The sequence below is a fragment of the Pogona vitticeps genome, chromosome 7 (assembly GCF_051106095.1).
Source record: "Pogona vitticeps strain Pit_001003342236 chromosome 7, PviZW2.1, whole genome shotgun sequence".
NCBI lineage: Eukaryota > Metazoa > Chordata > Lepidosauria > Squamata > Agamidae > Pogona > Pogona vitticeps.
The window spans coordinates 25603264-26495763 of NC_135789.1; the positions used below are offsets into that span (position 1 = coordinate 25603264).

The following is an 892500-nucleotide window of genomic DNA, read 5'->3' on the forward strand; positions in this document are numbered from 1 at the left end:
GCAGTATACAAACACCTTGAGAAAAATAATAAAATCCTACAGGAAAAAAAAATGGAGTGCTCCCCTCCCCCATGGAACACCCACCCACACACACACACACACACACACACATTTCCCTGGTGTGGGGGGTGCCCGGGCCCCTCCTGCTTGGCCTGGAGCGGAAAGAAGGAGGGCAGCTCAGGAGGCTTTGCCTCCGCAAAGCAGGAGGTTGGCTTTCATAACTCCACTTGTTCAGAAGTCGATCCTGCGTCACATGGAAAGCAATGCTCTCTGTCCGCTCCCCTTCCAGAATGTCACTTCGAACCACCGGTCGAACGACGTCATTGCGGCCGAAGGTGGGCCCCAGGTCCTGGTTGGCCGCTTCATGTACGGCCCGCTGGACATGGTGGCCTTAACAGGGGAGAAGGTAAGATGCTACTGGCTCCGGGAACTCCCTTCCAAGGTCTGATCTTGGCACATTTTTTTGCCCTCGAAGCCTGGCATGAGATGCAGGCCCCTTGGTACCTATCGGAGCTGCCCGGCTCTTCGCCCTCGGCAGGGGCTGTCCCTCCCCCTCATCTTTCCGCCGTTGGACCAGATATCTTCTTTCCTGCCCTTGTGTGGCTCTCAGCGCAGCTTATGAGCCCCGGATGCTTCTGCCATCCTTAACGTCTTCTGCCTCCAGGCCCTGGTGGTCGGCAGCCTTTCTGTCCCTGCGATGGTCCGGGATGGCGGAGAGTCGGCAAAGGGAGGCCCTCCTTGGCGGATCGCAGGGGCTTTGGGCACCAGCGACGGTGGCTCTTTTCAGCTTCCGAACTCAGCCAGGGAGAGAAGGCTAGGAGACATTTGCTTCCAACATGGTCCCTCTTCCAGGTCGACATCTTTGTCTTGACGGAGCCTTCCTCGGGGCGGTGGGTCTACTTTGACACGGAAATCACCAACAGTAGTGGCAGGATCTCCTACAACATCCCTAAGGAGAAGAGGCTGCTGGTCGGCGTCTACCCTATTAAGATGGTGGTCAGGTAAGGCTGGGTGCCCGGGGTGTCGGGGAGAAAGCCCCTGGAAGGGCTGAGAGGATTCGGGGGGGGGGAGATTGGGATGGAGACCCACCTTTGAAAGAGTGTCATTTGGGGAACGACGGACACCGAGTCCCTTCCAGAAAGAAATGTTGTTGTTCGTTTATTCATTTTTAAAAAATTTGTTTATTCATTCGTTTATTCATTCGTTCATTCATTTTTAAAATATTTATTTATTTGAGTGCTAAAGCACTATTCTGGGTGATTTAACAGCGGGTTAAAACCAGTTGGGACATGGTGGGGTATCCCCTTCTTCTGCCGTTTCTCTTAGAGGTAGAGCATAAGCTCAAAAGGTTATTTTAGCCCATCCTAGTGAATGATTTGGTAACCACTATCCTATCTGTTTCGTTCGTAATATACTGTGTAGTCATGCTAAGTCAATAAAATGAGCCCTCAGGGCGTTGCCAGTAGGCTCCACTGGCTCAGACAACGGCTTTCAACTCCTTTGCTCTCTCTGTGTGTTCTGTGATCACCCACACCTCTAGCGGAAGACTTTCGGTCCTCCCAGAGGAGCTTGGTCTGGGAGGATCTGGTGGGTCGGGCGGACGACCTCGGGATCAGACGTAAATACAGAGTAAAAGGGGGTTAATTAAAATACCACGAAATATTTGAACCAGGAACAATCCCTGCGTCATCAAGTTGGATCTGCTTGCCATTAAAAGCTGCCTGGAACAACCTGGTTCTCTTCAGGCCTATTTAGAAGCCATCTTTGGGGGGCGGGGGGCTGGAAGGGAACGTTGGTGAATGACATGGGGGGGAGGGCGAGTCTGATGTCCCATCAGCCCCTGGGGCTTTGCAGTGGGGCCAGGCTTCTACCCTGACCCCAAGCTCCTTCTCGGCCCCCAGGGGAGACCAGAGCAGTGCCGTCAGCTACCTGACCGTCCTCCCCCGCGGGATGGAGTGTGTGGTCTTCAGCATCGACGGCTCCTTTGCGGCGAGCGTCTCCATTATGGGCAGCGACCCCAAAGTCCGAGCGGGAGCGGTGGACGTGGTCAGGTCAGAGGGGCTTCTTCCTCCTTCCTCACGAAGCGAAGGGGCCGGTGGGCAGGGAAGTAGGAGGCTCGCCTCTTAGCCTTCAAAGCAGGGTTGGGGGGGCTCATTCTTCACTTGCCCTGGGATATAGACCCTGTGCCACCTTTCGGCGAATGGGCACGACCTAATGGGAGTTTTTGCAAAGGCTTTGCTGATGTCATGAAGGGAGGAGAACATCTATAGCCCAACCCTAAGCCTTCTGCTTCTACTGCCCCAATATTTATTTTTTTGGGGGGCTCTTTTATAGCCCCTGTATCACTCTAAGCCCCCCACACCTTCTTCTCTCTCATTCTCTCTCTCTATCCCTCCCGCCTGTGCAGGCACTGGCAGGATCTGGGGTACCTCATCCTCTACATCACGGGGCGCCCCGATATGCAGAAGCAGCGGGTGGTCTCCTGGCTCTCCCAGCACAACTTCCCTCAAGGGATGATCTTCTTCTCCGACGGGCTGGTCCACGACCCCCTCCGGCAGAAAACCATTTTCCTCCGAAATCTCGTGCAAGAGGTAGGGCGGAGGTCAGGCGGTGGCGGTGGCAGTGGTGGCTGCTCCTGCCCCCTTGGCTCCCTTGTCCAGGCATTGGACAAATATTTTGTGGATGGGTGGATGGATGGCTCACTTTGCCCAAAGGAGCCTCGTGGCACAGGGGCTAAACTGCAGTCCTGCAGCCAAAACTCTGCTCAGGACCCAGGGTTAGGGTTCAATCCCAGGTAGCCAGCTCCAGGCTCACTCAGCCTTCCATCCTTCCAAGGTTGGTAAATTAAGAACCCAGCTCGCTGGGGGGGGGGCATAATGTGTAGCCTGCATAATTCACTTGTAAGCCATCCAGAGAGTGCTTTAAGCACTGTGGGGTGGGATATAAGCAACAACACACTTTGCTTTGATTTGGAGAGCTGTATCCCCACTTGAGGGCAGAGCTTTGTGTAGGGGGCCAATCTGGTCTGGTCCTCTTCTTTTGACACTGGCCTTGCCTCCTCTCCCTAGAGGAGGCCCCAGGAGCCCCCCCTCCTCCACAAGGCTTAGGCTCAAGCCCTGGAGGACCCAGGAGAAGGGCAAGGGGGCAATAGGTCCCTTCCGCCGACTTGATGTTGTGGGATCACCTTCTTCCTTTCTTCCCCCTCCTAAGAGCCACATCAAGATCTGCGCCGCCTATGGCTCCATGAAGGACATCTCCGTCTACAACGTCCTGGGCCTCACGCCCTCCCAGATCTACATCGTGGGCCGGCCGACTAAGAAGTACCAGGGCCAGTGCCAGGTAAGAGCCTTCTCTCTGATGGGCTGAAGGGGACCAGGGAGGCAAGGGCGGGAGGGAGCAGACTGCCTGCCTAGGGAGGGAGGGAGGGAGGGAGGGAGGGAGGGAGGGAGGAAGGAAGGAAGGAAGGAAGGAAGGAAGGAAGGAAGGAAGGAAGGAAGGAAGGAAGGAAGGAAGGAAGGAAGGAAGGAAGGAAGGAAGGAAGGAAGGAAGGAAGGAAGGGCAGGTAACTCTGGGTCAGATGAACTCTGAAGCTCTGGTCAGGCTAGGCTCTCTCTGTCTACCTTTAGCTGGCTTGTTTACAAAATCTGTACCTGATCATACTGTACAGTTCCTGGGATCCTTTGGGCATTCCCAAGAACCATAGAGAAGAGCAGTGCACTCCTTAACGTGGAAATGTAAAGGCAAAATGTTGAGTCGCATTTAAAGAAAGAGCAAAAGGAGAAGAGTTTGCAGCTGAAGCCGGTTAAACCAACAAGACCCAACTTTAGTCCTCATCTTATTCTTTCCTCTCGTTGTCTTGCCCTGGACAGCTGAGACTCTAGAGAAGTAGAAATAGAAATAATCAGTTGGCTTGAAAGTTAGCAATGTGGAATCAGTTAATCTTTTGAGTTTGATAGATAAAGCTTTCTTTCGAATCGAGTTGTGTCTGCCTGCTAGCTTCGGGATATGTGGAAAGTGGGCTGACTTGAATTAATATAAAAACTGAATGACAGTGGGACCAGTATGCAACTTGGTTTAACTCCATTCTATGTAGGGGCTTTTATCAGACAGATGACCTTCCAGATTGCACCTCATTTTCACGGAGGTGTTTTCGCGCAGCTTGTAAATAAGCAATAGTAAGCATCAATCTGCTGTGGAGAACTCTAGTTTATGCCATCCTTTGTCCCTCAAAATGGAGTCAAAGGCAGATTTAAGATCTATAAATGCCCCAAATAAAGATATGCTTTAGATATGCTAGAATAGTTTTCCACCAAATGTTGCAGGATCAGGACCTGATCTAAGGTAGATTGTCCTGATCTGAAGCCCTCTTTTCCCTGTGTTTCTTTTTCTAACTTCCTTCCCTCCCTCCTTCCACCCTTCCTTCCTTCGGACAGTTCCTCAGCGAAGGCTACGCTGCCCACCTGGCCTCCTTGCAGTCCAGCCTTCACTCCCGACCCAAGAAGAACAATTCGCGCATGATCCTGCGGAAGGGCAGCTTCGGCCTCCACTCCCAGCCGGATTTCCTGCGCAAGCGGAACCATCTCCGGAGGACGATGTCCGTCCAGCAGCCGGACCCGCCCTCTTTGACCCCCAAGCCGGAGCGTGCCCAGAGTCAGCCTGAGCCGGAGAGGGACCATGACCGGCACCCGCCTCCGCTGGCGTGGGTCCGAGGGGGCATCCCTAAGTTTGAACCTGTCCCATAACGAGTGTGAGGATGGCGGGGCTGCGGAGGCGGCTGTGTGGTGGCTCTCACGCTTTGCCGTGTGGGGCCATCTACCCATTGAGATGCTCTTGGGCAGCTTCTGGGCCCGTCCGAGTGGACAGGACGGGCCTGGGCTCTGGTGGCGTCTGTCCCAGGGGGGACACGCCTGCCGGTTCCTCTCGTTTGTAATCACTTCTGCGGCTCCGCGAGCCGAGTGAGTCGTTTGCACCCACCACGGTCGTGACGCACGGGGCCGGCAAGCAAGCGAGCGAGCGAGCTTGTCTTTCAATGTTCACTTTGTTAGAAAATGTGCAAAAAGGGGGTGGGGAGCTCCTGACTCGTCCCACCGAAAGGGTGCCGCGCCAGCCACTCCCCGAGAAAAAAGGGCCGTGCTTTGGGGCAGCTGGGCCTTGGTCCCAAAGAGGGGGTGGGAGCGGGGGAGAGCCTGCTGGGAAGGAGGAGGTTTAAAGTGCAGAAGGGCCTCAGGTGGCCGTTTGCATCCTCCTCTGAGTAGGTCTCGGATTGGTACCAGACAGGGCAGGAGAGGCCAAAGAATGACGAGGGGAAGTTGGGGGAGAAAAAGGATGAGCTCTCTCTCTCTGTCTGTCTGTTTCTCTCTCTGTGTTTCCGAAAAGACAGCCCTGCTTCCTTCTGCTGCTGCACAGATGTGGTTTTTGCTCTTGTTTTGTGGAACGCAAGGCAGACCCACAGGCGGGGATCTGTTGGATAAAACCAAATATCACCAGAAATCCATGTGCACCTCTTTCCTGGCTACCCCCCCCCGGAGGTTTCTGTCCCTCTGCCGCTAAAGATTGTGTGTCGTACATGTCGAAGTCACCCCTTGCCTGGGTGCTTCCTGTGCTTGCCCCCCCCCCGTCTAGCCTTGAATCTGGGTTGTAAGTAGACAAGACGAGTCCATGAGTGTGTGTGTGTGTGTGCGTGCCCTGATTGTCTGCCTTCCACTCCCCATCCCTTAGGTACAGCTTTGCTTGAAAGCAGGCAGACCAGGGGACCCTCCTGGTCTCTCTCTCTCTCTCTCTTTGCCTGAGGAAGAAAGTGAGTGTCAAACTTGGGGGGAGGGGACCCCCTCAAAATCCCATTCAGAATTTTGCTGCAGTTGAACATCCCGTTTCTCCCCCCCTCCCCCCAGTTACACCCTCATCTCCAAGGAAAGCTCGTGGCTTACCAAAGGGGGAGGAGTGGTGTCTGTGCTTTGGAGGGTGGGAGAGCCATCTGGGAGGGAGGGGTTTGCTGATGACCGTCCTCAGCACCCCTCCGGGCGGCCTGCCGTGGCCTGTCCTGCTTTTTCATACCTTTCATGCTGCTTTTCCCATCTCTGCAGAACGAGAGTCTTAGGGAGGTTAGTCTCCATTCTGGCTGGGCAGGTGCTCAGCACCCCCCACCAGTGGCCCTTGTGACCCGGCGCTGTCCCCCACCCTGGCCTCCTGCCTGACATTCAGTCTCCCACCCCATAGCGGCAGTCCAGAAGAAGCAAAAACCCCTTGGCCATTAAGTGTCATGGGGGTGAGCCAGCCGTGGCCTTTTCCCAGGTGATTGGAGGAGCCAGATTAGTCCGCGCAGGCATGGCACAGCCCACACCGGGCTGTTTAGCTGCAGAGTCTCTGGCAAGCTTCAAGGAGAGGGGTGGGGGGAATACCTGCCTTCCAGGGTCACCTGCCCCTGGGGTGGTCACCGTGTCCCAGACCCACAAACTACCTGGGCTGTCTGTCCCCCCCTCCACCCCCTCCAGTCTGCTGTCCCTCGTGCTCTGCTAGTTACCCTTCCCCTCTAACAGAGTGGTTCAGTTCAGACAGCCCTTGCCGGGGAGTGCAAGCCAGACACTTTCCATGGGACTACTTAGATGCTTTGATTCAGGCATTATTTGCCCCCCCCCTCCATCCCTCTCCAGGCGGCCGTTTGCCTCCGGAAGCCGAGCCACAACCCACGCAGCTACGGAGTGGATTTCCCCTGCCGTGGGGGGAATGGGGTTCATTTGAACCCTGGTGCAACCTTGAGTATTTGTGGGGCCGCTTGGCCCCCAGCTCAGGGCCATTAGCCAGACAGGATCCTTGCACCCGGTGGAGGTGCCGGAAGTGGCTAGAACGGGTTTCTTGCTGTGGATTCAGGATTCCCCCCATGGGCCATGGCTTTTGAGTACGCTTTGGATGCGTGCGGGGCTTTGAACCTTGACCCCTGCACCTCTGGCCGTGGGTTTAGCAAGAAAGCAACAGAAGATCCAGGTTAGACTTGGGAGAAACTTTCGAAGCCATGATGTTTGTGTGTGTGATAGGAACTGGAGGTGTTTGGAGGTGGGTGAGTTTGGTGATTCCTCAGCAAAGCAGGAACCTCGAAAGGGGAACCGCAGAGGCCCATAGCAGCTGGAGAGGGCGTGAAGAGGGACGTTCAGCCTGAGATCTTCTGCTTTCAAGAGGCGGCTTTCCAGGTCAGAATCTTTCAAGGAGCTGTGATGTACCTCCACAACGACGAGCCTTCCTTCCTTCGTTCCAAGAGGTTCTGGGGCATGTGTGGAGTGCATCTACCTCCACATGAGGCAGCTCCGGAGCCGAAGATCACCGCATATCCATTGGGTGAGTTTCCTGGCAGGCAACTCCCCTTCCCATGTGGCTGAGTCTTCCCGGGATGGGAGGCTCTTCTCCGGTTGGCAAAAGGAGCTGCCATTACTGACGGCCAGACCTTAATCATCACAAGGAAGCTTCAACTTCAAAGCACCTGTGACTGTCAAAAGCTGGCTTTTGTTTTAACCTACTTTTTTTTTTTAAGCATAAATTCATGTCTCGGTTGGAAATTCTCATACAAGGACCCGATGGGTACAGATGTAAGGTTAGGGCGGTGTGTGTGTGTTATTCCCTTGTGATCAGCAGTCACTGGGGGCAGAAGGCGGGGGGTGTTTCCTCCATCTCTACCATTTGCCCTGGTTGGGGTCTGATTTTTGGCCCCCCCCCATCAGAGAGAAAGCTGAAGCAGGCGGGCAGTTGTGTGTCGGCTTGTCTTTGGGGGTTTGATAAGGCAGGATCCCAACCCTGGAAAGAGGGGGCCGTGGGACGTTCTCGTATAAAGACCTCGTTCTCCCCCTAGCGTGGAAGGGAAGGGATGCCTCTCCTGAATTTCCACGTGCTGGCTGGGCAAAAGCAAAAAAATAATTTTAAAAAAATCAGGCAGTCAAGAAAGCAAAGACAGCAGCTTGCAATTTCTTTCCTGCTGCAGCTGGGTTTCCTAAGACCCAACCTACACAAGGCTCAGGAAATTATCCCTTCCCGAGAGCCGGAAAGCCAAGCCGCTGGTCCCGTGAGGTTTGAGCCGTCCTGCTTTCTCCTGAGTTGTTGATCGTGTGTGTGTGTTTGTGTGTGTGCGTGTATGTATGTGGTCTCTTGAGTCTTGGGGTCCTCCTCCGAGCGCTGGGAGGAGGAGGTGGGTGTCGTGTTGTGGTCACCAGTTTAAGTTGGTGTACAGCTATGACAGATGTTTACGGTGGGGGGAGGAGGGAGGGGGAGTTGAACCAGACCTTTTTGGAATGGTAAACATTTTATCTTATATTGAGCTGTTTAAAGAAAAAAAATCTAACCAATGTGGTCCTATTAAATAAACACCTTCCTTGCCTTTCGATATTGTATACCTTGATGTTTCTTTCTTACTGGGGGGGGGTCTCCCCCTTTCCTCCACCCAGCTGTCTCCCAAAAGTGCAGAGAGACACAGATATTTATTGATTTATTCATTTATTTCAGATACTTGCATACTTAGTGACAAACACTCCTCAAGGAGGCGGCTGGCAATAAACATCACGGTACCACAAATAATGTTAAGCAGTGCAAATTTAAAAATCGTCCCTAAAACAAGATACACAGTGGTGCCTCGCTAGACAGTTACCCCGCATGACAATTTTTTCGCTAGACATTGACTTTTTGCAATCGCTATAGCAATTCGCAAAACAGTGATTCCTATGGGGGAATTTCGCTGGACAATGTTTGGTCCCTGCTTCGCAAACTGATTTTTGCTAGATGATGATTTGCTTTTCACTAGACAATGATTTCGCTAAAGAGCAATTTCAGTGGAACGGATTATCATCGTCTAGCGAGGCACCACTGTACACGAGTCCTTTGGCCCTGAGCTTTATTCGCACGGCGAGTCCTCTTGGCAACACAGTCAACAGCCAGCCGCCTTTTCAAAGAGGAAAATAATAAAAGTTTATAAAATAAACATAACAAACATAAATAAGGTGCATTCTTTCAAACAAAACACACTTGAAATAAACATTTTAAGTTATTACTGTGCAACTGTTACAAGAGGGGTCAAGTATTAGCGTCCTCGCCAGACCCCCCCCATCCGAAGGGTGGATGGCCTTTCTATGGCTTCTGGGGGGGGGGAAGGGGGGGAGGTAGAGCCGAGGCTGTCAGTTTCTTTTATTCTGGAGAAATTCGATGTAGCTCTTGGCCCAGTCTGCCTGGGGATCGGCGCAGATCCGCCTGTTTTCTTTTGTAATAAATCTGCAGAAAAGACAAGGGATTTTTTTAGTGGGGGGAATTAGTCAGGAGTGCCTCTTCTTTGCTTCCAGGGGGTGTAACAAAGGAAGGAGAGGCGTGACCCTGTGAAGGGCTCCCTCAAACTCATGGCTGAATACTTACATGATAGCCGGCTTTGGGCACATGGAGTTTGCATATTCGAAGGAGACCAGGAGTTTCCGAGGAACTTGTCTCTTTGCGTACGTGAAGCAGCAGAGGCTGGGGTCTGCGAAGGAGGCAGCAAAAAGGAGCGGATGTGAGCGGATCGTGGCCCTGGAAGTCCCAGACGGAGAGACTCGGGTCAGGGCAAGGAAGGAGAGCTGTGGGGTGCCGTAGATCTCAGACTCCCAGACAGAAGGGGCAGCTGGCTTTGGGAATTCTGGGAGTTAGGGTCTTAAAAGGTAACTTTTCCTGAGCTCAGATCAGAATATAAGCAATCCTACCGGGATGTAACTGGATGGGTACCATGGGGGATAGAGACAAGCTTTCTTCATCCCCTGCCACAGACACACAGATTTGTGTCTTTCTACACCCCTTCCTCTAAGTGGTCCCTCAAAAAAATTAATTCCAGAGCTCTCTACGTGTGTACAGTTTTATATTTCACTTTTGGAGTGAAAATATCGGAGGCAGACCAGCTCTGGGGGTTCCTGAACAATATGATCTGGGTCAGACTGGTCATTCAGGAGAATGAGCCTTCTTACGGGGTAACCTTTCTGCCCCGACCCATCTCCCCATCAGTAGGATTGCTTCGGGAGTCAGCCTGGCAGATGAAGCCTGCATCTACCTTCCAGTGACCACCTGGAAAACAACGCTCGTAGGAATGCAAGGTACAGAGGTGAGGAAAATCTTGTGATAAAACGACGCCTTTCCTCATTTGGAGGAGCACCTCGTCTAAACACAAGCTAAGGGTAATCTCTATTTTGAATCCAGATAGTGGCTTGCTTTCTCGTCTCCCAGTTCAGTAGAGGCAGCTGGAGATCAGCAAGTGCAGCCACACTGGCTACGTGGTCCCCTGGTAAGGCAAAGCCCCCACCCCAGCTATTGATGGCCCCCCCTGAAAACAGTCCTACGTGTTCAGGTGGTGAAAAGCATGCCTGGAGGAGGTGCCATCTAGAGTAGAAGGAAGGGCTTCTGGTCTTTGTAAGACGGAAGCCACCGGCTGGAGGAGCAGGGCCCGGCTTTGCCGTGGAGGTCTGAGGAGGACGCGAAAGTGGCTTACCAGCATGGGCTTCAGCCTGGAAGTGGATGAAAGGAGAGGTGATCAGCAGGACGGCCACGACAGCCACGGAGGAATGCATGGTGGCTCTTGAAGGTGAGAAGGCGGTGGCAGCGGTGGGGATCTCTGGCGAGGTAGCAGAAGCAAGCCGGGGGTGATCTTTCAGAAGCTCTCCTTTGCTCCACACTGAGCATCGGCCCATCGCTCCCTCTTTATATCGGAGGGCGCCTTGATCAAGAAGGGCGGGGATTTCTTGGAAGTGACCCGGATGCCTGCTCAGTGACATCACAGCCCAATTTCTGCTAAGTCTAGAAAACTGTGAATGGAAAGGGCCTCCAGAGAGGAAGTGATTTCTGCAACCTCTCCTGATCCACCGAGAGCTGTAGCAATTTTAAAGCCAAGAGAGAGAGAGAGAGAGAAGAGGAGGAGGAGGAGGAGAAAGAGGAGGAGGAGATGATGGTCTCCAGCCAGAACCTTGGGGCCGAGGGCAATGAGTCTGTTCTGGCAGGAAAAGGTTCTTGGCACCAGGCTCTGGAAGGGGAGCCCATCTCACTTGTTCCAGATGCATGTACGGGATCTGGCTTGCCTTCGCTTTCAAGAAGCCCCGGGTTGAGGCTGCAGGAAAGTCTTCTGGGAAGGATCCCACCTGGTGCCTTGTTGCTGCCTGTGAGCAGATGGATTGGGTCCATCTTTTCTGAGGAGGAAAGGGGTGGGAGACCCACAGGAAGGCAGCCAGGCCAGAAGGCGCTGCAGGCAGGGTCTCCTTGGTGGCCGAAGGCAGAGTCTGACTGGGGAACTGGGGTGTGGGGGCTCCCAGGCAGGGGGTCCAGTGAAAGGCTTCCTGGCTGGTTTACCTGAGACGGGCATCTCTGCCGAAAACTGGGCAGAACTTGGGGGAAAGGCCCCCCAGGACCAGCAACGAGACGCTACGGATTGTTGTCCGAAGGAGATTTGGAGGCAGGGAGAAGAGGTGTTACCAAACACTGAAACAGGTGGGCCATGTGGGGCCATCCAAACGTAGTGGGGGCTGCAGGTCCCCCCCAGCCCTTGTCAGCTGCACCAGTGGCGCAGAATGCTGGGGTTTGTAGTCCAGAGGCAACTAGAGAGCTTTTCATCCATCCATAGTGGAGAAGGTCCTTAGAAGGCCAGAAGGTGAGAAATGACTCCGAGTGCTCTCCTCTGTCTCTCCGCCGAGAACATGCCCTGCAGCGGCTAAAGCAAGGGCCTCACTCTGTCTACAGCCCTCCCAACCAACTGAGGAGGATGTCTTCCCAGGAATGCCATGGCCTGATCCTCGTCCTTTCACAATTTCTTCTGAACCACAGGAGACACAGAGAAAAGGCTGAGTCACAGAAGTTGCCTGCCTGGGACCTACGTCGGTTTGCACTGGGCTGGCAGTCTGCCGTGGCCCCCCTCTGGCTCCCAAATTCTCCAGAATGTCAAGTTCAGCACGTTCGAGAGATGTTCAGTTTTCTGAGGAACAAGCTGGAGGGTGGAGGGATGCCAGGAAACCCTATTTGTGGGTATAAGGTTTTGTGGGATTTTGACGTTGAAAGACAGCTTTAACCGCAGAGGAAGGAAAGCCTTAAAACCATACTTTCAACCCGACAAAAGAGGGGATGGGTGATAACATCTCCGCAAACCGATGCTATCAGAAGCAAATTCTTGGAGAATTTGGTTCTTCCTTCTGATTGTGTGATAGAAACAAGCAAATAAACAGGAAGAAGGTGGGGGCATGCCTCAAATACCTTCAGAACATCTCTACCAGTCACGTTTGTGGCAAAGGACGACAAGCACGCTGAGCTATAAATCCCCCTCCTGCTGATAATAACCAGTGTTAGTGCATGCGAGATTGCTATTATCCCAACACCCTTTTCTCAAGCTCGTATGCAAGAACTCTCAAGTCCCGTCTTGCTTAGCAGGTTCTCCAAGCAATCTCTTGGAGGAGGCTGTCTCAGAACATCGGCTGCCTTCTCTGTAATGGGACAGTAGAGCGTCCGGATTGTCCCTTTTGGAGCCAGGTCATGCACCCAACGGTACCTCAGGCCCGCGAGTTCGGTTCGTGCATTGATCTCGTTGTTCTGTGACGGCCTAAGGCAACTTCTGGTTGTCTTCCATCATCCGGATCGGCATCTCGTCCTCCGTTCCAAAGTCTTTTAGTAGCTTCTCCAGCCGTAGCCTTTCTCTGTGTGACTCTGCAGTGCCAAGGAATTAACCCACTGCGGGACTTGCAGCCTAGGCTCTCTGTTGCCCCGTCTGCAGCCCTACAAGCTTAGGGTTCTGCTGGTTGTCTGTCTAGCTTAAAGGCCATCGCTCCTTTCAAGAATCTCGCTGCTCTCGTGACTGCTGCACGGCCATCCTGTGTTGGTGAACTAACTTGTCTGCTCAGGATCCCTTCAGCAGCTGCTATGCCTGCAATTTTTCACTAGTAGAGAAAAATCAGGATGTCTCTGAAACAGGTCCTCTGCAATCTCTCCCAATCGAGACACAGCCTTGTCATCTCGCTGCTTGGCCTGAGGCCGCCACGCTCAAGAGTCTCCTTAGAATCCTACAAGAATGAAATCGGAAGGGGCCTCTAAGGCCATCCAGTCCAACCCCTTGCTCTGCGCAGGGAACCAAATCGAAGCAGATCTTACGGTGCTGCGCCGGACGATAGAAGCAAAACCCTCAAAGTCTCCTCTGTACTTCTGCAAGAACCCGTTGGCTGCCTGTCTTGTCTTGTGGCTCCCCACTTCTCCCTCTGCGCCCTGCTTCCCTTTGAAGACCCGCTTCCACCCGACGGCTTCCTTGCCTGGCGGTAGTTTAGTCAGAGGCCACCTCTCATCCTTGTGCAGTGCTTTGAGCCGGTTTTAATAAAAAAGAAAGAGAGGAGGGTTCTGCGTTTTAAAAGGAAAACAAAGTGAAAAGCTCATTTTCAGAAAAGGGGATCATTAAGTTGGCCTTTCCGAGATGTGCAGATTTTTTTTTTAAACTTCATTACTGCTGGGTGGAGTGCCCAAGCCACAGGCATGCTGCTGGAGAAACCACCCCAGGCGCATCTGCGTGTCACGCTTGTCAACAGTGAGTTGAATCAGGACAGTAGAAGGATTTTTGGCTTGATCCGCTTGGATCCGTTTCAAGCCTAGGGATCTAGTGTGAGTCCAAAGTCTGTGGAGGAAAAACGGAAAAGGGAAAGCGTCTCTGCTTCTTTCAACGCATGAGTGGTGGAAGAAGCTTCCACCTGACAGGGAGTGCCATGCAGGCTGGCTTTTCCTCTGGGTGAACAAAGCCCTAGAACTGTAGAGGTGGACGGAACCCCTGGGGGTCATCTAGTCTAACCCCCGGGGAAGTGCAGGAAATCCATAACCGGGTAGGACAGCAGCCTCGGAAACCTCACCTCACTTTGTCTAAGGGCAGGGTGAAGAACGCCACCTCTTCCTTCTGCTCAGGAAAACCTGAGATTGGACATCGGAAGTGTAGATCGGAAAGGGTGGAAGGGTTGTCCTATGTGGTCAGATGGCCTCTGACCTCTGGCCACCCTGTGATTTCGTAACCTCCACGAGGTCCGATGGTTAACCGTCTTGCTCAGCTCCTGCAGAATCAAGGCTGTGGCTTCCTTCATTGAGTCAATCCCTCTCATGTCTACTCTTCCCCCCTTTTTCCCCTTCCTTTTCCAGTGTGTCTTGTCCTCTCGTGATGTGTCTGAAGCCTGATAGTCCTCAGGTTAGTCATGCTTTGCCTCTAGGGAAAGTTCAGCCTTGCTTTGATCAAAACCTCATTTGTTAGGCTTCTTGGGTGGTCTGGCGCTACCCATTTACGCTCTCCTCCAGCACCATATTGTTCAACTTAAAAGCTTCACAAAGATCTTTGTTGAGTTGTTCCCCGCCCCCCCCCCCCGCCGCTACTGATAAACTCCATCACTATTTACTAAACCTACCGTTCAGCTTAGATAAAGCGATTAACGAAATCCTCTAAAAAGGCTGCCCATCATTTCCTGGTGGTGGTGGACCATCATGTCACCCTCTACGCCAGGTTCAAGGAGTCCGACCCAGCCGTGAGAATGACCCTGGGGGATCCTTGGGGGGGGGGGCTGCAAGATTGGCCACTGGCAGCTGGTGGTCCCAGTGGAGGGGGGGACTTCGCCCCAAATTTTGCCCACCCGTTGATCACTTTGGAACCCCACTTGGGTTGCAACAGGAGCAGAAATTTTTAATCTGTCTGCAAACTTTAAATGAATCCGTCCTCTGTCGGTGAAGCTGTTTTTAAATGCTGACAACTGGCTTTGCTGTTTCTCGACGGCCGGACGGATTTTCCCCAGGCGGGGGACCGAGCAACTTTCCGGACCTGGACAGAATGAGTCAAGCCGGAGGAGGAAGCCGGAGCATCACAGGCTCCGGATCCTGTCCTGCCCTGCTCACGAGGAAGCCCTTCTGCCCAAGAGGTTCCTCTCCAGCTCTGGCAGAGGCTGATGCAACGGGTGACACAGATAAACAGCCACCACCCTCTGTGGTTCTAATTCCCAGACGAGGATCTGGGTCAGCTGAAGCTGAGAGTGGGCTAAAAGCCGGGGGGGGGCACCCAGGAAAGGAAAGCGAGGCCCTGCAGAGAGAGAGAGAGAGAGAGTTTGGCCAAAGAGGGATTCCTTTTCTTATTTGATTCAACCACGTCCTTTTCGCACAACAGCCCTATCAGGCGGGAACTGTGTTTCGGACCCCCAGAGGACTCCTTGAGGTTTTGCAGATGAATAGGGATTTGAACCCGAGCCTCTTTTGAGTCCCGATCCACCACCACTCTTAGCCACTGGATTCCACTCAGGCTCGTCTCCATCCATAGAAGAACGCCGGGGTTGGGGAGGGGGCTGAGACCGGATGCCCAAGGCGTTTTGCCACCTGAGGCAAAGAACAAGGGACTGCCCCATTTTTGCATCACTTACGCCAAGCCAGAAGAGCCACTTAGGGGGCTCAGGGAAGACCCTGATGGCCTCACGCTAGAAAACAGAAAAATGTTATTCTCAGCAATGCGATGAGGCTTTCGAAGGCCTGGCGATGCAGCTGAAGCTCTTTGGCCACGGCAGAAAAGCCGCCTCCCGGGGGTGCTGCTGCACGACGCTCCCCGTGGACAGCTCTCCACTGCTGGTGGCCGTGCAACTGGGAAACGCTGGTCTCTTCTCTGGGACGCCAGGGGAGGACTGCAAGGGGGTTCTTTCTCCAAGGGGTCCCAGGGCAGCTCTCCTGCTGGCTGAGCCCACCTCGGCCAAGCTTGTGACAAAGGAGGAAGAGAAAAAATCACATTGGAAACATGTTCTGAGACCAAAGAAAGAAAGAATGTTAAGTCTTCCTTACGAAGCACCTGGAGCTGTCACTGTGCATAAAGCATCACCCGGCAGCCAATACCTGTCTCCCTCTGACTCAGAGGGGAGGAGTAGGATAAAAGGATGCCTAAGAGTCTCAATCCGCTTGTTAGTTAGGCATCCTTCAGTCTTGAAAGACTATGGTGTCGTGCTCTGTATGGAGGACTTGGAACAGCGTCTAGTGTGGCTGAAGAGGCCAATTCGAGAGTGGCAATCTCTTCCACACTGAAGACAAATCCAGTCTGTCCCCTGTCCAGCTCCCTGGTTTTGCTGCTTTAGGTACGGGGAAAATACACTCAGGCTTCGCTTTCCTTTTACTAACTAACCCTGTTTCAGATGACTTGCTCCCTGGCATGGTGGTTCTGTTCCTCAGGTGGTGTTCTCCTCAGGGGAAGAAGGGTGGGTTGGTTTTAGAGGAGGAAGGCAAGCTAAGGGGCTGCAGCTGCTCGCTGTGAGGAGGGAGAGGGTGGGATTGTGCCCAAGCCTCCCACTCAGACCCTGGGGGTGCATTGACTCAACCGATGTGTGTTGCCTAAAGCAGGGGTGCCCCTTAAACTTGGCATCCGGTTAGTTGAAATAGTTGGCCTCAGTCTCCCGGAGGGCCCCAGGCCGGATTCCCGTGTTGTGCTCCGAGCGAGTGACCTCAGTTCTCACATGCTCTTCCTTCTGCTGACTGGAGGTATCTAGTGTTGGAAACTTCTTGATTCAGAAGAGAGAAAAGAGGAATTTGCAGCACAAATCGGAAGAGGAAGGATGTGAGACAATCTTGTCCTTTCACTCTTTCCTCCTTCGCCCGCTTCCCATTTCCCTCCCTTTGAGGAGGGAAGCCCAGCGACCAGCGGTCTCTATGTAAACTCTGCTTTCATCTCTGGATGCATGAGCAGAACCCCCATGTGGGAAGTCAGGGGTGACCCCAAGCAGGCGATATCTTCATGACCCCCAGGGTCAGCTACAGCCAGCGGAGAAAACCAAAGAAATACAGTGGTGCCTCGCTAAACAGTTACCCCGCATGACAGCTTTTTCGCTAGACATTGCCTTTTTGCGATTGCTATATCAATTCGCAAAACAGTGATTCCTATGGGGGAATTTCGCTGGGCAGTGTTTGGTCCCTGCTTCACAAACCGGTTTTCGCTAGACTACGATTTTGACAGCTCCCTCCGCGCTCGCAAAACAGGTGTTTTCAGGACCTAAGCTTCGCAAGACAGTGATTTAAACAGCTGATTGGCGATTCGCAAAGCGGCTTTCCTATGGCCGATCTTCGCTAGACAACGACGATTCTTCCCCATTGGGATGCATTAAACAGGTTTCAATGCATTCCAATGGGGAAATGCTTTTCGCTAGACAATGATTTAGCTAAACATCGATTTCAGTGGAATGGATTATCATCGTCTAGCGAGGCACCACTGTAAACCATACTCCTGCTCTCCCCGACACCCCCCCACCAGTCAGATACCTTGGCTGTGAATCATCAGGAGGTCTTAGGGCCTCTCCTTGACCATTGGGTGTACCCAACTCCCAGTGTTCTTGGTGTGCAGGGCATCAGGTGGCATGCACGCACACCCTGTCGGCCCCTGCAGGACCCCTTTCTAGGAACCGCCTGCCCCTCTGAACCCCATCTCCTTCTGGGCCCTGGGGAGGTCTTCCCCTGTGAAGACCCCAAAGCTTTCTTAGCTCCCCACCTTGGCCATCAGACGCATGACTCTGCATAGTTTCCTTCTGGAAGTGATGCCTATGGGGGGAGGAGAGGAGTGTTCAGAACAACTGGCTTAGTTGGGGGGGGAGAAGGAAAAGGAGGAGGATCAGAGGGAGGGAATCTTCACCTCCCCACCGATAAAGCCCTCTTCGGTCTCCCCAATCCGGTGTGTCACGGAACAGCCAGGCGGCGCGCCAGACTTAACTGAGAAGGGGGACAGAGAGGGAAATTCCGATTGGGTCATAACTGTTTCTTTGTAATCCGAGGCGCCCGATTAAAAGTCTTAGAAAAACAGAGGGTGGAAGGGAGACAGACAGCTCACATTTCACTTCGAACGGTTTGGGGGAAAGTTCTTACGCAAACCCACGTCGTTGCCCCTTTCTTTAGAAGAGTCAATTAATCCTCAGCATAAGGAGAAAAAACTGCACGTTAATAAACTACATACCGCCTGGTGATGATTTTTCATGATGTGTGGTCCAGAGGGAGGCGGCGTCTTTCCCGCTGCAGATGACTTGTTGGCTGGAGGCCCTCGGAGCCCGTGTTGAATTCCCAGCTGGGGGTGGAGGTGGCACAGATCCTGCCCCCTTGCCATCTGTGCGGGCAGAGAAGCCGCCCCAGAGAATATCGGAGACCCTTCTTGCAAAGAAAGAAGGTCGCCAAGTGGCCATAACATGGGGCTTCGTAAATCTGGGCATCATTGACTGAGCCAACAACGTGTCTTTAAAACCAACCTTTTGCACTAACAGCAAATGGGAACGGAAGAGTTTCAGCGATCAATAAGTAGAAAGGAAATTGGACAGCTGAAATGTTACAACCCAGGCGCGCTTTTGGTTTCTCCAGGATAGTATAGAGAGAGCCTCCTTGGGAGTAGGGGGTCTCCTTGAGAGAAGCCTCTTCCCCCCAGGAAGACACAAGGGCCAAATCCTGCAGCTGAGTTCTTCGCCCTCATGCCGAGCACCTACAGCTGTGTCCCAGCCGAGGGCTCCAGTTGCATAGATATAAGGAAGGCAGTCCTGGAGGCTCACGGGGGTGACCGTCTGTGTTCATTCCTGGTCCTGAGCTCCCATCCTGGGTGCCTGGAACCCACCTTCAGATCCCTGGACTGCTAGACCCTGTTTTTGGACCTTCCTTGAGCCTGGAGTTTGACTCACTTCTGGTCTGTGGCTTCTGACCTCCCTGCTCTGGTGGCTCGGCTTGGTGAGACCTCCCATAGCTACTCCCTCTGCCTTGACTTTGCCCCGGTCCGAGGCTTCCCTGGCCGGGAGCCTTGGCTGCTTTCCTCCCAGCACAGAATAGGACAAGGTGGGCTTTGTTGAAAGGGGGGTGGTTTTTGACCCTGCCAGGAAGGGCAGGGCAAGGGGCTATTGAACATGCACAGAGTGCAATTTGCTGTTGCATCCACGGTAGTAAACATTATAGAAATGTTGTGGAGCCTACAATCTCTGTCTAAATGTCTCTGTGCTAGTAGAGAAATAATATTTAGAATTGCATACGGTCTACCAAAACTAAACTACTGCTGGGGGATTTTTTTGGAAGGTAGGAGGACTATGACTTGTTCCAAGATCATAATAGACGAGACCGCATGGGTCAATGAGGTCAGAATAAACAGAACATGAAAAGGGGGGGGGGTGATAGGATGGGATACAGAACTTTGAGAAAGGACACCTGAATGAACTAAGATATGCATAAACGAAGGAGGAGGCGGTTGGGTAAATGTTAAAGAGCAGCACCAGAAAAGAATAGCATAACAGCATCATGTATATTCAAGCATTTGGCAAGAATAACATCATATGTATTCGAGCTTTGGTCGTCTTCCCAGAATTTACGAAGTTGTCATCTAATGTTAATAGGCCCAACAAATGAAAACCAGATTTGTCTGGACAAGTGTCTAACAATTGTCTGGAGCCGAAATCCTGTAGAAGATGAAGGCAGCGGGGAAGTTGGAGAGAATTGCGATTGTGGTTTGAGCGATATCTTTCTCTCCCTTTTCTCAAGCAAAGCAGACCTGCCAGAGGGCATTTTTGCGACACCGTGGTTGTCTTTGAATGGCTGCATGGCCTGCGGTCGTTTGAAAGGTTGTGGGTCCAATTCAGAGGGGCAGTGGTCTAGAAATAAATGGGCAAAGCTGGTCACAACCAGCCCCCCCCCCCATACTTGGGTTGTAGGTGTGGAAAGAAAGGAGCCTGTGGCCACCCAGCGCTGAGACTTCCCCACTGCTGTGGGTCTCGCAACGGCCTTGTGGGGGAGAGATGTTCAGCAGGACTGCTCAGAGGTTGAGTCTCTGGCTGTCTATGCGTAGGTTGGGGAGTTCAATTCCCCCCCGGGCCTCCTTGACCGGGGCTCGCCTAGAGGATGCTGAGGGTCCCGGCTCTGCAGTGCAAAAATCATTACCGTTCATGAATCCGCCAGCTGGCCTGTTTTTCACTGGGCCGGCATGCAGGGAAAGTTTGGTTTTGAGTCACCGCTGGAACATTTCCCTCTGACAAAGCATCACTCGTTTTTTTTCACTTCTCTTGCTTTCTGCTTCTCGCTCTTGGGAGGGAGGGACCAAAGTTACAGGAATCTGAAAGTCTGGCCGGCCAGCCGGAAGGAAAGAAGCAGCTGCTCAACCCCGGAGCTGATCCTGGCCCCCCAACTCCACCCCAGCTGGAGAGATAACAAGGAGCCTTTGGCAACTTTTCGGGGCTGGCTGGAACTTCCCACAGCGCTGTGGAGCAGTCAGGGGCTCTCCAGACCCACAAAGAGAAGGGGGTGGGTGGGGGTGACCGGTTAATTCTAAAGAAGGGGGGGTTGAGAGATGTGGGTGCCGTGTCCAGACGGCGAAGCTGCCTCCCCCAACCCAGAAGCCTCCAGGCCCACTCTCTGCTGATGGAGAAAATGAGTAAATGCCTCCTGGCAGCCGGTCTCCTCAGTAGCCATTCAGCCTCTGTGTAAACATAACACACACACATCCCGCAGTAACGGAGGGGCCAGAATGGCAACCTCTTCTTCTGTCAGACAAAGCTCTGGCTAGCATCCCGTTGTTGGCTGTACCTTTCTTAGAAGTCGGAGTTAGTGTCCAGGAACTGCAGCTGGATGTGGGGCTCCCGCTTTGGCCAGAATCGAACCCTGCCAGGCCCTTCCTTCTTGCAGTCCGAACTATATACCCTTGTTGATGCCTCCCTGGACCCTCTTTAGCCACCCTGTCCTACAGCTGGCGGACGCTTTACCTGGTGCTTCCTGAGTCCCTTAGATTTCTTTGTACACCCTGTGGTCAAGCTGGGGGGGGGGAATCAACTGTGTTGTTTTTGCATAACTTGAGTTCTCCTCCTGAATTGCAGATCTTTGCACATGCCTGCCCGGTGCTGTTGTTTGTTTCGGTATCACGGCCCTGCCAAAATGGCCTTGAACCCTGTTTCTCTCTTCTATGGGGCCCCGACTTGTCCCCATTGGGGCAGGGGGTCGGGGGCTGCTTGCAAACTGGGTGAGTCTCCCTTCAGGCTTAGCCATCGGCTTTGTAAAGCAGAATACTCTGTGTGTGTGTGTGTGTGTGTGTGTGTGTGTGTGTGTGTGTGTGTGTGTGTAAGTGTGCCACGGGGGGGAGGAGCATGGGGTTGGTGTGTCTTTGCTTGTATTTGGGCTTCACTGGATTTCTCCCCCCCCCTTAAATTGATCAACCAGCTTTGGGTAGCTCAGTGAATTTAGCACCTGGCTGCAGTGCGGAGCCAGAAGTTGACAGTTTGATTCCCCCATGGTGCCTCCGGGGGGGGGGGGAGCCAGCCAGGGTGGCCTTGGGCAAGCTGCACAGTCCCAAAAGAAGGAAATGTCAAATTCTCTATCTAGAAAACTCTGGAAAGGGTTAACACAAACCGGAATCGGTTGTTATATCTGGATAGTTTTCTTGGCCCCCTTTCAACTGCTCTGCAGAAATCCTGCCCCCCTCCTGGGTTGAAGCTCCCCCCCCCAACTCATATCCTTTTGGGAATTGCCAGAGAAGAAGAGGACTCAACAGGAGGCAAAACTGAAACGAAACGTTTTCTTTATTATTATTGTTTTTAAAGTCAACAAGATAAACGAGGCGGGCCTGACCTGCGGACCTGCCTGGATAAATAGTGAGCGCAGCTGAATATTGCACAAGAAAAGATAAATAGTTAAATAGAAATACAAAACGCTTAAGTTATAAAGCCCTGTGGTCTTTTTTTCCCCCCCTTCATGCCATGAGGATGGAGAAAAGCCAGGGACTGAAATAAATAAATAAATAAATGTGGACAAGCAAGCACAGACCAGGAGGACCGGGCTCAGAAAAGGTGCCAGAAAACGACATGATTGTCACTGAGCACCTTTGGGAAAGGGCTCTCCAGACCTTAAGGAAACGGCTTCAGGACCATTTTTTAATCTACCATATTTTTCGCAGCATAAGACGCACCTTTTCCCCACAAAACGGGGGGGGGAGTCTGTGCGTCCTATGGAGCGAAGAAAACAGATTATATTTTCCTGTTTTCTTCTCCTTAAAAATTGGTGCGTCTTATGGAAAGGTACGTCTTATGGAGCGAAAAATACGGTATATAGGAAGCGGCCATCCTGACTCCTGCCCTGTCTCTCCAGCATCCAGGAGTCGGAATGACTTCTCCGACTCTTGCCTGGAGAGATCCCATCCTCCAGCCCTGCCTGGATGCTTCAGATGGCTTCGTGCTAGGTTGTGGTTGGCTTCTTCAGCCCCACGGGTCCCAGGAATTGGGGGCTGGTGGGCATGAGAGGGCGGCTGTGGTTGATCCGTGGTGGTCTGGCTGAGGTCTGGAGGCTCCCTCTGGGCTGCTGATGTTGGAGAGACGGAAGAGGGTTGGCAGCTCATTCTGTGGAGAGGGACTTCACGAGGGTCTGGACCCACTCGGCTTTCGGATCAGCGCAGGCTTGCCTGCCTTTCTTGAATATAAACCTGTCGGAACCAAAGCAGAGAACGTGAGTTGGCCTTCTATAATTGCAGGTCAATTGCCTCTTGAATAATCTCATTGCTCTTTTCTCAGATTCTGCTCCAAAGGGTGTGTTGGGGCTTATTGTCTACTGATTTCCTTCTCGTGTCTAATGGGGAACTGCCATTCTTTCCTTAACGAATTGATAAAGGTGAGGAAAGAGCTCGGTTTAAAGCCACCCCCCAACATGGTGGGAAGAGAAACGGAACGGAGAGCCATTGAAGGGAGGACCAATTCCTTGCTGGTTTCACACTGACATCTGAGGCAAATACTGTAAATACAGATTTCTGGGTAATTAGTAGTCCCCCCCCCAGCTCTGGAAAGCCTCAGATTGGGTTCCTCCAGGTGGAGCCTGACTTCAGCTCCCGTGAGCCCTAGCCAGCAATGGTTACGGATGATGGGAGTTATATCCCATCTGTTAAGAAGGCAGGTTCCTCCTTTGGGCCAAAACCAAGGGGCTGCAAATCTTCAGGTTTAGCACTATGGTAGGACCCCCTTATCCATGTGGTTGGTATCCACTGATTCACTTATACATGGTCTGAAAATATTAAAAATATTAAAAGAAAAAATCTAGAAAAAAACTATTTTGCATATATTAGAACCAGCCACTAGAGGGAGCCAAAGGCCATGCTATGTGTACCTGTTAGTGAAGAACACATTGCATGGTTTCTGGTTTACTCTAGTGGACAGTTCTGGTAATGCATATTAATTTTTTCTAGTCCCCCCCCCTTATCATGCAATATACATATAGCTGTATATATAGTGTTCGCTATTATCTGTGGTTTTCAGTATTGGGGTGGCCTTGGAACTAATCCTCTATCCTTAGAGAAATAACATAGGAAACAGAGGGGCTGAACATGTTAGAAACCTGTGAGCCAAGGACAGGAGTTTAAGGGGGACTTAAACTCCTTAACGGACTCCGCAGATGGACTATGGAAGTCACCCTTCCTCTTATTGATGGTCACCCACCCACTCACACCTGCTTCTCGCAGTACTGGAGTAATGAGCAGAATCCCATCTTCTTCTGCTTTGGAAAACCACAGCATTTTCCCAGTCCCCAAACTTACACAACGGATGCCAGGGGACATTTGGAGCTGGTGTAGAAATGGCTCTTCACGTGATGCCTTGTAATGTTGGCCTGCGTGTGCCTGGAGCAACAGGGCGAGGTGTCGAGACCATCTGCCAAAAGGAAAAGGGTGAGCATCAACTCTGGAGTCTTGGCCACAGGGACCCTCTGGGAGGCCCGTCATGCCTGACACGTTGCTTGCGAGGAAAGCCTCTTGGGCCGCCGGAGCTTGCCGGTGGGAAGCAAGAGGCCAGCGAGCTATGGCGCTAAGGGGAGCAGAGGGAGAGGCAGGCTAGGCCCACGGTGCCCCACGCCTTGTGCAGCTAACGTCTCCTGTGGAAACCCTGACTGGAAGGGACAGCGCCTGCCTGCTGTGTGTGTGTATGTGAGAGGGAGAGGGGGGAAGGTTCGCTTTGTCAAGCTCCGCCGTCGTGAACAAGATCCTTTTAAATCACTAGCTAGGTTACATCCTGTGACTAAATCTTGTGGCGGTGAGTTACACAAGCTCAGAAGAGAATTAGCTCTCAAATCTAAACATGGTCCTAGATTGACACTTAAGCCTTATTCTAGAACATCCCTTTCTGAAGGACGTAGAAGACCGGGTCTCTCAGAACAACCTACCAACAGGAATAGCAAGCTCTGGTAGGACGCCAGGTCTTCTTGGGATGATGGCCGACTTGCCCTGAGGTGCCTTGCTCTCTGGGAGGCATCTTTAAAAAGAGGCAAATACTTTCCCGCGCCTCGAAGTTGCTTCTCTGTTTGCTAAAAGACTTCTAAACTCAACGGGCGTCGGAAAAAGAAGGCGGAGGGGTGAAAATCTTGACTTACATGGGGCAGCGAGAGCCAGGGAGAAGGAAGCCACCAGCAGGCAGACGGCGAGGGCAGCCACAGAGAGTCTCATCTTGCGTGGTGTCGTGGTGCAGAGGAAGGAGACTGGCAGGGCTGGCTCTCTCGGAGGCTTTGATGAAGCAGCCTGTAGCCCGGGGCTCTCCTTTTATACCAAAACGCGGCTCTCGGCGCACGGAGAGACACATGACCGAGTGCCCTTCTGAGTCGTGGGGAATCACCAAATTCAGAAACGGGAGCTGATGTCACGGTGGGGCAACGGACTCCACAGAAAAGGGAAGTTGGCGAGAGAGACCTCCGGAAATCCTCAGATGCAACCGGCGGTTGTAACCTTCGCATGTGCCGGGCGTGGGCAGTTAGCTGCCGGGCGCCGGTGGCAGATCGTGAAAGCAAGGAAGAAACCCACCCATCACCCACCCCCCAGATATGGGGGCAGAGGAGAAATTTGGGGATGGGGGGCCATGGCTTCAGGGCAAATGGCTTGCTCGTTTGGGGCAGAAAGAGCCAGGAAGGGAAAAGTGGGGCCGACGAGGCTCTCGGAACAAGGGCTTGGCCAACACTCTTCCAGGGGATTCTGGAACCGCCAAAGGCCCACCATTTTGCCCAGCTGGATCTCAAAGGCCAGGTTTCTGTCCTTTTGTAGAATTCCTCAGTGCCAAACGTCGGACAGGATTGGGGGCCCTGCTTTCATGCCAGCCTGGTGGGGTTCCAGGGGTGTGCGTGGTTGGTCACGGCTACCAGGCGGTGCAGTGGTTAGAGCCCAGGGTCCAATGCCTGGGAGATAAGGGATCAGGTCATCGCTGAACCTCTGGATGATCTTCAGCCAGTCTTTTTATCTCAAGCTAGCCTACCTCGCAGGGGCGCGTTTCAGGCAGGAAGAAACACCTTGAACTCACTGGAGAACATTGGGAAATAATAGTAACCAAGGGATGCCTTTAGGGCTCAGTCTGATCTATGGAAACAAGGCCTCTCAAGGCCCTGCGTTTGCGAGAGAAGGCTTGAGGGCCCTTCTGCCAATGTACAGAGGCCCCGTTTCGCCTTTCCTTTGGCCCTTAGGAGGAACAACGTCGGAAGGCGAAACCAAAAGCACAGAGAAATCCTGGGGGGCAAATATTCAGAATAAGGCCGCTGACCGATGCAAATCGTCTGTCTTGGTTAAATTTATGTTAACCAGTCTGTTACAAAAACAAACAAACAAACCTCAGTCAAACTGCCCTTTCAACCTCTGATGTGCTGATGCTTGGACTACAGAGCCCAGAATCCCCAACCTAGTGGAGCCACAGGCTGCAATTTCTGGGAGCTGAAGGCAACGCGAGTCGTTTGCCCAGTGGAATCCTCCAAATCCTGATACGTGAGCTTTCTAGGTGCGGGGAGGCATGTGACTGTTATGTGCAGAGTCACGTCATGTGAGGGAGCCTTGGAAAATCTGCCTCATGTTGGCAAGGGTGCCTTCAATGTTGTTCCGCTTCGTTTCCTCTTACCACAACACGCTAAACCCCTGGTTGCCTCACAGGCTAAAGAGGGAAACCCTTTTCTCCCCGTCTCACCCAGATGAGAAATAGCTCCCTGCTGAGGTTGTGGTTTCGCCTGCTTTTGAGTCTGAATCCAGTGGGGATTGATGGTGAAAGTGGCAGGCCATAAATCAACGTCAACTCACTCTCTGCAGCTGTCAATGAATTGGTTTGCTTCAACCCACTCTGGAGAACGTTGGACTTGTCAGTGTGAAAATGAGTACCCTCTCCCTATTGCAGCTGACGTGTTTCGAAGGACACGGGCCATGTATGTGTGTATGTGTGCAAGGACAAGGGTACGCATCTGCGTGAGTGCTCATCAAATATGCAGATAAGATGACGCTGCCATGACCGGCTAATGTTCTGCAAGACAGAATCAGGATTCAGGGCGATCTAAACAGTGGACAACTGGACGATTCAAACCAAGTTTTTTTTCCCAAAGGAAAAGTGTAAAGCTCTGCATTTCAGGCAGGAAAAAACCAGGCAGCAGCTAGCTTGGCAGAAGGAGCCAAGTTGATTACTAGCTTACCATGAGCCAAGCGTGTGATGCAGCAGCAAAAAAGGCAAATACAATACTCAGCTGCATCAATAGACACATCGCATCCAGATCAAGCGATGTCATGCTCACACTCCCTTCTGCTTTGGTCAGACTTCACCTTGAGCCCTGTGTCCAGTTCATATAATTCCAGAAATCATGGACTCTGAAGGGACCTTTAAGGCCATTGAGGTCAACCTCCTGCTCAGTTGAGGAATCCGTATCAAAGCCGATCTGACAGATGGCTGTCTAGTTTTCTCCAGAGTGCCTCCAGTGTTGGAGTGCTCACCAACTCCCAAGATCTTGGGCTCCATTGTTGTACTGCTCTAACAGTTAGATAGTTTTTCCTGATGCTCGGCCAAAACCCACCTTCCTATCTGGACATCCCAATTTAAGTAGTATGTTGATAAGCTGGAACATTTCTAGTTGATGGGGAAGTCAGGGATGTGGCCAGGACAATGAAAGGTCTGGTAGCCAAACCTTACAAGAAACCGCTAGGCATTTTTCGCCTGGAGGAGAGAAGACTGAGAGGACGGTCATCTTTAAATATTTGAAAGGCGAGCTTGTTTTCTACGACCTCGGGGTGGAGTGGATCAGAAAGAATGGACTGAAATAATGAAAAAAGAAATCCTGCATTTAAAAAAAGGAGGGTGGGTTTCCTGGCACTCAACGCCTCTTGATGGCAGAGGGTGGTGGGTTTTTCCTGTGGAGGTTTCTTAGGCAGAGATGAGGTGACCACCGCTGGGGGTGTCTCGGTGGCATCCTTCACCAGAAAGTTGGAATGAATGACTTTTTTAGAGAGCCTGTGCAAATTCTATGATGACACCATCCTGTGACCCACAACCTCTTCCTGGCTGGCCGGCTTCTATGAAAAGCCATTCTCGGTGCCAAAGTGGGCTGAAAAGAGCTTTCTAGGAGCCTCATTTTCAGTCCTTTCTGGGTAAAGTCTGCAAAATCCAGAGCTGTGGAGGACAGGATCCTGTTTTCCACGAATCAGAGGTAGACCTCTGAGGGCACTAGGGAAAAAAACCGCACAACTGGCCATCTGCAAGAACGGTGGCAGTGTCTTGCAAGGGAATTGGGGGTGATGCCAGGTTGCCGAGGATCGCCAACCCCTGAGGGCATGATCTTCAAAATGCCATCTCATGCTTTTCTTAAGGATGACGCAACACCGTTGCAGCAGATGGAGGTCACTTTACCTGGTGGGGCTCTTTGGCAGCTGTGAATCATGGGTTCTCCGGACGGCTGCCTCCCGTTTTCCATCAGATGCAAGGGGGTGTTTGTGCGTCTGGATAAATCTGCCTTCTTTATTTGCTCAGTGTTGGTGCCGCTGGATGGTTTTGTTTTTGATGAGATTACTCTTCAGAATATTTTATTGCATTTTTGGGATGGCTTCTTCTTGCTGTTAAGTGACACACACACACACCCAAGCCCCAGAAGGGCAGGAGCAGAATTTCTTGTTTTGGTCACTAAATCCGTCAGATTTTTCCCCAGGAAACTCCCCCCTCCCTGGGAAATGGACGCCATGACTTTGGCACCCGCTGGGGTCAGCTGCAGCCGAGAGGGATGTGTGTGTGTTGAGTTAGTCTTAAAGTGCCCCAAGACTTTTGGCTAATTTGATCAAACTTCCATTAAAGGTGTGTCCCCCCCCCCCTTCCACCTGGGTGGATTTCTCTTCCCTCCTTCGTGCTCCACAAACCGGTTAAGGATGTAAAACTGGAGAGTCGGTGTCTTTCTGTTTCTGGTCCCCCTGGGGAGGCAGGGGCTTTGGGCCCTTTGCCTTAGGCCCTGGGGGTGTGTGTGTCCAGCCTCCCTTTGCTCTTGGGAGCCTGGACTGGGACCAGCCTCAACAGGGCAGAGCAAATGAAGGCTGGCAGCCGGGCGACGGAAGGTTGAAACAGGACCTTCCGATCAGCTGAGCTGGGGCTGCTCTGGGCGGCCTTTTGCTTTCCTTTCACCTTCCGCCTGGGGCTTTGGAAAAACGCTGATGCTTTCTTTCTGGCTCTCTGGGAAAACCCACAAAGGAGGAGGCCGTGGGGAACGGGCTCTGGACTCACTGACCCTGCAGGGGAAAAAAAGGCTGGGGAGGGGCTGGCTGATGCCCCCACTGACCCACACACACAGAGAGGAGCAGCACAGGGAAGCAGCCAGTTGGAGAGCAGCCAGAGACCAACCAAGGCAGGCTTGGATCAAGAGGGGACTTCTTGGGAGAAGGGAGGTTTTTGGGTGAAAGCCCCCCCCCCAGTTCTTTCCCTGGGCTGGCAATGTCCCTCCTGCTGGCGCTCAGCATCAGTCAGGTGGAGGTGAAAGGACCACATATGCCCCTAAATGAAGCATCTCTCTTCAGCCCTGGCGGGAGGGGAGCTGGGGGGGGGCTGATTTGAAGACAGCGACACATTTGCCTATATGTGGTGTGATGACACATTCCAGGAATTCTCCACAATTCTGCCTCCTCCCCACCCCCACCCCCTCAGTGACACTGGTACAGGGGAGCAAGGGGTCCATAGCAAATGGGGGGGGGGGACAGGAAGGCAAGAGTCTTTTGCACCAGCTTTTCTGCCAGGAGCTCTGCACATGCTCTGAAGCCCAACCTGCCTGTCCTTCTGGAGAGGGCCCTGCCTGCTCCCCCCCCCCCAACACAAACTTTCCTCCTAGGCTCTGTTCCATCCGGACTTTCCCAGCATTCTCCCAAGATGCTGGGAAGGGGGTGCGGCATGACCGAGTCTTTTAGATTTGGCTTCTGGAGGTCGGCCATCTGTGATATCCGTGGCACAAGGGGGGCAGCGCCAGGAAAGGGCTAGAAATCCCCCAGCACCTTTTGTCACCAGACGGAATGAAGGAAAAAAGCGGAAGGAAGGAAGGAAGGAAGTGGCCGCGGACGGAAGGAGCTTGCGGTGGGTGAGGAGAGGAGAGACTGTAGCCTCTCCCCTCTTGGCCTCTGTGGCGCCCATGCTTGGATCATTCTGAGCTCACCCGCTTCATTGGGGTCCTGTGAGGGCATCTAGACGGGCCTGCAGGGGGAACCGCGATCTGCCTGGTGCCCTCTCTCTTGCCTGTCATGGCAATCCACCCCATGCCTCCAGCAGGCCTCCAAGAAGGGGCTGAGCCCTATTTCATTCATTCATTCTTTATTAGAAGGCCCCAGACCCGAGTTAAAACAAGACAACAATAAGAACAAGATCAAAATAATTATTAGAATGTGCACACCTTTAGAATAAATAGATGAATAAGGCCTTTTTATGAGATCTTGCCACAAGAAACAAGGATTTAGCTACAGACTCTGGGACTGCCAAAAAAGACTCCCACATCCAATATAAATGGCCTTTCCAGGATATTTCTTTGTAATAGGACAGAGATCTCTGTTATGATCACCTCTGTGGAGGCCACATTCAAACAAGGACTCCTCTAAACAAATCTGAGGACTCCGCTCCTTCATCTCCTCAGGCGCACAGCTGATACCGATAGGGGATGCTACGATAGGCCATCATCAGTCACAACTGGCCCAATCCCACAATTGTCTGTGCCTGAGATTTTCAAGTGGTTGAGATCTCTGGCTGCGGAGCCAGAAGTTGGGGGTTCGGTTCCCCCTTCGGTGCCTCCTTGACAGGGGCTGGACTGGATGACCCCATGGGGTCCCCTTCCAGCTCTGCAATTCTAAAACATGGAGTGCAGTGGAAACCTAGGGAGACGGTTTGTCTGGCTGGGCTTTGCTCTCAAAAGCCTGGTTTTAAATCCCTGTGGCTTCAAACAGAGTTGCCTCTTCCCTCGCCCCTCCAGGAGTCCATCATCCTTCAGAGCCCCACAAAAAGCAGCCCCCCCCCACATCTTCCTTCCTTCCTCGTGTTAGGAACCGTTGCCCTTCCAGTCTTTGGGTAGGTGCGGGTGGCTGCCATTCCCGTTTGCTTTTGAAGAATTGGCCAAAAACTCCCGTTTCTTTCGAAATCGGCTCGGCTGAATGAAGGATGCCTTCTCTCGCCTCCCTCCTGCGGCTTAGGTTGAAACCCCAACGGCTGCAGGAAGGAATAAAATTATATCTGTGTACGGCTCGTAAATCGAAAGTTGGCCCATGCCTTCAACGCCTGCGGATTGATGCCAAAGGATTGGGTTTTTTTTTCCCCCCACAACGTTGCCCAAACTGGCCAGAGACCAGGGAGGAGGAGGAAGAGGAGAGAGCCAGCTGGCTTCTTCCTAAGCACCTGGGCAGAAGTGGGCCTGTGGGTTGTTGTTGTTGTTGTTGTTGTTGTTGTTGTTGTTGTTGTTGTTGTTGTTGTTGTTGTTGTTTTTAATGTATGTGCAAAGGATGTCCATTTGCTTTAATGAAACAGCTTGCAGGATGCTTTGACCCCTCTTGGTCTGAGTGGCTTTGACCCCGAGGCCATTTCCCATAGATCTTTCCTGGGGGGGGCAGTCCAGTCCAGACAGCCCACAGCCCGAATTTTGGCAGCAACCCACTGGCTCAAAGGCCTGGTGTCTAAGATCGGAACAGCTGCAGCAGCAGCTGGAAGCGGGGGGCCAAGAAGCCCCAAGTCTCTGTTTTCGGAGTGTTCTCAACCCACCGGTCTCGCCGCCCCCCCACTCCCGGTGCCAGCAGTTCCACAGGCCTTCCAGGCAGCCCTTAGTGGCCGTAGCTGGAAGTCATGGTCAGGGTGATGCACGAGGCAGCCGGACCAGACCGGGGGGGGGGGGGTCATGAATCCCTTTCTCTGACTTACACTGAGGTGTCAGAATCACTAGAAAGCAAGCCGGCGACTCAGGCGCGTGGGTGGGTGCGCCATTGTGATAAAAGCAGAAGAAAAGAGTCTTTCCAGGCCAAGCGGCCCGCCCGACGGCCCCCACGCGACCGGGCCGTGGGCGAGGGATGACAAAGCCTCGGCTCCGAGGGCCCCTTCCTGCGAGCAACACCTTGGGAATGCCACCCCAGCAGCTGCTCTCCCATGCCACAGAACATCTGGCGTCCCCCGTGGTCTCCCATCTCCTGGTGGAGGGGCTGTCATGGAGTGTGACCGATGGCTGGATGTGAACCCAGCAGGCTGTTAGCGAGGCCGGTCTGCTCACTGCAATGGGACACAATGCCCCTTTCTCTTGGGATCCACACACTCGCCCAAACAGGGCTAAAACTCGGAGACTCTAAGTGTGTGGATCGCTGTCTCTCTCTCTTCCTCTGTTACCCCACACACACACACACACACACTTCCCTGTCGGACTGCTTAGAAACAGCCAGATTACCTTTGCAGACACATGACGGGATCCCCTGGCACAGAGCTTTTGAAATGAAGCCAAGGGCCTTCGGTGACTCACGCAGGCTCTCGAGAACGTGTCACGGGAAGCATTGACTCAACACCTTGGCGTTGGCCAAAAACTCTGCAGGGGGAGGCAAGAGCAGGGTCCCCCCTACCCCATCTGCTTCAACCAAGCCACCAAGCCTTCGGGAGTCTCCTTTGGGCAAAAGGGTTGTGCGTGGAGATCCCACTCAGTCACGCCGGCTGTTGCCACCCAAGCCTAGAAACAATACCCACGGTGTCTTTTGAGCATCAGAAGACCCTCGGCCGATGATGCCTGGTGGGCGCGATGCCACCCTCCCACAAATGGCTTCTCACATGGGCTCGAGTGGATTGAGTCTTTTTTTTAACAACAGACGGGTTGTGTGTGTATGTTTCTCCTCCTGCTGCGTGCTCCCTGCCCATCCTTTGTCAATCTCCGCTTTTTTTTTTTTAGTGCAAGCCAACAACGGTCAAGCCACCCACCCTCCGCCAGCCCCAGATTTAGCTTTCCATTTCAAACCCATCCAAGTGGCCTCTCTGGGTGTCGGTCCGGATCTCCTTGGAGTTAATACTGTTGGAAAGAGAAATACTTAAGTGTTTATCTGCTCCTTCTTGTAAATATTTATCGTTTCAGCCCTCCAGGCAAGCAGCTAACATTTAAACAAGCCGCAGGGTTGTTTGTTTTTGAAAAACAAAACCTGTCATCCCAAAGAATAGAAATGGTTGGAAACAGAGGAACAAGTTCATGGTGCCAGACTGGAAAGAGGAAGGAGAGCTGGTGCCGCTTGGGGCCTGGCTGATCTGGACTGGTTCTGCCCCATTGTGGGCATCGAGGCAGAGAAGCCCCCCTTCCTGGCGACCTCCCTCCCTTTAACCGCTGAGAGCAGGAGGCCTAAAGCCTCAAGGCAAACCACAGGGGGATAAGAGACTCCTTCGGCAGCCTTGGTCCTGGTTTCCTTGACCGCAGACCTGGAAGGGGACCTCTAAAGATCATCCAGTCCATCCCCTGCCGAGAAGGCACCGCGGGGAATCGAACTCTCCACTTCTGGCTCCACAGCCGCAGCCCTAAACCATTAAGCCAGGGAAGGTCAGCAGTGGCCTCGGGGCTACTTACTTCCAGGGTGCTGAGCTAGCTTTGGGCATGCAGAATATATCGGGAGATTTTTTTATATCAATACCAGGGAACATCCAGCGCTTTTCATGTGTTTCACATTGGATTTCCCGTGACACATTTTAAGGGGCAGAGAGGACACTGCCAGAGGAGAGAAGTTTGCACCTGGTGCAGCTTGGGAAGAATCCAGAGCAGATTCTAGAGAAAAGCCGTTAACTTGGAAGTCATATTGTGCAGTCTCAGCTGGGCATACTTGGAATTATTGGCCATTTTTTCCTCAGTGACAAGTGACAGCAACGGGTTGGCGAGAGGCCACTTGACTCACTCCGCGCGACTTGAATTCTGCTCTGTCACGGCGGGTTTCAATGAAATTCATTTCATGCCGAAAGCATCTTTGTGCTGGCTCACGAAAGGTAGACTTTGCATGTTCATGGAAACGTTGATGGGGAGAATGATTCAGGGCGGTGCTTCCTGCGGGTTTTGTACAATGAAATGAATTTGTGGTCATGGGTGTGTGTTAGGAAACCTCAGAATGCTGGTCTGGAACTCAAGAAATGGAGGAAGTTTGCTTTAGAATTAGAATTATGGCCCAGTCCGGTTTGATGAATGGCTCTATTGACATCCAGTTATCTGGAAGGGTCCTTGGTGGCCCTTTTGAGAGGGGGGAGATCTTCTGTGTCCCAGCCTTTTGGGGGGGGGAGGCAGCCAGAGGGGCAATTGCTGGCAGGAAGATTTACACAGCTACCTTTCTGGCATATGCAGTATCTCCGTCACCTTGACCATCAACTAGGAGCCCTGTCCTCAGCTGGGAAATAACATTTTGATCACTCACCTTCCATGTTTATTTGTTACGGGGCGTTTCTAGAACATGGTTTTTAACCCCAACGTTCTACGCACATTGCATGTTGAGTTCTTCACGGAACTGTTCTTTATTTTTCTTTTGCTTTAAGGGAAAAATTAAAAAGAAAAAACCACACACCATTAGGATTGATTTTTAAATGGCCCAAGACTGGAAGAATTCCCATTTTTAAAAAAAAGCATCCAGAAATGTTGAAGGTAACCTCGAAAAGCAACTTATTTTAACAGGATTTATGGTGCAAAGGAAGTCCCTTCGTTCCCTATCCTGGGACGTCATTACACCTTCCCTCAAAAAGTGACGCATTGCTTCCAGACAGTGTGCAGAGGTTTGGTGGGAGCAAACATCTGGGCTGGAGGGAAGAGGTAGGATTGAAGGGGAAGGATGCTCATGCGTGGGCTTCCAGGCCTGTCCCCCATTTGGCTATTTCTGCCTTGGGGAAGGTGACCTAAAGTATCTCTGGGCTGTGGAGAGCAGAGACACAGCACCCCCCACATCCATAAGTCTACAATTGGGGCTGGGGGCTTCCCCATGGAGGGTTCATTGAGTCCTCTCTGGGTTTTTAGCCTGCCTTTTACAGAAGCTGTGTAAGGCACCAAACTCTCTCCCCACCCCCAACAGGATCTTTTTACTGGCTCATGAAATAGGTCCATTCACAAGACCACCGTCCGTTCCCCTGTGTACCTCTTTCAGCTCAGGGTTGGGAATCCATTCTTCACCTGTTGAATGACGGTCTGGGGTGGAGTCTGCTAGGTGAATCTGCTTGGACTCTACCCGGCTGGCAACCCCACAAGAGCAAGAGCTGGCACCGTGCCCAGCACAGCTGCCTGGCCATGAGATCATTTCCATGCTTTCCAGCTTTTGCAATAACGGGGTTTGTTGCATTCAGATTTTCTGAATAATTGCTCCCGCTTGAGAAATCTCACTCGCTTTGCATTTCTCTTTCTAAATCCAGACACGTGGTTCCCCTTTCTCCAGCCTGGTTTTTAGAACAATCCCAGACGCTGCGGTCGAAACCGTTTTCTGTCTTATAGGCAAAAGCGACAGAAGGAAGATGCTGAGCAGGTAAAGTTGCTCGGAATCTCTCAGACAGACGGCCTCTGCCTTTCAGACGCCGTCTGGTGCACCGACCGTGTCAATACCTGGACCTCGCTGGTCCTGCCAGGGCAAAACATTGTCTCAGTTCCATTGCATCTGGGCTACTGCTCTTGTCTCCGCCTAGGGCTGCCCTTGAAGAGTGTTTCGAAACTACTTTAGTTCAGGGAATGCTTCAGCCGACTTGCTTCTGTGTGCAGGGGCCTGAAGGAAGCCCCCTTTGTGGAACCGGCTGCCTTAAGAGTTTGAGTCAAGGCCCGATCCAAAGAGTTAATGAGGATGAAGCTATCCAGAATCCTGAGGGACCCATGGGGGACACCTCCACCCCTCCGGTTGGGCTCGGTGGCTGCCCGAGGCTCTGGATTCTGCAGCTTGAAAGAAAACCGCTCGCTTTATAATTGTATCCACTGCCAACTTTTCTAATCATACACTCTAAAGTGTATAATTACAGCAATTGGTAAAATACTAGACATTGGTAGATGCTTTTCTTCATAGGAAGGATGAGCAGAGTAAAGACCAGAATCTGGGTTCTGTGGGACTCCATTCCCATCAACTCTTCCAAGCATAGTTATGGGTGACAGGTGTTGCAGTCCAGCGATACCCAAAGGCCATGCTTTTTAGGAAGGTCTTTGCTACCCTGTCCTCAAGAACCCTGCTGAGCTCCTGCAGACTCAGCGCTTCTTTAGGGATTCAGTCCATCTTGTATTGGGTCTTCTTGTTTTCCTGCTGCCTTCCATCTTTCCTAGCCTTAGTGTCTTTTCCAGAGAATGCTGCCTCCTCATGACTTGCATATTCTTGTTAGGATTTTGACAAATTCAGTCTCTGTGTCTTGAAATAGTACTATCCACATCCCATCTACCGCTTGTGATTTATTTCTTCCTAGTGCTTTCAGAGCAGCTTTCACTTCACTTTCCAGAACTGGAGGTTCTTCATTATAGGATTCCTCTTCAAAGGAATCATCCATGTTTTTCTTTCTTCTGTATAGTTCCACTTTATTTTCTCCTGGTCAGCTAGTGCGCTTCCCTGTTGGTCACTCAGCCTTCCTAATCTTGGCTTAAATTTCCCTTTGACATATTCTTTTTAATTTCCTAGAAGAGATCTCTTCTCCCACCCCCCTTTTGTTGTTCTTTTTCATTTGTTTGACACCTGTTATTGTAATATAGTTAGTAATTGAGTCCGGTTCCTGAGGGCATGGCTCTCAGCTTCCTGGTGGCACTCACGACCTTCAGGGGCACAGAAAGGACCAGTCAACTTGCTCTTTAAGACAATCAACCAACCACAAGACAAGGCAATTACTGTATGCCCTTAGGCTTCCCAGGAAAGAAGACGGGACACAAAAGGAAAAAGTGAGGAGGAGGGAAGAGGAAACGGTGGTAACTCCTGCACCAGGGCTGAATGTGCTGGGAAGTTGGATCAGGGGCCAGTCGAGAGATAGGGGGCAAAATCCCCGGGATCTGGCTCCCGATACACACACATACACACACCCCGCTCCTCTGGCCAAGGGGAAGGCTCTCGTGCCGGTGTAACCCGAAGGGGGGGGCGCTCAGCCTTCTCCCCCACTCCCGCAGAAATCCCCCTCCGTGCGTTTTTCTATTCGCCTGGTTTCGTTTTCCGCTGCATGGTTCGGGAGGGGGGGAGCGCTCTCGCCCGGGGTGGTGGTGGTGGTGGATCGGGCTCTTGCTGCGCCTCTCCGAGTCTTGCCCCTGGCAGGAGGCGGAGGAGGACTCCCGGGGGGGGGCATCCCTGTCTCCCTCCCTCTAGAAGGTGACGTCACTCTCGGCGATGGGGAAATCCCGCCGCCCCGCCCTCTCGGCTGGACAGGCGCTATAAAAGCCGACGGCTCCCGGCGTCCGACGCCAGACCCCAGCCGAGCGCCCTGCAGCTGCTATAGCTCCTGCCCCATCGATCTCCGCCGCAGCCATGACCAGGACCGCCGCCTCCGCCACTGCCCCGCTGCTGCTGCTCTTGCTCCTCCTCCTGGGGGCGCTCTGGGACTCCTGCCCGCCAGCTGCCTCCGCTCCAGGTGAGTGCCAGCCCCCGGGGGGGGGGGAGACCAAGGAGGCCTCTGAATGGAGAGAAATGGGGTTTTCTGCTTCCTAAAAACCTCCCCAAGGGGTGGTTTGGGGGCCTCATCTTGGACCAGTTTGCCACCTAGGGTAATTTGGGAAGAGAGGGTCAGGGAGGTGCGGATGATTTATTTTGAAGGCCGGACCATTAGCCCCAAAGCTTTGAGGGCTTTTAGCAAATAAAGGTTCAACTTCTGCCTCTTGGAAAAAATCAGGATAGGGCCACAAAGTCATAGAGACAATAAAAAGTTTTGGAACATCCGACAAGTGATGCACGGCCTTGAAGAAGATGATTTATCATTGAAAGCTCACTGTTGTTGGGTTTTTGTTTGTTTGTTTATTTGTTTTATATTCTTAATGGTCAATCAAAGGTCTCACCGACTCCTGCATCTGCAGCTTGAGACTCCGGCTCTTCTCCCCCACTTTGATTTTAAATCCTTGCATATATATTCCGAAGATAAGGCATAAAACTGGCTAGGTTTTATTGCACAGTGTGACAGAGTCCTCAACCCCCCCCCCCCAAGTTTTAGGGTCTCAGAGGTCATCTAATCTCCCCCCCCCCCAGGAACCTTGGGCTGGTGTGCAAAGGGTGGTGGACTCCATAAGAACATCAGAAGAACCCTGGTGGATCAGGCCCAGGGCCCATTGAGCCCAGCTCCCTGTCTCTCACTGTGGCCCCACCAGATGCCTCTGGGAGCACACGAGACCACTACGTAGATTCCTGTCTCCTGATCCCACTCCCCTGCATCTGACATTTGGAGGTCCCTTCCTTTTAAGCCTAGAGACTGTATCTCCCCATCAATTAAGAGCAATTAAGAAAAGCGGGACTTGAGGACAGCCCGGTTGTCAAGAGCATGTGCAGAGTTCCCTCCCCCATTCCCTGAACCATCCGGGCCAGTCTCTCTCTTCACATCTTGAAAGGGCAGGATTCAGGCCAGGGAAACGGTGACGCCTCCTTCTGGGGTTCACTGACGCCCTTCTGCTAGACCCGGGAACGCCTGCTCACTGGCCCACCTTTCTCTTCTAGTGGGTTCCGACCCCCCGACCTCCTGCTGCTTCACGTACACCGCCAAGAAGATCCCCCGCGAGTATGTGGTCGACTACTATGAAACCAACAGCCGGTGCTCCCAGCCTGCCGTTGTGTAAGTACGAGCTCCGTGTTCGAGTCCAGCCACCGGGCTGTGGATGAGACAGGTGGCCCTCGGTGGTGGTGCTGGTGGTGGTGGGGTGGGTGGGGGGCTTCTGTCCCCTGAATCCCAGGCATTGGGGGATCCGTGGAAGTCGGAGAAGGGTCAAGGCCAGAAAATCTGACAGCTGAAGAGTGGGGCAGAAAACCCAAGTTGGTTTTCTTGGGGAAAACACTTTTGCTGCATTGTGCTGTCTGGTTCCACCTGGCGGGCACCTTGGCAGAAATGGCAGCCTTTACCCCGGGTGTCACATTTACTCCCACTGCCTTTTCTTTTGCCTTTCTTAAACTCTAGGGATGTGACCGGCCTCAGTTCCCTTTGTCAAACAGGGATTTGTTGAGTTTCTTGGCCTTTACAGTACTCTCTGTTTGGCCGTTTGTCTTACTTTCTAAGGAGGTTCGGTTGCAGCGATATTTTATTCTTTCTAATATTTCACACCAGCGGAGGGAGGCTTCCCTGAGTCGACGGCTGTTTTTGACTAGGGAATGGGGGAAAAAGCCCATGTACCGTATTTTTCTGCGTATAAGACTATACTTTTGTCTACAATCTTTAGACTAAAATTGTGGGTCATCTTATACACGGAAGTAAGCTGAGGAAAGAACAAAAATAAGTGGAGAGGAAAACAAGGGATCAAAGTGATCCTGCAGGGCTTTGATCCCTGCTTTCCCCTCCACTTGCTAAGCCCCGCTTAGATTTCTTAATTTTGGGTTAGAAAAGGGGGGGGCGTCTTATACATGGAAAAATAAGGTAATCTAATTAAATTAAATACAAATTACTCACAGTAACTAAATGACGGAGGGGACTGTTAAGACTTCAGTATTTTTTTGAAAGGGTTTCCCATGCGGTCCTGTTTCCGACTCAGACACCACACATGCGCACACCCATAGTGGTGTGTTTTTAAACTAGGCAAATCAGAGTCTCAGGATGAGGACTGATAGGCGCTAAAGAGGAAATGTATTAAAAACAACCTTGCTTTTTCTTGGTTTCCCTCCAGGCTCATCACACGGAAGCGCAAAGAGATTTGTGCCAACCCTACAGAGCGATGGGTCCAGGAGTACGTGAAGGACCTGGAACTGAACTGAAAGGGCTTAGAACAGAGCCATTTCTGGCAGAATTAAAGGACTGAGGGAGGCCGGGGCCATTGGTCCTGTGGTTGCCCAGCATGAAGTCCTGCCCCCCTCGAGCGAGGACACGACAAGGATCCTAAGTTTGCTTTTCTGGGAAACTCCCAGTTACTTCTCAGGGCATTGCTATCGTAATTTAAATGTATTTATTTTGCTCACGGCCAGAACTTTGTTCTTAATTATTTTATTTATGCAACTCGGAAGGGATACTAAAATAACACACTTTTTTTATCAATTTATCTATATTTGTAACACAGAGTGAGAGAGAATAATGATATCTGCAATAAATATTTTTCTACTAATTGTGTTGAGATGCAAAGAGTGTTTTTTAAAATTCTCTTCCAAACTTGGGCAGGCCCTTGGAGATGCAGGAAGCACTTGTGGCCTTCCGGGCTGCGCCAACCCCTGCCATTTTGCTGCCTGAGATGGAGCAGCTGACATCTCCTGGGTGCCTAAGAACCAGAATCGGTCCCCTTAGTTTGCACATCCATCAACGCCTTCAAAGAAGTTGGTTGTTTATTCCTCCCACCGCCCCGTCAAGGAATCACCTGCACTCTGTAGACATGCCGTTTGGAGTGTCCTTACACGCCTGCCCGGCCCGAGCTTTTATTGCGACACGTGTACCACCGTGCTTGTGTGAACCCGTCATGGAGTCGATCGCGGTCTTTCCAGCCCAGAAGGAAATGAACCGCGGGCCAGCATCTCCCTCGGCAAGATTCGGCGTCTGGGACGCGAATCGGCCACCAGAGGGCAGCAAGAGACCGAGGCTGCGCCCCCAAGAGGCTGCAGCTCTTCCCTTCCGCAGGAACTTCGGGTTTTCTAGCGATGGGGGAAAATGTGGGGCGCTGCAGCATCCCCGGGGATTTTAGTTCATTCTCCCCACGGGCGCGCATGCGTGAGCGCTGGGATGGAGGGAGGCAAAACTGCCAGATCTTCATTGCCCCGATTGATTTGTATTGCCCCTTCGATTCAAACCTATGGAGCCATAGAATGGCCTGAGTTCGAGGGGACCCTCGGGGGTCATCTGTTCCCACACTGGGACCCCCCAGATGTTCTTGGACTTCAGTTCCCAGAAGGCTTCACCACCAGCTGTGCTGGCCAGGATTTCTGGGAGTTGCAGTCCAAGGACATCTACGGATGCTACAGCAGCTGCCGCTGTGGTTTTTTTTTTTAAAGAAAATATCATAACACTGCACATGTTGTTCTTGTTTCATATTGTTTTATTAGTGCAAGTCGTTCCGATCAATGTTTTTCATAGAAAAGTAGGGTGGGAAAAACAAATGCAATGTCTGCCAGGCAGGAACAGCGTGTACTCGGTCGCTTCCAGCGTCTCCTGGATTTGGTGGCCCGTGCGATGGTAGTAACTGGATTGCCAGGAGGGGGTTCAAATCCCACCCCCTCGGCCAAAAAACAAAGGGAAAGGGTGCAGGATATAAATCCAATAAATGAATAAATAAATTTATTCTAGCATATCGACAAGGTACGCAAAGGAGACGTGGAGGGATATTAATTCAATCCCCGCCAGGGTAGCTTAATGAGGCGCTTGCCCGCAGAGGCGCTAGTCCTCAAGGAAGGCGGTGCAGCCACGGAGAAAGGGGGAGCGGTCAAAGGGCGGCCGCACGTGCCTGCCTCGGGCGGAGCGCCGAGCCTCAGCCAATCGCAGCGGAGGTACCGCCTCTCCCTTCCTTCGCCCCGCCCCTTTCCTCCGGCGCAGCCTCCGTGGAGGGGCGGGGCGCGCGCGAGGGGCCGCCGCCGTCCTTCTCCCGGCTTTTCGCTCCTCCTGCCCCTTCCCTCCCCCTCACCCAATCGCAACACCGCCCCGTCTGAGCGGCAGCCCCCGCGGGCCAATGGGAGCGAGGCGAGGGGGGGCAGTCCCTTGAGAGCGGCGGCGGCGGCGGCGCCTTGCGGTCTGCAGCTCGGTTTCCCCTCCATCGTCGGCGGCGACAGCATCCTCATCATCCTCATGGAGCGCTCGGGCGGCTCCCTCCGGCCAGGCCCGGGTCCTCTGCCCAAAGGGCTGCTGGGCCGGCGCGGGACCACCGGAGCGGCCTCGGGCGGCGGCGGCGCTGGGGTCGGCAGCGGAGGAGGAGGAGGCGGCCCCCTGGAGGCTCCCGAGCGAGAGGCCTTCGAGAGAGGGCAGGTACCCCGAAAGGGGGCGGGGGGGCGGGCAGGGGGTGGCGAGGCGAGGGGGGCTCTGGCACTACAACCCCCAGCAGCCCCTGCGGCGGGGGATTGTGGGCCTCGGAGTCCCAAAGCCCCCTGAACGTGGGGAGGGGGGGTCGGTCCAGACCTTTTGGGAGGGGGCTCTGCTGGAGAGAGAGAGAGAGAGTCTTTAGATTTAGGGGAGGGGGCCACGTTCCCTAAATGTCCTTGGACCACAACTCCCAGAAGCCTCCACCACCTGCTGGTCTGCCCCCGGGTGGGGGTTTCTGGGAGTTACAGTCCAAGAACATCTGGGGGACCCCGGTTTGAGAACCACCGAGACCCCAACCTGGCAAAGGGGGAAAGAGGCTGGGATTTTGGGGGGGGGGCGGAATCAGGAAGGGAAAGCCAAAGGATGCCCTTTCTGGCCAGGAAGGCTTGGGCTCGGAGGACTTTGGGGGAATCTTCCTAACGCAGGGACGGCTCTGGAATCGAAGGGGATGCCTTCTGCCTTTCCACAGCTGGTTGGGTACGTAGCTGGGCCCAGAGAAACTTGAAATCTATTCGGAGCCCTTAATGACTATAAACATGTTTAATTGGAGTCACTGCCATGGTCCTGTGACAGAGGAACTCGGGTTGGGTTGGGTGGGTCTCATTTCCAGGTTTGGTGGCACCCCCCCCCCCCCAGTTGGGGATTACTGTGGCCATTGGCCGAACGGTAAATTCAAAGCATCTGGAAAAGGCATATGATCTGTTTTGCACCGACCGGCTCAGACGAATCTGCCTTCTTGGCACCGACCGGCGAGGAAGAGATTTTTCGAGGCCTGCCCTGAGATGCTGAAGAACTCCGAGGGGGTTGTGCCCATTCTTTTGGGGATTGTGTGGGGTTAAAAGAGCCGCGTGTTAACAAATGTGGGATTGGAAATGCTAAGTGTAGGAATACTTTTGTGGGGCATTGAATCCTGGCGGTCCTGCCTGGTTTAGGGAGCCTTGAAGGGTGGGGCAGCCCCACGGGAGGAAAACCTGGCTCCTCGTGGGCACAGCTGGGGCCACCGAAAGGTCTCAGCACCTTTTGCAGCCGTGGCTCTGAAAATCGTGGGCCTCTCCTTGGGCATCCGGTGTCAGGGTGGACTTGGCCTGCTTTCCTCTCATGGCTACGGCCGGATGACGGAGTTCAACAGAGGCACCTTCCCCTCTTGCTAGCTTTGAGAGTTGACGGAGGAGGAGCATCTCTCGGGCGTGTGGGAGGTGATGGCTCTTTCCTGCCACGGCGTATGCCCTCAGCTGGAACGTAACACACATTTTTAGGGGCAAACTGTTCTCTCTCTGTTCTGGGGGACTTGGCGTTGACCAAAAGGAAGCAGGATCCTGCTTTGCACTGTTTACTGGGCTTTGCACGGCCTGCTTTTTCCATAGGGTCCAGTGTGGGGCCGCTCCTTCTAAGCCCGTCAGGGCTGTTGCCCCGGCCAGGAGCGATGTGGCCATAGGGTGGGTGGGTGAGGTGCTCCCTGCAATGCAGTGGGAGCAGGGAGCAGCAGCAAGCGCCAGGGGTGGCTGGAGAAGATGGCCTTGAGCACAGGAATACTAGCTTCTTTTTTTTTGAGCTGAGAAGGGCTGCTTCTCAGGGGAAAGTGGGAAGGGGGGGTTGCGGTTGGGGAGAGAAGAACAGGATGTCCTTGTTGCTTAAGGCCATGTTTGGCCCTGCGGCTGCTCCCCCCCCCCCCGGCTTCTTGTGTTTTGGGACATTGTTCCCCTCCTAGCAGACTCTAAAAGTTCCGAAGTGACCTCCGTGTTTCCCTTTTACAGGCAGTTCTCGACCCCCAACCCCATATATCTCCATATGGGCCATATCCTGAGTCCCGATGTGCTTTTGCTGGGGGACGGCTTCTCAGCCAGAAGAGGCACAGTTGTGTGGGTTGCTTAAGCTTCCTCTGCACCGTTTCTTACGTTCAGCTCCTGCAGCCACCCAATGCTGGAAGCCAGCCTTTCTGGGATTCTGCTGTCTGGAGGTGAACGCAGGACCTGCCTGTAGTTAGACGGGTTGCATGACGAGAGTACTTGCTTCCCTTCTGTTTTTCCTTTTCTGGTTGATTCAGAGCAGAGGCATGTGACGGGAGGCTGATCATTCCTGCCGTTTTTCTTCTTGCTTTCTGGCAGACGTTCCGGGGGGGGGGGGGAACGGGCTGCATTTGGGCCAGGGGCCGCTGAGCAATTGGCTCTGTGCTAGAGGCGAGACTGAAGGATGCCTATGATGAGAGACACCACTCCTTCAGGGCAGTTTCACACAGGTTGGTGCGTGAGTGACCAAGCTGGGCGAACCTAGCAGACATGGTGCATATACAGTGGTGCCTCGCTTGACGATGTTAATTCGTTCCAGCGAAATTGCTGTAGAGCGAAAACATCGTCAAATGAAATTTAAAAAACCATTGAAACGCATTGAATGCGTTCCAATGGGCTGAATACCTGCTCGTCCAGCAAAGATCCTCCGTATGGCAGCCATTTTCGGTGCCTGTATAGCGAGGAATCCGTCCTAGAAAACAGCGGGGGGCCATTTTGAAACCTGACAATCAGCTGTTTGCTGATCCTCGTAAAGCGAAAAATTGGTTCCCGAAACAGGGAACCGATCAACGTGAACAAAAAAAAAACCCAGTCTAAACATCGTTTTGCGATCGCAAAAACTTCAACGTTAAGCGGATTCGTCTTTAAATGGGGTAATCGTTCAGCGGGGCACGACTGTAAATAAATCAGGGCAGAGAGGTCAGATCTGTTCCTCAGGTGGACAGGTAGGCTGGCCGGTGGTACGGGGCTGCTTCTTTTCAGGTGGATTCTTGCAAATACAGGGCAAGGCCTGAACCGCTGGAAACCCACCCATCCTGGCCATACACACACAAATGAAGTGTGGCAAACAGATTGGCCACACAGGACCCACTTCTGCAGAGGGAGATAGACCTGCAGAAGTGTTGGTGGGGAGATGATGGAGAGAGGAGACTTTCTCTGTTTCTCCTCAAACTCCGTGCAAATGAAAAGGCTGCTCTCATTTATCCATCCTGAGCCATTGGGGGAGGGGGGCCTTTCTCTCTTCCCAGCCCCAGTACCTGTCAGGTCTTTTACTGGGCAGGTCTTCATTCCCCTGCTTCTGATCAGAGCTTGGAAGGGTTGCTTCCATGGGCTTGGCTGCCAAGGGGATTCTGGGATTTGTAGTCCAGGTTCCCCAGCTCTCCGTACTCTTCCTGGCTCATGCCCGGTTTAGGTCCCATGCCAAGCTGGCCCTCAGGGATCATGCACAGATTAATTGGGATTTGTTCGTTTTGCTTAAAGGCTGACTTACTAACGAAAGCGTTTGAGCCATTAAAATTCTAATCTCGCCAATTCTTGATTCCTTGTTGAAACTCTCGTCTCCCACCAGGTTTGCTAAGAAGTTAAATTAGTACGCAGGCAGCCAGGTTCTCTCGGCGTGCTTTTGCAGGGTTGTACTGTATATATATATAGATCTGTTCTGGGCAGCTATTTAAAGCATTGCATCAACATTAGAACAGAGAAAAAAAGGGGAAAAAGAGACAAAGCTCTTTGGTCGCTGGCACGTGGTGAAGTGGGAAGAAGTGGGAAGCGCCATCCTCTTGGTGCGCTTGCCAGTCTTGGGCCTGGGGAGGGAGGGAGGGAGAACTCTTGGGGTATAGCAGTTGGAAGCGCCGGGCGCCTCTGCTAGCAGAGGGTGGGCGGGTGGGCTGCTGCGAAATGTCTGGCTGTTCCTTTTTTTTTTTCCCCTGTGGGTCTGGCCTCCTAGACCCAAAGGGAGGAGGTCTGCCCCCTGAGAACATCTCTCTTGGCAAAGGGGATGTTTCAGCCGTAGGCCGTGACCGGCCGGATGCCCTGGGGAGCTGGACGGAGGGCATAGAGGTGGTGAACCTTCTCAGGGGCCCCAATCATTTCACGCTCTCTTTTTTTGTGCCATGTGCTGAAACAGAGGAAGGCACCCTCCTCTTTGAAGGCCGTTCCTTTTCCTTCCATCTGCCCTGTTCTAGCCTCCACGCTTGCGGAGGGAATGTCCGGGAAATGGAACCTCCGTCCCTCAAAACCTGCTTCTCTTCAGGCTCCGGCAGGGAGAGCCAGCTGGCGCAACAGGTGCCAGTCTTAATACCTCGACCGCCCATTGTGATCATCCTGGATCGGTAGGTGTGTGTGTGGAAGGCCAGGGAGCTACGGGGGTTGGACAGGAAAGGGACATTCGAGGAGCAGGCCTGCAGAGCAGGAGTAGGAAAACAATCCTCCAGAACTGAAAGAAGGCGAAGGGGATCCTCATTATAGAGGCCGAAATAGAAGCTCAGCGGATGAGGGCCTGTGGCCACTGCGCTGGCAGGCGTGTGAATTCTGCACTTCCAGAAATGGCCCAAGCAAAAAACAAAACAGGCTGTCCCCGTTGGGACTCCACACTGGCTGGGTCCTTCTGCGGAGAGTGTGTCCCTCCCTGCTTGTGAAGTTCCCTGTCCTCGTAGGGGAACCGGTCGGTGTTTCAGAGGGCCTGGAAGACTGAGTGGTTTTGCTAGGCAGGCGCCGTTGTGGTCTCCAGTCCGCCGTTCCCGGGGAAAGTGGGCTGGAGAAACCTTGCCACCGGAAACAGCAGCGACGAAGCCCTTGAAGATGCCCCCAGGACCCTTGATTTCTCTTCTTGTGACAGACATGCAGGGGCTGTCCCTCCTCGATCGGCTGCGTGGGATGCTATCTCTCCAGGATATGTCCTGTGCTTGAGAAGGGAGTGGGGTTTTGTGGGACCCTGGGAGAAAAAGCAATCTCCGGGCGCCCCACTGAAAACGGGGCATAGACTCGCTCTCGGGGAAGCTGCTTATGTTGTCTCAGCTTCCGGCCGAAGCCAAAGAGCAGCAGGTGCTGGACATAAATGGGCCCCATCCCAAGGCATGTCATTCGGGTCCAGGTAAGACAGGATGGGACCTTTTGAGGCCATGAAGAGCATGACATTGACCATCCTGCCTTTGTCCTCTCGAAACTGGCAGCGAAGTCTTGCTTGGTCCGCTCTGCCTTGGTTAAGATGGTGAAGGACAGACAGGTGAGAGGTGGTCAGTGATGCAGAGAGACTGACATTTGCAGTCCCTCGAGGTCCCTTCCCAGCGTGCAGACATCACAGCCCGGTGCTTGCTTTTTCTAGGATGACCTATTTCCTTTTGTAGAAGAGGGGGCGCTGAAGCTGGGATCTGCTGTGCAGACCAGCTCCCTTATTCCAGCAGCAGCCTGCTTCCCGGAAGATGAGAGGTGAAATCTTCTCTGCCTGTTCTTTTGACAGCCAGAGAGCTGGAACACAAAGATTCAGCGCAAGGGACTCCGTGCATCTTAAGGAAAGGCATGGGGTTGCTCTGTATTCCTAGGCAAACTAGCTTGGAAACGACCAAGGTTGTAAAATTCAGTCGTGGAAAACGTGCTCCCCCTGCGCCGACAAGGTAGATCTTGGCAATGTAGGGTGAAATGACAGGTGGTCCTGCCTTTTTCCTTGGATAGGGTGGGTTGCTTCACGGCCACGGAGGGCTCCCGTGCAGAAGTCATCTGACTTTGGCGGCTGATGGTCCGAGGGGATGGTGTTTGTTCTCTGTTAACCTTGCCTAGCGTGGTGAACCTGTGTTATACTCGTGATTGCAATCAACACCGTGTCTTTGAGTGCTGGAAACCATCTGGAACGAGTCTTGGTGTTCGAGGTGTAAGGCAACCTGGTGGCGACAAAAAATATTTAGGACCCCCCCAAGGCAAATCTTTTTCCAATTGTTTGACATCCCAGAATCTTAAGTTTGGCATCATAGCCCTAGGAGGTCTTCGCTCCACCATCCTGCTGATCGTCCCATCTTTCCAGAGGTCTGGGGCACTTGGTTTAGAATTAGGGAGCCACAGAGCAGACATTGCTCCTGCAATTCTTTTAAATGCTTGGTTGTGGACTTTCATGCCTTCACCCATGTTAGTGCCCCGAGTGCAGGATACTTGATCCAAGAGAACCTTTTTTGCCATTGGGGGGAGGAATCTTTTAGTCCAGGACATTTGCTTGCTTTTTCTTCCTGAAACTCCCCCTTTCTTCTGTGTTTCTGCTTTTCACCCGTAAGATGCAATAAGTGAGCATTCTTGAGTGCGCACCCTTTTCAGCCGTGACGTCTGCTTGTGTGACCACTCGGTGTATGGAAGAAGAATCATGTTTCAGTAGGAAATGGTGTAGTTCCTGCCATCTTTGTAATGTCTGGGATCTGTAACTTAATATCTAACAAGCTGCTGCTACACTGACAACGTTATTGTTATGACTAAAATGTTTGCAGAGATTAGAGTACAGTAATAATGGTCTGCACCATTAAGCCTTTGATGCCCTCGGATTCTTTCACCCTAAAATCCTGAAAGTTAGACTGTTGTGAAGTCAAAATATTATACAAACGGAAAGGGTGTAGGACATATGAATGTCATGTCATGTTTACACACAAACACATTCAACTATCAGGATTGTTATGTTTGTATGACCTTCCTCGGCTGGAGAGCTGGCTGATTGTTTTGGAATGACTATAACAAACTATTGTTCAAGCCTCTGTTTTGGAAAGCAATTTCATTTTCAGGGCTACTTTTTCTATACACTCCTCATTTTATACACTCAACATTTCAAGCCTTGACATCCCAACCCCAACAGTTGAACCTGGGGATGCGATGCACTTAAATCTTCTCTGTTGTGAAACAGTTGCCATGTCTTGCACCTTTTTTCCCCTTCTCTGACAGTTATCTGTGTTGATCTATCTGTGAATATCTGGTCCTTCATCTGGTGAAGATCTGGATGTGTTGCTTCAACCCGAAAAGGAATAGAGAGGAGGAAAAAAAAAAACACTTACAAAACAAAGCAGAAAAAAAAAACCTGCTCTTTTTTTTCTGTAGAGAAGAGGAAAGTGTGTGTCATGCCTAGGGTATTCAAAGAACAACCTTTATTAAAAAAAACTTTGCTGGCTTTTTATTGGCACAGTGGTGAGGCTTTCAAAAACCAAAACTTGAACTCAAGAAGTTCCTTTGAAATATTTCTTTCCAAACAAATAGTTGGGGAGAAATGTTTTCCATGTGGTTTTGATATGAAATGCCCTTAAAGTCCTTTGGATTCCAGTGGCACCATAGTTCAAAGAAAAAGAAGGAAGTGATTTTCTCTTCCTTTGACTTTGGTGCCAATCTGCAAAGGAGCAAATTGTATTGGCCTGCTTTCCGGAGCAAGCGGAATTAAGTCTGGGAGTCCTCTCCGAACCACCATTTTGTTTCCAGGTTCAGGCGTGCCAGCCTGCGTGCCCTGCTGTCTCCTGGAAGGAAGGAAGGGGATGCAGCAATGTGGGCAAAGAGGTGGGAGCTTTTGGGGTGGACTTGCCATTCAGTAAACAACCACGTCGGGTAGAACAAAGGTCCCTTCATAAGCTGCTTTCCACGTCACTTGCTTTCTCAGATGACCTGGTGTTCCTTCAAAACATCATCTCCTCCTTGCTGGTTGTGAGGAGATCTGTTCCACACACACACACACACACCGCTCTTAGCCCTGTCTCAAGGTGTGTCTTGTGTGAGAAGAATGCAGAAGGGTGTCTGAAGGCAGGAGTTGTGGCTTCAGCCTCCTCCCTGCCTGTTTTGGAAAAGAGGGCTGGATTTGGGGTTTTGGGAGAAAAAGCAAAGGTGGATTATCAAAGAGCAGCTGTGGATTATCAAAGTGGCCTAACTTGAGAGGGTCCTCCTGTTCCCTACACACGCCCCTGCCCCAAATTCAGGAAACAGTGAAACTGAACCACAGTGGATTGAGTTGCAACCCATGCAGAGGCAAGTTTGGGGGGGTGGGTGGGGTGTCAGCTTAACCCTGCCTATCCTTTGATAAATGGACCCTGTTAAATATTTCCTGATCCACCCAGTTCATTTCCTGTAATCATACCAGGGGGGGATTGGGGAAGGGGGGACGGTCTCCAGCTTATCTTGGAGGGTTGGGGGTGCCTTCCCCCTCCATTCTGCCGCCATCAATCTTGGAACCTCGGAGGGGAATTTGGGCATCCACCAGGAACACCCATCTCTAGGACTGTCCCTGCGGCTCGTGTGTAAGGGACTGGTCTGGAGCAAAAAAGGTGAGATCAGGAATGTGTGAAGAGTGTTCCAACCTGGGATGTTCTGTGCTGAGTGGGGAGGGCGGAGGTCCTTCGTAGGAGAAGGAATAAGCGGTTGTCAAGGCTGGCCAGGCTCTGTATGCGTCAAAGAGGAGAAATGGGAAACCAGGGAGGAGGAGGGAGTGGCTGGCCGTTAAATTTCGAACCCTGCCCTGCTCCAGTTTAGAAGCAAACATTTGTGTCACCTTTTGGGTTAAGGGAATGCCAGGGATCATAGATTTAAAAGGATCTAAGATACAGGGGAGCTTTTAATAGGAAAGGAAGTAGGGTTGGTTGGGTGGGAGCAGGGTTCCCCCAGTTTCTGCTATTCCCCCCCCCCCCAAGAGGATGGTGTGTGGATGGGGAAAAGGCAGTGGCTGCCACCACTAATGTATTCCTGGAAGGGGAAGCTTGTTTGTGGACCCATGTAGGGCACCACGAGGAACCCTAAGGGAATCTTAAAGCCTGCCAGCCAGTTAGAGGCGGTGGGTGGGTGTGTATGTGTGTGTCTCTCTCTCTCTCTCCTGGAGCTAGCCTTGCTGGCAATACACTGGGGTCCCTATCAGGTCTGCCCCCCCCCCCATCAGAATAGAGACTGCTCCACTTTTGGATCCCTTGTCCAGCTGGCTTCGTTGCTCACATGTCTCTGTTGGGTTGTCAGGTTGGCTTTAGGTCTTTCCCTGAAGCATTAAGCGCACCTCCCTGGGTTACCAGCTCACCTAGGACGGTGCCGGCCGCTGGGGTGGGCCAAACAGCTCCATGGGTCCCCCTCTCAATATCTCTTTTTTTCACAGCGGTGTGAATTTGGCTTGTTTCAAGTTTGGAGGCTAGCTTGAGCTGGCTTATTTTTTTCCAAAGAGAGGACGCACCGGGCCCGCCAGGGGCTGATTGGGGTTCCTCCTTAATGCTCCCCGTTCCTGGCCTGCCTTCCAGTACATGTTTTTTTAGCTTGATGCTTGGAGGACTAGTTCTTTGCCTTGTGGAGGTGGAGTGGTAGAAGAAGGGAGAGGGGGTGCTTTGCATAAATAGCAAATGCTTTGCTTTCTGTTTGCCTTCCGCTTGTATTCTTTTCCAAAGAAATTGGCCAAGCAGATGGCCCCCTGGAGAAAACCACTGCCGCCGACTTTGCAGTGATCCTTGTACAGAACTTGGCTTCTGATGGTTTGACGGGAACAGGCTGGACGAAGAGAAACTAAAAATAGGCAGATCAATAACTATAGCATGATTCTGTCTCTCTTTCTCTGTCTCTGTTTCTCTCTGTGACTTCTTCACAACAGGCAGGATGTTCTGGCAGCCCTCTTCTAAGCCTAGGTGAGGGCCACCTTTGGTCACAGGTGAAGGGCACAGGGTGCCGGCACAAGGACCGAGGCAGTTTCGAAAACTGGTCAAGAGCACCACCATGCCCATAATGTGCGGCACGGTGAGGACTCTGCCTGGAGACCCAAAGTCATAAGCAGCTCCTGGGGGTGTTCGTAAAATGCATGCAACTGCCTTGCAGAATGCATGGTAGGCTTCATGGCCAAGCCTCGCCTCTCTGCTGTAGTCTGACCGGGGGGGGGGGGGGTTCTTGTGACCGTTTTCCATGGTGGTTGGTTATGGGTGGTGGGTGGGAGACCTCAGAGTTTCAAGAGGAACCGAGCCAGTTTGCCTGTAGCAAAGTATTCGAAAACAAGATTTGGAGTTTAAAGGGCACAAGAGATCCGTAGGTTTGTCTGGTGGTCTGCCGGATCCCTGCTTGCCGTTGGGTCTGAGTGAGCCCACTGGCCAGGAGTTTCAAGAGAAGTGGCGAAGGGTTTAAAACCCTGCCAGGTGCTTGTGGTTTTCAAGCAAAAATGTAGCAGATTGAAGGCGCCGCTTCCTCTTGCTTTCTACCACTTCTCTCCTGATCAGGCTCCAGGAAAAGGAAGGACGGCTGGGCTGGGGAGGACAGATGCTGACGGAGGACCACTTGTACCAAGGTGGAGAACTGGGCGCCTCTGGCTCTTTCTGCAGCCGCTGCAGGAAGGTGGCCCAGCAGGATTTGCACAGAGGGCCTATGGTTGGAGTGGGTGGGTTCTGAGCTGCCCCAGCCCGCTTGGGTCGCGCGTCGGGCCCTCCCAGAGGCTTCCTCGTTGCTCGGGACTTGAAGCAAGCGCGGTGGCCTCTGCTCTCTGCCTCTGGATGCTTCGGCGCTGGCCGGCCACCCCTCTGTTTCTGGCTCCCTTCTCCCTGCTTTGTCTTGACAGGAAGGGGAGCCCGGGTGGGAGAAGACCACTGGAAGGCCTTCCGTGACACAGGCTGGCCAGCCAAGGTTGCGTGTCCTCTGTTCTCCCCTGTTAACTTGCACACTAAATAGGCAGGAAGAGGTGGCAGAGGGTGGCTCGGGGAGCAGAAAAGGCCAGGGCTTTGTCGTGGGCAAAGGCTCCTCTGCTCTTTCCAGAGGTAGGGCATCCTCTGATCCCAACAGGCCCTTGACTTTGGCATCAGTTTCTCGGCCACCTTGGCGTGGCCCGCTTTCCTTCCTACTCCGAGGGCTGGTGAGCCCTGTTCCTCCCTGGCCATGATCTAAGGTCCTTCGGTTTCGAGAGCGAGCAGATGTGCTGAGATGTGCAGCTGCTTGGCATTTCAAATAAAGGATGTCGGGAGGCTGGCGGCTCTTTGCTGTGGAATGGCTCCAGCGGATGGCAGCGCTTGCTTCTTTTTGTCCTCTGAGCCACGGAGGGCAGGGCCTAGGGGCAGAGGGCACTTCCCTCCCTTGGCTGCAGATTCTGCTTTTTTTCTCTTTTTTCAAGAGAAAAAGTAGGCCAGTTGTGTTTGCTGGACTAAACAAGCTGCTCCATCTCCCCTTGTGCATTAAAATGCTTGACGGCAGAGAGCCCGTGGGGTGGACCTGTCTTTTTTGTCCTGTTCCCTCATACCTGACGTGCCTTGACTTTCTCTTCCGCTTGCTTTCCTCATCCTTGACCATTTCTCTGGGTCAGAAAAGTCGAGCCTTTCGTGTTCTGCCTTCGCCCCGTTATGTATACAGTGGTGCCCCGCTTCACGATTACCCTGTTTGCCGATGAAATCGCTCGACGATGAGGTTTCTGCGATCGCTATAGCGATTGCAAAATGATGATTTCATTTTACGACGATCGGTTCCCTGCTTTGGGAACCGGTTTTTCGCATTACGATGATTAAAAACAGCTGATCGTCGGGTTTTCAAAATGGCTCCTCGCTGTTTTCTGTACCTGTTTCTGGAAGACAGTGATGCAAAATGGCTTCCCCTATGGAGGATATTCCCTGGACGAGCAGGTATTTCCCCCATTGGAATGCATTGACTGGTTTTCAATGAATTTCAGTGGGGTTTTTACTTTCGCTTGACGACGATTTTGCTTAACAGCGATATTTAATGGAACACATCGTCGTCAAGCAGGGCACCACTGTTCGTCTCCTCTCTGGTGACTTCTTTATTTTAACTTAGCAGTGCTGGATTTTACTCTGTCTGTAACTTGGTAGTGTTCTCGGTTGTTTTTCTCCTGGTCTCCTGCAGTTCCTCTGAAGACCTTAGAGCATCTTAGATGCTGCTGCCAAACATGAGGTTGGGGGCTGTCTTGCTGAGCCACCATCACACTGCAGTTGGTGCCTTCAGAGGGTTTTCTCTCTTTTCTTGGTGGCTCGGATAAATCACACAGCACTTCGGTGTGAAGCTGGCAACTGGGAATCCTAAACATTTTCCCAGTCCCGGAGGAGAGGCTTCCCGGTTGGCCTTCCACAGGCAGGCGAAGACCTTGGCCTTCAAGCAAACTTTATTTTAAAGTGACTGGCTTGCCTGAGTGGGGTTTTAAAGGAATGTGCCCCACCGCTTTGAATGTGGTTTTCAGGTTGGCTTTGTTGACTGTTTTTAAGTGTAGTTTTGGAAGAGGTAAGCGGTGTTAGTCTGTGCAAGCATATCAGGCAAAAAAAAAAAAAGTATTTTTACAACAGGACTGTAAAACAAACATAGGACTAATTATTGTATGTAACCCATGAACATTTAGAACGTGAAACTGATATTTCATATACATTTCATTTCATTCTGTCTCTTGATGTCTGACAAAGTGAACGTGACCCCCCAAAAGCTTACATTAAAATATAATGGTTAATTTTTAAGATGGCACATTTCTTTGTCTTTTGTTTTAATTCGTGTCTTCAGATTTTGCCTGATTTTATTTTTTAAGCGTGGCATTTGTTTTGATCCTTTTTAGTATTTGTATCCTGACTGTTTCTAGCTTTAAATATGGTCTTGTAATTGAGGAGAGCTGCCTTGGGCCCTTTTAAAGGAGAAGAAGAGAAAGGGTAAACATATTTTAAATCAATGCTCATGAGATGGGGAGGATGTTTTCAGGGGGGGGGGCTTCCCCTTTAGGGCTGGAGCCAGGCCGCCTTGCCTGTTCAGCTCTGCAGGTACTTTGTGCACCATGGAAGAGGGGGGGGAAGAGGCAGTTTTTCCCTGGTGAAATGAGCTTCCGGTGTGATGTTTTTTTGAACAAGGCTGTGCGGCAGAGGGCGGAGCTGGCACCAGGCCCACTTGGGATTTCACCGGGATGGAAATGGCTCGCCCACCCCTTTGGCAGAGGCTCCGTGGGAGCTCTCGGCTCTAGTACTGTGTGGCTTTCACAGTTTGTTCCCGTTCGCCACATGTTGGAGCTTCCAGCTATATAATTTCTTCTTCCTTCGTTAAAATGCATGCGGCAAAGGGTGCCGAGGAAGCACCCCCAGTCTTGAGTTTGAATAATGGAGCTGGAATCGGCTGATAACCTTCTCTGACAATAATACACATCCAGCCTACCTCTTAGCTAGCTCCAAAGGGGCTTGGGTGCGGGTTTCTGGATTGTCCCGTTCCCTCCCCGGCAGCCACGCTGCTGGCCTCCTGCGGGATGCACAGAATGCTTCCGGCTGTGGATGGTGCACAGACGCTTGCTGTCATTTGCGGCATGTTTTCTTCTCCCGCTGAAGTGCTCCTTAGCCTTTCATTGAGTGGAACCCGGTGGAGTCTTGGCCCGGATCTCTCTCATGAGGCTCCTGGAAGTGGCTCCAGGAAACAACAGTCAGCTTCGCCCTCCTCCCTGACATGTTGTTTCTGTGGCTCAAGAGAAACAGGGGTAGAAGAAAACTCTTTTTGGGGAGTGCCTGCTCAGGACAGGGGGCGGTGCCATCTCCAGCCGTTGGAGGCCAGCATTCAGGCTGAGCCTAGAAGCGCAGGTCTTCCCACGCGGGGGTCTGGATGGAATCTGTCATCAGCCCTTGGCCCAAGATGTGGGTCCCCTGGATGCCTGCATGGGTCCAATAAGTTGCTCCACAGAATCAGCCTGGCGGTCAGTGTGTCCAACCATCATGGCTGTTTGTGTGGCTCAGGAGCCCTGGCTGGAAGCCCCTCTCCCTCTTTCCAAGACCCGCTACTTTCCCTTTGCTTGCCTCTGGTGCCTTTGTACAGTATTTGCAAACAGCCCCCTCTCCCACGCCCCCTGCTTCTGATCTCAGCTTGCCACTTCAGGGTGTGTGTGTGTGTGTGTTTTTAAAGACCTGAGTCCAGTTGACCGTCCCGGTGGGCAGGGGGAGGCAGTGCCCATGCCTTTTATTCCATTGACGATGCCCTCTCCCCGGGTCCTGGCTTGCTCCCTCTGGCCAGAGGCAGACGGAAAGTAGCTTTATTTTCCTCCAAATGGCGTTTCCAAAGAAGCTAAAATCGACGCTGGGGAAGCCACACCTTTTCCTCCCTTCTGTGAGCGAAGGAGCATGTGTGGAGTGCCAGCGCACGCTTCCCAGAAATTCTGGCACTTGAGCCCTGGCTCTGTGGCTGAGAAGCAAACCTTCCATCTCAGGGGGGGGGGGGGGCAAGCCTTTATGCCTAAGCCGCGGGGTGCCTGCAGCACAGGCTGCTTCTTGCCACTGTCTGGCCAGCGTTGCCCACCCTGGCACCCACCACCACCACCACCTTCAATGCCCAGGGCTGGAGGGTGCCATGCTGGAGAAAGGTAGCAAGAGCCAGGGTGGGTGGTTTACTGCCTTGGCTCCCCAATCCCACTCCACCCTTGTGGAGCGCTAGCCTCAGGCTTTCTGCCCCACCCCGGGCAGATAATAAGGGGGGGTGCAAGGCTCTGAGGGGCAGCCCAGCCCTCGATGCGGGTGGGGACGAGAAGGGCAGAGCCGTGGGTCCGCCCAAAGGAGCCGGCAGCTAGAGATATACGCTTGGCTGCCCTCCGGTTTCTGGCGCTCCCCCAAACGCCAAGAGCAGCGGCGCGCCCGGTGGGTGGAGAGGAAGGCGAGACCGGGGGTGGGGGTGGCCTCTGGACCCTCGGGCCCCTCCGTGCCCCCCCCCTTCCCCGTTCAAGGCCAGGCTCCTCTCCCTCCCTGCCTTCCTCCTTCTTTCGGGTCGCTCGCCCTCGGATCGAGGCCGGGAGGAGCGAAGGCAGCCAGAAGCCCCGCCGCGCGGGGCCTTTTGTGCCGCCCCGGGCGAGCCTCTCTCGGTGCTGGGGAAGCCCTCCTCCTCCTCCTCCTCCTCCTCCCGCCGGGGCGGCTGCCCTTCCAGAGGGCGGGAAGGAGGAGGAGGAGGCGGAGGACGAGGCGGGGCGGCGGCGGCGGCGGCCTTTTGTCATTCCTCGCACACACATCGCCGCCGCCGCCTCCCCTCCCTCTCCATCTCTCTCTCTCTCCGCCTCCCTCCCTCCTTCCTTCCCCTCCTTCTCTCGCTCCCTCCCGGGCTCCGGCGCTGCGCCTGGGCGAGGCGCCGGCGCCGCAGTCTAGCCCCGGCCGGCCCCGGGTGGCCTCGGCGCGCTCGCTCGCTCGCTCGCTGGCTGGCCGGCTTGCCCGCCCGCCCTTTGGGCCGTTCCGGCTCGGTCGGAAGGGAGCCCCGGCCGCGGGCATGGCGGGGAGGGGAAGGAGCAGGGGCCGGGGCCGGGCGGCGCTGCGGTAGCCGGAGCCGGGCCTGGGGGGCGGGCGAGGCGAGGCGAGGCCCCGGCAGCCGCCAGCCAGCCAGCCAGCCAGCGCGAAGGAAGGACCATGGAGGTGGGCAAGATGGTAAGGGCGGCGGCGGCGGCGGCGGGGCAGGTGGGCGGGCTGCTGCCCCGGCGATGCTCAGCCGGGCGGAGGCTCCCGCCTGCGGGAAGGGTCGCGGGAGCCCCTCGGTAAACAAGCCCATTGTCTCGGTCCCCGTGGCTTCCCCGGGGAAGGCGGGGCGCGCACACGCGGGCACACACGCCCCCCCCCCTCCCCGTGCCTTCGAGGACCGGCCCGGAGGTGGGCGGTGTGTGGGGGGGTGCAGCTCCGCTCCGCTCCCTTCCCTCTTCTCCTTCGCGCATCCCCGGGGAGGCGCTCGCAGGTGCTCCGCGCGGCTCGGGAGCCCCCCCTCTCGGCCCCGCTCCCCCGGGGTTGCCCGGTCTTGGGAGCCTCCGCTCCGGGCGGCCCTACGGAGTCGCCGGGGCTCCGGCGCGCCTCCTGCCCGGCATCCTTCCGGGCCCGCTCCCCCCCTCCCTCCCTCCGCCGCTGCCCCCCCCGGACGGCGGGGCTCTTTGGGCCGGCGGGGGCTGGGCGCTGTGCTGTTCCGGCGGGGCTCCTGCAGCCGGTCAGCTTGGCTCCCGACTAGAATCTGGAAGGCAGAGAGGAGCCCTTTTTTTGTCCCCAGTGGTGTGGGGGGGGGACACAGGGCCGGGGAGCCCCCCTGCAGTCCCTAGCAGGGGAGGATCTGGCCGCTTGCGCGTTTCCAAGGCTACCCGATTGGCTACCGGTGACATCATGCCATCTCGGCAATTAAGCCGAAATCCCCAATTAACGCTGGGCGGGGAGCCCCTGCCAGCCTGCCTCCGGGGAGTGTGCTGTCAGCATCCAGGCAGGGCCGGGCCACTCTGGAGGGTGGTTCCCTCTGGGGAACGCCAAGAGGCTGGCATGATCCTAAATGTGGTACAGCATCCCTCTCTGTGTTGTGAGTCTCAGGGTTGCTTGGTAGAAGCACACACGCACACATACATGCATGCATACATGCATGCATACATGCATGCAAAACAGACACCCCCCCTCCAGTCTGAAATCTTTCCATCCATTCATCTCACTCTCCATTTGATAGAGGAGCCTAATTCCAGCGAGCCTCAGAAAGTCCTGCCTGGAGGGGGCCAGTGAGTGAGACCTCTGGGGGGCGGGGAAGAGGGTGCCGTAAAAAGGGCCACCTTCTTCTGCTGCTGCCTCTCAGTTTGGTACACGGAAAATACATAGCGAAGGGGGCTTAGCAGGAATTGATAAGGTGACCCAGGTGAAAGAAGGGGGGACTACTTTCTTCACACCTTGGTCTCAGATGCGATGGTGCCAGGAGCGAGGGCAATTGCCATCCCTGTGGATCGGGGCCTTGGCCACTGCTTCAAAAGTTTTGTGTCCCAGCAGCTCCACAAGACAGGGGAAGCCTGATGCGTGTCCCCGGAGAGCCGCTTGTGGTTAGAACAGGTGCGGCTACCTTGGAGAGAACAGCCTTGGGTCCTGTCTTGTCGAAGGGAGCTCCCCGTGCCTTTTGGGTTGGGCATGGCAGGCAGGACTGGTAGGGTTTCCTATGGCGGGATGGCCACCATGTTGAGGAGCAAGGGAGCTGCTTGAGATTGCCCTGGTTCCTTAGCAAAAGGCTCAGGTCGCCGGGCCTCTCTTGATTTCAGAAGCTGGACGGAGCTGCATGTTTCAGAAAAGTTCTCCCTGTGAACTAGGGCAGCAGAGCAAATGCTTGCTCAAGTTTGTTGATAAATACATTTTTGGAACAGTCACAGCTCTTCTCGGTAGAGTCCGGGAAGTGTCTTCTCTTTCCAGTTATTACATCCGCATCCTGAAACATGCTGGGATGGAGCTCCTTAAATGGTCCTGGGCCAGACTTTAGGGGCAGAGGAACAAATGTATGATGCAGGGGTAGATGCAGTTACCATCACAGGGGTCACGGGGCATGCCTGCCCCCCTGCCCCTAAGGTGCTCCAAGCTGCGGGTCTTCGCCTGCTTCCCCTGCCATAGGGCCAACCAGAATGGGGAAGTGGAGGGCTGCAGTTCACTGGGAAGGAAGTTTGTGGTTGCTGATGCAAGGCCAGGAGCCTGCTCCGAGTGGCTTTTTCTCCCTTACAGGCTGCACGCAGGGCGCCTGTTGATACACACGCCACACCCCTAGGAGGCTAACCGTGCTTAGGCAATGTGGGAGGCCAGGCAGGGAACTCAGGGGGAGTCTGCTACTTGAGGACTCTGTATTTGCGTCTGTCTTTCAACCCGAAACTCAATAGCTAATTCTATTAATGAGTGCAGGCTTGTGCCCACTAGGAATGAAATGTTCTGATTTTCCTAGGTGTGTTTAGTATTTTTCAGTGTGCTATCTCAAAAGCCAGGCCCCTGGAGAGAAAGAGGTTTCCCTGGGAGTTATTTGGTGGGATTTGGGGCCTTGAAGGGAGGCTCGCTTCTGCTGGCTCCTGTGGCTGGGGCTTTAATGACCTTTCATGGAACAGCGTGTGAGCCTTAGGTCTGGAGCCGATGGATCCCCTTCTTCGTCAGCTTCCTTTCCATGGGTCATCGGGAATGCCCCAAAGGCTTACTTCCATGCGGAGAAAGAAGGGACAGCGTCGTTGCCAGGGAAGGCTGGGCTTGGTCACAATCCCACCAGCACGATGGAAGGCCAAGCAAAGCCGCGCAGAGGCCTCGGGTGGCGTATTCTGCTGAGAACCTCCAGCAGCCGAGTGCCTCTGAGACCCACTCTGCAAGCAGCGCTCAGCGGCGCTTCCAGGCAACGGTTACCCGTGCCTCCAGCCCAAGGATAGGATTCTGCCCTGGTGGGGAGGCAGGAATGAAAGGGAACGGCTGCAAGGCCCTGTAAACTCCAAGACCCGCTCGGCAAACATGCCCAGCACGGCTGGCTCCCCATTTTCAGGGGTATCCAAAAGATCATCACGGGCTCCTTTGCAGCGCTGAGTGTTTCCACCCAGCTGGCCCTGAAGGTGTGCCTCGGCGATGTCCCACCTTGCATTCCTCACTCGCTTCTAAAGCCAGTGAGATGGCCAGGAATTGAGAAAGGAGGCCATGGTTCTAGAAGCAAGGAGAGGTCTCCTTGGAAGAGACCATGTATCCAGAAGAGGCTGGTCCCGACCAGGTTTGGGGTTGCAATGTTCCTTCGGTGCTGATGGCTCGTCTTTGCCGTGGCTGTGTTCAGAAGCAACCGCCGCCGGCTGGCTGGGACTCCCGCATTGGCTCCCTTTGCCTTTGGCTGTCTCTGGCCGAGTGGGCTGCTGGTTTCCTCCCCGTGGCAGCGGATCATTGTCTTTCTGGAACCTGAGCGGCCGCAGCAGGAAGCGATGGACAATGGCAGCCTTTCAGGCGGAGGTTAAGCTGTTTCCCTCCTTCGTGGGTCCCGGAAGCCCTTATGCCTGAGAATGCTGACTCCTGCATCTGAGCCTTCCGGGAAAGAGAAGGGTGGCTGTCACTCTGGTGGTGGGTGGAAACGAGGCTCCAAGAATTACTGTATTTTTCCATGTGTAAGACTATACTTTTGTCTAAAACCTTTAGACTAAAAATTGGGGGTCATCTTATACACGGAAGTAAGCTGAGGAGAGAACAAAAACTAGTGGAGGGGAAAGCGGGGATCAAAGCGATCCTGCAGCGATTTGATCCCTTTCCCCCTACATTTGCTAAGCCCCACTTAGATTTCTTATGTTTGGATTAGAAAAATGGTGGGCATCTTATACATGGAAAAATACGGTAGCATGCCTCCCCACCCCACCCCTGGTCCGCTGGAAGCCTTTCATTCACCAATCCTGCAGCTAGACTGGGAATCCCGCAGAGGCAAGCAAGAGTCCTTCGAGAGGTGGACCCGGTGGCTCTCAGTGGCTCAAGACTTCTGCTCTCCCCCCCCCCCCACAACACACAGAGGAGAGAGAGAGAGAGAGATCTTTTGCAGGATTGTGACAGATCAGGGAGGCCAGAGTAACTCCTGGCAAGTCAAAGGGTTTGAGGTTTTTGAAAAGGGGAACTGGGTGACTTTCCAAAGAAATCCTTCGCTCAAGTTTGAAAACGGGGCCCCGCAAGCAAGGCTGGAAGGCTTTGCGGCTTCCCGAGGAGCAGGGCATTTGATCCTGGGCATGCCGCTGGCCGAAGGAGGGTTTGGGGTTCCCTGCTGCTGCCAACCCCCGAGTGCCCCACTTCCCACTTGGAGGCGTTCCGGGCATTGCCAGTCAAGTGGGCTTTTCTGTCAAAGATTAGCGGCTGCTTCTGCTCTCCCAAGCACCCAGACCAAAAAAAAAGAAAAGAAAAGAAAAGAAAGAAAGAAAGAAAGAAAAGAAAAGAAAAAGAAGGAGGCTTGCCTGAGAAAGCCAGCTTTCCTGCGTAGAGGTGAACGACTCTGAGCCGATGCTTCCATTGCTTGGCTCCAGGGAGAGAAGCTTATTTCGGCTTTTGCCATTCCCCACCGGGATGGGTGGCTTGGCACACACCTCATTCTTACTCTGTCTTATGATTTCCTTGTTTTGGGGGTGGTGGTTTCCGATCCTGTTGGGCTCCAGGCATCAAATCCAAAACCAGGACCCGAGAGGAATCTGCTTTCCTTGAGGGCCTGTCCGCTCCACACAGTAGGGAGAGGTTGCCCTTGGCTCCAGGTTGGTCGATGTACCGCCCAAACCTGGCCCCCCTGTGCTCTGCTGTCGTTCGAGATGCCCCGAGGCAGGAGGCAGGCCACGTGGAAGGTGGCCTTTGGTCACTGGGGCTGGAGAATGTCGATTCTTGGTGATGGGTCTCTCCCCAGCAAACTCTTGCAGGAGTCGGGATTCAGCCTTCTGGCGATTGAGGATTCATTGCGGTCCTTTCCAGAGTGGTCCTCTTGGTAGGCAGGACCCAAAACCTGAAGCTTGCACCTCCCCTGCGAGGCAGTCTTCTCCAACTTGTGGTGCCTCCCAGAGGGGCTGGACTACAGCTCCCATGATCCCCCAGCAGGCAGGCTACAGAGCTTTTCCCAAAACCGGATCCTTGGGAGGCTGGCTCTGGTATGTGTGTGCCTGGTGGCGGCGTCTGTCTTGGTCTCTCCGTCTGCCACGGAGCCTCTCCTACTCACGTTCTCTCTCTCTCTCTTTTTTTAGACTGTCAGCATCAACAAGGCCATTAATGCTCAGGAAGTCGCTGTCAAAGAAAAGCATGCCAGAAATATCCTTTCAGGAGAAAGAGGGCGGGGTGGAGGGAAGAGAGAGAGAGAGAGAGAGAGAGCCGTTTGCAAGGTCAGAGGCTGTGAAAAGAGGCCAGCGGGGAAGCTGTCTCAGCAGGTGGAGGTGAGACCTCCTCGCCAGGTGAATGGGCTGTGCCGGAGGCCCCGGATCAGAAGGTTCTTCTCTTTCAGCTCCGATTGCTTGGGCTCAGTTATAGGGCTGAGCAGTGACCCAGAGAAAGAGCCGCGGCCTCCTTTCTCCCGCCTCTCAAGCTAACATCCCAGTCTAAGCTACCTTTGGTGAGGCTGAAGGGCTGGGTGATGGTGGCGGTAGGGGTCCAAGCTGCTGCCGCCCGCCCCCCCCTCAAAAGAGCGGGGCTTGCCTCCCATCGAGGCCTCTCCTCCCTCTGGTTTTCCTTAGCCCACCTCCCACCCTGCATCTTGGGAACGCACCACGAGAAGGGAGCTCACACCTTCTGGTCCGTGGTGAACCGCCTGCCCCTCTCCAGCAACGCCATCCTCTGCTGGAAGTTCTGCCACGTCTTCCACAAGCTGCTCCGTGACGGACACCCGAATGTAAGGCCCATCCCCCTCCCTCCTCAAACCCTAGATGTTTTCTCTTGTCTTCGGTCCTCCTCCTGCGCAGATAACTGGAAGGAACGTCGCTTCCCTTCTCCCGGCACATCTTCCGGCCTGGCTTAGCAATAGGACGGGTTCTGTGCCAAATGGAGCCAGAGGCAGACCGCACTGACGTGGCTGAATGTGGCTGGGGCCATCTTGCAGAGGGGGCAGCCCCCCCTTTTTCCTTGGCAGGCTTGCGCTTGCTAGCCAGAATTTTGGACTCATGGCCCATTGGCCCCCTCTTGAGCCCTGCTGGTTCTGGACAGTGGCACAGCTGGGAGAGGAGGAGGGCCCTGGAGTCTGCTGGCCGATGGTCTCAGAGATGTGGCCCCACGGAGAGGCCTGCGGTCCCCTCAGCTCCTCCCAGCTGAGCCTCTGGGCCTCAGGGAGGGCTTCCATCGGGTCCTCTGGGTGGGACTTCTCCTCCATAATGGTCCTCAAGACCCGCAGCGGCTGCTGTTCCTTGAGGCCACCCTCTACCTTCTTTCGGCAGGTCCTGAAGGACTCAGTGAGATACAAGAGTGAGCTGAGCGACATGGGCCGGATGTGGGTGAGCGCCAGCGGGTCCTGGAGGAGGGAGGCACGGCGGGGGGGGGGAGAAGCACCTTCCCTGCGCCCGTCCTTGGGGTGGGCTAGCCTGGGACACCCCCGCCGAGGACACGGAGGAGACTGCTGGCGAGACCCTTTCCCCTCCTTCCTCCGCAGGGCCACCTGAGCGAGGGCTACGGGCAGCTGTGCAGCATCTACCTCAAACTGCTGAGAACCAAGATGGAGTTCCACACGAAGGCAAGTCACGGACGGTTCCTCTTGTCCCGTCTCAAGGGGGTTCCTTGCCACCCGGGCTTCCTCCGCAAAGCGGGAAAGGCCTGAGGGATCTCGCGGTTGGGGAGAGGACCAGAGGCAGCCCCTCCCGAGGCAGTCGGGGCGAGCGTGGGCTCCCTGGTGGACCTCTCGGGTGGGTTTCCTCTCCGAGGGAAAAAAGAGGATGTGTCGGGTGAGGCAAAGTCTGGAGGAGGTGGAACGGGGGAGCTGAGCTGCCCTCAGAGAAGCACAACGCTGCTTTAGGAGCACCGGCGTTGCTGAGGTGCTGGAAGGAAGGGCTTGCTTGCTGGGGTCCTTTTCTCTTTGAGAGGGGTGGGGTGGGCCTTTTTGGGGAGCAGAGTGGCTGCCCAGTCTTAGCGCCGCCCATGCGCTCTCTCGTCACTCTTCTGCTGAGCTCCCCTCCCAGATTTGCCTCGGGGGGGGGTGTGTCTCGTGTCTGACGGGGTTTCCGGCCGTCCCCCCATTGGTCTTGGCTGCCTCCCGCTTGCTGGGGAGCGGAGAGGGCGGCAGGTATTTATAGAATGGAATCTGGCCGCCCGGACTGGGAAGCTGGGCTTCTGCCAGGGCCCAGAGAGAGGTCGGCTGGCTGCCCCCCCATCTCCTTTTACAGCTGTGCGATGTCTGGGGGGGGTGCAATGGTGGGGGTACGCAATTCCCTCTTGTGGCTGGAAGCTGCCCGTGAGGGAGAGCAGGGGCAGCAGCCTCGGGCGGGAGAGTTGGCCCTGCCACCAGGCTGCCCCTTCCAGCCCCAGGATTCCTTTTGCCGTTTGCTTTACACTGCCTTACGTAAAGCCCACATTCCAGGAATGATTCTGTATTCTTTCTGGGCTGGGAGTTAGGATGATGGCTGTCTGGAAACACTTCTTGAATGCCTCTCGCCGCCGCCGCCCCCCCCCACCTGCCCCATTTCCAAATAGGTAGCATCTTCATTTTCAGGATGGGAGGGAGAAGCAGGGTCTCCCTCGAGCCTCCTCTTTCCCCGGGGCTGGAAGTAATGGGGTGCACTGACCCCTTTTTTCCTGGGCGGTGATCTGACCCCCTCCCCTCTTCCTCCCCTGGTCCAGAACCCCCGGTTCCCTGGGAACCTCCAGATGTCAGACCGGCAGCTGGATGAGACCGGAGAGAATGATGTGAACAACTTGTGAGTGCCAGAGAGTTGGGGAGGTGGGCTCTCCGGTGGGGGGGGGGCAAGGAGGTCCTGGCCGCCGTTTTCCCTCCTCTCGAGTTTGGGGAGTGATGGCAAGTGGGGGACCAGCTTGCCCGGCCGGGCTTTTCTTGCCCAGAGGCAGCAGATTGGGTGCAGAGGAGGTGTGGGTGGGTTGGAAGGCTGGGGGAGCGGGAAAGCAGGCATGCTTGGAGATCCCCAAACCCCTGGACGGCTGAAGGACCCCACTGCGTAGGGAGCCCTTTTGTAGCCTGCGGGGGATCCACTGAGTTAGGGGGTACCCCCTACCAAGCTGATGGCAGGCCCCTTTCTGTTGTAGACTAGCATCTTCTCTCCATTCCTTGACACTCTTTCTCATTCTCTCTCCCTCTTCCCCCCCCTCCAGTTTCCAGCTCACTGTGGAGATGTTTGATTACCTGGACTGCGAGCTGTCCCTCTTCCAGACAGGTACGTCACCCTGGGGTGCCCAGCACCGGACGCTTCCACCCAGCCTTATCCAATCATGGGTACTCAGAAGGTGCTCCCTTTGCAGGATGTTGCCACTGAGTGTGACTGGCATTCCGGGGGAGGGAGGGGCAGCAATGTGTGTGTGTGGGGGGGGTTCAGGCAGCTGCCCTTCAGTAGCTGGAGCTCCCCTCCCACCTCGAGTCCCAAGTGAACCAGGATTAGCCTGCCCCTGTTTCCTGGGCCTGCCTCCTCTTTCACACTTCGAACGGCTCACCCAGGCCAAGACAGGAGGGAGAGCCCTGGAGCAGGGTTTGTACAGTTGAGTTCAGATCAGTTGTGGGCTGAAAACAAAAACCCGAGAGCCTAAACTCGCCTGGTATCTGAGGGAAGGGGTCCTCTAGGGGTGGGGGTGATGTTTGCCATTCTAGCAAAAGAGGGCTTGAAGTCCCTCTGCAGGGAGGAGTCAGAATTGGGCGGAAGGAAGGAAGGGGAGGAAGGAGCTGGTGATGGGTGGAAGGAAGGAACTGATGATGAATCAAGGGAGGGAGGAGGAATGGAGGGAGGGAGGGAGCGCTTGGAGCAGGGGACGTGCCATATCCCTGGCCAGCCGACCACCCTGGGACGAAATATTTAGGGATCCCCCTCAGTGAGAGAGGGAGTACAGTGGGGGCTCTTTGGCCCTGGTGGGGCTTGAGAGATTTCACTTTGAAGAATAAGAGTTCGGAGGGGCTGGGAGGCCACCACCACCACCAGGGAAGGGTCATCAGCCCCGCGGTACCCCTTATCCCCAGCAGGCAGTGATCCCCTTTGGGACAAATCCAGGACAGACGCCCTCTTTTTTTCCTCCCATGGGGGTTCTCCTCCAGTGTTCGGCTCTTTGGACATGTCTCGCTCGGTGTCGGTCACTGCGGCCGGGCAGTGCCGCTTGGCCCCCTTGATCCAAGTCATTCTTGACTGCAGCCACCTCTACGACTACACCGTGAAGCTGCTCTTCAAGCTCCACTCTTGTGAGTACGAGGCTGCCCACCGGTCCCCGTCGCGGCCGGGACATCCCTGGGTCTAAGCGGGGCCAGGACGTGGCCTGCTCTCTCGTTTTCCTCTGCAAGGTCGTACTCTGAATGGCTGAAGGTTAAGGAGGTCCTCAGCCCTGTTTAATAGCGTCAAGAGCAGTTGTCATATTCCATACATTCAGCCTTCCCTTTACAGTGTGAGCCTTCTCACGCTCAACCGTGATCCTCTCACTCGATACACAATCTCATAGTAGGCAGTGGTTCCTCCCGAGCATGCGCAGAATAGAATAGAATCCCTTTGCTGGCCATCACACTGAACCAGCTCCAGAGCCTGGGCTTAAGACACTGGGGCTTCTGAAAGTCTGCCATGGCTTTGTGCCGTTGGGCACAAGCGGAGGTGCTGGCAAGTGCACCCCATGCCTTAGAGCAATAGCCGGAATCTTGGCCCGTTTTCTTGCCTGTTCTGCCCTCAGGCATGGTGGGTGGAGGCCTGCCAGCCGGCCTTCTCTGCTCATCCTTTCCCCGGCCTCTCTTCTCCAGGCCTCCCAGCGGACACACTCCAAGGTCACAGGGATCGCTTCCTGGAGCAGTTCAAGAAGTAAGTCTCAGATCTGGGAAGAGAAGGATTGCCTGCCTCGGGGGGTGCCTGCCTGGGCTTCCTTTCCCCCTGGAGAACGTGGGGAGGGGGCTTAGCCAGGCCATCTACCTTTATGGTCAGTTGGCCATTCATTTACTCCTGTGACAAGTCCCCATTTTCATCCAGCCTGGCTGCCTGAGCCATCTTCCATCCTCTTTTCTGGGCACCTGCTTTTTCTCTTCTGCTCCCCTCTTCTGCTCCCCCCCCCCAGCTCTTTTCCTTCTCTCTGCTTCCCTCTTACTCTTCCCTGGTGGCCTTTTCCTCCCCTCAAGTCTCCTCCCTGCAATTGACCAGGCAGAGAGGCATCTCTCTGTCCCTCATTCTTTCATTCATTTTGCTTTTTGAAGACTTTGGGATCCCTGCAGAGGGTGGCATGGAGAGATCCCTTCGCCCAGTGATTCCCAAATGTGGTTAACCCAGGTGTTCTTGGACTGCAGCTCCCAGAAACCCTGGCCAGCACAGCAAGTGGTGAAGGCTTCTGGGAGAGGCAGTCCATGAACACCTAAGTTACCCCCAGGTTGAGAAACACGGCCTGTGCCCATTCCGCACTTCTCTCTTCTCCCCACGGTCTCTCTCCCCTTTCATTTACTCCTTCAGCATTTTTCTGTTCTCTGGTGGCACTTTCTCTCTCTCAGAAGACTTTGAAGAGTTTGTGGGCGGGGATGGGGGTCTTACAGAGGAAGGTAGCGCCTAGTGCTGCCGAGAGCCCCTGGGAAGAGAAAGGAATCTGCCCAGCTTGTCCTCCTCAGCTTTGTCTTCCCTTGCTGGGGAGAGTGTGGCACCTAGTGGCTGAAGGTGGCATGGCACATCAATGCCAAAGTTAATTGGTTAATCTGATGGCCTGGCTAAATCAGTTGGCCACTGAGAAGCCCCTGACTCTGGCTCCCAAAACCGGAATCTATAGACCACCTTCCCTTCCTATGGGATGGTGCCCCATCACCTTTTAAAGCCACCTAACGTGTGTTGTGGCTGTGGGTTCCATAGTTGAACTGTGTATCGCCTAAGAGTTTGGTCCTCAGTTTGGGCAGTCCTGTCTCCTGCCAATCAGTTATATTGGCTAATCTCAGGTTTCAGGATCAAGTCCAATTTGAATGGGATTCTGTCCACTTTCATTCTGTTCCCTTCGCTTCTCCCCATGCACCCTCCTTCCCTGTCCCAAAGGATCAAGTCTTGGCTTAATGCGAAATACAGATGATGCTTCATCTCTAGCCATTCTGGCTTGGTGAGGGACGAGGGTCCTGTTGCAGGACCAGCCTGGATCTAGACCACTGGTTCCCTTGACTTGACTCTCGGCAGGCCTCCATCTTTCATGTTTGACTGTGGCCTTTGCCTTCATCCCTTGCAGGCTGAAGGACCTTTTCTATCGCTCCAGCAACCTGCAGTATTTCAAGCGGCTGATCCAGATCCCACAACTGCCCGAGGTAAGGCCTCAAAGCCACTTTCCGTCTCCCGGTTCTCTGTGCAGTCCCTCTTGGGGGCTGAAGAGAAGTGGCTGGATCTGTCTCGAGAAAGCCAGGCAGGGGGAAGGTCTGTCCTCCACGCTGTGGCTCTGAGCTACCCCCCCTTCCCCTTTTGTCTGTCAGAATCCCCCCAACTTCCTAAGGGCCTCTGCCCTTTCGGAGCACATCAGCCCCGTGGTGGTCATCCCGGTGGAAGCCTCGTCCCCCGACAGTGAGCCCATCATGGACCTGGTAGAGATGGAAACGTCTTCGCAGCAGGTGGGTCAGAGGCTGAGGGTCTGGACCTTTCCACCTTGTCCGCAAAACCTAAGACTTGTCTGTTTTGCACTGGGATGTCGGAGGACTGGTGGGCTTCCAGAACTCCCAGCCACCAGTACAAGGCATGTCACACTAAAAGGATGTCTTCCCTATGGGCTACCTTGTATAGAGAAGTTGGTGGGACAGAATGAGAGAGAGAGAGAGAGGCTAGAAGCAAGTCACCTCTCTTGGACTGTGTTGGCTCCTTCCCAGGAAGTCTCTCAAGGGCCACCACCGAGAGAGCCCTGCTCTCCAAGATAAGAAGCAGTGAATCACACCAGCCTTCCTGGCAGCTGAGGAGGAGGAGGGAGGCCATATGTGTGTGCGTGTGCGTGTGCGTGTGTTAGGGGTTGCGCGGGACCCCCTTTCCCCTGGGGCGGAGCTGACCACCTCTGCTTCCCTTTCCAGAGTCTCTTTGACAACAAATTTGACGACATCTTTGGCAGCTCCTTCAGCAGTGACCCGTTCAACTTTAACAGCCAGAATGGGATGGCCAGAGATGACAAGTGAGTGTGTTTCTCTCTGCGGCACGCCCTGCGTGCACACTGCTCAAGAGCAGGACGTGGCTCCCTAAGCGCAGAGGGCAGGAGCCCCAGACGTTCTGCTTCTGTCGCCCCCCCAGGCCCTTGAATGGCTTGGGGATAGCTTGGGCTCTTTCTTCACAAGGGGGTTGCTGTGGGTGGTTGGGGGTGGGGGCTTCCATCCTCAGCATGGCCTGCCTGAGTCTGGTCCACCTCTTGGCTTTGCTAAAAGCATGGAGGAGGCAGAGGAGCAACGTCTCAGGAAGCTAGAAGGACATTCTGTGGTCTCCTTGTTCTCTCTGGCTGGTTGGTCTCTCTCTCTCTCATTCTTTCCTTCTTCCCTGGATGGGGAAGCCTGGACTCAAGGGGCGATCTTGTTCTGGGGAGGGCTGCACCACCCTTTTGCTCCTGATATCCTTAGGTACCCCTTCCCACCTTCTAGTCTCTCTGGATCCCTTTGGTGGACTACCTTCCTTCCTCCAAGAAAGGAGGGCAGGTGGCATACGGAGAGCCTCCCCAGTCCTGCTGCCAGGAGAGAGGTGGTCTGATTGCCCACTCCCCGAAGATCCTCTTCTCCGGTGCCCACCTTGGCAGTTACATACGGCCAAGGCTTTCAGGAGTCACCTTGAAGTGACCTTGCCTGTGCCAGGAGTGGTGCTGGCCAAGGAATGGCAAGGAAGGTTTCATCCCAGGGGTTGTCAGGTGAGACACGTGAGGTCAGAGGGGCTCCAGGTAATGTGTGTGCCTGTTTTCCCACCCCACCCCCCACCCTGCTCTTCCTCCTTCCAGGGACCGGCTCATTGAGCAGCTGCACCGGGAGCTCAGCAGCCTGCAGGAGGAGCTGCAGAATTTCAAGGCGGAGGTGATTGCAAAGCCCTTCCCGCTCCTGGGGTGCCTTTTTGGAGGGACGGGAAGCCGAGGCCTTCCCTGGTGCCTCCAGGCCCCCCCCCGAGCCGCTGTCCCAGAGACCCGTGGCGGTAGGGGGAAAGCAAAGCCCACCTGAAGGTGCAGTGGGGGGGGGACTGGCTGCCCGAATTCGCAGCCTTGTTTAGAGTTCTTTGTGGACTGAAAAAGAACAACCCCCCCCCTTCGTGGGGCTGTCACGACAGCGAGAAAGAGTGCGGGTTCCCCCTAGTTGCCTGCCAAGCCCCTCCCTCTCCCAGCTCTGCCTCTTTCTCTGTGTTCCCCTACACCCCCCCCCCAGTTCAGTGGGACCTCCACCATCCGGGAAATTTCTCTGGAGCAGGCTGCTAGGCAGGCAGCAGGCAGGCAGCTGGGGGGAGGGGGTGGGCGGGACTCCTTCCAAGAACATCGTGGAAGCCAGATAACAAATGCATGCATGCTTGTGCTAGCGTGTGATCTTTTTTTCCTACACACACACACACACACAGACTCCAGCTGCGCTCCACCTATCACACTGCCATGCGGTACCATTTTTTCCACACCGTAGCTGTGGCCTCCCCCCCCCAAAACCAGGGCCCTGGTCACCTGCTATTTCTGGGGGTGCCCGTGGTCCTGCTGCATGTGGCCAGAGCTGCTGCTTCTGACCTGATGAGGCTGGGCCCTGCCCACTTGGCCTCTTCCGTTGTGAACACATTCTCCCCCCCTGCTTTCCCCCCCCCCCGGCAGAGCCATCGCCTGGTGGTGCAGCTGAAGGGGCGCATCAGCGAGCTGGAAGCCGAGCTGGCCGAGCAGCAGCACCTGAAGCAGCAGGCGCTGGACGAGAGCGACTTTCTGCGGACGGAGCTGGATGACTTGAAGAGGCGCCACGAGGACACGGAGAAGGCCCAGCGCACCTTGACCGAGATAGAGAGTGAGTGTGTGGACGCGTGTGTGTGGCCGTGAGTGCAAAAGGGCAGGGCTTCTCCTCCTGGTCTTTTGCCCTGAGACGCGAAATCCCTTGTAGAGTCACTTTCTCTACCCCACAGAGTGCGTTGACCCCCGGAGATGGGGAGGAGATGATTCGGGGTTGGGGGGGGAGAAGGGCAAGTGGATGTGCCGGACAATACCCCCACAGCCTGGTGGGGTTGGTGGGAGGGGAGGAGAGAGGACCCTTTTCTCGATCTTCCCCCATTGCTGGTGGGGCTGGATTTGCCCCTTTGGGACACGGTGCCCCTACGTGTGCTTGGCCCTCTTCAGCCACTGCCCTTCTGTTTCCAGGAAAAGCACAAGCCACAGAGCAGCGTTACACAAAGCTGAAAGAGAAGTACAGCGAGCTGGTCCGGAACCACGCAGACCTTCTGCGCAAGGTATGGGGGGGCTGCCACAGGCCCTCTCCTCCCCTTCCCGGGAGAGCTCTGCCCACCTTGCCCCTCCCACCCCTCATTCCTTTCCTAAACCTTCCTGGGTTTGCCCCCCCCCAGAATGCTGAAGTGACCAAGCAGGTGACGGTGGCCCGGCAAGTCCAGGGAGATGCCGAGCGGGACCAGAAGGAGCTGAAGGATTCCTTGCACCGCTTGACGGAGCAGGCCCAGCGGAAGGTGAGCCTGGCCAGGCAGGGAGGAGGGAACGACTGGCAAGGTGGGGGGGGGCAAGAGCTTTTGCCAATGTTCCGGGGTGCTGTCGGTTCCCTTGCAGAACCAGGAGCAGACAGAAGTCCTGGAGTCCTTGAGGAGGGAGCTTCTGGCCAGCAAGCAGGAACTTCAGACCCTGCGAAGCACAGTGGAGTCTAGTGCTCAGGTTCGTGGGTGGGTGCCCAGGGACTCCCCTGCAGGGCCCGCTCTGGGTGGTGGGGTGGCCGTACCCTTCACTGTGACCAGCACCAGAAACGGGAGCCAGGCAGGGAAAGGAGGCGTATGTGGGGGCAAAAGTCACGACCGGCGGGACCCATGAGATTGTGTGTGTCGGGGTGTGTGTGTGTGTCTCTGCTTTCCTGGGGAATTATTCTCCTTTTGGAGAGAAGCAGAGAGGGAACCCTCATCTTGTCTCCCTCCCCCCCCCCCCGGACACATCTCGCCATCTAGTTGGAAGCCGAACACGGCGCCCTTCTGGCCAGTCTGCAGCAGGAGAAGGCCACCCTCGCCGAGACCTTAGTCCAGCGCGACCAGCAGGTGGTGGCCTTGCAGGTGGAAGTCCAGCAGCTCAAGGTGGAGCTTGAGAGCGCCGCTGAGAGCAGCCGTCAGGTGGCGCAGGAGCTGCAGAGCCATCTAGGAGAGAAGGTAGTCTCTGCTCAGGGGCTGGGGGGGGGGGGCTGCCTGGCTGGCTAGCTGGTCAGGGAGAGGTGTCTGGGCGACCCATTGCTGCCTCCTTGTGGGAAGGGGTAGACGCCCAGAGTCTGGCCGGCTCCCTTGGATCGGGACCCTTCTCACTCAGCCAGGGGTTCTGGTCCAGGCATATCTTGGCTGCGGAGGAGCAGAAGGCTGCCGGTCATGTCCAACGGGGGCCGCACAGGTTCTGATGACAGCAGGGGGGCGGTGATGGGTGGCGCGGGAGGCACCTCCTTGAACGGCAGCCTCCCCAGAGTGGCTCAAGTCACGATCCGTTTCTCTCTCCCTCTCTTCAGGACGGCACGATTCAGGACCTCCGGCAGCAGCAGCTGGACAAGTCCTTGGCCCTCCTGCGCTGTGCCGTGGGGCAGGCTGAGCACATGGTGCAGGATGCCGTCCAGCGGCTGGAGGACCCCACCCACGTCGGCTGCACGAGTTCGGCAGGTCAGCCGGCTGCCCCGGGTCTGTCCCCTTCTCTGCTCCTCAGAGGTCATCCAGAGAGTCAGAGGTCAAGGGGCTGGTGTTTCTCAGTAGACGACACCCACCCTTTCAGGCAGACCATGGAGGAGGTGCCCCTTGGCCCTTTTTTTATGCCATCTGCTATTAGACACGACAGACGTCTCCCACCTGGAGGATTCTCGGTTCTGCCTGAAAAGGTCATGGTACAATCCCATATTCCCAACGCCTCTTCTCCACAGAGTGTGTGTCCCTCATTCCCCTTTCATTCCATAGCCTCTGAAAGCAGGCTTTGAGAAGTGGCTTCATTAAAACGTCCACTGTCATTTCAGTAGTAGGGCAATAAACCATATTAATTCCACTTTATCAGTTCAGTCGTTAGGCGATATATAGCATCAATAGGTTTAGCGCCTAGACATTTGGTACTTGTTACATAAACTGGTCCTTGATGCAGTTAATACTTGCATCACATTCTTGAAATGAGAAGGGAACCAACAGAAGATTCTGGTAGCCCAGAGTCACATAGGGACTGGTGCCACTGGGCCAGCATCAGCCTCTCCCCCCCAGCTGTCCTTTACTCCCCTGCGGGTGGAAACCCTGTCAAGTGGCTTCAGAGAGAAGAGATTCCAGGGTTTGTCAAGATTCTGGGGTAGAGGGTCTGAAATTTCAGTGGCAAAGAAGCGCCCGTGAGGATCCTGGGCAGCCACGATGGTGCCCTTCGTCTTGCCCTTCCCGGGAGGGCCTCCCTGACGCAGACCCCCTCCCTCTCTTTTGCATTCTGCCCAGATTACCTCCTGTCCAGGACACAGGCCGCTTCGGAGTGCACGGAGCAGCTGCAGGAGGCGTGCAGGCACTTCCTCTCCGACCAGTCAGGTGATGAGATGTTCTGGCTGGAGTGGCGTTTCCGGGGAGCCACCCACAAGGTGCCACGCCGAGCATGGCTGTGAAAGGCGCCCGAGGCCTTCCACCCACGGCAGTTCGGCCCCTTTTGCCTCCCAGCCCCGCTGTCCAGGGAGCTCAAAGCCGGTGGCTGGGGGTGGGGTGAGGGTAGAGACCCACCGCGCCGGGTGGTTTCTAGCCACAGCATGCTGGCCTGGTGCTTCCCACAAGGGCCACGGTGGGTCCAGCGCCTGCAGAACCTCGAGCGCTGTCTTTTTTTGTCCCTAGATGTGAGCGGCCTTCTGTCCTGCGTGGGTCTCTTTGCCCACCTGGTGGGCGACGCTATCGTGCAAGCAAGCGCCACCTCGCACACGGCCCCCATGGAGTCTGCCGACCGTGAGTGTGGTCTCCGGAGAAGGGGAAGGAGGCAATGGCGCCGGTCTGGGTGGGTCGTGGGTCTGAGCTTCATTTCTCTCTGTCTCCCACCTCTTCCCAGGGCTCCTGGAGGCTGGGAGGCAGTGTGGGACCGAGGCCCTCAGCTACCTGGGGGCTCTGAAGGACAAGGCCTCCTTAGAAGGTGCCGACGGCGCGGCCATCCAGACCTGCCTCAAACGGATCACGGCCATTGGAGAGGTGAGCCTCTGCAGGGATGATAGCTGGTTGGGCCGGCGCTGGAGGTGGCTAAACCCTCCGTACGGGGGTGGTGGTGGTCCCGGGCCCCTGTCCTGAGCCTCCTCTGAGCAGGTTCCTGTAAAGCAGGAGAGGCCGAAGAGAAGAGGGAGCCCTAGAGGCGAACTCTCACACAGACAAAACTCGGTTGCAGGAGCTGCTCCCCAAAGGCCTCGATGTTGAGCAAGAGAAACTGGGGGACCTGGTGGATCAGGAGATGGCCTCCACAGCCGCGGCCATTGAGACAGCAGTGGCCAGGATTGAGGTGAGACAAAGCCAGGCCCCTGTCTTGCGCCCCCCCCGGTCCCGTCCCCAATAAATCTGTGATCTTTTTGCATTGGGGGGGGGAAAGTGTTCAGCTCTCTCCCTGTATCTGTGCATGGGGAGGTGGCGACAGCATGGGGGTCTCCCTCTTTTTCCTGCACCTTTTCTGCAGCTCAGACCCCCTTCTCTCTTCCCCCCCCAGGAGATGCTGAGCAAGTCGCGGGCGGGGGACACGGGTGTCAAACTGGAGGTCAACGAAAGGTTGGTGTTGACGGCCAGGCAGAGGGTCCTGTCCCAGCAACTAAGCCCAGGAAGCTTGTGAAGTTCAGAAGGGTGGCCGGCCCTGCCCCTTCCTCTGCGGGCATGGGAGGGGACTAGAGAGGAGAAACAAGCCCGAGGGTTGGTGTACTCGGCCAGCACCTGCCCCGGATCTCCTTCCGGTGTGTGTGTCGTGGGGAGCCCATGGCCTGTCTTAAGGGGAAAAGAGGCTTTCACTGGCTGAAGGAGTCCAAGTTCCTCATGGCTCGGCGGTTACCCCAAAGTGACGCCTTTTTTTGTTCTCTGATGGAATAAAGCCCTGGCTTGTCCGCGAGCCTCCTCCCTCCCTCCCTCCCTTCCGTCCTGCTCCTGATCTGCCTCGCTCCTCCTGCAAGGAAAGCACCCGCTGACCAGCTGGCTTGAAACCCGTCCTCTTCTCTCCCACTCTTTGCCTCTCGTAGGATCCTGGGCTCTTGCACAGACTTAATGCAGGCCATCCAGATCCTGGTCTTGGCCTCCAAAGACCTCCAGCGAGAGATCGTGGAAAGCGGGAGGGTGAGTCCATTGGGGTCTTTTAATGCCCAGAGAGCAACCACGTCCATTTTTGGGGGGTGTGTAAAAGAGAAAACCCCTTTAAACAAATCCTGAATGTAAGGGTGGGGAACGCAAGCTTTCCAAGACACCAGAGCCCCTTCATGAGACTGGGCTCTATGGGGATTAGGGGAACCGGTGGCAAGAGAAACGGAAGACCTAAAACACCCCAAACTGGAGTTGGCAGGTGGATTGCACCACCTTGAAGAATCAGACACCACCGCCAGGGGGGGGAGGCAGGACACAGGGCTGCCGGAAAGATGTACTGCCTTCTCCCTTCCCGGAGCTCCGGTTGACGGCCAGTTTTGGAGCCCAGCAGGGCCCTCCACTGAGATGGACTCATCCTGATCTTTCCCGATACCTAGAAATGCAGTTTAGGGGATGCTGGGTCGGCGAAGTTCACTCTCCAGCTTTTCTGATATGGGGACGGCCCCGTCTTTGGCGCGTCTCCTCTTCTTCCAGCCGAGAGATCCCAGGAGACGTGTCGCTGTGAAATAAGCTTCCTTGTTTTAAATGCCTGAAAAGTCACGGTGCCTTTTGGGCGACCCCTTTCACCCCCAAAAGAGGCTCGTCCTGATAACATCAAATGATTGGCAAGGTTGGAAGGCGGCCGTGGGGCCGGTGGTCCCTGCGGTTTGGGATGCTGAGATTGCTTCCCTCTTCCTGCTTAGGGAGCCGCCTCTCCCAAGGAGTTTTACGCCAGGAACTCGCGCTGGACAGAGGGTCTGATCTCGGCGTCCAAGGCGGTGGGCTGGGGAGCCACGGTGATGGTGTAAGTGTCTCTCTTGGGAATAAGGGCCGCGGCCCCTCTGTGGCCCTACCCGTGGCTGTCAGCAAAGCGGGCAGGGTGGGGGGTATTGCCCCCGAGGGCGAGAAGGACGGGCACCGACCTCTCCGCCGTGTCTTGCTTTCCTCAGAGATGCCGCCGACCTTGTCGTCCAGGGCAAAGGGAAGTTTGAGGAACTGATGGTCTGCTCGCACGAAATCGCCGCCAGCACCGCTCAGCTGGTGGCTGCTTCTAAGGTGGGCCTCCTTTTCAGGGAGCCGGCTGGCCACGGAGAGCCTGGGCTGCCGTGGCCTATCCCAGGTGGGGAGAGCGTTTTCCAGAGGCTGCCTTGGACACGTGACGGTTGGCCTGGAGGGTGATTGCGTGGCTAGAGGAGCCGTTGTTCCCTAGCCAACATCAGAGGCACCTGCTGATCCGCTTGGCTTTCCGGGGTCGTTTCCCTCAATCCGAGCCAAGCCTTTGGCTGATCTACGGCCCTGTAGTGCCAAGGGGTGCGCCCGTGAGCCCTCCCATCTTGAAAGTGGTGGGCTCATTGCGTGTGTTGAATTTGGACAGGAGGTTCCGAGCGTTGTCTTTGCGTTGGCAGGTGAAAGCCGATAAAGACAGCACAAATCTCAGGCAGCTTCAGGTCGCCTCTCGGGGGGTCAACCAAGCCACCGCCAAGGTGGTGGCTTCTACGAAGTCAGGGAAGTCGCAAATCCAGGAGACAGGTAAGCTTCCGGACCCTCCCCCTCTACTTCTCCCCATCTCTGTGGGCCTCTGGCTCCTCCTTGCCCAGGCAGAGGGCGCAGCAAACATCGCGTCCCTGGGCCCCTTCGTGCAAGAGTCAGCCCCAGAGTTTTGTGTGTGTGTGTGTGTGTTTTCTTTACTTTTCTCTCCCACAGACAGCATGGACTTCTCTGCCGTGACACTGACGCAGATCAAGCGCCAAGAGATGGACTCCCAGGTAAGGAGGGTGGCCGGCGGGAGGAGGCAGGGCATATGGAGAGGGAGAGATGGGCCCTCGTTTCAGGGGCGGCTTGGCACTGCAAAAACCTTCCTCCTCCTCCTCCTCTTTGCCCCCCCCCTCCCAGGTGCGAGTTTTGGAGCTGGAGAGCCAGCTGCAGAAGGAGCGCCAGCGGCTCGGCGACCTGCGCAAGAAGCACTACGAACTGGCCGGTGTGGCCGAGGGCTGGGAGGAGAACGGTGAGTTGCCGGCCCGGGAGCTTTGGGGGGGGGGACCACCCCTGGGCCAGAGCCGGCTGGCGGTGGGGGCTCACTGGCCCCTTTGCAAGTGTGCCAGCTGGGCACACAGGCCCGACCAGCCTCACGCCTGCCGTTTGCTGTCTCTGCCACCCCATAGGGAGGAAGGGGGGGCTGAGGGGGGTGGAAAGAGCCCCTTCCTGGAGGAAGCATGGACTGTTCCTTCAGGACCACCATCCTGAATGCCCGCGGATGTGTAACGTTTCTGTCGCTGCTTTTTGGCCCAGAGAGAAGCCCTTTGCCTCCCTCCGCATCCTGAACACTGGAATCCTTTCTTGCACGGCTCGGATCAGAGCAGAGGGGCTCAGCGTCTCCCTTCCTTCCTTCCCTCCCTCCCAGGTGCAGAATTTGCTCCCTAAGGAAGCAGCCAGCGCAGACAGACCTTCCGCTGGGGCAGCTCCTTCCAGAGACCAGACGGTGAACTGGTTCGAAACCTACCGCAAAGCCTGTGCTTACAAAGACGACGTTCCTTCGGGGCTGGCCGGGGCCAGGCTCCCTGCTGGCCGAGAAGGCTGCGTCAGAGACTCGGGGCTGGGGAGGGGGTGAGGGAGGGAGGCATCCCCGGCAGCAGTAGCTGCTGTAGCAGCATCGGTCACTCTTGCCCCAGCGTTGCCTACGGTCGCCCCGAGAGCCCAGCCCTGCTCCAGCGAATGCTGTGCCACCTTGGCAGCCCCCTGGCTCAGCTCGCGTCCTGCTCTTCCCTCCCTCCCTCCCTCCCTCCCTCCCTCCCTCCCACCCCTTCCCTGCCGCAACGCCTCGGAACAGCTGGCTGCGGGTCATCCGGTGAGAGGGGCCGACCCCTCAACCCGGTCGACTTCTCTGGGTCCGACTCTTCATGCCACGAGAAGGGCCGTCTGCGTGGGTGTGCAGTCCGACAGTGCCAGGCTCTCTGAAGTGGGGGGGGCAGTGTTTGGTCCAGGCCAACAGGGCCTTGCGGGAAGGACCAGAACCAGGCCTTTGAGGGCTGCCTGGCTTCTCTTCCTCCCCTTTCCTCCCTCTGGCCTGTGCTTCTTCAGTGCCTCGCAGGGGCTCCCCGGTGCCTTGAGCCAGCAATAAACAGCGGAGGATCGGAGAGGAGGAGCAGCTGGCGGGGATAGGGGTAGAGGGAGCTGCCTTTGGCAATGGGGCAAGCTGGGGCCGCTGGTCTTCCCCTCAGCCCACTCCCCTGGGTAAACCACACGGACTCTCTGAGCGAAGCAGAAGCCGTCTCGACCCGGGGCTGCAGAGGGAGGCTCAGACCATCTCCAAGATGCTTTAGACCTCTGCTGAAGCCGTGGCTTCCCTCTCATGACAGCTGCGTCGGGCACTGCATGCATGGGGTCAGCCTCTTCAGGAAAGGATAGCCCCCGAAGGAAGAGGAGCTAGCCAGGCCAGGGGGCTGGCAGTGGATTCTGCCCCCCCCCATTTGCTTCCTGGCTCTCCGGTTTGGGGGGGGGGACCCAGGGCCATCGGCGCCTGGCAGAAGGCTTTTGCAAGGAAGCCCTGAGGAAAAAGCACCACTCAGCTAGATTATTCAGAAGCTGGCAAGGGAGAGAATGTGAGCCAACTCCCCCCCCCCCCCCCGAGCTCCTTCCTTGGCTGGCCAGTGGTGTCTTTGGGCAGCCTGTAGCTTTCCTCCAGCCGGGCCCTGGGGGATCCTTGCTCGGGACTCCACATGCACATGTCCTCTTTCCCAGCTAGGGCAGCCAGCCTGATGTTCTGGTCCCCCCCCCCTCCACCATCCCTTTGGAATCGGGAGTGTGCTGCACCGGGGGAGGTCTGCGCCAAAATCACCCAGAAGCCAGACCTCAGTTGCTCCCAAAGGTGCTTCTTTCTGGTGTTAGAAGCGTCCTTAATGAAGAGGGTGTCTCCTTCCGATGGTCGCAGGGGCTGCTCCCGGCTGAAGGGCAAAGGGGTCTTGCCTTCCAAAGAGTAGGAGGGGGGCGGACCCTGGCACCATGTGCCCAGAGTAAGGCACCATCAGCGCCAGCCCTTCTCTCTCCTCCCTCCAGTTGGCTCCAGAAGGGTCGCACACTGCCGTCCGGGATCACAGCGGGCCTGGGGTCCCCCGCTCCCCTCCTTTGGGGCCTTCCTGTCCCACCGGCGGTTCTGCCCAGAAAACATTGTTCGGCCGACCGCCGCCTCCCAGTCTGGTGCCTGACACCCTCCGGCCTTTTCTGCCACCTGGCTGGCAGAACCACAAACCAAATAGCTGTCTGCCCACCGCCGGCGTGAATGAGGCCCTTTTGGCTGGCTGGCCTGCCTTTCTGCCTCTCCCCCCCCCCCACCCACCCCAAAGCCACCAGAAGAAGCCTGTCACCAGAGCACAGGGGGAGGAGAGGGGGTTCCACATGGCGCTGACCCCCCTCCAACCGCTCAAGTCTTTCCAGGGGCAACTCCTCTGCCCTGGATGCGCCCCCCCCCCGGGACTACCTCAGGTTTTCAGGCTCATGGGCTGAACACTTTGGGACAAAAGAGAACCAGGAGAAGCCGGGCGGGGGGGGCAACTCCATGCAGAAAGCCACGCCAAAGGCCGCTCGTTCTGTCTGGCCAGGGGATGATTTTTTTCAGCCTTGCTGTTGCTACGACGTCCGCTTCTCTCGTTTTCTTTGTCTTTGGACCCTTCCCCAAGAGTGAACACGGAGGGAGGGAGGGAGGGTGGGCCAGCAAACCTCCAGTAAGGTTCCCACAAGGGTCAGGGGGATATGGGGGAGCCGATCACCCCCAGCAGGCAGGCAGGCAGGCATCCAACTCTTCTCCAACTCCAAGATAACTTTTAATTATTGTATGAAATACAAGCGTTTTTCCTCCCCTTTGTATAATATGTCGACTGTGTGTTTCCAGTTTTTAAATAAATAAATATTTCAACCTAATTCTCCAGGCTCGTGTTTTGAGAGACGAATCCAGAGGCTCCGGTGGCGTTGCTCCTCGCCTGGGGCATCACATCGTTGGCCTCTTCTGTGGAAACACCCCCGCCCTTTTCCTACCCCAGAGTGGGGTCTTCCAGGGGTATCTGGGCAAGGTGCAGAGGGCACAGCTGGCCTCTCTGCCAGTGTGTGTGTGGGGTGGACTAAGCTATCTAGCGTCAGGCAGCAGAAGTCCTGGGGTGGGGAGAGGGATGAGGAGCTGCCCTATGCCCCCGGAGGGGGGGGGGAGGCAGAGCTGGGCGAGTGGAAGGGCTGCCCCTGATAGAAGGGGATGCCATCCCCAGACTGGTCGGCTGCTGGAGGTGGGCAGGGGACCAAATCTCGGCTTCACTCTTCACGCCAATCTGTGGTTTCTTGAGAATGTTGCTCCATGGCCCGGGCATGCTGGCGCTTTGGGATCCATATGGCAGAGCGGTAATGGAGGGGAGCCGCCGGATTGCCCAGATTCAGGGGGAGGGTGGATGCCACATTCTGGGGAGGGGCAACCCCTCCTTCGCTGCCCATCGCCTGGGCGCTGCTCCTGGCTTCTCCCTCCGGTTGGAAAGGCGGCTACCGGGGGAGGGGTCGGTGGGTCGGGGGTCTTATCCTGCCCCCCCCGATTTCTGGGGCTGCCAGAGGCTGAATCGCGCCAGCAAGGGTGGCGGGGGGGGCGAAGGCTCCGAAGCGCTCCCGCCTGGCAGGATGGAGCCCAGCAGAGGCACCGGCCCGGGGATGCGCAGGAGGGCGGGCGAGCGGGGCGGGGCATCATGGGGGAGGGCTGGCCGGCCCTTGCCTTGCCCCGCCTCGCCCCGCCCGGGAAGGTTGGGCGGACAGCGCAGGACCACGACGGCAGGAGCTGTAGCCCAGCCGGCGGGGATGGAAATGTGGGAAGAGACGGGAAAGCGCAGCCGGTAAGGACGGTGTCCCCCCCCCCTTTCCCTTCCCTTCCCCGAGGAGGGAATTTAGGAAGGCGCGCCTGCCCACGAGGGTCGGGGTGTGTGTGTGTGTTTGCGCGCCTGGGGTTACCGGGGGATTACAACTCCCAGCATCCCCAGCTGGCCCCATGGGAGGGGGGCCGGAGGCGGGGGCAAGGGCAGCCGAAACACTTCGGGACAGCCCGGCTTGGGCCTCCGCGCCTCGGGCAGCTGAATGCCTCGGGGCGGCAGGCGGGCGGGGCCGCGAGAGGCCATTTTGAGGCTACGCGCCTTCCCCTTTGTTACGTCATAAACGGGGGGCGGGGACAGGGGGGGAATCTCCACTCAGGCCGCGCCCAGAGGCCTCATTGCTTTCCTGACCGCGGCGAGAGGAAGAGCTGCGGAGCCTGGCTCCGCCTCTTTGTTGCCTCTAGTCACGCCCACAGGCCTTCTTCTAGTCTGGTTCGAGTGGGAAAGCCGTTTCTTTTTCGGGGGGGGCGCACGCCCCGCCCCCGCCCGCCTGGGCCGTTCCTTGTGGCGGTCTCCAGAAGCCCCGCCTTTTCCTAAATCGGCGGTTGCCCGCCCGCCCGCTCGCGCGCTGCATGCCGGGCTCGAAGTGGCAACGGCCGGCGGTTGGTCGCTCTGGCAACCGCTCGGCGGCATTCAACGGCGCTGGAGGCGTTTCTGTTAGCTCCTCCTCCTCCTTCGCCGCCGCCGCCGTCTCCGTCGCGATGTCCTTTTGGGGCGGAGCGAGGGGGTGGTGGCGGAAGCCCTCCGCCTGGGAAGTGGAGCAGGAAGAGCAGCGGCAGCTGAAGCGCCTGCTCCTGCAGCAAGAGCAAGAGCAGCTGCAGCGACAGCAGCTGCTGCAGCAGTGGTCGCGGGGGGCGCGGGTGGTGGTGTCGGTGCCGCCGCGCCGGCGGAATCCGCGGCGGTGGCTCTTCCCGGCGTTGCTGTCCCTCCCGTTGGCGCTGCTGATCTGGCCCGGGCCCGTGTCCCTGGCCTTCTTGATGGCCCTGGCGGCGGCCGCCGGCTGGGCGCTGAGAGGGAGCTGCCCGGGGCCCGCCGCGCCCTATGTGCCGCCCTATGTGCCGCGGCCGCGGCCGCTGCCTCCCCGGCCTCCGCCGCAGCCGGTGATCTCGCCTCCCCGGCTCTATTCGGACCGAGTTTCTTATGGCTACCCCCTCGGGAGCCCACCCAGAAACCAGTACGCCGACTGGTAAGAGCCGGCGCTCTGTGCCTACTCGGGAGGAGGGGAGAGAGGGCAGGCTCCGAGTCCCGTCCCGCCCCCTGTCAAAAGAAAGGCAGAGAGGAGGGAAGGCGCTCTTGTGCACGCTGGGTGCTTCCCTTCATAAAGCCAAGGGGCCCCAGGTCTCCCTCATCCCTTTCCCCCCCCCCATTACTAGAAGGGGAGGAAGGAAGAAATGCTGGGCGAGAGGGAGGGCAGGTGCTCTGTGCATGCCCAGGAGCACAGCTGACCAATGAGCTGGAGAGCTATCAAGAGGAAGAGGGACTGGATCCTGCTTGGGCAGAGGGGGAAAGCTGTTCCCAGGCATGCACCTGTTTGCAGGCACCACTTAATTCCCCTTTTGCCTGCAGACCTGCTCATGCATGGAGGACTACGCCCCGGCAGGGGCAAATCCCATGGAGTCGGAGGGCGGCCACCCTCGCCCTGGTCATCCTCCCAATGGCCCGGCCTCTCTAGCGGTGGAAGGGGGCTGCTGCCCTGAAGCTTGGGGTGGTTGACCTCTCTTGTCTGGCTTCCTCCTGCCGTGTTAGCTGGGGACAGAAGATGTCCCATTTCAGTCAGATTCCCCCCCCCCCGCCCCCAGGAGAGTGTCCCCAAGCTGCGGAGAAGTCGCTCGCAGTCTGGGCTGTTTTGGGTCCTTGCAGCATCAGCCATCATCTGTCTTTGGGTTTCGTATGGGTTGCTGCCTGGCGTCCACATTCAGTTGCTTTTTCCATGTCTTTAGCATGATGAAAGTGCATAGTGTATGTAAATAAAGGTTTGTGCTGGCAGTGGGGGATAGAAGTCATAGGAAGGGGCTTCCTTTTTATTCTTCACGGGAGATCTCCTTTTCAGGAGTGGCGTCCCTGCGGTCCCGCCTGACAACCCCCTTTCTGCCCCTTTCCAGGATAAAACAACTGTTTGAGCCTCAAAACTCAAGCGCTTTCCGGCCTTCGGCCCTTTACACATACACCCCACAGAAGTGGAACCCCATGCGACAGGTCAACTTCGCTCGGGTAGAAAACTACCCTCTGATCAGACGTGTGAACACGGTCACCCTCCGGAGCGACTTCCGGAGCCCTTCGACCGTATGGATTCCTCCAGCCGACAGGAAGATCCACTGCTCACCTCTGTGAGTCTCTCGCCAGGATCCCTCGCGGGGCCATCCCTGCGGGCCTTCCGAAACCTCCCTGCTGTGGCTTGGCGCGCCCTGGCCGTGGTGGCAGAGTGTGGTTTGTGGGGCTCGCAGTGTCCACTTCTTCACTCTTGACTTCCGTGGCTCACGCCCTGGAGTGGCTTCTTAATCCTCGTTGGGAGGTTGCCCTCGGTTTCGAAAGGATCACAAGGGAGCGTTGGGGGGGGAGGGGAGAAGGTCACTCTCTCTGCTTTGTTCACTGGGCCTCACAGGGCTGTGATCATTCGGACCACAGTGGCGAACAGATGATCTTGGGTGGAGGTGACTTGAGTCTTGGGGTACTGGTGTGTGTTTTTTTTTCTTCCCTTTGGGGGGTGGGAAGAAGCCCTCTTGGTCACTGCTGCTGGTGTTTTGGGCAGGGTGGCGCAGCTGACTTCTCCGGCACTTCCTCTCCCGGCGTCTCCTCGGGAACCTCCGGCCCCTGTGTCTTCTTCTCCTCCTCCTCCTCCTCCTCCTCCTCCTCCTCCTCCGGACCCAGATCCCTGTGCTCGAGAGACCGTGGTGAAGGCTCTCCAGGAACTCATGGCCAACAAAAAGAGGGCAAAAGAAGGAGGAACCCCACCCTCTCCGACCATCCAGGAAAACAAGCGCATGTAAGGGCAGGCAATTGGTTTGGAGGGAGACCTATGGCCCAGGTAGAGGGACAGCACAGCCGGGACCCCCATAGCAGCTAGTCTAGCCTCACCTGCGCCCAGTCAGAAACATGGAGTGTACGCTAAACCTCCGGGAGAGGGATCCTCCTTAGCAGGGCTCCCTGGGGATGTAAGAGCAGGAGGAGTTATGTCTCCCCCCACGCCCTTGATGTGGAGGAGCCAAGCAGGGGCAGCCCCAGTGTGGACTCAGGGCTAGGGTGGGACAGAGGACAACGGGTGTCCTGGCTTACGTGGGGAAGTCCCTTCTTGTCCCCTTATGTCTGCAGACGCCGGGGGAGCACCGAGAATGGACAGCCAGCCTCTGAGCCTTTGGTGGCCAACGAAGTGCCAGCGCCCCTTGAGCCCCAGTAAGTAAGCGGGTGGGGCATTTCCTCCACAGGGCACCAACGGGCAGCCCCCCTGCTTGCACGTCGGGAGGTGGGGTGGTTCCCCAGGGCCTCTGTGGGACTCAGGTGGGGTGGTTTTCCTTTCGCGCCCTCCTTTGGAGTGAGGCTGCTGTTCCAGTTGGAGATGGTCCATTCACACATACACGGACGCAGCCAAGCATCCAAGCGTTTGGAGCTTCTGTCCCTGAATCTCCTTCCAGGCGATTTTGGCCTGGGGGATTTTTGCAGGCTGCCTGCCCCGGCCAGCTAGGCTCAGAGCCTCATTGAGGCCCGTCTGGGCTCACCTCTGCTGCTTCCCCAGGCCTGACGCGCCGAAGCAGGGCCCGCAGCTTTCTCCCAGCTCGGAAGAGGCCACCTCCAAGAAAGCCTGCCCCGCCTCCACCAGCTCAGCGGATGGCCAGCCCAAGCGCCCCTTCCGCAACAACTGCATCTACAGCTCGTACAGCTCCTCCGGCGGCATTGAGCAGGTAGCGCCTCCCCCCCCGTCCCCGCTTTCCGCTTTGGGGGGTCAGGATGTGGGGAGGGTTCCTGCTTCCGAAGGTAGTAAAGGACTTTACTTTCACACTTGCTGCCATTAACAGAATTAGTTTTATTAAAGGGCATGAAAGAGTAACTCGGAATCACAGGTTGTCTTTGTTCAGCTTTATTAGATCATATTTTATGTTCCACATTAGATCACCTCTTGTTTACTTTTCACTTCAACCAGTGTCTATTTATTAGTAATAATTCTCTCTCTGACTATCTATCTATCTTTCCCAGCAAACCTCACTCCTTTTTTTCCCCAACTCTAATTGACTTTTTATAACTGTCTACCCTAACTGATTCCAACTGTCCTTCTTTTTTCTTCTCTTGGTTCCGCCCTCCTGTCCTATCATTGGCTCCCACACCAGCGATCCTGCTTCTGACCTGCTTCTCTCTCTTTCCTTCTCCAGCTGTGGAAGAAACGAGGCATCCGGACTTCCTCCGTCTCCAGCCAAGACTCCTCATCTTCCGGGACCCCGGAAAAGCCACTCCGGAAGGGGAAGCCTCCTGACTCCAGCCTAGTGTGAGTGCCATCTCTCTGCCCTCTTTGACCGGGACCTGGGATGCCCTTCAAGCTGTTAAGGCTGGAACAGCCAGGGCAGCTGCAGAGGCTCAGAGGCTTTTTCTGGAGGCCCGCCCCACTCTCTGGGCATGGCCCCATAGCCCTCCTACCTTCCTTGTCTTCACTGGCAGGGCTTCCTGCGTGCGGAGCCCCTGCCTGAGAAAGTCTGGCTCTCTGGGAGGCTGGGGAGACTATTAAGCACTGATTTCAGCAGGGCCCCTTCCTTGCAGGCTGTCTTCTCTCCAATCCTTTGTTAGAAGGTCTAGGTGAAGGAGGAGAGCTGACGTATAATGCTTGGCAGCTCAGTGATGAGGGATGATAGGATGTTGTTGTCCAGCAACCTCTGGAGGGCTGCTGGTGCCCCCCTGGAGAGGAATGCTTTGCCCCCCCCCCGAGTTCCTCCCTGGCCAAGCGGTGGCTCTCCCCCTCCCAGAGGAGCCAGTCCTGCAGGATTGGTCTCAGAGATCTCTCCCCTCCCCGTCCCGTTTCTGCAGGGAGAAGGTGGCCGCTCACAAGAGCAAAATCTCAAGCCCAGCCAAAGCGGACAAGGCAGTACAAGTTAATCTAAGTAGGTACCTGCAGGCGAGGCTGAAGCTGGGTTAGGGGTGGCAGGCAGGCGAGGGGAGCCAGGGGCTGGCAGAAGCATGGGGTTGTGCCTGCCATGGTGATGGGGGGGGTGAAGATGGGAGAAAAATAAAAGAAACATTTGGGAAACTGCTGGCTTGGGGGGGGGTCAAAGGAAGGAATGGGCATTTTGCCCAAGTCAAACCAGAAGGTGTTTACCAGACACCCTCCCCTCCCCCTGAGATGCCCTTGGGTGGTCATGCGAGGGTGGGCTCTGGGTGTTTCAGACCAGGTGGTGGTGGTGCCCGTGATGGGGGGGTGGAGTCATCCCTGCTTATTGGAGCAGCTTGCTGGGCAGTCCCCCCCCTCCTGTCCTGCTGAGAGAATCCACACATTTAAGCTGGCCAGTGTTCCACTGAAGGCAAGGTCGAGGTGCAGCCGGGCGCATCTGGTCCCCCTCTTCCAGCCCACGTGCTTCTTTCTGGGAGGCACTGATTCTGTGTGTGCCCAAGGTTGCCTTCAACCTACAGATGGGGAGCGGGACCCATTTTGAGCCCAAGGGCCTTTCCAGCCACTCTTAAGGGGCGGCAGCCTTGCTGGAGACAGAGAGAGCCCCCCCAGAGGGCTCTGAGCACTTCCTCTGTGGCCTCCCTCTCCCCAAAACACATGCACTGTTTTCACTGGCTGAAAGTCATTGCCAAGCAGCTTGGAGGGGGCCGGGAGGAAGAGGGGCTCCCCCTGCTGGGCCAGGAAGGATCTTCAGAGCGGCTCCGAGGGCCAAAGCCTTCTTGACACATGGAGCTGGCACCTCTGGGAGCTGAACTTGCCCTTTCCTCCTCCAGTGCCTAACGCACCTGTGCAGAACCAGGATACCCCTCCGGTCTCCGTCCCGGCTCCCGTCTCAGGCAGCGGCAGCAGCACCACAACCACTAGTGGTGGTGCCCGCAGGCGAAAGGTCCAGCTGGTCATTACTCCGAATGAGCCCTTGATCATGGTAGGTCTCTTCTGCTCAGCGCCCCCGCTTGCTAGCCTCAGGAAGGCACCAGGGCCGTGGGTGGGCCTGCCTGGAGCGGGGGCCGAAGCCACCAGACCCCTTGACAGTGGCTGGGAGTGCAGGCAGGCAGGATCGCTCCTGGTGTTGCCCGTGCAAGACGTGTTTGGCCCAAGAGGACTCCCGGGCAGAGGCTTTCCAGAGGTGGAGAGGGCACCAGTCGCCCTTTCCTGCCGGGCCGCCCGAAGCCACCGGGCCCATCCATGCTTCTCCTCTCGACAGCCACCCCCGATTGAGCTGGGCTACAAGATCACCAGGGCCGACTATGACGCGGACCGCCTGGAGAGGCTGAGGCAGTTCAAGAGAGGTTTGGACTCTTCAAAGGGTAAGGAGGCTGCTCTTTATGGGATGCGCAGAATGGCAGCGGTGGGGAGGGAACCAGCCACCGGATCTGTCTCTGTGTCGGGCCTTTGGGTGCCGCCTGGCTGTTCTGCTGGGGCTCTCCCGAGGGCAGGATTGGGAGTCGTCTGCGAAGGAGCCCGTCCTGCTTGGCCATCCTGCCGCTTCTATCCCACAGATTCACCCCCGCCTGCGCAGGATGGCGCGCCCGCCCCCAGCGATGGCTCTGCCGCCATGGGAGGCGGCACCCCAGGGCAGGAGGGCCGGAGGGACGCGCCGGAAAGACAGGACTTCTCAGGACAGATAGGTGAGCGGTTGAGCCCCGAATGCTTGGCTCAGGCAGCCGGGAGGCCCTTGAGAAGCCTCCTCCTCCTCCTCCTCCCTGTTGTGGCGAGTGCCTAGCAGGGGAGAAGGAGAGAGAGACGGACTTTGTTTTTTTTACTGGCCATGCCAGGAGGAACGCAAAGCCCTGGCTCTCTCCTCCCCTCGTCGCCGGGGCTGCTGAGCGGGGACCCTTCCCGAGGGACTGCTGGTCAGGAGGAAGCTTCTCCTGAGACCTGCTCTCTTTCTGTTCCAGGCACTCCCGCTGCTTTCGAGACTTCTCAGGGACCGGTGGTGCCCCCACTCACTTCTTCTCTGCCCGGGAACGCCCCGGTGCCAATCAGCTCCTGGATGACAGACACAGCTGCCCAGACACTCCCCTCCAGCGCACTGGCTGCCCCGATGGCCACTGCCCCGATGGCCGGACCATTTCCTTTTGCCTCGGCCCCACCAGCTGGGAGCGAAAGCAGCCTGGCGATGCCCTCTTTCTCTCAGCTGATCCAGACCCCCACCGGGCCCTCTGCCACACCCAAGCCCAGCATCCTGTTCGGAATGCTCACCAGCCCCCTGGGCAGCCCGCCCACCATGGCCGTCACTGCCACCTTGGCCAGCCCAGCTCCCGGTACCTCTTCTGGCCTCAGCACGACCCTCTTCCTCCCTGTCTTTGGCACTCTAACCCACACCGACAGCTCAGGCTTCTCTGGCGGCGGAGTTCTGGCCTTCACCCCTGGGGCGACACTGCCCACCGGGGCGCCTCCTTCCGCCGCCCCCAGCTATGCCTTCAAACCTATCTTTGGGGCACTGCCACCCCAAGCCTCCACCGCCAGCCCGGCTGTAGCTGGCACTTCATCCCTTTTTGCTTTCCAGACGAGTCTTCAGCCGACTGCCGCCGCTGGCCTGCCAGCCGGCGGCCTTCCTGGTTTCTCTGCTCACTCGGCGGGCTTCGCCTCCACCTCCGCCAGTCTCTCTGGGGCAGTAAGTGTGACGACCGTCTCTGCCAGCAAACCAGTGTTTAGTTTGGGCCCCAGCCTACTGGCCGGGGCTGCTGCCACCACTGTGGCAGCTGCCCCTTCATCCCTTGGGGGTCCTTCAGCCTCCCAGCCTTCTCCCTTTGGGGCCTCATCCGGCGGCGCCAGCGCAGCAGCCTCACCCCTGTACCCGTTTGGCACCCTGGCCGGTGCCCCGAACGCAGGGCCTAGCCCCTTGGCAAGTCCCGCCTTCGGCCAGGCACCCCCCGGAGCAGCTGAGGGGGCTCCCGGCGCTGTTGTCACCACAAGCTTCAGCACCGGGAGCTCCCTGCTGGCTCCCGCCGCCCCCCTGCCCATGACGACGCAGTCTCCCTTTGGATTGGGTCCACCGTCTGGCAGCCCCGCCACCTCGGCTGGGGGCTTTGTGTCAGCCACTAAGCTTGCGCTGCCCTTGGCAGCAAACGGGGGAGTCCCTGGTAGTCAGGCCCCTGCCCTCAAGGCAGCCCCGGGGCTGGTGGGCTTTGCGTCCCCTTCGACCTTCACCGGATCGGAGGTCCAGCCAGCCTTTGCGGGAGGCAGCGACGGCGGCGGCAGTATCACCCCTTCGCAGGCCCCCTTTGGAGGGACCGGGGCGCTGACCTCTTTTGGCGCCAAGAGCACCCCGCAGCCCTCCTTTGGGGCCCTCACCCCCTTTGGGGCAGCCACCACCACCACGACCGCCCCCTCGGGCTTTAGCTCTGGCGCTCAGGTCTCCGCCACCGGCGGCGGCGGCAGCAGCAGCAACAGCAGCAGCACCACCACCACCACAGGGGGCTTCAACTTTGGAGGGCCAATGCCTTCCTCCTCCTCCTCCTCCTCCTCCTCCCCCTTTGGGGTGTCGAACCAGCCACCGACGGCTGCCGGAGGGACTGCCTTTGGCGGGGATACCGGGGCCAGCAGCAGCTCCCCCAACCCAGGGATGCTCAGCGTCAACTTCCACTTTGGCGGTGGGGCCACGGGGGCCGCCACGCCTTTTGGAGCTTCGGTGGGACAAAACACCCTGGGGCCCCCAGCCCAGAGCCCTGAGGGTTTCGGCCTCCCCCCAAGCGCGCCGGAGACCAAGCCCGCGTTCGGAGGTGAGTCTTCTGACAGACGAGAAGCCATTGCTTTCGCAGGTTCCCCAGCCAGGGTGGGTGCTCCGTCAGCCCTGTCGTTCTGGAAGGGAGGGTGCATGGGGACGTGGGGACGCGGCCTGCCACCCCTTTCCCCCCGGGGAGGCCGGGTCCTCACGGCCGCCCGTTCTGTGTTCCAGGTGCCCCAGCCCCAGACTTCGGACGGAGCCAACCCTCAGGGGGGGGGCAAACGCCGGGCAATACTCCGACCTTCGACACTGCAGGCGCCTCCAACTTTCGGACAGCAAGCACCCCCAACTTCCGGACAGACAGCACCTCCAACTTTCGGACAGACAGCGCCCCCAACTTTCGGACAGACGGCGCCTCCAACTTTCGGACAGACGGCACCCCCAACTTTCGGACAGACAGCACCCCCAACTTTCGGACAGACAGCACCCCCAGCTTCACTGCCTCAGGACCCACGTTTGGTAAGGGCTGGGAAAGCCAGCAGGGGTGGGCAGCTCTGAAGGGGGGGCTCCTTGGGCCTCCTTCGGAGAAGGGGCAGGAGGTGTGACGGGCACGCCGTGGATTTCTGATGCTCTCTAGCTCGCCCCCCCCCCGCCACCCTCAGCCCAGGGAGGGTCCCTGTGTTTCCTTCCCTTGCGGGCGAAAGGACTTGGGGCACAGTTGGCAGGGAAGCGCAGCCGCCACCTCCCACCCCCTGACGAGGGTCTCCTTGCCTCTCCCATCCCCTGACGAGGGTCTCCTTGCCTCTCCCATGTTCCCCCAGGCCAGACGTCGGCACCTTCTTTCTCCATTGGTTCTGGGAGGGTGCATGGGGACGTGGGGACGCTGCCTGCCACCCCTTTCCCCCCAGGGACGCTGGGTGCTCATGGCTGCCCGTTCTCTGTTCCAGCTGGCCCAGCCCCAGACTTCGGACGGAGCCATTCAGCAGTGGGGGGGCCAACACCAGCCAATACTCCAACCTTCGACACTGCAGGCGCCTCCAACTTTCGGACAGACAGCGCCTCCAACTTTCGGACAGACAGCGCCCCCAACTTTCGGACAGACAGCACCCCCAACTTTCGGACAGACAGCACCCCCAACTTTCGGACAGACAGCACCCCCAACTTTCGGACAGACAGCACCCCCAACTTCCGGACAGACAGTGCCCCCAACTTTCGGACAGACAGCGCCCCAAACTTTCGGACAGACAGCGCCCCCAGCTTCACTGCCTCAGGACCCACGTTTGGTAAGGGCTGGGAAAGCCAGCAGGGGTGGGCAGCTCTGAAGGGGGGGGGCTCCTTGGGCCTCCTTCGGAGAAGGGGCAGGAGGTGTGACGGGCACGCCGTGGATTTCTGATGCTCTCTAGCTCCCCCCCCCCCCCCCCGGCCACCCTCAGCCCAGGGAGGGTCCCTGTGTTTCCTTCCCTTGCGGGCGAAAGGACTTGGGGCACAGTTGGCAGGGAAGCGCAGCCGCCACCTCCCACCCCCTGACGAGGGTCTCCTTGCCTCTCCCATGTTCCCCCAGGCCAGACGTCGGCACCTTCTTTCTCCATTGGTTCTGGGAGGGTGCATGGGGACGTGGGGACGCTGCCTGCCACCCCTTTCCCCCCAGGGACACTGGGTCCTCATGGCCGCCTGTTCTCTGTTCCAGCTGGCCCAGCCCCAGACTTCGGACGGAGCCAACCCTCAGGGGGGGGGCAAACGGCCAATACTCCGACCTTCGACACTGCAGGCACCTCCAACTTTCGGACAGACAGCGCCCCCAGCTTCACTGCCTCAGGACCCACGTTTGGTAAGGGCTGGGAAAGCCAGCAGGGGTGGGCAGCTCTGAAGGGGGGGGGCTCCTTGGGCCTCCTTCGGAGAAGGGGCAGGAGGTGTGACGGGCACGCCGTGGATTTCTGATGCTCTCTAGCTCGCCCCCCCCCCAGCCACCCTCAGCCCAGGGAGGGTCCCTGTGTTGCCTTCCCTTGCGGGCGAAAGGACTTGGGACACAGTTGGCAGGGAAGCGCAGCCGCCACCTCCCACCCCCTGACGAGGGTCTCCTTGCCTCTCCCACCCCCTGACGAGGGTCTCCTTGCCTCTCCCATGTTCCCCCTGGCCAAACGTCGGCACCTTCTTTCTCTATTGGTTCTGGAAGGGTGCATGGGGACGTGGGGACGCTGCCTGCCACCCCTTTCCCCCCAGGGACGCTGGGTGCTCATGGCCGCCCGTTCTCTGTTCCAGCTGGCCCAGCCCCAGACTTCGGACGGAGCCACTTCTCAGGGGGGAGGCAAACGACGGGCAATACTCCGACCTTCGACACTGCAGGCGCCTCCGCATTTCGGACAGCCAGCGCCCCCAGCTTCACCGCCTCGGGACCCACGTTTGGTAAGGGCTGGGAAAGCCAGCACGGGTGGGCAGCTCTGAAGGGGGGGGCTCCTTGGGCATCCTTTGGAGAAGGGGCAGGAGGTGTGACGGGCACGCTGTGGGTTTCTGATGCTCTTTAGCTCGCGCCCCCCCAGCCACCCTCAGCCCCCTCAGCCCAGGGAAGCGCAGCCTCCGCCTCCCACCCCCTGACGAGGGTCTCCTTGCCTCTCCCATGTTCCCCCAGGCCAAACGTCGGCGCCCTCCTTCTCCATCGGTTCCGGCTCCCGGACAGGGGCTCGCCAACGGCTGCAGGCCCGGAGGCAGCATGTCAGGAAGAAATAGTCCCGACGGCTCGCCCCGGGGCCGGAAGCGGAGCCGCCCCGGATTGAGCTATTGAAAGACCCCAGGGCTGCCTGCGTGAGGCACCACCACCGCAGGCGTGAGGGGCTCTCGACAACACCACTGCTTCTAGCCCTGGGAAGAGATGGAAGATAATCCCACATTACTTGAAGATGCTGAAACTGAACAAGAGGAAACTACTGTAGATTACTCTTTTATTCACTCCCACCCCCACATCCTATCCCTCCACTTTCTTTCTGCGCCCTGAGATGTTTGTGTGAATGTGAGAGGGAGGGGCCGGCTGGCCCCTGCTGAGGACAGTCCTTGTGTGTTGGATTCCTCTCCCTGAGCCCTCCCGGGCTGTTCATCCTGCTTCTCTCTCAAGATCCAGAGTCTGGACGAGCTGGCTAGCTGTGCTTTTTCCTGCCACCGTCATTGTGCCTTACTTACCCCATCAAGATCCAGACTGGTGGATTTGGAAACCCCAAGAGCCGCTGGGGTGTCGACCAATACTCCTGGGCTCATGTCGCCTTGGGATATCCTGGCAAGACTTTTGGAGGAGCAGAGGGAGCCCTCTCCCCATTTTTGTAGACCATCTGGCGACAGAGACACTGCCCCCTTTCCTGTCTCCCCTTCCCCCTTGTTTGTGTGTTTTATGGATGACTTTGTTGTTCTTTCTGTTGATTTTATGGATTTATCTTAGTAGTCAAGTTTGTAAGAAGACAGTAAAGGTATAAGCTTTGGATGAATTGTATGCATGCCAGGTGTGGATGCTGTAAATGTCTGGATGTGCCTGCTGAGGGGGAGAGTGGGAGGGAACATGGCTGTGTGATGCGCATGGAATGAAGCGGCGCCTGGCAGGTTATCCGTGTCCGCGGACCCCAGACCAAACCAGAGCCTGGTGGCTCCAGGGCCGTGCTTGGGAACTCTTCCCAGGGGTGGGTTTCTGGGCGCAAGGAGAACAGAAGGTTCTGGTGCACTAAGGTTAAAAAGTATTTAAAGTGTTTTTTAATGAAATTAAACTTTATTTTTCTATTTCAACCAAATGGCCTCTTGAAATTCTTTCCAAGGGTCTGAAAAAGTGAAAATGTTTTGTGGATTAGAAACTGGGCTGGCGGGTGAGAGGGAGCCCGCAATGCCCAGCCTGGGCAGGTGGGTGAGGGTGGCCTGCTTGTCCCTCCCTCCCGCTGTGAGCTCCTGGGGGCTGCAGGAGGTGCCCAGGCTTTTTTTGAGGGGGGTGGGAAGCCAGTGCCCCTTGCTGGACACCCTACCCGCCTTGCAAGAACACCTGGCACACTTTGCTCTGGCCCCATCGTTGAAATTGGCCGATGCAAGTTTTCACTTGAACGGTGACTTACTTGCACAGGGTCTAAATAAGCAGCGAACACATCACAAAGTGTGCGTGTGATTTGCTAGGTGTGTTGGGGGGGAGGAGCCATCCATGGCAGAACAGCACTCCCTTGCCAGTGCTCCACCCCCCGGGGCCACAAGGGTTGTTCAGCCAACAGCCACCTATGGAATGCAGGTAGTGCACACGCGCAGTGCGCAAAGCTCACACTGTTGTCGCAGTGAGAACTAAGGTGGGGAGCCCTGTGCCTTTGTTACTGCGCTGCGCTGGGGCTCCGTCTGCCCTGCCCCCATCTGCTTGGCCCTCTCGGGCTAATGAAGCTTGGAACCTGGCCACTTCTACGAGCCCCAAATCTCCCTCCCCGAACACAACTTTTAGTAGAAGGAGAGGAGCAGGTGAAGTCTGGCCGGGGGTTTCGAGGAGCCGCCCCCCCCCCCCAGAGCATCTGACAAACTGGGCCGACCGAGGTTTCAGAACTTAATCAGGTTTATTATCGCATAGGTCAGCAGAAGAGGTTCCAGAGGTACCAGGCCTGCTGGTGGGGGGTGGGGGTAAAAGTTTGGAGTCAATAGTCGTTGACGTTGATGGACTCCCTCATTTGCATGCAGAGGACCTCGTCAATGTAGAGAGTGTTGGCTTTGACCTGGATCTCTTCCTCCAGGGAGAGTTGGCGGCGGTTCAGGCCTTTCAGCTCGGCTTCCGCCTGATCCAGGGTCTCCTTCAGCCTAGGGAGGAGGACGAGGAAGGTTAGCAGACCCTGCTGGAGCTCCTCTGCAAGGTTCTGACACACCTGGAAAGATCATCCTCTTCCCCAGGCCCCAGCGTCACCATTCAATGACCTTGTCTGCTGCAGTTGGCAGAGAGCAAGATGCCGAGCTCTGTGCCAGAGTTTGGCCCCACTAGACATAAGGGGGAAATAGGAAGAGCAGAGGGCCCCAATTCAGGGAGTCTCTGGCTGAGCTGCAACAGAGCAACCCCCCCACACACACCCTGCTGCCACTCCTCCACTCCATCCAAGGAGCTCCAGGCCAGCCATTTCAGCCCCCGCCCTCCTTGCCTCTGGACATTACGGCTGATCTCCTGGGCCTCCCGCAGCAGCCACGCTTGTGCCTTGTCCCGGCAGAGCTCCACATTGGGGCGGTGGGTCCGGGCCTCCAAGCGCATCTGGGCCACCTTGGCCGGCCCCTCCTTGTCCATGATGGCTTTCTTCAGCGTTTCTATGTTCTTCTCCTGGGAGCTAATCTCTTGCATCACCTGCCAGGTACACACATAATGGGTGTGTGTGTGTGTGTGTGTGTGCCTGTCGGGTCTCATTGCTGCAGGCATAAAGAGACACCCCCATGACCCAAACCCACGGATGGCCCGACCCTCCTTGCCTGGCCCATCTTCACCCCTGCAGTCTTCCTCACCCCACGACTCTATCCCTGGAAAAAACCTGCAGCAGGCAGAATGGGGGAATCCTGGGCCAATCGACCCGCCCGGGCACTACCTTGTCCAGGTGATTCTCCAACTTGTTCTTGGCCTCCTTGGTCTCCTTGACCTGGTTCTGGAAGGCCACGTTGACCGTCTTGTTCTGCTTGCGCATGTCGCTGGCCGTCTGGGAGAGGATGCTGTCGATCAAGGCTCGGAGGGCCAGCGAGTTGTTCCGCTGCTTGTCCGCCTTCTCCACATTCGCGTTGGAGAAATCCGCCCACTCCTCAGGACTCACGGAACTGCCACGGAGACCACCAGAGCAAGGGGAAGGTCAGGCCCCACAAGGCTCCTCAACGCACTTCTTCTGGAGCCCAAAGGCCTGATCTTCCATAGTTTTGCCTTTTCCCCCCTTCAAAGCCTTCTAAGTTGGCCGCTCTCCCAACATCTTGTACCAGGGAGTTCCAACGTCTGACTTTGCTTGCAACCCCGTATGTGTGCCTTCCTGCTTTCCCCATCCCAGTCTTCTCTGTTTACAAGACTTACTTTTCCTCCACCTTCACCACGTTTTGCGCGTATCTGAGGTCCGGCGTGTTGTTGGTAAGGCTGGAGCAAAAATGGTCTATTGTCAAGGCCGTGAACTTGTCCTTCAGGTCTTGTTCCAGATTGTACTTGGCCGAGCGGTTCAGCCTGAAATGAGAGAAGCAGTGCTTGCAATAAAAACATGCAAAGTTCTGAATTGCACAGGATGCCGGTTTCAGAAGGCACCAGCGTTGGGGCAGAAATTGCATGCAACAGCAGCGTTCTTGCAGCAAGAGTGTGCACATCCCAGATCAGAAGCTGCCAAAGGCGCTCCCTGTGCCTTAGCCACATGGACTATGTAGTCATGAGGCTGTCCATATGCAGCTCAGTCCAGGCACACCGGCTGAGATCTGTTCTGGGTAGATCAAAAGAGGTGCCAGGTATTGCTCCACCAAGACCCTCCCGTCTCCCTTCCAAGCTCCACAAACGGGCCTGAGTGTTAAATCTCCTTGTGAGAGCCACTCTGCCTAAATAGGCAGCCTGCTTTTCAATTACTCGGTTGCGCTATCCCAGGAGGCACACGGACTTCCCTCTGCACCTTCGCTCCTGGCCTCACCACAGTACCTGATTTGCTCGCTGGCCTGCTCCAGGGTGCGCTCCAGCAGAGCAATCACCCCCTGGAAAACCTCCACTTCCTTGATCAGCTCCCTCTCGACTTCATCATGGACCAGGTCAATCCCAACACGTCTCTCGCTGAAAGGAAGGGAGGAGAAAAGTTGAAGAGTCTCCCAGGTTTTCCCTTCACACACTTGCGGGGGTGGTGGAAACTGGTGTGTGCATAAATTAGGAGGTAGAAGGGCTCCCTTTACGAGGGTGAGCCTGCAGGAATATTTTTTTGGCTTTTTTCTTGTTGCAAGGAGGACTGGATGAAACTTTCTCTTTAGGCAAGTTTTCCTTCAGTGTTTACCCTCTGGTCGTTTGGTCCTTTTTAATATTTGTATACTTGTTTTAGCTCTATATTTTCCTTTAATTATGTAAGCTGCCTGTTTTCTACTCATTATTCTTAACTTTAAACATTGTCTTTTAAGGATGTAAATCACCATGTATACTCACTGATTTCAGCTTTCAGTGTTGTCTTTAAAGGACGTAAGCTTAGGTCCTTTTTTAAGGAGAACGGTGGGGTAAAAATATTTTAAATAATTTAAATACATGAACTTTTAAATCTTAAAAGAAAGTGAATTCTGATTACTGAAAGTTCCTCAATGCCGTAGAAACCTAATTTCTTATCTTGGAGCAGCACCTTCTCCCATAGGGAACCCAAGGCTCACCAAACTAAAACTATTTTTAAAAATCAATAATTTGAAACACATGATATAAATTTAATATTAAAAACAATTAAAACATAGATCAAAATCAATATTTTTTTAAAAAAATTAAAATAATAATTAAAAAATCTCTAAATTCATAAATAGATGGATGTGCAGTGTGCAGACTTAGCCACCAGAGCAGACACCAGTTTAAGGTTCCCTGTAGCTCTGTTGGGAATTAACTCCGTTCTTTGTCTTGGAGCGCCATCTCGTAGTCAACCCTCTGCGGTGCAGCCTGCTTGCCTCTTGTCTATTCGTGACCTCACAAATAAATAGGGGTTAGATTTGAGCGACAGAGACATGGTGGGGCTGCGGGTTAAACCGCAGGAGCCTCTGTGCTGCAAGGTCAGAAGACCAGCCATCGCAAGATCGAATCCACCTGACGGAGTGATCTCCCGTCGCTTGTCCCAGCTCCTGCCAACCTAGCAGTTTGAAAGCATGTAAAAATGCAAGTAGATAAATAGGTACAATTACAGTGGGAAGGTAATGGTATTCCGTGTCTAGTTGCACTGGCCACGTGATCACCGAAAGTGTCTACGGACAAACCCTGGCTCTATGGCTTGGAAACGGGGATGAGCACCGCGCCCCAGAGTCGGGCACGACTGAACTAAATGTCAAGGGGAACCTTTACCTAAGTTTGAGCATTGCACCTGGCTGATCTCTGCCCAGAGAAACACCTTATTCCTCTTATTGTCCTTGTATTTCCTATTGTGATACAAAGGGTGATATAAAGGACGGACTTTGTCCGTCACATCATCGGATTATTTGTATTCCTCATCCATTGGCCTTCTCACCGGTTGAGGAGACACTCCTGCGCAATCAGGAGGGGCCCCTTGCAGCCCTCCAGGGCCTTCTCCAGCCGGGTCCGGAAGGCCAGCAGCACCTCCGTCTCCTTGGCAATCTGGTCGAGTTTGTCATCCAGCTGCTGCTTCCAGAATTTGAGCTCCTCTAATCTCTGCTCTGCAGGAGAGAGAAGACAAGGGCTCGCTCTGTCCAACGGAGAAGGAGACAAATCAAGACGACACCCCCCAAAAATGTGGGGGTCTCTCCCTCCAGCTGTCTTCTGGACCCCCAGAAGAGGACCCTTTCACCAACACGATTGTGGGACAACTCAGTGACCAGGTGGAGAAACCTGAGTAAAAGACAGGATTCTGGCTCCCAGGGGGAATCACACCGTCGCAGGAAAAGTTCTTTTTTCGTACGAGGGCTCCCACCTCAGGCCCTCCATTATTACCGAGCCGTTTGTTGACCTCGCTCTGGGACTTCTGGGTCGCCCTTTCGGTCTCGTCCACCAGGCGCTGACTCTCATCCACCAGCCGCTCGGAGCGGGACCGCTGGGCCTCAGCCCCGCTGTACTGGGCCTTGTTGGCGATGTGCCACTCGGGGGGCAAGAACTTGGGGGGCGCTTGCATCAGCTTGGCCATGGTGGCTCCTGGATCGTCCTAGGAAGGCAACGGGTGAGGGACAGAGCCGGGTCAGTGTGGAAAGGGGCTGAGCCTCTGCCCCCCCCCTCCTGAGATGGGGAGACCCCCACCCCTCTTGTCTTTACTCTTTGGGGCCTCTCTCTGGCTCTTTTCAGCCACCGCCCCCCAGCCCTGAACCTGACTGCTCTGCCCGCGATGGGGTCCCCAGGGAGGGGGCAGCTAAGGGGGCTCCAAAGTTCAGCCCCTCCCCCATATCGCCCAGGGGCTTTTAAGAAGCCCCCTCCCACTAGAAGGCGGTGGACGAGGGTGCAGAGGAGCAGAATACACGTGTCCAGAGAGACATGTGAAATGTGGAGCTGCCCTTGATTGGGGGGGAGAGACCCTTGGAGAACCACCCCCCCGGAGAGGCTCAAAGGCGGTGCCCACGCTTGGATCAAAGAGAGGCCGCGTGGGTTTCCCGTGCACTCTGCACGCGCTCAGAGGCGCCCCTCCTTTTTCTTTGCATAGGGGGGGCTGCTGCAAATCTCACGCTGCCCAATGAGAAGCCGGTCCTCCGACACCCCCCACCCACGAGCCCGGCCCGAGGCGTCTCCTCTCTCCCCACCCCCCTTTTGCACCGCGGCGCCTCCTCGCCTGCCTGCCTGCCCGCCGGCCTTCCTCCCTCCCTCCCTTCGCGGCGCGCGCCTTGCAAGTTCCCCGGGTCCGGCCGGCCAGGAACCGAGGGCAACAAACGCCGTCGCCGTGGAGACGGGAGGACGCAGGGGCGGGGCCAGGTTCCCGAACGCGGTCGGGATTGGCCGCCCGGCGCCCCGCCTCCCCGGGCGTGAAGGAAAGGAGCGACACGTGCGCCGGTCTCGGAGACCCGCGGGGCGTCTGAATTCCCTTCTCTCCCCCGTGGCGTGGCGGGCGCTTGCGGTCGAGGTGACGTCGCTCCCCGCCCCAGCCCGGGAGCAGCGGCCGGCGAGACGGACCAGGTAAGTCGCTGGGTGGCCCCCGGAGGGGAGCGGGCAGCTGTTTGGGAGGGATTCCCCCTTTCCGCGGGGTTCCAACTGCCCCCACTCCATCTCGGGGGTGGGGGGAAAAACCCATCCCCCAAGGGCCTCACCTGCAAAAGGAGACCACCCCCCCCCCCCCCGTGGCAGTCCCCGGCGGGCAGGAGGGGGTATCCTCGCCTCCTTTGCCTCCGGGATCTCTCCTCCTCCCGGGTCTGGAGGGACAGCTGCAAAGTCAATCTCCCCCCGCCCGGACTTGGAGGGGGGGGCGGCCACGTGTGCGAGAGGCTACCTGAACCCCATGGGAAGTGTGCCGTGTTGGAAGAGACCCCCCCCCCCCAGGTTTCAGGTGCTCCGATTTCCATCCAGGCAGCAAAAGCGATGCTAAAGGCACTCCGAAGCCTTACAGGTGTGGTCCCAGCGGAACCCACCCACCCACCAGGAGGATCCCGCCCCCTTGGGGCATCTACAGAGAGAGATTTGCAATCACCTCGTTCACATTTTTTTTTATTATTCATATATAAGAATTATACAGACACCTTTAAGAGATCAGCAAGGAGCCATTCCCCACAGACAGAAAGCTTTGACTGGCCTGGGCAAGGTTGTGGTCGCGGTGTGTGAAGGGTCACTTGGGTCTCCAGTGGGTGCAGCAGCTCTTTGAGAAGCCGGGGTGGGGGTGGGGATCACGTAGCAGATTTTGAGGATGTGGGAGGACCCACCCCCAGAAATGAGGGCTGGCTTGGAGGGCTAGTGCTGGCTGAGAACTCTTATGGATGGGAACGTTCCAATTTGGGGGGGGGGGAGGAAGAGGAATCCCCCAGCCAGTGTGGCCACCTCCCCAGCCAGGTGTAACTCGGCTGAGGACTCAGCCCCTGCCAGTTGTTAAACAGCAGATGGCTGTGCTACTTTTTGTGCCTCTGAGCATGTGCAGAGTCCCTTTTCTTCTCCGTGATATACAGCCCTCTGACATGATCCGGGATTTAAAAAACGTCTCCTTGGGAGGGTTTCCTTCCCTCACAACCCTCCCCCCTCGGAGTGTGTGGTACCTTTTTTTGGTATGTGAGGGTGGGGGCAGTGGGCAGCCGTTCTGGGTTTGGCGCAGAATTCTGCTGCCCAGGAAGCCCTGTTTTGCAAAGCTGGAGGTGGGGGGGAATGAGATGCCACTGGCCCCCCTTTTTTAAAGGGGAATGGGGATCTCCAAGTGGAAGAAAGGTGGTCGGGGCCACAGAGGGGTGTCCCTTCCATGGTCTTTCCCAGAAAAATGTATGCAAATGTATGCCTGGGCTTAATTTTATCCAGTGGGGGCAAGGCCAGAGGCATCTATGTGGTACCTTCTCTGGCGGTTGTAAACTCAGCTGGGTACCTGTGGCCCAGCTGGGCTACCGTGGGGGGGGCAAAATTCAGCCCCCTTCTCAGCTGCTGTGGAACCCGGTTCCCGTCACCCCCAGTCACAGGCCAGCAACCTCAGGCTCCCCATTGCCCACCCCCAGCAGATGTCTGCCTGAGGCAGGAAGGAGGATGGATGGAGAGTGGACATCTTCTCCTGCTCGGCCATCAGGGCATCCTTTGAAGGGACTGGGCGCTGATGGGGCTGCTCGCTCCGTCGCCCTTGCCGGATCGTAAGCAAGAAGCAGGGCCCTGTGGGGAGCCGCCCCTTAATGGGGACCTTCGGAGTGGAAGGGAGAGAAGCGGTTTCCCCCAATGGCTACTGGAGGGGAACCTGCAGAAGCCACCCCCAGGACCTGGGAGGGCACCATAGCTGCTTGCCCCTCGGTCTCCCCTCGGCTCAGGGCACGCCCTCTGAGCCACTCCAGGGGTCGTGCTCTCATGCCAGGCACCCGAGGGCAACGGGTGGGAGTGCCAAAGCCACTGCGGGCAAGGGGCCCCGCTCCTGCAGCGCCCCAGCCTGGCTTCACTCAAAGCGCCGGAGGTGGTTGTAGAGGGACTGGACGTAGGTGAAGACGCACATGGGGTCCGGTTTGCGGCCCATGGCCATCATGTCCTCCACTTCGATCAAGCGGTCGCAGCCGGCCATTTTCCTAGGGAAGGAGGCCAAAGGTCAAGTCAGGGCGGACGCCGAAGGAAGACCCACCGCCCCACCACCTCGGAAAGGAAGCTCCGGCGGGCCAGGGCCCCCGATTTCTACACCTTTCCCTCTGCTAGGCATGAACTGCACAAATTGCCCTCTTGCACCCAGAGCACCTGGGGGGGGCTGCAGGAGTCGCTGAAGCAGCCCCCCCCAAAAAAAAACCCACTTACTCGGCTGCAGAAAACGCCGTCTCGAAGTTCTCCTTCCGCTTGCTGGGGTCCCGAGCCTGGTAGTCGAACGCTTCGGGGAAGAAGGAATGGACGAGGGCGCAGAAGGCCATCCCGTCGCTCCAACTGGAGGAGAAGTTCTGCAGGTCGATGTGCTGGAAGGCAAAGGCTGGGGTTCAGGGGGGGGCCATCCTGACGCGGAAAAGGTTGGGTGCCAAGTCGGGGCAGGGCAGTGCCTGCCTGGGGGGGGGCTCGGCCCCAAGCAGCGGAGGGCAGGATCAGGTGGGGGCAGCTCTACCCACCTTGTAGCCGATGGTTTTGGAGCGGCACCAATCCAGGAGAATCTGTTTGATGCTGCTGGCGCTCGCCACCCCAAAGCTCTGGGACCTCTTCAGCTTCGGCCGGCCCTCGCCTTTTCCCCTGGGCGAAGAACCGGAGAAGGTCAGAGTCCCAAACCTACCCACCGAATCGATAACTCCCATGGAGCACCTCCAGCAGCCACCTTCTCCTTAAGGATGAGCTGCAGGCAGGTTCTCCACTTTCCATGCCCCAAACTCCCACCCCTGGCTGCCCCCTGCCCCTGTTTGCCTGAACTCCCCCCCCCCCGCAGACCCACAGTTGCAAAAGGGCTGGATTGGGCCCAGAAGGAACCACGTACTTCCCAGTGTCCTGCTCAAATTTCTCAAAGAGGGCTTTTCTGGCTTGGGCCCCGGAGGTGCGGGGCAGCGTCTGAGACCTCACCAGCTCCTTCCGCTTCTCTGCTGGCCGGGGCTGGACTGCCGGAGGTGGGGAGTGGGATTGTGGGGCCAACCCCTGCCGGCTGGCACTGCATAGGAAAGGGAGATGTTTAGACAACGTTCCACGGGATCCACGCAGCAGAAGGGGGTGAATCCACTGCATCGGCTGCACAGGGAGACCGTCGGTGCACCGTTCTCTCCCTGGCATGGCGTGTGATGCTGGCAACCGCCAGCCCCAGGTGTAGCTGCCCTGTGCGAGCTCACCTTTCATAGCTCACGCTGGACACAGACTTTGTCACAGAGGAGAACAGCTCTGCACAGAAAGAGAAAGGGAGAAATCAGCTCACCTTGCCATGCTTCCTCCTCCTAAAGCAGCGAAACCCAGCTTGGATCTCCCTCCGGCACCTTAAGCTAGACTGCCCTCTGACCTGGAGGTTCTACCCATCCCCACTGCTAACCACCCCTGCTAGACGTCTTAAGGCTGGGAAAAGTCTGCCTAGTTCTGGAATGGAATAACTGGTCCTACAGCCCTCCTGCCCGAATGCCGTTCCCCCCCCCCCCCCCGTTGACCTTCCATGAAGATCAACCGGCCGCATCTAGAAGCGTTGAGCCAAGGGGCATAGAGTGCATCTCAGGAAGCCTCTGACCTGCATTGAGGGAGGTGCTCGTCGTCCGCGTGGAACTCGCGCTCCAGTTCCTCACAGGGCTTGAACCTTTCCGGTTGGTTGGAGGAAGGAAGGAAGGAAAGAGAATGATAAAGAATTGAGTAGAAAAAGATGCCCCCCCCCCCAACGGCCACTGTGTTTCCTCTTGGGATTTCTTCGGGAAGACGAGAGAGAAGCCCGCAGGCAGCCTGCCAGCCGCCTGGAGCAAAGCAGCTGCTGCTCTTCTCTGCTGTTGAATGGACGGACAGAGGGGTTTCTGCCTGAGGAGGCAGTGGGAGAGATTTCCGCCTGTGGGTTTGCTCTCTGCTGCCTGCTGGGGAAGGAAAGGGTTGCAACGGAGGCAGGTCAGGAAAGGCTGAAGCAGAACAGCAGCAGCCACTGCCGGGAGCAGAAGCCATAAGATGGTGGTGGGGAAGACCCTTCTCACCTGCTTGGTTGGGGGATGCTTTTGGCTCAGCCTCGCCGGGACCATCACTCAGGGGGCCCCCTGGGGAGGTGGGGGAGACCGGCGACCTGACAGTTTCTCCGGAAAAGGTTTCCGAAACCCGGGTCACCGCGGTCACCGGGAGGTGTGGCATCCGGGCGGACACGGCCGGCGCGTGGGCCTCGAGGGGAGCAGCTGACGCTGGAGGAGATGGGGGAGAGGCGGGGGCGGCTTCCTGGGAGTGCCAGCCCAGACCTAAGGAGAGGAACAAGCGAGAGGTTCGAAGCAGCTTTGAGTTCTGTCTGGAGTCAAACGTGATTCAAATCCAAAGCCCTCCCCCCCGCCCGGGGACCTTTTGCTCCCATCTCTTGAGAGAGGGAGGGCAGGAAAGCAGCGGACCCACACGCCCCTCCCCATAAGAGATCTACCGGTGCTATGAAGCCCCAGAAAGGCTCGCCTGAACCCAAAGCTCTCCTCCAAGGAAGACAACACACCCCAAACAACTTCCCACCTGGTCCGTTCTCCTCCTGCCCTTCCCTCGCCCTTCCACGAGGCTGGTGCCCGTTCTCGGTACTGGCCCTGGAGACGCGATGGCTCCGTTCCTCAAAGTCCAGACTCTGCGAAAGCAAGGGGAGAAGGCAGCTGTGGGTCAGGAATGGGGGAAGGAAGGAGTCGGCAGCTTCCGTCTGGGGTTGCTGGAGGGAGGGAAGGAAGGAGCCCCCAGCCCCTCACAAGGCTCTGCTGTACCTGTGTGTGTGTGTGTGTGTTTTGGGGGGCTGTTAGTTTCTCGGCTCCTCTTGTCCCAATCAATGGGGTGAGTGGAGCATCCACATCGTGCTTCTTCACTTGTGGATGTTTAATGACATGCAAGAGATCCCCACCCCACACCCTTGCCAAACCTGGCCAGCTGTCCTTCTCCAGGGTTCAGGTGAGCTGAGCAGCCACCCTCCAGTTCGAGAAGGCTTCAGCCCCCCAGCCCCACAAAAGGCCTTCTGCTCCCTGCCAGGTGCATGGCCTGGCAGAGCCTCTTCTCACTTGGCCCCACAGAGAACTGCCTTCGTCTCCGTGGTCCTCGCCTCTCCTTCAGCCCTGGATGCTGAGCGGCTGGCCTTCCCCCTCGCTGGCTATCAGCTCAGCAGAGACTCTAAGTAGCTGCATGAGAAGAAGCCCATGCCTGCTGGCACACACATGCTGGAGAGGTGGAGGGGCCCGTTCTCTGCCTCTCCTGGTTACACCCCCAAAGAGCTGTGATCTAAACCCAGGCCGTCAGCCCTGGAGATACTGGAGAGGAATGGGATCTGTTTTCTGACGGGCAAAGTCCACTGGCTGCCTCCCCATTCCCTTTTCTCCTCTGTGGGCTTCAGTTCTGAGCCCCTGGGTGCTGGCCAGCAGAAAACACCAGAGAGGGACATGAAGGGGCCATCCCTCACCGTGCACTGGCTGGTGACCCTCTCTGGCCACGGCGACACTTGGCCAGAGACCAAGCCTCTCCCTGCCTCCCAAAGCCAGCCCTCAGATGCCTTGCCCGCCACAGGAGAAAAAACACAGCTGTTGTTTATGGGCTGCCCAGCCAATGTTAAGAGATGGTCTCTGTTGCACTTCAGAAAAGATGATCTAGATCACAGCCCTCGTGGGGAGCTCAGCCAGACAGGGGCTGCTGGGTCCAGGGTCATGCTCTGCAGAGCTGGCTTTGGTTTGTACCAGGGCAGAAAGAAGTCCAGGCAGTGATGGATGGAGCAGAAGACATTTCCTGCACAAGAAGGATGATGCTGTGTGCTTCCTGCATCTTTTGCACCAACTTGCAATGCAACTGTGTAAAGGAAACGCTCATGGCTGAAAACTTTAATGCTCCGACCTGGAGCATCAGTGCACCCACCACAGGCTACTCTCCCAAGGCAGAGCCGAGCAAGGTTCGTTTTGCCAGTGCACAGCACTGGCTGGCCAGTACTTGTAACATCACAAACTCCTCCCTGTGCTACAGCTCTGTGGTGTGTTTTTGTGGCAATTTCAAAATGGTTTTAACTTGTGAAATTGTGTTTTGTTTCTTTGCATGAAAAGAAGAACGGTTTATAAAGTGATCAATAAAAGTGAAGGTGCAAGACAGGAAGCTGGCTCTGTGTGTGCATTTCTCACAAGGGACGTGTACTCCGTGTCCAGTAAAGGCAATGTACAGGAAAAACAGCTCCTCAACCAAAAGGAATTTAATCTGTTTAAAGAGACCCACAAGCTCCTTTTAAAGCCACATTCTGGCTTGGGAAGAACAGGAATATACTATGTCTAGAGAAGTGGATTTTTATCAATGAAAGTTCACTCCAAAACAAATGTATTAGTTTTTAAAGGGCCAAAATACTTTGACCTCCCTGCCCCGCTTTAGTTTGGCCAACAAGCTGAGAGAGACTAACATAGATGTCCCTTTGGAAACTAACATATGATGGCTTCACATTCAAGGAAATGCCTTGTAGATGCAGATTTTAATTCTGTGCTTGACCTCAGGAAGCACAAGCTGTCATTCTGGCCTGGCCGTCTCTGAAACATGACTTTGATCCAGCAGCCGCTCGTGTGAGTCACACCAGGGGCTGCTGAAATGCAAAGCGATCTTCCACGAAAGCTGCTGGTTAGCAGCTGCCTTGGTCAATTAGAGCAGTGGTTCTTAACCTTTTTGAAAGAAACGCCCCTTGAGCCATTGAGGAAGTTATCGCCCCTCTCCCCGCAGTGATGATATCTTATTTATTTATTTATTTATTTATTTATTTATTTATTTATTTATTTATTTATTTATTTATTTATTTATTTAAGACACTTAAATGCAATGATCCCTGAAAACAAAATTCAATTTCAAGAAAATGAAATGCCTCCAAAAAGTAACATTTAATGATTTAGTTGCAAGCGAATTTTAAGACGCAAAAAGAAATATAAAAAGGGCATAAAAACAAACCGCAGTGCAGGAACTAAAAATTTCAAGACAAAAACTCTGAACCTAAATTAAGATTGGAGGAAAATATATATTCATGCACATTGTAAAAAGGCTGCAGCCATCTTCACAGATTTGGCTTGCTCCAGCACCACCCTACCACCCCCCTTCTGCTCCAGCGCCCCCACACCACCCCTTTTCGTTCTACTGCCCCCCTAAAAAATGAAATCACCCCCTGGGGGGCATTATCGCCCACGTTAAGAACCACTGAATTAGAGGATGGGTAAGGAGAGCAAGACCTCCCACCACCACCCCACCCTGAGCAGCATCCAGAAAGCTGGGAAGGAGGAGAGAGATTTGGAGTGGAGAAAGCCGTCTCCAAGGGGAGAGGAGAGGGGCCGATGGAAGCACGGATATGCATCCAGCACCTTGGCTCAAAGCAGAGGGACCACAGAAAGGCCATTGGAGGCAGAAGGAAGCCATGCAGAGGAACTACAAGAAAGACCGAGAGCAGACCAGCCTTTGCTGATACATCTGTGCCCTCCTCTCTTCCCTGCACCTGCTTAGTGAGGATGGTACCCTTTCCTTCCCAAGGGGACATTTCTGCACCAGTGTGAACTTGGGGAGGGTGAGCATCCCCACATGGCCAGACCTGCAGCAGAAGATGGAGAGAACAAGCCCCTGCTTCTAGGCTCCCACCCTCTTTTGCCCCAGCTGTCTGCCTCTGCTTGCTTCTCCCCCTCCCTGTAACCTAAGCCGATGCGGCTGCTCCGCCACACGAAAGCCATTCATCATCTCGACAGAAAGGCAGGAGCTGCTTGCTGCTGGCTGGGCCCTTCCTTTCCTTTCCCAGGAAGGAGAGACCCAGTCGGCTGGCTTGGACTCAGAACCCTGCGCCAGGGTCGGCTTGGAGGAACACAAAACTCCATCAGGACAACAGGGGGAATGCAGACACACACACACCGCCGGACAGTGAGGGGAACTGACTCTCCAGGAAGAACCAGATCTGTGCCCGAGGCTGAAAGGCAACTTTGCAAAGCAGCCGGGCTTCTTCCTGGCTGGGTGATTTGCATCATGCACTAGGAAGAAGGGGCCCAGGGGGAAAGGCCCCTTTTTGCTGATGCCAATCCCTCTGTCGGAACTAGAGTCTCCGCAGGACAAACTGAAGCAGGCTCGGGTGTGGAGATGTGTGTGTTCAACCCCCCCTCGCCATCACCATGCCCGCATGGATGGTCCTGGAGAGGAGAAGGGGTGAGGGTCTGTGGATGCTCCAGTGTCCCCAGCGTTCCCAACCAGCTCTGTGCCCACGTCTTTTCCGGCGCAGCCAACCGAAGAAAAGGCGATGCGAGTGAGAAGCTGGCGAGCGGGCAAGGGGGTCCAAGAAAGCCAGCATCAGGGGTGCAGAGAGAGCAGCTCGGGTCCTTCAGCTGTGGCTGGTGAGCTGGAGCACCGAACCTGCTGGGCACAAGACTGGATGATTGCCAGGGGCCTGCCAGGGCTCCTTGTGAGCCAGCGTCTCGCTGGGGCCAATGTTTAAGGCCCAGATCCCTGGGGGACCTGAAGGCCCAGGCTCTCAGCTTCTCGGGTGGCAGCAAAGAGAAGCCAGCAGGTGCCACCAAGAGCAGCAGCTTCTCCATCTGATACCCGGGTTGAGAAATCCTGGTGGGGATGATTCCTCTGCGGGAGGCAGGACATCACGTCCTGAGCAAAGAGGCCTCCCCCTCCTCCGTCTATTTTGGGGCTTGGCAAGCGGTCGCTCCTTCCTTAAAGGTCCGGAGAACAGACCTCAAGTCCATTCCTGCGCCAGCCTCAGCGGAAGCTGCCAGCCTGCTTCCTTCCTTTTCACCAGATCCCTGAACGGAGGATCTGGAGCTACCCCAGGGATCATCTCTAACCCATCTGCCACCCTTTGCTTCTGGCCACCTAAGGAGCCAGTTCCAGAAACAGCTTTTGGTATTGGCTTTCATGCGTGAAGCGCATGAGAAGCAAAAGAATAGACCTCCCTCCCCACATAGAGCAACCACAGCCTCCACCTCGAGGCAAGTTCTCTGCACATGCTCAGGGGTCCTCCTGTCTTTTCCTTCCAGTCCAAGCAGACCCTCTCAGGCGGGCGGCGCTTGACGGCCGGAAGCATCGGCTGGACAGCTGAAGCCCGGGCCCTCTTTCCTCCGCGAGCCCCAAGAGTTGCGGCAGAGAGAGGAAGGGGCGGCCCAGAGGGAGCGGCTCCCTTGCGGGCCAGCTTGGAAGAGGCGACTGGGAGCCTGCGTTTCTGGCACCGGCCGTTCAGCGCTGGCGGCGGCCGCCGACGGAACGCGCGGCCCCATGACAGGCCCCGAGGACGGCCCTTTGGCCCCCCCTTGGCCGGCGCCTTACCTGGCTCTTGCCTGCGAGCGCCAGCTTGGCGTGGCTGGCGAAACGGGCGGCGCCGGAGGGCTCGGCGTCCGGGGGGAGCTGCTGCTGCTGCTGCTGGGCGGCCCGCCCGAGGCTCTCCACCTGCCGCGCCAGGCTCTCCACCTGGCCGCGCAGCCGCTGGTTGTCCCGCTGGAGCTCGGCCACCGTGTGGCTCAGCGGGGTGGCCAGGCGCAGCACCTCCGCCACTTGCCGGTCCACGCCGGTCTTGAAGGCCTGGATGTCCACGTGGATCTCCCGGACGGCCCCGCGCAAGGTCTCCTCGTAGCGGCCCAGCGCCTCGCACACCGTCTGCGCGTCCTGGCTGCTCAGGTCGCCCGGGTCGCTCGACGGCAAGGAACGCGCCGGCCCGCTCACCTCCATGGCCGGCGATCCCCGCGCAAGCGGCGCCGAGGCTGACCGCCCGCCCGCCTTGCTCTGGATCGCGCGCAAGCCGAGTCCCCGAGCGGCGCTGCCGCTGCTGCCCGACACCGCCGGGCGAAGCTGCCCTCTTGTCCGGCGGCGCTGCGCCTCTGGCGGACCTCCCTGGGCTCGCGTCACTCTTCTCGATGGCCGTCGGACTTTGGTTTTTATAGGCGGCGGCTGGGCGGAGGGGCGGACGGACCGCGAGGAGGGGGGAAGGAGGAGGAGGAGGAGAGGGAGGCCCCGCGGAGCTGGTCGGGCGGACGAGCGAGCCGGCGCCTGGTCGCCTTGTAGGCAGGCAGGGAGGCAGGTTTGGGGCTGGCGGTCCTGGGGCGGAAGGGCCACCTCGCCGGAGGGGCTGCTTGCTTCCCAGGGAGCCGGACCGGTCCCCTCACTCCGGCCGCGCCCTGCCTGCCCGATCTCCCAGGGGGAGCCCCTGGTTCCTTCCCCCCCCCCCAGCCTTCGTGTTGTGTCCGGAGACCGGCCAGGGGAGCCGCGTTCGCTCGCCCCCCCTCCCATCCACGAGATGCCTACGCACCCGTTTTCGCCTTTCTGTCGCCTGTCCCCATTGACCCACTGGCCCGAGGGGTGGCCGGAGATTCCTCCCCACTCCAAGGGGGCCAGGAAAGCGCCTGGAGGATTTTCTGCCTAACTGAGATCAGGATACTGTATTCCCCTTCTGCTCTCCTCGATTCCCTTTTCTTCAGAGTTTAGCTGCACTCCTCACAGCCGGTGGGGGAAGAAATCGGGGTATTTTGGGGGGGGGGATCAGGAAAATGTCATCTATGACTGTGGTTTGACCTCGAATGAGGTGTTAAGAGCCATCAAGGTACAAAAAACATCTGCTCCTGCTCTGTAGAGACACACACTCTTCCTGCAGCCTGCATGTTCTGGCCCTCTGCACATGGGCTGGGGGTCACGGTAGGGATCGCCAGAAAGGTGGTCTACAATTCCAGCCTCCCAGTTGGGTTTGCTTCCCTGCACCCTGAGGTTCCTTTCCTGACCCGAATCCAGAGGTGAAGGGCAGAGGTCCCCCCTCGCCCCCCCCACACTGCCAACTGCAATCGGATCCCTTTGTTGCCTAAGGGAGCACCTGAACCAGAGGGGGGTTTTCTGGGGGTGAAATAGGGGTCTCGGTTGCTCCTTTCCTTGCATCTCACCAAGTAGAGAGCTGTGCCCTGAGGCTGTGAGTTGGGGGGGAGCCAGCGCCCCCCCCACAAGAGTAGTGGCTTTAAGGAACTGGTGCCAAAGCCAGCTCCACATCTTCAAGGTTTGCATCATAAAGCAGGAGTCAGACGCCCTGATCTTTGGCAGCCGGGTGGCTGTAATAAATAACTGGAATGTCAGGTAGCTAAATTGCAGAGAGGGGCAGTTGCCCTTTGAGTGGGACAGCAGGATGCTTATTATGCTGATTACGGTGGCTTTGCTGAGGGAACACAAGGGACCCTGACAGGAAGGCTGTCTTCCTCCTCCCTCCCTCCCCCCCCCTCCGGCAGAGGAGGGGATCCAGAACCAGGCCGTGGGCATCCGCCTGGAAGCCAGGAGGGAGAGAAGCCTGGTCGGAGGTGGCTAAAGAGGGTGCGGGCGCTGTGGCCTCCCTCAGCACCACCCTGGATGGGGGCCGTGGGGCACTGTGCACCTACAGGGATCACCGCCGCTCTGCTCTGTGCTTCTGGGGGAGCCCATGGGCTCACGGGTAGGATCAGCCGTGGGAATAGTGGGGGCACCTTTGACTGGAGGTCTCCTCTCATGCTGCCCAAGGGGAGAGCCAGGTTGGCAGGTGGTGCTCAGTCCCTTTGCCGGGCTGTGGTTTGGGGTGCCGTGAGAGGGGGAGGACAGGACTTTAGACGAGGAACTCCATCTGTGCAACCTGGTTCTGCCTCTCTTCGGGCCTCTCTTTCCCTCCAAAGCCCCCCCCCCGAGCTTTAAATGGCCCTGACTCGAGGTAGGCACTAAAGGGGGTAGAGAAAGAGGGCACCTCCAGGGCCTTGGCTTTGTCTGGCCCTTTGGCCGCTTTCATACTTCCAAAAAGTGCCACCCTGTTCTCCCTCCCTCCCTCCCTCCTGGTACCTGCCCGGCTGCTGCCAGGGCATTACGTAGGGCAGCCAGGAATGAAGCGTACGGCCCACCTTGGCGCCTTGAGATAAGTTCAGGAGGTGCCTCAGGGAGAGTCCCCAGATAGCCGAAGGAAGGAGGGAAGGAAGCTGCGGAATGTGCTTTTTCTTTGAGGAGGGCCCGGTGGGGGTGGCGGCTGGGAGAGAAGAGCCATCCTGCCCCCCCCCCCCCCAGCCTGGGAAGCGGGACTGTCTGTGGAAAAAGCTTTAACCGAGTGGTGGGTCTCGGAGCTGAGACGCAGGACTGCTTCTCTCACACCGGCTACAAGGAGCCACCACACCACCTCTCGTGCAAAGGAAGAGGGCTGCTAGGTTTCCTATCTTGGAGGGGGGGGGCTTTTAAAAAAAATCCTTCAGTTTGTCTAGAAAATCTCTCTCTCTCTCTCTCTCTCTCTCTCTCTCTCTCTCTCTCTCTCTCTCTCTCTCTGGAGGTCTAGACTGAGAGGCAATAAAGGGTGGAAACACCCTCCATCAAAAGGAGAAAACTCAATTCTGTCTCATCAGGGTGTGTTCGGTGGTTGGATGCTGGAGAAAGTGCCTTGAAAAGCATGTGGCCCAGAGGAAGGAAATCCTCTGTGATGAAACACGCCCCCCCCCAAGTGGTAGAGAATTTAATGCAGACATGCCCGGTTCCCATCCCAGATGGCCTAACCAGTCGCCTCCAACTCGTGGTCACGATTCGGGACCAGCAGCGCCAGGATGGCACATGCCACCTTCCCCCTCTGGCAGGCTGTGCCTCCCCTGCAGGGCGGGTGGGACCCCTTGGCCTTATTGGGGCAGAACCAGCCGCCCTCGCTGTAAATCAAGGGTAGGTCCTCCCTCCTGGCACCCACCGGGAGAGGAAGTGCAGGAAGTCTTTCTTTGCGCCAGCTGGATCTTGGCCTGGAGACCAAGCCAACCCACGTGGAGCAGCCAAGCGATCCGTTACCACATATTAGGTTTTTCTGGGGAGTCCCATCCGGCCTCGGAGAGTTACTATTTTAAGCCTCCCGCACGGCAGGAGGTGAAGCCCTCCCTGCCAACCTGTTTCTGAGCGCAAAGGCTCCATCGGAGGAGCCCTCCCCCACCCCACCCCGGCCCCCTTCCCCTGCTCCCACCAGCAGGATCACATTTTCCACCTCCTCCGTTGACTTTTCTCATGGCCTCCTCAGCAGGATTATCTTGCTGGAAGCTCAGGATATCTCTGGCCAGGGAGGGAGGAGCAAATGAATCTGCTTTTTCTTCTGCCTGTTGTGAAAACAAGGTGCTGGAGGGACTTAGAACATCGCCAGCCCTGCCAACTTTTTTGCTCTTTAAAGCTCTGCTCAAGAGGCAGGCATTCCTGGAAGCAGGTCTGTTGTTGTTGGTTAAGTGGTCTCTAACTTATGGAAACCCCATGAATGAGCTATCTCCAAAATGTCCTCAACCGCCTTGCTCAGCTCTTGAAAACTCAAGATTGTGGCTTCCTTAAGTTTAGTGAGTACATCTGTCCTGTACTGGGTCTTCTTCTTTTCCTGCTGTCTTCAACTTTTCCCAACATGATTGTCTGTTTCAGAGAAGCCTGCCTTCTCATGGTGGTACCCAAAGTAGGACAGCCTCCATTTCAACACTTTTGATCTTGGCCTTGGTTTCTACTGACCCATCCTTACACTTGATGATCTTTTCTCATTCCTTCTTTGCTGCCTCTCCAATTCTCAGTCTTCTGATTTCTTGGCTGCATTCTCCATTTGGATTCTCCAAGGTATACTAAATCTTTAATTGTTTCAATTTCTTCATTGTTAAGGATAAAGTTGTGTAGTTCTTCTGTTGTCATGATTTTTGTCTTCTTAACATTCAACTGCAGTCCTGCTTTGGCACTTTCTTCTTTTACCTTCCCTAACGGTGGTTTCGCATCATTGCTGCTTCCTGCCAGTAAGATGGTATCATCTGCATGTCTTGGATTATTGAGGTTCCTTCTTCTAATTTTCACTCCTCCTGCATCTGAATCTCCTGCTTTCTGTATGGTGTGTTCTGCATACAGATTAAACTGATAACGGGATAAAATGTACCCATGACAGACATCTTTGCCTATAGGAAACCATTCTGTCTCTCCGTATTCTGTCCTAAGGGTAACTTCTTGTCCATAGTACAAGTTACACACCAAACAATCAAGTGTTCAAGCACACCCATTTCTTTCACAACAGCCCATAGTTTCTTGTGACTTACACATTCAGAGGCTTTGCTTAGTCTAAAAAGCATAAACTGATATTCTGAAATCCTTTGGTGTGCTTCAGTAGCCAGTGGATTTTTGCGATATGGTCTCAAATGCCTCTTCCTTTTCATGATCTGTCCCTCAGTGGCAGCTCAGCCCTGTTGATCTAAGTTCTGCCCTATGTTGAAATGAGCCTGAACTTCTACTTCCCATCTCATCACCACCCTTGCCCTGAAGTCCCTCTGGATAAAAAAAAAAAATGCTTCCACACCCCCAAGTGTGTGCGTTGTTAACTCCAGAATATCTTCTGACTGCAGTTGCTGGAATCCCCAGCTGGATTCTAGCTTTTCTCTCATGAGAAGACCCTGGTTTGAGCACCTTCTTCTTTGCTAGGTTATGTTGGCTCTTTCTGCAGGCCCCTGTTCTGCTCCCTCGGGAGGAGATCATGGCTACTTCTGGAAAAACAACAACAACACACAAGTGCTTCCAGAGCAAGGCTCTTTTTACAAGCCAACAGAAAGTACCAAAACCTAAGTCTTTTCCCCCTTAAAGAAGCCCATGACTTCTGCCAAAAGTGGTAGAAGGTGTTCTGTAAAGCCCCATAAAATCCAGAGTGTGGGGCAGAGTCTTTGCAAAAGCCTCTAGAAGCACCTGATGAGAAAGTGCCCCCCTTGGTCTTGTTAGCCACCAACTCCAGGCTTGCTCCCAGCTACAGGCTTGCTCCCAGCTACTTGAAGCCCCTTTCCTGGGTTCCTGCAGCCAACTGTCTCCGAGGCAGATCTGGGTTGGGGGGATTCAGCCCCCACCATTTGGGGCTGGCCGGCAGCATGGGCATAAGAAAGGATGATGGAAGGTGTGAAACCCCAGAGCACCGCAGGGCCCTCTGCATCCACGGGCGACTCCAGCCCAGTTGCAGAGGTTTCAGCAGGTTCCGACATGCTAGGGGCTGTGCATTTCCCAGCCATTGTGGCCGGATCCTGGTCATTGAGGCTGGAACAGTTGAAGGCTCTTCCAGCACTCCGTGCCCACCGACTGAGCTCGTCCCAGCTGCATGGACATGAGAAGGAAGCCTGGGGCCACCGTAGGGGGGGGGGAGCTGCCTGGCTTGTTTTAGAGACCTGGGAGGGGGGTGTAATTTTTTTGGGGGGGGGTCTTCTCTCTGCTGACACAGGCGCACTCTCTCTGCCTCAAAGTGTGAACCGGGGAACGGTTTTTGGCAAACAGCTGAAGGAGAGGAGTCGGCACTCGGGGTTGGCCCACAGCCAGGGGGCTCTGGGCTGGCAAAAATAGCCCAGAAGAGAGCGGCCGCTTTTCTGAGTCATCTCTGCTTGGTGCTGACTGAGATCTTGATGGCAGAGAAGTTGCAGATACCTGCGGGGGGAGAGGGGGGTGCTGAGACCAAGAGCAAACGAGAGAGGGTGGCCCCAAAGCCAGCAAGCAGTTGTGAGGGGTCCCATGCTGTGTGTGCGCGTGGGGGGGGGTTCTGCTGTGGCAAAAAGGAAAGCTCCCCACCCCCCCCCGGAAAGCCCTGTGCTGGTCACCAGCAGCTTTCCAGGCCAATTCAAAAAAAATTGGTAAACGTTGAACAGCACCGACTGCGATTTTAATTAGTTTATCTAATCTGTTTTTAATCAGATTGGCCAGCACTTTGAACGCTAGCACAAGCTTTTGAAGACTCAACAACGCCGGACCTCGCACACGGACGTTGGCTCTCCGCCTTCCTTGTTTTGCACTTTCCAACTAAATGCAAAGGGCCTGATCCAGACTGAGATCGGCGCTTCCAGGTAAGGGGGAGGTTGCCATATTTCCTGCCCGTAGCTGGGTCACCTGAATTCACCCCCCCCCCACTGCACAAGAGAACTAAACAAGAGAAAGCCCCCCCCCCGTCCAGAGCCCTAGAAACCCCCAGCACCTGCTCTTCGGGTTAAGGCACTGAGCCGCAGAATGGAAAGCCCGGATCAGGTGGGCCAGATCCAGGTTAGGTCCAGACCCTTGTTGGCGAGCCAGTACAGAAGGTTGTATGACTCGTCCAGCTGTTTCTCTTGTGGGTGCTGGGGATTGGTAGGGAATTGAGGTCACCAGCGTTGCCCTGGATGGATCCACGCAGGTGCTTCCAGCCCCGCCTGCCTGGCCTGGCATCCTGGCACCGCCACTTGCCCGCCGGAGCCCCAAAGCAGCTTCTGTCCTCCCGGGGGGGGGGGCAAGCAGAGGACCAGGGGATGCTCGGCGTCCCGTCCCTGTGCCTCGGGCTCGCTCTGCTGCCATGGTTGCAAAAAGTTGTTTCCCAGTGTTGACTCCAAGCAAGGGTTGGACTGTCGGGGTGGGGGTTGGGGGGGCTCCCGAAGCAGTGGTGGAAGCCCAGAGGAGGCCCAGGGGCCGCATGCATTCCTCGGGCGGCTCCCATTCTTTCCAGAGCAGGGTCTTGCTGGCTGTGCAACCTGACACCTCGGCAGGACCCAGGCCAGCTGGCCTCGGAGGGGCCGGCGCTTGAGGCTGCCACCTGTCTGGGCTGAGGGACAGGTGGGGAAAAGGTTTTCGAGCCGCGCAGCCCTGGGGCAGGGAATGAAGGCTCCCAACGGGGCTCCATCTTTTCTCTCCCGGAGCCACCTTGCCAAGGGACAGAGGTGGGACGGACTGCGCCGAAGCGGAGGAGCTCAACCCGGGCCCAAGGATGGTCCTCAGGGAAGGCTCTGGTCAACCACACACACACCCCTCTCCTCCCCGCCAGCCTCTTCTCTCTCCCCCCCCCCCGCACCCTTGGCATCTCTCAGGCCATCTACGGAGGGCATTCCATAGACTCTCTGTCTTCCCCAGGAGAAGGACATTCTCTGGCCTCCCTTGAGCGCCGGCCAGCCAGTCTCCCTCCCCGAAGAGGATTGTGTGCTGATAGCTTGATCGCTGGCTCAGCCCCCCCTCGCCTGCCCCTCCAACACATTCCTGGCGCTTGAGAGCAAATACCCGGTGTGCTGAGCGGATGGTGTTGTGCACCCCCCCTCCGGTCTTGCAGCCCTGCCTGCCCTCTTTCTGGTGGCAGTTCTCCAGGGAGGGGATGTGGGGAGATGCACGTGGGCCCCCAAGCTCGGGGAGGGACAGGGTCAGCAGGGCTTGTCCTGCATGGAGGTGCCTCCGTCTGGACGTCTTGTCTCATGTCCATGTGAAGGTGTGGAGAATAAGAGTGTGCCGTCCGCAGATGTAACAGTGGAAAAAGAGGATGAAATAAAGAGTCAACGAGATAGTGGCGAAAGTAAAGAAGAAAAGGGAAAGGAGACAGAAGAGAAAGAGGGGGAGGTGAAGATAGAGGTGTGTTTGGCAGACGAAGAGTGGGAGGAGTCTGAAGTGACAGTTGGAGGGGGGTATAAGAACGAGGAGGGGGTGGTGTGGTTCAGTTCAGTGGTGGAGGCTTATGAGAGGAAGAAGAGGGAGGACAGACAGAGAGCTTTTGAAAGGGTTCGCTACCAGGGGTTGTTAAGAGATTTTCCCCATTTGAAAGAAGGTGGCTTGTTGCCCGATCCACCTACTGTGACTGAGACTTTCCTGCGAAAATTAGTGAAAGAGTGGAATGTAATTGTGGCGCCCAGAGAGCTAGAGATTCAGCGAGAACGTGCCTGGATGACAGCTGAGGAGCACGAAGGTCCCGACGAAAGAGGATGGTACCGACACAAGTGCTGTGGGACCATTTGTGCCATGAGGAGTCTCCCTCCTCCTCAGAAGGAGCCGCGGGGATCTTGTGGGATCCGCCGCCTGTAACTCCCTGGGAGTTTGATCAAAGTTTAAATGTTATTGAAAACGGCCTGTTGCCAAGTTTGAAACCGTTGAACCCATTTAAAGATGTGCAGGTGGGAGAGGAGATGAATAAAAGTTCCAATGTTAACGTTATACGGACTCAGTCTGACTTATTTTCCGCCGAAAACAAGGGGCTGCCTGAAGGAAAGGACCAACTTTCTTGCAGTGGCGCCCAACGTGGGGCAGCCCCTAAGGCGGAGAATGAAGAGGTAAGCGAGCTACGTCGGACTATACAGCATCAAGCGAAATTAATAGAAAATTTAGCCGAGCAACAAACTTTATTAACGAGGCAGTTATGGCAGTTGAATTCAGGAGAAGAAAGGGTTAAGAATGAGTGGAAAGAGGCGAGGAACCCCTGGGTAGCCAACCCAACCCCCATACGAATGCAAAAGATGAGTAATACCGATGATCCTGAGGCATATTTACATACTTTTGAAAGAGTAGCTACAGCGGCCGGGTGGCCTAAAGAACAGTGGACATTGATTTTAATTCCATGTTTGACAGGAGTATTACAAGAGGTGATTGACACATTATCTGTCCAAGAAGCCGCACAGTATGAAATAGTAAAAGGCGCCATTTTACAGACTTTGAACTTAACTGAAGAAGCTTATAGGAAAAAGTTCCGGGAGTTGAGATTCAAATCAGGGATGCATCCGCGCCCAATAAGCCAGCGCATGAAGGCCAACGTAATTAGGTGGATCAAACCCGAAGATAAGACAAAGGACGAAATTATTGAGACAGTAGTGATGGAACATTTAATTTCTACATTGTCTAACAATATGAGGAGCTGGGTTCAAAGAAATAGGCCAAAGAAGTTAGAAGAGGCGATTCACCTCATAGAGAACTATTGCGCGGCGGAGGAAGGAAGTAAGGAGTACACAGGCGGAAACTCTGACAAGGCACGCCCACCGGACAAGATGGCGACCGGAGGCAGCAACACACCGCGTGGTCCGATGTCTTTCTCCGCGATCGGCAGAGGCAGACCCGCTAACTTCGAGCCGATGCGCCCTAAGCCAACCCGCCCCATCACCTACGATCAGAGGTTGTTCGAGCCCGGCACAGGGCTGAAGGAGGGCAAAGATGGCAAGCCCGTGTGTTTCGACTGCGGCCGCCCGGGCCATGTTCGGCGGCAATGCCCTGGGCTGGATTGTTCGTGGGTAGGCCAAAATAATGAACCGGTTAAATTGATGGGGTCTGAAAGAGAAGGTTGGGAGGTGATGGTTTTGGTTAACGGCCACGAAAAGAGGGCATTGATAGATACTGGATGCAGTAAAACGTTGGTGCGTCAGTTAGAAGGAACCGAAGTAGAGGATGAAGTGTCGGTGAGATGCATCCATGGGGATTCTAAAAAATATGCGACGGTCTGGGCTAACGTGCAAATTGGGAATGATTGTCGGAGAATGAAAGTTGGGATAGCCCCGGGACTTTCAAGGGAAATGTTGTTAGGACGTGATTGGGAAGGGGCTAGTGAATTGTTAAACAAGAAAGAGGGTTTGGTTGGAGAATGCGAAATAAGCCAAATCGAAACTGATTTTGGAAAAGAAGTTTCTAGGGAACAAACAAGGATGTGGCAACAAGACGACCCTACATTACAAGAGGTATTAAAGAAAGCACAACCCACAGGGACTATTATTCAGGGACAGGAGGGGTTTGAACTGGAAGAGGGATTATTGTACCATGTGAATCGAGAAGGTGAAAAACAACTGGTGGTACCAATGAAATGGAGGAAAGATGTGTTAAAAGTAGCTCATGATGTACCTACTGCAGGTCATTTGGCTAATGAAAAAATGATAGCTCGAATATCTCAGAGGTTTTGGTGGCCGGGAATGCAAAAAGAAATACAACAATTCTGTAGAACGTGTAAAGAGTGTCAGATGACCCAAATGAAACCCAGACCAGGAGCTCCTTTGGTACCTATGCCCCTTGTAGATCATCCCTTCGACAGAATAGGAAGTGACATAGTAGGACCTCTTACAAAGTCTGCAGGAGGGCATACTCATATTCTAGTATTAATTGATTATGCAACAAGATATCCAGAAGCTATACCTTTAAGGTCAACTACTGCCAAAGTAATCGCGAAAGAGCTAATGCAGGTGTTTACTCGGTTAGGTTTCCCTAAAGAAATATTAACAGACCAAGGGAGTAATTTTATGAGTTTAACATTGAAAGAAATGTGGAAATTGTTGGATGTAGATCCAGTACATACTTCCGTCTATCATCCTCAAACAAATGGATTGGTGGAGCGATTTAATAAGACTCTGAAAGGGATGTTACGGAAGTTGGTAATGGAAAAACCTCGCAGATGGCACTTATTAGTAGCTCCTCTCATGTTTGCAGTTAGAGAAGTACCACAAGCATCCACTGGCTTTTCGCCATTTGAGATGATATATGGGTGGAACCCTCGAGGAATTTTAGATTTAATAAAAGAAAAATGGGAGAGTGGAGCAGACAACTCTCAAATCACTGTAAAACATGTCCTGGAAATGAGAGAGCATTTAAGAAAGGTGTCTGAAATAGCGAAAGACCATTTAGGACAAGCACAAGCCGGGCAGAAAAGGAGATATGATTTAAGGGTTTCCCCTAGATCCTTCCAAACTGGTCAAAAAGTGTTGTTGTTATTACCCGCTGAAAATGCCAAGTTGTTTGCACGATGGCAAGGTCCATACGAAGTAATTAGACAAGTGGGAAAGGTAGATTATGAAATTAAGACTCCAGATAAGAAAAAGAAGACAGGAATATATCATGTGAACCTTTTAAAAGAATGGCATGAAAGGGAGGTGTTGTGGGCCGAAGATATAGAAGAAGATTTAGGACCTGAATCCCCAGTGTATAGAACAGACCAGTCTGAAATCCCTTTAGGGGATTGTTTGAATTCTCAACAAGTAAGACAAATAAGGCAAATTGAGCAAGAATTTAAAGATGTATTTTCTCCCATTCCAGGCACAACCCAAATTGTAGAACATAGTATTAATACCAAGGAAGGAGTGGTTATACGTAGCGGAAGTAGGAGCTGGCCATATCACATGAAAGAAGTAATCAACAAAGAGGTAGAAGAAATGTTAAAGTTAGGAATAATTGAGCATTCACACAGCCCTTGGAGAAGTTACCCTGTGGTAGTTCCTAAACCAGATGGAAAAATCCGGTTATGTATTGACTTCAGAAAATTAAATGAAGTATCGAAATTTGACGCGTACCCCGTGCCCCGCATAGAAGATTTATTAGAGAGACTAGGGGGCGCTATTTACCTAAGTTCGTTAGATCTCACTAAAGGTTATTGGCAGATTCCGCTGAGGGCCGAGGACAAGGAGAAGACAGCCTTTGTGACCCCTAAGGGGTTATTTCAATTCCAAAAAATGCCATTTGGATTACATGGTGCTGGAGCCACTTTTCAACGATTAATGGACAAAGTATTAGAACCAGTAGAGGAATTTGCAGGGGCATATATTGATGACATTCTTATTTTCAGCCCCACGTGGGAGGAACATGTAAGACATATAAAGTTAGTATTGAAAGAATTGAGGAAAGCGGGACTAACTGTAAACCCTTCTAAATGTAAAATAGCCCAAGAGAAAGTAAAGTTTCTGGGTCACGTAGTGTGTAAGGGAGAGATACAACCCTCTGAAGAGAAGATTGACAAATTATCTGATTGGCGTATACCTAAAACCAAAAAAGAAGTACAACAATTTTTAGGTTTGGCAGGGTATTATAGACAATTCGTACCCAATTTTTCGGGAATTGCGGCTCCTTTAACCGATCTTACTAAGAAGAAAATAAAGAAATATATTAATTGGGGAAGGAAAGAACAAGAAGCGTTTGACAAATTACGGTCAATTCTAAACGAATTGCCTAAGAGGTATGCACCTGACTTTTCCTTGCCATTTATTGTACAAACAGATGCATCAGATAGGGGGATAGGAGCAGTTTTGGCGCAAGAAAAACATGGTATCGAATATCCTGTTATGTATTTAAGTAAAAAACTAACACCTAGAGAACAGAAATATGCAACAATTGAAAAAGAAGCCTTAGCGGCCAAATGGGCAATTACAACTTTGAAATATTATTTGTTAGGGATGCCTTTTATATTAGTAACCGACCATGCCCCATTACAATGGCTGAACAAAATGAAGGACGCCAACCCACGTTTGACCCGATGGTATTTGAGCCTACAACCTTTTGCATTCCAAGTGAAGTATAAAAAAGGAAGTAACCATGCTAATGCTGATTATTTTTCACGACAGGGTGAAGGGGATGCGCGCGATGACAACAAGCGGACGGCCCACTCCTCCGGGGGGGCGTGTGAAGGTGTGGAGAATAAGAGTGTGCCGTCCGCAGATGTAACAGTGGAAAAAGAGGATGAAATAAAGAGTCAACGAGATAGTGGCGAAAGTAAAGAAGAAAAGGGAAAGGAGACAGAAGAGAAAGAGGGGGAGGTGAAGATAGAGGTGTGTTTGGCAGACGAAGAGTGGGAGGAGTCTGAAGTGACAGTTGGAGGGGGGTATAAGAACGAGGAGGGGGTGGTGTGGTTCAGTTCAGTGGTGGAGGCTTATGAGAGGAAGAAGAGGGAGGACAGACAGAGAGCTTTTGAAAGGGTTCGCTACCAGGGGTTGTTAAGAGATTTTCCCCATTTGAAAGAAGGTGGCTTGTTGCCCGATCCACCTACTGTGACTGAGACTTTCCTGCGAAAATTAGTGAAAGAGTGGAATGTAATTGTGGCGCCCAGAGAGCTAGAGATTCAGCGAGAACGTGCCTGGATGACAGCTGAGGAGCACGAAGGTCCCGACGAAAGAGGATGGTACCGACACAAGTGCTGTGGGACCATTTGTGCCATGAGGAGTCTCCCTCCTCCTCAGAAGGAGCCGCGGGGATCTTGTGGGATCCGCCGCCTGTAACTCCCTGGGAGTTTGATCAAAGTTTAAATGTTATTGAAAACGGCCTGTTGCCAAGTTTGAAACCGTTGAACCCATTTAAAGATGTGCAGGTGGGAGAGGAGATGAATAAAAGTTCCAATGTTAACGTTATACGGACTCAGTCTGACTTATTTTCCGCCGAAAACAAGGGGCTGCCTGAAGGAAAGGACCAACTTTCTTGCAGTCCAGCGTTTGCAGCTTTTAAAAAATGGGTGGAGGGGTCTGATCCAAGCAGAGAGAAAGGGAGAAAGAAAAGGGGGGTCCACCCAGGTAGGGGAGAGTTGGGGAAACCAAAGGCAAAACACCAGCCCCTGGTGCCTGGATCCATTCTCGGAAGGCCCCTGGGCCAGGGGAGGACACGGTTGCACAAGAGCATCACCATTAGCTGCTGATCTACAAAGACAAGCCATTTTACAGCTGGAAATGCCAACCCCTCCTCCCTCCAGCAGCCAGAAGTAAAATGAGGAGGTGACATTTCGACAGAGCGCTCTCAAAATATCACACTGAAAACATTTGGGCGGGGAGGGGAGCGAAAACAAGGGACAAACCTTTCCCAGCCCAGAGCTCAGGAACCTGGGACGAAGTCAAACCAGAGGCCCTTGAGCCCAGGGAAAGGGGGCCCGGTCAATGCAAAAAGCCCCACTTTTGGGCTAGCCTTCCAAGCTGGGCATGGGGGGGGGAGAAGGGGGAGGTTTCCAGCATGGCTCCCCTGTTCAATAACTCTGAATGCCAGGAAGTGCTTTCTGCAGTTTTGCGTTCTCGATGTTTTTGTGGCTGCTGGCGGTCAGCACAACCCACCGATTCTGGTTCCAGTCCCAGGGACAAGCAGGAACAGATCTGTCCCACACCATATTGCCTCTTAATAAATCCCCTTTCAAGCTCACCATGTCCTTCAACCTTTTTTCTCGCAAGATTTGGTCTCTACCACCTGCATTTCTACTATCTTCTTCTGGATCCTATAAGCCTGTTGATGCTGCTTTGGATCATATTAGCCCTTTCGGCTGCGGCATCACATGGCTGGCTGATGTTTTACCTGTAGCTTACTAAGCCCCTCAGGTTTCTCCCTATGTCCTGTTGTCAAGGGGGAGAGAGAGTGGCCACTCAGGCTGTGTGCAATTGGTTTTTTCCTCCAAAAAAATAAAAATAAAAATGCAGCACTTTACATTTTTATTGTGTTGCGTTGGCAAAGCTGTCCTGCCAAGATCGGTTCGACCCCTGTTTCTGTCTCCTACGGGGCCTGCTACTTCTCCCAATCTGGAGGTGCCTGCAAACTGGACGAGTCTCACCCAGATGAATATCCCTGAGCCCCTCTGGCCGCTTCTTTCCAGGCACTTTTTTGACAATCGTGTCTATGCATTGCTGACACCACCACCACCACTTTCGTTTCTCAAACGAGACACAGATCTGCAGGTGCCCTGGGCCCGTTCTGTCCGTGATCAGGAACTGGAGAAGTATCAACAGATGGAAGGATATTCTTGGAAAGGCAGCAAGGGTCTGGCCAACGGCGGTTCTCCCTGGAGGGATAAGCCTGCCACATGTGCGTGTTGGGTGAGAAGAGTGGGTGCTTTGGCTCAGTTTTATGGCTGGAAGCCCAGGAAACTCCATGGCGTGGAGTCTCTACCCTCCACCACCGCAGGACTCGATAGCTTCAATCCTGGCTTGATTGGTCATGATGTCCTTTCTGTCCAGGCGAGAGGGCAGATTTTTATAGAGTCGGTCCCACCATAAATTAGCCCCTCAAATAGGGAGTGTGTGGAAGAGGCAGCCCCTCCTTGCTCTATTTCTTTGGCCTGAATGGCTCCTGCTCCCCCTCCTCAACAGCTGAGGACTGCCTTAGGAAAGCCTGTTCCAGATCTTATTTTTAAAACCAGGCATAAAGACTTTTTGTGTGTGTGACTGGAACGGCATCTCCTTGCCTAGGGGCCAGGGCTGCCTGCCAGAGTAGGTGGGCTGCCTGCCTGACACGCGAGTAGCCTCATCTCAGGGTGACCCAAAGAAGGGAGTCCAGTCAGCTGCCTTGGCCAGCTCCTGGCACCTGGCTCAGCCAGCAGGGCATCATCCTAAGAGGCTGAGGTCACAGGCGGGTGGCAGGGGGGAAAGCCTTGCTCTTCTACCCCCTAGCCCCCCTCCCATCAAAGGGACATGAAGATGCCCAGTTTGGGCTGAATCGTGCTTTCCACTGCCCTACTCGGGGCTCTTTTGGACTACAACTCCCAGCCGCCCCCCGATGAGGGTGATGGCCGTTGTAGTCCAAACGAGCCGCGTCCTCTTCCACGGAACAAGGCGGGCGCAGGGGAGGCCATCTTGCCCCGTCTTTCTGCTGGAGGGCTCGGCTTATCCCCGCCTCCAATTGGAGGGGGGGAGTTCTACACAGCGAGTTGGGACTACATCTCCCAGAATGCTCCAGGGCCCTCCAACGAGGCAGTGGGAAAGGGCGGGCTTCCGCCACCGGAAGCAAGGCCCGGCGCGACCGCTCTAGCCGGCGCCTCGGTTCCCTTGGGAGTTCCGGACGGCTCCGCTCCATGGCTTCCGCCTGCCCCAGCCCGCTTCCGGTCTCGCCCTAGGTGGTGCTCGGGGGGTTGACGGCCATGGCAGCCGTGCGGGGCCTCCGCGTCTCGGTGAAGGCGGCCGAGCCGGAGCCCATGGAGGTGGAGGAGGGCGAGCTGCTGCTCCAGCCCGGGGCCGAGGCCGCGGCCGCGGCGGTGGCAGGAGGGGAGGCCCCCGCGCCGGTGCGGCGCTCGTTGCGGGAGTTGCAGCCTCCCCCGGTAAGGAGCCCCCCACGGGGGGGGGAGGGCGGCGCCGTTGCCATGGGAGCCTTTTGGGCCGCGGGAAGCAAAGAAGCCACGTGAAGGCACGCGAGGGGAGACATCCCCCCCCCGGTCATCTCTGGGGAGCCCTGGCCCAGGGATCCTGGGCTTGGGGGGGGTCGGGTCGGGGTACAGGTTCAAAACAACGTTTGAAAGCGTTTTTTAAAAGCCATTCTAAGGGCTGGGGGGCCTTTGGGACCAAGGCGGGTGTGAACCCTCCGCAGTGGGTGGGGAGAAGGGAAGAGCCAGCCTGGTTTTCCTTTAGGAGGGAGCTGAGCAGCTCAGGTGCTGCTACAGAGCAAAGGCCCCAGGTAGAGTGAAAGCTCTCATACTAGGATAGGAGAAGAGCCACAGGGTCTCTGAGGAAGGCCTCTGATTCGGGGCGGCCAAGAGACCCTATGAATGGGCCCCTTTCCTGACTCTGATTGACCTGGTGGGACTGTGGGCAGGCAGGGCTAGAGGGTGGGATGGGGTGTGAGCCACCCACCCACCGGCCCTCTAGCGAGCTGAAAGCGTGGGGAGGCGTTCCTGACTCTCTCTTGGAAGGGCCTTTTACCAAGCCCTGCCTGTTTACTGTGGTCTGTTGCACAAGGTGTGTTTGTCACCTTTCTTGTTTGGGAGGTTTCGGAAGGAACACAGCTTCCTCCTTTGTTGTGGCCTTGGTTTATTTACATTGGGGCTTGTTTGTTTGTTTGTTTCAGGACACCAGCAGGAGATACGAAAACAAAGCCGGAAGCTTCATCACCGGAATAGATGTCACCTCAAAGGTAGTTTTCAAAGTCGAACCCATGTTAGTCTGCAAGAGCGTCAAAAAGAAGCACACAGCAAAACAAAAGCAAAACAAAAAACAAAAACACCACAACAGCAACATTGTGGCACTTTGAAGACTTAACTGTTGTATTTCAGTATTCATTTATTTATTTATTGGATTTATACCCCGCACCATCTGGCAACCAGGCCACTTTGGGCAGCTAACAACAAGACAAACAACACAATATAAAAACATGATTAAAAATAAGATAATAAACATTCAATGGGTATAAAAACTAGTAGGATAAATTATGTGTTTTCATGGAACAAATCCACCAGTGTGCCAGTTGCACCTTTTTCCTTGAGAGGACTGATCTGGCCATGATGACACATACCTTAGTTACATCTCGGCTGGATTACTGTAAAACGTTCTGTGTGGGGCTGCATCTGGAAAGTGTTCGGAAACATTAGCGAGTCAAAAATGCCGCAGCCAGATTGCTAACCGTGACTGGTCACAGGGATCACATAACCCTCCCTGTTAGAACAGCTCCACTGGCTGCCCATCCATTTCCGGGCCCAACTCAAGGTGCTGTTTCTAATTTATAAAGCCCTAAATCAGTGGTTCTTAACCTTTGTTACTCGGACGCTTTTGAACTGCAACTCCCAGAAACCCCATTCAGGACAGCTGGTGGTGAAGGCTTCTGGGAGTTGCAGTCCAAAACTCCTGAGTAACCCAAGGTTAAGAACCAGTGCTCTAAATGACTAGGGTCCAACCTAAAAGACTGGATCTCCCTCTGTGAGCCTGCCTGGGCATTAAGATCAACAGGGGAGGCCTTTCTCTGTGTCCCACCACTCTCACAGATATGCTTGGTGGAGACATAAGAAAGGGCCTTTTCTGTCACTGCTCCCAGACTATGAAGCTCCCTCCCATAGGGAGCCAGTCTGCCCCCATCTTTGCTGTCATTCCGCAAGCAGATGAAGACCTTTTTCTTTAGGCAGGCTTCTCATTAGTGATTGGGTTTTTGAACAAATGGTTGTGCTCTGTTGCTTTTCAATGTGTTTTTAGATTCTAATTGTTGTTTTTAGTATAATGCTTGCTTACTTCTTTTTTAATATTTGCATGCTTACTGTTCCAGATTTTAAATATTGCCTTTTCAGTTATGTAAGTTGTCTTGGAGCCTTTTAAGGAACAAATAGTTTAAAAAAGTAAATAAAATAAATTCATCAGACATAAGAGTATAACACATACAGAGGCGATATGGTAAAATATTCATACAAGGCACTAGGATAAAGGGACAGTGGTGTTTGGTTGCATCTCATACGTAGTGATGATTTAAGACCCTGTTTGGTGTTCAGTTGTTTTGAAGCTTGATTCTGTATCCTCAAAGATCTTCAACGTGCATGTTTAGCATTTGTACTCAGCAGGAAAAGATAGGTGATGGCCAGTTTGGAGACGATGAGTGTTCTTTCTTCATTGACCAAGAGATACATTGGCTTTGGTGAATCCAAAGGATAAATTATTATCAGGAGAAAGGCAGCCTATAAATAGGATGGACATACAAATAAATAATTCCTACCTGGTGCTTTTCTCTGGAGACACAAAGTGCATTGCATTGCCAGGCACACCGTTTCTGTGTTTTAACACTTATTGTGGGTGGCTGGATCTGGTTTCTGTGCGTGCGGCCTTGTCATCGAAATGCCTGCTTAGCCAAAAACGGAAAGCGCTGGCTTTGGCATCACCAGGTGCTCAGAGAGATGAGCGCTGGGAACTCAGGTATGAGTGTCTTTGGTAACCAGGCGGAGCCCTCGAGGGCAACAGCTGTTCTCCATGGCAGGCCCCTTCTCTTCAGTGGATGTAGGCCCCGGGAGAGTTTGGATTTGCTCGGGAGATGATGGGTTTGAACCTTAACCTGCTGTGCCTTTTCTCAAATACCATTTTCTTGTCTGCAAGGCAACTTCCTGCCTGTCTGATACTGTCTCGATCCAGCGATAGACTTTAATCTGCCTCCTTGATGGTGGTTTGGGTTTTCCTTATTCCATTCCGGTCCTCAGATATTTGCCAGATTTCCTAGTGACCTGGAGGAAGGAGCACATAGTTGTTCCTTTGAATCCCGTTGAAGTACCAGATTCCTGTTTCCTCTTGCCTTTCTTTGCCCCATAACAGTCAGTGAGTTTCGGAATGTTAGTTGTGAAGGTTTTAATTTCGGTTGCCTTTGCACCCTTTGCAGGAAGCAATTGAGAAGAAGGAGCAGAGAGCAAAACGCTTCCATTTCCGTGCAGAGGTCAATCTGGCTCAACGGAATGTGGCTCTGGACCGAGACCTGATGAAGAAAGGTAGTGGACATTTGGGTGTCCTTTGTTCCATCCAGACACTTGTTTTGCAAATCCACCAGGGCTTACCTCTCTCCTCCTCGTTTGTGGGTGGAGGGCAGAAATGTATTTCCTGAGTGAGTTAGTTTTTGCCCGAGAAAAAAGGAGCCATGGCAAGAGGAGCAAGGTTCAAGATAAAAACAGAGATGCTGCGGAAAATGGAAATCTCCTTTTCAAGTCTAAATTACATTTGTTGTTCTACGGATCAGGTGATATATATATCTAGCATAGCAGCCAGTGTAATTCTTATATGTATTATACTTAAGATTCTGGACACTTTTTATTGTTATGGGCCCTTTAGTTCCAATCAAACAAGGATGATTGCTTATATGTAGACTGCTCAGAACAGTGCTGTGCATTCACAGGGGTGGTGCATAAGTACCAGAATATACAAATCAATAAAATAAATAAATCTCCAGTGTTGTAGGTATAAATACATTTGTATTTCTTTACACTAGCAAAGCTCATGCATCTTCATTTTTCCTAGCTGGGGAAATAATGGAGAGTTCAAAATGAAAGCACTCAGTAGTGTGGTAAACCTAAAGAGCCCAGGGCCCACTCCCTGGTCCCTCTGTCACGCACACGCCCTTCCTAGCCTCATTTCTGCAGCTGATCTATGCTGAGCTTGGAAATGGTTTTATCTTTGATTAGACCTTCTCCTAGACCAGCTCTGAGCCTCTCGCAGCACAAAGCAGAGAGAAGCTTTATCTCAGATCAGTTCCTGGCAACTATTTTGAGATATTAAGCACAGCAAACAAATTATTTTCTGCCCCTCCACTGAAGAGCATGTCATCCTAAAAGGAAATTTGTGTACATGGAATTTGCCTTGATTTATTTGGTTGGTTGGTGTTTTTTTTTATTTCTCCACCCCTGCAAAAATGGCAAGAAGCTTTTGGGGGAAGCAGAACCTGCAAACCCTCCCTCTTCTATCTCATGGACAGTCATCTAAGGATGAAGGGGACCTCCAGCTTTTTTTTTCCTGTCGCTGGAAATGAGATTTGCTTATTTCCCTCCTCTGATGATGATGTGTTTGACTCCGGCCTGTTGCCAAAACTAAACCAGACATTCCTTTGCAGCCGTTCCAAAATTACGACTGGACACCATCTACGTTTACGGGGTTGATGAGATGAGCACCCAAGACATTTTTGCTTATTTTAAGGAGTATCCCCCTGCCCACATTGAGTGGCTGGACGACACCTCATGTAAGTGGAAACCTTGGACGTGTGTGGCATGGTGTGCATTTGGTGGCCAGTGGATGTATCCGTTGCTGTCTTCGTTTTTGGTTAAGAGGACATGAGCAAAGAGGATCAGGGTTTGTTTCTTGTGGTGTTTGTGGTTCATACGGGGAGACCACTGCTCTTTCGTGGACCTCCTTAATGGCCCTGAAGGGAAGGACGGGGCCTTGCAAGAGCTTTAACAAGCTCCCCCTGCAGCTCCATTCCTGCTCCCCCCCTTTTAGGCAATGTGGTCTGGCTGGATGAAGTCACTGCCACTCGAGCGCTCATCAACATGAGCTCTATGCCGGAGGACAAATTGAAATCCCAAGAAAGCAGCAAGAAAGAGGCCGAGGCAAACAAAAAAGGTAGGTTTTTTCCTCATTTTCCGGGGCCGTTTGGCGGGTGTGCCAGGAGCCCTCGGGCCACTCGGGGCCACCTGTGGCAGCTCAGCAGTCACTCCTGTGTTGGCTTTGGGGGGGGGGGAAGTGCCGAGTCAGGTGTTTGCCAAGCCTGGAGTGGAGCCATCTCACAGCCCAGCCTCTTCCTCTTGCCAGGATCACCCCAAGACCCCTGTGCCTTGCAGCTCCTTCAGGGCCCTGCCCTGGGGCCCAAGGCAGGGCAGCCCTTCCTGCTCATTCTTACTTCCTTTCCCTCTCACTTCATTTACTGATTGGTCACATCCTGCAAAAGGAGACCTGATGAATGCTCTGAGCCGTAGGCAGGCTCCCAGGGCAAGTGGACCCCCCCCCCTGCGGGTCCAGGTGTGTGTGTGTGGGACCTGGGGACCCAGGTATTCCTAGCTGTGCTGCTGTAGCAAAGGGAGGCAGGGGAGGGGAAGGTCTGCTAGCTTGCAAGTCCTTCCTGAGCCAAGCCGACCATGCCCTTTGGACCCCTTGACTCAGCATCTGTGAAGCTGCTTCCCCCCTCCCTCCAAGAAGCCAAGCTCTGCTGGAAGACCTGGCCAAATGCCGGGGATGTCTTCCTCTGCTTCTGTTTCCCAGTCTGACTGGGTCCTCTGCTGGGAGGCTAGAGATCCAGGATTGACATTAAAACCAGCAGCCTTGCGGCAAATCCCCAATTCTTTGGCAGGGCTCTGGGGATCAGCCATTTCAGGGGAGTGGACCAGAGATCCATCAACCCACCCCAATGCTCATCTGTGTCTTTGCGCTCTTTTGTAGAAAAACAGGAGGAAAGCTCTGATGAGGAGGCAGAGGAGGGCGAGGTGGAGGACGACCATCCAAGTGATACGGAGGTCAGTGGGGGCGAAGGTTTGCGCCGGGGCTCTCAGAAGGGAAACTCCAAGGGAGGCAAATGTGCACAGGCAGGCTTCTGAGCTGCAGCAGGCAGGAAATCGGAGCCGAGTGCTTGCTGCTCTCGGAGTAAGGAGGGACAGTGTTGGATCTCTCAGGCTGGAAGCAGAGAGGTGTGTGTGGGGTGGTGAAGTGGCATCCTTCCCATTTTTGGGGGGGAGAGGTATTTTTTTAGCTTCTCCCGAAATGTGGAAGTCAGTGGATGGTTCTCTCCCCAGCTGGACACGCTCTCCCAGGTGGAAGAAGACTCCCTTCTCCGGAACGACTTGCGCCCGGCGAGCAAGTTGGCCAAAGGAAACAAGCTCTTCATGCGTTTCGCCACCCGAGGTAAACAGTCCGGCCCTTTCTGGACAGACTCTTGGCAGCCCCAGCAACCTGGCGTTGCAGCCGCAAGGGAGTTCTCTGAGCCAGCCGTTTCCCAGCCTTCGCTCCCGAGATGCGCTTTGGACCTCCAGAAATCCTGGCGAGCGCAGCAGGCGGTGAAGTCTTCTAGGAATTTCGGTCCAAGAACCTCTGGGGAGCCAAGGTTGGGAACAATGGCTCTTAAGCTGGCCTGACGCCAAAGGGCTTTGAGACCCCCGTCGTCTGCTCCCCATGTGGCTGGCTGGATGCCCCACCGGGAAGCCCTTCAGCTGAGCGTAAGCCTGTAACCGCCTTCCTGCTTGAGATCCCAAAAGCCAGAGGTGTCCAGGCTTTGATATGGGGCCGTTGGAGGCCACGTCATCCAGTGCAGGATGGATCTGCAGGGGATGCCCCAGAGAGGATGCCTCTTGGAGAGGACAGCAAGCCTGTCTTGAAGACCGTGGATTCCTGAGAGGTCTCTCTTCATGTTGAAACAGGCTCTGTGCCTGCCTACCTTCTACCCCTGTGATCCTCCTGCTTCCATAGGTCCTTTTGGACTGAGAAGGGACCCTAGATAGAAAGCAACGGCTTTGTGGTGGTGGTGGTGGTGGTGTAAATTCCGAGGCCCCCACAAGGCACACCAGCAGCAGCGTTGCTGGCTGTTACTGGGACTCCTGACCAGTCTCTCTTGTATTTTCTGCCTTTGTTACGTAGGCGTTCCTCATGTTTTTTCCGGATCTTCTTATTTTCTCTGTGGGTGGGGGGGAGCAGTTCTCAATGGGCAGGGGGGATGAACCTCCAGGTGCCCTCAGCCCCTGAGTCTCGGCTTCCCTCTTGCAGACGACAAAAAGGAGCTCGGGGCTGCCAGGAGGAGCCAGTATTACATGAAATACGGTAACCCCAACTACGGTGGCATGAAAGGCATCCTGAGCAACTCCTGGTGAGTGGGACGGGGACTGGTGTCCGGGAAGGAGGAGGCAGCCTTCCCCGGCCTTTTGTGCTACAACACCCCTGCAGCCCCCGGGATCTGCTCTCTGGGCTCCCTTTTCCCGCTCCGGCTGGGCCTCAACTGGCCAAGAAGATCTTGGGAGGGATCTCCCGCAGCTTCTTTGCTTTACTTCCCAGTCCCGTGTGGAGGGGGCACCCGTGACATCCATGTATTTTTAATGCCCTTTCACCTTGTGGCCTTCCAGGAAACGGAGGTATCATTCCCGTCGGCTGCAGCGTGATGTCATTAAGAAGAGGACCCTCATTGGGGACGACGTTGGCTTGACGCCACCTTACAAACATCGCCACTCTGGTAAGAACCCACCTGAGGGAGGAGGTTGTTTCAGGAAAAGCGACGTGTTGGGCAAGGGAGCAGCTTTGGAGGGCAAGCTTTGGAGGGTGGTTCATCTCTCGCAGGGTGTGTTGGGAGTTGGAGAAGACATCCTTCCAGAGAGGAAAGGCTTGACCCCTTGTCAGCCCCTCTAAGCTCCTGCTCAAGCTTCCTTTGTATTACTAGAGGAGCCATTTAAACAGTGTCGCTTGGAGTGACAGGAGACTGAGGTCGGTGAGGGTTTGTGAATAGGGGGTGGCAGGTGGGGGGGGGCTGAGCGGCTGAATCGGTGTTTCCCATCTGGCACAGAAGATAATGCGGGCCCTTTGTCCCCCCCCCCAAAAAGACTCCCCGTCTGGAATTGTGTGTGTAACAATGCCACAGAAGCAAAAGCAGATGAGGATGATGAGATGTGGTTGTTCATCCATTCTCCCAGAGGGTTTCTGGGTTGTAGGTGGAGGGTGGGCTTGGAGTGTAGATTTCTTACGGTACCCGAGGCATCTTTTCCCTCCGCAGTGTGCTGTGATGACTGTTGCTTCCTTATACACGTTGATTTCAGAATTGTCATACAAAAACCTGACAAAAAAGGTCTCCGAATGATTTCCTCTTCGTGTGTCGCACAGGCTTAGTCCATGTTCCTGAGGAGCCCATTGAGGAAGAGGAGGAGGAGGAGGACGATGACGACGAGGATGACGACCAGGACATGGACGAAGACGACCGCGTCGTGGTGGAGTACCGGGACGAGCTGCAGGCCTTCAAGCAGTCGCGGGAGCGGAGCGCCTCCTGCCGGTCCAGCGCCAGCGAGTCCGACTCGGACGAAATGGACTACGACCTGGAGCTGAAGATGATCTCCACCCCGTCTCCCAAGAAGAGCATGAAGATGACGATGTACGCCGACGAGGTGGAGTCTCAGCTCAAGAGCATTCGGTGAGGCTGGCTGCCGACTTGGGTGATGCAAGGACGCCTTCTTGGGGGGGCCTCTCGTTCCCGGTTCTCCATGTGGCAGGGGAAGGGGGCTCTAGCTATGTCATGTAGCCAGGAGGGGCTTCCTTCTTGACTTGGGAATAACTAAGGGCTGGCACCCTGTGCGAGGACTCCCACTCCTGACGGATGGCGTGGTCTTTGTTGAGTACCTGATCTGCAGGTGAGCTTTTCACAGGCACAGGGGCCTCGGCCTGCCTTCTGATCAGGACACCCTTGGGCAGAGCAGAATCTCCCAGACCTAGTGTATGCTAATGCACGCACACATTTGTACCTCCTCCTAGTCTCCTGGGGTCAGCGAAGGTTCCCACTTTCATTTTATTTTATTTTTAAAACAAATCACACAGGAATTCCATGAGAGCGGATAGCGTCACATCCAGCAATATCAAGAATCGCATTGGGAGTAAGGGGCCTTCCGAGAAAATTGCTGATGTGCGATTCCTCTTGGAAGAGAAGCGTCACGGAAGTCCCGCTCAGCCACCGCTGCCGAGCAGTGTGAAATCAGGTAGGAGGAGGTGGGGACGGAGATTTCCTGCTGTTGGGTGCGTGGCTGGGGTTTTTTTTGCTTTCATACACATTAGTATATTGCTGACACAGCAAGTCAACGTGTGTGAAGCCCCTGGATGCTCTGTAGAAGTTAGATGGGATTGGGAAAAAAAGAGATCAATGGAAGGATCAAGGAATATCAGAATTTTAAAGATTTCTTGGTTTGGCAGAGTGGCATTATGTAAAATGAAAATTATTCCTAAATTGTATATTTTGGATGCTTCCCATAAAGATTACAGATTTTTTTTTTGAAAGAATGAAATAAAATGAAATAAAAAAAGAAACTAGATGAGATATGGACCCTTCATCCAGAACAGAGCCAAAGGGGGGCCCCACCAGGCAGGGGGTCCGTGTCATGTCAGGCGTGTAAGGGGGTAAGTGGGCGGACTGTATTCCTATTGTCTGAGGGGTTATCGCTGAGCCCCACAGTGACACCGAAGCCTTTTACCCCCTTTTGCGTTGCTCTGACCCAAGGGAAGCACCCGAGGGCTGGGCCTGGGAAAGGCTTTACCATGCCGGTACTCACCAGCCAAGCGGAAAGTGCCGCAGACGACAGCCCTGCGCCCGTGGGCCTTCTGCGCCCAGGGTGCCCTTGAGACATTGAGCTTTTGGGAATGAAAATGGGGTCAGCAGCTGCTCCCCACTTCCCCTCGTGGTGCTTTGCGTGGGTCCTCTCCCTGCCCCATTCAGCACAGCTGAGAAAAAGTGATTTCCACTCCTCCTACCCCCTTTCCATTGGGCCGTCGGGCGAAACTGCACAGGGCTGAGCTCAGGCGCAACGTTTTGGGTGTTCCTTCCAGATGTCCGGCAGAGGCTTGGCAAGAGGCCGCACTCTCCAGAAGCCCCGCAGCCTGGCGGCACCTCGGCATCGCACCGCGAGCCCCCGATCTCGGACGTGCATAGCCGCCTGGGGATCCCCAAGCAAGAGGGGAAAGGCCTCTACTCGGACACCCAAGAGAAGAAATCCGGTCAGTTCTGGGAAGGGAGGAGCAAAAGCACCTAAGTCTTCTCAAGAGCCACTTGGGCTTGTCTGGTCAAGGGCAGAAATGCTAATCCTGAAGGGGTGGGGGGGTTATTTGCAGGGGGTGGCACCCGGTGCATTTATTTTTATTTGTGGCATATCTGCCTTGCCTTTCCTCCCTTGAGCTTCAAGGCGGTTCTCTCTCGGCACCTCCTTTATTCTCACAACAGCCGTGTGAGGTTGGCCGGGCTGAGAACGTGTGACCCAGGCTTCGTCCTGGGAGCCTTGTGGCCAAGAGAGCATTTCAACGTGGGTCTTCAGGGTCCTAATCTAACGTGTCAAGTGCTTTGCCTGCTGAGTTCTTGTTCAAATCAACGTGAAGGAGGTAGAAGTGGGTGGGTCGGCAGCCACAGATGGCAGCTGCTCCTCCTTCCAGGAAGAACCTCGAAAAGGAGGCCATGCCCAGCCGATTGGCAAGCAGAGTTTCTGCCTCCTAGTCGGCACGGCGGCTCTGGCTTCTAGGTGATGTCCACTTGTCCACCTTGAGAATAAGAAAGTAGCTTCATGATCTATAATTAAGGAGGGGGGGGGAAACTATTCCAAGCCTTGAAACCAGAATCCCACCCAGAAAGCTGTTCAAGGGCTGCACATATCCTGAAAATGGTTTCCCTGTTGGTCTCATCCTGGAAATAGCAGCATCCCCTCCCAAGACAGAAGCAACCGATCGTTGCTGTAGGAAGCCCTTTGACCAAAGATAGAGGTAAGATACCTTAAAGAGGGTGTCATTTTCATGACAAAGAGCCATCCTTGAGCTTCCTTTTGGACACTGAAGAGAAGGTTGGTGTGAATAAAACCCACGTTTCGGCAGAGCCTTCCCAAAGGGGTGACCCGAACAACTCTTGATCGTGGATATCATTGTTTTTCAAAATCTGCCATCTCTTTTCTTTCAGCAAATTTATGGACACGTTTGGGAACTGCGTCCAAGACATCGGAGAAGGTTCTTGAGAGAGCAGAGAAGCCAGCCGCCACAGCTGAAGAAGAGGACTCGGAGCTCCAGCGGGCCTGGGGGGCCCTCATCAAGGAGAAGGAGCAGTCCCGGCAGAAGAAGAGCCGCCTGGACCACTTGCCCTCCCTGCAGATTGAAATCAGCCGCGAGAGCAGCTCCGAGTCAGAGGCGGAGTCATGACGGTCCTCCTGCAGTGGCTGCCTTTGCTGACTCGGCCGTCGGTCTCCAGAGGGATCTCTGGCTCGGGGGGGCCTCACTCTGCCAAAGATCTGATCCTGCAAAGTCTTTCTGGCACAGGATAGCACGGCATGGGCAACCTGGGCAGCGGGAGTGTTTCTGTGTGTCTCTTGTGTCCCCATAGAAAGCAGTTGGGGATTTTATAGAAAACTTCCTATGTTCTTTTCCACATCCCGTTTTATTTTAAGCGTGGAAACAAGTCTCCAGCCATTCCTTGAAAGGTTATGGAACTTTCCCTCGCTGCCCGCATCTTCTGCCTCCCTGATCCTTCTCTCAGTAGCCAGCTAGGACGGTCTCTTCTGGGGCGATCCAGCTCCTCTTCCAGAGCCGCATGGTGGGTAAATCCATGCAGACATTGCCACCGAGGCCCTTCTCTGCTGTGTGTCCGTGATTCTGGATTATAACCTCTCAAAACTGACTGTCCGTAGTTTGGGGGATATTTTCTTACCCAGTATGGAGACTGAACAGCTGGAAGTTCCTGACAGGTGCTTTTTCTTTTTTCTTTGGTTCACTCTTGGAATTGACTTTAAAAGTATTTCCATCTGTGTAACATTTTACGAAAACAGCAGTGGAAATACTAGTTTTATATATATATATTTGTGACCCCTTTTTTTGGCTGTTGGCTACAGTGAAAGCTACTATGGTGGTTTCGTATGTGCAGTTCAAATTATATCTATACCTATGAGAAGAACATGATGTGCATCTGTGTGAGTGTGTAGGATCAAATGGCACGGCATACATATCAGCCTCTGATGAGAGCCTTTTTTTTTAGCACAAATGCTCTTCAGAGGAGCCGGGAGGTGAACCATTTTTGCTGCATCATGGAAAACATGCTTATTTCTGTTGCAGGTTCCCACTGATTTATTTTTATTATTATTTATTTTATTTATATCCCGCCTATCTAGCCACTTAAAGCCACTCTAGGCGGCTAACAGCAAGGATAATACAATATAATTAAAACAATTGTAAGTAAGGGGAAAAACTTAGAAAAAGTGAAATGAAAATGAGGGAAGGAAAAAAAACAAAAAAAAACACAACAACAAAATAGGAAAGGCCTTTGAGAGGCAGGCGATCTGCTTTTCTCCATGCATTTGCCCCTCGCTGCCTCTTCTGCTGCTGCCAGGGAGTTATGGTGCTCCCCACATTCTGGCTCGTTAAACCTGCTGCGAGCAATGTTTCCCTAGCAGGATTCTGTGGGGAGTCTGTCTGCCCCACAAGTGCAAGCAGCACCCTAGAGTCTTCTTTTTGTTTTCTGATTTTTTTTTCTTTTAAGGAGAAAGCTTGCTTTATACTAGGCTACAGGCTGCTGGATGCAGGTAGCAGTAAGCTGTCTCCTGATACCTTCCCTGGACAAGTGGCTTTCCTCTGTGGAACTTCCTCTTCTCTTCCATGCCATGTCCTGCCTGGCTTCTTTTGTTACACAATGATCCAGGTCGGGCCTGCCTTACTTGCAGGGATGTGCCTCCTTGGTTCCTCCCGAGTGCCACTGTGGCCTCTTTCTGCCAGACAGGGATGACATTCCAGCAGGGAGAGAGTTCCACAGTCTGGCAGTAGCGACAGAGAAGCCAGGCCGTTTGCACCTGGGAGGGTGGCGGGACTGAGAGAAAGGCATCCCACAATGACCTTAAGGCCTAGGCAGGTTTCTAGCACGAGATGTCGTTTTGTAGATTGCTTGGATCCCAGCCATTTTGTAGGACTTTATCAGTTAAAACCAGCACTTTGAATCCTGCCTGGAAATAGATCGGCAGCCCGTGGAGCAGCTGTAAGGGATCGGGGTTGTGTGAATCTGGCTGCTGCATTTTGGCCCCACTGGAATTTTGAGAAGCAGCCCCGTGTCGGGAACATCCAGCCAAGATGTTACTAGAGCATGTGTTATAGCAGCCAGATCAGGCTTTTCAGCTGAGCTTTTTGAAGAAGGGGCTCTCCTCGGCGCGGCAGGAGTGTTTCGACTGCTGGTGTCGGAACTTCTCAGAAAAGGCGGCAGGCCTTTTCTTCATGCCGCCTGGCGCTGCAAGGAAGACATGCCACGTGACTCTTGAGCTGAGCTTCGGAGTCAAGCCCTTGGCCTCCCCTCCCAATGCAGAGCCAGAGGTTCGGAGTTTGATTCCAGACTGGCCCTCCCTGGCTCGGTGGTCCATAGGGTCTCTTCCAGGTTTGCAGTTTTAAGATGATGATGTGAAACATCCAAATTAGGATTCAGTCATTGAGCTGGCTGGATAGGTAGAGCAAGGGTTGAGGTCCCTGGCTGCGAAGGGGTTGAGGTTGGGAGTTCGATTCCCCCACTGGGCCTCCTTGACGGGGGGGGGGGACTCGATGATCCGGAAGGTCTCTTCCAGCTCTGCAGTTCTAAGATGATGATGATGACCCACTCCTAGATTCCTCCCCCAGCCCATTCACGAAGCTTTCCGCCTTGCAAAGGGGGCGGGGGGGGCGATGCAGCTTCTTCCAGGCCGGGGATTCCCTCCCTCCCCGCGAGGAGGGGAGCGTCCCAAAGAGCCTCCCACCCGAAGGATGGGAGCGCCCCAACGAGAGAGGGAGACCCGGCAGTGACGTCGCCTCGCGTTTCCGGGCGGCGGGGCGGAGCCGCGAGGTTTGCTGTCCCTTCGGAGCCGCCGTCGCTTCCCTTTGTGGGCGGAGCAGAGACAGGGCCCTCCCCCCGGCCGGGCCCCGGAAGAAGACGCGGAGGAGGAAGCGGGAGGGATGCGGCAGCCACGGCGCTGAGCCCGCCGCCGGTAAGAGCGCCCGGGGAGCCGAGAGAGGGCTCCTGAGCATGTGCAGAGGGAGGCCTGTTTCCCCCTCCCGGGACCCGAACAGGCAGGCAGGCGGGCGGGCCTTTTCCCGGCCTGCGGGCACCCCTCGTTCGGCGGCCTCCCCTCCTGCCTCGCCCTGGGCCGCCTCGGAGGTCCCCTCGAGGGGCGGCGGAGGCGGGCGGGGGCACCTCCGACCGGTCCTCTCCGGGGGGGGGGACACCCCGTGCGCCTGGCCGAGTACCGGGGGCGGCGGCGGCGGCAGTGGTGGGACACGGAGGGCTTGGAGGGAAGCCGCAGGGATCGGGTCTAGCCCGGGCTGGGCGGGTGCAGAAGCTCCCCCCCGGGGGTGGGGGGGAAGGGAAGGTGCGGCGTCGGGGAAAGAGAGTCCAGGAAGCGCCCCTCCCGCCTCCGGAAAAGGAAGAGCACACCGGCCCCCTCCCTCCCTCCACCCCACCGCTGCTGCCTGGGGGGGTGGGGGTGTCCTCGCCTCGGCTGGCCCAGCGCCGCCCCGGTGGCCTCCCAGCCCGGCTTCTGGGTCCCCCGCTCAGGCCCTTCCCCAGAGGGTTGAGCCTCTGGCTGGGGAAACGCTCCCGGTCCTTGGCGGACGTCCCGGCACCTTTCCGGCGGAGCGCAAAGATGGATGGCCTCGGGAACCCCTTGGGCCGGAGGGACTCTCTAGCCTGGGTTGGGGGGGGGGACTGGCTCTGGATCCCGAGGCTGCTCCGTTGGAAGCAGGGTTTGGTATAAACGGAGAGCGAGGTGGCCCCAAAAGGGAGGCCCGGCCTGCTCGGTGGATCCTTCCTTCCTCTCTCTCTTGCAGGAAACATTTTCTTGTGGCTTCTGCTGTATTTATTGCACGTGTTTGAGGTTGATGGGTGTCCTCTCTGTGAACTTCTCTTAGTAGTATTTTTAAGGGAAGCTTTGTATGATAAGAGAGATAAGAGATGCTTATCAACTTTTCATGCAGACATTCTGTGTGTGCGTGCTCGCGCGTTGCTCTGTAGGTTGGGCATGACGGAGACCGTCCTTTCCAATATGCTTGCAAGAGAGTGAACAGATGTGGCCAGGAAGTGATACCAAGATGGGGAGGCAGGCTTCGAAAACACAGGAGTGCTGCCAAAATCTTGTCTGGTCTGGTGGGTGAGCAGGATGACTCCTAGAGAGATTGGCCAAGAAAAGGCTTTCCAGCTGCCCTGTTTTGAACAGGTGGGAGAGGCAGCCCCTTGGAGACCAGCGGGAGGACAGGATAGGTGCAGAGAAGCAGGAGCATTCCTAGGAGGGCTGCCTTCTTTGGTGGGCTTAATCAAACTGCGACTGAGCTCCTTGCCAGGGAAGGGGGTGGGCCGCCTGCTCTGCCCATCCGGGAGGGTATCCTGGTTCATCATCCTCTTTGGGACGATGGGCAGTTTCTCAATGCCTTTAGAGCACCTGCCAGTTCTGAGCAGCTTTTGGGTGTTTCCATTGTGTATTCAGGTCTTGTTTCTTGTCTTGGCCGTTTTAGGAAAAGCCGCCGAAATGCAACTTAAGTAGAACAAACCTTGTGCTGAAGGAAAGAGTTGAGCCTCAACTTAAAAGGCCAAGCGGTCCTTCAGAGGGGGCTGGTTTCGCCACCTTTCCTTCTGCCACTCACAGACAGCATCAGGATGCGGAACTGATCTTTCCTGCTCTGCCAGGCTTGGATTTTCACCTGGATGTTTGTTTTTGGGTAACAATTGACAGGGTTGGTGTGTTCTACTCAGGTTTTACAAGGGGAAGGGCCAGGCCACACCTGGCCATGTTCAGAGGATTCCTGTTGCGCACGGAAGCTGTCCGGGGAGTTTTGGCACCCACAAGCAGGGACCCCTGCCTCTGCTCCACCTGCATGTGCCAAGAGGCGCCAGCCACTTCTTCCTGCCCTGAGGAGAGTGCCGTGGAAAGGTGAATCCTCTTAAATGAAAAGCAGGATGTTCCCTTAGGCTCCGCTTCCTAGAGGTGCGGTTATTGTGGGAGACTTCAAAACAGAGGTGCGGCATTTTTGTTTGTTTAATGCTGAGGAATGGACACGGCGTCTCCACTTGATGGCCTTTTCTGAGACATACGAGTGCTGCAGGACTGCCTTGAAGAATCTCTGGAGCGCCGAGCATTTATTTTGCTCTCCTCTTGGAATGTTGGCATTTCTTAGCCGTTGTCGCTTAGGTGCCTTTAAGATTTTCCTTGGTGCTTCAGCTTTTCAAGCGAGCATCCTTTGACTGAGAAACCCGCTGTTTGGAAACCAGGGGGGGTTGGTCTTGTCAGTTTCACAGCTGAGAGAGTGATCTTGGGGGGGGGGTAACATTCTGCGTCTTAGTCTTAGGCTACTAAGCCTGGCTTTGGGAGGAGAAAAACCTCCCAGAGGCCACGTTTCGCTCCTGTTTTCGGTGGACCCAATTGGCCCCCGACACAGTTCTGTTGTTCCGGAGCAGTCGGTGCACTCAGTTGAAGGTGTTCCTAAAGCTTCTCTGTCAGCTTGAAGAGGGGGTGAGGCTGGGAGGAACCCCAGAGGCACTCCTCAGAGTGTGCCGTCTGGTCTCCTTGATCAAGGACACTGAGAGGCACATGTCCACCCTGGGAGTAGACTTAGCGGGACTATGTTTGGAAGAGCAGGGGCAGGAGGAAAAGAGGAGAAGGATTCACTAGCAGGGAACTATTTCGGCAGGAAAGAGGGAAGAGATAAAAGGAGAGGTGAAAGGGGGGGAAAGCGCAGTTGGGATTAGAGGAGGAGGAAAAAGTGTGTGTGTGTGTGAGAGAGAGAGTTTGCAGGTGTGAAGTACATTTTGAAATGGCCAGTGAACTGGAGCCCCTTCTGGTTCTCTCCGCAACGGATTCCTAGGATGGCCGTGTGTGTTATGAACCAAAGGAATGGAGAAGAAGGTGCATGAGAGGGGCTGTGGCTGCCGAATCCCACAAACACGGTTACGGTTAGAAAGGGTTGTTCCGGCGTTCGAAAGGGAGATAAAAAGTTTTATGCCAAAAAGATTCATGGAACCCATTAAGAATGGAAAGAGGGCTGAGAGTGAGAACTGGGAGCCATGAACCTTGCCAAGGATGACTCCCTTGAGGAGGGCTCTCCCCTCTTTGATTTTGGGGGGGGGTCCATTCCCCCTTCCCCCAAAGGTGAGGCCCGTGGGCAAGGGTGATTCCCCTCTCCAGTTTGCGTGCGTGCTGTTTTTCAGGTGGGCTCACTCAGAATAATGTTCAACATCCACCCTCTGGAGAACCTCAAGGTGTACATCAGCAGCCGCCCGCCCCTGGTGGTGTTCATGATCAGCGTCAGTGCGATGGCCATTGCCTTCCTGACCTTGGGCTACTTCTTCAAAATCAAAGAGATCAAGTCACCTGAAATGGCAGAGGTAATGTTCGAAGCCGTTCCCGTGGTTTGCACGCCTGGGAGCGGCAGCGTGTTGGTGGCAGGCTGCTCTGGCCTCCATCTGCTCTCCGAAGTTTAGCTGCCCAAATCCCATCTGGGTTGCTGAGCTGGGTGCTGGCTCCCTTTGAGAGTTGGGGCTGGGGGCGCGCGGAGGAGGGCACGGCCATCTTACCTGAGCAGGTGAATTCCAACGCCAGGCTCCTTTCTCAGCTGGCGGCCTTCTAGGGATGTTCATTGGCAACAGACTGGGCCAGACTGGGATGGAAAAGGGCAACCATGTAAGACCCCCACCCCCCCCCCCCCGAGCTGATGTTTGCTCTCTGAGTTGTCCTGGCTTCGGGGGGGGGGTTATTCCACAGGTCAAATGAGCCATTTTGCTTTTAAGGACTGGAACACTTTCCTCCTGCGGTTCAACGATTTGGACTTCTGCATTTCGGAGAACGAGACCTTGAAGCACCTCATCAACGACACGACGACGCCGGAGAGCGCCCTGACCAGCAGCCAAGCTCGCCCGTCCACCCCCTCCCCGCAGGCGCTCGAGGACTCCGGCCCGGTCAACACCTCGGTGGCCATCACGCTGACGCTGGACCCGCTCAGGCCTTTTGGCGGCTTCTCCCGGAACGTCACCCACCTGTGCTCCACCATTTTAGGACACCAGATTGGCCTCTCCGGTAAGGTTTTATGCCGAGTCTTATGTTTCAGGATGTCGAGGGGCCTATGGGAGGGGAGAGAGTTATGGGGCACCAATGTAGTGCCAGCAAGAATGAGACTCATCAAGGTCAATAGACAACGTATGAAGAGCATACATTGAAATGAGAACTTAAATCTGGAAGGCAGAAAATAGTGAAAAGAGTAATTTGAAATTTTGATTTGGCAATATGTATAGAATGGATGTTAGTATGATATTGTTTCTCCTCTTCCCTCTGAACCTCAATTCCCTTTTTCCTTTTTGTCACCCCTTGTTAAAAATCAAAATAAAAAAAAAAAGAATGAGACTCATCAAGAATTTCTTGGACGCTCTTTGTACCTCTGAGTTCTCCCGGGTTCTCTCTTCCTTGAGCATACCCTCCCTTCCCTTCTGGCACCAACCTCTGATGCTTTTCTGTCCCTCTTCCAAAGGCAGAGAAGCCCACGAGGAGATCAACATCACCTTCACCTTGCCAGTGGCGTGGAATTCGGACGACTGTGTCCTGCACGGCCACTGCGACCAAGTGGTTTTCACCACCTGCATGACGGTGACGGCGGCTGCCACGGTGTTCCCTGTCACGGTGTAAGTGTCTCCGATTGTGCTGCTTCCTTCTAAGGGTAGTCAGTGGCCTGGGTGGCCTTCGTCCGATGCCCTTGAGGAGGTGGCTCTTTCCGTCCCGTCCCAGGGGGCAGCCTTTTGACCTCTGACTCTGGGTATCTGGTGTTCCCCCAGAGGCCCCAAACAGAAGCTTTGATGGTTCTGCAAACACAGAGACCAACGGCCCTAAATGAAGTGGAGGGGATGCAAGTGGAAGGAGGGTGGGAAGACCTCCCTGGGTAAACCCTCTGCAGTGCGTGCCTTGCGCAGCCATGCTGGCGCCCCACATGTTGATCAACTCACTGTGGCTTGATCTTGATTTGGCAAACCGGTGGCCAATCTGGCGGTTGGGAGGGGATGGAGGGTGGCACCTGCTACAAAATATGTGGATTGGAGGTCGGCTGCAAGGGGGGGGCGTTGATGCATGCAAAAAGCCCAGGGACATTTGTTGTGAGTGGTTCCTTTTGGTTGACTGATGGGAGACAGCAGCTCATTGAATGCTGGAAAACCAGCAGAGGGGAAGATGGGTGGGGGGTTTGGTGCCCATCCTGATGGTCTCAGGGACGCAGGGAGGGGCTGCTGGAAGGGTTGCGGCCTCCAAGCCAGCGTTCAGCTCGGCTTTGACCTTCCTGCTCCTTCGCCTTGAGAAGGCGGCCGGCAGGGAAGACGCCCCAACGGAAAGCTCTGTGCCGGTTTGCAGGCAGCCGCCCCACTGCGTTCCAGAGACGTATCTCAACGCCACCTTCTGGTACAAGATCTTCACGACAGCCAGGGACTCCAACACCAAGTACTCCCAAGATTACAACCCCTTCTGGTGTTACAAAGGAGCCATCGGCAAAGTCTACCATGCGCTGAATCCGAAGCTGACTGTGATCGTCCCCGACGTGAGTCCCTCTGCCGTAATGCCTTTGCTGTGATTGTGCTCGGAACGATAAAAGGCCGAGAGGTGTTACTGTTCCTCTTTTGGTTCCCTGTAGAAGTTGGACGGGCGTATCTTTCACTCACCTTTTCCAGCCCAAGGAAAGGACTTGACAGGGACGGGAGGGAGGCAAACCAGTTATTGCACAGGTCTGCCTTTGGAGGCAGGTGGGTCTGGATCCCCCTGGCAGACTCACTCCCCTGTCTCTCTTCCCCCTCTCGGTAGGATGATCGCTCCCTCATCAACCTCCATCTCATGCATACCAGCTACTTCCTCTTTGTGATGGTCATCACCATGTTCTGCTATGCCGTCATCAAAGGCAGACCCATCAAGTCGCGGCAAAGCACGTCTGAGTTCTGCCCCGAAAAAGTAGGTTCCTGGCACTCTTGTGTGTGTGTGTGAGCTCTGGGGAGGGGGGTGCCTTGGGGAGGCAAGCAGGAAAGGGGCTTATTTGCTCCCACAGTGACTTTTGGGTAGCGGTTGATGGAGGGACGTGGTGGCTCTGCGGGCTAAACCGCAGAAGCCTCTGTGCTGCAGGGTCAGAAGACCAAGCAGTCATAAGATCGAATCCACGCGACAGAGTGAGTGCCCGTCGCTTGTTCCAGCTCCCGCCAACCTAGCAGTTCGAAAGCATGCAAATAAATAAATTGTAAATAAATAAATAAATGCAAGTAGATAAATAGGGACCACCTCGGTGGGAAGGTAACAGTGTCTAAGTCGCACTGGCCATGTGACCACGGAAGATTGTCTTCGGACAAACGCTGGCTCTATGGCTTGGAAATGGGGATGAGCACCGCTCCCTAGAGTCGAACACGACTGGACAAAAATTGTCAAGGGGAACCTTTACCTGTACCTTTACCTTTACCTGATGGGTGGAGGGAGAGTGGCTGACGTGAGAGGACCCCAGGAGTGGCGTGATCGGAGGGCGGGTCCCATCTTCAGACCTTTGGCCACTCCTCAGCAAAGAGTTCCCACAAGGAACTCAGGACCTTACCCGACCCGCTGTGCAACTTCCTTGTGTGTGTGTGTTTGTTTGTTTTTCTCCCCCTAGGTTGCTTTCTCAGAAGCGTGACCCTCTGCCACCCCCCCAGTGCGGCTGCCGTCACTGCCTGCTGAACCCAGGACTGGGGCCTGATTCGTTACAAATTACCTTGTGACGTTGGGTTATGCCAACCAAAGACCTTTTCAAGTGCCTGTAACGGTTATTTATACAAACGAACCTGCGTGCGGGGCAGGGGAGGCCCAACACCGCCCGGACAGCTGGGGGAGCCTTTCCCCTGCTTTGTGCCGCCGGACGGTGACGAGGCACTCGGTAGCAGAGGGCTTTGGGGCACCAGGGCGGGGGGGGTGTTGCACCAGGACCGTTTGGATGCCCTCGCAAGCCTCTCCGAAAGAGCACCTCCTCTCTCCCGGCAGCCTCGCTGCGTGTTGAAGGCAGCCCATGCCTCTGCCGCGATCCGGCCGCTCCCCTGCGCCATCGAGTCGTTCTCTCCACGGCCGTTTCTTCCTCCATGCTCGCTAAAGGTTGCCGCCCTGCCTGGGTTCTAGTTTAAAAAGAACCACCCGGGGATGATCATGTTTTAACTCCAGCCGTAGCTAGGAAAGGCCACGAGCTGTACTTTTAGACTTCGAACGGGACGACGGGCCTTTGCTTCCCTTCATGCGCACCCTTTCCTTTCAATGTGCCCTAAGATTTTAAGTCCAGGTAGGCTGAATCCCTACCAGCTCTGGGGATCTGGGGCGTCTTCCAGTGGGTGGGCGGGTGGGAGGGGATGCCTGGGGGGGGGGGGTGTTTTCAGACACTTGGCTGTCAGGAGATTTGCATGCTTCCTCCACGTCCGTACTTGCTCGTTCATGGATCCTTGGCGTTTGGGGCGGGTGGGATTGAGGGTGGCCTTCTCTCTGGTAGGATGATTCTCAAGAGGCTGGCCTTCCTCCCAGCGAAGTGGGAAGAGAGCTGCCTTCCCTCGCCTGCAGAACAGAGGTCGTCTCTTGTGAGCGAAAGGTTTCCATGGGGGAAGACGGGGCGGGCCGTGCCATGCAGGAGGATCCAGCCTGGGCGGCTTCTTCCTCTGCAGGCGCAGCCAAGGGCTTTCTCTAGAGGGCGACCCGTCTTGCGCTGGGCTGGTAAACCAGTCGAACCCTGTGGGATTTTTTGCACCCAGCATCCAGACTTCTCTAGAGATATATATATATATATTTTGGGACGGTGCAAGCTTCTGTCTTTCCCATCATTTCCAGTGTTTGCCAGTTTCACTCTCGTAAAGGAAGGTAGGAATTCCAAGACGCTGCCTTGAATATGTTGTGGGTTGCCTTAAAGACCCTTAACCCTCAACCCTCCTATGCCCTTAAGAGTCTCCTCTTTCTGCATCATCAGCACCCCCCACTTCGCTTCTCTGTAGATTGACTACAAGTGGCTTTTCGTTTCTTTCCCGCCCCCCCCCCCCGTGCTGGCGGAAAACGACACAACCTTCTGGTTGGTCTCCTTGTGCGTTCATTGACTTGCCTGCTGTCTTGCAGTGTTTTTACCCATTGGGGGGGGGGGGCTGGTCTCGGGATCCCACCATTGGACCGTGAAAGCAAAGCCGGCAAAAAATGGTGTTTTAAAAGTAGAAGACGGTGGATCCTGAAAAGAGGAAACGTGTTTCCTTTAGCTTTTATGGTCCGGTCGAACCCCGAGCAGTTGGTGGTTCGCAGCTTACCGATGAAGGGAGGGAATTTATCTTTGGGGTGGGGTGGGGGCAATCTGGGATTGGGAACTTGAGCGCGCCTGGGCAGGATTGCACCAGAGGAGTCTTGCAGTGGTTCAGATCATATTGATCTTGTCTCTGTTTCTTTTTTTTTTCCCCCTTCAGTTTAGCTCTTGAATCAGTTTTGATTCTGTGCGTGTTTTCTTGTTAGAAATCTGCCATTCCTATTGAGTTGAAGATTCGTGGTCTTCCCCCCCCACACACACCCCTGCAGGAGATGTAGAGTGAAGATGGCCTTTCCCTCCCTCCCCAACCCCACCCCACCCTTCTCCCCAAGCCTGGTGGTCAGTCATTGATTTGTTACGGACCTTTCTCTCTGGGGTTGATTATTTGTGTTTGTAAGATGTGAATATTGCTTTGCATAATAAAGTTTATTACCCTCTGCCCCTTTTGAGAACGCTTGGAGGCTGATGGTGGCGGCAAGCGTGGCAGTGTCACCGCAGCGGATGCTACCTGGAGAGTTTGCCATCATCATGCGTGCACACACACACCCCTCTTGGGATGCCATCAGCCCCCATTTCCCGCACCTCCGGTCTGCCAGAGAAGGCTGAGACTCAGAAGCTGATGACTTCTGCCCAAATGGTTTGGGAACAGATCCGGTGTTTACTCCCCATGGAGGGCATCCTAACCCCCCCACATACACACACACACTGTGTGGTCCTCCCCCAGCATCCACTCTTAGGAGCTATGCCATTTCTAATATAGGGAACATCTCTTTAAATAAATAACACGTTTATTGTTTATTTAATTTGTATGTCACCCATCTAAGCCAGGCTGTTCTGGGTGGGAGAGATGGTGTTGCCCCCCCCCCAAAAAAAGGCTGGTGGTACCTGGGGGTGGTGGAAAGGATGCTTCTCCTGCAAGAAAGGGGACTCAGGGGTGTCAGGATCACTACCATGGAATTAGGTTTGGTCCTCTGTGTCAATTCCATGTTGAGTCACTTTCAGAGAAGAAAAACAATGTGTGCCTCCTCCGCCCCCCCCCTTCCTAATCTTAAAATAATCTTCCACAACACTTTGGGGTTTATTTTTACTTTTAAGTGGACAGCTTGGCTAGAAGTCAGCAGCCGGGGGGGGGGGGCAGGAATCAGATGATGTCGCAGGGGAGGGATCGGAAGTGGCAGGGAGGCCTGGACGGAGTTTCAAACCCCCCCCCAAAATAAAATTTTGTCACATTGGCTGGACCCAAGGAGTGGATTGCAAAAAAGCCTTCCCTGTTTAAGGTGCTTGTTCGTCACCCGGCGAAATCCATAAGAAGTAAAACAAAAGACAAAAACGTGTGTGGTGCCTTGAAAGACTCAACTGTTATATTTATTAAGATAGTAGCCTTTTCTTGGCTTGCTCAGGCGAACACGGCTCCCCTCTTCTAAACCTACAAGCTTGTTCTTGTTCCTGTTATTTCACGGCCAGGGTCTTGGGTTCTAATCTAGGACGCTGTCTTCCCGGCGCGGGGGGGAAAAAAGAGGAACCGCGGGGGGGGGTGCCCGGGTCCCGGAATCGCCTCTCCCCGGCCAGCCCGGAGGGAAGTGGGTGGGAAGGAGGAACAGCCCCCGAACTCTTTCCCCCCCTCGCCTCCCGAGGCGGGGAAGAAGAGCCTGGAAAGGGGGGGGTTCCTTCTGAGGCGGCGTCGCCTTTAAAGGGGGGGGGCGAAGGACCAGACCCCCCCCCGGCCGGCCTTCATGATGAGGGACCACAAGGCAGGCCCCTACGGGGAGGGGAGTTGGGGGGGATGCTGTGCTTTGTAGTCCAAGGCAGCAGGAGGGAGGGAGGCGAAGGGTTGCCCATCGCAGCCGCCGCCGCCGCCGCTCCTCCTTCCCTCCCGCCCTGCTCGCGAGCCGGAGGCGCACTCTGCACGTGCTCAGAGGGGCCCGCCTCGTGACGTGTCTCGCGAGCCGAGCTGGGCGGCGGCTCCTCCCTCCTTCCCCCCCTCCCCTCGGGAAGGCGGGGCCAGGGCGGCGGAGAGGGAGGGGGCGAGGAGGAGGAGGAGGAGGAGGAGGAGGAGGAGGCCAGTCCCCGCCAAAGGCTCCCCCTCACGCGCCAGTCGCCGAGCGGGGCGAAGGAGGGAAGGCGGGAGGGCGAGGGCGAGGGCGCCTGAGGGAGCCGCCCGGGAGGACGCCTGAGGGGAGTTGTTTTTTTTTGGGGGGGGGCGCGCCCTTTCTCCGAGGCCTCCGCCCTCGACGGGCCGCCTTCCCCCTCCGGGGCCCCGCCTCGCCCGCCCGCCTTCCCGGACGCGCAACAGTTGGCTGGAAGTTGCGCCGGCGGGCAGGGGGGATGCGCGGCCCCGGAGGAGAGCCCCGCTCGGGGCCGCTTCACGGGAGGCCCTCCTGAAAGGCCCGTCCAGGCGGCGACGGAGGACGGAGGAGGAAGATGGGGGCCAAGCAGACCAAGGCTTGCGGTCCGCTTCCTCCGGGCTCCGCGGTCCCCGGGGGCCCCCTCAGTCCTCGGCTGCGGCGGGGTCTCCTCCCTTCCCGGGAGCGCGGCGGAGACTTCCTGGCCTCGCTGGTGATGCGCTCGGGAGAGAAGTTCGGGAAGGGAGGCGGCGGCGGAGGGGGAGGCGGCGGAGGAGGAGGCGGCCTCCCCCCTCCTTACCACCGCCGGGTGGGCCTGATCCAGGACATGCTGGGGCTGGTCAAGCAAGGCCGGCAGGAGGAGGCCACCGACCTGCTCAAGCACCTGCGCCAGGTGAGCCGGGGGTGGGGCCGCGGAGGGGGGGGACCTTCTTGGGGGGGAGGGGGAAGGCTCGGCGGGCGAAGCTGAGGATCGCGCGCAGCCTTTGCACCCCGCGCGGGCGGGCGGGCTTCGCCCAGGGTCGGATCTTGTCCCTCCGTGCCTGCCGTTGCCCCCCCTCTTGCGCGCTCCTGTGGGGGTGTGTGTGTGTGCGAAGCCTGCGCTGGGCGCAGGGCTGGTGTAGGATCGGGTCCGCCGTGTGCCCCTCCCCTCCCCGCCCCTCCCGCCGTTAATTCCCTCCAGGTGGGAGCGTCGCGTCTAGACGGAGCCCCTGCAAAAGCCCGGAGCGGAAGGAGGGGCGAGTGGAAGAAGGGCCGGATCCTTCCCCGGGGTGCTGCCTGGTGCCTGGAGGGAGAGGAATTGAGGGGGGGTCCCCGTTCCCCGGGCCCCCTCCTCTCTGGCGGCGCCCGGCACCGATTCGGTGGCAACTCCCGGGGAGGGGGGGGGCTCTGGCTGGCCTCGATCATGGTTTCGCCCCGTCCAAGGATGAACCCCGATCCTCCGCTGAACATGCCTTGTGGGGGAGCCAATTTGGGGTGCAAAGGCGGCCGTGACCCCCCCTCCCCGGGTCGAGGAGGGGACTTTGCCCCCCCCAACCCCACCTGCTGCCGGTTGTCACCCTGAGCATCTTTCCTCTGTCACGCCCTGTTCTGTAATACCTGGACACAGGTGAATCTCGGCTGAAGAGGGTGGCTCAGGTGTGTCAAATATTGGAGGGGGGCGGCAGAGAAGAGATTGCAAAGACATGGGGGGTGCTTTTTGCTCAAGCCCCTCTTCTCTCTCCCCCACAAGCTTTATTTTTCCGGGATTTCTCTAGGCCCTTCTGGATTCTCCCCCCCCCTTCCTCCGTGTGGAAGCAGGTAGTCACTGTCTGTCCCCTTTCGTGCTAAAAACTGGGATGCACTTCCCCCCCCCCACTTGGTTGACTTCTGTCTGTTGCTGGGCGGAAGGGGGTTCCCAAAGAGAAGGGGATTTCCCCCCATCTGACAGTGGAGGCAAAAGGATGGGGAGGGGGTGGAAGGAAGCCCCAGATAATATGGGGGGGCTGACTTAGGAGCCCCATGAGCCTGTCCCGGGAATCCATGAGCCTGTCCCTGGAAGGAATCCAGAAATCTGAGTTAGTGCAAAATGGGGTGGGACCCACCTCGGGCCCCCACCCTTAAGGAGCCTCATGGGCTGCTTGCCGGTTTCCATGCCAGATTTAGGGCTGGTGCAGCCTATAAAGTCCAAGTGGTCTTTGGATCCAGGTAGCTGAAGACCCCCCCCAAAAAAAAAACTTGGTTTTCTTGACCATTTATGGGCAGTTATTTCTTCTTGCAGCTTTGAATGGTTCTGCTGAGTGTTTACTGGTTTAACTGGATGTTTATGTGTTACGTTTAGCTCTCTTGGGATTTTTATAAAGGTTAGGGCATAAGTAGAAAGTATGGAAACTGGGTCAACCTACCTTGAGGGAGGGAGAGCCCGGGGGGGGGGTATTGCACATCACAGTAAACCATGATTCATGGCCTGCTGCTTAAGCCACAAACTGTAAAGAGTGGCTTGTTTTCCTCACTTCCCTTTTCATTTCCTTTTGGCTCCTTTCGTCAGCACCCGCTTCAGGGTAGTTGAGCAGCTGGCAAAGTCAGACAGGATAAAGTCAAAGGGAGGGGAGGCTTCAGACGTGACAAACAAACCACAGTTTAAACAGGGCAGAGTTCATAAGCCATGATGGAATCATGGCTTCGGATGTTGTGCGGTGTCTATTGTCAGGAGAGGTGGATCAGCACGTCACACACATGTCAGATTCTCACAGTGTGTGAGAATTGTGCTGGAGTTCATCTGTAAGGAAAGAGAGTGTGTGTCACTGGTGTGTGTTTGTGAGAGATTTTAGAAGGTGATCTCTGCTGTGGCTCAGGGACCAAGTGTCTGGAACCTTATGCCAGGTGTGCGGAGACGAACCCAGCGGCCTCTTGGTGCGTGCGTCTGTATCGTGCCGGCGAGCAGATGTATTCCAATCCGCTGTACAATGAGTCCAAATAACAATTGAGTTGCGTTGGCTAAGACTTGATTAAAGGGAAGCAAGGGAGCCCGGCTTGGCTAGGCGTCCCGGAGAGCTCTTGGCACCCTTCCTGGCTGACAGAAGAGGACGGCTGAGTGGGGTGTGTGTGTGTTTCTCATGCGTGCAGTTGCTCGGCAAAGAGCCACTGAGGGAAATCACGGGGCCTGCTTGGTTGCCTTCAGACTAAACTCACGCACCCTTTGGCGAGACGGCCAAATTCCATGCGCCAGAGTCTACAGAAGTGGCAAGCGGTGTGTTGTACTTCAGAGGAAACCTTTGGGAAGGGAAGTTGGTGGAAATGGGTAGCCAATCTCTGTATCTCCTGGCCCTGGAGGGCCGGCTGGCAAGGTGAGTGGGCAGGGAAGCAGCCCCTGCCCTTTGCCAGAGCGGGCACCTTTTGCTACCAAGGTGTGAAGCCATTTTATGAGCATCACGTTACACCCTCTCTCACACCTACGTTCAGCACCCCCCCCTCCCAAAAAAAAGGGCTCCCGGCACTGCTGGCGAGGTGGAAGGTCCTGTTTGGCAGAGTCTCCTGAGTGACTTTGGCGGTTGGCCAGGCTGGTGCTTTTTCCATTCCTTGGACTCTGACCCATGAGGAAGAGGAGCAGGATCTGAAGGGGGGGGAGGCGGGCACCGGCTTGGCATGCAAAAGAGCTTCTTTCTGAACCAGCTCGTCATTCAGGTGGGGGGGGGCACGACGGAGCCTATGGCACTGAGATTCCCACTTTCTAGTTTCGCTTGGGGAGAGCCTGGTGCCCAGCAGAGGGAAGGAAGGCCTGTGGCGTGTGGGCAGTAGGCTCTCACCAAGCCTGCTCTGGCAGGCCCTGTTTTCCAGGCTGCCTAGACACTGGGGCACCCCTGGCATGCTCCCTCTTGGTACCCTGGTCTAATGGGAAAGCTTTAAAAGCTCTGGCGATGCTTCTCTCTCTCTCTCTCTCTCTCTCTCTCTCTCTCTCTCTCTCTCTCTCTCTCTCTCTCTCTCTCTCTCCCCCCCCCCCCCAATACTTTGTTATCTGGGAGGTTGATGTGCCCCTTGGCAAGCCTGTTGCATTGGAAAACCCGAGGAAAGGACGCTCCTTCAACGCAGGCAAGGTGGAAATGTTAAAAAAAGGGGGGCGACTCTTGTCTTCAAGGCCACACGTGGCTTGCTTCCAAAATTCGGCACAGCCATTGGGTGCATTTGGTAGCACAGAAGCCCTCTGCTTGGATAGAAAGGTTCTTCTTGGGGGGGGGGTCTTCTTCCACCTTGAGGCATGCGAGGGAGCTAGACTGGGTGCCCGTGGGGTTTTTTGCAGGTGAACCGCCAGGGCATGGGGGGGGGGAAGGGTGTGCCTTCTGGAAGATGAGTTTTGGCTTAGAAGGGGAGACACAGTGAATTTCTCACAAGGAGATCTCAGTTAAGCAGTTGCATCCTTCTCCCCCCCCCCCCGCTCCCCGGCACATCGTGGAAGGCTTGGCAGGCATCCAGCTGTTGAAGCCACTTTTGGGGGTTCAGAGTGATGGATCATCCTTCGCAGCCTGGTTTTCTGCTGGCCTTAACAGGCCAAACTCAGCCTCTGGGTCCAGGACGTGCAAACTCACAGGGAGAGAGGCTGTGTTGCAGTCCAGTGGCAGCTGGAAACCCCCCCCCCCCCCCCATCCTGCCTTGCTTGTGATTTTTCCTCAGCCTTCCGGAGAAGAGAATGTGCTTTTTTTCTCCTGGAAGTGGCATAGCTTTTCTCCGGGGTGTGGGGGGGGAAGGATGGCACAGCCGGAGGAATCCTTGCCCCCCCCCCCGGCTTCCAGCTTTCTTCTTCTCTTCCTTTCTGCTGCTAAAGGGGAAGGGGGTGGTCAGCCCAGCGCCCCCCCACTCCGTGCGCAGTAGGGATCAACCTCTGAATCCTCAGCGGCTTTTTCCAGATCCGTCTGCAGCAACACAGCAGGGCCATCGTTCCCTGGGGGGAAAGAATGTTGGGGAGCTGTCGTGTGGGGCAGCCTTGCCTTAGAGGGGAGAGGCTGACTTGGCATTGAGAAGAATTCCAGTTTGTGCACATGGAGGGCTTACCATCTCCCCCCCTCCCACACACACACACCAGGGGTCTGCAGTGGGTCTCCTCCGGGATTTGCTTAGTCAGACACTTCCGATGGAGCGTTGCAGATGCTCCTGTTTGCATTATTTTGTACACAGCTGCAGGGTGGGCATGGTCCTTTTGGCGGGGCGGAAGAGGCAGTGCCCATTCCTTTAATGCTTTGAATGATGGAGGTGACCCCTCCCCCAGTGGCTGTCCCAGCTAAGGATGATTGGAAGCAACCAGCCCAGCCCCCAAGCAGAGATGCCCAGGGTGTCCTCCCAGTGGGTGCAGCGCCTGCTTGTTTCAGGCTGTGGTGTGATCACAACTCCGCTCGTTGAGGCTTTTGGCAGGGTTAGGGTCTTCTCAACGCTCCGAGATACAGGGCGGTCCTTGCATACTGAGATGCACAAAACGTTCCAGAGCACACAAGAGTTACAAAGAGCCGGACCTTAATTTTTATCTTTTGTCCACTTGTCTAACCTCTGCTACCGACCTCCTGACTTTAGTTGGTGGATCGGAAGGATCCTTCTGGTCAAAAATGACCTTTGGCCCTTTGAACTGCTGGATAGCTCAGTGGGTAAGGTCTCCGGCAGAGGATGGGAGTTTGATTCCCCGCCGTGCCCTCCCCAAGAAGAGTTGGGCTTGATGATCCATAGGGTTCTTCGGGGTAACGTCCATTTCTGGTCCTGGCATACTGAATCCTCATGGTTTGGTGGCTTGGCCGTTAAAGCTGGTGTGCAGAAATGTCTGGTCTGTGCAGGAATGTGGGGTTTTGCAGAGTTTCACTTCTGAAGAACATCTCAAGAACTTGAAGCTTCCATAGATGGAAAAAGGCTGCCCGTCTCTTATCTATTCCAAACAATGGCTTGCAGAGCTCAAAAAGAGTTCAGTGGTTAGAAGGATTGAGTTCTCCTACAAAACTATGCCTAGACTTTGAGATATCTGGTGTATATGTGTGTGTGCGTGTGCGCGTGCGCGCGCAGGCTTCTCCCAGGACCACCTTCCTCAGACTCATGTCTGCTGGAGTGTAGGGGAAAGCCCTCCGGGCAGCGGTTGCCCCCCCCCTTCTGTTCTCCTGCAGGCAGCAAAGCCGTCTTTATTCAAGCCAACCCTTTGGCAGTCCAGCTAAATTCCTGCAGAGTATTCAAAGTCCCTTTAAAAGATTCTGTACGTTTTAAACTAATCTGTCTGGTGTTTGTCCCCTTGAGTTCCAATGTTTGGGAGGAGGAAGTAAGATGGAGATCAATACAACTAGTAAAAGAACCACAGGTAGGAAACCTTTGTATCTCAGCCAGGGGCTTCCGCTGGCATCTGATGGAGCAAAGATAAATGTCACTTCCTTTCCTCCTGCAATGATTTCTCTCTGGAAATTTAACAGGACATTGAAGGTGTGCTGGCTTGGAGAAATAGAACTAAGGGGGACAGTGTGTGTGTGTTTTGGGGTGGAGGAACCGGCTGCTTGTAGGTCTTGCACAAGAACCAGGAGCCGTGGCAAGTCTGGGTTTTCGGAGTTTGGCCCCCCCACCTTTTGTGCCATCCGTGTCCTGCTGGCAGGAGGTCCATTTGTGGGGTGCTGTTACCCCCCGGAGGAGGCTTAAAATCAAGGTCTCCAGAGCATTTCATGTTGACCTTCTCACGAGGGTAGGGGTGGGATGGGTGTCCATGACTGGAGAAGACCTTCTGTTTCAGATGCCTCCAGTTGGGAGCTGCAGTGAGAGTTTGGTCAAACAGTCCAAGGAGCTTGAAGGTTGATCCCCCCCCACAACCCAAGATGGGGTGTTCTGGCGGGGTCCATGCCTTGCATGGATCGTGGGTCTCTCGAGGTGTAATGAGAAAGATGCTTTTAAACAGTGGGAAAGAAGGAAACCTTTTGATTCTTAGGGAGACCCTCTCCACACACACCCCAAGATCAGGAACACTTTCCCCATAGATGTCGAAGATGGCTTGCAGACAAGGAGAGGTTCGGGGGGGGGGGCTGAAATCTTCCGCTGTGCAAACCAGTGGCCTTCGCATTCTTTGGGAAGTGGACTGTGGCTTGGTCTCTCTTTCTGTCTCCTCTCCATCCTCCTCGCTCTGAACAGAGACAGCCCTGCCTGTACAGTGAGAACGGAAATCACCCATTCCGGTCAGGTTTGCTTCGTCTCTCCTCCTCTTTCCCAGCGTTGGAGAGACAGAGAGAGACAGAGACAGAGAGAAGGTTGGCCAGGATGGGCAGAAAGGGTGGGTGGGATGAGGAGATGACCTCATCCTTTGGCTGAGAGATGCCCTTGGCTTCCCCTCCTGGCTTTGTACTCCGTGCATGTTCAGGAGTGGGGAGAGAACTATCGGTGGGTGGGGGTGCTGAATAATCCTGAATACTCCATGCGTCCAGCCCTTGATGCTTTAGAAGGACTGTGGCAAGAGAGAGAGAGTCAGAAGGGCTCGGGGAGGCTCGGAGCAGCCTTCTTTCTGACCCACCGGCTTCTCTTTTATCCCACTCCTCATAGAGGGAGGTTTCCCAGTCTCGGTTGGGCTTGGCCACGGTCGGTGGAGGGAGGCAGCCTGTTCCTGGCCATTCTGCCAGAGAGGCCGCCCCCAGCCCAAGGGTGTCGTGGCCAGGCTAAATAGGACCAAATGAGTTCAGCCCTGCCCATTCGGGGGGGGGGGCAGGCAAGGCAAGCTGGCCCCATGGTGGGCAAAAGCTTCCAGATCAAGTCTTGAAGGGAGCTGGGCTGGGCTGGGGAGCCCTCCCGGTTGTGAAAAACCAGACATGGGTCCCTTCCCCAGAAGGAGCAAGGTGGGGGGCGGGTAGAAGGAGGGACGGGGAAGGGAGAGCCTACCTTTGTCGGAAGGATGGCCTACTCCCATCCGATTCTCGGGGCCTTGGTTTTCCTTTGGCATTCTTGGTGATTTACTTTCCATATCTAGACAGTGCCCTTTAATCAGGGCCTCGGGTTGAATCATGTCACGAAGCCGAGCAAATTTAAAACGCCATCAAATAGATCAACCATGGGGCATAAAAGGGCAGCCTAAGGAGAAAGAGTGTGATGGAAACCGATCAGACTGGAGCAAGTGGGAACCCTGGGTCCAGTGGGCTACTGGGGTTGGGGGTGGGTGGGAACTGATCACCTCCAAGGCTCTTGCCATTCCTGTTGGAAGCCCCCACCCCTAGCTGGTGGCTGACCCCGTGGGCTGAGCCGTAGGGTCCTTGCCGGGCTCTCATGTGAATGCTCTGCCCCGTTCCTGCCCTTCACCTTCCTGGACCATGAAGGACATCTGGGCTATGGTGGGGCCCCGTCCTTCCCCAGAGAGGCCAGGCAGTCGGTCAGCTTTGCTTTTGCCATCTCCGGCACTGGGGTGGCAAAGGGCCGTGACATCTTTTGGTCTCCTTGGGCTGGAGCGCTGGGATAAAAATGTCTCGATCGGAAACACCAACCCCGTCCTGAGCTGCAGCAAGTCCTGTATTATTTTCTGGGCTCCAACGGGGAACAGCGACTGGGGGGGGCTTCCTCTGGGGGGGGCTTCCTCCAGGGTACTGGGGGGGCTTCCTCCAGGGTACTGACTGAGGGGGGGCTTCCTCCAGGGTACCAACACTAGCCAGGGATGGATGTCCCTGGGGGCACCTGGATCTGGTCAGCAAGAGGCTCCGGCTGTCGCCTGGCCAGTGGGAGCTTTTGATGGCCCACAGGTTCATCTCTGCCTTAGTGGTCTCTTTGCTGGACGGAGGGTGTGTGTGTGGGTGTGTATCGGTGTGTGTGTCTGGTTGAGCCCCTCCTGGCCTCCCACGGTCTCTCTTTCCTGGGTGCTCTCAATTCCAGCAATCTGGCCTTGATCTGGGCCCTTGGCGATGTTCTCTCTGGGAGGTCTCTGTGTGTTTGCATGCCCTTCTAGATCTCCCCTGCCTGGATCAAGGGGGCAACAGGGGGAGGGGAGGGGCGTGGGCATGGCTGTGCCCGTTCCAGCCCTTCCGTGCCCCCCCCCAGTGCCCTGCAGTTGCCGGAAGGGCCCTGGTCGGCAACACTGTCTCCCTTCTTTACTGCCTGCCCACCTAACGTGGCTCCTTGGCTTCTTGTCTCCCCGTATTGCAGGACCTCGGCATGGAGTCCACCTCGCTGGATGACGTCCTGTATCGTTACGCCAGCTTCCGGAATCTGGTCGATCCCATCACTCATGACCTCATCATCAGCCTCGCCAGATACATCCAGTGCCCCAAACCGGTGAGTGGCTCTTTGCAGGCTTGGTGGGTGGGTGGGGTGGGGGAGCATGAGAGGCTTGCCGGGGAGGGGGAGGGCTCGTTTGGGCTAGAGGAGAGGATTCCTGGGGGGGGGGGGGGCGCAGGAGAAGAGATGGGGGTGCAGCTCCCGCAGAAGACTTGGCTGAAAGCCTGGAGCTCAGCAGAAGCCTTGGGTACGTCAGGATTTGCTGGTCCTGGCTGGGGCTGGTGTGATCTCACACAGACGTCTCAATCCAGAAGGGGGTTCGATCCCCACCCTCCCAAGTGGCTTGGCCTCTCTTCTGGGGGCCTCACAGGGTCTTTCTGCCTCCCCCATGGTGTCTTCTGGGCTCCGATTGGGCTCCTGGCTCCGAGCAAGAGATCCCAAAGGGTTCCCCTGGGAAATGGCTTTCTTAGGGCTCCAGTTCATGGGGGGGGGGGGCTAGGAGGAAAGGCAAAGGCCAGGCCTGCTTTCTGCCGGGCCCTGGCGCCATGATTGTGGGGTCCCAGGGATGGCACTGGGCTGGTGTGGTCCCAGGGAAAGTGGCCTGTATCGGGCGTTTTCTTGCCCAGCCTACAGGGCAAATCCTGCCCTCCCAGAAAGGAAAGCAGGGCTGTCTGCGTCCCTTCAAGGGACAGTCACACAACAAACCAACCCGGTGAGCTTGGAGGTGGCGTGGCTTCTGTGAAACCCAGTCCGTGGCACAAAGGGCCCCCTGGCCGACCTGATGCCCGCCGTGTGGCCTTGTGCATGCCAGCCCTGATGCCCCTCTCTGGTGGGGTGTTTCTCCTCTTCCTCTCCCGTCCCTGCCTTCGCTTGTTGCCTGGGATGGCTTGAGACCCTTCGGCGTGATGGGTTTTTCCACAGGCTTCCACCAACGCCGGCTTTGAAGGCGTTTTCTGACGTGCCCCTCCATTGTCTCGGTGGCTCTGATGGCGGGGAGCGGCTTCTTTGCTTCCCAACACCAGGGAGTCTGAGGAGGGTGGTCTTCCCTTGGCCCGTGGGCTGCCCCATGGTGGGGGGCACCTCTCTCTCTCTCTCTCTCTCTCTCTCTCTCTCTCTCTCTGGCCGTGGCTGGGATTGACCAGGATGGTCCTGATGCTGTGGAAGCCCGGGATTGCTTTTGAAGAGGCAGAACTGCCCTGGGCCCACCAGCTCCTCCCTCTACACAAGCAAGAATTGTGATGCTTCACCTTGGGCAAAAAGCTCCTGGTCTGTAGGAATGCACCAGGCAGGTGGCTGGGGGCAGAAAGTGTGTGTGTATGTGTATGTGACAAGGATCCCCCGCTTAGCTTACCCTGGGCTTCTGGGTTTGAGGCATGGGTTGCGCTGAGCCCCCTTTCCTGCGCTCTCCTTCCGAAGAGGCCTGCCCTGTGGTGGGCGATGGGCTTTCTACTGGCGTGACCCATCCCTTTCTCCTAGCACAGCACAGCTCCAGAGCAGAGCCTTCGCTTAGCCTCCTTGGCCACCAAGGCTTGGTTTTACCTTCCGCCTGGGTTGGAGTGTTTCAGGGGCTGTGGCGTGGGGTGGGCAGGGTGGAGCCCTTCCGGCAGCCAAGGTTTGCGCCTCCTGAACGTTGGCCCCTCGGTTGCCCGGCCCCAGTTCACACCTGGTCTATCCCGGACGAGAGAATCTCTGCCCCCACCAAGGGCTGTGTGCGGCTGGCACTGCCCTGTTGCATTGAGCCTTGAACAGAGGAAGAGCCCTTTGAGTTCATTTAATAATGCAAGGGGTGGGGGCATGTGCGATGGATGGCCCAGGTGGGAGGCAAATGGATTTTTATTTTGGTCCCTGGGGGGGCCGATCTTGTTTTTCTGCATTTGAAAAATGGTGGTTGGGATTTTTCCTTTCCCCGAGAACCCTCTGTGGAGGCGGAAGGCAGACCTGGAGGGTTTTCTCCATGCTGTTGGGAGAGGGGGGAGGGGGTTATTTGGCTCCCTGCTCCTCATGGGCAGAGCCCTAAAACCGCTCCGGAGCAGTCGGGCTCAGGCAGAAGCGCAGGGTCTGGTTGTGCGGGGGGGGGGTAAGCGCTCCAGGCGGCAACCCTTCACGCCGCTTGGCTGTAGCAAATCCCAGGGCGGCTGTTTTTTTACAAAACAGAAATAGATGTTAATTGCAGGATTAATCACTAAAATGTTTGCTATGATTGAATGCAAACCAGATCTCTTCATTCCCAAAAGGTTTCGATTTCTCCGTTCGTTAGAAGTGGGACTGTTTCTCCCGCTGCGTGGAAACCAGGAGGCCAATAAGGTTCTCATGGGCATAAGCCATTGGGAGCCCGTTTTCACGCCAGCTGTACAACTGGGGGTCTGCAGGGTGGCCACAAGAGTCTCTTGCTTTCATTGCAAGGGAACTGAACGTAGCCATTGGCTCCCATGCACACACACACACGCGCGCACACTCTTCCCAGAGCCCCTTGGAAATATTTCTCTATCCCTTGGAACTCACACATGGTCTTTCTGATGTGTCTGTGTGTTCCCAAGAGAGAGAACACTTGTAACTTTCGTTGCACGGGGACGTTACTCCAGACTTCTGTAAGAGGCAATGATCTTATTCTCTCTGAAATAGATTGTGATTTAAAAAAAAAACCCAACAACCCACAATACTGCTTCTTGTTCTGATCGCTCACCTTTTCGGTGAATCTGGACCTCCTCTTGGCCAAGCTGATGATATGCTTTAAACAGCTACAGTTTTGCACGGCACAAGGGCAGCTTGTAAGGCTTTGAGAAAAGCCGGTGGAGTTTCATGGGATTTTTCTGCATTTGTAGAGGAAGTGCCGCAAGAAAAATTAAAATCCCACTGTCCCCTTTGAGAGAGTCTTCTAGGTAAGTTCAGCTGGAACTGCTGGATAGCTCCGGGGTTTAGGTCCCTGATTCGATTCCAGGTTCGATTCCTGTCTGTGTCTCCTTGACAGGGGCTGGACTTGATGAGCCTTTCAACTCTGCAGTTCTAAGGAACCATCTTTTGGGCGACTCTTAGACAGAGCAGATGAGACAGTCAGCTGGGCATTAGGGATGATTTTAATTCACTTGGGGGAATTCCCTCGTTTTAAAAAAATGTAATGAAGACCTCTGGGTGTTCTAGGAGCAATTTGGCATGGAGGCAGCTTGCCACTTTCCTTTCCTACAGGGCAGGAGCTTGGCTAGTTGGATGGGCCCACCAGTAGAAATCCCAGATCTTGGGGGGGGGGGGCGGTTCCTGGGGCCTCCTTTGTTAGAGAAGTTGCTGACTGGCTGGCTGGTGGCACAATGGAGGCTGGGCGGAAGGAGGGGTCAGGGTCTCTTGGCTCCATTTCAGCTCACTGGGATTCTCTGGACATTGACCACCCAGACTGGTATGTTCTAGATGTTGCAAGAAGATGTTCTAGATGTTGCAATAAGATGTTCTTGCAACATCTAAAAGTTGGGTTGCTCACTCTCATGGGGCAGTGTGTGTGTGTGCGTGTGCGCGCGCGCTTGTGGTTCATTTGTGTTTTGAGGTTCGATTAAACTGCTTTTCAAAACTAAATTTTAAAAAACCGGAAGCTACCCCAAGTGACTGGATACAGAAGGGCAGGATATAAATAAGCACTTTAATAAAGTAATAAAAACCTTGGAATCTGCTCCAAAGATATAATTCCCACTGCCCTGCCCCACTCCCAAAAGTGTCAGGCACCATGGGGCAACCCAGAGCAGCCGAGCCATAGGTGACGTTTGGTCCCTTGAGCTTCTGTCTTGAATATCTTCTGGATGCAACTTTGTTGTGAAAGATTGTTCTGGATTGTGGCCATGTTTTGTCATGAGTTCTGCGTCGGATGCCTTTTTACTGGTGAGTTAGGGATGCACTGCAGAGGAAAGTGACCTACTTAGTTTTGTTAAGTTCTTCAAAATGTTTACAGCCCAACTGGAACAGTTTACAAGCATGACACCCAGCCAACCCACAAAAAACACCAAGCTTACAATTGAAAGCAATCAGCCAACCGTCATCAAAACATCGAAACTTAAAAGGAGAAAGGCCGGCAGTAAAACTTAACAGTTAAACTGAGAGAAAGAGAGAGAGATCCACATTTCTCTGCACATGAAGGGGTGTGCAGGTGAATCCTTCGTGGGCTCACCACTTGGTGGCCGGGCGGGCCACGTGAGAGATGTGCGGAGGCTTTCGGAGGCGGCTCCCTCCTCCTCCTCCAAAGCCTGACGGGCCAGCTCGCTTCCTGCAGGGGCCACCTGCCTCGGTCCCACGCAACCTGATGTGAAATAGGTCGCCATGAATATTTCACTCCGCTTGATGAAGAATTCATGCTGGCCTTCCGTTGGGGACCAGCCCGGATGGAGCAATTAGATGATTTCCCTCGTGGTGGTGGGTGAGGTGGGAGGCCTCGCGGCTGGCACCCTGCGTGGCCGTTGCTTTGCTGTGGCGCTCACCCCCACGGACCTCCCGTTTACCTACATGGCAGCTGAGGAACCATTCCCTCATCCTGCGTCAGGGAGCATAGAGTCCCGCAGGGCAGTCCAGCCAGGCAAAGGGGCACCCCACAGCACCCCGGTGGCCTTTGGCTTCTGAAAGTGCACATTTGGTTTCTGGACTAGGGAATGCCTCTTTCTAACCAGAGTGTGTCTGGGCATGAGCAGAGTGCCTCCGGGAATCCTGGGCAGCCGTAGCCATCCACTCCAGAGCGACGACTCCGACAGAGGGAACCTGGGTGGGGAGGAGAGAGCAAGGGCTGTGTTTTCAGGCTGTAACCTGCGATCCTTCTACTCCGGCCGCCTGTGGTCCCAGTGAAGCAGGAGGGACTGGTTCGGCCCACAGCGCCCGCTTGGCCGTGGGAGACAGGCTGTTGCTGAACTAGCTGCAGGACCTACATTTCATGGGTTACCCCTGCTGCTGGACCCCAAACGTCTTCTGGAGTGTGGGGGAGAGTGAATTCTGCAGCATGTTCTGCCTTTGGTTCCTTTCCTTTTTTTAAAAAAAGCATCCTGGCAGGGGGAAATCACAGGCGGGGGAGTTGAGGTCCTCCCCCCACCCGGATTCTTTGGAGCCAAAGGACTGCCAGTAAGAGATGGCAAAGTGGTGGTGGGGTTCAGCCTGGACCCCCCCTCCCTCTTCCTCCTTGCCTGCCCCCAGGGCCAGCCCCCTTGCACGCTCTGTCATTAACCCTTCCTTCCCTTCTGCAGGAAGGGGACTCTCTGGGGACCCTGGAGAAGCTGTGCCGGCAGCTGACCTACCACCTGAGCCCCCACTCTCAGTGGCGACGGCAGGGCAGCCTTGTCAAGAAGAAGCCACAGGCCTGGTGAGTGGCTGGCGTGGGTGGGGTGGGGGGAGGAAGGGAGTGGGGTGGGGGCCCCCGTTGAATGATGGCAGGCGACAACATCCTTGAAGGTCTCCTAGGATGAAGCAGGATCCTGATGGGTGTCCCACAGACCTCCTTCCCCCTGGGGGCCCGTCCCTCCACCAACCCATCATTTGAGGGCTGTTCCAGATGTTTAGGGAAGGCCCCCCCCCTTTTTTGTTGGTTTCCTTCAAATCATGCCGTGGTGGCAGTCATGGTGGCGGCGCAGAGTCTGGCCACGAGGGGTGGACCCCTCCAATGACGGGGCAGGTGGCACCGGTTGGCTTTATGGCCGCTCTGAGCGTCTCCCCTTTGGGTCCCCTGAGTCTAAGGGTAATCAGTGGGAAGGTTGGAGCGACTGGCCAGGCTGCAGCCATCGCCCCCCCAATCGGGTCCATGGCCCTGCCCCTCAAAATGCCCACCCTCCAGGCTGGCCCTGCTAAGACAGTGCCCTTTTTGCTGGGCATGCAACTCTACAGCCCTTGCTGAGGGGTGTGTGTGTGTGTGTGTGTGTGTGTGTTGGGGGGGCAGGAGACCCCCTCTCCCTTTTCCTCCCAGAGCCGACCACGACTTCTCCTCCAGGAGCCTCTCCCACCCCACCATTTCCCGCTCACTTGCCATGCCAGGCTTCCTTCCCTTCCTGGTGCTCAGGACCACCACTCCAGCCACTGGTGAGGCAGGATCAGGCCTTGCTGGTGCTGACCCCCCCCCCGGGGGGCCCAGGAGGTTGGCTGTGTTGGAAGGTTTGGGAAACATAAGCGGAAGGACAGGTGGGTCTGTTCTTAACGATTCGTGCTGTTGTTAATTAGCCGTCAAGTCCGTCAGTGCCTCTTGAATCCTAACCGGCTTTCCTCAAAGAGGAGGAGCGAGTGGCTGGGGCATTTCCCGGACTGACACCTCCTCCCCCAAGCCGTGATGTGGGGCGAAGGGTCCAGGGTTTTCTCTCGCTCATCCCGTATTTTTCTCTTCCTTTTATCATCAAGGAAAGAGACAAAGGTAGAAAAGTGTTGGAGGAGGGGATGAGTACTGGAAAGGTTTCTGGGTTCTGGGGAGGAAGAGGAGGAGGAGGAGGAGGAGGAGGAGGAGGAGGAAGGCCCCAGGAGAGCTGGAACATCCCAACCCTATGGGGCCAGCTCCAGAGTCCTGAGCACCAGCCGCTCTGGGGAGGCAAACGAGGCTGCAGGTTGGGTTCTGCTCCTTTCCTGCCTGGCCTCCACCTGCCAGCCTCCGAACTCTGCATTAAGAGCATGTGTGCGTGTGTGGGCGGGTGAGTGCATCTGCGCTACCAAGCGGGATTATCACCTGGGGCGTCGGGCCCTCCCCCTCCCTCTGGCAGCTCCCGCTGCTCGCAAAGGACGATTAAAAAAAACAAGAGATGAAAAAGGCGGTGACGCCTTTGGAGTCTGGGAACTTGGCTGGCTGGGAAGAGGGCACACGCGCGTCTTGTCTCTCGGTCTGTCTGTCTGTCACTTTTCTGCAGGAGGGTGGCCCCCGCGTTGCCAGGCAGAGGATGAGATGCCAGCTGGCGGAGGGGTGGCTCGCCTCCTCCCCCCTCTTCCTGTCCCCGAGGGAGATCCACAGCCTGTCCTCCTGCTAATTTTCGTTCAGATTAACTGGAGATTAATTCCTGTTTGGCTTTCGCTGCCAGTCTGCTACGGAGGAGACTGGAAGCACGTTGATGTTTCCCTGGGCGTGGGAACACCCAGTCACTGAGCGGAACTGGCAAGCCGGCGCGTCCCGTGCTTGTTTGCCAGTGTTTCGGAAAGGGGGGGGGCCTTACATTTGAGTATGAGGAAGGATTTCAGCAGCGTGCACGCCGCCTCTCAGTTGACCTTCCGTCTCCCCCGGTAACACAGGCCAGCAGTGCTTTTCCTGACTTGCTAAATGGGCAAATTGGGAAAAGCAAACCTGCAGACATGTACGGGTGTAGGTGGGTGCACACACAGAGGCCCCTCTTTGGAGGTTTAAGTGTTTTCCTACCTGCCAAGCAACCTGAACCCTGAGATCACATGTAACCGGGAGACGTCCTTTTCGTAATTATTCTGCTTCACCTGTCCACACGTAGGAAGGGCTGTCTGCAAAACGTTGCCCTGAGCCTTCCAGCTTTCTGTTCTTCCCCTCGCAGGCGATGCGTGGATGGTGAGGGCGAGGGGAGACACCGAAGGCCGTGGTCATGGGGGACATCATTGAGGTCTTCTTCTGCCCTCCCTGCACGAAGAAGGTCCATCCCACAGTCACTCCGTGGAGGGGGCAGGGGTTGGGACGCTGAGGCCACCCGCGTGTGTGTCAGCCATCGTAGAGAAGGATCTGCCTTCCCTCCTCCTGCGGGAGGCCCCCTCGTGCTCCCCCTTCCTGGCACTCAGGTGTTCGTGGGCTTCCTGGTGTGCCACGGAGGGCACCTGGCCTGCCTGCATCCTCCCTGAGCAAAGAGGGGACCCTGGCTGGGTAGAAGCAGCCGTCCCCTCCCTGCCATTCTGTGCCAAAACTATTCTGCCCCCCCCCAGTTCTTTGGGTTGCTTCTTGTGGGTTGTGGAGAGAGGCTTTTTTTGGGGGGGGATGATGATCTCTTTGCATTCCAAGGGGGTTGGCTCAGGGGAGGGACCGCGATGGAAGGAGCAAGAAGTGTGGTGGAAGTGGTGCTCTGTTTGCCTCTGGGCTGCCCTTTCCAGGACCAGAAAGGTTTCTCCCTCCCCCCCCCCCCCCCAGAGCCAGACCAGACAAGACGGGGCTTTGCCATGATCCTGCCCTCCCTCCCTCTCCCTCCCCCTCCCTGCAGGCAAGGCGGCTCTGCTTGGTTCTTTCGTGTGAAGCGTGCAGCTTTGCCTCTTGGCAGGGAGGGGGGTTCAGACACACACGCACACACACACCCGCCCACGTAAAGCCATAAAGCAGGAGACGGGAGCCTCAGCCCAGGATGATGCTCAAGCGAAGGGCGGGCGGGGGCTTCTCTGCACGTCTGCTGCACCTGATCAGCAGAAGACTCCTCGGTGCTCGCTCGCTCTCTCTCTCTCCCAAAATCCCCTTAAGGGCACTGTCGGGCTTAGAAGTGTGTGGAGGCTTTGGCCCTCTTTCTCATGGGGGGGGGTCTTCCTAAGGGGGAGCACTGCCTCTTCCCAAAGTGGCCAGCTGGCAACCCTCTCTCCTCAGTCTGCTTGCCATCCAAACCCTGGCATTTAGGCTCCTATAAACTGAGCTCAGCCAGGATTTCAGGAAAGGGAAGAGAAATCTGTAAACCCCCCCCCCCCCCAAATTTATGCCAGTACCTGCATCAATTTCTCTTGGAGGCCGAGTTCCCAAGATATCACATGTAGGCTAACTATGAAATATAAATGTGCTTTCATGCTCATTCTGTTTGAGTAACGTAAATAGTTTTAATTGCTGGTTTAATCATTTAATAGCCTCCCTCCTGCCCTCCTCCTTCTTCCGGCAGCTTGAAAGCCCTCCTGGTGGGGAATCCTCAGGACCACACCGTGGATCTCTCGGGCATCCCGCTGACCTCCAAGGACTTGGACCGGGTCATCTCCTACCTCCAGCACAGCGCGGCCTCCATCGAGAGCGTGGAGCTGTGCTTCACGGAGCTGACGGACGAGCTGTTCCTGCAGCTCCTCCCGGTGCTCAGCGCCCTGCCCTGCCTCAGCACCCTCTCCCTCAACGGGAACCGGCTGACCAAGGCTATCCTGCGGGACTTGACCGAAGCGCTGAAGGACCCCCGGAACTTCCCCAGCATGACCTGGATCGACCTGGGCAACAACGTGGACATCTTTTCCTTGCCGCAGCCCTTCCTGGTCAGCTTGAAGAAACGGTGCCCCGCGCAGGGCAACCTCCCCACCATTCTGGAGTTTGGGGAAAGCCAGGCCAGCGACTTGGAAGGCCCAGGGGACCTGCCGGCGGAAGGGGAGGAAGAGAGGAGCGACGGCGGCCCGGACGATGACGCCAGCCCCCACCACGTGCGGGCAGGCGAAGCCGTGGAGGTGAGCCTGGTGCCCAGCGGGGCCCCGGTGGGGAAGGAGACGGAGGCTCGTCACGGGCTGCCTCAGACGTGAAGGGTGGCTGTCCTCCCCCTTGCCCAAGGTGGCCCATCGGGTCCCTCAACAGCAGCGGGGGAGCGTGGCCCAGCAGGGTGAGGAGCCACAGACCCGTCGGTGGGAATTCTTGTAGGACCCAAACATTGGAGGGGGGAACGAGGTGGCAGACCACAGCGCAGGGCGGTGCTAAGGGAGGGACTTGGCCACAGGAATGAAGCGAGAGCAGATCTGTGGGAGGCATTGAGCCCTTGGGGGTCTGGAGAGGGCACATTCCACGCTGGAGGTCACCGATGCTCCCAAGCAATTTGCCACGCAACAGGAGAGGGGGAACGACACCACTGTGGGGGGGGGCGAGCGCTTTGTCTTGTGGAGGGACTCCCCATGATCTCCAGCCCTTCACCCGGGGGTACGTATTTGCCGTGCAGCTTTCTTTCCCCTCTCGTTGCAGAGGGAAGACCGGGAAGTTTGGTTTCCGCCTTGAGGAACAAGGGTTTTGAGTGGACTTTTCAGGATAGGATCTCCACTTTTGGGAAAATGCAAGAGGAGGTGGAGGGAAGGCAATACAGGCAGAGGGCCCCCAGCAGACTGATGGAGGGTTCCCTCCGATGAAATGCAGAGAAACACACAGTCTGCACTGGCCCCGGCATTCTGGGAGGTGGGCATGGGGAGCTTTTTTCCATGGTTTTGGCCTTTCTTTCGCTGTGACAAGCAATGGAAGAGAGGACGCGGCTTGGCACGGAGCCTCCTGTTTTCTCTGTGACTGGTTTGGGTTCTTGCTTCTTTTCCCCATGAGGAGGAGGAAGGAGTCCCAGCCAATGGGGGGACAAGTCTCTCCGTTCTCCCGGCGGCCTGTGGAGGCAGAGAGCGGTGATTCCTCCCTCCCTCCTTTCTCAGTCATCCCCCATGAGGTACTCAGGTGCCGCCAGGGCTGTGTTCTAGGCCTTTCCTTGCCGGCCCCCTCCCAAACCCCAAACTTTGAGGGCGCTGCGGACAAAAGCAATCCCAAGGGCCTTTCCATATGAACCGGAGGCTGCCATGAGGAGGCGTTTTCCTTCCCTGAAAGAAAAGGGCCAGATCGCTTTCAAGCCGCCGAAGAACTCGGCCGTTCAGGAATTCTACCCGCTGGTGTCTCGTTTCTGTGCCCGTCTGCAACCCATGCTTTGAAACATCCCGTCCAGAGTGACCCTCCAACCCTGCCATGCTTAAGGCTCAGTGACGTCCAGTTTCCTCCTGGTTAGCATGTAACAAAACCTGTGTTTCTGTGTTTTCCGTCCCTCCTTGGCCACAACAATTAAAAACCCTGGTTTGAAGTACGTAGAAGGGTTTCTCCAACGGATCATCACGGTGGGGTGAAACGAGAGGAAGGCTTCTCGCTCTCCTGGAGCACAGAACTTGCCCGACGAGCCGTGAGGGAATGGAATGCCATGCTGATAGAGAGATGAGCAAGGGGTCCGCATCAGCTGCCAGGCGGGCACATCTGCGTGGTCAGAGGACGCATGAACCTGCAGCACCTGGGACAGAGTGCGAGTGCTGCCTTCCCTGTTCGCCATGTAGTTGGAGGAGGGGGACGTAGAGGCATTCAGGTTGCTAGGTTGGTGTTTTGTAGCCTCCCCTCCTCCTCCCCTCCTTCCCTTGAGCCCCACAGGCTTTGGGAGAAAGTTCCCTTGTGTCTCTGGGCTCATTTCTAAAACTATAGATGCCAGCAAGCTCACGTGTTGAAAAATGCCAGGCAAGAATAAAAAGAAACTTTATTTTATTTTAATTTTTACAAAAGGGGGACAAAAACCTTTTGGCACCTTAAAGACTAAATGCTATGTTTTAATATCAGTTCACGTTTTAATATCAGTTAACTTCCCCCCACCCCCACCCTGAACTGGCCGTGCATGCTGGCACAGATTAACCCAGCTACCTCTTTCTGCTTAAAAAACAAAACAAAAACGAGGAACCCCTTCTGCTGGATCCTGTTCAAACCACTGAACTCGAGATAATGTAAAAAGAAACAGCCGCTGCAGGGATACCAATGTGATTGGAACCAGCACAGCCGTGACGTCTGAGGCGAGGATGGTGTGTGTGTGTGTGTGTGTTCTGCTCAGAGACGGGGCCAGCAAGACCATCAGCGTCTTTGAACGGCAGAGCTGGAAGGGACCCTATAAGATCATGGAGTCCAGCCCCTGTCAAGGAGGCCCTGTGAGCTCTTCAGTGGCCTCCATCGCCAGGGGTCAGGCCAGGCTAACCTCAGGGGCTGAGGAGGGTCCGCCGCTGAAGCACTGACACCTCCTCCTCCTCTCTTCCACCAGTCTGGCCTTCCCAGGGGAGCAGCAGCAGCTCCGTCGCTTTGGCAGTCCCGTAAGAAAAGCATCCACAAAGGAGTGAGCTCACTTTTGGCCACGGGCCACGCCTCTTTTGGGGCAAATCAGGGCCATTGCCAGTTTTCGGTCCTAGCCGGCCTTTTGTCAAGCACAGAGAAGCCTTTGCCTGCTTCGCTTGGCACCGTTTCTATTCTTCCTCCTAGGACACTGACTTTTTTTTTAAAAAAAGGCTCTCTGTTCATGGGCAGGAGCTCAGAAAAAGAGGGGACAGAAGGGGACTTTCCGGGAGCTTAGATCCTTCCAGGTTGGGTTCCCCCGTCCCTTCTTGCTCCAGCATTCAGCACTAGAGGCTCTCTCGCCACCCGCCTGAAGATGCTGTTGGAGAAACTGGCCGTCCTGCAACATCTATGCGAGGAGTTCGCCTCGGAGGGCCTGCAGTGCCAAATGGGGCAAAAACAAAACAACAACACAGAAGACAGTGGCTAGTAAAGAAGAAGGGAAAAAGTGTGTGTGTGTGTGGGGGGGGATGAACCAATAACCTGTACAAAGAAGCAAGAACCAAAGACCAATTCACTGCCAGTTTATATATTTATTTAAAATAAAACCAGTTAAGCCCATAAAGCTTTTTTTGGGGTGGGGCGGGGTGGGGGAGAATAAATCCTGTCCCCTTGGAGAAACAGGCATCCTCTGGTGGCCTCTCCCTCCTGTGAAACCAGCTTGGCATCCGAGGGGCTTGCCTTGTGACGCTCTAGCCTGCGGGAGTCAGAGGGCCGGTCCTCCGCCCCGCCTCTTCCTAGAGCGCTGTGCTCCTTTGGGTGGCTTTTCCCGGGCGGTTGCCAGGGCGATGTGTTTAGCATCCAGGAAGTGTTGGGCAGGCCCTCCGAGACGAAGGGCTAGAGGGGACACCTCCGTGGGAGAGGCTCTCCTTCCCCTTCCTCCTCTCCCCCCCCCCCCCGTCTAGCCTTTTGCCAGCAAGGGGCAAAATGAAAATTCTAAAAGGCAAGGGTAGGCATTTTGAAAGCCTCTGTGCATGCACAGAGTGCCGGTGGTTCAACTCACCATTACAGTGGCCGGTAACATTGGCCTTGGGTGTTAAGATCATCCTTTCTCTTGGCCCCATCATCTTCACAGGCGCATCTGATGGGGACACAGGGCAGGGCCTCCTCTGTGGCTGCTCCTTTAGACTCTGGAACTCCCTGCCACTGGAAGCTTGACCGACCCGTCTTTGCTCTCCTTCTGCAATCAGCCAAGGCTTTCCCTGAATGACAGGCAACCTGAATGGGTGTTTTTTTAATGAATTAATCGTTTTACCTTACTGCTTTGAATGTATTTTTAGTGCTCCTTGTATTTTCTGTGTCTCAGAGTGGTATTTACCGGTTCCTTTTTAATACTTGTTTTTTGCTTTAATATTGTCTTTTACTGCAGTTCTTCGCTTTAAATGTTGTCTTTTCACGTTTTAAATGTTGTCTTTTCATGATGTAAACCACTGTTAGATACTCACTGTTTTCAGCTTTAAATATTGTCTTTCAAGGATGTTAAGCCGCGGTGGGTCCTTTTTTAAGGAGAAAGGTGGGGTAAAAAAAAGAAGTAAGTAAATAAATAAATGTAGAGACGCCTTTCCCGCTTGCCCCTCTATGCCCACCCAACTCAGGGTGGAGTCCCTAACCGGACCTTCATGAGGACTTCCCTCCTTCACTCCACCCCCAATAGAAAGTGTGGGGCAGGCCTCTACTTCAAGTTCCTTTTATTTTAATTGTGTAATAGCATCATCCCGCCTGGGCAGGAGAGCGACAGGGAACATATAGTTCCAGTGCAGCCCAAGGAAGCGTCTGGGGACCCCGTTGCCCTCCGCCATGGTCCTTGCAGGCAGAGAAGGCATTTCGGTTTTTTTCTCTTCAAGCGGCAGGTAAACACCTTTGCTCCTTTACTTGATTTATCCAAATAGTTTAAGCAGCAGTGCTTCTAAGTGGGGTGTAAAGAACATGCTGGCTGGGATTCTGGCTGTTGTAAAGACGCGATGTTTCAGAACTCAGATCATTATTTTTTCTGTATTTTAAATTATTATTTTCCCCTTCTTATTTTGCTCATCCAGCATGGAGAAGGGGGAAGGAGCAGTATTTCAGTTTAAAGCTTCAAGGCGACAAATGGTATTGAATCAACCTTTTGGTTGTTGCTTCTTTATACTGCTTTTTATTGGTCCCCTCTTCTTTTTTTTTAGTCAGCCACTTTTTTTAGCAGCCAAATTGTAATGGCGATTTTAAACTGTTGCAATTTCCCTCTTAACTAGGCCTTAGTATTTTAAAGGAGAGCATTTACGCAGATGTAATACACCCTGCTTGGTAGTTGGAGCCTTTGTGGTGACCAGACTCCCCTCCCTTTAGTAGAGAAGAAATGGAAACAAACCCCAAACCCCTCTGCATTTTTTTTATTTTGAGGGTTTTATCTTTTGGAATTGTAAGTGCTTTGGGGCAGAGACCTCCTTATCTTTTAATTCAAGTGTGAAGCAAGCTCTGTCTCGAACCTTGTAAAAGTTTCCGGGGAAACAGCACAAGTGTCACCCTTTGCAAAGAGAAAAGTAGGGGGGGGGAGTGCATTATTCTTCTACCGATACCTAGTTAAAATAGGAGATTAGAACCATTTAAAATCACAATTGTAAGTGGCAGGTAAAGCAAAAAAAAAAGGGGGGGGAGTAGAACTAATAAATACTTGTGTAAATAAGTAGCAACCAAAGACAAATTCAATAGGAGGTATCCAGAAAGCTTGAAAATAAGAAGAAGAATAAATGCATGGTGGGTCCTCCTTCCTGGCCCCTTTATCACTGCCTCCAGCCTGCCCTTTGGTGTGTGTGTGGAGGCAGCCCTTGAGCTTCCTTTTCCTGCAGGGTGACCACAGTGGTGCATTTATCATCCAGGAAGCGGTGGGGAGACTTACCTCCTCTGGGAGAGGCTGTCCTGCTATTTGTCCTTCCCGGTGTTTCTGGGGGGGTGCATCCTAAGTCATCTTTCACTGCAAAGAGAACATCTCCTAGAAGCTAGGCCACCTGACCTGGCAGGATTTCTTCCCCCCCCCCCCCCGGGTGGTGGTGGTCTATTATGGGCCCCTCTGCCCCAGTTGGATCAGAGTGGAACAAAAGGATCCTTGGGCTTTTTAGAACTTCCCAGCACTTTCTATTGGGAGTGGATGGAAGGAGGGAAGTCCTCATGAAGGTCCAGTTAGGGACTCCACCACGAGTTGGGAGCAGACAGGGGGGGGCTCGCCCATGACATACTGGAAAGTCCAGTAAAAAAAAAAAGGATTGATTCATCTCTCTCTCCACACACACACCCCATAGACAGTTAAGTCTGGGGTGGAACTTTGTAATCATCTGCCTCAAGTTTTATTAAAATAAATTAAATTATTTATTATTGTTATTTTGCTTGTCCAGCCGGGCGAAGGGAAGTATTTTTGTTTCCAGGTTCAAGGGGCCATTGAGTTGCTGCTTATTTATGCAGATTTTCCTAGCCGCCCCCCCTTTTCTCAGCCACTTGTACTTGTGATTTAGATCATTGTATTTCCCCCTCCTAACTAGGTATTAATGAGATCATTTATGTGGATGCAAGACTTCCTCATTCATTTACATCACCTGGCACCCTCAGAAAACGACTGAACCCAGAAATGTCACTCGGTAATGGTGAAGGGGGTGGGTGGGTCTAGGATGTGGGTCTGTCATGTGCCCCTTCTTACTCTGCCCCATTTGGCCCTTTGTCGTCACTACGAATCATATATGGGAGGGATAAGACATTTTTATAAGTCACCCTATGAATTTTTTTAGGCTTCTGTGCATACACAGAGTTCCAGTTTTTAAACTCGCCATTACGATGACCGGTATTAATTCAGGTCTATGTGTAGACTCCCATCTCTCCCTCCACCCCCAATAGAAGATGCAGTCTGGTTCAAACTGCTTCAAGTTTAGTTTAATTAAATTGAATTTTAAAAAGAGCAACACTCCCCTATTTATAGTAACAATATTTTATTATTATTCTCCTCCTTCTCAGTACAGTACTGTATTAATAGTGGTATAGTAGTAGTCATCACACAGTAACTGTAGGCACATAAAAACTCCTAAAACTTAATTAAAATAGGAAATTATAACTACAATTGCAAGTAGCTGATAAAGAAAAGGGGAGGGGAAATTGTCCATAAAAAGCAGTAGAAAAAAGCAGCCACCAAAGACTAATTCCATTCTATTCATCCTCACAAGACTTGGAGAAACAAAAAAAAGTACTGTACTGTACATACATGACTGTATTTGTGCTCTCTGGTGCCCTCCAGTGGCCATATGTGCAATTGCAGTCTATTAAACATTCTGCTCTCTGCTGACCTCCGGTGTCCAGCCCTGGTATTGAAGCTTATCCATGAGCTTGCTCCCTGTTCCTCTGGTGGCTGCCCCAGGTACTGGAGGCTTTATGACTCACTCCCTGCTGCCTTCTGGTGGCCACTGCCAGTACTGCAGCCTGTTTATGAACTGGCTCCCAGTTGCTAGCTCCCAATCTCCAGTAGCCCATTTACAGATCTGCTTTCTGCTGCCCCAGTGGGCACCCCTGTACTGGAGCCTATTTATCACTGCCCTCTCTGGTGGCCACCCCACTCCTACTGCAGTACATTTAGGCAGCTGTTGTCTGCTGTCCTCTGGTGGCCATCCACTTCTATTTCAGCCTATTCAAAAACCTCTCTGCTGGCCCCCAGTGGCCAACACCTTCTATTACAGCCTATCTAGGTGCATACTTTCTGCTGCCCTGTGGTGGCCACCACTGCTATTGCAACCTATTTAGGCATGTGCTCTGTACAGCCCCCTGTGGCCACTCCTGCTATTGCATCCTATTTGTAAACCACTCTGCTGACCTCCAGTGGGCATCATCTGATATTGCACCCTATGTAGGAACCTGCTATCTGCTGCCCTAGTGTGGGCACCTTTTGCTATTGCAGCCCATTCACTGTATCTGCTGCCCTCTGGTGGCCAATCTGTTATTGCGGCATATATGCAAACCTCTGTGCTGCCTACTGGTGGCAAACCCTGCTATTGAAGCCTAGCTAGGCACCTCTTCTCTATTGAAGCCTATATGTAAACCTCTCTGCTTCCCCCTGGTGGCCAACCTCTGTCTTTTTTGCCATTTTCTCCCAACTCTTCCTTGGAGATTGGAATGTACAGCACCTTTTAATAGTGGCTGCGCCACAAATGTTGAGGTTTTTTTTTTGTTCAAAAAATTCCTTTCCTAATGATTCACAACAGAGAACACAGCACAGAAATCATCCTTCTCAAGTGAAATTAATCCGTGTGGAAGAGGATCCATGCAGTCTATTATGTCAAACTGAATAGGCATAAGAAAAATATTTGGAAAGAAAACAGTGAGAAAAATGTTTTAAGAGCTAAAACAATGAGCTGCAAACCCTTCTGATAGGTTCTCAGTTGTAACTACCAGAAGTCAGCCAGTCATTAAATGTGTTACATCGCTAAAACAACCAAGGATGTCAAGGCATTGAACATAGTTGTTGCCAGTAGAAAAAGAATGCATTTTGTAACTAGATGCCTGATAACACTGAAGAGAGCCAAGAGAGAACACACAACATGAAGTAGTGATCAAAGAGTTATTTCAAGTAAACATTTTGGATTACTTGTCGATTGAGGGCAAAACAATTTAAGGAAGCAATGACACACATGCTACAAAGAAAGAACCTACAGAATGTTGGCGGTTTTGTGTATGCTGTGTATGTGGCATCCAGTTAACAAAGAAATGAGCAACTGTGGCCCTCCAGGTGCTCTTTTAAAGCTAACATTGTGAACAGTGTCTGGAACGGCCCAAGTTGTAGTTGAACAGCTATGCAACTCACGCCCTTTCGCTTGCTCAATCACTAGTTCCAAACCTGACTGTTGCATATTTGTCGCCTATCTCATTGGTTGTATATCTTTATGACTCCCTGCCATGAGTTGAATTAACACACAAGAGGGACTACAAGAATTATCGTTAAGACTTGTCCCAGTTTATAGTCATTTGAAACAGTCTTCCAGTAGTCAAGGGTCCAGTCAGGGCCCCATTTGTCCTGATAGCTCAATCTGGAAATGCAGAAACCTCACGGTAATGATGAGCAAAGATATTCATTCATTAGGTGAGTGTGTGGGCAGTGGGAGGGAGTGATGAAACTTAAGAAAGGAACCCCAACCCAGTGGCAAAACATACATATTTTGTCCTAGAAATTCTCTTTTGAGTTCAACCAGTATTGAAGAGTGGAACACTAACAAAATAGTTGTTTGGTTACCTGCTCTGCAAGGAGTCTTAGGAAGCTGTGCCTCTTGCTTCAGTAGCTCTTCGAATCACTCCTTCCTGCTTCTCAACCTGTCTGTGGCCAGGGTGTCCTGGAGAAAGGCTGTAACTCAGTGGTAGACCATCTGCTTGGAATGCAGAAAACCCCAGGTCCGTTCCCAGGTAGAGCTGAGAAAGATTGCTACTCAAAACCTGGAGAGCCACTATCAACTGATGATAACAGATACAGAACAAGTGCCTCTTCCTACACCCCCAAGGGCTTAAACATTATTTCTCCATCTCAGAGGCATGCACATTCATGTGTGACTACCTGGGTTTGCAAGGGGACCCCAAGTTGCTTCCTGGTTCACTATCTCCTCTGATCCTTGGAATGATAAACCAGCCAGGAACCTAAAAACACATGTAAAGACATCAGATGGAACCCGGGAGCCCTGTTATGTAATGTGGGGTTTGTATAGTAATTATATGTGATAATATGACAAATAAGATTAAGTCTAGCAACGTAATAGAGAAAGATTGCAATACAAATGGATTTTAGATGCAAAAAAGAGCTAGCAAAGGAACAGTTGAGACTAGTGTGGCCTGAGATACTTGAGTGGTAGAGAGTATTTAAAAGAAGACTTAGGAAGAGCTGAAGAAATGAATTTGTACGACAAGAAGTTTTGTGTTGCGCTGGAAAGAGAGTGATTGTACAGAGCTAGTGCAACCATGTAAAGATATGTAAAGAGCATTGGAAGGCTGAAGCATCTACTGTGATATCAGTAGGCATATCAACCACTATTTCTAGTGGTTAAGACTGTTTGATATACAAAGACTGTGCTCAGATCTCCATTTGGCCATGAAGCTTGCGATCTTATGCCAGTTCACCTCTCTCATTCATAGTGACGGCAGTTGTAAACATAAAGGAGAAAGTGCATGTCACTCGGAGCTCACTGGAAGAAAGATGGTATAAATATAATCAATACATAAAGTAATAATTCAAATTATACACTGCAGTCTATTGGAGAGTTGAAGAGTCACATGCTTGAATTCAGTCTGTATTACGTGTGGTTTCTGTCACGTCGGAACCGAATCATAGTTCAAAGTAAATGGATATTTAAGAAGCGGTTTTACCAGTTCTATTCTCCCAGTGGCCAAATGCAGCTCTCCATAGTGCTGGTCTGTCTCACTATCTGTAATCCACATGTCTTATATACATCAACTCAATTTGTGATCTTAGGCCAGTCACCCGAAACCATCCACACCAAAACACTAACCCAGTGAAAGAAGCAGGCATTCTGGAGGCCATATGTTTCATGATTTTTGTTGAGGTTTTTCACTATTTCCAGGCTCAGTATGGCCCATGGGGTAAAAAATAAAATAAAATAAAAATCAGGCTGTAGGCCACCCTCCTCCCCACCCTAAAACGCTGATAAAGAGAGGACAGCTGGAATGTACAAAGTGATCACTTACCGAAACTCAGAAGCATTCCAAACCAAAGGGCTTTTCTCTCTGCAACACCACAGCTTGAAACGAGAGCAAAAAACCGATTAAAACGGATTCGATCCAACATATAACATTGCATTGTATTGCCTTGTGTTTTGTCTGTGAACATGGAGGGTGAGCGAGAGGCATCTGTGACGGGGGGGTGGTTTCTGCCAGATGTTGTTGGACTTCAACAAGAAGTTCGGACCATCATGGAGATGATGGGGCTTACGAGTCCAACAACATCTGTAGGTGGCCTAATCATTCCAAACAAAGAAGCACCTACCAGTTTAGTTCACATTTTTTAATAACATGGCACAGATTTACATTACACAAGTTTTTTGCTCATGAAGAAACATGCTGTGGACTGAATGTTGATTCAGAGTTGCTGGGGTATTCTTTTTTTCCCTCCTCTTTTCACATAGGCTCTAGAAAGGACTTTATTACATACAGGAGCAACAGCAAAAAGATTTGTATATAACAATTTCTTTACAATACTGAAAGCTATCACTACAGTGCCAGAGTACAATTCCCCCCAAATTCTCTCCTTTTTTTTGTTCCTTTTGTCTTGTTCTTTAAAAAACAAACCACTGCACAACATCTGGAGTTCACAAAATTGGAAGTTCACAACTAAAACTTTTTAGGTGACTACTAAAAATAGAATTCTGATCATTAGAAACAACTGTCTGCAATTAGACTTTTTCTCTCTTTTTCTGTCAAAACAGGAAAAACAACTTGATGTTACGTTAATACACTTAGAAGACCAATGAAACTCTTTTGTTTATTCCATACACACATTTTTTACAGTCCAGGAGTATGCAAGATAGTGTATGCTTTCTGAATAAAGTCATATTTTCTCCAAATTATTTCAGAACAGAATACAGCATTAAAAAGAAAGATATATATGGAAATGGAAGTTTAAGAAAGCCAGAACAATTGCATTTAAAAAGTTATATATTTTGTTTGCAAGACGGAGTCCCCCATGCTTAGAAACAGCAGAACTAATCAAAGACACGTTAAACCAAAATGTAAGAAGTACCGTATTTTTCTGTGTATAAGACTATACTTTGTCTAAAATCTTTAGATTAAAAATTGAGGGTCATCTTATACACGGAAGTAAGCTGAAGAGAGAACAAAAATAAGTGGAGGGGAAAGCAGGGATCAAAGTGATCCTGCAGTGCTTTTATACCTTTTCCCCTACACTTGCTAAGCCCCACTTATATTTCTTAATTTTGGATTAGAAAAGTGGGGGGCGTCTTATACATGGAAAAATACAGTACTTTTCAAAAATCCCATAAAGTTGCCTTTCCCAACTTCAGACTTCTCGTACGAGCTGAGACGACAACCCTCACAATCGCTATAAGGACAGATATGCTAGCAGGCAACAATGGGAGCTGCTGTCTGAAGGTAAGAATGTGATTTATCAAATAGAGAAATACAGGGTGGGCATACCCCACTGTTGCTAAAAAGCCCACAGGTACGTTCCAATGCATACTTACTTGGAGATTAAATCTACAACAGGGAGTTTAGGACTTCAGACTTAAGAAGGGAAAAATGAGAGACCAAGAATGTTTTTCTCAATATAAATAACATCCCAGACTCTGGACAGTTCCAAGAACTGCTACTGCACATAACCTCAGAGTTAAGGTGTCGATAAAAACATGGCATTTGGAAACTGAAATGTTAACATTACTGCAATATCCGATTATGAACTGTTGCTACAGAATTTCTGAAGTAAATCTACCACAAGGATAAGGGATGTGGTGGTGCTGCGGGCTAAACCGCAGAAGCCTGTGCTGCAGGGTCAGAAGACCAGCAGTCGTAAGATCGAATCCACCCGATGGAGTGAGCTCCCGTCACTTTGTCCCACCTCCTTGCCAACCTAGCAGTTCGAAAGCATGTAAATGCGAGTAGATAAATAGGTACCATCTCGGTGGGAAGGTAAAACGGCGCTCCCTAGTCAAGCTGGCCACGTGACAATGGAAACTGTCTTTGGACAAGCGCTGGCTCTATGGCTTGAAAAATGGGATGAGCACCGCCCCCTAGAGTCGGACACGACTGGACTAAAAATGTCAAAGGGAACCATTACCTTTACCTACCTACCACAAGGATAAGCACATGCCAACACATCAGTTCTACTGCAATCCTTATTAGCATTATTTACTGTTCTTGTAATCTTTTAGAAGTCAGATACGGGGAACTTTCTTTTGAACACAACACCCAGAATCCCCCAGTCAGCATGGCCACTACTCATGGTAACTGAGTCCAGAAACAGGAGTCCAGAAGACTAAACATTTCTCACCTCTAGATCCATCCTATTTTGGGCAAAATGCTGCAACACTGTGTCGTCCATCATACACTGTGTAGCAATTGTGGTTAACCTATGGACATAAATGCACTCACCAAGGCCAAATTCTAGAACTATCTGTCCTCAGCACCTCCACGTTCCCCTTGAATTCCTTGTTCCATGGCTTAGCAACCTATATCTGGGGAAATGCCTCCAATCAGGTACCAATGAATAACTGGCCACTAAGTCAACTGTGAACATACTGTTTCAAACCTAACTAGGGTTGGGGGCCAGTACTTGGGCGGGAGACCATCTCCAGGTGGAGAGAGCTCTTGAGGCCGAGTCAAAGTTGACCGTGCCGAGCGAAGGGGCAGTTTCTTTAGTTCTTAACGAGTCCAGTGCCTTCAACAACGGTCTTACTGGCTGAATGGCCTACGTGAGCAGCTCTGTCAAACCTGCAACTGGACCAGAGATTTGAAGATGGGATTAAGGCAGCCGAAGGAGCAGCCCATATTTACCTGAGCTAAGAGGTTCCAGGACTCACCGCTAAGGGACAAGCAGCACAGCAAAATAGCAACATAGCTTCTGCTGTTTTGTGAACAAGATGTTGGGATACTGAGATATGCATAGTACCCTAGGCAGGAAGTTGGTTTTGGACCTTGGGAAGGCAAATTCAAATTCTGTTTGGCGAAGCATTCAATCCATAGATCTGGGGGTGTCACCGCCTTGGATTATGTTGATCAGGGCAACCCAGTAAGGGAAACACGGTCGAAGCCCTTTGTTCCGCAACATAAAACCCTTAGTTGAAAAATAACAAGCAAAAAATTAATACCTGCTTTTGTTTGCTGGAGAAGTCCTACATTTTGATGGCTTAATTTCTATATTAAAAAGATTAGACGGAAGTTTAGTTCGGGGAAATTATGACTTTAAGTGAATGTTTTGACAAGGCTCCTATGAGTTAAACAGGCTTTTGTGAAAAGCCCTAAAATTCATTGCATAGCTGAAGGGATTTAGCTGTCTCAACAGATCCACCACAACTTCCAATTGTGGCGTTTTGGACAGTTTAAGAAGTATTCATGTATTATGTTTACTTAGCTTTCAGTATTTACATATTTACAAAGTAAAGCTTTCATCTTACCCAGTTTGCATATATGACCCAAGGGAAAAAAAACTGTTCTTAAAAACTCTTCCAAAAAAATAAAACAAGATTTATGTTGTCTTCGTTTCAGCAAGAGAGAACTTTGCTCATTGGAAGCAAAATACGGACTCGCCTGTTGTTCCTGCAGATATTTAAAATCATAGAAAAGAATAAAATACTGTATCTAAAGAAAGCATGTCAAATTTTTGTCTAAATCCTTTCCGAACGGTTTGCCACATGAAATATACAACGCAATTAAAAAAAAAAAACAGCAAACCACAATATCCTTCCACACTTGGGTGTATACATTTTGTACAGAGGGTCATAAACAAAGTTTCTTATCCATTGAGTAAGAAGATTAGATATATTTCTCACTGAAGAGCATCTTCTCCGGGCCGTGTTCAGTGTGTCTTATCGGGCCTCTATGTCCTTGAGTGTATGAGAGGGTGGCCTGTCCCTCATTTCTGTCGACAAGGGGGTGGTCCTTCGTGGCGAACCAGGCCGTGGTCCCAGAGTGGAAATGAGAGGGGGAGGAGCGCTGAGAGCTGCCGTGGGGGGAGTTTTGTTGAGAATCCCGTTTTGAAGTCCTGATGGGGGGCTGACCCTGGGGTAGTGCATGCTTGGAAGGCCTGGGGCGATTAAACCCGGGTGATGCAAGTGGCCGTCCAGAGCCGCTGGGTGGACGGAGTGAAGGCGTATGTGCTCGTAGTCTTCCCTAAGCAAGTGCAACCGCTCCCTCTCGTCCAGGTGAGCCCCCCTTTCGTGCTCCCGGCGAGGGTCGACAGAAAGGGGGTGGTGATGGTGATTGTAGTCATGCGGCTCCCGGTCCCTGAAAGACCTCTCTGTGTCGTATAGCCTGGGCGCAGAAAGACGGTGCAAGGGGTCGTTCCTCAGAAGGAAGTCTCTACCCAAAGGGTCTCTCCGGTGGATGTCCAAGTCTCGGTAGGGATCCCAGTGGAAAGAAGGGTAAGGGAAGCGCTCGCCCCCGGGAATGGGGCTGATCCCCATAAAAGGCGTCATCATGCGAGTTCTGTCGAGGCCGCTGATGCTGTTCATAGGGTGGGTGCCGGCGACGCCCACTGTCATGGGCACAGATGCCAAAGGGGCCGAGTGGATGCTGGACGTGGGCATGGGGGGTGGCAGCTCGGACGGGCGATGAGGCTGTGATGCCTCCAGAGGAAGATCGTGGTCTTCCTTCCTTTCCTCTTTCACTTTCACTTCGCTGGATTTCTTCAGATTCTCATACGCTGCTTCGGTCTTCTTCTCCGCCTCCCGGCTGGAGGTGCTGTTGGGCCTGATGCCCTCCGTAGCAGGTGGCCTCGTATAGGGGGAAGAGACCCGCGATGCCTGCTTAGAGTCTTCCGCTGGCCTATTCTCAGGGGCCAGGCCTTCTTTGTCCAAGACGTAACTGTCTTTTGCTTTGTGCTCGTCAATGCTGACCTCTTTCTGAGATTCGGAGTGGTCCCTCTCTCTTTCTTTGTGTTTCTCTTTCTCCCGAACGTCTGGGTTCAGGTGGCTCCTGACTGGTTCAGCTGAGCTGCGGTTATGCCCGAGGGAGCTCAGGGAATGGACAGATGCAGGCGAGGGATGGCTGGAGTGTCGCTTCTCAGTGCTCTCCCTAGAGAGAAGCACAAAACAGTCAGCGCCCCAGAGACCGGTTTCCGAAATTCGCAACTCCAGGGGTTGTTATTATTATTAGTTTTATTTGTACGCCGCATTTCTCCCAACAAAGGGACCCAAGGTGGTTATTATATATACCATGGGTTGGAGACAGACTGTTGGATTGCAATGTCTCATCAGCCCCAGAAAATGATCATAGGATTTCTCCCAAATCATCACACAGTTCCCAATAGGTCTAAGCGTTTCGACCGCTTCATCATCATTCTGGGGCAACCGTTACCCAAGGAAAAAAAAGCAATCATCTGGTTCAGGAAAAATGCTTTCTGTTAATGTAAAAAGAAGCTACCCCATCCTCAAGATTAAAGAGAATATTTGAAGTCACGCATGCAAATTAATATATGCAAAATGAGGGACAACGCGAAAATGATACAGCTGGGAACAGCCAGCTCCTACATTTCCTCAGAGCTCAACACCCCCAGATAGGGTGCTGTTATGCCGCAGCCTCTGATCTCGAATGAAAAGTAAAATTTTGGGGCCTGAATCGAATCCTAGCTAGAGCAGACCCATGGAATCAATGGGACTTATAAAAGCGTTGACTCACTATTCACCCGTTGTCTACCAAAGGCCCAGAAATGGGAAGGGAATTGCCCGGCAGATGAAGGAAATGAAGTGGCAGTGATACTGGGGCAGAAGGGGGGGGAGATAAGTTTCGGAGAGCGTTGGTGAATATTTTTTAGTTCCCGGTATGCCTTCCCCATCCCAGCTTTGCACTCAACCGTGTCTAGAAAGTTGTGCTTCCATACCTTTCTTTGTCATCCTTACTAAGAGAAGAGTCTCCTTTATCTAGATCTCTATCCCGCTCATGAGCTGCAGCAGATGTACTGCGTTCCAGCTCACCTGGCTTCAGCCAGGGCGGAGGGGTCGGGAACGAAGGAGGAGTTCGGTGCAGACGGTTCCAGGGCTCGTGAGGATTGCTAAAACTCTGCATACTGGGGCAATCCTTGTGGCCGAACATAGCGTTGGGTGCTGAAATGGCGAAGTGGAGGGGAAAAAGGGATATATGCTCAGTTGACAGTACTTACCAATCAAACTCAACTTTAATTTTTTTTTTAGTTTTTACAGTATTCAGGAATTAAAATGAATACATGTTATGGGTAGCTGGAAAAGGAAAGGAGATTAATAAATAAGCATTAGCACGTGGCATTCTGAATAGCAGAAAGGCAACTGAGAAAACAGAGGAGTGCAATATTTCGAGAGGGGTGTGTGAATCGGGCAGACACTAGAAAAGTGCCTTGCTATGTAATACACATTTTTTTTCCTGTTAAGGCATCTGAAAGAACATATAATAACCCCAAATTTGAATGCATTCAGTATTCCCTCAGTCTGATCAATACCAGGACAAATTTATTTGCTTTAATTTGAAAACATTTATATTCTGTTTCTTTTTTTTTTTCAATTTACGGACTGTTAGGTTTGAAAATAAATAAAAGATAAATATTGAGAACTTAATTTATTCCTATTGATATTCAGTTTTGAGAACATTCTGTTAGTTAAAAATCATTAACTACCAGAAGCCTTGAGCAATCTTATAGACTTTGGTTACGTATCTAAAGTTCCTGGTTGTCTCCATCAACCAGAAGAGTCAAGAGTGGGTGACTTGACACAAGTCTTGTGTTAAAAGGGAAGGGGGATTGTAGAGCGACATGTTCCCATACATTTTAAATGAGTAAAATCCTCAAAATTCTTTTGAAACATCCTCCTTCTTCTTCTGATGTTACTCCAGAGAGGGTTTTAAAAATCAATACATTATTTCCAAGCTCGGTTCATGATGAGCCACCAAAACAGCCAACAAAATCCAAGAATAAGACAATGCATGTAAAATAATGAAAAAGCCCAATATTTCAATGAAATGTAAGCACGATGGTCATAACAGAATCTAGGGAAGAAAAAAAGAGAGGAAGAACAGCCCAGCAGGAACGTGATGGCTAATATCCAGCAAAATACAACGCCTGCCAAATCAAGAACTTTTTTCTGCAGCCCTCTGTGATGCCCAAAATCTGCTCATGGTATAGGCAAGAAAGATGGACTCTGAAGGACCCTCGAGGGATGCTGAGAGGGTGGCCGATTCTGCCAGAAGCAGCCTGAATCTGTGCAGGCAGATGGTTGATTCTTGGCCAACAAAGCCAACCATTTCCTTCCAGAGAAGTTTTTATAGAAGCGTGGGAAATCGAGAGAGAGACAGAGTGAAAACAAGAATGAGTTACGACTAGATAATTACACAAGAGCTGAAATGGGCACTAGAGCCCATCCTGATGAGACTACTGGTATTGGGTTTGCATAACTCACTAAATTAGAGCTAATTGTTGACGGTTCCGGCATCGTGGTCACAGTTACACAACTTGAGATGTGCCCTGCTATGATCACAATAAGTAATGCAATCCTTACACAAATACCGGCAGGATTCTAGCCAATAGTTGCCCTTCGTTTAGGACCGATGTCTTTAATTTCTTATCTTATTAGCTTGGCTTTTACTCTGCTTTTGAGGAATTAACTGGACTGAAATGTCTGTAACATTTTGTCCGATCACCCTCTGATTCACTGAAAGTATTTTATGGCAGGGAAGAAGGTGCCAGCATTCTCTAAGATAGCCCATGCAGGATAAGTAACCTGTTTCTAATTGAGATTCAAATAAAGTTTTTGAGGTTTACCTGGCATAGTTGATGAGGGTTTCCCCCATCATTATGATATATATATATAGCCGAAGTCCACAGCCACTTTTGAGCTGTTTGGACTAAATATGTGACAGTCTAACACTGTGATCCAGACTAAAAAAATGTGGTCAACCTCTCTTAGTTTTTTTTTTTTTTTTAACTTCTGCCTCAAAATAATAGGTGCCTTCTGATTCGGATCGACAGTTCTGTATCATTACAGAGAGCTCCCCCTCTTTACTAGCGTTTTAGAACAACCTCTTTGATTGTTATAAAATGTGAAAAGATTAAACAATAAAAAGAGCTATTTTGGCTGGATTACCATACTGTCAGGAAGAAATTAGCTCAGTCTGTCTGTCTGTCTATCTGAAGCTGAGAAGATTAGCTTCCTAGGTGTCTGCAGTGGCATGCCACAAAACACATGAGGATTTGTGGTTGCTGCTGAAATTCAGGGGCCCCACCACAGCTCTCTAGGCTGCAAGTAGAAATCGGAAAGTGATGTTGGAAACAGGGCGAATGGAGTAGCCAAAGCAACAAGGAGAAGGTTTTGCTGAGCAGAGAAGGGGTATTCCGGATTCTAGGGTTATGTTTTGGTAGTGGCAGATGTTCGTAGTGGTGATGGCACATTGATGTAGCGGGGTGTGGGGCTGAGTGTGGTCTTGCCCATCACAGTTTTAAACCTCAAAGTGTCTAGCACTGCCAACCAGAGTAACCCAAATCTAACAAAGCATTTCAAGCTAATGCCTAGAATCCAAATGAAGAATTATTCCAACATAAATCCAGCAGTGTGAATTTCAGTGGCAAACTGCCACTGGTTAAGAAGCTGCATTTTTACATTTGTGTGTCATCTTGCACAACTAGTAGACAACAATATATTTCTTGATTGGCTGCAATCAGCCACTGAGATTTACATCCACAGACCTATGCTGTTGGGACACAAATCCGGGCCAACACATCGAACATCAGTGGATCCACACAGCGACTAGAAGAGAAAAGCAGCTGGTTCAAGTGGATTCAGGGATGTTGAGCCAATGAACGTTGAGCCACTGGATGTCAATCTGAGAATGCTCCCCCAAAACTTCCCTGAACCCGGGGAAGTCAAAGGATTTACGGGTTTTATATCAGCAAGAAAAATAGAAGAGTATTAATGGGTTTGAGGTATTGTGGTCCTCAAGCAATGGGGCATGACCCTTCAAGAGAAGCACATAATATGATTTTGGTAGAGACGTGTTCCTTTAAAAAAAATCTAGCTGTGGCTAACTAGAGTGTACCACAGAGATAAAGATAAATAAATGTATGCATGCTATTTCACATCACTGATCTTTCATTCCTTTATCTGCAGGGTAGAGTTTGTTGTGTGTCTCTCTGAGCTCCCTGTTTAAAGATCTCCCCACCAAATCCTTCTCTGTCATGGGACAAATCCTAATTCCCCCCCCCCCCCATGCTAGATTAAGCCCAGAACAGACTTCCCCATCTGAAGATTCAACACATTTGTAAGATTTTATGCTTTATTGAAAAGGGGCGTAAGTCTGAAAACAAAGAGTGACGGATGTTCAGCTAGGTTGAAGCACTCCAGCCCGCACGTCGGTTTAAGACCTTTGTGAGAACCAAAGGATGATTTGGGAAGGGCAGATATGCACCCAATCTTGTTTTTAACATGAACGGTTCCTGTGTCTAGGATCCTCGAGGACAATCTGAACAAAAGCCTGACACAGCCAGAGTGGGAAGAGAATTTACTCACTAACGGCAGGGTTCCCAAGTCCCCCGAAGGCATTGCCACTCATGGCTGCGAGGCTGGTGAACGTCGTGGGCCGATTAAAAGTCTCTGAAACCAAAGGAAAAGACGCTAATGGGAAGGGCGTTCCCTAAGGTGGAAGAGCATCTTTGCCGCATATGCACATATTGCAATGACAAACTGAGCCTTTTCCAGAATCACTGTTTTGCAGACTGGAGGAGATGGAGACGGTTAATGGTTTAGAGGAGGGTCCTCTAAATGTGAGGATTTGCAGCATAGGACTCTGTGCATGGAAAAGACCAGTCCCCTATATTATTCGCTTTATTCAGGATAGAGCTGAACGCACAAAGAACAGAGGCAGGCCAGCTCCTCCTCTGCCCCTCTCTGCTCTCTTAACAGATGGTGTACAATAGCCCGAGCAGGTGAGCCTTTGCTACACGTGGAGAATGTCCTGACAAATCACGCTTTCCTATTTCTGCAGCTTTGTCGGCTGCACATGTAGATGATGCTGGCACATTCAACCTGGGGGGAGCTGGCTTCCTTCTTCTCCTGGTTAATCCCGGGAAGAAAACCTAAATGGGGGTTACTCTTTCCTCATTCTGCAATCCTTTCCCTTCTACACAACGTCTACCAGGAATGTTGGATTTTGGAATATCCATATTGCACCACGACATGGCTCCGTAGCCATTTCCTGATAGAACGGCCAATCTATATGAAATAAATACAAATCTCAGCATATATTTCCAAACTCGCATACTCTCTCTTTCTCTTAAATTCTAGCAGCATCTACTTACAACCGGGAAAAGTCTACTGAGCCAAAAGGGACTTCGTTCTGAGAGAACACTGGCTAAACTACACGGTTAATATCTTCTAAGAACTTGACAACTGCCTTTTTATTTTGGGACCATCTCAACGTCATTTCGGTACCAAGTTGGTTTTATTGCTCTGCTGCTTTTATTTTACATTAATATACTTCCATTAATTCATTCCTCACTTTTCTGCCCTCTACCAAGATAGATTAAAACATTTATTTTTTAAAAACAGCTATAGAGTTCCTCTCATTAATACATCCCCACTGTTGCAGATTAAAAGTTGTTTAGCAAAGGGCAGCATAGATGTCTGGATAATGAAAATAAAATAGTATTCCTGCGATTCTGAATGTTTAAGAGACGTTCACATGAAATTCACATGAAGACCACCTTCGATACATGAAGATGGAGAATAATTACTATGTGTTATCCCCTGACAATGGTACCCAACTTTTTCAATCTGTGGCTCCCTTGACTTATTGGCCACTGGCTATGGCGGCCCAAAACAATAGGACTGCCATTATCCACAGTTTCACTTATCCGCTGTCTGACTCCCCCTGCCAGGAAATACACATTCTCAAAGTATATTACCAGATAGACAGAACCAGAGGCTATGCTATGTACAGGTGGTTTCATGGAAACTCAGTTGTGGCCTGACGTCTCTGAGGGAAGCAACTTCCAGGAAAATGGGGAAGCTGCATTTGGGGGTGGGCTGGGAGAAGGCCTGCTTTGTGAACAGGAGGGCAGGGAACCCAGTTCTTTGGCAAAACTGGGTGATCTTCCCTCTCTCCACCACGTATGGACAGAAGAGAAACTGGAAGTCAGCGCTGTACGATACTTTGGGGAGAAAAGAGAAGGAGAAAGGGGGGAAGGATGAGAAGATTTCGTGGTGCTTCTGGAGGGGGGTTTGGCAGTGGTCCACAGTTTGAGAACTACTGCTCCGAGGATAGGGCTAGAATCTATTTGAGATTTTAAAAAAAAAAGTTCAGCTATTCAGCTGCAGAACGACGATGGTTAGGTTTGAAGTTCATTTCCAATATAAATTAAGGATCATGAAATAATTTTTTTCCCTGCATTTCTGCTGAAAATTTTACTATTTCAATCCTAAACGTGCCAATTTAGAAATTAGTCTTGTTGAACTCAAGCGGATGTGCAAGATGTCACTGTTGGCAATCATGTTTTAGTGGTAATGAAAAGATCATGGATAATTCAGATACAAACTCTCACATAAATTTGATATCCTTTAGGAGCTATTGCTTGTACGTTGCAAGTTTTAGTATTGTTTTATAGTTTCATAGTGTTCAGTTTGTTTGGTCTTTGACCGTAAATAAATGGATTCAATTCAGTGGCAGTGAAACAATTTATACTACTTTGCTATAAACAACTCTGTGTATAGGAAATTCACCCAAAGAAGGACAGTCGTTTTAAAGGAATTTTCATCTATAACCACAGGAATTAGAGTTCACATAAATTCATAACATTGACGTTAAAAATTTGGCCTGTGAAATTTGCCATAGAAGTTTCTCTTCTCTCGTCTTCAGATTAAGAGCAATTCACCCACCCTCCAGAAGACATTTGTTGCTGATGGATGTTATAGCCCAGAAATGAACCCTATGCTTTCCCTTAGCTCCTATTTTTTCTGCCCAAACTAGAAACCTTCTCTTCCTGCGACAGCTTGCCTGCTTCAAAGGGGTTGGAAGACCCGTTGCATTTCGTGTCACAAGAGTGCTAAATACAGGCACAAACTCCAACCTTACTGGAACGATTCTAAAGAACACTGTTGAGTCTTGGTCCAAGGGGTTTAAAAACAAAATTTCCTGCTATAATTGAAAAGTAACTGATTACACTTCTCATAATTCCTCTTGTTTTGTTTCAAGACTTTTCATTACTTTAAACACACACACACATCCCTTGGGATTCATAAGAACGTGGCATGAAAAGAAACAGTGGCTGAGATCCAGTAGTAAGTGGCAACTAGAGTAGGCCCACTGAATCAGTGGAGACTGGGTGAGGCAACATCTACATATACGCCATTGATTCAATGGGCCTACTCTAGTTGCAACTTAACTGCTTGTTCTCTGGCGTGGAAAAGCAACCAGAATACATTATTAATCACATCAGTAAAGTTCCTGCATTCCCACTCAACTTGGTACTTACGAAGCGCAATTCCATTACTATATACCTTTATATCCCATCCCCCAAAGGAACCAATTAATAATTAATCATAACGTTGCGCTTCGGACACTGATATTGCCTCTTACTTTCACAACAGAACTCAACACAGTGTCCATATGGTTGCTACGTGGCCTCCGAGCCAGGCCCCAGCTAGTTCTAGTTCACAGCGTCAGTAAAGTTATTTGGTCAGGGTGACTTCATGCTGTGCCCCTAAACTGTGGGGAACGCTCTCACACGCGGCGGGCGCCTCATCTCCTTTGCTTGGTGCTTGACTACAAGCGGTTACGCTTCACTCACCTAAATGGGCAGCGGGGTTGAGGAAGTTGCTGTGATGTGGGGGAGGTCCGAATGGAGGGCCGGCAGGATGGGCGGCACCTGCCGAAAAAATATTCAGAAGAAAAGCATTAGGGTCAAAGTCTTGCGGCAAGCTGAATGCTCCAGTCCCTGAACCCTGAGAAGCCAATGATGCTAAAGAAGAAGACAGTTTGGCCCAGGTCCCATCCTTGCACGAGGATGGCTGGGACGTCCATGTGCTGCTCAGATGTGGCAACCCTACGCTTGAGGGATCCGTGCCAAAGAGAGCAGCCACATCAGAAGGCCCAAGTCCTCTTGACAAGGTCCTACACTCTACAAACTGTACTAAGACAGTTTAATAATCATATCCAGCAGGAAATCCTGGTGACGAAGCACCAAGCTTCAGGCTGAGGGCTGTCCCTTTAAGAAACAGAAAAGTGGTTGGACCTCTGAAAGGTGGTGCTCACCAAAAGCTAAACTTGGCACCCCATCTTATTTCTTTAATGTACTTGCATGGTGCTTTTCTCCTCGATGGTTGTCTTGCTAGCCCATGGGCTCTTGAGACTAGCCTGAACATGATCTCTGGTCTTGCTTTGCAATCCGCTGTAAAGGATTTTTAATTTTTTTTAAAAAAAAGAAAAGTATCATTCAGATGAACAGGTGGGCTGAATGTGCCGGATATCCTTATTATTTTGATAAATTATCTGATGAAAACAAGACCAGGAACGATAGCAGTCATGGTCTCTTGACCGACAGGGCTGTAGTGGAAGAAAACTACGACCACGAAGAACTTCAGAGCTTGTTAAAATTAATGTTGGGGACTGCAAAAGCTCTGGAACCTAAAAACAAGCACTGATGGTGAGGCCTAAACTGGAGACTGTCAGCCACAAGCCCACTTGAACCAAAGCCTCCTAAAGACCATCCATCAGAGAGATCTCTGTAAGGAATGGAACCCTTTTCAGTGGTGCCACCACAAGATCTGGCAGCACCAGCCTTTATAAGAATGAGAGAGGACTATCTACTAAGTTCTTAGAAAGACTCTTTGCTCCAGGAATCCTCCATTCTCCAGGAAATAGAGGGACTCCAGGAAGGACAATGTGTTCCCTTCAGAAATTTTCAGAGCTACTGTATCCATAGGATCAGTATCCACTGATTCACTTATCCACGGTCTGAAAATATTAAAAATATTAAAAGACAAACATCCAGAAATTTTTTTTTCGCATGTATTAACAGAACTGGTGACTAGGGGGAGCCAGAGACTGTGCTATGAAGGATACATAGCATGGTCTCTATACGGTTAGTTCTGGTAATGCATGAGAAAATAAATTTTTTTCTTCCTTTCATCATGCTATATATACGGTGTTTGCTATTATCCACAGTTTTCAGTATCAGTAGGGGGCCTGGAACTAGAGATGAGGGGTATTCGTTCACTCCAGCTGCGCGGGGATATAGGAATACCCCCATCTCTACTTGGAACCAATCCCCAGCAGATATGGAGGTCTGTACAGTGGTGCCTCGCACAGCGAGGTTAATCCGTTCCGGATTAACCCTCGCTGTGTGAAACATCGCACTACGGAAAGTAAAAAGCCATTGGAACGCATTAAACAGGGTTTAATGCGTTCCAATTTGGTCGAATACTCACCGTTGTGCGATGTTCCGGTATAGCCGGCAGACATTTTCGCGCCCTCCCCTCGCTGAACGAGGGCGCGAAAACACTGCGATCAGCTGTCCGGCGGGTCCAAAATGGCCGCCGGAACAGCCGAAATGGCGGGGCGCAGCGTTTTCGCGCCCTTGGTAAGCAAGGGGAGCGCGCGAAAACGCAGCCATTTCGGAGCTTCCGCAGCGTTTTCGCGCGCTCCCCTTGCTTACCAAGGGCGCGAAAACGCTGCGCCCCGGCCCCTTTCGGCTGTTCCGGCAGCCATTTTGAAGCCGTGGAACAGCTGATCGGCGGGTCGCAAAGCGAAGGTCGGTAAGCGAACCGCTTACCGACCTTCGCTCTGTGAATTTTCCCCTATGTAGGTGCCGTTTTGCGATCGCATTTGCAATCGCAAAAACGGCATCGTTGTGCGGATTCGTCGCTCTACGGAGCGACCGTTGTGCGAGGCACCACTGTAGTTGTTTGCTTGGAGCCATCCAAGGTCCTGAAGCTGCAGTCTTTACACTGCCTGTCAATTCACAAGAAGCTGAGACGTTTTATAGAGATATAGCACACACTATATACGTGCTGTGTCTTATACTGACCCTCTGACCTCCATGTTCCATCTATATGTTTGCCGATTGGTGTTTTTCATACTCACTGGCTGCAGAGAATAGAGTTGATGGCCGAGCTAAATCATGAGGATGGTGGATAGCCCCAAAGAGACTTGGGCCTGGTGGCCGACTCAGAAATTCAGGTTTCAAGCCAAAATCTAATTTATGGGGATCTGACTGCATCTGTTTCTGAAACAGGAAGACGTAAAGAATATGAAAAAAAGCAGACTTTTCTCAGGATAGTCTTCTATCTAACAGCTTTGCCAGCGGGGATGTGTTTCATTAGATTTCACAGACATGATGGGTTGCTCTGGAGATCAGGAGCCTTCTAAAGGATAAGGTGAAAGCAGCAAAGGTTCTCTGTTGTCTAAAATGAGTTTTATTTTGCCACTACATCATAAACATTTTAAAAATAATTTTATAACATTATAAATTGCTTGGTGAGCCTTACTAGGAAGAGAAGCAAACAACTAACCAACAAGCACTTGATTCATAACAAACGGAAGCCAAGAAATCAACACTCATGACTTGCAAATATATGGAAATATAAGACGCTGCATTATCACGGCAGCTAATTCGAGCCCTGGCAGTGGGTCTCTGAGGCCTCACATAGAGAAGTGTCTTTCTGAGATGGAATCTGAAGGTTCTTCCATGTAAGCGGCACACTCTGTTACTGATGGTTAACTCCTTCCTTTTAAAATCATGCCACTAGCTCACAGCAACTCACCTTGACCTTCTGTTGGTGGTGGTATATTTGCCAAGCAATATGCACATGCATAGCACACCATTTTCCTGGTTTCTACAAAAGAAGAAAGCATACGGTGACAAAAATGGCACAAATTAGCTACAAGAGGAGCATCCAAGACTTAACCTGTCATCATTTGACCATCGTTGCTCTTTGCCTTTCTTCCACCATAAAATTCAAGGGGATGCATCGAGAAGGCCCTGCCTTCTTCTGTCAAGTCCAAGGCCTGTTTAGGTTCAAGAAGGTTTCCAGCCATGGTGTGCCACTGGGAAAGCCCTCTTAGCTTGTAGAAGAGAACGTTGTAACTGAGTGGCAGTTTGTAAACCTGTCCTGGCAACTACACAACTGGTCATGCATAGCAGAGGTAGAGGCACTGTTGGCCCTCCAGATGTTGAAAGAGTGCCAGGGTGGTGTAGTAGGTAACAGAGGAGTCCTGGGTTCAAATGTTCATGGAAACGCACTAGGGAGTGTTCATTTGCTCCCTGAACACTTCATATCCCTTAGGGATACCATAAGTTGGAAGCTACTTTGACAACGGGTAACAACAGCACAGATTTCCAAGCCCTTTTCCCTAGAAACCTGCCACATGTCAATCTTATGGTGACTTTACTATCTCACACATCACATTCACTCTAGGGTAGTGTGGGGGACATTCACACAGTGTCTAGCTTTGCATTGGTCACTTTGCGAGCCACCTCCCTACAAGATCCACAACATACAAAGCATGACTAAAGCTGCTAAAATATGTTTAGCCTGGAGAAGAAGGAGAGACAAGATAGTGACCTTCAAATATCTGACGGGATGGTCCAGATTTCTATGTCTCAGCAGAAGGACGAACTGGAACCATCGGGTAGAAGTGAACAAAAAAACCGGATTCAGCCAAACAGGAGGAAGATTTTCCCCCATAGTGTATATGGGAATCTTTTCACAACGAAACAGACTGCTCTGAGTGGTTGGCCAATCTGTGTTAGACATACAGTATTTAAGTTGGGTAGCAGCAAGGACTATCGCAAAAGCCTTTGACTGTGTGGACCACAGCAAACTATGGCAAGTCCTTAAAGAAATGGGAGTGCCTGACCACCTTATCTACCTCCTGAGAAACCTATATGTGGGACAGGAAGCAACAGTTAGAACTGGATATGGAACAACTGATTGGTTCCAAATTCGGAAAGGAGTACGACAAGGCTGTATATTGTCCCTCTGCTTATTCAACTTATGTGCAGAATACATCGTGCGAAAGGCTGGACTGGAGGAATCTCAAACCGGAATTAAGATTGCCGGAAGAAATCTCAACAACCTCAGATATGCAGATGATACCACTCTGATGGCAGAAAATGAGGAGGAATTAAAGAACCTCATAATGAAGGTGAAAGAGGAGAGCACAAAAAATGGTCTGAAGCTCAACATTAAAAAAACACTAAGATCATGGCCACTGGCCCCATCACCTCCTGGCAAATAGAAGGGGAAGATATGGAGGCAGTGACAGATTTTACCTATTCATCTACTCACATTTGCATGCTTTCGAACTGCTAGGTTGGCAGGAGCTGGGACAAGCGACTGGAGCTCACTCTGTCACGTGGATTCGATCTTACCGCTGCTGGTCTTCCGACCTTGCAGCACAGAGGCTTCTGCGGTTTAACCCACAGCGCCACCACGTCCATTTTTCTTCTTCTTAGTACAGGTATTATTTCAGTTATACTTGATCATAACCACAGAAATGTGTCTCTTCGTCTTTTCCACCCATCAGATCAGCAGGAAAGGCTGATGGGAAAGTATTGCATATGACAGATCCAACTAGATTTTGCACAGAAAAAAATAAAGGAATGTGCAACCTCAAAAACACATAAACACACATTTGTAAATTTGTACTGCATATTGTTTGTCACAATTGTTCATAAGGATTGTGTTTGCCTTAAGTTTGCTCTCTGTTTTTCTCTGCCTTCATTTTGCTTTAACATGGATGTTTTCCACGATTCACTGCAGAAATGGTGAATGCACGCTTCTATATGAAGATGCTTTCTGCAGTTTTATCAGCGCTGGTGCACCTTGATGCTCTGGAATTCAAGGGTGGGGAAAGGCACGAACAGAAGGAATGTGAATCTATGAAATGGCCTTATCTGTTAGGAGGGCAAAATAAAAAGGGCGGATAAAAGATTCCTAAGGTGTTGTTCCCTTTCTATGAACAAAACCAGGCAGTTTAGCAGGGGGAAATGGGGATGAAAGAAAGGCATAAGCAATCCCTACCAGTAACTCACTGGGAAAAGCAGACTGAGGTCAAAATAAGACTTAGCAGCTTTCTTACCCTCAACATGGGCCTGAATGGATCTGTCAACTGCAGAGGGAGAGAGGAAGAGAAAAAGAGAGAGAAAGAGAGGAAAAGTAAATGAAAATCTCATTGCTCAAACAACTGCTCACCCAACGATCATAGATGGGGCACTGCTTTCTTAGGAATGGGGAACTTTGAAGAGTTTAGGTCAAAAGAAAAATAATCATAAGCAGCCTTGGTGGCCCTTTGTCTTCATCCCGAAGGAATCTGGAGTTATTCCACCACTTGCCTTGAAAAATCATCTGCTCTGGAACAGTGTGAACAGTTCAGTTAGCAACGATCCTGTCGTGCTAACGAAACCGTTCATAGTGCAAATGTCTATAAAGGTAGGAACCAGTAAGACTGCTTTATTTTCCTTCTTCCTCCCCAACTCCTTTCCAAGCGAATCACGTGACCTGCCACCATCTTGAGAACCAGGACTGTAAACCATCGCATCCACCAGTATTCTTTTGCTCTGATCTTGAATATGAAGGATACTTTACATGTTGATAAGCCAGCAAGACATATGAGAGCTGTCAGGTTAATTTATTCATTCAGCTTTGTCCGCTGTGCAAAACGTTATACAAGCTGAAAAGATGTAATATTTTTACCAGATGGCTAGCAAGGGAGAGTAACGGAAGGAGGGCAGCATTTTGGAAATCGCCAGATTGTTCATGTGCAGTTGTGAACAGAAGGGCAGGAGGAACTGACTACATATCTCACCACCACTTCAAACAAGCTCTGAGTCACTCAGTTATAAAAGAGGAGAAAGGTTATACAGATTCACCAGTTTAAAAGCCACACTGGAACAAATGTAGATAAAATATATTTACACAAAAATACATGGGATTCCCACCCCCCAGGAACAAAATCAATAATCTGTATATTTCATTTTCCTTTTTAGTTTTGGTTAGGTTTTCACTGGAAACTGAAATGGCAGCTCAGTTTAGCAGTTAATTTGACTTCCTACATTACATGCATACAGTTTTGAAATTAGATAAGGAAATAAAATTATATTCCTTTAAAGGAAATCATTTATTTCATGGCTGAATTAGGAAAGAAACGGGAGCTTTATTTCATTCTTGTCAAGCTGATTTTATTGCATTCATTTCAGAATTTTAAGCATCCAGTAGTACTTAGGTTTACGAACGTCTCGGTTAACATAATTTTCGGTTTACGAACAGAAATCCATTGAAAATAATGCCTCGGTTTATGGGTTTTTTTCACAGTATGAAATAAGTTTCCCCAGGATTCATTGTGCCTGAAGGTTTATAGCGTGCCCCTCCCCCCCCCGTTCCTATGGCAAACCATGTTTCGGTTTACAAATTTTTCACATTACATAATGTCCCAGAGCATGCATTAAATTTGTAAACCGAGGTACTACTGTACACTGCACTGAATTGATCTTGCTTCAACAGTCCAGGGGGGCCCATCTTTGAGGCCATCAAGCACTAGCTAATTTCTCCATTGGAAGACATATTCCTTACATTATAAACACCAGCTGAAATCAAACTCTTTAAAAACACAGGTCTGTGCCTTCCACTTAAAGAACAGAGGAGCAGACAGGAAGCTCCGCGTTAACTGGGAAGGTAGGATTTTGGAACAGTGCCCTATCTGAAAGTACTTGGGTGTCACTCTGGATTGAACCCTGACCTACAAAATACATAGTCTAAACACCAAACAGAAAGTTGCTGCAAAAAATAACATACTTAGGAAACTGGCTGGGTTAGATAAGGGTACATGCCCACAAATAATAAAAACAATAGTGTTGCCCCTATATGCTAGTGCCACGTGGTATAAATCAGCACATGCCAAACAAGTGGATGTAGCTCTTAATGAAGCATGCAGAATTATTACTGGCTGTCTGAAACCTAACCCCCACTGAATGAGTCTGTGATTTGCCTGGCATTCCCCCTCCAGAAGTGCATCAAGATACTGTATAAAATAATGAATGGATGACAGAAAGTAATAAAGAACCAAACACATCCACTTCATGAACACCAGCCCCCTTAGAGGATGGCTAAAATCAAGGAAAGGTTTTCTGTACTCATCCCACGCTCTAAATATTAAACCAGAAGAAGGAGAGCGATAGAGAGATAGAGATAGTCCACGAAAGGACTAAACAAGAGAGGGACAGCAAAATATTCCTCAAGGCAAGAAAAATGACAGTGGAAACTATGGGAGAAGATCTAGCACTGGATCAGCAAGAAGCCCAAGAGAGCTAAACTGGGAAAACTTGAAGACAGAATCCCTTATGACCTGATAGACTGCATCCCCATCGAGGAGGGCTCAGTCCCCCATAGCTTAGCCATCTGTTTAGGCAATTCCAAGATAGGCTACCAGCTAGAGGCTTTAAGGCTTTTAGGTTTTACACCATTATAAAATATGTATGTTTTTTAAAAAGCCCACATTTCAAACCAAAAATGGTCTTCTAAATGTTGTTATTATGTTGTATTATTTGTGTCATTGCCAGCTTCCGCCGCACTCAAGAGGGTTCTGGGGGCAGAAAATTCACCCCTGGGCCCGTCAAAGTGGCCTGCCCTTCTCAAGACGACTTCGGTTGACATACAGACTCCAGACTTCGTTGGAACAGGGTTGTTCTTGAATTTCCAGCTGGTTGTCACTTGCATAAAATGTCTTGGGGGCAGGATAGCCAAGAAGTTTAGAATCCCGTAGGATTGAACGTATGCTTGCCGACTTGCAAATTCATAAGCATTTCACAAGTACTCATTCATGGCCACTGGAACAAGCGGCAAGGAGATAGGCTGAATGGGATCTCTCATTTAAAGACAATTTTGGAACTTACCCTGGGATCTTTCTGCAGAAGGGTATGCGGGACAGTTCCTGGTCTTGTGGCAACATCAATTGGATTAGATGTCTACAAATAGGACACACACAGGTCGGAGCGAACATGAGACACGTACAGGCATCAGCAAACTAAAAGAAAAGTTCATTCTGCTTTGCAGTAGCTAGAGTTTTCTTTTAAAGAAAATAGATTTAAAAAAAATAATTGATAGTGATGGTGATGATATATAGTCATTGGTCAAAACCCAACAGTATGCTTTGGCAGCTGACATCAGCAAGTTGGGACCTTAATCTCTTTCCCCTTTCACTTTAATATTCAGTGATACCAAAAGCTAGCCATCTACATAGGCGAGAAGCTGAAGAATGTTGAGGCTGAAATACTACAATTATTGACAAGAACATTTTAATAAAGGAATGGCGTAACCCTTTCTGCTTAAAGAACAGTAAAAAAAATGGAGGACCATATGCCGCTTAGGTGGAAAGTTAAGATTTCTGAGATTTAGCAAAATGGATGCATTTCTTTCTGCTTAATATATCTACAGTTACACCAAGTACAGAGTTAGCTTCTTTTTAACTCAGGTAAATTCTTCACACTGTCAGTTTCGGGTGGGCTACATCTGGACGACCATCCCTCCCGTTGTACTGTGTAAACAGATCTGGGATTAATGACAGGTGGTACATGTTGACTGTCATGTGCCTGAGAGGCAGTGAATCAAGGCTGGTGTGGACACCATAGGGCTACTCGTAGTAAACCTAGAAAAAGTTTAGGGCTGCAAAGGGAGCCGCAGAAAGGAGAGAGACTCACAGATTCTGACAAGAGCAGGACCCAGTGGAAATACACCACTGCATCCTGGCCAGCACGACTATCATCATCATCATCACCACCACCACTTAGTCATATTTATATTCCACCTTTCTTCCAATCAATTTAAGGCAGTGTACCTGGCTCGCTGGCCCTTCACTTTATTCTCAACATGCCTACACAGGTAACTCAAGCTAATAGACCATTATTGGCCCAATGCCATTCAGCTGTTACTGAAACCACCTCTTTGATGCCCACACCCACTAGAGTTTCAGATTACCTTAGGTTGAAATGCTCCTTGAAGTGAGCCAAAAGGACCGGTTGGTGGAATCATAGGAGGGATCCCTGATACGGCTGGAGGATAGGAGTGGAATAACTGCGGGAGAACGGAGAGAAACATTTGTCAAGGTTCCCACCTAGCTGTCTAAATGCATGTCCTACCAATTTGAAGGGGGAAAAAAAGTACCATGAAAGAGAGGTGGAATTACGCAACTGTGTTAATTGTACAAGAGGTTGGATAGCTCAGTGGGTTAGGAAACAACCTGTAGAGCCAGAGGTTGGGGGTTCGATTCCCCACTGTGCCTCCTGTAAGAAAGAGCCAGCCTGGGTAGCCTTGGGCAAACTGCACAGTTCCAGGATGCCCTCCAGAAAAAAGGAATTGGAAACCACCTCTGAGTACTCTACAGATACTCTACAAAACCATAAAAACAGTTGCCTGTGTCAGAATCGACTTGACACAATTATTATTCAATGATTATTGATTATACAATTCATATAGTCACCGCCATTAATCCCTTGATGTCCCAATTGTTTAATCTCACCATGGATCACTCACAGTTGCAACGAATGGACAACAGAGAATAAATAGACTAATTCGACAAAAACACAGTGATGACAATGAAGAACAGATATATCCATAAAACGCAAGAGAACAAGATGGAGTGTGAGGGGAGAATTGCGTAGTCAAGAACAATGAGGACCAGTGTGGGGTAGCACATGGATGGTTTTAAAGAAGGTAGGGAAGTGTGTGGTGTTGGATTACAGTAACCATGGGAGCAATGGGGAAAATGGTACAGAATCAAGGTGTAATTGTCAATTACATTAGTTGCAGGGTTTCCAAAATTTTATGCAATGCCAACAGATCTACAAAGTTTCAATCTGGAGTCTTCCCATCACCCTAAAAACGCAAGGTTACTGAATGTGAGCAACATATATTGTCATTTCCTAGCTGTATGCATGATCTAAAAAGAAAAGACCATGCTTTTCTGTTTGCAGCAATTTTTTTGCATATGAAATCTTGGGAGGATTCAACGAGCATTGTTGACAGCATTGCTCATGTTGGTTTATATTCATACAATCAGTTGAGTGTACCGTCAACCTCATCTCCACTGTACAAGCAAATCCAGATGTGGCTGACACGTCCAGGCTCCTAAGCAGAAGTGAACGTGGTATTTTGTAGGATGCCTATTAAACATCACCCGTTGTTTGCTGTGTACAGTTACAACTTGGTTTTTTGCTTGTTAATGTTTAAATAAATGTATTTCCTAGCCTCCTCTGACAGCAGAAACATAAGTTTGCTCTTGGTAGATTAACTGCTGTGCTTCCCCGATCTTCAAAATTACTTGCACAACTGTAAAGTGCTTTGCCTTGTGCTTAGCCGACATTGTATGCTTTCTTGGCATTAAAACACAAAACATTATTCAGGGTCATTTCAAGAGAAATGTGTTCTAGTCTGCCCAGTTTATCTTAGGGATGAATGACAGGAAATAGAATAGGTTTTCAGGAGACCCAATAGATCAAAATCATATTCTGGGGAAAAGAACTAAAAAAACGGCTCAATCAGCTGCTTCTGACATGGGAAAATCTCCACTTCTTCAGTGGACACCATGCATTCTACGTCAAAGCCCTGACAGGTTTATAATGGGCTAGAAATAGCAACGCCAACTCTTAAGTAGATGAAGGGTGTTTGTAGCATCTTAAAGATTAATAGGGTTTTTTTGGCATAAACTTTTGTGGATTGCAGACGTATCTGAAGAAATCTGCTACTACACCAAAACATCATAACGGATAAAAACTTGTCAGCCTTTAAATCATCACAAGATTCTTCTTTTTGCTGAAACAGACCAACACGGCTATCCATCTGGAAAGGTCAATTCTAAAGACACTCAACCACTAGGAATGGAATTTTCATAACTCTAGACCAACGTTTGTCAACCCAGGGTCTCCAGATTTTCTTGGATTGCCTCTCCCTGAAGTCTTGGCCAACACAGGTAGTGGTGAAGGCTTCTGGGAGTTTGAATCTAAGAACAAGGTTGGGAACCATTCTTCTAGACTTCCAATGCTAGAGTCCCCTAAAATCCTACAAAGCAGACACCTGGGACTTCTTTCTGCTTCCATTCACTCCATGCAGCTCATACTCCAATAAGGAATTATTAAACTTTTGTAAAATTATCTCTCCCTGTAATTTCTGTAACATATTTCTAGTCTCCTTGCCTTCCGACAAGGCAGGCCTGCACATACAAACGGAACAAGTAGAGAACTGACCAAATGCAAAGAAGAATGCCAAAAATCTATCTACTGCTTCAAATGTTGAAACAACATAGCCACCACCCTAATTTGGAACAATTTGCACAATTTACAAATTTGTGAAATCCTTCCTCAAAAAATCCCAACCAAACAGGCTTTTGGCAACCGACCTTACTTCCTCCAGAAAGGGCCTTTCACAGGGTGTATGATCGATTCTCTTTCCCTGCGTAGTTTAAAACTGTGTTTTAACTTTTGCCTACTTCTACTTGGCCAGCTGCATTTGTCCTGTTCAATTGTTAGCTGCCTTGAATCCCACACTTATGAAGATGGTGGGATATTAATCAATTTTTTTAAAATAAATCAATTCCCAACCTCCTGATCTCAGAGGAAAAGAATATTTCGTTTCTTAAAACAGGAGCAGACGCTGCATCTTCAACAAGCCGATAAAGCCGCAGCTAAGCAATTGACAATACAGAGGGTGGATGGACAGGAATGAATGAAAGACAAAACGGGGATGTTCTGATGCTTCTTGAGCAATCTTAGCCCATCAAAAAAAAAAAAAAGAATGCAGTAAGTTTTTTTTTAAATAATTTAAAACTCACACTGTGACGGTAGAAAGGGTCAACTTTCGTAGGGTATTTGTCAAACTGCAAAAAGGATCAAAACAAAAGCTCATTATGTGGCTTCGGAGATCACATGCTTAGACTTGGCATACGGCTTGAGAAACCTATTTAAAATTCTAGCGATCAGTGGAAAAGGTAACTTTGAAGAGAGAGAGAAGAGCAGCAGTTGAAAAGAAAAAGGAATCAGAACTGATTTAGGTAATAGTGTTTTCAGATATGAAATAAGTGCAACCTACAATATATCTTGTCTCTTAATCTGAATGTTCAGGGTTTCAGTCAACATTCTTTCCTACCACCTTCAGCATTAAGGATGGGAGTTTGGGATTTCTTGGACTACGAATCTCACAGTTCCTCCATGTGGGTCATCTATCTTACCAACATCTTCTAGAAGCCCAAAGGTGTCATAGGTAAAGGTCCCCCCTGACATTTAGTTGTTTTATTTCTCCCGGAGCTGTAAGGTGGGGATTTTTATTGATTGATTGATTCATTCGGCTTTTGCCCCATCGATCTAGACTCTTTGTTTTAAGGGCTGTCGAAAGCAACCCCCCACTTAAAAATAACTTCTGTTTTAAGGGGTGTTTCGTTTAGAAGCAAATGTTTTAATTAAATAAAGTCTTGCCCGTCAACAGGTGGCATTTTTGCAACAGACTGAGTAGACACAGACCAACAGGCCACTGTCTTCTGTAACATAGAGGTACTGAATTTCTATTTAAATTACAGTTCTTGCTTCCAAATCAGAATTTGCACATTGGATGAAAATCTTTGATGCAAATGGATGTCCTTTTTGTCTGATGCTTCCTCCGCTTTTAAGGAGAATGATGAATAGGTCACCCAAGATGCACAGGCACTTCCTTACCTCACCTAGACTCTATGCAATAAGGATGTGTGGTTTCTTTTTAATTTTTTTTTTTTTGTGGTGGAGGGAGATTCCATCTCACAAAGCCACACAAACACAGAGTTTTTGTTGGGAGTTCCAGCCCACAAAGCCACACAAACACAGAGACGCCTACGTTTTGCTCACCTGACCAGGAGGGCCTAGCTCCAAGGTTGCATGGCCTAGCTCCAGCCTGGCTTCCTGTTGTGAACATGCCAAAAAAAGGAAGTGGCCGCCCTCTATAGAGCCTAAAGGGGAGCAAGCCTATGACTTTCAGGAAGCACCACAGCAACTTTTTTATATATGCAGAACAGGAACGAAGGCTGGAACTAGGCCATGCAGTCTCAGAGTGAGCCCAGGTGAGCCAAAGGTACGTCTGTAGGTTGGAGCTCCTAGAAAGATGCACCGGGAGTTCTTGGAGAATTGTGGGTGTGGGAGTCCAAACAAACAAAAACACCACATGGCACAATTCCATGCACTTACACAGCATGGTTCCATTCAATGCTATATGTAGTTTGGTATGTGGGGTTCTCTACTAGAGAGCATTTGTGCACTCCCCTGACCTACAGCAGGGAATGCTAAAGGCCTCACTAAAACTACAGTTAAGGTAGTATCAAATAGCTACAACTGTGTAAATGTCAAGGCAAAGCAAAAAACACAATGCCTTCTTTTCCAAATTCCTCCAACCCTTTTCCGACGTCCAGTCACCAGAATAAACTTTGCAACAAACGAGCGTGGCGCTCTACTTATCCTCACATTTCTGCCTGGGTTACGCACCATAGGAGGTGCCGGCGTTGGCATGATGGCAGTAGGCGGGATCGCGTGGGGGAAAGGGGTGAAGGTGTGCTGGTGCGTATGCTGATGGGTGTGCTGGTGCTGGTGCTGATGCTGGTGGAACTCTGTCCTCAGATAGGGCGGTGGGCCCAGCGAGGCACCCCGGTCAGCACTCTGGGAAGCCAGGAATCGGGTATTCAGCTCCTGGCGCAGAAGATCTTGCTCTGAAAACCAAGGTGACAACAATATAAGCCCGTGTGCCTCTCATTCACTCCCTGCTCAATCCTACCAATAGGCTGAGTCACATAACAAGTTATTGGAAAATCCTTGAGAATTCGGGCTACGTAATTGCATTCACAATTTTGCTCTGTTCGCACAAAAGGAAGTCTACTTCCTGTTTTTTGTCAAGAGCACCACAAAATGTTACTCGGTGTGGTGTAGTCCATAAAGTGAAGGACCAGCACTCAGATCTGGGTTTGATCTTGGCCACCGAAACCTGCTTGGTGTTGTTGTTGTTAAAACACTCCTTAAATATCTCACAGTCATAGGCTGGTTCAGGACTGACAGTACACAACACACATGTAAGACAATGCAAAATCAAATACATTCTCCCTATTAGGCAGAGGTCACAGCTCTTTTCTGCTGTCTGATATTCCTTTCTGAAAGCAAAAAATGTCCTTTGGCTGCCAGAATCCTCTTCTACTGTGGAATCTCAGATATATTCCAAGAGACCAATCAGCTAGAAGTGCTATTTTGTGGGTTAAATCTTGTCAACCGAAGAGCCAAGAGAGGAGGAGGAGGAGAAAAGGTGGAGGAGACACATTAGGGCAAAGAAGGAGCTGCATTATGCCAAATTCAAACATCTTCCAGTCCAGGGACACATATGCTGTTCAATAACTGCACTCCTATTTTGCACAAATTTCATGGTCTTTGCACTACATCATTTTGCTCAATTCACACAACAAGTGCAATTCATGTCTTTTGTCAAGAGCACTACAAAGTGTCTTGCCCTCTTGTGCAATGAGAACAAAAAAATTTTGGCTTGTCATCCTTGGATGTCAGGATAACACAAGCAAGAATGTCTTCTTTCCCAAGTGACAGCTTTCACTTGGCTTCTTCTGTCTAAAAAAAGATTAACGGTATGCAGACAGATTTTTTTTAAAAATCCCTCACTTTGCTTGCCTCATTTTTGTGCTCAGGAACAAGAAGCTGCTATTTCTCTCCCCCCCCCTTGTCCGTGGTCTGAAGAATGAGTTCTTTGTGAACAACCCAAGAATAGTTTTTGCATAAATCACTCAAAAATACAACTGCTGCTGCTTTCCTTCACAGATTTGCAAGAAATCTAAATGAACTGTCTGAACAATTACCAAGGACTTCTCAGCCTGTGGGATATGTGCCAATGGAAAGGACACTAATTTTGCACAGAGACATTGTGCAAATTTCTGAAATGTCAACACGAAAAGCAACTCTTTGTCTCTTTCCTCACTGGAGGTGAGGAATCTTGCACTGATAATTCCTTGCTGCCTCATTTTATTTAGAGAGCCTATACTGATGAAAAAAAGAAATTTAGAATTATTGAGTCGGAAGAGGCCTATAAGACCATCGAGTCCAACCCCTTGCTCAATGCAAGAACCTAAGTCAAAGCAGATGTCACAGGCAGTTGCCCAATTTTCTCTTGAATGCCTCCAGCGTTGGAGGGTTCAGCTCCTGCCAAGGTCTTTGGTTCCATTGTTGTACTGCTCTAACAATTAAGAAATTTTTACCGATATTCAACCAAAATCTGGCTTCCTTCAGTGTGAGCCCATTATGACATGTCCTGCTCTCTGGCATGATCGAGAACAGATCCTGCCCTTCCTCTGTAGGACTACTTTTCAATGATAAACCACTTCTGAATCCTCACTACCTTGAAAACCCTGGAAAGGGTCATCATAAGTGGGAATCAACTTGATGGCACATTATTATTATTATCTGTTTTGATACTTACCTGAGTAGGCACTCCCAGTAGGATGACCTGGAACCTGTAGTGTTCCTGATGTCAGCGGAGGAGGAGGGGGCAAGGCCGTGGGAGGGGCAAACATATTGGGGTGATGCGAGTGTGCAGCAGGTTGGAGGTTGGGTGTAAAGGTATGAAGTGGGTTAGAGCTGGGTAAAGAGATGGAGAACGGTGATGCTGGGGGATGGCGGGGTATGTGGGGAGGTGGAGGGGCCTGAGTCTTGGCGGGGGTGCTGCTTCTGCTGCTGCTGTTCAGGAAAACAAAAGAGGGAGAGAACACGCATTAAGCATCACAGACATGGCACACCAAATACCGTATTTTTCTGTGTATAAGACACCCCCATGTATAAGATGCCCCCACTTTTCTAACCCAAAAGTAAGAAATCTAAGTGGGACTTAGCAAGTGTAGGGGGGAAAGGGATCAAAGCCCTGCAGGATCACTTTGATCCCTGCTTTCCCCTCCACTTGTTTTTGTTCTCTCCTCAGCTTACTTCCGTTTATAAGACAACCTTCAATTTTTATTCTAAAGATTTTAGACAAAAATATAGTCTTATAAACGGAAAAATATGGTATTTCTTCACTGAATAACTGGGGGGGGGGGAAGTGTGGCCTCTGAGGCCACAGACCATGCTCCACCCACTGGCTAATTTACAGGGGGGGGGGGAATCATTTTTGGCTGCACCATTTTGTTTGCTGACCTCCCGTTTACACCTTCCAGGAAACCAAAAATGGTTTCTAACCTGTTTGCGATTTCTTGTCTAAAAATAAAATTAGAAAACTGAAGCTTTTTTGAAACTCTTTGGGGAAAAAAAAAGATTCGGAAGGCACAGAGTCCCTACATGGAAGTGAACAAGCAGATACTTAAGGCGTCTCATGGCCAAAAAATGAGGCAAAATGGGGCTGTTTCTCCTGACCCCAAAGTCCCAGACTTTTGAGTGAGCAGCAAAAGAGGGATCCGAGTTATTTTGCATGTTAATTCTTCCTTGTGCATGAACAAACCCCTTTTCTATGTTGGGTATTCCAGAGTTCCAGCCCTATGGAAGAATACTACATTCTCAATACAAGTTATGTTTAGTTGATCTCCAGTTCAAGTCCCCCCCCCAGCACACATTTAAACTTAAATCTAATTATTAATCCCAAGTACACCTGGCAGGAGCTAACAGACACATATGTCCAAGCCTTGACATCTATTAGGGCCCTCTGTATCTCATGAGGGGGAGAAACAATTTTCAGGGAACAGAGTCTTCTCTGCTGTGGCAACGTTCTTCCTGCGCAGACATGATCAGTGCCATTTTTTCCTCACTTTAGTGTTACCTTAGCTCCTCACTGAAGCTTATAGAGACTGTGGCTTGATCTAATAGTGGAATTCTGCTACCGCGCACATAGTTTTACATTGTGTTAAGGCTTAATTTTTTTAAAAGAACTGTATACAGTGATGCCTCACAAGATGAATGCCTCACGCAATGAAAAACTCGCAAGACGAAAGCATTTTGCAATTTTTTTGGTGACTCGCAAGATGACATTTTTCTATGGCCGTGCTTGGCAAGACAATTCCCCCCCCCCCTTTCTGGTTTGTTTTAAATCACACAACTGTTAGTACCGCGCTTGGCAAGATGAAATTTTCGCAATACGACATGACTTGTGGAACGAATTAATTTCATCTTGCGAGGCATCACTGTATTGCTTTTTAATCTGTATATGGAGATTTTCCAATATAAAGTGAGATATAACTGAATTCTAAATAAAATAAAGACACCAGGGTAGACCTATTGAATCACTGCGATTTATGCCAAGTGCTGACTTTCATCTCAATAGCTGAATCACTAAATCGATTCCCATTTAGGATCAGTTTGGAGACATAGGTCCCTTTTTTTTTCCTTGAAAGGTCAACACCTCTGTCTTTACAACACACCCGATGCTTGAAAAAATACGCAACAAGAGCCTCACCTCAAGCTGTTGAGGCTTAAACTGCTGCTATTGTATGCTGATAATTGTTGTGCAAGGCTATGAGAGGGCGGGTGCAGATGGGCACCTGGTGGGGTTTGGCGCACAGGCTCTCCGGGAGAAGGCAAGTGTGCTGGGTGCTGTCTTTGAGGAGGAGCTCCAGGGATCCGGGTGGCCACTTCAGAGTTCTCTGATTTCTGTGGGGCTTCGGGGTGTGAGGAACGAGAAGGTTCTGTGGTGCTCTGAATTGCCGGTGGCTTTGGAGAAGGTGCCTCTGTTGGTGGCTCCGAATGGGGTTGTATGAAAGGCTGAGAAACCTGAGGACAAAGGTTTTGAGGCACAACAGGGTCAAATAATGGACCTTGACTGCCGTCTGGGTTTAAGTCCTGGCTCTTCTCTTGACTCCGTTCTAGACCAGATATTTTGGGGACAGTCAATGGCCTGGCATCCTGGTCTTCATTTTCTGTCAGTGTACCAACCCCTAAGTCTGTATCTGGAAACAAGCAAAGCAGACACAAAAAAAAGATGATGGCTTACGTATCAAATATCCAAATAAAAATGAAGATACGCCCCAAACACACGGTTAATACAACTGACTTGGCCAACTCTTAACGTCATGACAGTTTACCTGAGAGTATCTAGTCTTGTTCCTGTAGTTCATAATAAACCACTTTTGTGACAGACATAAAAGAGGGTTTTGGTGAGAAAATGCAGGGTATACAAACAGACGGTCGGAAAGCTGAGCGGCAGAAGGACCTCAGGAAGATAAGCTCAGTAACCGAGAGCTAGGAGAGACAACGGCTAGAGAAGGTGTGGCTCTTGAGATCACTTTGGACTGCAGTTCCTATCATCCCTCATCCTGGCTAGGAATGATGGGAGGTGCAACCCAACATCTCAAGTGCACAAATGCCCCAAACCTCAGTAAGAAGAAGGTTAAGCAAAAGACTGAAAAAGGAAGAGAAAGGAAGGTGAGGAAAGAGGGGTGACCACCAGAGAGGCAGAAGAAGCTTAGAAAGGCGAATTCGCTGAAAGAGACGCTTACACCTGTGGGAAAACCTAATAGGCTATAAGAATAGGACAGGCTATACGTTAAATTACAGAGAGGAGAGCTAGAGGAAGTCAAGGACACACGCACAAAAAAGGAAAGAGGGTGTCTGTGAGGAAACAGAGTGTGACAGAGAGGGCTCTCTAAAGTAGAGGGCATCTGAAAGGAAGGGCCTCCAAAGAGTGTCATTCTCTCCTAGGACCCAAGGTCATGAGATGCTACGGAGGAGGAGGAGGAAATGGGCAGGAGGGGGGAAATCTGTGGACGTCTGGGAACTGCCAGTGAGAGCAGGAAACAAGAGAAAGGAAAACCTATATGCCTGCAGGGGACAACAAAGAAAAATCACCTGCGCAGGGCTTTTCACCACAATAATAACATGACACAAAAGACAAATGCATGTAAAAGTTGGCAAGCATCCAAGCAAAAGCAGAGTCCTGCTGGGTTAAACGCAAAGGCGTCTCTGGTTCAGCATCCTGTTCTTACAGTGGCCCACTCCATGCCCAGATGGGAAGCCCAGAAGAAACCAACATTGGGGGGGGGGCAACAACACAATGACATCCCAGCAATGAAGGTACAGGTACCAATGAAGGTACTTTTATTGAATTTATACCCCGCCCCTCTAGACAAAGTCCCAGTACTCAGGCTCATACCCACTGCTCCACTGGAGGCAATACATGGTTGATATAACTCACAGGGCAGAATACTTGAAGCACAGGAAAATGAGGTAGCAATGCTACTGTAGGACAGTATCAAGGGTTACCACATCGCCTTATACAGCAATGCTGTATCTGATGAAAGGGGAAGGAAGCAATGAAATCTAAACAAACTGATGTTTGAGCTTCCCGAGAACTATGACTCAGGTTCGTTCAACAACAGAGGAGGAATTAGAATATTTGGACTTCAGAAAGTAATGTCTGAAATTCCATACATAGCAGTCCAGGCTACCTCCCCTCTTTCTCGCCCTTAAAAACAGCAAAACAAAAAAAGCAATCAGACTTAACTTTTTTCATTCCAGTTCGAACCCCTGATGACCTATATTTCTTATGTCTCTGATCAGTCTGATGGTCTCTCCGATACGTGCCACCTGCCTCCCCACGTTCTCATCACTATTAAAGCCTTCCTTCTATATGAGATAAGCCGGCAAGTATCTTGAAACAGAAATCCACATAACCTAATGAGCCAAACGAATTCAGGTAGACAACCCTAGAGATCACCAGAAAACTAACCTCCAACACTAGTAGTAGACCAATGCTTTGCTTCAAAGAGAAGCTCCAGAAAACAGAAACCTCAACAAAGGTTGCGGGAGAATGGCTTTTCTGGGGCAGCATTCTGCATCAACGTTAGAACGTCTGGTTTAACGATCAAAAACTATACAAAGAGAAAGTAGTTGGCCTTGAAATAGCCCATCAGCTGAGCAATAGACTATACAGGTTTGGACACCTGCAAAAATACATGTCCTTTCTTGCTGTAGTGAGCTATACAGGGTACGTCTATTAGATTCATCCATAAATTGGCATAAGGAAATTATCCACTATTCCATGCCTTTTGTCCTGTTCTGAGGTGATGTACAGAAAACTAACATTCAACACACTTAACACACATTCAAGAACAATGCACTCATCATTCATGATCGATTCAATTTTGCTGACATAAGTCAGGCCTTGAAAATCTTCCTTTTTTGGACGGCATCTCTGAGGATCCCCTGTTGAGCTTGGCCAGAAGACATGTCTTCAAACGGCGGCAACCCGTTAACGGTAGACAAGGCTTCCATGATTAAGTACAGTCTTCTATCGCACCGCTTCTCCCTGCTATTCTTTTTAAAGTTCTTTTTTTAAAAAAAAAAGTGAAATCAATTTTGGAAAAGCATCCTCGTTATGTTCCTGTCAGTTGAAACGAACAGATAATGCCTGGGCTCGCAACTCTTCTCGGTTGCCAAACTCCATAAAGACAAAGGGAAGGAAAACACTATGTTTGTTTTAGTCAAATTAGCTTTATAAATGTGGAGGTGGAGAGATGACAAGAGGCTGACAGGCCTCACAGATCTTCCACTTTACGCCTGTCATTTTGGGTAAACGCTTGTTACCATCATAGAAGGCTGTAACAACCTCAGCTGGAGATCAGTTCCATTTTATAGGCCTCAGTGGGACAGGAAGCCTCTTATTACAGAAGATCTTCATAAGGGGGGGGGGCAGAGCTGGCAGCTTCAAACATTCCTTCGCAACAAATTGAATCTTATTAAAAAACAGCTGAATTGGCTCCGACACAAGTCCCCAAGTAATGGAGGAAAAGTGCATGTCTAAAAGTAATCATAACATCCTCTTATATTGGCACCATGGTGAATCTAGGTTTGTATCTTTTCCTCCAGCTCCAATGGAAAAGGCAAAAAAACAAAACAAAAACAAAAACAAAAAAATAACATAGCTCCTTAAACTACTTACACCCCTTTCTTGAGTTCTTTTATTTCCCCCCCCCCCCTAGAACCGTGTTCTGGCAGTATTTGTTAGAGATTAAAAAGAATTTCACCAGATTAGAGACTCTTTCAACAATAGCCTGGCTGTGTATCTAGGGTCTTGGTGTAAAAAGAAATTTACTTAAACTCAAGAATTGGCACATGAATGCGGCTTATGGTGTATTTTGGAGAAATAAAGCATACAGCATATTTGTAAATGAAGGCCACATTTTGTTTTCTGATGAATGATTATAAACAAACAAACAAACAAAGCAAAACACCAAACATCTAAACCCACGCTAATTTGCAACATGTGGTGTGCGCATCAAGCTCATGATACAATAATTAGACATCTTTCAGATCTGAGTCCAACAGGACTCATAATTGCGCTGGCCCACTATGGCCGCTATCTCTCAAACTCGTATAGAAACACGGACAAGAAGAATATGCAGGTAAGATTGGAGATACACAGAGACAGACTGAAAGAAAGCAGCTGAGATGTTTTCATAGAACTAACGTCCGCTCAAGGACAGGTGGATTGTTGTGAAGGAATGCCGAATCTCTCTATAAAAGCAGGTCTAAAGGCCAAGAAAAATTCAGTTTGGTCCCATTTGCCACCCTTTGGCTGTCCAATGGGATAGCCTGCTTGCCCTTTCATGCAATTGGAAAATGTATAAGGCAAGCATGCAGAAAGCAAAAGTCTGATACTGTTCACCTTATGGCCACCGGGAGCCAAGTCCAAGCTTGCAAGATGGGTTTGGTCTTCTTTGTTTGCTCATTTGTTTCCACTCCATGCAAAGATCTACCTGTCCATTCCAGGTGCAAACGGCATATAACGAGAAACAGAAAACTCTTGTTTCTTTCAAGTACTAGAACTGAACAGAATACAAGAGTTTCCCCATTGCAGGTTGGCACATACATATGCTTACAGAGGCATAGATTTCAGGATTTAGAATTAAGACTAGGAAGAAAGAGTTTGATTAGCTCAGTGGCTTGGGTCTCTGGATGCTGGGAGTTCGATTCCCCACAGGGCCTCCTTGAGAGGGGTTGGACTGGATGATCTAGAGGGTCCCTTCCAACTCCGCAGTTCAAAGGTGGATAAAAGTGGGGATGGTTTTATCACAAAATGGTCTATTACATATGTTTGATTGTTACGTGCTGTCAGGTTGCCTCTGACTTATAGCAACCCTAAATAGTTTTCAAGACATATGAGATATTTAAGGAGTGGTTTTTATCAACTCTACCTACATCTCAGTGAGTTGCCATGGTCACATGACTCTCACTCCATCACTCAGGTGGATACCACACTGACCCTCAGTTTATTTGTTGACATACCGTAAAAATTACCCTATCAGCAAACCTGTCTACTCTGCACCCAATCCTGATTGGAAGCAGCTGAATTCCATGCTCCACTTTCATCAGAGACAGAATAAAGACAGAGAGACTTCCAGAAATATACTGTTTTTTTTTTCCTACTACACTGGCTTTTTAATTTTATTTTCTATAATTCATGCTTTATTGTAAACTAGATTAAATTATCTTGGACCATCCAGGATAACTGCAACAACAACTTTATTGCTTATGACTAAAGGCCTTTACAATAGACAATGTAAAATTTCCAATTTAAACAGGTAATCATAATAGCTCACTGAGATGCTTATCAACAGCCTGGCCATAACATCCTTTAAAACAAATATCCAGACTCGCTGACCCTAACTGATAGCAATCAGATAACGTTGTGGTCCTTAAGAAGACAAGAGCATCGCTTTCTGGTTGCCAGTGCAAGTTCTACCAAGCATACATGATAAATAACGGATTAACCATGAGCAATCTTGCTTGCTCACAGGTACGACTGAATGTTAGGTGACCAAATATGGATCACCAAATGTTAGGTGACCAAATATGGACACCAAGTTAGGTGTCTTTATATGGATCTAGGATCCATATAAAGAGAACAGAACAATAACTGATGAACTATATCTTCAATCCTGGTTAAGTCCTAGGAAATCTGGATGAATGCCACTCTTCAAACACAAAAGAGAAAATCAGCACAAGGCAAAACAAATGTCCTTTCTGGAAGAGCCCGGGGACTTAACAGCCTTTTTGTGGGCTTGGCGAGCTGGAATTTCTGGGCTCCCCTAGGATTAAACACACGCATTTTGCTTGCACGTGTGCTTTGTCACTGAGATTTTGTATTTGAACACATCAGGCAGCCCAAGATTTTAGGAAAGAGATTAATACCAAGGTTCACAATAGGCACATCCAACATAAGGCTCAGATGCTCTTTACTCCTTCGGGATAGGAAATGAGATTATAAATCTCCGAGTGAGCTGAAAATGATGCATGGAAACAAAATCTATGAGCATTGCCCGCTGACATCTTGAGAGTTTCTACTGCAATTCAAACAACCAACTGCCTCCCATCAATTACAATTGTTGCTTTTTTTAAAAAACACAAGTTTTTAGCAAAGTTCTGCTCTAGGAAAATCTGATTCCCTAGGGAGCAAATCCCTCCAAGAACATAATACCTTATGTTGTTGTTGTTTTTCTTGTATCCGCTCAGCTGTCATTTAGGATAATAAGAGTAGTTTGCATTTGATGAATAGCATGAGTAGTATTAAGCTTCCAACTCTGTGATGTTTATGGAAGCAGAGGCTGGAAGGAAGGATAGAAACCAGCTTAGTTTTGGACTGATGTATATTTTAAACAGCTGGTTTCCAATCCTCACAGGCCCACTTCTTGCGTGTATAAACAAGCTGTGTCATTAAATCAAGAAGTGGTACTTCAACAAGCTAAACAAAATACAGACACTGATATGAATACAAGGGGGGAAAGACCACACATTAAACAAAAAGAATTTAAAAAAGGCATTAAATATTTAGTGTTTGTACAGTATATTTTTATTCTCTAAAACAACTTCCTATAATAAAGAAGGGGAGAAAGCAAATAGGTATTTTTTTAAATGGGTTAAACTGTGATGGTTAAGAAGCTCAAAGCAATGATATTCCTTATTAATCATCACAGCTCTCAATTACCTGTGACACATAAGATCAGAGGAAGAAAGGAGAGGTAAGACATACTGTATTCTGATAAGAAAAAAAAGAGATCCCTCAAAATATATTAAATATATGGCAGGACCTCATGATTACTGCTGCACGAGCGTGCAGCAACACATATTATGTGACAGCAGAATTCAGCATTCCGTAAGGCAACTCAACGACTAGCGGGGAAACCAAACAAAAATTTGGAATTTATGTGTAGTGCATGTATATTTAAACTCTCATTTTGAAAAGCCAGGAAACTAAATTCTCAGGGTAATGAGCCGATATTGCTGCACTATATTGTGCTCGTGTTGCCAGCAGGAAAAAGGATGCCAAGCTTGTCTTCGCGAAGGGCAGCCTGAATGCTGACAACACCCATGGCAGCAATCAAGATGGTCCACAGGAGGGGTCGTCAACCCCTGGTCTGCGGCCCAGTGCCGGTCCATGGGCTTGCCGGAACTGGGCCATGGATATAGATCTCCCCCTCGCATGTGTAGCGGGCGTGTCGTACTCGTGCGCATGTGTGCAAGTGCAGCACCCCCCTGCATGAGCATGACACACCCACTGCAGGTGCGACACCCCCCACAAGCGTGACACGCCCCCCGCACATGGAGCTTGAGCCGGTCCACGGCCCCAAAACAGTTGGGGACCGCTGATCTACAGGACCCTCTTCTGCTCACTATCACTCACACGTGCTGAAAATCATCCATGACAATGGCTTTGTTTTGTGTGAGATATGATTAACTGATTTTTTAAAAAAGGAGTCTGCTTCTGGGATTTTCACAGGCGTGGTGTCACCTTGTGCCTGGGTGTGGAATTGGGCAGAACTGTCATAACTACAAAAGCCAAAACAGCACACATTTTGCATTGGCAGACCAGGTCTCTGGGATACGTGATCATGTTGTGTGTTGTATTAAACACGGTGTTTCTGTCTCTCCCCCACGCACCCCCATGCTCTTCTGGTTTCCTCACTTTGTATTTTAATTGTTTTTTAAATTTTTAACTTATGCTTTTAATTCTGCTCTTTTTAATATTGTGAGCCACCTCGGGTCCCCCTATTGGGAGAAAGGCAGCTTATAAATAAAACAAATAAACAAAGGGAAGAGTCACACCATATGTAAAAAAATACACATTCCTGCACAGAAATACAGGAGGATGAGCTTGGTCATCAAGACCATTTGGATAAACATAATTGGGGCAACAACAAAAAAAGGAATATGACAGTTGAAATTATGAACAAGCCAAATGATTCAGGCAAATTCTGCCAGACATGGCCCTTCCAAGAAATTTCTGGCTTGTGTGTCTGATAAGGACACTTCCTTCCTTCCTTCCTTCCTTCCTTCCTTCCTTCCTTCCTTCCTTCCTTCCTTCCTTCCTTCCTTCCTTCCTTCCTTCCTTCCTTCCTTCCTTCCTTCCTTCCTTCCTTCCTTCCTTCCTTCCTTCCTTCCTTCCTTCCTTCCTCCCTCCCTCCCTCCTTCCTTCCTTCCTTCCTTCCTTCCTTCCTTCCTTCCTTCCTTCCTTCCTTCCTTCCTTCCTTCCTTCCTTCCTCCCCCCTCCCTCCCTCCCTCCTTCTTTCCTTCCTTCCTTCCTTCCTTCCTTCCTTCCTTCCTTCCTTCCTTCCTTCCTTCCTCCCTTCCTTCCCTCCTTCTCTGCACTGCAGACTGTAATATGCAATGCTGCTCAGTTATGGTGAATCTATGTTGAAGATGTGGCTCACCCCACCCTAAAGCGAATGTGATTAACGGTTCAGAATCACACAGTCTGAGGTCATGGTGATCTACTGATTGCAAATCTCTTAAGTTTCTCCTCCTAGCTTTTCAGGTGCCAATTGGCCTCCAGTTCATTTTTATCATCACAGCCTTTCACTGAGTACAGGTACTGTATTTCAGGCTCTGTATCAGCTTAGCAGTCTAATCCTTCCAGGTTTCATAAAGACAAGATCAGCCTTCCTTTTAAAAACCCACTTGTTCCTCCAACAGACAATACAGCAAGCAAAAGCTCTTAATCTCATAGACAAGATGGATGGCGTTTGGAACTCCTCCCCTAGGAAGCAGAAGGAACAAGCCCAAGTCCGAGGAGTAGAGTTAAGGCACAGAGGCTGTCACATAATCCAGCCTTTCCCAACATGGGACGCACAACACAGCCTTTCCCAACATGGGAGTTTTTCTAGTTCCCATTATCTGTGGCAGTGTTACAGACTGATGAAAGGAATTAAACACTTGGCGACCATATGTTGGGAACAGCTAAGGACATGAAGAACATCTGCAAACCTTCCCAGGTAGGTGCCCAAAATGTACTGAGACAGCCTGCTGAAAAACTGCCTCTACAAGAGTCCTCATTTCCAACACCAGAACAAGGCAGAGAAGACCTGTCGGTGCCACTGAGCTGCCCCAAATTTATACAAAACAGCTCTACACCGAAATATGGTCTTAAATTCTTTTATGAAGCAAAGCACACATAAATGGGAACATTCCTTGTCTAACTTGTTCAGACAAGAAGGGAAAGGAGAGAGAATCAAGGATTTATATGCTTTTATACGTATGAAGTTCATACCAAAGCACATCCTTCTGTTTACATCACTGCTAGGCAGCCAGCTGTTATGTGCTGTCAAGTCACTCCCAACTTATGGCGAACCTAATAAGGCTTTCAAAGTATGTTAATGTTTAAGGCATTTTTTTAATTGTCGGAATCAATGTTTCCTAAGTCCTAGGATAACACTCTATCCACTACACTGGATGGGCTCTTTTCCATGCCTTCTGTTCCCTTCCTCTTATTGCACAACTATTCAACAAACTGTGTTAACAGAGACTGAAGATGTGTCAGGTTTTGCATCAGCCTCAGGAAATGGAACACAGCACAAGCCCTAATGACAGAAACTGAAAAAGGTCAAACAGGGTGACTGGTCACAGCTGTGTTAGAGAATACTCTGAATGGAATCTGGCTGGTAGCGTTGGATGAGCACAAAATAAAATCTTTGTGTATAGAAACTGCCGGCTGTCAAAAAGAAGGAAGCCTTGTCAGGCTTTCTATCCTGGATCACAGACCAAAGCGTCTGTTTCTTTTCTCTACTGGGACCAGACAGGAATGTTTATTTAACTTGGTTCGGGCTGCAAATTTTTTCACTGGTACTGTACCCACCAAACGTCTTCTCAGTCTGAATTCCATTCAGTCAGTTACGACTCCAATTAACTAACAATTATTTAACATTAACAGTAATTACAGACCAGTTAAGCACCTACAGATGTCAACCGTTAGCTTTTGTACCTAATCACTCAATGAAATGGAGAAAGTTCAACAAACATCAATTAGCAGAGCAATTAGGGTGAATTAGAAAAGTACATGTTATCACGTGTGAGCTGATTCAATTTATTTTGGTTTCGCAGTAAAAAAAAAAGGCACACACACGCTGACAATTCTCTCTACAGTGGTGTGATAAGATAAAGGCACCCTGTTAACACAAGGGCAACTTTTAAAAAAAATCTTGTTGTCTTCCAGGTAGAAACAAAGCAAAATAAAAGGTACAGGGAAAACATTTCCAGTTCATGGAACAAACTGGTTCCCAGAAACTGGGAGCAACGTGTCAATGTAGGTCCATGAATGCTGATACTCTCCAGCATGCATCATCCTACCGTCACTATAATCACTGCACTTACACTAAAGATTTTTTTAAAAATTGTAGTATCAGGAAAGAAATTACACGGGTATACACATCATGTGTTACTTCCGGGGAGAGGGGCAGAAGCTAAAACAAAGACATTTTCACAATTAATATGATCAATAGGAACGAAGCCACTCTCTTGGTTGGTTCAACATGTAACATGTTCTGGTTATTTGTAACTTGTTTTTAAACAAATGGAGTCAGGGGTCTTTCAACTTTTATGCCATTCTCACATCAAGCCAAAGTTGTTGATTGTTTAAAAAAAAAGAAGTAAAAGAAAAAAAGGGACAAGGAGCATAAGAAGTAACACACCGTGTTCAACACTGCAATGAGTGGGGGGGGGTAAGTAAATTCTAATGAGCAACAGGAATTAATTACTTTTAAAAAGAAATCTTCCAAGCTTTGCTCCTAAAGCCAAGGTTCCACACCATCACCCCAAAGCTTACACATTGCCAAGAGGATTCTGTGGCCCCCACGGGCAAAGCACAAGTTCAGCGGCCGGGCAGATTTCCGTGTGTCGCGTTCACACCTGTCCCTTGGTTGTTCCACCAAACAAAGACACAAACTAGGTGTTGTGTCGCTGCCACCAGTTGATTACATCAACATGGTTTACTATTATCGATAGAGGTCCAGGCAATGTGTCATTTTAAAAAGAACTCAACAGACGTTGTTTATTATTACAGATGAAGATACAATCAATGTCGTCAACTCTTAACAAAACATCTGACTTCATCCACTCTCAACCGCCAGCCCTCCTTCTCCTCTCCTCCAAACTCCAAAACCTCCTCTCTCTCCCCCTCCTGCCGAGACTCTTATATCTGGTGACTCCGCCTCTCCAGCATTCTCATTGGAACATGCCAGTCGCTTATTAATATTCATGACCTGGGCGGACATGACATGGGCTGAAAAGAAGCAACATCATGTTTTGAAAGCCACCTACGGCTACAGTGGTCAAAGCCCTCCTGGCAGGCTTCCCCAACATGTACACATAGCAGTGCATATACAATGAGCAACCCACCGTGCTGTGTTGCGCCACACTAATGCGGGAGGCATCTGCCCCTTTTGGGGGGAGGCCGCAGGCCCGGCACCACCTTTGAACAAGCAGCAGGAAGAGGAGAACACATAGGGGGCAGCGACAGCAGCAACACACCCGCACAATGAAAATGAACATTAATGCTACAGAGGCCCACTTTATGTCTTGAATCTTGGGCTCCAAGGATTCTCTGGAGCTGAAGCATTATGTCCCGATGCCATGGCACCATGCCATTTCCCCCTTCCCAGACTACTTTGGCCCTGAGCATCCCTCCAATCAGGTGCCATAACTCTGAAGCAGGAGCTCTCCAGAGCAGCCTGAAAATGGTCGTCGGGAAAAAGTAACTTTTCTATCTCCAGCAGCTGAAGCAATTGCCATCCCGGGGCCTCTGGGCAGGGCTGGCCGACTAAACAAAAGAACCTCGACACATCTTTGGGGAAGAAACAAAATCATGCTTCACCCGCCGTACAAATGTGGAAGCGTCAGAAGAAGACTGCGAACCTTACAGCACTAGCTCCTTGGGAGGCCCTCATGGTGGACGGTATTATTTGGCGTGTGTGGCCGAGAAGAGGAAAACGTAGCTCTCCTACAGACTCCCATAGAGGCATCACCATTCCAACTGGCCGCTCTCTGTATCCCCCCCGCTTCTAAAGATACTTCCTTCTACATCCATGGAGGGCAATTGCTTCTCATGAGAATTTCTGTGTTGGGGATTCAAGTTATATCACCAACATCATAGCCCCACTGCATAACTCTGTAAAACGATGTTGAACACAGAATTCAAAGTTCTTCGCTAACTATACATCCCAAGATTCTAGAGGGTGGAGCCATGGCTGTTAAAAGGGTATCAAACCACTGTAATTGTCTAGTATACATATAAGACTTCTAATCTAGTCTCTGATTTCCAGTGTGCTGACAAAGATATTTCCAGTCTATTCAATTTCTCACCTGTGGTACTGTGAGCCTTTACTTGCTTCTTAGTGCCCCCCACCCCGAAATGTAACCCAGTGTACAAGACCCTGGATAAAAATGCAATGTCGCTGCAATTAGATTAAAAATCAGTGGGATTTATATTAGCGTGGACTAGTGCATCTTCTTTGTTCAAACAATCTACCACAATTGGGATTAAAACTACACAAACTAAGTGAAGTTGAATGCTGTTGGATGTTAGCACAAAATTCAGTACTGGGCACAGAATTTGGGACCATAAATACAAGACTTTTCTTGTTCTCTTGGCTACAATGTTTCATGAGAGATTATGTTGTAAGGATATATCAGGATATCCATTGGCTAAAACAGTGGTCCCCAACCTTGGGCCTCCAGATGTTCTTGGACTACAATTCCCAGAAGCCTTCACCACCACTTCTGCTGGCCAGGATTCCTGGGAGTTGAAGTCCAAGAACATCTGGAGGCCCAAGGTTGGGGACCACTGGGCTAAGACTTCATTATTGTCCATATGAACAATTACTTTATAGCTAGTCACACTATTTGACCATCTAGGCTGTTATTATCTCCTCCAACTGGTGTTATGTCAGGCAAAGGACTCCTAGTATACGATTTTCCAAGAGAAGATTGACAGGTACAGATGGGCACAAGGCACTTTATGCCAAAATGTCCTAAGTCGTCAGCATTTGCGTCCCTCATTCCCCTCACCGGCACCCCCACTCAGCAGCTGGTGCACCTCATTCCCTCCCCGTCGCATGATCTTCCAGTCCTGGCAAGAGCATGGACTTCCTTTCTCTGCCTCCTCCAGCAGCTGCCCACTCAAATGAGGACTTCCCTTCTCTGCCTCCTCCAGCAGCTGCCCACTCAAATGAGGACTTCCCTTCGCTGCCTCCTCCAGCAGCTGCCCACTCAGACAAGGAGGCAGGACAGGGATTCCTGCAGCGATGGCTGCGAGTGGCCAGCTGATGGAGGAGGCAGAGAAGAGAAGTCTGTGCTCTTGTCAGGACTGGAAGATCGTGCAACAAGGAGAGAATGAATAGCACGTGCCAGCTGGTGAGTGGGGGTGCTGGTGAAGGGGTGGGAAGCGAATCCACCCCTTCATCACCAAGGACAACACGGCACTAAGTGTTTCACACCCATCTCTATTGACAGGGACTCAATCTCAGATCTCTGGGAAAGCAAGTCATTCAGAGAAAGGCATTTAGCATAGTACTCATTCTGCGGAACACTTGCCTTTCTAAAATTCCAATAACTATGCTCTTTGCTTTAGAATGACAATGTTAGTTACTATCTCTCTGTCACTTTGTGTAGACAAAGTCAAGTACTTATCTCTCTCTCGCTCTGAAAGTACACACTTTCAGACAGTGTAAATGAGTGAAGAATTACTAGAAGTGGATACAGTCTGGACAAGGAGATTAAGAAAAGTGTGCAATGTGAAAACTGTATTAAGCTCATAGTAGGTAAGAGTGCACTTTTGTGGGACGGTGGGATTATATGATTAAACTGAGTCCTTCTGAGTAGCGATTTAAACAGAATCCAGCCTGCCCACTTATGGACTGTTAAGAGCACAACTACGTGGTCAAACACCACGGGATTTGCTCCGCTTATAAAATTGGTGAATTTGAAGTATTTTTTAACTGACTGCATGACACAAAGGCTGTTTCAAAATCAGTCCAGCCCTTTTGGCTTCCAAAATGGCTTTTTTTTTCTTCTGTCGCACGGGGTGGTGGTGGTCTTTTTCAAGCTGGAATTACTCAAATGGGCTTTCTCCTGTGCATTTAGTTGTGATACAGTCTTGTAAAGATGGGGGGGGGGCATGTCTGGTGGAGATGTTCTGATGATTTAGGCAGCTGGTACATGATGTTCAGGCCCGGGAGGACATGGCAAAGCACTTTGATTTTAATGTGGGGGGATCAGGGGCCAGTCCTGAATCCTGTCAAATACTTTAAGCTTCAGATTGTGTGAAAAGGCACATTTGTTGTGAAGTAAAAACTTTGTGCTGTTAATATTTCATTGACAGGTCTCAAAGTGGTCCGGCCTTTGCTGATTCTTTTATGGTTGCTGTGAAATCCTACCAGGGTAACTATAAGTCAGTTCCAACCTGATAGCACATAACAACAACTGTATCACCTCATACACCTTCTTGGCTTTAAAAAGCTTCTGGGGAGGCTATTCTCTTGGTTCCACCACTTCCCCAAGCTTGTTTGGTGAATACACAAGGCAGGGCCTTCTCGGTGGTGGCTCCCAAATTTTGGAATGTGCTGTCCCAAGAAGCCAGGTTGGCCCCTCCCTCTTGTTCTTCTGTAATCAGGCAAATATTTTTCTTTTCAGGCAGACTTTTAAGCAACAAGTGGAGGTCTAGGAAATACTGTATTTATGGCACGTTGATATTTTTAGATGTTTTAAAAATGTTTTTAAAATGTATTTTTAATCTTAGTTTTTAATAGATTAATGTTTGATTGATTTTTAAAATAATTTTTATATACTATATTAAGCCTGCTGCACTGTTTAGTTTTAATGGTTGTGAGTTGCCTTGGGTCCCTTATGGGGTGAAAGGTGGCATATAAATAATATTAACAAGGGAAAGGTTATAGGCCAGCAGAAAAATCAGCATATTTTTGGAGAGGAATGGGGCAAAAAGGGGTACAAACGGATGTTATCGGTCCCAAGGGTGAAGGTTGCACCATTGGGAAAATGTTTCTTGTGTGTTGTGTGTAGTCACTGCTGAGTTTGTATTTTAGTTTTGTGTCTGTTGTTTGTAGTATTTCTATTGTTGTTCTCAATTTTATTACATTGCTTTTATGCTATTTTTATTGTTAGCCGCCCAGAGTAGACTTGGGTGTAAATGGTCAGCGTATAAATTTAATAAATAAATAAATAAATAAACAAACAAACAAATATCTAGTTGTTTCCAAACTCTGCAAGAGTTTATGTCTGTTATATGGAAGTTCCCATACTGCATGAAAATTAATGCATCTTGATAACAGCTGGCTAACTCACTAAGGCTGAAGGATTCATACTCTGTTTCCCCGAAAGTAAGACCTAACCTGAAAACAAGCCCTAGTATAATTTTTCAGGATGCTCGTAATATAAGCCCTACCCCCCAAAATAAGCCCTAGTTAAGCGAAACCCCGCCCTCCGCCCTTGTGCAGCAACCAGAAGAAGATGACATAACTGTATTTGATTAAATGTAGATTGTTATACATGAAAAAAAATTAAAACATCCCCTGAAAATAAGCCCTAATGCATTTTCTGGAGCAAAAATGAATATAAGACCCTGCCTTATTTTTGGGGAAACAAGGTAAGGATATATAAAGTTCATCTGAATCTTTTAAAAACAAATCTGAATGTTAGAAATCCCTAACATAACCAAAAAGATCTCTAATCAAAGAGAATAACTTAAAGCCCAGATCACACAAACTGGAAACTTAATCCAGTGGAGGATAGAGCTGTACGTACTTGAAAAGTGTGTTCCCTACTTATTTATTTAAAATGTCTGAGCTTTGCACTTAATTGTCTGAAATGCTGAGAAGTGGTTGCTTCAGTTAGGAAAACATTACCCTTGGATTCGATCACACCACAGAAAGCTATACTACGTGATCTGGAGCAAAATCTAGAACTATGTCACACATGTGACAAAGTAACTCATCTCTAGGTAAGCGAAGTTCAAAGTCTAAAATCAGCTCATATTCTACATTTGAATTCCTGGCCACATACCACCCACTTACTCCTGTTTTGCACCATGACATATTATTATAATTACTCTGCAGCCACAGAAGAACATGGGATGAGTCAGACTCTCAATCTACCAGCCTAGTATTCTGAACTCTTGACAGGCAGCAGTTCCAGAACTTCAGACAGGACATTTTTTTTCCTAGCCTTATGCAGTAATCCCTGGGACACACTGGTGATCTCCCGTCCAAGCTGCAACCACACTCTAACCCTGCTTAGCTTCCATAATCAGACCAGATCACCTACGTCCAAGGCGAAATCGTGAAACATCAGAATAATAGCATAGTGAGGCTTTCCCAAAGATAGATAAGAACCCCAGTGAGGTACAACAGAGTCATTATCTTCACTGTTATTGCTGCTAATAAGAACAAGCACTATGTTGGCACCATTTCACTAGTAACTGCTAATTAACTTTGGAAGAGCGTATGATTTACTAGGATTATCAAGTGTCACTGAGTCAATTCTGACTTAGGGTGTCCCTTTCCAGGGTTTTTAGATATATTCAGCAGTGGCTTATCATATCTTTTTTCTGGGGATGCTCCGGGTCTGTGGAGCTTGCTCAAGGCTACACAGGTTGGCTCTTCTCACAGAAGACGCAACGGGAATTGAACTCCCAACCTCACACTCTGCAGGCAAATGCCTGACTCACTGAGCTATCCAGCCATTTGACTTCCTACTACTATTTTTTTTATTTCCAAGGCTAGCAGAGTTAATCGGTCAAAACAAAAATTACAAAGTCAAGACACACGAATAGTGTCCCTTATAGCAGCGGTCCCCAACTTTTGGGGGGCCACGGACCGGCTGGGTGGAGTGAGCTCCATGCACGGAGGGAGGGGCACCCCTGCGCTTGCGCGGAGGGCGTGTCACGCCTGCGGGGGCGCCCCCGCCCGAGTGTGACACGCCCGCCGCAGGTGCGTGTGTGCAGTGGAGATCCGCATCCATGGCCCAGTTCTTGCAAGCCAACGGACCAGCACCGGTCCACGGACCAGGGGTTGACGACCCCTGCCTTATAGGACTTCCAAGTTAAGTGAATAAGGAGTGATTTCATTGGTGTCACTCCCTACACCCATGAGTTTCTATGGCCAAATGGGGCTTTGAATTCAGATCTCCCAAATCCTAGCCCATCACTCAGCCCTCTACACCATATTGGGTAAGAAAACATCTAGTGGTAACTTAAAGACTAACAAAGACTTTTATTTGGCATATGTTTTTGTGGATGAATTATGTTCATTATCTTCATTACTATTATCTTCATTTATTGCAGTAGGAGAAAGAAGAGAAGTAGAAGGAAGTCCTTATACTGTACCCGTATTTTATATTTATATGCTTAAAACTAGAGAGCATCTGCTGCAGAAAACCTTCTTCAGGTTTGCTTTCTCTCCTTTTTCTTTTTAAAGCCATTCTCTTTCCTAAATAATCCTCAGAACATAAACTAACAAGCGAGGCAGCTTTTTGAACTACCTGGATTTACACTGATTCTTCTGTGGCAATTCAGGGTTTCCAAGAAGAATTAGCATACCCTCCAAAGACGGGGAAAACTCTGGAGGGCAAGAAGAAAAAGCCGCTATTTGGATGGAAATCAGGGGCAAAGACATAATCCACCTTCAACTGAAAAGCTGGTTTGCGGACAGCTACCCAAGGGGGAAAAAAAGGATGAAAGGCTTCTGTTGACTTTAGACCACACAAAGGAATCCTTAGGCCTTTAATGGGAAAGAAACCTTTGGCTTCTTTTATGCAACATGAGATCCCTTTATGACCAGACAGATGCCACAAATTAAACTAAGAAAGTAAACAAAACAAGAATGTTGGGAATTGTGTTTCAGTAAAGATAAGAAAGGGAGGAAGGAGAGAAAGAAAGGGAAACAAAGAGAAGGGGCCCTGTCTCATCCATCACAGTCCATCATCCAACATTCCCCACTCCTCAACCTCAGAGGGACGGACAGAAATTTATTTCCATCAGTCTCCAGACACTGCAACTAATATAGAAACATATAACTATTAGAGAACACCTGATTGAAAGGGTATAACAAATTAAGATGTTCAGGCACTGTAATTAATGGCATTGCTATAGCAGCGACCAAATATTTTACAGACTTCCAATTGTTCCAGTACAGCTTCCCAAGCATAAACTGAAATGTCGGAAGCATGGATCACAACAAATAGCAAAAATATTTCTAGTTTTCTGAAAAATAGCTATTTTTCGAGAAATATATGTTAAAAAAAGTAATGTCAGCGAGATTCCATATATAAAGTTTTTTAAAATTGTAATGAATATTTTTGTGGGGGATTTTCTAACTGAAAAGAGAACTCCGATGCAGTGAGATTTAGGTTAGCTAAGGATTAGTTAAGGTTTCTCGTACAATCCCTGTACAGTATTTCCTGTTCCACAAGTGTTTAAACCAGAACACATCATTTCTGCTTCTCTGTATCATGATTCGAGGGAAACAGTGTAGATCATTTATGGTTTCAATACATTACACTGATTAAGACAAATGGCAAAAAGAAATAAATTCTTTGGAACTTGTTTTGGTACAGATCATGTGGCTGGAACTTGGGGTCACGAGACAAAATACTGGAGTAGACCCGCCGGATAATGGTTACTACCATCAGTACCACCAAAAAATACAAAATACTGGAGTAGACCCAACGAGTAATGGTTACTAGCATCAGTACCACCAACCTAAGTGTTTGTTTGCTCTGATTTTATGGATCTTAAGAGTAATTAGGATCAGCAATTGAACACTGGCTATGGTTTACAAGCGAGCAAGTGCAAAAGCCATAGAATGGCAACATTATAGATCCAGTTCTGCATGGATCTGGCAATACAATTTGAATTGGGGAACTACAGTATGCCAACCTACTGCAGCAGAGCTAAAGCAGGAGTCTTCCACTAAGCTCAGCATTTTGTAAATGATGAGATTAGCAACATGAAGCTTGCAGAGACATTAACGCATACACCTCCCCCTAGCCATTCACACTGCTCCATCAGTTTTTGGAACTGAACAAGTCACTTGCATAGGTCAAAGCCAAGAAATCCTTTCTATTATGCACTTGTAGTTTCAAAGAAGAGGGGAATCCCTCAGTTGAGAACTTCAAAAGAATGCTAGTACATAAATATTGGACTTAGGGCTCCGTTATGCAATTAAAAACAGATCAAAATCAATATATATCAGAGTCATTTCAGAAGAGAATTAGAGGCCTAGTGAGTGGATGTTACGGCCACTGCATCTTTTTCTACGCCTACAGAGATCCTGAGGAGAGGATCTATCAGATAGGACTCATGGATCTTCCACAACACTAGAAAGCGAGCCACTCCTACAAATGTATTATTTTCTCTTAATAAACAATGAGCCGATATTGGTAGATCTTCCCTGTGATCTTTAGTGGCTTGGCAAGGATTTCTGGCTCTTAATTGTTTTAGCAATATTGGCAACAAAAAGGCATGGTGCTCCTGGCTCCGTGTGGTAGAAATTTGAATGGTGTCTCCATCATCTGAGCTACGTTCAGAGAGTTTCATCATCACATCTTGGGTCCCTTGGTGACAAAACGGCCATAACAACTAAGTATACAATAACAGTGCCGAATAATGGCACTTCCCAACACCAGAGGGAATATCCACACCAATGGAGTCATGGATCTTTCAGAGATGTAGTCTCAGAATAATCACAAAATCAAAAGGGGAAAATCGCCAAGTGGGGTAGGAGGCAGAAGAGTAAAAAAGGCAAAAATAACAGCACTTTAAAAATCAACATAAATGATTTTGTTATTCTTTAGTTTGCCTTTTCCCCTCTTTTTCCCGTTTCTCTCCCTCTCTTGCCTTTTTATTTTGCCAACAAGATACTCATGTTTATTTTTTAAAAAAAACATTTAAGTTCTTGTTCAAAAGGGTCACTTCCCAAGCATCTGGATCTCTCGCCTGAGTTCTGCAACTCAAAAAACACACCCCTCCTTCACTACACATATCCTAAGCCTCTCTCATCCCATGCTTATTTTGGGACCTGTATCTGTAATTATCCACAATTTCCAACTATTAAGGCCAACTAAATTTTGCAGCCCAATCTTCAAGCACATGTTAAATAACACCTTTTAAAAAATAACAGCTTTTAGCTCTGTGCGAGAAACAGAGAAAGGAGCGAACAAACAACATTGTTGAAAAGGAAACCAAAACTTAATCCGCAAAGTTAATAACAATAATTGTAACAAATGTATTCAGCAAGCTGCACAGGAACAATTACAAGGTACAGATGTATGCATGAAAGGTCAAATTATCCCAAGTTCTTTCAAAAGAATAGAAATCTGGATTACTAGAACATGAACAGACCCGCTTTGTACTGAATCAGTTCACAATGTTATGCAACCCAGTCTTGACTCAAGACACCACCTGATTTCCAATTGTTTTAACATAAAATCCCAACTGATGTTGTCGAAGGCCTTTGACACAAGACGTCACTTGGATGAGATTGAAGATCTATTTAGATCTGCATCTTGTTTGTCTTTCATTTACCGACAAACAGACCATTGGTAGGGAATGACAGCAAGGAGAGAGCTTGGTGGAAGAAACAAAATGGCGGCCAGACATCCAACACAATTAATGTTGTGCTACTTCCAACCCCCCCCCCCAAAAAAAAACCACCAATAGCTCTTAGAGAGAAAAACAATAAAGCTATGCTACAACTTCTACTAACATTGGTTTTTACCTTGAAGAAACTGCTGGGAAAAAAAACTGGTGAAAGCCACACAGACCCTGTTTTCAGTTCCCATATAGAAGGCTGACCATTTCACAAGATCATGTATGTGCAGCTATAGAGCAAAAAGCAAATAGTCATGATGGCTCTACAGTATATAAATCATTACAAGGAAGTCAGATAAACATTTCTAATGAACATTTTTTTTTCAAGACAGTCATTTTCTATTTATATTTTTATTGTGTTTTAAAACTGTTTTAAGCAGAGCTATCTTAATGTACTGCTACAATGCAAGTAGGCAAGAGGCAGTGGAAGACAGGAGGGCCTGGCCTGCTCTGGCCCATAGGGTCACGAAGAGTCGGACACAACTTAACGACTATGAAAGTTGTGATCACAGGCATATAAATGCAGACACCTGCTGGGAAGGAGTTAATGAAATACCCATCTCTGGGAAGACAGGGAGGCAGCATATAAATATAAATAAAATAAACCATTCATATTTTCATCCATGTTGCCAGATATAGTTCTGTTTACTTTGGAGGAGTAACCTGTACAAGCTGAGCAACAACAGTTAAGGTAAAGGTAAAGGTTCCCCTTGACAATTTTTGTCTAGTCGTGTTCGACTCTAGGGGGCGGTGCTCATCCCCGTTTCCAAGCCATAGAGCCAGCGTTTTTGTTCGAAGACAATCTTCCGTGGTCACATGGCCAGTGCGACTTAGACACAGAACGCTGTTACCTTCCCACCGAGGTGGTCCCTATTGATCTACTTGCATTTGCATGCTTTCGAACCGCTAGGTTGGCGGGAGCTGAGACAACCGACGGGCGCTCACTCCGTCGCGTGGATTCGATCTTATGACTGCTGGTCTTCTGACCCTGCAGCACAGGCTTCTGTGGTTTAGCCCGCAGCGCCACCACGTCCCTGCTCTGTAAATCCATTGCAACAGTAATTGCTTACTGTTAAGTTTCACAAGAAAGCCATATGGGAGAATATACACAGTATTATCCGGCCATTCTTTGCTCGAGGAACTGGGGATGATGTCCAACCAACAACAACCTGAGCTGTAATTTGAAAACCACACCTGCTGTGCAGCCTGTACTTTTTTCCAACTCACCTCTTTAAAAAACCAAGCCTGGACCAACCATTTGCCACGAATTTTTGAGACTTTAATTTCTCTGCATTATCAACAGGACACCAGTACATGTTGGAGGAATAGGACGTCAATCCACAAAACCCCGCAGCTTGTCTGATTATTTTTTAGGGGGTCTAACAAAGGTATCACCTGATCCTGCACTGCACTGTATAAATCAACCCCATCAGAAATTTCAAAAGCTAGCACAAAATGTGCTCAGAATGGTGGTTTTTTGAGAAAATCTACTACAATGTTGTTGTTGTTCGATTCAGAGTCAGTTAAATTAGGCCTACAATCCACGTCTCATTTACGGACTCTGATAGCATTCCTATATTGTTTTGAACAACACGATTATAAACATAGTGTTTTTGACAATGATATTGGCCAGAATACTACTATCATCACAGCGAAGAAAACCACTTACAAAGAAGGCAGTTTCTAGGCATGAAAACCTCGTATTAAATTTCCAGTGGCAAACATTAAGGATACATACTGTACATCACAAGTTTTGATGGAAGGATAAGGCTGAGTAAAATGAGATTTGGAAGTAAAACGCATACCTTTGTCGGCAACAGTGCTGAACAGCTTTTCAGAACTTGCATCAGATGCCTACAAAATGAAAGGAAAGACGTATTAGATAGCTAGGTGCAATGAGGAAAACTGCAAGGAAAAATATTTCGTATGTCTGCGTGTAGTGCATTTTGGAATACAGGGCCCCAAAAGCTGAGACTTCAGATCAGATGCAAAACAAAATACAGGGGGAGACACGGAAATCGAAGAAACAGAAAGTTAACATAAATGCCCTGAAGATGGTGCTGTTCCACTATCTTTGAACATTGTGCCATGCCAGCGCTTGGATTTTTTTTTTTTCATTTCTAGAAGCAACAGAAGTGTGCATTTGTGTGGCTCTGTACACACGGAGGTGTACACACATGCAACGGCATCCATGTAACTGAGTATGTGGACGTTCTACAAACTAACTCCAAATGCTAGCCATATTAAAGTAGATCCACCGAAGGGTAAATCAATACTTATGTAAATTCAGTAGATTTCATTGGTCTTTTCTAGCTGAAAGTAGCTATTTATTATATTATATTATATTATATTATATTATATTATATTATATTATATTATATTATATTATATTATATTATATTATATTATATTATATTATATCCCACCCATCTATATTATATTATATTTATATCCCACCCATGGCGTACATCGTACAAAAATAAACAATTAAAATAATATCAGTGGAAAAACAAGAAGACAGATCAAATGGTGCCCGGGGGGGGGGGGAAGGCCTGCCTGAATAGCCAGGTTTTAAATTGGCTTTTAAAAATACCCAGCAAAGGGGGTACTGGATTCATACCTAAAAGATGATAACCCAAGAGAAATATGGTACTAATTCATTTGTAACTCTTTTTTTTTTTAATCCAGGCAGAATGTACCTATGGAATTATCTGTTTACAGTATGACCCTGTGAAGTTTGTTAGGCCAGAAACACATGAACCAGTTCACAAATGAAAGCGAACTTCATGTGAGGGTTTCCAATCTAACATTATCTCCTTCTCATAAACACACAGATCTTCAGGAATTCACGCAGAACTCGTGTTTTTCCTTCTAAGGCACCTCAAAACATACCAATTAATTAAATCTGGAGCTTTTAAGGGTCTCTTTAATTCATATGTATGTGAATTTGTTACTCCTTGATGTTTATCATACCAAGCTAAAGATGGCTGCTACTGTCTCATATTAGATGGGACTGGGATAAACAAGCAGAAAGAATGCACTTTTCTCTCAGTGGTATTTGCTGTTATGTGGAATCAAGTCAAAACCAACTTAAAGCAACTCTGATGGGCTTTCAGGGTAAATGTGGTGCTCGTTTCATTTCCCCAATGAATTTCTCTGGCCAGGTGGGGAACCGAACCCTGGTCTTCAGTCCTAGTCCATCACTCTATACACTACATCACACCACAGATGTATTATTAGATTTAAAAAAAACAAACAAACGCCTATACTCTTAACCTTGTGTGTTTCTTAATGATGACACTACTGCAAAACAAAACATGGAATGTAGGAATCAAGATGCAATCTAGAGATTTGTTTACGATTTATTTGTTGAGTCACTGTCTCAATGGGTCTATTCTAGCTGTGATTAGCAATTGGATTGAGGCCACTGATGCTTAGATTCTTGCACCTTTTTTGAACACTACTGAGGTCCTTTTATTACTGATCACAACAGCAGGCAATGACATGCAAGGACCTTCTCCTTTTACTGTTCCAGTAATACAGTGAAGGACTGCATCAGAAATACATCACAAGCTTAGAAGCCATGATTTCTTTTCAGTTGAGTAGTGAACTATGACCACAAACAGGTTTTTCCCATCAGTTTGTCAGGGCCGGGATTTTACTTCCAGTTATGTAGGCTACAGTTCTTCTTCTCCCCCCCCCCAAGAAACAGGCCTATAGCCTGGATCTGCCAAGCATGTATTCTAGTATACCCATACAAGCCATGCAATGCCATCCCTTATAAAGCTCAGATTTAATAGCATCCTCATTCTCTGCATGTGTTTTGCTCTATATCAGAAATAATAAATATGGCTGTGGCCAAAATCATCATATGAAATTGCTTGCACAAGTTAAAAAAAAAAGTCTTGGCACAAAAATCCAAGCTAGCTCTCAAGGAAAAAAAGCAGTTGTATACACTGTATGCAATTAATCAGCACACAGACTTCCGAAGTGTGCCTTCCAGCTATGATATAAAAATATGTTAACACTCATATATAAACAGATACAGAGGCACATAAATGTGTCATTGTCACCTTGCAAAGCTAAAGTAAAGCATGTTTATTTAGTGTCTACTCTTAGAAACAAGTTCCACGGAGTTCAAGAGGATCAATTGCCAAATCAACATTCACAGACACACATTCTTAGTGATTTAGGAGCATACTGAAAACACTAAGATTTTTATATTTGCTTTTAAATCTCCTTTAGGGTGTTAAAAGGCTCTATCCACTACATTTGTCTATGGATTCCAGCAGCTTGACACTCCTTGTGTTTAGGAAAAATTGAAATAAAATTTCCTTTCCTGGTCGCAGGAAATGACCCATATTATCTATGTGGCAAATGTTCTGCCAGATTTATCATGCAGAAAAGGTAGCAGAAGAACAGACAAATCAATATACTAAACAAGGTTGAAGAGATTTTCACTGCAGAGACCAGACAAGAGTTATCATTTTCCATAATTTGAGTGGTTTTTTCTTATTTCCATAATTTTGCCATTCACTCTGATCTGCGACACCAGCCAGCTTTCCATAATAGGCAGCTGTTGTGTATTTGAATTGTCCATTTAAACTCAGACATACACAACGCGTGAGCACGCATGCGTCTGCTCCTTCTCTGAAGCTAGTTTAACGTTTGCTATTTGAATTGCTTTTCAAAAGTACACAAATAAATCCAACCATCAGTTTATTATAACACCAAATTGTTCGATTTGTAAAACTCTTCAATTCCCACCACAAAGTCAGAACTGCAATGAAGGTTTGCACAACACGAAACATGTCCTCTTTCAAATATTATATGCAGAATCGCAGCAGATGTTAGTAGCTATCTTCCACAATCCATTCAAAGGAAAAGTAGGGGGAGCAAAGAGCATCTAAAGGTTAAGCAGGAAAACTGTTTTCATTCCTGTTTACGTTATTCATGGGAACAAAACAGAAGATGTTGAGGAGCTCCCTCACAATACACCCTGATCCTTTTCTCTTTCTATCTGACAGTCAAATGTAATGCCAGTCTTTTTACGTAATTCTATCGCCTTTCCTTCGGCTACAAAACAACTGGAGAAATAAAAATAAGAAATTCCTCAAAGCATTTTCTAATAGATAATAGAAAACTGAGATGCAAGGAGAAAGAGAGGAGAAAGATAGTTACCAAGAAAAGGGGCTTATTACTAGTACAAATGATGTACACAATCTTCAGGACAGAAAGAGACAGGGGTTTACAGAGCTCAATACATCAAAATAGAAGCATGTGCATATAGACAGAGGAATAATCTTTTTCACCCCACATACTTTGATTGGACACTACTGGGCTTCGAGACTAATACAGTACATTTGTTGATGTTATCCGTGGGGCACTGGGTTACACTCAAATAGCTGGTCAAGCAAAAACAAAGCAAAATTTCAAAAAGGCAAAAACATTGTGGCCACTTAAAGGCTAATTGCTGCATTTTAATGTGAACTTCTATGGATAAGTTCATTTCTTCAGGCAGAAGAATAGGACTGCATGGCAAATATTTACACAGTTCTACATGGCTCCAAACGGGGCTACCTCTTCCAAAACCCAAATAGGTGCAACAAAGCTATTGGCATGTATTTGCAGGTACAAAGACCATGTTTGATTACGCTGTGATACAACAGGATGCTTGAAAGAGAAAAAAACATGCCTTTAAGCCAATGTATCTTTTGATGGAAGCCAAACCCTATCCATATTGTGGGACACTGCACTGACCACAGAGACTGGGAGAGACGGGGAAAATCTATTTCCTCACTGCTTTAAAGCTTTCAGCTACTCACTAAGCACTTCTCAAGCCTATTGAGCTCAAATGCTAGGAGTCAGCAAACCTTCAAACTAAAAGAATCAGTTCTCTCTCTTTCTCTCCACCCTAACCCCCAGTTTCATCAAGGAATTTATTGCCATAGAGGGGGAGGTATTACTCCAAATATTTCCTGTCCAGACAGAACGGTTTGGCGCTTTTTGTTTCTTGGCAGGGGCTGAAGGCAAGCACTTGCAAAAGCCTCAGCTCCTGACATGAAAGGCTTCTGAAAGCCGAATGGATCCCAGGAGCCACCTCCTACCTAAGTGGGAGGGGGGGGTGAGAGGCAGGCGGGATGGCAGACTCCTCCAAGCTATAATTAGGGGCTACAAGACTGCTTTGCATCACGGAAATCTGCAACAGCCAAAGACACGTTCAGTGCAGGGCAGCCTATTAACCGGATGCAGAGGTTCTCCTAGTTTTCAGCCCATCTAGCCTGGGCAGGAAGGGAAAAAAAGAAAACGAAAACCCAGCTGACTTTTCCATTCAGCTCCCAAACCAAGGAGCTGCTTTTCACGTTCTCAAGCTCAAGGCGCGATCTTCCAGACAGTGAGGAAGCAATCCAGTCCCTTGCTGGCAGATCTTGGCCGATCAACTGTGAAAGAGAGAGTAGAGGTGGGGCTTGTGATGGTCCTTGTTCACCTGCGCTTCTTCGGGTCTTTTTGGACCAGAAGCAAGCAGAACGAATGTGAGGATGCTGTGGGTGATGGCCGTCCTACCATAACGTCTTCTGAATCTCTGGCCGAAACAATACAGGCCATCCGGGCTTGAGAGAGCAAAGAGCACATCATCTCAGTAACCGCATTATCATCCCAACCAGAGGGCCAGGGTGATGTGGTAGCGAAAGCTCTGAACCAAAGCGTGGGCAGGCAACTTGTGGGTCGACAGGTGCTTCAGACTCTGACTCCCATCAGCCTCCATTGACACCACCAATCCTCTTGGATGATGGGAATTGTTGTCCAAAACATTTTCAAGGCAACCGGCTCCTCACCGCCTGAATATGCAAGTTCACCAAATCACGACACTGACTTTGACCAGGCAGATTCTGACGACCCGAGTTAGTTACCTTTCCAGAAATACTGTAGCAAACTAACCAAACACACCACCCCAAGCATTCTTACCTGGGTGGCGAGATTTCTGAAAATGTCATGAAGAACGACAATCTCTTGTTTGTGGCATTAACGTTGAAACTATACACCAATGCACCCTGCTGGTGTGGGAACACTCTCTCAGGGTTAATTTGGTAAGGATGATCAGGCCCCTAAGGCAAGGCAGGATCTGACCAATCAACTTGAAAGCCTCACAACACATCAACCTTGTTTAAGCCAAGCTGCTCTAGAACTGAAGACTACCAAGATCTCCGCAGTTCTGATGAATAGGAGCAGATCATAAAATACAATCTCTAGAGGGGAAAAACCAAAACATGCAGAGAATATCTTTCAAAGCTGGCTGGAGAGTCCGCTGTAAGATCTTTTCATAACAAAGTAGCAGGCACGCAAGACTGTAGTTATTTTAGTGCCAAGAAACCGTGGAAGGCGGAGGGTAACCGAGCTGCCTTTAAATATATACAGAGAAAGGAAACATCTATATATATATGTGTTTTCCTTTCTGGCCAAAGCCCAGAATGCGCAGAACGCCACTGGGAAGGAGGCCCGCGATGTCGCACTACATCTACCCCTGGGCTTAAGCAGGCCCCAAAGGACAGCAGCCAAGCGTCTCCCCATGAGAAGGCGGCCTCTGGCTCCGGAGTTCTCCCGTTCGCCCAGAGAGTACAAGGCCACCCAGATGCCACGCAGGGGCCAGCCTGGGAGTCCTCTGCTTTCAAGGTCTCCGCCGATCCAGGGTCCCCATCCGACGGCGGTCACAATACAGACCAGCCGACGTGCGCCTCTTCCCGGCGCCCTCCCAGGCTGCACAAAAACCCCGATCACCCCCCGGCATCCGAGAGAGCGGACTCGCCCCTCGCCCTTCCGAGGGACCAGCCACCGTTCCCACCAGGCCTGCTTCGGCAACCGGCCGCGTTTCCAAGACGGGTTTATCCAGGCAGCCTCTCCTTCCCAGGTCGTGAGTTTGGGGTTCGCGCTGCTTCAGGTCGACAAAACGTCAGAGGTTGGGTGCTCTTGGGCTGACTAAAAAGGACACCCATTCGCAACACACACACACACACACACACTCCCAACTCCTTTAACTTCAGCCAGGGCGGCAGCCACCAGCAATCCGCACCCCGGGGCGCGCGCGCACCCGCACTCCCGGGGAGGAGAGGCGAGCATCGAGCGCCGCCGGCACAACTGCAGCGGTTCCTCGAAGGAGGGGGGGGTCCCCGGAGGGCAGCCTCGCGCTCCCGGAAAGGACCCTCTCGATCCGCGGGCGCCAGGATCCGTAAAGGACGGGCAGAGCAGGAGATCCGGCGGAGGAAGCGAAAGCAAGGCGGGCGGGTGGGTGCGTGCCAGCCAGCCAGCCAGCCAGCCAGCCGGCGCACACACGCCCCGGCTTAACGCCCGCCGTGCCCGCCTTGCCCGGGCGCAGCGCAAGGAGCCCATTACCTGATGGTTCAAGCCCCGACTTCATCTCCGGGGAAGGGCGCGGGCAGAAGAGCGCGCCAGCCAGCCAGCCCGCCAGCTCTCCGCCGGCCGCGGATCCCCCTCGATCGGACGCCGTTATTCCCCAAAGCGCCACGAAACTCTTCCGTCCAAGGGCGAGTCGTTCCTCGTAGGGATCCCAACGTGCCCGGCCATTCCGGGAGAGGCGGTGCCCGCGGCGGGTCCCTCGCGGACGGGGAGGAGAGGAGGACGAGGACGAGGAAGGCGAGGGTCCGGGAAGTGGGGGGGGGGGGGGGGGGAGAGAGACTCAGGGGCCGCGCCGGGAGAGCCCAGCCAGCAGGACAAAGAGCACCATGTGCGTCCGGGGGGGTTGGCACCGCGCGCTCTGGAGAGGCTCCGGGCTGGTGGGGGGGGGGGTTTAAAGAGATCCCCAAAAGCAAGCCTTCCCGGGGCTACAGCCTCGCCTCCTGGGGAGGGGGGGTGGCCGGGGGGGGAGGAAGAAGAAGAGGGCAGAAGGGCGCCCGCGCCTCCAGCTCCACCGGCGCTCCGCCCGCCCCGACGCGCCGCTTTAATCTGCTCGGCTCCAAGTCAAATCCATCGGCACCGCGGCGCGGCGGCGCGGCGATCGCGATCCCATAATCCGGGGCCCGGAGTCCAAAGCGCGGCCCAAAACGAACGGGAGAGAAGCCGCCGCGGAGCCGAAGAAGCGCCCCTTCCTTCTCTTCCTCCCCCCTTCACCCCCTCCCGGGGGCGCCGGCAAGCTCCTCGGCTCGCGTCCGCCTCGACCCTCCGCCAGCTCCGCAGCCCGCACTCTGCTGCCTCGCCGGGGCCGATCGGCGGCGCTGCCCCGCCAGCCCCGCCCCGGCCGCCGGTTCCTCCTCTCCGACCCTCCCCCGCCCCGCCCCTCCCCGCCCCGCCGCCGGGTCCGCCGCGTCCCGCCCAGCCCACGCCTGCTCGCCGCCGCCGCCGCCGCCGCCGGGCCCATTGTTAACTTGGAAGGAGGGCAGGAGAGCGCGCGATCGGGACCGCGGTGGGGCGCCTCCACCCCCGGGGACGGCGGGAGACGAGGCGCTCCTCCCGGACCAAGGACCCGGGCCCTCCCGCCCGGCTTTTCTTCTTCCCAGCTTCCGGAGCGCGGCGGCGGCGGCGGCGTCCGAAAGCAGGAGCTCCTTTCTTCCTTCCCCGGCGCTGTTACGAAGGTTTTTTTTTTTAATGGACGAAGCCCATCAAGGCCACGCCGGCATCTTGCTTCGGGACTCCACACACAGCGCTGGTTCGTCTCTCTCTCTTCCTCCCCCCCCCAGCAAGTTCTAGAGTTCCAGCCTTACTGCTCCTGCATAGGGAGGCTCTGTCGCTTAGGGGCCGATGGCGGCGGGGAGGCTTCAGCTCCATCCTGCAAGGCTGAACAGAGAGACCCCTGGGGCGGGTCTCCGGCGCTGGGTCGGCGGCCGGGCACCTTCGCTTCGCAGGAGAAGCGTCCGCAGCGAAGGAAGGATCGATCGGGGCACCAGCTATCCCGCCGTGAAGGTGCCGCTGACCCCCGGGGTCTTCTCCATGGCTTCCCGTTCCCTTTTCTGGTTTTTTCTTGCTCATCTGCTGGATTGGGAGCCTGCGGGCAGGGGAGGTTTTGTGCGTCCTGCACGGCACTTTCCAGTGCCTTTGTTGGGAGACCTGGTGGGCTCCTGAAAGACTGGCGGGTTTTTCTTTGGCGGAAGCCTTCTGGGGCAAGCAAGCCATTTCGCCCAATCCACCTGGATCTTTTATAGGATTTAGAACAACAACAACAACGAGGATGGTCCAGGATCCAGGGCCGGCATAACCAGGCAGAGCCTTCCACGCCCGCCTGCTGCCCTCCTCTGGGGGTGTCCAAAACCCAGTCCAGAGGTCTGCCCCAGCCCAGCTCCAAAATCCAGCCTACCTACGGAGCAGATCTGGAGGATTGAGATGACAGAATGGAGCGGGGCCACCCATTCTGGGGAAAGTAGTGGAACTCAGCAGATATTTATTGAATGTTGGCTTTTGTGGCATCTCAGCCCCCCCCCCCTCCAACAACACTTCTCTCAGTTCACAGCTGGAGGGCACAGGGCTGAAGAAATACATGGTACACTTCCTTGAGGGCGCTCACCCAGTTTTGCACAGACACATCTCTTGATATCTATGGAAACAGGTTCTGGCAGGTTTTCAGGAAAAACAAGCTGTCCCTGTCGTTGATTGACTGGTGCCTTTATTTTATCAGCCACGTCTGTTGATATATCAAGGCTCGGTTTCCAGACTGCTATGTTGTCCTGGTCACTTTCTTTTGTCTGTGTTGAGCTCGTCTTATGTTCTTCTTTTTGCCTTTTGTTTCTGGCCATGGAGTTTTCTGTCCAAGTGAGAGCTGGACCATCAAGAAGGCTGACCGCTGAAGAATTGATGCTTTTGAATTGTGGTGCTGGAGAAGGCTCTTGAGAGTCCCCTGGACTGCAAGGAGATCAAACCTATCCATTCTGAAGGAAATCAATCCCTAGGGCTCACTGGAAGGACAGATCCTGAAGCTGAGGCTCCAATACTTCTTTGGCCATCTCATGAGAAGACTCCCTGGAAAAGACCCTGATGTTGGGAAAGTGTGAAGGCAAGAGGAGAAGGGGACGACGGAAGACGAGATGGCTGGACAGTGTCATCGAAGCAACCAACATGAATTTGACCCAACTCCGGGAGGCAGTAGAAGACAGGAGGGCCTGGCGTGCTCTGGTCCATGAGGTCATGAAGAGTCAGACATGACTTAATGACTAAAGAACAACAAATGTTCTTCTTAAATTGTGGTGCCCTCTGAGCACTGCCGTTTGGAGTGTGCTGGAAGCAGTAGCTGCTGATAGCCATCAGGGTAAAGTGCTCAATAGACAGGAAGTCAAAATCAAAAGTAGAGGAGACTGAGTGAATCTGAATTGCCCCCTTTCTCCTCCTTTAAAATGGCATTGAACTCCGTAACATTTAGCACATAATTGAATAGAAGAATGGTCTCTTATCCAGTGCACTTTAACCCTGTGGGACTTGATTCGAATTCAGCCTTTAGAATGCCTTTGGGACAGTGCCAAAAGATGGGAAGATACAGCACCCAATTCTTGTTTGTCATTGAGACAGGCATTCTGCACATGGCAAGACAGCTTTTCAAGAGTTCTCGAGCCCAACAAGAGTTCCTGCCTCCAGCGTGAGAAGGAGACAAGCATTTCTTCATCACATATTCTGCATTTTGAAATGCAGAGCTTTTCTCCTAAGCGGACACACAATGATTTATTCATCAAGCACAAAAAAGATGGGATGGTTTATCAAAACGATCCATCCGGTTTTGCTATTGGTTCTGCACAAAAGCAGCACTTAGCACATTTATTGTTAGCGTGTTCTTTTCAGAAATGCAGAAAAATCCATCTTGCAAATATGCAAAAACCATTCGGATACGAAGGAAAACAATTGTCGCCATTTCGGGGTGAGCGGAAAATTTTCACATTTTCTCATCTATCGCTAAAATACGGAACAAGCCAGTAATTACCTCCCTAGTGCTACCCAGCCTGCCTCAATCCACAGCCTTCATTGATGAGAAGATGCCATCTAGAGATCTCCAAAAGGATTGTCCATACTTGGCGAATGGAGGGCTTAGATCTTTCACAACCTGCTATGGCTTTTCTTGTGAAGCACTTCAAAGGATAATCATTTTGCGCCACTGTCACTGATTTTTGTGGCAGGTTTCAGCTCAGGGTCCCCATCCTGTGTCCAAGTGAGTTGTTTGAGATCACTTGAGGCTGCCTGACAATGGACGTACAGCCACCTGCTCTTTTTACCTCCATCCCTCATAGCTGATGAAAGTTAACTGATCCATGGGGTATGATGAATGCTTCTCTACATGGAGGTGCTTGTTGCCCTTAAAGAGCTGTGGTACAACCATTCTTAAATAAACCCTCTGTAGGTCTCTTGGTTCCTCACAACTACCATCTGGGTCCTTTAAGTCGTTGGTCCTTCAGTGAGACACACTTCTGTGGACTTTTGGATGCTAATCATCAAGCTCCCATTCACGCTGAACTGGCCTTGGATGCCCTAGTGGATGACATTTATCAACAGAGAGAGAAGTGTAACCCTGTAGCTTTTGCTTCACCTCGGGAAAGTCAATAAGCCCACCCTGCTGCTTTTGAGAAGACTCCTGCTTGTTCCGTTCCATCTCTGCCACAAAACCCTACTCTTGTAGAACCAAGTGCCTGAAACACTGGTATGCTTTATAGAAGATCTTTGAAGAAATGTTGTAACACAAACGAAAATGGGATTAAATAATGGCACGATGAGGATTTCCTTGGTTCTTTCGTGCTCTGGATTGATTATTTATTTATTTATTTATTTATTTATTTATTTATTTATTTATTTATTTATTTATTTATTTATTGAGCTTATATGACGCCTATTTAGACATAAATGGATGTGTAGGAAGTATAGTTGTATGCAAATTGTTCCTCAAAATCTTCTGCTCTGTCCATCTGATTTCTCCCCCCAAAATAATAATAATAATAAAATAAAAATAAAGGAAGACCTTCTCCAGACCCCACTGGTAGTATGAGAGATCCCATCCCACAGTGAATGTGATGGTGGACTAGCCACCAGTCTGCATCTTTCCCAAATTCCAGACATTTTGGGACATGGTGGGAGCTTTCATGTAAATTGTGGAAAATATTAATATTTGGAGAAAACCTAAAAAGTGTCTTTCCCATTCTACAGGAAAGAGGGTTGAGAAAATAAAAATCTATTCCACACACCCCTGGGAGGAGAAAAAGTCTTTAAGAAATTTCAGGTGAGCTCTGGTGGGAAAAAACAGGCAACTAAATTTAACAATCCATTGTCAACTTCCCAATAAATCATGGTAATCTTTAATCCAGGGTTTGATGCTTTATTTCAAACTATTTGATATATAATGGGCTGACTGACTTCCTTTCTTTTTTTCCTGTTCCCTGCACCCACCCGCTTTGGCAAATATTCCTCTCTCCCCCATGCACATCATCTCCCCTCCCTCCCTTCTTGCTCTTCCCACCCAGGGCAATGACTGACAGATTAATACACATCTCGCTGCGCGTCTTCGAAATCAAAAGAAAGGTGCTGTCAGAATGGCTTGTCAGAAAACGAGATTAGGTGCACTTGTCATTTCAGAGATAAGGTTCCATTTAATGAGTGCAGAAAGCCTTCTTCTCAAAAAGGGGGAAAGGATGGGGATGAACGAAGTGTAATTATTGTTATTATTATTTTTCCCCTTGGCGCTGGCCGAGTGCTTTATCATCCATCGCTTGATACTGTAGCACCACCCTGTCAAGGCCGTGATAGTGGCTTCTCGGTCTATCATGCCTCTTGAGCATCAAACGGTGCTGTGAGTTGTTACCTGCTTTCAAACCCTTCTCAGATGTCACCTTAATGGGATTGGGGAGGTGTGAGAGAGGAAAGGAAGAGCAAGAGTGTGTGTGTGTGTGTGTGTGTGTGTGTGTGTGTGTTTGTGTGTGTGTGAGTGTGTGTGTGCGTGTGTGTGTGTGTGTGAGAGTGAATTCACACTGACTGTGTCAACAGCGACCTGGTTAAATGGGTAGCTGGGGTCCCTGAAAAAAAAACCTGTATAAATATTTTATGCATCTGCAAGTGGGGGTTTCAATGAAATATGGATCTTGTTGAACAGCTGAAGGATAACTAATGAGAAAAGGAGCAATATCCCATGGAAACCAATTGAGTTTGGTTGTAGACAACATTTATCAAAGGTTCAGTTTTTCCCCAGCTCCCATCCTGTGATACGCTGGCTATCTAACAGGGTTGTAATTGGAACTCTGATATGGTGTCAGACCTCCCCATGTTTCAGATGCAATCTGTTGTTGTTTTTGCTTTTGGGATGTTGGTCTTTTTAAGAGCCCTTCGCTGAATATTGGTCCCCCAACTCCAAGATAATGATTTTCACGTTCGTTTTTAGGAACTCACAGATCTGTCCAATTCCATGCCCTTATGTGAGTTTGTGCCTCCCACGTTCTTATTTAACCAGGAGAGCACTGCTTAATTTCCCCCCCCCCCAGTACTGGGACATTAACATTTTGTCAGAGATCTCAACCACCGTCACTCATTTATAAACACATACATGCGCACACAGAGGCATGCTTGTGTGTACTGATAAAACCATCGTGATGTGTTTATGCAAGTGCATCACTGCTGTTTTGCCCAGAACCCTTTACTGATGTGCTTTTCCATACTGATTTTTAGAAAGTGTGCCCCAAATAAACCACCAATAAATCTTTATGTATTAGGGGGTGTTGTTTGTACTGTATTATGATTTGTTTGCTGCTCAGAGTAGTGGCTCTGCTACTAACTGGGCAGGATAAAATCTAAGTGACGTCTTTGTCAGACACCTTGTGTTGTATGAATTGAACTGCACAACAAAACCTTAAAATATATATTGAATATATATATATAATCTTATAGTCCAAAACAGAACAAAAGCTTACGAGATTATTCAAAAGGTTGACTCAGATATCCCTCAGAGTGCTGATTCATCTCCTATGTTATTTAACATCTACATGAAACCACTGGGCAAGGTTGTGTTGAGATTTGAGCTTTGGTGTCACCCGTATGTGACACCTCCACATCCCGTTGCCATCTAAATCCAGTGAAGCTGCTTTGGCTTAGTGTCTGGTATCAGTAATGGACTGGATGAGGGTGAACAAACTGAAACTTAATCCTGATAAGACAAAAGGGTCTCTGGTCAGTTGAAAGGCAGATCAAGGAACAGGGCTAGATGGATGGGGTTACATTCCCTCTGAAAACAAGGTGCACAGCTTGTGTGTCCTCCTGGATTCATCTGAGCCTGGATGTCCAGATTTCAGTGGTGGCCACAAGTGCAATTAAAATGAGTGCATCAGCTGCACCCATTCCTGGAGAGATCTGATCTGGCCAAAGTTACACATGCTTTAGTTACATGCCAGCTAATGCTGCCCCTGGAAAACATCCCAAAATATCACTGGGTTCAAAATGCAAATGCTAACTGGGGCTGGCTAGAGAGATACACAACCCTCTCTGTTACAGCAGCTCCACTGGCTGCTGATCTGTTTCCAGGCACATTTCAAAATGCCGGTTCAAACCCTATAAAGCCCTAAATGGCTTGGGTCCAAGCTGTCTCAAGAACCACATCTCCCTTTATGAGCCTGCTCAGGTGTTAAGGTCATCAGGAGAGGTGTTTCATATGTGCTTGGTGAGGACATGGGACAGGGCCTTCTCAGTGGCTGCTCCTAGACTGTGGAACTCCCTCCCACTGGAGGCCAGGCTGGCCCCATCGTTGCTGTCCTTCTGCAAGCAGGCAAAGACCTTTCTCTTCAGGCAAACTTCCCTTCGGTGCCTGCCTGCCTGAGTCAAGTTATCCAATGGATGGTCGTGCCTTATTTTGCTTTGTAATGTGTTTTTGGTGCTATTTTCGTTTACCAAGTAGCACTGTGGCATTTGATCCTTTCTAGTATTTGTAGACTTACTGTTTTTAGCTTTAAATATTTTATTTTAAGGATGTAAGCTGCCTTGGGTCCCTTTTAAGAAGAACGGCAGAGTAATAATATTTTAAACAAATAAATGCAAGAGGAATTGTTAAAAGAAAGTCTATTTTTTTCTTATTTAAAAATAAACTATATGTAACACATCAATGGCTAGATTCATGAACAGATTAAACCTTTTGTATTTTGGGATTGATTTTCTGAAACCATAATAATTGTGTGCCATCAAGTCAATTCTGATTTCTGATGGCCCCTTTCAGGGTTTTCTAGGTAAAGAGTGCTCAGAAGTGGTTTACTCTACCCTTCTGCTGAGGACATTCTGGGCACAGTTGAGAAGAAACGAAGCAAGGAAAAACCAAGTTCACACAGAGGCTGGCTCTCCTCAAATGCACAGTTTAGTTAACTAGAAATTGGAATACACCTTTTGAAATTATAGGTTCCCACCCCTTGACAATTGTCCAGTCGTGTCCGACTCTTGAAATTATAAGTGTCATCAATCCAATAAATTCTTTATTAAGCTTTTACTGAATTAAAAAAAATCCCCTTGCTCTCAAAATCTATAAGGCTACAATCTGGCATAAACTTGATGGTGCTCAGATGGCAACAAATACGGACATGCCCCCGATTATTTTCAAACAGCCAATTCTTCCTAAATCTGTTGGAGTTCTGGTTAGTGCTCAGAGGCTGGGCTCGGCCCAGTGAACACGAGCACATTTTTATCCTCAAATATTGGTAAACACAGACAAAAGCGTATGTCAATTTAAATATTAATTGCATGCATGGAGGTGTGTAGAATTTGGAATCATAAAATGCTCTTGTTAAAATCTATGGTTTCCCCCAGTATTGCCTGAATTCCTTGCATTTTGAAATGGCATCATGTGACCTGTTAAAATATGTCATTCAAATTAATTAAGGCCAATAATATTGTTTGTTATCCAATGTCAGCAGAATTACAACGTTGGTTCTTTTCCATTCATATAGCAGCTTGCTATGGCTCCAGCAGGCCTGTTTTTATTCATGTCTTTCAAAATAAATTAGCTGTTTACCTAATTACATAATTACATACAAAAACCATACCACCAAGTTCAGAAAGAGAAAAAACATTGGCAGCTTTTCTCAAATGGGCACCTTGGTTTCTTGTATACTCACAGAAGTATTGATGTTTTACATTAACAGCTTCTATTCCCCTCAACCCAATGGATGGATACATGATTTAGACCAGGGTGCCCCAACCCCTGGTCCGCGGCCCGGTGACGGTCCGTGGGCTTCTCAGGACTGGGCCACGGAGACAGATCTCCAACCCCCCCCATGCATGCACAGTGGGCATGGCGCGCTTGCGAGGGGCGCGTGTTGCGCTCGCATACATGCACTGGGGGCATGTTGTGCGAGCACCTACCCGTGAGTGCAACATGCCGACCCACAAGCATGACATGCCCACCCATGAGTGCAACACCCCCTCCTGTGAGCGCAGGGGTGCCCCTGCCCCCCTGCGCATGGAGCCCACCCTCAACCGGTCCGTGGTTCCAAAAAGGTTGGGGACCACTGATTTAGACAACGTAGATGTGATATAAAGAGCAAAATATTTGGTGTCCCCTTAAAGACTGGCAGATTTTATTTGGCATAATCCTTCATAAACTGCACCCCGCTTCATTACAGATACACAGCTTCAATAGCCAGACAAATAGCAGGGATGGAGATAAGACACACAATTTCTTGCTAAGAATGTGATGAAGGAAAGACTTAATGTCAACCATATGCTCAAACAGCCTCCTGCCGTATATTTAACATAAAAACTACACACTCAGTTTCACTAGTACATGGTAGACATTCCCACTGGCCTAACACAAGACAAGCTTTTCACAAGATGTTGGGAAAACATTATTTAATACCATGCAATCCAGCTATTGACAGACCCATGGGGAAAATCCCATACACCCCCATGTTACAATCCACTGGAGTCAGTCACCATATTTTGAATTCTTATCAACAGACCATCTCATCAAACCATTTTACCTACCTCTCCGGTACTGCTAAGTTTCAAAACAATCGATTGAGCCATTTTCCAAGCATAAGCGGCTGACACCACCAACCCGCTCCACAATTTCCACTTACAATCATGTCATGCAATTCTTGTGTCTCACTCTTCATAAAGGGCTACCGCTGTAGCCCTGTAATACAGGAAACCCTTCAACTGTTGATTTGGATTTTGGGCAATACAAGAATGATCACTATTGGCTGCTACAGCACTTGCTCTTGTTCAGAATCATTACACTCCGTGTAATTAGTGTATAACTGATGAAATCGGGATCTGATGAAAGCCAGATAAAATTAGTCATCCTTCAAGTGTCTAATATGGAAACGTTCATATTACTTTCAACAGAGCCATCATAAAGGATTTAAAATGTAACAGGTTTGAAGGTGATATGAACAAACTTTCAGGCATTCATTAAAGGCTAGGTTTCCAACTACAAATAGATTCATATTCCTTTCTGTCTCTGTTATTCTTGACTCTAAGATTTCTCTGTTGAAGCCCTCGGAGAAGGTTTGTGGTGCAGTGGTTAAACTGCCATACTGCAGCCAAAACGCTGATCACCACTTGGGTAGCTGGCTCAAGGTTCACTCAGCCTTCCATCCTTCTGAGGTTAGTAAACTGAGTACCCAGCTTGCTGGGGAAGGGGGCAGTGTGTAGCTTGTGTAATTCAATTGTGAGTGCTTTAAGTGCTATGAGGTAGTATATAAGCAGCACACTTTATGCAAAGTGAGAAAGAAGGCTATGGAAAGCAGGACACTGAATCTGATAGGGTTTTTTAATTACCGTTTTCCCCATCTATAAGACGCCCCCATGTATAAAATGCCCCCCACTTTTCTAATCCAAAATTAACAAATCTAACTGGGGATTAGAAAGTGCAGCAGGAAAGGGATCAAAGCGCTGCAGGATTGTGTTGATCCCTGCTTTCCCCTCCACTTGTTTTTGTTCTCTCCTCAGCTTACTTCCGTGTATAAGACGACCCTCAATTTTTAGTCTAAAGATTTTAGACAAAAGTATAGTCTTATACATGGAAAAATACGGTATATCGGCTCTTTAGCATTATCAAGTACCAACGTCCTTTCTTTTTTCTTTTTTTCATATTTCATCTAAGACTGTGCCACATCTGAGATGATGGTCTACACCCACCACTTCCACCATGAATGTGCTTGACTTGGCTGAAATGGAAAGCCCAGGGAATGGACAAGTTCCAGCAACCCTCACAAGGTTGCCTGCCGGCAAAGGAGAAAGAATGCACAAATGTTTCCATCTTTGTTTCTGTTTGAAATCTCTCTCCCCTCCGCCCCCAAAACTCCGCCCTCATAAAACTGCTTGCAGAGCAACAGCCGTGCTGTTTCCCTAAATGAAAAACTCCAGTCTTTATGCTAATTCACTTTAGCTTTCTTTGAACCTGCAGTTTATGGGCCTCTGCTTAAAACGGCAATCTGTTCTGGATAAAAGGGAGGGATTACAAAGTGCTTCTAGTTTTGCAAAGTTGCAAGAAAAGAATATAAATAACCAAAGCAATTGGGGGGGGGGGAGAAGAGAAAGGGAGAGAAAGGAAGAGAATACATGGTTGTTGTGGGTTTTTTGGGCTCTTTGGCCGTGTTCTGAAGTTTGTTCTTCCTAACATTTTGCCAATCTCTGTGGCTGGCATCTTTTGCCAGTCTCTGTGGCCGGCATCTTCAGAGGACTGGAGTCAGAACTCTGTCCGTGTCCTCTGAAGATGCCGGCCACAGAGACTGGCGAAACGTTAGGAAGAACAAACTTCAGAACACGGCCAAAGAGCCCGAAAAACCCAGAACAACCATCAGATCCCGGCCATGAAAGCCTTCGCAAATACAAAGAGAATACAATTGCCACCACTAGACTGCTACTAAGTCAAGGGCTCCCGTTTTGCCAAGCTGAAAAGAGAAGGGTGGCTACTCAGGGCTGGGCCACGGCTGGATGTTAAACCAGGCAGTATCCTTTTCTAGCCTGAAACATCTACAGGAGAGCAACAGGATAGTAGAAGGTCTGGAAACCAAGCCCTGTGAGGTATGTATGAAGGAGCTGAGTAAGTTTAGCCTGGAGAGGAAAAGAATTAGAGGTCATACAGCTGCCATCTTCCTGTGAAGGACTGCCCTATGGAATATCCTGATGATAAGCTCTTTAATAGTGGAACGGACTACCTCAGAGGATGTGGACCCTTTTTCGTGAGAGGGTTCTAACCCGAGATGGAATGGCCAGCTGTCAGATGCTTTAGCTGCGGTTTTCCTGCTGTTGCAGAAGTTGGGTTCAGTTTTCTTTAGGGTCCCCTTCCAGATCTCTACAGCTCTGTGATTATATGATTCTATATGTCCTGTGTCACTGTGAATTTCTGTCTCTGCCACATTACAAACGAATTGCATCAATTAGTCTTTAGTGGCTGCTGAATCATTCTGCTACTACTTTCTTTGCATTTTTTTTTCATCGGCATCTCTTTATGTGTATCAAACAAACAGGCCTCAGCTCTAAAATGCAAGTCTGTTACTTATGTCCCCTCTTTGCATTCACATTTTAATAAATGCATTATAAATGAGGAAATACGAAACAGTAAGGAAATGATGTTTTACTTTTAAATGCTAATTACGAAGCACAGCACCGTTAATGTGTGGGGTGTTCTGTCAATTTTTAATGTTTATGCCAAGTGTAGTCTTCAATTTAACATGAGCTTTTAATCCGTTGAGTACTAAATTGCCTTTTAATGCTTCCAGCACAAGACTGTGTTTGCACAAAGTCAGGCTTGAAAAATATATGTAGCAGAAAGAGTGTGTTTGTGTGTCCATGTATGAGTGCATATGCAATAGAAAGCAGGTGTGGGTTCATATAAACAGAAAGGAGACACAGAAGGGGGTTTTGGTAGAGAGGCAAGCTTTTTTCATCTGTTGCAGCAAAATCAGTGACAACTTAAAGATTAACAAATGTTATCGGACAACAGCCTTCATGGCGTGCAGCCAAATCCTTCTGATACTTCTTAGTTCAGTCCCAATGCTAGATGAACACAACCACTTCTCTAGAAATTTCTCCAGTGGAAGGAAACAGCCAAACATCTAAATAAGTGGGCTGTGGTCCACAAAAGCTTGTACCAATTAATACTTGTTAATCTTTAATGTGCCATAAGCCTTTTCTTCTCCTTCTCCTCATAACTCCTGATGGAGCTAAGTGTTAGGCTTAGTTTGGCTTAGATGAGGTAGAACACAGGTACATTCTTAATGTTGTTTCTGGAAGAGTGTTGAGAAAATCAGTTTTAGGATGGATGGATACAATATGCCAAGACTACTCTGTCTGTCTGTCTGTCTGTCTGTCTGTCTGTCTGTCTGTCTGTCTGTCTGTCTCTCTCTCTCTCTCTCTCTCTCTGTGTGTGTTTGTGTGTGTGTGTGTGTGTGTGTGTGTGTGTGTGTGTGAGAGAGAGAGAGAGAGAGAGAGAGAGAGTACTGGTAAGATGATGCTCTGCGATTCAGGATACAAATCTACCATTACTCCATTATGCATGGCTTCAGAACATATTGCATTTGTTCTCCTTGCGAGTGGTCTTGCCAAGTTCTGAGAACATTTCTTTAACAATGATACTCAGAGTACCCCAGCCAGAATAGCAAGATTGTTATTCTGAGAGCTATAGTCATTAAATGTTTTCCGTCTCTCCTCCAGGCTTTGCTGCCACTTTGTCAATGGAAGGCAAACTGCTGGCTTCTAAAGCTGAGCAAAAGACTCACCTTGACCACGGGTTGACAGCCTTACCTCTAGATGATTCCTATCTTCGGAAAGAGGGCAACATATGGGGAGCTAACCCAAGTAGACTAGTATCTCAATTCCTGCCCTGATTTGAAGGTTAACAGTATCACATTGCTTAGTACCTCTAAGAGCCACCAAGCTCATTAGCTCTGAATAATGTCTTTCACTGGCAAGTAAACAACAGTAGTACCAACAATAAACACAGAGACACATAAACAAAATGAAGGCATCTATGTGACCACTGTGGCACAGTCAAGATGTCATCAGCTCTCTATTAGCCCTCTATCTAATTCCTTGACACCATGCACTATAAGGAGGCCTCTCCCACAATCCCTTACTTCCTCACTTTTTTGCTAACTTTAAAAAGATCCAAACACTTTAGGCTGGGATTTCATCGTGGAGAACCCGTTTCAAGTGACGCTGTTGTTGACAGCTGCTGCCAAAGCATCAGTAGGTCAGGGGAAATATGTGGTGAAGAGGTGGCCTCCCTCCTTCCCCCAAATCATTTTTTTAAAAAAAGAGGGTTTGTGAACATTTACATTCCTACACACACACCTTAGGTTATGACAAACGGAATCTCATGAAAACTCTGACCAGCAAGAAAAGAATAAAAATCTCAACAAAGGCCTGCATAGCTGGCTGGGTAGCTCAGTGGTTTAGGGATCTCGTTGGTCATGTTAAGCCAGAGGTTGGGAGTTTGATTCCCCGCGATGCCTCCTAGAGGAAGGGCCAACCTGTGTGGCCTTGAGCAAGCTGCACAGTCCCCCAGGGAATCCCCAGAAGAAGGATATGGGGAACCACTTCTGAGTACTCTCGCTACCTGCAAAACCCTAGAAAGGGCCATCATAAGTTGGAATCTATTTGATGGCTTGCTATTATTTGTTATTTAAAGCATCTAGTTTTTCAACTAGGGATTCCACTAAGAGGTGTACTTTGGAGCCTAGAACTACAGTATATCTCACAATGCTCCTTGGAGATTCAAGGAGTTCATGATGATCAATTCAACTCCTTTCCCAACGCCAGCTGTTCTTAAAACACCTTGAGGATGAACAAATTTATATGGTATACACCCCTGTAGCCTAGAGTCTACTTCATGCATCTGGAATGCACTCAGGTGCACCAATGTCTATACTATAAGAAATGTATTCATGTTTAAAGTGCTCTCTTATTCCCCCCCCCCCCCATGGTATACAGTCTACAATTTTGTTTTTTGCAAAGAGGCAGGGAAATGTAGGAGGAAGTGGAGAGGACAGAAGGAAAAACTCAAAAAGGCCAAGCAGTAGTATAGGTCGTGAGAACACTCTGAGTAAAAGCAATGAAGCACTGAGTAATCTAACTATAGCATGTATGTAAACAAAACCTTATATATATATAAAACAGACAATGACAGTGTGAAATACAAAAATTCTCATACGAAATGAACGTGCACAGAAGCACAGCAGAGATAAAAGCAATTACAAAAGATAAGAGCTGCCACCAAAAGCAAAGATAACATAAATGGGGCTGCACATGTTTTGGCCCATAAGCTTTCACCAATAATCTGGAAACAACATGCTCAACTAGAAAAAGTATTAAGACTGAGAAGCAGCTTCTAAAACGGGGTCCGGTGAGTTTTGTGATCACGATGAGATTCAGGTTAACCACACAGAGAAAATTCTGACTACAAGGCTCTTTAGAACAACAAACAGCTTGAAGAGAAAAACTCAACCCAACAGGAAAGAAGGAAAGATGAGAAGTGAGCTCAATGAACAGCGTGGTTTCTTTTTACACGTTGACTGATTCTTGCTGTAACGGATTGCCACATGACTTTATCTACAGTTCTGTTTATTCTTCATCTTGCTGAGATATGTTTTTGTATATATTTAAAAATAAAACAGTATTTCAAAAAAAGGAACACCTTTCCAATGGAAAAAAAATCTACTCCCAATCTCCTCTTCCTCAACTACCTTTTTCCTTTAACCAAGAAACACTTCGTTCATTTCTGTTGCTAATACAGCTATTTGTCAGAGGACCTTAGTGATCGCATAGCGAATCACTCCAAGATGTACCATTAAATCCAACTCTACCTCCTGCCAAGCCTGTTGTAGACTACTCTGATGATCCTTCTACATTTCAGGATTGGCCTGTTAATGTGGGTTACCTCCGTTGGCTGTCAGTGTCTTCATTTCCCCACAGAACTAGGGTGAAGAAGCAACGGGGGTCATCAGCCTGTCTGCAGCTTGTCCCCCTGGAGATAATGAGCCAAAGTTGGTGGCTCTACCAACACTGGGTTCAAATTTTACAGGAGCTATCCAAGGTTCTGAATTCTACTTCCCAAATATGTTTAGCATCTTGGATGGTTTGTTTAAAGTTCAAACAAAAAACCAGAGTGGATCTAGAGCCCCAGAGGAGTAATGACTTGATTGGACAGATAAGAGAACTTCTTCGAAAAAGGGGTCTGTCTGAGGACCCTGGCTAGCCCAATGTGTAAGTCTGTCAATGTATTTTACAGTTTCAGAATGCCATCACCCAACAGCACAAGAGGAAAGACTTCTCCTGCCGGGTAAGAAAGCAGGATGGGGAGGGTTAGAAAGAAAGAGCAGGAGGAGGGGGGGAAAAAGAGGAAGCAACACCAGAGCCTCCACTTCCTCCTGCAAGTTCATTATCGCTTCTCTAAAGCATGAGATGTGTGAAATGGGTTAGATGCACCAATGCCTCTGTTAACAGCCAGAGGAGAAGGGGGGGGATGGGAAACAGAGGAAGAGAGAGGGAGAGAGAGAGTCGCACATCATTAAGAAGAGAATAAACGATACCAAGGCACAGAGCAGAAATGATTTGATTAGCAATTTCCAGTTTTGAAAAGACCTGGACGCGAACCAAATGACTATACAGAAGGTGCGATGGAGTTCTTAATTGCTGTAGCTGCACAGGGAGACGCAATGATTTGTGACACATAATACAGCACACTACGCCGATGCTAATAACTGTTAATTAACTGTGGCAGTGATATACTCTCAAAATGCACATATGAGTTACCATAATTTCTCGATTAAAATCTGCATTATTAGGAGCCAAAAGAAGGCATCTTGATGGGTGTAGGAGAGGGTGGGGGAAGAGAGAGCCATCATCAATTTTTTAAAAAATGTAACCTTCCTTCAGAGTGCAGTTTATATCCTGTTTCTGGAGCCAAGCAGCTAGGAAATGCTAGACATAAAAATACACTCCTGCCAAAATGTGAAACAGTTCCTCAATGAACCTTTCCCTCTGGAGAAGCAGTTATTAATTCTGACAGGCTGTTCTTGCGCCACGCCATCTGGCAAGCTGCACGGGGTTCAGGAGATACCGCGCTGCAGACATCCTTCCTGGATCTGAATGCCCCGCTGACATCACTCGTGATGAAATACTATTCTGCCATCTCACCGTCCTCTTTTCCCCAATAATGATGAAGTTTAGAAACGCGAATTTTCTCTCTGCATGCATGTGCACAAGCGTGTGTAGTTAATGCAGGAAAACAGGTGGATTGTGAGCCCTCCTAGGACCAAAAAGGGTAATGGCACCCCCAAACTGGTCCCCCCCCATGACACCATCACATCTTCTGGCCTCATGCTCCCCCTTCCATTTTAGCCCTACCTCGGGCATTCCCTTTTGGACTGCCACGTTGCCCCACTTGCCTTGCCAAACAGCTTTGAGGAGTGTGGCGCTCCTTGGCCTTTGGGCAGATGTTGGGTTCCAAGGCCCTCTCTGACCTAAGCACTACCGGTGATACGTCCTGGTTACATTTGTGCAACCTGGCACAAAGGATTTGTGTGTCACCAAAAAATATCCCCAGACAGCCTATCCACAACTCTTGGCTCCGACAGGCTCTCAGAGGGCAACATTTAGAAAGCAGCCAGTCCCAAGGAGCGGCACAACTCAGTGGCAAATCTCCAAAGTGGTGCAGGATCTTCAGAGAAATTTTGATGCAGTCTCCTTACAACCTGCCACCAGAAGCCACTGACCACCGGGCTTTTCCTAATAGCATCAAGGATATGCAAGGGGAAATGTTCCAATTGCACTTGTTTCTGGGTTTTGTTTTGGATTTTCTCATTCAGGTCTCTGGTACCGGAGCATTTTTGGGGGGTCCTGAAAACTACTCAAAAAAATGTTTTTTCAGAGGACAGAACTCTGTCTGTACTTAACTATCCCACAAAACTGCACCAGAGCACAGACAGAGTTCTGACTCCTGTCCTCTGAAGATGCCGGCCGCAGAGACTGGTGAAATATTAGGAAGAAAAACCCCAAGAACATGTCCAGACAGTCCGAAAAATCTACAACAACCAAGGGACAAGATTCTTTCCCATTTACTGCCCAGGAAAAGACGGCAGCTCCACGCATATGTATCTGACAGCAGAACCACCCATTCTGGTGGACCCTCCAAAAAGTAGTAGCATAAGCAAAATGGCACGGGGAGATGGTGGCATGAGAGGCTAGCTTTTCAGAAGCCCTGGAGAATGTTTGACTCTGTGACCAGCACAGATGCACATGTGGGGCCCGACCTTTCCCCCTCTAAGAGCCTGGCTGGATACACAGAGACGTAGGCAGCAAGTAACCATTACAAGAGTTGGGCTGTGATCAGGTACAGGAGGATGCAGCACCAGCCCCTTCTCAATGAACACGACCCTTGCTCAAGAGTCCAGACAGAGAGCTCATGAATCATTTAGGTTCTGTCCCTGAAAGATCACCCGCTCCTGGCCACCATAAGAGAAGACTTGGAAGGATGATTATGTAGACATCTTCAACTTGATGTTTATCAAATTTGAAAGGAACAATATGAAGCTTCACATTTATCACACCTGGGTTAACTTGGCTTTCCATGTTTGATGCACGACCAAACATGTAAGGTTCTCCATATTCCTATATCTAGGAGTCCATTGACAGGTCTACATGAGCTTTGAAGCCCTAGCTTGTTTCCAGTATGATGTAGAAGGCAGGCAGCAATCAACCAAAAACTGAATAAAGAACAGACAGAACTGGAACTGCAGAACAGAGTCTCTACAGATGACAACATGGAGGTACATGAAACAATAGCTTGATTCAAGAGAGGAGAGCTTTCTGTATTCCTACAGAAAAGAAGAAAACAAAATCAGCAGCAAACTATATGCAAGTCTGGAACGAATGTCCGAATTTGTCAACTTAAAAAGTTTCACTGAGAAGAAAAACAAAACAATAATGCAGGGCAGAGGAGAACATAGGGGGGGGGAATGTGGACAACCCTCCTGTTCCAGTTTCCATTACCTGTCAAATACACTCCTCTTTTATTTAGATTTTTAAGGTTTTTGGAGGCACGCGTGATGTACACGCATCACTGATGGCAACTCTCTCTCTCTCTTGCTCTCTCCACTTCCAAGAGTTATAGATTTTTTAAAAGTTGCATGGAAGATTGCTTAATGAGTATTGGCCATGGAGGCAGAGGAAGCTGGTGCTGCTGTGGTTTCGTCAGCTGTTAGCTTTATAGCCTTGCTTCTGTACTAAAAGTGACAAGTTGAACACATTATAGAGAGCTCAGATGTGTTATGTAGATGAAGCCTGTAGCAATATCTGCCTCCTCTCCATTATTTATGATGTCTATATAATACAATGGACCGAGATTTAAACCATTGTGGTGTTGTTTGTTTTCCATGCCTCCAAAAGGACAGCACATTTTTACAGAGAATTGCGTTTCTGTTACATATTAATCAAAAGCCCTGCACATCGGCTCTTGTGCGGAAAACGAAAGGGAGAGAAAGATTAAAGTGCTTAGCTTTTTCCTCAGCTGTCAAGGACAGGCTATAAAATCATAATAAAGGCTTCTAAATAATGCGCATCTGACAGGTCTTGCTTCAGCTGCACAGTCCTTTATGGGGGTTAACTACAAAATAACTCCCAGTGAGTGATTGGAAACAGGAATGTGTGCAATACTCTAATGCCAATGGCTACATAATTCTTTGCAAAGTTCATTTGGCACTGCTTCTACCAACTTGGCAGAGGGAAAACAGTGCTTCACGCCCAAACCTATGGGCGCGCGCACAGGCTGCCTTGAAGAGCTTGCAAAAGCGGGGGAAGCAAAGTTTCCATGAAGGAAAAGCAAAATGCTTTTAAATGTTAATTTGGAAAGGGAGGCTTTTGCATCCACAGAAATCAGGACAGCTTCCAGAGTTTCCAGAGGTGAAGTTGGTGAAATCTGGGGTGCGAAGGCAAAAATCTATATGGCATTGATGTTCCTGGTGGCTGAAAGCCACAGTTTCCCCCCAGATGTGTAGCATCTTTCACCCTTCGGGGAAAAGGCTTCTGGAATAATTATCCCTTCTTTCGAAGAAATTTTTAACAGTAGCTGTGCTTCGTGAGTACAAACAAAACTCAGAATGGGATAATAGCTGCGCTGCACTAAAATTAGTGAGGCTTCATATTCTTTTGTATGGAAGCTATAGCACAAGGAAGCAGGGGATGGTACAACTAAAAAAATTTACCCCCAAATGTGGCCAGATAAAGCAACCCCACACTAAGTCTGCAGCTAAGTTAACTCCCATGATCAAGGCTGCAGGCTGAGTGAAAAAGAGTTAAGCGTAATGATACGAGTTGACACTAGAGATGGGCTCTAACCTTGGTTCAAAGGTTTGTGCGGGTTTGTCAGACTGGCATCACAGGTGCCATGTGTTCCTTTCTCTTACCACGCCATCCGGATCCCCCACTCACCAGCTAGTGCATGCTGCTCTTCTCGTCCTCTTTGATCATTCAACTAGTCCCAGCAGGAGTGCATGTGTCCCTCTTCCTCCTCCTCTGGCAGCTGCCCACTCAAAGGCAGCACTGCAGGGATCCCTGCCCCGCCTCCTCATCGGAGTGGGCGGCTGCTAGAGGAGGCAGAAGAGGGAAGCTCCTGCTGGGACTGGTCAAACACCTGAAGAGGAGGGGAACAGCAGCACACGCTGGCTGGTGAGTGGGGGATCCAGATGGCGTGGTGAGAGAAGGGAACATGCAGCACCTGTGGTGCCGGTCCAATGAACCAGCACGAACCTCCAAAGTGAGGTTTGTGCCCATCTCTAGTTGGCACTAAGCGCTGCTTGCCAGGATGCACAGTTGGTAAAAGGCTACCCTTCACGTTGGCTGACACACACTGATTCCTGAGCAGACTTAGAGCAGAACTTCACATGACAAAATAGTCCTTATATATCAGCAAAGCTTGAGATTAAATTAATGTGGTGCAATAGGTTAAAAAAAATTAGAAGACAAATCAAGCCAGATTGTTAAGTATCATCTTCCAGGGTGCCGATCTTAGCTGGTCTCTAGGCCACTCTTCACATTGACCATTTTGATTATCAGAAAGAGCTAAAAAGCATCCGTCTACCTCTGAGAGCAAAATCTTTTGAAACTCAGTGGAATCCGAATGTTAATGCTTCCTGATGTGCAGGGAACAGTAGCCCCTGCCTATATTGGACTGCAACTTTAACAGCCCCCAGACAGCAGAACTAATTGTAAAGCATTATGGGCATTATAGTCCAGGGCAGCTATGGATGCTTACTACTGATGGTGTGTTTTTGGATTTGGTACTGAATAAGCTTTCCTCTCCCTTCCTTTCTTGCTCCTTGGTGGATCAATAAAACAATGCAGAACTCTTTGAAGAGCGTCACATAAAAATCCTTGGCTTTAAACTGATGTTGAGCACTTAGATCTAAAGGAAAGAGCTACATGATGTGCCAAAACAGACAATAAGCGCTTCCTGACGGAGCTATGGCTTGCCGCACGTGCCCTCCCCATGCCCCCTTCAAACTCCTGGCAGCCTCGTGTGCTGATTATTCAGATAATCACTCTGATTGCCTTTCACTTCAAGGAGGTAATATAAAACATTGAAATTCAGATAAGCTTCCCTGGGCCCCCTCCCATCCCCTCCTTTCTTGAGATCTGGTAAAGTCTTAAAAATTATTTTACCAAAAAAAAAAAAAAAAAAAAGCAGCTCGTAGTCTGAGACGGCGCTAACTGTATAATTTCCTTCTCTCTGAGGAGCTTTATATCCTGCAACTTCTGACCTGCCAGCAGGAGACAGGACCTTACATTTGCCCTTCTTATCATTGGCTAATAACCATTAGGGGCAGCCATGAGAGTTCACACCTGCTGCCCAATAGGAACCCAGCAGGAGGGCTCAAGATGCAATCTCCTTTCCCTTTCATTAAAAAAGCTGCTTCCCCTGCAATGGTGGGGACTCCATCAACTTCTTCTCTCATAATGTTTACTGTCTTCTGTGATTGTTTATCTGTTTTTAGTTGTAAGCCACCAGAGTGGACTTGGCAGCCACATGGGCAGTATAAAAGTTGGACGGACGGACGGACGGACGGACGGACGGACGGACGGACGGACGGACGGACGGACCGACCGACCGACCGACCGACCGACCGACCGACCGACCGACCGACCGATCGATCGATCGATCGATAGATAGATAGATAGATAGATAGATAGATAGATAGATAGATAGATAGATAGATAGATAGCAGGGCTTAGGGAATCACTGTGTCAGACCAAAGGTGCATTCCCCTCCCCCCTAAATACCTCTGGGTCATCTGGTGATGTGCAGATGCCCCAGAGGTATTTAGTTAGAAAGATATAACTGCAACTCACTGGACTATCCAGCTAACAGGCACTAGGATACATTCAATTATTTTATTGGTTCAAATACATTCAATTATTTTATTGGTTAAAAGATCATTATTCTACTAAGTGATGACAAGGACTATCATGTTGATGATCATGATACTGCACCAGTAACTCCACCTTTAAAACCTACCCAAAAAAAGGTAGCTGAATTCACTAGACGTGCCCCTCCATGAAAGCCCTTATATCTTTATTAAGGTAACATCTTTATTAGATCATGAGAAGGCAGGAGTCTCTGGAAGACATGCTGAGGAAGGTGGAAGGCATCAGGAAATGAGGAAGATCAAATACGAGATGGACTGACTCCCTCAAGGATCCACAAGGTTGAGTTTACAAGAGTTGCGCAAAACAGTTCAGGACAGGACATTTTGAGTCATCATGAGTCAGGCAACGTGGCGGCTGCATCACAGCAAAATATTAAAAATAAGATAATTTCAGAATCCAGCAGGATTCCATCTTCAGGCCAGGCACGACAGAAGTTAAGGGGCCTGTACCGGGGAGCAGCCAAAACATCCAAAAAAGTATCCTAACGAGGTGTTGCGGCCTCAGGGTCTGTTAAAGTAATGTCCTAAGACAGAGACTCCAAGCTCACCACAAGTATGAGAATTGTTGTTGTGCATTCTTTAGACAGACAAAAGGTTGTCAGTCATCCCATATATTCTGCATGGCTTTGTTTTAAAGAATATAGTTTGTATTTGGGTGGAAGCACAGGCATACAGAATCCCCCCTTTCTGAGGAGCTGTTGAGGTCCAAGGACAAAGGTCAACTGGGGCCAGACTGAAAGCGAAACCTACAGAAATAGGGAGCACTCAGATGGAGAAGCCTTCCTTCAGGACACCTTTCTCTGGTTGCCGATCATGCCCTGGGTGGTTTTTCCAGGTATTTTCCATTATGAAGGGAAAGGGTCCTGTTAGGCACAAACGCTCACCTATTTTCAATAGTTTGAATATTCTTCCAGTGAGATCTGCCCAACCTACTCAATCTTCTGGGCAGTTGAGAACATTGACGCTGAGAGAGGCTCAGAAAGAGAAGTCCAGAAACTAGTCCTTCTTGGTGGTTGGCCCCCAACTCTGGAATAAACTCCCACCCGAAATACATCTGGCCTCTTCACTAGAAATTTTGAAGAAATCTTTAAAAATGTATTCTCAAAGGCTTTCATGGCTGAGATCCGATGGCCATTATCTGGGGTTTTTTCTTCCTAACGTTTCACCAGTCTCTGTGGCCAGCATCTAACTCCTCTCCTCTGAAGATGCCGGCCACAGAGACTGGCGAAACATTAGGAAGAAAAACCTCCAGAACATGGCCAAACAGCCCGAAAAAACACCAACAACCAATCTTTAAGAACATGGCTGTTTAACAGGCTTTCCCAGATATTATATCAACATAGCGCTATGGAGCTTTTGCCACTTAAGTTAATTGCTTAAGTTAACTGCTCCACCACCTTGTCTTTTAAAGTTGTTTTTATATTTTCATCTTGTCTTCTTCCTAATTTTAAGTTTATTGACATGTTTGATTTGATTTCTTATATTGTTATTATGTTTGTGAAATTTATTTAAAGTGTTATGTGTTGTTTCAATATGTTGTGAACCACCCAGAGTGGCCATGGTAGACAGATGGGTGGTATAGAAATAGATATAATTATTTTATTGATATATATATATATATCATATATATATATGGATATTAATTAATTTAGGTGATCCAGTAAAGATATTATCCAGAAAAAATGTTAAAGGGAGCGATTGTCCATTTTTGGTTTATATTTTTGTTTCCTTTCACTGAGTTTCTAGCTGCTCTAGTTAGAATTTAACATAGTGAAATAAAGGAAAATAAATGAATAAAGTGATGTTATCATCAAGCTCTTTTATCTCACTTAGTAATACCTAAATTTCCCAATACTTCCCAGTACTTACACACAATGAATTAGCTTTGCTTCAGGCTCATCCAGATGCTCCAGATTACTGAAGGGGACCACGCGGCCATTACTGTATGCCACAGACTCCATCATCTGTCCATATGCTCCCGCTGCAGATAAATGGCTGTTTGCCAACATTCAAAGTGCTAGATGGAGTTGCTCATAAGCCACAGTTTCTGCCTCAGCAAACACAACTGTTTTGTTTTTTTTCTCCAGTGGTGGCTCTTATGATGATGCCTGGATGCTGTTACATCTCTTTCTTGGGTTACTTGAATTCGGGAATGGGGAAGAATTTCACTGGATTTCACAATCTCAGCCAAAGTAGCCTCTCTTTTTTTGCACCTTTTAAGCTTTGTGTACAAGGAAACTCAGAATTCTCAAGAATTTACACATTTGTGAGGCTTGTGGTTTTTAAAGGAAAGAAGCGTGCATAAAACAATGTCCTGGCTTTCAAATATAAACATTGGATACATACACAGTTTAAAAACTGGAACACATTTTCGTCAACAGGGAGTTAAATGTGTTAATAAATACACACACTACAAAAACTACAAACAAATTTCCATGCATCTCCACTGATCCACAATTCGGTGCGAAAGAAGGACAAGAAGAATATGCAGTTGGGATTGGCAGAAGCTTAAGACGGAGCGATCTTCTCAACCCTATCCAGTTCACAGTGGATCCATTGCCAATTTTGCTTAGATATCACTTTCTCAGTCTTTGTTAGGAGGCTATGCTTAAGCCTGTGACCACATCTGGGTACCATGGTAAACCATGGCCTCTTCTCCCTCCAAGCTTGCATGCCCCATGCTCCCTTTCAGTCATCTCTGTGTCTCTAACTTCTTTGGCACTCTGGCTCTCCAGATTTTGGTTGATCATCCTTCACCGGACTATCTAGCAGGGGTTTGTGGGAAATGGAGTCTGACTGCATCTGGAGAGCCCGATGTTCCCAACAACGCCATAACCAGAAGATCCCATGCTAACTCCTGTTAGTCTCCAAATGGCATTCGTTAATGGAAATCATTGGCCTTCTTGGAGACGTTTCTCAGCTGTTGTTGGAAAAAAATGATACAACACTAGATGGTCCCTCTATCTGGGCTCTGGCCTCATTTATCTGGGCCCTTTTGTGGTAAGTATAGTGAGGTGCCAGAGTTCAACATTTTCATTGACACAGTAAAGAACGTATGGATATTCACAAATATCTACATATTCAGGATGGAAAGAATTTTGGACGAAAGAAAATCCATCATGAAACTGATTGATTTCCACCCGGGTTGATGGCTTTTTGGTGCTCAGTTCTTGTGTCTTCAGCCGTATCAGGTTGCATTAGGAATAGAGCTGAGGTCTTTTTCTTGAGAGGTTCTCTCAACACTGGGAACAGCTGTACCACCAAATACGGCGGATGCAGGAATTCACTGCAGTTCATTTTTGAAGAATTTTATCAAAATCCTCATGTTCCTTCTCACTTGATATGGAAAGAACTGAAGAGTTAAAAACAAAACACACAAAAAACTCACCAGCACAAGAAAGCCAAACAGCTTTCCTGTACCCCTGCAATGACAGTACTGTCCATGAGCAGCCGTTGAGTTTCCATGTCAAGAGACTCTCAAGCCCATTCATCCCCATCACCCGTGTGAGGCTATAGCAAAACAAAGCAAAAGAACACAGCCCCTAAGCAAAATCCTAAATCAAGATTAGACTTAAGGGAGATTGTGGGCAGAGGAGGAGCAAAAAAGAGAGATAAATTTTGGAGTTTTCTGTTTCTCCCCATCACCTTAAAGTAGCCCTCCATCTGATAAAGCATCTTGCAGGGCTTCAGAGCTCATTGCTTAATGATGTTCCAGTGACCGAATAAAGGTATCGCTCGACCCGATTTCAGAGCGAGGCAGGTGAAGCGGCGGCCTCTGCAATGCAGCCTTTGCCCGGTGCTGTTTTATGCCCGCCACATAAAAGCCTGCAGCTCTCTGTATTCTTTGGAACCGGCTTATTTGTCCCTTCTCCGTGTGCCTGGGAGGAACAGCAGGAGCAGCCCAACCCTGACGCCCGCCATGAAGTATTAACTCATACCGAACACAGTTTGTCTCCAAGGACCTCCCCGGACCCCTTCTTCATCCTATGCTGACATTTTAATCGTGCTTTTGTGGAAGCCGGCTGGCAGTATGTCATCAGGAATAGCGCGGCAAGGGGCCAGCCAGGGCTGCTCACGGTGGCGGCTGCTGAGGGACACAACCTATTCTGACAGACTGAGCAATAATCTGAACTTACTGCATTGAGCCGGTGGGACCCCAGCCGGGCCGCTTTATCTTCTTCATTAAAGTGTACTCAGGAAAAAAAATCCATTTTCCTTTAAAGTCTCAGGAACAGATGGAGTAAAATTAATTGCGCCATTAAGTCCCGATAGACAATACCAGAGTGGTTTTCTTTCAACGGTGCATGTGTGTTACAAAGTGCTCTTCGTAAAAGGCAATTACTGCAACATTTGCCATAAAATAAAGGTTGCTTTAATGGGCAATAAACACAGGCTTCAAATTTTGTATGAAATGGGTCTCCAAAGGGCGCTGTTATACACAGCTCAAAGGCACAAGTGACTTTACTATTTCAGCACTAGCTCAAGCTCAGCTAACAGAGAACAATGATTTCTAACACCCTTGGAGATAACACACACACACACACACACACACACACACATGCACACACACAGACACATATAGATCTAGATATTTCTGCAGCTATTATGCATGGAATGGTACTCCTCAGCAGGTCCCTTGAATCCCCTTTTTATCCTGCTCAGAAAACCATGGTGAGGGGAGAGTCCACCAGCTGGCTTGCTGGCTGAATCTGTGGCTTTCAAAAAGGCAGGTAAAGGCAACAGAGAACAAATGGAGAGAAGCTAAGGAAAAACAGATGGATGTGGTAGAGGTGGGAAATCCCAATGGAGAATCCGCTGGCTTCCACATGCAGGACACCTCAAGGCCTGGTTTCTCTGGATAAATGGTCCTGACAATGAGAAAACAGATTCTGTATCTGTTTCATTTTGGAGTTTAAAATGAGAGAAATCAGTTGGCAACATAAAGAAGGCCAGATAGGTGCCCGATATATGACAGCTAGCTCAGATATTCAGTTCTAGTTTTACAATAAATACTAAACTTCTGGTCCAGATGATTTCATCCGGGATGGGAATTATTTTGTGCAACAACTGAGCTGATGTATACGAGGCAAATGAAAATGGATGCTCGTTCTTCAGGATTTTGCGCCCATTCGAGAATTCGGAATGTTTGAAAAGGTATGACACTTTTAAAAAATGTACAAACAAATGAAGGTGAAAAGGTTTCAAGACAAAAACGAAAAGCTCAGAATTGCCCTAGATAAAATACTACATCATCTGATGAGACCCCTGTGTTTGTCTTCCACTTCACTCCTCTGCCACATTTTATAACAATACACAGAGCAGAAATACGTAAAATTCCCACCTTCTGGTTTGCTTTCTCTTCACCTCCCACTGCCTGCTTTTATTTCTCATCTAAAGAAGGGGAGATTTTCCCAAATTTTGTGTATTTTTTTAAAACCCATTTTTGTACATTTTTGTCCGGCTCATAAAGGTATTACCTTAATGTGAAACGCAACCGGCAGATTGTCAGGAAGCAAAGGGTTAAGTGTCCAGCGTTCATTAAGGGCATCCTCCAGTTTCATATCTGTTTTGCTTTACAGAAGATTGAGCACAGTGGGGCAGTCACAAAGCCCCATGCTGGGACTATTAGGGGGTGGGGATCAAGCCACACATGGCCAACACTACAGCTTCCCCCACACATTACAGCGGTTTTGACGGCAGTAAGTAGCGAAAAGACAAAAGTCATGTTAAGGATTTATCTCCAAAAAATTCACAGAAGGAAAAAAGGATAAAGCTTTAAGTAAAAATGTGCTCTCTCTGTAAGCTCCACTCCTTCATTGTTATTGTTACCAGAGTAGACACATTCTAGATGGGTGGTATATAAATCTAATAAAATAAATAAATAAATACTTGCTACACGCTGTAGATCTGCCCCCAACATTCCCAACCTTCTCATGTCACAACTCATGTCCTAAGTATGTTTGGCTGGACATCCTCAAACATCTCTCGGGGATCCAAATCCCCGTCTTCTGATCATATGGTAATTTTCAAGCGTGTTCAGAGGAGCGCAAGGGAAGTAACAAGGGCAGCCTCCCTTGCCAACGACACCAGGTTGCGAGTTCGGGGCCATCTCTCCGCGCTTACATTTTACTCTTGCAGAAGAAGGAAAAGAGTGAGGCAGGAGCAATTATAAATTTTGGACTCAGTCCTCTGAAACTTGGAATCATTCCCAAAGCAATTCTTTCCTCTAAGAAAAGAAGAATGCCTGTGTTTATTAGAAAAGTACACTTGAGGCAGAAAATGTGACAGAAATGTCAGCTCTGACACATGTTCTGATAAGGGCCATGACTGCCCCCTTTAACTTTTAGAGCAGCCATTCTCAATGGGGCCATATGGGCATCCCTGGTACACTGGAGGAGAGCCACAGACTAGAAACAATTCTCAGTACACCCCCTGATAAGGTTCATCATGCGATGTATACAATCCTAATTCAACCTATATTCCTTTCATATTGTGTTTATGGTCATGGCAAAAAAAAAAAACCCAACAAACCCAAAAACCAATAGGTAAGAATGGCTGCTCTACAGAACAAAAGCACGGTATTTTCTCCTTGGAGGGACAAGAGAGAGGTGTGAAAAGGACGGAAATAAAGGAAGTGACATCATTAGCCTTGAGAATAAACAAGGGGGGGGGACTTCAAAAAAGTTAACAACAGTTTGTATGATTGCAGACCATAAGTGGAGAATAAAAGGTTCTAAATTCAGCATGCTTCTCGCTATAATTGCATTCTTCCAGAGTGCCCCACCTCAAGTAAGGAAGTTTTAAAAACATTATCCTTCCCCTCTAGATGGGAGAGTGGCTCTATACTGGCAAATCTGGAACGGTGCCATGTTCCTGCTGAATGGACCCTCTTTGGATCCATTTGTTCCATTCAAAGTCAAAGGGCACAGATGGCCAAGTTGCCTCTTGAAGACCGAGCCCCCTTAAGAGAGAGGGTGGCAGAATTCTGTTTTCCAGAGGCAGCTGTCCCAGATATGAGCTGAAAATGAGGCCCAGGTTTGCTTCCAGTCCAGCAGTGGTGGGCCCAATAAAGGCACAAGCTAGGCTGGCGGGAACTTATTGGTGTATCTGTCTACAGTAGAAGACTGTTCGGAAGGAAATCATCCTTGAGAATAGACAAGTGTCCTTAAGAGAAGGGCTCTCCACCAGGAGGTATCTCATACAAATAGTTAAGAGCTGAGTCCTACATGAGTCCTATGTCAGCACATCAGTTTTAGACAGGATGATTTGCTGGAATCATTGCTTACCGCTGCTAGGACTATGTCACCGAACCCTTCCATCCTTAACTTTTATTGTTGCAGCTACTCTGTAATGAACCGTTTATCAGTTGTCATGGGATTATCCCTGAATTGACACTGCTCTGCTCCGGCTGTCTTGCCCTCTGGACTGTCTTGACATCAGTTGTGGAACTCCCTGCTTTGAATTCACTCCCTTAACAGAAAGACTTGGCACTTGACTTTACCCTAACTGTGCCTTCGGATTGCAGGGTGTTTTTTTCCCCATTTAAAATTGAAATTGCCTGCCTTTTGACCTTGAACGGGGACAGGCTACGCCAAAGGTTAGACCTGACCATAAACAGGACATTGTGCCAATCAACCACTTGGTGACCTACCATCTAATAATAAACCTCCCTGTGCAAAATCAGTAATTTACTCCTTGTACAGGTGAATGAACCAACGGATACATTTCTGCCTTTTCCCATCCATGCACTCGTATCTCCAGACAAGTCAGAGAACAGGGAAAGAGACCAGCTGTGTACTCAAATATTTTTAGACACTGGTCTTACAAGATATTGAGTACAGACTGCATACTGTAGGTAATAGTAGTCATCGTCTAACAAAAGGGGGGAAAAGATTTTGAGACATTACCAGAGGTAGAATTTAAAACCAGCAGTCCTGGCTTGACTTCGCAACCCTAAATTAGCATAAACATATAGCCATGATTTTTGGAAATCTTGAATATTTACTATACAAGTGACAGATATGTGGTGCCTAGTATGATAAAGGCTCATATGGACTGAAAGCTAGAATTTGTGGTTTTTAAAAAATGGTCTAACAGGGGTATCACCCCCCTCTCTGCCTTTGAATTGTGTACAAAGAGTATGAAACATATCCATGACCCCATCAACCGAGAAGAGTTAGCACAATATATTGTTTCACCAAATGTGGTCAAGCCACAATGACTTTCCTCCCTACACATCACTGCTTATGCTGCAAACTGAACATGTGGATATCTGCCCAGATGACAGCACTGCTAGAGACATTCATAGATGGACTTCACAACAGTTTATAACCAAAAGCGGGTATGACTAGAGAAAGCTTTACTGCCACCACCAGACCTTAGTCATAATGTCCGAACAAAAATGGTAGCGGAAGAAAAAGACAAACATTATTTCATTTAGGTTGCCTGAAACAGTGCTCCATCCCCATTAGCCAAATATTTCCATCCCCTCTAAAGCATCCTGAGCTTCAGTTTTGTAGCAAATAAACTGAGCAAGTGGAAAAATCAAATCTTTTAAAATGAGATATTTTGCAAACATTAACAGTAAGTGCTAGAATGCAGAGGAAGCAGTTGGCTGAAGCATAGAACTAATAATAAAGAGGAACTTTCTGAGTTACAGGAAGGAGGAAGTGTCTGTTTGAAACGTAGAATAATAGATAGGTGACTCACAAGATTCACAGCAAAAGATGTGAAATTGCAAAAGAGGATAGTTTACTAGCCAAATTTAAGAAATTAATGGACAGAATCTGGAAGAACTTTAAAAGAGAATTGGGATTGTCAATTAAACTACAAATGGAGCAAAATGTGCAGATGGCAGTGACAGAAATTAAAAAAAGAATTTCATAAAACAATATCTGAGGTTAATGATCAATGAAAAATATTGGGTGCAAGAGTGAAGGAAATTGAAAAAATGGCTAAAGCTAACGCTGGAAAATTATATTTGCACTATGTCAAGTTTAGTGAAATTGATAGAAAGTTGATTGATATGGAGGATAGAGGGTGAAGGAAAAATGTAAAGTTCTATAGATACCCAGAAGGAGATGCTGAGGAAGAATTAGAGAATATATTGAGAAAAATTAGAGAACAGACTTCAAGATATGTATAGAGATATAGTGAGCAAATAATATTAAAAAAAACAGATAGAGGACATTATTAATAAACTAAAAGTAGGAAAGATTCCAAGAATGGATGGGTTGGAACTATAACATTTTCAGAAAATGTTGGTACCTACATTAAAAGCTCTATTAAATAAAATAATGAAAGGTGAAAAGATTCCATTATCTTGGAAACAGTAATTATATCAATTACAACACTGAATAAGGATTCAATGGATCCTGGCGCTTATATACCCATTTCCTTAATGAAGCAAGATGCTAAGATACTTACAGCAATATTAGCAAAGATAATGAATACAGGAGGAACCGTTATATTTGCAGAATTGGTATATGTGGTTTTAGTTATTCATGGTTTGCAGCAGCCCTACATAAAACATATAAGGGTGTTTCTTTGTGGCCTTTGTTCTTCCCTCTTGTGTACTGCATACAGGACTCCCTCATCACCACAGTAGATTTTGAAACCAATCCCCCATTGATACAAGAGACCTATTGTTGTTTTATTACTAAGTATATCAAAGAAGATCGACGTGGATTTATAACAAGAAGACAAATGGTAAATTTGACTAGGACAGTGTTAAATGTAAAAATGTAAAAACTAATCAAAAGCTGAAGACGGGAAGAAATTCATTTGATATTTGCAAGGCATTTGATTGAGTGGAATGGCCAACATTTAAAATGATAATAAAATATTCAGTTTTGCACAGAATTATATGATAGATCAATTATATTCAGAGACCACCGCAACAGTATTAGTAAATGATGGAATAACAGAACAGATATCCTTAGGCCGTGGCACTAGACAAGGATGTCCCTTTTCCTCGATATTGTTTGCTTGAGTTATATAAATGTTAGTGAAAGTAATTAGAAAAGATGAATTAATTAGGCACATGTACTAAAGATTAGTTTATTTATTGATACTATTAACAATAGAAGCCCATTAATGGCTAAAGACAGGGTAAAACATTTAAAAGTATTTGGAGAAATAACAGGGTTACAGATAAACTGAAATAAATCACAGATGATGATGTTCAACTATAGTAAGATTGAAAAAGAGGTAATTAGAAGAATTATGATTTTGACAATCAAAGGTCTATTAAGTGTTTAAGTTTAAATATTCCAATGAATTTAGAAAAAATGAAGGGAAATTGTTTTTAAAATTGAATCTAGAAATAAAAAAATAGGATGATTTTGAGAAAATTGGACTGTCATAGTTTGGTTGAATAGTTTTGGTTGCAAAATGAGAATTCTACTTAAGACAACTGCTTTATTGATGATAAAGATAATTGAAGAAAAGTTTTTATTATTTTATGCGTTTCTGATTGTTTCTATATATTTATATTAGATATCAAATACTAACTTTTAACTGTGGTTTAATTTTTGTTTATGTATACAGCCTGATCGGATATGAAGCAGTATAGTATTTGAATCATATCTTGTAACTGCAGGCTTTGAGGCTGGACGTCATCACAACCATTCTGATTTTTTTATACAGCAGCTCCAAACAATGTTTTGATGTTCCATTTAACCCAAAAAGCTCTATTTTTCGCCCTGCACTTCTTTTTCCATTTATTTCAGCTTGGATGCTCAGTCAAAACAATTTGAACTTTCAATACTGAAGTACGTATAACTTTCCTATTTTACATACTTTCTCTGGTAATCTGATTTTCATTTCTTTTTGGCTTCTGCACTTCTCTTTTGGTCTCCCTCTCAATCCAAATTGGTTATTCTATCAATTAATGTTTTCTACCATTCACTGCTTAATCTTTTTTCATAAGAGATGCTGAAGACTGAAACTGGGAAATTCTCCAAGCAATATGTACTGAGCTAAGGATTGGTTCCTCACTTCTACTGTGATGTCTTTTCAAAGAGTAATGTTTGCATTTGAACTGTAGCATCTCCTAAATATTAACATAAAGTTACAAAGCTGCTGTCATGTTCCTTATCAAAATTGTCTCCAATAAGGAGGGATCTGATATTCGACAATCTGATAGAGGGAAGAACTACCGATTCCAACAAACCACAGGCCCTGAGCCAGAGCCTGTGGATGACAGAGCTTGGGGTTGGAGCCAGAGAAGGAGGTGAAGGCAAGACCTCCGCCCAGTCCACTAGAACAGAAAGGCTGATGGTGTGAGCAGGCCTGAAGCCCACATATGAAGAATTTCATTGCAGGGAAGAACTTCTCAAGAGAAAGCCCCCTCCTCAGGAGAAATGATCTCATGGTGAAAAGTTTGTTCCTCCTGGGAAGACCCACAGTAGAGATGAGCACGAATTAAAAAAAAAACCAATCACCAAATTCATTTAAAAAATCACAGATTCCTTTATTCGTATTTATACGAACAAATGTTCTAATGAATATGAATCAATGAATTTTTAGCAATTTTTATTTGTTGAAATATGAATTGATTTGTCAGAAAAATAATAATAAATTCATAATTCATCAACCTTGATGAATCAAAATTAATCACTTTTTTTCCTGATCTGCGCCTGACTCTAACCCATAGGCCAAACTCTGCAATTGAGTGCTTAATGGAGCCTCAGCAGCCCTATTCATCTGGGACTTTTGGATTTCTTAAGCCACAAATCCCATCATTTCCCATTCTGCATTTGGGAAATTACAGAACTCCGTTCTGACTGACTGACACATACCTTACAGGCAGCTGAATGTTGCTCACCTAAGCTTGAAGGCTTTGAGACTAAACTAGGCCTAGCTCCGTCTAGCTTCCCATTCGGAAAGAAAGCTCCCAGCTAGCAATGGGGCAGGAACAGGAAGCTTGTGTTGAGCTAGGCATAGCTAGGCCTTGAAGCCTTCCAGTTTAGGTCTTTTCTCCCAGGTGAGCGACATTTAGGTGCTTGTCTATCTGGTAGGTCCCAGAATGCAAAATTATGGGATTTTTAGTCCAAGAAATTTTTAAAAAATCCATTGCTAGTTGGGTTGGCAGGCTACATGGGACGATATGTCTGTTAGTTGCTGTACTTGCTTCCCATGTATGAACTCCTGCTTCTGATTCCTGATCTGTACCTGACCGTTGGATAACAGCTTCGGGTCCTCCCTGTGCAGGTTCCGTCTCTTCTGACTGCAGATGTCAAGAACTGCCCATGGGTCTTTTCATATTAATAGAAAACTCTTGAGATAACCACAATCAATATTTGTCTTGAACAAGGAACAGACGGACCTTGAGAATTACTTGCTTATCACTGCCCTTGTTAGATCCTTTCACAGTGCAAAACTTTGTGACTCCTTGTAGATGGTCTGCTGACAGCTCATCTGATTCTGACAAACTGCTAGCCTCAGCGTTGTCAATGGGAACGTTGTCAGCCTTTTTTTTTTCTGTTAAGACAAGGCATGCCTTTTATATAAAATAACACACTTGAACTTTGAAGGAGAAAATAAAAAAAACATGTGAGACTTCTGGCATTGTAAGACGAAGAGATGTCTGCTTTCATGAATTACAATCCATGTCTTCAGATGCATGGACAACGTCATAACCAGTAATTTTGGTATCTGGAGCTTCACTGGCCCATTGGTCAAGCTTGGGCCATGTGTGATCATCATACAGTATGCCCAGATGGAGGAAGGGGTGGTGCTGTTTCGTTATGCAACTGCCCAATGACTTCTCGGTTGAGCTCTCTTGTTTAATTTCCTTCGCTCCAGGGAGGAGTGGCTGCAATGGCCCTTATTTATTTACCGTATTTTTCCCTGTATAAGACTACTTTTGTCTAAAATCTTTAGACTAAAAATTGAGGGTCATCTTATACACGGAAGTAAGCTGAGGAGAGAACAAAAACAAGTGGAAGGGGAAGCAGGTATCAAAGCGATCCTGCAGCACTTTGATCCCTTTCCCCTTGCACTTGCTAAACCCCACTTAGATTTCTTAATTTTGGATTAGAAAAGTGGGGGCGTCTTATACATGGGGGTGTCTTATACATGGAAAAATACAGTATTTATTTATACATACATCCCCAGCCCACCTAGACCGAAGTGTACTCTGGGTGGCTGGTATGCTTTGCCCAAGGCAAGTCATCATGCCTTCCAGCAGTAAATACCAGCAGATGAGTTTGCCCCTTTTCAGTAGCAAATGTTTGAACTCTCTCAGTCTGTGGCATCCTCAGTTGCTCTGTCCAAGTTATGGCTCTATGAATGGAGTACAGTATTAAAGCCAGCTACAGGTCTATGTGCATGGTAGTCATGTTTTGGGAAGTAAGAGTCAAAGTGAAATGAGAAAATAATAGCTAGATTAGTAAGACTGGTCAAAAAATTTGAAATGACTGGTTAGCAAGGCACTTAAGTATGCCATGTTGCTAAACTCTTAATTGGCTTCTACCCACAACTGTTGTTAGAAGCATTCTCCTAACATCTGTAGTATTTTAAGAAGCCACTGTCATGGTTCAAACTTCTGAAACTGGTTATTATTTCTAGCCAGATTTATGTGAACCTAGCCCACTGAACACACACAGAGGTCAAGTGGAAATGGGCAAGACTACTCGAACCCATGATCACACATGGAACAGTTTCACCCCAATGTCCCTATTCTTGCCGGTTCCACCCCAACCTTCACACACTGAGAAGAAGCACTGGAAGGAGAGATACAAACAGATTATTTGCCCTTTTTTGCAGCCACATTGCACTGTTGTGGATCACAAGCTGAATACAAGACAGCAATTTCATGATCCTTCTCACAGTAGGCCCGGAATGAAAAGACATGAAACCGGGCCTTCTCGGCGGTGGCTCCTCGCCTCTGGAACAACCTCCCTTCAGAGATTTGTGTGGCCCCTACGCTGGGAATCTTTAAAACCCAATTAAAAACATGGTTGTACATCCAGGCCTTCCCTCCAGTCAATACCTGATTTTGATTTCTTTTCTATTCCTTCTCATTTTATTCTCACTCTATTTTATTGTAACTGATTAAGTAATGTTCTTGTGTTTTATTGTTTTATCCTATACCGGAAGCCGCCTAGAGTGGTCGAGTAGACCAGATAGGCAGGGTATAAATCAAATAAATAAATAAATAAATAAAATAAAATAAATACTTTCCTATTTCTCACAGAAATCTACCACTTCCTGTCTTTGTTAGTCTGTCTTCCCTCTCCTTTTGACCTGATATCATGCCTCAAATCTCTGGATGACCTTCTCCAGAGGCTTCACGTAGACCTTAAAGAGCATTCGGGAGATTGGTGACCTCTAGGAGACCCACCAATGGAAGGTCCAAGGGGTGGGCAACTCATTCCCCAAGCTGCACTCTCTGGACACAACTTCAGAGGAAGGACTGGAGTCAGCTCAATACCATATTCCCCCATCCATACCTCTGAGACCCTGTCCAGGAGGATGCTGTGATTGACAGTGGTCGTTTTCAACTCCTGTTGTTGTTTAGTCGTTAAGTCGTGTCCGACTCTTTGTGATCCCATGGACCAGAGCACGCCAGGCCCTCCTGTCTTCCACTGTCTCCCGGAGTTGTGTCAAATTCATGTTGGTTGCTTCGATGACACTGTCCAACCATCTCGTCCTCTGTCGTCCCCTTTCTCCTCTCGCCTTCACTCTTTCCCAACATCAGGGTCTTTTCCAGGGAGTCTTCTCTTCTCATGAGATGGCCAAAGGACTGGAGCCTCAGCTTCAGGATCTGTCCTTCCAGTGAGCACTCCAGGTTGATTTCCTTCAGAATGGATAGGTTTGCAACTCCTAGTTGTGTGGTAAACCATCTTCAGACATAAAACAAATGTCCTAAATCGGCAGTGGCCAAATTCAATGGGCTGAATTTTAATTTCATGAAGCAAATCCAATTAATTCCTGCTAAGTAGGCTGGTAGTGTTCCCTTACCAAAGTTCTGTTTCTCCAATCAGTCTACTGTAGTTCAGACTAAAAACTGGATTTAGAACAACAGGTGTGCCTAGTCACCTGTATAGAGAAAATTATCTTATACCTGCTTGCCACGCAGCAAAGAAGTTGGGGCTTGTTGGGAAAATAAAAGGTGAAAAACCCTCACTGAGCACTACTTACATGGCTGAACACCTATTCAAACCCAGAACTTCAAGAAAACCTACACTGGATTTTCTATATTTTTTAAAACTGTTTTTTTTTTTTGGTCTATTGAATTTACAAAGAAATCTGTAAATACACATTGGAGTGGCCTTATTTTAAAAAAAGGAACCAGATGAAATTTGCGCCGACCCCTAGCCTTCTCTGACTGACAGAAGCTCTCTAGGGATTCCTGAAGATAAAGGCCTTGCCCATCATCTGCCACCGAATCCTTTGAATGTGGGATAAAGAAAGGGCTCTCTTATGCTGGTAGATGATTCTCTCCCCCCCCCCAAGTGTAATGTCAGTACTAACTGGAGTTTATTATGCCACGGATGCAGATTGATTTTTTAAAAAAAACTTCCCTGGCATCTCAACAGAAAACTGGAAATTGGAATACACTTTTTTTTTTGTCTTCAGCGAAGGCAGGCATGAAAAAGAAGAAATGCTTCCCTCACATCCACACCCCCCTCACTACCCCCTGCGTGCTACTCAGGAGCTTGTCTTTAACGAGCAGCTCCAAATGACAGCTTTAATCACTGCCCCTGGCCACTGAAAGAGGACGCTAATGATAGGAAAGAACAGAGAGCCATTTGCATCAATCAGCTTGGGTCTAAATCACTTTTTATGATAATGCACCGGAGCGGAGAAGAGTGTCTCTGATGTCTTCTGCATGATGATGTACTGGGGGGCTGTCTCCTCTTCTCAGACGTCCACATAAATCTCTGGAAGAGGCCCCCGCAGCCCCGCACTGCGCCAGCTAGAGATGGGCCTATTTTCTACACCATTAATGATCTACCACAAGGGTAGAGCCAGGAGAGGTTAAGCAATCAGTTCGCTCAGCTCCTGCTTTTGTGGGCAACAGCCCACCCCTAAGAAAGCCAGAGAGAGAGAGAGAGAGAGAGAGATCTTCCACTGAATGACAAGAAAAGCCATATCTCACAGGCAGAAAATATGATAACCTGTTATGCCAAGCTGAATCTACATGCTGGGCTGGCAGTAGCAGAGACTGGTTGAGCGGGCAGAAGTCCACGAAGCTACACAAGGGTGGAGAGCGTGCAATCTCCTTATGGCCTCCTATGACTGTGTCCCTGGAGTGATCAGGGGCAGCAAGGAAGGTAAGGGGCTGGGAGAAGAGGATGGGCTTGTTCTACAGGAAGATATTCTTCCGTTTAAAGCTGTTTTAACGCCGGACAAAGTCGGCCATGTTCCACGAAAGCTTATATGTACTGAAATATAGTGGTCAGTCCTGGAGGTTGCCTTTTGTTTTGCTTTGCGTTTCTCATTGAAATGCTTGCACAGTTCACGCATGGCTACCATTTCAAAAACTAGTCTATTTAATAATGGCCACTCAAAGGACAGATGGCCCTTTGAAGCTGTGTCCTTTGTGGGAAGGGTGGCTCAGTCCAGAACTGGCAAAATCAGGGACCTTGAAGTCCACACATCAACAGAAAAAGCATGTAGGTCTCCTGGTAACCGTTTCTCCTATCAAACTGGGAGGGGGGAAATGTATTTCTATTAAGATACAGCCGATATTTCAACATTGGCCCTTCAAGTATTAATTAGTATGTGCAAATTGTATGCAAATTTGGGCAGTCTTCTGCCCCCTCTTTTTTGCCTGGTTGTTGACATGACACATGGCCGCTGGGGATTGTGAGAACAGGAGAAGGCCATTATTCTCATAGTCATCATTGTAGTGGAATCTTTCAGGAAGTGCTCTGTTGGATCAGGTAGTCCACAGAGTTCAGTTTCCCACAGGAGTTAGCGAAAAAACAGGTGGGGACATGCAAAAACAAGAAAAAAGAAGAATGGGAAGTTGGTCACTGGACGAGACAAGATATAATCATTTATCAGGGTGGACAAAGTGCACCCCGTTGGATATTTCTGTGGTGATAGGCACTAAAGGGAAACCACCCAATGCCTGCCCCCAGTGCCACAAATGTTGTGGGGTTTTTTTTGGGGGGGGGGGAAATGTAACTTCCAGGAGCAGCAGATAGAACAAACCTCTAAAAAACCCACCCAACCAACAAGTCCAAATCAAAACCGGACATCTACATCATAAGGTAGGTGGTGCTGTTTTGGAGAAGAAATGGAACCCAGATCGCAAGAGTGAAAATCGATCCCCCCATTGTTTCCCAAGATGCCCAACCCTCTCTGACAACACAGCTTGGGGGGTGATCCTGGATTTGTCTCCGAGCCTCGATGCCCAGGTTTTTCAGCAGTGGCCAGGAGAAAAGAGTACCCCAGCGGTACCCGTTCCTGGAGAGATCAGGTCTGGTCATGAGGACACATGATTTAGTGACATCCTGGTTGTAATGTGCTATTTGCAAAGTGTCTGGAAACTTCAGTGGGTTCAAAATGTAGCAGCCAGGTTGCTAATCGGGGATGGTTACAGAAATCACATAACACCTCCCCACCCCACCCCCACCCCCAGTTACAGCAGCACCATCGGCCACCAATACGTTTCCAGGCACAATTCAAAGTGCTGGTTTGGACCTATAAAGCCCTAAATAGCTCAGATCAAAGCTATCCCAAGGACAGTGTCTCCTTTTATGGGGTGGCCCCATCTTTGCTGATCTTCCACAAGCACGCAAGCTGCCCGAGTGAGATTTTCAAATGGACTGTTGTGCCTCACTTCACTGAATGTGCTTTTGCTGCTGCTTTGGCTTACCATTTTTAGTGCGATATTTGTTCAATCCTTTTTTGTATTTGTATACTGTACATACTGCTTTTAGTATTAAATATTGTCTTTTCATGATGTAAGCCACCTTAGGGCCTTTTTAAAGGAGAAAGGCGGGATAAAATATTAGATATCAATCAATGAATCAATCTTGACTTACAGATGTGTTTCCAAGAATCTTTCTTCTTCACAATCTAGAATTGTAAAAAAAGTTAGACACCAATCAAAGGTGTTGCTCTGTGAACCATCTATACAAGCCATTTTCTCCGCCAGTGGCCAGTCTGATGACCTTGGAAGGACTGCAGTTATTTGTATTCCCATTCACTGGATAAATGTAGCTGTAAGAATTAATCCCTCCACCGTACTGCTAATATTCATGAGCCCATGGCCTTCTGAAACTGTAGCTCAGACAACCATCAAACCTCTTCTTTCTCTACCTGCACCCAACACACAAACACACATACACAACTGTGGCCACAGCCCTGGTGCATGGCACATCTGAATGATGGCCCTCTTGCCACATAAAGTAGATGCATCTCACGCTTCCTTATTAAATACTGCGGGCAAAGCTACCAAATCAGGGAAACATCATGACATCTAGATCTTCCCAAGTTCCAGCTCACAACCTTTACAAATTTGTCCCTCGTTAATGAAACAAGAAGCTAATGCATGGTAAAAAGAATACAGAGGAATTTGCCTGCGGTGGCCTTGGTAAGTTGTCTCTTTCTTGACATTCTCTTAACATTCTCCTGTCATGTTCTGCGGCCTTCCATTGGGTTACCAAACTGGAGCCTGATCTTTGATCTAGTTGGTCTAACTGCGTTGCTGCCAGCATGGTGATCTCTATCTACCATTCAAACATGTCCATGAAGACAATATTGTCCATACAGCCATCATGCAGTTCAGCTACCTATTATGCCTTCGTGCAGCCTTGCTTTTTAAAAATGAATGCCTGGTGTATAGAATAACAAATACATAGAGAGATACACAAAACACACCCTCAGAAGCGTATCACGACGAGACATCCTTTCTCTCTCTTGTCTTTTCCCCCTTTCACACAAGTTAAATAGCTTATATCATCTACATCACATTTCATTGTTCAGCCAAAACAAATAAACAGGGAAGCCAATCTCTCACAACCCTTGTTCATGCGCACAATCTTCTTTTAACAACAACAACAACAACAACAACTAAAGCTGTTCTTCATAAAGGCATCCAAGCTTTAACTTTGCCCTGACATATAATGGAAACCGTGCTAAAAGATCAAATGCACCCTTTGACATTTGTTATGATGAAATGAAGATGAGAACATAAAACATTACAATAAGTCCCTCTAAACGCTACAAGTGGGGATGAAGGCACAATATCAGGAACACATGTTTTCAAAATAGTATTGTTTTAGGAAATAAATGTTGTTGAATCTCATTTAAGTCCTATTGAATCAATGAGATTTATACAAGTATTCATTCACGATTCAGTAACAGAGTAAATGGGAATGATCTAGGGATTAAAAACTGGATCTCAGTCTAAAGATAAAAGATGATTAAAGAAAGAATGTGATGATTACTCCTCTAAAACTTTTCATCCTAAAGACTTAAGAAAAAGCTGCCTGGCCCCTTAGCTTTCATCAGTGAAAAAAACTGCCATTATCTTTTACTGGGCAGGACTATGTGTGGGTTGTTCTGCTGTGGGCCTGATCCTTTCCTTCATCTAAAAGCTGATTTAGTGAGTTGTTATGTAACTTAGTTTATTTAGAATATTTTTGCACTGTCTTTCTCCTTAAAAAGGACCCGAGGTGGCTTATATCATTAAAAGACAATATTTAAAAGCTACAAACAGTATGTGTACAAATATTTAAAAATAATCAAACAAATACCACAATAAAAATGGTAAACAAAATCAACACCAAAAACATATTTAAAGCAACATGGTACAACACTCAATTTCAAAACCCCTCTCAGACGCAAAGGGAAAGCTCGCCTGAAGAGAAAGGCCTTTGCCTGCTTGCAGAAGAAGAGCAAAGATGGGGCCAGCTTGACCTCCAGTGGGAGGGAGTTCCAAAGTCCGGGAGTAGCCACTGAGAAGGCCCTCTCCTGGGTCCCCATCAGGCTTACCTGTGAAGGTGTTGGGACTGACAGAATGGCCTTCCGATGATCTTAACACCTGGGGAGGCTCATAAAGGGAGATGTGGTCCTTGAGATAGCTTGGACTTAAGCCATTTAGGACTTTATAGATTAAAACCAGCCCTTTGAATTGTGTCTGGAAATGGATCAGCAGCCAGTGGCGCTGGTGTAATGGGAACGGGGGAGTTTATGTGAACTCTGTGACCAACCCCAGGTAACAATTTGGCTGCAGTAATTTGGACCCAATGAAGTTTCTGAACACTTTCCAAAGGCAGCCCCCATGCAGAGCAAATTACAGTAATCCAGCCGGGATGTAAGTAATGCATGTATTACTGTGGCCATTTTGAATTTAAATATCAGGATATCACAAATTAATGAATTATTTCCAGATCTCTCTTTTAGGACTATAACTAGGGACGGGCAGCTCGCATTTTGTGCCAGGATGCAAAAATTTAGAAGATGATGATAGTGGTGACTGTTAAGAAAATAAATGGCAAAGCCCCCTATTTATTCTCCTTAAAACAAAAGAAGCAGCTACAGCAGCAACAATAGGAACAGCAAATCAGAATATTTATATATTTTTAAGGGGGAGCATTGCCTTCTGATCCTCCTTTTTCTTGGTGGGGGCTACTACCCATCTCTTAGCATGGAAATGATGGGATGCAGCGCCATTTACCATGGTTGCTGAAATTTGTAGTGATGACCTCTTTCTTTGGTTATTTAATAACTCTTACACATGGTTCTTTAATAAGTCATAATAATGACTCCAACAGATAAGCCCAACCTGTTACACAGATGTTGATTTGGTATTAAACAGTTAATTAAATGGTTCTACTCTAGGTTAGGCTACTAAAATGGAAACTGAGATGATCTGGGTCTGCGTGTTTAGCCTGGAAATTGGTTTTAAATTGGACACAAAATACACCGCATAGCAAAAACACATTTAAAGGAAGTCCTGGTAGAAAGCTGATCCTTTTTCACAAGCCACAAATTTGGATAAACCTAAAGAGCCGGCTTAGGAATTATTAAATATAAAATTATAGTTATCAGTTACGGACTGGAATCATATTACTTACATAATTATATAGCCATGTACCATCAGATGAATTTTGATGTAGGGTAACTCTTTCCAGACTTTTCTAGGTATGCAGTATTGAGAAGTGGCTTACTTTCCTTCCATTCTGGATGGGACAAACCTAGAAAAATTCAGCACCTCCTAGGTGGCACTATAAAGGAACTTACTCTGACAACAGCCAGATGCATCCCCTCCATCATGCAGAGGTGACGTATTGTGCTGTCTGAGAAGTGACTTACCAGTCCCTTTTTTGGGGGACATCCTGGGGCTGTACAGCTTGCCCAAGGCCATCCAGGGTGGCTCTTCTTGAGATGCATAGAGGGGAACTGAACTCCCAATATCTAACTCACTGAGCTATCTAGCCAGCAGTGTAAATGAAAAGGTATAAATCACAGCAGCGAACTGCCACTAATTTAGGCTTATATTCCTTGTTGTGCACCATGTTACTGGTCTGTGCTGAGGACTAAAAATGTCAACTTCTCAACTAGCAGCAATTCAAAACTGCAATTTATGTTGGAGCTAGCGCCACCTCTCTGCTCAGTGCTTTTTCACCTCTCTCCTTTGTCCGTTGGAAGTCTGTTGTAAGCAGCCATGTTCTCAGTTTCCTGTTTGTTCTGTTCAATTGTAGGTAATGAAACTTTTTATTCTTTCTCATACTAAAAAAAAATACTGAGACTGTAAGTGCCAGTTGATAAGAAAAAAGGATGGACTAATCTGGAGAACGTGAAACTGTGAATCCCTGCATTTCTGCTGCAAAGCTAGATGAATTTAACTAAACACTCAAAACTTTGCAAAAGGTTATGTGTCCAGAGACCAGAGAGACAGACCAATAGCTAACAAGTATTTTTCAGGCTTTGTTGTCTTTGAAAATGTTTGTGGTTTTTTTTCCTTCTCTCTCCCCTACTCTCCCCCAATACACCTCATAACCGGCTGAAGAAAAATAGCCATTTATTTTCTGAGATTCATAACCAAAGTTGCTGAAAAATGGATCTTGGTCACACTGAGGCATTGGGGGGGGGGACTGCTGGAAATAACATCTTTGAATTTCTCTCAGTGGAAAGAGAGGGTGCACTTTAACCTCAGAGCTTCAAAGGTGCACAAAGACCAACAGAAGCACAGGCCAAAGCTAAATGGGAAGATGAAGGTTCTATAGGAAAAGCAGTGATTTCACAAAACTGTTCAGATTACCAGATGGCATATATTAAAGGCTGCAAAGCTACCAAGTAAATGTTAGAAGCACTTGAAGGATCCTATGTTCTTCCAGCGCGATATCTGAGGCAGTTTTTATTAGAGATCTTGTCTGGTTCTGTCTTAACAACAAACAAGATTGTGAAAAAGACATTTCTGCTTTATTAATAGTGTTTGACAATTTAAGTTTTGAAATGACAGACAGACAAACTGAGATTTATCATAGTGTTGCTGAGTGAATGCTTTGATGCTTTTGTGCCCATCTTGCATAGCAAACAGCTATGTTCCCAAGATCTTGTGTTTGCAATATCTGAGGGAAGAATGCATAGACCAAAAAAAGTCACAGCCAATCACACAGCTGCTGGAGCTGTGGTGTAGACAAGTCATAGGGCCATTCCCAAGAGATTTCTTAACCAATAGAAACTGTCGTCGTCATCGTTTAGTCGTTCAGTCGTGTCCGACTCTTCATGACCCCATGGACCAGAGCACGCCAAAACAACAAAAGGAATCACAGGAAATATGCGAAGCTTAACTCTATCATAGAGATGAAAGAAAAGCCTAGAAAGGAATTAAAACATATGGCATGCATTGGCCATAATTGTGAAAAGAAATCAAATTACTGGATTGTTGACTTTGGCCTCACCAGTTATTGTAGACATTAAAAAAGATGCCTTTATAAATTTAGATGAAAGACCTAGTGGAAATATTCAGGTTGCTAATGGTGATTCCATGAAACCTTAAGGAAAGGGGACCGGCATTTTGCAATGTGAAGTGCCTGATGAATAAATTAGACTGCTATAAGTGTTTGTTTGTTCCAGAACAACTGCAACATGTTAAGTGCATCTGCTTTAGAGGATAACGGTTTTTCTATACATTTTGAAAATGGACTGTGTACAGTCATGAAAGATGTCGAAATGTGTTTTCAGGCAATTAAATCGGATGGTGTCTATAAACTGAGTCTTTTAGATGAATAGCAACAGATCAACACAGTGCAAGCGTGGAGAGAAGAGGGCCACGGGATGTGTTGTTTTGCACACAAAGATCTGAAAGCAATTCTAGAACTGCGAAACCAAAAAAATGTGCTACAGGTATCAACATAAATCCACATGACGCAACCAAGACAACCAGGTGTGTAAGCTGTATCACAGAAAAGAGTGTTAGGCCTTCGTTCTTGCCAAGGACTGAGAGAAGAGGTAGCCGAGTGCTGGACCTGATACACAATGACTTGCGCGGACCACTCAATATCTCACCATAGGTACTTAAGAGGCCCTTCTTTGGGACATAAATGTACAGTCATAATAACTTGTCCTTCACAAATTGTCAAATTAAATTACTCTGTAGACATACAATGTGTGCAGTGTTTACCTCCAAATTTCATACTTCTACAAGATGTTTTTCCGTGGTTTTGTGGTGTTCTTTGTAGCCCAGCTCTCTCCTTCTCAAGGAGCAAACGTCCCCTGTGCCATCTGATTTTGGTACCAGTGTCAGCAGCCAGAAGAAAACTAGTAAACAGCTTATCTTGTTTAAACAAATTAAAAAAGTCTTTAGTGGAAAGGCTGCCCTGCCGATTCTTAATGTGTATTTTACCTGTCGCTAAATCACTTTAAGCCAGATGGATGCAACCCAGGTGATGACAATACAGCATGTAGACACAACAGGATACCCACAACTTGGAAACAATGCACACCCATTAGGTTTTAGAGTATCTTGATGCTTTGACACTATTGTTAGAGATCAAAACATTCGATGTTTGATCTCTAACAAACCAGTTAGCATCCACACATCCTTCCTAGGGAGGGAGGGAGGGAGGGAGGGAGAGAATGCAAGCAGCAAGAAATTGCTCTGGGGGAAACAAGTCTAAATTGATGCACACTGGTGTTGCTTTTCCTATCTTCTGATTTTCCATATTATGGAGCAATTAATCCCTAGAGCTTTTCTTGCTGGCTGGATGTCAACCATGTAGGTTATCTCTAGGCACAAACACAGTTTTAATATTGCCTGCAATATTACCCTAATAGGATAACAACCCCTACTAAGATGCAACAATATTTGAAAATATTGTTGGCGCAGTGGTTAAAACGCTGTACTGCAGCTAAAACTGTGCTCACGACCTGGGGTTCAAATCCCAGGTAGCCGGCTCAAGGTTGACTCAGCCTTCCATCCTTCCGAGGTCGGTAAAATGAGTACCCAGCTTGCTGGGGGGGGGGCAATGTGTAGCCTGTATAATTAAATTGTAAACCACCCGAAGAGTGCTTGTAGCGCTATGGGGCGGTATATAAGTCCAATAAATAAATAAATAAATAAATAAATAAATAAATAAATAAATAAATAAATAAAATGTGCTAAAATGCTTTTTAAAAGTAACTTTTGAATGCAGAAATCATTAGATCAATAAAGTAATTTTATTGATAACTACTGCATTGCTTTGTGACACCCTTGTTCCTGAAAAAGCAGCCAGTTACAAGTCACTACTGTGTACGTAACTTGTAACTCATTACTTTTCAGCTCTAGCTTTGGATGGAGCCAAGTATTAAGCCAAAATGTTGCTTCCGAATTTACTATACCATTCTGAAGTGGTGGATCTGATAGTCGTTTTATTTGCGATATGCAATGGTGGCTGACGTCCTTCAAAGACAATATTTAAGCTAAGAACAATGAGTAAAGGAGCATTTACATCATTAAAAGGCAATATTAAAGCTAAAAACAGTAAATATATGATTAAAAAAAGGAAAGAAAAACCAATGCCACTCTGAGAAACACAAAAATGGAAAACACAAGTAGTACTAGAAGTCCAGTTAAAGCAGTAAGGCAGAACAATCTATCTAAAAAAAATCACACACAGGTAGCTAGTTATAGCCTTGACTTCTCAAAGGTGGTGACGGTGAGATGGTGGCCATTGGACCACCATTGGTGGCTATTGGGTCAAACTAGGTGGCACTGAAATTGTGTCTTTCTTGTGTTTCAAGCATTTTTTTTCCCCTCTGGAAACAGGAGTTAATCAAGACATGGTGCCCCAGCCATCTGACTTTGCAAAGTAAGCCTGCATGAGCAAAAACACATGCTGTGAGAAACAGATGTCTTTCACAACCGGAGGTTGCAGCCCTGCTAAAAACGTAGGAAGCTTACCATCTAAGTTGTTTTTTAAAGAAGAAAAAGAACGAGGAAGGAGAGAAAAATTCATTTTAGTAAGCCCATCTGATGCTCGGTCACATTTAAATGTATTGTCTATATGGTTTGGGAAGAACATATTGGGAGGGGATGAGTGAGGATGATGGAGAGGAACTAGATAAGGAGTGTGTCCATATCTGAGAGAGGAAGGGGGGAGAGAGAGAGTCTTATAAGACTTTTGGACTCGGGTTTGAGAGAGAAGTTTGAGAGAGAGATTGAATGGGGGAATAGAGGTAATAGAGTAAAAGATGGTGCTAGGTGCATTTAAAGCCTACGAATAAACATTTTTTTGCACTGTTCTTTTAAGAAAACCTAATTTGTTCTATGCAAACTGAGTGGTGCTGAGTTCAACACCCAAGGGCCTATGTGGAGAGCCCGAGTGAAGGGTTAAATCTATGCACACATAAGAACAATGAGAGGTTGGTGGCAGTGAAAGAGGAAGAAAGGAAATTGGTGAAGATTACTAAAGGAAACACATTAATTCCTCTGGTGAGTTAAAGAGACTGTTGCCTCCATGGTCAAAAGACCAAATCCACACAACAGCACAGAGCGGTGGGCTCAAGGAACCTAAACATGGCCCCTCAGCTCCCTCGTGCTGTTACTGTTTTTTCATCCTCAAAGCAGAGCCGGAACTGGCAACGTTAACACCCGTGGTTTTGCTACTGAAATTGTCACGCCTGGACTGCATGAGTTTGGAATATGCAGGGAGAGAATGGAGATCGGATTCCAGATCTACACATGTGATAGTCACACTGCTTCTGTACTACCTCTTCCGTTGCTTTATGTTTCCTTCTTCCAGCGGAGAGGCACCTGGAGGCCACATATGCCTCTGGAGTGGGCGGACACACCATCCTTCTGATTGTTGTTGTTGTTTAGTTGTTCAGTTGTGTCCGACTCTTCGTGTCCCCATGGACCAGAGCACGCCAGGCCCTCCTGTCTTCCACTGCCTCCTGGAGTTTGGTCAAATTCATGTTGGTCACTTCGATGATGCTGTCCAGCCATCTCATCCTCTGTCGTCCCCTTCTCCTCTTGCCTTCACACTTTCCCAACATCAGGGTCTTTTCCAAGCAGTCTTTTCTTCTCGTGAGATGGACAAAGGATTGGAGCCTCAGCTTTAGGATCTGTCCTTCCAGTGAACACTCGGGGTTGACTTCCTTCAGAATGGATAGGTTTGATCTCCTTGCAGTCCAGGGGACTCTTAAGAATCCTTCTGGTAGTGAACACCAACTAGCTAGGCCCTCATAGTGGCAAATATGTCACTAGACGTCTGCACCCAATTGCCTACACGAATGACCCTATCTATGGCTTGGAGAGAATGGCCAAAGAAGGAATGAGAAAAAGCATCAGGAAGGGAAGGAAGGAACAAAAGCAGAAGGCGTAGAGGGGCTCAGTTATGGACCTCTCCTGGTAGGTGGCCAACCATGGCTGATGCTGGTGCCACCTTTGAGGGCTGGGAAGTAAAATGGCACAACTTTTATGCGTATCATCATCACCAATCACATATTTCATTCTAGAGCAACATCGTGTCTGCAGGCCCTTTTCTGGCTCCACGCATCCATCCTTTACATTATTCATCTCCCTAACCCATTAAGCACTTGAGGGAAATGTTTTATCTTTTCCCTCCTTCCACAGCCTACCAAAATGGAAAAATAACCACACAACTCCCTAATCGCATTCATTCTACTTTCTGTGTTTAAAGGTACAGCTGGACACATGGGAACAATAAAAAATAATGATGGAGACATTTGCTTAAGACATTCACTTGCTCAGGGTTCTTTTTTCCTTTAGCAAAAATAGTCAATTTTCTTATACTGATTATTCAAATGTAAAGATTGAGGAAAATCCACCATTTGTGTATTAATACCACCTTTTCTATTTTCATACTTTTGAACCAATATGCAAACCAAAACTCAGTAAACTTTCAAAGTCCACATCTTCAAATTTCTTGATTCTCCATTTTAAAAAATTATATGTATATAAAATGCATATTTTCACGAATATTATCTCCTTATAATGGGAGAATTAGCAGACATATTAGTCAGACAAAACTGTGTGTGAGAAGAAAAATATGCACACAATGTACACTGATTTTATGTCAACTGTAAAAAAAATAACAACAACAGCAACTAATTACATAACCTTCAAGTGAAAATCATGATCACTGAGGAATGGAGAGAAACTGACATGGATAGATTCATTCAACCCTATACTAAACGTAAATTTTGAATTTCCCACAGAATGATTGAGGTTTAGCCTCTGAAATAATGTCAGACAGGATTTCATATCAAAAGGTATCCTTTTGCACAAAAGTGCACATTTGGGATATACAGACTCAAATCCTATTATTTAAGATAGAACTGTATTTTTCCGTTTATAAGAGTTTTCTAACCCAAATATTAAGAAAACGTAGCTTTGAGTATTCAGCCTCTGAGGTCAGAACACTTGGACATTAGGAGTCCCTGTTGAATCTGAGCACTGCCTACAGGCTCCACCTCCAACGAGGTGTGTTCCAACTGGTTTGTTCAGCATCAGCTGACATCAGTTCCATAACGCTTGTGACTGGGAGGAAAATGATGACAAACCTAGACAGCATGGATTTCCAGTAACAATGTATGGAAGTGAGAGGTGGACCATAAAAAAGGCTGACCGCCAAAGAATGAATGCTTTTGAACTGTGGTGCTGGAGGAGACTCTTGAGAGTCCTCTGGACTGCAAAGAGAACAAACCTATCCACTTTGAAGGAAATCAACCCTGAGTGCTCACTGGAAGGACAGATCCTGAAGCTGTGGCACCAATACTTTGGCCATCTCATGAGAAGAGAAGACTCCCTGGAAAAGACCCTGATGCTGGGAAAGCTTGAGGGCAAGAGGAGAAGGGGACGACAGAGGACGAGATGGATGGAGATGGATGGACAGTGTCATTGAAGCGACCAACATGAATTTGACCCAACTCCGGAAGGCAGTGGAAGACAGGAGGGCCTGGCGTGCTCTGGTCCATAGGGTCACAAAGAGTCGGACACGACTTAACGACTAAACAACAAAAAGCCTTATGAGTGAAGGAAACTTGTTTAGGGAGGCAAGGTACGGGCCTTGTTCTCTCCTCAGCTATCTCAGCTTCCTTCCGTGTAAAAGAAGGCCCTCAATTTTTAGTGTAATGATTTTAAGAAAAAGTAGCATCTTATACACAGAGAAAAAATAAGTCACAACTAGAATACTGTAGATCCCATTGCATGAATGGAATTTGTGAAGGAGTTGGCTCACCAACTCTCTACTGATTAAATGGGCCTACTCTAATTGTGGTTTCACGATGCTAGGCAGTGGATTTCAACACATAAGTGGCTGCTCCCCACTTTTGAATGCATGCTCCTGCCCCTACAGACTGGTTTATCACACAGTAAGACTAGATGCTGGTGCTCAGTAGCATGTGTTGTAGAGGGAAAGCCATTTGGTGTGCTAATGTCAGTTGGTACAACAGGAAAAGAATGGAAGATGCCCAGTGGTTCCAAACCTTGAACTAGAACCAGAACCGGATCCTCTTCCCAGCCAATTTTAAAGGTGAACACTTTTACAGAGGTGTTAATGATCAATGGGTGCGATCCTGCACCTAGACAGTATCATGACTTTAAGCCTGATTTTGATCTAAGAACAATATAGTACAGTATCTGAATTCAGCTTGTGCTAATGGCATTAATGCTTAGTTTTAATGGGTCAGAGACCGCAAATAAAGATTGTTGTTGTTGTTGTATTAATGCTTAGTTCTTCTTGAGTCTTCGCTCATCCTCATATGAGTTGCAAATGGTTTTGCTCAGACAATGAGCCTAACAGAATACTTTGCCCTTGTTTTGCTGTAAAACCCAATGAAACAAACATTGCATTCTTAATTGAAAGTGAGGAACCTAATGCATTGCTAATGTTTCTACTGCCACCGCTAATTCCACTCAATTAGAACAATAGGCTTTGCTTTATTAGTGCACTCTTAATTACTAGGAAGTTTTCTTGTGTTACAATTGCTTAGTGGTAAAGCAAAACTGTACTTAACAAATAATGGCTGAAATTATGTAGTGCACATTTCAGATACACAAGTGATGTAACTTTTAGACACAAATAGCTGTAAATTACAAAACCTCCGTAGGCTTTAACTGCTGCACTCCAAGTTGCATACAGCACTCAGTATTCGACTGATAATGTCTGCGTAGATTTCTTAACTTATGGTAGTTTGTGTATAAATATTATACCGTTTGCGTAACTGCACAACAGGATTTCAACACTGCAACATACTAGACTCAACACACCTCTTCTTTTCTAGCAAATTGCAAATAAAATTAATTTACTCTGATAATCCACCACCATTCCCTTTTCAGTTCTTAAACTGCAGGCTTCTATATTACAGTGGGGTTATCTTTCTGCTGCTCATACAGTTATTTGTATTTGTAATACACTGAACTGACCACTGAAGTAATCAGCGCCACCACTCTATCTTCTGTACTGAAAACACACACATCCACGCAGAAGCAAACAAAGATGAAAAAGAACAGACTTCTCTAAAGCTGGCTAATGTTTTGCACCGTAGGAAGAAGGGATGGCTGGATCAGAACAATTATACAAGCCTAGTGTGGGATGGAGCGATTCACAAACCAAAAATCTCTTATCTGTTGGACAAAGACTCCTGCCTTGTATGCCTGTTTCCTACAGAGGTCTGAAAGCCAGAGAGAACCCTTGCTCCTCTGGCATTCAACGACTCTTTTTTTGAAGATGCTTTTTTTCGAAATCAGTGGGTGGTTCTTTCATCAATGATTTTTGGCCACACAGTTGGTTTATGAGCATCCAGAACTGCTGGCTATCATCCCCACTCATTGAAAAGGACACCAAACATTATTCTTATTGTTCACGAGGCAGGAGCTGTTTAAATCCCCATGGTAATATAGGGTGTTGGAGTATAATTTTTAACTTCTTCCTTCCTCTTTTATCAAGCAAAATGGATCAAAGCCCTGAGAATCTTCATGTTGATTTAGTTGCACGCCTCTCTCAACTGAGTGGTAGACCTGAGCTTTCTATACAGCTCACTGATTCACCTGCCTTTATACAGCAAAAAGCACATACTTGTCAGCTTTAAAAGCAAAACAATCAATGGCTAAAAATCACTGGCAGAATTTACACTGCTTAAGCCTGATGACGTCATCAGCTTTATATGGTGTAAGGTGAACTACTGGATTTAAGCCAAGGATTCAACAGCTCTACCACAAAGAATCTTCCAAACATTTTAAAATTAGTTATCACACAAAGGGACTGAGTTGATTTTGGGGACAGAAAGGGTAATATTGCCACCCTATTAATCGCACTGTGGGACTCAATGAGAAGCATGAAAATGATGGTACGGTGTTCTGGAAACCAGACTGTTAGAGGAAAGGTTGAAAGACTTGATACCTTTAGCTTGGAGAGCAGATGTCACCCCAGCAGCAGCTGTTTTCAGTAATTAAGGACTTCCTCCCCAGACTGTGCTCCTCCCCAGGTTCCTGAAGAATGAAAGAAGCCTTGGGAGTCTTGGGATATTAAGGATGAAATTTTTATTTCTGAAAAAATGCTGTGTGACCCTTGGCATCAGGATTTCAGCCAATGTATCTAGTCTTGCTAGGGTAACATGAGTAACATATGCCTTTTTAAGCATTTTTGAATCAATAAGTGGATGGGAACATTTTTCATTCTGAACACTAACTGAGCCCAACATGGTCTTCTGCAAGTCTTCCCAATTGATGATGATGATGATCATCATCATCATCATCATCATCATCATTATCATCATCATCTTAGAACTGCAGAGCTGGAAGGGACCCTATGGCTCATTGAGTTCAGCCCCTGTCAAGGAGTTCCAGTGGGGAATCGAACTCCCAACCTGCAGCCAGATACCTAAACCACAGAGATATTCTGCAGTGATTTCCTCCTTTCCCTCAATTTCTTAAAGTCTTGTGGGACTCACGGTCGAGAAGTTATCACCATTAGAGCTTCGTTCCCTGTAACTCAAAAACTGTTCCTGCAAATTGAACCAGAGTGGCTCTCTCTGAGTGAAACCATCATGTTAAAGGGTGGCCATAAGAGAGATTAATCAGAAGCGATTTTTCAGCTGCAGAGGGATCAGCCCTTTTGTGATTGGCCCAGCGGGTTATTCCTTTCATTAATGGTTGTAGCCCAGCTGATAGACCATGTCTTATGCCTTGATGGTAAAAGAAACCTACTACTGCTATATATATTGCTGCTCTAGTCTAAAGCAGACCTTGACTGTCATAACAAATTGATTCCCCCCCTTCAACACCCCCGCATGGGGACTCCATGGCTAGGCATGGATGGATCTGTTTATTATACTTCATTTCCATTTCTCATTTTTTTCTAATCTACAGTTTGTCTCAGCTTGTTTCTGCATCAGTTTGTATTTTTTTTAAAAAAAGTCTGCAAAACAAACATGTTTGCCTGCATTTTTAAAAAAACTATATAGATTGTATATGTAATTTTGCCCGAAACGTATAGCTTGAAAACACTTTTGCCCATTAAAATGCCTTACAGCGTGTTATTTTCACCAAGGCACATACTATCATGCATATTCACTCTTAATATACTTATCTGGGAAGTATATTGCAACTGAGACATTAGACTGGTGAAGAATAACTGAATTTTGGTATAAGCACTGGTTTAGGAATTCCAACCATTATAGGTTCATATTAAAATGTAAATAGAAGGGGTTTTTATCATGTCCTGTAAATCACATCTGGAGGGCTGCAACTTTCTCCCCCATGATGTACAGACTAATTTTGCACAGTCCCTTTTAGGTAGTTGTAACATAGAGAAGCTACGCTGTAGAGACAGATATAGCATACCAACTTGTCACAAACTTTTTGAGACTTCAGATCAGTTTATTTCAGACCCACACGATTTCTGAATGCACTCAGGTCTCAATCCCCATAATCGGTATTTTTTTAAATATACATTTAATATACATATACATTCTTGTATGTGTACATTTCTGTATTTGTGAAAAAGGTCAATCTTGTCATTCTTCCCCTGGGGAGGAAAACTTTCGCAGATGTTAACAAACTCTCCAAAGTTTTAGCTATAGTGAAGCATATAGGATCCAACTGTATTGACCATCAGTTAAGGTCCAGGTCACAGGAATATAGTTTAAAAAGTATATGCATGTTTACGAATATAAAATATTTTTATTATAAATTAATATGCTGCAGTACATCCAACCAGAAATGAGCCACCACTAGACACGTGTCATATGCCACAAGGAGGTGTTATCTCTCATACGTCACCAGCACTTAGCTGGTGTTCAATTGCTTCCCAAACAAACCAACATTTTGCTAAAATGAGGAAAAATCTAGACAAGCATGGTAGTCGAGTTTCATTGGTTAACTTGCAGAGGACAATCTAACCCTTTATGCCAACTCAACTTTCACATAATTAACGGAAAATGTTGTGCTTTCCAGTAAATATTTATAAACTACGGTAGTTCAGTTTGCCTGAAGATGAAATTAATGCTTCCAACACAGCAGAGCTGACTGAAGCATTGAAGCCAAGGACCCACATATGGATGCAGAAATTGTAGATACTGCCATATCATGGCAGAAAGTAAATGATATGTAGATAATATTGGGAATAGAAAAAAATATTTGTTCCAGACATTTCAGCTCACATATAAATCCCACAACTGGCACACTTCTTGTACAGAACAAATTATTTCATAATTCTCAAGTTGGGATTACCCCAGACATCGGGTATTAATCTAGCACGACTATACGAAACAAATTAGAGTTGAGAAGAGATTATATGCCATCAGGCACCACTCCTTTACTTCTTGATGAGGGTAAGATTATCGAACCAAATGGAGCTGCGACATTGTTTGGAAATAACAGGTTGTTTATCTGTAACTGTGGTTCTTCAAGCAATCATCTGAGGACTCACAAAAAGAGGTTTTGTGCTTGCACAGAGGAACGATCAGAAAAGTTGAGCTGGAACTCCATACCTCCACCATGTATACTCAGACCACTCAGCTCCGTTTGTCACCAGGTAAGTAAAATGGGGCACCAAGATAGGAGAAGGATCAGGGATGTTGGGTCCAGAACTTGAGTCCAGGTTCTTGGTATCAAGTTCCAAGCCCAAGTCCTGATTTAAAACAAACTCCCCCCCCCCGAAAAATTGAGGGGTGGATGGGTTCCAAGCCACAAATTGAGTCTGAGTCATTGGGGAAGGGGGAGGAACTTGAGTTGGGTCCGTTGAGTCATTGGTGCAACCTAAGTCCAACTTGACAGCGAATCCTGCAACTCAAGTCCCCATCCTTGAGAAGGGTTTGTTGCATAAACTCACAGAAGACGACTTGAAGAACCATAGTAATAGATAAACAACTGTCCTTATTCTTCATGGTGTCTGTGATTCACAAAAATTGGAGCCTACCAAGCTACTTCCCTGGTAGTGGACAGCATCAAGCAAATATATCAAACAAGATTGCTCCGCTGAAAGAAACATAAATACCTTCACATCCAGACAGTAGTAGTGGGAGAAGGTGAGTGGCTGGGAATATACAGGAATCTTGCAAAGCCCTGGTGGCACTTTGAAGATCTGCAGCTAATGTTGAGCCAGAGCAGCCTCTCAAATAGTGCACAAGGGTAAGCAAGTTATCTTGTACGTCAAGACAATGTCGTCAATCACTCATTGGGAAGACACCGGGGAGAATCTTGGCACCATCCAGCGCAGCAGAGATGGATGCACAGAGAATGGCGGAAGGAAGCTGTCCCACAGAGGCAGAAAACCAACATCCTACAGACATCCAGACTGCATAGGGAATGTTCCAGCAGGGAGGAGCAGAGAAAATGTTTAACTTGCCAGTATCCTGAAGTGGCTCTGTTCTTAAGCCACTTCAGGATATGGCAAATTGACAGTGCTGGACCAAATCAGGTGGCTTGAGGCCCACAATACCATTTAGATGCTAGGATTGCACCAAGTGACATACTGGATCTCCACCCGAGCCCGTAACCCTGTTTAGCCTGCTACAAATGAGCCCAAGTGGATGAGCTGTCAGAAGCTCAAGCTGACACACAATGAAGCACGTGCAGTAACGGTATAGGACAGGCTCCCGCTAAAACTATTCAGCTCTGTAAGACTCTGAGCAGGTCTTTGAACTGGACACATTTGCGTAAGTCAAAGAGACCACTGAAAGTAATGTAAATACTCAGCATTTCTTGTCTGGTCTGAGGATTGCACAACTTTTGTGAACTGCCAACGTCTATTTTACCCAAGCCAACTCAAAGCAATTTTAAAAAAATAAAGATCAGCTTTTCTTAATGCAAGTACCTATCCCATGGTTTTAACCTTTCCTTCATTTGCTCTTCCCTCTCTTTTCTTTTCTTTATCACAGTGTACTTATAATGCTAAAAATCTAATTTTAAAAACACGGAAGGGGAAAAAACACTTGAGAGATTGTCAGAATATTCTAAGAAACAACAACAATTAGCCGCCTAGAGTGGTCGAAATGACTAGATAGGCGGGGTATAAATAAATAAATAAATAAATAAATAAATAAATAAATAAATAAATAAATAAATAACAAACAAACAAACAAACAAACAAACAAACAAACAATAATACTCCACATCTAATGTTGTTCTGAGAGATACTCAGTATGGTGTAGTGGTCAGTGTGACAGGTTAGGACTCAGGAGGCCTGAGTTCAAATCCCTGCTCAGCCACAGAAGCTCACTGGGGGCGTGGAACTGGTAAAGGTAAAGGTAAAGGTTCCCCTTGACATTTTCAGTCCAGTCATGTCCGACTTTAGGGGGCGGTGCTCATCCCATTTTCAAGCCATAGAGCCAGTGCTTGTCCAAAGACTGTTTCCGTCGCCATGTGGCCAGCGTGACTAGGAAACGCCGTTTTACCTTCCCACTGAGATGGTACCTATTTATCTACTTGCATTTGCATGCTTTCGAACTGCTAGGTTGGCAAGGAGCTGGGACAAAGTGACGGGAGCTCACTCCATCGGGTGGATTCGATCTTACGACTGCTGGTCTTCTGACCCTGCAGCACAGGCTTCTGCGGTTTAGCCCACAGTGCCACCACGTCCCTCTAAACTGGTAAAACCACTCCTTAAATATTTCACTTACCTTTCACTTATCAGGGTCACTACAATTTTGTTCCAATAATGGGCATCATGGGCAAAAATTAGAACCTTCAACAAAAGAGGTAAGAAATAACTGGATGGAAATTCTGCCAATCAGCCTTCCTTTTCCAGGTCACTAAGAAGAGAACAGTTGATTTTATTATTTTGAGAAATTTTGGATCACCTCTAACTTAAGGAACGAATCAATTGGCAGTTCAGGCAAGCCTGCTCCTGCATCTTAATGCATGCTTTGCGATTCTCAACAAAACATGGGACAAGCTCGTGTAACCATTCTAGCAAAACATTCTCTTGAATTGGGGATAGTCCTGTTGGTAACTAGAAAGAGTAAGGCTACTTGGTTAAGGCTGTGTTTATAATTGAGGGGCTGGAGAGATTACGGTTACAAATCAAACAGAAAAGTACTTGCAGATGACATAACAGCTTTCTAAACATACGAACTGTTTTCAATTGTAGCACAACAAACCTTCTGTTATACTTAAACTTTAAAATGTGTAGAAGAGGGGATGAAAAGTGGATGAAAAGTCTAGACAAGCATTTTCTGAGACTCACAAGGGAACCATTTTAAAATAACTTAGCAAGGAAATCATTTACGCTGTACACACAATGCCCTCTTTAAGTAACATGCACTAACATATCAAGCTATCTCTAAAGGTCAAAATGTCATCTGATTCAGAAGAATGGATCTCTGTTTAGGTCAGGAAAGAACCTTGTCAGACTAATTCATAAACAGTTAAAAGTTAATAATGGTAGTGAAGGATACATACTATTGAAATCAGGCCCAAGTCCCCCACAAACCCAACATTTTCTGGCTCACAAACCTCTCTCTCTATTCCCCACACCCACGCCACCACAGCCGCATACCATTGCCCATACATACACCCTCATAAACACAGCAATGTGTCTCACGCTGGATAAAATGGGGAGGGATAAAGGTTCATTTCTTGAACCACTGATTCTCTCGGAGCAAAATCTGGATCGTGGCAGATTTCAGAGAGGTCACTTTAAAGAATATCAATTCATTTCACAGTTCAGGATGAAGTTTGAGTACCAAAAGAGGGGAGGACGCTCCTTTAGACATGAACAAAGCACATTCGTTGGTGAGTGCAATGTTTTTTGAACCCGGTGGTTCTTCCCCTCTCTGTCTTGCCTTTCTCCAAAAAGCTGGCTCACAGTAACAGCACGTAAAATAAAAATATCAGTAAAGCCCAAAACAAGGTCAGTTGTTTAAACAGAATTAAATACTCTGATTTAAAGCACCACCCACGACGGCAAATCACACATCCAGAAGAAAAGGACAACACCTCTCCATTTTTTGACTGCCCGAGTGGGAATTGCGCAGCCCTAAAGCCATTTCTGTGGTCTGTTCAGAGGCAAAGTTTTTAGCAGCAAATCTCTTCCAGCAAACAACTTGTCAGCAGATCCCCCATGGCCCTTGAAAGCAAATCAATGCCTGCTTTTATTTATTTATTTTAAATATTTTTTTCCACTGCCTTTCTCCTTAAGAAGGACCCAAGGTGGCTTACATAATTAAAAGATAACATTTAAAGCTAAAAACAGTAAGTAAGTATGTAGACACTAAAAAGGATCAAATACCCTACTAAAAGTCATTTAAAAAAAAAAAGTAACAGCAAAAAAGCATTTGAAGCAGTAAGGAACAACCACCTATTTAAAAGCCCCACCTACACAACCAGCCATTGAGGGAAAGCTTGACTGAAGACAAAGGTTTTGTGGAAGGACAGGAAAGATGGGAGGCCAGCCTGGCTTCCAGTGGGAGGGAGTTCCAGAGTCTGGGAGCAGCCACCGAGAAGTCTCTCTCCTGTGTCCCCATGAGATGTGAAGGTGATGGGACTGATAGAATGGCCTTCCGATGGTCTTAACACCGGGGCAGGATCATAAAGGAAGATGTGAGCCTTGAGATAGCTTGGACCCAAACTCTTTATGAGTTAGAATCAGCACTTTGAGTTGTGCCCAGAAAGAGATCGGCAGCCAGCGGAGATGCTGGAACAGGGGATTATGTGATCCTGGTGGCCAGTTCCTGTTAGCAATCTGACACCCACATTTTGGACCTGCTGATGTTTCCAAACACTTTCCAGAGGCAGGCCCACATATAGTGTGTTACGGAAATACAGCTGGGATGTAACCATGGCCGGATCAGATCTCTCCAGGAACGGGTGCAGCTGGTGCACTAGTTTTAATTGTGCAAAAGCATTCCTGGCCACTGTTGAAACCTGGGCCTCCAGGCTCAGAGACGGATCCAGAGATGTGTTTCGAGAGGGAGTGTAACCCCATCTTTAGATTAGGGATGTGCTCGAAATGGCAGCAGTACAATGCCATTAAAGTAAGCGCAATGCTTGCTTAGACTGGAGAGGGCACCGATTCTTTTTCAAGAGGCGTCCAGCCCATTGTGAGAACAGGAGGGGCAAAATTGTCCACCAGGCCTTCTGAAATCGCCTGTCCCTGAGACTGATTTAGTACATAAAATGCCAGAGGGAGGTGGTGGTGGGGGAACACAGGGATCATATGTACGAAGACAAGTTTTTTAAAAATCGGTCTTTATCTCTTTGCAGCATCAATCCATCGGCTGATATTTGTCCATCTTCCTTGTTTGCTTTGCTTTAGATCATTAATTTATTACTGTATTATTGATGTACATGTACACTTTTGTCTGTTTCCATTTTTTGTTCTTGATTTTCTCTCTCTTTTTTTAAATAACCTCAGAGCTAATATAATATTAATATACTGCTGGATGAAGGAAGCAGCATTACTGAAAGATAATATATTTTTTTTTCCTTGTGGTTTTACACGTTTTATAATTGATGGGTACTTGAACATACAATCTATGTCCTGTTCTAGTCTTCTTTTGAATAAATTTCACCACTTTGCTGCTGCAAGTACCAAAACCAACATATTTAACTGACCGTTTCATTTAATTTATAAAGACAGGCCTTTCTCTTTGTAGCTGATCAACAGTGGAACCCCCTTCCAAGTAAAGTGAGGTCTATCTCAATCCTTCCGCCAGCTGGCCAACCCTGTACTATCCTGATGGTCTTTGTTTCTTCTAATTTATAAGCAGATTTTATAATTTCAGTATCTATTTCTTTGGAAGCTTTGGGAGCTTTTAGAAAGAAAGAAAGGAAAAAAGAAAGCTCCCCCTTTCCCACAGCTTTCAAATTGAGCTTTAATTTTAGCAAATGTGGATTGCCAGGTACATGCCGCGGCTGGGACTGATATGATGTTCCCTTTATGACTCTGTGCATGAAGGCATGACCATGCTCCAAACTAAGCTCAGTCATGTGGGTGACTATGCTTAAGTAAAGGATTCTGGTAAGCAACATCTGAGCATACCTCAAGCTAATGGGTTGCACCTTTGTTGTTGTTGTTGTTTAGTCATTAAGTCATGTCCAACTCTTCGTGACCCCATGGACCAGAGCACGCCAGGCCCTCCTGTCTTCCACTGCCTCCCGGAGTTGGGTTAAATTCATGTTGGTAGCTTCGACGACTGTCCAACCATCTTGTCCTCTGTCGTCCCCTTCTCCTCTTGCCTTCACCCTTTCCCAACATCAGGGTCTTTTCCAGGGAGTCTCCTTTTCTCATGAGATGGACAAAGTATTGGAGCCTCAGCTTCAGGATCTATCCTTCCAATGAGCACTGAGAGTTCATTTCCTTCAGAATGGCTAGGTTTGTTCTCCTTGCAGTCCAGGGGACTCTCAAGAGTCTCCTCCAGCACCACAATCCAAAAGCATAAATTCTTCGGCGGTTCTTTATGGTTCAGCTCTCATTTCCATACATCACTACTGGAAAAACCACAACTTTGACTATGCAGACTTTTGTCGGCAAGGTGATGTCTCTGCTTTTTAAGATACTGTCAAGGTTTGTCATCGCTTTCCTCCCAAGAAGCATATGTCTTTTAATTTTGAGGCTGCTGTCACCATCTGCAGTGATCATGGAGCCCAGAAAAGTAAAATCTGTCACTGCCTCCATATCTTTCCCTTCTATTTGCCAGGAGGTGATGGGACCAGTGGCCATGATCTTCGTGTTTTTTTATGTTGATTCAGACCATTTTTTGTGCTCTCCTCTTTCACCCTCATTAAGAGGTTCTTTAATTCCTCCTCACTTTCTGCCATCAGAGTGGTATCATCTGCATATCACAGGTTGCTGATATTTCTTCTGGTAATCTTAATTGCGGTTTGGGATTCATCCAGTCCTGCCTTTCGCATCATGTATTCTGCATATAAATTTAATGAGCAGGGAGACAATATACAGCCTTGTTGCACTCCTTTCCCAATTTTGAACCAATCAGTTGTTCCATATCCAGTTCTAACTGTTGCTTCCTGTCACACATATAGATTTCTCAGGAGATAGATAAGATGGTAAGGTACTCCCATTTCTTTAAGGACTTGCCATAGTTTGCTGTGGTCCACACAGTCAAAGGCTTTTCCATAGTCAATAAAGCAGAAGTAGATGTTTTTCTGGAACTCTCTGGCTTTCTCCATAATCCAGTGCATGTTAGCAATTTGGTCTCTAGTTTCTCTGCCCCTTCAAAATCCATCTTGCACCTAACCTTGGTCAACTTAGTTAATGCCCATCTCACATACTGCCTAGGCAGAAAGAAGCTAAATTAATTTGCTTTCTTAAATCCAAATGCCTTATAATTTGGAATCATTTATTTATGTATTATCCTCAACTCCCTGCAACAAAGTATCATTCCTTGTGCTTTTGCACAATTTATGCCATATGTGTGAAAATGTTTATTATGCAGTTTGGATAGATTTGTGGAAAACCTCCTTCTCGTTCTCTTCGTTTTTCTTGTGGGCACCACAAAATACTGTCCCCTCTCATGTGAAGAGAAATGAGCCTTCAGTCAAATTACTGGGGGTCCCGCTTGGCTCTTGGACTCCCACCCACAGGAGGCCTTCTAGGACTGCAAGAGTAGAGAGGTCATGTCCAGGAAGAGATTGTGGCTTACTTGCCAAGGCACTTGTGGTATACTCACGAGGAGGAATAAGACACATGTAAACATCCCGCCCGTGCCAAGCTGTGGCTGAAAACAAGGAACAAGGAAGGGGTGCAAACTCCGGTTCGCACGTAAGTCTTCACAAATTCGATCAGCAAAGTTATATCAGCTTCTATGATGAGGATATGGTAAGAAAGTGATCTGCCACAGCACGGCCTCGGCTTTGTGTACTTCTCTACATTAAAATTCTACAGGCCCTTTCAAATATTTTTGGCCTTGGTTGATTTGCATAGTATAGGGTCAGAGAAGCACCCTGATTCCACCACCGCACTCCCGTTCCAACAGGGTCACAGCAGTGACATATGAAAATAACCCAACTTTAATTGATACCCAAGCTGCCAAGCGGCTGAATTTAAATCTCCCTTCAGCTCCCTGCCTTGTACATCTAATGTTAATGCACTTCCCCATTTACTGAAAGGTGCCAGAGACCATAACATTCTTTTTGCAGTGGTAGCAACTGAGGCTTTGAAAAATTCATGCGATGCTCTCCGAGCTTGACACTTTCCCTGACACTGGGGCTAAATTTCTGAAATGAGAGAGGCAATAAGCCACACACACTCTGACCTGGATCCTGCTTTCGAATCCCTTCCAATACTAGCTGCCAGGGAATGTGAGCAAGGGGTAAGGACGCCTGCTGTGGAGACACAACACTCTCCTAAACTGTAGGGCAGGGCATGGGTCCCTGATTGTGGAGGCCAATTCAAAACACTACAACGGATCCTGATTTGGGCCCGAGCAATCTGATGGTGCCCTAGATCCACATCGATTTGTAAATATTGCCAGTTTCCCATTTATTTGCAATGGAAACCCCAAACAGCTGTGACTTCTTTGTTTTCTGACCAATACTTATGACAATTGGAGATGATATTCCTCATAGGAAGAGAAAATCTGCTATATCCCAAGTTTCATAAAGATAACTTTGCAAACTTGGCGCTTTTTGCTTTGTTCATGAAACAAAACTGCTCTCAAAAGCATGTACATGGAGCTGCTTACTTAGCTTGCCCATCTGTGTTGCTGTCAGTCTCTCGCTGTCCTCTTAGGACTGGCAGACCCTTCCCAGGGACCTTGGAAAATCCCCACATTTATAGCGGAAGAACTGTACCAAACAGGAGTCAGTTGCAAAGCAAAGCAAGGCAAGGCAAGGCAAAGGAAAGCAAGGCAAAGCAAAGCAAAGAAAAGCAAGGCAAAGCAAAGCAAGGCAAGGCAAAGGAAAGGAAAGGAAAGCAAGGCAAAGCAAAGCAAAGAAAAGCAAGGCAAAGCAAAGCAAAGCAAAGCAAGGCAAAGCAAAGAAGAAAAGAAAAGCAAGGCAAGGCAAGGCAAAGCAAAGAAAGCAAAGCAAGGCAAGGCAAAGAAAAGAAAGGCAAAGCAAGGCAAAGCAAAGCAAGAGTTGGGAGAGTAGGTTAAAGTACTGCCCTGAAAGACACCACTGTGGGCATGCAGAGAAAGGCAGCAGATATTCTCATCACACATGGCTTACTGGGGCTGGCAATGAGCCAAACGAGCACTCTTCCTGGTCCTTTCACTTCCCATCATCTACTGACATGCTTTCCTTGCTCATTTTAGATGCCTGAATCTCCAGCCTGGTCTGAGGCACTCTGGCTCCTTTTTCCTTCAGCCTGGAGCCAAATCCCACTTTGGTCCCTCTCCTTCATTCCAGAATTCACACAACTCGGCCCAAATCTAGTTAATAATTTGGGGTTCCAGACTCTGTGCAAGGGCCCTAGCGAACAACCTAGAGAGGCTCAGTCCAGCAGGTCTCTCCTTACGTGATCTTCCGCATCAGAAAGTTGCTCGGTGATAAAGAACAAGCACTTTTCATCAAAGCAGGAACCACTACTGAATGGTAAAGTCAGAGCCCGTAAAGTTACTTTTAAACATATTTGGTCTGCATTAGACATTATACTGTGTTTCCAACTACAGTATGTAGGCTGGTGAAAAGGAGGGAATATGATAGGAGTATATATATCCAGCTGTGCAACAGTGTGAAAGAGGTGAATAGATGCATAGTTTTCCCTGCCTGTCATAATAATTAGAGTCTAGGGTCATCTGGAGAAGTTGGACATTGTGAGATTCAGAAGAGAGAGAAAAATAAATATTTCTGTCCACAGCATATAGTTAAGCCATGGAAATCACTGGCAGAAGATGTGGTGAACAGACATTTTCTTAAAGGACTTTAACAGAGATTACCGCTTTTGCATTCCTAAAACAGCAAAAATTTCCCCCATGTGGGTTAATTGGAGCAGTTGTAAACAAACCTCATGTTCAAAAGCTCTCTTGATATCTGTACAAGTCTTAACACAGAAGCTTTTGTAAGACTTTTAGATGCAACCTTGTAAACTTACTGAAAAGTAAGTTGCACAGGACTCAAGGTACTAGACTATACCTCTTCTGATTAGGCATGTACAGTAGGGCCCCCATATCCAGTGGGGATTGGTTCAAAGCCCCCCCTGTGGATACCGGAAACCGCTTATAATAGTGAATGCTATGGTAAAAGGGAAAAAAGCAGAAAAATATTTTCATATACACTACCAGAATTGGCCACTAGATGGTGCAAAGACCATGCTATGTATTCTTCACTAACAACTACTCATACCACAGTCTCTGGCTCCCTCCAGTGACCAGTTTTTGTAATATACAGCATGTGAAAATAGTTTTTCTAGATTTTTTTCTTTTAATATTTTTTTTTAAATATTTTCAGACCGTAGATAAGTGAAACTGTGAATACTGATTCCATGGATACAGGGGTCCTATTGTATAGGATCACTCTATTATGTTTTCTTGTATGGTTCTTCTGTACGGTCAGATTTCTCCACTTCGTTCCAGGATACGGCCCTCCAGTAGTTGGACTACTGCTCTCAGCATTTCTCACTATTGGATCTCCTGGCTAAAGCTACTAGAATTGGCAACTCATAAACAACTGGAGGGCCTTATTTTACCTAGTGCTACTTTATTTGATTTTTTTTTTTGTCTTGATCAAACATTGAGGAGAAACAGCTACAGTACCATCTAAATAAAATCTTTTAGATATTTGTAATTTGAAATTGTGGAGTTTTAAAAATTTTTTACATGTTGTGACTTGTGACTTTAACTCTTTTGCTTCTGTGTGTACTGCTAGCGATATTTAGCTCTCTTGAAGAAGCATGAGATAGGAATCAAATTATCACAATCATCATTAGCACCATCATCAGCATTAGTAATATGGAGCACAATGATTTGAATACTGAATCCCTGTTGAAAAGGCTCTGGATAGGACAGCTGGAACATGTTCTGGCTGAAGTTCTCAAAGTGCTACTAGTTTCCAGCTGGAGCAGAAAACAGTAGACTATACATATTCTAGATCAGGGTCTCCAAACCTTTCAGTATGAGGGCCACAAGACAGAAGCTTGGGGAAGGGTGGGAGTTTTGTTGTTTCCCCACAGTGGATAGGCTGAGAGAGAGAGAGAGAGAGAGAGAGAGAGAGAGAGAGAGAGAAAGCAGACACATTAGGGCAGGGGATGAATGGGAGACCAATCCGGTTGCCAGGCTCTGTTAGGAGAGGCAGGGTTGAAAGTTCCTAGAGTCAGATAAAAAAGGCAAGGTGGGCTGGATGTGGCCCTCAGGCCGTAGTTTGGAGACCCTTGTTCTAGATCTGTGTCAACAGATGGCAGCTGTACACCTTTCCATTGATATAAATACAGTATAGCAATGCTGACCTAAGACATTGTGCTGCCTGAAGTAAAGAACAAGATGGTGCCCCTTCCTATGTGCCAAAGCCAACTGGATGGCAGTCCATCAGCACTGGCATTGGGGAGAGCATCTTCCACCTGGAGCTGAAGACAACAGATTAGCACAGATGCAGGGCAACTTCATGGATCAAATCTTTCTTCTCCAACCCCCTGCTGCCATCTGCCAGTCTTCGTTGCCAGAGGTAACTGCCTCAATTCTGCCTACTGCAAAGGCCAACCCTATTTATGAGAGTTTTTTTTAAAAAGCTATATTTATCTGAGAGATTCTTCTTATCTTCCTATTCCCCCGAACTGAAAATAAACGCAGACCAGGCAGTATGAAGGAACACCCTTTAAGATTCCATCTCCGGATCTGAACGCTGACCCTGGAACAGTTCATTACAGATGGTTATTTGCGAGGTTTTAATAAGCCCCTCCTAAAGGATATAAGGATGTGTTGACATCTGAGGGAAGACGGGCAAGCCCAGAGTGAACTGTCAGACCCTTCCCAGATTTAACAACATCTCCAGAAAGCCTCCAGGAAGAGAAGACCTTGTCATGTGACAACAGCCAAAAAGAACGCTTGCAAATGCCACTCCTGTATTGGAAATGTCAGGAGCCAGCGAGAGAGCCCTGATCAGACAGACAAGCATCATGCCACCTGCTTTAAGGTTATTGAAACCTGCCATTTCTATTAACAAGCAAACCACGGGCGGGATCAGTTATTTGTTTGGTTTTTGCATACTACTGGTGCCTGTTTTTGGAGGGAAAGAGAAACAGAGACCTGGTTTCATGCCTATTATTCGCTGGTCCTGGCTGCTGGCTGGAGGTGGAGAGCGGGCATTGATTTTCCTTTGGGCTTCCTCATTAGTGGCTGGTGGTACGGAGTTCATATAAATGGACCAGCCCTGGCACAGACCCGTTGCCTTGCCCACTTCTTGGAGCAGGTCAAAAAAAGAGAAGAAAACCAATGTGGTGTGTGTATATTTTTTTCCCTCTGTAGATTTAATTAAAATCAGAGTGAGCAGATGGGCGAGGCAGAAAGCAAATGCAACCAGAGACCACTCATGTGTCTGGATTGTACCACTTTTTAATGAGGCTGGTGCAGCTTGAACTGCTCCTCTTGGGCTCACCTTCCCCACACCCCGATCCCATGTGTGAAAGCTGAGCTTGTAACATAGCAAAGCAATACAGCTTGTAATACAGCTGGCATCCTTGAGGAAATAGAGGAAAACAGAGATCTGAAATTGCAAAAGTCGACCACTTATTTACTGCTCTGGTTTGAGGTGGGTGGGTGTCCTACTTTTTCTAAAGTCTTTTCTTAACTGGGAGCATTTTTCTAAAATGAACCCGAAAGCTGGAACGGGCAAAGATGGTTGAACACATTCAGTGCTCCCTCATTTTGCATGTTGTAAACTGGCTTGCTGTTTTGATGCTGGTCGAGGAGTAGTCAACACAGGCCTCGCCTGCAAATCTAATGGCTTTGGCACAGACTTTGGAAGAACTGGAGGAAAAAACACTATAAACAAAGAGAAATGTGAATTCTAAATAATGTGTAACTTGACTTTTTGTTTCTGACATCTACCATTCCATATTTCCTTAGTCACCAACCAACCAACCGACCTATTTTTCTACATCTCCCTTTTAATAACTTACATCTTACTCCAATTCCATGAAGAATTCAAGCTGGTAAACAGCTAAAATGAAAACGCATACAATATGGAAAAACATATGTATATAGTAGTATTTTCCCCTAATACGAACAAACTGTGCTTAGTCAACTAGAAGGTACTGCAATAAGCCAAGTTCAATAATCCTACTGGTGATTTTACTCATGTGTAAGTGAAACTGCATAAGCAGCAAATTGGTGCAGATTAATGAAATGTTGGTGATGCCCCTGGGCACAAACAGGAATGTAACCAGCCCCTTCTTAATTACCAACTATTTGTCACTGTAGCTTATGCACGATCAAATCACCAACAGGACTCTGGCCACAGCATTTAATCCAGCCGTGGGCAGCTGTGGTTGGGGGGCAATTGAGTTCCCCCTGGGGGGGAACTCTCCCCGATTTAAAGCAAGCATTTAGCTTCCTTTATCTGTATTGTAGTTGAAACCCTTTAGAGTAAGCATTTAGATATTTTCAATGGGGTTTCCCAACAGGCTGCTGAGCTTTGAGAGCAACCCACTTTGATGTGTTTATGGCAAGCAGAATGAGCTGTGTGTTCCTGATGGCCTCTGAGATCCAATGGCATGATTCAGGGCACTATCAAGCCACGACACATGGGGCTGCATATATATCTTTCAGGCTGCATGATTCCCACACATGGTTTTAACTATGGTTAAGGAGATGATCAAGCTTGTATTTCGGCTAGATTTGCAATCTCTGGTCAAACCAGAGATGTACAATCTGTGGTCTCTAACTGATGGGAATTGTAGTTCAGTTATATTTGCAAGGCCACAAACACACACCCCTAAAAAACCCCAAATGTCCTATCACCAGAATCTTTGGTCTGAGCTGTTCTGGCATACAAATGGAGAGGAAATGCAAGATAGTGTGAGTCTAGTTGCATCTCAGTTTGTGCATGTAGTAGGAAATCATGGCCGAATCAAATTGCTAGATCCACTGAATTTAAGTGTTGACTCACCATTCAGCAACTGATTGAACTGGTCTGCTTCAGCTGAGACTAGCAATTGGTTTTAAGCCTATTATTTCATGTTGGCCAAAACCCTACTGTGAAATACTGCATGGCTAAAATACATTGTACAAGTTGCTTTGCAATGTCCTGACCATCTGTTGCACATCCAGTGCATGCTCAAGGTATCGCCAAACACACAATAGACAGCTGGAATGAATGTGTGTACCAGGTATTCAATTTTAGGTGCACGCTGAGCAATCTCAAAAGGATTCTGACTGTTATGCTGCAATGTTGTGTTACTTAACAGCATATGCATTAAACAGTTTTCAAATGAATGAATGAATGAATGAATGAATGAATGAATGAATGAATGAATGAATGAATGAATGAATGAAAGTGCAATCCTGTACGTGTCTAATTACAAATTGTTCCCATTGACCTCAGTGTGTCTTACTCCCAGGCAAGTGAGCATAAGGGTTGCAGACTGAGTTTTGACACTTTAAACATACATTATATTTTCATCTTTTTATTTCTAAAACACCTATTTGCATTTCTCCCCACATAGTAGCCAAGCTTAAAGTTGCCTGAAATATATAGTCTCTCTCTTTCATTGTAAGAGTAAATTAGAAGGATAGAACCACAGCAAAGGCAGGTGGAAGGAGGAACGAAGGAGCTATGCAACTAGAAGAATGAATTGTCTTCCCATTTCAGCAGTATTATCTCCAACATCTAAAAAGCCTTGGACTGAGACTTTGTAATCGACTTGTTTAAAAAGGAAATTGTATCATGGGGTTTGCAAGCCACAAGATACCATCATGAGTGTCGTCTATGAGAAGATATACAATACACAAATGTACACAAACACACACACACAAATACACACCTCTACCCACTGAAAGCCTTTCTCTCTTCCAAAGTATTCCCAGTGAAACTAGTTATGCCTTGATGTTGGGGGGGGGGGGAGCAAGAAATGGAGTGAGAAAGCACACTTTGCTTAGCTAAGTCCCCTACTCTATTAATCGCATTATTCTTTGAACCAGTTAACTGGCAATGCCAAATGCAATTTGTATTCTGCGCGATAGCAAATGCGCCGAACCGATTATCCCAATATGAACCATGGCAATCCCTGATATTGTCAAGCTTGAAAGGCAGTCTTTCTCCTGAATGGGGTTCCCATATGCCTTTCGGAGTTTCCTGCCACAATGTTGCATCTCCTTTGCAAAGGGATAAATTAAGCGTGTGAAAGTCTTAGCAAAGCCCTCATTTTCCAGTTAATCAAATCTCCCCCTAATCAAATTAGCACACATAATTCCTCTGGATGCATGGTGCAAGGGGAAAGGGGGTGTGTGGAAATACATTATCCCTGTCCTTTGGAGTTGAAAGAGAGGAAGCAGTGGGGTGCTTTTCTCCTCTGCTTGAGTGGGCCTAAATAGGGGAGTTGTCCAGAAAGATGGGCCAGAGGTAAACTTTGGCAGCATTTGTGATTCCCAGCTCATTAAATCGTCTGCCTCTAAGGCCACCTCCAGGGACCACTGAGGCGTTTAGTAATGAGATACTTGTTTAATTATCTTTCAAAGTCCGGACATCTGTGACAAACCTCCCTGTTTCCAACCCCACACAGACAACCCATCAATAGACTTTAGGCCCCTCTCTGGTTTGATGGAGTGTTTTCCATTGAATAAACCAGATAATAAATTTTGAAGAGAAGGGAACAATTGCCATTAACTCGGGCGCTCTCTGAAGAGTCGAAGTCCATCATGAAAATTCAATAGCAGCTGAGCTAAATGGATAAATGTTCGCAGTCAACCTTTTTAATTGATTTCCCTTCATGAAATGATCTAGTCTCTCTGAAGCTGGCCATTCCTCGAAGCCTCTCTTTTAACCTCTCCTTTTCATTCTTTAAGGCGTTTGGAAGCACAGGAACAAAATGGATTAACTGAAATATTAATCGCCCTCCAGAGAAAAGGCCCCACAGATGTGCAAGGCCCAAGAACAATTCTTCCACAAATGCTATTCATTTAAGCAGAGGGAGGGGCAGCACTCGTGTGTGTGAGAGAAAAAGAGGAGCGCTCACACACACACACACACACACACACACACACACACACACACACACACACACACACACACACACACACACACACACACACACACACACACACACACACACACACACACACACACGGTTCTCAGATCAATTCTCAAGAGTGTTGCCAGGTCATAAAAGAATGAATCACCGTTCTCACTTTCTCCAGCATAGTAATGGAAGTAACCTCCTTTGAAATCCAGTCACTGTATCCTGACACCATCACTCGAGCGCTGTAGCCTTTCCCGGCATAATAGAAATTCAATGCCGATATTGTTATGTCCCTTTTGCTCAGTCACTTTTACTCAAGTTGTAATGAGCCCTGACACAAGCATAATGAAAGCTGTCTCAACAATATTTTCAGTTTAATGCTTTATTATGTCTTTGAATATATTTTAGGAAAGAATATTTCAACCCACATGCTTTTTCTCTTTCACCTTCTCCTTTGATATCTTGGAGTGGTATATGTGTGTGTGCGTGTGCGCACCCATTTTTGCATGTGTGTGTATATGCCTTCCATATTTCCTGTTCACATTTGTGGTCAGTATCTGTGATTCTGGTAGGCAGCTAGCCACTTTTTCTTTAGGTGCACACATGTTGTAATAGAGATGGTTTGTATGGATGGGCTTTGTTGATTTCTTGGACTACATATTTCATAATTTTAATGAAACACACAACAACAACAAAAAGTCCCCTTTGCACTGTGGTTCATCAATGTGAACATGTATGCATGGGAAATTTTAAAAGATACAAAGGAATAACAAAGGTAAAGATTCCCCTTGACATTTAGTCCAGTCATGTCCGACTCTAGGGCGTGATGCTCATCCCCATTTCCAAGCCGTAGATCCAGTGTTTGTCCGTAGACTGTTTCCGTGGTCACATGGCCAGCGCGACTAGACATGGAACACCGTTACCTTCCCACCGAGGTGGTACCTATTTATCTACTCGCATTTACATGCTTTTGAACTGCTAGGTTGGCAGGAGCTGGGACAAGCGACGGAGCGCACTCCATCACATGGATTCGATCTTACAGATGGCTGGTCTTCTGACCTTGCAGCACAGAGGCTTCTGCAGTTTAACCCGCAGTGCCACGATGTCCCACAAAGGAATAGACAAGAGCAAAAATGGTGGAAATTGACATATGCAAAGCTATTTGTACAAACGGGATGTGTTGTTATTTGAAATGGGAGGCGAGGTCCCCAGCTTTTCAATGCTACCCCACCAAAAGAAACAGCCAATCTGGATCCCTCAAATCCAAAGGTAAATTCAGATAAGGGAGAAATCTATAATCTACCAAAGTGTGCATCTAATGCTGGTGTCTCTGCCAGATGAGCCAACGATGCATTTCAATTGTGCAGAGAAACTTTAACATCAATTTGGATTTAAGTCCCATGAAATGGGACGTTGGTTCTCCAACACCAACATAACATCCAGCAGTTGCCAACGTACACCCCACTCCATCACTTTCCTTTACACTTATCCAAAATCCCAATGAACAGCAGGATGCCGTCCACTGAATGAAGAACTCATTTTACTCCTTCCAACCATGCACAAAAAACGCTACAATCACAAAACAATGGAGTTGGAAGGGGCCTAGAAGGCCATCAAGTCCACCCCCCTGCTCAAGGCAGGAATCCAAATCAAAGCAGATCTGACAAGAGGGTTGTCCAATTTTCTCTTGAATGCCTCCGGTGTTGGAGCGCTCGTCACCTCCCAAGGTCATTGGTTCCGTTGTTGTACTGCTCTAACAGGAAGTTTACCCTCATATTCAATCTAAATCTGCAATGTTTCCTAGGTTTGGGAGGAGGCCAAAAATGGGCAAAAGTAATATTCTAATAACCAGCTATTGAGCAAGGCTGTCTTTTTCTCTTTTTTAAAAGAATCAGATGGGCCAAGGTTGCAGCCTGTATCTCAGCAGCTGACCTTGCTAATACAGTATGTAGATCCTTTGCCAGCTAATTGGCAGATTGCAAAGCAAGGCCTCCAGCTGTGGGCAATGATATGTGGCAGGAATGAAAGAGTGGGTTTTAGCAGCCTGGATCTGTTGCTGACAGCTGTCACTCTCTCCACTGAGGCCAAAACCAAGACCCCCAATTTAGGTCAATATCACAGTGATCACAGCACCACAACATACTGTTAGGATTTATTGCACAGAATTAGGGAGGTAAAACATACTCAGGTTCATCCTTACATTATATAAACATAATGTGAAAATTTTTCTCTTTGCTGTAAGACAGCAACGTTCTATTTGTTGGTGACTTTGTACATTTCCAAGATTTCATACAATCTGCGCAGAAGACTGATTGCATTCCTGTGAATGTGCCAGGTTTAAGACTGTGGTACCCGTTGTCTTATTGCTCGAGCTATAAAAAAGCAGTAGCATTTGATGGAATGTTTGCGTCTTTTTGATCCATCATCTGTTTCTTTCCCACTCGCTGGGAAAGCGAGTTTGGCTTAGCTACCCGAAGGAAAAAGAAATTAGTTATTTGCAGGAGGAATCATCACTACCATGTGAAACTGAAATGAACAAAGTGCTCGGAATCTCCATCTCATGATGGAGTGAAGAATCTCATGCTTCTTCAGGAGAATGTCCTGCTATGTTAAGATAGCCTGTCTCAACCAACATCTTGACTAGCTGTGAGATGTTTTCACATCACTACATAAAGCCAGTATACACATATTAGAGAAGGAAAGATCGTGGGTGGGTTGCAAATCTACAAATTCCATTTAAATTTTGGAAGCCACTGAAAGTATAACCAATGCTCTCAATAGAGTTTTAAACTGTTAATGTTTTGGGACTATAACTTCCAAAATCCACGGGTCGGCATGTCTGATGACTCAGAATCAAAGATGACTTAGTTCAACACCACCTTCAGAGGAGCATCTGACTGGGACACTGGAGAGGGTCTTCTCGGTGGCTGCTCCCAGACTCTGGAATGCCCTCCCACTAGAAACCAGCCAGGCCCCATCTTTGCTGTCCTTCTGCAAGCAGGCAAAGACCTTTCTCTTCAGGCAAGCTTTCCCTTAATAACTAGCTCCCTGTGATTTTTAGAGAGACTGTTACTGTGTTTTCCATTTTTGCATTTTTCATTTCTCAGAGTGATTTATATATTGTTCCTAGCTTTAATATTGCATTTTAATGATGTAAGATGACCCTTTTAGTCACTGTTCTTAGCTTAAAATGTTGTCTTTTAAAGATGTTAACCATCATTGTCTACTCGTTGTTTTACACTTTAAATATTCTCTTCCAATGTTGTAAGTTGCCTTGGGTGCTTTTCTGGGAAAAAGGTGCGGTAAAGCAAGTTCTGAGGAAGGCAACAGAGATGATTAGGGGACTGAAAGCCGAGCCCTATGGAAGAAGTAGGTATGCTTAGCCTTGAAAAAAGAAGATTCAAGCTGCAGGAAGCTAGAATTTGGATGAATATCAGGGGAAAAAAATTCTAATTGTTAGAGCAGTATGACAATGGAACCAATTACATGCAACAGTAATGCCAGTCATGCATGGGGAAAGGTTAGTTTTCTGGGGAGGACTAATAGCAATAGACTGGCGATCCAGATTGCTTTTAGCAAGCCAAGGGTTATGTTTATTTTCCATTTACAAATAGTTTTATATGAGTGAGAATTAAGAGAGAGAGAGAGAAGAAAGGATGACTTATTTAATGCATTTAAAGGAGAAACATGTAGTTCAAGAAATTGAAGAACATTAAATGTTTACAAAGTGTGCCAGAGAGTTATCATCTGGGTCTTCACAAAAGCAAAGCTATTCTGAATAAAACATCTCATCAGCTAGTGGGTACAACTTTGAAACCTGCCAATATTTTGCTTCCAGCAACAACTTAGCACATACTCTACAGATATGCACACATCTCTTCCCCCCCCCCCATTCTTGTTAGGCAGGTGCTGAACCGGACAGGCCTTGGGGGGGGGGGAGCCGTGACGGTTTTCACGTAATCGACAGGCCCTCCTGCGAGAATTTGAGAAAGCCTACGAGGAGCTGAGAGCTTTCTCCACCTATTGACATTTACAAAGCACGTTAAATCATGCATGAGGAGCCTCGGGCACATGTAATTCACAAAACATAGCACTGAGTTCCCAGGGATTTTGAGCTGACCAACACGTTTTATTAGAACCGACAGTGAAAGACAGGAGCTGCTACATCAGGAGAAAGTTGCAACCCAGAGATGACAGCCATGCATCAGTGAGATTTTAGGCAGATCATCCCAACTGAGGCATGCTTACTAAAAAATAATAATAATTTAAAAAATCCCCCCACTTCTTCCCCTCTCTTCTTTCAGAAGGAATGCTTTCTGGTTTGGTTGAGGAAGTTGTTCCCCCATATTCTTTGGTAGGCATCTGCAGCCCAGCGCTCCGCTCTCGGAGGCTAAAAAAGAAGCACGCCAGTTACATTCCATTTGCTGCATGTTTATGAGATAGATGTGCTTTGCATTGTTTCTCCAGGTTATTTTCCTGATGGTAGCACAAAGTGGTGGGGTTTCTTTTGTTTTGATTTCTAGAGACTGTTATCTGCTGGAAAGCCAGCCAGCCTGCAGCTGTGAGATTCAACATATTTAAAATAAGCCTGGTTTGACTGCCCTATTCACCTTTTCAAACACACCTGAAATAGGGATGAATGGATAGGGCTTGAAAAATTTTAGAATGTCTCACCAGACAGTCAAAAATTTCACCAGTCAGCCTGACCGGACTATAGCCTTGCAATTTATTGGGATTGGGAATCACTGGTTTACTACATGCATGCCTGTGGGGTCAATGAAGCTTGTATTTTGAATGCCTTTCTTTTGAATGTCTCCAGCAAAATAATTGGACTAGGAGTCAGGAGGCCTGGGTCCAGATCTTTGCTCAGCTATGGGAACCCATTGGGGGAGTGGAATGGATAAAGCCCCTCCTTATAAACCTCACGTACCTTGAAAGCCCTACGAGGGTCAATATGTTGGTTCCAACTTGACAGCACATAACAACACCATGAAAGATACACATCTCAAAAGCATAAATGTGTTTTCCGTCCCCAGCAAATAATTGCAACACGTTCATAAAACAAAAACGCGGACCGCTGCTCTTTTTAAGACAAAAATACACACTTCTAGTGTGTTTGGTTTCCACTTCCAATCCAACTCTCTTCTAGCCCTTGGCAAGATTCTGTGTTGCATTTTCTCAGTATTACGCAGCCATTGTTTCTTCTTCTTGTTCTCTTTGGCTGTTATGTCTGGCCAAAAATAAAAAATAAAAAAAATCCTAACCCTTCCCCCCATGGTGATTGCTACTGTCAACATCAGATTTGACTATTCCCGACAATTCCTGTGATACAGCAACCTCAGGGACGGTAGGCCACATCTGTGAGTAGATGTAGTAGCAGCCATCTGCATGAACTGCATTATTTAATGGTGTTGGCACAGATTAACATTTGCTGTAACCTATGGTAATGGGCTCTAGGGGCCTTCCAGATCTGCTGCGCCGTGGCAGCTGATGTCTCCTGTTCTGTCCTCAAAACAGGATGCTTTAATTTTTAATGGAGCACATGTTCAATTGGCTGTACAAACAGGCTAATCTGCAAAGCATGTGCTCGGTAACAAGCCAAACTATGCATCCAGAATAACAAGCCTGCTGCTTTACAGTGGAAAGAAGGCAAGAGAGTTGGTGGGCTTCTGGCCCACGATGCTGTAAGCTGAGATGAACCAGTTGCTTTGATCTCTTGTCAGCCGTTGTCCCAACAGTTAGGGACCCCCCACTCTTCATTGTGATACGCACGGAGGGGCGGAAGGGCATAGCCGACAGGCTTCAGTGCCTCCTGCAGTCACAGCTGTATGGAAAGCTGGTACTTAAAATACGGTGCAACAGGAAAATGTGAAGACTCAGCCTCTCTCTCTCTCTCTCTCACACACACACACACACACACAACTACGGAAACCTGGAAAGAGAACAAGGCAGCCCAGCTGGTACTTCCTCCAACCAAAAGTGGAAAAGATCAGTGAAGGAGAAGACTCGCATTTTGCTTTACACAATGAAAGATACGAGCTACGGCCAGATTAGAGAATTTGGCAAGGCAAAGTGAAGCACAGTGCATTAAAAGAAACAGATAGATCAAATACAAGGATAGTACAGCTTGGAATGGTCCACCACGGATGACTTGAGAGGTGGGTTCATGTTCTCCAATATTAGTAGATCCAGTATGGCATAGTAATGTCTAGTATCCTGACCTGTACAGACTTTCCAGATAGGTCTCAGAACTATAACTGATCTTCCGTCCCATACGTCTGGAATGTGGTTAGCTCAAACTAAACAATGATGGTGTACTAGGTTAAAATTTAATAGAATAAATGAGGGCCCAGAGAACAGAGACGTGCATGGTCTCTGCATTTAAGCAGGCTTATTGAAACTAAGCTGAATTTGACAAGATAATTCAGCTAGGGTCAAATTCACTTCTTTTTGTGGATCTGACAATCATAGCCACAGAACTCACTGCATTCTCCAGGTGGCTTTACATAATCTTTTCCTAATCTTTTGTGATCATTTCACTACTGCTTAAAGTGGGGCAGCTTTCAAAGGGTTGAGGCAAAAAACTGGCCTAAACAAGAGCGCGGCTTCTGTTAGTGCCACCATTTTAAGTAGCAGAGGAAGAAAGGAGGTACGTATTGGAGTTGTTTAAAAGGTAAATGGAGGGCAGGAGGAAGGTTTAAAAAAAGGGGGGGGGAATCAACCTATGTAGGAGTAGGTACCGCTCGAAACTGTTCTGATCTTTCCCTCAGAGATGGAGCTTTTGTGCAAATCCTGAGAATGGGAAGAGGAGAAAACCCCACCCTGTCCTGACAAGTGAGAGGAAGGTTGCACTTCTTTGACTTCAGTGTATGGGGACGAGACAAGCTATGGTTTACATGCCTACTTAGGACTACAGTATTTAAAAGTTACATCTAGCACTTCACAATGCATCCAGAAGCGCTGACTCCTGTAACATACCTGGGGTCAAGTTAGTCAGTGGGCAGTGACAAAGAAAGGTGGCCACAATTTCCAGGGCTTGGGAGTCTTTGCAGGCTTCATGGGCAATAGCTATAGGTCAATCCATGGGCAGCTGCGGGAAGGGGTTGCCAATTAGAGGACTACGGCTTCCCCTCTGGTTCACCTGCGAGATATAAAAAGGCCAGTCCAAGCCCAGAACAGCCAATCTTCTAAGGACCTGCTCCTACCTGCTGTCCCTTTTTCACGGATTTTGAGGGACTGCCATGTGCCATCTTTATGATCTATGTCATCCTTTATTGGAGCTGTTTGCAAGCATGGTGATGGGTTCAGGCAAAAATGAAGGGCTGATCGGGTGCTTGACCCTCCATGGTGGTTCCCCTTTAGGTGGCGGGACACAGAGATAGGCATGGGCCCAGGTGGACAGCAGCCACCCTCTCTCTGCTCCTTGGTGGTAGGCAAGGCCACATAGTGCCATACCCCAGGTTTCCATCATTAACATCATCCGGGGGGGGGGTGAGTCAGTTGATGAGCATCTGTCCTTTATGCTAGCAGCAAGACTGGAAGCAGTTGTGATCAATAAAGTTGTGGCCTTTTTCTTACACATTATCTTAATCTTACACATTATTGTTGCGTCATGTGATTATTTCTGTGCCCCAGCCCCTGATGTCAATGGAGCTTGGCCAAAGAACAGCTGGCAAGTAATGCAGATCTTAAAGATTAAATACAGGTGCAATACAGTTCCGGTTTTTGCTCAGCATCCATGGAAGTCCAGAAGACACTGCCTCTATTTCGGAAACGAGACGGCGCAAGGCGGCATTGCAAAATCAAAAATACTGGATTTCACACTTTATATTAATCCAGCAAACCATTACATATCTATAGGAATACTTTTCCTTGCTATTTTGTTCTTTAATTGGGTTGTCAGGAGAGCAAAGGAGAAGAGGGAGGATGGACTGATGACAACATTGCCAGTACTGAGCAAATTAAATATTAATCAGAGATAAACTGCAGATCAAAATCAGCCAGGGGTTTCAACGTGTGAAACAGGCAGCTAAATCAGCATGGCTCTTTTCTCCTCGGTGCCTGGCTGCCTTCTTTCCATCTACTGCCAAATTAGAAATTTCCTATGAAAAGCATAGTCTGGGCTGTGTTGCCGTCGTTCTAAGTGTAATATTAATAATAACACATCAGACGTCTTTCCGCTTCTCCCCCACAACACACACACACACACTCTTAAATATTGAGCTGAGGATGGGGGAGAGTCTTTTTAAATCTTCCTAAATCCTAAACTCTGATTGGGTTTATTAATAAGCATTCTGGTTTTGTTACAGAGAGTGACATATGGCATAATCCTCTAACAGGAAAAAGTATTTTGCATTTTATCGTAGAAAACAAACATGTGAACGGGTTCCAACAGATGGCTTCCTTAGCTTTGGGCAAGGGAGAGGGAGAAGCGATCTTAATAAGCCTTGAAAACAAGATTCCATTTCCCTTTCTCGGTTCCTTGAGAATAGATTTAGAAGGATTCAAAGCCATCTGACTTGTAGCAGGCCTGATAGATTCAAAGTGGTTTCTTCTTCCACAGACTGTCCCTTCCTCTTTACCATCTCACCCCCCAAACTGGTCCTATTCACTGACATGACCATGTACTGTACGAGAGATGGCATAAGTGCCTTGCTGCCTAGTTTTGCACTGATGGTGTGATCAAGTGTGTGACTGATTGCACCAGAGGGGGGCCTTCTGGAGGGGAAAACACACTGTGTGATTGTCCTTCCATGTACAGGAAATCATTAACAGGATGTGGGTCACTGTATTTCCTTGGACCAACTGGGGCTTAATATATGGGAGAAGAGAGAGGATTTGAAATGGAGCGTAGACTTTCCCAGAAATCACTGCCTGCCTTATTAACTGCCTAGAAACAGTAGACAAAAACATTTCTCCGAGCAAGCTTCTCTTGTTCAGTCCATTCTTTCTCACTGGTTTACACACCTATCTTCAAGGAGACGCACTCCTACGGAACCGCGGAAAGCTGTCTTGTGCTGAACCGAACGGTTAGTCTGTCTAGCTCAGCACTGTCCAAGCTTGTCCTCTCCTGATGTTTCGGGTGATGATCCCACTGGGCACAGCAAGTGGTCAGGTTACTGTGGGAACTGCAGCACAGAACATCTGGAATACATAGCTCCTGCCAAAACACAGTGTGGTTTTGGTAGGAGATGCTGCCCAGGGTTTCTGAGACTCTCTGCTAAAGGATGTTGACTCTCACATCATCTGGCTTCAATGCACATACACTGCCTACCACCTTCCCTCAGCCAGATGGAGTAAACCTTATTTGGGAAAGGAGGTTCAAGTTTACCCTTGCATAACCCATCCATGAACTAGATTTTTTTTGGGGGGGGGGGACACTGGGTTGGCTTCACGGCATCCACTACATTTCTTAAGCCAGGAAAACCTGCATGCAGGACATCCAGCCACCCCAGCCAAACCACTGGATGGAGGACCGCTTCTCTAGTTGGAGTCCTCGCCTTCATTGCACCATCCTTGACTGGAGGATTTGAGACAGATGACACAGTTTGGAAGGGCCAGCCTTGTAATTGGAGAGTTGCCTCAATTAGTAGGACACTGGTGGTGGCAGGGGCACTGCTCCCATGCTGCCAGAATGCCAGGCTCAAGGTCATTGTGGACCACATGCCATGCTCTCCCCACACACACTGAATATCTTTTTTTTTTTTTAAAGCTGTCATTTCCTGCAGAGCGCTGCTCCCATCAGAGGAACAAGGATGGGGAAAGGCATTTTTCTCAGAGTACCAGTTCCTTTGCTTGAGTGTGGTTCTGGGGGAGATGTTCAGAAGCAAGCCACGATGGGCAAAGTGATCCCTGTGTGCCTTTCCTATCCTCATCACCACTTCTTCTTGCAGTGGTTGTGTGAGTTACTGGGATGAAAGCTGAAAAAAAGGAAGAGTTTCAAACACACAGCCGTACTTTGCTTCCTGATGCAGTAGGTGCGGTAGCAACATTTCCCAGATGGTGGAAACTCTACATTACCTCAAGGGACTAGAGAGAAAAGATGAGATTTTCCTGAACACACTTCATGTCCTATTTCCATATCATGTTACAAGACTTTCTTCCTTGCAATGGAAATAGGTGCCTATCCCCATATCTCAAAATCCACACCATTGGTGCATGCATTTTTTAAAAATGTGCTTATTTTTAGTTGTTGCACTCTATAAATGTATTTGTGGTTTTGTGCACAGGTGGGATTTTTTGGCTGAAATTCACTGGAAGTCAATTTTTTAAAAAAGTAAGTTATGTTATGTTAGCAGTCTTTGGTGGTGCAAAATGAGTATTTCTGTATGTAAATGCAAATCCAATGAACCTCTTTCCCATCCCTAGTTCTGTGCCATAAAAACCTAATCAAAACAAATCATTTCTCAGTTCAGCAAGAAACAGGCAAGACTATTCCATTCAGCTTTATGCAAAAACAGAAAATAATTGGAACGTTTGTTTGAAATGAGAGATGGAAAATGGCTGGTTTGCCGTCCATTTCCAACGGAAGTCATCATAGCAAAAGCGACGACTTTTAATACTGGAAGAGCAATTCTATTTTGAAACACATTTCTCAATATTTTCACAAGGCACAGGCTGAAAAATACAGGCAGTGGGGAGTCAGGGATAACTTGTAATGCTATACAATAATGGCAGGGAATGGCTCAAGTTATTTCAAGCAATGGTTCTAATTGGCTCTGAGAAATAATGAGGGTTTTTTTTCCAACATTTTTCACATACAGTTCTTCATTCATCTGGCACCCCACAGGCCTAAAAGAATGAAATTTGCCTTTAGAAGTTACAGAACGACTAAACAGCATCCTCTTGCCCCCTACAGGGCAGCAAAATATGTTAGGTTTCAGGGATCCATCCAAAGTTCTCTTCACCTGAAATTTCCACTGAAGTTGCAAAGTAGCTGGCTGGTTTAGGTATCTAGCTTCAGAGCCAGAGGGTGGGAGTTCGAGTACCGACTGTGCATCCTAGGAGAAAGGCCAGCCTATGTAGCCTTGGTCAAACTGCACGGTCCCAGGGTGCTCCTGGAAGAAGGGAAGGATCAGCCACTTCTCTGTATCTACTACTCAGAAACCCCTGAAAAGGGTCACCAAGTCTCAGAACTAACGTGTTGGCACATGATGATTATTAAGCTTATTCTCACTGCATACCAAGATGTTATCAGTTCTCTATCATTCTGAATTTTAAATAGGATCATGCAGCTGGAAGAGATCTTGGAGATCATCTTGACCATTCTTCACCCAGTAGTGGCAACTTGCCATTATAGCATTCCTTAGAGATGGTTATCCCTGTTATGTGCCCTTGAATTCAGGGTGACCTCATGAATTCCTAACTTCCCAAAGTTATCTTATCAATAATAGCTCTTCAAGAGCTCCTGCAAACTCCAGGCTGTCATTTCCTTTACTGAGTCCACCCATCTCATATCCATCTTTTTTTCCTACGGCCTCCCACTTTTCTTAGCGTTATGCTCTTTTACACTGTCTTGTCTTCTGATGTTATGTCCAAGGTATGATAGCCTCAGCTTTGACATTTTTACTTCTTTCTAGAGCTTCACTTCGATCTAGAATACATTTATTTGTCTTTCTGCTGGACATGCTATCCATAGAGCTCTCTTCCAATGCCACATTCTGAATGGATATATCTATTTTAACTTGTCCGCTTTCATCATTGTCGAGTGTTCACATCGTACACAGCAATCAGAAGTACCTTAGGATGGATGGTCTCTAGGTATAGCCTGTTGGACTTAGAGGACTTTCAGTTCCCATAATTCACCCAAAATCTTCCAGGCACTACTATAGGATTGGAAGGTCCCAAACAACCCTCTCTACCTCCATGGAGTTACTGAAAGAGCCTCATGGCGCAGTGGTTAAACCGCTGTACTGCAGCCAAAACTGTGCTCACGACCTGGGGTTCAATCCCAGGTACACGGCTCAAGGTTGACTCAGCCTTCTGTCCTTCCGAGGTCGGTAAAGTGAGTACCCAGCTTGCAATGTGTCGACGTCGTTTAGTCGTGTCCGACTCTTCGTGACCCCATGGACCAGAGCACGCCAGGCCTTCCTATCTTCCACTGACTCCCGGAGTTGTGTGAAATTTATGTTGGTTGCTTCAATGAAACTGTCCAACCATCTCATCCTCTGTCGTCCCCTTCTCCTCTTGCCTTCACACTTTCCCAACATCAAGGTCTTTTCCAGGGAGTCTTCTCTTCTCATGAGATGGCCAAAGTACTGGAGCCTCAGCTTCAGGATCTGTCCTTCCAGTGAGTACTCAGGGTTGATTTCCTTCAGAATGGATAGGTTTGTTCTCCTTGCAGTCCAGGGGACTTTCGAGAGCCTCCTCCAGCACCACAATTCAAAGGCATCAATTCTTCGGCAGTCGGCTTTCTTTATGGTCCAGCTCTCACTTCCATACATCACGACAGGAAAAACCATAGCTTTGACTATGCAGACTTTTGTTGGCATGGTGATGTCTCTGCTTTTTAAGATGCTGTCAAGGTTTGTCATGGCTTTCCTTCCAAGAAGCAGGTGTCTTTTAATTTTGTGGCTGCTGCCACCATCTGCAGTAATCATGGAGCGTAGCCTGCATAATGAACTTGTAAACCGCCCAGAGAATGCTTGAAACATTATGGGGCAGTATATAAGCAGCATGCTTTGCTTTGCTTTGCTTTTGAAAATATTCGAATAGTAAGAAAAGTGCCCCACTGCACTGTGGAACTTTTAAGGATCTCTGCAGCTTACAGAAGTGCATGAGAGATGGAGTTTCATTGGAGACGGCCTCAAGATAATGTAATGGGCTTTTGGCCCTGCCGTGACCTTTGTGGGTTTCAGTGCCCATTACACTATTTTGAGGTAGCCTCCAACAGAACTTCATGACCCCATTTATAAGGAGAATCACTGTTCCCAGTAGCTTCCAAGAACATCAGTCCACCTTGTTTGGTTTGCTGGATGAAACCATTTTCAGGAGGGTGGGGAAATCTGAAGGGCTAGCTGACACGGCCAACAAAACAAGCTTGCGGGGAAGTGCAGGTGACCCACAAGCCATAGTACCTCTGTGTCCCCCCAATGCTGGAAGGGCATTCAATTTCCCACCTGCTCAGTGTGCACCCACATAAAATGGGAGTTGTTCACACTGTGCCTCAACATCTTTTCCTATTCTTCCCAATCTTACAATAATTTCTCCTTGATATTTAACCTTTAGATTTTTATTTTTTTAATGAATAAGGGAACATCATGACTCCATAGAAAGATATCATCCTACCACAGCTCAAAGGAAAATGTCTTTGAACTACTTTTCTCTGGAGATGTGCATGATTTATGGGCCATTTCTCACTCAATGGGTTAAGTATGCTAACTCCTTTTCCAAATATCCTTTATTAGCAACGGAGCTGATTACATCTGCCTGCATCAGTCGCTGTGACTCTTAAATAATAAGAGTAGGGAGGAAAAAGGAGAACCACTCAGGAGAACCCTTTATTTCTTTGAAAAGCTTGATTTAACTTTAATATGGTTTGCATATATATCATAAATCAACTAGGGTAAGGGACAGGGAGAGAAGGAGAACTTCTGCTTTTCCCCCTTCTCTTTGAGTATAATGCCGTGGGAACTTTGTTCCACATTTCTGTGATGGTTTTACAGATTTTTCTCCCTTGCTTCTTTATTTCATTTTATTCTATTTATTTAAAATATGTTTACCCTGACTTTTTCCTTTAAAAGGACCGAAGGCGGCTTATGTCGTAAAAAGTAAATATTTAAAAGCTAAAAACAGTAAGTATACAAATACTAAAAAAGGATTAAACAAATAGTATATTAAAACAGTAAAAAAAATCAGTACTAAAACATATTTGAAAGCAGCAAGACACAACAATCTATTTAAAAAACCTCTCTAATATAGCCAATCATTAAGGGAAAGCCTGCCTGAAAAGAAAGGTCTTTGCCTGCTTGTGGAAGGACAGCAAAGATGGGGCCGGCCTGGCCTCCAGTGGGAAGGAGTTCCAAAGTCTGGGAGAAGCCACAGAGAAAGCCTTCTCCTGTGTTCACATCTAACATAGCTGGGAAGGTGGTGGGGCAGAGAGAAAGACCTATCCTGATGATCTTAACACTTGAGCAGGCTCATAAAAATCCTTGAGGGAGCACGGGCCCAAGTTGTTTAGGGCTTTACCCGCTTCTGGGGATTTAACCCATTCAAAATAATAAGGTATTCCTTGACTCTTTGTTTATCTGCCCCTAGATGCAACCGTGTGTCCTCCCTTTGTACTTGACATTTGTGTTGAGAAAAGACTGAGATGCAGTAGGAAATGAGCACTTCTGCTTTTCTTTGTTATCGTTTTTCCATCCCCACTGAGTAGCTGAGCTACTTTTCTTTGCCTTTTGCTATGCACATAGATGAAGAATGCTTTTTTGTTGCTTTTAGCCTCTCTTGCTAACCTCAGCTCGTTCTCAGCTTTTGCCTTCCTAACCCCATCCCTGCAATTCTTTGCTACTTGTCTGTACTCTTCCTTTAAGGCTTGGCCTTCCTTCCACTTCCTATATATGTCCTCCTTTCTTTTCATGTCTTCTCTGAGCTTTTTTTTTGAATCCACATTTATCTTTTTTGCTGTCTTCTTTTGGAATTGTTTGTAGTTGTGCCACTACCATGTTCTCTCTCTCTCTCTCTCTTTGCCCCAATTATACTTATTGAGATACTCTCGGTGGGATAACCAAGCTCATCCTTCTATATTTTTGTGCACAAATATGTGTTTTTGACTAGAAAAGGAACGGAAAACACTGCTAATATCAACCCATAGCTGATTACAGTTGTATTTAAGTACAGATCATACTGTTTATCTGTGTTTATATATAGAATGTACAATAGAAAATAAAGCAGTTCTACCCATTAACTGCACCGACATTTGCACTGTGACTAAGAAAAAATTAAAAACTTGCGTGGCAACATGTCGTTCTGGTCTGATAATCAATAACTAACCAAACGTTTCTCATGATAACCTTTGAGATTTATGCGAAATACATAAGACAACGTTTACCATCTTTCAGTATAAAAGGACATAGAATAAAGATTCAGGAAGTCCTGACACACATGAGCACTATCTTTTCTTTTTTCAGAGAATTAAAAAAAATCTGTTCCGCAGTTTTGCTGAGTGCAAAAGGCTAGCAGAGCTCTTTGTGGTCTTCACATGTTCTGAGAGTTGTTAGCTAGGAGTCAGGCACCCTGCATGCTTACAACACACCACCTGCAACAGGGGAACAAGTTCTGTTTGCAACATAATACCGGCCTTCTCCTTCAGTATCATACTCTCTTTGAGATAGCACTTTAGATGCTTATTGCTGTCCAAGCACCAAGATTGCCTTAACATGTATTTATCTACCATGGGACCATATAGGGAATACTGTATCATGAACAGTTTCAAGCGCTGCAGATGAAAAGGGATACCGTATAGAAAAGCTGGAAAAGGTGTAGGAAAGAGCGGCCCAAATGATCAAGGGTCTAGAGCAGTAGTTCTTAACCTTTGTTACTCGGATGTTTTTGAACTGCAACTCCCAGAAACCCCAGCCAGCACAGTTGGTGGTGAAGGCTTCTGGGAGTTGCAGTCCAAAACTCCTGAGTAACCCAAGGTTAAGAACCAGTGGACTAGAGGGTGTAAGGAAAGGTTTGGTGGTTTTTATCTTGGGGGGGAAGGGGAAGTTCGGGGGGGGACATGACAGAGATGAGCTCCACATTAAAAAGGACAACATTCAAGTCTACCTTAGATTTCAGTGAAAAGAAAGCAGCAACTTGTATTCAAGAACTGGAGGTGGGAAAAGACCAGGGGGTAGGGAATGAAGACTGTGTTGGAAGGCCAATCACTTTAAGGCCACATTAAAAGGCCAGTCTAGACACATCCTCTACTCATAGTGTAGATCTCATTTGGGCAATATACAGCCACCTTGCAACTCTTATCAGGCCTCTCCCAATGATGAGAGATTATGAGAACTCAGATCCAATAACATCTGGAAGGCTGAAGGTTGCCTAGCCATCCTGTAAATGCTGAGCTACATGGATCAGTGCCCAGGCGTAAGGCACATTCCTGGTTTCTGCATTTGTAATCATACACACTCACAGAACCGTGCAATGTGATTTGCATACGACTTTACTATGATGATTTTTGTTTGACATACAAGTGAGCTAGAAATTTAGAAACTAAGTTCTACGTTCCTCTTAGTTTAACTGTCTGGAACAGAGATGGGCACAACATGAACCCCGAAGCAATGCCCCCCCCAAACTGTGCCATTTTGTGGTTCATTTTGGGACACTTAAGGGAAACGTGCCTGTCCAGAATGGCAATATATGCTTTGTGATTAGTGCAATTCAGGACTTCCAGAAGTGGTAGAAGCCCCCCCCCCCGAGAGCTAGAGATGCCACACTCACAGTGCATCTTCAGATGACTCTCCTCCTGAGGCTTTCAAAACTTATAATTTTTCATGAAGAGAATGGGAAATATTTCTTCCCTTTTTTTAGACATGATTCACGCTACAAAGATTTCATTTCTGCCTGCTGAAGATCCTTGAATAATCTTGATTTAAGCTTAAACAATCCTGAACCTATGCCTCTGTAGAAGCAACCATGACTGAATTCAGTGGAGGACCACAGTTGCACTTCCTTAATATCACTGTGAAATATTATTAGTGCTTTATTGATGCCATTTTTAATGAAAGCCTTGGCTCTTTTGTACATAAATAACAGAAAATCAGAAGATACTCTATGACTATGAGGCTATCAGAATGACCTCCTGTGGACAACGTTTATGACTACATTACCTGGTTGCATTCCAGACAAGCACAATGTTTGTTTCACCATGTTCCTCATGCTACTCTCTATTCCACTCTGGGATACAGAAGCATCTTTGGCCCTACTACTCCTTTATGGATTTCCTCCACTGTAGTATTACAAGACACGAAGTACTATGCTCTACTCCAACCACAGAAGCATCTCAATGGCAGACAAAAGGAAGGAGCAAGGGATCTTTCAACTGGGCCAGGGGTGCCCTCCATATGTTTTTGAATTATAGCATTGGCCAATGGTCAGGGGGCTGCAGTCCAGATCATCAGGAGGACAACAGCTTTCCCTTACCAACCCTCCTACCCACCCCCACCTCGGGTTCTCTTGCATCTTAAAAGTAAAGCAAGCCTCCCACACAGGAGGGAAAAGCTAAGGCGGAAGCATACGGTTGCTGTCTGCGTGGCATACAGCCTGATTAAAAATGCTAACAGCCATGATCGTCCAATGCTGAGACTCTCCCACGAGACTCATCCAAACAGATGGTGATTAGTTTGGGATGGCCGGAACAATCACAGGTACCATGTTGCAGTAACACCCACAGACTATCTGTCATAGTCCCAGGAGGCTGTTAAAGGCTGTTTACTTCGTACAGTTAACTTGGACCATAAGCTTTACAAGCCTCTTTGATACATTTTTAATCACTATCCTCATAAACGTATAATATTCTCGCATTCCCCCCTCCATCGCTCCCCTGTAATGCTGCATAGTTTGCTTTTTTTTTTTTTGCATGGATACATCACAGGTGCCATGTGCAAGGCGGTGGGGAAAGGTAGCAAAAGGGAGACATACTTTAGAATGGCACACCTGCTCTAAGAAATTACCACCATCTTGTCCAACTGGCAGTAACTCACCTGGACAAGGACTCATGAGTTGGACGGCTCAGGATCGTCTTGGCATTTGTCCAAGGGAAGTAGGCGCAAATTACAGAAAATGAGAGGATGGGCCGGAGTGGGTTTGGAAATCAGAAGAGCCCGTTCCATCACATAGGGTGAACACAAGGCTAGAGAGAAGGCGAGGGCTGTATGACTGATGCAGACCTGGCGCAGAATGAGGCAAGCTAAATAGAAGGACATCACAAGAATATACACCTAACGGCCGCTGAACAGAGCCATAGAAATAACATTGTATGGCCTTCACCATTTCATGTATGAAAAGTATGTCTGTATGTATGAAAACAGAAACACGTCTGAAATATCCTGTTGTATCCTGTCACTCATGACTTGGCTTGCAGAATCCTGCGTAGAAGGAGGAGACAAGGCGGTAAAAAAGGGGAAGAGAAAAGAGAATAAAGAAGGCAGTGAATCTGGTGGGATCATGTCTCTGAGAAACACTGAATCTCTTTGTACAGAGGAGCCCTATTCTCATGTCACAAGATTGCTACTCCTAGTGCTTGGCTCATGCAAAGGTAGACACTATGGTGAGTTCAGAGTTAATGGTCCTGTTCCTCACCTATTCCTGTTTCCTATTCAGGCATAACACCTGAAGATACCTAGAACTTCCAAAGAAGACCTACTGTTGTACTATGGTCCTTCATCTATACTGGACACACAACAGGCATCATCGGAACATTGTTTTTAGTTACCCATCAAACGCACAATGCTACAAGATCCATTCCTTTCGGCTGCAAGTCAGCCGCTCTTCTGCTTTAGCCACTTCAGTGAGGCATGAATCTTTCAAACGGCTTTCTCCAAAGCACATAGGAACCTCATGGTCAAAGGTTTCCTTCCATTAGCAGACGCTATATTGAGCTCTACTTATAGGGCGACTCATCAATCATTTATCTGAAAAAAGGAAGTGTGTGTGCATGATCTACCTATATTAAAGAGGCTAGAAAGGATTAATCTCCTCTTATTGACACATGGTTAAAAATTGAAAAGCTGGAATGCCTCCCAAAACGACTTGAAGCAAATCACCAATGACCTTAGGATAGCTTTTAGGGAAGGGGTTACTTCTGAGAATCCAAGTTGAATTGCGAAAGACCCAGGATATGGAGTGGATGACGTTACGGGCAGGTGACCAGGAACAAGCAAACAAGCCTCGGCTGAAATATCCCAGCAGCCTGGTTTTTCCAGAGAAAAGGGGGTATTTTCTTTTGATGTACCACAAATACTGTGCTTGCAGCTGCCATCCATGCACCGCCGAACACCCAGAATGAAGCCTAAGACACAGAGGTGGACACCAAATTGCAGCCAAGTTGCTGACGCAGAACCTCTGCTGTTGACAGCCAGATCAAAATCAAAACAAAGCAAAAAGAAGAAATTAAAAAAAACACTTAGTCTTAACCGTTTGTGTCTGTGGTTTCTAAATAAATCCCCAGTTTCTCTGAATAAGGATTTGAGTGACAGGTTCCATTTCATCATGCCTGGAATTTCCCATGTTTTTTTAACTGGATCTTAGGCAGAACTCAAAGAGAACAGGAGTAATTGGAATATTTTCTTCAAGTCTGTCTGTTTTTTTTTTTCTTCCTCATCTGAGGCCATTTTAGAGCTGTGCTTTCTTCCAATGCAGAAAGCTATCCTAAGTTTCCAGTTTGCCTGTCAGCAGTTGTTATCAGGTTTAGCCTCTACCTACCACCTACTAGTGGTACAAATCTGTAACTCAACAGGGTAAGACAAGGATCCGTCTGTTTTCAGGTTTGGGTGGTGGACTGCACAGTATCTTCTCCACCTCACCTTCTCCTTTGTAGGCAGTAAAGCGGGGATCAATCAGTTCAAAATCATTCTTAATCTAGATGGGCTTGAAATCTGAAATGCTGACCTAAGAGCCGTTATCTGACACAAGCTGTTCAGGAATTCAACTTGGCACACATATTCTTTCATCTGTCTAGAACAGATCAGTGATTCCCAATCTTGGGTAACCCAGGTGTTCTTGGACCGCAACTCCCAGAAACCCCCGCCAGCATAACTGGTGGTGATGGCTTCTGGGAACTGCAGTCCACTTGGGTTACCCAACATTGGGAACCACTGGTCTAGATGATTTTAATGTATCATATATTTCATAAGGGTATTTCTGTAATATACTGAGAAACAGTCAACCAGTATCAAGTAATACTGTTCCTTGTATTAATGTATATCGCTAATTGCCTCTTCCAGATCAGTCAGACAAATATCTTGTGATATTGTTACATATAGCAAAATCCATTTTTTTTCTTCAGATACCAATCCCAAAGAGGTCAAGGGTGCTTAAGATAGCATCAGCTGGTTTTACTATATGAGTTGGCTCAAGATTCCTGCCGATATTGGATGAAATCCTGTTGTGTGGCTATATGCCATACAATGGGAACAACACTGTCCACCGCGTTTCTGTCATGGGGCAATATTCGGGGTAATAAAAAGCATCCTAGAGTCTCCTACAATTTTTGAGGATCTCTAGTGTAACAGGCAAGAAATCTCTGGAAAAAATGGATCTTGATCACCAGATGTTACTTTTCTTACAGGGCTGGTGCAGACCATGGTACTCGATTTACTGTTTTTCTCTTCTGGCACGCAGCTGCTGACTGGGCACCCTTCCACTACCACTAGAACTGTAGCCTTTCCTTCACTTTGTGCATTCACACTGAGAAAAGTCTGCATTGATCTATTCTAGCATATACTCAAAGCTGTTTCTGTTGATTTTGTTCTGTGTTCATTTTTGCACTGTTTCTGGAAACCCCACAAAACTTCTTTCTGGATGTTTCTGACTGTCTTGAGGTTGGTTTGTTTTTAACCACTTCAGAATCCCTGGCCATTTCTATTGCAGTTTGGGGGGTTAACTATCCCTGCATTTCCAGTTTCTAAGAGTCATTCATTTCCAGAGCCTATTCTTCCTTTTTCCCCCCCAGATCCAAACTCACAATTTCCTGTCATCTCATGTAGGCCTCTCACAAGGGATTACGCTGATTCTTCAAAGCTTTGAACTTTGAGCTGGAAAAATGCTCTAACATAAACTACATTATTTGGGGTGGGGAAAGGGTACTTATCAAATCTGGCCGACATCCCTGAATGATCATCTTTACAATCTCCTTCGTAAAGACAAAGCATGTAACAACATGGCCAGCTTCCTTTCCCAAGGGACAAAGGGGAAAAGAACTAACTCATACTTTTTCACTTTCCCTGGTGACCATCGCTCTGTGTGAAAATGAGAATCATAGAAATATAGAATCATAGAATAATTGAGTTGGAAGTTGCCTAGAAGGCCATCAGGTCTGCACAATACAGGAATCCAGATCAAAGCAGATCTGTCAGTTGTCCAATTTTCTTTTGAGTACCTCCAGTGTTGGAGCGCTCACCATCTCCTGAGGTCATGGATTCCACTGTTGTACTACTTTAACAGTTCAAAGGTTTTTCCTGATAGTCAACAGAAATCTGCCTTCCTCTAGCATGAGCTATTACGACATGTCCTGCCCTCTGGGATGGCTGAGCACAGATCCTGCCGCTTCTCTGTAGAACTACTTTTTAAGTCTTTGGAAACTGCTATCCTATCGCCTTCTCAGCCTTCTTTTCTCAAAGCTAAACATGCCCAGTTCTTTCAGTCTTAGTTTCCAATCCTCTGATCATCCTCTGAACCTGTTCCAGTTTGTTGGCATCCTTCTTAAAGTATGGTGTCCAGAACTGGAGAAAGTACTCAAGATGAAGTCTAACCAGTGTATTCAACCCAGTGCTCAAGCTCATCAAGGTCTTTTTGAATTCTGTTCCTCTCTTTCAAGCTATTAGCTATTTCATGCAATTTTGTGTCATCCGCAAATTTGATAAGTATTCCCTGAACGTCGAAGAGAAGCAGGCCCAGGACTGAGCCTTGTGGTACCCCACTTTTTACCTTCTCCTAGGTTGAGAAGGAGTCATTGATAAACACTCTCTGAGTACAAGAGAAACATCTTTCTCTCCAACCACTATGAAGGTCTGCTGAGAGTGAAGTTTTCTGGATCTGAACACTGTCATGGTAAGCAATTCTTGAAAAGCGTAAGGCTTAGATTTCTGACATCATTTCCTGTTGTTTCAGAAAAGAAGCTGAGCTAATAGAGAGGATGCCTAACAAAACAACCGCTTTATTGTCAGGAACAGTCTAGAACAGTAGTGGGAGTTGCCACAATGGGATTTAAAGGAAGGGCCCTCCAAATGCCAGAGGCAGGGGAGGGGGATCAGGTTATCTCATGTGCTCCCAGAGGCATCTGGTGGAGCCACTGTGAGAGTCAGGAAGCTGGACTAGAAGGGCCCTTGGCCTGATCCACCAGGGCTCTTCTTAGGTTCTTATGCTCTAATGGTCTTTGGGGAGAAAGAAGCACCTTGGAGAGCCACTCCCGGTCAGAATGGGCTCCTGCCCCAGCCGGTTCCAAGGATCATGGGTCTGTTTCACTACAAGCAATGTAACTTCTTATGCTTCCTAGACACGTTGACTTACATCTGCAGAAAGAGAAAGAGCAAGCAAGACCAAGCAAGCACATCTTGCAGGTAAAAATTGTGCTGCTTAGCTAGGAGCCAGCCCCTATGACATACATTAATGTCTTTCTGTGCAATCAGTGTTCTAGTACAAGAATCAGTTACATTCAATCATCGGAAAGAGCTATTAAAATGCTGATAAAAAATTCATAAAGTAACACACTGTAATGAATCAGGAGAATTCAGCAAAGTGAGACCTACCCTTAGAGCAGGGCAAGAATGAAGGTGAACGATCATTCGGGCCTAGCGGGCATGAAATACCCTTTTGGAAGATGAATAATTCTGTTTGGGGCTGATAAGTTGAACTAATTTATAATGCTGTTTTAGGTCCACTGCTGAAATATTTCAAATCCCTCAACTTTAAAATGCATTGCCTGTCAGAAGCCGGTCTCTTAACAGTTTCTTCTTAACATTTTTCAAAATGTAACCTAGACCAATTTGCATGATTTACTGCTTATTGTATTATAGCATGCATGATTTAAACTGGGAAATAAAATTAAAAAGAAAAGAGTGCAGGGAGTTGTGTGTATGTGGTGAAGGGAGGAGTGTGGGTGTGACAGGAACTAGAAATTCCTGTGGTGGAGGAAGAACTGCATCCTCAGGACCAAACAGCAATACAGGAGAAGAGCTGCAAACATGATCTCACTAGAGTTGTTTTTAATTTCTTATTTATTCTTTATTTTATTCTTTTTTTGGGGGGGGCAGGAGCCAAAGAGTACAAAGGTGAAGAAGGTATAACCTTTTGACCTGAAGCATTTTTCTCTTTTAAAACAGACCCACCCTAAGGAGCCATTTGACCAGGCAGAAAACAGTCTGGTATCATGCATGTGTACGTGCGAGCATGAGTCTCTCTCTCTCTCTCTGTGTGTGTTGCGGAGGTGTCTCCAGATTCAAGGAACTCCTAGAAAGGACCATTGCCCACATTCTACGTTGTGGAACATGTTTGAGAAGTGATCTCTTGGGTCAACGCTTGGGAGGGATAAACACAACAATTCTGTTCTCTCTCATTTTTCCAGTTTTAAGTCTGATATGCCTTGTTTCCACATTAGCTTGAGATTTAAACCAAAATGAAAGGGAAAAACAGAAAAACAAACAGAAACAAGCATGAGGAGAGCCCTGCTCGATCAGTCTCAAGCCCTACCGAGTCCAACTCTTTGTTCTCAAAGCAGCCAACCCGAGGTCTACAGGAAATCTGTTTGTAGGACATGAAAGGACTAGCACCCTCTTGCTTCTGATCCTTAGAAACTATACTCAGCAGTATCAGATACTGGATATCATGTTATAATTAACACATACCCCGATGACTAGTAGCCACCATACTTTTTGGCATGCGTACACATGAATGTAAATGGAGTATTACAGAGGCTAACACTGACTCTCGCTTCATACACTGAAATTGATGAAGCATTATTTTGAGCAGTTGATAAACTTACTAGGGAGCAACTATGTTTTGTTTTAGAAGAGAAAACTTCAGCTATAAACTTTTCATTCAAGCTATACCTGCTTTCATTGGACCTTCCTAACTAGAAGGCTTCAGATCAACCACAGAGGCGAGAGATTCCCCACTGATTCCTACACCTCAACGTGTCCTTTTTTCAAAAGCAGTATTTCCAAGGCCAAATGATAAGTCAAGTTTGGGAAAATTTTGCATTAAAATCAGAGCCTTGACCCAGGATTGCAAGCTCTACTTGCGCTGGCTTTGAAACCTCGGCCAAAGAAGAGCTCCTGAAGCATTTTCAAACAAGTGAAATCAATTCATTCATTCATTCATTCATTCTCTAACTCACATTCTAAATCTTTGGGTAATAAAAATGCTTATTTACTTAACATATGGTCAGCTAACAATAAATCTCAGTGAAGGACCATGTACAGAAATAGGATATGCCACTTAATGGAATTTAACATATATCAAGGCTTTCTCTAGTCCCTCAGTCTCCAAAATGCTGGAAAATTCCAAACGGTAAGGGTCCACATTCGCAAAAGCTGCATTATCTGCAAACAAAATGCAAATATATATACAAAGTTCTCCACCTGGGGGGGAAAAACCCCCAATGCATCCCATGTTACAAGATGGGGGATACTTGGCTCAGTAATATCAGGTGCAAGAAAGATTTTATGATACCATCGTTGTCGTCATCTACATGTTTTATCTGTTTTTATTCTTTTAAAAGATGTAAGCTGCCTTGAGTGCTATCTTATTCATGGAAAGACAGGGTATAAATGTCAAAAGCAGCTGTAGGAGCAGCAACAACAATAAATAGAAGTTCTGCAGCTGAGCTATAGGAAAAATATCCCTCAATGCTGCTTCCTTCTTCCTAAGCTAGGTGAGGTTTTGTCTACTGATTTTCTGTCTGCCATGCATCCAGTAAGAACGCTGCACCCACCACCTTTTTACAAGAAACTCAGAAGCCACACTAAAAGCTCATGAGGCACACTGTGTATTAACAGTTGTAAGGTTAAAAAGAAGCAAAGTGAAGAATGAGGTGAGAATTGATTTTAAGGAGCTAACAGCCTAAAATCCACTTAAAGACTTGGGAGTCAGTTTGGGCTCGTCTCACATTTGGAAACAGAAAGCACGTGTCCCCTTCCGTGACACAATTTCCCTAGAGGTGAGTGTCTGAGTGATCAGACTTGCAAATTAAGGCCGTGTTTACCACCCAGTGACCAGTTACAAAGCAATAATGTGACATACAGGCTTGTGCCGGGAAAAGAAGATATATTGTGCCGTTTAACGGAGCTCTGTTTGGGCCCTGAGGACCAGAAGTCAAATGGTTCAAGCACTAAGACGGTCCTTTATTTGAAGACATTGTCCTTTCTGGGCAGGTGGGGATCAGATTCCACCAATTCATACAGAAGCACTTCTCAGGTTGTTCTGAGGACACAGTATAAGCAGATATGCCGTGGCACCTACTGTTGTCCCTTTACCTATTTCTTTATGTCATAAAGTTAAAGCCACCAGAATTCTAGATGAGGGAATTTCTGCTCAAAACAAAAAACAAAAAACCAGTCTGAAAATCCCATGCCTGCTAGACGGTTCCCCTGAAACAATCTGTTGTGGTGATGTCCTGTTAAGTCACCCTATGAATAGGAGCTGGACCATAAAGAAGGCCAATCACCAAAGAATTGATGCTTTTGAATTGTGGTGCTGGAGGAGGCTCTTGAGAGTCCCCTGGACTGCAAGGAGAACAAACCTATCCATTTTGAAGGAAATCCACCCTGAGTGCTCACTGGAAGAACAGAGCCTGAAGCTGAGGCTCCAATCCTTTGGCCATCTCATGAGAAGAGAAGACTCCCTGGAAAAGACCCTGATGTTAGGAAAGTTTGAATGAAAGAGAAGGGGACGACAGAGGATAAGATGGTTGGACAGTGTCATCGAAGCAACCAACATGAATCTGACCCAACTCCGGGAGTCAGTGGAAGACAGGAGGGCCTGGCGTGCTCTGGTCCATGGGGTCATGAAGAGTCAAACACGACTAACGACTACGTTTTCAACAACAATGAATAGATGCTCTCCGAAATGTCCTATGCTGAATAGCCCTTCTTAGGTCTTGCAAACTCAAGTCTGTGGCTTCCTTTAGAACAGTGGTTCCCAAACCTGGGTCCTCAGATGTTTTTGCACTATAACTCCCAGAAAGCCTTCAACACTTTTCTGCGGAGGACAGGATTTATGGGAATTGTCCTCCAAACAGGCTGTGAAACTGAGCCGCAGCCAAATGAAGAAGCACCTCCCCCCAACCAGTGAGATAATAAAGTGTTTTCCTGGTTTCCAAGAAACTTTATCTGTTTATAAGACCTTTTTTTTTGGGGGGGGGGGCACAATCACAACTTTAAAAACCTATTGCCTTTTTTGCTATAGGGTCTTTTAAAGGAGTATTTGCATCTTTGTGCGCAAGCAACCTGTTCTTTTATACTTGCTGTGCGCCCAAGGCGCTTTAGAAAGGGGAAGGATGCTGGAGAGGTTCAGCACAGACTTCACAAATCATGACCAAAAAAAGGAGTGTGCAGTGTGCACTTGCCCTAGAGTAAAAACTCTTCACATGCATTGGAGACTGCTTAACAACCTGTTTCATCATCTCAAGCCAGCCTTGTTCAACCATAAATAATAAACTGATGAGAGTTCTTCACACGTGCTTACGTTCTGACCACTCGGGGAAGATAGGTTTATTTTCCAGCATGCCATCTCTGATGATTCATTATTAAATATCTCTACAGCAGTTAGTTGAAAAACAAAGTGCTTGCCACCATTCAAATGCTTCAGATAAGGAAGTGAGAGACGAAGACCGTGAGAAGCCTTTCTCTCTCTCTCTCTCTCTCTCACACACACACTCACACTCACACACTCACACTCACACTCACACACACTCACACACTCACACACACACACACACACACACACACACACACACCAGAAAAGAGGCAGGGAGTCAAGTGAATATTCCTTAGCTATTGAAAGGATCCTCAGCGCTCCCTCTTGTAAGCCTCCTGTACAAGCATGCATGAGGTTAGAACACAGCTCCAAGAAACGAGAGCGGAATGAAATGAAATATTCCACACCATGGTCATCCATTGGGGGAGTGGGAATGCTGTTTACTTTTTAAAAACGTGCCCGATTAAGAGGATGGCATAAATTCCTTCTCTGCTCCTTCCAGAATGGACTCTCTCCGTGAGTACCCAATCTTTCATCTTCTGGGCAGTGGAAGGACGGAAACTGAACAGCAGGGATGTATCCAAGCTTACAGGAAGACATCACAGGAGAAAACTCAAGACACAACTGCCTGTAAGACTCAGTGCCCAAAGGCTAGCTGTGTTGACAACACATTTGTCAATTCTGCAATGCCTGATGATAAAAGTAGAAGGGGAACTCCAGGAACGGACTGATCTCAAGGGGTGTTTGCTACAAAGGCTGCGGATGTTGTCACAGCCATGGCAGAAAGGGCTATACGGTGACTTGACTCAAGAACCAAGGTCCAAAGCCATTAACATGCAAGCCTTTATCGATCATGCCAATCTGGCCTTAGATACCTGGTGGCCAAAGGAATCTGTAGTTAAAAAAATGCAAAAGAGAGAACTTGGAAGGCAGAAACCTTTAGTCCTTGAGAGATACAGTTTTATAGCTCTGCTCACATGCAAGTTGTCCATTGCTTGTCTTGCTTTTTAGGAAGGAGGGTGGAGGTCCGCACAAAAGGTCACCCAGTCTTTGTAAAACAAAAACAAAAACAAAAACCAGATATTCGCCTACAGAGAAAAAGCTGACAACTCCAGGACCTACTTAAGCAGAGATTAGACAAGTAGAACAATTAGTATTTATTTGTTTAAAATATTTTTATGACATTTCTCTCCTAAAGCAGTGGTTCCCAACCTGGGGTATGTGTACCCCCAGCGGTCTCCACCAGGACATTAAGGAGTAAACCAAAAATTTGAATAATGGTGAGAAAAGGCACATAAGTCAGCATGCTTCTCCCTGAATGTGCACCCCTTGGTTGTTGAGGAATATAAAGGAAAGCAATGTTTACTAATTTGCATGGATGGGGACTCGAGTTGAGGGAATCATTGTCAAGTTGGACTTAAGTCTTGCCTGTGACTTGACTCAGACTAGGGTTATTTTTTTAAGGAATCAGACTGGACTTGCAACTTGGAACCCACCCCTGCCTTTTTCCTAGAAACTGGGTGGATAAAGGACCATAGATGCATCGGATGGGTTATTTGCTTCTTTCAGAGGAATCAGCCAGTCCTCTGGCACTTGCTGCACGTGCTGTGCTATGCTATGCAAAGATACTTTGTACAAATTGTGGAAACCTTGACCAAAAAAAGGGTTGGTCTTCTTGTGTGGGAAACGAGAACTCAGAAGGGGAGTAACGTACTCTTGACAGGCTGTATTGACAAGCTGAGACATTAGTAGCTTACTATGATTTCTTCACTCCTTACTCAGTGTAAGTTTTTTTTTTAAAGATTCATTTGGAGAAGGTTCACATATGTACATAAGCAGTGTTCTGTTCTAAGAACCAACCAGTCAACCAATCTTCACCCAGCATTTTTAGTTTAAAATATTGGAGGGAAATTGATGCAAATAAGAATGGTAAATAAGCTACCAATCTAGCAACTCTTTGTGCAAGAAAGGAAAAGGGACTAGGAAACCCTGCACACACACCCAATAACCCCTACTTTTTTTTTTTTAGATTTGCCAGTCAAAGGATGTCTTTTGACACGCAGAGTGGCAGGAGGAGATGACGGATATAGAATGAAAACAACATTTAGGTAATTGAAAGAGTATGCAGTCCAAGGTAGCATGCTGGCTGGCAAGCACTTAGATCATTAAAGCTAACAGCTAATAAACATCAAATGCAGGCCAATATTAATGAAGCAGATGTATTAATTCCCAATTTCTAAGGAAGTAAAGCAACTGGATAGCTTGCTGGTTGCTTTCTCTTTCTCCCTCTCTCTCTGACAGCAGTATTAATGAGCTTTAATGCCCTACAGGCTCTAATAGGACACTCTGGGAATCCAGAAATACTGCAATTTGTAGAGAGGATTTAGATATAGCCCTCCCCAAAACAAAACAAAAAAACCCCCCTCCTTTCTGCTCCAGGGAGCAGGCGCTTGATCAGTCACTTCCCCTCGTGGAATAGCACAACGGAATAATAAATGGCAACCCAGCGATTAAATCAAGCTGCCTGCTTGGAGTTCCAGAAAGAGCATGATTGCCACTAACAATCTCCTGCTTGTTAACAGCACCAGCATATATATTTTTTTAAAAAGAGAGAGAGAGAGAAAAAAACAGCAGTCAAGTACCAACCCCCAATTCAGCATATCTTTTAGTTCGTAAATACGCTTACATACACTTAAGGGAAAACAAATCCTAGTACTGTATTTTTTTTTAAACCAGTCAGTTTTGTTTTTGATTAATATATGTTTTTTCTCAGCCTTAAAAAAACACACCAAAGAAAACCTAAAGGAGTAAAAAACAAAACACAAAACAGTAAACCATCTGCTGTTTCATTAAGCCATCCAATTATCCCCTATGGCATCTGATAGGAAAATGTGTCCTTGTTTGAATACTATCTGATTTGGTGCACACAGGATTAGTAACACCAGTTCGAGTCCCATGTGGCCGCATAAAACTTGCCCTTTGTCTTGATTCTCTACTGTAACTATAATTAACTAGACACCGAAACCAGTAGAGCATTTTCAGGAGAGGAGAAGTGGAGTGGGGAGCAGGGTTACTGAACCGCCATCTTTCTCTGCACCTCAAAGTCCAAACAGGCATTGACCTTCTATCTATACTCGTGGAAGGAGGCAGATGAAGAATTTGCTTAGTAGTTTGATAAAACTAATGCAACTCTTTCAACAGGCATTTGTAAATCTGTTTATAGCTTAACTGCATTGATGCATCATTAACAAGCCATTAAAAACAACATAATTACATCAGCACCAAAGAATTCAAAACAACAGCATAACTAAATAAATTCAGTTTCGAGCCTTATAGCATAGCCCTATACGGGTGAACTCCGAAGTAAGTTATATTAAGCTTCATGTGATGGATTTCAGACCACAGCCCAAAATTCCCACCTGAGCTATCAAGGCTACATATAAGCAATTAAGAATCTTGTGGCCCCTTCAAGATGAATGACAACAGAAGGGAATGCTCACTGGGCAAGTGCATGAAGTGTTCATATTCAAGTGTGTGAATGCACACACCTGGGTGCAGAAGGGAGAAATGATAACTTGTGGGACTTCGTGGATAAATTCTCCACAAAGGCTGTGTGTGTTCTTAAGGCCATTTTGAAGCCCTTCTCTGATTCTTCTCCTATGACCCCACCACCACCAAATACTCCCCTTTCTCCTACAGGCCTACAAAACACATTTTTTTTTTTTTTGCAAAGGGGAAAAGTTGGAAGTAGAAGTCTCTCTCTCTCTCCCCCCCTTTTTGCAATCTTTAACCATTTATGGGCCTGGCTCAGTTTTGCAGTAGGTGGTGGATGCAAAAGTTTCGTCCTCCAGGCCAAACAAAGAACCCTGAGGAGCAGCTATGGGTACAAGGACAGCTTGGAATAATCACAGTTTGCATCAGGGAAGGGATTACTAACGGTGATCTCCATGGTATTCCAGGTAAAATGTGGTTGATAGATAAATTCACATCGACACATTAATTCTCAAAGCATGGATCAGACTATTTCCTGCACAATTTGCAAATAGAACATTCCCCACGTTTACTCCTGTTAATCTACCTCTGTATTTCTTCATCTGTATCACCAACTTACTCAAAGTCAACCGATGTCCAAGCCTCTCATCTCTGCATCTGTGATGTAATGACATTCTCCTTCCTCCCCCCCACAAAATTAAGGACACCGCCATCCCAAAGGCTTGTAATCAGCTCCTGACATTAGACAGGTTATTTTTACATCAAGTCCCTTCAGAAGTTCCAGGATTATTAGAGGGAAAGATATCAATCAAGTGATTGAACATGTCAATTCTCTTTAACTAAATGATGGATCTTTCTCTTCTTGACTGTCTATGCTTCTTTGCAATGTCAGTCACACTTCCCAACTGCCTATTCTCACTTCATTCACAATGTTTCTTAACCATAATCTGTTATTTTTGCTGTCGGCTCCTCATGCCTCATTAGCTGCGTTTGACATTCCACACAGAAGAAGTTCTCTTTGGTTTCAGTTAGACTTCCAAGAGGTTTTCAAGGGTGCATTTTGTCAGTCAATAAAAATCATCTGGACACTGGGGATAATTTTGTCTCCCTCACTATCCAGTTTGGATTTCTGGATCTATGAATGGACTTAGGGTTTCTGTTGGTATTTTGACCATGAATTGCCCTCAGATGAAGAAATAACTTCTCCTGTATGAACAAGTTATGATCGCTCCCTTTAAAAGTTAAGGACTTTTCGAACAACACTAATCAAGTGAAAAAGCCAGTGGGTTAAAGCTTGATTTAGTTGTGTTTACATCCCATTGATTTCAGGAGATCTAATCCAAGCATCACTAAGCCTGGATCCAGCCTATTGTCTCAGAGAATTATAAAATCAAACCTTTAAATGTATGTGCTCTCTGGGAAATAAAATTTGTTGCCCACATCTTGTGGATGTGAATCTAAATTATGGCACTAAATGAAAAAATTGTTTCAACTTGAGTAAACTCTCACAGTATAGGCATTCTGTAATGCACCTCAATTGGGCAAGGACAACCCCTTCATTCCTTTAGCTTCTGTCAATGAATAAAAAGCCCCTACAATTAGACCATGGTCTCCAGCTGCTGGTAGGTTTCATCATTCACCTTCTTCAACATCAGCAAATAAAAAGAGCTATGGGCAAACCTCTAATCTCAACCATTGGTACTTTACTGTAATGAAGTGGGGACAGACAAAGGAAGTGCTTTTTGTTGACACAGGACGTAAATCCTTGTTCTTCTCACTCTCATTATTTTCTTGAAATCATGGAGGATGGGTGAAGGCTGAGTTATTGGAAGAGGACTAATGCTGTCCCTATCTTCAAGAATGGCCAAAAGGAGGAATCTGGAAACTACAGACCATTCCAACTGAAATCAATCCCAAGGAAAAATCTAGAGCGGATTATAAAGGAGTCACTCTGCAAGTACCTTGAAAACAATGCAATAATAACTAGAAGGCAGTATGGATTTGTCAAGAACAAATCCTGCCAGACTACTCTTATCTCATTTCATGATTGGGTAATCCCCAGGAGATGGCAGGAATGCTGTAGACGTAATATACCTGGACTCCAGCAGAGCTTTTGATAAAGTGTCCTATAATATACTGCAATTAGAGGTCAGTCTAGAACAACTGTCAGGTGGATACACAACTGGTTACAGAACTGTACTCAGAGAGCGCTTATCAATGGCTCCTTCTCAAACTGGGTGGAAGTATGAAGTCGGGCATCATAAGGCTCGGTTCTGGATCTGATGAACTTCAAACACTGTTGTTCATGACTTAGATGAGGAGCTGCAGGGACTGCTTATCAAATTTGTGGATGACACATAATTGGGTGGAATAACTAATACCTTAGATGACCAAAACAAAATTCAAAAATATCTTGATAGGCTCAATCAGTGGGCTGGGGGAAAAAAACAGATATGAAATTTAAAAGGGATAAGTGAAGAAATACTGCAAGAACCTGGTGTTTTTAGTCTTGAGAAAAGAAGGCGGGAGACATGATAGCAACTCTTCAAGTTTGTGAAAGATTGTCATATAGAAAGATGATCTGTTCTCAATCATCCAAGAGTGCAGGGCATGTAATAATGGTGTCAAGTCATGGGAAACTGGATGTTGGTTGAATATCAAGAAACACTTCCTGACTGTCAGATCAGTATGAGAATAGAACCAATTACCTTAGGAGGTGGTGTGTCTTCCAGCCCTGGAGGTGTTTAAGAGAAAATTAGAGACCCTCCTGCCATAAATACTTTGATTTGGATAGCTGCATTAAGCAGGACGTTGAACTTGGTGGCCTTCTAGGTCCCTTCCAACTCAATTATTCTACATTATTCTATTCTCATATGTTTCTATTATTCTATCATAAGGAACCACATCATTCTTCTTCTTAGTGCTGATGATTCTAAGCAGTGTCCTGACATTCTTGACAGAGCTCTAGCATTGATCAGAACCCTCTTTTGTAGAAAAATTGCTCACTTTGAAACAGCCCATTATTTAAAAACTGCCAATTTTGTACAAAACTGTGCAATTCATCCAAGCCTATGAAATGTGCAAATTACTTCCAAACTAACAAGACTGCTACTTTATTTAAGAACTGGAAAAACTGGATGAGTAGTTTGTATCGTTCTCAACAATGTTAAACTGATTCCATGATTATTGTGCATCTGTGTGCTTTGCTTCTCAGAGGAATGGACACCAGAGACATTTTGCATGGATTACAGAGAAATTGTTTTAGGAAGAACAGTATCTCAAAAAGCTTTAAAATTTCTCTTTGAGATGTCCTTTTGGGTTGTTATAAACTATACTAAAAAAGGAACTTGGTGGTATATTTTCCTTCTATAATGCCAACAGAGCTGGCTTAAGGAAGGAAGGAAGGAAGGAAGGAAGGAAGGAAGGAAGGAAGGAAGGAAGGAAGGAAGGAAGGAAGGAAGGAAGGAAGGAAGGAAGGAAGGAGATGATGATGGATAGATGGATAGAAGGAAGGAAGGAAGGAAGGAAGGAAGGAAGGAAGGAAGGAAGGAAGGAAGGAAGGAAGGAAGGAAGGAGATGATGATGGATAGAAGGAAGGAAGGAAGGAAGGAAGGAAGGAAGGAAGGAAGGAAGGAAGGAAGGAAGGAAGGAAGGAAGGAAGGAAGGAAGGAAGGAAGGAAGGAAGGAAGGGTCACAGCAATCTGACTCCTTGTGACCCACAAATCCCCGTGGACCAGTTCTGCATTTGGCAAAATAGGACCACAAAATCTACATGAAACTTGAGGCTAGTCAAAGATAACCCGGCCTTAGTTTGTGGTTAAAAAGAAACATATTGGTGACCTAGGCTAAGGCACTGGAGTGTGACATTCTGCAATGTGATGGAGCAAAAAGGCTAACTTCACGTCTATCAGTTAGATGAGATATGGTTTAGCCTGGCAGGTGAAAATGGAATAAACAAGTCACGAAAGAGACAACATGTTATCCCAAATATGTGGTCTCTCACAAATGACCTTTAACTGACCTAACACTTAGTTCTCCATGTTTGTCTCCCAACACCACTGAAAAGGGCAAGCGACGCTGAAGGTGTATTCTGTTTGCTTCTTATCTAATGCTAATTTCCTATGCGTAGTTCATGAAGGCTTCAGAAGTGATTCAGCCTTCCACAAACATCTCCTTCAAACCTCCACTGAATCGTGAAGGTGGCAGTTTCTGACACTGAAGAGATTGATCTCAGTTTGTTTCCATCTGTCTTGGAAAAAGTTGACTATGTTGGTTGTTCAAGATGAGGGGTAGGAAACCTCAAAATGTTGGTTGACTCCAATATCCCATCCACCCCAATTAGTATGATTAATACTAAGGCGTGATGGCATTTGCCTTGAAAGCCCCTGGCATAAATACACATCTTTATTACCTTACAAAGAACAGAATCTGGCACTTACAAACTTCTGGAATATTGAGATCTGAGACGCAGGAGTTCTGATGCTGACTAGCGTCTGAAATTCCACTGTGGTCAGAGGTGATAAAGACCCTTTGAGACTGCAACCTTCATACCCAGTGCAGTCATTATTCCCTTTGAGCTGGCTGCCTTGATCTCTACAGATGAAGCAGGAAATAATTTAAAGCCTCTGTCCACCAGGCCATTCAGAAGCTCAGCAATGTCAGACACATTTTGATTTTCTTAAAAAATATGACCGGTCACTTTCAACTACTTTATTCATAACAGAAAGGACTCCTTTGTACCTTGTAGCTCTCTATAATTTGACTTATTGCTTCCGAAGTGCCCTAAGTAACTGTGCGATTTTTGTTCCTCAAACCGGCAACAAACCAATAAAAGCAAGCCTCTGTTGGTGTCTGTGTGTATGAATCCTTCACATTGCTAATGTGCCTTTCCGTCCACTGGATGAATATCAACACAGAATTTGGGTGGGGTAAGGAGTTTACATTTCCCAGCCTGTGGAATAAGGCAGTCAAGGTCAACCTCTCAAAACGACTTTCTTAGCTGCCAGGCCAACTAGCTTACCATACTGCCAACTCAAGTAGGAACTGGGGTCATCGTGATAAAAAGAGATGAACTAAAAGAAATGGAAAGCTTGAAAAAGCTGAGTTTAGTATTAACAAAAACCAGATATGTGGATTTTTATTTTCTTGAAAGAGGTTTAAGCATTAAAGAAATTGCACAGTCTGATTTGAGCAGAATGCAGAAGGATATGGGTTTGTGGGTTTTTTTGCAATAAATGAAAGAATATCCATATATGCATTATGATAAAAGTTACATTTTTTGGGAGGGGGGCTACAGCTATTAGAAACACCCATCCAGCATGGCCACAAGCTAAAAAAGCCCTGTGGGTTCACCTCCTCCATAAATGCCAGATTAATTAGCAGAATTTCTAAAATTAACGCCAGAAGGTGAACGTGAAATATTTACTGGAAATTATTTGTGTGCACCCTTGTGCAATTCATGGAATGTTATCAGACAGTCTGTTTTCTTTCTATTTTCACAAACAGACAGAGGAGTGGAACAAGGGGCAGAGGAATTATTTTTTTAAAAAAACAACACCAACCCATAGGTTGAGCACCAGCTTTAGACTGCGTATGTTACTTGACAGCTATTCATACCAAAACTGGTCTTTGAGAGTTAAACTGGGATTCATTTGCAAACGTTAAATCTCAGATCTCGAAGGCCACCTGAATTATATCACTCGAATGATTTCATGATTTCAAACCCAGTAAATTGGTGCATTTTAACATATTGTTTGGCCATAGGGGTCTCAATGTCTATCTCTCCCTATCTTCATCTCTCATATGAGAGGTTACATTCAGATTCATTAACTCCCCTGGGCTCTTTTTCACTCCCCACTTCTCTTTCCTGCCCTCCTAAAATTCCCGGGAGAGTTTGAGGGCCTCCAAAACCTATGCCACAAACAGCCAACTTCTGTTCATTTATCACATTTAGCATGCACGCCTTTACGCGCTCCCTTTTACACATGCACAAAGCATCCTCTCTTCCCTCTATGCCACAGCCTGCAAAGCCTTTTTCCTTCTCCCAGTTACAAATTAGTCCATTAAGTCGTCTGCAGCAGGGCCCTCTGTTGCCACTCAGTAATGGCTCCGGAGATTTCCATCATAATCGGAATGACTCTCTGCACAGCCATGAGGCCAGATGGAGGCCTGCTCATGGGTAATGAGGTATCACACCACCAAAGGGCACGGCTTGGGGATTCATTAACTAGCCGCCGCTCTGCGTGCATGGGAGAAACAAGAAAAAGCTAAGAATGCAAACCGAATCCCTTTAATGTATTAAATCAATACTTCATAAAATCCTTCCTTCTCTTCATCAGGGAAAGCAGGAAAAAGGCGAGTCCTCTGTCCTCCCTTCTTTCTCTCGCTCACAAGAACAGAACTGTATGACTCACATGAAAATATTATACAGTCTGTAGGATGTGATGGGTTTTTTTTTTAAGGAGGGTTTACGGTGTTTTAGTGGGTTTAGCCAGTTGTTCATTGTAAAAATATAGCTGTTAGGCATGCACGGCATCCACAGGTTCTGATCCAAACACATGGTGCTGAAGGGAGGGCGTACAGCTGAGAGGAAGTGAATCACAGACTTGATTGGGAAACAAGCTAGCACTCTAATCTGTAGCTGCATTCAGAGGTCTTACGTGCTTGTGAACTGGGTAAGTAAATGAGTGTTTTTTTTGTGGATGTTTGGAATCCACATTCGGGCCGTGTAGAAACCTACGCCTGTGCCAACTGCAAGCTGGTTGCCCTCTGAGAAGAGAAACTGCAGGAAGGCTTAGCTGGGAAGAAGAAGCATTTTGAAGCAGAAGAGGCCCTCAAAGAGCAGCAGAGGGGGTATTCTCTAGGAAGGAAGAATACTATATTCACTTGGTGAAATGTAACCAAGAGAAGCAGGACTATATGGAAGAATGTGGTGTCTCTGGAGTTGTACATTCCTTGTGTAGCCATGGACTGTCATTCTGAGCCACTGAAACAAGGGAGGGTCCCAGGTTGTTCCCGCAGTGTGTGGTGCTACTGACTCTTTCCTTAGGGGGAACCAAGGCAGCTCACAATAAGTCTCGAGGGATGTGCTGTTCTTCCTGGTGTGAAGATCCAAGGCGCAACAGAAAGCTTGTCGAGGTTCATTAAGGCCATTGACCACCATACCTTCATTTTGATCCATGTGGAACACATTCTGTTGGCAAACACAACTTTATAACTTGTGTGACTCAGTGGTGTAGGGATCTGGCTGCAGAGCCAGAGGTTGGAAGTCTGATTCCCCATTGTTCTTCCTTTCCAAGGGCTGGATTCAATCCATAGGATCCGTTAAAGGTCTGCAGTTTGATAATGAAGTTGTACCTGTGAGGTTCTGAATAGAAAGATTAGGGATCTTGGAGTATAGGGTGTCCCTTTCGGATTCTCCCTCCATCATTCCTTCTTGGTCAAGAGGGTGTGGCCCATGAAGACAGACTAGAATACCGGAAGTGAGCAACTAGTTGTGCAGTTGGAGTCATCAAGAAACGTGATTATCCGCATCTTACAACGGTTGAGAACAGAGCGCTCGTCTGGCCAGGAAGACATTAAACTGAATTCTGTAGGGGAGGAGATAGTATTTCAGAGGATAGAGAGATACGAGGACTGGAGAGAATAGTGTTGGTCCTACACCAGAAACTAGGACACGGAAAAAGGAACCCACAAAATGACTCATGGCTCCAATGCACAAAGCATGGGGGACAAACAAGGCTAGGAAGAAGAAGAAAAAAGCAAAAAGCAATGCATGCTGCTTATGTACCACCCCATAGCGCTTCAAGCACTCTCTGGGTGGTTTACAAGTTAATTATGCAGGCTGCACATTGCACCCGCAGTGAGCTGGGTACTCATTTTACCAACTTCGGAAGGATAGAAGGCTGAGTCAACCTTGAGCTGGCTAGCTGGGGTTGAACCCTGAGTCATGAGCAGAGTTTTGACTGCAGTCCTGCAGTTTAACCACTGTGCCACTGGGATACGAGACAAAGCTGCCTGTTTCATGCGGTTGCCAGCTTTTATAGGGTTCAATTCTCTGCTTGAGGCCAAGGGCAAGAGGCCTTATTTCCACGTATAAACAACCAGGAAACTGAAAGCTGATTTGAGGGAAAGTACGGCATATTCCGTTCTTACTTGGGGGACATAGGGAAGGCCACGCTTATAAGCCCACAAGAAGTCTTCTTGGACTGTGCTCTTATAAGCAGAAAATGTACAGTTATGAGTCTGATTCATCCTTTCATCTATCTCTAATTAAACATAGATGGACTTTGGGGGAAGAGACATACTAGAGGATAGACATTTAATCAATGTCATAAATGATGTAACATCCATTGGTCTCCTAAAATGAAATTAATAATCTATGTAAAAACTATCATTAGGAGGTAAGTGATGTTTTCAGGCTTTGATTTGTATCTTGTAGAAAATCTTGCGCCCATGCATTTCAAATATCTTCCCTCTATCCATCTCAATTAAAACATACCAAACATTGATGACCTGTGCTAGAGAGGTCCATAAAATGCTTTCTTTCTCCCGCCAATAATAACCTGAGGAAGAAAAGATGTGTCGGCTCCTGCATCTTTCCCACATAACAAAAAAATTGAAGGGAAGCATTGTTCCATGTCATATTCAAATTAATGCTGGGATTTCAATAGTCCCTGATTATCAGGGAGCGCTGTCATTCAGTAATAAATTTCTCCTTCATCTCATTCTGAATAGACAAGATATCTCACTTAAATGCTGGAGGGGTGGGGGAAAAGGAAGAAGACAGTCTTGCCAGCTGGCTAGAAACGCAAAAAGATAAAGTAATCTGATCATAAACCAAAATAAAATCCTCTTCTCTGCAGAACACAGGGAAAGTGAAAGAATGCCCTTGTTCTTTGCATTCATAAAATCCTAGGTACAGTCATTTCTAGATTAAAAGTTCTGAAGAAACAGGGTGCTGAAAGGTTGGTCTTAACACATTGTCCAGATGGGGGTTCTTCACAATTTTTTGGAAATTCCTGGCTCTCAATTGCCACCCTTCCCTTTGCCTTCCCTGCTTCCTCTCGCCTACCGCCGTAGCCTCCAGTCATTCCCTTCAGTTTTACTTACTGTATGGAAACACACTATAAAGGGCAGAGCAAAGAACTGAGGTTTTCTCGACACCAGACTTTGAGGACCTCTCAGAGCCAGGCATTCTAAGTGGCATTTTCAGGAAGCTCACCCTCAGTGAGACATTCTTCCTGGAAAGCCAACAAAAATGTTTGGCTTTCTTGGATGATCCACAGAACTTGACTTTTGGAGAACAGCCAGCGTGGAAGAGCCACGCAGACCACCCACTGCCAGACGTGGCTGCTGAGATCTGAAGCACATGAGTCACTCTGGCTAAGAGGATGATGATGATGATGATGATGATGATGATGATGATGATGATGATGATGATGATGATGATGATGATGATGATGATGATGGCTGGGGAGATAGCAAAAATTCCCAGGAATAATAAAAATGTGGCTGGATGGACTTGAAAGCAGAGGACAGCAAAGGGAGATGATGATCAACATACAGAGCAGGTTTCTGTGGCAGGGGATTAAAATTCAGTAAGAATACAGTTTTATAGACTTATTACTGTGTGTGTGTTCTGTGACCTCAAGTGGGAACTGACCAATGTTGACCCTAATAGGGCTTTCAAAGTAAGTGGATATTGTTCCTTTGTGCTCCTGTTACTGCTTAGCTGCTAAGAGGGGAAGGCCAGAGCGCATGGACATGGTGCCCCAGAGTTGTGAATGCTCCCCCTTTTTGGGGTGCGCACCTCGGTTTGTTATCTAATGGGGATCTTCATTGGTCTCTTCCTCATACAGGAGAACAAGGACATGCAAATTCTTCTTCTTGTTCTGCGAGAGAGTAAGGTATGGGGGATGACTCTTGACCAGGAGAACAGAATTAAGATAATGATTTCTTTGATGCAAACTAAGCAAAGGTGCACAAATAACGTTTTAACATCCATAACACTTAAAGGCAACCAATTCATATTGCAAAACCAAAAGACAATCGCCACTGCTTTGTTTAGTGGAGTGAAAAAAGCTTTGGAGGACTCTTCAAAATGATCCCCAGTCATTCTGGGCTTGCTCTGTGTGGGCATGTGCAGGGGTGTACACATTTTGCTTGAATGTGAAAGGGAGCTAGTTTTGCGCAGAGACGATTTGTGCAAATCACAGAGACCTTTCTGAGGGAAAAAAACACATCCTTCTTCAAATGGATTTTTGTTCCTCTAAGAGAACCCAGTTCATCACTTTTTGCTTTGGAATTTTCCCTGCTGTACAAGTGACCTAATCAGTTGTCTTTGTAACAAAAGCGACAAATTCTTGCTCTCCTGAGCTCCTTTTAGTCTCTGCTAAAAAGTGTGCTGCTCTTTTTTGTTCCGGGATTTCTCGAGTAGCATTTAATACTTTCCACACTTCTTGTGCATTTATCTCAGAAGGGCCTCCCATCACAATCATGAAATGAACAATAATTAGTATCCAATTGTAGGAAAATCAACCCTGAGTGCTCCCTGGAAGGACAGATCCTGAAGCTGAGGCTCCAATCCTTTGGCCATCTCATGAGAAGAGAAGACTCCCTGGAAAAGACCCTGATGTTGGGAAAGGGTGAAGGCAAGAGGAGAAGGGGACGACAGAGGACGAGATGGTTGGATAGTGTCATTGAAGCGACCAACATGAACTTGACCCAGCTCTGGGAGACAGTGGAAGACAGGAGGGCCTGGCGTGCTCTGGTCCATGGGGTCATGAAGAGCCAGACACAACTAAACGACTAAAAAACGAAACAAAAAAAAATTGTAGGAAAAATATGCTCAAGGCAACAAGCAATTGGGGGCGAGTTTCTAGCAAGAACTGTAACAATTCCTGAAGATAAGCATTTTTCTTAAAAATGGATTTTTGAACTCGTGTGTGAATGTGAACCCCCTTGGTAGGCCCACTTTCACTAGGCCACAACCGTGGTCAAGGGGTGGTGGTGGAAATTTCACCCTGTCTAAACAGGACCTTACTTTTACCCCAGGTAAGGAATCTTATACACTGAAAATCTCTGAGGTGTCTCAGCTTGTCAAATCAGCCTAAATAGATGAGAACAGCGAATTTAGGGAGAATTTTTTTAAATCTACATTGATCCATGATGCCGAGCTACAATACCCAAGTCTAGAGAGAAGAGTGTCACTTCACATCAACACTGTATTATGACTTTTTTAAGGGGCAGGTGAAAAGCTTTTGACTCTTGTGGCTCTTACATCTGAGTTTTTATTGGGACTTTATTTCTACTGGTTTTACTGGAGCTTTATTTTTAACCTGTATATTTGTGAAGCACTGTGGAATCAGTTTTTTTAAAATTATGATTGTGGGTGTACACAAGGCTACAATCAAATTCACACTTAACTGAGAATAAATTAATTGGACGGGGCTTACCTCTGAGTAGACATGTGTGGGACTGCAGGGCAGTTCTTGTTTTAACAACTATAACTCTGAAAGATAATGCCTGTTAGTTGTGGTAGTGACAGTGTGTATGCAAGAAAAGGAAAAGTCCTATCGCATCAGATAATCTTGCGATTTTGATCAACGAATAAATAAAAAGCTACCTCTTTTCCTATACATAAGTTATGTCTTTTTAAGTACCTAGAAGACTAAAACCTTATCCATATTTCCTATTTAGAAGATCTTATTAAGAATGTACATCCCACAAGAGAATTAAACCATCATGTTGTAAATTTTATTTAATTTCCCATGGGATTTTACCAGCCTCATATATATATATATAATTGAAGAGCGGTGTGGAAGTTTGTGTATGTGTGTGTGGTCAATAAATTGCTAAGGTATAATCCACATTTAAGGAAACAAGCTTTAATGATTTCCATCCCAAGCACATCCACCGTAGCCAGCATTCAGCAAAGCTGGTCTTTAAGATATGTTAACTAGGGTGGTGGATACAGGACACCACACACTGCATCTTCCCTCAAACTGACTATCACAGAACCCTAAATCCCTCCAGCAATGTATGGGCTGGGATGGAAGAAACAGATATGACCCACTGAGATACCAAAGAGCAACCCACAAAATAAAACCCCCAAAGATTTCTTTTATGTGGACCTATCAGCTCATGATGGGATGTGGTGGCGCTGTGGGTTAACTGCAGAAGCCTCTGTGCTGCAAGGTCGGATGACCAGCAGTCATAAGATCAAATCCACGCGACGGAGGGAGCTCCCGTCGCTTGTCCCAGCTCCTGCCAACCTAGCAGTTCGAAAGCATGTAAATGTGAGTATATAAATAGGTACCACCACGGTGGGAAGGTCACGGCGTTCTGTGTCTAGTCGCGCTGGCCACGTGACCATGGAAACTGTCTTCGGAAAAACGCTGGCTCTACGGCTTGGAGATGGAGATGAGCACCGCACCCTAGAGTCAGACATGACTGGACTAAATGTCAAGGAGAACCTTTACCTTTACCTTATCAGCTCATACGGGGCAGAGATGGTGTTGAATTAATCATCCGATGTAGGTGTGTCATTTCATAAGACACAATTATGTAAGTCAACATTTGTCTGTTAGATAGGCCAGCTCCACTTCCATGGGTGCTGCCACAGAACCATTTACCTGTCCTGAGCATGTGGCCCTGACGTTTTCAAGCTGAAGTCTTCTAGGAAGCCTAGCGATGAAAACAGGACATTCTGTATACAGTACAAAGTGTGTGTTCTACAACTGTTCCTAAGGATAACAGTCAGTGGTAGTTTTTTTAACCAGTGGAACACACTGGCCAAAATATGAGAATCCAGCAAACAGGCTCAGATTTAATCTCGCCCCTCTTCCTGAATCTAGCAATCCCTGTGGTCGTTTCTCCTGAGCAGCTAATCTGAGATTTAGCCACATTCTGAAGTTTTTAAAGAAGGCTGACATTTTCAGTGCTGGGGCCTCAAGCTAGGGAATCCACCGGGCTGCTTCCTCCCACATAAACCTGAACATTTCCCAAGAGCGCAATTAAAGCAAAAATAAGAACTGGACAGCTTGAGATTTTGCACGTGTGATTGGTCTCAGTGGTGAGTTATCCTGGGAGATCCAAACCAACAACTTCTGGAAAGCTACAAAGTGCGCATTCCTGCCTTTAAAAAGTTCTAGATAAGGACAGCTAAAGCACTATTTTGTCCTATATTGTCTGATCTCTGACATGTTGCCTAGTCATTTGGATTCCCATTCTAACTGAAAAATTGGGTGTTACGGGATAGGGAGAACAGTTGAATGTTGACATATATGTATCTCCCCACTTTGCATATTAGAATCTGGAACTCATATCTAGCCTAGTCCTTGATAATCGCTTACATTCTCTTTTCAAAAATTTTGTGTTAAAAGACGAAAATCTCAGAATGGAGTGCCTTACTTTCTATTTCATGCATTTCACATTGCATGAGATGCACACCATGTATCACGAATTCAGAGGGAAGGGAGGGAAGTGGAGAAGAGTTTTCTTTTCCAATTTATTTTTTTTTAATTATTTATATCTTGGAGCAAATATATTATCCTAAAGTTAAGGCAGGTTTTGGCAGCCACCTCAGACAAAAGCGATCTGAGACGTTGTGAGCAAGGCAACCAGTTTTCCCAGAAAAGGGGAAACGGACATCTGGGGTTTGCTGTGAAGGTGCCAGAGGAAAAAATTGATAAATCTTAGGTTATGTTTATTCTGATTTGGGAGTGAGCCCTCTTTGCTGCTCCATCTCTTCTGTCACAAAATGTCCAAAACAGGAAAAAAGAGAGAGAGAGAGAGAGAGAGAGATACAGCAGGAAAAGCCACAAAACCAACAGTTAGGATCAGATTTTGTGACATATCGCTAGAGGCAACAGACTATTATATGGCTGCTGCTCCCTTAAGATCTGAATTTGCAAAATGAATTTGGGGAATACTTCCGTGGAAAGAGAGGAAATTAATTTTAGAAAGCTCTTGAAAGCACCAAATCTCACCCCAGCTTCCCCCTGAACAAAGCTACCACCTCATTATCAATGTTCTCGTCTTTATTTCTCTTGACCTTTAAAAAAACCAAACGGAGATCTGCAAACATTCCTATGAAGGAAACATGTGGAAAACCACTCACAGCCATCGCCGAATTAGCTGCAGGGGTGGGAGTGGGGGAGAAATGCACCCTGGAACTATTAAGCAAAACAAGGGGATTGCAAACCAGGCGGCTTTTGAGCTTTCTCATAATGGTTCATTCAAAGGAATCAAATGTCTTCTCCAGTTAACGTGCTGGAATTCCTTAAAGATCTGAAGGCATTTTATTAGCCTTGTAAAACATGGAATGTGCATGCATGCGCATTGAAACCGTCAGATTCTAAATGCTCTTCTTAACTATGAATATTTAACATATGATTGAAAAAAATTGTTCCTTTTTAAGTTTCTAATTTTGGCATCGAGAGCTGTTCTTGAATAATGAAAAGCAGAGATGCACGTACCTGGATTTCAAAGGGAAGTTCCAGACAAGATCAAGGAGTTGGGGCAGTCCTGAACCAGTCTAATCGGAAGCAAGCTCTGTTGAGTTCAATAGATCTATTAACCCTAAGTAAACATCTACAAACACAGTATAGTGGAGTGGATAGATTAGGAGTCAAAAGAAGTGGGTTCAAATCCCTGATCATATTTGCTGAAAATGGGGCGGTAATGCCAAAACCATTCCTTAAGTATCTCATATACATTGTAAACCCTAGTAGGGTTACCATAAGCCAGATGTGTCTTGACAGCACATAAAAGCCACAAATGTATACAGGACTGCAGCCTATGGACTTCAAAAGGAAGTTCCAGATGAGATCAAGGGGAACTGTCTTAAGCCAATTTCTTTCAAGAAAGTCTGGCACTTATAGGCCTGCAGCCCTTAAATCCACTTTTATGATATCCCTTACTCTCACCCCACCCCTTATAAATATTTTCATATCCAGTTAACACATAAAAGTAATACACCATTACAAAGGATTCCAAGCCACAAAGACTGCCGCTACACTGATTTTATCTTTGTGAAGGTCTGCTTCCAAAGGGAGGTATGTAACTGAGCATGGCCAGCTGGAATACACCTGGAAAAAAGTGTTGCAATGGGGAGCTTTCCATTTACATTGAGCATCAACCCCCTGCTGAATGCATGAATCCAAGCTGAAGTATGTCTGACAGATATCTAACTTCCTTTTGAATGCCCCCAGCGTTGGAACGCTCGCCGCCTCCTGAGATAATTGGTTCCATTGTTGTACTGCTCTAACAGTTAGAATGTTTTCCCCATGATGTTCAACCCAAAATTTGGCTTCCTGTAACTTGAGCCCATTATGTGCCCTGCATTCTGGGAAGATAGAAATCAGATGCTGCCCCTCTTCTGTATGACAAGCTTTCAAGAGTGCTATCACATGTTCTCTCAGCCTTCTTTTCTCACCGCTACACATGCCCAGTTACTCCACTCTTTCCTACTAATTTTCCTCCTCTGCAATCCTTTAATTTTCAATTTTTCTGTTCAATTTTAGTTTTCCTTATGGCCCACAGACGCCATCGGCCATGCTCATGAAACAGTGTGTTTCAGAATGAATTAAGTGTCTCTTTCTTGGTAGCCTCTGCCTGGCTCCACTCATTGTGACACTCAGCCACATGCTGTTTCTACAGTAGACATGTGTCTAGAGGAAGCCAGCCAAGAAAGCTAAGAGTGTGGAAACCAAGCTCTATGAGGACATGTTTAACCTGAAAAAGGTATGTTCGAAAGGACAGGACCAGAATCAAAGGATTCCAATTACAAGAAATTATATACCGAGAAAACGTTAGGAAAAAGCTGATGACAGTCTGAGCCATTCAGGATTAGTATGGACTAACTCAGAATGTTGTGAGCTTGTGTTCCCTGGAAGTTATAAATGGAGGTTGGATAATCATCTGGCTACGATACTTTAGTTTTCTTGGCCTTTTTCTGCATTGGATGTCTGGTGTCTTTTCCAAAGATACAGTTCCATGACTTTTCCAATTCTCTGTAAAAGCCATTTAAGCTATTGTGGCCACTTTGGTCTCGTTCAACATAGAAAATTATGTGTGACAGCTGTGCTATCATCTACCTCTGACTTATTGACGAATGTGCTCGAATGAAAGCATCCTCTGTGTTGGGGCTTTGTCATTTCTGCTAGAAAGCTCACCCTATGCCCAACATCCTGTAACATGACTAGCTTTTTTCCTGGTGCTCTTACAGACATCACAAACAACCTTTAAGAGAGGCATACCAATTTGAAACGTCCTTCGCTTCCATTAAAAATACATTAATCTCTGAGTCCGTTTCTGTTCAAGTCAGTTTCATGTTTGTTTTTAAAAGAAGTGTCAAGATAAATTGATGCATATTACCATTAAGTGAAACAACTAATTATGTGTATAGCAAAGAGAGAATCTTTTCTTCATTTCCACCCTCCCCTGCCTACGTATTGCCCTTCTTATAAATGTTTAATTGACAGTTTTTATATCAATGCAATGAGCTGGCTGCAATTAATAACAAAATACACACCCTCCAGTGCAGAGAAGCACACAGTGATTCGGAAGACTGCATATGTCTTCAAATTTTGTGGTGCGGTTTCCAGTTCAAAAAGTCAGTGTGCTAAATAAGTATATTAGGAAGGGCTGTTACAAAGCAGTTATCCTTTGGGAAACTTAATATAGAAATCAATGCTTGAAATCCTGTTCAAGCTGGCATAATGTGGATGGCAACACCCAGTCAAGCCAGCATTGCATACTTGGATTGCACAATCAATTGTGCCAATGACATCACAACTGTTATGTGACAGGCCTGTAGAAGTGCTTTGTGGGCATTACTCCTGTTTGCGCTATTTCACATTATGCACACATAGCAGTGCAACAGGATTCCAGCCAACATGGGATTAATGTGAACATCTCTGTTCTGATTTCACTGCTTTTGTCCAAATCTCACTTCCTGCCTTCCTGCATTTTATCGTGTCTTTCCAAAACTTCATTTTTCTTCCTAACCGAGATTCATACACATTTCTCCCTAATGTATATGTTTCTTCATCCATTTCATGTATTTTATCAAACTCATGCATCCTCTAGCAGACTAAGGGATGTTGACACATTTTTGTTAATTGCATACATTTAGGTATTTGTATTTCACGATATATGCATTGCTTTCTGTGTGCTTTCTTTCTCCACTTTAAAGAATCATAAGAAGGAGGACAGAAAACAAATTTGTGTATCTGGAATCAAATTCCCATCATTCCAAGCATAAATAGCAACTATTCAATAAAATAGTTTTATTGAACTGCTGGATAGCTCAGTAGTTTAGGTATCTGGCTCTGGAGCCAGAGGCTGGGAGTTCGATTCCCCACTATGCCTCCTTTTACAGAGGTTGGACTCCATGATCCTTAAGTTCCCTCCAAGCACTACAGTTCTAAAAATAATGTTGTTGTTGTTTTTGTTTTTGTTTTTGTTGTTGTTGCTGTTGTTACATTGACTGGTATTATTTATTTATTTATTTAATTTATACCCCGCCTATCTGGCCCGCCGGACCACTCTAGGTCTATATCCATTATATAATGGATACAAGTTTTAACAAAAAACCAAAGTATCTGTTAAATATTGCCACAGTATGTATGCTGTTCCTAATACTGTATTGCTGTTTTTGTAGCTCTGATGATGTGATTTGTGATGTAGCTTTGATGTTGTTGTTGTTGTTGTTGTTGTTGTTGTTGTTGTCAGCAGCAGAAGGGGGTTTGAAATCCTTCATATAAAGAAAGGAAGCAGGCCATGTAGCCCATAAGCATAATCTTGTAGAAGTTGCTTAACTTCTTGATGAAAAAGGTTTGGCATTAACAACCTATTTAAACTTGGGAACAGTTTCTACTGAGCTGGCTTACAGCTCTGAAGAGTCTGGTACGGAACGAGAGCATTGGTTTTGCATGGAACATTTCTCACATGTCTGACAGCTCTTGTATGGGAGCAACCTGGTAAAATTTAACTTGGCTCTGCACAGTTTTGTTTATTCCTGTCTCATGCTCCTAGTTCGGAGCACTGTTGGGATGCAGCTATCAAGGTCTTTCCCAAATGGATTTCGACTCCTGGCTGGGATGCGTTCACTATCTCTGCTCTAAATGGAAAGCAACAATGGGTTGAGAGAGAAACACAAATTCAGCTGCAGTCAGGGCCAGTGTCTGCTGAAATGAAAAGGTCTTCAGTCAACTCTTGAATACCACGAACAAGGAAACTCACAAAGATCTCTCAAAGCAAAGAAGTCCATGTCTGGGGTGTTGCTTTCTCCAGTTTTCACTATATCCATGCTTTGGGCTATTGGTAAGAGATTGCAAAAATGCCTTTCCTTCTGACTTCAGTTGCTAGGCAATCGATTAAACATCTTGGTCCCAAACAATGTACAGATGATGAAGATCACAATCCTTTCTAAAAGGCATCCAAATTACGGTGATTCTAATAGAGTTTTCAGGGTACATGAGATATTTAAGGAATGGTTTTATCTGTGCCACTCCTTGGTGAATTTCTCTGGCCAAGCAGGGATTTGAACTTAGGTCCTGAGACTCCCACTCTGAAGCTGTATATCCAGGAAACCACACTGGCTCTCAAAAAGGCACAGGGCCAGTGTCTATGACTCTTGATTCTCTTGCATTTACTGATGATCATTCTTAATTCATTTTTTTGCGTATTATTGATGTTCTGCCGGAAGACCTCGAATCTTAGAGAAGGGTGCTGTAAGTATCCTGAGGGGGCAAGAAGACACAAATAGCCTTCATCTACATACTGCTGCTGCAACCAGTCTGGGATAAAGAGCAAAGATCGTAATTACTTGTTTTCTATTTGGGAGCTACAGCTTCAGAGTGTGGAGGACAGCTTGGGGAAGGGATCGTCCAGCCTCTTGAAGGAGATTTGACAAGGGCTGTCCTTGACAAGGGCTGTCCTCACCAATTAACTGCCACTTTGAGGCTTTATCAGTCATCAAGGCTTAAGCATTGTTTGGGTTCACTGTAGCTTGGCAAAACGTCTTTGATAAGATCCTCCAAATGCCATGGCAAGGTCGTTTCAATAAAAGACGGAAGGGAATGAATTCTTAGTGCATAATAACATCTCTTACAATAGCTGAGGCACAGTACTTTCTTTTAAAGGACACAAACATCAAAGAAGTGAGGGAGGGCAAGTAGAGATGTGAAAAATCTCCATATCTTGATTTCATTGTCTTTTTCTGAATTATACCTGCATTTTCACATTCTTCTTTTATAGAATCAGAGGATAATTGAGTCGGAAGGGGCCTATATTTCAATGCATGGATCCAATTGAAGCAGATGACAGATGGTTTCCAAATTTCTCCTGAATGCCTCCAGCACTGGAGCACTCAACAGCTCCCAAGGCCATGAGTTCTGTTGTCGTACTGCTCTAACAGTTCAGAGGTTTCCCCTGATGTTCAGCCTAAGACTGGCTTCCTGTAGCTAGAGCCCATTATGACATGTCCTGCACTCTGGCATGATTGGGAGCAGATCCAGCCCCGGGGGGGGGGGGAATGGAAATTTTACATCTCTAGCCAGGAGTATGGGAAACCCACAAGAACTGGAAATCCTAGTTCAGGAGAGTAACTAAGATTTGATAGGGATAGCTGAAACTTGGTGGGATGATTCCCATGACTGCAACATTGCAACTGAGGAATATAAATTGTTCAAAAAGAACAGGAAAAAATAGAAAAGGAGGAGGAGTATTAGTAGGTGTCACAAATACACATTTTTGCATAGAAATACAGGAGGAAGAGTTTGGTTATCCCATTGAGAGCACCTGGATTAATATACGTACCTGGGTCAAAAAACAAAGGGAGGAAGGTAATTAGAATCTACTACCAACCGCCCGATTAAGAAGATGCAGATGAAACCTTTGGAGAAACAATTGTAAGAATTTCAAAAATTCTTACAAATGGGAGATTTCAGTTATCCTGACATCTGTTGGGAGGCAAATTCTGCCAAACATGGCCCTCCCAAGAAATTCATGGCTTATGTGGCTGATAATTTTCTCCTACAAAAAAAAAAAAAAAAAAAAAAAAAAGGAGGAAGAAAATAGAGGAGTAGCTATCCTGGACTTGATCCTTCTAACCAATAGAGGTAACTTGGTGGAAGAAGTGACAGCAAGAAATGGAAAGTGACCATGTTCTACTTGAGTTCTTGATTTCAAAGGAAACAAAAGCAGAGTGTAACCACACATATACTGGATTTTAGGGAAACCAATTTTAATGACCTCAGAACGCGGAAAAATAAGGTTTTATGGCACAAGATCCTAGTAGGAAAGAGAGTCCAAGATGGGTGGAAGTTTCTTAAAAGTGAAATTCTAAATGCACAACTACAAACAATTCCAAATAAGAAAAAAGTTGGAAGACAGCAAAAAAGACCAGTGTGGCTTCACAAAAAGCTCAAAGGGGACCTGGGGGAAAAAAGGGACACATACAGGAATTGGAGGGAAGGCCAGGCTACAAAGGAATAGTACAGGCAAGGAGCAAAGAATTGCAGGGGTGGTAGTAGGAAGGCAAATGCTTAGAATGTGCTGAGGTTAGCAACTGATGCTAAAAGCAACAAAAAGCATTCTTCAGGTACAGGCGCAGCAAAAGACAGAGAAAAGAAACAGTGGCTCAGCTATACAGCGGGGATGGGAAAATGGTAACAGATGACAAAGAAAAGGCAGGTGCTGAATTCCTATTTGAGCTCAGTCTTTTCCCAAAAGACAGTTTGTGGTCTTCCCAGGCAGATGTGAAGTACAAAGGGAGGAGATAAGACTGCAGCTTCAGATTGATAAACAAATAGTCAAGGATAATGTACTACTTTAAATGTGTCCAGATCTTCAGGGTTGGATGAAGGATATTGAAGGAACTTGCTGAAGAGATCGCAGACCCGCTTCCTATTATTTTCTTGAAATCATGAAGGATGCGTGAAGTGCCGGATGATTGGAGGAGGGCTAATGTTGTCCCTGTCTTAAAAAAAAAAGGTGGGGGGAAAGGAGGAACAAAACAATTTCTTGACTTCTGTCTACAATTTTTCTGCACTATCCATGGGGGATTACTTCAGTGACGTGTACTTAGGCTCAATGTTTGGATTTTCAAATGTCAAAGGAAGAATGGTTATATTCATGTTTGCCTGCAGAAGAGCCTTTGCATTCTTGGAAGATTGTGCAGGGGGGGGGGGGGGGGAAATCCCTGTCTCATTCTTACCCTGGAGGAAAAAACTCTAGCAAGGCCTAGTGATTTCTCGAGAGATTGCTTTACAGGCGTACCTTGGTTTACGAATGCCTCAGTCAACAGGATGCATTGCGACTGGGAGGTTTATAGCGCTGCCCCAGTGCATGCATTCTTATGGGAAACCACGTTTCGGTTTACGTATTTTTGACATTACAAAACGTCCCAGAGAACGCATTAAATTCGTAAACCGAGGTACACCTGTAATATGTTTGATGTGTTTGGACAGCCCATCCTGACTGATGTTGGTGACATCCTTAGACACTTAGTTTCATGGTTCCATGTTGCATCACCTATTTCGTTACTTACTTCTAAACATGATAATCCCATCCCTGTTGCCTTTGTGGGCCTTCCTGTCCATTCTGCTGAGCGAACTGGTGAAATTCAGAGTTTGATCCTGACGACCCCACTGAATACTGGCTTCTTTCCTCTGGCCTTGTAAAAGGCATACTTCTGTATCCACATGTTTCTCTTCTCTTTAAATGATAACCCTGTGCCTGTTTTTTTTCCAGAGCTTAGAAAAGTCATTTGTTTGGACTACATCTCCCAGACTCTCTCAGCCAGACTGGGGGATTCTGGGAGTTGTGGTCCAATTCCAGGGTCTGCTTCTTTTATTATTACATGGGAATCATTTTAAATCATTTTTTTTTCTGCCTACAGTCAGCAGCGGCATCAGGAACAAAGCCCAGGCTGACTCCGTGTAAGTTCTCCGGTGCAGGAAAAAAAGGTCATCATACACAATACCTCTTTTTCTCAGGATGGAAGGTTTATTTTTTTCTTTCTTTCTTGGGAACCATTTCCTGCCACAGAAGATGGAGGGAGGGAGGGGAAGGAAGAACAGAGAGGGAGATGTTTCTTTTCCCTTGAAACAAGACTCCACTTCCAGCTCTTCTCCGTTTGGCAGAAAGATAGAAAGCCCTAATGAGGAACCTTGAAACCTGAAAGTATAATAGGCTAGAAAAGTCAGCATGTGCATGCACACGCACGCACACACACACGCACGCACGAGATTCTGTTTCTCTGCTAACGAGACATCAGGGTCACAAGCGATGGTGTTCTTTATATTTGATGCTCAGAAGAGATCATAATAATAATAAAAAATAAAAGCCCGTGAAAATGTACAGCAATGAAGCCCTGCTTGGCAAGTTGTTCAGACAGAATAAATGATGAAATTTCAAGAAGCCTTGGAAAAAAGGGTGGAAAAAAAACCACCAAATCCACATATGATATCTATGTGTAACACAGATCCTTTAGCAGAGCTGGTTAAAATTGTACCTGGGGTCTCCTTTGAAGGTAGAACTTTTAGCAAAACTGGTTAAAATTATACCCAAGGTGTTCTTTGAAGGTAGAACCAGTTGCTAAGAGACGCTTATACTCCTCTGTGACCTCTCCTAGCTCAGGTTGCTTAAATGTAGCTCCCCCCCCCCGCCACTTGAACACATTCCGAAATGAAAGGGAACGAATCAATCTATGCTGGTTGCCCTGATTCAGAACATACGATATCAAGAACCCTGAGTCAATGATGTGGCCAGTTGGAACATGTAAGGATGGACAGACCTTCCTTCCCCTTCCTATGCTTTTGGGCCAGCTCACCTTGCCTTTTCACCTTTTGTTCTATACTTGAATCCAGACGGTAGCCAACACTTTCTGTGGACTGAGCGAACACAGGTAGGGATCCACACAGGCCAGCTTCTCTCATTCATGTCCCAAAGCTGTCCTGATCATCTGCTACATGTTCACTAGAAACGGACCTCCTAAAATTCTCCTGCCCAGAAGGGCGGGACAAGACTCAGTGGAGCTAAATTTCAGGAGAAGAGCTTTAAAGTTAGCAGAAACCTCTTTTTCAGCTCTGTCCTTGATTCTGCCCATACAAAATGGGCCGCAGGTCTTGCTACTGGCAGCATTTCTGAGGCACAGTGTGCCTTGACTCCCAACAATCCCCAGGAGGTGCCCCATTAAGTCATTTCAGTGAAAATCTTGAATCGATTCCCAAATAAAGACAGTATAGAAGTCAGAGAACTGGTCCATAAACGAATCTAAGTGAAAGTGATGCAGAAACAGACTTTCTTATTCATTCCAGTGCTGTAACTCCTTACTTGTCTGATCTTCACAAGTGAAGAAGAGGAGCTGAAAAAATAATTCCCCTTGCCCCACAAGAGGGTGGGATATTTTGTGGTTTGTTTTTTTTTTTGAGAAGAAAAGAAAATGAGAATAAAATTCTCTTTTTTTGCACAAATAAAGCATACTGTGCAAAATGAGAATGCTAGCTGATTTGCTAAAAACGAGGACTTCTAAAAATGAGATACATCAGAAGGGTTGCCTGCCATTCAGTTCATCCTCCTGTGCTTGCTATGTGTATACATTGCTTCTGAAAGGAAAGGCTTTGCAGGAAGACAGTTTGTGCAAATTATACACAGCTTGTCAAGAAAAAATAGCATTCTTTTCATTCCCCCTTAAAGGCAAGGAATCTCAGAGGTCTTGAAAATTCCTCACTGAGTTGTCTCATCAAATCAAGACAGCTAAGAAGAAAGGATTTTGTGAACATACTTTGCATCCCTACTGCATCCCTACAAGGCAAAGGTAGAGATAATTCAGCAGATCCAGAGGTCAGTATCCTGACCCTTGCATCCCCCCAAAGCCACCAAAACCATAAAAAAGAAGAAGGAAAAGAAGAAAAAGAAAATTATACGTGCAGGTACAAAAGGCTAGAAACCATGCCCCGTTTGAAAATGGATAGTATGGGTATAGGTAAAGGTAAAGGTTCCCCTTGACATTTAGTCTAGTCATGTCCGACTCTAAGGCGCGGTGCTCATCCCTGTTTCCAAGCCATAGAGCCAGCATTTGTCTGAAGACAGTTTCCGTGGTCACGTGGCCAGCGCGACTAGACATGGAATGCTGTTACCTTCCCACCAAGGTGGTACCTATTTATCTACCTGTATTTACATGCTTTCAAACTGCTAGGTTGGCAGGAGCTGGGACAAGTGACAGGAGCTCACTCTGTTGCGTGGATTCGATTTTATGGCAGCTGGTCTTCTGACCTTGCAGCACAGAGGCTTCTGCGGTTTAACCCACAGCACCACCATGTCCCTATATTTACGGGTATACGGGTGGCAATTGGCCTTTCTTTGGTGGTGTAAAGCTTGATTGTCTTGGAAGACCTTGTCCACTCATGCTACATGGACAGCGCCAATGATCTAGATACATGGTGAGACTATACTGCAATTACCCCATCAGTTAAATTCAAGGTACTTCCTATTGATTAAATGATTTTCAGTTAATATGCCCAGTCTTTCACGGGCATTTACTGCTTTTTGTTCAGCTAGAAAGGGCTTGTGTGGGTTTTTGTGTTTTTTTATAGCAATTCCATTTGCATTGCTCCCCCCCAGTTTTTGACATGTGTGATTTAAAGGGGCAACTGCAGGTGTGTTCTAGGAAGACACTGGTGTGGGGTAGTGTATTTTTTTAAATGACATCTATGGATGAATTGATAGAAGAAGACGCCACCGACAACAGCAGCAACAACAATAATGACGATGATGGGCTGTCAATTCACTTTAAAACTTTTTAAATGTTTTAATTTTTCAAATATATTTTAATGCTTTGACTGCATTTCTTTGTACTTTATTATTTTTATTTTTTATTTTGTTTTGTCAAAATGTATTTTAATTATGTTGCTTGTGTATGTTGTAAACCACCCAGAGAGGCGTTCAGCCAGATGAGTGGCACAGAAAGAAAGAAAAAAGGAAGGAAGGAAAGCAAGAAAGAAAGGAAGGAAGGAAGAAAGGAAGGAAGGGAGTGAGGGAGTGAGGACACCCTTTCCACGGTTTTCCAGGTAGCGAATACTCAGAAGTGGTCGACCATTCTCTTCTTCTGGGGGTGCCCTGGGACTGTGAAGCATCTTGAAGGCCCCTACTCCACTCATAGGAGGTGCAATTGGGGAATCAAACTTCCAACTTACGGCTTCACTACAAGATACCTTAACCATCGACCTATCCAGCCAGCTAGAATTGCTCTAACAACTCATGAAATAATAGTGCTTATCTGACATAGCGCTGTACTGGAAAGACATAATATAAAATTGTTTGGAGGAAAGACAAGAGGCACTCGCTTGAGGGGAATGTTCCTGTTGTACCAGCATGGCAGTGCCCATTGAAGGGTATGCAACTAAGTAGGAACATCCTCCTCAAGGTAGAGCTTCTTGCCTCTCCTCCAAACAATGTTTTAATAATAATAATGACCTTTGAACGGCAGAGCTGGAGGAGACTCTTTGTCCAGCCTCTCTCAAGGAGGCATCATGGGGGAATTGAACTCCCAACCTCTGGCTCTTTTTATCATGCTTTACCTGATAATATTCTTAGATAACCACTGCAGTTTCATAGGTTTTTAGAGCAATTCAGCACACCACTTGCCTTTTAAAAAAAGAAAGAGGTGGGGAAGAAGGCAGTATTAATGACAGAGGAAGGGGGGGGGTGACCTGTGATTCCAGTGAGAATTGTAGTGATCTTAGGTGTGGTGTGAATGGCTACCCACCCCCCAAATAGACAGGACAGCCTCCCTGTTGAGTTGCACCAACACATGCCCAAAGAAACCCATATTGTTCAGCTAAAGAGAACAAGGGAATGCTAATGAGATTAGCCAAGGTGCAGAAACTGGCTGAATCGCTCAGTGAGTTGAGTGCCTGGCTGCTTAGCCAGGGGTCAGGATTTCAATTCCCCACTGTGCTTCTTGGGAGAAGAGCCAGCCTGTGTAGCCTTGGACAAACTGCCCAGTCCCAGAAGACCTTCAAAAGAAGGGAAGGGAAAACCATTTCTTGATGCCTAGAAAACGATGGAAAGAGTTGAAATTGACTTGATAGCACATACGCATTACAAGGGTCCAGAAAGCTGCTGTTTTCCCCCCTCCCCACTCCCAAAACTGTGCTTCGTAACAAATTCCTTACGTGTATAAATTTCTGGCTTTTAGGGTTTTTAAAAAAAATCTCCATAAAAATAGACTTTAGGTTGAGTCATTCTTATTTCCATTTGCTCTAAGAAAAGTGGCTGCTTGATGCCATTTACAATAAATGGATGTTAATTAATGCTAAATTACAATAGAATTTCTGTTGAATTGGATATGACATCTACATTAATAGCTGGCGAGTTCATTCTGATTAATGTTATAACAGCCATTAAGTGCTGGGATTTATAATCATTTGCCAAGGCTGCTAACTGAAAGCTCTTTAGTCAGATTTTCCACGAACAGAAACAAGCATAAAATGTAATGGAAGTCTACTATTAATTTAAATAAGTATTTTGTTACATATAAATAGCACCCCCTCAGACACATACATAGATGGTGTTTTTTTGTTTTTTGTTTTGTTAAAGAGTCTGTATTGATTAACTACCTGAAGGGGGGGGGGAGGAAGGGAAATTGGGTGGTGAAGGGGATTGCCTTTGGTGCCTCTGGTGGGGCAGGCCCTCTGCTCCCATCCCATGCCTGTCCAGGCCATCTCCTGCCAGGCCCCAGGCTGGCACTGAAGCCAGTTGGCTGGCAGAGGGCTGCCTGGGGAAGCTGGTGGATAAGAACCACCTGGAGGGTGGAACAGGGGTCAAGCTCTGCTTCCAGCTGACCAAGGAAAAAAGGAGAAGGAGAGGCGTGAGGGGGGAATAATTGAGAAACTCATTGGAGATGGAGGACGAGGCAGCGAGGCTGAAGGAGGGGGATGCTGTTGAGGAGCAGGAAGAGGATCTGCGGCCTCGTGGCGCAGTGGTCACACTGCTGTATTGCAGAACACTCACAACCTGGGGTTCAATCCCAGGTCGCCGGCTCAAGGTTCACTCAGCCTTCCATTCTTCCAAGATCTGTAAAATGAGTACCCAGCTTACTGCAAGGGATGGGGAAGCAATGTGTAGCTTGCATAATAAACCTGTAACCCCCCCCCCCCGAGAGTGTTTTAAGTGCTATAGGGCAGGCTATAAGCAGCATGCTTTTTTGCTTTGGGGAGGAGTCTTTGACCACGGCTCTGTCAAAGACCCCTGGACTGGTGTATTGGTCATGTTGTGACTCCTGCATGGTTCTGGATGAGGACAGGGATCTAAGCTCCTACCCTGCCACCCTCAAGCTGCTAACCAGCACCATTGGGGACAACCACTTTCCATTGACCAGCTGATCCTGCCACTGATGCAGAAGCAACGTCTGAGACACAAGTGTCCAAAGGAAAGACAACAATGCCTCCAGGAGGGGGTCTGGCAGACTTTCCAGTACACGCAGGGAACGACCAGTCTCTCGGCTTGATCTACCCTATATGCTCGTTGTGATGATGAAGCGAGGGGGAGGAGAAACATCTACACCAAGCACCAGAGACATTCCCAAGTCCAAGGTTTCCCCAAGGAAACACAGTTTTATTTCTGAAGATACTAAAAATGGAGCTGGTCTTCTGAAGGTCAGGGTGAGGGTGGGGGAATCAAAAAGGCATATTCTTGATTTCATTTGGTATTTCATTTTCATATAAAAATGGCTGGAATGGGAGGGAGAAGTGGGTGAAAGAGTATAGCGGAATGACGGTGAGGGTTATCTTCTAATGCAGTGATAGATTCAATTGGGATCGATGTATGAATTCATTTTCCCTTCATATTTCTAAACTCAGAAGGACTATTGGTGGTACCCACTTTACTCCAGTTACCCTTTCAACAAAACCTGCTGGATATAGGTTTTGTGTTAAAGCTGAATTGTGCTGCTGGTGGCATCATTTGGCTTAAAAACAAATCCTATACTCTCCATGTGCTTTGTTATAAAGTAGAATTGTGGACATTATTTGCTGTTGCCACGTCACAACAATTTTGGTGATGACAGCAGGAGCTGTAAAAATGGGACAAGGGCCATATCCAGCCCATGTTTTGCTCACCTCTGTTCAAATTCTGGGGCTCATATCCAAGACAATATTATGAGCTCTTATGTTCTAATTCATGAAAGTGGCTTGAATGCCAAGGTCAACATGACAAAAGGGGGCACACGGCACTGTTCTACTTTATTTGATTGTTCTTTTATTTTGTTGGAAGATGTTATTGGCAAAAAATGAGAAAGAAATTCTATAAAGAAAGGGAATGGGAAAGAAAAACTCAACTCTCCAGTTAAAACTAGCAGCTTAAATGTTGGAAACAAAGACTGTAAGATCGATGTGGTGTGTGTCGATATTACATTTGTATGAAGAATGTCATAAATGTTGGACATTCTCAAAAATGTAAAATAGTAATAACCTTGATGAGTGTCTCAAGAGCAAAGACCTATCTGGTGTGGTGTTCAGTTTCCACAGTGGCTGAGCAGATGTTGTTGGAAAGCCTACAAGCAGCACAAGAGTGTGACACCGCCTCCTACTTAGTGTTCCTAAGTCACTAATTCATCATTCTGTCCCAGAGACTGGACACCAAAGACACCCATAAGGACTTTTGTTCATGGATAGTGTTACCCGCCTTGTAAGGAAGGACCTTGTTTTGTCTGCCATAGCTCTTCCACTGTTTAGTTTAAATATGGGAGCCCGGATTCTGGTAAAATAAGAAAGAAAAAGTTCCTTCTCAGCCACTTCCTCTAAATTGCATCTTATTTTATCTCTCTCTGACATATTCCTTCTGTTAATTATTTTCCTAAATTTGTTGTTGTCATCGTTTAGTCGTTAAGTCATGTCCGACTCTTTGTGACTCCATGGTTCAGAGCACGCCAGGCTCTCCATGGCCTCCCCGAGTTGGGTTAAATTCATGTTGGTAAATTCATGTTCCTAAATTACCTCCTAAATTTTTAAATTAATCTGTTTTAGTCTATTGCAGGAAAAGAGGGAAGATCTTTGTGACATCTAAAAAGGCCCAACCTAAGCATGAGTTTTTATAGACTGCAGCCCACTTTCAGATGCACCTGAAGAGGACGGCTACAGTCTGAAAACGCTTGAGATTTTAGAGGCGATACAGGGCTCATGGTTGTTTTCCCCCTAAATGTGTACCCTATTTTCATATTGCGGCATGACTCTGTGACAGTTTAGCCTAATGCTGGAGGACAGCCTTGTGCATGTAGGGATAAAATGATGAAATGATAAAATGGGAGAAAGAGTGTCGCCTGATTTGTCCACTGACATTGAGTCTCCTTGGAATGGGCAGGAAGGCCCTCAGAGGTATCTGTAGGCATGCCTGCCTGGAGCACACACAGGAGTCTAGGAACTTGCCGGAGAAGCTAGTAAAATTTTAATGCACTCTGTAGTGTAGTCATGTCATACTCATTCATGGCAAATAATCCCTGATGCCTGCAGAGGTAAAATGGAGCCGTAACGTGCTTGCCTCCTAACCTGAGCTGACAGCAATGATGTACGACTACCATTAGCGGAAAATATCACTTCAACTAACCCATGATCCAGCTCCGCTAAGGGTCATATTATCCATGAGGAACAAATTACATTCCCAGAGTAAATACAAATTTTCAATACAAAATGGGCACCAAAAAGAGACAGAGAGATTGAGTGTGTGTGTGTGTGAGAGAGAGAGAGAGAGTGAGAGCGACAGAGAGAGAACGAGAGAGAGAGAGAGAAAGATGATGGGGATACGGCAACTTGCACTACCTGTGTCAATAGGTTGCTGAGTCATAAAGGACAGAATGAACTATATCTAGAGAGGATGAATCAGGAATATGAGCTTGTGAAACCCACGTCTCTCCTCCTCTTCCTCCTCTCTATTCCTCAGTTCTGAGTGTATAACATCCTCCCTCCCGAGATTATACAGTTTTATTTGCCACTTCTGTATCAAGAGCTTTGAAGGAAGGCTACAGCAACAGGGGGGGGAATACCCTTACCACACACTCTGGTTGGGATAAAAACATTATTAAATTGCAATATTTGTCCCAATTCAAAGGGACTTATTGAAATAAATGGGGCCTATCCGTCACACCAATTTATTTCAATAGGTCTCTCCAAATTTGAATTAATGTTTGTCCCTCAACTACATCTCTTGGATCAAATTGTGATTCAGAACTCAGGTACCCCTCAGCTGATTAACTTCTCCAAATGCTGATTATCATTACTTATAATTTAATATATCAAAATCTGTATTTTGAGATGATCACTCTACCAAGAATTGAAGGCCTTGTGGAGGATTAAGCTCAAATGCTGGATCGTGGTCTTTTTTTTTGGTCTTAATACGGTAAGAAAAAGAAAAGTCTCACAATCAAAGTCTTCTGAGACATTCCGGCCAAGCCAGATCTAGTTCTACAGCTCCTAGAGCTTCCTTACACTGAGGTTAGGCCAATGGGCCATCAAGGCTAGAACATCCCAGACAACAGCTTCCTATGCAGTCAGACAAACTCTTTCCTGGCCCTATTGCTATAGACGAATCAGACTTGGCAGCTGCTCTCCAGATCTGCTGCTAAGCACATCTTTGACTGCTACATGGAGATCGCAAGGGATACTAACCAGGTACCGTACATTTTTCAAGAATGTGTACTACTAAGGAAACACACGAACACCTAAAGCAATGTTAGAGGTCTGTTGCCTTCCATTGTTTGGTTGCATTTCAACTCTTGTTAGACCCAACAGGAATCATGTCCAATAACATCTGGAGGACCACAAAATGTTTACCCCAGTTTAGATGATAACCTGCATTTTTCCTTTGGACATAGATAGATACAAAGGTCAGATAATCATCTGTTAGAGATACTCTAAGCCCTGGATTTCCTGAATTAAGCTGCAGACTGGATTTTTATCATCCATTCTAAATACAGTTACCAGGTGAGTAGCATCCTATTCCTGAAGATTTCCAGAGCCAAAATTATGAGGCAAGGGAACCAGACCTTTGGGTGTAACCTTTCTTCTCCTCCAGGGTTCTTCATCCTGAAGTTTATCTCCCCACCCAGAGGACCCCAGGAAGCACAGCGATTCCCTCAGACTCTAGCCAGTGACCTAAGACTATGTGGATCCTTATACTCTAACCTGGTGACCTTCAGAAGCTGTTGGATAACAGCGTCTTTCAGGCCCCATCATGGACCATGCTGACTGGGGCAAATGGGAGCTGTAGTCAACATCTGTAGGCCACCACGTTCCGCTCTTTGCCACATGAAGTGAATGTCTCTAATAATACATTTTTCAGAATCTCCTCCTCCAACACTGTCTGTAACATTTAATAAGTTTTTCCCCCCCTATTATTTTATGCTCTCCCACTCCATATACACATACAGTGAAGAACGATTCAGGAGATCACTGCCTATCTAATGAAAGGAAGTTCCAACTTGTCAGTTAAACAAAAGAAAAACACACAGCCTCTCTTTATAGTGTGTGCTTTACCTGTCACCAAGCAGACCATTATCATGTCACACCAGAGTGCTCTTTTCTCCAGGTCACTTTGTTCAAAATGACATGGATAATGCACATGTCAGTGAGCTGACAGTTTCGACCGTCCTTCAGAGATTTTATATATATTTTTTTTAAAGGAAAAGAAAAGAAAAGACAAGACAAACGCCCGTTCTTATCTGCTGTCCATGCCTTGGTCTATCATTTAAGTCAGGCAGACCGTGATTTCTCCGGGGAGCACTTTTTTCATTTCCCGATTTTAAAGAAATCAAATAAGCACCATTTGTCTTCATCTGAATATGCTTGACCTGTTCAAATGATGATGATGTGTCACTTTTTTTTTTCCATTTTAGAACAGGCAACGTATGGTGAATTCACAATGAGTAGGCATGGTTGTTAGATCTATGGCTCGGTCTGCCACAGCAGCGTGAGTTCAGAACGTGTATACCTTTCCCGATATGTATTCCTGTACATGTACCTCATTTAAGACAGAGCATATTCCTTTTGAAAATAAAGAGAACATATCAAATTAATTTCCAGCACCAAAGTGTTCAAGAAACAAAAGACAAAGCTGACCTACAAAAAAAAAAAAAAAAGGAGATCAAGAATTTTAGAAGCATTCTGCAATCTGTCTACATATTTGGGGCATGTGGACATGTTTACATGGAAAGCACGGATCCCAAACTGACCAGGAGGCTCTGTTATTGGGGTAGAAGCAATGCTGGCTGGGAATACAGCTGCCATCATCTGGCAGCACAGCCTTCTCTTACCCAGAATCCCCCGGTGTTGGCATGTGCTTTTTCCTAGGTTTGTGAGCTTGGTCAATCACACTGGCTGGAAGTGGGTGTTTGTGGGGAAGGTAGGAGTGGTTTCCAGGTGGATGAAAATAAAGAGGTTTCTTGCTCTAGCCCAGATGAGGAGGCTGTGAGACATTACACAGTGACAGGCAGCCAGGCTTCTTCAGGCCTCCCACTGTCACCTCATGTGGGTACCATTAGACAATAGTTGTGTTCCTCTCTACTACTGTCATAGCTTTGTTGGAGGTGGCTTTGAAGCAAGATGACAGATCCAGGTGAAAGGAGAGGGAGGCACTGGCTAAGGGTCTCTTTTCCAGGTGATTCCACCTTCATGAGGAAAGAGGTGGAGAAACCTTGTGACTACCCAGATTGTGGGGGGGGGGCATTGTGCACTTTCTGCTCCCTGGTGGGAAACTAGACTACACACGGTGGCATATGCCCACCTGGTTCACTCCAATCCTGTCACCATGGTTGCCATCCGTCAGCAAATGGCAAACATTATAGAAAGCAAAATGCAAGAGAACCTGGATAGGCTGTAGGACAAATTTCAAGATTCATGTTGTGATGATACCTGTAGTACCTTTGTAACAGATCTAATAGGCTTGTGTAAAAAAAGGCACAGATTTTTCCCCTCTGGAGGCTCCTGAGATAAGAATTAAAGCCATGTTCTCTGCATGATGTCTCAGTGACAATTGACTAGGAAGAAGCTGCAGACATCCTTCAGGTCTAATGTTTCACTCCAGGTGAAATGGTAACTAGGCTTTCCGAGGACAAGCAATTATATAAGTGAAAGAGATTTATTTGCATCTACCATTGAATGAGGCGTCAGTTTTAGAACGGAGAAGATGATTTCCGAAATGATGCTAATCCTAGCTGTTTGTTAACTAGAGCCATGTTTGCAAGCTCTATCAGCCTCTTCTAAAGGAGGGAGATACAACATAGGCAGCCATTTCCCTAAGGGGTAAGTAACATGCAATGGGTTCAAGCCTTCAGTTAGCATTAATGAACACCTTCTGTCTGTCCTGCTCCCAGGCAGGCTGCTCCCAAGGGTTCAGATCTCAGCAGGCTTAGACAAAATAGACAAATGGGGATCAAAAAGCAAAGCAGAGTCCTTCCAGAAAGACAGGGCCACCAGGTGAAGGAGGCCCAAAACCAGTGTCCAAGAGCAATCTATGGTCAAGCAGACCAGTTATCACAGCTATCAGAAAGGGAGGCCAAGGAGCATAGCCAAGGCTGTCCAAACATCATACAGTGAGTCAACATAAAGGGTCAGGATAACACATTAGGAGAGTCCTGCAGATAACAGATCTTGTTTCCAACAAACTCACAGTCCTGAGCCATTTGGTGGAAGGGCTCAGTTGCAGTCTTTGGCCTACCAGTCATCCCAAGAGGAAAAGGCCCCTGACAAGGAGACCCCCTTAGTCACTTCAACCCAGAGCTTCTGTGTGAGTTCATCTTTCCACTCTGCAGTGTTCTTAAAGGCATCCTCTTATGACACAGACACAAAAAGCCATTGTTATCTGGGAGCTGAGTCTCAACCTCTGAGGTTCCTTCCTCAGCCATTTGGATTTAGGAGGCTGGATTAAAGAGTTCTTCACTAGGGGACTCTTCCAATAGGATCATCAATAATAGGTTTTAGGGAAATTATAGGGCAGGAAAAATTAAATATAGAGTTTGGGAAATACGGAGAATGCAGGAATTTGGCTTTCAAACTCTCGTATACTGCCCAAATATGGTATTGAGGAAGTTACTCCAAGGGGGGGTCACTTCCCCATTTAGGGGCTGCCTCACCTAACAGCTACCTCAACATGTAGGTGTCCTGGCTGTTAGATATCTCATACACAAGAGAATCTGACTCCTTGAAGATCCATGTTCCCGAGACAGCTAAAATTCTGCGTCATGGTGTTTTGACTAAGTCTAAACATCAAAAGTATTTAAACAGAGACCTCTCTACCATGTTTACGGAATATCTCTGAAAGGAAGAGATCATCTCCCAGAGATCATCTCAAAGGAGGGCATCTCCAAAACACACAGCTACCTGCTTTTTACAAACAGGGGAGATGTCTCTGCTGGGAAAATATTGGGTGAGAAATATCTCATGTGATGTGTTTCGTTTATAAATGCTCTTGCTTTCATTTTGATAGAATTGTTTAATAACAATTGTATTACAATAGGGTTTGTTTTTAAGTGACCGAATGAGAGTTATCTAAGAAAATGGCCTCTTATTATAGAGAACTTGTTTGCTTTGTATTCTGAATCATTGAGGTTCACCTATACGATGGCTAAACAGAAGCTCGTATTTTAATAGAACCAAAGTTTTTTCCTAACACAGAAGTATTATTTACACATATGGCTGTGATTTTGAAAGTATGTCATTTTTACATATATTTCAAGTATATTACATAAATTCGAAATATATTTTGTATTTTTGGCTTTTAGTTATTCAGTTGCTTTCTAAATAAATATTTTAAAAGAAGAAAAGGATTCATTTTTGAATATTTAGGACAAAATTATTACAAGGTATTCAGGAATGAAGATTTAAAACAAACATAACAAGGTACAATATCTCCTGAGCCCATGAATAAAATCCTTGTCAGATGCACGAAGGACACAAATCTATTGGTCATCCATAAGGAGCCTTTTGATCAGGAACTTTATAGGAGACATTCAGACTTACCCCCGTGGAAATTGACTGAACCAAGAAACTATTCCTAGCCAAGCAGAGTGTTTCTCCAAGATGCAAGCCTTTCGGCCCACCTGTTCCTAACCAACAGTTCCTAACCAAATTTACCTTTCTTTATTGCCTTCTACCTGATCCTATTGCATTACCATGTTCCAAGCTGGGTAGTGCAAGATCAATTAATTTATATTATAATAACAGGTATATCTTGTAGGGAGGGGTCTGGCAGTGAAGATACTGGATAACTGTCACTGTGATAATATTTTATCATGTGAGAGTTGGAAGTCATCTGACAGGCAGAATCCAACAAACCAAAAACACTACATGAGACTCTATACTACATAGACAACTGCTGATCAACAAAGAAGCTCTGGTCCTAGACTGAGGACAAGGTTGTGAGATAACACATCACTTCAAATTGCAAGAATAAAAACATTTCCTTCATTGAAGAAAATTTTATACTAACAAATATTGTTATACAAGGTAACTACTATTTCAGCAATACAACATGGCCTGATACATTTAGTGTTATATTGCCCTTATCTGAATTGCACTGCTCTTATTGGAACCGGCTGACCGGTGAAGTCTAATGGCTTAGAGAGATTTGTTGTTGATGAGGTGATCTCACACAGTTTATTATTCATATCATGTGCAACTAGAATATAAAATAAGTTCTGTTGTATCTTGAAAATAAATAGGTAAGGAGATCAAACGCTGCAACGGAAGACTTTTCTAGCCCTTCTTTCTGGTAAGCAAGACAAAAATATTTCTCAAAAGCACCAAGTTGCTGCTTAAAAACAGCAGTGATTAATGGTTATGGGTTTTGCAACAATTAGGGCACTATCAGGATCTGAATCTGGGTTACTGGATGATCCCCGCTCCTCCAGAAACACCATGACTTTCCCAGTAATGCAAGACTGCCTTACAGGCTCACTTTTCCCAGGGAGTAAGATATATAGAAGCATTCTTACTTTGACTCTTAGAGGACCTTGCATGGAAACCAAGCAAAGAGGCAGAAGCATTATCAATTCAGAACTGCATGACGCCCTTTGAACGAGAGAGTTAACAATCCAGTAGGCCGTGACAAAGGACTAATCTGTGCCTTGAACCACAGAATGTGTGAAACATTTGACAATGGCGTGATGAATTTTGCACATAAACATAATGCAGCAGCCAGGTTAAAAATCAATATATTTTTCTCATTAAAGAGAACCAAGTGACCAGACCTTGAATCATTCAGAAACAACTAGACAACGACAGGAATCACATACTAAAAGTGCACCCCTACCTTCTCTTCTCGATCACTGTCACTGTCACACTGTAATAGAAAAGAAAGTATTGATTAAAAAATTAGAAATACACCCCAAAGCAAATGTATGCATATAAAGCATTATGCATTAGCAAGGCCTCATCAGTGAATTCCACAAGGACATACTTTCGAACCTGATTGAAAATGAATAAAGACTAATGATTTAGTACCAACATTTGAGGTGATCTGGTCCAAGTTCTCACCTAGTGTTTCTCTCACTTTAAGCTCAACTGGCCATGATTACTCAATAGAAGAAGAATAAGCTTCAGAGCCTGGGGATGATGGGAACTGCAATCTAGAACATCTGGAGGCCAACCGAATGAAGAAGGATGGGGCCAACGTAATACGTTAAGGATGTGTTCCTATAGTTTTCTAATGAATAATATGTGTTTATTGAACTGAGAGGAACTGACGTCTGATCAGATACATGTAAGACTGGACTGTTAAAGTTGAAGGTAAGTAAATGGGCCCCTCTGATATAAAACAATTGTAAGGCAGATCATTTATTTCTGCAAACAGTAAGTAGCCAAAAAGATATGAAAGATTATCTCTTGGATGGTACTTTTTCATCTAAAATGCATAATATTAAAATCAAAGTTAAGTTCTTGCCCAATTGATCATTTGATTTATATTTTAATTATTCAGTCACGTCGTTTTAATCCATTGGTAAACTTATGCAAGCAATTAACCCAACCACTAGATTGTTTGTACACAGAAACGTTCTTAAGTAACTCAGCTAAAGAAAACACTAGAAAATTAGAAATGTAGAACCTTTTCTGGCTGCAAGGTTGAACCTGAAAGGGCATGGTACCCCTGTTAATTTTCTGTGCCACCTTTTCTGAGTTATAGTATGGCACTGGGGACCAACTGATGCCTCTTACAAACATAGACCCCTTCTACTGGAAGCATGTGTAATAGAATTGTTAAAATGGTACAATTTTTAATAAATCAATGTGTTCAGTTTAGTCATTGTTGTCAAATTGGTTGAGCTGGGCTTCCTATGGCAGTGAGAAAATATAAGCCACCTGTCCGTCAGTGTATGGGACCTTACATGTAAAATGGTGCATAGCCAGTCTTTTGTCCAACTGGTTGGAAAAGGATACATTATAATGGGGTTGTCAGTCTGGTGGTTTCCCCAAATTCCTAACCGGCATGGCCAAGAATCATGGACAACACAAACTGAATCCTCAATGGTGTTCCCAAACAACACATTGTTTGTTTCTATGTCATCTCAGATAAGAATTTCAATCATATGATAATCATATGGCAGCTCTGATAAGAAATTCAAAAATGAAATATAAAAGTGCATGGTTTACAGCTTCCAAGATAAAGATGAAATAGAAATGCTTCTCAACAGAGCTACTTAAAAGCATTTATCCAACTCCTTGTCTGTAACAGTTGCTACAAAAACATATGTGTATCTATTAATTTCCAATCGTCAGCAGGAAACTGCAATATACAGCTAAAATGTGTATGGGAAGTGTACACAAATATGATTCAACATGTGCACACACACACACGCACACAAAAGTATCTTAAACTGCACAGAAGTGTCTATATTATAGACATATTTCTGTGCAGGAAGTAAAAGGTCTACAACCCCAATATGGAATTTGGACAAGAGGGAGATGCTGTTGGGAGTCCCAGGAAAGAGAACAAAATAAAAATAAATCTGACACATTTTCAAGGACTCCTGTTTTACATGAATACAAGAGATGTGTGTGTGTATGTGTGTGTTCTGTGCCATCACATTGGAAATGAAGTATACAGCAATCTTAACAGGGTTTTCAAGGTAAGTAAGAGATTTAAGGAATGGTTTTACCAGTTCCACTCTCTCATTGAGTTTCCATGGCCGAGCAGGGATTCGACCCCTGTTCTCCAGAATTCTGGTCCGTCATTCTATCTGCGAGACCACATTGGCAATCTGAACACAACAGATACTGATATATAGCTCTCAAAAACAAACCAGGCACTTTCCAGTGAAGACAATGGGGTTGGATCCTGCCAGGTACCAAAATTGAATCTGGGATCCTTTGCAAAGCACATACTGATGGGGTTAGATCCTGCAGGCACCAAAATTGAATCTGGGATCCTTTGCAAAGCACATACTGATCTTAAGAAGCTTTATGCCAGTCACATAAAATTCATGCATCCTTCCATTGCAGTTTAGATGTCTATACATATTTTGGTATAAGTTTGTATGCCATAAAGGATAGTCTTACTTCAGGGGAAAGGACCTATATGCATTTCCCTCACTTCTGCCTGTTTGCTACCCACCCACCCCTGTAACTCATTACATCTCACTGTGAAGCTAATCAACACCGTCTGAATTTGCCAGTAGAATGTTTTTCTGCACTGCGGTGGCATTGCAGAGTGCGCTAGCAGCCACGCGGTCCCCAGGAACCATCAGTTGCATTGCCAATGTATTATGCCTTCCTGCCTTTTCTGACAGTCCAGTTCTAATTTCAAGGTCCACTTAATTTCTCCATCAAATCATTACTGCTATACCCACAAGCATCTCATCTCCAGAACTAAGCATATGGCAAAGGACTGAGTCGGACTGGTATCCATTATGAAATCAGAACAGGTGCCAAAGTGATATGTGTGTGTGTGTGTGTGTGTGTGTGTGTGTGTGTGTGTGTGTGTGTGTGTGTGTGTGTGTGTGTGAGAGAGAGAGAGAGAGAGAGAGAGAGAGAGAGAGAGAGAGAGAGAGAGAGAGAGAGAGAGAGAGGGTGGTGGTGGTGGTGGGGCTATCCAGCATCTTTTTCTGCCTACTGATCGACAGCTTTGTAATTTGGTCAAAAACAGCATTTGCCAATGGGAGGGCAACTAAGTAACTGCACATGTTGCCTTGGTTTGAAAACAGGTTCTCTCTGTGGCATTAAATTCCCCCACTGACCCAAGGACCCCGCAGACGTCTCCATAAGATTGGGCATCCAATTTACAGCTCTGCTCTTTAGAGCCTGCTGTGCCAACGCCTGGCAGAAACAAATGCCAGGCAGAGACCCTCCAGCTCATAAATTACGGAAAGACAATAAATGCACTCACATCCTTAGTTTATGGAATCTACTGCCAGAACAGTGTGGCTGGTGAACGGCCTCAAAGGGGAGTTGGAGGAAATTTCTCACAACAGCTGACTAGATCAGCAATGAGAGATGCCCAGCAGGCATCTGAACTGAGCACTGATAAGGTCCCAGTCTCTGGGCTCCTGGAGGGTCACATCTCCTTGTTGTCTCAATGTTTGGTGGTTCCACAGCATTTTAATACAGTTTTTTTCCCATTCTGTAAGGTTGAGATGTCTCTCTTAAGACTTTGTTTCTAGCAAAATGCAGTTCAAGCCTATGTCCCCTCATTTTATTTATTAAGTATACACCACTCACCACAATAGCATGGCCTTCAGGAATTTCTATACCATTGAATCCCACCTGCAAGTTGAAAAAGATTCCCAGTCCTTAATCGACAGCAATGTGGGGCATGGGTTACATGTGGTATGGGAGCCCTAGTCCTCCTTATTTCCTAAGCCAGTAGTTTCCAGATGTTCTTGAACTACAACTCCCCAAAATCCAGGCCAGCACAGCTAGTGGTGAAAGATACCGGAAGTCTTTACTCTAAGAACGTCTGGAAACCCAAGCTTGAAAAGTACTGCCCTAAGCCCTAACATTCTTCACTGAGATGTCCTGTGATGCCAAAACCAACCAACCAACCAACCAACCAACCAACCAACCAACCAACCAACCAACCAACCAACCAACCAACCAACCAACCAACCAACCAACCAACCAACCAACCAACCAATCACCAAAATTGTTTCTATCCTCATATATATGTGTGTTATGTGCATTTAAATCAGAACTGACTTATAATAAGAGAGCTTTCAAGGTACATGACTGAAATAAAGGATAGACATGTGGTCCAAACAAAATAAAATACAAATGCAAGGTAAATGAGATGTTTAAGGAGTGGTTCTACCAGTGCCACCCATACCCCAGTGGGTTTCCATGGCTGACTGGGGATTTGAACCCAGGTCCCCAGGGTCATAGCTCATCACTATAATCGGCCACACCACACTGTGGAAAAGAACCACATTTTCATATTTCAGATCCAATTGTCATTCAGAACTGAATGATGTCCACAGCAGAGGGTGGAATTTTTAACACATCTCCTTAAAAAAAGAGACACTATTTTTTCCTGGACTATATGAAATACTGTCAATGGTCATCCATAACACCACCTGTAGGACAACATCAACTCTTGATATCAGCTGAGTGGAACTGCAAATTGAAGAAAACATCTGTTTACCTTCACCAAATAAAACCACTAATTTGGCTTTACACTGCCCAGAGTGGAATATAAATAAAATAAACAAATTGACTTTAGTTAGCTGCCAGAGGTGGGGCTTAAGGCAGTGTGCCTCAGGGTTTGGATGCCAATACCAAATTCGAACACAAAGCTTCTGATAGAGGCCTCTAGGTCCTTTGGTTGCCCAAGCCCCACAGTCAAAAAGGAAATTTATGTTTCAAAAACAGGCAATATGAGGGCAATATGTGTACGTGTGAGACAATTACAGAATAACTGGCAAACCTTTGTCTGAAAAGCTGGGTGGAAAATTCCAATCGTGGTGCCAGAGGTGAGGCTTAAGGCTGTGCGCCCCAGGGATTAGATGCCAACACTCGAACCCATCTCAAGTGGATATGGTCCATGAACAGCTGCCATGAACTCTTGACTCTTATAGTTTTGTTTTTTTGCACTATCCGTAAAATATTGGTACAAAAGCCCGAACAAGTGGAATTTTATCAATGAAACATGCTGTTTGTTCGATTTATTAGAAGTCTCATAAAAGTATCGCCTGCTTGTGCATTTGTCTAAAAAGGGGAATCTGAAGGGTTTATAGGATATAAATACTCACAGGCATAAACTGCAGACCCTAACAATATCCTCAGTGCCTATCTGCCAATGACTGGCTGATGTTTTAGAGAAATGGCTTCAAGGCTTCCAACCGCAGAAGCATGGCCAGACCAATTAGACAAGAAGGTTGACTGGTCCATTTTAGAACCTGTGCTTCTTTCATCGAATCATAGAATCATGGCGTTGGAAGGAGCCTATAAGGCCACTGAGTCCAACCCCTTGCCCAGTGTTAAACTGTATTGGACAAATAGCTTTCTAGCTTTTTCTCTTGTTTGCTCTTTTCTGGTTCTCAGTTACATGGCAATTAGATGTCTATTTATTGTCACTTCATTGTTTATCTTAGACTACTGCTGTTCTATCGAGTCCAGAATGTTTTCTTTCTTTACCTAACCTGCTTCTTCTATTGATCTCCAGATACTGTAAACAGTTAATTAAGTATACACCACTCTTTAATCAAACAGTACTTCCCAAGTACTTTACGGGTGATCAACAAAAACAAGACACCCGCAGGTTTACAACATGGGTTTACAACATAGTACCTAAGGAATGATTAGTGTGGGATGTATTTGTATTGTTTGCGTTGTATTCTGAATCCTAGAGTTTTGGCTGCGGTGGTGCAGTTTAACCGCAAGGCTCTTCCTATGCCAAGAGGACTGCAGAACAAGAGGAGCTACCTGATTTCCCCTCTCAGCTGGTGACAGGCACAGGAGAAGGGACCTGAAAACAAGGATAAAATACATCCACTCTTTTCCTTGCTTTTTCAAAAGTTCCTTCTTCTCCCTATGGCCTGCCCTGCATACTCTTCCTATGAAAACTGACTCCCAAGGTCTTCTACAGGAGAGGGTGACAGGATCTAATAGTTATATGTAATGAGAGATAGAGAAAGTGGGAGAAATGACTTTAATTCAAGGAATAAATACTATTTAATGAATTAAAATAAATTACTGTACTTTTTTTCCCCAAGAAATAATTCTGAGAGGGCAGTGGTGGGAATGTATCGTTTAATGCTCAGTAAATTTTCATACAATTAAAATGTTGAATATATAATAGATGCTATTTATTTTCCACTCATATCCAGTGAGTTGCAGAAATGGCAAGGTAAAGGGACATCTCATAAAGTCATTAAGCTCTATGCTTTATTTATTCATTTGATTTATATCCCTGGGATGCAAGGCAGTCATCCGGTCATCGTCGTCTGCAGTATAGTGAGTTATATTGTGCTTATATTTAAATTGTAGTAATAATGTCTTAATTGTGATGATATATGGATACAAATATTTCTATTTTATGTCCACACATTTAATGCAAATATACGTTTCATCTCTCTCTCTCTCTCTCTCTCTCTCTCTCTCTCTCTGTATGTGTATATAATATTTATATATACACACCCTCCTTTTTGGTGATCATTGTAATCGTCTCCTCCTTATTTGGTGATGGGGACATGGCCACCTTAGGTGATGCATCAACATTTCTGCCGAAATACAGAGGGTGAAAGCTGGCAATGGAAAAGACTTTCCCATCCAGAATCACAAAGGATGGAATAACTATTTACTACAAAAGCAAAATACAACATATCCATATTTCCCCCTCCATTTCTGATGTTTAGGCCACAATGAGTGCTATTTTAATGGCACCACTACCACCCATATACAAGAAGGAAGTATTAGCAGCTTCTGAGAATATCCACACTTGCATGAATTTTACCTTCTTTCATGCTTGCAATCTGAAGCTTAAAACATGGCATATACAAGCATCAAAGTAGTGGAGAAAATCCCCCTTGTGATTTCCAAATTAAGAAAACATGAAATTGAGAGGATCGGCCTTTTTACCAAGAGGAAGGGACCAACGCCAGGGCTTGTCGCTCCTAAAATCAGGACAGTTTAACCGTGGGGGTGAATACGCATCGAAGCCAAACAAGAGTATGGAGAGAAGAGGACACATCGTAGGTTAATGGAACGGAAAGCAAAGCACGTAAAGGGTTAAAATAATATGCAGGCCCTTTCTGTCGTTCTCTTTCACCTCAAGCGTCACGTGATCCATAAAAATCACCCGGAATATCTGCTTCTTTCTTCTCCGCTGGCGAAGCCAATTGCTTTGATTGCAACGATTGCAGATTGCCGGAATGACTTGCCCCCACGAAGCAAATGGAACATGCTAATAGAACTTATCACATCACCTGATGCAGAAGTGCCATAGCTCATTACTTTAAGATAAAGGGATATCATTGCGGACAGGAAGCAGGATTGACTTTCGGAGGCCCGACTTGATGATGATTTAATCAACTGCTCTCTTTCACTTCTCATCTCAGTGCCTGTCGGTTTCCCAGGTGCGGTTAAATGAGACACTCAGAAAAAGGAGCGCAAGGAGAGCAATTGCTGTCATTACTTCTCAAGAAAAGAAGTATGCAAATCCCCGACAGACAGATTGCGTTCATAATGGGCCCGGGAAAATACATGGAGCACGCTTGACAAGCGAGGGCTGGTTATATGTACATTCTTAAAGGAAAGTCACCGTCCTCCTTTAGAATTTTTTTTTTGCTGGGGGTTGGGGTGCGGCAAGAAAGAGCAACCCGAAGCCCACGCCTGTGGCTGGCAAGCTGGAAGAAGAGTCGAATCCTTGATCTGTCTTATCCAGTATTGTCAACTCTGATCGGCAGCAATGCTTCTCTAGTATTTAAGGCAGGATTCCCCCCCCCCTTGCCTTACCTGGAGATCCCAGGTACTGTATTGCCTGGGGATCTCCCCTCCAAACTCTTCATACATTCAAAAACCAGACAAGGTGCTTTCAGGGTGACATAGTGATGACCTCCCCATATGAAGTCTTATACAGCAGTGAAGAAATGGCAGCCTGCCTGAAATGCCAGTTTAGCAAACTGACCCTAACCCTATCCCTATCAGTTTACCCTATATACAGTAGGGAACCACTGGAGGCGGAACTCCTTCATTGCTACCAACCCACCAGAGCCTAAAGTTCGCTTCCTAGCCTTGCCAGACAGAACTCAGAATTTAGCACTGCAGCCACCCTGCAATCACCTCAGGGGAACAATCTGTGTCTCTCTGTAATACAGGCCAGGTCAGCATGCTCAGCCAGGATCAGGTCTGATGGCTGATGTTTCCCCTTTTACTGACCTGGCATTTGTGCCCCCCAAATGTATTGATATTGTATTGTTTTGTTATTGTGTTGCTTGTCTCTTTGTTGTAAACCGCCCAGAGTGGCACTGTGCCCCTCCTGCACAAAAACATTGACATTCTATTCCCAAATCAAAAAAATAAGGGCACAATTCCTATGGTCCGGGGAAGAGCAACTCCCTTCTGTTGGGAGTTTTTACAACCTCACATGCTGCCTGGAGAAGGTGTGGCTGCAAGGGACCTCTCTGGGCCGGGGTGACTGTCAGTTTATCCGACTCTAACCAATGGGTTCTCCTCCTGCCTCTGAACTCTGAGAGCCCCGGTCTCACTTTTATCACACGGAGTCATATCCTGACAAATCAGACTGTGCTTTGGGGGAAAAAAGAATTGCCAGTGTGGTGATGAAATTGAATGAGCAACTGCCAAAAAAAGAGAGGAAAAACTGTGAAAACTGTGATTGACGATCCCGCCCTTGCCAAGAGTAACACAGCTGGGACCACGCATTTCCAAAAGAGAGAGAAAAAGAACAAAGAAAAATAGAGGTTTTTTGTTTACTAGGGGTAGGTGCGAGAAAATTATACTTGTGTCTAGTCAACAGGTTTAGGTGTTGGAACCTATAAACAAAGTACATCTATATTTGCACTGTGGCATCGATCACAAAGCATAGGTGAAGTTAGATTCACCCAGCTGCCTTTCTGAAGTACAGCATCTCCAGACACACATGCTCATTTACAGGAGTGGGAAAGAGAGATCAACCTGAAAATTGGTTTGCAGGCAGGCTGCCTGTTTCCTTGTGTTAGATTTACAGTAATCCTTGCTTTCGTGCAATCTAAATTATAAATCATCCCAAGAAGATAAAAGCTGCCATAAATAATAAAGAGCAGAATAGATCACAACTATACCAGTAGTGAATTATCAGGCAGGAAGGAGAAAGGGGGGAAAAAAAGAAAAAGAAAAGAAATGGAGAGAAATATATTTTGTAAGATAGGACCCGACCGCTGAGCTGGATTCTTGTGTTATTACAATGAGATTGAGACAAATTTAAATGGAAGTCCAAAACCTGACAGTTATGTAAATAAATCACTCTGTTGGCACATATTTATATCTGACTGGAGCTTGGCTAAGATTCGCATTCGGAATAGAGAGGTACACGTTGCTTCGCTCTTCTGTTTAAAAATATGCACTTCAAACCTGAGGTTTGACTGCTCTAGTTCTTGGTGGAAATCCCAAACAATAACAAAAATGTATTTGTTCTGCAACAACTGTACTGGCGTGTTTTTACAGGAAGGACATCATATCTCATGTTTGTGGGACTGGTAGATCACGATGGAACCAAGGAAGTTGACTTCTTCTGGTAGGTCTGATTACGTGCTCGTTTAGGTCACTGTTGGCTATTCTGCAGCTTCCATGCAGGCGTCTTTCTCACTGACCACAGAAATCATAAAACCATACAATAATAGAGTTGGAAGGCCACTGAGTCGAACCCCCTGCTCAATGCAGGGGTCCAAATTAAAGGCGATCTGCCCAATGACTGCCCAATTTTCTCTTGAATGCTTGCAGAACTGGAGAAATTTTGTGCAAAACGCAGGCATTGGCATTTTAAAAGGTACTCAATCTCTCATCCTGGCAGTGAGAAAGCAAAGTTTAGTAAGATTGCATCACATACTTAATGTGAAGAAACATGTCCTTGAACATGACTGAAGTATTAAATTCAGCTATTTATCGGTCTGCTCAAACATGCTATAGTAGAACAACATCCAGTAAATATCCTCAGGACTGAACATCTCTCAGACCACAACCTAGCAGCTTCATATGTACCAGTGAGTCCAGACACACACAATTCATGGGATTTGCTACGATCTCTGGGATCTAATCTAAAATTGTCCTATAGGGAACTCCCTATATACTCATGTCAACAACACTGCAATAAAATTCAACATCTAAACTGCTTGGTATAAAATCTTCTGGAAGCCAAACACAATGACCCATCACAAATAAAACAAGTGACCATGAAATGAAGGAAATTCACTTCACTTGAGAGGGAGAAATTTGCTTTACATGCTCCAGCGGGATGGATCTCAAGAACACGCCTGTCCCTGCTTAATGCCTTCAAGCACTAGAAGCTTCAGCTTGGTTACTCTGAGGTACAAAAATTGTTCATATAGGTACAGCTTCTGTCCGTCATTGACATGTTACTGTCCTTAGACAGTAGGTTATTCTGGAAAAAGATCTAGATTGCCAATGTAGACATTTGTAAGCAGGTTGCTATATAACAGCATTCATACTCCAGATCTCAATTCCATAAAGCATTTGAGAGATCACCACCAACACTTATATAAATTATTATCTTTTATTTCACATATGGCCACAGGGAGCAGGGAGCAGTAAATTTCATGTTCCTATTGAAGCTGAGGGATTTTAAGTTGTGTCTAGTGGTATAAGAAAGCAGATTTACCCAGTACTTCTCAAAGTCTTCCCTAGCTGGCTTCCAGCTTCTTCCTCACTTGGGACAAACTGCTGTAGAACTGTTTCTGGTTCATTCAGAACATATAGTTCTGTAGCTTCCTTTTGGCAGTCTTCCCTGCTAACCGGACTGCTTTCGTCCTAAGCATCTGTTTCAACGAATTAATACACTGAGCAAATTTTAAAACCTTGAGCTTGATTCAGCTGTAGTGTTTCAAACGTGATGTTAAGCCTTTTAAAGACAGGTTCTATGTCCTTCCTAACATTACTCCCTCTTCAACCATGGAGAAAAGAAACAGTTTTTTTTGGCCCGAAATATCTTTTTACAGCTTGTTCGGTTCTTAATTGCCAGGCAGGCTAACCATAGATTTTCCCTTCTTTTGTAGGTTTTGTGTTTTGTGGAATGTGTAACAATTTAGAGACGCTGGCCACCAAGCAGTAAACTGCTAAGTGAATTGAATGAATGTCATTCCTTTCATATAGAAAATTACTCACAATGCAATGTAGATTCGAAATGATGTTACAAACATACTTGTTAGTCTTTATTTGAGAGCTAAGAGGTCTATGGATTGCGGACGTTCCATCGCATTTCACAAGGTTGCTATGGAACGTTCGGCAAGAATTCTGTATTCTCTGTTGCTTCTGGTGGATTGCCAAGTATCTCACGGACTTCACAGGCTGTATTGACTTCAGGATAGTTGTTATTGTTGTTCAAAGAGCTGTCACATGCCTCTGGGAAATAGTTTCAGTGAAATAAACACTTTTTCAACCTCCGAATGCTTTCTCTTTCTATTGTGTGACAAAACTGTTTTGTCACTTGATGGGCTTATGGCCTGCAATTTTCTGTTCTGACAAAATGTGTGCGCATCTGTGTAGGTTGCGTGTTGCTTTTGCCTCTATCCCAATTTTTCTTGGTCTTAATAATCATTAACATTACAGAACAGGCACACAGTCTTCTTGTTGTCTCCTTTCATCTATTTCCTGCACTCTGCTCTTTTCTTATGTATTCCTCGTCCTTGTACCAATGTGTTTTTCTCTGGGACTTCTGGCTCAAAGGCAAACTTCGATTCGGGTATTGGTCCTGGGGGACAAAGTTGCTCACATCTGAGCTGACACAGTCCTTCATCAATAGCACTTGTGTGCTCCTGTTTCACAGTAGTAGGGGTTTCATGGGAAGACTGGCCACCGGTGTCGACCTCCTAAACTACAAATGTGACCTTGTTAACCCAGGCGACAACTGAGCCTATATGGTTTATGTTTTCAATTCTGTATGAATGATGTGTTTTTATTCCATTTGTGTATAATCCCAGCCGCCTTGGAAGGAAATGTGGTTTATAAATATTATAAAAAGAAATATACAATACTTTATTGTAACCACTATCATTCTGTAGAAGGTAGAAGTCCTTTTAAGCTGCAGTGGAGCTGGTGCAAGTCTTCTAAGCCCCCAGACTGGCTCAGAAAATATCACCAGATTTTCATTATTTTCCCCCTGAAGAAACTGAAAAATGTCAGAATTAATCTAAGATACGTTCCAGAATTCCCCTGTTTTTATTATGAATGAGCCCTGGGTTCAATTAGAAGGGAAAGGCGATGATGCCTGGTCAGGTATGGCAATCTACTTATCCGTGCTCTATACCTGCCCAGCTTATTTCTCTTAAAATCAAATTTATGCGACATTGCAACTCTTTTGGCTTTGGTTATCCCTTGGTTGTGGTTTTACAAGCTGTCGGTTTGCTACAGATTTATGGTGACCCTATGATTTAGTGACTTCCAAAAGGTCTGAACTGCAACAGCTTTGCTTTGCCAAACTCAAGACTGTGGTTTCCTTCATTCACTCAATCCATGTCATGTTAGGTCTCTTTCTTCCCCACTGCTTTACACTCTTCCTAACATTATTGTCTTTTCTGTTGAGTCTTGTCTTCTCATGATGTGACCGTTTTGTCATTTGTCCTTCTACGAAGCATGTTAGTAAGGTTAATTCTGTTACCAAATTAAATAAACCTTAGTAGATAATCCTATAGATTTACTTAGAAATGTATTCCATTGAGCTCAATTAGATTTATTCCTCAGTGAAAATGAATAGGATTGGTCTGAATATCAATTAATCATCTGCAGTTCTGTCAGCTGATCAATTCAGGTTGGGCATCCCAAAAAATACCAGTATGCATCCATACTCTCATCAACACAACACATATCGAGATATTTTTTGATAGAACGTGACACTTACAAAATTCAGAGAGCAAATTACCGGAGACATAAACCAGATAGTCTCTGGAGGACATTTTGATTATATATGAAAAGCTGAAAGTCATTTAGAGTATAATATGCTATCCATATCTAACCGGAGGGAACGATGCTGAATTTCATGGGACCTGTTCCCAGGCGTGAATAGAATTACATCCTTAGCAGAGAGCATGTTCCACTGAACCTATTTTTCTGGCCCCTGCTCACAAGGACAAGCAAACTTATTGCCTTACCTCATAAGCAGCACAGATTTTTAAAAGTTGTACAAATAAGAACTATGGCTCAAAGAATGTAAATTGCATAACAAAGATGGCTCTGCTTTCTTGCACTGATTTTTAATTATCAGAAGCATAAAAGGGGTTGTTTGCACCTTTTAACAATTAGTCATTTTTGGTGCTTCTCTGTTTGGGGCTTTTGTGTCTCAGAAATGAAAAGACTCTAGGTTTGAGGCAATTTTCTCAAATTACAACCAATAAGAACGGCAAAACATGGCTCCGCTCCTGAAGGCCAAGAGGACACCTTGTGGAGGTATTTCGTTAAGGTGAGACCGCCGGAAATGATGGAAACAAAGAATTTGATGCAAATTCTTCATGTATTTGTTAGGGTTGTGCTGCAATGTTTTTTTCAATCCGGCCAGACTATAGTCCCCCTTCGGCAAAAATGTTGATATTTTATGGAGACAAAACTGAGGCTTTTTCCTCAGGTACATTATCACACCTGTTCCAAAATCATTTTCCTGTGCTTGCTGTATGATACACGAATGCACATATCGCTTTTCAGAAGCGGGGGGGGGAACACAAATAGAACAGTGATGCGGAAAAGACCGTTAAGGAGTGAAACATGCAAAATGACTGCACTCCCAGGACGTCTTGAAGGATGGCTGCCGTCACCGCCGTCAGACATGACAGAGCCGATCTGACAGCCTGCCATCGTGGGCCTTCCTAAGAAGCCCGGTACCCTGATGGTTTCCTGATGTGAACAGCCGCATCGCAAAATGGTTTTCCTCTCCTGCTGCCTTTGCTTCCATCTGCTGCTGGGCCTAGGCACTGGCGGCTGCCCGCCTGTCACAGCATGTATTAAAATTAGCCGGGGAGGAGGCACTCCGTTGTGCTAATTACATTTTAATCATTGGAAACGTGTTGGCAAATCAAGCTTCGATTGCCATCTCGGCGCCTGTCTCCTCCAGCAGAGCAAAGGGGCTGCCTGCATTAGTTGAGACCTGCTGGGCCCGGTTCATTCACAGAAGATGGAATAGACAGCCTCGCGGCGCACCACTGAGACTGTTTTGGCACATTATTAGAAAGCCACAAGGCATGTTTCAAATCATCGCCGTGTGAGATCTGCTCATTCGCACATCCCTGGGTAGCCCTGCAATTGGCTGCACATTTTAACTGCAGCCTCCGCTCACTGGCGTTCCCTTTCCAAAATGGCTGCCGCGTGAATAGGAGCAAAAAATAATAATAATAACAAAGGAGTCCTGTGGTACCCTCTGGAGAAAAGAAGCATATGCTCCGAGTGTCCTCGTTGGCCGGGTGGAGGGGGACAGTTGCTATTTTCTTTTCCTTATGCCTCATAAATCACTGCATCTGTTTTGTCCCTCTTTTGGCCTTTTGGTGATGATCAGTTTCTTTCTTTCTTTCTTTCTTTCTTTCTTTCTTTCTTTCTTTCTTTCTTTCTTTGGAGAGAGGAAGTCAAGCGATACACTTGTCCATTGTCTGCTTGCATCCTTTTTTTTTTTTTTTTTTTGCTAATATAACACCACTGGATTAACCTGATTGGCTGGAACTACAATTGAAGGCGGATTAGACTTTCAAACAGCATCAAAACATCACAGTGACATTTGGGTGGGCAGGATGATTTTTCTTTAGTCTGGCTGCACCATGTTTGCCACAACATCTTTGTTTCTAATCACGTGTTTGTGTGAGTGTGTACTGAATTTATATGCGCAGCGGAGAGAGACTGAGGATCAGACCACTTTAGTGACATGTAGCAGGCTGTCTGAGGGCCTTCCCTTATTCTTATTCTTTTCTTTTTTTAAAGTGCAAGGAACACCAGGATGAAGACGTTAGGAAACGTGGCTCCTGCAGCTTCATTGGCAAATGGGCCACGACTGTTTCCGGGAATGGGTCTGCCATGGCATCATTTTAAGGAATACTGGTAGGGTGGATGAATGGGAAGATGGCCCTTCTCAAGAGCTTGTTGTACCTTTCCAAATTGGTTACATGACAACAAGAAAAAGCAGAATGTGTGCACCCACCACTGAAGTTCTCTCCTTCCAACATAAACAGCTCAACACCAGGAGGTCCCATCTCTTCCCCACCCACGTTCTGTTTCAAATGAGCCCAGAATGAGTTTTCAGTGGGGACTTCTGATCAGCCATAGTTTTGTCCTTTCAAAGATGGATGGAGCAAATATACGCTAGGCTGTTGATTACGTTTGGAGAGATTTTATTTAGAGTCTCTTCAAAATCACAGAGGGGTGCCACAAGGTGCCTGGAATATCAGCCAAGAGGAATGTCAAGGGACGCATTTGCTGGTGCTTCGAAACTGTTCTTGCTCCTGATGAGCCGGTCAAACTTATCTTCTGAAAGATAGTCGACCTAGATGGGGTTTAGAATACATCCAATGTCTGCTACCATACAGTGTGTGTGTTTGTGTGCTTCTCTGTGTGTCTGTGTAGAAGCTACCATTCGTTCAGCTGATGTTATAAAAAGCACTTTAGGAGTCAACTGTGCGATGTATGACCTCCCAGAGCAGTGGTGTCGAACCTCTGTCACTCCAGATGTTTTAGAATAGAACTCTCACCCTCCTTTTATCAAAGAGTCCGTGCGAACCCCAGTTCATCTCTATCTCTGGCTGTTTAGTATAGACGACAGCAGGACTTTGTCACTCCAAAGAATCACAGATGCCACCTTCATCTGATAGCTATATTTGTTGGAATTAATTCAGCTTTTGTAAATTGCCTTTCAGAGGTTTTGGCTGGGAAGGACTTCTCTGTGCTGGGATGACTCTCAGTCAATCTAGCAGCAACCAACTATTCCCTCTCCACCTCAGAAATTTGAAGAGAGCCATGCCTCTCTACTCGAAGTCATCTCTTCCTGCTCTTTTTAGTCGGACAATCTGAAAACAGTTAGAACTATGTAGTCATTTAGCAAGTCATGTAGTCACTCACGAAGCTAGTTAATGAGTTAAGCTCTGTTCATGTAATTAGTCATTATTTTTCCTACAGAATGCTGTCTGTTTTTGATCTGTTTCAGAACTGGAGGACATGGATGATTTTATTCTTTCTCTTACTAGTGTCTCTGAGTGAATTATTGAGACAGGAAGTGCCAGCTGAGGAAAACTAAGCAGTAAGGAATCGTTTACTGTGAGCAACTTCAAGCTAATTCTGCTTTGTAGGTCCCTGAAATATTTTTTTTCCTGCAGAATAGATGTAGGTTTTTAAGCCGCACTCTGCCAACTGTAATTTCCACACTCTGCCAACCGTATTGATGCCGCGATGTTACTCAGTCGTCTGTTGCAGTGAAATCAACGAAGACCCTTTCCATCTCAACAACAGATAGCTTTTATTTGGTGTCTGTTTTGTGAGTTGCAGTCTACTTCTTCTTCAATAGATGCGTAGGACAAATTAGAGTTCGTAAATTCTTTTGCCAAAACCTGAAAACGGTAAACCTCTTTGTTTTGAGGAAGATTTTTTTAGGTCAAGTTACATTTTAGTCATTGTATATATCAATTTATTTTAAAGCAAGCAACTGTTCTCTTTGCTTTACTGGGCATCCCACGAAAGGACTCCTCTGGACTTGGGTTCATTTTAAGGAGGGCCACGCAGGCAAGCTTAGAGATATTGTCTTGGACTACCTGGAGGGAATGTGAATCACCATCTGATCTCTCCTCACATGCTAAACAAGGAAGAATTCATGCTTATTTTCCATACATGTGAGAACACAACACATTGGTCTTGGAAAGGTTTTGCACATTTTGGGTGTGTGAAATTATTCAAGACATTAAGCAACGATAACTGCAGCTTTGTTGAGGATGTCAAGGCCAGCCAAAAGTCCTGTTTATTTGGATGTGGGCTTTGATGGGGGCTGGGTGGAGGAAACTATCCAGATCTAAATAATTTAGCATGATAAAATAATACATGATCAAAAGGGACTTAAATAAGCTTTTCTGACAATGTGGCATGACAATGGTTCATGAATCGGATGTGAGAGACCAAAGATTTCTTTAAAGCAGAGATTTCTCTGCTCAGCAGATGTAAAGGCAGTGCCCCAAGAAGAGGCTGGCAGAAACAGATGGTGCCGCAGGGCAACTGTCTCTCCCGCTGTTCCTGGGGACCAAGCGGGCAAGTTGGGAGGTGCAGGAAGAGGTGCCGAACTGGGTTTTCTGTCAACAGATTTTTTTAAAAAAAAATCCATTTATCACACCATTTCTGCCTATATTCACAGCACATAAGTTCATACTTGTAACCATTGAGGCATTTCTGGCCTGTGATTTCAGGCAAACAATGAGTGTATGGGGGAAAGACTCTGACCAGGAGTATGAAGATTAGGAGTGTTTATAGGATTGGGGAGGGGAAGCGTTGGACACAACAAGTTATTCCTCTTTTCTGAACATCCACGTTTTGGGATTTTTCTTTCAAATGGGAAGGGAAAGGCAGCGAGTGATGGGACATGATGGGTTGACCTGATTGAACTGTCAGGGGGAAATGATGTAAAGGAGAAGATATACAGTATATGCCGGGTAGGTGGGACTCGTCAGCCTTGGAAGGCAGCCCATCTAGGAGAAGGAAAACTCTGACTTCAAACCTCCACTGCCTTGTGGCTGTATTCACTGATGGAAGAGGCTTCAGGAGTCAACCTCTAGCAAAAATCCGGAGCCGGAGTCCCAGAGGCAGTTTGTGTCGTTCTCTCAACTCCTGTGACGTCACTAGAACCAGCTGTATTGGCTATTGCCTCTCCATAGGACTATTTCAGCTATGTGGAGAGGGGGGATTTGCTGCTTGGGTAACAGCTGATCCTCCATTTTATTTTACCCAGGCTTCGTACCCTGGAGAGGACACTCAAGCTTCGGATACAGCGTTGAAACACTAGACTCTGTTCCAAGTCCTCCATACAGAGCACGCTACCATAGTCTCTCGAGACTGAAGGATGCCTATGCCATATGTGTTTTCCATTTTTGCAGGTCTCTACAAAATCATATGAGTAAGTTAACCTTATAAGTGGAACGTTAGCCATGCCCTAAAAAACAGAGGTACGGACACAGATTGAGAGATCGGCACCAGCAACCAATTCTTCTTGCATCCTTTCAGTTGCCAGTTGATGTACCACGTTAAGGCTCATGTATAGGTTCCATCTTCACCAACAGCAGAGCAGTGTTGTTCTTGTCGTTAAAGCTGATTCTCATCTATCTATTTCCTGCCTCGATATCAAGGTCAACAAACACCAGAGGCCGCAGCTGGCACCCCTTGCCTCACATTTCTCACACTTCCCATCCATGCTTTACTGAAGATCTGAATGAATTTTTAATATTCCATAAAATATTTTGGTATTCTGTCATGTTGCTGGGAGTCTATAAATTCATATAACACCCGGGATTTCTCTTGGCAATATGCAGCACAGAAGAAACGCAGTTTTAAAGTTTAGTCAGCCTGATGGAAAGTAAAAGCTTTGGTTGGTGACAGCTTGACAGAAAGAGCTGTTTTCTTTTCCGTTTCACAGAGCCCCACGTATGAATGCTATGAAACATGTCAGGGTTTCCTCGGCGCCTGTGAAGACAGAGATGGCATCTCGTCCCAATGGTAGGTGGGGAGAAGGCTTCTAAACCAGAAACAGGGTAACGTTTCGAGATGTAAAAATGTGATTGACGAGCAACCAGAAACACACTGAAGAATGTTTGCTTTGTTCCACAGGGCGACCAAAGCACAGGGCTTGGTTTGACTCATAATCAATATTTCAACACTTAAACAACAACAACAAGAAAAAGAATTCCTACAATTACATTGGGTGAAATCCTGTTTGGCAGTTATTCAAAAGGTGTAGCAGTTAAAGTTAAACTGCTGCAAGTTAAGAGAGCTTGCTTGTGGGTGAAGGCCACAATTGTTAGGTGCAGAATCACACGCAGCCTTTTCCCCCACTCCTGCTCTGGGCTTACTGTCATCTCAGGCAATTGCAGCTGAAAATAATAGCCGCATCTGGCAAAAAAGGGGTGGGAAATATTTTCAGAATGGATAATTTTTCTGAAGAAAAGTGTTGAAAAAGAGAAGTTTCAGGAATATTCTCAAATTATCTCAAACTAAAACTTTCTTTTAGCCCCTTGCTATTTCATTCATTCATTCATTCATTCATTCATTCATTCATTCATTCATTCATTCATTCATTCAAAATGTTTTTGCCCTGTCTTTCCCCATCAAAGGAACCAAGCGGGCCAACATCCTTAAAAGGCAATATTTAAAGCTAACAACAGTGAGCATACAAATACTATACAAAATAATACCACACAAATACCAAAATCAACATCAAAACACAGTCAAAGCAAAAAAGGAACAATAATCAATTTAAAAAAACCCACTCGAGCAGCCAGTCATTGAGGGAAAGCTTGCCTGAAGAGAAAGGTCTCTACCTGTTTGCAGAAGGACAGCAAAGGTGGGGCCAGCTTGGCCTCCAGTGGGAGGGAGTTCCAGAGCCTGGGAACAGCCACAGAGAAAGACTTCTCCCGTGTCCCCATCAGATGCATCTTTGAAGGTGGCAGGACCGAGAGAAAGGCTGCACATTATCAATGGACTGAATTTTTCCCACTTGCTTGTTTCAGAACTGGATGTGCTAAACTGTCCAGTTCTGAACCCAGTTTGTACCTGTTTCATTTCTGATGGCATCATCAATAATGCAAAAAGCTTATTAACCTCTTTTCTTTTATGCATGTTTTTCTTTCCTGCGTCATGAGCTCCTGGAATGCTGAGACACCAGTATAGACTCCATAAATGGTCTAGAGCAATGGTTCTCAAAGTGGGGTCCCCCCGATGTTCTTGGACTGCAGTTCCTAGAAGCCTTCACCACATGCTGTGCTGGCCAGGATTTCTGGGAGTTGCAGTCCAAGAACATCGGGGGACCTCAGTTTGAGAACCACTGGTCTAGAATGTGTATCTAGATCACACAATTCTAAAAGTTTGATACCTCTGTAATAAAAATTCTTAACTCAACACTTGCCAGACAGGTTGGGACATGCTTGTGGTACGTGAGAGCCAACCAACGTTTTAAATTGCTTGCTAAGACTCTGAAACATTGAACTGTAAAGCCCCACATGGAATTTCTCCACTACCAGCCTTCAAATTCAAATGGTCATATAGGCACAACTAATAATGAAATTGTCTACTTACTACATGGTGCCACAGATGTTACAGAATTGGGGAAGTGACCTCATTTGGTCAGAGAGACCAACGTAATCGCTCAGCTAGAAGAAACGGGGATTTCTTGCTTGATGATAAGAAAGGTACAAACAGTCCATACAAAAGAAATGTGATTTTTGTGTCCGCTTGTATATTTGATTTTACCTCCTTCTGACGGCAGAATAAATGAGTGTATTAGAAAACCTAATCTGGGAAAGCAAAGTGTGCTGCTTACATACCGTCCCATAGTGCTTAAAAGCACTCTCTGGGCAGTTTACAATGGCTACACATCACACCCACACCCGGGAGCTGGAAACTCAATTTACTGACCTCAGAAGGCTGGAAGGCTGAGTCAACCTTGAGTCAGCTACCTGAGCCTATAGGGATCATATTCTGGGCATGACAGCAGTACTGCAGTTTAATCACTGTGCCACAAGGGCATCTCATACCCTCGCATTTGGCTAGGAGATGATTAATAATAATAATAATAATAATAATAATAATAATAATAATAATAATAATAATAATAATAATAATAATAATAATAATAATAATAATAATAATAATAATAATAATAATAATAATAATAATAATAATGGCTGCTGGATATAATACTGTATATGGTTTGATATTAGTAAAACAGATCTTTGTATAGCTGTGGTTGGTGGTTTCTTTCATGTTCTGTAACATATCCCATCTGCATTCCCTGTGTGCTGTAGTAGACAGAGTGATGAACTAGGATTCCGGGGAACAGGGTTCGAATCCCCGCTCAGCCATGGACACTCACTGGGGGAATGGAAATAGTAAAACCATTCCTTAAATACCTTACTTACCTTGAAACTCTAGTAGAGTTGCTGTAAGTCGGTTCTGACTTGACAGCACCAAACGCACACACAACACAGACAACCTGTATAATAATAATGGCTGCTGGATATAATTTTTGCTGTGTTGCTTTTCCTTATTGCATTTTTGATAAAAGGTATTTGCCTGAGCTTAGAAATAATATGTTATGTTATTTGCTGGGAGGGCGTTAAAGAGAGGGAAGCGATTTTACATTTTGCTTTTACCCTAGTGAGCCCCCTACTCAGTAAAACAGTTTGCCTAAAAGAATTCAAATTCTGTTTTTTTCCCTTTTATTCTTCTTTCCCCACTTTCTCCCATCAATGATAAGACATAAAGAACTATTTAAATCCTGGGGGTTTTGCAGTGAAATGAACTGTGGAAGTTATCAGAAGATACCAGAAGCCCTGGAGGTATTTCACAGAACATTGACAGACTGGCAACCTTTTAGATTGAACAAGACTCCTGGTGTGCAGACGGGTAAGGTTTCGCTTGGCGTAGGAGTCCTGATGCCCAGACCGCCCAAACATAAACAAATAATGTAAATACTAACAGAACAAACTATTTTTATCTGCTTATGTTAATTATTATAGCCAGAATCCTATTGCTTTTTATCATGTACAGAAGGGAAATAACAGAAATGCTTTGGTCTGTTTATTATTTATTTTAAATATTTTTACCCTTAAAAAGGACCCAAGGCGGCTTACATGATTAAAAAACAGTAATTTAAAGTTCAAAACAGGAAGTCTACAAATACAGAAAAGGATCAAACAAATACCACACTAGCAGAGAGTAAACAAAAGCAACTCCAATAATGCATTCAAAGCCGTAAGGCACAGCCATCCATTTAAAAACTCTATTCAGGCAGCCTGCCATTGAGGGAAGGCTTGCCTGAAGAGAAAGGTCTTCACTTGCTTGCGGAAGGACAGCCAGGATGAGGCCCAGCTGGCCTCCAGTGGGAGGGAGTTCCAGAGTCTCTGGGAGCAGCCACAGAGAAGGCCCTCTCCCATGACAGTGGAGTTGGTCAACGGGGGGGGGGGTATGTGATCCCTGTGATCAACTTGTTAGCAATCTGACTGCTGTGTTTAAACACTGCACCACGAGGATCATCATCATCATCATCATCATCATCATCATCATCATCATCATCATCATCATCATCATCATCATTTCCCTCATGGACTTGCTACATAACAAGGAGAAAGGAAATAGAAAAATTGGTTCATACAGAGCATGGACAGAGTTCCTACTGCAGTCTTCTGAAGATGCTGGCCACAGAGACTGGCAAAACGTCAGGAAGAACAACCTTCAGAACACAGCCAAAGAGCCCGAAAAACCCACAACAACCATGTTTCATAGATTCTTTATCTTTATGCACATGCAGGTAGGTTTTCAGCTGCCAGAGGAACAATAAAGAAGAACGCGAACATTCAAGCAAAGAATTGAGGGGTAAGGATGTCACAGGCACACCTGACATCTCCTTAGGAGCAGTCCAGTTCCTACAGCCCATGTCAAGTAAGGGCAGTCTTGGGATTTCCCACAGAGCCAGGCAGGTGAGAAATGTCAGCAAGTAAACCAGTCAGAGCTGTCGGCCATCATCCGGCAGGACGCTGGAGAAGATGCCTGCTGCTCTGCCAAATGTACCAAGTGTGCCTTTAAAGTGTTTCAAGAGCTGCTCTAGCATGTTAACAGGGTTGCAGTGGCACCTCCCACCTTTCGGTGGAAGAGGACAGGTTGAGCCCCTGCAGTCACACCAATCGGACATCAGTCTCCGGATACCGCGAAATGGATCAACGTTTCCATAGTGCCTAATGGCCTACCTGGCAAACTGGTTCCGTTCTAGCAACAGAACAGGCTGGCAAACTGGGAAGAGTTGCCATGAAGGTAAAAACAGAAGGGAAAGAAGGATCATGTATGTTACTTTGAGTTATTTGCAGGACGGATGGTGTATTAAGGTAATAACTAAAAAAGAAAAGAAAATTACTGTCATCAATTTAACAATACCTAATTGGTTTTCTATTTCTTTGTGAGTCTGTTACATTTGTTTGTGCATCTGTTGCACCTTTCTCCCAGTGAGGGGACCCATGACCACAACCAAGTTTGGGCAAACTTTGGACTTCCTATTTCTTCCCTACCTGCCATCCTTCTAAGGCACGCAGGTGCATAGCGCTGCATTGGGCACGTGCAGCCGAGCCAGTGTTGCCACCCGTTTGCTTCCAGTTGCGGCCGGAAGCCCATGTGCGCGAGGCAGAGCCCTTGCAAAGTGCTCTGGAAAATTACAGGGAGCATTGATCCCCACACTATTTTTATTTGCTAATATGACAAATAACTCTGCAGAACTGGAAAACTGACACACATTGATATAATTCGAAGGGGTTGCATGAAAGATACCACCCGTCCGTGATTTTGTTTCTGTTTTGAAGACCCATACACATCAGAAGAATACAGGCTTATATCTGTTATTTCCCACCCACCCCTTGGATCTCTTTCTTTCTTTCTCTCACTTTTTATTCAGGTTACTATGGAAGATAGCGCTGGCATTCCAAACTCATATGATGTATGTTTCCTGTCAGTGTTGAAATAACAGCAAATGCATCTGAATAGACTCCACCTGCCAACCAATATGTTCCGAATCCCTATGGCGGAGAAGAGCCTCAGCTAGGAAAACTTCCACCCACCAGCAAATGGCAGTGCGGCTGAACAATAGAGATATACACAGAAACAGATACACCATGGCTGGAAGTGAGGGGGAACTGTGTGCGTTCAGCCTCATTTCACTACAAGAACATCACTTTCGTACATATTCCAACAAAAATAGAAGCACAGCCTGTTAATCACAGAAATCGTTCTTCGAACTGACTTAAAAGTTTGGCTTGTTGAGGGTTGATTCATTGGGTTCTAGCCAACAGGGAAGAGAGAAAGAAGGACAGGCAAGGAGAAAGAAGAGGAGGAAAAGCAAGCATAAAATGAAAACTTCATTCATTGCAAATACAGAATCCCATTTTCCCCCCTACAGGAAATTGCCAATGCAGGAGAGCTTCCACCAGGTTGCCAGGGGAGTGTGATGAAAGCTCACCAGCCAGCTCTTATCTGAACTGAATTGATCAATTTGATTCTTCTCTACCACCTATAGTTTTCTCATCATCTGGAAGAATTACCAGGATAGGCAACCGGATTACATTTTTCCTCTTGAGTTGACCGAAAGTGGTTTGGGGGAGGTGTTTAAGAACAATTTTTAAAAGGCTGCCTTTTGTGATGTCAAGACAAAAGCTGGCCTCTATAGTGTTTCCATGACCATTTCTATTGAGCCAAGTGGACAAATGGATTTGTTTCGGGACCCCCCAGGCCCAGGGTTACTGCGAGGCACCCTCAAGAGGTGCCGCAGACACAAACAAACCCTGAGTCCTCCCAGCATCTTAGAAACAAAACCAACACATCACATCCAATGCTTGAATAGTTCATGCAACCGCTTGTTGTTGTTTTAAGTTTTGTGCTTCTACAGAAATGCGCAAAAATCTACCTGGAAAATATGCAAAGTTTCTCTAAAATCGGGGAGGGGGGCATGAATAGCCTTTGTCATCCTGCAGGGAGGAGACACGCTTTTATGTTTTCCCTATTTACTGTAAGTGGATGACTATATTATGATTAGAGATAGGCATGAACCTGAAGAAAAGACGGATTAGGGTGATTCGTGGCTACTCACGAATCACGAACCACGCACGAACCCCAGAGAAACAAAGTGGTTCATGCCCGCCCCCAGATTGTGCCTGGGGGAGGGGAACACCTCCACCCCCTCTGCCACCCACCCGCCCTCTTCAAACTACCCTTGTCACCTCTTAGACTACAAATCCCATAAATCTCCTCCCTGGAAGGTCTGCCTGGATTACAAATCCCATAAACCTCCACTTTGGGAGTTCCACCCGACAGAGAACTTCCAGACACCAGGGAGAAAGATCACAATGGGTGAGCCACATTTAGGTGTTTGGAAAGTCTCTTATCAGGTGGAAATCCCAAAGTGGAAGTTTATGGGATTTGTAGTCCACAAAACCATGAAAACCCCACCTATAGTCACAATTCCTACCCCTAGCTAAACTGGGATGCCAGTTCAGTTTCTGGCAATCCGTTGCTCAGAAGCAAATGCTCCACTCACTGCAATGGGAAATTTAAGAGGGATCTGGACGCTTTCTGCTCAGAGGCTCCCCACCTCTGCAGAACGATTTAGCTGCAAGAGGACTGTCACAGCTATCAACCTTGCAATTCGAACTCCGTTGGACAATGAAACAATCCTGGAATTTCATCCCACCTTTATTTTCTTTCCTTTTTTTTTCCAAACAGAGTTTTGAAAGATCAAAGCTGACTAAAACACAGCTTTCCACTGGGTCTCTTTGGGGGCTTCAAGATCACCTCCGAGCAATTAACTACATAGAAAATATCATCACAGCACAAAGTGAGAGTCTATACAGTCCATTAAGAAAAGAACCTTGGTGGAATACAATCAAAGAGCTGTAGGAAAACACTATGGATACAAGAGATACACCAAAATATTGAAATGTAGTATTTGTCCTGGCCATTTAGGCTGCCCCACCCTGCCCCTAGTTTGAGGATTCTCCGTTCTAAATTCTTCTCTCTCTCTCTCTCTCTCTCTCTTTGTGTTTCTACCTTTGTATTTCTAGCAGCCAGCCAACATTCTGGTGCCCATCAACCCCCTTTCTTAGCAATGGAGACTGCTGCAGAGGACTTCATGCGTGTACCCACTTATTACATTTAGGTGTCACTTCCTCCTGCAAAAGCTAATCTCAAAGCACTGTACAAAAGAAAGAATTCCAAAAACCACGATCACAATAACCAAGGAAACAAAATCAACTCCAAACCACAATAGCACAACAAACATCAACAGTGAGTCTTGTGACATCTTGAAGATTAACATATTTCAAGTGGAATAAATTCTCATGGACTGCTGTGGCCCATTACCACAAATGTTTATATTAACAAAATGTTTTGGGCTTTCAAGTGCTCCAACATCTCATGCTTTTGCAAAGAATAAGACTACAAAGGGTGAAAATCAGATGGTGAGAAAAGTGTGCATCTGAACACAGTGAAAAGGGTTGCTTTGCCAAGAACGATCTCCCTTGAAGAGACCCTTCTGTTCACTGGGAAATCGCTCCAGCCCAATCCCCAAAATTAGGAGTCTTAATGCAGGACCTGAAAGGTCCAGTTTGGCACAGATCAAGGTCAGGCTATTACTTTTATATCATATGGTCTCAGGAAAATAGTTCACACTGGGCTGGACCACAAGTCAGCAATATGCTCGTGTGATCACACCTTAACACAGTGAACCCCTGTAATATAAACAGTGAATCTTTGTTCATGTTAAAATACTACTAACACAACGAATAAATATGTTCGATAAGTTTCACCCAATTATGGGCCACATCAAGAGCATCTGGGGCAGATAAGAAAAAAGTCTGCCATGATATGCATGGAATACATACTGACAGAGGTGTGAAGTTGCCGGTTCTTTTCTATGTACGCAAAGGACAGGGTGGGTACACAAGCCCCACTTACTTAGGTTCACTTTGCTTCTGCCAACTCCACTCTGTAGCCTATTAAGTGACTTCCAAGTACCCCTGTTCTCCATGCGACCTGAGCTAGACTTTTTGGGAGTCCCATCCATTTGAAGAGGTGGGTAGTGCTTGCTTTCTAGAATCCTGGCATCCTCTGCCATTTCATCAAGAGTTACAAATACCGTGACCCCCCCCCCCATTTTAGTTGAGATGGGTGGGAAGGTAGCCAAACAGTGGATGCGCATTCGATGTATAGTAGATGCTTTAGGTCTTTCTGCGTTAGCTGTTACCTCTTCTCTGTATTTCTCTGGGTGCAATGCCGGGTAACTGATTCAACAATGAGTGGTAAATTCCGACAATGAAAATTTGAGCTAAGAGCAAAGGAACACCAAGATAATTCATCTACAACACAAAGATATGACACCAGATGTTCTCTGCTTCCTGCTCACAACACACCCACCCGCAAGAACAAGCCGCAACAGTTGGGGGTAACTCATGACCAAATGTCTGCTTGTGGGGAGGGGAGAGGTAATCATTTTTCTGGCAGTCAAAAAAAGACAGTGTTGGTATCAGGCAGGCATCCCGTAAGCACAGAGCTTAGAAATGTCTTTTCTTTTTCTTTCTTATCAGCGCCCCAAATCTCCAAAGCCCACAACCGGTCTCTATTGCATAAATGATGCTCTGCAATGATGCTGTTCTCTCACAGAAAATCTTGCACCTATTCATGTGAAGCTCAAGAATGCCTTAAAACTGGTTCCAATACAGTCAAGATGTATTGTCCATTAATTTTGTATACAATCACAATTTAGATGTATTATTAATAATAATTACCTCAGAACTACACAGTTGGATCATCAAGTCCAGTCCCTATCAAGGAGGCACAACGGGGAATCGAACTCCCAACCTCTATTAGCACCTTCTAAACTTCTCTGTCGGTTATTTCTCAAGGATAGTGCTCTCTTCAGTGCACACTCCCTGAAAACTTCATCCACTTTTCTCAATAAGGGTACAAAATAAATTGGTGCCACCTTTGGATTGCCCCAAGACCATCAAAAGGCAGCAAAAAATAAAAATAAAAAAAATCTGTCTTTCTGCATTTCAGATTCAAACCAAATTGGCTGGCCTCCAAATACAGAGTCCTTTCCAGACTATCAAATCAAGTTTCCTATTCAGGAGTCGAATAGCAGGATCAATCTTAACTCGTATGTGGAGAGCTAAATCTGAAGAAGAGGATGATCGCTGTTCATGGAGGTGCTCTGTGCAATCAGAAAAAATCAGGATTCTAGATGCGTTGGGATATTCTCTGTGTGGAGACCCGTCTCCTCCTCAGATATGTGGGCACTAGAACATAGCTAGTCCACTCACTCTGAAGGATTAGCTGTGGTTTTCCTGTTTTGACAAGAAGGCCGGGCTCAATGACCCTAGGAATCCTTTCCAATTCCATGGATTCTCTGATTTTATAAAGATTAACCCATTTATTGCCTGCATGTCTAGGTGTAAAGCAAGTGTGGCGGATGGTGCACACCCCTATGTTCTTCGGCTGCAGGAAACACAAGCAGCTTGGGTTGGAAATAATAGATTCAACACAGCTCTGTAAACGTGTGCCTCCCTGCCAAAAGAGGAGAGGTAATCCCCCCGGTCTCAATTACCTGGCCTGCTTTACGTGCTGTTAAGAATAAAATTCCCCAAACGGTCTGTTAAGGATCTAGCATTAAAAAAAACTCAGCTTCTCGTGAGCCACAGAAAAAGAAATGAAAGGGCAAGGGGAGCCGTTTCCACAGAAGAAGAGACGTTTTGTATGTGCGCGTGCGTGCGTCGGTCTGTGTTAAACACCAGGTTCCCCACTTACAAGATGGCGAGTCATAAGTACAGAAGCAACCATCATTAAAACAAACTATTATATAAAAAAAAACACTACCCAACCTCCACAACCAAATTCTTGTTATCCAGCATTCACGTTGTAAAGGCTTGCTATCCATGCATTTAAAGAATTCTAGAGGGAACCATAAACCCAATTCAGTTTAATTGGGTACTCTCCTGACAGAGCAGTTATTAATAAGTCTGCTTTGTTCAAACCTTTCGTGAAATCCCAAATGCCGTCAAGATTCGTTAAGGGGGGGGGGAAGCACGCTTGTACATTTAACAGCCAGCAAACAGTACACCGATAGATGGGTTGTCTCCTTTTTAAACTCCCAGCCCGCTTTCTCTCCATCTTCTCCACGGCCACCCCTCCCAACTTCCATTTTATCTGATTCTCAAATTAGAGGGAAGACAGGGACGGGCGCCACGAAAGGCTCCCATAAATTATTCACACGGTATTAGATTGCATGTCAGCAAAGTCTTGCGGTGTTTAAAAAACTTAACTAGAAGCCAATTAAAATGTAAGCCGAGAAAGATGGATGGGGGCCTAGTGGTTCTGCTGTGAACTTAAGTGGCTTGTAACAATGCATGCCGCAACTTCCAGATCCACTAATTTGACAGCTATTTTCATCTAGCGTAGTTTCAGAGCGGCTGTTCACGTGCCTGTATCATTTCTCCGAGGACAATGTGCTATATGTGTCTCCTCTATCGCAAATGAGTCTCCAGAAATTCTGGGGATTATGTAGGCAGGCCAGATGTTTCAACTGGCTTCCCCTTTCTTTTTCTTTCTGGAGGCTTGGTACTGGAAATCCACCTGCTGAGCCCCAACATGCACCTGCATTCTTCGGCTTTCCTAAACCTTAGCTAGCCCATGGTTGCGCACAGAGAACTGGTTTTTCATATACCACGGGAGGAAGAGGTAACAGGCACAGCTAGAAACTTCTTCCAAGCTCCAGTAATATCTTGAGTGCCGTACCTACTGCCCCTTGAAAAAGAGGGCATTTCTTCTTTGAAACTACTTCCTATTTCTGCCTCAGCTGCCATTTCCCTATGCAATGCGTTTGAACAACACTACATCCAAAGCATTATGGGGGATATGAAATGGAAGCTCGTGTTATTTGTATTTCCTCCACATATACATCCATACAAGGAGAATTATCCTTTGCTTTTCACACTTCTCTAGATTTTGCATTATACTTCCTCCCCAAAAGATGATGATGCCTGGATTTTATTATCTATCTATTGACTGATGAGGTTTCAAGATAACATTTGTTCAAATACATGCAGTGTTAGGAAATAAGTTTTTTAACAGTGGAGAGTTCCATGCTTAAAAAAAAGGTAGGCTGATGTCGAAACAAGATAGAATGGGGATGGATGCAAAACATGAAAAACTGACATAGATCAGTGGCAGATTGATCCATATGATTTAAACTCTCTCTAATCATTAACAGCTTTTAAAAAAATTGAAAAGGGGATGGTCTAAAGCAGAGGAATGACGGGAGCATATGTTTTCAGCAGATTCAGTTCTCCAGAATAGAGATATGGGATATTGTGCTTCTCTACCCATGGTTGAAAAATCCAGGGCATGGCCTGAAATGGTTGCACAGTATCGCGCCTGTTTTGCCATCAAGAAAAAGGGTGCCAAGTTTTACATAGCAACGGGCAACCTGAATGTTGACAACACCGATGGCAGCAGTCTAGAGGGTCTATGGGTTCCCCTCTTGTGCTTGCTGCCATTGACAAAGTGACTGTCAAGCAAGGAGAGACAGTAGTCCCAGGATGTAAAATGGGTATCAATACTTTATTCAAAGATAAGCTCAATGCATTTCGGCTATTGCAGTTTTAGCCTTCTTCAGGGGCTACAATATAATAAACAGAAAGAGCACATATGTGAGCTACTCATTTGACTGGGACAACAGTAGTGAACCCAGTAACTCAACCCAGATTTTTTTGGCTGCATGGAACAAAGCCCTGACACCCACTGTTTAAAGGGATCAATATTCTCTTTTGCTTTGCTTTTAAATCAAATGATCGAGATCCAGAATACCATTCTTCTGAGATGCAGTATTCCCAGACTTTGTCTCTTATTAAGTCTTTGCAGAAATCTATAAGGTTGGGTTAAAAATAGCCATTGTTCACTCATAGAAATATTACCTGACAGATATCTTTGCTGCATGTTTCGTACTCAATAGCGAATTGAGCGTTAATCTGGAATTGATTTTATTTAAGAGTTAAACACTCCTTGGTTCTTTGTCAAGAGTCAGATGCTTAACACTCCAGTATTGTCAATTACCAGCTAATGGTGGTGGTTTCCTCCTGCCTCTCTGCTTAACAAGGAAGATCAATAATTAAGAGTACACAACAGCTTTAAGCACATGCTGACGAGAACCTGCTGATGCATGGAACATCTTAAGATGCACGCACAATCCACTATGCTTGATGCTGTTCCTTATACCTATAAAATCAAGAGCTAAATACAACAATCACTGCAGTGACTAGCTACCTATTTTTCCATCCCAGAATTCTTCCCTGATGCAGGGCAACCAGCAGTTGGACAGGGAGAAGTCTTTGCTACCGACTCTTGACATCTTTGGTGCCATGGGCTGAAAAAAATGAAGGTCTTATACTAGTGGGGGCTAAGATAAAGTCACCTGTGAAAAATCACAGAGCTTGTGGACTAAAACTAGCCTCAGAAGCTCTGTTGTGCCATGCTCGGTATACGAGGCTTATAGGAATTGTAGGCGAAAAAAGTAAAATAATAATAATAATAATAATGCTTTTCAATGTTTAATGATGGCTTTGTTTTTATGTTGTTGTTTCACTGATTTTTTAAAAAATGTTGTATACTATCCTTGTACGGAAGTATGTCAATAAATAAATAAAACGCTGCAATCTATATGGACATTATTTTAAATCAAACAAACCAGCCTCTAGATCAGAGCCAAGCATGAAATCTAAAATCAGAAGGAAGACTCTGAGTCCTTTTGAATTTTTTTTTTAAATTGCAAACTTTGCAAAAGGACAGTTTTGTGCTTAATAGACTTCCCCCTCCCTCTCTTCCTGGCATGTCTTGGCTTGTCTGCCTCCCCCCCTACACCCTTTACAGAATAATTAGTCTAGCTGTGGATAACTTCTTCCTTTGTAGTGCCCGTAAGGTTGTTTTAAAGCTGCTGTATTTCTGGAAGGGCTGCCTGAAGAAGCAAGCCAGTGGGTGGGGGGAGACGGGGAGAGGGTGAGCAAAGGGGAGCTTGGGCATTTGAAGCTCTCTGCTTTCAGCAACTTCTGTTCTATTTAATAGCTTCCAAAGTCAAGAAGGTCTCCAGCAGACCTGAGTTATCCAGAAACAAGAGCAATTAGCCGCTCCATGCAGTATGCCTGGTGTAATGTAGTTCACTTAACTTCACATAGTAGAACAGCTCCTGTAATGTGTCCCTTTCTCAACACCCTTTCCTATTATTTCATTCCCCTGTCTCTTGGCAACTGCCAGCCGTGACTTCTGACCTCCAGTTGCTCCTCCAATTCATCGTCTCAGGTGCTATTAGAGAATTAAATTCCTCAGCCATTCTCCAGACGACCAGTCAGTTCCTGCCTGTCAGCCTGCAGGTTTTGCAAATGTCGAGGAAAGCGGAGCAAATACCTCCCCACGGATGGTTGCCATCGGAAGCATCCCCAGCTGAAAACTCCCACCGTTCTTCCCAACTGGAAGAGGAGAACCAGGGTCGAGATTCTCTCCTGCTTTTCCTCCGGGGAGCTCAAGGACAGGGTCCTCTTCCTCCCCACGTGACTCTCACAGCGATCCCATGAGCTCATCCGACATGGTCAAATGGAGATTGGTATCCGGGTCTTCTGAGTCCTAATGCTACGTAGTAACCCAGGGCTGGCAAAGTGTGGCTCAAAGCCCACATGGGATCCCAGGGGGCCAACTGCTTCAGCGCCCCTGGAGAGGCCATTCTCTCAAAATGATCAAAATTAACAAAAAAAATTAAATAATATTTTATAACAATATAATTTAAAAATTTTAAACTATAATGCTTGCCTAGACTAACACGGCTCCCTCTTCTATATGTACTCCAGACATATTACCGTATATTTTGTACTGAAACACTGAGCACATGGATGTATTTTTCTGGATGTGGGAAGTGTGCGTGTATAAAAATCCATTATGAGAATGTAAGAACAAGCTAATCAGGTGTGAGGTCATTTGGGTTGCATTTTAGCTAACCATGCAACCTAACTGTCTTGTTATTTTACCCATCTGGGGAAAGAAAGAAGAAAGCACCACAGCTAACGAATCAGGAAATGCTGTGAATAATGACTTCCCTGATAAAGGAGGCCTTCAGCTAATTGAAGAGTTTGCTTAAGATTTTATCAGTGTTTTCCAAGAAAAGAATTTGGTTGCTAACCCCTTTATCTGTCCCGCATTACACAAAGATCGACACTCAGCCACTTAAATGCGGTTGCATTTTATCCTTACCTGAATTGCCCAGTAGGAACCCTACTATACAAACCCTGGTAATTCCTCATTCCCACACCAAGGATCACAGCTGGGGTTCTCAACCTTTCACACGTGGGATTGAGTCCTGTTTAAAACTGGCACATCAAAATTAATGAGTCTTGTTCGGTAAGATTTACTATTTAAACTTAAACTGTCTCATTTTTTTTTGCACCCAAGGACAGAAGCTGCAATTTGTTTCTCTTTGCCCATAACACAGTGAAGTATTTTCTAACATCCCCAGTGGCAGTTCTCCTATTTATGAGAACAACTTTAATGCAATTGCACAAAACAACAACAGCAACACACACACACAAACCAATTATAAAAAAGACAATGTGGATGTAAAGATGCACCAACTATATGGAGTTAGAATTAGGCACAAGGCTTTTCTGATGGCAGTAGAAATGCTCTTCCATCAGCCAATCTCCAGATTCTGCCCATAAAAGGGATCTACATGTGGAATTGATCTGCTACCGATGACCTGTAGAGATAGGGTGTTTGTATTTCTTCCATGGGTTGTTATGTGCTGTCAAGCCTTCTCCGACTTATGGAGACCCTAGGAAGAGGGATCCCCAAAACGTCCTGGGCTCAACTGTCCTGCTCAGCTCTTGTAGACTTAAACCTGTGGGTTTCCTGAAATAGAGTAGTAAGTCACCACTAGAGTAGGCCCATTGCATTCATGGAACGTAGAGGGGAGTTGACTCACCAAATCCTCACTGATATTATGATCCTACTCTAAGGGTAACTTACTACAGAATTTCACCCAAAAGAACAGATCTGAAATATTTTCTCCTTATCTGCTTTTAAAAAATGCCTGGAAAGTAACCGGAGAAATATTTGCTGTAAACCACCCAGAACAGTACATTGTGGTATATTAAATCCATCCATCCATCTATCAGCCTAGCCTACCATAAAGCCAGGTTTGGGAAGCAATATATAAAGAAAGATCAAACTTTCCTAGTCCTGGTGCCTTAAATAACTAAAACAGGGCCAAAGACGAAGCCGTCAGAAGTCTAAAGAATGCCATTTAACAAGGAGCTTTGGGAGGCTGATCCTTCCAAATTTTGATGCATGGCAAGCATCACCTGTTCCACTGGGTTGATTCGTGCTTATGGTTGACTTAATTAGCTGAAAAATAGACTGGAGGTCCCAGTGCTTTTTTTTCTTAACCGACATAAGTACCTAGCGAATGTGGAAGACTGATTTTTGATGACATTCTGTTCCAAAATATCTGTACCAGCCTTCTCCAAGTCAGTATCTGCCAGATGTGTTCAGCCAGGACCTTGGTAGAGTCCCTTTTTTGAGAATATACTTTCTAGAATCCCACCAGCTACCATGGCTATTGATGGGAGCTGAAGTCCAAGAAGAAGAAGAAGAAGAAGAAGAAGAAGAAGAAGAAGAAGATGATGATGATGATGATGATGATGATGATGATGAAGAAGAAGAAGAAGAAGAAGATGATGATGATGATGATGATGATGAAGAAGAAGAAGCTTTACAAGTTGGCCACTGAGAAGTTGTACTCCAGAATATCTGGGGAAGACCAAACTGGGACAGGCTCTCTAGGACGTCTTACTGTTCAGAAATCAAGGACAAGAACAATACAAGAAGAAATCCACAACAAATAATCAAACACAGTGTCTGCAAAGCTAAGAGAAGAAGATTGGGACTCTTCTAACTTCCACTGAGGTGCTAATGCAAGTTTGGTCCACAAGTAATCTGAAGTCCACCTGGAACCAGAGCATACGGATCACCAGTGGCCACAGACCAGTTTGAGAATTTTTCTCTTGAATAAAAAGCAAGAGTAGGTGATACTTTTACAGACCACTGCAATGCATGGCAAAATCCATCTTTACATGAGCTTTTGGGACTCCAAGTTGTTTACACTGGCACGAGTCTGATGACATGGACAGTTCTGATCCACAAAAGCTAGCAGACTCTATGGTTTTTTTAAAAGAGGTCTATAAAGGTATCACCTACCCTTCCACTTGTATTGTGTAATGACCACACGGTTCTGTTCTATTTCTGTTGTATTGTATAGTGCAGCTGCAGGGTACACCTGCCCTTCCAGATGTGTTTGGACAACAACTCTCACCAGACTCAGTCTGTATAGCCAACTGTGGAAAACACTGGGAAAACAACATGTGGAGGGCCACATATAACCCACCCGAGACATAGTGGCTTTTCCGCCATGCTCCGATTCACTTCACTCCCACCATGACAGATCTATGGACATTCCAAAAGGAAACGAGGCTAGCACGGCCTCTTATAGCCACCATCCAAGTTTGGTACCAAAACCATCAAAGGAAGATGGGGGGGAATGACATTAATCTGTCTTCTGTTAGTTCATTCCATTTCTTGGCAAGTAAAGAGTGGCTCTTAAAGAAAAGCCAGGCTCAAAATTACATTATTCGGTCATTAGTAGGTAAGAAGAAGAAATTAGAGGAAACTTCCTTTCACCGGCATTCCTCTTCCTCCCGGTTTGCACCCCCCTCCGTTATTGCCAACTATTGATCGGAGGCAATTTGATCTTCTAGAAAAGACAGAGAGCAACCTAAGACAGGGCTTTCAACAATTATTTCACAGAGAAAATAGGCAAAGGCCTGCAGGGGTGAGGGTAGAGAATACGCCTTTCTTCTATTTGATCTTTCAGCTTAAATTACTCCTCCCCAATGGGTTAACATTGTGTAGAATCCAATCCTTGTTTTTAAAAGCCCATTAATTATAGTGTTAAAAGGCAGACAGAAATATTGCTGGCATCCCCTTGCCCTAACTCAGGTAATACTGGCTTCTTGTTGCAGCCCTGAAGGTAGATAGAAATGGAGGCGGGTGGGAAGGGAGGCCCGCTAAGACCAATTAAGGCCTTTACAAAGCAACTGAAAAGAAGACAAATGGAGGCAGAAAGACCGCTTACAAGGAATCTTTGTACAGATGTAAACCAATTAGAATAGTCTCAAGGGCAAGCTTGCACAGAACCTACAGGAAAGGTTCTTATCACCTATCTAAAGTGGCAGTAATCCCTCTTTGATTCTTTTTCTCCCCCCCCCCCTTCTTTTTGGTTCAATGTGTGTGTGAATGCTCTCTTAGCATCATACATCAGTTGATCATTTCATAGCAGTCTCCATCTCTCTGTTTCTTTTCCTCAGGATAGGAAAAGAATCCATAGTGGATGATGTAGGCATCATGATGCTTGTTGTTATTGTTATTGAAAAGATGGAAGTGGTAAAGCATACTGTTGAATATTTTGAAACTCAACAATTTATTTCAAATATTGTTTCGGAATTAGCTGGAATAAATAAGAGGGACACATCTCCTCACTGTTTTCACTCTTGTGTGCAATGACGAGGAACCTTAAAAATCCTTCTTTTTGTCCTGCAATGGAATGAGGTGTATGTTGGCACTCCTAGCAAGGGAAGGACAATAGGAACAATTTTTGTGTGTGTGTACGAATTAAGCAAAATTGCACAAACAATTTTACACAAAACGATCCTTTCACATGGGTGGGACAAACTGTGCAAAAATTGATAATGACGTCTGCTCCATGGTACAAATGACTGAGGATCAGAGGTACCCAAGAGCTACCTGTTCTCTGTGTGTGCCTTGGGTTTTAGCTTTTGCTGTTGGAGACCATTTTTTGGAAGTTTGTGAAGCCTTTGGAGGATCCTGGAATTTAAAACTAGGCCTCAAACCTGCAAGAAAATTGTCTAGCCTCCACCTAAGTCAACAAGAACAACAAATCCTATTTTATTTTCTGAAGTTTGCCTAATTTGCTGTGGACACTTGAGGAGTGTCTCCTTTCTGTGCCTGACTGTGTGCCTTGATGCGTAACTGAAGTGCATCCACGAACCTACCAATAAGCAGCAATTTACTGCAGTGAGTTGCACAAACTTTAGCGAACACCAGTAGAATTCTGGTGAACATGCATGTTTTGCATAGATTACTGTACTCACAGATGCTAGAACTCGATTCTAGTGGATCCTGCTGCTTTGGCAAGAATCAGCAATGTCCTTCCTACAGCAACCTCTGTGATCTAAAAGCTTTTCCCAGAAGAGGGGTGTCAAGACATTTCACCAGGGGCTTACCTATGTGGAGACAGGATATTTCCACACTGTGAGACATCCAGCTGAGGATCTCAAAGACTTTATGAAAAATCTTGCAAGATTAAGACACTGGCAAGAACCCTGTTTACTTACCTGATCAGGTCAATTTTTCTGCCTTTCTAGCAATTTCTCTTGTAATGAGGGTGAAAGAGGAGAGTGCAAAAAACGGTCTGAAGCTCAACATCAAAAAAACTAAGATCATGGCCACTGGTCCCATCACCTCCTGGGAAATAGAAGGGGAAGATATGGAGGCAGTGACAGATTTTACTTTCTTGGGCTCCATGATCACTGCAGATGGAGACAGCAGCCACGAAATTAAAAGACACTTGCTTCTTGGGAGGAAAGCGATGACAAACCTTGACAGCATCCTAAAAAGCAGAAACATCACCTTGCCAACGAAAGTCCGCATAGTCAAAGCTATGGTTTTTCCTGTAGTGATGTATGGAAGAGAGAGCTGAACCATAAAGAAAGCTGACCGAAAAACTGATGCTTTTGAATTGTGGTGTTGGAGAAGGCTCTTGAGAGTCCCCTGGACTGCAAGGAGAACTAACCTATCAATTCTAAAGGAAATCAACCCTGAGTGCTCACTGGAAGGACAGATCCTGAAGCTGAGGCTCCAGTACTTTGGCCATCTGATGAGAAGAGAAGACTCCTTGGAAAAGACCTTGATGTTAGGAAAGTGTGACGGCAAGAGGAGAAGGGGACGACAGAGGACGAGATGGTTGGACAATGTCATCGAAGCTACCAGAATGAATTTGACACAACTCCGGGAGGCAGTGGAAGATAGGAGGGCCTGGCGTGCTCTGGTCCTTGGGGTCACGAAGAGTCGGACACGACTAAACGACTAAACAATGATGAGCAATTTCTCTGCTGTGTGCTCAATTCTGCAATCACTGAAAAATGTAACTAGTTGTGTACTAAATACATCAAGGGGAGCTGAAAGGAAAAGAATAAATACTGTGTGATTGTGTTACACATCTTGCTTTTACTATCTGTATTTGGTCAACGAAACACCTTTTCTCCATATTGTGTTTTGAAGAATGTATGCAACGTATCTTTAGTATTATTTACTTTTCTGAAGGTTTGCACATACACGCAGCAAGTACAAAACAACAGAGCAATTGTTGAAAAAGAAGTGAAAAACCTTATCCAGTGCTTCTTTTTAGCACCCTATGATCCAAAATTGGTCTTAAATGTTGACAAATTCTGCTTGAGATAGACACAACCAAACCAGATTGTAACTTGCACCACAACTCCAGAGTGTCATGAAACCCTCTAGATTAGAAGACATTTTTCTTGCTACGGAGGGCTACCTAGCCAGAAAGTTCTGATTCTGCTGGTTTTTGAAACAACTACACCGGTAAAAACAAATACCTTATTGCAAGAGTTTCTTGTTTGTGCTTCCCTAGGTCTTTCTGCCCCCTCCCACATTTTTAAACATATTTTTTAAAATCCACATTTATTCATATTTCCATAAACTAAGCACTTTGGTGAAAGTCACCAAGGATAGTCCAAAGGATAATTATAATGTTAGATCATGATACTCTCTGCACTCACCTCAAGCCCTTTCTGACCTACAAATCTACCAACTCCATGTTTTATATACAAACCACATAAATTAGCTGTTCATTTTAAGTTGAGAATACATTTGTACGGCAAGAATAACACGGAACTTAATGGAACTTATTTCTGAATAGCTATGCATACAATATATTTACTGATGCATCTACACTTGGCATTTCCCCATTTTGTTCCGAATAAAACCCTCAAAATAGCTAATTGTCATAAAATCAAGTTCCATCTACACCCGGTTGCATTTTTGCACTAATTAAAATTTCAGGACACTTCAGGAAGCATGGCTGGAAAGATGGCATGTATGTATCTTTTCTTTTTCTTTTTTTTGGGGGGGGGCAACATGCAGTCTCATTTCTGTGTTATTAGATTCAATGCATCTAACAACAAGTAATTTATGGATACTTTGCAATGTAAAAATGGCAGGACAAGTGTAATATTCATCCCTTTTATTCTGGCGATGCCAATGCATTTTATTGTAACACCGTGACTTCGTTCGAAATGCTCCAAAGTCTCACGGACACACTCATTAAAAGTAAAAGGACAAAGGGCAGAGTGTCCGTCATTAATAATGAGGTCAGCCGTTTAAACACTGCTTATGAATGTATCACTGATTGGGATGACCTTTACACTGAAAAGGGGGAGGGAGAAAAGGGGCAGAGGAAACAGACATGAAAGTCAGAGAAATTACATAAAGGTTAGTTAAGATCATCTTGCTGGTGAATGCAAGCTCCCTTTCAGCCAGACTTAGGAGAGGAGATATTGCACAAAATCCAGGTTTAGTGCATCCTCAATATGGTATACAGTGGTGCCTCGCTAGACAGTTACCCCGCATGACAGTTTTTTCGCTAGACATTGACTTTTTGCGATCGCTATAGCGATTCACAAAACAGTGATTCCTATGGGGGAATTTCACTGGACAATGTTTGGTCCCTGCTTCACAAACCGATTTTTGCTAGATGATTTTGACAGCTCCCTCCGCGCTCGCAAAACAGGTGGTTCTGGGACCTAAGCTTCGCAAGACAGCGATTTAAACAGCTGATTGGCGGTTTGCAAAGCGGCTTTCCTATGGCCGATCTTCGCTAGACAATGACGATTCTTCCCCATTGGAACATATTAAACAGGTTTCAATGCATACCAATGGGGAAATGCTTTTTGCTAGACAATTATTTCACTAAACAGTGATTTCAGTGGAACGGATGATCATCGTCTAGCGAGGCACCACTGTACTGGGATTTGAAGCACTGAACACTAGGAAACACACACCAGATCAGATGAGAACTCTGTTGGTTCCAGGATCCTGTTTACACAGGGGCCAACTAGATTCAGGGGCCAAGTGCAGGGGCCAAGTAGCTTCATCCCTCCTAAACAACTGATTCTCCAAGGTATGATGTATCTGATGCTGCAGGCAATATACAGCTTTTCTGACCAACAATGTGCAGGTTGAAAATTTTAGTATTTCTTTCTTTTGGGGGGGCTCTTTTTTTAAATTTCAATTTCTTTTGGAAACAAGCCCTTTTGGTGAATCCAAAAGAACCTGGATCTTTTGGGTTCTTTGATTTTGGATTTCTTGTGCTGGATTCTAGGGCTGGACCCAATTAATCCTTACAGAATCCTAAAGACTAGTTCCCTAAAAGGCAATGGAGAATCACCCACTCCAAAGAGGAACTACAACAACAGTACATGAGAAAGAGGGGGGGGAGAGGAATCAATCATCCACAGACCTATGCAGGCATTAGCAGTACATTAGTGTTCACATTTATCATCACATCAACATCCTCAGCGTCCTGATCAGTTCATCAGCAGGAAGCCATGAAGAGTAAACATCATCATGATCACAATCAAAATAAAACACACACACAATCATCAAGGGAGTACGATCACTCCCCCCGACTCCAACTTCCCAAATGTGGGGGACAGAGGAGAGACTGCTCTCCCTTCCTACCACTCTGATCACTTAAATCCACAGCTCAGACAGTAGTCCACCAGGTGAAGGCCAGTCAGCCAGGCACTACAGGTAATGATAAAGAAAATGGTGTGAGGGTGTGGGGTGTGTGGAGAGATCCTATCAATAAAATAAAAAGGCCTTAAAGCAGGGTAATCTGAAATACAAACTCCATATTTGTTAATGTCTCTTTCAGAATCCCAAATCGTTCATATTTCAGAGGCTCTCTATTGTAAAATCATGAAAAACAATGGAAAGGGCCTCTGTTGTGTTTTCCTTATTTCGGTTAACCTGGGAGTCCCTCCCCTATTCATGATTGGAGTCATCTGCTTTGGTCAACATTATGGAATCTCCTCTGCTGTCTTTCAGAATACCTGAGCTCTTTCCTCAGATGAGAAACCCACCTGAGTTTTAAATTTCACTTTCAGGAAATTTGCAGTGGTCACGCCTGCCCCCACCCCTAAACAGTGATATGGCCCTGCATGATTTGACAGGTCTTGTCCTGCTGTAGGTCAGGTAAACACCGGTCACTTAAAGTCCAGGCAGAGATTGAGGCAAAAGTGGTTCAAGAGCAGGGTCAAACATAGTCCAAATTCAAGCATCAATGGCTGCTCAGAACAAAAGAGACAAGGACACAGCAACAGGTCTGCGGAACGCCTTGCCCCAGGATGTGGGGATGGCATCTGGCCTAGATGCCTTTAATAGGGGATTGGACAGATCCCTGGAGGAAAAATCCATCTCAGGTGACAAGCCATGATGGGGATGGATAATCTCCAGGCTTAGAAGGAAGATACTTCAAAATGTCAGAGGCAGGGGAAGGGGAATCTGAAGACGGGGATCTTCTTGTCTCGTGTGCTCCCAGATGCCTCTGGTGGGGCCAGTGAGATATGGGAAGCTGGACTAAATGGGCCCTTGCCCTGATCCAGCAGGACTCTTCTGATGTTCCTATTGTGTCTAGCTTGTCTTCCAGCCTAGAATTCAGTTGTCTGGACCTTTCCTTGGACTAAACTGGAAGCAAATTAGCAGAAAGGCTCCCCAGAAGCAGAACTCTCTGCTTAAGAGATACATTCAAGAAGGTCGCCACTTTTAAGAAGCCTTCCCTTGCAGGTATGAACATTTCTGAATTATTCTAGATCTCTCTTTTAAAGGAGCTATCTATGTACAGCACATTTCTACTAGCAATAATTCTTCAGCAGCATAACCATGGAGATGGTCCAGCTAAGGTCAATCTTCTAAGCTCCCATCCCATCCAAACGCCAATACATTTACCAACGGATAGGGGGCTGGTAATTAGCCAGCATCTTGGCTGGCCTATTAAATGTACATTAAGACAGCAGGATGACACACAGAGTCTTGAACATTCAGCAGGGAAATGACTGAGAGTTTCCAAGCTAGCTGTGGAAAGATAACGCTGATGCTAGCATGAAACTGTAGAGCTGATTAAAAAGAGAGAGGGAGAGAGAGAGAGAGAGAGAGAGAGGAATACAACCAAATGTTAATTAGGTACAAGCAAACATCTTTGCTAATAGCTCATATTCTCATTCCCTGCAAAATGTCAACAACAGATATTAGTGCCAGATGTTGGTATTACATCTCCCATGACTGAGATGAAGGGGAGGGGAGAGAGGCAGGTAATAGCCTGTCTACTGTCGTAGTTGGAGTCTTGGGTTTGACTGAGATTCAGAAAGGCTACGAAGCCAACGGGCAGGGCTTGAGTAACGTATAGTGCCTTAGCCGAACTGGTGGTGGGGAGGGATCAATGGATCTATTTATGGTCCATATCAGTCTTTTCCATTTACAAACTGCATCAATCTGCAATTAGTTTAATAAAAGACATGTGAGAATCTGCATGCCAGCACCAATGTATTTTCACCAAATAAACACCTATACTATATATAAGCAGCACACTCTTTGCTTTATACAGTTTGTCTGAAAAACAAATCAAGTATTTGAAAAGTGCTATCATATCTCAGGCTTTACGTGCCCAGTTCTTTCAGTCTTTTCCCCCTAGGGCCTGGTTTCCGATCATCCTTGTCGCCCTCCTCTGAACTTGCTCCAGTTTGTCAGCATCCTTCTTGAACTGTGGTATCCAGAACTGGAAACAGTACTCAAGATAAGCCCTAACCAGTGCTGAATAGATGGGAATTAGTATCTCACGAGCTCTGGAAACTAGACTTCTGTTAATGCAGCGTAAAATATCATTTGTAGGCACAACACGCTGTAGCAATGATCAATAAAGGAATCATCCAAAAGGAAATAAAATCTTTCCTGAGTCAAAAAAAAGTCACAGCTAGTTTGCTTTTGATCCGCAGAGAACCCAAGAACGCAAGAAGGCAGAGTACACAACCGCCTGCCATGAATTGTTGGGACTCTCATTTATAATTTTTCTGCACTATCCACAATATATTGGTGCATGTTTTGAAGAGGTGGACTTGACCCATGAAAGCTCACTGGTTATTTGATTTTTTAAAAAGTGGTCTAATAGAAGTATCACCTCCTTCTGCAAGAATGTATAGTATTCTTTTTTTAAAAAAAATCTCACAAAGTAAGCAATTAAAAAAAATCCGTCGAATTCCTTTGAAAGACAGGCCAAGGACATCCCATCTCAAGCATTAAGATTTGGTTGCACACAAGATGATTAGACTCATCCATGCTAATTACACTAGAAAGAACTAATTAGAAAAATTCACCATTCTGCTAATGAGGGCTGGGCCCTTCCAGAGCTCCACGCTTCATTTCTCCGGTTTAAAATATTACTCTCCTTGTCTCCTGCATACCACTCTCTATAGACGTTGGTCGCCATACTAATTCCACTAATAAATGCTAGATATTAAGCCTCAGCTGCAGTCTCAGGCTGGTGAAGATTGGCTGGGTTGGCATTTTAATAAGAATTTGTACTTTCAAAACAATGAGTGAGCCAAAACCAGTTACATTTCAAAATTCACAGTTCTCCAGACTTTGCAAAAATCCTCATGTAAGAAGGAGGAGAGCCATGGACATATATAAATGTATTACACTGGGAAACGTATTTATTTATCTATTACATTTATATGTCCCTCCAATGAGCTCAAGGTGAAGTACATGGCTCTCCTCCTCCTTACTTACCAGTAATCTTCAGAGTAACCCTGCGAGGTAGGTCAAGAGAGAGAGGATGGGACTGGCCGAAGATCGCCCAATGAGTTTCCATGATACAGTGGGGTTTTAAACCTAAGTTTCCCAAATCCTAATCCACTGGGATACCCCTCCAACTATTAGACCACATATTGCAAACCACACTGGTTTGCAAAAGTGTGTGTATTTTTAAAGGCTAAGTTAAAGCAACACTTCCAGAACTTTTCTAGAAGACAAAATAACTAAGGACCAATCGTTATTTTAGAGGGACTCCCTCCCACAGTTTGGGTGCTGCCTGCTTTCTTTTCCTACATTTGAAGGGCTCTTTTACTTAAGGCAAGTTTCAATACACACCCGCAAAGCCCCCCAATTCCACTGGTTATAAAAATGACACCTACTGAGCCAGTGCCTTCAGCCTTGGCATTTGTGAGATGTTTGATGAGCTCCACAATTGTGTCAATTTTCAAATCAAGCCAGTAAAAAAATGGCTGCAGTTACAGCAAGCTAAAACCTGCTGAAAACTGACAACTTTCTCACTATTTACTCAGAGATATTGCTTCTGTCTTTGAGAACGTGCGATTCGGTGCCTCAGTAAGTTTTAGAGTGGAGAGGAGTTTTGAGTGCCAGAGCTGGACGGTGGTCAAAGTGTCAGCCTTGGACTCAGAAGATCCAGATTCAAGTCCCAACTTAGCCACGAACACTCCCTGGAAAGATAGCAATGATTAACTATTTCTGGATCTCATGTAGGTTGCAAATTTAATGAATTAAGTTCACAACTCAAGGCCCCACTGTATACCTTGAAAGATATACAGTATTAGGGTAGCCATGAGCTGGAGGTGACTTGAAGGCATATAAAACCAAGAACGTAATTGTACTTATAAGCAAGTAAGCTAATCAGGAGTAAGCCAGTAAGTATGAAGCAAGCAAGGTAAGCCCTTTAATGTTTTTTTCCCCTAGATATATGCATCACTACTGGTGGGGAAAAAAGAACAGGAGGAGGAAGAGGAAGGAGGTAAAAATATATTCTTGGATGAGACGAAAAAGCTTCCATCTGGGAAAGTTCCTTGGTAGTGTGTTGGCTCCCAAACCATTGTGGTCCATCTATAACATCAGTGCATAACAGATAGAAATCTGCACCACAAGTTCTGGAAGAAAGAAATGCCAGGAGAAAGATAGATGTTCTGTTTGAAAATATAAGGAGTAGAAATTACTCAAACTGGTCTCTATTAGATGTGTGCAGCGTTGTGTTTTTAGGCTACCACTACGAAACGACCAATCCGTACCTCTCTGGCTATAGTATTTTCAAAGCAGGAGCAAGCATTACAATCTGATTTGCTGATATGGAGGGTGCAAGGAAAGAAGGAAAGTTCTTCCCTTCTCTTGCTCTCTTTCTGCTCCTAAAGGTACTGTATGCCAGTCAAATACAGTACAAGGGGTAGGTGATTGGAAGGAGAGAACCGGCTGGTATACTAGCAGGTGGGTGGTAAGGGCCAGTCCTTTTTGCATGATGCCAATGATGTCATTTTGGTATGTATGATCAGATGTGGCTCATAGTTGTGTTCAAAAGAAGCCAAGCAGTTTTCTGAATTCTCAACAATGTCATATAAGCTTCCAGGCAAACAAGGAACTGAAATGAAGTGACATTTTCCATACCTATTTTAGTGTTCAGAAGTAGGGGTTTGTGAAACAGGCAAGTGGGAGGTGGCCAGGATAGGGAACACACCCAACAGAGTAATAATTCAAGCAGGCAACTTGCTTGAATGGCAATCAAGGGTCACCTGACCTTATCAATGAAGTGAAAGGATAATGGAAAGCTGCTAAATCAGCATTATTCGTGATGTGGTAAATTCATTAAAGTCACCTGAAGGAAAAAGCAAACCATGCCTAAGTGAATGTTGTTCAATGAGACATGATAAAAGCTCCCTTCTGCAAAAATAACTATAATGATCATTTTTGGAATCCTAGGCTATCTATCCACATGTTTAGATGTCTGCTTGACAGTTTAACAAAATACATTATGTAGCTTATGATGCAAAATCCGCATAAATAGTGCCAAACGAAGAGGGTGTTTCCCACCCTCTCTCCCCACCCACCCCCACAACCTGCTGTCATACAACCACATTTCTTCTTAACAGGAACACACAGAACATCTGCTGTTACTAATAATTATTGCATCAGATGGCTTGCTATATTATTTTATGGCTGTTTTTATGTACAACGTTAATCAATACTGTTATGTTTTATTTTGTAAATAATTTGGGGCAATGCTGGAGGGCCAAAAGGAGAGGTATGAATTGCAGGCAGCTTCAAGAGGAAGAAAATACAGTAATATAAATTATTTAAACCATTTATATGCTGAGGAATCTCTAAGGCAGCAGAGGTCAAGCCTAATTCCCGTCAATAGTCCTAGCTGCAGCAGGCCTTTAGAAGAAGTACTCTGGATGTGTCGACTTTCTGTTCAGCAACGGATTCTGTGGGTTTATTCCAGCTTTGACCACCAGCTGGATTCAGGTTGTGTGTGTGTGTGTGTGAGAGACAATGTATATAAACACCAAAATATTCCATATTGCAAAATTTCTTCAGAATTTGCAAATCTGAACCCTTGCAAATCTGTAAATCTCTGGTCATGTTTGTTTCTTCTTGTGTCAAATATCGGGAAGAGTAAAATATACCATGATATTTTTTAAACTCCTACTACTGTTATATGCTGTCATGTTGTTTTCAACTTATGGCAACTAGAGATGGGCACAATCGTCAGTCTGGAGGTTCACGCTTAATGTTCACTTCCGCCGCTTCAACCTCCACACATAGCCATCAGTAATACTGTATGATATTACCCTTGCTCTCCAATGACACATCCTTACACTTGAGAAACTTCTCTAGTTCCTTCATGGTTCCCCTTCTGAGCCTCAGTTTTCCTCTCGTTCCTTTGCTACAGTCTTCATTTGGTTTGGTTTCTGAACAAAGGTATAGAAAATCTCTAACTACTTGGGTTTCTTCTTCTTCAACAATAAAGTGCTTCTTTTCTAGTCATTATATTTGTCTTCTTAATTATCCATTGTAACTTCACTTTTGCATTTTCTTCATTCTGAACTGTCCTCAGTAGTCATTTCAAGGCATTGCTATTCTCTACCATGAACAGGATGTTATCTGCGTATCTTAAATTATTGATGTTTCTTCTGCCAATTTTCACCCTTCATTGGATCTAGTTTTTTTAAATATGTTATAAACTGAATTGCAGGTAAATAGAATGCATCCTTGCCTGACAAATTTGCCAACAGGAAAACATTCTTCTTCTCCATATTCTGTCCTATCAATTTATATAGCAAACATGATTTTCCTCAGAAATTCCCTGGCATGAGTTATTAGCCAGCATGTATTTGCAATATGAGCTCTACCGTCTCTTCCTTTTAGGAATCCAGCTTGAACATCTGACATTTCTTGTTCCATATATGTTAAGGTCTGTTATAAAACCTTGGATGTCACTTTACTTCCAGGTGAAATCATTAGGATGGGCCTAGATTTACCAGCAAGCATTGGTGTTTCCTTCCTTTAGGTATGGAACATCTTTTGAACATTTTCAGCTTGTGGGCCGTGGTCCATACCTACAAAAGGGTTGTTGTTTCAGTAGCATCTTTGACGTGAGTGAGAGAGATGGGGGAAGCACTGTTGCTATTGTCAAACAATAAGGGTTTAGAAATTTTTGTAAATCTGTCACACAAATCATTTGGAGATTTGTATCAGCGAATTCCTACTCCAGTCCTCTGAAGATGCCGGCCACAGAGACTGGCGAAATGTCAGGAAGAACAACCTTCAGAACACAGCCAAAGAGCCTGAAAAACCCGCAACAACCATTTGGAGATTTACTAGTATGTATTCCGATCTACTTTGCACACTGCTGTGAGTCACTGCATTATTAAATGCTCTCCAACAGAAAAGATGGGGACATGTCCTATCCTTGAAACGTTTAAACTTTCTACATGGAGCGATCTCTCATTACTTTGTTGTTGTTTAGTCGTTAAGTCATGTTCGACTCTTCGGGACCCCATGGACCAGAGCACGCCAGGCTCTCTCATTACTACAAGCAGGAATTCTTAAATATTCCCTTCCTCGTGAAGTATGGCCTGTTCAGGAAATACACCATCACAGATCCTTGCCCCTTCCAACTCGCTTTTAATGAATGAATTTCTGTGGATCAGCTTGGTGAGAGGGCCATGCTTTGCAACATACTTCAGATGAGGTGAGATTCAGCAGGATCTTTAGAAAGCTGTTTTGTCTGGACACCAAAGCACCACAGCAAGAGGGCATTAGTACACCCACAGATTTTTATGTTTTGCATTCAGTTACACTCTTCAATAAGTGTAATGCAGAAATTGTGTGTACTTTGACAGGCAATCCCTAAATAGATATCTTCCATTATCTGTTGTGTCAGCTGTGTCTGGAAGAAAGATCAAGTGAGAAATGCTTTGCACCTCCTAATAGTAAATTCTCAACATGCAATTAGGCATCTCGTGGCAATCAAACCATGCCTATATTTCATGTTTGCCTTCCTTTTCAAAGCCTTGACTAGAGGGGTACTTACTCTGTCAAATCTGCTATAGTAATCAAAACACTGAAATTACTTCTTTCCACACTAAATACACTGGAACTGGTTGTTTGATTAAATGGAGAGCAGAGTGCGCAATTTGCTAAATTACAAGTATTCTGAACATGTAAATATAGTTTAATTACTGCAATTAAAGAAGATTACTGGAGATTGGCAGATGGGAATGTAATACTGTTTTAATTAGAGCTTTTAATGCACTGTAACATAAGCATAATATTAACCCTTTATCCTAGACCGGAATGACTGCTCTTTGAGGAAGAACAGGGTGTGGATGGGAAGACAGAGTAGAATCAAAGCTGATCCTTTGAAAGGTTATTGGAGAAGGAGAAAGGGTCAAGACACTAAGCAATTACTCAACGTATAGAAGGCTTAACCGGCAGCCAGGAGAACTACACCCCACTCTGTGTGTGTGTGTGTGTGTGTGTGTGTGTGTGTGTGTGAGAGAGAGAGAGAGAGAGAGAGAGAGAGAGAGAGAGAGAGAGAGACAGACAGACAGACAGACAGAGAGAGAGAGAGAGAGAGAGCAGTCCATTCGTGGTTTTGAAATAAGCTTTAAATTTAAAATGAGCTTAATACACAGCTGGGGGGGCAAATGTTCCTTCCCTAATCATATTGTAAACCACTTAGAGACTGCTATATGGGGCGGTATATAAGTCAGATCAATCAATCAATCAATCAATCAATCAATCAATCAATCAATCAATCAATCAATCAGTTCCACACCCTTCACTCACCAATCTTTAATTTTTTAAAAAATTAAATGACACTTCTAGATGCATTTGGTCTTTGAAAAAAATGCATTTCTAACCATGATGATCACAATCATTATCGTGTACCGTCAAGATAATTCTAACTTATGGTGACCTTTGCCAGTGTCTTCTAGAGACAGAAGATTCAGAAATGGTTTATCGGTTGGTCTCTTATTCTAGGGGCATCCTGAAACTGTACAGCTTACCTAAGTCTACGTAGATGATCTCTTCTACAAAGCAGACTGAAGAACTGAACCCCTGATCTCGGGTTCCACAGCCACTATCCAACTCACCGAGCTATCTAGCAAGCTTGTTAAAACAAATCTATTGTGTTAATGAGCCACACGCACTTGAGCTGAGACCTGGATTTAGAGTAAGGTGAATACTGAAGGGCAAATACTTTGCAGTTTTGAATCTGTGAAGCCTTCATACATGGTTGCTCTCTTTAGTACTGTACAGTATCAACTTTTTCAATAGACATGTGACAAGTTTCAGACATTATGTAAGTATGGATTGAATCAAGAGTATTTGTGTGTTTCCTTGTCAACTGTAGGGCAGAACAAAAAGACATTGGTTAGGCACAGGGTAGAACAACACCCCAATGGATCCCTCGCATTAAATCTGGTATTCAAACATCATGGAGAAAGAGAAAGAAAAATGAAAAAAAAAAGGTTCAGCTCTTCCATGCTGAGGTTGACCAGAGTCCTCTAGGCTGCTTTGACTTGCTGCAGGATGTTGATGAGTTGAGCCTTGTTACACTGAGAAAAGCACATCGGCAGTTGGTCTATGATCTTCTCCAGCAGGATGGGGGTGGGTGGGGTGGGGGAATCTGGTGCCACTTTGCCCAGGCTTGGCGGGGTGGGAGCAAAGCCACAATGGGAAAAGACAGGCAGGGGTGAGGGCAAAATTGCTTGGCTCCCAGAGTGCAGGGCATGTAACAATAAGCTCAAGCTACAGGAAGCCAGATTTTGGCTGAATATCAGGAAAAACTTCATATCTGTGAGAGCTGTACAACAATGGATCCAATGACCTTGTAAACTGGTGAGCGCTCCAACGCTGGAGACATTCCGGAGAAAATTGGACAACCATCTGTCAGATCTGCTTTGACATGGATTCCTGCCTTGAGTAGGGGGTTAAACTTGATGGCGATGGCCCTATACTTACTGTGCTCCTTGGCATTTCCTTTCTTGGGGATTTGATTGTATAGTGAATGTTGCCAGTCTGTGGTCCATTGATTGTTTTACATATTTGTTGACATACTCTTGTTAGGATTTCGACAGATTTAGTCTCTGTGGCTTGAAACAGTTCTATCAGCATCCCATATACCCCTGGTGCTATATTTCTTCCCAATGCTTTTACAGCAGCCTTCACTTTACTTTCTAGAACTGCAGGTTTTTCATCATAGGATTCCTCTTCAAATAAATCTGTCATTCTATTGTCTCTTCTGTATAGGTCTTCGGTACACTGTTTCCACCTTCTGTTTATTTTCTCCTGGTCAGATCGTGCTCCTCTTTGTTGTTCTTTCAGCACTCCTAATCTAGACTTAAATTCCCCTTTGAGTTCCTTGATCATCTGTTCTCTTGTTTTTCTCTTCTGTTTCTATGCAGCGGCCATAATAATAATTCTTTTTTGTCTCTTGCTGAAAAGCTGCATTCAGGATTGCCACCTTTCATTTTGGTTTCTCATCAGTCCTCAGCAATTTTAAGTGTTTCCTCTATCATCCATCTAGGTTATTCTTTCCTTTTCTACCACAGGAGCTGTCCTTTTGCATTCTTTCCTAATCAGATCTCTGGTTTCAATCCACATTTCTTCTGGTTCATGGCCAACTGAGCTTAGTACTGGAACTCTGTTTTTATGTGGACTTTAAAAACATTAAAAATATTGTTTAAATTATATTTTTGCACTAGGAGTTGGTTTTCCTGATGCATAAGCTGTATTGATATAGACTTCCATTCTTTGTGAAACAAGACACAACTGTTTCTTATGTGACCTGTCCTGGGTGATCAAAAAGTGGCTACATGGCAATGTCTACCAGACATTTAACTCCATTATATCTTATATTTCCCTTATAAGCACAGTACTAATTCCTTACTTAGCTTTGCATACATTCACCTACAAATCCGTTCCATCCTAGTCCTGCTGAATTGGTGTTTTGTTTCTGTTTATTAATATCTCAGGTAAATTCCCATTCAGATATGCAATTAAATCTATATTTTAAAAAATACTTTTCTCTCTACATATGTTTTTCTAAACATATTACCATATACATTTCAAAATCTATGTTGGTATTTTTTGAAAAGTTAGAACTACATTGGAATGTTTGAGGAATGTAAAACTCCCCATGTTGCTAATGTACTAGATGCCATGAACAGATGCACAGAGTCCAGATCAAGGGAAGTAACAGTCATACTCTGTCTGGCTTTGGTCAGACCTCATCTGGAATACTGTGTCTAGTTTTGGGCTCCCTGATGAATGATATCAGGAAGCTGGCCAAGCACTCTAGAATGGAAGCCCTATAAGGAACAGATGAGGGAGCTGCTTATGTTCAATCTGGAAGAGAAGACAGAGAGGTGGTACAATAGCTATCTTCATATATTTGAATGGCTGCCACATGGAGAGTGGAGCAAATTTGTCTTCTGTTGTTCAGAGGGTAGGACCTGAATAAATGATTCAAATAACTAGAGGGGTGGAGGTGGGGAGAGAGGCAGAGGGGAGGTTAGTGGTTGGATGACTTTCTAACCCTACAGTCGCAAGACCAGACTGGAAGGTGAGAAGCAGACAGTTTGGTACTAGAACCCGCAAGGATGTAAACCTCTATCCTTGCTCAACTCTTTAGCAATCAGCTAGGGAGTCCCATGAGAAGCTCAAAAATAATTCCCACTGAGTTTGCTTCTGGGGAAATGAATATCAGGTTGTAACCTGAATCTCTGCAGATTCTGTGGACCACTTGTGTCTAAGGCTTGGGCATCTAGTAATTCGCCATGCCGGCTCAGCTGGTTTCCTTGCTGAGGCAAGGGCCCCGGAACCCTGACTTGGCACTCAAACTCTTAAATGAGCGAACGGTCGAGTTGTAAAGGACCCCGAAGGTCATCAAGTCTAGCTAAATTCATGAAGTATTTCCAGGATTTCCACATAGGTGGCAGATGAAGTCAGAAGAAATGCCTCGGAGACTGGAAGGCCTACTTTTCCCAAAGGCTGAAGAAAGAGAATGGGAACATGTTTCTTGAGAAGCAAAGGATAATATCATCATTGGATCTACGGATTATGATTCAGCCTTGGGAACACTATTTGTTTCATAAAGCAATATCCCGGAATGTAAGAAGCAATTTTTGTCATCTTGAAAGCTATGGCTTGCAACATTTTATCCATTTAAGTCAATAGCCTATTAGAAAGTCTAATTGGATGTTCAATACCCTGCATCAAGTCTTACAACTGAGGTGCCTTTGGAAAGCCATTCCAGGTCTTAATCTCTTTATCATTTGGTATTTTGAAGCCTAACTTTGTTCTTGTTAGGCAGATCAATGGCATTAATTTACAAAATGGGGGAAAATGTCACCCTTCATCCTTTAAATCTCAGCATGGCAAAGAGCCACGTAAGCGAATCTGACCGTTGCTCTCCCATATTAGCAGAAAACGGTGCCATGGGAGGCTTGACCTACAAATTTTAATTACTGCATGAAAAATTCAGTTCTTGGAAGATGAATAGAGACCAGGGGAGGGGGCGAGGAGGTCCGGCTTCTTACCGACTGTCAAGGTTTAACCCCTTAGATACTAACTTGCTGAAGGTGCATATTAAAAACAATTCTAGATAATGCCTTATACAAAATAAAAGGGTGATCACATAAGCCAGTGATTCCCAACCTTGGATAATCCAACTTTTCTTGGACTGCAACTTCCAGAAGCTTTCACCACTAGCGGCGCTGGCTTTGCCATCCAAAACCACTTGGGTCAACCAATGTTGGGAACCACGGTGATTCTTCACTCTAGCAAGGCCCTGTTGCTCACACAACCAGCTGTGCAACCAGCCTTGCAAGCAATGTGAGAACTGTGTGAAAAGGACGACTGACCAGAGGCAAGATAATGCTTATGCGATTGTATCATGCAACGGTGTACTGGCCTCTGTTTGATGCCTTCTTTGCAATTCATTCCTTTCTAAAACAGTGACGTCTACGTTGGCTTGGGCATGTCGTGAGAATGGCTGATGGTTGGATTCCAAAAGATCTCCTGGATGGAGAATTAGTGCAGGGAAATCACCCCAGAGGGAGACCACAGCTGCGGTACAAGGACATCTGCAAGCGGGATCTGAAGGTCTTAGGAATGGACCTCAACCGATGGGAAACCCTGACATCTGAGCGCTCATCATGGCCTCTCCCAATTTGAAGAGACCCTTGTCCAGCAGGCCAAGGCAAAGAGGAACTTGCGAAAGCAGCAAAATCAGGGAGCTGGACAGGGGACAGATTGGATTTGTCTTCAGTGTGGAAGGGACGGTCGCTCTCAAATTGTCCTTCTCAGCCACCCTAGACAGTGTTCCAAGTCCTCCATACAGAGCACATTACCATAATCTTTTGAGAATGAAGCATGCCTAATGTAAATTACTAGGAAAAAAATGTTCATCTTTGGTATCCATACTTGGTAGCCTTGTGGGTCGCAGGCCCATGGGTGGCAACCGCACTGTGATGCAGTGACCACCATCAAGGATTGACCCCTCCATCTCTTCAGCCCATCAACCTGCCTGGACACACGTTATCAAGAGTAGCTTCCTTGGGAACACTTGCTTTAGACAAGGGTCTGCGAATAAGATTCATTGCTGAGCTTTTTTCCACCTGGCATAATCCACCTTTAGGAACCTTTTCAGAAAAAGGTTGCCTTGAACCGATTATTTGCTGGGATCAGTGTTTGGGAGGAGATCCTTTCAGGTGTGGCTGCTCAGGGCTGGGAGGTGAAGGAGAGCCCAAATGCAGAGTAAGCAGACTGGGAGATGGCAGTCACAAGAACAATGGACAAGACTAGACAGGAAGCTGTGGTCCATCAAGATTCCATTGCCTTTATCAAGACAGTCCTCTCACCAGCCAGTTACTTTGGGATGTTTCTGTCTGGTTTGGGGAAACATAGACAAGTCCAAGATTCTGTTGCTCCACTGTCTTCCTTACTGCCTCATAGTATCCCTCCTTCATAGTATCCCTCCTTAATCTGTTTGGGCTGATCTTAAAAACAGTGCTGCTCAGAAATTAAGTTCCCAGCTAAAACCAGGGCAGGAACAGGAAACCTGGGTGGACATGCAGGTACCTACATCACATTCCAATATTTGTCAGATGCCTGTAGGGTATGTGGAAATGTCAGAATGCACTTCATGGTATCTTGTTCAGAAAACTTGAAAATTCCATCCCAGCTCTAAAATTCCTGCACGGAGGCGGTGATAAACTAAGTAGTCCACAAGCCTCTCTCCAAGCCCAGAAGACAGCCTTCATCCAGAGACTTGACTCTGCCTAGTTAGCCGGGCTACAAGATTACTGGTGATGTCGCAGGAAAGGCGTCGAGTTGGATCTGACTCCAACTAGAAATGCTTCCGAGCTACGGTAGCGAGCATATAGTCCTGGAATTTTGGGAAACCAAGCAGGATGGGAAAGAGTTAAATCAACCTGAATGGCTAACCCCCTGTGGCTATGATACAACCTAGCTGGCTTTTAGACAAATTGAGCAAAATAGTCCTTTCAGCTCAGTAGGCACAGGCCCGGCTGCACAAAGGAGCCCTTCTGGAAAGGGCTTGAATACCCCCATTATCCTAAGGATCGCTCATGCAGCTCCACGTTTGACACCCACTGCCACCACCTGTGATTAGTGCTTTTTACCATCAATAGGGAGCACTCTGATGGTGAGTGATTGTTTAAAGGCTTGGCTGAGAAGGCTAATGGGTGCAGAAGACTTGACTCCACCATTCTCCAGTTGCTCTAATTTATGAGAAGGAGAAAAAGGTCGGAGGGCGGAGGGGAGAGACAACAATAACAGGAGGCCAATTTAAAGCGGGGTGGAAACCACCCCGGTTTGCATAAAATGGATTAAAAGTTCCTCGAATGCAGGGATATCATGTTCAGCCTGAATTGCAATACACACCATTGGAGAGGCAGCAGCCCCAGAGAACTTCTCTTCTAGGGTTTTGTGCTTTTAGGCTTTCATCAAAGTCAACAATAACAGGAGGAAGACGCCAAAGAGCCCCCTCGGGCCAGTATAGAATTCTTGTTACATTATTCTTTCCTCAAGTATTGTTTTCAGGATGAAAAGAGAAAGCAGCTTGGAGAATTCGCAGAGAGATGGCTTCAAAGCTAAGTGCTCATCCCTCCCTTTCAGAATGGAATCAACAGCCATTTCGTACATCTGTTCTTGCACTGAAGTAAGCCCTATTCAGACAGTCTCTCCCAGAGTGAGGAGAAAATGAAGAAGGCTACAATCCTCACCCCTTCGGCCATTTGCTGTGATTATGTGAAATGTCTGAGGAGAGCCTGTGTGGTTTTTCAAGGTTCTGGCTTGCCTACAGAGCCCCTCTGGATAGAGCGCGCCTCTAAAACCTCAGTGTTTTTCATGTGAGTAAAGCGATGCTGGTGGGGAGCTTGGTCAATCCACCCACCCCCGTGTTGATTTGAATCCAAGACAGAATGCTTGAATAGGACCAATGTCACTTGAACAATCATCAATGCCAATTTCCCCCCCACAATGATTTTCAAGCACATTTTTGACCTGGCAGTTAACAACACACATCTTGCTTCCATGCAGCTCCTTCCTGGCTATGTCTGAAACATTCCAGGTAGGTAGCAACCCAATGTTTTCGTAGGAGGTCCAGCAGAAACTGGTGACTCTGATTTCACCGGAATGGTGCTTCTGCTCTAGGTTGCTTTGCAAGAGCGGTTCAATTTGTTGAAAGTATTTTTGGGGATTTGCCGTATATAGCCTCTATTGCTGTGCAATAGGCTTTCAAGCTCGTCGATTTCCCTCATCCCATTCGAAATGGTCTGGTGCAAGTCTTAAAAGGGTTTACTTTAATTTCTTGGAATAACTTCCTACAAATCCCCACTACAATTTTTTAAAAAATAACTAAGAGAGCCCCTCAAAAGTAGCACATGAGAACTGGGGATGCACCGCAGATTTGGCATGATGACTGCTATTTTGGGTTCAGGGGGCAACAAGGGAGATGGATCCGGGCATGGGGTACTCTGGACGCACAGAAAATCATTGTCATTTATACACACACAATCAAGGAAAGCCGCTTCTGGCATCTCACAAAATGGATTCTAAAAACGGATGCTGTTCAGATGCTCCCAAATAAATAAATAAATAAATAAATAAATAAATAAAATTAAGATGCCAAAAGACACACAGTCGTTTCAACTAAGTAAGTCATCAACAAAACACAAATGGGGATGTTCTTTTCCAGGGAGAAGACATTAGTGACATTAGGAGAGGAGGGAGAAAAGTAAACAGTGATGAAAGAAAAGCCCAGGAGCTTGCATGTTTGAGAGAGAGTTTCTCATTTCATAGGAGCGAGATTAAGAGCCCATTGCTTCCCCTAGCAACATCACCTTGGGATCTATCATTTGCACAGCCAGCCTAGTTCATTTTCCCTCAACTTCTGGGCACCTTATTATTGGCAGATACTGCTACTCTCTCTGGGGCTGGGAAAAGCTGCCTGCATATCCTCCCCCCCCCCCCAGAAGACCCTGGAAGAAGGTGAACTGACAGATATAAGCCTTTCCTGACAAGGAAAAGACATGAAACAACAAGACACACCAGAACTCAGGTGCCCGTACTGACAGCATGCTAATTGGACAATCATCTCTGTGCGTCATGGCTCATTTCCAACATCCCGGCTCTTTGTCACACTCTGAGCTGTCACTTTTCAAGCATATAAAAGAGACAAGAAGGCAGGGAAGCCACTTGGAGGACAAAACAAGGAACCGAAAGTATCTGTGACACTTTCAAAACTCTCACAATATACACCACAACTCCCAACAGGAGACATAAAACATACAGGTAATGTTTCCATGGAATTTCATCACGTCAGTCTGCTACTACTTCATTGCTCCTTGCACCTGTCCAGCCGCGACTGTTCAGTTCATTTTGGATCCATGCCTTACTTAAAATATGTGCAATCAACAGGGATCTGCACTAACCCCCTCCCCCCAAATCCCCATTTGAAACTTCAGAAAACAACCCAGACCAGTTTGATTTGGGACCAAAGACTAAATCGAGATACAGAAAATCCAAGGATTTGGGCTATTCAAAAATTAACTACCGTGGCGAATGTAAAAGTCTAACTTTTGCCAAAGTTACTTAAAGATAACTGCATCTGTAGGCCATTAAAAGGGCTATTATTCCTACCAAATTTTAGGGAAGGGGGGGAATTAGGAAATGTTGTGGTGTGGATCTTTAATTAGCTTGTTTTTTTCTCTCCACCCATTTTTTAAAGAGAAGCAGGAACTTGTATGGCGTAAGTTCCAGATGTGCCTTCAGAAAGGAAGCAGCGAATTTTCGGAAGCCTAGTGTCATGCTCCAATTTCCTTCCTCTTCTCCTGACCCCACCACTGGCATTTTCGAAACACACCTTAAAACATTGTTACAAGATAGTCTTAGTTTTAAAAATAGTGCAATTCTGCCAAAACATGGATTTTTTTCTTATTTTTTTTATTTTTTTGCATTTGGAGAGCTGTTGGTTTCAGAAGCACACAAACCAGATGAAAAGGGCTCCACTTCTGTCTGGATTTAAGCCAACGTAGATCCTTAACAATTCAAAAATATTCTGTCAAATCTTCGAAAGTCTACCATCAGTCTTTCTTTCGAGTGGCATGTTTTCATACATTTTGGTGCGGAGACAAAATAACTAGACACAGTACTTAAATCTCAATCTATACATGCACCCTACTGTGTCTAATGGCAGAAAAAAAGCATTCCATGGCCAACTCCTTTAAAACATCCAGGGAAAAGCCGGCTTTGCAAAGACTTGTCAATGGTGGGGAAAAGGAACACTGAAGAAACGGAAGGATTTATTCTTGCAGCACTAGAACAAATACTCCATACAAATGAAATTAAAGCCTAATTTGAGAAATCTTATAATGACAGTAAATGTTGGTTATGTCAAGAAGCAGAAGAAGCAGTGGACCACCTTACCCTGAATCTGCGAGGCGATTCGAGCAAACAGATTATTTGGAAAAGCACAATAAAGTTGCACCAATGCAACTTTTTTCAAAAACAGATACTCCCATGTAATGGTGCACTGGAGTATCTGTAAAAATATAATATATGAGGGACCAAAAGCTGGTGGGATAAAAAAATAAATTGAAGAATTTCTTGAAAATTGAGAGTTTATTTTATTTAAAAAGGTAAAGGTAAAGGTTCCCCTTAACAATTTTTGTCCAGTCGTGTTCGACTCTAGGGGGCGGTGCTCATCCCCGTTTCCAAGCCATAGAGCCAGCGTTTTGTCTGAAGACAATCTTCCGTGGTCACATGGCCAGTTATTTTATTTACAAAACTTATATACCGCCCATCTAGAACATGTCTACTCTGAAGTCAAAATGTTATGGGTCTTTTGGAATCAAAACTGATTTGGCTTACAACACACCTGATTTTATAACTGTTGAAAATAAGTGCATCTTGATCACAGATATATCAATACCTGGGGATCACAGAATAATAAAGTTGGTAGGAGCCTACAAGGCCATTGAGCCCAACTCCCTGCTCAAGGCAGGAATACAAACCCAAAGATAGCTGTCAGGTGGTTGTCTAAATCAGTGGTTCTCAAGGCCTTTCAAGTATTTGAAAAGTGCTATCCTATTTCCCCTGAGCCTTCTTTTCTCAAGGCTAAACATGCCCAGTTCTTTCATAGGGCTTGGTTTCCAGCCCCTTGATCCTCCTTGTTGCCTTTCTCTGAACTTGTTCCAATTGTCAGCATCCTTCTTGAAGTGTGGTGTCCAGAACTGGAGGCAGTACTCAAGATGGGGCTTGATCAGTGCTGAACAGAGGGGAATTAGTACCTCAAGGGATTTGGAGACTATACTTCTGTTAATGCAGCCTAAAATAGCATTTGCCTTTTTTTTGTAGTCACATTGCTCTGTGGACTCATCCTCAGCCTGTGATTTACGAGCATTCCAAGATCCTTCTCACTGGTAACACTGCTGAGCCGGGTCTCCCCCATCTTGTAAACTGTGTGTTTGGTTTCTTTTTTCGAAGTGCAGGACTTTATCCCTGTCGAGTTTCATTCTGTTGTTTTCAGCCCAGTGCTCCAGCCTATCCAGATCATTTTGAATTGCTAGAATGGAAGAGCAGGAATTTTCCTCACCCTCCTTTAAAGACCCTTCTGGGCCTGCCTTTTGCACTACCAGGCTCAGCTCCTCACCTCTCTCCCTATAGATTGACACCTCGTTGTCTCCTTTGGACTGCAGAGCAGCTGCTCTACCCTACATTGGGGGCTATGGGGGGGGGGAACTAGGGCAGACCAAGGCACCCGATAGCAACCCCCTCACACTCTGGCTTTGAATTGTGTTGCTGTTAAAAAATGGACTCTACTTCTGCAACACACCGTTTAAGAATTTTCTGGAGGCTAAAAGAACGAAGGGAAATATTTTCATAAATATGAAGACACCTATACATTTAAAACTCCAGGGATCGATTCCTTGATGGAGAATGCTATTATTTTTGTTAAATGTACAGAGACCAGAAAGATTAAAAGCCTAAATAAGCACTGAATAAATAAGTTCTTCTATTCTTTCTCCGAGGCTTCCAGAGTGCCTCACCAGGAGAGACTGGAAAGTTAGTGAGAAAATGTTAACACGTTAAGCTAATTGTTAATAAGCCTGAAACATCTAATTTGATTACATCTATGTTAAAAAGGGAATCTGTTTAACAATTACTTACTTTCAAAGTGGTGATTAAATTTACATTTTATTAGTAGCCTAAAAGCCTTAACAGAATAAAGGTATAAAATCTCATCTAGGATTTCACTTTTTAAAATCATCCTAACCAAACCAAAGGGTTTAAATAGGTATATGCACATTTATTACTTAACCAGAATTTAAAGAGCGATTTGTTTATTATCATTTATTTATTATTTAGATTTATACCCCACGGCTCCTCCATGAGATAAAGCGGTGTACATGGCTCTCCTCAACCATACTTTTGTTCACAAATAAATTGAATTAAGTTGTCCTTTTCCATTAGCAAACTTCTAATTGATTCATAATTTGAGTCTAAATGCATTCGTTTCTCTCACATGCTCAAGAGTTACCCGAATACAGTGGTGCCTCGCTTAACAACGATAATCCATTCCAGGAAAATCGCCGTAAAGCGAAAACATCGTAAAGCGAAAATAAAAACCCCACTGAAATGCATTGAAACCCGTTCAATGCGTTCCAATGGGGTAAAAGCTCACCATCCAGCGACGATCCTCCATACGGCGGCCATTTTCGCTGCCTGTATAGCGAGGAATCTGTCCCTAAACACAGCAGGGAGCCATTTTAATCACCCGGTGGCCATTTTGAAATCACCGATCAGCTGTTCAAAAAATGTTATTTTGCGAAGAATCGGTTCCCTGCTTCGGGATCATCGCAAAGCGAAATTTCCCCATTCAGACCATTGTTTTGCGATCGCAAAAAGATCGTCTTTAAGCTGATTCGTCGTAATGCGGGGCAATCATAAAGCGAGGCACCACTGTAACCTTTTGGGGGCTTTCACCCAAACACTCCCAAAATGAACAGAGTGAAAATGGAAAGAATTTAGGACAGCCCCACTGCAGTCTCCTGATACTCCAAGTATAGCTTTCAGATCATGCATGAAGGTTGAAGCCCTTCACAGCTGGAGGAGACAGAGATGTTGAGTGGAGGCTATCACACAGAGCCTCCTTTCTCCCTCGGCACATGCTGAGAGAGCGCTTGGAGGTGAACACGTGAAGTGGGCTACTCTTTCAGTATAGATGCGTTGTGTTTATGCTCTGAAACACCTCCTGGGAAACAGAATGGATGCATTTTCTCTCTGCTTTCTCCAGGTTCATTATAGTAGTAGAACATCTCATCAGCTGTGACCACTGCTGAGAAAAGACATAAAAGCTTCCAATTCCATGAATATATTATAAACAACAGAGCAAAACAGAAAGGATGCCTACATTATTCAACACATTATCCAGTCTGACACTTTTCCGAGGCACTCAATAGCAAGACGGTTTTGGTAACTATTTGATGCGATCAAATGCTTAGTTTCTACAATGTAAGCACAGTGGACCTTCTTATTTATGTAAATTTATTTATTTAAAATATTCCTATCCTGCCTTTCTCCCCAAAAAGACCCAAGGTGGCTTAGAATTGAATATATCAGGGATTAGAACCCACACCTTCTCTTTCATTTACCCATGATTTAATTGGTGATGAAAGCAATAACTTAGACCCAGCTTGGAAGCAACCAGTTAAAAACAATCATCTATAATTATTTATAATTTATTCTCTATTTATCATTGATTCATTTCCCCACCACTATCATTCCCTTCCAGTTCCTAAACTGGCAAGGCGATTTTGTAATTCAAAGACTGCAGTACCAGCCTTTCTGGGCAATTCAGAGTCAAACGAGATGAAATAAGACACGGAGTGTCTTTTGCGAAGTGGAGAGAAACCTTAAAGATAATACTTGAAGGATTAATAATGAGTTGATATTAATTAGTACAGTTTTCTTTTACTTGCGATGAGATGCAGAAGCCATACAAATGCTTTATATCCATTGATAAACTTTCTCCTCCATACCAGAAATGAAGGTTGTAGCCGAGATCTCTTTTTTTGGGGACAGAAAGCACTCGAACATTGGAATTTCTGACGATGTGAAGAACTTGGCCAAAGACATGTGGGAATTTATAGAGAGATTAATGAACCTCTTGAGTTTGTATCCGTCAAGTGACATGGACTCGTTGCTGTGTTTCTCATTTGTCCACAGGCCTGTATTCTACTGTCTTCAGCCCCACAGGGATCCGTGTTGGAGAGGTGGCAGGAGTTAACACACAGTCACTCCAGTTATTACAAACAAATGAAATATGTACTCGAGGCAGCCCAAGTAAGAGCTTTGGGTACACAGGGGGAATTCACTTTTGAAATTCCCATTAACTTTAATGGGAACCAGAAGCCTTTGTGGTTATATTATATAATCTCCCTCCCACTCATACTGCCTGATCCACCAGGCCAACACTGATTTCCATGTTCACAGTCTTGAACGTATTTTGCAATTTTGGAAGGAGCGTTTGGCAATGCTGTGTCTTCACCAGATGCATTGGCAAGTGAGGGCAAGCCAAGTCTCTTCAACCCAACATGGGTGTAGAATTGCTGGATTAAGCACACCATAAACCCACAGAGATCCCAGAGATCAAAGACCCAGAAAGGGGAGACAACCCTGAACTTCCAGAGGAATGCAGCTCTGGGGCTATGAAAAAGAAGTTTAGACCATGGGTGGTCCAGACATGAGCCTGGACAAAGGATACAAGATGAAAAGCTTGGCTGCAGTCAAACTGTCCTAAGGAAAAGAGGATACAAGATGGAGTGGAGGTGCAAGAGCCTCAGAATGTTGTCAAGGGTGAGCAAGTTGGATCTCATGTTGCCGGTGCTAGCTTGCTTGCGCTGGCTCCCTGTGGTTTTTCATGCCAAATTCAAGGGGCTAGTACTAGTCCCTGGTTTGCGGCCTCAGTATTTGTGGGAGCATCTTGACTCAGAACATCAACCCATTCCAACCTGTTCTTCACAAGCCTTGCTTCTCCAGATTGCCACACACACTCGTGCATCAGCTGTGCCCGTTTCTGAGGTGTGATCTGACCATGGTAACATGCCTTAGCAACGTCCTACCTGGATGACCGTAATGTGCTCTATGTGAGGCTGCCTCTGGAAAGTGTTTGGAAACTTCTGCAGGCCCAAAAAGTGGCAGCCACATTGCTAGCTGGGGCTGGTGACAGGGATCCCACAATCCTGCTGTTACAGGAACTCCGCTGGCTGCTAATCCATTTCTGGGCTGAATTCAAGGTGTTGGTTATAACCAATACAGCCTTAAATGGCTTGGGTCCCAGCTGTCTCAAGGACTGTGTCTCCCTTTATAGGTCTGCTTAAGTGTTAAGATCATCTGGAGAGGAATCTTTCTCGGTTCCACCCTTCTCACAGGGGCATTTGGACACAGGACAGGACCTTCTCTGTGGCGGCTCCCAGACTCTGGAACTCCCTCCCACTGGAGGCCAAGGTGGCCCCCTCTTTGCTGTCGTTCCGCAAGCAGGCAATGTCCTTTCTCATTGGGCAAGCTTTCCCTTAATGACTGGCTGCCTAAGTGGGGCTTTTTAATGGATGGTTGTGCCTTAGACATGTGTTTTTGGTGCTGCTTTTGTTTACTGTCTTTTAGTGTATTTGCTTGACCCTTTTCAGTCTTTGTATACTCACTCTTGTTAGCGTCAAATAAAATCTTTTAATGATGCCAGTCGCCTTGGGTCCTTTCTCAAGGAGAAAGGTGGGATAAAAATATATTAAATAAGTAAATAAATGTATGGTGTGATCCTTATTTTGCTGTTGCTCCCAATGACTGAAACAAAATGGGAAAGGTAGCATGCCATTTCCTCCCATTGTGTCTATCTTTTCTTTCATTTCTTGCTCTTTTGCTTCATCCTGGCTAAGCGGTGAGCACTTGGGTGGCTAAAATCTCTGGCGGGATCGCTGGAAGCTTTCTAAAACTTGGTTTTGTTACCGCCTTTGGGAGGCTGTTTAAAATGCTTTTTGTTTGCCTGTCTGGCCAGCCTCCAGGCCCATTTCACCTTTAATTATGGGATGCCACAGGACCAGCTTGTGAACACAGCTCCTTTTTTCTGGTCTCTTATTTTTGTTTTCATGGCGCTACCATCCAGTTTATTTAATCTCACTGGGAAGAAAAGGAAAGGGAGGGGGGAAAGTACGGAGAGAACTGAAAGAAGGACAAAAGCCGAGGTTCCATCAGTCTGGGAATAATTAATTGCTTCATAAGCTGGCAAAACAACGTCAACATTCTCTTCTGCTCAAATTTAAATTCTGCCTCAGGCTTGGAAAAAGGGAGGGGGGGTAAAGAGGTCACAGAAGCAAGCTAATAAATACAAGAACATTTCTTTAACCTATTTTTACGTGCAGACATATAGCCAATTAGCTCACATAAACTACTTTCTCTGGTGGTGTCCCACAATAAGCATCACCATAAATATTATCATTGAAATTTGTTGGATGTTGCCTTGGCAACCGGTGACTGTTTCCTGGTGCACGCTGGGGATTGTTGCGCAGGGCGGGCGAAGGATCTCAGGCGCTGCGTCTCAGATGCATGAAATACAAAAGGGCAGGTCGGGAAGGGACCTGTGAAGAAGCCACATCTCAGTCCCTCTTTTCCAACAAAACAACACAAAAAGATCCTACTGGGGCATTCATGTGCATTTTTACTCAAGAGGTGCCTTCCACTATATTCAATAGGATTTCAATCCCAGGAAGAGAGTATGCATTGGATTGCAGCTTGTTGCCTTTTTTGGGTGTGTGTGTGTGTGTATGAGAGAGAGAGAGAGAGAGAGAGAGAGAGAGAGAGAGAGATGAGGAAAGCTTTCCTTTCCTGTCCCAGCCAGAGAAGCTCACTGGGAGTTGGGGGTTGGTTGGCCATGTACCGTACATGTCACTGAGAAGAAGGACAGCAATTCAAAAGGAGAACTTCCCTCCCTAAAGGAGGAGATATGTCCACCCTAGATGTGGAGGCTGAATCTAGGAAGGTGCTCTACACTTAGTTAGTCCTTTTTCCCAGTATAGTATCCAACTCTCTCTGGTGATCCCTCATCCCCATACTAGCCAGGCCTGATCTTGCTTACCTGCTGAAGTCAGACAAGACTGCATGTGTTCAAGGTGCTGCGTGGTTTTCTCCAATATGAAATGCACATATTTTGTTTGCAGTGTTCCAGAGCTTGGCTTTTTCCCCTATTTTTTTTAACTACACCTCCCAGAATCACCACACCAGCACGACTAGCCGCTTTGGGTCCTTTTAAGGAGAAAGGCAGGCTAAAAATGTTTTAAATAAATCAATAGATAGTGGCATTATATTTGGAGAACTACAACACAAACATTATGGAGAATGCAACTGCCAAAGCCGAGAAGGGCAGGACCAGCTTGGACCACTGCCGAAGAATAACCAAAACACCAGTCCCACAAGGTGGTCACGCCTTTGAGTGTTGAGGAATGGCATTCTAGGTCCCACTGGGCTGGAGTCTCTTCCCTGCCTACATCCCATAACCCCAAAATGATATATCAGAAATGCTCCTGACCTTTTCCACCGAATAGTTGCCTCCAAAGTACTAATGATTCCCATCCTCACTTCACCATATATAGTATATAATAATATATAAATTATAAAAGATCCTTAAACCTCCTTCCAATCTTTGACATCAACCTATGGAAAAATACCTTAAACAGGCAGGATATGAATTAACAGGAAATACAGTTGGTATGTGTGTGTTTCAAAAATATTGTTTGCATTTGCAAAATGAATTGCTTATAATGGCCTTCCTTGCCTCCCAGCAAGCTCTGGGCTCATTAAAGGTGAAATCTAGTACATATCTGATGAGATTTCTTTGTATATAGGGGATTTCCCTCACCATTACATCCTAAGACAGCAGAGTCTACATCAAAACTCTCTTACCATGTGTGTGTGTGTGTGTGTGTGTGTGTGTGTGTGTGTGTGTGTGTGTGTGTGTGTGTGTGTGTGTGTGTGTGTGTGTGTGTGTGTGTGTGTGTGTGTGTGTGTGTGTGTGTGTGTGTGTTTGTATCTCAAGAGCTTGCAAAGAGAGCTCTGAGCCTTTTTGTTGGCCTGAAAAGGTAAACCCACAACATCAGTTAAGAAGGTCTGCAATTATTTTCAGAGCTAAGAAACATTAGTATTAGAGCTAACATGTTAGTACTGTATTATTAAAGTTCACTTGGCACTTTATAATGGTAAGATTTCATTAATCAATAAACTTTTTAAAAAATTGTTTGAAATTAGTTCGGTTAATTACTGCCCAGAGCTGGCAGGATAACTCAGTGGTTTAGGTATCTGGATGCAGAGCCAGAGGTTGGGAGTTCAGTTCCCCCACTGTGCCTCTAGGGCAGGGGTCTCCAAACTTTTAAACAGGAGGGCCACATCATATATGCTCCACATTTTTGAGGGCCCAAGGAAGGCTTTAATAAAAACAAAAGCCTGGCCTAGGTTTCCTGTCTGTATTGACCACCTTTTGTGACCATTTCTGCCTGTTTAGAATGGTGCCACCCCACCAAAAGCCATCTGCTCAAAGTGGATTAGCATGGAGTTAATGGTGGGTGGATGGGAGTCTTCACAAATGGCAGTAAGTTTGTTCTTGGTTCAGATGTGATCGGGGACACTCTACAAAATGGCAGAAAGGTTGATGGATAAATAGCGAGCCACTCAAAGAATTTTCTTAAGTACTGACATTTCAGCATGGTGTGCATTAGGGATATTGACTAGGAAATGGGTCTGAGTCTCAAGTCCGTGTCTTTGGTCCCAAGTCTGAGTCCTTATAAAAAACAAGCTTTTTTTCCTCAGAAAAAAGGAGGGGTGGAAGGTTCCAAGTTGTGAGTTGAGTCTGAGTCATTTGAAAAAAGCAAAAACAAACCCTGAATCAATCACTGGTGCAACTTAAGTCCAACTTGACAGTTGGACTTAAGTCCCACGACTTGTGTCCCCATCCTTGATGTGCATGAACCAGGGCCAAATATTATGTCAACCAATAGGGTCAGTTTAAAAAAAAAGTCACTTCCTTAACTAAGCACTATGTATTGGTGAAAAGGATATGCTAGCATCCACACTCTCAGGGTGGGTTTCCTGCTTTAGTGGGGCTAAAGCTGAGACAAGAGACCTTTAGGGTTCCTTCCTATTCTACGTTCCTATTATTCTATGTAGTGGAAGCTTGTGACCCCAATTTTGCTGGGGCAGTGAATCCACCCCAGGTTTTAGCCTTAACTATATGGGAGCTGTCTGAGGTGCTGAACCTTATCCCAAGTGAGGTTCAACAACAGTAAGGTTCTGGTTAAAGCCCTGGGATGATTTTGCCATCCCCATGAGACCGGAGTCACTTCCAGCCTCCACTGATGAAAAATTCCTTCATATGAGGAAATGCCAAAAAGTGCAAGAGAGCCTTCCATCATCCCTCTTTACCGCCATCCATGCTCATCTTTAGATTTGTGAGAAGCTTCATACAAGCAGTGGTCTACAAAACACACACACACACACACACACACACACACAGACACACACACACACACACACACACACACACATACTGAATGTAATTTCAGATGATGTATCACCACAAAGATACACCGCTTCTTCAGACCTTTGTACTTCCTACCTGCTGTACTATCATTATTTACTCTTGCTCCAGCCAGGAAAACATTCATGATGAAAGGTGCCTTAGATGAAACAGATTTACTCTTGTAATCTGTACTCCCAGAAACAGCAACACCTGTCTCCAGTAAAAGCTATTTCTCCATGCAAAAGCTATTTCAGCACGCAAAGGAAGATGGTTGTATAAATCAACACAAACTCAGGAAAAAAATCAGAGAGGCATCTTACAGGAAGGGGTGATGTTCTCCAATAATTCAAGTTTAGCATTGTAATATATGCTCCTCTAATTACATGCAGCGTACTTGTCTAAATCCAATTGTCCGGCGTGCTCTGGTCCATGGGGTCACGAGGAGTCGGACACGACTTAACGACTAAACAACAAAATATATGTGTTGATTCAACAAACCACACGGATTCAATGGGTTTGTACTAGCTGAGACAAACAATGGGTTCGTACTAGCTGAGACAAACAACTGGATTTAGCTCATTTTATTTCACTTACCTGAAATACCACCTTCCTCAATACAGACAACTCCATTATTTATACTGGAGAGGGGCTTTACCGTTCCCCGTCAGTGAGATTCAACTAGTTGTGGTGGAGAAGGTGTTCTCCAAAGTGGTACCCCCTCCTCAGACCCCAGTGTTTAACTGGGAAGAAGACCACTCCCAGCGTTGGGTATTTTTGTTACCAGCTAAAAATGTCATCTAATGCTCCAGACACTTTCCTGACTATTTATATTGTCAGTTGCCCATGCAGTTTTTAATGCACTGTTTTTAATAATAGTATTGCTTTTAATCTTTTATTGTTTTATCACATTTCGTCACCGGCTTTATCGTATCTATTTCGATTATTAGTCACTCTGAATTTTTTTAAAAAAATTAAAAGCAGGATAAATATATTCTCAAAGAAACAATAATAACCCACCAAACAGTTGCTTTTAGAAGTTAGCTCAAGGGCTTAGGCATCTGGCTACTGAGCCAAAGGTTGGGAATTCGAATCCCCCACCGTGCTTCCTTGACAGGGGCTGGACTCCATGATCCCTGGGTCTCTTCCAGCTCTGCAGTTCTAAGAACATCATCATTATGATGATGGGAAGATGGCCGACAACATTGTGGCTTTTATTTCCCTAAGGTAGAGATAGGTTCATTACAGATCTTCCTCTTTCCCCATTTTGTCTTCTGCTTTAATGACCTTTGCAAGCTTGAGCTGCAAGTTGTTGGAAATCTAATCAGCAAATAAAGGCCTTTCGCTCGGCAAAGAACAGGAAGGTTGACTTTATAAATCTTGTGGGTTATGCTGTGTGTGTGTGTGTGTGTGTGTGGTCTAAATGACGACAGCCCACCAGGGAATTCCAATGAATCCACCCCTCTCCCCTTTCCCTCCCTTGTCTCTCCTGAGTGGCAATGGAATCAGAGCCCGGGCCCCATTCTCCCTGGGGCCGTTGATTATGGTGCAGGAGAGATGAATTGACCCAATGACGTTTGCATGCCCGCGCCTGGGAGAGCAGTCTATCCAGTGACCAGGACCTCTATATCCACAAGGGGATCACCGATCATCCTGTGAGGAACTGCTTCTGTCCTTCAACAGGCAATTAACATGAGTCCATTACTGCTCCCCGGAGGCCCCGGGGGGCCTCCAAAAGTCATTCACTGAAAGGTCAGAAACCTCACGAGGGCAAGGAAGAAGCTGTGCCTTGTGAAATGGAGTGGAAAGCAGTCGCTATTTATCACCTGCTAGTAATTTGAAGTGAGGGGGGAGGAGATGTGTGTGCGTGTGCCGGCACACATGTGTGTGTGTGTGTGTGTGTGTGTGCGCGCGCGCACATAATGCATTCCTGGTTCATAACTATGAGCACCAGACAGAGGTGAGTGTGTAAATAAAAGCTAGAGGGGGTTGCCAATCTCTCTCTCCTTTTTTGGAGAAGACAGGCGTAAACTAAGCTTCACTTACTCAACAGGAATGAAGTGACAGGCCCTAACACAAGCCGTGGTTCAACGTCTACAGCCAGGCAGAGGAGCATCCGTTGACCCATTCTCAGCCAGTCTGCATCCAGGTAAGGGAGCAAAGACATCTTCTTGCCCATTGAGTCATGGCCATTGCCCAGAAAGAAGAGGAAACAACTCAGCAGTGAAAAGAAAAATAACCTGGACTTCACAGACATGGAAACATCCTCTCTTGAGGTTATGAAGAGCCAAGCAGCATGGAAGGCAGTGTTCCACCAGACAAATGGCAGGCGGTTTTGTTTTCATAGGAGGCCTCGAGATGAAAGGGCTCCCTTGCCATGAGCAATTTGGAAGTGTCCGATTCAACATGTCTGAAACCACTAACTTAACTTGGCGTTTTTACGACCAATACCAGGCGTATGGTGGAATGACACATGGGCGGCCAAGGAAGGCTGACTGCACGGAACACTTCCTTTGCTGTGGTTTGGAAGTCAAAGGGCTCCTTAATTGGTTCATGATGCGCGTCTGGACAGGCCTAACGATTGGGCAACAGAGCTGGCTTTGCAATGAGAAATGGACGGATGGGAAAAGAAAACACAATATGATGACTCAACTTCCACGGTCTGGAAACTTTCAGAGATCCTGTTGGTTGTCAAAATGCAGAATCAGGAAAGCAAAGCTGGGCAGAGGGAACAGCGATGGGGCGCAATTATTTAACTTTAATGCCGAATGATTTCCACCCTGAATATGACGAAATTTGCAACGTTGGGTACTTCTCTTGGTAATTCTGGAATTCTAATAGTATCTCTAATAATAACCAGATTCAAGCATTTAGGGTGGATTCATGAACCGCCCCCGTATAACAATGGCAACAACAACAACACACAACCCAGATGCTGGAAGCACAATTAGTACTGCAGTTTCTAATTTCCTTATTATTAAGGAAAATAATTTCCTTACGATTAAGGATGTCCTCATTATTTTTCTGCTCCTTTCCTGAGCTACTCCCTCAAACCAGTGCAACCAGCCCCTCCCCTATGTTTTCTCCCATCTCCCTGAAAACTATTTATGTTCATTCTTGTCCGGCCACTTCCATGTAAGGCTAACTTATATGGGCAAGAGGCAGGATAACTCTGAACACGTCTGACACATCAAATAATAGTGTAAAGTGGAGTATCACCTTTACAGTTAAGCGGATAAAGTGAGGAACAGGGCAAAAGTTCACAATAGACGCAGCCATGACATAGACCGTACAGGCTGTTTCCCAAAGGATTCATTACAGATGAAGAACTCTGAGGACCAAATTGAACCCTAGCGAAGTCTATGGGAAAATAAAACTGACAATATCAGTCACATGTCAGAATTTAAACTCTTATAAATATGCATTTTCCTCCCCTTTCTGCCTCAAAATTGACACCTATGGCTTCAACCCTGCCAGGTTTCATATCAGTCTGTTGAGCTGTTTTCCAACTACAAGCCACAGAACTCATTCCCTTTCTCCACACACCATGGTTATAATTCAACCATCTCATCCTTAACACAGGACCAATATTTAAAATATGCTTTCTAAAACACAATGTTCCACCATCAATCTAAATGGAGACGGCAGCCAAGAAATCAGAGGAAGACGGCAACGAGGTAGGGTAGCAGTGAAGGAATTAGAAAAGGTGATCAAGGGTAAGGACAGATCGCTGGAGAAGAAGGCCAAGATCATCCACACTCTTGTATTTCCGATCACCAGGTATGGGTGTGAAAGCTGGACAGCTAAGAAAGCTCGCAGGTTTAAATAATAATTTATTTGAAATGTGGCGCTGGACTGTCAACAAGATGAACAAGTGGGTCCCAGATCAAATCAAGCCTGAAGTATATCTCTGGAGACAAAAATGTTGACAGTTGAGGCTGTCCCGTTTTGGGCACATCATGGACAAGATAATCATGATGGGAAAGGCAGCAGGAGAAGAGGAAGACCAAATATGATTTGGAATGACTCTCTAAAGGAAGCCACAGGCTTGACCCCGCAGGAGCTCAGCAGGGCAGCTGAGGACAGGATATTTTGGAGACAGCAGGCGACTTCACGGCACATAACAACAACAAAATGCAATACATTTCATTCATATGTCTTCCCGATGCTGCTGTGTGTGTGTTCGCTGTGCGCCATCACATCAGAACTAATAGGGCTTTCAAGATAAGTGAGAGTTTAAGGAGTGGTTTTACCAGTTACACAGAGACACGCAGAGACACATTAGCTGATAATGATACTGCTAACAAAATGCATTATTATGATGAAAACAACAGTTAAAAATGGAACAGGAAAATGGGTTGGGAGAGTGTGAATTCACTAGGCAATGTGGTTCTCTTCAAGCTTTTATTAGGGAGGGGCACAGGTCCCAGATACAGCTTAGAGTCCAATTTCTGATTTTAGACCAATTTGGTCTGGAGGGATCTGTGCCCCGTCCGATTTAAACTGGGCCCCAGATGAGGGATGATGTGTAAATCTCCTTTTGACATATATGGGAAAGGCAAACCAGCTATAACTTTTTTGATTTCTGAGGAAGAAAAATCTTGGAGATGCAAATGCTGGGAGTAAAGCTGCCAAATTTCTGGCAGCTAGCTTCTGGTATTTGTGTACTAGGCATCTTTGAAATTTGCTTTTTTTTTTATAAAGAGAATGTAATAGAAATGATTTGTGCTTCCCAGAGACTTGATTTGTGCTCCGGACACAAATCAATTTGTACATTCACAGTTGCTTTGCTCCAGAAGTAAATCTTGCCACTCCGCTTCAATCCACACCTCGTACAAATCAATCTGAATCAGACTGATCTGGTTAGTAATTTGGGCTCTGAATTTGGGGCGCAGCCTAATTTCGGCTATTACACAGAGTAGAATGATGGTTCTGAACCATGAACTTTATTTTTCTTCCCCTTGTGATGCATTGCAGATGCTAATCTCCTCGTACAAGGACACAACAATGACATATATGTATTTCTGCCCATAACCTATAAGGGAATCCATGTAAATAGATCTTGATGCATCGTTTTTAAAGGCTGGTGCCAACATCTCTTTATTTCTCTCACTGTTCTTTTTTTATTTCTTCCTCCCATCCTGATGACAGCCAAAGATTAAGCCGGCATTAACCTTAATGGGATGAAATGTCTAAACCTTGCAGATTACTAGGCAACGACCGATTGAAAAGTCTGGCAGATTATCCAGTGTGGATTTAAACTATTTGTTTCCATGCCATCTGCTGATTCTGCTATACTTCTTCATTAGGATTTGTTCAAAAGGTGACAAGTCAAAGGTTAGTTCCAATGTTTGCCAGCTTGGCCACATGACATGGCCGACGTTTCAGGAATGCTTCATGGAGAACAGGGCTAGGGAAATGGAGACTCTTGAAAAACACAGGATCAGTATGTTGGTCTACTACGGATGCAAACTAACGAATAAGTTTAAGAAATATAAATGAACTGTAGGCTCTTCCTAGCCTAAAACAATACCCAAAACATGTCTGAAGAATTCTTCCATCATCTCAGCAAGGTGTTGTTGTTTAGTCGTTAAGTCGTGTCCAACTCTTCGTGACCCCATGGACCAGAGAACGCCAGGCCCTCCTGTCTTCCACCGCCTCCAGGAGTTGGGTCAAAGTCATGTTGGTCGTTTCAATGACACTGTCCAACAATCTCGTTCTGAGACGTCCCCTTCTCCTCTCGCCTTCATTCTTTCCTGACATCAGGGTCTTTTCCAGGGAGTCTTCTCTTCTCATGAGATGGCCAAAGAAGTATTGGAGCCTCAGCTTCAGGATCTGTCCTTCCAGTGAGCACTCAGGGTTGATTTCCTTCAAAATGTTCCAAGTAAAGGACTGACCTTTGATGGTTCTTCAAAGAGAGGACATGGCTACCGTCCACATGTCATAAGACCATCAGAAGAGCCCTGCTGGATCAGGCCAAGGGCCCATTTAGTCCAGCTTCCTGTCTCTCACCGTGGCCCCACCAGATACCTCTGGGAGCACAAGAGACCACTAGATATATGTCTCCTGATACCCCTCCCCTGCCTCTGGCATTTCTTGTGATTATTCCTTCTGGAGAGGACCCGGAGTCGTCCAGGATGGAGAGAACCGGGGAGGTCCCAGCTGTGGCTCCATTGTTTTGAAATGCTTTTATGCTCTCTCTTCAAAGCAGCTCTGTAAATGAAGCAATTGCATTGAGAAGGGAGGAAAAGGAGGGGGCACCTATCCAGGCAGGGAGATCGTGTTATTTTGGATGCAAAGCAGAGGCTTATCTGTCTTACTGTTGCAGCACCAGAGAAAATCAATTTTGACACGGAACTGCCACTTTACAAGCAAATAACTATACTTTCCAATAACCTAATCTGTGCAGAGCCTACTGAAAATTCCCTGAAGAACTAGTAGTTAAAACCTCCATTAAATCAAAGGCTTTAATATGGGAAAGGAAAAGAAGATGCCGTTTGACTTGGGAATGTAATGGACTCAGTGGGGAAATAAATATGTTGTTTTCTGTGTACAGTTACAGACTTTGAGAATGCCGGCTCCATTTCAAAGGGAATTCTCTCAGCCCAGAACTCACTCCTAAACAGATGTGATTTTTGCTTATTCAAAAACATTTAGGTAACAATTACTGCATAATAAATTATAATTGCCTCTTCCTTTCTTCCTTTGCCCCCTCGGTTTTTTGTTTTTGTTTTTTTGCTCAACAACCCGGTGGCTTTGGAAGAAAACATAAAGGAAATGAACATTGCTGAAAACCATAGATCTCTCTCCTTTTTCTAAAAAGGAGATTTTAAAGACTCAGTACAAAACTGTATCTGAAAACAAAGTGTTTTCCAAAGGATAAACATTGCCTTTAAACAGACATAAAAATAAATTTTAAAAAACTTAAATGTTTCCAGCATTGGTTCTTTCTAATGGGGAGAAATTGTTTGATTTAAATGAACACATTTTCTGGGTTGGTGTGGGTTTCCTTGGTCATGGCTTGGTCAGATAGTTTGGCTGCTGTTGTGAGGGTCCAGGTGTGTGTGTGCATTTGTGTGTGTGTGTGTGTGTGTGTGTGTGTGTGTGTGTGAAGATGGGTGCTCCCTCCCCCCCAATGAAAGTGACCCACTCTCCTGTCCATGGGTCTTGAAAGAGCAGTGGTTGGTTCTCCTACAGCACAAAAGATGGGGTGACCGTTCTTCCCAGGCTTCCAGCCACCCTTCTGATCTCAACTCTGACAACCCTGCTTCTTCCTCCTCCTCTTCCTTTATCCCTGGGTCCTGCCACTCCACCCCATCTGTGGCCTCATCCTCCAGTTGTAGCTTGTCCTCCTCCCATCTCCCACCTGGGCGTTTTGTCCTCCTTTCAATGTCCATGGGCTGCCCCATTGCCGAGGACTCCAAGTAGCCTTCTGAACGGTTCGGGGACCAAGTGGATGGCAGAAGCGCCCCTCTTTCAACTTTGTACTAGAAAGTGTGTCCACCACATTTCTATGGGTGAACAGGGGAAAGAACCGCTCCATTCATCTGAAGAAGTGTTCACAGACACACAAACATTTATAAAAAATATAAATGAAAAGTAGTCTTATAGGTGCTACAGGATTATTTCTGGTAGATGTAGCTGCTGGAGTTTATTTAAAATTTAGCCAGAAAACAAAGAAGAAGGTGGGCTGTTACCAGCACAACAAGCTTTGACTCCCCAGTAAGCATCCTTATTAGAAACCTGGTACCAGTTTATTATGTTTGCAACCAAGGAATTCTCACTTCACAGACCACCAAAAGGATATTTTGAATTCTAGATTAATCCATTTTGATGCTTTGCCATCATGGCTTCAGTTGCCTTGAAGCCTTGCATAGTGCCATCAAATTTCCATTGGTTGGTTTTAACCATTTGTTCGAAAGTCCATCTGGTTTTAAAAATACAAGCCATTGCATTTTTGTTTGAACTACACACCTGAAAATGTTATTCATACTATTCACTTTAAAAATACAGATAGAAGGCTTTGAAAGACAGGCACATCCTACTCTAAGGTGCTCACCAGAAAGGAAGGGTTAGATGTGGTTTGAATGCAGGTGGACCCAAGTATACCAGGATCCTGTCATAATCATGAAAATGGCAGACTACCTATGTTATTTAATTAATCAATTTTAAATATTTTAGGCTGCCTTTCTCCTTAAAAGGAACTAAGGCAGCTTGTTAGTGTGACAAACCCAGACCTACTGGGACCTGCCACACGTTAACTAAGCTGCCACCAACCATTCCCTGTAAGAAGTCACACAGACCAGGGATGGATTTTTAACCAATAAAAGAATAAGGTTTATTTAAAACAACACACAGGCAAAATAAAATAATCAGGTGAATAAGATATAGTAACGTGGCTTAGTCTCACTCATACATGCATACAGTTTGGTTCACACAGAACCCTTAACTTGAAGCATAGACCCTGAACCTATCAGTTCTGGCTAACCAACAGACACCTGAACCTATCAGGTTGGTACTCTGACACACAGTAGTACCCTGTCTGACACACAGACTCCCACACCAGCTTCTTCTTCCCAGCTGCTGCTTCGTCACATCCCAGCGTCTCCTAGCTTCACCACACACGCATCACATATATATACAGTACAGCCCCTCCTCCTGATGTCCCGCCTTCCACTCCCAATAGGATGGAACTTTCCCTCCAAACCCATGACAGACAGGTAACATCAGTGCTGTATGTAACACCTCCCCTCTTTATAAGTTGTTTTGTAGGGGGAAAGCTAAGGTGCTTTTCACCAAAAAACAACCTGGATAAAACACACAACAACAGTTATACATACCATATCATACTTACTTAAACTTACATTCTAAGTTAACCATAGCAATTAGGCATTTAACCATTTACCATATACATTACATCAATTTACCTTTATTCATACAAACCAAGTTCAAAAAACAGGCACATTTAACCTTTGGTCACCAACATATATACATAGTCCATGTTCTTTCGCCGTCTTCATTCTTCAGGTCTTCTTGATAAGGCGTCAGCAACACAGTTCACTGACCCTCTGACCACCTTCACTTCAAAGTCATAGTCCTGTAGGTTTAAAGCCCACCTCATAAGTTTGCTATTGTGGGTTTTCATTGTCTTTAACCATTGCAGTGGTGAATGGTCAGTGCACAGAACAAAATGTCTTCCCCAGATGTAAGGCTTGGCCTTCTGGATCGCGTAGACTATGGCCAAACACTCCTTCTCCACGGTTGCCAAATGTCTCTCACCTTTCTGAAGTTTCCTACTCAGGTAGGACACTGGATGCTGGTCACCATTCTCATCCTCCTGGCAAAGAACTGCTCCTACCCCGCTGTTAGACGCATCGGTGTAGATGATGAACTCCCGGTCGAAGTCTGGAGCACGCAGCACTGGATACTGGACGAGCGCCTCCTTCAACCTCTGGAACGCCGCCTCACAGTCGCTGGTCCACGGGATGCGGTCATCAGTCTTCTTCCTCGTCAGATCGGTCAGCGGAGCCGCAATCTCGCTAAACCTTGGGATGAACTTTCTGTAGTAGCCCACCAACCCAAGAAATGATTTGACTTTTTTCTTGGTGTTGGGTCTGGGCCAATCACGAACTGCTTCTATTTTGGCCTCTAGGGGTTTTATCACTCCTCCCCCTACCATGTGACCCAAGTATTTTATTTCTGGGCTACCCAGCTGCAGTTTGCTCTTTTTGCAGGGCCTAGGCCAAAGCACTTCCTCCCCTGGGTTAAAGTGCCTCTCACTGGCTCTCTGGTCAACCCAAGCTTTCTTTCTGACCTTTTGAGCTTGCAGGGTCTCTGCTGCTAGCTCTAGGTTTCTCTTTAGGTCCTTCCTCAAAGAGTCTATGTATGTCACAACGTCTTGTGGGTCATCCTGGGTGATCTGCTCCCAATTTTGTTTGATCAAATCAAGGGGCCCTTTCACCCTTCTCCCAAATAAAAGTTCAAATGGACTGAACCCGGTACTGGCTTGGGGCACTGATCGATAAGCAAACAAAAGGGATTGCAGCTTCTGGTCCCAATTGTTTGGATTCTCTGCCAAGTAAGCCCTAATCATGCGCATTAGAGTCCCATTGAACTTCTCAGTTAACCCATTACTTTCAGGATGATAGGCAGTGGTTTCCTTGTGCTTAATTCCACAGATTTGCCATAAGCGTTTCATGAGCTTTGATGTGAACGATGCGCCCAAATCTGTGATTATTTCTGAGGCAAATCCCATCCTGGACATATACCCCACCAAGGCATCTGCCACTGTGTTAGTTTCAATGTTAGTCAAGGGTATGGCTTCAGGGTACCTCGTGGCATGGTCCACAATTGTGAGAATGAACCTGTTCCCCCTCTTTGTGGCCTTGGGCAAAGGTCCCACAATATCCACCCCTATGCATTTGAACGGAGTGTCAATCACAGGCAAAGGGCACAACTTTGCTTTGGTCCTATCGCGGCTATTCCCCTGCCTTTGACACACATCACATTGTTTACAGAACTCCCTGATCTGTTTTCCTATGTCAGGCCAGTAGAAATTCTGTGTGATTCTCTGCTGTGTTTTGTTCACCCCTAAGTGTGCAGCAAACATGTCAGAGTGCCCCCTTTGTAAGATCATGGGGCGATACTTTTCAGGTACCACTAGCTGACTTCGGATCCCATCTCCCCCTTTTGAGATATTCCTCAGGGTCTCTCTATATAAAATCCCCTTTTTCTCCAGAAATCTCACTGGGGTTTCAGGTGTTAGCTGGGCGTCAGTCACCTGTTCAAAACACTTTTGGAGAGTGGCGTCTGCCTTTTGCTCTTGTCCAAATCTGCTGTCTGTGGTTAAGGTTTCCACCACAGCTTCTGAACTCCCCTCTGCTTCCATCTCTGGCTCATCATTACCCCCTTGAACTGTCCCCGTGGTGGCTTGTGAACGTGTAATCACTAGCACCCGTTTCACATGTTCAGCCAGGTCATTTCCCACGAGCACGGCTGCTGGCAGAGTCGATGAAATTGCTAGCCGCCAAACTCCCCTCCAGCCTTGAAAGTTCACAGGTACCTCCGCTACCGGCAGAGAGATTACCTGCCCCTCAATCCCTGCCACCTTCATGCTCTCATTTGGGATCACATATTCCCTAGGAATAATATCTGGATGGCACAGGGTCACCTGAGAACAAGTGTCCCGCAGCCCCCGATACTGACGGTCAAGTATTCCTACGTCCACCCCTGCTGTTTCAAACAACTGGGAATCTGTTCTCACCAGTAGGCAGCGCCTGACCTCTACAAGAGGACCATTTTCCTCAGCCTGATCAGCAGATGTAGCTGTTCCAGATTGAGTAGCCATGGCAACAGGGTCCCTCAGTGACAATGAGCCTTGCTCTTTCTGGACACAGAACACAGCTTTTGGCTTGGTTCCACTTGAATCATGAGGCACATTTCCCTTTATCTGCTTCCATTTCTCACACCCTGAGATTAGATGGCCCTTTCCCTGACAGAAATAACATTTTCTGCTGTACTTGGAGTCTTTCTCCTCTGGTTTTAGTTTTCCCTCCAAAATCTGAGGTCTTGGTTTCATGTCTGAGGGCTTCCCTTCACCATGGGCCCCTCCCCCTTGCTGCAATTTCTTCCCTTTTATTCTCAAATCCAGCTCCTTTCGCTTAGCCTCAAACTCAGCCCTGATCTGTAAAATTTCTTCCTCAGCCCTAGCTTCTATCTCTTTTACTTTTTCTTCAGTCTCATCTCTGATTTCTTTTAATTTAATGTCTTTTTGCTGATTATATTTTTCAAGATCTTGCTCACTTTGTCTGGCCTGAGCCTCATACTTTTCTTTTTCCAAAATTTCTTCAACTGATAAATTGTTATTTCTCTTATTGAGGAATGTTAATTCTAATTGTGCCATTCTAATTCTGTGTTTCAGTTCCATCTCTTTTATCCTCATGGCCATTCCCCTTTCCTTGGCATCTGCCTCTGCCTGCCTGATTTCAGCTCTTTCTCTTCCTCTTATTTTAAGCTGTTCAATTTGTTCCTCCTTCTCTAGTTCTTTCATTCTGAATTCATGTTCTAGAGATAACTTAAAGTTTCTTAGGTCTCCCTGTGGTTCTCTCACTTCCTCCATTTCCCTCACCCTCAGTTCATGCTGTTGGGCTATGAGCAATTTTCTGAGTTCTGGGTTCTGTTCTCCCGTGCTGTCACCCTGCACTGAGCCAAATTCATCCTCAGAACCTTGGTCTACCTGGGGGTCTTTCACTTCACCCATTTCTGCCATTTGGCTTCGAGTCAAGGGCATAATCCCCCCTCAGAACAAGCTGCTTTAAAAAGTCAAGCCTCAAAATAAAACGACCACTTTTTTTTTCTCTTTTGCCTCAGAACCAGCTTTCCCTATAGATTGCTACTACTTGCAACTGTAGCGAGTTAGAGTCTACCCCCCTCTGCTGGGCCTCTCAGCAGGCAGGCTAGATCACTGTTACTTTACAGTTTTGCCTCAGCTTTTTTCCCGCCAAAACAGGCTGCCTCAGAGCACCCTAATCTAGTCCCCAATCTGAGGTTACACGTTCTTCTACTAGTGCACCCCCCCGTGAGGTACACCTAGAAGATTACCTACGTGCTCTCAGATTGTCCCTGACTAGACCCCCCTTGCTCTGGGCACACTTGCCAAGGCTTTGCTGTACCACTGGACAACTGGACCAGTCGTATCCCACACGCTGGACACCAATCAATGTGGCAAACCCAGACCTACTGGGACCTGCCACACGTTAACTAAGCTGCCACCAACCATTCCCTGTAAGAAGTCACACAGACCAGGGATGGATTTTTAACCAATAAAAGAATAAGGTTTATTTAAAACAACACACAGGCAAAATAAAATAATCAGGTGAATAAGATATAGTAACGTGGCTTAGTCTCACTCATACATGCATACAGTTTGGTTCACACAGAACCCTTAACTTGAAGCACAGACCCTGAACCTATCAGTTCTGGCTAACCAACAGACACCTGAACCTATCAGGTTGGTACTCTGACACACAGTAGTACCCTGTCTGACACACAGACTCCCACACCAGCTTCTTCTTCCCAGCTGCTGCTTCGTCACATCCCAGCGTCTCCTAGCTTCACCACACACGCATCACATATATATACAGTACAGCCCCTCCTCCTGATGTCCCGCCTTCCACTCCCCATAGGATGGAACTTTCCCTCCAAACCCATGACAGACAGGTAACATCAGTGCTGTATGTAACAGTTAGTTCCAATGAAAGTAGACCCTTTGAAATGAGTAGGATTTCATGAGCCACCACTTACATAAGTCTGATTTTGGTGGGCTAGGTTCAGGATGGAAGCTGCTTTAGTATAATAAGTCAGGCCTTTGGTCCATAGAGCTGAATATTGTCAACTGGGACTTGGAGTGAGGAAACAGGGGATTCAATTCACGGACCGTCTGACTGAAGATGGTGTGGTCTACCACTGAGAGGCAGCCTCTTCCAATACAGTAGCAAATACTTCCTGGTGATCTCCTACTCAGTCAAGTCCAGCCCTTGGGATGGAATGGCTTCTCCAGTTGAGACTAACACCAGATTTAGATCTGTTTATTTTCCAGACGTGGCTAAATTTCACTCTCTCCCACCCCAGTTTCGTCCCTTCAGCTTGGCTGTCCTTGTAGCTCTCTCCCATGGCTAACAGAACTGTTGTCTCAAGTTCCCGAGAGATTAATGTATTTATTGACTTCTATAAGATGTTGTACCAATCAGTGTTAACTGTCCCTGACAGAGACATAAAGGAGCTATTAAATTAGATCTGAGGCCCTATTAAATTACTCAGCAAGCAACGGCATGGCTCCCCTTATCTGGGACAGAAATTAATGCATGTTATTAGAGCCTTGTATTTCAGGGCTATTCTCAGAAGGAACTGGAAACCTTGCAAAAAAAGTGGCGGGGGAAGGGATCTGAGAAGAAAACACTGTGGCACTCCCTTAATAAATCCACCACAGCTTCTCTAATGCAGTAGAAAAAGGACGATTTCCCCTGCAGTCTCCCACCCACTAGTTCTCCCGTCCTAATCAGATTAGTGACAAATAAAATTAAACCATTAAGGCAATTAAGTAATTCTTAGTTAACATATGATCAACCACTTGCATGCAAATGTTCTCATTGCCTTTCTATTAAATGAGCTGATCAAAACCAATTACAAGTTTCCTAGGAGTTATTCACGTCTTGCAAATTCACTGGTCCAATTGTGTTCTTCCTTGAACATCTGGGAAGGGGTTGCACACTGAAGATTGGGGCTGTGAGGATGGAGAGAAGAGATCCCCACTCCTTCATATTCACCCATCAGCCACATCGAATGTACAAAAACTTAGGGTACAGTGGCAAAAATCCCCCTATGCATTGATCCAAAATCAGAATTTTCAGGTGAAAATAAACAACTCTCAACAGCTACAAAACAAGGGCACTCGTGCTCACTGCCCTTGGTCCTCTCCTTGCTCTCCAGAACTGCTTTTGGTTCTAGTGAGCTCACCAGCAGGAGCATTTGATTTATTTATTTAAAATATTTTTATTCCACCTTTCTCCTTAAAAGCAATTTGTGCGCTCCAGAATTTGGCCACAGCTCAACAGCATAACGCTAGCTCAGTAGAAGACCTGATGTACCCCACACAAAAGGTCACAGCTGTGATCTTGTCATGGGCCCTCGGGGAAAGGACAGAAACAACCTTCAAAAAGTGGGTCTCAAACAACAAACCTTTGAAGAGTTCCAGACAAGCATCGGGTGGTACTTGACTAGAGGGGCCAGCAGCCTCATTCAAACTCACATATTCAGTATTTTTAACTAGTTTAATAGCTTCCTTGTTCTCTCCATTTTATTCAAAAGGCCGTCCTTCGCTTCCTTCCACTGCCATGTTTTCTAATCCTTCCTCAACAGCATCAACTGTAAACTGTGCCCTATAGAGATTTAGTTTCCGAAATCATCTGTAATGTATCGTATGTACCTTAAAGGAGTCTTCTTCATTTACATGACTGCCCTATTAATTTCCTTCTCATTGATTTACTACACTTTACTACAGTGGAAACCATGCGCCAGGTCCTACTTCTACTCTGGGTTTGTGGTTTCCAACCTCCATGTCACCTCTCTTAACCGTCTGTCTTCATTCACCCATCCCTTATCTTCTGCCCCCTTTACCCTCCCACTGTTCCGTCTTTCTTCTGTTCATTTTGCATCCTCCTCCCCTCCCTCCTCCTTTGCTTTAGGGCAGTTAATAAATCTAGTGAAGAAAGGTTAACACCTCAAAGATGCAGATTTAAAAGCAAAGTAACGCCAGCAATAAAATTCGAGAGCCCTTGGCAGAGCAGAAGGGAACACAGGGGCTCCCCAAAGCATTTATGAAAATCCCGGGCATCCTAGGCGTAATTTAGTGACAAGGAGTTCTCTCTGATTATGTTCCTTTGCAGTTCTGTTGGGTCCCTCTGCCCTTTTGTCCCCTTCGGGTCTGTGGAGGCTTTCCAAAATTCCCTAACTGTATAACCTCACCATGATTTATTTTCCTGACATGTTTTATAGATGCCTCTGAATGTGCAGATGTACACAGAAACATGGTTCCATCATTTCCAGCCACAGACTGGGTTCCTGCAGGCCAAGCTATACATCTGTCAGAGCTAATGACTCAGGATAGGATTTTTTTTAAAGATTTGTTTAGACAACAAATCACATAATTTCTCATTCTATCCAACTTACTGTACAAACACCTTCCAGGCACCTATACATGGCTCACCTGGGAGAAAGGCCTCAGCTGGAAATCTTTGATGCCTAACTAGGCCTAGCTCCACATAAACTTCCTGTTCGTGTCCCAGTGCTAGCTGGGACCTTTCTTTGTGAACATTTTTTTTTTCTTCTAAGCATGTCTTCACTTCCTCCATTGAGGCCACAGGATGCAGGATGCAAAAACTAAATAAGAATTAGATTCAGGACTGTGCAGAAATGGATCAGAATGCTAATCAAGAATGTGATGGAAGGAAAGACTGTGTTATTTTTCTGATGTAGTCTCGGACTGTTTACAAACACGGGCAACGAAGGATTAAAACCACCACATGTATACAAGAAATGGTCCTAAACCCATATTGTTGTTCTTGTCTGAGGCAAATAGCATCAGCTTGGAAAGCTGATTATTACAGCAGGGCCAGTGAGAGTTTTCCTTGCAATATAAAGGAGGAATATTGTTCATCCGGCAGCAAAAGATTAACAACACCCTTCTGCAGTTATAATTATCAAACATCCCCAGCCCTTTCTTTGCCAGTTGGTACTGGTGTTCTACAGATGAACATATGCATATTAGATTAATGCAGCACTAAAGCCTTCCAATTTCTTAAATGTTTTCTTCCACTAATAAAGTGCCTCCTGAATGTCTGCCTCACTGGTGGAGCACTGAGGTCTAACCCAGTTTGCTAGGTAGAGCAGACCTTAAGGAGAGAGCAGGGCAACTGCACATTATTTTCAAGCTGAGAAAATACTTGGCCAAACACAACCCACATCTTGGCTCCGTTGACATGAAGGACCAAACACAACCAGATTGCCACAAGCGTCTTGAAGCGGAAACATAGGGAAGAGCAGCACCATTTTAACAACCTAAGTTTCTCGTCTACACGTGGCTACTGCTCCCTGCTGGCCCAGCCTTCATTTTAGCCTGATTGTATTGCAGTTGACGAGATGAACTTCAGAGGTGCTGGCCTGCCTGGGAGCCTCTCATCTCTCTGATTGTTCATTGCGCTCCCTGCATGTTTCTTGCTAAGCACGCACAACTCCCTGGGCCCCAGCAGAGGCGGCTTTGCTCCAGCCCGGCATCAATATGTTTGGCGCTGAATTCATTTCTGCAGGGAGCCGAGTAAATCTGAACTTTCCAAAATCATTTGGCCCCTATTACTGGTAAGCACTGCTCTTAAATAGGTTGTAACTCCAACTAATAGGCTCTGTAATCACAGCCAAATTGAACAAAAGAGTCTGCTATGGCTGACTATCCGTCATTTTTATTGCCAATCAAATGCCCAATTTAAGAAGGAACAGAGCTCCCCCCCCACACACACACCTTTGCACACTTTTTAAAAACTTTCATGTGGCTCTTGTTTAGTCCAGCACCCACACATCTAACAGCAAGAGTAGACGAACACGTTTACTGTGGAAGTGAGTTTCTAATAGGTTAATATGGATGCTCCACCTGTCACTGTTTACCAGACTGTGTCATTTCAGGAAGGTCTAATCTGCCAACTGTTGTCTCTCTCTCCCCTCTCCCTCTCTCTCTCTGTCATTTCCTTGGTCTTAAAATGGAGCCATCCTCTTTCCACGTTGGTTTGATAAAACACTGTATAAACTCTTCATGCTCAGTTCTTCAAATTTACACGGCTCCGGCTCAGTCAGTAGGAGCACCTGTCTGTAGAGCTATGAGCTGGAAGTTCAATTCCTCAGTGTGCTTCCCAGAAGACCAAGCCTGTCTAGTGTTGGCCAAGCTACATAATCCTTGAGCTCCACCAGAAATACTTTATACCTAGGAAATCTGGCAAGTGTTGCCATAAGTCAAAACTAATGTGATGGCACATCATCATCGTTGTTGTCATCATTATTCTTGTTGATGTTGTTACTGTTATTATTAAGGGCTTTTACCTCATATATGTTGCATACATATATTCTCCATTGAGTGAAGCATCTTTGTGGAGATTTTCCAACCTTAGGTATTTCTAGTTGATGCAGGAAGCTTTTAAAACTTTCTGCATCAAGCTATGCTTTGTCTTGCCTTAAGAGGTTGGGAGATGTGAACAGGGTGATCTTGGTGAGAATCCTGAAAGGATCAGCATCCCGAAATGGAAACTGATAAAATATAATACTAGCAAATCACACAAAGGCAAATTTTAAACAAAGCATTCCCCAAAAGGGCACAAAACAATTCCAAGAATATGGGACTGGTCTACGCATAAAAATGCAATGTATAGAAATGTGGGAAAGCATGGGAATTGTTTTCGGCCCAGAGTGTTGAGATGATCTGCCTTTTTTTCTGTCAAGGTCATTACAATCTACAAAAAATGCCTCTGTGCAAAGTCAAGTCCCTTCTCTTTCAGAAGCGAGACACAATGACGATGCATGCAGTGATGTTCAAAAAGAAGCAACCAACCCATCCACGGCTTTTGATTCTTAGAAGTCCATCGAACAAAGCAGCAACCTCATAGTTCTCCAAAGTGATGCAATTTGGCACCTAAAATGTTCATGTCCTGTGATTCAGAGTGTCAAGATATGTCTTGTTGTTCTCACCAACAAGAACAATATTGCAGTTTCTTTTCCTCATGTGCAAGGATGAAAGAAGCAAATACCTATTACATCCCTAGGCTTGCATTAAACCTGGGTGAGATGAAACACTTTCCAGCATTACAGCCAGAAATCGGGGATGTAATAGGTTCTGCAGCTTATTCTCAGAAAACGGGTAAAAAGATTAAGATGAAACCTGGACATTTTGGAAAGGTAGGACTAAGGATGGTTCATCTCAAATAAATTATGAGTGGCTTATTGTTGGGAATTTAACATTTTACAATTTCAGGAGATACCATCTTTTTCTCCTTCTCCCTGCAGATTTTGCTGTTGTTGCATTTAGCGGGTGATGGCTCTATTTGTACAGCATCTTCCAAAAAAACGCTGTGTCAGGAAGATTCAATATACAGATTTCCTTATGAACTGCTGGATAGCTCAGGAGTTTAGGTCTCTGGTTGGGAGTTCGTTTTCCCATTGAGTCTCCTTGACGGGGGCTGAATGATGATCCACAGGGTCCTTTCCAGCTCAGCAGTTCTAAGATGAGGATGATGACAATTAGTGAGTCATGTTTGTAGGTTTTCATTTTAAAATGTATCTTTGTGGAGTAGCTAGCACGGAGAGGTGAGGCTGGGAGTGACAGTTCCTTGGAAGATGGGAGAGGAAGGGCTAATGATGACAAAAATTGTGAATATTTGACAAAGTTCTCTCTGTCTCTCTTTGGTTTGGACCCTCCTTCCTTGTGTGTGTGTGTGTGTGTGTGTGTGTGTGTGTGTGTGTGTGTGTGTGTGTGTGTGTGTGTGTGTGTGTGTGTGTGTGTGTGTGTGTGTGTGTGTGTGTGTGAGAGAGAGAGAGAGAGAGAGAGAGAGAGAGAGAGAGAGAGAGAGAGAGAGAGAGAGAGAGAGAGAGAGAGATTTCATGCAAGAGCTCCTACAAGATAAACAGTCACTCCCCACTTCCCCAGATTTATTTGTTTGGAAGTATATTTATTGATTTATTTTATTTAAAATATTTTACCCTGTCTTTCTGCTTACGAAGGACCCAGGGCAGCTTAAAAGACATTAAAAGCCAAAAGTGGTAAGTAAACAGATACTGAAAAGGATGAGACAAATACCACAGTAAAAGACAGTAAACAAAAGCAACACCAAGCACACATTCGAAGCAGCAAGACATAACTATCCATTTAAAAATGCCACTCAAGCAGCCTGTCACTGAGGGAAAGCTTGCTTGAAGAGAAAGGTCTTTGCCTGCTTGCAGAAGGACAGCAGAGATGGGGCCAGCCTGGCCTCCAGTGGGAAGGAGTTCTGACAACAGAGAAGGCCCACTTCCATTACCCTACCAAACACATTCATGAAGGTGCCGGGATTGAGACAAAAGCCTCTCTAGATGATCTCAACACTTGGGCAGGCTCATCATGGGGGATGTGGTCTTTGAGATGGCTCAGACACAAGCCATTTAGGGCTTTATAGGCTAGAACCAGCATCTTGAATTGTGCCTGGAAATGGATCGGCAGCCCGTGGAGCTGCTGTAACAGGGAGGGTTATCTGATCCCTATGGCCAGCCCCAGTTAGCAATCCGGCTGCCATTATTTGGACCCACTAACGTTTCTAAACACTTTCTGGAGGCAGCCCCACATAGAGCGTATTGCAGTAATCCGGCCAGGAGGTAACTAAGGTGTGTGTCACCTTGATTAAGGAAAAACCAAGGGTTAGAATGCTCTTCATTTTTACTTTGTGTGCAACAGTATCTTGGCATATCTGGTTGCTCTCTTTTGGTGCAGGCTGAAGCCCCACTGCTTTCAAGGGGGATAAGATTTATTTCCTACCACCACAAACTAGAGATTGTGCCAAACACTAAGACTACAGGACATCAAACTCTGCAATTCCCTAACAGGATACTACTGTAATCAAAAAGGCTCCCACATTAACCAGCATGTCTGCTCTTGTTAAGTCAAAGTTGACAGAGGTCATAGCAGCCTTACAGAATTAGGTAGTTGAAAGGGGAGTTCGTTCGTTCGTTCGTTCGTTCGTTCGTTCGTTCGTTCTTTCTTTCTTTCTTTCTTTCTTTCTTCCTTTCTTCCTTTCTTCCTTTCTTCCTTTCTTCCTTCCTTCCTTCCTTCCTTCCTTCCTTCCTTCCTTCCTTCCTTCCTTCCTTCCTTCCTTCCTTCTTGCCTGATTATGATTATATAGAGTCATGAGAATCCTTTCTTCTCAAAGTTAATATAGTATTCCCTTTATTTCTTCTAAGGAACTGAACACAGAAATGAGGTTTTGCAAGCATATGTTTCTGTGAGGAAGAGCCATCAAACCATTTCTCCTCAGTTATGGAGGCTTGCCAAATTCTCATTCCATGTGGTAGCTGTGCCAGTCCTGTTAAGAACTATGTACCAGTATATTTGGCAGAGTTCTCATGCACTAACTCTTCGAAGGACTAGAGAGCCCAAAAACTGACTACTATGCAATGTATTCTTCTTTACTCTCTGGTATGTGGGTGTTTGTGAATACGCATCATTGTGATATCATCATCATCATCATTTTAGAATGGCAGAGCTGGGAGGGATCCTATGGATCATCAAGTCCAGTCGCTATCAAAAAGGTACAGCGGGGGATTGAACTCCCAACCTTTGGCTCCGCAGCCAGAGACCTCAACCATGAAGCTACCTAGCAGTTCCTAGCCAGTATGCCATTGCGTATGGACCGCTCTTTGATACCACGTGACATGCATGAGTGCTGAATTCCGTCCTGCCCCATCATGGTGACATTTCCATAAAGAAAGGAACAGCTGCTTTATCATTTATAACTTGTGTAGAAAAACACAAAGAAAGGAACCCGCTATCAAAATCTTATCGTGAAAATTGATAGTGTTTACTTAAAGCTTATTGCAGCTTCCACAGATATTGAAGACACTAATAAATCTAACTCAAAAGGTTCATCACAAGTCTCATGTCTTTTTGATGTACACAGTGTCCTCTATGATCTGTATCAAACTAGGGAAAAGCGGGATTCTTGTTTGCAATTTTCTAGGGTTTCCGCTTGGGTCTTTTGCAAAAGAAACCACAAAAGCAATGAAAACAACATGCCTTTCATCATTTAAACAGTGGTACCCTTGACACTCCTTTGATCTACCTATTCATTTCAGAAAATACCTTTAAGACGGTGATCTAATATACTGTACCTGTGAGTATATGTCTCTGAACTGAATACCACCGATTTCTGAGCAGACCATAGTCTTTATATTTTGGGAAGAAGTAGCTCTGGCCCAACAGGAGAGAGGCCAGAACCAGATGGAGTGTGGCAGCCATGATGGGCTTTCTCCATTACCACTCGGCCCTTGCAAATGGGCCCTTGCCATGATTACATGGCAGTCGTGGTGCTTTTTCCTGTGAGCAGCTGCAAGTGGTCACCATTTAACTTCCCATAATGTACTTCCCAATAAGCATCATGGGATACTGAGCTGCTTAGAAGCATCGTGGGATACTGTCCTGGTAGATATCATTAGAATAAAAAAAAATAAAGAGGGTCCAGGATAGGTACCAGCCTGGGAAGTGACCCGTAGGGAGCCCTGATCCTTTTTTGGCTCAATGTGTTTCCGAGCTTCAGATCTGCCTTGTGAAAACTCACAGCCTGGTACCTAATATTTCCATTTTCCAGATTCAATTCTCTCTCTAAAATTTGCAAAATTAAATTTTGGAGGCAAGAAGGGATGGTTCTTGCTTCTAATACAGCAAGCGGAAACCTGTCACTTTCCCGTTATGAAAAGATGATCATGGTGGCTAGTAGGGTGTTGGACAAACCTAACAAGAGTTCTAGTTCAAAAATATCTGGAGCGCCACAGTTTTTCTTCAACAGGAGATAATGCACATGAACACAAAGGTACCATACACTGCAAGGCTGCCATTTTCTCCTTTGCAGTTTCTGACATGTATTTTAAACCATGATCTCTCTTCTCTCTCTCTCTCTCTCTCTCTCTCTCTCTCTCTCTCTCACACACACACACACACACACACACACACACACACACAAGTTTTGTGATCAAAAACTAACCCACTTCATTCGGCACTAGCTTCCAGCCCATTTCTTCAGATGCATGCTGGGGGCAGATAAGGAAACCTCAAAGCCTATTAGTGTATAAGGTGGCACAAGACGCTTTACTGGTGTCACGGCAATGGACTACAGATTATCACAGCCTCCCCTCCGTGCCAGTGTTAAGCTATTTTTGACGCAATCAAATCAATTCACCAAGAGTACACCTCTAAAAAGAAGAAACCTTCTGGTGTGGCAAACTCAATGAAGTCAGACTGGTGTATTAGAGTGAACAAGACAGTGCAGAAGCTTCTACAATAGGATGCACATATCGGTACGGGTGTGCATGTACGGGTGTGGATTTGGGACACGGATCTCTTGTGCCTCTTTCCGTCTGTAGAAAGTTGGTCAGCATGGAGAACCTTCTATGCTACCATGGAGACACATGGGTGGATGGCGCATGTTGACCCTCTGGTCTCTCACTTGGGCTCTTTAACAGTGGCAGGGACCTTTTTTTAAAAAAAAACAGCGCCACACACAGGTTTAGAATCACCCATGGCGATCAAATCACTACCCCATCCAGAGATACAGCAGCGAGGTTTGGTGGAAGGAGAAACCTCCACAGGTATGAAGGGGACTTTATTTTTGTAAACCTAACAGTGGGAAGGGACAATGCCATGCCCTGTATGTCATATAGCATAAAGGTTGTTTTTTGCTGGGGTACAACTCAGACCTTCCTGTAGTTACACAAAGACAAAAACAATGTCCAATGTCATGTGACTCAATCCATGTGATCTATCCTTACAGCCATAGATGGACCTATAAAAGTAATGTGAACCTTTCTGAATTCCGGCCCGACAATCTTTTTCATTTGTGCTATTTTGATCTCTTTCCTCTCCTTTTCCGAATGGAAACATGAAATAAAGTGGTGGTGGTGGGTAAACATGACAGGGAAAATAAAGCTTGAGGCAAAGGCACATCCTAATAGGGACTGGAAGCATGACTCCCGCTTACTGTCATCGTATTTCACAGCTAAAATGCTTACTACATTTTTAACCGTGACACGTTCGCTTTTGCCAGTTACGGTTTTGAAGTAATGATGTAAAATTCATTTCATCTCCCTCCCCTCCCTTCCTCTCTGTCTTTTATCCAAAGGCTCGCTTTTTCATACACAACATCAGGGTTGTCATATCTGAGGAATTATTAAAATAAGACGAAGGCTGCTAGAGCCGAGCAGAAATTCTGCTTTGAGCTGGCATCCTCGGGAGACACATGAGCTCAATCTCATTAGCTGTTGCCGGGAATCGTCCTAGTCACCAGGTTCAAGGTGATGAAAGATTACGCTGTTTGGCCTCTGTTCATTCTGTATTCGGCACACGTCGCTGCCTACCCGTGAACACGAAATTACATTGAACCTGGGGAGTCTAACTCCATTAATTTTAAATGGAAGATTAATTTAACAATATGCGGCAGATATTTGTTACAAACCTATCATGTACAAGTGACGGTTGGCAATAAATTGTAGTGACTCACAACTGGCCGGTGGCTCAGACTCAAATAAATCAGGTGCCATTTGTGCATAATTGCTGTTTTTTAAAGACAGGGAGAAGAGAGATACCTTTCTTTGATGAAAGATCAGCCTCCTTTGCTCAAGGAATGAGCAGCAGACATTAGAAGCACACACACCCCCACCAGCTTCAGAAGACATCTTATGGGGAGGGGGGGCACCATTATCATTTTTTCCCCCAAAGCAGAGCAAGCTGCTATTTTAAAAAACCTTGTGAAGGTAGAATCTTGTTTATCCATGTGCCCAGGAAATGTCTGGTATGTTTTGATACCCAGAAAACTTTACCCTACGCGACTCTAAATTGGGAGCAAGGAGGAAATACTGTTCTCTGTCTACCAAAGTCAATGGAGATAATTGGATGTTCAAGAGATGGTTTCCTGAACGCACGAGCAAAAGAAGCAGGTGAGCACCATCACTGTCCTTCATTGCTCTCCATGCATGGGGAGTATGAAAGGGAGAGCCCCTGCTATATTTTGGGGTTCTCCACATGAGTCTGATCCCAACAACACATGCTCCAGTTGTGTGGACAGTCTGTGGATTTAGAGATCACTGTCTTCTTGTTGCTGTCCATGTGAAGACTGCAAAGATAAAGGAAGCAGGGCAAGCCTGTGCCCTCTCTTCCACATACAGGCTGCGCCTCTCCTGAATAGGTCAACAGGGTTAGTGTTACATCTTTCATCTTTTATCCTTTTCTGTCTCTCATCATTTTGATATAGCGGTGCTGCACATAACTGGGCACCCTATGACAAGGTGGCCAACCCGAAGTACCTTCACTTTTGTTGTTTTGATCATATATTTTGTCAGGCCAAAGCAATATTGATGGTCCGACATCTCAATTATTCCTTTTCACTCTCCTTCATCCCTAGTGGCCGCAGCTGCAATGAGACCTTTCCCGGGGTTGGCTCGGAGCTCCTCCCTCGAGACTCCATCAGACCTCTCCCTAAATAGAAACCCTGAAAAGAAAAGAAAAATTCCCTGCCCTACAGCCTGGCTCTTCATCATCTCTCCAGAAGCTCCTGAAATGCCTGCTGCTGGTGTTCGCTTCCAGGATTGAATAAGAAAAAAGTAAGAATAAGAATAACAAGAGGAGGAGTTACGAATAGAAGGAATGTCCAGGAGCCACAAAACTGGGAGGGGTTGCGTGCAGGTCACAGAGAGGTGGTCGCCCACAACAGTTGCAGAGTTCACTAAGCAATGTGGAGACAACTCAAGAAGCAGCAAAAGAAGCTTGAGCTGCCTCAAGAAAACCAGAAGGTTAAGTGTCTGAATACATACTGGCAGTTCCTCGGCAGTATGTTATTTAAACTCCGTTCCTTCGGAAACTCAGCACTTGCCACTTCTGATGCACATCACCGAGGTGCCCTGAGGCACTAAGGCAACAAACAAGCAGAACATGGACTCCTTGCTAAACGCCGTGGCTTAAATAATAGAACCACCTTTGAAGTCTATTTGGAAGAAGACCAGCGAAGGCTTGCTCCCACTTGGGGAGTGGGTTGTTTTCATTTTGTGGTGCTTTTTGTCTTCATTTATTTGTCCAACCCTCTTATTTTCTACCAGCTCTAACAGAATCCAAGGACTGGAGCCACACATGGTTGGAATGTCAGAAGATGCAAGAAGATTCTTGGAGGTGCCGCTTAATTCCAACGTAGGCAAGTGAATCTGTGCATTTCCAGGAAGGATGTGATCAATGCTAGCAAATATTCTTCTCCTTGATGAAAAAGACATTGAAAGACATTGGGAAAATGGTGAACTGGCACAAAATTATTTGCTTTTGCACAATGGCGAAAAGACTGAGACTTTTCCCATTAGAATTATTTACAAAAATCTAAACAAACAAACAAACAAAAAACCCCACCACTTTTTGCACAAAATATATATTGCACTAAAAGCCTTGCATTGTTTTGCACAACATTCAAGCTTCTTTGTGAGAACTTCTTCTTGGCTAAGATAATGCTGAAATGTGAAAAAGCATAAAAGCTCTTGTCATCTCCCCCAGTGGGAGAAAACTCTGATTCGCAACCGTGAGGCAAGTAAAGATTTATTGTCTTAATCTCCAGAGATATTCCTGAGATGCCAAAATATAACAGGAGTGGCACTGGATCTTTTGAACTCTTATGTGGGTTTTGGGTGGAAGGGTGAAGCTCTAGAGCATGAAGCATCTATTCCATTATTTCTTTACATTCCTGCACAAAAGATTTTGAACATAATGTCAATTTATGAAGCCGCATTTTGTTGAGTGAGGAATGACATCGCCTCCTAGCATCTCAAAATTCTGATTTTTTGCCTTGGAGCAAGAAGTGATATTAAAAGCAGGGGAAAGGGAACATATTCTTATTGTTTGCCTTTTGATATGGGTTCACAGGTTCTGAATGAAAATGTGAACTGGAATGTTTGCTCATATTTGATTGTTGTGATTCGATCCTCTATTAGAACATACAGGAGGACTCCCATATCCACTGAGGATTGTTTCCAAGCCCCTTGTGGGTACTGAAAATCGTTGATAATAATGAATGCTATGGTAAAAGAAAAATAGAAAAAATATTTTCACATGCCTTGCCAGAGCTCAACACTAGAGGGCACCAGAGACCATGCTATGTGTTCTTCACTAACAAGTGTTCATAGCAAAGTCTCTGGCACACTCTAGTGGCCGCTTCTGGTAATATGTGTGAAAAAAGATTTTTTTTCTGGATTTTTTCTTTTAATGTTTTTATATTTTCAGGTTGCGGATAATTGAATCAATGGATACTGATCCCATGGATAAGGGGATCCTACTGTACATGCAAAATGTGTGCATTTGAAAATGAATGTACATATGAATATGTATTTGAGAAATTGAACAGGAAAATGCCCAGAACTCAGAAAAATGAACACATTTTCAGCATACAGTATGTGAAATCAAAAAGCCATTCATATGGGACAAAACACATTTATGCCTGAAAAAATAGGACTTTTGTAGAAAGTGAGAGAGACAGATGGAAACAGAAAATTGCTATCTGTATTAAACATGACTGAAAGCACAACATATTGGCCCGCACCCAGATGTACTATGAAACCAGTTTTCTATTCTGTTATTGAGATCTAAAGAACCCTTTGCTCTCGCATGTTGACTGCTTTCACCTTCTGTTACAAAGGTGCAAGATAGAAAGTTTTATTTAATTCCAAACAAACCACAGTTTGATGTTACTCGGAGAACCATGGTTTGTTTTAATGTAGTGATCAGTAACCTAACTGAGTTTGAAATCTAGATTTGAGACAGGTTTGTTTTCTCTATTTCACACATGGAAAATATCCTTTTCGGGACTGTAACTTCCAGAATTCTAACCTGAGAGTCATTAAAGCCCAAATGTTCTGCTTACATACTGCCCCATAGCTTTTAAAGTATTCTCTGGGTGGTTTGCAAATCTTAAAATTATGCAGGTTACAATCCTCACACACACCCAGCCTGGAAGCTGGGTACTCAGTTTACCAACCTCAGAAGGATGGAAGGCTGGTTCAACCTTGAGTCAGCTACCAGAGCCCAGGATCTAGCTCAGGTTGTGAGCAGAGACTGCAGTACTGCAATTTAACCACTGCAGAACCATTATCTAAACATACAGGGAGTTCGCTTTTGCTTTAGAGGTGTAACCAGAAGCATCTGACTTTTTGCAGCCATGTAAAGAAGAGGTAAGTGAAAAAGGAGAATGTGTTGATCTGAAGAATTTGGAAAAGTTTAATTCTGGACAACAGCTTCCTATGCTGGATGGGGGATTCTGGAAATTATATAGGCCATAGAAATAACTTTTCAAAACTCTGTGAAAACAAGACCTGGCATGTTTCATTCATACAGATGGTGCCTCCTGGCTCATTATATATCTTCAGCCACAACATAAGAAATCAGCTGAATTTCTAGAAATGGAGGGGGAGAATCCAAGGGAGCAAAAAATGAAAGCACTCTCTAAGTCAAGTTTTTTAAATAAAATTTTATAATGGAAAGGGGCATGTCAGTAACCCATGATTTTGAACTCCTCACCGTAGGAAGCCCATTAAGGCTCTTTCTTAATCAGAATTCAGACCTAGAAAGACCATTTGCTTTTTTTGGAGCACCTTTGGCCCAGATTAATTACATGCATTATTACTCCTAAGGTTTTATTTCCGGAGGTCTAGCTATCTCCGAGGAAGACCTCTCCAGGTGCCATCCTGTCTTAACTCTGCAGTTCAACGAGCAAATGATGACGACGTGGCTGCAACCACACCACGACCACCTCCAGATATAAAACCAAATGCTGCTTTTCACACGGGGTGCGACCGCCACCACTGTGATCCAACGCTCTCTATATTGAGGTATATATTCATTGAAATGTTGCCCTCTTTGTCACCTAGGACAAAATCATCATCATCATGAGGAGGTGGAGGAGAGGGGGCACTGTAGTTTTAAACCCTGTATGACAACCCCCATTTTTAGCAACCGATGACACTAACTCTTTTTTTTTTTTCCTTTTTGGTGCTTTAATGTTGAATTTCTTATGGGACCACATCACCTAATTAGAGGAATTGATAACTGCACTGCACCATAATGAGGCCAATATATTTCAAAGTCATTAAAGATAACGAAGGCAATAAGCCCATGTTTAAGCAATGGTTCCTTAGAAGTGAAAGTGTGTGCGTGCATGCAGGAAGGGCAGAGGGAAAAGAGAAAGAAAAAGCAATTTTTGCCTAGCCAACTGTAAATGCTGGGTTATTGCAATCTTTGAAACAGGCAGCATGGAGAAATTACATGGCCAAATCTCCTTTTTCCAGTTAATGAAGAATTAATACTCCCATTTACCATATTAGAAGGTTCGTCAAACGCCTCTCCTCTCCTTGGCTGCTGTTTGACAGCAGTGTCAATTTATCTGTGCCCAAATGCAGGAGTGCATGACAGTACATCATTCATAACTGTCACATCTATTTATCTCTCTCATTGTCACAGTGTTAACGAAATTCAAGCCCTGTTTGCCAGGAGGGAGAGGAAATAACAAGCTTCTCAGAGAAGCTCCCACGGATAGTAAAGGTGACTGTCTTGAGTGCCAAGGAAAATAAATTTGGAAGAATCCTGAGAGATGGGCCGGACATCTTTGAAGGTATGACTCAATGGCTGTCTCTACCATCTGGGCCAGGTCTTTGCAAGCTTTCTACCTGCACCACTAGCTTCCCTGGATTTCTCCTCCTGTTGTGAATTTGTGGTGATGGGGAAGCTGCCCTGGTGCTTCCCAAGAATCATCATCTCAGTGCCCATGAGGTTCCCTCAACAGTGTCTCCCTAAGAGCTACCACTTCCAGGAAACCCTTCTTTCAAAGATGAGCTGATTGAGATTTGTGGGCTGCAATTCCTGGAATTCTTGAACTCCAGGAGCTGCAAAATTCCAAAAACATGGAAGAGCACACCCCCAACAACATGCATGTAGAAGAAAGAGGACGGTGTTTTTGTTTTTTTTTTAAAATCCACCCCTTCCCCTGTGTGAACCTGACTTAAGATTTGGTAACAGATGCCAACTCTCAGGATGAGCAACACTGGAACAGGGGAAGTTGGTGTCTCATCACTCTGGTGACTTTAAAGCTAGGTCTCCCGTCTCCATCCATTCCCGACTGGTTTTTGGGCCTCATTTGCTCAGCACAAATCTGCTTCTACATATCTTGCACTTACAGAATGTCAGCTGACACAAAGAACAGAGTACTGGGGGACAGTGCTGGTGGGTACACGCCCTTGAGCCCCTTGCACCATTTGAAGCATGACGCATTTGTGACTCAGGAGCCTTCTTGTTGCACAACCCCTTGAAAGAGTGATAAAAAAAAAAAGCTCCTCTGAGCCGGTAACAATCCTTTAGCATGTTCCGGAAGCAGTGCAGACAAACCACCCACAAGTCATACGTGCTGTAGGGTGAGAATCCGGCTGAGCAGCATAGATCCACTTATAGCTGCTAGGGATGGGGTTCTCAGATTACGTGGATTAAAACTCCCATAACCCTCCATTCTGAGAGTTCTTTCTGAGAGGCTAAATGTGACTCACCTGGGAGAAAAGGCCTAAACTGAAATGCACTGAGGCCGAACAAGGCCTATGTCTCGCTTCCTGTTCAGAAGGGAAGCTCCCAGCTAGCACTGGGACTGGAACCGGAAGCTTGGCAGAGCTAGGCCTAGTTAGGCATTGAAGCTTTCCTTTTTCCTAGGTGAGCTATATTTAGGGCCTGTCAGTCAGGTAGAACTCTTGAGGATTATGGGTTGTGTAGTCCAAGAATTTTTTAAAAAATCTAGTAAAATGCTATTTAGTGCATTTTACTGCCTGTCTCATGACAAAAACGGGTCTCCCTAATGCTTGATTAGCTAGGTGGACCCAGTGACCCAGATTTCAAGTTCTTTTCCACAGTCAGAGGGCCCAATAGCCATTCTAGACCGACTTTTAGCTGTTAACTGCCATTGGAAGAGCCTTCCCTCTGATCTCAGGTTTTCAGTTTCTATTCTCAGGAAACTAGATGTTGCTGAGTTGGTGATTATAGCCAAAGCTAAAGCACAGTGCCAGAAGAGTGCTGCAAATTTCTTATGGTTTTGCATTGTGTCCTGTTGCACAGTGGACATAAATCACCTGCCTTTATTAGCGATGTAACTCTTTGATTGTTTCTCCCTTGCACAGGAAGACGAGGAACTGTAAACCGATCCCTCTTGCCTCACAAAAATGCAAGGCATTTTGTCGCCCTCTTAACAAAAGGAGAGAGCAAGAAAGAGAAAGATGTATTTGGGTACAAGTTAAAGAAAATAGCTCTTCCTTTTTCTCTTGCTTGAAGGGAAGGAGTTGTGCAGGAGTTGAACAATTTCTCATCAGGGGCTCTTATCAAGCGGACACAATCCAAATCAGAGAGGAAATAGCTCAGCAAGTACTCTTTACATCCCTAGCTTCCACATCCCAAGGAAAAGAAATCATTTTCAGAGTCTGTCCTCTACATGCCTCCACTGTTTGGAGTGAGGTGAGAGGCAAGGGGAGGGCAGGGCCTTCTCAGTGGTTGCCCTGAAGCGATGGGCAATTCCCTAATCACAAGACAATTGCAGGAACAGAACCGGCCTTCCCTGAGAATTGCCACAGGAAAGGATACTTCTTATCTTACCAACAGCTCTACCACTCAGCTTCTGCCTCGGGCAGCTGATTCGGAGTACTGAGTAGCTAAGTAGTCAAAGTTGTAGTTTTAGAAGAGGTAGCTGTGTTAGTCTGTGCTAGCACATCAGGGAAAAATCCAAAGACACAAAACAAAAAACAAAACAAAACTTTATTTCATCTCCCTCCCCCAATATGTCTGAAGAAGTGGGCAAAATCTCACATTAAAATATAAGTGTTAGTCTTTAACGTGTCACATTTTTTTTTTTTGCTTTGTTTTGTTTCTTTGGGGTTTTTTGCCTGCTCTACAAGACAAAGTACAGTATAAGATGATTGTATTTCTACTGTTAGAGCAGATGACAGCAGATCGCTTGTCTGAGATGCCAATATAACTTGGTTAGTCTTGGCTTTTAGACAGCTTGACTTGACAATCCAAGTACAACCAGGTCTATCTACCCCTCCCCTTTTGTGTGTGTGTGTGTGTGTGTGTGTGTGTGTGTGTGTGTGTGTGTGTGTGTGTGTGTGTGTGTGTGTGTGTGTGTGTGTGTGTGTGTGTGTGTGTGTGTGTGTGTGTGTGTTGGGGATTGCATGTTGCTCTTCCTGGTTTTTATTAAACTGCTGGGGGCACTTATTAAAAGGTTGGGTAGATATTTCTGGATTCAAACCTTCAAACTATCATGTTTCAAGGCTTGTGATTACTGTCACAAGTGTGGGAAGTTTTTTTTTACTTGGCTGGTTCTTTTTCGTTATTATTTTTCTAACAGAGCCCCAGAGCCCTGAGATCAACTAAGCACAACTGGCTATAAAACAGTGGCTCTACATTCTGTGGGATGGGCTTCATGCACATGTACAAGATTGTGCCTGAGTCACTGGAGGTCAGTAGTGTAACAGCTGATGTTGTTCAAGAGGAAACCTTTTGACTCTTCCAACACAATAAAACAACACATTATATTCTATCCTTGCAGACAGATGGGTGGTATAGAAGTTGAATGAACGAACGAACAAATGAACGAATGAATTGAATGAATGAATGAATTGAATGAATGAATGAATGAATGAATAATGCCATACAGTTGCAGAGTGATCTTCAGTTGTGGAACACAGATCCACAAGATCGGGACAAATGCTGCTTCTACCTCATAGTAACATTTGTTTGTTTGTTTGTTTGTTTGTTTGTTTGTTTGTTTGATTGATTGATTGATTGATTGATTGATTGATTGATTGATTGATTGATTAAGATGCAGGTGAACCCCACCCAAAGTTCTCTCAGATCTTCATAAAGGTCCAGCAGTCAAGCTTGTAAGTCCACTCAGCTGCACATTCAGATGCACTGCACCTCCCCTTGAGAATACACACATGTGCAAGAATGCGCTTAAACCGCACATCTGGAATCGGCTGCTCTGTCTTTTCAAGGCTCCTCGTTATGGAAGCATTCTGTGTGCATTTCCTCTGAATCCACTACCAGGCTGTGCTGTAGACCTTCTCAAAGACTCCTGGGTTGCTTTAGCCCAACACCATAACGCCCAAACAGGGCTTCTGACAGACATGTGAAACTCTCTCAAGTCTCACCTCTAATTTGTTCTTTTCCTTCCTTCACTGAAATGTACACCCTTTTAAAATTGACTCAAAGGAATAAGTTTTATCTAGTATATGCATGTCTTCCTCATCTGTTAGTGTATGTTTTCCAATCGTATGCACTGCCATTCACGGTCAAAACTGTTTGTGTTTTTTTGCATAGTTTGATTTAAATGCAAGTGGTTAGTTAGCTAGAATAGGCTACTTAATCTATGGAAATCTGGTAAATAGACACACAGATTCCATTGAGTCACTGGGTACCTTAGGTGGAATTAGCAAATGGATTTAACTTTTTCTTTTTCTGAATTCTGTGTCAGTTTTAGGAATACATGAATTCTTGAGGCATGGCACATTTCTTCTTCCACAGGTCTTAAAAGAAACAAAAACTCTTATTTTCCATGAGGCTGTTAGTTAGATACAGCAAAATCATTTTCATTTCCTGGCCTTAGATCCTAAGATTTAATTCTTCAGCACACATCCTTCTACTGTGTTTCCCCGAAAACAAGACAGGGTCTTATATTAATTTTTGCTCCAAAATCTGCATTAGGACTTATTTTCAGGGGATGTTTTATTTTTTTTAAGTACAAGAATCTACATGTACAGTATTCAAATACTGTACAGTCATGTCATCTTCTGGTTGCTGCAGAAGGGTGGAGGTGGGGGTTTTACCATCTCATGAGAAGAGAAGACTCCTTGGAAAAAACCTTGATGTTGGGAAAGTGTGACGGCAAGAGGAGAAGGGGACAACAGAGGATGAGATGGCTGGACAGTGTCTGCGAAGCAACCAACATGAATTTGACACAACTCCGGGAGGCAGTGGAAGATAGGAGGGCCTGGCGTGCTCTGGTTCATGGGGTCACGAAGAGTCGGACACGACTAAACGACTAATCTACTAGGGCTTATTTTTGGGGGTAGGGCTTATATTACGAGCATCCTGAAAAATCATACTAGGGCTTATTTTCAGGTTAGCTCTTATTTTCAGGGAAACAGGGTACATCAACAAGTCAAAGTAAAGTATTTAAAAATCCCAGAGTATTATGATTGATAATCCCACCTCTAGGTTATAGACCTAATTCTGCTCTTTCCTACTGTATTGATGGAAGGAGGGGGGCACATGAGAAGAGCCCAAGGAATGATGTCCATTTGGATCAAATTATTGGTGAAAACAATACCAGGGGGAATGTTGTTAACTTCTGCACACTTTCGAAAACCTAAAGAACTGAAATAGATTGCCCGACCCCCTGGTAAGTTCCACTAGAATGTACAGGCAGAAATTGTTTCCCTCAAGCTGGGTGAAATACACATTCAAATTCAGCCTCTTGAAGGAAATTATTAAGTAGAGCTATATTAGCTTTCTCTGAAGCACTCCAGTTTTCTATATTGCCACTATATAGACCAATTACGTTACCTTTCCATGCTGAGAAGTGATTGTTCTGCTAACACTGTTCAGCTAAAAATCTAAAGCACTACACTTTCAACCTTAGGGGATTTTTCTGATGGAGTGTGTGTGTGTGTGTGTGTGTCTGTGTCTGTGTGCGTGTGCGTGTATGTGTGTGTGTGTGCGCGCGTGCGCTGCCATCCCTGCAATTCTTCGTGGCTTGTCTATACTCTGTGGCCTAGCCTTCCTTCTACTGCTTATATAAGTCCTTTTTAATTTTGAGGTCCTATCTTTTGTGAAGCCACATTGATCTTTTTTTTTTTTGATTGTCTCCTATCTTTTCCCCCCTTTTTTTCTTGTTGGAATTGTTTGTAGGATGTTGGCTCACCAGCTGCGCACTGATTCAGAGTAACTTACTATGCTAAGTAATTGACATCCTATGCCAGTGGTTCTTAACCTTGGGTTACTCAGGTGTTTTTGAACTGCAACTCCCAGAAACCCCAGCCAGCACGGCTGGTGGTGAAGGTTCCTGGGAGTTGCAGTCCAAAAACACCTGAGCAACCCAAAGTTAAGAATCACTATCCTATGCTAATTAATAGGATTCTAGTCAAAGTAGTTAAATGCCAAAGGAGCAACCATTTTAGCACTTTCTATTCTTAGGACTCGCGTGACTCCTGAGCAATGTCCATAACTGTATGAGACAGATGGGAGTTAAAGTTCTAAGCATCTAGAGGACTTCAGGTGGTTATTTCCAGTCTCTGTTGCTTTTCCATTTAACTATTGTTGCTGTGGACTCTCTTACACATACGCACAGAGCTCCTTCCACCCCCTGAACTCATCATAGTGAAGGCGGGCAATTGAACTGACAGCTGGTTATTGGCATCCTTGTGTAACTCATTACTGCATCCAGTCCACTGAGAGGAAGCCATGTGCGCTCCATTGACACCAAGGCTCACTTCCATTTCCCATTGTCTGTGGTACCCAGTCTTTGCTACATCATCTTCCATGCCAGGTCCCCTCACCCCATCTCAGCTTGTCAGAATAATGAGTTACGGTTCGTACAAATCACTCTGTGGCAGATGTTTTCTTGGGTGCCTTGTTTGTGAGCATTTAGGAACTGAGGAGGAGAAGGAGTAGAGCGGGGGGCATTCTCCGATGTTCTGCAGAGAAAGCTCGGTTCAGGTCTTCCAAGGCTCATGCAAAATCTTGCATTAATACCCTGATTTCTTGTTGCTTTACATTTGGCATGAGGTTACAACAGGAATGTGACAATCTCTGTATCAGGTTGTGAACATTTAGTTTGGCTTCTTATACTGAAATTTCTGCACTTGTTTTTAAGCACATTTTTCATAATGTGCATCATTATGTATGCATCCTACCTAATGTATACACACAGTTACACATCTCCTCCATTGACTACATTGTGTTTATGCCTCTTGCTTAAACTGAGCACGTTTTACTTGTTCACCCTTTTAACATTTCTGGCCCTCATGTGGAAGCAGCAAAACCCAAGCCAAGTTCTTGCCGGGGAGCACTCCCTTCCGGCTGGGGTATTTGAACATCAAAGATCCAACATCAGCAAACCAGCAGGTAAGAGCAATAAGGAGACAGGGACAATCAGATGCTGCTAAACGAGGTACAAGTAACCCCAAAAATCAAGGTTGTAGGCCACTGCTAAAAGTCCACACGGTGTTGCACAGAGCTTTGATCAAACAAATGCAGGTGCTTCTGCTGTTTTCACCACCAAAGACAAAACAATAAGATGCTTCTGAACAGTAGCAACAAGAATTCTCAAACTTGAAAGAACCATTTAGAGGCCATTTTTTAAAAGGCTTCTTTTTGACAGATCTACTGGCCCTCTGTGCTTCCCCCCCCCCTCTGTGTGTACTTTGTTTCATTTTGCACAGAGAAAAGACACCAGTTTTGCCGAAAAAGATTTGTAGAAGTTGCCAAAACACAAGCAGGGAAGAGTATAGCTTTTCTCATTCTCCTGTTGCAGTGGGAAATCTCATGGGAGTCAGTGGTTTCTCCGTGGGCTGTCTCGTGAGATCTGCAAAATTGGGGCAAAATAAAACCAATCTCTGACTCATAGAAGATGACTTTCTGTGATCATAATGGACGTATACCGGTATACAGTATTTTCTTACACTTACAGTAAATAAGGGCACAGAGGGTTCATTCCCTCTCCTGCATTTTATTTTCTCAACAGAATTTCACATATGATTAAATAGTTTACATAAACTTAATCTTCTCCCCTCCGCCCTGCTTGATGCATTATAATCTCAGATATTATTCATGTAGCTATCCCTCCATGAACCATAAAACATTCATTCCTTTAAAATGAAAATGAAAACTGCAAAGCATTACTGGCCTAAATAGCATTTTAAAAAAAAGTTTATTACTTTGTGTTTAATATTTTTCAAGTTTCTCTCTCACTCATATTATAAAATATGAGACTGAGAGAGAAACTTCTTATATATATAGGAAGGCTAAAGCCATTTTGCATTTAAATTAACAAATGGCATTTTACATCTGCAAGAGAGCTGTCCACGGACTAAGGATAGGCAATAAAAGTTTTTCTTACTTACCCCCCCCTTTTTTTAAATAAAGTTTTATCCAACTCACACCACCCAGGGTATACCTTTTTGAATTCATGTAGTAGCAAAATGACGTTCAAAATGACACATGTATAGGTCTCGGTCAATGGGGCAGAAATGTATACATATAAATGAAATCATGGTGGAGGGGTGGTGCCAGATGACTGGAAGAGAGCTAACATTGTCCCAGTTTCCAAAAAAAAGGGGGGGGGGAGAGGAACCAAGAAACCACCGACCAGTCAACCTGACATCCAAACCAGAGAACATCTGGAGCAGATTATAAAGTACTCACCCTGCAAGCATCTTGAAAACAATGGAGTAATAACTAGAAACCAACATACCTGAAGGACCGCCTCCTTCCATATGAACCTACCTGTCAATTAAGATCTAGCCAAGGGGCCCTCCTGAAAGAGCCGCCCCTCGAGCAGGTAAGAGTTTTTTGAACTATGGACCTGGATTTAGAATTTTAAATACTGACAGAAAGAGATTAAAAGTGGGATTTTTAAAATCTAACAGATTAGATCACGGGAATACCTGCCACTTCCGACTGCCTTGAAAGAAAATCATTGGTTCAGAAGGCAGGAGTGGATGCCAGCTTCGAGAGCAGGCGGCACACATATCACAATATCTGCATTAGATTTCTGAGACCAATTTAATTTGCTTGTGGACAGTGTATATGGATCCAGGTAGGTAAACATTTCTTGTCAGATAGAAGCAGAGAGAAGCTAAGAAAAGTACAGTAACTTATTGCACAGATACAAGTTATCAGAATGCGACTAGGCACAACAATATGAGGATAGAAAAAGATGAGTTCAGAAAGATAAGAGTGGAAAGTATTGGTGAAATAAAGGGCTTATTTACTCCTGCCTGATTCTTCAGTGATAACAAATGTATCTTGAAATGTGATGGCAGCTATTTAGAACCCGGCTGAAGCAACACAGAAAACAATGACAGTGATATGAAGAAGCACGACGTTTTGCATCATGCTATGAAGCTTGAGATATCCAGCAACACGGGATTTCCCAGCAAGCAACTCAGCCTGCTTGAAAATCTGTCTGGGTCTTTCTTTGAACAAAAATAAAAGCAAAAATAAAAATGGTAAATGCGCCGCACCTCGCTTCCCCCCCTCTTTTTCACCTCACCTCATCAAACAGGTTACATTGCGAGCAAAGTAGGAGGTCCCTATGTCAGACATCAAATTTAGATTTTCTCCAAAAGCAAGCTCTCGGATTGCATTGTATATTTGAGCTAGGCTGGTGTGGTGTAGTGAACAGTGATAAACTAGGTCTCTGCAGAACAGGGTTCAAATCCCTACTTGATCATGGAAACTGATTGGGGTGTGTGTAGAACTACTACAACCACTCCTTAAATAAATCTCACTTACATTGAAAAGCCCTATTAGGGCTGCCAGAAATCAGTTTCAACTTGACGGCATGGAACAAACACATGCGGAGCAAAGAATTTCAGGTGAGGTGATGTTTGGGAAGGACTCATAGGTACCACCCCAGTGTGGGGATGCGTGTATCATGTGCTGCCAAACTGGAGCAGACTCATAGGGCTTTCAAGGTACCTAAGATGTCGAATGAGGGGTGTTACCCACCGACCCACCCTCTGGGCAGATTGTATAGCTGAGCAGGAATTTCAACCCCTGTTTCCTGGCGTCCTCCTTCATCACTCAATCACACAGGGTACGTTTGAATGGAAGCTACAATATTTCCTGATAAAACCGATCTTCAGGTCAGCTTTCATTGGCCTGAGAGTCTGAGATCAATGCAAACCATCTCAGGAGGAAAAACCTCAAGGCCCGTGTTTTCAATAATTTCCACAGCTTGCTCAAATTTCCTTCCTGCCTCCACCTCTCTGTCCTCGTCAGAAAGGCAGCTTCGAGTCCTGCCCTCCCACAACCTCTACCCTCTTTGCCACGGTGCCCCTGCGTTGTCAGACAATTTTGCCGTGACACGGTGTCTCCGGCAATGTTAGGCCAACCATCAGCAAGCACCGAGTAACCAGGGCTGACAACGTATTACTGTCCTGCCATAACCAATCACTGTCTCGCCCCGCAAAAATGGCAGCTAAATTATAGGAGTGTATGTAACAGCATATGGATTAAATTGCCACAGCGGCTTGCTAAATAACATGGGAAATAAACGGAGAGAGGTTTCTCGAGGAAACCATGTCCCTACAATGCAATGCTAAAGCTTTACTTTCTTTCTAAGCCTTCTGTATCCCTTGGATACGACTCAGAGGTTTGAGCCAGAGGTTGGAATTCCCTTCTGGGAAAGGCCGCCGTAGCCCAAGGCTGACACTTTAGCCCAGTGGAAGCGTATTGCTTGCTTTAAACACATTGCTTTGGTTTTCTGGCAAAACTTGGCAAATTCACAGGAAAAAATGGTGATAGCAGAGCTCTGCGTTTATAAACTAGCTTTTATAATTACAGTTGTAAAATATGTTGTAAGTTGAACCCTGTTTTCTCATTAGACTCAATGTTAAAATAGGGGGTGGCTTCCTGCAGAATTTTAATGCCTTATGAATGAAACCTCGGGGCTCACTTCGGATCTTGCCCCTCCTCTCTCCAGCTAGCTTGCTGGGCATTCTCCTTCTCCATCCTCCACTGTCTCCTCTCTTCTCCACCCTCCTTCCTCTCTTAAGTTTGCTTTCTGGATACACTCTTTGGCTAATATTCAGCTTTCGATCTACAACAACTCCAAGATCCTTCTCATTCATATTATTACTGAGCCAAGTATCCCCCATCTTGTCACTGTGTGCTTCCCCCCCCCCACTCTAGGTGTAGAACTCATCCCTGTTAAATTGCATTCTGTTGTTTTCAGCCCAGTGCTCAAGCCTATCAAGAACTTTTGGAGGAGGCAATATGGAGGAGGTATTATCAGATATTGAAATGAATATGGAAGTGGGGGTTGTAAGGTGAGCCACTGAAATTAAGGGTCCCCTGCACTTAGTATTGAAGCATAACCTAAGACAGGTTGGCTCCTATAGTCTAGGAGAAGTATCACAGTAAAAGTGGGAGCAGATTGTCCCTTTGCTGGGGGCAGGAAAAGGAGAATCTGCAAGGGAGAAACTGCTGGAAAGCTCAGTGCTTTAGATCTCTGGATATGGAGCCAGAGGTTGAGAGTTCGATTCCCCGCTGGGTCTCCGTGACAAGGACTGGACTTGATGATCTAAAGGGTTTCTTCTAGCTCTGCAGTTTGATAACAATGATTTTCTTCTTCCCCCACATTTGTTAGAAGCTATTTTTAACTAAGAAAGAGACCCTGCGCTTGCTTGCTTGTTTGTTTCCCTCTCACTGAGGATTTCTTTTGTGTTGGGTCTTATTGACTACAAACCTGATCACAAGACTGATCTTATTACTGATCTTCGTCAGATGATCTGGAAGTCTTTATTTGGATAAAGGACAAGATTTTTTAAAAAATGCATTCAAAAAAATAAATAAAAACACTGCATCTCATTGTTCCCAGGCTCATTTTCTACCTTATTCAATGGGCTGGCTGGCAAACAGGCATACTGCCAACTAGGTTTTCCAGCCTCTGACTATTACCTGTTTCAGAAGATAAGATGATGTTTATTTATGAGGCAACCCCAAGAGCACTTTTCAATGTTCATTCAAGTCTGCCCTAGTCTCGGCCCCATGTTCCATTCATCTGGGTAGAGCAGTAGAGTTGTTGACTTATGGAAATACCTATTATGTTAACTAGGGACACCGTGCAATAGGTTTACTATGTGCGGTTTGATGGTTTGTAACTATTTTATGGTATTTTTTTATATTGCATCTCATTAAAAAAAACTTTAAAAGAAAATTTAAAGGCCACCCCCCTATCCTGCAGTTCCCTATGACAAAAATGAGCCCTTAGGGAATGCTAAGATCTGGGGTAGTTGGAAATGTTTTGTGTCCAAAAGCAATGCAGCAGCGGATGATGTCATCAGCCTTATGTGGTGTAAGTTACACTGCTGGATTTCAGCCACTGGGTGGCACCAGGTTGCAGTAGAGTAAGAAGGGAGGGAGGGTGTCTACATATCCCCCACCATGCATAGTTTTATCTACGACCATATTGTCCCCCTTTTCCTCTTCCCCCTCAAACAAAACAGAGCTAAATACCCTAACTGTTTTTCCCAAGAGAGTTACAGCTGTATGTCTGTGTAACCATGTTTGCTACAGTAGTAGCTTTCCATACCATTGCATGCAGCTGTGAAAAACAGCACACGGGGCCAATTCACAACATACACTGGTCTAAGCAGTCTTATTATCTAGGGACAGGCAGAACAGGTCCCCTGGAGCTGTTTGCAGAGTAAGGACCACCCCTCCCCACTTGGTTAATTTTTTGTATGGTTTAAGTCTCGTTTGTTGGCTAAGCTGAGGGCAAGGCCAACTTTCCCTCTGCCATCGCTGGGAAAGAGGGGCATTATAATTAGAAAAAGTGGGGGAAGAAAGGCTTTTGCTATTTCTGGCTGTATACGATTCAGTGTGGCTGTGTTTTATTAACCTAACATACTGCAAATCTAATTAAAAGTCAAATACACAAAACCCTCATCAAAATCCAAATGTTCTTTACAGAAACATCAAGGAGGAAAGGAGCGTACGGGGGACAATACCTCGGAGGTAATCAGAATTCATCTGCAGGGACTCATACCTTATTACTCGCAGCTCATTATCACTACTCTGTGTAGCAAAGCCACACCTAGAGACTGCATCATTAGCTCCCTACACCATCCATTATTACAGAAAATGGAAATGCTGAAACAAAGAAGCCAGACCATGCGTGTAGAAGCAGGAGAAGAGAGAAAGGGAGGCAGAGAGAGAAAGGCTGAATTTATCCTTGCTATATTTCAGAACAGGTATTTTGTAGCTGGAATGCACAAAGGCATCTGTCAGTTTAAATATGGGTGTTGCAGGAGGAACATTCAAGTTTGGGCTTGCAAAAATGCAGGTTTTCAATGTGGTTAGGTTTTACTTTAGTCACTCAACATTAGAAAGGTTGCCTTTAGTGAGAAAAGTAGCTCCAGGAATTTCCCCCTGAAAACCACAAAATTAGTCCTTCCGAATATAACTTTGGATCTCCCAACCACAGGAGGCCAGCCTGGCCCCATCTTTGCTGTCCTTCCACAAGCAGGCAAAGACCTTTCTCTTCAGGCGGGATTTCCTTCCATGACTGGCTGACCAAGTGGGGTTTTTAAATACGATGATTGTTCCTTAATCCTTTGAATGCGTTTTAGGTGCTGCTTTTGTTTACTGTTTTTTTTTAGTGTGGCTGTTTGATCCTTTTTAGTATGTGCATGCTTACTGGTTTTTGCTTTCAATGTTGCCTTTTAATGAGGTAAGCTGCGTTGGGTCGTTCTTTAAGGAGAAAAGCTTACAAAAATATTTTAAATTGAAAAATTAAGTAAAAATAAACTTATTCAAAAGAGAAAGAATATCATCTCACTGAACAGACAAACCATCTGTCCATCAGGACTTCCATATTCTGATAGAAACTGAGCTTCAGTTTATTGGCTTTTACGCTGACCTAGGCTTAACTTATACAGCCTTGGGCAAGCTGCACACTCCCAGGGCATCTGCAGAAGATGGGTACAGTTAATCACTTCTGAGTATTCTGTACCTACTGAATGGAGCTGCCATGACTCAGAATCAACTGACTCAGATCATTAAGAAAACAATATAGATCATAGGCACACTGATGATATTTCACCACCCGATACATTTCCTGAAGCCTGTGCATGAATTGAAAAGTATGAGGTCTAGCACAAACCTCTGTGAAGGTGAAGGACTGAGCAGTGCAGAATACTGTGAGCAGAGAGGAATTGGGACTAAAATCTCTGTTATAAGAATCGAGGTGCCTTTTTTCCAAGAGGTGTGACGCGCTGGAAGGTACATTAGAGTGCAAAGCATCACTTATCACATAAATATTAAGAGACAGAACTGTACTTCTTTCTTTCCTTTTCTGGTGCCACCTCAGTTGGGCAGATCTGAGGCTGCTACAATCTACTGCGGTTGCTACTTGGACTTCAAAGTCTGCAAAATGGATAATGGTGTGTGTCCGTGGCTCAGGTGAAGCACAATTAAGGCTCACGTGTCTCTCGGCAAGTGGATCAGACAAAGAATGTATTTTCAGTGCCAGAACTAAAAGCACCTGTGCATTAATAAAATTTACTCCTTGCTGTCCATTCTACAGGTTTCTCTAGTTAAAGATACGGTGAGTTTTATTAGTAGTAGTCGTATCGTTGTTGTTGTTGTTAAGCAAGTGGGAGGAACAAAACCTTTGGAGACGACCCTCCATCTTTTACCCAATACCCTACAACCAATTTATTCAGCATTTGGAGACCCTGTAATAATCAAAAGAAATTTAGAAGGATTCCAGCGTATTCCTTAGTACAAACATACTGTTTAAATTAAATCCACCACTCCATATCAACCGTTTGACTCCAGAACTTTCTACAGAGAAGGGATCAGCCCCTCTGCACACATTTTTGTGTTTTGTTACCAAACAGCTGATATGGGTGTACTTTGGGGGCCTCTTACTTTAATTTATGCAATGGCTTAAAACATTTTGTTAGGGCTGAGTGAGACCATCTGTGAAAGGAGTTTAAGATGCCTATGGGCAACATTGGCAGGAATGGTAATTTTGAATACGTGGAAGGTGAATTGTCTGCAAAGGCTTCGCCTTCACCACTGTGACCTTCTAAATGCCAGGATGGAAGACGGAATGCTTTCCATAGCTTGCCCACCTCAAAAAGGAAAAAAGAAGAATACAGGAAGAGTTTCTCTAAATGTAAAGCCAATTGGGATGTATTTTAAATTGTAGCTGTATAGAAGAGCATCAAGTGCTAATTTTTGGATTGCTAAGTATCTGCGTTCCATTGACTAGAATCCAGATTCTTCGAGGTTTCAGGTCAACTTTTTTACATTACAGGAACTGAATGAGAAAAATGAGCTTCCGGGCAGGTCCATGTGGTATAGCCTGAAACAATGAACTGAAGTTCAGGGGTGGGGGGAAAAGTTGAGCAAAATGGGATATAAAATTACAGGCTTATAAAATTATGTATGGAAAGAGATACTTCTTTTATTCCTCCCTTCTCTGTCATGCTGGATATCTGAAGACAAGACTGCCAGAAGATGCTGGACAGGCAGAACAACGTACTTGTAGACACCATTAAGGATGTAAAAGCAATTTTACTAAATTACTTGTTCTTGTCATCTTGATGCATTGAGATACATTGTCGAAAATCTGTAAACTCCTGTGAGATTTTTTTTGCCTCCAATAATACAGCAAAACAAACCACTTCCTTCCACTGAGGTTTCTGTACCTTGCGTTGAATGTCTTTGAACAAAACCAGTGTCCTTCTCATTTGTAAATCACAGGAGAATGGCTAATGGGTCAAAAAGGAAGGAAGGAAAGAAGGAAGGAAAAGGAAGAATGGCCATGGAATCATTCAGCAACTTTGTGTAACTTGTGCAAGAACTGTTCTCATGAAACCTCTATTTGCAATCAAAAGAAAACATTTATCAAAGAAGAAAGGGGCAAATGGTTTATTATCTTCCTTCATGGCCAGAATCCACACAAGGTTTGCATAATGTGCTGCTGATGATTGATGAGACACCAAGGCTCACCTCCTTTCAATGCCTGGTCACACACCCCATTGTGCAACCCAAATGTGCCCTGGTATATCATCAATTAGCTATAATTAGCCACAGCAAATTATGTAAACTTAAACACAAACACCAACAGGATTCTTGTCAAAATTATCACCCTCTCACAGAAGATAGTTGAAGATAGCCTATGTCTTGGTTCAATCATCAACTCAAATATAGATTGCAATCAAGAAATCAGCAGAAGACCACAAAGAACTTGGAAAGATCCTTAAGACACATAACTAATGTATTACTCAGGACTAAAGCTAAAATCATCCAAATGTTATATTCTTGGAAAGATGCATAAAGATCTGTTGTTTGAGACAAAGGTCAAGATGACCTGTGCTATATATTCCAATTATTATGTGTCAATGAGAAAGATGGACTCTGAAGGAAGGTGACGGAGGAAAAAAACATTTATAAGTGGTTTATGGAAATCATATACTCTCCACCACACAAATAGTTTCTGGATGAAATCAAGCTTAACCTTCACTACGAATTAAAATGACTAAATTGAGGCTACTGAGAAGACAAGATTCACCTGAAAAGACAATAAAGCTAGATCAGTGGAAGGCACTAGGAAAACGGAACAGATTAACATAAAATGGACTGACTCAATAAAGGAAGCCACAGTCTTTGGCTTATAAAATCTGAGCACGGCTGTTAATCACAAACTTCTGGAGGTCATTAATTCATAGTGTTGCCATAGCTGGAAACAACTTGACAGCACATAACAACAAAACCAATTGATTTTGTAAAACCCATGGTCAGTGTCCTGTTAGAGCAGTGGTCCTCAACCTTGGGCCTCCAGATGTTCTTGGAGTACAACTCCCAGAAGCCTTCACCACCACTTCTGCTGGCCAGGATTTCTGGGAGTTGAAGTCCAAGAACATCTGGAGGCCCAAGGTTGGGGACCACTGTGTTAGAGAACTGCAGAATATAATGCCTGCGGGCATCACATTCTGGATGATCTTATGTGAACCAGAGGTTGTTATATTGAAAGCGGCTTTTGCATGTCCAATAATATTCTGTGCTACAAACCCTCGAACAAAGGCTAGGAAAGGAGAGTCATGAGTGCAACATTGCACAAAGGGTATATAAAGAGGATTTTTGCCATTATATTTTTGTTTGACAACTTGTAGTTAAAGGCCTTGGATGATGTGAGTCTTTGCCTGATCCACAGGCATTTGATGGCTCTTTTCTCTCCCGAAGACCTTTGTCTACCCAAAGTACTGCAATGAAAGGATACTCCTTAGCTCACAAGTCCAGGTGCAGTTTCTAAGGCTAATCAAGTCATTTTAATTTAGTACATCTTCCTAGAAGTAAAGATAGAAAAATAGAAAGACAGACAGACAGACAGACAGATAGATACAGTGGTGCCTTGCTTAACGGGCACGCCGTTTAGTGACGAAATCGCTTAGCGATGACTTTTTCGGAGAGTTTTTGCGCTTCATTTAGCGATGGTCCCTATGGGCGATTTTCACTTAGCGATGGTTGGGACCATGCTTCGCATAGCGATTAAATTTGGGGTCCCCTGTTTCACTTAACGATGGTTTAAACAGCCTCATGTTTGCTGTTTTTTAAATGTTTTTCTGTTATTTATAAAGTTAAAGTTTACTGTTTAAAATGTTTGAATTCATAAAGTGCACTTAATAAACCCTTTGTTAACCAAATTTGACTTTGTTCTGACCCTTTTTTAATTTGTTGTTGTATTTTTCCCCCACTGAGATGCATTGAATAGGTTTCAATGCATTTCAATTGGTGAACCACATTTCGCTTAGCGATGTTTCCTATGGCAATTTTCACTTAAGGACAGCAATTCATTCCTATTGGAACGGATTATCCAGTTTTCAATGCATTTCAATGGGAAACCGTGTTTCGCTTAGCGATGAAATCACTTAGCAGCGATTTTTTCGGAACAAATTAACATCACTAAGTGAGGCGCCACTGTAGGTAGGTAGGTAGGTAGGTAGGTAGGTAGGTAGGTAGGTAGGTAGGTAGGCAGGCAGGCAGGCAGGCAGGCAGGCAGGCAGGCAGGTAGGTAGGTAGGTAGATAGATCAACTCTCACACACAAAATAAGGCCAAAATCCCATTGGTGATTGCATAAAGTGGCTAATTGACAAGGTGATGAGATGCTTCTTATCTATGCAGTCAGGTCCATGATCAGGCATGTAACTAAGTCACTCCATGGCACCTTATCAATTAGTAGCAATTAGCCACAGCAAGTTAAGTAAAAATTATGCAAAAAAGAATAGGATTGTGGTTGTTATTGTCATACTGTATCTTTTATACTCCTAGGGAGGTGCACCAAATATTTAACTATTTGTTGCTCACTCCTGTTACCCTAAACAGCTTCCTGAGCTGGCCACTTGGCTTTGCCTGATGGTAGGGCCGGGCCACAGTTCTTTCACAGAATCAATGTGGCGCCTGAATACAGAATGAATTAACCAGCATCTGAACACAGACGGTGTAAAGGTAACTTTTTTCTTTCTTTCTTTCTTTTGCATAGACATCTGGGAGAATTTTACAGTCTAAGGAAATCGGTAACCATGAAATGTAGGAACCCTTGGTTTCTGTTTTCTGGAGGCACAGGGGGACTAATGTTGCTTTAAAAACATAAACTTGTCATCAGGGATGGCAACCTTGCTCTTTAAAAATGATGGATAGTTTCCTATGTCTTAAATTAACATTACAAAGGCCTGACCTTGTGTACATTAAGTATTCTCTGAGGACCCCGTGGAATATTTTATGAGTTGTTTCGTTTTGCTGTCTTTCTTTTTGATTACCTTGGGGATTTATTAAGACATTCATCTCGCCCACCAGGAGCACCACAACGTTGCTGTTCTGATTTGCTTTTTTCTCTGGGAGGTGCATCTCAGCTTGTAGATGAACTGAAAAATGCAAATTGGTGCTGCAACTGCATTTAAAGTTCAAAGATAAAAGAGTTTTATTTAAAGGGAACACTTTGAAATTAAGCAGCAAGCCCTTTTATCCAGGAGCATCTTATTTTTTTTTAAAAGACCCAACTAAATTGGGGTGGTGGCAATTAAATATAATCAGAACATGTAAAGTCCATGCTGATAAACAAACAAACAAACAAAAATGCCCCAACTGTTTGTAATCTACAGCCATAGGATTCAAAATTACTAAGAGAAATCCTGTCATATGGGATGGAGCTTACTGCTTTGCATTTACACAGTTTAGCCTAAATCCAGTCGCTCGTCCCATTTTGACTAGATCCATTAAATCAATGGGATTTACAGTTAAGTGTTGCCTTATCATTCAGCAATGGATTCAGTGGGTGTATTGTATTTGAGGACAGCCATTGGAACACTGCTTTATAACCCCACAATTTTTTTCAAATGAACTTCAAGGTGGCTAACAAGAGAGGAAGTCATGCACACACTAGTGCTGATGCACATACACAAAATTTAGCAACTCCTGGAGATCAGTTCCACTGGAGAGATATAACAAAAGTGCACAACATTTCTTTACCATGTCTTCATCTAATTGGTAATAATTAAAAATGGTGTGCATAATGTGCACTAAGTGTTTCATTCTCTTTTGAGATAGGCTGGGAAGCGCTATGAGTTCTTACCTCCAGTGTCTTCTCCATTTGTGAAGCACAGAAAGACTGGCTGATGGATCAAAAGGGCACAAACAACCCATCCTGTGCTTCTACTTTCTATAATTCTATGCAAAAAAAGCATCATGCAATGGCTTGGTTCCAAGCTATCTAAAATATGGCATCTCCATCTATGACCCTTCCCAGGCATTAAGACCATGAAGGGAGGCCTTTCTCTTAGTCCCACCACCCTCAACAGTTGTGCTTGGTAGAGACTCAGGAGATGGCCTTCTTGGTGGCTGCTCCCAGACTCTAGAAATCACTCTCACTGAAGGCCAGGCTGGCCCCCTCTTTGCTCTCCTTCCACAAGCAGGCAAAGACCTTTCTCTTCAGGCAAGCTTTCCCTCAATGACTGGCTGCCTGAGTGGGGCTTTTTAAATGGATTGTTGTGCTCTGTTGTTTTAAATGTGTTTTAATATTGATTTAATTTACCTTTTAATATATCACTTGTTTAATTCTTTTTTAATCTTTGTAAATTTATTGTTCTTAGCTTTTGAATATTGTCTTTTTAATTATGGGAGCCACTTTGGGTCTCTTTTGGGGAGAAAGGCAGGGCAGAAATATTTTAAATAAGTAAATAAATACTCAATGTGCAATCTTACAATTTGCAAACATTTTTGCTATTGCCAAGGTGAAAACTCTCATTAAGACCAATACAGGAAATATTGTCATCTCGCGAGAGAGCAGAAAAATTCCAGGATGTCTTGTTCTGGCATGTAAGGATGAGACACACAAGCATTTACATCTGCAACACTTGAAGGGAAAAGCACTATTTATCTGCTGTGAAACACTTCCATATTGAGTTTGCCATTAAAGGTATTGCCGTTTCTGCTTTGTTTTTTGTGAAACGGAGGAAGGAATTCACATATCAATACACACTTGTTCCCAGTTCAGCTGCACAACTCTATACCCGATCACAGAAAACCCAAAAGCCCAAGGTCCTGGTGCAAAATGATCCAGAGGCACCATAGGAAGAGTGCTCCTCAATCTGCTCATTCCATTCCAGCTGTGATCAACTTCAATTACTGCTCCCCTTCTATACGTCTATAGGCCATCTTCTCAATGGGCACCATCCTGTTGCTTTCCATAGCAAATGGCAGGAGGCCTTTTGAATCAACGGTGAGTCAGCTCCTCCACAAGTTCCATTGATTCCAATGGGCCTATTCCAACTGTGAATTACTTTAACATAGTAAGTTACAGTTAGAGTAGACCCACTTGAAACAATGGGACTTACAGACTCACCAAATCCCAATGGATTCAAAGGGCTTGATCTAGTGTGATTTACTATGCTAAGCCACAGGATTATAGCCTATGGAGGCATTCAAGAGAAATTTAGACAACCACCTGCAGATATCCTTTGGATTCCGGCATCGAGCAGTGGGCTGGGCTCAATGGCCTTATAGGCCCCTTCCAACTTCTTTATTCTATGATTCTTTGAAAGGTTTAATTTATTCATTTAAAGTAGGGCTGAGAAATTCGAAGTTGCTGAACTACAGTTCCCGCTAGCCTTGTCCGGGATGGCCAAGAGTCATCACAGAGGATAACAGCTGAAGCCAGCAACATCCAGAGTGCTAATGGTTCCCCATTCTGCATTTAAATGCTGGATCGCTCAGTGCTATGGGTATCTGGTTGTGGAGCCAGAGGTTGTTCCATTCTTTGACAGGGTCTGGACTTGGTGATCCATAAGGTCCTTTCCAACTCTGCTCTTTTATTATTACTCAGAGAGCAATCATATTTTGCATAGAGAGGGAAAAAAACTTCCTTTGCAATAAGGAATCAGGCAAAGAAGATGCATTTTTTTAAAAAGAACAGTCTGCTTAGATCTGTTGTGTCCAGAAGGTATAACCCAGTAGTGCTGAACTTGAGCAATAGTCACACACTTCTTTTGCCTTCAGAACGTTTGGAGACCCACTGCTGGACTTCTTACTTACCCCGTTAACATCAAATTATTGCTGGGGGTATTTCTGAAGATGAGCCAGCAGTAAATACGCAGCGTTGGGTAGGAGAGGAAGCCACACCACTGGAGCTTACTCTGCGCGAGCAAGACTTGAAAAGCGGGGGGTGGGGGGGGAGGCGAACAGATCAAAACCCCAAGCAGCTCATCCCAAATTTCTCACAGCTCACTGAGTCTGTCGGAGGCACATAATGAAATACAGTTCTGTCAGTCTCAGCCCCTGGGTAACAATTTTGCCTCCGCATCCTCTTTTCAGTTTAGATCGAGATTTTTGTAAGACGACAGCAAGCAGCTCTCTGCATCCCAGGTGACCCGATCTGCTCCGATTTAGTCTTTGAATGTTGCAAATTAAATTCCCTCATCAGTCCTCTAATCACTCTTACCAGATGGGGCTTGTGCTCAATTTTGGATCCACAGGAAATTTAATGGTTATTGTTTCTGTTTAAATAGGAGATTATTGCATTTTAATAAGTTCTCTTTGGGACTTGGAGCAACAATGGAGCGCTATGAATTACTGTAGATAGCTGTTACGGCATGCTGGGGAAAAATCAAGTTACTAAGTGTGACAAGTTGCTTTTTCTTCCCTTCCAGCAATCGCTCGGAGTGTATTTACCACCAAATTAAGTATGTGCCATGGGGATAATATTTTTATCCTGCTGAGGGGGGGAAGGAGCTTGTCTGTGGATTTTCATTAAAATGACACATCTGTTCAGCAATTTCATAAAGTAATTCTGCTGAAAGTTTTATCAGCTAATTTTAATTATTCACTCCAGTGGGTTGAATACAGGATTCATCATGTTGAATTAATACATTTGACGGGAATTTCACAAAAGGGGGGCACGCCAGGAAGGGGGGGGCGTTGGGTAGAAAAAGCAATCAACAAATTGAATTGTCATGCAATATGGATTAAATTGAGATTCTTTAATTAGGATAAGCCCGAGATGCGGTATTTTAAAGGCATTAGAAAGCTTAGGAATACAGTGGTAAAGATTAAGAAAATGCAATTAAATATCACACTTTAGACACATTCACCGTATCATATGGCCAAGGAAGACAAGAGGCCTTTTCTAAGAAGGAGTGTTTAGGATAACAACTTCCTGAGGTTTTCAGACTGGAAGGCATTGCAGATAGAGTCTGTATGGAACCCAAGGTCTTTAGAAAATGGGCAAGAAATGTTATAACCCATTGCGTAAGACAATAACTGGATATAAAAAAAAACTGCAATGTGCAAGCAATTTCCAGAAGGTTAGCTCTTCCAGCAATACCAAGAAAAAAAATCTTGTAGCAGCTTAAAGATTAGCAGAAGGCGGGGGGTTGGCACAAGATTTTGTTGACTTCAGCTCACTCCTTCAGAGAAAAGGGTTTGCCTTGAGAGTCCAAAGAAACATTTCACAAGGCAAAGAGAGAGAAAAAATGCAGTGTTTTTTTCCTTGTGTATAAGGAAAAAACAGGTTGAGAGGTCAGGTCGGTTTTTTTTTTTGTTTTTTTGTTTTTTTAAATCAACAGAGGAAACAGATCAGTGCTCTCAGTAATGGACTGAGTCCTCTTTTCTGAGTGTGGTCATCCATTCAGAGAGGCTTAGAATATAAATTGCAATGACTCTCAGTTTGGTCACTCCAGTGGAGCACAGAACACCTGCCATCCAAGATGTCATGGAGAAAGGTTGGGGGGGGGGGAAGAAATGAACTTTGCACGTGACTTAGAGCCATGCAACCTCATGTCCAGTGAGGAGCGGTGACTCACCTAGGCCATCCTTTACTCCTGGGGAGCATCAGGCTTCCCATGTAAGGCACCTTACAAGTTCCAGAGGAAATGAGATATTCTTCCTTTGGGAGAGGGAAAAGAGTGCTATTTTGGGGATCTGGCCATGGACTTGGAGAATGACTACAGCATCTGTAAGAAGCTCAAGGTCTTCTGTTAGTGGTGGAAGCAAGGTGCATGATAACCAATTCAAGAATAAGGCTACATGTTTTGGGAACAGTCCGCTCCCCAACAAATAATCTGATGTGATGTCGCCTCTAAAGCTCCACTGCAGAAATGCTTCCTCTGAATCTGTGCATAGGAATGGCAAATAGCTCTTGGCCCAAGTTACAACTTTCTCTATGGAGAAAGAGTCTGTCTAAAGAGGAAAGTTTCTGTAACGCATGGAGTCACTTCATCCTATGTCGGATCCCTCCCAAAATCAGGATTGCTCATCACATCAAGGGACTCCATGTGTAGCTGTTTCCTCTTGGGAATGCCCTTCTTCATATGCAGGCTGTGATAGGCAGGGGTTGATCCCACAACACTCTCTCTGCTCATGCTTTCAAATTAACCTGTTTTTTCTGAGTATCTGAAGAGGATGTAATTTATTGGGGAGTTAAGGAATTGGTGACTGAGCTACTGAGAGCACAACTCACATGGGACAAAACAGACGTATAAAAGGAATGGCCCCAGCTAATCACGTACACAAAAAACAAAATGGCGGAGGAGGAGAAGTGTCGAACATCCAAGCATAGATAGACATAAATGAACAACATTCCACTAAATGCTAGTGTGATTTATCCTCCGTGTGGCAGCCCTTCTGTCTATACACAGGACCTCAGCCTCCATCTCTTTTAAGATTCTCGTCTCATTCCAACCTAAGTCCCTGGACTATTTATCCAGACATGTAAGTAGGGCGAGTTTCATATCTGGTTTCAAAGCAGAAAGTCAACACCTTGTTTTCCACCAGGAAATCACCCCGGGAGCTGCTTAGTAAGCTCTCCTACTCTGTACTATGACCAAAATCTTCTTGTAGAGTTGCATCAGCATAACAGTAAGGGTGTCCCTTTTGGGGGTGATTTGCTGCAAGTGAGGAAATCACAGCAGACGTTATCTGTTAGACGTTATGCCAGCGTAACTACACAAGACAATATTCACCTGTTAACAAAAGCAACAATAGTTTTAGTTCAGGCGAGACATTTCCCCACCACACATGTTTGAATCTTCTCATTTATGCCTTGACATACAGTACTTTCGCCTATTCAATCATTTATGCATCTAGCCGTGCAATAACTGAATTATGGATCCAGTTGTGCAATAACTATCAGTGACCTCAGAAAGAGTCCATTAAAAATCTGTGTGTGCCTGTTAAATGATTATCCAGACACTGCTTTCTATTTTATTTCTATTATATACCATATCCCTCCCCTACATACTGTCCACCAGTCCTTGCACCTTACAAAGTGGACTGCAATCCACTAAAGTTTATCCTAATACAGTTAATCATGGTTTAAGGTGTCATGAGAATGGTTGTTGCGTTTGCTGAAACAGACTTAAGGTACTATGCAAAGTAGCTAGCTAGGGTATGTATTTTAGTACCACAAGAGGTGGTAAGAACCACTAACACAGCTTAAACAAGAGATTAGGAAATCGACACTGGGGAAATTATATGAGTAGTGTTTTTTTACTGGAGTTTTCCCCATTTGGCATAAAATGGGTTTTCATATTTGTGTGGGTCATAAAGCATACGCTTTAAACATAGAAGCACTGGATGTCCGCACAACCCTTGCGTCTTTTCCTTTTACGAAGCATAGCAAAGATATAAACAAGCAATCCACTTCTTCTAAAGTGTATGCAACAAGGAAACCTTTTTTTTATTCAGCTATAGAATTTGAGGAATAACCAATGCCCCTAAAAATGATCTTTGCAAATATGAAAACCCTAATGGTGGCCAAGAGAGAATGCCTCACTGTGAAAATGTGTATTTTCCTTTATTTGTGAAAAAGAAAAACAGGCATTTACTTCCTTATGGGAAACAACAGTGGGTAAGGATTATTGCCTTCCTCTCCTGCTTAAGGGATTCCCAGAAGCCACTGTAAAGAATAGGATGGTAGACTCAGTGTAACTCTGCATGAGTATTTTTGATCTTTTATCACTCGCAGCTGCCATACAGCAACAAACAACTGGGCGTCCATGTTGTGGATGAGCTGAAATTCCTGAACCCTCTTCAAGATTGTATAATAGATGGCAATAATCTAAATGAGAACAGATAGTCTCACCCAATTTATATTTCTCTAGGGCAAAACCATAGTTTCACTCTCAACCAGTAAATGGCACCTCCAGCCAAAAATGCTACTTATTAGTGTATATAGTAAAATTTAATAGCATCCAGATTTAATAGCACCCCCCAAAATGTGAACAGGGATTCCACATAGATGTTGATTAATGCCTTATCAAGCTTATTTTAGAAGTGTCAAAAGTCCACCTGCACATTATGCATCACCAAATACATCCTGTGTACACAATCTGTAAAACTCTTAATTTTAAAAAAAGGGGTTTCCATAATGGATATATTTTTGTTGGACTTTCTCAGGCACATTCAGCTGGGTGAATCTTTCTTTTGCTTCCCTGATGGTGCCAAAAGCAAACAATTCTTTCTCCCAAAAGAAACAAGATTTCTTAAGGAAATTCTTGTGATCGTTAAGTCTGAGTGAGAAACCGTGGACAGAGAAAGAGAGATGCTCCCATGCTCAGTTAAACGATAACGTGATGAAGGAAAATGACAGGAAAATTGTGTACAAACAGGCCACTAACCCTCAGTGGTTTCCCCCTCCTTCTAAACTCCGTAACTATTCTTGAAAGAAATCTCTTAAGTGGATGTCATGTTCACATCAATGGTGATGACAGAGTTGCATTTTGCCATGACACACAGTACTCTTTGTGGTGGTGCCTTCTAAGATAACATCTGTATTATTTTCAAAGCACAGCAAGGGAATCGGTAGGTCAACCTGGTGGGTGGCAGTCCACGTCAATACAGATTTAGCATAAAGATGCCTCTGTGCTCTGCAGTCAATGGCAGCTCAAAGCCAGGTGCTCGGCATGTAATTTCAACTGACAAGGAAAGTTAGACTTTCTGCTGTCAATTAAATGCCAACCTTAGCACTGCATCAAACATTTCTCTGCATTTTATTTTCTGACTGTTCCCATTCCATTTGAGAGAAAGCAAATTGCTTTTTTAAAAAACACACACATGTCAAAAAGGAGAGGAAAATGTCAGTGAAATTTTCTTGGATAGGATGAGATGTGCAACTTCTCTTTATAGAAAAAAGTTACTCCTGGTGCTTCGCTGCTTAAGGACTACTCCGAGAATTAAAGCCACTAAAAAAAAAGACAACAGTATTCCAAAGCGACAATAAGAAGAAACAATAATTTTTAAATTGGACATACAGCGGGTAAGAGGTTAGAGCAACAGTTTTCAATGGGAAAACTCTTGGTGGGATACAGAAGAAGTCTCAGGTTTTTGTAACAATTGCAAAAAAGTTACTTTCCCTCCACCCTGTTATCCTCCTGCAAATGGGACATCTCATTGTTACATACAGCACTGATGTTACCTGTCTGTCATGGGTTGGAGGGAAAGTTCCATCCTATGGGGAGTGGAAGGCGGGACATCAGGAGGAGGGGCTGTACTGTATATATATGGGGATCCTGTGGGGAGAGCTGAAGGAGAAGCTGAAGAGAAGAAGCTGGAGTGGGAGTCTGTGTGTCAGACAGGGTACTACTGTGTGTCAGTCAGTACCAACCTGATAGGTTCAGGTGTCTGTATGGGTAGCCAGAACTGATAGGTTCAGGGTCTGTGCTTTATTTAAAGGTGTTCTGTGTGAACCAGACTGGTGTATGTATGATTGAGACTAAGCCACGTTACTGTATCTTATTCACTTGATCAGTTTATTTTCCCTGTGTGTTATTTAAATAAACCTTATTCCTTTATTTGTTAAAAATCCATCCCTGGTCTGTGTGACTTCTTATAGGGAATGGTTGGTGGCAGCTTAGTGAAACTGTGGCATATCCCAGTAGGTCTGGGGTTGTCACATTGATTGGTGTCCAGCGTGTGGGATACGACTGGTCCAGTTGTCCAGTGGTCCAGCAAAGCCTTGGCAAGTGTGCCCAGAGCAAGGGGGGTCTAGTCAGGGACAATCTGAGAGCGCGTAGGTAATCTTCTAGGCTTACCTCACGGGGAGGTACGCTAGTGGAAGAACGTGCCAACTCAGATTGGGGACTAGATTAGGGAGCTCTGAGGCAACCCGTTTTGGCGGGAAAGGGCTGAGGCAAAGCTGTGTGAAGTAACAGTGATCTCGCCTGTCTGCTGAGAGGCCTAGCAGAGGGGGTGGATTCTGCCTGGCAACAGTTGCAAGTTAGTGCTGAAGGAACAGCAGCAATCTATAGAAGGCTGTTTCTGAGGCAAAAGAAAAAAAGTCGTCATTTTATTTTGAGGCTTGACTTTTGAAGGCAGCCTGTTCTGGGGGGATTATGCCCTTGACTCGAAGCCAAATGGCAGAAATGGGGGAAGTAAGAGACCCACAGGTAGACCAAGGTTCTGAGGAGGAATTTGGCTCAGTGCAGGATGAGAGCACGGGAGAACAGAACCCAGAACTCAGAAAAATGGTCCTAGCCCAACAGCATGAACTGAGGATGAGGGAAATAGAAAAGGAAGAGAAACAGGAAAGGGAAAGAGAGAAACAAAGACAATTTGAATTGGAATTGCAGAGAGAGAAAATGGCGTTTGAGTTAAGAAAATTGGAACTGATGAATCAGAACAATAATAACAATAGGGATTCTGAGGGGGGCCAATTGTCTAAAACTGACCTGAAGAAATTCCCTGTATACCACAAGGGAGATTGCCCTGAGGTGTTCTTTTCCCTCGTGGAAAGAGCGTTTGTGGACTTCTCAGTAAGGGAAACTGAGAAGATGACCATCATGCGATCTTTAATCAGTGGCAGCCTGGCAGAAGTATATGCAGAGATGCCAGAGGAATTGCTGAGAGATTTCGCAGAGTTTAAAAAGCTGGTGTTTGCCAGACATGGGATAAATGCGGAACAGCTGAGGCAGAGATTCAGGTCACTCACCAAGAAACCAGAGCAGACTTTTACCCAAGTGGGGGCCCAACTGGTGAGGCTGCTAGAGAAATGGCTATCTCAGGAGGGGACAGAGACCTTCCAGCAGCTCAAAGACCTGATAGTGCTGGAACAGTTTTATTCAGTCCTGCATGGGGAACTGAAGTTCCAGGTGAGGGAAAGGAAACCGAAATCTGTGGCAGAGGCGGCCGAAATCGCAGATTTTATTTCCCAAATAAGAAAGCCCTTAGGTGAGGGGAAATCTATAGGTAAACCTAAAGAAACCTACAGCAAGTACTCTCAGGGACCAGGGAAAAACCAGCAAGTGGGAGGGGCCCATGGTGAAGGGAAGCCCTCAGACACGAAACAAAGACCTCAGATTTTGGAGGGAAAACCAAAACAAGATGAGAAAGACTCAAAATACAGCAGAAAATGTTATTTCTGTCAAGGAAAGGGCCATCTAATCTCAGAGTGTGAGAAATTAAAGCAGCTAAAAGGAAATGTGCCTCATGATTTGAGTGGAACCAAGCCAAAAGCTGTGTTCTGTGTCCAGAAAGAGCAAAGCTCCTTGCCACTGAGGGAGCCTGTTGCCATGGCTACTCAATCTGGAACAGATACATCTGCTGATCAGGCTGGGGAAAATGGTCCTCTTGTGGAGGTCAAGCGCTGCTTACTAGTGAGAACAGATTCGCAGTTGTTTGAAACCGCAGGGGTGGACATAGGAATACTTGACCATCAGTATAGGGGGCTAAGGGATACTTGTTCCCAGGTGACCCTGTGCCATCCAGATATTATTCCTAGGGAGTATATAATCCCAAATGAGAGCATAAAGGTGGCAGGGATTGAGGGACAGGTGATCTCACTGCCAGTAGCTGAGGTACCTGTGAGCTTTCAAGGCTGGAGGGGAGTTTGGCGGCTAGCGATTTCATCGACTCTGCCAGCAGCCGTGCTCGTGGGAAATGACCTGGCTGAACATGTGAAATGGGTGCTAGTGATTACACGCTCACAAGCCACCACGGGGACAGTTCAGGGGGGTACTGAAGAGCCCGAGACGGAAGCAGATGAGGGTAGTTCCGAAGCTGTGGTGGAAACCTTAGCCACGGACAGCAAATTTGGCCAAGAGCAAAAGGCAGACGCCACTCTCCGAAAGTGTTTTGAACAGGTGACAGACACCCCGCTAACACCTGAAACCCCAGCGAGATTTCGTGAGAAAAAGGGAATTTTATATAGAGAGACCCTGATGAATATCTCAAAAGGGGGAGATGGGATCAGAAGTCAGCTAGTGGTACCTGAAAAGTATCGCCCCATGATCTTACAAAGGGAGCACTCTGACATGTTTGCTGCACACTTAGGGGTGAACAAAACACAGCAGAGAATCACATAGAATTTTTACTGGCCTGAAATAGGGAAGCAGATCAAGGAGTTCTGTAAACAATGTGATGTGTGTCAGAGGCAGGGGAATAACCGTGACAGGACCAAAGCGAAGTTGTGCCCTTTGCCTGTGATTGACACCCCGTTCAAATGTATAGGAGTGGATATTGTGGGACCTTTGCCCAAGGCCACAAAGAGGGGGAACCGGTTCATTCTCACCATTGTGGACCATGCCACGAGGTACCCCGAAGCCATTCCCTTGACTAACATTGAAACTAACACAGTAGCAGATGCCTTGGTGGGGTATATGTCCAGGATGGGATTTGCCTCAGAAATAATCACAGATTTGGGCGCATCGTTTACATCGAAGCTCATGAAACGGTTATGGCAAATCTGTGGAATTAAACACAAGGAAACCACTGCCTATCACCCTGAAAGTAATGGGTTAACGGAGAAGTTCAATGGGACTCTAATGCACATGATTAGGGCTTACTTGGCAGAGAATCCAAACAATTGGGACCAGAAGCTGCAATCCCTTTTGTTTGCTTATCGATCAGTGCCACAAGCCAGTACCGGGTTCAGTCCGTTTGAACTCTTGTTTGGGAGAAGGGTGAAAGGGCCCCTTGATTTGATCAAACAAAATTGGGAGCAGATCACCCAGGATGACCCACAAGATGTTGTGACATATATAGACACCTTGATGAATGACCTAAAGAGAAACCTAGAGCTAGCAGCAGAGAACCTGCAAGCTCAGAAGGTCAGACAGAAAACATGGTATGACCACAAAGCCAGGGAGAGGCACTTTGACCCAGGGGAGGAAGTGCTTTGGCTTAGGCCCTGCAGAGAGAACAAACTGCAGCTCAAATGGGCAGGACCATATAGGGTCATTTCCAAGATGTCAGATCTGAACTACCTTATAGAGCAGGAGGAGAACCAAGCAAGGAGGGTGGTACATGTGAATGCCCTAAAACCCTACTACAGAGGGGAACAGATGGTGTTATTTGCAATAAAAGCAGCTGAGAGTGAGGAAGCTGAATTACCCTTCTGGGAGGGTAGAGGGGAAGTAAAATACAACCCAGAGGAGGTAAAGATCAGTCCTGCACTCACCCAAGACCAGCAGCAAGAACTAAAAATGCTGCTCATCAAATATCAAAAGGTGCTTTCCAATAAGCCGGGGATAGTGAAGGGAGTGATGCATCGGATCCACACAGGGGATGCACCCCCGCAAGCAGTATCCCCATACCGAGTGACGGGACCCTATAGGGACAAGGTGCGGAAGGAGCTGGACGAGATGCTTAGGGAGAATATAATCGTCCCCTCTTCTAGTCCTTGGTCCTCTCCGATAGTCCTAGTGGACAAGCCTGATGGGAGCATTAGGTTTTGTGTAGATTACAGGAAATTAAACCGCGTAACCACTCCTGATGCCTACCCAATGCCCAGGCTAGACAACCTGATTGAAACCATAGGGGGTTGTCGGTTCATTTCATCATTGGACCTAGTAAAGGGATATTGGCAATTAAGAATTGATCCCAGGGATCAAGAAAAGACCGCCTTTTGCAGCCCTTTTGGTCTCTATGAGTTTAGAGTCCTGAGTTTTGGTCTCAGAAATGCACCAGCCACATTCCAAAGGCTGATGGACCAGACCTTAGCAGGGCTCAGTGACTTTACTGTGGCCTACATTGACAACATAGGGATCTTCAGCAATACCTGGGAAGATCACCTGAAACACCTGGAGTTAGTGCTGCAGAGGTTAAGTGCAGCAGGGCTAACAGTAAAGGCGAGCAAGTGTCAGCTGGGTAGCCCAGAAATAAAATATTTGGGTCACATAGTAGGGGGAGGAGTGATCAAACCCCTAGAGGCCAAGATAGAAGCAGTTCGTGATTGGCCTAGACCCAACACCAAGAAAAAAGTCAAATCATTTCTTGGGTTGGTGGGCTACTACAGAAAGTTCATCCCGAGGTTTAGCGAGATAGCGACTCCGCTGACCGATCTGACGCGGAAGAAGACTGATGACCGCATCCCGTGGACCAGCGACTGTGAGGAGGCGTTCCGGAGGTTGAAGGAGGCGCTCATCAATTATCCAGTGCTGCGTGCTCCAGACTTCGGCCGGGAGTTCATCATCTACACCGATGCGTCTAACAGCGGGGTAGGAGCAGTTCTTTGCCAGGAGGATGAGAATGGTGACCAGCATCCAGTGTCCTACCTGAGTAGGAAACTCCAGAAAGGTGAGAGACATTTGGCAACCATGGAAAAGGAGTGTTTGGCCATAGTCTACGCGATCCAGAAGGCCAAGCCTTACATCTGGGGAAGACATTTTGTTCTGTGCACTGACCACTCACCACTGCAGTGGTTAAAGACAATGAAAACCCACAATAGTAAACTTATGAGGTGGGCTTTAAACCTGCAAGACTATGACTTTGAAGTGAAGGTGGTCAGAGGGTCAGTGAACTGTGTTGCTGACGCCTTGTCAAGAAGACCTGAAGAATGAAGATGGCGAAAGAAACATGGACTATGTATATATTTTGGTGACCAAAGGTTAAATGTACTTGTTTATTAAACATGCCTGGTTTGTATGAATAAAGGTAAATTGATGTATTGTAAATGGTAAATGTTTAAATGCCTAATTGATATGTTTATCCTAGTGTAAGTATAAGTAAGTATGGTATGGTATGTTAATGTATAACTGTTTTTGTATGTTTTGGATCCAGGTTGTTTTTTGGAGAAAAGCACCTTAGCTTTCCCCCTACAAAACAACTTATAAAGAGGGGAGGTGTTACATACAGCACTGATGTTACCTGTCTGTCATGGGTTGGAGGGAAAGTTCCATCCTATGGGGAGTGGAAGGCGGGACATCAGGAGGAGGGGCTGTACTGTATATATATGGGGATCCTGTGGGGAGAGCTGAAGGAGAAGCTGAAGAGAAGAAGCTGGAGTGGGAGTCTGTGTGTCAGACAGGGTACTACTGTGTGTCAGTCAGTACCAACCTGATAGGTTCAGGTGTCTGTATGGGTAGCCAGAACTGATAGGTTCAGGGTCTGTGCTTTATTTAAAGGTGTTCTGTGTGAACCAGACTGGTGTATGTATGATTGAGACTAAGCCACGTTATTGTATCTTATTCACTTGATCAGTTTATTTTCCCTGTGTGTTATTTAAATAAACCTTATTCCTTTATTTGTTAAAAATCCATCCCTGGTCTGTGTGACTTCTTATAGGGAATGGTTGGTGGCAGCTTAGTGAAACTGTGGCATATCCCAGTAGGTCTGGGGTTGTCACACTCATCTCCAGCTACAACCTTCTAACATCCTGGCAGCCCCATGCTTTGCTAAGCTTTCTTAGTAGCATCTTGGGTTTGGCATTAATCGGGCATATACAGTGTCTAATGAAACAGAAGCGTTGATATACTGTATATCAAACTACTAATGAAGGAGGGGAGAACTGGCAAGTATTTTTCTATTTTTCTTTCTTTCAAATATAAGAAAAATGCACTGATAAAATTAACGATGTCTCTATGCATGTGAACAGGAGGAGCATGTGCTATGTACTTGGCTGTTTATTATCAGCAAATGAACCCAAACGCCGAGCAGAAAATGAATGCTAAATGTAAAATTATATGAAAACAGGGTGAATTGATTTAATTAGCGCATGAAAAGTGAGACACATTAGCATCAGCTTCAACTGGGATGGAAAGGGAAGCTCTGCCAAACACAAGGGGGGCGGGGGGATGAAACTTGATTTCTCTGTATATTCGGCATTCTAGACATTAAGTGATTACTGTATCTAAATGTATGCTGCAAAGTAGATTTCCACTGTTGATTGTTGTGTTTTATATTCCTAATGAGACAGCCAGTTTGGAATGATAAAAGAAAGTTCACAACCGATAAAAGGAAATATTTCTTTGCACTGAGCATAACAAACAGTCCAATGATCAGGCTTGGCTAATGCCACAAAGTTAAAACAAAAAGTGAACCTCTTAGTTACCCAGAAGCACTGGGACAAGAAGAGGAAAGCTAAGAGGGACTGGGTCTAGCTAAGCCTCAAAGTCTTCTTTTCCCAAGTGAGTCACATGTGGGTGTCTGCAAGGTTTGTGTAAGTCAGGCTGAGTGCCTAGAAAGACAAATTATGGGATATGTAAATCCACAAAATGAGAAAATCCCATCCTTACCAACCATTTTGGAGATGTGTCCAGATTGGCAGTCTGGTGTCCTTCAGATGTTTCAGGTGACAACCCTCACAATCTCTTGCCATCAACCATGGCCAGTATTTTAGTGGCGGTAGTGCAAAACTTATAGCCTGAACTCATGTAAACGAGTACAGGTTAGTTATTCTGCCTTGTAATGCAGGAATTGAACTTTAGTCCCAGGAACAAAAAAGGAAGCGAGAAAACTGACAACAGGAAAGAACATCATCTTTCTCATAATATTTGTTCCAGTCCATTGAAGAAGTGAGATGAGCATTTTTTCATTTGTGTGTTCTAGACAACACACAGTGAACAGGAACTGTGGTAAACAGCAGACATGGAAATAACAAGAAAAACATATTCATACATGTTCACACACAAACACACATCTATTATAAGAAGGCCATAGATGATGACTTTTCTTTGGGTTTATGTCAAATTAAACACTTTCCACACTTAGATTTGGAAATCAAGAGAACAGGTTCCACAGACAGACAGAAAATAGCTCAAGAGATAGATAAGAAACTTGCCAGTGTGGGAGAAATGGTTTGGAGGGGAGGGTGGTTCACGCCAATTCGGAGGTTGGAAGCAGGTGGAGGAGGGGAGACTGGCCAATCTGGAGATAGAACGGCTAACACTTTTAATGAAAATTTGAAGTTACTCAAGTGACCTCTGACAGCGGGGCAGGTATTGTTGGGTTTTGCCATCCTCCCCAATAGCCTTTTTTTCTCCGTCACATGTTACTGGTTAACTTTCCATTTGTGTAGCATATTTGAGGAAAGGGTTTGCCGTCCTAGGCTAAGGTAACAGCGGTCTTGTGCAAGACATAGTCTTTTTAGCTTCTTCTCTGAGTATTTTTATGGTGGTGGGGATTTTAGTTACAAGATCTCAGAAGGCCTCCCCAGATATATGCTCAGTGCTACCTCCTGGAATGGGCTGATAACAGGTTCGTAAGTGGTTGCCAAGGAGGTGGGAAAGGACTCGCCGAAGGCTTAGATTTAGTCATGTGAAGTGTGCCGTTTGGAAGAAGCAAGAGGATAAATATTATTATGAGAATAATTTATGGCCTAGAATCTGGGCAGAACCTGGCTGAGCAAGTCCTACGGTTAGCACCGAGCCAAGTTTATTCTGTGGTACCTGGGAAAAAACTAGCAAACTACATCCGGGCATCTGCAGCCATCAGCGCCAACCCTACTCGAGCTCATGTTCCCCCGAGCCTGCACCAAAGGCACATGGAAAATTTTTCCATGAGATCTTTTAAATGAAATCTCTACCATTACTACCTTGGCTCTGGGATTTGTGGAAGATTTTTGTGTGTGTGTGTTTTTAAGAGCCAATTAAAAACTTGGCTCTTCAGGCAGGCCTTCCCTCCTGTCAATACCTGACTTTATTCTTATTATAATTTTCTGTTTTCCCATCTTGAGCATCACTAACATTATTGTTTTGAATTGTTTTAAGTATTTTAGTTTATAATGTTTAATGGAACCCGCCCTGAGTAGACTTTGTCTAGGGGGGCGGGCGGGATAGAAATCTAATAAATAAATAAATGAATAAATAAATAAATAAATAAAATAAGGCTCCCCTCCCGCCTATAGGGAGCTATTTCTCCAGGTTCTTCTGGAGCTTATCAACAAGAACGCTCATGAATCAAAATCAATCAATACAAAACTGTGCAACAAAAGACTTGTGCCAAGATTCCCCCCCCCCCATATCCATGGTGCTAAACTACAGTACTTACTAAATATAAAATGAAGTGGCTATCTTTGAGTATTTATGGAGCAAAACTGGACTCTCCTAGCAGTAGCAGTGAAAAGTAACCTGAAGGTCAATGGGCGAAGTCAGTCATCATAGTTTCATCATTAACGCAAGTGCAGATTCTCTTATTTCCTTACCACTCACCCCAAATCCTTTTCTGAACAAATGAAACTAGCAATCCCGTAGACCCGGAGGGCTGCCTGTTCAGTTTGGGGTTGTGAGCTTTCATGCTCAAAATTAGGCTCCAGAAGTCCAAAAGTCCAAGATCATGCTGGCAGCTGACGTCAGAAGAGGGAAGGAATGCATTGAAGTCATCTAAGACTTATTCAGTTGTGAAGGAAGCACGTGGAACCGACATGCATGGAGGCTGTTCCATTGGACTGAACATGGAAACATGCCTGTCTGAAGAGGAAGAGGCTGCAGAAAGATGCCCACATGAGCCACCCCTCAATTCATGTGGGTTCTGACCAATGGGGAGAAGCTACCCAGAGAGAGAAGCTTCCCATCTTCAGCCTCTCGTATTTCCATGTTGAACTTGATGGGACGGGGACAGCTAACATGCTTCTCTCAACAGATGCAGACACCAGAAGCTTCTTTAATGACTAAATAAGACTAATGAACCTGATACTGGAGAGGTTATTTCTGCTACTAAATCAATGGGCCAAATGGCATGGTCAAGGTGTGTCCTGTATGCCCCAACCACCACAATGCCCCCATGCAATCCATCCATCCATCCATCCATCCATCCATCCATTCATCCATCCATCCATCCATCCATCCATCCATCCATCCATCGCCAAAAAGGAAAAACAAAAAATCTCAGAAGCCTCCAGGAATGTTTTTTTTTTTTTTCACTTTCAAAAAGGCTTATAGAGAAGTCACAATGGTCATCTGGGAACTTCTGGAATTGCCTTTTCCCCACCCATTGTGTCCATTTCCAGAGTTGATGAAGCCCATAACAACTGCTAGGAACAAAAATGTGGACAGCCAAAATTATCTCTGGTTTACATTTCTATAAACCTGTTCTATATACCACATGATCCCAAGAAGATCCTAAGAACTAATACCTGTATTTTCTTCCCTGTATTTTTTACTTACGACACAAAAGGTTTTTTGTAGGGTTTCCCCCCCATTAAACTGTGAATATGTATTTTAAGTATTAATCTGCAATTATAAACTGTAATCTACCTGGGCCATTTGACCCAACTCCGGGAGGCAGTGGAAGACAGGAGGGCCTGGTGTGCTCGGGTCCATGGGGTCATAAAGGGCCGGACACGACTTAATAACTAAACAACAACAACAACAACAACAACAACAACAAAAACTGGGCTACACTGACAGAAGAGTGAGATGCAAATGTATTAAGAACCAAAAGTCTAAGTTGTAGAGGGAAGACCAATGGTTTAAAAACATAAGGTCATTTCCTTTACAGAAGGAAATAACAAACACTAACAGCAGCAGCATCAACAAGAAGAAGAATAAATCATAATTATGTGTCCATTCCACCTTATTGCGACGCTTTCCAGGGTTTTCTAGGTATAAACGACTTTGCAGTGGTTTGCCATTCCCTTCTTCTGGAGGCCCCCAGGGGCTGTGCCCCTTGCCCGCAACTACACAAGCTGGCCCTTCTCCCATGACACACAGTGTGGAATAAAATTCTCAGCCTCTGGCTCCTCAGCCAGGTGCCCACCTCTCAGGGCTATCCAGTCAGCTACTGACGTGCACCCAGTATCTTGGCCTGTGGGTTGTGCATGGGATGTGTGAACAAGGGAAACTGTCCCCTGTCAACATCCTGGTTAGGAAATGCAGAGTGGGGACCTCCATAGGTGTAGATCTCGGACCTGCAGGTACATAAGCCAGAGCTCACCCCGTGGAAAGCAACAGGGCTTCTGCCTGCAGGAAGTGGATACCCTCCCACCCAAGCTGCAGGAAAAAGGACAACTCTGTGTGCAGCATCCATGGTCAAAATGACTCTGGCCACTGTTTTTCACAATGGGTAGTAAGAAGCCATTTAAATTAAAGTATTCTCTGGATCCTCTGAAGAATACCATTTCTACTTAGAGGTCAGTGCTTCCCCTTTCTCTCTCTGCCTTTCTTCCCAAGAGCAGTGGCAAAAAAGAGAGGAGGAAAGGACCCCCTTGAACCCTCCGAGATACCATCTGAGCGACTGTCCCGGAGTACATTTAACATGGGCTGTAACATTTTAAGCATCTCCTAGCCGCTGTGTCCACAGGGGGAAGCGCTTGTCATACCCTGAATTTTCCCATTGTACACATCATTTCCTGGTGAATTCAGAATTTATTCCCCAGCTAAACCCTTCTTGACAGGTTTGTTATCTGCTCGCCTGGTCGGTGAGCCCCAGAGAGTCAAGGCCGAGCTGTTAGAGAGAGACAAAGACGGAGGAAAGGAAGGGAAAGGACTGGGAAGTAGGGCGAGTAAATGTCAAGTGAACTGCCAAAGATGGGTATTATAGCTGCTGGGGGCCTTCGAGGGTATCATATATCTTTTGTGTCTATTTTACAGTCTGTGCTTCATGTAAGATGGCAGGACAGAGCAGTGAATTGATTTACTCCTGGGCATATATGCGCCATTTTAGAATTACAGTACAAGACTGAATGAGAAAATATCCACTATTCTGAAATGAAGACTACAATGTGTGTGTCTGTGTTTCTGTTACACGCGCACACAGACCCAACATTATTTTGATTCATGATCTTTTCTTCCTGTTTTGCACCCATTGTTTTAATCAAGACCTTTTATGGTGAAAAGCCAGTCCTAAATTCTGCAATGTGTCTCCCTGCTCAAGTCCCTGCTGAGATGCAATCAGGCTTTTTTAAAGTGGCCCCGCTTTGATTCCAATTGGAGGCTTGTTTGGAGTCTGGATTTTCAACAAGGAAGAGATATTTTATCTCCGTGTGTGTGTCTCTCTCTCTGTGTGTGTGTGTGTCTGTGTGTGTGTGTGTGTGTGTGTGTTTGTGTGTGTGTGTGTGAGAGAGAGACAGACAGACAGACACAGAGAGACAGACAGACAGAGAGAGACAGACAGAGAGAGAAAGAGAGACAGGTGGAGAGGGAGAGGGGGATAAAGAAAGAGAATATGTATATTATCAATTTTCACATACGTTATAAGATTCTACATGTGGTGTCATGTAGAGAGGCTCAGAACAGGGCTGATTTGGGTTCAAATCCTTACTTGGCCATGGAAACTCATGAAGTTGGGTGTAGTGATGCGCACAAATTGCCATTTTGGTGGTTCGTGCTAGTTCATTTCCCGGCCAAGCAGGTTTTTGGCACTTCGATGCCCTGCCTCCTCTGGCAGCCACCCATTCAGAGGCAGTGCCGGGAGGAGGCAGGGCAGGGAAGCCAGGTCGCTGCCTCCGAGTGTGTGGATGATGAAGAAGGCAGGGCTTTGAAGTGCCAGACCCCTGTTTAGCTGGTAAATGAACTGCTGCGAACTGCTGAGATGGCAGTTCATGCCCATCTCTAGTTGGTTGGCATTGGCAATAGTAAACTGCTCCTTGACCTTCTCACACACCTTCCAAAACCCTGTCACAAGGTTGCTGTAAGTTGGAAGCAAATAACACACACATGTGAGACTGTTAAAGTGTGTACATATGTTATCCAATGTGGGTGTATAGGAACAAGGAAGGGACCATTGCTCAGTTGCAGCTTTGACCCTTTGGTCTCTTCAGGTAAGGATAAAAATGAACTCTTCCTAAAAACCTGGTAGAACCACAGCCAATCAGTGTGGACTGTATGGATGATTGACTCCTTATCTCCCTCTGCAAGAGGGGCAAGTATCCCCCTGATATCAGAGGGTGGGGCTTGAGGGAAGGGCTTAATTCTAAAGTCACCTGGACCCAGTATGGAGGTCAAAAGGAAGGGAATTTGCCCACAGGGCAATAACAGTAAGTAAGTGAGTAAGTGAGTGAGTAACTGAGTAAGTAAGTAAGTAAGTTCCCCATGGCTGTTGTAGACATTATTGAACCAGATGGAGTAATGGTCTGACTTGATTGATTTTCTAGGACAGCAAATCAACATAGAAAACTTTAGGTGCTACTTATTACTATTCTTCTCCTTCTCCTCAAAGTCTCCTTTAACTGTAACAAGCTAATTTTATTACAATCCACTTCTTGCAGCACTGGAGATTGAAACCACACAGACGATTCTGCCCCATCATCAAACTCCTCTAACATCTGGCTAGTGGTAAATATAATGATATCAACACAATGCAATAAACCCTTGTTTGCAACATCTTGAAAGAACAAAGCCTTCACTAATGATATTTTAATGAGGAAATGCATGCACTAATTACTGGATGTCTACAGGCTGGTCTGTAAGAAACCAGCACTGTGGATTTGTAAACATCGTTTGATTCATGTTTTGTGGAAAACAAACGTTAGCATCTCCCTCTCCATCCCCTGCTCTTGTGTGTGTGAATTTGTTTTGAGTTAAAAGACACCACTCATGATTAAATAAATTTGAAATGTACTGTCATCTAAGAAAGAAGTTGTCAAGGGCGGCGGAGAGAGAAAGCAGGATTAACACTGAACAAAGCATGTGTTGTCTTTTCATGTGACACACACGTGTTTTTCATTTGCAACTGGCAATGAAAACAATCCAGCACAATTTATATATGTTTACTAATAAACAGGGGCACTAGAAATAATACACGATATGAGGAAATGGGACAGGGGGAATTTTTTTCCTCCTGTAATACTGGATAGGCTGTTGAAGCTGAATGGGAGGTGACAGGACATGAAGGAGGAGAAAGGAGGAACTTATTTGCAAAGTTCATCGCTAAACACTGGGATCCATTTCAAACACAAACTAGAACACCTTAAAAGTGGGATTTGGAGGGGGGATTTGTGGAGGATGAGTTAAGCAATGGCTACTGGTAACGGTGGCCATATATATTGCCTCTCCTCTCATATCGCAGTGGTATCTCAAACCCCGTTCGTGGTAGTTGCACGTGAGTGCAGAGTTTTGCACTCACATCCTGTCTTTGCGCTTCCTGCAGTGCAGTGGTTGGCCATTGTCTGAACACAATGCCGGATTGGAAAGGCCCCAGCCTGTGCCACTTTTTATCAGACTTTGGAATTAATAAGTTAGAAGTTAATTGGACACCCATGATTCATTTTTAACCGCAATTTTAAAAGTCATTATTTTGCGCAGGGAGCAGTGTTTCCATTGACTTGGTTCCTGAAGTGGAAATGGGGTCATTTTTAGTCATTTTAATTGGGACATTTTTCAGATACAAAAAAGAAATGTCATTCACACAGGACTAACAATTAACATAAACACTCAGCCTGTGTTATGAATGTGGCAAAGTCACACAAATCGGGGGAGTTGCTCTACTTCTGCCTTTCTCCACCCACTGGTTTCTTATCAACAAAGGGGGAAGAATTTGAAAGACAGACCAACTGCTATTGATGGGCACTTTTCACGTGTCCAGGCTCTGACTTTTTTGGGGGGGTTTGTGGTTAGCCACAAATCACAAACCACTGGTTTTCTGGTCTGCGCCCCATCTCTAACAAACTAACTGCTTTGCTCAGCTGTTTCCTCTTTTAAAATTTCCTTCCACTTGTGCTTCATAGATTTTTCTTCTTCTTTTAAATTTTTAAGTCTCCTGCCTTTTTTCTTTAAATTTTCTTTAAATTAATGCAAGACATTTCTGATGACAATACAATTCAGGTGACTTTTGGTGACTCTAGAAAAACTGAGAAGCCATCAAACAATGGTTCATGTGGAAGGTGAAATGCCATATGGAACACCCTAGGAATTCACATTTGGCCATATAGTGATAAGTCCCCTACTTTTGATATAAGGCATACGAATCAGCGCAAGTAAAATAGCGATAGACAGTCCATCCAAGTAGACAGTAAAATTAAGAATGTTTCACTCCCTCTCTCTCATTCTTTCTCACTCACTCACTCACACACACACACACACACACACACACACACACAGAGAGAGAGAGAGAGAGAGTGAGAGAGAGAGGGAAACATTTCAAAGAGGTGAAGTATATTTATATATACAGTATTTTGCAGCCATCCCCCCCCCCTCGTGGATTATGCAGTGATTGTATTTCAAACAGAAAATGTCAAAACTAAACTGGTTTTGTCCCATATTAAAAATGGACAACTAATCCTGTATAATTACTAACATGATAATCTGTATGTTTTTTTCATAGATGAGCAAAGCAAAGATCTTCTTAACCCTTCAATTAAAATCCGAAGATGAAGCAGCACGGTATTTCAATCCTTTAATTAAAGCAGATAAATGCGGTCCTCCCAAAAAAGAACTAGTTTCTAAGTGCTGCACTTTGGGTGCCTATTTCAAAGGGGAAACGATGGAAGGAACTTCATTTAAACAAACAAAGGAAACGTTAAGCCAGATTCTTAACATGGGGATGATTAATTCCACTAACAACCTCCCCCCCCATCTCCTGAAGCCAGCTGATTCCATGGATAAAGGAGAGGCGCATGTAATTTCATTTGATATCTAGCTCCAGGTTACTTATATAAAATTGAACACACACACCCATCCTTTTATTGGGCCAACGTATTTTTGTTGTTCTTAAGAGAGAGCTAAAAAAAATGTTCTTCAAAAATTGGGCAGGGTGTGCGTGCGGAATGGCAGGTGTTTTACACATGGGAAGTGAAGAAATGCTTCTTAAGTCCTTACTTCCACCTGGTGCACTAAGGCGGTTATACACGACTTCCAGACACACCCGGCATTTGAAACAAGATTTTCAAGGAGAGTTGGAACATCTTATATTTCATGGATATCACTGTTACCGATTTTTGAAGAGTGCCTATTAAAATGCATTAAAGGCTCAGCGCAGGTTGTCTTCATGTTCTGTCACTATTCTTAAGCTGTTCAACAGATACTAAGCCAATCTGACGGGGGTTTCTGCCCCCTCCCTGATGTTCCTTTGATGTTCCCACTATTATCTTTTTATAGCATAATCACACATTTGGGTATGTTGTAGATCAAAGCAAGCAGCAGCTTTTAAGGCTAAGCCTGGACATGGTGCCCATAACTAAGTGAATTCATTATATTTAATAATACTCTCTGAGGGATGGAAGAGAGGAAGAAAATCATATGAAATAATAAACACCCAAGTAAATAGGGGAAGATCATTAAAATGAGCTAAATATGGAGGCATGTTGGTGTGGCCTAAGATGATTATATAACTTACCTGGACTGCAACATCTGCTACACAGAGCTAGATAGTTGGGCATAGAAAAGAGAAATGTGACAATGTTCGTGGGGTCTTTAGGGACACAACAGTCAGGACAATCACCCCAGAATGAAAAAATACCCCCCCCTCCAATTTTATTTAGCATTGTCTCTACATCTACCAAACACCCACACGAAGAGATGTTTTCTGTTCCACTGGTTCCCTACCGAGGCTGAAAGCCGTCTCTCCACTAAGAGATGCCAGATGTGTGTGCGACTCAGTAGGTCCCCCTGCAGTTGCCTCTTTCATGCCTCAGACTAAGAATGTTCTTTAAGATGTGCAAATATTTTACGTTCAACAAAGAAAAGTTGTCTTGATGCATTGTGACAGAATGAAATGGTCAACCACTGAGATTTTTGCTCCAACAAAAATGTTGTTGTAACAGTACTTGTTTTGTGTGTGTGTATTTAAAAAAAAACTTGTATTTTGCACAAAGGGTATGTTTTTCATGCATCATCATCATTGTAATAATAATTCCTAGCATTTAAAGTGGCCCTGTTCCTTTCTGGAGGGCCCAGCTCTGAAGGGGTGATGGGGGATCCCCATTGGTCAATTGTCGGTGGAGATCCCCCCAGGATTCATTTCTGTCTCACATACTATTTAAAATATACACAAAACTGTTGGGAGGGGTTGCTGGAGGTTACAAAAGCTTGAGGCCTCCTGCACACCTCACTCAGTTTCTCCTTTCCATCCAGATTGGCAAAATTGCCCTCAATTCCCAACGGAGTGAGAAAGAACAAACTGAGGCTGAATCAAGAGAAGACAACGGTTCTCTTGGGCACTCAAAGAGGAGATCACAGGAAAAGATTCAACCGGTACTAGATGAGGTTACATGGCCCTGAAAACTCGGGATCACTGCTTGGATGTACTCATGGATTCAGACTTCAGCTGTATGTCTGGGTCTTGGCATTGGTTATGGGTGCAAATGCGTGGTTTAAAGTACTACACCAGCTATTCCCATTCCTGGAGAAATGTGGCAGGCTCACAATTAAGAAAGGCCTTAATTATATCCTTTTTGGATCACTGTTATGAGCTCTCTGTGGGTTCCCTCCTGGGCTCTTCAGCAGGTCCAAAAAGCATCTTATAAAAAGAATACAAAATGTCTACAGCACTTGCTTCACTGGGGACTGGTCCAATTCTGGGCACCCTTCAAAGCACTAGTGATGACTTACAAAATCCTATATATCTTGGGTCTAGACCTAAGTAAGCCTACCTGGGTCCTAAAATCCAAAGGTGAGGACTTCCTCTCTATTCTTTCACTCTTACAGGCACATGTGATGAGGACAAGAGAGAAGGGGCTTCCAGACCATGGAAGCAAAGCTGGCTGTCTCCTTACTGTCCTTCTGCTGGCAGGAGAAGACATTTTCATTGAAACAGGCCTTGGTTGGTTGTTTTGCTCTTATTGTGTTGTTTTTAAGTGGTTTAAAACAGGTGTAAATGTTTCCGAATTTTAACTGTCCATTTGCTTTAGTCTTTTAATATATTTCACAGTATTTTGATACTGTAATCAATTGTGTTTTTATTTATACTGGGTTTTTTTAAAGCCTATGTTGGAATCAGCAAGGGAGAAAGGTGAGATTTAAGTAAATGAAATGAATGTATGTATGCAAAACAGGCCCTTTAATTTTTATGGGAAAGTGCTGAAAAAGTCTCTTAAAGTCACCCAGTAGGGAGAAAACATCAAATTTTTCATTCTTAACTGAAAAAAGTGAAGATCGACATCCTCATCTCAGACTGCTTTTACCCACACGCTGAGATCCTGCTGAGCAGGAAGGCACAGAGGGCACGTTTCTTTTCTAACTGGGTGTTGTCTCAGCAGATCAGTCACCTCCATATGCTCCTGTTTCCTGCTTGTTCTTAGATCCTGTCCCAGTTGCTCCCAGTAGCCTCTACTGCCTGACTGCAGACTTGAGCCTCAACTCTGTCTTGTTTGTCCTTTGGTCCAGCCTTATGGCGCAACTCATAATGCCTCGCCTCAACAGATTCCCTTCTCTTGTTGAACGTCTAATATAAATTTGAAAGTATATGCAGATAACCATAGTTTTTAGCTCTTCTACTCCACCCGTACGCTCCCCCCCCTTGCTGCACTTCTGATTCATATGTATGATACGATAAGACACTCTCAAAATAACCATGGTGATGAGATAATGGGTTTGACCACATAACGTTTGTTTCTTGCCCAGCGTTGCTAATCTCACCCAATAAGAATCTTGATCCAACCAGATGTAACAATAACTTCAAAGTTCTCTCTCTGTGCGTATTCTCGAAGGCTTTCACAGCCGGGATCTGATGGTTGTTGTAGGTTTCTCAGGCTGTTTGGCCGTGTTCTGTCTGTGCCAGAGCACAGACAGAGTTCTAACTCCTGTCCTCTGAAGATGCTGGCCACAGAGGCTGGCGAAATGTTAGGAAGAAAAACCTTAAGAACATTGCCAAACAGCCCTAAAAACCTACAAAAAAAATCATCCTATCTCTCTCTCTCTGTGTGTGTGTGCTTCAACACACATGTGCACATCAGTCCTAGCATGGTAAACTGACTTGTTTGATCACTCCACTCCTGCCTTGAGGAATAGCAGATCATTTTCTCCAGCATATCTGGTGGACTTGGAAGGGAGAAATAACCTCTCATAAATCCATGCTCATCAGTCCATTGTTAAATAAGATGGAGGTCACAGTGGAGATAAGGCAGAATTTTTCCTTTCCCTTTTATCCTTGCTCTCCGTTTTCTAATGCTCCACTGTCTTGATTTAACAGCTGTTGAGCCACAGAGCCCATTGGGCCATGGAGATGTCATTCTTCACAAATCCCTCTGGAAGAACACATCCCCTGTGGTTCTCTGGATTCACTGCCTGGTGCATTGTTAATCAGTGTGCCAGAGCATCAGAGGAGAGAGAGACAAGGAGAGGGATTTGTGCCCAGTTACAGGAGTATGTTGGATGGATTCATTATTGTGAAGTTGGGATGTTAAAGAGCCACTGAGAGAAATGCATATCAATCCAGATTTTGATCTAAGGGGAGCTTTAAAGGTTGTTGGGGGTGGTGGTTAAAAAAACAGACTTCATCTCTGGAATCTAAGATTAGTAGATCTAATCAATCTACTCTTGGACTGCAACATCACAATCTGAGGTTGCCCAGTTTTTCAGGTGGAGTGGCAAGCCTCACCAGCCCTCAAGCTGCCTCTCAGGGGAAAGTTTAAAAAAGGAAATTGGGATGCAGACTAGATATAATTGGATCTACCTCTGGGGATCCACCCTCTGTCCCACCACACCGGGGATCCACCCTCTGTCCCACCACACCCAGTACACATTAGCCATTACTGATCACAGGAATCCAGACAATGTCTAAGGGGCTCAGAAATGAGAGACATGTCTTCTTGAACAGCATAAGTTCATTCTTTCTTGTAGGAAAACAACAATGACAAACTACTGGCAATAGAGAAAAACAGATCAACTTGGAAATACCAAATGGCCCATGTAGAATAGCAGCCCACAATGTCATCCCAGTACATCTTTCTCTCCCTGGAAAAAAATATCAAATATGTCCACACTTTGTATGATTGGCTCTTGTTTCTTCCAGAGGTTGTGTGTCGGTCTTTTTTCATTCCACTCCAACTCTTTGTTAATATGGATCGGAGCGCTCGTGAACTGTAGAAGTTGTTTTCTACATTCCAAGCAGCTTTCTGGTTCTACATATTTCCATTTGAATTACTTGCTATCATTTGTCAGAGACTAGGCTGCTGCGATTGTTACTGGCAGGGTTCTCTCAGTGTGCATTACAAGGTTTTCCCAGTTACATTTGGTACCAATTAACTTCTCTCCCATGGGTTTGAGATCCTCATAAGTTAATAACAATACACCATCCCCACAAAACTCTTGAGACACAAGGGCACCCACAGACTTACCCTGATGACAAAGCATCAGCTTGAAAAGAAGAGGAAGCCATGTCATAGGTCACAGTTCTTGCCATAAAAATATGAGTAAAAAGTATGGATAGATTTTAAAGAAGACTAAATAGCAACTGCTGTGGAGCAGCAAAAGGATAAAAGCACTTGGCTTCGTGCTTTCCATGTAGGTTACCCAGAGATGATCTGGCTGGTTGCAGTGGGATATCAGATACTGAGGTATATACTAAATTTTGGTCTATGGATCTGGGGGCCTTCTGCGTGCAGTGTAGGTGCTTTGTTTGTGCACAGCGATAGCCACCTCAAGAGACACTGCAAGGAAACAGTGCACTAATGAATTCCATTTGCCTCTTTTAGACGTAAGCTAACCTCTAATAGGTTAGAGTTATTGGGTTTAGCCTGGAGCATACGAAGCTCAAAGAGAACACAGTAACTCTTTCATAGAGTCATCATAGGGTTGGAAGAGACCTTGGAGGTCTTCTAGTCCAACCCCCTGCCCAAGGCAGGAGACCTCATACCATCCCGGACAGATGGCTGTCCAATCTTTTCTTGAAAACCTTCAGTGATGGGGCGCCCACAACATTGGGAGGCCAGCTGTTCCACTGCTTAATGGTTCTCAGCATCAGGAAATTCCTCCTTATTTCCAGGTTGGGTCTCCCTCTGACGAGTTTGCACCCATTGGTTCTTGTCCTACCCTCGGGCGCCATGGAGACTCAATCGATGCCCTCTTCCCTGTGGCACCCCTTCAGATCTTGGAAGATGGCCATCATGCCTCCTCTCAGTCTTCTCTTCGTTGAGCTAAACTCCCTCTGGGTACTTAATTTTCTGTAGGGATGGGAAAGTCATGGACTTTTTCAAATCCTATGTTCTTATTGTGAAACCATGTCTTCTCCTTGCAATGGTTTCTCAGGAAGTTTTCCCAATCTCTCCTTTTCTCATGGTATGGATGAAAAAGAGAATTGTAATAACCCTTTTAAGCATTCGAATTGTGGTCTTTAAAGCTATTTCCAAAAAGTGTGCACTTATCTTTCATTTCCCCATTACAGAGAAGGAACCATGACTAGCACCGCTCTTCTTTCTTGCTTCATTTCCAAATTACACACAGATAAACACACATAGGTAACTCAAAATGTGTATATTTTAAATATATATACAAACATGATTGAATCAATGGGGAAAGTGCATACAAAAATGGGTCCCTTAAGAAAAAAAATGGGTTAACAAGTGCATACATTAGGGGAAAGTGCATACCATAGAGGAAACTGTGAAATAGTCTTAAGGGACAATTGCATCTTGGATGAAAAGACTTTTTTCGGTACACAGGACATATTCTGACTTCTGAAGTGGGGCAACTGATTACAAGCAGAACCATGGATCAATTCCACACATGCTTACTTAGGAACAAGCCTCAGTGCAACAGCATTGCTGGAATCATATCTGAAAGTCTGGACAAGGCAAATCCCTGCTTGTTTTGTTGGAAAAGAGGAGAAAATAATAAGTGGCTATCTGTCTGCTCTTGGTTTTACTTTTCGTGGCCGGCGTGATTTGTGGCAGGTTCTGCAACAAAATGGCTCTTGGACTCCTAGCATGAGTACCCTTACTGAAGACTTGAAATGTAAATTCTTGTGTGTCTTTTTTGTGTGTGCATGACAACAAGGAAATATCTCCCCCCCTCATGTTTTCCCCCGGGGAGTGAGCAAATTTTTTTCCTCTTGATCTCAACAGTTTCAAATTCATCAAAAATGATGTTTGGGCAGACTGAATAAATCCAACTGGCTGTGGATGTTGCAATTACGAAAATTCTGTACATACACTTAGAATGTGCACAAGGAAATTTCTCCTGTTTGCTACATGTCTAAAAGTACAGACAGAGCTTTAATAAATGCATAATAGGAGGGTCTTAAAAGATTAATGTTAATTTCAATCTAATTTAGCACAATGGAGAAATTATAGGGAGAACTACAAACATCATTGCACTGTTAGCTCACCAGAAAAATCTTGATATTGGTCCAATATAAAAACTGTTTTTCTTGATGGTGGTGGTAGTGGTGGTGGTGATGATGTTGATAATTAAATTCGCAACCTTTATTCTAAGTTGAATTGCAAAATGCAATAGAGTTTGGTCTTGCATAGGACAGCTTTTCCAGTCTACAGCCCATCCCACAAGGTTTAGTCAGACTCTCCTTTCTTGTAACTTGTCCCCCTTAGTTCAGATCCTGTCCTCTGGAACAAGAGGATATATGTTTGCTCCCATCTTCCTTGTGACAGGCCTTCAGATACATGCTGGAGGCTATCAGATCACCTATCATCTTCTGTTTTCCACGCTCCTGTTGGACTATCATTCCCATAATCCCCAGATGGCACCATTAAGGATTAGGAAGGATGTGGGTTGTGACTCAATAACATAAGGGGGCCCTAGAATATGGGAAGCCAGTGTAGGGAATTTAAGGAATGCCCTATTCAGGCATTTCAGAGGGTTAATTTGAAAATAATGAACAATGAGAGAAGCACCTCTTCATGGGAAAGAGTAAATGTCTGGGGGGGGGGGAGGGAAAGCTCCCGATACCTGTGGACTCTCTCACTGCAACTTGGCAAACTAAATAACTGCGTCCTTGACTGCTCGGAGAGAGCCAGTGTGTGAGAGACTGTCTTTGACTCTCCTTTACCTGGAGTCAACAAAAGGGAGGGCCAACACACACACTCTCTCTCTCTCTCATTCTGCTCATACTTTCCAATTAATGGTTTCGGAGCACCTGAATAGGGCTAATGTAAAAACAAATGAATAAAAGAGATTTCTTCTTTTGAGCAAAGAACAGAAAGCAGCCTCTCTTTGGGCTGCACAACGCGAGTATTCCTGCTCTTCTGATCTCACCAGTCAATGCCTCGGAGAAGTCAATTGTCACAAATCCAGGGTGCTCTGACCTTGTCAAATCAGACTATCCATCCACTTGTTTAGAAACTGCCAGAGGAGAATAAACAAATGAACCCGCTACTACTCTGATAGATGGGCTGGTTTTCACTCCAAAGTGTTTAACTCCAATGGTGTGTGTGTGTGTACATATGGCTTCTTTGCATTTTGTGGGAGCATTCTCATAGCTGTTTTTGATAAACAGATGCATTTAAAACACGGCACACAATAAGGTTAAAACTAGTGAGACAAATCACACAACAATGGAACTGAAGAGACGTTTTAAAGTTACCTTTTTTTTCAGTTCAGAGGTCACAAAGTGGTTTAATTTTGCTCCTCTTTCTGCCCCTGTGATTGTTTGATCTGATACAAAGGGGCACTTGAAGGGATGTCACTTGCCCTCAGTCGAGCCTCTGTTGTTTCCAAAAAGTTTTTTAAAAAAGCTTTCCCAAAGTCAGCAATGAAATGACAATTGTTAAGCTGCTTTGGGGTGCATGTGGAAATTGCCAATTAGCACCTTGTCAGAACAAAGATGCGACTGGTTAGTTCATAACCAGAGTAGAAAGAAACCTGCCTTCTGAGTGAACCTTGTAGTTGGACAACGACAATGATTTCATTCAAGGAAGTCACTGGGAACTCTGCTTCGAAAAAGTGCAGATTAGAGAGGATCTAAGCAGTTTCCCTGCTGTGTAGTCGCACACTATATAAATGAATCAGACACCATCATGTTTTTCTTCCTTTCTCTCTCTCCCCTCCACAAATATGAAATACTCAACATTGTTCTCAACATGGCTTCTCCACACTCCATTACCACAGTGGCTTTTCTTGCTGATACAGTATTTCAAACCACTAGCCTAATTTCCTGAATTTAAAAAAGAGACGTATTTGTAACCTTTTTGCATTGGATCTTTGTCAGATATACACATATCTGGAGCCTTCCCCCCCCCCCCGCCTTCTTACTGCTGTATGGCCATTGCATCAGCTAATATCCATAAGCAGACACCATGATGTGTTTACACCAAACAGACTTACACGTGACTGCATTTTGATCTGTCTACTTTTCATGTGGGTTCTCCCCAAACAAAAGCATATATTTCCAGTATGTACTATTCTCTACTGGGTTCATTTGTAACTCTCTTTTGCACCAATCTCTGCCTTAGTCTGCATACTTCATTAAAAAATAAACCCACTAGCTCATAAACCGACATTAAAACAATATTTTAAGAAGCCATCTTATGCTTTCTGATATCAGTTTCCTGCCATTTTCCACTCACCGATGACCCCCCCCCCAGTCAGGAGGTTCTGTAACAAGTGCAGCTCAGTTCTACTCATAATGAATCTTACCCAGCTAATGCAGTTTACCGTGAAAGTAAGACGTTGGCAGGTAATAAAAATCCTTGATAATAATGCAAGGCAAATAGCTTTATCGGTACTGAGAGAGATATTAAACTGGGCAAAAATGCACCAGGGAGGTGATATTTTAGATGTACATATTTTCAGGTTATTAAACTTTTAAGAAATACGTACATAGAGATGCATGCCATAAAGGAAATATAAAGGATACAGAAACAACTTTGAATGAAGGCTTTAGAGTCCAAACCATCTTGCGCAACAGGACGAGAACAAAGTTGGACGTAATGAAGATTTAAAACTGCCACAATCCATAGTAGAACATGTTCACATACTCTCAAATACTCAACTACATATCTTTCTTAGGCAGGGTTTACCCAATCCCCTGATATAGTGTTTTTGTCATGCAAACTTCCATATGCATGAATTTCTACCACAGATTTGTATGTCTTAGTATAATTTGCCTGACTGTCGACGAACGTTGGCCAAGCTGCCTTTGTGCTTGCCAACACCTCTTCCTATTCGTTCCTTCTCTGCCATCTGGGCTACACAGATTTTGTAGGGTACTTCATCTGGCTGCATTACTTTATTATTTATTTTTATTTAAAATAATTTTACCCTGCCTTTCTCCTTAAAAAAAGACCCAAGGCAGCTTACATCATTACAGGACAATAGGGATGGCCACAACCCTCTGTTTAGAGGGAACACATGGCACCCGTGGTGCCGTGTATACGAAGTGGCACGAACCTCCGAACCAAGGTTCGTGCCCATCTCTAAAGGACAAAACTAAGAACAGTAAGTACACAAATACTAGAGAGTGTCAAACATCACACTAGAACCCAGTAAACAAAAATGGCACCCAAACCAAGAATCTGTTTAACAAACCCACTCAGGCAGCCAGTCACTGAGGGAAAGCTTGCCAGAAAAGAAAGGTCTTTGCCTGCTTGTGAAGGACACAGGGTTGGGTCCCCTACTCCCATAGTAGGTATCAGGCCCAAAGCTCTTGTTGCATATCAAGCCCTGACCAGATACTAAACTGTAAAGAGCTTTCTGCTCAGAGCAGAGACCAGCAAATTTTGATCTACGCAGGCCAGAAGGATGGCGCCATCCCTGTGAAATGTTAATAAAGATGCACTCCAACATACAGTACATGCCTCGTTTCTTCATTCCAGACAAGGCACCCTACAAAAAGGATTTTAATGCAATTGCTATATAGTCTAAGGCAGTGGTCCCCAACCTTGGGCCTCCAGATGTTCTTGGACTACAACTCCCAGAAGCCTTCACCACCACCTCTGCTGGCCAGGATTTCTGGGAGCTGAAGTCCAAGAACATCTGGAAGCCCAAGGTTGGGGACCACTGGTCTAAGGCATCAACGTTATGTGAGAGAGACACAGGATGGGACAGCTTTATCACTGTACAAGTACACAAAAATAATATGTCTAAAAGAAGACATTAAAAATAAATAAAACAAATAAAGATGCTGAAGGAACTAGAAGCTCTGGTAGCCTATTACATATGCAAGATTTAGTGACTAAGCATATGAGTGCAAAATTCCCAATACATCAATTCCGCTTTGAAAAACTAAGTCCAGGGAATCTGGAACTCCATAGCCCACTGAGAAATCAGCATCAGGAGAATCTTTCAGACACGTTTGGTAGGAGCAACCAACGTCTCCCTCTCCCGGTAAAAGTAAAGCTGTTGTGACAGTGACATGATCTGTTCACCCCCAAATGTTTGACCACAAAGGTCAAACAAAAATGATCTTAGCACCAGTACTCCTCAATGTGTGCACTCTTCCAACAAGTAGGGGCCCAGTGAGGAAAGAAGCTGAGAAACCAGACCTCACGGAGAAAACAGTGCTGAAGATGGTGATTGAATAGTCCACCAAGTCTTATAAGAAGTGGTTGAAAGCACTGAGCATTGTTAGCTTAGAGAAGAATAGATGAAGGGATGATACAACACCACTCTTCAAGTATATGAAGACCTACCATAGAGAATATGGAACAGGCTTGCTTTGTATGTTTCCAGAAATCAGGATTAGAAGAGGTTAGAACTGCAAGGAAGCTGATTTGGCCTAAATGAGAGGAGAAACCTGCTGAGTATAAGACTTGTTCCCTGGTGGAACTCACTGCCTTGTGAAAGTACCACATCTACCCTGCCTCCAGAGGAGGTACCTTTTAGGATCACAGAACAAAAGAGTTTGAAAGAGCCTATAAGGGCCATCGAGTCCAACGCCCCGGCTCAAGGCAGGAATCCAAATCAAAGTATAGCTGACAAATGGCTGCCTTGTTTTCTCTTCAATGCCTCCAGCGTTGGAGCTCGCTACTTCCCAAGGCCATCGGTTCTATTGTTGTACTGCTCTAACTGTTAGGAAGTTTCCCTGATATTCTGCTTAATTCTGGGTTCTTGTAACCTGAGATCATGATTAGGTGTCTTGCACTCAGGGCTGAAAGAGAACAGATCTATGCATGATAATCTTCCAGATATATGGAAAACGCTATTATATCTCATCTCAGTTTTCATTTCTCAAGGCTAAACATGCCCAGTCCTTTCATAGGGCTTGGTATCCAGCCCCCTGATCTTCCTTGGTCCCCATCCTCTGAACTTGTTTCAGTTTCTTGGCATCCTCCTTAAAAGTGATGGGCCCAGAACTGGACACAGTATTCAAGATGAGTCCTAACCAGTGCTGAAGAGAAGGGAAATAGTACTTAATGGGGCTAGGAGACTATACTTCTGTTAATGAAGCCTAAAAACAGCATTTGCCTTTTTTTCCAGCCGTATCACACTTTTGGCGGGTATTCAGTTTGTGATCCATAACACGAAGATCCTTCTTGCTTGTAGCATTACTGAGCCAAGTACTTCCACATCTTCAAACTGTGCATTTGGTCCCCCCCCCCCAAGGTATAGAACGTATCCATGATCAATTTCATTCTGTTGTTTTCAACCCAGTGCTTGAGTCTATCAAGCTTTTTAAAATTTCAGTTTCTGTCTTCCAGGGTATTAGATCTACCCAATTTTGTGGCATCCATAAAACTGATGAACATTCCCTGCAGCTCCTCGTCCAAGCCATTAATAAAAAATGGTGATGAGCACTGGGGCCAGGGATGAGCTTTATGGCACCCCACTTGTTACTTCTTCCCAGTTTGAGGAAGAGCCATTGATAAGTATTCTCTGAATACGATTCTGTAACCAATTGCATTTCTACATGAACTGTTCCTCCCATTGTGCATGAGCCTTCATCTGTATTTACCTCTGAGCTTGTGTATCCCTCTCCCTTCCAATTCAGTTTAAAGCCCCCGATGAAGTTTTTCATGCTATGCCCAAACATACTCTTCCCAGTTCTTGTGAAGATGAAGTCATCACTTGACAGCAGTCCATCAAGTTTAGCCCATGGACCCAAAATCCAAATCCCTCACATCGTCACCAACTTCTTAGCCAGGCATTCACCCGAAGTATTTTTCTTTCCCTTTTCGGTTCATCTTCTGGGTACTAATAAGACGTATGAGAAGACTATCTGGGCCTCAAAGTCCTTGCGTTTCCTTCCCAGCGCTTCAAAGTCTGACATGATTTCTTTGTACTGTAGTTCCTCTTGGCTGTGTCACTTGTTCCCACATACATGAGAAGAAGGGATATGCATCTGTCAAGTCTGTCTACAAGAAAGACAGCATATCTGGTGGGTTCATGGATCTCCCCAGCATATTTCTGTTTCAGTCCCACACACTCTCCTATTGTATCTACCCTTCTCCTCTTTTTATAAGGGTGTGGGTTCAGTAACTCTGCTTGACTGTGCTTCAGCCTCTCTCATTCCCTCCTGTGGGGTCTCCTGTACATCCTCCTCTGTTTGCTAGACTCTTTAAGAATCTCAAAGTGGTTTTGCAGTTCCACTGGGTGAGGGCTGTCCTCACCTTATTTTGCTCCTACCTGTGACACTTTCCTATGCTGCTTTTTGCGTCTGTTCTCTCCCGGGCATTCTCCTCCTCTGCTTTATCTTGCTGTTCGCCTGCCTCCAGGGCCTCCCTTGACCACTGTTACAGTTCAAGAGATTTGTCCATGTAATTTTCATCTTCCCCTTAAGCCTGGCCATTCGCTCCTCCAGTTTGCTCACTTTTTCTTCCAACAGCGCTACCAATCTGCACTTACTTGCAAGTATTCACCCTGTGCTGTTCTCAGGCATGAAGACAAACAGTTCCCAGCTGAAACCACTGAAGCAAAAGAGACGAGGCCTAATATCTGGAGGAGATTCCTAATCATGAACATGTTTGCCCCCAGAGGTCTGTAGAGACATAAATCCCCACTTGTCTCATTTCTGTACGCAAGGCCAAAAAACCACAAGGTTGTCGCGGAGGAGGGCACGATATTTCTTAGAAGGAAAAGAGGAGACAGAGAGCCATTTCTCTGGTGCAAAGTAAGCAGAGAGCACAAATAGCAGTTAAAGCAAAATAAAACTTTAATACAATTTTTTTTTTTTTTAAAACGTATTTGGCCCTTGGTGGGCAACGCCTGCTGGCAAACAGACAGTTACCCATTCTAAACAAAATTTGAACCAGTAAAAATATAGAGTTACCAGAGACACTGACATTGAAACCCAATCTTGTGAGGCACCCAAATGACAGCTCTGCCCGCATACTTACACATTACCAGCATTGTGGTGGAATTACTGTAATCATTTCCTATTCTCTGTTAAAGATCTAGTTTTAAACTGCGGGTAAGGAAAACCTTTTTGGTTACCAAGGGTTTCAAACTGCCAACAGTTTTATATTTCTCCCAGAGACACAACCATGTCATTCATCTGAACTGTTTTTGGACACATGAGAGCTTCTGAAAAAATAGAAACCAGCTACTTCTATAGGTGCTACATTATTATTTCTGTTTGTCCTTTTATTACAAAACAGACGAACATGAATACGAGCTACATTACTCTCTCTTTTTTAAAAGAAAATATGTGTACTGTATTAGAGTGTATGTGTTACATAACAGCACTGATGTTACCTGTCTGTCATGGGTTTGGAGGGAAAGTTCCATCCTATGGGGAGTGGAAGGCGGGACATCAGGAGGAGGGGCTGTACTGTATAAATATGTGATGCCTGTGTGGTGAAGAGAGATGCTGAGACAGACTGTGAGACACTGGGTTGGGACGAAGCAGCAGCTGGGGGAAGAAGAAGCTGTTGTGGGAGTCTGGGTGTCTGACAGGGTACTACTGTGTGTCAGAGTACCAACCTGATAAGTTCAGGTGTCTGTGGGTTAGCCAGAACTGATGGGTTCAGGGTCTGTGCTTTAAGTTAAAGGTTCTAGGTGAACCAAACTGTATGCTTGTGTGTGTGAGAATAAGCCACGTTACTTTATTTTATTCACCTGATTGTTTTATTTACCCTGTTTGTATTTAAAATAAACCTTATTCTTTTGTTGTTTAAAAATCCATCCCTGGTCTGTGTGACTTATTATAGGGAATGGTTGGTGGCAGCTTAGTAACTGTGTGATAGATCCCAGTAGGTCTGGGTTTGTCACATTGATTGGTGTCCAGCGTGTGGGATACGACTGGTCCAGTGTCCAGCGGTCCAGCAAAGCCGTGGCAAGTGTGCCCAGAGCAAGGGGGGTCTAGTCAGGGACAGTCTGAGGCGCGTAGGTAATCTTCTAGGTGTACCTCACGGGGAGGTGCACTAGTAGAAGAACGTGCCAACTGGGGAGACTTAGATTAAGGTGCTCTGAGGCAGCCTGATTTTGGCGGGAAAACGCTGAGGCAAAACTGCGTAGCAACAGTGAGCTAGCTTGCCAGCTGAGAGGCCCAGCAGAGGGGGGTAGGCTCTGACTCGATACTGTTGCAAATTTAGTGCTGAAGAACAGCAGCAATCTCTGGGGAGAGCTGGTTCTGAGGCAAAAAGGAAAAAAGTGGTCGTTTTATTTTGAGGCTTGACTTTTTAAAGCAGCCTGTTCTGAGGGGGGGGTTATGCCCTTGACTCGAAGCCAAGTAGCAGAAATGAGTGAAGTGAAAGACCCCCAGATTGACCAAGGTTCTGAGGAGGAATTTGGCTCAGTGCAAGGTGACAGCACAGGAGAGCAGGACCCAGAACTCAGAAAAATACTCCTAGCCCAACAGCATGAGCTGAGGGTGAGGGAAATGGAGGAAAGATTAGAGAGAGAAAGAAGGGAGGAAAGGGAAAGGCAATTTGAAATGGAGCAAAGGGAAAGAGAGAAACAAAGGCAATTTGAAATAGAGAGATTGGAAAGAGAAGAAAGATTGGAGAGAGAGAAAATGGCGTTTGAATTAAGAAAACTGGAACTGATGAACCAGAACAATAATAACAATAGGGATTCTGAGGGAGGCCAACTGTCTAAAGCTGACCTGAAGAAATTCCCTGTGTACCACAAGGGAGATTGTCCTGAGGTGTTCTTTTCCTTAGTGGAAAGAGCGTTTGTGGACTTCTCAGTGAGGGAAACTGAGAAGATGACCATCATGCGTTCTTTAATCAGTGGTAGCCTGGCTGAGGTTTATGCCGAGATGCCTGAGGAACGGATGAAAGATTTTGCAGAGTTTAAAAAACTGGTGTTCGCAAGACATGGGATAAATGCAGAGCAGCTGAGACAAAGGTTCAGGTCCCTCACCAAGAAGCCAGAACAGACTTTTACCCAAGTGGGGGCCCAATTGGTGAGGCTGCTTGAGAAATGGCTGTCGCAGGAGGGAACAGAGACCTATGAACAGCTTAAAGACTTGATAGCCCTGGAACAGTTCTATTCAGTCCTGCATGGGGAATTGAAATTCCAGGTGAGGGAAAGGAAACCGAAATCTGTGGCAGCAGCCGCAGAGATCGCGGATTTTATCTCCCAAATAAGAAAGCCCTTGGGTGAGGGGAAATCTGTAGGTAAACCCAAAGAAACCTACAGCAAGTACTCTCAGGGACCAGGGAAAAGCCAGCAAGGGGGAGGGGCCCATGGTGAAGGGAAGCCCTCAGGCATGAAACCAAGCCCTCAGAATTTGGAGGGAAAACCCAAACAAGAGGAGAGAGAATCAAAATACACCAGAAAATGCTATTTCTGTCAGGGAAAGGGTCATCTGATCTCAGAGTGTGAGAAATTGAAGCAGCTAAAAGGAATGGTGCCTCAGAATTCTAGTGGGACCAAGCCAAAAGCTGTGTTCTGTGTCCAGAAAGAGCAAGGCTCAGTGTCACAGAGGGAGCCTGTTGCCATAGCTACTCAGTCTGGAACAGCTACCTCTGCTGATCAGGCTGAGGAAAATGGTCCTCTGGTGGAGGTAAAGCGCTGCTTGCTGATAAAAACAGATTCTCAGTTGTTTGAGACAGCAGGGGTGGACGTAGGAATACTTGACCGTCAGTATAGGGGGCTGCGGGACACTTGTTCCCAGGTAACCCTGTGCCATCCAGATATCATCCCTAGGGAGTTTATAATCCCAAATGAGAGCATGAAGGTGGCAGGGATTGAGGGGCAGGTAATCTCTCTGCCAGTAGCTGAGGTACCTGTCAACTTTCAAGGCTGGAGGGGAGCTTGGCGCCTAGCAATTTCATCGACTCTGCCAGCAGCCGTGCTCGTGGGAAATGACCTGGCTGAACATGTGAAACGGGTGCTAGTGATTACACGCTCACAAGCCACCACAGGGACAGTTCAGGGGGGTAATGATGAGCCAGAGACGGAAGCAGAGGGGAGTTCAGAAGCTGTGGTGGAAACCTTAACCACAGACAGCAGATTTGGACAGGAGCAGAAGGCAGACGCCACTCTCCAAAAGTGTTTTGAACAGGTGACTGACGCCCAGCTAGCACCTGAAACCCCAGTGAGATTTCTGGAGAAAAAGGGGATTCTGTATAGAGAGACCCTGAGGAATATCTCAAAAGGGGGAGATGGGATCAGGAGTCAGCTAGTGGTACCTGAAAAGTATCGCCCCATGATCTTACAAAGGGGTCACTCTGACATGTTTGCTGCACACTTAGGAGTGAACAAAACACAGCAGAGAATCACACAGAATTTCTACTGGCCTGACATAGGGAAGCAGATCAGGGAGTTCTGTAAACAATGTGATGTGTGTCAAAGGCAGGGGAATAACCGCGACAGGACCAAAGCAAAGTTGTGCCCTTTGCCTGTGATTGACACTCCGTTCAAATGCATAGGGGTGGATATTGTGGGACCTTTGCCCAAGGCCACAAAGAGGGGGAATAGGTTCATACTAACAATTGTGGACCATGCCACAAGGTATCCTGAAGCCATACCCTTGACAAACATCGAAACTAACACAGTGGCCGATGCTTTGGTGGGGTACATGTCCAGGATGGGATTTGCCTCAGAGATAATCACAGATTTGGGCACATCGTTCACGTCAAAGCTCATGAAACGCTTATGGCAAATCTGTGGAATTAAGCTCAGGGAAGCCACTGCCTATCATCCTGAAAGTGATGGGGTAACTGAGAAGTTCAATGGGACTCTAATGCGCATGATTAGGGCTTTCTTGGCAGAGAATCCAAACAATTGGGACCAGAAGCTGCAATCCCTTTTGGTTGCTTATCGATCAGTGCCACAAGCCAGTACCGGGTTCAGTCCATTTGAACTTTTATTTGGGAAAGGGGTGAAGGGGCCCCTTGATTTGATCGAGCAGGGTTGGGGGCAGATCGCCCAGGGTGACCCACAAGACGTTGTGACTTACATAGACACCTTGATGAATGACCTAAGGAGAAACCTAGAGCTAGCAGCAGAGACCCTGCCAGCTCAAAAGGTCAGAAAGAAAGCTTGGGATGACCAGGAAGGCAGGGAGAGGCGCTTTAACCCAGGGGAGGAAGTGCTTTGGCCTAGGCTCTGCAGAGAGAGCAAACTGCAGCTGGGTATCCCAGAAAGAAAATACTTGGGTCACAAGGTAGGGGGAGGAGTGATAAAACCCCTGGAGGCCAAAATAGAAGCTGTTCGTGATTGGCCCAGACCCAACACCAAGAAAAAAGTCAAATCATTTCTTGGGTTGGTGGGCTACTACAGAAAGTTCATCCCGAGGTTTAGCGAGATTGCGGCTCCGCTGACCGATCTGACGAGGAAGAAGGCTGATGACCGCATCCCGTGGACCAGCGACTGTGAGGCGGCGTTCCAGAGGTTGAAGGAGGCGTTGATCAACTATCCTGTCCTGCGTGCTCCAGACTTCGACCGGGAGTTCATCATCTACACCGATGCGTCTAACAGCGGGGTAGGAGCAGTTCTGTGCCAGGAGGATGAGAATGGTGACCAGCATCCAGTGTCCTACCTGAGTAGGAAACTCCAAAAAGGTGAGAGACATTTGGCAACCGTGGAGAAGGAGTGTTTGGCCATAGTCTACGCGATCCAGAAGGCCAAGCCTTACATCTGGGGAAGACATTTTATTCTGTGTACTGACCATTCACCATTGCAATGGTTAAAGACGATGAAAACCCACAATAGCAAACTTATGAGGTGGGCTTTGAACTTACAGGACTATGACTTTGAAGTGAAGGTGGTCAGAGGGTCAGTGAACTGTGTTGCTGACGCCTTATCAAGAAGACCTGAAGACTGAAGACGGCGAAAGAACATGGACTATATGTATATAATGAAAACAAAAAGTTAAAATGTACCTGGTTTTGAATTTGGTTGGTATTAATAAAGGTAAATTGATGTACTGTATATGGTAAAATGTTTAAATGCATATTTGCTATGGTTAACTTGGAGTGTAAGTATATGTAAGTATTATATGGTATGTATAAATGTTGTTGTGTATTTTATGCAGGTTGTTTTTTTTGGTGAAAAGCACTTTTAGCTTTCCCCCTACAAAACAACTTTTAAAGAGGGGAGGTGTTACATAACAGCACTGATGTTACCTGTCTGTCATGGGTTTGGAGGGAAAGTTCCATCCTATGGGGAGTGGAAGGCGGGACATCAGGAGGAGGGGCTGTACTGTATAAATATGTGATGCCTGTGTGGTGAAGAGAGATGCTGAGACAGACTGTGAGACACTGGGTTGGGACGAAGCAGCAGCTGGGGGAAGAAGAAGCTGTTGTGGGAGTCTGGGTGTCTGACAGGGTACTACTGTGTGTCAGAGTACCAACCTGATAAGTTCAGGTGTCTGTGGGTTAGCCAGAACTGATGGGTTCAGGGTCTGTGCTTTAAGTTAAAGGTTCTAGGTGAACCAAACTGTATGCTTGTGTGTGTGAGAATAAGCCACGTTACTTTATTTTATTCACCTGATTGTTTTATTTACCCTGTTTGTATTTAAAATAAACCTTATTCTTTTGTTGTTTAAAAATCCATCCCTGGTCTGTGTGACTTATTATAGGGAATGGTTGGTGGCAGCTTAGTAACTGTGTGATAGATCCCAGTAGGTCTGGGTTTGTCACAGTATGTACTTAACACATACTTTTATGTTTTCCAAACATCACTCCCAATTTAAAAAACAAAACAAAAACAGGTTAACCAGACAAAGCAAGTGTTGCCTATGACGGATAAAGACAAGCTTTCAAAATTCCTGATGCTTTTGATTCTCAGCCGCAACCTTTTTGTGAAGCTGTAAACCTGAAGGACTCTTCCATGGCACTAGAAACCAGATTTAAAAAATTGGTGAGCCATAAACGGTGTGATCCTAGAACACTCTGAGCCTCGGCCTCTTCCCAAAATGTCTGCTGAAATGTATTTCTCTGTACAGAAGTGAGGGAGGGGTGGGGGAACTTGTTTATAATAAAGAATACATTCTGTAGCAATTTTGTAGATTCCTGGGGTCAGAAATCTAGATTGCCAATGGATAAGTGAGCCTTAAAATCACTTCCCTGCTGACAAAAATTCATTTCTTATAACTGTCTCCATTACCAGAATGTTGAATCTTTCCCATGAGGAAGGAACAAATGAAAATGTTATTTCGATGCTCATGAACTCATACCTTTCTGTCTGTTTTTTTCTCTGCTTGCAATTCCATTCTCTTCCAAATTTGACTAAAGCTTGTGACCTGAGGGAAATAATGTCTATATAATAATCTTCTGAAAACTCTAATTCTGAGTCATGTTTCCCCCCCCCCACACACACACACACACTCTTTCCTCTCCCTCTATCCACTTCGAATGTTGTTTTTCACTTTTATGAAGATTGTTCCAAGCTATGAAAGGTAAGTGATGTTATGTGTTGGTATTAATGTAGTCATTTGGACTGCACAGTAAGTGGCTGACAACAGCAACAACTTTTTAACAGAAACTTTAGCCAAAGTGACAACAGTGAAGAATGGTGAGACATGAAAGCTGATAGCTAATGGATATCCAGAGTTATTAACTACTGAAATTGAGCCGTTTTAATTCAAGAAGCTGTGAACCAAACTACCTAAGAAGCATTCTTGAAAGAATCTAAAATAAAATAAACACAAAATTCTTCTTGCCGCACACAACCCTTGTCTTCTCTTCTGACATGAAAACAATTGTGTGGCTTCCAGTACAAAGGCCGCCATATTTGTTGTGCTGCCTGCCGTTCCTCCCTGAACCCACAAATGTTCTGAATTCATGCTGTTCATACCTGAGACAGGTAACTTACTGCCCTCACTACCAAAATAGACCCAATAGGCCTGGATAGGGGCTTCAAGTTCTATTGTCATATTGGACACAACCTATCTTTTTTGATTTTGGAAACTAAGCGAGGTCAGGCTTGCTCTTGGATGGAAGGGCATGAGATCTCTAGGCAGGAATAAGAAAGAGTCCAAACCCAAACCCCAAAGACTGATTCTCAATCGCACCCTTGGCAGACCAAGGGTTGGACTTAGCGTAAGACAGTAGGATGGGGTTTTTGCATTTCTTGGACTACAAATCCCATAATTTCTCATTCTGGGAATTCTACCTGACAGAGGCCTAAATATGGCTGATCTGGGAGAAAAGGCCTAAACTGGAAGTCTCTGAGGTATAGCTAGGCCAAAATCTTCCAAGCTTCCTGTTCCCAGTGTTAGCCGGAGGTAGGTCCTCTGTCTCAGGATTTGATCTGCGTTGAAATGAGGTTCAAACTATGTTTCCTATGACGGAATGTAAAGCGTCTTGTTAGAAACATCTTACACTGGATACTTGCATACCGATTGGCACTTAATTATCCACTCGTAGCTGCAAAGAAAGTACCAAGACAATGGAAGCGCTCCAGTTCATTGCTTCAAACCACCTAATCCAAATTGCATTGATCAGGACAAATGCATACACTTTAAAGTCTTCACTGGATTAGACAAAAGATCTCTCTATCTAGAAGGATATGAAGCCAGAGAGCTTTACCCGGCATCTGCTCTACTCCCCGATACTGGTATGCAGAAGAATACTTTCCTTGCCCCAGGGAATTCCCTTGGCTTATCCCATCTAATAGGCAGAACTAGCACCATGAATTTGATTCATTTCATTTGTTTAATTAAAACTGTCAAAAGCTGATGATCAACATCATAGCTTGTGACAATGAATCCCAGAAGACCCTGCATTGCAAGCAGTGGCCAGACAATTTCAATCAATTGCTGCTAATCAGTTTCCTTGGATTCGTCCAAGTTCTGTACTATTCAGGGTGGGTGGAGAGTCTAATATCCCCCACATATACTGTTAAGCCTCTGGACAGCAGCCACTGTTTTATTTTTCTTTCAAAAGTTAAGCTTGGTCTTTTTTTTTTAATTGACTAAAATCTGGCTTTACCCTTAAATTATCCGATTCAGATTCCGTGACACAACAGGCTTCATGGAGTCCACCCCCACCAAGACAAATACCTAGAATGACACTAGAAGCTAAAGAGACAAGCTGGCCCAAACCTTTGGTACATTTCCAACCTGCACAGCAGAAAAGAAAGAAGCACTTCGGGCAAACCAGAGGAAGAGGCCATGGTATGGCTACATGTGAGCCCTCTACCTTCAAAAACTGCTGTTGAATTTCTTTTTCCCCATCACAGAACATTTATTTCCCTCCTATCAACCATCGGAAACATCTCTCATCCACTCTTTGTCCACAAACAGAATGGAGAACTTTATGGAGGGTCCGTTTCTAGCCAGCTCTCAACTTGCATGGAGCAGCCACAGACCGAAATGAGCAATTTCCCCAAGGTCACATGAATCACACCATTGACAGCACATGGAAAGATGCGCTGATCTTCTGAGCTCCAGTCTACAGCCTAGCTAAAGAAGCTCAGATCTCCTCTGTCGTATTTTTTTTAATACAATTCATATTCTTATATATCCCTAAAGCCGGCAGTTTGGAGTCTGATTTTTTCATTAAGTTTCAACTTAGCTGTAATTCTTGAATTGTCAGTCAGAAGAGGGATTTCTCTTGATTATTTTACCATTTCTAGGATTTTTACTCAGAAGCTCGTACACACGAGGAAGGCAGAAGGTGCCGGGGGATGCCTACTTAGTTTTTCCCAGGCAGAGTGTTGGAGGAAGCAGCTCCACATTTAGCATATGCAACCTCGCACACTCCTGTTCTTTTACTTTCCCATCTTTTGTCAGCCCCTGACTCCATGGTTACCAGTTAAGTGTTATGATCACCGTAGCCTAAACATTTTGAGGACTTTGGACTGTTTCCAAAAGTGAAGCAGTAGAGCAATGAAATATTTGTATTTTAACGTAAAGATCAGGTAGAGTCCCAGAGGCCAGTGTTTAGCATCATCCTGGATCAACTGTAGGAATCATGTGAGGCTCCATGTCTTCCAAAGGCCATTTTTGTGGTCCCCTACTTTCCCCAAATTTTCATTTTTTAAAAAAGTTTCAGCTATTGAGTAGTGGACTTCTGACCATATTCCATCTTGTCATTCATTCATTCATTCATTCATTCATTCATTCATTCATTCATTCATTCATTCATTCATTCATTCATTCATTCATTCATTCATTCATTCAGGGTCCCAGATGGCCACTAGTTACACTCTGGATGCAAGACATTGCCCCCATCCCTGGTGGCAGCCCATCCCTACATGATAACAAAAATCCTTTCATTCTGAGTTACAGGAACAACAGCACTCAGGTTAAGCTCCAACTAATGACAGATATCCTCCGTTTCAGGTTTTTAAAATCTCTGTTGTGCCCTCATTTCACTATGGATCATGATCAGCATAGCTCCCCGCTTCTTCCAGGTGTGTATGGATGTGTACCCACCTGGTTGAAGCCTCTGGGAGCTAATACCACAAATCCAAATTCTTGGCCTTCAGCACCCCTCCTGAGGTGATTCTGCTGTGCCTTCTCTCTTAAGTCATGTACGCCATGTGTTTTTTGGATGTGGTCTGGAAATGTCCTTCCCCTTCTTTTTCTATTCCTCTCTCTACTGCTTTAGCTTCTTCTTTCTCATCTCCTGAATCAGGCCATCATTAGACATCTGGTTTGCTTTCTTACTAGAGGCAGAGGGCTTCTCTGTGTGGACATATTTGGATGCTTCCCTGCATGTGTGTGCATGAGAGTCAATGGCTCTTATATGTGTATAATACATAATCCCACTTTTGCCCCAACTCTGGTTGATGGGTCATCTACTCCACCAACCAAGCCACCACTGCATGCCCATCATGGTCAACCACCTCTTTTCCTGAAATACAAAAAGTTACTTTTCAGACAAGAAACCCCAGAATACTCCCAGCCACAGTAACTTTTCCCATCTCTATACCAGTGTGTGGTAGCTACCTTCATGATGTGGCATATGTCTACTATATGAACTGCTGGATAGCTCAGTGGATCAGGGATCTGGCTGTGGAACCAGAAGGGCTGGGTGTTCTATTCCCCACTGAACCTCCATGACAGGGGCTGGACTCAATGATCCAGAGGGTCCCTTCCAGATGATCCAGAGGGTCCCTTCCAGATGATGATAACAATCTATTTAGAAAGGGACTGGACACTTCAGTTTCATGTTGGTAACATAGTACTGACAACACTTCCTTGTCAGGTAGGAGGGATTTATGTCTGGTTGTAATTCCTTTCTGGCTGAACATTACAGGTATGTGGTGTATTAACTTGGCATGAGAAAAATATTTCATATTTTGTACTTCCCTGTAATAAGGAAGGGGCAAAGGTTGTCCCAAGGGCCACATGCCCGGTACTACAGGGTTATGTTTGCAGCCTCCATCTCTCTCTGCCCTCTCTTTTTCCGGCAAAGGAAATTGAATTGCTGGTTTACCTTTTATATTCACCTTTTAAATGGGTTGGAGGGCCCATTGGCCCTGTTTCACATCCATTCCGCTGGTTCTCAAAATTAAAAGTGGATTTCTACCCATTCCAAGTCTTCTCTTTTGTGAGACCACCCCCCCCACACCTCCATTTCAGAAAGGTTGCGAACCACCCGGAGGATTCCATGGCAAAAATGTTGACCCCCAAACCCAGATAATTCTTCCACAGTTGTTTTAAACTCTATCCATTTGACTTGACATTTGACGGGTCAATAACATTGGATCTCGCAAGCTGTTGCTGCAGCTAAAGGACTCAAATTCCACATTTCAAAATATAAATACTCAGCATCCAGAATCTTTCCTGTATAAACTATGCCCAAAATCTGTTCTAACACCCAACTCCAAGCATTTGCTCTCCGAATACAAGTGGGATAAATAGCAATTTTTTAAAAAAGAGAAGTTAAAGTGCATTAGCCCCTACACTGAAGCCCAGTTCATAGGACCCCAAAAGACTCTTTCATTCCTTCAATGCTTTCTCCTAAAAGGGTTTTATTAGTTTGCTGAATATATGACATAGCTTTGCTTGTAATTATTTATTGAATAATTATTTTGTGTTTTTATCAGACTAGGTGGATTTTTTTTAATGCTGGTGTTACTGCTGAGTTTAATTCATGATTTTTATTTATATATTTAAATGCATTGTTGTAATCATCTTAGAACTACAGGGTTGGAAGTGGCCCTATGGATCACCGAGTCCCGCCCATATCAAGGAGGCACCGTTGGGTAATCAAACTCCCAAACTCTGGCTCCTTAGCCACATGCACATTTAAATGTTGGAAGCCACCTTGAGAATATGTCTTTACCTGAAAAAGCAGCCTAGAAATATTTAAAATACAATTTTCAAAATGACTTCGAAAGGTTAATCCATTATCTTAAAATGCTTGGTTTGCCACAGTTTGGAAAAGCGACTGTTCTAGACGGAAGCACGTCCTGCCTTTGATTTATGCCAGTAACAGCTCCCATTTCCATGAAATTTACAAGCACGTCATTCAACAAATGCTTTCATTTAGTAGTGTGATTATGAGGCACTAGATGAGACAAGAAATCATCCCCCCCCCCCTTTGTCAGGTAGACGGCAACCATGACGGTGGTTTAATAAACAGCAGGCTTAGCCCAGGGAGAGATGTCAGAGGACTGGCCTCAAGGAGCTCGAAAAGGAAAAAAACTGACTCTCCAACTCACACTGCCAATAAAAGCGACACATAAAACAGGTCTATCAACCTGCGGCAATTCAGTTGCACCTTATGGACTGGTAACAGTTCACTTCCTTAATAAACAGCAGAGAAACCTCGAATGCTCAGAATTGGTAGCCAAAATCCACGTACGTGGACAGAAGTGAAACTGTACAAGTAGCAGTGGGAATTTGTCACTAATTAACAATGTGCCAGTTATGTAGCTGGTTGTTTTTTTTTTCCCCCACAACTGGACAGATGACCAGGAATGGAACCACCAGTGTGGCAATTTGCCACGGTGGCTTAAATTGTCAGTGACGTTCTAGCCGACGTGAGAGAGAAAGTGAAACGGATTGATCCGGCTGTTTTGAAGGTCTATGCACACTTACTTATTCAACGCATGGCTCTGAGTCCCTACGTATTCACCCACATGGGCGGTGCCAAATTAGGGCTGACATCTCCCTTCCTTCCTGACCTCCTCTTTAAATGCTATGAAACAAGTGAACCAAACCATTCGGCTTCAGGGTCATGGGTTTGAGTCTACACGTGCCTTGCAGGAAGAAAGCCACTTGTGAGTGCTCCATATCTAGAAAACCCTGGGAAACAGTTGGGAATGGAAGTTCATAAGAAAGAGCTGAATTCATTCATTCATCATCGTCATCGTCATCGTCATCGTCATCGTCATCGTCATCGTCATCGTCATCATCATCATCATCATCATCATCATCATCATCATTATTATTATTATTATTATTATTATTATTATTATTATTATTATTATTATTATTATTATTATTATTATTATTATTATTATTATTATTATTATTAGTGCAAAACGGTCTGCCAACGCCTGCTCCTCCCCTAGGGCCACACTCCAAGGCAGTGAGCGGGCTCCTTGCAGGAAATATGCATCTGAGCATTAGCCCGCTTCCCAGCTGATTGCTTCCTGCAAGGAGCTCAAGCCACCGCCTTGGAGCATGGCACCCAGGCACCTGGAGGGCAGGTGGTGGCAGAAAAGGCAGGGGGGGCAGGAGAGGGTAGGACAGGTGAAAGAGCAGTTGGAAAGGGGCAGGCCAGCAATCTCATTTTGACAAAGCAAATGAAGTGGCAAGGGGGGGGTGTTAAAAAGCTCGGTGCTTCACTTTGCTTCAACAAAATGGGGTACACGAACAGGGGTCATGAACGAAACCACAAACCAATCCTGTTCATTTTTTTTCCTGATCCGTGGTGTAGTTCATGCCCATCTCTAACGGCATATAACAAAAACAGTTATAAGAAGATCATAGTTCGTTGTTGCTGGTTCGGCTCAAACGTTCTTTTATCCAGGCCAACTTTGTTTCGCATAGCGGCCACACCTCATCTCTGTGGCTTTCTCTTTGTCATATTTAATACTGGCAGCCAAAGTTGGTTCTTCGTGGACTGCAGAGGAAAGGAGAGGCAACGTAGGTACTCCTTGGTATGGGAAGCCAGGAAGACCAAAACATTATGAGTGGACCAGCCATTCTCTTCCTCCTACTGCATCTCTGCAGATTGGCCTCTTTATGATGAACAGCCAACACACAATGCATAAGTTGTCGCTTTCAAATGCAGAAAAGGGGGGGCAATTCTGTGCTGACCACAAACGGTGTGCAAAGCTCAGTGTGCCTAAAAATAAAGCAGTTGAGAAATGCACAGCACGGGCCATGTACTTCACACAGATTTTCTCCAGCAAAGCACTGTGTAGCTCAGTGTTTTATAACTAGCTTACATAGCATAAATCAGGAAAGCGCTTGGGAGAAACAGATTAAACTTGCCTGTGGTTTGGGACGTCTGCAAAAAGCAATCAAAACTCAGCAATGGAAAAAGTTATTTATCCAAAACTGGCTAAGAAGGGAATTTTGTCAGTCACCAGTGAAATACTTAATGCACGTCAAATTAATCCATCTGAATACCAGAGGGGAGCCCTTCTCTTCTGGGGGTGCTTTTCATGGCAGCCACGGTGGAGATCCTCAGCAGAGGGATTTTGTACCAAAAAAAAAATGGAAAGGGCTCATAGAAAAGGCAATAAAAGGAGTCAAAGACAGAATTAAAGCATCAGAAATAGCACTTCCAAATCAATTGCTGGCCTAAAGCTCAGGACCATGTCCTTTAGTGGGGGCCCCACACAACTACCTTTGCAGGCAATATTTTTGGTGGGGAAAAATGCTTCTAGAAATCTTTCACACACAAAAAGAGTTCCAGAATTCATAAAACACTCAAAACCTCCCAGAATATTACGTGGAAAGTGGAGGGTGTGGGCAGGGATTTTTCAAATGTTATGTCTCCTCGCCAGTAAGAAGAAAGTAAGCGAAGATTGACATCTGAGAAGATGGACTGACAGGTGGGGATCCGTGGATGAGCTGAACCAGGCTTATTCTTTCCAGAGGCTGGGAGACCATCTCCATAGGCAGTGAGTTAGATAGTGGCCCAGTTTTACTTCGGAGGCAATTCTGGAGTGCTGGTTGGACAGCTTAGCGGGTTAAGCCTCTCACTGTAGAGCCAGGGGTCAGGAAATCCAGTTCTCTATTGTACATCTTGGGAGAAGAATCAACTGTGTAACCTTGGGAAAGGTCCCAGAGTGCCATCAGAAGAAAGCACTGATACTTCTGAATACTTCAGACCTAGAAAATTCTAGGAAGAGTCGCCATATCTAAGGACTGACACGACAGGACATAATTGATACTAATTCTGAAGCCAGGTAAGAAACAACTAGCGGAAAGTGAGTGCAGGAGACAGCACAAATTGAGGCAGTCCTATGGAGCAATTAGTATAGATGGAGGATAATTTCAGTGAGCTCAAGATTATCACCGTAATCAACAATTTTATCACCTCTTGAGACTTGGCATGAGGTGAAGTACATTTTGCATCAGATATGTTCACATTTTTGAGGCCTATGGCAGAGATAAAACTGCAGATAAAATTGCATATATTTTAAAAATGAGAACAGTTATGAGTTATAACAGATAAAATGCATGCATTCAAAAGAACCATCTACACAAAAATGTGTCAGATAAAAATGATTAAATTTGATAAAATATACAGTATGGAAAACATGGGCAAATTCCCAGCCAGAAAGAAAATATTTCCATCCAGTCTCATATAAAGAAAAGATGTGAAGATATTATATTACAGTGGTGCCCTGTGTTTTCTGGACTCATGCTTTGCAGGGCAGCCATTTTAACACCTATCGCCGCTTGGAAAATGGCTTCCCTATGGGCGATCTTCACTGGACGACAAGGTAATTTCCCCATTGGAATGCATTAAATGGGTTTCAATGCATTTCAATGGGGAATTGTTTTTCGCATGACGATTTCGCTTAACAGCCATTTCAGGGGAACGGATTATCATCATCATGAGGGGCACCACTGTATATTATATTATATTATATTATATTATATTATATTATATTATATTATATTATATTATATTATATTATATTATATTATATTATATTATATTATATTATATTATATTATATTACACCTTTCTCACCATACGGGACCCGAGGCGGCTCACAACACCTAAAACTATACAACAATCAACCCTTTACAGCCAGGATCAAGAACATTTCCCCTTTATGTACAGTTTTATTCCTGCTAGCTGGCACAGACTGCTATATATTCTATAGGACTGCTAAATTCGTTAAAACGAGCCATGGAAAGAGAGCTTATTGCCTGCTTCAAAAGTTCTTAAAGTTAATTTTACATCTTGTTAATTTTTTTAGAATGCTTACTTTATTATTGCATTACTATTATTGTATTATTTTATGTTTTTTATGCTTGTTCATATGCATTTACATCAGATTTCAAATTCTGTTTTTTAAGACTGGTCTATGCTCTTGAGTACAGCCTGGTCAGCTATAAAATTTTAAAAAGTAGGTAGGTAGGTAGGCTGGCAGGCTAGCAGGCTGAGAAACTGGCAGGTGTGCAATCTCCATGGCATCACAAGGGCCTGCCTTTGTAATATCACAAGGGCTTCAGTACTCTCATCTAAGATGTTTGCCCCTGAAATCTCATGGCATGACAAGGTTGACCATTTTTCCAACGAGTGAAAACATGGGTGACCATTCATTAGGATATGAGGAGGGCCAATCGTGCATCATATTTGCCGAATGGACTGCACTTACAGGATGGTGAACGTAAAGCTTAGGTGTGGATCTGAGTGTGGGAAATGTGCTAGGAGAGAAAGCAATCTATATATAATCTGGACCCTAACACTGGAGGAGCCATTTAACACTAGAAAGCATCCTTTGGAAGGCAGAAGACTCTCCTTGGTTAGGGGTGTTTAAGCACCAACTGGATAGCCATCAATTGAGGATGCCGTAGCACTGGGTTTCCTGCACTATCAGGGGTTCAACTAGATTGTCCTTCCAACTGGATGATTGCAATACTCCAAACCCTTGTCTTAATCACTTCCACTGAAAACCAAATGCCAGAATCATCCGTTCTCTCGCCTTCCCTTTTGCAGAGCTTTCCAAGCCTTCGAAAATCTTCTGGCGATGGGCATTCCGCTCCCCTTCCTTTTTCTGAGGAAATGACACAGTGACATGGGTAAAAGGTGATTTAGGTAGACCGCTGTGGCACAAATTGCCAGGAACTGATTTAGAGACCTTGCCTTTGTCAAGAAAGACAGTCGGGTGTCTGCTTTAAAGAAGTACTGGGAATATTTTCATCAAAGGTTTGAATTGAAAAACAGTGGGAGGCAAACATCTGAGAAAGCGCCAAGAAAAACCGCTAGATCCACACAATTACCATTAACAGAGGACAGCGGCAGTTCAATGAAGTAATTCAATCTGGTGTCCTACATTTTATGAGACAAAATGCTAAGAAAGAGGACTGGGGACTCTTTCTTTTTCCCATGATGCAATTCATCTTTCTTTCTCCTTATCACCAGAATACGTTTTCATCTACAAACTCATCCCAAACCTGAAAGATTGGAAACCCACCATCTCCTCTTAGCATTGCCATCTTTGGCTTAATGTTTGGTTGGGTAGAGCATGTCGTCCCTTCAGTGAGGGGAGTGAGCTGAATGTAACCTCCCAAGTGGAATTACACTGGGTTTTGTTTCACAGAATCACAGGACGAGTTGGAAGAGGGTCCAACTAGTCCATCGTCTGCTCATTACAGAGCTGCAATATCGAACCAGCCTCCGCTTGATGGTATCCAGAAGTAGGAGCAAACAATTCACTTGCAAAGTCAAACTTCTTTAACTTAACAAGAATGTTATGTTAATGTCCAGCTCCAATCTACACACCTATAACTTGAGCTCAGTAGATTGAGTTTGGGCTTCTGGACAACAATGGACAAGACTCCACCAAGTTTATTATGATAGCACTTTCATGTTATCCTTCGCTGTCTTTTCTTCCATTTCTCTACTACTGATACCATCTTATGGAAGAACGTATTTGTATTGATCTGTTGACCACTGAGAAGACATGTGTGTTGATTCAACCAGTAAAAACCAGCAATTGTAGAGAGTGTGTGGTTGTATGCAAGTTATGACAATGACACTAGCCAGTATCTTACTGGCAGTCCGAACTAGGAGGAGGCTCAGTGAATCAATTGCTGAATAGTTAAGCCAACACTTATGTAAACATCACTGACTCAATGGGTCTACTCTAGTTTGATATTAGCTACACAATAATGGTGATTGTTAACATCTCACCATTCTACTACGATTATTGACTTCCCTTCCATGGTGGTTGAAAGAATCACATTTAGCTAACAACATGAAAGACTTCAGTGAGTAAAAAAGACCATAACAAATATCCATCATTAGTAGGTGGTTCTCCTGAAGGTATCTTACAAACATATTTCTTTTAAGATTCAGCAAAGTCTGAATCCTTCCCAAAGTACCATGGTTTCAACTCAAACTGGGTTTCACAGAGGTCTTGAACTACAGCTTCCTTTATTCCTGACCACTGCCTCTTCACGGTGGGGCTTATGGAAATGGCAGACCAAGATTCACAGAATTTATAGAATCAGCGTAGGGTTGGAAGAGACCTCGGAGGCCCCAACCCCTGCCCAAGGCAAGAGACCTCATGTCAGATGGTGGGAAAGGGGCAGATTGTTGAACCCTGCTAACAAGAAATCTTTGCTCCTTTCTGATTTGCATTAGAATGTTTGTTTTTCTATGCTTTAATAATGGGGCTTGCCCAGAGGTGCCATGTGCAGGACAAGGTGAAACAGAAGTACCAAGCAACAATTATGCATTATTATTTCTCCCATAAAGAAGGTGTAGAGGATGGCATAAAGGGCATGATGATGGCGGCACAATAAATTAACAGTAAAACATGAAAGAGCTTTGCAATACTTCAGAGACTAACATAAGGTTATTTATTATTGCACAAGCTTTCATGGATCACAGACCACGTTATCCGCTGAATGAAATGTCATAATAAATTGGTATGCCCGTACCTGGTGTAGAGGAATGAAGAGGAATAAAGTCAAATGGAGGAAAATTAAATGCAAGAGGAAGATCGAGTAATAACGGTGTACATGCAAAATGATTTAAACAACAGAAACAGCTCAGTATGAATTGTTGATAAACAACTGTTGCCTGGAAAGATGCAAATAATGCAAGATGCTTACAGTTTCTTTTATGGGTTAAACACTAATACATTAAAATCAAAGTAATATAAAACTTACAAATGCTTGTCAAGTGACTTTGGGAGAACAGGCTGACTGACGTTTTGTGTACAAGAACAGAGTTGCATAATGCTTTTCCTCCATCTTGATACAGACTGCTGGTCCTTATGCAGACATAACACTGTTGGCCATGCCCAAAAGAGATCTATCAACAAGGCTGGGGGAATCCTGAAGTACAAAAGCTAAAATCCTGTTCATCAAGGTCATCAATACCATAATGTTATGCCGTCATAAATGTGCCAGGTGTTCCACCCACCCCAGGAAACAAGGACAGTGCATGGACTTCTGTGGGCCAAAATGGGACCTTCTACAAGCCAGATGAGGCCCACAGGCCAGTGGCTCCCGTGTCCTGTCCCAAAAGTCTATGAGGAGGGAGCAGAACCCCTGAGGAACAACTACCATTTCACAAGACAATGGCAACAGCAGCATAAAATGCATTTCATGAACAAACAGATGGCTGCCCCACTTGAACAGTGACACACGAGGCCTTCTCATTGGCCTGAATTAAAAATGGTAGAAGGAAGCTTACTTTTTCTTGAACAATTGGACAGAGTGCTGCTTGCATTTCTTGTTGTTGCAAATCAAATAATAAGCAATGAATCCAGAAGCCATGGAATCAGAGACACCTAGAATGATTGAGTTGGGAGTGGCCTGTGGGGCCATTGAGTCCGACCCCCTGCTCAATGCAGGAATTCAAATCAAAGCAGACCTGTCCAATTTTTTTTCAAAAGCCTCCAGTGTTGGAGCACTCACCAACTCCCAAGGTCCCATTGTTGTACTGCTCTAACAGTTACGAAGTTTTTCCTGACATTCAGCTGAAATCTGACTTCCTGTAGCTTGAACCCATTATTGCTTGTCCTACACTCTGGGATGATGGAGAACAGATCCTGCCTCATATTTTTTAAGGCTCCCTTAAAAATGAGGTGGGAAGGGGTGGCCTCCAGGCTTCTCAAAGCAGACTGATGGACTTTTCCCCCAGGTGAAAAACCCTTACTGTCATCTTCTCTGGCTCATTTATATTTACTTCATTCAGCTATGTCCCCAGTCCCAAAGCTGACAGATGAAAGCTTGATAGAAAAAGTTTGGATAGAAAAACTCCACTGAACAGCTATAAAATCCACAATAGCCTTGTATTTCTAGAGGTGCCAGACCCCTTTACCACCTCCATTCATGCTACAGCTATTTAGAGACCCAGTTCCACTATTGTCCAAAATATGACATCGTCATAGTCATAACTAATGGAGGCAGTGCTTTGGAACATTTTTTTTAATGATCTGAAATGGAGCCCTTCGTAAGATGAAGGCTTTTGTCTCTGACAGCTTAACTGCTTCGCAATCACTCCAATTTGACCCGAAGTGCCGTAATGTATGTTTGGCCATCAATGAAGCAAATCTTTTATTATTCAGGTTCACATTTGCCTTTTTATGTCACATGTAAAGAGAGGGAGTGATGGATCAGGAGGAGGAGGGCGGGGGGGAGGGAGGGAGATGACTGGGGGAAAAAGAACCATGAAAATAATAATCCCTTTGATGTTGCTTCACAAGAGATGATGATGAGCAAAGAATATATTTATTCCAGCCCAATGGAAAATAATAATAATAATAAAAAGGCTAACATAGTAATAAAGAGAGTTTGATGGACTGAATCTGGAGTGACAGCTAATCTTGGGCTGTCTACTGCTTGAATAAACCTTGTAATCTTTCCAAGAGGGAGCTGACAAAAAAAATAATCAAGTCTGATTATGCTAAAAACTGCCTTTGAGTCCTTTTAAAAGTGTGTTTAAACAAAGCTTGACGGAGAGGCTGGCAAGAGGTTATGGGGGAGTTGGGCCAGGGGCTTGCTGGGAGTGTGGTTCCGGCAAGCCAAGGTTTTGACATTTGCTAAAAGGATCTCTTCCTATTGACTGTGAGGCTGCTAGGAGAGAAGAGGGCAAAGAGGGGGAGACACAGGTTTACACAGATGGCCGAAGATGTGGCACTGCCTGAGATGGCGTGGCGTAGGGTTTCCTCTGGGGCTGTGATTTGCTGGACGGCGGAGAGGAAGCAGCAGAGCGTGAAACAGCGGTGCTGAACCGGTGCCTTCGGCTCTGAGTTTGGTCAGGGGGAGAGATGGAGGCCACTTCCATTTCTAATCAGCCCCTCCTTGAGTCTCAGCCTGCCTGACAGGAGGGCTGGTCTTTCAAAAATAGCATGCAACAAAAAACAAGGCTCATGTTTTGATGTTGCTTATGTTCTTTGATATTGCATTCATTAGGCATTTCACAGAATTGTATATTCACCATGATTAGCTTAAATACTGTCTTTTAACTGTTGTAAGCCACCCTGGATTCTTTTTTTTTTTAAAAGGAGAAATGCGGGTTAAAAATAATTTCTATAAAATAAATAAATACATGTGAAGGCTGGCAGGATTTTGCTTTGCTTTGCTTTACACAGAAGTGTCTTCTAGACTTAAAACAAGAAGGGACACTGACAGTTCTTCTGTTCAGTTTGAAGGCCAGCTCAAGGCTTCAGAATAGATCTTGATCTGATCCAAAGCGATATTCCCTCTAATTTCCAGCCCTGCTGGAAAGGGCTCCGCCCCTTGAGTGCGTGACTCCACCTCCAATGCATTCGCAACTTCACCCCTCCCCATGCGGAGATCCATCACAACCAGGGCGAAAGGGGCTGAAAATGCTCATTGCGAGTGCATGGATGAAGAGAAATGCTGCACTGAGGGAGGTGCAGCATCGTGCGCTCACGCAACCAGGGACCGTAGAGGGAACTTGGTCCAGAACTCTTCATAGCACGTGCCATTTTATTTGCAACTTGGGTCCAAATTGATTTGCAAATTTGGATGACCTTTGATCAACTTTCACTAGAAAATCTAAACAGGTGTAGCTTTCGTGGGTTCCATCGTGATGAATGGGAAATCTGGAAACATGATACATCCTAAATAAGGAGTAGCTCAGCTAAATTTGAGAGAACTAGATTGAGAGCTTTATATACTAATCACCTCCACACTTTGCTCTTTCTTTTTTTAAAAGGTTGAGCCAAGGTTGACTGTCAATCTATCCAGCACTAACCAATCATTCCCTCTTGCCTTGAATAAGGAGAGCCCTTCCTCTCATTTTCCCTCTCTTTTGTCTGTTGAAAGCAGTCTATAGAGGCCTGTTGCTGAAAGCAGTCACGTTTGTTCTCAGTTTCCTGTTTGCTTTGTTCAATTGTAACTAAAGAAACCTTTTATCCTTCCTCCTTCTAATATCTCTGAATGAATTATTGAGACTATATGTGTCAGCAATTGATAAGAAAAAGGGGTGGGCTAATCTGGGGAACTTGAAGCTAATTCTGCTGTGATTCCCTGAACTTCTGCTGTGCAGCTACAGGAATTTAACAACAACAAAAAACATCAGAACTCTACATTTCCTTCCCTTGAATGCCACAGAACAGAAGACTGTTAAGCAGAGTCAGACCCTGCCACAGATTGCTGTTGTTGTTATTGTCTGGTCAACATCCAGAACTGACCAGCAACCATAATCACTGGACATGTTAGCTGATATTTCCTGGGAAATGAAGTGCAAACAATAAGTATTACAAGCTCTATGCAGAGTTGTCCCCAGGGTGTTGTGGTTGTATTGCTTTCCAGCCTTCCAACTAACATTAATGATGTGTGAGTTTTCAAAGACAACATTCAGGCTGAGTGGGTCATGACTTTTGGGCATTCTTGAGCAGAAAAAATATATATACTGTATATCCGCAACAATGGGCTGGGCTGGACTGTTGGCTTGGACCCCTGAAAATTCTGCCAGGTTGGAAGAAACAACTCTGGACCGGATACACCAATGGTCTCCCTTCCCCTAAGATAAGTGTTTGCATTCACTTCAAGAAAGCGGTGGGCATCTTGTGGCTGTCCAGATGTCACATGGTTCTGTGCCATCAAGTCGGAGCTGATTTACAGAGACCCTAATAAGGCTTTCAAGGTAAGTGAGATATTTCAGGAGTGGTTTTTACCAGTTCCACTCCCCCAGTGGTCTTCTATGGCTGAGCAGGGATTCGAACCCAGGCCCCTTGAGTCCTAGTCTATCACTCTAGCCATTACACCACACTGGGTATCTCGAGATGTCACCGAGTCCCCAAAAATGGAGGGTGCTGACTAGGTTGGATGGGAATTGCCACCGAACGGCAGTTTGAGAGACCCACCTTGACCGCTCTGTCTCAACTCCACAGGGCCATTCCTGTGATGGGGCAGAATCAGCCACCCAGGTACCATGAAAATTCAGCAAATGATTAGTCATCTGATTTAGCCTAAACCTCTGGAGAACAAAAGCAACACAGCTTGTCAAATGGATGAATGTCAAAGAGTGTTTCTCACCAGGACAAGACTCTAGCTGGTCCTTCTGGAAATCACTTAATGGACTTTGAAGTGAAGAAGGAAGATCAAGTAAAATGGGGCTACATGGACACAGAACAAATTTTCTGTGACTGTGGGGAAATTCAATCAATGCAGCACTCACATGCATGCTATTTATGCCCAGCCATGTGTATAAAATATTTGCTGAGATTATTGAAATAGCCTGGTTCTGGTTAAAAAAAAATTCTACTATTTTGATTTGTTTTTAATGTTCACCTATATTTCATGTATGCTCATAATTTTGAATTGTGCAACACTGATACAAGGAAGGAAGGAAGGAAGGAAGGAAGGAAGGAAGGAAGGAAGGAAGGAAGGAAGGAAGGAAGGAAGGAAGAAAGAAAGAAAGAAAGGAAGAAAGAAAGAAAGAAAGAAAGAAAGAAAGAAAGAAAGAAAGAAAGAAAGAAAGAAAGAAAGAAAGAAAGAAAGAAAGAAAGAAAGAAAGAAAGAACCAGCTATTACTGCCAACCACTTCTAACATCTGCAGCGGTATTATGTACCAAAAGAATGGATGGTATATTTTAATTACAAGGGCTTGCTCTTGTCAAATCTTATTACAAGGCTTTTTAAGAAGATCAGGAAAATATTGCTTGCTTTCTTACTCAGTAACGATCATGCAGCAAATTTCCATATTTGCCGCATTTGCTTTGTACTGACTCCTTTATTACAGTGGCCATTCTACCTTCTTTGTAATACACTGGGGCCTCCACTGTTGCTAACAAACATAAAAATTAATTGATGTGGAGATAGATTTTATTGTGTGAAATGTATTTACGGGATAAAGGTGAGCCATTACATATGCCGTTAATGCCAATGATTTTTTTCCTCTGGCTCCAGGAATATAAAAATGAACATATACAACATTTCAGATAAGCAAAGTTTACTGTCATTACCTGAAGTGTCATCCTGATTAACCCATTTCCTGGCTCCATTTTTTGATCGGCTGCATGAAGGTTTACAGATCCTAATAAGGCCAAAATCAGTCTAAGAACTGTGTCTCCAGGAAATGACTCTGACCACACTTGTACAGTAATTACATTTATTCCTAGATCATATGGGAGTAAGTTTGCAATCCCATGCATTGTTCCTTGGGAGCACATCCTACTGAACCAGAGTTTCCATCATACTAAGGATGTGAACCGTGGCTTCTTCATCCTCATGCACTGAATGAGAAAAAGGTTCCCTCCCCCCCTCCTGGGAAAACAAGAACACCCTGCTTGGTGAGAGGAGGTGATTTGGTTAGTTGATCTTTGGGCGTGTTTGTGCATTTGCACCACTTTTACAAAACTTCAGCAAAATATCAAACAGTTTAACTATGGCCTTGGTGTCACATGGGCTTTTTAAAAGCTGAAGCATTGGATGGCTAGGTTGCATCTTTCTGAGCAAATGGCCTGCCTTTTTATACTTGTATTTGAGAGTGTGCAGGCGTGCATGGGTTGATTCTGAATGAAATTAGATGCAAAGATATTGGGGACATTTTGTGCACACTGTGCCAAGCATAACAATTCTTGTCGCAGAGTCCAGAATTTCTAGTAAAATTCCTTTTTGCTACATAGTAGAAGTACAGAGATCCACAGAGGAGAACCGTCACAAGTTCTCCAGAGTTCACCGCCTTCTCATTAACTGGCACTTAAAGTCTCAGTAACTCATTCTGAGACACTTGTAGGAGATAGAATAAAAAACACTTTTCACTTGCACTGACTTGAAATTACAGATTTGTGCATGCTGCTTTATTTACTTCACACATGCATAGTGACCAACTGGACAGGTCAACAGCAAACTAACCACTGACACCAACTGATACAAGAAAGGGAAAAAGAATAATTTCATTAGAGTCCACAGTTTTAGGCTTCCAGCAAGTAATGGTACATGGAATCAGCATAACTAATTATCGTAGATAAACTGGAAATTGGTGGCTATCCCTTTGTCGTTTTTAACTTAATCTTTAGGAGGGCATGCAACTACCTCTTGAAATCACCAAAGGAAATCTGTTGCCTACAATCCTATGATGATGCATAACAACAGAGATCTACCAATTGCTTCAACTGTCTTTTGGTGACTGTGCTTCCCTTTTTTTAAAGCAATATGCTTTAAAAGTGCTTTTAATTCTATTCTGTTTTAATATTTGTTCATTTTGTTAAAAATTAATTAAAAAATAAAAAAAACAGAAATGCCAAGAATCATATTAATGATCTAGAAAGGGAAGTCCCATGGATGTCGGAGAGGGGGGCCTAATATCCGAGGGTTTGATCTGGAAGGCAAACCATGAAATAATGAACAACAAGATGTTTTCCTTTCTACAGTGGCATTTGCTACAGCTAATTGCTTTGTGAAAGCAAGAGCTTCATCATTGGCCCAGCCAAGTAAATGAAGATTTGTTAGCCATGATTTACAGGGCTAAGTGGCCGCTAACAGGTACTTCCCTTTATAAGCACCCACAGACACAACGCTGGAAAGACATGACAGTGTATTAAGTGCAACACATCTAAACAGCAAGCCACCAGGGTGCCTTTTTGTAAATGCATCTATTTCAAAACAGATAAAGCTTTTTCATGCAGGTGAAATGTATTTAAGTGCTCCGCTTCCTGCACGGCGCACTGGAGATGACTGAAGTGTTTCCAGCTATCTGCAACCCCAGTATGTCTTGTTTAGTGTTATCGCTAATGGTAGGAAAATACCACACAGACCGGTAAGGACATCCTTCTCTTCTTGTACCAAGCAACTGAATGTCTCATTTCACAGCCTTGCAAACCACGTCCCCTACATTCTATCCTAGGGATGCTCAGGAATTTCGTTGGATCTGCACTTTTAATGGAACCAATCCAATTTAGGCAGAATAGCAAGCCAGCTGAAGCACAGCTACCCTGCGGAGGACGTGCTGAACCTACAAAAGTCTGCCAAGGCATCTGGGCAGGGCGGAGATGTGTAGGAAAGAGCTTATTTGTGCACCCCCTGCCCTCAACACTTAAAGCCCCACCAGCTTTTCAGGCTGAACACTGAAATAGGGTTCAATATAGACTAGAAATGGACAGATCCTTGCCCCTCTCTGTGTTTCTCAGTGAAGAAAAGCGTCTGGTCCAGGGAGGCACTCTTATTTTTCTCATCCTTCTCCTACTGGAGGTTAGACGGCATCAAGACTGAACACTAGGGCATTAAGCCATAATATATTTAGGTTTGATTTTAGTATTCAGTTGGCTTATCCAGTGTGGTGCCGTGGATAGAGAGCCAGAATAGGACTCAGGTTTGACTGTCTACTCAGCCACGGAAACTCATCGCAGGAAGGACTGGAATGGGTAAAACCACCCTTTACAAATCTCACCTACCTTGAAAGCCCCATCCGTGCCATTGTAAGTCAGTTTCAACCTCGTGGCATATAAGAACACCAATGTAGTACAGTATTTGGTTATCCCGAGCTGAAGAAATCCAGTTATGACGATAGACATTTCTCAGAAACATAATAATTAAAACTGTGTGCTGTCAAGGCAATTCTGACTTATGGCAACCTTTTCTAGGGTTTTCTAGGTACCACTCAGAAGTGGTTTGCTGTTCCTTTCTTCGGGTGCATTCTGAGGCTGTGCAGCTTGCTCAAGGCTACTCAGTGGGGGAACTCAACTTGCAACCTCTCGCTCAGCAGCTAGGTGCCTGATTCACCGAGCTAATCAACCAGTTCTCAGAATAATGAATGAGGGGGAAAAATGGGGGAATCTATTTATCCATGTCTATTCTGTAATGCCCTGTTTACTTATTTCGTTGTTTTTATGTGACCTTTTGGGACGAAAAGTGCTCTTATGTTCGAAAACACTCTCCAAACATTTTTTTCCCCACAGAAAAGACCCTGCTGATGTGCAATGGAGAAGGTGCAAATCACAATTAGTTCCAACTGATTTTGAGGCACACTGAGTCCCCTATGGTGAGAAAATGTCAAGCTGTAGAAGGAAGAGGGGAAAGTCAAAGAATAACATTTAAAAAATCCTGAAGCCTCCTGGCTTGTTCAGAAACTGAACATGGATGTACTGTACCCCATTCTCCTCTGCGGCATTTTCTGGGGGCTGGAGGGAAGGGGGGGAAAGAAATCCATGTTCTGTCAACTCAGCTGCATGTACCTCAGCCTGGATCCAACTCATGTGTGTGATTTTGCAGTGGAGCGGTTAAGAAGGGCTGGGGGAATCAACCCTCTGGAGGTCTCGGACCCTTGGCCAGTGGGAGAGGCTGGGAGAGGCCAGAATATGCTTCCTTTCAGCAGTGAGGAAGAGTACAAAACTATAGGCGACAACAATCGGTGAAATAAGGTCAACAAGGTATGTTATGGAACTCAGAGGTAATGAGATACAGTTAATATGGGTAACCTGTGGCGGATTACTTTACGGTAGTGAGAGTGCAACGAAGCTATTTTTCAAAACAGATGAAATGAATATGGTTTTCTAAATAATTGTGAAATAAAGTCAACAAGGTAACTTATGGAGCTTGGAAGTAATAAGATACAAGTCATATAGTTACCTCTAACCAGTTACTTTGGGGAAATAAGAGTGTTATATAATGAGCAGGGTTTCTAAAATTTCTCAAATGACATTTTAAGGTATTTTGACAGGGATTTATCAAGTGTCTGCCATAATATACCATATTATTCCAAAAGGATCCCCCTGCTCCCACCCCAATAACTAAGGAAGAGAAAAAAAAAGTAGCAAGAAGTGTTTGGAAATGTAGTTTTTTTTAAAAAGACGATTGATCCCAGCTATGCGGGCTGGCCGATTCTAGGTGCTGCAGTCCAAACAACAACAACAAAGTAATATTGCAAAATTCTTGCAACGAATCATGTAATCAGTTGCTTTGTCATATAGTAACAACAATGGGTTACTCACCAAAACTCTGTAACTAATCAGAGGAATTAATTACCTCTGAAATCTGATAAATTGGAACTCTGAGACCCAGAGAGAAAGTCAGAAAAGGATATTTTTAAAAATTAAATAATTTGTATCTCTGATTTCTGCCCCCCTTCCCTCGACATGAACACATATTACAAAGCTGTAAATGGCCCATCTTCAGCCTCTACCTAAAAACAGCTTATTTGCAAAGCGTGCATTGAAGGCAAGGGTGGTTCTTCATAAGGTCTTGCTACCTTCACACAGCTGTCGCCTACTTGGCCCTCCAGGGAAGAGCTTCTGGAATGTCAAGCTACAGTACGCCATGTGGAGATCCCAGTGGCATGCCATCACGGTGCAAACAGCTGTTGAACTCACTGTCTTTCAGGCCCATGCAGCTGAGAAACTACCTCCTAAGGGAGTGTTCTCACAACGTATGCTTTCCACATTCACCAGATTGGGTGCAAATTAAAGCGCTCCTCAGCAGGGAATTGGTTGAGGCACATTGTTCCCGTAGCTGAAGAATAAATGTCAAAACAATGCAATCACTCCTTTCTCCTAAAAGATTAATTAATCTCACCCACCTGCACCAATCTCATATTCCTAAGTGCACTAAAGAGTAATCCTACACAGATGTCTACCGTGTTTACAAACTAGTATTAAAAGCTATCCCGGGGCCCAAACGGCATCTTGCACACACGCCATACAAGCCTCCATTGTCAGCTTGGAAAGACAAGAAACATTCCTGTGATTTGAGTCAGGACAAGAGCACACAGAATTAGGAGCTGGGTTCACCAGAGGTGCCACAACATTGTTGTCTTCTTTACTTTTCTTTCGGTTTTGCCTGATACACTAACACAGCCTAGCACGGATGCCTCTTCTGAAACTACCAAAGGTTGAAACCATTCTTAGTCTTGGTTGTACCATAACACTATCCTTTAAAAATAAAAAATAAAAATAAAAATAAAAATTAACAACAACAACAACAACAACAACAACAACAAAAACAAAAACAATACACACGTGCAAACACCACATTCCAGAGTGAAGGAAGCATTGTCTTCACTCCAAACTGTCTTTAAGACAACTCCATCTAGTAACTTTTAAAGCCAGATCAGAGTCAGGGCAGTGTTTGCTGCTTTCATACTCCTTATCGGGTTAAAAATGAAAGGAAAAGTAAAGGAATTAAAATGGAGTCCAGGGGATGAATATGAAAGGACTATAAAACAGGTGGTACCAATGACGAAAATTGTGAACAGTGGATCTATAGGGTGATTGTTGTGTCTGGAAGGCTACCAATATCCCATCTTCGAAGCTAATTAAGATTGGGTTGGGTCACGCAAGCTAGAACACTCTAAAGTCCACAAAAGCAACCCTTTCAGGCTATCTTCTTAATAAGCTTAATAACTTTAAACATGTTGTAGAGACGTGTCTCATGAATTTTAGTAACGTTCCATCCACCAAAGCACAACATGATATTGAAAGATGCATTCTTACCGAGGAGGGGGCGATCTACAGAAACCAATAGCAAACGTGTCCATATACTTCCACATACATTCATGCAAAGTGGCCCCTACTTTCTTGAACAGCACCATAGGGAGAAAAGATAAGACAGCCACATGGTGTTAGCACACAGCGCGTCTGCTACTGACAGCTTGAGCTGCCTGTAGATTTCATGACAGATGCCTTCACTGACACCTCATTTTGCTTTCAGGGTGGAGGCGGATGCCATGCCCGGGATTGCTAAAAAAAGTTTATTTTCCTAGCAACTGAAGACAGAAAGCTGTCGGTTGATGCAAGAGGTGTTTCAGAGCTAAACGGTATATACTGATTTGGGATGGGTATATGTGCAACATTTGAACAAAATCAAGCTAGGATCACTGTAGTTGTTGGACTCGTGCAGAAATCTCATGGCTTTGCCTAAGTGAGTGATGTGGGGCAAAGGAAGCCACAAAAAGAGATTCGGGATGGTGTAGGTGGTGGCACTTCCCTTTTAAAATCCTGGCTCCTTTTACATCTAGCCACTGGACACCATTATTCAAGTATGCCCTTTGAATCGGAGCTTGGAAATGATTCATTGTAAATCAGTGCGTTGCCCCTAATTTCTTAAACATTTTCATAACAAATTCAACAGTCCTTATTTTAACCTTTTGACACTGCCTTCATAGAGAAAATCATTTCTGGCTATGTGAAGGCAATATTTAGGGGGCATGTCTAGCTTTAGGGAAAGAAGACTGATATGGAGGATATGATAGTATTCTACAAATACTTGAAAGACTGTCACACTGAGAAAAACAAGCATCTCATTCGTTCGTTCGTTCGTTCGTTCGTTCGTTCGTTCGTTCGTTCGTTCGTTCGTTCGTTCGTTCGTTCGTTCGTTCGTTCGTTCGTTCGTTCGTTCGTTCATTCATTCATTCATCCACTTATTTACATTTTTATACCGTCCAATGTGTTGCAGAACCACTACTCTGGGTAGCTAACAAGATGAAATGAAATGACATAATATAAAACACCATTGGAAATACAAATAAGGCATCAAACACAATACAACAACTTTTAAAAGACAATCTCTAAGGTCCAAATTTATTCCGAATTTGTAAAGGATATATCTGATGGAGATCATCAAGCAAAAATTATATATTCACCATCCATATTGAGCAGGGGCTTGATCATCTTATAGGCCTCTTGATCTGCTTCTTGCTTAAAGTGTTTTTTCCAGAACTGGACAGAGAGCTCAAGATGAGGCCTAACCAGTGCCAAATAGAGGGGGATTATTGCTTTATATGATTTGCTGCTGTTGTTGTTTTGACTTACATACCACCCAATAGTGCTAAAGCACCCTCTGGAGTGTTTACAACACAATCACGCAAATATGACTTTGCCCCCCCCCCCCCCAGTGAGCTGGCAGCCCAAAATATCACTGGCCTTTTCTTCAGCCATATCACGCTGTTGGCTCATACTCAGCTTGTAATATGGCAGTTCCAAAGACCCTTCTTGTATGTTGCCTTGCTGAGCCAAGTACCCCCCCTTCTTGTAACTGTACATTTAGTTTCTTTTTTCTATGAGTACAATTTTGAACTTATCTCTGTTAAATTTCATTTTGCTGTTCAAGCCCATCAATCTATTTTTCAATTTTGTTGCTGTCTCCTAGGGTATTAGGTATTCCACCCAAATTTTGTGTCACCCACACATACTGGATAAGCATTCCCTGCATCACCTCATCCAAGTCATTAACAAAAATGCTGACGAGCACTGGGCCCTGGGTGGAGGTCTTTAGTATCCTGCTTTTTACCTCTTCCTTGTTTGAGAAAGAGCCATTGAGAAGCATTCTTTGAGTATGATTCTGTAGCCAACGGTGTCTCAACCCAACCGTTGCTCTATCTAGACGACATCTAGTTAGCTTGCTAATCAGAACAGGATGGGGTACTTTGTCCAAAGCTTTGCTGAACTGAAGATGTATTAGGACCACAACACTCCCAACGTCTCTCAGCGAGACTACCCAATAGAAAAACAAGATAAAATTAGTCTGGCAAGATTTGTTTTTGACAAATTTCTGTTGGCTTCTAGTTATTACTGCATTTTTTCCCAACGTGCTGTAGAGTGACTGCTTTATAATCTGCTCCAGAATTTTCCCTAGGATTAATATCAGGCTGACTGGTCTGTAGTTCCCCATTTCCTCCTTTTTTGAAGATAAGGACAACGTTAGCCTTCCTCCAATCATCTGACACTTCACCCGTCCTCCATAGTTTCAAGAAAATAATAGACTCTGGTTCTCACTGTTTTTCAGCAATTTCCTTCAATGCTCTTGGATGCAATTCATGTGGCCCTGGAGATACAAATTCTCGCAAAGTAATTAGGTGTTCCATAACTTATTTGTTTATCAGTCTCCAGCTTACTGTTAATCTCTTTGACTATTTATTGTTATCTTTTAATATAAAGATATATTTTGATTTTTTTAAAAAAAGTTTGAGGATGATGGGACGTTTTTTGTTTGGGGTTTTTTGCTGTTTAAATCCTTTCTTCTTTAGATCTGATACACAGTTTTTTATATAGAACTGTTGCATATGTGTTCATATATGTTGTTGGCATTGATGTGATCATCATGGTTAAAAATCAATAAATGTAAGTATTAAAAATTTTAATTATTAAATGGCAGCAGTGCAGGCTTCTTCTTCTTTTGAGTATTGCTTAATGTTTCACATTATTTTAATTAATTACTTTGGGTAGGATAATATTTGGGAGACAAAAATTAGAATGAATAAAAAATGGCAAAAATTAACGATCTCCCTCAACAAGTCAACTATTTGGAGATGAATGTCAATTCTTTTAGCCGTTTCATGTCAGCGAACTGATATTCTGTGATAAGAAAACTAATTCTAGCATACTGAAGCTTTGCACAGCTCTTTCCCCTGTCCTAGTGATCCCACATCCCTAAGAGATCAGTTTAGAAAAACCATGAGGACAATCAGGGATGTCCCTTAGTGCTAACCATTCCTTTCGTTTCTGGATGGCTAACCAATATAAGAACCACTTGCTTGCGTACATTTAAATTTTCCCCACTGGAAAAGCAGAACAGGGTCCACAGTTAAACAGGTCAACGGTAGGTGGAGTGAGCGTATTCAGGCCAGAAGCCAAGACTCTTACCAAAACATTCAGCAGGGCAGGAGGATAGTGGATGTGATTCAGTGGCAACATCTGTAGGTACAGTTGAAAAGGATTCTGTCCAGAATCATTTGTTCTTACGTTTCAAATCTCAAACTTTACCCTTAGAAATACCTCTTAGAGCTGCTTTAAAATTATCACGCAAATCATGTGGAAAGGAAAAATTGGACTTCTGCCGTCATCATACAATGAGAGCTTGCCTCACTCATAGCAACCCCAGAACCACGTTTTGAAAAAGGAATAACAAGGAGTGACACACAAGAAAACTTCCCATACGAGTCATTTCATTTCTCTTCTTTCTGTGCAGGAACATTTCTCTCTCAGTCATGCTCTTTTAAACGCGGGCATTTATGAAGACCCAAAGTGAAAAAATTACATAAAAAACCATTATTTCCCAGTAGTTGTTAATGCAAGTGACACACAACACATAAAACTGTGCATGTATGTATCAACATCCACAATGTGGCGCTGTTGATTATTTCCGCTTTTCTAAAACGAGGGGCACAGAAAGAACCATGTGACCAGGGACAGCTATCGCAACATAGATATACTGTACGTGGAGCAGAATTTTACAATCACAGATTTTATATGCATGCAATCCTGAAGCAAGGGACAATACCGCTTGTGTGCTCAAAAGAATGGTAGGAAGATGGAGGAAACTGAGCACCTGAACCATTATGGGAGGTAGTTAATGTAGCCTCCTTTCTGCAGAGCTATGCTTGCATCCAGCTCTAAAGTGATTTTGAGTACTTGCACACATAAAACCACTATATAACCTGGAGGAATCATCTCTAACGAAGCTGGGACTGTCGAGCCACTCAGAGTAGACCATGTTAATACAAGTCTCAATAATACCAAGAAATGCCTGAACAATCCAATACTGGCTCACCAAGTGTACGAAGATCTTTCTTTTATCCTGCCTTCAATAATCTAAAGAAGAGAGGAATTTCTATTGTTTTAAGGACAAGAATCAAGACAACAGGCTGGACAGCAGGCAAGCTATGAGCAGACTGGTTAGAAGCATCTCGGGCAAGAAGAACGGGGATAGGATGATTACATGGTGTCACCTGGGGAAACAAGGAAGGAAGGGGTTTCCCCGTTGACCGGGTACCTGAGGGAACTTGGAAAGGAAGGCACACCTTGACAGAAGAGGGAGGGAGGTACAAGAGGTGGGATTCACAATTCCTGTCTGGATTCTGGGTTGCCGAAAAGTTGCTGGAGAGCCATCCTTTCATGGGCGTCATTACAGTTTACAAATCCGGCAACTTAACATTTGTCTCATAATTCCACAACTTGACTAATATCATCTTCTGCATCATTCCAAAACATGCATTTAGAAAGTCAAGATCTACTTACAAAGTAGCCTGTTCCCAAGCTGGATGGGGCTGAAGTCTGGGAAAAAAAACACAGGAAGAAAAAAAAAATCAGAGATCTCTCTTTCTCTTGACTGGTTGTTGTTGTTGCTTTTACATGTTCGAATCCACATCCTTTATTACTGGTTCTTTTAAGAAAAGTTTTCTATTCCCACAAGGCTGCATCGAAGGGGCCTGCCCCTTGTCATCCACTAGCGAAACAAACACACTGTTGTCGCTTAATTCCTCCCCCACCTTTACATTTCTCAACAGCTCCACCGACAGTAACATGCTATTTACTGAAATTCCAGGCTCTGGCGGTGGGTGTAATTGCCAATTTATTTGACAGGCAGCTGGGTAATGAATTAATGATGGCATTTTGGCCTATGCTGAGACTAAATAGACACACATCAACCAACCTCCATGACATGCTGGCATTCAATGCCCTGGACTCCAGCTACTTAGCTTTGTGGCAGTCAAAGGCTGGGCAGGATAGGAGGGGAGGCATCCCTAGACCGAGAGATTTCAAAAGAAAATAGCAGTGAGCTAGGAATAATGGATGTCTGTCCTTCCTTGCTGCACAGGAGTTTGCTTGTCAATTTATTTCACAAATTCAATTCATTTTCTTTTTTTTAAAGGTGGTGAGTGGTAGTGGAAAATGTCAGAAATTTTACAGACATCTGGTCTTGATATGTGCGGCACAAGGCATATAAACATTTCAAAAATAAGAATAGTTATATTGATTTTTAAAATATTACAAGGAAATCTTGAATCCTCCTGAGAAGAAAGGCACAATCTAAATGTTTTTTTAAAAATAGAATAGAATAAATAAATAGCCTCATTTCTTGATCAGACTGACGGTCTCAACACTGCAAGATGGCCTGTTGAAAATTCTCCAGTCCCAGCAAGAATTCCCGCCATCATCATCTGAACGGGTCAAAGAAGCACTCTTATCTGCACATTTATCTGGCCTTTGTGCAAAATCAGTGTGTTTTCCTTCCACAGATACATACTGAAAGCTCAACGGGACAGGTGGATTGAATAGAAAGATACAAAGGATCCACTCAGCGCTACGCCATTGACTAGCTTATGCTGGAATGCAGTCCAAAAAAATACATGTTTTTCAAAAAGAAATGTGAGGGGAAAAAACGGTGGAAAAAATGCTCATAATCTTTCTGAGACTGCCAAAAACGTTTCCCCACAAATCAGCAGGAAAAAGAAAGTCTATTTTATTTGCTTGGAAACATGAAAGAATCCAGGATTCACATTCTTAGTGTACACACAGGTTGAAAACCAGTACTAAGTAGCAGCTAGAGTAGGTCCATTGAATCAATGGAACTTACTGAGGAATTGACTCACCAAAAGCCCACTGCGTCAATGGGCCTATTCTAGTTGTAGCGAGTGGATTTCAGCTGGTGGGTAGAATAGGGGTGTGAATCATGGCTTGTTTCATATTTCCAAGCAAATAAGACAATAACATTGACTTTCTTTTTCCTGCAGATTTCTTGGAAACCTTTTTGTTAGTCTCAGAAAAGGTTTTGAGTATTTCTATGGCATTTTTTTAAACTTACTGCAGGATTTCAGACACATCTACCCCAAACACAAACACAAACACAATGGCCTATTCAGCTCTGTTCCTGGTTAATGCAATTATATACACACAGGTATATAGATATAAAGTGTGTTTATATCTATCCTTGACCACTTTTAAGATTTAGAGTGGGTTGGAGTAACATTAAAAATTGAAATGAGCAATTGTATTGTACAGTTAATATTGGTTTATAAGTGTTGTAGTGTCATGTATGCCTTGATCCTTGTTATTTAACTGTCTCCTGTGGCTATATGATTCTTTTGACTGCTTGATTGTTTTCAAACATCCATTTGTTTTCTAGGTTGCAATTTCCCCTCATCCCCCTAATTCATGCATTCATTGATCTGGTTTTTGAGCTGCAATGCAAAACGTGGAGAAAATGTTGGAAATGCAGGAAAAGTGTGTTCTGGTCTTGTGATTCCTCGAGCCCAAAAGGTATGTGGTCAGTTTGCTTAAAGATACAGAGCAGATAAAATTCCTGTGCACCCCTAAATCTCAAGACCTGAACAAGTATTTAAAATAGAGGATAGGTGGAATTTTTTTTAGATCAGCCTTCAGAAGAGTACGGCTTCATTTTGAAATGGTGTGAAAAACAGCAAAGGCAGTCATTTAGATAGTTTACAACGCAATCATTTCAGCAGGAACAACAAGTGCTGCTGCAGTTATGATAAAGCATCCTAACCACGGTAACGAGAGGATGTGGGGGAAAGGACCGCCAGGAGAAGTCGAAGGGCTGCCAGGCTGCTATACACCACCCTGTTCAGGATGTGATCCCAGGGGATCGTTCAGAGAAAATAAGCCATTCACTGGCTTGTATTAGCCTCAAGGGGAAGGAAGACAATTAGAAGTGGACCATTTCACTGGAGGTTGAGACACTAATGAGGTTCCCTAATGTGTTAAAAAGATTGGAAAATATTTTTGATGGGGCCCACAGAGATCTTTCAGTGTAAGCCAACGGAGCAGACAAAAGGCGTCAGTAAGACTGACAGAGGTGTCCTTTGTTTGTTTTTTGTTTTTTAAAGCTTTAACATATATTTCTGACAGTGCATGTGGGCAAACTGCGTTGTTAAAGGACTGATCCATTGCATAGTACAGGAATGATCCCTTGATAATCACCTCTGGGTTTGCAAACAAAGCACAACAAAGCCAGAGTGCCTATGGATACCCAGTAACATGCTAGCAGTAACCCAGTTTTAACAGAAGATCATCATGACTATAGCCCTTCCAGACTATATATAAAAGAACCACCTTTATCTTATCTTATTTTTATGTCACTTTTCTCCCAATCGTGGAGCCCATAGTGGGTCACAAATTGTTAGAAGAGAAACCAGTGAAAAACACAGTAAGGCATTACATTAAATTAAATCTAGTGAGTTAAAACTGCTTAGAAATGCCTTAAAGGCAAATTAAAACTTACTTAAAATAATATGCAGCACTCAACCTCATCACTTCCTAATCAGGTGTTACAAGCCTGCCTAAAAGAATGGTCTTCACCTGTTGCCAGAGGGAAAAGAAGGAGGGGGGGTCAACTGGGCAGAATAGACAAGGTTTGCTATGTGCTGTCAACTCATTTTTGACCTTATGTATTCATTGTCTCCAAAGGTCCTGCCTTTAACAGCCTACTCAGGTCTTGTAGAAGAAAGGTGATGCCGCTTCCCTTATGGAGTGAACCCAACTCAGGATCGGTCCCCTTTGCCTACTGCCTTCCATGCTCCTGAGCATGGAGGTCTTGGCTGGAGAGTGTCTTCTCATGATAAGTATGAAAGCCTCCATTCAACCATTTTCATCTCTAGGAAGAGTTCAAGCTTCAGCTGAAACCTGTTTTATCTAAACCTATTCATTGTACTAAAAACTAATTTATTTGTCTTTCTGGGGAAAATTCAGGCTTCATTTGATCTAGAAGTCATTTACTTGGTCTTCCTGGTGGTCCACAGTGTCTGTAAAGCTCTTCAACGTTACATATCCCCCATCAACTTCCTTCACTATTCTGATTTAACATTGGCACACAGCCAACAGTACTACCATATGATCTTGCCTGTGCTGTCAAGAGACACACCCTTACACCTGAATATCTTTTCTAGTTCATCATGGCTGCCCTTCCAGATGTCAGTGTTCCTGGCTGCTCTTTCCTGGCTGCAGTCTCCATTCAAATTGAATTCAAGTATAATAGAAGATCTTTAACCATTTTAATTTCTTTATTATCAACATTAAAATGAAGCCATGATTTTGTAGTCATTATTTTTTTAAACTTCATAACATTCAATCATAATCCTGCTTCTGCATTTTCTTCTTGAACCTTGATCGCCAGTTGTTTCTATGTATTGCTAATTTCTACCAATAATATCCCAAATTACTGATGTTTCTTCCACTAATTTTCAACCTTACTTCCTCCAAATCAAATCCAGCTTCTAGTGCCATATGTTCTGTGTATAAATTGAGCAGACAGGCAGATAAAATATATCCTTGCATGTTATTCACATGTTTGGCCTTCTGTTTCTCCATATTCTGTCCCTTGTGTTTATCCAGTAAGTCTTCAGGAAAATCAACTGTTGTGATACAATCTTTTTTTTAAAAAAGAATTATTGATAGCTTTTTCTGAACCCTACATTTAAATACTTTGGTCTAATTTATAAAGCACAGCTGATTTTCTTCCAAAATTGGTATGCTCCAGCAGCCAAAGTGTATGATCTCTATTGCCTCTTCCTTTTCTGAATGTGCTCCAAATATCTGCCATTTTCTGCTCCACATATCTTAATTGTAATCTTAATCTTAAAACTGCTGGAAGGGACCCTATGGATCATCAAGTCCAGACCCTGTCAAGGAGATACAGTGGAAAATCTAACACACAGCCTTCATCATTGAGCTATCCAGAAGCATATGATAAATGTAGTTGTTGTTAAATACTAAGCATCATTTTGCTTACTTGGGTAATTAATGTAATGGTCTTATATTTACCTGCAATTTCTGAGATTGGAATGTATATTGAATATTCCTTATCTGTGGGCTATGTTTTGTTTTCTTTCATTTTCTGTATTTGTTAGCACATTCTCTCTATTTGTTAGCATATTCTTGTTAGGATTTCTGATAGATTCAGTCCCAGTAGCTTGACTGACCATCTATTCCTGGTGATGTGTTTCTTCTAAGTTATTTATTTATAATATTTACAATATATGCCACCTTTCTCTTTAAAAAAGGATCCAAGGTGGCTTTGAGAACACTTTATACTCCACTTTCTAAAATTGCAGTTTCTTTGTCAAAACATTCTGCTTTGAAGAAGACTTCTCTATAATTTTTCAGTATGTTGTTTCCATCTTGTCTTTATTTTATCCTGATTAGATCAGATAATTCCCCACTGAACTTCCAAAATCCTTAATTTTGTTTTAAATAGGCAAGGGTGAGAAGGGAGGCAAACCTGTTTCTAGACCAGTTCTTCATGGAAAGAGGTACCAAAAAAAAAGACTAGGTAAACAGGACTAGCACCTGGGTGAAACCCAGACGACCAGGTAATGCAGCAACCATGGAAGGAGCATGTTTTTTATGTGTGTGTGTATATAGCCAGCCATTTGTGAAAATGCATGTAGCAGTTGTGACCCTTTGTGCTAGACTTCACATCCCTCAGAGCTTTGCCTACACTGCACAACATCTGTTTTTCCTCCTCCAGGTCCTGCACTCCATTGGGACAAGAAGAAGGCTCCCTGCCAGCCCGTTGCTTTTTTCTAGACCATGTGCCACTGCTGTAGAACAAGGAAATGTGATGGAAGTTTTATGGATGTTTTATGTAGTATTCTTGGGTTTTATTGTTTCTATGTTATGTTGTAAGCCGCCTAGAGTGGTCATATAGACCAGATGGGTGGGGTATAAATCAAATCAAATCAAATCAAATCAAATCAAATCAAATCAAATCAATCAATCAATCAATCAATCAATCAATCAATCAATCAATCAATCAATGAGTACACCACTCCTTGATCCAACGAGCACAATCTGCTCAAACGTGTGCATCTGTCAGCTCCCTCCATAGTCCTTTCTCCTCATTCTTAGCTTTTCTGTGTGCAAATGTTGCACAAGCACAATACACACAAAAACACCTTCAAACTGCTGTGGTTTAGGTCTCTGGCTGTGGGGCATGACGTTCAGTGTTTGGTTCCCCACGATGCCTCCTTGACAGGGGCTGGATTCAGTGATGCACAGGGTCCCTTCCAGCTCTGGAGTTGTAAAATTATTACGATTAAACAGGCCCTGGTACCATTTTTGAAAAGACACTGGAGGGCATCTAGACTTTCAACCCGCCTCACCCCACTGCAGTGGGAGATTCATCTCCTGGACTGGAGACCTGAGAAAGCATACGAATTCCCTGCGATTTCAGCCACGTGCCAGAAGCTAGCAACCCTGGGTTCTTGATCTTCAGGAAGAGAATACGTGTCTTAAAAGTAAGCTCTTATTTGTTCACTGGGAAAGCTCTGGGAAGGTCTGCAGTCACACGTTGCCTCTGAAATAAAAATGTAACTGTGGGCAACAAAGGAATCGTGGCTGCTTTGGGTATCCACAAGCAGAAGAGACAGAGAAGAATCTCAGAGGGGATACGAGTCCTGAAATAACAAGCGACTAGGGTGCATTTTAATAGGCCTTCGGCTGTGGTGGTGTTTAACAAAAAGAGTGTTTTGGTCCCTGGAACACAAAAGGAGCAAGCTTTCTGTATTCAGCAGCTCATCAAGAAGCCAAAGAAATTACATCCTTCAGGTCTTTGAAGGTCCGCTGTATCAGTTTTGCATATAGATTGTGAGTTCCATGAGGCAGCTAGGTGGGGAAGCAGCTTGTGTGTGAGGCTCGTATTTACTTTGGCCATTGTTAATACAGGTCTGACAGAATGAAGGAACAGTGGGTATCATTTCAATTTCTGATGTCAACATCAAATTACTTATTTAATTTCATGCCTGGCGAAGCATTGTATAGCTACATGCAGAAGCATTTCACTTCATTTGTTATGCTGTGTTTTTGCAGCCATTGGGTTGCCTTCCAACTGACAGCTTTAATTACGACATGAATTTGATTGCACTGCCGAGGAATTAACATAATGCAACAAAGCATTTAAGTGCCCAGACTCACAGACACCCCCCCAAAAAACGCCAAACAAGCAGACGGGAAGAAAGCAGAGGCAACGTCGAATCCTCATCAAATGCTCGTCTGCGCCTCGTGAGTTGGAATCTCGATTGGGGGCATCATTCGCTAGACTGGAATAGCTATTTGGCGAGGGGCTCAAGATCCTAAAGTGGAAAACTCTACTTAGTAGAAGACCTTGGTGAAGTTCCAAAACAAACCGTTATTGCATTTATGGGTTTCATGTGCCCAGGTTTTCACATTCAAAAGATCTCAGGTTTACTCCCTGGCATCTGCAAGGACAAAGATCTCATCAGAGCTAGTGGAGATGCACACACACATACACACACACATGTTCTCCTTCTCTTTTACGTCTTGGAGGACTTTCTGATCATTAGACTAGACAATAATGACCTGATCTGCTACTGTACAGCAAAATGTCATTTCATACACTCATCGCGCTACTATGGAGGACTATTAATATCTCTAGAATGGAGTCTCAGTTGGATGTACTCACTAGATTTTCATAACCTTATGAACAAACCAGGATACTTCTCTGCCATCCAGGTTATGTCTTCTTTCCAGTTACCTAGTTCATTTGCCCAATGTAGAGATTAGGACTGTGTGTCGTCTAAATACCAAATGCCAGACAGAATTATCCTGATCCCAACTGGTATGGAGTCTGGATCAAAATGGAAAGGATATATTTGATTCCAAAGTGAAGCCACTTCAGAATGATCCCGAGACATCTATAATGAGTGGAAGACAGACAGGCAACTCATCTCTGACAATATAGTCTGAGCTGCCTTTCCTTGCTGATAATTCTAATAAGTATTCAAGGTACGAATCACATGACTACCCTCCAATCACAATGATGACAGGTTTTGTGAGGACAATAAAATTATATACATATATTGTCAGAGCTTAATCTGAATCATCTCCCAACTCTGTTCTCATAGCCATTTGCCTTATCCTTCCTTGGCCAGTCTCATTTGTTTATTTTAGTGCTAAAATGCATTTACTTTAGGTGTGTTTTAGGCAGTCAAATACTATATCCCCTGCCTCCACCAACTCTACTATCCATAAATATTTTAGGCGTATGATTTGCTTTTATCATGTGACTCGTTAAAAAAAAAATCTGATTACTGTTTGTGCACTGATGGTGCATGCACACAAATGTAGACCTACAACAGTGAATTCATCAGAATTTGTCCAGGAGACACATTTACTCTATTCGTTTTTATATATATAATGATTATATTGCACATTTAATTCATATTGTCTATGTAAATCAGAACAAGAAGAACCATGATGTCCCATTACAACCCATTTCTAAGTCTGTGCGATGGCTTGCCAATCCGTTCTGTTCCTGAATCATCAAGACCTGATTCACCTCCAGACCTCTGGGAGATACTTCCAATTTGGCCCATGTTCATAGTAGCAAAGTACAAGACTAGGGCAATGTGCTTCATTAACACATTAACTTGCTTAATTCACACTGTAGCTAAGCCAAATGCAAGGAGAGTAGCTGCAAGGGAGTAGAACCTGTAGACCTCATTCAAAAACCCTTCCCAGCACCACAGCATATTGTTCAGAAGAGGCTTTGGGCATCATTGGTGCAGTCTCCTTCTCTGTTGGTGCCGGCTCAGCATCTTCTTTACACGAAAATCACATTATTATTATTATTATTCAAAAATACCAGGCAGTCAATCAAAATTATAAAACATTGACTGGTATTATATAACAGCTACAAGTTCTAACCAAAAATCTAAGTAGCTGTTAAATATCGGCACAGTATGTATGCTGTTCCTAATAATACCATTTTTTATACCGCCTTCTCTCTCTGATGTTCCCATGGGTTTTTGGAAGCTGGCAAGTTATATTTTTTGGATAGTGACCAATGCACTAATTTTGCCACTCTATCATGTCTAATTTTGTAATCTGTTTGTGCAATCTCTGGACATTTGCAGATGAGGTGTGACACAGTTTCATCTTTTTCTTGTCGGAGTTGACATTTCTTGTTAGCACCAACTCCTTCAATCTTAGCTTTCATCACATTGGTTTAAAGTGCTTGTTCTTGGGCAGCAAAAATCAAGCCTTTGGGTTTTTTCTTAATGATCCCCAGTTTTAGCCACACTCATGTTGGATTATGATCATGCTTTCTGTCAATATTTCTCAGGTGTTGTCCATGTAGTAGTTCTTTAATTGATTTTCAAATTGTTGTTTCTTATATTGAGCCTTTATTTCTGTTTTTTTTTAAAAAATATTCTCCATTTTCACCACTTTAAGTAATTCTTCTCTACTTGTACTGATATAATCATTTAGGCTTCTTTTGTCCTCATCTACTACCTCCTGTATTTGCAGTAATCTCTGGCCTCCAATTTTTTGTGGTAAATATAATCTGTCCATATCACTTTTTGGATGTAGCACGTGATGCATGTTCATCAGTTTCTGTTTTTTTTTTCAATCCAATTCTCCTAATTCATTTTGGGTCACATCTATTATTATGATTATTATGACTAATGATTATAATGATTATGATTATTAATTCGTTCGTTCATTCAAAAGGCAGAGCATTTTTTCTGGGATTTTACCTGCCTTTAGTGTAGCCAACCAATGAAAATTGACACCAGCACCTTCGTCCTTAGAGCTCTCACCTTAGGAGACACAAACAAGGCTTCTTGCTCAGAACAGAGGGGGAAACTCTCAGCAGCCAGGCACCAACAGCACTGTTTCTTCAGCAGCTCCTAGTTCTTTAATTTTAGCCAACAGACTGAGGGCAAGAGTACATTGCCAAATCTCACTAATACCTCCAAGGGTTGGAGAAGCCTAGGAAAATTATGATTGTGTATTTCATTCTTTAAAAATGATATGTTTGTTATGTGGGAGCTTGAAGATTTTAAGTTTTAACCTGTGAACTACCCATAGTGCACTAATGGAGCAGTATATCAATCAATCAATCAATCAATCAATCAATCAATCAATCAATCAATCAATCAATCAATCAATCAATCAATCAATCAATCAATCAATCAATCAATCAATCAAACAAACAAACAAACAAACAAACAAACAAACAAATGTTAATAGACAATAAGCATCCTCTCTCTCTTCTCACTCATTCTCATATTTTCTTTTTGTTCCTTTTCCTAAATAATACATAAGATTTTCTTTACTACACTGATTTGCGTTCAGCAAATATTTTCAGGGCTTCGCCTACCGTAATTTCGGGTCTTCTTTTTGATGGTTAACAGTGCAATACAGCGATGTACTGTAAACGTTGCTGCTCCTATTTGTTCCCCTAGCCCATCTCCATGTATAATTTACCATGTTTACTATCTTATTTTTATTATTTTCCTAGCTCCAAAGTAGCATTTTTTTCCAATGCTCCATTAGCAAATCCCTTTAAAATCTAGAATATTCTACTATTCTTGCTGCATCAAGAAGACTGGTTATGTATAAAAAGCCATGTGGCAAGGGAGACTGAATCAGGCATTAAATGCATGAAAATATGTATAAGTCAAGGGAAAGGAAGAAAAAGTTGCGTTGACTTGCGGTTCCAGGATGAGGGAAACAGAAGGAGCAGCCATCTTGCCTCAGAGCAAAATCTCAACTGAATGAATTCTACTGCAGGCAAGATTTTGATGAGATGAAATTGGCGACAGTGCTGTGCTTTACATAAGGAGGGAGAGGGCTGACAGTTTCCCCGCATCTTTGCAGCCCCCGGGGGCAAGTCTTATCCAGAAAGCAGAAAACAAGTTGTCAGTCCCCTGAAGCCAACACAAGCAGAGATACAGCGAGAAGCATCGGGAGGGGGGGAGAAGGCAGAAGAAAGGTTTACAAAACGGAGTGCAGATTCATCAGCACGGTGTCAAGTGCTGCTGGCTAATTAATTGGCCTTAATCTACCAGAGGGCAAGTCTTCTGTTCATTAATTTATTTCGGAGAAGTCTTCTCCCTCACTGTTGTGTGTGTGTGTGTGTGTGTGTGTGAGGGGGAGAGAGAGAGAGAGCCTTACAGGCAGAAGGAGAAGATTAGATCTGTTTCGGATACAGATTATGACCAATCCTTCAGTAGGAGGTTATTTCTGAGTTCTGCCATGAGAAAAGTCTCTTAATTAAAACAGCAGCTTTGCTTCTGCATTTGTGACTTTTCACATGCTTGTAGGGAGAAGATTACACAGTTGATACCCACCTTCGCCCTTACGAAGGTTATATTCTGCCTCCATAGCTGCTGCTAATCAGAGGTGGAAGCACATCCACAGCAGTTCCTGGAGCTGAAAGAAAGCCACCTGCAGACAAGCTGCTGCTGCCAACCTGCCAGCTTTTCAACCAAGTGGATAGCTACTGTTAGACTGTCTTCCTTGTTTCTCTTGTCACACTTTCTCAAGCCATTTTTTAATTGCAGGGTGAGAGCCTTTGCCATTTAGGTATGTATGAGAATTTCAATTTGCTTTCTGAGGTTACCAAAATATCAAATGGGTCAGATTCCTCTGACCAAGCTAAAAACAGGAAAAATTATTGCTAAAATCTTTGTTCTGGTCACGGCAGACTTTACTGATAGGTCAAAACAGCCTCCGAAATACTTTTTAATGGTTCTTGTCTCCAGTGTGAGAGTGAGACAACAACCCCCTCCCCCCCAGTGTCTTTGATTTCTGCAAAATGTCTCTGCACAAAACTACTGTCCTTGTCCCTTTTGTGCACACACACAAAAAGCAAGCAGAGGAGGACTGGCTGAGTCATCCAAAAGAGACTAATTGTATTATCTGTACTAATTGTACTAATTGTACAGCCCTTCTGCACCAGCAGATATAGTTTTGCACCATTGCACAATTTGTACAAAAGGAATTTCCACAAATGTGAGAACACTTGCCAATGCTGACAGAAAATACCTTGTGTTCTTCCCGTCAAGGAGAACACATATTTGCAGTTTTCTCATCCTTATGCACTAGGCAAAAGCAAGAATTTATGTCTGCAATCCAGGCAGTAGGACTGAGTGCTTAGTGCTTAAAAACACCATGACGTATTCAGTCTGAGATGCTAATTATGGCATTCAAGTCTCTTCTCCCCAGTCCCCAGAACTCTATGCCCTATGATGGGAACAGCTGTAGTTCAGGGGTTGATGTCTCGGGCTGTGGAGCCAGAGGTTGGGGGTTCAGGAGGGAGGGAGGGAGGGAGGGAGAAAGGAAGGGAGGAAGGAAGGAAACCACATTGTCTTAACTTCATCCTAGTTAAGACAAGGACAGTCCATGTGGTATAGTGGATAAAGAGACAAACTAGGACTCAACAGATCTGGGTTCAAATCCTCGCTCACCTACACAAACTCAGTGAGAGATAGCACTAGCAAAACTACCTCTCAAATATCTCACATACTTTGAAGACCCTATTACTGTACATAACAACAGGCACAGTCCTGGGGCCTGACTTCAATTTTCACATTGTTTTAGCATTTTTTGAGGTCAGTGTAGCCCTCAAACGGTTCAAAGGGGGAGGGGGGCCCACTGCTTTGTCTAAGCTATAATTGCTCTACAGTAACTGCAACATCCACCTCAACATTCACAAGAATATCTTTTCCAATTCCTTCATAAAAGGCAGCTTGTGTCTCTTTTAAACATGAATGTTACACTATCTCTGGCCCTCCTTTCATTAAAAAAAATTAACAAGGAAGTTACTCTTGTCCATGTAAAGCTTCACCAAACTGAAAAACAGCAAAGCACAATATTGCCATAATCTCATGTAGCAGGCGCTGGGTGTAGAGGAGGCAGTGATAATTCCATGGTTGATTCATCTGAGTCCATTCTATGCATCCACGTTGAAGTGCCATACACTAAGCTAGCTCATGGCCTTCAGATCAAGGGGAGGATGTTATACTGATATTACTGCTGGAGGAAGACCAAGGAGACTATTTTCCAGAGATGACAACTCACAGGGAGGAAAATCCTAGCTTGTTTCATCCTGCCAGTTTCACTACCAGAAGGCAAGATGCAAACTTTAACTCTTCGTGTTGGAGAAATTTCGCTCACTTTGAAAGACAGATTTTTGTGTAGTCCCAATTATGTGCAAAAATTTTAAACTGAGACTCCTGTTGTCTTGTTGCGTGGGTTAGTAAAAGCTTTGGATAGACGATTTGTGCCTTTGTGCCTTATCAGCTTGTGGTTTCATGGGGTTTTTTTGGGGGGGGCAGTACTTGGTTTCACAAAGGGACAAGTTTTGCTGGGATAATGTTTTGCAGAAAATGCAGAACAGGAAACAGAAATGTGTCTCACACCAGTGGCAAGGTCTCCTGAGTGGATAGGAAAGTTCTCCACAGCGCATTGAGACAGCTTGTCCTGACTGGACCCCCAAAGAGTGGCAAAACAGTCTTCACATCCTTAAGGTGGGAGTTATTGTTAGGAACATAATCATTGTGACCTAACAGAGATCTGCAATGAAAATGAGCATTCCTTATCATGCAGGTACCTACAGGCCAACTATTTTGTCTCCAGCTGGACAACATCATCCTCATCACCTGGCTGCAGAGCCAGAGGCTGGAGTGCGATTCCCTATTGTGCCTCCCTGATATTTAATATTTAAAATACAGTGGTGCCTCGCTTAACGATTGCCTCCTTTAGCGATGAATTCGCATAACGATGTGTTTTTTAGAAAATAATATGCACCGCATAATGATGTTTCCTATGGGCGATTTTTGCTTAGCGAAGTTTGGGACCATGCTTCGCATAATGAATGCGATTTTAGGTCCGCTGCTTCACTTAACAATGTTTCTTTTTTCAATTAAAAAAGTGTCTTAGAAGGGTCAAAAACGGTTCTAAATGCTTGGATTCGTTAGAGGACCCCTTAAGTCATGTGCAAACCTGATTTGGCTTTGATCTGACATTTCGTTAATTTTTTGTGAATTTTTTTTTTGGCCCATAGGAACCAATGGACCTGTCAAAATCTGACAGCTCCATGCTTTCCTATGGGGGAGAAAACAATTCACCATAAATTAATGAAAGTTCAGATCAAAGCCAAATCAGGTTTGCACACGACTTAGGGGGTCCTCTAACGAACCCAAGAATTTAGAACATTTGCTGAGTCTTCGTTAATTTTTTGTGAATTTTTTCTTCCCCCATAGGAAATAACGGAGCTGTCAGATTTTGACAGCTGTCAAAAGTTGGGGGGAAAAAATTCAGAAAAAAATTAACGAAAAGTCAGATCAAAGCCAAATTAACTTTTGCATCCGTTTTAGAGGGTGCAGAAGCTAATCCAAGCATTTAAAACCATTTTTGCCCCTTGTATGACACATTTAAAATTGCAAAAATTGACTTCGCAAAGCCATTGAAATGTATTGAGTCAGCTTCAATACATTCCAATGGAGGATACATTGTTTCGCTTAGCGATGTTTCCTATGGGTTTTTTCGCTTAACAACGGCAATCCGTTCCAATTGGAACGGATTAACCGGTTTCCAATGCATTCCTATGGGAAATGGTGTTTCGCATAGCGATGGTTTCACATAGCGATGTTTTTTTTTTAACCAATTAACATCGCTATGCGAGGCACCACTGTACTATTAACCCACTTTTCTCCTTAAAAGGACCCAAGGCCATAGGGTCCCTTCCAGCTCTGTAGTTCTAAAGTTATCATCTCAAGTGTTGATCAACCTCATTATTGGTCCAAGCCTGTTACCATAAAAGGAGTCAGGTTTGTCCCTGCTACTCTGTGTGTGGATGATAGAATGGGAAACCCTCCACATTCTCAATAATGTCTAATTTGTTTTTACAAGTAGACCTACATGAGAAATAACTGCCTTGGGGGTGGGGGGAGTTGGATGGTGGTTTGGAAAAATAAAAATGTGTGTCCGGGACAGTGTGGAACAACAGTGAGATCCAGAAGGGATGAACATGGTTTACATATTACATGTTGTACAGGTGGCATGACGTGCTAACTAGGATAGCCAGGATTTTACTCAATGGGTCTACATGACCATTGTGAATTGAGAAGAAAGTCAAAAAATGGGAACCATTATAATGTACTTCAAGCAATCAACAAGATAGCTCTTACTTCAACTCTTATCTCCCTGTACCTATCAACAATTCAATGAAAAAAATGCTCAACCAGAGTTCTGAAGAGTGATGTGAACATAAAAAGCACATGAAGGGAGTGGTGCCACCTCAAGATGGACTCCCTCTTGGCCATAAGAAATACTCAATCCCTGATCCATAATCTTTCTCTTGACCCTCTTTTTGCTTCCTAAGCAGAGAATACGGACAGTGAAATGAGAGGCTGAGTTTGTTGCAATAATTTGAAATAGTGTAAAAACTAGCTATAAAACTGGATTTTCCAAATACAGACCAAAGCTCCTGCATTTGATTGAGCAGGAGGAAAACGTAGCACGCTATTTAGTTTTTACAAAGAAAAGAATCTGACGAAAGACTGGAGGGCCACCACAAGCTTGGCTAGGAAGGTATTTATCTCATCTCGCACAGTTGTTATGTCTCCGCGCCAAAATTGCTAGCAAGAGAAAGGCTGGGAGGCTTCTGAGAAAAGCGTACTTAAATTTCTGCTATGTTAGCAAAGCGTATGAAGGATTGTTATTAGCAGAATTGCTGCCAATCTCTCCAGCAGTTCAGGTTTTTTTTTCCCTGAGTGAGTATGGATTACAATTACCCACACCACATTTATCCCAGTGCTGTCAGCTCTGCTGATTTTAACAGCGGAGTCTCCAAACTTTTCCCTTCCAAACCCCAAACAGCGAACCCAAAGCCAAGCCAAAAATTACTCAAGTGCTACACTTTTGTTTCTGGACTTGTCTGAAAAATAATCTGCTTTCCATGCTTATCTTTGATACCTCGCATGAAATATTTTGGGGTTGGGTTTTTATGCTTATTTTAAATAAATAAAAAATCCGAGCTACAGAACTGTTTCCATGTCCTCTCAGCTTGGAATGGCAGTTGGCACTAGCAACACAGAATCGACCCATCCTGGCTGTCTGATGTCCCCCCATAAAATACGTCAGTGTTCTGTAGCAGTGTTGCAGTAATCTGTAGCTTAATTCTGTGGTTTCCATTGCTATATGTACAGAGTGCGTAAATACGCCATTGAAATATGAAGAACTCTCACCCTCTCTCGTTTCTTGTTAAGAATGGCAAGGTCTCCTGCTGAGACTCTTCTACCTGTTGCGAGAGTTCTTTCCATCACGAGAGTGAGACAACAAATGCTTTCCCAATCAATCTGTTCACCACATTTTGTGCAAAATGGAGCAGTGTAAAACTAGGGTCTTTCACTAAGCAGCCATATAGAGCAAGCACAAAAAGGCACAGTGAGTGTACAGAGAAACACAAATAGTCCATTGAATGCTGCGATGTTTCCTAGTTCATGCAAAAAGTGCAACACATGTAGTATTTTCCAACAACACACCTTTTTAAAAAAACAAGATGCACAAAAGTTAATCTTGTGAATATTGAAAATCTCTCTGAGATCTCTTCCACCTCGCTTTCTGGAAATGAGGAGGGCAATATTTCTATTTTATTCTTTTATTGTGCAATGATGACAATCAGTATTTGCATGTCTGCTGCTAATATGAAAAATGCATGGAAATTTATTGTAGTCCAGAGATACACTCTAAATCAGACAAAACCCAAAGGATGCCTGACCACTGCACATCCTGCCTGGGCCAGAGGGGTGTATGTTTCTATTTGGGGGTACACTTTGTCTCCTCTCCCACCCCCCATTTTAGTGACTAAAATATGCAGCTGCACATTTTTTCAAAGTTTTTGTCCTGCTTTATACTTGGCATCAGTTGTATTGGAGCCAATATGTTAGAGGAAACTGAAGGCATACTGCAAATATCAATGTGTCATTACTTTCCAAAACATAGCTGGCATGTTCTGTTTTAATTGGAAAATATCTTAGCTCACCCTTCTCTATCATAAGTAGTTTTTTTCACAAATACACACAAACACACACACACAAACACACACACACACTTTGGCATGCAGAAAAGTGAGTATTAATTCAATGCGGTGCCTCCTTTGCGAATCCTCATCCCGTTTGTTGCTATTTCGCTTCACTGCTATGCACTATATTGGAACAGGCAATGGGATCCATAGTAGAACTTAAACACCGATTTTTTTAAACTATGTCATCCAGAATTCCTTAGCCAGAACAGTCACTGAGCATGTTGGCTTGAGGATTCTGAGAGTTGTACTTCGAGAATGTAACTCTGCCAATCGATGGTCCCTGATAATTACATATCAATTTTCTTTGCACATTTACTGAGCTGGAGGAACCATTTAATATACCACAGTACACACAAACACACAAAGGCAGAGACTCGTCCACCCAAAAGACCAGACACCAAAATACAACAGGATCAATATCAGTATATGCGGTCCAGTGGAAAGAGGAATGTTTGGAGCTCTTCACTGGAGAAACCAAACAGGCACTAAACAGGAGAATGGCCCAGTACTGGAGGGGCGACGAGTCAGGACCACAATCAGCAATGTTCCTTCGTTTGAAGGACAAAGGACACTCATTTGATGGCCAAGATGTACTTGTTTTGGACCCAGAAGAGAGGTGGTTTGAGAGAAGGGTTAGGGAGGCCATACATGGACGTATAGAAAATCCCTCGCTCAACATCAAATCAGATGTTGTTGACTCAGTTCTTTTTCTTTCCAGACTGGAGTAAGTGTTGATGGGAACAACAGCAAGACCCCCCCCCAAAAAAAAAAATTTCAAGAGTTGCACTTACATCACTGAGTCGTTCTCGGGAACTGCTCCGATGGAACACCTTCGATTCCCCACTTGCGCTTTCGCTGTCGCTGTCCCGACAGCTGTTCTGGCCTGGATTAAGCTGTGGAGCAAGAGGGAAATAAAAAAATTAGTGTCTCATCTAAGAACTCATTAGAATATTAAAACAAACAATATTAATGCTCACTAAACGGGTGGGACATAAATAAATAAATAAATAAATAAATAAATAAATAAATAAATAAATAAATAAATAAATAAATAAATAAATAAAGCTGAAAAACAATAATTACAGTACCTTTTTAAAAAAATGAACAGATATGAGATTAAAACCTGGTCTATAGAAACAGTTTAAACCCATTCTAAAAACACAATTTTACATATATTTTGGTTCCGCTACAAGGCAACACACTTCTTTTATTTCACAATTTTTTTCCCTGTCTGCTTGTGTTTTTCATCATTTGTGCAAAATGTATTTATTTATTTATTCATTGCATTTCTATCCCGCCCATCTGATCAATTGACTACTCTGGGCAGCTAACAACACTTAAAATAAACCAATTAAATATAACATCAAAGGTAGTTTTTCTGAAACTCTTGTTTCTGTACCAAACCAGTGTCTCTTTGTATAGCAAAATACATTCTCACAATTAACAAAACAGGACAAAATCTGTTATGAAAGACACAAGCAACCCATCCTCTGCTATTACTTTTATCGGGAGATTAAAAAAAGCAACAGTAGCACATTTTACAGAAAAAAGGTTCCTGTTTTTCAGATGATGATGAATCAAGTCAGCCTTTGCTTTAGAGCAGTGCTTCATAATTGCCAGAAAAGATGCCAATACTAGTAAAACACTATATGTATTTCCATGATAAACATTGCAAAGGATAAATTGCATAAAATCGTGACAGTGCATCTTATAACATACATTGCTTTGGTTCAGCTCAGTGAAGGCTGGTGCATTTGATGGTGCAAAAATGGCAAACCTGCCCATGTTTTAGCCATCCAAGCTACTATCCCCACATGGTTCAGCACCACGGAAAGCTCTTGTAAATGTAAGGCGAACATCTGGGGTGGATTCGCATTGTCTCCAACCTCCACTGGTTCAGCTTACATCTGTTTTCTTGTATTGACACTATAATCTTTCCCAACAGCTTCTCAGCATTCAGCCACTTTCCTCATAAAGAAGACAGTGGCATTCTGCTAACGAAGACAACAAACTACATTCCTACTCCACAAAGTTGCATTCAGATTTCCTTCAATGTAACAGAATTTACCACAAGGACACCTAGCTGAAATATCCAAAGACTCCATCTGTCCTATTATTTTATGAATGAAACACTCTGTGTCAAGATTATCAGGTAAACGTCATGCACATGACACAGTGCAAATAGGGAAGATACTAGATGGCAAAGAAAGATCCTCTGCATATTGACATTGATGTAAGTCCTGCTGCACCTAATGACGCTTACTCCCATGAAAGTGCATACAAATTTACCGCACAATGACTACATCGGAATACAGTTCCTCCTCTCAACAGATTTACTTTAAGTCACCTTTATGTGCACTCCCAGTAGAGACTAAGCAACACTGACAACAGTAGGACTTCCTTCTGAGTAAATGTCTTCAGGATTCAGCTGGAAAAATCTTCAACCCAATTCTTAACAGCATAAAATAGATGTACCAATGGTTGAGGTTACATTGGCAGTTTGACTAGTATCTCTCTGTTATCTGTTACAGGTACATATACCAGGGCATGGTTTTCAAAGATAGCCTTGAAACACTGCAAATGAATGAATGAGCAATGCAGAGAATTCCAACCAGCACACCTGTGACCACTTAAAAGATGAGAATATTTATCGTGGCATTGATGGTCCAGAGCTCACTTTACCAGATGCATGGAGTGTTGTCCTCAATTGGACTCTCTGTACGTACAGATGGTATCTCTGGGCATCCGCCAAATTCTGCACTCCAGCATACAGTCGGTTGCCACATCCAACATGAAAACAGCCATGATGACATCCAGCACGAGAGAAACAAGAAAGCAGAGGGCTAAACGATGGGCCAGTATTTTCCAGCTAGCCTCAGCTAGAGTAGCTTCATTGACTCAATGGGAATTGCATTAGCATCGGCTTCCCATTCAGCCATTGATTCTCCAGTTGATGGTAGTAATAAGATATGGTCACAAAGGTTAAGCGCATCAGTGATTACCGGTTAGGATAGTTGTATCGCCTCCAGTTACAGAGAAAGAGTTCACACTCATATCAATTGCTAAGAAATCCTCACAAAATTATCTGGGATGTTCCTCCTCCGTTGCTCTGATCTTGCTGAACAACAAAAAGGTGGACATACAGGAAAGGAGAGAGGGAGGCCACAGCTCAGAGTCAAAGCATGCTCTTTACATGCAAAACTTCCCAGGTTCAATTCCCAGCATCTCCAAAGGCTGCATGGAGAGCTGCTATCTGTCAGTGTCAGCTGTGCTAGGCTACATAGACCAAAGGTGTGACTTACTATGAAGCATCTTCTGTACCCATATTTTGTGTGAATTAGATGTTAGACCTGTAAAACCCTATGCACCCATCCAAAATTAAGTTCCGATGAACTCAGCATGGGTGTTTTTTTTCCAAGCAGGCATGTACTGGGTTGGGTTGTAGGCAAAACCTCTCCTTTCCGGGCAGCGGTACCGCAGCCCTTCACTAAAACAGAATATTTTTTAGCCTTTGCTCTCCAGGCTTCAATGATCAGTGTTAAAAGGGCACCAACGATCAGTGCAATTGCTTTTGATTGCTGCTTAATTGCTCCTTGTTGGTGTTAGACATCTCCTGGTCTGATTGATCTTCCCCTGTTTTCGTCATTATGGTTCCAGCCTCCCTATTATCTCCTTGTAAGTCAACCACAAGCTGACTTCTACAACTTGAATAATTTATAAGGCCAGATATCGAAACGGCTTTAAATAGTACTATGTTTTCAAGTAAATTAACTCAACCTGCACAGCCTTGTTCAGTTCTTGTTCTTAAAGACAAAGGAAAAAAAAACAATAACTCCCACCTTTTTATTTGGGGAGCACGCATCCTTACTTATCCTTTCCTACACTGCTTCCATCAAAATTCGGGATGGGATTCTATATTCTGTTTTAATAATGTAAACCACCTTGGGTCCTTTTAAGGAGAAAGCTGGGGTAAAAATCTTTTAAGTAAGTAAGTAAGTAAGTAAGTAAGTAAGTAAGTAAGTAAGTAAGTAAGTAAGCAAGCAAGCAAGCAAGCAAGCAAGCAAGCAAGCAAGCAAGCAAGCAAGCAAGTTTTAACCTGGAAACCACCCAGAGTAATGCTTGTGCAAAAGGGGTGGCATATAAATCAAATCAATCAATAAATTCCCTAGTAATATCTCTCATTTCAATACTGTACACAGTTCTTCTGGTTTCCAGTCAACTGAATTCCATAATACAAATCTATTCCTTATGTGGATTTTAAACTCATCAGGAATGATGAGGAAGGCCATCATTCTTGATGATGAGCTCAAGCTACACAAAGCCAGATTTTGGCTGAATATTAGGAAAAATGTCTTAACGGTTAGAGCCTTATGACAATGGAACCCATGACCTCGGGAGGTGGTGAGCGCTCCAACGCTGGAGGCATTCAAGAGAAAATTGGACAACTATCTGTCAGATCTGCTTTGACTTGGATTCCTGCATTGAGCAAAGGAGGGGTTGAACTTGATGGCCTTTGAGGCCCTTTCCAACTCAATGATTGTGTGATTCTCTCTCACACACAAACAGGTATATTTATCCAAACACAGCCAGAAGAAAGCAAGGAAACATACAAACAGACACTGGTATATCTTTGTGAAAGAAACAGAGAGAGTGGATGTAGCCTAGCACCCCACCGGCCATAATGGATGGGCCATCACAGACAAGCTGATTGGATCGGCAGTTGAACTAGACTTCAGAATTGTGAGAAGACAGCAAAAACACTCAGAATTCACCAGGGAGGGTTTTTTCAGCACAGCGTTTTAGTACCCAAAATGCTATAAGCCTAATACCAGAAAATTAGAGTAAAAAGCAAAACAAAGAAAGGGATTCAGGGTAGCCCAGGAGGGATGCTGAAAGGTGGGGAAAATCAAGAAGGAGCAAAACTTTGCTCATCTCCATTGCTTTGATGGACCGCTGATCATGTTGCTTGCAATTCTGAAATACCAAAACAGCATGGGGGAGACTGATTGATACAGTAGCAACTTGGCAAGGTATAATTTTAACAGTGATATTTCTCCCTGTGCAGCCAGAAGAATGCAAAGAGTCAGAAGAAGCCTATACTTTATTGCAATTCAGTCTTTAAAGTAGACCAAAATGCTCTTCATTTGCTGCAATTGTGGGAAGCACTCAGTTTCACATCTCTCTGAGCTGGCTGCCTTGCTGCCTTTTCCACTTTTATGTCACACGAAGAATATGCAATTTCTCACAATCACTCCTGACACTTCTTTGTAGAGGGTTTGTGTGTGTGTGTGTGTGTGTGTGTGTGTGTGTGTGTGTGTGTGTGTATGCGTGTGATTTTCTTTTCCTAAAACACCCACCCACACAAACAAATGTATAGAAGTTTTTCTTCCTGATTTTCAACAATACATTTCTTAGAATACTTCCTCCCCCCCCCCCTTTGTAAGAAAAATTGGAGGAGGGAAAAGAAGTCGCATCTTAAACCTTTGGATAGGCAGGTAGCGAAGGCAGCACAGGGCAAACACTGAAGGGAAAATAAAGAATTGAAATATTAAAGGGTCCTGTTGCATTCCCGTTTGCCTTCAGATGACGAAGCTGTCTGTGCAACAATAGGCTGGTCCGCATGCGAATCACGCGTCCTGAACCAGTTCTGGGGCAATGTTCTTACTTGGCTGCAGCGGAAGTAGAAAAGATACAGTGAAGTGAAGATGGACCAGCTGGCTCTTTAGCACCCTTGACAGAAGAAGAGACAGGATAAGAAGGCTCATCGTGCTGGTTTCAGCTGAGAAAGCCGATCTCATGTGCGACCCCTTCCCTCCAATCTTACAGATGCAGGGCTTAAGCGTCACCTTCTCCAACCACAAGACAATCTACAGTTAAAACATCCTTTGTAGGTGCTTTTTCAAGGCAGATAATTTCGTTGCTGAATACAGTAGTTCTTACACTTAGGACTTTTTTTCTAGTGTTTTGTTAAGATCATCTTCCTTCTGAGCAAATCAGGTCCTTTCCTCTGGTGCACTCGCAGAGACATTGGCTCCATCTTCTACATCAGCGTCCTTTTAATACTGGGGTACTTGAGTATGGATGGTGTGTTGTCTTTTCCTCCAAACTAAACATACTCAGCTCCCTCAACTGCTCATTACTGGAGCTGCTTTCCATGCAATTTACTGCATCTATTCAAACTGCTTGTTACAAGAATAATAAAGTAACTTCAGAATTGATATTTCAGTTTGTTCTTCCTTGTTATTGCTGTGCCAACCAATCACATCTGACTTATGGTGACCCTAACAGGGATTTCAAGGTGTATTTAAAGCCTAGTTTTGCCATGGCCAACTCCAAATGAGTTCCCATGACTGAGTGAAGATTCACACCTGAGTCTTTTGAGTCCTAGACCCTTACTTTGTTACTTCTTCGAATGGGCCGATCTACAAAGCTCAATTTCACTTCAGTTCTCACTCTTACAGTATCCAATGCTGTCTTGTTGGTGCTCGGTGTGCAGATCTGTGCTTTCGGACTTTAATTGCAGGACTTCTACAAGCAGCATAACTGATGGCCATGTTGCCTAGGATTGCCTGGAAAATTCTGGGTGTCGTAGTCCACAAGCACACATTTGCACATTGCTAGTAGAAATTACGTTTGCATGCATGCAATTTTTGTATGCATGTTTCGGGGGAAAACATGGTTTTCAATCTACATTTTATAAATGATGCACAACTTTGTTATGTCCTCTGGAAAATTTCTTTTTATGTTTATATTTTTCATATTGCTTATTTGTATATTTGTTTAAATTTATTAGGAATCTGCCAACTCCCCATCACCACCACACAGTAAATAATACCAACTTTAAACTCTGGGAAGGAGTTTTTATAAATTCACAAGAACAGAATGATTGGATTCAAAGGCAAACTAGAAACCCTAACTGTGTTAAAAAGTCGTCATTTCCATTGCATTATGACAAAGCATGAAATCACAGAATAATGAGGTTGGAAGGGTGCTATAAGCCCGTCGAATCCAACCCATGAATCAAGGCAGGTATACAGATGTATCTCAGTTCACGAATGCCTCAGTTAATGTAATTTTTGGTTTATGAACGAAAATCCATTGAAAATAATGCCTCTGTTTATGGGTTTCTTTTGCAGTACGAATGACGTTTCCTCAGGATGCATTGTGGAGGTTTATAGCGCCGCCCCCGTTCCTATGGCAAACCACGTTTTGGTTTACAAATTTCTCACATTACGTACCATCCCGCAGAACGCATTAAATTCGTAAACCGTACAAATTTTTGGAAGTTCATATAAAGAAACTGAACAGAATACAATCCTTAACCATCCATCTCTTCTAGGACTGTAGAAGAGTAGTCTTCTAGGACTGCTAGAGGTGCCAAGCATTGTACGTGTAATTTTCTACATGTAAAGTATGCACTCTTACCCTAATTTGCAATTCGGTCCCAGAAGGGCCAGGGAACATCTAGCAGATATGAACAAGCTATGCAGCAGTGCGTAATATTAAAAGCAAAATGAAGAAAGAATTAAGGCGAATCTTATTTGCCTTAAAATGAAGGCAATTTTGCCCTCATTTCTGTTGTTTCCCATTGTGTATCAAAATGAACATAAACTCTCTTGCTTTGCCAAATTAAAAAAAAAAAGTGTGCAGGATAGGGTAGGAAATTGGATGAGAAGAAGAAAAAAGTCATTAAATGAGAAACAGACAAAAGCCGGACTTGGAAAAGGCCTTTCTCGTTCATCCCTCCTTTCACTGGTGACTCATATTTTCCTTTTCTGTCATTAACTGGTACTCTCGATTCACAAATCTGCAGGCATTATCTCTAGGGTTGGGCATGGGCTCTCTGGCCAGTCTGGGCCCTCTTAGTTTGGTCCTGAGTGAGCTACCTTTGTCCAAACCCAAACCGGCTGCAAATCTGCAAAGCCAGAGAATGGCGAGGCCTTTCTCTGCCTGCAAAACAAGTCAGACATGACACCACAGCAATTGTACCAGATAACAAAAACGGCTATAGCTGTTTCTGTACTGATGATATACATGAAATTGAGACATACCTGTATTATGGACCCTAAAGAGGTCATTAAACCCACCATAATTCGGACAGCTAGAGTCACACAATGGGAAAAATAACCAATATTTCTCCTTCCAGTTCTTTTTCAGCATTCATTTTATGTTAAAATATAAAGAGAGGAATATACAGACTGCATAGTCAAATAAATATAAGCACAAACACTTTTTTTCCATTTGTTTTTAAAATCAGGTAACCCTTTTAAGCTGGTGACTGTGGAGTACCTATCCCCTTACCTATCCAAAATTACAACTTGTAGTAGTCACTCTAGGTAAGTGTACTTAAAAGAGCCTTGTGATGCAGTGGTTAAACTGAGGTACTGCAATCGAAACTCTGCTCGTGACCTGTGTTCAACCCCAGCGGATTCAGGTAGCCAGCTTAAGGTTGATCGAGCCTTCTAAGAACAGTAGATTGTGCATCTAGTCTGCTGCGGGAGGGGGCCATGTGTAGACTGTATAATTAAATATAAACTGCCCAGCTAGTGCTATGGGGCAGTAAATAAGCAGCATACTTTGCTTTCTCTTTTGTACATCCTAAAAGATCATAAGCTTGTTTCGAACTCTCCATCTCTCTTTCAAGAAAACTTACTTTTTAAATCGTTCACATGGGAAGGTTGCAACCAGCAGACTAAATACCAACTCAAGAAATGGTAGAGTGGGTTAGATTTCTAGCAAGTGACAGAAGACAAAACAATTGAGCACTAAAAATGGGTTATGGCTTCGTTGGTGGATGCACCATTAACATTTTCCAAGAACTGGATATATTTGATCAGCAAATTAACCCACCAGGACCCCAAAGCAGAACATCAGCATGCAAAAATGTCCCATATTACACCTTAAACCAACCATTATACAAGCTCAGCAAGCTTAGCACATCCCCGCAATGCATTAAAAATGTCAGCTTCTCTTTGGTGAGCAATAATTTATGAAAGAAAGCAGGCGTGCACAAATATGGGTGCAGAGCATCTAGAGAAGAAGTTTTAGGCACAGAGGTGCATTAATCCCCCACCTTCTTTCGCTGCCAATGTTCCCTAAAATCAAAACAGATCAAAGTTTTGCAGACAGGAAGAGGCAGCTGGGGGAGGGGGGGGGGGAGAGAAACCAGCTCCACAAAAATTAATAACTATTTAAGTATTCTGTTTCATCATGATAACAAACAGATGGTTTTAATATTCTAGAGGCTAATTTCTGAACAATTAAAAACACAGCAAGACATTAGCATCTAATGAAACATTTTAGCTATCAGCACAGGCATCTGCCATTAATTTCCACACAGTAAGACTTGGTTCTTTCCAATCTGTTCTTTGTTAAGGGAAGTTTTTTCCCCCTACTTGGAATTTAGTGGAGTAGAGAATTAACAACTGTTTTCAATCAGCAATCAGCAGGGTACTTCACCAGCATTCACAGAAACCATCTCTACCATGGGGCATAAATATATACCCCTCTGATGGCTTTGATGTATAATGTATATTTGAGGTTTTAGAAGGGAACTCGGTTCCTAATTATGTCTTCCTTTTGAAAAGGCATGGATTAACCCCTTGTAATGGTGCCATGTCTCCTTTTATTAGGTTCTTGGGCAAAGGGCCGGGGGCAGGGAAGATGTAAATAGTTTAGAAAGCAGCCTTTCCATTCATTTCAGCTAAAACCAGAAATGTGCATTCGAGAAAGACAGCCCCCCAACTCATGCCAGCAAAGATCTTGTGATGGAAACCATGTGGCCAAGATGTTCTTAAAGGGCAACAGAAAGTTCTCTATTTATGATCTGTTTGCTCATGGGAGACGTGAACATGAGGGGTGTTCATCATCAAAGACGGTATTACTCGGAGCTGGATGGGCTATCAAGGGTTCCTTCCCCCAACCTCCCACAAACAACCAGAAACAAGTCATCTAATCGTTTCCTTCGGAATGGTGATTGGGAATAAAAGAAGGATATAAAAGTAATGTGGAGATCATTACTTGCTTGTAATGAAACTGCGCCAGATTATTCCAAGATGGCTAAACCTAGTTTGGTTGCGATATGTCAAACACTGCATGCTTCCCAGATATTCCAGTTCTGAAGATGATGAGCTGGTATCACCATTAGCTGCCTGAGAGGCATCCTCAAGGCATTACTGAATGGTGTCAATTTGATCCAATAGATGCATTTCCTTATTTTATTTTTAAATTAAGTCAAGAGAATGCTTCCTATTTAGTTTAAAGATATATAACAATAGCAATTAAAAGCTGTCAAGTCAATTCCAACTCATGACGGAACCCTTTTCAGGGTTTTCCAGGTAGGGAATGCTCAGGAGCGGTTTGTTGTTCCCTTCTTCTGGATATATATATATTAGTTGCATTGAAAAGGAAGAAACAAGCCAGAGGGCAGGTTAGAGCCCATATGGTGTTAAGACTCACCATAAATTCTGACAAAACTCAGGCCAGAGTACCTAATAATGCCTGTGAGAGCACATCATGGCATCATGTCATATGATATCTTGCAACAAAACAGGTTACAGTATTTTTCTGGTTCCACTGTATTAAATAGCCATCAGAGGAAACTGGTCTGGGGATTATCAACATATACTCTAGTAATCGAGGCATGGATTCTTAGAAGATTTGTAGAAGATTTTGCTGATTCTTCTTCTTCTTCTTTCACAGTGACATTGACAGAGTTACTGTGGCAGGCTCAATACAAACATTCAGGGCTGCATCTCCTGTAATTGTTTGGGGTCAGTTCATGGTACCAATGCATCTGAGTGCCTAGTGTCCTGGAGGATGTGGCAACATAGTCACTCCTCAGGAAAGCCACATTGGACTGATGGATCTTGACACTAATCTTGCACTAATTCTCCATATAGGAGATCTTTTGGAATCGAACCATCAACCAATCTCACAACATGCCCAAGCCAACATAAACATTGCTGTTTCAGTAATGTATACATGCTAAAAATTATAGCTCGTTCTAGGACTTCTCTATTAGGAACTTTGTCCTGCCAGATGATGCCAAAAATGTGTTGGAGACGCATATGGAATGTGTTCAGCTTCCTCTCCTGTCATGCACGAAGGCTCCAGGAATCACTGCAGTACAGGAGTGTGCTCAGGACACAGACTCTATAGACCTGGATCTTGGTATATGACGTCAGCTTCTTATTAAGCCATACTCTCTTTGTGAGTCTAGAGAAGGTAGTAGCTGCTTTGCCAATGGGTTTATCCAGTTCGACATCTAGGGAGAGAGTGTCAGAGATCATTGAGCCAAGGTACACAAAGTCATGAACAACCTCCAGTTCTTGCGTGGAGATGGTAATAGAGGGAGGTGAGTCCACACCCTGGCCCATGACTTGTGTTTTCTTCAGGCTGATTGTCAGTCCAAAGTCTTGGCAGGCCTTGCTAAAACGATTCATGAGATGTTGGAGGTCTTCTGCAGAGTGAGCAACAATGGCTGCATCATCAGCAAAGAGGAAGTCCTGCATGCATTTCAGTTGGACTTTGGCCTCTGCTCTTAATCTAGAGAGATTAAAGAGCTTTCCATCTGATCTAGTCCGGAGATAGACACCTTCTGTTGCAGTTCCAAAGGCCTGCTTCAGCATGATAGCAAAAAAGATCCCAAACAGGGTCGATGCGAGGACACAGCCGTTTCACTCCGCTTTGGATGTCAAAGGGATCTGATGTTGACCTACCAGCAGTATAAATGCACGAGTAGGGGACACATTTATTAGAAAACACACACACACAAATATATCAATCAATCAGTGAGGTTTTGTGGGTCAAATCCACTTCTCCAGGGCAGGCGCCAATATGTTGTGAATAGTCCCAAAAATTCAGGAAGGTGGTCTGCTTCTTAGAAGTGAGTTAGAAAAAATGGAGACTGCACTAGAGCTGTGGTTTTCAAAATATTCCCCACCCACCCCGGTAGGTGTTGACCGGATATCACCTCCTCCCTTTGCCATCAGTTCCTCAGACAAAGAATCGCCAGGTAGTTTGCATGTGCCCCCTCCCTGAAAGAAATTCACTGATTTGACTATTTGCTCCCAGGTCAGGATGTCATTCTGATCCCTTCATTTAGAACACTGCAAGTGGGGGTACCTGCTAGGTAGAATACATTTCCTCCTGACAGTAACATTCTCTGGCAATCTTTATTTTTAGGTGTATGTTGAAGGCTTAATTGTTTCTGAAAGCTTTCTCAGCCTGCCATACATTTTATAGAGAATGCAGACCGTGTGTACTGATTCAATGTAATGTTTACATTGTATGGTTTATTCTTTTGCTGCTTTCAAATCTTCTTGTTCATAATAGATATATTCAAATAAATAAATGTACACTGGAGGCAAGGTGCCAGGATAAATGCTAGACTTTGATGAGTCCTTGACATGATGTTGCCAAAGGGACCCACCTGGTAGTGCATTAGCATTGATGCTGCAGCTTGAATTGCCACCTGGGTTTCCAGCTGCTGCTGCTGCCAGTCACACACAAGCTAAACATTTATTTAAACAGGAAGAAGTGGCTGCATTCTGGAATGATGTGGAGTCTCTGTTCCACACTGGGCAGTCACCATCTTAGATCACCCAAAAATGCATTGGCCAGTTCCCATGTTCCAGTTGAAAATATGGGGAATCCGAGATGATGATGCTTGTGAAATATGGCCAAATGGCTCCATCCTGTTCAAAACATCGGCCACAAATCCTTTATAAAGAAATCTGGGTTGAGTAACTGATATCAGAGGAAACTTTTAGCATCCAATTGAACCCCAGATGAGGTTGGCACCACCATGTGTAATAGACAGGAATCCCAAGGTGTCATCGGTCGTGTGCCATCCTGGGGCATGCAAGGGGATCGTATGGGCACCTCTAATGCCAATATGACAAAAGAAATATATCCAGCCCCCACCCACTCAATAATATGATTTTTAAAAGATATTCAGAAGTGAGATAGTAGATGAACTGTACCCAGAAAAATTAGCCATTTCTAGTAGCAAAATTACCATAAACTCACAGCCTGGATGGTTGTGGTAGGGATATAATGGGGCAATGATTTACTAGAAGGGATGAAAAAAGCTGCCTATTATGTTTTTGCCCACATCTCAATTTTTTACATGTTGTTCTTTCCATTCCTTCCCAAAATGTGATTTGAAGAAGAAGAAGAAGAGCTACTGAAGTAAAATACTGTAATGGAATCATAGAATAATGGAGTTCGGGGGAGCCTCATGGTGTGGTGGTTAAACTGCAGTACTGCAGACAAAACTCTGCTCACAACCTATGTTTGATCCCAACGGATTCAGGCAGTCAGCTCATAGTTGACTCAGTCTTCCATATTTCCAAGGTCAGTAAATTGACAACTTAGCTTGCTTGGGGACAGGTGGAATATGTAGCCTGCATCATCATCATCATCATCATCATCATCATCATCATCATCATCATCATCATCATCATCATCATCATCATCATCATCATCATCATCATCTAAAATTGCCCAGAGAATACTTTAAGTGTTATGGGATGGTATATAAACAGTATAATTTTATAAGCCCATCAAGCCCACTGCTCAATGCAGGATCCAAGTCAAAGCATGAGAAAGTTAGACTGATGGGTGTCTGACTTTCTCTTGAATGCCTCTAGTGCTGGAGCGCTCACAACCTCCAGAGGTGACTGGTTCCATTGTTGTACTGCTCTAGCACTCAGGAAATGCTTCCTTGTCTGTGGGATAGAGACAAGGATCAGAAAGAGGCAGAAGCTTGATGTTGGGAACTCTTTGAGATACCTTCCAACCCCCCCCCCCACAGGACTTTCTCTATGGCTAAAGGTTGTTGACTTTTGGCAGAAACAAAATGGTGGGCGAGGTGTGCAGTGATGGATATATAAGGCCAGTGAGAAAAACTATAGATGTTAAAAAAACGGAATGTGACTGCTTAAAAGCAAAACAACCTGAGATACCACAACATCCAGTCCACCCTCCCCATTCTAAGTATCTCATACCAAACTGTGGCGACAGCTGTGTTTCTCCACGGCAATAAAATGGAACAATTTAATAGCTTTTATTGTTCTGCTGCAATGTTTGAGCATAGCCATTTGCTTCCCTCCAAGGAATCTCGAACCCCGCAAGGGCCTCAACGAGAGAAGATCTCATTTACCTAAAAGCACTTATAAATTTTTAATTTGCTTTAACAAGTAAATTAACAAGTCTCTCATTCAGGCAAGTTTTATGGCCTCTTGCCACTTGGGGAGAGCCATAAAAGTTTTTATAGATAATCCAAAGCTACCAGGGCTGCTCATAATAAATTGTCTGTTTCCTGTTATTTTATCAAACCACTGGGTTTCTTAATGGCTTAAAGTCACAGCCTCCTTATTTCTAGGGATTTTTATGGGGCCATATTTATAAACTGCAAAGAATATTTAAAATTATCCCAGGCTCCTGTTAAGTCACTACAAAGCTAGCTTTTTCATTTCATTTTTATTTATTGGCGCCAACAGTTTTTTTCCCCTCCGCTTCGTGGCCAATCCATAAAGGCTCCACCGATGCCACGTTTTCACATAATAAGAGACAAGGCAGAATGCCATGAATTTTGAACACTCACACATTTCCTTTCCACTACTTGCATTACCAGCCATTTTGTATGGGCAGCATCTTCCCCATTCTGATTGCTAAGAGTTCTTCTAACCTTTGCAGAATAGCGAGCCTAGATCCTATTGGCACAGATACTAGAGGAGAACAAAACAGGGGCTGTTTTTACCCTCCTCCTACAACTCTCTACTGCAGTGGTTCTTAACGTGGGCGATAATGCCCCCCAGGGGGCGATTTCATTTTTCAGGGGGGCAGTAGAACGAAAAGGGGCGGTGTGGGGGCGCTGGAGCAGAAGGGGGGCGGTAGGGGGGCACTGGAGCAAGCCAAACCTGTGAAGATGGCTGCAGCCTTTTTACAGTGTGCATGAATATATATTTTCCTCCAATCTTTATTTAGTTTCAGAGTTTTTGTCTTGAAATTTTTAGTTCCTGCATTGTGGTTTGTTTTTATGCCCTTTTTATACTGTATTTCTTTTTGCGTCTTAAAATTCGCTTGCAACTAAATTATTAAATGTTACTTTTTGGGGGCATTTCATTTTCTTGGAATTGAATTTTGTTTTCAGGGGTCATTGGATTTAAGTGTCTTAAATAAATAAATAAATAAATAAATAAATAAATAAATAAATAAATAAATAAATAAATAAATAAATAAGTAAATAAATAAATAAATAAATAAATAAATAAATAAATAAATAAATAAATAAATAAATAAATAAATAAATAAATAAATAAATAAATAAATAAATATCATCACCATGGAGAGGGGGGCGATGATAACTTCCTCAATGGCTCAAGGGGGCGTTTCTTTCAAAAAGGTTAAGAACCACTGCTCTACTGGACCAAAACTGCAGTGTGGCACAATGGTTAAAATGTTGGTCTAGGGCACAAGAAAGCCCCTTTAAGCCAGCTAGTGGCAATATGTTTCAGAGTGCAGAGGGACCCCAGGGAGTCCCCAAAACATAGAAAATGCCCCCTAGAGGAAACAAGATGGGGCACAGAGATCTAAGGGAGAAGGGTGCTGTGTGTATGTGTGCATTTGAGCCCTTGGGAAACCACAGGTGGTCTAAAGGTGACGTGTTGCCCAGCCTTTTCTACTGGATAGCATGTGAAAGATCAGAACCGTGGTTCCTGACCTTGGGTAACCCGGATGTCTTTGGACTGCAACTCCCCAAAATCCTGGCCAGCACAGCTGCTGGGAAAGGCATCTGGCAGCTGAAGTCCATAAACATCTAAGTTAACCAAGGTTGGGAGCCACTGAGTTAGAATGTTCTTTTGAGCATAGTAAGTGTTCCGTCCGTTGGTTATAAGGAAATTAAAAAAAGAATCAATCCAATGTTAGTGTCAATTTAGGAATTGAAATTAATGGTTAGTCAGTGCTAAAAAAAGTATCATTGATTTCACTGGGTATACTCTTTTGCACACTAAAATGAGATTGACCTTAGATGTTTCCTGTAGACTTCTCTGACATCACTGACTATAGTTTTGAAGTCAGAATGATCCAGGACAGAAGTATTACAAAGATTAAGAAAGATGATGGCTCCTTTCAGGAGATGTTGTTTGCAGTATTGTTCACACTCTCTAAGGATACCTCGCAAGTTCCTATGCTCTAGGGTCCAATTCCACCTACATTTTGGATGGCCATGGTTACTCTGTGCAACGCCTCAGGATGTCACGGTATATACATAAGTGCCTTTCTTCAGCTTACTATTCTTCCAGAGTAACTTCCAGCCAATGATGCTCATCAAAACTTTGGCAACTTAAGTCCAGAATCTATTTAGTACCCTAGGCTCAGATAGTAACCTTCTTCACTCATAGGAGCCTTGCACCCATTATAAAGACAATCTGTATAGTGAGGTTCCCAAAGTGATTTGAGACATAAATATATCTATCACAGAGTACAAGCTCGGTTGTATTAAAGATGAAGTATAATTTCTCTTGAAAATTCTTCCTTGGCTTGGAACAAAAACAGATTTCTGCAATTGTACAATTACTACTGGGGTCAAAACAGACATATTCTGATATTCTCTAATGCTGGCTGCTTCCTTTGAGTGAAACTCTGGGTGAAATTACAGAAGACAATCCAATTAAGCATCATTTTCTTCGGTGAATACTTTTGCCACTTAAACCCATTTGTTTGATTGCTTCTTCTCAACATCTAATATGTTCGTTGTCTCCCCATTGGGGAATCTGTTCATTTCATTTTCACAGGTCAGAATGAAAAATGTTGTAAGTTTTCGGCATGTTAGGAAGACTGAAACATTTGGGAGTATTGTTCACATCTCAGCATCTCTTTGTAAAAAAAAATGCACAGAAATATTTAATGAGCATTTTAAAAGAAATTAAAAATGAAAGGTTTGGCACAGAGTTGCCAAATTTTTGCTAATGCTACTTCCCATGGAAATGAAGTGCTATAGATTTTTGCTCTTGTGCAGGAGGAGAAAATTCTGCAATAGAAGAATTTTCATGGATTTCATGAACTACTTTGACTGAGTGTCTCAACATGTCACGCCAACCTTTTTCACCGAAGACCAGAAAATGAATGGATATTCTTTACATCCTTATTCCCCACACATATCTACAACTTGGAGTATATTTGCTAATTTGAAAGCACTCTTGGCCACGGCTGGCAGTATGAGAAAAGTGTAGGGCAGATTAAACCCCGGGGGGGGGGGGGGGCAAAATGAAAATGTGCGTATTGACCATGCCACCAATATTCATGCAAAGCATTTGCCAGTTGGAGAGAAATCTCTGGAAAAAAGAGACCCCGTTTCACATGTTCCCCACAACAGGGATGAGGATTTTCTGATTTCTTGGACTACAAATCCCATAATTCTCCATTTTGTGGTTCTACCTGATTTATACCCACTTTACAGACACATAAATGTGGCTTACATGGGAGAAATGTTTACAAGACTGCTTTGAGGCGTCGCTAGAGCCATCCAAGCTTCCTGTTCCTGCCGGAGTGCCAACTTTCTGAACAAAGAAGCTAGGCATAGTTAAGATGGAAAGCTTCCAATTGAGGCCTTTCTCCCAGGTAAGCCACATTTAGGTGTCGTTAAGGTATGTGCTGGTGTGGTAGCACTGCGGGCTAAACTGCAGAAGACTGTGCTGCAGGGTCAGAAGACCAAGCAGTCGTAAGATCGAATACATGCGACGGAGTGAGCGCCTGTCGCTTGTCCCAGTTCCCGACAACCTAGCGGTTTGAAAGCATGCAAATGCAAGTAGATAAATAGGGACCACCTCGGTGGGAAGGTAACAGCATTCCGTGTCTAAGTCGCACTGGCCATGTGACCATGGAAGATTGTCTTCGGACAAAAACGCTGGCTCTATGGCTTGGAAACGGGGATGAGCACCGCCCCCCTAGAGTCGAACACGACTGGACAAAAATTGTCAAGGGGAACCTTTACCTTTACCTAAGGTCTGTGCACATCAGGTACTTGCAAGTCCAAGGAATTTTTTTAAAAAAAAATCTGATTCCCACGGTGTTCATAAATACCAACACCATACCGAAGTAAAATGAGGGAGGCTCACCCAACATTGGTGGGTGCAGTCAACAGGCACTGCTGCCCTGAAATAATAAAATAAAATAATAATAATTATTGCATAACTCATATATGACATGACCTGAGGAGATAAGAAAGGTTAGTGTGAGTAGAAGCCTGCTACATTGCAAGTTCACATCCCCGGCTCAAGTTCATATTTTCCTTTTAACAAGGACAGCCTCATTTCCCCTCAATCTCCCCAAGGTCTAAGGCATGCACAACATCAAACAGAAGAAAGCACTGTAGGCCATTTCCTAGAAACCTATTATGCTGTCAGCTCACTTTTTAAGTGCAACCAAGGGAAAGGACTTACATATTGGCTCCAGAGCCCTCGTTTAAGGGGAGGGGGAAATATTGGAAAATAGCCATCCTTTCTGTAAGCTACCACTGCATTTCATTTCTCTAAAGAACTCATAATAAGGCGGGCAAGGTTCCAGACAAAGAAGAAAGGGATTTGAACAACTAAAACTTGAACTGTACATTTCCCCACAGCATTACTTTAAATTTCTGGCAAAGGACGAGACTCTGGTATTACCACGCAATTCTGAGAGCGGGCCTTTTCTCCTTGCAGTCTAATAAACTGGATAATAAAACTCAGGAACATGCAAAACGCGGCTGAGGAATTCTAAGAAAACTGGGCAAGGGGGAAGGAATGATAAGAGAGAAAAATTAATAGAAAAACTTGCAAGTCCCACCTACTCTTGGAGGAGAAGCTACAGTATCAAGAGGTGTGTTTGTTCACAAAAAAACATACACAGAGGGAGGTGAATGTTTTATCAAACACCTCCACTCTGCCACTCTGAGTATTCTGATATCACGCTCAGGATGTGGCTTCCTCTTTCCTCTCATGCTCCTTCAATCTAAGATGGTGGTCCACAAGAATTAAGTGTTTAGGGTCCGTATAAGGGCTTGCCCTGGTGGAGCTGTTAGCAGATCAGTCAGAATGAAGTTCTAGAACTTTAAGGGTCAACTCCATTGTTTCTTGTGCCCATCAACTTGATTGATCATAATTAACAAGAACTGCATATGTTTTCAGACATATGGCAACCCTTTCTAGGTCTTCTAGGTGTATTCAAAAGTCATTCGCCACACAGTGGTGCCCCGCATTACGACGACCCTGCAGAATGAAGAAAATGCATGACGATGACTTTTTTTGCGATCGCTATAGTGTTTTTTTTATAGTGGGTTTTTTTTTCACTGGACATCGATTAGGTCCTTGCTTCACGAACCGTTTGTTCGCAAAACGACGATTTTTCTGGCTCCGCAAAATGGCTGCCCTGTCTTTTCCGGACCCATGCTATGCAGGGCAGCCATTTTAACAGCTGATCAGTGCTCGGAAAATGGCTTCCCCTCTGGGCGATCTTCACTGGACGACGAGGTAATTTCCCCATTGGAATGCATTAAATGGGTTTCAATGCATTCCAATGGGAAATTCTTTTTGGCATGACGATGATTTTGCTTAACAGCGATTTTCCTGGAACGGATTATCATTGTCATGCGGGGCACCACTTGTACTTTTCTTCTGGGGGCCACTTTAGGACTCTCCAGCTTGTCCAGCGCTATATAATGTGGCTCTTTTCATGGGAAGCACTGTGGGAAATCAAACTCCCCAATCTTGGGCTCCATAGCCAGGTTCCCAAATGGCTATGGAGCCCAAGGTTGGGAAGCACCAAAAAAAAAATCATTCCCATTCAAAAAACCAAAGCAAAAGGAAATTGTGCTGGTTATATAATACTGTACCCCATAGTGCTTAAAGCACTTACACATTCAATTGTCAATGAATTCCACGTTCCTCTTCTGTTTCTCTCCCCATTCCAACCGTCAGCTGTTGTTTCTTAACTATTGGTCCAAAATAGCATTCTGTGGTTTCTCTGACCTCATCCGTCCCACACTTACCTTAATAAGAGATACCTCAAGCAATCACAGCTCCCACCAAACTGGAACAAGTTTCATTTTACAGATAGATTGATAGATAGATGCACATGCACATACCCAACACTTGGAACATTTCCCCCTAAAGGAACTGATTGCATTACCCATTACTTCCCAGCAACCAAATTACTGTACCATTATCATCATTGCTGCTCAACTCACAAAACTAGAAGGTAGTGTTCCATGCCATTAACACATTCTAGCCTTCTCAACAGGCCAGAAAATACAGAAAAATACTCTCTGGTTCCCTCTCATGATGAGGTCTGATCTTGCACTTTGTAAACACAGAAATACAAGTTGTAGATTTAGAGAAGGTAGCCATGTTAGTCTGTTTCGTCCTCTTTTTGGTTTTTTAATTTTTATTTTATCTATTTTTTAATGTTCTTATCCCCCCCCCTCTTTGGGTTTTGACAGAAATACAAATGGCAAACAGTAATTCCTTCGCTATTTGGGAATGAGAAGAGAATGGCATAACACTTGGAGAAGAGGGTTTCTACCAAAATGGCCCTTTAAAAAGCCTTTATAAATGACACTTGAACATGAATACAATTTTTTTTATTTATACTGTACGGCCATATTTGTGATTATTCATTGCAGTAACTTTTACTTGTTATTATGCTATATCTTCACAGCCCTCAGCCACTTGTAACTAGTTACAGTTACCTGTTACTTGTAACTAGTTATTTCCAATCTGATACATCCATACATCGCTGGAGAGACAGCTATTCCCCACCCCTCCTTGAATGATCCAACTCCCAAACAGCGTCTGCAGTGATTCAATAGAACAACCCCCACAGGGAAGCTTGTGTTTTACAGCTTGAACTCAGAGCACTGTGGACAGTTACATTACAAGCCACTGAGATTCTCCTGTGTGCAGAACTGTGCACCATATGGACCAAAATCTACAATATGGAACGCTGAAAATAAGAGAGGGTGTGGAGGAACAGCTTCAAAATGGGAAGGCTTCCAAAACTGCAGCTGCGCCGAACCATTAAAAAGCTGAAGCTCACTTTGCTGCTCGACCCCACGCTTATTACCACATAACTATTCATCAAAGAAATTTCGGTGCAATTAATTAAATTATTCCCAGGCTTGTGCCGTGGAATCATTATTCCTATATCAGCTTTCACTCACACTCTCTTCAACCCGCGCGTGCATTGCCAAAAGACCTCTCCAGGGTGTGTCCGGACTCTTGCCTCGCTGGGTTGCTCGCTGCCACTCACATCGCCTCTCCCCTCCCTCTCGCGCGCCTTCTCTCAATCTGTCTCTCTCTTTTAATTGCCATTTATTTTCCATGAGGACTTTTTCTGCCAGCGCATTGGCAGGGCTTCCAGGCAAGAGGGAACAGATGAAATATACCTGCAGACACTTAACATCAGGGTCAAACTCCAACGTGGTTTACTTGAAGCTGTAATAGGAAAGGGGAAATGCTTCCAGGAACAGACTTTTTACCAGGCTAGTAGGATTTCCACCCACCCACCCACCCACCCCCTTTTTTTCCTTTCCTTTCGGAAACACAGGAAACATAGGATTGGGGGCGCACAATAAGTTGCAGAATCACCAGAAGACCTATGGATAGGCACAGGAGGAAATTCTCAGGACATGGTGGTAGTGATTTCTTCCGCTTTCTGCTTGGGGAGACAGATCTCAAAAACCATGGCATTATTGTGTGCGTGGTGCCTTTCACAGTCGTGCGCCCCAGCCTCTCCAAAGTGGGTCCAGGACTTTGTGGCTGAGTCAAAAGGGGTTTGCATGGGTATTTGACATACCGTGTTTGTTAGGAGGTCGTGCAGTGAATCCACAGGATTCCCTTCTTCTCCTGCACACACATGTCTGCATACCTATTGTTTTGAAACTGGGACACAAGCCCCCAATGAAGGGGGCACCTCTGGGACCTTCACAAGTGTATGTTTATCTACTGTTGGGTTTTGGCCCTGAAATTTTGACCTGACGACTGTACCTATGCCCTGCAACACATCCAGAGCAGGCCCGTGTAAGGAAGGGGGAATTGACTGAACATTTACGGAAACCCCATGGCTTCAGCTGAATCACCCATTGGATCCAAGCCCATCTCATCATTAGGTTATAGCTCAAATGGGGGCAGGGGGCAGGGAGCAAGATCAAACTCTGACATGGGTTCATAACTCAAGGGTAGAATGCACAGAGAAGCCCACCTGTCTCTCAACAGCTGCAAAAGAGAAGAAGGTGGAAGAGGAGAAAATAGTGCTCCCTGCCTGCCCAAGAGCTGATATGGAAGAGGAAGAGGAGCAGGAGGTAGAAGAAAAGGAGGGGCAGGGAATAAGGTGCCTGTGAGGCCAGGCTGTCACCAAGAGGCCAGATTCTGCCGTGTGAAGGCTGGCTCTTGCTGTGTTCAGTTGAGTGCCAGACACCAAGGGATCCCAGGGGTTCAGGAACAGTGGGAGACAACTAGACTAATTGCTGGCACTGTGACAATTTTAATATGATGACCTTCATTGTTGTTGTTTAGTTGTTAAGTCGTGTCCGACTCTTCGTGACCCCATGGACCAGAGCACGCCAGGCCCTTATGTCTTCCACTGCCTCCCAGAGTTGAGCTAAAGTCATGTTGGTCGCTTTGATGACACTGTCCAACCACCTTGTCCTCTGTCGTCCCCTTCTCCTCCTGCCTTCACACTTTCCCAACATCAGGGGTTTTTCCAGGGAGTCGTCTCTTCTCATAAGATGGAGCCTCAGCTTCAGTATCTGTCCTTCCATCTAACCTTCATTACCCAGCACCAAATTGTAGAAAGACCTGGCTCTGCCCAGCAGCGCAGCCCATCCTCTTTCTTCTCCCCTTCTTTGTCCTTACCTCCTCCTCTGTTCCTTTTCTCTCTCTCTCTCTTCATATATGTCAGATTCCTGAATTTTTGGAATCTCTTTGGGGTAAGCTATCAAGGAATAACTTCCAAACTGACCACTCCCCCAGTGATGTCCACACCCTGCCACCTGAAGCGACTGCCTTATTCAACTTCATAGTAGATATGAGTGCTGCTGGATTTTGTTGAAATACTACGAATGGATGGGAAAGGAGGGTATTCTAGAATCCTTATGGATCTGCACATTCCAGGATGTTAGTAAGTATGACAGGTTGGAACGATTTCACAACAGTCAGGGCAACATGAAAAATACCCCTTGCACACAGAAATTTGACCCTTCCTTGATACGTCCAGCTCCCTTTGCACCAAATGTTTTTAGCAATACGGAGCCATTGAAATACGTGATGCTTCATCTCCATCCTGAAATGCTACATTCCCAGTTGAACTGTGCCACATGTCTTTTCTCAACAGATGACTCAAAGTGAGAAAGGAGAAACCCATCTGCAAGAGATCCTTTTGTTCTTACATCCTACTCATCTCCCTTCATTCTGTCTCATCTTCCACCTATCTAGAATTTAAATGGATTTGTATGAGCTGGTGGGGAGGAGTAAACCCCATTTTTATGAACCCTATTCTGCTTGGAAAGCCATCTGCGTAGGCAGGCACCCGGCACCAACTATTTTGGCTAGGTTTCTCCCTCTGCCCCCGCCCTGCTTTGTCAAAGGCTCAGCTCTCCAAATGAAGGCCAGATTTTCCAGAGTGCTCAGCACTTGCCTGCTTTCATTGTGACATTTAACAGCCAGATTTCCAGAAGAATGGGGGGGAGGGAGAGAAGAGAGAGGGATCAAAGCAGTTCCCTTCAGAACATATTGTGCCCATGTGGGATTCATTTGTCATGTTAAAGTAGACCACCATGTTTTAATTTCCCCACTCTTTCTGAGAATACAAGCCTAACCTACGGTTCTTGTCCTGATTATACAGAGCGTTTTGCTTTATTTTGTATTGCCAAGGCATTTTACTCCAATCTTCCTGGCAGGCTCTTTGCCCCCTATGTTCACATCAAGACTTTTCCTTACAGACCAATGAATTTCCACAGTGCAGCCCTGTTAATCTTCTAAGAATTTATCTTCCCTAAAACACTCTTCCTTGATTTTAGAGGGGGGGGGGGAGAATTGTTAGAACCTGTCTTACAGATCATCATCATTATCATCCCATGCTGAACCTTCATCCATCTGGCTGATCATGGTCTATAGTAGCCATTCTCAAGCCTTTACATCCTACAATCAATCTAATGGATGCCATGAACCGCACCTCTACAGGCACAAGGACATTTACATGCTTCCAAACATTCTCTTATCATTTTTCTAAGAGCCTGAAAGTACTGCAATTATCCTAAGGTTGTAATGTAACTACTGTAGTAGTTACAGAGTTACTTTTTTGGTTCCATGAGAAGTGGCAACAGCTTCCCTCTAGGCTTCAGCATTTCCCTTCTTGGTCAGTCTGGGACTTCCTACCAGTGGAACACAGAATCATAGAACCGCAGAACTGTACAGCTGAAAGGAACCCGGGAGGTTCTTGAATCCAATCCAGCCCCAAACAGGAAGTACACAGCTACAGCATGCCTGACAGATGGCCATCCAACCTCTATTTTAAAAAATCTCCCTTAAAAGACAGTCCATCACCTTCTGAAGTCCATCACCCTCCATGACCAAACAGCTCTTATACCCCATGAAGATCCTAAAGGTTAGTGGAAATCTCCTTCCCTGTAACTAGAATTCATTCATTCCAGTCTTACTCACTGGTGCCTCAGCAAGGAAGCTTACTCCATCTTCCACATGGGAACTCTTTGGCCAGTTGAAAACGCCTTTCACATCACCTTGCAATCTTACCTTATCCAACCTAAACATACCCAGATTCTTACCATTCCCCACAGGGCTGAGTTTCCACAGTTTTCCTCCTCTCGGCACATTCAAGAATGATGACACCCTTCTTAAACTGCAGGGCCCAGCATTCCAAGCAAGGTCGCACAGAATCGAGCGGGACTATTATTTCCCTTTATCTGGACATTATATTTCTGTTGATGCAATTGAGTACTGGAATCGGCAGGGTGGAGGAAGAGGACGCAATGCAGGTGGCCACAAAGAAAGTGGCTCAAGGCAGGCAAAGCAGAAGGATAAGGAGGAAATTAAGGAGGTGTCATGCAGGCAGGCATGTTTGCGTATTGAGAAGAAGGAAATCTGGTCACCATCCCAGAGTCCAGGACATGTAACACTGGGTTCAAGCTACATGATGCGAGATTTAGACTGAATATCAAGAAAAACTTTGTTCACTGTTAGAGCAGTACAACTATGGAACTCATGACCTCGGGAGGTGGTGAGCGCTCCAACGCTGGAGGCATTCAAGAGAAAATTGAACCGCCGTCTGTCAGATCTGCTTTGTCTTGGATTCCAGCATTGAGCCAGCAGGTTGGACTCAATGGCCTTCTAGGCCCTTCCAATTCCATGACTCTATGACTCTCAGGGGCTGCTTGTCCTGCAGGCACCTCCGATCCCAGCCACCTGCCCTAATTAGTTTCTGCATGCAACCTGCCCCTCCAGCCGCAGAAGGCAATCAGGCAAGGTTTTTCCTTGGACGAGCCAGCTTAGCTCCTTCCCAGCCAACCAGCCCTTCTTGCTGCTTGAGCTGAAATACAGCCCTTGATGCTGCCACGATGGTCGCTAAACATGAGGACGTGCACACCAGAACAAAAAAGATGTGAGATTAATTTGATTTATAAAACCCCCAAACTAGCTTCCAGTTTATTTCCCCCAAAGTTACTTTATGCTGATTCAGACCATCTAGCTCTAGTTTGAACTGAGAAGCAGAAGCTCCCCAAAATTTCAGACTGGGGTTAATCTGAAACCAAGCAAGCATTTCTAAAACTAATTCTAGGACCTGAGAATGTGTAACTTTTACAGTTCTGTCCTTTCTCCTCTACCTGCCACAGAGATTACTGCAATCATCATCATCATCATCATCCTGATTTGATTGCATGTATAATTTCAGCCAACATCCTCTTCTGCAGTATTTTAGTGATGCACTCACAGTAGGACATTTGACGGAAATGATCTTGACGCATTCATACATTATTATCAACATTGATTGTTATCAAGAAGGATGCAAATCAAGTTTTAGTCTGTCCTTTAGCAATAAGACCAAAAAAATAAAAATAAACTCGTTGTTTTGAAGAGAGATGCACAAGAGCCTCGTGGCGCAGTGGTTAAAACGCTGTACTGCAGCTAAAACTGTGCTCACGACCTGGGGTTCAAATCCCAGGTAGCCGGCTCAAGGTTGACTCAGCCTTCCATCCTTCCGAGGTCGGTAAAATGAGTACCCAGCTTGCTGGGGGGGCAATGTGTAGCCTGTATATTTAAAACTGTAAACCGCCCGGAGAGTGCTTGTAGCGCTATGGGGCGGTATATAAGTCCAATAAATAAATAAATAAATAATTTTTGAGGATGTAAATCAGCTTTTGCTTAGCATCTTACTGTGTGTTACTGGAAAATGCGATAAGTGTCACCTTCTTGCATGAACTAAGCTCTGGATGGGTTGCTTTAATCTTTTGATCAATCTGTCTGACCTTTTAGACTTGGGGTGTTTTGTGAGTGTGTGTGTGTGTGTGTGTGTGTGTGTGTGTGTGTGTGTGTGTGTGTGTGTGTGCATGCGTGCGCACTTTGCTCCACAAGGAGAGAACAAAAAGTGCTTGCTTAGAGTGGTCTAGATTGGTCGTTCGATTAGATAGGTGGGATATAAATAAATAAATAAATAAATAAATAAATAAATAAATAAATAAATAAATAAATAAATAAATAAATGAATGAATGAATGAATGAATGAATGAATGAATGAATGAATGAATGAATGAATGAATGAATGAATGAATGAATGTCCTACTCCTGCAGGGCAGGCAAGAATCCTGAATGGGCTACAGAACCTCCATCAGATTGTGTGGCTCCGTTAAGAGGCTCCATCTCATTCAAAACTGAGAAAACTACAGAAAATAAGAGTGAACAGTGATAGGATAGCACTTTTCAAATACTTGAAAGCTCGTCATACAGAGGAGGGGCAAGATCTGTTCTCGATCATCCCAGAGTACAGGACATGCAACAATGGGCTCAAGTTAAAGGAAGACAGATTTAGGCTGAATATCAGGAAAAACCTTCCTAATTGTTAGAGTGGAATCAGTTACCTCGGGAGTTAGTGAGTGCTCCAACCCTGGGGGCATTGAAGAAAAACTTAGATAATCACCTGGCAGATACGCTTTGATTGTATTCCTGCCTTGAGCAGGGGGTTGGACTTGATGGCCTTGTAGGCCCCCTCCAACTTCACTTTTCTATGATTTTATGATTCTATGATATGCTTAGTTATCCATGCACCTGACAATGAGAAGTTGTGAAAGAATAGTGAGCAGGCAGAGAAAGGAGAGGATATCACTGGTGGCTATTCTCCTCATCTTTTGTTTCTGGGTGTCCAATAAGAAGCTATGGGATCTCCCCAACCTTTAATCTCCTGAGGTTTTGAACACCCCACCTGTCTCGGCCATTTTGCAAGACATAGAAAGTCGTCCTTGCCCCAAATGAGCTGATGCTTCTTCTCTAATTCTGCTCAGTCTGGTCATCTTTAGCTAAGATATTAACTCTGTTTTAATATTCAGCCTAGAAATGCAAGACAATACAGGGAGCTGAGGGAGCAGGGACGAGCCTTTACCCCCTCCTCATCACCCATCTCTGCCACCCTCCCCATGCTGAGAACTGAACGCTGACAGCAGAGCACCAGCTGTGCTCATTAAGGCACGATTTAAAACCCTGGGAAATCACAGGGACTAGGAGCCACCGACAGCCTCATTCTGAATTGGCTGAAACCCCTTTGGAAGCCACTCAGTTTGGCAGCCGTCACTGCCCCATGTAGGTGCAAACTGCACAGGTTAACCCTGATTCGCCAAAATAGCACAATTTCGTCCATCAGAGTCATGTTGTGGAATCCGTGCGGAACTAAACTCACCCCGGTAGTATTCTGAAGTTTTTGGGATAAGACGTGTGTCCTTTTTTGTCTCATCCAAGTTCAAAATGATGGGAGTGTCGGTAATTTAGCCCTGATGTGTCTCTGGGGATTTGAACTATCATTTAAGTCACAAAATGCAAACCTTATATGCAAAAGCCCAGCCTCTAATACTGTACACTGGAATTCCCCCTGGGATCTGAAAATTCCCCACAAGTCACTCAGCATGTTCATTAAAATACAAATCCTGGTGCCACGAAAGTTAACCTGAGAAGCCACTGGAAAATTATTTCCTTTCCTTATATATATAAAAAAGAGTGCAGTAGCAGGCTATCCTGTGTCAGAGTGCCATTTTTCTGCTCTCTGCTGGGGTGTAGAAGTTTGACAAGCCATTTATGCAAAATTCAGCACTGCCACCAGGCAAAAATGACCACCAAAATATTACATTTCATGCTTGTCACAAACCTGCAGTGATTGGTTACGCTTTATACGTTACAGAGGAGCAAAAACGCAAGAAGCATGAATGCTCGGCCTTACAACAGTGACATTATCCTTTCATCCCACCTTTCTGGCTTCGTTGCCAGCCGTAACATATTCCGCTAACAAATTACCTTGCCAAGATGACTTTCCCAGACGTCGCTGGTGTCAACAAAATTAATGTGACATTTACAGCTATTTTGAGAGGGAAAACGAAACTGCTTAGATTATTCCATGGAAGGCAACATGAGACAGAATTATTTAGTTGACAAAATTTAATTAGGTGTAAATTATTGCCGGTTCTGTGAATTAAACAAGCTTTCAGAGAGGCCCACTTAAATTCAAACTCAGAGCTTTCTGTGCTGAAAAAGAAAATATTGTTCCACTATTTTTTTTTCTTCTTCCCCCAAGCTAAACATTCATAAATACATAATAGCTAATGAATTTACATCTTCCTCTGCCTTAGTATCACTTGTCAAGTTTCTTCATTACATTAATTGCTTCCTCCCCCAGCCCTCATTTTCGAAGGGTTACCCCCTCCTTTCCATTCGCTTTTATCTTGAATTTGTTTACACTGTACAGGAATAAATTGTAGGTGAATAGAAAGAAATGACCCCAGATAATTAGGGACCCTTGACTCACCTCTTTAATTCCATTTGGAAATAAGACAAAGAGATAGGAAAATTAAGTGATCTGACCTAATAGCGTAGCTATTGTCATGACTTCAGGCTTGCTAAGTCTCAGGGGCTTTTCTGTGTCTGACAGTTTTTAAGGAAACAGATCAACACTTTAAAAAATCAGCTACAAAGATTTCCACAACACAACAGACTCCATATGTGTTGGGCTCATCACTATCAGCAAGTATGGTTATATTTACTGAGTTTATGGGATGTTTAGTCTGACAGATATGGAGGGTGACAAGTGGTGGATGGCTGGACTAGATTCAGTGAAGAAGGCCATTATTTTTTTTCTGTGCGAGTTTGAGCAATTTTATGAATTTTTCTCCACCTTCAGAAACACCAAACCTGTCAAGCCCAGCCAGAATCCCAAGGCTAATGAGTCCCTTCTTCAATAGTTCAGAAACTCACCAGTCCTAGAACATGCTGGGAACAGAAAGAGCTAGCCCCTTCATCGAGGCGCATGCAAGGAATGTAAAGAAATATCCATAACACAACCCCACTGAGAAATTCTGGCTTTGAAGTGAGAATAGGGGTGCAATTACATGCAATTAGATGGCATTTTATCCCCTGGTTTCGACCGATTTGGGAATGGATTGATCACTCCATTTTCTGGTGAACACAAAATAAATCGCAATACCAGTTTCATCCATGCCTATCCACACCTTTTTTCGCTTCCTGGTAGGGGCTGTTGTTTTATGTGTTGTCGTGTGCTTTTTAGTGTGGTTAGCATTGCTCCATTTTGGTTTTGAGCCAGCATGCATGATGGCTGGGACTGAACCAAGGTGGATCCCACTATCAAGAAAGTTAAAAAGAGAGACAGAAACTGCAAAAATAAATAAATAAATAAATAAATCCAGCTTTCAGTGGAGCGGGAGAAAGGAGAGCATGTGTTGGCTAAATGACATCTCTTTGTTCTCCTGAAGCCATCCAATCCTTGTATGATCCTTGTATGCAAGGATCTCCCCAAATAGGATTGGTATTGTTTAGTCATTAAGTCATGTCCAATTCTTTGTAACCCCATGGACCAGAGCACACCAGGCCCTCCTGTCTTCCACTGCCTCTTGGAGTTGGGTCAAATACATGTTGGTCGCTTCAATGACACTGTCCATCCATCTCATTCTCTGTCATCCCCTTCTCCTCTTGCCTTCACACTTTCCCAACATCAGGGTCTTTTCCAGGGAGTCTTCTCTTCTCATGAGATGGCCAAAGTACTGGAGCCTCAGCATCAGGATCTGTCCTTCCAGTGAGCACTCAGGGTTGATTTCCTTCAGAAACGATAGGTTTGTTCTCCTTGTAGTCTAGGGGACTCTCAAGAGTCTCCTCCAGCACCACAATTCAAAAGCATTAATTCCTCGGCAGTCAGCCTTCTTGATGGTCCAGCTCTCACTTCCAGACATTGCTACCGGAAAAACCATTAGCGATGTATGGAAGGACACTGCCTCTCAAAGTGACCTTGCTGAGCTTAATCTAGCTGGACTCTCTAACACACTCTGATATGCCAACTTGGTCCTTTTTACCACTGCACAAAATATAATTTCCATCGCATTTCTGTTTCCTTGCAAAACCTACCTAATTTTCCCTTTGTGAAGCTATGAGCAAGAACAAGAAAGACAGGCTGATGGCTCATGAAGACATGAAGAATCGAATGCAGCTATTTGTACCAGAGATGGGCACGAATAGGTGTTTGGCCCTCCAAACCCTGCCTCCTCCAGCAGGCACCCACTCAGAGGCAACAGCATTCTTTCTCCACGTTTTGAGGCTGTATCTACAGCCGCAGCACTTTGGGACCACTTTCGGTACAGTCACAGCACCATCCTAGGGAATCCTGAGATTTATCCTCAGAGGAGTAACGTATGCTGTTAGAATCCTGCCTTGATGCCGGTGTCACACTGCTGCAATGTCAACATGGCCAAGCTTCTTGTGGTAGCTACTTCACGGACTGTGCCTTGACTCATTCAACCAGCAGGCGCTGGAATGAGATCCATCATTATTTGGTGACTTGCTTGGCAGATGGCCCACCTCATTTTATGTGCTGGTAGGAAGAGGGCAACTTGGTGCCACCGTTCTGACTTATGGCATACTTCTTTTCAGGTGTAGTGAGTTATGCACCATCATGTGAGAACCAACACAGTGACTGTAAATAGGGGTTTCCAGGTAAGTGAGATATTTAAGGAGCACTTTTACCAGTTCCACTCCCCCAGTGAATTTCCATGGCCAAGTGGGGATTTGAACCCTGGTGTCCAGAGTCCTAGGCCATCACTCTGAACACAATATCACACAGGGCACCTTTCCTAGGTATACTCAAAAGTGGCTTGCCATTGTCTTCTTTTGGGGCTACTCTGGGGTGTGCAGAGTACCCGGAGCTACACAGGCTGCCTGTTCTTCCAACCTCCACAGCTGGAGACTTAACTCAGTAAGCTGCCCAACAGCTATTCACAATAATACTGTTACCACACAGTAGCCAAGTCTATTATTAGAAGAACTGACTGGGTTTTCTCAAAAGACATGGTGCTATGGACCACTGTAATTGCAAGCCTTCACTTTCAAAGCTGCAGCTCTCTGGGAAAACCAAACGTCCTAATTGAAAGCATTCAAAGGACACTTTGTGACCTATTAAACTGCACTTGAAAAACACTGGGAAAAAAATAAGAGAGACAAGTATCAACACTGGCAAGATGGAGAGAAAGGAAACTGAAAGGTTGGCTTTTCTGAAGTTTGCCTTCCAAAGTCCAGTTGCTATTCTCAAGTAGAGCAGATGCATTAAATCAATTCCTGGATAGTAAGTCAACACTTAAATAAGGTGGATTCCATTGATTCAATAAACCTACTCTAATTGGGACTAGCAACTGCATGTAGGTGAATGACTGGAATGCTCCTAGGGCACAAAATGAGAGCATGAGATTCCTTAGAGGTCATTAATTATGTCCCTCCCCTGGCCTCCAACTCCAGGAGCCCCTTAATGTCTCCCCAAATAAGACGGTGGCACCAGCTGGTGATTTACAGCAAAAATAGGAAGGGATGGAGGGAGGGATCTATCTGTTACACTTTTTCTTCTACTCAATTAAATTGGCTTGATAAACCATTAATTAATAAATTAATTAAGAGACAATATTTTAAAGCTGAAAATAGTATACAAATATTAAAAAACAGATCAAACAGATCAAACCCCATGAAATAGTAAACCAAAGCTGTATCAAAAACACATTCAAAGTGGTACGGCACAACTAGCCATTTAAAAACCCCACTTAGGCAGCCAGGCAGTCGCTTAAGGGAGCCTTGCCTGGAGAGAAAGGTCTTTGCCTGCTTGCAGAAGGGCAACAAAGATGGGGCCTGCCTGGCCTCCAGTGGGAGGGAGTTCCACAGTCTTGTGGGAGCAGCCACAGAGAAGGGTCTCTCCTGTGTCCATCATCATATGCACCTGTGAGGGTGGTGGAACCGAGAGAAAGGCCTCCCGCGAGGTTCTTAACACCTGAGTAGGCTCGGAAAAGAAGACATGGTTCTTGAGACAGCTTGGAGGAGAAACGCAAACCTGTCCTCTGTCCTCCAGATATGTTACAGATTTGAGTATGAAATGTGTGTGTGTGCATGCGTGCGCGCGCATGCATGCATGTTCAATGGGGGAAGTCAGGGAGGAGAGCCTTACCTTGGGTTTTAACAGAGGTTGTACCCAGCTCTGTAAGAGAGGGAAAAATACCCTGCCAAATAATGGGTATAGCAGGAGCTGCTGTCTAGGCTGCAGACCTGCCTGTTATCAGAGGATTGACAAGCTGTGTCACAGCAATCTGCTGAATGCCACTGAGTGACATGTGATCGATATTCTCCGCTCTCATGGGTCGTCACAGGTGACAAGAGGCCTAAATAATAAAAAGGTCTTGGCTGCCTCCACTAACTTAAATGCTTCCCAGACACCTCCCCCCCTTGCCTTCTTCTTCTTCTTCCCCTCCCCAATCTAATTGCCTTGAGCTACATTTTTCTCAGATCAAACCTTCTCTGGGTCAATGGTAAAGAGAATGTATAAAAAATTTGCACAGAAGGAAGGGAGGAAGGAAGGGAGGGAGGGAGAGAGAGAGAGAGAATGCTAAGTAGAGATGAGCTTTTCATTTATTTTGCTACTTTCAGAAGCAAAGCAGGTACACACATGCGTGCACATGAACATACACGAAGTACAGAAAGACTGGCTGACTGATTAAAAAGATGCAAGCAACCCACCTCCTGCTTCTGTTTTTTTTTTTCAAAGTCTGGGCAAAAGGCAGCAGCTTTCATAGTCTCCTGTTGCACGCAACTTATATAGCCTGTGCAGATTACACAAGAAATGTATTTCACAAATGTGAAACCTCTTGTTAGGAAGTGCATGAAACAGCCCTAGGGTTGCTCGTCCTTCGAAATGAGAACAAACAAGTGAGAATTTATGTCCTTAGCTGAAGCCACATCACAGGGCATTGCTCTGTTTGAAAGCTGGCTCTCCTTGAAGGGCTGCTCAGTCCAAGTGATGTTTCATGATAAAGAACCCCTACAAAGGGAGAACTGGAGCCTTGATGTTGTCCATCAGTAGAGAGCATGTGGGTAGCACGCTGAACAGCTTGTCTACAGATGCAGCTAAAACAGAACCCCTGTGTGCTTATCGTGCCTTATCAGTCTCGGTGTGAAATCCAGCCATGACGAGGGCTGCCCCTCAAATCAGATTGCATCTTCTTGAGGACTTCCCAAATGCCACATGGCCACCCATATTAGATCCAGAATCCTCAGCCACACAAATTTGTGGTCAAATCCAGCAAGGCGAAATTTTGTGGCCGATTTTTTGGTAGATCTGGGAGCAAACTGGAAGTCTGCTTACCTGTCTCAGAAAGAGTTTTGCCCTACTTAACAACAACAATGCCAACAATAGGCCAGCCAGCTTTTAAAGTAAGTCATATGAAGAGTTTTACACACACACACACACACACACACAGAGAGAGAGAGAGAGAGAGACCCCGCTCTCTCAGGCAAAAGCAAAATGAGCACTGCCTCAGTTGCAATTGTACCCTGCTGTAATCCGACACTTCTCTACACCACAGAGTTTGCAATAAGTGGTTCTTTTGGGTGTGTGTGCCTATATATCTCAAAGGCACAAGGATTGAGTACGGTGGAGAAAGGCCTCCATTAGTGCTATTAAATTGTCCTTTCAGCATAATTCTTCATCTGGGACTTATTCCAAAACACAGGAGTTAATGACACTAATATAAACCATCCCAACGTACCATGTATTTCGTTAGCTCTTATTCCCATGACTAAATGGCTTTTTAATGCACTTTTATTTGCCGTGGTGGGAATGGCTTTTCTTGCTTCACTCAAGTACGAAACTACAGCCACTTGGATTAACCCTCTCACTCTCAAAACAGAGCAGATGTTCTTTCTTTCTTAGAGGACCCTCCCCCAAAAAATCCAGAGCGGAATAAGATATTTCCTTAATTAAGAAAGGACTGGCAAGGCAGAACCTACTCCTTGGTAACAAGGGCCATTGTATTAACCTGTCTCTCAGTGCAACTATAATGGCAAGCCAAACTGGAGTAATTCGGCCTTTCTGTTGCTTCATTCATTGTCTCTTTAACAACTCTATTCAGTTTAGGTGGTCACATGAAGACCCTGGTTTGTTTTAGTGCCAGTGTGTACACAGTGGCCCTCATCTCACAAGATTTGATACTTACTAGAGATCAAAACTCAGATCATCCACATTCTCATATTTCTGGTCACCATATATGGGTGTGAAAGCTGGACAGTAAAGAAAGCAGACGGGAGGAATGGATTTGTTTGATATATGGTGCTGGAGGAGAGCTTTGTAGACGCTCTGGATGGCCAGAAAGGCAAACCTGAGCTATTTCTGACTTTGGCCACATCCTGAGAAGGCAGGATTCTCTGGAAAAGACAACAATGCTGGGAAAAGTGGAAGGGAGCAGGAAAAGAAGAAGACCAAATTTGAGATTGATTGACTCCCGAAAGGAACCAGAGGCGTGAGTTTGTAAAAGCTGAGCAGATCTGTTAAGAACAGGACGTTTTGGTGATTTTCATTCATAGGGTTGTAATAACAACAACAGCCCATAAGCTAGGATACAATTTGGTTGAGACCAATTTCATGAATTGTACAGATTTACTCTGATGTTTTAAATGTATTTTATACAGTAGGACTGCAATATTCATCGGGGGTGGGTTCCAAGCCACTCTGTGGATACTAAAACACAGAAGTGGCAAAGGTTATACATTGCATGGTATCTGGGTCCCTCTACTGGCCAGTTTTGGTAAATACAACCAGGAAATATATATTTTTCAGGTTTTTTTATTTAGTATTTTCAGGCAGGAGACGAATCAGCAGATACTGTTCCTGCACATGGGAGGGGGGTGTTACATACAGCACTGATGTTACCTGTCTGTCATGGGTTTGGAGGGAAAGTTCCATCCTATGGGGAGTGGAAGGCGGGACATCAGGAGGAGGGGCTGTACTGTATAAATATGTGGAGTGTGTGGGAAGAGTTTAGGAGATGCTAGGAGATGCTGAGAGACACTGGGTTGTGACGAAGCAGCAGCTGGGAAGAAGAAGCTGTTGTGGGAGTCTGTGTGTCAGACAGGGTACTACTGTGTGTCAGAGTACCAACCTGATAGGTTCAGGTGTCTGTTGGTTAGCCAGAACTGATAGGTTCAGGGTCTGTGCTTCAAGTTAAGGGTTCTGTGTGAACCAAACTGTATGCTTGTATGAGTGAGAATAAGCCACGTTACTTTATTTTATACACCTGATTGTTTATTTTTCCCTGTGTGTATTTAAATAAACCTTATTCTTTTTATTGTTTAAAAATCCATCCCTGGTCTGTGTGACTTCTTACAGGGAATGGTTGGTGGCAGCTTAGTGTAACTGTGTGACATATCCCAGTAGGTCTGGGTTTGTCACATTGATTGGTGTCCAGCGTGTGGGATACGACTGGTCCAGTTGTCCAGTGGTCCAGCAAAGCCTTGGCAAGTGTGCCCAGAGCAAGGGGGGTCTAGTCAGGGACAGTCTGAGGCGCGTAGGTAATCTTCTAGGTGTACCTCACGGGGAGGTGCGCTAGTAGAAGAACGTGCCAACTGGGGAGACTTAGATTAAGGTGCTCTGAGGCAGCCTAGTTTTGGCGGGAAAAAGCTGAGGCAAAACTGCATAGTAACAGTGAGCTAGCTTGCCAGCTGAGAGGCCCAGCAGAGGGGGGTAGGCTCTGACTCGATACTGTTGCAAGTTAGTGCTGAAGAACAGCAGCAATCTCTAGGGAGAGCTGGTTCTGAGGCAAGAAGGAAAAAAGTGGTCGTTTTATTTTGAGGCTTGACTTTTAAAGCAGCCTGTTCTGAGGGGGGATTATGCCCTTGACTCGAAGCCAAGTAGCAGACATGAGTGAAGTGAAAGACCCCCAGATTGACCAAGGTTCTGAGGATGAATTTGGCTCAGTGCAAGGTGACAGCACAGGAGAGCAGAACCCAGAACTCAGAAAACTGCTCATAGCCCAACAGCATGAACTGAGGATGAGGCAATTGGAAAAAGAAGAAAGATTAGAGAGAGAGAGAATGGAAATGGAGAGGGAATTGCAGAGAGAGAAAATGGCGTTTGAATTAAAAAAATTGGAACTGATGAACCAGAACAATAATAATAATAGGGATTCTGAGGGAGGCCAATTGTCTAAGGCTGACCTGAAGAAATTCCCTGTGTACCACAAGGGAGATTGTCCTGAGGTGTTCTTTTCCTTAGTGGAAAGAGCGTTTGTGGACTTCTCAGTGAGGGAAACTGAGAAGATGACCATCATGCGATCTTTAATCAGTGGTAGCCTGGCTGAGGTTTATGCCGAGATGCCTGAGGAACTGATGAAAGATTTTGCAGAGTTTAAAAAACTGGTGTTTGCCAGACATGGGATAAATGCAGAGCAGCTGAGACAAAGATTCAGGTCCCTCACAAAAAAACCAGAACAGACTTTTACCCAAGTGGGGGCCCAATTGGTGAGGCTGCTTGAGAAATGGCTATCGCAGGAAGGAACAGAGACCTATGAGCAGCTTAAAGACTTGATAGCACTGGAACAGTTCTATTCAGTCCTGCAGGGGGAATTGAAATTCCAGGTGAGGGAAAGGAAACCGAAATCTGTGGCAGCAGCCGCAGAGATCGCAGATTTTATTTCCCAAATAAGAAAGCCCTTGGGTGAGGGGAAATCTGTAGGTAAACCCAAAGAAACCTACAGCAAGTACTCTCAGGGACCAGGGAAAAGCCAGCAAGGGGGAGGGGCCCATGGTGAAGGGAAGCCCTCAGACATGAAACTAAGACCTCAGATTTTGGAGGGAAAACCAAAACAAGATGAGAGAGAAACAAAATACACCAGAAAATGTTATTTCTGTCAGGGAAAGGGTCATCTAATCTCAGAGTGTGAGATATTAAAGCAGCTAAAAGGAATGGTGCCTCAGAATGCTAGTGGGACCAAGCCAAAAGCTGTGTTCTGTGTCCAGAAAGAGCAAGGCTCAGTGTCACAGAGGGAGCCTGTTGCCATGACTACTCAGTCTGGAACAGCTACCTCTGCTGATCAGGCTGAGGAGAATGGTCCTCTTATGGAGGTAAAGCGCTGCTTGCTGATAAAAACAGATTCTCAGTTGTTTGAGACAGCAGGGGTGGAAGTAGGAATACTTGACCGTCAGTATAGGGGGCTGCGGGACACTTGTTCCCAGGTAACCCTGTGCCATCCAGATATCATCCCTAGGGAGTTTATAATCCCAAATGAGAGCATGAAGGTGGCAGGGATTGAGGGGCAGGTAATCTCTCTGCCAGTAGCAGAGGTACCTGTCAACTTTCAAGGCTGGAGGGGAGATTGGCGGCTAGCGATTTCATCGACTCTGCCAGCAGCCGTGCTCGTGGGAAATGACCTGGCTGAACATGTGAAACGGGTGCTAGTGATTACACGCTCACAAGCCACCACAGGGACAGTTCAGGGGGGTATTGATGAGCAAGAGACGGAAGCAGAGGGGAGTTCAGAAGCTGTGGTGGAAACCTTAACCACAGACAGCAGATTTGGACAGGAGCAAAAGGCAGACGCCACTCTCCAAAAGTGTTTTGAACAGGTGACTGACGCCCAGGTAACACCTGAAACCCCAGTGAGATTTTTGGAGAAAAAGGGGATTTTATATAGAGAAACCCTGAGGAATATCTCAAAAGGGGGAGATGGGATCAGAAGTCAGCTGGTGGTACCTGAAAAGTATCGCCCCATGATCTTACAAAGGGGTCACTCTGACATGGTTGCTGCACACTTAGGGATGAAAGGGCCCCTTGATTTGATCAAACAAATTTGGGAGCAGATCACCCAGGATGACCCACAAGACGTTGTGACATACATAGACACCTTGATGAATGACCTAAGGAGAAATCTAGAGCTGGCAGCAGAAAACCTGCAAGCTCAGAAGGTCAGACAGAAAACATGGTATGACCACAAAGCTAGAGAGAGGCACTTTGACCCAGGGGAGGAAGTGCTTTGGCTTAGGCCCTGCAGAGAGAATAAACTGCAGCTCAAATGGGCAGGACCATATAGGGTCATTTCCAAGATGTCAGACCTGAACTACCTAATAGAGCAGGAGGAGAACCAAGCAAGGAGGGTGGTTCATGTGAATGCCCTAAAACCCTACTACAGAGGGGAACAGAGGGTTCTATTTGCTATAAAAGCAGCTGAGAGTGAGGAAGCTGAATTACCCTTCTGGGAGGGTAGAGGGGAAGTAAAATACAACCCAGAGGAGGTAAAGATCAGTCCTGCACTCACCCAAGACCAGCAGCAAGAACTAAAAATGCTGCTTAGTAAATATCAACAGGTGTTTTCCAACAAGCCGGGGATAGTGAAGGGAGTGATGCATCGGATCCACACAGGGGATGCACCCCCGCAGGCAGTATCCCCATACCGAGTAACGGGACCCTATAGGGACAAGGTGCGGAAGGAGCTGGACGAGATGCTTAGGGAGAACATAATCGTCCCCTCTTCTAGTCCTTGGTCCTCTCCGATAGTCCTTGTGGACAAGCCTGATGGGAGCATTAGGTTTTGTGTCGATTACAGGAAACTAAACCGTGTAACCACTCCTGATGCCTACCCAATGCCCAGGCTAGACAACCTGATTGAAACCATAGGGGGTTGTCGGTTCATCTCATCATTGGACCTGGTAAAGGGATATTGGCAATTAAGAATTGATCCCAGGGATCAAGAAAAGACTGCCTTTTGCAGCCCTTTTGGTCTCTATGAGTTTCGAGTCCTGAGCTTTGGTCTCAGAAATGCACCAGCCACATTCCAAAGGCTGATGGACCAGACCTTGGCAGGGCTCAATGACTTTACAGTGGCCTACATTGACGACATAGGGATCTTCAGTAATACCTGGGAAGATCACCTGTTACACCTGGAGTTAGTGCTGCAGAGGTTAAGTGCAGCAGGGCTAACAGTAAAGGCCAGCAAGTGTCAGCTGGGTAGCCCAGAAATAAAATACTTGGGTCACATGGTAGGGGGAGGAATGATAAAACCCCTGGAGGCCAAAATAGAAGCAGTTCGTGATTGGCCTAGACCCAACACCAAGAAAAAAGTCAAATCATTTCTTGGGTTGGTGGGCTACTACAGAAAGTTCATCCCGAGGTTTAGCGAGATTGCGGCTCCGCTGACCGATCTGACGAGGAAGACGGCTGATGACCGCATCCCGTGGACCAGCGACTGTGAGGCGGCGTTCCAGAGGTTGAAGCAGGCGCTCATCAACTATCCAGTCCTGCGTGCTCCAGACTTCGACCGGGAGTTCATCATCTACACCGATGCGTCTAACAGCGGGGTAGGAGCAGTTCTGTGCCAGGAGGATGAGAATGGTGACCAGCATCCAGTGTCCTACCTGAGTAGGAAACTTCAAAAAGGTGAGAGACATTTGGCAACCGTGGAGAAGGAGTGTTTGGCCATAGTCTACGCGATCCAGAAGGCCAAGCCTTACATCTGGGGAAGACATTTTGTTCTGTGTACTGACCATTCACCACTGCAATGGTTAAAGACAATGAAAACCCACAATAGCAAACTTATGAGGTGGGCTTTAAACCTACAGGACTATGACTTTGAAGTGAAGGTGGTCAGAGGGTCAGTGAACTGTGTTGCTGACGCCTTATCAAGAAGACCTGAAGAATGAAGACGGCGAAAGAACATGGACTATGTGTATATAGTGATGACAAAAAGTAAAATGTACCTGGTTTTGAATTTGGTTTGTATGAATAAAGGTAAATTGATGTAATGTTAATGGTAAATGTTTAAATGCATAATTGCTATGGTTAACTTAGAGTGTAAGTATGAGTAAGTGTAATATGGTATGTATAACTGTTGTTGTGTATTTTATACAGGTTGTTTTTTGGTGAAAAGCACGTTAGCTTTCCCCCTACAAAACAACTTATAAAGAGGGGAGGTGTTACATACAGCACTGATGTTACCTGTCTGTCATGGGTTTGGAGGGAAAGTTCCATCCTATGGGGAGTGGAAGGCGGGACATCAGGAGGAGGGGCTGTACTGTATAAATATGTGGAGTGTGTGGGAAGAGTTTAGGAGATGCTAGGAGATGCTGAGAGACACTGGGTTGTGACGAAGCAGCAGCTGGGAAGAAGAAGCTGTTGTGGGAGTCTGTGTGTCAGACAGGGTACTACTGTGTGTCAGAGTACCAACCTGATAGGTTCAGGTGTCTGTTGGTTAGCCAGAACTGATAGGTTCAGGGTCTGTGCTTCAAGTTAAGGGTTCTGTGTGAACCAAACTGTATGCTTGTATGAGTGAGAATAAGCCACGTTACTTTATTTTATACACCTGATTGTTTATTTTTCCCTGTGTGTATTTAAATAAACCTTATTCTTTTTATTGTTTAAAAATCCATCCCTGGTCTGTGTGACTTCTTACAGGGAATGGTTGGTGGCAGCTTAGTGTAACTGTGTGACATATCCCAGTAGGTCTGGGTTTGTCACAGGGGGTTGTCCTACAATATATCTGATGCATTTTATGTCGAACAAACAGGTAAGCTCTCAAAGCCTGTGACCAAGATAGATAAAATTATCAGTTCACATTCATCACTTTCCCAGTCCTGTCCTTTCCATTTTGAGGAGGAAGAAATTTAATTAGGAATACGTTTGGGGCAATTCATTAATAAAAACACCTGAATGCAATTCCTGCCCCACCCTCTGTGGCTAGCTGTCAACAGAAACCTGCCATCACAGCTTAAGTGACACAGGGGTGGGTGTTCATGTGGGGGCTCGCCATGCGGGCACGGATCCAGGAAGACTCCACACATGGAGAAACCTCTCCACTTCACACTCCTTACTTGCCACATGAAAAATCTGATGGGAACTGATAAGAAGGGTGGTGGAAATAGATGGTCTCACCTTGGGTGCTGGCTTCAGCATGGCTCCATATGTCTCAAATCCAACATAAAACAAGCAAATGAAAAAAATCACAGGGAGGAATGTAAAAAAAAACAATGAAATTAGGACCAAAGTGTCTTTGAGCCCCTATTCTACATGACACTGAGAAAAATCAGCAAATGCCCATATGGCGCCCAAGCCTTAAGGCTGCATGGATGAATTTGAAGAAGGAAAAAGGGAGCTGGTAGGAGAGAAAGCACAGCTCAAGAGGCTTTTAATTTAAAGAGGTTAAAAGCTTTGAGTCTTAACTGGCAACAACAAGGTTCAGCACAGAGCGCCCGAGGCAAGGAGTTTGTTCTTTGGAAAGGATGCCTCCTTGGGGAAGAGGCAGTGTGTGTGTGTGTGTGTGTGTGTGTGTGTGTGTGTGTGTGTGTGTGTGTGTGTGAAGGAGTTCAGAGGGAGGGGAAGAATCCTACCAAACCAGCACAATGGATTTTGCAAAGAAGCCGTGAAGAAACAGGTCTTCGTTGTGGGGGACCCATCTCTGTTGTTGACATCCCCTGTTTGCATCTATCCTACATGCAAGCAGGAATGTCAGCAACAAGAACAGAGGGGGAAAGTTGTGGGCACTCGGACCTCGGCATGTTTACCTGTGGAGGTCATGACTGAATACTCCTACAGAAAAAAAAGAAGAAAGCCTGCTGCTGGATTCGAGGAGCCAAGAACCTATAAAACAGTAATTATGTGCCATCCAGTCAATTCTGAATTATGGTGACCCTCATCAGGGTTTTCCAACAGAGAGGACTCAGAAGTGGTTTCCCATCCACCGTCTTCTGGGGGTGTTCCTGGAACTGTGCAGCTTGCCCAAGGCCACCCAGGCTGGCTCTTCTCCCTGGAGGCACAAAGGGGAATCAAACTCCCAACCTCGGGCTCTGCAACTAGATACCTAATTCACTGAACTTACCAGTCTATGGATGTGAAGACTACTCAATGAATTCTTCATTCTTGAAGATTTAGGCTTTCTTGACCCAGTTACCTCTATTTCAAGTCTGCTTTTCAAAGCATTTCCAACAGATTCCTGCCCTCCAGACAGGGGACTGAGAAAGGAGCTCTCTCCCCCTCCCCAATCAGGATCATTTCTCTGTGCAAAACGAGGGACCTTAGCAAAGGGAAATGCCTGCTTGTTGCGGATTTACCCTGATTCTAGGCAGGGAACACAGTGCACGTGCAGACCCTTAGACAACCTGCCTTTCATTTTTCAAATAATGAGAAAGAAGTCTCTAACCCATATAGAAGCAATTTATCATGCAAAAGAATTAGACATCATTCTGTTTTCTGATAATAATGCCTGGTACTGTCTTGCAGTGCATACAGCACAATGTATAAGTAAGTAAGTAAGTAAGTAAGTAAGTAAGTAAGTAAGTAAGTAAGTAAGGAAGGAAGGAAGGAAGGAAGGAAGGAAGGAAGGAAGGAAGGAAGGAAGGAAGGAAGGAAGGAAGGAAGGAAGGGTGGGTGGGTGGGTGGGTGGGTGGGTGGATACACACAAACACACAATATTAAGGCTGTGTTTCCAAGTAAAGTTCATCTTCCATTCCTAGGTAAATGCTCTAGTTCTGGGAAAGCCTGGCCTGTATGAAGGCAGTTCTTTCTCTTGCTAACAGTGCATAGAAATTAAAAGGGGAATGAAATAAAATTAAATGTGCCCCAATTCCAATCACACCCCAGTTCACTTTTCCAAAGTTTGCAACTATGCATCTTATCCAGAAGAAAAAAGAAGTTACATCCAGAGCACAGAGTGCTGTCCTCTGAAGAGGCCGGCCACAGAGACTGGCGAAACGTTAGGAAGAACAACCTTCAGAACACGGCCAAAGAGCCCGAAAAACCCACAACAACCAGAAAAAAGAAGAACTTTGTTTCTCTCCTCCAGGATACCTTCTGTCTGCCATCTCTTTGTCTTGTATTTTCTCCTGCAAACCACCTCATAGGCTGCCCCTTGTGGGCCTTCCTTGAGGTTTTCTCATGGATTTGGCTTCCTTCCCTATCCCCGTTTAAAAAAAGAAAAACACTGCAACAAAACTCCGAGGATCTGGCAGGAATACCCTCAGAAGTCCCTCTGCACTTTTATTTATAAAATAAATAATTTTTTTTATTTATTTACAAGTAAAATGTTATTATTTATTTCATTTATAGCACCTCAGTAACGGAAATGGATGGTTTACACGATCCATTCTTCGCTATTTATCCGTACAACAATCCAGCAAGGTAAATCTGGCCGAGAGGCAGTTAGCGGTCCAAAGTTTAGACCTGGGTTTCCTTCTCCAAGTCCAGCCGTCTCCCCATTACACTACACAAGGTCTCCCAGATCAGCGCTTCAATATGGAAACAGCAGCAAGGTTGAAAAACAGTGGTATAAAAGTTTTTAATTTGCATAATACACATGTGACATAATATGTCAATTGCAAATTAGATTGCCCTGATCTGGAGAACTTTCATATGGCCACATTACACATGTTGCAACTACTGATATTAAAAAATATTGAGCTTGACAGACTAGGATTCTAACTTCTAATACTGTAAGCACACCTATAAGCTTGTTCCCCCTGATTTGAGTTCTCTCGATGGAGTAGCTCAGTTATGAATTTTCAAGCCCTTGAGTCAGGGCAGAGTGACAGAATTTTTCTTGTTATGGACTCGGTAATTTGTGCGAACTTTCTGTGAAAAAACTAGGGTCATTTCCTCACTAATATGATAATAAAATGTAGACGTGTTGAGACTTATCATGTCAGTTCACTAAGCCAGTCCCTTAGGAGATTCCAACATAGAGGTGGGCACGAACCGCCGGTTCGTCCTTCAGACGAAGAGGTCTTCAGCAGTTCCAGCCCAAACTCCCCCAGTGGGTGCACGGTCAGAGGCAATACTCAAGCCTTCCCGCCCCCACTTCCTCTGTGTGTTCCCTCTAAGTTGGCACCCACCAGAGGAAGTGGGTCTGGGAACTGCCAAGCTGGCAGTTCACATCTATCTATACTCCAAAATTACAGGCAAATGGATCTCTCCATATCAACAGATGAAGAATGAGCCTTTTCTAAAGTTAATTACTCTTAATTGCCCATTCAAGACTGAACTGTCCTCCAACGCTGCATTCCAACAGCTTGCAACAATGTGCTGTTCCTGGAAGAATCGATTTTCTTCCTGGCTACAAAGATGGCAGATAAACTCAGAGGAAACAGGGAGACCTGAAGAGATGATCTTGTAGTCCCTGTTACTCAGAAAGTCCTAAGGCTTTAGCCATGCAAGCTGTGGCTCCAACACACCTCCCACTTTCCTTTTTAGAAGCAAAGCACACACACACACAGCAAGCACAGACTGGCTGGCTGATTGTTAAAAGAGATGCAAACAGTCCTCCGATCCTACGGTAATCCTTAAAAGCACACACAACAAAGCACCCACCACCATCATTTTCTGCAATTTGCGTTATTTGCTTTAAAGTGTTATTTGTGCAATTTGGGCAATTTTGCTCAATTTACGCTGGGGAAAAAAACCACACACCTCTTGTCAAGAGCGTCACAAAATACCTTGCCCTTTGTGGATCAAGGGGAATAATTCTACCGTTCCCTCTCCTCATGTGTGAGGATGAAATAAGCAAGAATTTACATCCTTAGTTCTAGGTCTGCTTCTTGCGCTGTTACCCAGTGGAACACTCTTTTGTCGGCTGAAACAAGAAAAACTATGTCAACCCTCCTGAGTGTATGATGACAAGGTTGTTGCACATTGTGTCCCAGAGGTTTCTATGCCTCTTGTACTCCACAAAAAGCCCAGGGATATGTTTGTAACACATCAAGGATTCTCATATCAAGGTTCACTGTCTCACCTCCACTGCATGCTGTTATAAATTACCAAAAGTCTTCCTCCACTTGAACTTTTAAATACATAAATTACACTGCAATGACCCACCCACTGCAAATTTACAGGAAGGGGAGGATTTTTTAGGAGAAGTGTTTTAGAAAAACATAGCTGACCTAGTATCTGGAGTCCAAAACACAAAGCAACAGCTGCAGAGAACAGCGGTAGGTTATTCGTCACAGAGAGCAACTCATGGCTTTCCAGATGTGAAAGCACTCAAGAGCACAAATGTGCACGGGGACTTCAAGTTGATTTATGCCCATGTGCACATATTTGTAAAATACTTAGATCTGAAAATTTCAAAGCAGGGTATAATGTCAAAACAAAGATGACATAACACATAACATGAAATACTGAGGATGTCCATGGACTAGATGACACATTGGACCATTCAGTCTTTGAGAATGCAGTAGAGCTCAAAGAAAATTAAGAAACAATTATCTGTGCAGAAAGCATGGGATTTTTGCCTTTTTAAAAAAAAGACTACAAATCCTATAATTCTCCATTCACGGTGTTCCACCTGACAGACCCACACTTACAGATACCTAAATGTAGCTCACCTGTAGAAAAAGCTTAGCTGGGAAGATTTCAAAACCTAGCACAAAGCAATCTCCACTAGCACCTAAATGCCCTTGTGAAGCTCACTCTGGGGTAATATGAGAACAGACAGCAAGGGAAAAGGATAAAATAGACCTCTGAGGAAATTGGGGGAATGTGAGTGAGAAGTCTAGTAACCACTGGATGGAAGGGTCTCCTGAGGAAGACATCCCAGGCAAGATATGAGGCAGAGAAAAATGGCAGGCTGAACGTCCAGGACACTAAACTTGCAGAAAGGCCAGTTAAAGAAAAACAATAACCCATGAAGAAAGAAAAACCCAAACAAAGAATATGGAGAGTAAGAGAAGCCGTGTCCCATAAAACCAGAAACCTAATTCACTCAAAGCCCACACAGAAATGCAAGGAGTCCAGTACTGCCACACATATACACTCACAGTTTCAAAGTCAAGTCAGAAGTGAAACTAAAGTCTAAAGCAGTGGTGTCCAATCTTGACCCTCCAGATGTTCTTAGACTACAACTCCCAGAGGCCTTCACCACCACCTCTTCTGGCCAGGATTTCTGGGAGTTGAAGTCCAAGAACATCTGGAGGGCCAAGGTTGGACATCACTGGTCTAAAGACTAAAGTGTAGTGTTACTTCTCTAACCATCCAAATCCCATTTCTTTTCCTGGAATGACCCAAATCCATTCCGGAACCAAATGGTAGTTGTCCTCTTCAACGTGTGCCACAAATAGCCTCAAATCAGTTTGTGATTCATATGAAATAGATACATATTTGGGACATATGAGAGTGACTAGCAGAGGAAAAGTACTTAAAGGGCTATAGGAAAACACTGTGGCTTCCTCACTTTGGCTAGCAGCAAAAGAAAAAAAAGAACCGAAGACATTTTGCAACAGCATTTCAATGATCTTTCTCTCTGACTGTGTGACGATAATGTACAGGTTTGCCATAAAGGCTGCACCAAAACTTTGCAAGCATTCCTTTTTATCTGGGAAACGGACTTTTCAGAGGGAAAATATTTCATGGAGAAGCTACTAGGGAAAGGTTGCTTCTTTTCTCCTTGTGACTTGGCTTCCAATTTTAACACGTAGCTCAGTGTGGAAGACACATTTTACCTCAACTGGGAAGTAAAAAAAAAAAATATTGTATAAAGGGCAATGTACAGGATGCGTATTTTCTGTGACTTTACCTGGCAGAGAAAAATACTCTTTAGCACACCGTTACCTTCAGCGAATCCACCTGTCATTGATTGTTCTCACAATGCTTGCAATAGTGTATTTGCTGGAAATGTTTCTGAGTGTTGGGAGGCTACCAGAAGCTCTAATTTGGAGGTACTTCGGCTATCAGGTGTGGAATTCATATTCCACCCTCTCCCATTTCGAAATCTCTTCACATTACTAGCCCAGGCTCTCTCTCTCTTTTTTTTTTCATAACTGCAAAAATACAACTGAGAGAGGGCAGATGGAATTACAGTTCCTTGCCAGGGAAACACGGAACCTTCAAAACCAAATCTTGCACACTCCAAATACATATGATGGTTTTAATTAGAACACAGGGTAGGGTTTTTTTTTTAATTGCAACATAAACACACACTCCTACACAGAGTGGGATTCCAAAGCCATACATCATTTTGAAAGTGGGTTGGAGGTGGGGGTTGAAGTTGGGAAATCATGAGTCTGTAAATCATTCTGTGTGTTCCCAAAGGTTCAAAGCAATTCACAGGACTCTAACTGGGAAGGAAATGCACCAGCTCCCAGCGAGTGTCTAGTGCTAACCTCAAGATGTTAACCTTTAAGGCTTTCAATCAAGACTCGTCAACCTCTGGGAGCAAGACGGCAGGATCCGTTTTTCAGCCCCAGAACATTCTGGGATCACACCCCAGCCCCTCCAAGCGAAACCAAAATAGACCAGAAGGTCAATTTCTATTGTCTTTAATTTTCTCTTTTTTTAAAAAAAGCCCCAATACAGTATCTGTTCTAAAATATGAGTCAGCTCAAGTGTAAGATAATCAGGAAAAGTCTTTTATCTTGGTCCTGCCAAGGTGTGCTTGGTGGGGATATGGGAGAGAGCTCTGTAGCTGCTTTGAGACTCTGGAACTCCCTCCCACTGGAGGCCAGCCTGGCCCCATTTTGCTATCCTTCAACAAGCAGGCAAAGACTTTTCTCTTTAGGCAAGCTTTTCCTTCATGACTGGTGGTCTGAGTGGCATTTTTTTTTTTAAAAAATGGATGGTTGTACCTTACTGCTTTGAATGTGTTTTGATGTTGCTTATGTTTTTTTTACGGTATTGTAATAATAATTTATTATGGTCCGTAACCAGGAAGATAACAATACATTATCTAGACAAAATCACATAGTATCAGAGACATTGGTCAAGACATGTTTTGATGTTGCTTATGTTCTTTTTTAAAGTATGGTATTTGTTTAATCCTTTTAATACTCATTGTATACTTATTGTATATATACTACATTATTTGTATAATCATTGTTAGCTTTAGACTTCGGTCTAGATGGGCGGGATATAAATTTAATAAATAATAAGCTAGGGCTTAGGGTTCAACTGTGTTAAGACAAAGTGTTGACCACATTTCTTGTATTTTCTTGTTATCATTTGGTGTCAGTGGTTTTGCTGGGTTTTTTTCCCTCCACTGTTTGTTTCACTGGTGATATTAGGCAACCTCTTGTGGCTTACCCTGCCGTGACCATGTCAGAAGAATTCTCCCAGCATGAAGGAGGGGGTCAAGGCCTCTGCTCTTGGGGAAACTGACCTGGCAAATGCCCCCGGGCAGAGGACACTCAACTGCAGACTTGGACATGGCAACAAGACCTCTCTTCATTGGGGGGTGGGGGAGAGAAAAGCCTAAGCTTAGCAGGAGAGTCCAGTTCTGAAGGATGTTCCTTGTCAGTAGGGTCTTGTGAAGCAACAACTAAGGGTCAGCTTCCTTCTTAAGATGGAGCCCCAAGCAACAACCAACTCAAGATATAAGCATCTTGAACGTTCAGTACTGGGAACAAATTGTTCCCTACACCCTGCACCCTTGCCATACCACCCCTTGATGCTGGATTCATTGCTGTGAATGACTTGGTCTGTTTTTCATTGTGCTCTGTGTTTCTCCCTCATAAGATTCTCATTATCTCCACTGGCTCAAGATCTTGGACTCTTGACCTTGGCTTGGAAACTCTTTATTTGAACGGATGTCACTATTAAGACTTGTTTGGCTGCCTGTCCAGGCTAGGTACTTCTGATATAGTGTGGACAAGTGGCTCCTTCCTGTTTTCCCCTTTATGTTTGCCTACCAGCTAGTTATTGGACATCTTTTTGCAAATATACTCTGCGTAGAGCATGGGTGCCCGAACTGGGGGTCCTAAGGGGAGTCACAAAATGTTTAATGGGAAGTTGCCATGGTTATTTTTAGTTGCAATTATTTGAAAATTTATTATATTAGATATGGCAGACAAAATGCTGTTTTATTTTAATCCTCCTGGCCCACAGATAGATAACTTTAATCTGAACCAGAATTGCAGGCAACCTAGAGTTCTTAGTTATTTCTGTACATCTTTGGGGGGGGGGGGGTTCCTGTGATGCACACATATGACTCCTACCCACTACTAAAGATTTCCTACCCACTCCAAAAAAGCTGTTGTTGTTTGTTTCTCTCTGCTCCTCCACATCCACCTTTGAAGAACTGGACTCAAGCGTTAGCCCAGCTCAAAGAGGCCTGAATGAGGGAAGCATTCAACCATCTGTAGTGCACGCCAAGAACTCTGACACCCAAGATGGCAGCAGGATTGGAACCACTGTCCTAGACCAATGAAGCAAGCTAATGAACAAAGCAAGCTAATTTGTTAACTATGAGAAGTATAACAAGCTTCTGCTATGAACAATAAAACATTTTGAGAATGTAAGGATCTCCTTCTAGTAATGATAGGCTACGTATCATGTATAGTTTGCCCCAAGATGCAAGAAATTTATTTTACAAGACAAGGCCTGCCAAGATAAACCACTGACACTTTCAATAGAGGGTGTGACCTGCTATCTTGGCAGAAACTGTACTGAATTAGCAATGTTGAAGACACTTAGGAAGGGGACGGTGCAAATACTGTCACAATAGTAGCACTAGCTTTGAATAACTATAATAAAACGTGGGTGCCATATTTGGCTCTGAACAGCTGGATCACAGTCACATCGATATTGTTCAGAGCTAGCTTTATTCCAGCATGCATGTCTCCTCTGTTCTCCCACAGCACCCTTCTCTCCCTCCATGGAGAATGATTGGTTGAGTTGGTCACACTTCGAATTTTGCAGGGCAATGGTTTAACATTCCATTCAGTTCTCCCCATCTGGGAATATTTTGAGTGGGAACCAGCCCACTTCTCTCTTGTTGTCTTCTCCTGGCAAATCCCCACTCCCCCTGCCCAGCATTCAACCATCTGTAGCCAAGAAACGGATCCTAAAAGAAATTAAAATGTCCTCTCTCTTTCTCTCGTTCTGTCTCTTTCTCTCTCTCTCTCACACACACACACACACACACGCACGCACATCCCAAAAAAGCCCTTCAAAATTAAAAACTCATTTTCAAAGGAAAAGTAGCCTTAAACGGTTTTATAAACATAATAAACCACAGAGAGCCTTGGTCATAATAAATATTCAGTTCTTGCCTGCAGCTATTAAAATCCACCAGTGTGTTCTTAAAAAGTTTGCCAGCACAACAGAATATTTATTCTGACCATGATTTGTCTTTTGTGGATTTTATGCTCTCTCTCTGTCTCTCATGTTTCTTTCATATGTTTACAAGGAAACGGAGAGGAAGAAGGCTTTCCAAAAATATGTTCCTTGTTTCTATGAGCATAGACAGTTTCTCTGAAAGACGGCCACTTCATAACTAAAAAGTCTGTCTAGGCCCCCAGACACACAGAAAAGGCGGGAGCGCATGGCATGGCTGTGCATTTCTCTCCCATTCTCTCTTCCCCTTGTTTTGTTTGTAATTAATTAAAGGGAAGCAAATTGGTCCAAAAGTAAGCTAATTAGAGGATAGCACCAAGTGAAAGAGAGAATCTGGGCAGCCTACCGCCTAGCCTATCCAGCCTGAGAAAACACAGGGCTGCCAGCTAAGCGCCTTACCGCGAGAATGTTGATGTTGGCCAGACGGTAGGCAAGTTAGCCTCGTCTCCCTCATTCCACATCACTATTCCTGTTCAAGTTATTTTTCTATCACCTCACTGATTCTATAAGCATGTGTCCCAAAAGGTTGCTAAAGAGAAACATTCAATAGGGGGAATCCTCATAATTTCCCCTTACATCTTGATGTTTTCCCATTAGCAGCTACAGTGTTAAAATCAAAGCCTATAAAAGTTTTTTTAAAGGAAATTCATTCACGTCACTCATTACTTCTTCTTTTTTAACCCTGCAGCTGTAACCCATGGCAATGTTTTCAAAATAATTTGATACATTGGCTGAAATCCTGTTCTGAAAGTTATGCTGCGTAAGGCAGATGATGTCATTAGTTGTAGCAATTTTTCCAAAATAAAACAGTTCTGCAACTGCCCCCACCACTGCCTGATTGGGGGGGGCATGGGTGAGGTAAGGTAAAGGTAAAGGTTCCCCTTGACATTTAGTCCAGTCGTGTCCGACTCTAGGGAGCAGTGCTCATCCCCGTTTGCAAGCCATAGAGCCAGTGTTTGTCTGAAGACAGTTTCCATGGTCACGTGGTCAGCGTGACTAGACACGGAATGCCGTGACCTTCCCACCGAGGTAGTCCCTATTTATCAACTCACATTTACATGCTTTCAAACTGCTAGGGTGGCAGGAGGTAGGACAAGCGATGGGAGCCCACTATGTTGCGTGGATTCGATCTTACGACGGCAGGTCTTCTGACCTTGCAGCACAGAGGCTTCTGTGGTTTAACCCACAGTGCCATCACGTCCCATGGGTGAGTAGGATCTTTAATTACAGAACATTGCCACTACTAGTTCCGATGAAAGAGATTCCATGTGAGCCTTGAGACTTCGGGGTGGGTGACTGGAAATGGTTATTTCCAAAAATCATCATGCCTGATGACTTCATCAACCTTCCGTGGCATAACGTACGCAACAGGATTTCAGCCATTGCTTGCTGTCTTCACATTAGGTAAGAAAACAATGCAAACCTTGAAAAATTCCTCAGAAGTAACATTGAGAAGTTGATTATAAAATGTTGCTGATCACATCCGTACAGCAATTGTATTCCTGCTTCTTATACTACTTTTGACCTATAACTTCATTGCACCCATGTCTATTATTTTATAAATAGCCATCCTAAGATATTCTACCCACATATACTGCTGTCAGTGCCATGGCACAAGATTTATATAGTCAATAAAATAAATGAAAGTGTGTTTCACCAGGGGGAAAAAAATCTTATTTTCCAAAGGATAGTGTGAACTCAACCCCTAGCTGGGGCAAGGTGATAGCGTGAGTGCAATAAGGCAGTGGTCCTCAACCTTGGGCCTCCAGATGTTCTTGGACTACAACTCCCAGAAGCCTTCATCATCACCTCTGCTGGCCAAGATTTCTGGGAGTTGAAGTCCAAGAACATCTGGAGGCCCAAGGTTGGGGACCAGTGCAATAAGGAACACTGGCTGTCTTCCTGGGCTGGTGACGGGGATGGTTCCAAAGAGTCCCTAATCACAAGTTAAACAGCAACCTTATGGGGCTGTAAGCTTTGGGCGGGGAGTCAATTGGTCAGAGACACACATGGGTAGCAAACATGTGTGAACACTGCAGCCTCTGATGGGACTCATCCCAAACAGTGGCATCATTGGTGCTTACCAACCATTTAAAAACCCCTTCTGATTTCCCACCTCCAGGGCCATACAGCAAGACGTCCACCTCCAGTTTTGGTAAAAATGGGCAGACTCCTTTTCATCCCTCTGACTCATGCACTACTGGCCCATTATGCTAGCAGTGGCATGTATTCCAAGCTTGCACCAGAAGCATGCCTGTCTACCTCCTTGTGCAAATGGAGAAGCTGTCCGACATTTGCAGGGTGCACTGTCACGCCAGCTGGATTAACAAGATTCTGCCCAATATTTTTTTTTTTAAATTAAAAAGATGAGGGGACAATGCATAGATTAGGTCTATGAGTAAAGACTGAAAGAACTGGGCATGTTCATCCTTGAGAAGAAGACTGAGGGGAGGTAGGAACAGCCCTTTTCAAATGCTTGAAAGGTAGTCCCTACAGAGGAGGGGCAGGATCTGTTCTCAATCATCCCAGAGTGTAGAACGTGTGATAATAGGATCAAGTTACAGGAAGTGAGATTTAGGCTGAATACTGTATCAGGAAAAAATGACAGAGTAGTACAACAACAGAGCCCATGACTTTGGGAGGTGGTGAGCGCTCCAACGTTGGAGGTGGCCTTCAAGAGAAACTGGACCACCCTCTATGTCCGATCTGCTTTGATTTGTATTCCTGCCTTGACCAGGGGGTTGGACCCGATGGCCTTATAGGCCCCTTCCAATGCAATTATGCTATGATTCTACCTCTGCTTAATAAAATCCTCTATGGGAAAGTCTGTTTATGCCAAATAACCCTGGCCTCTCTCAGGATAAAGCATGGGCAGAGTTTCTATTCTCATTTTTTAAAACACCTGAAAGGCAGGGAACATGCATTCCTAACCTGTGTGCACATTATCTGTTTTGTACCACACACCAAAAAAAAAAGTTCTACAAATATCCAAATTAAATGCAATGTTCTGTAACTGGAGCTCAGACTCTCTCTCCCCCCCCCCCCCGTGTATATGCAAAGGCAGCCCCTCTGGCGAGGTTCACCAAGGCCTCTCACAGTGGCTGTGCGACTATTGCCGAGTCCAAACACTGTGCCAGCTTCATTTCAGAGTCAATGGGCTTTTACAAGCTTTCATGAAGCGTCACAAGGGAAAAACACAGACATTTAATTGGCAAGAGTCTGCACACACAAAAAGGCTCTCTCTCCCTCCCTCTCTCCCAAGGAAACTTCCAGAAGAAATGAGGTGGGGGCTTTTGGGTTTGTTTGGGGGAATTTTTTTGTGTTTTTTTTTTTTTGAAACGGAACGAAAGAGTGCCATCTGGTGCAAAAATCAAAGGCGCGCACCTTCAGCACAGGGAACAGAACCATGATAGGACTGGGAGAGATGGTCTTTAAAATGTCAAGGGGGATACTGAAGAGGGATGGCCCCTTTTGAGGGGCCAAGCTTTACAATTCCAAATGTTTTCAGAGCACGGCTGGCACGGCTGTTCGTGATGTGCGAGGTGGATGCCCTCAGGCAGTAGAATTGGGGTTTCAGGGAAGGACTGTACATTCTTAGTTATGAATCATGGCCCAAATCCATTTGGGGGGAAACACACACACACACACACACACACACACACAAGAGGGTAAGTGCGCAACCCCCTTTTGCAAGTTGACACCTATCTGCTGTGCATCACATTCTGCAACAAGCGCATGAATAGGCACACGATGCGCAACTGGCAAGACAGTGGGCAGTGTGATTGCCGTGTTGTACGGCTCACGTGCAACAAGACGGGCAGGGCAGCTTTTGTGGGACTTGCTTAGATCTGAATACTTTAAAACTTGGTTTCGGGTATTATATCCTATGTAGCACTGCCTCAGGCAGCAAATGTCTTGAATCAGCACTGCTCTAAGATTACTAGAACCTTAAACAAGAGGCGCACACACCATGCACAACATTTAATCGGTGCAAAGCCATGCTGGAATGCTCCCTCCAGTGTCTTGAACATTTTCTTTCCCTTCAACATCCAGTTCTTTGTTTAATTCCCACACCACTTGAGGATTCTAGATGATGTTTTTGAGCTTATCTTGTCATTGAAAAGTGAGTGTGGGCAAACCGTCATAATAGTTCTTCCTTGTGCAGCCCTACTTCCTCATCTGAAAAAAGGCCCATGGCAGGAGTTCCATCAGGATATCTCTCTTGAACATTAACCCCTTGCTCAAGGCAGGAATCCAACTCAGAGCAGATCGGACAGAGGGTGGTCCAGTTTTCTCTTTAATACCTCCAGCGTTGGAGTGCTCGCCACCTCCCGAGGTCATTAGCTCCACTGTCCTACTGCTCTAACAGTGAAGAGGTTTTTTTCCTGATATTTAGCCTAAATCTGGCTTCCTGTAACCTGTGCCCAGTATTATGTGTCCAGAATCACAAGATGCTCCCCTGCACCTCTTAGCCCCCCCCCCCACATCCCAACTAAGATAGGCCCAGAAAGGCCCTCCATATGCTGTACCTAGGACAATCATTTTCTTCAACTTTGAAAATGATCTCGAAGGTGTTCCTAAAAACATTTTATGTTCTCTCCAATGGAACTGGGTTCTGCTGGGAAAGTTAACTTTATTTGGGCACAGGCCCTTCTAACACCCTTCTTCTGTGTCCGGGTAAACAACTTGGCCGTTTCATTACCCCAGGGGCTGTGTAGACCACAAAGCTATTTTTGGGACCTCTGAAACTCCCTTTTGAAACTCCTAACTTTTTGGATGGAAAAATAAAAAGATAAGAAGGAATTGCATTTCCAGGTAGTGCAATTTCACTGAAAACTGGTGGCACCCCCACACCTTGTTCCCTACTCCAGTTTATTTCCCACCCCAAACAAAATGTTTCTTTTCAAACCAGGGGTGAATGTGGAACCTAGAAGCCCAGCAGGGGCTTGAGGGGAGTCGGATCCAAGATGGGAGATTCCACATTCATATTTGTTCCCATCTGTTCCATCTTACAGGTGACCTTCGATTTAAAGACTCATCCAGTCAGTGTAAAGATAAAGACTCCTAAGAAAGGAGATCAGGCGATTTCAAAGTGCCCGCTCATATTTGGCACTAGGCAAAATTATGCTCACTCCTAAATCAAATCGAAATGGGTTCAAACAGTCTGAAATTAGACAAGAATGCCCATTGCATTGTCGGCTGAATGTAAGTCTGATTGTGGTTCACTTTTATACATTTATGTAAGTGCTGTATGATTGATGTACTTTAATAAAAGTTTCATGGAAAAAATAGTTGGCAGTAGTCAATAGACTGAGCAGAAAAGTACAGTATGCAGGTCAGTGTCTTTCCAAAAGAAACTTTCCATTCACATTAGAATAATTGTTTTTATAAATCCATACACACACACACACACACACACAGAGCAAATCTACATTTTATGGAAACCCATACCCAAAGTTTTCTTGAGGCTGAGAGGCCAGGAATTGAGCCAGTGGGCGTAGGCCTATGAATGGATATCATATCATACAGTAGTAACTTTTAGATGGTTACTCTGAGTAGGCAGCATGAGATGCCTTAACCACTGGAGAATAGTGCAGATTTCCAAATGACCAACAGAACATACACAATTCTGTCAACTCCACCAATAATTTTTACTAGGTCAATTTTCTTATTATGTTCATTGTGCAACTTCCACTTTTCAGTTCTCTCTGCCTCCTGCCTGAGATGCACAGAAAATAAGATCCTCTCTAACAGCCTGCAGATGGTGCTACTGGACAGCTTTTCTGCTCTTCAAAATTCAGCAGCTCCCTAAACACAGATAGCCTGATGTAAGAATATGCAGTGTTTTCAGGCTGACTTTGCAACCAGGTACGTAAACCACAGACTCTCACAAGCATCAGCTATTAAATGCCTGAATAATTCATTCTATGCAAAACATAACATAAACTAAAATAATTTGCATCTGCTGGAGGAATGTATGGACCAAAACATATCAGCACCCTTGTATACTTCCTGGGTTTTTTATACAATTACTGGGATGATGGATATTTTGAGAAAATATATAGACAAATAATAATAACAGAATAATGAATTTGAAAGGGACCTATAAGGCCATCAGGTCCAAACTCTTGCTCAGTGCAGGAATCCAAAAAGCAGGTCCGACAGATGCTTGTCCAGTTTCCTCTTGAAAGCCCCCAGTGATGGAATGTTCACCATCTCCCCCAGTAATTGGTTCCATTGTCGTACTGCTCTAACAGTTAAGATGTTTTTCCTGATATTCACCCTAAAGCTGGCTTCCTGTAACATGAACTGAGTATTGCATATCCTGTACTCAGGGATGATCAAGAACAGATCCTGCCCCTCCTCTGTATGATAATCTTTCCAGTATCTGAGAAGTGCTATTAAATCAGCCCTGAGTCTTATTTCCTGAAGGCTAAACATGTCCAGTACTTTCAGTCTTTCCTCATAAGGGCTTGATTTTCACTTCCCTGATTTTCTTGTTGCCCTCCTCTGACTTGTTCCAGTTTGTCAGCATGCTTCTTAAAATGTGGTGTCCAGAACCGGACAGAGTACTCAAGACGAGGCCAGATCAGTGCCAAGCAGAGGGGGACTTGTACTTCATGGGATGTGGAGACTATACATTTGTTAATGCAGCCAAAAAAGGCATTTACGTTTTTGCAGCCACATTGCACTGTTGGCTTATATTCAGCCAATTACTACAATTCCAAGATCCTCCTTCCATGCAATACAGTAGGACTCCCTTATCCGCAGGATCGCTATCCAATGATTCATTGAGAGAGAGAGAGAGAGAGAGAGAGAGAGAGAGAGAGAGAGAGAGAGAATAAAATGAAGTTACCAGAACAGGCCAGCAGAGGGAGGCAGAGATCATGCAATGTATAGCATTTATTAGAGAAACAGTGTTTGCTCTCATCCACATTTTTCAGCCTCCACGAGAGAGTGAGGGTGGTGCTAGAACTGATCCCTTGTGGATATGGGGGTCCTACTGTATGCTACTTTACATATACAAATGCCAAATTAGATGCACTATTTATAATTTAAATGCATAGGTACCTTTCAAAAAATGTATGTGTACAGAATTACAAGATATCTCAACCAAGGTGAATGGTGATGCCTGAGGCTAAATATGTACTGAATAGACAAAGTCGAGGTCCTTGATCCTCCTTCTTATTGCTCCTTATTTCTAAGTAAGACTTGGACTTCACAGCCCTTGAAACAGAAAAGACCTCCGAAAGGAAGGTTAACTTCTGCCAGCCCTTCAGATGGAAGACTGGACTGCCTCAAACTTGAGGCCAATCTTTGTTTTCCCACTTGGCCTCAACTAAACGAAGAAGGGAGAATACTTTGGCAAACTAAGATTGTCTGCTCACCCCCCCCCCCTTTTCTGCAGCCTCTTGGTGATCTCCGACTAGATGCCACCACTACCACACATCATCTTCCAAGTAGTTTGTGGGTAGCCATGAACCCACGAATCCTCACCAACTGCCGTTTTTCTGGTTCATGCTCATCTCCAGTTTTTACTCTCTTGGTTAATTCATTTTGTATATTCCATTTAGCTACATGTTTTAAGAGGATTTTGTCACTGTCACATTTGTCTAGTCTAATATGTTTAATAATTTTTGACATTTATTTTGCCAATTTTCTTGAAACACCAGATGAAGGTTTCTATAGTGCAGAGTTTTTTTAAAAAGAGGAAGCCAAGCTGCAGCTGTCAGTAAAAGCATTTGGTTTTTCCAGACACTTATTATAACACGAGGTCGCATTCTATAACTTCCCCTGAAATACAGAATCGCGATAGGAGAGTCTGTCTTCTCTTGGGGAGAACAGCTGCAAACCCTCCCCGCCAGTGCCTCTGAGTGACAAGGAGTAACTTTGGTTTAATTTGTTTTTCTTTGTGTTGTGTGATTCCAGCTTTGACTTTCTTTTGTCCTCTTGTTTCCCTAGAGATAGCAGAGCCTGTCGTGTTCCTCTGAATCTGGAAACTCAAATGTTATTGCAGCCATGTTATATTTCTTATAATGGGGTGGGGTGGGCAAAGTGGGACCCTTGGGTTGCATGCTGCCCTATATACCCCCCTCAGAAGCTGAAGAAATGAAAACTGGTCCCCAAATGGGCCAGTTCCATCCCCAGAAACCTTTGGGAAGGGAAAGATTTTCTATTTGCATACAACAGACCTGTTTTAGCCCAAAGAAAGGCATTCAGTTGAAACTGGAAACGACCCATCCCAGATGTGTTTTGCTATTATTTGGGGGGGGGGACAAAATTGCCTCTGTGCTGTTGGGGAGTCTCAGGAAGTTGGAGAAGGTTGAGTCCCCCCTCCTTCCCCCCAAAAAATTCCAAGGTAGGGATACAGGTAAGCTTGGAAGTTCTGTAGGCTCTTGTGTATTCAGAGTGGAAATCTACATAGAAACTATGATCTATCACCAGTAGGGAGGGTGTTTTTTTAAAAAAAAATTCTTGGACTGCAAATCCCATAATTCCTCATTCTGGGAGTTCTACCTGAATTACACACACTATATGGACACCTAAATGTGGAAGAAAGGTTCAAACTGGAACGCTTTGGAGTTCAGCTTGGCCTAGTTCTCTCTAGCTTCCTGTCATTAAAAAACTTCCCAGCTTGCACAGGGGCAGGAACAGGAAGATTGAGTGTAGTTAGGCCCAGCTAAGTCTCAAAGCCTTGCATTGGGCAACAATCCACAGTTCAAAGGGCTGTCCGGTCCATGCATATTTTAAAGATAACAGTCTAAGATGATAATGATGATGATAATAATAATAATAATAATAATAATATAAGGAAGCTTCCCAGCAACCACCTGGTCTTCCCAGCATCTTAAAAGGTCTAGATACTTCAGGTGGGATCCTAGAAAGGAGAATGATGGGATTTGTAGTCCAGGAAAAAAAATCCAAAATGCACATCCTTATTGTAAACAAACACAGTTTGGGACATTGCAAAACAAAGGGCACAAAAATTTCAAGATACGTAAGATAGTTCAACGGGTGGTTTTCCGTTACCACCACTGGGGGAGTTTCTATGGTTGAGGAAAATTTGAACTTCAGGTCTCCCGAGTCCTAATTTGACACTCCGTCCACTACACCATGTTGGCTCTCATGTGTGTATGTATCTATGTACATATATGAGGTTGTGTCAGTTTGTTATAGCAGAAACATCAAAGAGTCCTGTGGGAAGCCTGGGACTGTCAAATTGGTCATAAAGAGAGCTGTGGTAACAATAAAACTTGCTAGTTTTTTTTTTAAATGTATAAAGGAAAATCCCCTCATGTTCAATATCTGTCTGCAGCTCGAATAGTAGAGTCCAGATGGAAACCTGCCCCTCCAACGAGAATTAGGTCAAATGTTGCACATTTAATCAGAGATTGGTTTCTCTTTTTCTCTCTCTCCCTACTTCTATCTAAAATATTTTTGAGGCATATCCAAGATAGAGGCCGGGAGCTATGACATGTAATTTCTCTACAGAAGGATCAAAGGAGTACAGAGAGAAAGCACTTCAGGGACACTCATGGTGCCAAAGGCTAAGGGGAATTTTATCTGCACAACCCAGTAATCTCAAGAGCAACAACCCGGGGGGGGGGAGAGAACACCTGTCTTTTCACATTAGGCTACCAACCTGCCTACCACCTGAGGATCAGTTTGAAATCAGGTAGAACTGCTGGGGGGCAACGCAGGGAGTGTGTATCCACAGCACCTTGGCCACTACATGTAAAGCTATTCTTCCAAAAGGAAGAAAATCAAAGAAACCTGGCAGGATAAGATTAATATTAATTTGAGCACTGATGACCTTCTTCTCTATGATAAAAATCAAACTCAGGAGGGCTTGGCGTACGTACATTCTCATATAAAAAGAAGGTAAATTCAAACAATAATGTAAAACAATTCTGACAGACAAAGTTGTAGGCTCTTGTGTATTCAGAGGTGGAAATCTACATAGAAACTATGACCTATCACCAGTAGGGAGGGTGTTTTTTTATTGTTTAAATCATTGTCGTAAAATATTACAACTGGGAACAAATAAAGCAACATCTCAGCACCAGAAGCAGTGAAAGACAAAATGGACCACAGAGGAGCTCTCTACCACCGAAGGCCAGGCAGCAGACATACAGCAGCTTCTGCAGATGCCAGATCAGCGTGGCTTGCTGATCAAAGCCTGTTTAAAGGTGAAGCACCTTTGCCAAGGTTTCAAGAGAGGCCAAGCCATCTGCTCACAACAACACACTATGTTGATGATTTTTTCAACCCACTTAAGAAATATTAATTTGATTTGGTAAGGATGGCCACCTCAGAGTAGGGAGGGAGTCCTTGTGATGTCACAAGTGAAGGGCCCATGAAGGTTATGGAGGCACGGCAAACGAGGGTTTCTTCCAGATTTTGCAAAAATGCCAGGACTTGTGCATCAAGGAGTCACATTTCTGGTGCTCAACATCCTGCTTTGTTCCCAAACCCTGGTAACTCCCAAATTAGTGCACTACAAAGTCAGGGGTGTGTGTGGGAGCTGGGGAGAGAGGTGGAAATGAACCGGAAAAATCAGTGGTTTGTGATGGTTTCCAAACTGGAAAAATGAACCAGTTTGCGTTTCATTTTTCCATTCATGCTCCTGCTTCCTCTGGCTCCACTGCCCCAGGTGCATGCTCAGAGGCAATGGCAGGCTCCTGGCAGGGAAGGTGGGCCTGCTGACTCTGAGGGTGGCACCCATATCAGTGGTGGCAGGAGCAGGGAGGCGGAAGCAACAGGAGCAGTGGGAACAGAGTGGGTGGGCATCCCCTTTTGCCTAAGAAAACGAAACGCCAAAGAGAAACAAGTTCGGTGTTTTGTTTTGGTTTAGCAAAACGGGGATCCCAGAGTGGGTCATGAAACAAACCATGAACAAACCTGGGTTCTTGGATCATGGTTTGTTTCACGTCCATCTCTAATGGTGGGTGAATGAACATTCTGCTCTTTGACACTGAATGCGGCATAGACACTAAAATCACAGGAGAAAAAGGGTGAAAACGATTAAGCACTTTTGGAAGTTACCTTATTTTGACCTCTAAAACCCTCACATGAGGTTCTATAATCCTGGGACTGGCCTTTGAACCACTTCCGGCATGACTTGGAGGGCGGCAATGGGCCTACTGGTGTAAAATTTCCACCTTGCCATCACTGCATTAATGGTTTTGTTGCTCCTTCTGCTGGTTACCAGTTCTTCCTTAGCACCACCGAAGTGTGCATTTTTTAAAAAATTAAAAGCTTCACAGATGTAATTTTTCTTCTTTCCCTTTCCACTCCCCCTCCCCTCTGTTCAGTCATGACTGCTATATTTAAAAGATACAGCGATTAAGCACTGTGATTAATTTAGTCTCAACAGAATCAATCGCACTAAACTACAAATCTAATTTACATCCTGGAAAAAAATGGATTCTTATTTCTTCCTTATTTCTGCATGGCCTGGAGTTCATGCCAGTGTCTCCCTCCCCCCTTTTAAAAAAAGGCTTACTTTTTCTTTTCATGATGGGACTCAGAGGTTAATTAACAGACTGTTTTCACAAAGCTAATAGGACAGATCTATTTACATGCTGCTGTTTACTTGGCTTAATTTTAATCTATCTTCTCTCATCAGATTTGCCTCGGACGAGTAGACAACTTCCAAAGGCCCGTCAGCAAGAGATCCAGAGGGCAAGGAGACATCTATTAATATCTTATCATCTAAAACAGCGAGGTCATTAAAATGACACACTTTTAAAGTTAGGAGCAGATGGATGAGGAGAAAGACGAGTGGCAAAGAATCCATTTTGGCTTGGGGGAAAGGGTGGGGCTGTTGGCCAAACAGAGGCTGAAATCCTGTTACTTAGCGTAGTAAATTGCAACTAGGGCTGGGCCCACAGAATTGATGGAATTAGAGATGGGCATAAAACCAGAAAACGGGCAGTTTGCGATGGTTTGCAGTTTGTAGCTACCTCTGAACCCCCAGAAAAACGAACCAGTCCGTGGTTCATCTTCCCGGTTGGTGCTTGGGGTGAGGGGAACTTACCGCCTCTGCCCGCCCCTGGAAAACAAGCTTTGCCAGCTGTTTCTGCATGTTTCATTTTGGTTCAGCAAAACGGGATCCCAGACCGTAAGCACTCTTGGGAGTTGCCTTATTTTGACCTCTAAAAACCCTTGCCTTTCAGCCGATAGGCGGTTGCATGCACACAGACAAGAGGACCAGCTCCTGGAAGACAATGGAGGAGGAGGAGGAGGAGGTGGCCGAACCAGGTAGGGAGGTTAATGGGGACAAGGGGAAGGAGGTGGACAGTCACCTGTTTTGCTGAAGCAAAATGAAGCACTTAGTGAGATCGCTATTCAGGGCAGTTTACATGAAATGAAATGAAAATCATGTAGAACCAAAAAGATACCGCTCTGGGATGCATCAGGTTCTGAAGACAACTCTCTCTTTCTCATCTCTAGCCTGCTCAAGTGTTTTTCTAAATCAGTGGTTTTCAAACTGGGGTCCCTGATGTTCTTGGACTACAACTCCCAGAAAGCCTGGCCAGCACAGCATGTGGTGAAGGCTTCTGGGAATTGCAGTCCAAGAACATTGGGGGACCCCAATTTGCGAACTATTGTTCTAAACGTCCTAGGGCCAAATTCGCAGTGAAGATGTGGGGCTTTGCCTTCCAGGACTTTAACAGCAAGAGTTCACAGGTACTTTGCATGCACATTCATTGAACACGCTAACAGAGCACTTTTCAGAATCTGGTGCTCAGCAGAAGCTGACACTCAGTTTTGCTTATAAGGATGATTGAGACAGGGGTTTATGTTTGTGTTACCTCACCTTTCAAAAATCCTGGTTAGAGCTTTTATCAGTGTCTTTTTAAAAAAAAATTTACTGTTTCTTTCCTTAATGATTCTGCTACTCTTCTGCGAAACCTACAAACTTGCAAACTTCTGGGTGCGCTAATAATCCCCTTCTATTTCTTTCTTGTTTCCTCTGGCCACCGTCCCTTGTAGGTCTGAACAGTCCTTCCACAGCCACCCACTGAGCCTGATGCTTGACAACTCCGATTTCCAGATCAACCTTATGAAATACAACCCCCAACCTCTGGATCAGCAAGGGTGCCCTCTTTTTAAGCCAAAGGCTGCTCTCCCTGAGACCCTTTGTGTTGGTCTTTCACAGTTGTTATCTCTGCGGCATTATTTCAAATATTTCATTTAATATGACCTCCCGCCACCCCCTTGACAGAAAGTCTCCAGATCAGAAGAACTGGATTATAATGCACTATTCAACTCAGCAAGCCATTGCTCTCTGAAGACAGCGATCGGCTTTGGCTCTGCCCCATGTTGCCATGTCGACCATCTTGCACTCCAGAAAGCTCCCCATCTAAAGATGACGTTGACACAGGGCACAGGGCGAGGAGCAGTGATGGATGCCAGAACTGACAGCTTTGCTTTGTCAAGGTAGCACTCAGTGAGTGTGTCAGGGCTGCCCGTCAGCCAGAGAAACTCAGCAAGGACCGAGATGACAGCTTCTCCCCTTCTTTCATCAACCAACGTGACTGGGTGACCTTTTCCCATTCCAGCAGCTGCTGGCCTCCTTGATCTGATCATGGCAGAAAATCAGTCCCTTGGGGGCGGACTGTGCCCTTTTCCTAATTAAACATATATATTTAAAAAACGGGCAATCACAAAATTGCCGTCCTGCATCCTTTCTGAAGTGTGGTGTCTGGAAAAGAGGAACAAAAGTGGGCAAAGGGGAATAGAAGAGAAGTGAACGGCGGAATGCGTGGGCAGAATGCAAAATGAGAAGTGAGGTGGCAATTCAATGCAAAGCACATAATAAGATTGTAATCTCTGTTTATCAGGAAAAAAAACCCTCAATTGGAAACCTGGCCCTGCAGCTCACCAGCTATGGCTGAGAAGGAACATCATCTGAACCTGCCTTACAGTGAAGGACAAAGAGACCCAGCTGATGATCCCAATTAAAAGGAATTGTGCAACTTCTGTCTTTTTTTTAACTTCCTGTATTTGGAACAAAATTTGGATCAATTGTCTTTTTTAAAAAATGGAATAGAGTGCAAAACAAAGAAATAAACAAAAACAACCTGCTAGATGCTTTGCTCTTGTTGATTTAAGATTTTTCAACTTGTCTCAATGAAAAGCCCTCAGTCCTGTAAGATTCTTGGCCTTAAGGTGAGTCAATATGTGCTTTTTTAAAAAGAAGGGTCTCTATATAACAATGAATAATCATGTGCTGTCAAGTCAATTCTGACTTATAGAAACCCCTTTTAAGGGTTGTTTTTTGTCTGTTTGTATTTTCTGGTAGAGAACAGCCAGAAGTGGTTGACCATTCCCTTCATCTGGGGGCAACTCTGGGCATGTGCAGCTTGCCCAAGGCTGCACAGGCTGGTTCTACTCACAAGAGGCACCATGGGGAATTGAACTCACAACCCTTTGGCTCTGCAGCCAGAGACTGAAGTAATTGAGCTATCCAGCCAGCTCAAGGTCTCTACAGCTTGTGCTAACTCTCTGTGACAAACGAGTGCTCTTTTTTTCCTTTTGAGAAATAAAATGCATATCCGCACGGACTAATTGCGGGAAGTAACACTGAAGTCCCTTCTGATCATTCAGCTTCTTCCAAAGCCCATGCAAGAAAGGAGCAACCATCATCATTTTGCGGAAGCAAGCATTATTGGTATGAAAGCATCAATTGCATCGAAGTGTTATTTTGTGGAGTTCTGTTTTCATGATCCTTTTGTCTTGACAATACCGCCACCAAATATTTTGCCCCCTCAGAGGACGAAGGAAATAATTTTGCAGTTTCTCTCATCCTTGGCTTCAAGAATGAGAGAGACAAGGATTTATATCCCTGGTTTGAAGCTCCCATGGAAAACTTGAAGCTGGATCAAGGATGAAGCCAAGAGAACTAGAAATCACGGTAGCATCACTTACCTCCCAAAAAGATAAGCCAGTTGTCCCTATTTAATCCTTTGGGAACATTGGACAATTCCTCTGAAGAAGAAAGCCTCCAGAATAGCATCATGGTAGTAGCATCAGTATCAACCCAGTCATAAACCCACAACTAGTTTCCCTGAGGGGAAATTCACTTGCAGGTCAGACATGCTCCCCAGAGGGGAAAAAACTTGCTCAGAGCTATCTAGTGAGATTACAACTAAATAAAATAAAATAAAAGGTCTTCTCAGCAAAGATACTCCACTATACAATGTTGTTCACTCCACTTCATGAAGTTACTATGTATTGTCCTTCTCTTGCTACAAGCTTCATGGGACAACAGGACAGGACAGCAAAGATGGTAAAACAGATGTTCAGGGGGGCATATGTCACTATATGGATTTTCTGAAGAGGGTTGACCTTGATGACCCATGGGTCCTTTCTAGTTTAAGAATTACATGATTTGTCTGGAATTTATTTCACACATATGCAGAGAATAGGAGAGGTTAGGTATTTAGGTATAAGGTCTATAGGTATATATTTAGGTACACAGAGAGACTTAGGTATATAGGTTTCCTTAAAATATACATTATTTGCAAACATTTTCTCCATTCTATGCCAATGTACACCTTTTTGTACACTTCTTACTCTGCAAAACTTAGAGAAATGTAAAAAAAACAACAACACACAAAACAACCCACAGATAAGTGTGTTTTATTTCAGTCTTTATTTTAGGAAGTGCAAATTAAGTTAGTTTGCATTAAAATGAAACCTAAGGACTAAATCCAGTCATAATCCCAAACAGATTAGACCCATGACATTAATAGGATTGATTAAGTCAAGAGTTACTTAAGGCCCATTGATTGAGTGAGTCTAGGTGGAACTAATAACTGGAACTGGAACTACCCCCAAATAAATTTCATCCCATTGAGGCTCTTGACTCAATTTTTCTCCTTTAGTGCTCGAACTCAGTTCATTTCAAGAATGATTCAGCCAGCCTTGGCTCAGGAGGATTATTTAGTTTAGCCATTCTGCTGCAGAGTCATAAAGCACACCAGAAAGGAAAGGGTACCTGAGTGGTTCTTCTAGCTAAGAACACAATCCTAACTAACCAAGATGGCTGAGGGGTAGTTTTGGTAATAATAGGCTAGCTAGAGTTATGCTGAATCCAAACTGCCCAATTTAAGGATATTGCAAATTACTTTTGGTTGAGAATGATGGGTATAAAAATGGAGAAGGAAGTTACTTAGTTAGCCTAGTAATCTCTTAGGAGATTGCTGTGCTCATCTGCTGACTAAACTGCATATCCTCTAGAAGTACGCTGAAGTTCTGATAGAATGAAAGTATTAGCTTAGGATAGCTAGTTTTCTCGTTTTCTTGTGGATTGTTCTGAAACTGCTTTTGCCTCAAAACCTTTTTGAATGCTTGTTTGCTCCACACCCCTCCCTCCCTCCCTCTCTCCCTCCCTCTCTCCCTATCTACCTACCTATCTCCCGCTCAGCTAACAGGATAAGAGGTAGAACACAAGCAAGATATTTAGAACATGGGAGAAATAGCAAAGAGCTCCCACCATCTGTCTACTGAGCTTGAAAAACAGAAACAGCTAGTGGAATATCCTGCAAGATGCCAACCCTGTAAGTGACAAGATGGGAAATGACAGCTAACAGATTTTCACTCTTCTAACAGCAAAAGAAACACACAGGCTTTGGTCTCAAATTTGAAAACCTCCAGATGCTACCCTCTTCTCACATTTCCATATCTTTGTTCATACAACATCTGATATGTTTTTTCCTCCCTTTTTTAAGAGAGGGGAAAGGGGAGGGGAAATGCTCCACAGAGCAAATCAAGCACATATGTTTTACTGCTCAAGAGCAGCAGTGCCAGTCATCGCCAGTGGACCTGAATCTGAGAAAGGGCCACTTTTGCAAGCTTTTCTTTCTTAAAAAGAAGGCTATCTACCACTTTGGATGGGAACAGGAGGAAGGAAAGATTTTTCCTGTACATAATTTGAGTAAACTGAGATACTGTCTTTGTAAGAAAGCAAATAAGTAAGGCACAGTTTGCAGTAGCTGAGGTCAAACATCACAGTAAACCATGGTTTATTGTGATCAGAATAGGTCTGTGTAAATCTTGGGTATGGGTTTTTTTGTCTAACTGTTTCTTTCTTCCTCTAGTGTGACTGTGGGGAGAGTGAAATGGTTCTGTCTGTCTGTACACAACACCTAAGCTATGGAAACAAGGCCAGTGTGTCAACAACACCGACTGTTATAAAACAAGCCAATGTCAAGTCATGAGCTATGAAACCATCTTACAAACCATCGTTATTGGTAAACACAGTATGCTACGTTCAGATGACTCAGAAAGCCACAATTAATCAAGTATGGAAATTGAAATGTACAAACGCCTTGTTGTGGCCATGTTGGATGAGGAAAAGGGGCGACGTACCGTATCAACATGAACCCAAGGCTTATGAAGAAAATTCCCTTGATGGCAGCTGTCACAACAAACTCCCAGATTTTTGTCAATGGCATAGGCTGCCTTGGAAGGTCATGGCCTTTTCTTTGTTGGACAATTTTTCCATGGCTCTCTGCCAGCGATGCTCCTCCTGTTGATTTCCTGCTTCAGCAGGGAGCTGGACTCCATTACTCTTGGGGTTCCTTCCAACTCTATACTTCTATTATTCTATGACGCCCCACGTCTTTATTTCCAGCGTAGTCCTGTCCCCTTGGCATCCTCAAGTTGCTACATAAAGATGTTCCAGCTGGCACTTCAACTGGGAACCGGGCTTTGATCCCCCTTCCACCTTTGCCATGCAAGCAAGGGAGCCACAATGAGGAAGAATGGTGCAAAAAGATCTTGGCTTCTACCTAAAATTTCAAGCAGAAAAGCTACACCCATGCTCCTGCTGAGACTCCAGTGATGTCAGGGAATATGATCCTGTATCTGGCTTGTGGTGTATGACTGCCATAGGGGTGCATTCACTCCCCTATGCAGTCAAAAGCATGCGTGTGTGCGGACACACACCTCCGTTATACATTTTGGAGGTGGGTGCTCATTGCTGCACAAGAGGTAGAAAAATGTATTCCAATATGGAAACTTCCGAAAATGGAAACCTTCAGTTCTGCTCATGGCTGCCCCATTAGAAAACCTCATTCGTTGTGTAGACTGCCTCATCCTTCCAGTCTGGGTCTACTGACTCAGATCTATCATTAATTCTTCCTGGATAACATATGCTTCTGTAAGAGTTCCCTATCCTGAAGCCTCCTGCCCTCCCACCCACTGAGCTTCCCGGCTTGGTTTGTCCCTTGCTTTCATGGCCAGCTTTGCAGGCCTTGGCATCCAACAGACTCCCTAGCTATGACTCCTGGCAGCAATGGCTTGGCGCGAACTCTTTCATGCAATCACTAGTTCCTGGTTTCAGGCTCCTGGCTCAACTCTGCCAGCTGCCTAAAGCTCATCCCTGACAAATGGCCCCTTTCCTGGGATTTGGAAGCTGGCCTTTTGGTTACACAGGGGGGAAGGAAGATCAGAGGGTCTCCAGAGACCGCAGCCTGTAGTGCATGTCAGAACATTGCAGATGGGCATAGCGAAGAGCAAGGAACCAACATGTTCCACATTCTAAAACACCTGGCAACTGGACTAGAGTCTACTGCAGAGTGCCTAGAGGTGAGGGACATTAACAGATGTTAATTACATAGTACATTGTTTCAAATGGCAAGTCATAACAGATTAATGAGGATAGACATCGTGAAACAGCTTTCGTTAGAAGGCTGGGTGCATAACAGGATGAAAATGCTTCAACCAGAGTTAAGACTCATGTTGCCTTATATTTCACAGAGTTTTAGACACACACACACACACACACACATACACACTTACACTTTAAAGCATCACACATGCAATTTCTCAAACTAGTCTGTTCTAGATCCCAGGAGAACATGATTAATCACTTAAAGCATATAATCGTTATATGAAACATTGAGAAATTCTGCCTTCCTCAACTCTTCTGAATAAAAATATGCTGAAAAGAACACAGAGTTCAAAGCATTCCAAAATGGACGAGTGATGTTAGGTGTTGTTGTCTGTGTGTCAAAATTTGAAGCAAAGTAACACTAGCACACACACACAAAATCTTGCACCAATCTGTCTGCAATTTTGCAGGTGCAACCTTCTCCCAGGAGACTAGGACCACTGCATATTTCATCCAGTTCTGACAGAAAGTACAGTAGGACCCCTGCATCCACGAGATCAGTATCCACTGATTCACTTAACTGTAGTCACTTGTGGTCAATGAAACTGGATGACCTGAAACCATTTAAACTGTGGCAGATCCATTCCTTGGGTCTGGGACAGGTTTTCAGAATGCCTAGAGCAAAGGAGCACAGAGAATCTTCAGCAGGATTCATGCTAGCTCAGGGAGGAATGAAAGTCTAGCACAAAAAAAGGACAGGTTACTTACCTGTAAACATGGTTCTTCAAGTGGATTCTCCATGAATACACACTAATGGGTTAAGTCAGCACTTGTGCTGGCCTCTCGGAATCTTCTAGAGCTGCAAGAGAAAAGTAACAATGTTCAGGTTGCCCTGCACTGAGCATGCTCAGCCCGCCAACGGCTCAGTTCCCCCTGTCCGCCATGTGAAGAGTTGGAACCCAGAACACTCCTCAGTGACGGACAAGTGGGGAGGCCGGGCGGGACGTGTGTATTCATGGAGAATCCACTTGAAGAACCATGTTTACAGGTAAGTAACCTGTCCTTCTTCAACGTGGTTCTCCATGAATCCACACTAATGGGTGACTAGCAAGCACACTTACAGGATGGTGGGCCGTCACTGAAGCAGTGAAGTCAAAACAGCCCTTCCAAATTTGGTCTCTGCTTTAGCCCGAAGGTCCAACTTGTAGTGGGTAACAAAGGTAGAAGCATTGGACCAAGTAGCAGACCAACAAATTTCTTGGATGTCGATTCCCCTTAGCAGGGCTGTAGATGTAGCCATGGCTCTAGTGGAATAGGCTTTGAGACCTTCCGGCACAGGTTTCTGCAGCAGTTCATATGCCAGAGAAATGGTAGAGACTAGCCACCTGGAGAGGGAAGAGGAGGAAGCAGGAGAACCTTTGCGGGGCCCATAAAAACATAGAAACAGTCTGTGGGCCTTTCTGAAATCTTTAGTCCTGGTGACATAATAGGCCAGTGCTCTACGAACATCTAAAGCATGGAGCATGCGTTCAACTTCCGTAAGTGCATTGGGAAAAAGGGTTGGTAAAATCAATGGTTGGTTAACATGGAAGGTAGAGACAACCTTAGGCAGAAACGTGACATCAGGATGAAGGACAACTTTATCCTTAAAAAACTGTAAATAAGGAGGATCTACACGTAGGGCAGCTAACTCACTAGCTCTCCTGGCCGAAGTAATGGCCACCAAGAACAGTGTCTTGAAGGACAAGAATTTCAAGTCACAAGAGGCCATGGGTTCGAAAGGATGCCTCGTAAGACAATGCAAGACAGTCTGTAGCGACCACTGAGGTATTGGTCTCTTAGCTGGAGGCCGCATGTTGTCAAGTCCCTTGAAAAAGGCTTTAAGGGTTGGGTGAGAGAACCATCTGGATGACTCTGAACCCGTAGGTTGAAAAGCCACTATGGCCGCCGCGTAAACCTTCAGCGTTGACTTAGACAGGCCGAAGTCAAAAAGATGCCTAAGGTATAACAGTAGAGTTGATAAGGCCACAGGTGAGGGATGTAGGCCACGTTCCTGAGCAAATCTAAGAAAGTTTCTCCACTTGTAGCTGTAAAGCAACTTAGTGGCAGGTTTCCGTGCCTTGTCGATGACCTCTGTCAATGACGGGAAATCCTCCACGCAGTCAAGTGGAGTGCATCGAGGTCTGGGTGAAGAACATTCCCCCCGCTCTGAGTGAGTAAGTTGGGTTGCAATGGAAGTGTCACCCTGTCCACTGACGCTTGAGACAGAGTGGAGAACCACGGTCGACGTGGCCACCAAGGGGCAATTAGTATTGCTTCTGCCCCCGTCTGTAGTAGTCTGACTATGACCCTCTGAAGGAGTGGCAGAGGGGGAAACAGGTAGATGAGGCCTCTCTTCCATGGTACCATGAACGCGTCTCCGAGGGAGCCTTGTCCCCTGCCCGCGCGAGACGCATAGAGTGGACACTTCGTGTTGTGTTGCGTCGCAAACATATCCACCAGTGGATGTCCCCACCGTTGGCAAAGGGTGGTGAACACCTTTTGGTCCAGTTGCCACTCGTGGGATTGGAACGGGCGACGACTGAGTTCGTCCGCCAATTGGTTGTCTGATGTGGCCACATGGATAGCCACTGGAAAAATGTGCCTCAGGTAGCACCATTCCCAGAAATGTACTGTGAGAAACAGCAGAGACTTGGACCTCGTGCCCCCTTGCTTGTTCAGGTAGTACATCGTGGTGGTGTTGTCCGTTACTACCTGCACAGCTGTGCCTCTGAGAAGAGGAAGAAATGCCCTGAAGGCCTTTATCACCGCTAGCATCTCTAGATGGTTGATATGCAGGGATGCTTCCTGCGGGGACCACAGAGCATGTATCTGGTGATGTAGACAATGGGCTCCCCATCCCATCGGGCTGGCGTCCGTTGTCACCTGTATGGTGAGTTGTAGAGGACGAAAGGGTCTCCCGATTAGCAGATGTGGAAGAAAGAGCCACCACTGTAACTGCCTTGCAAGTTCTGGAGTGACCCTGAGGCGCTTGTGCTGACCGTCTGCCACAGGGTTGAACAGGGCCATCAGCCAAGATTGTAGGGAGCGCATTTTGAGCCTCGCATGGGGCAAGGTGGCCGTTGTTGAGGCCATGAGGCCTAGCAGGTGTTGTGCTAACTTTGCAGATACTGTTCTCTTTGGCTTGAACCTTAGAACTGCTTTTCTTATTTTCTGGGCACGTTCTGGAAGTATGAACAGGCGGGCTTGCACAGCATCCAGCCTGGCCCCTATGTAGTCCATCACTTGAGAGGGTCGTAAATGAGACTTCTCGTAATTGATGGATAGGCCTAAGGCCTGTAGGGTCTGTAGAACTTGATGAGTGTCCTGGTAGGCTTGGTGTTTGGACTTTGACACAATCAGCCAATCGTCGATATATGGGTAAATTTGAATCCCCTGGAGACGAAGATAAGCTGCCACCGGGGCCATACACTTGGTAAAGGTCCTTGGGGCGGTGGAAAGGCCGAATGGGAGAGCTACAAATTGGTATATGGTGTCCTGGAAGATCAGTCGAAGGTACTTTCTGTAGGCCTCGTGGATCGTTACATGAAGGTAAGCATCCTTCAGATCCACCACTACAAACCAATCTCCTTTCTTGAGCAGGTGGACGATCCCTTCCAGAGTAACCATCCGGAACTTCCGAGGATTGAGGTAGGTGTTGAGATCCCTCAGATCCAGTATGGGTCGAAGACTCCCGTCTTTCTTTGGAACAGCAAAGTATCGGGAGTAGAACCCGTTCCGGATGTCCCTGTAAGGTACCTTCTGGATGGCTCGCTTCTGTAGCAGAGTGAGAATCTCTTCCTCTAGGACGGGGTCGAAGGATGTATGCCTGACCCATCCTAGAGGAGGCAATTCTATAAACTCCAGGCGGTAGCCGGAGCTGATAATTTTCAAGACCCAGGTGTCTCGAGTGATCTTGTACCAGTTCTGAAGGTAAGGAGAAAGGCGAGTCAGATGGTGGTGGATCCGGACGCTGACTGGGAAGTCAAAGGTATTGCTTGAACTTCCGGCCAGAAGGCTTGAATGACTGGCGTTTGCTGTGTGTCTTGAAACTAGAGGCGGAGGAAGAAGCCTGAGAAGATCTTGCAGGCGGTTGTGGCCTGAACTGGCGATAAGTGGAGGTTGTACCCTGCTGGTACGACTGCTGTTGAGGCCTGGTACGCCACTGAGGTTTTGAAGGCCTCGGCTGTTGCTGTATGGCATAAGATTTTGCTGTTTTCTTACTCTCGTGGAGGGATTTCAAGTTCTCATCTGTTTTCTCACTGAAAAGACCAGTGGCATCAAAAGCTAAGTTCTTAATCCTGGCTTTAATGTCATCCATGATGTTGGCAGACCGTAACCAGGCGTGCCGCCTCAACGTGATGATAGATGCCAGATTTCTAGCATTGGCATCCGCCACATGCCGTGAAGCCAGACGTTGGTGCTTAGACACAGTCTGTGCCTCAGCATAAGCGTCAAGGCACACCTGCCTGATGTCTTCTGGTGCCACTTGGAGCGCTGGGAGCACTCTCGCCCAGAGTTGTTTTTGATAAGCCCCCATGGCCACCAAGTAGTTGAGGGCTCTGAGGGCAAAGGTGGTCATTGAGTAGAGCCGTCTTCCGAGCACCTCTAGGTCTCTACCTTCTTTGTTAGTTGGCGTAGGATGACCCTTAGTGGGCAAACGTCCCGCACTAGATTCCACCACAAGGGAATTAGGGGCTGGGTGTTTTAGAAGGCACTCTGTCTTTGGACCATGGACCCGATACATGTTCTCGGTCCTCCTGGAAAAGGTGGGAGAATCAGCTGGATGGTCCCAATAGCCAGTGATGAGATCCATGAGTTCTGGCACATAAGAAAGGCTAACTGGACGAGACCTGTCCTTGTGAATGTCCCCAAAGATGAGGTCATCCTCACGAGAAGGAGATTTCTCCACCTCCATCCTCAAGGTAGCAGCCATTCTTGCGACCATCTGAGGATAGGACGAAAAATCCTCCGATGGAGATGACGGATGGATATCAGCCGCATCAGACCCCAAAGGTTCAGCTGGTACCGGTGTCTCCAAGGAGGCATCTGATGTACCTTCGTCCTCGTGTTCAGAAGAGGAAACCGAATCAGGTGCATCCTCCTCCTCCAAAAGCCGAGGGGCGACAGGCTGTGGTATGCCCTCTGTAGGCTTGGGAGGTTTAGTGGGTAACGGTCTACTCGGGCTCGGCAAGGGCGCCGAGGGCTTGTCAGCAGGTATCGGCGTCGGGAGACCGTGCTTGGTAGACCGACCCTCTGCCGGAGTAGCGCGCTCCTCGTCATCTGGAAGAGGGCGCTTTCGACGTCGACCCTTTTTTGGAGGCGGCGTGGTAGAAGTAGACGAGGAGGAAGAGTAGGTCCTCTTTCGTCGACGTCGTCGGTCTCTCGACGTGGAAGAGGAATCGGAAGTATAGTCTCGTTTATGCCGATGCCGGCGGCGAGACCTCCGTCTCTCACGGCTGTCATCGGAGTCCGATGAAGAATAATCCCGACGTCGATGTTTCCGTCGCCTATCGCCATCCACAGTACGCTTTCGCTTGCGATGGCGCTTAGGCTTCTTAGGGATAGTGTCCTCCTCGGTCTCGAGCGTTGGGCGTCGAGGAGGGACCGGTACATTCGGCTCCCCCGGTCTACTCGGGGAGGGTGTCGGAGACTTAGTAGCCAGCGATCCCGGTGTAGACGACCGGGATCGAGACGCCTGCCCAGGTAGAATTGGGCTCCGAGGCGCATCGGTCAAGCCAGAGATGATTTTGTCAATCTGGCTTGCCGTGGGAGACCTCTCGACGACGACCAATGGTTCTTGTCGTGGAGGAAGAGAGGCTCCAGGCTCCGACGCGGACTCTCGGTCTCTCGAAGAGTCCTCCAGGAACGGAGAAGGGAGTGAGGAGGAGATGGGAGGCACTACCAGAGTAACCTCCTTCGATGTCGATGCTCCCTTCAGCTTTTGTTTCTTCTTTTTCAGGTGTTCCGGCTTCGGTGGAGATATGGAGCCAGTCGACGCTGAGGTAAGTACCTTTTTGGACGAGGTTTTCGTCTTGGACTTGGCTTTAGCCTTCTTAGGAACATCCATAAGGGTATCCAATGAGGTGGACTGGACTACCCTGATCTCTGACCGTACTGAGGAGGAGGATTGGGCTACCTCCATTTCCGATGGTTGCGAGGCCGATAACGTTTGCTTCCAAAGGGAATACCTAAGACGTTGCTGCCGAGCCTTCAGAGTCACCTTAGTGAATCTTTTGCAGTGTCGACAGTTGGAGACCGAATGGGATTCTCCAAGACAGTACAGGCAAAGAGAATGTCCGTCCTGGAAAGGAAGTTTCCGGGAACAGGCGGTACAGAGGCGAAAGGGTCCTCTCCTCGGGGATGGTTTGTCCTTTGGAGGCATAGACTAACCGGTAGATGGAAGTAGACCAGGAGTCCCAAGTAGCGGATCGTTTGCTGGGCTTGGTAGAGGTCGGTAGACTGGGAGTCTCGAAGGCTATGGAGCTTTTGACTGACGTAGCGAAGGGTAGTAGACCAGGAATCCCAGGTAAAGGAAGGTAGGCCAAGACGCCGGATACCAGAAGATTGAAGAAATCCGGCAGGCGCGTGGCGCCCCGCAGGTGGCCAATTACCGTTGATTGGTAAGTCCAACTGGCGCGTGGCGCCTCAGAGGGTGGCCTAAGAGGCCAAATAGGCCAAAAGAGGAGTAGGTAAAGCCGCCAGAGGCAAAAAACGAAGTCAAATCCAGTCCAAAGTCAGGGCAACAACAGGCAGATCAACGATTTCCAGTCCGGTCGAAATAAAACACGAAAAATAGCCAAAATACAGGAGCTCAGTCCGAGAGGTTCCAACTTTCACAAGCGGAAAAAAGGAACTGAGCCGTTGGCGGGCTGAGCATGCTCAGTGCAGGGCAACCTGAACATTGTTACTTTTCTCTTGCAGCTCTAGAAGATTCCGAGAGGCCAGCACAAGTGCTGACTTAACCCATTAGTGTGGATTCATGGAGAACCACGTTGAAGAAGTTCCGCACACCATTGAAGGATGGAATTAAATATAAACTACTAAGCTCCACATGAATCTAGAATTTTATTTTTTAGGAGGCTTAGGTGTCCAGAAATAACACTCATGATGAAGGTGGCAAGCATCAGACCATAAGGTTCAAAGCACAAAGATTGCCAGAAGGTGAATATGTTTGACACTACATTGCAATAACCACATGCATACAACTTGCATTCTTCTTCCAAGTGTCCTGGATGTTTATGTCTTACTCTGCCTATTTAATAAATTAAACTTTAAAAGCATAGTACAGTATTTATGATGTGTCTATTCCATGGACCTGGATAACCCAAAGCAGTTTAAATTCTGGCAAATCCATTCCTTGAATCCAGGCCAGGTTTTCTGAATGCCTCCAGCAAATGAGCACAGAGAATCTATGGCAGGAATCATATTAGCTTTGTAGAAAGGCTGGGGGGGGGGGGGCGCGTTGTGGTGGAAAAAAGTTCCTCTTCCCATACAAGTAAGGAATTAATAAATCAAATTTTAAAAACACATTTGCTACATGTTAGCTACTAGAGTTTTGTCAAGACAACAAGCTGGTCATCACAAACACTCTTTTCCAACAAAGCAAGAGGCGACTCGAAACATGGACATCACCAGATGGGCAATACCGAAATCAGATTGATTATGTTCTCTGCAGCCAAAGATGGAGACGCTCTATACAGTCAGCAAAAACAAGACCTGGAGCTCTGATCATTGGCTTCTTATAGCAAAATTCAAGCTTAAACTGAAGAGAGTAGGAAAAACCACTGGGGTAGTCAGGTATAATCTAAACCAAATCCCTTATGAATACACAGTGGAAGTGAAGAAGAGATTTAAGGAACTAGATTTATTGAACAGAATGCCTGAAGAACTTTGGATGGAGGCTCGCAACACTGTACAGGAGGCAGCAACAAAAACCATCCCAAAGAAAAGGAAATGCAAGAAAGCAAAGTGGCTGTCCAATGAGGCCTTACAAATAGCAGAGAAGAGAAGGGAAATAAAATGCAAGAAAGATAGGGAAAGTTACAGACAAAGCTAACAACAAGACCAGTGGAGGAGATGGCATTCCAGTTGAACTATATAAATCTTAAAAGATGATGCGGTTAAGGTGCTACACTCAATATGCCAGCAAGTTTGGAAAACTCAGCAGTGACCAGAGGATTGGGAAAGATCAGTCTACATCCCAATCCCAAAGAAGGGCAGTGCCAAAGAATGATCCAACTACCATACAATTGCCCTCATTTCACACACTAGCAAGGTTATGCTCAAAATCCTCCAAGGTAGGCTTCAGAAGTATGTGGACCGAGAATTCCTAGAAGCTGGATTCTGAAGGGGCAGAGGAACTCAAGACCAAATTGCTAACATGTGCTAGATTATGGAGAAAGCCAGAGAGTTCCAGAAAAACATCTACTTCTGCTTCATTGACTACGCAAAAGCCTTTGACTGTGTGGACCACAGCAAACTATGGCAAGTCCTTAAAGAAATGGGAGTGCCTGACCACCTTATCTATCTCCTAAGAAATCCATATGTGGGACAGGAAGCAACAGTTAGAACTGGATATGGAACAACTGATTGGTTCAAAATTGGGAAAGGAGTATGACAAGGCTGTATATTGTCCTCCTGGTTATTTAACTTATATGCAGAATACATCATGTGAAAGGCTTGATTGGAGGAAACCCAAGCCAGAATCAATATTACCAGAAGAAACATCAACAACCTCAGATATGCAGACGATACCACTCTGATGGCAGAAAGTGAGGAGGAATTAAAGAACCCGAGGGTGAAAGAGGAGAGTGCAAAAAATGGTCTGAAACTCAACATCAAAAAAACTAAGATCATGGCCACTGGTCCCATCACCTCTTGGGAAATAGAAGGGGAAGATATGGAGGCAGTGACAGATTTTACTTTCTTGGGCTCCATGATCACTGCAGATGGGGACAACAGCCACGAAATTAAAAGACGCCTGCCTCTTGGGAGGAAAGCTATGACAAACCTAGACAACATTTTAAAAAACAGAGACATCACTTTACTGACAAAGGTCTGCATAGTCAAAGCTATGTTTTTTCCAGCAGTGATGTATGGAAGTGAGAGCTGGACCATAAAGAAGGCTGACCACTGAAGAATTTATGCTTTTAAATTGTGGTGCTGGAGGAGACTGTTGAGAGTTCCCTGGACTACAAGATCAAACCTATCTGTTCTGAAGGAAATCAACCCTGAGTGCTCACTGGAAGGACAGATCCTGAAGCTGAGGTTCCAGTACTTTGGCCATCTCATGAGAAGAGAAGATTCCCTGGAAAAGATCCTGATGTTGGAAAAATGTGAAGGCAAGAGGAGAAGGGGATGACAGAGGACAAGATGGTTGGAAAGTGTCATTGAAGCGACCAACATGAATTTGACCCAACTCCGGGAGGCAGTGGAAGACAGGAGGGCCTGGCATGCTCTGGTCCATGGGGTCACGAAGAGTCGGACATGACTTAACGACTAAGCAACAACAAAAAGCTACTGTATGTGCTTTTCAGTATCCATGGGGGAGTTGAGTATCAAAAAATTTGGTCCATCACCTACACTGATCAACTAAATATAGAGCTAAATCAACGTCAGGCATTTAAAATTACACTCATTAAAAAAATCAGGAATCTATGCATCATCTTCAAGTCTTAGCAAAATATGATGAATCAGGTTCATCCCAGGTTATTCTCTGGATACGTTATTCCAAACCAGTAGCACTTGCTGAATATTTTCAGAGGTTCCCTATACGGTACATTTAGCTTTGAACCTTTCCAACTACCTTTCGGCTACATCTCCAGGCCTGTACTTATGGAGGGATAACAATGCCTCCATAGATGCATCAGCACTCCTTTATGTTGACTGAAGAGCTTGTTCAATGATCATCCTAGTATCAAGGGTCAACAGATACTTAAAAATAAGAACTATATGGGATCGCACCAAAGTCCAACCTAATCTAACCTTGCAATCTGTTCATGAGACACTGGATGTGAAGGCAGCTACACTCGTCCTGCTTGTGTTCTCCAGCAACTGATACACAGAAGCATACTGTCCACAATTCTGGGGGGAATATATATTCCCCATGACTAGTAGCCACTGACAGTTTTGTCCTCCATAGATTTGTCCATTCTGCTCTTCAAGCTGTTCAAGCTTGCAGTCATCACATCATCTTGTGGCAAGGTCTACTAAAAAGACCAGGGGTGGAACCAACTAGTCAACCCTACTGGGATTCACCATCAAAAATTACTAGATGTTTTACAGCGTTAAGTGTGCACCTTCCAAGTATAATTATTATGCAATTACTGTGCTGATACCTTATTTATACCATTTATTTCAGCTCTTTAAAGCTAGTTGAGTTCAGTGAACTGTGGGGAAGGAGAGAAGACAGTAAACTTAATGCACTGAGCAGGCGGCTGGACTCGATGGCCTTACAGGCCTCTTCCAACTCAATTATTCTAGGATTCTAAGAAACCTAGGGTTGTTATTATAGCTACATTTCTCTGCTAAATACTGGAGAACCTGTACAGCAAGGAACTTGTTTTCCTCCCAAGGAGGAGCATGTGCCTCATCTGTGATAGATCAGAAAGACACTCCCAACTGGAAGCAATGCCAGCATCTGATTCACATAGCAGTACCTGAAGTACAGAAAGCTTATTGAGATGAACAGGACCTGTAGAGGAAAGAGTCACCAAAGCTGTGGGAGTGGTACTAAGGGAGGAAACACTGAAGTGGAAAAGGAGCTGCCGACAGATGCTACCTGTGGCAGTCAAACAGTGAAAATTCTTAATAAATATCTCACTGTGCTTAAAAAGGAAGACAAGAGAGGAAGAGAAACATACTTTAAAAACATGAATACAGATGGTTCAGGGCATGAAAGACAAGGCATTGAGCATCAATTTCCTTCTTCCTTATTTCCCATTTTACAAGCAGAATCCCCAAGTCACCTTTCATTTCAGTCCTCCTGGCAGACCATATCAAGCTCTGGACTCATGAGTATTTGTACCTTAAAGAAAACTTCCATTGTGGATTTTGGGAGCTGTAGCCCTAAACATAAATTTATCCCACTCTTGCAATTGGTGCTGGTGGTCCGTCTGCTGCCTCCCCCTTGAATGAAGTGGGGAAAGGACCATGAGCTCCCAGTGGCAGCCGTGACTGTCCTCCAAGTGGCCACCTTGCCAAGAACCCTCATAAACCTGGACTAGCCCTTACAGCTGCCCTTCTCAAAACCAATTTGGCCAGTGTGCATCAGTCCATCGATGCATTGTCAGTCATAAGTTTCAGAATACCCCATTGTCTCTCCCCACCTCTACTTCTGGAGGCTCACGATACATAGCTATTTACGCCACACAAAAAAGCTTCCAAAACTGACATGGGAACAGCTGTGGTGAAAGACATATGGAACCATTCACAGGAAGAGTTCTACTCTCCCATAAACCACAAGAAAAGTCAATTTGTCCTGATTTTAGGAGATACTCTATAAGACACATAGCAAGGCATCCACAGAAAATAAGTGCAACATGCTAGAATAAAGGGAGAAGGGGAGACAGCCATCTGTTTCATATTAGGTTTTGGTTTGGACCTCCCCAAAGGGGGGGAAAGCAGTCCTACCTGCTCTTGTTCAAATTAAAAACTCTAATTTTCCAACAAGCATTGTAAACAAATCATTGTAGTTAATCTGAAGGCATCCTGAACTGATGCTTTTGAAATAGACTACTCCTATTCTTTCCAAACCCTTTGAATGTAAAGCATTCACTTACAGCAATACAGGGAAGATTAAGAGCTGGCAGCAAACACTCTGGTTTATTTTCATAAGAGCAGTGGACCACACAAGAGATATACAAAGAAATGACAGCTGATGTTTTTTGAGAGATGGGAGGAGAAGGAATGGCATGAAAGGTTAAAACGAACAAGTATAGGAAGAGACAGATTTAAACTTGCAGGAGATCCTCTGTGGCAGGGCAGGTCAAAAGCATGACCTTTCAAAGAGATTGTTAATCTTCATTATCAGATACTTTGCCACCTCCCTAAACTGATAGGACTACAGAGTAGCCTCCATAGGAATACTTCCTTTTTCAAAGGATAACAGTTTGGTGGATATGCATATCTTATACACACAATTATAGTGCAGGACATATAACAATGGGCTCAAGCTACAGGAAGCCAGATTTAGGGTGCATATCAGAAAAAAACTTCAACTGTTAGAGCAGTACAACAATGGAACCAACTACCTTGGGAGATAGTGACCACTCCAACACTAGAGGCATTGAAGAGAATATTGGACCACCCTCTGTCAGATCTGCTTTGACTTGGATTCCTGCATTGAGCAGGAGGTTGGGCTTGATGGCCTTAAGAGGCTTTTTCCAACCCTTTTACTCTAATGATTCTATGACACATACTGCAAGTATATTTCTTCTAGAGCCTGGAAGGGGTGCCTTTTTTAGATTACGAATCTCAAGATATGGCTGTGAGCATAGTCATTTGCTGTGCCTGCTTCTGGGGGCCCTAAAGGTAAAGGTAAAGCTTCCCCTTGACATTTAGTCTATTTATTTGTTTATTTGTTTATTTGTTTATTTATTTGTTTATTTGTTTATTTGTTTATTTATCAAATTTTATTTATATCCCGCCTATCTAGTCACTTAAGACCACTCTAGGCGGCTTACAACAAGCTTACAACATGTCCGACTCTAGGGCGCGGTGCTCATCCCTGTTTCCAAGCTGTAGAGCCAGCGTTTGTCCGAAGACCGTTTCCATGGTCATGTGGCCAGCCAACTAGACATGGAACACCGTGGTACCTATTAATCTACTTGCATTTACATGCTTTGGAACTGCTAGGTTGGCAGGAGCTGGGACAAGCAACGGGAGCTCACTCTGTTGCGTGGATTCGATCTTACAACTGCTGGTCTTCTGACCCTGCATTACAGAGGCTTCTGCGGTTTAACCCATAGCACCACCACATCCCTGATTCTGGGGGTCCTAGAAGGTGAAATTCAAATATCTTTACCTTCTCTTTCTGTAATACTCTTATATTATTCTAGCCAAAAAAGAGGGGGGAAAACAAATAAAAATGCCATTACTGTCTGGCTTCAATGACAATCCTGTCATTTTCACCAATGAGAGATTAAATCGACAAAGCGCTTTGGTTTACTTAATGTCCTTTAAAATTACCACTCAAGCTCACAGGAGAATTGCCAGTGGTATTGCAGCTTCCCATGGTTTCTGCAGACAAAGTACTGTTTTAGGTCCATAACTCCTAAATAGTTTTCAATCAATGGATACAAACATCAGGGTTTGTCAGGGTCAGCAGTCTGCGAGGAGCCGGAAACCAGAATCCTTGGAGAGAGCCTAGTCCACATGGCTGGAGAACCAAAGGACAAACTAGGAGGCACGGCTCAAGAGTAACTACGGAGCTCAGCAAAGCTGCCCTCTTACAATCTTTCCTGACAAGGTGTCTCTCATGTCCAGGTAAACAGATGGAGTCTTTCCAAGACTCTACCTGCATGGGGGAACTACACATACAGGGCGGAGCTCCTAAACTGCTTTCAAATTCTTTGAGAGGAAACAGGTCACAGAGGTGAAACCTGGGGGTGGGTTCCAGAGGTAAACTAGGCAAAGTCTTTTGTAAGCCCCTCCAAAAGAATGCCTGGCATGCTCTAGGAAGTGTCAGGGGACTTCCGTCTTGCAGCACCATGACTTAAGTTCATTTCTGAGCACCCTGAGACCAGTAGAAGTAGTAGAAATCATCCCCCCAAAAAACTTATTTCCAGTAGAACGTACCTAGAAACATACATTAAATGCAAATTTAAAAGCCAACATTCCCAAAGATACCAAATGATATAAGCAAACCTTCATGAATCAACTTTGGAAGAAGAAGAAAAAGGGGCCTTTAGATCTGCTTAAGGAGTCACCCAGCTGCATGTGTCAAATAAAGCACTTCTTTAGATAAGCGCCGAGTGGCTCATTCAAAGCACTTTTGAGTTAGCTTGGTGGCAAAAGATGTCATCTGGCTGCATCTGACTCTTGGGCATTTTTTTTTCATCACATGCAATGGGTTTCTGAAATCTTCCAATAAACCTTAGTTTCCCCCACCCTCTCTCAGTGGAAACACAGAAGAAAAGAAAGAAATGGAAAACATGCCACCTTGTCCTATAAATGTCATGTCTGTATTCTGAAAGAACAAAATAAAAACCTCACTTGCATAAAGTATGAAAGAAACTCACTAGATCTTTCCTGCAGGAAATCTTTCACAGACTTATGATGTTCTTGATCATCCCAGAGTGCAGGACATGTAATAATGGGTTCAAACTACAGGCGGTCAGACTTTGGATGAGTATCAGGAAAAACATCTTAACTGTTAGAGCAGTACGACAATGGAAACAATTACCTCGGGAGGTGGTGAGTGCTCCAACGCTTTCAAGAATACATTAAATCAAGAGAAAATTGGACAACCATCTGTCAGATCTGCTTTGAGTTGGATTCCTGCATTGAGCAGAGGGCTGAACTCAATAGCCTTATAGGCCCCTTCCAATGCCATTATAGAATAATGGATTCCTTCTATGATATGATGATGATTAATAATGTTAGACTAGGATCTAGTAAATTTGAGATGAAGCTCAGTGGTCAACCATGGGCTGATCTGACCTTCTCTCAGACTCACCTCCCTCATATGGTTTTTAAGGAAAATAAAGTGGGGAGGAGAGGCATCCTCTTGTCCTCAAGGCCACCAATAGAAAGCTGGGTTATAAATGTAACTTGGAAATAAATACGCAGATCTTTGTCCATTGACAGGGAAAAGGGATTCATACTTCCCCCATTAAAGCTCCTGAATTGAACTGGAGATAGGGCTTCCCATTTTTCAGAGTCCATGAAACAAAGTAGCAGCAACCATAGTTTTGCTGGACTCTGTCAGTTATGTCATCTGCATCAAAAGCCTCCTTTGCCAAAAAAAAAAAAAAAAAGTGTTACTATTTTGCAGGTGAGGAATACATTGGTCCTAGTGGTGGGGAGCACTGTATATATAGATTTTATTTTCCTTTTTAATGGGCTATTTAAATGTTACGCAACAATGGGCTTAAGTTACAGGAAGCCCGATTCTTAACTGTTAGAGCAGTACAACAATGGAACCAGTGATGTTGGGAGATGGTGAGCGCTCCAACACAGGAGGCATTAAAGAGAAACTTAGACAACCTCCTGGCAGATATCTTTTGTATTCCTGCATTGAGCAGGGGGTTGGGCTCAATGGCCTTATAGGCCCCTTCCAACCTCATTATCCTATGATTCTATGTTAACGTGTTTTATTTTCTTTGTATTCATTTTTATGAGTTAAATAGCATTTTAAAAAGGAAAACATATGTGTAGGCTCACAGTCTTACACACAGGAAAGAGAAAACTGACTGTTACACATCCCTGGCACAAAGAAGCCTTTACCACAGGGAACTCTACTTCCCACCTTTCCTGCCTCGTCTTTTCCAAAAAGTACTTGGAAAACAGTAGGAAGGAGCAAACTCTTAAGAAAGACTAGCTACAGGCAAAGCTGACACCTAGCAAGAGTCAACACTAAACCGGCCGTCCTGGGCGTCTAGTTAATAATGGAGTTCTCCCAACGAGGTAAACATGCATCTCAACTTCTTCCTATGGTTAAGATGCAATCTGTTTATAAAGAGTGCTGATTTTAGAGTTCTTTTTTTTTTGGCTGCTTTTAGAGAATACTTTTATCTCTTGTGCACTGCTTGACTCCAGTGAGCAGAAAAGTAAGACATGAATGCTTCTAAAGAGTAAACAAATAGACAGACAGATGCCGTTTGTTACATGGTATTCCCATAATGAAGATTCCCCCCTTTGATCGAACAAGCCTGCTGCTTCTCCTCCCATCTGAGTTCTTTCTCCAGCTCATCTTACCAAGTGTATATTTTGCAGGAGTAACAGAAGCAGCCACCGTTACCAGATCTGAGCTTTTGACAGGGCCAGAGAAACAATATCCCCCCACCACTTAAAGGGATTAGTGTACACATGCCAACCTTTGAACCTGCTTTACTACTGAGCTCGCTTCCATGGCTTCTGCCTAATGACATAAAACCTTTGAACTTAATTCCCTAGACTCAGCCTCCTGCAATCCCCTAATCAAGTCTACAAGGGGGCCCCTTTCAGATACATCTCAGGGCAACCCACATGATGTATTTAACCATCAAGTGCATTTTTCACAACCAGACACTGGGACAATTTTATGATTATAGAATCCACTTCCCATTCTGCATGCTTTTTCTTCCTCCACTGTTTTCTTTTTAACCACATAATGAACTTGAAAACTAGTGGGGAATTTATTCTAAACACTGGTTGAGCCTTACGATTATATTGCTCCCTGTGGATCCTGTTGTTTGTTTCATCCTGCAGATGTCACCCAGATGTTTTCCTCCCCAATAACAAAAATATATTTTGCTCCAGAATAGCAAATCATGCCCCACAGAAGTCTCTGGGGAGTGGGATTTGCCCTTGTTTATCAATTGTTTTAAGCTTCTTAGTGGTAGGACTGCTGGATGGGTCAATAACTTAGATCTCTGGCAGTGAAGAAAGAGGTTGGGAGTTTGATTCCCCACTGCGCCTCCTTGACACAGGCTGGACTCAATAATCCATAGGGTCCATTCCAGCACTGCAGTTCTGAGATTATTACTGTGTTTCCCCAAAAATAAGACATGGTCTTATATTAATTTTTATATATATTAATATAAGACCATGTCTTATTTTTGGGGAAACACAGTAAATAAATAAATAAAAATAAAGCTTAATTCCCCCCAACCACTTTTTTCAGACCCTTTAAGCTCTTTTGAAATAAAAATAAAAAGCAACAGGAAGTGATTGGTTGGTCCTTTCCAGATGTTGTTTAGAATCTGTTGTTACAAAATTGTGTTTGAAGTGACAATCACACGGCTGCCCGGTGGCTTCCAGGGGCACAGGTTGCCATTTCAAGCAAAACTCTTTTTGCTTGGGCTCCACTGGGGGCCACTTGGATCCCACTCAGGCTCTGAAGCCTAGCTAGGCTGAGCTAGGCCTAGCTTCCTGTTCAGAAAGAAAGCCCCCAGCTAGCACTGGGGCAGGAACAGAAAGTTGATATTTGGTGATAGAACTACAAGAACATAGAAAACCGTTTTATACCAAGTTCAGCAATGAAACTATCTAATGCTGACTGGCAGCAGCTTTTCTTCCTTGAGCTGCCAATATTGAGGACTGAATCTCACACCTTCTCCGTGCAAAGTTCTACTGAGATTTAAAAGTCAAGTGTGGAGTGATCTAGAAGAGATCCTGATTCCCCCCCCCCCCAAACTCATCCAAACAAAGACTGCACATGTTGCTCAGCAAATCTATTCCCATTTTAAAATGGCTAGTCAAGTTCGGCAGTCAAGAACTGTGGCACTCACAACAAACGGGTGAATATCATGCGCCTCCTAGCAGTGACCATTGGGTTATGTTGTCTCTTCAGATGGATGCCAATGGCTCAAGCAAAAGAGGTGCAAACAATATACTTCTAGTACAGGGGCGGATAATTCTAGAGTTGCAGAGGTCAGCTTGTGATAGGGATCACGTATTCTGAGCCACGGAAGTTCACAGCATGTGTGTATCTGTGTTCTCTACGTGTTACTTTCAGTTGCACAGAACATTCAGCTACTCTTGTTTCTACAATGGATGATAATTTCAGGTGTATACCAGGTACCAAAAGCCTTGGGAAATGTGCATAAATCTGAGGCAAGCTGCACGTTGAATGGAAACACCTCCTGGGTGCACACAATGGATCGTTTCTGCAAAGGTTTTCCAAATTACTTACGTCCCCTGGTGGCAAACAGAAGCAGAAATGCTATATAATTGGTGTTGCGCTGCATGCGTCTGTGTGAGTGTGCATGTGTAAAAAAGGAGACCTGGTAAGTCAAAGGCACTGTGAGAAATTAAATACCTCCCCTCACCGATCTCAACTGGAAGCCACCATTTAAATTTTCCACAGTGTCGAGATTTAAAATGGCAGCTCCCAAGTCTAATCTAAAGGAAAGAGAAAGTCTCAAGGTGTTGAAAAAAATGACTTTTATTCACTAAAAGAGCCTAATCCATTTCAGACAATTATTTGTTTTGTGGCCTTCTTCAGGGGACTATTAATCCTTTGGGGGTTGGTGTTTCCAGTAAAATGTCCTGACGTGTCTGGTTTTCTAAAGTCACTCCAAACAAACGGGTCACCAATATTTCATATTATTTTAAAGGAAATCAGAGGTTTTACATTGCAGGCATGCACAATTCTTAAGATATGTCAGTATTTCCTTGTGATTCCCCTGCACCTATTGGTTAACTGGTTGAGAATCAACAGCTTTCGAGTCTTCTGTCATGTTTTTACTATGTTGGTAATTATTAAAGATAGGTGCATGAAGAGTTGGAAGTCACAACGCTTCCCCGGGGCATTAGACCTCAAAAATACTTTTCTCATCTAAGCTTCTAAATGTCCAAACAGGTGCAAAATACAACCAGACACAGGTATAGTCTCTCAGGGCAATACCTTCATTCTTTTAAAGATTTGTGTTTGGGAGTGATAGGTACAGACCACATGAAAAAATGATGTGGCTCGATTGAAAAGAGGATGGATTTAATATTGAGACTGGGAATACTGATGTCTTGTTTTCAAGCAGACAGGTCCAGCAGCAGGGTCACTCCATAAAAAATCAAGCCACTCACACAGAAGGCAAGCAAAGAAGGCAAGGCAGAAAGAGTGCCATGGTTTACCTGGCTGAGCCTACTCAGAAGAAGGTGGTGAGGGCAACCTACCTCTGCAGAGGAATGCAGAGGCCAAGAAGGATGCTGACGCCCCAGCTGGCAGCTCCCTCCCAGAAATACGGGAGACCACGGAAGCACCAGGCCCTACCAGGAAGGATTCAGTCACTCCAAGAGGTAACAACAGCCTGATGGACGAATGTCCTGTTGGATCAGACCAAGGGCCCCTCTAATCCAGCTTCCTGTCTCTCACAGTGGCCCCACCAGATGCCTCTGGGAGCACACGGGACCACTAGAGACCCCTACAATGGATGAGTTACTGAGACTTTCATCGTCGTCATTTAGTCGTGTCCGACTCTTCATGACCCCATGGACCAGAGCACGCCAGACTGTTGGGTTCACACACCCTCCTATCTTCCACTGCTTCCCTGAGTTGTGTCAAATTCATGTTGGTTGCTTCAATGACACTGTCCAACCATCTCGTCCTCTGTTGTCCCCTTCTCCTCTTGTCCTCTCACTTTACCAACATCAAGGTCTTTTCCAAGGAGTCTTCTCTTCTCATGAGATGGCCAAAGTATTGGAGCCTCAGCTTCAGGATCTGTCCTTCCAGTGAGCACTCAGGTTTGATTTCTTTTAGAATTTATAGGTTTGTTCTCCTTGCAGTCCAGGGGACTCTCAAGAGCCTCCTCCAGCACCACAATTCAAAGGCATCAATTCTTCGGCGGTCAGCTTTCTTTATGGGCCAGCTCTCACTTCCATACATCACTACAGGAAAAAACATAGCTTTGACTATTCAGACTTTTGTTGGCAAAGTGATGTCTCTGCTTTTTAAGATGCTATCAAGGTTTGTCATAGCTTTTCTCCCAAAAAGCAGGGATCTTTTAATTTCATGGCTGCTGTCCCCATCTGCAGTGATCGTGGAGCCCAAGAAAGTAAAATCTGTCACTGCCTCCGTATCTTCTATTTCCTAGGAGGTGATGGGACCAGTGGCCATGATCTTAGTTTTTTTGATGTTGAGTTTCAGACCATTTTTTGCACTCTCCTCTTTCACCCTCATTACGAGGTTCTTTAATTCCTCCTCACTTTCTGCCATCAGAGTGGTATCATCTGCATATCGGAGGTTGTTGATATTTCTTCCAGCAATCTGAATTTCAGCTTGTGATTCCTCCAGTCCAGTCTTTCGCATGATGTATTCTGCATATAAGTTAAATAAGCAGCCTTGTTGTACTCCTTTCCTAATTTTGAACCAATCAGTTGTTCCATATCCAGTTCTAACTGTTGCTTCCTGTCCCACGTATAGGTTTCTCAGGAAGGTGGTCAGGCACTCCCATTTCTTTAAGGACTTGCCATAGTTTGCTGTGGTCCACCCAGTCAAAGGCTTTTGTATAGTCAATGAAGCAGAAGTAAATATTTTTCTGGAACTCTCTGGCTTTCTCCATAATCCAGCGCATGTTAGCAATTTGGTCTCTAACTGAGACTTTAAGTGCCAGTTAATGAGAAAATGGTGAACTCTGAAATTGGTCAGCTTTTACTATTCTCTTCTGTGGATCTCTGCACTTCAACTATGTGGCAAAATGACATCAAAACTCTGCAACAGTTCCCACTTCTTATTTCTCATCTGTCTCCCCATGGTCTAACCCTGCCACCCAATCTGCACTGTTTTTCTGTCCAGGTGTTCTATACTAAGAAGTTTCTACAGTGCCTGTCTCTAAGAGCAGATATACTACTGTTTATGAAAGAAAGAGCCTTCCTGGTGTTGACCCTAGAAATATGGTGTTCCAAGGACCTCTGCTTTGTCCTCTATAACTCTGCCTTAAACTGAGATCACAATTTGTTCATGTTTTATAGTAGCTGCTTGTTGAGTTTTGCATATCTGCTAATTAGCTATTTTGTTTCTTCCACCGAAATTCTTGCTAGCACTTCCAAGGAGAGGGGGGAAAAACCTTGCCTTTGGTAATAAGCACATACCTTCACTGAGGATTTTGAAAGCTTCAGTAAGAGAGAGAGAGAGAGAGAGAGATTAGCTAGGGATGGGATTTTCAGGTTTTTCTGGACTATAAATACCATAATTCTCCTTGCAGGTACCTCACAAACATCTCAGTGTGATACATCTTGGAGAAAGTGCTAAATTGGAAGACCCCTAACTACGCCTAGCTCTGCCCAAGCTTCCTGTTCCTGCCCCAGTGTTAGCTGGGAAGTTTCTTTCTAAGCAGGAAGCTAGGCAGAGCTAGGCCTAGTTAAGCCTCAATGCATTACAATTTAGCCTTTTCTCCCAGGGGTATTACACTTAGGTGTCTGGAGAACTCCCAAAATGGCGAATCATTTAGTTGTGGCCCAGAAAACCCAAAACTCCCACCCTTAATCCAGGCTAAGGATGTAATTTCTCAACTGTTAACCAATGTGGGTTAGAGAAACTGCAACATTTTCCTCTTTTTCTATAAGAGGTCAAGATATTGCTTGTTTATAATGTTCAATATGCAAGGTCAGTCATTTCTGGGATAATACAAATAATTTAATTGTGCAAAACTAGAACAATCTGCTGATTATGTTTCCCTGACTCCTAAGAATTAGAGGCAGAAGCTAACCACCCAGAGAGTTTGCTCTCTCTCTCTCTCTCTCTCTCTCTCTCTCTCTCACTCACTCACTCACTCACTCACTCACTCACTCACACACACTCTCTCTCTCTCTCTCTCTCTCTCTCTCTCTCTCTCTCTCTCTCTCATGATCTGAACCCATGGGGACAGAATCTCTGAAAAATATCATTTTCTCCCCAAAGTAACAAACTTAGTGACGCTTGATGTCCCTAGAATACAGTGGTAAGCACAACTCTTATGAGAGGGCACTAAGAAGTTAGGGTCCCACCTCAAGAAAGACCCTCTATTTTGACACAGTGGTAAAAGTTCATCTTTTCGATAAAGAATCTGAGGAAGGCCCTTCTCTGATTGTGTTAAGGTTGATGTGGAAGATGCTCCTTCAGGTATTTGGCTACCATTTTTTTTTAAAAAAAGGAATCAGCAGTGAAGAAGACAAGCAATGTAAATGTTTTACAAATGACCTAACATGGCTGACCTTAAGGAAAAGGAGATGGAATTCTAACTTTTCTGGGAAGAGAATGGAGAACTTTGGTAGTTAAAGGTTAGACTAGATAGCCTCCAGAAATCTTGTCCCCTCTTGCATTTCTTGAATTGCATTTTGGTGATATGTTTGTTGCTTTACTCTCTTGTTTACCTTTTGTTAGAAGAAGTAGCACGCATGGGCTCTTCTCCATGATGGCGACCAGCTTACCCAGACTGGCCACCAGGAACGGTGGCAGCTAGTGTTCCTGCAGCTTCATTGTTTTACAGAACAGGGAATTTCAGCAGGTATACCTACAGTGTGGATTCCCAGTGTGGCACAGTAGATAGAGTAGGACTCTGGAGAACAGGGAATTGTCAATTGTCAATGGAAACTCACCTGGGGAGTGGAACTGGTAAAACCACTCCTTAAATATCGCATTTTCCTTGAAAAGCCCTATTAGGGTTGCTATACGCCAGTTTCAACTTGACAGCACAGAACACAACCACCCACCCTAAGCTTACTACTGTACAGAGAAGCCATCTTCAGGGGCCTATGCATCCAAGTTCAGCTTCTTCACTTATTTTCTTCTTCACTAGGTCTGAATAGACTTCAGAGAGCCATAAAAATACATTTTCAATTTTAACTTAAATACCGGTTTCTAGAATACTTGCAGAGTACAAGCCTTGTGGTGCGGTGGTTACACTTTAGTACAGCAGTCCTCTGCTCTCAACCTGAGTTCAATCCTTACAGATATAGGTAGCTGGCTCAAGGCCTTCCATCCTTCTGAGGCTGGTAAACTGACTACCCAGCTCACAGAGGGGATGCAATGTGTAGCCTGGATAATTTTAAAAAATTGTAAACTGCCCAGAGAGTGCTTTATGTACAACGGGATGGTAGCACATTTTGGTTTATTTTTGCTCCAATTCAACAGCCACTCTCAACATTAAGCTGCTTCATATTGCCAGCATAAAATGCTAAATAAGCTTATAAATATTCCAACGTTCAAATAGGAGGATGTAATAGGATGGTTGTCAATACTGTCCCAAAACTAGTCAGGTCCCTTTTCTCCTGAGTTATTGTAAGGTAAAGGAAAAACAAAAGCCACCCACAAATTGTGAAATCTGTGCCTTCCTTAAAACACATGGCTTGCAGCCAGGAGAGGCAGGATCAAGGAGGTCAATCTTCTTAAATGAAATTGACACAACTTTCACTGCACGCTTGTGGCCTGAGGCAGAGAGATGAGAAACAGCAGATTAAGAAATCCACAAGAGAAAATTAAATGCAAGATGAATGGTAGGTAAAAAGGAAAGCTGCTTGGAGAGAACAGAAAAGCAAATTATATGGATTTAGTTTCTGACCTTTAAAAAATAATAAAGGATAATAATAGAATTCTTACTGTTACGTGCCACCAAGTCAAAACTGAGTTACAATGACTCTAATTGGGCTTTCAAGGTAAGGAAGATACTCAAGGAGTGGTTTTACCAGCTCCACTGGAATGTTTCATAGAATTCATAGAGTTGGAAGGGGCTTATAAAACCATCAAGTCCAACTCCCTGCTATATACAGAAGTCCAAATCAAAGTCTATTTGGCAGATTGCTGTCTAGCTTTCTCTGAGGTCATTGGTTCCATTGTCATACTGCTCTAACAGTTGCAAAGTTTTCTGATATTAGCCAAAGTTTTGCCTCCTCTAACTAGAGACCGTTATTATATGTCCTGCACTCTAGAATATTTGAGAATAGATCCTGTCCCTTCTCTGTATGAGTGTCTTTCAAGTATTTGAAAAGTGCTGTCCTATCTCTCATCAGTCTTCTTTTCTCTAGGCTAAACATAGTCTTTCTTTGTAGGGCTTGGTTTTCAGTCCCCTGATCATCCTTGTTGCCCTCCTCAGAATTTGTTCCACTTTGTCTGAATCCTTCTTAAAGCACAGTGTCCAGAACTCGACACAGTACTCAAGATGGGGACTACTCAGTGCTAAAAAAGAGGGAAACAAGGACTTCATGGGATTTCGACACTATACGTCTGTTAATGTAGCCTAAAATAGCATTGGCCTTTTTTGCAGCAGCACTGCACTGTTGGTTCATTTTCAGTATGTGGTCTACAGTAATTCCAAGATTCTTCTTGCATGTAGTATAACTGAGTGAAATGTCTCCCATCTTCTAACTGTCCATTTGGTTTCTTTTCCCTAGGTGTTGAAATTTTCACTTCTCCCTGTTAAATTTCATTTTGTTGCTTACAGCCCACTGCTCAAGCATGTGGGGATATTTCTGAATTTGGTTTCTGTCTTCCAGGATATTCTACCCCCACTTGCTTCATTTGAAATCTGATGAGTATGCTGTGCACCACCTCATCCAGGTCAATAAAAATGTTGAAGAGCACCAAGCCCAGGACTGAGCCATGTGGCACCCCACCTGTTACTTTTTCCAGTTTGAAGAGGAGCCAGTAAGGTTCCATGGCTGACCAGGGATTCAAACCCAGCCCCCCCCCCAAGTCCTATTCTGTCACTCTGTCCACTGTACCATACTGGGCGTCTTCCTTACTGAAGGAGTACCACAGTGGTAAGCTTTGGGTAATGCTGAGGCTGAAATAGGAGCAACCCCATTTGCAAGCTGATTTCAGTGTTCTGGGCAACGGGATTTGCTTTTCAAAGACAGGAATAAATCTTTAAGACATTCCTCTTCAACATTCCAGCCAAGGGTCTGATCCACAGCAAAAACTAAAATGACATACAGAGTATATTTTGTGGTCTCTAGCCATCAGATCTCAAGAGGGTCACCAGAGCAGGTATTTTACAGGATTAACAGAATCATTCCAGGTGACTGAAAGAGCTGTTCGACAATCATTAGTCACACAAGGGGCAGGAGAAATAAGGGGAGGGGGAAGCAATATTCTTGCCACCCTGAAATCATGGGATTATATAATCAGAGCAAGAATAAGTCGTTCATTCACACATTCCATCAGGCCACCCCACGATCTAATATACCGTCTCAAACATGCCGAACTCCAGAGTGTGAACCTGGAGGGGGATATTTTGGGGAGAAAGGGAGGTGCAATGGGCCACACAGCTAAGTTTCAAAGCAGAGACTTGCAGGGAGACCAGAAAGGTGACAGGGAACTTAAAACATGTCGTACTCTTAGATATAACCAGCTGCAGAGAATCAAAATGAAAGGCACTAGAAAAGCTCAGCTTTCCCTTGTGCATTCAATCGGGGGGGGGGGGGGGAGCTCTCCCTTCAACAGAATCATTTATTTTACAAACCAGCACGCCATCCTTCCAACAGTCCCCATCTCAACGCTGCAGGGAGAAGTTTCAGCTCTCCACCAGCTGCACAGAATGAAACATCGCTTCTTCCTCTTGTGGTACAGAAGCAAGAAAGCACATGCACACAAAGCGACATGTATTACTTTCCTGTGGCTATTTCCAAAATCAGCCCCGTTCTCTGAGATACAAGGCAGACCGTTAGGTTTTCCATGCCAGTGCCCAGATTTCCTCCAAGAAAGAAGAAAGCCAAGAGGAGAACGTCTTTCCGTAAAACACTGCAGCAACGTGGAACGACGGCGTCAGCCTGGGCAGCTTTGGGGTTGGCGTGACCAAGATGCCCACAAGACACCCACGGAGGCCGAAAAGGAAAGATATTCACCTACCTTTTCTGCATACTTGAACTTGACGTAAAACCAGCTGGACTTGATCATGGTTGCCAGTTCTTGGGTGATCTCGAAAAAGGAACCAGCAATGTCCCTTTGGGAGAGGACTGCTGTTTTAATCCACAGACCGAGGCTCTTAAGAACAGTGGGTCATTGGAATGAAAAATAAAGGGGGGAGGGAGAAGGAAGAAACAGATCTGGAAGACGTTTCTCCTTTCTTTGGCTTAACAGTTCTGCACCCGCTCTTTCCGGCAAGCTCGATTTCGCCTCGGCAGAGCTGCGCTCCGGAATGCCTCCGCCTGTGTTCCTCCGTCGGTCGGCTTGGCCGCCTGACAAGAGGCTTCCACAAAGCGACTTCAGCTGCGTTCATCACAAGTGGCACATGTCAGTAAATCCAAGAGGCTGGCTTCAGACCTGGCAGCCACCCAGGACTGTGACCTCCTCCGGCAGAATGAATAATGAATCCCATCGCTTCCCCCTCCAGACACAGATTAACACCTGGCTAAACATTATTCTGACAACATACAGCTGAGTGGCTTTTCTTCCTTGGCCCATGCCGAGAGCCCACTGTGGTGGATTTAACCCCTCGCGCTCTCTCTGGGCCCCACCCTCTCTCCCTTTAAGCAACAAAGAGGAGAAGGTCTGACACAAAAACCTCTTTCTCCTCCACATGGAAGAAAGATTACAGGCCTAAATATAGCTGAGAAACTATAAAGCCTCTTAAGGAAAAAGCAGGGGTCTCTTTCTGAGTTCTGTCCTTGAATCTTTTGTATTCCAAAGGCTATTAAGAGAAAGGGCCTGAGCCGCAAATGCAACCACGGTCCTGGCTTGGCTTCCAGCATCCTGGCTCACATCTGGCCTTCCAATATGTTCCCTGCTTCGAAATGTTTCTTTTTCATGCTAAGATGTGACAGCCAAAAATGTAATAGATGACCATACATTCAGCAAATGATCCTCCCCCTATCTCTCTTAACAGTTTAACATGGAGTGTTAGAGCTTTTTTTGGGGGGGGGGGGTGTAGTGTGGCAGAATGGTTACAGTGTTGGACGTATACACTGTAGACGTGGATTTAAACTGAACTGGTGGTTGACATTCCCCTCCAGCTCCAAAATGTCAAGAAAATGCAGACATTAAAGTGCAGAGTCGGAGCCAGACGTTGGGAGTTCAATTCCCCATTCTCCCTCCTTGACAGGGGCCAGACTCGATGATCCACAGGGTCCCTTCCAGTTTTGTAGTGCTAAGATGATGATGATGATGATGATGATGATGATGATGATGATGATGATGAAGAAGAAGAAGAAAGAAGAAAGAAGAAAGAAGAAAGAAGAAAGAAGAAAGAAGAAAGAAGAAAGAAGAAAGAAGAAGAAGAAGAAGAAGAAGAAGAAGAAGAAGAAGAAGAAGAAGAAGAAGAAGAAGAAGAAGAAGAAGAAGAATGTGGATGTGTAATTCAGGCCATAAGAAAAAAAAGGTATGGCGCATAGTCTCAGTGTGGGATGAGATGGCTTTCCCACCTGCTCACAGGCTTGCTGTATCTTCTGCTTTCCTGTATTCTTTGATGCATTCCAGCTTCACCTTGGAAGTGGTGGTGGTGGTGAGGAAAGTCTGAGATTGATCCATTCACAGAAAAATACCATGGAAACAGCCTGCAACTGAAGCTACTGCTCAGCCTCACATCTTTCTTTCTTTCTTTTTTTTTTTGAATTTTAAAATGGCTTAATTGTCCTTGGCTCTGCTATTAACCCATACTGCCCATTCAGAATAAAATGCATTAAAAGTTGCCCAGTCTATTGTGGGCAAAGAACTGTAAAGCATTTTTAAAAAGCTAATTAAGGGCTCTTCCAGATTGGGGGGAAAATCCACCTCCTTTTCTACCAGCTCATCCCCACTCATTGTAAAGGAGTTTTAAAAGTTACTTTTTGGAAAAATGATTCTCCACAGTAAGACATGGGAAACATATAAGAGATAGTTGTTTAAAATTACAGACTTGTTCATGCTGCTTTCTTTAATGCACATATACTTAGCAATCAACTGAACTGATCAAGAGCAAACAAAAAACTGCCTCCAACCCAGGAAAGAAAGGGAAAATGCACTCAGCAGAGAGGTGGGGTGAATTCAAAGGCTGGAAGGAATAATGGGTTAGTGTTGGATAGATAATCACCCCAGACCAGAAAAGTCACACAAACTACAGACAGTATGTGAGGTTGCAGATAAAACTTCAACATCAACTTCAGATTAGGGATACAAAACTCCCCAAATTTATTATTCCCAAATGATCTCAGGTAGATTTTTTAGCTTCTCAATTAAACCCTGTGAGAATTTCCAACTACAGCACAATAAAAACGAGCACTATTTTTTTAGTGAGGTTTCTGCATTTTGTGCAAAATACTTTTTCTAAAACTACCTCTTTTTTTCTTTGAGAAATTATGCATACACACACAGAGGGAGCAAGGACTGGATACTTCATCAAAACAGGCTTGAACACAGCATCCAGTGCTTCCACTTTTTGAAAGTTTACTAAACAAGACAGCAACAACCTTTTTTTTCTGCAAATGCAATTACAATTAACATTAAAAACTTTGCTACAAATGTGAAAACTCCCATCAGGAATAAAAGGAGATACTTCTGCTCTCTCAGAGGATATAACTTGTGAAGTTTCTAATTGTAAAGCACAAGAAAGAAAGTGGAGATTTACTTCCCTGTTGCAGATTAAGAGCTACTCTGTGGCAATTTATTTCCTTTCCTAAGAGAGAAGTTTGTAATCTACAAAACCACAAACAAATGCTACAGTGGAACAAAGGGTTCAGACTGAAGCTTATTCTGAAATCTGAGGTAAGCAACATATGACCTGAGAGTTATACAGACCTATTTTCCTTCTCCTGCAGCCCTGGAATTTGGTGACACAGCTCCTGTTAATGAACCGACATCATTGCTATAAACTGTCCTGTTTTAACTGTGAAGAGTACAGTAGTTGAAATGAATTTAGGTTCCAAACCTTCTATGCCTTTGAGGAAGTGCCTTAAGAGAAAGTCTCTGCCGACTTGGTTGATTATTTCCAAGCATCAGCTAAGATCTCAGGATATTGCTATGCTATCCTTCTCAAACAAGTGCAGAAGGTTTTTCAAGCAGGTATTTCAATACGCTAAGACACCTCTTTTCCTGCAAGGATCAGAAATCTTGAATGTCCATTAGATCTTTATCATTCATTGCCATTAAACAATCTTGTTGCTCACAGTGGAAATTACGGTGGAAATGAAATGCTGGATAGGGTTGGGAGAGTTATGGATTTTCTGTGCTACAAATACCATCACTCACCTATCTGGAAGTTCTGCCCACCTTTCCGGCACCTGATAAACACCTGGGAGAGAAGGCCTCAACAGGAAGTCTTAGCTAGGCCTAGTTCTGCCCAAGCTTCCTGTTCAGCTGGAAAACTCCCAGCTAGCACTGGAGCAAGAACAAAAAGCTTAGACTGAACCTGGCTTGATTAAGGCCCAAAGCCTTCTAAATAAGGACTTTTTCTCAGATGTATGATATTTAGGATTTTGTCAGGAGTTGTAAGAGGGCTAGAACTCAAAGAATAGAAAAAAAATTTTATTTGTGATCCAGAAACTCCAAAAATCTGATAGCTAATGCTGGATTAAGTAGGCCTTTGGTCTGTTTTTATGTCAAAGAGGAATTATTAGGATTAAATGAGTTTGTGAACAGCGGCTACTGTGTCTGCTAATGGTAGATATCTCTGTTCCATTCTCAATGTGGCATTTATCTACAGGGCTTTGAGAATAACACCCTTGTTTGTTTCAAGGCTTCCCACATAAGCATTTTCTCTGAAAACCCGCTTATTTTCTTTTCTTAATGCTGACATTGTTTCCTTCAAAATGTGGCTGCCACACAACAGCCTGACTTCAGTTACCCCAATCACCAGTACTTGTTAAGTGTGTGTGTGTGTGTGTGTTTTGCCAGGCAGGAGGAGTCTGTTATCCTGCCCATGGAATGACAGACAAATAAAATATTGCAGGGAAGCCAATCCCTCCGATTCAAGACGCTATTGGTTGCATTCCTTATCTTGCGTTTTTGACAGCCATGAAAATGAAACCCTATGTTACATTTCACCTTCTCCTTTTGACCACAATCTGAAATCTTTCCTTAAGGGGCAAATGCCCTTCCAATGTTTGAAGGTGGAGGAGGAAGATGTTAAACTATCTCAATTCAAAAGACTGAAGAGGAACTGTGGCTTAGTGGTGGAGCACCGGTTTTGCTGGCCCCGGGTTCAATCCCCAGCACCTCAAGTTAGGGCTAGGACAAATTCTGTCTGAAAAGCTGGAGAGAACAAAATTGACAAAGACTGGGCTAGATGGATCAAAAAGTCTGACTCATTATATAGTTGTGTCTTTTGGTGGGGCAGCATTTCTGGAACCAAAACTGAAAGAGATAAGAGAACATGGGTAGACCTATTTTCTTGTTCAGGACCATGGATCAAATCTTCCTATTTAAACAAGTCCTTAACTTAGAACCATGAGGACTGGAATTTTTTTTTTGTACATCAGTGTTAAAGTATGGGCCTTCAATAAATAAGTTAGTCCCAGTTGCCACTGAATCCAGCTAGGGTGTGAAAGAGTGAAACCTTGAGGAGATGCTGCCATTCAACGTTGAGTGAGATGGACTCACTCATAGCAACTTCCTACGTATGTTCCTAAAACCATGTGCTTCAGTTGCAAAGTACAACTATGCTTCCATTATGAATACTGGAAGAACTGTGTAGGATCATGCCACCAAAGATCAAGGTAGTCAGCCATCACCTTACATACATGTGCTTATTAACAAATAACGTTGATGTTGATCCTCAGCAAATGGTACTCTGCGTTACTGCTGCTGGACGTAGACTTTCATTCATTCATGACTTTCATTGCCACTGACAACAAAGCTGTGAATAAATAGTCTTTAGAAACTACCCTATTTGTGAACAGAGGAATTGAAAGAAGCACTCAATGAAATGTCACCCTGGGGAGAAGAAAGTCTCCCACAGATTTTCAGGAGCGGAGCCCACTATTAGCAGTAACGGTAGCAAGATTTCTGTCTTTTCTTTAAGAAACATCACTCTGCAGCCTGTCCAACATTTCTCGTTTGGAGGAGAAAATAATAGCTGCCACAACAAAAACAGGCAGTGAATATTCAGATAAAATTCTATAAGGCACCTTTCATTTTCCCAGGTGGCTGTCATCTCCTAGCGACGTAAACATCTCATATTTTTTTTCTTATAAGCCAATCTTTTGAAAAATGTTCACACAGCTCTTTACTAATCATAGAACCATACAAAGCTAGAGATAGAAGAGACAGTGCCCCCCCCCTTGAAGGGGCATCAAATTTAACCCCATGCCAAAGCAGGAAATCCATTAGGCATGGATTTTTTTTTAAAAAAAAATCCCATGGTCCTCCATTAGAGGAGTTTCCTTTTTGTTTCTGAATAACTAAGGTGGAGCTAGGCTTATGCTAAGCCACAAAGTTTCCCAAGCTAGGCCTTTTTTCCAGATCAAACACATTTAGCTGTTTTCAAGTGTGGGTTTCTCCGGTGGAACTTTCAGAATGGAGAATTATGGGGCCTGTGGTCCAAAAATCTCATGCTTGAAATCCATAACTTAACCTGTGCTAAATCTTTTCTTTTAAAAACTGTTTTAAAATGTCCACTAAAGGCGAAAGCACCACCTTCTGAGCTATATCATCCCATTGTCACATGGATCTTACTATCAAGAAATTCTTCCCAATGTCTGGTTGAAGTCTTCTTTCCTATGGTTTGAATCCAATTCCAGCCTCTTCTGTGTGTGGTCTAAACACCATCAAACCATCCTGGGCTGGTCACCATGACATACTTTGCAACACAGAAATATCAAAAGTACAGTTTAAAACAGCCAAGTGTTTAGCCCTGAACCTTTCCAAGCATCTGGGGCAAGAAAGCAAAATACAACAAGAAATGAGAATTTCATAATCTCCTAAGTCCACCCTGCCCGATATTTTTTATCACATCCTTTTACTAATTTTCAGATCAGTTCAGTAGACAAAGAACAGTACATGATCTCACGTCTGTCTCTGCTTCATTGCTAACTGGAAAATGGAACTGGAATTATAGCATGATTAGGAGAGAAGAAAACCATATGCCCTTATTAAATCCCCTTAAAGCAGCTACAATGCTTTCCAGAGAATAATGAGGTTTATTAAGAGAACTGTGTGGGCTCTACTTAATGTTATGGATTAAATCTGCCAGGATCGATTCCCTGGAAGAAGGTTCAGCAAACACAAAAACCTCTGGCTGTGATCCCAGATTCAATTCTACTTTTGTCTGTGTTATTCAGCTCAGCAGATTTCAAAGCAGCCCCATGCAGAAGGACATAGGTAATATTTTCTGTACTACAAATTATATCAGTTTGATACTACCTGTACTGCCATAGTTCCATCCCCTAGGATTCCATGGGGTGGAGTTTTGGTGAGGACTTTACGATTCAAATTCTGAACTATAGCGCTATAGCGCTATAGCACACTCCCCTGAACTACAACATTAGAATTCTCTAGGGAAGAATTCTGTAAATAAGTACAGGATGTGCACTCCATTTAAAATGAAGCTTTAAAAATGGAATAGATTAGCCCTGATTTTTCATTTGTTGTCATGAGAAAGAGAGAGAGAATTGAAATGAATGAAAATTGAGAGCATTTGGTTTACTTTGAAGGACTCGTAGTACATTTTTACAAGAATCTGGAAGTTGAGTCATGGCAACTGGACTTCTTTCTTATTAGGCTGAAATGTTTCACTACTCATCTAAGTAGCTTCTTTGGTCTGAGGAGAGCTGGTACCAATGACTCCAGTTGCCATGACTCAACTTCCAGATAACCTCACTGAGAATCTTCACAGATATTTTTCACATAAATGTTCTGCAAATCTAATTTTAGATCAAAAATATTTGTCAGTAAAGCCTTGTTTGCAAGTACAATATCTAAAAGACAGAATTGTTTTTATTCAGACGGCTGACGAGGCTGAAGCCTAGGGGCCCTGGAGGGACTAAGGGCCAGTCAGTTTTTTTTTTTCTATTCCTGCCATGGAGGTTCAGGAACTTGGCCTTAGGTTGAATAACAACACCAACAACAATATACTGTACACCTCTTAAGACCTACAGGTTTAATTCAGTGTGAGCTGCTGTGGATTATGAATTCATTTCTTCAGACACATGGTGTGCAGAGTATTTAGGTCACAGGTTTATATACTTCTCTGTGTACACCGTGTATAGAAAGCTATGGCCCAGATATTTTTCTTTTCAAGCTAAAAGAAACGAGAACCGTTCTCTGAAACCTGGGATCACATCAGAGACCACAACAGCTCTGCAAACCATCCTTAACCAAAGGCAGACCCAGTTTGGTCCTATGTGAGAAATGATGGGGCCAGTTCCATTTAAACTCTCAGGGAGCTCTTGCGGACAAAAAAAGAGAGAAGTTGATTGAAAAGAAAGAAAAGGGGGGGCACACCAGACAGTTTCTTTTTGAAAGCAATTTTTTCCCATTTCTTATTACAGTCCGTAGAAATCAATTCAGTGCGGTCACTCAGACTGATACATTTAAAAGTAACTGGTTTGCTTTCTTGGGCTGCTGGTTGTTTGTTTGTTACCTTTCATTGCTTACAAAAAAAGAAAACCCTTCCTCCAGACTAAACATCTGTGCAAAACACACCCTGATGGGTGCTACTTTTATGGGGAAACAATTTTGGATTGATAAAAGAACGGCATACTTTTGTTTCAAAATGCTGCTTTTGTGGCTTCAAAAATAGGAAGTACATCACCAGGAAGTCCCTTTAAAAGTAACAGAAAAAGATTACGTACAACATCAAGAGCATAACCTGGTTCCTGCTTTTTTTTTTTTTTTTGTACTGTAACTTTCCATAATACCCTTGTTACCAAGGCAAGGTAACTATGCGGCCTGTAATTGATTACTTCCAAGCTTTTACACACAAACATGCATGCCAGGGCCACTGCATTACAGGGACGGCATTTCTAATGCCTTGAGCGTAGCCAAAAGACCGAACACTGCCTTCGCGGCGTCCCCCGTCACACCGCTTTAATTATTGATGCAGACAGTCTAAGCAATGTGTAAGCCATATGCATAATGCATACTTGGAAAATCCACATAAATCCACATGGTATTACAGAGTAAACTACAGGCTGATCCCAGGGCCCTGTCTTAAGAAGTGGGTAAGCTGTATCCATGTACTCAGGGAAAAAAAAATCTGTTTGACAAACGGAAAGATTAGATTACTCTTAATAATCCACAGCCTTGCTGCTTGGAATTTTTCTTTCCCACTCTTCCTTTAAAAAAATCCCTCACTTGCCACAGAAGGGCGAGATACCAACACTCAGCTGGAGTCAGCTCTATCTCATGCCAAGGGCAATCAATCAATGCAGGGCATGGATCCTGGCTGAACATGAACATGATCAAAACACACCCCTATGGGGGATAATTCTATTGGAAAGCAGTTTAAGAAAGAGGAGGTTTCAGGCACAAAAATGTTTGAACTGGTGCTTAATCCTTCCTCTGCTTGGTGCTCTTCTGTCATAGGCAAATAAATCTATTTCTACTCCATATATGTTTTTGCAGTCATAAGTATATTCCGTCTAATTTCCACATCAATTCATAATTTTTTTCAAAAAAAAAAAACCATTGAAAATGTTTCACATAGTTTCACTAGGCACCTTTTCTTTCGACATACAGTTCTCCTAATACATAGGAATATTTCTAGGTGGATAGTTTATAGGGAGGTCAAAATCTGTGGCTCCTGAACCTAAGGTAGGACTATGTTAGAAAAGTATGAAGGCAAGAGGAAAAGGGGACGACAGAGGACGAGATGGTTGGACAGTGTCATCGAAGCTACCAACATGAATTTGACCGAACTCTAGGAGGCAGTGGAAGACAGGAGGGCCTGGCATGCTCTGGTCCATGGGATCACGAAGAGTCAGACACCACTAAACGACTAAACAACAAACAACAACAAAGTTTGATTCTGATACATGTTTTCTGTGAGGAAAAATGAGCAGAATCCCATCGACTCATGGGGAACAAACCGGCATTCTGTGTCTAGTTGTGCTGGCCACGTGACCACGGAAACTGTCTTCAACAAACGCTGGCTCTATGGCTTGGAAGCGGGGATAAGCACTGCCTCCTAGAGTTGGACACGACTCAACAAATTGTCAAGGGGAACCATATGAGCATACAGTACCAATAATAAAACAGAAGTGGCAATTAAACTTCTTTGATGACAGAACTGGGAAATGGATTTCTTTCTTGAGAAAGGGAATTCCACAAAAACAGGGCCACCACAACAAAAGCCCAGCCGTTCACTAGCCTGAAGTGTCTAACAGTGAACGTTTTTACATTATTACATGAAATGATCCACGGCTGTGTAAGGTGCACATTTTCTTGTCCCCAGTGATACAGCACGTCACACAAATCAAGGCAATCCACTGAGAAAATGTGCAAAAGAGAGCCAAAGGATTTTGGACAGCAAGAGCATTCACAGAAAAGAAGCCCAGCGTTTCCATGAAAAACTCACATTTTGCATTTAAAACCTCATATTTTGTGTACAACGTGCATTTCTGCATTGCAAGCACCCCCATAATATTGTCACAAAAAAGGGTCAACCCTTACCATCCTGCCCAGTGGGGAGAAAACATTTTGGAATTGTCCCCCTTCTTGCCTATAAGAGCAAAAGGGGGAAAAATGTACATCTCTAGTTCAAACTAAGGGCCAGGTGGCCCTTCAAGAGTTCTCAGAACCCAAGGCTACTTTTCAGCAACAGCCAGTAGAATATGATCACTCTGTTTTAGGTCATAGCCTGCTTCTAATCTTCCACTCAGCCACCAGTACACAAACAGAAACCTCCAGACAAACACACCCCTCACTTCCTTCAAACTGCGTTTAGTGGTTTCTTTAATCTTTTAAGCTCCCGAGTCTAATCTAGCAGCTGCCATCAGAACTACTTATGTAAAATGGAGAGGCAAAGATGAGAAGGTTCGGCTGAAGGATGCCAAGTGTGTGAGTAGAGAAGCTAAGTTGTGGGCAATCACAGTGCGGGTGGCTCGAGAAGGGGTGAGGACAAGAGATGGGGAAATGTTTCTCACTTGCAAGAAAGCAAGACATCTTCTCTTACTACGTCTGCCCAAATTATTTTCCTGCAAGCACAGAATTATATACTAGCTACTGAGTTGCTGCATGGACTTTTCAAGGATAGGTAACTTTTTTTGAAAACTGGTGACATCATGAAGTTTAGCCTGGATGCCTAAGGATGATGGCAATTTGTTTCCATGCTTCCCAGGGTGGCCATGTGTATGCTTTTAGAACACATAGTCCTCTTTCGGCAGAACGTCTCTGTTTGAAGAGTTCTGCAGCTTACATTCAGTACGAAGCTAAACAGCGGTATACAGTGTTGTGTAGTGGATAAAGTGATAGACTAGGACTCAGAAGACCTAGGTTCAGTTTCCCATTTGGCCATGGAAACTTACTGGGGGTAATAAACCACTCCTTAAACCTCACTTATATGGAAAGTTCTGTTAGGGTCGCTATAAATGGGTTAGATATACCACCACTAAGTAACAACTCTTCAACCAGGTATCCTGAGAACTGAAATCCAGAAACAGCTGGAGGATCAGATGTTAAGAGCCGCTGGTGACCTCCTAACCGGGAGCACAAGATGATCTTTTTCTCTCTCTAAGGATCAGCCTTCTACAACAGCATCCTATAATGCAACACAGCACCTATTAAGAGTCTGTGCAACAAGGAGGCAGGTGTTCTAATTTTCTGCAACTACATATAAATCATTCTTGACATCTGCTTTGAAATGGGGACAGAGTAAGGGCAATGAACAGGGATTTGGCCTACGTTCCTTCCAATTCTACAATCCTAAAGTTTTAGCACAATGCTCCATCTAGCCCAAACTGGAGGGTCCAGGGATTGGATCAGCAGATTTCTGCATGCCAAGCATGACACACTTCACCCAGAGCTTGGAAAAATCACTGTATGCCATCAAGTCGATTCTGGATTATGGTGACCTTTGTTCAGGGTTTTCTTGGTAGAGAGTATTCAGAAGTGGTTGACCATTCCCTTCTTCTGGGGGAATCCTGGGACTATGCAGTTTGCCCAAGGCCTCACAGGCTGACTCTTCTGGGATGAGCAGTGGGGAATCAAGCTCCCAACCTCTGGCTCCACAGCCAAAGACCTTACTCAATGAGCTATCCAGCCAGTTGGAAAACCATTGGGGAGCAGGGGTGGACTATAACTTGACTTGGCTGCGAGGCATGCTAACATGGGGATTCTGGAAGCTGAGATCAAAATCATCAAACATCTTAAATTCTGGCATCCCTCCAAATTAAGATTCCTTTCCTGATGTAGCTACTCTTTTCAGTGTATTTGTAAGCAATACTTGGATTCAAATCACAGAATGCGAGGCAATGAAATAGCATTTTTGTGCATTTTTCACACTTTCTTGATATGGGCACTCTTTCGGCAAAACATATGTAGAAACCTTTTATTTTGTGTAAACAATGTTGTGCTTTGCACACAATACAGGATTTAGTGCAAAATATGAGCTGCCATGGCTTTCTTTGCGCAGTACTCACACATTTTAAATTTTTTTGCTAATGCCATCACTGATGAAAAAGAAAGATGCTGGTCTCGCAGCAGCTGACAATTTATTTAATTGGAATATGAGATAATTTGTGAATGTTTTTGACCAACACAGACTGAAGACTCATTTGTCACTGAATGTTTTATAACCATGTTCAGCCTGGTCCTCAAGAGAAAACAGTATCTCCATACTATTGTTAAAGGTTGTCCCTTTAACAATAAGAAGTAATCCACCATTACCCATGATCCACAAGAAGTCAGAGAGAGAGAGAGAGAGAGAGAGAAATAAGGTTGCCAGCAGCTGTTGCTGCAGCTCCAAATTAAAGGAGGCTGCTTTAATGAAATTACACTCCACAAGGGCTGTATTTAAAAATAAACCACAGATTTGCTTTGATTTGCAAAAGGCCCCAAGGCGATGGTGGAAGGGTGGGAAGCGTCTGTCGGCATTTGGCAGATGGGCAAAGCATTTTTGGAGGTTAAGTGGAAAAGCCAAGGTAGAGTTCGTAGGTCCTCGACAGAAAAAGGATAGATATCAAAGTGATATCATACCATCTTGTCTGCTGGTTAAGTCCAGAAGGAGAGGACATTCTCCCTGCCCCAACTAAGGGCAATGTGTGGTTCAATCGGATGAAAGAGCAGGTCCTGGGCAGTTACATCCCATCTCAACATACCTTGTATGTTGAGTAAAATGGGTCCCTTTTCCTTGCTTGCTCAGTCCCATGTATTTGGGAATCCCTTTAAGGAACACAGGAGTGCACATACTGGTAAGGTTCAGCACTGGAGCCACAGATCTAGCCTCATTCCTGGGGGTGAGCAGGCAGGGGAACTGTGTGTCCACTATCTGTTACCCAAGGGTTCTCTCCCATGGGTTTTGGAATGGTTTGGTTCCCCAGGGTCACACCCAAGATCTTTGCTCAGTGCTTTCCCCGGGTTTAATTTAGCTGTAACCGACTTTTTAAAAAGTGTGCTGCTTACATACCACTGCATAGAGCTTAAAGCACTCTCTGGGTGGTTTACAATTTTTTAATTATACAGACTACACATTCCCCCACACCCCCGTCCCAGCTAGCTGGGTACTCAGACAGAAAAAATCGTTATCATGCAATCAGTTTTAAGATATTAGGTTTCAGAAATCCAAGTTATATACCTACAAAGGGGGTCTCCCCAGAAAAGTGTCATTTAGCAGCTGGCTTGGGGAATCCCAATCTTCACCAAACTGGGAGGTATTGTAGAGGGGAGTCGTGGAAAGCTTCTCTGATATTTTGGTGTCTCTAGCTACCTAGGGAGAGTTTTCCTGGAGGGGGCTTCTTTGTGGGTGTATAACTCAAACATCCAAAACCCAAATTTTACCAAACTTGGAGAGATTGTACAGGAGAGTCAGGGGAAGCTTCCCTGCAACCTTGGTGTCTCTAGGTGTCTGGGGTGTGCACTTTATAACCTAACAAATCAACAAATCAAAAATAACTAAAATTCATTGATTCGTATTTGTCGGGGGCATCGATTCGTGTAAATACGAAATGACAAATTAACAATTTTTAATAAATTTTGCAATTTGTTTTTCATTTATGCTCATCTCTAGCAGCAAGATGTGGCAGAGATCACAAAGAGTATATATCTGTTATTTGCTCATCAGAGGTTTCAAAATCTACAGGAGCCCCTCTAGCCCTACAGCTGAAATCATGATGTTTAGTGTGATGAGTCACAATCAGAAGAAGCACATAGGAACTTACAGAACAGGTTCTGGTTATTTCTATTTTGATTCCTGGTGTGGTGTAGTGGATAGAGTGATGGAATTGGACTTTGGACAACAGGGTTTGAATCCCCACTTGCCCATGGAAACTCACTGGGAGAGCAGAACTGGGAAAACCACTCCTTAAATCTCTCACTTTCTTTAAATGCCCTATTAAGGTTGCTATAAGTTGGTTCTGACTTGACAGCACGGAACACAGGCACAGTTAATTCTATTCAAATTCTGCTTTTGATCTTCCCTGAGTCATCTGGGTGGCCGCAGCTGTGGACAAAATGTTCAGCTAGATAGATCTGCCCATCTGCTCCAACAAGGCTATTCCTATGTACTTTAACAACGATATATCTTCACAAAGACTGGTAACACCTGGAAGTGAATGGTAGGAAAGGTATATTTTCCAGAAGGTGACTGCTCCCTCCTGCACACTCTACCCGTGAAATATACAGTTGCTCAGTTTAAGATCCCACAGGATGTTTGGCTCCTGGAAGGTTTTCTTGAAGCTGTAAATCATTCCAGAAATGGGAGGGGTAAGCCGTATCTAAACAAGGCAATATGTACCCGGGCTTCATTTAGGTGAAAACTTCACAATGCAAGCCTGCAGGGCAAGGCCTGGCGCAGACACCCGCCAACTATAATAAGGATGAAAGGGATGAAGGAGGAAGGCAAGAATGTCAGCGCTGGCAGCACTCAATCAACTAAATGAATAAAGTATGCTTTAGCTCAAGGAAACTTGAAGAAGGTCTTGCTTGCATTAGGCCACAGAGGTCTTTAGACAAGCCAGTGAGGTGCTCATGTAAACCCAAAATCTCTCTACATAACCAGGGATAGCCTCAGTGCTCTGATTTCTAATAAACTGTTGACCCAACTTGATTTGCTGTTTTCAGACAAGACGGGAAGCGGTTTCCTCCTGAGTCAGCCTTTGGTCCATTTAGCCCAGTTATCACCAAATCTGACTGGGTCCAGGGTTTCAGGCAGAATTATTTCCGAGACTTACCTGGAGACTCATCCCACTGGACTTATCATCTTAGTAGATTACTGGACCTTCAAGCCCTTCAACCAGCTAAGGTGATCCCCCTCTCAACATCAACCACCTGGCCTAGGGGGAGAGAGAGCTTACAGGCCGGAGCTGCCCCTGGGACCGCACCAGACCATCGTGCCTACACCCAGAAGGAGCCAAAGATCATCTGCCGGCCATAGCTCACTGTGTGAGAGGCAGTGAGTCTGTGGTTGGGCCCCTACTGGATCTCCCTCTGTGGTTACAGGCCTTGCGGCCTGCTGCTCCTGGCTGCCTCACCCCCTCTCAACATCAACCACCTGGCCTAGGGGGAGAGAGAGCTTACAGGCCGGAGCTGCCCCTGGGACCGCACCAGACCATCGTGCCTACACCCAGAAGGAGCCAAAGACCATCTGCCGGCCATTAAGAGCCTCGTGGCGCAGTGGTTAAAACGCTGTACTGCAGCTAAAACTGTGCTCACGACCTGGGGTTCAAATCCCAGGTAGCCGGCTCAAGGTTGACTCAGCCTTCCATCCTTCCGAGGTCGGTAAAATGAGTACCCAGCTTGCTGGGGGGGCAATGTGTAGCCTTTATAATTAAAATTGTAAACCGCCCGGAGAGTGCTTGTAGCGCTATGGGGCGGTATATAAATCCAATAAATAAATAAATAAATAAATAAACTGGTGCTAACTGCCAGAGCAGCTTGGCTTGAATGTATTCCTAAAAGTCCCTTCCATGGTTTTGCCCCTGTGCTCTGGAGCTCACCTCCTGAGTCCTAGCAAAGTATAACATCCCTGAAAAGATCCAGTTTTCATTAAAACAAAAAACAACAACAGTGAAACAGAACTGCAAAATATGTGGGGAAAAGAACAACGAAAAACAAACAAAAAACCTCCCACAAAGATAATGTATTTGAGCAAGATGTAAACTTGTTTCTAGTCTGCATTACAAGCCTCCACCTAAAGGTAAAGGTTCCCCTTGACATTTAGTCCGGTCATGTCCAACTCTAGGACACAGTGCTCATCCCCATCTCCAAGCCGTAGAGCCAGCGTTTGTCCGAAGACAGTTTCCGTGGTCACGTGGCCAGCGCAACTAGACACGGAATACCGTGACCTTCCCACCGAGGTGGTACATATTTATCTACTCGCATTTTTCGAATGGCTAGGTTGGCAGGAGCTGTGACAAGTGACGGGAGCTCACTCCGTCCATGGATTCGATCTTACAACGGCTGGTCTTCTGACCTTGCAGCACAGAGACTTATGCGGTTTAACCCACAGCACCACCAACAACTCAGAATTAGTTCTTAATCTGTATATTAATAGGTGTAGGTTTAGCCCTAAATTCTTGTAAATTTCCCAAGGGGTTAGAAGGATTGGGCTAATGTATCGTCCTTATCAAGAAATACTAGAAATAATCTGAAAGAGAAAGAAATAACAACAACAACAACAACAACAACAACAACAACAACAACAACAACAATAAACACAAGGGAATCATACCAGTAACATCCAACAAAAAGGAATGTATTTTTTCTAAATTGTCCAGAAACCATTGTTTTCCAAGACAAGACAAGAATATACTATGAGTGAATGCCTGTAAATTGAGACTAAAGTGCAGAAGTTGTTCAAAGCCTTTAATTCTTAAAATCAAAACATTTCTCTGCTTTAATGAGGGAAGTGTTGCAAGCTGCAAAAGACCAGACATAAATACACTTAATTATGAATGATCAAGTCCTCACAATTAGCATTTGAGGGCAGAAAGAACAAAATGTTTAAACATTTGATGTCTCATACAAAAACAAAAAACAAAAACTATTTCAGACACTTTAAAGATTAAAGTAATTAAGTATTTTTATTATGGTCAATAGACCAGAATTAATTTTAAGACTAAAATCCACTGCATATATTTTGAAAGGTATTTCAGAGAAATTACAAATTTCACACACACACCACAGGCGTACACACAAAAATGTTGTACTTTGGAATAATTGTTCAAAACTGCATGCTAATTTTGAAGCATACAGCTGGTACTTTTTATGTAAGTTGAATCACAGGGCATATTATTAAAGCATCCTTTGAAAGGTGCAATAACTGTTCAATAGAATCTTGCTAATATTTATTTAGATTGAAAATGCCCAAATATACTACTCCTTTCCAGATCCCTTTTCCCATGTCTCTTCTAGGAGAAACCTGGTCAGAGAAAGACCCAAGGTTTATAAGGACAGATGACTCAGAGAGACAGGTCAGTGCTGATGATGATCTGGGATCTTCAGAAAGGGTTACGGAATCCCCTCCTGCAGAGTCTGGAGTCTAGAGCTCCTTCCAAGAGAGATGGGACATCCTCCCACGCAAAGAAAGAGGACACACCACCACGCGTGATGCTTGGACGGAGGAGAGGACTTCTTTTCAACAAATTGTTTTCTTGTGAAGAGGTATAGACCTGATGGAAATCTTGCAGCTGAGTAGGGTGGGTACAGAGATTTGCTCAGATACAATAAGCCCAAAGGAATAATGGGGAACACTCTTTGGCTGTATCTGGAACTCTGACTTCCTGCCTCTTGAACCTTCTGCCTGCTTTGCTCACTTATGATCTGTCTTCCATTATGCTTGTGACTTTCTGGTTTCTGGCAGGTCTCTTGGTGACCAACCTCCTAGTGAACCTGTTTGACCTGATGTCCTTGTCAAACTGTAGTTTATGGGACAACTCAGGTTGTCATGTGGCCATTCTGTTGTCTGTCTCACTGAACATAATCTATTTTGTACCTTGACCTTCTATCTCAAGAGCCTTGTCTGGCTCTTTGGACTTCTCCTGATCGTCACTCTTAAGAGACAGCACCCACTCTGGTGTGCTCTCTTATCCAGCTGAGCACTGGTAATTAGAATATACAAATAAATTCTATACATCTCCATTCTTTATTCATTTGTTCATGCCTACAGTGCAGAAAGTCCCACTGAGCTGAACACGGCTTGCTCCTAGTTAATTGAGTATAGGAGTTTAGGACTTAATCTTAATGGTATACATGAGCAAAAACATATGAAATAGATTTTTAATAGTACCTTTTAAAAAGAAAAATGTGCTGTATAATAATGTGCCCAAACTCATCTATATTGAAACTCTGGCCCGGGCTGAAATTGCATTCTCTAATACAAAACAACTGTGGAATAAATCCACAGCAACTTCTGTCAGAGCACATTACACCAAACTGGTACTGCAGTTCAAAATGGTGCTCAAGCTGGTTCTTTTCTGCTCTGGTGTTTACCGATACACCACACCTCTGGGTAGCAGTGGACCACCCTTTGTCCCCACCAGTTGTCTGCTCACCCCTTCCCCACGTCACCTGTTGGCAACCCTCTTGCCCATCCCTCCACCACTGCTGTGTCTTCAAATGTTTTCCCTTTATGCTTTTGTATGCACATTCAGAGCACTGATTCCTTTTGTAAAAAAAAAAAACAACACCTGCATTTAAAATTGTACATCCAAAGATGCACATCAACACCTTGTTTTAAAAACGAAAAAGGATGGATGGGAGTGCAGCATGGTACTCCCATCATTGGACCTGCAGCACTAGCATTAGGTGGAATTCAAAACCAGAAAAAAGTACAACAACTTGAGTGTGTGTTACAAATGGAGTCATGCCTGCTTGCAGCTAAATTTATTTATTTATTTATTGTATTTATATCCCACCTATCTAGTCAATTACGACCACTCTAGGCGTGGTCTACATGGAATTCTTTTTCCCTGGCTTATTGCAACACTGTAGTTCCAGCCCAGGCGGAAGGCGGTCTTCACATCCTGATAAGCGAAGGCACTCAATTTGGACAGTCTCCATTCTTTGTGGGCGATGGAAGGAGAACCAGTTGACCATCCAGATGGAACGCTTTTCTGGACTGAAACCTAAGTTTCAGAAACAAAAATGCAGGGAGGGGGACCTGAGTTGTTGGACTCGCTGTCAAGTCGGACTTAAGTTGCAAGTGGGGACTGGACCTGACTCGTTTCTTCCCCCACTCCATGACCTGGACTCAACTTTCTGGGGAGAAAAGCTTGTTTTTAATGGGGTGTTGGAGTTGGTGCTTGGGACACGGCACTTGAATGTGAACTGAACTCAATATACCCACATTAGTTTCGTATTGTTTTTATGGGAAACTACAGTGAAAATAGAAACTAAACTGAATAAATAAATAAGAAATGTTAGTGCTTTCTTCTCAGCCTCTCAGAAGGGTGACAGTAATTAACACAAAACTAAATAAAGATGGTTTTTAGAAACTAAACCATTAGTTCCCATTATATATATAAAGGAAAGACAGGTAGTTTTGTACTGTAGACTGCAGGGGGAGCTATAACCTAAGAAGATTATCCCATGATTTTCTCTCTTGGAAACCGACGGTACAGATATTTTAGACAACTATCAAACCCTTACAGTATTACTGAGCGTTCAAGTGGGTATTGTGATTGTAGGAGGGGGGGGAACAGGCAATTGCATTAAAACAAATTTAAAAGCCAAAGTGAAATATGCCTCTTTATTGTTCCTTGTATTTTAATAAAAAGTCTAGATTCAGGGGTTCTCGTGTCATGAGTCATGTGTATCGCAAGTGGCCCTTTTCCACAGGGCCGTCCCTGCCATTAGGTACACTGCAGAGGCTGCCTTAGGCTGCAGATTCTGGGAAGGGAATTGTTCATTATTTAACTCGTGACTGTATTTATACTGCTAGGAATAGAAAGAGGTGCTTCTGGGATTTTCTGCCTCCAGTTTCACAATGATTTTTGAGGTCCTCAAGGGCCACGCTCCTGGACCTGAGGTGGAAGGAATGTCATATGATGCTCTCGGGCTTCAAAATATCCTGGACTGGTCCATTTGATGTCCATATGGGTGAACGTTAGTTTGGATTCATTGTGTCTCTTAAAAGAGAAAGGCTAATAGGGGCCTGCTTCCACATGTGGATCGACCTAATGTGGTTGTTGAGATAAGACATACAGATCTAAGATTTGTTCTTATTGGTTTGGGTTTGAAAGACAACCAAAAGATGCAAAAGCAAACTAAACACATTGTTAAGAGGGTCTATACTTCTTAATTAAATATATTTATTCATAAACAGAAGAGACAGACTACCCAGTTAGCACAACACTAAATACTAATCAGTTTGTATAACTACAAGTTTCTGCCCAACATTCTAATATAATTCCTGATGATGGTTCATAAGAGGTGCTCTGTTTGAAGAAGAGAGATTTTCAACTTTATAGATAATTCATTTTTGCCTTAAGTCTCGTAAAATGTTTCTCAGACCCTACTGTTTTATATATTCTTCTAATTACCTCTTTACTTTAATGGCAGGCATGCTTTGATCTTTGTGCCTCTGTGCACTGTACCGTGATCATGGAAAAGGTCTCAGTAATTTTTAGAATAAGAGGGGGTACAACATGTGGGAATCTTCCAGGGCCATCATGAAGGAAAAAAATGCACACATTAACAGCAATAATGCAAGTGTTTTCCTTGTTTTCCAGACTTCAGGTCTCACCATCCGTTACAGAATTGACCATGGAGGATTGTGCAGTAGAGATGGTTCGTATGAATGGCACCCCGGCACCCCACTGGGTTCCCCACTCACCAGCCAGCATACGCTCCTCTTCTGCTGTTTGAGCAGTCCCCAGAGGGAGCCCTGTCCCGCTTCCTTGTCTGAGTGGGCAGTCAGCCAAGGAGGCAGTGCATGGAAGCCCATGCTCCTGTCAAAAACAGTTCAAATGGCCAGAGAGGAGGAGGAGGAGAGCATGACCATCCCCAGTGAGGATGGGGGGTCCAGCCAAGGAGGCGGGGGAAGAGAACATGTGGCACCTCTTGAACCTCTGAACTGAGGTTCGTCCCCATCTGTATGTACAGTTTTTTTCAGATGCGACAGGCAGGGAGAGAGAAAGGTCTAAGTTGTTTCAGAAAGCAGGAGAGCCTTTCATGTCTGAGAGTGGTGGGGCTGGAGGAACACACTCAGGAGATCTCCCACCTTAGTAGATCTCTAGCTAGGAGCTTCTGCAGTGTGCGCATTGTTGTGAACTTTATTTGCCTAAGAGTTCTTCCATTTTACTTGATGTGATTACAGATTGCAGAACTATTTGATTGCTTACCCCAGAGCAACACCAGATGAAATTTGTGCAAGAAGGGAGACTAGAGTATTAGCAAACACACAATGTTTTCTCCAAACCACAGAAGGCCTGCTGAATAGCGAAACCGTTCAACTACGTATTCCTCCCAAGGCTCCAAACAGGATACTGCCCCATGTGTTTAATTTTTCCATCTAAGATTCATTTACTGTTGTGACTGAGGAGTGTGGGGTGTGTCTCTGTTTTTGACAGTGCCCTCCAAGCAGAGTTCCAATGCAAAACTGTGAAAAGCCCTACAAAATCACCTCCGAGAGGAAAAAAAAACAACAAATGTAAAGGATTTTCTTTGTAAGGATGAAACAGCGTATTTTCCCAGGCTGTTCCAATAAAATAAAGGGGAGCCGTGTGGTCCAAACAAAGTAAAATATAAATGCAAGAAGAGGCAAAATGCAAGAAGAGGTAAAAAAACACTCCTTCATCAGGCTTGTACCAGTGTGAATAAATAAAAGTGCCTGGCCAGTTAGATTTCGCCAGGCACATTTTTCTTAGATGTAGATGCAAATCTTAGATGTAATTCAGGAGAGTTACAGGAAGCCAAGAAGCTTTGGACTTCTGGAAGTCACAGATTTCTGGAAGTTTGGTTAATTGGGCTTGTTGCTCTCTGGGAATCTAAAACCAGCAAAGGGATCGTGGTGGGCCAGGGATGTAGAGAATGAAGGATCACCAGGAACATGCTGGTTGCTTCCAGCATTTATCCAGTGCCTGCTTAACTTGGTACAATCGAGGAAAACAGACTGATGACCTTCCTTTCTGACAGGCATGCAGGCAATGTATTTTCATCACAAAGCACTAATTAGAACTAATGAATCAGATTCTCTTCCAATAAACATTAACTAGGAGGCTAAACAGGTTTGCTTCTACATTATGTTCCCTTCCTTCCACCCATACTGACCTGTGGAGAGACTTATTAGCTTGAAGGCATAAGGAATTCCCTTGAAATCTTCAAGTCTCTAAATCATAATGGTTTGTACCGTCACCTGAATACTGATGCTGTTGTTGTGTAACAGTTTTCTTGCTGTTGTCCAGTTTGGCTTGTACTCAAACAAAATTTTAAAACAATTAAAAGCTCTGAGGATTTTTCGGTGCTTATATCACCTGTCCCACCATCTTGCCTTTTAAAATTAGTTTCAGTAATTTTGATGTTGTTTTTTTGTTTTATGTGGAATGGGATGTTTAATTTAACTAGTAAATACTTAAGTTGGCTGAAAATACACATATACTTCCTGCATGTAGACCAGGACTCTGAGAAAGGCATACCTGAATCAGGAAAGATTGAAAAGTAAAATTCAGCAGAGAGACGGAAGCACACGGCTAAACTGTGGAACTCACTGCCACAAGAATGTGGGGGCCTACTGAAATGCCTTTAAAAGAGGAAGTAATAAATTCCATTCCCCTTCAGTTTCTGCAAAATATTAATTACCCTTTTCAGCAATGTGCTTTGCTTTCTCAGCACTAAGTTATCCTTTTTGAAAAGAAATAACCAGAACTGCACATTCCTGAAATGTTGGTACACATGAGCTTATTCAAAAATGGAGGACTTCCCTTCTTAGATTACTATGATTATTATTCTGTTCTCCAGGAAATGTTTTATGAATGGCACTAAAACAGTATGCAACACACCATTATTTCTTTTATAGCTTATGGAAATAACATATCCAACAGTACCTCCAGTAACAGTGTACTGGTAATAATTATACCGGAGTGTATTGTTATTTTAAAGCAAAATGTTGGAGGGGACCATTTTCAATATTTATGGAGTGCTAATATAAAAAAATCATTTCCAGCACCGCCAGGGCCAGGTTTTAATAGTAGGAAATAATCATCTTTTCATCAACAAAAACACTGGATGGTAAATTTTACTGCCACTCCTGAGAGAACAAGTTTCCTAACAACAATCTGTCGTCTTTTGTTTAACGAAATTAATATTGCTATTAACTGCCTCCCCCCTGTTTTATTATACGCACAAATTTATTTTATGTAAACAAATTGAGCCATTACTTTTTCAATGCATGACAGATAATAAGAGAACAAAGGATCTAGAATTAGGTGGAGTTGGAAAGTATGGATGAAAATTGTGTCGCCTTATTTATTGTGTTATTATGTTTCATAAACTTAAATTTCAGTGAAATTATCTCCAAGCCAACTTTTAGAATATGAAAACACAAGTTGAGTTGTGTTGAGTCAGGCCAAAATCACATTTATCCGAACATTATTTTCACATGGTGGCCAATGAGAAGTCTATGGAAAGCTCACAGCACCATCCTCTGGTCTTGTGTCCCTCAATAACTGATACCCAGAGTTATATTGCCTCTAATACTATGGACGATGCACAGTAATTCGAATGGCCTTAACCTCCATTCACTTCTTAAGCCATCCAAAGTTGGCAGTCATCATTAGGGATAGGATTCTTTTATTTCTTGAACTACAAATCGCATAATTCCCCCTTCTAGGAATTCTACCTGACTTAAACATACCCTACAGAAACCTAAACGCGACTCACCTGGGACAAAAGGCCTAAACTGGAAGGCCTTGAAGCTTAACTAGGCCTAGCTCTGCCTAAGCTTCCTGTTCTTGCTCCAATGCTAGCTGGGAGTTTTCTTTCTGAAAAGGTGGAGCTGGGCTTAGCTAAGTCTAAAAGCCTTCCGGGTGTCTGTTAGGCTGTCTCTTAGGTAGTTCTCCCAGAATGGAGAATTATGGGATTTGTAGTCCAAAAAAATCCTAAAATCTCATCCCTAATCATCACTACACCTTTCCAGCAGAGGATCCCATGGTTTAACCATACGATCCTTCTTGTTACCTGTCCTGCATCTTCACCCTAACAAGCAAAAAGAAAACGAAGAAAGGGAAAACATCACCATTAGGGATGTGTGTTTTGGATTTTTTTTAGACTACACGCCTCACAGTTTTTCTTTCCGGGCATCCTACTAGCAGTGCCCAGACCTTGCAGGCACCTAAACTGTGCTCATCCAGAGAGAAGGCTTAGCTTATAGGCTTCATGCACTGGGTAGGACTAACTGCCTGTTTGATAAAAAAAGGTTCCCTGATGGTTGCAGAGAAGCTTCCTTCCCAAACAGGAAGTTAGGCTTAGCCAACTCATGAAGCCTGCCAACTAGGTCTTTTCTCCAGGTGAGCACAATTTATGTGTCTGTAATGTTTGGGTCATGCAGATGGGTCTCTCAGAAAAGAGAATTATGGGATTTGTAGTACAAAAAAATCCAAAATGCACATCCTTAGTCCCTATCTTCGAGGCAAGGACAAACTTTTTTTATGCACGTTGACAAGATATGAGAAGACCTTGGGTCATTTTGAGGACAAAGGGGAGGGGAAAATATTTTAAAAAAATAAGGTACAGATAATTTGCCTTGATTAGGGAGTTATGAGTTGTGTTTCAAAAAAAGCTTAGCTCTTTCCTTCCAAACTTTGTGAAGTATTATTGTGTATGTTGCAGAGTTTTGAATTTCTGGCTACAAAGTAGAAATACAGTGATCTATAAAGGCTAATAATTACAAGATCTCCAGACTCCACCCCTTTCTCCTTGACTGGCACTTACAGTCCCAATCATTATCTGTGAGACATTTGTCGGAGAAATAATTTTTTAAACATCATTTACTTACAGTTGACTTGTGTATATGACTTTCTTTACTGCATACTAGCAATCAATTGAACAGATAAATAGTAATAATGAACTGCCACCAACCAACAAAAATGAGGGATGGAACACTCAGCAGAGGCATAATAAAAAACACTAATTAATTACCCATGCCCAAAAAAAGGCCTTCCCAGTTACTCCAACTATAGACAGCAGGCAAAATTGTAAAGAAAACTCCAACATTTTCTTCTCTGGCCTTTGCATGATCATTCAGTACAAGTTCCAAAACTAATAGTTTCACTTAGTCCAAAACATAGTACAGTAGTACTGATGGAAGCCATGTAATTGTAAGTCTCCTTCAATTGTGTATTGTATGTACATTCTTTCTGGAGAAAGTGAGATAAAATAATTGCAGGTGGATCAAACTGGATGGATAGAATAATCAGGAAGGGGGCAGGAGCCAGGGAGGAAGAGAGATAATGAAATATACAGTAGTTCAGTTTCACTGGTAAAGAAACCTTTGGGTGCAAATCCGAAGGGAAGTTTGTAAATGTGCATGTTTGGTGTCTGTGTGTGTTTCTCTTTGTGTTTATAATTTAAAGCAAACAGTTTCATTGTCCAGATGGCACAACACTAAACAGAATAAAATTAACATATTTTCTCAAGATGGTGAAATATTTTAACAACTTTTAATAAAGTCTCCTCTAAATATGAAAGACGTTTCTTCCCGCGCTTCTCCCAGTCCATATTTTACATGAGAAGCTTTGCTCACATCTCTGTCATTACAGTGTGTGTCTGCCAGTCCTGATTAGAGTCAAACGAAAGGCTCTCTGGACTACGGTTAGGACTTATATAATTGGCGAAGGGAAGAGGTGAGGAAAAGAGAATGTTCTGGCTTTTTAAAAGAAAAATAATTTGTGGGTGGGGTGTGGCATGGAAGTGGTTGTGGTCCTCCAAAACCTTGGGACGGGCAAATGCAGCCCTTAGAACCCCTGCTGGCATACAGTATATAATTAAGGGTATACATCCTTGCTTGTCTCCTTTAGCTCAGTGGTTTAGCCATTGGCTGCGGGGGCAGAAGTTGGGACTCTCTGACAGGGGCTGGACTTGGTCATCCATAGGTTCCTTCAAGATTTTCGGTACTATTACTACTACTCAAAAATACCAGGCAGAGTCAATCAAAATTATAAAAACACTGACTGGTAGTATATAACAGATGCAAGTTTTAACCAAAAACCTAAGTATCTGCTAAATATCGGCGCAGTACTGTATGTATGCTGTTCCTAATATTGCCATTTTTTTTGGTAGCTCTGATGGTGTTGTAGCTGTTGTTGCGGTTGTGCATGACAAGAAATCTCAACATTTTTTCATTCCAGGTCCAATATTTACGACCGTTTGAGATGAGTTTTCAAAGATGCTAGAATGACGTTTTGTCCATATTGTAAAATTGGTGAAAATTATTCACATTAGATGACTAACTACAATAGCTACTGGCTGCTGAATGGACTTTTTTTTTTAAAGAATACCTGGGTGGGTTGTTTGCATCTTTTTGTTCAATCAGTCAGTTTGGGGAGGCAGGGCTTGCTTTCTGTTTCTTCAGCTTCACAAGGAAAAAGCTGCTAACTATGCATGAAGAAATTTTCCATGAATTGTGTGAATCTCAGCCAGAAATAAGAGTCCCAAGTATCACAGCCTGTCTTGGCAAGAAAGAGCAATTTAAAGAGATTCACAGCACGGCTGTGCCTACATTTTGGTGCAGCCGAGTCTTAAAACTGGAGCCAAAACAAACCATTATGGACGCTTGTCTATTTAATACATTCATATGATTCATTCTCTCCTCCTGTGCTGGAAATCTACCACAGCTTTCTTTTCAATTAGTGGTTATGGACAGGCGGTAATGAAAGCCATTGCTAAAGAGCACTCACATGTCAATGCAAGTCTGCAAATCCAAATTCTAATTAGCATGTTGTAAATCGCTTGTCACTGCTGTCAGCTCTCCTTGGAATGTCTCAGCAAGAGGCAACCCAAACTTATCTGCTTTGCTTCTCCAACTGCTGCTGTAACACATGTCATGTGACTTCCTCTTTCCTCTCCTCCTCCAGCTCCTTGCAACCACCTAAGGCTCTACAGAAATGTGCATAATCGCAGATAAATTGTTGGAGGCATAAAATGTGTTATTCTCAGCACCACAACCTGTTTTGGCAGCTGGGTTTCTTTCACTCACAACAAAGGCAAATGCTGCATGTTGAAATAAAGTTTTTCTCACTGCTACGGGAACAGTTCCTAGTGCCAAATGGAGAAAAATGATATATGCCTAGGGATGTGAAAAAATTCTCATTCATTTTCTCGCTGCCATCGCCTTCTTTTGAGAGCTCATTAAAAAAACTCCTGCAAAATTTTTGCCTGCAGGTGAGAGTGAGATAAGGTGTAGGGTTTTTTTGCCCACAGAAACTGTCACCATTTGCTCAAAATAGTTTTCTGCAAAACTAGTATCTTTTTCCTCCATGTAGCAAAGCACAGCTGGAGAAGGGTTGGGTGATTGATAAAAAAGACAGAAACAACCCTTAAAATGCTTCCGGATGTTTAAAGTCAGGACAAGACAGCAGTTGTTATAGTTGTGCACAATTGAATAATCCACACATAAATCTTCCTTACAAATGCTCTGGGCAGGAAATCTTATGTCTTCCAAGCAAGGAGAAAGCATATTGTAGTTGCCCGCTGCTATGGATGAGAACAAGATAAGCAGAGGTTCAAATCCTGATGTATCCAACATGACATCAAAGCCTGTATCAGACACAGGGTGTAATCACATGTGAAAATAGATAGTGTTTTGGACAGCTTGTGGAACAGTATGGCACAATCTGTTGCCCGGTGATCCCACAACCTACAGGGAATTGCACTCCAGCCTGACCCCGATCCGCGCCCTTTTTGGTTCAGCTGTAGGACAGTTTTTGTGTCCAAGCTGGAGCGATTCCCAATTTTTCTGATGCACTTCAGACCATTTTTTTTTTGCACTCTCCTCTTTCACCCTCATTACGAGGTTCTTTAATTCCTCCTCACTTTCTGCCATCAGAGTGGTATCATCTACGTATCTGAGGTAGCTGATATTTCTTCCGGCAATCTGAATTCCGGTTTGAGATTCATCCAGTCCTGCCTTTCGCGTGATGTATTCTGCATATAAGTTAAATAAGCAGGAGGACAATATACAGCCTTGTACTCCTTTCCCAATTTTGAACCAATCAGTCGTTCCATATCCAGTTTTTATATTACTTTGCTTTTTCTCCCCTGTTGGCTCAAAAAAATGGGATGAGGAAGTCTCATTTACTGAAAGTCATGATATCCCTGTCTCTGAGGGAGAGCTGGCACACCTTGTAGCTGAAGTAGGGTGGCAGCCAAGCGCTGGAGGGCAAAGGCACGTCTCTGTCACTACCATCCTAGCAATACTTGGAGACCTGCCACTGAGTACCACTTTACTTTGCCTTGCCCACCCCGTGAGGGGAAGAGATCCAGTCCTCCTCCACTGTTAAGCAGTGGTACCTTCACACTCTTCCTGATGTCCGGTGGCCAAAGAAGATAAATCAGGGATGGGGACCTGAGTCCCGGGATTGGCTATCAAGTTGGACTAGTTACTCAGAGCCAACTTGTTGTTGTTGCTTTTTTAATGACTTGACTCGCAATTCCTAATCCATCCACCCACCTCTCCCTTTTTTCTGGGGGGAAAAGACTTGTTTTTAATAAAAACTACCACTTGGAACTTGGTGTCAAAGATTCAGATTTGGGACTCGCACCCAAAGACCTGCCAACATCCCTGGTGTAAAGGCTCCACTGCTGCCCAAGGGGGAGAATGGGATGCCACCCACTGGGCAGTATGGGGGACCAGAGGCTGTCGACCTTGGGAACTGCAGCATCAGCACAAGGAAAAAGCAGAGGGCAGTGCATTAGCATTGCAGCATGGAAAGTGGATAAATTAGAGCCTTCTGTTTTTTGTTTTTAAATGCTGGCTCTGACGGGTCGTTTTGGAGCCAAGACACATGGGAGAGGTGACCAAAGGAATCCCCTGGGCTGCGGTTTCTTTGGACATCATCCCATCTCCCTTGGCTTGGAGATGATGCCTTGGAGCCAGCAGGGCTTTAAAAAAATGGGAAAATAACAACCTTAAATTTAAGCTTGCCACATTTCCTTCTCCAGCAGGGGTGGGTGTGGATTCATAGTATCACAGAATAATGCAGTTGGGAGAACTCTATAAGGTCCTCAGGTCCAACTTCCTGGTATCAAAAGGATATGTCATGTTGATAACTTTGTGCCATGAACACTCACATTGGAGTGATGAAGTATATAATATGATACCGTATAATATGATTCCCTAACTCAGTGCTAAGTTCTTCGGTTCTACAATCATAGAATCCTAGAATAACTAAATTGGAAGGGGCCTATAAAGCCATCGAGTTCAACTCCTCTGCTTAATTCAGGAATCCAAATCAAAGCAGATGTGACAGAAAGTTGCACAAATCTGTCAGTGTATGTAATTCATATTATTTTATCTAATTATCTCCCATCTTTGCTTTCTACCAAGCCTTCAAGATAGCCTGCAGGTAAGTTCAGACTTTTGTTGGAATACATATAAGGAAGAACATGATCCTCCTGACCACTCCCCCTTTTTTACTCAGACAATCATAAAGTTGGAAGCAATCCATACGTCATCTCATTTAATCCTTCTCAAGGTTTGAAACCTGCTAAGATGACACGGGAGAGTGACTGCTGGATCCTGAAAACTCTGGACCGCAGGAGTTGCAGGGAAATGAGCTCCCAAATGAAGGTGGCTCTGTGACTGAACTGGAAGAAGACACCAGATCATCTCCCAGTCACTTAGAACTCCACAGAATGAAAGCACATCTATGATTAGAAGTCTCCAGGTGACAATCAGCTGCACTCAAAGGTATCTCAGAAGAGGCCACCAAGAGAGTAGGTCTACCTTGGAAGGAAAGGTCTTCCTCCCTGGGAAAGCAATGCACCAAATCCTGAAACTTTGAAAGAAATACAATCATCCAAACCAATATGCACACATACACCATGAGATCTCATGGTGCATGTGTGCATCTTGTCTCCAGTAAACTAAGACATCAGCCAGTTTTCTTCTCCACCCCCCCCCCAGTAATTTGCAAAAGAAAATCTAGCAATACTGCCATTCCCCCTTTCTGAAACTAAGCAGACAGATGGGCACTCACACAGAATAACACAATCAGATTTGATTTGTCACAAAGACACAAACAACCCATCTGATGCTTTCAGTTCTTAGAATTCCATGAAGGAAAATAACAGCTTTCTGCAATGTGTGTTGTTTACGCTAGAAGTATTTCACAAATGCAAAACAGATTCTCATTGAGATAACCTTTCGCCCTCTTGTTGGCAATGAGAGAAATGCAATTTGTCACCTTCACACATGTGAATGTGAAGAGCAACCATTTTGTGCCCGTCGGCCTGCCTATTAAGAGAAGAAGCCAGCTAGCCCACTCAGAGAACCACAATTCAATGTACTATTTTTACAAGTCCATGCCGTAAGGCAACAATTAGTGCAGCTGTACGTTTTGCATAGGCACACCAGTCAGTCTTGATTTTTTTTCTGAGACCAACAATAAAACCACTTCACAGAGATGAGAATTTTTTCTTTATCATGTGAGAACAAAATCAGATTTTACATCCCTACCAAATGTTCAAGAAACAGGATCATAGGATAACACTGCCCTTCCATTGACTTGACTATCCACAGCCTTCCTTCCTTATGCTACTTCCCTCTGAAATATTCAGCAGGAGCTGCAGGCCCTTCTGTGTGCAAGCTCATAAAACAAGAGACTTTATGCATCTCTGATCTATTGGATTTGAGCTAACATCAGAATCTTCCCCAAGAGATGAAGCGACCTCAGAAAAACCCTGCTCAGCAATCATGGAGCTTCAGAGATACCTAGCAAGGACCCAAATGATTCTTAAAAGCTTTCATACAAACATTCCTGAGGCAGCTGACTTTGCTGTATATCAGACAGGACATTTGAGCCCTTTAACAGTCAAACTCTAGGATGTGTACAAATAGCCAAGATGTAAAGTCTCTCCCGGCCTCTTGGAAAATCAATGAAATACAAGGATTTTAGCTGAAAAAGCTGTGGGAATGTGCATTTTATCCCTTTTCCAGCCTGCCAGTGACTACCATTTCTGCTTATAATAGACCCAGTAGAACCTGTAGAAAGACAGGTTCCGTTTACATCATTTGCATGGGCTTATGCTGCGCATTATCCATGTGCGTATAATTAAGACACTTGCCTTTGTGCCTGTCGGAGCTCCCCATGACCACCAAAGCTGTAGGACTGAGCTGACCACTGTTCACAGTACCATTTTCACAACCAGGTTGCTCCAACCCACTTCAAACAAATCTAGCCCAGCCAGCACCAAAGACACACTCTGCACAATTTCTGTGCAACATTCCCTTTGCCCATCAAATAACTTGCAAAGATAGCAAATCTACCCTGGGTGATGCACAAGCAACCAGAAAGTAAAGAATGTCACAGAGGACAATGAGACATCTCCTTTGAAGAGATTACCTCCAAACAGGGGGTCGCTCTGGTACATTTTGTCTCTTACCTGTCTGAGCCCTTTCAAGAACTTTTTCCGTTTCCTGAGCTGCTGGCAGAGGCTGCGGTCATTCTCTCGGTCGGAGCCGTAGTACTGATGGTGTAATCTATTCTTTTTCAGGTGGTACGGCAGTCCGTTAGTGAGGATATCTCGTTTCTTCTTCACCAAGGGGTCCTGTTGCTTCTCCACAGAGTCATGAGGCTTCACTGCTATGTTCTTCTATATAAAGGGGGCGAAAGAGAAGACAACAAGGTGACTATTGTGAGGAGATCTGTTTTTTAAAATAACATACAAGTTCACGGTTCTGCAGGCATCAACAAAGCTTTGACACTCAAATGCAAAGTTAGCAACCTCATCACGGACTTATGTGGCTGCCCCATTAATACAGAAAGCAATGTAGCTCAATATTAGAGCAACTGTTTTGCATGCAGAAGACTGGGGGTTATATTCCTGGCATCCCTGTTGGGAGAAAAGCTTACTGAACCCCCTGATGATCTATTGCTCATCACTAAGCTAACCCAGAGTGAAGCTGACAGAAGCTCCTGACTATAGAACTGTTGACCACTGACCATGCCAGGGGGTGTTATGGGAATTGTAGTCAAAGCATGTGAAGACCTCTTGGTTCATCTACCTCTCAACCAGTCAGATCCATGATCTGACTCAGCATAAGATGGTTTCCCAGTTTCTTGTTTGAATTACAAACATGAGGATGGGTGTCATACTCATAAACTGGTGCTGAACGTGGAACATTTAAAAGGGCAGTCTGAGACAACATCGGTTGGCATAGGAGCACTGGGTCTGTGGGCACCAAACCGTGGAAGGTTTTAAAAATAATCATCAATAGCTTGCTTTGAACCCAGAACCCACTGTTATGGAATAGGTGTCATATGATTGTACTGAAAGAAATGTCAGTAGCCTGGTTGCCACATGTTCTGCCAGTTTAAGCCTCCAAATCGTCTGCAAGGGTAACCCCACAGAGAGTGATTTACAGTAGTCTAATCTTGAGGTATCGAAAGCAGAGGTAAGCAATGCTACACCTGCCCTTTCCAGTAGGGAAAAATTTCTGGACCTGAGACACATGGTAAAATGCTAACCTCCTTCACGTTTATGTGGTTATCAGTTCAATCAAATATTGGAATTTCTTTCCTCTTCCTCATCTGGGTGAACAGCAAAGTTTATAAAACACCATGCATTCATTCAAAGGGGGAAAAATCTATAGAGAAATGATTACAGAGTGTATAGAGGATTAAACATTAGATCTATCTCTAAACTAGATTGAATTAAATGTTCTCTGATAACCCTTAAGATGTGCTGTCAATAGCCTTAATTCATAATCTATGCTTTCGGCATTTACTTAATCAGCAGGAAGGCTATCAGGGCTGGCTACGCAGGAATGGTCTGAGGGGAAATGATGTTATTATGCAGCTAAAGACAGTGCCTGGAAGAGATGCTGCTTGGCAGAACTGTACTCACTCAGGATATTAGTCACCAGGGCTGGGCAAAATATTTGTTGGAGAGAAATTCGGGAGTTATGGAACAGATGAACCCTTGGGGGAACAGAATGATAAACACCATCTTTTGATGACTGGGGCCAAGGCTCAGCATGTAGTTCTGGAGCTCATTAGCACCGGGAAGCAGCACATAGAAGGGGTCCCTGTTTGAGTCCACTGGCTCTTGAAACTTCATGGAGTTAAGCACACACAGAGCAAGCACTGAAGGACTGGCTAATGAATCAAGGCGGCTCTGGCAACTACTTCAGCTTGTCCTAGGTGCTAACCACGATGATGCCTGAGAGAAGAGTGAGTGACTGTAGAAATAGGTCCCAGCTACCCATAAGCAGGGGCTACCTCACTTCTCAGGGTGTTGATCTCAACCTATCTTAACCACTCCTGGGCCCAGAGTCCTGGGGTAAGGAGTAAGCTCTCAGTTCTGGTGAGGCTCCACGAGACCTCTTTACAGACTGAGCATTGAGCCTGGATGTTGAGCAGCTAGATCTCCTGAGGCAAGGAGAGAAGACGTGTGGTTCCCAGTCTTCAGAACGCTCCTCATATTTAAGGGAGAATATGCCTACCAGTGACTATCAGACATGATAGGTACATGAACCCTCCATGTACACGCATCTTGTCCATAGTTTTCATCCTGCCTTACTTGACTCATCAGTAACTGAGCCACCTGGATGGTTCTTGAGGCTGCCATGCTCACAACCCACTTCCTCGATGCCAGTGGTTCCCGACTTTGTGTCCCCAGATGTTCTTGGACTTAAAAAAACCTCTCAGAAACCTTCACCACCAGCTGTGCTGGCCATGAATTCTGGGAGATGCAGTCCAAGAACATCTGGAGACCCAAGGTTGGGAACCACTGGGCTAAATAATACTTTAGAATATTATTTTGACAGCAAATTGCCCTTGGATGAATGCAGGGATACATGAGCTTCCTGCCAAAGATATCATTCTACGATAAAACAACAATTGTTGTTTTAAAAGATGTGTGTGTAAGAGAGAGAGAGAGAAGAGGGAAATCTCCTCTGCCCAGCACAATCTTTTCTGAGCTGTTCAACCCAAGAACGAACTGAACATAGGCACTGTTTGGGAGGCGACATTATGTGCTCTTAGTAGTAGATTAATGAATGTAATTATCTCCCATTGTGGAAGTGCATGCTGCAAACCCTGTAATTTATAGGACGCTATGAAGTTCTAATGTGTTTTTATGTCCATAAGCTGCTTAACAATAATCTAATGTATTTGCACCCAGCCCTCTTCCAAAGTGGTTCTCAGCCATGCAGTGAGAATAAATCCTTCCCGGCCAGCCACTCCACTCCAGCCTTAATGTGAATCAACAGGAGAAACCAGCCTTTAAGTCGAGCACCGGAAAGGAAACAGATGCTGGAGTACAAGAGCTGCCTTTCACGATAATTGCTGGGATTTATTCATTCTGCATGTACTGTGTTTACAGCCCACCTCTCCATAAAATATGCCCAAGGCAGCAAACAAAAACAGCACAAATTCACAACGGCCTGCTCCAAAAGGTAAATTTGTCCTGTTTGAGAGGTTCAAGGGCAAACCGCTGAAGATCACTTCCGGGGCAAATCATAAAATGGGTACTGTATAACTTGTTTCTTCTTGTTAGAATTGATTACTGTTGCAAGCATAGTTACTCCTTCCAAACTGCACAGAAATAGACCCAAGCCGCTTGTTTTGTCCTGGCTTGAAATACGAAGGTTCCACCACAACAATTTTTCGAGCTGGTCAGGTGCAAAGAGATTATGTTCAATTCAGACAAGGTCATTATCAATGAGAGGGTAAGTACCATCAGAGTTCAAGCAGAAGAGATCCTACTAGATTGTGGGTGAATAAGATAAGACTGAGTAACAGTCCACACACACACACACACCTCAGTTGGAGAGATGGGAAGCTGACTGCTCACAACCAGTCCCCAGAAACAATGGAGGCGGAGGTGGAGGCTGGCCTTTGCATGCTCTGCAAGCTAGCCAAACCACTCCTGATTGCCCCTTTTTCTTCAGACTCTGTACACAGACCCTTGCATGACTCTGTGCCTGCACAAATACAACAGGACCGATTGGGGATTGGTTCCAAGGCCCCTAGTGGATACTGAAAACCATGGATAATAGTTAACACTAAATATAAAGCATGGTAAAAGGAAAAACAAAGGGACGTGGTGGCGCTGTGGGCTAAACCGCAGAAGCCTGTGCTGCAGGGTCAGAAGACCAGCAGTCGTAAGTTTGAATCCACGCGACGGAATGAGCACCCGTCGCCTGTCCCAGCTCCCGCCAACCTAGCGGCTCGAAAGCATGCAAATGCGAGTAGATAAATAGGGACCATCTCGGTGGGAAGGTAAACAGCGTTCCATGTCTAAATCACACTGGCCATGTGACCACGGAAAGACTGTCTGCGGACAAACGCTGGCTCTATGGCTTGAAGAGCGGGATGAGCGCCGCCCCCTAGAGTCGGACACGACTGGACAAAAATTGTCAAGGGGAACCTTTACCTTTACCTAAAAGGAAAAACACCAGAAAAAAAATTCACATGCATTACCAGAACTGGCCATGGCAGGGTGCCACAGACAATGCTAGGTATTCTTCACTGAGAAGTACAGTATTAATAGCACAATCTCTGGCTCCCTCTAGTGGCCAGTTCTGGTAATATATGTGAAAATAGTTTTTTTATTATTTTTTATTTTAATATTTTTTATATTTTAGGACTGTGGATACTGATCCCGTGGATAAGAGGGTCCTACTGTAAAACACAGAAAGAACGTGACTGCATGTGAATGTGTGTATACAACTCCACTTTTGCCTTTGCTGTTCCAGTCACCCTGATTCCGCTCAATGCTGGCTATTGTACTTTTCATCCAAACAATTTTAATGGATATCAGGTAACAACACCTTGCTTTACACCAGTGGTCCCCAACCTTGGGCCTTCAGATGTTCTTGGACTTCAACTCCCAGAAATCCTGGACAGCAGAGGTGCTGGTGAAGGCTTCTGGGAGTTGTGGTTCAAGAACATCTGGAGGCCCAAGGTTGGGGACCACTGCTTTACACGACATCCATTATAGAAGTAGACTTGGGTGGGAAAGCTTCAGACTTCCTGGAAGGTAGGTGCAGAGGCAAACTGAAGGCTTGTAAGGCTTTCAGCTTAAGGCTTTTAAGAAAGTTAAGCCTAGAGCAGATTATCTTCCAGCCTCCTCCTTGACTCATCCCCTCTCATCTGTACAACCGCTCCAAACAGGCTGTCTTGACTGGAACATGTATCATTAGGGAAATTTCCCATATTCCCAATGACCATATCACAGTCTCCTTTCCACCTCACAAATGCACAACCTGAGCTGGATAAATTCCTTCCTTACAGTTCTGAACTACCTAGTAGATCAACACTAAAAACTAGTTTAAAATTAAATATCCATTCAAGATAATTCAAATGAAAGCACTCCAGCTTCATGAATATGAGCCAACAGTGTAAAGTGCTTACAAAAAAAGGCCAATGCTATTCTAGGATGCATTAATTGAATAGAGTCTTCAAATCCCGTGAGGTGCTACTGTAGTTCCCTTCTATTCAGCACTGGTTAGGCCTCACCTTGAGTACTGTGTCCAGTTCTGGACACCACACTTTAAGAAGGATGCCAACAAACTGAAGCAAGTTCAGAGGAGGGCGACAAGGATGGTGAAGGGACTGGACACAAAACCCTAAGAGGAAAGTCTGAAAGAACAGGGGGGTGTTTAGCCTTGAGAAAAGAAGACTGAGGGGAGAAAGGATAGCACTTTTCAAAGACTTGGAAGATAATCCTACTGAGGAGGGGCAGGATTTCTTCTCCATCATCCCAGAGTGCAGGACATATAACAATGGGCTCAAGCTACAGGAAGCCAGATTTAGGGTGAATAAATTCAGGAAAAACCTCATAACGGTTAGACCAGTATGGCAATGGAATAAATTACCTCGAGAGGTGATGAGCACTCCAATGCTGGAGGCATTCAAGAGAAAACTGGACCACCATCTGGCAGATCTGCTTTGGATTCTAGAATTGAGCGGGTGGGGGGGGTTGGACTCAATGGCCTTATAGCCCCTTCCAACTCAATTATTCTGTGATTCTATGATTAAAAGGAAATCTTCCCAGTGACAGAAGACATGGCCATTGGAAAGCCAGACTGCAGAACAGAGAAAAACATAGGCCAGGCTAAAAAGCTCGGCAAGAATGAATTAGAATCATAGCCAAGAAATAATGAATCTCTTTCCTAAATAAAAATGTAGCAACATGGAACCTGTATGAAAACAAGATGAGAAATTCAGATTTAATCAGGAGCGATTCAACATGTCTTATTGAGCCATTCCTTTTGTTTTCCTCAGACAGCCAGGGATTCCTTCCCGCATCCGTCGTGCTGATATCTGGCAGAGCAGAAAATATTATTCCTCTGGGAGGTCAGTAGCCAAGGGAACATATCCCTGCATCTCTCCAGCATCACTGACATTTATCTTTCTATTCTCAGTGGAGACTCGGGTCTCAGTTTACACTGCATCTCTGCTTCTTTGTTCTTTCGACCCACAGGCAAGGGCTTCCTTCAAGGAAGGATTCATAAAAGTGAAAGAGGTAGTATGCGGGGGCAGCTAAAGTTCTCCCCCTACCTATGGCAAGAGGCAGAGTGCCGACACAGACACAATGTGGGTGCCATCCCCAAATCTGTTGTGCACAAGCATCTACTTGCAACAGAGTGCCAGAAAAGGAGACTGTCATCCCTTCCATACTATAGAAGTATGGAAACACCCCTATAACACCTCTCTGCCGCTTGATCATGAATAGAGAGGAGGAGTTGGAATTGGCTGCTCACCCATCGGCTTGCCAATGAGTAGAAGGAGGCTGTCATTACTGCTTGTAACCCAGCACAATGTTAGGCCAGGGGTCAGGGCAGCCCAGAGTAATTTCCAACATCTAGGAGGGTTTTCGTTCAGGCAGCGTTATCTGGCTTAGTGTCAGCTTGGCCGGTGAGGACAGAGCAATTTTGAGATCCAGACAGAAACATAAACTTCAAATATCAAATCAAGTTACAGTACATCCTAGCGTATTAGACATAATCATTTTGTGGCAATCTAGCAATAAAATAAAATAAAATAAACCCCTTGATGGCTGCCAGTGGGTTGTCCAAAACAGATTCTCTGAAACAATGCAAACTCAAGAGTCATTTAGACAGCAAGGGGACAACTGCTGGAAGCTAATGCCATTTTACACCATAGAATGCATGCATGTATATGCACGCACACACACGCAGGAGGGAGGTAATGAATAATGAAGGTTCTTTTAATGTTTATTCATCAGTGGCCCATAGAGCGTCAGTAAATCTGCTGACACAAGAAAGCCAAACGTTTTGCTTAGAAGAGGAGAATGAAGGAGCCACTTCATTGTAAATCACATGAGAATCATTTTTCAAGTTTTCAACTCAAACTAAATCTGTTTTTTATGGTTCCTTTATTTAAAAGCACTTATCTTGTCTCATAAAGTTATAAATTGCCTGATTTAGCTACAGGGCTTGGTGGGAATGGACCTGAGGTTTAGAGGAAGACTCAAATCCACGCCAAACCAGCCTCCTCTGGATTGTGGCTGATGCTCCCTGGGGTGAAGTGGTTTTCCTAGGAAGCAACCAATACTGATGTAAATATTGTAATAGAAAAATAGTATTATTCCATAGTTAATATGGCAATTCATGTCTTGCAAGGGAAGACTGTTTCTTCCTCCACCCCCACCAGCCCAATAGGATATTCCCAGTTCCCGTGGAAAATTGGGAAGAGTGACAGATGCACCATCTAATCACAGGGCAAATTATATGAGGGCTTCTTTAATCATTGTACTTTAGGGAAAGATTACAAATCAGATGACTCATGGGCTGAAATCCTGTTGCAGTTATCTAATCGTGTAGCTTTTTAGAAACAGATTGCCTTATGAAATCTCTATAGACTTTATCTGCGTCACACTGACTCACAACATTTAGTATGCTACAGATAATATCTATAAAAAACTTCTTAATTTGTGGCAATTTGCTTCCAGAAATTACGCCATTTACACAACTGCGCAACAAGATTCCAGCCTCTGTTTCTTACTGTTTTGGTCTTCAGTAAGAAGGAGAGAGACAGTGTATGTTCAGCAATAAATAGGTCACTGGCTGAATGTGGTGTGTTTTAATTGGTTTTACTCACCTTTGATCTTTAATTATTACTTTTCCCCCTTTCCTTCTGCTTTCTGATACAGCCTTTTCCCCTCCTCCCTAAATCAATCTTCCCCACAATCCTTTTTTTTCTAGTAGTGTCTGTGAAATTCCTCTATTAATTTCTCACTGTTCTTCCTCTCTTAGGCTTCTCTGTGTGTCTTCCTTTTATTAGAGAGCTAACTGTTTTCCTCGTTCTCCTCCATCACAAATAAATCTCTCTCCTAGAATTTTTCCCCCTCTGCAATGCCCTAATATTACATTCTCTCCTGTTGCTGTTATGACCCAGAATTGTAAGCATGGACTCAGCAGCTGAGGAATCTAAAGAGTCAGTGGGGATGTCATCAGAGAAGACACCATGCCTGAGCAGCACCGGAAAGGAAGAGAACATCTAAGGCCTGAATGCTGGAGACTCTTGAGCACAAAAGACCAGAGGCCACCAAGCTTGAGGCACATGAGAGTGGACCAACCGTAGTTCCATTGGAGGGATATCTCCTGCTGTAGGACAGACTATCTTTCTGAACAATTCCTGGAGCTGGTGGACTAATTGTGTCTGTGGGACACCAGAACATCTTGGAGATACAGAAGAATGCTAAGCTCTAGGCTAGAATGGACGCTGTGCAGAGGACTGCACCTTAACTGCTCCCATGCCCCACCCATTCCAATCCACTCCATCCCTCCATCTCCAGGTTGTATACCCCTCCATAGCACACACATTCTCCAGGTGCACTAATTTTAATACACATTAAAAACGTGTATAAACACAACAAATACCTAACAATGAATACAGTACTTAAATATATAAAAACCTGTCCCTAGCTATAACTTTCAGTCAAATTAAACAGATTAAAACACATTTATTCATCTCAGGTAATTAAAAGTCAGATCTGTATAATATGGTTGTTCCAGGAGGCTTTTTAGAATGTTTTTTATTGAAAAGCATTCCATGATGTCTAGTGGTGAATTTTTAAAAATGAAATTTAAAAATGCTGCTGGCCCCTGAAATACGCACGGACACTAAGTAACATAAAGGCTAAGTTTGGATTTCTGGGGCAAAACTCCCTGCCCCCCAATACTGTCCCTTGAAGGTCTCCCATGCAACTGTTCCATTGTTGCTTCTAGCTGTTTACAGATACCATGTCACAAGGCTACAGGTCTCCTAGGTCTACACAATAACACTTCTCATAGACTCATGTGTTTTTTGGCACCTGTAGGTCTGGAGATTATGTGAGAACAAGTGAAGACTTACGTCTCTGTGAAGTCGATGCAATGACCCCCATCATGGCATTTCCAAAGCACGCTTCCAATAAAGTCCAACCATTCCATTTTGCACTAGAGGACGTTTCTAAGCCCTCTTCTACTAGTGGCACACAATTGTTTACTGTCATTATTTAAACTTACAAGTCAGAGACATATTCACTTTCACAGTATCTTAAAGCTAATCAGATCAGAATCGCTTCTGCATGTCTCAACTTAACACCGGTTGCTAAGTTCAAATTGCTGTGGCACTGATCACACAAAGGGAAGATTGTAGAAGGGAAAACATTGGCTGCAAGGTTGCCTTTCTGCTCACAGTTATTTTCCAGCTCGATTCTACCCACAGATCTCCCTTTCTCAAAAACAGGAGCACTTGGTGCAGTGATACTCATGACTACCACAGTGATCTAATCTCCCAGGAGCATCACTTGACTCAGGACCACCTTCAAAGTTACAATGCAAGTGCACCATTGTTCTTGCACGTAAAGACAGTTAAGGAACTACTTACAGTAGGACTGCGGTACCCATGGGGTACTGGTTCCAAACTCCTTCGAGTGGATGCTAAAAAGTGCAGGTATACAAATGTTATATATAGCATAGTCTCTGGTTCCCTCTAATGGTCAATTCTGATAATACACTGTGGAAAAGCATATTTCTGGGGTTTTTATTTAAATATTTTGGGGCAGTGGATAAGTGAAACTGCAGGTACTGATTCTGCAGATCCTGCAGTCCTACTGTAACACACACACACACAAAGAGAGAGAGAGATACCTATGTGTTTTGATTCTTAAGGGAAACATATACTGGTTCTGGAAAGGTATCCTTGTGCAAACCAAGGGGGCTTAAGTAGGGGAGTGGGCTTCTTGTTTCACCCTCAGTTAGAGGAGAGGAATCTTCGAAGACATTCAGAATCATTGAGTTCAAGTTGTCATTGTCAAGCTGAAACAGCCTTAATCACTTGGTGGCATGGAATTTAGTGAGTACTCTTCAAATCCTACTTCAGAGTGCATTAGCATTTACAGGCGAACTCTGAACACGTAGAGAGTCTTCTGAATGACTGTGTAACTCAAAAGCTTTGAGATTAGTTTAGTTAAGAGATATAATCTTGCCAAATTTGAGCATGGATCTTCCAAGACAAACCTTGCAGTAGATCTTGGGGAAAACGTCAGAACTCTGATGGGAATAATCAATTGTCTGTACTGTACTAACATTCCACTTGAGGCAATTAATTGGGAAAAAGAAAACAAATTTTAAGCACTTTGCTCTGATAATTAAGTATGCTAAGTGTTCCATTGAAATACCACTGAACTGGACATGGACTGGGAAAAATAAAGAAATGCCCAGTTGCTTAACACTATGGCAAACACCTGTTGTGGATTTCCACATGTGTAATGACCACTGTGCAGGTTTTTGCACTATTTGGCTGAATTCCTGTTGCACCGTGGTTGTGTGACTGATTGTTTTTGGAGTTTTATTTACAACCTCACATGCTGTTCTGTAGTTTGAGTGACTGGGAAGGACTTCTTATCCATCCAGTACTAACCAATGGTTCCTTCCAGCTTTTGAAATTAAAAGAAAGCACCATATCTCTGCTGAGAGTTCTATCCCTCTCTTTTGTCAGTTGGGGACAGCTGTTTGTTGTTGGTTTGGTTGGTTGGTTGCTAGTACGTATGCAATAAAGAAAGCAGTATACACAAGTCTGTAATTATAAGCAAGTGTAAGTAAAGATATGTTTATTCTTTCTCCTACAAATGTCTCAGAGTGAGCTACTGAGACAGTAAGTACAGTACCAGCTAATGAGAAAGGGGTGGACTTTGGGGAACTGTTTTACTATTGTTTTACCAAAAATTCACAACTCTGCAAGATTGTCCACTCAGTTTGCACAACTGAATAGCCACAGGGATGAAAATCTTCAGTTGTTTCATCCTTAACTGCAATAACAAAGAACTGCAAAATTATTTCTCCTTATCCTAAAAAAGGTAAGGTATTCTGTGATACTTTCAACAACAGAAGTAAAGAACATATTTTTGGTGCGAACAGATGTTGCAAAATTTTGTGCAAGTAATAACGATTCAACAAAATCACTGCACACTAAAGACTAGTTAACAACACCCATCAATCACAGTGACAGATCAATACACCCAAACAAAAAACACCCTGATCATAATAATCTCCTGAAAAGTTCAAAAATCTGATCCCACAGCTACAAATACTCAACTATCCCACACACTACACCAGAACACAGACAGAGTTCTGACTCTTGTCCTCTGAAGATGGCAGCCATAGAGACTAGCAAAACGTTAGGAAGAAAAACCTCGAGAAAACGGCCAAACAGCCCGAAAAACCTACAACAACTACAGCTGACTGATTTTTCATTTACTAGCAGCTGCTGGCAAGAGCCAACCCTGCCCTCTAATATTCCTATTAACGGAGCAGCTGCTGATTTATTAAAGGCTAAGACACATGAAAACAAATGGCTGTGACATCACTTATATTGCTGTTTACAGCACTTTAATGAGGTTACATAAAAGGGCAACATGGCTGGGATGGAAGATTGGTTATGAGCCCATCAAGAGAGGCAAATAACTCTCTCCTTTCTTGTAAAACTGAAGGGGGAACTCCAGAGTCATGCTGTAACATTTCCTAATAACTTGGCAAGGAAGCAATCCAGCAGTAAGAAGAGAAAGCAAGCAATCTGTCCATTTTGTTTCCTTATTTTTAAGTTTTAACTTTGAGAGGCTCTTTTTTAAAATTTGTGAAAAAACTGCGTTCACATTTAAAAGGAAGGACTGAAAAAACTGGGCATATTTAGCCTTGAGAAAAGGCGACTAAGGGGAATATATGATATCACTAGGGGTGTGTGGCTTTCTATGACATGTCATATTTTTTCTGCAACCTATGTTTGAGCTTATGTACAGTAGGTTGCCCATCAAGGAGGCACCGTCAAGAACTGAACTCTCAACTTTGGGCTTTGCAGCCAGATACCTAAACCAGATACCAAGTTAAGGTAATTGTTCTTCTCTTTTCATTAAAGATATTCTATGCCGATCTTCCTCATCAGCTTTTGCACTACAACTCCCAAATATCTAAGCCTGCTGACCCAAGTGTCAGGTTGGATAAGAGTTTTAATTGAAAAATATATGGAGAGAACCTGGCTAGGGAAAATTGTGCTGAGGTAATTATAATAATGATGATGACAGAGGAAGACAAAGCAGGTCTGAATAGTAGATATGGCAGGAGATACTAGAATTGAAAAGAAGAATGCGAAAAGATTGCCAATTACAAGGACTTACAAACTCAGTTGGAGGGCTTATAGCAAAATAAAAACAAAAATTGTTCCAGTTGTAGTTGGTGCTTCAGGTGCAATATCCTTTGTTTATGGGAGTACGGGACTTAGAAAGACCAACCGATGATGGGCTACTGCCAACAGCTAACAGTAACCAAACAGAGTCTGTTGATGTTTTCAGGATGTTCAAAGTGTTCAGCCTGGTGTGACTGGCCATGCATGATGGGCGTCTAGTGTAACATAAATAGAAACCACCCAGGTCAGATCTGGAGGTACCATACCATTCTCCTAACGTAACTGGCCAAAACCCGGTAGCAAAAAAACCCACCCTATGTAGGAGCCTAATTTGTCACAATTAATTATGTAACTGGTTGTGCAATCAGTTCTGTAACAGTGCTCACCCGGGCACCTGAACAACGCACATTAGAGAACACACATGATTAATCTTGCACTCCGCTCTTCCCCAAGAGGATTCTGGCCTCTGTTTATCTCTGTGTTTCTCCATGTCAGTTACAATGTTGGCTTCCAAGGTAACATTTCTAAGTTAGGTCCGGGTTCTTCCCCCCTACTCTTCTCCTATACTTTGAAAAGGTGTGCCTTAAAAGAGGACTTTGAAATTAAAAGCAGCTCAATAGTGCAAGCCCATGTTATCAGAAACATTGATGGAGACTAATGGTTGAATCTTTCCCTTTCCATGTTTTGCTGATAATCCTCTTTGTGCCTGATCATCTGACAACCCGGCACAGTTCAAGCCTTTAGTTCTGTGGAGCAATAAAAGACCCAGTGACTCAAAATATTAGGTTTCTCCTTTTCAAAATATATTTTCATTTAAATGTAGATTCTGACCTTCTTGCCAATGAAATATTAATAACTGAATTATAGATTGCAAATCTCCCTCCCTCCCAACTTCCCTCTCTGTTTCTCTCAAATGCTCACACTCATGGGCAGTTCACCGGGGTAGAGAGAAGAATTATTTATCCTTTTGCTGCCAGCCTGCCAGCCCCCATGCCAAATCTAAAAATTGAACAAGAATTAATGGAAACCTGTTTCTTTTAATTTACTAACCACCAAAAAAGAGGGAGAGCAAAACCTCTTATATCTCCTTCAAATAAGTCACAAAAGAAGGGTAATTTGGTTTGAAATAGATCTCTGGGTTCCCAAATAAAGAGACAGTCTGAAGATTAACTCAGCCCTACAGTTCTTGATAATAACCACAGACCATTAAGTGGAATGGGGAATGAAACTCACAAATTGCCCTGCTTATCTTTCTTTATCTTCATCGTTATTCAATCAATTGAAAGTAAGCTTTCTTTCCCATGGTTATTTATTCTCCAATTATGCCTTCCTGTGCTGTTTAAAGGAGAGGAGAGGGGAAAGAGAGGGAGAGAGGACATATCTGTGGATGGAAGCAGAAGGAAATGAGACAAGGCAACTATGGGAAAAACTGTGTCACCTTCCAAACTCACATGTGTATTTATCTGGTAGACATGCAAAGCATCTGAGGAGGGATGGGGACCTGTGACTTCAAAATATTGGTGGCCTGCAAAGTAGCTCTGAATACACCTTATCTAGTTTAATACTGGATACTAAACGGTGATCTGGCCTGGTTAGTACTCAGATGGGGACATGCAAAAAAGATCTAGGAAAGGATCTGGACTGTCACCCTGGCGAGCTTCTGCCAGTCAGAATTGAAAATACTGGGCCAAGGAGACCAATGTACTGGCACAAAACAAAACAGCTTCCTGCATTGCTGTTTGCCAACCCAGCTGGTTGAGTCTGAAAACACTCGGGCATCTTGAACAGGTGGAAGGAAAAGAATGTGGCAAACAGTACTGTTCCAATTCTAGCATTCGTTTTTGAAATGCGTTTGGAAAAAATAGCGCCTGCTGTACTCATATGTGTTCTGGAATCCTGACTAGGAGTTCTTTATGATGTTTCCAGAAAACCGCATCAACCCTATACGGTAATCTAAAATCATGTTTAAATATGAGAATGCCCAGCCCAGCCTCCTCACAAGCAAGGGAGGCTGGTGAACCAGATCTTTAAACGTTATAAAAGCTGTCCCAAATTATGAACCCTACCGCCCAATATCAGCACCATGGATAGTTCCTTTAAGGTTCAGGTGAAAGAGCCAATGTACTTATCCCCTTTGAAAGGAACCCCTTTCCAGGGTCATTTGCATTCATGTCAAGGATGGATGATAGTACCCCTAGTGCTGCTCAAAATCACATACGTACTCTTGTATGCTCTGGAGAACATGGGGGGGTACTTTTTTCCACATTCTGTAGATCTCCCACTACTCCCAAGTCCCCATACCCTCCAGGCTATGTCAATCTTTAGAAAATCTTTTTACCACTAGAGAGCACAAGAGGGTTTTTTTCAGTAAAAGCATGCTAATTTTTGTAAGGAAAAAATTTATATTTGGGCTTCACATAGTTGCAGCCCTCCAAAGTCCAGATGAGTGTACTCAGGCTCTAGACATCTACAGATCACCCACCTCAATTTATAAAGATATAAGTTTTCTCCTCTTACCCTATTCTAAGCCAAATTCTGCCCCACCATTGTAGTTTAGGCTCATCTTCAAAACACAGATCATGCAAAATGCTTGAAGTAAATTTAAGTTTCTAAAACACCCAATGAGAAGCAACTTATAGTTAAATATAAATAAACATTTCCACCCTCTCCCATGTCCCTGCCTGTTTGCTTTCTAAGTCAAAGTACTAAATAACCTAATTAACATGACAAGGGAGCCTGTCGTCTGTTTTGTAAAATGGATGTTTATTACATCCGGATTGTGTAGGGCTCCTTGATGGAATCAGAAGGCTCTCAGTGAGCAGCATAAGACAGCAAGCCTTGTTCAGTACCATTTCGAAGTGAAATAATCTTCTAACAGATGCATTAGAAGAACATCACAAGCATTTGGTGCAGCATATTATAGCAGAAATCAAATTAATCCCAACCCCACTAGGACACAACTAGGTGCCCTCCATCTCTAAGAAACAAGGAAGCATTTCAGAAACTCCAGGTTGGTTGGAAGTGTTAGGTCTTTAAGAAGAAGAAATGTAATTAACAATTAGTTAGTGCAGGTGGAGTTATGTAGTCACCGCAGACAAGGACACAGCCATGTGGAATTAACTACCATGAGGTGAACCACTAATTTGATTGGTTGGAGGTAGTATAAATTAAGATGCTGGTTAGTGTGGTCTTCACAGTTCTATTTTGACTGTCATGCTTATGTTCTGTCCGTTTGACTGCTGAATGTTTATGTTCCTATAAGCACTATGTAAATATGTACAGCAAGTAAATATTCTCTGCACTTATTCCTGGTATTTTCCCGTGTGCCTTACTACGCTGGAGCTTCTGGTCCAAACCTTCATAAGGGGAAATCTTCTGCTGTGATTTTAAATTCTAACAGGAAGGATGTCCAACCTGATCATTATTTTGCCTCCATCTATCCAAGTTGTTACTTGGAGTGTACAGCGACCCTTAAGAAAGACTTCCAAAACAAAAAGCACAAGATCTTTGCAAGGAACATGCAGTGAAAGGCATTGGATCATTAATGGACACCTGAAGCCAACTCTTATTGATAAAATCAATTATTTAGCAGGCATTGCACCCGGTGACATACAGAGAGACATAACAGCTAACATTGAAAGACCGAAAGCATCTACATCAAATGCACATCCACTCTTTAGCTCCCATCCCACCCATCTCAACTAAAATTGAAGGGAACATTTCACAGCATCTGCATATCTTGAAGGAACAACAGAGGATGCCAGGACTATAATGTAGAAAGAAAGACTGACCCACCTCTTCATTTGGATGGGACCCTCCCAGAAAGTCTAGCCCCTGGTCACACAAAGAACAGGGTTACTTGGAAGCAACTTAATAGGGTGCCAACTAGAGTTGGCAGAATCAAGGTGAATCTGAGGAACTAGGGGTTTTGCACCTACACAATCCTTTCCAAGTGCAGAGAAGAACAGGAAATATCACACTCTTGCCCCCTGATATGTTTCATGGAAGACTTGAGGGCACCTGTCCCGAATGTTCATTGATGCTGCCCCTTATTGGACAACAGGCAGAAGCAATGTTTACCAACCAGCACCGGATACATGCTAGGGTTATGCACCTACTACAGGAACCAGTTTACATCCCAAATTGGGACTTCTGGAAACAGTTCTCAGACTGATCTGAGCTGGTTTCCTGGAATCCAAGCAGGTATTCAGGAACTGAAAAATATTCATGCCTCTCACTAGCTTTAACTTGAAATCCAAAAGTGGCTGTAACTTTTATTCCCCTTTGTCATGAGGAGATGAAATTGCTACCAGCCCCTGGGTGGGAATCAGGCCTGCCAACTGCCATTAAGGAGGTGCTGTGCTTTCTTCTTGTGCCGCCTGCCTAAAATTTTATTTTTAAAAATAGAACTGCTCATAACCATTCTGCTACGCCAAAAGAATAATCCTCAGCCTGCTGCTAGGGCTCCATTCAGGTGTTACACTCAAAGTCTTCTGAGCCGTCCCTGATAGATGTACTCCCTTCAGCTTGGTTTGGAACCAGTTCAGTATTTATGAGCTTTCTTAGCAAGCATTTCGAGTGAGCCTCCTCTGGCTCAGCATGATGGTGCCCAAGTGAGGATGCTCTCTCTTTCTTGTTATTGTCCTTCTGGAGAGGGTACTTTGCTTCCACCTGCATTGCACACACGCATGCCACAGAAACAGTCATAGGAGAAAACTGATTGCCAGTTCAGCCCCATCACCTGGCAGCCCAAAAATTCGGACACACAGAGTTTCGTTTTTGTGTAGCCTTCAGTACATTACAAAGAACACAGTGCACGGAAACTACCCAGTTATATAAACACGGTAGGCAATGCAGAACCTGCGATTTTAAAATCTGAATCCCTTGACAAGGAACAACATTCTTCTTTAAAATATTTCTTCCAGCATGAATGGGTGCAGATAAAAAATGTGCAACCCTTCCCAGTTACACATCTGTCTTGTTCATATATAATAGAATTATAGTTTCATGATAACTACTTTTCTCATAACTCCCTAAAATGTGGCTCACCTGTTCTTCCCTCAGTAAGAAGTACTGTATAGAACTTGGTTTTTGTCCTTCAACAAGCTTTGAATTCACAACCTTCTCCTCAGCATGAGCATCCTCCCAAGAATAAACCATATGGCAGCCACATGGCAAAAGGAATGCCAAGAAAATCATATTGAGAGGTCTCCCCCCCCTCACTTGTGTTCATACAGATCACATTCCTAAAAGCTCAGAGCAACAGGATAATTCATTTTGCTGTGAATACTTTTAAAGCTTGGAAAGCAGATTTAAAGTTTTCTATTATGTCCAGATGTTGTACCAAGCATCTCTTAAGGTCAGCTTGAAAACCTGAGGTACAAGATAAGTGGAAAGGAAAAGAGGATACGACAGATACTAGAACAATCAAAGTTCAGGAAGACATTCAGAAAGATGCGATCACTCAAGCAAGGCTTAGCTCTTATGCGCCTTCCTGACCCGTCAGACCCAAAGGCCAGCCAGTTCTGTGACTCGCCACATGAGCAGCTGCACAAAAAATTAAAAGAGGATCAGTTCAGATCTTAGCAGCAGCTTTGTCTTGGGACCTGGAAGCTATCACTAGGCTTATTTCTGAACCTGACAAAAATCCAGTAGAACAATCTGGATCAGATAAGCCGCAACAATTGGTTGTTTCTTCACTCTTCAGCACTGAAAGCCCTTCGTGCTTCAGGGTCTTCCTAGCCTAAGCATTCCATGTGACAAAACACATACGACAAAAGCAGAATGAGAGAAAGAACATGGATATTCCACAGCAACCCGTTCAGGAACATTAAGGTACACATTTTTGAAAAAACATTGTGGTTTCTGTACCAGATGGAGGAATATGAAAAAATATCGCTAATTTATTTGTTCACAATAGCCTAGGATGAGGCAATACAACAAGAGATCAGGTGTCCCACCTCCAGTATGAGAATAAGACTGTGAACACTTTTGTCATTGAGGTTTCCACACTTACACAAAATGCTGCAGTGCTAAAATAAACACCTTAATGTCTTTCATCATTGTGAATTGAAGCATATTTACACAGATGCATGTTGCACGGACACACAGAGGCCAAACTTCTGTTGCTCATTGTAGTACTCTACACTAAAATAAGTTCACTGAATCAATGGGGATTTGGCGAGTCAGCTCCTCCATAAATTCCAGTGAGTCAAATGGGTTTACTCTAGTTGTAACTTCTAATACTAAGTAACAGGATTTCAGCCAGAGAGAGAGGAAGGAAAGGAAGGCAAAGGAAGACAAGCTGATAGGACCAAACAAAACAACAACCTTCTCCTTATGTTCTAAAGCTCATGCAATGAGGCGGTCTATATCACAGTTTACCTATGCACAAATCAGCTAAATTTGTCCAAAATTTCTTTTCTAAAAATGCAAAAATTCTCATTGAGACTGTCAGAAAATATTTCAGAGTTGGTAAGGGGGAAAATTCAGTTTCACATTATTGCATGTGAAAATAATGTAAACCAGGATTTACATCCTTAGTTAAGGACATAGTCCATCTATGTAGTTAGTATTTGCATCTATGGGAAACAATAAACTGGATTAGGTGGATATTTGATCCAATAAGCTGTTATGTTATAGCTATTCTTCAGTGAAGACAGCCACTATTTTTGAAATTAGATGGTCTCCACCTGAACAAGGCTATCCCTGTTTCAGGACCACATAGAATGAAAGGGAAGAGAACCAGGGAGCGTCCGGCACTGATCCATAACCACAATATATGGGAAAATATATAACCCTAATTCAGGTTTTATTGTTACCGATAAACTTGAAACATGAAGGGATGTGCTAAGTAGCCACATCTCTTCTTGGATTTCTTAGACTACACATCTCATAACTCCCCAGGTGTCTGTAAGATGTGTGTAAATCAACAGAACAGAGAATGGGGAATTATGGCCCTTGTGGTCCAAGAAATCTGACTCCTGCTCTGCTGCATGTATCAAGCAGCACCTTCCATTTGGTTATGTGCTCGACCGTCTGAAGGGTGGTGGCCTTTGTAAAGGGTTTTCTTAGAACCCCATGCAGTCACGGCACTGTGTCAACTGGAAACTTTCAGGTGTGGGTCTTCACATTATACATGCCAAGGAACTCTTTGATGCTTGCAACCTTGGGGTGTGAATCCTGACCTGCTTCATTCTTGCACATTACTGTAGAAGAGAAAAGGCCAAACGAATAAACCTCTTCCTTGCACAATAGCAAGATTTTTGAAAGGTCAGCCTCACACAGAAAGTGCACCTTTGTGAGACTGATTTTGTGCGTTTCTGTAAAAGCTGCTAAAACTGCTATAAAACTGCTAAAAGACTGGTTGTTGTTTTTTAGTTGCATTGAGTTGTAAATGTGGCACTGCTGGAAGGGCAGGCTGTGTCTTTCTTAGTCACATCAGCTTCTCTGCTCATCAGGGCTCTCTCTCTTTGTGTGCAGCTTCACAAAGTGGGAAAATATACGACATATTTTGCACAAACAGCACAAACCATGACAGACAAAAAAAAAATTACTTGTCACGCTGAAGGTGAAAGCAATCATGCTGGAGGTGAATATATATTTTGCCACTCTATGTTCTTCCCTGTGTTGTCTCACCATGATCAGAAAGCCCATCTTGACACAGGAAACAAGGCACTGGGGGGGGGGGGAATTCCTCCCGTTTCTGGTGGGGCTACTCAGTGTTACTTGCTGGAAAGTTTACAGAACTGGACTTCAAAAGAAAGGAATAGCAAACAAACAGGAATGGGGACACATGTGAAATGCAACCATATACCACTATTTCTTATAGCCCCTTTTACTGTGTGATCTCTGTATTCCACCTCATATGTCTGAGGAAATGAGCGAAGAAGGTTCATGGAAGCTTCCATTAAAATATAGCAGTTAGTCTTTAAGGTGCCACAATGTTTTTGTCTTTTCCCCCCTATTTTTCTTCTATTTTTGCCTGATATGCTTGCTCAGACTAACATAGCTACCTCTTCTAAAAATGAGTTCCCTGTTTCTGGGTTCAGCTCACCAGTAGCGATAACACTGCTTTTGTTGAACATGGCATTTGGGGTGGGGGGGAGACAACCATGGACTCTTGTCCCCCAAATTCACCAGCCTGAAACTGCTTTCAAATGCGATTATTGAAAGTTTTCTTGTACCAGAGCTGAGAAAATGGCCTACTATCAGCTCCTAGTCCACCTTTCCCTTTGGCGACTAGAATTTGTGTTTAAGGAGCAACATTTCCAGCCCGAGTTATTGCCTTAACAATGTCAACAAACATCCCGTGAAGGCGCGCACAGACCCATGAACACAAAGAACAACCAAGTCAAAGAGAACAAAACAGCGGGTAAGCTTACAGTGAATAGATGTTTATGCTGACTGTTTTCCAATACTGTAAATAGGCTGAAAGACTGGAAGTGGAGATTGATAGCAAGGAATCCATATATTCACCACTAATGTATATGCTGCACATCCTGTAGTTTCTCCTCTCCACTTGTTATCTCTGAATCCTTTCCTTTCTTCCACAGCTACAAAATGGACCAATCTCACAAAACTTTAAACTGGCTGTTGTTATATTCGCACTGAACACCCAGTATTATTCTAATTAATCTCCAACTACTGGAGGTCAGCTATATTGCCAAATCTTTGGTTCTGGAATGAAGAATACAAAGTGCTTTCTGTCACACAGAAAATGGCTTAAATACAAAATGTTGTTGTTGCATGTCACAAAATTAACTTTCTTTCATACCCCTGCTGCATCCACCCCAAATAGCTCCAGGGAGGTCTCTCTGTCTTCCAAGCAGGTTATTGGGAAATACAGAAGGTTGTGGTGGGAGCACCCTTTCCTCTGACACTGGATTTCATTGTTCTTTCAGCAGATCTCCAGTATTGGATGAAGCCCAGTATCTTGATAAAATCATCCCTTTCCAGAGACACTTCCAGAGTAAAGCTCAAGTTGAAGGAACACAAGACGGGGGGGGGGGGGGAGTATCGTGGCCACATTGACGGGGTCCCTCTTCCCCAGTTTATTATGACTTCCAACATCAAGGGGCGATCTGGATAGGACTTAGGGTACAATCAGAGAGCGAGAAAGGTGTCTGTCAGAATGTGCCAGAAAGGGCTGCTTTGCCAGGCACAATATCCTTTACAGCAACCCTTCTGTCTGTTGGGGAGTCATTTGAGCCTGTCTCAAAAAGGAGTAGCCTTACTACCAAAGAGTTCCAGCTCGGGCACAAACCAGGAAGAGGATGAATCACTATTCCCCATACATTGTACAATCACCAGGAAATAGCTCGCATTGGACCATGCCGTGAACAGTCTAAAATGTGAGCTATAAGCCCATGCAATCCCACCCACCATCACATAAGAGCTCTACAGGCCTGTTCAGGCATTACAGTTTTTCAACAGACCTGGAGGGAGCAATGGGTCTCACTCCATCTCCATCATCGCTTTCCTCATGGAAGCCATAGTAAATGTGAAGAAGAGTGGTTCCTACTTGCATGGGGGATTAAGCATGAGCAAAACCCATGGAAAACTGGGGCTCTTGCTTGGATGTAGACTCTATTCAAGCAGGAGTTCCTTTTCAGCTTGCTCTGTCATTCCCTGAGGAAAGCAATGAGATGTCCTGGGGAGAGGCACATACTTCTGGTGATGCTGATGACACTGGGAATTCTGACATCTGAATAGAGCTTATGAAAGGCACAGTTTTGAACTCCACATAGGCTTCTCTAGGCTCCTTGAGACTAGAAATCAAGAGAATATGGACATTTCAAGATTCACTCACTAGCAGAGTTTCCAGATGCAGTTTGGTTTGTCCTGGTTGGAAACCATTTAATGATATTAGCCACTGTATAATTATGGCTTATGAGAGGTTTCCATGTTATCTTCCATCAGAAAATGAATGGTATAGGCTGTTCCTTGTTTCTTTTCCTATTTGCAGCCTTTTTGATTGCAGATATTATTTACTGATGCTGCCTTCCTCTATGGAAGTATTGCACCTTCTGAAAGCCCGTGGTCTACACTTCTCTCCTTTATCTAATGATGTAGAACCACTGCTTCAAGTCAATCCCATCACTGAAGAATTGTTGCTGAATTTCTCCTACTGAACAATGTTGGTAAAAAGATCCTGGTCGTGTCTCTTCCTTCAAATAGGTTGGCAAATTTGAAGAGAACATTTACTCACCACTCCATGCTCACCGATCTGCACAGGAGTTATAAAAATGTCTTGTGAAAACTGTCTTACAAGCATTTTGTACTGTTTTGGAAATGGTTGACATGCTGGGGGGGGGAAAAAAACCAACCTCCAACTGCCATGAAATAGCCTAGGAATGATAGCATGTCTCTCTGTTCAATTTCTTTGCTACCTGCTACTATAATATTAGCTGCCCTCAGGAAATGTCCACTTGCCAAGGGAAAGCAGGGCTGAGCATTTGCTGTTCACCAGGTGGATGACATGACAGGCACATTTCTACAGAGCAGCAAAGTGGTTTTTCCATCGAAAACCTCACTCCCCAGAGGGCCGAAGGAAGGGGCTTTGACACAAATCCATACCTGAGTGGGAAGAGGTAACTCCTGCCTTTGTGAAAACAACCCTCCAGGAAATAAGCAAACACGCACTGAAGAGTGACACATGAGTGAACCAAAGTCTCTTCCCTTGTCAAGCTGAATGAGATTTGGTACACAACAGCTGTGCAAAAAAATAAAAAGAGGAGGGCTAACAGAAAGAAAAGGCACAGAAGCAGCAGAATCACTATGGGAGAGATGAAAAGCGCAGAGACACAATTTCTCAGAAAGCCTTTCTGTCTGAGAAACGGTGGGGATGCAAACTCTTCCAAAGAGAGCAGTGCTATTTCTTCACCTGTGTTCTTCACCTTTCAGTGGGTGGCAGCTGCTGCAATGCCCAGATCAAATTAAAAAAAAAAAAGCCAACACAATCCTAGGTTGTGGCAGTGGGTATTAATTGATAGCCAGTGTGTCCACACAGGAGCTGCTACCACTGCTTTTACTAGCAGCAAAAAGAAATAAACAAGACCCAAACACCTTCTCTGCATGAAAGATAGAGCCTGCCTTGCTCTCGTTGTGGATGGGGAGGTTTCCCACTCCTAGAAACCACTGGAGGATCCTGTTCTCCATCTCTCTCCCTTTCTCGACTGGAAAAATATAGTGGAATGGCTCCTCAATTGTAATCCCATGGCTAGTTGGAGTTAGAGTTGACCTATTCAAAGCATTACTGAATAACTGATGAGTCAACACTTCTATAAATCCAATTGATACTCTGGGTCTACTTTGTTCGGAACTAGCAACAGGATTTAGGCCAAGGACGTTTATACAGGTGGGGGGACTAACAGGTGCTGGGCTGCTATTATTATTTATTTATTTAATTTATATGCCGCCCACACTACCCAAAGGTTTCTATGAACAGCTTAAAATGAACAAGGTATAACAGAAGAAATAAAGAAATTATGACAAAGTTCTTTTAGAGCAAAGACAATTTCTTTTACCTCCGTCAAGCATAACTTATGATGCAGGAGTGAACGTGATCTATAATAGAATACTTGCCTTCAGAAAATTGTTAGCAAAATTGCACCGCAGTTGGATGATGTCAAGTTTTGTGAGTATAATTACATGCCCTTAAGTTGATTTCAAAGAGTTTCCTAGACATAGACTATTCAAAAGTGGCTCATCAGTCTTTCCTTAGGGTAGCACTGCAGGAATTCTGCACCTTGTCTAAGACTGCACAGGTGGCAGGGTATGTTATCCTGTCCGCCACACACGGTCCTGGTGGTCTCAGCTGGTCCTTGTCTTGGAAAGCACACTGGGGATTTGAATTCACAGCCCTCAGCTCCATCGCCAAGTGCTCCAGCCCACAGATCATAAATCACAGGCCGATCAGATTTCTAACATTATACTAGGACCTCTGTGGCTTGCAAAGTAAAAATAAACAAGTAAATGAAAATCTAGGCTTAATCTCGTCTTCTGCCTTCCTGGTACTCCCCCCCCACACACACTTTTCTTTACCTTCTCCTTGCCCTATACATCTTCTGAGATAAACATCTCACTAGAGATGTAAACCCTAACCCTTATCTTACTTAGAAGGATTAAAAATGGTGATGTTCTTCTGCTCAGAGGCAAGGTTAGTGACAAATGTTTCTACTACTCTCAATAACATTCTCACTTTGGTAGGAGTGATGTTCGGCAAAAAGTTGCCCATATCTGAACAAATTGCCCATTTTTAACATAAAAGATCCCTCTTTTTTTGCACAAAATTACAATAGTCCCACATTTATGGGGAATTTCCCCAAAATGGAAGCTAAGATTTCTTTTAAAATTTGAAGCACTGGATGGGTGTTTTTGAGGCCCTTTTTAAAACTATCAGCCAATCTTTCTGTGCTTGTTCATTCTCTGGGGTGAGCATTTTGCTTCTGGAAAGGGAAAGTGTGAATCACAGAGATTTTGAAGAAGGGAGAGCTCTTGATTTCACATGGCTTTAAAGTTCCTTGCTTAAGGGGTCTTGTCTTCCTTGGCAAACCAGTGAGAATGAAGAATTTAAGAATGAGGAATGTTAAGAAAATACTGGCCACATCTTCAGTGAGCCTTTTTTCAATAGAACACACACAGCTCACCTTGGGTTCCCTTGGGTTGCCACACAATGCACCCTTTTCACCAGCTGGACATAAAGGGACAGAGACAGGCAAACAATGAAAACTGCCTGTTAAATCTTGGAAATCCTTCAGGACAGAGGCTAAAACCACTGGCAGATAATTTGCTTTCTGCCTATCAATGCTGCTGCAGGCTGGCGGATAAAGTAATGCCTTAATTTTCCACTGCTGCCAGTTTCAATGTACACGGGCACAGATATTCTCTTCCAGGAGACAGGTGGGAATATGAAGAAGAAAAGAAACAAACAAAAAAAAGGGTGTGTGTGCAGATAAGGCTGACATAAAAGTGCAGGAAGCAAACCTGATGTGAAAAGAAGTCAGGGGTTTCATATCCCAGGCAAGGCCAGCCCAGTGGGCTATTCTTTACAGAGCATTATGACACTACACCTGTTTTCTTTTGCCAAATTAAATGGAGTAAAAACTGGAAAAATGCCCTTTTATAAATTGTTCCTTTGCTGTCTCCATCCATCATGCCAATTCTACAGAATGGCGACAGGGTACTCAACATATGTCTATCTGCAATCCTAGCTTACTCAGCATACAGCTTGCATGAAGCAAACCAGTATTATTAGCCCATGTAACACAGATCAGTATTGCAGGTTTTAGGATTTATGGACAGCTAGATCAGTGGTTTTAAGTCTCTGGCTGCTGAGCCAGAGGTTGGGAGATCAATTCCCCACTGGGCCTCCATGACAAGTGCTCGACTCGAGGATCCATTGGGTCCCTTCCAGCTCTGCAGCCCTAAGAGTTAATGGCCAGCTGGCTGATTCATAGGGGGTCTTCTCTGCCCCTCTTCTCACACACTTGCACAAGTGGGACTAAACTGGAACTAAACTTGCATAAAGATGGGAAGGAGCATCAGGGGGACACTATCTCCTTCTCTGCTGTAGCCCCTGACTGTCCCCCAAATCTGCCCCAAGGGGGCTAGGACACCTTCTAGACAAAGTGGGCTCCAGAAGGGAAAAGGCATAAATCTGATGCTAAAGCGTCACATTGGGTTTAACTTGTTGTGTTTAATCTTTAATTCATTTCTACCAGACAGTGTTGATCCTGATTTGCACCTTCAAGGCTTAACTTGGCCCAGGAGGTTAACTTTTTGTAGAATCATAGAGCTTGCTTATCTCCAGATGGCTCATGCACTGTCTTCCTACCAGGTTCTGTTTCAAAATCTCGTCAGCTTGGTAGAACCAGTTCATGGTGCACCTAGCATCAGCTCCACGTCCTGATGATACAGCTGAAGGAAGTTTTACAGAAGGAATTCCCAATAATATCCTTTAGAAAACTGTATGAAAGAATCAAAAGTGTAACTCTTTGGGCAAAGTAGATTTGTCCATTCCAGTATCAACATTTCTTAGTTTCCCCTGATCTAGTGGCCTGATGATTTTTTAAAAAAATGTATTGCAAACATTTCACAGTCTTTGTTGCATTCATCCTCAAAACCACCCAGGGTGAACACAACCACCACTAATTTATAAAGAGGGAGGACTCTAGCTGAAGGTAGCAATTTGCTGTGGATTACCAAACAGATGTAACTAATACGGCAATGCTGCTAACTCAGGATCTCTCCATGCTCTTTGAAAAATGGAAACTAGGGCATTGGCAGAGATTTGACCTACATCAGCACAGCTGCTGAGAGCAGCAACGCAAGGACACAGGCTGGCAATTTTATGCACACCCAATTGTCTGATTTGCACCCCACACTCGAATTTGGCTTTGCTAACACTGCAGGCTTTCTAAATGGCTCTTCATGAGGGTCTCGGGACAGAAAAGGAGGGTTGCAAACAAAGGCAGAACATGAAAGGCGGAAAAAAAGCTGACAAAGCCAGCAAATATAAAGAGATGCTTTAAAAAAAAAACACACCACATGCCAATGTGAACAACAGCATGGACCCAAACTATAAAAGTGATACCGAGAGGCATTTAATTGGAGTCTCAATCGCAGATGCTTTGGACTAATTAGACACATGGCAGAAAACCAATTTGGTGTAATGTTTTTAATAGGCTTTAAAAATCCATTTGATTAGGGTACCTTAACCTCAGACTTAGTAGGAGACAGCTAGAAGCGGTCCCTTCACTTCCACCCATTCTCAATTCTGTTTCATTACAGCAGAGCTGGAAATGAAGGTCAGAATACAGGTTTATCTATGCCCTGCAACATTTCACAGATGGGAAAAGTGGCACAAGTCCACCTCCTCTACCAGGGAACATCTCCTCACCTGCTATTTCACTTTGCTTAGGACTCTTCTCTACCTGCTCCATTCATTTATTCAACAATCCTCTGTCTTGGTCAAAGCTCAGAATAGCATTTCTTTTAATAAACATTTTAAAAAAATTGGACAATCATCTATCAGATCTCTTTGACTTGGATTCCTGTCTCGAGTAGGGAGTGTTGGACTCAATGGCCTTATAGGCTCCTTCCAACTCACTTATTTTATGAACAGGATCACCAAACCAGGCCATGAACCAAGCTGTAAACCAGCCCGGTTCATCAGTTTTTCTAGTTCATAGTTTGGTTCATATCCATCTCTATTCTCAACCTAAGACTTGATCCACTCAGGGTCTCGTCAATCAGATTCAAAGATGACTGAAAAGAATTCAGTCCACTGATGTGGAAGAATACAGCTTTTACCAAATACAGTGTGTGTGATGTATACAGAAAAAATGTGAGCCCATAACAAAGACATATTTTATATCACTAGGAGCTTCAAAGCTGGAAACAGTCGTCCTGCAACAGCATCAAAAGCTCTTCATGCACCTGCCTGCTCCAACTTTAAGTGAGAAAATGGTGAGTAGTGTCCTAGCTGGTGATGTTAAGTGCCTTCCTAACATGTCTACCAGCAGCCGGAATTGAAGATTCCCCAACTGGGTTCAGAGAAAGGAAGATAAGTGTTTAGCATCTGTATTTGTCATTTTTATGCGCTGTCAAGTCATATGTGACTTATGGCAACCCTATGAACTGAGGGACCTCCAAAATGTCCTGCCATTGACAGACTGGCTCAGCTCTTGCAAATGCAAAAGCTGTGGCTTCCTTTAGGGAATCAATCCACCTTCCTATTTTGTTTTGCTGCCTTCCACTTTTCCTATGCTTTCAAAGTCAACTCTGACCTACAGCAATCCTAAGGCAGGATAAAACTATTTCAAACAATAAACAAATAAATATTCTGCATTGAGACCTGCAACTGCATCCCATTGGGAGCTGCTGACTGGCCCTGGAAGGAGCAGAAATGTTGAGATCACATCTTGAGACTCCTTTCTCCTGTTTTTCCCCCTTCCTATTGAAATTCGGCTAAGGGCTACACATCACCAAGCCAAGGTCCTCTTGGGCTCCCTCATCTGACTTCTGGAAATGTGCCAACTCATTATAAACAGTGAGCATTGAGTGTTATCAACGATCTGCATCAAGGCTCTTTGCCATTAAATGTGCCCATGCCAAGGAACATTGATTTCCCACCTCCCTCACAAAGACGGCTTACTTCAGAAGAAGCATCACACCTAATTTACAGTTACACATCTCAAATTATCACCACTCAACAAGTGGCGGCTGTCTGTTTAATGCGCTCCTTTGCAGTCTTGGCTCAGTGGTTTGTTTCTAGGCCTCTTTTGAGATGAGACATACCTCAGAGACCCAAGTGGACCTTTACAGGGACTCTACGCCCCAGCAGGGCATGGATGTCCCTCCCTCTAAGAGGTTTCCATGTTAAATAGGTCACATGCAATTTTAATGAGGGCTATCAATACTGTTTTCCTTTTATTACTTTTATGGTCCATTCAAACTTACTGCAATTATAATTTTTAATTATAACAAATTAAGCATGGAGCTCTTTAATGCATTGCCTCTTATACCATAATCAATTAAAAAGAAATAAGAGTTTGCAATAAAAATGAATGACGATCCATGCCTATTATAAGGATAGTCCAAAGTCTCTCACTTTCAGAGAGAAACTAAGTGTGGGGGCAAAAAAAAACAAACAAAAAAAACCACACAAAAAAACAACCAACTAGCCTCCTTTCTCATACCGATTCTCCTCACCCTGAGAAATCTTGCAAGGTTTCTCAAAAGTTTTATAATTCTCCCCTATTCCTTGGAAAGAATGTCAAGTTACACCATCTTTTTAAAAAAATCCTAGAAAAAAACAGCAGCCTTTGCCATTTTGTGCAGCTTGGCTACATTTACACACATGCACAGTCTTATCCTCTGCGTTTCTGTGCATATGAGGACAAGACAAAGGAAAAATTACATCATTGCTAGAGAGACTTAGATGTTACTTTGAGGAGAAAGGGAAGAAAGAACTTCCTTGCCTACCCTTGGCAATATTCCCGCTCCTAATGAACCATAGCATCTGCTCTGAACCTTAGCTCTTTTTTAAAAAAAAGAAAAGGGGAAGACAATCATAATTTTTTAAAAAGTGGTCTGGATGAAGATGTTGATCTGCAAAAATACAATTAGGCAAGCTTTTAAGCTGTAAAGGAGCTGAAGTACATTTCCCATTAAATGAATGACCATCCATCAGAGCAGCCATTCATTAAAGGTAAACTATAGCTAATTTCATTGGAGCTATAAAATACATTCTGAGCAGATTACAGATGTCAGGTTCAACTCTGGTTCTCCACCCCGGCCCCACTTCTGTGTTCTTCTGGGCCCCATACTCCATTCTTGGCCCACCTCCAACTTCTCCTCCCACGCCAGCTTTGCCGTACACAACTTTATTCCAGGTGTCTCTGGATACCATAAGGAAAAAAACAGACACGAAGGCAAACATGTCTGTTTAGGATTTTATCACTTCCCTAATTAGCAGCAAAACAATGTAATAAGAAGGCCCACACTCCCTGTTTACGGCTGACATGTTTAATAGATTGTTCAACATCAGTTTATCTAGATATGTCAAAATGACAGCACTACTTACTGTTAATCAGAGGTTGCATGCACGCAAGCACCAGTAGGAAGCCACGGGAGAAAGCCAGAGTCAGCTAGACAGAATTATTGGAAGGAAGAAGCAATATCAATAGATTTTGTTATCTCTGAATCAAATATTCTTGGGTAATGCTTCTCCTTTGTGTTTTGGGTAGGTTCTTCCATAGGGACGAGTCAGAGCATGAGGGGGAGAGAAACTGCTGGATGTTACAGACCTTGGGCTCTTGAGGAGCCAGGAGGCAAACTCCAAAGAAGGCACCTCAGTATGTGGAGAAGAGTGAAAGATTTCCCAACTGCTGAGAACAGGATGCTTGGATTTACCTAATAACTTTCAGCTGAAAAGAAAGGTCCCTGGGGGGGAAAAGCCATCTCAAGGTTAGGCAAGCTCTTCCTCCAGCATGATCAGTGGACCAAATATTTGCCACAAAACCCAGTGTGAGTCTCCAAGAACTCAGCTGGAGTTTGTTTGAAACAATCTCTCTTCTTGTTCAAGATTCTTTTGGAGAACGTGAGTAAGTTTTTTTGGCTTAATTTTTGGCTTTGGTTCTCCCACACTTAGACTCCAGTAGACTCTGTCAGTTATATCCCTGCCTATTTGCTGCAAAGATGTAGCCCATCAGCTTTGTTTACCTGTGAGCAGGACACTCTTCTTAATTGTTATGTCCTGACGATCACCTTTCCTCACCATGACATCCTGTGAATGCTTCAAGTTCCTGTCAACATGGCTAATGATCAGGCAGGATGCGAGTTTTAGCTCAAAGTGTGTTGTGAACAACAGATGGGGGGGAAGTGATTTAAGCAAAACATATTGTTTCCTCTTCCTCCCGCATAGTATCAGAGCTCCTTTATCAGATTAACTTAAGCAGATAATACATTGCTCCTTTTATATAACACACCGGTTCACAGTTGAATCAAAACTAGTTCAAATTGGTCCAAACTTTTGCAGATATTGTCCCTCTACCGAGAAATTTTGCCTCTTCTTCAGCACCATAGAGAAAAAAAATTGTTGGCTCATGTATATAGGACACAAGGATGTACAGTGGGGAACTGAACTCCTGGTTTCTGGCTCCACAGCCAGATACCTAACTCACTGAGCTATCCAGCCAACTGTATAAATATGATAGTCATATAATCTCGCGGGACGTGGTGGTGCTGGGCTGCAAAGTTGAAAGACCAGCAGTTCGAATTCATGCAATAGAGTGAGCTCCCGTCGGTTGTCCCAGCTCCTGCCAACCTATTAGTTTGAAAGCAGGTAAAAAGGCAAGTAGATAAATAGGTACCACTAAGGTGGGAAGATAACGACATTCTGTGTCTAGTTGCACTGGCCACGTGACCAACGAAACTGTCTACGGACAAATGCTGGCTTTATGGCTTGGAAATGGGGATGAGCACTGGCCCCTAGAGTCGGACACGACTGGACAAATTGTCAAGGGGATCATTTACCTTTACCATATAATCTCCCTCTAATGTCTGAGAAAGTGGACTTGACCCATGAGCTCACATTAAAATGCAGTAGGAACCCCATCTGCTGGATCAATATTTCCCTCATCCACTACCTGAAAATACTTTTTAAAAAACCCACGAAAATACCGCCACAAAAATATGTATTTATATTTATATGTATTTCCAGGGTGTAGTTACCAGAACTGGCCACTAGAGAGAGCCAGAGGCCATGAAATGAATAACATACTACAATATTTCCATGTTTTCCAGCATCTGTGAGGGGAGAGTTTGGAATACATTCCCCCACGGATACTGTATAGCAGTTAGTCTTTATGGTGCCTCAACATTTTTGCCTCATTGTTTTGTTTTGGTTCTTCTTTGTCTGATATGCTTGCACAGACCAACATATTCTACTTCAAAAACTACACACAATGAACATGCTCCCCTTCTGTGTGAGCTAGAAAATCATGTCTTTGAAAGAATCAGAGATGTTGTTTTCTCACAGGAAACCTTTCATTACTTTACTCAAACTATTCCCACTCCTGTTCAACAGTCCTGCGGAGTTAAAAGAGGAATTGTTTCATTTGGCAACCTAAATTGGCTTTTGCTATGCAGAAAAATAGCAGAAAATCAGAGAGAGAGATTGACTGAGCAGGCAGGTTTCAGAAGAAAGCTTCAGTACAACAAAACAGGGGAATTTACCCAGAAGGAAAGCAGTAATTTGACATCTAGACTGTCAAGGACCAGTTTACTCTCCCCTGGCATGTTCTGAACATACTTAGAACACAACATTATGGCTCTGCTCCAGAGAAATGGCATTATACACATTATCTTCAATACCCTTATTTTTAAAAAAATGGTTATGGTAACAGCCTCAAGCTGAAAGATACCAAAGGCAACGTAAAAAGTGCAGCTGGTTATGGTACTATTATTTCTACTGAAAAGACCTAAAGCCCTTATGCCATATCTGATATCTTATCTGATTCTGTGGGTCTCTGCTTATGATCTATGGAACCTTAATGACTAATATTTGCTTTTGTGCAAAGGGCCTTATTATATCTTAGGCTGCTTCTTCGGATGTTTTTGGCATCATGATGAGTTTCAGTTGGATGGAGAAGAGAAGAAAGTCAACTGAAAGCAGATGTTAATATAAATCTATTCATTGGGAAAGTGCTGCCATCTTTCTTGTATGCTATATTGCTGTGGCTTTCTAAATTCTGGATTGCAAGGTATGCATGTAAGTAGTTTCAGTCCAGATTCCAAGGTATGCATGCTTAATCCCTTTTAAAATAAACGTTATTCAGGCTTCTTTTGAGAACTACATTTCTGTACCAGAAACAGAGGGTATGATGCAAAGAAATATCCAGTTAGTAAAATGGAATTCCTTTCGATGAGGTTTGTTCACCCAGCAGGAAAACCATCCTGCAGGGAAAGCCATTCACAAGAATTGTTTCCTAAGCAGGTTGTAGTAAAAAGGTCCTTCTTTGAAAGACTTTACTTACTTTATTTCTATAGAAAAACAAAGCCTTTGTATTGGACATGCACAAGCTGTCATAAAAAAATTGGAGAACGCAGGTGTGGTATATAGTCAGCAATGAGAGCTAATTACTATTTTGTTATATAGAATCCTGGAGTAAAATGGATGTTGTCACAGCAGCCCATTTTATATATGTTGATACATGTCATTATGACTTAGTTGGATCAATAAATCCATATATATGCAAAGAAGGTTTATATACTCTGTGAAGAGTTGGCAAATTCATACAGAGGCATTTGCTTACAACTCTAAGTTACCTGTTAGTTACACAAACCTTATTCTTTGTGTCTGGCAAAAAACCTGTATGTTTCATACAAAATCTTCCCTCCCCCCCATGTACATACACTAGAATAATAAGAGATGCCTGGACTTTGTTATGGGGGATGTATTCTGCAGAAGAGGACTCAGAGTTGCAACACTCTTCTGACCTTCTGTTGAACGAAAAAAAAAAGGTTGGATGGTGGATCCAGCAGAAATGGCAATGCTAGTGATGAGGCCAGTACACAACTTGACAACAGGTGAACACCTCATGAGTTAGCATCAATTCACCATAGGGAGTTAAAACATGTATAAATCACTCACAGAATTCTGACCAGGATATGACCATGCAATGAAATGCTACAATTCAATGCACACTTCCTTGGGATGCTAACTCTGGATAAGGAAAAAATAATAATTTTAAAAAGGTCCTTCTGTAAGCAGGCAAAGACCTTTCTCTTCAGTCAGGCTCCCCCACCCTTCAGTGACAGACTGTCTAGGAGTGGTTCTTAGTTGTAAGAGGTTCTTACAACTTCTTAGTTGTAGAAGGTATAGCCATCGACAACTATGGTAGACACTTTCTACCATAGTTGGTAGCTGGTAATGCTTTCTGTGCAAGCATTACAAGTGAAAACATTAAAGAATATAAAAGTTAGTCTTTAAAGTGCCACCACATTTCTGTCATTGTTCACTGTTTTTATTTTTTCACCTATAGCAACTTCCTAGTGTTTGCTAGCAGATATAATGAAAATAAGGTACAGTACAGCCATAGTTGGGTTCCAAGGCATCAGAGCACGGTTGAAGCCATGGGGAACGATGTTTTCTCAGGTCTCCAGGCATGCAGATGAATCTCAGGACAAGGAGTGCTAGAGGAGGAGAAAGTCGGATTTTATTGAGTGTGGTGGCTTTTACACCTGGCCACTTGTCTCCTTCCGCACACTCAACGTGTCCGTCTCAGCGTGAAGATGTCTCAAATCATTGGATAATGGAGACAGAAGGGGCCTATAAGGCCACAATCCCCTGCTCAATGCAAGAATCCAAATCAAAGTATATCTGACAGATAGCTGTCTAGCTTTTTCTTAAATATCTCTGGTGTTGGGGGGGCACAATGTAATTGTTTCCTGATATTCAACCAAAATCTGGCTTTCTGTAACTTGAGCCCATTATTGTATGTCCTGAACTATGGGGATGATCGAGAACAGATCTCTATATGACCACATTTCAATAATTCGAAAAGTGGAATCCTCTCTCCCCTCAGTCTTCTTTTCTCAAGTCCAAGCATGCCTGGTTCCTTCAGTCTTTCCTCCTAGAGCTTGGTTTCCAGTCCCCTGATCATCCTTGTTGCCCTCCCTGACCCAGTTTTAGCTTGCCTGCATCCTCCGTAAAATGGGGTCTATATGCCTATTTACAAGGTACTATTTGTTTAGGATATACTGTAGGAAATCCACATTGTCTTAATTTCTCACACAAAGATAAACACATTCTTGCAGTTGGTGTAAAGGCCTTGTCCCCTGTGGAAGCACAAGTCTCAGCCTCCCCACACTCATCTCAGGTTTTGACCCTGAAATCTCAGGAAATCAGAAGATGTGATTTAACCAGCTTATGCCATATAGTCTCAGTGAGCTCCTATTAGCCAAAGGCTTCAATGTGGCCCATTTGGAGAAGGTTGGAAGGCCTGAAAGCCAGTTCAAGATGCTGTTAATAATAATAATAATAACCTTAGAACTGCAGAGCTGGATCCTATGGATCGTTTTGTCCAAGTCCTGCCAAGGAAACACAATGGGGGGGATCCAATTCCCAACCTCTAGCCTCCACAGCCAGATGCCTCTTCCAGGAGCCCTTGCATACAACAAGACTGGGCTTCTGCAAAAGGTTCCCGTTTCCCCTAACCTTTTCAAGCACAATCCTGTACACGGGGAGATTTGAATGAATATGCTAAAAACAAAAGCACTTGTACAGGAGACCCAGCACAAGCCTGTGGTTGCATACAGTCTGCCTGAACCAGGGAGAGAGAAAAAAAATGCTACTCTTCTCCATTGTCTTCCAGGCTTTGGTGATGAAGCCACACACGCCCTGCCATGGGAACCCATTGTCCTCTCTCTTCCTCCCCTTCAATTCCTTCGTTGCCATAGGAACACCTTCTGTTGCACAAACAGCTGCTCTTAGCAGCCGCCGGGAGGCTGTGATTGGCATCTTGGCTAGCCAGCATCACCACTGGGATCCCAGGCACTCATGTCAGATACTCCAGGCTCTTATTACACTGTTACACAAATCAACTGTCTTGCCACTTCATGGGCACTCCAGGAGCAATTGCCGTCCGGGATTTTGAAAAGGGCTGTTCTGTGAGTGGGTGGTGGAGGATGATCACAGCTTTCATCATGGGCTGGGTGGCTCCGGCAACCGAGGAGGAGATAAAGGGACACGTCTTGTGCTGCTGGCTTCTTTGAGGCGACAGATTTTCTTTAATTTGTGTGACAAGTTTACGCCTTGAAGGCACGGATTGGAACTCAATTGAGATTAAAAAAATGCTGGAAATCGGAGACGGCGGATGACCATTGTGGTTGGTGAGGGTGGAAAGCACAAGCAAGCCTACAAGAGGCGGAGAGAGCCAGGGCCAAACATAGGTGCACGCAAGGACTTCACAAAAGTCCCTTAATTCCACTGGGACTGATGAGGGTCAGGCTAATTCAGACCCGATTCAATCTGTTTGGGATCAAACACTGCACTGAAATTCAGAAATTCAAAGCCTCACATTCTCCAGTTCATTTCTACTGGGAAATTAAAATAGTTGCAACTTTTTTCTTTCTCCGTGGATATGCATAGGATTTGAGGTCTTGGTATTCCACGAGAGAGGAATTATTTCCGCAAATTTTAGACGATGCCCAGCATTTTTATTTATAAGCAGCCATTCTCCCCATAGAAGACCCAAGGAGGCTCAGAACAATTAAAATAATTCAGTAATAACATTTTTTGTGCTACACTCTTTATACCATTTCTTTAACATGGAACTCACTTTTTAGAGCATGCAAATCACTTCTTTTCCCCCACATAAATCCAAGAAATATGTACCGTATGTCCCATTAGCATCACTGATTCCTGATAAGGTTCACAGAAGTAGGTGCAAGGCTTTTTCTCCTAGCCACTTTAACTTTTGCTTTAATGACCTTATATTTGCTAATAGGTGTGCCACTTTTTTGCACTAGGGAAATGTATGCATGTATGTATGTATGAGAGCCTCGTGGCGCAGTGGTTAAACCGCTGTACTGCAGCTAAAACTGTGCTCACGACCTGGGGTTCAAATCCCAGGTAGCCGGCTCAAGGTTGACTCAGCCTTCTATCCTTCCGAGGTCGGTAAAATGAGTACCCAGCTTGCTGGGGGGGCAATGTGTAGCCTGTACTGTATAATTAAATTGTAAACCGCCCGGAGAGTGCTTGTAGCGCTATGGGGCGGTATATAAGTCCAAAAATAAATAAATAAATAAATAAATAAATAAATGTATGCATGTATGCATGTACGCATGCAGCCTTTCTCCTTTAAGGCCCTAGGCTGCTTACATCATTAAAAGGTATTATTTTAAGCAAACAGCAGTGAGTATACAAATACTAAAAAGGATCACACAAATATCATGCTAAAAAACATAAGCAACATCAAAACACATTCAAAGCAGTGAGGTACAAGAATCCATTAAAAAACCCATTCAGGTAACCAATCACTAAGAGAAAGCTTGCCTGAAGAGAAAGGTATTTGCCTGCTTGCAGAAGGATAGCAAAGAGGGGGTCAGCCAGGCCTCCAATAGGAGGAAGGTCCACAGTCTGGGAGCAGCTACTAAGAAGGCCCTCTCCTGTATCCCCACTAAACACAGCTGTGGGGGTGATGGGGCTGAGATAAAGGCCTCTGGAATTTCTGTCTGGTGTCTCTGTGTTAAGAGCTGTTCTGTAAAGTTAGGGCAAATACTGTACACTAAACAAGAGAGATTCAGATGAAAATCAACAGTAAGCTAAAAAATTGGACCCGAAATGTGTGTGGAGGAGATATATGGAGTAAAGTGTTGTAGAGGTATTCCTTACATGACACTCAGAACAAAGCACTGACTCATTCAAACAGGCAACAAATTGAAAGAGCAAGAATGGATGGCTCTGGACTGGGGAAGAATTTAGAAAGAAGGATTGAATTTTGGGTATTGGTACTATACATATGAAGAAATGCAAACTAAAGTAAATGTGGAACTCACAGCAATTACCAACAAAATTCTTATAAAAAAACCTGATCAATGGGTGTTGCTGAGCTGCTTATCCAAGCCCTGACTGGAAGTTACAGGGACAGGGTAGGGGGTAGAAGGCAAGGAGCCCTTCTTAACATATTCACACATAATAAACAGATTACTACTCAAAATACAACAAGAATGGAAAAGAGAAGATCTGGAAGATTTCACATGATCATAGGGTACATTTTAGAAGAGGCAGAAATTCAGGCCAGTCAAGACAATCAATGGTCACTAAAACCATCACTGCAGTTTTTCCAGTGATTGCTACTAACAGCTTCCATTACACCACAAAAATCTCTCCCTGTGAGCAATCTGATTGAAATGTGTGGGTGAGATTTTTCTCCAAGATTGCCAACTAGAGTTGTCGATGAGCAGAATTTAGCCTCCCTGCTCCCCAATCACACCACCCTATCATTTTTCTTTCTATGGTGCTGTTTGCAACACTATCTGCCTTTTCTTAAGTATCTGAATTGTTGAATCAGCCTGAAGAAATTCAGAAATTGGCTGATTTAATTCTGGATTCAGCTGAATCATTTGCACAATCCTAGTTCATGTACAAACATGCATGCACACACAGAGAGATTGACTCCTTAACAAGAAACACCTTGTTCAACAGAGCAGCAGGAATAAATACCCCTGACTAAGCATGGGACCTTTTGGTTACGTGGACTACAAATACCTAATTCCCCATTCTGGCAGTTCCACCTAACATACCCACACTGTACAGGGGCTACCTGTGGACAGGCCTAGTTCCTTGTTCAGAAAGAAAGCTCCCAGCTAGCACTGGGGCAGGAACAGGAAGCTTGTCCAGAGACAGGCCTAGCAAAGACTCAAAACTTTTCAGCTGAGGCCTTTTCTTCCAGGCGAGCCACATTTAAGTATCTGTAACATATGCATAAATCAGGCAGAACTCTCAGAATAGAGAATTATGGGATCTGCAGTCCAAGAAATCCACAACTCCAATACGTACCTATTCCTCACCTTCATCCAAACTAGAAGCATTTTTCATGGTTGCTCCCTCTCTCTCTGCCTTGTTAGAAAGCTGAACAGTTAGGCTTATTCATTTACTTTCATACACCATGTCTTTTCTCTCTCCCCCTTTCTCTCATAGCCTTGAGGCAGGCAGTTGTGCAAGAGGTACACATAGGGAGTGCCCAGCCCATTGGCCTGGGGTAAGGACTTCAGGTGGCTGTTGTTGGCCTGAACTTGAGGTAGGACAATTCCAGATTTGCTCTCATGGACCAGACTCCACTGATGGAAAAAAGTCCCTTTCCTTACTCCACAAATAAGCAGCCATATAACTACCAGGGAAGGGTGGAAGTCACAGGTAATTCTTATCTCCCTCAATAACAAGAAGCTCCCATTCTCACTTCTCAAGAAACTCTTGATGGCACCAATCCTGGGGCAGAAGAACAAGGGATGATGACAATGCTTTTGATCTCCTTTGTTGCGGCTTTTTATCTTTGAACTGGTCTCGGACTAAACAAACAGAGGGTGACTTCGAACCCAGAATAGTCCCTGTAGATTAATCCTCATCGATGAACAAATGGAGACTTCTAGAAAATTTTGGCACACAGAACTGTCTTTCCCTATGTGTTTTTAAATTCAGAGACCTTGGATTCGTGCATGAGGATGGGTAAAAGCAACAAAATAAAACAATGCGCCCCAGAAACGTTTTCTCTAATAAAATGGTTGGGTTGGGGAGGAAGAGAAAATGTCAATTTTCCACTGAACGTACAGGCTCACTAGAGTCTAACCATTTTAAATTAAATTTTCACACATGGCAATGTTTTGTTAACCAGAAGGACCCCATAGAAACACTCTTCATTGTGTTTAAATTAATCCCCACAACCTAATGCCCTCTATTCAACAATTAAAGTGGCTGGCTAGGTTATACTTTAAAAATATATTTATGTTCCAGTCTTTGTGATGAGAGTTTGCTCCAGGGTTTTACGCAGGGAATATTCTGGGTCATGTCAGATGTTTTATAATTTTGCATTGGTACATTGAAATTAAACGAGATTCAGTATGGTGGAGTGGCTGCAGTGTCAGAGTAGAATTCAGGAGACCTGGGTTTGCCTCTCTGCTTGACCATGGAAACTTGCTGGTACGGTTGTTTTAAGTTGGAAATGAGTTGAATACACATCACAGAAATAACCATACTGTGCAAATCAGTGCCCTTTTGGTCCTTTTTTTTAAGGACAAAAAGATGATACATGTCCTCTGTGTGGTTATGTGTATGTGGCCACCCTACATATAACCTTAGTCACCACTGTTATTTGAAGGCACAGCTACTTGGAGAATGAGAAGATGACTTAGAAGTCAGAAGACGAATGAGACTAGGAAGGGCAACGATTAAGGAATTAGAGAAGATTGTCAAGTGAAAAGATGTGTCTGTAGAGACCAAGACCATCCACGCTTTTACATTTCCGATTACCATGTATGAGCGTGAAAGGTGGACAGTTAAAAAAAGCTGATGGGGGGGGGAATGATTCATTTGAAATATAGTGCTGGAGGAGAGCTTTGCAGATACTCTGGACTGCCAGAAAGACAAACAAGTGGGTCCTAGATCAAATCAAGGCTGAACTATCTTTGGAGGCATTTTAACCACCACTTTTCTGCTTCATGCCCATCTCTAGTTGCAGCCTGAAAAGTTGAAAGAAAATGGTGCAACACGTCAGATGTACTGTTGCTGATGCTGTGGTCTGTTTTTTTGTTTTGTTTTGTTTTTTTAACTGATGTTTGTTCATTTTGCAACTGCTACCCTGCACAGAAGTAGTAGTGGCCATGGCCTGTTTCCCTACTAGTATTCAGGAGACATGCAATAAGAGTTTACATCAAAGTCAAAATTGCTCCAAGCAACACTCACCTTTAGATGACTCCTTTTAAAAAACTGAGAATGAAGTGATGGAGGTACACCAGGATGTTCCATAATTAAGGTAGCCACATACCCTTTTCTTTAAAAAGAGAGGACAGACTTCTATTTGAAGGGTAAACAGAGGATAATCCCTTTTAATATATTTTAAAATAACTGCATTAAGGCCTAGAGGAACTGTTTCATTGACATCACCAAAATAGTACAGAGGTGCCTCGCTTGATGAGGATAATACGTTCCGTTGAAATCGCTGTTAAGCGAAATCCTCGTCAAGTGAAATGAAAAAGCCCATTGAAATGCATTGAAAACCAGTTCAATGCGTTCCAATGGGCTAAATACCTCAGCGTCCAGCGAAGATCCTCCATAGGGGCGGCCATTTTCCGTGCCTGTAAAGTGAGGAATCCGTCCTAAAGCACAGTGGGGAACTATTTTGCACAGCGGGTGGCCATTTTAGAGCCGCCGATCAGCTGTTTTAGAATCATTGTCTAACAAAAAATCAGTTCCTGAAGCAGGGAACCGATCATCGTCAAGCAAAATTTCCCTATCTAAACATCATTTTGTGATTGCTATTGCGATCGAAAAAACCTCATCATAAAGCGGATTTGTCGTTTAATGAGGTAATCGTTAAGCGAGGCACCACTGCTTGCCCATGGCTACACAGGCTGGCTCTACTCACAGGAAGCACAGTGGGGAATCAAACTCCCAAACAGATACTGAAAACCACTGAGCTATCCACCCCCCCCAGTGTGTTTCTATGGGTGGGGCAGGGGTTTATCCTAGGTGTCCAGATTCTGGGCCTGGCACTGTGTTTACTTCACCACACTGGCTCTCACTCAAATTCCTGTCCTTTTAAATCACTATCTCGTCTCTAGTTTAGGAAGCGAAAAGAGACAAGCTCGTAACAATTTTCAATAAACCTGATTACTTTTTCAGGAACCAGATGCCATCAGCTTTCGAACAGTGTTGCCTGTTCAAGTCTTTTCTTGTCTGTGTATCGCTCAAATTATTTTAAAATAAAAAACAAGAACTCTTGCCGTCATCCCCTCCCCGGCCCCACAGCCCCACTATAGCTTCTAATTTCAGCTGCAAAATATAATCTCTTTCAAAATTTGCATAAAAATGAACAGACCTTGCAGCATGATATTAAATTCAAAATTTGCATGCAAGGGTAGCCAAGTAATAAGTTTGTATCCAAGAGGTTCGTGCCTGTAAGACTCAAGAAGAAGCAGATGTAATGAGATGATTTATACACCTCCGTGAAAGCAAATCAGTGGTTAAAACATTGTGATGCTCTTGTTATAAACCAAAGAGCATGGGATGTACAAAATAGCTGCAGAGCTGGTGTACACATGATATCACTCAGCTATTTAGTTTGGCAACATGCCTTCTTACAAACTGAAGCGGGGGGGAAGCAAAAGCACAATGCATCAGCAGATCCAGAGCAAGGCAGTGGCAAAACCAAAAAATCAATCCTCTCTAATCTCAGAAGCAAAATTTCCCTCTTGTGCGCTAACTGTGCTTGAGGAAAATATCAGAAACAGCCTAATCCAGTTTACAGTACATGAACCAGTGTTGCTGCTTAAACTCTCTTGGAAGATGCCATAGCTCAGTAGCATTGGTGTTCTTCTGCAGGCCAGGCTGGCAATTCAGCTTTCAAGGAGCAATGGATCTATTCCAGGTTTTAGGTCAGACTTCACAGGAGCTCTATCCAAGGTGCTGAATGCTCCTTCAAAATAGGATCTTGAATAGCTCCTTCAAAGTTCAGAGTAAAGCCTGGAGTGGATCCAGTGCCCCATAAGATCAGGCTCATCAGACTCTACCAGGGGAGTAGTTAGTTTTGAGCAGTGGGAACTCATTTTAAGAGGGTATATAGACAATAGAGCTGTAAAATAATTGCTTGCTTCACTCATGAGAATGAGTAACTCCAAAATTATTCTTCCCACCCTGAGAGAGGATGACATATTTTGTGATGCTCTCAATAACTGAAGTGAATGAGAATGGTATTTTGCACACATTAAACAAATTTGTACAATGATGCAGACAATGCAACTTGCACAAAGTGACAATGATTGATGCCATGTTGGGTAGACTGAAGGAACAGAAGCATCCAAGGGATGGCCTACATCTTTTTACATGATTGTGCTTTGCTTCTCAAAATGAATGGATAGTAGTTTTCTATGGAAAAAGTTTGGAAAAATTACACACTGAAGATGAGGATCATTACAACACCCCTGGTGGTTTCGAATAAAATCCAAGGTGTGTTGAAGTTCATTCATTCCATTCCCACAATGGACAGCCAGATGCAGTGGAAAGCGTTACCTAAAACCTTCAGTCAACTCAACTGCAATCCTTCACTTTTAATAAGAATTTCAAACAAGCTTGCAAAGCAGTATTCTCATTGACACTGTGACTGTGAAGTGGGAACCACCATCAAAGAGAGAATGAAAAACTGAGGAAAACCTTCTAACTTCTGCTTTTCTCCAGTCTTTCTCTGTGCTCACTGGTCCCCAACAGTAGTAGATTTTCAAAGTATTTCACCTCATTTACTTGCTAGAGCAATAAGAATCTGCAAATAATCATGATGGGCCAGACCCATCATGGATATTATTTATTTTTGACCAGAACAAAGGATGATCCAGGCCCACACCATTTCCATTTTGAACAAAATTATGTGGTGAAAAATCAATCTCAATTGTGTTATATTTATTTATTTATTTATTTATTTATTTATTTATTGGACTTATATACCGCCCCATAGCGCTACAAGCACTCTCCGGGCGGTTTACAATCTAATTATACAGGCTACACATTGCCCCCCCAGCAAGCTGGGTACTCATTTTACCGACCTCGGAAGGATATGCATTTCTGTGAATAACACATTCATTGCCATTCCATTCTTTGCTTCTAATCTTAGTATCTTGTTTTTTTCCTTCCTGCATGCAAATACATGTGCCTTTTCCATCCTTCTTCATCTTTTTTTCTCAAGATTGTTAAGCAGCTGAAGCCAAGGGACAGCTTAAGAAATCCGCTTTGGCAATAGCAGCCCCTCACCCAAAGACACGAAGCTAGGCATCAATCAAACACAAGCTAGTTTGTGGTGGTAAATACATTGTGTGGCAACCAGGAAAAGGACTGAACCAGACCATCATTAGCCCAGACCAAACTGTGGGACAAAACCCTGTCTGATCGCATGCTTTCTACTGGATTTCAGCCAATATGAAACATAAAACAAATACAATATATAAGCATGAGTGAAAACATCACACTCTTGCATCTCCATTGGAATTTCTTTATAGTGTCTCCCCAAGGACCCACACCCAAGTTCAGAACCAGTGAACGAAACCATCTGTGTCTGTGTTTTCCAAGGATACACATTTAAAAAAAAATACATGCACAGTTTCAGATTATGAAGTGTAACATAAGGTTCCCAAATGAATTTCAGAAGCATGGTACCCTTTCTCTCACCATTTAGCATGAAGCTCATAGTTAATTTTACCCTGAGAAAACTAACTGAGAGAGCGAGACACTGGGGGAAGAGATTCCTTTGAGGGTTAGAAGAAAAGCTGGGTCTCAATCTATCTTGAGACACATTCAAATTATTTGGCCCATGAAACAGAAAAATCTCGCAAGCGCCTGTCTTCTATTCCTGAGCCCAAAAATAAAATCGTCATAATTTAAGTATCCCGCAGTTTGCTCCCTTCACGTTAACACCCTAAATTGACCACACTCTGCCTAACAGTAGGACTGTCTGTTGAGTTTTATTTGAATCTGAATGCTACGTTCTGTGTGCACGTGTACATGAGCGCCATAGAACAAGCAGAACCTTTATTAAGTCTTTCTTGCCACCCGAACGGGGAGTTTAACAACCCTCTTATTCATCAGCTAATTTTACCTCCAAGGCTTCTCTTAGCAAAGCTTCTCGTTAGCTCGCAATCTTTTATGCTATTAAATATACAAAAAAAAAAAAGGCAGGGAGGGGGAGTGCTTTAGCATCATTAGAGCCCTGTCACAGAAACCTCTTGAAAAGTCAGAAATCTTAAAGGCTGAAAACAGAAGAGCCTGTGGTGTCTGAAAGTCAAATGCCTCATTTACCTACTTTACATTTCTCCTCCTGTCTGTCCCCCACCTCTCTCCCCCCTGTATGTCTTTGGTCTGAAAGCTGATGAACTTGAGGCGGTTATGACTACGAAGAGGAGGTGACAGCCTGTGTTCTAACTTCACGGATCACTTCCTAAGGGCTCAGGAACTTTTTAAGAAGAAGGGGGGATAACAATATTTTAAAAAAATAAATAAAACCCCAGCACTGTAGCACTTGGCTCCATTCTCTTAGCTGGGTCCAGTATTTGTATAGTCTTATCTTAGGACTGTAAAGCTGGAAGGGATCCTCTAGATCATCAAGTCCAGCTCGTGTCAAGAAGGCCCTGAGGGGGGAATCAAACTCCCTACCTCTGGCTCCTCAGCCAGAGTCCTAAACCATTAGGTGGAACAGCTCTGCTGAAAGCTGAGGAAGTACCTTGTTCTTTTGATTCATGTTGTCAGAAAAGACAACAACATACATTAAAATGAGAAAGCAAAACAGACCTCGATAGCTTCTGTGTCTGAAATGGGAAACTACACACAATCTGGCCTTAGGAGACATGGGCTTGCCTGTATATGCCCACACATTAAAGTGATGTGGCCACAGTCCACTGTGATTAATCAACAACATGGAGGTGTGGTGGGAAACGAAGACCTTCCCAATGTTCTTAAGTTCCAACTCCCATGAGCTCTTTCTTTCCAGAGTCAGTGGAGAAGGATTATGGGAGATACAGTCCAATAAGTCTGCATTTTCAACTCCCTCTCCTGCTATGTCCTGGGAGTTGGAATGTTTCAGGGCATTGGGAAGGCATTAAAAAAAACCACAGGGCCTGCTTCAGATCAATCTCCCCTCAACATGTCCAGGATTTATTTATTATTTAGTCATCTGTTCTATTTTTATGCTGCCTTTTGCCTCCACAGAAGTTGCCCAGGTGGCTCAGAAAGAGAGTTAAAAATAAGATGCAAATATACAATATGTTGCAATAGCATTTTTTAAAAAACCAATGAAAGATGTTTTTGAAAGACTAGTAATATTAAAACCAGTTCACAAACACTTAAAAAACAAAACAAAATAAAATCAATAATGTACACTATTCCACCTTCCTCTACTCAACTGAATTGTTAAAAAAAAGTCTAGCCTAAGTAGGAAGGGTTTTTTTAACCCTTCAGGGAGGTAACCAAACTGGCTTCCTGATTCAATTTCCAAGGTAAACATAACGACCATTGCTCTTATCTGATAATTATTAACCTTAAACTTTATTCATTTTCTTGTTTAGGAATAAAGTCTGGGCTACTTTTATCAATCTCAGTGACCACTTTCAATTTTTCCTTTCAAGAGTATAATGCCATCAAAAACTTTCCCCAAGTCCTCATTCTAACCCTCATAAGGGATTCTATGCCATCACATCAGAATTTATTTATAACCACCCTCCTTATAGGGCTTTCAAGGGAAGTGAGATATTTAAGGCACAACATTGCCATTTCCACACCCCCAGTGAGTTTCCATGGCTAAGCAGGGATTCGAACTCAGGCCTCCTGAGTTCATCATTCCATCATTCCATCCACTACTCACCACACTGGGTGGCATAAGGAATACTAAATTAAATTAAATTGGCTCTTTAAAATGGATTAATACATAGCTAAAAAGCTAGGCTGCTGGAGAGACAGATGCAGACTAATCTTCCAGTTACTTTCATAATAAACCATTGCACAGGTTTGTGGGACTTTCTAGAGCCCATGCAAAAGGACATTCATTGCTTCCCCCCCCACACACATGTACAAGCAGAAGTCCTATTAGTTTAAATGCTTCTGCAGAAGCAAGCTGGGGATCATCTATGTATGCATGCATATATATTTAGTATCATTTCTAAGCTGCCTTTCTTCCAATGATGGGGCTCACAGCAGCCAACAACATTTTAAAAAGTGGAATTAAAATCACAATAAATTATGCATTAAAAAGCAATTAAAACCATAATAATGAATAAAAACATATTAAATAACTAAAAAATATTTAAAACACCTTGGGGGTTCTGCAATCTTACTTCTTAACAACAAGCCAAACATTTGTAAAGGTTCATTTGGTCCTGGTGCTATATTCCGCCTGCTCCCTGAAATATACATTGCCTCAATTTCTAGGGGAAATTTCCACCTCGTGGTGCAGTGGTTAAACTTCTGGACTGCAGCCAAGAATGGGGCTTCAAGCCCAGGTCGTTGGCTCAGGGCTGACTCTGCCTTCTGTCCTTCCAAAGTTGGTAAAATGAGCACCCAGCTCGCTGGAGGCGCAATATGCAGCCTGCAGAAGGAACTTGTAAACCATTCAGAGAGGGCTTGAAGCGCTATGGGGTGGAATATAAACGCCACATTGACCTGGTTTGTCCTGGGGTGGGTGAATCCCAGAGAATGAGTTGAGGTGAAGAGTACAGAATCAGCCTCACCCCAGTGCCTCCCAGCACCCCCAGTCTTCCTGGACTTGGCACTGCTTCCAGGAAAACCTAAGAATCCACCAGGCAAGGCACATGGGACCAGCACACCCACCTTGCAAGGTAGAACAGCCCACCACCTTCACACAAAAAAACCCAAAGGCAGCCGAGGACAAGACCCGGAATTAGTGCCACAAATCCTCCGAGTCGGAAAGCCAAATGGTTGGAGAAGCTTTTAAACGTTGTTAAAGAGAGTCACAGGGCAAGAGGTAGGAAACATACAACCGAGACAAAGCTGAGGCAAGCGTGATAAACTAAGAAAAGGAAACTATTCAACGGAGTACTCACACTCCAGTGGAAAAGTCAGCGTGGTTCTCAGGCAGCGAAGCACATCATCTCCTGAGAAACAAGTCACTTCTCAAACTCCTCCTCTGCATTAAACATCCCCTTCTAGATCTTTCCAGAAGACCCATCGATCAGGCTTCAAGTTGCCTCAAATGTTCAAGAAGAGGTTCTTCTCCCCCTCCCTCAGCTGAAACTCATCTCCCAATTAGCACAGAACCAGCCATGCCTGGCTTGGAAAAGCCTCTTTCTGAAGAGAGAAGCTACAGGTGTTACCTCTTGCTTTTTAGAGTAGGGATTTTTTCCCCTGGACTACAAATACCATAATTCTCCATTTGAGGAGTTCTACCTCTCATGCAGACACCTTGTAAAGCCCCAAATGTGATGCATCCAGAAAAAAAAGGCCTAAGATTTTGGAGGCTTAGCTCCCACAAAGAAGCCTAATTTTCCAATATTCATTATTCTGGGTTCCATACTCCTCCTTTCCTACACAATACTAAATCTTTAAACTGCAGAGCTGGAAGGGACTCTATGGATCAGCAAGTTCAGCCCCTATGAAGGAGACACTGGAGGGAAACAGACTCCCAGCCTCTTATCGGCAATCCAGCAGTTAAGATGTTGAATGGTTGTTGTGGGTCTTTCGGGCTCTTTGGCCGTGTTCTGAAGGTTGTTCTTCCTGACCTCCTTCTCTGTGGCCGGCATCTTCAGAGGACAGTACTCTGAAGATGTTGATTGTTGATAAATACAATTCTTGTCAACTCCTAGTATACAGATACTTACTTGCAATATATTTGCAAATACTGAAAAATGCCCACTTTCCCTCCCATAATACACTATTATCAAGTTCTGATAATAAATAATAAAACTATACTATATTATCACCTACTTATCTTTTAAGAGTTTTCTACTGCAGGGGAGTATAAAGAATCCAGTAAAGACCTCACTGAATTGTAGACCCCAGGATTTTGTAATGGGTATTTGGCATTCCAAATCTGATGAGCCTGCAGACTACGTGAAAAGCAAAAAGTCAACTTCCCCTTCCTCCTGTTCAAATACAAGAAAGTCTTCTTCAGGCTCAAACACTAGTCTGAAACTCCAATTTAGAGGTGTGTTCTCTCCTTTCGAATAGCGGTGCTCCAACGTCTGACCATCAAGTATTCATAACCCTCCTCCCCCATGGATTCTCCCCAAGTTACTGCTAATGAAAATGTAAACCAGAGCAGTTACCTGTATCAGCCTAGACTGTAAACTCCCAGTGGGTTCTCAAAAATGAATAGCAGAGGAGTGAGTCAGACCTCATCCTGCTTCAGACTTCTCATAAATTGACTGGAGACACTCTGTGCTCCTGTTTGGCATTCCAATTTGTTACTTGTTTTTATATCTTGCAGTTGAGTGTATTTAACAAGGATGCGGTTGTAAATCCTCATTTGACTTGTCCTCCTCCAGTCAATGAGACAATGTTTTTTTTTTAAAAAAAAATTCCTTGCCATGAGCTAATGTGAGATGGTGGACTTTCTGCATCCCACCCCAGTCTCTGAGATAATTTACGCATATTCACAAATACCTTTTCCCTGTTTCTATACAATTGTGTACTGCTCTAAAATGCAATAAAAGTTGTAGCACTGTATATATTTTTTGAAGGTGAAAATAGACAGGTTTTGTACAGAGGCAGGAGTTTTACACAAATCCTCATTTGTTCTTCCCTTATTCAGTCCGTGAGGCAACACTGGGGAAAGAAACCTGGTGAAGAAAAAGATGTTTTAAATGCTGGAGATGAGATCTCTTGAGTTAGTTGGGAGAATTTTAGAGGAACAGTCCCAGTGTGTAGAGAAAGCCAGTTTTGACTAATGGATCAACAAAGGGTGAGATTTCTCTACACCTCTAAGCCATGGCCTCTTGTGAATCATGGGAGATGTTTGCTGATACAAGAAATCACTAATAATTTGAGTTCCTGGGGGTGGGGCATAGCCCATGAGTCAAGTTTTTAAAAATCAAATAAAACTGTACAATGAGAAATGTACATTCTTGTTGACCTGCACCATCAAATTCTTTATGACTTATGGTGATGCTGTGAATTAGTTATCACCCAATGATTCTACTCTGAACAGCCCTGTCTTGCAAACTGAATGCCATAGCATCCTTTATTGAGCAAGCCCATCTCATATTTACTCTTTTGCTTCTCTTGGATGCCTTCAACAATTCCTAGCATCATTACCTTAACCAGTCAGCCTTATCTTATAATGCTGTGTACCTTTGCCGAGGACAGCCCCAATTTTTCCTTTGGGCTGCTTGTGAGCGTTCAGGCTGGATTTGATCCAGCACCAATGTATTTGTCTTTCTGGTGGTCTAAAGTTATCTGCAAAGCTCCAACAGACTATGATTCCCAACAAATTAAATGTTTAACATGCATTTGCAAGGACAATACTCGGTGTCTTTGCAAAGAGATTTTATAATTAGTGCAACACTTGTTTCTTTTGATGGTGGTTAACGATTAGGTGTGCAATTTTGTTTTTAAAGGTGTTTTCACTGGAGGAACCATTTCACACTTACTAATATAAAGCAGCACCAGAAGCTTAACCACATCAAACACATCCTCCAAAATACTAATTTAAAGGACCAAAATATTCAGTGCAAATTGGTAACACTAGCAGTGTTTTTTTGCAGTGAGCTCTAGGTTCCAATAGTCTATGAAAATATTTGGGAACGGTGAAATAAGAAACTTCACAGGAGTGTGTTACAATAACACATACACACGGCAGAGGTGAAGTGTAATCCCAGCAGTCTGTGGAATAAGGCAAGGGATATCTCATATGTTTTCAGAAATGATATGTGACTGAGTATTTCCCAAGGATGTTAGCAAGTCTTTGGGTCTAAGTCCAAGTCTTTAGTATCAAGCCCCAAGTCTGAGTTTGAGTCTTTGGTACCAAGTCCCAAGTCTGAGTCTTTGGTACCAAGTCCCAAGTCTGAATCTTTGGTACCAAGTCCCAAGCCCCAAGTCTGAGTTCCTGTTAAAAAACAAGCTATTTTCTCCAGAAAAAAGAGAGAGAGGTAGGTCTGAGTTGAATCTGAGTCACTGGAGATAAAAAACAAGTTGAGTCCAGGTTGAGCTGCCAGTGTGACTTAAGTCCAACTTGAAGGGAGTCCTGTGACTTGAGTTCCCATCTGTAGTATTTCCACGCATTGTCTGTGGACCCCTAGCTTTAATAAAACTCACCATTACTCTTTGTATAGAAAAATGTTTAAATCTCATGTCTCCTGTAAATAGGAGACACCAAACAAAATATCCAAAAGTTTACTTTATAATCTCTAAAAACTAGCTTAAAGGTAGGAAGATAGATTTTTCCCTTCTCCTCCAATTCGTCTCATTGGTGCATGAATCAGTCTTTATCCAGTCTGTATGAACTGCAACTGTGTTTTTGTCATAATGGAAGTTACATTTGGGAACTCGCTGGCAATGTGATTTATTTGAGTTTTGCAAGCCGAAACGCTCTGGAAAATTAGCTGTCTCCCTGACAGAGCATTTGCGTAAACAGGGATGGGATGAACAGTGGTTTAATGTACAACTCTCAATGATAAGCTATAGATTTGGAGGTGGACAGAAGGCTGTAAAAGATTGCTGGCTCATTGCTTTGGCCAATGTTCAGAGCTAGACAATTATAGGAAGCTTTTTCTGGTTTCTAAGAGATAAGAGATGTCTGAAATAAATCTAGTCCAGATGGGATAGGTGCAGGGAAACAGGGGTCCTGGTTACCTGACAGCTGTCGCCCCACCCCATATGTTGAGATGTTTTCTCAGTCCTCTGCAAGAGACAAATATGATGCCTAAAGGTTGTGTCATTTGTGTTTGGCTTTATTCCAGACTTCAAATCCTCAGGCAGAATTCTAGGCGCACTAACCCACAATATATCTGCAGGCACCTTTATTTCACTCACCTGGACAAGGACAAGCGTTCTAGGCCTTAATTCCCTGTTGCAATGCTTCCTGGGGAGAAAAACTGCCCCAATTATTGCTGGGGATGGTAGTTCTTCACTGGGCACCATCTATGAAAAATGAAAGCTAACAAGAAAACTAGTCCCAGGAAGCATTGCAGCAGTTTCCTCTCAAGAAGCATTGCAGCAGAAAATGAAGGCCCGGAAGGAGGCCTTGTTCTAATTCTTGTCCAGGTGAGTGAAATGAAGGTTTGGGTTTATGGGCTGAAATTCCCAAAATTTGAAAAATAAAACTAAAAATGAATGGCACACCCTTAATGGAGGGCATCAAAAATACTCCATTATGTTTTCTTTTCCCCACAACGAGTGCTATTTTAGGCATTTATACTTAAGGTATAAATATCTGTAAAAAAAGTGATTTAATTAAATAAAATACTACAGTGTATCTGCAGAGTGGTTCAGTGGCCAAGTAAGGACAAACCAGCAGGTCATCCAGAGGACAAACCAAAGGTTAGTGTCCATCTCTACTTGCTACTTTTCTTTCCCGATTTGGACAGTATTGGTGAATTTAAGGCTGACCAACAACAACACCAAAAACAATGCAAATACTAATAACAATGTGTAGTTCCTAGCAGAGCTGTACAGATTTGTGTTTCTTGGACTACAGCTCCCAGAATCCCCCAACTGGGGAACTGTGGCCTCTTAGAATCATAAAATAATGGAGTTGGCAGGGGCCTTTCAGGCCACTGAGTCTAACCCCCTGCTCAGTGCAGGAATCCACACCAAAGTATCCAAAACACAATTATTTTGTGTCTTGCATTCTGGAATGATTTAGAACAGATCCCGCCCCTCTTCTGCATGACAATTTAACAAGCATTTCAAGAGTGCTATCCTATCTCCCCTCCGTCTTCTTTTTTCAAGGCTAAACATGCCCAGTTCTTTCAGCCTTTCCTCCTAGGGTTTGGTTTCCAGCCCCCTGATCATTCTCGTTGCCCTCTTCTGAACTTGTTCCAGTTTGCCTGCATCTTTCATAACACGTGGCGTCCAGAACTGGACACAGTCCTCAAGATGACACCTAAACAGTGCTGAATAGAAGGGAAATAATACTTTCCAAGATTTGGAGAGTAGGCTTCTCTTAATGCAGCCTATAATGGCATTGGCCTTTTTTGCAGCCACATTGGACTGTCCGCTCATTTTCAGCTTGTGGTCTACCATAATTACAAGATCCTTCTCACGTGTAGTCTTGCTGAATCAAATAGCTCCTATCTTTGGTTTCTTTTTCCTAGGCACTTGTCACTTTTTTTTTGGCCTTACCCTATACTTGTTCTTCTTCCCTACTCCTTCTCTCTCTCTCTCTCTCTCTCTCTCTCACACACACACACACACACACACACACACACACACACACACACACACACACACACACACACACAGAGAGAGAGAGAGAGAGAGAGAGAGAGAGAGAGAGAGAGAGAGAGAGAGAGAGAGAGGCAGGCTCAGCCTGTCCATTCTTTTCCACTAAAAGACAGCAGCTGTTGCAACCAGCTTAGCTCTCATTCAGTATCTGTCCTGGCAATACTACCCTGCAGACCACAGGAAGGTAAGCAGCTACAATCCAATCAAGGGACTCTCTTGGGGATGAGATATGTCACAAGGCAGCCGGCCAGGCTGTGGTTTTAATGGATGTGGCAGAAGAAAGAAAATAAGCTTATCCAGAGATTGAGCAAAGAATGCTTTGTTAGCAGAATGCTTGGCGGTCCAGGCCATCGGATCTGTTTTGCATTATCTAGCCATTGAGGAAAACCAAACACACGCACACAGTGGGGCTTATTTTTGACAAGCTCTTTTCCTAGCTTGTTTTCAAATACTCAATACTTGATGCTAATTTTTCTGCAAAAAGCCAACTTGCAGGTTAAAGGACCAATGATGTTCAAAATTTGTCCACATGTTCCAATATGTTCCTGGTCTATTTTAAGAGCTGCAGGACAGCGAGAAATCTTATTAGTGTTTTTCCTGTCCTGTGGGCGAGGATGCAAATGAGGGATATGAAGAATATTTCCGTATTTTTCGCTCCATAAGACGCACCTTTCCATAAGACGCACCAATTTTTTAGGAGAAGAAAACAGGAAAATATAATCTGTTTTCTTCACTCCATAAGACGCACAGACTTTCCACCCCCCGGTTTTGTGGGAAAAAGTGGTTCTTATTGTGCAAAAAAATACGGTACCTTGTTCCTGATGACACAGTGTGTGGACACAGCCAGTTGAGGAGGATGTGCCCTTCTGAGAGTCCTCCTTTCCAGGGAGAACAATAACCAGCAACTGCTTTTTCCTTTATTTTTTTTAATCATAGCAACGTAAGTAGAATATAAAAACAAATATGGGGAAAAATCCATTTCCTTTCCCCCCCCCCTCTTGCTGAACATCCTGCAATTTGTGCAAAACTGACTTTGCACAAAAATAGTGGGGGTTCTTTTCTTTGAGAATCAAAGTACACACAGACTCCACCGCATGTGCAGAATTGCTGGCTGGTAGATTAAAAGATGCAAACAACCTGTCAAGGCTTCTAATTTTTAAGTCCCCTGAGCTTTTACCATTTCAAAGCATTCCCTGGCAATAAATTTCTGAAGACAAAAATCCAGAAATGGAAAACTGGCAGACTGTGAAGTTTCTAGGGGTGTGAAACATCAATTTTGCTGTCAGAGAGTGCTTAGGTCTTGCATGCTATTGGTAGAAAGAAAGATGAACAAGTTAAATTTTCTGTGCTGGCTCCCAACAACTAGCCAAATATGTGGAAGGGCCAGTGGGTCGTGTATATATTGCCACAAATTACAGGAAACATATCAACCAAACAAAAGACAGAAGAGGACTCCTATGATTTGTATAGAGTTGCCATCTATTGGCCAAATCTTGTTGCAAAGTTACACCTGCATAAGTCAAAGTTACGAAAGTTGTGCCAAGGTGGAAGTCATATCCAGCAAGCAGTTCCTCAGTGTAGAGTTATGCAACTTGGTGCACAATCAATTGTGCAGTCAGGCACACAATGCTGACTGCCTTGGAGTCTGTAAGGTGTCAGTCTGTCAGGTGAACCCTTGCAAATATACCTTTACGCTCCGGCAAGTGCAAAAGGATTTCAGCCATTAATTTGTAGGCAAAGATGAGTCTTAGGAATAGCTGCTACAATTTTAATGAGGTAAAAAGTCCATCTCAGCACAACAAAGAAGCTGGGACCAAGTGATGCTGCTCAATATGCTTTCTGGACGCTAATTATTGAAGGGCACCTTCACAGCCCCTTCTGTCCCTTCTTAAGAATCTTTACCTTCCCCTCTGGATGGACTAAAAAGCCTCTCCCCTTTTAATAGAATATACAATCCAAGAGATATAGAAGCTCTGACAAATGTTTTAAATAAAGACACAGTAGGGACTCAAAGGGCCATGGGACCTTTGAGTCCTATCTCAAGAAAAGGTCCGTGCAAATCTCAGATCTCAAACGAAACCAGCCTGGCTTGTAAGGATTTGTATAGATCAAAGTAAAAAGAAAAAAGAAAAAAAGGCAAGGTTCAATCCCAAGGCAAAGCTAAGCAAATTTATAATCTGTTCAGACTCAGGACAAATAAGGTGGGACAACCCCACTCCACCACCATCACCTCCATTTTAAGAGGAAATCTCTGAAACCAGCTATCTGGAATTCAGCAGGTTTACTTCCCTGTTTGGGATATGTTATGTCACCACATTTTACATGTATTGGTGGAAAAGCTAAATAAATAAATAAATAAAGGATCCATGCTAAACTGGCCTTTAAACCAGGTAAGGGATGCGGTGCTTAGCCTTATTCAAGGGAACTCTTCTTGATAGAGTTTGCTATAGGGAGGCGGCTGGGCTTTAAAGAGTTGTTTCCTCCATATTATAATCATCATCATCATAATCTTCATCCCTGAAAGACCTGGGGTCTTTTCGAGGAATTTCCTCCAAGGTAACAAACTGCCTTCACTGGTGCAAATTTGATAGTACTCTCTGTACGTTGGACCACAAGTTGCCACAGTCACAAATGCCATGCCACAGTTTCAACACAAACTCTAAAGCTGGAGACCCAATAGAATCAGCAAAACAGACACGAAGGCACCCAAGTCCGTAGAGACACAGACATCCTTGAACATAAGACCTCAGTGCTGAAGGCAGCATCGGATACCTCTGAGCCTAGCCCCAGGACGTGTGAATTGTTGCTTTCTCCAAGACCTCTACAATCACTCGTGAGTCAATGCCAACAACAGACTCAACAAGAGCTACCAAGAGGAGAAAGACTGCTGGACTTCAAGCTAAAGGCCTGTCCCTTAAAGGACTCCCACTGCCCGTGCAAGGCTGTTTTCCAGGAGAAGGAGTCTTGGTCTAGACTAGAGTATAAAAGACCTCCTCTGAATTGCATGCCTTGCTGGAACAAGGTGTTTGCATGTAACTGTCTGATGTGTTGCTGTTGGAGTTATTGCAACCTCGCATGCTGCCTCTAGTAGGTGTGACTGGGAGGGATCTTTCTGGGCTGGGTTACCATTAATCTGTCCAGCCAATCGTTTTTTTCCCTGCCCCTGAATTGCAAAAGAGCCACACTTCTCTGCTAAGAGCTTTTTCCCCTCCTTTGTCCATTGGAATCAGTCAGTCTGTTGCAAACAGTGAATCTCTTGAGACCCTTGCTGAAAGTCACCCATGTTATTAGCCTGCTCTTATCTGTTCATGGTAAGCAAATGAAATGTTTTATTCTTTCTCCGACTAATATCTCAGAGTGAATTACTGAGACTGTAAGTACCAATTGATGAGAAAAAGGGGTGGAGTAAACTGAGGAACTTGGTGCTAATTCTGCTTTGTGAAGCCCTGCAGTTCTGCTGTGCAGCTAGAGGAATTTACCCAAAATTCAAAACTACAAACTGTTATGCCATCTCTCCTGTCTTGCTGCCCCATGCGATCTCGCAGGCAATCTCAAAGGCAGGCAGTGTTACTCTGGATTTTTTTTTTACTTTTAAAAGTATCTGAAGTGTGTATGAATCACTCTAGAGTGATTCTAGGGGGCTTCTCTCACAAGCTTTGTGCATCTGACACTGCTGGCGCAACTGCCACCCAGCTGTCTCTTTTCGTATATCCCCCAAACCAGCACAACCTTAGATGTTGAAATCCTGCTATCACACACTGCCCTGGCCTCCAACAGGCTATACTCAAACTTCATATGCTCTAGGATTTAGAAATCACAGCAAGGCGAGCATTAAACACAAAATGTGGGGTGGTGGCATTTGAGATGGTCTTAAATTTCATTGCAAGAAATTGGTACCAAAGGTGAAACAATGGGGTTTCTCTGTTTCATGTCTCCTGTCCTCCAGCCTAAATGTTCTCTTCCAGCATCTATATTTGGATCTGTGAGAGAATCGGTTTCCAGCCAAAGGGATTTTGAGGGCTCTTTTTATAGTCATACAGCTTTGGGTCATCTTAAGGCCAAAACCAGGGAGATTAAATCCTAAAAACAAAAGAAAAATTATCTGTTGGAGACAGTCAAGAATGTCTTATGTTTTGACTCTCTAACCCATTTGCTTTCTTCTGATACAGAACCAGGCTGCCTGCAGGAACCTAAGTCCTTCTAACCTTGCCTCCTATTTGCTGCCAGGGTAGTAACAACAGGAGAGTTCCAAGAAATCAGAGGAAAAGGGGTAGGGGATATTAGTCCCGTGGTTGTGGATTTTGTTACGTTAAGGAGCACAGCTGGCTGGATAGCTGAGTGGTTTAAGTATCTAAAAGAAGAGGTTGGGAGTTCAATTCCGCATTCTGCATCCCAGAAGAGGCCACCTGGCTGGCCTTGGGCAAGCTACAGAGTCCCAGGGAAAACCCCCAGAAGGAGGGAATAATCAACCACTTCTGAGTATTCTCTATCTGAAAAACCCTGAAAAGGGTAATCAAAATAATTGATTTGATGGCACATGGTTATTATATAATAAGCACAGCATCACTCTATGCTGGCCAGGATTTCTGTCCAGGAACATTTGGGGACCCAAGGCTGGGAACCACTGTAAGATGATGCTTTTAACAAGAGGCAGAACATTTCAGTCTTCCGCAACATGAGCTTGGCTTTTCCCAAACTCAAACGATACCAGGTATTTCAGTTCAGCCTGTCCTTTTGTGCTGAATGTAGCAAGAAAGCAGCATAAGGACCGAATGACCAGATGCATGCTCAACCATTCTCCTCTTCTCTTGACCCAACGTAACCATTAATGAATATCCGTTCTGAGTTGCAGGAATGGCAACGTGCCATACCTAAAAAGGAAAATAATACTATTGCTTGTATAAATGTGTGACAGTGGAAGGTTGAAGGGTGGGGGCGCGGACATGAGGAAACAACTTATAAAAATCAATAAAAGCTTTTATGGGGTAGTTTTAGTGATTGTATTACACAAAGCTGGAGACAGACGTCATGTTTTTAAAAAACTAAGGGAAAAGTTTTATGGATCCATACCGCATTATAGATTGATTACTAGTGCATTTCACCACAGTGGTTTCCTTCTAAATCAATACTCTGAGATTTTTCCAGTGGCCCTACCAATGAAAAAATGTTATCACTTTTTGCTTGCTCATTTGTTTATTGCTTAAATATTCTCTAAGTTTATGATTCTGCAACCCTTAATTCTTCAAGCGGGTCCTCATTTGCAGAGTCAGGCATCAAACTATCATGTTTTCCCCAAAATAAGACGGGTCTTATATTAATTTTTGCTCCAAAAAACATATTACAGCTTATTTTCAGAGGATTTTTTTTCAAGTACAACAGTCTACATTTATTCAAATGCAGTCATGTCATCATCTGGTTGCTGCACAAGGGTGGAGGGTGGGGTTTCACTTAACAGGGGCTTATTTTTGGGATAGGACTTATATTACGAGCATCCTGAAAAATCATACTAGGGATTGTTTTCAGGTTAGGTCTTATTTTCGGGGAAACATGGTATCATATCTTATTTGATCTTTCCAAGTTAAACCCCCACGACTCTTGCTACGGTGCTCTTGAAAAACGCATTACAGAAACATTAAATATTTACCTTTGATTGTTAATCTCTTTCATTAGTTAGTGAACCATGGTGAGCTCTGAAGCGCTGAATGTAAGCTACATGTAAATTTATCACCGTCGGGGGAATGCTCCAACATTTGCACAAACAGACACACACACACATACACACAAGCCACACTGGGCCCAGAAACTGTGTCTCTCCCTGCAGGCTCAACCGAATGTCTGGTTTACTCACAGTTTACAAGCAATCTTCCTGATTAATCATTCATGTACAATGGCAACCATAAGCAGTGACCGTGTTGAAGACAATGCTGGTGAACCCACAAGGGCCATCTAATCATTGCCCTTGGCTATTGGCTGCCTTCGAGAAAAGCCAGCTACCTACTCTCTCCATATGGTGGAGGCCACACTTAAAAACTCTGCAACATTCTGGTCTAAGCATCTGAACAGCCGTTTGGGGAATATCATCTTGTGCTCATGACCCACATTTCATACGGTGGCTGATAAGTGCCAACAAGTGGCTTCCAATTTATGGAGACCCTACGAATTAATGACTGCCAAAAGATCCTCTTATTAACAGCCTGCCAAGTAAACATCCTGTATTTTCTTTACTGAGTGAATCCATCTAGTGGCTCATTCTTCTTGTTTTTATGTTTTTCCTGGCATTGTGGTCTTCTCCGGTGAGCCTTGTCTTCTCATGAGAAGTCGAAACTACAACAGCCTCAATTTAGTCATTTTACCTTCTAGTGAGGTTCAAAGCTTGATTTAATCCAGAACTCTCTTATATCTCACTGGAAGCCCAAGGTGTTCATCCAGCACCACATTTCAGAAGAATCATTCCCCACTCCCTCATCAGCTTTCTTCACTGTCCAGCTCTTATGCCTATACATTATAATGAGTCTGCAATGGCAAATCCTTGCCATATTTGTTAGCCTATACACATGGCTTGTACTAATATTGTAAGCTGCCATGGGTCCTCTTGGGGAGAAAGGTGAAGCATAAATTAAATAAACATGTATTAAATATTAGTCATCATCTTCAAATTTTGGAAAAATCAGGAAAAGGCTATATGGTCTTGGAAAGAATACAAATGCAGGAACAGATGATACCTTTATTTGACTATTAAGAATACAAAACAAAAACCAAACAGGGAGCTTTTGGTGATAAATCATATTCTCCAAGGCTGTGCACCAATTTCTGTGAGTAGTTCCAAAATAAAACGTTATTGAAGTCCAAATATATTCTTCGAAGTTATTCTACTTTTTTTAATATTAGCATTAGAGATGGGTGTGAACCTTCAGTCACATATTCAAGTCAGAAACAACATACAGTGACCTTAACAGGGCTTTCAAGATATTTAAGGAGTGTTCCCCCACCCCGTGAATTTCCATGGCTGAGCAGGGGAGATTCCAACCCACGCCTGCTGAGTCCTAGTCCATCATTCTATCCACTACAGCACACTGAGTATTATGCTGCTTAAGACAGCACTACCATAGAAGCAAACTTAACCTATTTCTGTGATGATGCTTCAAATAATCAAGACACAGAGAACAGTTGATCTTTCTGCTTTGTTCTCTCTCTTTGCAAGAAATTTGATTCAAAAGAGGGATTTTCCTGTATTGTCACATACTTATGCAAGGCTGGCCAAACCTTCTCCTTTCTGTTCTTTTATTTTTTTCCACTTCTCTCAGTGAATAGTTTCAACTCGGATAATCTTGCTAATGAATTCTGGAATTAGAGTATGCACAATTCGTATGTCATTGCCGATGAGCACATTCTCAAGACAGCATGCAGGACTTCTCCAGATTCTGTGCACCCTTGAGGGAGAACCATCTCACTGGTCGTTCACCCTTGTGAGGGACAGGGTAAAGTTACAGTCACAGTAACCTTGGAACTGAGATCCATCCATGATAAAGAGAATCCATGTGCATTTATTATCTGCATTTATGGCAGGTTGATAGCATTGAACTATTTTGACTTTCATCCTGTAGAATCACAGGATTTGTAGCTTAGGGTTCTCTGCTTGAGGGAGCAGGGTGTAACTTGCCAAATGACAAACTAGTAATGACATCCCAACCAAACCAGACCTGGTGGAGGAGAAGGGAGTTTTATCTCCCTTCCCCAGAGTGACCTTGAGATCTGTAGTCCTTGGGAGGCTATCATTAAAAGAAACACATCCTGTTGACAGTTGTATAAAGGCCACCCATTCTCACCCTATATTTAACCTTCAATAAATTATTGAGTTTAAGCAGCTAACTGGCGTTGTGATGGAGGGGGCAACTGGGCAGCTCACAGAAACAAGTGGCATAAAACTCTGCTGAAATGGAGATAACTGAATTAAAATTAACACTTCAGTCTAACATCTTAATCATATAAACCTATAATCATATGGTGAATGTCACAATGACGGCTCATGGGTTTTTAGGTGTACGACTTCAGACAGTGCACCATAGCTGCAGTGGTACCTTTGAAATCCTAAGATGAACGGGCTAAGGAGCCCCAATACAAACTTTGAAGTACCCGAAGCCTCCTGTCTTTGCGTATGTTCAAGAGCATGTGGAAAAACCTCAGTCATATGGATCAAAGGGACAGATGGTATGTCTCTATGGTTCAACACAAAGGACAAGCCTTGCCCATGATGAGCGGTGTTCTAGCGACCAAAATGGATTTTTCCCTCTTGGTCTTTCTCCCCAAAGCTGTGGGGCACAGGCCAGGGTGCAATTCTTTACTGATGATACCGGAGATGGTTGCTGGTCACATTGCATTTTTTTCCTGGCATGGAGGAAAAGGGGACAATCCAACAACATGCAGGGACTCTTTGTCAGAATCCATTGGTCAAGAGCACCGGTTCCCAACCTTGCGTCCCCAGATATTCTTGGACTGCAACTCCCAGAAGCCTTCACCACCAGCTATGCTGCCTGAGGTTTCTGGGAGCTGCAGTCCAAGAACACCTGGGTTACCCTAGGTTGGGAACCACTGGTCTACAAGAAATGAGGAAATGTTTCCTAACCACACAAATTTGAGAAATAATGGGACTGCCCATACTTTGAAACTTATTGTTTTTACTATTTCTTTCCTCATTTAAATCACATTTCATTCCCAGCCATTTATCCCTCTCTGAAATCCCCTTTTTAAATTCAAATCACTTAATCCCATTCTGTCCAGAGTGAATAATTTCATTGTCTCTGGAAGTCTCAGACTTGAAGTCAAAATCCAGCTGCATAAGCATCATCTTCTCCTGGAACAGTGGCTTGGCACTGTGGGGGTCCAGAACATTCTGGACCATAATCTGTAATATTGCTCCTGAAGCAAAAAGTTTCTGTGTGAAGAGACTCAATAGGGTAAAAGTTGGGAGCCAGTGAGGCAGGAACTAACAGCTGATGCTTGGCCATAAGGGTAAATGGAGAGGAACAATGAATTCAGTCTATAGCTTTTCATCCCGGCAGCCTGCACAGAAGCTGACTTGCCATGCACCTCATGAAAGAGCTTTGGAGTTGAAGGGTCAAGATGGAAACCAGACAGAGAAGCACTATACAAGGGTGCATTTGGCTTCTTTAATGATCAATGTTCATGAAGTCCATCCGGATAGAAATCCTCCAAAGCAAACACTGAATACTTTTAAAAATGTGCCTGAGCTCCATGAGCTCATATTTTTGTGATCTGATGCACTGTTGTTACAAAGTTTTTGTCTTCCTATTGAAGATATTAATGACATGATGAGTTAAACTACTTCAACTGTTACTTGCGTGTGGTGATAAATCTCATGTAATATGTGTTCAGGAAAATCAAGATCCTTTCCTAAAGCTTTGCACTGAAGTCATCCACCATCAGATCTGTCATGCATTTCCCTTCTCTTCTATGGATACCTTATCTTCAAACTACACAGCATACCAGCTTCATCATTAGAAATTGATAGAACATAACCCCTGCAGATAAATTTTCCTTCAAAGCTGCATGATCAATGTGCAAAGGTGTCTCCTTGTTTACCTCCTGATGACCAAGCAAAAGCAAGTTAATTTGCAATTTGGGGAGAAGTGCAAACCTCATGCTTTCAGTTTCTAATTGCAAAGCTGATATCTCATATAATTTCCCCCTTCACTCGCTTTCTCTGGGTTGGCAAGACCAACAATAAACCCTCCAACATTTCACAGGTGAGGGAAAAAAGAACACTTTTCTATATTCTCCCCCTCCCCCCTTCAATCTTGCATCTAAAATCATGTCGTAAGCCTCTCTGCTGCCACAAGTTCATATAGCTGGAAACACTTTACCATCTGTCCATGTTCATTTACTCTAAAATAGTCTGCCTTCCCCTGATTTGAAAGCTTAACAAGGTGATTTTGGGTAATGATGCACTAGAAAACACAACTTGTCTACAATGTTATTAACAGTCTGAACGTACCTCTGCAGCTAGACACTGTGAAACAGTAGGCTTATGCGCTACCATGTGTCATGCTTAGCATTCATATGCATTGATGGATGGATGCATAGCACATAGCCAGACGATGATCAGGGTTTATTCATAGCCAGTCAGGAACCTCATAGCTAATGTTATGAAGTTTGGTATCAACAGGAATATGGCCTTGTGCTTTGAATAGTCTGATCTTTTATGACCAATTTCAAGTATTTTTTTTTAAAAAAATATTTTCTTATTTTACTGACTGTTGTCATCTATTAATTAGTAATTGATAATATTCATCATTTATTGCCACCCCCTAAACAGAATGATCCTAAACCCCTGCTCCTTTCAGGATACCCAGCGTCAGAGCATCCCCAGCAGATGCCGGTCCACTCTGTCCCACCATCCCTCTCCCTCACTGGTTCAACTGCCAAACTGCTGTTTTCATCAAGATGTTTAAAAGACCAGCATGGGAGTCCCAAATCTGCCACAAAAATTAAGTCATGTTGAATTTTGCTCACATAGCATTGTGAATCTGTCCCTGGAAAGACGGATTTACCAACCCATTAATATCTGCTTTTAGAGTAAACACAACCCAAGCTGTTCAGAACACTGAAGCAACAGCACCGCTGTTAATGTAAAATATTAATGTCTCATTTGTTCGACAATTTGGTGGAAATGAAAAAAACTTTTAGGTTAATCATACACAGAACGGTTTTAATTAAAGCAGTTATAAAACAATTAATCCACAAGAGCTGTCTTGGCGCTTTGCCAGGGCTACTGGTTTAATGCTGGTTGGGACAGCTTATTCTCCAACCCACCCTCTCCTCCTTTGACTTAATGAATGCTAATCTGAGACACAATGTATGCATAAAGAGCTCCAGAAATAGTTAGCCCATCTGGTTTCCCTTACAGTTTACATTTGTCCTTTCATATTTACAGAGGAATTAAAAAATGAGGGCTTTTCTTCCCAGGAAAATCTGTAGCCTGCTTCATGAACAGCAAGCTTGGTCATCAATAAATGTGTCATATAGCTGCACAGGGCCATGACTGGCACCAGTCCAAGAAAAAATGATGAAGGACAAGGTGAACCTCCTACACTATCACAGAAAATACACAACTTCCAGGACTCCACGTATGCACCATAAGGGATGTTCTCCTCGTGTCTCTTGGAATATGCACTATAAGATATGCTCTCACCACTTTCCTAGTATTACAGAAAGTAAGGCTTCAAGTCTTCAAGCACAGCTTCTTGTTTACAGCTACCCTGTGGGAGGTTAAGTGAAAACCTTGACTGACTCTGTGGAGAACAGCCATTTGTAAAATCTTTCCAACAGGCATCCAGCACATCCTTACATCTCCCTTTCCTCCCCTGCTGCCCCTGATACTTTTAAATTTTTATCTTCTAAATGTTTTAGCATAGTTCACTTTGAAGTTTAAACCTTTCTCCAGAAAGCCTCTGTTTGCCAAAGAGATGAAACACTTAGGGCTTTTATATCTTGAGGTGAGGTAGTTACATAAAATGTTCCCCACACAACTGGGAAGCAGAAAAGTGAATGTTGCCACCAAAGTCGGGCTGATTCATCTCATGACCTAAGAGAATGCCTGAATTCCATACTGTAGCTCAGCAGGAGGAGCTAAATTAGACTGGCACCTCTATCAAGCTTCTGTGTTCAGAAGCCATCCTTCCCAGTTTGTCTCCCTCTACGTTTGCTCTATGTTTTGTGGGACTTTGGGGTAAAATGGCTTCCCATTCATATGTTCTTTCATCTTAGGCCTAATCTTGCTATCCTGTCTCATTCATGCTCAAGAATGGCAAATAATAATAATAATAATCTCAATGAATCCAGTTGTGGCAGGTCAAGCCAAGTCAAAAGGCTCCTTGCACAGAGGGCAGGGACCATGGACAGCTCCAAGTGGGACCTTCTGGCCAGGGTTCTCTCCACCTTAAGATGACTATGGAAACTCAAAACCGACAGAAACCTTTAGAAAGTTGTCAAGACATGGAGTGCTGCCGGCCCTGTCGCTATGCTGGAGCTGGCTAAAATGTGGAAAGGGCTTCACTTGTCTTTGTGATATTTGAGATTGGCAGGAATTCAGGACCATGGATAGCTCTTGCTGAGCCTGAAGCTCTCTTCCACTAAGTAATCTGATGCTGTCTCAGTTCTGCCAAAACCATGGCTTACAAGCCCAAGGATGTTAGTTGATGGATATCAGACAGGCAGATGCCACTCTCTCAAGAAACCTTAAGCCTTGTCCTCACTAGAATCTTCCTCACATACTGTACAGTTTATACTCAAAGTTTGTGGTAGGAATTGAAAGAGTACTCGTTAAATTCTTCTTTCTCACCAATTTTGGCTGTCTGAGCTTCTGAAGATATCTCAATATGGAATTTTCAACCTTGATGAGATTCTTCTTTTCTAGGTAAGAGTGATACAAAGGCTGAAATCCCGTTGCTTAGTCTAGTAAGTTGTAACTAAAGTAGGCACATTGAATCACTGGTCCACTGGTCCATAAGTTCCATTGATTCAATAGGCCTATTTTAGTTGCAACATACTCTGATAATCTGGTGCTGGAGGAGGCTCTTGAGAGTCCCCTGGACTGCAAGGAGAACAAACCTATCCATTCTGAAGGAAATCAACCCTGAGTGCTCACTGGAAGGACAGATCCTGAAGCTGAGGCTCCAATACTTTGGCCATCTCATGAGAAGAGAAGACTCCCTGGAAAAGACCCTGATGTTGGGAAAGAGTGAATGCAAGAGGAGAAGGGGATGACAGAGGATGAGATGGTTGGACAGTGTCATTGAAGCAACCAACATGAATTTGACACAACTCCGGGAGGCAGTGGAAGACAGGAGGGCCTGGCGTGCTCTGGTCCATGAGGTCATGAAGAGTTGGACATGACTAAATGACTAAACGACAACGACTCTGATAATCAACCAGATTTCGGCTAAAAAGTGCTATTTTAATCCTGAGCTGTCCATAACTTTGGCAAACTGTGTAAAAACATTTGCCCTATCCTTTAATAGAGCAAAACATGTGTGCACACATATACACAGCAGGCACAGAAAAATGTTTGAGTGCTAAAAACACAAGCATCCTCTCTGAGGCTTCTGATCTTGAAAAATATAGGAAACAAAGCAGGAACCACAGTTGTTTCCACACGTTATGATATTTGTATTAAAGGTTTATTTGTTTTAGGTCAGCATCCTGTTAAATACAGTGATGGCTCGCTTAGCGATGTTAATTCGTTCCGAAAAAATTGCTGCTAAGCGATTTCATCGCTAAGCGAAACGTGGTTTCCCACTGAAATGCATTGAAAACTGGATAATCTGTTCCAATAGGAATGAATTGCCGTCCTTAAGCGAAAATTGCCATAGGAAACATCGCTAAGCGAAACGCGGTTCCCCAATTGAAATGCATTGAAACCTATTCAATGCATCTCAATGGGGGAAAAAATAAAACAACAAATTAAAAAAGAAGCAGAACAAAGTCAAATTGGGTTAACAAAGGGTTTATTAAGTGCATTTTATGATTTCAAACATTTTAAACAGTAAACTTTAACTTTATAAATAACAGAAAAACATTTAAAAAACAGCAAACATGAGGCTGTTTAAACCATCGTTAAGCGAAACAGGGGACCCAAAATTTAATCACTATGCGAAGCATGGTCCCAACCATCGCTAAGCAAAAATCACCCATAGGGACCATCGCTAAATGAAGTGCAAAAACACTCCAAAAAAGTCATCGCTAAGCGATTTCGTCGCTAAACGGAGCGCCTGTTAAGTGAGGCACCACTGTATTTAAATTTGCAGAGCTGCAGCTGCTTCTGGGCCACTTGATCAAGCACACAAACCCCACGTGAAAAAAATTCTCTTTCTGTTCTATCATCATCATCTTAGAACTACAGAGATGGAAGGGATCCCAGGGATCATCAAGTCCAGCCCCTGTCAGGCAGGAACAGTGGGGAACTGAACTCCCAAACCACTGAGGTATCCAGCAGTTCATCTTCAATAACAAATATCCTCACTCTCTTGTAGGGCAAGAAAAAAATATTTTTTTACTCTTCCTGTGATGAAACAAGGATGGGATGAGACAACCTTTTGGAAAGATTCTGTGTGATTCCATGAGGTCCTTGGGGGGGGGGTATTTTGGAGAAGAAAAGGTGCAGGTGAACTTGCTGTCATTTCGCTGGCAGAGGATTCTGCCTTTGTTCTAATGACAGAGGCACCCTGCCTTTGGCCCAGCTTGAATGGAGGTATCTTTCTCTAATTTCTAACATCCCTTTAACAAACCCCAAAGCCTTTGGTCTCCTCTCTCTCTGAGCTGTGCTGCTCAACAAGGCTCTTCTGTAACAATGAGCTCCCCTCTTGTAGTTGCATACACTCTCCTTGAGCAAGCACACATACTATTCCTTCACTCTCTTGTTTTCTACAAAGTACAGTGGCCAAGAGCTTTTAACCTTCTGAAGAAAAAGAAGGAGAATAAAAGAGGCTCAGATCTTCAATCAATGAGCCCCTCCGGTGTCATTATTTTCTACTTTTCATTATCCCTTAGGAAGGAATAATGTTAGATTCTGAACTTCAATACTCTTCAAATACTCCGAGAAAGCTTGCCTCCCTTGCTAAGGAGCTCAAAATGTGTGGCTAAGGAATGGCCTTAAATAAGCAGCTGTTAAACCAGTCCCTGCATTTTCTCAGGCAGGCTAGTACCTGGAGCATCTGGAGTTTTATAGAGAATAAATCTGTGCATCAAATAGTGACCCAGGGAGTGGCTAGATCGATTTCCCCATTCTCTTCCTTTACCATTTGGAGAAGAAGGATATCAAAGACAAAATGAGAGCAATTTACATTCATACAATCATACAAAGGGCAACACAGGAATATAGGGTTAGACCATGCGTCCATCTAGATCAGTGGTTCCCAAACTTGGGTAACCCAGGTATTCTTGGACTGCAACTTCCCGAAACCCCAGCTAGAAGAACAACTGGTGGTGAAGGCTTCTGGGGAATGCAGTCCAAGAACACCTGGGCTACCCAAGACTGGGAACCACTGATCTAGACCATAACTGTCAACTCAGAGCAGCAGGAACAGCTTGCTAGGATTCCAGAGAGCTCTTACTTGTTCTTCATGGGATTCCTTGGAATTTACTGGTGGTCGCCCACCCCAGTTTTAACCAGGCTTGACCTGTCTAGCTTCCAAAATCAGAGCACATCAGTGTGTTCAAGGCAATATGCTAGTTTATTTTGTTCAGTTATTATGTAATATGCATTTAGTGTTTTTCCTGACAGAGGCCTCCTCTATATAGGTTCTTTAGGAATAGACTAGTGTGGGCTAAACGGAGGTATGATATGCCATTTAGTGTGATGCTAGGCTGCGGGCAGTTTCTTGATTGGTCCTTTAAGGGAAACCAAAGGGGGAAAAATAAGTGATGTAGCACCTCAATGTTAGCCTACCAGAGTTTTAACAGAAATTTCATTTCCCCCATCCCTCCACTGAGGAGTAGAGGAAGTGTCAATTTTACTGATATCCTGAAGTGGCTCATTTATTAAGACACTTCAGGATATTGGAAATCCCAATCAGAATAAGCCTTGACAGTCAGGAAGGCTCACTTTTGGTTCATTCCCAATGATCATACTGTACATGGAAACAGACCCAAAACAGAGAGATCCAGTAGGACCACTATGGGGACATTTTAGTTCGTTCCAGTGATTACATCATGCGATCACCAGGAAAAAGAGTAAACCAACCTGTTCCTGCAGCAGACCAAACAGTGGGCCAAATGCCCATCTGATCAAGCCCATACTTATTTTTGTGCATTTACCCTGATAACCATACAGTATTGTTCTTAGAATGCATACATTGTATGCGTTACCTGAGTTGAAAGATGCACCACAACATTCAAGGAATACAAAAGTCCAAAGGATACAGGATTTGGTCCCAAATGGCAAGAACTGGAAATGGAGACCTTTCACTTAAAAACAGAAACTCAGTGAAAATTCTGTGTCATTCCTGGGGGTGGCTGGGTCCAGAGCAGTATTGATAGGGGAGGGTATGCGGAAAAGAGAGTCAAATCCACCCCCCAGACCCTAACATCTATTTGCATTGGATGAGAGAAGATTCTTCATAAACAAATATCTCCCCTTTGAACTCAAACAGAAGCAGATGAGTGTTGGGTGTGGGAGATACAATTGCTGTGGAACCATGGCAAGGAAAGGAAGGGTGACAACAATTTCTCTGTCTGTCTACTGCAGCCATGATGGTGGTCAGGCACTCTCATGGATGTTATTTGCGTAATCAAAAGCTCACATGTTAATTGCATCCACTTAGCCACCAATTCCCCTTTTTCTAAAATTTCCACACAACAAAAAGCTCCCTCTACAGGCAACTGGCCCCTGACCAAACATTTCAACAGTTACGCTTTCCCTCCGTGTGCCTGCTGAAGTAGGTTAAGCGGAGGCACTAAGACTTGAAAACATTGTGAGCCATTTAATTATCCCGACGTTCTTTTAACCACATGTCTGTTTCCAAGCTTGTTAGTGGGCTGACCTTTTGCTTGTGGGAACCTCTGCTCAAATTCTCCCAGAAGAATGGATGGCTCAGAAAAGCTATCATGAATGACAAGGCAGAGAGTACTGTGAAATACACAGCTGAGGCCTTGTGGCATGGCCTTGTCAAAAATAGTCAGGCATCACCTAAAATAGAGACAAATCAATGTTGCACTCCATTGCCCTCTGTGGTCATCTTCAACAGGAGTCTTCATTTGTGAAGAACTTTCTGAAGCCAAAGTCTTTTAGAATTCCTGCAGTGTGTGAGAGAGACAGAAAGAAAGAGGGGCACACCCAAAGAGAACATCAACTCAATTCCTTTGCCCTATTTCTTTTTCCAAAGTCATTTGGTTCCCCTCATCATCCATGTCTAGGGTGACAATAAGGATGGCGGTACCCACTGGTGAAGCAATGGGCAAAATCGCCAGATGTTAAGGCAGAGTATTACTCAAAATGACACCACTTAGTTTGCTACCCAACCTCTACTCTTGCTACTGTGCAATTAATGACAATGGTAGAAGTTTTAGGGAGGGGAATACCATCAGCCTTGATTCAGTCTGAATTATTTGTATTGCACACTGCAGTCAAATTGCTTTGGGCTGATATGTAGCCTGTCTGCTTTTATTTGTATCTGAATATGGCAAAGTATTTGTATGGTTTTGAATTTCTCCAAATTGTGAGAACACAAAACATCAAAAAGGGAAAAATAATAGGCTCTGACCTAGGGTGTGTGTGTGTGAAACTCTGTGTCATCAACTACTGCTTGACCTCCAATGTGCAGGTAAATTTCTCAGCAGCTAACTAGATTCCTTCCTTTCTTCATTCTACTCCTTGAATATCTTATATCATTTGAAAGCCTTTTTTGGGAGGTCCTCATAACTTGGAATTGACTTGGCAGCACAGAATAAGAACAAACCACAGCCGCTCAGAGTGGTATAATTATACCAGATGGGCGGGATATAAATCAAATAAATAAATAAATAAATAAATAAATAAATTAAAGATATTTACTAGGATTTTTGGATTTTCTGGTCTCAAAATCCTGTAATTCTCCATTCTGTGAGTTCTACCTGACAGCCAAACACCAATATGTGGCCACCTGGGAGAAAGGGCTCCACTGGAAGGCTCTCAGGTAGGCCTCGCTCCGCCCAAGCTTCCTGTTCCTGCCCCAGTACTATCTGGGACTTTTCCTCCTGAACAGGATGCTAGACCTAGCTGAGCCTCAAATTCTTCCACCTGAGGCCTTCCTTCTAGATAAGCCACACTGAGGTGTCTATCAACGGAGAACTGCAGGATTTGTAGTTCAAAAATCCGAAAATCCCACACTATCATCTGCTCTGGAGAATGCAGTTTTCTATGCTTTTATCTTTCCAGCCTGTTATTCAATGAACACCTGTTGCAACCAGGTTTATGCCAGGGAGTCACTGGGAGACCCTGACAGCAACAGGTGTTTCTCCATCTCATTGACAGTTCATCAGGGATTTGCTTTATACTCCCCATCAAAAAAAGGTTTACTAAAGAATTCAGTTAACACTGTAGTCTTTTGCTATATAGATCCCCCTGTGTTTGCAAAGGTGTGGCGTGTGTGTTTAATTCCCTTTTTTTCCTTGATACCTTGCAGTGCCATATGGAATATGAAAAGCCAACCTCGTGGCAAATTAATCAAAAGCAGATCATGCCAACAATCAGTTGTGCTCAATTTTTTTAAAAAGAGAGGCACAAACATAGAGAATTAGCACACAGTTAGTGCCTTGCTTTTTCATTCATTTAAAACATCTGTCAAGTGGTTCAATGTTTCTTTTGTTGTACAGTACTACGGAAAAGTTAGGATTTCATTTTATTGCACAGAATGTTACAAAAGAAGGCTGCACAATGATGGAAGGGTGTACAAGACTTCCCGCTGGAACACCATTCCTAGTCTACTGCCTCCATATGTGAAATGGCAACAAAAAGAGTTACTTCAAACAATATTCTCACTAAAAGGGTAAACAAGGGGACTAGATTGCACACACATCAGATAACGGATGTGAAACACTCTTGCTAAAAGGCTTGTCCTTGGCAATTGCGGATGTCTCAATGCCATGAAACACCCTGAGGAGGTGTTTGGCAAACTTGTCAGATTCCCTGCCCCCTGTTGAAAGAGAGGCATGGGTCAACAAGGTCAGAAAAGCTAATTATTAACAAAGATACAAACAAGCTATCTGAAGTTTAAGATGCCCCAGAAACCAATCATCTGTGCTTGCTCTGTGTTATTACTCTATCCCTTTGACTATTGGTTTATTTCTCTCTCTCTCTTTCTCTCTCTCTCTCTCTCTCTCTCTCTCTCTCACACACACACACACACACACACACACACACACACAGAGGGTGTGTGTGTGATTTTTTGTCCTCTCCCACAAGGACAAGGTAGGCTTTTCTTCAAAATGCAGAAACTAAGATCCTTTCATGAAGCAGATAAAGGGCCTACTACAGAATTTTGCTAAAAATTATCAATATGGATGATTATACAAAAATCATCCATGTAAAAGGATTGTACAGATTCATGGGAAATAAGGTTATCAATGGCTTCTAACGCTACATTACGCTCCACGATCAGAGGCAGGGGGTCTAGACTTATGAAAAATGGTTGAAAGAATTCTGTGTCTTTAGAAAAGAGACTTACACGTTTGGAAGGGACCCCAAGGGTCACTCGGTACAATATCTTGCCCCTGCAGAAAATCCACAACTAAAACACCTATGATCATTGGCCAGCCAGCTTTTGTTTAAAAACCACCAGCAAAGGAAAATACATCCTCTTCTGAGGTGCTCCATTTTGCCATTGAGCAGCTCTTATCTCTTGAATCCTCTTCTCCAGGCTAAACAGACAGGATTGTCATTCATGATCCCATCTAACTCTAGGATTTGTGGTGCATGTTATGTTAGCCTATTAAGTGAAAGGGTTCTGCCCCCCCCACTTCTTTCTGATGTCCTGACTTTTTTTTAATCTGTAAAGATTTTATGGAGAAAGGCTGTACCTTTGAGTTTCTCATGCAAGCAGAAGTGTTCCCTTCGGTAATCCCCAGCTTCTTTCTGTCTTAATGTTCATAAGATACAACCGCCAATGTTTCACAGACAAAAACAGAGAAATGATTGGAAATAACCCAATGCTCAACAGAGGAGGACTCTGTTCTGTCACTTGTTGTGTGAGGGATTATGATATCTCAGTGTATCGTTAAGCATGCTCAGATATAGAGACAAACAAACAGCTATGGAAAGGTTAATTGTCTGTCTACTTCTCCCCTTCCTAAGACGTTCTTTGCTTCAACCCACTAAATACTGGATGAAACATAATAAGGATGATGACGACAATGTGCCGTCGAATCAATTCCAACTATTGGTGACTCTCTTTGGGGTTTTTCCAGGCAGAGCACACTCAGAAGAGCATTCCCAGTCACTTCTTCTGGAAGTATCTTGGGAGTTTGCAGCTTGCCCAAGGCCACATAGGCTGGCTCTCCTCATAGGAGGGGAACTGAACTATCAACCTCAGGGTCCACAGCTAGAAACCTAAGCCACTGAGCTATCCAGCCAGCGGCTGAACTATAAAAAGCATGACCTACATGGAGATGACAAGAAGAGAAACTGTATTGTACCCCACCCTTCCAAGTCAGGAATACTCTTAGTTTACCAAACGATGAAACTTAAAGGGATGTGGTTTGGTGGAAGAGATAGCAGAGGTTGATGACAACTTGAGTGCCTACTTGGGCTGCACTGATGCCTTCTGAAGGCCACATGTGGCCCACTGGCACCGTGTTGCGGCACAGAAGACATGCATGAAGTGATCTGGTATAAGGCAGGTGATTTTGTATATGTGTGCCATGTCTAATGGTGACATAGCAATGATAAATTAATTATTTGTTATGAAAAAGGACCAAAAAGGATGTTGTGAAGGAGGAACAACCAGTGTGCAGACCATTGAGGAGGACCATGGCTGCATAGAAGGGGTGCTAGTGGAAATAGAGCAGGAGGAGGGGGACAGGGAAGGAGGCGTTGGAGGTCTGTTTGACTGATGACAAGGGGGAGGAGCTGGATTCAATTGTTTGGGAGGAGGAGATAAAAGGGGGAGAAAGCGCATGCAGTTTCAGAATAGCAACGGAGGATCCAAGACTTGAAAAGAGAGATCAGGCAGTACAAACGGAGAAGGAGTCAGAGCAGGAGGAGGTGTTAGGGTTGATTAAAGAGTTTCCGAACTTACGAACAGCTGGAGGCTTACTACCTGACCTGCCAGGCGCCAAAGTTGGGAGTGAGTACCTTGAACCTTTGGAATGCACAGTAGTTGTATATCCACGCAACCAGCATGGGGGGAGTAAGGTAATTTGTCCCAGTCCCTCTTTCCACCAGCAGCCGCGCGAGGGGGACTAGGCGAGACAACCCTGCTGTGACACGATCTGCGCGGTGCAGAGCACGTCTTTGAGGCCCATGACAGATCGGGAGCACTTTGGAATAGCCCCGATGTGAGGAGTGACCTCGCAACTCCTGATGTGAAGGTCCGCGGTTACAAGCTTTTACCTGAGTTGAGTTTGCTAGACCCATTTGATGCTGTCGAGTTAGATGTGTTAAAGAATAAAGAAGACACTGTTAAAGTTTTAAACTCGCCTCCGACTCTCATTCCCGCACAAACTTTAAGATCGCCCATGGCAGGAGAAGAACCCGATCACAGTTGGACAAAGTAGAAAAATAAAAGAGGGAAGGCTCTACAATTGGAGGAAATTTGGTCTGTATTTTGTGGGTTTTTTACACAATTAAAATGCGAAAGAGGTGGCCAAAATTGCCTTTCCGTTGCCTGTTATACTCACTTCCCCCCCAAGCAGAAGTTATTGCATCTGTTCCCAATATTTTAAACACCATACCAAAACCGTGTGCACAGTCACATGCCCACAAAAAGTTCAGTCACCTTTTTTGCCAGGACATCCGTGAACATCCCCAGTCTGCAAGCACTTCCTCTGATTTCTTTTTGCAAAGTGTTATTATGAATTTACACATTTTGGTATGCAATTTTTAAAATCAGAGGATTACACTGCAAATTTCAGAGAAGGGCGAAAACTGTGAAAGGTGACTTGCATCCCAGTGAGTGCATTTATTCATGCCATGAAGATTCTGGCAGTGCATTTTGAAATGCAAACCGAGCAGATTCTCCCGGACTCTAACATGAGCTACTCAAACGCTTTGCAGCAATTCCCTTTAAAAGATTAGACAACCACAGAAAGTTATTATGGTGGTGAAGTTTATACAGGCCTTTCCATGCGCTCTGCAATCAGATTAACTGCCCTAACAGGATTTGAAGAAGCTCTTAGGAGCCATTCGGATGTCCCTTGCAAGCTGAAACCCCCAGATGCTACCGCTGTCGATTTAATCTTGTCTAATCAAGCTTGACTAGTGCTAACAAATCTATCTGTGCATTGTAGTTTTGCAACCTCACACTGCAACCTGGGTTCTCCCGCTAGCCTTTGCCAGAAGCGAACAGATAAAATCATAGCTAGATTAAGGGCAAAGGGGCTTCCCACCCAGTGCCTATTACACTGACTTTTTTTCCTTGTGGGCTAGTGACATATTTTCCCTTATGTTGGAAAGGCTAAATAAATCAACATATAAACAGAAAATAACTATACACTAATAGTACAGTAGTATAATATCCCTGTGGTAATAACTAAACAACAATAATAATAGCCAGAAAGGAGATTTTTCACATTTTAGGTGTCATTTAAACCAGTGGTTCTTAACCTTGGGTTACTCAGGTGTTTTTGGACTGCAACTCCCAGAAGCCTTCACCACCAGCTGTGCTGACTGGGGTTTCTGGGAGTTGCAGTTCAAAAACACCTGAGTAACCCAAGGTTAAGAACCACTGATTTAAACAATACAGTTCTACCATCTTCTCTCGCTCATTTCAACAGCTAATATATCTAGAATGTACCAACACGCAAATTTCATTGCTAATCAGAGGAAAGGACCATCTAACCAGCATGGTACTTTACTACAAATCTGTACATCACATGCCCGGTTCCTTCCCCCCTCCCCCCCCCCATATCCCTGAAATAAACTTTTTTTTTTTTTTGCTCACTTTACAATTTTTCTTGAATTTCAGGCTTGTAGATAATGAGGTTGAATGAACTCAAGGATCTCCACTTAGGGTTCAGGAACACTCAAAACTACTCCGTGAATAATAGGGATATAAATCTTTGTATAGTTAATTGGCTGAATTCCTTAGCACAGTAAGTTGCATTTCTCTCGTTGCAACTAGACCAGGTCTGTTTGAATCAATGGAACTTACAGAAGACTTAACTTACCAAACCCCTATTGATTCAATTCAAACACATATTGATACTCTGTCGCATCTTACTGTTCTAAACAACAGAAGCTCAGGCATTATTGCAGGTGAAAATGAAAAAAAAAATCAAAGGTTATTTCCCCCTGTACCAAAATTATAAGAGTCCAGGAGTATTTTTTGTAAGAGGTTGGGAGTTTTTTTTAATCCCAGAGATGCTTAAACAAAACAAAACAAAATCACTGTGATGAAGCAAGCTGGATCATTTGTTATCAATTATTTATTTTATTCATTTATTTAAAATATTTCTACCTCGCCTTTCTCCCTGAAAGGACCCAAGGTGGCTAAAGGAGGAGGTGATCTTTTGTGAAAGTAATAGCTCTTAATGGCCCTTTCGAGGCCAAACCACCTCCACTACTTTGTTTTGCAATCGGGAATAGCTTGCAACATTGGCTAAAATCCTGTTGCTTAGTGTAATAAATCAAACTAAAATAGGCCCATAAATCAGTGAGAATTTGCTGAGTCAAGTCCTCCATAAATTGCATTGATTCAAATGGGCTGAATCTTGTTGCAAATTATGATGTTAAGCAACAGAATTTCAATCAACATATGATTCTTAGGAAGAATGTGAGGATTGTGATGAACCTCAGATGAAACAGGAATGTCTGGTGAGGAGGGCAGCTGAAATTACAATCCCTGCTACTCAGAAAGTCCAGGGGCTTTGATCCCACAAGCCGTCACTTGACTACTACACTGACCAAAATACTTTAAAAAAAATATTACAGGAATAACTGTGCTTGCTATTCCAAGGTACAGAAGAAATGTTACTTTTTAAATTCCAACAAATAAGCATTTGCTTTGGAAACTACATTATTATTCAACAAAAGCTGGCATTTGGAAACAGCAAAGGGAAAGTCACCAAATCCATCATTCATGTTGCCTACAAAGCGCTCAACCGCAATCCACAGCCTGACATACTTAGAAAACTTTAAAATACAGCCTCTTTCTGCTGTTACAATTAAGTCACTCCAAAATGTCATGGAAAGCAATCTAACCCCATTAAATCTTCACACTCTCATTAAAAAAGCACTTACAGACTTGACAATGTTCCTAATACATTATTTAAAGACACAAGATGTACAGTGACTTAAAAAACTCAGCACACTTGGGGTGGAGGGAGAGAGGAAAGATTGAGAATGAAATTTAGCACGCAGCTTCAAGGAATGTTATTAGATGCAAATTTGTATTTAAAACCAGGTCATTTACTACAACGACAGGTAGCAATAAAGTTGTAGCATGTCTCTTTGTTATATGCAGCAACATTAGCCTGAAACGAGGACAAAGTTGCACAGCTGGGTGCATCAAATTGAACCACACCTTTATTTTTCTGCATCTCATGAAACCCATTTGTGATGGGTACGCTTCTTTCCTCATCTCTCTGCTTCAATAGGTTGCTCAGAAACAGTCTGAGGTCTTAGAAAATACTAGATCTGCTCCCAATCCCAACCATGTTTGGCCAACATGACAACCATCGGCTTCTGAGTTCCCTATCTACTTCCTCACCACCATATATCTATATCCTAAGCTGGGGGACAGAAACTAAGGATGGGGTTTTCAGATTACTTGGTCAACAAAGCCCATAATTCTCCATGCTGGGAGTTCTACCTGAAAGACACCTAAATGTGACTTGCCTGGTCGAAAGAGCCTAAACTTGACTTTGAGACTTAACCCCATCCACACTTCCTGTACCTGCCCCAGTGCTAGCTGAAAACTTTCCTTCTAAACAGGAAGGAAGGTGGAGCTACGCTGAGCTAAGCTCTAAGTCTTCTGGTTTAGTCCTTTTCTCCCATGTGAGCTATATTTGAGTATGCACAAGTCGGGTAAACCTGCCAGCATGGGGAATTAAGTGATTTGTAGTCTAAGAAAGCTGAAAATCTCATCCCTGATAGAATCAACAGGTCCTGGAGGCACATCTCGCCCTCGTCTGGAGTTATTCTAGTATGTCGCACTAGATTAGGATCACTGAATCATGGAAGATTTGGTGAGTCAACTCCTCTGTAATTCCCATTGACTGAAATTGCCCAACTTTATGGGGATTTACTACACTAAAGCAGGTTGTAAATATAGTAGGCCCATTTGAATCCATGGAACGTGTGGAGAAGTTGACTTACCAAATCCCCAATGATTCAGTAGGTCTACTTTTGAGCAACTCCTTACTCTAAACAACAAGATTTCAACCACCAAGTCTATTCCATGATATTTCGACATTTATTAATAATTTGAAGGAAAGAAGCCTGCATAGAAATCTGCATTGAAATGTTTAGTAAATACAAAAGACTCAGTCCAGTTCTACTCAGAACTATATGACACTATGGCCTGGACTTGGGTTAGCACTGACTTAACAAGACCCACTGGCCACAATCCCACTACTTACTGACAAGGGAAATCACATTAACTCTTGGCAGCCATCTGCTGCTCATCAGGTGCAGATCTAGGAACATAACCGGCACCTTGTTAATGAATGGCAATTTGCCGCTGAGACTTGCATAAGTGTCAATCAGCAGCAGGACTCTGACCATTGCTTCAGGAGGGCTACTTTAATTCAGGCTAATCAATACTCATGTGCTGTCAAGTCAATTCTGACTTATGGCAACTCTTTTCAGGATTTTGTAGGTAGAGAGTACTCAGAAGCGGTTTGCTTCTTCTGGAGCACCCTGGGAGTGTGCAGTTTACCCAAGGCTAAACAGGCTGGCTCTTTTTTGGAGGAGGCACTGTGGGGAATCAAACTGCCAACCTCTGGCTCTGTGGCCAGGTACTTAACTTACTGAGCCAATCAGGCTAGCCAATTGAATTTGGCCCAGTATCATACACCTATCCTTCCTCCAGACATACTTTCTAACTTTTTTCACCTCTCCTCTATCCTGCTCTCAAAGACAAATGTTTCCAAGAAATGTGTTAAAACATTCAGGAACTGCACATCATCAGGAACAGCAGAGAATGAGATTCACATCAGTGCCTTAGTCCATGAGGTGGAAATCAAACTACTTTGTTTCAGAATTATCACATTTTCATTCTTTCAGCTTCCCTAGTGAATCCTTCAGTAACTGGGGTGCAGATGATATAGCGGTAATATGAAAATAGGAACTATATAGGCAGGGATATGAAAGTAAGAGATATGCTTGTTATCTTAGGGTACGACTACACAACAGGAAAAGTATGCATTGATTCACTGTAAATTCACACCCAGAGAGGCGGGTTTCCTCATTTTACCTGATCAGACAGGACTCAGCAGAGAGAGGAGGAAGTTACTAAACAGCACTTGTTAATACCTTTTTAAGGCAGCTTCTGTGTGCCTCTGCCCCTGCTGATTCCTATAAATCTGGACAGCTACAGCAGAAGCTCCCTTAACAAGGTGCTAAGAAGTGCTGATTGGTAATTTCCTCCTCCTCCTCCTCCTCCTCCTCTCTCTCTCTCTCTCTTCACATGTATTTCCTTTCTTTTTGATAGTTTTCTTATTTTGAACTAAAAGCATACCTGTTTTCTCTAAATATGAAAACACTCAATGAAGAAACCAACCCACCAACCCACCCCAGATTCTTCAACCAACTCCCCTTGGCTGCCATCGAACAGTGAAAAAAATAGCAGAAATCATTAGAAGGCCGTGGCTTCATTCTACTTATAGCAACTGGCATTTCTTTACAGATGAATGAAACTTCTACAAAGCAAAAGGAAAATAAAAAGCAAGGACTGCTTCAATCCCAACCAGTTAGATGAGTGCTTTGACTATGCTTTTGTAAACCGACACATACATGAACACACACAAAACCCACATTTTTCCTTGCCTCGCCAAATGTGCTTCAGTCTCTCTTATGCCTCCACTCCAGTGATGGAGTGGCTCTCGGGGCTGCTAAAGGTTGAGTGCCGGAGAGATGCTTGAAGCACTGACGATGATGATCAAACCCTTCAGTGCAAACACAAAAGATCTTCTTTTATAGCCTGGATTCACATCTCCTCCAGCACTTCAAGAATGAAAACCCAGGGATGTGCCTGCAACACGCCTAGTTCTCATATCAATAAATTATCTCCCCCAGGCTCAGCACATCACCACTTCCCCTTGCTGAAGGCTTGACTGTCTGTGCTGTGTTGTTGTTGTTTTAACTTCAGCAACAGCCTGCCTGCAACTGATTTAAGAGGCAAAGAATTACTATTTCACTACCAACTAATCTCTTTGGGTTAAAGATACAATGGAAGAACATGACGTTTCTCTGTGAGCAACAGTTCAGATTAAGGCTGTGAGCTGGATCCAGGCAAATCTTAAATTCCAAATTGAACTAGTTCTGTTTGAACCTGTTTGTGCAGTCCACATTGAACTGGCCAAATTTGATTTCAGACTAAGTGAAGTGACCAACTCACATCTAAGGCACAATTTGGAACAGAAGATTTTTTTAATGCAATTTATAAGAATATCTGCAAGTGGGATCTGAAGGCCTTAGGAATGAATCTCAACAGATGGGTAACCCTGACCTCTGAGCATTCAGCTTGGAGGCAGGCGGTGCAGCATGGCCTCTCCCAATTTGAAGAGACCCTCATCCAGCAAGCCAAGGCAAAGAGGCAGTCCCGAAATCAGCAAAATCAGGGAGGTTTGAATTGGCCTTCTCAGCCACACTAGATGCTGTTCCAAGACCTCTATTCAGAGCACGTTACCATAATCTCTCAAGACTGAAGGATGCCTACAGAATAGTTCCTAATTACTTCGAATTTTTACTTTTAAAGGGCATTTTAAGGGACATTTTCAACAGGCTCTTCCATGTTTTATGCTATTTTCTTATTATGTATCTAAAGTTCTCCCTTCCCTTATAGCAATAATTAGAAGAAACGTATGAGCAATACAACAAGGAATGTAATGAGTTACTTTTTCGACACTGAATTACCTTTTAAACACTGTAACTAGTAAGAGAAACAAATTACTTTATAAGGTATATTTCCAGGCTCTGGACAACGCATTCTCTGTTACACCATCCAGGTAACAGAATTCCATTTAATATAAGACATCTGACTAGCTTCATAATGATGTTGAACATGAAAATAAAGACTGACTTCAGCTTTCTGTTGCGTGACATATTTAATTGATCTGTTTTTGTTTGTTATTAACTATGATGTGACATACAACACATAGTAATAGAGAACAGTGCTTTTTTTAAAAATCTGGTCTTTGTTATAACTACTATCTTCATCTAAAAGAAATTTTTACTATCTGTATTTAAATGTTTGAACCTGGCGTGCTCTGGTCCATGGGGTCACGAAGAGTCGGACACGACTAAACGACTAAACGAAAAACGTGACTGTCAGAGAAAAAAGACACATTTTCTTTGACTAGGCGAAAATGCATTGCTAAAAGCTTCCATGCTTTTAAGCAGGTATCCATCAAAAACAGTGGAGCACTAGAACATTACTGTGGATAAGAAGCTAGCATTAGCACAGAACAGGGAAAGGCAGAATGGTTTCCTGTAGCAAAAGGTGGTAGACAAGGGTGTATTTTATCCCCTTCAAACTGTACATAGAACATATCCTTCGGCAAGCCAGACTAGATTCAGGTGAAGCAAGAGTGAAAACTGGTGGAAGAAACATCAAGAGATGCAGATAATACCTGTGGTTTTCTCTACAGAAGTGACTTTCTTAGGACAGTGGATCCTACCCTTTAGTTCCCAAATGTTGCTCCCCAGAGAACATGACAAATGATCAAGGATTTTGGGAGCTGTAGTCCAACAACATATGGGATATTATCAGAACATTAGAACATATTATAAGAATCCATTGGTCAAGAGCAGTGGTTCTCAACCTTGAGTAAACCCGGTGTTCTTGGACTGCAATTCCCAGTAAGCCTCTACCATGAGCTGTGCTGGTCAGGATTTCTGGGAGTTGTAGTCCAAGAACATCTGAGAAACCAAGGTTGGAGACTACTGACGTAATAGAAGAGTCTTAATTTGCATATATAATAATGAATACCATCTATCCATAAACTAAGTCCGTTCTGACTTGACAGCACATACCCGTCAACCATGCCATTAAAGGACACTGGGTGGGGTATGAATATATATTTTTAAAGGGACATATTGTGGAGGCTGGTGAATGCACTGCTCGAAAGGAGACACAAATTCCCAAGTTCCCCCACTAACCAATGATGCATTTTGCCTACAAATTATTTCAAGGGTAGTATATTCAAGATAAGCTTCAAAACACTCACTCACACACATGCAGGTCTTAGTAGGGGTACGCACAGGTAAATACAGTGAAAATTGCCATCAATTATGCCACTCAATTATCCATTATAATAGAGCTAGAATTAAACCTGGCTCATTATCTCCTGGTTCAAACCCTGCTGGGCAACCTGCTGACCACATGTTGGACTAATGACGAATGCTTGGTCATATTAACCTTTATCTGTTTTCTGCAGAATTACCGTTCTCTACGTGCCTCTGTCTGTATGCCAGACATCACTTTCTCTCAAATGCTAACATTTTCTAGCAGATCAAATGTCTCTGGGGGAACAGTTTCTTGAAACATGTTTTCTGTATTTACATTCAGAATATCCATTTACATCCATTTTGAAGTGCATGCCCTAACGGGTGATGGAAAAATTAGTCAGGCCCAGTTCTGCTTAGATTCACTTTTCCTCCCCCTGTAAAATTCATTCCATTCCTTTTTAAAGGATGCATTGTGGATTATTTCACCCCTATCTGCATGGAGATTCATGTGCATTTTTTTTAAAAAAAATCTCAAGTCAAAGTAATCCTTATTGTGTTACTCTTTTAAAAAGCAAAGCAAAGCAATGCAGCACAACACAACGCAAAGCATATGTTGAGAGAGAAATAAGATGGAGACTATAGTCACAACATAGCCAATTCAGCTAGCCAAGTGATACTCTATCATGCACGGAAATATTGCTGCTGCTACTATTATTACTACAACAACTGATAGCTATCAGTCCTGTCACCTTGTAACCTTCCATTGTCCCCATCTGCAGCATAACATATTTTCAAAAGAAAGCTATTTGGGGACTAAGATAAAGGTAAAGGTTCCCCTTGATATTTAGTCCAGTCATGTCCGACTCTAGGGGGCGGTGCTCATCCTCGTCTCCAAGCCGTAGAGCCAGCATTTGTCCGTAGACAGTTTCCGTGGTCACGTGGCCAGCGCGACTAGACACAGAACGCCGTTACCTCCCACTGGGATGGTACCTATTTATCTACTCACATTTACATGCTTTCGAACTGCTAGTTTGGTAGTTTGGGGGGGGGATACAGAAGGTAAAAGATTGTCATGGCATAGTGGTTAAAACTGCAGTACTGCAGGCAAGACTCTGCTCACGATTTGAGTTCAATACCAATGGATCAGGTAGCCAGCTTGAGGTTGACTCAGCTTTCTATCCTTCTGAAGTCAATAAATTAAGTACCCAGATCATGGAGCAGAGGGCACAATGTGTAGCCAGCATAAGTATGTTGTAAACCACCCAAAGAGTGATTTAAGCACTATGGGGTGGTATATAAGCAACAAAGCTTGGGGTTTTTTTCCCTTTTTTTGTATGGCCTCCAGGCTCCGGGGTAGATGTTTGGAAAACTCTGGAGTTTGCCCATCCATGGTTTAATAGCACAATGATGTGGAGCTACAATTATAGGAAACACAAGCATTAAAAAAAGAGTAACAAACATTTAATGATCAAATCATTAGCTATAACAGAATGCCTACAGTTGAGTAATTAACTCACATCCCTGACTAGCGCCTTGACAGATGCCAATCAGCATTTATCTGACTCTCATAAACGAAAGCCCTGTTGATGAAGTGGAAATGTAGCAATGCTATTAATCATGGAATATTAAACTCCTACGTGGTTTCCACATTCTGCTTTGTGATGCTGGACCTCCCTCTGTTCTTGGACCCTTCCAGAAAGTATTTCTTGCATTGCTCACTGATTACATTTCAAGCAGCCAAGGATGTAGGAAAGAGCAATGTGGGGAAAACTCACAAAAGAGATGCAAAAGGCAAGGATTTCTTAAAAAGGAAGACCATAACACCAGATTTCTGCAAATCGTCAATCTCGAAAATTGGCCTGATTTGACCCAGTTCAAAATCAAAAGAGGACATGTGTCTCAGTACGCAACAGATTACATATATGGTGACTTAGAATCATAGTATAATTGAATAATAATGCAATTTGACCATTATTTTTTGCCTTTTCCAATGACACAAACCTACTGTTATCTATGTGGGGAGTGACGCGTGAAGGATGCCACAAGAAAACAGAATATATGGAGAAGATTCTACAAAAAGCCCCACATTTTCTAGAGTGGGTAGATGGCAGGTGTGGGGGGGAGAGTTAAATGTTTAAAATTCCCATGAAAGTGGCTTCTGAGAAATTTGGAATCAGCTCTTACAGCACCACAATACAAAACTCAGATAGCAATGGCTCATGAAAGGACCTTGGATGGGAATACAACTCAGTAGTTTAGCTTGGAAAGGGTCGACATTCAGCTCTCTGACTCTGTGGTTTAAAGGGAACTGGAAGGACCTCAGAGAATGGCACTTGCTCCAAAAAGGAAACATTTCCACAAAATGGAGGAGTGCAAATATTTGCATTCCTCCTCCTCAGATTTTGAACAGTACCATGCCTTTCTACTCAAGAATTCTCCCCCCCCATTTTTTTCCTGTCAATCTGCTGTTAGTCATGTAATCAGCCATGAATCAATTACACTCTCTTTATGTAACCAATTATTTTTCAGCAATTATTTTTCAACAGAAAATATGTTTCAGAATTGTAAGTAAACAGAATGTTTTATTATTTCTCTTACCAGTGTCTCAGGGTGAATTATTGAGACGGTAAGTGCCAGCTGAGAAGAACTGAGCGATAAGGGGTATCTTACTGTGAGGAGACTTGAAACTAATTCTGCCCTGTAGGTACCTGAACTTTTCCCACTGTGTAGTTAGAGGTTTTAAGCCATAACAGCTTTCTCACTCTGCCAAGAAAAATAGCTATCCAAATGCTTCTAATCTTTACAAATCCAAATGAAAGAAAAGTCTCTCACCCTCTTGCAATTCGAGGAGAACGTTTGATCTTGTGGTTTCAAAATGCAAACTAATTTGAAACAAAGCTATAAGGCAGACATGGTATATTGATGCTGCTCATCATCATCCTGGTTGCAGCTGCTCTTCATGCCATCGTCCTTTCTAGACTACAGTGTGGGATAGCAGACAGACAGCAACCAAAAGCAGCAGCAACGATAGCGGGGAGTCTCCTAGAATGAAGTACACACAGAAAACCATTTCAAAGGAGTCGAGATTCTTTTGAAAAGGACCCATCTGGCACTTCTCAAGACTCACTGCAAGAAAAAGTGCACCTTGGTTCAGAAGAGCACACACTGCAGAATATTTCTGAGAAATTAAATAGAAGAAAAAGCCAAGCACACGTTTAAAACTGAGAATGGCTGAAGAGGTGTACAGTTGGATAAATATGTACAAATACCTCTTGGTCTGTGGGAATCCTATGTACAAAAAGGCATGCCTCAGGGATCACGAATAGCATAGCAGACAAACATACAAGTTTCCATGCAGGAAGGAAAACAAAAAGAAAACAAAATTTGGAATTTAACAGAAACAAAGGATGGGAAGCGAATGCAGAAGGATTTCAGAGATATACGACCCAACTGAAACTGACCATTTCAGATGAGGCTTTTTTTTTCATACCCATTGCCTTGCCTCGTTTAATAAATTTTATGGGGGCATCGCATGATGTTGCTCTCTAGTTGTAATCCTCCCTGATTTTTCCATGGCTGCTTCTGGAGAAAATCTGCTTACAAGAAGCAGATGGAACGGCAGCGGAGGAATGAATTCTCTGTCTGGAAACATGCAGGGGAAATTGTCTACATTATGCAGTTACAACAGTTTTGACAACATTGTAGGTACCAGACCTCCATGCTATGGAATCCTGGGATTGGTAGTTTGGTGCTGGATTTTGGACTCTTGACTGAAGAGCTCTAACGCACTCTTCAGAACTACAGCAGAGAATTCTAAGTGCCCCCTAACTACAAATCCCATGTTCCTGAGTCATGGCACTTAAAGTGGGGTCATGCTGCATAGACATACTCTCTAGAGTTATCAGGCGATTTTATCAACAGGGATTGGCTTCAGGCATCCAACTGTCTAGGTGACAGGCAGCCAGTGGCATATGGACGAAGGCAGCAGCTAACGGTGAGAGATGCAAAGCAGCTAAGCTGGACCAAATTCTACCATTGGCTACCATCTCACCTCTCCTTCAGTAAAATGAAGGGAAAGTTTCTTGAAACCATCTGCAAATCTTGAAGGAACAGCGGAGAAGCCTGAGACTACAAAGTGGAAAGGAAGCCTCTTAGAATGGCTTAGTTCTCCCAAAAGAGATTAGCTCAGGTCACGGGGTTACTTAGAAGTTGCTTAATTCTTCTGGGGCTACTGTGGGACAGTGCAGCTTACCCAAAGCTACACAGGCTGGCTCTTCTCCCAGGAGGCACAGTGGGGCAATCGAACGTGACCTCCGTACCCAATTCATTGAGCCATCCTAACAAGCTGATGACCGGACTCTGGTCCCTTAGAAACAAGAAAAAAGATTATCAGGCAGTATGGGGCAATATTGCAGATGTACCTCCCCCTAAGAAGAGAAGAGAAGAGGAAGAGAAGATGACAGGTGAGTGAAAAGCACCCTACAAACAAGCTAATGAGTTGCTACAAAATGCGGAGTGACTGCTGGAAAATGAAGACTGAATACAGAATGGAGAAAAGGCTTGAAAAGCAAAAGACCAAGCTAAAGAGAAGAGTTAACTAGATTCAGAGGAGGATCACTTCTTTCCAAAGAGAAACCCTAACAACAACAAAGCTGAAAGTCATAATTGAACTGAAAGCATTGATATTTCAGGATGCTGACCAATTCTGATTTTCTTGGAGAGCAAAATTATTTTAAAGAATGCTAGCAGAAGAAAAGGTGTGTGAGGGGGAAGCATACACACACAAATGAGTTAAATGTACACACATCTATAATGTCTCTTTCAGAAAACCTAATACTGTATTGCTGTTCTGTAGAGTCATTAGCAGAAGCTGCAAAATGAGTGTTTTTAGGCGCATTAAAAAATTAATCAAGTTTTAAAACTAGAATGAAGATAAAAAGGGGAACATCAGCAACTTCCATTTGAAGCTTGTGTCAGAGAAACAGTTCAGAAAGGGAGAGAACGTCGCAGTAGCTGATGTGGGCACCTGGCATTTAGATCTATGTGGAAATGAAACTGTTACTCCACCTGGCCTCCTTCGGGATCAAGATGGATTAAACCAGTGCTAAACTGGCTAGATAGCTCAGTGAGCTAGGTATCTGGCTGTGGAAGCAGAGGCTGGGAGCCCAATTCCCCACTGTACCTCCCAGAAGAGCCAGCAAGCTGGACCATCCTAGGATGCTCCCAGAAGAAGGGAAGGGTAAACTACTTTGGAGAACTCTCTAGCTACAAAACCCTGAAAAGGGTCCTCATAAGTCGGAATTGATAGCATGTAATTATTAGCAGTAATAGTAAACTGAAGTGGTAGTAGTAGTAGTAGTAGTAGTAGTAGTAGTAGTAGTAGTAGTAGTAGTAGTAGTAGTAGTAGTAGTAGTAGTAGTAGTAGTAGTAATAATAATAATAATAATAATAATAATAATAATAATAATAATAATAATAATAATAATAATAATAATAATAATAATAATAATAATAATAATAATAATAATAGAACCACAGAGCAGGAAGGGACCTTATAGATCATCAAGTCCAGCCTCTAACAAGGCAAGCACAGTTGGGAATTGAACTCCCAACCCCTAAAACACTGAGCTATCCAGCACTTCTTACTTCCTAATTAACACACCCTTCATACAGATACCTATCAGACATAATTAGCTCAGTTCTCCCATACGGCACGCTTGTTGCTCTAATATCAAGTGATTATCTATATGTCTAACCTGCTTTAACTAATGGAGCATTTGTACATCAGGAGACTTTCAAACTGCATGCACATTTAGCAATCTAGCAATAAATCAGAGAGCTATCAAGTGATACATGCACCTATGAGTGGATCTTTGGGTGTCTTGGCACTTCTCAGGGTAACCAATTATGGCAGCATCCACAGTGTTTAACTCTTCCTGAATATTATTTATAGCTTTCCAGCCCTGATCTGGCACAGGGACAACATTAAATAAGAACGCTATTGTTGTTGAAAGCCCAGACAAATGCCAGGTTAATAAAAGAGCTGGGTTTCCCAAACCCACACACGCCAAGAAATTTGTCAATGTCTTTTTTATTTGCATATCTGGCAGCCTGCCCTGGGCAGCCGATATGTAAAGGAGAAAATACAGGTGTTTTCATTTGCAGGTTGTCTGTGATCTTGGAAGTGCCAATTTGCTTCTGTTTTAATTACATCTTTGCAGACATACTGTGAGTGTCTTATGAGATGTCTTCATTACCAGAGGAATGTAGCTAAAAGATACAACATGTGATTCCAAACAGGCGTGTAAAACAGCTCCCCTCATTTATCCGTATGTCTACAAGGGCTTGGATTCCCTCTGATCCTGTGTGAAGTTTTCCTTCTAGCTAATGTATCTGTAGCAGAGTTTTGACTTTTTTAAAAAAATTAAATTCCTCTAGATGCACGGCAGAAGTGTAGGGATTCATGGAGCAGAATAGCTTCAAATTCCCCAGAGTAGTCCACCCCTTTTCTCGTTAACTGGCACTTAGAGTCTCAATAACTCATTCCAAGACATCAGTAAGAAGACAAATGTCCCATTACAATCAAACAGATCCAACCACAAATGAAGAAACATGATGACCTTCCACAGTAGACTTCAACAGAATACACTGGCAGCTTCGAACAGGCAAAGAGAGGGGAAAAACACAGAGCTGAGAGGCAGGGCTTTCTTTGAATTCAGAAGCAAAGAAGGAATGATTGGAACAGCAGAACTGTCGTCTTCTTGCTATGCACCTGATACATCCAGCAGAGTTCTTCGGATTATGAAGTTGTTCGAATATGAAATCTGTGACAGTGCCAGAGATGGGATCCAGGCACAGAGATGTAAAGAATGGCTACGTTCTTCTTGTATGGGCTTTGAGTGGCTAGGTCAGAATTAGGACCTATGTTTTCTCTTTCCCCTCCGCCTCCACCTTTTCTTCTGGCCTTTGCCCCATTGCCATCAGTTTGCTCAGAGGCAGAAGGAAAATCTCCTGTGTTTCTTCTCTGAATCTGCCCTGATTCATTCTACATCACAACACTGTTGTGAAGATAAAGCAATGAGGAAGACGCTCAGTGGTGGAAAGTCATGGCATAAATGTAACAAATAAATTGATTCTGATGGGTGTAAGGAGTTATGGTTTGCTCTACCTTTCTAAGAGTTCGATTTAAAGAAGCAAAGGGAGAGTTAATACATTTCCACATTTCAACTGAGAACGTCCAAATTCCATTTTTATTAATTACATCAGAGACTTCTACAGGGAACTCAAGCGCCTGGGCTATTTTTAATAAGGCTCATCCAACTCAAATGTACTGTTCCGCTTCAAATACTGTTCCGCTTCAAATGAAGATCAAACTACTAATTTAGCTGGAGATAATTGCCAGGCTTTCAGGTCAGCTCCCGGGTGGGATGCAACAGGGTCTCACAGCCAACAGACCTAGATTTTAAAAGGAAAAAAAAAAAGTGGGGGGAGGCCATTCAAAGCAATACAGAATCGTGGGCTCCTATAGTTTCTAATGTATGATGGCAAGGACACTAGGCTTTTTTCCCCCAGAGAGGACGAGCTTTTGCTGATCTCATACTGTCTTTCGCTCTAGTACACAGAGTGCCTGTTTCATAAGAGGTACATAAGGGATGGGAAAGATAAATAAATGGGTAAGAGATCAAATCAAGTCTAAAGTCTCTTTAAAGGCTATCATACTTTAGGCACATTAATGAAGACAAAACCCACTTGGAAAAGGCAATAATGCTAGGAAAAAGTAGAGGAAAAGAACCGGATGAGGGATGGATTAAGACTGATTTGTATGACGACCAGATGAAAGTGGAAGGGCCAAATTCAATTCAAGGCTGGAGGAAATCGAATTTATAAATCAGTACCTAAACTGAATTTGCACAAACTACTTCAGCCTCCTTTTTAAAAAAAGAGCATTTTAAAAAATATGCCTGGCATGTTTTGATTTGGATTCCTGCACTGAGCAGGGGATTGGACTAAAAGGCCATATCGGCCCCTTACAACTCCATTATTCTACTGTTCTAACCCACTGCAGCTAGTTGTCTGAATTTGGCAGGTTTCCTTTCCTGTTAAAGTCTGTCATGTCTGTAGAGATCACGTATACATCAGAACAAAAGAGTTACAGCTGTTTGGTGTCCCAATGAAAGTTAAAGGAAAGCATATGAATGGACTTGAATCCAGAGCACAAACTGAATTGCATAGACACAAGCTGGCCCAAACTGAGGATGTGACTACATTGACACATAATGTGGGAAACACTCCAGGACAGGGATGCTCTGGTTCACATTATTGTCTATTGACCACATCAGCTTGGACTCCTTTCTCCATTCATAGTTTTTCTTCTACATCTGGGGCTTCTACTGCTTTTGACAGCAGATCCATTTACATCACTTCAGACTCCAACCGATGTGGAAGGGTTTGCAGCCATTTTGAAGCCATTCAAGCTGGCTCCAGTTGCAGTGAGAGGGGAGGACAGCTGGGAAAGTAGCTGCTATTTGAATCCTCTCCTCCCCGTATGAGGCGCCTGCATCCCTCCCTCCCTCCCTCCCTCCCTCCCTCCCTCCCTCCCTCCCTCCCTCCCTCCCTCCCTCCCTCCCTCCCTCCCTCCCTCCTCCCTTCCTTCCTTCCTTCCTTCCTTCCTTCCTTCCTTCCTTCCTTCCTTCCTTCCTTCCTTCCTTCCTTCCTTCCTTCCTTCCTTCCTTCCTTCCTTCCTTCCTTCCTTCCTTCCTTCCTTCCTTCCTTCCTTCCTTCCTTCCTTCCTTCCTTCCTTCCTTCCTTCCTTCCTTCCTTCCTTCCTTCCTTCCTTCCTTCCTTCCTTCCTTCCTTCCTTCCTTCCTTCCTTCCTTCCTTCCTTCCTTCCTTCCTTCTTCCTTCCTTCCTTCCTTCCTTCCTTCCTTCCTTCCTTCCTTCCTTCCTTCCTTCCTTCCTTCATTCCTTCCTTCCTTCCTTCCTTACCCTTCCTGTTCCCTTCCTTTCTTCCTTTCTTCCTTCCTTCCTTCCACTTGCTGTGCTAGCACTAGGGCACCTGGCTGACCAAAATGGGGGAAAGCAGGAAGATGTTTTAAGGTAGCTGTGCTCTAACTATGCCTCCTGCAAATCTGGACAGCTAGAGCAGCTACCTTAAGAAGCTGCAAACATGTCTGAAGTGAAAAGGTCCTCCTGTCCCTCTGCCAATTTTTTTCTTCCCATTTGCTCAGTCAGCTGCCCTAATGCTAGGACAGCAAATCTTTAAAAGAAAAGAAAAAGAAAGAATGGAACAGAATGGAATGAAACAGAATTGGAAGGAGAGGGAAGAATTCCCAGGGAAGGAAAGGATTCAAATGAGTAACAAGCTGCAAACAAGACTTACTTCCACAATCTCTATGCTGGCCCCTGCATGAAGCAAATTTACCCAGGAAACCCAGTTCTGGGTGTGACTTCACAGTGGATCCATTTGCATTTTTCCTGCTGTATAGTCACACCTTGAATCAAGATTCATTCCAAAGTCACTTCTGAACTGAACTAGAGGGCCTGTACACAGCCCTTTTTTGAGGTAAAATCTCCAGCACTGCACTTCCTAAATATAGTGAAATGACTTGCAATCCATAAAAAGCTGTACTAAGTATTTCTTGGAGAGCCAGTGTGGTGTGATAAACGGAGTGATGGACTAGGACTCAGGAAACCTGAGTTCAAATACCCACTTGTCCATAGAACTTCATTGGAGAGTGACAATGGTTGAAACCACTTCTTAAATAGCTCACATACTGTATCTTGAAAATCCTCTTAGAGCTGCAAGAAATCAGATGCAAACTTGGCAGTACATAACACATAAATCCCATTGGCTACTGCTTAAAGTATTTATTATATTTTTATAATGCCACAAAGTGAATAGGCAATCTCTGAGTGGTGTTCAAACAACCAGGATATTGTATTAGAAACAACTCTGCTCTCTGGCCGAATGTCACATTAAGAAAAGATAACATTCTTCCAAAGCTGACTACAATGGAATATTCCAACAATATGTGAGTAAGTGAAGCATACTGACCCTATCACCTCTAGCACAGCCCTGGCTGTGAGCTATCAAATTCAGACAAATTGGCAGGACTTAAATACCATTCAGGTAATAATTATATTTATTATACAGTATACTGTATTAAGTGCTCATGGATTTTTCAGGTGCAATTAACATTAAAATTGTCCTAAGGAGCTTAAAAGAGCCAGAGGCTGGGGGTTCAATTCCACACTGTGTCTACAGGAAGAAGAGCCAGCCTATGTACTCATGGGCAAGCTGCATGGTTCCAGGGCGCCCCCAAAAAGAAGGGAAAGCTCAACCACTTCTGAATATTCTCTACCTGGAAAACTCAGGAAAGGGTGTAAATCAGAACTGTCCTGGCATCATCATCATCATCATCAGCAGCAGCAGCAGCAGCAGCAGCAGCAGCAGATGATGATGATGATGATGATGATGATGATGATGATGATGATGATGATGATGATGATGATGATGATAAGGAGGGACAATACATGGTGAAGTGCCAGTGGTTGCTTCTTCCATAATACGGGGCCAGGGCAGAAAAATGCCCAATTTCAACCTGTGGATTTTCTAGCTTTCTTTGGTGATGACATAGATTTTGAGGAGTAAATGAGACAGGTAGGTTTGCTTCAGTGAGAGACATCCCATTAGCTATTGAGGTCCCAAGCCATTTAGGTCCTTATCCAGTAAAACCAGCACCTTAAACTGAACACAGAAGCAAACAGGGATCCAGTGCAAGCGAGAGAGAACTGGGGAGATTAGCAATCAAACCACCATTTGGTTTGGAATTCAGTGTGATGGACCACGTCCAAGCTCAAACCATCCCACGTTCCTCAAGCTTTTGATTCATCTGTTTAGATTAGCTTTCAACATAACATCATGTTCGCAGGCTCTTTTTCAGCTTTGTATTTTTCTCTCGTCTTATCTCAGCTTCTCCTAGCCGCCTTATGGTGTTGCTGTTATGTATTGTTTTGTGTTTTTTATCAGAGTGTTCTATGCTGCCTTTGTACACATGGAGAAGAAGGATAGAAGATAGAGATCCCTCATGTCAACATGCAAATCTGATCCCTATTCTATAAATTACACAGAGTTTCCAAGTGCAGGTCAGCTAGACAATGCAATAACGTTTTCATAATATTAATATTAATAATCTTAGAACTGCAGAGCTGGAAGGGACTCTATGGATCATCTAGCCCAACCCCTGTCAAGGAAGCACAGTGGGGAACTGAACACCCAACCCTGGTACCTAAAACACTGTGCTATCCAACAGTTCAAGGACAATGATGTGAAACTGACCAAACATTGCTAATTTAAGAATGTTGAAAGGTTTGGTTTGCTTCATACTTTTTACCCTAGCCTAGATGGTGCTACTGTCATTCTTGGGGATGCTCAAGATGCTGGGTGGTTTGTCTTATCTACATATTTATTCATAAAATTGTATGTTAGACACTTTTCAGCTTCTGAGACAATATAAAAGTTATAATAAAGAAATATCACAACTAAGGCACAAAGCCACAAGGAAAGAGATGTAAAAACACAGATGATTAAACAAAAACACCATACAGAAGACACAGACAGTTTTAGCTCTTCTGCACTTTGATGGAAACACATACATTGTGTGAGTTGTTGGGTATTTTAAAATCTCATTGGGAATGCCTCCCTCGTAAGTTCCAGTTCAGTTGCAGTTAAGAGTAGATTCAGCCCATCTAAATCAATGGATTTTACAGAGGAGCAGACTCACTACATCCGAATTGATTCAATGGGCCTACTCTAGTGTGATTTGCTAGGCTAAGCAACACAATTTTGGTCTGTTTTAAAAACAGGTAAAAACAAATCAACAGCTACTATTTTTCCATCCTTCTTCCCCTCCTCCAGCCTTACATCACCTTTCTTCCTCCTCCATTCAAAGTGCAGAATGACATGCAAGCAACATCTGGTTGGCTCATATGAAATGTAATTGAACAACTGCTTACAATTATATGCACTCAGTGGGTGGAATGATATAATGCAGATTAGAAACAGAACACAATAGCATCTTGGTGGACATTGGTTCATGCATCTGGGGATTGTGCTGTGTTTTCTTTTTTCTTTTTCCTCAAAAACCTCCCATTTCTGCTCAGTGTAGAGAAGGACCAAGGGATGGATCCCCTTCTGTGTGGCCACCAGTTGTGGCTAGTCTGTGATGCACAGCCCAAAAGCAGGCACTGAATCTGGAATGGATCAGAACAATTCTAGAGCTTTGAAGATGTGGGTGCAAGCTGTGCAGAGGAAAGGCAAACCACTTATGAGTACTCTCTACTTAGAAAAGCCTGGAAAAGGTACCCATAAGTCAAAACTGACTTTACAGCACATGATTATGATTGTTCTGGCCAAGTGATTGGATTTCTTCCCCATCACCTTTGAATCCGGTTTGGCAAGGCTTTGAGTTGATGATGTCTTGGGTTAAGACAAAGGACAAAAGTGTACAGGAAAGACCATCTACTCAGGGAGGCTCACTGTGCCATCTAGAAATTTTGAGTCAAACTAGCCACCGTTGAGCCAGCAAAGTTGCCACTGCAAGCCAATGATGCTGTCTCACACAAACCGGCTCAAAGAGGCTGTACACCCCGAGGACGATTTCTGTCACTAAATTAAGAACACCATAAAATCTAAACTGATCACACACTCTCTCATTCATTCACTCACTCAGACAGAGAGAGGGAAAGGGAGGAAACGAATGAATTATGCATATGGCCATGCACACAGCACACCTCCAGGGGCTTTGTCATGGTATTTCCATGGGCCATGTAACTTGACACGTTAAACAACAGCATACTACAGAAAGAACGGTCTTCGAGAACCTGACTGCAACCTTGATTTGCGGAAAGTGTGCAATTTAGCTGGATTGAGAGCACCAGATGCTCAGATCCCATGGGTCCGATAAATTTTTGTGGTATTTGGGGAAATTACATTTCCCAAGGACTACTGAGTACTGCAGTAGGGATGTGATGGCGCTGCGAGCTAAACCACAGAAGCCTGTGCTGCAGGGTCAGAAGACCAGCAGTCGTAAGATCGAATCCATGCAACGGAGTGAGCGCCTGTCGCTTGTCCCAGCTCCCGCCAACCTAGTGCTTCGAAAGCATGCAAATACAAGTAGATAAATAGGGACCACCTCGGTGGGAAGGTAACAGCGTTTCGTGTCTAAGTCGCACTGGCCATGTGACCACGGAAGATTGTCTTCGGACAAATGCTGGCTCTATGGCTTGGAAATGGGGATGAGCTCCGCCCCGTAGAGTCGAACACGACTGGACAAAAATTGTCAAGGGGAACCTTTGCCTTTACCTTACTGCACTGAAGGAAGAAAAGAAGTCTCTGCCTATTTCTTAATTCTTCCATGGTGCCATCTTGCTAGCTTGGCATTGAGTGGGAACAGGTTCGAAGGACTCAATGTCTGAAATCTAGTAGAAAAGCACAACCAAAGCAGGCCCAGGGAATCAATGGAACTTATATAGGTCTTGCCCAACCACATCACCACTGATTCAGTGGACCCACTCCAGTTGTGCTGGATTTCAGGATGAAAGAGCCCGGGAAAGACAAGGGGGATTATTTCCAAATTCACATTGTCTTGGCTTATTATTCTACAGCATTAGCCAATTTGGGGCGAAATGAACTCAGCTGCCTTCCACAATGAATCAACCCAACACAAGACAGTAGCAACCCTCTCATCTCTGTTCAATAAATCCAGAGCCAACTGCTCATGATCCATATTCCATCTTGGGTAAAAGTCCACTTGGCACTCCTGAATCAAATCTATGCAATTTCGTTACTGAACGTGTACTTCTACAGCTCAGACGATGTTGCTGCATTATTGCTGACTTGCTTGAAGAAACAGTTCCAACCAGCAAAATCAGACATGGTGTAAACCAATTAACATTGTTCCCACTTCAGCGTTTGTGTTGCATTGATTTAAAATACACTCTGCATGCCACCAGGTCAATAGCAGGCCTAGAATCCAATATAGTTTGTTTATTTATTTTCACAGAAATGAAACAGTGAACAACGGATGTTTCAAAGCCAAGTGACAAACAGTTCAAGACCATGTTTTTAACATACCCTGGAGTAAAATAGGAACAGAGAGACCTTTCTTCACCACAAACTATAATGTTCATTTTTCAATATACAAATAAATCCCATCCTATTTTTACCTACCTACCTACCTACCTACCTACCTACCTACCTACCTACCTACCTACCTACCTACCTACCTACCTACCTACCTACCTACCTACCTACCTACCTACCTACCTACCTACCTACACTTATATCTCACACCATCAAGTGACTTGCAAAATAATATTTTACAAAACATACAAACCAAAATAACATATAAGAGTAACAGAAAGATTTCACTGAAATTCCATAATATCTTGAGGAGACTCAGTTTCTGGTGGCCATTTTTCAGGTCTCCCTCGAGGTGCCCACTTGCAACAATACAACCTTGAGATGATCAGGTGGCTCTGGTATTAGATCCTAGGAAGAGATTCTCCAGCAACTACCGAGATCTGTTTGGTGCTTTAGAAATTAGACTTAGCACTTTTAATTTGGCACAGAAGCCAACAGGAAGCCAACGCAGGCTTGCCAGAATCAAGGAGATATTATCCTATCTGGAAACTCCCACAATCAATCTGGCAGCCACATTTTGTACCTATTACAGCTTCTGCATCACCTTTAAAGGGGAACCCATGTAGAGAGAATTGAAGTAACCAATTCTTGAGATTTCCAATGCATGAAAAAGTCTGATCAGGGACTTTTGCATCAGGTTACAATTTTCTAAATATCTGAATGAAAATTCACATGCTTTTTCATATTCACAAAAATGGATATCCTTTTTGTCAGGCATTTCCACTATCTATATTTTTCTGTAAGCATGTTTCCGGAAGACATGCCTTTTCATACCTTATTTTCCCCCAATATGCACTATGTTGCAAGCATAGCAAAAATGTTTGCTGATGTGCTTCTAAAGATGGTGTTTAACCTTTAGATCAAAGGTGTTTGACTAGACTTTTAGCACCCAGTCCAATTAAAGAGACTGAGTTTATTTTGGCAACAACAAGCATTTACAAATGAGTTCTCTACTGGAGTTATGAAACAGACCAAAAAAGAGATTCAATATGTAGCACAAATCAATGGCCCTGAAGAAGTCCATAAACTTCTCAGACCGAAACACATTGGGTAGGTTTAAAAGTGCAATAAACTCACAATTTTTATACATCCTGAGACTCATGATAGATTAAGTTAGCAGTCAGGTGAAAAGCTTTGGGTCTTTTAAAGAAGAAAGGCAGGGTAAAAATATTTTAAATAAATAAGCAAGCTAGTATATGAAATTGCATCGGCTTAGTAAAGAATTAAATGCTACCTCTTTTCACATACATACATACATACATACATACATACATACATACATACATACATACATACATACATACATACATACATACATACATACATACATACATACATACATACATACATACATACATACATACATACATACATGAAAAAGAAACCCTTGTATGAAAGTGTAGCACAGTAATATCTTTCTCTACTCAGAAGTAATGGAGCTAAGTCCTTGGGAAGGGGTATAAGATTGCTGCATTCATTTCCGGTACGCCAACAGAGGGGTTTTTAAAATACTGTACTATAGTATTTAAAACTGCCATTACCTAGCCCCAATTTTAGGACAGGGAGACTGACATAACTTAGGAAAGGTACACCAAGGCATATAATAACGAGGAAGGTGTTGTCTCTGTGCATATGCAGAGTACAGAATTTTTTACAATGCCAATACAGTATCTATTGATTTTGCCAACAGGTGGTTTCTAGCACAACAAACTATAAGAATCTTTGTTCATTTTGAGCATAAGTTTGTGCATTTAAAATATTATTTTAAAAGGGCAAAAAAAATTATTTATGTGCAGCACTTGCTACCTCATTTTATTTACAAAATTAACTTTTTCAATCTGTTCACTACAACAGAATAACTGTTACTTCTAATTCAATTTTTTTGAAAGACAGTTTTGAAAATGTTTCCACTTCCAAATCAGTGCAAGTGATTATAAATGTGTGTTTGTGTATAAAATGTTGATTTTTAAAAAATTATTACAATTGATATTAAACCCAAGATGCTCAAAGAAATACAGTCTACAGAGTATTCACTCATGTAATTAACTTTTTTACTTTGTTGTCTCTCCCTGTGTGTTCTTTACAACCAATATTTTAAAAATTGAGAATTATCTATAATACTCATGTGCAATCAAGTCAATTTTGGACTCCAAAAGTCACTGCTAACAACTGTATTAGGGCCACTGCAGTACATCTGGGGGGAAAGCACCAGATAAGGAATGCACCTTTAAAATAACAGAAAGAGCATTGTTAACGAAAGCGGGAAGTGGGAAGTGAGCCACTTGTGGTAGTGCGTGTTCTATTCTCTGTGCATCTCACAACCTTTGTATCTACAAATTATAAACACTAATCAATCAAATAGGAATCCCCAGTGTGGTGAAGTGGATAGAGTGAACAGGGTTCAAATCCCCAGTGGGCCATGGAAACTCACCTCAAGAGTGCAACTGGTAATATTTCTGAAATATTACCAGTTCCACTCCTGAAATATTTCACTTACTTTGAAAGCCCTATAAAGGTCACTATAAGTCAGTTCTGACTTGATAGCACAGAACACACAATGGATCAAATTAAACCATTTCCTCTCCCAGTGTAAAGAAAGTAATTTCTCAATGTATGGTGGTTCAGACTTAACAAATTAATTTTGGTGCCTCAAATTTGTAGCTGTACCTAAAACACAGTGGAAAAAAAAAAGCCACAATGTTTTCCACCTTCTGCACAGTGTCTGACTGGAACTATTGCCTGCCTCAAGACAATTATACTCTTTGCTTTTGACGGATGCCATATGAAGATTTTGGTTAGCAAAACCAAAGAATCTTGAAGCATTTTGAAAAGCTAATCGATTTCTTATGGCAGAAACCTTTCATAAACCATTGTCTGTGCAACAGGACAAACAACATGTTCTGTCCAGCTTACGGGTACGTGCGTCTGTGCATGCACGCACACATGCAGGCAGGTGTGTGTGGGACAGAAGAACAGACAGGCGGAATTTGTGGGACTCAGAAAGGGCACATAGGGCTAGCCAAGCTCAGGAACGTGCTGACCACAGGGGCTCCCCAAAGCCCTTCCATGGGCCATACAGAGCCAAGAAGTGGCAAATTTCAGCCTTTAATAAAATGTCCTTCTGAGCATTTTCTGTGTACATTTCTGGCGCTGCTTTTCAACTTAAACTGTTGTAAGCTAAGAAATCTCCAGAGGCATTATCTGTTCCTCAGAAAGTCAAGTCACGGTGTGCAACAAAGAAGATCTATGGAGATTTCTCAAAATACTGCAATTCACATATGAAGATACACAAATCATATGATTCCGCACAAGAGCATTAGGGGACCCTCTGAGGCACAGAAGCCCCCAAAAGCGGGGGGGGGGAGAGAGAGAATAACTTTTTTAACTAAAGCACTTCTTTCAGTGGGGTTCTCTTTGGGACCTTGAGAGCTACAAAAATTCCCCATGGGGCCTCATGCATCCCTCTGACCTTGTTCACACTTGTTAGTATCCTTCTTCAAATGTGGCTCCCAGAAGTACTTAAGATGAGACCTAACCAGTGCTGAACAGAGGATCTGGAGACTACGCTTTTGTTAATGCAGACAAAAATACTCACACCTTAACTTCCAGTCAAAGTAAACCCAAGAGGTGAGCTCCACTTTGGATTTCTTGAAGAAAACAAAATGACATTACATAGTCCAGTTTTTTGGGGGTTTGTTTGGGTTTTTTTGGGTGATTTTTTAAATATAAAAAGATGACTCCAATTCTGAGTCAGAAGCGGGAAACGAAAAGTAATATGCAGCACCCAGAAGACTCAGCCAGCCAAAGGAGAAGGGCAGCTAAACAGTTTATAAACTTTTATAAACTTTTATAAACTGTCTATAAAACATCACAAGATTTTTTATAAACACAGCAGTCAACAAAAGACTAGGGACACTGGAGACTGGTCATGTATTCCCTTGCAATAACTCACCTGACCATGTTTTCATCCATATATTTTATATATTTGAGGAATGAAGTGAAAGACTGCCATCACCACTGTTAGCTGGAATTTACATACCAGAATTGTTTACACTTATTTATCTGGCTTAATTTACTAAACTTTATATTAAGAGGGTTTCAGTGTGTGTTTGACTGCAGATATGCACATGCCTTCTTCTTGTATGGGCAGAATTTGAGTCCCTCCGTCTCTTTCCCCTCCATCTTTCTTTTCTCACTTGCCTGCTGGTTTTTGCTTAAGAGTACAAGTTAAACCCTCCCTTGAGGAGGCCAACAGAAACCAAGGATTTCCAGATGGAGATAGCAAAGGAGTCTGATGCTTCCAGTCAAGATTGACAATATCAGAACAGACAAACCAACAGCCTGACTCAGTGGCTGAAATCTCATTCCTTAGCAAAGTAAGTCACAACCAGAATAGGTCCACTGAATCAAGGAAGATTCTGATGAGGTGACTCCTCTGTAAGTTCCATTGGTTCAGTGGGCCTACTCCAGTTGCAATTTACCATGCTAACCAACAGGATTTCAGCCAATGTGATAGTGAATCAGAGAACCTATCTTTCCAGAAATGCACAGCAGATGGGTCAGAGAATACGAACATTTAGAAGTTGCAGAAAGAACACCATGGCATGCATGAGAGAAATGGCATGGCCCCATTCACTAACCAAGGATGAACAGCCAGAAGGAGCCACCTTTTTCCTTCCCATCAGAAACAACACTCCATGTCAGAGTACCAACAGATCTGAGACTACACGGTGGAAAGGAAACATACAGTAGCTACACCAGCAAAAGACTGTGGGCTTCTGTCCAAAAGCTACAGAGAAGTTTCATTTCTTGAATGATCAAGATCTAATCTGACACTTTCAGCATATTTGACATTTTAAAAAAAAGACACAGACTGCCGTTCTATATAGCTGCCTTAATCACTTTTACTGCTTAATTGTACCTTTAAACACGAAGACATATCTTGATGCCTTTCCAAAGAAACATAAATATGTTTTATTGTAGTTATTATTTTACAGATTTAAACTTTTTTTTAAAAAAAATCTTTATTGGCTGTTATCGTGATCGCAATCAAGGAATGCTTCTACTCCTGGGTTCCCGGTTTGTGTATATGAGAGAAGTAAGATCCACTGTTTCCTGGAAGCCACTTTGAGCGTCATTTGACTTAAGCATAGAATTTAAATCCTTAAAACAAATTAAAAAGTAGACAGCTTAGCCATTACTTTATCTTGCCTTCTTTTAAAAGTGTACACGCAGGCACGGTGGGGGCAGAGGGGAAGGTACAGACTGAAGGACTATACCATACAATAGTTATTCCATGTTGTTACACAGAGGTCAGATTCTCAGGTCAGAGCATTCTGGTCATTTAGAAGTGCATTCATTGGCAACATGACAAGGAAACACAAAAACTAGGTTTTTCCAAACTTCAATATACCTGACCCTTAATTTTTTTTCTCTCTCTCTCTCCCTCAGAATCATACAACTGTATACTTCTTATCACTTATTACAAGGATTTCACATAACGACAATTGAGTTACATGTAGGCTCTCAGAGGCGGGATGGCTGCTTCGCAAAGACAGACAGCGTTTGACAGGTGACTTTGACCTGCACTGATCTAAAACTTAGCACTCAGTAGAACAACTTTTTAGGCGGGGGGGGGGGACCGTCCAGCCAAGATGTCTCTAGATTTCAAGCCAGTGGGAAAAGGTAATACTGTAAAAGATCAAAGGGATATGATACCAAGAAGTGGAGCAAACAAATCAGGTAAGTGGAGTCACACATATTTTGATACAGGCAAGTATCTTAAAACACTGCCCTGCGTTCACAGGACATCAGAACTAGGGGGCTTATTTAGGCAGGATTTCCTTGTCTTTAAACTTAAAAAGCAGCTTAAAGCATTGCCCAACTCATCAGTCCTTTAGTTATACAGAAATCTCATCATTTGATCTATTGATATACTTGCCATATATACAGTCAACAAGAGGCAAATTTCCTTTAAAAGATTTAACCCTCCCGAGGCAAAGTAAACCAAAGTGTGTTGAGATTTTAAGCCAAGCAACACAGGGTTCAAGTTCTACAAGTCAGCTGAAATTGACCAGACAAGGAAGAATGACAGTGACAAAACCAAAATTAGCAGCCCTTTAAGTATTGGGGCTGGAAGAGTGGTGGAGAAAAGAAAAAAGACCTACAATGACCCTGTGATGATAGGGGGGGTGTCCTCTCCCCCCCCCCAGGTTAACATTTCTTTTCATTGTCACCAATAAAAACATCAACATTCTCCTTCTATTCTCTTCACACTCTCTTTCTCCTCCTGCACTTCTGCACCCCTAAAATCCATGCCTCCTCCTCATCCTCTCCCTCTTCCATGTGCCTCATTGATTAGAGACTCTTCCTTCTAAGGACTCAAATCTGGATGGGGAAGAACATGAAGTAAGAAACCTGGTGCAGGTTTGTGTGGCTCCAGAGCCTTTATCCATCTGTCCACCCAACACACACACACACACACACACACACACACACACACACACACAAATATTCTTTGCCATAGGTGGGGAGGGAAGGAAGGAAGAGGGACAGCTGAAGTTGGGTTCACAAAAAGTCCTTTAGGAGACAACCAGGGGGTTGTTCTTGAGTTACTCGCACATAGCCTCCCCCACCTCCATTCATGTTTTCAAGGGACAAAAAAACCCCACCTCCTGGAGCATAAAGGAGAAACAAGTCACGCATCATTCTCTCTCTTCCCCCCCCTCCCCGCAGTTCCTCCAAACCCCTCCCTTTTTTTTCCTTCGGTCACAAGGAACACACCCCCTCCTCTCACTCTCCCCCTCCCCATCAAGCTTCACCACTCCCCAAACAGCTGGATTCTGCAAGAGGGATACAGAAGAAATCTAGACACGCACACACACACCCCAAAATCAAGCACTCCTCTCTCTTAAGCTGCAGGCAACACACACAAATAGACTTCGGACACACACCGATCTATCAGTATTTTTTGGGGGGGGGAGAGGTGGGTGTGCGCTGAAAGAGGAGGAGGCGGGGGAAGGATGGATGTCAAGGGCTGCATTGTTATCACAACACTTCACAGCGCAAGCCCTGCCCTCCCTCCCTCCCTCCGTCCCTCTCGCACGAGACACACACACACCCCTCTTTGCTGCCATTCCTGTCCCCCCCCCCCACGCCACCGCCGCCGCCGCTAGGAAACAATGAAAAAGAAAGCCAACACGCTCGGCAAGCACCCCCACCCCGCCCCAACATGCCAAGGCAGTGCCGGCTAGTGGGTAGAGAGGGGCGGGCGGAGGCGGGGAGCGTCCTTACCTCTAAGGCTTCCAGCGTGACAAAGCTGGCCAGGGCAAAGCCATCGATGATGTCCTCTTCGGGGGAGGAAGACTCCCTCCTCTTCCTCCGGGGGGGTCGGGGTCGGGCCGACGGCGGGAGCGGCGGCTTCCCATTGTTGTCGAGCTCCGAGCCGGAGGAGGAGAGGAAGGACGCTGCCCGGATCCGGCGAGGCTGCCCGGCCGCCGGAGCCCCGGGAAGAGGAGTCGCAGGAGCGGCGGCGGCGGCGGTGCCCAGCACCAAAGCGCCGCTCGGAGGAGCACCTGGTTGTAATCCGCGTTTGGAGCGCCGTTCCCGGTCGCGCTGCGAGCGCGAGCGCCGCTTTTTGCGGAAGCCGTGGCAGAGTGCGGAGCCCTCCATGGCTCTGGCTTCGCAGGATGCGCCCCCCCTCCCCTCCCCGGCCCGGCCCACCCCCCACCCCTTTTTACCCTCACACTCACCCCCGATCTCTCTTCCCCCCCTTCCCTCCAACTTCGGCTCCCCCACCCCAGACCCCCCCCCCGCCGGTAGAGAGAAGGAAACGGGGAAGGAGGGAGGGAGGGGAAGAGAAGGAGAAAGAAAGGAGGAGGAGGAGGAAGAGGAGGGGGGGCAGGCGAGGTGGGGGGCCGAGAAGGGAGACTCCCAAGGAATGTCAGCGAGCTGTTGCGGGCTTTGGCAGGCGGCAAGGCGGGCGGGGGGTGCAGAGAATGGCGAGAAATTCCTCCGAGCAAACCCAGAAAAGTAATGGCTGATCGCCGGGTCTCCTTTGGAGAAAAACAGATGTATCTATAATTCCTTCCACCCTCGACGGCAAGCCATAAATTACTGTAACGGAATGCCTTGTTCCAAAGGCGGCCAGACGCGGCGAGGAGGGGGGGGGAGCCTCCTTCTCCCGATCCCCCCTCCGTTTTTCCAAAGGTGGCTTTTAATCCATGGGGAAGGTAAAGGCGAAGGGGAGAACAAGCCCTATTTCTCTGCTCTTCCCTTTTCTTCTTTTCATGACTGCCAGATGGAAAGGAGCGACCGTGTCGTAAGAAAGGGTGGCGATGGTAATCCAAATTTGGGGGGGGGGGCGCAAACACACACACACACCCCCGAGAGGTGCTGTGGAGGAGCGGCTGCTTCGGAGACGTCCCCTCCCTCCTCAGCGGCTTCGAGGAAGCGATCTCCCGGCTCCTCGGTCCAGGGAAAAGGAAGATGCTCTCCGGCTGTCACGGGCCGACGCACCTGGAGCGTGTGGAAGGAAGTAGGAGGGCGCCCCGCGCGCACGTGGGCGCGCACCCACGGGCCCCCGGGGGCCCCTGCCTGGCCCCCTCCCCGCGGGGAGCCCTCCTGCCTCCCGATCAAGGACTCCCCGGGAAGAAGTGGCCGCTGGAGTCCCAAGTCGTGCGAACGGGGAGGAAGAGGAGGAGGAGAGAACACACCCCGGGGGTGGGCAAGAGTTCAACCTTCCCCAGAAGCCACCGACACACAAAGGAAAAGGGGACCGGCTTTCCCGGGCTCCCTTCCCCCCCCCCCCCCGCTGAAGGAGCCACGCGGGAGCCGGATCGGGCTGGAGTGGTGCGGGGGAGAGTAAAAGGAGGAGCGAGATGCCCTCCCCGCCTGCTGCCCCCCCCCCGGCCCGGGTCTGAAGATCATAAATATCCCTGCTGTCCTCAACAAGATAGGGAGGACGCGGCGGGTCGGTCTGGGGAGCTGCCCCCTCTAAGCCTCCCCAGCCCAACCCAGACAGGTTGGAGGGAGGGAGGGGGGGTGCTGGGAAAAGGCAGGGGTTTGGTGCACAGAATCCTTCCCCCGGCTCGTGGGGTGCCAGGGAGAAAGAGAAGACGTAATCCGGAGCAGCAGCCGGGGAACCAGCTCGCATTCCCCTCGCCCTCGCTTGGCTGTGCGTGCCTCTTTTCTCCCCCAATCACGTGACTAACTTTCTTGTATGTGTGTGTCTCTCCCCCCCCCCCCTCCGCATCCCTGTTCTCTAATCTCCCCCCCACACACACACACACACACTCCAGCAGTGTGAAATAAAGCTCCCTTTCCCGGCGCGAAATAAGTTACAGGCATGCGCGCTGAGTTTGCGCACTAGAGCGTCCCTTCTTTTCTTTCCCTTTTCTTGACATGTCTTTCTTTTCTTCCCTTTTCCTTTCCACTGCCCTCTTTCCACCACCACCCTTTTTTTAACACCCGAGAAGGAATGAATGGGGAAAGGAAGGTTTGCGGGACCCGCTGGCCCTTTAAGAGGGGAGGGGCGGGGAGAAGGGGGCGGGCCACGCGAAGGAGGATTGATTGCTGCAGAAGGAGCGGGTTGGGTCTTCACACTTCCAACGAGGATGGGAAACTCTCTCCTACCACCACCCCCCAATACAGCTCTGGTTTCTGTGCCTTCCTTAGTTAAAAGTGTGGGGCGTGCGGGGAGTAGCAAAGAGTCCTGTGATGCTTTGAGGAGGAATACACTGATTCTGGTATAAGCTTGCAGGGTGATTAGGGTAGAAGCATGCAGAGAGACAGGCGTGTCAGGCTATGACTCAGGAGTTCTGGGTTCAAGTCCCTGCTTAAGCCATGAGATCGCAACTGTGGGTGGCAATGGGAAATCATCCCATGGACATCTCACATGCCTTCAAAACCCTACTAGGGTCTCCATAAATAAGAATGGCCCCTAACGCAAGCACATGCAGGGTGAAGCACTGATGTAGCTCCGTCCACCGAGGCTGATGCCATGATTTCCAAGACAGGGGCCTGCAACTCTTAGTCTCTTGCAGCAAAAATAAGGAGGAGCCTTTTTGCACCAGCTTTGGGAAAGGGTAGCCTGCTTCCTCCGGTCCGCCTCTGGACACATTTTAAAGTAGTGGTCCTAACCGAGAAAGCCCTAAACGGTTTGGGTCCAAGCCATCACAAGGACCGCCTCGCCCTGCCCAGGTATCAAGATGATCGCTTGGCCCTGCCACCTTCATAGGTGGGTCTGGTGGGGACGCAGGAGAGGGCCTTCTCTGTGGCTGTACAAGACTCTCAAATGCACCACAGGAGGCTAGGCTGGCCCCATCTTTACTGTCCTTCCACAAGCAAGCAAAAACATTTCTTTTCAATCAAGCTTTCCTATAATTACCGGTTGCCTGAAGGTGCTTCTTGAATAGATTCTTAGCCATACTGCATTGAATGTGTTTTGATGTTGCTTCTGTTTGCCATCTTTTCCTATGGCATTTGTTTAACCATTTTTTGTATTTGTACACTGAAGTGTTTTTAGCTTTAAATCTTGTTGTGGGTTTTTCGGGCTCTTTGGCCGTTTTCTGAAGGTTGTTCTTCCTGACATTTCGCCAGTCTCTGTGGCCAGCATCTTCAGAGGACAGGAGTAGGACACGGACAGAGTTCCGACTCCAGTCCTCTGAAGATGCCGGCCACAGAGACTGGCGAAATGTTAGGAAGAACAAACTTCAGAACGTGGCCAAAGAGCCCGGAAAAACCCACAACAACCATCAGATCCCAGCCGTGAAAGCCTTCAAGAATACATTCAAATATTGTCTTTGACTCATTTAAGCCTCCTGGGATCGTAAGGAGAAAGACAGATAGAATTCTTTTAAATAAATAAACAAACCTGATAGTCTTTCATGTTCAACTAGACTCCTACTCTGGCCGCATTGCATTGGCTGCCCATCCATTTCCGCATCAACTTCAAAGTGTTGATGCTTACTTATAAAGCCCTAAACGGTTTAGGGCCTCGATACTTGGCGGAACGCCTTCTCCCACCAAGATCTACCCGTGTCACCCGCGCGAGCCAGGAGGTGAGGCTGAGGAGCCTAACACCGAGGGAGGCTCAGAGGGAGAAGACAAGAAATCGGGCCTTCTCGGCAGTGGCTCCTCGCCTCTGGAATAACTTACCCCCTGATATTCGCGCGGCTCCCTCGCTGGGTATTTTCAAAAATCAACTAAAAACACTGATGTTTCGGCAGGCCTTCCCCTCAATCAACTCCTGATCTTTCCTTCCTCTCCTTTCCCCTTGTGTCTGTTCTAGTTGTTGAAAGTTGAAAGCTTTTCTTTATATGATATTGTTTTTATCTACATTGTGGTATTTTTTGGTTGTAAGCCGCCTAGAGTGGTCTTAACCGATTAGATAGGCGGGATATAAATCAAATAAATAAATAAATAAATAAATATTGGATATTGATGCCATAATAATGCTTACTAATTTTTATTAGGATTGGAAGCCTGTGCTCCCCCCCCCCAACATTTTTGCACTGATCATCTGTCATCTGCCCTGGCCAGCATGGCTAGTGGCCATGAATGAGTACAGCTGCACCTGCAGCGTTGAAAGGACATGGGACGTCTTTAAATTTCCATGTAAACAGCTGATGAGTTCCACTATGGGGTTGTTTGAGAGAGGGCAAAATGTCGCCCTCCAGATATTGCTGGACTGTGACTCCTGTGAACTCTCGCTAACATTGAGGAATCCTAGGAGTTGTAGGGGGTAATGGACTCAAACTACAGGAAGCCAGATTTAGGCTGAATATCAGGAAAAAACATCTTAACTGTTAGAACAGTACAACAATGGAATCAATTGAGGGGGTGAGCGCTGCAAGGCTGGAGGCATCAAAAGAAAATTGGACAACCATCTGTGAGATCTGCTTTAACTTGGATTCCTGCATGGGTTGGACCCAGCGAACTTATAGGTTTCTTTCAACTCAATTATTCTATGATTCTATGGCTCCAAAAGTGAGCAGCAACAACAGTGCATGACAAATCAAAATCGATCGTCCACAGACCTAAGGAGGCGCTAGCAGTAATTTCATGTTTACATTTATCATCACATAACCATCCTCACCAATTCATTAGCAGGAAACATAGCTGATGAGGGGAAAAAAATCATGATCATCACACACATTCATTAAAAGCAGCATAGCCAACCTCAAATCCCCAAACTGGGGAACCAGCTTTCTCTCCTACCGCCTCAGTCCAGCAACACATGCAGTAGCCCACCAGGTGAAGGACAGACAGATAGGCACTCTAGGCAATAATAAAAGAAATGGGGCAGAAACCTCTCCAACATCAATAAAATAAAAGGCAAAAGAAAGAGAAGGCAGGGTAGTCCAATATATGAAATCTGTCAGGATGTTCTCTTTGGGAATCCCGAATCTTTAGTATTTTGAGGCTTTGTGTCATAAAACCACGGAATACTCCAAAAAGTGAAAGGGCCTCTTTCATGTTTTCCTCTCATTCAAGTTAAGTTTAAAGTCCCATTCCCAAGCACAGAACATAACACAGTGTATTACATAGTGTTTGTTAGGCTGGAGATGTGCTCCACCCCAAAAACATTTCCCATTAGGTCCCTGTGTACTTGGGCCCGGTAGCCCAGCCCATACAAAGACAGAGCAAACATTTACAAATGTGTTTGCAACAGCTTTTCAATGGTATGTTGTTTTAAAGTGGCAATCGTGAGCACATTTACTCAAAAGTGACACTTCTATTAAACTTGTTGAGATGTACCTTTGTAGTGGGTTTGAAAGAATGCCTGCTGAATTCTTCATTCTTGTTGATTGGAGTTGTCTTCACTTATGAAGACATCTTGACAAGGAATTCCCTGATCCTGGGAAAGACGTTCCCACCTAGTGAACAATACAAAGGACATTAACTTGAATTATCACCTTATCCACATTTATGCAAAATGTCTGAGCACAAAAGTACTATCCTTTCCACAACTTTTTAAAAATCTGTACTACATTTCCAATCCAGCATGTTCTATGATGCCCCCCACCATTCGTCATAGTCATCCCAGTTGGTGAGCACCCAGATTCAGTAGCGAAGCATGCCACTGCCTTTTGGGGGCAAACCAGGAAAATTTAATTGAAAGCAAATGTTCGGTTGCTTTAAATGCCCCCCTCCCCGAAACTTTGGCAAGCCATTTAAAACAAGTGTGCAACCCTTGCTTTCAGAGGGTCTTTCTGGCTGCTGTGAAGATTCGGCCGTGCAGTGCTGGAGTGTGGCAAATCAGTGAAATAGTAAGTGAATAAAATAAGGCCAATCTAATAATCTTTACACCTAGTAGTAGGAACATAGAATACAGCAATATTAATATAGACATCCTTAGCATGTCTCATTGGTTGTGCTTTATGGCATCAATTTGAAAGCAAATGTGATCAAACTTGATGGGAAAGGGGGGGTCAGCATATTCAGAAATCTTGCTTCCATATAAACTGTGCAAATAATCACCCCATTTTCCAACTGAAGCTGGATGCTGCAGCAGCTCTGGATTTCCTGCCTCAGCAGGTGACTGGACTAGATGCTCTCTGATGTCACTTTCAACAGTAGAATTTTCTATCATTAAATCAAAATTAATTTTCAGTTGTCATCAGAGCACTGCACGAATCTTGTAGTACTGAATTTCCAGAGTAGCCTCTGGCATCTGCAAAGAGTTGTGTTTTGTAGCTGGAAATTGAGAATGTAACTCATTGCTTAGGGAAGCTGGAGGAAAAGAAAACTTTGCCCCAAGCATGAATAATTTGTAACTGCATATGAGGATAAATGTTGAAAAGGCTTTACACAAAAAAATAAATCCATACACACTACTTTCTGGAGTCAGAAGTAGCTTTTGGGAAGCAAAGCAGTGGGAGACATGAGACCATGGGAGGATCAAGTTTTCAAATCCTGAAGTATGCATTTAAAGTCTGTCCATCATAGATTTAAGATTGTGACTACACTTCAGTATGTGTCTTTGCAAGGGAGTAAATCCTATTGATTTAGCTTCTGAAGCCACATGCACAACACAAGGTCTGGCTCTTCTTTTGTGAGAGCACAAGATGCCAAGATATCCTTGGATCTCTCTTATCTCCCAAAGCAAATTGCACCTTGAAGCCCAGGTTGCTTGATATGGATTATCATCAAGCCAACAGGACGTTCTCTGGCAGACTGCAGCAAGCCAGTAATTAAATTTTAGAGAATAGTCAGGACTGCCAGTCAAGGAGTACGACTTAAGAAGACCACTGAAAAGAAATTATTCAGTGGGAGAGTTGCTTGTGTCAGAATTTTTGCAGCTTCGCATGCTGTCTGCAGTTTGTTTGACTGGGAGGGGTTTTACTAGGCTGGGGTGACTGTTAATCTATCCAGAGCTAACCAATCATTCCTTCCCTGCCTCTGAATTCAAAGAGAAAGCCTCCTCTCTGTCGAGTGTCTTCTTTCTCCTTCTTTGGTCTGTTGTGGACAATGCAGTTCATTTGCCCATTTGCTGTTGACCTGTCCACAACTGCAAATAATGAGACATTATTATTCTTTCTCCTACAAATGTCTCAGAATGAGTTACGAAGACTATAAGGGTCAGTGAATGAGAAAGGGGTGGACTATTTGGAGAACTTGAAGCTCTTCTCCACTATGAGTCTCTGTAGGTCTACTGCGTAGCACAAAGAATTTTACCAGAAATTAAAAGCTCTGCAACAGCTTCTTCAAGAGCAGCTCTCAAAACAAGGTCTGGGTATGCTTCTCTGAGGAACTGGTGTGGACAGATTTTATTTTGAGGGTGGGGAAATTTCAGATTTCCAGGTTGTTAGGCCCAGCAATGCTCAGGGATGTTAAGAATTAAGGCTCTGCGCAGGTCCCCTTAGCTCACTTCAGAGGCCACATTAGGGCTTTGGAATTGACCCCAATTCAATCTGGGTTGATCTGTGGTCCATCAGATATCATTGATGCTCTGGATCCAAATCTGTCTGCAATATCTTTACTACCCACATTGGCTTATACAGTATTGGGTTTTATAAACTTTTGATTTTTGCACTCATTCAGCCCGAATTGAATCTACTTCAGTCTGGTACTCAAACCCATCACTTTTGAATCCAACAATTCAATTAATAATGGGTCTTTTATTTTTAATGGAATTCTACCAACCCCCAGGAAAAATTTTGGGATGTGAAACCCCAAAGCAGCAGGAGGTAAGAAAGCCCCTCTACCTCTGTTTGGTCCCTGGATGTTCCTCTGCTGAGCAGAGAGAGAAGAGCCCCCTGGCATTGTGGGGAGGACGCACCACAGCAAAGTGGGCTGAAACATATTTCTGACATACCTATACGTATGTTTATATTAAAACAAAGGAACAGCCCAGGGACTCTTGGCTACATATCACCAATGAGTGGATAGTTACATTCAGCAATGTGCTTTACAGGAATGGAAACCAGGAGAGTACAGAGATTTTTTAAAAAAATATAACAAGAAATAGAACTAGCTACTTTTGGAGGCTTCAAATTATAATACTAATTAATTTCCAAGCAGATGTGTATAATCTCTCTTTCTCTCCTCACTTTCTTTCATATCTGCATGCTCAAAAACGTACACACAGAAGAGCAGCTAACATTTTAAAAGGCAAACTTTGCTTCTTTTATTGTTAACATCAGGCGAGACAATGTTACTTGCAAGACAATCCTTTGATTTCCCCCCCCCTTCCTCGCTAAGCTTTTTCTTTTTCTATATTTTCCCCCCACAAAGGAACATAACTTCTGTGTTCTCACTTAAGGATTCAAAGCCTCTCTTGCAGTACAATAACACACTGCTGGCTCGGTTGTTTCATGAGCAATTTTGAATCCAGCTAAAGGAGGGACTGAGGTTTCTGAGTCCTCCAGGAAAAAAAAAAACACTGGCCTGGTTTGAAAGCTGTCTGGAGAATCCGAAGCATAGTCTAGCACCTATCTGCCAGTACTGACCCAACAGATGTTTTTAAGCATCTCCTTTCCCCACATCCAGCCAGAATCAAGCATCTCCAGTCCCTTCCTAAAATGGTGGTGGGTTTTTAAAAAAGAGGAACAAAGAGGAAAAAGTGAGTAAACACTCTGATGGATAACTTGAGGGTCATGTCATACAATTAATGGAAATGCAATTTTCTTGCTATTACAGTGGTTTCCCTCTAGGGGTGTTCAGATCCTTTAAATGCACAATTGGAATTGCAAATGAAGCCTGTGTTTACCTCCCAGTGACCAATCACAAAACAAAAGTAGACTGACCTATAAAATGGGGAATGGTGATAAATTCTCGCTGGGAGAATCAGACCTCTTTAATCACCACTTCTATGGTCATGCAAATGAAACCTGTACAACAACAACAACATCATCATCATCATCATCATCATCATCATCATCATCATCATCATCATCATCATCATCATCATCATCATCATCATCATCATCCTCACCACCACCACCACCACCACCACCACCACCACCACCATCATCATCATCATCATCATCATCATCATCATCATCATCATCATTATTATTATTATTATTATTATTATTATTATTATTATTATTATTATTATTATTATTATTATTATTATTATTATCCTGCCTTATATTGCAGGATCTCAAGGCAGGTTATTGTTACGTCAGTCTAGGTAATCAACCACCAAACAAAGCAGGCTACAGAAGTATGAGAACTTCATGCTGTGACAATGAGTGTGTTTCAGCACTTCAGGAATTCTGCTTTTAGCAAACCTATAATCTGCTTTTGTACAGTCTGACCCACAGTGGCATGGGTTGCAGAGCAATGAACAGAGTTCTCCACCACAGCTCCTAGTAACAGGCTCCCCTTCTTTTGGGGTACCCTTTTTATGTGTTAGGCAAATGGACTTTGTTCATTTCTACCAGTGTTTCCCAACCTTTTTCATGTTGCAGCCCCTTTTTCTAATAGCCAAGCAAACCCCGCCACATTTGCATAAAAAGACATTCCTAATGGAGTGAAGAAAACACATTAAAAGCAGATTTTTTTTTCCAGAATATAATTCTTACCTAATATTTAATGTGATGGTTGTTCTGAGCAACCGGCTTCAACATTCACGGCTGAGCTTTTATTGAAGCCGCTCCAAGACCCCAACAGTCCCTTAACAGAAATCAGGAGGTGGCAGTAATGAGGGTGGGTTAAAATTGAGTTTTACTGGGGGTGGACCGGTTTCCCTCAGCAAGGGAAACATCGCTTTTTGGGGGTCCTCTCTTCAATCAGCAGTTCCTCCTCTTCCATCTTCCCTAAGATGGTGGCAGTGATGTGCAGCTGAGGCAAGAAGCGGGAAAACCATCTCAGCAGCCTTTTCCTCCTCCACTACGAGTTCTCCTTCTCCAGCCTGCTGTTGCCTCATTGCCTCTCAAACCCCCCCCCCCCCAAAAAAAGCTGGCCTTGCTTACAGGAGCTGTGGCTGGGTCCAGCCTCCTTCCTGTCTTGGCCCTCTGACTGAGCCAGGCTGCCAACCATTCACCATAGCCAAAGAGCCACCTCCATCACTGCCGGATAAGAATAGCACACCATCATGGCCCCCTTGGGTCACCAGGAGCCCCACAGTGGGGAGCGAAGAAAGGTGGGGATACAAGTGAGGGTGGGATGTATGAAGAAGGGAACTGGAAAAGGGATGTGCTGGGATGTTGACAAGTCTTTGAGTCTGAGTCTTTGGTACCCAAGTCCCAAGTCCCAGGTCTGTGTCCCTATTAAAAACAAGCTTCCCCCCCCACCAGAAAAAAAGGGATGGAGTAGGTGGATTGTGTGTCCAGAGTCCAGTCCGAGTCATTAAAAAAACCTCCCAAATTGAGTCACCAGTGTGATTTAAGCCCAATTTGACAGCGAATCCTACAACTCAAGTCCCCCATCCTTGGGGGGGGGGGGGTGAGTCAAGGAATAACGTGTCCCCTTTTTAAAAAAAAACCACGATGGACCCCTCAGAAAACAATTTGCACCCTCCTTGGGGAATCACACCCCACCCATTGAGAAACCATGGTTCGTGCGATTTGTATTTCGTCTTCATGCCCCAGTGGGAGTTGGGGTGGCTTACAGTGGAAGAAATGCAATGAAAATGGAAGTGAGCTAAAACACACACGTTGAGAATCCCAGGCCAAAACACACCAAAGCAACACCACCACCCTTAGTAAAAAGCCCCTTCCTTCCATGTAACATGCTGAATCAGTAGCTAGAGGCCGGCATCCATTTTAAAAATCCATTTTTTTTCCCTGGTGGATATTCAGGAAGCCAACTACTTTTGCCCTCAAGCAGCCACCTCAATATCTTCTGCATCTTGTGCCCATGCTAGATGAACTCCAGAAGGATGAAAAGATTTCACATGACAGTTTTCTCATTTTTGGGGGGTCGATCTGGAGACAAGGGGGAGCAGCAGTCCAGGAACCAGTCCAGACGTTTTGTCTGATGGTCAGATCCGAGGAACAAAGTTTGTATTATGCCCTTTTCTGAGCCTCATTTTTCAGAATCGATCAGGGTGGCTAATTTCACTCAAAGGAAACCGAGTAAAACTCTGAGGGAAATTTTCTCTCCTTTTCACTCGTAGGTTTAAACCTTGTGGAGCTGGTACGAGCGCATATTCTGTTGGGGACTTGGTTGGTTGGCAGAGTCTGAAGTGAGGGAAATTGAGTGAAATACTAATAAATTCCTTCTTCTGATTACACTGTGGACAAAATGGTTCAGTTGGGAACCTTCAGAGCAGCCTGAGCTACAGCCTCCATCAGTAAACCGCTCCTTATTTGTTGGTTTACCTCAACTGGCTCTTATTTGTTTGGACAGATTTCCTCAGAGATGTTGGTAAATTAAAAAGAATAAAATGTTTCCGTTTACTTGCAGGTCTTATTTAAAACCAAACGTTGTGGAAATGTTAATATTTGTTACAATATGGCATTTAACTGCTTAATTTACTTTCTTATAAACTAACTGGTTGGTTACATTGCTGGCAAGAGCTCTTCGCTTGAACTGTTCAGTGACAGACAGACCCCTCCTGGCTGGAAAAAGGCGGGAAAAAGAACTCTGAGGTAAAGAGGGAAACGATTGGCTGCTGCTCAATTGACTGACACGCTGCAGCTCCCGCCCCTCAAACCCTCTCAAAGGCATCATATGGAGGTGCAATAATATCCAACATATTTACAGTGTACTTTCACAAGAAAAAAAAATCTGCTTTAAACAGGGCAAACTTCACTTGCACTAAAACAAGATGGAGGTTGTGTGTTAGGCTCCACCTGCTCTGCGCAGGATGCTGCCCTCCGTTATCCACCATGTCTTGGTTTCTCTGCACCTGGACATCCTCTGGGAGATCTTTATTTGTTTTATTTATAAGCCGCCTTTCTCCTGATCAGGGGAGCCAAGGCATCTCAGAATATTAAAAAGAACAGAATTTTAAAAATTACAGTATAATGCTAATATGGGGGGGAGCACGTTTAGTCTTTCAGAGTCAAGTCACACATTCAGGTGAAGGAGGATTGCCTCTTTCTACAATGTTATTTCTTCAAGCATGCAAACGTTGTGGTACTGTGTACCTGAGTCAGAGACATGATCCCAAAGCAATGCAATTTTCCAGCTAAACAATTACAAAACCAACACCTGCTCATTTGCAAAATGCAAATGGGGGCAGGACTGTGTTTGAATTGACAGACAGTCATTTGCCAAGGAGGTAGAGAGGGATAAGGCCTGATCGCTGAAATCCACCAGTAGATAGCACTTTATTTATTTATTTATTTATTTATTTATTTATTTATTTATTTATTTATTTATTTATTTATTCATTCATTCATTCATTCATTCATTCATTCATTCATTCGTTCGTTCGTTCGTTCATTCGTTCATTCGTTCATTCGTTCATTCGTTTGTTTATTTAATTATTTAATTTATATGCCGCCCACACTACCCAAAGGTCTCTGGGTGGTTTACAACATTTAAAAAACAATAAAAATGCAGAACAATTAAAATACAATTGAAATATATATAAAAATTGCCATTGGACCCACAGCTAATATTATTTCAATTAAAAGCCTTCTGGAACAGGAAGGTTTTGACCTGGCCCTGAAATGTCATCAGCATTGGCGCCAGACGAATCTCAGTCGGGAGGGCATTCCATAGTCTGGGGGCAGCTGCCAAAAAAGGCCCTTCGTCTACAAGCCGTCCCTCTTACCTCCTTAAGGGACGGCTCTTTCAAAAGGGCCCCCTGGCTAGATCTTAACTGGCGGGTAGGTTCATATGGCTATCAATCAGCTATCAGATTAAACCCATTGAATCAAAACTACAGGAAAGCTGACTCACCAAATCCCCACTGATTCAATGGGCTTACTCTATTGTTACGTATGTGCAGTCAAGTCGGGCTCTACTTCCGGCAACCCTAAGAGGGTTTTCAAGATAAGTGAGGGATTTAAGGAGTGGTTTTACTCACTCCATTCCCCCAGTGAGCTTTCATGACTGAGTGGGGATTCGAACCCAGACCTCGGGAGTTCTAGTCCATCACTCTACCCACTATGCCACACTGGCTGGATAGCTCAGTGGGCTTACTGTAGTTGAGGCTTAACACTGGGTTTCAGTCTATATTAGGCAGATATACAACGTTTATTTCAGTATCCAGAGGTGCACCCTGAGATAACTTGAAGAAAGGGTGGCAATCCTGGGTTAAATTAACCCAAGCAAATAAACACTGGCTGCTAGCCAATGCATTAGAAGCTTTGGCCTGTGGCCATTGGTTTTCTCCCCCTTACACCTGCTATAAAATGGTCACTGCTACAAGTAGTGCCCCCTTGTGGGCTGAAATGATAGTGGTGTCATGCCCCAAATGTACATATACAGAGCATTATGTCCTGCCACCACCATCACAAAGTGGGTCTCATTATGTACCTTAAAATAATAATTTGCGATTCTGAGAAGAGGGAGCTCTGCTATGGACCCAAGAGTCTAGTTTAGCCCTCATTCGCCCAAAAGGAGCTAGAACATGTTTTTAAAGCAAATAAATACTGTGAGAATCTCAGGATGATGAATTCTTTACCTAGTACCACCATGGCCCCTTGTTTTCTCTACTCCTATTCTTTTGCTTACTGAAATATGTTTACTCATCTCTCACCCACTCCCATCCTTCCCTCATCACTATAATTAGAAATCATGCAGTTTCCGCTGCTATTTTGAAGCTCATTAGCCCTGTCGTTTCTGTTCAGGTTCTGTTCAGTCTATTTCTAATCTCTTTGTTCCTGCTGTTGGGGAAATGAAGTAGATCAGAAATAATGTTTATGGCGACGTAATCCCATTATTTTGATAATAACACACACTTAGACCCACACACCCCACCCTAAGTCCAGTTGTGCCTGCTGCAGGCTATATTACCACAAGTCCTTCTAAAATCAACCTCTTTGGATCAGAATTTACCGATGTTACTTGTTTTATATGACAGCCCCGAGAATCTCTGGCCCCTATAGCCAGTACATTGAATTCTATAAGGGGCTTAAGAGGAATGGGTCCCATACCATCACCCTACTATTCCTCACTTACAGATGGCTGCATGTGGCCACTATATTATTATTCAAAAATATTATACACAGTCAGATTTATAAAAAACATTGACTGGTAATATATAACAGATATAAGTTCTAACCAAAAACTAAAGTATCTATTAAATATTGCTGCAGTATGTGTACTGTTCCTAATATTGCCATTTTTTGTAGCTCTGATGGTGTGATTTCAGAGGTCTGCAACTGCTTACAGTACTACGTGAAATTTCTTGATGTTGTTCCCAAAGCCCAAGAACTATGGGGACCACTGAAGTGTGTTTCATCCACAAACGAGATGTTTCGATGGCCAGATCTCTGTATTTTGTTAATATTTCCAATTCTTTATTTTCAACTCTGCATCCCCTAGATTAGCAATGTCAATAATCCAAACATTTCTCCATTCTATTACTGCTATGTCTGGTGTGTTATGTACAAAGTGTCTATCAGTTTGGATCTGGAAATCCCACAAGATATTGAGTTTGTCATTTTTTGGAGGCTGGCAAGCACAATGACCAGTGCACTAATTTTGCCATTCTGTCATGTCTAATGTTGTTATCTGTTTGTGCAGTCTTTGGACATTCACAGATGATGTGTGACATCTTTTTCTTGACAGAGTCAATATTTGCTGTTAGCACGAATTCTTTTAATCTTAGCTTAAGGGTCCCCAGCTTTAGCAATGCCCATGTTGAATTATTATCAGGCGGAGGGGGAACCAAGGCGGTTCACAATATCCTCTTAGCAGTAAAATTGTAAATAGAGCTGTGCAGATTTGTGCTCTCTGCAGAATTTTGGGAGTTATAATCCAAAAGCAGACGTCTGCACTCTTTTAAATCTAAGCTCTGCTCTCAAACTAGGTGGGGGCATTTCCAACCCAAGCATGGCATTCGCTTGTGTATAGGGTGACCAGATAATGCAAGGGGGGGGGAGATGCTGTTCACCAAGAAGAATTAATTTTCTTTCTGGATGCCTAGACACATCAGAATTTCTTGCTAGAAAATGGCACGGAGCTGCTGCAATCTCTCAGCTGTTGTGAAGGGGCTTAAGTTCATTTACACAAACACACACAAACCACAGATAGTGTGTGAGGTTGTAAATAAAGCTCAAACTGGAGTTCATTTACACACACACACACACACACACACACACACACACACACACACACGTATGTAAATGAACTTCCATTTGAGGTTTATTTACAACCTCACATGTCTGTGGCTTGTGTGACTGAGATGGTCCTTTCTGGGCTGGGGTGATTGTTTATCCAGCATTAAAATCGTTCCTTCCAGCCTTTGAATTCAAAGAGAGCCCTCCCTCTCTGCTGAATATCTCCTGCCCTCTCTTTTTTCCGTTGGAGCTATTTGTTTTGTTTGCTGCTGATCTGTTCGGTTGGTTGCTCCAACAAGTAGCGAGGTCCTAAAGCGTGAAGGGCTTTGTATGTCAAAAAACAGCACCTTACACTTGGCCTGGGACACAACAGGTATCCGGTGCAGGTGAGTCAGGACTGGGGATATATGATCAGATTTCTTCAGTAATTAACCTGGTCACCTCATTCTGCACTTGGTGTAATTTCCAGGGAAGCCTCAAGGGAAGCCCCACGAAGAGAGCATGGCAGTAATCAATCTGTGAGAGGACCAGAGTGTGTGAATCAGCATGGTCACAGATTCCCCATTCAGGAAGGACACAATTCTTCTAACCGTTCTGAATCAGAATTTCGCACCTGCTCAGGACGGACATGCCTTACAAGAGTGAAGAGTTGAAAATGCCACCATTGTCTCGGCATCAGACCAAACACTCTGTATTTTTTGCAGCCCGTATCTGGCTTTCTTTGAGATTTCCTTCCTTCCCCTGCCCATAGCCCACATCTTAGTGAACCTTTCATGCCCCAACGATTCCACTCCATCATGACTGTACCTTCAATTCCAGTTGCACCAAAGAAACCCCTCTTTGTTTCATGTAAAGAAAAGAAAGAAGAAAGGGTTTCAACGGCTCTGTCCTCCTGCTAGCATGCATCAAGGGATAAATGGCCCCCATGAAGACATTCTACCCAAGAGATGCCTTCAGCAACACTAAAGGCCCACCAGCGTGTCTTGCTGTACCCATTAAGAGTGCATTTGGGGAGAAATGGAAAATACGATCTCGCAGTCCATCGGCCGTTGCAGTATTTATGACTCTCTCTCTCTCTCTCCCTTTTTGCATTTATTTCTGGAGAGAATACAGCCTGGGATAATAGCCGGGGAGTTGCTATCTTTTATCTCCCAGTTGCCTGTCCCACTTGACTTCTGTTGCAGTCATTTGTGGGATCCTGAGTGAAATGTTTTCTGGACGGAGCCAGTGCAGTATAGGACGAGGCCCGTGAGGGGAGTGGCAGGGCAACGCAGTGGTGGGGAAAAAAAGCTTAGAGAGGGCAGGATGATGAATGCTAATGGCCAGCGCTCACCAGATGAAGTGGGTAATGCGTACTTGTTGCCTTCGTGAGATGCGGTGAGCAAAAAGCTCTATGAGCAAAGGAAAGGTCGGAAGCCGAGGGAAATGGAAAATACTTACAGTTAAATGCCAGAGATTCATTTCAGGGAGCTAATGAAACTCAGCTGCCTGTGGCTGGAGATGAGACTCAGATTCTGAGTTCACCCTCTTCATCTTTGTCTAAAAGAAAATTGGAAGATGGACTGTGCATGTGTGTGTGTATGCTCTTGAAAAATCTTACTGACCAAATCAAATCTTCACTGCATCCTGCTTACCTTATGCCTTCCTTAGGCTATTTTAATGAGCTCTACATGGCTACCTTTGGAAAAGGTCCAGCTGGTCCAGAAGACCAATCATAGAATCATAAAATAATGGAGTTGGAAGGGGCCTATAAGTCCATGGGGTCCAACCCCCTGCTCCGTGCAGGAATCCAGGTTTAAGTCTATCTGACAGATGGCTCTGTAACTTTCTCTTCGAATGCCTCCAGCATTGGAGCACTTATCACCTCCTGAGATACTTGGTGCCGTTGTCGTACTGCTCTAACAGTTAAGATGTTTCTCCTGATATTCAGCTGAAATCTCGCTTCCTGTGACTTGAGCCCATTATTTCATGTCCTGCACTCTGGGATGACTGGGAACAGATCCTGAATGGCTGGTGGAAGTCTTGGACAGTCATTGTCACTGAAAATAAAGAGCTATGTAGATCAAGGGTGTCGGTATAAGACAGCTTCCTATTAAGTCTGGGCACAGGTTACCTGATTTGTCTGGAGCCAAACTCAGTATGTTTGGAAGAATCCTAGTTTGTCACGTGTTGCTCTGGGTCTCCTCCATTTGGATTCAGATAATTTGCAATTTCTGCCCACCAGCCCCTCTTGGACTTGCAATAGAAAACCAAACCAGTCGCAACTTCTATAATCTTTTTATTCCAGGATAGACCTGGAATTTTGGAGACATATTATATATGTCTCAAAGAGAGAGACACAGAGAGAGAGACAGAGAGAGAGAGAGAGAGAGAGAGAGAATGTGCCAAACTTTGCACAACTAACTTCACAAGTCTGCATGCCAGGCACGCTGGAGGCATTCAGGAGAGAGTTAAACTCTGATTTGAATTCCCGCATTGAGCAAGGGTTTGGACTCAATGGCCTTACAGGACCCTTCCAGTTCTATAAAACACCATCTCATCATTGCCATCATCATTTTAGTACGGAAGAGCTGGAAAAGGATGCTATGGATGATTGAGTCCTGTCGCTGTCAAGGTGGCACAATGGTGGACCACACTCCCAACCTCTGGCTCCACAACTAGAGACCTAATCCAGCATGTGTAGAAAGGTCTGGGAAGAAAGATGAAACTCTATTTTAAAAAGAAACCATGTTCAACACCAATGATGGACACTATTGCCACTATGAAAACTAAAGAGGCATGAGCATCCCAACGTTTGGTGGCGAGTATCCGTTTGGAGATCTACCAAAAGACCAAAGGGCGTTTGCAAATGTTCTGACCCTATGCCTCTTCTGTGCCTCTCCTCCCGGTCCCTCAAAAGGTTCCAAGCTACTTGGGGTGATAAGGGAAAAAAACCCTCCAAGAATGCTGCCTGCTGCAGATTTCTAAGAGAGCATAATTCCCACCAGGGATGGGTCTTGCACTAAAAGTCCCAAATCCCCTGCTGGGAATAGATGCTCTTTGCCCTAACCTCCACTGGAGGACATCATCTAAAGAAATATATTTTCTCAATGTAGCAGAAATAACCAATAGCCTGGTGGTATCTTCAACGTGGTTCCCTTGACGTCAGATTTCATGGGCTTAAGTACATTTCTACCGATGCATGGAGCACAGCCTCAGCGGACAAACATTTTTAACTGAGGCTCTATCACAAAAGAAACAGGACTGAAGTTTTATTGCAGATAAAGCCCAGTTCCTCTTTTACGCCACATAGGGCATGGCTTGTTTTTACATGGGAGACTTAACACAGCGCCCCCTCTGGAAATTTCAGCCTGGTGCTGTTCCCTGGACCACGAGCCCTGCCTCTACTACTAATTCTTTGTGTAAGTACAGGAAATAAACAACAGCCTAACCTAAGCGCTTGTGGTTTGCTTTGAGAGTTCAATCCACACTGATTTATTTATCCATCTGCTCCTTGGGGCCTCTTCCCTTTCAGCTTCCTTCAGTTCTTCAAATCACTCAACGTCATCTGATTAACATGTTCACACACACAAGCACTGTCCTCCACCACCTGTGTGTTTAAACTTCGAAACACATCTCTTTGTGATCAGGGCTTGCATCCATTCATTTCCTGGATCAAAAGGCTTTTTTCCCAAACAGCCGTCCTCCTTTTGATGTGGTCATGTCTGATAGTTCATCAATGGAGCGCTCCAGCTTGCAACTCCCTCTTGAAGGTGAAGGGAGAGGATGAGCCACCTGCTCCCTAACAGCTAGGACTGAGTCGTAGGGAGGTGAATAAATACCCACCATTTCCACAAAGTCCTGCTCATAATAGTGTGGAGATGACTCTTGAGTTCTTGAAAGATAAGGCTAGTAGGACGAAAGACAGTGATGATCAGCTAATGGCCCTCCATATGTCGTCGGACTACACACAGCTTCTAGAATTTCTCAGCCATTATGTGTAGATATTGCAGTAAACTTGTTTTTCCCCCCGCTGTGTGATCATGTGTAAAACAACTCCCGCCTCCCTGCATTTGAATGCATCACAAGAGGGGAATAAATGCAAAGGATGCTATCAGCTTCTCAAGTGAGGGGGGAAATGGTCTATAGCTCTTTAAATTTCTGATGGGAAGCTAGCAGGCAATCTTTCGCGACAGCATTATATATTATCCATCATAACAACTTGATAGACTGGTGTAACAGAAGCCCGACTTGTTCACTCACATTGTAAAACACGGTCGCATTCCGGGTCCCCTCTGCATGAAATAACACAAACACTTAACAGCTGGAAGGGAAGATACATCTCTATCTTTTCAATTCCCAGCGTATTGGTTACTTTGGAGGAGGAGATAGTGAAAACTACTTGTGAAATTGCACTCATTCGTGTAATTGTCTTCAATAAGATTTTGGCCCATCTGTTTTAGATGACACCTTTCATAATCCGTGAACCAGTGGTCGATCTGGCTTGGAAGGATTGTAGTTTAAAAGAGAAATGTGCGTTTCTGAATAACATCTCCCTAAATTCCATGCTGCCTGGGGAATTACTGTATAGGGGTTGTGTGATCCAAAAACAGAAACAGGCAAACCTCTAGTCCAAAACCTTTGGAGGGCATTTGATGGATTACCTTTTGTACAGGAAGTCAGGTATGGAGACTAAATCACAACGCTAGAACTCCTGAAGATGCTTCCTGTACCAACATCACAAACAGAGAGTAGTGTGAACTTCCTGATATAGGAGAACAATTCCTACCTCAACGTTAAAAAAAATCTCTATCTTTATTCTAAATGTCAGCCTCAGGTTTCTGAATAATAATAATAAGCTTGGAACTGCAGAGCTGGAAGAGACCCTATGGATCGTTGAGTGTAGCCCTTGTCAAGAAGGCACAGTGTGGAATTGAACTCCTAATCTTTAGCTCCACAGTCAGATGTCTAAGCCACTGAGAGATCCAGCAACCACAAGGCCTCTTCAAGTGGGCCAACAGACACACAGAAGGAAGCATTTTCAGAGTTGCATTCCTCATTTTTGATCAGGAATGCAACTCAAAAGCAACTCCTAATCTTGCTTTTGCAAGGGTAGCAAAAGCAACAAGCAACTCATCTACTAATCTCTTAAAAGGCAATTGACCCTACCTGGGGCAGGAGGAGATGACTGGCTCAGGAAGCAGGTTGTGGGTGTCAGGGAAGGGCTGTGCATGGTTAATTTGTGGTTATTGCAATTTTACTGCCAGGGATAATAAGATCCTGCCACATGGGCTGGAATGACTTGCTAGTTTGTTTGTTTGTTTGTTTGTTTGTTTGTTTGTTTGTTTGTTTGTTTGTTTGTTTGTTTGTTTGTTTGTTTGTTTGTTTCAGACTTCATAGACTGAAAAAGCCTGTAGGATCATGCCACCTGCCACGCTTCTGGTGGATTCAATCAAGAAATCAAAGTCCGGTCAGGAAAGGGATTATAGGTATGGCAGTCTCTGCCCATTAGGCTCTGCTCAGAAAGCTGCTCAGAAATACTACCTGGCCCATAAACCCTTGTAGGTCCCATTATCTTCTTCACAAATGGCTAGCAGACTCTGAATTCAGTAGCTTAAACACTTGAAAACAACCGCCAGGCCTTTGATTTCTAAATGAAAGAAAATAACTGTGAGGACTTTAATTTCTTGATTAAAGACTTCCGGGGGGGGTTGTAGTCCACAAATTCAGAAAACTCACAGGCTTCAGGTTCTATACAACTCAACTTGGGAGGGTCCCTTTAAGGAGAAAGGTGGGGGGAAAATATTTTAAATAACTGAATGTGAGGAGTTTGTAGTTTTGCCTAATCCTGCAAATGTGTTTGTAAATGGGATATGGAGTAGCTAAGAGGCTTCTTCCCTGCAAAGCTTAATGTAGGAGAATCTCCAGTCCATTTCTGAGGACTGCCTGAATGGAGTTCATGAGTCGCCAGTAATTTGTTGATCACAATTTTGGAAATTCTGATCTATGAAGGTTTCTTCATCATCTTTACAAGAATGGATGAATGCTCTTGAAGAAAGTTACTTTTGAGCAATACTTTCCAGAATTCCACAACCTGGAATCCTGGAGCCGGTGGACGCTCTGAGCCCTCAACCATTGTTTTGACACCAAGCATTGAGGGTTGTTTCCTGACATTTATGACTCACACTCAGGATAAGTCTTATCTGTGAATTCTTCTGTACTGTGTGACAGAAGGAAGATACGCTTTCCCGGTGTTATCCTTTTGTGTAAGTGCTTCCAGAAAGGGTAAAATTGTAGGAGGGATGAGTTATAATCACAGTCAATGCAACAAATGGAAGTATCAGACGAGAAAAAGATCGCATGGCATTAAAGATGAAGGTGTGACTCGCTCCAGCAATGGGCTTATCGGGCTTCAACAGTGAATGCATTTTTCCCCCTGTTGAGCCGACTTCTTTAAAAAGTTCATTGATTCACAGCTAATGCCGAGTTGTCATAGTTTCATGAGTAACAGCTCCGTGGCTCAAAGAATCAAAGCCTCCCTCTGCCACCTCAATCAATAAGGATGGATTCGGAGAGATTGCCGGAGCCTCTACTGTGTGAAGAGCAGAGCACTTATTTTTAGGCTGGAGATAAAACCCAAGGAAGGTATTTACAGGCAAAGACAGTATGTGCTCATGTAGGGTGCAGGAGTACTAAGGGTGGATGATGGGGCGGATACACCAAAGAGGATCAATAGCTCTCAGTAGGTGTTGCTTACCAGACACTGGCATTTGAGGATACACTTTTTCTGGAGATGACCAACTCCCATCTCAATTCCAGGATTGAGCTGGGGGTTGGTCTTGATGACCTTATAGGCACCTTCCAACTTCACTGTTCTATGGTTCCATGATTTAGCATTGCTAAGTATTACCTACCCTCCTGATGACCCAGATGAGTAGCCCATGTTTGCAGGATCAAGACTGGGTGTCTGGCAGGGCTGTACTCAGGCATGCAACATGTACTTGCAAGATGAAGACTGGATGGTCAAGAAGTAGCATCAGGATTGGTCTTAAGAAGATGGGCAGCCATCAGCCAAGGAGGGCTTGTGGGGGTGCTTGGGGAGGTGACCCACCTCCCAAAGCACAAGAAAAAAGGAACCCAAGTCTGAGACATTGTGCAAACCCATGTCTAGCTAATGCCAGGTTGTGGTTTCCTTTATGGCGTCAACCCATCTCATATTTGGCCTTCCTCTTTTCCTGCTGCTTTCAGGAAAAGCCTTATTATCTCGTCCGGAGATTCTTCATTAGAACATGCAGAAAAAAGTGAAGATGTGTACCAAAGGGCGTAGAAACGTACAGACTTCTTACAATATTCTTTCTCCAGCAGGCAAGCGGTTCAAAGTAAGCAGGAGAGAGAAAGGGATGGGATTATAAGCCCTCGCTGTTGGCATGTTGTTTCAGGGCATAATGGAAGAGAGATGCTTCAGGCAAAGAAAGCAGGTAAAGGCTAATGAGACAATCCAGCATCACGTCTAGAGACATATGAAAGCCTTCTGTTTTCAGTTTGATAGAGTTTCTTTGAATTCTGCCTATGTTTTCTTGCCCCTTTGCTTCCTGTCAGGGGATGAGACTATGAGTTTTCTTCCTACATCAATATTTATACACCTTTCATGCATTTTTCTTAACCTTTCCTCCTTATATCTCTGCATGTCCTGTGTGACTGGTCTGCGTTGACTAAAATGCGTTATTTCCCCAAATATTTTACCTGTTTACTTCTTAAAACTACAGTTAAACTTTGCCTAAGTACAACTAATCCCAATGAAAAGATGCTGAGCAACAAGGCAGAACTTATGTAAATTTTGTTGGTTCAATGGGTCTACTCTGATTGGGGCTGGCAATTAAATTTACATTATATAATTGTGCATTTTATTTCTCAGAAGCACCCTGTCAAGTTCCCAACTGCACAAATTCCTGAGAGAAGCTCCATTTTCCCTTACAATGCTTGGGAAATGTAAAATGATGATGATGATGATGATGATGATGATGATGATGATGATGATGATGATGATGATGATGATGATGTGCTATCGCTTTGGATTCCCAGTGTGGCATAATGGATAAAGTGATCCACTAGGAGAATGGAGAATGACTTCCCAGCCAGATAACTAAATCGCCCAGTTACCCAACCAGCTCAGAAGTGGTTTCCCATTTCCTTTCTCTGCAGACCCTTTGGGATTGTGCAGTTTGCCCAAGGCTACCAAGGCTGGCTCTTCTCCCTGGAGGCACAGTGGGGAATCGAAATCCCAACCTCTGGCTCTGCAGCCAGATAACTAAATCACCCAGTTACCCAACCAGCTCAGAAGTGGCTTCCCATTTCCTTTCTCTGCAGACCGTTTGGGACTGTGCAGTTTGCCCAAGGCTACCAAGGCTGGCTCTTCTCCCTGGAGGCACAGTGGAGAATCGAACTCCTAACCTTGAGCTCCACAGCCAGATAACTAAACCACTGTGCTATCCACACAGCTGGGAGCTATGGAGATGCTACTTTTGCTGAGAAATTCAGTACCAGTGACATTTCTCCTCCCCCTCCTAGTCATGCCTACTTTGGCCCTTAATTATGCATTGCTTGAACGAATATGTACTTCCTTCAGTCTATTGTGATTTTATGGGTATTCAGTTCATTCTTCTGCCGGAGATGGGAAAGAGTCTCTAAATCCACCCGGCAGGTGGATTTGTGTCTCTCTGTGTTTCCACAACTGTGCGAATCAACACTTTGCCTTTGTGCTTGTGCTCTAAGTCTTGTAGTCCATGGCACCACCAAGAGAGAGAGAGAGAGAGAGAGAGAGCTTAGAAAAGTTACTTTCTTTGACTGCTCCTGGCATTTTCCATTGAGAAAGTAACTTTCCAAGCCTGCGTGTGGGTTTCATTCTGACTCTTTAAAAAAAAAATTAAAAAATGAATGAAACAAAAGCTTTGTCTATCTACATGGAGCAAATGCAGATAGCTACAGCTCTCTTTTCCTTGTGTGTTGTGGACCCCATCTGGATTGCTACCATTATTCTCAAGTGACCTGTGATATCTTTCATGAAAAAAAAGGGCTTTCTCTGTGTTTTGGAATGGTGCCGTTTCAGACAAAGTGCTTGTATAAGGTAATGGAGCTTGACTCCGGAGAACAATGTATACTAATAATTCTATGAAGACTATTTTTGGTAATGGATGTTCTCTTTGTCATATCATCCAGCTGACTGGATAGATCGGTGGTTTAGGGATCTGGCTGTGGAATCAGAGGTTGGGAGTTCGATTCCCCACTGCTCCTCCTGGGGGAAGATCCTGTGTAGCCTTGGGCAAGCTGCACAGAATGCACTCCCCCCCAGAAGAAGGGAATAGTAAACTGCTTCCAAGGACTGTCTAGCTGGAAAACTCTGAAAAGGGTAGCCATAAGTCAGAATTGACTTGATGGCACATCATCGTTGTCATCATTACTGAATACACACAGTGAGTGGATTTCAGTGACAACTCGAGGATGGGTGCACATGGGTCACCAAAAGGAGAAAATCCATTGGGACCTCACAAAACGATAACGGTTTTCTCCTGATTTTTCATGATTTCTCTCCCGAAACCGAGAATTGTAATTACCGGAACTGTACAATTGTATTTTAAATGATGCCAATGACCCCTGCCACACTGTTTAATTTTTAAACCAATCTATACAGATGCCTAAGACCCTGAACGTTTGAAACCAACCGAGAGGTGTCTGAGACCATGAACGCATCGGCCTGAGCAGAAGAGGAAATGTGGAGATAAAAAAAACAAAACAAAAAACAGAGGGTGTGGATGTGATGAACCTCATATTCTGGTGTAGCAGCATTCCAGGTATCAGCTACTTACCGGGTGCTCTGGGAAGTTCTTGTCCCAAGGCTCCCGGTTTATGAAGCATTTTGGGAAAATTCTCAGTCTGTTGACCTGAGTCTTAACCTGTACTTTGAACTATGGTTGGAATTGCCCATTGTCATAATTTAGAACACAAGTCCCAAATCATGACTAATGTTGTCAGGGCCCCCCAAAATCATGAATGTATCCCACTTTTAGGCTACACAGTTTCTCTCTTCTGAATTAAAGATTGACCAAATTGGCCCGATCAAGATTATCTGTAGACACGGCAATCAACACACATGTTATATTATAATCACCCTCAAGAACTGCTAGATAGCTCAGTGGTTTAGGTCTCTGGCTGCAGAGCCAGGGGGTTGAGAGTTTGATTCCCCGCTGGGCTTCCCTAACAGGGGCTGGACCGGATGATCCTTAGGGTCCCTTCTAATCTCTGCAGTTCAAAATCACTGGAAAAAAAGCTCACCAATAAAATCTATGGTGAAATAGATTTTCCCTGAAAGTTTGGCTGTTCTTGTCCACTTTACTGTAGGGGCTGGTGAATTAAACCCATAAGACGGCCACGGAGTGATATTTTTAGCCTTTTCGTTGTTCTGTTTCGTTTTTTTTTTTGACAATCGAGTAAGCTTATTTTTCTCCGCTTTTGCTTTGTGAGTTCAATGATTCAGTGACTCTCACTTATATCCTGTCCCTTACCCCTGGCCGGGTGAAAATCCCTATCCAGATGGGGAAGTGGGCGCGCTGCTATTTCTTGAAAAGGAGAAAATTCATGCAGTTACTCATAGTGTGAGTCATATAGTATTTTCACTAATTCCTGCAATCCATGCCACTCACAGGGAACAACGGAATACATTTCGCCTTCGGTGCCGACATCATTGCACACAGAGGGGGCAACCGAAAACTTATAACACCTTCTGAGATGAGTAATTTAAAATTAAAAGTATTGTAGGACACCCAGGATTAACCCATTCGTGTCGTTGTGAATTTTTGTGGATTATAATCTGCAAATATAATTTAATTTAATTCACGAACACTCAAACTGAAGTGAACAGGTTCACCTTGATGCTGCTGCAATTCTGTTCCTGTTGTTGCTGAAACAAACTCACACGGATACCTTTCTGAAACCTCCGGAGAAAACAGCCCCCTCACTGGGATCTGAGGTCCCAAGTGGCTTTCATCAAGGGAAACCTCTGGCTGAGGGTAAAAGACAGAGAAGCTGGTTAGTTTGATTCACTTGAACAGTCCGATTTTATAAATCAGCTTAGTGTGACAAGAGAGCCTTTTTAAAATCTTGGTGCCAAATATTAAAGAGAGGAGGGGAAGTGGGGAGAGAAGGAGAAACAGTAGCAGTTATCAGATAGTTTGGTGTTATGACCGAGCCAGGGAATCTCAAAAGAGCTGAGAAGTCCTTGATAGAGCCTCCTACCACAGTGAGAAATTGTAAATCTCCCTTTATGAGCCTGCCTGGGTGTTAAGTTCATCAAGAGAGGCCTTCTTCTCCATCCCAACAGCTTCACAGGGCCTTCTCTGTGACTGCTCCCAGACTTTGGAACTCCCTCCCACTGGAGACCCGGCTGCCCCCCTCTTTGCTTTCCTTCCGCAAGCAGGCAAAGATCTTTCTCTTCAGGCAAGCTTTCTCTCAATGACTGGCTGCCTGGGTGGGGTTTTTAAATGGATGGTTGTGCCTTCACTGCTTTGAATGTCTTTTTGGTGTTGCTTTTGCTTTCCCTTTCTAGTGTTGTATTTGTTTGATTCAATACTTGTATACTTACTGTTTTTAGCTTTTAAATATTGCCTTTTCCTGGTGTAAGAGGTCCTAGGTCCTTTTTTAGGGGAAAGGTGGGTTAAACCAACCAACCAACCAGCAAGAATGAGGAATGTTGTGTATATCCTTTACTTCTCTAACAGAGAACAAGGAGGGGAGCATAGAACTGCTGGCATCTGGCCGTGGAGCCAGAGTTCGAGAGTTCGATTCCCCACTGGGTCTCCTTGACAGGGGCTGGACTAGATGGTCCATAGGGTCCTTTCCAGCTGTGCAGTTATTACTTTGCAGGTTATTTATTTATTTATATAGCTAGATAGATTAAGAGACACAAACTATGCCCATAGGAAGAACTGTTTCGCTTTACTCCCCCACGGCTCTGTCTCCATTTTTATGGGTTGCCCGGAAGGGCTGCTGTAGATGCCCTTGGGCGGATGGAATATAATTTAATCTTCATGCTTGCTCACTCGTAACTTTCCTCCGAGTAGTGACTAAGCCAGCCATGCTGAAACGGGGGCTGCAGATGATGTGTGGAGGGACTGTTCGTTCTCTCTCTCTCTCTCTCTCTCTCTCTTCCGTCCTTTCTCTCCCTGATGCATTGCTGGAGCCAGAGTGCTACTGATTTTAATTCCACTTTTGACCTCAAGCTGAGTTTGATTCACAGCCTCAGATGTAAATAGAATTATTCCTCCACACAAAGCCAAGCCTGCTGTCAGGGCGCCCAGAAGAAGTGGCCAATATTTCCTGGTGAGAAATCAACTTATTTGCTGCTCGTCGGAGGCGGCAGCTCTCTCTCTCTCTCTCTCTCTCTCTCTCTCTCTCTCTCTCTCTCTCTCTCTCTCTCTCTCTCTCTCTGTGCCTACAAGAAGGGGAGGGAAAGATTGCATGGGGTTTTTTTTGGAGCTCAGAGCTGGACCTGGCTTTGACCTCAATTCTGTAATTCTTAAGTTAACGGCTATTGTACAGAAAGGACCAGGAAATCCAATTTGTCTTCCAAGGTTGAGGAGGAACTTGGGAGACCAGGTCACTTCCTCTACTGGCAGGAGGCAAGCGTGTTTCCTTGATCTTATATAGGCCTCCAAGCTCTTTATTCCAGAACCCCAGAGTAGAAAAAAAAATTTAAATTTTCCCAACGCTCCCCAGAAAATTTTCTAAAAATTACATTCATGGGATCATAGGATAATGGAGTTGGAAGGGGCCTAAAAGGCCATCAAGCCCAACCCCCTGCTCAGGGCAGGAATCTAAATCAAAGTAGATCTGACAGATGGTTGTTCAATTTTCCCTCCAACATCAGAGCTCTACCCACCTCTAACTGGTTCCATTGCTATACTACTCTAACCAGTAGGATCTTTCTCTTGATATTCAATGAAAAAACATGTTATGTGTCCTGCACTCCATGATGATTAAGATCCTGCCCTTCCTCTACATGACAACACCTCAAGTATTTGAACAGTGCTATTATATCCCCCTTCAATCTTCTTTTCGCAAGGCTAAACATGCTCAGTCGTTCCTCCTAGGGCTTGGTTTTGAGTCGCCTAGAATCTTGCAGTTTTCCCTGTTAAATTTCAATCTGTCCTTTTCAGTCCAGGGCTCAAGATCTATCAAGTTCCTTTTGAATTTTATCAAGCAACTTCCACCCACCAAAGAAGACAAAAATGTCAGGCACATTAAAGGCTAACTGTTATATCTTAGTGTAAGCTTTCTTGGAACTTTGCCCACTTCTTCAGATATAGGAGGCTGAATACAGAAATCACATAGCAAAACATACATATGAGACTCTAAGACAGAGGTCCCCAACCCACAGTCTATGGCCCAGTGCCGGTCTGTGACCTGAGCTGGACTGGGCCACAGAGACCTCCCCCCACCCCCACCCCCCCACAGCCCATTTGTGCCTGTGTGAGATTGCACACAGGCCTGCATCAGCACTGTGCTGCCCTTTGCGCATGCGCACAAGTGCAGGGCATGCCCCACCTTTCCCAGCTGGTCCACGGGGCTAAGAAAAGTTGGGGACCACTGTTCTAAAGGACAGTGGTCTATGGTTGCATTTCACATCTGCAATGATTTATGATCCCTGTTTGGTATTCAGCTCTTTCAAAGTCTGGTTCTATAAACATTCCAACAGGAGACACAAGACAAGGCAAATGTGGGGGGAAAAAAGGATGTTGTGGCCCTTTAAAGACCATCTGTAAACAGTAACATGATTAAAGGAAACAATACAGGAATGATGTGTGGCGGAGCCACTAATTTCTTTTCTCTGCCTTTTGCTACACATGTACTTAAAGAATGCTCGCTCTCTCTTTTTTTTGTGGCTTTTAGCATCTCTTGCTAACTTCAGCTCATTCTCAGCTTTTGCCTTCCTAATGCCATCTGTACAATTCTTTGCTACCTGCCTGCCCTTTTCATTTGTGACCCAGCTTTCTTTCCACTTCCTATATGAGCCCTTTAAAAAATTTCAGGTCCTTTTATTTTTGTGCCCCAGTTGTATAAATTCAGGTGCTCCTGAAGGGACAACCAAGCTCATACTCCTGTATTTCTGTGCAAGAGCATGTATTTTTTCCACATATACCTCAATCCCACAATTCTTTTCCATTCTTTCTTTAGCAGTCTGACATTGTTTCCTTCAATAAAGACAGTGTTCACTGAGAGTCTTGCCAAATGTTGAATGAAAGAGGAAGCCATTGATTACCTTTAATTGCAAGTCTCTTCATTTCTCTTCCTTTCTTATTTAAACAACATTTACAACCCTTTGTTATTTAAACAGCTAGTTGGTTGTGAACATAAGTCTTATTAAGTACGCATTCACACACACACACACGTATATATGAGAAATATTCACTAAACTCCTTAGGCTATACTCAGTGGAGACCATTGGCGAATCTGCTTGTGGGGTTTAATCTGAACTATGAAGATGCTATCCAAGGTGCTGAATATATTTTATGAACAAGGTGCGGTACTTTGAAAAACTCCAGTAAACTTCAGACTAAAACCCGGAGTGGATTAATGCTTCCCAATACTGTTGGACTCACCAGCCTCCTCTAGTCATACCACTTTAGGTGGACACCCTTCAAGCAGTGGACTAACTGGAAAAGTGGCTCCTAACTCCAAGGAGGTTGCCCATCACTAGCCAGAATTGTGTTGGCAGTTCCAACTAGAGTAGTCCTATGGCATTTAATCGGATTTGCCGCAAGTCTTGATTTACTATTCAACAATGGATTGTCTCGGTCAGCTCTAGTTGAGATGCACAGCAGGATTCTGGCTGCTGTCCTGCACCCATAGGATATGAAGTTATCTATAATGCCTGAAATAAGGACAGAGACCTCTAGTTATCTCGTTAGCATTAGGAAATGATGGCCGATACCTTAAATTCAAATTTTAACATCTTGGATTTATTGCATGTTTATTGGTTTTATTGGTTTTACTGTTTTTAAATTTGTAATGCCGCCCAGAGTAGACCTTTGGCCTAGATGGGCAGGGTATAAATCTAATAAAATAAAAAAAAATTAAAAATAAGATAATGGATAATGCTGAAAAGGCAGCAGCATTAGTCCCCCTGGCTGTTCCCCTCTGTAGTAGTACAGTCCTGTGTGTTTTTATGTGGCATGCTTCACAGCAGATTTTAGCAGAGCAAAGCATTCTGCTTATATACCACCCCATAGTGCTTAAAGCACTCTCTGGGTGGTTTACAATTTTAATTACACAGACTACACATAATATGGTAGTATGGCCTGTGTTTGATCTCTCTTTTTTAGTATTTGCATACTTACTGTTTTTAGCTTTCAATATTGTCTCCTTTATAAGGCAGGGTGCAAATATTTTAAATAAATAGTAATCATGCTACTGGGGGCATTCTGTGGAGTATAGCATTTTTAAAAACGCTTCTCGTATTTCTGCCAGGTCGGCGCATGGGTGTAAGGAAGTGCTTGCTTGCGTGCCGAAACTTTTATCAAGCACCTCATTTACAGCCTACCATAAAGACTCCCCTTCTGGAGAAAGCACACAGACGATATTTCCTTCTTAATGTCATGTAGAGCAACACAAATGTATCGGAGGGATGCATAACTCTCCTGGATTGGAGTGAATTGGCTTGTCAAGTGGCATTCAAAGCAACATTTTTCCTTCCTCCCTTGAGAGGGCGTGAGGTGCAGACTGTTAAACCAGTCTGGTGTGGGCTGCCCTGCCTGGATCTTTGTTCGTCACAACCCCAGACGGTGAGTCGATAGACGAGATGACAGAAATTCAAAATGATTTCTCCGTGGCTCGTTTTTGGAAAGGCTGCCCAGACTTCATCTGCAATGACAGCTTTGATGGCATGACACTTTGGTTGGCTTTCCATCTGTAAAGTACTTTTATCCTAAAATTAGAACCCAAGCACAGCTTATGAAGAGAGAGAAAAAAGAAAATGAACTTCTCAGTTACTTTGGTTCTGAGCTGAACATGGAAGCAGTTTTCTATATGAACAGTTGAAATGGATGTGTGGTCTAGTAATGGTTCATCCATCCGTTTGTTCTCTCTTTTTCTCTCTTCCTCTCTCTCCCTCCTTCACTCCCTCCCTTCCTTCCTCCCATCCTTCCTCCCAGCCTTCCTCTCATCCTTCCTCCCATCCTTCCTCTCATCCTTCCTCCCATCCTTCCTCCCATCCTTCCTCCCAGCCTTCCTCTCATCCTTCATCCCAGCCTTCCTCCCATCCTTTCTCCCATCCTTCCTCTCATCCTTCCTCCCATCCTTCCTCTCATCCTTCCTCCCATCCTTCCTTCCTCCCTCCCTTCCTTCTTTTATCAGTCTATCTATCTGTCTGTCTATTTGTTTGTTCCTTTAAATTGTAAACCACAAGGATTAGTGAGTCCCCATCCCTGGTACACAGCCTTCTTTTGAGCATCCTCTTGAAGGCTGTTAGGGAGGGGGCCTGGCATAGCTCCACCAGGGGCCATGACCAAGAAGGCCATATTTTTTATGAGAAAGGCACTCTGGCAAACAATAAGGTCCCAAACCATGAAGGGCTTTATAGAACCAACACCCTGAAAGTGGTCTAGTACAACTAAGGAATAATTATATTTAGCATTAATTGCTTTAAAGTAGAGATTCTCAACATTTAGTCAGATATGTTGGGCTTCAGCTCCAGAAGCCCCAAGCAGCTTGACCAACACTAATGTATTTTTGTGAGGGAGATGCTCCAGGTGTCCTTGTGGGGATCATCTGCCCTCACCCCACACCTTCTGATGGTCCTGAGATAAACTCTGGTTGCTGGTGCCAGGAGGGTGCAGACAAACAGATGGAGGCTACAGGTGGGAGAGAGGAGTTGGCAGGAGACCAGCCGTGTCTGGGTGAGGAGCCAGGGCAGATGTCAGATATAAGGGAGAAGCAGGGAAAGGGTTAAGGGTGAGGCTGTCATTGCCCTCTTCTGGATCTGAGGGAGAAGAATGGGGAGAAGCCAAGGAGGAGCTGAGCCCACAATCTTGTGCCCTGTACATTGAAGTCTGATAGGTCTCATCTCCAGAAGGTGCAACACAAACGAATCTTGTGATCAACTCTGCCTGTGTTTCTGATGCAGGAGAGGGACCCTCAACCATTCTTCCTGAGTGCCAAGTATTCTCTTGGACTAAGGTTTAGTCCATTCCCAGGGGTTCCTACCTGTATGGCCTGTGGACTGAGCAATAGCCCACACTGTTTCCAAATTTTGGGGAGTACCCCTTTTCTGGTCATGAACCACCTATGGGTTATTTATTGTGTGGGCTCTGGCTCCACTTCTGATTAAGACATTTTCAATGAGGAATGGTATTCAGCTGGTCTTAAATGTGATCAGTTAAGTAGCAGGACATCATGCAGACCATCTGTATGCTCAGCAAAGAACACATGCACCACCTATCTGCTTTTATGGTTATCTTCCCCTTCTCACCATGCCAGATTCCCAGCTACCAACTGCAGAGAAGCTGTCAAGGTTCATCACCGCCAAAGATTGTCTGGAAGCACTAGGGAAGTTAAATTTTTGTTTCCAACTTTCCAATTCCTCACATCCCTGAGCAATGCCGGCAACTCTGACACTGTGTTGAGCTAGAAATGAACATTTCAGAAAAGCACAGTTTCATCTGACATGAAACTGCTCTGGCTGTCTACAACCACATCCTCTTTTTTTTCTACAACTGTGCAAAATATACTTCTAAAAAGCACACACAACAAAATATCTCTGGCTGTGCAGGCTAAACGGATATACTGTACTATTTTAATGTTACTTTTAGAGGAAGTTGGGTGGGCAATGGATTATGATACCTTTTTACTTTTCCATAGAAGGGACGTTCCGGTCAAGGGTTGGGCAAGTGGGCTTCTGAGACCACCATTGCATGAATGGAAGAAAACCAATAATTTGTGCAATCCGTGCAGAAAATAACAAACCTCCTTCCTGGGTCAAATGTATCCCACTTTATAGAGGAAAAGCCCAGTACCTGGTAAGCAGGATTCCTAGAGAAGAAATAGAACCAATGTCGTAGAAAACCCAGTGTGAGAACCACAAGCACATGAAGATCTGGAACAAAGAAGACATAGAACCATAAATCATAGAATAATTGAGTCGGAAAGGGCCTTAAAGGCCATAGAGTCCAACCCCCTGCTCAGTGGAAGAATACAAATCAAACCAGATCTGACAAAACGGTTGTCCAATTTCCTCTTGAGTACCTCCAGAGTTGGAGCGCTCACCCCCTTCCGAGGTCATTGGTTCCACTGTCGTACTGCTCTAACGGTTAAGAAGTTTTTCCTGACCTTCAGCCAAAATCTGGCTTCCTGTAGCTTGAGCCTTACATTCTGGGATGATTGAGAACAGATCCTGCCCCTCCTCTGTAGGACTCACTTTCAAGTCTTTGAAAAGTGCTGTCCCATCTCCTCTCAGTCTTCTTTTCTCAAGGTTAAAACATGCTGGATACTTTCAGTCATCTCTTAGGAAATAGAAAAGCTTTCAAGGTTTTCAGCACCATGGACAGATCATTCCAATGTAGATACACTATGTGCGTCATTTCGCGTAGGCAAAATGGTGAAACGAGACTAGGCGCCAGATATAACCAAAATGATGCTTGCCAGATGTTTGGGAATACACTACCTATTAATCCAATCAGCACAGTCACTAGTAAGGATTTGGGAAAACATGTTCTGAAACAGTTGGAGGGCGCTAGGTTGCCTATCTGTGATGTATATCCTTCTGATTACTCTTTTCAGACAATAAACCCAGAGGTGGGGAACATTTGGTTTTTCAAATATTTCTGGACTACAACTCCCATCATCCCGGCCAAGTCTGAGTACTCAGTTTACTGATCTTGGAAGGATAGAAGGCTGAGTCAACCATGAGCCGTCTTCCTGAATCCATTGGGATCGAACGATGAGCAGATACTCCACCGCAGTACTGAGGTTTAATCACTGTGCCCTTTGTAGTCAGGCTATCACCCATCCCATATTTGTGCATTTGTTTTGTTTTTTTTCAGACCAAGAACCACAAGAAAAGCCACATGTTTCTTGTACTGCTGTTTGTAGTAAAATAATAAAAGATTTTAACGGTTAGGGTTTCCCTCCATAGCAGATTCGGTAGCTGGGGTATGCAGGTAGTTATTCAACAAGGAAAGGCAAATCCATCCATTCTTAACATGTTTTCTCGCTTGCTACTTGCCAGCTTTTTTCATGTGAAATTTACCTTATTTTTCCATGTATAAGATGCCCCCATGTATAAGACACCCCCACTTTTCTAACCCAAAATTAAGAAATCTAAGTGGGGTTTAGCAAGTGTAGGGGGAAAGGGATCAAAGTGCTGCATGATCGCTTTGATCCCTGCTTTCCCCTCCACTTGTTTTTTCTCTCTCCTTAGCTTACTTCCGTGTATAAGACGAACCTCAATTTTTATTCTAAATATTTTAGACAAAAGTGTAATCTTATACACGGAAAAATACGGTACCTACTGACAATGGCTTGGAATCGTCATCACCACCATCAACTGCAGAGCTGGAAAGGACGCTATGAATCACTGGGCCCAACCCCTGTTGAGGAGGCACATCGGGGAATCGAACTCCCAACCAAACCACTGCACTATCCAGCAATCCTTTAGAAATATTAATAACATTTCCCATCACTCAGAAAATGACAACTCGCTGCTCCCAAAAAAACACCCTCTTCTACTGGTACCACTGGAGGCTGTAAAATAAGACTAAAGAAAGAAAGAAAAAAAGCTTTGCTTTTAAAAAAATGGATAGAAATACAAAAATTGTCCTCTATTTTAAAAAGTGGTTTTTTTCTTTCATTAAAAAAAAAAACAGTTTTGAGAAGTTACTTGTAGGACTACATCACCCAGCATGAGCACTGGGGGATTCTGGGTTTTTTTTAGTCCCCAAAAGGAACCGTTTTGAACTCTCGAAATCATCAGAAGGAGCAGTAAAAAGGAAACCAGAATTGCATGGATGGAATGATTTCTGGCTCCATGGAAGGGAAGACGATTCGATAACTGCCGTCAGAGACATGAATGTGTTTCGGAATGTTTCAACTCACCGCCGGTATCCTGATGCTTAAAAAGAAAACTTCTCCAAGTCCTAAAAAAAGAAGAAGAAGAAGAAGAAGAAGAGGTGGTGGAGAAGGAAGAAGATTAAGCAGTGTTCGCTGAAACGATCCGCATTTATCACTTCAAGATACTTGTGGGTATAATCTCCTCCTCCCCAATGTCCTGTTCTTGATCTGAAAGCCATTTTCATCTCAGCCGGCTCAAATCTGAGACTCTGATTTTTTAAAAGGTTTTAAATATTTATCAGCCTGCATAAAGGCACCTTGGAATGAAAACACCCGGACTGTCGTCGTAACCCTTCTGAATCACTGCTGCTCGAAGAAAAAGATGTGCCTTGTTGGCAAGGCAACTCCCAAATGAAACCAAACTCGTACGTCTCCATTATCTTTGGGTTGTTGTTTTTTTAAGGCCAGGGAACTGTCGGATTTATTTATTTATTTTTAACAGGAGGATAGTGTTGTTGTTGTTTTTAACATACATGTGTTTGGAAACAATTTCGGTACAGACATAAACTCGGAAGGGTCTTCGGTTTATTGTTAGGCGACAACAAGTGGCCTCTGATTCATGACCACCCTATGGATGAACGCACTCCGAAACCTTCTGTCCTCAACTGCCCTGCTCAGCACTCAAGTTCCAAGGCACGCCCATTTCTTCCAGAACAACCCATCGTTTCTGATGATCCATACAGTCAACGGCTTTGCTGTGGTCTATAAAACTTAGACTGATCTTCTTCTGAAATTCTTTGGTGCTCTCCAGTAACTAGCGGATTTTATTTTTATTTTTTGCAGAGATGAGAATTTCTAAGGTCAAACTTGATGAACGGTTTAGCCCCCTTTTAGAAACAGTGCTCTCACACTTGGGGAAAAAGGATGGTTTATTTTGGTGCACACTTTCCCTCACTCCCATGTTACACGCTTAGTGTGCTTTATTTTCTGCCTGGTCCATATGTGGAGATATGTCACGAAACCCCTTATAATGATGCCGAAATGCATCAGAGAAAAGAGCTGGCTGGTTCTTTGGTGCCAAAATGAGTCCAAACAATGAGAACAATCAGGTGGAAACTGACCAGTGGCTTTGCTGATAGGATGCTCGGGAACCAGCCATTCATAAAAATATATTTTCAGAGGCTTCACTGGTTGCCTTCTTTATACTCTGGCCAATACAGCTCAAAATGTCTGCCTGGGAACTGCTGGGAGGTACTATCTGGCTCAGCCCTGCACTCTGCTAATATAATGGAATAAGTACTTTTTCAATTACCTGAAGTGACCTTGTGCCCATTAAAATATGAAAGTCTAGAGCTAATTATTGGTTGTGTGTGTGTGTGTGTTTTTCAGCAGGATCCCCATATCTGGGTGGAATCAGTTCCAAGCCACCCTGTGGATGCCAAAAAACGTGGATTACAGTGAACACTATTTTAATAAAAAACTTTATACAGAACATGGTCTCTGGTTCCCTCTAGTGGCAAGTTCTGGTAACTTCGTATTTATAAAAATGTACTTCTAAGATTTTTCTTTTAATATTTTAAATATTTTCAGATTGTGGATAAGTGAATCAGCGGATACTGATCTCGTGGATAAGAGGGCCCTGTTGTATTTCATTTTGGATATTTTTGTCCAGGCTGTGTTGATTCCTGAAGGAACAGACAACTTTGCAAAAGTCAAGCTGCCTTCTGAAGAGTTCACCATCACTGGATTCTAACTCCCAATTTTTCCAGACAGCATGGTTATGGACGATGGGAATTGTAGTCCAGCTGCAGCCAGAGTGCACGGGTTGCAGGTCTAAAATGAAACACTTCAAGTTTCTGTGCTGCAAATCCCGCTACGCTTACCATGTTGTTCTGCGCCTGACAGGTGTGCTCGTTAAAATTCACCAATCAGCCTCAAATAGAGTCCTAATCTTGACTTCTTGTAGCAAATTGATTCCACCAACACCACACACACACACACACACACACACACACACACACACACACACACACACACTTGCAACAAGCCTTCTATCCTTTGCTATCAAGCACATCACATTTATATTACAAGAAGTAATCAAGGCAATAATATCACCGGAATGATGGAACGCCGTTGTATCCGATGCGTCGGTGAAAGGCTGCTTCGTTTTGTACATGGTGGCCAAGGCAAGGAAGCTATTTATGCAGTACTGACCTCGGTTCATAGCACCCTTTAGAACTATTAACACAGTAACAGATCTCCTCTGGCATATTTTGTCTTCTGTATCCCTGACCAACACGATGGAGAATGTGAGGTGATGTAGATCTGGTGATGTTGCCGTGATGCACGACAGTGTATTCTTTTTCCAACATGAATTTTAACTGAAATTGGGTGGAAACTTTCTTCTAATGCCATCTCCAACTGTACCCATAGGTCAAAACACTGGATAGCTCAGGGGTTTAGATATCCGGTTGGGAGTTCAATTCCCCGCTGTGCCCTTCTTGACAGAGGCTCGACTTGATGGTCTTTAGGACTTCCTTTGTCTTCCTTTGACCTCTTGTTGTTGACTGATTCCTTCCCACTGCCTCTGGCCTCCCCCAAAAGTGGAGCTGGCCTGGAACATGACTCTGGAAGCCACAATTAAGGGATTTTCCAGCTCCTGAGCCTAGCCGAGAAAGCTTCCTAGTGGAAGTGGTCCACCATGTGTCTTCTGCCTTGGTATACAGGCATTTCCGTCACTCACAGATCTCTGTATGGAAAGATGTGTATGAGGGGTGTGGCTTTCTAGCCCTGCCCCCTGTGGGCGGTGCCTCTGAGTGGGTCTGTAGAATAAGCTGCGCAGCCCAACCACTAAACTATCCCGAACTACAGAATGGCGGTTCATGCCCATCTCTACTTAAAATTCTTGTGTTTCTGAGACAAGAGATGTCTGGAAGCAATCCCTGCAATTCCTTTCACTCTGGAGAGAACGGTAGGAGTTCTTTTGAACTATGTAAGCAGTGTCTTTATAGGGCAGATCTCCGGTGACAGAGAGATAAATGTTAAAATGCCAAGTACTCCTGGCTTTAAAAGGGAGCTTTTAAATTGAGCTTTAATTATAATTCTTATTACCTCTTTGAGGCAACAGCAAACACTGGGAAGAATAAAGGAAATTGGTTTGCCGTCTCCGGTATGTACTCAGCTCAACCACTACCAGGAGTGATCTCGGGCCGTAGTGAAAACGGAGCATCTCATTATACACCTCCATTAGCAGAGGGCGGGATATCTGAAGTCCTCAAAAACACAAACGTGTTTTTGAGGATAGCTAAGGTTAGGGTTCTGTTGACATTCAGACCCACTGGTATCTGATACACATGAGACCAGCGGCTGGACTCAGTAATGGATTTGGGGAGGGCCACTGAACTGAATCGAGAATCATAGACTCATAGAATAATTGAGTTAGAAGGGGCATCTGAGGCCATTGAGTACACCCCCCTGCTCAAGGCAGGAATCCAAATTGAAGCAGATCTGACAGAAGGTGGTCCTTTCCCCTTCTTTTTCCCCCTTCAATGCCTCTAGCCCCGGAACACTCAAAACCACCTGGGGTCATGAGTTCCCTTGTCATACTGCTCTAACAGTTAAGACGTTTTTCCCGAGATTCCGCCTAAATCTGGCTTCCTGTAGCTTGAGCCCATTATTACATGCCCTGCACTCTGGAGTGATGGAGAACAGATCCTGCCCCTTCTCTGTATGTCTTCCTTTAAAGTCTTTCAAGTATCTCCCCCTTATCACAACAACACACCCACAACAACAAAAAAACACGCTGATCACCCTAATCACCCAGTCTTCTGAAAAGGACAAAAAGCTGATCCTGCAGCTATAAATACTCAACTATCCCACCAACTGCACCAGAGCACAGACAGAGTTCTGACTCCTATCCTCTGAAGATGCCAGCCCCGGAGACTGGTGAAACATTAGGAAGAAAAACCTTAAGAACACAGCCAAAGAGCCTGAAAAACCTACAACAACCAGTTGCTCGTCCTACTTAAATAAAGGGATCTTGTTTTCCAAAGAAGCCATTTCTGTCTTTATAACACCCTTGATTAATGCTTGGATGGTACCGTAGTTGAAACATACAGCAAGCCACACCACATCATCGTTGTCAGTACAAGGGGATCAAACAAAATGAAGTAGCAGGAAAAAAACCCAGCTTCCTGATCTGTCTCATTGGGGGGAAGCTGGCAGGGTCCCGGAAGCAGTGATCATTTCTGGAAATCCTGCATTGTTAATGTGTAAACAGCAAAATTAAGAACATTATCAATAAAACCAAGTCTAATGAAGCGGAAATAAATCAAGGAATATATGATTATTAAGAAGGCGCGATCTTGGTCAGCCACCCTTAAAATCCAGCTTATTTCCCCCATAGGAAATGAATTCTGGATGATTTTAATTTACAAAGCATTTACAATGGTTAGGCAGTTTTACAAAAATTTAAGCTGCCACGGCCACCACAGAAGTACAGTGTCCTAGGCGTTCTGTGCTAACTATTAATCCCGTCTGTCAAATGATATTCCGGATATTTGGAAGCCCAAGAAAAGCGTGGGAAAGTTTGGTTTATCGTTAGGAATCTTTCCTGAGCACAGGCAGTAAACATGATTTCTCAGCCATGTCTTATTATTATCTAGTCAATTTGCTCCGGAGGTTTCCTTACCTCCCTCGCATGAATCCCAGAACGTTGGGGCCGGAGAGCGAAGGCGAAGTAAATCTAATTAATTCCTCTCAAGGGTATTGAGTGCCTGCTCAGGAAAAGCTAGGTAGCATATGCTGCACAAGCTTGTTTTGGCAAACTCAATTACCGGCAGCAGCAAAGTCATCCGTTCGGATGCTAAAGTTCAGTTTTACAGCACACTCCTACTTACATGGCTGTTGTCACTGTTATGTGCTGTCAAGCACATAACTCCAATTCATGTCGACTCTATGAATGAGCAATCTCCAAAATTTCCTCTCCTCGGCTGCCCTGATGAACTCTTGTAAACTCAGGGTTGTGGCTTCCTTTAGGGAGTCGGTCCATTTCATATTTGATCTTCCTCTTTTCCTGCTGCCTTCCACTTTTCCCCACCTTATTGTCTTTTCCAGAGAATTCTGACTTCTCAGGATGTGGCCAAAGTAGGACAGACTCCGTTTCAACATTTTTGCCCTCCAGACAAAGTTCAGGCTTGATTCGATCTAGGACCCACTCATTTCTCTTTCTGGCAGCCCAGCGTATCCGCAAAGCTCTCCTCCAGCACCACATTTCAAAACAAATCATTTCTTTCCCTTTAATCTCTCATCACCCTCCAGCTTCTGCACCCATACATGGCTATTAGAAATACAAGAGTGTGGCTGATCTGTCACAGTTTTACTATTGTAAAAAGAGGAGATTCATCAAAGACATGCATATAAGCCACACAACCATCTACTTCTTAAAAGCCAATGAAACTATGCAGCAGCTAAACCTAGTTTTGCATTATTTCCCCCAAATTTGCAGGATTCGTGCAGCAAAATAATTGTGCACTAACTACGTAAAGACTCCTTCCAAGACCTACAGAAAATGATCTAACCCTCTTGCAGACGAAAACATCATCTTCCTTTCCTCACACAAGAAAAAGGCAAGTGGGGATTCATATCCCGACCGATTCCTATAATTCGTTATTTGTGTGTAGGTTTTGTACAAAGCGCTATGCTTCTGGAGGGAACCAGAATCTCCCTTTAGTTCCTTCCCACCGTTTCACCCCTGCCTGTACAATTCCAAGCATACGTTTGAAGACACATGGGGGGAAAAGCAATTGTATTGTGATTGCATCCATTCTTGTATCAGGGTTATTTCAGTGTGCTGTTTTACAAATGTACAGGGGCATTTAATGATGTCTGTCAGGTAAGGAATGAAAAATCATTCCTCTCAAATCCATTCAGGATTTCTTCCCATCAACCTTTTATGCCAGGTTCTGAGACTGTTTTCTCTTTCCTGCATTGAAATTCATACACTTTTTGGTGCATTTTTCCTTGTTTGTTCATGAATTTATACATTTCTCCCACATTTTTGCATCTCCACTATCCCCACCATTCAGGTATGTTTCTCTGCACCTTTTTTTTCCAACCATGCATATCTAAACTGCTTAAATTTTAACGTGCATGCCTCACTTACCAAAATACATACTGTAAATAGACAGGATGATAGATACGATCGTTAAAACCTTAGAGAGATTGTATGTGATGGGCCATCAAGTCACAGCCAACGTATAGCAACTTTAATCGGGTTTTCAAGGTAAACGAGACATTTAAGAAGTAGTTCCACCAATATCATACCCCTCCTCCAGGTGTTTCCATGGCTTACTGGGGATTCGATGCGAACCCTCCTGATTCCTATCCATGACCCCACACTTGCCATCTTGGATAGATTAGGGCAAGTGTATCAAATAAAATGCTTTATTCTTCACTTGAATCTCTTGTTAGTAAGAACAACAGATTCTGACTTTTTCTAGTTATGCAGCGTCAAGAAGGCTGCAGGGAGATCTGATAGTACTTTTCAAATACTTGAAATGTAGTACTACAGAGAAGGGATAGGAGCTGTTCTCAGTCATCCCAGGGTGCAGGATATATAATAATGGGTCCACGCTATGGGAAGCCAGATTTAGGCTAAATATCAGCAAAAACTTCTTAACTGTTAGAACAGTATGATGACGGAACCAACCACCTCCAACACATTCAAGAGAAAATTCAACAACCATCCGTCACATTTGCTTTGATCTGGATTCCTGCCTTGAGCAAGGGGTTGGACTCAGCGGCCTCACAGGCCCCTTCTAACTCAATGATTCTATGATTAGCTCTGCAAACGAGGTGGAGGTCACGCACAAAGACCATCTGTTTTGCATTTCCTTAGCACAGGTGATGGAAATCTGTGGGTCTCTGTCCAGAAACATCACAGAAAAAAATGGCTTTCCAGTCATAACAGTTGATGAACTGCCAATTCGACTCCCATCCTATTACTCAGCACAAACATACGGCTTAGCATTTTCCTGATTGGTCCCATCTCTCATAAAACCTGTCATGATGTTTCTCTGCATTTGACTTTCCCAGTATTCTGCATTTTCATTGGCTGGCTTGCTCCTCCACCTCTTTTTCCTGTTACTTAACCACTTGTGGTGACATGGAGGTAGAGGAGGCAGAGTGGAGGAGCATCTGACATGAATTCAAAAAAAAAAAAGGCACATTGTGTTATTACAATAAATTACCATCCTTCAGACCCTGAATTGGGCATTAAAGTGATGATGTACGGCCAGATCAAGATTGGCAGGAGAACAGAGCCGGGGTCAAAGGTCAAACAACCAGATGGGAAATGAGATCAACATTTCCAGCTAGACTCTTATTATAATCTCGTGGCTCTATTCGGCTGTCAAAATCGCAGGCCACGATAACGCTGTGATTTATCTCCTGTTCCAAAGCAGATTGGGGCTATGTGGCAAAAGCAGGAGAAAAAGATGTACTGTACCGGGATCAAGACAACAGAACCTTTGACTGTTTAAACAGAGCTTATGAAATGTCCTTCAATAGCTCAGCCTCTTGGTTTATATGTCTGGCTATCATATGAGTGTATTATTTACTGTATAATATGCTCTGTATAATACAGATATACCAAGATGCAGTTACCAAGGTTTGATGGAAGGACTAGTTTATCGCCTCCCTTTGTCAGACCTTGTCTGGGAGCACTCTGTATGCATTGTCCTGATGAGCCAACTTAAAAACAGTGCTACAGGGCAAATCACAGAAGCCTATACTTTGTTTAGAGCTGATAAAAACCTTTCCAGGTTCATCATCGCTGACATTATCCCAGTAAAGGGTTAATTCAGAATGAAATCAGTCAATCGTTGGCAAGCATCTCTAAACCCATATGGGTATCTTGGTATCAATATTTTCTTTCTTGCAGGCTCCAACTTCTTGTATTTTTCAGATGTATACATTGCTTTTAGGTTCCATAATATAAAATTCATTCAGAGTTGTCGAAACTTTCAAACATCTTGCAGTTACAAGAAAAACTGTAGCCACCTATTTTAAAACCCAGAAGTCATACAGTTATGTAACCCTGTAGGCACAAAATGTAAAAGATAGGAACATTTACCTGTAAGCACACACTTCATGTTTACAATCATGTTTCAAAATTGTATGAGCCTCCATTTTGAAATACAAGAACTTATCGCCCAAAAGGGCAGAGAATACATCTCTAAGACACTTCAAAGTGCTTAAGGATAAAATTCTAAAAAGCAAAAAGCATCACTTTGCTCTGAGCATGTTTAGAACACACACACAGAAAAACATTTTGAAACAAAGCTCATTTTTTTCCAGTCTAAGTGAAATCCATTGTTTACTGTCTGGGATGGTGCTCTTTTTCATGTAGCCCATGACAGACAGACAGACAGACAGACAGACAGACAGACAGACAGACAGACAGACAGACAGACAGACATGCTGTCTTCCACATCAATCTATTCTAGGCTCCTCTAGAAAACCAGCCAACGGCCGCACTCTCCTCTACGTCATTCTATTCCACTCTGTCCTCTCACAAACCTACCTCTCTCCAGCAATCAATCCACAGGGTCACTGAACACACACAGACACACACACACACAAACAAACACACACACACAGACACACACTTAGAATCATTTCCCAATATCCTTTCCATTCATCTGAAAAACTTTGTCATCTCCCAGCACCAGATGGGACTGGACTGCTCAGTGGTTTTGATGTCTGGCTGTAGAACCAGAGGTTCCTAGATATCAGAGAAAACATCTTAGCTGTTAGAGCAGTACAACAACGGAACCAATGACCTTGGGAGATGCAGCGCTGGAAGCATTCAAGAGAAAATAGGGCCACCATCTGTTAGATCTGCTTATATTTGGATTTCTCCATTGAGTAGCTGTTGGATTCCACGGCCTTACAGGTCCCTTCCAATTCAATTATTCTATGACTCTAGGGGAGTTCGATTCCCCCCGCCCACTGTGCCTCCTACGAGTAAAGCCAGCCTGTGTGGCCTTGGGCAAGCTTCAGAGTCCCAGCGTGCCCCTAGAAGACGGGAATATTAAACCATTCCTGTGTATTCTCTAGTTAGTAAACCCTGGAAAAATTAGAATTGACATGATGACCCATGATTATTATTAAAATCAGACAGTACTTTCCTTCTGCATATCACTTTGGATAGCTGCTGCCTGAATATTGGTAATGGGGGGGGGGGGATAGAAAATCTGTGTTTCGAAGTTTAAATTTTTTTAATGATGCTGAATGTAGGACTGTTTATCAATTTCCCCATTTTCACACGGATCACACTGAGGCGCAGGAGATACCCAGCCATACTTACAGCTGTACTCAACGGATCTATGACACCCCAACATTTCAGTTAAAGCAAAGCAAAGCAATGGTTTTACAGAAGATCTATTTAATTTTGGCTGCTTTTGCAGCTGGCCTGTAACATCTCTAAAATGATAGAAACAGACCTTAACGGGTAGCCCAGGGGAAAGGGTCTGCGTTAATCTTATGAGCTGCAATCCATCAAAACAGCATGAAATGGACTATTGGCCAGATATTAATCAGTAGCACCGTGCGGGAAATGTCAGTTTTTGTTCCAACACAGGCCTTGTGTTGCCAACAGAAAACTCTAGTCGACATGTAATTCAAGTCCCATGATGTTGTGTTTCTGTCCCCTCGACAGGAACGAAAATAAAGTAATTGTGCACATATGCACACACACACACACACACACATAAACACCCTGGTTTGGTATTATCTTTAGCAAAGGCACTCAAAGACCCAATTGCCTTTCTTTTTTGAGCTACACCCTAGAGTTGGAGGTGAAACATCTGATTTAAGTGCATCACCCAACACCCTACTAGCATATGCATTTCTAACACTTCTTTCTTATGTTAATGATTCCTGCTGGAAGGTATAGACTTCACCCACTGTGCTTTCCTGCTTATTCTAAGTTATTGTCACAGTGTATCTTGTGTGTTGAGTTTTGTGTGGTTTCACAGCAGAAAGAGGGGCAGTTTTTATATTATTCTCATTAATATAGATGGTAAAATTCTAGTTATAATTATATGTATATAATCGACTGTTAGATATAATAAAAACTTGCTTATCATCCTAAGCCTATAACGATCGATCAATTGCTTGAGTGATCTATGTGCATGAGTAATTTGTTTTCATTCCTTTTGAGGGCGAAGAAACCGAACATCATGGGATTTAGAAAAACTTACATGGAGGATCTCCTTGGAATTATTACAAAGCACTCAAGCACTCACAACAAGCCTTCGAGAATACACTCACAACAACATTGTGTATCAGTACAAGTGGAGGGGACAGGAGAAAGCTGTGTAGGGTTTTGTTGTGTCCATCTGAGATGAGTGTTGTGCATCTATTCACTTGCATATGTAATAGAGTCAAGATGCATTCTCTCTCCCAGACAGACAGACACACGAATCAGATAGTGAACATTTTACCCAGGAAACAGGACGGAGACGTGAAGATCAAAAGGATCCTGAAGCAAAGGTTTTTTAAAAAGCATGCTAAAAGACATACTCAAACAGGAATGACAGAGGAATATCACTTTGTACCTTAATAAAAAGCCCTCTAATTGACTTGCCACGATGTCTGGACTGACAAATTACAAGTTGGCAGGATTGTTCTGCCTCTCAAGTTTGATGCAACGGGTACAGCTGGAAGACGAATGAGCAACGTCTTCAAAGCTTTGTATCAAGCCAGCTGCCAAACCCTTTATGTGTTATTCAGGTGCAGGAAAATCCTTGCATCCTAGAAATTTATTCCTGGAATAAATAAATCTTTCAATCCATCGATCCATCGGTAACTAGATCGATAGCTAGATCAACCGATAGCTAGATAAGCAAATAAGCAAATGGATGGATGGATGGATGGATGGATGGATGGATGGATGGATGGATGGATGGATGGATGGATGGATGGATGGATGAGTGGGTGGGTGGGTGGGTGGATGGATGGATGGATGGATGGATGGATGGATGGATGGATGGACGGACGGACGGACGGACGGATGGACAGACAGACAGACGGACAGACGGACAGACAGACAGACAGACAGACAGACAGACAGACAGACAGACAGACAGACAGACAGACAGATAGATAGATAGATAGATAGATAGATAGATAGATAGATAGATAGATAGATAGATAGATAGATAGATAGATAGATAGATAGATAGATAGATAGATAGATAGATAGATAGATAGACAGATAGACAGATAGACAGATAGACAGATAGATAAGCAAGCAAGCAAGCTAGACCAAGCTCCATTTGTTCAGAAATGGCACAGGAACAGGACACTTGAATGGAGCCAAAGTCATCCAGTTTCTACACAAAAACTCTGATTTATGTGAATATATGAATTAGGGATCTCCCAAGTTTTCTGTCATTAACAGCCCTGCTCAACTCTTGCAAACTCAAGGCCATCGCTTCCTTCATTGAGTCAATACATTTCAAATTTTGTCTTACTGTTTGTGTTTAGGAACAACAACAATAGCAGCAGCAGCAGCAGCAGCAGCAGCAGCAGCAGCAGTAACAACAACAACAACAACAACAACAACAACAACAACAACAAAAATCCCAAACTGCAGAAGTAGCTGTACGCCTGAAGGATATTTATAGATTTGCAGCTGGGTTCCTGATGGAAGCATGGAAAGTGTCCCTTAATAGTATTTAAACTCTCCTGCTGATGAACCACTGCTTTTCCCAATCAGGTCCTTGTGGCAAAATCAGATAAGGGACGGGAATAAACAGTGCAACCAGAGGCCATCAAAAGAGTATCATTTAAATTGTTATTGACTCTGAACATTTGAAGATAATAAAAGAGGGGTGGATGGAATTCTGCGCCACAGCGTGAGAACAGGCCTAATAAAGAAAGCTAATGAGACAATGGCGTTGCATTCATGATCTGAAAGATGAATGTCAATTTTTAAAACTGCTATGTCAATATTTCTAAACAGGAATGTAAATTGTTCCTTGTCTCATCCGCAGGCAAACATCAAGAACTGCGATGCGCCCTCCCCCCTTCGTTGGCAACGATGGTGAAAAGTTTCTGGCCATTTTAGAGAGAGAGTTCTTTCATTTGTGAGAATAATGTTTTGCACACAATTTTGTTCTGCAAAATTGCTTGCTTTGGGTTCTTTTTTGTGCAAAATCCTGTAATTATGCGCAAATTGCCTCCAAGTAAGGTGACTGTTGCTTCATTTGAGGAACTGAAGCAGTTCAGTTGTTGGTTTCTGTTTCAACAACCCTTCCGGGTTGGCTGTTCATGCGGGTGCGTGTTTCGGTTCTGAAAGGGAACGAAACTAGAGACATTTTACGCAAATGACTTTGTGAATTGCTTCCAATTAAGGTGACCAGAGATCTTCATCTGACTTCTGGCTAAGGATGTTGGCAAGTCTTGGGGTCCGAGTCCCAAGTCTGAGTCTTCGATACCAAGTCCCAAGTCCCTATTGAAAATAAGCTTTTCCTCCCCCAGAAAAAAAAATGGAGGTGGGGGTTCCAAGTCATGAGACGAGTCGGAGTCATTGAGAAAAAAAAAAGTTAAGTCCAAGTCTAGTCACCGGTGTAACTTAATTCTAAGTTGACAGCGAGTCCCATGGCTCAAGTACCCATCTCTGCTTCTGGCTGGAGTTAAGGACTCCAGGGCTTAAAAATGTCTTCTTGAGTCCCTTTATCCCATCAGGAGAGCCTGTATTGACAAGAATGAGGATGTCAGCAGGGGTTCTTTTTATCCCTCTTTCAAAGTTAGATCCTAGGTGAGAGAACAGCCGTGGCATTTCACAAGGTCAACAGTCTTACATCTGCACGGCAGGCTGTTTCGTATCTGTGCCTGGTCTTGCACAGCCTCTTAATAATCATCATCTTAATTTAAAAAAATACCAGACACAGTCGATCAAAATTATAAAAACATAGACTGGCATTGTATAACGGATACGAGTTTTAACAAAAAAACCAAAGTATCTGTTAAATGTTGATGTACTATATATGCTGTTCCTAATATTGTCATTTTCTTGTTGCTCTGTTGTTGTTGTTTAGCATTTATAGCTCACTGCTTCTCCCGTGAGCTTAGGGTAGGATAGGCAGGCCTTCCCCACTCTGTTGTCAAAACAACCCTGTGACAGAGACGAAAGGCCTGTCCACACTGGCATTGGATACGACATATGGATGGCACGATTTGGACTGGGAGGGGGAAAAATCTCATTTGCAAGTGTTTCTATGTAGAATCATCTGCCCTCCCCCTTTAAGAGCTGTCCTGCATCTTTTTTAGCCCAGTGATGGGGAATGCATTCTTTTTTGCAGGCTTCTTTTTTAGCCAGAACATTGCGGCCTCCAGCAAAGAGTGTTTCCTTTGCTTCCTTAGCATGACCTAGTCGGAGAAGGTTATCTCTGAGTTGTGACACTGTGGCCCAGGGTTACTGATGCCGTTCTTCAGAGACTTTCTAGCAGAGCAGTTAAAAAGCAGATGAAGAGTATGTGAGTCATCAGAATGGACTCATGAGTGCCCATTATTACCCTAGAGACTGCTGCTACACATCACATTTGTTTGGGTCTGTTAATCACCAGATGCTCTTATTTAAGGGATGACCCAGTTCCCCATCATCGTTCATGGTGGAAGCAATAAAAGCCATTCCTCTGGATCTGATTTTACCTTTATAAACGTGACATGGTTTCTTAAAGCTGTGTCTTCATGATCCATGTCAAACACACTCACGGAGGACGTCGTGAATATTGGTTCCCTTTCCCCTCGTTGGATTTCAGCTTATCCCTTCTTTCTGGTGCCCTCTGGCTAGAACTGGGCAACATCAACCAGCCACTGCAGAAACCACATGCATCAGCTACCCTGATGTCTGCTGTGTACTTGGTCATGGGCCAGCTTGGCCATGCACACTCAGTTGTGTGGTAGATAGGTAGCTTGGAAAAAAAAGTGAAAACTCTTGTGCAATTTCAATTCTGCAGATAATATTTTACAACAGACTCTTGGCTTGTGTTTTTAGATTTAAATTTGGGTTCCTTATATTCCAAACGAAGTCGGGTTGATTAAACCAGTGGTTCTTAACCTTTGTTACTCAGGTGTTTTTGAACTGCAACGCCCAGAAACCTCAGCCAGTAGAGATGATGGTGAAGGCTTCTGGGAGTTGCAGTCCAAAAATATCAGAGTAACAAAGGTTAAGAACCAGTGGATTAAACCATTGATTAAACATAAGGATTGATTAAACATGAGGACTGATTAAACAATTCCTGCAAAACATGCCATAGGACCTCTCAGCTCTACTCACCCACCACGAAAACCTGAAAAGATGCCTTCCTGCCCCATCCAAAGTACCAGAGCATTCACAAACTTTCTATGCACCAGAATCACTTCCAGAGTTTTGTGTTCTTGGTTAAATTCCTCCAGCTGTGCAGCAGAAGTTCAGAGATTCATGGAATAGCTTCCACTTCCCCAGAGTAGTCTATGCCTCTTTTTTTTCACATCAACTGGTACTTACAGTCTCAGTAAATCACTCTGAGACATTGGTAGGAGAAAGAATAAAAGGTTCCACTACTTAAAATTGGATGATCAGGGGACTAGAAACCAAGTGCTCTGAAGAAAGACTGAAAGAACTGGGCATGTTTAGCCTGAAGAAAGGATGACTCAGGGTAGATAGGATAACATTTTTAAAAATACTTGAAAGGGAGTTCTACAGAGGAGGGTCAGGATCTCTTTTCGATCATCTCAGAGTGCAGGATACATCATGATGGGCTCAAGCGACAGGAAGCCAGATTTAGGCTGAAGATCAGGAAAAAATTCCTAACTGTTAGAGCAGTACGACAACGGAACCAATGACCTTTGGAGGTGGTGAGTGCTCCGAAGCTGGAGGCCTTCAAGAGAAAATTGGACAACCGCCTGTGACATCTACTTTGACTTGAGTTCCTGCCTTGAGCAGGGGGTTGGACTGGATGGCCTTAAGAGGCCCCTTCCAACTCCATTATTCTATGATTCTATGAGGAGATGGGGCGATGACTGCACCTAAGATCTAGTCTTCCAAGTGGTGCATTAGATGAGGAAGCATTGGGCCTCAGGATCCCTCAAGAAAGTTGGCTCAGGCCCCAGATGATGAGCCCAGGCTTGAAGGATGGAGGTGCAGAATACATGTAGCAAGGGTTTACGGAAGGATCATATTACTTCACAGTGGTTTTCTGGCAGAGCTTGTGAGGAAAGGCCGCTGTCAGATACCTAGTAGAATGTGTATGGAATTAGCTCCTGACTTATATAGGAATCGCATTCCAATCAACGGTGGCTGAAAGTCCCATTTAATCTTGCAAAACTAAAGCGCTGGCATGTGGAGAACTGAATCAATGGGATTTTTTAAACACGCACACACACACAAACACACACACAAACACACACACACACACACACACACACACACACACACACACACAATGCCAACACACAGTTCATGCGGTCCACTCCTCTCCATTAAGAGCAGGAGACTCTGAATGACCTCACAAAAGAGATCGCGTATCTGGACAGCTTTATCTTCTCAAGAGTATCCGCGGCACGAAGCGTCTTCATATTATAGTTGACGTTGCGCTCAAGCTCCCGTTTTCTCATTCAGCACAATTTTGAGCCGCATGGATGGGCAGGTTCAAGATTCCTTTCCATGCGCACCCTGTAGTCTGAGGTGGCTTTTATTAAATCTCGCCTTTCATTCCGCGACATTTGCACAGGTTATTATCATGGGTCATTGGCAAAGAATATGGGTCTTGAGGGGGGGGGACAAAACCATGAGCCTGTCTGAAGTCGATCGGCCACTCAAGAACCACGTGTGACTAGCTAACTATGACTTGCTGGTCTATTACTCCGTCGTTCTGAAATAAACAGCTTCATGTTGGACATTCTGGGCTGAGGGATCGATAAATTCATGGTTGCTGTCGTCCAGAAACAGAAATACACTGACTGTGTCTTTTCCGCCTGTATCAGTTTCAGACGAGTTCATGCTAAGATCCTAACATCATTTCCCCCACAACCATCTGCATGATCCTAACGTCATGCTCCCACAACAATCCGGAAACCAAGGCCAAGGAGGAAAAACTCCAATGACTGAGCATATTTCGCCTTGAGAAAGGAAGACCGAGGGGAGACAGGATAGGGCTTTTCAAATCCTTGAAAGGCTGTCATTCAGAGGAGGCACAGGATCTGTTCTTGATCATCCCAGAGTACAGGACATGTCCTAATGGGATCAAGCTACAGGAAGCCAGATTTTGGTTGAGTATCAGGGGAAAAAAACTTCTTAACTGTTAGAGCAGCACAACAACAGAACCGATAACCTGAGGACACGGTGAGCACTCCAGTATTGGAGGCCTTCAAGAGAAAAATGGACTATCATTGGTCAGATCAGCTTCGATATGGATTCCTGCCTTGGGCTGGGGGTTTTGCTCAATGGCCTTATAGGCTCCTTCCAACTCCCTGAATCTATGAAACAGTGGTTTGTCACTGGAGGAAACATCGGTGATGATTTTCTCTTCTTCTCATTATTATTCTCCTCTTCCTCTTTGTTCCTCCTCAGAAAGCCAATTGATTCGAGATCCCTCCGTAAAATAGGCCCAAGATTAGGAGGCGAATCTGCTGAACACGCTAGCAAAACTCCCTCTTCTTGCCACACGCTGTACGATTTTTGCTACAACACAACATCTTTTTAAAAAAGCTATTCGTCCACTTGCCTGTCTTTGGTCCTGAACAGAGATGGGCAGCAAATGAACCATGAAACAAAATGAAAGACCATGAATCAGGCCATTTCGTGGTCCATTCTAGGGTATTCGGGGAAACGTGCCTGCCCAGCATTATACGAAATGCCGAACATGTATAGGCATCATCTGTTCATACACTTTGTTGTTTATGCCATTTGAGACTTCCAGGAGTGGTAAAATGTCCCCCCGATGAGGCAGAGACCCTAAACTTCCTGCAAGTCTTCAGCTGACTTGCCTCCCTACGTCTTCCATGTTTGATGAAGTTTGGATTTGGGACATTTGAGTTATAGCCCCCCAAATATAGCCCCCCCTTTAGTCAGCTCCAAGTTTGGTGTCTCAACCTTGAAGTCTTGTACGGCTCCCAGAAGCCCCAAATCACACAAACCACAAAATGGCTCATTTCATTAGAAAGCTCAAAAAAGTCGGAACCATCTCGTACCGCCGTTTCCCCCAATTTGTGCCCACCTCTCGTCCTGAAGCTTTGACTCAGGGACAGCGATTTGTGCAGGAGCTTGCGTACTGTACGTTGGACTATCTCCAAAATCGACAGCCATGCCTGCTCGTATATGTCCATCTAATCCAGAACGGTCCACAAGCAGAGCACATTCCTTCAAATCACCTGCTAGGGTGTCCTAAGAAACAGGGATGGGGACTTGAGTCATGCGACTTGCTGTCAAGTTGGACTCAAGTCCTACTGGTGACTCAACTCGTGACTCAGAACCTGCCCACCTCTCCTTTTTTTTTCTGCAGGGGGAGAAAAACTTATTTTAAATAGGGACTCAGACTTGGGACCTGGATTTTGCCAACTTCCTTGCTAAGAATGAAGGATGTCACTGTTTTCTGAAGTCAAAACCGATGTTCTGAACTAAGACAGACCCCCTACGCAGTATATTAACGGGAGCCACTGCAAAACTTTCAAGAGTTAGATCAACTCTAACCACGCGTTCTACTCAACTGCCATTCTGTTTTATACATTTTCTTAACTCCCTTTCATTTTCCTCCTACCTTTTCCCAGTCCCCTGTAATCTCATATATTTTTTTTACAGCTCGTCGGTGTGTTTTTTATTCAGCTTAACTTCCATTTCTTCCCTACGTTGCTTTGCACTGTGGATTTTTCTTCGTCTTTTCTCCCACAGCCCACGTCTGGCAACTATGATTATACCCTTCCGTTCCGTGGCTCAGACTTGCCGCGCAGTACAAAATGACAGGGCGAGAGCAGAGTGATGGCGAGCTTGATAAAAGAGGAAGGAAAAACAGAGACCAAGCCTCCTTTAAATTCATGCCTGGCACGGCAAAGTGTTCTGTGGAATTTAGAATCCGATCAAAACAGACTTCCCCCTGTAATTATCCATGTCTTTTCTCTCTACACCTATTCCTTTCTTTATTTTGATGTTTCAGGTAAGTTTTGTTCTCACTGGGAAGGCAGTTAAGCAGTAAAAAAGAGTTCACCTGGAGAACGTTCTGTTTTGGAAAATCCCTTGGCTGTAAAGGGTTAATGTTCAAGCTAATTCAGCGCTACAGGTTGTTCAGCGCTTTAGCATTCTCAAGACTTTTCTTCTGCACCCTTTCCTTCTCTTCTCGATCTATCAGGCTGAATAAAAATCCAGTTTACGTGCCCCTAAACGTCAGCTCACCTCCTGTTTTTGCCATCTGCCTGGGGTCACAAAAGGAGGAGGGCTGCCCACCATTTCCCAGGCCAAAATTATGCAGGTTAGTGCAGGGTGAAGCATTTTGCAGACTTCCAAACCTCCAGAACTCTCTCACCAGTTTGTATATACAGTGGTGCCTCACTAGACGATGATAATCCGTTCCACTGAAATCGCTGTCTAGCGAAATCATTGACTAGCGAAAAGCAAATTGTTGTCTAGCGAAAATCAGTTTGCGAAGCAGGGACCAAACACTGTCCAGCGAAATTCCCCCATAGGAATCACTGTTTTGCGAATCGCTATAGCAATCGCAAAAAGTCAATGTCTAGCGAAAAAAACTGTCATGTGGGGTAACTGTCTAGCGAGGCACCACTCTACATTAACATCAAAAAGAAAATTCGCAGTTTTAAGAGCCTCCGTGTGAATTGTGATTCCCCTTCTCTTGGTTGAAGAGGTTAACTCAGGAGATGAGCGCTGGAGAGATTGACAGATCCTACTGTAGAAAAGTCCCTCCCCGTAACTCAAACCATAAGCTGCATGGAAAGTTGCAATTAAAACAACCTCATGTGTTAAGACGTGAGGGCGAGTGAGAAGCTTTGAGGGTTTTGCAGACCAGGTTCCAATTTTTATTTCTCCAAGCTTGAACACTGAGAGCAACTTTGACTTGATTTATCAGAGCATCCTGATGACTCCTGGTCGCTAGGCAACCAAGTTTCCCCCATCTGTACTCCCTGTCGCTCCTGGGGGCAAGACTGTGAGTAATGCCGTTGTATATATATGAAACTAAATGGACCATGGGCACCATTTATAAGCAGAGGAATGTATGTTTTACCTAAGTAGAAGAATAACTTGTTTACTTGTGACTGTCAACACGGTAATTTTCTACCTTCTTCTCTGTAATTTCTATGTAGATTGCAGAACAATGAATATATTAGGCTTCAATGTTTAATCTTGGCCTTGTTCATCCTTTTGTTAAAAAAAATGTGTAAGAATATTTCTCCTCAATGCAGGGTGGCCGGAAATTTTTTTTCCGTCTCAGAGAAAATGTGTGGTTTATGAAAGAGTTTGTTGTGCATTTCGGTGGGGGGGGGAGTGTTGTCCGAAAAGTGTAGACCTCTTGTTAATGAACCAGTATTAGCCTACGATATTTTGTGGACATTTTGATCATACAGTCCAAGCATTGTGTTTCATACGTGCTTGTGCAAAAGATGCTAGGTTGGCATTTTCTTTTGTGCAACTGTGGAAAACCGATGGGGGGAAAAGTGCTTCTTCTCTTCCTCTCATGCCGGAGGAGAAAACAATCAAGTAAGGAGGGCGAGATGGAAAATCCTTGTCAAGACATCTTGTAGTACTGAGACATCTCTGTCTCAATGAAGCGTAAGAAGCTCCTAGAGCCATCTTGGTCACTGGCAGCCAAAGTGGCCTGGAGTATCTGAGACCAGTTTCATTTGGCCTATCAGCTGTAACTGGACAGGGACCATCTGGTGGCAGTAATTCACATGCACCTCTATTTGTCAGGGATGTTGGTAAGTCTATGGGTCTGAGTCCCAAGTCCAAGTCTGGGTCTTTGGTATCAAGTCCCAAGTCTGAGTCTTTGGTATCAAGTCCCAAGTCTGAGTCTTTGGTACCAAGTACCAAGTCTGAGTCTGAGTCTTTGGTACCAAGTCTGAGTCTGAGTCTTTGGTATCAAGTCCCAAGTCTGAGTCTGAGTCTTTGGTACCAAGTCCTGAGTCTGAGTCTTTGGTATCAAGTCCTGAGTCTGAGTCTTTGGTACCAAGTACCAAGTCTGAGTCTGAGTCTTTGGTATCAAGTCCCAAGTCTGAGTCTTTGGTACCAAGTCTGAGTCTGAGTCTTTGGTACCAAGTCCCGAGTCTGAGTCTTTGGTATCAAGTCCCAAGTCTGAGTCTGAGTCTTTGGTATCAAGTCCCAAGTCTGAGTCTGAGTCTTTGGTACCAAGTCTTGAGTCTGAGTCTTTGGTATCAAGTCCCAAGTCTGAGTCTGAGTCTTTGGTATCAAGTCCCAAGTCTGAGTCTGAGTCTTTGGTACCAAGTCCTGAGTCTGAGTCTTTGGTATCAAGTTCTGAGTCTGAGTCTTTGGTACCAAGTCCCAAGTCTGAGTCTGAGTCTTTGGTACCAAGTCCCAAGTCTGAGTCTGAGTCTTTGGTACCAAGTCTAAGTCTTTCGTACCAAGTCCCGAGTCTGAGTCTTTGGTATCAAGTCCCAGGTCTGGGTCTCAGTCTTTAGTACCAAGTCCCGAGTCTGAGTCTTTGGTACCAAGTCCCAAGTCTGAGTCCCTATTTCTGCTATTTGTGGCTATCTGAAGCCCCAGAGATTTCAATAGGCTTGCTCCACGTAAGCCTAAATTTGGGCATAATCCCACCGACCCTTACTTCCAGTGAGAAACATGTTTGTATTTATAGCAAGTGGTCTTTAGAAAGCTTGGACTGGCCTGCTTTAGCGACTCAAGTCACCCTCCTTACCCCAAACACCCTAATTGAACCAAGTATTTCTCTGACATGCTGTTAAAGGACTCAGAGAGAGAGAGAGAGAGAGGATAGTACAACGAGGAGGAGCACCGCTAGCCTGCTTCTAAGATTGATGGAAACAAATTAAAGCTGGCAAGCTTAGTTGGAGGCTGTTATTCCTACCCAAGGTCTGCAGAGGCACTGATAAGAAGAGGTGGGGGGAACAAGGTGCACAGGAAAGACCCAGGGAGTCCTTTCACATGAAAAAGGGCAGGGTCAGGTTCTCCCTTTTTTGTGATTTACACGCTGATAGGTATTGATTTATTTCTTGAAACCTCATGCACTGGGATTTTTATTTTATTTTATTTTTCCAAAAAAATGAGTAAGTGCTGGGATCTTTTTTGACCCCACTGGAATTCTGCTGTGAACAGAGGCGTAATACTGTGGCTTATGTTAGGTTTAGGGGTTAGGGAATATTTCCCAGCCCTAGCTGGGAATAGAGATTGAAGATGGAATTCAAGTCCACATTTTGGATTTCCTGAACCCCGGAAGAACTTCACTGTCCCCCCTCCTTTCTGACCTAATAACCTATGGAGAGCCAGATTATGTACCCAGTGTAATGTCGTGAATAGAGCCCTCCCCACTTGGCTTGCTCGAAACAAGGTTTCCTTTCGCTGTGGAGGTGGTTTGAAGGTTTGAATCTCAGAAAGAGCAGGAGAGCTGAAGAGGATGCCCACGAACTGGAGCAAATTCAGAAGAAGGCAACGTCGATGATCCGGGGACTAGAACCGAAGCCCTAGAAGGAAAGACTGAAAGAACTGGGCATGTTTAGCCTCGAGAAAAGAAGGCTGAGGAGAAATAGGATAGCATTGTCCTTGAATGGTAGTCCTACAGAAGAGGGACAGGATCTGTTCTCGATCATCCCAGAGTGAAGGACACCTAATAATGGGCTCAAGCTGTAGGAAGCCAGACTTTAATTGAATATCAGGAAAAACCTCTCAACTGTTAGAGGAGTACGACAATGGAACCCATGACCTCAAGGGGTGGTGAACGCTCTAATGATGGAAACAGTCAAGAGAAAATTGGGCCACCCTCTCTCAGATCTGCTTTGATTTGGATCCCTATCTTGAGCAGGGGGTTGGCCTCGACGGCCAACTCAATTATCCTATGACCCCATGCTTTTATGATAACCAACAGCATCAGCAGCAGTAGTTTGCATTTCTACTAGTGGTGCCTTGCTTAACGGCGATAATCCGTTCCAGGAAAATCGCTGTTAAGTGAAAACATCGTAAAGCGAAAATAAAAAGCCAATTGAAACGCATTGAAAACCGTTCAGTGCATTCCAATGGCTTAAAAACTCACCGTCCAGCGAAGATCCTCCATACAGCGGCCATTTTTGGTGCCTGTATAGTGAGGAATCCATCCCTAAACACAGCAGGGAGCCATTTTAATCACCCAGCGGCCATTTTGAAAACCCAACGATCAGCTGTAAAGATCATCGTAATGCGAAGAATCGGTTTCCGAAGCAGGGAACCGATCATTGCAAAGCGAAATTCCTCCATTTAGACCATCATTTTGCAATCGCAAAAGCGATCGCAAAAACATCGTCGTGAAGCGGATTCGTCGTAATGCGGGGTAATCGTAAAGCGGGGCACAACTGTACATTGAATGTCCTTGCATTGTAATCACATGGAATCTCATTATCACTGCACAAGCAGACAGGGGGGTTCATCATGGGGACCATGCCCTGTGCAAGCACTAGCATCCACACTTCAACACCGGTAAATGTTTCAGTGGACGTGTCACATGACACAGACCAAGAAATCACTTTCCTTGCAACACCGAATCGACTTCCTCCAGCAGGTTTCTGACTTGACAGTTTGGCCAACGGACTATAGAGTGTAACACACAACTCATCCCAAGACCAACAAAACCTACTGTAGATAACAGCACATTCCTCCAAGAGGAAAATGCACACCACACCAGTATAGTAGTTAATTCCCTAACTGGGAACGAAACAAGGCTGAAACAAAAGCCCTTTTAAGCTTCTTTACCGATGCTTAGTAGGGTGAGAAAAGGATCCAAGCCTCGTAAACTTGCTTTTCATTCAGAAGATGAATGGAAATATTTCCATGTGGTTGTAAAACATTATTCATAGGGGGGAAAGGGCTCAAGCACTGTGCGGGGTGTCTCTGTGGTATGTAAATTATGTCGGCCTGTCTTCCAGTGCCTCATCCATCACAGGTGCTGATTCCTCTTTGTCTTGTCTTTCCAGGGGAAAGGCACCTTGATGCTTACTCCTCTCTCTCTCTCTCTCTCTCTCTCTCTCTCTCTCTCTCTCTCTCTCTCTCTCTCTCTCTCCTGTATTTCCTCTCCTTTTTCTGATTAACATTTAGAATCCAAGGTCCACATCTGGATACAATGCTGGTGGGGATTTTTCTTTTCTTTTTAAAGGCAAGAAAGTTCCTATCTGCCAAAGGTATAAAAGTCATCAGTGACTGTGTTTTCTAAGGAGGCAGAAGAAATTAGATTAGTTTGCATTTTATATGAATTTATTGTCCTGCTTCTCACTTGTCCAATTAAGGTCAACCACAATGCAATTATCCTTGTGCACTTTCCCCGGCTTTGTGGTGTATAATTGCGTACTTTTGGGCAGGGAGGAAGGGTTCCAGATTTTGCAGAATAACATCTGTGACCTGTGTCGTACAGAACAGGATAGGATGTGGGTTTTTTTCAACATCTGGCAGTATGTGGAGTCTCAGCTTTCTCCGTGACTTAGCAAATCAGCTTCTTGGATGGGTGAGCCTTGCGGAGAATCAAACTCCCAACATCTGGCTCTGCAACCAGATACATAAACCACTGAGCCATCCAGCCGCCTACAAAGTTTTCAGTAATTACCAAGAAGATGCTGTTCAACCTGGAAGGGGACGGCCATAGCATGACAATAAGAAGACGTCTACATGGGTTCAGGCATTTGTGTAGGGACCAGAGAACTATTCCCAGTGTATTTTCTTGGCCTGTTCTTCTTCCTCTTCCTCCAGTCATCATGGAAGGACCTTCTCTAATATGTGACCTTGCATTACATGATTAAACATGTTCTTCTGCAGGTTCTTATACCGTCACAAAGGGCCTGGTGAGATGGTTTGGCAGCTGGACCAGATCCAGTTTTGGGAAATATGTAGTCCATGTGTTTCATTCCTTCCTATCTTGTGGGCCTCCATAACACACCAGTTTTGAAATCTGACAACCCATAACTTGCAAAGCGATTTTTGGAACTTGAATCTGATTCTGTGATTGAAGAACCATCTTTGGGGTCAAGGGACCCACATCGACGCCTGAACTCACGCAGAACTTCTTCTTACTATTATACTATGGGTGACCCCTGCCAGGTGCTGAACAGCCTCTTCTTGGTGTTAAAATGTGCCACTGGAAAAGATTCCAGGGGATTACTGTAAACTCTGGTTTCAGAGCCAGAAGTTGGGAGTTCGATCCCCAACTTCCCTCTACTCCTAAGAGTAGAGCCAGCCTGTGCCATCAGAAGAAAGGAATGGTAAACCACTTCCAGGGAATACTTTTTACCTGGAAAATCCTGGAAAGGGTCACCATAAGAAGAGAATTGAGTTGACAGCATAATGTATACATACGGAAAACTCTGGGCAAAAACCCATAAATGCTTAACAGAAAGAAGAGTCTGTTTTCTGTTAACAGAGTAGGGCCACTTTTCCCCCTGTTCCCTATTTTCTTGTCTCATCTTTTAGCATAACAAATGCGGAGACCATATGGATCACTGTCATAAATTATGCTGGCTATGGCTGGAAGATCTGCAGAGCAACCATCTCCGGGTGGCCACACCTAACAGGTTTAAACAAAGCTGAGGTTGTCTAATGCAAGTGTCTCTAATCTCTGATTTAGTGAACAAGACACATGATCTCAGGGGAAAGGGTGAGAAGGAAGCACAATATTAAAATAACTCTCTAGACAATCCCATACATCATCAGGTAAATGAAAATAAATACGGTTAACAATGCAGCTGTACAGGTTTTTTTTAAATTATGATTATTTATAACAGCTTTCCAAAAATTTCAGGAAATTAAAGCAAACGTCAAACCAAACATCCTAATTCCCCCCCCCCCCAGGGTTTAGCACATTTAGGAGTCTGACGGCTTCTCGTTTTTCTTTACACCCAGCAAAGTCAGGAGACAGGCAAAGCTGTGTTTTCATTCCTCATTTGGTGGGGTTTGGTCATAAATTGAAAAGAAGGGTGCCAAATAAAGGCCAGAAAAATCAAGCAAGCAACTTAATGTTTCTATGCAAACCCAATGCAAACATATCAGGAATCTCAGAAAATCTGAATTTTTCTACCAACCGAGCCTGAAAGCAAATAACGATGATTCTCTTGTTTCTGGAATTTAAGACAGGGGACTAGAGGCTTCCTGCCAAAATGTACAGGAGTGAGATAATCATGTGTTTGTGGAAAATTAATTTTCAGAACCCCCAAAACAGTCCAGTGAGGATTTAGTATGGTCACTGAGCACAGGATTTTCAGAATTTATGGACTGCAGCCACCAGCAATCTGCAGGAATTCCCCAGCCAGATTCCTGACAGTTTTTCATCAAGAAATCAAAGTCCTGACAAGGTGTTTTCATGTTCTTAAGCTAATGGGTTCATACTCCAGCAGCCATTTCCATCCAGTGGAGAAGACAGGAGAAGTGAGTGGGGTGGGCTCAGCTTTGTGAGAGATGCAAGGGATTAGGGGTCTGGAAGATTAGATTCTGTGTAGAATCTAATGAGCAGAGACTACCAGATATATAATCCCTTGCACCTCCCACTGATCTTAGCCACCTGCCACCCACTTCCCCTGTCTTCTCCACAGGACAAAAATGGCTACCAGAATATGAGTGCATTAGCTTAAAATCTTGAAAACACAGCTCAGAACTTTGATATCTTGATCAAAGCCCAGAAAAATTTGGCTGGGGGGAATCCCTGCACACTTCTGGAGGATGTAGCTTACAAATTCTGAAAATCCCATGTGTAATGAAGGATGAAGGAATGATGAGGGTGGGGGAATAAATGGAATGGAGCACTGTAAATAAGACCTAGCTGTAAATAAGACCTGGCACATTTGGTTGGCCTCTCCGTGTATAGGATTGCCATAAGTTTGTTCATATTTGTGTTGAAATCCAAAGTCTTTTCTTTCTTCCCTTCCCATCCTAGGGCAATTCTCCCAAAACGGTTACACCCCTAATAGACTAGCTGAATCATTTGTCATGTGTGCCAACCGCCAAGCACTCTCCTGCCGATTCTACCCATCTGCCACCACAATCTGTGCTTCACCTTGCTTTAGACGTGGAGAAATGATGGTCTATAAATATAACCACCTCCAGCCTGGTGTGATTGTACACATGCCGGGGTGGATGGGTGCCATCTCAGGGTTTACTTCTTAATCATTTGGATTTATCTTGACTCGGGAATCTGCATGGGGCCGAAGACGGGAGGGTTGCACAAATATTTACCAGTCCTTCATTAGAAAGGCAAACGCAACGGACAGGCATCTAGTGATGGGGGAAGACTTGCAGCAGCTTGGAAGCGTTTGGGGATGATGAAAGACATTTCTGATCCCGAGGCTAATGTGAGAAGCAGCTTTCCTCACCTTCTAACCTTCTTTGTATGGGGAGAAGAAATTAAATCCTTCTCCTATAGTCTCTAATTCCCATTTTCTTGAATTCTCCCTGAAATTCTGAAGAGCACTGGCAAACTAGAGAAAAGATGCTGGAGAGATTTTGTGCAAATTATAGAGACCTGCGCCGGGAAGGGAGAAGAGCTTTTGCTCACTCACTCTCTGGACCGAAGGGAAGGAATCCTGGGAGGCTTTAAAATTCCACCTTCAGCTTTCGCACCATATTGAGATAGCTTCAACCAGGTATCAATCGTTCTACCCCCAAAACCAGACATATTTGGCCACAATGGTGATGCAGAAGTAGATGGCCCCATCAAGTGCAACAGGGATATCTCAGTGAATTGGGTATCTGGCTGTGAAGCCAGAGGTCAAGAGTTCGATTCCCCACTGCGCCTCCTGTGAGTACAACCAGCCTGGGTGGCCTTGGGCAAGCTGCACAGTCCCAGGGCTCCCCCTAGAGGAAGGTGCAGTCCTGCAGTTACTGCCAGAGGCCACTGTATCAAGACGATGAATAGACATTCCATCAAGTACAGTGGTGCAGCAAAAATTGCTGCTAAGCGATTTCGTCGCTATGCGATTTTAAAAAGCTCATAGGAATGCATCGAAACCCATTCAATGTGTTGCTATGGGCTTAAAACTGACCTTTAAGCGAAGATCCTCCATACGGCAGCCATTTTCGCTGCCCGGTAAGCGAGGAATCCGTCCCTAAACACAGCGGGTGGCCATTTTTTTAACCCGGCGGCCATTTTGGAACCACCGATCAGCTGAGGGAAAATCATCGCTTTGCAATAATCGGTAAGCGAAACAGGGAACCGATCATCGCAAAGCGAAAAAACCCCATTCAGACCATCGCAAAGCGATCGCAAAAGCGATCGCAAAATCTTCATCGCTATGCGATTTTGTCGTTAAACAGGGCACCCGTTAAGCGAGGCACCACTGTATAGTTCAACATGACCTTGGGACTCAGGAGTATCCTTCACGTTCAATGTAACGCATATGACTCCTGAGCACTACATATTTTCAGAGCATCAGGCCTGCCAGGGCTGGGGGATGTATAGCACAGAGACCTTATCCTTGTTCATCAGTTCCTACCATTATCACACCTTATTAGGACATCCCATAGACTTGCTGTTTCTGCTTCACTGGAGAGAAGCAAATGATGTCTTAATGCTCTCATTATGCCCCAGTGCCGATAAAGAGCCATTCTGCTCTCCTTCATCAGGAAGAGATAATGGCAGGCATGGTGTGTCCGAGTACATTTAACATTAATTGGATAGAACATGGAAGGGTTCCTTCCCTCTGGGCTGGTAGGGAAGTCACAGCGAAACATATCAAAGTGGCAAAAGGCATTCATGTCATCTTTCACTCAAGGGCAGATCTAAGATAGCCTTTCCTCAACAGATAAGCTACAGAAGGCCACGAGCCTGCCCAGCTTCTTTGGCCAGTGAGGAAATGAACTGATTACCCACTGGGAAGAGAATTACAGTGCTATACAAGTGTCTGTAGTGAGTGACAGGAATGGTAGATTCTTGCATGAGTAGGACTGTAAATCCTAACTAGAGGTGGGGACAAACATTAAAACAAATTGCGATTTTTGACGAAAATCACCGAGTTGTCCTATTCATCGATTTGTAGTCATCAATTCTGGAGACAAATAAGAAGTGGCGAATATGTACCGGGCTTTATTCGTTGATTTGTTGATTCATCAATATTCATTGATTCGTCATAATTGTTTATCATCAACTGGCCTTTTAATGTCTTAGAATGAATTACTGAGATTGTGAGTTGATGATTAAAAGGGGGTAAACTAATCTGGGGGACGTGAAGCTACTCTGCTCTGCGAATCGCTGCTCTTCTGCTGTGCAACCTAGAGAAATTTAACCAAAATGCAAAACTCAGCAGCAATGTCTGTGTTGGCCTCAAAGGAATCTATTCCTCCCATCGGATGTATTATCATGCAGTCAGTTTCTATTGCTTGCTTGCTTGCTTGCTTTCCACCCAGAGAGTTCTGCCAAATGCCGCTTGAGCAAAGCTGGAGGCCAAGCAATGCAGAGGCTATTAATGGAGCGGAAATCCACATATATTGTTACAGCTTTTGAGAAATTGCAGCGAAGGGATTTCCAAATCCTTTAAAGATTTGCAAAAAAATATATAAAAAGGCTTCCTGTCTCTGTTCTCGTAATCTCCTAATGCTAAAAGCAAAACCATTCTTCTGTGCAGCCTGGATGGGCTTGAAATGCCTTGGCAATGCGTGCCTGAAACAGAATCATGAAATAATAATGGTGTTTGGTGGTGGGCGTTTCTCAGCCCATTCATGTTTGGGAAACTTGTCTGTTCTTTTTTTTTGCTGCGTGAGCCCCTGGACCTCTGATGAGGAGTGGCAAAGCATGCTTATCCAATCTGCAGGGGACGCTAGTGCACTAGAAGATGGAAACAACATTCAAAGAGATTTTGATTGGCTTGAGCACGAGGCCGAAAACAACAGAATGAAAATTAACAGAATGAATATGAGCCAACAGTGTGATGTGGTTGCAAATAAGGCAAACATCATTTTAGGCTGCGTTAACAGAAGTATAGCCTACAAATCCTGTGAGGTACTATTTGCCCTTTATTCCGCACTGGTTAGGCCTCATCTAGAGTATTGTGTCCAGTTCTGGATACCACACTTGAAGAAGGATACCAACAAAATGGAACGAGTTCAGAAGAAAGCAACAAGGATGATCAGGGGATTGGAAAGTACGCCCTACAAGAAAAATCTGAAAGAACTGGGCGTGGGTAGCCATGAGAAAAGAAGGCTGAGGGGAGATAGGTTAGCCTTTTTCAAATACTTGAAAGGTAGTCCTATAAAGAAGGGGCAGGATCTGTTCTCTATAATGTGAGACATGTAAGAATGAGCTCAAGCTACAGGAAGCCAGTTTAGACTGAATATCAAGGGGAAAAAACTTCCTAACTGCTAGAGTAGTACAACAATGGAACCAATAACCTCAAGAGGTGGTAAGCACCCCTTCACTGGAGGCATGCAGGGGAATGCCTTCTTTCAAATGACTTAAACTTAGATTCTGTAGTGAGCCGGGAGTTGGGCTTCGTTACCTTATATGCCCCTTCTAAGTCTGTTATTCAAAGATTGCATGATTCCAACGATTTTCCCTAACAAGACCCTGAACGTTCTGCCTTTGGCCTTTCCAGCTGTCTGTAAAGAAACTAGAGATGATCTTTGATGGACATCTTCTTACCTCCCATACATTGCCTGCTGGATCCTGTTCCTATTGCCTGGGCAGGTCATAACTTAAGCTGCTATTTGCTCCAGTGATATATCTCAAAGAGAGCCCATTTACACAACGCACTCCATCACCAGGGTGACAACTCTTTGTGGAGTACATCACAGGGCTGCACACGACTCTTGTATTTTAAAGTCCCGACGATACATCATCCAACAGGCTGTCTTGTTCAAGGCAAAAACAAAAAAAACGGCAGATGGCTTTCAGAGAAACCGAGAGGCTGCGAATGGAAAAATTATATAAGGTGAATTTCAAGCGAAAAGATTTATTTATCTTTTATTTACTTACAGTGTTTTCATACAGATTTTTCATTGAATTTGTTTTTACTTTATTGCTTCATAGCCAGCCAGGCTGGTTCGCATAAACAGAAATTAAACCACTCTTTAAAGATGAGAGTTGACATCTAACATAAATACATACAAACAAAAAAAGCACCGAATGATAAAAACAAGCCTTTCAAAGCAAGTACCAAGTTGTAAGATTAACTTGTAGCCTCGTGGTGCAGTGGCTAAACTGCAGTACTGCAGTGGAAGTTTTGCTCACAATCGGCTTCAATTCCAGGTGTTGTTGTTTAGTCGTTTAGTCGTGTCCGACTCTTCGTGACCCCATGGACCAGAGCGCACCAGGCCCTCCTGTCTTCCACGGCCTCCCGGAGTTGGGTCAAATTCATGTTGGTTGCTTCGATGACACTGTCCAACCATCTCATCCTCTGTCATCCCCTTCTCCTCTTTCCTTCACAAAAGGCTAAAAGATATGACGCTAGAAGATGGGCCCCTCAGGTCAGAAGGCATCCAACATGCTACTGAGGAAGAGCAGAGGACAAGGACAAGTAGCTCCAGAGCTAATGAAGTGGTTGGGCCAAAGCCGAAAGGACGCTCAGCTGTGGACATGCCTGGAAGCGAAAGGAAAGTCCGATGCTGCAAAGAAGAATACTGCATAGGAACCTGGAATGTAAGATCTATGAACCTTGGGAAGCTGGATGTGGTCAAACAGGAAATGGCAAGAATAAATATTGACATCCTGGGCATCAGTGAACTAAAATGGACGGGAATGGGTGAATTCAATTTAGTATTCAGCTTTAATCGTTGACCTTTTCCCTCATTTTTAGGGGGATAAATATTGCCTTGGGGGGGGAACCCAGCAGAGCCCAATTATGAATTAATTTGGAAGGGTTTGCCTGATATCATCTAAAATACTCAGCAGGCAAACATGATAAAAAACCAATAGGAGATGAACAAGTATTTATTGCTATGGTGGGATCACTCCGAATCCTTATTCAGTTTTGATCAAAAGAATCACCTTTTGTTGTGAAGTACAGAAGGATGGAACATTATCCCATTTATGAGTTTGGGTATAAATCAGTCTCCAATGTTATAAAGTTGCCATATCCTATCAGAGCGCCCTAAAAAAGTAGTGCCGATATTACTCAAATGTCTCCTGTTTTAGAGGAAGGACTCTATCCATTGTATACACCAGAGCCACTGAGTGTAACAAGATTTAATTTCATGCTGAAGGGTCTGTGAATATTGAGTTTGAAAACAGTCACCAACTGCCTAAATTCAATTTTTCAACGTATTTCTACTACGACCAGGAAAAGCGTTAAGTCGCTGTTCACAATAAATACATCCTTCAAAAAATACAGCAGTGTTTTTAGTTCAAAAGCTCGTGCCAAATAGATTTCTTTATTACCATCATCTTTTCCTTATTAAAAAGAATCTGTATGAAAATCAAGTACTGTTCCATTCTTATTCAAATCTAACATTTGCACTAAAAAGATTAGAGCCATTCTTGTGTTATGTTTCCTTGATAAAGCAGAAGGGGATGAGGGCTCTCATCACATAATAACTGCACAAACAAAATACGTACAGGGAAGCCATTGAAATCCATAAACATCAACAGAACTTCAACAAAAAAGAAGGCTTAAAACCAATACTGAAAAATACAGCCTGCAAAAGGTCAATGAACTCTACCCAGCCACAAGGACCAGGGATCATTGCACAAAAAAGACCAGCTAACAACACCCATCAATCGCAGTGACAGATAATCTCTCCCCCCTTATCACAACAAAAACATGCTGATCACCCTATCTCCTGAAAAGGACAAAAGCTGTTCCCACAGCTATAAAAACTCAACTATTCAACACACAGCCACAGAGAATGGACAGAGTTCCCATTCCAGTCCTCTGAAGATGCCGGCCACAGAGACTGGCAAAACGTTAGGAAGAACCATCTTCAGGACATGGCCAAAGGGCCTGAAAAACCCACAACAACCATCAGATCCTGGCCGTGAAAGCCTTCGAGAATACAAAATACGTAGCATTCATCTCCTGTTGAATTTTGCCAAGCCCTAGGAGGAAAAGCTGAAAGGCATGTTTAGCCTTGAGAAAACAAGACAGAAGGGAGATAGGACACTGCTTTCCAAATTATTGAAAGTTAGTCGTACAGAGGAGGGGCAGGAACTGTTCTCAATCATCCCAGAGGACAGGGCTCAAGCTACGGGAAGCCTGATGTAGGCTGAACATCAGCAAAAACTTCTTAACTGTTAGAGCAGTACAACAACGGACGCCATGACCTCAGGAGGTAGTGAGCGCTCCAAGACTGGAGGCGTTTAAGAGAAAGTTGGAGAAGCATCTCTTGGATCTGCTTTGACTCAGATTCCTGCCTTGAGCAGGGAGTTGGACATGATGGCCTTGGAGGATCCTTCCAACGCCATGATTCCATCATCTTATGCCTTTTACTGCTTTGAATGTGCTTCTGCTGTTGCTTTTGTTTGCTGTCTTTCACTGTGGTATACCTTTGATTCTTTTTAATGTTTGTAGACTTCCTGATCTTAGCTTCAAATGTTGTCTTTTCATAATGCAAGCTGCCTTGGTTCCTTCTTAAGGAGAAAGGCGGGGTAAAAATATTTTAAGTAGGTAAGTAAGTAAGTATGTGTGTTAAATCAATAAGTATGTAAACAAACAAACACTGGCCCCTGTATTTTGCATTTTAAAAACTTGCCGTTTGCCAAAACAGAAAAAGTGAGTGTGTTTTATGCAGCATTTAACAAAATTGTTAAGACAAAATGCAAGGTTTTGATTGAACTCTAGTAACACAAACCAACTGCACTCCTATTTTGTTAATTGAAACTTTCCTGTTCTTCTCCGTTGCTGTTCCCTTATCTTTTGAATTAATTTTTGAACTATTTCAATTCCCTTCCTTTTGGGAGGCTTTTTTATTGCATCCATTTTGGGAGGGATTCCCACCCACCCCCCAATTGCCTTTATTGTTTCATGCAGTGCGTGCTTGCCTTCCCATCACCTGGTGGATTTCTGCCTGCGCTGATGGACTGAAGCCATAGAAGTGGCAGGACAGAATGCTGTCTACTCATATTCTGTCTTGGAGTTTTATATTGCAGGAGTTGACTACTTTTGCCCTGAGTGAGCGTGAGTGTCTTTTATTTTGGTTAGATAATCGTGATGACAATTTCTCCTTCTCGTCTATACTGTCCTGCCGAGGAACTGATAAAGACAATAAGACTGGTGATGTGATGTCAAATGTGAACTTTGCCATACCTTTAATGCCTACAGAGGTTGGTGGACGATTGATTTTGATTTCTCAGGTGCTGTTGTTGAAGATCATTTTCGGAAGAGATGGTTGTCTGTCGCCTTGCTCCTGCCTTTTTTTCTTCTTTTTATTTTCTCTCTCTTTTTTTAATAACATTTTTAAGAGATCTTTTGAGCTTATTTTGCTCTAAAGTCGGAAACCCTAGTGGGGAAGCCGTAATCAAAGAACCTGAAAGATTCAGCATCTTTCAGGGTTACTGAAAGGACCAGAATCAAAAAGAACTCAAAAACCGAAAGAGGAGCCCACCAAAAGAACCCGAAATGAAAGCAAACTGTATTGGAGTTTTGCAAACTTGCATGTCGCCTGCAGTTTGTTTGACTGGGAGGGACCTTTCCGGCCTGGAGTGTTTGTTAAAATCTATCCAGCGCCAGCCAATTGTTCCCTCTGAATTCAAAGAGAGACCCACCTCTGTACTAAGTGTTCTCTTTTCCTTCTTTTTTTAATCTGCTGAAGTTCAATTAGTTTATTCTTAGTTTGCTGTTTCCAACTGTAAGTAATTAAACATTTTTTATTATTTCTACTACTGTCTCAGAGTGAGTTATTGAGATTGTAAGTACCAGCTAATGAGAAAAGGGGTGGACTAGCTGAGGAACTCGAAGCTATTTTCCTCCGTGAGTCTTTGTACTTCTAGCAAAAGAAAAAAGACCAATGAATTTTAACTAAAAATTCAAAACTCCACAACAAATTGAAACATTCCCCCCGTCTGTCCATCTATCCAGCACTAACCAATCTGATCTAAATAGAGATCCACCTCTCGGCTCTGTTTGTTTCCTCTTGGTTGTCTGTCGGAAGCCGGGAGTCTATTTGTTGAAAGCAGCCACGTTGATCAGTTTGCTGCTTGATCTGTTTACAATGGTAAGTAATGAAAATGGTTTTCATTCTTTCTATTAATGTCTCAGGTTGAGTCACTAAGATTGTAAATGCCCGTTAATGAGGAAAAAAAATGGGTGGACTAATCTGGATAACTTGAAGCTACGTATTCTGCTCTGTGAATCCCTGCATTTCTGCTGTACAGCTACGGGAATTTAACCATAATTCAAGAATCACCTGACCCCGCTATACACTTTAGAGTCTTACGAGTTGGTGTCAGGTCGAGATTTCTTCTTGAACGACCACTCTAATTTGGGTCATATGGAATAAATTGTCAAAAACAGCCTCAGGCTTGTAAAGATATTCCTGCTTCTTCTTCTTCTTCTTTTTAAAGGCGCCAACTAAATGCAAATGGGCACCTGTTACACCAGCCAGAAACCGAGACTTTTTTTTCCTATTAAAAAGATGTGAGCAGGGAGAGGGGTGGCATTCATTTATTGCTAACAACATTCCCTCGGATAAGAGGAATCGCTGCTCCATGCTTGGCATCAGTTCCTGTCCCCAGCGCTGGCAAGACGACAGATATTTTAAAACCTCTCCTCTCTACCCCTCTCGGCCCTTCCGCGCCGGCTGCATCCTTACCGAAGGGAAGAGAGAGGGAAGTAATCTCCTCCTGGAAATGGCTTTACTGCCTCCACGGCATCAACTCAAAGGAAGAGATTTGTCTTCCTTTCTCCCAGAAAGGCTTTGGGGAAATGGAAGATGGCAGTAAAAGCAAAATTGTTCACACATGTACAACTTGTAAGTCATACCGGTTCTGCACCAGCCTCCCCAGTAAAGACCTGCCAGCACTGCCTTAGGGTTAAACGTCACTGCTGCAAACTATCCTCCTGCCTCCCAGTCCCACCTAATCCCTCTTCCTCTTCCAGACAGGGTTGTCTCCCAAGAGCCTCTTGAAATTCTCTACCATAATCGTAAACACACAGCTTTTTCTTTCATCTCATGCGCGACATCAAGAGATCTGTTTTTGCATCGTCGTGGCACTGTTGGGAAGAGTTGCCCCACTGGTAAGAATGCCGGCCTCAAAATAATCAACTGTCTTGCTATAAAAGTGAAAAGCAGCGGATGGGTTGCTTGTATCTTTGGCATCACCCGCCTGCATTAGCTCGGTAGGTGGGTGGGTCTGGGAGTCTGGATCTGGGGTTGGGTCTATGGGTCTGTTTGTAGGTCTATGGGTTTGTGGGTCTTCTTCCAAATCTCATAATTTTATGAGGTTTATCTCAGAAATATGAGGTGACTAGACTTTGTCTAGAGGGGCGGGGTATAAATCCATTAAAAGTAAAGTAAAATAAAAGTGACAATCTTTCTGGCCATGATCAGGGCTGGTGAGCGTCTTTTGTCCGGCAAACAGTGATCTATTTTTTTTGTTTGTTTCCTTCATTGAGCTCAAGGCAACAAATGTGACTCTCCTCCACCTCCACAACAACACTGAAAGGTTGTGATGCGCCTAAGATCTCTCAGTAAGATTCCCAGCCACTGGGTGATTCGAACTCAGTCTCCCAAAACCTTAACTAACACTGTAACAGCAACATGCCAGCTGTGTATAGGATTGCAGTTTATGTGGTTTCATAAATTCTTTACTTTAAAAAATGATGGCCATCATCCTCTTGTGGGACTCCAGTGTTGAGTGACATGAGCACCAGTGGCAGATTGCTGCTAATTAAAGAGTCCCCGCTTGGGTCTGAGAGTGTGTGCCACTTTGTCTCTTTTCCCACTGGTTGCACACACCTTAAATAAAACAGAAACACTTTAATCAGCAGCAATCTGCTACAAAGTGATGCCCTTCTTGTGTGTGGATTTTGGCCAATAGAAATAATGTGAGTGCATTCAAAATTTTAAACTTAAAAAAAAAAGCAGACAATGACTCACACTCTCTAATGTTTTGGCTGTATTAAGCACTAGTGCTCATAGTCTCAGTGTCAGAAATGATAAACATAGTAAATGGCTTGAAAATCAATTGAGGACACTGGGAAATGTTCCAGTTTTCTGAAAAGAAAAAAAATCTATAACATTGTTTCTGAACATCGCTCCCTTCAAGTCATTCATTCCACAATTCCCTATTTTTCATTTAGATACCAAGCATAATCTCTTGTCTTCAACTACCTCCGATCAAAGGTGTTTTTCTACACTACTAGCCTTATGATATTGTCTTGGTTCAGTACCAACAACATCCAGACCTTACTTTCCTAAAATCCATAGGTTAATGCATAGCTACGTTAACCTCTCACTTTCCTCCCAGAACCTGCAGTGTTCATCGACATTCTAGTGCCGACAGTTTTGACCTGAACAATTTTGGCATCAGAGCAAATCAGCCAAGCTGTGTGCATGTATGTTCCCGCATGTTGTGCACAATTGCACACAGGGGGATTGACAACTCTAATTTCATTTGTAACACAATTGATTAGGATGATCAGATTAGATTGTTACGGCTGGTCATTCTAGGTAAAACGAATTGGAAAAGAAATACAGGTGAATTTGGTGGTGCGTTTAGATGGAAACATAACTGTTTAGCAATGCCAGATCTAAATCCAGGAATGGCATTACGTTGTCCAACCTCCAGTAGGAAAGAAACAAGAGAAAAGAACGGGAAGCATAGTTTCCCAGTCGAGGGAAATTAGAATTTCACTTCATTCTGCACTTCACAGATTTATGAGGCATGGGATTTTCAGAATTTGTGCAGTGCGGCCTCCAGAAGTCTGCAGGAATTCCCTCAGCCAGATATCTGAGGGCTTTAATCAAGAAATCAAAATCCTGACAGGTGTTTTCAAGTTGTTGAGCTAATAAATTGAGACTCTGGCAGTCATTTTCATCTTGTGGAGAAGACAGGGTGGGTCAGGCTAAGCTCCATGGGAACTGCAAGAGATTATAGGTATGGGGGTCTGGTGAGTTTTTTTAAAAAGAGGTTTCTTGTGCAAAGCCTAATGGGCTGAGACTCTCATAGCCCAATCCCTTCTAATTCCCACAGAGCCGACCCATTTCCCCTGTCTTCTCCTCTGGACAAAAATGACAGCCGGAGTCTGTTATTTAGCTTAAAAACTTTAAAACAACTGTCAGGATGTTGGGTTCCTGGTTAGAGATCTCCAAAGTCTAGCTGGGGAAATATTTCCAGACTTCTGGAGGCAGTAGGATTTATCTCAAGCACTGTTTTCAGGTCTAGATGTCAAACTTTTGGACTAATATAGGCAACCAGAAACAGGGTCCCAGGAAGGCTACAAAATGATCTAGGATGCAGAAAATAAATCCTGTGAGGGAAGGATGATGGAACTCGGTCTGTTTCTCTGCATGTAGCAGGAGCTGAGGTAAAATGTGTTGGAATGTCGCAGTCTTGCATGTTGCCTTTAGTTGGCTTGGCTGGGAGGACCTTTCTAAGCTTGAATAACTGTTAACCCTCCCTGCAGCAACAGGCCTCAACAGACTCACTGACTGCTTCCAACAGACACAAGAGAAGGAAAGGGATCTGAGCAGAGGGGCAGAGGGGCTTTGAATTCAGAGGCAGGGCAGGAACGATTGGTGAACGCTGGACAGATTGACAGTCACCCCAGCCCAGAAAGGTCCCTCCCAGCCAAACGTACATGCAAGGTAGCGAAAACTCCAAGAGCTATTACAGTGGCGCCTCGCATAGCGATCGTTCTGTTTTACGACAAAATCGCTTTGCGATGGACTTTTTGCCATCGCAAGAGCGATCGCTTTGCGATGGCCCCTATGGGGAAAATTCGCTTTGTGATGATCACAGGGATGCGATCATCGCAAAGTCCCCATTTTCGCACAGCTGATCAGCGGGGGCTTTGCGATGGTCACGGGGAAGTGATCATTGCAAAGCCCCCGCCAATCAGCTGTGCGAAAATGGGGGCTTGATCGGCGGGGGCTTTGCAATGATCGCAGGGAAGCGATCATTGCAAAGCCCGCATTTTCGCACATCTGATCGGCGGTTCCAAAATGGCCACTGGGTAAACAAAATGGCCCCCCACTGTTTTGCCTCGCTTTAGAGGCACCAAAAATGGCTGCCCCTATGGAGCATCTTCGCATAAGGTCAGTTTTTAAGCCCATAGGAACTCATTAAACACGTTTTAATGCATTTCTATGGGCTTTTAAAAATCGCTTAGCGAAAAAATCCTTTAGCAACGTTTTTCCTGGAATGGATTAACATCGCTAAGCGAGGCACCACTGTACTCTTAGATTCCTTGGCACAAGCAAACCTCCTCATCATATTAAGGAGCACATCCAAGAGGCCCATGTTGGCTTGCATAGGGAACTTATTTGCACCATCAAGGGCAGTCTCACAGGCATTTTGCCCCTTCTAGTAGACTGTCTGTTGCACAAACCAATCAAGGGTTCACAGAATTGTGTCCGTAATCAGTTGTGTGACCAGGTCTCATTAGGACTAGCCCATTGGAGGCAGGGGGGAAAAACCCAACCCTGCCTAATAATCCTTACATTTTTCTCCCGGTTGAATTTTGGTTGTGGATTTCTCTGTGACATTACCTCCCTCCCTACATCTTTTCACATTCCTCTGATGTTGCCTTTTATAATAGTCTTACCCTAACCTCATTCTTCTTGTCTCTCGTACACACACAGCACCGCCCTTCTGCGAGATTAAAAGGCATATGATTACATTTAAATTGAGGCCAGATTAGCGGAGGAAATGGGCCCCTCCACCCAGGAGGGCTCTCTTCCACTGAACTGTAATGAACTAATAATGAATGTGTTCAAGTCATTAAACTGAAATTTATAAAAGGTGGGGGGGAGCTGCTTTCTCTTTTCTAACAAAGCAATTTTAAAAAAAACATTAAAGGAAGAGAGATACCATTGTGGCATTCACCGGGAGCAATTGTAAAGAGGTCAACCTTTTAATGCTACATTATATGATTTTCAAAGATGGCTGGAAAATGGGACAACTCGGCTATTCATAGAAGACCGGGACACTTTTCTTGCCCTCTTAGCTCAGAGCCACTGCTTGTTAAGAAACACGGATTTGATTTTATCACCAGACTTGGAGGACCTGTTCATTTTAATCAATGTCGGCATGCGCTAAAAACAAGCACTTAAAAAAAAAAAACCACAGACAGATGCAGCTACAGTGGTGCCTCACAAGACGAATTTAATTCATTCTGCAGTTAATGTTGTCTTGCAAAAAAATTGTCTTGCGAAACGCATTTTCCCATAGGAATTCATTGAAATCTAATTAATGCGTTCCTATGGGGAAAAAAACGTCAGAACAAATTTGGTTTACAAAGGGTTTATTAAGTGCTCTTTAAAGCCATACATATTGTACAGATGATTTTAAAAATGTAAATCAAAAAACGTTAACTTTTTAAACATCATAGAAAAACATTTAAAAATCAGCAAACATGAGGCAGGAACAAAAAACGGAAAACATTCTTCTTGCGGCCATAGGAACATTCGTCTTGCGAGTCATCACAACCCCATTGCCAAAACCATTTGTCTTGAGAGTTTTTTGTTCTGTGAGGCATTGTCTTGCAAGGCTCCATTGTAAATGGAAACGGAATAAGGCCAATCTTCTTGGGAGATCTAGACCAATTGGTACGAGGTCTGGACCAAAGCAAGATTTGGGAGTTAATCGAATCCACCATCAATTCGTGCCGGACTAGAAACCAAATCAGACAGGGCTCAATCTTGCTTCAGCCTTTATCTTTCTTTCTTTCCTTTTTCTTGAAGACGAACCCTCCACCACCCCAGCAAAGATACTTAGTAGGCAGCAGCATGAAGCTGTCTGAAATAAGGCAGGTTCTCACTCCTGTATTGGGACAAAATTGTCTCCAAATGTCATGCCACATTCATAGAATCATGGAATAATTGAGTTGGAAGGGGCCTCTAAGGCCATCAAGTCCAACCCCGTTGTTCAAGGCAGGGATCCAAGTCAAAGTAGATCTGACAGATGGCCGTCCAATTTTCTCTTGGACGTCTCCAGCATTGGAGCGCTCACCACCTCCCAAGGTCATGAGTTCCATTGTCGTACTGCTCTAACAGTTAAGAGATTTTTTTTTCTGATATTCAACCAAAATCTGTCTTCCTATAGCTTGAGCCCATTATTACGTGTCCTGCACTCTGGGATCATCAAGAACAGATCCTGCCCCTCCTCTGTAGGACTACTTTTCAAATCTTTGAAAAGTGCTATCTTATCTCTGCTCCGTCTTTTTCCCCCCTGAAGGCTAAACATGCCCGTTATCAAAAGGCAAGGTCAAGAAGTCCACCTTCTGTCTTACCTTTCAGTTCTGCTTTTCCATTTCTCCGTCCTCGCTTGACTGCCAGCCCTGTTTCTAAGTAGCACAAGCTGCCAGTCAGCTGTGGTACCTGATGGATAGGTGAAAGTTAGCCATCATTCGACGTACCTGCCTGCACTGAAAGCAAAAAGGTGAAGGGTTGCTGCTTATATACAGCACTTATATACATACCACTTTAAGCCCCACCGGGGCAGTTTACAATTTAATGTTGCAGACTATGTGTTGCCCCCCAGAAAGCTGCGTATTTCAATTACCGACCTCAGAAGGATGGAAGGTTGAGTGAACCTCAAGCCACAATCAAATTCAAGTCGTGAGCAGAGTCTTGACTGCGGTACTGCAGTTTAACCACTGCGTCGCTACAGCATTGGAGGATTATAATTACCGTCCCAAAATACAAAGGTTGTAGCCATGGAAGTTAAAGTGGTATCAAACTGCTGTATTTATATAGGGTAAACAGGATGGTCGCATCGTTATTGCAACCTCACCTCGCTCACAGATGAAGCCATGGATGCTGTATTATTAACGATTCCAGCTTTAAAAAAAAAATCTAATTACATGCAAAAGATAAACAACCCCTCACCCACCTGCACTGCTTTTTATGGCCTTCGCCATCCCTTCCCCCAAATACAAACTGAATATTCTATTCAGCTTTTTTTTTCATGAGTGGGATCACAGGAGGAGAAACCGGCCACAAAGCATAAACAATGCAATAGAAAAGCTCTTATCGTCCTGCTCCATTTCAAATGTATAAATGTTATTATACAAAAGGGCTCTTTTATGCTAATAGATGGCAGCCAGCCATGCATACTTAACCTCTGCTTGCTCTACTTGACTCAGCAGTTTTACCTGCAAAAGTCAAATATTGATTTCTCTAGATGAGGAAGAAGGTGAAGGCAAAAAGCTAAAATGTCTACCAAAAGAGAAGGTCTAGAAAAGCGAGGCTCAGAAGAAGAATCTCATTGGATGGGTTTCATTCCAGTAAAATAAAGGAGAACACAAGTGTGTTGATGGACTACAACTCCCAGTATCCTTCCCTTTGGCTCTGCTCTGAAATTAAACGCAGGAAGTGCCGAGAGCAGCTCCAGGCCTATTGCATTTTAACACTAGCACTAGCCAAGTGGTGTAAATCTCAGTAGTGAATTGCCATGTCAAGAATTGAGATCAGCTGTCAATTAAGCACTTCCCCTGATCATCTGCGAAGATTAGGGGAAGTGAAATTAATTTTTCTGCCACGTAGTCCTATTCTTATCTCTGAAGAGGTGGACTTGTTTACAAAAACTCACATTAAAATACAGCAGTTAGTCTTTAAGGTGCCACAATGTTTTTGTCTTTACTTTTTATTTTGTTTTTGCCCTGATATGCCATCACAGACTAACATGACAACCTCTCCCGTTTGTTTGTTTTTTACATCACTTCTCTCTCCCTCTGTTGATACTGATCTGTTTTCTCCCTTTTACACTCCCTGCTTCCCTTCCCTCATTCTCCATACCCTTTCTCTTTCTCTCTCCTTCTACAGCCTCGATGGAGGCTGCTATCTCCTGGCTAAGAGTGTGCAAAAAAGAATGCATGCCCTACTGCCAGGCTAGAAAGGTGCACAACAGTTCTTAAAGGGTAAGAATGGATCATTCTAAATAGAAACACTTGTGGACAAGAACTTTTTTCCCAACCCAAACTATACCACAATCGATCTAGATACTAGACCTATATGCCAGTGTGGACAGGCCATGGGCTACTAATGTTCTTATGCAAATACACAAAAATCCTGCAGAGAACTAGCGGCCTTTTTGCATGCAGTATAGACGGTGTATTACAGAATGAGCATCCTTCTCTTTAATAGCTGCCTGATTCTGTTCCCCTACCATGCACACATTCCCCCAGTCCTGTTATGGGAAGCTTAGCAAGCAGAAGCAAAAATTCAACCTCCCCACCCCACCCCGAGATGTCCAATTACAAATGGAGAATCGCAACAGCTCATTAAAAGCTAGCCCCCTTTGCAGAAAGACTACCTTTTTCCAGCAGGAGTGAAATTGTGGACAAATGCTAACGCTAGCCGGAGTTAATTAGCCAGACTGAGTCACTGGGCCTTCGCCGCTTGCTTCTCGTTAAACCAAGGCACCAAAGCAAGGAATCGTTGACGGGGCCGTCACCTTTCTATTTGGGAGAGAAGGCTTTCTGGGCCAGCTGGGCGGCCAAGCTATTCATTCGCTGGGCTTCTTTTCTATCACAATAGAGCGCTCGGAAGGCGCGGGGCAAACTCATTGACCAAGAGCCCTTTCTGTTAGGAAGCGTAACAAAAGGGCTTCGCCGCTGTGCCTTCTGATTAGAAAATGAGGAAGCAAAAAAGGTGAGCGCATCTGTGAAAGCGCTGCAGAGAACGCCTGTCGGCGCTCAGAAAAGAGGAACCCAGGTGGCATTTCATTCATTCAATAGATTCCAAATAGAACATTCCAACATATTGAACTTACGGCCAGAGAATGTACCCTTTGCCCAGCTGGATATAAACAAGAGTGGTCACATAGACCAGATGGGCAGGATACAAATCAAATCAAATCAAATCAAATCAAATCAAATCAAATCAAATCAAATCAATCAATCAATCAATCAATCAATCAATCAATCAATCAATCAATCAATCAATCAATCGAAATCAACTCAATCAATCAATCAATCAATCAAAATCAACTCAATCAATCAATCAATCAATCAATCAAATAAAAAATGGATCTACTATTATGCCCAGTGGTGTAGTGGACTCAGGGCTAACAGGGTCAAAGACCCAGGGCTTTCTGTATAGCAAGGACTTTGACATCATCCTCCACCACCACCCCAGGCTCCCATGTGCCTTCTGAGCTCAACTGCAATCCTTACGGTAGAGGAGAGAGAAAGGAATTTTGTCAGAAACATTTTGTTTTATTGTCAAGCCATCCTGAGTGGTACTTCGGCACTAATGGCAGTGCATGCAAATTAAAGTAATAAATACATAAATATTGTCACATCTTGCTCCAATTCATCTGGGGGAGGTTTGATCTTGAATTATGAGCCATTCACTGTACAAAAGACCTGTTTGTCACTTGATGGCCTGGACCAATTTAGCAGTCTGTGTTTTTGGACGTTTCTTATGAAGGTTATGAGGATATGAGAGCCATCAGGGTGAGCACCTGCCTTTTTAAATTTATGGACCATAAGATTCTTCTCTCCTGTGATTTGAGATCTTATCTGTTTCACGGCAAATCACACAACACAGTACACAGCAGATAACGTCTACTGAGATTTTTAAAGTTGGGTCATTTCGCTTCAAAATTACAAATGGAGAATGTTTGCCTAGCCATGCGACAGAATTTCAGCCATGATAAGGGAGCTTCCTTTATTTCAATTTTCCTGTATGCTCCCATATAGTGAGAGCCACATTATTCAGGGTTTCAGAAGCAGTAGCCGTGTTAGTCTGTGCAAGCATATCAGACAAAGTCGGAAAAAAACACTAAGCCAAACCAAACCAAATAAAGTGAAATCTTTAGGGCTTCCTGACAGTGGTGGGTCTGAAGCAAGCAAGAACTGGAATGACAAAAATAAAGACAGGTTATAGGTACCGTAATGTATTGGGCCGTTTTCTCTACCCGTGCTAAATTTTCTCATTCCACAAACTTACTAATATCCCAGTTCTATTTTTTTGCTTAATCTCGCTCTGTTTCACTCAGAGCATCACAGAATTCACGAAAGCAGCCAATGATAACAAAGTTCTAAATAGTCACATTTTCCTCCTTCTAACTGTCATGACTGTCTTATTCTGTCGTTCAGTCAAGGACTCGCTTGTCAATCAACCCATTCCCAGACACAAACAGTCACAGAAAGACATTTTGAAATTAGGCAAACGGCTCCCAGTCACGTTTGCGGTTAGAACAAACCATGGTTTCCTAGGACAGATGGAACCAGCACCCTCTAACCCTGTTTATTTGGCACTCCCCACATGTACACGCAACCATCCTTGAACATACGTAGCCACCCTTTTGCGAGTGTCCTGCCAAACTGCTTGGATATTGGTCTATGACCGTGTTAAACTCGATCTGATCATGCTCCTTGATCCAAGCCACGCCTTCAGGAATAGTCCCGCCTACAGAAACAAAGCTCTCCGTGTGTTGAGTATCTGTGTGGTGAAGACGTGCTATAGCATGAACCAAACAAGTCCTAACCAAATTGGTGAACATAAGAATACACCCGCTGAGCAAGACAGCAAACAAAGGACTGAACTTCGGTCCAGATGGAGACTACAGCCAAGAAATGAGAATTCAGTGCAACTCAGAAGGGCGGCAATGAAGGGACTGAAAAAGATCTTCAGGTGTAAGGACATGTCTCTGGAGACTATGGCCAAGATCATCTGAACTACAGTCATGCCCCGCTTAACGACTGCCTCGCATTACGACGAATCCGCTTTATGACTATGTTTTTGCAATCGCAATTGCGATCGCAAAACAATGGTCTAAATGGGGGAATTTTGCTTAGCGATGATCGGTTCCCTGCTTCGGGAAACGATTTTCGCTTTACAACAATCAAAAACAGCTGATCGTCAGGTTTTCAAAATGGCCAACGAGTGATTAAAATGGCTCCCCGCTATGTTTAGGGACAGATTCCTTGCTATACAGGCAGCGAAAATATCCACCGTATGGAAAATCTTCGCTGGACTGTGAGTTTTTACCCCACTGGAACTCATCGAACGGTTTTCAATGTGTTTCAATAGGGTTTTTAATTTCGCTTTACGATGTTTTCACTTAACAGCGATTTTCCTGGAACAGATTATCGTCGTTAAGCAAGGCACCGCTGTACTGAATTCCTGATGGTGATGATGATATTGATGATGATGTGTGAAATTTCTTGGGAGCAATATCAATAAATTTCACACAGTATTATCAGCACTTGCAGATTTCAGAAACAACATCAGCGCTACAAAAAACAGCAATATTAGAAACAGCATATATACTACATCAATATTTAACAGATACTTAGGGGTTTTTTGTTAAAACTTGTATGTGTTATATAACACCAGTCAATGCTTTCAGACTCATTCTCATCATCATCTTAGAACTGGAGAAGACCCTATGGATCACTGAGTCCAGCCCCCATCAAGGAAGCACCGTGGGGAAATCGAACTCCCAGCTTTTGGCTCCACAGCCACATGGATGTGAAAGCTAGGCAGTGAAGAACGCCAATGGGATTTTGGTTTGTTCAAAATATGGATACCTCTGTGGAGACTCTAGAATAGACCAACAAGTGGGTCTTAGACCAGATCAAACCTGAACTTTCTCTAAATCAAAGAATGTCAAAAAAAATTAGCATGCCATACTTGGGGGCACATCACGAGAAGACAGGACTTGCTGGAAAAGACAGTAATGTTAGGAAAAGTCAACAGCAGCAGGAAAAGAGGAAGGCCCAATAAAAGATGGATTGACTCAATCCGGGAAGCCATGGACGTTTGTTTGCAAGAGCTGTTAATAAGAAGGCATTTTGGAGGTGTCTCATTCATAGGCTCACTATAAATCGGAGGCAACATGATGGCACGTAGGAACGACAAGCGAAGGATTCCCACCCTGTATCCATATGTTCTGATGATCTTCAGCTCTAAAAAAAACCCCAAACAGCATGGACAGTGAGACACAGTTTGCCAGAAGCCAACAATCTCTGGAGACTCACAGGAGGGAAACCAATCCTCTTAAGTCAAGTTCAGCGTGACTGGAAATATTATACAGTATTGAAATGATCCTTAATTTTGCTTTTTCTCTTGCATACTCAACAGACATTTGAGATGCAGTGCTTAACACTGGTGCCTTGAAAGATGGAAATTACTGGTGAATTTCTCCTAACCCAAATGCTAGGAGAGTCCAAACAATGATTAATAGTTATCCTACCAGGTTTCTCCATTCCTCCCTCCCTTGGGATTCCCAACCCTGCTAAATTTCGTAAACGGCTGCTTAAAGTGGAGACTATCATGATCAAATACATTTCAATCATCCTCACGCCGTTTAGCTTAATCCGTTGGCAGCCTCACAAAATGCTATTTACAAGGTACTCCCATCCGTGGGTGGGCGGCGTGAGGCATTTCAAATCAATCTGCCATCAATTTTCATTCCACTTTTATTATATATATTTTTTTTCATAGAAGAGAACGTTATCGATCCAAAGAGTTTCCTGTCTTATTTAATATACTGGAATGGCCTTTAAATTGCCCCGTGAAAACTGTGGTAGAGATTACCAGCTCGGCTTTACTTGAAAGAAACTCTTGCCATCCGCTACCGCTGGTGAGCATGGGATACGATTTCACAACTAAACCACAAGCATCAGCAAGGTAACCCAGCATGTGTGTGTGTACCATTCTCCTCGGTCCATGGTGTTATTTTCTAAATACCTACTGTGAACACAAGAAACTTTGCAGAGATTTGAAATGTTACACAGTTAAATCAATGACGGCAATAATACAAACTTGGCACAAATGGAGTTCCAGACCCAGAGAAGACATCAGAAAATTGTGTCTGTAATCCAAATGGAAATACAGTAGTGTGAACGATCTTGGTCTTCAGCGACACCTCCATACAGTTCATGATCTTTTCTAGTTCCTTCATGGCTGCCCGTCTGATTCTCAGTCTTCTTCTGATTTCTTGGTTGCAGTCTCTATATGGGTTGATGACTGGACCAAGGTGTATGAATATCTCTAACTAGTTGCTTCGTTGTCAGTGTCAAAGTTGTGCATTTCCTTTGAACTCGTGATTTTGGTCTTCTTGACATTCAACTGCAGGCCTGCTTTGCCACTCTCTTCTCTCACTTTCATTAACATTCATTTGAAGTCATTGCTGCTTTCTGCCAATAAGACGGTGTCATCTGCATATCTTAAACTATAGATGTTTCTTCCATCAATTTCACTCCTTCTTCACTCCTTGTGTTCTGTATATGTTCTGTGTTCAGACTGAACAGATAAGGGGATAAAATGCACCCTTGTCTGACACCTTTGCCTAGAGGAAACCATTATGTCCTTCCAGCATTGAAGAATAGATAATCAAATGCAAGGATATCTCAGTGGAGACTACGACCAGGATCATCCACACTCTTGTCTTTCTGGTCACCATTTATGGGTGTGAAAGCTGGACAGTGAAAAAAAAACTGATTCATTTGAAACATAGTGCTGGAGGAGAGTTTTGACGACACCCTGGACAGCCAGAAAGACAGACTAGTGGATTCTAGATCAAATCAAGCCTGAACTCTGTAGGCTGAAACTGAGGCTGTCGTACTTTGGGCACATCATGAGAAGGCAGATTGTGATGCTAGAAAGTTGGAAGGCAGCAGGAAAAGAGGAAGACCAAATATGAGATGGAGCAGGTATGTTCCCCCAGCACAAATTGGGAAAACGAACTGCGAACCGGTTCATTTTTCTGGTGGTTCGTGATTATCCATGATTCATCATTTTTCTGGTTCGTGCCGATCTCTGGTTGAGACTCATTTTTATACAAATTTTGCCAGTTGCACAATTGTTCAACAGCGAGTGAGCAGCTACCTTGTAGCAGGGATTTTTCAAAATCAGAAGAGTCAACATGTGCCATGTGTATCTGTCTGTGTTTCTAAAACCCTGACAAATTCTTGTGTGCAGTGCTTCACATGGGAAGATAAGATACTGTACTAAGTTTGTGCAGCCACATTTTGCACAAAATGTGGACAACTCAATGGGGAGGGAAAAAAACCATTGGATTATTCTTGTTCTTCATGTGAGAAATCTCGTGGTTGTGACCTTACAGTCACAGCAGAAGCACTCCCTGAGCCACGCTCTAGCTTCCAACATCATCTAGTATCTACACTCTGAAACTAAGCTAGACCTATAGTGCATGACTATTGAGATAGAACATTCCCATTTAAAAGAAAACCCCACAATCTGGAAGAGCTATGCTTTGGTTTAATTATTTTTGAAGGCTCTTTCCATCAGGAAAGGTTAATCAGAGCAACAGAGGGTAATAACATTTCTCCGCCAGCTGCCATAATTATATCATTGACCCCACTGACAGGTTAAGTGCCCCGCATTGCACCTAGCTGTAGATGATGGCTTTCCACACAGTCAATTACCCTACCAGGATAGTGGCTTCTTAAGGTCTACAGACCTAAATTACTGGCATGTGTCGAGTTCCCGCAACCTTTTGGTATCTGAATTGTAGAACGCAACACATACGTTCCATCCAGTCTCCACCACCATCCTATAAACGTAAAGGCAGTTTTGATCAATTAACAAGCGGCAGGATCCTCAACATTTCCCATGGATCAGTTCCAAGAGGGGCCAACTCTTTCTCCCTCTATCTGCTGTGCTCTTCCTTTTCCTCCTTCCCCAAACTTATTTCTCTTTTCCTCTCTTCCTCCGTCTCCGACCAGTGAGCTTCTGAGAAGCAGCTCATCATCCTTCTATAAGATCTGACCACAGTAATTGCAGAGGGTTTGAAATTAGACAAAGATGTGAAGCTTCCCATCCTTGCTTCAAACCTTGATTTCCCGTTATGGCTTGGAAAGTTAGAATAAACTATGGTTTACCAAGGTGGATTTAACAGAAGAAGCAAGCCATATTCACCCAACAGCTACTCAGAAACTCGCTCTTCAGTCTCTGCACTTGCTCATCCTCTTTTCTGATAGCCTATTCTTTCAGGACAGATTTCAAAATTAGGCTTCAGTTCAAAGGCTTCATGAAGCCCTAGAGTTATGGTCTGTCCGTCCCTGAGCTAATCAGGTTGAAGAAAGAGGAATGCACTGTTCTGCTTTTCTGCAACCACTAGGCAATCCTTAAAATGTGGCTTTGGCTGACTATTTCTTCTTGCCTGTTTTTTAAACCTAGTGCATCGAGTACATTTTGTTGGAGTTTTGTTTGCAACCTTGCATGCTGTCTGAGAGTGGGTGGGACTTTTCTGGGCCTGGGTGATTGTCTATCCAGAGCTAACCAATTGTTCCTTCCCATCCTTGAATTCAAAGAGAGCCCCACCTCTCTGCTAAGTGTTCTTTTCCCTCTCTTCTGTCAGTTGGCAGCTGGTGTTCTTTTTTTAAAATTCTTTTTCATCTTCTTCTTCCTGTGGATCTGTTCAGTTGGTTGCCTATTATCTGTGCAGTAAGAAAGCAGCATACAGCAGTCTGTAATTTCAAACACTTGAAGAAAAGTCACTTTTTTTATTCTTCCACCTACAAATGAGTTACTGAGACTTTAAGTAGCAGTTAATGAGAAAGGGGTGGACTCTGGAGAACTTGAAGCTATTCTCCTCTGCAGTTCCCCGTACTTCTACTGCGTAACAAAACAAAACAAAAAGAACTGGACCAGAAATTCAAAACTCTGCGGCTAATTTAATCTCTGGCTTTGCTTCCAGGAGGAGTGTTACGTAGTGCTTCTTCTGGTAGTATCTAAAAATTGCAGAGAAAAAAACAGATGGACGCTGACAGAGAGAAAGGAAAATTGCCTTAATAGGGAGGTAAAGTCAGAGCTGGGGGAAACCACTGCTTACTTGGGTGACTGCTGTGAAAATGATGGTCGCTACAAAGCTCTTGAGCTTCAGAGGCCTTTTTTTAAAGTCATTTTCTCCCTGGCCGCCTTCGCTGCTGTCTGATGGGTTTAAGCAGCACACCGCCAGTGTGCCATCCTGAGGCTTGACAAAGCACAACAGCCCCCCCCCAAGCAGGCTACGCCACTGATTGGCTGCCTCACTTTTGCGCTCGTTGGCATCGGAAAAGTCCATGGCGAAGGCACTGGGCAAGGCGCTCTTAAGTGTTTGACGTAGCTGTCTAGCCCGCGAGGAGGAACCACATTTAGAACTGGACGGACCACATCGTGGGATCCCCCGACAGTCAAGGCTGCCCTGACAGGTCCCCTCAGTGGAAAGAAGCCACTCAAGAGGAGAAAGAGACGTGCCTGCACAATGAAGGGATTGTGGTACTGAATTCCAGTTTGGAAAGAACCAGAGAGGGCTGGAAAAGAGAGAGGCTGCTACTCCCCTGGAGGACGCTATAGCCGTTGTCATGTCGGTTTAGCTAATAGACTTTCAATATCACTTGTGCAGGAAGGGTGCTGGAAGAGTGGATCTATGTGGGGATGCTATGTATTGGTATCTAAATTTATTTTTTTGTTTTAGAGCCTTAAAGATAGTATACCCAGAACTGGGAGGGGCTGGTGTGTGTGTGTGTGTGTGTGTGTGTGTGTGTGTGTGTGTGTGTGTGTGTGTGTGTGTGTGTGTGTGTGTGTGTGTGTGTGTGTGTGTGTGTGTGTGTGTGTGTGTGTGTGTGTGTGTGTGTGTGTGTGTGTGTGTGTGTGCTGTGGATCTACTGCCTTGGGTGACAGATATCTAGGTTCAGTTTGCGCCCATCTCTAGTTCCTGACTAGAGATGGGCGCGAACTGAACCACGAACTGAGGTGGTTCGTGGTTCGTCTTGGGGAATCCCATTTTGCCAAAACAAAATAGAGTATCAAACCCCATCAGTGTTTCATTTTCCTTCGTCAAAATGGGATGCCCGACCCTTTCCCGGCCTTGTCACCTCCCTACCTTGTCTTCAAGCCTATTTTTGGGGAAGCAGGATTCGTGATAGTTTGTAGGTAGCCACAAACCACGAATCATCGATTTCCTGATTCACATCCATCTCTGTACCTGACCTTTTTTCCTTTAACTAGACATTTGCACTACAATGCTTCATTTTCCCCCCTTTCAAGCAACTCCTGCGCTGGCCCAATATTAGTAAATATTGAGTGCAGTGGTGCCCCGCATGACGACGGTAATCTGTTCTGTCAAAATCGCTGTACAGCAAAATCATTGTCATGTGAAAAAAAAACCTCATTGGAATGCATTGAAAACCGGTTAATGCGTTCCAATGGGGAAATACCTCATCGTCCAGTGAAGATTGCCCATAGAGAAACGCCAATCAGCTGTTTAAAATCGCTGTCTTCCGAAGCTTCTGTCCGGAAAACAGCCATTTTGCGAAGGGAGGGAAGCCATTTTGCGAAACTGGAAAAATCATCATTTAGCGAACAAACAGTTCACAAAGCAGGGACCTAATCAATGTAAAGCGGACTTCCCCCATAGGAACCATCATTTTGCGATCGCAATTGCGATCACAAAAAAGTCATCATCAAGCGATTTTGTCGTTTACCGGGGTAAGCATCTAGCAGGGCACCACTGTATTTGTAAACCCAGCGTGTCCCTTGTAGCATCCAGTGTGGACTACGCTCCTCTTACTGTTGCAGTTCTTTGTTATTCAGGGAAAAGATGTGCACATCTTTGCAAAGTTCATTGTGTTTGCGATGCTACATGTAAAGAAAACAGCTACATAGAACCCAGAGAGTGATATATAGTCCCTTCGAAGCTTTCAAGAGGCTGTTGAGTTCATATCAATAAATGGGCAAATGACAGAAGAGGGGATTTCTAGAGCCTTTTTTAAGGGGGTGGAATCAACAATTGCACTAAACCGATTCTCGCCACTCAAAACTCTGATACAGAATACCGCACTTCGGGATTTAACAGCTCGTGGCATTTTCTGGAAGATTGCCTGCTCCTAGCTCGGCATTTCCCTGTTCTTTGCTCGAGACCTATTTATTGTGATAGATAAACAGTTATTTTGAAAGCTTCCAGGAGTATCATTAAAAGATCAGTCTAACTGTGCTGTCAAAACGCTTGTCGTTTGAATGACAGCGGCTGGCGTGCGGCTTCATCAGTGGAATAAAAGGAAGGCGTCGCTGCACCCTGTTTCCACGGCCTCATCAAGAATCTTCTGATGTACGCATGTCACATAGAATCGCAGAAGAACTGAGTTGGAAGGGACCTAATAAGGCCGTCAAGACCAACCCCCGGCTCATTGCAGGAATCCAAGTCAAACCAGATCTGATAGAGGTTGGTCCGATTTTCTTTTAAATATCTCTAGCGTCGGAGCGCTCACCACCTCCTGAGGTCCTGGGTTCCATTATCGTACTCCTCGAACAGTTCAGAGGTTTTTCCTGATCTTCAGCTGAAACCTGGTTTCCTGTAACCTGAGCCCGTTATGATGTGTCCTGCACTCTGGGATGATTGAGGACAGATCCTGCCCCTCCTCTGTAGGACTGTCTTTCAAGGATTGGAAAAGGGCTATCCTATCTCGCTTCAGTCTTTTTTTTTCTCCAAGCTAAACATGCCCAGTTCTTTCTGTCTTTCCTCAGAGGGCTTGATTTCCAGTCTCCAGAACATCCTCATTGCCCTCCTCTGAACTTGTTGAAAAGTTCTCTAGGAAGAGGCGGTTGCATCATCCATTGTACTCATGATATCAGCCAACTTTGCCCGGAGACTAACTTTTAGAGAACCACACATTTTAAAGTGTTACCCTTTCCAAGCACCCCCTGCCCCACACAGATGCTGAAGAACATGGTGTCGGGAGCCCGTACCGCCCTGGCAATTGCAGGATTGGGGCCAGCCTGATCCAGGAAGGGCCTGGTGTTTGCAGGATCAGGCCCTGGCCTGTGTAGCAGCTGCTGGGCCACTCATGAGGCTCACCTGGAAAGCTGGAGGGAAGACCTATTTAAGGAGTGGTTCTCCCTCCCAGAACTGGTTTCAGCAATAAAGGGCTTTGGTTGTGCTGGCTTTTCTGTGATCCTGTTTTGGCCCCTGCTTCTGCTTGCCTCTGTCATTTCTGTGTCTGGACTCCAGAGTTCCTGTTCTTGCTTCTGCTGGCCTCCTCCATCTTGGCACCTTGTTCTGGCTCTGTGCTCCCAGCCCTGTGC

At 45.1% G+C, this 892500-nt stretch overlaps 13 protein-coding genes and 2 long non-coding RNA genes across 39 annotated transcripts in view; 9 read left to right on the top strand and 6 right to left on the bottom strand.

Moving 5' to 3' along the window:
- PITPNM3 (PITPNM family member 3) overlaps nucleotides 1–8365 on the top strand; it is a 50707-nt gene extending 42342 nt beyond the window's left edge. The window contains exons 15-20 of the mRNA XM_072978406.2: nucleotides 290–406; nucleotides 853–1001; nucleotides 1902–2051; nucleotides 2408–2591; nucleotides 3211–3339; nucleotides 4434–8365. Of these exons, the coding sequence (XP_072834507.2) occupies nucleotides 290–406; nucleotides 853–1001; nucleotides 1902–2051; nucleotides 2408–2591; nucleotides 3211–3339; nucleotides 4434–4742 (1038 nt within the window). The 3' untranslated portion in view covers nucleotides 4743–8365. The remainder of the gene's footprint in view (nucleotides 1–289; nucleotides 407–852; nucleotides 1002–1901; nucleotides 2052–2407; nucleotides 2592–3210; nucleotides 3340–4433) is intronic.
- A 93-nt stretch (nucleotides 8366–8458) lies between these two features.
- On the bottom strand, nucleotides 8459–10838 carry LOC110083282 (C-C motif chemokine 3). The gene is made up of 3 exons (XM_020801631.3): nucleotides 10478–10838; nucleotides 9382–9484; nucleotides 8459–9243 (listed from the first exon to the last, which is right to left on the bottom strand). The coding sequence occupies exons 1-3, from the start codon at nucleotides 10758–10760 to the stop codon at nucleotides 9150–9152; spliced, it is 480 nt and encodes a 159-aa protein (XP_020657290.3). The 5' UTR covers nucleotides 10761–10838; the 3' UTR covers nucleotides 8459–9149.
- A 10659-nt stretch (nucleotides 10839–21497) lies between these two features.
- Nucleotides 21498–24497, bottom strand: LOC110083283 (C-C motif chemokine 5-like). Its single transcript, XM_020801632.3, has 3 exons — nucleotides 24340–24497; nucleotides 23513–23624; nucleotides 21498–22411 (listed from the first exon to the last, which is right to left on the bottom strand). The coding sequence occupies exons 1-3, from the start codon at nucleotides 24410–24412 to the stop codon at nucleotides 22324–22326; spliced, it is 273 nt and encodes a 90-aa protein (XP_020657291.3). The 5' UTR covers nucleotides 24413–24497; the 3' UTR covers nucleotides 21498–22323.
- A 12074-nt stretch (nucleotides 24498–36571) lies between these two features.
- Nucleotides 36572–39405, top strand: LOC110083276 (C-C motif chemokine 4). Its single transcript, XM_020801619.3, has 3 exons — nucleotides 36572–36749; nucleotides 37820–37934; nucleotides 38974–39405. The coding sequence occupies exons 1-3, from the start codon at nucleotides 36647–36649 to the stop codon at nucleotides 39059–39061; spliced, it is 306 nt and encodes a 101-aa protein (XP_020657278.1). The 5' UTR covers nucleotides 36572–36646; the 3' UTR covers nucleotides 39062–39405.
- A 1524-nt stretch (nucleotides 39406–40929) lies between these two features.
- HIP1 (huntingtin interacting protein 1) lies at nucleotides 40930–79685 on the top strand. Of its 4 annotated transcripts, none has more exons than XM_072978419.2 (31): nucleotides 40930–41243; nucleotides 61440–61503; nucleotides 61935–62077; nucleotides 62616–62672; nucleotides 62828–62908; nucleotides 64009–64085; nucleotides 64495–64556; nucleotides 65423–65563; nucleotides 66107–66164; nucleotides 67549–67624; nucleotides 67787–67921; nucleotides 68369–68466; nucleotides 69271–69343; nucleotides 70111–70294; nucleotides 70642–70730; nucleotides 70845–70961; nucleotides 71059–71160; nucleotides 71445–71639; nucleotides 71984–72131; nucleotides 72930–73016; nucleotides 73311–73418; nucleotides 73519–73655; nucleotides 73846–73956; nucleotides 74158–74216; nucleotides 74675–74768; nucleotides 75476–75576; nucleotides 75722–75827; nucleotides 76178–76301; nucleotides 76476–76537; nucleotides 76665–76776; nucleotides 77173–79685. In XM_072978419.2, the coding sequence occupies exons 1-31, from the start codon at nucleotides 41067–41069 to the stop codon at nucleotides 77190–77192; spliced, it is 3198 nt and encodes a 1065-aa protein (XP_072834520.2). In that variant the 5' UTR covers nucleotides 40930–41066; the 3' UTR covers nucleotides 77193–79685. The 4 variants fall into 4 exon arrangements, with proteins under 4 accessions (XP_072834520.2, XP_078235544.1, XP_078235545.1 ...); XM_078379418.1 differs by lacking the exon at nucleotides 40930–41243 and adding an exon at nucleotides 43093–43254; XM_078379419.1 differs by lacking the exon at nucleotides 40930–41243 and adding an exon at nucleotides 55477–55617.
- Nucleotides 79686–80498: 813 nt separating this feature from the next.
- POM121C (POM121 transmembrane nucleoporin C) lies at nucleotides 80499–93245 on the top strand. 5 transcript variants are annotated; one of them, XM_078379415.1, is made up of 17 exons: nucleotides 81220–81848; nucleotides 82765–82989; nucleotides 83412–83645; nucleotides 83972–84052; nucleotides 84393–84558; nucleotides 85024–85136; nucleotides 85670–85743; nucleotides 86582–86733; nucleotides 87013–87115; nucleotides 87308–87436; nucleotides 87707–89533; nucleotides 89710–89845; nucleotides 89918–89997; nucleotides 90426–90761; nucleotides 91166–91306; nucleotides 91738–91881; nucleotides 92105–93245. In XM_078379415.1, the coding sequence occupies exons 1-17, from the start codon at nucleotides 81235–81237 to the stop codon at nucleotides 92200–92202; spliced, it is 4653 nt and encodes a 1550-aa protein (XP_078235541.1). In that variant the 5' UTR covers nucleotides 81220–81234; the 3' UTR covers nucleotides 92203–93245. The 5 variants fall into 5 exon arrangements, with proteins under 5 accessions (XP_078235543.1, XP_078235541.1, XP_072834509.2 ...); XM_078379417.1 differs by lacking the exon at nucleotides 81220–81848 and adding an exon at nucleotides 80499–80629 and having other exon boundaries at nucleotides 89710–89997; XM_072978408.2 differs by having other exon boundaries at nucleotides 89710–89997.
- Nucleotides 93246–94015: 770 nt separating this feature from the next.
- TEKT1 (tektin 1) lies at nucleotides 94016–98855 on the bottom strand. The gene is made up of 7 exons (XM_072978422.2): nucleotides 98081–98855; nucleotides 97641–97806; nucleotides 96104–96232; nucleotides 95504–95647; nucleotides 95037–95259; nucleotides 94605–94801; nucleotides 94016–94272 (listed from the first exon to the last, which is right to left on the bottom strand). Exons 1-7 carry the CDS (start codon nucleotides 98268–98270, stop codon nucleotides 94113–94115), a joined length of 1209 nt encoding a protein of 402 aa, XP_072834523.2. The 5' UTR covers nucleotides 98271–98855; the 3' UTR covers nucleotides 94016–94112.
- Nucleotides 98856–99756: 901 nt separating this feature from the next.
- SMTNL2 (smoothelin like 2) lies at nucleotides 99757–109694 on the bottom strand. The gene is made up of 9 exons (XM_072978421.2): nucleotides 108629–109694; nucleotides 103856–103961; nucleotides 103348–103599; nucleotides 102903–102968; nucleotides 102520–102568; nucleotides 102177–102344; nucleotides 101821–101938; nucleotides 101522–101673; nucleotides 99757–101301 (listed from the first exon to the last, which is right to left on the bottom strand). Exons 1-9 carry the CDS (start codon nucleotides 109583–109585, stop codon nucleotides 101175–101177), a joined length of 1995 nt encoding a protein of 664 aa, XP_072834522.2. The 5' UTR covers nucleotides 109586–109694; the 3' UTR covers nucleotides 99757–101174.
- A 14841-nt stretch (nucleotides 109695–124535) lies between these two features.
- NCBP3 (nuclear cap binding subunit 3) lies at nucleotides 124536–136576 on the top strand. 2 transcript variants are annotated; one of them, XM_078379424.1, is made up of 13 exons: nucleotides 124536–124805; nucleotides 125549–125614; nucleotides 127826–127931; nucleotides 129044–129169; nucleotides 129427–129549; nucleotides 130363–130436; nucleotides 130713–130821; nucleotides 131677–131776; nucleotides 132030–132136; nucleotides 132778–133081; nucleotides 133483–133640; nucleotides 134482–134649; nucleotides 135336–135418. In XM_078379424.1, exons 1-13 carry the CDS (start codon nucleotides 124629–124631, stop codon nucleotides 135398–135400), a joined length of 1683 nt encoding a protein of 560 aa, XP_078235550.1. In that variant the 5' UTR covers nucleotides 124536–124628; the 3' UTR covers nucleotides 135401–135418. The 2 variants fall into 2 exon arrangements, with proteins under 2 accessions (XP_078235550.1, XP_020657304.3); XM_020801645.3 differs by lacking the exon at nucleotides 135336–135418 and adding an exon at nucleotides 135593–136576 and having other exon boundaries at nucleotides 124538–124805.
- A 1926-nt stretch (nucleotides 136577–138502) lies between these two features.
- Nucleotides 138503–147358, top strand: TMEM248 (transmembrane protein 248). Of its 3 annotated transcripts, XM_020801654.3 has the most exons (8): nucleotides 138513–138617; nucleotides 140375–140552; nucleotides 141827–142003; nucleotides 142406–142691; nucleotides 143140–143290; nucleotides 144006–144189; nucleotides 144450–144593; nucleotides 145276–147358. In XM_020801654.3, the coding sequence occupies exons 3-8, from the start codon at nucleotides 141845–141847 to the stop codon at nucleotides 145294–145296; spliced, it is 945 nt and encodes a 314-aa protein (XP_020657313.1). In that variant the 5' UTR covers nucleotides 138513–138617; nucleotides 140375–140552; nucleotides 141827–141844; the 3' UTR covers nucleotides 145297–147358. The 3 variants fall into 3 exon arrangements, with proteins under 3 accessions (XP_020657312.1, XP_020657313.1, XP_072834524.1); XM_020801653.3 differs by lacking the exon at nucleotides 140375–140552 and having other exon boundaries at nucleotides 138503–138617; XM_072978423.2 differs by lacking the exon at nucleotides 138513–138617 and having other exon boundaries at nucleotides 139612–140552.
- A 1629-nt stretch (nucleotides 147359–148987) lies between these two features.
- On the top strand, nucleotides 148988–199204 carry LRRC75A (leucine rich repeat containing 75A). Of its 4 annotated transcripts, none has more exons than XM_072978438.2 (5): nucleotides 148988–149655; nucleotides 157860–157988; nucleotides 163136–163251; nucleotides 166721–167261; nucleotides 197927–199204. In XM_072978438.2, the coding sequence occupies exons 1-5, from the start codon at nucleotides 149341–149343 to the stop codon at nucleotides 198056–198058; spliced, it is 1233 nt and encodes a 410-aa protein (XP_072834539.2). In that variant the 5' UTR covers nucleotides 148988–149340; the 3' UTR covers nucleotides 198059–199204. The 4 variants fall into 4 exon arrangements, 3 of the variants coding, with proteins under 3 accessions (XP_072834539.2, XP_072834537.2, XP_072834538.2); XM_072978436.2 differs by lacking the exon at nucleotides 197927–199204 and adding an exon at nucleotides 171408–173983 and having other exon boundaries at nucleotides 148989–149655; XR_012080695.2 differs by lacking the exon at nucleotides 197927–199204 and adding an exon at nucleotides 170756–170969 and having other exon boundaries at nucleotides 148992–149655; nucleotides 166721–167410.
- Nucleotides 177677–804173, bottom strand: AUTS2 (activator of transcription and developmental regulator AUTS2). 12 transcript variants are annotated; one of them, XM_072978425.2, is made up of 19 exons: nucleotides 803770–804173; nucleotides 700763–700972; nucleotides 576026–576127; nucleotides 558617–558652; nucleotides 373831–373860; nucleotides 230072–230120; nucleotides 207798–208287; nucleotides 205842–206095; nucleotides 203840–204081; nucleotides 202189–202233; nucleotides 199341–199436; nucleotides 198260–198331; nucleotides 195451–195480; nucleotides 193131–193202; nucleotides 192451–192592; nucleotides 190157–190234; nucleotides 186882–186965; nucleotides 183236–183458; nucleotides 177677–182430 (listed from the first exon to the last, which is right to left on the bottom strand). In XM_072978425.2, exons 1-19 carry the CDS (start codon nucleotides 804145–804147, stop codon nucleotides 181224–181226), a joined length of 3840 nt encoding a protein of 1279 aa, XP_072834526.2. In that variant the 5' UTR covers nucleotides 804148–804173; the 3' UTR covers nucleotides 177677–181223. The 12 variants fall into 12 exon arrangements, with proteins under 12 accessions (XP_072834526.2, XP_072834527.2, XP_072834525.2 ...); XM_072978426.2 differs by having other exon boundaries at nucleotides 203861–204081; nucleotides 205842–206098; XM_072978424.2 differs by having other exon boundaries at nucleotides 205842–206098.
- On the top strand, nucleotides 398780–418504 carry LOC144584088 (uncharacterized). Its single transcript, XR_013538125.1, has 2 exons — nucleotides 398780–412193; nucleotides 418419–418504. It is a non-coding gene; the product is annotated as an uncharacterized LOC144584088 (long non-coding RNA).
- On the top strand, nucleotides 454381–492311 carry LOC144584087 (uncharacterized). Its single transcript, XR_013538124.1, has 2 exons — nucleotides 454381–469290; nucleotides 469919–492311. It is a non-coding gene; the product is annotated as an uncharacterized LOC144584087 (long non-coding RNA).
- LOC144584086 (uncharacterized) lies at nucleotides 648012–651541 on the bottom strand. The gene has a single exon (XM_078379423.1). It carries the CDS (start codon nucleotides 650927–650929, stop codon nucleotides 648530–648532), a length of 2400 nt encoding a protein of 799 aa, XP_078235549.1. The 5' UTR covers nucleotides 650930–651541; the 3' UTR covers nucleotides 648012–648529.
- Nucleotides 804174–892500: the final 88327 nt, after the last annotated feature.

Coding starts and splice junctions, on each gene's coding strand:
- LOC110083282 (XM_020801631.3), bottom strand. CDS start 10,760: ATGTCACTGAGCAGGCATCCGGGTCACTTCCAAGAAATCCCCGCCCTT. Junction 9,485..10,477: donor CCAGGCTGAAGCCCATGCTG/GTAAGCCACTTT, acceptor CCTCCTTCGCAG/ACCCCAGCCTCTGCTGCTTC. Junction 9,244..9,381: donor TGCCCAAAGCCGGCTATCAT/GTAAGTATTCAG, acceptor TCTTTTCTGCAG/ATTTATTACAAAAGAAAACA.
- LRRC75A (XM_072978436.2), top strand. CDS start 149,341: ATGGGGGCCAAGCAGACCAAGGCTTGCGGTCCGCTTCCTCCGGGCTCC. Junction 149,656..157,859: donor TGCTCAAGCACCTGCGCCAG/GTGAGCCGGGGG, acceptor CCCGTATTGCAG/GACCTCGGCATGGAGTCCAC. Junction 157,989..163,135: donor ACATCCAGTGCCCCAAACCG/GTGAGTGGCTCT, acceptor TCCCTTCTGCAG/GAAGGGGACTCTCTGGGGAC.
- NCBP3 (XM_020801645.3), top strand. CDS start 124,629: ATGGCAGCCGTGCGGGGCCTCCGCGTCTCGGTGAAGGCGGCCGAGCCG. Junction 127,932..129,043: donor CCGAGACCTGATGAAGAAAG/GTAGTGGACATT, acceptor ATTCCTTTGCAG/CCGTTCCAAAATTACGACTG. Junction 130,822..131,676: donor CATGCGTTTCGCCACCCGAG/GTAAACAGTCCG, acceptor TCCCTCTTGCAG/ACGACAAAAAGGAGCTCGGG.
- LOC110083276 (XM_020801619.3), top strand. CDS start 36,647: ATGACCAGGACCGCCGCCTCCGCCACTGCCCCGCTGCTGCTGCTCTTG. Junction 36,750..37,819: donor GCCAGCTGCCTCCGCTCCAG/GTGAGTGCCAGC, acceptor TTTCTCTTCTAG/TGGGTTCCGACCCCCCGACC. Junction 37,935..38,973: donor TGCTCCCAGCCTGCCGTTGT/GTAAGTACGAGC, acceptor GTTTCCCTCCAG/GCTCATCACACGGAAGCGCA.
- HIP1 (XM_072978419.2), top strand. CDS start 41,067: ATGGAGCGCTCGGGCGGCTCCCTCCGGCCAGGCCCGGGTCCTCTGCCC. Junction 71,161..71,444: donor CAGTGGAGTCTAGTGCTCAG/GTTCGTGGGTGG, acceptor CTCGCCATCTAG/TTGGAAGCCGAACACGGCGC. Junction 73,017..73,310: donor CTTCCTCTCCGACCAGTCAG/GTGATGAGATGT, acceptor TTTTGTCCCTAG/ATGTGAGCGGCCTTCTGTCC.
- SMTNL2 (XM_072978421.2), bottom strand. CDS start 109,585: ATGGGAGGGGGGGCGAGCGAACGCGGCTCCCCTGGCCGGTCTCCGGAC. Junction 102,969..103,347: donor AGCATCCCCCAACCAAGCAG/GTGAGAAGGGTC, acceptor CCAACCGGAAAG/GTTCAAGCCCTGTGAGGAAC. Junction 101,302..101,521: donor ACGGCGTTTTCTGCAGCCGA/GTAAGTGGGTTT, acceptor CTCCTTCCCTAG/GAAAATGGCCGGCTGCGACC.
- LOC110083283 (XM_020801632.3), bottom strand. CDS start 24,412: ATGAGACTCTCTGTGGCTGCCCTCGCCGTCTGCCTGCTGGTGGCTTCC. Junction 23,625..24,339: donor CCTGGCTCTCGCTGCCCCAT/GTAAGTCAAGAT, acceptor TCCTTTTGGCAG/ATGGTCTCGACACCTCGCCC. Junction 22,412..23,512: donor TGTCCCCTGGCATCCGTTGT/GTAAGTTTGGGG, acceptor TGGTTCCGACAG/GTTTATATTCAAGAAAGGCA.
- AUTS2 (XM_072978424.2), bottom strand. CDS start 804,147: ATGGAGGGCTCCGCACTCTGCCACGGCTTCCGCAAAAAGCGGCGCTCG. Junction 558,653..576,025: donor CCCGAGAACGACTCAGTGAT/GTAAGTGCAACT, acceptor TTTTTTTCCCAG/ACTTCAGCCCCATCCAGCTT. Junction 198,332..199,340: donor AAGGAGCATTTCAACCTAAG/GTAATCTGAAAC, acceptor TCCTATTTGTAG/ACATCTAATCCAATTGATGT.
- TEKT1 (XM_072978422.2), bottom strand. CDS start 98,270: ATGGCCAAGCTGATGCAAGCGCCCCCCAAGTTCTTGCCCCCCGAGTGG. Junction 95,260..95,503: donor GTGGTGAAGGTGGAGGAAAA/GTAAGTCTTGTA, acceptor TCTCCGTGGCAG/TTCCGTGAGTCCTGAGGAGT. Junction 94,273..94,604: donor ATCAGCCGTAATGTCCAGAG/GCAAGGAGGGCG, acceptor CCTCCTCCCTAG/GCTGAAGGAGACCCTGGATC.
- LOC144584086 (XM_078379423.1), bottom strand. CDS start 650,929: ATGCCTCCAAAGGACAAACCATCCCCGAGGAGAGGACCCTTTCGCCTC.
- POM121C (XM_072978408.2), top strand. CDS start 81,235: ATGCCGGGCTCGAAGTGGCAACGGCCGGCGGTTGGTCGCTCTGGCAAC. Junction 85,744..86,581: donor GGCAGTACAAGTTAATCTAA/GTAGGTACCTGC, acceptor TTCCTCCTCCAG/TGCCTAACGCACCTGTGCAG. Junction 90,762..91,165: donor TGCCTCAGGACCCACGTTTG/GTAAGGGCTGGG, acceptor TCTCTGTTCCAG/CTGGCCCAGCCCCAGACTTC.
- TMEM248 (XM_020801653.3), top strand. CDS start 141,845: ATGTTCAACATCCACCCTCTGGAGAACCTCAAGGTGTACATCAGCAGC. Junction 142,692..143,139: donor ACACCAGATTGGCCTCTCCG/GTAAGGTTTTAT, acceptor CCTCTTCCAAAG/GCAGAGAAGCCCACGAGGAG. Junction 143,291..144,005: donor ACGGTGTTCCCTGTCACGGT/GTAAGTGTCTCC, acceptor GCCGGTTTGCAG/GCAGCCGCCCCACTGCGTTC.